Here is a 1,153,433-nt window from a genome sequence, read left to right as displayed (position 1 = left end):
TTTAGTCTTTGCACAACGGACTTATCTTTATATTGGGGATCTTCTGAGTTCTGCTCATCCTGAGATCAGTGGGGGCTGTATAGACTTTCTTTTCCTCCCCCCTTACCCCCCACCCCTAAACTACTTTCTTCTTAATTGATGTTCTCTATCAAATAATAAAATAGTTTACACCCTTTGATGTCTCTGGCTTGATTTTCTGGCCCATTCTCTGTCCTTATTCCTTTGTTTTCTGTCTCTTTCTGGTGTCCTCCTTCATTTATCTTTTCTGTTTCAGTTCTCTCTCTCCTTACCTTCTTTATCTCTTTCCTTGAGCAGTAGAAAATGTATTCTCCTGGTCCTTATATCCCTTTCTTTTTCTCTTCCTCCTCCTCCCCATTCCCCCCTTTCTCCCCATTCCCTCCATTCCCCCCTTTCTCCCTTGTTCCCTTGCTCTCATCTTCCCCAAGTTCAACCCTCTCTCCTCCTAGCTTCTCCTTCCCCTATATTACTCTCCCCTCTCTTTCCCAACTCTTGGGTCACTCCTTTTTCTTCCACCCACACCCACACTCTTGCTCTTACCTCTCTCCCACATACCACACAAACACTTTTTCTCCCTTTTCCATTCCTCCCTCAACTCTTGATCTCTTCTCTAGCTGCCTCTTCTCACTCCACCCCCCCCCACACACACATTTTTATCCCTCCTTTTGTTTGCCCCTCTCTTTTCCCATCCTTACTTCCCATTCTTGCTCCCCCAACTCTACACACACACACACACACACTCTCTCTCTCTCTTGCTCTCTCCTCTCACTGACCCCCACCGCAACATACACACACTCACACACACACACACACTCTCTCTTGCTCTCTTCTCACTGTTCCTTCCCAGTACTAACTTTTGCTCTCTCCTTTTACTAACACCCAGCCCCCCCGCCATACACACACACACACACACACACACACATTCTCAAGTTTTCTTCTGTCCCTGATTCCCCCCCCCCCCCTCTCCACCAACCCACATTCACAGTTTTTCTCCACCTCCTTTGGATCTCTTATGCTATCATACTGCATGTACAGTTTCTCTTGTCATCTCTCCATCTATTTACCTTGATCCATGCAGGACTAGCAGTGCTTCCCCACCTCTCACTGCTAATCGTTTCTTTGTGATAGCTAGAACCAATCAACAGCTAGAGGCAGAGAATTGGCAGCAGAGCGTACTCCTGCCTCGGACTTCGTCCTAGTGCCCGCCATCGCCTCGGCATAGACTGAGGAAAGAGGCTGCAGGAGAGCAGAGTTGGCATTTTCTAGGACCCCTGGGGATCCTGGGTGCTTTCCCAGAGACTTGGAGGCAGGTCTCTAAAGTCTCTGGGGCAAATCTGGAGAGTTCCCAGGGATGCTTATCTTCTCTAAATAAACCTTTAACCCCCTCGATCATCTAATGGTCTGACCAACTCCCTTGCAGGCTTCCTACATGGGATATATTTTAAAAAGTTTTATTATGAATTTTTGCCTCTACAGACAACTTCTTTTTGCATTCTCTCTTAGCCTGTCTTATCAGTTTTACATTTAACTTGCCAATGCTTAAGCTTTTTCCTATTTCTTCACATGGATCCTTCTTTCAGTTTTTGAAGGAAGTGTTTTTGGCCCAAAAAGCTTCTTTCACTTCAACTTTTAACCAAGCTGGCAGTCGTTTGGCTTTCCTTCCACCTTTCTTAATGTGTGGAATACATCTGGACTGCGCTTCTAAAATGGTATTGTCCATGCCTGTTGTTCACTCTTAACCTTTGTAGCTGCACCTTTCAATTTTTTCTGTTTTCCTCATTTTATCAAACTTTTCCTTTTGAAAGCTTAGTGCTAGAGCTGTAGATTTACTTATTGTACTCCTACCAGTCATTAGTTCAAATTTAATCATGTTATGATCACTATTGACAAGTGGCTGCACCACCATTACCTCTCTCACCAAATCCTGTTTTCCACTAAGAATTAGATCTAAAATAGCTCCCTCTCTTGTTGATTCCTGAACCAATTGCTCCATTTATTTATTTATTTTATTTTATTTTAACATGTTTTGTATACCGTATATTCGGATATGCCATCATAATGGTTTACATTAGGAGAGTGACATTAGAATTTTAACAAATACTATTTAAAGATAAAGTTGGGTAGCAATGGGGTAAAAGAGGGTTAGATTATATAGAAATATTAATGAAGTATTAATTTATTCCATCCCGGAAATTTACCTCTCTAACATGTCCGGATGTTACATTTACCCAAGTGAATATTGGGGTAATTGAAATCTCCCATTATTACTGCATTGCCAAATTGTTAGCATTTCACATCTGTCCTATCATTTTGGCCAGGTGGACAGTAGAATACTCCTATTACTATACTCTTTCCCAATACACGTGGGATTTCTACCCATAAAGATTCTACTGTGCATTTAGTCTCTTGCAGGATCTTTATCCTGTCGGACTCTATGCCAAACCGAACATAAGTTCCACCCTGCCCCCAAGTTGATCCACCTTGGCATAGCGCTGTCCCATAGATTATCCTCCTTCCACCAGGTCTCTGAGATGCCAATTATGTCTACCTCTTCATTCAGTGCTACACTCTAACTCTTCCATCTTAGATTTCTGGCATTGGCATACAGACATTTCAAAGTGTGTTTTTTGTTTATATTAACAGCTTGCTTTTCAGTTGTCAGGGATAATTTGGAATCTTTTTGCTCATGTGATTCTTTACGTATAGGCATATAGACTACTTTTTCTTTTATTGGAACCTCTCTTTTGGGATGCCCTAACTCTCCTGCTTCATTAGTATCCTTCAAAGATACCCCCTGTTGAACCATGCACTAGTTTAAAAGCTGTGCTATCTCCTTTATAAAAGTTAGCACCAGCAGCCTGGTTCTACCCTGGTTATGATAGTGTATCCAGTCGCCATCTTTTTCCTGCTTGTTATGCTAACTATATACCAGCACGATCATCTGCTGTATTATTTATTTATTTATTTATTTATTTATTTAATTAAAGTTTTTTGTATACCGACGTTCGTTAAGAAAACATCACATCGGTTTCCATCGAACAAAAAATTAGCCAACAGGGCTTCACAATGAAACTAATAATATAACAGGGAGTAGGGTGGGGGGGAGGGAGGAGTTAAAGAGTCCAGAATGATTACAGTATAATCATTAGATGCAATGCATAGTAAAATAGGGGTGGGAGAAACCAGATATATTTACAGTATAATTATTAAATGCAATATATGGGGTAGGAGAAACCGGGTATATTTACAGTACAATTATTAAATGCAATATACAGTTAAATACAAAATGTTTAGTTAAATACAAAAAGTTTAGGTTATATACATATGAGAGGGCGGGAGGGGCGAAATATAAAAGGGGGAGAGAAGGGGGGAGGAGGAGGGGGAAGAGAGCGGAAGGAGCGAGGTAGGGGGGGTGACAATAGAACAAGGGGGCTCATGTGTAGGCTTGGGTGAACAGCCATGTTTTGAGATTGTGTCTGAATTTCTTGGCGCATGTATCGAGGCGTAGCTGGGGGGCATTGAGTTCCATAAGGAGGGTCCAGCAAGGGAGAGGGCGTGTTGTCTGGTAACTGTTAGATGGAAGAGTTTGGGGGAGGGTGTTTGAATGGTTGCTGTGTAGGGCGTTCTGGTGGGTCTGGAAGAGGAGCGGATGTGTAGAACGTCTGAGAACCAGTGCATGTCTGGGTGGTGGATGGCTTTGTGTATAAGGGTGAGGGTTTTAAATTGAATTCTGGCTGTGATAGGAAGCCAGTGCAGTTGTTTGAGGATAGGTGTGTTGTGCTCTTTTCTGCGAGTGCCTGTTAGTATTCGTGCGGCTGAGTTTTGTAGCAGTCGCAAGGGGGCAAGGCTGTTCTTCGGGAGACCTAGGAGAATCTCGTTTGAGTAGTCAATTTTCGATAAGATAAGGGCTTGTAGGACTGTTCTGAAGTCACTGAGGTGCAGGATAGCTTTAAGTTTTTTGAGGGTGTGTAACTTATGGTAGCAGTCCTTGATAGTGGAGGAGATGAATTTCTGTAGGCTGAAATGAGAGTCGAGTATGACACCTAGGTCTCTTACTGTATGTGAAAATCTTGAGGGGGCAGCAGGAGAACTGGCTGTAGGGTTGGGTAGAGGATTGATGTCTTGAGGTGTAATGATCATAAGTTCAGTTTTGTTGGCATTTAGGGCTAGGTTAAGTTGGGTAAGAAGACTGTTGATGGAAGAGGGCACTTTCCCATCTTTTTAGGGCGTTGGAAATGGAGTCAGTAATGGGTATAAGAACTTGCACATTGTCTGCGTAGACAAAGTGTGGGAGATCAAGATTTGAGAGTAGGTGGCAGAGAGGGAGGAGGTATATATTAAAGAGTGTGGATGATAGGGAGGAGCCTTGGGGGACGCCCCTTGTGATATTGATGGGCTCGGATTCATGATTTTCAATTTTTACCTTGAAGTGTCTGTCACTGATGTAAGATTTGAACCAGTGAAGTGGGGTCCCAGAGATGCCGATATCAGCTAGCCTGTCGAGTAAAATTGAATGGTTGATAGTATCGAAGGCTGCGGAAATGTCTAATAAGGCTAGAATGAAGGTGTGACTTTTGTCGAAGCCTCTGATGACGACGTCAGCGAGGGAGAGCAGTAGAGTTTCGGTACTAAAGTGCTTTCTAAAGCCGTGTTGTGATGGATAGAGTAACTGGTGCTGATGTAGGTAGTTTGACAGTTGTGTGTTAACAGTTTTTTCAAGGACTTTAGAGACAAAGGGAAGGTTGGAGATGGGGTGGTAGTTGGATAAGTCAGCAGGGTCAAGTTTCGGCTTCTTAAGGATAGGTTTTACTATTGCTAATTTGAGCTGGTGAGGGACATCTCCAGTGGATATGGAGGTATTGATTATATCAGCTAGAGGTTGGGAGATGATGTCTGGGATTGTCAAAAGCATTTTGGAGGGGATCATGTCAGAGGGGTGAGTGGCTGGTCGCATTTTCTTGAGTATTGCAGAGATTTCGGAGGAGGAGGTGTTTTCAAAGGAGTTCATTTTGGAGTCAGTGTTTTTAGGGGTAAATTTGGTGGGAGAAGGAGATGGGGGAAAGCGGGAGGTGAGGGCGGCAATTTTGTTGTGGAAGTATTGGGCAAGCTGGTTACATTTTGTGTTAGGGTTTTCGCAGGTTGCGATATTAGGAGAGGTTCTAGTGAAGTTAGAAATTAGAGCGAAGAGGGCTTTCAGATTGAATTGAAAGTTGTGGATTCTGGCGGCATAGTAGTCACGTTTGGCTTTGAGTGTAGTAGTTCTGTAGTCATGCAGTAAGGTTTTGTATTTGGCAAGTTGCTTGGTGGAGGGGTCTTTGCGCCAAATTTTTTCTTGAGTTCTGAGTTTGTGTTTTTGAAGTTTTAGTTCGGGAGTGTACCAGGGCTGTTTTGTTTTATTGGGAGGTTGTATCTCTTTTGTTATCAGGGGGCAAAGTTAATTGACAGTGTCTTTGGTAATGTGGTTCCATGAGGTGATGGCAGTATGGGAATCCGTGAGGTCTAAATTTTTGAGGTTGTCAGTGAGGGTATCAATAAGGTCGTCTCTAGGACATGATTTCCTGAATTGTATTGTGGTTTTTGTGTTAGGTTGCTTAGGGATATTCTTGATCGTGCAGGAGGTTTTAATAAGAAAGTGGTCTGACCAGGGAATGGGGGTGTAGCAGGTGTGTTTTGGGAGTAGGAGGGAGTTCAGGAAGATAAGGTCGAGGGAGTGGCCAGCTTTGTGCGTAGGGCTGTTAACGATTTGGTGGAAGTCCATTGCGTTGAGGGATGTGAGGAGCGTTTCACAGCTGTGAGAGAGGGGGAATGAATTGATATGGAGGTTGAAATCACCAAGGACGATGGCGGGAATGTCCTTGGTAATGTTGGCTGCTATGCATTCGATGATAGGGGATATGTCAGAGTCTAGGGTGCCAGGCGGGGTATATATTAAGCATATTTGAAGTAGGGGGGATTTGAAAAGGCCCACTTCGTACTTAGGAGGGAGCATGATGGGGCATTGTTTAAGATTGAGATATTTTTTTGCTGCTAGAAGGAGTCCCCCACCTCTTTTTTTAGGTCTGGGGATGGAGTATATGTCATATTCGGTGGTGGGCAGCTGGTTGAGGAGGATGGAGTCGGTGTCTTTTAACCATGTCTCTGTGATGGCGCAGAGATCGGGTTTTTCATCAAGGAATAAGTCATTTAGGATGAGGGTTTTTTTGGTTAGAGACTGCGAGTTAATCAGGAGCATGGCAAGGGTTGAAATGCCTAGGAGTTGCGTGAGGGGAGTGAGCAAGATTGGAAGGAGTGAATTGTGTTGGCGGTATGATTGAGGGTGGGAAAGTGCTGTGTGTCTGTGGAAGTTGTATCGCAGTTTGTATATGGGAAAGGAAGACATGATGGGTGGAAAGCAGTGGTGTGGCACTATTGGGCTGGGGAGGGGCAGCCCAAGGCTCTTGGTCTTGGGATTGCTGCACTGCTAGGAGGGGCCTTTATATGCTAGGGCGTATGGTCTTACCCAGAGTGGTTGGCGCACTGAGAAGGTCCTGGGCTCAGATACCAGTATGCTGGAATGCCGAATGTATTAAAGGGTGGGGGGAGGGAGATTAGAGAAGGATAATTCTGTCTAAAAGCGGCTGGTAGGGATTCGGGTAGGCGGGACAGAGGAGATAATATTACAATTTCAAGACCTTCTAAATTGATTCGTAGGTGGTGCCCTCCGGTGCCGCACGAAGGGGCGCACAAAGCTTGTTTGCTGGCTGTATAGTTATACAGCCAGCAAACAAGCTGGTAGAACGATGGAGACTATGCATACTAGTACTGGTTCCATTCTATCTAAAAGCCCTTGCATATCAATCCCTCCCACATAATGTTAGGTGACACGGCAGGAGGGATCTTTGTCCCCTGCTGTCTGTGCTGGAGGATGAATTTCTGTTATCAGTCTTCCAGCTAGGGATCTGCAGGAGAAAAAAATTGTTTTTCATTTTCGGTTCATTTTTGGGAATTTTTTTCCCATGAATTTCGGTTTGTGGATTATGTGATTTGTTTCATTCATGAGAAAAAAAACAAATCAAGCAATAACTCCCCACCACCACCACCAAAATGACCAAAAAATGAAAATGAGGCATCCCTGGGTCTTCCACTAACCCACCTGGAAAATTGCTGGGGCTAGGATCCCCTCTGGCCCCCACTTACCCAGTCCAATGGGGATCTGCTGGTGAGGTCTAGGTCCAGGCCGAAGCGTTGGCCTTACATAGGCCGAGTGAGTTGTATGTACCACGACCTCGGCCTAGACAAGGTTCATGCCTTGGCCAGACTCAGGCCTGAAGCCTGGGCCTTGGCCTAGGCTGGAGCCTGGACCCAGGCCCGATGCTGCAACCCAACCCTGAGACCAGGTTCTGACACCTGGGCCTCAGCCAAGGCTGATGACCGGACCTAGGCCTGATGCTGCAACCTGACCTGGAGGTCGTTTCCTGATGCCTGAGCTTCAGCTGAGGCCAGGTCCCAATGCTTGGGCCTCAGGCTAGCCCAAAGCCTGGACCCTGGCCCAATGCTGCAACCCAAACTTGTTCTGATGCTTGAGCCTCGGTCTTGGCCGGAGCCCAGACACTGACCCAATGCCGCAACTCAGCCTGGAAGCCAGGTTCCAACGCTGGGGCCTTGGTATGGATCCAGGCCCGACACCGGGACCCTGGCCTGGAGGCTGGGTCCTGAAGCCAAGGCCCAGGCCTAGGCCCGGGCCCAGGCCTGGAGCCCAAGCTTCACAGCTGCTCCCTTGTCATTCTCTTCTTCTCTTATGACGCTGTCCACTGGGGTTGCACTGGAGTTAATTAAAGCCATACGCATTGCCATACATCAAAATGGTGCCGACTGCTGGGGTGAATGTGGCAGAGTTAATTAACTCCGGTGCAACCCCAACATATGGCATCATAAGAGAAGAAGAAGATGACAAGGGAGCAGCTGTGAGGCCTGGGTTCCAGGCCTGGGCCTGGGCTTAGGCTGAGGCCCCATCTTCAGGACCCAGATCCAGGCCAAGCCCTGGCATCAGGCCTGGGTCCGGGATGAGGCTCTGGCATCGGGACTCACCCTCCGGGTCGGATCGCAGCATCAGGCCTGGATCCAGGCTCCAGCCTAGATCAAGGCCCAGATGTCAGGACCGGTCTTTGAGCAGGGCCTTGGTGTCAGGCCTGGGTCTGGGCCGAGACCCTGGCAGTGGGACCCAGTGGGTCACGGTGTTGGGCCTGAGTCCAGGTTCTGGACCTGGCCTCCAGGTTGGTTCATGGCATCAGGCCTGGATCTGGGCTGAGGCTCTGACATTGGGACCTGGTCTCCGGTTGGGTTGTGGCAGTGGGTCTAGGTCCGGGCCGAGACCCCGGCATCGGGACCTGACCATAAGAACATAGGAACATAAGAAAATGCCATACTGGGTCAGACTAAGGGTCCATCAAGCCCAGCATCCTGTTTCCAACAGTGGCCAATCCAGGCCATAAGAACCTGGCAAGTACCCAAAAAATAAGCCTATCCCATGTTACCACTGATAATGGTAGTGGCTATTCTCTAAGTGAACTTAATAGCAGGTAATGGACTTCTCCTCCAAGAACTTATCCAATCCTTTTTTAAACACCGCTATACTAACTGCACTAACCACATCCTCTGGCAACAAATTCCAGACTTTAATTGTGCGTTGAGTAAAAATGAACTTTCTCCGATTAGTTTTAAATGTGCCCCATGCTAACTTCATGGAGTGCCCCCTAGTCTTTCTACTATCCGAAAGAGTAAATAACCGATTCACATCTACCCGTTCTAGACTTCTCATAATTTTAAACATCTCTATCATATCCCCCATCAGCCGTCTCTTCTCCACCCATATAGATGCTACTGAGCATTTAGTCTCTTGTATGATCTTTATCCTGTTGGACTCTATGCCATAAAGTGCCACATCCCCACCAAGTTTATCCTCCTTATCATTGCGATATGATTTGTACCCTGATATAGCACTGTCCCATTGGTTATCCTCCTTCCACCAGGTCTCTGAGATGCCAATTATGTCTATCTCATCATTCACTGCTATACACGCTAACTCTCCCATCTTACTTCTTAGACTTCTGGCATTGGCATACAAACATTTCAAGGTGCGTTTTTTTGTTTGTATTAACAACTTACTTTTCAGTTGATAGGGATACTTTGGAATCCTTTAGCTCAGGTGATTCATTACTTATAGGCACATGGACTACTTTTGATTTCATTGGAAATCTCTGTTGGGATGCCCTAACTCTCTTGTTCCATTAGTATCCTTCCAAGATACCTTCCTCCGATCCATGCACTTGTTCTGAGTGATTGTCGGCTTTCCCTCTTGTTCTAGTTTAAAAGCTAATGTTAGATGACGTCAGTGTTCCAGAGTCCCTGCTTCCCCCTGCATTTTCTGTGGCTGCCCCTGCATTTTATTTTCCCCTTCACCTTCTGCTCTTGTCACCGTGCCCCATTTGGCATTTATTGCTCCTCCTTTGAAGTGCTGACACCTCTTCCTTTGTGGCAAGCGCCCCCCCCCCCCCCCCCCCCCCAGTTGAATGACTTGCCATTTGACTTGCGGGGCTCCGTATCTGCTGAGGCCCGCGTGGATCAAACAGCTCATCACTGAACCGTGCCAGTGCAAAGGAAGAGGAGAGGTTTTGGCACTGAGAAAAAAAAGAGCAGCTCAGTTACAAGTGCTGAACAAGCATGGATGAAAGCAGTTGGGTGGGGGGAGGGCTGAAAAAAAAAAAAGACTGGGATAACTGGAGAAAAACCAAAACAGGTTAAAGCTCCGGGGCAGGGGAAGAAGCAGTGACTTGGGATACTAATTAAGTGACTTGGGACATAGGTCCCATGTGCCCATAGCTAATGACATCCTTGCTGAAAAATGCTTACATTCTTCTTATCTGGGGCATAAGACAGAAGGATATTAGCCCTCCTGCACTATAGTAAATAGATTTATTAGCCTACAAGTCCGTGGGTGGTAGGTTTGATGTATTTGTAAAGCCAATAAGAAAGAAGGTTCTTTATCTGTTATGGAGTGTGTGAAGGCAGTAATGATCTTCCTGCTACTGTAAATATCCTGTGGCAATTCCAGACAAAGGTTCCATAGGAAAAAAAAATGCTGCTTGTTGCACAAAGAGAACATTAGCCAGTGACATTCAGAGCAGCTATTTAGTAATCTATTGGTATCTGCCCTTGCCGATAAAATATCATCCGAAGGGGGGGTAGGGGTAGGGGAATGACGTCTCTTTCAGGGCAGGATGGTGCTGTTACTACACTAAAGTTACCCCAGCCTGGGCGCAAATGCAGGTTGAATTGTGCAGCACAATGCAGTCCGTTCAGTCTCTGGGGGCATGAGTTTGCAGCGAGGTGTGAAGAATAGGGAAGGCTCTGCGACGTTAATGACTATGGGTTCCTTCCCTCCCCGAGCCCTGGTAGCTAACTCGGTCGCTCTTTAATTATCTGGAATTACAGTGCCGTTGTCACCCTTTTTAATGTTACGGCGAGGAAAATCAGGCCATACATTAATTATATAATCCTTATGTAAAGTGTCACACATAATTTTTCAGGAGCCAAAGGTTTCAGCTTTAAGACCTGCATCATTTCTTAATCGCTGCGTGCGAAGAAAGAAATGAAACGCCGGCCTCCCAACCCCCCTCCACGCACACACATAAAACTGCAGACGCCTATGATTATATAACATTATGCAAATTTGTGACGGTGAGCCTGATACTATAATATAAAAAAATGCAAACAGATTCTAATATAACCATCGTAGTACTCAGGCAGAACTTGTTGAGGCTTCTATGAAGACGAGGTAAGGCTGTCTCTAAGCATTTTATTCCCACTTGTTTAGGGGAGCAATTGTATTTTATTATCACTCCCCCCCCCCCCCCCCTATTTCTCTGGTATATGGTGTTTAACACAAATACAGGATGGAGGTAGTGTCTCAGTTCCGGTCTAAAAACATTGCACTGGACTGACCACAGGAATATAACTCAAAACGTAGTCACCAACGTATTGTAATCAAATTAGAAATAAAGTTAATAATAATGGTATTATCTACAACTTGTTTAGCCACCTTTATTTCTACTTACCTAAGTGGGTTAGTATTTTAACCATCAATATAATCTAAATCCCCTAGTTTTTCCCAAGACACCACATTCTTAGAGAATTTTCTGTATTATTTCAATCTAATTTTTGCAAAGAGCTTACTGAGTATGTATCACTATGCAAAGCTATTATAGGCAATACAGGCAATTTCTTTCTGATTTTTCTGGGTTCTGATTTGACTTTATTAGATAGTATTTTATGTTAGTTGTTTTTATTTTTGACTGTGAGTACATGAAGCTGTTTAAATTTGGTTATTTATGTTTGTAAATCACATTGAGATTGGGATAGAATGTGATAAATGTATTATTATTATTAATAATAATAATGGGATATATTAAAAGAATACTATAGATACTTCAGGTCAAACAGATAAGGGGATAACCTTCCCCCAATGAAGTTATAGTTTTAAGGAACAATAAGGGAAGCAAACATGTATTAAGATAAGTTGTGGGAGTAATGCAATGGCAGACATGATGGGGATTTTGACTCTGTAAATATTAGAAGAGCCAAGGGGTTGGAAATTGTTCCCCTCCACACACACACACACCGCTGAGTGAATAAACATAACCATCTAGTTTTTAATGTGGACAAGTGCAAGGTGTTTCATATAGGGAAAAATAACCCTTGCTGTAGTTACATGATGTTAGCTTCCATATTAGGAGCTACCACCCAGGAAAAAGATCTAGGCATCATAGTGGATTAGGGATATGAATCGGGTGTCCGATCGTTTGCGCTTTCGGGTTCGTGTGGCTGCGGGAAAATCTCGTTTTCCCACAGATCGGCTTTTTTTTTTTTTTTTTTTAAAGTAAAAAATCGTTTTTTGGCTAACAAAAAACAAAATAAATGGAAAAAATGTTCATTTCTTGTTTTAACTGATATATAATGAATTAAGAAATATCGTATGATATTTCAATTCATGATAAAAATGAGTCACATCCCTATAGTGGATAATACTTTAAAATTGTCAGCTCAGTGTGCTGCAGCAGTCAAAAAAGCAAACAGAATGTTAGGAATTATTAGGAAGGGAACGGTTAATAAAACGGAAAATGTCATAATGCCTCTATATCGCTCCATGGTGAGACCGCACCTTGAATACTGTGTACAATTCTGGTCGCCACATCTCAAAAAAGATATAGTTGATTTGGAGAAGGTACAGAGAAGGGCAACCAAAAAGATAAAGGGGATGGAACAGCTCCCCTATGAGGAAAGGCTGAAGAGGTTAGGACTGTTCAGCTTGGAGAAGAGATGGCTGAGGGGGGATATGATAGAGGTCTTTAAGATCATGAGAGGTCTTGAACGAGTAGATGTGAATCAGTTATTTGCACTTTCGAATAATAGAAGGACTAGGGGGCATTCCATGAAATTAGCAAGTAGCACACTTAAGACTAATCGGAGAAAATTCTTTTTCACTCAATGCACAAGAAATCTCTGGAACTTGTTGCCAGAGGATGTGGTTAGTTCAGTTAGTGCAGATGGTTAGCTGGGTTCAAAAAAGGTTTGGATAAGTTCTTGGAGAAGTCCATTAACTACCATTAATCAAGTTTACTTAGGGAATAGCCACTGCTATTAATTGCATCAGTAGCATGGGATCTTCTTAGTGATTGGGTAATTGCCAGGTTTTTGTGGCCTGGTTTGGCCTCTGTTGGAAACAGGATGCTGGGCTTGATAGACCCTTGGTCTGACCCAGCATGGCAATTTCTTATGTTCTTATGTTCGTATGTTCTTATGTTCATGTTGCGTCCGTCGGTCTCAGATGGCTTCGACCTCTGTGCTTCACCTTTCTTCCTTCTCTCTCCTCAAGCCTTGGGAAGATGGCTACTGCCGCGTCTTCATGCCGCTCTCTCTGGTGTCCCCAGATCAGCGACGGTGATCGCCATGATTTTACTGAGGGCCTCCTAGGGTGCACGCGTGCACGCCACCCACGTCTTTATCCACGTCATGGCGGGAACCTCGGGGGCATCCCCTCCGAGTGACGTCATCACATCCTGGTATTTAGCCTGCCCTTCGTTTGCTAACAAACTGAGTTAGCAAAGATTGGATTGCCTCTGGTCTAAGCTGCTCTGCCGCTTCCCAGCTGCCACAGGAAGCTCTCTCTGCCCTTCGGGGTATTTCTTCACTAACCTGGGTACCCGCTTCTCAGGGGCCCTTCTGCTCTATTTCAGGTACCTATCTTGGGATACCAGGTACTCGTCCTTTGAGGGCCTGCTCTCCCTAATCTGGTGCCTGCCACTGAACAACTTCTGCCTGCCAGGACCTTCAACAATACAGCTTTCTGCTTCAGTGAGTACTAACCCATTCAGTCTGTCTCACCTTCAGCTTCAGTGCTCTGTGTCTACATTCGGGACCTGACCCTGCTACACCTCGCTGTGTATCACCTACTTGAGTGTGAGACTGGTCTCCTCTCCTGAGGACCCCTGAACTACTTCACTGGGTTACCTTCACTGTTGCCCGCTCCCTGGGCAGTACCATTGAGCTGTACAATAAATACAACTCTGTGTCTGTGTGTATAGAGTCTAGCCTAGTACTGCGGTTCCTCACGGGGCTCCTCCCCATGGGAGTGGCCATCACCGCAGTACCCAAGAATCCACTCCAACACCTCAAAACCATAACAGTTCACTAAGCGGCAATAATTACATGTGGAGAAAAAAGGTGTTTTGGGAGGCAGGGTTAGGGCAGGGGGAAAGACAATACAAGCATATATTTAATTAGCCAATTCCACACGAATAGATCTGCAGAAATAGCAGTTGCTAATTTTCAAACAGGTTTAATTCTTGGCATTATTACTTTTCAGATATTTAAATATCTCCCACATTTGCTAGGTTTCTCCTCTCCTCTAGGGGTGCTCTCCAGCGCGGGACAAGAGATGTGTGCCCTTGTGGAGAGACGATCCTTGTCTGGGAACTGGAGAACCGGGGACCTCCAACGGACCTGCATGCTTCTGTGAGTTCTCTGAGTGGTCTCTGAATGGTCCTCCGACCACTCCAAGCACTTTCAGACCTGCCGCTGGGTAACGGCAAGAAGCGGCAGGCCAGACAGAGGTCAAGGGCGGACGGAGACATCTGACACAGGACAAGACTCAAGCAATGAGGAAGACGAAGACTCAGGCTTTGAGGAAGATGAAGACTCTGATGAGACACAGACTAGGAACTAGAACACACATGACGAAGTCTCTAGAGCCTGTGCTGAAGCGCGCCCTCCACAGCCAGCTAAGGCCTGGCGCGGACCACGCCATGGACAGGTAAAGGAGAGTTCATTCAAGGACAGAGGCAAGGGTTGAAAAAGGGACAAGGACTCCGAAGGCCTGGACAGGATCAGAATCCAAAGCAGAACCCCAGGCTCCAAGGCTCGGTGTGCAGAACTCAGAGCAAACTCGGAGACAGACCAGAACCGAGGCTGGAACCTGAAGCTGGAAGAAGGTCCCGGAGGCTTGCACTGCCAATCAGAAGACATCTGGGAACAGGTGTCTTCTGATTGGAACAACAGGAACAAGGCAGGTCTGATGAGAGATGAGATGACTCCTTTGTGCCGTTAGATGGAAGACCCACCAGTGCCCTACATACCCCAGCGGGGGTGGTCGCGGACCACTGGGTCACTACGCGCCCTATTCAACCCAGCCGGGCTGGTCGCGGGCCAAGAGGGACGGGTCAGAGCAGAGCTGAGGACATCTGGTTGAAGACATTAGGGACATCTAAGACAAAGGACGTCGGGAATGCTGGAACATCAAGGAAGGCTGGAACACTGGACACATCAGGAGAGACTGGAACATGGAACATCCAGAGAAGAGACCAAGAATGAAGATGGAACCCAAGAAGAAGACGAATGCCAGCAGGAGCAGAGACGAGGGTCCTCAGGAGACCAGCTCCAGGAGGACAAGTTCCAGGGAGGAACTTGCTCCTTGCAAAGGCCCTGAAGGAATGACGGTGGAGCCCTTTTGTAGGGCAGAAGGAAGGAGAAGCCCGGGGAGGAGTCAGGAGGATCACTCCCTCACTGGCCCCTTAAGAAGGGCAGAGAGGTGTGGCCCCGCGCCTAAAGGAAGCAGGAACAGGAAGTGCAGGACCATGGACAGCGGCCCTGCTGAAGACGCTGAAGCAGAGAGGGAGCCGGAGAAGGGCCACAGGCAGGCCTCGACATGGGAGGCAGCACCCTGCCGCTGAAGAGTAGCTGATGGTAGCTCTATGCTAGAGGAAGGTCCGGGGACTGTGGCCTCCAGGCCGCTGAGTGACTGGTGTCGGCGGGGGCCTCCAGGCCACAAAGAGGAGCTGAAGTCCGTGGCTCCCAGCTGCGGTGAAGAGGAAGTCAGTGGTGGCATCTGCGGCCTCCTGCTGCGAGTGAGAAGCCCGGTGCAGCTCCTGCCGCGCCATCATGATAGCGGCCTGGGCCGTGAAGGTAAGAGCCTGCTCGCAACACATAGGCCCTTAAGTCCTATTCCAAATGGCTTTTTGTACAGACCTTGGACTAATTTGGTTTCCATGCTCTGAACTGCCTCTATTTTCACATTTCTAGACCACCTTTTGTCGGGGGGGGGGGGGGGGGGGGGAAATATGACTCAAACCAGTTTACAAAAAATTTCTAAAAATACAATAAACTACATAACAAATATGCATAAATCCCTAACCCCCAACCTTCAACCCTCACTCGGGGTGGAGGAGAATTACATAGAATAATAAAACAATTTAAATGTGCAATGCAATATAATCAATTAAATATACAAGTAGGGGGATGCTAGCTGCGGAGGAGTGGCAGTGAGATCAGAGTAATGGAGACTGCTGAGGTGTTTAAGCTGCAATGTCATCTGCCTGCGACTCCAGCCAATTGAAAATCAGTGCACTGCTGCTGGCGCACTACCAAAGCCTATCGCCAAAGGGGTATACCCCTTCTGTCTGTTTTTTTTCTCAGCTTGAGAGGAGCCCGATTGCGCAGATAGAGGAAAGGGAAAACTAGTATACAGTCTTCAGTAGTGACCAGAGTCTCGATGGACCATCGTGTAACTCGGCTGTCATTTGACACCACTATGGACAGCGGAAGGGAAGCATCGTTGGAATCCGGTGCTTCATTAACTCCAGGTACGAGTTTTCCCCTGCCTCAACCTTTATCAGAATCATCTCAATTGGTGGCTACTAAGATGTCTGAAAGAATTAGCTCTCCCAGCATATGAAGTGGTCTTGAGAATCAAATGGAAGATGACCTGTCTGCATTATCTCCTGATTTGGTTGGTGGGTTACAGTTAGAGCCTTCGAGGAAGAACTAAGTGGGCCATTGGAGGCAAATGATATGGTGAGGAGGGCACCTTTACCATCAATTCTTGCCCTCCCTTCAGAAACAGGAGATGCTGCCAGTCCATCTAATATAACATTGAGGGACATTTTGTGTGTAGTATCCAAACTTGATAGATCTTTCTCTGCTACAGTGCAACAAATGAGTAAGATTGCTGATACTAGAGTAAACATTTGTGAGCAAGATCAGTACTTGAATGTATAAGACAATTCCTTAGTCAATGTTAATTCTCAGATAGCTACACGTACACTCCAAGTGTGGAGGGTGCCCATATTAAAGACAGTCTGATATCACATGCCCAAACTGAAAATGTGTTGAGAAGTACAAACCTGAGATTTTTAAGTTTTCCAATTCAAAATTGGCTACAACTGAGCTGTTTAAGAAATATTTATCAGAAATTTTTTTTTAATTTCTTCATATAATTGTCCCGCTCTATTAAAAATATATTTACTACCTAAGAGTAAAAGGGTCCTTTCCTCTCATGAATGGGGGATGGACCCACTGTCAGGCCAATACAGTACAGTGCGCTCAGCTGAGCGCACTGTTTACCACATGATTCCAACTTAATATCCTAGTGATATTAAGTTGGAAGAACCAAAAATTAAAAAACAAAATCCGCCCACTGGTCCAGCAGGTTAGAAAAACGGTCGCTCAATTTTACCAGCATTCGTTTTCCTAACTCATGGCTGTCAGCGGGTTCGAAAACCGACTATGGTAAAATAGAGCGTCAGTTGTCAGGACCCGCTGACAGCCTCTACACTAATAAGGAGGCACTAGGGGTGCGCTATTGTCTCTAGCGCCTCCTTATTAGCATGACCCCTCATTTACATACAGAATCGCGCACCCAGGAGAGGTGGCTGGGTGCACATCGGGAGAGCGGTTGTTCAACAGGGAGCGCCGGCTCACCCACGATTTTTACTGTATCGGCCTGTCCCTCTCTTTCAGCATTCCTTAAGTCTTCTACGGATGACATTACCTTAAGAGCTGCCCTTTTAGTTACCTTTTGCATTAGAGTGGGACAAGGATCTGGTTTTTCAAAAATGTTGTTATAATAGAAGATTGTTCTGTGGTCAGCAGATGTATGTTTTTACAGATTCTTCACAAATTACACAAAATTGTAGAAAATTTCTACAGCTGAAACAGAGAGTTATTGGCTTAGGTGCTACATTTTTTCTAAAATATACCTTGCAAATGTTTAGTGACATAATAAGAGCAATTTTAGTTTTACTGACCCACTACATCTTGATACCTTTATTAAAGATAAATCTGGCGGGTAGAGGTGAAGGGTCAATAAGAGTTAATCATCCTGAATTGTAGAAACAGCTCAGCATTGTTTGTCCCCCAAGATGTATTTTTCTTGTTTTTGTTAAGCTAGGAGATGTTTCCTTATTGTGTTTCCTTGATTTACATTATACCTGTTTAATTTAATTTATTGTAATGAATAAAGTAAAATAAAATGTAAATTAAATATACAATAAATAATAAATAAAAATAAAGCTCAACTCCAGCTAAGAGAGACTAGTCAAAAACCTCAATAGAACCTAGGTATTGCTGATGCATACTAAACCAACAGAACCTGAATACACCAGTCGCTTCCAAATGAATGACCCCTTTTGGAGGGGTCATCCATTTGGAAGTCACTCATGCCACTTCGGTAGCAACCCACCACTTGCATTGGGCCACAGTTTAAAATGGATATAACTTGCCTGCAGCATAATGATGAACAGAGATACATTTTAAAAATGTAGTAAAATGTATTACTTTCAGAAGTATGGACTCCAGCATTGAGCCTATATTCTAGATGAGGCCTCAACAACAACTTTTCAGAGGCATCATCATCTCTTTTTAGTGCATTTTATGACATAAAAAGTGCTTATGTTTTTGCTTTTGTGTGTCTCTCCATCCTGTCTGTGACACTGACTTCAGAGATGATGCTACAGATGGCACTAGCAGGCAGGCAAACAAATTGAAAAACATAAGTGCCACCTGTGATGGAGAAAGAGAGAGAAATGGAGCTGGCAGGGTAGAATCAGACCTAGCCCTGGTGGGGAGGAGACCAGTCCCTGCCAACATAAAAAGGAGTCAGCACTGGCTCACAGAAGTGAAGAGAGCCACTGGCCTTGGAGGATCAGCTGTCATTGGCCAAGATGAGAGGATGGGTCAAAGGGAGAAGAGGGGAGGGGATGACTGCAAGAGGTAACCTCTTCCCCACCCCACCCCCTCCACTTCACCACTCCTTCCACTTCCCCCCACACATCTCCACCCCCTCAAACTCACACACACGCACACTATCTCCAGATACCCTTCCCTTAAACACTCCTCCTACGTACAGTCTTCAACTCACTTCCACACCCCATCTACTCGCTATGCCACCGCAACCTCTCCCTACCCATGCCACCCTACCCATCCACACATTTCTTCTCACCCAGTCACACACATATCTCCTTCTTACTCCTAATCTTCCACAGCCACAGAGCAAGTGGAAGACTTCTATATACACCTGGAGGTTCTGTGAGACACACGTGGAGCTATAAAATATGCTTTTGAAGTTGCCATGAAATTCTGTACTTGTTTTCTAATAGTTATGCCTCTGGCTCTGGCCACCGCCTTACCACACTAACATCCTGAAATCTCTCTTTTGACCAGTGCACATCAGCTTCTCACTCACCCCCCACCCCTAATGTGTACACCCCCCTCAGATTTCTGCACCCCAGCTAAAACCTGAGAGTTGTGCAGTATTGCTTTAGGAATAGGCAGACTAGATGGGATTTGCGGTACTGCTCCGCAAATTTTCTCTGTTTCTGTGATACAACTACCTTAATCTATTCATTAGAATTTCATCAATTTGAAAGGATGCCCCAAGGGATCTCAAAAGCACCAGCAACATTCCCTAGATTGATGGAGAAAATGGTAAGAAATATGAAGTTCTAAGCATTTTGGTATGTTAATAAATGAATACATTTAGCAATTTAATTTCATTATATATACTGCTGCAGTACCTGGATTTTCTTTATTATTAGCAGTGATTGAAACTAAAACTTGCCCCACTTGCCATGAGTATTGAAATAATCTCCATTCAAACTGAAACACCTTTTTTAACATTTTCAAATTAGCTATTTGTCGCACTTATAGCTGCTTGCCTTATTAATGAGGCTGATGCCATGAGATTCTATGGAAGCAAGTGATAAAGAGAGCAGAGTGGCTGGCTGCATAGCGCAAGTCGACCGTGATGCAAAGTTGATCTGCTAATATGTTCAGGTATCTCTGTCACACAATCCTTCAGGGTGAAAACATCAGCTCACAGTTCAGGTTAAAAGTTCAGTATGGTGTGCCTTAAGAACTATGTGCACAGCTCTTGTTAAATAGTAATTGTGTTTGTCCACCGAGTCATTTGTGTCATGGCCATCGCTTGTTGCTATGGTTACCTTACCTTCCCATTTTTTCTAACCTTAGTGATCCGGTCTCATTAAAAATGAATTTCTTAAGTTTTGTTGTTATTGCCACCGCTGCAAAAAAGTACATTTTGATTTGATTGTGCATGATGTTCTTGAGTAATGGTGACAGGAATGGAATCAAATTTTTGCTTTCTCCTGAAAGTCCTGTGTCTGCTTCTTCCTGCATGGTTCTCACCCTGGAATCTCTGTTGCATTTTTCCCCTTTCTCTGATTTATGCATAAAGTAACATGGTAACGTCTTGCTGATAAGAAATATAGGATGCAGCTTTTCTCTAGCCAGTGTGAGTAGATGCAGATATGAAAAGGACTCTAGTATGTTCTCTCTCCCAACTGCTTGTTCCTGAATGTTTGAAGAGTAGGACCCTATACTTTCTCCTTGGCATCATACAAAGCAATCTAGCTAGACCTATCAGCTGTACTTAAATTGAGGGGACTCACTGTAGGAAGAGCGTCTTCTCTTTCTTATCTGTGAAACTGGTACTCAGAGGTAAGATGTCTTGATAGTTTAAGGGTTCCTTGATAAGTGGTTAATGAAATGTATAGTGGACTGCAGGTGAAAGCCCTCCATAGCAAAGGGTGACGAGATGCTGAATAAGTAATCAAGACCATGGAATAACTGCACACACTCCCAAAAGTGCAATTCCAACAGGTCTGATGTTTATTTACCAAAAGGTTTTACAGGTTATTCCACAGAAACAATTGAGTGGGCACAGCTCACAAGTGTTATGCTGATGGATGAGAGTGTGGACCCCTTGTCCGAGGTGAGGTTGGCACAACCCGAGAGGGCGAACCCCCGCAGGTCCCCACCGTCAGAAGACGAGGCCAGACTGGCGCAGAGGGTCGGCTGGAGCTTCGCCAATACCATCCCCGTTCCCCGCAGGTTGAGCCCTTGGGTTCGGGGGCCCGCTGGTCTTAGGTGGGCCCCTGCGAAGAAAGTGGTAAGTGTCAGAGGAGTTGTCCAAGATCAGTCCTAAATCAGAAGCCCAAGGGTCGCCAATAGCCAGTCCGAGGTCAGAAGCCAAAGAGTCGCCGATATCCAGTCCAGAGTCAGAAGCCAGAGGGTCACCAAGAGCCAGTCCGAGATCAAAGCCAAGAAATCCATCCGAAGGAGACCAAGGATGGGAACTGGAGCAGGAAGAAGGTGCAAAAGGCAGGAACAGGACTCTGGAGGCAGGAACAGACTCAGGAGAAAGGAACAGGAACAGGACACCACTGAAGCAGAAGGACTTCACAGAAGCAAAGCAGACTTGTTGCCAAGTCGGGGAACCGGAAGAGGAGGCCCCTTGAAATAGCCCCAGGCTCCAGACGTCATCCATGGGCTGGACTGTAATTAGTGAGGCTGGCCCTTTTAAAAATCTGCAGGAGGCATGGCCTCACGCCTAGGGAGGGCCTGGCCCGGAGAGGGTTGGTCCACGACCCTGTGCCGCAAAGAGGAGGTCGGCAGTCATCTCCCCCGCCGCAAGAGGTGGTGCAGGTCTGGTGGCAGAAGCCACGAAAGCAGCTGGGACCTGGCATGCGTGGTGGGGATGTCTCCCTCTGGCCGCAAGGGTCCTGGCGGAGCTCCTGGCGTTGGTGAAAGAGATGAGGGGGACCAGCCGCCGGTAGCCACGGCCGGCACACGTAACAGTACCCCCCTTTTTAGGGTGCCTCCCCAGGGGTTTCGGTTTGGAAGGATGGGCCCTGTTGAACTGAGCGAGAAGGTCCTTGTCCAAAATATTGGCGATAAGCTCCCAACTATTTTCCTCCGGGCCGAAGGCCTCCCATGCTAGCAAGTACTCCCATCTCTTTCCCCGTCTCCTGACATCTAGCACATCCTGAACCTGGTATGTGACATCCGCTTCAGAAGATACGGCCTGAGGTTCCGGTGGCTTTTTGGAGAAGACGGATAGGACCAGAGGTTTCAGGAGCGATACGTGAAAGGGATTGTGGATTCTGAGGGATGAGAGCAAGCGAAGGCTGTATGTGACCAGACCCAGCTGGCGAAGAACTGGAAAAGGTCCAATGTATCTGGGTGCGAAATGGATTGATGGTAGCTTGAGTCGTATGAAGCGGGTACTTAACCAGACCATGTCCCTTGGTTTGAAGCGCGGCGCTTCACGGTGATGGGCATCATGAAACCTTTTGGAGGTTTGAGCAGCCTTTTGAAGCAGTTGTTTGGTGTGATTCCATAACTGGTGTAACTTCTGAGCGGTCACCTGAGCTGCGGGTGATGGAACTGCTAATGGAAGTGGTAGAGGAGGCAGTGGTTGGCATCCATAGACCACCTGGAAGGGCGAGGATCCTGTAGAGGCAGATAGGTGCGAATTCAACGCAAACTCTGCCCAAGGGAGGAGGTCAGCCCGGTCGCTCTGCCGCGAGTTCACATAGGATCGAAGGAACTGCTTGAGCGTCCTATTGGTTCTTTCCATCTGATCATTAGCCTGGGGATGATACGCGGAAGTCAGGTCTAAGGAAATGTCAAACTTCCAGCAGAGGGATTTCCAAAAACGAGCTGTAAATTGGACTCTGCGGTCAGACAATATGTGTTTAGGCAGTTCGTGAAGCCTGAAGATATGCTGGACGAACAAGTTGGCTAACTTGGGGGCAGATGGCAGACCCAGAAGTGCCATGAAGTGTGCCATCTTTGAGAAGCGGTCTACCGTGACCCAAATTGTGTTGTGCTGCCCAAGAGGGGGAGGTCCACAATGAAGTCTGTGGCTATATGGGTCCATGGCTCATGATTTATGATTTATTGTTTTTTTAAATATACCGTCACATCAGTAAAACCATCACAATGGTGTACAATATAATAAAAGTAAGAAAATACAATAAATAATAATATCAGTTAAAAATGATAAAAGGCAATTACAAAATTTATAGATAGTTATTTAAAATAACTATTAATAACTTACAAAATATTAAGACATTATTAATAAAATAACTAATCAGAACATAAGTAAAACATAATAATACAATGATAAAAGATAGGAATAAATAGTATAAAACAATATTATGTCTATGTCTGTCTGTTAATCATTCTCTGTGTGTAAAGTGGCTGCAAAAGACCCCAAGGACAGCCAATGGGGGCTTGTGCCGGGCGCACGCAGGACAGGCTTCCACGTATGTCCATGTGTCTTTTTTGATCATGGGCCACCGATAGTACCTCAGCAGGCTATAAAGCATTCGGGCTTGACCAGGATGCCCTGCCATCAGCGAATCATGCGCCCATCGGAGTAGTTTTTGCTGGAGCTGTCGGGGAACCACAGTTTTCCCTGGGGGTACGGGCACGGTGGTGGAAAGCAGTACTCTAGCTGGGTCGATGATATGCCGCGAAGCCTCTGGTACATCCTCTGGGACGAAAGAGCGAGAGAGGGCATCAGCTCGAGTATTATTGTCGCCCGCACGGTATCGCAACACAAAATTAAATCGCATAAAAAACAGTGACCACTGGGCCTGACAGTGGTTTAGCCGTTGGGCATGATGGAGTTTCTATGATAGGTATACACTGTTATTTGATGCTGAGCCCCTTCCATCCAGGGGCGCCATTTTTCAAAAGCTAGTTTTATAGCCAGTAGTTTCTTGTCTCCGATTGCATAGTTGCGTTCAGCCAGAGTAAAGCCTCGAGAGAAGCAGGAGCAGGGATGTAATGTGTGATTCGTCGAGTACTAAGTACAGCCCCAACTCCGACATCAGACGCGTCCACCTCGACAATGAAGGGACGCCATGGGTCTGGGTGGCGAAGGCAAGGTTCTTGAAGAAAGGCCTCTTTGAGGTCCTGAAAGGCGGTCATAGCTTCAAGAACATTGAGAAGGGTTGGCCCCTTTGCGTGTCATGGCAGTAAGTGGGGCAGTTAAGGTTAAGTAATGTGGCATAAATGACCTATAGTAGTTCGTGAAGCTGAGGAACCTCCATAAGGCCTTGAGACCAGTAGGTTGAGGCCAGTTTTGGATGCTCATAGTCTTCTGGGGGTCCATTTGAAAGCCTTGACTGGAGACTATATATCCGAGGAATGGGACGGTCCCTTTTTCAAAACAGCATTTCTCCAATTTGGCATATAAGTGATTCTCCCGCAGTTGTTGAAGAACTCGGCTGACATCTTGGCGGTGGGTTGGAAGATCATGAGAAAACACCAAGATGTTGTCTAAGTAGACTACGACACATTGGTACAGCATATCCCTAAAGACTTCATTCATCATGTTTTGAAACACTGCTGGGGTGTTACAGAGGCCAAATGGCATGGCCAAGTACTCAGTGTCCATCACGTGCATTAAATGCTGTTTTCCATTCGTCACCTTGACGGATGCAAACTAAATTGTAAGCTCCCCTGAGGTCCAAATTAGTAAATATCCTTGCCCCTTGGAGTCTATCAAAAAGTTCAGAAATCAGAGGCAGCGGGTAGCGATCTTTGATGGTGATGTCATTTAGATCACGTTAGTCAATACATGGGCGGAGGGAACCATCTTTCTTGCCCACAAAAAAAAACCAAAAAAAAAAAACCAGATCCACGGGTGACTTAGAGGGCCGGATGAAGCCTTTTGCCAGGTTTTCTTGAATATATTCAGACTTGGCTAGGGTTTCTGAGTCAGACAACGGATAAACCCGGCCCTGGGGAGGTTCCGAATTAGGTAATAAATTGATCACGCAGTTGATGAGGAGGCAGAACATCTACAGCCCTTTTTGAGAAGACGTCCGCGAATGAGGAGTATTGCGGAGGAAGGTCCGGCAGGGATACCATAATATAAAAACACTGTATGGGTGTGACAGAATCCAGACACTTGTGATGGCAAGAAGGGCCCCAGCTAGAGAGTTGTAGACTGGCCCAATCAAATTGTGGGGTGTGCTGCTGTAGCCATGGCAGACCAAGGACCACCGGGTGTATGGCTTTGTCTAATATGAAAAAAGGTAGGGTTTTGACATGGAGCAACACAGTGTGGAATTGAATAGGAGTCATGGAAAACGCGACTCTCCCAGGCAGAGGTTCTCCCTGTATGGAGGAGAGGGACTGGAGAGTGGACAGTGGGTATTCGGTGGTGGTCTACCAGCTGCCTCAGGATAAAGTTGCCCCCGGCTACGGAGTCCACAAGGGCCAGGGTATGAAATTCCTGGTTGTTTACCTTGATGGTGACGGGCAGAGCCACTGGAGGAATGGGCAAGTTCAGGCCTAGGAGAAGTCTTCCTGCAGAACCTTGACCTGGAAGTCTCCCGGACTGACTGGACACATTGGTATAGCATGGGATTTTGTCAGGTTTAGGAGAAGATGTGTGGTGGGTCCGAATTGTGTCGGGCGTGGTTCTCTGGGCTATTTCAACCTCTGCAGAGTGTTCTTGCAGACGACGGTCAATGCGTCCCGTGAGATCAATTAAAGAGTCCAGGGTTTCGGGTAATTCCCGAGCGGCAAGTTCATCCTTGATTCATGGGCTAAGACCCTCCAGGAAGATGGCCTGGAGGCACTTAAAGTCCCTTTGAAGCTCAGAGGCAAGGGGTTTGAACTTCACAACATAGTCAAACAAGGTGCTTGAACCTTGCTGGAGGTGTAACAGGGATGATCCGGATTTGGCCCTTCGACCCAGATCATCGAAGACTGACCAGAACAGGTTTAAGACCCAGGTAGGTCACATAGAATGGGATCGGCCCTTTCCCATAGGGGCGATGCCCAAGGCAAGGCTTTCCCATCTAACAAAGAGAGGATATAAGTGGTCTTGGTAACCAAGTCTGGAAAGTAGACAGGTTGAAGAAAAAAATGCATACTGCACAAATTCCTAAAACCCCTGCACATACGAGGATCTCCAGAAAACCGAGGAGGTGCAGGCAATGGCACTATAGAGGGACTTAACTTGGCGGACAACGAGGCGGCATCCAAGCAAGTGGTCAGGTGATCAAGGTCTGCTGACAGGATCTCCAAGAATTTCTGATGTTCCAGGATGGTGCTGTGCCAGGCCAGGAGTGGCCTGAAGGACTGAGACCTCCGCCGGGTCAATGGACTTGGCAAACTGTTATGCTGATGGATGAGAGTGTGGACCCCTTGTCTGAGGTGAGGTTGGCACAACCTGAGAGGGTGAACCCCTGCAGGTTCCCACCGTCGGAAGGCGAGGGACTGGCACAAAGGGCTGGCTGGAGCTTTGCCAATACCAACCCCGTTCCCCGCAGGTTAAGCCCTTGGGTTCGGGGGCCGGCTGGTCTTAGGTGGGCCTCTGCAAAGAGAGTGGTAAGCGTCAGCGGAGTCGTCCAAGATCAGTCCTAGATCAGAAGCCCAAGGGTCGCCGAGAGCCATTCCGAGGTCAGAAGCCAGAGAGTCTCCGAGAACCAGTCCGAAGTCGAAGCCAAGAAATCCGTCTGAAGGAGACCAAGGATGGGAACTGGAGCAGGAAGAAAGTGTGCAAAGGTAGGAACAGGACTCTGGAGGCAGGAACAGACTCGGGAGACAGGAACAGGACTGAAGATACAGGAACAGGACTCAGGATTCAGGACACCACCGAAGCAAAAGGACTTCACAGAAGCAAAGCAGACTCGATGCCAAGTCGGGGAACCGGAAGAGGAGGCCCCTTGAAATAGCCCCAGGCTCCAGACGTCATCCATGGGCTGGACTGTAATTAGTGAGGCTGGCCCCTTTAAAAATCTGCAGGAGGCACGGCATTGCGTCTAGGGAGGGCCAGGCCCGGAGAGGGCTGCTGGAGGAGTTGGTCCGCGGCCCTGTGCCGCAAAGAGGAGGCCGGCAGTCATCTCCCCCTCCACAGGAGGTGGTGCAGGTCCAGCAGCATAAGCTGCGAAAGCAGCTGAGACCTGGCATGCGTGATGGCGATGTCTCCCTGGGCCGCGCGGGTCCCGGTGGAGTTCCCGGCGTCGATGAAAGAGGTGAGGGGACCGGCCGCCGGTAGCCGCAGCCGGCACATGTAACAACAAGAAGCTGTGCTGAACTTTGGGGGTTTAGATTCACAGTCCGAACAGGCAAAGTTCTGATTTTACTTCAATCTCATATCCAGATTACAAATTTAGAACTGAATTTATGGAGCTGCTAGCATGTTGCTTCTCTCTGCCCTCTTTTATTAGGGTTTATCCTCACTTGATCCTCGGGTTCCCCAGGTTACACTTTGGAAGGGTTTCCATACAGACTCATAGCTCCAGTCTTAGATCCTGTCATCACTGGGATAGAACATCCTGCTATTGGAATTCGAAGTTCTCCTGAAAGCTGTAGCTTCACCGGGAGCAGGGCATTTTTTCTCTTCTCGAGACTTTTTTTGCAAACACTGCCGCTTTTGTTTCTCTGCACCAACAGCAAGAACTCCTCTCCCTGGAAAACTGAACACTTTCCTCCTATAGCATGCTGACAGTATCCCTCTCTATGGGACAATACCACTTGCGCCATAAAAGATAGTGGTTCCACTTTTTCTGGGAGATATCACTTTGCCCAGAGGCTACATTTGAAACTACCAATTACTAATATCAGCATGCTTTCAAATGTGGGAAAATAATACACACAGCACCACACAGAACATGAAATCAAATAGTCCATTTGCTTTTAGGAAATTTGATGCTAAATAAAGTTTATACATATCAGACCAAGTTTCCCATACACTCTAAACCCCAAGCAACTAAATACTCATAGTCTTCCTTTATTAATATAAATAGAAGATCTACAGTTCCAGAATACGCTTCATGAGTTTACAAGAAAGTAGGATTAAGTAGATTAATCTCTCCTATGGCCTGAACCAAGATGGCTCCCCAATTCCTTCTTTTTTATTTCTCTTTACCGGCAAAGGGACTAAACAAAATTACTTTGAAATGGATCTTTGCGTTTTTTAATAAACCTGGGTGAACTTTCCCCAAGTAATCTGGGGGATAACAGATCATATCCTGGTACTTCAGCAATTTGCAGCCATCGTGGAGCAAGTCAGTCTATCAGACTATGATATTCTGGGACCTGGGCCTCCATTCTGCAGCACTTTTAAAATACTTAAGTGCTCGACAGTTTCCCAGTATTTGACCAACAGGATATTTTCTCAAGGAGAAAAAAAATATTTGGGCCAGCTGAGGTGATACGTGGCTCTGGCCAGGGGTGGCTCAAGGCAATCTGCTGCCTGGCAAGGAAAAAAATGATGCTCCACCCCAAGGGTGTGGTACAGGTCAAATCAGCAAGAGGACAAAAAGGGGTGGGGGTCCCACTTGTAGTGTAGCCCTTTTGGCAATTTGAAATGCTGGGAAAGGGGAGAGGCAGGGCCAGGGTTCCTAGAAGAGTGGCAGATAGATTGTTAGTGATAATATTTGTAGGAAGACGGCAGTCCTGCCACTCTTCCCCAGCATTTACCCCCTGGGTAAGTGGGGATTGTGCATAATGCACCCTCCACAGGTTGGTGCTAGGGTATTTGGCAACCTAGACGAACATTATTTTCTCGCGTGCCCTCCCCTTCTCCCAACCATCCCACACACAATAAAAAATTATTCATGAGACCCGCCCCCCATGACGTCATTGAAGACCGTACCGTTTAATCCCGCCTTACCACCAGGCGTCACGCGCCAGGAAGCCAGCTACCATCGCGGGGCACCCTGCAGCACTTCTCACCCCACAGCCGTGAGAATTAAAATGAAAGAAAAGGTGTAATTCATCAGGAACTGGGAAGAAGCAGCGATGTGAGTGCTACGAACATGAGACCCGCCCCCCCATGACATCATTGAAGACTGGACCGTTTAATCCCGCTTTACCACCAGGCGTCGCGCGCCAGGAAGCCAGCTACCATCGCAGGGCACCCTGCAGCACTTCTCACCCCACAGCCGTGAAAAGAAAAATGAAAGAAAAGGTGTAATTCATCAGGAAATGGGAAGAAGCAGCGATGTGAGTGCTATGATCATGAGACCTGCCCACCCATGACGTCATTGAAGACCAGACCGTTTAATCCCGCCTTACCACCAGGCGTCGCGCGCTGGGTGTCGCACGTCGAAGGGGCACAGAAAAGGGGCACACTCCTTTATGCACCCCTTAGTGCAGTCCGTAGTGCTAAGTTTATTTAAAAACGTAATGATCAAATGTCGCTCATTGTTATCATTCATTTTAAAATGTTTGTAACCTTCCTATGTTTTTAAACCGTTATGATGGCTTTATGTTGAAATAAATATATAAAGAATAAACTTTACATGAAAAAGGACATTCAAAGTAAAGCCTTCTGAGATTCTCTGGCACTTGATCTTGGACCCCTCCTGGACTCCATCTCCAAGGGCCCACCTAAGTCCCAGTGTTTGGGTCCCTACGGGCTGCTCCCGTGGACTTCCAGGGCGAAGCTCCAGTCAGCCCTTGCACCGATTCTGCGACTCCTCTGGGTCCACCTAAGTCCCAGCGGTCTGGGTCCCTACGGGCTCCTCCTGGGGGGACCACAGACTTCCAGGGGTGAAGACACAGTTCCTCTTCTTGACTCTTCATCTGCCTGCAGTCGCCTCCGTCTCCAGTGCCGAAGGTCAACTGCTCTCCTCTTCTGTCCTGCCTCGCCACCCAATGAGAGAACCTACGGATCCTCCCCAAGGTATACCATCCTCTCATCGGCCCAAGGGTCCACAAGCCTGAGCATAACATGAATATACTGAATTACAATTACAATATAGTAAGCTTCCCATACCAAAACAGCACTAACTGCAAGCATTCTATGAAAAAGAAATTCTGTAAATATTTCACCAGGCTCTAAAACACTAGAGATGTGATTCAGCCGAACCTTTTGGTTCAGCCTTCATTATCGGCCCACCACAGGAAATTTCATTTCCCGCTGTTTGGGCCGATTTTTTTCGGCTGTCCCGAACTGAAAAAAAAAAACCCAAAACACCCCAACCCTTCAGATTTAATGAATTACAATCCCCCACACTCCCGACCCCCCTAAAACATGCCTAAAGTCCCTGGTGGTCCAACAGGTGTCCCGGAAGCGCCGTCCGTCCACTGCTCCTACCATGTGACAGAGGCCGGCCAATGGCACCGCTAGCCCCTGTCACATGGTAAGGGCATAGGGCCACCGGCGCCAGTTTGTTTACTGGCAGCCGACAGCCCGAGAGTGGGAGATTGCTCCTGGGAGCCCCGCTAGGGTAGGTTTGGGGGTTTTTTTAATGTCCTTTCTCCCCCCCCAAAAAACGATAAGAAAACCACATGAAATTTCGTGGGTTTTCCTATCATTTTGGGGACCCCCCCGAAATGCAACGAAATAGGAAATATTGTCTATATTTCCTATTTTGTCGCAAACGAATGCACATCCCTATAAAATACCAATATACCATCTATTAGTAAAACAGAGCAAGCAAGCCAGGCTGCTTCCTTCATAGAAACTACACTCTAGAAGAATACCTCACCTTGATCACACATACAGAATACAGACGCCAAGAAGTGCAGAGTCATGCATATAGGGTGTGGAAATCCGGAAGAACTGTTTTCGATGGGGGGTGAAGGGCTGATGTGCATGGAGCAGGAGAGAGACCTTGGGATGATAGTGTCTAACGATCTGAAGTCGGCGAAACAATGTGACAAGGCGATAGCTAAAGCCAGAAGAATGCTGGGCTGCATAGAGAGAGGAATATCGAGTAAGAAAAGGGAAGTGATGATCCCCTTGTACAGGTCCTTGGTGAGGCCTCACCTGGAGTACTGCGCTCAGTTCTGGAGACCTTATCTCCGAAGAGACAGAGACAGGATGGAGGCGGTCCAGAGAAGGGCGACCAAAAAGGTGGATGGTCTTCATCGAATGACTTATGAGGAGAGACCGAAGAATCTAAATATGTACACCCTGGAGGAAAGGAGGAGCAGAGGTGATATGATACAGACTTTCAGATATTTGAAAGGTTTTAATGATCCAAAGATAACGACAAACCTTTTCCGTTGGAAAAAAATCAGCAGAACCAGGGGTCACGATTTAAAACTCCATGGAGGAAGACTCAGAACCAATATCAGGAAGTATTTCTTCACAGAGAGGGTGGTGGATGCCTGGAATAACCTTCCGGAGGAAGTGGTGAAGACCAAAACTGTGAAGGACTTCAAAGGAGCGTGGGATAAACACTGTGCATCCATAAAGCCTAGAGGATGTGAATGAAGAGTGGGTGGCTCACGGGAATGATGGCTACTACCTGGTGATAATACCTTTATTCAATAAACATACACACGGTTAATGCGACTCCAACATTGCTCTAAGCTTCAGCGGCAATGAGGAAATGTGGAAAAAGGGATTTGCATTCACAAAAAAGCGGGGAGTAGCTTGCTCGTTACGGCAGTTACTACCCCAAACCAAATAAGCCTGATACTTCACTTTCAATGCATATACAGCATAGCTCTCTGCTTCAACAGCAGAGGAGAAAGTCTGCCACTTCACGCTTATACAGCATAGCTCTCTGCTTCAACGGCAGGGGAGAAAGTTTGTCACTTCATGCATATCCAGCATGGCTCTCTGCTTCAATGGCAGGGGGGAATGAAGAAACGTGGATCTATATTCAGGCAACAACTAACAAGGACTGAATTACATAATCTGGATAAACAGATAAGCCTGGGTGTAGCTTGCTTATTGCGGTGGTTAATACCCCTAACTAATTAAGCTATTTCACTTAGATGCAATTCCAACACTGCTCTCTACATTAATGGTGAGGGTGGAAGGGAAATAGAATAAAAAAGGTTACTAAGAGCCAAGAGAAACAGATAAGTATGTGAGAGAAAAAAAAAGTGCGAAAGCTTGCTGGGCAGACTGAATGGGCCGTTTGGTCTTCTTCTGCTGTCATTTCTATGTTTCTATGTTTCTATGACCCTCACTAAATACAGACTAAAGAGACTGTAAAGTCCAAATAGAAATGTGCAGACAAAAACTGAACTGGAAACCGCAACAAGCCAGAAATTGTATACCGTACAACAATGGAAAAACAGAAATATCACCATTTCTCATAAAATATCAAATACAATCAGGAAATACAAAGCATTAATCATAATAGTAAAAACTAAGAAAAAGAATATTTCAAAACAGTTAACAAATAACAAATAACAACATTCAATAATTAAACTCATATTTTAAAAAGTTCCCAAAAGTCAATAAAATATTTCAAAAACCAGACACATCAAATAATACCCAATAATTAAAAATAATAAGGATAAAAGAAATTCCCCACTCTTCATACCTGTGAACGTTTGATTTCCAGTCACCCTGAGATTGTCGTGGATTAGTGGGAGTAGATGGACTGCCCACAAACATTGTCCTCTATCTCTCTCTTTTATTTACACTAACACACATATGTTCATTCTCATATACACATGCTCAAATAAACTCTTCTCCCCCTCTAGATCACACAAGCTGAAGCAGCCTCCACCTTCAGCACCTCTTTCTTCTCAGAGTGTGGACCAACGCTGCTTATGCTCCTATCTTCTGGCCACACTGCTCCTGCTCGCAGTGATTATGCCTCCTTCTTTCTACTTGCGCAGGCCCACGGGACAGAACTTCCTCTCCTGGGCTCTTGTGGGTGGAAAGAATAAGGAGTCACAGTCCTGCCACTGCTGTGCCACCCCCAAAACTGTGGCGCTCTAGGCAACTCTGTCTTCTACTGACCTAGCACTCTCTCCTATTCATAAACCCCATGCATTCTTGCTCCCCTCTACTTCCCACCATTTTGCCCTCTTCCTCTCATTCTCCTCTTCTCCTTACTCTTCCCCTCTTCCCTTTCCTTCCCTCCTTTCTCATCCCTTCCGATCACTCACTCACTCACCACCTTCTCTTTCCTTACTTCTCACCTATTTCCCTTCCCTCATCCTCTATCCTCTCACCCTTCCCTTCCCCCTCACTCGCCCCTTCTCTTTCAATTATACCTTCCATTCCTCTCACTCACTCATGCCCCTTACCCTAACCTGTCCTCTCATCCCTTCTCACTGACCCCTCCCCTTCCTTTCCCTTTCACTCAGTTAGCTCAGCTCACCTCCCCTTCCCTGTCTTCCCTTTCTTTTTCAGATCATGAAAACTGTACCACCATGGTTCTTTTCTTCTGCCCGCACAGGGTGGGAGCCCCCAGATGCACATCATCAATACCGCACTGCGCGGTTCTTTTCTTCTGCTCATAAGGGGTGGGAACCTGCGGGCAAGTCATTAAATTCAGGTGTGCTGTTTTGGGTTTGGATGCAGGGTGAGGTGACCATGGCATGAGTGTTTTGGAGATATGATTTGCCACCCCAAAAGTTTCCCACCTGAGACGGCCACTTCACCCTGCCAAATGAGAGAAACAACCCTGGCTCTGGTCCCACATTTCTGACTCCTTTCAGCATGCCAGGGTGGCACCTATTTCCTGCTAGTAGCAGAGCCAGCCTTTGTCATTTTAATTATTTATTTATGTAGAGTATTCATATTACACCTATCTACCAATCTGAGTGCATTACAAAAATTTAAATATTGCTAATTAAAAACTCACAGTGGACATTGCATTATACATTATATAGAAATATAGCTCTGCATTCAAAAACATAGCACTGAACACACCCTGTTTATCCTACTTCTCTACTTAGCATATATCTACAAATGCCTACCATAATATTTTCACTCCCTCAGGCAACTGTTCAGTTTTGCTACTTCGTGCAACACTCAGCATCCTGTAGTATCCCCTCTTCCCTTTCAGTCAATCACAAGCTCTCCATATTGGCAGCAGTGGCACATATTGGATATTCATTCCCCCTTCATCAGAACCGTATTCTCCCACTCTTGGCTTGCATTTTTTATGTTCTGCCATATCTTGCAACCATGGCTGCCCTTGAGAGAGGGAGTCAGTAAGGGCAATTGCCCCCAGGCTCTGCAATCCAATGGTAGACCCAGCCCCAGCGTTATAAGGTCTTGTGAACTAGGAGGTGGAGCCAGACACATCAGTACTAAGGCCCCACTGCAACTGCTTCATCCCGGTTCTTGCACCATCCTAAGCTGCTCGTTTTGCTTGCCCATTGGGATGGCTCTGGCTAGAAATGGGGTCAAATTTTTGAGTAAGTAGAGTGACTTATTTCAGATTTCTGCACTTGTTTTCTGAGCTAAGAACAATGGGATGGTCCATGGGTATTCCGTGAGAACCAAGTCACAAGATTCTATAGTCAGCTCCCGGATAGATAATTACCCTAGAGGGTAAGTTGCTTCTGCTGCTCTGTGTTTTCCAACTTGGCTTTTCTCTGTGATATGCAGCTACTTATAAATCATTCTAAATTGGGAGAAACATTTCTTGGTTTCTGTAAAAAATAAAGTATAATATCATGTCAGCAAAAAAAAAAAAAGACAGGACAAATTCTATACATACGAAAACTTATTTATTCACATATCCTGCCACACAAGAAATCTCCTCTACTACTGCTGCTGATGATCATTTTTACCATTTGTCAGGAAAATCCATTGAATTTATTCTGACAGATCATGGACAAAGGCTAAGCGAACAGGCAAATGAAATCTGTTTTGAATTTTTCAGTGCTCTAAAATTAATTTACAAAGATTCACCACAAAATCGGAACACCCATTTGAAATCATTAGCAAATTAGAAACCTGTTCGCACTTATAAAGCTAATTTGAAATTAATCTGGACATTTTTCACATTTATGAGGAAATCTACAGATTCTCTGTCAAATCTATGACAGCATGTGTGTGTTTGTTTAACCAATGCATAACTTTTCAAAACCAAAATATTTTGGGTCAGCCCTATGGCTCAAGCTGTAGTGCTGCAGCATTTATTTATTTATTTATTTTTAATTTTTATATACCGGAATTCCTGTATGCAATACAAATCAATCCGGTTTACAAGTAACGAAAAGGTTGCCCTGGTCTGGGAGTTTAGAGCTGGGTTTTTTACATAGAACATAGAACAATAACAATCAACCATTGAACATTATTACAAGGAACATTAAAAGTAACAATAATATTTAACAAATTTAACCTTTTTACAAGGAACTTTAGTAGCGAATATGGTCTGCAGTAAACGGTTATATAAAGGTGAATAATGACTGTTAAATAGAAATGCGAATAAGCAATTTATAGGGGATATGGGTTCAGATCTCTTGTATTTCATGGCAGGTCATGCCTGTGTACGCTACAGAGTTGGCACATTTAGGCCCGATGAGAGATGGAAAATGGCTGCCACTAATCTGACAGCTCCTGGTGGCCAACAAGTGGTGCTGCATGTATGCCTCAGACGAAGGGCCTCTCTGTAACCTCAGGCCACCGAGGGTCCCTAAGCTGCCTGGCCATGATGTCTGTCGAAGGTGGGATGGGGGACAATCAAAGCCACAGGAGATAGAGGCGTAGAGCCAAATAGACTTTGCAATGCCTTATCTTTTTCCAGCAATGGGAGGTTCAGGGATGGTAGTATTTAGAGTGAGTGTTAAGAGGGTTCTTCCTCCAAAGGGGATAGGCAATATGGGGTGGTATGAAGTAGGGATGTGAATTGTTTATCTGACGATTGAAAATATTGTCCGATATTTTCAATATCGTCAGATATCGGGGGGTCCCCGATAGCAATAGGAAACCCCACGATTAATTTAGTGGGTTTTCTTATCATTATTGAGGGGGGGGGAGGCGGGAAGAAAGGACACAACCTAAAAACACAACCTGACCCTTTAAAATGAGTTTGTTAGTATCCCCCCACTCTCCGGACCCCCCCCCCAAAAATATTTAAATACCTGGTGGTCTAGCAGGGGTCCCGGGAGCATTCTCCCACGCTCGGGCTGTCGGCTGCCACTAATCAAAATGGCGCCGAAGGCCCTTTGCTCTTACCATGTGACAGGGGCTATCGGTGCCATTGGTCGGCCCCTGTCACATGTTAGGTGCACTGGATGGCCCGCACCATTTTTAAAGATGGCGCCGGCCGTCCATTGCTCCTACCATGTGACAGGGACAGGCCAATGGCACGGATACCCTGTCACATGCTAAGGGCAAAGGGCCATCGGCGCCATTTTGTTTACTGGCAGCCGACGGCCCGAGCGTGGGAGAATGCTCCCGGGACCCCCGATGGACCACCAGGTATTTAAAAATTTTTTGGGGGGGTCCGGAGGGTGGGGGGATACTAACAAACTCATTTTAAAGAGTCGGCTGTATTTTTTGGTTATCGGCTCGGGCACAGCCAATAAAAAAAACCCGATCGGACTGCAAGATAAAAATTTCACAATGTGAATCGGAACCGGAATCCGAACCGATACCAGTTCCGATTCACATCTCTAGTATGAAGGATGGGTCTACGAATCTTAGGGTGGTTGTATGAGCTGGAGCTGGAAGGACTCTGCATTAGCTTGCTGAGACATCTTTCTGGGAGCTCAAGGACAGCATCTAAGAGGGAGGGGCAGTTGCGGTGCCTGGCCTGGGTGTTCATTGTTCTGCTGGAGAGCAGATCTCTTTGATAAGGGCATCAGGCCAGCCAGAAGGAAAAGGACCAATAGCCCATGGGGAACAGATCTTACTGGAGAAGTCTGAAACCAGTGTGTGGGATAAAGGAGAAGAAGCTCCTATTCTTTTTTCACTGGGGCCTGGAAGAAGAAAGGGGCTTCACTAAAAACCTGTGAGGGAAAAATCTTCTATGTGGATTGTGCTCAAGTAACATGTGGAGGAGGTGAGTAACAACTATAGAGCTTTGTGAACTCTCTAACAAGCTGTATTGTATATTTATTTTGTGCTTTTAGCTATTTGATGACTTTTCTGCCCTTTCTCGTGTTTTGAAACACACTTTCATATAAGCAGTTTGTTATTTATTTGCTAGTTACGCTGTTTGAAGTCCTTTACGGACCTTGTTTTGAAGCACCCAATGGTTATAACTTGTTCCTTTTTTTCTAATTTTTTTCTAATTTTTTAATGTCAAATGTTCAAAAGTTCAAATGTTTATTGTATCGCCTTCTCGCAACGGTTCTGTTGTACTGTAAACCGGTGTGATCTGTATTCTATGCAGGAACGTCGGTATATAAGAATTCAAAATTAATAAATAAATAAATATAGACTGTAGAGATGTGAATCGTGTCCTCGATCGTCTTAACGATCGATTTCGGCTGGGAGGGGGAGGGAATCGTATTGTTGTCGTTTGGGGGGGTAAAATATCGTGATATATCGTTAAAATCGTTAAAACCCGCTAAAACCCACCCCCGACCCTTTAAATTAAATCCCCCACCCTCCCGAACCCCCCCCAAATGACTTAAATTACCTGGTGGTCCAGCGGCGGTCCGGAACGGCAGCGGTCCGGAACGGGCTCCTGCTACTGAATCTTGTTGTCTTCGGCCGGCGCCATTTTCCAAAATGGCGCCGAAAAATGGCGACGGCCATAGACCAACAGGATTCGACGGCAGGAGGTCCTTCCGGACCCCCGCTGGACTTTTGGCAAGTCTTGTGGGGGTCAGGAGGCCCCCCCCAAGCTGGCCAAAAGTTCCTGGAGGTCCAGCGGGGGTCAGGGAGCGATTTCCCGCCGCGAATCGTTTTCCGTACGGAAAATGGCGCCGGCAGGAGATCGACTGCAGGAGGTCGTTCAGCGAGGGTTCCGGCGCCTCGCTGAACGACCTCCTGCAGTCGATCTCCTGCCGGCGCCATTTTCCGTACGGAAAATGATTCGCGGCGGGAAATCGCTCCCTGACCCCCGCTGGACCTCCAGGAACTTTTGGCCAGCTTGGGGGGGGCCTCCTGACCCCCACAAGACTTGCCAAAAGTCCAGCGGGGGTCCGGAAGGACCTCCTGCCGTCGAATCCTGTTGGTCTATGGCCGCCGCCATTTTTCGGCGCCATTTTGGAAAATGGCGCCAGCCGAAGACAACAAGATTCAGTAGCAGGAGCCCGTTCCGGACCCCCAGGTAATTTAAGTCATTTGGGGGGGGGGGGTTCGGGAGGGTGGGGGATTGAAGGAGGTAGGATTTGGCAAGGAAATGTTTAAGTTATTTGGGGGGGGGTTCGGGAGGGTGGGGGATTTAATTTAAAGGGTCGGGGATTGGTTTTAGCGGGTTTTAGTGTGCCGGCTCACGATTCTAACGATTTATAACGATAAATCGTTAGAATCTCTATTGTATTGTGTTCCATAACGGTTTAAGACGATATTAAAATTATCGGACGATAATTTTAATCGTCCTAAAACGATTCACATCCCTAATAGACTGGTTTTGTTTGGTGATCCCATTGGCCATGCAGGTAAATCTGTGCATTTCCCAGACGCTGCACTGAATAGGGTGGGGTTACAGAGGGGAAGAAAAATGAGAAAAAGATGAAAAAGCTACCTTGCTAGTCTTCAACCAAACTGTTGCATTGAAGAAAACCTTAGCATTTTGTTTTCCTGACCCTGTTTTTAATCATTGAAAACAAATTAAATAAGGCGTGCTTGATTTATACAGCATTTTTATGTCTCTTTGATGAGGACTAGGACATGTTGAAGCAGCTTTAGCACTGCAGTATTCTCCGTATTGTGATTTTACAACTACCTGGGGTAAGCTCTTGGGAATATATTTAGAGGAAAACCTACTCTAGCTCTACTTTAAGGTTTTTGTTTGGCAGCACGTCTCTGACCTGTTCTGTTAGACTGTTGCTATTTGTCTTTATTAAATAATTGGCAAAAGGCTGCAGAGCATTTATGGGGCAAGAAGTTGCTGAGTGAATTGAGCACTAAAACTGTGATTGAATAAGATTTAATGCTGACAATTAGTCTGTACAAACAGTTAACTGCACTTAAGCCATAACTTATATATTTTCCATATGACAACAAGTAAGTGTCAGCACATTGTGCTGAAAATTACTGCAATAAAAAGAGTTTCATAGACTCTTGGAGCCCAGCTGCCTGACAAAATGAGATAATTAAAGTTATCTAATTGAAAATGTTCATAGTATGTGGGGATACAGGCAGTGGAAATGTTTGCAGGGTGAGGCAAACATCACTTGGCTGGCAGGGTACCAAAGGCAAAAGTAGGGGTAACCTACCCCTACCTCATTCAAATCTTGGGAAGCAGAGTTGCGTTGAATAACTGGAGTCAGACCAGGGCAAGCTAAAAATCAGTGGATATATCCCTTTGTTGCTTGATTCAAATGTACATAGTCACACAATTCTTATCTTTTAAATCCAGTTTTCATATAAATATTTGCAAATTGGTACTTATTTCAAATACTTTGAATCTGCACATATTTGATCTGAACCAATCTTAGTTAATTCAAAATGTAAAAAAAAAAATAAAAATCTGTTAGATTTAAACTAATTAAAATAATTGTAATCATCCAAGTGAATTCAAATAAAGTATTTAAAAATCCGTAATAATAGAGTTGTCATAGGAAAATATCTTTTGGCAGAGCCACTCTGCGCAGTTGCTCTATATAGTGTGTCACCAGAGATCCTAGTCGATCCCTGGTCATCTCCCTCTCTTTTTGCCACTTGTATTCATACAGGGTCAGAAGATCTGTGGCCGTTCCTGGTCAAAGGCATGAGAGCACTGCTCAGAGTAGTCCTGTGGGTTCCGTTCTGGAATCAATTGTGTTTAACATTATTACTGATAACCTGGCTAATCGAACTGAAAATTAATTAATGAAGTTCACTGATTTTACCAATGTATGATGGTCCTTAATAGCCTGCCTAGCTGCAAGGTAGCATGTGCACTTTTGCAACCCCTCACCTTGTAGCTAATTTTCAGAAGGAAACTACCTGGGCAATTTCCCTTTGAAAATCAGCTGCAAGTATGCATGTTCACAGCGGTGAGGCTAATCAGTGATAAGAATGCATATGCACAATTGAAAATATCAGTGTACATGCCCTGCTTAATGCTTACCCTACCCACCCAATCGAAACACCCACCCAGAAATACCTATTTTTAACTCAGTTGAAAGAGCATGTGCTGTAAAAGCCCTCACCTAATTTTGGCTGCTGTTAAGGAGATAGTCTTCAAAGCCAGGAAAATACCAATTTACCCAGGTAAATGTTTCTGAAAATCATCCTCTAAAAGATCTATTGAAAATGCATAAGGATCTAAATATCATATTCTGGGCTGCACCGTGGCAAATAATAAATAGAAGGTTATGCACCATGAGCACATCTGAATTACTTGATGCCATGAATAAGCACAAATGCCAATAATAGGAAGCCATTGTATTTCCTCCTAGGTTGGTTGGTTGGTGGGGTGAGACCTACAGTTCCACCTATCCTCAAACCCTCTCTCACTAATTCCTGCTGAATATTTATCATACTATTACCATTCACAACTGTGTCATATTTATTCATTTGATTACCTATGTACCGTTTCATAGTCTTATTTTTTCACTTGCTATTCTAATGTATCAATAGGCTGAAATGTAAATATTGTGCTGTTCAATTTCTCCCCTTCCATCCCAAGTTTATTTTCCTTGTTTTTTGTTACTTTCCCTCTCCCTTTTTCTGATTCTCTGTATTTAAAGTTCAAGGTTCTTATTGAAAATATTGTTTTTTACGTTACGTTATGCTTTACACTCCTTGTTATTTGTAAACCGGGTTGATGTGATGCCTATCATGAAACTCGGTATAACAAAAACAATAAATAAATAAATAAATAAATAAAATAAAACCGCATCTTCAAGAAGAAATGTTTTTTTTATGTGGACTCATGCCTCAACGTCTGATATGCAGGGGCTCACGTGGGAGGTCAGAAGTCATAGACCAGGGCTGCACCTGGGTTCTTATCACATGGGTAGGGGGAGGGGGATATGATAATTTCATGGCCCTTATCAATTTTTCTTACCTAGAGCTCCTCTGTAAGCAGTTCAGTAGGGAATAACATGCACTCCAACCTGTAGTTGTTGTTAACAAAAATTAAATGCTTTACTGGTCTTCAGAATATCTCAGGAATCCACTTTTGGACTCCAAGACCAGACCTTCCAAATCCTGATAGCCTGAGCATCCTGACTTTGGACTCCAGGTACATATTCAGTAGGGATGTTCATTCTTTGCTCCATTCAATACATTCATTTTGGCGGTACGGGTGTATCTCACGAATGGACAGTAGGCATGCAAAACTGATGGTATGCGCACCGCATATGTGGGTGGCTGACTACATACGTGCACACCGTCCATTTTGCATGCCTACTGTCCATTCGTGAGATACACACAAAGCACTGAAACAAATGAAACGATATCCAATACGACCAAGGAGAAGAATAGCAAGGTTAAGGAACTTTAAGCAAGTCTGCACTTTGAAAAATCAGATAAAAGGGGTGCCCAAAAGAGCCTAGGAATCCATAAAGCCCATTTCCAACGAAATCTGTTGTCAAAGGGGCAAAGATCTACTAGGAATGCAAATTGGAGACTTGCAACTTTACTACTACAGTATAGGAAGTTTTCACCCATAAAATATGTATTTTGCCAAATCATCACTACTGAACAAGTTTTAATCCAGTAAACTTTAACTTTGTTGGAAAACCATCCTGTGTGTTGAGGTATCATTTTAAGAGAGTAATAGGTCATTTGCCCAAGGGTCCTGAAGCTATTGCTTCCCCGCTGGTGAAGTGAGTTTTGTTAAGACTCTGTAACCCTTTCAGAGGTTTTCTGGGTTGCACCAAGTCACAAGCAGCCCACAGCATATCTCCCTGCTTGGGAAGGACATGGGAAGGGGGGCTACATATATAGATTTACTCCTCTAAAAGGACATGTCAAGCCAAGAAGCAAGTAGAAGCCTGGCTTCCCAAAAATTTATGGCACATGACAAGCTAGTCTTTCAAATACAATACATTTGCATAGAAAGCTTATGTTACTGCGGTTTCATCAGATCTGAAAATGCAATATCTCTCTAAAGATAGACAATAGGCTGAGACAAAACATGAAAGTGTTGGCTCTATGTCTTTATCAACATATCAGAATATATTTTCAATATTGCCAAATTTAAACACAGTTCTGTGAAGAATCTCATGTAGAGGGTTTCCCCAACTCCAGCCAATCCATCTTACTATTTTCTAACACCATGCATGTTGTTTTAAAGATATTGAATATAATGCTTTCAGCTGAGGGGACAGCTTCTAAGTAAACTGAGGAAATTTAATGTATCGGTGACCCCCCTCCCCCACTAGGAATCTCTTTGGGTTAACTGGGGGGGGGGGGGGGGAGAAAGGGTGTCTTATATTTGAAGTTTCAAAGCTCCTAAGGGCCGTAATAGCACAAGATGGTGTCATCATTTATTTATTTAAAGATCAGATGAGAATGCCAACAACAATTTATTTAAGAAGCACACTTCACTTACTGTCATGGCTCATTGTAAAGACACACTCCTTATTACAAGCACAGCTGCATACAGGTGTCCTAAGATCACATGGATAATTTTTCAGCTATTTCATTTTTCTCCTGGGTTAAGGTGCCTTCTTTCACAGCTATCTCAGGATTTTTCTCATATTTTACATTCCCTTTCAGTTCACTTATGATAGTCTTTGCCTCAACAAAGGGGTCATGCCACCAGAGGGTTTTTTTTTCTCCAGAATCTGGCCCTCTAAGTGTCATTGTTATATGATTATCAGGGTTTAATTTGTAGTCAAAAAAGAAGTGGAACTGTGGAAGAAGGGTAAGATGGGTGGGAGCAGGGCCAGGTATGACCTGTACAAAGGAGCAGGTGAGAGTGTACTCTCTCTCTCTCACACACACACACACACACACACACATAGGGGTAGATTTTAAAAGGTGCGCGCAGGAGTAGATTTGTTCGCGCAACCCGGCGCGAACAAATCTCCCGATTTTATAACATGCGCGCGCAAGGTTGCGCAAAATTAGCAGCCTGCGCACGCCGAGCCGCACAGCCATCCTCCGTTCCCTCCAAGACCGCTCCGAAATTGGAGCGGCCTCGGAGGGAACTTTCCTTCCGGCCCCCCCCTTCCCCTCCCTTCCCCTATCTAACCCACCCCCCAGCCCTAATTCCCCCCCTACCTTTATTTTACAAGTTACGCCTGCCCGAGGCAGGCGTAACTTGTAAAATAGCCCCCTGTGTCTTCGTCTGGTTCCTGAGCCTTCTGTCCTGTTGGGCCCTGGAGTGGCCAACAGGAGGGATTTCCCCTCCTGTTGGCCACTCCAGGGCCCAACAGGACAGAAGGCTGCTGGTACGCCATGTTCCGGTCTGGGGGCTGGTCCGGAGGCCATGGCCATGCCCCCCGATGGCGCGCCGGCCGCAACAGACCCCCCGACACGTCCCCCCCAGGAAAGCCCCGGGACTTACGCGTGTACCGGGGCTTGTGCGCGCTGCCGAGCCTATGCAAGATAGGCTCGGCGCGCACAGGGGGTGGAAGTGTTACGGCGCGGTCGTCTCGAGCTGGTGGTGAGCCCTTGGGCCATGGCGAAAGCTAGGGAGGAGCCCCAGCCACACCGTGGGAGGTGAGCTGGGCAGGCATAGTGAGCCAGGCGGGTACAGAAGCAGGGAGTCCGACCCTCAGCCGGACCTGCACGCCCATGGTAGCCAACACGGGGAAGTTGACTGATGAACGGTCCTCCGACTGTTCCCGGCCCTTTCGGACCTGCCGCAGGGAACGGCAATGGGCAGCAGGCCGGACAGAGGCGAGGGCAGACAGAGTCCTCTACACTGAAGACGTCAGACGGGGCTAAAGCAGACATCCAAAACAGGCTGAAGCAAGACGTTGAAGACATCAGGACGAGGGCAAAGGCTGAAGCAGACATCGTAGACAGGCTGAAGCAGACATCGTAGACAGGCTGAAGCAAGACATTGTAGAAGAGGGCAGGAAGGAAGACACGGACACTGTCCATTAGGGCGCCCTACTCAGCCAGCACAGCTGGACTGGTCACGGACCACCCCGTCCCATACGCACCCTACACAGCCCAGGAAGGCTGGTCGCGGACCACGCTGGGAACAGGAGAGTGCTGGGAAGATCCAGGCGAACAGGAACTCCGATGCTGGGATACTGACATCCGAAGCCCCTTCGGCTGGCAGGAACAGAAGCTCAAGAGCCCGGGGGACAAATCCCTCCTGTTGGCCACTCCAGGGCCCAACAGGACAGAAGGCTCAGGAACCAGACGAAGACACAGGGCAGAACAACCGGAACTGGAACAGGAACGGAATCAGGCAGCTTCAGGAACAGACATCAAAGCAAGGTCAGGAACAGACATCAAGGCAGAGACACTGGACAGGGATCCATCAAATCAAATGTGATCACGGAAGACCTGGATCAGCAAGGTTACAGACGACTGTAGGACCTGATCCGGAGGCCCGGTGCAAGTGGCAAGAAAGTCCTTATATATTGGAGGTAGAAGGCAACTCCCTGGGAGGAGCTTGCCAGGACCGCCCACCACTGGCCCTATATATAAGGAGGAGAGCTGCGGGCCGGCCCCTAGGGAAGGGCGTCGCCAAACAGGAAGTCCAAACGCTGGCTTGCAAGCCACAGGCAGGCCACAGGAACAGCTAGGCCCCTCAGGCCCTGGAGCAAGTCCCGGATGGAACACAGGCGAGGCCCTGGCTTCAGAGCGGCCTCTGGAGGAAGGTAAGATACCTCCTGTAGCGCAGCAACAGGGGGGATCGCAACAGGAAGGGGCAGCTTTTCGGGGGTTACGCACGTATCTTACGTGCGTAACCCTTTGAATTGCCTGCTGAACGTAAATTATGCTGTGGAGTGTGCATGTGTAATGCTGAATTTAACCATTCTGTTCCATCTCCATATAACGATTTGTGTATAATGGATAGACATTTAAATTGTATTCTATAATAAACTGGAAGCCAATGAAGTTCTTTTAACACTGGCATAATACGGTTCTGTTTCTTACTTCCCATTAACAAATGAGCTGCAGCATTTTGCAAAAGCTGCAAGGGACGAATTGTAGAGGTGGGTAAGCCCAGCAATAGGGTATTGCAATAATCCAATTTTGAAAACAACAGGGCTTGAAGCACCGTCCTAAAATCATTCTTGTGTAGCAAATATTTTAACCTTTTTAAAATCTGTAATTTATAAAATCCATCCTTAACAGTTTTATTAATGAACTTTTTAAAATTAAATTCAGAATCTAAAACAAAACCTAAATCTCTAACTTCAAATGAAATGTTTTGAGAGTGATTCATTAAATTAGTTTCTGCACTAATATTGTCGCTCAAATTGGAAATAAGTAAAATTTCCGTTTTTGCTTGATTCAAAGATAAAAACATGTGATTCAGCAATTGCTGTAGTGCTTTAAAATAACTTCCCATAATTTTAAAGTAGATTCCAATGAGGATTCAACAGGTAATAAAATCTGTATATAATCCACATATACAAAATATATCACACCCAGGCCTGTCAAGAATTTGCAGAGGGGAACCATATAAATCTTAAAAAGTGTCGGTGACAATGAGCCTTGGGGCACTCCAGAACTGAGAGGAACTTGTCCTGATTCTGTCCCATCCAATCGCACTGTATAGGACCTATTTGATAAATAGGATTTAAACCAATTCAAGGTAGTGTTAGTCATGCCTATTTCTTCTAATCTCTTCATCATTGATACATGGTTTATTGTATCGAAGGCTGATGATATGTCTAACAAAATCAAAAAATAGCGTTTCCCGATATCTAAGCCCCTTAGTACTGTATTACAGGATTTGCGGAATCCGAATTGAGTAGAGTACACTATCTGGTTATCTTCTAGATGGTCCATTAACTGTTTATTAACTACTTTTTCAATCATTTTGGCGAGAAGAGGGAGAGTAGATATTGGTCGATAATTGGCTAGAACATTCATCTTTAACTGAGGATTTTTAAAGATAGGTTTAATAACCGACCCTTTTAATTGATCAGGAAATCGTCCTTCTTCTATGGCATAACTCCTTTGAAAATTCATTCCTTACTTTTTAAAATCCAAAAGTATGTAAACATGTGAAACCCCAATTCTGAACATAAAACAGTGTTTTATGTGCAAGAATTTATTTGAAAATTACCCCAGAATGACATCATAGAGTCCACTGATGGCAATCATGTTTGTTTCCCAGTATTACAAATTGCTGGCAGTGGTAACTGCCTTTTTTTATATAGAATGAATATCACCTGCAATTATGAAAATTGAAGGATTAACAAGAGAGATAACTTTAAACAGCAGTGTGATTACTCATATTTAATGAATGCCTATACAGTAAAAATATTTCTCTTAATACCTAGCTTCACTGTACAATAAATTCATTACGTTAACTGGAATAATCTTTTTTAACAAGGTTTTACAAGCATCTCAGACTCATAAACAACTGCAAACTCTTTATGAAACATAGACTATGATGGAAGATAAGAGTGTCAAGGCCTAGCTACTCTGCCCATTCCAGATGAATTGCCATAGAGTCTATTTGATCTCAAGTTGTATTTTCTTTCTTTCTTTAGGAATTTTATATACCATCATTCCAAAAGAAGATCACAATGGTTTACAAAGTCAGCATTCATATTCCTGGTCATCGTTCATATACTTGGTCAACATTCATATTCTAGGTTACCACAACAGCAAATACATATTTTAGGTTAATACACATGTTAACTAGGGGACTAGGATAGTCGTTTATAATCCATAATTTCTATTTCATTGTCCTTCACGTATTTATCAGTGAGTTGTCATGTTGCACTTTACATCTTTACATTACTTATTGCTCATTCTACTAACATTAGTGAAGATATCGGCATATTGATATTTTAAGTTAAATCATATACATTTCTGAAGAGCCATGTTTTCAATTCACATTTGAAACTCTTTCTTTCTGTTATTGTACGTTATTTATTTATTTATTTATTTATTTATTTATTTTTTATATACAGACATTCAATCAAGGTGTCACATCGGTTTACATTCAGGTACTGTAGGTATTTCTCTGAATGATAGTTCCACAGCTTGAGGCCCACTATGGAAAACATTCGGTCTCTTATTTGTGTTAGATGTATACTCCGTGTGGTAGGTACATTTAGAAGTCCTTTGTTTTGCAATATTAGGGCTCTCTGGGGAGTGTATGGTTTCAGCAGAGATAAACACTGTGGATCACTAAAGGCTAGAGGATGGGAAAGATTGAAAAAGAGCATGGGGGTAGTGGGCCTGGGGGTAACCTGCATGGAGCTACCCTTAACAGAATCATGGGAATGACCTGCATGGAGCAGCAGTTACTACCCTTAAACATAAACATGGAGTAACCTGAATGGAGCGGCATTTACTGCCATGGGAAGTTTGCTGGGCAGACTGGATTGATCATTTGGTCTTTTTCTGCTGTCGTTACTATGTTACTATATTAAAAATTAGAATTTTTACTTTTTAATGAATTCTGAATTGAACAGGAAGCCAGTGCAGTACTATCAGCAAAGGGGTAATGTGGTCAAATTTCCTCTGCCATTCATAGCAAAAGCCATAAGAAAGAGGTTGTAAAGGGAAGACTTTTCCCCAAGCTGATCCCATGGCCCCTTCCACCAGTCAGGTGGAAGGCCAGAAGCCCCTTGCCATACAACTGCAGCAGAAATCTATGATACAGGAAATAGGTTGGTTCCGTATCATTGTCCTGGGGCAAGCGGCAGGCAGCATCAAAAGAAGTAATGAGAAACATCAGCAAAATGATCCCCCAGGATGACAATCCCTGTAGGGAGTGGAAAACCATGGTTTTAACCAACTGCTGTACCTTTTATCCCTCAATTATAAAATGCCATCTGGACTACATTTAGTAGGCAGGTTGTCCCCACACTATAAACCTATTGCCATAGTCGCATGCAGGTTCAACTGGCTAAGGCAGAGGAGAATAGCATGCCTTTTACCAGTGACATCCGAGTCAGTGCAAATGCTACACATTCTTATCTCTACTTGATGGCACGCTTGCCAGAGCTGATTGAGACAGGGGAAGGCAGCAGCTCTAGCAGAGATAACCAGGATGCAGGTGGGCTGTTCTGCACATCCAGGTGATGAATAGCCCTCGTACTTCGTGCAATATCCTATCAGTCACATGAAAGAGGTTTGTCAGCTAGACTAAAGAGGTAGGAGTCTTCAGGCAGGCAGGATTTTTTTGTGACAGACAGTGGTGCAAATATGATAAAGGCAATGGAAGATAGGGGCTTTTGGGCACTCCATTGCTTTGCATACCTGCTACACTTGGAAGTGAGGGAAGACCTGAGATTGGAATCTGTTTTTGAAGTACCTGATAGAAGGGTGCAGGAAAATAGAGGGGCATTTCCACTAAATCGTGAAACATAGGATGCTTCTCCAAAACAAGCAGGAAGAATTTGGGGTGCATCATAAGCGTTTGATTCAATATGTTGGCAGCCACTGGAATTCCACTCATATGATGCTGCAGAGGTTAGTGCAGCAGCAGACACCCCTTCATGAACTGTCTCTGGAAACAGATATAGGTATGGATCACCCCCATGGGGCATCATGAATGGGTAGTGATGAGGCAGCTGATAGAAATCCTGAAATCCTTCAATGATGCCATAGAGGATCTGAATTCCTGAAATGCCAACTTGGTTGGAGGAACAATTATAGTTTTCCATGGTTACAAATTACTAGTAACAGTTTAGCAATTCTATGTTTTAGTTCTTTTAGAACTCATGGGTGTTGCGCTTGGAGATGGACCCTTGTCCTGGAGCAGTGGAGAACGGCTCCTTGGTAGGGACCAGGAAGCACCTGCCCCCAGGGGACGGAGCACAGGAGGAGACAGAGGCTAGGATGACCTTCACCACTGGAAGCCCGAGGTCCCCCTGGGTGGAGCCCGTAGGGCCCTGGGCCGCTTGGACTTAGGTGGGCCTCGCAGGGTCCCCCAAAGAGGTAGTAGAGAGGCATGCCCACAATCAGCAAGGGAATGCGGTCGGACTTCACGCTGTTGGCCTGGAGAGGCAAGAAGGCCCAAACAGCGTAGGCGATGATAAGGCAAGGGACAGAGCCAGAATCAGAAGACGTGGTCAATGGCAGCCAAGGTCAGAATCCGAGGATCAGTCTGAGGAGTAGTCAACGAGGCAGAGGTCAGGTTCTGGAGGTCAGACGAGGTCAGAAGGCAGGCAGAGGTCAAGATGCAGGCAGCGGACAAGAAGGTCAAGGAATAGGCCAAGGTCAGTACCAGAGAGACAGTCCGAAGGTACTACCTGGGAGGATGGACAGACAGATGCAGGAATAGAAGGACACTGGAACAGATGGATGCTGGAACAAGACTGGAACAAGACTGTGAACGCGGAGGCAAACTAGTACACATACAGTGCCGACCCGATTGCCAAGGCAAGGAAGTGGAGCCAGGGACTTTCTTATATCATTCCATCAATCAGAGCGCGCCTCGGAGCTAAGACCCGCCCCTGGCCCTACAAGACGCCGGGCGGTCCGTGGTCCGCACGAGCGTAGGGGCATGGCCAACGTCACTGGAGATGCCAAACTCCGGCGTGAGGCCTGGTGCGCAGTGGAAGGCATGGCAACTGCCGCCGTGGGGCAGGGGCCTAGAGGAGCTCGCGGTTGCTGCTGGGGAGGCCGACCCGTGACCTGCAGAGGAGCTAGCAAGGTGAGCAGGCCCGTGAGCAGGCCGGGCGTGGACGGGGCACGCAACAATGGGTAGATGCCATCTAGTCCTAGTTACACTTTAGTTTGTCACAGATATTTGTTATAGTTGCTCAAAATGTGCACCATTAAAGAATATTTCAGATGAGGCTATGTTCCTAACATTCTCCTCTTTAAAGACTAAGGCAAATAATTCATTCAGTTTTTCTGCTATTTCCTTTTCCTCGCTGAGCTCCTCAGTCATTTAGCAGCCCAATTGACTCCCTCACAGGCTTTTTGCTTTCAATGTACTTGAAAATGTTTTTATTATTAGTTTTTGCTTCCCTGGCAAACTTTTTCTCAATGTCTCTCTTAACCTGTCTAACTGTTGTTTTACATCTAACTTATCAGTGCTTATGCTCTTGTCTATTTTAATCATTTTGGTCTGCTTTCCTTTTTTGAACAATACTCTCTTAACATTAACTGCCTCTTTTATCTCATCCTAGACTATCCTGGGAGTCGTTTTGGCGTTCTTCAATGTATGGAATACATTTTATCTAGGCTTCTTCAATGTATGGAATACATTTTATCTAGGCTTCCAAAATGGTATTTTTAAACAATGCCCACATTTTATGCAAACTTTTAACCATTGCAACTGCTCCTTTTAGGTTTTTTTTCTAATTTTCTCATTCTACCAGAGTCTCCCTTTTTAAAGCTATATGCTACTGTAGTGATGATACTTACTGTCCTCCCTCCAGTGCTATGCAAATGTTGATTGTATTATCATCACTATTGCTTAATGGCCCTACCACAGTAATACCTTGCACCAGGTCATGTGTACCACTGAAGACTAGATCTAAAGTAGCCACCCCTCTCTTCAGTTCTAGAAACAACTGCTCCGCAAATCAGTCATATATGGCATCTAGAAAATTAATCTCTCTAACATGGGCTTTGAATCCATGTTCGCTGACCCCAACCCACCGACAGCCTCCCAGTCACCCCCAACGCGACCTCTTCGGAACGGCGGTAGACCCCGCCCACCACTTCCAGTGTCATCGGCATGACCTGAGCCCTTTAAAGGTCTAATACAGGCCGCCATTGAGCCTCTCCTGGCCGTACCACAAGCCCACGTGATCAGCGCCAACCCGCCGGGATCCAGGGCTTCGACTCCACATTCGCTGACCCCAACCAGTATCATCGTTGCGACCCAAGCCCTTTAAAGGACTAACACAGGCCGCCATTGAGCCTCTTCTGGCTGCACCGCAAGCTGCAAGCCACAAGCCGCAGGTCGGCGCCGCAAGATCGGCGCCGACCTGCCGGGGTACAGGGCTTTGACTCCATGTTCGCCAACCCCAACCCACCAACGGCCTCCCAGTCGGCTCAACGTGACCTCTTCAGAACGGAGGTAGGCCCCACCCACCGCATCCAGCATCATCGACGCAACCTGAGCCCTTTAAAGGGCTAACGCAGGCCACCACTGAGCCTCTCCCGGCTGCACCGCAAACCCGCGCGATCAGCGCCGACCCGCAGGGGTACAGGGCTTCAACTCCACCTTCGCCGACCCCAACCTGCCGACGGCATCCCAGTTGGCCCAATGTGACCTATTCGGAATGGCGGTAGGCCCCGCCCACCGCGTCCAGCACCATCGGCACGACCCGAGCCCTTTAAAGGGCTAACGCAGGTGTCGCGCGCTGAAGGAGCACAACAAAGGGGCCTGCCCCTTAGTGCGCCCCTTTGTGCCACACCTTTGTGCCCATCCTCCTGTTCCCCTCACTCTTGTCTCTCCCAGGAATCCAATACAAACTATTTTGCTCATAAGACCTTCTCCCCCGCCCTCTACAATACAGAACCCCTGCCTTACCACCTACTCAGGTGCCCTCCACCTGTCACAGCACCCTCACATGGCAGAGATACACCCCATCCCCAAACTACCCCACACCAACAAACCCAAAAGAAACCACAGGCACCACACATTCCACTCAAGATTGCTCATCTCTATCCCCATTAGCCTTAATGCACACTGGTCCGCCCTCACTGTCCTCACCCTATTGTAATCAATGCCCAATCCATCACCAAGAAAATTCCTATTCTCCTTGACCTTCTATTAGACAACCGTCCAGATATTTTTGTATCACTGAATCTTGGCTCAAAAGCACTGATGCAGTACTCCTCAACCAACTCCCCAAAGCTATCTACAATATCTACTCCATACCCAGACCGAAAAGAAAAGGTGGTGGTCTGCTTTTCCTAACACTAAAAACATTTAAGTTTACAACCCAACTGCTCGACCTCCCCCCCTTCAAAACAAATCCAAAAACCCTCAAATCCTCCTACTCTTCGCCCCCCCAGGACTACTCCAACACAACCTATCTCCACTAATTGAAGCCATATCCACTAACATTAACATGGACAGCCCCGCAATCATCCTAGGAGACTTCAGTCTCCACTTATACACACAACACCCCTCTCTCCAACCTGCGAGCTCCTCATCAACACCAAGTCTGCAATCGGCTTTAAACAAATAATCAACATTCCTACCCAAAAATCTGGTCATACCCTGGACCTAATATTCATCAACAATAAAATCTCCAACAACCGCTCACCCACAGCTACTTCCATACCCTGGTTGGATCACAAACTTATACAAACTAACCTCCAACTTCAATACCCTCAAACGAGGTCAGACACCCCCAACAAGTACATTGATTTCATCAAGCCATGCTCCAGAGACGACCTCACTGAGATGCTACCAGACACTTTAAAATCCCTAAACAAGAACGATGCCAACTCCGCAACAAACTCATGGATCTCCATCAACTCCGAAATAGCCAAGATCAAATGCCCAACCATAAGAAAAGAAATTAAAACATCCTCTAAACACAAGGCCCCCTGGTACACCCCCGAATTAAAAAACATAAAACGATTATTAAGACAAGCCAAAAAAAAAATGGAGAAGAATGCAAACTCCAGAACTAAAAGACAAATACAGGACAATACTCTACATATACAAAACTGACCTCGACAAAGCGAAGCGTGATTTCTACGCAAAGAAAATCCTCCACTATCAATTTAATCCCAGAACCCTATTTGCCTTTGTCACAGACCTAACTATCCCAAATCAGAACGCTACTACAAATGACATCCCAACCAACACCTGCGAAGAGGTTGCACAGTTCTTCAAAGACAAAGTCTCCATCCTTATTGCAAAGATCCCCCCCCTGTGTCAACATGGAACCCCCTAAATCACCAATCATACCCAATACCACATGGACACAATTTGAACCCGTTGCATCCACCGAAATTGAAAACATCATCCATAAGACAAACCCTGCCACCCATCCTCTCGACCCCATCCCCATCAAATTCCTAAAACTTGTCCCCAGTCTCATTGCCAGACCGATTGCAGACATAATCAACCTCTCTCTCGAACATGGCATATTCCCAGACAAACTTAAATGTGCAGTAGTCAAGCCTATCCTTAAAAAACCCCACCTTGACAAATCTGATCCAGCAAACTACAGACCCATCTCCAACCTCCCTTTCATAGCCAAAATTCTAGAAAAAATTGTTAACAACCAACTCTCCGACCACCTAGAAAATCTTATCATCCTACTGCCAGCACAACATGGCTTCAGAAAACTATACAGCGCGGAAACACTTCTGCTCACCCTCACCGACACAATCCTATGAGGACTCAACAGTGGCCAATCCTACCTACTGAGACTCCTAGACATCTCCGCCGCCTTTCACACCATCAACCACGAAACACTATTAAACAGACTGAAAGAAATCGGACAATGCGACACCACACTCAAATGGTTCAAATCATACATTACAGACAGAGCTTTCAAAATAAAAATAAATACAACAGAATCTGCCCAAATACCCCTCCCTCATGGCATCCCACAAGGATCATCCCTTTCATCCACCCTCTTCAACATTTACCTGCTCCCCCTCTGCAAATTCCTGTCAGAATCAGGCCTCTCATACTATGTCTATGCAGATGACTTACAAATCTTACTCCCCCTAAACAAAACCCTGGAAAACACAATAATGATCTGGGACAAACTTCTAGCAAAAATAACTCAACTACTCTCACAACTGTCTCTCTCTCTCAACCAAAACAAGACTGAAATCCTCTACATAACAAACAACCACACCACACCTCTCTCCCTCGACTCCACACCAACCCACATGGAGAAGCAGCTAACCCCCTCAGTAAAAGTCCTTGGCGTCATACCTGACAATGAACTAAACCTCAAACACCACATCAACACAGTGATAAAAGATGGATTCTTCAAACTACAGATCCTAAAATGACTCAAACCGCTTCTCCACTCCCAAGATAATCGAACCGTCCTCCAAACTCTATTATTCTCTAAGCTCGACTACTGCAATACCCTCCTCCGAGGCCTTCCAGCCTCCACCCTCAGACCTATGTAGCTACTCCAAAACGCGGCTGCAAGAACCCTCACAAACACCAAAAGATCTGACCACATCACACCCATCCTCAAGGACCTTCATTGGCTACTTATCAATTTCAGAATTCAATACAAAACCCTAACACTCATCCACAATAAACTGAACGACAAGATGGACTGGCTTAACACATCCCTCCACCTTTACACCCGCCAAAGGAGTCTTCGTTCCACTGAATCCAGGCTCCTCTCAATCCCCCCATCCCCCCCCCCCCCCCCCCCCCCCCCAAAAGCAGTGCGCTTATCCACAGTCAGGAAATGTGCCCTATCAGTTGCCGGACCCTCACTATGGAACAATCTACCACCACAACTTAGAACCGAACCCTTGATTCAAATCTTCAAAAAACACCTGAAAACATGGCTTTTCCTAAAAGCCTTTCCCCCAGAGACCTAACCCCTACCACACCTCCAACCACCAGAACTCCATCAACCCACTTCTGAACCCCCAGGAAATCCTCCATTAATGTTCGCAGACATGAACAAATCACTAAGTTTAAAGCTTTTCCATTAAGGGCCCCCCACGCCCACAATAACAAGATGGTTTCTCACTCTCCATGACATTTCCAAATGTCTCCATAATGTCTTCAGTTTCTTTGGTAACATATATTTGCACCTTTCTGTTAAATTATTTATTAAGTTCTAGTTAATTTAAACCATCATATTTAAGTTTAAGTTAAATCAAGTTATCATGTTTAAGTACTCAAGAAACCAAGTCTCTAAGGTATTCCGTTAGCCCTACCTTACTTAACCTAATAGTTACATGTACAGTTCTAAGTTATTCTGTAAAAATAAGCAGCCCATGTCTTATTTGACCTTCAGTTTCATGTAAACTGATGTGATATCTCGATCGAATGTCGGTATATAAAAATAAATAAATAAATAGATGTCCCAATGAGACATTGATCCAGTCAATGCTGGGGTAATTGAAACCTCCCATTATTATTGTGTTGTAAAATGTATTTGTTTTTCAAATTTCAGATACCATTTCTTCATTTTGGCAATGTGGCTGGTGGTATATACCTACTGCAATACTCTTATCCATCACACATGGAATTTCTATCCATAAGGATTCCAGAGTGCATTTTGCTTCCTGTAGGATTTTTATCATACTTGATTCTATGCCATTTTTTACATATAGTGCCAGCCCTCCTACCAATTTGATCTGCCTTTCATGTCAATATAATTTATACTCTGGTATCACAGTGTTCCATTGTTTTTCTTCCCTCACCACATCTCAGAAATGTCTAATGTCTATATCCTTGTACAATGCCATACATTCTAACACCAGTCTTACTTTTCAGACTTCTGGCATTCTCATACAGACATTTTAAAGTATGTTTTTTTATTTGTACTTTCATTTCTTTTGGTATTAGGAAATGATACAAGCAGTTTAGAACTATTCACATCTGGGTGTTCTTTGTCTATGTTTGTCTGGGTTACTTCAGCATTAATCACAATTTCTCTACTGGGATATTCTAACTTCCTTGTTTTACAAGTATCTTGGAAAATACATCCCTCTGAGCCATGTACTTCTGAGCAACTGTTAACTTTTCCCCATGGTCTAGTTTAAAAGCTGCTCTGTTTCCTTTTTAAATGTTAGCACCAGCAGCCTGGTTCCACTCTAGTTAAGGAAGAGCCCATAGATCAGAATAGGCTCCCTCTTCCCCAGAATGTTCCCTAGTTCCTAACAAATTTAAAACCCTCTTCCCTGCACTGTTGTCTTATCCACCCATTGAGATTCTAGAGTTCAGCCTGCCTCTGAAGTCCTGTGCATGGAATGGGGAGCATTTCTGAGAAAGCGACCTTAAAGGTTCTGGATTTCAGTTTCCTGCCTAAGAGCCTAAAGTTAGCCTCCAGAACCTCCCCCATACCTTCCTATGTCATTGGTACCCACATGTATCATGATAGTTGGCTCCTCCCCCAAACTCTCTAAAATCTTATGTAGGTTGTGTGTGAATTCCACTACCTTCACATCAGGCAGGTAATTATCTAAATTGCTAATGATCGAATCACCAACTACAATGGCTGTCCTAACCCTTCCCTCCTCAGCACTCCCCCCGGAGACAAATCCTCAATGCGAGAGGATAAAGCATCCCCTGGAGCAGTGGTTCTCAACTTTTTCCCCATCGTGACACACCTGACAGACCACACTCACATGTGTGACACACTGCTCATTACAATTTACAGCGGAAATAAAAAATAAAGATCCAGTATTATTTTTATTGTTAAGAATGACACAAGGAAAAGATACATATTCTGTCTGAACAGAATTGCATAAACAATAAACATCCCACACCAAAACAACACCAATTTCCAGCACTTAAACAGCACTTAAACAGTAACCACCTTACCTAAGAAAAGGCAACACTGAAAATATTACACCAGACAATACATCTCCTATTAAAAAAACAGACCAAGTCAGGCTGCTATAGAGCCCTACACAGAAACTACACCCCAGCAGAGAACCTCACCTGAATCACATGTGCTGACCCTCACCTAACAAAGAATAAAGAGACCAAAACGCATAACTAGAAGCATGCAGACAAAAACTGAATTGGAAACCACAACGAAACAGAGTCTCTGTATGCAGTGCAACAAAGGAAAAAAAGAAACATCACCCATCCTTATAAAACAAATCAAGAAATATAAAATCAGTAGCAGTAAAACCATACTAACAAAAAGAACAGATTATTTCAAAACAGCCGATGAATGGAACATCCAATAATTAAAAACTCATATGAAAAATTTCTAGATACCAATAAAATATTTTAAAATAGCAGACACAAAGACCCAGTAATGAAAAAAAATAAGGATACAAAAAATGTTTTGCTCTGCATACCTGGGAATGTTTGATATCCAGGTGCCCTGAGATTGTTTTGAATTAGCAGGAGGACAAATGGTTTGCTTGCAACTTTCTCCTCTCTCTCACACTGGCTCTCAGTCACTCACATATACACATGCTTTTCTCTTTCACTTATATAGGCTCTCAATTACACATTTACACACATGCTGTCTATCTTTCCAAGCTTACACACACAGGCTTTCAATCACATACATACATGCTGTCCTTTTCTCTCACACACAGACTCTCATTCACATGCTTACAAACATGCTCTCTCTTTCTCTCATTTACACACAGGCTCTCAATCACATCCTCACATGCTCCTCACCTAAACCAGCTCTCAGTCACACACAGACACACATGCTTTCTCTTTCTCTCATTTACACACAGGCTCTCAATCACATACTCACATGCTCTCTCACCTAAACAGCTCTCAATCACACACAGACACACATGCTGTCTTTCACTTTCACACATGCTCTCAATCACATCCTCACATGCTCCCTCACCTAAACCAGCTCTCAATCACACACATACTCTCTTTCACATGTACAGGCTCTCAATCATTCACATACATGCTATCTCACTCACACATACACAGGATCTCAAACCCACATGCTTGCTCATTCACTCACTCTCCCCCTTCCCCCGAACTAGCGGCAGCAGCAGCCTCCTCCTAACCCTAAAGGCAGCAGCAATCTACTTCATTTCCAGCCCTCGCGGAGCAAGGAGTCCCATCGGCCGCGGGGGTTGACGACATTCTTCGTTTTTCTCTGAGTTGCGCTGCTCATTCTTCAGACTGCGTCTCTCTTCTTTCCTTTGGGCTGATGCCGAGCACACTAACAAGGTCTCTTCTTCCCGTGCATGCACCCGCTGCTCACCACTTCCTCTTCCGGGCCGTGGGGGGGGGTTGGGAAGAAGACAGCATGCCGGTGCTGCTGACTCCTGCTCTCCTGCCACGTTCCGCCTGAGATTTCAGCGTTTTAAGCCCGGGTGAAGGATCTGTCTTGCTCGGGTAGGGGGAGCAGCTGGGTCAGCAGGGGACCGGGAAGTGTGGCAACACACCTGCGTGTGCTTGGCGACACACCGGTTGAGAACCACTGCCCTGGAGGGCAGGTCTTAGCTACAGGATCACTTTCTGCCACACCAAGGTGATGGTCTCCTGCCAGGTGATCTTGTTCCTTTAAAGCAGCACACAAGCTGCTTGACCTGAGTTGCGACCACTCTACTATGTCTCTGAAGGTCTCCTCTATACACCTCTCTAGCTGCCTCACCTCCTCCACGGAATCACTGTTGACTAGTTGCCCAGGAACCAGGAATCTCAACTTTTCAGATCAAGTAAATGACCTTTGCAAACTCACAATTCTAATACTTACAAATAAATACTAACCTTTACTTACTCACAAAATAAATTCAAAATCTACTGTTGTATTCCTTAAACACACATAATTCTTTACATTTGCAAACATATATTAAGCTTTACTGGCTCACAAAATTAATCCAAAGTATATTATCCCTAAACACACACAATTCTTTACACTTGCAAACCATAATAACCAAGGTCATTAGCTCTGGAATTCATTCTCAGAGGATGTGGTTAAGGCAGTTAGCATATCGGGTTTAAAAAGGTTTGAACAAGTTCCTGGAGAAGTCCGTAAACTGTTTTTAACCAAGTAGACTTGGGGGAATAGCCACTACTTATGACTGTGCAATAGCATGGAAGCTGTTTGGGATCTTACCAGATACCTGTTACCTGGATTGGCTGCTATTAGAATTAGGATACTGGGCTTGATGGCTCCTTGATCTGACCCAGTATGGCAATGCTTATGTTCTTATGTAAGGCCTAGTTTCCCTAAATATACAACATTTTTTACACTTAAAAATACTAGCCTCTACTAGCTCCCAAATTTAATCCAAAGTCTGTTTCCCCTAAACAAGCACGATTCTTACTTGAAAACAAATACTAACCTTAAAAACTAACACACAGTATACACAGCCAGTAATAGTTTAACCCTTTAAGAAAAAAAAAGGTTTTTTTAGGAGTTAAGCATTCTGTCCCAGAAAATCCAACTTATTACCAGCAGATGAAGGATCTGCATTCAGCATTCTCTCTGGACTAAGGTTTACTCCAATTTTTGCTTTCCTATATATCTGTCTTTCTAAGGCAATTACTTCAAGCAAAAATACTTCAAAAACGATTTCCTCTGAGGTATTAACAATTAACATAACAATTCAATAATAAACTCCGATTAGATCAAACAATACTCTCCCCATCCACTTAGCCCTCCAAACCCCAGAATACAATGTCCTCTATGCTCATTTCAAATGCTATCAGCCAATAAAATGATAACGACAATTTCTAAAACTCCAGCCCAGGAAACCACCAGGGAAAAGGTCAGTTATGAAAAAGCATGGAGAAAAAACTTTAGGCCTGATTACATGCATAAATGAATGTTACCTGTGTTAAATGGGCTTTTGAAAATTGCTACAATATATGCCATTGAATTCTCAATAGATTTTAGCCACATTCAGTGCACTTAAAGCAGGTAAATGGCTTTTGAAAATTGCTAAGATAGTACATTAAATTTATATGCGTAATTCCTTTGAATATTTACCTATTTGCTTTTGCTCACTTCCTAAAAGTAATATAAATAGAATGAATATCCAAAAGTATTGTATCCCATAAAGTAAGTCCAACCACACTAAGCACAGATTTGCAAATTGAGACAAGTTTAATGACTCAAGGTGGAGGAACCACCAAAAGATCCTGCAACGAAGAAAGCAAGGCTCTACAAGGCACATGTGGTGTTTTCACGTCAGCTGTATAAGAAGGACCTCTCTTATTGCAATAGTTATTGTCAACATCCCATAAGATCATAAGAACATAAGAAATTGCCATGCTGGGTCAGACCAAGGATCCATCAAGCCCAACATCCTGTTTCCAACAGAGGCCAAAACCAGGCCACAAGAACCTGGCAATTACCCAAACACTAAGAAGAACCCATGCCACTGATGCAATTAATAGTAGTGGCTATTCCCTAAGGGGTAGATTTTTAAAAAATGCGCGTTCGCGTACCCCTGTTGGCGCATCAGTCGCAAACAAAAGTACGCTGGATTTTAGCAGACACGCGCGTAGCCGCGCGTATCTGCTAAAATCCAGGATCGGCGCGCGCAAGGCTGCCGATTTTGGGCAGCCGGCGCACGCCGAGCCGCGCAGCCTGCCTCCATTCCCTCCGAGGCCGCTCCGAAATCGGAGCAGCCTCGGAGGGAACTCTCTTTCGCCCTCCCCTCACCTTCCCCTCCCTTCCTCTACCTAACCCCCCCCCTCCCCGGCCCTATCTAAACCCCCCCTACCTTTGTCCACGGATTTATGCCTCCCGGAGGGAGATGTAAATCCACGCGCGCCGAGACGCGACCCGGGGGCGGTTCCGGAGGGCGCGGCCATGCCCCCGGACCGCCCCGGGCCGAAACCATGCCCCCGGGCCCGCCCCCGAAACACCGCGTCCCGCCCCCGAAACGCCGCGTCGATCTGCCCCGCCCCCCGACACGCCCCCGACACAAAACCCCGGGACTTACGCGAATCCCGGGGCAGATCATCCCACTTCTGATGAGGCCTTCAGGGCTGCAGAACACAGGCCAAACTCCCATAGCTAATTCTCCTCTGCAGGACACACCCTCACAACTCACCGAAAATGAAATTCCTAGGTAAAGTTTAGCTCCAGCTCATGATCAGCCCTAGCTGTACAGACTGGGCCTAGCAATGCTGCCCTTGATAGTAAAGAAAACCCTGTAATTGTCCAGTCATGTAGCTTCTTCCTAAAAATAAACAAAATAGCAGTTCAGCCAGCGGCTAACACTTCTGCTGGCAGCAGCAGGGAAATATACTAAAATTATCCAGTAAAGCAGTTCTCTTTCAGAAATATTCCCCCACAAAACAGCAGTTCGGTTTGTGGCTTAAGCAATGCTGCTCCAGCAGCAGGAAAAAAAATATATAGATTGTCTAATAAACAGTTCCCGTTCCAAAAATTAATCAAAACAGTAACTCACCCCTAGATTCACTAAGCCGTGATGTTTTATCATAGGAGGGGTCCAAATATCGTGTGTGTGTGTGTGGGGGGGGGGGGGCGCAGTGATAGCGGAGCCCCCTCCCTCGAAAAAGCATTGAGGCTGCATGGCATGTTCTTTTGTGTCGCGGCCAATCACCATGACACAAACCAATGCAGCGAGTGGACCTTTAATGCAATGGCTGCCCCAATCTCACGGGACCACCATCACCTTAAAGGGCTGCTGGCCCAAAAAAATCAAAGTCGTGGCAAACGGGGAGGTTGAGCGGGGTTTCAGTGCTGACCCCAGCCTCAATCCGGGGCTGCCAGTCGAGGCGGCCCCAACTCCCCCCAAAATGTAAAGAATCTCAAATATGCACCCATGTGGCGATGGCCCTGTCCCCCACCCCACCCCAAATCCCACCAATTAAATAAAGGCTCTGGCCCTGACCACCCCTTCCCATCCCCTCCCCCACTCCCGAAGTGCCAGTGCCAGTGACGATCCCCCCCCCCCAAGTGACAGTGATGATCCCGCCCCCACCCCCAAGTGCCAGTGATGACCCCTCTGATTAAAAAAAAAAATACAGAAATAATCCCGGGCTCCACACCACCTTCCTCCCTCTGAAAGGAAAAAATTGTCCTGGCCCATCCCCCCCCCCCCCCCCCCATTGGCAGCCTCCACCAAGCCCTGAACCCCTCCCATACCTCCCCATACCTAAAAGTGGATCCCACATCGGGGCCGGGTGCACACTCATACCCGGCCCCATTGGTGCCATTTTCCAAAATGGTGCCGACCTGACCTTGCCCCAGCCGTGTGACTGGGGTAAGGCCCGGGGATCAGACCTCGGCAAAGTGACCTGGGTCCGATCCCCGTGGCATGTATATTTTTGAAGTGTGAAAACTGTAAAACATTTTAGATGGGGAATTTAACTTTCAAACAACTGCGCGCGGTGGCATATATGCACATATAAGGTAACAAGCAGATTTTTTAATAGTGTTTTATAGCCCGCACATATTATAAAATACGCATACCTATACCCTGCAACATACCAGTGTATATATGCTTACGCGAGAATATGTGTAATGCGCAAAAATAAATTAGGACTTGCGTAAATCGGTATATTTTAAAACATACACACATAATCGACAAGTCCAGCATTACAAATGACTTCACCAGTTTGCTTGGTCTTTCTCTAGGTCATCAAGACCCTTCTGGTTCTCCTGCCTGAACTCCCCCCAAGTTCACCCAGATCTCCCATCCAGCCAATACTGCACAATAAATACATTTAATATCACTTTTGCAAGATAATTAGCAGATGCAAAATTACACAAGTACATTGGCAAATCTGTGCATGTGTCTTTTAAAAGAGCAACTTACGTGCATAAATGTTCGCTCCACCCAGGGACGCCCCAGACTGCTCCCTTTTGCTTGAGTATATGTGCACATGAAAGCAAAAATATGTGCATATCTTCGATGTTTATAAAATAGCATCTATGCAAATAGATGCTACTTATGCAAGTATACATTTATTTTCACGCACGTAACTTTTCCAAAATTCACCCTAAGCTTGTTCAGATGAAAGGTTCTAAAATGTAAATCATTTTTATGATTAGAAAGTCAAGGTTACGGCATATAGAGCTTTACAAATCCAAGCAGCTAGCTAAAATGCTAAAAATTGTAATAGCCATGTCACAATCTTCCTGCACCAGTTAATATACACCCAGTGTAACATTTAAGTCTTATTGCTTTCCACCCATGGAATGAGTCCCATGCTTTTTAAATGATTTTGATAAGTTGATTGATGCAGCTGTTTTTATTCTCATATATGTGCGTGTGTTTCTATTTCAGCATGTAGAAGCCCTGCCGCCTGATGCCAGGGGCTTCTATCTAATAAAAGACCCATAATAATGCACTCATTCCTTCCACAGCTCAGAATTTCCTTCACTTTCCTCTGCAATTTACTACTTTATAGAATTTAATCTGCTGCTGAAATTCAGTATATTATTAATGAAGAGCCAGCACACGGCCCCTGTGCAATGGTATTAAAGCCACAATGGATTTTCAGTTTAACAAAGTGCTGACTTTTATTCAGAGAGTTGAGGTTGAAGTTGAATTTGGTCAGCTTATTTCGGGCATTAAAAAAAATATATCAGCTACAGCTAAGCTAAACCCCAAATTCTAAATTCTTTAATATGTCAGGTGCAAAGCATCTCAAATAGAAATGAACACAGTTCTCGAAAGCCATGGGGACAAATTTAAGGATCAGGCCAGGGATGGACTGAGGGAGAGAGAGGTGAATGAGGAAGTCACCCTGGGCCCAAGCTTAGAGAGAGGCCAGTAAGGATTTGATTTAGGGTAAGATTAAAAAGCAGGGGACAAGGCGAGGACCGCAGGGAGTAAAGGCACCCTGAATCCTTCTCTGAATCGAGCAATTACAGAACCAGAAAACTGCAACATGCAAATCTGCTTGCTTAAAGAATTTTGAAATAGCCCATAATTTGCTGGGGGGATTTTATTTCCTGCATTTTCAAGGAGAAAAGTTGATACAAACAAATAACATGTGGCAAAGATTTTGCTTGCTCTGTTTGAATTTGGATCCATTAACTTAATGAGCGGGCACCTTGTTACTTCCTTACCTTATGCAGAAGGGGAATAATTGCCTATACAAGAGGATTCAGGTGACCCTATTTTAGCAATTTAAACATTTATCCAAAGAGTAAAAAACAGAGAGGCCACATCAATCTTGTTTCTTATTTTTAATTCTGGCTTTTCCAAACTTACAGTCAGAACAATTTTCTACATGAAAAATATGACTTAGGAATAAGAAAAATAAATCACAACAAGGAAAGCAAGGCATCAGGGCCAGTGGAAGCACGAGGAAGACTAGGTGGCTGCCGAGAGAGAGCCACTGGTTTGGATGCGGCAAAGGTTTGGCTTTGCCTTCTTCCTGCCCGTGTGGCCCAGAAAAGGAAGTGGTGGGTCCGAGCAGGAAGAAGGAGAGGCCAAACAGTTGTGACCCGAAGAAGAAGGAAGAGCAGCACATGCTCCCCCCCGGTTGCTGGAAGAGGCAGCGTGGTATCCCAGAGCAGGAGGAGCTGCATCAGCGCGGCCCCTGCCCGCCAGCATCCATCCCAGCCCCGCCGCTCATGGGAGCAGGAGGAAAAACATGGTCTCAGGCTCTTAGTTGCAGGAAGCAGAGCGGCATCAGCCACTTTGGCCAGTAGAAAAGTGCCGCGGAGGTTGAAGGAGGAGGCTGCCATTGGCCTTGTACTTCTAAGGGGGGGGGGGGGTAGGTGAAAGTGCGTGAGAGAGATCATGTCTGCATCTGTGGGTGTGGGTGTGTGTAAGCATGTCTATATATGTGACAACATATTTATGTGTATGTGAGAGAGCATATGTGTGTGTTAAGAGCATATGTGTGAAAGAGCATGTCTGTCTGTGTGTTTGTGTGTGTCTGTATGTGTGAGAACATGTCTGTGTTTGAGTATATATGAAAGCATGCTCCTGTGATCATGTGTGTGTGAATATATATATATTTTTTTTTACATATTGAAGCAAAATCTTAATGCAATATCTTAATACAAAATCTTAATGCAAAATCTTTATTCATTTTGTACTCACATATAAATTCTAAAACATTTTCTAGTATCCATCTCATTGGCACCCATCCCCCCATATGTTAATATCCATATTATATAACTCACACTGAGAATACTTTCAAGAAAACAAGTAAATAAACACTCACACTAGCATTCACTCCATGCACACAAAATTAACAGACTATGATGTATAATGTCCCAGGTTAGACAGTAAAAAGTCCCAACCAGGCCCTTTTTTCACCAGTGAAGACTTCCTCAGGGGGAACCCTGGCATAGAAAACACCAAAGAATCTAACACTCTAATGTTTGTAGACTTGCAGGGACCGTTACACAGTACATTTATGTGTTAACCCAGCCTGTGTAGTCAACGCTCTGGTGGTAGCGACTAGAGCGACTGAGTCTCACTTGTCGAGGTGATGCCACACAAGCTTTACAGTGGTGAGAATCCTCTCAAATATCCAAGTTTCGTAAACGCCCCCCCCACAAAACATTCACTTCAGTGCCAGCATCAGCCCCTAAGGTTGCAGAGAAAAGATCGCACAAGACACCTCTCATCTAGACACCTCTGATCTGGAATCACTTTAAAAGTGAGGGGGGACCTGTGTTTTGCGTATTGCTTAAGTCAAGAGAAGGTGCTGGGGCATCTGACAAGTGCCGATATGCAGTATGGACTGCAGAGGCAGCACCTGCTAGCATTGGCATTAGGGGAGGGTGGCAGTGCTAGCCTTGGTACCCTTTCTGCCACTCAAAGCAAAAGCCGTAGGAAAGGGGTTGAAAAGGGGGAAGGACTTTTCCCCATGATGATCCTACGGCCCCTTCCTCCAGTCAGATGGCAGACCAGCAGCTCCCTACCATACGTCTGCAGCAGCAACCCACCATAGAGGAAACTGGGCAGTGTTCTGTATCACTGTCCTGGGGCAAGAGGCGGGCAGCATTAAAAGACGTAACAAGATGCATCAGGCAAATGATTTCCCTGGATCACCAGCTCTTGAAGAAAACCCTGGGCTTTAAGCATTTACTGTGCTTATTAGACCTCAGCTACAAAGTGCCATCCAAAACTACATTTGGTAGGCAGGTTATCCTCACCCTGAGGAACCACGTAGAGATGTGAATCGTGTGATCGATCGTCTTAACGATCGATTTTGGCCTGGGGGGGGGAGAGAATCTGATCGTTGCGGTTTTGTTTTGTTTTTTTAATCGTTTAAATCGGGGGAGGGCGGGAAAACCGGCACACTAAAACAACCCTAAAACCCACCCCGATCCTTTAAAATAAATCCCCCACCCTCCCGAACCCCCCCAAAATGTTTTAAATTACCTGGGGTCCTGTGGGGGTGTCCCGGTGTGATCCTCCACTCTCGGGCCACGGCTGCGTTAATAGAAATGGCGCCGGCGCTACCTTTGCCCTGTCATATGACTCGGGCCGTATTGCCATATTGCAAAATGGCGCCGGCCATACGGCCATACGGCCGGCGCCATTTTGCAATTCGGCAATACGGCCATACGGCCGGCGCCATTTTGCAATACGGCCCGAGTGCAGGAGGTCGCTCCCGGACCCCCGCTGGACTTTTGGCAAGTCTTGTGGGGGTCAGGAGGCCCCCCCAAGCTGGCCAAAAGTCCCTGGGGGTCCAGCGGGGGTCCGGGAGCGATCTCCTGCGCTCATGACGTCGGGGGACAGGAACCAAAATGGCGCCAGCGCTACCTTTGCCCTGTTATATGACAGGGCAACGGTAGCGCCGGCGCCATTTCTATTAACGCAGCCGTGGCCCGAGAGTGGAAGATCACACCGGGACCCCCCCACTGGACCCCAGGTAATTTAAAACATTTTGGGGGGGTTCGGGAGGGTGGGGGATTTATTTTAAAGGGTCGGGGTGGGTTTTAGGGTTGTTTTAGTGTGCCGGTTTTCCCGCCCTCCCCCTTCCCCTCCCCCTCCCCCGATTTACGATTTTTGACGATAAATCGGGGGAATTCCTATTGTATCGCGCCTCTAACGCTTTTTGACGATTTAAAATATATCGGACGATATTTTAAATCGTCAAAAAACGATTCACATCCCTAGGAACCAGCGCTCTAGTTTCATGGAGGCACAGCTGGCTAAGGCAGAGGGGAGTAGTATGCACATCATCAGTGACATCTGGACCAGCGCAAATCCTACACACACTTACCTCTACTTGTTGGCATACTGGTAGGAGCTGATTGAGCTCTAGAAAGGACTGAGCATCAGGGTACAGGTGGGCTCTGTTGCATACCCAGATGATGGATAGCCCTCATACCTCGTGCAATATCTTATCATTCATATGCTGCAGGGTTGGCAGCTAGACAGGAGAAGCAAGAGTCTTCAAGCAGGTTTTTTTTGTGACAGACAGTGATGGAAATATAAGGGCAAAGGAAGATGGGAAGTATCAGGAGATCTGTAGCTTTGCACACATGTTGCACCTGTCAGTGAAGGATACCCTGGGGCTGGGGGGACAGGTGCAGGAAAATAGTTGTGCATTCTCCATTAGAAGGAAGAAGAATTTGGAATGCCTCATTTGCGTCTGATTCAAGATGTTGGCAACCGCTGGAGTTCGGCATATCTGATGCTGCAGAGATTAGTGGAGCAGCATACACCCCCTTCATGATCTGTCTCTGGAAGCAGGGATAGGTTTGGATCATCCCCTAGGGTATCATGATTGAATGAGGATGAGGAAACTGATACAAATCCTGAATCCCTTCAAGGATGCCACAGAGGATCTGGGTTCTATAGCAGCATCACTCTGGGCAGAGTCATCCCCTTAGTAAACATTCTGGAGGAAAAGTGAAAGAGTTGCAGTGAACAAGAGAGAATGGAAGCAGAGGTGTTGCAGTTTATGGGTTCCTTGAAGCAGCAGGTGCAAGTGAGATGGAAACGACTGACAGAAAAGAATACTTACATTTTTGCCACACTTTGTTATCCACAGGTGAAAGGGAGTCTCTCCCTCTAGTCCCAGCATCTCACATACATGTAGTAGATACTGGCAGCCAGGATGCATGAACAGGAGTACCAGAGGCTGAGGCACAGTGGGTATGTAGCACAGGAACCTGTGTTCATCCCAGAGAGTAGTACATGCATGAGCAGCACTCTGTCAGCTAGCACTTTCTTCCTCACCTAAGTTTGACCAAGTCACATTAGCCCCCAAAAAAACATTTCTCCTGACACAGGTTATAGCTAAAGCAGCTGGCCATACAGACCATTATATACCCCTGCATTGGATAAGCCAGGAGAAAGTTCTCTGTCATGCTATCTAACAAATCCCATCGAGGTCATGGACATAGTTGTTCTGGCTTATTGGGCACACAAGTCCATGTTCTAGCCACACCTGGCCAAGGTGTTCAGCATTATCTTTCCTGTCCACCAAAAGCATGCCCAGCGAATATGTCTTCTCAATGGCTGGGGACATCATGAGCCCAAATCACTCAAGGCTGAAGCCAGAGTTAATGGACAAGCTGATTTTTTTTTTTAAATCAATCTGTGTTGTTGGGCTTGCCAAAATTTACATTGAATAGCAAGACAACTGAAAGCACCTTGGGGGTTTTGTTGCCACTCTGCCTAGCTGCCATGCCCCAGATGCACCACCTTGGGGGTCTTTCTGCCACTCGGCCTAGATGCCATGTCCCTAATGTACCACCTTGGGGGTCTTGCTGCCACTCTACGTAGGAGCCATGCCCCAGATGTACCACCTTGGGGTTTTGATGCCACTATGTTGTTTTCTGTTTGGCTCCCAACCTAGTTCTCTCTCTGTGTTATACTGGGGTGCTTTGAAAACAAAATAAAAATTTGAAAAAGGAAATAAATAGAAGTTTCTCCTCCTACCCTACCTCTTTTCTGGTTCTCCACCTTACTGTTTTGTTGTACCCCTCTAGAATCTCTGCCTAGTTATCTCACCCTGCTTCTTTCTTGGTTATACTGGGGTATTTGGCCCCCAAATAAAAATGTGATAAATGAAAAAAAAATCAAGTTTCTTCTCCTACCTCATCTCTTTTCCTTTTATGCCTTACCATCTTAGACTGCCACTATTACTGCCCCATCTGCTCCTGGGTTTCTCATTGTACCTAGCAGAAAGCCTGTCACTTCAGGTACTATTTTGCCACTTTGTGGTTCCTTTGGGGATATTCTTGCCATTGTTGATGCTGCTTTAATGCCTTTGTCTGTTCATTCAACAATTTAAGTTCTCTGGGCCTCTTTCTTGTTTCCTTGGGGGGGGGGGGGGGGTTGATTACTTTGTTCTGTTTGTGATTTGATGCACTTTATGCCTGGGGATTTGATGCCTTTGTGCTGTTTTACATTCCTCACCTTCTATGCCTTGGGGGTTTGATGTCTTTGCGCTGTTTGTGATTCCCCATTTGATACACCTTGGGGCTTTATACTGTTTGACATTCCATGCCCTGTATACCTTGGGGGTTTTGATGCCTTTATGTTGTTTGTGATTCCTCACACTCTACACCATGGGGACTTTCATTATTATTATCATTATTATTTATTTATTTGTACACTGACAATCTATACGGTCAATGTTGGTGGTTTACAACACATTAAATAAACATAAGATAACGGCATACATAATCCTAAAATTACAATGTAATTAACCTTAATTAAAACAATTATAATCAGCATAAAATGTTCAATCAATGTTGTTTTTCGGATATGCGATATTAAATAGCCATGTTTTCAAACTTTTTTGTGAAGAGCCTGCTGTTGGATTCTAATCTTAGCTCACTCGGCAAGGTGTTCCAGAGTTTTGGGCTGGCTATAGAGATTACTCTGACCCTGACCTCGCTTATGTGTGCACCACACATCGCAGGGACCTGTAAAAGACCTTTGCGGATCTAAGATTTCTGTTGGGAATATAAAGATGCAATGAAGCATTTATCCAAGTGACATTATTATTGTATAATGAGTTATGAATAATTGTTAATATTTTATATTGGGCTCTGTTTTTGATGGGCGACAAATGTAATAATTGTAGTATGGGAGAGATATGCTCAAATTTTCTGCAGCCCATTAGTACTCTTGCGGTAACATTCTGTAATATCTGTAAAGAAGAAATTGTTGATTAAGATAGACCAAGTAGTAGCGAATTACAGTAGTCAAATTTACTGAAAATTAATGTTTGTAGTACAGTCCTATAGTCTAAGTGTAGTAGTGGTTTTAACCTTTTCAGGATATTTAATTTGTAGTATCCATTTTTCAGTTTTAGGTTTATGTGTTTTTTTTTTTTTGTTTTTTTTTTAATTCTTTATTTATGATTTTAATTCACAAAATAAAATCAGAAATACTTTTCTATAATGTTCATACAATGAAAATTATTTTTGAGGAAGAAAGGTTACCATAATTACAACTCCAAATTCTAACAATAAACATACCAATTAATCACCTTCTTCCAATTACCAAACAAATCTGGGGAGCTACTATAAACAAAAGAAAATTTTTAAGGAAATAATCTTACAACAAATTAACAGAAGTGTGTCGACATATCATTAAGACCCAACAGTGTCCTGACTAGAATTCCTATCTCCTTCCTCCTGAGCCCTCTGCCCTTCTAAGAATTTTTCTAAATCCTGTGGCTCATAATATATATACTTTTTATCCTTCACCCACATTATGCATTTACATGGAAACCTTATGATGGTACGGATCCCAAAGGTTTTGGCAAGATTTGCCAATACAATGGTTTATGTGTTTTTTCATGGTTAGGCCATGCCTTTGTGCTGTTTGCAATTCTTAACACGCTAAGCCATGGGGATTTGATGCCTTTGTGCTGTTTGCAATTCACACTCTATGCCTTCAGGGTTCTTATGCCTTTGTGCTGTTGCAATTCTTCATACTCTACAGTTTGGAGATTTTGATGCATTTGTGCTGTTTGCAATTCCCTACACTGTATGCCTTGTGGGGTTTGATGATTTATGCTGTTTGCAAATATGCTCACTCTAAGCCATAGAGATTTTGATGTCTTTGTGTTGTTTGGGAGTCCCTGCTCTCTATGTCTTAATGCTGTTTGTGATTCTTTGCACTCTATGCTTTGGGGGATTTCATGCCTTTGTGCAATTTCCATATTCTATGCCTTAGGGGTTTTGATACCTTAGTGTTGTTTATGACTCTCCTCACTACACCACAGGGGGTCTTGCTGCCACTCTACCTTGCTATGTCCCAGATGCTACACCCTGGGGGTGCCTCTCTGCCTTCTTGCCATGCCCTTGATGAGCCACTTTGGTGGTCTTGCTGCCACTCTGCCTTGCTGCCATGTTCCTGCTGCCACAACTTGGTGGTCTTGCTGCCACTCTGCTTACTGCCATACCCCTGATGCTATATCTTTTTGGCTTGCTGCCTCTCTACATATCTGTGATTCCCATGATGTACCACATTGGGAGTCTTGCTGCCATTCTGCCTCTCTTTCTTTCCCTTCATTTTACACCTTGGGCATATTTCTCCCACTAAGCCTTTCTGCTATATCCAGACTTTAAAGGTTGGGGTTTTGCTGCCTCGCTGCCATAACTCAGGCTCTTCACCTTTGGGTGTTCTTGCCACTGAGGATAGCTTTTTTGCACTTCTCATGATGTCTTGGAGTCTTCATGCCTCTTTTGAGTCTGCTGTGTCCCTTTATCAGTACCTGGAATTTTATTCTTCTGCCACCTTTGCTGATTTCTTCCCCCTTCATAGTGCCTTAACATGTCACTATTAATGCTTCTTTGCCTCTCTCATGCTGCCTTTGGGGTTCATGCCAATGTTATTATTGCCTTCTTGAAGCCTTGGGGTGTTCCTGAGAGTCTTGATACTGCGTTGGTCCTCTGATGGTGCATTGGAGAAGTCCTGCCACTGCTGGTATCCTTTTGCCCCTTAAGAGTACTTTAGGCTATTCATGCTACTTTTGATGCCACAATGCCACAGTCTTGGTGTCTTGGAGTTCTTGTCCCACTTCTAATGTTGTTTATCCACAAGTTTCATTAACATTGTTTAGAAAACCCCAGTTTTGAAGCTCAAAATAGGCTGTAATGCTTCCCCTATTGACTTTAATGGGAAATAAAAAATGAACGAAACTAAGAAACAAATATTTTTTTTTCATTTGAAACTAATGAAACAAATGGAGATTACTTGCCTCTGCACATGCCTACCACATATATCATGTCAAAAGTGACTTTATTGCTGCGGGAGAGAGGGTAAAATAGATAAGTGCACAGGTGGTATTTTCCTCAGTTCTCCCAGTCAAGGATAAAGGCCCAGGAAGGAAAAATCAGATTCTGGAAATGAATAAATGAAACTGCATAGATGGTGCTGACAAGAGAGTTTCAAATTTCTGATGTTTTAAGGACTGCTGAGCAAAAATAGGACCATTCATTGAAGAAAGGGCATAGTATCTTCTAGCACAGACTGGGGGATGGGTGAACAATGTCCAAAAGCAAGTGAAAGTCCTCAGATAAGCAAAACATTAAACATTTCTCAATTTTTTGGTTTAGCATGAGTTTTCTCGCTCTACTGAAGCTTTTACCGCATTTCTGAATATCAAAATGGTTTCTTCTCAGCATCTTTTCTCATATGCCTATATTTCTTTCTTCTGAGGACTTTTGTAGACAAACCACCCCAGTATAATGGACAAACAGGGTAGGTGAACTAGGCTCAGTTTGTGGAGGGGTAGAAGAAAAAGAAGAACTATAAAACAGGTGCCAAGGTAGGAGAAATGTGTATCTTTTGACTTTTTTCACAGTTTTGTTCTGAGGACAAAACTCCCTAATATAACAAACAAAGGAGAAAGCTAGTGGGAAGGACACCCCAAGAATTCAAAAGAGGGCACCTACAACAGTAGCATGAACCCTTGAATGCAGCACAAGAGGTAATCTAGCACTAAAAGTGGCATCCAAAGGTGTCATGAAGAGAGAATGAAGCAGAAAAGGTTGCAGGAGAAAATCCTTGTCAAATTTGGCTGGCTGCAGGGTAGGTATGTGACTAATCACTCATTACTATTCACGCCAGTACTTCCTGCACACTCCTGATGCAGCAGGAATGCTGCCTTAATCCAGCAGGCCCCAGCGACCGACACAGCTGCAAAGCTGCCTGCATAGTGCCATCATCTTGCTCCTCCCCGGGGTCTCCATAAGCGCATGCGAATGCTATGCATCCGTACTTAAAAGGCCAGTGACGGGAAAACCTCGCAGTCCCTAGAGATCTCATGTCCTATATAAACCAATTGATACAAACAAATGATAGCATAAACTAGCCCCATAGAGTCACATGTAAATCTACCAGGTAAAATGTATGGATGATGTTTTGAAGATGGATGGATAAAGCTTCTCATCTATTACATGTGAATTGGCCTGTTGAGAAGTGGACCCTTGAGCCGGCTTGGAGATGAATGGAAACCGTTGAAGGGAGGCCTGCAGCGGAACCCGAAGCCGGGAGGCGGATCAGGGGCAGGAGACCAACAGAATCTCCTGGAGAAGAATAGTCAGAACACAGTCCAAGTCGAGGCAGGTGGAGGTGAAGCGAAGTCAAGGAAATCCGGAGGTCAAGGCAGTCGGCAGCGATGCAAGTCGAGGTAGCGGACCAGGAGTCAGGACAGGTAGCAGAGTGGCGGAGACCGAAGACAAACCAAGGATCAGGGCAAGCAGCAGACAGAAATACCAGGAGCAAAGCCGAAGTCAGGAACCAGGAAGACAAGCCGAAGAGGAATCAGGAACTGGAGCAGGAGAACAGGAGTGGAGCAGGAACACGGAGACTGGGCTGGCAGGAACAGGAACACGAAGACTGGAACAGGCAGGAACTGGATCAGGAGAGGATCGCAGGATCAGGAACAGTAACGCAGGATCAGCAACTAGTAACTCAAAGAATGAACCTTGTTGCAAGGCAAAGCATAGGAGCAGCTGCTGGGTTTAAATATCCAGTGGCGTCTGACGTCATCCTAGAGGCCGGGCCAAGGTTTCTCACCACGGCCCCTTTAAATCCTGAGCCCTTGCGCATGCGTGTGCCTAAGGGGCAGGGTTTGTCGGAGGAGCTCGGCAGCTTCTCCCTCCTGGAGAAGCCGCTGCAGAGAGGCCCAACCATGGCCTGGGGAAGGCTGGAGAATGCTGCGACTCGGCAGGAGCCAGCAGCAAGGAAGAGCCCGGCCATGGAGTCCCGTGGCTGGGATTCGTAACATTGGCCACCTTCTCAAACACAAGAAGTCTTTAAATCATGGGGGGATGCTAACCAACAGGTCGATACAGTAACGTTGAGTTAAAGATTCCCGGTCTGTAACGTGCTGGGAGCGCACAATACAGACGAGTAAGGCCATCCAGCCATACAGTCTCCAGTTTCACGCGTCCTTAGCGCTTCCTAAACCCTTTCCTAAACCCTTTCCGCACCCAGCATGTAAATGAACGAAAAAGCTGTATAATGAAGGAATTAGCTATTCCCCTGCGATACTGTAACGGGCGCTGATATTATCTCCTCCGTAACCCGCTGTTCTGCCGCGGCCTTAACCTGCTAGTTTACCGCCTCCCCCTAGTAGGAGTTAGTGTAGTGTAGTGTAGTGTAAAAACATTGCTTACCCGCTCTGGTCCCGTCCGGTCTCCTGCAGCCCCGTCCGGTCCCCTCCTCCCGAAGCAAAAAAAAAACAAACGAAAAAGTAGCAAGGCTCGGGCCTGCTATGGTAAGTGTAAAAAGTGTAAAAAGTGTTAAAAACAAAAAACCTGTGTGTTATATAAAAAAATAAAACAATTTTAAATACCTGTCGGAGGGCCGTGGGTCCAGGCGGCCGGTGGGCGGCGGGCAGCCATCAGCTGCATCCGGTAGTCCCTTCTCCCTTCCTCCCTCCCTCCCCTGCCTGGATGAGCGCCAAAATCGCACGGGCGGGTCGGCAGCGGGGGGGGCGGCAGCAGGATCCGGGAGCAGCGGGTAGGCAGCAGCGGGGTCCGGGGGGCAGCGGCAGCGGGGTCCTGGGGGGCAGCGGCAGCAGGATCCAGGGGTGGCAGCGAGATCCGGGGAGCGAGTACCGGCAGCGTGTTCGATCGGGCAGGCAGGTAGGTGGCAAAATAAAGATGGCCGCCTGCACGGGAAAATCGTGCAATTGGCCGCTGAAGACGTGACGTCACGACGTTTGGCGTCACGGGGTGTGACGTCACGTCTTCAGCGGCCAATTGCACGATTTTCCCGTGCAGGCGGCCATCTTTATTTTGCCACCTACCTGCCTGCCCGATCGAACACGCTGCCGCTACTCGCTCCCCGGATCTCGCTGCCACCCCTGGATCCTGCTGCCACTGCCCCCCCCGGACCCCACTGCTGCTGCCCCCCCCGGACCCCGCTGCTGCCTACCCGCCGCTCCCGGATCCTGCTGCCGCGCCCCCCCCCCCCCCGCTGCCGACCCGCCCGTGCGATTTTGGCGCTCATCCAGGCAGGGGAGGGAGGGAGGAAGGGAGAAGGGACTACCGGATGCCGCTGATGGCTGCCCGCCGCCCACCGGCCGCCTGGACCCACGGCCCTCCGACAGGTATTTAAAATTGTTTTATTTTTTTATATAACACACAGGTTTTTTGTTTTTTACACTTCCTGGTGCCTGTCATTTCAAATGACATTTGAAATGACAGGTACCAGCGCACCCAGGTTACTGTATAGGCGCTGTTACAGCGCCTATACAGTAAAATGGGTTTCGTGGGCATAACCCTTCCCTAACGCTTCACAGCCGCGGCATGCATTTGCATGCGATTAGAGGAGAGTATCGGGGAGTTAGTGAAGAGAACTGTGTGTGCGGGGAGGAAGGGTGCGCCTGACACTGCCGCACTGTTTTTACCGCGGCCTTACTGTATCGAGCCGCAAGTCCTTAAGTTGCTGCCTTTCTTAATAGTAAAAATAGGAGGCTCTTTAAATGGAGCCAATGAAGAAAGCATATGCCAATGATTCAAAATGATCTGCTTAATCATAGAGGTCTTTGAGGAAAATGGAAGCAAACACACTATTCATAACACAGGGATATGAGACACCTTAGAAAATAAATGCTCTCTATTAGCATAAAGAGCCCTTTTGTACGCGCGTTTCACAACTGATCTGGTATAATCTCTATCAATAAAGCATTGCATCAACTCAACTGATTGTTTTTATTATTCTGTTGTGGTAGTGCATAACTGCCGATATCACAAAAATTGAACGGAAGGGATGTTACCTTTTAGTTTGCAAGGATGGAAACTTGTATAATGAAGTAAGGTATTCCAATCTGTTTCCTTCCTGAACACTGAAGTATTCAATATACCCATATCTTTATATAATCCTTATATCCAAGAAAGCAATGGTATGAAAATGAAACTAGACAGTAAATGTTAGATTCAGATCCCCTCAGTTAAACCATTCAATAAATATTTTCAGACTTTTATCATCACTAGTCCATTTCCAAACAAGGCATCGATGTAATGTCTCCAATACATAATATGGGACATAAATTCAGAAGGATATATATATCATTGTTCAAACCTTGCAACATAAAGACAAGTCACAGATAGTGCTAATGAAGAGCCCATAGGGATTCCTTTTATTTGCTGTAAAAAGGCAGAATCAAACATAAAATAGTTACAGGAAATAGCTAATCTCTCTAATTGTAAAATAAAATTCATTTTATGTATAAGCATCTGTAATTCTATTAATGCTTCCTCAACAATACATATGGCTGTGTCTTGAGGGATGTTAGTATAATGTGACTAAATGTCAGCAGTGACTAAAGGCCATGATGGTGCATCATCTGATAATTCTTGTAAAAGCTAAATAAGATAGGAAGAATGCCTCAATGGCCCATAGAAATGAAATGAGTCAAAACAAATCAAATAGAATATGTTCCATTAATGGGATTATCTTTATTTTGTTGCGTTGGAGGCAAACCCTTGGGCCGAGGTGGGGTTGATGCAACCCATTGGTAGGAGACCTACGGGTCCCCACCGGCAGCAGACGGAGTGGGCTGATGGACAGAGGCCAACTGGAGCTTCACCAATATCAGCCCTTGTTCCCCGTGGGTTGAGCCTTTGGATGCCGGGGCCGGCCGGACCTAGGTGGGCCTCTGTAGGTAGTTGATGTAGAAGTTGGGTTCAGCCCAAAGACAGCAGATGAGAGATGGTACAGTCTTACACTGGATAAGGTAGTATCCCAGAGACTCAGGCGCCAAAGGAACGAAGGCAGACAGGGGGCGCTCGAGCAAGAGCAGGCCGAAGCCTGAATAGACCAAGTCCAGGAAGTAAACTGAAGAGGCGTCGAGGTACAGACTTGAGTCAGGGCTGGCGGCAATCCAGAGGCAGTGGCAAGCAAGGCTGAGGTCTGATCATGGAGAAAATCAAACATAGTATGCCTAGTCAGGCGAAGCAGAGGTCTGGGTCTGGAGATAAACAATAGCGTAGTCAGGCAAAGCAGAGGTCCGGGCATGCAGAGAGTCAATGGCGTGGTCAAGCGAAGCAGAGTTCCGGGCTTGGAGAGAGTCAGTGGGGTGGTCAGGTGAAGCAGAGGTCCGGGCTTGGAAAGAGTCAATGGCGTGGTCAGGCGAGGCAAAGTCAAAGTCCGTGTAGTCAATCCGAGGTATGAAGCAGGACAGGAACAGGGAGACAGGAACCAGGAACAAACGAGGAAAAGGAATGCAGGAGTGAGATGAATCTCTAGGAGGTAACGAGTACTCCACCAGCAAGGAGACCTGTTGCAAAGGAATTGCTAGGGAACGGAGCCTGCACTTAAATACTATAGCTCTATTGAAGTCATCATCAGGGGCCGTGGCTAGGTTCCCAGGTTGGTCCCTACTTAAACATCAGTGATGTGAGTGCGCACACCTAGGGAGGGGCGCGGCGCCGAGTAGCAGCATCTCTCCGTAGGCCACGCGGAGAGGCCCGACGAGCAGCAATGGGCGCGGTGGCTGGACTGGGAACACCGGGGGCTGAAGCAGGGCGAGAGAGGCCCAAGGACGGAGCTGACGGCCCACCGCCGCCATCAAGGAGGAACCAGGAGCTGGAGTCACTGTAGAAAGGTGAGGGGGGGCAAGATGGCGGCGTAACCAGACGCGTATTCGTTGAGCTCCGTTTGTCTGCTGAAATTTCTTTACTATGCCTGCAAAAAGAAAAGGCAAACTCCGAATCTTTCCTTCAGATTCGGAAGTTATGGCCACTCAACGTTTAATAACCTCATACGTACCTGGAAGGATTATCGAATTGGGAGATGAAGGCTCCGCTGTGGAGTTTAGTGAGGAAGCACTGGCTCTACCTGGAGAAGTTTCTCTCTCTCCCCCGGATCCGCGTAAGCCCGAAACAACTCCACTCCCCAAGAGCCCTCTGGCAGTCGAGTCGCAGAGCCGTGACGCGGTAGACGCGACCCGTACAGGAGGAGGTCAGAGGGCGGAAGAAGTCAGCACTCCAGAGCGAGTCTCATCGGGCTCTGGGACAGCGAGAGCCGATGAGTCGATGGCGGTGGCCCCGGCGTCTACTCCGATATCGGAGAGGGTAATGGAGGAAACCGGAGGTGTGCTAACTACCCCTGGAGGGGAAGGTCTGCTGGCGGGACTATCACCAGTGCAGGGAATGGGTAAGTCATGTTTAAGACCCCGTTTTCAGATGCCTGGGAGGCCAGACAAAATAACTTTGGAGGCGATATGGGATGTTATGGCGGCTTTGGTAAAATCAATAGGGGACTTTCAAGATAATTCAGATGGAATGGAACAAAAATTGGTGGTCTGTGACTCACAGATTAAAGAGATGAAGCCTAGATTGGAAAAGGTTGAAATTGAGGCGGGAAAAATTCAAGATTGCAATGTGAAGATTATAAAAGACTTAAACATAATTTCCAGGAGAGTAGAATTTATGGAGAATTATTCGAGACATTTGAATTTAAGATTCTTAAAATTTCCGAAAATGGTGGGAGAATTACCCTATGTAACGCTTAAGAATTTCTTTAAAGAAGTTTTAAAATTCAAAGAAGATGAAATGCCATCTGTTAATAAAGTATATTTTCTTCCTATATCCACCAAGAACAAAGAAAAACAGCAAATTGATACAGAAAAGGGTAACTTGACAAAGTTTTTGGAAGATTCAGCTATGGAATATTATGAATGTGCTACATTGTTAGTGTTATTCATAAAAGAGAAGGATATAACGGAAATTATGAAGAGAAATTTTAAAAATATGGATCTCCAATTTAGGGGAACTAAGATACGTGCATTTCCAGATTTTGCTCCCGTCACTCAAGATAAGAGACGGGCATTTCTTGCTATGAGATCTCAAGTAGTTTCCCTAGGCTTCTCATATGTATTAAAATATCCCTGTAAATTTGTTATAAGATCATCAAAGAATTGTCACATTTTTATCTATCCTGAGCAATTAAAATCATTCTTGAATGCAAGAAAGGTGATAGCGATCCCCGGAACAAAGCCCTAATTAGGATCCAAAAAAAGTATGATAGTCTCTTATACGTTAGGCCTGTTTCTTCTAATGCTAAATTGTATTAATATCGTCCTATATTCTGCCCCCTATGACTTCAGATTTCTATAAATGGGGAATGCTTTATACTTATATAGGATGTAGACATATTATGATTATTAGGTATATTTCTTTCTTTTTGAATTGAATGTATAATCCATTTCCTTTTTTTTTCTGTAAGTGAGTTGGTTGACTTGCTCTGTAATTATAAATGATTAAAAATAAAATTAAAAAAAAAAAAAAAAAAAAAAGGTGAGGGGGCCATGCCGCGGGTCTGCCGTGGACAGCACGCGTAACATATTTGTTTCAGGGACCCCACAAATGAAACAAAAAAGACCCATTTGTATGAGATGTTACATTCTTTTTAAATCAATGCATGTCCCTAGTGTCTTCTAGAAGCAGGGTGTTCCTGGATTCTCTGCAGGGAGAACTGTTCCATCAGCTGGTAAAGGAACTCACATGAGAGGAGCAATATTGAACTTGGTGCTTACCAATGGGGACAGTGTTTCCAATGTGTTGTGGACAACCGTCTGGGATCCTTTCAGTATTAGAGAACAGGAGTTGAAGGTTCAATCAAAGACAAAGATTCTAGACTTCAGGAAAACTAACTTTATTAAAATGGGGACTACCTCAAGAAGTCATTAGATGGATGGAAAAATCTAGGGAAAGTAGAAGGGTAGTGGGCAAAACTAAAAGGATCAACTAACATTTTTGTTAGGAAAGTAAATAAAGGAGAAAGGAAAAAGAGGCTGCTCTGGTTTTCTAAAGAAGAATCTGAAAAGGTAAGGGAAACAATGTTAGCATTCATAACCCAAAAGAGATCACAGAAAGAGGAAGGCAGGCGTCAATTTCTGGAAAAGCTGAGAGAGTCTAGGAAAACAGTCAAAAATGCAAAGACAGAAATGGAAGAAAAAATAGCAAATATGGTAAACCAGGGGGACAAGACCTTTTTAAATATGGTAGTGATAGGAGGAAGTGCAAAAGTGGCATTGTGAGACACAGAGGTAAAGGAGAGAAATATATAGAGGCTGATGAGGAAAAAGCATAATTGTTTAACAAATACTTCTGTTTGGTATTAACCGTATTAACCGTAGAAGGATCAGGAGTAGAGCCATATAAAACAAATACAGATAGGATTGGATTGGAAGTAACCTCAACTAATTTTCAGAAAAGTGTGTTTGTGAGGAGCCAGCTAAACTTACAGTGGATAAAGCGATGCGGCCCTATGGGATACATTCAAATGTATTAAGGAAACTTAGAAATGTTCTGGCAGCTCTGCTGGCTGAACCCTTCAATGCTTCTTTGGAGTTTAGAGTCGTTCTGGATGACTGAAGATAGGCAAATGTGATTCCTGTTCACAAAAGTGGAAGTAAGGAAATGAATGGAATCATTACCAAAACAGAAGACAGTGCAATTTCTGGATCCAAGGAAACATGGTTTTATCAGAGGTAGGTCTTGTCAGATGAATCTGATCAATTTGTTTGAGTGACCAGAATATTGGATCAGTGCACATACTAAAAGTAGTACTTGGATTGCAGTAAGTCCTTTGACATGGCTCCTCATATGTGATTTCGAAATAAATTGAGCATCCTTGGTATAGGCCTGAAATTGATTGGCTGAGTTAGAAATTGGTTGAATGGGAGGAAATAAAGAGTAATGGTAAATGGAGTTCACTCTGAAGAGAGGGGCATTACTAGTGATGTGTCACAGGGATTGGTCCTTGGACATTTTTATGAGCAACATTACAGAAGGATTATTGGGAAGTGAGAAGTAAAGTATAGGAGTGAAATTCTTCTAAGCATGAAAGAAGAGTGGGATCTAGGATTGATCGTATCTGATGATCTAAGGTAGCCAAACAGGTGGATATGGTGATGGCAAAAGCCAGAAAGATGCTTGGCTACATAGGAAGAGGAATGGTCAGCAAGAAAAATGAGGTGATAGTGTCCCTGTATTAGTCCCTGGTGAGATCTCATTTGGAATAATGTGTACAGTTCTGGAGACTGCATCTTCAAAAGCATATAAACCAATTGGAGTCAGTCCAGAGGGTGGTTACTAAAATGATCAGTGGTCTTCATTCTAAAGCGTATGGAGACAGACATGTATACCCTAGAGGAATAGCAGTATAGGGGAGATATGAAGACATTTAAATATCTCTTAAGGCTTCTATGCATAGGATGCAGGCCTCTTTCAATGAAAAGGGGGGCTCTAGAACGAGAAATCATGGGATGAAGGTGAAAGGTGATAGACTCAGGAGCAATCTAAAGAAATATTTCTTCCCAGCGAGGGTAGTAGATGCCTAGAACCGCCTCTCTGTGGAGGTGGTGGAGACAAGGACAGTATCTGAATTTAAGAAAGCATGAGATAAACATAGAGGCTCTCTGAGGGAATGGTAGGGATTGTAAAGCTGGTATGAATAGGCAGACTAGATAGGCCATATGATCTTTTTCTGCCATTATGTTTATATGTGTCTTTGGTGCACCCGGCCCAGGACCATCACTGTAATGGAAAGCGCATAGAATATTAGGAATTATATAGAAAGGAATGGAGAATAAACTAGAGAATATCATAATGCCTCTGTATAGTTCCATGGTGCGACTGCACTTTGACAACTGTATGCAGTTCTGGTCACCTAATCCCAAAAAAGATATAATGGAACTAGAAAAGATACAGAGAACAGCAACAAAAAATGAAAATGATTTGGAATGACTCCCTTATGAAGAAAAGCTAAACAAGTTAGAATTATTTAGTTTGGAGACGAGATGGCAGAGGGAATATAACAGAGGTTTATTAAATCATGAGAGGGGTGGAACAGGTAAACAAGGAATGGTCATTTACCCTTTCAAGTAGTCCTAAGACTAGGAGAAACTCATTAAACCTAACAAGGAGCACATGTAAAACAAATCGAAAAAAAGTAGTTTTGTTTTTCACTTAACACACAATCAAGCTGTATGATTTGTTGCTGAAGCATGTGGTCAAGGCATCTAGCATAGCTGGATCTATAAGGGGTTTTGACAACATACTAAAGGAAAAGTTATGTAAATATAGTACATGACGGCAGATAAAGACCAAAAATATTAGCCAGTTCTCCTTCAAACACTATCAACAGGTACCTGGATACAGGGGCAAGGGGAGGGGGCAGCCAAACTCCAACCCCTGCTCCTATTGCTTGCCAATGTCTTACTTCACATTTACAATTAGTCATTCTATCTTACATATATGCTTCATTTAAATCATAGAGTATAATTATTCCCAAATCAACCAATAAAATGCTTGATGCTAGAGAACCAGACATATTGGTAAAGGAGAAATTGCAAGAACAGCATCACTGATAGAAGTTGTCATTGCTAAGTGGCTAGTTTGTATTATGTATGGGAAGAGAGAAGATTATTAAGTACCAAGAGATGTAATCAGTGACCAAGAAAATGTGACCTAAAGATACAGAAAGAATCCTAATTGTTTGGGCACCACTCATCTGATCAAAACATTTCCAAGCTCACCTCGATATGTTGTCTGTATATTTTACACAGTATAAGATTCAGAAAGAAGCCATTTGGCACAATGCAAGTATTAAGAAGAGCAGCAGCAATATATCTGAGAGATTGAGCTCAAATCTAACATACAGTATCCTGGTTTATGCGTGAGGTTCCTTCCTTTCAATGTATGTGCAAGACAAACCTAATATAAATCCTGTACCTCCATTTCTGTAAATATACACACAGACAGTTCCCCCCCCCCCCCACCTCCACTCACACCTCCAGCAAGGGGGCAGTGCAGGACATTTCCCTGTACAACTTACCATACAAAAAAAATAATCAAATTCTGGTGTCGTCTAAGTATCAGTAACACAAACTCCTTCCACTACCAGGCACATTTTGAAATAATACCAAATCTTGCAACTAGAAGAAAAACACTCAGGACATATGTAACAAACCTGCCACACGGTAGCAATGCTAACCTGCTATATCATAGCAATACTACCTATGAAAGGGCAGCAATGCTTAGATTACACTGGGCTCTACAACAAAAATTCACTTCCGGTTGGGAAGACCCAATGTACAAGACTGCTGCAGATCCCTACACACTAGCAGAATATATCAGCTTGCCTTGATCACACTTGCAGAACACAGAGAGACTGTCAGCATATAAAGAATAGTTGACCACAATTACAAATATCACCTCCTCACAGCCATACAGCCAGCCTCCAGCACATTCAGTGCACAATCAATATTTTAAAATTCTGCAGACTTTATTTGTCAAAGCACAACTCAATCATTCCCTTTGAGTAATAATTCTTTATTTGTATTTACATTTAAATTGCTATTCAAAGATGCAGAATTCCCACAAGAGTCCTATAAAATTACAGCAGGCTTGAAACACCTCACAGGCTTCCCCTCCCAACATTTCTTCTCCCCAGGCTCAAACCCACCTCGACTCCTAGCTTACTCTCCAGGGTCAGGCCCTCCCTGCCCTATGCCCCCTCCCTCTGCTCAATGCTTTGCCCAGTTTGCCCTCTGCCCCATGCCCCCTTTCTCAGCTCAATGCCTTTCCAGTTTGCTCCCTGCCCTCTCAGCTCAATGCCCTGCCCAGTATCCTCCCTGCCCCATGCCCCTCCTTCCCCCAGCTCAACAGGTCCAGCGTGACTGGGTGTGCATACTGTGCATTTGCACGGGGCAGCACACCTGGGGGGGGGGGACAATGGCAAAAGGAAAGGCTATGGGGCTTCTGCCAGCCGAAGAAGAAGAGAGGCCACAGGCCCCTTGTATGTGTCTGTAAAGAGTGTTAAAATATAGATTTTGGGAGTGAGCTGGGCTTTTTTTTTTGACAGACCCAGGACACAGACTGAATGAATTGGAGGCGGGGGGGGGGGGGGGGAGCACAGTAATTTTTGCAAAAAGGCAGCAAAAAAGCTAACACTGTTCCTGCAGCTCAATACTCAGTCTGCTTCAGGTTACCTCTTCTGCCCAATGCTGCTGCTCTGCTGCCTTCCTTCTCTTTGCTGCTTGTTCTGACCCCTGGCCCCACTTAGGTTGACACAAGACACACAGTGCAACTTCTTTCCTCTTCTGAACAGCTCCTCCCCACCTCAAAGCTTCTGCTGTTGCTATTCCTCCTGCTTTGCTTCTAGCTGGCCTCTGTGCAGATTAGTTGTGCCTTCCCTGTTGGTGCAGCCCCTGCCATTATCAGCCATTGGCTGCCTGTGAGGTCTTTGGGGTCAGGTGGACCAGCCAGCTGTGCAGAACAGGATGGAGCTTACATTTTTTAAGGAAAGCCAGCTATTAGGTCCCATACCGCTGTTTCTCTCTGCCAGTGCCAGTGCCTTCTCACTTGCAGAACTCCACCGAGTCACCAGTTGACCAAGTCTCCACCTGCTGCCACTGCCCCCACCTAAGTATGCCACTCCCTGCAAATATACAATATGCACACCTGTTATGCTGGGCCTGTGAGTATCACCTTTGACCTTTCATTCAAAGTGTGTATATAGGTTTATACTTGCGGGTGCCCATGGACCTGCAAGTTTTTTTTTAAAAGGTTGGCCCATAATGTTCCTATTCTAGCAATTATTTCCATAGGGAGGTGAATGGAGATTATGCCAAGGTTGTGTATGTAGCAATGTAATTGCTCAAAACTGTAATTCACTGAGGATGTGCATTTGAGGATGTGATAAATGCAATGAATACATCTACTATAGGTTTGGATCAACCAAATGAAATGGGCACAGATCATGGACAAGGTCTCTCCTGTGCATGTTTTCTGTTCTACTTGTATTTCTTCCTTCTGACAGAGGGATTTTGTGAACAAAACTTCCCAGTTTAACTAGCAAACAACAGGGTGGGAGAACCAGGCTGGGATTGTAGAGGGATAAAAAAAACCAAAGAACCAAAAAAGATGAAGTGGGAGGAGAAACTTGGGTTTTTTTCTTTTCTAATACTTTACTTCTGGGGATAAAACACCCCAGTGTAACAAGCAAACAAGCAGGGTGGGAGAATCAGGCTGGGGTTGTAGAGGGGTAAAACAAAACAAAGAAGCAGAAAAGAGCAGTATGGGAGGAGAAACTTGTCTTTTATTTTTCCTTTTTCACTTTTTTTTTCTTGGGACAAAACAAACAGTAGAGCTAAATGGTCAGTTTTCTCAATGGAAAAAGGTGAATAGTGGAATTCCCCAGGGATCTGTACTAGGACCACCGCTTTTTAACATATTTATAAACGACCTAGAGATGGGAACAATGAATGAGGAGATCATAATTTACTGATGATACAAATTATTCAAGGTTGTTAAATCACAAGAAGATTGTGAGAAATTGCAAGAGGACCCTGCAAGACTGGAAGACTGAGCATCTAAATGGCAGAAGACATTTAATGTAGACAAGTGCAAAGTGATGCATATAGAGAAGAGCAACCTAAATGATTGTTACAGTTTGCAAGGTTCCACTTTGGGAGTCACCACCCATGAAAAGGATCTAGGTGTCGTTGTATATAATATGTTCAAAACAACATAGAAAGCAAAGAAAATAGAATGCTGGAAAGATTAAGAAAGGTATGGAGAATAAAACAGAATATCTTAATGCCTCTGTATTGCTCCATGGTGCAACTACACCTTGAGTACTGTGTGCAGTTCTGGTCGCTGCATCTCAAAAAAGATATAGCAGAATTAGACAATGTACAGAAAAGAGTGACCAAAATGATAAAGGGGATGGAATGATTTCCCTATGAGAAAAAGCTAAAGAAGTTAGGGATCTTCAGCTTGGAGAAGAAACGCCCAAGTTGGGATATGTTAGGTCTATAAATTAATGAGTAGAATGGAAAGGATAAACGTGAATCTGTTTATCAAAAATAAAAGACTAAGGGTCATTCAATGAAGTTACTAGATGATACATTTAAGATAAATAGGAGAAAATATTTTTTAACTTAATACATAATTAAACATCTCTAAACCTACCATAGTGCTAGGAGATTTTAATCTTCATATGGACGTCCACCCATTATCATACACATGTCAAACATTAATAGATGCTATGACTGCATTAGGCTTCTCACTAATAACAGACAAATCAACACATAAAGCTGGACACTCCCTGGATCTCACCTTCATCAACCACAACTGTTTAGAACACTGTAAAACTGATTACACGCAAATTCCCTGGTCAGATCACTTCCTTATTCATTCCAACGTACAATTCCTTAAACCTCAAATCAAACAAAATTATAAACCCTTAGGGGAAGATTTTTAAAAAATGCGCGTTCGCGTACTTTTGTTGGCGCACCAGTCGCAAACAAAAGTACGCTGGATTTTAGCAGATACACGCGTAGCCGCGCGTATCTGCTAAAATCCAGGATCGGCGCGCGCAAGGCTGCCGATTTTGGGCAGCCGGCGCGCGCCGAGCTGCGCAGCCTGCCTCTGTTCCCCTTTGCTTTGCTTTGCAAAATGGCACCGGCCATATGGCCATATTGCCGTACAGCAAAATGGCGCCGGCCGTACGGCAACACGATTCGAGTGCAGGAGGTCGTTCCCGGACCCCCGCTGGACTTTTGGCAAGTCTTGTGCGGGTCAGGAGGCCCCCCCCAAGCTGGCCAAAAGTCCCTGGAGGTCCAGTGGGGGTCCGGGAGCGATCTCCTACGCTCGTGACGTCGGGGAACAGGAACCAAAATGGCGCCGGCGCTACCTTTGCCCTGTCATATGACAGGGCAAAGGTAGCGCCGGCGCCATTTTCTATCAATGCGCCCGACGCCCGAGAGTGGAAGATCACAACTGGACCCCCCCCCCCCCACTGGACCCCAGGTAATTTAAGACATTTTGGGGGGGTTCGGGAGGGTGGGGGATTTATTTTAAAGGGTTGGGGTGGGGTTTTATGGATGTTTTAGTGTGCCGGTTTTCCCGCCCTCCCCCGATTTACAATTTACACGATATTTATAAAAACAAAACCGCGACGATCCGATTCCCTCCCCCCCCCCCCCAGTCGAAATCGATCGTTAAGACGATCGATCACACGATACACATCTCTAGTAAACATTATATTCTAATAATGCTAGACTTATCAGCAGCCTTCGACACAGTAAACCATAAAATACTACTAAAAAGACTAGAAGAAATAGGATTACACAGCAAAACAATAAAATGGTTTAGTTCATATCTAAATAATAGGTTCTTTCAAGTTCAGATCAACAACGTATTTTCAGAAAAAGTCAATCTCAAAACAGGAGTACCACAGGGATCAGCCCTGTCTGCAACCCTCTTTAACATATACATGCTGCCCTTATGTCATCTGCTAGCAGGTCTAGGAATCATACATTACATTTATGCAGATGATATTCAACTAATCTTACCAATCGAGGACACACTAGAGAAAACGTTAAACCTAGCTAACATGTACCTAGACATTATAAAACAACCGCTAAACTGAATGGAACTTGTGATTAATATTGAAAAAACAGAATTTCTACACTTACAACGGAAAAATATTGAAATCATCCAAACTCCAATAATCCTCAAAGACAACCAGAAAATTGAACTAGCAGAACTAGCAGAAAAAGTACGAAACCTTGGAATAATAATGGACCCAGAAATCAATCTAAAACAGCACATATCGCTAAAAGTAAAAGAAGGCTATGCAAAACTCATGGTACTCAGAAAACTAAAACTACTACTAACACTAACTGATTTCAGAACAGTACTTCAAGCACTAGTGTTCTCCAGCAAGGACTACTGTAATGCCCTTTTACTAGGACTCCTGAATTCAACATTAAGGCCACTTCAAATACTTCAAAACACAGCAGCTAGAATACTAACTGGATAAAGGAGGAGGGACCATATAACCGAAACCCTGGCAGAACTACATTGGCTACCTATTGAACACAGAATTAAATACAAAGCCCTATCTACCATACATAAACTAATACATGATGAAAAATTGGACTGGCTAAACACAGCATTGTGAGTGCATGTCCCACACAGAAAACGTCGATTGGCAAATAAAGCACTCAACCATTCCCTCAGTAAAAAAAGTGAGACTAACTCAAGTGAGAGAAAGGGCCTTATCTATAGCAGGCCCCACACTTTGGAACACAATGCCTCTAGAGATCAGATTGCAAAGAGATCTCAAAACCTTTAAGAAAAGTTTAAAAACATGGCTTTTTAAACAAGCATTTTATAAAGAGACTGGAGAATGTAAATATACAGGAATAGGCAGAAGAACACCAGCACACAGCACTATTCTAAGAATGTGCATTTTGATAATCTATGAATTCTACCTCACAATAAACGTAATTGTAAACACTATAAATATGATTTTTACCCGTGAACCGTACCTTACTTGGTCATGACCTACTTCACTAAACAATTGATTGTCTAACGATTTATTGTAACTGAACCTTTTGTGGCACCTGTTAGAATGTACTATAGTACGCATCCACCTACATTAATTTATGTGCCTACATGTAAACCGTTGCGATGGTATATAACTTAGCGACGATATAGAAAAGAATTTAAATAAATAAACTCTGGAATTTGTTGCTGGAGAATGTGGTGAAAACTGAGAGTGCAGCTGGGTTTAAAAAAGGTTTGGACAAATTCCTGGAAGAAAAGTCCATAAAGCATTATCCCATTCTGGGATATGCAGCATGGAATCTAACGACCTTTTGGGATCCTGCCAAGTACTTGTGACTTGGATTGGTACTGTTAAAGACAGGATACTGGGCTTGATGGACCTTTGGTCTGACCCAGTATGGCAAAACTTATGTTCTTATATTTTAAGGTGATACATCTAGGGCATGGCAGGCAGGCATGTGACAGCAAGACCCCTAAGGAGATGTAAGGGGCATGGCAGGTAAGCAGAGTGTAGCAGTAAGACCCTAAACTGTTCTGGGTTGTTCTGCTAAAAATTTAAGCCCTGGGTAACAGTAACAAAAAAGGGTTGAAATAGCACAAATTTGAAACCTGTGAGCTGTAGTGCTTATCAAGGCCAGCATTTAAGCCTTGACAATTGGCACTACTGCAGACAAGTTTCATACTTGTGATAATTCAACCCCTTTTTGTGGCTGTTTTTTGCTTTGCAGCATCTGCTTCTGTATCACCCCTTCGCCTCCTATTTCCTGTGGAAAAGGATGGGAGGGGTAATAGGAGGGAAAGAACGGGATTAGGGAGTAGAGTGGCTGTTCTCTGCTCTGTCTGCTCCAGTCTTACCCTCTCTACTCCTCTTAACCGCAGGTTGCCTGAAGGGGAGAGGCCGAGCAGAACACCCCTGCTGCTCTACCTTTTAATTCTGAAAAGTGGTGGAACTGTGTTTCAAGCCACTCCTGCACAAATTAAGCCTGGCTACTATAGTTATTTACACCTGATTATTTGGGCAGAAAACAGTTATAGACTTCAATGGGGGATAGAAATGAATAGGAAACAAAAACAAATAGGACAAATCATATTTGTTTCATTTATGGGACACCTACATTTGTTTTGTGGACCCATAAATGAAGCAAACTGGGTCTCATGATTTATGTTTTACCCATTACTTTCAAATGAATGCACATACATAATGATTACTAGGGGTGTGCATTCGTTTTTGCCATATTGGCGATCCGCAACGTATATTGCACTATTCGTAGTATTCGTGGGGAAGCGAAACGTATCGCGATTCCCCACGAATACACGAATCTTCCCCGAATTATACGGCCACCTAAATAAAAATTTAAACAAGCCCCCCACCCCCAACCCGATCGCCTTTGCCCTCACTATGTCACAGGTACCGACGGTCGGCCCCTGTGACATAGTGAAAGCAAAGGCGATCGGCGCCATTTTGAGTACTGGCATCGGACGGCGGGCGTGCAGGAGGTCGCTCCCGGACCCCCGCTGGACTTTTGGCAAGTCTTGTGGGGGTCAGGAGGCCCCCCCAAGCTGGCCAAAAGTCCTTGTGGGTCCAACGGGGGTCCCGGAGCGACCTCCTGCACGCCGGCCGTCCGATGCCAGTACTCAAAATGGCGCCAATAGACTTTGCCCATACTATGTCACAGGGGCTACCGGTGCCATTGGTCATCCCCTGTCACATGGTAGGAGCACAAGATGGCGCCGATGGTCATGTGACAGGGGCTGACCAATGGCACCGGTAGCCCCTGTGACAAAGGCTATTGGCGCCATGATGAAACCAGCATCGAGGGTGTGAGAGTGCAGGGGATGGTTCCCGGACTCCCCTGCGGACCACCAGGGAGTTTTGGTAAGTCTTGGGGGGGTCAGGAGGGTGGGGGGTTGTAGTTAATTTTAATTTTAGCTGGGACACGAATAGAAATCGCCGTATTAACGCATCGGGCGCCATATGGCCGAATGCAATGTATCTGCTCCCCGACGAATCCGAATCATGAATGCAACATATGGCGTCCCTCTGCACATCCCTAATGATTACTACTACAGTTGACGCTGTACCAGTGTTATGATACCACCTACCAAGCAGCCTCCCCACCAGCAGAGGTCATCAGTGAGCCTCACAGCTGCTGTAGCCACCTCCTCGCTGATCACATGATGCATCAGTTCCAACTCTACTTAACCTAGCATGTTCATTCCCTCCTTATCTCTTCATTGAGTCACTTCGGTACCTTGACCTGGCCATCCTTGCTGTGCTTTCCTGCCTTGCCCTATGGCCTACGTTGGCTTCCTGCCCTGCCCTGTGGCCTTCCTTGACTTCCTGCCTTGCTCTGCAACCTTATTGCCATGCTCTGTGTCCTCTTGGGCCTTCCTGCCTTGCTCAGTGGCTTCCTGCGACTCCCTGTCCTGCCTTGCAGCCTTCAGGCCTTCTAAGGTCACCTAGGCCAGACTTGTGCCTGTTTAGAACTTTTTGTTTGCCCTGTCCTTGTCTAGTCCTGGTCAAATCCTTGTCCTGTCATGCCTAGTCTTGTCCTGTCCAGTCCAGTCCAGCCTGCCTTGCCTCTTTTCCAGTCCAGCCTGTCTTGCCTCTGCTTCCAGTCTGGTGTCCAGTTCCTGCAGTCTCTGGCTTGCTGGAGTGGTGAGCTCCTGAGGCTTAAGGGAGGGCAAAGAGATCTTGGAGTTCATGAGTGAGGAGCTGTTTTTACTCCTTGGTTTAAATTTGGTCCTCCCAGCCTAACCTTGTGTTGAGAGAAGGATTTCTTGTGGAGCATGCCTTGCCTGTAAGGATCTGCCTCTAGTTTAGTAGAGAGACTATTTCTAGAAGTTTTTGGATTTTGGGTTTTACCATCAGGTGAGATCCTGGTCCCATCTGGAGTAGGAACATGCCCCATATCCAGCGTCCAGGGGCAAGAAGATCTGTTGTGTCTCTCTCACCATCAGTGTAAGAGCAGCAATGAATCACCACCTTGGAGGGAGATTTTTGTGAACTTTGATAATTTTTTCCCTTCAAGTTTGTGAGGAAGTATTGACACCACCCTTCCTTACTCTTAAGCTGAGTCAGACAACTTTCTGCTTGTTTCGGCAGAAGATCTTTCCTCCAGAGAGGTTCATGGGAGCAGTTGGAGAGCTGAGCAAGAGAGAGTGAGAGAAGAGCCAAGATCTTTGAACACCCACCTTTGATGTCTTCACCTTTAGAACATAGGGCACTGATTGGGGTTTTGAAGACCTGGACCCTCTTGGACCTCAGGTATGAGGTTTCTGGGGAAAGGGGATCCTGTTCACACTTAGGATACCCTACCCATCTGAGACACTTATCCAGACATTCCCTGGAGGGTAAGTTATATCTCAGGAGCCCATACCAGGGACGTAAAAACAGAGAGGGAAGAGGAATTATGGGAGAAAAGGAACACAGATGTAATTTGGACTATTTTATTTGAAGAAATCGCAGTAAACTTTAATTTGGAACACTTACAACAGTGTTTTGACTGTTTCCTGCAGCACCATCTCTGGGAGAAGTTGCAGTAACACACAAAGTAAGGGATTCCATTTAAACGCACTGGGCCTAGATGGACTGCCTCCCCCCCACCCAGAGATCAGGGAACCACACCTGGGGCAAAAGGACTGGTGACTATACAATTGGAACTTACCCCGGAATTTTTATGGCTCCCATCAGAATTCAGCAACTATCCTGAGTTAGGATTACATTGTAATTTAAATAGTTAGGTTTAATTCCAAGCAATCTAGCTGGAGAATAAAAACATAAGTGCTAATTCATTTTCAGTTCTGAAATCCCTCTTTCACCAGTTTAATTCTCTGAAACATTTGTGGTTTCTGCGTCGATAATTAAAAATAGGATTAAAGTGATTACACATATTAATATTAGCTTTACTTGAGGCCTTCAGCTCTTCCAGGCAAGGTGCTAACTGCTAATCAATGCTTTTTCCGTCAACGATTATCTAAACTTGAAGGGAAAAATGAGTACCCTTCTTGCATTTTGAGGCTTTACTGAAGTGCTTCCTCTCACATCTGTGGCAATGCTGGTGACCCAGCATCTAAATAACAACCATAGCTGATCATTCTTAAAGCACTTTCCAGGTAGGATTTCTGAAACTTTGTTTTTAAGACCCTTCAACCATATCAGGCCACAGTGTGAAGCTCTGAGGATAGACTATACAGCAACATTAGAAAATATTTCTTCTCAGAAAAGACAGTGAAACTAGTAAAGGAATTCAAGAAAGCTTGTGATAAATACAGAGAATTTCTATTTTCAAGGGGAAAACCAGAGATTAGTTGGGTCTGTAATATTGCACCAAAAATGGCACTGGGCAGACTGCATAGGTTTTATGGTCCTTATCTGCCATCCTATTCTACATAAGAACATAAGAAGTGCCATGCTCGGTTAGACCAAGGTCCATCGAGCCTGGCATCCTGTCTTTGACAGTGGCCAGTCTGGGTCACACATACCTGGCAGATCCCCAATAGTTGATTTATTTCTTGTATCTCACGCCCAGAGGTAAGTGCTGCCTTTCCCAAGTTTACCTGGCTAATAACTGTTTATGGGAGGGTCCCACAAAACAAACCAGAAGGTGGTCTGTCAAAGCCAGAAGGCAAAGATAAAGCAAGACAGACCAGTTGCCTTAGGTAGGGATTATTATCAAGATAATTGTGTGAATAAATAATCCCTACCTAAGGCAACTAGTCTGTCTTGCTTTATCTTTGCCTAATAACTGTTTATGGACTTTTCCCATTCATATTTTATTTATTTATTTATTTATTTATTTGCTTTTATATACCGACATTCGATCGAGATATCACATCGGTTTACATATAACTCGGTGAATAGGGCAGGGTCTGCCTTATTTTACATGAAACAATTAACATGGTAACTTGCCTTATTTTACATTGCAGGCTGAATTAGCCATGATGTGTGGGTGAAGTCATCCGGCGGCACCAAATGGACTCATCTCGCCTAGTGAACATATGCCAGACTTCCCGTCCAAGCATTACCTTGTGAGTCTTCTCAGTTATTTTTAGTCTGAGCACAAGCACAGATGTGTACTCAGTCTCTCCAGATCTTTTTCTCTAAATTCTTAAACTTTGATATTTTTCTTCAGTATTTAGTTTCTTTAGTTGCCTTGCTGCCTCTGCAGCACCCAGAACAGCACTTTTCAGTGCTAGAAGACAAATAAAAATAAAGAAAAGAAATACACTTGCTTCCTCAACATGTCCAACAAAAAGAAACCTAACATCAGTGCGTTAAAAAATGGCTTCTGTAGCAAGGTAATGTTCCTCACAGATGGACACAAGCTGAACCACAATCAAGCAAACTGCTACATTTGCAGATGGATGTCCCTGTGATCCAGCATTCCAGTGCTAATTTAATGAAGGAGCTGTGTAAATCTCTTCAAAGTCACAGCAGGCAGCATTGTCTGCCTTGCCAGTTAATGAGTTGAGCGGGAACTCCTCCAAAGCTCTGCCATCGGCGCAGGCCAAAGTGGCAGAGTCAAGTTGTAAGACCTGCCCTGTGTTGAGGACCAAGAGGCATCACTCTCTGGGGCTGCCAGAGCATGCATCAAAGAAAAATAAATCCTCAAAACATGGTGCATTGGCACCATTAACACACAGCGCACTCGGTGCATGATGCATCGGGACGCTTGACACATAGGCCCGCACTCTGTTGATGCACTTCAATAGATTGGTTTGGATTGGATGCCTTATCCTATTTAGTGCAGTCATTTTAGTGATCTGTAGAGTCATTTTGAGTTAGCATCAATGCAGTGAGGATGCAGTTTTTCCATTCCCTGATGAGGCCTCCCCGCCCCCGAAACGCCGCGTCACTCACGGCACGCCCCCAACATGCCCCCGACACGCCCCCATGCAAGCCCCGGGACTTACGCGCGTCCCGGGGCTTGCGCGCGCTGCCGAGCCTATGCAAAATAGGCTCGGCACGCGCAGGGGGCGTTTGGGGTAGGTTTTCGGGGGGTACGCGCGTACCCCTTTGAAAATCTACCCCATAACGTACATAGTATAGATAGGCATGAGCATTGACAATGTAATCAAGTGAGATATAGGTCTACAGGGTGTTCTAGCGTTTTAACTAAAGGTACTGGGATAAGAGGTTAGTGGCTTTTTAAGATAAGTTTTCAATTTTTTATTTTGACGTCATTGGGGTGTGATGGGCTGTTTAGTTCTATAGTTGGTTTATTAATGCCTTTGACCGTATTGGTGCTTGTTCTGAGCACAGGTAGTTTTAAGTTGTCCTTATTGATGTTTGCTCTGATTTCAGGTAAGTTTTAAGGTACGTTATAGACATTTTTAAATAATCATTTTTTCAGTTCACTTTTGAATTTCTTTCTTTCTGGGGGTCAGTCATAGTGTCTCGGGTAACAAGTTCCATAGTATTGGGCCAGCAATGGAGAAGACTAAAATCTGTATAGTAATAAAACCAGAAGATTATCAATTGAAATATTAATTAGATTAAATAGGTAGCTTATTGGCCATTAAATTGCATTCTTGGATCTGTGACCTGTCGTTCCTTTGGGATACTGAAAATGTAAGCCCCCAAATTAAAGAGAAGGTATATCAGGGGAATTTTGGATGTTTCAAAGTTCTTTAATAAGTAGTAGAGATATGCAGAGGCAAAATTTTAATTTTGGCTTATTTATTTTTTTGGTAGGTCCATTCCATTTGATTGATTTCAAATAAAAGAAAAGTTTCATTTATTCGATTCTTTTTTTTTTTTTTGTTTCCCATTAAAGTCAATCAGGGAAGCAATGCAGCCTATTTTGAGCTTCAAAATTGAGGTTTTCTACTCAATTCTAATGAAACTGGTGGTTAGAAATCATCGGAAGGGGGAAGAGGACTCCAAGGCACCAAGGCTGTGGCAAAGTGGTATCAAAAGTGCAGGAATAGCCTAAGGCACCGCAAAGGGGCAAAAGGGTCCCAGCAGTGGCACCATCAGAGGAGCAAATCAGCAGCAAGAGTGGCAAGAACAACCCAAGGCTTCAAAGAGGGCACCAGTAACAGTGCCATGAACCCCCAAAGGCAGCATGAAAGGGATAAACTGGCACCAAGAGTGGCATGAACCTCCTAATAACTATGAAGGGGAAACAAAGCAGCAAGCACTGTTAGAGGGTCAAAACAGCACAAAGAGTGGTATTAAGGTCCAAAGACACCATGATGGCTACAGAGCAGTCACCCACAGTGGCAAGAACTCCCCAAAGTTAGAGTTTGGGATATGTCAGCAAGGCAGAGAAGGCAGCAAGACATCTGAGGTGTAGCATTAGTGTTGAATAAAAGCTATAGCAGTAAGGCTGAGTGGCAGCTAGACCCCCTGAAATGGTGAGTCTCCTGCTCTATAGTCCTTTCTTCTCCTTCAGAGATACTTTCTTAAATTGAGATGTTTTCTTGAATTCTGATATTGTCCTCTGACTATTTGCAAGGCAATAGGCAGATATATTGTTTTCCCACAGAAAACAGTTTCTGTGTTGAGAAGTTGAACTGTGCAAGAATTTGATAGGGGATTTCTTTAGCAATTCTCTTCCTTCCACCTTAGAGCTTAGAACTGCCCATGTCACATTTGGGAATTGGAAAACCAGGGTTTAACAGGTATGGTATTCATGAGCCCTTGGTGCTGTGGCATGGTTGCCAAAGCCTAGTAGGTGAGCCTACTAGACACACGCCGACAACTGGTTAACATACCCTATGATGAGAAAAGATAGAGCTTTACCTATACCAGTTGACTTCCCCACAGGTTGAGCCCTTGGGTTCTGGTGGCCAGCAGGACTTAGGTAGGTTCCAAGGCAATTAGGAACATGAGAGTCCAAGGCCAAGTGAAGGTTAGGGCAGGAAGCTGACAGCAGATACCAGAAGGCAGGCAAGAGGTAGGAGCAGGCAGCAGAAAGTGGATACCAGAAGACAGGCCAGAGGTCAGGGTAGGCAAGCAGACAGGGCAAGGTCAGGTCCAGGTGGCAATCAAGGAAAGGTCAGGGTCCAAGTAGAGGTCAGAATCTGGGAGGTCAAGTCAAGAGATAACCAAGGATAGATGGGGCAAACAAAGACATGGGCACAGCAGAACAAGAGGGACATGGACGAGGCAGGGCAAGGATAGGAAGGAACACAGAGCAAGACTGGAAGACATGAACACTGGAACACAGGAATGAAGGCAACACACATTGAGGCACAAGGCAAATCAGGAGACCTGTTGCTGAGGCATATATTGCTTTTCATAAGGAGCCTTTGTAGAGAGAAGACATTTGTGTCATCAGTGGAGCTGTGTAGATTAGGGAAGACCTGCCCTTCCTTTCTCTCAATGAGGACAGAGGAGATGTAAGATCCAGGAGGAAGGCTTTGTCTGCCCCTTCCTTCCTATCTGGAGCAGGGAGAACCGCCTGCTTCCAAGGGATCCCTCTCATAGGGATCTGGAAGAGACTGAGAGAATCAAGATATTTAGAAGATCTGCTTAACCATGAATAAAAGAAACAATCGCTGAGAACACCCATCCAGTATCTTCACCCACTGGGGAGAGAGAGAATTGACTCTCTGTGCAAGGAACATTGTTAACATTTTTGCCAGAGTTGGAAGGAGGTTTTCCGCCCAGCTAAAAGAGGCCCTGCCCACTTGGGAGATTCACTTTTCTATGCCCTGGAGGGTGGATGCTTCCCTCCCTGGTACAAGATACTCCTGCACAGAGAGAAGGAAGAAAGACTGTAAGGCAAAAGGAATTCTGTGGTGCTGAAGATTCACTTTTAATCCACACCCTGGGGAAAGAGACTGGAGGACCAGCTAATCAGGATTCTAGCGCCAAAGAGATAACAAATACGTTTATGGTACCATTAGATTGCAGCCTGCCTCTCAGGATGGGGCTTAAATAAAATGGCACCCAATGTGTGGCATGGGGTGTGTGGTGTTGAAATGGAAGTTTTAAGTATAAATGTGACTTTCCCGACTTTGTGGTGCTTTTGGAAAATTTGAGGAAAAAGTCCCCTATAGGATTGAACAGAGTAAAGATGGCCACTAGCTTTGCCTAGTGGGGAGGGGTTCAGAAGCAAAACCCTCAGGCAACTTATCCAGAGGAAGTGCTGGAAGAACTAGGTGAAATCTGCCAAGGGGTGGCACCCATGGTGGCATCCTGGCAGGAGGAGTCCGAAGATCTGGCTGATGTCAGCTGAGCCTGGAGGAGGCGCTTGCCCGAGTCCTGGGGAAGTGATGTGGCCACTCTGGAAGAAGAGTCAAGGCTGTGGCCTGGTGAGGCCCCCGTCCTCCCCTGCATCCAACCAGGGAGGAGAGCAGCTGTGGCAAAATCATGTGTCTAAGGAAGCGACCCCCCTCCAAAGAAGAATGTCTGTCCCTGCCGCCACTTGCCTATCTTGTTTTATCCAGGCTGTCACTGTCCCAACAGGACAGTGCCACTGCCTCTGGCTAACTCCATTAACCCGGTGGAGTTGCTGCTACTGTTGCTGGTCTGTTGGGATGCCCTCCCTGCCTCCAGCAGGGAGAGAACAAGGCCTGCGGAGAAAAGTGGCCACCATGGCATGACAGTGCGCTCGATGAGAGAGAGAGAGCTGATGTTGTGCGGTGGGGCGGCAGTGGTCGGGCCCAGCAGCGATGTGGAGGGGGGAGCCGGAAAGGGCAGCCATGGTGGTGCGATCGCTCTCTGAAAATCAGCCAGGCCAGCATGGCACGACACCCGGAAGCGCAGCACAACATTAGAGGAGCGGGGGGCTAAGAAGGAAAAAAAAAGAGCCATCGCGGTGCAATCCCGTGCCGGGGAGGAGAGAAAGAAGAACAGCGTGACAGGCCCAAAGCAGCAGGGTTCAACGTTAGTCTAGCACGGCACATGGCCGCCTGAAAACCAACAAGGGGCAGCGGCGGCACGGCGCTGAAGAACCCACAAGGGAGGCAGCAGCAAAGGAGAGTCCTATCAGCGTGGGACCGTGTTTAAAATACAAAACCTCACCACATTTGAAGAGAGGTCAGCCCCGGCGCTGCGGGGAGAGTGTGCCACCAAAGATGCAGGGTCCCCTTTCTTTCCATGTCCCACGGTACTTGGGGAGATAGCACCAGCGCTCTGGCAGGGAGTGATCTGCTGCTGATGCTGCAGCTCTCACCTGTGGGCTCTGAGGCAGAGAAGACCGAGCCATCTTGGGGCAGGGAATGCTGAAGGAGTCTGCCACACAATGATCCCTCTGCTGGAGAGCAAGGAAGGGGCTTGTCTTAAAGGGGCAGCACCTCCCTGAACAGAAATTTTCCTTAAAGAACTATGTCACTTGTTGAACCCTTCTGTGGGGCCAAGCAATGCAGCAGTGACTTGGGGGTTGGAACCATGGCCCCATTGGCTGTGGTTTATGCCTGCAAGCTGGCCAAATTGGCATTGGCTGGCAGTGCATGTGACAGCATATGAGAAGACAGTGCTGCTGCTGCTGCATATATGTCATTTACTTTAGTCAACCAGTTTAGCTAAATTTAAAAGAACTGCAAAGAGACTGTACTTTTCTTGTTATGTGTTTGGTTTTCTTAGGTCCTGGGATACATCCTGTGACCCTGAAAAGTGCTGACCTACCCTACTGAGTGATGGAAGATCTTAAGAAACCACTGGGGTTTAATCACCCATTCAAAGTAATAAGGACTTTCTTTGATTCAAACTTTGGGAAAAAAAAAAGTAAATCCACAAAAAAATAGTAAAATGTTGAAAAAAATGGATTCTTTTCAACTATTCAATTTAAAGCAAACGTTGTTTTCATAGGTTGGGTGCCAACTGCCCATCTGGTGCTTTAGAACTAATTCTGTATTCCAGAAAGATGCCACAGGAAGATGATCATCTGCAGAAGAGAAACTAACCATTGATTCTCTCCCCAGGTTATAGAGGAGATACCTGCTGTATCTCGCCAGTGAGTTGTGAAATGAGGTTGGAAGAGTAATCTTCTCTCCTTCCAGAGGGATCAAAAGGGGGGGTTCATCTTCCATTTGAAGATGGAACGTACGTGTTCTATGTGTTTGTATATTTCAGGATGGTTAGAGCATCCACCCCATCCACAGGGTTGTGAGGGGGCCCGCTGTCTGCCAGCTGTAGCAGTGCAGGCCATCCATTTCAGCAGGTACCATTAGCCATCCATTACTGGTGGATATGCCTCCATACATGTGATTTAACTTCTCCTTCGTAGGATGGAGCATGCAGGCCAAATAAAGTAGGTGTAGAGCCTGTTTGGGTTTGGGGCCCCACCCAGATAGAAATGGCTGCATATGCTCTCCGGTGCTATGCCTTACACTGTGACTATGATTATTATTTTGAACGTGTGCACTGCAATGCAATATTATTGATAAATCTACTGTAAAATCTGTGCAATATTTTCGCCCCTGCCCAGATTTTGAATAAATGGGAGAGGGGGGAGGAGGGGCCTGTAACAGACACTCGGTTCTGTTACTATTCAGGCCTGGATGAACCCTTAAGAGTGCAGGTTAAGTGAATGGGAGGAGGCTCCATTCAAATTCAGCCCCTTCCTTTGAGGGGTCTGGAATGGCCGTCCCCCTTTGAAAGGCTTTTCAAGCAGCCCTCTCCAGAAACTCTGGAGGCGGTCCTTTATGGTTTGCTAGCAATTAAGAGGCAGAGAGGAGATTTTTTTTCTGAGTTGTCTTTTCAGGCCCAGTCGGAGGAGCCAGGCAAACCCTGCCTGGGGATGTTGAGCAGAGTTGGGAGGATTTTCCTTAATGAGTCCAGTTCCAGGCTGGTCAGGGTTTTCCTCCTGGGCCGTTTTTTTTGGGCTTACAATTTTTACATGGCACAAGTCTTGTGAGACCCTGCACACCACCTGGATTCAGGGAAGGGGGAACCCAGTTTCTGGGGCTATGCAGGTTGGGAAAGACCTGCCATACCTTACTCTAAACATTAGGATGGCGGAGGTGGTAACCAGCTGCGAGGAGGAACTCCGGTATCAATCTTGGTTGAAAGGGAAAAGGCTTGCGTTATGAGATCCACGAGGTAGGCTGCTCATTCCTTCCTGTTTGGAGCAGGGAGACCTGCCTGCTTCATAGGGATCCCGCTCATCAGGGCTCTAAAAGTGACTGAGGGGATCAAGAGATTCAGAAGATCTGCTAACCATGAGTAAAAGAAACAATCACTGAGGACACCCATCCGGCATCTTCACACCCTGGGAAACTCTCTGTGCAAAGAGCATTGTTAACATTTTTACCAGCGTCGGAAGGGTTTGGTTTTTTTCCCAGCTAAAGGCAGCCCTGCCCGCTTGGGAACTTCACTTTTCCATGGCCTTGGGGGGTGGGTGCTTCCCTGCCCTGGTACAAGATACTCCTGCACAGATAGAGGGAAGAAAGACAGTAAAGCCAAAGGAATTCTGTGGTACTGAAGAGTTATTTGTTGTGCCGTATTTCACCAGTGTTTAGACAGTGAAGACTTTATTTTGGGGCACTAAACAAGTGACTCCAGAGTGTTTATTCTGACACCTACAGCACACAGCAAGGATAGATACCCCCTCTCCCAGGGATAATGGAAGGAAAGCCACCCTTAGCACCTGGGGCCCTGAAAATTAACTCCTTCCCCCCCACAAAAAGAATCCACACGCTGGGAAAAGAGACCGAAAGACCGGCTGGCCAGGGTTCCAGCCCCAAAGAGATAACAAATAAGATTATGGCTCCATCTGAATGCAGCCTCCTTCCCGGGATGGAGTTATATATATATATATATATATATATATATATGCAATTTAAGCCCAATGCATCCACTTCCTTATTCCTCCCTAATGTACTCTACTTGTAATTTACCTCATATCTTTACATCATATCTGTATGTATCCTTTACATATGCACTCAGTCAGTGCTTTGTTACTTTATGTAATCCACCTTGTGCCTACCTTTAAGAAAAAGTGGAATATCAAATACCTATAAATAAATAAATAAATAAATAAATAAGGGATTCCTTGAGCAGATGACTGATTCCCTCTCTCCCTGTGAGACTGTTATTTCTTTGACTTTGGCTGAACCTCCAGATTACACTGGTATCCCTAGATCCAGGCAATACTTTACACCAGAATATTACTCTATGTGGAGGGCCTCTACTGTGTTCATATATTTGGCTGTTGACATGGCAAACTCTTCTTAAAAGGAGATGTCACAAGTGCCATCTTCCCTAGGAGCTTCCAGTAACCATGCCAGGTAGTTAGTAAACTTCTTTCTGGCCCTTAGTACTGCAAGCAGATCCCCCCTTCCAGCTGGCTGGTGCTGCTCACAGACTCATCTCCTCTTAACCAGTCACAGAAGATCTCTGAGGCTCCGCTAGCTCCGCACTTTCTCTCTTTCTCCGATGTGTTCTTACCAGATTCTTCTAGCAGTGGCACTTGCCCGGATAACACGCACTGGGTTCTACCACTAGAGGCTTACATGTAGATTTTGCCTACACAGTACTTGGTCTCCAATATATGGAAATCTATCTCATTCATATTCCTGAAAACTAGACCAGTTAGTGTGCCCCCAGGAGAGAATTGGGAAACATTGCTTTAACCAAGCGTTACCTTCAGATACCTGTGTTTATACCAGGCCTTCTTGAATTCTGTTACTGCTGTTTTCCTCCACCACCTTCACTGGCAATCCGTTTCATGTATCCACCAACCTTTTATTAAAGAAATAATTTCTAATGTTACTACTGAGTCTATCCCCTTCGAGGCTGATATCATGATCTCTTGTTCTTGTACTTCCTTTTCACTGAAAGAAATGCTTTCTTTCTGTGAATTATTTATATCTGAAATATTTGAAGTCCAGTTAGAAAATCATGGTCAACTATAGACTATAATAAAAAGGTTTAAACTGAACGCAACTAAATAAATATGGTGCTGAGACTTGATTAAAGAGCATCCATAGAATAGAAACAAATTATTACACAGATTAATGGTTACCATTAAAAATACCAGTAAAAACATGCCCAGGTATGTATCATTTCAGCTAAAGATGGGTTTGCATTGGTCTTCATATTAATTCAGCCACAAATCTGAGGTACCATCATGGGCTTGCAGAGCCCTAAGAGATGTCTAAAAACATCCCATAATTTGATATATTGCATGTTATTCATCTAGCGACACTGAGCAGTAAACCAATTTATGGTCTTGATCAAGGAAGGTTCCCTCGTCTTCTGTTTCTTCTCTCTCTCCATTTTTTTTGTTTTTATTGACATGTCACGTGATACTGCCGAACTACGCGCTTGCAAACCAGACTGCTCTTAGTTAAGGTAGTATAGAAGCCACAATAACAATATGCTGTCAGGCAAGGATGCTGCAAGGGAGACTATATGAGCAGGCAACCATGCAGAAAAAGCGCATATAAAGCACAATGAATACCAGGATGGCTTCCCAAAGCTTCAGTAAGGAAACAACTCCAGGCTCCCCTGAGACAGGCCCTCATAAACCCTTTGCTGGATTATCAAATCCTGAATTGCACACTGAAACCCTGAGATTAGGAAGGTTTTTTTCCCATGTGTATAACATGCTACCATGTAGTACTGTGTATTTATAACTTACATTACTCACATTTGAACTAATCCTGATACTGTCTATATGCAGATGAGATCACTGTCTCAAAAAAACCCAGATTCCTAGGGAAACAACTTGCACGCAGCTGATCAAACCGCTATGAATATAAGTCTGCAGTAAGCTTGTTGGCAGGCAGCAACTCTAGCTCCCCAGGGGCATGATCCTGGAAGCAACTATTGTGTGAGACTATGGTCTTCTTTCTTACTGACTGAATGCCAGGTTATAATTATACCAATGCATCACCAGTCTGTTTATACGCTCTTCTCACAAGCCTATGCTAATTGCTATTATGAACAGGGCATGTCTGTGCTAGAAAGGAGAGTACATATGGAAGAGTAAGGGCAAAGTACATATTCTGTTGGAGCATGAACAACAAAAGTAGCCCTGATTTTTTTTGGCAGACAGGATTCACCTAGTCTGCCCATTTGCCCCTACATACTGGGACTCCATCCTCCTCCCTTCCCCTTATCACCTCCCTTTCATACATACTTAATTAAGATTGTCACTATTTTGGTAAATACAGCCTCTGCTAGTAAGCAATTCAACAGATACTGGCAGTAACAAACCTATCTTACATGGGAGAATATATTGGAGCTAGTCGTTTTTGGCAAGCAGTTCAAGGCATCAACTACCCCTTCTGAAAAGTGATATTTCTTCAAATTTTTCTGGGTGTCCTCCCTTCAGTTTCCTATCATGACCCTGTGTTCTTCATGGGGATGTGCTTTTATTGGAATCAAAATGGGAAATTTCAACTAAATGTCCCGTTTTGCTTCCTTTCGCTTCGAAAGCAAAAGAAAAATGAATGAAATTTTGTTTTGCTTTTTTTTTTTTTTTTTTAAATCTCTGGCCTCTCTATGCCTCTCCACAATCTCTCTGACAACCCCCCCCCCCCCCCCTCCACAGTTATCTGTCAGCTTCAAATGGAGCAGGGGCAATTCCAATCACTCCTACCTTGACACTATTTTTCAAAATGGTGCTGTTGAGCTGAGACTGGAATCATTTTGCCAATAATGTTCATATGGCAAAATGGCACTGCCTCAGGTCGCCACTGCCGTTTGGAAAAATAGTTGCAGAACGGCAAGGGGGAGGGAGGGGTCACTACTGCCCCATTTAGAACTGACAGATGGGGTAAGATGCCGGGCAGGGGGACTGCAGGGGGTCAGAGGGGTGGGGGGAGAGGCAGAGAGCAGCCCTAGATTTTATAAAAATGTTTTTGACGATGAGGGCAAAACCCTGGCCCTCACACCAATTTTCATTTTGTTTTGTTTTTTTGATTCTTTTTTCTTTCATTTTAAATAAATGAAATGAAACAAGTAAAAAATTAATGAAAGAAAAAAAATAAAATTAAAATTAAAACAAAACTGAAAAAAATGTGTGGTGTACTGTGCACAATCAATTCTTGAGCTTTTTTATTTATGGAAAATACTACTTTCTTGCACTTTATTAAAACCTGTTAGATATTTGTGTAAGGCCTACTAGAACCTTAACTATGCTCTAGAAGTGGGCGTAACTGAGGGGGAGGGATTTCCTAAAGAATACAGAGATCAGTGTTCCCTCTAAGCTGCGCATGTATACAACTTATCCCACTTGCATGCACAGCTTTTCCCCTTAGTGCAAGAAGGCCGGCGGGCGTGTGGTAGAACCTATTCCACTGCAACCTGAAGGGAGGAAGAGGTCCAGAGTGTGTGTAATAGCCTTGTGCATGTCTGTGTGTGTGTGTGTTTGTGAGCCTGTCCTGTGTGCATGTGGTGTGGTCATGTGTGCGTTTATACGAAGGAGAGAGAGAGCCTGTGTATGTGAGAGAGAGGGAATGTGTGTGAGAGCATGGGCATGTATATGAGATAGGAAATGTGTGTGAGAGAGAATGAACGTGTAAGTGTGTGTGTGTTTGTGTGTGTGTGTGAGAGAGAGAGTGTGTGTGTGTGTGTGTGTGTGTGTGTGAGTGAGTGTGTGAGAGAGAGAGAAGACAAAAATCTATATGGCCCCCACCTCCCCAATCCATGATAACCTCAGGGTGACTGGAAATCAAAAAATCCCAGGTATGGAGAGCAGGAGATTTTTTAAACCCTTATTTGTTTTAATTATTGGGTGTTATTTGATGTTTCTGCTGTTTTGAAATATTTTATTGGTGTTGAAAGAAATTTATATCTTTTAAATTATTGGATATTCTATTCATCAGGAGGTTGCTATTCAAAAGTTATCCGTCTAAATGGCAAAACTGGCTTATTTAGAGATTTATCTGGCTAAATTCTAGCCATATAAGTATTTATCCAACTAGAATGTAGCCAGGTAAATCGGGGGATTTCCGGGGGCAGGCAGGAGGCATTTTGGAAAGGAGTGGAGTTAGCCACTTAAGTTAACCAGCTGACTCAGATATTCAGAGTTAGCCGGTTAACTTATGCAGCTAAGTCTGGTCATGCTGCGGACCTGTCCTAAAGTTAGCCCGTTAAGCACATCCGGCTAACTTTAAAATGGCTGCGTATATTCAGCAACACAACTGCGCCGCTGAATATACTCTGCTAGTTAGACGGATGTTTACTCAGCTAACTAACTGAGCTGCTCAGTAGCTGAATATTGGCCCCCAGATGTTTTGAAATATTAACTTTATTAGTATGGTTTTACAATTATCATTTATATTTCTTGATTTTATTGTTTGATGTTTTATGAGGAATGGTCATGCACTACAGCGTCAGGTTTGTTGCGATTTCCAGTTCAGTTTTTGTCTGTACATGTTTGTCTCCAACAGTTAACCATCACCTGTGGGTATATTTTGTGTAAGCTATGCGGTGTTAAATATCATCTGAATATGTTCTTGTATCCATTTTCTTATATTGCTGATCAGTGCTATCAAATGACTTAAAAAATAGTTTTGCTGGCTGGCTAAAACTGGCCAGAGTTCTCTTTATTGCATATGGGCCCCTTAAGAGTTTTTCTTGAAATGACTTATAGCAATGTGCAAGATACAGTTAATGGCAGGCCAACGTATGCATAGTCTAGGGGTGTGCTCCACTTCTTGGTTATTTAGACAAAATTTGAGATTTCTGTTGGAGATTCTTTTACTTTATTCTGCTGGCGATGTGTGATCCAAGGATACATGATTGATAGAAAATGGAAGACTATGCCTTTTTATGCTGTACATGCAGCATTTTTATATCTAGAGAATGTGTGTTTTATATTTCTAAGGCTAACACTGAAGAGATGATGGGGAGGGGGTGGAAATGGAGAGAGTGCTGAGGTCAGGGGGAAAGATAAAGTGTGCCTACCCCCCCACTAATCCATGTCAATCTGGGGTGTTAGCTCTTTTCCCTCATCCTCCCTGTCTGACTTCCTTACCCTTTGCCACCAGGAACAGGGATCAGCTGGGGGCTAGGGAAGCACTATCAACGATTTTTGCACAGGGCACCACGGTCCGAAGAGGGAAGAGCCCAGGCGCAGCTGCAGTGGACCCCATCCCACCCCAGCCCAAATAACTCACAGGGTAATGTAACCAAATATTTTTGCTCACAGCAACCCAATCCTTACAGGTAACATTGATAGGGACTCACACAGAATCACTAGGAGTCAGAATGAAGGAGGAGAAACAGCATGTTGCTGGCTCCTTTCCAAGGAACTGGAGAAAAAGGGGAGATTGCCTTTCCTAGCCAGGTGGAAAACAGGACAAGGTTCCCCTTGATTTGGATAAGGAGTTGAGTTTTGGTGAGAAATCTACGTCTGTATCCAGGGGCGTGTATTCATATGAGGTTGAAGGATAAGAGCACCAGTCCAAATGCTGTAGAAGGAGGCAGGTATTCAAAGAAGATTCTGTAAAGGCAACGGAAGATCCCTGAATTTCTCTTAAAGTAGTCTTGGGATGTAAGGGAGGCCACCAAGTACTTAGGAGATATAAGTACTGCAAGTTTTGTAAATGTTTTGAGTGACTGCAAAATCAGAGTTTTGCACTGTTTTTTTTTTTGTTAATTACTAACATTTTTTTCACAATAAACTTATCTTTTCAATTGAAACAACACTTTTGGTGAAAGGACTGGTTTAGACTTGAGTGGCTGAGCTGCACATCCCCTTGGTCCTAGGAGCAGATGCTCCCCCCCCCCCCCCCCACACACACACACCTGGAGGAACGTCCGGGAATGTAGCAAGTGTTGCAAGGACACAGCAGTGCCCATAGATGAACCCATCTTCAAAAAAAGGGGTAGACTCTGAAAAGGAGTTTACGTTTGAGTGTTCCTTTCCTATGCTCCTTTTCTCTTGTTTCTTGCGGAAGGATATATTCTAGGTTCTTTGCAGGGCTGGATTAAGACATCTGGGCTCTAAATAAACTATGTCAAGTTTGAGGCTCCTCCATAGCATTACCAAAAAATGTATTAATATATTTAGTAATTTTTCTTGTATTTACATACAAAATCATCTGAAGCTCTATGATGTAGGCTATGTTGGTTCTTCCTAAATCCAACATTGGTTCTTTAAGTCTTTCTATGTAGGGCTTGTGTTGTAGGTTCTGCACTATTTTGGAAGCTCTCTTCGGAGCTATATACATCTTCTCAATGCATGCTTCTGCTTGTGGCTCAGTAAAATTTAATATTTCAAATGATCAGTTAGGTAAAATGTAAAGCATACTTAGTACCTTACTAGCTCCACCTGAGGAGCTAGTAAGGTACTAAGTAAGTACCTATTGCTAGTAAGGCAATAGCACCATAACGCACATGATAAATACCACATCACATGCAAATTTAAAATTAGTATTCAAGTGGGAGGAGTTTGTGTGGAGTACATGTAAATGAGGGTCAGTTAAAGTGGCATGTGATAAAGTAACGTACGCTATTGCAGAATTTAACACCAGAAATAATTAAACCTTTTTTCTTTGTGTTATGCCTGTGTTAGCTGTGCATTACCAGCCAAAATGGCATTTTTGCAAATGCCGGTTCAGGCGGGGAGAGGGGAGAGGGAGAGAGAAAGAGAGCCTCTGTGGAGGGTCACTTATATTTGAACTTTTTATACCACTGTAAGAGGAGCATTATGAACGCGAGGTGAGGTTTGTGGGGTGAGGTGGGTTTTGGGGGGCAGTTTTACATGCACAGTCATACGTATGAACAACATAGTTACCATCAGTGAAGATTTAATGTGATCTGGAGTGATGAAAGAAGAGTAGATTTGTACCATTTACTATCTACCTAGCTTGATTGCATCCCTTACCTCCTGTTATGGGAGCGCTGGGAAGTGGTCCCAATTCCGGAGAGGTAGTGTGCCCTTGGACCACGGCGCGACCACAGAGGGGCTCTGGGGAAGCGCTGAGGCAGGTGAGACATATCCGAGCATGGGCAGACAGGCTGAAGACCAGGAGCCTTGACCTCTGCCAAACCTGAACGGATCAAAGAGACCCAACAACGCAATGTTGGTCTCTGAGGTAGCCCTCCGGCCACTCGATAGCCCTTTCGGACCTGCCACTTGGGAACAGCAGATGCGACAGGATGGACAGAGGTCGAAGACAGGCGATGGTACTGGAATGTGGAACACAGACGAGACGAGGATGTTAGGAACTCGGATGCAGGATGCTCAGACGTGGTCTCAGGAAAGTCAGGAGTGGACTTTGGATATTCAGACGAGGACAAGGACTCAGGGTCTAGGGTCAAGGACAGAAGCAGGCACAAGGTACTCCAAAGACCGGAACAGGATACAGGATTCAGGATTCAACACTTGGAACTCAGAACATGGAAGATTAAAAGCGAGGGTCTACCGGAGGCTTGCGCTGCCATGGAAAGGGCAACTGGATACAAGGACATCAGGGGGACGTCTGGAACATCAGGACATCAGGACTTCGAACCCCCTGGACACTCAATCAAGAGCATCAAGGAGGCGCTGAGAAACGGAACATCTGGGCATCAGGACATCTGGAGAACAGGACATCTGGAACATCAGGACCTCGGACCCCCAGGGCACTCAATCAAGAGCATCAAGGAGGCACCGAGAGATGGAACAACTGGACATCAGGAGGAAAAGGACATCTGGAACATCAAGGCAACGACATCAGGAACTGACAAGATGGAGACACAGGATCCGACAAGAGACCAGGACATGGAAGCATAGATGAAGACAAGGAATTCCCATGAAGAACAGAGTGCCTAGGAGAAGCTGAGATGATGAGAGGTCCAGGAGCGGACTGGCTCCTTAGAAGGCCACGAAGAACTGATGAAGAACCCTATTTATAGGGCTGACCAGGATGACATCAGGAGGGGCCACATGACTACTCCCATGGCGGGCCCTTTAAGAATCGAAGAGAGGCATGACCTCGCGCTTAGGGGCAGGACCCTGGAGAGCAGAGTCATGCTGCAAAGAGGAGCAGGAATGGCACTAGGCCACAGGACGAGGCCCAGCATTAGCGGCGGCCTCCAGGCCACAGAAGGTAGGCTGGGGGCGGCTCCCTGCCGCCCAGGGGCAACTGACGATGGAGGCTCCCAGCGCAGGGGAGAAGACGACGTTGGCAGCCTCCAGGCCACATAGGAGGAATGGCAGTGTCTCTGACTGCCGCGAAAGGAGCGACGGCGTCGGCAACCCCCAGCTGCGCAGGCCAGACAACGGCGGCTCCAACCGCCGTGGAGCGCAGGAGCAGGCAGTGGAGAGGTGAAAGGCTGCTCGCGGCCCTAGCCATGGGCAGAATCATAACACCTCCCAAGACTTTAAGAGAAATTTAAGGATCTTCTGTTGCCTTTTCAGAATCCATGGTACAAATCTACTCTTCTTTCACCTCATCACTCCTAATCACATTAGATCTTCACTGGTGGTAACTGTGCTGTTAGTATGTATGACTGTGCATGTAAAATTGCCCCCCCCATAACCCATCCCATCTCCCACAAACCACACCCCGAGTTACTAGTGCCCCCTCTTACAGTGCTACAGTTAACTTTTTTGTGAGCCTCTATAGAGGTTCTCTCTCTCTCATGTGTTGCAGTAAATACCTATGTGATGCAGTATCAGGAAAATTAGCCTAACCATGCTCCTTTTTTTTTTTAATCAAGGGTGCTATTTTCACTATATTTATAACAAAATGATGAATCTAGGCCTAAAAGTGGATGTGCCCTATTTGGGAATATTGCTGCATTTCATCTTTGATGGATACTGCTGATATTTTTCTCATAGTTATTGTCTAATAAGATCCCTAGATAATTTTTTTTTTTTACTTTTTGGGGGGATGATGTGGTGGGCTGCATAGCCCTTTCATTCTACTGCAGTAGCAGCAGGACACAGGTTAGGGTGTAAAATACCATTTCTGGAAGAAGATGTAGATAAAATAACGTAGTTGAAAAATGTCTAAGTCAGCTGCGTTACTTAATTACATAGGAGTGCTTTTTCAGTTGCTGGACCAACTCTTTGGAATTCGTTCCTGATTGAACTCAGACACAGCGACTCACTTAAGAGTTTTAGAAAAAAAATTAAAACCTTTCTTTTTAAGTTGGCTTATTTTTAAGTGAACTTATTTTTATTTTAATGTGTTTTTATTCCATCTGTTTATCACTGTTTTATATTATGCATGAGTTTGTTTCTACTTATTTTTCATTTGTTATTGATGTGAAGGTTTTTTAACATGTTTTTCTTCTATGTTTTAGTTTATTTTAATTTATTTTAAGATTCTGAATATTTTGTTTTATTTCAATTTTATGATTATGTATGTAAAGTTGTTCATCGCCTCAGCCTTTTGTGTTAGGTGATTCACAAATTTTAATAAATGTAAATGTAAATACATGAGGTACTTTGCATGGATTTGGAAAATTCATGCATGCAAATACCATGCAAAGCAGCTCATTATAATAGGGGCAGGTTTCAGTCCTGCATATCATATGATATCGCCACGATAAGGTTATATCATGCAATATACGTTGTTTAATGCATGTAATAGCCCTACTGTGGCTTGATAAAGCTCTCCCTTAACCGGATAAGATGTGCTTTTTGGGATTTATCTGGATAAATAGCAACAAAGCCGCTACTTAGCCAAATAAATCAAAACTTAGCCAGATAAGTGGCAGAAATTTTTTATACAAGTATTTTGACGTGTAATTTAAAAACTCTGCACGAGTACACTTTATACCCGTAATTTACACATATTTACCTCCTGTATGTCGGCTTTTAAGTGCATGGCTCCCAAAATTTTGTAACCTATGCGCACGAAGCAAATTACCAGTTTTACCAATTAGTCCACCAGTTTATTCAGTCCATATCCAGGTCATTGGGATTCCTTTAGCTTGAACTCTTCCCCAGTTTATACAGACCCCTCACCCAGCCAGTATTTAGGAACATAAGAACATAAGAAATTGCCATGCTGGGTCAGACCAAGGGTCCATCAAGCCAGGCATCCTGTTTCCAACAGAGGCCAAACCAGGCCACAAGAACCTGGCAATTACCCAAACACTAAGAAGATCCCATGCCACTGATGCAATTAATAGCAGTGGCTATTCCCTAAGTAAATTTGATTAATAGCCGTTAATGGACTTCTCCTCCAAGAACTTATCCAAACCTTTTTTGAACCCAGCTACACTAACTGTACTAACCACATCCTCTGGCAACAAATTCCAGAGCTTTATTGTGCATTGAGTGAAAAATAATTTTCTCCGATTATTTATTTATTTATTTATTTCACATTTTTCTATACCGAGCTTCATGGTTGAATACCATATCAGATCGGTTTACATCGAACGAGGGATAGAAACTTGTAACAAAAAACGGAACAATAAGTTATAATCAGAAAGAGAGCAAGAAAGTTACATTGAACAAGGACTATAAACTTGGAGGCTTTACAGCTTGGAAGTAAATAGAGTAAAAAAGGCCCGAGTAGGGCCATAACTTAAAATCAAAAGTCATAAGATAGTTTAATTGCGGAGGTATTGGATAAGAGGCATCTCACAAAGAAGGCATGGTTCCATGGCTCGTGAGTAGGATGGTAGATTATTGTGTGTCTGAAGGATCCAAGAAGGCTAGTCGGAACAGCCAAGTCTTAAGTTTTTTTTTTAAAGTTAGTAGGCATGATTCCAACCTGAGTTCTGCAGGAAGGCTATTCCAAATGTTTGGACCTGCTAGAGAAAAGGCTCGGACCCTGGTCGAAACTAGGCGAATGGTTTTGGTTGGAGGGGGTTGTAACTCTCCTTTGTGGATTTCTCTAATCGGTCTGTTGGATGTATGGAGTTTGAGGGGAAATTCAAGGTCAAGATGAAAATAGTTATGGATGGACTTGTGTATCAGGGTGAGAGATTTGTGAAGGACTCTGTAGTAGACTGGTAACCAGTGAAGGTTTCGGAGAATTGGTGTAATATGATCTCTTCGGTTGGTACTGGTTAAAATTCTGGCAGCAGCATTCTGTATCATTTGAAGAGGTTTGGTGGTTGAGCTGGGTAGGCCAGTGAGAAGAGCGCTGCAATAATCTATTTTTGAAAATATTAGGGATTGCAGAAAAGTTCTAAAGTCGTGGAGATATAGGAGAGGTTTGAGTCTTCTCAACACCTGTAGTCTGTGGAAACAATCTTTGGTAGTCGAATTGATCATAGTCTTTAGATTAAGGCGGTTGTCTAGAATTACTCCCAGATCTCTTACTTGAGTATGGGTGAGTTGGAGACTGTGATGGGTTTGTGGAGGATGGATGTCTGGGTTGGAAGAGATAAATAGTAATTCAGTCTTAGCGGAGTTGAGGACCAAATTTAGATTATTGAGGAGATTGTTTATAGATTGAAGGCAAGTTTTCCAAAGTGAGAGAGCTTTAGTAATGGATTCTGTAATGGGGAGCAGAATCTGAACATCGTCAGCATAGATGTAATGGATGAGATTGAGACTTGTTAACAGATGACAAAGGGGGAGGAGGTAAATATTGAAAAGGGTGGGAGAAAGGGAGGATCCTTGAGGCACGCCAAGAGAAGAATTTGTCGATGGTGATTCTTTGTTGTTGATCCTGACCCTGAAGCTTCTGTTATCAAGGAAGGACTTGAACCAGCTGAAGACTGAGCCAGTTATGCCAATATCAGATAAACGATCCAGGAGGATGGTGTGGTTGACCGTGTCGAAGGCTGCTGAAATGTCTAGAAGGATTAGAAGAAATGAGTGTCCTTTGTCCATTCCCATAATAATATGGTCTGTTAGTGAGATGAGCAGGGTTTCTGTATTGCGTGATTTGCGGAAACCATATTGGGAAGGGGAAAGAATATTGTGTTCTTCTAAGTAATCTGATAGCTGGGTATTGACTACTTTTTCTGTAATTTTGGCTAGGAATGGAAGATTAGAGATTGGACGGAAATTAGCAAGAATGCTAGGGTCTAAATTGTGTTTTTTCAAGAGGGATTTAAGGGAAGCATTTTTTAGGCTATCTGGGTACAGACCTTGAGTTAGGCAGCAATTTATGATGTTAGTCAGAGGTTTTGAGATTGTGTCTGGGATGAGTAGCAATAATTTGGAGGGTATGTTATCTGTTGGGTGGCTTTAGTCTTAAATGTGCTACTTGCTAACTTCATGGAATGCCCCCTAGTCCTTCTATTATTCGAAAGTGTAAATAACTGAGTCACAACTACTTGTTCAAGACCTCTCATGATCTTAAAGACGTCTATCATATCCCCCCTCAGCCGTCTCTTCTCCAAGCTGAACAGCCCTAACCTCTTCAGCCTTTCCTCATAGGGGAGCTGTTCCATCTCCTTTATCATTTTGGTTGCCCTTCTTTGTACCTTCTCCATCATAACTATATCTTTTTTGAGATGCGGCAACCAGAATTGTACACAATATTCCAGGTGCAGTCTCACCATGGAGTGATATAGACGCATTATGACATTTTCCGTTTTATTAACCTTTCCCTTCCTAATAATTCCTAACATTCTGTTTGCTTTTTTGACTGCTGCAGCACACTGATCCAATGATTTCAAAGTATTATCCACTGTGATGCCTAGATCTTTTTCCTGGGTGGTAGCTAATATGGAACCTAACATCGTGTAACTACAGCAAGGGTTATTTTTCCCTATATGCAACACCTTGCACTTGTCCACATTAAATTTCATCTGCCATTTGGATGCCCAATCTTCCAGTCTTGCAAGGTCTTCCTGTAATGTATCACAATCTGCTTATGATTTAACTACTCTGAATAATTTTGTATCATCTGCAAATTTGATAACCTCACTCATTGTATTCCTTTCCAGATCATTTATATATATATTGAAAAGCACCGGTCCAAGTACAGATCCCTGAGGCACTCCACTCTTTACCCTTTTCCACTGAGAAAATTGACCATTTAATCCTACTCTCTGTTTCCTGTCTTTTAATCAGTTTGTAATCCACAAAAGGACATCGCCTCCTATCCCATGACTTTTTAGTTTTCTTAGAAGCCTCTTATGAGGGACTTTGTCAAACGCCTTCTGAAAATCCAAATACACTAAGGGGCAGATTTTTAAAAAATACGCGAGCGTGTACTTTTGTTCGCGCACCAGGCGCGAACAAAAGTATGCTGGATTTTATAAGATACGCGCATAGCCGCGCGTATCTTATAAAATCCGGGGTCAGCGCGCTCAAGGGGGTGCACATTTGTGCAACCTACGCTCGCCGAGCCCAGCGCGGCCTGCCTGTTCCCTCTGAGGCCGCTCCGATTTCGGAGCGGCCTCGGAGGGAACTTTTTTTTGACCTCCTCCCACCTTCCCCTCCCTTCCCCTACCTAACCCACCCCCCCCGGCCCTATCTAAACCCCCCCCTTAACTTTGCGCGCGTCGCCGGCAGCCCCGCTCCGTCCTCCAGTCCCGAGGGCTGGTCCGGAGGCCTCGACCATGCCCCTGGGTGGCGTCACGCCCCCGGGCCCGCCCCCCGGGCCCGCCCCCGAAACGGCGTGTCGTTTCGGGAACGCCCCGGACACGCCCCCTCCCTCCCCTTTTCGAAAGCCCCGGGACTTACGCGCATCCCGGGGCTTTAGGCGCGCCGGCGCGCAGGGTTTTTAAAATCCTCCCCTATATCTACTGGTTCACCTTTATCCATATGTTTATTAACCCCTTCAAAAAAATGAAGCAGATTTGTTAGGCAAGACTTCCCTTGGGTAAATCCATGTTGACTGCGTTCCATAAAACCCTGTCTTTCTATATGCGCTATGATTTTGATCTTGAGAATAGTTTCCACTATTTTTCCCAGCACTAAAGTCAGGCTCACTGGTCTATAGTTACCCGGATCGCCCCTGAAGCCTTTTTTAAATATTGGGGTTATATTGGCCACCCTCCAGTCTTCAGGTACAATGGATGATTTTAATAATAGGTTACAAATTTTAACTAGTGGATCAGAAATTTCATTTTTGAGTTCCTTCAGTATCCTAGGATGCATACCATCCGGTCCAGGTGATTTGCTACTCTTTAGTTTGTTAATCTGGACTACTACATCTCCAGGTTCACAGTGATTTCATTCAGTTCGTCTGACTCATCGCCTCTGAAAACCATCTTCGGAACTGATATCTCCTCAACATCCTCATTAGTAAACACGGAGGCAAAGAATTCATTTAGTCTTTCTGCAATGGCCTTATCTTCCCTAAGAGCTCCTTTAACCCCTCTGTCATCTAATGGTCCAACCGACTCCCTCACAGGTTTCTTGCTTCGGATATATTTAAAAAAGTTTTTATTATGAGTTTTTGTCTCTATGGCAGAGGTGGGCAAGTCCGGTCCTCGAGGGCTGCAAACCAGTTGGGTTTTCAGGATACCACTAATGAATATGCATGAAATAGATTTGCATACAACTGAGGCAGTGTGTATGCAGGTCTCTCTCATGCATATTCATTAAGGATATCTTGAAAACCCGACTGGTTTGCAGCCGTCGAGGACCAGAATTGCCCACCCCTGCTCTATGGCCAACTTCAATTCAAATTCTCTCTTCGCCTGTCTTATCGATGTTTTACACTTAACTTGACAATGCTTATGTTTTATCCTGTTTTCTTCAGATGGATCCAATTTTTGAAGGATGTTTTTTTGGCTAAAATAGCCTCTTTCACCTCACCTTTTAACCATGACGGTAATCGTTTTGCCTTCCTTCCACCTTTCTTAATGTGTGGAATACATATGGACTGAGCCTCTAGGATTGTATTTTTAAACAATGGCCATGCCTGTTGAACACTTTTAACCTTTGCAGCTGCACCTTTCAGTTTTTTTCTAACTATTTTCCTCATTTTATCAAAGTTTCCCTTTTAAAAGTTTTGTTGCGGTCCCGGTCACAAGCACTGCGACCGGGTCCTTACCTCAGGACCGGGAGCGATGGAGGCTGGGCTTGCAGGGGCTCCGAGGCTGCGCGGGTCTCGCGGCAGCTCCCCGACCGGAAGCGCGGTGTTCTGGGCCTGCTCGGGCCTGGTTGCAGCGGCGTCTCTATGAGGGAGACGCCGCCGAGCTCCCAGAAGTTGCTCTGCCCCTCCTGGGCACGCGCACGGGGAAGCCCGTTTTAAAGGGCTTTTCCCGCCGGACCAGGGCCCGCCCCTAAAGTGACATCAGACGCCGGCTTATATATAAGCCGGCGCCTGCCTCTACAAATCGCCTTGCAACAAGTTCCCACTTGCTGCAATGCCTGCCTCTGTTCCTGCTGGACCTTGTTCCTGTTTGGACCTCGGCTCTGACTCCGGATCGCTGGCTGCTGCCTCGGATCTCTGCTTCTGCCTCGGAACTACGACCCCTGTTCCTGTCTTGGATCTTCGATTTCTGCTCCGGGTCTTCTCGTCAAGTTCCCGCTCCGGACCCTGAGCTCCGGACCTCGCCTGTCTTCTTGGTTCCTGACTTCCGCTTTGTTCCTGGCTTCTGTCTGCTTCCTGCCTCGACCCCGGACCGGTTTCTCTCGTTGCTTCTTCAGTTCTCCTAAGTCCCAGCGGCCGGGACCTCACGAGCTCCTCTCGGGGGGTCCGCAGGCTTCCAGGGTGAAGTCGTCTCCGGTTCTCCCAAAGATCTCCTAAGTCCTAGTGGCCGGGACCTCACAAGCTCTTCTTGGGGGGGTCCGCTGGCTTCCAGGGCGAAGACACCAGTCTCGAGTCGTCTGCCACTGCCTCCCGGCCTTCTGCCTCTCTGCGGAGTTTTCCTCTTTACCAACTTCCTACTCCAACAGGCCGGCCCAAGGGTTCAATATTCTCTCCCCAACAGCAACAAGTTTAGGGTTAGAGCTGCAGATTTATTTATTGTCCCCCTTCCAGTTATTAGTTTAAATATGATCATGTTATGATCACTGTTGTCAAGTGGCCCCACCACCGTTACCTCTCTCACCAAATCCTGTATTCCACTAAATTAAATCTAAAATAGCTCATTCTCTTGTTGGTTCCTGAACCAATTGCTCCATAAAGCAGTCATTTATTACATCCAGGAACTTTATGTCTCTAGCAAATGATGTTACATTTACCCAGTCAATTTTGGGGTAATTGAAATCTCCCATTATTATTGCACTGCCAAATTGGTTCGCTTCCCTGATTTCTCTTAGCATTTCATCATCTGTCTGACCATTTTGTCCAGGTGGATGGTAGTATACTCCTATCATTATACTCTTACCCAACACACATGGGATTTCTACCCATATAGATTCTACTGAGCATTTAGTCTCTTGTATGATCTTTATCCTGTTGGACTCTATACCCTCCCGGACATAAAGTGCCACACCCCCACCAAGTTGATCCTCCCTATCATTGCGATATAACCCTGATATAGCACTGTCCCATTGGTTATCCTCCTTCCACCAAGTCTCTGTGATGCCAATTATGTCAATCTCATAATTTGCTGCTATACTCTCCAACTCTCCCATCTTATTTCTTAGATTTCTGGCATTGGCATACAGACATTTCAAAGTGTGTTTTTTGGTTGTATTAACAACCTGCTTTTCAGTTGTTAGGGATAATTCAGAAATCATTAGCTTCGGTGATTTTTTACATATAGGCACATGGACTATGTTTGCTTTTAATGGAACCTCTCTGTTGGGATGCCCTAACTCTCCTGTTTCATTAGTATCCTTCAAGGAAACATTTCTCCGAACCATGCACTGCTGAGTGACTGTCGGCTTTCCCCCTTATTTGGCAATAAATACTTTTATTTTCACTTACACAAGATAATTAGCAGATAAATACATCTAAGCAACAGACTTACACGTGTTGCTTCGGTATGTTCTAAAAATAGCAATTTATGTGCGTAAATGTTGGTCCCGTCTGGGAATGTCCCTGGAAGGCCCCCCTTTTTACTTGTGCAATTTTGCTCGCACGTTTGCTCGAACGTGTATATTTGGGTTTATAAAATGCCATATACAAGAGTACATGATATTTTACATGCGCAACTTTTTCAAAATTCACCTTCCGTGTGCACTGGGAAGATGGGATTTTTTTTTTAATTGTATAGCGTCAAGGGTCCAGTGTGTCATTAAATGAATGCTGAGCCCTAGAAAGCGATTTTAATTCAGATTGGAATGGGACCACTCCTGTCCAATCAGATTACTTGGTTCCCGCTGGCTAATTCACGCAAAAGTAAAGCTGCTGTCAAGAGCAACATGAAGCCTCTGAATGACTGATGACACTGTTGTGATTTAAAACGTAAATAATGAATGCACAATTTATCAGCAACTGGACCTTCTTGGGGACAGTTGGGCCACAGAGTCACTATCAATTTACCAGATCATTAATGTACCTATCCTTGGAGCTGATAACTTATAATACTGAACTGACAGTATATCTTGGGATGTGATGCTCAGAAATTTCCCATCAGCCTATGCTATGGTATTTCTAATTTATTTTGCTTTATATCATCAAGTTCCTAAATTGTAATACACTAGTTGGAAAAATACATCTATTAATGTGCATCTCTGATATTAAAGTGGAACTATGAGGCAGATTTTATAGATACAGTACAAAGTTCATTTGCTGGTCTAATGTTTGCTACCTTTAGCATGCTGCCTTCATTCCCAGAAGCTTTTTTTTTTATTAGCAAAAGGTAATAAGTAGACAATAGTGGTAGAGAATGAGGTGGGCAATTTTCAAAGTCATCTACGTGGGTAAAAAGCAATGAATTAGCATAAATCTCCTTGCCCCCTCACCTACCCACCCCATTTCCTGCTTTTCTTATATACATTGTGGGACAAAGACCGGATTTCTTACATTTTTACCCAGTTAGTAAAGGGGTCCTGGTCCACAATTAAATCCCACTTAATTGAGACTTTTAAATCTGATCCCTGCTCCTCCCCAAACTCGTATTCATTTTGTCTTTCCATCTTGACTAGTTTGTAAGCTCCATGGAGCAAGGACTGACTCTTCCATGTGTATCTCTACAGTGCGCGCATATCTTATGGTGCAATATAAATGAACTTTAGTAGTTGTGGCAGTAGCAGTAGTAGTAATAGTAAATCAACCATCTGAAAATTGCTCACTTTCAAGGCAGCTTAAAAATCTGTGCATTGTTTTGCAATGTGTACAGATTGAACCTCCTTGAGAGGAAGGGATTCTGGGGTCATGTTTAGGCTAGGGAAGAAAAATACATACAGAGATGACATTTTCAAATCTATGCATGCCCTTTTCAAGTAGAAAAGCAGATGCAATTTTCAAACTCAAAGCCCTCACATACTTTCCCTTAGAAGACTGGTGCAAAGATCATGAGTGAAAACTACACATGGCTTTAGCACCAGTTTTAAAATTTGCTCTCCAAGTGAAATAAGTGGCGCTTAATGAACTCCCTGAGGAGCTTGCAATCCCACAGGTACTTAATTGCTGCAGTACTGCAAGCTCATTTTCAAAGAGAAACTCCTCATGGAGTTTCTTTAGGAAAATCCCCCTGGCGCACACAGTGTGGATACAAAGTACCCTTATGTTGTTTGCCTGCATCAAAGCAGGCTCTAAGGGGTAAATTTCAAAAAGACTGTGCGGGCATCCATGTACGCACAGTTCCTGTTGGTGTGCACACATGGATGCACTGGTTATATAACATGCATGTGTCGCCGCACGCATGTTATAAAGTCTGATACCCGTGCACACATGTACACCCGATTTTATATTGGCGTGCGCATGTGCATGCAGGTTCCCACTTGTGCGCAAGCAAGGGGAGGTTATTTTGTTTAAAAGCATGCGGCGACACATTCGGGCCTTCTCCAGTTTCCTCTCAGTCCACTCCAGTTAAGGAGCTGCCTGGGAGGGAACCTCCCTAACCTCCTACCTATCCTTCCTCCCTTTTCCCCTAAATGACCTACCTACCCTATTTTTTTTTTGTTTTTGAACTTACCTGCTCTTCTGAGCAGAAGTAAGTTCTGTGAGCCAGCCGGCTGCCGGCGCACGCTTCACAGAGACAGCGCCTAACGGTGCTGCTGTCCCGGCCGGCCCGCACCCGCCCAGACCTCTTCCCCAGCCCTCCCCTGGCCCACCCCTTTTAAAAGCCCGGCACTTCTGCACGAACCCGGAGATACGCACATGGCTGGGCCACTCTGAAAATGCTTTTGGTGCGTGTGCGGCCCGCCCACGCGCATATCTCCCGGAACTGGCGCGTGCCGGGAATTTAAAATTCCCCTGAAAGCGTACACTGGAAATTACGCTCCCCTGACCTAATTCCATCCCCTTTTTCAGCAAGTAAAAGTATGCACTTTCGTTGAAGGGGTGGGCCAATAATCAGACTGCATTTTTACAGAATGCTTTCAATGTATTTTTACAGAATACTGCTTTCAGTGAAGCCTCCAGATCTGGCCTCTAATCACTATATAGCTGTGTGCACAAAAGACTGTAGGCTTCGGTACGTATTTTTTTCACATAATGTTTTGCACTTGGTGTGTTTTGAATTGTTTTTAGACACAAATTAATAAAGAAACTGCCCTTTTCAGTGGCTGATTTCCTCTGATAGCTGCAAGGATTGCTGTTCCTAAAATTCAGGGTTAATGATAAGAGGATTCCTGTGCATAATGTATAGGTCTTTACACTACAATAGATTCTTTTCTTCTACCCTTCCAGCTCTCTCCGCAGGTGCTGCCTTGCTGTAGGGATTTCCTCTCCCCACCCCTACCTTAACCTTGATTTCTTGTCACAAAAGTGCGATAAGACACCAATAAATCCCAGCGACTTTCTGGGTGACCTTCTGAGAGGCTGGCAGAGTCGCATTTCACGCCAGAGATGGAGCTGTAAATATTTTATCTGTGCAGTAAACACCGTGTACCCGACAGTGCCTCGCATTCCCAGGGCTGCGCTCAGCGGCGCTGCCTCATTGAGGAGCAGATTTATCTGCTTCAGAATCCTGATACAAAGGCAAATAAGGCCGCCGAGATGCAGCATCTCATTCACAGCCAGTGTCCCTGCTGGCGGGAGACATATCCACTGTATTAGCAAACTGTCCAGCCTTTCCACAGACATGAGCAAAAGCAGTTCCAGTTCTTCCGTACCTGCCTGAAGTGCCATTCCAAATGAATTACCGGAAGTGGTCCTTTAATAGAGTCCTGGAAATGGCTTTCCATCTGCCTGAATTAGCAGGAGGTTATCCTGCGGTGGGCGGCAATATTAGATTTTCATTAGTTAAGTTAACTTGCTCTTAAATAAAGCCGCAATGCTATTAAAACAGATCCCCCCATCATATAAATTTTAGATAGAGTTCTCATAAGACACTTTTAACCTGTCTAAGTCCAGCGAAGTGCTATTCCTTGCAAAACGTATGCTCACACAGTAAGGATGTACGCTGTGATCCATTATCAGTGACAGTTAACACATTAGCATGGCTAATATTTCATGTTACATTACCAGAATTCTCAGAGCATGAACACACAGGACAATGCCGTTATCGGGATCAGTTAACAGGACCCCTAGTGCCCACCTCTTTTGCATATATTTTATTCCAAGTGCATTCTTGTAACTGGAGATGGTGTGGCTTAAAAATAAACATTCTGAACTCCTTTGATCCGAGGGGAATAATGGATCTGTGTGATGCAAAAAGCATCCAGAATATCCGGAAATTCAATTCATGGACCAGGTGGTTTCCGGTACCGTGATGCAATGAAATAGCACGGACACGGGATATTTTGGGCGTGCTCTGTTTGATCTCTCTCCCCCCACATGCCACATCATTTCAGAAGGGGGCGGGGGCCCGAGTGAACAGTTATCTGTGCACTGGGAAGGATAAGAGGCAAAAGGGTATCCGAGAAAGGGAGACAAAAGTCAGAAATGATTTTTAGAAATAAAGAAAGACTGAAAAGAAAAAAGTGAGGAAAAAAAAAGGGTCAGAGCGGAGGGGTGAAGTTTTAGGTATTTCAGTCAGTGAGTGATAAGAGCAGAGATCCAGCTTGCATTGGCCACCACTGCTTGGGCCTTGTTGAAATCTGTGTCTTGGAAATGGTTCCTTCAGCCATTCCCAAGTAAAAGCGCATAAAGAGTGCCTTAGTTAGCAAGAGGAAGGGGTGCTGCCCCTGAAAGAGAGGGGAGGCAAAACAAAAAAACAGACTTAATGCAACTCATACAAAAGGACACCCCAGCAGCAGATAGTCACCCAGAGACTGGTGCTTGAGTTCTCCCTTTGAAGAAATTAATTCCAAAGGGAGTATAACCTGCCCTAAATAGTATTGCCCAAAGCCCTTCGGTCATAAGCATCAACTCTCCTCAAAGGCAGATTCTTTCTGTTGAGATCCCTGAAGAAATTAACATGAGGAGGGCCAAGCTGGATCAAACTACTGGTCCATTGATGCCAGCATCCTGCATCGGACAGTGGACTATTTGCGTCACTTGGAAGTACCCAGCAGGTTCAATTGGGGAGATCCCTTCCCTTTCACTCACTCCCAGAAAAAAAAGAGGACACTATCACTAAATCTACCTGGCTAATCATTGTTAATGCCCCTGTTCTCCAGAAACATCCCTGTATGCTTATGGAAAATATAAGAGTTGCTTCCTGAACTAACTGTAATATACATATATAACTATACAGTGATATAGAAATGTTGGCTTTTACCACTAAACAGATTAGTGGTGCCCAACAAGTATAAATACAATTATCAAAATGAGTAACACCATCAATGTTCTAAATAATAGTACCAATATATGAATATTTTGAAAAGTTTCAATATTTAATATTAGAAACAGTTAATTTTTATTACATCAATTTTACAAAGAACTATTTTAAAAAATGCAACATATTGGACCTTGCATACCTAACCATTCATACCATGCAATCATTCCTCACATGCCATAAAATACACAAGAAAATCTAATTCAAATTCATTTACATTTGAAAAAGCATTTTTTCATAAGTATATCTCTTATATTTGAACCAAAAAAACATAAAGTGCTTACAAACCAGTTGTAGCTTAATGTTTTAATGCATATGCAGCTAAGCGTCACAGTTCAATCCAATGTGTATAGACCAGTTGCAGCTTAATGTTTTAATATTTAAATATGTGTTCAACGGAGTGTCACAGTTCAATCCCTATAAAGGCCTCTTTTTTTTCCAAAGTGTCGGCTTTATCAGGGGAATTTACTTTATCACCAAACAAGTTGATACTCTATGGGCTTATATCCAAAACGTTCAATTTAATAGTTGTATATCAAAGTAATAGATCTTAGCAGTGTTCTTCACAAAGTAACTAGAACCATTCATCACAGGGAATACTGACTTCTAGTCTTTTATTAGATTTACAAAATATTTTGCTGGCATATCCTCAGGTGTTGCACCACGTTAACAACAAATTTCAAAATTGATGTAAGCGGTTGCTCACTTTTTCTCATATCATGTTGTAAACTATTACATGCTTCAAAGTAGAAATACTTACAAACAGACATTGTTGAAAACCAAGCAGAATCACCTATATTTTTTAGAACATTGATGGTGTTACTCATTTTCATAATTGTGTGTGTGTGTGTATATATACACACACACACACACACACACACACACACAGAAAAAGAAGTGGAACCTATATGAAGTGATACAAGAATGATGCACGGGACTCTACACAACATTCCTGTGAAACAATTACAAAGTATCCTTTCTTGTGGACTGTATTTCAACTGTATCCCCTTTTTAATGAAGGTGTTTTTCATGTGGACTCATTCGCCATTCACAAAGGGGCAGATTTTCAAAAGCCTACGCGCATAAATCCATAGAATTTACACGCGCAGGTGGGGTTACGCACGTCGGGCCTATTTTAGAGAGGCCCGGCGACGTGCGTAAAGCCCCGGGACGCACGTATGTCCCGGGGCTTCAAAAAAGCGGGGGGAGGGGGCGGTCTGGGGGTGGGGCAGGGCCAGAGGCCTCTGGCACAGTGGGCATTTGCCGCTGTGTCAGAGGATCGCGTGCCGGCAGGCTGCCGGCACGCGCAACAGGTAAAATAAAAGTCGGGGGGAGGGGGTGGTTTAGGATAGGGCTAGGGGAAGGGAGGGTTAGGGGAAGGGGAAGGGAGGTTAGGTTAGGGGGTTAGGAAGTTCCCTCCCAGGCCACTCCGAAATCGGAGCGGCCTGGGAGGGAACGGGGAAAGGCTGCGGGTGTCGGCGCTCACGAGTCGCACAATTGTGCACTCCCTTGTGTGCGCCGACCCCCGATTTTATAACATGTGCGCACACCTGCACGCACATGTTATAAAATTGGGCGTCCATGTGCACATGCACGCGCGCGCGCGCGCAACCTTTTAAAATCTACCCCAAAGCTTCTTTCTTGAAGTTCAACTCTATTGCAAGGGTTTTATTGCTTCATTACAAGCACTCTGTATATATTGTGGAAAAGTTTTATGCTGATATTTATACATGTTATACATGCATAACACTAAAGAGAGTTTAGAAGTGGTGTGAATGAGGAATGATTGACTAGGACAATTGATCAATATATGTGTGTGTATTTTTGAATAGTTTTGATATTCTTTGTCATTGTGTAATAAAGCTTTCAACATTAATCATCTCTCAAATCATTTAAAACATTAGTGGTATTACTTACCCTATTTTAAGGTTCTCTGACAGATATACTATTTTAGGTACCCACATATCATTTCTATTTAAAGCCTAGATTCAATATCCTATATAAAGATGTATATATAGATATATATAGATACTAAATATATATATATATATATATATATATATATATATAATGGTATTTATATAAATTTATATATATATATATATATATAAATTTATATATATATATATATATATATATAAATTTATATAAATACCATTGTGCTCATAAGTTTTCTTATCCCTGGCAGAATTTGTAAGATGTGTAGCATTTTAAGAAAACATGAGTGATCAGACAAAACATGTCTGTTATTTTTAATGTTTCAAGTTAAACTATTAAGCATCACAGAATAGTAGGGATGTGAATCGTTTTTGAACGATTAAAATTATCGTCAGATAATTTTAAAATCGTCCAAAATCGTTAGAGTGCACGATACAATACAAATGCCCACGATTTATCGTCAGGGGCATTTGTATTGTATCGTTAAATAGGGGGAGGGAAAACCGGCACACCAAAAAAGCCCTAACACCCACCCCGAACCTTTAAAACAAACCCCCACCCTCCCGAACCCCCCCAAAATGTTTTAAATGACCTGGGGTCCCGGCGCGATGATCCCGGCGTGATGTCCCGCTCTCTGCCCACAGCTGCTGTGAAGAGAAATGGCGCCGGTGACCCTTTGCCCTTATCATGTGACAGGGCAAAGGTAGTGCCGGCGCCATTTTGATTCCTAGCTCCCAACGTCACGCGTCCAGGAGATCGCTCCCGGACCCCCGCTGGACCCCCATGGACTTTTGGCCAGCTTGGAGGGGCCTCCTGATCCCCACAAGACTTGCCAAAAGTCCAGCGGGGGTCCGGGAACAACCTCCTAAACTCGAATCATTTTGCCGTACAGCAAAATGGCGCCAACCATGCCGTACGGTCGGCGCCATTTTGCTGTACGGCAAAATGATTCGAGTTTAGGAGGTCGTTCCCGGACCCCCGCTGGACTTTTTGCAAGTCTTGTGGGGGTCAGGAGGCCCCCCCAAGCTGGCCAAAAGTCCCTGGGGGTCCAGCGGGGGTCCGGGAGCGATCTCCTATGCTCCTGACGTCGGGGGACAAAAAACAAAATGGTGCCGGCGCTACCTTTGCCCTGCTGTCATATGACAGGGCAAAGGTAGCGCCGGCGCCATTTCTACAACGCACCGGAGGTCCGAGAGTAAAAGATCACACCGGGACCCTCCCTCTGGACCCCAGGTAATTTAAGGCATTTTGGGGTGGTTCGGGAGGGTGGGGGATTTATTTTAAAGGGTCGGGTGGGTTTTAGGGATGTTTTAGTGTGCCGGTTTTCCCGCCCTCCCCCGATTTACGATTTACACGATATTTTAAAAAACAAAACCGCGACGATAAGATTCCCTCCCCACCCCAGCCGAAATCGATCGTTAAGACGATTGATCACACGATTCACATCTCTACAGAATAGCACAATCATTAAATAACCATAGCAATAAAGGAAATAATAAAATGGTCCTGTTCAAAGGTTTGCATACCCTTGGATCTTAATACTTTGTATTGCCCCCTTTTGCATCAGTGATGGCTTGCAGCCTTTTGTGATAGTTGTGAATGAGGTCCTTTATTTTCTCATGTGGTAAAGCTGCCCATTCCTCTTGGCAAAAAGCCTCCAGATCCTGTAAATTCTTTGGCTGTCTAGCATGAACTGCATGTTTGAGTTCTCCCCAAAGTGGCTCAATGATGTTGAGGTCAGGAGACTGTGATGGCCACTCCAGAACCTTCACTTTCTTCTGCTGCAGCCAATGAAGGGTCGGCTTGGCCTTATGTTTTGGATCATTGTCATGTTGAAAGTACAAGGGCATCGCATGCACAGCTTCCTAGCTTTTTATAACTTATTGTTTATTTGACAGCCATAAAAAGCATACATAAAGCATGTTGTATTACAAAACAATAACAGATTACTGCATACAATTGTATAGCAACAGTAAACAGCGCTAGATAAAATAAAATAAAATATAAAAATACAAACATCTATTGTTCGCTGTTGTGTTGAACTTGTTTGTCGTTTAGTGTTTTCAAAAAGCAAACACATCATGTCAAGTTTGCAAGACCCATCCACCCCTTCTTCCACTTCCCCATCAAAGCAGCCAGAGCTATCCAAGGTTTACTCCTACACCATATAAGTGAGTGAATTAGGGACTCAATTCTCTTTATATTTTTGGTAGAAAGAAAAATTGGCAATGTTTGAAGCAGGTAAAGCCACTTAGGCAAGATCATCATTTGGAACATACTAATCCTGCCCACTAGCAATAACGATAGGTCATTCCAATTCGATAGCAGGCGTTTGGCCTCCTCATACAATCTCTCTATCATTAATTAGATGTAATCTAGCAGAATCCTTACAGATATAAATTCCTAAAAATGTAATAGAGTCTTCCACCCACTTCATGGGGAACATCGTTCCCAACATATTCACCACTGTATCCTGTAATAGCAGAGCCTCAGATTTATTCAGATTTAAAGATAGGCCTGCTAATGCACCATATCCTGTGAATTCTTGTAATAGCTGGGTAAAAGACGTAGCAGGATCTGTAATATGAAGTAGGATATCACCTGCAAGGTGGAGACTTTAAACATACTAGCCGTCTGCAAACCAATGGAGATTCCCATTATGTTAGGGATATCAAGAATCCTCTTTAAAAGAGGTTCCAAAGAAAGAAAGAATAATGCTGGGGACAGTGGGCATCCCTGTCTTGTGTCCCACAGCTATAAAAAAAATACCCCTCTACACCAAATGCTCTCAAGGGCTCTATCATAAAGGGATTTAAGGAAACTGGAAGAGTGGTCGAAGATATGGCAGCTGAGATTCAATGCCAAGAAGTGCAGAGTCATGCATATGAGGTGTGGAAATCCGAATGAACTGTATTCGATGGGGGGAGAAGGGATGATGTGCACGGGGCAGGAGAGAGACCTTGGGGTGATAGTGTCTAATGATCTGAAGTCGGTGAAACAATGTGACAAGGCGATAGCTAAAGCCAGAAGAATGCTGGGCTACATAGAGAGAGGAATATTGAGTAAGAAAAGGGAAGTGATTATCCCCTTGTACAGGTCCTTGGTGAGGCCTCACCTGGAGTAGTGTGTTCAGTTCTGGAGACCGTATCTCTGAAGGGACAGAGACAGGATGGAGGCGGTCCAGAGAAGGGCAACCAAAAAGGTGGAGGGTCTTCATCAAATGACTTATGAGGAGAGATTGAAGAATCTAAATATGTACACTAGGGATGTGAATCGGGCTTAGGACAATTGAAAATATCGGATGATATTTTCAAAATCGTCAGAAATCGGGGGCTCCCCCAAAACGATAGGAAAACCCCAAGATATTGATCATGGGGGTTCTCTTATCGTTTTGGGGGAGGGCGGGAAAAACAGCACACAAAAATAACCCCTAAACCCACCCCGACCCTTTAAACGAATCCCTTAGCTTCCCCCACCTTCCCAACCGCCCCAAAAACATTTTACAGGTACCTGGTGGTCCAGTGGGGGTCCCTGGAGTGATCTCCCACTCCCGAGCCGTCAGCTGCCATTAATCAAAATGGCGCCGATGGCCCTTTGCCATGTGAGAGGGTATCCGTGCCATTGGCCGGTCCCTGTCACATGGTAGGAGCACTGGATGGCTGGCGCCATCCTGTGCTCCTACCATGTGACAGGGGCTGACCAATTCCACCGGTAGCCCCTGTGACATAGTAAGACAAAGGCTATCGGTGCCATTTTGAATACTGGCAGCCGACGGTCCGAGTGCAGCAGGTCGTTCCCGGACCCATTTGTCTTACAAACATTATTGACCGGATTTTAAATGCTCTGCGCGCGTAAATCCGGCCGGATTTACGCACGCAGGGCACTTGCGCGCTGGTACGCCTATTTTGCATAGGCCGCCGGCGCGCGCAGAGCCCTGGGATGCGCGTAAGTCCCGGGGCTTCGTAAAAGGGGCATATCGGGGGCATGTCGGGGGCATTCCGTGAATGACACGGCCTTTCGGGGGCAGGCCCGGGGGCGTGGCGCCGGCCCGGGGGCGTGGTCGAGGCCTCCGGACCAGCCCCATGGTCAGGTGATGGCGCGCCAGCAGGCGTAAATCTGCCAACAAAGGTAAGGGGGGGTTTAGATAGGGCCAGGGGGGTGGGTTAGGTAGGGGAAGGGAGGGGAAGGTGGGGGAGGGCGAAGGAAAGTTCCCTGAAATCGGAGCGGGCTCAGAGGGAACAGGCAGCATGCGCTGGGCTCGGCGCGCGCAGGTTGCACAAATGTGCACCCCCTTGCGCACGCCGACCCCGGATTTTATAAGATACGCGCGGCTACGCGCGTATCTTATAAAATCCAGCGTACTTTTGTTCGCGCCTGGTGTGCGAACAAAAGTACGCGCTCACGCAAAATTATAAAATCTACCCCTAATATTTTCAAACTTACACTACTGCAACTTCTTACTATTAGGCCTACCTTCAAGCTTACTAAGACCACTACAGCTACTCCAAAATGCCTCTACTAGACCATTACTAGGAACAAGTGTTGTGTTCCGCACCCGCGGACAACCGTGGGCGTAGCCCCCTACCTGACGGTGGTGGCCACCCGCCGCGGCAGCATCGGGAGAAGAGCTGTGGTCCGGTGCCCGTTGTTCCCCCGCATCGGCACGGGCCCCCGGGGTGACCACCGGGCTGGGAGCCATCCCTGCTCCTCCAGTGCGGCATCAGGCAGCTTCTACCCCGTGGCCGGAATCCAAGATGGCCGCCGCCATCTTAGGCGCCGGGCCGCGCCTCCTCACCAGATTTAAAGGGACCTGATCCCTTTAACTACTTTCAGCTGTCTCCAATGAGCCAGAGCAGAGGAAGTATAAAAGGAGGCTTCCTCTGCTCATTCCTTGACTTGGCAATGTTCCACGTAGTCAGGTCTGCTTGCTTCGGTGAGTTCTTGTACTTTGGATCCTTGCTCCTTGGTTCCTGTCTCATCTCAGTGATTCCTGGTTCCTGACTTCGGACTGGCAAGCGGTGATTCCTGGTGTGTGATTTCGGACTGGCAAGCGGTGATTCCTGGTGTGTAACTTCGGACTGGCAAGTGGTGATCCTTTAGCATGTGACCTCGGACTGGTAAGCGATGACCCTCTGGCACTTGAGTTTGGATTTCTTCTGGACCCTCGTCTCCAAGGGCACCTAAGTCCCAGTAGCCCGGGTCCCTATGGGCTCCCAGGGGTGAAGCTCCAGTTAGCCCTTGCACCGATCTTTTGACGCCTTGACCTCTCAAAGGTCCACCTAAGTCCCAGCGGCCCGGGTCCCTACGGGTTCCTCCTGGCGGACCGCAGGCTTCCAGTGGCGAAGACACAGTTCCTCTCCTTGACGTCACAACTCTTCGTCTGTCTCCACAGTCGCCTCAGTCTCCAGTGCCGAGGGTCAGCTGATTGCATCTTCTGTTCAGCTTCATCACAAGCCTGAGAATAACAGATTGCCAAGTCCATGAACCCGGCAGAGGCATCCGCCCCCTAGGCCATTCCTGGAATGGCCCAGCATCTGATGGACCAGCAAAAGACCCTGGACGCCCTTGTCTCAGCAGTGGAGGGCTTGAACCAGCGGTTTGAGGTGCTGGGCCCATGAACCCCACTCTGCCGTCCCCACTGGTGAGTTCTGGGGGCCGTCCAGTAATCCGCCTGCTTACACCGTCATGCTTCTCAGGGGAACCCCGGGCTTGCAGGGGTTTCATTAACCAGTGCAACATGCACTTCTGCCTGCAGGCGGCCCTCTTCCCCGACGATGCTACCAACGGGCTCCCTGCCGACCGCGAGGCGCTGCGTCCAGGCCCTTCCTCGTTCGAGGCCCAACTTACCTGCGTCCACAGCGATCCCCCAGCCTGCCAATCACGAGCCAGGCGCCGGGGTGACCTCATCACCAGCCGCCGCCTCAGGGGCATTTAATCGGCGTTCTTCTCCGGCGGCCTTCTCTTCTTTGACGGACTTCGGGGGAAGCGGCTGCTCGGGCCTGCGCGATCGGTGCAAAAAGCCCGTCGGGGTAAGGCCTTCGATTTTACCCTTCCCCCCAACGGGCTCCCTGCCGACCACGAGGCGCTGCGTCCAGGCCCTTCCTCGTTCGAGGCCCAACTTACCTGCATCCACAGCGATCCCCCAGCCTGCCAATCACGAGCCAGGCGCCGGGGTGACCTCATCACCAGCCGCCGCCTCAGGGGCATTTAATCGGCGTTCTTCTCCGGCGGCCTTCTCTTCTTCGACGGACTTCGGGGGAAGCGGCTGCTCAGGCCTGCGCGATCGGCGCAAAAAGCCCGTCGGGGTAAGGCCTTCGATTTTACCCTTCCCCCCAACGGGCTCCCTGCCGACCGCGAGGCGCTGCGTCCAGGCCCTTCCTCGTTCGAGGCCCAACTTACCTGCGTCCACAGCGATCCCCCAGCCTGCCAATCACGAGCCAGGCGCCAGGGTGACCTCATCACCAGCCGCCGCCTCAGGGGCATTTAATCGGCGTTCTTCTACCGGCGTCGCGCGCACGAAGGAGTGCGACAAAGGGGCCTGCCCCTTTGTTTCGCCCCTTCGTGTCGCCCTGTGCAGCGCTCTACTAGTCCTCCTACACTGCATCCAGTAATGTGACTAAGGCTAAGATCACCCCATCAAAATCCGACGCTTGCCCTTTGGAGACAAGAATGCACTAAGAACAGGCCATGGACTATACACAAACTTCTGCCACCCCATGTTACAAATTTCGAATACTGTGTTCTTTTCACGTCAAGCGTATCAAACGTGAGTCCAGTATCTGCATTTCATAACCTACGTTTTCTAAATGCCTGACTACCATTTGTAACTGTAACTGTTATAATACTACTAGTTGTTATATTACAACTACAATTTGCAATTGTTTGCTATATTACATTAAGCTATTCTCCTGCATTACCCTTACCAATTGCTGTCAGCTGTGAAATTGCATGTTTTCTACATCAACTCCACTACTCCCACCAAGTGCAATAGTTTGTTTAAGTTGCCTCAATCTGTTCATTTGTAATACCGTGCATGCATCTTCATTATTCTGCTACAATTGTTTTAAATCTATTCAATTGCCTTAAGGTTCCCTCACATCCCAATTTGTTTTGCTTTCCAATACAACTGTTTACTAGCCCTCCATCCAATAATGCCCCCACACGCTCACCATCGTCCACCCATTTACCCACTCGGACCCACTTCTAAACTATTCCTCCCCTCTTACAGCCACCACAACACTCAAAAAAGTCGTCTGACCTCCATCCCTATATCTCCCACCTCCCAGGCCCTTACCATCTCCCTCATTTCACTTCTACTCATCAACGCCCAATCCCTTAAACAAAAAACACACCTTCTCAATGACATTCTAACTGACTCCAAACCAGAAATCTTTGCAGTAACCGAAACCTGGTTCAAACCCTGCGACACCCCTCTCATTAACCAACTACCTTCCGAAAACTATGACATTTTCTCTATCCCCCGAAAAAAGAAAAGAGGAGGGGGCCTACTCCTCATAGCTAAAAAAGAATTCAAGCTCACCTCACAAACCTGCAATATTCCCAACCAATATGAAGTAGGCCTGTTCAAATCGCAATCCCTACAAATATGCCTTATATATACCCCTCCTGGTCTACTAGAAAAAGACCCCTCCCCCCTCATTGAATTCCTCACCATCTCCCTCTCCCCCGACATCCGCACGATACTCCTTGGCGACTTTAACCTGCATGTCGATACCATCCCACAATCCCCTACATGCGAAGCCTTCATCACAACCTTAGACGCAATGGGCCTTACCCAACTCATCCACTCTCCAACCCACAAAGCTGGTCATACCCTTGACCTCATTTTCACCAACTCACTCATAAACATCATCCACTCCCCTACATGCCTTCCTGTTCCCTGGTCCGATCACTCCATCATCAACACAATTCTCTCTCTACAAACCCCTCCCACCTCCCCCCCTACCCAGCCTAAATCCTTCCAATTCCGTAAAACCTGCCCTATAGATACCCTGGCCACGGCTTGCTCCAACATCACAAACCATATTGACCAAGAGTCAGCAGACAGTGCTATATCCACCTGGACAGAAACTACCCTGAAAATCGCCAACAACCTATGTCCATTCATTCAAAAAACAATCACCCAAACCAAATCATCTAAAAAACCCTGGTACACCCAGACACTCAAAACCTAAAAAATCCAGCTTAGAACAGCAGAAAGACACTAGCGCAAACACCCCACCACTGCCACAAAAACCATTTATTACCAACTCATGCACGCATATAGAAACGCTATTCAAACTACAAAAAAGGAATACTATGCCAAGAAAATTCACCACCTCCAATTCAACCCAAAAGCACTGTTCACCCTAGTCTCAAATCTTACCAAACCTAATATGTCTGCACCCCAAGTCCCCTCCACACAGACCCGATGCAATGATATTGCCCTATTCTTTAAGAACAAAATAGCTAACATCACCGCCAAGTTTACCCCTAACCCCAAAAATTCCCCCAACACTAACAGTATAACCCCCCCCATCCTACACACACCTAACATCCTCACTTCTTTTGAACCCTCCTCAACACTAGAAATAGAAAACATTTTAAAAAAGATGAGACCCTCCTCCCACCCCTCAGACACTATCCCTACTAAACTACTACTCGCTATTCCTAAAACAATAGCCACCTCACTCTCCAAAATCGTGAATTGCTCCCTGGAACACGGCCTGGTACCCAACTCCCTGAAACAAGCTGTGGTCAAACCTATCCTAAAAAAAACCCTCCCTTGATCCTTCCAACCTATCCAACCTCCGTCCCATCTCCAATCTCCCTTTCCTCTCCAAAATCATTGAGAAACTAGTTAATTCCCGCCTCTCTGACCACATAGAACAATCCAACATACTCCCACCTACACAACATGGCTTTCGTAAACACCTCAGTACCGAATCCCTACTCCTTTCCCTCACAGACACCATCATCAAAGGAATGGATGCCAGTAAATCCTATCTCATTGCCATGCTAGATATTTCCGCCGCCTTCGATACTGTAAATCATAACATCCTTATCAACACTCTCACCAGTATAGGAATCTCAGGTACTGCCCTCTCCTGGATAAAGTCCTTCCTCCAAAACCGCACCTACACAGTCCTCATTGATAATTTCACATCCCCCCCTGTTAATCTCGACTGTGGCGTCCCCCAAGGATCCTCCCTCTCTTCCACGCTATTCAACATTTACATGCTCCCCCTCACAAACCTCCTTTCCAACCTTGGTATTACACACTTCATCTATGCAGATGATGTGCAAATACTCATTCCTTTCACAGATACTGTACTCACTGCTCTACATAGATGGGACACCATTCTCACTTCCATTAACCAACTTCTCACCGACATGCACTTAGCCCTCAACCCTCAGAAAACTGAACTCCTCCTCATCTCCTCCAAACATGCACCCATACCCTGTCCCTCCACGCTTCAGACTCCTAACTTTATCTCCGACACAAGAAACTTGGGTGTTATACTTGACAACCAACTAACCTTCAAACCATATATCAAATCTATCCTTAGCAGTTGCTATTTCAAACTCCAAACCCTCAAAAAACTCAAACCCCTCCTCTACTTCCATGACTTCCGCACAGTACTCCAATCACTAATTTTTTCAAAAATCGATTACTGTAACGCACTCTTACTTGGACTCCCTGCCACCCACCTCAGACCTCTCCAACTCCTTCAAAACGCTACTGCACGCATCCTCTCTAATGTCAAGAAGAAAGACCACATTACCCCCACCCTCATCAATCTCCATTGGCTGCCCATCCATTCACGCATCCTATACAAGTATCATCCACAAAAGTATTACTAATGAACACTACAACTGGTTAAGCCCACCCTTCCTCCCTCGTACCTCCACAAGACCTACCCGCTCCTCCCTTCGTGGAACTCTTATCCCCCCATCTATAAAATCCACAAGACTCATCTCCACCACCAATAGAGCCCTTTCCCTCGCAGGCCCTTCCCTGTGGAACTCCATGCCACTTGACCTTCGCACCGAAACCTCCACACCCACCTTTAAAAAGAAACTCAAAATCTGGCTCTTCCTCCAAGCATACCCCCAATCACCTTCACCACCTATAAACACCTTAACCCAACCTCCATCTAGTACTAGTACTAACACCCCCACCACAGGACCTACACCCATCCCCTCAAGACAACCACAAACCCCTCACTTATCATGCACACAATAATTTATCTCTTATTAGCACCGTACATATCTTCTTACCCCTTTCACTGTTGCCCATGCGCATATTCAAATATTGCACACAACCTATGTACATACCACTTGTTCATTGTTTCCCTGTACATATTTTCTCCTCACGTTTCCGTCTTCACCCCCCCCCTGCCCCCTCCTTTGTCTCGACCACCCCCTCCCCTCCCTCCCCTATTTATTTAGTTATTGATCTGTTACTATGTTCTAGGTTACACAATGTTCCTTGTAAAGGCTTTGCCTATATATATCCTTGTTTTAAGTTATCTGTAAACCGGCACGATGTGCAAACGGTTGCCGGTATATAAAATTAAATAAATAAATAAATAAATAAAATAAAAATAAATAAAAGACCACCTTCATTCTCTCTCTCCTCAAAGGGAAGGCCCTAGAGTGGGCTTCCCCCCTGTGGGAACGGGATGATCCCGTTCTGAGCAATCTGAGGGAATTCTGGGAGCTCTTCCAGATGAGCTTCGGTGATCCTACGCAAGAGGTTTCCACCGGGCCCAAACTGCTTCAACTACGCCAAGGTTCAAGGACATTGGCCGAATTCGCCATAGATTTTCGGACCCTTTCTTTGGAGCTTGGCTGGGGCCCCAACTGTCTATGAACCATCTTCCTTCAGGGGCTTAGCCCCAGAATTAAGGATGAGCTCGCGGGCCAGGAATTACCTAGGTCCTTGAACGCCCTTATCGATCTGGCGGGGCGTATAGATCGGCGCCACCAAGAGCGCCGCCAAGAGGCCCAGATGACATCTAAAACCGCAACTCCTTCCAGGCACCCCCGACGCTCGCCTTCTCCCAAGGCTAGATCGGGAACCTCCCGACCTCCCCCTGAAGAGCCCATGGAATTGGGCTGTGGGAGACTTTCCATGCAGGAGCGCCGGTGGCGAATGAAGGAAGGCCTCTGTTTTTATTGTGATGTGGCGGGCCATCAAATAGCTGCATGCCCGGTGAGACCAGGAAACTCCCGGGCCTAGGACCTGAAGGAGGTCTCTTCCTGGGCCTAACCTCACCTGCACCTCCACTAACGCTACCAGTGGCGCTAACGTCTGCGGCCAGAGAATTCCACACGTTAGCCCTGATAGACTCTGGTGCCAGCAGCAACTTCATTATGAAGAGTCTGGTGGAGCATCTGAAGATGCCACAGGTCCATGTTCCAGCCCCATTGGTCATCTCCTCAATCCAGGGTAAACCCCTCCCAGGACATGTGACACACATCACGGAACCCGTCCAGTTGAAGGTTGGACTTTTTCATCGTGAGCGGTTACCTTTCCATATTTTGGAGCATTCCATACATCTGGTCATTTTGGGTCTCCCCTGGCTCCAGGAACACGGTCCCCAGTTCGACTGGAAGACCCTGCAGCTATCTCGCTGGGGGCCGAATTGTCACGGCAATTGTCTCCAATCTGTGATTCCAGTCTCATGTTCCATCGCCTCTACCAGTACGTGGATGTCTTCTCGAAGCAGAAGGCCGAGATACTTCTGCCTCATTGACCATTCGATTGTGCCATCAATCTCCTCCCTGGCACTGAGCCCCCTTGCAGGCGCACCTATGCCCTCTCGCCTGCAGAGACGCAGGCCAAGACACAATATATCAAGGAGAATCTGGAGAGGGGCTTCATTCGGAAGTCCACGTCCCCAGCGGGGGCTAGGTTCTTCTTCGTTGGAAAGAAGGACGGAACCCTTCGCCCTTGCATCGACTACCGGGGTCTGAATGCAATAATGGTCAAGGATCGCTACCCCTTGCCCCTCATCTCCGAGCTCTTCGATCGGCTGCAAGGTGCGAGGATCTTCTCCAAGTTGGATCTCTGAGGGGCCTACAACCTGATCCGCATCAAGGAGGGTGACGAATGGAAGACAGCCTTCAATACACGAGATGGCCACTATGAGTATCTAGTGATACCATTCGGGCTCTGTAATGCTCCAGCAGTGTTCCAGAACACCATGAACGAGATACTCCGCAATCTCTTGTATCGGTGTGTGGTCGTGTACCTGGATGACATTTTCATATTCTCTGATTCTCTGACCACTCACCATCAGCACGTCGTCCAAGCGTTGCAACGCCTAAGAGAACATAGACTGTATGCAAAACTGGAAAAGTGCCTTTTTGAGCAAGAGTCCCTTCCCTTTCTGGGGTATATTGTCTCCAGTGAGGGTTTCCGTTTGGACCCCCAGAAGCTGAAAGCCATTTGGGAATGGCCGCAGCCGTCTGGATTAAAGGCACTCCAACGGTTTTTGGGTTTCGCCAATTATTACCGATCTTTTATCCCTCATTATGCGTCCATCGTAGCCCTGATGACAGCCCTGACCTGGAAAGGCGCGGATCTGGCCTCCGGGAGCGGAGGCCGCCTTCCATCGCCTCAAGGAGGCATTTCTGTAACAGCTGTGTCTACGCCATCCGGATCCGCAACAGCCGTTTGTCATCGAAGTGGACGCATCCTCAGAAGGTGTAGGGACCGTTCTGAGCCAGACTTCCAAAAATCACAAGTTACACCCGTGTGCCTTCCTCTCTCATCAGTTCTCTCTGGCAGAGCGGAACTACGCCATTGGCGACAAAGAGCTCTTAGCCATAAAGGTGGCCCTAGAAGAATGGCATCCTTGGCTAGAGGGGGCACAACACCAGTTTACGGTCTAAAAAGACCATAAAAACCTTGAGTACTTGCATCGGGCACAACGACTCAACCCTCGACAGGCCCGCTGGGTGTTATTCTTCACCCGATTCAACTTTGTTCTACATTATAGACCTGCTGGGAATAATATCAAGGCCGATGCCTTATCACGTGTCTTCAAGGCTACAGAGACTTCTGATGACCCTCAGTTCATCATTGAGCCGTCACGTGTCCTACTATCCACCACCATGACTATTCCCCCCGGGAAAACTCTGGTTCCGCTGCACCTGCGGAAACAAGTCCTGACTCCCATTGTTCCGGTCATCCAGGACAATCTCAGACCTTACAGACTCTGTGCCAATACTACTGGTGGCCTAAGGTCAGCAGAGATGCCCGGTCTTATGTAGAGTCTTGCCAGTCATGCGCCCGTCATAAGAGGATCCCAGGTTCAATACCAGGCTTGCTTCAGCCTTTACCAGCTCCCTCGGAACCATGGACCCATCTTGCGATGGACTTCGTGATTGATCTACCGTCATCCAGTGGGAACACAGTCATATGGGTGGTCATCGACCAATTTAATAAAATAGCACACTTCGTGCCACTCCCAGGGTTGCCGTCCGCACCACAGCTGGCCCAGCTGTTCGTCCAGCACATTTTTAGACTACATGGTCTACCAAGAAGTATCCTCTTGGACAAGGTCCTCAATTTACTGCCCGATTCTGGAGGGCCCTCTGCCAGAAGTTCGACATCAACCAGGACTATACTTCTGCTTACCACCCGCAGACCAACGATCTTGCGGAAAGAACGAACCAAACATTAAAGCAGTTCCTCCATATCTATGTAAATGAGAAACAGGACGACTGGGCAAGTCTTCTGCCATGGGCAGAATTTGCACTCAGTTCTCATCTTTCCACAGCTACCGGATCCTCGCCATTCCAGATAGTCTATGGAAGCAGGCACGCCCGCTGCTGCCAGTTCCCATTTCAGTCACGTCCCTGGTAGCCCAGCTCTCTGCAGATGAGCTACACCACCTGTGGATTTCCACATGGCGCGCATTGATCAAAGTCAGTCAGGTGGCAAAAAGGCATGCCGATCAGCGACGAAGACCCTACCCGCCTCTGAGGCTGCGTCAAAAGGTATGGCTGAGCACCCAGTTCATCCGCCTGAAGCTGCCATCAGTGCGATTGGCCCCTCGATTTATTGGGCCATTTCCCATCATTCGACAGGTTGGTGCGGTATCTTACCAGCTTCATCTACCGCCTTCACTCAAGATACACAACACGTTCCATGTCTCCCTCTTGTAGCCCCTGGTGTTATCTTGGCCTTCCAGTATGACTCCCCAACCTTTTACCTCCGAGGATGACCTCACCTATCAAGTCCGGGAGGTGTTGGACATGCGGAAGCATAGAAAGAAATGGGAGTATCTGCTCGCCTGGGAGGGTTTTGGCCCCGAACAAAACACCTGGGAGCCATTGGCCAACATACTTGACCAGGGCTTGCTTGAGCAATTCCACAGAGACCATCCGTCTAAACCTAGCCCTCCAGGGAGGCGCCCTAAAGAGGGGGGTACTGTTGTGTTCCGCGCCTGTGGATGACCGCGGACGCAGCCCCCTACCTGACCGTGGCGGTGACCTGCCAATGCAGCATCGGGAGAAGAGCCGTGGTCCTGTGCCCATTGTTCCCCCCGTGTCGGCGCGGGCCCCCGGGGTGACCACCGGGCTGGGAGCCGTCCCTGCTCCTCCAGTGCAGCATCAGGCAGCTTCTCCCCCGCGGCCAGAATCCAAGATGGCCGCCACCATCTTAGGCGCGAGGCCGCGCCTCCTCACCAGATTTAAAGGGACCTGATCCCTTTAACTACTTTCAGCTGTCTCCAATGAGCCAGAGCAAAGGAAGTATAAAAGGAGGCTTCCTCTGCTCATTCCTTGACTTGGCAATGTTCCACATAGTCAGGTCTGCTTGCTTCAGTGAGTTCTTGTACTTTGGATCCTTGCTCCTTGGTTCCTGTCTCGTCTCAGTGATTCCTGGTTCCTGACTTCGGATTGGCAAGCGGTGATTCCTGGTGTGTGACTTCGGACTGGCAAGTGGTAATCCTTTAGCGTGTGACCTCAGACTGGTAAGCGACGACCCTCTGGTGACCTCGGACTTCTTCTGGACCCTCGTCACCAAGGGCCCACCTAAGTCCCAGTGGTCCGGGTCCCTATGGGCTCCTCCTGGGGGGACCGCGGGCTTCCAGGTGTGAAGCTCCAGTTAGCCCTTGCACCGATCTCTTGACGCCTTGACCTCTCAAAGGTCCACCTAAGTCCCAGCGGCCCGGGTCCCTACGGGCTCCTCCTGGGGGGACCGCAGGCTTCCAGTGGCGAAGACACAGTTCCTCTCCTTGACATCACGACTCTTCGTCTGTCTCCACAGTCGCCTCAGTATCCAGTGCCGAGGGTCAGCTGGTCACATCTTCTGTTCAGCCTCGCCACCCGACGGGAGAACTTACAGATCCACCTCCTAAGGTATACCATCCTCCCCAGCCTGAGCATAACAACAAGGACATTTGACCACATCACCCCCTCGCTGATGGCACTGCACTGACTTCCTGTACAAAACAGAGTTCATTATAAAGTATTAACCCTAATTTTTAATATCATCAACAATACTGACCCATGCTTATTAGGAGTGACACTTCAACCCTATGCACCATAGAGAATCCTAAGATCACAAAACAAGGGACTTCTAACGGTGCCTTCTACTCGGAACATACATCTAACACAAATGGGGACTAAATGTTTTCCATAACCAGGCCCCAAGTTGTGGAACTCCCTGCCAGAGTCATTATGCCAGATAACAGAAAAAAAGAATTTCAAACGTGAAGTGAAAACATGGCTCTTTAGAGAAGCTTACGATTTAACATAAAACACCAATATACTGAAAACCTCATCGTCAATACAAGAGACAATGGTAGTGAAGTGAGCATGAGCAATAAGTAATGATTGTTGTAAAATGTATAGGTAGTTGAATTAGAATTTGCATTTGCTGTAATACCAACGAATATGAAGTCTATAAATCCACTGTCATGCTGACCAAGATAATGTACGAACATGAATAAGAACATATATCTGCTGTGGTTTTGATCTAGATTATGAATGCTGGCACAGAATGTGAATGTTAAACAAGAATATGAATGATGTTTTTGTAAACTGTTGTGATCTTATTCTGGAATGACAGTAATTAAAAAGCCTAATTAAATAAATATAGATCTTTCCCTTCCCTTCCTTTTGTTAGTCACTTGCCCCACCTAGTCATTGCTTGAATTTTCCACCCAGGCATAAACATGGAATCCAGAGCAGAGACCCCCATAGCCACTGGTGGTATTGGTGAATGAAGCAAAGTTTGTATGTGGTTGGGAGGTGATGGGTGTTATTATGGGGATATGTTTGTCAGAATGGTGTGCAGAGGACTTGAGGCTGGGAGATAATAGGGAATGGCAGATGGCGTGAGAGGGAGGGGATGATAGTTGGGGATTATATGAAGGGCTTGCAGATGAGAGAGGATCAGCTGGGGTGATGCAAAAGGGCTGAAGGGAAACAGATGGGATAGGCTGGAGAAGTGAGGATCTGGGGGATATAATAGGGATAAGCTGGAGGGTCAATAGTTACGAGACTTCTAGAAGGGGTGGATGTTGAGAGGATTGACCAGAGAGAGCAGAGGTTGAGAGAGGATCAGTTGCACTGTGGTAAGGGTAAGAAAGGAGTGATGGTTGGAGCGGGATTGCACCCATGCTAATTTTCTTTTGGTCATCCTCTGAGGTCATGTGAATTTTCAAGAGCTAAAATGGGGTCACAATGGATAAAAGTTTGGGAAGCTCTAGGATAGAGGTTTACAAAATCATGAGTGGGATGGAACAGGTAAACAGAAAATGGTTATTTACCATTTCAAATAGTACTAGAACTAGTGTATATTCCAGAAAACTGTGATACTGCCAACTGGTGGTCAGCCTGCATGTTCACTGTTTCCGCTAGTTTCAGTCAGGCTGGTTGTAAAGGGTTAACCTCTGACTTGGAAGCAGGGGTTCCTGGGTGTTTTTCCTCATGTTTTCCTCATGTCTGGCCAGTTCTATCTGGACTGTTTCATGGAGCAATTGGTTCAGGAACCAACAAGAGAGGGAGCTATTTTAGATTTAATTATTAGTGGAACACAGGATTTGGTGAGAGAGGTAACAGTGGTGGGGGCCACTTGGCAACAGTGATCATAACATGATCATATTTAAACTAATAACTGGAAAGGGGACAATAAGCAAATCTACAGCTCTAACACTAAATTTTCAAAAGGGAAACTTTGATAAAATGAAGATAATAGTTAGAAAAAAACTGAAAGGTGTAGTTGCAAAGGTTAAAAGTGTTCAACAGGCATGGAAATTGTTTAAAAATACAATCCTAGACATGCAGTCCAGATGTATTCCACACATTAAGAAAGGTGGAAGGAAGGCAAAACGATTACCGTATTGGTTAAAAGGTGAGGTGAAAGAGGTTATTCTAGCCAAAAAAATCCTTCAAAAATTGGAAGAAGGATCCATCTGAAGAAAATAGGATAAAGCACAAGCATTGTCAAGTTAAGTGATAAGACAGGCAAAGAGAAAAATTTGAAATTAAGTTGGCCGTTAAGGCAAAAACTCATACTAAAAACTTTTTATTTATTTATATATTTATTTATATATTTATTTATTTTCATGTTTTTATATACCGACCTTCCTCAAAAGACATAAAGTCGGTTAACATAACGTCTATGCAGATCTATAAGATCATAATAATGTATAGTTTCCATAAACATAATAACAATCAAATCAAACAATGCTAAAAATTATAAACAGTTATTGTCTAACTATCCTCTCACATTTCTGTATTAAAATATTAAAAATAAACAAAACAACTGTATCTTAAGACTTAAAATAATCTTAATAATATTAAAACTTAATAAAATTATCCTTCAAAACTATAATAATACAGTACAGCAAATCTGACTTATTTACATGGTTCCACTTGTATCATTATATCGGAAGCAAGAAACCTGTGTGAGAGTCTGTTGGACCATTAGAAGACCTAGGGGTTAAAGGGGCTCTTAGGGAGGATAAGGCCATTGCAGAAAGACTAAATGAATTCTTTGCTTCAGAGTTTACTAATGAGGATGATGGGGAGATACCAGTTCCAGAGATGGTTTTCAAGGGTGATGAGTCAGACGAACTGAACCAAATCACTGTGAACCTGGAAGATGTAATAAGCCAGATTGACAAACTAAAGAGTAGTAATATCACCTGGTCCGGATGGTATGCATCCTAGGGTACTGAAGGAACTAAAAAATGAAATTTCTGATCTATTAGTTAAAATTTGTAACCAATCATTAAAATCATCCATTGTACCTAAAGACTGGAGGGTGACCAATGTAACCCCAATGTTTAAAAAAGGCTCCAGAGGCGATCCGGGTAACTATAGACCAATGAGCCTGACTTCAGTGCCGGGAAATATAGTGGAAACCAAAGATCAAAATCGTAGAGCATATAGAAAGACATGGTTTAACGGAACACAGTCAACATGGATTTACCCAAGGGAAGTCTTGCCTAACAAATCTGCTTCATTTTTTTGAAGGGGTTAATAAACATGTGGATAAAGGTGAACCGGTAGATGTAGTGTATTTGGATTTTCAGAAGGTGTTTGACAAAGTCCCTCATGAGAGGCTTTTAAGAAAACTAAAAAGTCATGGGCTAGGAGGAGATGTCCTTTCATGGATTACAAACTGGTTAAAAGACAGGAAACAGAAAGTAGGATTAAATGGTCAATTTTCTCAGAGGAAAAGGGTAAACAGTGGAGTGCCTCAGGGATCTGTACTTGGACCGGTGCTTTTCAATATATTTATAAATGATCTGGAAAGGAATAAGACGAGTGAGGTTATCAAATTTGCAGATAATACAAAATTATTCAGAGTAGTTAAATCACAAGCAGATTGTGATATATTACAGGAGGACCTTGCGAGACTTGAAGATTGGGCATCCAAATGGCAGATGAAATTTAATGTGGACAAGTGCAAGGTGTTCCATATAGGGAAAAATAACCCTTGCTGTAGTTACACGATGTTAGCTTCCATATTAGGAGCTACCACCCAGGAAAAAGATCTAGGCATCATAGTGGATAATCCTTTGAAATCATTGGCTCAGTGTGCTGCAGCAGTCAAAAAAGCAAACAGAATGTTAGGAATTATGAGGAAGGGAGTGGTTAATAAAACAGAAAATGTCATAATGCCTCTGTATCGCTCCATGGTGAAACCGCACCTTGAAAACTATGTACAATTCTGGTCGCTGCATTTCAAAAAAGATATAGTTGAGATGGAGAAGGTACAGAGAAGGGCAACCAAAATGATAAAGGGGATGGAACAGATCCACTATGAGGAAAGGCTGAAGAGGTTAGGGCTGTTCAGCTTGAGAAGAGATGACTGAGGGGGGAGGTGATAGAGGTCTTTAAGATCATGAGAGGTCTTGAACAAGTAAATGTGAATTGGTTATTTACACTTTCAGATAATAGGAAATAAATAAACCTTGCTGTAGTTACACGATATTAGGTTCCATATTAGGAGCTACCACCCAGGAAAAAGATCTAGCCATCATAGTGGTTAATACTTTAAAATCGTCAGCTCAGTGTGCTACAGCAGTCAAAAAAGCAAATAGAATGTTAGGAATTATTAAGAAAGGAATGGTTAATAAAACAGAAAATGTCATAATGCTTCTATATCGCTCCATGGTGAGACCACACCTTGAATACTGTGTACAATTCTGGTCGCCGCATCTCAAAAAAGATATAGTTGCGATGGAGAAGGTACAGAGAAGGGCAACCAAAATGATAAAGGGGATGGAACAGCTCCCCTATGAGGAAAGGCTGAAGAAGTTAGGGCTGTTCAGCTTGGAGAAGAGACAGCTGAGGGGGGATATGATAGAGGTCTTTAAGATCATGAGAGGTCTTGAAAGAGTAGATGTGACTCGGTTATTTACACTTTCAAATAATAGAAGGACTAGGGGGCATTCCATGAAGTTAGCAAGTAGCATATTTAAGACTAATTGGAGAAAATTATTTTTCATTCAACGCACAATAAAGCTCTGGAATGTGTTGCCAGAGGATGTGGTTAGTGCAATTAGTGTAGCTGGGTTCAAAAAAGGTTTGGATAAGTTCTTGGAGGAGAAGTCCATTAACGGCTATTAATCAAGTTGACTTAGGGAATAGCCACTGCTATTAATTGCATCAGTAGCATGGGATCTTCTTAGTGTTTGGGTAATCGCCATGTTCTTGTGGCCTGGTTCAGCCTCTGTTGGAAACAGGATGCTGGGCTTGATGGACCCTTGTCTGACCCAGCATGGCAATTTCTTATGTTCTTAAGGACTAGGGGGTATTCCATGAAGTTAGCAAGTAGCACATTTAAAACTAATCGGAGAAAATTATTTTTCACTCAATGCACAATTAAGCTCTGGAATTTGTTGCCAGAGGATATGGTTAGTGCAGTTAGTGTAGCTGGGTTCAAAAAAGATTTGGATAAGTTCTTGGAGGAGAAGTCCATTAACTGCTATTAATCAAGTTTACTTAGGGAATAGCTGTTGCACTGGAGGTGGACCCTTGGCCTGGTGCAGGATTGGTATGGACCTGTGGTCGAACCCAGAGAGCGCCTGCCACCAGGAGGTGTAGCACACAAGGAGACAGAGGCTAACCGGAGCCTCACCAATAACAGTCTGGGATTTCCACAGGTTGAGCCCTTGGGTACCCGGACTGCATGGACTTAGGTGGGCCTCTGGTGGTGTCCCGGAGAGATAGCTGAACTGGAAGCCCCGGAGACCTCAGGGAGGTAGCAGTTCAGGGAGGTCCTCCGGGTGAGGCAGGAAGCCCCTGTGGGTCTAGTCAAGTGGAAGCCGCAATTAGTTTCTAAGCAGGTTGGTCTGGTAGTCACAGTAGGCCAGAAGAGAGTGTCCGAGTGAAGCGCAAGGATCAGAGCCAAAATATCAGTCCAAGAATAGTCAGCCAAAGCAAGGGTCAATACCAGGATCAGTTCCAGATGGCAGGGACAAGAATGGTCAGGCAGGCAGTGTCAGTTCCAGGTGGCAGACAGAAGAATGGTCAGACAGGCAGTGGTCAGTTCCAGGTGGCAGACAGAAGAATGGACATGCAGGCAGAGATCTGTACCAGAGGTCAGTCCGATGGGTACTACCTGAGAAAGGTACAGGAATACACGGAGGCACAGGGAATGCTGGAATGAGGAGACTCTGGAACAGGAGACGCTGGAACAAGAGACACTGGAACAGGAGAATGCTGGAACACACAAGGCAAACTAACACACCAACGGTGTCAACCCGATTGCCAAGGCGAGATCCTGGGGACAGGGCCTCACCTTAAATAGCAAGTCTACGTGTCGTCATCGGGAGGCGACCCCATGGGTTTTCGTGCCTTGGACCCTTTAAAGGGCTGCATGTCGGGCGCAAGCACCTAGGGGCTTGGCCGAGGATGCTGACAACGCGGAGCCCCGACGGGAGCTCCGCTGTGAGGCCTACAAGGAGGATGGTGAGCGGAGAGCCCAAGGATTCCTTGAGCTGGCTGCGGCAGCAAGGGAGGGGTGCCCGGAGCTGGTCGAAGGAAGTGCGAGGTAAGCAGGCCCGGCCGCGGTGCCAACGCGGCCGGTACGCGCAACAATAGCCACTGCTATTAATTGCATCAGTAGCATGGGATCTTCTTGGTGTTTGGGTACTTGCCAGGTTCTTGTGCCCTGGTATGCCTCTGTTGGAAACAGGATGCTAGAATTGATAGACCCTTGGTCTGACCCAGCATGGCAATTTCTTATGTTCTCCGATCTCGGGTTCCCTCCAGTGCCTTCGGCCCTGCCATGCTACCCAGTGTTGCCAGCCAAGATGTCCCTGTTTGTTGGGCCTCTCTGCGTGGCCCGCGGAGAGATGCCGCCATTGGCGCTGCGCCCCTTCCTAGGCGTGCCTGTGCACATCATTAGTTCTTTTAAAGGGCCTGAGGTAGGAACCTAGCCGCAGACCTGGATGCTGACTCCAGACTCTTCAGTATATAAAAGCTCAGGCCTCGCTCCATAACATTGCCTTTGCAACAGGTCTCCTCGTATTCTGAGTACTCTTGCTGATCCTAGAATTGTCTCTTTGTTGTGTTCCTGATTCCTGTGGTTCCCGGTTCCTGTCTCCTTTGTTCCTGGTTCGTCTATGTGTTGGACTGACTCTTTGGATTTGACCGCCGCTACGCCTGACTACTCTTCAGCTTCTCTCCAGCCCCGGACCTCCACTACGCCTGACTACTCTTCAGCTTCTCTCCAGCCCCGGACCTCCACTACGCCTGACTACTCTTCAGCTTCTCTCCAGCCCTGGACCTCCGCTACGCCTGACCACTCTTCTACTTCACCGCGTCCCGACCTCTGCTACGTCTGACTACGCCTGCCTTCTCCGTGCCCTTACCATTGCTTTGATTGACTACACCTGCTTTCTCCGTACCCTGACAATTGCCTTGAATGACTACGTTCAAGGCAATGGTCCAGAGTACTTGTCCAGAGTTCTACGTTGCTTGCCACAACTTCCACTTGCCGCCGGCTCTGATCCTAGCCTGTCAGTGATGCCTTCTCTCACCTATCCTCTGGATGTGGACTTACAATGCTTAGGCCTTTCATTGCTTGAGTGCCTCCAGTTACTCGTTGTTCCTTTGGCACCTGAGTTCCAGTACCGAATCCAGTCCAGGGTAGGACTACACCATCTACCGGCTGCTGTCTCTGGGCTGAATCACTTCTTATCTCTAACTAACCTCGAGGCCCACCTAAGTCCTGCTGGCCCCAGCACCCAAAGGCTCAACCCAAGGGGAACGAGGGCTGGTGTAGGTGAAGCTCCAGCGGCATCTAGCTTCATCTCAATGCACTTGCTGATGGTGGGGACCCATGGGTCCTTACCTACAGGATGCATCAACCCCACCTCGGCCCAAGGGTCCACCTCCGACGCAACAAGTTTTTGAATACTGAAGCACTTATCTAGCTAGATTTTATCTGGATAAGTCATTATTCGGCTAAAATCTAACCGAATAAAAAAAGAGGACTTCTAGGGGCATTCCAGATGGATCTATTTTATCTGGCTAACAGCCAATTTTTAGCCATATCTGGCTGAGTTAGCTTGATAGCTTTAGGCCTGCCTCAGAACAGGTCTAAGGTTATCTGACCGAATGTGGCCGGATAAGTTAAGACTTAACCGGCTATATTCAAACGAGTATAGCCAGTTAAGTGGTGCTGTTTTGGAGGGGGGGGTGGGAAGAGTAAAGTGTGGGTCTGGGGCATGATTCTCCCCACTCCCCAATATTTAACAAATTTCTTTACCAAGCCAAGCACCCCCATCCCTGAAACCCCTCCAAAAATAAATGAATAAAATGGGTTGGGATCCACAGCTCTGCCCAAACTTTCCCCATCCCTGCTCGGTTGCGCTGAAAATGGCTAATAAGCTCTTACGCTTCCAGGATTGCTCTCATAGCTGCGTTGAAAGCGACTGGGGTTGTTATTGAGCACTGTGATCCCAGCAGAAGGACTCGGTTCCTCAAGGTACCGGGTGGGTGGGAGGCATAGGGTTGGGGATGCAAGGGAGGGGGAGAGGAAGGGCACTTAAGGCATTTTCAATGCAATTAGGGAAGGGATAGGGAGGGAAAACTGTGTTTTCCAACACGTTTTGTTTATGCATTTTTGGAGGGATTTGGTAGGTTGGGGTGCTCAGCCCAGCAGGGCCATTGGTTAAATATTTGAAAGGGGAGGGGGAGTTGTGGGGTGGGGAAGAATTGTGCTGCAGGCCCTCAGTATTTTTTCCCAAAACAGTGCCAATTAACCAATTATATTCTTTTGAATATCACCCATTAAGCCTTAAGTTTTCTGACTGCACATGGCCCGATAACTTTAAAAGTTAATCGGTTATATTCAAGCATTGCCAGTTAGGTTGCATTGTTACCTGGCTGCATGTAGCCGGACCACTTTAGGCAGGTAAATTCAGCAGGATGTTTATGCTGCTGAAGATCCAGGACAAGCAGTCCAGCTAACTTTAGCCAGATAACGTGTTCACTCGCCGGCTTATCGAAGATTGGCATCCAGATCTCACAAGCTGGGTGAATCTGCTCACATTTTCAATTTGTGGAATCTGCATTGGCTATATTTGGGAGAAACAAATTGCTGAGTTAATTTGATTAGCCATGAACTTTTTTGCAGGTTCCTGGAAACTAGATTACAAACATTCTTAAAAAAAAAAAAAGTTAAAACACCCTTATTTACAGCGCGCATTCTCCTTAGTGACAAAAAACGATTGTCTCCCTTTGCAGTGAAGTCCAAAACCTTTTGCATAAATTAGCCCTCGGGCCTGAGTTGCTGTGCTGAATTAGTGTGGCAGGCTTAGCTCTTTCTGATCCCTTCATCACTCTTGGAATGGAGGTGCTTCTTCTGCCATGTGCCAACATCAATCAGCCCTGGGCAAGGTTCCAAAGCTTTCTGCCAAAGTCAGGATTTCAAAGGGGCTACACTGAGAGCCAGGGCTGCCCAAGTCAATAAAGAACCGTTTAAGCTAAAAGTATGCACTCTCCTGACTCCGGGAAACGAGCTAGCAAGCACCACCTTCCCTGTACCATTACAGCATACTATTAGTGGCTCTCATCAGTAGAATAAAGGGTTAATTGCATCTGAGTAAGGACCTCCACCTCCAATTTATTTCAGTAATTGTAATTAAAGCCCTGACAGAGTGGGCTTAGTTGCCTGAGTCCTTTCTTCAATTTATTGATTAGCTATTTCACAGAAGTTCATTGCCATCCACAGTCTGGTAATTGGGAATATGGCTATGCGGTTTTCCGAGGCTCCATCTCTGCTTCAAATGATTAAATGCAGCCACAACACATCCATCCTGTATTGAACAGCTCTGCTCAAGGTCAAACATTCATGCAAAACAGCCGCACATATCTGCATGTTTAAAAGCATCTGCATGAATTTCCTGAAGATTTCTTTTAACCACGCTTTCTCCCATATATTTGTCTTATTCCTCCCACCCCTCACTCCCCCCTCATTTTCTCTCTCCCCCCTCCCCCACATACACACATAAAGATAACCCAGGTATTCCTCAGCTTTGAATGCCATCAATTCTGGGCAAAAGCCAGATCTAATTATAATCAGTCAAAGCCCTTTTCTGCATTCTGCACCCAAAGCCTTTCCTGCCTTTAGGGTTCCACGGAGCTGTTGTCACGTTAATATTTTATGATCTTATACCAGTACCTTTCATCTTCAATTTCAGGAGAGCAATAAATGCATTTTCTTTTTTTTGTTTAATACAGTATTAAATTCTGGTTGTTGTTGTGCTCAGTGATAAAATCTCACTATATAACAAAAGGTTTAACAGATACAATGTTTGTGTAAACTTGAAGGCACCAACTAAGAATATAACCAGGAATCAGAATATTCAGACCATAAAATGCATTAGAGCGAATATGTCCTGGGGACCTCTAGCCAGTCAGGTTTACAGGATATCCGCAATACATATGCATGAGATAAATTTGAATGCAGTGGAGGCAGCACACACAAATCTTTCTCATGCATATTCAATGCAGATCACCTGAAAACCTGACTGGTGGGAGGTCCCTCAGGATGGGTTTGGGACCCTCTGCATTTATTTATTTCATCATTTTTATAAACTGCCTTCCCAGTCCATTCAGACTAGCCAAAGCAATGTGAAATTAAATTTTACAATATCAACAAACTAAAACAATGCATACACACAATAAAATTATAATAATGCAGCTAAACCATGGAATCAAATATACATTATACAGAAGGAAACATCAGCTCATCATGACCAGATCCCAAAATCCCCAAATTAGCAGCCAGAGTTGCCCCATTGACCTCAACTAGTTGGGGAACAGACAGTTTTTAACCTTCTTAGGAAAGGCCAAATATTCCCTCTCCTGCCTGATCTCTAAAAACAACTGATTTCATAATATTAGCCAGTGCAATTTTGCCATAACTGAGGCCATATAACAGCAGGCAGAAATTCCTAGACCCAATCTTGCTACATTTTTGTAGCCTATATGTGAGTTTCACCGAAAGACTCACATATAGGCAGTTACAGTACATTATGAAATTGCTATTATCTGTATCACGGTCTTAAAAGATATTAGTCTTAACTTAAAGAAAGCAGTCCACACAACCACCCTAGATTGACTTTTGTAATATTACCAAGTGCAGGAATAGAGATGGGAACAATCTCGGGATCTCCAATTCCAATCATCACTACTTCAGTTTTACACATATTTAATACCAAATTACTTTCCAGCATCCTTTTCTTTTTTTTTTTACTTCTGCTAACGCCTCCTTCAAATTGGCCATGGCACTACTTCCACTATTGCCAAAAGGCAATACTATCTGTGCATCGTCAGCATACAGATATCCACACAGCCCTACCGCCTTAAGTAACCTACCCAGAAGTTGCAAAAAAAATATTAAACAGTAGCAGTGATCATGAAGATCCTTGAGGTATATCATATTTGCTTATTTATTATAGTTTTCACAATTTAAGCCAATCAATTGCTTATCTAGGAAAAAAATTAATGCAACACATTTACAGAACCAAAATACAAGGTAATATAAATGCTTATCATATTCTAGACATACATGTTTTGACAACACCCCTCCAACCTTCACAGTCACTGATCTATTCCTTAAAACAGAGTCTATCCACTGAAGAACAATCCCCCACCCCTGCAGACCAACCTATCTGCATCTACCAAGTTAATTATGGTCCACCAAATCAAATGAGGATGAGACATCACATCACTAATGCCACCTTTTCACCCCAGTCTACATGCCACAAAATTTTCTCATTAACCGGAATCAAAACTGTCACTAGGCCCAACTCTAAATCCCATCTGAAACACTTCAAAACCTGAAATATCTTCCAAAAATATTGATAATTGGCTCAACACAGTAATTTAACCATGAACAGAATATTGCAAACTGGACGATAATTTAAACATACTGACACATCCAGTTTTAACTTTTTCAGTCCTCGCAGTTGGATTTGGAAACTATCCCTCCTTCGGGGAAATGTTTACAATTTCCAGTAAAAACAGGACATCATCTGGGAATGACTTAACCAATCTGGGATCAAAAAGGCAATTAGGTGTCTTAGAGAAGATAACATTTGTTAAAATTCCCTCAATGTTATGACTCCTAACTACAATTCCCTCTCCCCATCTTGTCCCTCCTCCTGTAATAATGCCACATCAGGCCTTATACCACTAAAAGTTAAATCAGCCTTCAACTCTGGTCTTAAAGTAGAAATCTTACCCTCAAAAAAGAGGCAAAAGCTTGACAATCCAGGGTAACCTCAACCCCACTCCACTAACTAATCCCTTTCCCGATATTGCTGCAGTAGTAAACAACTCATGCCTGTGGCCTGCCTCAGCATTAGAATTTATATAAAAACAATTCTTAGTCTTCAGCATTGCTGAGAAGTAGCTGATAGCAGTAACCTGCCAAGCCCTTTTGTAAACTACAGTTCAGGTTAATACAAGCAAAAAACACACTTTGAAATGTCTGTATGCAATGCTAGAAGTCTAAGAAGTAAGATGGGAGAGTTAGAGTGTATAGCAGTAAATGATGAGATTAAGAACAGAACATAAGAAATTGCCATGCTGAGTCAGACCAAGGGTCCATCAAGCCCAGCATCCTGTTTCCAACAGAGGTCAAACCAGGCCACAAGAACCCGGCAATTACCCAAACACTAAGAAGATCCCATGCTACTGATGTAATTAATAGCAGTGGCTATTCCCTAAGTAAACTTGATTAATAGCCGTTAATGGACTTCTCCTCCAAGAACTTATCCAAACCTTTTTTGAACCCAGCTACACTAACTAACCACATCCTCTGGCAACAAATTCCGGAGCTTTATTGTGCGTTGAGTGAAAAAGAATTTTCTCCAATTTGTCTTAAATGTGCTACTTGTTAACTTCATGGAATGCCCCCTAATCCTTCTATTATTCGAAAGTGTAAATAACCGAGTCACATCTACTCGTTCAAGACCTCTCATGATCTTAAAGACCTCTATCATATCCCCCCTCAGCCGTCTCTTCTCCAAGCTGAACAGCCCTAACCTCTTCAGCCTTTCCTCATAGGGGAGCTGTTCCATCCCCTTTATCATTTTGGTTGCCCTTCTCTGTATCTTCTCCATCGCAACTATATCATTTTTGAGATGTGGCGACCAGAACTGTACACAGTATTCAAGGTGCGGTCTCAGCATGGAACGATATAGAGGCATTATGACATTTTCTGTTTTATTAACCATTCCCTTCCTAATAATTCCTAACAATATGTTTGCTTTTTTGACTGCTGCAGCACACTGAGCCAACGATTTTAAAGTATTATCCACTATGATGCCTAGATCTTTTTCCTGGGTAGTAGCACCTAATATGGAACCTAACATCGTGTAACTACAGCAAGGGTTATTTTTCCCTATATGCAACACCTTGCACTTGTCCACATTAAATTTCATCTGCCATTTGGATGCCCAATCTTCCAGTCTTGCAAGGTCCTCTTGTATCACAATCCGCTTGTGATTTAACTATTCTGAATAATTTTGTATCATCCGCAAATTTGATAACCTCACTTGTCGTATTCCTTTCCAGATCATTTATATATATATTGAAAAGCACCAGTCCATATACAGATCCCTGAGGCACTCCACTGTTTACCCTTTTCCACTGAGAAAATTGACCATTTAATCCTACTCTCTGTTTTCCTGTCTTTAACCAGTTTGTAACATGGATTTACCCAAGAGAAGTCTTGCCTAACAAATCTGCTTCATTTTTTTGAAGGGGTTAATAAACTTGTGGATAAAGGTGAACCGGTAGATGTAGTGTATTTGGATTTTCAGAAGGCGTTTGACAAAGTCCCTCATGAGAGGCTTCTAAGAAAACTAAAAAGTTATGGGATAGGAGGCGATGTCCTTTCGTGGATTACAAACTGGTTAAAAGACAGGAAACAGAAAGTAGGATTAAATGGGGACGAGGAGGAGGGGAGTAAGAAGGGTTGGTGAGTGAGTTTCAGGATATGAGGGAGAAGGGAGAGGTAGGAAGGAAGAGAGGTTCCAGGATCTGGGGGATAAAATCAAGGATTGCAGTGGGTGGGGAGGACCATGCTCTGGTCCTGTTCCTCTTTTCATCCCCTCTCTGACATGCCATCCAACAATATGACTTGCACTTATACGCTCAGCATCAATCTCCATCTCCCGTCCCTAATCCTCTTTCCTTCTCACACTCCTCCCCCTTTCTCCTCACCCCATGTCTGATCCTCCTCCTTTCCTCTTCCCATCCCTGAAGTTTCCTCTTCCTACTGATTCTTAAGATCACTTTTCTTCACCCAATGCAAATACAATAAATTATACTAATTATACTAATAAATAATCTGTAAAGCTAATGTATTTTTATAATGTAATATAAAAGATGGAAATGCTTGCTAGTTTGCTTCAGAAGTTTTAAATGTTTCCACAGAATCTACCCCGAGCTGCCTCAGGAAACTCGGGGACTGTGCCTTAGACCCTTCTGCTCCCTGTTGTCTAACCTCAGGGAAGGGGGGGGGGGCACGGGGAGAGAGGGTGACTGGGGTCAATAGTGCCTAGGGGCACCAAAACCCTAAATCCGTCTCTGAAGATAACAATAAAATGTCTATATTATGTACCTTATGGAATCCAAATTGCTGAGCATCTAAAATGGCATTAACAGATAAAAATTAATCTAGCTGCATTAAAACACATTTTTCTGAAATTTTGGCTTGGGTGGGTAAGTTAGAAATAGGATGGTAATTGGATAGTTCACTAAAAGAAACCATAGGGTCTTGACTCTTTTCTAATTGGCCAAACTGTAGCCCTTTTAAGCTGTTCTGGTGCTATTCTCTCAAACAAGGACTTGTTGATCATAATTTTCAAAATTGAAACACTCTTGTCCTTAATGTTTTTAACAAAACATAATGGGCAGAGATCCAGTGGGGAAAAAGTAGATTTTAACTGATCAATCACTGTAGATAATTTTTGTGCGGAAATGGATCTGAAGCTGTCAAATCACCATGTCAAGGGATGAAGAAACAACTTTTACAGAACCAGCTGATCTTGAATTTTAGAAAGGTTATCCTGAAAGAACTTTGCCAGGGTTTCACTATTTGGATATTCACAATACCTCCAAATGGTTTGATGATAATTTTCTAACCAATGCAAAGAGCTCCAAAGGCTTATTAATTGATTTTTCTAGTGTAGCAAAGTAATAATTCCTCTTAGGACGATGACAAAATGCTCTGTATTTCTTAAGTAGAATCATATACTGTTCCATGGAAAAGTCATCATGTATCAACCTTCAATGCCCTTCTGCTTTCCTTAATTCCCTTCTCAGTTCCAGTACTGAATGAGAAAACCATGGTGCATATTTACGCTTAAAATAGTGAGTTACTTCCCTTTGTGGAGCCACAGCATTATGTATACCTGCTAGAGAGGATGGCCACGTCTCAACTGCCTCTGCAATGGATAATAACGATAACGATATAGAGAGTTGTATTACCCTTTGTGTTATAATACCCAATTTACTTCTGCCACATTCTTATTCCAACAGGAAGTAAGAAGCTCTATATCTACTTGCTGACGTATTGTTCGCTTAATGCGAACTGTCAGGTGATAATTACATGAACTATGCACCTTAAATAGATTTAAGAGGTGATCAGATAATAAAATATGTACAATATCTAAAATAAAAAGAACAGAAACAGAACAAGCCCAATCATTGTGACAAAGCAATAAATCCAGAATAGAGCCCGCCTAATCAAATGAAGACAATTAATCATATGCAAGGCATATAAGAGATCTCCGGCCTGACTGGATGTAGGATCAGCTATGTGGAGATTAAAATCTCCAACAAGAAGTAACTTGGTATATTTTAGCTGTAAAGCAACAAGAAATTCCATCAAACAAGACATCTCCTGTGCAGATAAGGTTGGCGGACAATAAAGAAGACACACAACCCTATCCAAGATTTTAAAAAACAATATTTTACATAGAGGAACAGATACCCCATTTGTACTAATCATATGCAAATCCTTCCTATGGATTACTAAACTCTTCCTCCTTGCTTTACTGCGCTTGCCTGATGTAAAAATAAATCTGTACCCATCAGGGCAGGCTTGATTTAAAATAACTGTATCAAAGGCGTGGTGCTACAATTCAGATATTAATAAAAACATCCAATGTATGCATGTCTATTAAGTTAATTATATAGTCAGTCTTCTTCCTAATAGATCTAACATTTACATAACCAAATTGTACGATCACCTGATCACTACTTTTAAAGAAATGCTTTTGAAAAGAAGAGAAACATCTCTGTCCAAAGACCCTCCCTGTATGGCAGGAGAAGACCATTGTTACTGGCCTTGATTTATAAGCACTGGAATAGAATTAGACATTAATGTCCATAAAGGCCACAACCCAAAATGCCCAAGCGATTTTCATTGTTAAAAACAATCACGCAACCTACATTAAGGGACAGATTTTCAAAGGGGTACGCGCGTATCCCCCAAAAACCTGCCCCAAGCTCCCCCTGCGCGTGCCGAGCCTATGTTGAATAGGCTCGGCGGCGCGCGCAAGCCCCGGGACGAGCGTAAGTCCCGGGGCTTTCCTGGGGGGGGCGTGTCGGGGGAGTGTCAGGAGGCGTGTCACGGCGGCGCATCATCCGGGGGTGGGGCCTCAGGTGTGGTTCCGGCCCAGGGGCATTTCGGGGGCATGGCCGAGGCCTCCGAAACCGCTCCAAGGGCCGGGGTATCGCGCGTATCTATTAAAATCCGGCGTACTTTTGTTTGCGCCAGTCACGCGAACAAAAGTACGTGCGGGCGTAGTTTTTTAAAATCTGCCCCTAAGTGCAAGACAAGACACTCTTCAGCTTGCCATTCCGGTCTCCAGACAAACAGAACCCCCCGCCGACAATCAGGGCTCCACAAAAAGGAGCCACAAAGGGGCAGGACCTTAGGCAGGGGCCTGCCTCATGGTGACATCAGAGGCCAGTGCCGTGTGCCATGGAGCAGCAGCAGCAGCACAGGAACTAGCAGCAGCTGGAACAAAGAACAAAGCGATATAGCAGCGCAGGGCAGCACAGCAAGAGGTCCAGGGTACTGTCCCAAGCAGCCTAAGAGGCCTCCTTTTTTTGTAGTCCCTCCCCCCCCCCCCCCCCATGCCTAAGGATGACATCAGAAATTAGAAATGAAATGAGAAAAAACAAATGCACATCCTTATATAGCAGCATTGCGGAAGAATATGACAGCTGCCTTGAAGCTGTTTTTCAGTGACTTCAGGAATCTCACACTGAATCCACAGAAATGTGAATATATCATAGGGATGTTGTGCATTCATTTCAAACGAATGCTAAAAACAGGACGGGGAAAGTCTGCCTGAAAAGGGCCGGCACTTACCATTTCCAAAGAGTGCCAGGCAGGGCAGGAGTGGGTGGGCATCATTTCTGTCATTAGGACCGCCAGACCTTCATCTACCGGTCTGGCGGGGTGTGTGGAAGTCTAGACCCTGGTTCTAGTGAGTTTTGGAAGAGAGGCAAGGTCAGAGGGGAAAAGGCAAGCTTTCAAGGCCCTTAGACTTGTACCTCCCCAGTACCACCACGCATTCACATAAAGCTGGAGTACTTGATGCAGAGGATTGAATAACGTGGCAGACCAGTACATTTCAGTGTGGTGCGATCCATACAGAAAATAAATTTCCCAACAGTCAATTAAGGGCTTGCACAGACATTTTTTTTATTTCATTTTTCATTTTGCTGTTTGTTTTTTTTTCATTTGTTGTTTTATTTGAAATGAAAAAACAAAGAAAAAATAAAATGGAAACAAAAATGAAACTATTGTCTTATTCCCTGTAAAAAAAAAAAAAAAAAAAAAATTAAACCTACTGGTTCCTTCCCTGATGCCCCCCCCCCCCTCCCCCCGTCTTTTCTAGACCCTTTTACTTCATGAAATTTTTTTAATCCGTTTAAATCTTCACGGAGCAGGAGCAATCCCCTCTCACTCCTGTCCTGCTGTTGCTGCTATTATTTCAGATGGCAGCAGAAGAGAAAGGCTGGGGCCATTATTCCTTTCTTCCATATATAATGGCACCGGCCAGACTCAAACTTTGCGTCATACATGCTTGCAGTCCTGTACCTGGTAAAAGTAGGCAACATACCTGCTACCAATGTACATTTCTGGAAGCAAAGTCATGCAAAAAGTCAATCACAGTTTTTTCAGCTCCTATGTCAAAGCAGAGTGGGAACCTCTTAATATGAAAATGTAGCATCAGGTAGGTGGAATTCAACCTGCTGTCTACATTCTGAATAAGCCAGGAAACAGAGAGTAGGATTAAATGGACAATTTTCTCAGTGGAAGGGGCAGTGGAGTGCCTCATGGATCTGTATTGGGACCCTTACTTTTCAATTTTTTTATAAATGATCAGGAAAGAAATACGACGAGTGAGATAATCAAATTTGCAGATAAGAACATAAGAACATGCCATACAGGGTCAGACCAAGGGTCCATCAAGCCCAGCATCCTGTTTCCAACAGTGGCCAATCCAGGCCATAAGAACCTGGCAAGTACCCAAAAACTAAGTCTATTCCATGTTATTGTTGCTGGTAATAGAGTGGCTGTCAGCCTGTCAACTTAATTAATAGCAGGTAATGGACTTCTCCAAGAACTTATCCAATCCTTTTTTAAACACAGCTATACTAACTGCACTAACCACAGCCTCCGGCAACAAATTCCAGAGTTTAATTGTGCGTTGAATGAAAAAGAACTTTCTCCGATTAGTTTTAAATGTGCCACATGCTAACTTCATGGAGTGCCCCCTAGTTTTCTATTATCTGAAAGAGTAAATAACAGGTCCAGGGGCGGGGCGGGGGCAGGGCCAGAGCCTCCAGGCATAGTGGCCATTTGCCGCTGTGCCCGGGATCGCAGGCCGGACATCGGCCGCCAGGCACAACGTATAAGATAAAGGTAAATGGGGTTTAGGTAGGGCTGGGGGCAGAAGGAAAGTTCCCTCCGAGGTCGCTCCGAGGCACACATGCCTCCTCTCACATGCACATGCTCAGACACCCACACACTCTGCTTCTGCTCAGACACACACACACATGCTCAGATACACATACACACACTCCACTTATGCTCAGACACCCACACACACATATACATGCTCAAACACCCACACACACACACTCCACGTATGTTTAGACACCTACACACACACACACACACATACATGCTCAGTCACCCACACACACTCCACTTATGCTCAGACACACACACATACATGCTCAGACACCCACATACACTTCACATGCTCAGACACACACAGGTTTCCTCATACATACACTGTAGAAGCAAGGCCTCTCCCAGCAGCCCTGGCCCTCCACTTCTTCAGAGGGGCAGTTTGGGAGCTGTCTGGTGGCTTGTTTTTTCCTTCTGGCCGCCTAGCACGTGTTCCTGCAGCTCATCCTGACCTTGCAGCTCTGCAACTCATCCTGACCTTGCAGCTCTGCAACTCTTCGCAGCACGAGAGGTTGGAAACTGCCACGCAGCCCTATGGCTCCTGCTCTTCTTCGCCAAGTGGCAGGTTGGGAACTGTTGTGCAGCTCTATGGCTCCTGCTCTTCTTCAATATAATTGAATGAGAGTCAAAAAATCACAAAATGTATTACTACAAGCACATACAAACTCATTTATTTCTACAGCTTCACAGAAAAATACAAAATATAAAAACAAACCCACTCACTTCACATTCACTCCATAAAAACAAGTTTTCAAGTAATGATTTACAATATGTGAAAAAGGCTTATATCAAAAAATCATATCATACATAAACAAATTTGTAAAATACAATTACATCATAATGTTTCCAAACAAATAGCTCTAGTGAATATTGGTAAATACTTCTTTTCCTAAACTGATGTTACATAAATGATAATTTGCATTATTATCAAAATCACAATAATGGTTCCCATTATTACCAAAACCACAGTAATAACTACTCCATTAAAAGAAAATACCAATAACTACATGATATAAAGAACTGTATCACTTTCAAATATACATTCAATTCACATTCCTTTTTCTATTCCTCGGATGCTAATCTTTATTGAGATATTCACTCATGTTGCTGTTCCTTTTCTTATTCCTTGAAAACGTCTCTTGATACAATTTCATACTGATGTTTCCATTCCCTTGAGTGTATAATGTTGTTCGTGTTCCCTACAAGGGACCCTCATTTTGCCCATTAGGGCTTCTTCAGGTGAAACATATATGTCTATAATGTCAAAAACAAATGTTATTTTAACCACTGACTACCAAAGCTCCTATTTCTATATAAATGTGATTACCCAACCATTGCTTTAACTGAATGTAGAACTGTTGTCTCACAGATAAACACAAATACCAATTTACTGGACTCCTATGCCTTAAACTTCTATGAAGCTGTTAAAGAACAAAAATACGCTTACTTAACTACTTTATAGACAACACATCAAGGAAAAGATAGTGTTCCAAACACCAAAAACTTACCAGTAGCTGTTCGACCTATTATATCACTGTGAAAAACATTTCACCATCGGCATACCAAAAACACCATCACCATTCAAAGTTTCTGGCACTGCAAAAAATGCCCCTGCCTATCATACATAATTATCTCAACCTTCCAATCAGAATTAGATCATCATCACATGTGCCATTCTAAGCAACGTCGTCATACCCAGCGTACAAAAAACTACTTCGCCTATCATACCTAATTATACTCAATCCTTCCAATCAAAATTGGACCATTATCGCACGTGACATTCTAAACGACGCTGCCATACACAGCATACAACTCACCCTAAAAAAGTATCCAATCACAATGAACTCCAATCATTCAAGCATCATCATTACACATGGACAGCAAAGCTGTGCAAAAAGTACACGCACAACATGATAATGTGCACGGCACGAAACAAAATGCACGCACAACTCCATCACAAATAAACCGCATATTCAGACCCCAACCGATACATACACACAAGACCTATCTCAACTAGACTCATCTCTAAATCCTCTATACACACTCAAACCTAACCAACAACACACATACACGCGACACATCTCCATATTAAATCCATTCAAAATGCCGTTATAAACAGTGTAGATTCCAAAAAGCACTTCTCCATTAAATGCCTAATCCTATTGTTGTGTTCCGCGGCCGTGGCGCCCCACGACTGCGGCCCCCTACCTCGTCCGCGGTGCCCCTTGCCGCGGGAGCCCTGGGGGAGGGCTCCAAACCAGGCCGGTTCCGCTTGCTGCAGGGGGAGCCGTCCTGCTCCCCCTTTGCGGCGTTCAGCGCTGTCTCTCCGGCGTCTCTCCTCCGTGGGGGAAAATCCAAGATGGCCGCCGCCATCCTTAGGCGTGAGACTGCGCCTCCTCCACTGATTTAAAGGGACCTGATCTCTTTAACCAGCCTCACCTGTTCCTCAGCAGCCTAAGCAGGGGAAGTATAAAAGGAGACTTCCTCTGCTTATCCAGGGACTTGGCAACGTCCTCCAACGTGGTCTAGTCTGCTTGCTTCGGTGAGTTCCTTGAGCTTGGATTCTGTGTCCTGTTTCGTCTTGGTGTTCCTGGTTCCTGACTTCGGATTGGCTTATGGTGATTCTCTGGCTCCTGACTTCGAATTGGCAAGCGGTGATTCTCTGGTGCACGACTTCGGACTGGTGAACGACGACCCTCTGGCACTCGATCTAGGACTCCTTCAAGACTACCGTCTCCAAGGGCTCATCTAAGTCCCAGCGGCCCGGGTCCCTACGGGCTCCTCCCGGGGGGACCGCGGGCTTCCAGGGCGAAGCTCCAGTCAGCTCTTGCACCGACGCCTGACCTCCCAAAGGTCCACCTAAGTCCCAGCGGTCTGGGTCCCTACGGGCTCCTCCTGGGGGAGATAACAGACTTCCAGGGGTGAAGACTCAGCTCCTCTTCTCGTCCCTTCGTCTGTCTCCACCACCGCCTAAGTCTCCAGTGCCAAGGGTCAGCTCGTCCTGTCTTCTGCTCTGCCTCGCCTCCCGACAAGAGAACCTACGGATCCTCCGAAAGGTATACCATCCTCCCGTCGGCCAAGGGTTCATAAATCTGAGCGCTACACCTATTGATGGTATTTCAAAAAGTGTATAACTCATGGATGCTACTAATCCATAAATGTATCTTCACATAAATGCACCCCACTCTACTTTATTGTTCAAACCATAAGGGACTAGTGTCTGCCATTTGTAAATAAAGCGCTGTTCCCATTAGCGTAATAAATGCGAAACATTGCCCCCTTACATAGTTGTTTTACTACAAAAAATGTAATATCATCTACAGTATGCCTTGCTGTGCTCCAATGTAATACCAAAGGGGCATTCTCTTTAGCTGTACAAACACTTCTTTTGTGTTCTATAATATGTTGTCTAATTTGTCTTCTCGTCTGTCCTATATAAACATAAGTGCATGGACACACTATAGCATATACTACGCATTGAGAAGAACAAGAGAAATACCCGAGCAAAACATATGGATACTGTAAATTCTTCTGAATGAACTATTGTATCATTAATACATTGTGACAAACAGAACAATCTCTACAACAAACTCTTCTTCGCCACACAGCAGGTTGGGAACTGCCGCGCAGCCCTAGGGCTCCTCTTGTTCACCGCATGGCACTATGGCTCTCTGCTTCATCACGCAGCCCTGCAAATCACTCATGTTTGGCGTGCAGCGGGTTGCGAATTGCCGTGCAGCCCTAGGGTTCTTCTTTACTGCACAACGAAGAAGAGGAGGAGCCGTAGCGCCAGGCAGTCCTCTGCTGTCGCCTCATGTTTGCTGCATGGTGGGTTGGGAATCACCACAGGACCCTGCAAGATCCTCCTCTTTGCCACTGCGGCCAGTGGTTCCTTCTTTGCAGGGCATCGGCACCAGCAGCTGACTCAACTTGGTCACAGCCCTAAGGCTACCCCTCCATCCGGCTCCCGTCCTGTGCGCGGCTTGCACAATGGGTTGTGCTGGCCCTGGGAACATCACCCCATCTACTTCATGGTGGCTTGCCACTGACATGGGCATGGGAGCTGATTGCCTGCCACCTCAGAGGGAGAAGAGGCCGGAGAGGGAGAGTGTTTTTTTGGAGACAAACCTCCCCTTTCTTCTAGATTTCCAACTGCTACTGCAGCTCTGAGTAGTAGACAGGGTTCCAAGACTAGTACTCCTGACCTCCTTTTAAACCAATGCTGACGGTTGTTTTGTTTCGTTTTTTTAATGTTGCTGTATACCATGGTTTGAAAGATGGTCCAGTACCTTTCTTCTACCAATGACCTACAGAAAGGGTGTGCATTCTGCAAAATGCTGATCCCCTCTCTCTTTCTCTCTCTTTGGGTGCTGCTGCTGGGCCTGGGGTAGGGGATGAGGGTGGACCAGGAGGGAAAAGACCAGGGTCATCTCTCACACACTCCACTACCTGTTTTTTCTGGGAGGTGCTCCTTGGGCCCTGGAGATATTACTTGTTGCCTCCTGCAGCTGTTCACTGATGGATAGCATCCATCCTCCTGAGCTACTAGATCTTGAGTATCCTCTGTCTCTGAAAATCCCGATCATGATTCATGTGAGTCAGTAGCTTCTCTGAAGATGTCCTGCAGAACGTGCTCCTAAAGAATCAAGGGTGAGCACTGTACTGTATCTGATTTTTTAAATGACTCTCCGCTGCTGATACCACTCGCCAGTGACGCTTGCTTCTTCTGCCCCTGCACCACACGAACATTAGGAATGGGAGCAGACAGCTGTTCTTGCAGATTCTTACCCAACCCTGCTAGTGCCCCTCTCTTGCTTCTAGTTTTCCCTCCTAAAACTCTATTTATCTTGGGCAGGGGTGTTACAATGCTAATGGACTGGTGTGAACACACACAGTCAGAGAGCAGATCAGACACTGTCACTTTTATTGCAAAGCATGCCACATGCTGTGTGCATGCCGTGTAGACACATTAGTGAGTTACTAAGTAGCATAGTTTGTGGAAGAGTCATACCCCAGCCACTGTACACAGCACTGACTCCTTTTTCCGCGTACAGAAAGCCAAAGACCAAAGAAAAGGCTGCTGTACCTTGCTGCCAGTCACAGAGCTAGTACAGCCGTATATTACTGCTGTGAAACACAGATCTCTTTCTTACCCCTGTTGAATGAAAGAGTAACCCTGTAACAGACAACCAAGAGATTACAGTCTCTTCTGACACAGTGATAAGTTGACAATAAGAGGCAACAATCCACATTTTTCTCTCCTATGCTTTTCTAAGCTTTTTTTTTCACACTGAATGAGAGCATCAAAATCAGAACTTCTCTCTGAAATCCAACAGAAAAAATGACTGAACAAAATGGTGACTGCTTTAATTTTTACATTAAAAAAAAGAGGACATGACACTGGAGTAAGCTGGTTGAAAAAGTGCTTCAACTTAATTGCTCCTCTTCCTAGCTTGTCCCTTCCCACCTTGCCTCCATTCTGGCTAGCTTGCCCCATAGGTAATAATGTGTCCAAAAACAAATAAAATGAAAATTATAGGGCATTTTAAGAGTAACAGATAAGTATGAGAAAAAAAAAAGTGCAAAACTTGCTGGGTGGGCCATTTGGTCTTCTTCTGCCATCTATGTTACAGAAATGACAGAAATCCAAAGGAGGTATAATGTGATGTGGAATAAGAGATTCAGGTGTACACGGACTGGGAGAGAGGAATCAGGGCGATAGTGCTGATGATTTGAAGTTGGTAAAGCAGTATGACAATGCAGTGACTAGGACCAGAAGGATGCTAGACTTCATATAAATGGAACTTCCAATCCACAATCCAAATAGCGTATATTATTTGAATCATGTAACCAAAACTTTATTGGCACCTACTAGCTAATTTATAATCCTAACCAGACTTATTTATGTGCCTATCTGTAAACCGTTGTGATGGTATACTACTAAACGACGGTATAGAAAAGTTTTTAAATAAATAAATAAATAAATAAATAAATAAATAAATAAGACAGAGGCATAATGAGCAAGAAAAAGGAGGTGATGATGTCCCTGTACATGTCACTGGTAAGGCCTCATCTGGAGTATTGTGATTAGTTCTGGGGCCTATAATCACAAAAAAAGATACAGATAGGATAGAAGCAGTCCAGAGAAGAGCAACCAAAAGACACGAGGGTCTAAATATATATACCATACTCGAGAGACAGGTGGATATCATACAAACATTTAAATACCTGATAGCTATTAAAAATGCACAAGAAACAAACTCTTTCCTTTGGAAAGGACGCTGTAGAACTAAGGGTCATGATACGAAGTTCTGGGGGTGGGAGGAAGGGGAGCGCAGACTCAGGAACAATGCTGGGAAATATTTTTCCATGGAAAAAGAGGTGGGTGCCCTCCCAGAGGAGGTGATGAAAACGAAAAATGGTAACATAATTCAAAAGGAGCATGGGGTAAACACAGAGGATCCCTAGAGGCAAGAGGATGGTAATAAAGCACCAGAGTAACCCGTGATAATTTTACTATATGGGGGTAACCAGCATGGAGCAGAAGCAACAACAAAGGTAAACATCTTGCTGCTCAGTGTAGATGGGCTCTTTTGCTCTTTATCTGCCACCATTTACTATGCTACAGTGAACCAAAATGAAAATGAACTCATTCATCACGCTTCACCCCTTCATTTTAAACGAATGCACATCCCTAATAGGATCCTAGCAGATCAGGCCAGTGTCAAACGTGCACCAGAATCTCACTCCTGGCACTGAGAGTACGCACTGTGTCATTATTTTTTTTTTTTTATAATAGTGATTTTAGTGCAAAGAATGATCCAATCGCCAAATGGATCCCAGGCCTCTGAGGAAAAACGTATCTGACTGTTATGCCTGGAAGGATGTTGTTGAGGTGGGTTTTTTTCAGCTGTGACAGTGAAAATACCAGATTTTAAACCCAAACTGCGTTGTCTTCCTTCAACGCCCAGGCGAAGACCTGAAAAGATCTCTCTGAAGATGCTCCAGGCCCCTATCCAAACAAACACACAGCCACATACACATGCTCTCTCTCTCTCTCTCTCTCTTTCTGCTGGTTCCCGAAAACACCTTTAATCACCCTCATCATCCAAAACTGGTTTAAAGGATATGATCATTTGTCATTTAGATACAGTGTACGATATGAACCATGGCAAACACCGTAATGACTAATTTCAAACATTTATTACAGCACTTGAGAGACTTCAAAAGCTGTCCCTGCACTTGATTTTAATAAATGCAGCCTTGAAGCAGCCGCTTATCAAAGTGACACAAATTGTGCGGTAAATAGATTATGGCACCCACTGAAATACTGGAAAATGAGATCAGAAACGCTGCTACTTTTTCCCCCCAATTTAAGATGCTGTGAGATCCTGGAGTCTAAGAGGAGAGAGTGCTTGCTGAGGCAAATCTGCTGGAAGAAAGTGCAGGCCGAAAGTGGGTCGGAATTAATGCTTAATGGGTTTTATGCATTTCCAATTTGTATATGCAACAGAGGAGTGGGTAGCAGATGTTTTGTGTGTGTGTGTGTGTGTAAGTGACTCTGGTTCTCCACCCAGTCCTTGGGAGCACCTAAGTCGGCTCTCCACAATGAAATACTCATGGAGACTGGAATCTGGCATACACAAAAAACATCTTGCGGTCCACATTCCAAAGCTATTTAGACAGATAACGTAATAGTTATCAGTTTAAAAGGCTTACCCGGCTATTATGCAGCCCTTATCTGGCTAAATTATAGCAGGGTAACTAGAATTTAGCTGGATAAGACGGGGGCGTTCCAGGGGCAGGCAGGAGGAGTTCTGGGGAGGAGCAGAGTTAGCCGCATAAGTTAACCGTCTAACTCCGATATTCAGACTTAGTAGGTTACCTTCCACGGCTAACTCTGGTCGGGAGGTAGGGCTGTCATAAAGTTAGCCAGCTAATCATAACGGTTTATACATAACCGGCCAGCTTTAAGATAGCTGGGTACATTCAGCAGTGTGACCATGGTGCTGAATATACCCTCTTAGGCAGCTGGTTGTGTATAAATGGCTAACTAGCAAAGCCGCACAGCAGATGAATACGGACCTCCTCAAATCTATGCATGACGAAGAGACGGAAAATCACAGGCCAGTTTGGGTACATCCATGGACTCAGTGGACAACCACCAAACAGCTCAAGAAGCTCACACAGACCAGGCCTTTTGCAGCGCTTGAAAGTGTGTAAGAATAGACTTCCACAGGACAGAGGACAAAATTACCCACCTCTCTACTCCAAATTGTCTCAAGTACCTAGAGGTCAATTTTCAAAGGGTTTGTCCGGGTAATTTTCGGAGTTAGGCGGACAAAATCCAAGATTTTAATAAGAAAAAAAAATGTGTTTGTTTTTCATTAAAACCTAAGAGGGAAATATTAAGGGGGAAAGAACTGCAAGGTATTTAGAGTGTGGCAAAGTGGCATCAGAAGTGGCATAAATAGTAGCCTAAGGCTCCGCAAAGGGAAAAAGGGGTACCAGGCTCACAGGATTGGCAGGAGTTCTCTAAAGCAATGTGAGTGGAGCAAAGGAGGAGGAACAGCCGAAAGTGCAAAAAGAGGATGCCTGCCCAGCAATAGCGTCATGAACACTTGATGGCATCACGAGAAGCAAAGAGGCACCAAAAGTAGCATAAGCACCATGAAGGGGGGAATGAAGCAGAAAACATGGCAGGGAAAATACCAAGGTACAGATAAAGGGACAAAGAATCAGAAAGAGTGGCATCAAGATTCCAAAAAGCATAGGAGAGGTGCCCACAGCACCCCAGATTGGAAAGAAGTCCTCAAGGTGTACGAACTGGAGTATGCCAGGAAGATACAGTGGCAGAAAGAATTCCAAGGTTTAAAATCTGTGCATGGGAGCAAGTCTGAGCGGTACAAGGATCCAAAGGTGTAGGATGAGGGGTTTAGCATTAAGGCAGAGTGGCATAGGAGATGCCAGTCATTCCACTGGAGCAGCAAAACAGGATTAGCAGCCAGATGTCCAAACTAGATTTCTTTATTGAGCAGTAACACGAATATGCGAACAAGCCCGACTCTGGCCGAGTTTCGCCCTCTTTCAATGGGGCTACATCAGGGGCTCACCTTGTGTCATGTTTTGGTTAATGAATATCCAGGTCTTAAATAAGACTGTACAACAGCTGATTATTAAACAGACTTTGAAAATCATGTGTGAGCAGCGGTGCCCCTGTCTCTCATTCACTCACAAATACACGGGTATTCAATGTGCCGATATTATTAGATGTGCTTATAACATAACAAGCATAAGCGGCAGCATCTCTATCCCGTATTCATTCGTAAAAGCTTTTAAGACCTGGATATTCATTAACCAAAGCACGACACAAGTTGAGCCCCTGATGTAGCCCCATTGAAAGAGGGCGAAACTCGGCCAGAGTCGGGCTTGTTCACATATTCGTGTTACTGCTCAATAAAGAAATCTAGTTTGGACATCTGGCTGCTAATCCTGTTTTGCTGCCCCCACAGCTTTGTTAGACAGCCTTCCTTGCTGTTTCTTCAGTATTCCACTGGAGCATACACACAACCGTAGAGGGGGATGCCACTCCCTGTTCAGCTATGGCTGCACCTGGCCGATCCACCAGTCCAGTAGGATATGTTTGCCTCACAGATTAAGCAACGCACACAGGGGTAGATTTTCAAACCTGTGCGCGGGCGTACACGTGCGCGCGCTACTCGTCGCACACACGTGTACGCCCGATTTTATAACACGCGTGCGCAGGTGCGCGCATGTTATAAAATCGGGGGGTCGGCGCACGCAAGGGGGTGCACAGTTGTGCACCTCGCGTGCGCCAAGCCCGCGCCGCCTTCCCCCATTCCCTACCCCCTACCCCACCTTCCTTTCCCTTCCCCTACCTCCTCCGCCCTTTCCCCCCTACTTTTTTTCTGCATTTTTCTTTTGTTTTCAAACTTACATCAGCCCTGGGGCTGAAGTAAGATGCGCGCGCCGGCCAACTGTCGGCGCACAGTCCCTGGCACAGCAGCAAATGGCTGCTGTATCCGCCCCTCGGCGACATTTCAGTTTCATGTAAAGCGGTGCGATATGTATCCTATACAGGAACATCGGTATATAAAAGTTATAAATAAATAAATAAATAAATAAATACATACATACATACTTGGATATGGGGTTTCTAGTGTTTCTCTGGGAGCCACTAGGTCCACAAAAAAGGGGCTATGAGAGGACAATTTTTCTCTTCTTTTTGTTGGGTCTTCCAAAAACAGGAAACAAGGGACTGAAACCCACCCAACCAGTCTCCCAGGGGTAGGTAGGGAAGGCAGAGTCTTTGAAAGTATAATACTCAGAAAAGTTGAATGTAAATTTAAAGAAAACAGTTTATTTACACAGTTTGTCTACCAAGAAAGTAATGTAAGTCAGTAGTTTCAATTCTTGTGCATTTACAAAAGAAACATTTAAGGCAGAAAGTTTTTTTTTTTTTTACAATAGAAAATAGTATTAAAGAACTCGTTTCCACTTAGGATTCCTATTCCCTGTCTGGTACCGTTACTTGTTAATAGGGAACTCTTATCAGGTAAGTATAGTTTAGATATTGGGGTAGATTTTAAAAGGTTGCGCGTGGGCGTACATGTGGACGCGCTACCCGGCGTGCACACATGTACGCCCGATTTTATAACATGCGCGCGGTTATTAAATCTGGGGTCGGTGCGCGCAAGGGGTGCACATTTGTGCACCTTGTGCGAGCCAAGCTCGCTCCAAGCCGCGCTGCCTTCCCCCATTCCCTCCCAGGCCGCTCCGAAATCGGAGCGCCATGGAGGGAACTTCCCTACCCCCCCCAACCTCACCTTCCCTTCCCTTACCTCACCTGCCCTTTCCCCCCTACCTTTTTTTCTCTTCTTTTTTTTTGTTTCAGAACTTAGTTCAGCACTGGGGCTGAAGTAGGTTGCGTGCACCAGCCAACTGCCGGTGCGCGATCCCAAGCACAGCGGCAAATGGCCACTGTGCCTGGAGCTTCTGGCCCCGCCCCTTTTTGCAAGCCCCAGGACTTACATGTGTCCTGGGGCTTTACACGTGTCACCAGGCCTTTTTGAAATAGGCCTGGCACACGTAACGTTTTTAAAATCCGGCCCTTTATGTGTTAACTCAATACCTTATTCTAAAAGAAAATGATCCTGGGGGGAAAGAAAAGAAGAGAGAGAACCCGGAGAGGAGAACCATTTGCCTTACAAGTTTCTTTGAGCTCCTGGCAGAGGGTGAGGACGGTATCCCGGCCCGACAGCGTGAGGCATTTCCACTGATGTCATCGAGGAGGGATTGGAAAGCCTTAAAGCCGGCCCCTCCTGTGGTGCACAGCTGCCGCCGGCGCACTGCCAACGCCACGCGCGCCTAAGGGGCGCGTGGCTTTGTTTTAACATCGGAGACCAGGAATGATTTATTGCAGTTTAACTTGGAATTTCCTGTAAGTAACAACATTTTTCTTGTTGGACTCTCTCTCTCCAATTACCCCCATTAGGTAATGCCAATTGCTTATTGGACTTTGACTCTTCCAGATTAAAGCACCATTAAGCTTTAACCCGTACGCACTATGTTATCACTTTGTTTTTATTTATTTCCTGCCTTGTCTTCCTTCCAGCTTCCTGCAAGCTTCCAAGTTCCCTTACTCTGTTGATTGTAACTTTGACTCATTCCTACCTATTGTTTACCTTTCGTTCTCTTGAATTGTGACCCCAATTATATTCTTGTTTATTGTAAACCGATCTGATATGGTTATTTACTATGAAGGTCGGTATATAAAACTGTTAAATAAATAAATAAATAAATAAATAAATAAATAAATAAATAAATCTAGAGGTACGGGAAGCAGAGCCCTGATATTGCCTTAAAATTCTTTTGTACCTATGCCACATTCAAAAAGGAAAGCAAAGATCAGGGAGCTTGGGGCTAGTACCCCAGCTCCAGATGCTTTGCAACCTACCATTGAAGGGTTTATGCTCCTGGCTGTGGATACTTCAACTCTGCGGCAGTCCTCGGCGCTGTATCCGGATGAGCGGGCGGATCGGTCACCGGACATACAGGTCACCTTAAGTCCCAGAGCTCTGTCTACCCCCCCCCCCCCCATTTCCCTCAGAAGTTTAACAACGAAAGGACTAATAGGTGACAGAGAGACATCTCCTGTCACAGGTGAGATTGAGTTAATTCTTGGCCCTGCCTTGGAGCCCAGAGTGGTGGTTTTTCCGGAGGGCTCAGCACAGGGAGTAGAAGCATTAACTTCCTCTGCGGTGAGAGCCTCTACTCCTAGAGGGAGCAAAGAAATATGAGGGGAATCAAAAATACATCAGGAAAATCAAGGAACTGTGTTAAATCTATTGCGCCCTGCTATTCCTAAACCTACTGAGATCACTATGGACTCTATATGGACTGCAATAATGGTATTGGAAAAATCAATTTCCTCATTAGTTGATGTCACCTCTAATTTGATGGGAAAAACCCAACCTATGGAATCAAATATTCTTTTGAATACTCAAAACATCACAACCTTAGACCTCAAAGTTACTACTTTACAACAAAATCAAGAACAACTGATTAAGTCAGATTTAATACAACAAAGGAAACTAGAAAATATGGAGAACTCCATTAGATATCAAAATTTGCGTATACTAAATTTTCCTTCACCAAAAATGATACCTCCTTTAGAAATGTTTAAGAAGGATATATTGGAAGTTTTAAAAATTCCTAAAGAATTGATGCCTATCTTAGCTAAAGTGTATATGACCAAGACAGCTGTCACGGTAGCCTCAGAACAAACATCTGAACCTGAGTTGGATTTGACACAATTCCTGGAAACATCCACGGAATTAAAGATAACTCAACGAGGAACCTTGTTTATACAATGTGTCTTCTCTCAAGACAGAGAAATGATACTGAAAGCTTTCTTTCGTAATAGAAAATCACAGTTTTTTGGTCAGTCAGTTTGGGTTTTCCCAGACATCACACATTCCACTCAGGAACGTAGAAAAAAAATTTCTATCCATGCGTGCTGAAGTAGTGGGTATGGGAATTAGGATTAATCTTAGATTCCCATGCCAGTGTGTAGTGAATAAGCAGGCTGTTAAAAATGTATACTTTGAACCTGACCAATGGCGTAATTTTTTAGACGCAGCATCCTTGGGGGATCCAAGTTAAGGTATATTTTGATTACGGTATGTGTAAAGTATAAAGTAACACAATATCCTCTAATTGCTGTAATTTGTATTGCTTTATAGATCCGCTTAAGTATAGTTGCTCTTGGAATTGCCTTCTTTTTCATTAATATTACATAGGAGAAGATATTGCAGTTAGTTAAGTATATTTAAAAAAAAATGTTTCTGTTTCTTGTTATTTGACTTGGAATGTAAACTGCAAATCCTAATTGTATTTTGCTTTAAAATTACCTGTAATTGTGGTAAAAATACTATAAATTTAAAAAAAAAAACATCCTTTCAAAACTTTCTTTCCTCCGGTGTTCAGGCTGATCCTCAGGTGTGATGCAACAAAGAAGATAAAGTTTGTTGGTTTATGTTATTATTTTTAGTATTCTCTTTGCTTCACTAAGAAAAATACCAGTAGTAGCACAGTTTCCTTATTTTCATTCCTCTGCAGTGTGTAAATATGTAGTTTCCTCAAATTATTACTATATTATGTTATCCACAATTTTGTGGAGAATGATGCTTTCACTTAGCTGTCCTGTAATCCTTCCAGAACAGTTCCTATTTTCCTCACTGCAGCTCTCCCTTTATCTTTCTCAGGTGCTGGAAGCAGATGGCTGTAGGCGGTCTGTCTCTTCTCTCTATCTCTTGGTGCAGGTGTTTGAACTCCTACCTATTTATTTATTTTATTTATTTATTTATTTATTTTCTTATTTAGAGGCTTTTCTATACCGATATTAGTGGGTACATCATATCGGCTTACATCCAAACTGAAGTTGCTATCTGGGTTGCTCTAATTTGAACAAAATTTTAAAATCACAATCTCATTCCTTCCTTTCAGTCACACACACTCTACTTTGAGTGTACTGTCAAACAATTCCCTCTGAATTTCAACTTTTCAGACAAGCAAAAGGGCTCTATAAAAGGAGCAAAAACAGAATCAGTCTGCCCTTCTCTCTCTGTGTCCCGTCTCTCCACATGCAAAACCTCTCCTGCTGGTGGGGAATAATCATCCGCATATCTCTAGCATGGAGTTCCCATAAGCCTTAGCTTTGGCAGGACTGACATAGCGAGCTGACAATCAGAATCTTCAGTCTTGCTCTTCCTGCTGAGGTCATTCTACTTCAGTCCCACCCTCCCCTTGTAACTGGACTGGAAGACAGAAAAAAAACTTCACAACTGATTCTTCCTACCTCCCCTGAGGCTTCTAAGTCCACAGGAGATGCTATTTTCCTGCCAGCACTGATAACAAATACTGTTTGTTTATTTTTTCATTCCCTGCAGCCTGTCACTTAGAGAATCTTGTCAAACAGCTTCAGGTTCTTCCACTTTGAGCCACAACAGACCCTTCTCCTCAGGCAGACACACACCCAGAGAGGAAAGAAAGCAAGCTGCATCCCAGCACTGCTTTCTTAAAGCCCCAGCACTCAGGTCAGTAAAAAACAAATGTCTTTACCCTCTTATTGTATTTTTAACCCCTGGTTACAGAATCATGCCCAGTGATGGTGACTGTGGCAAAACAGGCAGAGGAAGTCAGTGAAGACTTGCCCATGGTGATGTTTGGGAAATACCACTGCTAAGGCATGACTACTGACTTCCCCTACCTTTTTCGCCTCAACAACTGTTTGGGGTGAAGCAGGCAGGGGAAGTCAGTTGAACATTGGCAATCTGGTTCTTGTAATCATTAGAAAGACAACAATGGCCATTTGAGAATGATATAAGCTTCATTCAGATAAATTCTGTTTAAGGAACAAAATTATAAGCCTGGTGTATGCTTTTGAGACTTTAATGAATATTGCTGCAATATAGAGATTGTTGTACTAATACAACACTTGAAATCTGGAATCGCAGAAATGCAATGTTTGAAGTTTTGAATCATGGAGGAGTATACGTAAAATAAAAATTAGTAAGCATAAGCATCTAAGAACATAGGGTTCACACAGTAATCTAATTTAATGAGACACTGTTGGAAAGTTGGTTCACATTATAACCCTTTTATAAAAATTCTTTAAAGAAAAAAATATTTTAGAAACATAAAAAATGGCAGATGGAGGTTTTTATGACCAATGATTGACACCTTGGCTTGTTTGAAATGTGTTTAAATAAGCTGTTTCTAGGTCTTTTCCTCCATTTGGGTTACTATTATAGAATATTTCCTGATTATTATATCAGAAGTTCCACAATCATATAACTTTTATAATTTATATATGATTTAGAAGTATTTGAGGAGTTTATATTATTCTGTCTCTGATCCAGCTGCCAGCTCTCCAGCATTCCTCTAATGGCACCTAAAATATTGACCGAGGTATGGGCCCCATCCCCCAGGTGTGTGTGCAGCAAAGCCCACCTGTGCCCTCTTCCTCCATTCCCCCTACCTCAGCCAGGTCCCACCAGTGAGCTGTCGGAGAGAGGAAGGAGTATGAGGTATTTGTGGATGTCCAGATGTCACTAGTGAAATACACACTGTTCCCCTGTGTCTTCGCCAGTAGCGCCTGGTTGGATATACAAACTGGGGATGACCTTTCTGCTGAAAGTGGTTATGGAGGCACTTTATAGTTTGGCACTAACAGGTGCAGCAACTGCCTAAGACCCACGTTTTACACTTACCTGCAAGTTCGTTTAAAGCGATCATCTCACCAATAGTCCTAGTCACCACTTTAGATGCTGCCTGCCTCTTTCCCCATGACAGTGCCACCGAACACCACTCCATTTCCTCCATTGTGGGTTGTTACTTCCTAGATATAGCTGGTGTCTGCTGCTACTTGCTGCTGGCCTGCCATCTGACTATGCTGCAAGTATGAATTCTTGGACCGAGATGGAGTTAATACTACCTGCAAGGTGGAGCCTTGTAGATCTCTACCATCAACAGGCGGATCCAGATGAGACAGAGGGCCAACTGGTACTTCACCTTTACCAGCTGATCTGAAGGAATGGGAAGAAATGGTTTTATTTTTTTTTTAGTTCATCTACATTAAAATCATTAAAATAAAGGCTTATCAGGCATCCTGCACTATAAATAATTTAACATAAAAGCCATTAAAATGTGGACTTATCCTACATCCTGGACTGTAAGCAGTTTGATCTCCAGGCAGGCTCATAGAAACATAGTTAATAGTGGCAGATAAACACCAAAATGGTCCATTTAGTCTGCCCAACAAGGTGTTTAGGGTAGTAATGGCCGCCCCGTACAGTTTAAGGTTGTTCCTGCTGCTATGTACAGGTTACTTCCATGCCTTCTGTTTAGGGCTGTCCATTAATTTTCCCATTCAGGTAAGATTGATCGGCCTGTAGTATCCAGCCTCCTCTCTGCTTCCACTTTTATGAAGAGGGATCACAACAACCCTTCTCCAGTCCTGAGGCACCACTCCTGTTTCCAAGGATCTATAGAACAAGCCCTTCAGTGGATCCACTGGCACCTCACTGAGCTGAGCTCTCTTAGGAATCGATTTTAAAAACTGCGTGCACGCATCCATGCGTGTGCAGTTCCCGGCGCGTGCACATGGATGCGCGAAGAGCGTGTGCATATTATAAAATCCGATGTCCGCACGCACATGCGCGCCGGTTTTTAACATCCGTGCAGGCATGTGCAGGCGGACTGCGACTCGCGCGCTGGGGAGGGGGGTGGAATTTTGAAATTACACGCAGCGACGTGATCGGCTTTTTTTCCAATTTCCTCCCAGTCCGCTCCAATTAAGGAACGGACTGGGAGGAAACTATCCTACCTTCCTGCCTAACCTTCCCTTTCCCCTCTCCACCCTGACCCCCAACCCTTACCTAGCTACCCCAAATTATTTTATTTCACTACTTACTGCTCCTCCGGAGAAGAATATTTTCTGCGTGCTGGCCATCTGCCAGCACATGCTTCCCTGGCACAGCGGCTAATAGCTGCTGTCCTGGCCTGCCTCCGTCCCGCTCCTCCCTGCCCAGACCACACACTCCAGCCTGCCCCTTTTTCAGGGTCCGGCTCTTCTGCACGTAACGGGTGTTACACGTGTGGCTGGGTCCATTCTAAAATGCACGCGGCGTGCACAAGGCCCGGCCACGCACATAACCCCTGTTTTTTACGCGCGCTGTCCTTTGAAAATGCACTTGTTAGTATCTTGGGATGTATCTCTCCTGCCCCATGGCTTTGTCCACTTTCAGTATTGTTAGTTCCACCCAAATGCTCTCTTCTATAAATGAGATGGTATTTACTCCACACCCATCCATGATCCTGTCAAAGAGCAGTGGTTCTCCTCCACGGTCTTCTTTAGCAAACTCTGAACTGAAGTATTTGTTTAATATCTTTGCTTTCTCCTCTTCTTTCTCCATACAATGATAACAGTTTCTTGGTTCTTTTTGACCCTTTCAACACAATGGCGTGTCAGAGAAGCCTCTCTATGAGCTCACACAGGCACTAGTATAAGCGATGCATCAGTTCAGAACTGACTTCCCTTAAACTCTTCTCTGTGAGGTGTTGTAGTCTCTTCTAGCTATTCTGGAATTATTCCATGGTAAGGCCCGATAAGCCCTCAGCTTGCGATTTTGCAGGAGGCTGAGCTAATGCCTTGCTGGATTTTTTTTTCGTTAATGTAAATAACACTGCAGAATTGGTGACTCACTACCATTTGTCATTTGTAGAGTAATTCTATGAGAAATATTTTTATAAATATACAAAATATGAATTATTTGTGAAAATCATAATAAAAAATGAAAACAAATTGTACTTTTCTTCCATCTTTAGATGGGAGGAAACAGAAAAGGAACATTATTATTAGCATCATTATGACTACTCAATTACAGTTGAGTCACATAACTACTGGTTCATTTTGCAATGCAAAAACCATAGGTAATGGGTTGCAAATTATTTTTTTTTGTCAAAGTGATAAAAACCCCATAACATCTCCTTGAAAGATGTTGGTATGCTGAGGTGTAGGGAGCAGGTATCACCTGATAAAACCTGTCTCTCCTGTCTCCTTTTGGGCCCACTTCCTTGACAAATTTGGTCTCCAGGGTCCCCTCTAATTCAATCCTACTCTACTCCTACCTACAATGTTTACACAATGAGTATTTTCAAAATTCATGGATGAGCAGTGCTGATCTCATAAACACTATAATAATACAAATCCTGTGAACTGTATTAGTGGTGGGTACTCAAAGTGAACTCATATAAGGTACCCGAATGTTACAGGCTTGAACAAGCTTTCAGCGGCAAGGGCCTTTTCTAATCATTGGTCACTGTGAGATGTTTTTTGGAACGCTTCCGTGTCTGAAGCTGAACGGATATACACGGGTTCCCGTGCTCTCTATTGTGAAATTTGGACTGAAGAGCTTCATAAGATAAGTGCATATCCGTTCAGCTTCAGACACGGAAGCTTTCCAAAAAACATCTCACAGTGACTAATGATTAGAAAAGGCCCTTGCCGCTGAAAGCTTGTTCAAGCCTGTAGCCTTCGGGCACCTTAAGTGAGGTCACTTTGAGTACCCACCACTAATACAGTTCACAAGATTTGTATTATTATAGTGCTTATCAATTATTTCCTGATTATTGTGGATTCCAGAACTTTTGTATTGATACGATAGATCTCATAAACACAACATCAACACAGTTGGCTCCTGAATTTTGAAAATGGTTCAGGTGTGAGTTGAAGCTGGATATATTCATATGCCACCATATAGCATGAATTCCAGGTGAGAGTTACCAACTCCTATAATACAACCACCTTCTCTGTACAAAGATGATGTCTCTGGTTTTATAGAAATAGGACATTACCCTACAGCAGCCCACATGGGGGGAGCTTAAACTCATAGATATTTACAATAGAATGAAAATCATAAGAACATCAAGCCCAGAATCCTGTTTCCAACAGTGGCCAATCCAAGTCACAAGTACCTGGCAAATAACCAAACACTAAGTAGATCCCATGCTACTAATGCCAGTAATAGCAGTGGCTGTTCCCTAAAGGGTAGATTTTAAAAGGGCCACATGTGCACCCATAAACGTGCGTGTCTCGCTGCGCACAAAAATACATGTGTAGGTTATAAAATACTCTTCATGCATGTGAAAGAGAGCCTCTTTATGAGAGTCAGTCTGATACTCTATATATGGACCATTCTAAGGGGGCACTTTGATTCGGGGTGAGTTTTTGGGAGGTGGCTTGAGGTTAGGGGACCCATTCAGGTATCCATTGCAAAATTAACATCATTAAAGAATTTTTGACCTTATAAGTGATGACAATTCTAACAAGAGGAGTTGATTTGTACACTGCAGTCTCTGCTAGCTGCATTGTTCAAATCAACTCCTTTTCATCACTTATACAGTGAAAAATTATTTAATGTCAACTTTACAATGGATACCTCTGAATGTATCTATAACACCACCCCCTAACCTCAAGCCACCTCCCAAAAACTCACCCTGTTCAAAGTGCCCCCTTACAATGGTCCATATATAGAGAATCAGACTGAGCCTTATAAAGAGGTTCTCTCTCCCTCCCCCTCCCCCACTGGACTCCTGTGCCTAACAAGGAGCTGTAGCAAAGTGGCACACATAACATACACATGCCAGCGGAGAAAGATTTGGAGTTACACGTATCAGTGCTGGGAACACCTATGCCCTGCCCTTTTTCTCGGCACGCTTACCTCAATGTACACGTGCCCTTCCCAGCTATTTAAAATTCGCATAGCTCCCGCATGGCCCACTTACACACGTATGTGGCCATATTTGCATGTGCAAGGCTTGTAAAATCTACCTTTAAGTCAATTTGATTAATAGCAGTTTATGGACTTCTCCTCCTGGAACTTATCCAAACCTTTTTTTTAAACCCAGCTACACTAACTGCACTGACCACATTCTCTGGCAATCAATTTGAGAACTTAATTGTATATTGAGTAACAAAGAATTTCCTCCTATTTGTTTTACATATTTGTTTTAGTTATTTCCTAACTTCATGGAGTGCCCCCCTAGTCCTTGGATTATCTGAAAAAGTAAATAACCAATTAATATTTATCTGTTTTAGTTCTCTCACCATTTTCTAGACCTCTATCATATCCTATCTCAGTTGTCTTTTCTCCAAGATGAACAGCCCTAACCTCTTTAGCCTTTGCTCATAGGGGAGCTGTTCCATTCCCTTTATCATTTTGGTCTCCTTTCTCTGTACCTTCTCTAGTGCAACTATATCTTTTTTGAGATGTGGTGACCAGAATTGAACACAATACTCAAGCAGGCCAATACAGTATGGTGCGCTCAGCCGAGCACACTGTTTAGCATGCAGTTGGCCGTGCATTTTTGAAGCGCGTCTATTATCCCTTATACAGTAAGGGGTTTAGTGCATCAAAAACGCACAGCCAACCCTCCTGAAAACTAATAGCGCTCATCACATGCAAATGCATGTTGATAAGGCTATTAGTTGGTCCCTCGTTGATCCCCAGGATACTGAAAGTTGGAAAAACCAAAAATTTAAAGAAAAAAAAAAAACTGCCCGCTGGTCAGCAGTTAGAAAAATGGACGCTCAGTTTTATCGGCGTCTGCTTTCCTAACCTGAGGCTGTCACGGGTTCGGAAACCGACGCCAGTAAAATAGAGCGTCAGTTGTCAGAACCCGCTGACAGCCAACTCTACTACGCTAATAAGGAGGCACTAGGGGTGCGCTATTGTCCCTAGCACCTCCTTATTAGCACAACCCCTCATTTAAATAAAGAATCACGCACCCAGGAGAGGGGGCTGGGTGCATGTCAGGAGAGCGGTCACTCAACATGGAGCACCTGCTCTTCCGCAATTTTTACTGTATTGGCCTGAAGGTGTGGTCTCACCATGGAGCAATTCAGAGGCATTATGACATTCACCGTTTTATTCACCATTCCTTTCTAATAATTCCTAACATTATGTTTGCTTTTTTGACTGCTGCAGCACACTGAGCAAATGATTTCAATATATTATCCTCTATGACACCTAGATCTTTTTCCTGGGTGGTATCTCCTAATATGGAACCTAACATCATATAACTAAAATGTAGGTTACTAGAGATGTGAATCGGAACCGGAATCGGTTCTGATTCCGGGTTCAGGGATTATCGGGGAATTTTTTTGTGCGGTCTGATCAGTTTTTTTTATCAGCTGCGCCCAAGCCAATAAACAAAAAAACCATCCCGACCCTTTAAAACACATCCGTTAGCTTCCCCCACCCTCCCGACCCCCCCCCCAAAAAACTTTTTTAAAGTACCTGGTGGTCCAGTGGGGGTGGTCCAGGGGGGGTCCCTTTGCCCTTACCATGTGACAGGGTATCCGTGCCATTGACCGGCCCCTGTCACAGGGTAGGAGCACTGGATGGAATGGCACGGATACCCTGTCACATGGTAAGGGCAAAGGGCCATCGGCGCCATTTTGATTAGTGGCAGCCTACGACCCGAGAGCAGGAGATCGCTCCAACTGGACCAACAGGTACTGGTACTGGACCAACAGGTACTTTTAAAATGTTTTGGTGGGGTTGGGAGGGTGGGGGAAACTAAAGGATGTGTTTTAAAGGGTCGGGGTGGGTTTAGGGGTTGTTTTTGTGTGCCATTTTTCCCGCCCTCCCCCAAAATGATAAGTGAACCCCCATGAACAATTTCGTGGGGTTTTCCTATCGGTTTCGGGGAGCCTACGATTTCTGGCGAGTTTGAAAATATCGTACGATATTTTCAATCGTCAGAAAAACGATTCACATCCCTATGGGTTACTTTTCCCTATGTACATCACTTTGCACTTGTCCACATCAAATTTCATCTGCCATTTGGATGTCTTTCTCAAGGTCTTCTTGCAGTTTATCAGAATCTACTTGTGATTTATCAACTCTAAATAATTTTGTGTCACCTGCAAATTTGATCACCTCACTCGTTGTTCTCCTTTCCAGATCATTTATAAATATATTAAAAAGCACTGGTCCCAGTACAGATTCCTGAAGCACTCTATTGTTCACCTTTCTCCATTGAGAAAACTAACCATTTAATCCTTCTTTCTGTTTCCTATCTTTTAACCAGTTTGCAATCCACAAAAAGACGTTCTTTCTTCCTTCTCTGTGTTAGATGTTCAGACCTCCTAATAGGTTTAGTTTGTGTTTTGGGCAACAGGTCACCATACACAGGTGATAACATTTAGTTTAGGTCAGAAAATATTCCATCTGTGCTCTTCCTATATGACTAGGTCCAGCAGTGTATTACTATCTAGCCACCATGCCAAACCACAGGATTTGTTACTCCCTTCCCTTGGAGCATAATCAAAGGCAGAACAGTGATGCCAATGCCGATAATATCTAGTACTCATAGGTTCCAAAGTATTGCTAAGCCTTGTCCACTGATTTACAGGCAGCCTCTCCTGGTGCCACTGACATTAGCAATGGTAACATGGAATAGACTTAGTTTTTGGGTACTTGCCAGGTTCTTATGGCCTGGATTGGCCACTGTTGGAAACAGGATGCTGGGCTTGATGGACCCTTGGTCTGACCCAGTATGGCATTTTCTTATGTTCTTATGTTTTGAGGGTCCTGCACAGCAGATAAGGTTATAGGGTTGTTCTGAATGCCCATAGTGACTCCTGATTTATTCTGCACTCTTACTGTCCACAAGCATACCAGCATGCTCCCTCTGAGCAGAGAACTAGCCACGGCTCGCTCTACAGCACTCCTGGAGAAGTCTCTAGAATCCTCTCAGGGATCCTGGTACACTCCCTACCAATTCTTACCCATCATGGGGGGTGTGTGACAGGATCATACCATTTCTATGAGTTTTTGGGTACTTGCCAGGTTCTTATGGCCTGGATTGGCCACTGTTGGAAACAGGATGCTGGGCTTGATGGACCCTTGGTCTGACCCAGTATGGCATTTTCATATGTTCATATGTTCATAAGGTGTGGGTTTGTTTTGCTGTAAGGCAAAGGGGCCTTACAAAAGAAAAACAAAACAAATAAAGTACCCGCTCCTGATTAATGAACAAAATAAGCTATAAGAATTTTTTTTAAAAAAGACAGTAAAAAGAGACAATTTAAAACATTTTGCCTGGTATCTAACTTTTCTTAATATTTTTCCATTTAATGTATCTCTCACTCTTTCTCTCTCTCTCTACAGATTGAGAAATGCTTTCAATTTGGAGACAGACGGCTGCTGAAGCTCTTTCTATGTGGGGGGGGGAGGGGGGAGAACGATCAGACGGACATATTTTAAAATGAAAGCTTGCTCGATCCTGTTTCTTAAGATTTATTTCATCATTAATCACTGCCCTCCCTTCATTCATGCTAAATATTAAAATGATTAGGAAAGATCCCCATCACGGTGGAAAAAAAATAATTAGCCGTTACATCATGTTGCACACATTCTGACAGAAAAGAGTGATTAAATTAGGAATATTAAAACCCCATTAATCCATGCTCAACTTAAGTTCCTCTTGTTCATTTCACGGTGGCACTTATTATTTCTGACACCGAGAGATATTTGAATTACCGGCAGCTAAAACAGGGTCTCTGGCAGAGACATACCAGGTCAGCAATTAGTCAAAGGTGGGGAAGACACAGTGAGATCCCAACAGCCCAGACCTGACAGACCACAAGTGAAGAGGGGTGGGAGAATTAAACCCTCGTTACCCCTGTGCCATCCTCTTTCCACCCCACCCCCCTCCCAGCCAGAAGAACGCAAGGAGCAGAAGAAAAGGAACTTTGATAATCTGGGGACATTCGTGAAGAACGCTACTGCCCAGGTTCTTGCGTTAAGACTCCGGAGAAGACCTAGGCCCAAGTGCAGTGATGAGTTTCATGTTCGGGGCCTAGAAATCCGTCAGGTGGATCCAGATGAACTAAATATTTTTCTAATAGACAGACACGGGGAAGATGTGTTTCAAAGCCATTTAGCATGTGCAAATTGAATCTCTGAAAACGGCCCTCCCTCAATGGGGGGGGGGGGGGGAGGGGGTTCATGTAGGATCGGAGAGTAATGCACCTGGACTGTATTTTCAAATGCACCTGTGCTGTTATTCTCGATTGAAAATATCCACTGGAAAAGAAGGTGCAAAGGTCCCAAGTAAGCGCAGCAAGTTTGAAAGCAAAAGCAGGCTCGTACGTTTGCTTTGAAAACTGGGGTAAAGTCCGTGGGTAAACATTTCCCACAATCTTGTCCAAAAAACCCACAGTTTTGAAACTTGGCCCCTCCCCTCCAACATGGGAAACCCCTTCAGTAAACTTGGCACAGGTTGTTGGCTTGTTTGCTAATCTCTCACATGGTAACAGGAGGCATTGCAGTATTTTTGCAAATACTTCTATAAAAGGGGGAGCACGTTGCCCTTAATTTAGGACAATTTGGTTTAGATTAGGTGAGAGCCCCTCCTACATTCCTTTGTATTCGGTTTGATGTGAAAGTGCCAGACTAATATGCAGTTCTGATTCTCTGAATTCAAGTTTGTATTTTATATTCTCATCTTCTGCCTTAACAATGCTTTTTCATAGAACTGACTCCAATCCATCCCCCATTGCTTGTACCAAAAAAACAAAAAAAGACTAGGATAAGGAGCAATATCGTACAAGTAATCAAGCTTCTACAGCATCAGCTGGGATATTTTTATTTGTATAAAACAGTTATATTCCGCTGATCTTAAAATCATTATCCTCAGCAGACTACAAACAAAGGAACACATAACAATATTCAACAATCAACAATGCACAAAGAAATCACAAAACATTCACAAAACATTCTTTTGTTCTATGTAAAGCCCCCCTTTTTTGGGCGTTTCACTGTTTTATGTAAACCGGAGTGATTTGTATTTCATACAAGAACCTCGGTATATAAAAATTAAAAATAAATAAAATAAATAAATAAAGTAAATAAATAAATAATACATATCCAGAACAATAAATAAAAAATACATGCCTGCAAACCTCAGAAAAAAACCCAGAAAATCTCCTTGACAAAAGAGAAAAAAATCAAGTAGTACTAAAAGCTTGAATTTCCTAAAAAGCTTTAAGCCTTTTAGGAAATGTCCCATAACTTACTTCCAAACTAAGGCGGTCATTTTCGTAGCGTATCACACGCGAAAAGTCCCTTTTCGCGTGTGATAGCTAGATCGGGGCAGAGTCGGCCCTGGAAGAGGAGGAATTGGGTCGTAAGGACCCTTTTCGCTGCCAGTAGCGCGCCCAAGAGCACCACCTTTTACGATGGCGCTATTGGGTGCGAAAGCCGGCAGCGATCGCACCGCGGAAGTGCGATCGCTGCCGGCTTTCGCAGGCCCGCCCCCAGATTCGCCCCCTGTTACTGCCGGATTCTCTAAGGTCTGCGACCTTAGAAAATCCAGGCCTAAGTTTTAAGGGAAGATAGTTCTAAAGGGTGGGACCAGGAACTGCAAAAGCACCTGCTCCAGTTCCACTTAACCGGATTACCTTAAATGACGGCACAACTATGCTGACCAGAAAATTGCAAAGAATGCTTAGGTACATAATCATGGAGCAGAGATTTTAAATAATCAGACCCATCTCCTTTCTGCAACTTAAAAGTCAGCATTACAATAATCAACTTTAGAATTTTTCTCAGATTTTCTGAGGAAGTTTATCTGCGGAAAATCTGACAGATTCAATGCAAAGTCACTAATCCTCAAGAATCTGTTCTGAAACAGACTACTGCAGGCCCAAACACCCCACACATCAGCACAAATTCAGATGCAGATTTACCATTTTCAGGAATACATTTTTTTTTGGGGGGGGGGGGGCGGTGAAGAGGAGGGTGGGAACAATTTTCTAAACTAATTTGATGAACCTTAAACTTTCTTACATGTTCAGGAATCAAATTTACTTTTTATTTAAATGTGTGTATCCTCATTAAATATAGTATAGAAAAACTAAAGAGAACTTATGGAAGGAGATTATTTTTAAAATTAGTGGTATGGCCATAGTGAAAAGCACACATATTATTCCAAAATAAAAAGGACTGAAAATGCAAGAAATGAAATATATTATGGGGGGGAAAAAAGGAAAAGAGACTTGGGAATAAGACAAAAAAGAAGACTCAAAAGAGCCAAGAAAATTAATATGCTAGTGAAAATGTTGCTGAATCCAGGTAATACCATGGCTTTAAGACATTTGCTGCATTTCCCCTCAAAAATAACCCTTAAAGCTTTATAAGAAATCTGAGAGATAAAAAAAACAATTTTTAACCCCTTCTGAATCTGTTTAACAGATTCTTTACCCTGCATTTCTAAGAACCTGCGAGTGGGTGGTAGCACCAGCTTTATAAAATATTAACTATGGTTGCAGCCACAGTATAATTAAATTCCTGCTCATGAAGTGTATATTATTATCCAGACAGTATTATGGTAATACCCATTAATTAATCCTGTACAGACTGTGAGTTTGTTTATGCAAATCAGATTATCGTTATAATTCATACCCCCTGAAAAATGCCCAAAGTAGTGTAACAGTACATCAAAGATAGGATAGGAAGAAAAGCATTAACGGAAATGCTCTGTGTGCCATAAGGTTCGTTGTCTAACAAGATTTTCCCATTCAGCTACAGCATTAGTGAATCTAGTTCCCTGAAAAAAAATCGCGAAATGAAAGGAAATACCTCTTCTCGTTTTCTGTTTAAACAGTCCACTCTTGCGTGTAATGCTGCCTTTTTTTTTTTTTTAAGTCTGTGTGGGTCTAGGGGCTAGACGGCTGGAATTTCTAAACTGGGAAAGGTAGCAGCCCCCACGCCCCCCCCCCCCTCACGACACTGCAAAGATATGGTAAGCCAGCCTCAGAATTAGTAAATCTTAGTTTAATCAGATAGGAGGGGAGGGGACATGGGAAGTCTGGAGTCATGAATGTGTGAAGGAGACAAAAGATGCTGTAGGAATGCAATATCGGTAAGCAGAATCAGAGAATAAAGAAAAGAGAATGAGGAGAGAAACAGCAGATGAGCGTCAACATTATACAGACACACACAGTACATGTGCCTTTATATAAATATAAATATATATATATATATATATATATATATATATATACATGCACATGTACTTAAAATAAGTACACACACACACACAGAAGCATGATATATAAATCTGTATTTGTTTTTAAATCTTAAATGCCACTCTGAAATCAGAGTACAGTGAATCCATTGTTCATGCATTGCATCACACAAATGCACTCTCACTGTTATCAAAACAGCATGAATCCACAATAGGAGTTAATAGGGAGGACAGATTTAAAAGCCATTTACCCAAATAAAAGGGCTGTGTGAAAACTGTCCACCTTTAACCAGGTTAAAAGTATGCAAGGATACCACAGCATTCACACTTAAGAGTATAAGAGGTGCCATGCTGGGTCAGGCCAAGGTCCACTGAGCTCAGCATCTTGTCTCTAACAGTGGGCAATCTGGTTGACAAGTACCCATTTCTTGTATCTCACTCCCAGGGATACGCGCAGACTTTCCCATGTCTAACTGGCCAATAACTGTTTATGGGCTTTTCCTTCAGGAACTTGTCCAGTAGAGAGATGTGCATTCGTTTATGACGAATTAGGCAATTTCAACGAAATTGCCTAATTCGTCGTGGTTCGGGGACCCGCCCCCCCGAAACAGATTTTCCACGAACTACGAGAAAAATTTGTTTTTCGGGTTTGTACGGGGGGAAGGGCACATTTTATTTTTTTAAATAAAAAACCACCCCAAGCATTAAAATTTAGTATAATACAACACCCCCCCCCCCCATCCCGATCCCTCCCCAAGACTTACTAACATCCCTGGTGGTCCAGCGGGGTCCCGCAAGTAATTTCTTCCTCCGTGCCATCGGGCTGTCTGGCCTGCCTCACATTAAAATGGCGCTGATAGCCTTTGACCTACTATGTCACAGGGGCTACCGGTGCCATTGGTCAGCCCCTGTCACATGGTAGGAGCCGTCGGCTGCCACTAATCAAAATGGCGCCGATGGCCCTTTGCCCTTACCATGTGACAGGGTATCCGTGCCACTGGCCGGGCCCTGTCACATGGTAGGAGCACTGGATGGCCCACGCCATTTTTAAAGATGGCGCAGGCTATCCAGTGCAATAAAATGAATATTTGCATAAACCACACCCCTTTTGCTATCACATGCGATAATTACCACATTTTGATAAATCCAGGCCTAAGGATGCAATGCAACCTAAAAGGATTCAAGAAAGATCTAAAAACCTGGCTGTTCACCAAGGCATACAAAGACAGCCAAGAATAACAGCCCCATCACAACTGACCTCCTAACCGGAAATAAACATGACCACATCACTCTGACAACATAAGTACCTGAACACTCAGTTTTGCTAACTGTAAACTGTAAACCTTTCCACTCCAATTATTATCTACCACTTATTATTAACCGCTAACACTGTGAATGCTACCTTGATATATTCCATTATCTGATTTACTGATACCTGCCTCTAAATGTACCTGCTCCCATACTTATTTCTCAGTCTTCTATAATCTTGATCTTTGTAGTTCCCATTTAAATTGTCTGTCTCCGATCGCAACTTGTAAACCGTTGTGATGGCGAAACCGAACGACGGTATATAAAACTCCATAAATAAAAATAAATAAATAAATAGACCGGTAGATGTAGTGTATTTGGATTTTCAGAAGGCATTTGACAAAGACCCTCTTAGGAGGCTTCTAAGAAAACTAAAAAGTTATGGGATAGGAGGCGATGTCCTTTCGAGGTTTACAAATTGGTCAATTTTCTCAGTGGAAAAAGGTAAACAGTACAGTGCCTCGGGGATCTGTAGTTGGACAAAATTATTCAGAGTAGTTACATCCCAAGCAGATTGTGATAAATTGCAGGAGTACCTTGCGAGACTGGAAGATTGGGCATCCAAATGGCAGATGAAACTTAATGTGGACAAGTGTAAGGTGATGCATATAGGGAAAAATAACCTATGCTATAATTACATGATGTTAGGTTTCATATTAGGAGTTACCTCCCAGGAAAAAGATCTAGGCATCATAGTGGATAATACATTGAAATAATTGGCTCAGTGTAATGTTAGGAATTATCAGGAAGGGAATGGTGAATAAAACGGAAAATGTCATAATGCCTTTGTATTGCTCCATGGTGAGGCTGCATCTTGAGTACTGTGTACAATTCTGGTCACCGCATCTAAAAAAAGATATAGTTGCACTGGAGAAGGTACAGGGAAGGGCGACCAAAATTATAAAGGGGATGGAACAGCTCCCCTTTGAGCAAAGGCTAAAGAGGTTAGGGCTGTTCAGCTTGGAAAAGAGATGGTTGAAGTGGGATATGATAGAGGTATGCTAGAGGTCTATAAAATCATGAGGTCTAGAATGGGTAAATGTGACTCGTTTATTTACTCTTTCGGATAATAGAAGAACTAGGGGGCACTCCATGAAGTTAGCAAGTAGCACATTTAAAACAAATCAGAGAAAATTCTTTTTCACTCAATGCACAATTAAACTCTAGAATTCATTGCCAGAGGATGTAGTTAAACCAATTAATGTAGCTGGGTTTGAAAAAGCTTTGGATAATTTCCTGGAGGAGAAGTCCATTAACTGCTATTAATCAAACTGATTTAGGGAATAGCCACTGTTATTACTGGCATTAGTAGCATAAGATCTACTTAATGTTTGGGTACTTGCAAGGTACTTGTAACCTCGATTGGCCACTGTTGGAAACAAGATGCTGGGTTTGATGGACCCTCGATCTGACCCAGTATGGCAATTTGTTATGTTCTTATGTTCAAGTCAGGAGTTGAAGTTGTTTACGGATTCTGCGGGAGCATTGGGTTTTGGGATTTATTTTTAAGGTGCTTAGTGTGCTGCTACTTGGCCGGAGGAGTGGACACAGTCTGGTATTACTAGCAATATTACCTTCTTGGATCTGTTTCCAATCTTAGTGGTCTTGCATTTGTGGGGTTCCAGGTTGTGCAACAGGAAGGTGGTATTTTGGTGTGAGAACTTGGGGGGGAGGGGTGGAGGTTATTAATAAAAGGTCAGTGAAGTGTATAGTAGTATCTGGTTTGTTGCGTGACTTTGTTTTGCAGTGTATGATGTTAAATGTTACTGCTTGGGCTCGGCATGTGGCTGGTGTAGCTAACGGCATTGCTGATTCCCTTTCTCGTTGCAAGTGGGTGCAGTTTCGGAAGCTTGCTCCAGAAGCAGATCTATACGGAGCGACAGTGCCAGGTTTCCTATGGAAGTTTGGTTCCGAGGGTCATGGAAATTGCTCCGAGCATCCTTAGCTCCGTCTGCTTGGGCGGGATATGTAAATGAAGCCAATAAGGTGGCATCTTTTCTTTTTTCTTTGGGATGGCCTGAAGGGCCAGTGTCGGATTCTCTGTTGCTGCAGTTTATTGAAAAGGTTAAGGTGGCGGTCTCTAGGCAGCTTTCAGGGTTTTTCTTCTTTATGAGGTCGATTGGGTGGGGCTTTCCTGCAGGGCGGTTTGTAGTAGTGCGGCTGTGTGTTTTAGGGTTGGGCTCAAGGGTTGGTGAAAGCGCTTGACAGGTGGTAGCCCATCACTCATGAGATTTTGTTAGATTTGTGGGACGCGCTTTCGGACGTATGTTCTTCGGGGTTTGAGATGTGTTTATTTTGTTTAGTTTTGTACTGGCATTTTTTCAGAGTAATTCAAGTGGGGGGAACTGGTAGCAAGGGTTGGACTGGGAGCTGAAGGGACTGGTTTGCAGGTTAAACATGTCCAGTTTGAGGAGGACTGTGTATCTTTGCACATTCCTTGTTCTAAGACTGATCAAATGAGAAGGGGGGCTACCTTGATGTTATGGGCAGTACGAGGTTTAAGAACTTTCCCTGTAGCAAATTCTAAGGCTTACAGGAGTATTCATCTGGTTGGGGGTTCGCAATTTTTGAGTCATGAAAATCTAAGACCTTTGACTAAATATCAGTTTGAGATGGTTTTGAGGTTGACATTGAAAGCTGTTGGGTTAGACGAGAGTCAGTTTGGCACTCACTCCTTTAGGATTGGGGCGGTGAAGTCTGCAGTGATGTCAGGCCTTTCTAGAGGAATCATTCAGAGGATTAGACAGTGGAAGTCTGATGCTTTTGAATCCTATGTGAGGCCTCGGTTTGGGGATTTTTAATGTAATAACTAATTGTTTTCTCTTTTCAGATGTCGTTTTGCGGGGGCGCTCTGTATGGATAGTGGGGCATTACTATGTGGTGTGGGCGCAGGAGTATGCTTGGCAGCGTCCTTATGGTGTGGATCTGGGACTGTCATTGCATGGAGTGACTTTTCACTGGTTGGGGAGGCGGGGCATGTGGTGGGGTGAATTGTTGCCTTGGTTGAATTCGATGGCTCAGCCAGTAGTGTTACTTATACATTTGGGAGGGAATGATTGGGGTAAAGTTACAGCCCGGCAGTTTGTTTCTATGGTTCATAAGGATTTAGTATTGATTGCTGCTTGGTTGCCTACTGCAATAATTTGTTGGTTAGAAATTATTCCAAGGCCTGCTGAAATGGACTGGATTATATGGATATTTGAATTAGCCAACACACTTCCAACTTGCTCCAAAATTATAGACGCACTCCGTGTAACTGATGTTTAACTGCTATATGTGTATGACCGTCATAATAGGCATCATCGTTTTGGCTTTCGCGGATTTCAACTCTGCCTTATTTTTAATCATATGGTCATTTCAGTTCATGAATGAAAAATTGTTCATTTTTTTCAACAACGTTTTTTTATGCACGTAAAATATTTCTCTTAAAATTTATATGTGTGCCTTAAATATGCACTTAACTTATTTTTTTCATTCCGTCAGTCTTCTTGCTTGTCTTGCTTCAATTTGCAAGTGACTCGATGACCCAACACTGAACAGTGTTTCGGACTGCTGCCAACATTTTCCCAGTCCTTTCTCAAGGGTGAATATTTCTGCGTCAAAAAAAATTGCATTTACTTCATATTACGTGATTATTTTTTAGTACTTGCCATGATTAAAATGGACTACAGCCTATCCGACAGTATAACCGGTATCTTTGTGTACTTACTTCGTTCTTTTAATTCATTTTTTCTCCATCTGAACAATGGCGACCCGGCGTTTTTTTGCTCTTCAACATCCGGCACCTGACCGGAACCGTCATTTAAGACTGCCCTTAATGGGTTCCACCCACTCTATTAATCCAATCCCTACCTTTACTCGAAATGTCATTGAGTCATATTAAAGAATACCACTCAATGGAAGCATTTAAACCACTAGGGCTGACGGTGTTGAGCCTAAATATCCACTGTTGTTCCTTGAAATTTAATATTTTATTAATATCTCCCCCACGCGGATGTGCATCGACTTTTTTCCAAAATTCTCCAACGTAAGTCTCCAAATCCGTGGTTTTGTTCTTTACAATGTACCACCAGGGGAGCTGTAATTTTTTCCGTTGTAATGCAGCTTTTATGTTCCGTCAATCTAGTACGAATCATTCTTTTGGTTCTACCTACGTAATATAATTTGCACGGACATTCAATCAAATATATAACTTGAGTGGACTTACAGTCAGTGTACACACGCAACACATGTTTATACCCATTCACACTTGTCCATATTTCTCCTGTAATTACTTGTTTGCACATCATACATCCTATACATGGCCAACTTCCATGTGGTAAATTTTGTTCATCCAGTTGCGGTTCAAGTAAAAATGACTGAATGATGCTGTCACCTATGTTCCGACCGCGGCTGTAAGCCACTATCGGACGGTCTTCAAATACTGATGCATGTGGTCTTAACACAGTCCAGTGTTGATGAATGGATGCTGCTATTGCTCCAGCTTTATTAGAAAACGGAATAGAACAGACCAACGGGGGGTTATTGTCTTTTTGTTTATCCAATAACAACCAGCATCGCGCTACATTTGTAGCTCTTTTCCAAGCTTTCTTAATATAATAACTTGGATATCCTCTATTTAGTAGCCTTTTTGCTAGAATCTCTGCTTCTGCTTGGAAAAAAATTTTTTCACTACATATGCGTTTTAACCGCAAGAACTGTCCTATTGGCAGATTTTTCTTTAAATGATGTGGATGAAAACTGGAAAAGTGCAGAAGGGTATTGGTTTCACACGATTTGCGAAACAAAGTCGTTATAACTTTGTTAACTGATTTTTCAATGTGTATATCTAAAAAATCTATATGTGAATTATGAAATTCAATAGTAAACTTCAAGTTATTATCAAGTGAATTAATCCATTGATGAAACAATAATAACTGATCTACGCTTCCGTGCCACAGAAAGAAAATGTCATCTATATAACGAGTGTATTGGGAAATATTTGCAAATTGCACTGCTTCATATAGAAATACTTTTTCGAAATTGGCTACATATAGATTAGCTAAACTGGGGGCCATAGTGGCCCCCATAGCAGTTCCATGTATCTGTTTGTACCATTGTTGTTGAAAAAGGAAAAATTTTTTTTTCACATAACGCCAATTTCGCAAGATTCATCAGAAATTCCGTAGAGATTCTGTGTGGGCGTTCACGCTGATTTAAAGTTTTTTCTACTATTTGAAGAGCTTCAAATTGTGGTATAGAAGTGTACAAGGACTGTATGTCCATCGTTACTAACAGTGCCTGTGCTGCATTATCAATTGTATCTAGTTTGGTCAACATGTGTTTTGTATCTTTACAGTAGGACTTAGCATCAGAAACAAAAGGCTGCAAAAGAAGTCCACAAAAGTGGATAATGGCTCGAGTATAGAGCCTAATGTCGTTACAATTGGTCTTCCCGGAGGGTTTTCTCGATCTTTATGTACTTTGGGTACAAAATAAATGGTGGGTGCCTTGGGATATTCTACACAAAGATACCGTGCTTCTCTGGATGTTAAACTTCCAATAGTTGTCTGATCTTTCACTAGTTTTTCAATTTGCAACTTTAACCTGTCTGTGGGGTCCTGATCTAAAGGTTCATACTTGGTGGAATCCTGAATATGTGTTAGAATTTGCATAATATACCTTTCCTTATCTTGTAAGACTATCGCGCCTCCCTTGTCAGCTTTTTTTATGATGATAGAATTTTCTCTCTTTAATGCCAACAATGCTTGAAATTCACCATAAGACAAATTAAATTTAGGCGCTGTCTGTGTTGATTCAATTTCTGCCACATCTAACAATACCAATTCCATATAAGTTTTTATTATGGGATCTACCGGTCCACCAGGTATCCAACTCGATTTTGGATGCAATATAGAAGAATCTGCTTGAGGGACATTCTGCGAAAAATACAACTTAAGTTGGATTTTACGGAAAAACCTGTATAACGCTATTCTACTAGAAAATGAATCATGATAATGGAAGGGAATAAATGATAACCCTTTTTGTAGTAATTTAACTTGTTCCGATGTTAGCTGTATCTGGGATAGATTTATGATGTTACATTCCGGTTCTGTGACCGGGTTTGTGGTCTCTGTTCTAAATCTGGTCCCATTGGTTGTCGGGTTTGACGAAAAAACCGTCTCGATTGGGATCTTGTTGTTCGAAAATTGCCTCTGCCACGATGATACTGTGTAGTAGTGCTGTCTTGGGGAACTTCTTCCTCTGATCCTGATGAATCTTCCGAGGATCCGGCGAACGCTACCTTTCTAGGGAGATTTTTGACTCTTCTTTGCCACGGATAAATAGCTCCTGTCGAATAATCTTTCTCATCCCGCTTGAGTTTTCCTATCTTGCTGTTTTTTAATTCATTTCTAAACTTTTCAATAGTGGTGTTAAACTCATGTAATTTCACATCATATTCCTCCAATGTGTCTTGCTGTTGTAAACTAGTTTTCATTTCTTCGTATTCAGGACGTAGCTTGTCAGCCAGCTGGTTTGTCGTCTCTACCAATAACAGCATCAGATCTAAAGCACATTTGTTTAAGATAGAAATCCATTTATTGATGAATTCTTCATTATCCGGGTATATTGAAGGTTCTAAATTTACCCTTCAACCCCTTGGGATTCTTTCCGTTTTGATATATTGTAACAACGTAGCGGAGTGCAATTCAGATCTAATGATTCTCTTCTGTAATTCTACTAGTTGTTCCCACGTATGTCTCTCTACAACATTATTATCCTCTTCCAAAAGTAAAGTCCCCTGCAGCGCTGCCGCAATCTGCTGTTCGGAATAGCTGTATACATTGGTCCACATGTCTTAAATGTTTTTTTATATCCTCCTCTGCACGCTATCATGAAACTTAACAAAAACCAGAGTAAGAATAATAGCTATTTTTTGCTTGACTGTATCGGCAACTTATATAATATTTGAATTAGCCAACACACTTCCAACTTGCTCCAAAATTATAGACGCACTCCGTGTAACTGATGTTTAACTGCTATATGTGTATGACCGTCATAATAGGCATCATCGTTTTGGCTTTCGCGGATTTCAACTCTGCCTTATTTTTAATCATATGGTCATTTCAGTTCATGAATGAAAAATTGTTCATTTTTTTCAACAACGTTTTTTTATGCACGTAAAATATTTCTCTTAAAATTTATATGTGTGCCTTAAATATGCACTTAACTTATTTTTTTCATTCCGTCAGTCTTCTTGCTTGTCTTGCTTCAATTTGCAAGTGACTCGATGACCCAACACTGAACAGTGTTTCGGACTGCTGCCAACATTTTCCCAGTCCTTTCTCAAGGGTGAATATTTCTGCGTCAAAAAAAATTGCATTTACTTCATATTACGTGATTATTTTTTAGTACTTGCCATGATTAAAATGGACTACAGCCTATCCGACAGTATAACCGGTATCTTTGTGTACTTACTTCGTTCTTTTAATTCATTTTTTCTCCATCTGAACAATGGCGACCCGGAGTTTTTTTACTATTTACTATTGAATTTCATAATTCACATATAGATTTTTTAGATATACACATTGAAAAATCAGTTAACAAAGTTATAACGACTTTGTTTCGCAAATCGTGTGAAACCAATACCCTTCTGCACTTTTCCAGTTTTCATCCACATCATTTAAAGAAAAATCTGCCAATAGGACAGTTCTTGCGGTTAAAATGCATATGTAGTGAAAAAAAATTTTTCCAAGCAGAAGCAGAGATTCTAGCAAAAAGGCTACTAAATAGAGGATATCCAAGTTATTATATTAAGAAAGCTTGGAAAAGAGCTACAAATGTAGCGCGATGCTGGTTGTTATTGGATAAACAAAAAGACAATAACCCCCCGTTGGTCTGTTCTATTCCGTTTTCTAATAAAGCTGGAGCAATAGCAGCATCCATTCATCAACACTGGACTGTGTTAAGACCACATGCATCAGTATTTGAAGACCGTCCAATAGTGGCTTACAGCCGCGGTCGGAACATAGGTGACAGCATCATTCAGTCATTTTTACTTGAACCGCAACTGGATGAACAAAATTTACCACATGGAAGTTGGCCATGTATAGGATGTATGATGTGCAAACAAGTAATTACAGGAGAAATATGGACAAGTGTGAATGGGTATAAACATGTGTTGCATGTGTACACTGACTGTAAGTCCACTCAAGTTATATATTTGATTGAATGTCCGTGCAAATTATATTACGTAGGTAGAACCAAAAGAATGATTCGTACTAGATTGACGGAACATAAAAGCTGCATTACAACGGAAAAAATTACAGCTCCCCTGGTGGTACATTGTAAAGAACAAAACCACGGATTTGGAGACTTACGTTGGAGAATTTTGGAAAAAGTCGATGCACATCCGCGTGGGGGAGATATTAATAAAATATTAAATTTCAAGGAACAACAGTGGATATTTAGGCTCAACACCGTCAGCCCTAGTGGTTTAAATGCTTCCATTGAGTGGTATTCTTTAATATGACTCAATGACATTTCGAGTAAAGGTAGGGATTGGATTAATAGAGTGGGTGGAACCCATTAAGGGCAGCCTTAAATGACGGTTCCAGTCGGGTGCCGGATGTTGAAGAGCAAAAAAACGCCGGGTCGCCATTGTTCAGATGGAGAAAAAATGAATTAAAAGAATGAAGTAAGTACACAAAGATACCGGTTATACTGTCGGATAGGCTGTAGTCCATTTTAATCATGGCAAGTACTAAAAAATAATCACGTAATATGAAGTAAATGCAATTTTTTTTGACGCAGAAATATTCACCCTTGAGAAAGGACTGGGAAAATGTTGGCAGCAGTCCGAAACACTGTTCAGTGTTGGGTCATCGAGTCACTTGCAAATTGAAGCAAGACAAGCAAGAAGACTGACGGAATGAAAAAAATAAGTTAAGTGCATATTTAAGGCACACATATAAATTTTAAGAGAAATATTTTACGTGCATAAAAAAACGTTGTTGAAAAAAATGAACAATTTTTCATTCATGAACTGAAATGACCATATGATTAAAAATAAGGCAGAGTTGAAATCCGCGAAAGCCAAAACGATGATGCCTATTATGACGGTCATACACATATAGCAGTTAAACATCAGTTACACGGAGTGCGTCTATAATTTTGGAGCAAGTTGGAAGTGTGTTGGCTAATTCAAATATTATATAAGTTGCCGATACAGTCAAGCAAAAAATAGCTATTATTCTTACTCTGGTTTTTGTTAAGTTTCTGGATTATATGGAGACATAATAGGGCTAAGTCCATTCAGCAGATTGGGATTTGGTTGGGTTGGTTGGGGGGATGTCATATTAAGCATGATTGGTCCTGGGATAGGAGTAATTATCTTTTTCGGGCAGATGGTATGCACTTGTCCTTCACTGGATAGGACCTGTTGCTTAATGCTTTTCAGGAGGCCTTGAAAAATATTCTGTTTTAGGAATCTTGGCCGCATATTTGGGGGTCACAGAACAGAGGTTTCTGTCTGTGCCTATAGTGGGTTGCCCGAGCCGGATTAAGGTTTCAAGGGGTACGCTTTGGGGTTTGCTGGCTTGATGGTTTAGTCAGGTTGGGAAACTCTTGGGTTGAAGCGATTGGGTACAGTCGTTCCAGGGACAGCTCCTTGCTGGTTGGGGCTGTGCTAACTGGTGGCTGGGAGCTGCCAGAAGATTACTGGCCGGGTGGCCTGGAGAGTGTGTTCATCTTGCTTGGATGTGGCGGATGATCACCAGGGTTTGGTTGCTTGGTGTTGACATATGGCTCGGGCTGGTTGAAGTTTGTAATAAAGCTGCAGCCCTTTTGATTCCAAACAGGTGTCAGTGAGTTTATTGTGTAGAGTAATTATTGTAAAAGGGCAGATGCAGGGAGAGGTCGGTGCCCTGGTTACCCATGTTATTTGAAGGGCAGTCTGGACCCAGTTTCGGGCTGCCCAGTATAACTTGGATACCAGGCCTGACCTTGGGTGGATTGAAGGAAGGGAAAGTAGGAGGGAGGAAAGATTCAGTAGTGCAGGGGGTTAGGATATGAACTGTTAGTGATGGTTCAAGCAGAAAATTCATAAAATATTGTGAGGAGTTAAAGGATGGTGATTGGTTGGGAAGCACTGAGGATGAAGGGAAAGGGGAGGAGTTGAAGGGGGTTCTGGGTACGAGACGCCATCACTTGCCTGCTTGTGCTCCTGCAAGCTGCATCCCTCCCACCCACTCTTATTTCTATTTGTGGGGGTTTGGTTGTATTGTTCGAGATTTCAAAGCTGGGTGTGGGGTGGGTTGCCTGAACCGGATTAAGGTTTTCAGTGGTACGCTTTGGGATTTTCTGGCTTTAGTCAGGTCAGGAAACTCTTGGGTTGGAGCGATTGGGTACAGTCATTCCAGGGACAGCTCCTTGCTGGTTTGTGGCGGGGGCTGTGCTAACTGGTGACTGGGAGCTGCCAGTAGATTACAGGCCGGGGTAGCCTGGGGAGTGTGTTCATCTTGCTTGAATGTGGCGGATGATCACCAAGGTTTGGTTGCTTGTTGTTGACATGCGGTTTGGGCTGGCTGATGTTTGTAATAAAGCTGAGGCCTATTTGATTCCAAACAGGTGTCAGTGTGTTTATTGTGTGGAGTAATTAATGGAAAAGGGTGGATGCAGGGAGAGGTCGGTTCCTGTTACCCATGTTATAAAAAATGAGTAGAATGGAACGAGAAAACCTTAATCAGTTGTTTACTATTTCAAAAAGTACAAAGTCCAGGGGGCACATAAGTTACTAGGTATTGTAATACATTTAAAGCTCTGGATTTTGTTGCCAGAGAATATAGTGAAAGCTATTAGTGTTGTTGCATTTTAAAAAGGTTTGAACAAGTTCCTGGAGGAAAAGTCCATAAACCATTATTAAGTTAGAGTTGCAGAAATCCACTGCTTATTCTTGGGATAAGCAGCTTGGAATCTATCTACCAGATGGGATCCCACCAAGTACTTGTGACCTGGTTTGGCCACTGTTGGAAACAAGATACTGGGCTTGATGGGCCTTTCGTTTGATCCAGTATGGCAAGCCTTATGTTCTTAATGTTCCCCTGTTTCTAACAAACTTACAAAAAACTTACTCGAAGACTCAGCAGCAAGTTGGCCCACCTTAACATAACCCTAGATAGGGCCTTTTCTGCTGCAGGCCTATTATTGTGGTCCTGGCAAGATTAAGACAGAGCCATGCATCAAAACTTTTAAAAATGCTCTGAAAATACACTTCTTTTAAAAAGTCTTTTTGGATCAGTAGATATAGCACTCTAGTTTTTTGATGTTTTGTCCTAGTATGTATGTCTTTGCTGCTGATTATATTTCTTATTATGTTTGTTTGCTCTTTCTTTGTAAACTTCTGAAATTCTATGCTGTAGACAGTATAAAAAACCCTCTTCCCTCACCACTGTCGCATCTACATATTGAGACTCTGGAGCTCTGTCTGCCTCTGGAATCCTGCAGGTGGAACATGGAGCATTTCTAAGAATGCAACGCTGGAGGTTCCACCCCAGCACCCCCTATCCCACCCCAAACCCCATTTGCCCCAACCCATCCCTAGCATCTCTTACTTCTACTCCCAAACCCCAATTACCCCCAAAGCACCCCAAAATCTACTACCCCCTCGCTCTCCCCAGTTCATCTATTGCTCCCCTAATAACTCCTCAACACCCTCTACCTTCATTCCTACTTCACCATTTATTCCTGTTTCCCCCAACTCATCCTTAACACCCCTACCTCACCCACCTTCCTAGTTCCCCCTCAGGGATGGGAAGCCAGCCAATTATATATGGCCCATAGCTCCCCCAGGGCTGCCTCTTGCAACTGTTATTTCTTCTAACCCCTTGGATGGGGGAACAGCTGGCCTCATTACTCACCACCAGGGACATTAGGGTATGCATGTCCCTTGGTGGTGAAGTTCAGCTGCCTTGCTGGAGGGACCATCTTGGAATGAGCCTACACTGGAAAAAACAGAAGTTTGTGGGAGCAGAAAAAAATACACATATATGCTCGTGATTTAGCAAAAATATGCAGGCGTATGAGCTCACATTTGTGCAAGTAGTTTATGTACACGCATATGTTTTCTGTAAAAGATATGCATATTTTTATAATTTGCACATATGTACACGTGCAGATTATAAAATATAAGCATTCTTGTGCACAGTACCATATATGGGGCTGCGCGCGGTTCTTTGAAAGTTATCCTCAATGCTTTTTTTCCAATCAATAGTTGGTCAGATGTTTTTTTTTTAAATAATGTATAGAGGCTCTTACAACCAATTTGCAGAAAAACACCTTGCTTGTTGAGTATTTGCAAGCTTCAGAGCTGCCCTGAAAGCATAACTACAGCGCCTAATTCCCCTATGGCTTGGCACATTCCAAAGGAGAAACGTTCTGCATTTAAATTAGTCAGAGACAAAAGGAAGGGGGAGGGGGGGGAGGGGGTGATTTGTTCTCATGAAATGAAGATGCTGAAGTAAAGTCCAGGATTGAAAACGGCAAAATATTTCAGATGGACAATGTTAGTGGCAGTTTCTTAAAATCACAAGTGGGTAGGCACTGAAATACTTGGGATAGCAAGAATACCTATTTTCTGAAAAATACTTAACTTTACTCTGTAATTATCTAGTTATGTTACTGCCACCACATGCTAATATTTGTCTTGCCACTGAGGATTTACTCATGGCGGTTTTATAGCAGGTATTTATTTGGCCGTCATAGGTTGGTCTGCGTGTTGCTTATTGATTTCCATCAAGATTTTAAATAGTGAGAAACAGGTAAAGTGGGAATTATTTAATGGAATGAAATGATGCAAATATATAAAAGTTCAGAAGATTTTACCATGGCAGAAAGTCATCTGGTTAGAGTTTGGGATTGAAAATTCAAGGTGTTGTCTAAGCTGTATGGGGTAGATTTTCAAAAGGGTACGCGCGTAAGATACGCGCGTACCCCCCGAAAACCTACCCCAAATCCCCCCTGCGCGCGCCGAACCTATTTTGCATGGGCTCAGCGGCGCGCGCAAGCCCCGGGACGTGCGTAAGTTCCGGGGCTTGCATGGAGGGGCGTGCAGGGGGGCGTGTCGGGGGCGTGCCGGGAGTGACGCGGCGTTTCGGGGGCGTGTTGTGAGTGACGCGGCGTTTCGGGGGTGGCGCCGCGAGCGTGGTTTCGGCCCGGGGGCGTTCCGGGGGCATGGCCATGGCCTCCGGACCAGCCCCCGGACCAGAACATGGAGCGCGGCAGCCGGCCCGGCGCGCACAAAGTTACGCCTGCTTCCAGCAGGCGTAACTTTGCCGACAAAGGTGGGGGGGGGTTTAAATAGGGCCGGGGGGGGGGTGGGTTATGTAGGGGAAGGGAAGGGAAGGGAAGGTGGGGTGGAAGGAAAGTTCCCTCCGAGATTATAAAATTTGCCCCTTAGCGTTTAATATAGTTGTATTACAGCATGAGTGTACAGTACCTGAGTGAGAGATATTTGCATGACATAAGCCACTTCCTTAATGAGAGGTGAGCCTAAGAATTAAATTGACATTAGATCCAGATGCTCAGTCTTTTTTTTTTTCATGTATTTTCATTGAATCTATAAGAATTTTCTATATTCAGTTTTCATTTAGGGGCGGATTTTCAAAGGGTTACATGCGTAACCCCGAAAACCCACTCCTGCGTGCGCCGAGCCTATTTTGCATAGGCCCGGTGATGCGCGCAAGCCCCGGGACGCATGTATGTGCCGGGGCTTGAAAAAATGGGCAGGGAGTGGGCGGGCTGAGGGCGGGGAGGGGCAGGGGCGGGACCAAGGCAGGCGCAACTTCGTCAACAAAGGTCAGGGGGGGTTTTAGATAGGGCTGGGGGGCGGGTTAGGGAGGGGAAGGGGGGGGGCGGAAGGAAAGTTCCCTCCGAGGCTGCTCCAATTTCGAAGTGGCCTCGGAGGGAACAGGGAAAGCCATCGGGGCTCCCCTAGGACTCGGCATGCGCAAGGTGCACAAGTGTGCACCCCCTTGCGCACGCCGATCCCGGATTTTATAACATACGCGCGGCTAAGCGCGCATGTTATAAAATCGGGCGCAGATTTGAGCGCGCTGGATTGCGCGCACAAATCTACACCCACGCGCAAGTTTAAAAATCTGGCACTTAGTGAACATAACACTAACTTGTCTGAGAGGATATTACTACCCTATTGTACAAAACAGTTTATCTAATGATACATTTAAAAAAATGCAATTATAGTACATGAGAAAGATAATTTTGGCCACTGACGGAAGGGCAGTTTTACGCTCAGGGAATTTACCCAAATACAAGATTAGTTAATCCAGACAAATTCCTTTGGAAATTATTCTCCCCATTCATAGTGAGGTCCATATTCAAAAACCATTTAGATGGCCATTCAGAGTTATAACTTAGGCCTAGATTCATCATTCCCTGCGGAATGATGAGCTGCCACGGTAAAGGGGTCGGGGGCGAAAAAAGGGGATGGGGAGCGCTAATGTACAGCCGGTCGCATCACGGCGGTGCGGTTTCACCTCCCGCACACTATCATCCCCATAGCGCCACGCTATCAGGTGGTGCTATTTCCCGCGCTACTGCCGGCGATAATGCCCAAAACCTTATCGCCGACAGTGGTGCCGCCACCCTGTTTCCCTAAGCCCATCCCAAACTCCTCCCTAACTCCACCCCTTCCCCTAATTTTAATTTTACCGCCGCGATAACGCCCTAACACACGCGATAATGGGCAATCGCACCTTGGAAAATGACCCTAGTAGCTGGTTAAGTCTGGTCAAGTCAAAGAGCTGTCCTAAAGTTAGCCGGTTATGTTCAGTCGTGTGGCTGCACTATTGAATATGCCTCCAAAGTTAGCCAGAGAAGTTTATGTGGCTAAGGGCCTGATTTACTAAGGTTTTTCTCCTGTTTCTAAGTAAACGAGGCCTTAACTTTGCTATCTGGACTGTATCTGAATATAGACCTCAGTACTTCTCCATCCACCCTTCAGAAATATGCCCTCATATTTTTACAGAAATATAACATATGTGAGGATTTCACTATCACATTGTAGCAAAAGCATCATTTATTATCTTCTTCAGCATTGGAGATGTTGACCAGAATTCAGATTGCCCTATCAATAGGGACCTTCATTTTCAGTTTTTATTTTATTTTCCCTTGGAATTTGTCAGTGTTTATTAGAACCAACCAAAAAAAAAAGCATATCAGTGGAAAATAGTGGCTCCTTTTTACCCTCCCCCCAATGATTTTCTCCTGTTTCTGTTCTTTATAATTAAGGACCTTCATTTTTGGGGGGTTTTTGTTCTTTATTTTTCCTGGGAATTTATCAGGGTTTAATATGATGAGAACAAAAACAGGAGAAAATCAGTTGAAAAAATTGACTCAGTATTTTCCCAGGTAAAGATCAGAGTTTATTTTTGTGGACAGAAGCCAGGACAAAAAAACCATTAATATGCAGATTCTCCCACTCACCCACTCAGCAGCACCCCCATCTCTACCCCATCCTCTGCCTAGCATGTCCCTTTCTCTCTCCTCTCCCTACCTCTCTCCCCCCCCCCCCCCCCCCCACACAGCCAAAAATCTCCCTCTTCCCCCTTCCCCCCCAATTCCTCACACTACAAGAGTATTTATCCTTACTCATAGTAGCTCCAGGCTTCTTTTCTCTCCTTCAGCAGCATGCTTACTGACGCTCTAGTGTTCTGCAGCAGGGACAAAGAGCCTGCTGGGAAGTGCATCTGGAGGACAGGGCCTGCTTCAAATACATTTGCATCGCCAGACTGCAGGCACTTTAGCTCCTTAGGGGGTGAGAAGGTGGGACTTGAAACATGGTATGGGCGACTCTTGAAACACAGAATATGCTTTGGCCTACACTTGGCTGGAGGCCTTGAAACGCTGCATTTGCAGCTCTGGAGCAGCTTTATAATCAGCCCAAAATTAGGGTGAATATGAGTTTAAACTGATTGTCACCTTTGGAAAAATCCAGGAATTTATGGGTGAAAATCGGTTTAAACTTAAAATGAAGGACTCTATTTATAATAAACCCTGATAAATTACCAGGGAAAATCAAATAAAATCTGGAAACTAAGGTCCCTGCCTATCAACAATGAACACATCTGTGTAAGGGATGTGGACAATGAAACCTGCAATGAATTCATCTACAAAAAGGGCCAGTGGTGGGAAATCCCCAAAAGCATCCTCTGATGACATCACAGCCTGGGTCAGATATAAGAAAGCCCCAGCCAACTATCCAGTGCCTTGGCAATGGTCCGATTCCTCTTAGAGCAGAGTATTCCTGTGTTCCTGTCTTGATTCCTGGTTCCTGACTCGCTGTGGTTCCTGTCTCCATGTCTTCTGTCCGTGGAACCCTTCGCCGGGTTGTTCCTGGTCTTCCTCATCTGTAACCAGTTCCTCTCATCTGCCTTCAGTGTCTTCTCGCGACCTTGTGGTCCTCGTCTCCCCCTCATCATCTTCCTTTGGTTTGATCTTCTTGCTTTGACTCTGGACTGGACACCAACCTTGTTCCTCACTGCCTACCTCTGACCATGCCCCCTATACCGATGTTGCTGTGCTTCCTTGCCTTAACCTCAACTTGACCCTGGGCTGCCCTTTCGCTGATCCCTTAGTGTGCTAGCCTGCAGGGTTTCCTGCCTGCCTGGACTTTCACCACTGCAGAGGCCCCACCTAAAATCATCTGGCCCTGGCACTTGAGGGCTCAACCTAAGGGGATCGTGGGCCAGTATTGGCAAAACTCCAGTTGGGCCTTTGCTTCTACCAGCTCTGCCTGCCAATGGTGGGGACCTGTGGGGCTCCTCCCCGCAGGTAGCACCAACTTCCCTTGGCCCAGGGGTCTACCAATGCAACAGGTGGTCAGGATCCTGGAGGTTTGGCTGAAATGGTAGAGCTGTTGTTGAGCTGTTGATTGTGAATACGAGCATTCTTTATAAAATATCTGCCTCTGCCAGTATACTGAGAGTTATCACATGCACTTGTTACAATTATTACACAGGTAAGATATTATGTCATGTGCATACTTTTGTTAAATGGGTGGAGAAAGTATGCATTTTGCTGCATGAGAAATAAACCTGAAAACTGAAACATATGTGCATACTTTGAGGGCAGAAATATGCAGCATTCTACAAACTGTGTGGCTCCCACAACACAGTTTATAAAATACTGCTGTAACTTTAGATGCATTGACTTATGTGCATATGTGCTGACTTACTTGGATTGTTGAAAATTACCTAGACCAGATGGCATACATCCCAGAGAGCAGAAAAAACTAAAAAATGAAATTGTGGACCCGCTATTAGTAATTTGTAAATTGTCATTAAAATCATGTATGGTACCTGAAGACTGGACAGCTGCCAATGTAACGCCAGTTTTTAAAAAGAGATCAAGTGGTGATACAGGAAACTACAGATCTGTGAATCTGATGTCTATTCAATGCAAAATGGTAGAAAGTATCATAAAGAATTGAATTGTTGAACATATAGGGGCGGATTTTCAGAGCCCTGCTCGCCGGTGAGCCTATTTTACATAGGCCTACCGGCGCGCGCAGAGCCCCGGGACTCGCGTAAGTCCCGGGGTTCTCCGAGGGGGGCGTGTCGGGGGCGGGCCCGGTCGTCGCAGCATTTAGGGGGCGGGTCGGCAGCGTTTTGGGGGCGGGTACGGGGGCGTGGCTACGGCCCGGGGCGGTCCGGGGGCGTGGCCGCGCCCTCCGTACCCGCCCCCTCCGTACCCGCCCCCAGGTCGCGTCCCGGCGCGCAAGAGGCCCGCTGGCGCGCGGGGATTTACGCCTAAATCCCCCGACAAAGGTAAGGGGGGGCTTAGACAGGGCCGGGTGGGTGGGTTAGGTAGGGGAAGGGAGGGGAAGGTGAGGGGAGGGCAAAAGGAAGTTCCCTCCGAGGCCGCTCCGATTTCGGAGCGGCCTCGGAGGGAACGGGGGTAGGCTGCGCGGCTCGGCGCGCGCCGGCTATACAAAATCAATAGCCTTGCGCGCGCCGATCCAGGTTTTTAGCAGATACGAGCGGCTCCGCGCGTATCTACTAAAATCCAGCTTACTTTTGCTTGTGCCTGATGCGCCAGCAAAAGTAGGCCAATTCGCGCTATTTGAAAATCTACCCCATAGATAGGCTTAGTTTAATAGGACAAGCCATCATGGATTTAGTCAAGGGACATCTTGTCTTACTAATCTGCTACATTTGTTTGACAGCATAAACAAACATGTGGCCCTTTGCCCTTACCATGTGACAGGGTATCCGTGCCATTGGCCGGATCCTGTCACATGGTAGGAGCACTGGATGGCCGGCACCATCTTGTGCTCCTACCATGTGACAGGGGGCACCGGTAGCCCCTGTGACATAGTAAGGGCAAAGGCTATCAGCGCCATTTTGAATACTGGCAGCCGACGGTCCGAGTGCAGGAGGTCGCTCCCGGACCCCCGCTGGATTTTTGGCAAGTCTTGTGGGGGTCAGGAGGGTCCCCCAAGACTTGCCAAAAGCCCCTGGTGGTCCAGCACGGGTCCGGGAGCGACCTCCTGCACTCGGACCGTCGGCTGCCAGTATTCAAAATGGCGCCGACAGCATTTGCCCTTACTATGTCACAGGGGCTACCAGTGCCATTGGTCAGCCCCTGTCACATGGTAGGAGCACAAGATGGCGCCGGACATCCAGTGCTCCTACCATGTGACAGGATCCGGCCAATGGCACGAATACCCTGTCACATGGTAAGGGCAAAGGGCCATCGGCGCCATTTTGATTAGTGGCAGCCGACGGCCCGAGAGCGGGAGGACGGCCCGGAGCGGGAAATCGCTCCCGGGACCCCCACTGGATCACAGGTACCTGTAAAAAGTTTTTTGGGGGGTCGGGAGGGTGGGGGAAGCTAAGGGGTTAGCTTTAAAGGGTCGGGGTGGGTTTTTTGTTTATCGGCTGGGGCACAGCCGATAAACAAAACAGCAATCGGGCCCGATGGAAAAAAACCCACATGTGAATCGGAACCGGAATCCGAACCGATTCTGGTTCCGATTCACATCTCTACTTAAAACTCATCCTCAACTTCGACAAGACTGAAATGATCTTATTAGACAGAAGGAACAACTCTCGTCAAATACCACCACTCAACCTAATGAACCAAAATACGGCTATATCTTTAACCAATCATGCTCGCAACCTCGGAGTAATAATTGACAGAGAACTTTCCTTCAAAAACCATATCAGAACAAAAATCAAAGACGGATATCATAAACTACTTACACTCCATCACTTAAAACCTTTCCTTTCCAATAATGACTTCAGATCAGTCCTTCAATCACTAATTTTCTCCAACATATATTACTGTAACTCACTCCTTTTCAACTTACCTCTAAACACTATTCACCCAATCCAGATCCTACAGAACGCAGCTGCTAGAATCCTAACTGGATCCAAAAAGCACGACCACATCACTCCAACACTTATTTCACTACATTGGCTACCAATAAGATTCAGGATTGAATACAAAGTACTATCCATCCTTCATAAAATCATATATGAAAAACAAGAAAATTGGCTAAGCTCCTCTCTAAAACTACATACCCCTAACAGAAACCTAAGATCAGCAAATAAGGGACTTCTAAAAACACCACCTACACGTTCCAATCAACTCACCTCAACCCAAAAGAGAGCAATATCTCTAGATAGCCCAAAACTCTGGAACTCCCTACCAACTGAACTCAGAATCCAAGAAAACCTAAAAACATTCAAAAAAGATCTAAAAACTTGGCTGTTCAACAAAGCATACCAGCTCACCCAATGAACAACACATCTTCACCCTCCACTCCAAACTGAAGATTAAATGAATAAATGAACATATCTCAACTAGAGATTATACATAAGAAATGAAACGTAAAACATATCAGTAACTAACTAGCTTATGATTCCCCTATGTTTAACAACTGTTTGATCCTTTTTTGAAACCCTGTTAATCCCCTTAACCTTGTAACCTTCATATTTTTGTAAACCATTATGATGGCTTTATGATGACGAATCCAAATGACGGTATACAAAGCTCAATAAAGAAATAAATAAATAAATAAATAAATATATACTCACTTGCTGGCACACACACGAGTATACATACACTCTCAAATGCTGACACATACGATCAGTCACACATACACTTACACGCTGACACACACAAGATCAGTGACACATACACTCCCACATGCTGACGCACACACGATCACACATACACTCTCAGATGCTGACACAATATAATCAGTCACACATATTCTCTCACACACTGATACACACACGATTACACATACATGCTGGCACACACGATCTGTCACACATACACTCTCACATGCTCACTGACACACACAAATGATCAGTCACATATACACACTTACACAGACTCTGACTGCTCATACACATTCTCTCTCTTCCAGAATTTAAAAGCTGCAGCAGTTCCTGTGAATAACCAAAAAACTTTATACTCACTTATTGGTGGTTAGGGGATCCAGGCAAAGCAATGGGATAATGGTGTTGCGATTGGCGGGGGCCGACCCCCACGGCCGACTGCACATACTAGCAGTGGCAGAGGCGGGTCTCTTCGGTAGTCTCTGCGCGGTCCTCCTCATCGGCTAAGGCAGCAGGGAGCCAGCAGCATGGCTCCCGCAGGGGCAGCCTTAGCCCCAATCTGACACAGGCACTTGGCTCCTCCCCCCCACTTATAGAAGCAGCAACAGGAAGTAGTTCCAGGCTCCCAGGAACCACTTCCTCACCCAGGACTATATAAGGAGGCTTCTGAAGGATTGCCAGTGCTTTGCAATAGGTCCAGCTTGGTGTGTCTCCTGTCTTGCTTGCCTTGCGTTGATTTCTGCTTTGGATACTAGGGGTGTGAATCGTGTGATCGATCGTCTTAACGATCGATTTTGGCTGGGGGGGGGAGGGAAATCTGATCGTCGTGTTTTTTATTTTTAAAAAATCGTTAAAAATCGTAAATCGGGGGAGGGCGGGAAAACCGGCACACCAAAAAAACCCTAAAACCCACCCCGAACCTTTAAAACAAATCCCCCACCCTTCCGAACCCCCCCAAAATGTTTTAAATTACCTGGGGTCCAGTGGGGGGCTCCCGGCATGATCTCCCTCTCTCTCTGGCCACGGCTGCGTTGAGAAATGGCGCCGGTGGCCCTTTGCCCTTATCATGTGACAGGGCAAAGGTAGTGCCGGCGCCATTTTGGTTCCTGGCTCCCGACGTCACGCGTGCAGGAGATCACCCCCGGACCCCCGCTGGACCCCCAGGGACTTTTGGCCAGCTTGGGGGGGGGCCTCCTGACCCCCACAAGACTTGCCAAAAGTCCAGCGGGGGTCCGGGAGCGACCTCCTGCACGCGGGCCGTATTGCCAATCTTTGCCTTTGCCCTCACTATGTCATACGGACTTTGCTTTGTCTGCTGCTTGCCTCTGACTCTGCTTTGGATATTGGACTTTGTCTCTTTGCTGCCTGCCTCGATTCCACTGTCTATATCACTGTCCTGCTGGTAACTCCGGCTGCCGGCCCTGAGGTTCATCTCCCAACGACGAGGAACCACGATAAGCCTTTTTACCTTGTCATTGCGGCCCAAGGGTTCACCGATTCATTGAATCGTAACAGATTGCAAGGCCATGAACCTGATGGACCTCTCCGGTCTGCAGGCTATTCCAGGCCTAGCATTAAAGATACAGTAGCAGCAACAATGCCTGGACTCCCTGGCGGCATCTCTGCAACGTCTGAACTCTCGGCTAGATGCTTCTGGGCCCTCCAGTGGACCACTTACTCTTCCGGCACACAATACCTCTCCTGTGCGGCTACCGGCCCCTCCCCGGTATGCAGGTGATCCAGGACAATGCCGAGGTTTTCTTAACCAATGCTCAATGCACTTTTCACTGCAACCCGCACAGTTTCCTTCAGATACAGTTAAAACCACCTTTATACTGTCCTTGATAGACGGCAAGGCTCTGGCCTGGGCATCTCCATTATGGGAAAGAGGAGATCCCATTCTTCAGGACCTCCAAGTTTTTAAGCGCACCTTTGATGATCCTGGGCATTTGGCGGTCACCGGGTCAGACATTCTTCATTTACGCCAAGGTAGTCATACGCTATCCGATTACGCCATTGAATTTCAAATAATGGCTACTGAATTGAATTGACAAGAGGACAGTTTACGAAGTATTTTTTTGGAAGGACTAGCCACCCGCATCAAAGATGAGTTAGCTGCTCGAGATCTCCCTGACTCTTTGGATGGCTTCATTGATCTAGCAGGCAAAATTGATCGCCTTCAGCAACGTGCCAGAGAATTGTGCAGTCCACATAGACCAATCACTCTTGCACCCTCCTTCTCTTGGCTTCTGATGGGTTCTCAACCAATGGCTACAAACCCTCAGCCGGAAGAACCAATGCAACTAGGGAGGAGTCCTTAAACGACAGAAGAAAGACGGCATCGCTGAACCCAAGGTTTACGTTTATACTGTGCTGGCAAAGGACATTTTTTGGCCAATTGTCCCGAGAAAGGGGGAAACGCCAGAGCCTAGAACCAACAGGGGAGATGGTTCTAGGTTGTACCAGCTCTACTCCCCAGCTCATCCTTCTGGTAACAATAATTCAAAACCAGCAAGAATTCTCGACATTAGCCCTTCTGGATTCCGGGGCAGGGGGAAATTTCATTATGAGTAATCTGGTCGAACACCTTGGTCTACCTACCATGCCGTGAGATACACCATTGATACTCCCTGGACGAATCCTTCAGACTATTCTTCCACTGTGCCTAAGGATTGGTATACTACATATGAAAGAGATTTCTCTTCTCGTCATTGACAAAGCCATTCATCCGGTCATTTTAGGAATGCCTTGGCTCCAAAAACATTTCCCTGCGATCAACTTGGAAACACTTCAGTTAACCAAATGGAGCTCACATTGTCAACAGCAATGCCTTCTTCCAGTGACACGTCCTCTTACTGTATGTCTTGCTACCACCTCAGGAGACCTCCCTTCACAATATCCCAGTTTTGCTGATGTATTTTCAAAAGAAAATACAGAAATTCTTCCTGAACATAGACAATTTGATTGTGCCATCAACCTGCTTCCCGGGACCATACCTACTAGGGATGTGAATCGTTTTTTGATGATTTAAAATATCGTCCGATATATTTTAAATCGTCAAAAATCGTTAGGGCCATGATACAGGAGGTCGTTCAGCGGCGGTCCGGAACCCCCGCTGAACGACCTCCTGCAGTCGATCTCCTGCCGGCGCCATTTTCCGTACGGAAAACGATTCGCGGCAGGAGATCATTTTCCGGACCCTCGCTGGACCCCCAGGGACTTTTGGCCAGCTTGGGGGGGCCTCCTGACCCCCACAAGACTTGCCAAAAGTCCAGCGGGGGTCCGGAACGACCTCCTGCAGTCGAATCGTGTTGGTCTATGGCCGCCGCCATTTTGAAAAACGGTGCCGGCTGAAGACAACACGATTCAATTGCAGGAGGCCGTTCCGGACCGCTGCCGTTCCGGACCGCCGCTGGACCCCCAGGTAATTTAAGGCATTGGGGGGGGGGGGTTCGGGAGGGTGGGGGATTTAATTTAAAGGGTCGGGGGTGGGTTTTAGGGGGTTTTAGTGTGCCGGCTCACGATTTTCACGATACTTTAAACACCCAAATGGCAACAATATGATTCCCTCCCCCTCCCAGCCGAAATCGATCGTTAAGACGATCGAGGACACGATTCACATCTCTAATACCTACTCAGGGAAGGGTATATCCGCTATCTCTCCCTTAAACTCAGGCCATGGCCCAATATATCCAGGAGAATTTAGACCAGGGATTCATTCGCCCATCTACTTCACCAGCTGGAGCTGGTTTTTTCTTCGTGGCCAAGAAAGATGGTACACTACGGCCTTGTATAGATTATCGAGGATTAAATGCCATAACCAGGAAAGATCGCTACCCATTGCCTCTCATTCCTGAATTACTGGACTGGTTATAGGGCGCCCAAGGGTTTACAAAACTTGATCTACGAGGGGCGTATAACTTAGTCCGCATCAGGCTGGGTGACGAATGGAAGACTGTGTTTAATACTAGGAATGTACATTTTGAATATTTAGTAATGCCTTTCGGACTGTGTAACACACCTGCAGTCTTTCAGTCCATGATGAATGAAATTTTCGGGATCTATTATATAATAAAGTAGTAGTTTATCTGGATGATGTGTTGACATTCTCCCGAGATCTGCAGTCTCACCGCGGTGATGTCCAACAAGAACTGCAACGCTTGCGAGCCCACAAGCTCTATGTAAAATTGGAAAAATGCATTTTTTAAGCGGAGTCCTTGCCTTTTTTAGGATACAGTATCTGTAATACCAGGTTCCAAATGGATCCGGATAAAGTGGCCTGCATCCGGGAATGGCCCCAGCCTTCCGGTCTGCGCTCCCTCCAACGATTTTTGGGTTTTGCCAATTTTTATAGACACTTCATTCCTCATTACTCTCAATTAGTTGCTCCATTGACCGCACTAACTTGCAAAGGAGCCAATACCAGAGAGTGGTCTGTGGAGGCATTGGATGCTTTTTCCAGGCTTAAGAAAGCCTTCCTTTCTGAAACCTGCCTTTACCACCCGGATCCTGCATGTCCTTTTGTCTTGGAAGTAGATACCTCTTCCACTGCCATTGGGGCTGTCTTGGGTCAAATTTCCACTAAGGGGGTTTTTCACCTTTGTTCCTATTTTTCTCGAAATTTTCCCCAGCTGAAAAAGGATATGGTATCGGAGATAAGGAGCTCCTGGCCATAAAACTAGCTTTTGAGGACTGGCGACAATGGTTGGAGGGATCTCAACACACTATTAAGGTCTATACTGACCATAAGAATCTAGAACATCTCCGCCAAGCCCAACATCTAAACCCCCTTCAAGCGCGCTAGTCCTTACTTTTTAACCGTTTTGATTTGCTGGTGAAATACAGGCCAGCCACCAAACATATCAGAGCAGATGCTCTCTCTCGCGCTTCTGAGGCCGAAGATCTTCCAGACCTACCGAGATTCATTATCGACCCAGCACGAATCCTGATGGCCACTACCCATGTAGTTCCCCCAGGAAAGACTGTCTTTCCAACCCGGTTATGACAACGCTTGTTGAAATGGGGCCATGATTCTAAAGTAGCAGGACACCCAGGCCAAACTCGAACTTTCTCACTCCTCAGAAGATATTATTGGTGGCCACAGATGTACCAGGATGTGAAAGCCTATGTAGACTCGTGCCCAACCTGTGCCCGGCAGAAAACTCCAGTTGGACATCCTTGGGGCTTATTACAACCTCTGCCAGCACTCAAGGAGCCTTGGACTCATATTGCCACAGATTTTGTGGTGGAATTACCTGCTTCCCCCTTATATTGAGGCCGTTGCACAAATAAAACCACACCCCCTGCATCGGGCATGCCTATCTCTTCCCAAACCTGGACCATCAGCTTATAACCCTGCCCACATCCTGCCTGACCATCAATGTAAGTATAATTTTTTTTTAACATATTCAGAGGCAGCAGGGAAGAAGAGAGAGAGAGAGTGGGAGTGTGCAAGAGAGCCGTGCGTAGATGTCACTGGTGAAAGGGAGCGCATGTGTATGTGTGTTGCAGCAGATGTAAAGTAGCATGTATGTGTATGTATGTGTCAGTGGGAGTGAGGGAAAGTGTATAGGTATTAGTGGGAGTGAAGGAGAAAGTATAGGTATCAGTGGGAGCAAGGGATTGTGTGTAGGTGTCAGTGGGAGCAAGGGAGCATGTGGGTATAGGTGTCAATGGGGAACAAGGCAGTGTTTATAGGTGTCAGTAGGTGCGAGGAAGCATGTGTGTGTAGGTGTCATGTGCAAGGGAGTGTGTAGGGGTCAGTGGGTGCGAGGAAGTGTGTGTGTAGGTATTGGGTGCGAGGGATCATGTGTGTAGGTGTCAGTGGGTGCAAGGGAGTGTGTGTGTGTGTGTGTGTATGAGTAGATGTCAGTGGGCGTGAGGGAGCGTGTGTGTGTAGGTGTCAGTGGGCTCAAGGGAGCATGTGTATGTGTGTAGGTGTCAGTGGGTGCAAGAGAGTGTATGTGTGGGTGTCAGTAGGAGCAAGAGAATGTGTGTGTGTGTGTGTATGTGTCTGGGTGCGAAGGAGCATGTGCACGTTGGTGTCGGTGAGTGCAAGGGAGCATGTGTGTGAGTGTAGATGTCAGTGGGTGCAAGGGAGTGTAAGTATGTAGGTATCACTGGGTGTGAGGGAGCGAGTGTGCATGTGAATGTGTCAGCACATACAAGGGAGAGTGTATGCATGTCAGCATGTGTGTGAAGGAAAAGAAAATGTATGTACTCCCTCACCCCCACTAATCCAGAACAATCTCAGGGTGACTAAAAATTATAGAAAGGAGGAATTTTTTTAATCTTATTATTAATCTGATGTGTCTGCTGGTTTAAAATATTTTATTAGTTTTTGGGAAATTTTTAAAAGTTTTATATGAGTTCAATTATTGGATGATCAGCTGTTTTATAATATTTATCCTTTTTATTTGTATGGCTTTACTATTGCTGATTTTTATTTCTTGATATTTTATGAGGAATGGTAATGTTTCTCTTTTTCCACTGCTGCACTGCATACAGGATCTAGCTTGTTGCAGTTTCCAATTCAGTTTTTGTCTGCACATTTCTATTTATACTTTATACTCTCTTTATTCTGTATTTGGTGAGGGTTGATCTGTGTTCTGCATATGTGACAGAGGTGAGGTATTCTGTTAGCATGTAGTTTCTGTGTAGGGATCTATTGCAGCTTAGCTTGTTGTGGTGTTTTAGGGCCTGGTGTAATATTTGTAGCATTGCCTTTTCATAGGTAGAGTTGTCACTGTTCAAGTACTGGCTGTTGTTGTTTTGGTATTGGAGTTTTACCTCATTTTAATTATAATTTAGTTTATCCAAGGCTTTCTGAGAACCAAACCCATACCCACCTTGTATTACAATAGACTTAATGCAATATGGGATCCAAGTGTCTCTTTATTTTTTTATTTTACAGTTTTCTGGCTGGCACCATAGAGCTGCATGTAAATATAATGTAGATGCTGTTAGTGATACTTTTACCTCATAAGACTGTACTTTGAATGGCTTTGTAATGTAAAACTATTATAAATGCATAATTTGTAATTGTTTGTGAGGAGGGAGGGGATGGAAAGGGGGGGGGGATACAAGGCTGTAAGATTTAACTAAGACACCTAATAGCCTTGCACCAGTCCTGGTTGCACTGGAGCCACATGGGAAAGCATAAAGTGGGGGCTCCAAAAAGGGGCAGGAATGAGAAAGGGAGAGGGCTACTGCAGGCTGGGGAAGGGCTGGCAGCAAGCAGAAACCTTTTAGATAATAATGTGGTAGTTCTGGAGTGGGGGCCCTCACTGTGTGAGCATATGAGCAGCAGCACAATGATGAAAAGTGTGTGTCAGAGAGAGAGAGAGATACCCACACACACCCTCTCTTGGACACAAAGTGGGTATATGAAAGAGTGTGTGTGGGTGTTTGTGTCTAAGAGACTATGGGGCGGATTTTAAGAGCCCTGCTCGCGTAAATCCGGGCGGATTTACGCGAGCAGGGCCTTGCGCGCCGGTGCGCCTATTTTACATAGGCCTGCCGGCGCGCGCAGAGCCCCGGAACTCGCATAAGTCCCGGGGTTTTTCGAGGGGGGGGCGTGTCAGGGGGCGGGGCCGATCGGCACGGCGTTTTCGGGGCGGGACACGGCGTTTCGGGGGCGGCCCCGGGGGCGTGGTTTCAGCCCGGGGCGGTCCGGGGGCGTGGCTGCGACCTCCGGAACCACCCCCGGGTTGCGTCTAGGCGCGCCAGCGGCCCGCTGGTGTGCGGGGATTTACTTCTCCCTCTGGGAGGCGTAAATCCCCCGACAAAGATAGGGGGGGGTTTAGACAGGGCCGGGGGGGTGGGTTAGGTAGAGGAAGGGAGGGAATGGAGGTAGGCTGCACGGCTCGGCGCGCGCCGGCTACACGAAATCGGCAGCCTTGCGCCCGCCGATCCGGGATTTTAGCGGCTACGCGCGTATCTACTAAAATCCAGCGTACTTTTGTTTGCGCCTGATGCGCCTACAAAAGTACGCGAGGGCGCCCTTTTTTAAAATCTACCCCTATGTGTGTGTCTGACACTGGCTGGCAGCATGGTTGTCACATTACTTAAGAACTGCTTCAAGAGCTGATTGGTTGGCAAGAGACTTTAATACCAAACCAGGAATCCAAGATATAATTATGAGAGATGTAACTAGGCTTTGGGGCGGATGGCAACCAATTACATGGATGGAAGAAGGCACACATCTCTGTTTGCTCACTCCTGGTCTAGGGTGTAGTCTACTATTCAACTATTTAGGAAAAATGCAAAATTTATGTTGGTTTTTTGACTCAATTCCACCAGGCTCCAGTCACATGATATACCTATGAAGGGTCAATTTGGTGTGCTTTTGGGAAGTGTTGACGCACATGCTGCAAGGACAATGCACAAGGAAATCAGACAGATATCCTGTGGGCCGGTTTTGAAAAAAAATCTCCCGGGCTGATATTTTCCTGCAATCCGCCCCTGGGGATTTTACCATGCGTGGCCAGAAAGCTTCTTCCTCCAATAGCCCCCTCAATGCCGGTGTCTGGTGGTGATTCTGCAGGGAGTGGCAGCTTTTGTGGCCCATCCCACAGCATCGCGAAAGACCGGGGATGCTGCTCAACACCCACAAAATCAAGGGGGCGGGTCTGAGGCGTGCTACTGCATCCTGGTTACAAGACATCCTTAACAACAGCCCAGCCGTTACCCTCCCGCATGTACAGAAAGGGGAGCGTGAGTGGCAGCTTTAATGAGGGCAACGCCCGCACTAGGGAATGGGCTGAAAGGGAGCAGGGGCGGAGGGTGCATACCACATGGGTTGACAGCAGAGGAAAGCTGCTTGCTGAGGTGGTATCCATCCCCTCCCCCACCCCAGCGCTGGAAGACTGGGGGGAAATTCGGCAGGCTCTTTTTTTTTTTTTTTTTTAAATAATTATTATTAGAAACATGAAGGAAGAAAAAAACAATTTATGGCCCATCCACAAAACTGCTTAGCTTTATTATTGCACCAAGTATACAATCTCATCCTTAGGGCACAAACTTGTCCCGTGCAGCTTTCTTAATGAAAGCTAAGAGGAAACTTCTTGTTAAGCAGCAATGTTTGTGGGATGATTTTGTCGTGAATATTTCCCATAATTACCCTGTGCAAATTAGAAATCCTTTATTTTTATATACATATATAGATAGAAGTATGTAAAGGAAGAAAGAAGTGGTATATGGGGGTGATCGCGGTACTCATTAATGCCTCGGACGACCCACGGAAACGAGCTGGAAGCTAAGTGGCTTGGTATGCAACATTGCTGCCTCGTGAAATAACGTTTTTTGAGTTTTGGGAAGGGGGTACTTGGCCACCTGATTTCTTTCTTGAAGTTGGGCACCCTTGACTTGTCACAGGGCTCCCACTTGTGTGTCCTGAGATTCCCCAAAGAATAGTCCTGAGAAATCCTTGCAAATGCTTGGTCAGAGAACCCTGTTGGTTTGCAAAGTTGGCGTTGTCCTGAGTCCATGCCACCTCTTCAGAAGCCTTGCAAGACTGGATGTAGGAAACCTCTGGACATTTCTTCAAAGGAACTTGTGTCATTAGCGAATCGAGGTGAGAAGAGTGCATGTGTGTATGGAAGAGGGAGAGAAGTGAATAAGGGTATATCTGTGTTTGTTTGTATGGGTGTATGTGGAAAAGGGAGAGAGGGGGCAGAAGAGGGTACCATCTCATCCCTCGGCTCAGGCAGCAGATTGCATTGAGCCGCCCCTGGTGAGAGGGAAGATAACATTTGTACGGCCCCCACCTCCCCCAATTCACGATGATCTCAGGGTGACTGGAAATCAAAAGATCCCAGGTATGGAGAGCAGGAGATTTTTAAATCCTTATGAGTTTTAATTATTGGGCGTAATTTGATGTTTCTGCTCTTTTGAAATATTTAATTTTTTGGGGGGGAAATAGAACATTGTTTAATTATTGGATTTTTTATTCATCAGATGTTTTGAAATATTTTGTTGGTGTATGGGAAATGTTGGATATTCTCTTCATTAACTGATTTGAAATATTTATTCTTTTTACAAATATGATTTTACTATTATGATTGATGTTTTATATTTCTTGATTTTATTATTTAATGTTTAATGACGAATGGTAATGTTCCTGTTTTCCCATAGTTGCTCTGCATGAAGAGGCTGGCTTATTGTGGGTTCCAGGTCAGTTCACGTTTCTGTTTATACTTTCTGATCTCTTTATTCTGTATTTGGTGGGAGGTCTGTCTTTGTTCTGCATATGTGGCGGTGGTGAGGGGGCGGGGGCGTGTCAGTTTTTAAAAATATAGATTGCAGGAGGGAGCTGGGCTTTATTTAATGGTCCTGGGACAGAGACTGTTCGCACAGGGCAGCTAAAAACCTAGCACCGGCCCCGAATATAATTTATCTGCAGTGTTTTCAACATTTTGATAATCTCATTCATCAGTTTTTTGCTTTTTTTTTTTTTATAACACCTGGGTCAGAGGCAAATGGTTTGAGATTCAAACTTGTTTTCAAAGTTTTCTGAGATCTCTCCAAATAGTTCCAGTCTGTGAATGCTAAATCCAAACCTATTTAGTACTGGAAGGGCTGGCGGTAAAGAAGAAGGATAGGGTTCTTTATTATTTTACAGTCCAGTTTATAGCTTGTATCAGTTTGAGTAAACACTTCTATACCCTGTTTGGTTAAGGCTGACACTCAGTCTGAACCGATTAGCCTATCCTTGGATTGCATTATTGCTTTAAGCAACATAGACATATGGCCTTAGTCAATGAGAGAGCAATGTATGAACACAGACCAAAGCCTGGGGCACAACTGTATTCTCCTATTTCTGTTTTCATTGCTCTTTAATTGTTGGGTTAAACAACGAATGAGAAAATTATCAAAATGCCTGAGAGACTTAAAACAGATGATAATGAAAATTACATGTGAAAGCAATTTGAATAACAGCTTTTTTATTTTTATGCTTTTCATTTTGTGAGACCTATTAGACCCATAAAATAGTTTAAAATACACCACTGAAGAGTATCAGGAGTACATTGCATCAGAATAAAGCGTAACGCTTTCTTCCAGAAATCGACTTCTTAAATGGTGTGAAAGATTCAAAAGAGGGAGCACCATGGGGATATTTTATGAATAATAGTGATAATAGTAATAATTAGCAGCAGGACAGCTAGACTACAATTTTTAAATGTAACGCAAATACGAATTATTTGCAAAACTTCATTTGTATGCACATCACTATAAAACATGGTCTACATATCTGCCCCACAAAAAGTATTTGAGCGGGGAGGGGGGGGCTTCCAGCCTGCAAAACTCCTTGGCCACAGATGAATCTTTCCAATCTGCCCCTAGAGAAGGCGATTTTCAAAGCCATTTGTGCAGATAAATAGCAATTTCCGTGCGTAAATTGCCTGTCTGAAATTCCCCTCCTTCATTTAGGGGAGGCGTTCCTGGGGGGCAGGGGTTAGGCGGGATCGAAAAATAACTTGCCTGGATGCTATTTTCAGGTCTCCTACGTTTTCTGTTCCTTGCAAAATCTGCCTGCCCAAAAAGCAGCTGCAAGAGCCCGCGGCTACAAAAAGCGCCGTGAATTTTCTCTTTGAAACTGGGTGTAAAGTCCGCAGGTGTGAAAAAAAAAAAAAGTACCCGTGAACTTTGTCCGAAAGAGGACAGTCTGAATTGCACTCTCCCTCCCTGCCCAGATCATCTCTGTATGCAGGGCCTTCCTAGGGGATCCGTTTTTTCCCATCCTCTTTCTTTTTTTTTCTTTTTTCTTTTTTACCAATGATCAGATTTGCTATTGAGATTTTCCTCTCTTTCCTTTCCTGGTTGTCCCCATTTACTGCACTGAATTTAAAAACCGTGCTTTGCAGAAGGCACTTTTTGCGGCTGTTGATGACAGCAACAAGCACCACTCATCTATCTACAGGGCCTACTCCAATGCTGGAATTCTCTCCAATGGCAAAAACATCCACAATGCTGAAACACATCAGTGTGAACGTGGGAAGGGGACCTGGGCAGACTGGCTGGGCCATATTGGTCTTTATCTGCCCTCAGTTACCAAATTACTATGCAACAGTAACCAATACTAGTTTGGAAATATTTCATTTCATGCTGCTTCCTGTTCTTTTTGTGGCTCTCCTGCAGTGCTAGTCTAGATTAAAAAAAAAAATCCACCACAGAAGTTGGGGTGTGCTTTCATTTTTAAATGACTCAAACCACCCCCCCCCCCCCCCCGCCACTCCCCCAACAAAATACTATTTTCATTTCTCTATTTTAGCGTGCACTAAATGGTCTTAGTGCGTGCTAAATCCTTTTAGTGCATGTTATGCTGATTTAGCAGGTGCTAAAATGCATAAACAACATGGAATAAAAAAGAAAAAATAGTAAACAAAGCAAAACAAAAGTTTTTCCCATGTTTTGTATTTATTTAAGCTTGTTGCTATGTTATTGTATTTATTTTGCTGCCTTGTATGTAATATGATAATTGATGGGGCTTGTAGGGTTGATTTGTACATCACCTCAGGGGGCCACAGAATAGGCGATTAATGAATGTAATTAAATCAATAAATAATATACATCATTTCAAAAATACACAGACTATGCTGGCTTGTACAGTCCCTGTTGTGTTCTGTGAAGGCACAAGTACAATCACTCATTTTGGCCATGGTAGCATAAAAGTTATTTCCTTTGTAAAATATTTCTGTTTGGCAGAGTACTAATGCTCAGTAAGTCAGTCTGATACCTTAATTTTTTTTTCTCTGTTCACTAATCGGAATCTATTCAAATGAAATACTATTTTGCAAGTGTATTCACCCACGCTTTATAAATCCCTCCAGAATATTAAGACTCCATTACTTTGCCTTTGGTTACATTAACTCCTGGACTTCCTTATGAGTATGTATTTGGGTTAAAAATTAATATAGTGAAGTTTAAAAGAATTTCATGATATGGAGAGCAAAAGTAATTTTATCTCTGGTAGCTGAGATATAAGAGTACACTGGGGTTAATGTAATTAACTTACAATTTTAGGATGGGGCTGTGTACATACACTGAATTTCCCTGCTGGAAACAAGATTAGATTTTATTACTCTATATATCCTGGTTATCTTCACTTGTGCCTCCAATATTACTTCGCTCAATGACTTCAAGGCTCTCAGCTGCAATGAGAATATATAACCATCTGGTAGTAAGCCCATGCAGTTTATTTAAGGATTTAATTAAATGATCTAAATGGGAATCTTCTCTGAATTAACATTTTAAATATGACTTATTGCAGGTCTAATATTATCATAATGCCAACCTGGGAAACTCTATCGCCAAGTTGTTGACGTTTAAATTGAATTCATTTGGGTGTCTCCAAAGGGATGCATTAATTAATCTAAACAACTAATGGGGATTGGTTCTGACTTCTGATGAAGATTATTTACAGAGACAATTTGCAAGGAATGAAGAGTCACAGTAGGCAAATGCTTAATTGAATTAAAAAAAACGGACGCCTCACTGTTTTTAATATCAGGAATGCATCTTGTGAGTGTGCTTTGAAATGCTGTGAGAGGGGGCCTTCTCCCTAGCTGTGCACTAATACAAAAAGGAAAATGAATAATTACTTTTCCCTTGCATAATTTGCTGCTTGTCAAAGGATAACACATCTGACCTGCAAGTAGGTCAAAAAGCTTGAAAGAATTAAAAGGGAAGTTTATCTTAGGGGGTTCCCAAGAATCAAAGTAATTTCATTATTTAATATTTTAATCATCATGAAACAGAGAGAAAGAAACCAAGTAATCTCTACGGGCTGCCATGGAGAAGGAAAGCAGCCACTGCACAGAGAGTTAGCCTTGTCACTCCGGTGGGATCGTTCAATGAATGAAGGGGGAATAAGTTCCCATTTCCATTTTCCTAGTAATAGAAATGCAATAATAAACAAAACAAACAAAAAAAAAAAAACCCCCAGTCTCTCCTCCTCACATGTGTCATAGAAGTAAAGGTCAGCAAACAAGTGGGTGGCACTGCCTTTCTTTTACAGAATTAGCTTAACCCGTTTGTGATTAGCCTTTGAGAGCTCGACTTCCTCTTTAGAGCCAGACAGAAATGTAATAAGTCAGCCTAACAAAGAGGCAGCCCCCGCAGCTTGCTTGCAATGCAATCCTCTTTCCTTCAACCTAAGTGGACAACGATGGCAACGGAGTCTTTTTATTCAAAGGTGTTGGGAATTCGCGTTGGAACACCAAGGAGGCACGCGAGGATTGCACTTTGGAATTCCTTGGGCAGCTGAAGGCCCTCAGTTGAACTTTTAATTTTTTATTTATTTTTTTTTTTTAGTCTTCCTTTCCAAACAATACTCAAAGCAGCTTCAAGCATTTATTCGTAGGGATGTGAATGGGGAAAATGTTTCATTTTTGGTTCATTTTTTTCATTTGGGGGTTTATTTATTTGCATTTCAGTTCAGTGAATGTTTGTTTTGATTTGGTTCATTTGTGGAACCAAAATAAACATTAAATTAAAAAGAACCCCAAAACAAAAAAATGAATCAAAACAGAACTTCCCCGGGCTCCCCCCCTCCCGCCCACTGTTTCAAGTGACCAGGGCCACCCCAGTCCCCTACGCTTCCCTCTCCCCCAAAGTCTCCCCACTGCTGGCAAGTGAACCAGGGCCTCTCCAAGCTTGACTGAGCCTCCCTGGGGTGTCCTCAGACCTTTTCACCACCACCACCCCCACCTCTCACAAATAAGCCATGGTAGGGGGTCCCTCTTCCATGGGGGTCTTTAGTGTAGAAAGGGAAAAGAGCAATCCCCAGTCGCTTCAACCCTGCTGGCTCCAGATCTCCAATGGTGCCGGCCAGCCCTGAGACCAGCACCAATGTTTTATGGCCAGAAAGCAATTATGCTGCCCTATATTTTGGGCATCGGAACTGGCAGGGCAGAGAATCGATCTAGCCCCCTTTCCACTGTGATGACCACATGGAAGAAGCAACTGGGAGTTGACGAGGTGCCAGCCCCAGCTTATTTGTGGAGGATGGGAGGCCCATGGATGTCCCCTTTTTTAATGAACCAAAAATATCCTGGGCAACAGAAAAGTTTGCAAAGTGTAAACTGCAGAGGGTGTACTAAGGGTTGTGTGATTTCCCCCTCAGGGAAGCTTCCAGCTACCACAAGGTTATCCGATGGTCAGAGGGAGTGTATGGTAACACTTGACAGCCATATTTGCTCAGCCCCTAGGAGGTTGGGTTTTGTGAGGAGGAAATATAACCCCGCCTAGAGCAAGGCTGGGGGCTCCCCCCAGAGTCACCCGGCAAAGGAAAGGCAGCAGTCTGAACCCTCTCTCTCCTGGGGCTTTCAAGGAGAAAGGAGGAGAAACTGGCAAAGATCCTCCAACAGGGTCTCAGGGGAGCTGGTGTAAAGCAACTGGAACTGGATTTAAAAGTATTAGAAAGGAAAGGAACTGAGAAGGGACCAGTTGGGACCAGAAAGAAACTCCTGTGCCCAGCTGGATCTTGGAAACAAGGTGGAGAGTCTCCCATTTCCTCTTACTACAAGGGAAGTGAGTAGCTTGAACCTGTCCTAGAAATAAAATGAGTACTTTAAGATTTACAAAGTGGGAGAAGAGATCTTTATATTATGGCCTAACTCAGGTTGCATAGAGGTGCACATGGACTGTAATTTAAAGTGTCTGAGGCCTTCTAGGAGGCAAATGGAAGAGTCTATCTGGAGCTTCTATGAAGTTGGAAGTTGTACCTTGTCTACAGTAACTGAAGCAACCTCAAAAAACTGTTTATTCTTTCCTTGGAGCCCCAATTTGGTTGTGGACATTGGGTTTTGTGAAGTGCTTGTGTGTGTACATGTCCTGCGCCCCGTATGGTCTTGCAGCTCAGCTGCCTTCAACCCACAACCCAACAGAGACAGTCCCTCGCTTTGGAAAAGGTGCCCCAGGCTCCCCAAGGTAGAGAAGGTGAATCCCAGTGGACAGGGGGTGACACAAATATGTTTCCATAAGTCAATTTTCAGTTTGCTCCATTCATAACAAACTGAAAATTACTTTTTCATTACAAATTGTGCATTTGTCTCAATTGAATGCACATCCCTAAATACTAATATTGAGGTACAGTATAAGCCCTTGCCCCAAAGAGTTTAGAGTCTAAGTGAGTGATTGAGGTAATTGGAGATAGAGTAACTTGTCCAAGGTCACACGGTGTATTAGGAGGGGAAATGAGATTTAAACATGTTAAGAACCTAAGAAATTGCCATGCGGGGTCAGACCAAGGGTCCATCAAGCCCAGCATCCTGTTTCCAACAGAGGCCAAACCAGGCCACAAGAATCTGGCAATTATCCAAACACTAAGAAGATCCCATGCTACTGATGCAATTAATAGCAGTGGCTATTCCCTAAGTAAACTTGATTAATAGCCATTAATGGACTTCTCCTCCAAGAACTTATCCAAACCTTTTTTGAACCCAGCTACACTAACTGCACTAACCACATCCTCTGGCAACAAATTCCAGAGCTTTATTGTGCGTTGAGTGAAAAATAATTTTCTCCGATTAGTCTTAAATGTGCTACTTGCTAACTTCATGGAATGCCCCCTAGTCCTTCTATTATTCGAAAGTGTAAATAACCGAGTCACATCTACTCGTTCAAGACCTCTCACGATCTTAAAGACCTCTATCATATCCCCCCTCAGCCGTCTCTTCTCCAAGCTGAACAGCCCTAACCTCTTCAGCCTTTTCTCATAGGGGAGCTGTTCCACCCCCTTTATCATTTTGGTTGCCCTTCTCTGTACCTTCTCCATCGCAACAATATCTTTTTTGAGATGTGGCGAACAGAATTGTACACGGTATTCAAGGTGTGGTCTCACCATGGAGCGATATAGAGGCATTATGACATTTTCCGTTTTATTAACCATTCCCTTCCTAATAATTCCTAACATCCTGTTTTCTTTTTGACTGCTACAGCACACACTGAGCCGACGATTTTAAAGTATTATCCACTATGATGCCTAGATCTTTTTCCTGGGTGGTAGCTCCTAATATGGAACCTAACATTGTGTAACTACAGCAATGGTTATTTTTCCCTTTATGCAACACCGTGCACTTGTTTTTGCTGGTTCACAGCCCTCTGCTCTAACCATTAGGCCTTTTACTCAATCGCTTACCAGGGCCGGCGTTAACTTCAGCACCGCCCTGTACATAGGGTCCACACCGCCGCGCCCCCCCCCCCCCCCTCTATGCCACCCCCACGCCGCCGCGCCGCCTCCCCTGTGGTGGCGCAGGCAGCCCTCTGTTTCTTTGACCACCAGAAGAGGATATCAGCTCATACCCTCTTCCAGCGGTGGTGCTCTCTCCGTCCTCTGCTGCCGACGACCCACCGGCCAGCTGCCTCCCCGAGTGTGCCGCTCCGTGCAATTGCATGGTTTGCATAGCTGGTTGCGCCGGGCCTGTCGCATACTATGTACCTCATCCCACCCAGAGAGTGGCAGTATTTATACAACAGTGCTGTCCTGGAGAGCCTAATTGTATGAATATTTATAGATATAAAAAGTCTATGTATAATCTATTTGTACGATTGCATGTAGGGGGGTGTGAAGCTCGGATGAATTAGCCAAAGTGGGGCCCTGGACCATTGACATGCACAGCGCTGTCCACACACTGGCCTGGAGAAGACATGGACTCTAGACCAACTTTGGCCTGGATTTATCAAAATGTGGTAAATATTGCATGTGATGGGAAAAGGGGCATGTTTTATGGTAATAGGGAGTTTATTGCAGTAATACCTATGTGAAGAGCTAAGTTACTGCAAATTGTGATAACTTTTTTGCACTTTGAGATAAGTGCCAGAATGTGGTATTTCCTACATACAACCAGTGGGGGACCATGTTTATGAGAGAGAGAGAGCAATCAAGCTAGGTTGAGAGAACATTGCACAAATCTCATCTTTGGGTGAGTTTTCTCACTCCAAGGGTCATCAAACGTTCACAAGAGAGCACTGTTCTGTTCATACATCTCACATTGAATGTCAAAGTGGCCCCTAACCCCCTACACCAGGGGTCGGGAACCCATGGCTCGCGAGCCAGATATGGCTCTTTTGAGGGCTGCATCTGGCTCGCAGACACGTGTCGCCATACTTCGCGGTTCCCCGCTGACCCAGCTGCTCCCCGGTCCTCCGCCGCCCGGGCTTAAAATGCTGTCAGTCCGGGCGGAACGCGGCAGGACAGCTGGAGTCAGCGGCACCGGGGTGCTCTCTTCTCCTCCCCCCCCCCCCCCGCGGCCCGGAAGAGGAAGTGGAGAGCATCGGGTGCCTGCGCGGGAAGAAGAGACCACACTAGCGTGGTCTCTTCTTCCGCGCAGGCACCCGATGCTCACCACTTCCTCTTCCGGGCCGCGGGGGGGAGGAGAAGAGAGCACGCCGACTGGAGTCATCCGGGTGCCTGCGCGGGAGTCATCGGGTGTCAGCCGGGTGCCAGCGCTGGAGTCATCGGGTGCCTGCGCGGGTCTTCCCGCGCAGGCACCCGATGCTCTCCACTTCCTCTTCCGGGCCGCGGGAAGAAGAGAGCAGGTGCTCTCTTCTTCCCGCGGCCCGGAAGAGGAAGTGGAGAGCATCGGGTGCCTGCGCGGGAAGAAGACTGCAGCGCGGCTCGGAGGAAAATGAAAATCTTCAACCGCGGCCGATGGGACTCCGCCTTCGCCTCCGCGAGGGCTGAAAATGAAGGAGGTTAGCGTTGGGAGGTGGCTGCTGCTGCCGCGAGTTCCCCGGGGGGGGGGGGGGGGGAGAGAGAGAGTGAATGAATGAGCGAGCAAGCATGTGTGTTTGAGATCCTGTGTGTGTGAGTGAGAGATTGCATGTATGTGAATGATTGAGAGCCTGTATATGTGAAAGAGAGTATGTCTGTGATTGAGATCCTGCCTGTGAGAGAGAGAGCATGAATGTAAGTTTACCATTGGGAACCTGTATGTGTAAGTTTGTAATTGAAAACCTGTTTGTTTGAAAGAGTATGTGTGTATGATTGAGATCCTTTGTGTGTGAGAGAGATCATGTGTATGTATGATTAAGAGCCTGTGTGTATAAGTAAGAGAGAGATCATGTGTGTCTGTGTCTGATTGACAGCTGGTTTAGGTGATGGAGCATGTGAGTATGTGATTGAGAGCCTGTGTTTAAATGAGAGAGAGAGACCATGTGTGTCTGTGTGTGATTGAGAGCTGATTTAGGTGAGGGAGCATGTGAGTATGTGATTGAGAGCCTGTGTTTAAATGAGAGAGAGAGACCATGTGTGTCTGTGTGTGATTGAGAGCTGATTTAGGTGAGGGAGCATGTGAGTATGTGATTGAGAGCCTGTGTGTAAATGAGAGAAAGAGAGGACATGTTTGTAAGCATGTGAATGAGAGTCTGTGTGTGAGAGAAAAAGACAGCATGTATTTATGTGATTGAAAGCCTGTGTGTGTGTAAGCGTGAAAAGATAGACAGCATGTGTGTAAATGTGTAATTAAGAGCCTATATAAGTGAGAGAGAAAAAACATTTGTATATGTGAGTGACTGAGAGCATGTGTGTATAGGTGTGTCATTGAGAGCCAGTGTGAGAGAGAGCGCTGGTATGTGACTGAGAGAGGAGAAAGTTCCAAGCAAACCACCCCACCTCCTGCTAATTCAGAACAATCTCAGGACACCTGGATATCAAACGTTCCCAGGTATGCAGAGCAAAAAAAGTTTTGTATCCTTATTATTTTTCATTACTGGATCTTTGTGTCTGCTATTTTGAAATATTTTGTTGGTATCTGGAAATGTTTTATATGAGTTTTTAATTATTGGATATTCCACTCATCAGCTGTTTCGAAATATGTTCTTTTTGTTAGTACAGTTTTACTGCTGATGATTTTATATTTCTTGATTTGTTTTATAAGGATGTGTGATGTTTCTTTTTTCCTTTGTTACACTGCATACAGAGACTCTGGCTTGTTGCAGTTTCCAATTCAGTTTTTGTCTGCATGCTTCTTGTTATGCGTTTTGGTCTCTTTATTCTATGTTAGGTGAGGGACAGCACGTGATTCAGGTGAGGTTTTCTGCTGGCGTGTAGTTTCTGTGTAGGACTCTATAGCAGCCTGACTTGGTCCGTTTTCCTAATAGGAGATGTATTGGTGTCTTAAGGCCTGGTGTAATATTTTCAGAGACTTATTGTACTTTAAAAGTGTGATCTTACATAAAATGCACACATTTACTTGTATTTAGTTTTAAACATATTGTATGGCTCTCATGGAATTACATTTTAAAATATGTGGCGTTTATGGCTCTCTCAGCCAAAAAGGTTCCTGACCCCTGCCCTACACTAATACCTAAACCTCACCTCGAGTTACAAGGTGGGCCTCCCACAGAGATATAAATATTTATCTAGGGTGATGGCATCATGGCTAGGCTTTCTCTCTCTCTCATAAACATGGGTCCCCCACTGGTTGTATGTAGGAAATACCACATTCTGGCACTTATCTCAAAGTGCAAAAAAGTTATCACAATTTGCAGTAACTTAGCTCTTCACATAGGTATTAGTGCAAATTACAATAAACTCCCTATTACCATAAAACACACCCCTTTTCCCATCACATGCGATATTTACCGCATTTTGATAAATCCAAGCCAAAGTTGGTCTAGAATACTTTGTACAACTCTAGGATGGCAGCTAAAATGTTAGGATATAATGCTCAAGAATCAAAATAGGTCTTAGGAAAGTTGCAGTGAGCAGACTGTGGTTTGGGATGGTAAGTAAGGCTCATTCCTATAGCTCAGGGAAGGCCAACTCTGATCCTCAAGAGCCACAAACAGGCCTGGTTTTCAAGATATCCACAATGAATATGCATGATAGATTTGCATACAATGGAGGCAGTGCATGCTAATCTATCTCATGTATATTTATTGTGAATATCCTGAAAATGTGGCCTATTTATGGCTCTTGAGGACCAGAGTTGGCCACCCTTACAGTATAGCTCCTCTATTAACTTGGTTAAGCTACTGAAATTTAAAAGTCTATCTACTATGTTCATCTCTGCTTTAAGGAAGGTGTTAAAACAATGCCTATTGGCTTATCAGGATTCAGCAGGTGGAGAAAATTGTAATGCTTTTATTATTTATTTAGTATTTAAAACTTATAGGCAATTCCATAATAATGCTGAAAGAGGCTATACTTTAAATACGGCGAAGCAAATGGATCCACAAAAATTTGGCCTTTTACTCTAGTCTTGGATTTTAACTCACATCCCAAATCGTTTTTACAATTCTACACTTGGTTTTCCAACTGAAATGCGGTATTATAGTGCGTCAATGCAGTGAAAGAGACTTTAAAAATTATATTGAACAAAAATGCCCTGCTGCATTTGGAGCCATTTTGGGGGACTTTTATAACTGCACGCACTGGTGCCCAAGTCAGAGGGGTACTTTTTACCAGTGCACTTTGCATTCACCTTTAAAGGAAAAATATGTGCGTACTTTCCTTTTGAAAATTATTGCAGGAAAACTACCCATACACATTTATAACTGCTAATTTGTAAGGGTAGCTTTTCTGAGAAAAATTGTTCACATAATCTTTGAAAATTCAAAAGCAGGCGCAGAAGCGCAAAACCATCACCAGCGCCAACCCCGGGAACGCCTCTTCACACTGCAGGTCAAGTTACTCGTTTAGCGGCACCACACATGTAACTTTGTCCGTAAATAGGGAGGGCAATTTTGTAAACAGCACTTTTTGTCCATGGAACCAGCCCTGGATTTGTCAATAGGAACCCATCACACCCCTACCTAGGGCAGCAAACATTTAGGGGCATCAGGCTGGCCAAGATTTGCTGCCTTCCTGCTCTCCTGAATCTCATTGCCTTCTGCAACCCTGAAACAGACCCTCACAGGAGGTTGGGGGTGAAAGCACCAAAAGTAGCCGGGGGCTGGCAAAATCCAAAATCCATCCCCGCATGGAAATGGCTTTGAAAATGACCCTTCCTTACCCTGTGCTGTGTTGTCAATTTTAAACTATTTTAATAGAAATAAAAGTCAGCAGACATGTTGCAGATGATACCTTTTTGTTTTGTTTGTTGACCATTATTTCTAGGTATCCAGGTGGATTAACATGGAGCCCACACTGCTTTAGTCAGACTTTAGATGTTTTTTTTTATTCTGCGCTACCTTGGACTGCTTTGTTAGGGTGGTCACTTGGAAATTAAATAAACTATTTTTATAAAATGAATGGAAGTACTTATTTTCTAGTAATAAAGCCACTAACTAGAGCTATAGCCAATGAAGATTTTCCCTATAATCACAAAATGTGATTTGTGTGCGTGGTTCTGCATATAAATGCACTATTATATATGTATATTCCGAGAGGTTATTTTGACCCCTAGGCCATTAATCAAAAATGCAATTTTTATTTCCTCCTTTGATTTATAGTAAGCAAATATTGACTTCCACTGAGATCAGTACCAAGATTTATTGACCCTTATATTAAATATATGGGCAAAGAGGTCAACAAATACTTGATATTGACTAAAACACTCACAAATCTCAACAGATTTCCTTTTGTGATCACTGCTGTTCAGACTCTTGCAAAACTCTTATCCATAACAGGAACCCCAAAACTTAATGGGAGCCTACTTCTCAAGTGAAATAACTATGAGTATAAACAAGTATATATAATTATACTGTAAATATACATATATTCATTTGTTACGTTATGTTACATTGTTTAACATGTTATTTCTTTATTTTGATTTCTTGTTTGCCAGCTTCCGGCTACCCTTCTATCCTGTTCCTGTAGTCCCAGCCCCTGTCCCTGTTTTATGTACTTTCTGCCTTCAGTTCGGATGTAAACCGGTACGATGTAACCACTAATACCAGTATAGAAAAGAACTAAATAAATAAATAAATAAATTTACCATACTATTATCATTCTTATGGCTATATGTTGGAAATTTTTGTATTGTATTGATTGAAATTAGACCAGAATGCAACAGCTAGTTTATGAACTGGAGCAAAATTTAGAGATCATGTATCCCCCATAGCTGTGTGACCCTTGCGACCATATAAAGCGCCATGACTGAGGGGGTGCCATGGCACAAGGAAAGACCTAGTGGGGCAGTGGAACATTCCATCCCACCACAGCTTAAGGAGAACTGGCCCAGCGGGGCAGCAGCGGACCCCATCCCACCATGGGCAGAACAGAGAGAAGGCCTGGCAGGACCACAGCGGACTCCATCCTGCTGCGATCTGAAGAGAAGACCGTTGTGGACTCCATTCCACCGTGGCCCGAAGATAGAGTAGGCCTGGTGGGGCCATGGCAAACACCATCCTGCTGTGGCCCAAACAGAGAAGAGATCCAGCGGGGTGCAGCAAACTCCATCTAACTGCAGTCCAAAGAGAGAGGAGGCCCGGCAGGGCCACAGAGTCCTCCATCCTACCAGGGCCCAAAGAGAGCACAGCTTCAGCAGACTGAAAAGAGGGGGAGGCCCTGAGAATGTGTGTATGTATATGTGTGTGTGTGTGTGTGTGTGTGTGTGTGAGAGAGAAAGAACCTGCCTGTATGTGTGTGTATTTGTGTGTGAGAGCCTATGTGTCAAATATAGGCTTATAGTGTGCAATGACTGAGGGGACACCATGGCCCAAAGCGAGGCCTGGTGAAGCTATGGCGCACTCCATCCCACTGTGGGCCGAAGAGAGAGGAGGTGCAGTGGACTCCATCCCACCTTGGCTCGAAGAGAGAATTGTTGCGACCGTCGCTGCCCGATGTCTCCACTACGCCCACCTTACCTCTTTGGCGACTCCCTCTTTGCCTGTTGGAAGTTTGGCTGCCATGGCGTCATCGCGCCGTTCTCCTCCGGCGTCCCCGGACCGGCTAGACACCGCACTCCGCCATGTTTCACAGCAGCCTAAGGGCACGCACGCAGCCCCGACTCAAGTACCAGCAGTGGCGCGAACCTCAGGGACGTCCTCCTGAGATGACATCATCTCCACCAGATATTTAAGGTCTCTGAAATCGTTAACTAATCAAGTTAGCAAGAATTACAAGGGAAAGGTTTCCTTACGCTCCTAGCTACTCTGCCTCCTCGGACTTACCAGGGGTACCCGCTCCTCGGGGGCCTCGTTTCTCTTTGCCTTTCAGGTTGCAGTCTGGAACCGGTACTCGCTCCTCGAGGGCCCACATACCCGGACTTGCTACTGAATACCACTTCTCCAGGAAGTCATCGCTGCCTACAACACCAGTGAGTTACCATCTCTCTCTCAGAGCATTCCCTGGAACCAGGTACTCGCTCCTCAAGGGCCTACTTCTTTCCAGCTCCTGGGCTGCTTCTAAGAGACTATTGTGTGAGGGTTACCATCAAGGTTCTGTTCCTGAACTCTGCATACCCTGCCTACTCACTATGTTCAGTTTCTCTACAGCTCAGTTATCCAGGATTGCTGTTCCAGTATCTGAGGGACTACAGCCCAGCTGGGCGTTCCAGCTCACTACTGCCACCTCTGGTGGTTCTATATACTGTCTAATAAAAGAACTAGTGTGTGTCTGTCTCCATACTCTGAGCCTGACCGGTGGTCCCTCTCGGGATCTTCCCCCGGGGGCGTGGTCATCTGCCACCGGCCCAAGGATCCACCCACAACTACCACAAATAACAAGAATAGGCCTGGTGGGACTGTGGTAGACTCCAATCCACCACATCCCAAAGAGAGAAGGCCTGGAGGGGCCACAGTGGACCCATCCCGCCACAGTCTGAAGAGAACAGAAGCCCAGCAGAGCTGCAGAAGACTCCATCTTGCAGAAGCCCAAAAACAGAAGGCTGGCCCAGAGAGAAAGGAGATGTTTAGGCTCATTTCTGCTGGTCATGTGTGATCCAGGGACATATGATTGATAGAAATTGAAAAAAATATATCTTTTTATTCTATAGAATCAGCATTTCTTTTATATTTCTAAGGCCAGCACTGGACTGGTAGGAGGGGGAGTGGGGAGAGCGCCGAGGTCAGGGGGAGAGGGAACGTGTGCCCACTGCTGTCAATCCATGTCAATCTTAGGGGAGTGGGTTTTTGGCCTTCTTCCGTCTCCACCCCCTCCCCTATATTTTGTTTCACTGGAGCAGGGAACAGTTGGGGGCACCATCAACGATTTTCACCCAGGGCACCATTTACCTTAGAGCTGGCCCTGTGTACATTTGTGTTTTTGTTAGTTGGTGGGGTGGGGAGCACTAATTTCAGATTTTGCACAGGGCACCAGTTAACCTAGAGCTGGCCCTGGTATCCCTTATGTTATTACACCTCCATTGGATGCCTAGTATATCATGGGTAAAATGTAAAGCTAACCTTTAACATTTTTCATGCTGTGGACCCTGGTTATCTCAGGGAATGTTCCCAGTTGTCAAGTACGTTTTCAGGGGGGGGAACGACTTGTTGCAAGTTCCAATTTTAAAGGTAATTAAATCTTCTGTTGCTAGAAACTGTGCCCTCTCTTGCGCTCTTCCTAGTGGATGGAATAAATTGCCTTCAGAAATGTGTTTGCATGATCTGATGACTTTCAGGCGTATGCGAAAAACATATTTATTTCTGCCTGCGTAAGTCTTGCTGATTCATTTGAAGGATGTTGGAACTGTTCTGCTAATGATGCAATGTTGTGATTTTAATGTGTCGTATCTCATGTTTTAATGACTGTATTTTTGTAAGCCATCCTGGGTGTGTACAGAAGGATGGGGGGAAGAAAATAAATAAATAAATATTCTGATAGCGCCATCAGTGTTCAAGGTTATAATTCTCCTGCCTAAAGAGCTGGTACACTGTTAATTACAGATGTTAATTTGCATATCTACAGTTACAGAGTCATGGTGGTTTGCAGATTGAAATGGGGGGTGGGGATGGTCCTTTAGTTCACATCACATCTCTAATGTCTAATCATTACACTATACTGGTAGTCAATATCCTATCAAGAGAGGGAGGTGAAAAGAAGCATCTACCCATTGACCCGATGGGGGTTATCTTTAATCAACACACATTGTAGGGACATACATTTTATAAGCTTGTCTTGGTTTCTTTTTCCTTTGGTTTGTATAACTGCATTCTTATTGATGTTGTCCTGTTTTGTATAGAGTTTTCTTTTATGCTTTCTGTGGTACCAGCAAACTGCTTACTTTGTAGTCACACCTAACCATGTGCCCCTTACATAGACCCTTTTAAAAAAAATAGATTCAAGCAATAGGCAAATGGAAAGAGAAAGAAGAAAAAGAAATCTTAGGCTCCATAGCCCTGTGCCCAGGCAGAAGCCTCATTAATATTCATGAAATCAACATTGGTGATTGACTTTAGAGCTGACAAATGGCCACCTGCTCTTGACCTCGCATAGCAGCAGGAAGTAAATAATAGGGAGAAATGTCAGAATTTATTGACTGGTCACCTACCCAATCAGGGTCGCCGCTACAGATTCATGCAGATAATAAAGCAGAACATTTTGACATTCCTTTCTGGTGATCACCCAGTACGCACTTATTGAAACCTCTCGGATGCTGGGTAAATTATCTCCTGTTCCGTGAAGAGCGCTGGCCAGTTTTTAAGCACTGAGCTGCTCAACAAAATCAACCAGCAATAGGCATTTTTTTCAAAAGTCCTAGCCACAAGCAGGCAAGTTCTAAATGTATTTTACTAAATCCCATGAGTATCTTTCTTGCATAGCTTAATCCTATAATGCTAGTAACTACTGAAGATACAATGCTTGCGTGTAACACGGTGCTTCCTGTAGAATAATCAGCATTCTTGACTGATCTCTCTCATGCTAGTCCGATATAGTAGATGCTTGATTAGGATAGATTGGCAATTTTTACCTCTGTTTCTGTGTAGCAATTCAGGAATTCAGTTTGTATTTGCTAGAGCTGAAGATTTTTCTTAAATAATTCCAAGATATGACAGTAACCTGGGGGGTAGAGCCTAAGTTATAGCACCTGATATATTCATATTTTATAAAACTGTACTCTAGGAGAAAGATTAACATCTTAGCAATAAATTTCTATGAATAATGAATAAATCGTCATGTTTTTTGTTTCACTCTGATGCAGTTTTTTACACTCAGTCTGCACAAGTATTCACGTATTCTATAGAAATTTGATAAAAATAAAATATATTAGCAGTTGGTTCTTTAAATAGAAAATCATCTGTATATGAAATTTTACTGTTGAAAACTCACTATGGATTTTTGTCTTTTCCACACCTCTCTCCAAGTATAGCAAGAACAAATCAAAATTTCCTAACACTTCCATGTTCTTGAATAGATCCCTTCGACTGTGGCTGAATCCTTAGATGCCTCCCATATAGAATATCAGCAATGTGTTGCGTCGGAGGTGGACCCTTGGGCCGTGTTGGGGTTGATGCAACCCGTAGGTAAGGACCTAAGGGTCCCCACCGTCGGCAGGTGGAATGGGCTGATAGGCAGAGGCTGCTAGAGCTTCACCTATACCAGCCCTCGTTCCCCGCGGGTTGAGCCTTTGGGTGCCGGGGCTAGCAGGACTTAGGTGGGCCTCTGTATATAGTTGCAGGAGAAGTTGATTCAGCCCAGAGACAGCAGGCGAGAGATGGTACAGTCCTACTCCGGACTGGATAATGTCCTGGAAACTCAGGCACCAATGGAACGAAGGCAGACAGAGGGCGCTCGAGCTAAAGTAGGCCGAAGCCTGATGAATCCATGTCCAGGGAGTAGGCAGAAGAGGCGTCCAATGGTAGGCTTGAGTCAGGGCTGGCGGCGATTCAGAGGCGGTGGCAAGCAAGGTTGAGATCTAATCACAGAGATGGTCAAGAGCATAGTCAAGCAAAGCTGAGGTGTGATCACGGAGATAGTCAATAGTGTAGTCAGGCGACGCAGATGTTTGGGTCTGGAGATAGGCTGCAGCGTAGTTAAGCGAAGCAGAGTCAAAGTCCATGTAGTCAATCCAAAGAATAAGCAGGGCAGGAACCAGGAACAACGAGGAACAGGAACACAGGGAAGAGACAAATCTCTTAATATCAACGAGTACTCGACCAGCGAGGAGACCTGTTGCAAAGGCAATGCTATGGAGTGGAGCCTGAGCTTAAATACTATGAATAGGTTGACATCATCATCCGGGGCCATGGCTAGGTTCCTGCCACAGTCCCTACTTAAGGATCAGTGATACATGCACGTGCCTAGGGAGGGGTGCGGCGCAGGTAGTGGCATCTCTCCGCGGGCCATTCGGAGAGGCCTGACGAGCAGTGGCAGCAGGACTGGGAATGCCTTGGACTGTGGCAGAGCCAGAGGCACCAGGGGAGGCCCGAGGATGGAGCTGGCGGCCCACCGCTGCCAGCAAGGAGGAACCAGAGGCTGGAGTCCCTGTGGAAAGGTGAGGGGGCTGTGCTGTGGGTCTGCTACAGATTGCACACGTAACACAATGTTCACCCTGCATGTCCATCAAGAATCCCCTTGTTACCTAAGTATCTTATTACCTTCATGATGCACCCAAACCCAAATGGTGATAGAGATGATACTTGAACTACATAGCTGCTACCAATCTAAAGGGCCAACAATATTTATAAATATTAAATAACTGTACATCTGCAAAAAATAAATAAATAAATAAATAAATAAAAGAAGAAACTTGTGCAGATCAATGTAGCGATTCAGAAAGGGGGTCAACAGAAACACAATATATAGAGTAACAGATGAGATTACAGAAGGTCAGATGAGGCCATGAGTGTTAGGAGTGTGCACGGGAAATTCTTTGTTTTGTTTACTGTTTTTCATTCTGATTCTGTGTTTAGTGTCTACCATTATGCAGAAAAGAAACAAAATTTTGATGTTGATTTTTTGAGTCATTTCAGATGGGAAAGGACAGAAAATGAAACAATGTTATTGTTAATTCCCTGTCATTTAAAAATGACAGCAGATACCTAATGATTGTCATTGTTCCTCAGTCACATAGAAAATAACTTGTAAAACAGGCAGTTTCACCTTAGCATAAATATCTGTAGTACACATATAGCCCAGCATAAAAAAAATAAATTTCATGGGGACAATTATTGTACATTTAGACTATAGCTTGCAAAAGAAATATATAAGTATATATTCATTTTTATCTATTTTTGCTCCAAAATATATTGATTCTCTTTGATTTTAAAATTACAAGCAGTTGCATCCATCTCCTGAAATATACAATATTTTAAATGTATTTGTTACCATCTATTTTGAAAGAAATGTTCTAAGCCATGAAGCCCTGCTGTTAGATTTTGTGAGTTTTGTGGAAAGTAGAGAACAATAGGGAGAAAAAGCCATCAGTTGAACAGGAGACCTGTGACCACTTCCATGATCAATATTTTAAAAAGTCGGTATCAACAATAAATATTTCATTATTCTGCGCACACCAGTCTTAAGTCTTGTTGTCATAGGCTGATAAAATCACAGTCTATTTCATGTAACTCATCTCACTTATAGACCAGTATCATAATGCTGTGTAGTATAACAGCAATATGTATGTACATATTGGGAACTTTAGTTGTGGTCATCCTAAGATTGCTGTTGATTAGTAGAAGGTGTGGGGGAAAAGAATGGAATAATATGTATCAGCTTTCTCTCTTCCACCCCCGCACCCATCACCATCACCTGTCCCCCCTCCCGAGATGACCAAACATACTTCCCCTTCCTCTCTCCCTGACCCCTGCACTCTCTTTGCTTCCTCCCCCTATAAGTTTCAGCTCCATGACTTATGCATCCTCACTCTACCCTTAGCTGAGTGATTCCCAAGTTCTGGAATCACAGCTGCAGACTGAGTTTGTATGTATTGCAGCCTCTCTCCAGTTTCTCCCCACATGCTGCTTGCAATGTCTGCCCCAGGCTCACCCCACTTCTCATGTGCTCTGCAGGTTTACTGAGGAAGGGGAGGGGCTGAGCTGTATACAGAGAGGCTCTGAGATTTCTAGTGTTTCTCCTGAGATCCTGCAATTGATGCAAATTCCCTAAGTCTCAGGGTGAAATCCTCAGAGTTCCCAGGTACGTGTATGTAGAACCACAAGTGCATATAGTGGAATCATCTATCAGTGAAGCCAAGGTCTCTTCTATATCTAAAAATTATGTAAACCTTTTTTCAAAATGTTAATTTTTAAATTTTTTTTCAAAACATTTTTACAATCACAACAAAAAACTGCTACACTGGGCAATAAACAAACATGCATAAACTCAAATCCTGCGAAAGCCAGCATTTCAGCAGAATGATGTCTGGCTGTAAGAGACTTCTTGAAATGACAACTAGATAGGTGGCAAAAAGTTGGCCTGGCTCTTGTCAGACTAGTTGTCTATTGCCTTGTCTACTAGTGAAACCAATGCAACTAGGTACATATGCATGGCAGCTGGCTATCAGCAACTGTGTTTTTTGATAGGGGTAATTTTAATATTTTGGTGAGCTCTTATGGGTGGGGGGGGGGGGGGGTTGAGATGGGAGGGATTGTTGATTTTCAGAAACTATAGTCAATGAGAAACTCCCAAAATTTCTTGTAGGGGAGGGGAGAGTTTTGATTCAGTTTTAAATTAAATGAAATGCATATATTTCCTTGTGTTTCCCATTTCATTTAAAAATGAATGTACATCCCAAGTCTGAAGCAGGATTTAATTACCTTTCACTGGAACCCTCCACTCAATCATAGATCCACTTTATAAGCCCTGACCACTTTCAAATATTTGTCATTGCGAAGATGAAGAACAAAAAGACCATAAAGCAATTTGGAAGATAGCAAGTACAGAGGTAGACTAGTTTGACTTTGTAATAAGCAGTAGGAGTAGCATAACCCAGAAAAGCTGCCAAAAAAGGGCAGGCTAATGGTGCAGAGGTATTATTGTGTAACACCCCCTCCCCGCGGGATGAGGTCATCACTGAGGAGTCCAAGGGTACTCTTTAATTTCATAGGCTTAAGATGTACTCACCTCCAATACCAGGCATAAGTACCTCTCTCTTCCAGGATTCCCCGTTGGGAGAGGATTACTCTTCAAAGGACTGAGCATTTTCCTAACAGTTTCTCAAGTAACCAGTAATAACAACAATGGACTCTTGAGGTAGTTTCAACATCACTTTAATGATAGTTGATGACCAAGTACAAATCCTTGTTAAATACAGTCTATTACATAATCCATTCCAATAAATCTGTGACTCTGTAAAGTTGATAATATTTGAACTTTCCTTCCATATCCCTTCCCAATTTCAAAGGTAGTTTTAAAGCTTCCTCACAAAATTGTTGATATGATACTTGGACTGGGTTAGATGACTCAGTTTAATGTCTCATTTCTCATACCTTAATCAAGATGTCTTGAGTAAACTTCTTATTACTTCTCCAACCTCCTCAATTCCCTTGATACTATCAGATGGCACCTTCCAGCTCCTCTCCAGAATATCTTGATGATATTTCAAGTGGTTAACACCAGATGGGTGCCACTATTCTTCTTCCCTTCTCCCTTCCTCTTCAGGGACATGGTTGGATATCCCAGACTCCTTGATGAAGTGTAAATTTCTTTGTCAGGGAGAATTTAGGTACAACAAAAATAAAACCAGTCTCCAAACATCCAAAATAAAAGAAGGTAAGGTGGGGAGACTGTGAGCTGAGACTGTTTGGAGAAAGGCCCGGAGGCCTTACTGGGGGTTTGAACCTTCTTTGTGGCCCTGACAGAGGTGTTCCTGGTTCCACCCCCACTGACATCATCGGTGGGCGACGCCTAAAAGGACCTACAAAATCGGCCCCTTTGCTTCTCAAAAGTTGAGACTGTGAGCTGAGACTGTTTGGAGAAAGGCCCAGAGGCCTTACCGGGGGTTTGAACCTCCCTTGCAGCCCCGACAGAAGTGTTCCGGGTTCCACCCCCACTGACGTCATCAGTGGGCGATGCCTAAAGGGACCTACAAAATCGGCCCCTGTGCTTCTCAAAAGTTGAGACTGTGAGCTGAGACTGTTTGGAGAAAGGCCCGGAGGCCTTACCAGGGGTTGGAACCTTCCTTGCAGTCCCGACGGAGGTGTTCCGGGTTCCACCCCCACTGATGTCATCAGTGGGCGATGCCTAAAGGGACTTACAAAATTGGCCCCTTTGTGGCACGTGCCGCCGCCAGCGTGTCGCCAAAGCCACGCGCATGCCTAAGGGGCGCGCGGCTTAGTCTCAACAGCTCCAACTTTTTCCTCTTATGTTATTTCAACTTGATGGACTTGAGTAAATTAGGTACTATCTCCTTCTTCTAAATATTTTTCTCTACTCTGGTCTCCATGTTTAAGAAGGGACCAAGTAATAATTAACCTAGTACAAGTGCATTTCTGTCTTTTTAAATATTAGGATGCCATACTCTGCACGAAAGAGACGGGCTAGGGAATATCAGGTCTCTGACGTAACTGAGCCTGTCTCATTAGTAGGTCCAATGGATGCACATGTATGTAGAGGGTTGGAGAAGGGAATTGATGCGCCATTGAATACTGAGAGGGGGGAAGATGAGCCCTCAGGTTTTCTGGAATTAGTCACCTCACTCTCCCCCAGAGAAAAAACACCACCGGTAAACCCTGCTGAGAGGCAGAGTATTATTTACACTACTGACCCCTTGAGTCCCAAATCCAACCAAAGGGGTTGGTTTTGAAGGGTCTCCCATGAGACAAGGTGGTCAGCAAGTAGAACCCATAGCGCAGGTTGATATCAAGGGAACCGAATATGCTCCCACTAGAGCCGCCGATCCTGGCCCTGGTGGGAGTGAACGGGGTTTATGTATATTACAGTTCAAATCACTCTTGAGACCTCAGGTATTTTCAATGGAAAATATATGGGAGGCAATAAATGAGCTGAATCAGAATATCTATGGGCAAATGTCAACAGTGGTTACTATGGTAAGTGATGTAAAAAAAGAATGTTGAATTGTTGGAGTTTGATAATAGCAATATAAAAAGTGAATTACTTAAAGTTGAAAATGAATATGGAAATGTTAATGATGTACAAGTAGAACTTATAAAAGAAAATCAGATATTGCAATTGAAAATAGAAAAATTAGAAAACATTGCTAGAATGAGAAATATACGATATGTTAACTTTCCAAAAACCCCTGTTTCAACACCAATACAACTGTGGAGGAAATATTTAGTGGAAGCTTTGAATTTAGCTGAACCAAACTTACCAATAGTTTCTAAATTATATTATTTACCACCTCTGACAAAATCCTCAGATGTGAGGAATATTGGGAATTTACAATTAGAAGAGTTACAATAAAGGAGACCAGTAGTAGATATTACTATTAATGTATCCGAGATTTTAGAGCAATCTGAAGAAAGTTTAGTTGTACCCTCAACATTAATAGTGAAACATGTTAGAATCGGATAAAGATTGGATCTTTAAGAAATATTTCTTAAATAAGTCGAAAGAATTTATGAGCTGTAGGGTTCAGCTTTTCCCAGATCTGGCACCTTCAACACAGAAACGAAGAAAGCAATTTCTAGTATTAAAAACACAGGTGACCCAATTGGGAATGTTTTGTTTTTTTTTATCTTAAAACACCCTTTTAAATGTATAATAAAGTCAGAGGGAAATACTTATGTATTTACACAACCCATGCAATTGACTCAATTTCTTGAAAATATGTTAAAACCCACGTTAAGCTCTACACCAGGTCCTATGGGATAGAGCTCTATAGGTGTGAACATAATTCTCGAGAGTATATAATTCCATCCCCGAGGTTAGTAAAGTTAATATCTTGATTAAATTAAAAATGAAAGATTAGGTTTCTTGGGACCCTGAAATAGAGGGCTGGAAAGACAGGTTAATCTGATTTTTTGAATTTGGGCTATTGTTCAAAGTGAAAGGAAGTTTATTTATGCTTATTTGATAACCTGTGTGATAATTCAAGATATGTATGCTTGATATGTAATAATGGAAATGGAATAAATAAATAAATAAATAAATAGAAAGAAGGAAAGGTGGATAAAGCTTCCATTAAAAGAACTTTATAAAAAGATAAGCATATGCTTGAACAATAGACAAGAAGATCACCTTTTTTCTATGCTTTCTGAACCAAAATCTTAAAACATAAGGTCCAAAGGTTCTCCTTTCCCAAAAATAAAAGGAAAGTAAAACAGGAGCAGAAACAATCCTTCCTCCAGAAAAGTTTAACTAAAAATCCACACCCTAAGATGGAGTCCCTGGTTTTTATAGGAAATGGAGCATTACCACTACAGTAGCCCTCTAGGGGGAACTGTAACACCCACAACCATTCCTGGCCTCTACTTACACTGATGTCATATTCCTTTTAGTAGAGAGCCAGTAGGGTTCTGCAATTGCATACTGCTATGTAGGAGACTTGAGTTTGATTCCTGAGCCCAGTTACTGCTCTGGCCAGCTGAGGCTGAAGATGGTATGGAGGGAAGGGAGTCCCTGTCGTTATACAGTGCCACCTACTGGCCAGTTTCAGGTTGCTTGCGTATCAGTTTACAAAGGGAGCTTCGGTATGTGGTCCGCGGCTGAGGACTGATGCTGTTATGGCTGGGTAGAAGGGAGACGATTAACAAAAAGGAAAAGCTGGAGGTGGTTGTGAATAAAATTTTGGGGTGCCATGGCCTCAGTAAAGATCAATTTAAAAAAAAAAAAATTTTGTGGGGAAGGTGGGGAGGGAAAGAGCTGGCAGCATCCTCCTGCTCTTTTGAGTTTCCAGCTCAGCTGGCGCCGAGCCTGGCATCCGTCGCAGTGAGCTCTCATTCACAGTTACCTGAGAATTTCCCCCCCCCCCCCTTATTTATTGCCCCTCCTAACTCGCTTCGCCCCATCGTTGCAGCAGTAGCCCCTATGCCAGGGCTCCAGAGCCAGCCCTACAATCACTGAGCCTCTAATTCAGCCACTAGGTTTCATAGTTGTGCCATGACTGGGATTTCCTCCCCCTCCAGGGCTGTGAACACTGCCTCTGCAGCATCTTCAGCTCCGGTCAGCTCCTAAAAATGGAAGGCTCAACCTGGGAATCAAAGCGAGGTCCCCTCTGCCTGGCAGCGCGCAGGACCTACCACCCAGCCGGCAAGCTGACCCCAGTAGGGGCTGATTTCAATTGAGCTGGAAGCCCAAAGGAGTGAGAAGAAACTGCCAGGCCAAAGAATAGGCAGCAAATAAAAATAACAAAGAGCAAACAATTCTTACAGATGCCCCCCCCGATATGTCCTAAAGGTAAAATCTAAATCCTTAGATCAGAAGAATGGGGGTCTAATTAACATCACAGACTGCTCCATACATAGTGGGCATAAAAATGTATCAGTGTGCCAAAGCTAGACTCTGAAGGGAGCAATTTTAACTGCTTTCCAGTCAAGATGCCAGTCTCCACCGACTGGATGCTACCATACAGTCAGTTCCTTGGGTAACAAATTTCCCCATTACTATAGTCCCTAACCTTTAAGGGAACAGTTTTCACTAACTCATCTGGGCACAAGCTGTGCAAGTATAAGACTACCCGCACGCCTTGCACCTGTTATTTCTGCAGGTCGTCTGCGTGCCGGAAAATACAGGCGTATATCTTAAAATTAAATATACGTGCCTATTTATTTGCTTATGCATGTAAACATTTCTATTCCGCCTTTTTCAGTGATATTGTAATTTGTTACACTGCAGATTACAAAATTTCACATAAAACATTGAGATGAAACAAACAGCTAAATTCTCTCTCCCCGCTGTAAACTCTCTGCTTGGAGAACCCCTTTTTCTCTGTGAAGCCAGACAGCAAACTGTGTTCAGCTCGGGGGACAATTTCCAGCCCTTCAGAGATAGCCGGGTAACTCCTTAGTAGCCCAGCTAGATCCTTCTATAAATCGAGCTCCCAACATATACTCATTTCTTGTCTTTCATAGTGTCTACTTGACTTCTCGGCAAAAAGCAGGAGCTCTGTTGTGACCTGAAAGTCAACAATCCTGGAAGGGGTGAAAGTGGAATTGGAATCTGAACTGAACGGCGCTACAGTTACCTCTGGGAGGACAGAGTACTTTAATGACAGTACAGGCTTCCAGGAGTGACATGAGACAGGTGGCATCTTCTAGACTAACCAGCTGTTAATCTAGAAGGACTCTGTCCTTGAAAGCTCATGCATTCATAAATTAGTAGGTGTGCCACCCGCCTCCTGTCATTTTCGCTTCACCAGACTAACACAATTATCCCTCTGAAGCACAGGTTGTTGAGCCTAGGTACATGTCTCTCACTATTTACTGCTCTATGCAACCATTGGTTTTACAGAAAAATGAAAATGTTTCGGTCGGGGAGGGGAAAGAGAAACTTAGCCAGCTAATTTGCATTTTCATGGCTAGCTGGCTAAGGTTATTTGGCTATATCTAGATGCATGAATGGCAGGCATAACATTAGCCAGTTAAATTTTTAAAAAAACTTTTAGCTGCAATCTAGCTAGCTAGGGAGCAACTGAAACTTTGCTTCTATCTATCCAGCCATAATATAGCTGGCTACTTCACCGCTGGGGGGCATACTGAAAATGCACCCCCAAAACAAGATGGACAAATGCATATGTGTTTAAGAGTTCTTTTTGATTATTGTTTTTTGTGACAATTTTATTTAAATTATGTATGTTTTAAGTATGTAAACCGTTTTGACTAAATCTCTATTTGTAAAGGCGGTATACAAACATTTTTAAATAAATAAATAAAATAAATATGTCTACTCCAACACAAATAAATACATTTCTTAGTCTTTTTGTGTTTTAGGCTCCAGATCCTCTGCTCTTGCCAATTTAAGGATAGCCCCCGCATTCCTGACACATTTATCGGGGGGGGGGGGGGGGACCGTCTCCCTGCATAGATTTGGCAGAAATTAGATAGGAGAGCTGGCACCTCAGGAAGGTGCCAGCTAAATCCAGCCATGGAGAGGGCCCCTGAAACATGTGTATGGATGGACAGACAGACAGACTTAGCGACTGCACTAGTAGGACATGCCTCAAAACCAAAAAGAATGCACAGAGTGGCGTCCTGAAATCCTTGCCTATGTATCACATCGCAACACACAGAGTGGTGATGGACTTAGAAAGAAATACCAAAGCCCAGAACGGATGTGGAATGAAAAGTAAGAAAGAGCGATTAACTCAACCAGATCTTCAGGATCTGTGATAAATGGCCATCGTTGCTGGGGGGAGAGGTGGGTAAGCCCCTTGAAACCCATGCTTTTACAGACCCCCCTCCGGGATCTCACAGTCCTGCTGATAAGCACACGCTAGGTTTCTCAGATCCAACCTGCTAGATGAAACGATGAGCGGAGCCCATAATAAATTACTGGCATGTCGTCCTTTTCTATTATGCAAAAAAAATAAAAAGAAGAAAAATCTCCCCACTAACAAGTATATCAACTTCCTTTGATTTTAATATATTCCGAGCAGCTGAAGCTTAAAAAAAAAAAGTGCCTTCCAGAATATTATCTTCTTAATTTATTGTCTTCTTCCCTTTCTGGAGAGGCAACCATAACATGAAAATGATTTTCATCTGCAAAAATTTGATGCCCAAAATAGCCCCATGGTTGCCCTAGCAACTAGCCTCCCCTTCCCCCTTTTTTGCATATTGCTGCAAATTTCTGCCATCTCCTTCCAGGCGCAGTTCATAAACATGACTGCATAATAAAGAATGTTATCACCGCCAGCTTCCAGCACAGCTGCTGCAAATAAGATAGGAAGTGGCACGGAATACAATTTCATGCAGCTGGGACAACAGATTGATTGGGTGCCCTTCAAATTCCATGCCACTTCCTTAAGCCTGTCCAAATTTAAAGATAAAGTTCCCCCGTCCCTGGGTAGCAAATACACAGAGAGAGCAGAGATAACTCAGGAGGCTTCTTTCAACTGCTACAGCTCATAAAATATAAATATATATATATATATATATATATTTTTTTTTTTTTTTTAAATGGATGCAAACCCAAGGTTGCTCATGAATCCAAAAGTGTTAGTTTCTCGCAAGGTTGCACGGCGGATTTCCATTGGGTGAAGGTTAAGGATGGATTTTCAGCATCTTTGATGCTCTGCTCGGTCTTGTCTTCAGAAGCTGCTTGGTTTTAGTTTAATTTTTTTTTTTTTTTGGTGGGAGGGGGGGGGAGGCAGGTTTGTTACCTTTATAAATTTAACCCAAATTAACCACTTACTTGTTAGTTGCTTCTGTTGATCCTGCACCTGAATTTGATTCATTTTTTTTCTGCCGCAAAATGGCACCCTTGCCTGTATTATGACATTAACATTTTCTTCTGCTGGCATTGTCCTATGTGGACATCATCTCAATGAAAATTGTACCTGTTCTACTTTTTAGCCATACACTTTTACTTTGAAAAGCACATTTCCTCCTTGAGGGAAGTCTTCAGTTGTTTATGATCCATTACCGTTCAAAGCACATGAAGCTGGTTCACACAACAAATTAAACTTCAGATGACGAACAGCATTGTAGCACGGTGGTTTACAAAGATCCATGACAGAGAAGTGAGCTATGTAGGGACCCATTTCAAAACTTTCTACATTTCTTAGCGCTCTGGTAAGAAGAAGTGAGAAGAGGTTGTATCTGGTAGCTGAACTCTTTCTGGTGGGAATGTCACTGGGGCCGATGTAATAAAACCCACACTAAAATCGCAGTTCCATTTTAGTGCGGGTTTTACTTAATTTGTGTGTTAAAAACAGGGGTCCCCACAGGATGCAGTAAGGTAATGAGATGCAAATCAAACAGGAGTAAAAAAAAAAAAATGCTAAAATATGAATTAACCTGAAAAAATCTGCACTAATGAGGAAAAGTGCTTTCTTAAAAAAGTGCTTTAAAACGGAGCAAATAGGTAATTGCTTAAAGTTGGAAGCAGTATGATCAACTGCCCAGTTTTAGTCTGGACAGCCTGGTTTTGCAGCCTGTTGTACAGTGTCCGGTTACAACAGTAACCGGACACTGTAAAACCCGGTCGAGTAAAGGGTGGGCTATCTCTGACTACTTACCAATCTACGGTGGCTACGTAGCACCAATCAGCTGCCTGCTTATTTGTTCTTGGCGGCTGGGGCAGCTGCAAAAGAGAGAGGAGAGAAGCGTGCTCCTGCGGAGGACAGGATTTTAAGCTGCCCAGTGGACCACAAGTGGAGCCCATGCCACTCGAGGCTAAAGATAAGGGAGGCGCTGGTGGGCCGCAAGCAGGATGCCGCGAAGTGGAAGGACGCCCCAGTGGGCCACAAGCAGAGCCCATCCCACTCATGGCTGACGACGAGGGAGGGGACAGTGGGCTGCGGCCAAGGAGCAGTGAGCAGCTGACGATACCGACGTGGCCTGTGAGTGTGTGCGCGCAGAATGGTAGGCAGAGGACTGTGTGTATGTGTGATTTGGAGCCTTTGTGCCTGAATGTCAGGGTGTGTGTGTGTGTGAGAGAGGGATTTTGTGAAAGTGTGCGTTTGTGTGTGAGAGAGAACCCATGTGAAGGGGGTGTGCATGAGTCAGAGAGAGAGCCTATGTGCAGGGGTGTATGAGTGTGCAAAAGAGAGAAGTCTGTGTGAGAGTGTGTGTTTGCCAGAGAGAGATGGAGCCTATCTGAGGGGGGTCTGTGTAATAGAGGGAGTCTATGTGATGGTGCATGTGTGTGTGTGCAAGAGAGAGGGAGCCTGTGTGAGGCAGTGTGTTTGAAAGAAGGACGAGGGAAGGGGTGCGCGAGAGAGGGAGCCTGTACGAAGGGCTGTGTGTATGTGAGGTACAAAGGAAACCTGTTTCAGTGGGTGTTTGTGTGAGAAAGAGAGAGAGGCTATGTGCAGGGGTGCATGAGTGTGCAAGAGAGAGGAAGCCTGTGTGAGGATGGTTGTGTGTGTGAAAGAGGGAGGGCGCCTATATGAGGATGTGTGTGTGTGTGTGTGAGAGAGTGGGACAGACTGAATGAGAAAAGAGGTCAAATTCTAGAAGTGGAGGGCAGTGGGATGGAGATAGTGGAAGGAGTTGAGCCTGGATGGCGAAGGGAGAGATCATGGAGAGCAGAGAAGTTACTGAGAGGGCAGAATGAAAGGGGTCTGGCAAGGGGAGTAGGGAAAGAGGATGGAAGGGACACTCCTACAGTGTTCTTCTAGGGGAATTTTGCGCAAAATATTTAAAACTGCATCTTTTAGTAATAATTTTTCTATATTACATGTTAGGTTAAATTACTCAGACTGTGATGTATATTGTGGTTTTTTGACAAGTATGCAGAATTTTAAAATGTTGTGCAAAGAATTCCCCCAGGAGTAACCATGCTGCTCACTGGGCATCCTGACTTGGCACAATCTCACATGCAAGGACATGGCAAGTGAAATTAAAAAGTAAGCTCTCTTGGGCAGGCACCTATGGCCATTAGGTATGCACAGCACCAAAATGCATACTGTTCAGCTGTAAGTGCCCTGCCTAGAGAGCTTACACTTTGATTTCACTTGGCATGCCTTACCCAAATGGCCTTGCATGCAAGACTGTTCACGTCAAGATTAGGGATGTGAATCGTATTTCTGATGATTGAAAATATCGTATAATATTTTCAAAATTGTCAGAAATCGGGGGCTCCCCGAAACCGATAGGAAAACCCCATGAAATTGTTCGTGGGGGTTCTCTTATCGTTTTGGGGGAGGACGGGAAAAACGGCACATAAAAATAACTTCTAAACCCACCCCGACCTTTTAAAACTAATCCCTTAGCTTCCCCCACCCTCCCGAACCCCCCAAAAACTTTTTACAGGTACCTGGTGGTCCAGTGGGGGTCCCGGGAGCGACCTCCCGCTCCCGGGCCGTCAGCTGCCACTAATCAAAATGGCGCCGATTGCCCTTTGCCCTTACCATGTGACAGTGATCCGTGCCATTAGCCGGCCCCTGTCACAATATAGGAGCACTGGATGGCCTGCGCCATTTTTAAAGATGGTGCCGGCCATCCAGTGCTCGCTCCATGTGACAGGGGCAGGCCAATGGCACGGATACCCTGTCACATGGTAAGGGCAAAGGGCCATCGGCGCCATTTTTATTAGTGGCAGCCGACGGCCCAAGAATGGGGGATCGCTCCTGGGACCCCCACTGGACCACCAGGTACCTATAAAAGGTTTTGGGGGTGTGGGGGAAGCTAAGGGATTAGTTTTAAAAGGACGGGGTGGGTTTTTTGTTTATTGGCTCGGGCGCAGCCAATAAAAAAAATCCCGATCGGGCCAGACAAAAAAAAAAATCACGATGTGAATCGGAACTGGAATCGGAACCCATTCCGGTTCTGATTCACATCTCTAGTCAAGATGCCCAATTCCAATCGCTAGCAAGGCCATTTTGGTCACACTCCTTCCAACATCAAGCACTTACTTCCTTACTCCTGCGTTTTGTTTACTCTTTTGGCTTGAGGTGGAATAAACGTTAACTCACATTTCTGATGGCCATGATATTCTATTGTTGGGCCCATGTGGTAGTGTCTAGCTGTTTCTATCACACTGGGCACAGCAATAGAATAATTTTGACCACCAGAAATATGAATTTACTCTACCTCAGACTAAAGAAGGAGTTACTTTTCCAGTGTAAGCTCTCAAGGGCTTGCACCTACAGCTGAATAAAACATATGCTCTCTGGGGTGGGCACCTTCAGCTGAATAGCATATGCATGTTAGTGTTGTGCATCTCAACTTTGGCGTACTGTTCAGCTGTAGGTGCCCACCCCAGAGCGCTTACACAGTGTTCAGCTGCAAGCTCCAGCTCAAGAGAACTTACACTGGAAATGTAAGTCCTTCCTGGGTCTTAAGTGGAGCACCACACTGGGCACAACAATAGACAATATTTGCCACCAGAAATGTGAGTTTACTCCCCCTCAAACCCAGGAGTTAAATTTCCAATGTAAGCTCTCCGAGGCAGGCACCACTCACAGGTTTTCTTTGTATTCCTGAATAGCTGGATACTATGCACGCAATGGTAAAGTGTGTATTGTTAATCTGTTGGTGTCCACCTAGGCAGCCTATGCTTTGTTCATTTCGCTGCAGGTGTGCACCCCAGCGTGCTTATGCTTTGATCTGACTTGCCATTCCTTGCCAAAATGGCCTTGGATGCAAGAATTTTCTCTCTGGAGTGGGCACTGACAGCTGGCTGAAGAAAGTGTAAGCTCCCTGGGATGGCCATCTACAGTCAAATAAAATGCCAAAATTGGGATGCACAGTGCCAATGTACTATTTAGCTGTAGGTGCCTGACTCGAGAGCTTATGCTGAAAATTAAACTTTTGGGTCTGAGGTAGAGTAAACTCATATTTCTGGTGACCAAAGTTATTCTCTTGCTATGTCCAGTCTGTTAGAAGCTACTAGACACTACCACACTGGGCACAGCAATAGTATAGCATGGCCATCAGAAATGTGGTTAAGTTTTACTTCTGCTCTAACACAGGAGTTAAATTTCCCGCATTAAGAAAATGTACTTTAAGCTGTCTGTTCCCCAGACCTCCCTGCATTGTTGGGGAATAGCTAATATCTTCTTTTATATGGGATTTGCAAGAACCCATGCCAATGTCACGGATTTGAGCCCTTGGGCTACAGTGTAATAGGCACAGCCTAGTAAGCAAACCCACTAGGCCCTTGCTGACAGCAGGCGGATTCGCTCTTACAAGGACTGGAACTAGAGCTTCAGCTATACCAGGCACGTTCACCACAGGTTCCAGGGCTTAGGCGAGAGTCCTATAAGGAGCAGTCGGATAAAGTTGAATATTGCCGAGGTCAGGGTGGGCAGCCAGCAAGCAGTGTCAAGTTTCAGGCTGAGGTTGGGGCAGACAGAGATCAGACTGAGTCAAGATCCAGGCTGAGGTCAGGGCAGGCAGCAGTCCAGAAGCATGCTCAGAGTCAAAAGTCAGGGTCAAAACCAGAAGTCAGCCAGAGATAGACAAACAAGACAATGGACGAAGCACAGGGGACCAGGACATGGCAGGAACAAGCAGAGTATGGCAGGACAAGGCACAAGGACACAAGGCTAGGACACAGCGAGGCATGGCAGGGAAGCAGGCAAAGCAAACACAGAGATGAGAACAGCAACACACACTGCAGAAGAAAAGGACCTGTTGCTGAGGCATGAAGGGAAGGCACACCTGGTCCTAAAATACCCAGCCATGCTGACATCATCAGCCAGCGCCGCCATAGTCTTCCCACCACGGGTGCCTATATCTTTAGGGAAGTGGTGCATGCGCGTACCTAAGGTTGGTGCGTGGAAGCAAGGGGTGGCATCATGATGGCGTCCATGTCGCAGTATCCTGGGGTGAGTTGACCGGTCACAGGGCCATCCCACAACTGTCCCATCATTACAGTACTCCCTTTTAAGCCCCCACCCCAGGCCTCTTGGTTTAGGCTTAGGTGGGAAGAGACAAGGGAAGTCTCGGGTGAGGTGGGAGGCCTGAACATTGGAAGCAGGTTCCCAAGTATTTTCTTCTGGGCCTAAGCCCTTCCAAGAGATGAGGAAGTGGAGCTTATTTATGGATATGTTTGGAGTCAAGGATGTCTTGTATTCAATGTCTTCCACAGCTGATAGCTCAGCCAGCTTGGGAATGGACTGAGAAGCCCTGGTGGTCCAGCGGGGTCCCGCGAGCGATGTCTCCTTCTCGGGCTGTTGGGACTGCCAAGAATCAAAATGGCGCCAGTGCCCTTTGCCCTTATGATGTGACAGGGGCTACCGGTGCCATTGGTCGGCCCCTGTCACATGGTAGGAGCAAAGGACGGCCGGCGCCATCTTAGAAAATGGTGCGGGCCATCAATTGCTCCTTCCATGTGATAGGGGCCGATCAATGACACCGGTAGCCCCTGTCACATGGTAAGGGCAAAGGGCCACCGGTGCCATTATGATTCCTGGCAGGCCCAATGGAGAGACATCGCTTGCGGGACCCCTCTGGACCACCAGGGCTTTTAGTAAGTCTTGGGGATGGATCGGGATGGTGGGGGGGGGGGGGTTGTAATAAAGTAAAATTGAAGGGATGGGGTGTTTTGTTTTTTTGTTTTTTTAAATAAATGTGTCCCCCCCCCCCACCCCAGTAACCCAAAAAACGAATTTTCTCCGGAAAATCCATTTCGGGGTTCGGGTCCCCCGAACCAGGATGAATTAGGTAATTTCGTTGAAATTGCCTAATTTGTGACAAAAGAATGCACGTCTCTAATGGGTATTGCTGCAGAGCCAGCTCAGCCTGTCAGAAGTACAAGCCATACAAATAGTAGAGTGAAAAAAGGAAGTCCTGCTTCTAAAGTTAAAAGAGTATTGTTAGCCACAGAAAGCCAGGCTTGGAAGCCAGCTTAAGCCATAAGAAATTGAAATTGGGATAGCATGTGCCACCACCAGCTGTTCCTCCCCCTCTTGCTATGGAGCAGGGCAAAAAGACAGGAGAGCCATCCGAGGCTGGCATTAGCAAGTGTTATAATTAGGGAGGTTTGGGTGGACCCTTGGACACTGTGGCAGCTGACCATGCCCATGGGGGGCAGTCCCATGAGGGGCCACAGGTCAGGCTCAGCTGAGGACACACAAACACAGAGATTGATATTTTATTAAACAATGTGGTGTAGCCACCAGAGGTGGCAATGGTGAGTAGTTGAAGTAGCCCGGCTGGGTTAGTATCCCTCAGGCACTGGAACAGCAACTCCTCCGGTAGCAGTGCTGTAGTGGAAAGAACTGAGAATAATGAGTACAGTGGAATGAGCACAAAACCCCAGTATGGAGAACCCCAGGATAGGGAGAGCAGGCCCTCGAGGAGCGAGTACCTGATCCCTGAGAGCTGAGAGGCTTGAAGGTGATGTACTCACACAGCGGTTCCACGTAGAAGATGGCACCAGGGCTGGATCGGAGGCAGGCCCTCGAGGAACGAGTACCTGGTTCCAGGAAACAGCTCTGAGGTGAAGATGGTAGTACTCACTGGTGTTGAAGATAGCGAATCCTTCCAGGCAGAAGAGAAGGTAGGAGTAGGCAGTGAGTCAGGGAACATGGGCCCTCGAGGAGCGAGTACCGGTTTCCTGATAGTGACCTGAAAAGCAAGTGAGGCCCCTGAGAAGCGGGTACCCCGTTAGCATTAAGAGTCCAATAGTAGATTGGAGGCAGAGTAGCTGAGTACGGAGAGCAAATCCCATCCGTAAGGATTTCCCTTGCTAACTCAAAGGCTAGCAAACAAAGTAGGCTTTAAATATCCAGGCAGCGTGACGTCATCACAGGGGGATGCCTCTGAGGTTTGCGCCAAGTAGGAAATAAGAGTGAGGGCCATGTGCTGCGCACGCCCTAAGGTACAGACAGAGCATGGCGGGAGGCAGCGCCCAAGTCGGTCCGGGGACGCCGGAAAGGACGGCAGGCAGACGCACCGGCAGCCAAGTGTCCATCAACAGCAAGAGGAGGTGCAAGGAAAGAAAGATAGACGGAGTGAAACCGTCGGGAAGGGATGGTTGCAACAGCAAGCCAGGGGTATAGACAGGGGCAGCAGAAGTGTAAGACCCAAAACCAGCATCATGCTCCTCCAACATTACTGTTTCTGAGGTAATAGAGGCAGTATTTTCAAAACTGATTCTGAAGAAGAGCCATGTCTGGGATTCCCTGAATCAAAAGATATTGAAGAGCTAGAAACCAAAGATAATTTGGAAGCTTTAGTCAGTAGCATCTTAGCCTCCAATGAGAAGGTGGGAGAGGTACATGAGCCTCACAGTGTTGAGAGCAATCCCCAGGAAGAGCAGGCATTGCAGGTAGAAAACATGAGTGATGCCTCTGGCCTTGTACTTCACGGTTAACCCTCAACCTCAACTGCTTTGCTAGCAGCAACAGCAAGCTACAAGAATGCAGAAAAAAGATTGCATAAGAAATCCCTGGTCTGGAGGTATTTTAAAGTGAAGGACCTGAGTTTTGCTCAGTGTATTTACTGCAGTAAGGCTATCAGTTGAGGGAAAATATTGAGGCATCTGACAAGTGCTGGTATACAACATCACCTGCTAGCTTTGATATCTGGAGAGGGTGGTAGTACTATCCTGGGGATCCCTTCTGCCATTCAAAGAGAAGCCATAGCCTCAAGCTGATCCCAAGGCCCCTTCCACCAGTTAGGTTGCAGGCCAGCAGTCCCCTGCCATGCATCTGCAGCTGCAAACCACCATAGAGGAAATGGGGTGGTGTTCTGCATCACTCTTCTAGGACAAGAGGCAGGCAGCATCCAAAGTAGTGATGAGATGCATCAGGGAAATGATTGCCTGCAAATCAGCCTCTGCAAATAGTGGACGTCCTCAGCTTGAAGTGTCTGCTGCACCTCTTAACCTCCAATTACAGTGCCCTACAGGATTGCATTTAGTAAGCAAGTTATCCCCACCCTGTTCAATTAGTGCCGTAGATGCATGAAGGCACAGCTGGCCAAAGCAGAGGGAAGCAGCATGCATTTTATCAGCAACATCTGGACCAGCATGAAATCTACTTCTTCCTTGTTGCTTGAAGCTGTGACAGTTCTATAGTTTCCTTTCAGATATTTAAATGTCTTTGTTATATCCCCCATTACAAGTATATTCCTATCCTCTCATCCAATTATACTCCCTTAAGTTTGATATTGTTAATATAACAATTGTTTTTAATAAAATTGGCCTTTTGAAACCTCTCTCTATTAATTTTGGCATTTATGTAGTGTTCCAGGGCACTTTAGAAGTTGTATACGGGTTCAACAAGTCGCAGTCCCAAAGAGCTTAAAGTCTAATGGGTGCTTGAGGCAAATGGGGATAAAGTGATTTATCCAAGGTCAGAAGGAGAATCAGTGAGGGAGATGGATTTCAACCCTAGGCACCCGGTTCCCAGCCCATTTTATGTCTTGGTCTTCTATATTTAACAATATCTTTTGATATTTTCTAATTCTCTTTTCCCTTTATTTCTTCTGCCATTCTTCCCTTATCTCCCTTACTCCTTACACTTTTCCTTGTATTGCATTTTATTTTATTTATTTCTCTTTTCTGTCACCATTTTCTTATGGTCTTGCATTCTTTCTGTATTTTCCTCTTCCACTTTATATTCTAAGTCCCACCCTTTCCTCATTTTTTTTTTAATCTTTGCATTTTTCCACAGGTTTGCTGGCTTACACCCCATAGTTTTTTTTGCTTTCTTTCTTCCGTGCATGTCAGTTTCCCATCTTCAGCTTCTTCCCTTTTTCCTCCCATTCTGTCTTTTTCCTGGTACCCCCATCTCATCCTTGTTGTGCCTCCCTACCTTTCTAAACCTTCACTCTTTCACGCTCATACTCCCCCTCTTCCTTGCTCTCTCCCTTCATGGCTACTCTTACTATTTCCTCTCATGAGTCTCCTCTCTCTGCATGCACCTTCCTTCCATCCCTCCCCCAATCTAAATTTAGAAAACAAAAGATGGAGCAGTGAAAGGGAGGACCTAATGCCCAGTTGGAGCTGCCCTTAGCAATGCTAACAGCTCCATAGTAGTCACTCATATAGTTGGGGAGCACCAGCCTGCAAGCGAGAAAGATTCCTTTTCCATGGCCACAGCTGAAATGGAGACCCTGCTAAAATGATATCTCCTAGCCATGGCCACTTATGTTGACTGCCACCCCCCCCCCCCCCCCAATTCTCTCATGTGCCTCAGTATAATGGGAAGCTCACCAGGAGACTTAGAGTCTGCGTTAGAGATGTGAATCGTGTCCTCGATCGTCTTAACGATCGATTTCGGCTGGGAGGGGGAGGGAATCGTATTGTTGCCGTTTGGGTGTTTAAAGTATCGTGAAAATCGTTAAAATCGTGAGCCGGCACACTAAAACACCCTAAAACCCACCCCGACCCTTTAAATTAAATCCCCCACCCTCCCGAACCCCCCCCCCCCCAAAATGCCTTAAATTACCTGGGGGTCCAGCGGCGGTCCGTAGCTAAATCGGGGGAAGGGGGAGGGCAGGAAAACCGGCACACTAAAACACCCTAAAACCCACCCGCGACCCTTTAAATTAAATCCCCCACCCTCCCAAACCCCCCCCAAATGCCTTAAATTACCTGGGGGCCCAGCGGCGGTCCAGAACGGCCTCCTGCAATTGAATCGTGTTGTCTTCAGCCAGCGCCATTCTGCGCCGCCATTTTGCAAAATGGCGGCGGCCATAGACCAACACGATTCGACTGCAGGAGGTCGTTCTGGACCCCCGCTGGACTTTTGGCAAGTCTTGTGGGGGTCAGGAGGCCCCCCCAAGCTGGCCAAAAGTCCCTGGGGGTCCAGCGGGGGTCCGGGAGCGATCTCCTGCCGCGAATCGTTTTCCGTACGGAAAATGGCACCGGCAGGAGATCGACTGCAGGAGGTCGTTCAGGGAACCCCTGCTGAACGACCTCCTTTTGGCAAGTCTTGTGGGGGTCAGGAGGCCCCCCAAGCTGGCCAAAAGTCCCTGGGGGTCCAGCGGAGGTCCGGGAGCGATCTCCTGCCGCGAATCGTTTTCCGTATGGAAAATGGCGCCGGCAGGAGATCGACTGCAGGAGGTCGTTCAGGGAACCCCCACTGAATGACCTCCTGCAGTCGATCTCCTGCCGGCGCCATTTTCCGTACGGAAAACGATTCGCGGCAGGAAATCGCTCCCGGACCCCCGCTGGACCCCAAGGGACTTTTGGCCAGCTTGGGGGGGCCTCCTGACCCCCACAAGACTTGCCAAAAGTCCAGCAGGGGTCCGGAACGACCTCCTGCAGTCGAATCGTGTTGGTCTATGGCCGCCGCCATTTTGCGCCGCCATTTTGCAAAATGGCGGCGCAGAATGGCGCCGGCTGAAGACAACACGATTCAATTGCAGGAGGCCGTTTCGGACCGCCGCTGGGCCCCCAGGTACTTTAAGGCATTTGGGGGGGGGGTTCGGGAGGGTGGGGGATTTAATTTAAAGGGTCGGGGGTGGGTTTTAGGGTGTTTTAGTGTGCCGGTTTTCCTGCCCTCCCCCTTCCCCCGATTTACGATTTTTTGACACTAAATCGGGGGAGATGGTATTGTATCGTGGCCCTAACGATTTAAAATATATCGGACGATATTTTAAATCGTCAAAAAACGATTCACATCCCTAGTCTGCGTTATAACATAACTTTCTACCCAAAGGGGATAAATCCCAACTCGGCAGATGGGATGAAACAGTTCGGTCTTTATCTGCCGTCATTTACACACGGGCCAATACAGTAAAATCGCGGGAGAGCGCACAGGTCACTCTCCTGTGTGCGCGATACAGTATCTTAATTTATTTAAATTAGGCCCGGCGGTAAAAAGAGGCGCTAGGGACACTAGCGCGTCCCTAGCGCCTCATTTTTGTCGGAAGCGGCGGCTGTCAGTGGGTTTGACAGCCGACGCTCAATTTTGCCGGCGTCGGTTCTCGAGCCCGCTGACAGCCACGGGCTCGGAAACCGGACGCCGGCAAAATTGAGCATCCGGTTTTTGACCCGACAGCCACAGGCCCATTTTACATTTTTTTTATTTTTTATGTTTTACTTTTTTAAACTTTCGGGACCTCCGACTTAATATCGCCATGATATTAAGTCGGAGGGTGCATAGAAAAGCAGTTTTTACTGTTTTTCTGTGCACTTTCCCGGTGCCCGGAGAAATTACCGCCTACCTTTGGGTAGGCGCTAATTTATTTCTGAAAGCAAAATGTGCGGCTTGGCTGCACATTTTGCTTTCTGAATTGTGCGGGAATACCTAATAGGGCCATCAATATGCATTTGTATGTTGCGGGCACTATTAGGTTCGGGGGGGTTGGACACGCATTTTGGACGCCCTATTACCCCTTACTGAATAAGAGGTAAAGCTAGCGCGTCCAAAATGCGCTTCCAAATGCCGGCTAACAGTGCGCTACGTCGGAGCTATCAGCGGGTTTGACAGCCGTCGGAGCGCACTGTACTGTATCGGCCCGTATGTTATTCTGTGAACCTTCAGGTCAAACCTAGAAATTTACCAGCTACGCCATTATGACTGGAAAATTTGTTGAAATGGAGTATAGCCCTATGTAACTTTGTTAGAAGTGCATAAATCAGATGCCAGTCCACAGTATAGTACATCTGCATTCTTTAATTCTGTGGGATGATCCTTCTCTGAACTGTATTTTTCTAAAGCTCCCCAAATTCTTCAAGACCAACAGAAAAATCATACAAAATGAGAATTAAACACCTTTTTTTTTTATCCTAATTGTATTTCTCTTAGCAGGAGTCCTTGTGCCTGTGGTCCCTAGAAAATGCAGACGTAACACTAACACCATTTTCCCACTCTGTGTGTGTGTTTGTGTGTGGTTTTTTTTTAAGGAAAAGGTTATCAAGGCTTCACAGCTTCCCTAATCTCTGACATCTTTTCCTGATTTATAAAGGAGTTCCTTGCATTCAGTGCCTGTGGGAAAAGCCTTAAATAAATATGGCCTTATGCCCTCTGTGCCTTTGTAGAGATTTGTTTCCCCTCTGCCTCTACTCGTTTTCCTGTCCCACATTGCCATGTTCTGTAGTCCTGATGTTATTGCTCTAATCTCTTTCCTATCCCATCAATGACATTTCTGGAACAGATAAAAGGCCTCCAGCCTCTTTCCCACCTGATTACTGCCTTCTCTGGGGCGCACGTTAGGCCTCCAACCTCTTTTCTATCTCATGCAAGGCTAGTTCTTCCAATGGGCAGACAAAGCAATCACCTAGAACAGTGGTTCTCAATCTTTTTTCTATTGGGACACACCTGGCAGATAATGCTTAAAGGCGTGACGCACTGAACACTTGTCCATCACGGGGCTAAATGTAAACACATACTCAGCCTCCACAGGGGCCAGTCCCTGCCTCTCCCCCTCATCCCCAAACAATGGATGCAGAGTAGAGCTAGTATTTTTCAAATGCAACTCACTATATAAAAAAGATAATCTGATTCTGGTGCTATCTCAGTAACAGAAACACAAACTCCCTTACTACCAGGCTCATTGTAAAATATAAAATTTGAAAAAAAAAAACCAAAACTCAGCACCTGTGTAGCAAATCTTCCATACAATTGCAACACTAATTTCAAGAACTCAAACAGCAATAGCCCTTCCTATGAAAAGGCAGCAGTGCAGCACCAATGCATGTCCTACTGAGAATGAGAAAACGCAACAAAGAAGATTGAGACAAATCCCTACCTACTAGTAAAATACCTCAACTCAGTCACTCATACAGCGCCAACCTTCACCAAATACAGAATAAAAGACCACAAATTACAAATGTGGAGACAAAAACTGGAATAGAAACCTCAAAAAGCCACTCTGCATGCAGAATGAAAAAGTGGAGAACTAGAAACAGAAGTACATATCCTCCCACACTAAGTAAAATACAAAGATTGAAGAAATGCACATTCCCCAAACTGCACCCCGTCACTCCCCTTCCATGCCTCCATCATCCTTCACTTCTCCCAATTACTCCCTTTCAATCATCCGCTCACACTCATATCCCTGCCCAGCATTCCTGAGCCCCCACATCCTCTTCCCTGTGCTCCCTCTCTCCCTCCTGCTTGACTCTCCCTATCCCTTTCATCCCATCTCCCTGCCTGCCCAGCTACCTTGACCCCCTGCTTCCCACCCCTTCCTGCTCAGGAGCCCCCACACTCCCTCTCCATTCCACCTTCATCTTCCCAGCGCCCCCAACCTCCTTTCCCCCATCCTCCACAGGGTGAAGAGATCAGCTACATCACTCCCAGACTCAGCAGGGGAAGATAAAATTTGCATCCCCATCAGGCCCAGAACAGCAGGAGCTGACAATGTCTTGCTCTAATCTGGGTGAAGGAGGAAACAGCCTCCCACTGGGCCAGAAAGAAGAGAAGGAAGTGAGAGTAGCCTCCTATCAGGCCCGATGTAAGAGAAGTCAACCAACTCCCACCAGGGCTGAGAAGGAGACAGCCATCTGCTGGCCCTGAGACACACCTCCCAGGACTTACAACACAGCAGTGTGTCCCAACACACCTGTTGAGAACCACTGACCTAGTGTGTCATGATTCGGGGAGCTGCACTAAGAGCTTTGCTAGCATGAGCACACAGGGCTCTGCTCAGTATCTTGGCCAGCACCCCAAGTCTCAGGCAGCAGGAACCAACTCTCTATTTGCTGCTCCAACCCTTCCCAGGCAGTGTGTGCAGGGAACAGCAGGATAGGGGGTGAGACTGAAGTGGAAGAGCGGCAGTAAGAGTCACTCTACTTCTTAATTCAGTCATTCCCCTTTTGTTTCCTCTCCCTAATCACATATACACACACTGTTGGCAGGGAACAGGAGACGTGGGGAAGGAGTTGAAACTGCAGTGAACGGAAGAGCAAAAAAGAATTCATTTTTGTCTGCAAAATTCTGTTTCTGATTTGTGGTCACATTCTGTATTTCATGAGGGTCAATCTGTGTTCAACTTGTGTGAATGAGGTGAAATATTCAAGCAAGACTTCACAGCACAAACACATTGTTTGAGATCCTCATTTCAACAGCATGAAAATGAAAAAAGAAGAACCCTTTTAAAATAGGATCCATGGATCAAGGATCGAAGAATCTCAGGACTGACTATTTAAGCATTGCCAGGAATCATAGAAGCCAACTTTTCATGATTGCGGGTGCTAAATTAATTCAACACAAATTACTCCTTCCTGCAGGGGCAGTGCTTCCCTTAGGAAACTAGCAGTCACCTAGAGTGCCAAAATTTGGGGGCTGCCAAAATTCCACCAGCACGAGACTCAAAGAAGTGCCGGGCCAGAGCCAATACTGTCATAGAAGGGAGTGCTGTGCAAGAGTTACTGCCGCCAGTAGAAGGAAGTGCTGTGCTAGATGTAAGTTGTCAGGATGTGCATTCATTTTAACCAAATTTGCAAAACACAACAAATAAAGGTCAATTTGTTTCATTCGGGGGGACCCCGAAACATGGTGCGGGTGTGGCAGTCAACATAAGTAGTCATGGCTACTCTTACCATTTCCTCTCATAAGTCTCCTCTCTCTGCATGCACCTTCCTTCCATCTCTCTCCCCATTTAAAGCTAGAAAACAAAATGCTCAGTTGGAGCTGCCCTTAGTAATGCTAACAGCTCCACAATAGTCACTTGTATAGTTGGGGAGCAACAGCATGCGAGCGAGAAAGATTCCTTTTCTATGACCCCGAAACAAATTGAGGGCTCTCCTGAATTAAACAAATCTTATTCATTTAATTTGATTAGAACTTCTAGTCGGGCCTTTAACCAGGCCCAAAGCCAAGGCCTTACCTAGGGCATAGGCCAAGGCCCAAAGTAGGGGCCGCAGTCTAGGCCCGAGCACTATGCCACTGGGCCTCCAAACTGGGCCCTGGCCTAGAGGCCCAGGCATCAGACCTGGGTCCAGGCTCCAACCTAGAATGGGGCCCAGGCATCAGAACCTGGCCTCCAGTTTCAGGTCTTATAGCCTATCTTCCTAACTGCCTGGGGCAAAGAGAACCCTGCTTAGGAAGCCTAACTTCCTGCCACAGGAGTTGGACCTTCTTGTCAAGAAGGTCATGAAGGTCCAGAACATCTAGTATGGGAAGGATTCCAGGAAAGTGGAGTCATACTGAAAGGAGACGATCTGGGAGACATTCTGCCATAAACATAACGCAGTTTTCCACAACAGAAATGTACAAGACCTCAGTCATAAGTGGTAAGGCTGGTACAGAATGGAGCAGCCCTCATGGGGGAAAGCGGTAAGACCACATAGAAACAAAGGGAGAGAAATTGGCAGAGGTTAGTTGTTGTGGAATTGTAGTGAAGCAGCATATCTGCCTAAAAGCCAGCCCCCAGTGATGAGACAGATAATCCTGGAAGCAGGCATGAATTCCTGACTGTGAGATGATGTATGCATCGTGGCAGGACTCCCTTAACCTGAGTACTATACCCATGATAATTCCCCTGGCATTGCAGACCACCTGCATGTTGAAGGAGTAGAAGTCCTTGCAGTTGCAGAAGGAGGGCCTTGTTGTCTACAGGTGGCCCTATCCTCCAGAACCTTCACTGGCTGCCTATTAAATTCAGGATACACTTTAAAGCCCTCATGATGATTCACAAGGCTCTACACAACATCTCCCCCCTCAACCTATCTTTTCAACTGCAGCAGCACATTTTTAAGAGACCGATCAGAAGTGCATACCAGAACATGCTTCACACCCAGCTGGCTAAAACCTCACTGAGGAAACGAGCTCTGTCCACTGCAGGTCCCCCTCTTTGGAACTTGCTCCCACCGGACCTCTGCCAAGAACCTTGCCTTTTGACATTCAAAAAGAAGCTAAAGACTTGGCTATTCACCCAAGCCTTCCCTGAGAGCTAAGACCTGATGAAGCGATAGACGGTATCTATCCCACTGTACATATGTTTTTGAGTTTGTACTTTGTTGCAGTTAATCATGTTTTTGATTGTCTCCCTGTAAGTTCTTTGTCAACCTGTTCCAATGTATTCCGCCCCTGAGGCAACAGTTCAGTTCCATGTAAACCGGTGCGATACGTATTGTATACAGGAACATCGGTATATAAAAATTAAAAATAAATAAATAAATAGATAAATATAGGAATGTGAGTGCAATCGATAGCCCAAAAACTGAGAAGAAACAAACAATTTGGTAGAAATCAGTTATTATTCACTGTAGTTGCTGTTTGCTGAGAGGGATGCTGATGTATTTTCCTGAGAAATGCAGCCAGAAACTAATTTATTCATATGTATGTATGTATTTATTTATTTATTTGATAGCATTTCTGAATCGCTTTACAGATAGAAACTATCGCCCATATGGAGTTGGCTGACTGACATTCTATGCACAACTCCTGGACGAGTTGACTGGGCGAGGTCAACTGCAGGGCCAAAGTGATCTTGAGGTGTACTGGGTAAGGCGTGGCCTCTCTGCATGGAAGGGTGCAGGCCCTTTCCTAACTGCTGGCAGAGATACAATATGGTTTCCCTGTTGAACCTGAGATGCGCAAGCATTGCCTCTCAGACAGATCCAAAAACTGTGACCTGGTCTTGAGTACTCTCTCTAAGGGATACTTCCTCCTCCTTTTCCTCTGTTCTCTCTTCCTCCTCAAACATTGTTCACTGGGTATCCATAAGTTTATAATGCTCATATTGAACATCAATTCACTACCATTATCCTCCTCACAGTCAGCTCCGGTGACAACTTCCCATCCCTCCAGTCAGCCCCAGTGACACTGTCCCAGCCTACCCTCAGTCAGCCCCACTCACTAGACACACACACACACATACACACAAACACTCAGATGCTGTAGGAGGAATTACCATTCACTGTAGGTTTCTGCTAAAGAATGGAAGCAAATCTTGGATCAGACAGAAGGGGGACCCACAAAGAAAGTCACATTACCTGCTAAGCAAAGTTATAGGCAAGGACAACAATTTCCCCGTTATCCCCCCATTCCATCTGCCTACACATCTGGAAAGCCACCCTATCCATTCACTGGAAGAAGCGAGCGTGCCAAACACTCAGGCAAAGAAGACTATAGAATTTGGCACGTGAGATAGAAGATGTAAAATTGTTCATGCATTCTTTACGACGCACACACATACATTTGCTATAAAATAGCAAAGTACACGCAAACACTGACATGTCCCCAAATATGCCCACTTCGGCTGCGTGTGTTTTCCCATGTGAGCACACAGGTTCACACCTGATTTTAGAATCAATTCTATGCACATACTTCAAACATATGCACGTACAAGGCACTTTTCCATGCAAAACCCCTTTAATTATATATTTACTCCAATGATTTGCACAAAACAAAACAGCCTAATTTGTTGCATTTTTCATGTTGTTTCAAAATGAATACATGTCCCAAGTAGAACTCTGTCTACTGTAGCCAAGTTATTCATATCTATCCTCTTACTTCACCACCCTGTTACATGCCCACATCACTAAACCTAGCACTACATTGATGAATACTATACGTGGTACTCATGAGTACGAGGCATTTTAACTCTTAAAGCAGCACATCAATTAGACTGAAATACTCCATTGGTAAACAGCACTAATATATAGCACTGTATAATCTTAGAAAAAGAAATATGTATTTTCTTATGTACCTCCAATTTCAGGGTTTTGACTAAAATGGGCAGGGACCACATTCAGTCCCGGGGCTAAGTCCCAATCGTACAGTCATCAGACCTTTCTCCTCAGGGCATGGATTCTTTCAACTGGGGTAAGGCTGACCTTCAAGGCCCAAAGCATATAGGTGGAATCCCTTCCTTGTGTGGTACTGATGACTCTTAACATGGGCGTGCTGAATGGAACAGCAGGGCACTCTAGTTGGCTGTTCCATATTAAAGTTTTCTATGATTCATTCAAAAATAATCAACTTGCATCAACAAAGCTGTTCCCAGTTACAACCATGTCCAAACTAGTTTATTTCCATAACTGTCTCGTCTCTCTCTGTGCCTATGAAAGTGTCCCTCAGCACTGGGTCCTGAGATTGGCAGATCCTCCAGGATTTGGAAAAATGTGTCCTGGAGCTCAGTCCCTATGGAGGAAGGCACTGCAGTGACATCATTCCTACACTATCCTCAATCATCCCAAATGGCCCTTTTACCTTTTCCTCTGCTGATTTCTATTAGGTTAAACTGTATGAAATTCCACCCATTCAGCTGCTTTGTCCCAAATCTATGGAAGAATATATAGCTACTAGGGATGTGAATTGTTTATCTGACTATTGAAAATATCGTCCGATATTGACGATTGAAAATATCGTCCGATATTTTCAATATCGTCAGATATCGGGGGGTCCCCGATAGTGATAGGAAACCCCACGATTAATTTAGTGGGTTTTCTTATCGTTATGGGGGGGGGGGGGGGCGGGAAGAAAGGACACAACCTAAAAACACAACCTGACCCTTTAAAATGAGTTTGTTAGTATCCCCCCCCAAAAAATTTTTAAATACCTGGTGGTCCAGCGGGGGTCCCGGGAGCATTCTCCCACGCTCGGGCTGTCGGCTGCCATTAATCAAAATGACGCCGATGGCCCTTTGCTCTTACCATGTGACAGGGGCTATCGGTGCCATTGGTCGGCCCCTCTCACATGGTAGGTGCACTGGATGGCCCGCGCCATTTTAAAGATGGCGCCAGCCGTCCATTGCTCCTAACGTGACAGGGACCGGCCAATGGCACAGATACCCTGTCACATGCTAAGGGCAAAGGGCCATCGACGCCATTTTGTTTACTGGCAGCCGACGGCCCGAGCACGGGAGAATGCTCCCGGGACCCCCGCTGGATGACCAGGTATTTAAAAAAACTTTGGGGGGTGGTCTGGAGGGTGGGGGGATACTAACAAACTCATTTTAAAGAATCGGCTGTATTTTTTGGTTATCGGCTCGGGCACAGCCGATAAAAAAAAACCCGATCGGACTGCAAGATATAAAATTTCATGATGTGAATCGGAACCGGAATCCGAACCGATACCTGTTCCGATTCACATCTCTAATAGCTACCCCTACACAATGAGACATGTCACCCTACCTTAAAGAAGAAAGCCAAAGCTTGGCTAGTCAGCCAAGCCTTCTCCTAGATTCTATGGCAAGGACTGAGACAAAGACTGTGACATAGACTTTCCTCTATCACTGGCTACTTAAGGCAGATCACCCTTATTTCTCCTGAACTAGGTTCCTTCCTTTGTATTTGGACACCCTTCAAGGCACCTGCACTCTTATTTCTATTGGCTAACAAAATAACCAGCAGAGTGATAATGGATGATTTCAATTCTCTAGTAAATGTCATATCAGGACATGCTAAGAAGGTGAAATTCTTAGAGGACATAAATTACTGCTTAATCGAATAGCTAATATAAGAACCAACAAGGTGAGGAACTATTTTAGACCTTATCCTTAGTAGAACACAGGATTTGGTGCAAGAGATAGTTATTTTGTGTTATGTTTTTGTAAAGATGTGAACCCTGGGCCGAGATGAGAGATGTCTCCGCCCAGAGGGAGGAGCCCTGTGAGCCTCACCATCGGTAGGCGTAGTCTCAGCGACGTAGGACACAGCTGTATGAAGGAGACTTTATTATGAAGGAAGGAAAAGCAAGCCCGCAGAGCAGGAGGTGTAAATAAGTACAGTTCTGAGCAGTGGGGTATACCCAGGATGATACCACTGATGTGATGATCCGGTAGTGGCCCGCAGAGCGGGGTATGCCAGGAATTCCCTTCAGATGAGTAGATATGACCTCAGAAGTGCAGATCCGGTAGTGGCCTGTGAAGCGGGGTATGCCGAGGAGTCTATACTGAAGATGATGATGATGAGAGGACTGAGGTGCAGGAACTCGGAAGTGGATCTTGTAGCTGGTGCGGCAATACCCTGCAGCTCAGGGATTACTGGAACAACTTCACTGAAGAGGAAACAGTAGTGGCCCGAGGCACGGGGTACACCGCAGGGAAACTTCAGTAAAGCTTAGTATCGTTGAAGTCTGTAGTAAGGTACTCACAAATGGAAGTTCCAGGAAATATCCCAAGAAGAGGGTCAAGTGGATTCTCAAGGCAGGAAGGCCCTCTGAGGAGCGGATAGCCAGGAACGCGGAAGGGCCCCCGAGGAGTGGGTACCCAGAGCATCCAACACCACAAGCAAAGTCTGGAACTAGAAGTACAAGAATAGAGTGGATTCAGCAACAAGGGAACTCCTTGCTAACTCGTAGTAGCAGAGGGCTGGTCAGCTTAAATACACCAGTGAGTTGACGTCAGCCAGAGGGGACTCCCCCGAGGTTCCCACCATGACGTCTACAAAGGAGGCCCTTGCGCGCACGCACCTTAGGTGATTCTGGAGACAAGATGGCAGTTGGCATTGCCCACACCATCCCGGGGATGCCGGGGAGGTCAGCGCTGGTTGGCGGAGGCCGCCATTCTTCCTAGGATTGACGTGCAGGGAAAAAGGAGGTGAGCATGAGAGGTCGCAGCCGTCTGTGACCGACGAGTGTAACAGTACCCCCCTTCTTAGGGCCCCTCCCCGGTGGTTTTGGTTTCCTAGGGTGTGACATGTGAAATTGTCTGATCAAATCCTTGTCAAGGAGGTTGCTTGCAGGTTCCCAATTATTCTCCTCTGGTCCAACTCCTTCCCAGGATATGAGGTACTGCCAGCGTCTTCCATGTTTCCTTACATCAAGAATATCTTCTACCTGATAAGTAATGTCCTCTTCTGCTGTGAGAGGTTGAGGTTGAGGTGTCTTCCTCGAGAATTCTGATAGGATGAGCGGTTTTAGGAGGGAGATGTGGAAGGTGTTGTGGATTCTAAGAGAGGATGGTAACTGTAGGCTGTATGTGACTGGACCCAGGCAGCGTAGTATCACAAAAGGTCCTATGTACCTGGGCGCAAATCGAGCAGAAGGCAATTTTAGGCAGATGAAGCAGATAGTTATGGTTATTGATGTTTGGGTGGATCTTGGGACATTGTGGCAGCTGACCACGCCCATGGGGGGGGCAGTCCCGTGAGGGACCATGGTGTCAGGCTAGACTCTGGACACACAAACACAGATTGAATCTTTATTTAAACAGTTTTGGAAACCACCAGAGGTGGCAGTAGTGAATAGTAGATGTTGAGCCCAGCTGGGCGAGTATCCCACAGGATGCTGGAACAGTGAATCCTCTGCTTGGTTGTGCTGTAGTGGAAAGAGACTGAGAGTTATGAGTACACAGTGAGAAACATACAGAGTCCCAAGTAGAATAGGAGAAGCTCCGAGACAGGGAGAGCAGGCCCTCGAGGAGCGAGTATCTGATCCCTTAGCGTAGAGAGACTCAGTGGTATTGTACTCACACAACGATTCCACTAGACGAGAGGTCTGGCACTGGAACAGACGGCAGGCCCTCGAGGAGCGAGTACCTGGTTCCAGGGAAGCAGTACTGTGGAATAGATGGTAGTTGTACTCACAGATGGAAACTGTTAGTGAAGTCTTCCAAGTAGAAAGGGTTGTAGATGCAGGCAGCGACTCAGGGAACATGGGCCCTCGAGGAGCGAGTACCCGTTTCCTGATAGCACCTGAAAGAAGCAGAAGAGGCCCCCGAGGAGCGGGTACCCCATTAGCATTAAGAGTTCCAGATAACGCTGGAGTGGCAGAGTAGCTTCAGTACGGAGAGCGAATCCCATCTGTAAAATTCCGGGGGTTGCTAACTCGATTAGCTAGCAAAAGTTGTAGGCTTAAACATCCGGGCAGCGTGACGTCATCTCAGAGGGGACGCCCCTGAGGTTCACGCCAACAAGGAAATAAAGATGAGGGCAGCGTGCACGGCGGAGGAGCATGGCGGGAAGCAGCACCAAAGCCGGTCCGGGGATGCCGGAGAGGACGGCAGACAGACGCTGCGGCAGCCAGTAGTCCGAGGTGAGCGGGAGGAGCCGCAAGATGAGTGAGGTAGGCGGGGCGAAACTGTCTCAGACCGACGGTTGCAACAGTACCCCGCCTTCAAAGGGCGGACTCCAACTCTTGTACCAGGTCTTGGTTTCCGAGGATGCATCTGGTGAAACTGATGAAGCATCTCTTTATCTAGGATAATAGCCATCGGCTCCCAAGAATTTTCTTCAGGGTTGTAACCTTCCCAAGACAGAAGGTATTCCCAAGTCTTGCCACGTCTTCTTACGTCTAGAATGGCTTCGACCTTGTATTCTAGGTCATCTTCTGCATTAATAGAAGATGGTTCAGGAGACTTGGATGAGAACTCACTGAGAATGAGTGGTTTCAGAAGTGAAACGTGGAATGCGTTGTGGATTTTCAATCCAGACGGTAGCTTCAGACTGTATGTAATGTTGCCAAGATGTCAGAGGATTGGAAATGGTCCAACGTAGCGAGGAGCAAATCGAATGTAAGATAACTATAGCCTCAGATGCTTAGTGGATAGCCAGACTTTGTCATCAGGTTGAAACACAAGAGCTTTAGAATGGTGAGCGTCGGAGGACTTCTTAGTCGATCACCCACTTTAATTGGCATTTCTTTAGTCTGAGTCCATAGTTGATGGATATCATCAGCAGTGGATTGAGCTGCTGGGGACAACACTGAGAGTTTCAGTGGAAGTGGCATTGAAGGTAAATGTCCATATACCACTTCAAATGGTGTTGATCCAGTGGATGATGCTGGATGTGAATTAATGGCAAATTCAACCCATGGTAACAGCTCGGCCCAGTTATTCTGATGGCAACTCACACAGGCCCGAATGAACTGTTTCAGGGTCCTATTCATCCTTTCAGTTTGGCCATTAGATTGTGGATGATAGGCAGATGTATAATCCAGAGATGTCAAATAGCTTGCACAAAGCCTTCCAGAATCTTGCCATGAATTGAGATCCTCTATCCGAGACTATGTGTTTCGGTAGGCCGTGAAGCTGAAAGATGTTTGCGATGAAGAGCTTTGCAAGCTCCAAGGCTGAGGGTAAGCCAGGCAGTGCCACAAAATTAGCCATCTTGCTAAAATGGTCATCCAGGAAACTACAGATAGTGAGCCTGCCATCAGTGCTGGGCAAAATGATTGAAACTATCATAAAGAACAAAATTACTGAACACATAGTCATAATTTAATGGCACAAAACCAACATGGATTTATCCAAGGAAGTCTTGCCTCACCAGCCTGCTACTTTTGAAAGCATAAATAAACATGTGGATAAAAGTGAGCCAGTTGATATAGTATATCTGGATTTCCAGAAAGCATTTGACAAAGTCCCTTATGAGAGAATTCTGAGGAAATTAAATGGCATGGGATAGGAGGCAATGACCTATTGAGGATTGGGAACAGGTTAAAAGATAGAAGACAGAGAGTAGAGCTAAATAAGTTTTTTTAAGTGGAGAAAGATGAAAAGTGGAGTACCCTAGGGATCTGTTCTGGGATCACTGCTTTTTAACATATTTATAAATGACCTGGAAATGGGAACAATGCGTGAGGTGATCAAATTTGCAGATGTCACAAAATTATTCAAAGCTGTTAAATCACAAGAGGATTGTGAGAAATTTCAAAAGGGTCTTGCAGAACTGAGAGACTGGGCATGCAAATGGCAGATGACAAGTGCAAAGTGATGCACTCAGGAAAGAGCAATCTAAATTATAGCTACACAATGCTATAGGCATTTCTTGAGTCACCACTCAAGAAAAGGCTATAGGCATCATTGAGGATCATATGTTGAAATCCTCTGCTCAGCGTATAGCAGCAGACCAAGAAAGCAAATAGAATGCTAAGAATTATTAGGAAAGAAATGAGAATAAAACAGAGATTATCATGCCTCTGCATCGCTCCATGGTGCAATTATGGTCACTGTGTCTCAAAAAAGATATAGTAAAATTTGAAAAGGTACAGAGAAGGTTGACCAAAATGATAAAATGGATGAAATGATTCCCCTGTGAGAAAAGGCTAAAGACTTTAGGGCTCTTCAGCTTAGAGAAGAGCTGGCTGAGGGGAGATATGATAAAAGTATATAAAATAATGAATGGAATCGAACAGGTGAATGCATATTGGTTGTTTACGCATTCAAAAGTACAAAGACCAGGGGACATGCAATGAAGTTACTAAGTAGTACATTTAAAACAAATAGGAAACAACATTTTTACACTCGTTGCATAATTAAGCTCTAGAATTTATTGCCAGAGGATGTGGTGAAAGATGTTAATATATCTGGGTTTCAAAAATGTTTGGACAAGTTCCTGGAGGAAAAGTCCATAAACCATTATTAAGGTGGACTTGGGGAAATCCAATACTTATCCAGGGGATAAACAGCATGGAACAGGAGCAGTTCTATAATGGGGCAGGGTGAGATGGCCACCTCAGGCGGTAACATTTTTAAGGTGGCATAAAATACCCCACCAAAATACCCCCAAGGAAACTGCCTCACCTTGGCCAGGAAGAAGACCTGTGCCGCACCACCTTCTGATGACACACTGGCGGGGTTCGTTAAACCCCAATAGCAAGATGAGGCCCTATGCAGTGGCACTTTCTGAGGAAATGCTGGAGGGGTTGGAAGAATTAAGAAAATGATGAGACCTGGGAGGAAGAAGTTATATGGCAGATTGTGACTGAGATGAAGGGGGCGGGGGGTGAGTGGGAAGGGAAGGGGTGAGCATGAGAGTGGTGAGTGAATGAGAGAAGGCAAGGGAGTGGGAGGGTGGATGGGAAGGCAAGTGTGGGTGAATGACAAAGAAGGCAAGGAAATGAGGGGTGAGTTAGGGTAAAGGATGAGGAAGTGAGTGACAGAGGGGAGGGGTGAATGGAAGTGACAGGGTGAGTGACGGAAGGCAAGGAAGTAGGTGAATGGAAGTGAGAGGATGAGTGACAGGGAAGGCAAGGAAGTGAGGGAGGGAGTGAGAATAAAGAGAAGGGGTGAGTGGAAGTGAATAACAGGCAGGGAGGGGGTGAGTGGAGTTGAGTGACAGAGGAGGAAAGAGAGTGAGTGCAGGTGAGTGACTCAGGGGAGGGGGAGTGCAGGTGAGTGACTAGGGGAGGGGTAAGTGGAGTTGAGTGACTAGGAGGGGAGAGGGTGAAGGTGAATAACAAGAGAAGGTGTGAGTGGGAGTGAAGATGTGTCTGACAGAGGAAAGGGAAGGGAGTGAGAATGGGGAGAAGGGGAGGAGTGAATGGAGGTGACTGAGTGGGAAGGGGGTGAAAGTGAATGACAGAGGGAAGAGAAGGTGTGAGCGAGTGAAGATGTGTGATAAAGGAAAGGGAAGGAGGTGAAAATGAGGGAAGGGGAGGGGATGAGTGGAAGTAAGTGTGAGTATGTGACAGAGGGAAATGAAGAGGGTGAGGAGGGGAGTGAAGAGGTAAGTGACTGAGAGAAGGGGTGAGTGGGTGTGTGCGACAGGAAAGGGAAAGCGTGAGAATGAGGGAAAGGAAGAGGTGGGGTGAAGTGTGAGTGACTGGGAAGAGAGAAGGTGAGGGTAAGTGAGAGGGAAGAGAAGCAGTGAATAGGAGTGAAGGTGTGTATGACAGAGGAAAGGGAAGGAGTTGAGAATGAGGGAAAGAAAGAGAGTGGGGAGGCAAGGGAAGTGACTTGGTGGGGAGAGGGCGACTGGGGGGAGTGACTTAGAGAGGGAGGTGAGTGGAGTGTCAGAGGGGTGAGTGAGAGGAAAGAGAGGTTAGTAGGAAGGGAAGGGGTATATAACTGAAAAGTGAGGAGGAAAGGGGTAAGAGGGGAGTGAGAAAAGTGGCTAAAAAGGTGTATTAGTGTGTGTGTGTATATGTGTGTGAGGGGTGAGTGAGAGGAAAGGTGTATTAGTGTATTAGTGTGTGTATATGTGTGTATGTGTGTGAGAGGAAAGAGAGAAAAGAGAGGAAAGAGAGGTTAATAGGAAGGGAAGGGGTATATAACTGAAAAATGAGGAGGAAAGGGGTAAGAGGGGAGTGAGAAAAGTGGCTAAAAAGGTGTATTTGTGTGTGTGTATATGTGTGTGTGTGTGTGTGTGTGTGTGTGTGAATGAACTTGTGTGTATATGAAAGCAAGAGGAGAAAGTTTGAGTGTTCCCTCCTCCCCAGCCACTCCACATCCCCTCCTCAGCCACTCCACCTCCCCTCTACTAATCCATGATAATCTCAGAGAGACTGGAAATCAAAAAGTTTCCCAGGTATGGAGAGTGGAACATTTTTTATCCTTATTAGTTTTTATTATTGGGTGTCATTTGATACATCTGCTGTTTTGAAATATTTAACTGATTTTTGGGAAATGTATAAAGGTTTTTTTTATTCATCTGCTTAATTATTAGATGTTCTGTCTTTCATCTGTTTTGAAATATTCCTTTTATTATTATGGTTTACCATTTATGATTGATTTATAATTCCTGATTTTGTTTTATGAGGAATGGTGATGTTTCTGTTTTTGCATTATTGTACTGTATATGAGTCTGGCTTGCAGTGGTTTCCAGTTCAATTTTTGTCTGCCTCTTTCTCTGTTTGGTCAGATTTATTCTGAAGGCGCCCGAAAACTGGGACTCTTCTTACTGTTCTCTGATTTCCAGGGGAAAATTCCCCTATCCTGAGTTCTCTGCCTGTGGGTGCCATAATTTTAAATCCAGCCCTGCTTTTATGGTCTTTTTATTCTTAATTGGTAAGAGTCTATCTGTGTTCTGCATTTCTGACTGAGATGAGGAATTCTGCTAGGGTTTAGTTTCTGTGTAGAGATCTATAGTAGCCTGGCTTGTTCTGTTTACCTAAAAGGAGATGTATTGGTGTTTTATGGCCTGGTGTAATATTTGCAGTGTTGCCTTTTCTTAGATAGTGTTTTGAGTGCTGGCAGTTAGTATTATTTATTTATTTTATTTATTTTTAATTTTTATATACCGGAATTCCTGTATGCAATACAAATCAGTCCGGTTTTATGTTGGTATGGGAAGTTTACTATATTTTAATTCTGTTTACTCATGACTTTCTGTGGGCCTAGACCAGGGATGGGCAATTCCGGTCCTCGAGGGCCACAGACCAGTCGGGTCTTCAGGATATTCCCAATGAATATGCATGAGACAGATTTTCATGCATTCTATGCATATTCATTAGGAATATCCTGAAAACCTGGCTGGTTTGCGGCCCTCGAGGACTGGAATTGCCCACCCCTGGCCTAGCCTACACCCAAAGTGCGTTACAGTAGGCCTAATAACATAGGGGTTCCAAGTGTTTTTCTGCAGGGTTTTGTGGTTGGCCACAACAATGCATGTAAATGCAATATTCAAATTATTGTATGTGACATTTTCATCTCAGAAGACTCTACTTAAATGCCCTTTGTTATGTAAAATCTCCTTTTTTTGATTCGGGCTGGGGAATTGGTTAATAAGGATTTTTTTTAAAATAATTGCATAATTTTTAGTTTGGTGTGTGAAGGGCTGGGGGAAAGGGGGTGGAACAAGTTTGCAAGGTTTGCTAGGGCACATAATACTCTTGCCCTGGCCCTGAGAGAGTGTGCCACACACAGGGGGCAGATGCTGGGGATCTGGGAAACTGTGAGAGGCAGTTTGGTAGGATTCTCAGGAGTGTGGGAGGATTTCTCCCTAGAAATATTATGACTGCTAACTCTATGTGCCACTCCTCTGGGAACCCTCACCCTGCCTGCTCCAGTATTTCAAATCACTGAAAGGGCCAGACTCTAAAGGAAACGCCTCCCCTGGCCCCCTCCAGTAATTGGACCTATGCTGGCCCTTTTCTAGGGAAGGGGGGCGGGCACCCTCTCATCCCTCGCCTCAGGCAGCAGATTGGCTTGAGCCACCCCTGGCATGAGATCTATTTACCTTTTAGGATCCTGCCAGGTATTTGTGACCCGGATTGGCCACTGCTGGAAACAGGATGCTGGGCTTGATGGACCTTTGATCTGACCCAGCAAGGTAAATCTTATGTTCCCTTCCTTCATGTTTATTCCCTATCGGGCCGATGCAGTCAAGTGCGCTCAGGCTGAGCTCACTGTTAGCCACCGTTTGGCCGCGCGTTTTTGAAGCGCTATTTTTATTCCTTATACAGTAAGGGGTAATAGCGCGTGGAAAATGCACGGCCAACCCCCCCGAAACGAATAGCGCCCGCAACATGCAAATGCACGTTGATGGGCCTATTAGTCATTCCCGCGCGATACAGAAAGTAAAATGTGCACGAAGCCGAACATTTTAATTTCGGCCGGCACCAGGAAAGTGTACAGAAAAGCAGAAAAAACTGCTTTTCTGTACACCCTCTGACTTAATATCATAGCGATACTAAGTCAGAGGCCCCAAAAAAAAATAAATTTTATATCTGCCCACGGGTTGGAAGACAGACATTCAATTTTGCCGGCGTCCGTTTTCCGAACCCGAGGATGACAGCGGGTTCGAGAACCGACGCCGGTAAAATTGAGCGTCGGCTGTCAATCCCGCTGACAGCCGCCGCTTCTGTCAAAAAGGAGGCGCTAGGAACGCGCTAGTGTCCCTAGCGCCTCCTTTTACTGCAAGCCCTCATTTGCATACGGGCCGATACTGAATCACGCGCCCAGGAGAGTGGCCTGGGCGCGCGCCGGGAGAGCATATGTGATTTGTAACTGTGACACTATTATAACCAGAATTTAATGTTAAAGTGCTTGTAATCCACCTTCGAGGCTGATTTGGTAAAGAAAGAATATTAAATGTTTATAAATAATTAACTAATGAAAACACAAACATATATAAAGTAATTCTCTTTTGTTGTACTACTAGCTTAGGGAGCTAATAATCTCTTCATCAGGTCCAAATAAAATCATTGGAAGAATTAAAACTTCATTCTGGCTTCATTCAGCTGAGACAGATAGATCTCTGCTGAATGAAGCCAGAATGGGATTTTATTCACCTTGCCAGCCACACCGTAAGGACTTTGTTCATCAGAAAAGGTCAAAGCAGCCAAGGTAAACTGGGGGAGTGCAATGCAAAGCTCAGAAATCATTGTTTCAGGAACCCACACAAATCAGACAGCAGCTCGGCCATTGTTTCATGTCTGATCTACTTCCTCTTTCTAGCGACCAGGTGTGCAGAACAAGTGAGTCTTAACTCAGGAGCTCTTTACAACCAGTGTTTCTGGTGGCCACTTACACATCCCCCAGAAAACAGGACATCCCCTTTGTAAAAGCCGCACCAAAACATGACCGTGCTGAACAACCGGCTTCCACTTCCCCCTCTTCCTTGGCAGTGGCAGCAGGCAGGCAAAGTACATTTTGCAATTTCTGTTCAATTTCTGGGCTGATGTCCCCTGCCCCAGTGAAAAGTGCACACGGCTGTGAAATGGCCCACAGAGTTTTTCTGGCTGAATGGAGGGCAGTTTTCAGCCTGGGAATTTAGGGAGCCCATGTTTTCTGTACCACTGAACTGACAACAGAGGAAGCAAATAATTACTCTAAATGCCACCACCCAGGGAGTTTCAATGTTACATCCAATACAGAATTAAAATTTCACACTTCGGGTTTTTTTTTGGTTTTTTTTTAACTAACCTTAACCCACAATGACATCATAAAACCTTGAAGACTGCACTCTGAATGACTGTTTCCAAAAATTTATGGGAGCATTAAACAGAGAAAAATTGTGCTGGAAAAAAAAAATATATATCTTATCTTCCCCTCCACCTCACCCCCTGTATATTTTTTTCAATTCAGGTCAGACACCTGCTCCCTACTTTCTAATTCCCAGTTTGTGATGAATGCCTGCATGCACTGATTACCAGTGCTAGTATGCACTTGATGGCTATCTGGAATCCAACAAATTAATTCCACCGCCATCCCCTCATTGCACAGAAAGCGTGGAAGATGTGAATTTCTCTCGTCTGTAGTCTATGAAGCGTATTACATGCTGCAGTAAATATAGGCTGACATAAGACCCCCTTGGTCCTTCTAGTTTCACCCTCAGCTGCCCTTGTAGGCGCACTCTGATTTATCTCGCTACTCCAGAGGGTAAAAACCTGAAAGGCCTCAATGGCCGTTTTATGATGGTCGTTATTATGGCTTTGATCACTGTATTTTTAAAGGAGGTGGGCAATTAATTACAGCCAGGGTCAGCTTTGTTTGGTCAAGGTCTAGACTTGGATATTAAAGTCTTGAGGAGTGCTGAACCAATAGGGAGACTGGGAGTTTGTATTTATTGAACGTCACAAGTGCACACAGTACCATGCAACACAAAAGCATATCATTTTTTATCTCAGACACTTTACAATGAAACTGGTTATCATGATTGCCAAATCACAGTTGTACTTAGAGAAGCACAGGGAGACAGACTGGCTTGCCCCAAGGTTACAAAAGCAGGGGACAGAGCTGAACCAAGACCCCATGGAGTTCTGACTTGAGCCTTGATGCCCCAATCCAAAGCTCTAAGCCCACAAACCCTGCCTATATCGCATGCCAAACTGTAATACATTGCAGCTGGTAAATTAAGTTGTATGATTATTTTTAACTAGCTGTATCTGTACTGCATGCTCCACTGGACAGTAGAGATGTGACTCGTGTCCTCGATCGTCTTAACGATCGATTTCGGCTGGGAGGGGGAGGGAATCGTATTGTTGCCATTTGGGTGTTTAAAGTATCGTGAGTATCGTGAAAATCGTGAGCCGGCACACTAAAACCCCCTAAAACCCACCTCCGACCCTTTAAATTAAATCCCCCACCCTCCCGAACCCCCCCCCCCCAAATGCCTTAAATTACCTGGGGGTCCAGCGGCGGTCCGGAACGGCCTCCTGCAATTGAATCGTGTTGTCTTCAGCCGGCGCCATTTTTCAAAATGGCGGCGCAAAATGGCGGCAGCCATAGACCAACACGATTCGACTGCAGGAGGTCGTTCCGGACCCCCGCTGGACTTTTGGCAAGTCTTGTGTCCGGAACGACCTCCTGCAGTCGAATCGTGTTGGTCTATGGCCGCCGCCATTTTGCGCCACCATTTTGAAAAATGGCGCCGGCTGAAGACAACACGATTCAATTGCAGGAGGCCGTTCCGGACCGCTGCCGTTCCGGACCGCCGCTGGACCCCCAGGTAATTTAAGGCATTTGGGGGGGGGTTCGGGAGGGTGGGGGATTTAATTTAAAGGGTCGGGGTGGGTTTTAGGGGGTTTTAGTGTGCTGGTTTTCCTGCCCTCCCCCTTCCCCCGATTTACGATTTTTTGACGATAAATCGGGGGAATTGGTATTGTATCGTGGCCCTAACGATTTTTGACGATTTAAAATATATCGGACGATATTTTAAATCGTCAAAAAACGATTCACATCCCTACTGGACAGCAGCTCGACAGAACAATACGGTTTACAACAGGCATGTGAGAAGGCCGGATGAGGTCTGGAAAGCTATTGAGCGCCACTGCCTTTTTTGTTCATCCTTGGGCGGGACAATTTTCAAATCTTTTTTACACGTGTACTGTAAATGGCTGTGTGAAAAGGGCTGCTGAATACGGACAGCCTTCCCTCCCCTCACTGTGATTTAAAAGTACCTGTGGCAAACCAAAAAAAAAAAGTGCAGGCTTAGGTCAGGGGAGAGAAAGAACATGGGCAGCAGAGAGAGGCGTTCCCTTTGAAAATTAAATGACAGGCCCAAGGGTGCAATGTCTCGTGCACCTACAAACTACCACCCTCACACCCCTGCAGGCCATCTCAAAATTGCTCCATAAAAGATCTCACAGCCTACCAAGGCTCTAGTTCTAAAACAGCTACTAGAATTGCTCTGCAGGTTACAACAAAATGTACAGAAAACATGGGCTCCCTAAATTCCCTTTTGAACATCTACGTTGTTAATTATGGTTTACTTGCTATTCTATGAAATGAGTTAACAGTTCTATTAATGTTTATCGTGTTCATATATAATCCCGGTTAGAATGTTACATAAGGTCTTAGTTAAATGTATGTATTATGTTGTTATCATGTAAACCGGAGTGAAGGCAGCTCGCTATACTTCGGTATATATCCAAATAAATAAATACATACAAATAAATAAATACATACAAGCAAGCAGGTTGCTCACTTACGGTTAGAGGGGAATCCCCTATCCCATAGAGCTTATACGAAACTGGTAAAAGTATATGTAGGGAGACCCACAAAATATAGTGTACTCTTTTTGATCATGGTAGCCATACAAGAGGCTCTGGGTGAGGGAGACCCCCTTGTGTCCGTGGTAACCGTGTTTGAAAAATGTTTTATAGATCTGTTGTTGTAGTACTACTAAAAGACCACTGGATGGCATTTTATATCAGTTGAGTATTGTCTTTTAATGTGATGCTGGGTATGTAAGGGAATATACACACACTATTTAACCAACTATTTTTTGATCTGCTATGATTAGGTGATCAAGGTAACAGGAGATATAAAAGCGGGAATTTATGACAGGCTTCCTGCCCTTTCCAGAGTAGACTAGGAAATAGGGACCTCCAGAGATGTGACCTGCTGGAGGAGGCCCAGGGACCCTCACAGAGGGGGTGGAACCCTGTAGGGGCTTTTTCCCTCAAGGGGAGAGGCCCAAGGCTGTAAAGAAGGAGTGGGTTTTTTTATTCCTCTCGCAGAACTAACCAGAAGGTGGAAATAAGAATGGACTACGAGGCGAAAGGCAGAAGAAGCTATCCGTCCCTCTGAGGGAATGATGCCAGGGAGATGAAAAGTATCCCTTAAGTGCAGAGGTCCGTGGAACCTGCACCAGGGGAAAGGTGGTGTGGAGTCCTGAAAGAAGGTCTATGACTGGCAGATGAGAGCAAATCTTGGAAGCTGAAGTTGCATTGGGTCCCTTTTGGATGTGAATTTTGATAGGGGTGACAGAGGGAACCCCATTCCCAGGGGTGGATTGCAGGAAAATATCAGCATTCTATATTTTGCTCCTCAGAATGTCCTAGCTTGAATGGATACAACACATTCAAGCTGTTAGGTCTGACTTCCTCTAAGTTCCAGAGATGTGAGTGCAGCCAAGCCATAAACACAGGTATAACCTATAGAGCATGAGTGGCCAACTCCAGTCTTCGAAATCCACAAACAAACCAGGTTTTCAGGATATCCACAATGAATGTGAATGAGATCTATTTGCATACAATGGAGGCAGTGCATGCAAATCTAACTCATGCATATTCATTATGGATATCCTAAAAATCTAGCCTGTTTGGGGACCTCAAGGGCTGGAGTTGGCCACCCCTGCTATAGAGGGAAACATCTTGTAAGCTTCCCAACTACTAACATCACTCAATAGGAAGACAAGGCACTGACAGTCACCCTTTCACCTTCCAGCAGAAAAAAAGGTGTCATACTGATGTGCTGGTAGGAGCTCCTTTCTACAGAAGCAGCCTGCACCAACCTCTATTCATGCACCTCTATCTCCCAAAAGATGGTTCTCTTTATTAAATTAATAGGGACCAAAGATTGTCTAAATCCACACTGAAGAAAACCTACCTGGATGTTACAACATGATCCGTTCTCATCTCTCCCTGCTCACACTGGGGCCGATTTTAAAATTTAAGCGCGCGGGGTACATTTGTGCACGCTACCTGGCACGCATAAATGTACACCCAATTTTATAACATGCGCGTGCTGCCGCGCGCATGTTATAAAATTTGGGGTCGGCGCGCACAAGGGGGTGCACACTTGTGCACCTTGCGCACACTAAGCCCAACGGGAGCCCCGATGGCTTTCCCCGTTCCCTCCAAGGCCGCTCCGAAATCGGAGCGGCCTTGGAGGGAACTTTTTTTTTTTACTCCCCCCCACCTTTCCCTCCCTTCCCCTATCTAACCCACTCCCCAGCCCTACCTAAATCCCCCCCCCCCTACCTTATCTCGATGAGTTACGCCTGCCGGCATGCCATGCCCCTGGACCGCCCCTGGACTGCAGCCCCGCCCACGTCCCTGACCCCGGACCGCCCCTTTTTCGAAGCCCCGGGACATACGTGCACCGCCGAGCCTATGCAAAATAGGCTCGGCGCGCGCAGAGGTAGTTTTTTGGGTGTTACGCGCGTATCTTACGCGCATAACCCTTTGAAAATGTACCCCACTGACTCTCCTCCCTGGTAGGGTGCAGTTTTTGTCCATAAGGTTCCCTGCATCCAGCTGCAAATCCCTTTTTAGCCATGCCCTTACTTATATCTATGAAAAGCCCACCTTCCAATGGAGATCTGCTTGCCAGAACACTGGTTTCACTTGGGCCCCTGTCTTCTACAAGACATGAAGCCAAAAGGAGTATTTGAGGGCTCTCACACGAAAGCTTCCAGTTGTGAGCTATCAAGGACTCTTTGATGTTTCTATTGTCCCCTATACCACCTGTAATTGGGAAAGACCCTGATAAAGCAAGCCTTTAGAGTTTGGCAATCACCTGAAGTAAGGTCTTAACTGTAATTTCCCTCAGCTTCTTCCCATCCATACATTAAAATAATTACACTACTTGGAGTTTGTAGGATAGCTCTAGCTAATGAGACCCTGAAGATACTAACAGCTAGATGCCTTCTAATACACAGGACACATATATTTACTTAAAATATTGTTATTTTCTGACTGAGGGCTATCTTCCTTAATGAATAAATACCAGATAGAGAGAATAAAAGCAAAGGCCAATAAATAAAAGTTCAAGGCTTTATCCACATATGCCTTGCTTTCCTTCCACCTAATATGTAGCTTATGGACTAGGGTTATCTTTATCTTTATTGAGGATTTATGAATTGTCTAAGCCACGACACTAGACGATTTACAAAACTACCTACATAATCCAAGATCAGAAATATCATAACAATAAAACATAAAAATAACAAAATAAATAAAACAAATTTTCTGCCAGAAATTCCATCATATCATAGTTTGCTGCAGGCTCTAGGTCATCAGGGACTGGCAGAGCCAGTCCAGGTATTACCTCCATTAAATGCAATAGGGATAAACCCTTTACTGGCTTACTCTGTCCTGACGACATGGAGCTTGCAGGTAACCCTATTATTGACCAACTCTACACACCCTTATGTGAAAATTATACCCATATACCGCAACTTTACAATGAATACATAGCTATGCAGTCAATATACACATATACAGTTGCATGTGAAATTTTGCTGTTTTATAAAAATTTACATGTAAATTTTATGCCTTTATATGCTTATTTACTTGGCTTTTACTTGTGAATGCAGGTATTTAGGGACAAGTCTCATAGCCTGTCCTCCTAACTGTACTATAACTGGAAAAACAAACTTCCAGCCAAAGGAGGTGGATCTTCTAGTGAAGGAGGTTATAAACATCCAGCACTAGGGATGTGAATCGTTTTTTGACGATTTAAAATATCGTCCGATATATTTTAAATCGTCAAAAATCGTTAGAGGCGATATTTAATAGGAATTCCCCCGATTTATCGTCAAAAATCGTAAATCGGGGGAAGGGGGAGGGGAAGGGGGAGGGCGGGAAAACCAGCACACTAAAACAACCCTAAAACCCACCCCGACCCTTTAAAATAAATCCCCCACCCTCCCGAACCCCCCCTCAAATGCCTTAAATTACCTGGGGTCCAGGGGGGGGGGTCCCGGTGTGATCTTTTACTCTCGGGCCTCCGGTGCGTTGTAGAAATGGCGCCGGCGCTACCTTTGCCCTGTCATATGACAGGGCAAAGGTAGCACCGTATGGCCGGCGCCATTTTGTACAGGAGTGCAGGAGGTCGCTCCCAGACCCCCGCTGGACTTTTGGCAAGTCTTGTGGGGCTCAGGAGGCCCCCCCAAGCTGGCCAAAAGTCCCTGGGGGTCCAGCGGGGGTCCGGGAGCGATCTCCTATGCTCCTGACGTCGGGGGACAAAAAACAAAATGGCGCTACCTTTGCCCTGTCATATGACAGGGCAAAGGTAGCGCCGGCGCCATTTCTACAATGCACCGGAGGCCCGAGAGTAAAAGATCACACCGGGACCCCCCCCCACTGGACCCCAGGTAATTTAAGGCATTTGAGGGGGGTTCGGGAGGGTGGGGGATTTATTTTAAAGGGTCGGGGTGGGTTTTAGGGATGTTTTAGTGTGCCGGCGCCGGCGCCATTTCTACAACGCACCGGAGGCCCGAGAGTAAAAGATCACACCGGGACCCCCCCTCTGGACCCCAGGTAATTTAAGGCATTTTGGGGGGGTTCGGGAGGGTGGGGGATTTATTTTAAAGGGTCGGGGTGGGTTTTAGGGATGTTTTAGTGTGCCGTTTTCCCGCCCTCCCCCGATTTACGATTTTCACGAGTCCATGAGTTATGGATTTACGATTTTCATGAGTCCATGAGTTATGGATGGACACAAGTCCATCCATAACTATTTTCATCTTGACCTTGAATTTCCCCTCAAACTCCATACATCCAACAGACCGATTAGAGAAATCCACAAAGGAGAGTTACAACCCCCTCCAACCAAAACCATTCGCCTAGTTTCGACCAGGGTCCGAGCCTTTTCTCTAGCAGGTCCAAACATTTGGAATAGCCTTCCTGCAGAACTCAGGTTGGAATCATGCCTACTAACTTTTAAAAAAAAACTTAAGACTTGGCTGTTCCGACTAGCCTTCTTGGATCCTTCAGACACACAATAATCTACCATCCTACTCACGAGCCATGGAACCATGCCTTCTTTGTGAGATGCCTCTTATCCAATACCTCCGCAATTAAACTATCTTATGACTTTTGATTTTAAGTTATGGCCCTACTCGGGCCTTTTTTACTCTATTTACTTCCAAAGCTGTAAAGCCTCCAAGTTTATAGTCCTTGTTCAATGTAACTTTCTTGCTCTCTTTCTGATTATAACTTATTGTTCTGTTTTTTGTTACAAGTTTCTATCCCTCGTTCGATGTAAACCGATCTGATATGGTATTCAACCATGAAGCTCGGTATAGAAAAATGTGAAATAAATAAATAAATAAATAAAATTTAAAAAAACAATACCGCGACGATCCGATTCCCTTCCCCTCCCAGCCGAAATCTATCGTTAAGACAATCGATCACACGATTCACATCTCTATCCAGCACATATTGTATGGGAAGGGCTCATGGAAAGTGAGATACTACCAGAAAGAGCAGACCTGGGAGAAAATCCACCACTGACTCAATACGGTCTTCCACAACAATAGGAGTCTGCAAACCCTGAGTGAAAAGTGGTGAGAATGCTGATGCCAGATCAAGAAGAAACAGGCCAGAATGAGGGCTAAGGGGCCTGAAAGCCAAATTACATTTACCCAAGCTGAACGGATGGTCCTCAGCACCATTTCAGATGCAGATGTGAGAGGTGTGGGAGAATTGGACATCTCACATCCTCAAGGTTGCCAAGGTGAGTTGTATTTGTAAGAAAGGCATACAAGGTACTTGCATGTCTTGACTATAATAATGTATAATATTATATATATATTTAGACAGTGCATCTGTACCTTTTCAGAGATATTCAATGGTGCTGAAGGCAGATAGAGCCAGTATTCAAGAGCTACTCCACACTATCTGTGCATGCATATAGGTGAGAAAATAATGCATAAATGTTAGTATTGACACCAATGGGTATGATAGATTAGAAGTTAATTGAGTAGCAACAGGCTGTAGACTTTGGACCATTGAGCTGTTCTGAATGCCTATACGGAAGGTACAGTTGTAGAAAAGGCTAGACAGAGTATGTTGTGACAGTTTGTTCACATTAGCATGGGAAGAGACTGAAACATAGAAACATAGAAATGACAGCAGAAGAAGACTAAACGGCCCATCCAGTCTGCCCAGCAAGCTTTCACACTTATTTTTTCTCATACTTATCTGTTACTCTTGGCCCTTATTAGTAACTTTTTGGTTCTAGTTACCTTCTACCCCCACCATTGATGTAGAGAGCAGTGCTGGAGCTGCATCTAAGTGAAGTAACTGTTGCGTCCGTCGGTCTCAGACAGCTTCGACCTCTGTGCCTCACCTTTCTTCCTTCTCTCTCCTCAAACCTTGGGAAGATGGCTGCTGCCGCGTCTTCATGCCGCTCTCTCCAGCGTCCTTGGAACGTCAACGGTGACGGTGTTCGCCATGATTTTCCTAAGGGCCTCCTAGGGTGCACGCACACATGCCACCCACATCTTTATCCACGTCATGGCGGGAACCTCAGGGGCGTCCCCTCCGAGTGACGTCATGGCATCCTGGTATTTAGCCTGCCCTTCGTTTGCTAACAAACTGAGTGAGCAAGGATTGGAATGCCTCCAGTCTAAGCTGCTCTGCCACTTCCTAGCTGCTTACAGGAAGCTCTCTCTCTGCCCTTCGGGGTAATTCATCGCTAATCTGGGTACCCGCTCCTCGGGGGCCCTTATGCTCTCTTTCAGGTACTTATCTGGGATATCGGGTACTCGCTCCTTGAGGGCCTGCTCTCCCTACTCTGGTGCCTACAACTCACTACTTCTGCCTGCCAGGACCTTCAACAATACAGCTTCTACTTCAGTGAGTACTAACCCTTTCAGTCTGTCTCATCATCAGCTTCAGTGCTCAGAGTCTACATCCGGGACCTGCCTCTTCTGCCCTGCACTGTCTACATCTAATTGAGTGTGAGACTGGTCTCCTCTGCTGAGGACCCCTGAACTGCTTCTACTGGGTTACCTTCACTGCTGCCCGCTCCCCGCTCCCCGGGCAGTACCACCGAGCTGTATAATAAATACAATTCTCTGTGTCTGCGTGTATAGAGTCTAGCCTAGTACTGCGGTTTCCCATGGGGCTCCTCCCCATGGGAGTGGTCATCACCGCATTACCCAAGAATCTTCTCCAACACCTCAAAACCATAACAGATTGCTAACTCCATGGATTCAGCTTAGCTCACCACTTTGCATTCCAGGCCTGGCCCAGCGAATTTCCGAACAACAGAATTCGTTGAACAACTTGACTGTTGCCTTTAATCAACTACACGCACAGATGAATACACCGACTGCCGCAGGTAAAGAAGTTACACCGCTAGAAGTGACGGTCAAGTCTACAGTGCCTCTATCTGCTCCGACACACTTCGCGAGAGAAGTTTGGAAATGTAGAGGATTTATTAATCAGTGTTGCATGCACTTATCTCTGCAACCTAACCATTTCCCTACAGCGTATGCCAAGACCACCTATATCCTTTCATATCTGGACGGAAGAGCGCAGACTTGGCCCTCACCGCTGTGGGAGCGCAATGACCCTATCCTGAATGATCTTGCTGGGTTTCTTGAACTGTTTAAATCAGTATTTGATGACCCTGCCCGGTACTTGACAGCAGGATCAACTTTGGTTCATCTAAAACAAGGTAATAAACCTTTACCAGACTTCGCCAATGAATTCAAGATGTTGGCTTCTGAATTGCATTGGGACCCTAGGTGCCTGTTATTATTTATGATAATTGTGGGTGGATCCTTGGGCCGTGGCAGATGACCACGCCCATGGGGGAAGATCCCGAGAGGGGCCACCAGTCAGGCTCAGAGTTGGGAGACAGACACACACTAGATCTTTTATTAAACTGTATAGTGAACCACCAGAGGTGGCAGTAGTGAGCTGGAAGAGCCCGGCTGGGCTGTAGTCCCTCAGGCACTGGAACAGTGATCCCAGGATGGCTGAGCTGTAGAGAAACTGAATATAGTGAGTAGACAGAGTATGCAGAGTATGCAGAGTTCAGGAACAGAATCTTGATGGTAATACTCACACAATAGTCTCTTGAAGCAGCCCAGGGGCTGGAATGAAGTAGGCCCTTGAGGAGCGAGTACCTGATTCCAGGGAAAGCTCAGAGAGAGATGGTATCTCACTGGTGTTGTAGGCAGCGGTGATGTCCTGGCAGAAGTTGTATTCGGTAGCAGGTCTGGGAATGTGGGCCTTCGAGGAGCACGTACCGGTTCCAGACTGCGACCTGAAAAGCAAAAGAGAGAGTGAGGCCTCCGAGGAGCGGGTACTCCAATGGTAAAGTCCGAGGAGGTAGAGCAGCAAGGTGAGTGAGAGCGAATCCCATCCGCAGCGATACCTGATTGAGGAAGCTAGGTAAACTGTTGCTATCTCAAATAGGTAGCAAAAACAAAGACCTTAAATATCCGGGCTTGATGACGTCATCACAGGGGTCGACCCTGAGGTTTGCGCCACAGCTAGTACTTGAGTTGGGGCCAAGCCGCGCGTGCGCCCCTAGGCATCTGAACGACATGGTGAAAGGTAGCATCCAGTCGGTCCGGGGACACCGGAGAGGGACGGCAAACAGACGCCGCGGCAGCCAAACGTCCATCAATGAAAGAGGGAGTCGCAAAAGAGGTAAGGAGGGCGGGGTGGAGACGTCGGGCAGCGACGGTCGCAACAGTGCCTGAAAACCCTCTTCTTTGAAGGCCTGAACTCCCGGTTGAAAGATGAGCTGATGACTCGTGAGATGCCTGAAACCTTAGCAGAACTGATGAAGTTGGCAGCAAAGATTGACCGCTGACTTCATGACAAGGTTCAAGAGGTCAAGAGTCCCAGAAGACCACTTCAGGGAGAGACTCGTGTCAAGTCTGTACCCAGGCCTACACACCCAGGGCCTGTTGCTGGCGAAGAAGAACCGATGCAATTGGGCCGCAGTCATTTGACTTCTAAAGAGAACCAAATTCGAAAGAGGTTGGGACTATGCATGTATTGTGGACAAGCTGGTCATGCTGTGCAAATATGTCCTATATGTCCGGGAAACTGGCAGACAAGTCCTGTGGGAGGACTCTTCTTAGGTCTAACTGCACCCTCTCCTCCACTCTTTCTTCCAGTATCCTTAATCTGAGGGCCTTTGGAATATCAGACCCTTGCTTTAGTGGACTCTGGGGCAGGGGGAAATTTCATTTTGAAACGTCTAGTGGAACATTTGTGGATCCCTTCCACTACCATGACGTCTCCATTACTTCTGTCCTCTATTCATGGAGAGCCCTTACCGGGTGAAGTAACTCTGCTTACAGAATCAGTGAGCTTACGTACCGGTGCTCTTCATACAGAGACTATTTCCTTCTTTGTGCTAGAGAAGGCCGTGCACCCTTTGGTACTTGGGCTACCGTGGTTGCAGATACATATGCCACAATTCAACTGGGCCACTTTGGAGCTTTCATGTTGGGTTCCATAGAGTCATGGCAAATCCTTGATGGAAGTCTCTCCAATACCATGCATGCCAACTACCCCGTTGTTGCCTGGGTTGCCACCTCAATATGCATCTTACCAAGATGTATTCTCAAAAGAAGCTGCTGATGTGTTGCCTCCACACAGATCATACGACTGCGCAATTAATTTGAAGCCAAATACGGAACCACCCAAAGAAAGGGTCTACACCCTCTCCGTGGTGGAGAATAAAGCGATGTCAGAGTACATCCAGGAGAATCTCCAGAAAGGCTTCATTAGACCTTCCAAGTTGCCTGCCGGTGCAGGATTTTTCTTCGTGGGGAAGAAGGATGGAACATTTCATCCATGCATTGACTACAGAGGTCTGAATGAGATCACCATAAAGGACCGCTATCCGTTACCACTCATCTCAAAGCTATTCGATAGGTTACAGGGAGCCAAGATATTCTCCAAGCTTGACCTCAAAGGAGCGTATAATTTAGTTTGCATCCGCTCTGGCGATGAATGGAAGACCACTTTTAATACCCGGGATGGACACTTTGAATACCTGGTGATGCCCTTCGGTTTGTGCAACGCCCCAGCTGTCTTCCAAAAAATGATGAAAGATATTCTGCGTGACTTACTCTACCAGTGTGTCATTGTCTACTTAGACGGCATCTTGATATTTTCTCAGGACCTGCAATCCCATCAGGAAGATGTCAAAAGAGTTCTGCAGAGACTTCACGAGAATCGCTTGTACGCCAAATTGGGGACCTGCCGTGGAACAGGGAGCATTTCAGAGAATGCCACCATGGAGTTTCTGGATTTCAGCTTTATACCTAAAATCCTAAATTTGGCTTCCAGAACCTCCCTCCCACATTTTTCTATGTCATTGGTGCCCACATGTTCCACGACAGCTGGCTACTCCCCAGTACTGTCTATAATCCTATCTATATGATGCGTGAGGTCCACCACCTTCGCACCAGGCAGGCAAGTTACCAGACAGTCCTCATGTTCACCAGTCACCTATCTACATTTCTAATAATCGAATCACCAATTATGATAACCAACCTAACCCTTCTCTCCTGGGCAGTAGCCCTAGGAGACTTGTCCTCAGTGCAAGAGGACAACGCATTAACTGGAGAGGAACTCCTCGCTACAGGATCACTTCCTGCTAAACCAGGGTGATACTCTCCAACCGGGAGACCTTTCTGATCCAAGGCAGCACCGGGTATTAAAAGTATATCCATTCCCATAGATACAGTCCAACTTTCAAAACTGACCATGGTACACCATTTGAGCATGTAAGTGGAATTTAATGCTAGTGGCTCCCGCCACAAAGTTTATAAAATACTGTATATTTCTAGCCTAAAATTACACATATATGTTGTAGTATGCCTGTATATTTGTAATATAGGAAAATATATTTTTTCTCTACCCATTTATAAAAAATATGGACGTATATTTTACATATGAAATAATTGTAAAAATGTGTGCATAATAGCAGAATTAAACACCAAGGCAGGAATATTTTAAAGTGTGAGTTTATTTATTTATTTATTTAAAATCTTTTATATACCGTTGTTTAGTAATGCACCATCACAACGGTTTACATATAGGCACATATATTTGGTTTGGTTACAAATGAATTTACAAAAGTGCCATTACAATGTCGGTACATGCTCATATAAAATAAAGTATAAGAAATGTGGCATGGTTCTAGTCCATGTATATGATTAATATGGTAATCATACAAGAGTTATGCTTAAGCTGGAGTTCTCTAACTTAATTATTGAGTATAAAATAAAAGTTGTGGGACCACTCATCTAGGTAACCTTGTTCTGAGTTTTTTCATTCTCTCATTGTGAAATGCTTTTCTGAATAGCCAGGTTTTTAAACTTTTTTTGAAAATTTTTGGATCACTCTGTAATCTTGTCTCTAGTGGCAATGTGTTCCATAATGTTGGACAGGCCAAGGATAGTGCTCTCTCTCTCTAACTTGTGTTAGTTTCGCTGTTTTTACCGATGGGATTGTTAGTAGCGCTTTATTGGCCAATCTCAGATTTCTTTGGGGTATGTGTAAGCATAGCGCTGTGTTTAACCAGTCAGCTTTATCTTCATTGATTAGTTTGTGAATTATGCAAAGTGTTTTAAATTGCATTCTCTGTTCTATTGGTAGCCAGTGTAGTTCGGCCAGTGTTTGAGTAATGTGGTCTCTTATTTATTTATTTATTTATTTATTTATTTATTTATTTAAGGGTTTCTTATATACCGAGGCACGTTTGCAAAACATCACCTCGGTTCACAATGTAACATAACTTAGCAACAAGCTTTACAATAATAACATTAACAGGTAGGGGTTAACAGGGCAGGAGATGATAATACGAGAAATATATACAAATGTACATGTTAGTTTTATCAAGATAGTTAAATAAAGCAATCAGGATAATTAGCAGGGCAGGGTAAAAGATGGGAGGGGAAGACGAGGAGAAAACCTATAGAGGGTGGGGGGTGGGGAGAGAAAATAGAAAGGGCGAGGGTCAGTTGGGGTAGGGAGAGAAAATAGAGAGGGCGAGGGTCAGTTGGGCGGTCAGACGGCGGTCAGTTGGGCGGTCATGTCGCATCTTAGGGGAAAGTCAGTTCGTTAGTCAGGGTACGCTAGTTTGAACAGGGTACACTAGTTTGCTTTTGCCAGTGAGTATTCTGGTGGCAGAGTTTTGAAGGACTTGTAGAGGTCTTATTGTGGAGTACGGTAATCCCAGAAATAGTGTGTTACAGTAGTCAGTACTTGTGAAGATAAGTGTTTGGAGGACTGTCCTGAAATGTTTCTGGGTTAGTAACTGTTTCAGCCTCCTGAGGATCATGAGTTTGGCATAGCCTTCTCTGACTTTCAGTGATATGTGGTGTTTAAGGCTAAGTTCTGTGTCAATTATTACTCCTAGGTTTCGAGCTTTCTCGGCTATATCCACTTCCTGACCATTTTTGAGTTTGATAGGATTTTCAATTAGTTCCATGTTTTTTCGTTCTAGGTGTATAAACTCCGTTTTTTCAATGTTTATCACTAGCTCCATTTTGCTTAGTAATTGCCTAATTATGTCTATGTACACCGTGTACGCTGTTCTGAAAATACTTAAATATGCATGTATTTAGAATCACAATATCTCCACCAGTTCATCTCAACCCAACAGCACTTCACCCTGAAACCCGCCCACCCCCCTCCCCTCAGTTCACCCAGACCTTCCACTGCAGAAACAGACATACCCAATGTCTTAGCAGGTGGAAAGGTGTTTGGAAAAGTTCAGTAATGTATACTCACATGCCTGCATGCAAATTTATGAACCCTGCCTTGGAAAGCCGTTAGACCTCACCTTTTTTTCCTCTGTTAAATTTTACTCAGGATATTGGAAGTATGCACGTATTCTCCAGGTATGTAAACTATCATGTATATGCATATATGCCAGTTACGCACTTACATGCTATTTTTATGCAGACAACCCCGTCATAACTATTTGAAAATTCACGTAATAATGTATTCAACTATATATACTTTTTCAGGGGAATTTTAAAAGCCTGGAGTGTGCCAAAGCCAGGAGATATGTGCAGGAGTCGGGCCGGCATGGATTTTAAAAGGTGCCCGTGTATATGCGCATATCTCCCAATACAAAAACAAAAGTGTTTTTACGAAAAAGGGGCAGGGCATGGGCATGGTCTGGTGGGGCATGGGTATTCCAGGATTTATGATCCAAACCAGCACGTAAATAATTACGCACCCAAACATGCACCAGGAGTCCCATACCATGCAACTTTACTTCTGCTATGGATGTTGTGTAAGTCCTAAAACAAAAAAAACTAGGCCAGTCAACGGGGTTTTAAGGGTAGGGGCTAACAGGGCAAAAGGGAGGCTAATTAACTGGGGGTGATGGTTAGGAAGCCCTATCCTTTACCTGGGAGAACGGGAAATGAACTGGGGAAACTGATAATTGCGTCGGCACGTGTCTACTAAAATTCCCCACTTACTTGGTAGAGGCAGCATTTGTGCGCACGTGCGTGCTTCCATTTAAAATTGTGTGCACATGTACACACGTATAGCCTATTTTATGCCATGCACGCATATATGTGCGTCTGTTATAACATGGCCGCATCCTTTGGTGCGAGCTGGCATACACACATACATGTGCACCCGCGTGGCTGTTTCAAAGTTATGAACCCTGCTTTTCTATGATCCTAATTCATACCTTTTGTCTGGCAGCACAAGGAATCTTCATGAGCAGGAAAAGTACAGCACTGGTCTCCCCAAGACTGAGCTCCTCATTATTTAACTTCCTGTGCATTTTCTTAGATCTGCAGGGGAATGCAGGAGAAGTTCTGAATTTCAATAGAATGAAAAGATACCCAGTGCAACCAATTTTGTTACTAAAATCTCTCCATCCTGTGTGTTTCACACAGTCCCTCATCATCGGCAATCAGGAAATGGCCAGACATAATTGATGGCTTGGATATACCATCCGTGGGGCAGCTGCTCTCATAACCTTTCATTCCTTCAATGAAATAAAAATATTCTTCTAAGAAATGGGCACAAAAACTAATCAGTTGTCTTAGCTACCTTGCACATCAAACTACCTTCTCCAGAGAAGTGGTTCTCAAATGCAAATGACTGTCACCGGGGTGAAAGCAGTGAAATTCTCTTCACTTCCCACAGCTTTTGACTTTTTTGCCCTGCTTCCATTATCAATTAAATGGCTCTATGAGACACTTATTACAGAAAAGAGGGGCATGCAAATGAGAAATAGAAAATACCTTTTTTAAAATGAATATAATAATATAGTAACATAATAGATGATGAAAGAAAAAGACCAATCGGCCCATCCAGTCAGCCTAAATGATCTCTGCTCACACAAATAAGGAATTCTCCCATCTACTAGTCATAGAGGTAACTGCTTGTAAGATATATTTCTCTATCCAAGATAATTTTTGTTTCTTCCTCCGTGGCACTCCATGGTCTTAGGTAGATGAGCATACAAGACACCCCCCCTTCCCTGTGTAGTTCACACCCTGTATCCCTCCCTTTCCCTGTCAAAACCATAAAGCTGTTGCCTGAAAATCCTGTCTGGTGGGTCCCCTGTGCAGCCACTCAGACAGGTCTGGCCATGTAAGCATCTGCAATTCCTCTAAGATTTCTAGTTTTGGAATGACTTCCTCGTACTCCTTTGGGCTTCCAACCCAATCAGAACCATGCCTAGCTGAGGCTATTGGGCTACGAGTCTTTCATCAGCAACTACCCAGTGCTTTTGCCTATTGCAGGCTCCCCCTCCTCACACTGTTCTAGCTCAGCCACGGCAGCCTCTGGCCCAGAGACACAATCTGTGGTTACCTTTGGAACCGCGCCCTTGTAAAGTCAGTCAATAGTTGCCACTGTCAAGCAACATCTGACCTGCCCCACTTCTGGAAGTTGCAAAAGCTGTATCGCCAGTTCCTGCCAGTTCGAGATGCAAAAGCCAGGCTCAGGAACTGAATTTGGGTTTGCCACTGGGTGACTGGGCTGAGTTAAGAGAACTTTAATTTACTTCTAGGAAAAAAAGTGCCCTCCCAGCTTTTCTACAGTTCTTCTGCATGACTATATTCTTCCTGTGACATCTGCAGCCTTCTGCCTTAGTTTTCACTGTGAATAGATTAATCCAGCTTACATTTAAGGTTATCATACTTTCCCAATGTACTAACATTTTCAACGAATGAGTAGTCAAGTAGAAAATGAATTCATTATTAACTGATTGTATTACTGGGAGCTCTTGCTTATGCTTGGGCCAATATATGCATCAGTATTTAATCTACTGGATTGCCTGAACAGGTAGTAATAGAATTACATACCACAGGTGTCCATTAATGATAACTTGATGTGCCTTTAATGTACTCTTTTAATAGACTTAACACTGGAATTTGTTTAAAAAATAAAAGGTCACCATTTGTTTTCTCCAGCCTTGGTTAGAAATTCAGAATGTTTTCATATGGCTGATTATCCTGACATTGTTTGGTGTCTATGCGCATACATATTAAAATATCCATCTGAAAGAATGAGTCATTCAGTCAAGAAGAGTATGGGGTAGATTTTCAAACCCCGGCACGCATAAATCCCAGGGTTCACGCATGTGGCCAGGCCTTACGCGTGCCGGGCCAATTTTCAAATGGCCCTCCCACGCACATAAACCCCAGGACACATGGAAGTCCAGGGGCTTGAAAAAGGGGTGGTCCGGGGGCGGGGTGGAGCTAGAGACGCCCGGCACAGCGGCTATCTGCCGCTGCGCGCAACGTGCTCCTGCTCTGAGGCAGGAGCAAAAGGTAAAATAAGGAAATTTGGGGCAGTTAGGATAGGGATAGTGGGAGGGCAGGATAGGGGAAGGGGAAGAGAGGTTAGGCTAGAGGATTGGGAAGTTCCCTCCTACTCCACTCCTTAATTTGGGGTCTATGTACAAACAGGCAGTTTTTCAACAAGTACATTTGCCCTAACACTAAGACCCTAACTCAGTGCCCTTAAGTGGTAACTTGCAAACCAGGGTGCGGGCGCACGTTTGCACACATGCGTCAGCGTGCACCCAGGCATGCAGTCATTTTATAACATGCGCATGCATATGTGCGCGCATGTTATAAAATAACCTGGCCAGGCGCACATGGGCGCCAGATTTAAAATGGGCACGTTCATGTGCACACAAATCCCGCTTCTCCCGAGTAAATTGGGGAATTTTAAAAGGGGCATGCACTGGTGCCATTCCCAGTTTTACCAGGTCGTCCCCAGTTTGCCCAGTTAAGAGACAGGTCATCCAACCCCCCCCCCCCCCCCCCCCCCCCGGTTTGATAACCTTCTCTTCCCCCAGTTAGCCCCCGACCCTTAAAACCTCACAGATCTGCCTAGTTTTTGTTAAATTTAACTTACACAGCATCCATAGCAGAAGTAAAGTTACACGGCAGGGGGGCCCTCAACGCACATCTTAGGGTCACGCCCTGCCCAGACCATGCCTAATCTCCACCCCTTTTTTTGAAAACTTTCAAACGGTGCATGCTGCGGGAGATATGCACGTATCTCTGCAGCTTTTAAAATCTGCTGTTCCTTTGTCTTTACATTTTCTTCTGTGTTTATTAATGGTCTCAAACTGGAAACTTTCTTGGCAAGAATTCATTGACTTTATTGTCCCTGACATTGAAAGATGTATCTTGATATAAAAGATAAACAGATTCAAATTATAAATTAGAAGAATTATTTAAAAAATATGGCTAAGGACCTTCATTCTCAGTTTTTATTTTATTTTCCCAGAAATGTATCAGTGTTTATTAGAACGAACAACAATGAGAGAACTTCAGTGGGGAAAAAAAAAAAGTCACTGTTTTCCACTGATTTCTCTTCCATTTTTGTTTGTTCTAATAAACACTGATAAATTCAAGGGGAAAATGAAATAAAAACTGAAAATAAAGGCCCCTAATTGTGAGCAACCTACATATTTGTACAAAGAGATTGCTCAATGCAATTTTTTTCAAATTAAAAAATGAAGAGTAACCAACATATTTACCATTTTCTGTTGTGAGTGTTTAGTGGACCCTTGGGCCGGCCTGGCGGAGACTGGGAAAGGTGGACCACTGTCTCCGTGGAGAGAGGTGCAGGTCGGGAGGCGGACACTGGACCAGGTGAAGGAGTAGGCCTTCACCCTGGAAACCCGTACTCCCCAGGAGGGGCCTGTGGGAGTCGGGCTGCTGGGACTGAGGAGAACGAGGAGGAGGTCTTCACCCTGGAAGCCGAGACTCCCCCCGGGAGGAGCCCGTAGGAGCCCGGCCGCTGGGGCTTAGGCGAGCGGGGACGCAGAGATGATGATCCGGGATCAAGGCTAGCACCAGGCTGGAACAGAGGCAGGGTACTGAGGCAGGAACTGAAGCAAGGCACAGAAGCAGGAACCAGGCTGGAACTGAAGCAGGATACTGAGGCTGGAACTGAAGCAAGGCACCGAAGCAGGAACCAGGCTGGAACTGAAGTGAGATACTGAGGCTGGAACCTGGCTGGAACTGAAGCAAGGTACAGAAGCAGGAACTAGGCTGGAACTGAAGCAGGATACTGAGGCTGGAACCTGGCTGGAACTGAAGCAAGGCACCGAAGCAGGAACCAGGCTGGAACTGAAGCGAGATACTAACAGACGTTAGCGAAAACCGAGGCACACAGCAACTAGGAACCCCAAGGTAACCTCGTTGCAAGGCGTCTAACCGAGGCAGGCGCCGGCCTTACATACCCGCCGGCGTCTGATATCACTGAGGCGGGTGGAGCATCGAGTGGCGGGAAAGGGCCTACAAGTTCGGGCTCTTTGCGCGAGCGCGCACCTAGGAGGAGGGCGGCTGGCTTGGGCGTCCCGGCGGCGTCGCCCTCGCGGGAACGCCGCCAAAGAACAGGCCCGGGACCCGGCGGGCCCCTGCAGCGAGCCCGAGTCCCAAACCCGGAAGATCGAGGTAAGGTCCCGGTCACGAGCGCCGCAACCGGGGCCGCAACAATTTTGAACACAATTTAAAATGAACTACAGACAAGACGAAATAAATCAGGGAAAAAATGTTATTTTATGGGAATCCACAAAACACAAAAAAAGTTTTTCACTTCTTGAACTTGCCCTTTTGTTGGTGAAACTTTGGCGTTACAGAAAGTTTTAGTTTTCTAAGTGTATTACAGACGCAAAGAATTATCATAATGTCCTAGGGAATCAATTCAGGGATTTTGAAGAGAGTTTTTCACAAGATGAATCCACTGCATTAGCAGTTACTGTGTATATCAGCGGGAGAGTAATCGCTACTATGAAAAAAAAAAATGATGATAATTACTTATATCATTGATTATGAGCCTAGCCATAGTGCGGAGGGAAAAAAAAAGTAAACAGCAACATTTTTTTAAAATATTTTTTTTAAATAATATTTTTTTAAAAATCACATTGCTTTTTTTTTTTTGACATTCCAGTTTAAGAACCCCGGAGTATTTTATGTCGCGCCCCCTAAACTTCCAGTTAAAATCTCCTCCTTCTTATTCAGAAAATTCCCAGGCATGTCCAGCCAACATACTCAGACTTTCAAACACAGAGAGGCGCAAAAAATGTATACGGGTTGTGTCCACGTATAATTTTGTTTTTGAAAAAGAGTGCATGTATCTAGTAAAAAAAAAAAAAAAACGTTTAATTTAAGAAGGCAGTGCCCTTGCTGAGTGATTCCATCTCCATGGTAACAGGCAAAGGCGCAGCGGCGCTGCTGTGGCTGTACGCTGCCTGCAGCGTGCCAGAAAGATATCTAATCAGTCACCCAGTGATCCCAGCTGGAGCCATGCCAATCACTGCATCCTGGTACCAACCTCTCTCCACGTTCAGCTGACAGAGCAATAAAAAAGATTTTTTTAATGGGGTTTTTTTGTTTTTTTTTAACATCTAAAAGGGAAAAGCAAACACAAACCCTCCCCGTCCCCCACCTCTCCTTCCCCCATCCAACAGACTGCCCAATTGTTCTAAGGAAAGCATCCAGCCACTACCTTCAAATTTGGATTAATAGAGCGGTAGAGGCTGTGAAGCGGCTGCTGCTTGCATGCTGGTCGGATCACTTCAGAGCGCTGTCAGACTCTCCCAACCTCTTGCCCCCTTCATGTCACTGACAGCTCCTTTCTATTCTTGTTTATTCTTGAAGGGGAATTGGAAGGGGAAAGAGCTGAAGTGAATCACAAGTGAGTCATAAAAAAAAATAAAGATATATATATATATATATATATATATATATCACTGCAGATTTCAATTTTATTCTACTTTTATAAAGAGCTTTATTTAAAAAAAAATGTGTTTTCCTAGTGGAAAATCTCTCTACTGCCTCTTAATTACAGGGGCTTGGCCGGGTGGCCAACAGGGTGGGAGTGAAGGGTTGAAGAGGGATCAATAAGGGGTTCCTGCAGCCTTATTACTTTTTCTGGTTAACAAAATTACCCAGGGTGTATCAGCAGGGCTGGATCCTACAATCTGATGGTGCTGTTCAGCCGTTTGGGGAAATGGGAGTATGCTTGTTAATGCGTACACATTACAAAAGCTAGACTAAACAATAACACTTAATGACATCCACCCACAGCCCTGTTCAGCTGAATGCTAGGAAACTTATTCTTTTGATATCCTGTTACGGGGTGGAATTAATTCATGTAAACTTATTAATGGTAAGATAAATTGTATACCATTGTGCACTTTGCTAATGGGAAGTAGGGTTCTGTATTTTGAGTCACAACAGGAGCAGGCTAAACTAAGAACGTCAGCTATATATGGAGTAGAGATACCAATCATTTTCCTTTTAGATCCAAAATGGGAAAAGCTTTTAGTATATCTGACCCTGTATTTGTTTATTGAAACAAATAACTCAGGTCAGATGCCAGACATCTCCCTATCTAGATCCTACCAAGCACAAGCTGATCACACTTAAAATGCAAATCAGTTAAAAATCTGAATTTAAAAGTAAAGATAATGCAATAGGGGTCTTACAGTGGCTTGGGGAAAAGACATATTTGATTTTTGCCAAGTCTATAAGAACTGTTGCTCTGTTTGCATTTTGCTTTTCATAATTTTCTCTAACCGGAGATTGCCTGACAAATCATGCAATAATTTAAAGCCCAGTTGTGCCTTGGCATTTTTTTTTCCGGCTGCGCTATGTTGAACCTCGAACAATACTGTTGCCAGAACTGCCACTAAGCTCTATTTATTTGCAAAGCTCGTGTCAAAGCTGTTATTCGCACGAGACAGGCTCCCTCTGTCAAATTACAAGATGCGCCTCAAATGTAAATCAGTATTTTTAATCTTAAATCAATTTTATTCTCATTTTGTCAGGTTGTTTGTTTGTCACTTTATTGCTTTGTGCCAATAGTCGCATTCACCAAGAGAAATGGACTTGATGCTGGGGAATGGCTCACTCCATGCACTCATTGCTAGCTGGGTGGCAATGCACGAGGTACGCACATTTTTCAGGAGTGCATCACGATGGGCAAAGGCAAAGAAGAAAGAATTTGTTCTTGTGCCATTTACACAAAGGGTCTGCAGTTTCCATTGTAAACATTCACCGTGGCAGCCTCTTACTTTGCCCCTTCCCCTTTACCATGGAAATGGAACTCTCCTTCTCCCTGCAAGGGATCCCTCTAGACTAGGTTTGACCTGCACTAGCAGGTCAGGGTGAGACAAACTGCAGCCAAGGCAACACCTGTTTTAGGGTCAACATGGGGGAATTTATACAGGTAGCATTGTCAACTTTATGTAATCATTTGCTATAACATTTTGAAGATAAAAAATGTATGTACAGAATTCCCATTACCTATATATAGGCATTTAACATATGGTGCTGGTCCTTTTAAAACTTTTATTTATTTCTTTATTTGATTCATATTCTGCTTTTCAGGCACTTTAACTGAAATATGTCAGAATCACATTCTGCACCATTAATGTTCACAATGGATGGAATGTCTAAGCACGGCAGGCCTAGCTAGAAGTATGAGGTTAACAGTGTCCCTATAATATACAAAGCTATTGTCTACAAAACCTTCCCATGCCTCACTGCTCTGTAAGTGGCATTGTCACGTGAAACCACGCCTGCAGAATAAATTACTTTGTATAGCAGTTACGAGCAGTACTTACAGCCTTGATAACATTTTAACGTGGTCTTGCATCTGTCACGCCTTCAATTGCAGAATAAATGTAATGAGGAACATCTGTTTTCTATTACAGTCTAACATGCCGTTCTCCATCTCGAGAATCTCCATAGTTTTAATACTTTTTTTTTTTTAGCATCACAGAAGGCCATCTTCTTATGGCTGCAAAAGATGCAGGTCCTGCACGCTTCATTTCTGAACACCTGACATTTTTACAGCGATTCTCAGTCCTCATTAGCATAACATATAGAAATCTGAAGACCTTTGATTGCTTATCCAAGCTTATTCCACTATGCATGTAATCATCAGATACAAAAAAGAAGAACTTCAATTTCAAATCTCAAACTACAATGATAAGTTGACTTAAAAAATAAGACAAAGGATCAAGATAATACATCTCAAGCTACATTGTGAGTCATCAGACTGAGAAGAGTTATAGTATCATTCTTGATACTGTAAATAAATAATCCTCACATGTTCTGTTGAACTGAAATGGCCAATCAGTCATTCATAAACTCACACAAAGGCAAGGACATAAGATTTGTCATACTGTCTCAGACCAAAGGTCCATCAAGACCAGTAACCTGTTTCCAACACTAGCCAAACCAGGTCATAAGTACCTGGCAGGATCCCAAGAGGTAGATAGATTCCAAGCTGCTTATCCCAGGGAATAACTTTAATAATGATTTATGGACTTTTCCTCTAGGAACTTGTCCAAACCTTTTTTAAATGCAGATACACTAACAGCTTTCACCACATTCTCTGACAACGAATTTCAGAACTTACCCCTAGATTCATCATTCTGCTATATTAATCGCAGAATGATGAGGAGAGGGAAAAAAAAAAGGGGGCGAGGGCAATAGTGGGCAGCCAGCCGCATCACGGTGGTGAGGTTTCGTCCACCGCCGCAGAGCAGCCGCAACACGCATATCATCTCCATAGCTATTTCCTGCGGTGCTGCTGGTGATTATGTCATAAATATCAAACATGTAACCATAACCTAAGCATTTAGCTAAAATATCAAAAATGTCTTATAATCCTAAGTTTAATGCCACTCAAAACTAAATCATGTACTGTAAGTAGAACCAAAGAAATCACACATATTAATACTGATGGGGAATCCAAAAGATTATATACACATATCTAGGTATCTCTCTTATATCTTCCAGAGTGAAAACCAAAGCAAAGAATTCATTTAGCCTCTCTACTATGGCTTTGTCATCCCTAAGTGCCCCTTCTACCCTTTGATCATCTAATGGACCAATTGACTCCCTCACTTTGAATATACCTGGAAACGTTTTTATTTACGAGTTTTTGCTTCCACGGCAAGCTTCTTTTCAAATTCTCTCTTTGCCTTCCTTACCAATGGTTTGCATCTAACTTGCTAGTGCTTATTCTGTTTCCTGTTTTCTTCATTTGAATCCATTTTCCATTTCTTGAAAGATGCTCTTTTAGATATTATAGCCTCTCTCACCTCACCTTTTAACCATGCCGGTAGTCGTTTAGCCTTCTTTCCACCTTTTGTAATACATGGAATACATCTGATCTAGGCTTCCAAGATGGTATTTTTAAACAAGGTCCATTCCTGTTGTAAACTCATTACTTTTGCAGCTGTTCATTTCATTTTCTTCCTAAATATTTCTCTCATTTTATCATAGTCATCCTTTTGAAAGTCACAGTAGATTTCTTTAGTGTTCTCCCTCCAATTAAGTCAAATTTGATCATGTTGTGATCATTATTGCAAAGTGGCTCCAATACTTTTTCCTCTCGCACCAAATCTTTTGTTCCACTAAGGACTAGGTTTAAAATAGACCCCTCCCCCCTGTGTTGGTTCCATGAAGCTTTTATTTCATCTAGGAACTTCATCTTCTTAGCATGTCCTGGGGTAATTGAAATCATCCATTATCACTGTGCAGGTGCCTTGAAGGAGATCCGAATGCAGAGAAAAGCACCTAGATCAGGGGAAATAAGAGTGTTCTAGCTCAAGTAACTAGTGTTAGAGGGAAATCTATGTCACAGTGTTTGTCTAAGTTTTGCCATAGAATCTATGAGAAGGCTTGGCTGACTATCCAGGCTTTGGCTTTCTTCTTGAAGATAGGGTTACATGTCTCAATGTGTACAAGTAGCTGTACATTGTTCCATAGTTTTGGGACAAAGTAGCTGAATGTATGGATCTCATACAGGTGTACAATTCTGGTCACCACATCTCAAAAAAGATATAGTTGCGATGAAGAAGGTACAGAGAAGGGCAACCAAAATGATAAAGAGAATGGAACAGCTCCCCTATGAGGAAAGGCTGAAGAGGTTAGAGCTGTTCAGCTTGGAGAAGAGATGGCTGAGGGAGGATATGATAGAGGTCTTTAAGATCATGAGAGGTCTTGAATGAATAGATGCTAATCGGTTATTTACGCTTTCGGGTAATAGGAGGACTAGGGGGCATTCCATGAAGTTAGCAAGTAGCACATTTAAGACTAATCGGAGAAAATTCTTTTTTATTCAATGCACAATTAAGCTCTGGAATTTGTTGCCAGAGGATATGGTTAGTGCAGTTAGTTTAGCTGGGTTCAAAAAAGGTTTGGATAATTTCTTGGAGGAGAAGTCCATTAACTGCTATTAATCAAGTTTACTTAGGGAATAGCCACTGCTATTAATTGCATCAGTAGCATGGGGTCTTCTTGGTGTTTGGGTAATTGCCAGGGTCTTGTGGCCTGGTTTGGCCTCTGTTGGAAACAGGATGCTGGGCTTGATGGACCCTTGGTCTGACCCAGCATGGCAATTTCTTATGTTCTTATGTTCTTAACCTAGTAGAAGCCAGCAGAGGAGAAGATTAAAGGGCCATTTGGGATGATTGGAATTCATTTGTTGGAGTGTAGAACAGGAAATAGGAAAGATAATCAGGGCTAGGTTAGTCACGCATTTGAAGATGAAGCAAAGAGTTTTGACTGTATGTTGTTTTTGATTGGAGCTAGTGTAGTTGACCTAGGATTGGTTTTATGTAATCAGTTGCTTTGGCTCCTACCAAAATTCTGGCAACCATACTTTGTAGAAGTTGGAGGCAATTAAAATTGTATTGTAAGATGCTACTGAATAGAGAATTCCAGTAATTGATGTGCCTACTAGTGATTAAAGCGTGATTCATGATGGCAAAGTTGTGTTTATCAAAGTAGTGGTATATTTGGCTAATCTGTTGTAGTTACATAAAGGAGTTATTCACTACCTTTGAGATGTGGGTTCCATTGTAAGGGTTTGGTGGAGTTGAATCTCCAAGCTTCGAATGGAACATACCGAAAATAGTTTCCTATGAAAATACTTGAAAATTGTGGGTATTTTTGTATTAGTCGCATTTAAAACAAAACAGAACAAAAACAGGCATCTGGTGGGACTGAGACGATGCAGGATCTGGTGCCGAGGCATAGGCTGGGGCTGTACCTGGCACCAAGGCTTGGTCCCAGCCCTCAGATCTAGGCATGGTGCAGGGATCCAGTGCTGAGGCCTGGTTCTGGTGCAGAGTTCTAAACCTGTCACTGGGACTTGGTCCTGAGGCCTGGTCCTTACATGGGGCTCAGCTCTGAGGCCTGATCCTGTTGCCTGATTTAACCCTGGCATGGGGGCCTAGCACTGAGGCATGGTCCCATGATTGAGACGTAGGCCTACTGGCAAGGATCGACAAGGAGGCCTGGTCCTAGTGCTGAAGCTCAGTTCTGAGGCCCGGCCCTGAAGCATGGTCTCATTGCTGCGGCCTAGGCCTGTTCATGAGGCTGATCATGTTCCTGAGACCTGGGCCTAAGGTCTGGTCCCCAGGCAAAGGCCTAGGCCTGGTCCCAGCATTGGGGCCCAGCCCTGAGGTCTGGTCTGGGCACCAAGACTCAAATCTGAGGCTTGGTCCTGGCAACGAGGCCCGCCCTCAGGCATGGTCCCAACATTGAGACAACCCTATAGCCTGGTCCAGCTCCAAGGGCTAGGCCTGGTGCAGCGGTCTGATGCTGAGACTGGATTCCATCAATAAGGCCTAGACCCGGGCAGGGGACCATCCCTGTGGCCTGGTCCCATTGTCAAGGCCAAGCCCAGAGGCCTGGAACTCAGTGCCAAGACTTGGTGTTGGGCCTCAGTGCCAAGACTTGGTCTTGGCACTGAGGCCCAACACTTGGCACTGAGGCCCAACACTGAGGTCTGGTCACATCATTGTGTCTAGATCCATGCCTAGACCTGAACCTGAGGTCTAGGTTCACTTTTCTTTCCCGGTGCTTCAATAAATGATTATTTATTTATTTATTTATTTATTTATTTATTTAAAGTTTTTGTATACCGACATTCGTTAAGAAAACATCACATCGGTTTCCATGGAACAAACAAACAGTAGCCAACGGGGCTTTACAATGAAACTGATAAGTGAACTGGGGATGGGGGAGAGGGGGGGGGAACAAAGGTAATGCTGTACAAAAAGATAAATTCAATAAAATGATTGGATAAATGCAATAAAGTAATTAGATACAGGTATATTATTTACAATAATGTGTTAGAGGGAGAGGGTTAAGAGAGGAGGGAATGCGGGTAAAAGTTTGGGGGGGGAGGAGAGGGGCAGGGGAGGTAGAGTGAAGGAGGGAGGAGTGACGAGAAGGAAGGTTCATGTGTAGGCTCGTGTAAAAAGCCAAGTCTTGAGATTAGTTCTGAATTTTTTGGGGCAGGTCTCAAGGCGTAGGTAGGTGGGCATAGAGTTCCATAGAGAGGGTCCAGCTAGGGATAACGCACGTTGTTTGGTGGTTGTTAGATGGAAGCGTTTGGGGGATGGAGTGTGAATGTTTGCAATGTAGGGCGTTCTGGTTGGTCTGGGGGAGAAACGGATGTGTAAACTGATACTATGATACTAAAATGATACTATTTTGATACAAGAAAATGATACTATTTTCTTGGAGGATGGCACAGAAATGTTGTCACTGCAGCACCTTCCTCCAGTGTTGGACTTAGGCCTCGCTGTCAGGACCAGGTTTCAGGGTCAGGCCCTGGCACAGGCCTAGGCCTCAGGAATGGAACCAGTCCTCAGGACCTGGGCCAGACCTCCGTGCTGGGCCTCTGTGCTGGTACCGGGTCTCTGGGTTGGGCCTTACAGGCCTGGTCTAGGCTTCGGCAATGGAACCAGGCCTCATGGCCAGGCCTCAGTGATGGAACCTGGCCTCTGTGCCTAGACCAGGTTTCTAGACCCCCAGGCCTCGGTGTCAAGACCAAGCTTCAGGACCGTGCACTGTCCTTGTCCGCCCCCTCCAGAATATACACTTCAACAGTGGGTTCTGCATGTGTTTACCCACAGAACATCTGAGTTGATTTTGAAAATGCCACTTATGTTCGTAAAGCAGAATTTTAGCAGATTCATTTCTTTGGAAATCAAACCCTGAAAGACTCCAACTGCCAAAGTCATTCCATATTGAACAAAACCAATAATGGGGAGGGAATCTTATATTTGTACACCTGCAGACTTGTGCACACCCATCTTGTAACGTAGATTTTTACCAGCATTTTCAAAACAAACGTATGTGCATAGATTTGCTTTGGAAATGTTCAGGTAATTGGCCTGCTAAATGCAGAGATTAACTCATGTAAATTTACATCTCCTCTTTGTAGGACATAATTTATGCAAGTTAAGCTACATACTTGGGAATAAATTTTCATAGTGGTTTTGAGTGTAAAAATAGCACATACACGTGTAAGTAGCATGTATTCACAGATATGCTAGTTTATAAATGTCGAGAGTATGCAGATATTTGCCATTTCATGCGTACATTTTAGTTAAGCCCTCAAAAAAAATGTAGCAGATTGGTGAGGCAATACTGTGCTGCTGATTTCTTTAGCTTCCCAAGTTTCTTTTAGCATTTCCCTGTTTTTTCATTCTGGGTGGATGGTATTACACCCCTACTGCTATTTTATTTCTCATTTCTATATTCATTACTTGGTAATTGGTATTGCTAAACTGAAAATGGCAAAACTGTCTAATACCAAGAGAAACAGTCCTGCAAACAATGTTGGTTTTAAAAAAACAAAACAAAACACATTTGCACACTTCACACCCCCAGGGTACACTTCACAAATGCTTAGTATTCCTTTCTTCATTGACTCATCCATGTCTAACAGGAGTTGTCAAAACTTAACACGGAGTTTCACAAAGAGCTAAACACTAACAGGCCGATGCAATATCAGGTGCTCATGTCAGTGCGCCTCTTTAACACGCAGTTGGATGTGTGTTTTGGATGTGCTAGACTTGTGCCCGATGCAATATCAGGTGCTCATGTCAGCACGCCTCTTTAACACGCAGTTGGATGTGTGTTTTGGATGTGCTAGACTTGTGCCCCATGCAATAAAAGGATTAGTACAGGCGTTAAAGCATGCCGAGCTCAAGGGCTCACGAAAAAAACCCAAAAAAATCCTGCTTTCTGTTATTCCTCCTATTAGTATCGTTACTATACTAAATAGGAGGAACCACAGAAAGCAGAATCATGCCATGCTCAAGGGCTCAACAAACAAAACAAAAATCCTACTTTCTGCGGATTCTCCTATTAGTATTGTCGCGATACAGTGGGAGAACCCACAGAAAGTTGCATCCCCGAGTTCTGGCCCGATTGAAGGCGTGAATAAATTAATATTATGTGTCAGTCTGGACGCATATTTTTTTACACGATAATATTGCATCGGCCCTATTATTCTCATAGCAGCACAGAAGATGATGACAGATGAAGATCAATTGGCCTTCCCAGTGACACATTATTAATCCAAGCAAAATCTTAACCTGAGGAATGTTCACTTTTTTTCACTGTATGTTCATATTTTGTGTGACATTGAAACTGCTATTGTAGTGGAGTTTGAAATGAAATGTACAGAAAGCATGTATGTGGGTGAATTTTCAAAAGATACGAACACAGAAAGAGGGCATATACATACATAGCTTGACAAACACATACGCATCTAATTTTCCAAACTGCTCCCATACGTGCGTATATCTGCCTGCATGAGTAAATATATACAAGAAAAAAGTGTGCATGATATGGGCATGTCCGGAAGTGGTTTCCACATATGCATGTAAGCAGCTATTTTAAAAGTGACTTGCCCGTGAACACCATCAACACTGCACGAGTAGCTTTACCACAGCTAATATACATGCCAGGATCAAGCTTTCAAGGTCTTTTTTTGACAGTGTTTGCAGGCTGACTTCTCTGAGCAAATGGATGGATGCAGCAGCAGGCTAAGGGGTGGGATTGGGTGTGACTGATTGGGCCACACTGGTGGGAAGAGATTTGGTGTGACTGAGACAGACTGTGCCATACTGGGGGGTGGGAAAGAATGTACCTGAAACAGACTGGGCCATACTGGAGGGTGGGAGTGAGTGTGACTGGGACAGACTGTGCCATACTGGGGGGTAGGAATGAGTGGTGGAGAATCTAACTTAAAATGACGCTAATAGGCTCACTGTTACTCATGCCACAGTGGTTGAGAAGGGAGAGAGAATAGAGGAGGAGGAGGAGGGAACTCTTACAGAAAGGATACAGAACTAGGACACAATTTTGGGATCTGTCAGAGGAGCAAATTGTGCACAAATTCAGATTCGACAGGGAAACCATACTATACCTATGCCAGCAGTTAGAGCAGGACTTGCACCCTTCCACCTGCAGGGGCAACGCCATGCCAGTATATGTCAAGGCAAGTACCCCCTGGCATTTTTAGCCTTCGGGGTCACAGCTGGAATAAGCCCATTTTTCCAGTTAGACCGATTTCAGATAGTCTGTTGATTAGACTGTTGGGTTCGACTGTGTCGAAGGCGGCCGATAGATCAAGAAGGATGAGGATGTATCGTTGTCCGTACATCCTCATCCTTCATCATTTAGGTATCTGAAGGTCTGTATCATCATTACCTCATCATTTAGGTATCTGAAGGTCTGTATCATATCTCCCCTGCAGCTCCTCTCTGCCAAGGTATACATATTCAGGTCCTTCAGCCTCCCCCCCATAGGTCTTCCGAAACAGACCCCCACACCATTTTCGTCGCCCTTCTCTGAACCGTCTCCATCCCGTCTCTGTCCTTTTTGAGATACAGGGCAGCAGTACTGAATGGAATGCAGGACTCCAGATGAGGCCTCACCAAGGACCCGCACAACGGCGTTATCACCTCCTTTATCTTACTGGTTATTCCTCTCTCTCTATGCAGCCCAGCATTGTTCCAGCTTTAGCTATCGCCTTGACACATTGCTTCGCCATTTTCAGATCCCCCCAGAACTATCACCCCCAAGATCCCTCCCTTCTTACTCACCCCCAGTCCTTTTTCCCTTCCCCTCCCACTCACCGCACCGGCAGTGGAAGGCAGTTCATCTTCCAGCACCACAGCAGAATCCTCACGGGCCGTTTCATCTTCCCATCTTTCTGCCCGCGGGGATGTTCATCTTCTAGTGCCATCATGGGATGTCGTCATTTAGCGGCGCTGCCACCACTAAGGTCTTTTTTTTCCTGGCCATGTGGTGTGGGATCCCCGCAAGCAGTTCATCTTTCGATGCTACCACAGGATGTCATCATTTAGCAGCAGCAGCACCAGCACTGAGACCTTCTTTCTGCCCGCAGGGTGAGGGAACACTGTGGCACTTTAATCATCCCGCACTGCCAGCGTGATAGATTTGAAGGCATGGGGAGGCAGCCACCGCAGGGCTGTATTGGGAGGGGGGGGGCAATTGTAGCTGCCCCATAATTTTGATGTTTGGGGCATCCCCCTCACTCTGCCTAATAATAGACCCGATCCTGGCAAATGTGAGGGTAGATGAGAGGAGGACAGACATAAGTATACAGACCCACATGGCTAACTACATGCTTGGTAATGTATGGATGAGAAAGTGATTGCAATAGGCTGTCCTGAAAGGGGTTTTATTATGGGTGGAAATGGACCAAAGCAAGCATCCAATAAAAGAGAAACAGACAGACATGAATATTATATAAAACATTTATAATATTATTAAATACGTGGCCAACCATTTGCTTAGCCACTAGATGGCCCTAGGTCCTTTACCATCAGGACTAGTAATAGCGTAGTGGGATTTTCCATTCCCTTTTTCAGTCTCTCGAATGAGCTGACCGTGATCCGAAGGGTATGAGATGGAGCTAAAGGTAGAGAGGGTGTGGTCATTTTGAATTGGTTTCTTCAAGAGTAAGGAGCTGTTTTTTCATTTCCCCCTGCTGAATCGAGCCCACTCACCCCACTTGGTATTTTTTCTTGTACTCAGAGGAGGTTCCTTATCTGTACCTACTCTGTCTAACAGGGTCTGCTTCCTTTTTGAAGAGAGAGAGATTTATGTAGACTTTGGTCAACTTCTGGGTAAGTTTTTCTTGTTCAGGGGAACACCCTGTGCCCTTTGGAAAGGGGCAACCCCCCCAATCCCGAGAGCAGGGGCTGGAGATCTGTAGGCGACTCCTCTACTCCCTAGAAGAGTGAGACTAGTGACAACACTACCCAGTGTGAGATAAGTTGGATGAGAGATTTGGATTTTTCCTCTTTTTTTTTCCATTGTGGAAGTTTTTTCCCACCCCGCTTCACAACTTGGAGGAAGGAGCTTCTCTCCCAGAGAAGTCACACAGAGAGGAAGGAGAGAACGGGATTGCAAAATCAGGATCTGGAGATTCCCAATGGGATCTCCACCCCAAATGGATTAGGACACAGGCTGTGGGCAAAAGACAGAAGTTTGGAATCAGGTAGGATCCCCTAGGATTCCCTCAAATTACTGGGCTGGTTGCACAGATGATGAGATAGTGACAAGCTCCCTCCCATGAGCTAGATAGATGGACCCAAGCATCCCAGCTGAAAGACAATGTAAATAGTTCAAATGGACAGTGGAAAGTTTGTGGGCAGCCTCAGGACCAGTGTCCCAAGGCGCCGGAGGCTGAAAGGGGAGAGGAATAGGTGTTACATTAGACCTGGGGCCTTTCTTGGGGAGGGGGAGTAGCTGCTGTATAGCTGCAGGGTCCACCGCTGCTGGTAGTGATGATGGTGGTGACGGTGGTAGCTGCTGAACTCCTGACACTGGTGGTAGTGATGATGGTGGTGACGGTGGTGGCTGCTGAACTCCTGAAACTGGTGGTAGTAGTGATGATGGTGGTGCAGTGGTGGCTGCTGCTCCCCTGCAGCAAGCACAGCTGCTGCAGCAGTAGGAGGGGGCCAGAATTTCTTTGTCCTCTTCATCTTCCTCCTCCTCCTCTCATGAAGCGCTGGTGGCATCTGTGAGCAGAGCAAGCAGTGTGTGTCAAGCATTCAGCAGGTACACTGATGACTTGACACACAATGCCCTCTGACAAACAGAGGGCATTGCTTTTCTGGGAGAGTGGAGGCGGTAGGAAGTGTTTCCAGTGGTGGGACATCCTTATTTTATAGGGGGTGGCAAAGCCATAGATATAGATAGGTTCCCTGAGATACGGAAGCTTCTATAAAGTTATCTTTGAATACATGATGCCTAGCTAGTGATTGTGGTTTGAATATTAGGTCAATGCTGGGTGGTTTGTGTTGGGATATGCTCTAGATAATAAGACGTCAAGGGTCAGGATGTTGCCACTAGTCTATGGGTGTTTGTTGAATGGGAGGCATAGAGTTTCCACAGTAAGAGTTTAAGGAGTAGGATCTAACGCTCTCTTGAGTTCAACACTAAGCCTGTAAGTGCATAACAAGTACTGTGATTTTATGTTTCTGTTCCTTTGTTTTGTTTTTTATGATTATGAATGTTTTAACTTGTACACAGCATAGACCTTTGGATATTGCAGTCTATAAATTCATAAATAAATAAATAAATACTGCTTCATAGCAATGCTGCCTGTGGCCCAGAGAATAGGCAATGATGAAGTAACAGTTCATGAGTGTTTCTAGCTGGACATCTCCCTGACAGTCATGTTATAAATGTGCCTCCATGCCCCTTTTGCCAGGCATGCAGCTGGTCCAGCCACTCCCCTTCCTTAAGTCTCAGTTCCAGGGCCTTCTTCTTGAGGTCCACAATCTTTTCAAAGTATTTAGTTCAATGTAGCTGAATCAGTGACCTCAGGAAAGGCATGTTTACATTTGCTCATTTGACATCTTGAGTCTGTTTGATGGCTCTTGGTTCTCCCTGCGGGCAGCTGTATGTGGTGTCCTGCCACATGCCCAGAAATTAAACCAGAGCAGGGACAATCCCAGAACAAGCAAGGTATCCTGTTTCAGGAATGATTTAGCAGGCCAACGCAGTCTTTCGGTGAACCATGTTCAGATGTATTATGCTTTCAAATGGAGGACTCAGACAACATATACTAAACAGCTTTCAGGATGGTAGTTTACAGGAAACTATGGCCCAATTGCCTCCCTTCTGGAACAGATACTGGTCGTGTTATAGGGGCCAGTAACAAAACCAGAACCATGTCCCTGAGGATCATATTTTACTTACATGTACTTTTACAAAACTTAGGCCTTGGTCATTCATGTTCCCATTTTTTCTCAAAACTGTTATTAAAATCATTTAGGCCTATAAATTTGCTACACATGTACATATATCATGATATTAATGTATTATAAAACAGTTTCAACATCTATATATTCCTATTGCCTCTTACCCTTCCACAAGCCCACAATAGCCAACCTTTAGCCCCCCACCCCCACAACCATTCCTACCCCCTATTGTCCACCTACTCACCCCTATTGCCATTTAATGCCCCAAACAACCCCTACCCACTCCAACCCCCTTATTGCCCCCTAATTCACCCCCAACCCAGCCCTAACACTCCCTAACCCAACCCCTTCACCCCTATCCCCACCCATCTTCCTACTTCCCTCAATAGATTTACCCCTCTGGGTTAGGAAGCAAGCCGATTAAACCTGGCCTGTAGGTCCTAGCCCCATTTTTCGATGGTGACAGCAGACCCCCTGGGGTTGAGAACAGGATTGCCTCATCCCTTACTACCAGGGATGCCAGGTTATGGATATACCAGGTGGTGAAACTGCACTGCCTTGTAGGGGGGAGGGGAATTTTGGAATGAGCCCACCCACAAAGAACCGGAAGTTCATTGGAGAAAACCATACACACATGCAATTGTTATTGTCCAAATGTATGCACAAGCCAAGTCACTTATGTGCAAACATTTGTTCAAATATCAATCATATGCACATGTCTTTTCTTTTGCACATGTGTATTTTATATTCTGTGCAGAGGAATACAGATTACATAATACAAGCTTACTTTTGTGTAGCCCCATATACTGCGCAAAAGTAAGCATGCAGTTCTTTGAAAGTTATCCTCAATGTTAATGTTCAAATTCATGGTATATTGAAACCCCCTGTACTTCCTAGGGGGAGCATTTAGCCTTGGTATATGGAGAAATTGCTCTAAAATGGCCCATTAAGTAATTTTGCCTCACAGAAAGGCACTTAGTTCATTCAGGCTAATGAACATCCGCTTACCAATTTCAATAACCTCTCGTTGGCGAAGATGAAGCAGTAAGCAAATGCAAACCAGAAGAGGGTCAACTGATGAGACTTATCTGCCTTGGCTGGGGAGAGCTGTCAGCTGTGAAGCTGTTGATTCTTGAAGGGTGAAATCAAAATAGAGATTGATTAGACAGAGCGCCAGTACAGTCTATGCATGGTTATCTCCAGGTATCCTCTGTCTCCTCATGCTCGACATTCAATTTCTGCAGAAGCCATATATCACAATTTTTTTTCTTCTACAGAATGTTAAGGTTTTTTAATCACAGATGCACTCTTTTTGCCATTATCTTCAGCTGGAAGAAATGAGAAAGGGTGCTTGGAACTGGAGGAGTAGCCTAGTGGCTAGATCAGTGGGTTAAAAAACAACGAGGTGAAACCAGAGTTCAAATCCTGCTTCTTTCATTGATGTTCCTTGTGACCTCAAGCTCTCCATTGCCTCAGGTACAAACTTTCAGGTGAATTTTCAAAAGGCTCTGTATGGAAAAATTAGCACACTGATGCTATTTTATAATCAAACATATGTGCATAAATAAGGATTTGTGTGTAAAAAAAAAGGGGTGTTCCAGGGCAGAGCCCACACATATGCACATAAGTTGCTATTGTAAGAGAGACTTACATGGGCAGATTTGGTAATTTACATGTGTAATTTTACATCTGCTAATTATCTTGCCTGACTAATAGCAAATGTGTCTATACAATATTATTGGCTGGGTGGGAGGTTTGGGTGAACTGGGGGGAGTTCAGGCTGAAGAGCCAGGAGGGTTTCGATGACCTGGAGATGGACTGGGCAAATTGGTGGAGGAATCTGAAAACTGGTTAATTTCCTTTCTGCACACATGTTAGAAAATTTGCCTACTTATTATACACATGTAAACAGGAACTTACGCAGGTTAAGTCCCTGCTTAATTTTCACACACATTTTTTTGCATCATGTACATATTCAGCGGCTCAGCAGCACCTAGCCAGATAAATTCCGACTTATCCAGCTAAGGCACGCCACTTAACCACCACTTAGCCAGATAAGTCTCAAAAGGTGCTAATTATCCAGATAAATAAGATACCTACATAAGTGTCATAAAGCACTTCTTATCTGGATAAGGAGTAGAGATGTGCATCAGGTGCCCGATCGTTTCCGCTTTCGGTTTCATGCAGCCGTGGAAAAAGTTTGTATTCCCGCGGATCGGCATTTTTTTTTGTATAAAATAGTTTCTGGTTTAGCGCTAGCTCCCGTTAGTGCATGCTAACACAAACCCGTTAGCGCGCACCCCATTTAATTATTTACAATTATTTACAAAAAAACACCAAACCCACCCCAACCCTTCAGATCTAATTATTTACAATCCCCCACCCTCCCGACCCCCCCAAAACTTGCCTAAAGTCCCTGGTGGTCCAGCGGGGGTCCTGGGAGCAATCTCCTCCCACTCTCAGGCCATCGGCTGCCAGTAAACAAAATGACGCCGATGGCCCTTTGCCCTTACCATGTGACAGGGGCTATCGATGCCATTGGCCGGTCCTTGACACCTGCTAGGAGCAATGGACGGCTGGCGCCATCTTAAAAAAATGGCACGGGTCATCCATTGCTCCTACCCTGTGACAGGGGCCGGCCAATGGCACTGATAGCCCCTGTCACATTGTTGTGTCCGGCACTGCCTGACGTCTCCGCTCCACCCACCTTACCTTGTTGACTCCCTTCGGGGTTGATGGAAGGCTAGCTGCTGTGGCGTCTCCATGTCGTCCTCCTCCAGTGTTCCCGGACCGGCTCGATGCTGAAAGCCACCATGTTATCCAGATGCCTAAGGACACGCAGCCCGACTGATGTACCAGTGTTGGCGCGAACCTCAGGGGCGTCCCCCTGAGATGACAATACCAGCTCCAGATATTTAAGGTCTCAGTTTTCGCTAACAAGACAAGTTAGCAAGGGGTTCGCTTCCTCCTGGTCGCTGCGGATGGGATTCGCTCTCCGTGACCCTAGCTACTCTGCCTCCTCAGACTTCACTAGAGGTACCCGCTCCTCGGGGGCCTCGCTTTCTCTTTTTCTTTGCAGGTCGCAGTCCGGAACCGGTACTCGCTCCTCGAGGGTCCACGTCTCCGGACTTGCTCCTCCATACCACTTCAGCTAGAAGTCATCGCTGCTTACAACATTGTGAGTTTCCATCTATCTCTCGGAGCTTTCCCTGGGTACAATTACTTGCTCCTCAAGAGCCTAATGTATACTATCTCCTGAGCTGCCTTAAGAGACTATTGTGTGAGTGTTACCATCAAGGACTTGTTCCAGAACACTGCATATACTGCCTACTCAGTTTCTCTACAGCTCAGCCACCCTGGGATCGCTGTTCCAATACCTGAGGGACAACAGCCCAGCCAGGTGTTTCCAGCTCACTACTGCCACCTCTGGTGGTTTATCATATTGTCTAATAAAAGAACTAGTGTGTGTCTCCTACACTAAGCCTGACCAGTGGTCCCTCTCGGGATTTCCCCCGAGGGCGTGGTCACCTGTCACTGGTCCAAGGATCCACCCACAACTATTCTAAATAACTACAGATTGCTAATACCAGCTTTAACAACAGAGCTTTCTGACAGATTGCTAACTCCCAGCTTTCTCTACACACATGATAAGGGCAAGGGCCATCGGCACCATTTTGCTTACTGGCAGCCGACAGCCCGAGAGCGGGAGATCGCTCCCGGGACCCCAGGGACTTTAGGCAAGTTGTTTGGTTTTTTTTTGGGGGGGGGGTCGGGAGGGTGGGGGATTGTAAATAATTAGATCTGAAGGGTTAGGGTGGGTTTGGGTTTGTTTTTTTTCTGTGTGCCCTTCCCCCCCCCCCTCCCCAAATGATAAGAAAACCACACAGCCATCCATTGCTCCTACCATGTGACAGGGGCTGACCAATGGCATCGGTAGCCCCTGTGACATAGTAGGTCAAAGGCTATCGGCGCCATTTTGATGCGAGGCAGGCCCATCAGCCCAACGGCACGGAGGAAGAAATCGCTTGCGGGACCCCGCTGGACCACCAGGGATGTTAGTAAATCTTGGGGAGGGATCGGGATGGTGGGGGGGTGTTGTATTATAGTAAATTTTAATGCTTGGGGTGGTTTTTTATTTAAAAAAATAAAATGTGCCCTTCCCCCCATACAAACCCGAAAAACTAATTTTCCCCAAAGTTTGGGGAAAATATGTTTCGGGGTTTGGGGCCCCCGACCCACGACGAATTAGGCAATTTCATTGAAATTGCCTAATTTGTGATAAACGAATGCACATCTCTAATGTATAGGTGTTGTAATGTAGGGAACAATGATGCCAACATCACCCCCAGACAAAGATACAGACCAAGGCTAACTCAACTCTTCACTCACCCAGATGCACACAGTCACGCATATGTGTTGGCCCTTTTTTGTGGACAGACTACTTCCAGCAGTTTGTGCACCTACACATGGGCAATGAGTATGCTCCTGGCATGTCCGTAATCTGCCATCATTGATGTCTGTGGCTGCCTGGATCCTAACTGATAATGAGGGGGGTCAGAGTCTGAACTACACACAAAAGATTTGGTACACCTGCAAACATGACAGACATCTGTGAGAAGCATAGATGATAAGCACTTTGTCAGAGGTACTGACATGGACCCCCTCAAGCCCTCAGATGGCAGGAAAAGCTTGTCTTGCAAGACACCAACACAGAAAGTGTGCAGGCCATCCTGACAACCACATGACACCTCTGGGAGCAGTTGCCCCATACATTCAGTATAGTGACAGGTTTGATAATGAGGCAGATTGTAGGCCCCTGAGGTCATCAGCTGACAAGAAATTCTCTAGCCTTTATGCTGTACACAGAGCTGATGATAGTCTATCAGCACACCTGCCCTGCTCACCACTAACTGTAAAATTGACAAACACCACATGAGACACAGCCTAAAAGACAGCAATTCTTCCAGCTTGGCCACAAGTCCTGCCAGCCATGTGGATCAGCAAGGGCCTCCAACCACAAAACCCTCTGAAAGGTGGTGACTGACCTTGGAAACGGGCCATTCTGCAAACTGTTCACCCCAGGAGCCCTCAACCTATGTGCTTTAAAGGTGGCCACAGATAGCATAAGAACTGTGACTGATACTAGCTATTGCAACAAGAAAATTACTCTGCATATTTTTTAGGTACATACATACATACATACATACATACATACAACAGCACCAAAGGACTAGCCCTGAGCTAGAATGGCCAAGGGCCTGGCAGCACCGTACATCTCCATATTTGACAAACGCTACCTGTGATGGGTCAGACAAGACAAATAGCTTCTAACATACCGTTGCGTTGGGTTCAATGACGTGAACCTTTTCTTAGGAGACATGTGGGTGCTCTTAGAGTCATTAGAAACTATACTGGGGCATTGACATTTCTGAGGTGACTTGCAAATACAAGTGAAGGCATGACAACATCTGATTCCCAATCCTGCCTTCAGACAGTCTGCCCAGTATCCTTGTGTAGCCTCCTCAAAAAGCTAAGCTAACCAACATGACATCCCAATGGCCAAGGCCCTCGCCATCTGTATATGATAGCTGACATTTTGCATCTGTGTATAGGTGCATGCAACAACAAAAAGATATGCTAGCATGTAAAGACCTGTGAGCATTGTGGGAATGCTACAATGTTGTACAAGCGCTTTACTAAAGGTTGTAAGTGAAGGCCTGCTAGGTAAGCACTCTGATATCAGCAGTGCCTCTGAAACAGCTGAGGCAGTGCAGTCAGCAGTGTCTTTGCAGGCCCATATGACCCAAAGCATCCAAAGTACAGGTGCATAACTTCACATGCACATGGGTGTCAGCTATGGGAAGAGGCTGTAAAATGGTAACTCTGTGGCTGATACCTTAAACTGTCTACCTGTAGCTTTAGGCTGTGCCTTTAAGCTTCAGAGTTGTGATTTATAGGATTTTAGAGCTGTTGCTCTTCATGTTCAAAACCCAGCTGGAGTCCCATTACACCTACAGCATTATCTCATCCACATGTGAGGACTAGGCCAGGGTACTAGGGGTAGGCCAGACAAGCAAAACGCTGCAAGCAAGGCCAAGCTATGTACACTGTGTTGGCAGTCCTATACAAACTCTCTTTGACACATGCCTCTTTTAGACTCACTTTCAGTCAGAAAACATTAGGCCAGCCACATGTATTTGGTGTTATCTTTACTCTGACTACAATTTTTTTAAGTACAGTCAACTGCTCCATTGTCAAGATGAAGCCTAAGAAGACAAGCATGGTTTCTGTTACACACTGACCTAGACAGAGGAGCAGTGAGTGAAAGAAAGATGATAGAGAGGAGAACAGCTGCAAACACTTTACTGGTCTCCCTTCCAAGAATGGGGAAGGGGTAGTTGAGGCCTAACAGGCAAAGCAGCGCTCTGCAAGGCTTTGCCGAAGCTGACTGCCACTCAGTGTGGTGTCCTTGGCTTGTGCGGGTACTAGGGATGTGAATCGTGTCCTCGATCGTCTTAACGATCGATTTCGGCTGGGAGGGGGAGGGAATCGTATTGTTGCCGTTTGGGGGGGTAAAATATCGTGAAAAATCGTGAAAAATCGTGAAAAATCGAAAAATCGGCACATTAAAACCCCCTAAAACCCACCCCCGACCCTTTAAATTAAATCCCCCACCCTCCCGAACCCCCCCCCCCAAATGACTTAAATAACCTGCGGGTCCAGCAGCGGTCTGGAACGGCAGCGGTCCGGAACGGGCTCCTGCTCCTGAATCTTGTTGTCTTCAGCCGGCGCCATTTTCCAAAATGGCGCCGAAAAATGGCGGCGGCCATAGACGAACACGATTGGACGGCAGGAGGTCCTTCCGGACCCCCGCTGGACTTTTGGCAAGTCTCGTGGGGGTCAGGAGGCCCCCCACAAGCTGGCCAAAAGTTCCTGGAGGTCCAGCGGGGGTCAGGGAGCGATTTCCCGCCGCGAATCGTTTTCGTACGGAAAATGGCGCCGGCAGGAGATCGACTGCAGGAGGTCGTTCAGCGAGGATTCCGGCGCCTCGCTGAACAACCTCCTGCAGTCGATCTCCTGCCGGCGCCATTTTCCGTACGAAAACGATTCGCGGTGGGAAATCGCTCCCTGACCCCCGCTGGACCTCCAGGAACTTTGGCCAGCTTGTGGGGGGCCTCCTGACCCCCACGAGACTTGCCAAAAGTCCAGCGGGGGTCCGGAAGGACCTCCTGCCGTCCAATCGTGTTCGTCTATGGCCGCCACCATTTTTCGGCGCCATTTTGGAAAATGGCGCCGGCTGAAGACAACAAGATTCAGGAGCAGGAGCCCGTTCCGGACCGCTGCCGTTCCGGACCGCCGCTGGACCCGCAGGTTATTTAAGTCATTTGGGGGGGGTTCGGGAGGGTGGGGGATTTAATTTAAAGGGTCGGGGGTGGGTTTTAGGGGGTTTTAGTGTGCCGGCTCACGATTCTAACGATTTATAACGATAAATCGTTAGAATCTCTATTGTATTGTGTTCCATAACGGTTTAAGACGATATTAAAATTATCGGACGATAATTTTAATCGTCCTAAAACGATTCACATCCCTAGCGGGTACACATGGGGGTTCCGGGGGTTGATCCGGAAGTATCTCCATTGGTATCCCATGGCGAACAGCGAGATTTTGGAATACAAAGCAGAGCAGCACTATTCCTCTTACTATGGGTGGGGCATACATTAAAGCTCCACCCATTTTGTCCTAACAGTGAAATCTACTTTTGAGAACTCCGAAGGTACGTTCTATGACACAGTAGGTAGAACATAGGGACTCGTTGTACCTCGTCTCTGCTGGCAAGTTGGGAATAGCAATGGGGATAAGAAGTCAGGTCCTACAACCGTATCCCAAATCTCCTGCGGCAAAGACAGAATGGGGGCATCAAACCACAGAATGCTGTAAGATAGTAAAAGCTAACCTTTAGCTTAGCATGAGCCTTAAAAGTCTATTTCCCTACCCCTAAGTGCATGCCACCTTTTTACGTGACACTATATGACTAGTATAGCAGTAGCTGAATTTAAGTTAGATCTTCCAGACTAGTAAACTGCATCTAGGGATTCCACCAAATGTGTGGTGGCCCCTCACAACCAAGCTAAGGCTACTTGTTCGTAGCAGTCATCAAACCCTAAAGCAGTACATCAGAGCTGCCACACCTTTTCTAGCAGAAAAACCTGTACCTCGTGGTCTGAATGTGCAAGTCCCTGGCTGCTCTGTAGTATGTCCTCCACAGATACAAATTTGTCAGCCCTGACACAGGGAATATGCTGGGCCCCAAAATGCACCGGCCGCTGCTTCTGGTCTACCTGTGTGATGGTCAAGACAAACCGTGCCTGACATCCCATCACTAACAGGGCATATCTGATCTCCGAGTACTAGCAGTGTGGACACTTGTGATTAACCAGTGAAATGTCAACTGCTCCAAATGGGAGGAATGGAAAAGGCCAATGTTTAAAGTGAACCCATAGAAAGTGTGTAGTGGCTGCTCACACGCCAAGCTTTATGGCAAGTGCATTGTTTGGCTTCACAAGATTAGCAGGCCTTGAGCATGGAAAGAGAAAGCCAGGCCCTGGTGCAATGGTGTGCAGACCTAACTGTACAAGCCACTTGTCATGTCAGCAATGCTCTTACATTCCCCACAGCACCCCCCCCCCCCCCCCCACCTACAAGTCCGTGCCATTTGCTGCAAACACATAGCTACAGAGGGAATAGAGAAAGAAGTATCTTTCTTACCTATGAGCCAACCGTCACTGTGGAGGCCGTCCTCAAAATTTTCATACAGGCCTGATTGGTTAAGTATAAAGGAATCGTGCATGGCTCCCGGGTACCTGACCATCACATCCTTGATGTGCATTTGAACGTCACGGACCACTTGCACATTGAAGGAGTGGAAGAGCTATCGATGCGGAAGATCTCTTTCCAGTCACAGGGTGGAATGATGGCTACGTGAGTGCAGTCAATAGCTCCCAGACATTGGGAAAGTTACCGATAAGAACATAAGAACATGCCATACTGACTCAGACCAAGGGTCCATCAAGCCCAGCATCCTGTTTCCAACAGTGGCCAATCCAGGCCATAAGAACCTGGCAAGTACCCAAACACTGTCTATTCCATATTACCGTTGCTAGTAATAGCAGTGGCTATTTTCTAAATCAACTTAATTAATAGCAGGTAATGGACTTCTTCTCCAAGAACTTATCCAATCCTTTTTTAAACACAGCTATACTAACTGCACTAACCACATCTTCTGGCAACAAATTCCAGAGTTTAATTGTGTGTTGAGTGAAAAAGAACTTTCTCCGATTAGTTTTAAATGTGCCACATGCTAACTTCATGGAGTGCCCCCTAGTCTTTCTATTATCCGAAAGAGTAAAAAAAACCGATTCACATCTACCCGTTCTAGACCTCTCTTGATTTTAAGCACCTCTATCATATCCCCCCCCTCAGCTGTCTCTTCTCCAAGCTGAAAAGTCCTAACCTCTTTAGTCTTTCCTCATAGGGGAGCTGTTCCATTCCCTTTATCATTTTGGTTGCCCTTCTCTGTACCTTCTCCATCACAATTATATCTTTTTTGAGATGCGGCGACCAGAATTGTACACAGTATTCAAGGTGCGGTCTCACCATGGAGCGATACAGAGGCATTATGACATTTTCCGTTTTATTCACCATTCCCTTTCTAATAATTCCCAACATTCTGTTTGCTTTTTTGACTGCCGCAGCACACTGAACCGACGATTTCAATGTGTTATCCACTATGACACCTAGATCTCTTTCTTGGGTTGTAGCACCTAATACGGAACCCAACATTGTGTAATTATAGCATGGGTTATTTTTCCCTGTATGCATCACCTTGCATTTATCCACATTAAATTTCATCTGCCATTTGGATGCCCAATTTTCCAGTCTCACAAGGTCTTCCTGCAATTTATCACAATCCGCTTGTGATTTAACTACTCTGAACAATTTTGTGTCATCTGCAAATTTGATTATCTCACTCGTCGTATTTCTTTCCAGATCATTTATAAATATATTGAAAAGTAAGGGTCCCAATACAGATCCCTGAGGCACTCCACTGTCCACTCCCTTCCACTGAGAAAATTGTCCATTTAATCCTACTCTCTGTTTCCTGTCTTTTAGCCAGTTTGCAATCCACGAAAGGACATCACCACCTATCCCATGACTTTTTACTTTTCCTAGAAGCCTCTCATGAGGAACCTTGTCAAATGCCTTCTGAAAATCCAAGTATACTATATCTACCGGTTCACCTTTATCCACATGTTTATTAACTCCTTCAAAAAAGTGAAGCAGATTTGTGAGGCAAGACTTGCCCTGGGTAAAGCCATGCTGAGTTTGTTCCATTAAACCATGTCTTTCTATATGTTCTGTGATTTTGATGTTTAGAACACTTTCCACTATTTTTCCTGGCACTGAAGTCAGGCTAAACGGTCTGTAGTTTCCCGGATCACCCCTGGAGCCCTTTTTAAATATTGGGGTTACATTTGCTATCCTCCAGTCTTCAGGTACAATGGATGATTTTAATGATAAGTTACAAATTTTTACTAATAGGTCTGAAATTTAATTTTTTAGTTCCTTCAGAACTCTGGGGTGTATACCATCTGGTCCGGGTGATTTACTACTCTTCAGTTTGTCAATCAGGCCTACCACATCTGCTAGGTTCACCGTGATTTGATTCAGTCCATCTGAATCTTTACCCATGAAAACCTTCTCCATTACGGGTACCTCCCCAACATCCTCTTCAGTAAACACCGAAGCAAAGAAATCATTTAATCTTTCCGCGATGGCCTTATCTTCTCTAAGTGCCCCTTTAACCCCTCGATCATCTAACGGTCCAACTGACTCCCTCACAGGCTTTCTGCTTCGGATATATTTTAAAAAGCTTTTACTGTGAGTTTTTGCCTCTACAGCCAACTTCTTTTCAAATTCTCTCTTAGCCTGTCTTATCAATGTCCTACATTTAACTTGCCAATATTTATGCTTTATCCTATTTTCTTCTGTTGGATCCTTCTTCCAATTTTTGAATGAAGATCTTTTGGCTAAAATAGCTTCTTTCACCTCCCCTTTTAACCATGCCAGTAATAGTTTTGCCTTCTTTCCACCTTTCTTAATGTGTGGAATACATCTGGACTGTGCTTCTAGAATGGTATTTTTTAACAATGACCACGCCTCTTGGACATTTTTTACTTTTGTGGCTGCTCCTTTCATTTTTTTTCTAACAATTTTTCTCATTTTATCAAAGTTTCCCTTTTTAAAGTTTAGCACGAGAGCCTTGGATTTGCACACTGTTCCTCTTCCAGTCATTAAATCAAATTTGATCATATTTTGATCACTATTGCCAAGCGGCCCCACCACCGTTACCTCTCTCACCAAGTCCCGTGCTCCACTGAGAATTAGATCTAATATTGCTCCCTCTCTCGTCGGTTCCTGAACCAATTGCTCCATAAAGCTATCATTTATTCCATCCAGGAAAGTTATCTCTCTAGCGTGACCCGATGATACATTTACCCAGTCAATATTGGGGTAATTGAAGTCTCCCATTATTACTGCACTACCAATTTGGTTAGCTTCCCTAATTTCCCTAATTTCTCTTAGCATTTCACTGTCCGTCTCACCATCTTGACCAGGTGGACGGTAGTATACCCCTATCACTATAGTCTTCCCCGACACACAAGGGATTTCTACCCATAAAGATTCAATTTTGTATTTAGTCTCATGCAGGATGTTTATCCTGTTGGTCTTTTATTCTGTATTTAGTGAAGGTTGGAGCTGCATGAGTGACTGAGGTGAGGTATTTTACTAGTAGGTAGGGATTTGTATCAACCTTCTTTGTTGCCTTTTCTCATTCTCAATAGGACATGCATTGGTGCTGCACTGCTGCCTTTTCCTAGGAAGGGCTATTGCTGTTTGAGTTCTTGGAATTAGTGTTGCAATGGTGTGGAAGGTTTGCTACACAGGTGCTGAGTTTTTGGGGTTTTTTTCTTTCAAATTTTGTAGTAAGGGAGCTTGTTTCTCTGTTACTAATATAGCACCAGAAACAGAATATCTTTTTTATATAGCGAGTTGTATTTGAAATATCCTGGTTCTGCTCCGCATCCATTGTTTGGGTGCGGGTTCCTGTGGATGCAGAGTATATGTTTACATTTAGCCCGATGATGGTCAACTGTTCAGTGCGTCCCGCCTATGAGCATTATCTGCCAAGTGTGTCCCAACAGAAAAAAGGATGAGAACAAATGGATTAACCAATATCATGTAAGAAAGCAGCCTTGGGAAAAAGCTGGAGCTCTGCCTGGTGGGAAGGAAGTCTTCTCTATGAGCAGAGCCAGTGTGACAAGGATTTGTTAATGCTGTTCAGAGCAGTGACAGATTTTGTTAGCACAAACCTCTCTTACTTAATGAGAGGAACAGATAAATACTGGCAAGAAAGATATAAGCAGCCACCTTTCCATGTACCTACATTAAAAAAAAATCAATGAGTTGCAAACAAAAGATCCAATTTATGGAGCTTGGTATCAGAACTAAATCTGTGCTCTGAAGAAATAATCCACTGTCTCCTGCCCGCAATAGGCTCCAGACAGGATCAGATGGCAGCAGTATATCTCAAATCATCTACCAGCTCCTCTTTTTTTTTTTTTATATACACAGGGCTGGTGCTAGCTTTGTTGCTGCCCTGTGCAAACAATGACTGTGCTCCCCGCCTCTCTTCCTCTTCAGCCGTCAGTCGGTTTGGCTCCGCTGGCGGCCCTGCGGATTCTTCTGTTGCACCTGCCGCGGGTGCGCCACAGTTTGCACACCCGGTCGCGCCGGGCCTGTATATGCAATATATATAAATAACATTATAATCCCAAACCAATAGTACAACAATCACTTACCTTCTCCTTGTAAAAAAACACTCCAGGTCAGGGTACTCCCGTTCCCTCACCTGCGGGAGACATACTTATAGACATACTTTCAAAATGACAGCACATGCAAAAGAATGCCACTGAAAATCGCCTTCTTCTAAGCAGTCATAAACAGGTCCCAACCAACCACCATGCAAAAATGTTAGCAATCTAAAAAGCAAACTGACAGCTCAAAACCTTAAGCAACCGCAGACCACTTGATCTCTTTATTGAGGCACCCTGCCTGCATGCTATCTAATTTGTATATCCACATTTGTTTGTGTCTGAGAAGAAGTAGCTCATAATTGCCCCCACAAGATCTCACACAAGGATTCTCTAATACAGACAAAAATGCTCAAAACTATGCTGTGCCGCCTGAACTAAAAGAGTAGTAGGACACCAATGTTCGATCATTTGTTGGGGGGTTTCATATCCTCTTGGTCTTCCCTATGTATAATAAATTACAGGGATACCACCTCAAATATATCGCACCCTTCATTTCACAAGAAGTCCTAATATTCAAATGATGGTTTTGCAAGCACTCAAATGGTAAAGTATTTCCATCACAAGATGTAACATGGGCTGAACAATGGCCACAGGGACCCCCTCAAATTCTCTGGAGGGAAAAAGACCTCCCTAAGTTCAGAATGTAGTACTGTGTCTCCAATGTTATGACCCCTAAAATAATGCCAGAAGGGGTGGGGCTTTTAAATACTGGGTACAAAGCTGTAACCCCTGCCAACGTTTCCTCATACTTTGCTCTACTTAAAAAAAAAATCTGCGGGGAATAAGGCAAAAGACAAATAAGATGCGACAGAAATTGCTGAGATGAGGGTTAGTTTTGCCCACAGAGGTTAACCCTTTGGCAATTGTCAACGTCTGATGGGCTGATCGTGAATTATTATTACAGACCCATGTGCAGTAATATCAGCCAGCCACATCTTATCTGTCTGCTGCCTTATTCTACGCAGATTTTGAGTACAGCAACGTATGAGAAAACACTGGCCAGTGCTACAGTTTTACCCAGCGTTTAAAAGTCCCCCACTTTTCACATTATGTAGAGGTCGTAACATCGGAGATACAGTAGTACATTCTCCAGAGAATTTGAGGGGGTTATATTGATCACTATTCCCTGTGGCCATTGTTCAGCCTGTGTTAAATATTGGGCAGACTGGATGGGCCAAAGAGTCTTTTTCTGCCATCATGTTTCTATGCTTCTATGATTATTTTCTATTCCAGATGCAGGAAAGCCCAGGTTTAAAAGACTAGATTAAATTCACACACATTAATACATTTTAAAATTAAAGTACAGGAGAACTTGCAGTACTAAAACGATTTCATTCTGCCTTTATCAATCTCGGTAATATTTCCACTGATATAATTCATTCTACAAACTCAAGAAAAACCCCAGTGCATCATAATATCTCTGGCAACATGACTTTGTCACTTTGCATCTACATTTATGTATATAAATGTTCGTGTTCTGATTTTTATGTTTTTGGGGGCCCAGCACTTTTTTCTTGCTTGTTTGGTCTTTCAGCTCATTCAAAGATATCACAACAATAAAGCCCTATATTAATATTAGAACCATCAAATGTGGCCAGCAGAATTGAACTTCTGGTATAGTCAAACCTTCATTTGCCTTTTCAATAATCATCGGCCAAAGACTCTCCCACTCACATGCACACATGCTCTCTCTCACTCTCCCACACACATACACATACACACATGCTCTCTCTCACTTTCCCGCATACATGCACACATGCTCTCTCTCACTCTCCCGCACACATCCACACATGCTCTTTCTCACTCTCCCACACACAAGCACACATGCTCTCTCTCACTCTCCCATACACAAGCACACATGCTCTCTTTTTCCCACATACATGCATACATGCTCTCTCTCTCCCACACACATCCACACATGCTCTCTCTCACTCTCCCAAACACATCCACACATGCTCTCTCTCATTTCCTCATTGATGTAGCAGGCAGCAGCAGTCTCCTTCTTCAGCCCCCGTGGCTAAGGGAATGACTTCGGCCACGGGCCGAGTCAGCTCTAGCATTGGACAGCTTCTAGCATTGTACTCCTCCTTCTCTTCCAAAGTAGCACAGCCCTGCCGAAATTGATGGCATGGTAAGTGCAGTCTTATTAAGTGGAACACCAGCGCAAGCCTGCCAGAATCAGCAACATCGCTAGCGGGGTTGCGCCGACCACGCTGTCGATTTTGACGGGGCTGCGCTGCATTTTCTCTTGAGGATCTGCCGGCTGCACTGCTCTTGTTGGAACATTGGATCTTTTGTTTGCACCTTGTTGATTTTTTTTTTTTAAGTTGGAACAAAAAAAACCAACTATATTTTGATCCAAACTTTTTTTTTTATTGGTTAAATTAAACAGTATTAGTAGTATCAAGTACTCTTTGTTTTTTTCTAAACAAACCCTGCTGATCAGTCAAAAACCTAATTGTCTTTTGGGAAAACTGTGGCTGTTTATGGTATCTTAGACAGCCTGTATGTGAATTTTGTGATCATTTCTGTGTTTGTCCCTTTGGAATGAAAGGGCTTCGGTGTCCCACAGAAAATGAACTGACTCCACTGGAGCGAGCGTCCTTTCTTTGAATGAGCAGGCTCCATGCGAGTGATTGATTTTCATTAGAATGAATAGCTTGTATCCTCATGAACAGCATTTCATCAAAATTAGAGAACTCCTTTCAGTGGCAGCACATAGATCAAAACTCTCCGAGCCACAGCTTGCACTTTTAGGTTTAACCGATTGAGAGACAAATTAAAGAATGGCGAAACGGACCAGCCAGACAGCTCACTGCCAGCGCTGTGATGCTGCCATGCAGGAGATCTGGGTTTTGATTCCAGAGCCAGATCTCTGCTCCTCTGGATGGACTGGGCATGCTGCGGTTTACAATACCCCTCACCTCTTCTCTACCCCCACTGCCAAAAGAAAAGGAGGTCTCCGTCATCGCACGGTGGCAATACCTGGTGATCAGACCCTGTGTGCATGCTAAGTCACAGAAGGAGCCGCCAGTGGTTGCCCCTAGCCAAGGAGTGTTGCTGTGCCGGCTGGGCTAGGTATAGAGTGGAGGTAGGGACTAAAATTAAAGATAAAAAAATATATATATATATACTTATGAAGTAGCTCTGAATGAAAGCTCATGGTATTACAGCCCAGAAGAGGTTGGTTCTGATTGAGCTGACAGACCAAGCACGCAAGAAAAGAGTGCTGGGCCCCCAGAAACATAAAAATCAGAGCACGAACATTTATATACATAAATATAGATGCAAAGTGACAAAGTCATGCTGCCAGAGATATTATGATGCACTGGGGTTTTTCTTGAGTTTGTAGAATGAATTATATCAGTGGAAATATTACCGAGATTGATAAAGGCAGAATGAAATCATTTTAGTACTGCAAGCTCTCCTGCATTTTAATTTTAAAATGTATTAATGCGTGTGAATTTAATCTAGTCTTTAAACCTGGGCTTTCCTGCATCTGGAATAGAAAATCATTCTTTGTTAGAAGACTAGGGGCTTATGCAATAAAAACCCCTTCCCTTCTCCCCACCCCCCCGAGGGGGGAGGAGTTAGGCCAGATCTCCCCCACCTTCTGGAATGGCCACTTGCCATTCTGAAGGCCCCTGCATTCTTCACCAGCCGGAGTGACTGCCGATCCCTCCTGCTGGCCCAGCCGGCGAGCTCAGAATGACGTCACTTAGTGGTGCATCACGGTGAGGGCTGTTAGGTGGCATCATGTGGAGGCTGGTGGCAGGGCTAGCAGGAGGAGAATGCAAGTACCTCTGGAATGGCAAGTAACTAGTCCGGAAGGATGAGTAGGGGTTGGGGGCGGGGTTAGCCCCGGAGAGGATTTCTTATTGATTACATCACAGAGGGGGGAACAGAGGGAAAGGCGGTTGAGCTCTGGAGCAGGTATCTTATTCAGCACACTGTAGGCATAAGAGAGACCCCGTACTAACCTGCTTTTTCACTTCAGACCGTCTAGCATGTGTAACCCCTACGTGCTGTTGGCATTGGTGCAGGGGCACATCAGACTCCAATCTCGCTCACAAGATTCTCTGAAGCCAGGGCCGGGTTCTTTTACTGGGGGGGGTTAAGAATTTTTGCTCCAAGGCCCTGAAACTGTCTCTTTTACCTAGGAAAGCTATGAGTTCCCTTTCCACCTTTACATATATTAATGCTAATGATTTATTTATTTATTTAGATTTATATTCCGCTTTTCACACTTTTTTCAGCGCGTCAAAGTGGATTACATTCAGGTACTGTGTAGGTACCTGAATGTAACCCACAGGAAATCACACAGGAGATTCTGGCTGAGTGTCCAGAATTAAAAGTTTACTGAAAGCAGCCTTAGATGAAAAGACTAGCACAGTTCACATCAGTTCTTGGCACCACAGATAGATATTATAGTTTCGATCTCTCTCTACCAGGGCAAAGGAAACATTCACCCTCCAGGGCATGGAGAAAGTAAGGTTCCCAAGTGGGAAGGGGTATCCTCCGTTGGGCAGAAAATCTCCCTCCAAACTGGTAAGAAAATGGTAAAACTTTGTCTTTACATGGAGTCCAAAATTCTCTCTTTGCCCAGGGCAAAGACTCCGAGTGGGGCGTTTTAGAATATCTTCATCTGGTCTTAGTCACCGTTCTCCAGAATGTCTCTCTCACACTTGGGAATTTTTGCTGAGAAAAAGACTGGCTAGAATACCTCAGCTCTCACAATGTTCTTCCCAGGTCTTCCAACTTAAAAATCTTTCCCCAACCGAGTCCAAACACCGGAATCCACTTGCAGCGGGTCACTGCCAAGCCAGCACCCTCAGATCGAGGTCCCCGTATCCCGGACCTCCAGGGAGAGGCTTACCCATAATCTCTCTCCAGGCCAAAACCCACAGGTCTCACAAGGCGTCCTACAAATAAAACTAGAAAAATCCAGAAAACAACCAGAAAGACAAACCAGTGGATTGGAAAGCCAGCTTCTTGACCTTTTCCCTGTCAGAGCTGTAAGCATGCCTATGGCCAATATGGCCAAGGCCATAGGAGGCGCTCCCGAAAGGCACCATAGCACTGCCTTGTGGGGCATCAGTAAGTGTACAAGCAGTTCGGCCCGCTGGCCAAGCTGATGTCATGTTTGTGGTGGGGGCCACCCTGTTTTTCCGTTCATAGACGTCGGAACAGGGGAGGGCCGCCGACAATGGGAGAAGCCTCATTGGTGGCAGTGGGATGACACATGATTCTCTTAACGTTGCTGCTCACCCCCTGCAGTGCTGCCGTGATCCCCCCTCGTTCACCCTCCCTGCTCCTGAACAGCTGAAGGACTGCGGCCTCGCAGCGCGGGCTGCTTCTTCCTCCTCAGCTCTCGGCACCTGATGACGTTTTCCGAGCACCGGCAGCCGGGAAGCAGGAAGTAGCCCGCGCTGCGAGGCCGCAGTCCTTCCATTGTTCAGGAGCAGGGAGGCTGAGTGAGGGGATCATGGCAGCATCGCAGGGGTGAGCAGCATGCACTGAAATCATACACTGGCCACCTGCGGTGAATGAGGGGATTGTGGATGAGAGGATGTGGTAGGGGAAACGAGACTGCTGGGGACTGAGAGGGGAGAGGGGAATGTGGAACAAGATTTCTGGAGAGTAGGGGGGGGGGCTGGGAGGGGAAAGTGGGCTGGGGAGCGAGAATACTGGGAAGAGGAGGTCTGGCAAGGGAGGGGGACTGTTGAGCAAGACTGCTGGGGAGTGGGGGGGTCCGGGTGGGGAGAGGGGGCTGGTGGCGCATGTGCACTGCTGAATATACCCAGTTAGAAAACCTGTCCGCATTGGGTATATGGTACATAAAAATTCCCATATAAAACGAAATCCACTCCCCTTTCCCCCAGGTATCCTTTAGCGTTGTAGGCTTCCAGCCATTGAGTGTATGGACATACACACAAACCCTCCTCTCTGTGCAGGTTACCCCAGTGCTTCATTACCTGACTCGTGTCACTATCTTCTGTGATTTAAGTTATGCTTTTGTGAATTCCATTTACTGCTTTTTGCCTCCACCACCTCCTCCAGGTAAGCATTCCAGGTATCTACCACCCTCTCAGTGAAAGACTGTTTCCTGACGTTGTCCCTGAGTCTAGCCCCCATGGAGCTTTATATCATTATTTTATTTTGCTCACACCTTTTCAGGGTAGCTCAAGGCAAGTTGTATGACCTTAGACCTACAACTTCCTTTCTACTTGTGCATTAATACCCGTTCAGATACTTAAATGTCAGTATCATTAACTCAAGGTTAGCTGGATAGGTTTACCTGGCTAAGAGTGTCTTGCAGCACTCCTAAAGTGAGCTTGATATTGCTGAATATCATCACTATCCAGCTAAGTTATCTAGCTGAAGGAGAGGCTAGGGGCACGTGCTGGGGCAAAGGCTGGTCAGCGCCATTTTGGAAAACATGTCAACCAGCCTGGAGCTAGGAAGCACTCTAGGCCTCTGTAAGGCCAGCAATGAGGCTTCTATCAGGAAAGGGAAGGTCAAGAGATTTTATTTATTTATTTATTTATTTGTTTGGGGGTGGGAGTCCAGGCATTCACTCTAGACCCCCAGAGTCTATTTTGGAGGTAAGGGGGGAGGGGGGAGGAAGGGACACGTTAGACCACCAGGGCCTTATTTTTTTGGAAGGAGGGTCCTAGGGCGAGGGTTTGGGGGACACAGGTGAGGGTCCTGCTACTGTGGGGGGGGGGGCCTTTGCTTGAGGTGGGGGCTTGATTCTGAAAAGGGGAGGTGTGGGGGGAAGGGGCATTGCCACATAAGTTATATTCTTTTTTGTTTTCAAACTTTTGGGGTTGGCGCTGCCTCTAGAGATGGAAAGAGGTGAGTAGGGGCATCTCACTAGATGCCTGAGGGTCCTCTGTTTCTCAAAGATGTTTATTATGGGCCACTTGGTCCTTTAAAGGCTCATCCCAGGCCCATCGGGATGTGCGTTAGCATCCCGATGGCCCCAGGAAAAAATAAATATGCTTCCTTGAAATGCAATAAAATAACAGGGCTGATTTTTCCTAAGTCACCTGAATGATTTTATTCACATTAAATTGACTGGTAATTAGCTGCTTTACATGCATTAGTTAATTTTATGCATGCAAATGCAGACAAAACATAATTTCCATAGGAGTGAAATTTTGTTTCAAAAACACATGATATTGTGCGATATAGCATAAAAAACAGCATTTAACTCACATTAAACGCTGTTTACCATGCGTTATCACCATATCATGGCCTAGTAAATCTAGGCCTGACTTTGCTTTACCTAGGAACGCCCCCACACCACCCCTATGTTATCTGGTTAAGTTGTTAGATACCTAATGACTTAACCAGGTTACTCGTGGATGGTGAACCTGTCAGGAATTTTGAAACTCTGGGATTTGTCCAGCTAAGTGCCAACTCTCAATATGGACCTCCTAGCTTGTTATGTAAGGGGCTCCCAGATTTGTTCCTTATTAATAGGTATGCCCTTACCCAGTATGGCAGCAGTGGCATCCATAGGCCTGGTTGCCAGTAGTGTGGTCTGCGTAGGTAGGTGAACTTTGGCAGTCCCCAGTGGGAAATGCTGTGGTTGGATAAAACTAGTGTGCCTGTTTTGAGAGATTCAGAGGGTTCTGAAGAGAGGCCAAGATACAGGCAGCCTTAAGACAGGCCTAAGGAATGATTTTAGAAGTGGCCGGACTGGTGTGCTGAAGAGCCCCAGAGAGAGGAAAACCCTAAGGGCTTGGAAGAAAGTAATCTTTTCCCCCCTTGTGTGGGAACCCCCATAGGTCTTAAGGCTGTGCCTCTCCATGATGCTCTCAGTGAGCCCACATGCCCAAGAGCCAACCGGGACAGGGGCTACAATTATATGCCATACACATCACTATACAAAATTAGTACCATACGTGGCGGAAAACCTGCCACCAATAGAGGGAGCTGGGCTGCAACAGAAGACCCCACCAGCCCAGATGGGGTTTTTAGTGCTTTTAATATCCCTGTTTCTAAACAGCATGACGCAGGATATACCATGACAAACTGTAACTTTAAATACCACTTTACTCTTTGTTTAATAAAAAAAGAGACATAAATACAATGATAATCAAACAAACAGCAGGATAATACCCCAGAGTAATAAAAAGGAACAACAATTTTATATATATATATATAATATATAATAATAGAAAAACTGGCATAAAAAAACCTTTAACAGGGTGTAGTCGAATATATATATATATATATTCTGCCCCCCCCCAAAACAAAACCAATACCTCCCTCAATAAATAATCAGTATTAAACTTATATTTTCAAAATAAATTTGATTAACTATATTGATTTTTTATAAAAATCTGTCCGTTGCCTTTTCTTACAAGTCAAGAATACTTCAGTTTTTGTTTTATATCAAACATCTCACAAATCACCCACTCACACTCACACCTATACCATGCTAAGAAAACAATATCACTGCTTGTCCCTGTTCCTTTTTTATGTTATGTTATTATTTTGGAGAGACACACAATAGTACTTTTCAACTGGAACACATATTTTAAAATACCATATGTGTAGCACAGCTATTTCTCTGATTTATTTTCTTACTTGCTCATAAATGTTCTCTATTGAGTCACTGCACATCATGCAGATCTGAACAAAGGTCACAATAAATTTCCCCAGGTCCAAAGATGATCGATGAACAAGTACCCTCAGCCCAACAAACAAGTTGCAGCAGCTCCAAAGGTAAATGGTGAATGGTCACCCTCCTCATGAGCAGACAATCTCCTCTACAAAAGCCTTTCTTTCACCCTGTTACGGGCTTCCTCAGGAGGAACCAGCGCTATTCTAGTGATCTTCACAAGGGGATAATCCCAGCAGGGCTGCACCCCAGCCAGCGCTCTAATGGTGTGTTGCTTAACAGAACAAACTTGTCAGAAGTCCACCCCGAACTGGATTTAATTTCCATAACATCTCATCTCGAGGTTTATTCAAACAGCTAGTGATTAGAATGAGCTGTGCCACTTAATCTGATGATCAGTTAGTCAAGACAGAGACTCATTCTTTGACGGGGTGGACTTGTGACAAGATTGTTCTGTTAAGCAACACACCATTAGAGTGTTGGCTGGGTGCAATCCTGCTGGGATTATCCCCTTGTGAAGATCACTAGAATATATATATATTGTATATTGATGTGATTATATACTTTGAATGTCGGCATATAAAAACAAACAAATAAATAAATAACATAAGCTTGCTGGGCAGACTGGATGGAGCGGTTGGTCCTTTTCTGCCATCATTATCTATGTTTCTATGAGAGTGCTGGTGTGAGGAAGCAATAGGATCTCTTCTGTCTGGAAGAGAAAAATACCATGTCTCCCAGTAAAAGCAATAGGAGGCAGGGATGGTGCAAGAGTGTTAGGTACCCAAGGCAAACCTTCAGCCTTCCTTCATCCTCTCCCCTCCTCCCTTCCACACACTAGGGATGTGCATTCATTTGAAATGAAAATGGGACAAATAAGCTTGTTTTTGTTTTCTATCAAAACAAAATGTATTTGGTCCCCCCAAAAAAGGAAAATTTTCATTTTCAGCAAAGAATTGCAAGTGGCATGTCTATTTGCAATACTTTGCCAAAAACAAAGGAAAACAAAAAAAATAAAAAATGTAAAGACTCAAAAACAAAAAATGAAAAACAAAATCAAACTACATTTTAGACATGTACTATCACACACACATTCATTCCTGCATCTCTTATCCTGTCCTCACAGAAAATGTGCATACAATAAAATATACATAAGAATTATAATTATTTAAAGTGCTGGCCGTGAACAAGCAGTTTATAGAGGTAGCCTAGTGGCCTTCCGGAAGTGGTGCTGAAGAAGAAAACAGTCAAAGGATCCAAAGGAGCATGAGATAAAACACTGTGGATCTCTAAAGGCTAGAAGACCGAAATGCGATAAGCGTGCAGGGGGTTAACTTGCTGGTACAGCGGTTATTACCCTTAGCAGAAGGCATGGAGATTACTACCTTTAACCAATATGCTTTGATGCTTTTAATGCAACTGCAACATTGCTCCCCGCTTAGACGGTAGGGGAAAAGAGGAAGTGGATTCAGACAACAACCGAGGGTCTTGACTTCCATAGTCTGGGATACTATTATGCAGACATAAGAGAAATTGCACAGGACTGCTTCTATGACCAAGTCCTAAAGGAAACGATGAAAGCGTGCATGGGGGTAACTTGCTGGTGCAGTGGTTATTATCCTTAACCAAAAGTCTTGATACCTTTGATGCAACTCCAACATTACTCTCTGTTTCTATGGCAGGGGAAAAGGGCAATTGGATTTAGACAGCAGTCAACGAGGGCCCTGTCTTTTATGGTCTGTGGAACTGATAAGCATGGGGGTAACCTGTTCAGAGCAACAGCTACTACCCTTAACAGAAGGCATGGGATTACTACCCTTAACCAATAAGTCTTGATGCATTTGATGCAACTTCCACATCGCTCTTTGCTTCGAAGAAGGGGGGTGGGGGTGGAAGGAAAGAGGAATTTAGATTCGGCGACCACCAACACAGGCCATGACTTTTTTACAGTCTGGGATAGTGATGCATAGACATTAAGGAAAAAACACAGGATTGCTTCTATTGCCAAGTGCATAAGCATAAGCAAAGTATCTCAAGCAAAGCTGGTTGATACATGGGGGTAACCTGTATGGCATGGCAGATACTACCATGGGAAGCTTGCTGGGCAAACTGAATGGACCAGTGATCCTTTTCTGCCATCATTTCTGTTTTTCTATGTTTCTAGAACAATGGGCTGAAAACCAGAGAATCCAAGGTTCAAATCCCCCTGATCCTCCTTTGTGACCTCAGGAAAGTCATTTCACTTTCTAGTGCCTCAGGTACAAATAGAGGGGATAATATTCAGACAGCTCCACATGACCTAATATACACGTGACTATGATGACATAGAGGTCTTTGAAAGTATTTTATAACCCATGAGTATCAGATAGGCGCTTATTATAAAATAAGCATACGTGTACCCAGGTACCCCTAATGTATATGCATATGTGTGCTTACATGTGAATACATGCATTGCATTAAAAACAAGTATTTCAGTGTATTAAATGTGAGTAATTTTCCTTCCAGTTTTAAAAATATACACATAAAGGTGAATTTTAAAAGACTGGTATGCGCATCAATTGAAGGCTGTAAGAGTAAGTTGAGCTCGCGTGTGCCCCACCGTATTTTAAAAAGCAACTAGATATGCGTGTAAATACCATGGCGCACACATCTCAACATGTTCTTAAAAGGGGCAGAGCGTGGGTGGAGCATCATGGCGTCAGAGCCTGGCCAAGAGATGCGCACGTAAATACCTACATGCCCTGGTAAGTGCTGAGATCCCCTGCCACGTAACGTTACTTCTACTATGGATGACTTGTAAGCCATAACATAAAAGGATCAAGCCATTTCTGAGGCTTTTAAAGGGTCTGGGGTAACTGGGAGGCATATAAGCTTTCAAACTGGGGGGGGGGGGGCTTTGGAGAAACTAGCTGTTAACTGGGTGAACTGGTGAACAAACTGGTAAACTGGCAATGGCATGAGTGCATGCCCCTTTTAAATTTCCCTGACATATGCAGAAGCGGGATTTCTGCGCCCATACGCATGCCCACTTAAAATTTGGTGCACATGTGCACGCAGCCAGGCCGTTTTATAACGTGCGCACATATACGCGCGCAAGTTCTAAAATAGCTGCATCCCTGGGCGAGCAGGCCAACACGCGCGCCAGTGTGCGCCTGCGTGCCGGTTTGAAAGTTACCGCCATAAAACTTGATTTACGCATGGAAGCTGGTATATTTTGAACGTGTGTGCATTATTGAAATTACTTTTCTGATTTCTCCCACCAGTTCACCCAGTCCTTCCTCCAGGTCATCAAGACCCTTCTGGTTCTTCAGCCTGCAGTTCCCCCTCTTCACCCAGATCTCTCACCCAGCCAATAAACAAATCTGCTATCAATTACGCAACTTGAGTTGCGTAACTTCCATGAGTAAATTGCCAAATATACGTGCATGTCTTGTAAAATAGCAGCTTAAGCGTTGGCCTCACCCCAGAAGGCTCCTAGATCGCCCTTTTTACTTGCACGTATATGTGTGCAGGAAACATAAAACATGCACATACTTTTTGATGTTTATGAAAAAACAATTCAGCAAGTACAAACCGCTAATGCTAATTTTGTTATGCTAATTTTTAACGCATAAGTGCTTTCAAAATGTACCCCCAGAAAGTGCACTTATGTGGGTAAATCCTGTAGATGATTCAATGCCATATGTTGTAGCAATTTATGAAAGCCCTCTTACACGAGTAAAGTGCATTTACACGTGGGAAACCTGGTTTTAAGTGTGTAAATCCTTTTGAAAATCAGACCTGTAAGCCCTCTAGAGCACGGAAATATCTACTGTACCTCAATGTGACTCGCCCTGAGCGACCAATGAAAAGCTGCGAGCTAAATTTAAATAAAAGGAAAATCAGAGAAAAATGTGTAATCTGCTTTCAAAATACCTACAAGCACATTTTTCTATCAAAAGATACAAGGAGCTAGTACAAACTTTCAGGAATGGAGTGATATGTTCTGCAGAGAAGGGAGTTAATTGTGTGCCAGCTAAAGCCAAATCAAGCAATTCAATTTCAGCAGTTTCCTCCTTGTAATTTCTCTTTCTGTGGGAGATACATCCAGGCTCTGCTGCTTTGAATTGGATCCCAGGATGTTTATATTGATTAGTTCTGTTGAATTCTCTTTCAAGCATTAAAATAGGTTCCAAGCTTTGCTGTCTCTGGCCTGATGGTCTGGTTCTGCAAGTCTCTTTTTCCTCATTCTCCATTCATATCTCTAATTCATGTTTATTTTCTATCTTTCGTGTCCTCTTTCCTTTATCTTTTTTTCTTTTGTGTCTCTTCCTCTCCCTTTCTTTAGTATTAGTCCCTTACATTTGTATAACTTTTCTCCCTTCTTTCGCCTCCATTTTCTCCTGTGGTCTCTTCTCTTAACCCTGCCTCTCTCTACCTCCATCTTCCTCCTGTACACTCTCTCAACCTCTCCCATCTGTGTGCTCTCTCCTCTTCTCCATCTTCCTCTTGTGTTCTCTCTCCCTGTGCTAACACCTCGCCCTTTCCCCTGCACCTGCCTCCTGTTCTCTCCCTCCATGTCTACCTGCTGCTTTCTTGCATCATCTGTGCTCTCTCCCCCTCCTCGTTTCTCCTGAAATCTTTTTTTTCCTACCCTTCCTCCTGGACATTGTTCCATCTTCCCCTTCCTTCAGCACATCCTCTTCCATTTGTGTATGCTCTTTCCCTGCACTCTCCCTCAGCCATTCCTCCTGCATTGTCATCTCTCCCTCTTCCTCCAGCTCTCTCTCTCCATTCTTCCTACAGGTGCTCTCTCTCTCTCCCTTTTCCATATTCCTTGCAAACCCCCCCCTCCCCTTTTAACTGGTTTACTAAGCCAAAGCGCATCATAACCTTTACCACCACCACCACCCTTCCGTGGCATAATCACCTCCTCTCTTCTACCCACCCTGGCATCATCACTTCCCTTCCCTCTGCCCTTACCCCCAGTATCATCACTTTCCCTCCCCCTCACCTGCAAAACATCAGCTCATTCCCTCTGCCTCCACTCTCCTAGCATCATCACTTCCCTTCCCTCCACCCTTCTGGCATTACCTTCACTCCCCTTCCCCTGGCCTTATTACCATCCCTCCCCCCCATCCTCCTGTCATCATCAACATCACCTTCTCTTTCCCCCCTCACCTCCTGGCATCATCACCTTCTCTTCCCTTCAATCTGCCCCCATCCACATAGCATCGTCACCTTCCCCCATCATCACCTTTACTTACCCCATTACCCTGACATCATCACCTTCTCTCTGCCCCCCCCCCCCCCCCGGCATTATCACTTTCTCTTCACCCTACCCATCCCCTTTTGGTATCATCACCTCCCCCCCCCCCCCCCATCATCATCACCTTCTCGTTCCTCTGCCCCAATCTCTATGGTATCATCACTTCCTTCCCTCCCCCATCCTCCTGTCATCGTCAGCACCTTCTCTCTCCACTCACCCCCTATCATCATCTATTCCCTCTGGCAGTATCCCCCTGGCATCATCACTATCCCTCTCCCCTACCCCCTCTGGTATTACCTTCCTCCTTTCCCTCTTCCCACACCCCCTAGCATCATCATTTTCCTGTCCCTAACCACCCTAACCCTCTGGAATCTCCTTCCCTTTCTCTCACCCCTTGGAATTATCACCCCTGTACCCTCCGACCCCTATCATTACCTTCCATTCTCCCTCCCTTCCCTTTCCCTCCACCTACATGATATCAGCAACTTCTGTTCCCTCTGCTTCCAAACCCTGCATTATCAACTTCTCTTCCCCCGCAATCTCTGGCATCATTATTCTCCCTTTCTCTTTCCACTGTCTCTACCCTCTGGCATCATCATCATCATCATCATTCCCTTCTTTCCTGCTCCTACCTCCTGGCATCATGAACTTCCTTCCAACCATCCCATGTTATCATCATCCTCTCTTACCACTTACCCATCCCCCCCCCCCCCGGCCCCCCCAGTATAATCACTCATCCATGCCCCTGCCTCCAGCCCCCCGGCATCACCTTCCCTTCCCTCCGTCAGCCCCACAGTTATCATCTGTTATATCTGTTCTAACCACTCCTCTCTCTCCCCTTGGGATCACTTCCTGCAAGCAGAGTTTATTACCTGCTGTCTCCTCCTCCTCTACAGCATTCCTTGTCAAGTCAGAAATGTTTGGTGGCCCATAAGTCTCCAAGACCTGGCTGTCCCCTACATTTCCAACTTCAGCAGAAAGCCTCAGAGCAGGAGGCAACAGATATAAGATGTGTTGCTCGCTGACTCCTTCCGTTGGCTGGAGGACGCCGTGCAGGGAGAGGAAAGAGGAGACTTCTTTGCCACCACTGATGGCAGCTGTGACCCTTTCCTTTTCTCTGCCTGGCGGTGCAAGTTTTGTGACACACCTGAGGTTTTCTGTGCGGCACCCTAGTGTGCCGGAGCACGCTGGTTGGAAGCTCTTCTCTACACCCTGGAGACAAAGACCCCTCTACTCGCTCTAGTGGTTCCTTTACATATCAAAAGTGCACACGTCACAAAAACGTATGGACTTGGGTTACACCATCTCTGATCTAGGACATGGATTCAGGGTGATTTTAGTGAGTGACCGCAAGGGCCATAAACAAAGCCAAATCTTTTGAGCATCAAATACTAGAATAGAATAATTTCTTACCTAACGGCCTGTCAAAACTGTGAAACAATAACGAATGTTCAACCCTTAAAACTTCCACTTATATGTGCACAGTGTACGATCATCTACAAGATTTCATCTTATCCAGGACAGTCTTTTTTTTCTCTTCCTTCTTTGTATGCCACCATCCTGGGCAAAATAGGATCATAAGAATATAAGAACATGCCATACTGGGTCAGACCAAGAGCCATCAAGCCCAGCATCCTGTTTCCAACAGTGGTCAAACCAAGCCATAAGAACCCGGCAAGTACCCATTTAGTTCCTTCCAGCACCCAACTTTCTTATGCCTAATCCCAATAATTTGGGATTATTAATCCCAATAATTTTATTAATCCCAATAACTTTCTTATGCCTAATCCCAATAATCCTCAACCACAATAATTTCATGGTCCTCCAGTCAATGTACCCCTGCATTGACTTGGCCTCTGTTTCCATATTAGTTAGTTCAGAGCTCTAAGAAATGACACTATTTAGTCATGAATATACGATATTATTACAGGCCTGAGTACATGATCTTATTTAGATATTTGATAGTACTCAGACTCAGACATGAGTTCAGACTACTGTCAATCGTGAGTGTATAACCGGATATTATTTATCTCTGAGTTACCCATATCTTCGGCTCTTCCCCTTCCCAGTTCGAGTGCCCCTGTTTTATTGTAACTTTTATCACTTCTCGCCTATTGTTGAGGTTGATGTTAATGTTATTGCACCATCGTTTATTGTAAACCGATATGATATGATTGGGATCATGAATGTCGGTATAAAAAAGCTCTAAATAATAAATTAATAATAATAATAATAATCTAAAAAGGCAGCATACTAGCATGACCATAGCCCAGGCATCTGGTCTCCTAGGTCCCTGCCAAGTCATCACTAATGAACAAATCTTGCTTCAGTGAACTTTGTTGAAACACTAGCTGATGTGTGCAGAGTGAGTCATTGGAGCGGCTGTAGTCATGTCCCTAAGGGTCCTGAAGATGTTTTATCCTTTCCCCTGTTCAGAATGGACCCAGCACTGGGACCCAATCATCTGGTCTTAGCTTCCCCAGGTAAGCCCCACTCTGTAATGAGTATATAGGAGAGGGATTCCATATTCACAATTTTTAATTATTCTTTTCAGACTTAACAGTAATAATTTTGATTATTTGGGCTTATTACTAATTTGTAGTAATTTATGCACACCTGTTTATTGTAAATTATGGCCAATATCATGATAAACCTGTTAAATTTAGGCAAGCAGAAAGAGGAAGAAAGAGACAGAAAAAAAATACAACTTAATTCATATTCATCTTATGTGCAGTCTTGCTTACATTATTAATGATACTGTTATATCATTATTTAAGCATTATAGGAATTGATTAATTGCAGTTGACCCTTGCTCTATCCCCACTTATTGAGTTAATTATATTATTGCCCCCACTTAACTTGACCCTAACCTTCAGGAGCAATATTTTTCATTTGAAAAGACCACGTTCAAGTTCTCTCACTTAAATCATATAGTACAGGAGGAGTGACAGCTGCAAGGGAGTAGTAATATGAAGGACTCCTCAAGTATACATCCCTATCATATGTTTCATAGATGGGGCGTAAAGATACCCCCCCCCAGCCCTTGCATAGTAAGATGTCTGAAATGATTGAAGATCATTTATTTTGCAGCTTTAAATCAATTTGCATCAGGTTTATCAAATAGATTACATAAAGAACTCTAGAAACGTAGAATATGATGGCAGGTGTTTAAAAGTCTGATTCATATCCCGCCCTGTCTCTCCTCTCCTCCAGGATCTCACACCATTTTGGTTATCCCTTCCCTGGACTGCCTCTGGCATTTCTCTGTCCTTACTCCTTTCTGAGATATGGCCTCTGGCCTCACCAATGATCTGCACTGTGTCATAATCACGTCCTTTTTTTCTGCTGGTTATGTCTCTCCCTGTGCATCCCAGCATTCTTCTGGCTCTAGTCACCACCTTGTCACACTGTTTTACTACCTTGAGATCGGCAGACACTATCATCCCCAAGTCTCTCTCCTGGCTGGTGCACATCAGCTTCTCACTAACTATCTCACACAGCAACTCTTAATTTCTACACCCCAGATGCATGACTTTGCACTGAATATTGAACTGCAAAGTATTTGACTATTCCTCAGGTTTTCCTAGATTGTTTCTCATTTTGGCTACTCCCTCAGGTGTGTCCACTTTGTTGCAGATTTTAGTGTCAGCTGCAAAAAGTTAGACTTTTCTTCTAACCCTTCCACAATATTACTTTTATTTATTATTTTATTTATTTAAATCTTTTCTATACCATCGTTAAGAAGGATCCGTCACAACGGTTTACAATAGGGCACATAAAATAAGGATGCTGAGATATATTACTTTACACAAGTGCCGTAATGATTCGGTACATAGTTTTCTAAATGAAATAATTGGTTTGTGATACAATACTGTCCAGGAATTATCAGTTTAAAAACAATTCTAACTTTATAAGTGTCAACTTCTCTACTGGGGAAGAACGAGAAGGTAGAGTAAAAACAGATAGAAATATAGCTGCACACTTTATTTGTTCATACCTCTCACTTCGCCTGCCTCACTGTTTCCCCTTCTCTGTTTGGTAGGCTTACTTGAATAGCCAAGTTTTTAAGACTTTTCTTACAAACATATTATACAAAACAGGCCCCTGGACCGATCTATTAGGCATTCCATTAATCACTGCTCTCTCTTTTGAATGAATTCTATTTACTATCACCTTCAGTCCACCAGCTTGAGACCCACTCCCAAGCTACTCAGTTTATTCCTGAACTTCTTAGATGGGATTGTATGAAAAGCTTTGTTGAAATCCAAGTAAACAAGATCCAACGCTTGTCCTTGATCAGGTTCGTTTGATATGATCGGCCTCTGGTAAAACCATGCTGCCTTGAATCCTGTAACCCTTTGGATTGTAGATAGCTCACTTTACTTTCCTTCCTCCCCAGTCTTAGTCCCTGCTGCAAACCATTATCTTCCCCATCCCCTACACTCTGTCTCTTTCTGCCATTCTGTCATCTGCACTACCCACTGTTCTTGAATGTCCAAAGTTTTCTTCGTCTCATCCAGCCATTTCCACTCTCCCTAACAGCATTCTCATCTTCGCCCCTGTTGTCATACCTCTACCTTTCTTCTACATATTCTCCTGCTGCGCCTCCTACTTTCATCCTGGAATATCAGTCCCCTTCCTGGCCCTCCAAGGCAACTCTCACCCCATCGGTACATTTCAAACCATTACACCTCCAGTCTTATCACTGTACCCCCTTCTCCCTCCCTCTTCTCTTCCTTTCTCATGCACCCTGTAGAATGCCCACTCTATTTACAACAAGCTTGCTTATATTCATGACATCTTTATTTCTCATATTCTTTATCTCCTTGCCTTGACTGAGACCTGATTTTCCCCTGAAAATCAGGTCTCAGTCAAGGCAAGGAGATTTCTTCAGTTGCTGCTCTCTGGCACGGAGGTTATCTTTTCTCACATACACCAGTAGGCCATTGTGGTGGTGTTGGACTACTCTCCCCCTCCTGTTGGTTACAACCTCTTCTTTCACCTCAATCTCACTCTTTTCTTCCTTTGGGACTCACTCCATCCATGTATTCACCCCAACACCTCTCCGGGTAGCTGTTATTTATCAACCCCCTGATAAATCACCCACATCCTCTCTCACAGACTTTGATTCCTGGTTTTTCTTCTTCATTGACCCACCTTCCTCTTCTCTTATTCTTCATGACTTTAACCTCCATGTTGATGCCTCTCTGACTCTTATGCCTCAAAACTCCTTTTCATAACGTCCTAATTTGATCTCCAACTCTGCCCTATCACCCCTACTCACAAGCATGGGCACTATCTTGACCTTGTCCTTTCCTCTAACTGCTGTCTCTCAGAATTCTCCATCTTAGCTCTTCATATGGCAGACTATCATCTGATAACTTTCACAATAAACCATCCTTCCCCTCAGCATTGTCCAGTTACCACCAATACCTTTAGGAATTTCCAAGCTGTCAACCTTTGTATCCTCTCCACAACTGTTTCATTTTTCCTTTCCTCCACTACATTGTCTGAGTCAGTTTAAGCAGTTTCTTCTTACAATCTATACTCTCCTTTGCTTTAGACACTCTTGTCCCTTGCCTTACCCATCATTTAAGGTGTACCAAACCCCAGCCTTGGATCACCCCTAGAATTTTCTTCCTACTTTCTTGCACTCTCTCTGCAGAACATCTCTGGCTAAAATCCCATGCCCATGCAGACTTCATACATTTCAAATTCATGCTGACCTCCCTCCAGTCTGCTATTGCACTTGTCAAGGGCAAGACAACTATGTCCATCTGACAAAATCTCTTGCATCCAACCCTCTCCATCTCTTTGCCACACTTAATTCCCTCCTCAAACTTCCTTCATTTCCCTCCTCCTGATCACTTTCTGCCCAGACAATGGCTCACTATTTTCATGACAAGATTCACAAATTATTCTTGAGTTCTTAATCAGGTCACCTCTGCCTTTTTCTCTCCCCCACGTCCTTCCTCTACACTGTTCCTGGCCTCCACCATTCTCTCCTCCTTTTCTGAAGTCACAGTGGAGGTGTTGTGCCTCCGGTTCAGGTGGAGCGTAGGGAACATCACCCTCAGAGTGGCACAGGACAACATGACAAAGGCTGGTAAGGCTGGAGCAAGGCTTGGACAGGAATAGCATGCAGGTAAGACTGGAACCAAGGTTTAGATAGGAACAGCGTGCAGGTAAGACTGGAACTGTAGCTTGGGCTAAGACAGGACAGGACAGGGCAAAACAAGAACAACACAGAATATGAAACATAAAATCCCGAAGGCAGTGTTAGGTAGGAAAGCTCTGAGGGGCAAGACAAGGAGGAGTCTAGATAGGCCACAGAGCAAGGTAAGGCCTGGATAGGCCAGAGGTCAGGGGAAGGCCTAGCCACAAGGCAAAGCAAAGAGCAAGAAAGGCCCTTAGGCCATAAGGCAAGAATCAGGAGGCCAGATAGCCACAAGGCAAGGAAAGGCCAGGAGCAGGAGATTGGATGGCCACAAGGCAAGGCTACAAGCAAAAAGGCCCAGAGGCCACAAAGCAAAACAAGGATAGGCCGGGGGTAGGCTTCAAGGGAAGGAGCCAAGGGAGACTTGATGCAGAAGCATCTTGAGTTTGGTAAGCCAGGGTTATGAAGGGCTGGAGTCTGGGTGTGGTGCAGCAGGTGGGAGGAGAAGCTTGATCAGCATGGAGAGTATGCTTGTTGAGGTCCCCTGTTGGAGGGAAGGCTGAGCCATGAGACCAGGGATGAGATGCTGAGAACAGTTCTGAGTAGGGCTCACCAAAGCCCTCTGCTGGTAGGGTGGCATCATAGTCAAGGTACAGTGAGGCTGCATTGCAGCTAAAATCATAACAGGAGGAACTTGTTCATCTTTTCTCATTCTCCAAACTCACTATGTGCTCCTCTGAGCCCCCCTTCCCACCCAGTTCCTCAGCTCTGTCTCCACTGAGGTCACCCCTTCCATTTGTCACATTCTCAATCTATCACTTTCCACTGCCACTGTTCCTGCTGCCTTCAAAAATGCTATGATCACACCATTCATTTGAAAAACCCTCATTTTTTGAAAGGAGCATAGAGCAGCACTTTGCGAGCTTTAAACAAAAATAACAGTGCAAGTGGAGAGGCGTAGAGCTGAACAGTGTTCAAGTGGCACCTCCTGATGAAGAATTTCGAAACGGGGCCTTGTCGGGGACAGTTTCGCCAATGATTACACTGGATGACGGGATCAATATTTAATATTTAAAGCTAAGTGTCATTTACTTTTCGCTCCCTTTGTGAGAGGTGAACTTGGCGTACCGCACTTCTCTGTTTATGTGCTTGTTGCATTTTTACATGAAGATATAATCAACTAAAAAGTTCATGACACGTTTTTTAAGAAAATAGTTTCTTGTTAAAATAATAAAAAAAATAAAAAAAGAACTTTTGGGTGGACGGTAGTGCTCATGATTAAAATAAACATGATATACCTGGATGGTGTTTCTGAAAATTTATGAAGCATCACTTTACACCCTTTAAATATTTTTTCTTTTGGAAAGGTATGTGTTAGAGTCTTATGGGACTCATTTAGTGGGTGTGATGAGCATGATTTAAAAAGATTTTTCATTATTCACGTCTATTTATGAGGGTCAAAAAAATATATACTTTCAAAAAAATATTTAAGTAATGGTTAAAAAATAACTTTTGTGTGTGGGTTTGTTAGGTGGCTACCTTAAACTCAGCAAGGCCAAGACAGAGCTCTTTATCTTCCCACCCCCCCCCCCCCCCAAGCTCATTTCTCCTCTTCCTCCTTTCTCTGTTTCTGTGGATAACACTGTAATCCTCTCAGTCCTTTCAGCCTATAATCTTGATTCCTGCTCTCCTTCTCTACACATTCCAAAACACTGCTAAAATGTGCCAAAATCCAACCTTTCCTTTCTGAACACCACTGCCAAAACCCTTATCTACTCTATCAACAACTCTCACTTAGACTATTGCTATATGCGCCTCACAGATCTCCCAGTAAGCCATCTCTCTCCACTTCAATCTATCCAAAATTCAGATGCACAATTTATCTTTCGCAGACACTACACCCATATAACCCCTATTCTTGACACCCCATTAGCTACCTATCTGTTCGCGCATACAGTTCAATCTCCTGTTACTCACCTACAAGAGCCTTCACTCTGAAGCTCCTCACTACCTCTCCTCTATCTCTACACCCCTATTTGTGCACTCTGCTCATCAAACAAGTCACTCCTATCTATACCATTCTCCTATATTGCCAATTCCTGACTCCGTGCTTTCTACTTGGCTGCACCATATGCTTGGAATAGACTTCTTGAGCTGGTGTATCATGTATCCTCTCTTGACTTATTTACATCCAATCTAAAAACCCAGCTTTTTGAGGATGTTTTTAAATTGCAGCAACCCCTGATTGTCCTGTATACAGTCGCATTCATTTTTAATCATTGTCTTAATAATTGAAATTCCCCAAGTCTTTTTGCCCTATATTAAGGCAATGATTAAAAATGAATGACACTTTAAGTGGAACAATCAGAGGTTAAGATTTAAAAGCTGTGATGAGAGACGTGGGTGTGAGCCCTTTATTCTGTGGCATAGTTGATACAGCCTCATAGGCAAACCTTCGAGGCCTATGCAGACAGCTGGTGAATGCGCCCTGAAGCGAGACAAACTGGAGCTTCACCTATACCAGTCACCTCCCTCACAGGCTGAGCCCTTGGTTCTGGTGGCCAGCAGGAATTAGGCAGGTCCCTAGGGCGGTAGAGAATGCAAGGACAGGCAGCAAGCTGGAGGCACCAGGACAGGCCAAGGGTCGGGACAGGTGGCAAGCAAGCATAGTCAGGTATAAGGCAAGAGGTCATGTCCATGCGGCAGGCAATCAAGGTCAGGTTGAAAGTGAGAGGTCAGAATCAAGAAATCAGGCCAAATGAATGGACAAAGACACACAAGAGACATTGGACGAGACAGCTGGGCAGGGCAAGGCTGTACGAGACAGGCAGGACAGAACCTGGCTGGATGAGACAAACTAGGTATGGCAAGGCAAGGCTGGACAAGGCAAGGCTGGATGAGGCAAGGCTGGAATACAGGAAAGCAGGAACAAACAAGAGCAATCAGGAACACAGGAGCAACACGGACTACTGAAGGCGAGAGACCTGTTGCTGAGGCAGTGAATGGCAGCCCATGAGGCCCTTAAATATCCCAGGCTGAGTGACATCATCTGAGGGTTCCGCAGGGCTTTTCCTACTACGGGCCCTAAGGGGGACCCAGGAGAAGATCAAAGTAGGATGCTGTGTGGATGACATCGGATCTGCGAGCAGAGCAAGGCCTTGCTGGTGCGTGTGGTCCATCGTGGGAGGAGGCAGTTTGGGTCTGGGTCTGAGTGCAGCGGTTCACGGTGATGTCCTGTAGACCAATAAACATATCAGTATCCCCCTTCAAAGCCCCCTCCCCAGTTTTCTGGGCCTAGACTTGTTGGGGGATCTCTTTTGTAAGTCCCGTAATAGTTGTGGGGCTTGGAGGTTAGAAGCTGGCTCCCATGAATTCTCTTCAGAGCCAAAATTCTTCCAGATTAAGTACTGGATTTGGTTTCTGACTCTCCTGGAATCCAGGATCTCTTTGATTTCATACTGGGTGTCTTCTTCAGCTGCAACTTTAGTGGGCTTGAGAGGTGATCTGGCTGGCCAAGATTAGATGGCTGGTTTCAGCAAGGATACATGGAAGATGTTGTGAACCTAAAGACTCAAGAGTAATTTTAGTTTGTAGGCTACTGGCCCTAGTTCTTGCATACCAGGGAATGGACCCACAAGTTTTGGGCAAACGTTTTTCATACTAAGCCATACCAGGTCCCCAGGCTGAAGCTGAAGTGCTGGGCTATGTCTCTAGTCCACCTGCCTCTTGAAATGTTCTGCTGCTTGTTACAGGAGATGGTACATTTTTTTGCCAAAGGTTCTGGAGTTCATGTCCCATTAAGTTGGCTGCAGTCCAGGTGACAGAGACCAAGACAGGTGTTGGTGTACAAGGGTGATGACCAAACGCCACATAAAAAAGTGAGGACCCAGTCAAGCTGCTCACATGATTATTGTGGCAGAACTCCACTCATGGGAAGAGCAATGCTCAGTTGTCCTGACATTGGTTTACTTAGGCTCTAAGGATTTAAACACATGGTTTGCCCATTACTCTGGGGGTGACAGGCCAAAGTGAAATCCAAGGTAATTCCAAACTTCTTGCTCACTGCTTTTCCAGAAGCAGGCCATAAACTGTACTCCTTGATCTGAGAGGATGTGGAAAGGGAGCCCATGAAGACAAAAGATGTGCTAGACAAAGAGATTATCCAATTCAGGCGCTGAAGGAAGACCAGGGAGAGGTGTGAAATGGGGCATCTTTGACAAGCGATCTACCGCTACCCATAAAGTGTTGTTGCCACTTGAGAAAGAGAGGAAGATCAGTGATAAAATCAGTGGCCAAGTAGGTCCAGGGTTCTTTAGTGCTGGCAGTGGCTGCAACATCTCCAAAGGTCGAGTTCGAGAACTCTTGCTCATGACACATGTGGGAGACAGAACTCTACATGTCACTTCACGTCCTCTTCAACTGAGGCCACCAGTAATGACAGAAAATTAACTCCAGGTTTTGGATAATGCCAGGGTGACCCGCCAAAAGGGAGTCATGGGCCCACTGAAGAACTTTCTGATGTACATGTCAAGGAATGACAGTCTTTCCAGGTGGGCCTATTACTGCAGCTGCAACCACAACTCTTGTGGGTCCCATGGACCACCAAACATAATAAAAGCAGCCTCAAAAAGGTGGGGTTTTAGATGGGATTTAAATAAGACAAGAGAGGGATCATGACATTCCAGCACTACTAAACAGGGACTATCTTGTACATATTTTTATACAGCACTGTGTACATCAAGTAGCGCTATAGAAGTATTAAGTAGTAATGTTAAGCAGTAATAGAGTCTCCATTAAACTATGAGGAAGGATCTATCAAAGCTTGAGGAATAGTCTAAGGACCGGCAGCTAAGATTTAATGCTAAAAAATGCACTTGTGTATTTAGAGGTGAATGTTTTATTCACCTCTAAATACATAAGTGCGCACCTCTAAATACATAGGGGCGGATTTTAAAAGGCCCGCGCGCGTAAATCCTTCCGGATTTACGCGCGCAGTGCCCTTGCACGCCGGCGCGCCTATTTTGCATAGGCCGCCAGCGCGCGTAAAGCCCCGGGACGCGCGTAAGTCCCGGGGCTTTCGAAAAGGGGAGGGAGGGGGCGTGTCCGGGGGCATTCCCGAAATGATGCGGCGTTTCGGGGGCGTGCCACGGCGTTTCGGGGGCGGGCCCGGGGGCTTGGCGCCGGCCTGGGGGCGTGGTCGAGGCCTCCGGACCAGCCCCCGGGACCGGAGGACGGAGCGGGGCTACCGGCCGACGCGCGCAAAGTTACGCCTGCTTTCAGCAGGCGTAACTTTGCCGACAAAGGTAGGGGGGGGGGTTTAGATAGGGCCGGGGGGGGGGGGGGGGGTAGGTAGAGGAAGGCAGGGCGAAGAAAAGTTCCCTCTGAGGCCTCTCCGAAATCGGAGCGGCCTCGGAGGGAACAGGCAGGCCGCGCTGGGCTCGGCGCGCGCAGGTTGCACAAATGTGCACCCCCTTGCGCGCGCCGACCCCGGATTTTATAAGATACGCGCGGCTACGCGCGTATCTTATAAAACCCAGCGTACTTTTGTTCGCGCCTGGTGCGCGAACAAAAGTACGCGCTCGCGTATTTTTTAAAAATCTGCCCCATAGTGCGCACACCAAAATTGGAAGATGAGCCCACATCTAACACAGGGGCATGTCCACATGATTTTAAAAAATGGGGTTCAACGCACATGTGCTGATGTGTACACATCTTGCATCGGAGATTAAAGGGGCTTGATGTGGGCATGGTGTGGGTGAAGCATGGGCGTTCCAGGGCATGGTCAAAAGATGTGTGCGCAAGTACCTACACACCTGGGCACGTGCCCAGGTCCAGTGCTGCATAAGTTTACATCTGCTATGGAGAAAGTGTGAGTTAAAAAAAAAAAAAAAAGACATCCCTGAGGGGTTTAAGGGGGCTTGGGGTAACTAGAGGAAGTGCAGGTTAAAGAACCAGGTGGTTTGGAGGGGCCCTAACTCTAGATTGGGCGAATTGGTGTGCGAACCAGGTGAATCTTGTCATGGCGCGGACATGCGCCTGTTATAAAATTCCCCAAATGTGCAGCTCAAACCTGACTTTGCGCCAGCTGTGCACGCACACTTGTAAAATTAGGCGCACACATGCATGCACCTAGGCAACATATGCATGTATGTTATCAAATTGCCACGTCTCTGGGCATGCACTGACGCACACATGTACATGGGCGCCCGGGTACCCATTTGAAAGTTAATGTGCCTGGCTGCGAAAACCCAACGAAGAGGTAGAGTATTAGGGATGAAATTCTTCTAAGTATTTGTAACCCCATCTTCGGGTGGCTGCTAACCACCGATGGGGCTATAAAAGTATTTGTTAGTTTCTGCAGCTGATTCACTCAGGCTCGCTCTTTTATGCTGTCTCTTTCCTTCCCAGGGTATGGATTCTTTGTTGGTGGGGGGAAAGATTTATCTTTCAGAGCCCAGAATGACAGGAGTGACTTTTTATGCTTTCTTTTCCCTGGGAGAGGTGTACTTGTCCTTATTGTGTGTGCTGTATGTGCCAAAGAAATACGCTGGAGCCATTGATTTAGTGTCCAAAAATAACATCTTTACTGCTGGGTAATCAGGTGAAATATGGCACAAAAACTCAGTCCTCAGCACCACAGAATTTATTTTTACTTACAATCCTTCCTCTCTATCTGTGCATGTGTCTTGGTTACCACCAGCGCCAGGGAAACATCCACCCTCCAGGACCTGGTTAAGGGGAGTTCCTGGGTGGGCAGGGTACCCTTACTTGGGCAGGATAACCCCTTCCAAAAACTGATAAAAAGTAAAAACACGGTCTTTGCATAGAGAGTCAAAATCCTCTCTCTCCCCAGGTAGGAAGACTCTAGATGGGTGTCCTCAATGGGCTCAAAGTGGTTCTTACTCTTTCTCTAGAAGACGAATCCCTGATTAAATAGATCCCCTCTGGAATATTTAAATAAGGCTCCAGGGGCGAACCGGGTAACTATAGACCAATGAGCCTGACTTCAGTGCCGGGAAAAATAGTGGAAACTATTCTCAAGATCAAAATCGTAGAGCATATAGAAAGACATGGTTTAATGGGACACAGTCAACATGGATTTACCCAAGGGAAGTCTTGCCTAACAAATCTGCTTTGTTTTTTTGAAGGGGTTAATAAACATGTGGATAAAGGTGAACCGGTAGATGTAGTGTATTTGGATTTTCAGAAGGCGTTTGACAAAGTCCCTCATGGGAGGCTTCTACGAAAACTAAAAACTCATGGGATAGGAGGCGATGTCCTTTCGTGGATTACAAACTGGTTAAAAGACAGGAAACAGAGAGTAGGATTAAATGGTCAATTTTCTCAGTGGTAAAGGGTAAACAGTGGAGTGCCTCAGGGATCTGTACTTGGACCGGTGCTTTTCAATTTATATATAAATGATCTGGAAAGGAATACGATGAGTGAGGTTATCAAATTTGCGGATGATACAAAATTATTCAGAGTAGTTAAATCACAAGCAGACTGTGATACATTACAGGAGGACCTTGCAAGACTGGAAGATTGGGCATCCAAATGGCAGATGAAATTTAATGTGGACAAGTGCAAGGTGTTGCATATAGGGAAAAATAACCCTTGCTGTACTAGTTACACGATGTTAGGTTCCATATTAGGAGCTACCACCCAGGAAAAAGATCTAGGCATCATAGTGGATAATACTTTAAAATCGTCGGCTCAGTGTGCTGCAGCAGTCAAAAAAGCAAATAGAATGTTAGGAATTATTAGGAAGGGAATGGTTAATAGAACGGAAAATGTCATAATGCCTCTGTATCGCTCTATGGTGAGACCGCACCTTGAATACTGTGTACAATTCTGGTCGCCGCATCTCAAAAAAGATATAGTTGCGATGGAGAAGGTACAGAGAAGGGCAACCAAAATGATAAAGGGGATAGAACAGCTCCCCTCTGAGGAAAGGCTGAAGAGGTTAGGGCTGTTCAGCTTGGAGAAGAGACGGCTGAGGGGGGATATGATAGAGGTCTTTAAGATCATGAGAGGTCTTGAACGAGTAGATGTGACTCGGTTATTTACACTTTCGAATAATAGAAGGACTAGGGGACATTCCATTAAGTTAGCAAGTAGCACATTTAAGACTAATTGGAGAAAATTCTTTTTCACTCAACACACAATAAAGCTCTGGAATTTGTTTCCAGAGGAGGTGGTTAGTGCAGTTAGTGTAGCTGGGTTCAAAAAAGGTTTGGATAAGTTCTTGTAGGAGAAGTCCATTAATGGCTATTAATTAATCAATTATACTTAGGGAATAGCCACTGCTATTAATTGCATCAGTATCATGGGTTCTTCTTAGTGTTTGGGTAATTGCCAGGTTCTTGTGGCCTGATTTTGGCCTCTGTTGGAAACAGGATGCTGGGCTTGATGGACCCTTGGTCTGACCCTGTATGGCAATTTCTTATGTTCTTATGTTCTTATGAACAAGCAGCTCCAGTTGTTTCTTGGTAGGGTAGGAACAGGGACAGCCAACAAAATTCTTCTTCCCAAAAATGTAGGTAAACATTAGAAGATCTTGACTTCGGGGCATCGCCAGTCCTCTGGTTCTTACTGAGGGTGCAGAAGGGCAGATCTTCCCTAGCCTGGGACTCCCAGAGAGAGGGTTTCCCTGTGCCCTCCTCCCAGGCAGTGTCCAGGGGTCCCACCAGGCTTCTTACAAATCAAAGTCTCTGAACAATCCCAGGATACAGGCTCTACCTACCAGGGAGTGGATGGACAGAGCAGATGCCTGACCTGTTTCACAGACTCCAGGCAGGGTCTGCCTGAACCCTAAGTGAAGGCCCCAAAATCCAACTCAGGAAAAGCTCCACACCCATCCTATAACTCCAGAAATCAACTACACTACTTCCAGAGCTCTCAGGAGAGAGTTGCTTTTAAATCCTCTCAAAAGGGATGGCCATTCCAGCACCCTCAAAGGGAGGGGCTGTAGAGAATGATTCCTCCCCCAACTTACTAACCACTGCACTAGCTGAACAAGGAGTTAACCAGGGCCTTTTGATAATGAGCCCAGAGGGGCCATTACAGTATGAAAGAAGAGCAGGATCTGGGGGTGAATGTATCTGATGATCTTAAAGTGGCCATACAAGTGGATAAAGTGACAGCAAAAGCCAGAAAGATACTTGGCTGAACAGGGAGAGGAATGGTCAGCAGAAAAAAAGGAGGTGATATTGCCCTTGTACAGGTCTCGGGTACGACCTCACTTGTAATACTGTGTACAATTCTGGAGACCACACCTTCATAAGGATATAAACAGGATGGAGTTGGTCCAGAGGATGGCTACTAAAATGGTCAGTGGCCTTCGTTCTGAAGCATATGGGGACAGAGTTAAAGATCTAAACATGTTTGCCTAGATAAGATAGTAGAGATTTGACAAACATTTAAACACCTCCAAGGTTTCCATGCACAAGAGGTGAGCCTCTTTCAATAGAGAGGAGGATTTAGAATGAGGGGGGTCATGAGAAGAGGGTGAAAAGGGATAGACTTGGGCGTAATCTTAGGAAATTTTTATTCACAGAGAGGGTAGTTGATGATTGGAACAGCCTCCCCATGGAAGTGGTGGAGAGAAAAACAATATCTGAAATAAAAAATGCATGGGATAAACACAGGGGATCTTTGAGAGAATGATGTAAATTGTAAAGCTAAATTAGTTTGGTGGAAGAGCAAACTGGATAGGCCACACGGTCTTTTTCTGCAGTCACATTTCTATTTTCTAATTTTTTCGGCTGAGGTAAGCTAACCATCCTGAAGTTTTCAACCTCATCTCTATTACCACTTTTATGACAAGGGACTACATCTGCCTTTTTCCAGTTGCTTGGAACCACTCCTGTTTCCAAATGGGTTGTGGTTGGGGAGGGGATCTGGGAGAGTCCAGGATGGGGGCACTGGGGTAGATTTTCAAAGGGGTACCCCAAACCCCCCCTGTGTGCGCCGAGCCTATTTTGGATAGGCTCGGCAGCTCGCGCAAGCCCCAGGACGCGCGTAAGTCCCGGGGCTTTCATGGAGGGGCATATCGGGGGCGTGCTGCGAGTGACGCGGCGTTTCGGGGGCGGGCCGCGAGTGACGCAGCGTTTCGGGGCGGGCCGCGAGTGACGCAGCGTTTCGGGGCGGGCCCGGAGGCATGGCGCCGGCCCGGGGGCGTGATCGAGGCCTCCGGACCAGCCTCCGGGTCGGGTGATGGCGCACCAGCAGCCCGCTGGTGCGCGCAGATTTACACCTGCTTTCCGCAGGCGTAAATCTGCCAACAAAGGTAGGTGGGGGTTTTAGATAGGACCGGGGGGGTGGGTTAGGTAGGGGAAGGGAGGGGAAGGGAGGGGAAGGGGAGGGGAGGCGGAAGGAAAGTACCCTCCGAGGCCGCTCCGATTTCGGAGCGGCCTCGGAGAGAACAGGCACCGCGCGCTGGGCTCGGCACGCACAGGTTGCACAAATGTGCACCCCCTTGTGCGCGCCGACCCCGGATTTTATAAGATATGCGCGGCTACTTGCGTATCTTATAAAATCCAGCGTACTTTTGTTCGCGCCTGTTTCGCGAACAAAAGTATGCGCTCGCGCAAAATTATAAAATCTACCCCACTGTGGGGGAGGGTGCAGAAGTCATTAGAAAATTAACATAAGAACATAAGAAATTGCCATACTGGGTCAGACCAATGTTTCTAACAGTGACCAATCCAGGCTACAAGTACCTGGCAAGTACTCAAAAACTAAGTATAGCCCATGCTACTGATGCTAGTAATAGCAGTAGGGATGTGAATCGTTTTAGGACGATTAAAATTATCGTCCGATAATTTTAATATCGTCTTAAACCGTTATGGAACACAATACAATAGAGATTCTAACGATTTATCGTTATAAATCGTTAGAATCGTGAGCCGGCACACTAAAACCCCCTAAAACCCACCCCCGACCCTTTAAATTAAATCCCCCACCCTCCCGAACCCCCCCCCAAATGAGTTAAATAACCTGCGGGTCCAGCGGCGGTCCGGAACGGCAGCGGTCCGGAACGGGCTCCTGCTCCTGAATCTTGTTGTCTTCAGCCGGCGCCATTTTCCAAAATGGCGCCGAAAAATGGCGGCGGCCATAGACGAACACGATTGGACGGCAGGAGGTCCTTCCGGACCCCCGCTGGACTTTTGGCAAGTCTCGTGGGGGTCAGGAGGCCCCCCACAAGCTGGCCAAAAGTTCCTGGAGGTCCAGCGGGGGTCAGGGAGCGATTTCCCGCCGCGAATCGTTTTCGTACGGAAAATGGCGCCGGCAGGAGATCGACTGCAGGAGGTCGTTCAGCGAGGCGCCGGAACCCTCGCTGAACGACCTCCTGCAGTCGATCTCCTGCCGGCGCCATTTTCCATACGGAAAATGGCTCCGGCCATACGCGTATGGCCGGCGCCATTTTCCGTACGAAAACGATTCGCGGCGGGAAATCGCTCCCTGACCCCCGCTGGACCTCCAGGAACTTTTGGCCAGCTTGTGGGGGGCCTCCTGACCCCCACGAGACTTGCCAAAAATCCAGCGGGGGTCCGGAAGGACCTCCTGCCGTCCAATCGTGTTCGTCTATGGCCGCCGCCATTTTTCGGCGCCATTTTGGAAAATGGCGCCGGCTGAAGACAACAAGATTCAGGAGCAGGAGCCCGTTCCGGACCGCTGCCGTTCCGGACCGCCGCTGGACCCGCAGGTTATTTAACTCATTTGGGGGGGGTTCGGGAGGGTGGGGGATTTAATTTAAAGGGTCGGGGGTGGGTTTTAGGGGGTTTTAATGTGCCGGTTTTGCGATTTTTAGATTTTTAGATTTTTCACGATTTTTCACGATATTTTACCCCCCCAAACGGCAACAATACGATTCCCTCCCCCTCCCAGCCGAAATCGATCATTAAGACGATCGAGGACACGATTCACATCCCTAAATAGCAGTGGCTATTTTCTAAGTCTACTTGATAAATAGCAGGTAATGGACTACTCCTCCAATAACTTATCCAAACCTTATTTAAACCCAGCTACACTAACCACATCCCCTGGCAACAAATTCCAGAGTTTAATTGTGCGTTGAGTGAAAAAGAATTTTCTCCGATTAGTTTTAAATGTGCAGCATGCTAAATTCATAGAGTGCCCCCTAGTCCTTCTATTATCCAAAAGAGTAAATAACCAATTCACATTTACCCGTTCTAGACCTCTCATGATTTTAAACACCTCTATCATATCCCCCCTCAGCCGTCTCTTCTCCAAGCTGAACAGCCCTAACCTCTTTAGTCTTTCCTCATAGGAGAGCTGTTCCATCCCCTTTATCATTTTGGTTGCCCTTCTCTGTACCTTCTCCATTGCAATTATATCTTTTTTGAGATGCAGCGACCAGAATTGTACACAGTTCTCAAGGTGCGGTCTCACCATGAAGCGATATAGAGGCATTATGACATTTTCCGTTTTATTCATCATTCCCTTCCTAATAATTCCTAACATTCTATTTGCTTTTTTGACCCCCGCAGCACACTGAACCGACGATTTCAATGTGTTATCCACTATGACGCCTAGATCTCTTTCTTGGGTGGTAACTCCTAATATGGAACCTTACATTCTGTAACTATGCATGGGTTATTTTTCCCTATATGCAACACCTTGCACTTGTCCACAATAAATTTCATCTGCCATTTGGATGCCCAGTTTTCCAGTCTCACAAGGTCCTCCTGCAATTTATCACAATCTGCTTGTGATTTAACTACTCTGAATAATTTTGTAATCATCTGCAAATTTGATTACCTCACTAGTTGTATTCCTTTCCAGATCATTTATAAATATATTGAAAAGCACGGCTTCCAGTACAGATCCCTGAGGCACTCCACTGCCCACCCTCCTCCACTGAGAAGATTGTCCATTTAATCCTACTCTCAGTATTCCTGTCTTTTAACCAGTTTGTAATCTGGTTAAAAGACAGGAATACTGTCTTTTAACCACCTATCCCATGACTTTTTACTTTTCTTAGAAAAATGAAATGAAATCAAATGAAATGTTGTTTGTTTTGAAAACAAAAGTCATTCCTAGTGGCAACCGACATCAGCAGTCAACAATAAGGTGGCTGGATCAGCACTGTGGCACTGTTAGGGCAGGAGGAGTGTGCCAGAAGCTGGGAGGATGTCATTTCCAAATCAGTCACAATACCGTGAATGACTTGCCATCTCCAAGACCATCCTCACTAGGGATGTGCAGCCAGAAAGTATTCGTTGGATTCGGGATACGTATTTGTTGGGGCCCAGATATGTTGCATTCGTTCAATGGCACCCCGATACGTTGATACGTGCATTCGTTTTCCAGTTCCCATTAAAGTCAATGGGGGAAGTAGTTTTTGGCTGCAGAATTGGGGTTTTCTTATCAATTTTGATGAAACTTCTGGGGAGCAATCATCAGAACAAAACAGCTCCAAGCTACTTAGACTGTGGCAAAGTGGCACCAAAGTGGCATGAATAGCCTAAGGTACTTTAAAGGGGCAAAGGGGTACAAGGAGTGGCAAGAAGAGTACTTTAATAGAGGCACAAAGCAGCAGTGAGAGTGTCAAAAACAAACCACAGCTTCAAAAGAGAGCACCGATAAGAGATGCATGAACCCTCAAAGGCAGCATGACAGGCAAAGCGGCAAGACAAGTGGCATTGACATCCTACAGCACAATGAAGGAGGAACATAGCAAGCAGAAAGACTAGCACCAACACACTGAGCAACCATGATAGTGGCCAGAACACCACAAGGAGTTGAATGAGTCATCTGGTGTATGGCAGCAAGGCACAGAGGCAGAGGGTAGATACAGGCTGGCTACACCAGGGGAGAGTTCCCTTTCCTTTGTGCAGGAAAGGGCTCCCTAGAATGTGTTCGCCCCTAGAATGGGTTGTTTCCATTGGCATCTAGTGAGCTCTCGCTGGTCTTTTAAAATCTGGTAGAGTTAGCAGATATACAAAAGAGAATTTTCAAGGCCGAGGCGGAAGAGGTTACCATGTAAAAAGTGGTTCAACATGGGTCAGAGGGTAGATACAGGCTGGCTACACCCGGGGAGAGATCCCTTTCCTTTGAGCCGGGAAGGGCTCCCCAGAATGAGTTGGCCCCTAGAGTGGAGCACAAGCCTTCAAAGCATGGCAACCTGGAGCAGGGACTCACTGTGAGCATGGTCTAACTGTGTTGTGTTTGCCACAGTCTAAGTACCTTGGAGATCTTTTCTTGTTCTGAAAATGGGTCAACAGGTGCTAAGAGATAGGCTGCAACAACGGGGAGAGTTCCCGTTCCTCTGAGCAGGAAAGGGCTCCCTGGAATGGGTTGGCCCATAGAGTGTATAACGGTACAAATTGTTAGGATTTAAGCATTTGCAAACAGATCATGACTTCATAAGCAAGACAGAGGAAGTTCTCCTCTGCCCTGAAACTAAAGAAAACTGTATGTTTTATTTAAGGATCCATGCTGTGAAGGATTACTAGTTTGAATTGACAGAGACTGAGGTCTCCCTTTGCAATGAGGGTTCAGCCCTTAGGACTGGACTTAAGGCCTGGACGGACAGGCACAGCAATCGAGGACAGAGTCAATCTCACCTAGGAACATAAGGCCTGGACGAACAGGCAAAGCAATCAAGGTCAAACACTTTTAGGGACATAAGGCCTGGACGAACAGGCAAAGCAATTGAGGTCAAACCCTTGTAGGGACATAAGGCCTGGACGCCAGGCACAGCAATCGAGGACAGAATCAATCCCATGTGGGGACATAAGGCCTGGATGAACAGGCAAAGCAATCAAGGTCAAACACTTTTAGGGACATAAGGCCTGGATGGACAGGCACAGCAGTGGAGGACAGAGGTCATTCCCACGTAGGGACAGAAGGCCTGGACGAACAGGCAAAGCAATTAAGTTCTAACCATTGTAGGGACATAAGGCCTGGACGAACAGGCACAGCAGTCGAGGACAGAAGTCAATCCCACGTAGGGACATAAGGCCTGGACGGACAGGCAAAGCAATCGATGTCAAACCCTTGTAGGACATAAGGCCTGTACGGACAGGCACAGCAATACAGGACAGTGTCAATCCCACCTACGGACATAAGGCCTAGACGAACAGGCAAAGCAATCGAGGTCAAACCCTTGTAGGGACATAAGACCTGGACAGCCAGGCACAGCAGTCAAGGACTGTGGTCAATCCCATGTAGGGACATAAGGCCTGGACGAACAGGCAAAGCAGTCGAGGTCAATCCCATGTAGGGACATAAGGCTGGACGAACAGGCACAGCAATCGTGGACAGAGGTCAATCCCACGTAGGGACATAAGACCTGGACAAACAGGCAAAGCACTCAAGGTGAAACCCTTGTAGGGACATAAATCCTGGATGAACAGGCACAGCAGTCGAGGACAGAAGTCAAGCCCCCGTAGGGACATAAGGCTTGGATGGCCAGGCACAGCAAAACAGGACAGAGTCAATCCCACCTAGGGACATAAGGCCTGGATGGACAGGCACAGCAGTCGAGGACAGAGGTCAATCCCACGTAGGGAAATAAGGCCTGGATAAACAGGCAATGCAGTCAATGTCAATCCCATGTAGGGACATAAGGCTGGACGAACAGGCACAGCAATCGAGGACAGAGGCCAATCCCACGTAGGGACATAAGGCTTGGACGGACAGGCACAGCAATAGAGGACAGAGTCAATCCCACCTAGGGACATAAGGCCTGGACAAACAGGCACAGCAGTTGAGGACAGAGGTCAATCCCACGTAGGGACATAAGGCTTGGATAAACAGGCAAAGCAGTCGAGGTCAATCCCACATAGGGACATAAGGCTGGACGAACAGAAACAGCAATCAAGGACAGACGTCAATCCCACGTAGGGATATAAGGCCTGGACTAACAGACAAAGCAATTGAGGTGAAACCCTTGTAGGGACATAAGGCCTGGATGAACAGGCACAGCAGTCAAGGACAGAGGTCAAGCCCCCGTAGGGACATAAGGCTTGGACAGACAGGCACAGCAATACAGGACAGAGTCAGTCCCACCTAGGGAAATAAGGCCTGGACGGACAGGTACAGCAGTCGAGGACAGAGGTGAATCCCACCTAGTGACATAAGGCCTGGAAGGACAGGCGCAGCAGTCGAGGACAGAGGTCAAACCCTTGTAGGGACATAAGGCCTGGACGAACAGGCACAGCAGTCGAGGACAGAGGTCAAACCCTTGTGGTGATATAAGGCCTGGACGAACAGGCAAAGCAATTGAGGTCAAATACTTGTAGGGACATAAGGCCTGAACGGACCGGCACAACAATCGAGGACAGAGGTGAATCCCACGTAGGGCTATAAGGCCTGGATGGACAGGCACAGCAGTCGAGGACAGAGGTCAAACCCTTGTAGGGACATAAGGCCTGGACGGACAGGCAAAGCAATTGAGGTCAAACCCTTGTAGGACATAAGGCCTGGATGGACAGGCACAGCAATTTTTTATTTATTTATTTATATTCCTCTTTTCACGCTTTTCCGGCACTTCATAGTGGATTACCCTCAGGTACTGTAGGTATTTCCCTATCCCCAGAGGGCTTACAATCTAAGTCAAAGCCTTGTAGGGACATAAGGCCTGGACAGACAGGCACAGTAATACAGGACAGACTCAATCCCACCTAGGGACAATAGGCCTGGATGGACAGGCACAGTAGTCGAGGACAGAGGTCAAGCCCACGTAGGGACATAAGGCCTGGACGGACAGCCACAGCAATATAGGACAGAGTCAATCCCAAGTAGGTACATAAGGCCTGGACGGACAGGCACAGCAGTCGAGGACAGACTCAATGCCAAGTAGGTCCATAAGGCCTGGACGACAGGCACAACAGTCGAGGACAGAGGTGAATCCCATGTAGGGACATAAGGCCTGGAGAACAGGCAAAGCAATCGAGGACAGAGGTCAAACCCTTGTAGGGACATAAGGCCTGGATGGACAGGCAAAGCAATCGAGGACAGAGGTCAAACCCTTGTAGGGACATAAGGCCTGGACAAACTGGCAAAGCAATAGAGGTCAAACCCTTGTAGGGACATAAGGCCTGGACGAACAGGCACAGCAGTTGAGGACAGAGGTCAAGCCCACGTAAGGACATAAGGCCTGGATGAACAGGCAAAGCAATCGAGGTCAAACCCTTGTAGGGACATAAGGCCTGGATGGACAGGCACAGCAGTCAAAGACAGAGGTGAATCCCATGTAGGGACATAAGGCCTGGACAAACAGGCACAACAGTCGAGGACAGAGGTCAAGCCCCCGAAGGGAAATAAGACCTGGATGGACAGGCATGGCAGTCGAGGACAGAGGTGAATTCCACGTAGGGAAATAAGGACTGGACGGACAGGCACAGCAGTCGAGGACAGAGGTCAAACCCTTGTAGAGACATAAGGCCTGGACGAACTGGCAAAGCAATCGAGGTCAAACCCTTGTAGGGAAATAAGGCCTGGACAGACAGGCAAAGCATTCTAGGACAAAACGCTTGAAACCCACATTCTCCACTAACTGCAAGGGCTGGTCATCAAGGGCAATCATTTCCCCAATATTCTTGGTTACAACTTTTGAGGCTGCCTGCCTCCTACCCTGGGATAGCATTACCGCACTCCACCCCATTTCCTCCATGGTGGGTTGTCGCTTCTGCTACATGTCAGGGGGTTGCTAGCATGCCACCTGACGGCTAGAAGGGGATGAGGGCGTGGGCTGACTTTGCTGCTTTTGAACCACTTTCTGCTGCTTGGAAGGGGTCCCCTGACTGGTACTGCCACCATCCCCAGATGGCAGTACTCGTGTTTGGGTGTTGCCTCTTCATATGATGTGTCATGCCAAAATTAGATGTCCCATTTGCTTGTCTCTGCTAATATCCCTGGCACTGTAATTACACCGAGCAAAACGCGGGTCATCCGTCACTTTAAAGTGGCTCCAGATCGCAGATGTCTTTTGTGATCCTCCCTTCTCTAAAGCCTTGGGGGTGGATGCTGGCACTGGAGCTGAAGTAGTAGGTGCACCCTGAGAAGCAATGCCAGGGGCCTCAGTCATCCTCTGTGCCTGCGCTGACTGCTCTTCCCCCTCCTCCTCATCAGTTTCATCTCTCCCCTGCTGCATTGAAGTGGAGGCTAAGACAGGACTAAATGATCCTCCTAAAGCTTCGTCAGCTATTACTTCTTCCGTTTCTGATGAGAATCCCACACAAGATGATTCTTCATCTGAATCAGAAGCAAACAGTGACTGCGCTACATTGTCAACGCTAAGTGTTAGTCGAGACTTCTGTCCCCCTGCTGCTTTTGGATGTTGACATTTTGTCTGGCATGACTCAGCCTCCCCTTCCCTCACCTCCAAAACTACAGGGTCAGAAACAGGTGGTGGCGATGGCGATGTATCATGGTCAGATTTCATTTTTTTCTGGAAGGAACTGCCTGCCCCTCCAAAGAGTTTAGATTACGACAGGTCCCTTTTGAACTTTAATGGGGGAGTGGCACTAGTGCCTTTTGAAGTGCCTCCTCTGCCAGTCACAATCACTCGACTACATCTAGCTTTCCCTGACATTATGGATTTAATGTCACTGCCTAGTGCCTACTGGCTGCCCACTGTCACGGTGCCTTGCTATGCACTAATGTAACGTGTGTGGTGTGCACACACACGCAGCTTGCTTGTAAGCACAAAAGAGGCAGACTGGGGATTTCACTGCACAGACTGTCCCAATAATAAAGTTCAGTCTGCTAAACTGCCAGCCCACTGAAGCCCAGTGCACAGAGAGACTGAGTTGAATTAAACAAACTCAGTTTTAAAAAGCTGGAATTGTTGGCACAGCAGGAAAATCGATGAAATATATTTTCCAATGGAGATTCTAGAAAAATTGAATATATCTCTCCCAGCCACAACACCCAAATGGTGCTTGCTTGCAGCCTAGCCCAGAGGGTGAATGAAACAAAAAGGCACTGCTAGCAGCTTCTCTCCCTGGCACAGTGAAACCATCTCAGATCACCTAAATAATCTGCTTAAAAAACAAACAGGGCTAGCTGGCACAGGCACTGCAGCCAAATAAAGAATAGCTTTTTTTCTCTATTAACTAGCCTAGCTAGCAATTCAATAGAGACTTCTGAACTCAGACTAGATCTGAGTGCAGCTTGCTTCCACAGAGACCACCAACCCACACCACCCCTGCAAAGAAAGTGCATGGCACGCCGTGTGCTTAAGTATATATAGTGCTGTGTCATCAGGAAAATCGTCACCGAGCATTGAATGACAGCGCGATTGGCTGCATTTAGGGGTAGATTTTCAAACTATGCGAATAGGCCTACTTTTGCTGGCGCATCAGGCGCAAGCAAAAGTACGCTGGATTTTAGTAGATACGCGCGGAGCCGCGCGTATCCACTAAAATCCTGGATCGGCGCGCGCAAGGCTATCAATTCTGTATAGCCGGCGCGCGCCGAGCCGCGCAGCCTACCCCCGTTCCCTCCAAGGCCACTCCGAAATCAGAGCGGCCTCGGAGGGAACTTCCTTTTGCCCTCCCCTCCCCTCACCTTCCCCTCCCTTCCCCTACCTAACCCACCCACCCGGCCCTGTCTAAGACCCCCCTTACCTTTGTCGGGGGATTTACGCCTCCCGGAGGGAGGCGTAAATCCCCGCGCGTCAGCGGGCCTCCTGCGCGCCGGGACGCGACCTGGGGGCGGGTCCGGAGGGCGTGGCCATGCCCCCAGGCCGCCCCGGGCCATAACCACACCTCCGGGCCCGCCCCCGAAACGCTCCCGGCACACCCCCTAAATGCCGTGCGGTTCGGGCCCGCCCCCGACACGCCCCCCTCGGAGAACCCCGGGACTTACGCGAGTCCCGGGGTCTGCGCGCGCCGGTGAGCCTATGTAAAATAGGCTCACCGGCGCGCAGGGCCCTGCTCGCCTAAATCCGCCCAGATTTGGGCGGATTTAGGCGAGCAGGGCTCTGAAAATCCGCCCCTTAGTGCATTTCACAAAATGTTATCGCTGATATGCTGCATTCCGGTATCTATGCCAACCTGTCCGACCCTTTCCTGTGAGTCACTGATGACTCACAGGAAAGGGCTGGTTTTTGGCTCTGGATAGTGGATACACCGAAATGGCGTCCTCTGATTGAAAATGGCAGTGAAGAAAATCGTACACGCACGCCATGCAACGAATGAAACAGATGATAAGTTATATTCGTGGGGAGTCACGATACGTTTCACCTCCTCACGAATATAACGAATAGGGACATATACATTGCGGATTGCCAATACGTCGAAAATGAATGCACATCCCTAATCCTCACTACTGCTGCTGCTGCTGTCCACACTGCCAATAGGAAATAACAAGTTTATTACCATCGGATTTGCAGGAATTCAGAGTGGGAAGAGTGAGAGGAGGAGGTTAGGTGATGAAAAGACAGTGTGCATGCTCATTCTCTCAATACTGTATGAACATCTAGAAATATGGACCATGCTATTGATTTGCAATTCGAATTCTTTCAACTGGTTCATATTCCGATCCACCTCACTCAAGACCAGAAGGGAGGAAAATTAATACAGAGGGTCGCTAAAAGCTACGCAGACTAAACCAGAAAGTGCCTAATATCTCTTGCTGTGGCATAATTCTCTTTTCGACATGTGGTTGTCACTTCACTGTCATCACATCTGATTTACAGCGGGGTTTAATTAAACTTTTCTGTTACAACTCTTGCATTCTCAGAAGACATCACCAAAGCAGTTAAGGGTTTGTAAAGGGTTGCCTGCTGAGATGTATATCACATCCTTCAAAATAAGCATGGCAGTGATCAAACTTTCACTAATTACTGGGAACTAAGTTATTTATTTTTATGTTTCAGCATTTAATTGCTTTCATGGTTATCACATTGGAAAAGCAGCAGCAGCTAACAGAAATTAAAATTTTTATCACCTTGCTCCCAGCTTGGGAAAAAAAGTCCGACACAATAAGGGCTCGCTTTTATTTCACCAATACTGTATATTTGAAATGGGATCATTATATTTACTTAGGATGGAGAAATGTTTCGCTCCATGCTTTCCCCATTGTGTTCTCCCAAACTTCCCTGCAACCTTTTCTATATCAATAGAACTGTTTCTGGATCTGCGAGGAGCAAGACCCCAGTACTGTCGAGCAGTATCCCTGCAGTTTTGTTTTCCAGAAGAGCTCGTTTCAAGTTTTCTCTTTCCCCATTTTCTTTAATGTACCTCTCTCTACATATGGAATGCAACATGATCCAAAAGCCTAGCAACCTCCAGTTCTTGATAAAGGGAAAATAAATAGGCGTGTGCAGGCCAAACAAATGTGGTTTATTTCATTTCGTTTCAATGGTAGGGGTTTCTGACCAAACTTTTTTTTTTTTTTTTTTATCATTTTGGAAATGCTTGTGCGCGTACTGCCGAGCACCAGTTTATCGAGACCTCCCCAATTGATCCAGACCTACACCAGTTCATCTAGACCATTCGGCATTTTATCTTGACACCCCCCCCCCACCATTTAATCCGAACCTTGCAACCAAAAAACACAGACATAAGGCAAGTGCAGTATCACATCCATGACTATAATTAGCAAATGTAAAATCAGGCAGACAAGTTTGATAATGTATGCACATATGCCGCTTTCAAATTAGCAACTTGTGCAGGCGCTTTCAACCTCACCTGGGAACACCCCAAACCTCCCCTTTTCCCCTGAAAATATTTCCGTGCAACACTGCAAGTACTCGCCAGTCGTGGTGTTTCCAAATTAGCATCTGTGCACACTGCTTCTCATGTGCCTATGCTGATTTTACACTCGCAGGCACCACATAATTCTTTCCAAATTACCCCCTAAAAGTTTTTCTCCCATATGCCTTGATGATACTGAAGAGATAAGTAATCTTTGGGGAAATTGTTCAAAGCTTTTATCGGGAGTTATGTGGGAATCCTCATAAGTGGATGGCCGGCCACCATACTGTCACAGTGCGCTTACTTTTCACCACTTTGAAAAGAGGCGTGTGGGGAGGGGTGCGGTTAGAAACTGTGCGTGTACTTTTAATTTTCGAAAATGAACGTGCACAGTAGGTTTGTCGCTCTCACGGGTACGTCAAACCATTGTCCACCACTTCTGGGAAGAGCTGGTCTGCCTTGGGCTCTGGAAAAGAGGTAAACTTCCTCCAGCTGGAAGAAAGCACACGGTTCATTTCCTCCCCCATGGTGGTGTGGGTCCCTCTGTTGAATCTGTTCAGCTGTGCTTAGTTTAAATGAGCCGGCATCCCTGCACAACTATGCCCTTCTACCTGCTCCACCAGTACAAAAGAAATGAGGGGGTATCTCTGGACTCCACATTATCATCATTTCAATCTCCGGGGCAGCATTCAGTTCAAATTTCTTTGTAGACGTGAAAATTGCTACAACCTCTAAGATATTTTCATTGGCCGGGACCAATGACCAGTTGCTCAAGCCCCAGTCCTAAGTAGCCTGGATTACTGGAGCTCATTATTGGTGGGTTTACCAGGAGCATTAGTACGTGCTGCCACCAGGCTGATGGCGGAGGGGGTAAAAAAAAAAAACATCTGAGCATATAACTTCCACTTTCTTACCTTTACACATTGGCTGCCGATAAAGTGGAGGGCTCAATTTAGAAAACTGATTATTATCCATAAACTAGTGCATTCTCAGGATCAGTGCCTTGGTGGGCTGAGAGATTAAACTGGTACCAAGCCATTACGCTCTCTGCGTAATGGCTTGGACGCCAGTTGTTGGCGCTACCTGCAGCACGCTGTTATAAGCTGCAAAGTACACGGGGGTGGGCCTTCTATTAATCGGGACCTGAATTATGGAACGCTATGCCGCAGAGCTGCGGGCTCAGAGGGACATAAAGCCGTTTAGGAAAGGGGTTAAAGGCAAGGTTATTTGTGCGGGCTTATGCCTGAATTTATTCGGTTTTAATACGTTGTTATTGTTTTGTGTGGTTTTAATATTATGGTACCATTTACGCATGTTATCCACTCTGGAGATTATCTTTGGGAGTAGCGGAACATGAGATTTTAAAAATAAATAAATAAATAACATACTAAACGCAGTACACTCGGAAACAAGAGCACTGCTACACTTTCTGGTAAAGTTTCTTTGAGCGGGCTGCTATTGTCCAGCTGCTCCTTCAGCACCGAATCTTTTAAAAACGAGAATGCTGGAAATTAAAAACACAGGTAGACTTCCTCAGTACAGTTCTCTCATGGTATCTCAGACTCGACTCCTGAAGCAAGCAGCCATGCCTCCGCCCTTGTCTGATTCCTCCACCCCTTCACCCTGCCAATCGAGTTCCTCGCCTCCATCTCACTTCCAATAGTCTCTACCCCATGTCCCAGTCTTTTACTTCACCAAAAGGGGCGTGGGAGGAGCCTATCTGGCCGTCCCTCACCATAGGACCCCCACCCTCCCGAGCCCCTTTAGTTTTTCCCCTCTCCTTGCATGGTTTATCTGACCCCCCCCCTCTGGATGCTGCTTGTGCCCTTCTGGGTTCGGTACCCTGACTTCTGTTTCTCTACCCATTGCATGGCTCTGAGTGTGGCATACAACCCATCACAACTTTCTTAAATGTCCCCACCTGCTTTTAGCCACATAAGAAGCCGATCTTCAAAAGACAGCTGCACATGTACCTTCTGATGGAAAAGCTACTGGATTTGTGCAAGTTGAAAAGTATGCACACACGTTGGAAGTTAGGCACCCTATTGACAATGAACCCTTTTATGTATTCAGAAGACAGCAAAGGAGCTTGAGCTGTCCAGAGTTGGAGCGGGCGAGGTCCTTCTTGCAGACTTTAGCAGGACTGTTTATAGCTATCATCAATGTCTTTAACTAACTGGGTGGACTGGATGGATTACTATATAGAATCACTGCTAGCTAACTGTTCCTGCAATTAGGTTTATAAATTTAACATACTCTCGGCAGCTGGAAATAAGGACACTGTAAAAATTATTTCAGTAAGAATTATACACTTGGGGCCAGATTTTAATACCTACGCGTGGGTGTAGATTTGTGCGCGCAACCCTGCAGGCACAAATCTACACCCGATCTTATAAAATGCGCGCGCAGGCACGCGCATTTTATAAAATCCGGGGTCAGCGCGCGCAAGGGGGTGCACATTTGTCCACCGTGCGCGCGCCAAGCCCTAGGGGAGCCCCGATGGCTATCCCTCTTCCCTCCAAGGCCGCTCCGAAATTGGAGCAGCCTCGGAGGGAACTTTCCTTCCACCCCCACCCCCCCACCTTCCCCTCCTTTCCCCTACCTAACCCACCCCCCAGCCCTACCTAAAAACCCCCTGACCTTTATTTTTCAAGTTGCGCCTGCCTACGGAGGCCTCTGGCCATGCCCCCCACCCCGCCTCTGACCGCCCACGCCCCGCCCCTTTTTTCAAGCCCTGGGACATGCGCGCGTCGCCGGGCCTATGCAAAATAGGCCCGGCGACGCATAGAGCTTTTAAAATCTGCCTCTTGCTTTGCATTGTCTTTCTTCCACAACAATTTCTGAATGTCCTAGACTATCTCTCGATAGCACGACTTTTAATAAAATATTTATATATTGTGGCAAAGGTACCTCCTTCTGCTTCTGTCAGGAGCCATATCACAGATACTTGCACACTTTTGCACTGTCTTATAACAAATCAATATGGATAGAAATAGATTAATGGGGAAGAGTCAATATGGATTTAGCAAAGGGAAGTCTTGTCTTACAAATCTGCTGAATTCTTTTTTTAAGGGGGTTAATAAATATGTGGACAAAAGGTGTTTGACAAAAGTCTGTTATGGGAGGATCAGCAGGAAATTAGAGACTCATGGAATAGAAGGCAACATGTATTGCTTTCTGGTTAAAAGATAGGAAACCCATTTTTCTCAATGGAGAAGGATAAGCAGTGGACTGCCCCAGGCATCTGTACTGGGACTGATGCTTTTTAATATACTTATAAATCATCTAGAAAAGGGAGTGTTGAGTGAAGGTATCAAATTTGCAGATGACACAAAATTGTTCAAACTAGTTAAATTACAAGTCATTTGTAAGAAATTGCAAAAGGGTCTTGAAAGACTGTGTGGGTCTGGCAGATACATTTTAATGTGGACAAATGCAAAGTGATGCATAGAGGGAAGAATCATCTGAATTATAATTACAAGATGCTGGGGTTCATATTAGGCGTCATCACCCAGGAAAAAGGATCTTGAAGTCACAATATCTTGAAGTCAGAGGGCGCAATATCTCGCCGGGCCTATGCAAAATAGGCTCGGCGCGCGCAGGGGCAGGTTTTAAAGGGTTACACGCGTATATTACGTGCGTGTGTGTGCAGTGCTACATCTAAAAAAAAGATACAGCAAACTAGAAAAGGTACAGAGAAGGGGATGGAATGGTTCCCCATGAAGGAAAACCTAAGGGTCAGATTTTTAAAGGCCTACGCGTGTAAATCCCAAGGATTTACACGCGCAAGTCCTGGGGCTTCAGGAAAGGGGTGGGGAGGGGGCAGGGCGGTCCGGGGGAGTGGGATGGATGGGGCTAGAGGCCCCCGGCACAGCAGCCATTTGCTGCTGTGCCGGGGGGATCGTGTGCCGACAGGGTGCCGGCGAGCGCAACCTGCGCATGCCCCGAGGCAGCCACAAAAGGTAGGATAACCATTTTGGGGGGTTTAGGATAGGGCTAGGAGCCGGGATGGTTAGGGGAAGGGGTAAGAAGGTTAGATTAGGGGGTAGTAGGGAAGTTCCCTCCCAGCCCGCTCCTAAATTGGAGCGGGCTGGGAGGGAACTGCAGAAGGCCGTGCTGACCCCCGATTGTATAACATGCACACACCTGCGTGTTATAAAATTGAGCGTCCATGTGTATGCGCCGGGTAAAATCTACCCTTAACAGTTTAGAGCTTTTGAGCCTGGAAAAGAGATGGCTGAGAAGAGATATGATAGAGGTCTCTAAAATCATGAGTGGTGTGGAACGGCTAAATAGAGAGTGGTTATTTACCCTTTCCAATAGTACTAGGATTAGGGGACTCTCCATGAAGCATATTGTATGGGTAATTCTTTTAAAACAAATCAAAGAAGGTTTTTTTTTTTACTCAGTGTACAATTAAACTGTGAATTTGTTGACAGAGGATGTGGTGAAAATAGCGTAGGTGGGTTTAAAATTAGTTTGGACGAGTTAATGGAGGAAAAGTTCATAAACTACTATTAGCTATGCAGACGTGGTGAACCACTGCTTACCTTGCTTATGAGCAAGAAAGATTGGACCTATTCGTTGGGATCCTGCCGGGTACTTGTGACCTGGATTGGCCACTGTCAGAGACAGGTTGTTGTGCTTGATGGAATTTTGGTCTGACCCAGTATAGCATTTCTTATGTTCTTAAGTACTTACTCATAAATTAAAACTAATTTATTTGCCCATTTGTAAGGCTGGTATATATAGAGTGGTTTGTGCCAAAAGAAAAACTCAACTCTTATCAGAGCCAATACATCTTATAACTAGTGTCACTTGTCTTGCTGTTTCAGAAACCTCATACCCAAGGTTCTTAGCTATGCTGATGTCCTAAGGAAATAAACCAACAGTTTCATTTAACTTGCTCCTTCATCTGCCATCTGCCACCAGAACAGCACCCCATGGCTTAGTCTGTCTTTCTGGAACTTTCCTTCTGGAACTTCCAGACCCCCTTTGACATTTTCTCTGCCATTCCATTTCATTCCAGGCTTATGCTTCTGCGGCAGGTTTTTTTAAGCTTGTAGTCACACCAGGCAGGCAGTTAATTAGCTTCCAGTTGCTGCAGGCCAGTCTATTAAATAGCCTGCCTGGAACTGGCTGACTCTGCTACAAAAGCAGGATCAGCAATGGCAGGAGACGAAGGAAGGGATCTATTCATACTCCATCACCCTCAACAACTCCTCAACTTGAAGAAATTGACTGGTAGTTTAATTAGTATTTGATTTTTGTTTTCTGCTCTATATATCTAATGTGTATGGTCAGTTTTTGTATGAGATATGCTGTATATGCCAGAAAAATATAAGTGATGATTTGTAAGCAGAGGTGAGAATGTGATGCTCACCTCTGCTTCACCCACAGTAAAATGTGTGCTGATTTTTCCTCTTCTCAAATATGACTGTACGTAGTAGTGCAACCTAGTTCTAGGATTAGTCAATGTGGGTGAGTCATGCTTGTTTAAGTAACTGAGCAGTATCATAGTCCGGAATGCTTTCTGATAGTCATAGAGTACTGAGAATTAATAGTCACATGACTGAATTGTATGTGTTTGAGAGGAAGATGCATATGTACAAAAGACTTTGCGTGTGTACATAAAGTATGTGGCACGCAGGTGCAATTACGCAAAGTATGACAGAATGAGTGTGAGAGGAAGTAAAGATATGGATGCAAGGAAATAAAAGGTTATATTAGTATAATAGAGATCTGAAAATTGTATAGGGTAATGTAGACATTAGTATAGTTCTAAGCAGGTTATCCAAAAGCTACAGTCCCCAGGATTTTTGTGTGATGAATCTTTAGCCAGTAAAAATAAGGGAAGATTGTAAACAAAAACATTTTGAGGCATTACATGAAAAAGGAAAAGAAGAGGGTTTGCTTATAATAGGGGCTTGGACATAGCAGCAACATGCAATCTTCAGCCAGGAGTACATATATTCAGTTTTCAGAGATCCCAGAGGCATATACATGGCACGTATATGTCCATTGGACCAGTCAGTAGGAAGAATGGAGAGTACTAATACTCCAGCATACTTTGAATAATTTTTTTCAGGCCAGGATGAATGCAGTTTAATTTTGCCTACTATATCCTGACTATTATCTTTTATGACCATTGTGATATGGAGTTTTGGCTCTATCTACTCCTCTAGTAGCCAAAAATGATTTTGGAATGAATCGAGCCTGAAGTAGCATAAATGCACATCTTGATTATCACACTGACTTTATCCTGGGTTTGTGAAGCAACAGCATTAAAACAGCCAGACAAAATAAACAATTTCAAAGCTTAAACTTTAGGAGCAAGTCACTGGAGTTTTTCTATGTCTTCTTATTAGAAAACATGCCAGCTCTTCCATCAAATAGCATCATTCTCTTTTTATCTGGCATTTTCATGTGATTGCACAATTGTGCAAAGAAAGATTTCCCGCCAGCAAAAATATAACTCCAGTATACCTACAAACATAGATGAAGAACTAAAACTTTCAGGTAAATGCTAATCATATTGGTTAAGGGTTACTGTGATTTATAAATTTAAATTACAATGACAGTAATTGCAATTTTACTGCTCCCTCACACGCTCTCTCTCTTTAACCAACACATACTTCATTACTGAAACAAATCAATATTAATGACATCCTAATTACTTGAAACTCTAATTCAATTTTTTTTCATGTAACAAGCAGATCAGCTTTCATTGAAAAGCAAATACGTTTTAAAAAGTACCTTATTTAAGCCTGCTGCCCATTGCATTCAGCAGTTCGAGCCGTGTGCATAAAACAAAACAGAATTGTTGTGCCTTTTTCAGCGAAGATGAGACAGGGGTCCTTAACTAGCCTACAATGTACTACTAGATATTTCCCAACATTAAAGTTTCCCTGCCTCAAAGCCTTTACAAGTTTAAGTCAGAGCACAAGGAGGTTGTGAGTTTTCGAAGGTGATACAGTGCGTATTGGATGGCTAGGGTGACCTCAGAGCTCCATGCAGTGAGAACTAGGTTCTATTTCTCTTAGAAAAATCAATTGAGAAATCACAGCTACCTCTCCCTGCATGCAGTAGAGACAAAACTAGAACTGACTCAGCTTGTTCCACTTGACATGGGGATTATATCATGATGCGGATAGGGGGACTGAGCTGATATCCGTAGGATCAGCGTTCTGCGCTCTGACCATCATGCTATACTGTGCCACTTCTTGTGGTTCAGTTTTCAATTAAAAATTAAGAGTTGTTTAGGGACTGGAGAGAAAGGAGAGACTGGTGCCTTCCGGGAGTGCTCAGGCTGAGCAAATCTCCGACAGAGCTGCAGCCGGGGAGTGGCCAGAATCCTGACGTCATCTGGGTGAGAGACAGCTAGGCCCTTAAAATCGGCTCCACTGCGGCGCGCCAAAGGGGAGCGCGGCTTTGCCCCAAAAATTACATCTTGACGAGGTGGTATGGACCTTTCACTACCCAGAAGTAAGTGATCATCTCTCTTCTCTCTCTTCTATCAACAAAACCTGATTTGTCTATCGGGAAGAAGAGGAAGGGAACAGTGAGTTTACCCATCAATTCCCTCAGTACCGCCTCTCTCGATGTCCCAACAGACTATAGTCTGTGTTTTGCAACCTACGGATACCAGTACTCCATTAGGGGAAAAGGAAATAAGTAGAGGGATGCCTCTACCCTCTACCTCAGAGAATTCCACCTCCCTTAGCCCCGAAATCCACTCACCTCCAATCTTGGACTCTGTCTTGCATGCAGGATTGCAAGAGAACCTAGGGCAAACAAGCAATGTGCTTTTAGGTTCATCTTTGATGGGGAATCCAGCAGATATAAGATCCCAGGCATTGTCGGTGGAAAATAATCCTGTGGCAGCGATTTCATCAGAGAGTATTTCAAGACTGCCTGAGATCCCAAGTCAGATTACTCTAGAAACACTTTGGACTGCAATTAAAAGTTTAGAGATTTCCCTAGGTTTAAAAAGTTGAGGGTATTTCAAAGGATGTAAAAACATTGCAACCTATGGTTATTGAGCATGATATTAAGATTAAAAGTATTTATTTATTTATTTAAAAACTTTTATATACCGGTATTAGTATGCATACATCATACCGGTTTACAATGTAACTTAAAAGGCAGAAATTACAGTGAACAGGGAGGGCGAACAAGGAGGAGTATACAAAGAGCAGGAGGTGGAGGAATTAAAGCAATAAATAAAACTGCAACGGACTATTTACAGGAATATACAAGGCGTAGGCAAGATACTTGCGGACGTCAGTGTACTTCAGTAAAGTAATGTAGAATCTATTGTTAAAATGGAAAAACAATGTGAAAAACTCAAAAAAAGGTGATTTGGCATTGATAAAGGGTTTAGAGGTTACTAATCTTAGATTGGAGTCTTTGGAAAATAATTCAAAGAGGTTAAATCTGAGAATTTTAAATTTTCCGAAATCTCTATGTCCCCTATTGAAATGAGCAGGAAATTTTATTTAGAGGGGTTAAAAATATCACAGGATGCAATACCCCCAATAACAAAAGCTTATTACATTCCCTCTAGAGTGGTAGAAAATCAGAGTGATATACCTCTGCAACCACCTCCATTAGAAAACCTGACTGAATTTCTGCAAGAATCACAAAACGAAATTGTGGGTAAAGCTACTTTAATAGTCGTATTTGCCTTAGAACATGATAAGATATGGACCATGAAAATGTTTTTTCGGTCATCCGAGAAAATGTTTTATGGCCAGAAATTGGCTCTATTTCTTGATTTGGCTAAAAGCTCACAAATCAGAAGGAAAAAAATTCTTATTAATGAGACAACGAGTGTTAAATATTGGAGCAATATTTCAATTACAATTTCCATGTAAATGCTTAATAAGAATAGGTATTACAAAATACTTATTTTTTGATCCAGAGCAATTGGAAAGATTCTTGCAGAACAGAGAAATCCCCTCAATTATTTCCTCTTAGCTCAAGTGTTGAAGGAGAATAAGAAATATAATGCAGATATTTACAAAATATCTGGTAATTTTCCTGAGTTTTTGTTAATAAATAATTAACAGTCCCCAACTGAGGTCTTATATGAACGGATTGCTTATTTGATATATCTATTACTTAAATTTTTGTTTTAAAAATTTGTTCAATATTGCAAGAATGTCAATTTGTTTTGGCTAAATATGAAAGTTTGAAAATAAAGTATTAAAAAAAAAATTGAGAGTTGCTGACAGGAAGATTTTACTAAAAATAGATTACAATCAGAACTTTATTGTGGCCACTACATGAAGCCCTCTAACATCAACAGTCAGAGACAGACAATAGGCACCTCACAGCAGCTTTAAAACCCTTTAATGCCTACAGCCTGCCACTTTCTTTGACTGTAACCTACAGATTCCCAAGGCTTCTTACTGGACTATAGTCACCTGGAGTGGTAGCCCTGGATTCTCCCTTTGGCTGGTCCAAGTTTCTTTGACCATTTGCCTCCCTGGAAAACACCTATTGGCAGTTCCTTCTCCCTCTGCTTGTCAGCTACCACTTTCCATCTGTTCCATGAGTTTTCCCTTCTATCATGCCTGAATTTGTTACATGCGTCTGTACGTAAGTTTAGGGGTGCAGGGCTTTTGCCTGGTACAGGGCACTTCCAGTTGCCATCCCATTTCTCTTCATGATCCTAAGTTCAGGAAAAAGACAGTGTTCTCCTCAGAATTAGACTTTTATTTATCAGATTTGGCATAATTTAGCATTTAGAAAATAACAACAATTCCTGTCTCTACCATCCTGGCCACTAAGCACCAAATTACCCTAAAGAAACTTCTGTGCCATGGGTGGTTTCAAACATGCCATAAACCTTAGCCTGCTTAATATATTAATACTTATGGCTAATTTACTTACCCCTGGTCCTAACTTCAGGCGATATCCCTCTGTTTGTCTATGAGGCAGGTTCTGGCTGGAGGTCTGGAGACTGTGGGCAGGGGAGAAGGCTTACTTCGGGATTTGGTACTGGCAGAGCTACCAGGCTGCTCTCCATTCCTCACAGCCTCAGACTCTATGTCATTGCCCCACCCTAAGCAGGATGTCTCCTCTCTCTCCAGTCTCCTGGCCACATCTAGTCTTCTCCCTCCTCAATAACAAAGAGTGCTGGGGCTGCTTCAGGTCTGCTCCACTTTTCTCCTTATTTGCCCCTGTCTTGTACTTTCCAGCAGATAAATATGCATAAGCTCATACATAATCATGTAGTTGGTAGAGGGTCTTTGCTGCATTGTAGGTCTTTTCCCCACTCTCTTTTTTCTTCGGGGGGGGGGCTGCCATGTAAGTATGCCAAGTTGTATGCTAGAGTCAGCATTTTCTGTTTCAGAATGCTCCCCCTTCACCCAAGGGTGGGGGTCATTCTGACTTCTGAATATCCCTTGGCCGGTCCGTGACTTCAGCTTATAGGCTTAAATGGTTGCACTGTCCCTCTGCCTTGGTTTTATTTATACAGGCTCTTGCTAACAGGCAGATCTTGATAAGCATCCTTCAGTGCTGGCTTAAAGTTCTCATCTGGGCAAAGTTTCTTTTCTTTAGCTATGACAGTGTTTTTGGTCTGTCAGTATACTTGTCTACATACTTCTTGGCTATTATGATTCATATTTGGTGCTTTCAGTGGTAAAACATGGGCTATCTCCCTACATGTCTCCATGCTCTTGGAAATACATTAACCATCAAGGTCCTGGGCCATATATATACACACATACATACATATATGTTATATATATATATATATATATATATATATATTTGTATGTAAATGTGTATATATGCACGTATATATGTGTGTGAATATATATATGTGTATGTATGTGTATGTATATGTGCATGTATATGTATGTGTGTGTGTGTGTATGTATGTATATGTATGAATATATATGTATATGTATACATACATATATATACATACACACATACATACATACACATATACATACATATACACATATATACATACATTCATATACATACATATTCACATACATATATACATGCATATATACACACACATATATATACATATATACACACACATATATATACACATATACATATATATACACATATACACACACACTAAAAGTTTATTATAAGTATGGAGGTAATTTTCAAAACTAAATTTTGAAGCAAAGTCCATGGGTAATTTTAATCATGAGCTTTTCACCAGTTCTCAAAGAGAAATTATAAGCATACCTTCTCTTTGGGCCATGTATACTTTTAGGTGCTTTTAAGGAGGGCAATTTTCAAAAAGTGTTTTTACCCAGGTAAATCCATTGTCACAGAATGTGAGCCCTTCAGCTATGGTGGGTTTGGCACTGCCCAGCTAGCAAACCATCTGGGCCCCCACCAACAAGAAGCAGGCTTGCTCAGACTGGGACAGAAGCTAGACTTCGCCATGTGTACCAGCCTCTTTCCCCACAAGCTGAGTCCTTGGGTTATGAGGTCAGCAGGACTTGGGTGAGAGCCCCAAGGACAGCAGATATTTTGAGTCAGTAACCAGGCCAAAGTCTGGGCAGGCAGAGATGAGACTGCATTGGTAGCCAAGCAAGAGGTCAGGGCAGGTGGAGAGCAAGCAATGTTGATATCCAGACAAAGGTCAGATCCAAGAGGCAGTCAGAGAAGGAGAACAGAAAGGAAGAGAACTAGATCCAGGAGACGACAAGGAGAAAGACTGGAGCAAGGTAAGGTGGGACTAGAACAAGGCAAATAGGAGCAGGACTGGATTAGAATGAGGTAGGCCGGAGCAAGTCAACAGGAAAAGGACTGGGGCAGAAGCAAGGCAGGCAGGCAGGCAGGAATAGGATCAGGAACGAAGCAACATGCCCAGCAGGCAGATGCACGGCTGGATGACCTGTGGCTCAGGTGCCAAATGGGAGGACAGCTTGGGTTTAAATACCCAGCCAGCACTGATATCATCATTGTGCGATGCTGCAGGTTTCCTGCCATGGGGTCTTTTAAATGCCAGCAAGACACGTGCGTGCACCTAAGAGAGCCCGCGGCGGTGAGCTGATAGCGGCGTCTGTGAGGGAGTGTCGGCAGCATCCAGCAGGCTTGGTGACATTAGGGGTCGATGAGGCCAGCCATAGGGACATCCCATGGTCAGCCAAATGTTATATTGGTAGTTAGCCACATTAAGGACTTTTGAAAATTGTCCTCTCTCTGTGTCCAGTTCTGTGTTTTTACAAGCTTAGTTCTGGGAGGGGTGGTGGTGAGGTGAATGTGATTGAATTTAATTAGCAAAATCTTAGGGAGAGGAGGGGGTGGTTTATGGGCATGAAAGTTAATGGGGGGAGATGGGTGTAAAACTGGAAATTCAAATAGGGTGCCTGATACTAGGGATGTGCAGAGGTAAAATTTTTGTTTCAGTTTGTTTTTTCATTTTGTAGGTTACCTCCATTTGTTTTGTTCATTTCAACTGTAAAACAAAAATTCATTTATTCATTCCATTCATTTTTTTTGTTTCCCATTAAAATCAATGGGGGAAGCAATGCAACATATTTTGAGCTGCAAAATTGGGATTTTTTTCATCAATTCTAATGAAACTTGTGGTAGACGTCATCAGAAAGGGAAAGAGATCTCCAACCACTAAGACTGTAGCAAAGTGGGCCCAGAAGTGGCAGGAATAGCCTAAGGTACCGTAAAGGGGCAAAGGGTACCAACAGTGGCAGGAGTTCTCCAAGGTACCATGAGAGGAGCAAAGTAGTAGAAAAAGTGGCAAGAACACCCCAAGGCTTCAAAAGAAGGTACCATTAGCAGTGGCATGAATCCCCAAAGGCAGTACAAGAGGAGCAAAGTGGCACAAAGAACGGCATGAACATCCTAAGGCACCATAGAGGACAAAGCAGCAAAGGTAGCTGAAAAAAAAATCTAGCCACTGATACAGAGATAAAGCAGCACAAAGAATTATTATGAATGTGTATTTGTGCTCCACACTGAACAAAACTATTGGAAGGTAGTGGAAGATTCTGGAAAATAAATTAATAATTAAATAAAAACAAAACATGGCATGAGCACCCTAAGACGCCATGAGAGTTGCAAAGCAGCCACCCACAGTGGCAAGAACACCCCGAGATGTAGACTCTGGGATATGACATCAAGACCCCTAAGGTGTAAAGTCTGAGGTATGGTAGCATGGCTGATTGGCAGCAAGAGCCCAAATTGTAGTATAAGGGGTATAGCAACAAGGAAGAGTGGCATCATGACCCCTAGGGTGTAGCGTAAGGGGTATGGTAGCAAGGCAGAGTGGCAGCAAGACCCCCAAGGTTTAACATAAGGGGTATAATGACAGATAGGCAGCCTGCCCCTTAAGGTAGAGAATCAGTCAATAAGCTATTAAGGCTGAGTGGTAGCTACATCAGGAATATGGTGGCAAGGCAGCGTGGCAGAAAGACCCCCAAGGTGTAGTGTCAGGAGCAAGGCAGCTTCACTTTAATTGCTACTATATCCTGTCTACTTACCTACTTCTCCTGTCCTAGCTCCATCCTAGCTACTACCTCATTCAGGGGTTTCTTGATTGTTACAGTTACCAGTCTCGCTGCAACACTTTTCAATGGGCCATAGATCTGAATGAGGAAACAAATGAATAAAATGAAAATTTTTGTTTAAATTCATGGGCCCCCTCCATTTGTTATGTGGATCCACAAATTAAACAAAAATGGTTTCTTTTATTGCATTTTACCCTGATACCCTTGCACCTGCCCAGGCTTCAGGATTCTGTCAAGGGAAATCATTCAGTAAGCTGTGGTTTTTTTTCCCCCAAGGGAAATATAGGAATCACAAAGCTGCAGTAAACGGCCATACAGTTTTGTGAGTCCCCTGTGACTTTGTGACTCCTGCGGTATTTTTCCCCGTGAGAAAGCACCATGGCCCATGGTATATTCCTATGGAGAAAAATACCGCAGCAGTGAAGACCCCCCCCCCCCCCCCAACCATGCATGATGATGGCCCCAGGATTGTGGGGCTGCCATTGTTTAAAGAAGCTGCCTGGCCCCAAGAATATCCTCCTTCAAAAACAAATGGAAATGAAGAGAAACCCCACCCCTCCCCCTCTGTTGCCCTTGCAAATGGCCATTATCATTAAAATGAAAAAACATTTTCAGTATGGCACAAGCCCCACCCATTCACTCCAAAAACCAAGCACCCTAAGGCTGAGAGGCCCGGACGCCTTCCCCCCAGAGCCCCTACTTTAGAAAAAAAATGTCCTTCATGGTCAGTGTACTGTCCCATCCCCCCGGCCTCCCATATACAAAAAGTGAATCTTGGTGGTCAGTGAACCCCGACCCCCATCTTTTGAATCCCCCCTTACTTATAAAAGATGCATCGGTGGAATAGTGGGGCCTGCAGTGCACCCCCCCCCAGGCTCCAGGCAGAAGTCATTTTCCCAAAATGGCACCACAATCACGTGCATGACCCACGGGAGTTTCCACTAGTGTTGGGGGAAGGACATTCTCAGGGCTAAGCAGCCCCTTTAAGGCTAGGCCGCATATGCATCAGGATGTGATTAATGTCCCGGTGCACCCCCGAGAAATTGGCTACAACTCCTGAGTTGTAGATAATTTCAATTCCAATAATGCAGCTTGTGAAATATTCAGCATCCCGCGTTATTTAATTTGCATCAAATTGCATTTGGCATGCTAATAAGCTCTTTAAAATACACTTGTCCAGATCTGGAATAACGTGATAATATTTGAAATGTTTTTTGTGTGTTAAATGGCCTAACATGGTTTAGTGAATGACGGCCAATATTTGCAGAATGCACTTACGGGTAGGTTTTAAAAGGGCCACATGTGAGTGAATAAACATACGCACTGTTTTATAACCTCACAAGTGCCCATTGTAAGGGGGCATTTTTTCGGGAGGTGGGTTGGGTTTGGGGGGGGGGGGGGTGTTACAGACATATTCAGAGGTATCCATTGCAAAATTGACACCAGTAAAGAATTTTGAACCTTATAAGTGATGAAAAGTTGACTTGTACAATGCAGCAAGCAGACACTGCAGTGTACAAATCAACCCCTCTTGTTAGAATTTTTATCACTTACACACATATGTGGCTGTTTTTGCACACGCAAGGCTTTTAAAATCTATCTCGTACTAAGGTTTGCCAAGGGATTGGAAACATTTTAGAGAAGGACCAAGTGACCTTTATGGAACCTGGGGAATGGGTTATATTTTGGAAGAAGTCATTACAGAGTTTGATGTCTGCATCTCATACTCAGACGTATTTTATTGTTGATAGGCCAGTCTGTACAATGGTAAATAAATCTCCAGACTCCGTGCTCAGAAAGATAATAAATTTTGTTTGGCAGACAGAGATGAGAGCATTCTCACATATGCTATATTTCTGTGAAAATATACAAAAATTGTTGGATGGGGATATGGGGCACGATTAAGGATATACTGAATATCCAATGTGAGGTTTCATTTCAAATTATTGTTTGGAAACTAATTGCAGTTATGTAATATAATTCTGCCTGTAATAAGAACTTTATAGGTATTTTACTATCCTCACCCTTAACAACTGAAGGATAGTTCCTTCCTAGGGAGACATACTTGGTGAAATATAGAATGTTTGACATTTATATATGAAACTATTGCAGCCAAAAAAATATAATAGAAAATGTTAGGATTTCTGGAAACCTAACAGGTGCTGTAAATTGAAACATTTTTTGTTTTATCATTAGGCAAACTCTGTTGTACAATATGATGTGATCATCATCATCATCATTTATATATTGCATGCGTTTCCAGCATAAACGATCAAAGCAGGTTACTACGGAGCTTGGGTTTACAATAATTGAATTTCAAACAAATATGCTTACAATAAAGATGACAAATATGAATACAGGTGTAGAGTCCATTTGAAATCTGTGTTGTGCTGGCCCAGGTCGGGAAGGTCTAAGGTTTGGCTGTGGGCCAAACGCTGCCACAAAATAACCACATTTTGAGTTGCAGACAACCGGTATCCTCCCAGATAAATTAATATTATATTCACTACATGGAAATTGCATATAGAAAGTTCTTATGAATTTAATAAAAATGTATGAGAACATCCATTTGCTGTAAAAGGTTTTTGCCTCTTGGAAATGCAGTGGAAAGGGTTCACCGCTGGAAAGTTCAAATACACTATGTAATAGGAGTCAATTAATCAGTCACAGCTTTTATCCTCTTTGGCTGACATGCCTGGAAAGTTCAAACCTAAACTTGTGCTGTGCTTAGTAACAATACCTTTTTTTTTTTTTTTTTTTGCATCAGTTCCGGAATTTGTCAGGGATCTGAGATGAAACAGACAGGTTCTTAAGTTTAAGGAAAAAAATAGCAGTCTTGTAAGTACTAGCCCCAAGCCCTACAAGAGACTAAAGAAGATTCAAGGCCTAATTTAAAAAGGACCATTTCCTCGTCTGTGCTTGTGGAAAAAAGAATCTGTATTAAATAAGGTGCTTAGTCTGAAAACTGGTGATGTTTCTGAGAAAGTTTGCATTGGGACTCTTGGGCCCACCCCCTAGGCGCACGCACATTATAGGCTCAGTGGAAAAAGCCGAGCAGTGCCCCCTGATGACGTCAGCCTGACTGGGCTATAAAAGCAAGGGCCCTGCAGCAATGTCTCACCCTCAGCAACGGTTATCCTACATTAGTAGGGCATTCCCAAGTGTCCTGCGTTCCTGAGCCTTGTCTTGCCTCATTCTGCCTTGCCTTCTCCAGCCTTCTTCCAGCCTTGCCTCGTCCAGCGTTCCTTGTCTAGTCGCGCCTTCTCCTGTCCGTCTAGTCCAATGTCTTCTGTGGGTCTTCATCTGCCTTTGGCCTGTCTCTCCGGATCTTGACCTCTTGCCTGAACCTGACCACATTTATCTGCAGCCTGCCTCAGACCATGGTCTGTCTCTGACTTCCTCGGTCTGCTGCCTTATCCCGACCCCCGGTGTACCCCTGGACTGCTTTCTTCACCACCCTAGGGACACGCCTACGTCCTGCTGGCCATCAGAACCCAAGGGCTCAACCTGCAATGGAGGTGGCTGGTATGGGTGAAGCTCTAGACTGTCCCACTACAGGGCACCTTCACCAGCTGCCGATGTAAGCCTCATAGGTTTGCCCATAAGGCAGCATCAATTATGCCGTAGCACAAAGGGCTCACTTTCACACCAATAATCTATGGTTATACTAAGCCCCCAGATACAGTGATAGAACCCAATCATGAAATTCTATAGCAAATTTACAAGCCATGCTCTTTACCAACCAGATATTTGATGCCATTTTGGAGGACAGCCCCAGGCCCTCCTACCCTGCCGGGGCTGTCCTCCAAAATGGTGCGGGTTGACTGAGATTGGCAGCATTTTTTAAGTAAGGGTGTAATCAAAAATGACACCGGCTTTGGATCAACTAGTACTATTATGGATGATAGCACCAGTAGGTTAGGAGCAACTTGTTTTTGCCCCTGTTGGACCCTGGAGTAAGATAGATAGGAGGCAAAGGGGTAGATAGAAAGGAGGAAAGGCAAACCCAGGGGAGGGCTTTTATTTTTTTAAGTTTGGGGGCCTGGGATTCGTCAGCAATGGGGTGGTGTGAGGCTGGATGCCAGGTTTTGAGTGCATGTTATTTACAAATAGCATACACCAAAAAATTGCAAAACAAAATAAAAAAAGCAGGAAAACAAACATTTTCAGTAAATTGATTAACAGCAACATTTGCGGGGTACTTTCTACCTTTGTAGCTTTAGGTAGACTTTCAAAGAGAATCTACAGAGGCAAGTTCTGTTTGAAAATTCTCCTAGAGTTATGTGGGTATATTCGTGTATTTTCGATCCAATGTGTGTAAAAAAGGGACTACCATACATTGTGGCCAGAACTTTTCTCTCAAGGGCCCCACCCTGTTCAAACACCAACTAGCTACTGGCCTGTCTCTTTTTTTTTTTTTTTCTCTCTGGGAAGAAAAGAAAAAAAATCCTGCTTGTCCAGCTCTGACTCACATTTCTTTTTTCTCTTTCAGGTAGAGCTAACTTCCTTGGGTCTGTAGTGACCTTTTGAAAGCTATTTCTATGATCTTCAGAGCCACACCCTTTTACTCTTCTCAGTGCCCTGTGCACATGCTTAGCAGCACTGCTCGGCACCCAAATTGCTTCTCTGGGCAGCAATCATACAACAAACATTTGGTCTTCTCTCTTCATGCTCTTCCATTCTTCACTAGGCTCTTTTGACCTGTGCCTTGCTTTAGGCCCAACTCCCTTAGCCCAGAAAATAATTTTCTCTTATTACTTCTTTTCCTGGTATAATTTTCTACTTTTACATACATTTTAAATAAAACTCTTTTCTCTGCTATAAGACATGGGTCTGTGCGTAGCTTAGTCCAGAAATCCCCAAGCTGACACCATACATAAGATAGCACAAGCAGTCTATGGTTTTATAAGTGCTTTATTTACGGTGAAGAACAAACAATACATCAGCAATCTTCACTTTCAGCATCACCCAGAAATAGGACAGTTATATTTAAAGGACTGCCTTTCCTTTAAACTCATGGTAGGAGAGCTATGTTACAGGATCTGTCTTCTCCTGGAGTCCCTGAAGCCAGTCTGTACCTCTCTGGGCCTACATTCTTATTCCTGCGGCCAGGGGATCCACCCACAGAGCTACCTGCTTGTCTAATTTTTAAGGTGGCCCAGGCCCAATGCCTTGTCTAGAACTGTTTAAGGAGGGGTTCTAGGGACACTCCTTCACACTGCTGTTTTCAGTAAGGTTTTCCTATTTTGAGGATGTCTGGTAATTCACATCAAGCTTAGCATGGCCTTCCAAGTTATATATATTTTCCCCAAGCTGGTTATTAATGGATACCTGGTTTTGTTTGAGTAAAAGCCAGGAGGTCACGTTCTTGAATCATTGCATATGGAGTAATCCCTTTTTAGTGCCACTTACATATCTATGCACAGGGCCAGATGTGGTGCTCAACTAAAGCAGCAGTGTCCTGATCCCATGGCAGCAGCAACTTAAAAAGAAATTCAGTGTGGGGCCTGAGGCCTGCAGCCACCCACCTCATGCTCAAGGCCTTGCTTGATTTTGCCTCTATATAGATCCTTGGTAAGACCTCATTTGGAATACTGTGTACAATTCTGGAGCCTGCACCTTTAAAAAGATATAAACAGGATGGAGTCAGTCCAGGGGGTGGCTACTAAAATGGTCAGTGGTCTTCATTATAAAACGCACCGGTTGTGTGTAAAATTTAGCTTTGCATGTAGAGTGACCAAGTAGCTCCTTGTCAAGGGAAAATAAAACGGAACTATCTCCTGGTATACCCCAATGCATGCAATGAGACATAGTTCTGCTTTTCTTATGGAAATCAATAGAGACATTTGGAGCAGGGAGTCAATCTGCTTACAGGAAAGCTTCTGTTTGTTCAGTGTCGTTGTGGCTGTATCTTTGTCATTATGTCCCATTTTTATAACTGAATGGGGATACTGTTAATTCCGCCTCGTGATATGATGCCTACATGTGATATATCTGCCCCAAAATCTTTGCAGTGTGTTAGGCGTTTTGCTCTGTGATCCCCTGCCATGGTGCTGCTTGGCCCCAGCCTAGGCAGAAGGCAGTTCTTTTAAAGGGATTGACTGATGCAGATGTACTAATCCTAGCTGGTACAGACTCCCCCCTCCCCAGTGGGTTTGGGGCCCAGAAGCATGTGCTGTCGCTGTATTCACTGTTTCAGCCTCTTGTGACTTAGTATGGGCCGATTCATGGCTATTTGGGTGAGGGCAGGCTAGGGTGTCTAAGGTGCTAAAAGTGGGAGGGAGGGTTATCAAGTGGGAGATAAGTACCAGCTGTGCCTTCTGCCGCCTCAGGGATATCACAAGGCTTTAGGACATGGCATATTGATGTGTGACCCCCTGTGTGCAGCTGAGCTAGGTACTTTTCCTCCATTTCCTCACCAGCAGCTCTGTTCCCATGGTGTAACATTTCTGCATGGGTGTAACCTGCCCGGAGCAGCAGTTACTACCATAAGTAAATTGCTGTGCAGACTGGATAGACCATTTGGTCTTTATCTGCCATCATTACTATGTTATGAGAAAAAGCCCCATTCTCTGTATCCGTCTTCTCCTCCTTACCTCATGATCCTGCATCCTTAACCCCCAGCCATTCTTCATCTACCTCTGCTCATTAAGGATGTTAAGAGTGCGATGAATGTGTTTGAGTGTTCACACCTGGAGAGAGAGAGAGAGAGAGAGAGAGAGAGAGAGAGAGAGAGAAAAGCCATAATGCCCTCTCCATAGATAGGTATTTATATCCCTATGGGAGGCCCACCTAGTAACTCGAGGTGAGGGGGGTTAGGGGCCACTTGGACATTCAAAGTGAGATGTACGAACAGAACAGTGCTCTCTTGTGAAGATCTCATGACCTTCGGAGTGATGAACCTCACCCAAAGATGAGATTTGTGCAATGTTCTCTCCACCTAGCTTGATGTTACCCAGGTAGAGAGTCCATCAAGCTATCAGACTACTGAAATAGTTGTAGGTAAAGCCATGCGATACGGCTTTGCAAAATGGTATTCCTGCCTCTAACGCCTCCTCTTTTTCGGATTTGCATCACACCATACGATATGGTGCTATCGCATGTGTTAAAGGCATTTTCGCATGCGATAAGCCCTTAACGCATGCGAAAACGCCTTAGCGCATTTTGATAAATGACCCCCTAAGTTTGTACCTGAGGCAATGGAGGGTAAAGTGACTTGCCCAAGGTCACAAGGAGCGACAGTGGGACTTGAACCCTGGTCTCTTGGTGCCTAGCCCGCTGCACTAACCACTAGGCTATTCAAACAAATAAGGTAGAGGGCAGCACAGATCCTTGTTAATAGAACATCCTGCCAAGTAGAGTGGGCATCCTCTTCTGTCATTGCCGATTAGTTAGCTAGGACTCAAACCAGTGAACCACACCCCTAACCCCCCTAACTCAACCAATCTTCAGAGTAGGATGGAATAACTGATGGTAGCAAAGGAGGAGGTAATAACAAGCAGCACCACAGTCACTGTCTTCCCCCCCCCCCCCCCCCCCTCCACCGATCAAGTTCCCTTACAAGTGAATCAGTTACTGACCATTATGCACCTTAACAGAGCCAGTAAGATGCATAAGAACTGATTTTTCTAAGACTTTACTAATCGCACAGAAATTGAAATAATTCTATAGCATACAAAACAATCAACAGGAAGGGTGCCTTTTTTTTAATAACTAGCCATGACATTGCTTTTTTCATGAAATCAGGAACCAGCCCTTCTGTTAGTGAAAGATTCATAATTTCGGCAACTTCTGCAAAAGTATCCTTCAAACCATACAAGACCCTCAAATGTGCAACCATCCAGTGAACAAAATGAGGTTACCATTAAATATTTCATTGAACCTCAACTTTAGAAACATAGTGAAATGTTTCCCAAACCACACGAGGATTCTCCTGCATCAAAGAAGAGGCACAATCATGGTTAACAGGGGAATCAAACAACTTTTCTACCTTATTTCCACAGCAGTCAGAAAACCCTGACAGTCAAACACCTGCTCAGACAACGGGATCTTAAGGGAGTCTAGGAACCCTTAATTAAAGAGAATAACTCAAGCGGATGATTAAGGAACCCTGGAGACGTAAAGTATAATAGCTTCTCCTAGCCCCTTCAGATGAAGACCTATAAAATGGCCCAGTCTAAATGGATTGTAGGAAAATATCAGTCCAAGGGATTTTTTTCAAAACCAGCCCATGGGATAATTGTCTTGCGCTCTCATGCACTTTCTGTGAGGCACATGCTTTAACAGCCCCTAAAAGCGCGCCAAGCCAAACTTTCGGGCCGATACAGTACAGTGCGCTCCCACGGAGCGCACTGTTAAACTGTCATTGGACGCGCGTTTTCCCTTACCCCTTATTCAGTAAGGGGAGGAAAACGCACGTCCAACCCGCCGAACCTAATAGCGCCCTCAACATGCAAATGCAAATGCATGTTGAGGGCCCTATTAGGTATTCGCGCGCGATTCAGTAAGTAAAATGTGCAGCCAAGTCACACATTTTACTTTTAGAAATTAGCGCCTACCCAAAGGTAGGCGCTAATTTCTTCGGGCACCAGGAAAGTGCACAGAAAAGCAGTAAAAACTGCTTTTCTGTGCACCCTCCGACTTAATATCATGGCGATATTAAGTCGGAGGTCCTGAAGGGTAAAAAAAGTAAACAAAAAAAAATAAAATTTTGAAGTTGGCTGGCGGCTGTCGGGTCGAAAACCAGATGCTCAATTTTGCCGGCGTCCGGTTTCCAAGCCCGTGGCTGTCAGCGGGCTTGAGAACCGACGCCGGCAAAATTGAGCGTTGGCTGTCAAACCTGCTGACAGCCGCCGCTCCGGGGCAAAAGGAGGCGCTAGGGACGCGCTAGTGTCCCTAGTGCCTCCTTTTGCCCGTTTCTACTGCCAGACCTAATTTAAATACTGAATCGCGCGCCAGGAGAGTGGGCATTCGCCCGCTCTCCCACGGACTTTACTGAATCAGCCTGTTTGGGAGGTACATCATATGACCTGGAGCCTGGCAGAATGAGCAAACTGAGCTGCAGTCCCCTTTCATCTATTCAATTGGTTGACCGCCTCCTCTCCCCCCCCCCCCAAGTTTATATATCCTGGATTCCTGGCCTGGCGTCAAAGTCTTTTTGCCAACCAACCAGCTTTTGAACTAGTTGCCAAGTAATGAGGAAACCACACTGCCAAGCCAGTGGCTCAGACGCAGACACATACTCTCAGACACACACACTCATCCTACTGTTGTGCTGCTGCTTATGCGCTCATTTAGTGAGTGTCCCCGCCCAGCACTGCCACATCATTATGAAAATTCTTGCTTGTTGCCAGCCCTTCCCCAGCCTGCAGCAGCCACTTCCCTTTCCATTCCCACTCTCCAGGAGACTCACAGGTTCCATAGTCAACTTACCCTCAAGCCCAGCCACCTCAGAGAGAAGCCTCACTAATGCTGTGCAGGCAGTTCCTCATAGCTCATACCTCCCCCCCCCCCCAATACCTTTCAGTGACAAAGGCTCCCCCTTGGCCCCCACTCCAGCATATTCCCATTGACTGTGTACTACAAAGATTCTGCTGCTTTTTTGTCTGTCCAGGCTCCACTCTATCTACCGACCGCAGGGGAGGGGGAACTAGAAGTGATCCATGCTTCCAGCTTTCTCTGGGGCTAAGAAAAAAAAAAAGAAGAACATTAAGCCCTGGCTAAGACTACACATATCACTGCTGCAGCCGAAACTGGGGAGAGCCAATGACTCAAAGCAGCACAGCTCCAGATAGAATCCTGCTTTCCCAGCCAGGGCTGGTGCAAGGGTATTAGGTGCCTTAGGCAAACTTCACAGCCTTGCAGCCTGGGGCCCACTCTCCTCACACACAATTAAATTAATGAGTACATTTTCAAAGGAGTTGCACACATGGAATTAGCATATACGTGCCTAAGTAGCTTGTATTTCTGTACATGCTAGTTTATAAGCATTGATAGTACGCATGTATTTTCAGTCTCGCATGCATATTTACCTGCACAAAATGGGGTGATCTAGGGGCGTTCCGGAGCAGGGCTAAGAGATATGTGCCTAAAGTTGCTATTTTGTAAGAGATTAACACAAATCCATTAGGAAACTTATTTGCACATTTTTACACCTGCTAATTAACTAGTGCAATTCATGTCTGCAATTTTTGGGTGGGAGGTCTGGGTGAACTGGGAGGGGAGTTCAGGTGGAAGTACTAGGAACGTCTTACTGAAATGGAGAAGAACTCGGTGAACTGGTGGAGATATTGGCAAACTGGTGATTTCAAATACTGATGCATATTTTTAAATATATCTACTTCCCCATTTATATCAGGGTTATAAAGTGTACAATTTATGTATTTTTTCACATGTAAAATATATGCACATAGGATTATAAAATAGGTAAAGCAAGTATGTGCTTTCAATGCATTGCAAATATTTATACGTACTGAAACATACGTGAGTATGTTGGGGGGCGGATTTCCACTGAATATACTTGAGGTATATTTGCACACAGTGGAGGCATTGCATAGAAATCTATCTCATGCATAGTTATTGTGTGAATAACCAGAAAACCAGTTCTATTTGTGACTCTTGAGAACTGGAGTTGGCCATGCCCTATGGTATTAGGCCTATTGTAACGTGTGTGTGGGCAGACTCTCAGAAAGCCTAGAGTAAACTGAATTACCATTACAATATAGTAAACCTCGCTTATCAAAATAGCACTAACTGCTGTATTCAAACAGTAACAACCCTACCTATTAAAAGACAACAATGCATATATTGCACCAGGCCCTAGAACACCAATACACCTATTGGAAAATGAGAACAAGCCAGACTAGGACAAATCCTACATGCCAACATAATGCTGCACCACAGTCACACATGCAGAACACAGAAAGACTGTCACCTAATACAGAATACCAAACCATATAGTATCAATAGAAATATGCAGAGAAAAAATGTATGGGAAACTGCAACAAGCCAAAATCTGTATGCAATGCAATAATGGAAAAACAGAAACATCACCATGCCTCAGAAAACAAACAATAAAATCAAGAAATATAAAACATCAATCATAATAGTAAAACTATACATATTTCAAAACAGCTTATGGATCCAATAATTAAATATCAATACATAAAAATGTGTAAAAGTTCCCAAACACCAATAAAATATTTCAAAACATCAGACACATGAAATAGTTAAAACTAGAAGGGATTAAAAATCCCCTGCTTTCCATACCTGATAACTTTTGATTCCTGTCACCCTGAGATTGTCATGGATTAGTTGGGGGTAGTGTTGTGCACAGACTTTCTCCTCTCCCTCTCTCATATATGCACACTCACTGACACACACACACACACTCTCATACACATTCTCACTAATACATGCTTGCTCATACTCTTGCTCACTGACTTAAACACGCATGCTCTCGCACATACTCACACACATACACACACACACACAAACACACGCTCATTGACTCATACATAAGTTAAAAAAAAACAGTTTTACTTACATTGGTGGTTAAGGGGGATGCAGGTAGGGCCCCAGGACAACAGGGTCTGCATGGGCTGTCAGTTAATACTCTGGAAGGAGATCTTCCTTGGAATGGAAAGTGGTGGGTTGCAAGTGTTGCGCTGGAGGTGAACCTTTGGCCTGGTGCAGGATTGGTACGGCCCTCTGGTCGGACCCAGAGAGTGCCTGCCACCAGGAGGCGGAGCACACGAGGAGACAGAGGCTAGCTGGACCTTCGCCAATAACAGTCCTGGGTTTCCGCAGGTTGAGCCCTTGGGTACCCAGACTGCCTGGCCTTAGATGGACCTCAGAGAGTCTCCCGGAGAGGTAGCAGAGAGGTGTGCTCACCACAAGTAAGGGTGCGTGGCTGATGCAGAGAGGATGGACCAGACCTGAACTGGAGACTCCAGAGACCTCAAGGAGGTAACAGTTCAGGAAGGCTCTCCAGGAAGGCTGTGGGTCTGGTCAGATGGAGGCCACGGTCAGAGCCCAGGTAGGTCGGTCTGGAGGTCACAGAAGGCAAGAAGTGAGTGGCCGAGTGAAGCGCAAGGGTCAAAGCCAGGGTATCCATCCAGAAGTGGTCAGCCAAAGCAAGAGTCAAATCCAAGGTCAGCCCAAGCGTAGTCAAGGCAAGAGAGGGTCAGTTCCAGGCGGCGGTCAACATCCTCAGGCAGGCAGAGGTCAGGTCCAGGCAGCGGTCAGTCGTAGCCAGGCAAGCAGGGGGTCAGTACCAAGAATCAGTCCGAAGGGTACTACCAGGGAACATGGAGCAGGAATAAGACAGACGCTGAAGACACGAAGGACCACTAGGACGCTGGAACAGGGAGACGCTGGAACAAGGAGGCACTGGAACACAGGATCAGGCACAGGAGCAAGGAACAGGCAAACTAGAAACACCGAGGTGTCGACCCGATTGCCAAGGCGAGATTCTGGGGACAGAGCCTCACCTTATATATTGTGGCCGTGTGATGTCATCAGGATGTGTCCGAGATGGGTTTCCCACGCTTGGCCCTTTAAAGACGTCGGCCGAACGTGTGCCTAGGGCAGGGCTGAGGAGATGGAGGATGCGGAGCCCCTACGGGAGCTCCGCTGAGAGGCCTGTGGCATGGAAGAGGCCGAGGACACCTGGGGAGAGCATCGGGGACGTTGGGAGCTGGCGGCTGCGGCAAGGCCGGAACTGGTGGAGGGCAGTACAAGGTGAGCTGGCCCTACTGCGGCATCAACGCAGCCAGGACGCGCAACAGCAAGTACCTGATATTTTGTTTTCTTTTCTTATGACAGCCAGAGGATGAGGGGACAGTGGCAAAAGAGAGCAGTTACCTTGAGGCAGTGTTGGGCATTCTGTTAGCTGCCTCCCATTGGGAGAGGCAGAGGAGGTATGAGGGGAAGTGACAGGAGAGTTTTCCCATCACCACAGCTTAAGATGTTGGAAGTGGAAGAGGTCTCAGAGAGCAGCGGAGCAGGCCCAGGGCCTTGCTGTCACTGCTGCCGTGGAGAAAACAACAGCAGGTAGGAGTGAGCCAAGCCTCAGGGGAGACTCCTGATCTATAAAAATAGATGCTGCGGAGCCCAGTGTTGGTCACAGCAGCTCTGTAAGCATGGGGCCACTGTGATCAATTCCATTCATGTGACTGGCCTGATCACCCCATCCAGGAATGCATGAATTCCCAACAGGCCAATCCGCTCCTGTTTATGTTTAAATATCTTTATTGAGTTTCATCCAACAGCTTGCAATTAAAAACAATGAAAACCACAAAGAAACGTGGGATACACTGGTTGATTCTTCCCAGCTTCCCCACAAATATGCAAAAAGCTCAAAATTCCCCCAACCCCCAGTAATCCCTCCACTATCTTCATTCCAGTAGCTTAGTGTGTCCCAGTTTATACTGCATACTAGGTGTCTTATACCACTCCTGTTCGGCCTGGTGCATTTTTTGGTTATGATATATCAATTCCTACTTTTCAGAACAGTTTCACAAAGCAAATAGAGCTAGATGACCCTTCCACTCCATTTGTAAAATAGCACTGAATCCCTTAGGAAACCACAGAAACTACAAAGGAGCTCTTTCACCCCAAGCTTCAGCAAATCAGTTTCATGAAATAGACTAATTGACAGATAACTGTATCTCCTCAAATGAATTTAAAAAATGCATTTATTTAGTTATTTTTATATATAGATTTGCTAGCTAAACAAAAACATCATTGCACACTGATTCTTCTTTATTTCCCAGGTTGAATATGTAACACGCTTCCCTCAGCCGGGGATCACCTTCCCAGTCCTAGAGAGCCCTGGTTTCCCTCAACCAGATTAGGTAAAAGAGTTCTCTGGGTCCTGTGGACTAGGAGTAGGAAAACCTACAAACCAAATTGGGCAGAGATTACCTTCAAAATAAACAATATCCACATACCAGGTTCAGGCCTGGCACTACCAGGTGTGCAAAAACGTGCAATTGCACAGGGCAGCACACCCAGGTGGACAGGGGCAGTGTCGGCAGTGGAAGAAAGGAGCAGGGAGAGGCCTGTGCAACTGCCAGTAGACCCAGTCCCACTAGGAGTGGATGAAGCAAAAGGCCCATGCAGCCACTGGTGAACCCCATCCTACCGGCAGTGGAAGGAAGGACAAGCCCAACCTTGCAACTCAGCACATGCACATGACCTAGAAGCAGAAGAATTTGGAGAGATGCACAAGTTAAGCATAGAGGAACTGCTAGCATTGCGAGGGTTGAAGACTGCAGGGCTAGCAAGGAGAAGGAGCCACAAAGCAGGCTCCTATAGGCTACAGTTTTAGAACTCCTGCTCTCCTACAGTGGAGGTGGCTCCGGGTGGCAGCAGCAGCTGCAGAGGAGTAAGAGGCCCTGTGGATCCTGCCTGCCTTGGTTTCATGTGTGTGTGAATGGCAGCCTGACTGGGATTTGGGTAAGTGGGTGGGTGTGAATTATAGCCTGCCTGGTATGTGTGTGCATATATGAATGGAGCCTGCCAGGAATGTGTGAATGAGAGCCTGCGTGGGGTTTGGGTGGGTGTGAATGGGGGCCTGACTGGGATTTGGGTGGGGGGATATGAATAGGAACTTGCCTGAAATTTGAGTGGGTATGAACAGGGGTGGATTGCAGGAAAATATCAGCCCAGGGTTTGTTTGTTTTTTCAAAACCTGCCCACAGAATATCTGTCTGATTCCCTTGTGCATTTTCCTTGCAGCATGTATTTCAACAGTCATCAAAAGCATGCCACACTGACCCTTCATAGTTACTAGGGGTGTGCATTCGTTTGCAACGTATTGGCAATCTGCAACATATAGGGCCATATTCGTTGTATTCGTGGGGAAGCGAAACGAATCGAGATTCCCACGAATATAACAAATCTTCACCGAATTATTCGGCCATCTAAAGGAGCAAATTTAAACAAAACCCCCACCCTCCTGACCCCCCCCCCCCAAGACTTACCAAAACTCCCTAGTGGTACAGCGGGGGTCCGGGAGCCATCTACTGCACTCACGCCGTCGGCTGCCGGTATTCAAAATGGCGCCGATAGCCCCTGTGACATAAGGCTATGAATACCGGCAGCCGATGGCGTGAGTGCAGTAGATGGCTCCCAGACCATCAGGGAGTTTTGGCAAGTCTTGGGAGGGTCAGGAGGGTTGTAGTTAATTAAATTTTAGCTGGGAAAAGAATAAGAATGGAACGCATGAACGGATCGGGGGCCCCCCCTTGCCGAATGCAACGTATCTGCCCCCCCATGAATACGAATACCGAATGTAACATATGCGGTCCCTCTACACATCCCTAATAGTTACATCATGTGACCTGGAACCTGGCGGAAGTGAGCCAAAAAATCTCCAAAATAAATGTCACATTTTTCCTAACAGGCCGATACAGTACAGTGTGCTCCGGTGGAGCACACTGTTAACCCGCGTTTAGACGCGCATTTTCGACACGCTAGCTTTACCCTTTATTCAGTAAGGGGTCGAAAACATGCGTCCATCCCACCTGAAACTAATAGCGCCCACAACATGCAAATGCATGTTGATGGCCCTATTAGTTATTCCCGCGTGATTCACTAAGTAAAATGTGCAGCCAAGCCACACATTTTACTTTCAGAAATTAGCGCCTACCCAAAGGTAGGCATTAATTTCTGCCGGCACCAGGAAAGTGCACAGAAAAGCAGTAAAAACTGCTTTTCTGTACACCCTTCGACTTAATATCATAGCGATATTAAGTCGGAGGTCACAAAGTAAAAAATAATTTAAAAAAATATTTTTTTTAAATTGGCCCGCGGCTCGCGGGTTGAAAACCGGATGCTTAATTTTGCCGGCATCCGGTTTTCGAACCCGTGGCTGTCAGCGGGTTTGAGAACCGACGCTGGCAAAATTGAGCGTTGGCTGTCAAACTCACTGACAGCCGCCGCTCCTGTCAAAAAAGATGCGCTAGGGACGCGCTAGTGTCCCTAGTGCCTCTTTTTACTGCGGGCCCTCATTTAAATACTGAATCGCACGCACAGGAGAGTGGCCTGTGTGTGCGCCGGGAGAGCGGGCTTACCCGCTCTCCCGCGACTTTTACTGAATCGGCCTGTAACTAATTAGTATAACACACCCTAGACCAAGGGTGAGCAAACAGAGCTGCGTGCCCTCTTCCATCCATGCAATCGATCACCATCCACCCCCAAGCCTGGTTACATCTCTCATAATTACATCTTGGATTCCTGGTCTTGTATTAAAGTCTCTTGCCAACCAATCAGCTCTTGAACCAGTTGCCAAGTAATGTGACAACCACACTGCCAGCCAGTGTCAGACACATACATTGTGTCTCAGGTACAAACACCCATACACACTCTTTCAGATACCCACTTTGTCTCCAAGAGAGGGGGTGTGTGTGTGTGTGCGCATGTCTCTCTCTTTCTGACACAGACACGCATACACACATACTCTCACTCTCAGTGTATGGGTGTGTCCTAGAGAAAGTGTGTATATGGGTGCCTTTCTGTGTCACAAAGAGACACACACACACACTCTCTCTCTCTGACACACACTTTTCATCATTGTGCTATTGCTCATATGCTCACACAGTGAGTGCCCTCACTCCAGTACTACCAAATCATCATCTAAAAAGTTTCTGCTTGCTGCCAGCCCTTCCCCAGCCTGCAGCAACCCTCTCCCTCTCCCATTCCCACCCTTTTTTGGCACCCCTAGAAGACTCACTGGTTCCACATCCAGCTGACCCTTTCAGGAGGAATGTCCAACCTACAGAAGCCTCCCAACACTGCACAGGCGGTGACTGAGTTAAGATTTTGCCACCCCTAGGCTCTTGTTGCTGTTATCCCACCTCCCACTCCCCTCTCCCCAAACAAGGGGCAACAGAGCAGAAGGAGTAAGGCACAGTGTTCTTTGTTCTGCTCTATCTGCTCCAGGCTCGAAGCCTCCTCCCCTCCTGTCCCTGAATTGACAAGAGAAGAGAGGCTGGATTAGAGAGCAGGGCTTTTCTTTGCTCCCTGCCATTTGTTCTGGCCTCAAACCTCTCCTCCTGTTCCCAGCACAGGATGGCAGGGGATGGGGGTGGGTGTACTATAATAGGGAACAGAACTTTTTTTTTTTGCTCTGTCCCTTCTAGCCTCACCCTTTCCCTCTTGTTCTCTGCACTAGAAGGGGAAAGGCTGGAGCAGGAAGCAGGGGACTGTTCTGTGCTGAGTAAGATTCAGCACAGCAAATCTTCAGCTGAACTGCTGTCTCCCCACCCCCTGAATTTTGCCACACTAGACACAAGCCTAGTGTGCCTATTGGCAAATCCAGGCCTGTGCACAGGCACTTCCTCTTGGCTCACCCCATCCCTTTTTCTGACTGTGGCTTGCCTCCACTTCTCCATAAATGACACCCTCCCCCCCCCCCCCACACACACACACCCCACCCCCATTCCAGTGTATTCCCATTTGCTGAGTGCTCCAGAGTCTGCTGCTCTTATGGTTCCCCAGGCTTTGCACTGCCTACCCTATTCTAAAGCTGGGGTGGGGAGGGGAGAGCAGACTCATCTATATAATTCCTCCAGGGCTTAAAAAGAAAAACGAAACCCTAGCCAAGACTGGAGAGAGGCACATGACCCAAAGTAGCATAGCTCCAAAATCTTACTTTCCCACATGCATCCACTGCAGCCAGGACTGGTGCAAGGCTATTAGGCATCATAGGTAAAGCTTACAGCCTTGTTCTCCCCCCATTCCCCTCCTTCCTCACACACAATTAAAAATTATGCACTTATAATAGTTTTTACATTTAAAAAGCCATTCAAAATACAGTCTTATGAGGTAAAAATATCACTAACAGCATGTACATTATATTTACATGTACATTATATTTACATGCAGTTCTGGTGCCAGCCAGAAAACTGCAAAATAAAAAAATAGACACTTGGATCCCATATTGCACTAAGCATGTTAGGTGTGGGTTTGGCTATAAGAAAGCCTTGGGTAAACTGAATTACAATTAAAATATATAAAAACTCCAATACCAAAACAGCAATAACAGCCAGCACTCGAACAGTAACAACTCTATCTATGAAAGGGCAATGTTATAAATATTACACCAGACCCTAAAACACCAGTTTAGAAACCAGAACAAGCTAAGCTGTTTTAGGTCCCTACGTAGAAACTGTGCTAGCAGAATCCACCACCTCTGTCACATATGCAGAACAGAGATCAACCCTCATCAAATACAGAATAAAGAGAGCATAAAGTATAAATAGAAATGTGCAGACAAAAACTTAATTGGAAACTGCAACAAGCTAGATCCTGTATGCAGCGCAACAATGGAAAAAGAGAAACATTACCATTCCTCATAAAATATCAAGAAATATAAATCAGCAATAGTAATGCCATACAAATCAAAAGGATAAATATTACAAAACAGCTGAACATTGTTAATGATACCCTCAATGACTTAATCTTTGATGGCCCATCTTGGGGAAAATTTGAGTCTGTCTCTGAACTTGAGACTATACGTATCATCAATAAGATGAATTCTTCCACTAACCCACTTAACCCTTGCTCCATAGTTCTTTTGAAAATGCTTTTTTTATTTCTGATTTCATCAACTCCTCCCTAAAAATACGGTTCCCTTCCCGATTCCTTGAAATGAGCAACAGTCCATCCAATAATTTAAAAAGCCACTTGTTATGATCCTGTCCGCGGACCCCATCCCGCGGACAGGCCCTCCACCTACCACCATGCTGACTGACGCTGCTTGCGGCCTAGCACTGCTCCCAGGACCTCCCTCGCGGCCCTGCCAGTCTCCGCTGCAGCTGCCTTCACTCTTTGCGGCTGGAGCCGCCAGAGCTAACTTTTCCACGGCGGGGAATTCCCCGCTGGGATTTCCTCGGGCAGCTCTCTCTCTCTCCACGCCGGGAGCCGCTGTCGGATCCTGTCTTCACGGCCCTAGAGCCACCGCCGTTCCTTCTACCTACGCGGCCCGAGCGCCGCCATCAGGCCTCCTCTTCACGGCAGGAAGCCACCTTTGGTCTACCTGCTTCCACCTCCATGCGGAAGGTGCTGCCACAGGCCTTGGCTCTAACCTCCACCCTCCGGGGTCACTCCAGGCGCAGGCACACACCTCTTCTCACTATTTAAGGGGCCAGAGACAGGAAGTACTGCTCGGCCCCACCAGATGACATGTTCAGGGCCCTTCCTGGTACTACCCTATTTAAAGTTCCTCAGGGCCTTCGAATGGAGTTACATCTGCTCCATGGACTTCTCCAGCTCCGTGGAGTTCCATCGTGGTCCATCTTGCTGCTCCTGCCCAGATGACTTCTCGTTCCATGTTCTTCGTATTCCTGATGTCTCCGTCCGATGTCCTGGGTCTCGTCCCTCATTGGATCTGTGTGATATGTTCCAGTCCTCAGCTTCCCTTTCTGAAGTCCTGGAGTTCCTCGTCTGTTTCTAGATGTCCAGACGTCACCTCATCCAAATGTCCAGATGTCCTCTCATGCAATGTCCACTTGTCTGGATGTCCTTCGACCAGATGTCTACTCGTTCAGATGTCCAGTTGTTCAGATGCCCTTGTGCTCAGAGTTACCATTTGTTATGCGTGCCGTCCACGGCAGACCCACGGCACAGTCCCCTCACCTCTCTTCAGTAACTCCAGTGCCTGGTCTCTCATCTCTGGCGGCGGTGGGCCGCCAGCTCCGTCCTCGGGCCACCCCTGGTGCCTCTGGTTCAGCTACAGACATGGGTGTCTCCAGTCCAGCTGCCTCTGCTACTGCTCCACGTCGGGCCTCTCTGCATGGCCCGCGGAGAGACGCTGTTACTCGGTTCCATGCCCCTCCCTAGGCGCATGCGCGCTCATCTCTGAACCTTAAGTAGGGCCCATAGTGTTCTAAGGACTCTGTCTGCCCTTGTCCTCTGTCCGGCCTGCCGCCCTATGCCGTTACCCAGCAGCAGGTCCGAAAGGGCTTGGAACAGTCGGAGGACCGTTCATCAATCAACATTGCGTTGTTGGTTGCCATGGGCGTGCAGGTCCGGCTGAGGGTCAGACTCTGTTCCTTATTCCTGCTTCAGTACCTGCCTGGCTCTCCATGCCTGCATCGGCTCACCTCCCACGGTGTGGCTTGGGGCTCCTCCCTAAGTCTTGCCGTGACCCAAGGGTTCACCACCTGCTTTAGAGGCGACCGCACTCCTCGTGCTTGTAACAGAATCCGAAGGCCCTCGAGCCTTCGGCCCGTAACATAGATAGCTTTTTAAGTGGAGTGAGGATACAAGTAAGAAGCCCAATGTTAAGTCTTGTGGGGTGATTAGGGTAACTTGTCCTTAACACCACACAAGCTTTACATGTACATTATGTACTCTGTGACTTTGTAACCTGTAGCTGCACATTTATGCTCCCTAGAGATAAACTACACCTAGGGCTTTATGTCATTTTCAAGTAGCCCTCTGACTAAAGACTTATGTCATGACAGCATTCAGTGCCAGAGCCAGAGAGAAAACCCATTGTTTGGGCAGAGGTGATATATCTTCACAATGGAAGAGACCAATGGTTTGTAACAGCTACACTTTAACCTTCACATAGCTACACAACCTTTGGTCCCCAACAGAGTAAAGATGTAGCTACTGCACCTCTAGCCAAGGATGTCTACACCTATTCCATTGGACTGCATATGGAGGTAAACACTTGCTAGCTAGTGCCCATACCACAAACATGCCCGTGTATCCAAGAATTAGCTAAGAGTATGCTCTCTGGAGAAGGCAACTGTAGTTAATAATGAAGCTCCACAATAAGGAGCTTCCTGTTTAGCTCTTGCTGCCTTCCTTGGGAACATACAATGGGCTTTTGGTTGTATATCATAGGATATATGGTCCTACCTGCCACAAAAGTAACTAGTTAGAATGACCAATGGCACTGTAGCTTGCAAGGTCATGTGCATCCCAAACCTTTGACCTAGAGAACCCTTACAAGAAAAAGCACACAATAAAAATAGACAAGCAGAAGTGTTCTTTCAAACCTGTGACCTCTTTATTGCACAGGCTATAAGTACCTGGCAAATACCCCCCAAAAAAAGGTCTATCCCATGCTACTGATGCTAGTAATAGCAGTGGCTATTTTTAAGTCAACTTGATAGCAGGTAATGGACTTCTCCTCCAAGAACTTATCCAACCCTTTTTTAAACCCAGCTACACTAACTGCACTAACCACATCCCCTGGCAACAAATTCCAGAGTTTAATTGTGCTCAACTGGCTTCCACTACAAGCTTGGTTCCTTCATGAAGGCTGATATATTTAGGCTTACATTGAATCAGCTTGCTGAGCCAAGGGATTCCTGCATCTGGCTGTGCTCAGCAGGCTGGTACTGCTGCTACTCCTCCTCCTCCTCTTCGCTGACCTGTATCTGTGCGTTTATCAGCAAAGGGGCACGGAAAAGTGCTGCTGCGCTGTTGGTCCCTGGGGCTTGATGGCTGGGACTGGCAGATTCTTGGGTGAGAGCTGTGGAAACAAAGACGATGACATAAGTAAAAAGCCAAGAAATACATAGATACCATTTGTCATGAGATGCGCACTTTGCATCTCAATAAATGTGAGCATCTTATGCCAAATGATGTGGATAACTGTTTCAGCCTTGCCATTTACAGTTGAGGTGAACTTACTGGCTCCAGCTCATGTTGTGTCTAACCACTTAGCCAGTCCCTCAAACACATTTGGTTCCAGCTGTTGAATGAGGCACTCCTCCATCAGTGTCAGCACTATCGGACAAGAGGCTCCTCCTCCGCTCTGCCACATATACTTGTTTCTGTTGGACACGTTAGTTTTCAATTGGGCCTTTATGTCACATTATATGGTGCAATCCCACAAATAACAAAAGGTATCGCCACAAATTTTTAGTCAAAAGGCTTTCACCGTCAATATGTACTGATGTACTGTAAAATATTTATAGAACAACAGGATTGCATCAGCAAGCCTCTTGACGACGCGCTCGATGCAACCAAGCTGTCCGGTATTATCTATCACTTGCGACCCGTTTGTTCAACCGGTTTTGTTATGTCCACCTTCCGGTGGTATCAAGCAAAGCTGTAGATTTAATATTCACTCTTATAGCCCTCTATAACGTGTTCTTATTTTGATACTTTAGTGAATCTGTAAATAAGACCTGTGACCCGACAGCGGCCGTGTTTCGCAGCCGTATCGCTGCTTCATCAGGAGTCATCAATATATATTATAAACTATAAGAAAAATCAAAACAAAAAATGTTGTTAAATAGTAATAGCATTGTAAATATAGTACTTAACTTGAGATGGTGCTGCCACCTACTTTATCGGGAACCAAGTCTCCTTCAGTATTGACTTACAGAACGCCGGGCTAGAGACCGCTTCAAACTCGTATGCAGACTTAAATAGCCCGCTCTTTTCTGCGGGCATGATGACGTCAGTGGACGTCTATTATCTCCATGGTAATTCTAGATGCCAAGTCAGCCATCTTAGTATTCAGCTCTGTGTCATTTCAGCAATTTATAAAAAGATGTTCAATTCCAACATATTATTAAGACCTGAAGGTTGTACGGTGTTCAAACTGTGTATCCAACGTTGTTCTGCTCTCAATAAAAGCTTATCAAAGTCACCTGTTGTGATAGACAAAATCCGGAAGTGGATCCTTAGGCCGACTGCCCGGCGGGAACAGTCGGGAGGCAGAACTCCCACTGGGCAACTGGAGCTTCACCTGGAAACCCGCGACTCCTCCAGAGGAGCTGTGAGAGCCCGGGTCGCAAGGTCTTAGGAGTCTTCGCCCTGGAAGTCCGAGGTCCCCCCAGGAGAAGCCCGTAGGGACCCGGACCGCTGGGACTTAGGCGAGGGTGAAGAAGCCCAGGAGTGAAGTACGGACCGGAGTCTAGGCAGATGGCAGGCAAGCAGGAATCGGAGTACGAACCGGGGTCAAGGCAGGCAGAAGACAAGCTGGAATCAGAGTCACGAACCGGGGTCAAGGCAGGCAGAAGACAAGCTGGAATCGGAGTCACGAACCGGGATCAAGGCAGGCAGAAGACAAGCTGGAATCGGAGTCACGAACCGGGATCAAGGCAGGCAGAAGACAAGCTGGAATCGGAGTCACGAACCGGGGTCAAGGCAGGCAGAAGACAAACTGGAATCGGAGTCACGAACCGGGATCAAGGCAGGCAGAAGACAAGCTGGAATCGGAGTCACGAACCGGGATCAAGGCAGGCAGAAGACAAGCTGGAATCCAAGTGCAGGCAACAGGAATCAGGAACCGGGTAGCAGCAAGGCAACTAGTACTTCAAGGAAGGAACCTCGTTGCAAGGCAATTCGAAAAGCCCCGGGTCCCGGTTTAAATCCCTACCCGGCGTCTGACATCACGGGGGGCGTGTCAGCACATCCGGGTGCTGACAGCAGAAAAACCCTCCCGTCGCGCGCGCGCGTTCCCCCGAAGGGGAGGAGTCCCCCGCGACGGCCGGCGGCGTCTCCCACGAGGAGGAACTAGGCCCATGCTGCCCGCACAAGCTCCGAGCCCGCGGACCGCGGCCCAGACCCGGGACCTGGAGGGAAGGTAAGGGCTCGGACGCCCCCGTGGCGGCCGCGACCGCAACAGTCACCTCCTTGCCAAGATCGGGAAAATTGTTCCAACACGCACACTTTCATCTCATCAAATGTATGTTGAAATTGTAAGAAATGTGTCACTAGTGGGGCCGTCTCTCATCTCGTATTAATACAAGATTTATGTTCGATCAATCGTGTCTTTAAAGATCGTTTGGTCTTGCCCACGTACCATAAATTGCAGTGGCACTGGATGATATAAATAACCCCAGTTGATTGACAATCAGTATTGCTTTTTAAGAAAATGTTTTTTTGTAATCTCTCAAAACGTAGAACTGAAGTGGAGATCATAACATGACATACTGTGCAGGACCCACATCTTGTGTGTGAACCAGTATGGCACGTAAGTGGATGAAGTGATGAATCAGAATGTACAAGCTGATCTTTTAAGTTGGTGCCACGGGTAAAGGTAAATCTAGGACCCTTTTGAAACTCAGCATGTAACTGTAGAATATGCCAATTATCATGAATGATCTTTTTTACTTTTTTAACCATCGATGAATGAGGTAAAACACAGGTCAGAATGTCATCTGTTTCTTCACTGCGTGGCAAAAAAAACCACTCTCGATGTGCATATCTAGCTCTCTTGTATGCACGCTTAATACATTGCGTCGGGTATCCTCATTCTTGAAACCGCGACCAGAGCTGTGTTGCTTGATGATAAAATTCAGTCGTTGTTGTACAAAGGCGCCTGATCCTAAAAAACTGACTAACCGGCAAGTTTTCTTTTAGTGTTCTTGGATGGGCACTAGTAAAATGGAGCAGGGTATTGCTCGCTACTGGTTTTCTATACAATGTAGTCATAAAACCTGACGAAGTTTTAGTAATGTGGATGTCTAAAAAATCAATTTCTGTGGTTTGAATGTTCGCTGTGAAATTTAAATGTGTGTTACAATTATTCAACCATCCGATGAATATTTGAAAATCCTCTAGAGTGCCTCCCCAAAACACAAGAATGTCGTCTATATATCGCTTCCAGACTAGAATCTGTTGTATATAAGGATTATTAGAATATATCCACTCATCTTCAAACCAGCCCATGAATAAATTAGCAATATCAGGGGCCATCGCTGCCCCCATTGCAGTACCACAGATCTGCTGAAAGAAATGTCCCTCCCTAATCGTGTGAGGGCACGTAAAAAAGAAGGTGGAATTCTGTGTGGTCTTGGTCTTTTTTCAAAAAATGTGTAAGCTATCCTGATGGCATCTTCTTGTGGAATATTTGTATATAGGGCTTCCACATCCAATGTAACCAAAAAAATTGTTGTTGATGTGTTGATATGGTAATCTTCAAGAAATTGTATCAATTGTTGTGAATCCCTGACGTATGATCTGAGTTCTTGAACATGGGGAGCTAGAAAAAAGTCTACAAATTTAGATAGAGGTTCTAAAAGGGATCCTCTGCTGGACACAATTGGTCTTCCTGGTGGATTCTTGACATCCTTATGTATTTTAGGAAGGATATAGAATACTGGAACAGGTGCTGATTTGCGCAGTAAAAAGGTAGCTCTGTGGTTTTTTCACATTATATGGTCGGCCACCTGCTCCCCACTCCACTTCACACCGCTGCACCTGGAGATAGCCTGGGCACTGGTACACCAGATCTGGCCCTTGGATGCCCTCAATGTCCTGGCTGCATGGTTCCCAAAGAGCATGGTGTAATGTTCCCTTGCAATAATCATTTCTTTGATCTCCACCCTGAACTTCACAGCTCTCACATGAGCCCGCCCTGCTGCCTGACTGCCAGAATGGGATACCATATCCGCTTCCGGAGAAGTGACCTCCCTTTCCTCACTCTCACTCTCATTCCCCTCTCCCCTCCTTTCCTCCCCACTACTGCCCCTGCCCTACAAACTCCCTTCCCCTGTGCCCTCTCTGTATATCCTTAGTGTACCATCCTCCTCCCTTCTCCTCCCTTCTCCTTGCTTATCCCCTTTCCCCTCCCACCTCCTCCTATTCTTTCCCTCCTGCCTATCTCTACTTGTCCCTGTCCCTACTCCTCCACCTAGCACTCCTGCCCTCATCCTTCTTGCTCGTCTCCTCCCTCTTCTTCCTCTTCCTCCTCTCCTGATGCATCCTCTCCTCTCTCTCCATGCCTCTCATGCCCATCTTCTCCATTCCACCTTACCACCACGCCTCACCATCCTTCTCCACCTCACACCACACATCACCACTCCTCTTCACCACTCCTCCTCTGTCTCATCATTATACCCCATCACTCCTCCACTGCCTCACCACCACATTCAAAGACAGACAGACAAACAGGACATCTAACAAAATGTTTCACACACACAGATCAAGACAATAGAAAAAGGAAAGGGAAACAGATGAGAAACAAGTCACAGGACACCTCACTCAGAACTTGCTAAATACCTCCAACTGACTACCAACTACCACCAACTCATCTACTCTACTCTCCTCTCTCCAAATGCCTGACACTAGGGATGTGCATTCGTTTCATCCGTTTCATACGTTTCCTATACAAGCATGTAATATGAAACGTATGAAACATATGAAACAAATGCACATCTAATTGACATGTAATGGGAAACGTATGAAACGAATGAAACGAATGCACATCCCTACCTGACACACCCTCAAAGAGGCAGCTAAAGAAGCCAGTATATATAAACCAAAAAATAAAACACCATGCATAAATCAATGTGGGCCATGTAAAATGACATGTGATGTGCTGACAGTACACACAATGTGCTGATGCAATGCACGACATGATAGCGCAATGCACTTTGCAGAAATTGCCCATGTAACGTGGTATACAGGAAATTAACCTAACCACACCCTTTTTTTTTTTTTAATCATGGGCACTATTTCTGCTATATTTATAGCATTTTGATTAATCTAGGCCTGTTTGATAAAGTCAATGCTAAATTCGATGATGTATTTTCATTACTTGCTGAGTCTAATAAACAAATGCAGGAAGTATAGCTGCTCTTATCAGACTTAAGTGCATACCTTGAAAACAGAGGTTATCTCCCTAAAAGCAGATCTTGAACAGTAAGCCATTAAACTCGATGACTTGAAAAATAGAACGCACAGGACTAACCTTCGTTTTATTGGGCTTCTGGAACGCATACGAGACCATGAGCTAGCTGAGATCTTGGAGGAATGGTTGCCGTGTGTGATACAGCTTGATAAGAAACATGGCAAATTCAGAATTGAAAGAGCTGTTGTTTAGGATTGAAATTTACACACAGAGCTAATCCACGTCCAGTTATAGCTAAATTACTGAATTCTGCACATAAACTGGACATATTGCAAGCATACCGCAAAAATTAGAAGCTCGACTTTGAAGGGGAGTCGGTTTTGCTCTTTCAGGACTACTCTGCACTTGTCACCACTAAATACAAGGCATTCAAGCCAATTTGTGATCTAGTTGAGAGGAAAATACAGTTCATGCTACAGTTCCCGATGAAACTTCAGTTTTTCTGGACTCACTACCTCGGGAGCAAACTGGCTGAGCAAGGTCACACATGAAAAGGAGACTGGTTTCCAGATATCAGGCAGGAATTAAGCCTGACACGATACCATGATAACTATGCTATTTGTTTAATTTCTTGGCACTTTCTTTCTCAGAAGTTGGAATTATATGAAGTTTTGTTGAAAATTATTGGTTCTTTGAATTAGATAGAGGTTATCCTTTAGTTCATTTTCATCTATTTGAATTAGTCAGGTTTGTGGTCTCAGTTATAACTGATTGGAATGAGTTTATTTGAAAACAGAGGGATTTTAATCTAGTCCCCCTTTGAAGATAGGACATATGGAAACCTGGACCAATGATGATTATCTTCTGGACAAATCCAAGAAGCAGTGGGAAGGTTTCAACATATTTTTGTTGTTGTTATCTAATTTGACTTTCAATAATTATTGAGGGAGGTAGGAATCTGCACATCAAAGAAGGGCCTCTAACCCCTTTTCGAAAGGGGATAATGTGTTGGAGGATTGAGTTATAGGGGGGTTAAAGAAATTGGGAAATTGGTTTGTGGTAGGAGGAGGGTGGGGAACTTAAGGGGGATGGGGGATTCATGGTGGGTGGGGTTGGGAACTATAGGATTGGGAGTGGTTGATAGGGAGGTGGAGATGACCAACATGGAGGAGTCTGATAGAGGAGGGAGGAGTCATTGGTCCGAGTCTAGGCTGGGAGCCTTGGATCTTGATTGGGTAAGATTCATTGAAGATGGGGGATCACCAGGAGCTTGGTTGGTTAGTTATAATTCCTCACTCATTACTTAGATATGCTACTTGGAATGTATCTGGAATAGGATCTGTGTATAAATGTTATAAAATATTGCAATCTCTGTGACATCAAAAAGTGCAAATTGCCCTGTTGCAGGAAACATGCCTAGATGAAAAAGAACATAAGAAGCTCTGACAGGGATGGGTTGGGGAAGTATATTCTTCCCAATCTCCAAACAAAAAAGTGGGTGTAGCAATCTTGAAAGTGAAACAAATCTCTTTTCAAACTACCAAGATTATTACTGACCCAGAAGGTAGGTTCTTAATAATCTCGGGAACTGTAATTTATATGGCCCTAATCAACATTCTTTTTTTTTTTTTTTTTACAAAGATGGTGAAATTATTAGCAAATGAAACTCCTGGTGGGAGGGGAAACTCCTGGTGGGAGGGGATTTTTTTTTTGTTTGTTTATGCATTTCAATTTATACATAGTAATTATATTTAGATACAGTAATAACATCATTAAGTATTACAGCATTTATTAAACCATTACTAATGTATCTACCTTAAGTTTTTATAGTAATCTACTAGAGGTTAATAGGCAAATCAAGCGGTCTAGGAAATAAGTGAGATCAACTCAATATACAAATGAAAAGAATAAGGTAGCACTTTCTATCTATTATGCCTCTTTTGGTGGGAGGGGATTTTAATTGCATTCATGACACAACATTGGTTAGACCCTCTGGTAATAGTATAATGGGAGATCATCCACTGAAAGGAGTTTCTTATGTTTATGATAGTTTAGAACTGGTGGATGCCTGGCAAATGTTACACCCTTTGGATAAAGAATATTACACACATTTCTAGAGAGCATGGATCACACTCATGCATAGATTACTTGCTTGTGGAAGGGGAAGTCTTTTAGAAAGTAACCCACATTGAGATAGGGCCCTTGGAAATGTTTGATCAATCCTGGTGTGGTTGGAGGGATTTTGTCCCACAGAGTTGAGACCACAATGGTGGTTTGCAAGATATTTTTATAAAGATTTAAGATTCTGGGAATATATAACCAAGAAATGGGAGGATTATATAACTTTAATGCAGACCATAAGGACACACCAATACTTTTATGGGAAACAGTGAAGACAATACTCATATGTAGCAACCCAAAATAAGATGATGTCCAGGGAAACGTTTTAGCTTGAAAAACAATTAAAAGCTGCAAAAAAAAGCTTATGAATCTAATAAGACAATGAGTAATATGACTAAATTTTTGGAAACCCAGATAAGAGTTATTCCTTATTGCATAAACAGGCTAAAAATTTTACAAAGGATATCTGCAACATTTTTAGTATATTTTATGAAATTTGTATAGTGCCATCTCTAGCTGATACAAATAAAATTCCTGAATATTTGACAAATGCTTATTTTCCACAATTAAAGGATTCTCAAAGGGAGATGTTAAATGCCCCTATTCAGTTGGAAGAAATTCAAAAGGCAATTCGACAAGTGCTACTTCTTAAGACACCAGGACCTAACAGGTACCAATGGAAATGTTTTAAGTTAATGGGAGACAAGATATTGCCACTCCTAGGAGTGATGGATTATTTTCCATGGGCACCTAACATGGCCTACATGTTGGGATCCTCTCTTGTCAGGTCATATAGACGTATATCACTTTTAAACTTTGAAGTAAAATTATTAGCGAAAATGATAGGTTGGCTAGATCTTTACCATCTTTGATTAAAGAGGAACAAGCAGTTTTTATAAAGAGGAGTTCGGTTTTTAATGTCCATACAGTGGTGGCTTCAATGGAGATTAGTTTTGGACAAAAATTACCATCTCTTCTTCTCACTTTCAACATGGAAAAGGTGTTTGGTAGGGTTGCTTGGACATCTGAAATGATAATCTCGTTGTAAGCCTGGGTTGGGGAAGAGCACACCCACTCAAGGATTTCTTTAGTTGTATTGTTCTGCAAATGTTTAATAAAGATTTAAACATAAATAATAATAATAATTTCTTAGTGCTTTTAATAAAAACACTATTTTGAGGTTGCTTAAATCTCTTTATACTTTGGCCGGCTTTTGCATTTGACAGTAATAAGATGCCAGAGGAGTACAGACAGATTGACGCAGGTGCCTGCCTGGTAGGCAGCACAAAGACACAACACTGCTAATAAGTTCCAAAGGCTTTAATCCTATGAAGGACCTCATGTACTGCATGCCTAAGACTTGTTTTTGAGCAATTTGCAATTGTTTGTCCTTTTATTGACTTGCCTCTCTGTCAGCGCGCCTGAACCCATAAGTGTGAGACAGTCCACCGTCCTCCTGCCAATCTGTTGTTCTGGATATCTATGGACTTGCAGTGTGACCGCGCTGTGGCTGATGCACCCGCTGTATTATGAAATGTACCTTTCTGTGCTCTGTTAGGTGAGACGGTGCTGCAGAGACTGTTTCACGCAAAGGGTCTATTCCTGTGTCTATTGGGGAAAAGCTTAATGAATCAGGCCCCAAAATAAGAACATCTTCTGATCCAGGCAAATGGCCAGGATTCGATAATTAAGGCCGTTGGTGTTTGGGAATCTATGTTGCCATGTGTTTCCAGAAGAGAAAGGGCTGGTGCCCAATTGGATTGAATGATTTTGGCTTTTCTGGCTCATACAGGTTTTTGTTTGCGACCAGATAAATTATTTCAATCAGGCTCAGGGTAAAATAATAATAAAAAAAAGTGTATAGAATTCAAATCCTGTGGTGTGTTTTAAACTCATATGATGTAAAATTGATTTGCTTACTAGTCACTTTATATACCTACCTAATCACATTCCAAGCGCCTCTATTCAGCTATTCAGTGCCTCTAATTCAGCTAATCAGATATTTTGCAGCCACCCAGCTAAATTTACTGCAAAATATCCACTTCAATCTAACCCCCCAAAACTTTATGTGGACAGAGTTGTCTGCATAAATGTAGCTGGTCAGCACTAAACATCCATCTAAATTTGAAAACCCTGCCCCTGGGCCTCTCCTTTTTTGCCTTGTGCAACCAGGCCAAGGCAATATCATACGCTCAGGCTAGCACACAGGTTAACCCGCGCGTCTCTAACCCCTGATGCAATAAAGGGAACAGCGTGTAGCTAATAACACTCATCACATGTAAATGCCATGTTGATGAAGCTGTTGGCTAGTACCCCCAGATGTAAAAATTAACCATGCACCCAACGCACACATTTTAACCCTCAAATATTAATGCCAGCCCCGGAGCTGGCATTACGTTTTGAGGTGCCCCAAAACCTGAACAGAAAAGCTGTGATTCCTCTGCCATATTAAGTCGGAGAAACCACGGAAAGCAGCACCAGGAAAAAAAAAAAATGTTGATGGCAGTCAGGTTAGGAAAACGGTCTCACAATTTACGAGCATCCATTCTCCTAACTCGTGGCAGTGCATGGGTTAGGAAAACAGACGCTGGTAAAATTGAGCATCCGTTTTCCTAACCCACACAAGAGCCACTTCTCCTAGGCGCCCGATGCCATGGACGCGCTAGGGACACACAATTTTATCTCTAGCAAATCCTTTGTAGTATGGCGGCTCATTTGCTTATTGCACAGAGCCCCCAAGAGAGGTGAATGCGCCCACGGTAAAAAAAAGCAAAATGGGCGCCGAGTTTACGCTCACTTTATTGCATTGGCCTGTTTGCGTGGACAGATTTTAGCTGGACCCTAGGGTCACGGGAAAGGGAAGGGAGGGAATTTTAAACCAGTTAGATTTATACATTGAAAAGCCAATTTTAATCAAATAAATCTTTTGAATATCGCCCCCATTGAAATAATCATTAACCAACCTATTAGAACAACTTTGAGTTCCAAGTGCCTGTTAATAATTAAGGGTCATTCTACCTCAAGAATATCCCCCCCAAGTAAAAAGGGCCCTTTGGTCAATTTTCTTCCTCTGTGAACCTGAGAGACTGCCTGTAAGTATCATTCTATGTCTTCTCGGTAACACTGCAGAGACTGAGCAGTTGAGAACAGCAACAGTATTTCTTTCAACATCTTTGAGGGTAAATGTGTGGACTCTGAACTTCAAGGAAAAAATGTTTGCTTTCATTATTTCCACCACCCCCCAGTTCTTTAGCACTCAAGCAAACAAAAGAGAAGAAGAAGAAAAAAAAAAAAACATTGATACAAATCAATTCAGGCAAACAAAACCGTATTTGTGCTTTAGCATTCAAAGTGCAGCGCTGAGCAGCTCCTGTGAGAATTTCCTAGGCCAACCCTTTCCGCTATTGTAATATCGCCCTGTCTTTGTAATTGTCTGATGTTACACTGTTCCCTACTGGAAGATTAATTAGCTAGTCTTACCCTCAAACACAGCATCCCTCGGAAACAGCCGAGGATCCTGGAAAGGTGCCAAGTCTCTTATTATTGCTATTCCGATTGGCAGCTGCTAGCTAAATAAATCTTTGGTTCTTCCCTAACAACAGCTGCTGTGCCAACTGACCCTTCTCGCATCCCATCCCCGCTCCTCGCCTATTCCCCACTCCCCCCCCCCACCCCCAATCATCCCTTCTTTCACCTCCACTACTATCCTTTCCAATCCCACCACCAAAGAGCCAACTAACTTTTAACACTGCTGGGCCCAGAGCGAACTTTGATTGGCATCATTACTCACATTCATTAAGCATGGCCGCATTACGTATGCAAATCGGGGCGAGCGAAGAGGGGGGAAGCACATCACACAGCGGAAGCGCCAATGCCTCGCCGATCCTTCAGCGCACTGGCTACGGCTCTAAGGGATGGGAGAGGAGATGGCATCTCTTAGGGCCAGTGTGCTGATCTGACAGAAGACCGAATGCCTTCTGATGCCAGCTTTAAAGAATCGACAGCCTGCTGAAATCCTCTACAGGAGAAGCAGGCAATGTGGGAGGTGGGGGGGGAAGAGGAGGTGAGGAGCTCTACCTTACCAGCCATTTTGGATTGAAGGCAAAACACAGCAGGATAAGCAGGCACAAGCCAGCCTGTGCGTGCCCGCCCGCCGCCCACCCACTCCCTACGCACGTCTTCAATGCAATCAGTGTTCAATGGCCAGGATTCCGTGGCGTGCAGCTGCCATTAATGAAGACAATGGATAATATGCATACGGCTGCCAGTTATTGTGCGAAATACTGGGCAAACAGCCTGGTTTAGACAACCGAAGGGTCCTTACTTAGTTTTAGCCGACTAGATTTTTTTTTTTTTCCTTGTTGTTGAAGTGATGCGCGAGTACTAAGAAGAAGGCATCTGGTTTGAAGTGAATCAGCACGCAACAAAGGGTTCCATATAATTAATTACTATGTTGGGAAGTTGGGTGGTGGTAGGGATAAAACGTTGACATGGCGTCGCCATTTTCAAGTGCTTAGAATCTGGGGCACCATGCGGGCTTCCCAAATTCTGTCTCTATGTACAAGCCATGATGTCATTTTTTTTTTCGCAGGAAACCTTGCACCCCCACTGCTAAGCGTGGCGTTACTGGTACAAAGCAAAGCAAAACAACAAAATGGGGGGGGAGCGGGAAAAGCCCACACACTTAAATTCTGATGCACTGTGCATACCAACACTGTTAATTAATTAGCATGAAATTACCTTCCAGATTGGTCAGGCACAGAGGATCTTTCTGGAGTTTATGGGTGCCGGTCACTATGCAAAGCAGTCGCTTGTTATTTATTTTGTCTGGGGGTTTTGTTTTTTTTTATAGCATGGTCCAAAATGAAATAAAATGATTTGCAGCCGATATATTTTCCCCCCTGCCCCATGGGACAGAGCTGCTGTCGGTACATGAAAGTAAGCACTATATGTAGAAAGCAGGTCACGTTAAAGGGAGACAAAAGAGTCCGAGAGAGCGAGAGACAGACAGAGTATTGTAATATGTCCATGGATTCACTCAGCCCTACGTGTAGTCAAATGCAGCAAATGATCCAAACAGCGGTTAATAAACATATACACATATGCCAGGGGTTAAGGACACCATGCATTCTTCTTTTGTTTGTATCAGCTTCACTAATACCCTAAAGTTTCGCTTTATCTTTGCCCTTGAGTTGAACGATGATCGTGCCTGTACCCGAGTCTTGCCCGTACTGCCCACTAAACTCTGAAGAAAAAAAGAAAACAAATTTAGTTGCCAACATTCACCCTGGGAAAGGAGGCGGATACAAGTAAACATCTTCTGATCATGTGATGTGGCTGACGAAGGAAAGTGTTCAAATATTATCATGGGGGCTAATTATGTGATAGCGATAAAGCAGGCAAAACCCCTGGCTTATTGCTGTGCACGGCAGACTGTGTTTTGTTTTGGGTTTTTTTTTTTCACTCCGGCACACTACAGTAACATGAATTAAGCTCTGATGAATGCTGTATTAATTAATTACATGAACGATGCGAGGGGGAGGGGGAAGCCAGAGAGGAGGGAGGTGGAGTGCCACTTGCGTTATGCGAAATAGGGAGGGTCAATTGTAAATTTGTTTCTTGTTGCTTTTCATCTCCCCCCACCCCGGTAGATGCACAGTGGAAACTGTGTGTGTGTGTGTGTGTGTGTGTGTGTGTGTGTGTCTTGCCAACCTGTGTGCAGTAGACAGTGGCTAGATGCCATCTGTCTTCTACTGTCTAGCGAGCAGTGGGAATAGGGCATTTGAAAAAAAAAAAAAAGCAAGAGGAAAGAAAAAAAAAGACAACGATAGAGAGAGGAAAAATACTGTAACCTCACGCCATGATGCCGCCATTTTCTTTCCCTGAAAAGGGTCCTGGAAATCAAAGCAATTTCACACATTCTGAAATGGCCGATGGAAACTTTCTCCCCTCAGTGAATTACTGGGTGGCCTCGCCCGGCTGCATAATTTATTTCTTTCTTTTTTTTTTTTTTTTTCCTGCAGCCTGAGGTTTTCTTGGCTTCATGTCGTACATCAAGATGTGACAGGAGAAGGTTTAGGGAAGAAACTAAACCCTCAGTCTTAGGCTAGTTCTTTTCTCTTTGGAAATAAAGCACATCTACTATGATGTGTGTGCGCATATGTGTGTGTGTGTGTGTGGCGAGGGGGGGCTCTTAGCTGGCACGTCTGACTTTTTTTTTTTTTTTCTTGTGTACTGATGTGTTCATGGGGGCTGGGGGAAAAAAAGGCAGTCGCAGAATATTCGAACATTCGTAAACCACTTCAGGGTTCTGTGGACATTATGTGGCTCTTTAATAATGTAATTCAAGCAGAATCTTGCTTTGCTCAAGGCTTTCTTCTGAACACCAGGCACATATAAAATCCAGGAAGAAAACAATATGGATCGATGGAACTCTCTTGCATTGGGTCATGATCACAACAAAATCCAAATTTCACTGTTTCCTGATGCAGAAAAAAATAAACCTCTTGGTCAATGGCCATGTAAGACACAACGCAGCCCTCAAGTATCTTGGGATCAAGATGTAAAGGGGGAAAACCCCCCCCCCCAAAAAACATATTTGTTCCCAAAGTGTTTGATCTCTGGAGTCAGCTAGTGAAGGAAAATGGAGTTGTATCAGAAGAAACAATGAAATAGGTAAAACCTCCTCAACTTAGGCTGGTCCAGTATCTTGAAATGAGCTTTCCTCGCATCTCTGGAAATGCAGTTTCTGATTGGCTCAAAAAAAAGTTCCAGTTTGGTAAATGGTTTTTGATTAGCCATGTCTGTAATTCATGTGATGTAAACTATTTGCCTACTGGCTTTTCAAAGCCATTTATGCATATAAAACTCGGTTTTAAACTTGAACTGGACTGAGTGACCACAGAAGTACTCGCAGATTTTCCATGTACTTTTGGCACACTAAGAAGAGACATTGCGGGAGAAGAATATAGGGGGATGGAGCTAGGCTGGAGTTGGCAACTATGCCCAAACGTTTTCATTTTAAAAAGCATGCGTATAAGTGTACAATGTACACACAGACTTTACTGCCAGGCAGGTTGTTTGAAAATTATCTCTGGAATGTTGCATGTTGCTCAGTTGCCTGCCCCCACGTCCTCTGGCTTTTTGTCTTAATTTGACATACTGCAGCCATCAAATTTAAACTAAAATAAAGGATAAATTCTACACATATGAGACATAAAGGTAAATGCAGTGGGCATACTACTGCAGGGCTCAATTTTTAGATGCATTCTGTGAAAGCAGGGACCATCCATTTACTGGCAGATGGTGCAGAATGATGTTGCACATTTGGTCACTGGTTGCTCATTCAGAGATCACATCACTCCATGATTGGCAGAATTAAACTGGCTACCTGTGTCTCGGCGAGTAAATTTTAAGCTGGTTATTCTTCCTTATTAAGCATTAATGGGAGAAGGTCCTGCATATTTAAAAGATTTAGTAAAGCCATATTGTCCTATGTGAAGCTTACACTCTGAGGAACAGGAGTTGTTGGCTGTCCCTCCTTGAGGGAGATTCGTGTGCAGGTTATTCAGGGCGATCATTTTCTGTCATCAGCCCTATTCTTTGGAATGCCATTCCACTCACAATTCAATAGATTCCCTATTATGGTACATTTAGAAAAACAACTCAATACATTTTATTTTTTCAAACATTTGACAGCTGATTGGCTCTTTAATTAAGTTGTATTAGGTATATTAAGTTTTCAGTTGATTGTGTTTGTCTTATGTGTTATTGTTGAATTTAAAATTGTGCGATTTGCCATGAACCACATGTCCAGAATAAAAAAAGCTTTTAAATAAATAAATAGCGTGACTGAGAACAGGCAAAATGCCATCAAGGTTTACGGTTACACATTGACCATGAAAATCACATAAAATGGCAGATGGAAGAAGTAGAGCCAACCCAGCTCAGTCATAAGCTAGCAAGAAGGAGCATTGAGAGGAGAGAATCATCAGGCTGGAGGCTGAAGAGGATCAGTAATTATTGCTTTGGGAAATTTTAGAACTTAAAAAGTTTTGGGGAGAGGTAATTTATTGAAGTATATTCTTTAGTGTGTGTGTGTATGTGTTTGTTAAAAAAAAAAAAGCAAGCAAGCCAAAAGGTAGGTAAAGGCTTACAGTTTGTGTGTTTGTTATAAAAAGCTAGCCAAAAGATAGGAAAAAGCTTAGAGTTGTGTATACCTAAGTAAAAGGATTGAAAAAGTTCAATTACTCACCTTGAAAAGGTGTTAGAGTAGTGTGATTAATTTGAGTAGATGCCAACACTTGTTAAATAAAATAGCAGTGAGTCACGAAGGCTAACTAACTGAAGTGTAAATCACCAAAGGGATTGTTTTGTACTAACTTGCCTTAGAAGCACAAGATATATTGCTGGAGAAGAGCTCAGTAACACACAATCCAATGGGAGCACTGAGAGAAGAAGATCATCAGGCTGGTGTCTGAAGAGGATCGGTAAGTATTGCTTTGGGAAATTTTAGAACTTAAAAAGTTTTGGGGAGAGGTAAATTATTGGGGCATATTCTTTAGTGTGTGTATGTTTGTTTAAAAAGAAAAGGAAGCCAAAAGGTAGGTAAAGGCTGAGAGTTTGTATGTTTCTTATAAAAAGCAAGATAAAAAGTAGGAAAAAGCTTATCGTATGTGTGTTTGTCTTTCCCTCCCTCCCAATACCCCTAGCTCATACTTTGATTTAAAGGCAGGACACACTTTCACATTAAAAATCAATAAGCCTTTTATCTAAAACACAGGATTGCCCCTGGCCTTATCAAGAGTTTAATTATCCAATTGCAGGTCAATATCAGATTAATAGTGAATATACCAATAAATTTAAAGGACTCATATTTACACACTCCTACTCCCTTAGCAACCTAAACTTAACTAGGAACACAACAAAATTAAGATGAAACAGCAACTAGCAGCAAGAAGGGGGCCTTCCAGTCTTCTGCATTTAATGTTATATATATATGATTTTTTTACACACCGGGGAGAGTTTATGTGTGCACCCGGTGCAAAGAGTTCCTGGCTCTCAGAGAATGAGACCGATCTCTGGAGGCTAGAGTGGAAGACCTAGAGGAGTTAAGAACATAAGAACAAGCCATACTGGGTCAGACCAAGGGTCCATCAAGCCCAGCATCCTGTTTCCAACAGTGGTCAAACCAGGCCATAAGAAACCTGGCAAGTACCCAAAAACTGCTAGTAATAGCAGTGGCTATTTTCTAAGTCAACTTAATTAATAGCAGGTAATGCACTGCTCCTCCAAGAACTTATCCAATCCTTTTTTAAACACAGCTATACTAATTGCACTAACCACGTCCTCTGGCAACAAATTCCAGAGTTTAATTGTGCGTTGAGTGAAGAAGAACTTTCTCCTATTAGTTTTAAATGTGCCACATGCTAACTTCATGGAGTGCTCACTAGTCTTTCTATTATCTGAAAGACTAAATAACCGATTCACATCTACCCGTTCTAGACCTCTTATGATTTTAAACACCTCTATCATATCCCCCATCAACAGTCTCTTCTCCAAGCTGAAAAGTCCTAACCTCTTTAGTCTTTCCTCATAGGGGAGCTGTTACATTCCCCTTATCATTTTGGCCGCCCTTCTCTGTACCTTCTCCATCGCAATTATATATTTTTTGAGATGCGGTGACCAGAATTGTACACAGTATTCAAGGTGCGGTCTCACCATGGAGCGATACAGAGGCATTATGACATTTTCCGTTTTATTCACCATTCCCTTCCTAATAATTCCCAACATTCTGTTTGCTTTCTTGACTGCCGCAGCACACTGAACTGACGATTTCAATGTGTTATCCACTATAACGCTTAGATCTCTTTCTTGGGTGGTAGCACCTAATATGGAACCTAACAATGTGTAACTATAGCATGGGTTATTTTTCCCTATATGCATCAACTTGCACTTATCCACATTAAATTTCATCTGCCATTTGGATGCCCAATTTTCCAGTCTCACAAGGTCTTCCTGCAATTTATCACAATCTGCTAGTGATTTAACTACTCTGAACAATTTTGTATCATCTGCAAATTTGATTACCTCACTAGTCGTATTTCTTTCTAGATCATGTATAAATATATTGAAAAGTAAGGGTCCCAAAACAAATCCTTGAGGCACTCCACTGCCCACTCCCTTCCACTGAGAAAATTGTCTATTTAATCCTAGTCTCTGTTTCCTGTCTTTTAGCCAGTTTGTAATCCACAAAAGGACATCGTCAGCTATACCATGACTTTATACTTTTCCTAGAAGCCTCTCATGAGGAACTTTGTCAAACGCCTTCTGAAAATCCAAGTACACTACATCTACCGGTTCACCTTTAGCCACATGTTTATTAAATCCTTCCAAAAAGTGGAGCGGATTTGTGAGGCAAGACTTGCCTTGGGTAAAGCCATGCTAACTTTGTTCCATTAAACCATGTCTTTCTATATGTTCTGTGATTTTGATGCTTAGAACATTTTCCATTATATTTCCTGGCACTGAAGTCAGGCTAACCGGTCTGTAGTTTCCCGGATCGCCCTTGGAGCCCTTTTTAAATATTGGGGTTACATAAGCTATCCTCCAGTCTTCAGGTACAATGGATGACTTTAATGATAGGTTACAAATTTTTACTAATAGGTCTGAAATTTCATTTTTTAGTTCCTTCAGAACCCTGGGGTGTATACCATCTGGTCCAGGTGATTTACTGCTCTTCAGTTTATAAATCAGGCCTACCACATCTTCTAGGTTCACCGTGATTTGGTTTAATCCATCTGAATCATTACCCATGAAAACCTTCTCCAGAACGAGTATCTCCCCAACATACTCTTTAGTAAACATCGAAGCAAAGAAATCATTTAATCATTCCGCGATGGCCTTATCTTCTCTAGGTGCCCCTTTAACCCCTCGATCATCTAACAGTCCAACTAGCTCCCTCACAGGCTTTCTGCTATGGATATATTTTAAAAGGTTTTTACTGTAAGTTTTTGCCTCTATGGCCAACTTCTTTTCAAATTCTCTCTTAGCCTGTCTTATCAATGTCTTACATTTAACTTGCCAATGCTTATGCATTATCCTATTTTCTTCCAATTTTTGAATGATCTTTTGGCTAAAATAGCTTCTTTCACCTCCCCTTTTAACCATGCCGGTAATCGTTTTGCCTTCTTTCCACCTTTTTTAATGGTGGAGGCAGACAGCGAGGTTTATAGATGAGACCTTCAGGGACATAGTAGCCAAGTCCCAACTCCAGTCTGGCAGCCCTGGTGCTGCCCTGGAGGAAGAAGATATCATGGTCAGAGAGCATCAATCTGGTATAGTAGGCAAAGATCCTGTAGCAAGGACCTATTCTCCAATTGATAAATTGTCCTGTCGCACCAAGGATGTGTTTCCCAGGGCTACTACCCAAGAAGAAAGGCTTAGGTTGGCCTTCATAAGAACATAAGAAAATGCCATACTGGGTCAGACCAAGGGTCCATCAAGCCCAGCATCCTGTTTCCAACAGTGGCCAATCCAGGCCATAAGAACCTGGCAATTACCCAAAAACTAAGTCTATTCCATGTTACCATTGCTAATGGCAGTGGCTATTCTCTAAGTGAACTTAATAGCAGGTAATGGACTTCTCCTCCAAGAACTTATCCAATCCTTTTCTAAACACCGCTATACTAACTGCACTAACTACATCCTCTGGCAACAAATTCCAGAGTTTAATTGTACGTTGAGTAAAAAAGAACTTTCTCCGATTAGTTTTAAATGTGCCCCATGCTAACTTCATGGAGTGCCCCCTAGTCTTTCTACTATCTGAAAGAGTAAATAACCGATTCACATCTACCCGTTCTAGACCTCTCATAATTTTAAACATCTCTATCATATCCCCCCTCAGCCGTCTCTTCTCCAAGCTGAAAAGTCCTAACCTCTTTAGTCTTTCCTCATAGGGGAGTTGTTCCATTCCCCTTATCATTTTGGTAGCCCTTCTCTGTACCTTCTCCATCGCAATTATATCTTTTTTGAGATGCGGCGACCAGAATTGTACACAGTATTCAAGGTGCAGTCTCACCATGGAGCGATACAGAGGCATTATGACATTTTCTGTTTTATTCACCATTCCCTTCCTAATAATTCCCAACATTCTGTTTGCTTTTTTGACTGCACTCTGAACTGACGATTTCAATGTGTTATCCACATAGTTGGTGATTCGATTATTAGGAATGTAGATAGTTGGGTGGATAGTGGGCGCAAGGATTGCCTGGTACAAAGGTGGTAGACCTCATATATCACCTAGATAAGATTTTAGACCGTCCTGGGGAGGAGTCAACTGTCATGATACAAATGGGTATCAACATGGAAAAATGTGGGAGGGAGGTTCTGGAAGCCAAATTTAGGTTTTAGGGAAAAAGTTGAAATCCAGAAATTCCAGGATAGCATTCTCTGAAATGCTCCATGCGTAGGTTCCCAGAGGCAGGCAGAGCTCCAGAATCTCAATGTGTGGATGAGACAATGGTGCAAGGAAGAGGGATTCAGTTTTGTAAGGAACTAGGGAAACTTTTGGAGAAGATGGACTCTTTTCCGAAGAGATGGGTTCCATCTTAACCAGAGTGGAACCAGGCTGCTGGCACAAACCTTCAAAAAGAAGATAGAGCCGCTTTTAAACTAGAACAAAAGGGAAAGCCAACAATTGCTTAGCAGTGCATGGTTTGGAGGGAGGTATCTTCAAAAGATACTAATGAAGCAGGAGAGTTAGGGTATCTCAACAGTTAGGTTCCAATAAAAACAAAAGTAGTCCATGTGCCTGTAAGTAAAGAATCATCTGAGGTAAAATATTCCAAATTATACCTGTCAACTGAAAAGCGGGTTGTTAATTCAAACAAAAAATACAGTTTGAAATGTCTGTATACCAATGCCAGAAGTAAGAAGGGATAGAATGTATAGCACTGAATGATGAGATAGACTTAAATAGCATCTCAGATACATAGTGGAAGGAGGATAACCAAAGGGATAGTGCCATACCAGGATACAAATTATATCACAATGATAAGGAGGAACAACATGGTGGGGGGAGGGGGGTGCTTCATGTCCAGGATGACAGAGTCCAACAGGATAAGGATCGTGCAAGACACTAAATGCACAATAGAACTTTATGGGTAGAAATCCCATGTGTGTCAAGGAAGAGTATAGCAATAGTATTATACTACCATTCACCTGGCCAAAATGATGACATGGGTAATGAAATGCTAAGAGAAATTAGAGAAGCGAACCAAATTGGTAGTGCAGTAATAATGGGAGATGTCAATTACAGTTACCTAGTCAATACTGGGGTAACATCAGGATACTAGAGAGAAAGTTCCTGGATGGATTAAATGACAATTTTAAGGAGCAGTTGGTTCATGAATTGATGAGAGATGGAACTATATTAGATCTAATTCTTAGTGGAGCACAGGATTTGATGAGAGCAGTAACTGTGGTGGGGCCACTTCGCAATAGTGAGCATAACATTATCAAATTTGAATTCATGACTGGAAGATGGACTATAAGTAAATCAAAGGCTCTAGCACTAAACTTTCAAAAGGGAAACGTTGACAAAATGAGAAAAATAGAAAAAAACTGAAAGGTGCAGCTACAAAGGTTAAGAGTCTACAACAGCCATGGACATTGTTAAAAAATACCATCTTAGAAACGTAGTCAAGATATATTCCACACATTAAGAAAGGTGGAAGGAAGGCCAAATGATTGTTGGTATGGTTAAAAGGTGAGGTGAAAGAGGCTATTTTAGCCCAAAAATCTTCCTTCAAAAATTTGAAGGATCCATCTGAAGAAAACAGGATAATGCATAAGCATTGGCAAGTTAAATGAAAAACATTGATAAGACAGGCTAAGAGAGTGATATATAAAAAGGGCTCCAGAGGTGATCTGGAAAACTATAGAACTGTGAACCTGAATTCAGTGCCAGGAAAAATTATGAAAACTATTATAAAGAATATAGTCACAAAACATATAGATAGACATGATTTATTGGGATACAGACAGGGTGGATTTACCCAAGGGAAGTCTTGCCTCACAAATCTGCTACATTTGCTTGAAGGGGTGAAAAAGCATCTGGATAAAGGGGAACCTGTAGGTATGGCGTATTTGGATTTTCAAAATGCATTTGACAAAGTCCATTATGAGGTGCTTCTAAGAAAATTAAGTTATGGGATAGGAGATGTCCTTTTGAGGAATGCAAACTGGTTAAAAGACAGGAAACAGAGAGTAGGATTAAATGGTCTTTCTCAGTGGAAAAAGGTAAACAGTGGAGTGCCTCAGGGATCTGTACTTGGATTGGTGCTTTTTAATATATTTATAAATGATCTGGAAAGAGATACAATGAGAAAGATGATCAGATTTGCAGATGACACAAAATTATTCAGAGTAGTTAAATTGCAGGAGGACATTGTGAGACCGGAAGACTAAGTGTCCATATGGCAGATGAAATATAATGTGGAGGAGTGCAAGATGATTCATATAGGGAATAAATAACCCATGCTGTAGCTACACGATATTAGATTCCATTTTAGTAGTTATCACTCAGGAAAAAGATCTGAGTGTCATAGTTGATATTACATTGAAATCATCAGCTCAGTATGGTGTGGCAGTCCAAAAGCAAACAATATTAATTAGAAAGGGAATGGCAAATTAAAGGGAGGATGTCATAATGCTTCTGTATCGCTCAATGGTTAGACTTTACCTTGAATACTGTGTGCAATTCTGGTCTCTGCATCTCAAAAAAGATACAGTTGCACTAGAGAAAGTACAGAGAAGGGCAACCAAAATAATAAAGGGCATGGAACAGTTCCCCTATGAGGAAAGGCTAAAGAGGATTGGGCTGCTCAGCTTAGAGAAGAATTAAATATATTAAACATGCAAAATTTATTTAAATCCACCAGCAACCTATATAGACAATAAAAGCTAAGCTAGCACACTCACACATTCATACCAACACATTAAAAAATATGTTCGTTGAGATATCACATACAAAATGCAGTCTCTTGCTACAAATATGTTACACATATATACTTTCTATACAAACAATCAACAATGTAAATCTCATATATTGCCATGAGTTTCTTCAACTAAGATGTTTAATTCCTGATGTCCGACAAAAGTAGATCAAAAGATCTCTTCGTTTCACTCCTCACACGAGGGGCTTCCTCAGGGACCAATATGATTCACATGTGTTACATATGCTACCGCACTGTAATAAATCAATATAACAGGAATTACCCTCCAAATTAATCTCGAGAACCCTTATTACTCATTGCCAATCAAAATATCTCTTCAATTTTTTAACTTTTTTAATTACAAACATTTTTTTAAACATTAAAACCCTACCCGAATTCACCATCACCGAACTTAATTTAAAAATATCTCCAAATTCCTTTTATAACCCTATACTTTAACCAAACCCTTTACAATCAAATAATAAAAAACAAGATTTTTTTTCTTTCTCCTCTTTAACCTGTACTGAACCCCTGAAAAACTCAGGTCAAATATATATCACGGCCATACCTACCTTGAGTTATAAATCATCCATATGTTTCACTTCAATAACCTCTTATCAACGCCATTCCTCACAGTATTTTCAATACATCCGGGGCATCAATTCAAACACTTCATTTTTCACGGCGTGTCAATCGGTATTCCCGTTAAATGTTACAAACCGGTACTAACTTCAATACCTTCTCAAGGACCTTATAAGACACACCAACCTGTGCTCTCAAAAAACATATCCTGTAACGATATAACCCACAAAATTATCCTTATACCTAGAATGGTAAGTGAGTTTTCTAGGTATAAGGATAATTTTGTGGGTTATATCGTTACAGGATATGTTTTTTGAGAGCACAGGTTGGTGTGTCTTATAAGGTCCTTGAGAAGGTATTGAAGTTAGTACCGGTTTGTAACATTTAACGGGAATACCGATTGACACGCCGTGAAAAATGAAGTGTTTGAATTGATGCCCCGGATGTATTGAAAATACTGTGAGGAATGGCGTTGATAAGAGGTTATTGAAGTGAAACATATGGATGATTTATAACTCAAGGTAGGTATGGCCGTGATATATATTTGACCTGAGTTTTTCAGGGGTTCAGTACAGGTTAAAGAGGAGAAAGAAAAAAAATCTTGTTTTTTATTATTTGATTGTAAAGGGTTTGGTTAAAGTATAGGGTTATAAAAGGAATTTGGAGATATTTTTAAATTAAGTTCGGTGATGGTGAATTCGGGTAGGGTTTTAATGTTTAAAAAAATGTTTGTAATTAAAAAAGTTAAAAAATTGAAGAGATATTTTGATTGGCAATGAGTAATAAGGGTTCTCGAGATTAATTTGGAGGGTAATTCCTGTTATATTGATTTATTACAGTGCGGTAGCATATGTAACACATGTGAATCATATTGGTCCCTAAGGAAGCCCCTCGTGTGAGGAGTGAAACGAAGAGATCTTTTGATCTACTTTTGTCGGACATCAGGAATTAAACATCTTAGTTGAAGAAACTCATGGCAATATATGAGATTTACATTGTTGATTGTTTGTATAGAAAGTATATATGTGTAACATATTTGTAGCAAGAGACTGCATTTTGTATGTGATATCTCAACGAACATATTTTTTAATGTGTTGGTATGAATGTGTGAGTGTGCTAGCTTAGCTTTTATTGTCTATATAGGTTGCTGGTGGATTTAAATAAATTTTGCATGTTTAATATATTTAATTTGGCTCTCTAAATTTGTGTAATTTTATGACAAGATTATAGAGAGTTGTATTTAATATACCCTTTGTGTAATTACATACCAGCTTAGAGAAGAGACAGCAGAGAGGGGATATGATAGATGTCTACAAAATCATGAAAGGACGAACGGGGTAGATGTGAAACAGTTATTTACTCTTTGGGGTAATACAAGGACTAGGGAGCACTCCATGAACTTAGCTCCCTAGTCCTTGTTAGAAAGTAGCACATTTAAAACAAATCTGAGAAAATTATTTTTCACTCACATTGCCAGAAGATGTGGTTAAGGCAGTTTATATAGCTGGGTTTAAAAAGTGTTTGATTAAGTTTTTGGAGGAGAACTCCATAAGCTGCTATTAATCAACAGGGAATAGCCGCTGCTTGTTACCAGCATTAGTACCTTGGGCTCTATTTAATGTTTGGGTACTTGCCAGGTACTTGTGACTTGGACTGACCACTGTTGGAGACAGTGCTTGATGGACCCTTGGCCTTATCCAGTATGGCATATTTTATGTTCCTATGTATGGCTGTTGACAATTTTATACAAAATACAGAGACCATGAATCAATGGCTACTAATTAATCTCAATTGAGTTGGCTAACTAGCAACCAGACTCTTCAGAGGTTCTTGTTTGCCAGTGGCTTAGGGCTCCACACCTGCTGTACTGCCTTGCAGTGCTGCAATCTGTATTCCTATTTAGGAATCTCAGGATTTGAACATACAACCTTGAGGAGCTAAACCAATGACCTAAAGGAAAAGCTCCCATACTTCTCGATCTACTTTAATCTGATTACTCTTTTCTTTCCTTTTATCATGCTACCTTGACACAGGTCATAAACAAAACAGAGAAGGGGGCTACCAAAGGTTTGATTGCGTAAGTGTTCAAATTAAGTTTTTACTGAATATCTTGCTCAGCAATATTACATTGAGTTTGTTAGATGGCTTTATATAGTGTGGTTTATTCATAAATGTCATGCTTTTCAGTTCTGAAATATCTAAAGAAAGAGCCTCAAAAACTCACATCTTTTTTGTTAGTCAAAATAAAAGGTATTGCAAACTACAGAGATTCTAGTTTACCCCAAGACTAATAGTGTTGCGCTTGGAGGTAGACCCTTGTCCTGGAGCAGTGTAGGGCGGCTCCCTGGTCGGACCCAGGAAGCACCTGGGCAGGTGGTAGAGCACAGGAGGAGACAGAGGCTAGCTGGAGCTTCACCACTGGAAGCCCGCGGTCCCCCCGGGTGGAGCCCTTGGGGACCAGGGGCCGCTTGGACGTAGGTGGGCCTCACAGGTTCTCCCAGATAGGAAGTATAGAGGTGTGCCCACCAGGATCAAGGGTGCGTGGTCGATGTCTTGACTAGAGGCCTGAGGGATCAAGGAAGGCCAATAGAGTGTCTGCGATGACAAGGTTAGGAGCAGGGCCAGAATCAAGAAGGCATGGTCAACAATAGCAGAGATCAAGTTCCAAGGATCAGTCTGTGAGTAGTCAGCCAAAGCAGGGGTCAGGTTCCAGAGATCAGACGTGGTCAAGGAGGCAGGCAAAGGTCAGAATCCGGGCAGCAATCAATGTAGTTAAGAAGCAGGCAGAGGTCAGTACCAGAGAGTCAGTCCAAGAGGTACTACCTGGGGGAATGCAGGAACAGGAGGACACTGGAACAGGAAGACACTGGAACAGGACTGGAACAAGACTGGAACAGGTGATGAGACATGGAGGCAAACTAGTACACACACGGTGTCGACCCGATTGCCAAGGCAAGGAAGTGCAGGCAGGCACTTCCTTTAGTAGTACGTTCAATCAGCGTGCGCCGCGGAGCTTGGACCCGCCCCTGGCCCTATAAGGGACTGGGAGGTCCGTGCATGCACGCCTAGGGAAGGGCCAATAATACAGAGGACGCCGAGCCCCGCCGTGAGGCCTGGTGCATTGAGGAAGGCTAGGCGACCGCCTCCGTGGGATGCCAAGGCCTGGAGGAGCTTGTAGCTGCTCCGGAGAGGCTAACCCGGGACCTGAAGTACAGTTAGAAAGGTGAGCAGGCCCATGCACGAGCTGAGCGCGGACAGGGCATGCAACAGTACCCCCCCTTCTAGGCCTCCCTCTACGCGGATGAGGTTTTTCAGGGTGAGCCCTGTGGAAGGTTCTAAGGAAGTCTTTGTCTAGAATATTGTGGGAAGGTTCCCACGAATTCTCCTCTGCCCCGTAACCCTCCCAGGATAAGAGGTATTCCCATCTTCCTCGACGCCGATAGACATCGAGGACTTCTCTTACCTGGAGAGTAGAATCAGGTTCTGTGGAGATCCGAGGTGGCAAAGGATCTCTGCGAGAGGGCCTGGATAGGAAGGACTAGCAGCTTCAACAAGGAAACATGGAAGGTGTTATGAATACCCATGGCACGTGGCAGTTGTAATTGGTAGGACACTGGTTCCACTCTTCGTAGGACTGGAAATGGACCGATGAACTTCGGTGCCAGACGGTGTGAAGGGAGTCGCAGTTATATGTGTCGAGTGCTTAGCCACACCTTCTGGCCAGGTTGGAAGAGTGGAGCGGGATGGCTGTGGGCATCTGATATATATTTGGAACGTTTGGCGGCTTGATTGAGGCATTCCTTGACTTAGTTCCACACTTGACGAATGGTGTGGGCCGTGAACTGAGCGGCTGGCGAGAGAATAGAGAGGGGTACTGGCAGCGGTAAACGTGGTTGTCGACCAAACACCATGGAAAATGGTGATACGTTGGTGGCAGCAGCAATGTGGGAATTTTGCGATAATTCTGCCCAAGGCAGCAGGTCGGACCAATTGTCCTGTTGGTCATTCACATATGAGCGGAGGAAAGTCTTCAGGGTCCGATTGGTTCTTTCTGCTTGGCCGTTGGCCTGGGGGTGATAGGCCGACATAAAATTCAATAAAAGAGTGCCAGTACCTTGCAGCGAACTGTGGTCCTCGGTCTGAGATAATCTTTTGGGAGACCATGGAGGTGAAAGACATGCTTTAGAAACAATTTAGCCAATTCTGGGGCTGAAGGAAGGCTTCACAGGGGAACGAAGTGACCCATTTTAGAGAAACGGTCAATGATAACCCAGATCACAGTATTGTTCTGTGACGGTGGAAGATCTGTGATGAAATCCGTGGATATGCTTGACCAAGGTTCGGTGGGAGCTGGAAGCGGTTGGAGGAGACCCCATGGTCACCCTCTAGGGGGTTTCTGTTGGGCACAGAGGGGCATGACTATGTAGCTAAGGGAGTCTTGCACCATACTGGGCCACCAGTAAAATCTCCACAACATCTCGAGGGTTCTTGTACGGCCCGGGTGTCCTGCCAACTTAGAATCGTGGGCCCACTTAAGAAACCACTCACGTAATCTACATGGAGCGACAGTTTTTCCGGCAGGGACCATGGTGGTCACTGCGAGGGATACACAGGCAGGGTCAATGATATGTCTTGGGACATCAGGAATGTCTTCGGGTTTGAAGGATCTGGAGAGCACATCTGCGTGGAGGTTTTTTTGAGGCCAGTTGGTAACACAGTTCAAAATTAAATCTCTCGAAGAACAGTGCCCATCGAGCTTGCCTTGGATTCAGGAGTTGTGCTTCTTTCAGGTGTTCGAGATTCTTATGATTGGAGAAAATGGTAAATTTGTGTTGCACCCCTTCCAACTGGGGCGCCACTCTTGGAAGGCCAACTTGACCGCTAGGAGTTCCCGATCTCCGATTGTATAGGTCTGTTCTGTAGGCAAGAATTTGTGCGAATAGAACAAGCATGGTATCATTGTACCCTTGGGAGAAAATTGACTTAACACTGCCCCTGCTCCAATAGCAGATGTGTCGACTTCTATGACGAATGGGCGTCTTGGGTCTGGATGTTGTAGGCAAGGCCCGGAGCAGAATGCTTCTTTTAGTGTTTGAAAGGCGGCTAGTGCCTTGGGAGTCCACACATGGGTGTTAGCCCATTTCTTTGTCATGGCGGTGAGTGGAGCAGCTAGGGTAGAATAATTAGCAATAAAGCTTCTATACTAGTTCGTAAAGCCAAGGAAGCATTGCAAAGCATGGAGGCCAACTGGCTGGGACCAGTCTCGGATATCTTGAGGTTTTTCTGGATCCATAGAAAATCCTCAGTCGGAGATGATATACCCTAGGAAGGGCAGGCAGTTTTGCTCGAAGATGCATTTTTCCAGTTTGGCATAGAGTTGGTTTTTTCTTAGGCGTTGAAGTACGGTCTTGACATGATCAAGATGTGATTCCAGATCTTTTGAGAAGATCAGGATGTCGTCCAGGTATACGACTACAAAGGAATATAGGAGATCTCAGGGAATTTCGTTCATGAGACATTAAAAGACAGCGGGGGCATTACATAGGCTGAAGGGCATCACGATGTACTCATAGTGACCATCTCTAGTGTTGAATGCGGTCTTCCAGATATCTTCCGGTTGGATACGTACCAGATTGTACGCACCCCAGACCCAACTTGGTAAAGATCCGAGCCCCTTGGAGGCAATCAAGCAACTCACTGATAAGGGGTAATGGGTATTGGTCTTTTCGGGTGATGGCGTTAAGCCCTCTGTAATCAATACAGGGACATAGTCCTCCGTCCTTTTTCTTGACGAAGAAAAAGCCTGCTCCTGCGGAATGTCGGGAGGGTCTGATGAACCCTTTTTTCTAGGTTTTCTTTAATATACTCGGACATGGCTAGGGTTTCTGGACGAGACAATGGGTAGATTCTGCCCTTGGGAGGTGTCGTGCCCAGCAGAAGTTCTATAGGACAATTCACTTTGCGCAGTGAAAGCAGAAGGCAGACATCTTCAAACTCAGTGTACTGGGTAGGCAACCCAGTAAGGGTGGTGGACTTCAAGACAGTTACCACTGGAGATACTTGTCGTAAACAGGTCTTCTGGCATTTGGAACACCATTGCACCAACTGCAGGGAATGCCATTCGAATTGAGGTCCGTGGACCTGGAGCCAGGGCAGTCCCAGGATGACAGGGTGTGTTGAACGTTTTAACACATAGAAGGACATCTCTTCCTCATGGAGAGTGCCCATGGTAAGGTGGAAGGCCACCGTTCAGTGGGTGATGAGACCTGGAAGGTGTTCCCCTTGGATGGGCGCAATGCAGAGGCTCACCTCTAGTGGCAGTAGAGGGATGTTCGGGAGCTTGATGATGTCATCCATGATGAAGCTACCACTTTCCCCTGTGTCGACAAGGGCGGTGGTGGCGAAGGAGTGAGACTCGATGCCAAGGGAGACTCGAAGTAGAAGTTGGGAGCCGGTGACAGTAGCAGGACTGCCGAAGATGTCCGGAGGCACCACAGTAAAGGCAGAGACCTTCCTTCCTCTGATGAAGACATTCGGTCGAAGACAGTCGCCCACGGTTAACCTGCATGGGGTCTTCAGCAGAAGGTGGTGGTGCCGAGGAAGCCTTGGATAGAGGACTTCCGGCACACATTGGGCGTGGAGTAGGAGATCAAGGGGCCTTTACTTCTAGGCACCGTTGCTGGAGTCTGTGGTCGATCCTCCTTGTGAGGGAGATCAGGTCCTCTAGAGACGTGGGAGTCTCACGGACAGCGAGTTCATCTTTGAGATCATTGGAAAGACCATCTAGGAAGATGATTTGCAGACATTCCTCTTGCCACCCGAGTTCAGTAGCCAGGGTCCTGAATTCCACCGTGTACTTGGAGAGGGTTTTCGACCCTTGACGAAGGTGGAGAAGGTTATGTCTGGCTACCGCTTGGCGGCCTGGGTCTCCGAAGGTCTGCTTGAAGACAGTGACAAACTCAGACAGCTGGGAGAGCATGGGGTTGGAGCGTTCCCACAATGGGGAAGCCCATGCGATAGCCTTTCCTTCTAGGCGGGAAAGGATGACTTTCGTGGTTTCCTTCAGGAACAAGGAGGGTTGCAGTGCAAATTGCATGAAGCACTGATTGAGGAAGCCTCGACAGAGATGTGGATCTCCGTTTAATCAAGGAGGTGCTGGGAGAGCCAATGTTGCTCTGGGTAGCAGGGAAGCCGACAGGCCCACAGGATTGGCCAGAGCTGTATCTCGCAACTGGGAATGAAGCTCTTCAACCGAAGAGGCTAATGATTCCAAGGCTTGTCGATGCTCTTGGACAGTTGCGGCCAACCCTGATAGGACCCGGGAGGCAGGAGACTCGCCGAGTCCATGGCCTTGGCAACCTGTTGCACTTGGAGGTGGACCCTTGTCCTGGAGCAGTGTAGGGCGGCTCCCTGGTCGGACCCAGGAAGCACCTGCCACCAGGTGGTGGAGCACAGGAGGAGACAGAGGCTAGCTGGAGCTTCACCACTGGAAGCCCATGGTCCCACCCGGGAGGAGCCCTTGGGGACCCAGGCCACTTGGAATTAGGTGGGCCTTGCAGGGTCTCCCAGATAGGAAGTATAAAGGTGTGCCCACCAGGATCAAGGGTGCACAATCGATTCTTGACTAGAGGCCTGAGGGATCAAGGAAGGCCAGTACAGTGTCTGCGATGAAAAGGCTAGGAGCAGGGCCAGAATCAAGGAGGCGTGGTCAACAATAGCAGAGGTCAAGTTCCAAGGATCAGTCCATGAGTAGTCAGCCAAAGCAGGGGTCAGGTTCCAGAGGGCAGACTTGGTCAAGGAGGCAGGCAAAGGTCAGAATCCGGGCAGCGATCAATGTGGTCAAGAAGCAGGCAGAGGTCAGTACCAGAGAGTCAGTCCAAGAGGTACTACCTGGGGGAATGCAGGAACAGGAGGATGCTGGAACAGGACTGGAACAGGCGATGAGACACAGAGGCACACTAGTACACACACGGTGTCGACCCGATTGCCAAGGCAAGGAAGTACAGGCAGGTACTTCCTTTAGTAGTACATTCAATCAGGGCGCGCCGTGGAGCTTGGACCTGCCCCTGGCCCTATATGGGTCCGGGCAGGGCCGATGCCACGGATGACGCCGAGCCCCGCCGTGATGCCTGGTGCGCTGAGGAAGGCCCGGTGACCGCCGCCGCGGGACGCCAAGGCCTGGAGGAGCTTGCAGCTGCTGTCGGAGAGGTGGACCCGGGACCTGAAGTGGAGTTGGAAAGGTGAGCAGGCCCATGCGTGGATGGGGCTCGCAACAAATAGCTTGTAATGTGATGAGATGAAACACTGCAAAAGCCACCTTGCCATTGGCCGATTCTGACAATCAAAATGGAATGGAGTGAAAAATTGTATGGGTACTTTTATGTCATCTGACACAGTGGTTTTCAACCATCCTATTGTCAACATGGGTAGGGTGAACCCTCGGTCCTGGGAGTGGGGTGGGTGGGGGGAGGAATCCCCCTACCCAGTATAGTTTTCAGGATATCCACAATGAATATGCAAAAGATAGATTCAGTACCTTTTGAAGTGTCAAAAAGCGAAATATAAATCAAATAAATAAATAAATAAATAAACACAAGGGAGCCAATGCAGATAGAATATATCTCATGAATATTCATTGTAGATATCCTGAAGACTATAGACTGGGTCAGATGAATCCCGAGAATCAGGTTGAGAACCACTGCTCTCATTTTTTTTAATTAGACAAATGAATTCTTTTTCAAGCCATTTTATGTGAAAATAAGCTACATGCAAATGAGATAAATACCAATTACATCATCATCACAAACTACAAATAAACAAAAGGCGCTAAAAACCTGGAGAGTTTCCTTTAGGTCTGGCATTTAATAAGCCACTCCATGCTTTTAAAAGAGACAAAATCTGCTGTTAATGGAGACTTAAATTACACATTAAATAAAAGCAAGAAAAAACCCCTTAAATTATAAGTGTGGATTGCTATAATTGCTAAATTATAGTGCTGGAACTTAATACTATCTTCACTAAAGTATAATGTAGTAACGAGAAAAAAAACCCTACCATCCCCAGAGAAAACCACCTTTAAGTCTGTCTATGCCAGATATTACTACACAAAGAAACTGATTCATAAGGGACATGCAAGTCGGCCCTGAAATAAAGAACCAGGTGTCTCTGTGGATTGTTTACCTCCATGCTATGGATCCCATCTGCTCTGCAGTCGGGGTTATTAGCAGGGCCACAGGACAGGCACACAGCCTGGCACGTTTCCTTGTGATTTGTGAGTTGCTGTACCCTTGGGTTTATGAAGGGTGGTTATTATGGGTGTCTTGCACAGAAACACGTCTGTTTCATTGATTCAGTGAAATAGATAGTGTGACGGCAGATAAGGACCATGCAGCCTATCTAGTCTGCTACGTTTGCTGCCTTTTGCAATATCATAGACCCTCAGGCGATCTCCGGCTTTCCCCTTCACTTCACCCTTTCTGGGAAGAAATATTTACCAGTATTACTCCTGAGTTTCCCCCCTTTAAGCCTCATAGCATGGCTTTTGGTTCTAGGACTTCCCGTGCTTCAACAGGGCAACCTGTCTGCTTGGTCAGCAGATGAGAGGATAGCCATTAAGAATCATCTTCAGTATCAGAAAATGTATTAAACTGGTTTAAAACTATTATTTCAGTTCTCACACCAGAGGGCCTATTTATTAATTTAAATCATGTGTTAAGAAACCATTCATTAGCATGACTATGATCCACTACAAAATGTAAAGCCTTTGGTGAATCATGAGTTAAAATTAGTGCTAACACAGGATTTAACACCAAACTTTTAACTACATCTCTAGAAGTGTAATTACAATTTTAAGTTAAAAGTGGCATTAATGCAAATGCATGCATCAACACAAACAGTACTATATTTGCTGATTGGCATATATTTTGTATTTCAACTGTTCATTTCACTATTTAACATATTAAGCTGTGTTAATATTGACAAAAATGTGATGACTTTAACACAAACGTGTTAGTGCCGCTCTAACGCATTAACACGGACATTAGCACTAAAGCACTTTGATAAATAGAAACCTAAATGTCAATGTAAGCCATTTTTAACATTGTGTAAAATGAAAAGACACAGCATAATTTGCGTCACTAAAGCTCTAACACTTCCCCTTTATCAGGACCCTCTTTCTATGAAGAGCAAAACATCTGCTCTCTTTACTGTAGGCAGCACACAAGCCGCCTAGCATTTACAATCCCTTACTAAATATATGTATGATAGTCATTTCTGTGCTCCTCAAAGCAAATCAATATCCTTTTCACAGGAGCCATGCTGAAGAAGCTGTTCCCAGAAGACAATCACAAATTCTAGTGGTGCACATTTGAGTCACCTCTTGACAATTTTTGCTTTGATGATAGCTCAATGTGAGGATTTCATTAATCCTGCCGTTGGACTGAGCATTCTTTGACTAGCCACGAAGGTCCTTACCAAATGAGCCTGATTTCCACAAAGGTTTGCCCAGTCACACTCCCCTCCCCCCCAGGGCCATTTTGTAATCGGAAGCAGTCTTCAAAGGGGAACGTCCTACTGCCCAGCTTGGTGAAAGTGCCTGCTTGCTGAGACAAGTCAGTTTCAGGCTCAGCTGAGCTGAGGCATTATTGACCTCGATCAGGATTTCCCTACTGTTGCAGGGAGCGTCCCCTTTGTGCCCCAGCAAGAAGCAGTGATGTTGGCAGGTCTTCCAGCTCCCCCACGACCTGCCGACACTGCTGCTCTGTTGCTGCAGCACAAATTAGATGCTCCCGGCAAACCCCAAGGAAACCCAGGCTTGGAATTTTACACCGCCTTGGAAATTTGTTCCTTTCAAGTCCATTTCAAAGATACTAAATAAATTCCATTTTAACCCCCCTAACTTACTGGAAGTGCTAGCTCTTGTTCTTTTTCTTTGTAAGTAACCAAACGAAGGCAATTCATAGAACAATACAAATCCTTAAAAACAAATCTAGAATTGCCTGGACTTTAAAAAGAGTGTGCTTAATGGATGCTGCATGGAGAGAGGGGGCTGCATGCTACTGCCACGCAATCCTCCGCTCCCACGCTCCTTCTCTTCCCACTCATCCTGGCCCTCCCCCTCCTTCTTCCTCCCTTCAATCCCTTTCCTCTATCTCCCTTCCTCTCTCCGCCCCCGTCTCTCTTCTTTTTTTCCATCTCCTGTCCCCCCTCTCTCTCCAATCCCCTCACTCCCGCATCCCTCCATTCTCCCTCTTGTCTTTCTTCCTGCCCTTCACGCCTCCACACGCTGGTATAGTACTTCTCTCAGCATCCTCTGTGCAGGTAGCAACGGTTACTCTGTCCTGTGCACACTGGCAATGGCAGCAGTCTTTGGTGGTGCAGCAAGATGGGCTCTGCTGGGCTGCTTTGGTGGTGATTAGCAGTCTCTGGAACTTCCTCTGCTGACAGCTTCTCTTCTTTGGTTGGTAGACCCTAGGAAACCCTGGCAACTCTTCTTTTTCCGATGTCGGGGCCTGCAAAGCTACGTCAGCTCCTCTGCTTCTCCACTGGGGATTCCTCTTTTTTTTGTTTTTGGACTGGAAGGGATCTGGGGAACCCAACTAGCAGCACTGCTTCGGTTGTCAGATGTTTACACATATTTTTACCTCATTCTCCTCTCCACCCCTACTCCCTATCCGTGATGTCCATGTCAGAGATGGACAAAGCAAAAAACATGGTCATCTTTTATATCAAATATGCTAAAAACACGATGTCCTGGGCCAATCCAGTGGGTCAGTGCTTGCTCTACTATGTGGGAGGCCTGGATTTGATTGCTCAGCCTGCTCCTTGGGGTCAGCTGGGGCTGGGGATGTTGTAGATGCAGTGCTCACATGCCCTAGGAGGCAGTCCCAGACAATTATTCTGCAATAGTAACACCTACTAGTCAATCTCAGAGTGGCTACATACCAAGTTCTGGAGGCAGCCATGGCCTCTCGTTGGTTCTGATTAATCTGGAAGCCCATAAGGAACAGGAAGCTGTTGCTAGGCAAAAACATATAAAATCATAGTCTATGGAAGAGTTTTAGTAATCTAAATGCCGGCACTTTAATTAAGTGGTTTCAGTCAAAAGCTTGGGACACTGGAAACTCCTAGTTTGGCCCCCCTGTGTATATTTGCGCAAGCCAGTGAAGATAAATATGCAATCAGGACATATAGGAACAGTCATCTTACCTTGATTAAACATGAACTGCTAAAGAATTAGCTTTCTAGAAATATACTGTATGTAGGGCCTTACAAAGTCCCTACTGAGGTCTCTTCATTTAACAGATATGGCAGGCAGAGTAAGGGAAAGTGAAGCATAGCACCTATCCCTCAGTTCCCCTATGAGGGCTGCTGTGGTGGTTGCCGCCAACCTTTGCAAAAGGCAGCACCCCCTAGTTTGTGTTATGGTTTTGGGCTGTAGCCTGGTGTGGTGAACACCACCTGCAGGAGTGACACAGGAGGGGGGAATCAGGGCAAGAAAGGCAGACAATGACAGAACTAGACAAACCAGGACAAGGACTACACTGAACATGAAACCACAAAATGCCCGAAGGCAACGAGGCAAGGAAGTCCAAGGAAGCAGGGGGAAGCGGGAGAGTAATAGGGCGGCAACAGAAAGGGATTCAGGGACAGAGGGGACAAGAAGGCAGGCAGGGCTGAATGCCTACAGAGTAAGATCAGCAAAGGCCCTAGGCCACAGAGCAAGGCGGGGAAGCGGGATGCCCATAGGCAATGCAAGGCAAGGAAAAGAAAGCTAAAGCAGAGAGCCCAAAGGAACTCTATGCCGAAGCACCGAGGCATGGGCTAGGCGGGGTTAAATAGGGAGTTCTGGACATGGAGCAGATAGGCAAGGAAGACTGGGCCAGCCAGGGGAGCCTGCTCATGGGGGGGGCCCTCTGGTGGTGAGGAGGCTGCACAGCAACCATAGTCGTAACAAAGGAGAAAAGTGGCACACGCCACAAGTGTAACTCCGCTTAAGATAGCCAAAAGATTTTTGGGAAATAAGTTTGGAACGGTACCTCCAACTGTATGCCAAGGAGTGGAAGGCGTTAATGGAGCTTTGAATACCTGCACCTAAGAGCTGTTCTTTGGCACATCAACATCCATAGTGAAAAAAAAAAGAAGAGAGCGTGACCCTTCTGGACTGGAAAGGCCAGAAGGCAAAGGATTTTTCAAGAACCCAGGGACAAGTTCTGCTCTCTTGGACTCCTAATTTTCCTTTTATATATTTTTTTTTTTTTTTTTAAAGTATCTCTTAGAAAAACTTCTCCTACAGAAAAAAATAAAAGCAACCCTCCTCAGATGACAATAGAAACTTGGGCTTATATGTGGAGTGCCATACTCCCTCTAGGGGGGTCATCTTCTCCCCAGGCACTTGCTTAAAAGAATGAGCCAGACAAGAATCATCCTGGAAGGCTGGACTGCATAACCATTCTCTCATAAGAAATACTGGTAGAGGTTAAGCAGTATGGATTCATTATACTACCAGTACACTATGAAGTCCCCCATTTTGGAACAGGACTACAACACTTTATAAAAGCCAAAACTTCTCTTTTACTCTCTCATTTTTAATTCATGAGGTAAAAGATTTGCAAAGTATCCAAGCATGAGCAATTCCAGGTCCTACCATGTGGGAGCTAGTTAATTGTGCTGTTGGGCAGACGACAACTAGTTGAACAGTTGCTCATGGACAGGTAAAAGCCTCAGCGTTGTATATTCATGTGTCTTATATGGAATGCACTCAAGGGGAGAATAGAAGGAGGTCACATGAACAGGATCTGGGGCTTTAGCACTTACTAAGATTTTCCTACACTCACTTGTTGCTGCATCAAGTGCCAGGTTCATCATTTTGTTTGGTCTGGAAATGTCTTTTTTGTCCTTGGAAATAATGCTGGGATTCTGACAACTTGAGCCTTTCTATGTAACTATCTGGGCATCTTTCCCCCTATTTTAATGGACTCACCCTCACTGTTCCTAGGCTGGTGTGGGGACCATGCACTTTGGCTTCTTCTAGAGTCCTGTTTCATGGGCCATAAGCCCAGCCACTGATAACTATGGCTCTCTCCTTCAGATGCTGTGGACACTGTCACCACAGCATCCCCAACACCAGCTGATCCAGGGTGCAGAAGGCCCAATCAGGGAATCAAACTTGAGATCTTCCGCATGGCAGTGCTCAGCATCGCCAATTAGCTACTGGGTTGACTCAGTCAATCATATTTTAAATAGTAACTGTAGTAGCATACGATTAAATATAATGTTTCTTATGAGAAAAATGACTTCAGTTTAAAGGACAAGTCCCATACTCAAAATTCTGACCATGTGAAAGTGCTGTCCTGGCTGGATTCAGGTCCTGAGTTACAAGTGGAGAGATGGAGTCTATGGTTTTGTAACAATATGGTACCAGCAGGTTGATGGATGCCAGTTACCATTCAGAAGGCCATTTTGTGCAACAGACTCATTAATTATTTAATTTTGGTATCTGATTAGAGGATTGGTGGTAAGACATGGGGGTGGGTGGAGATTGATCTTTGGTTTAAGTATGGGATCTTATGTGCTCATCTATCTAGGATTGTAAAGGATCACTGAGCTATTCATTAGGGATGTGAATCATTTTTTGACGATTTAAAATATCGTCCGATATATTTTAAATCGTCAAAAATCGTTAGAGCCGTGATACAATAACAATTCCCCCGATTTATCGTCAAAAAATTGTAAATCGGGGGAAGGGGGAGGGGAAGGGGAAGGTGAGGGCGGGAAAACCGGCACACTAAAACAACCCTAAAACCCACCCCGACCCTTTAAAATAAATCCCCCACCCTCCCAAACCCCCCCAAAATGCCTTAAATTACCTGGGGTCCAGAGGAAGGGTCCCGGTGTGATCTTTTACTCTCGGACCTCCACTGCGTTGTAGAAATGGCGCCGGCGCTACCTTTGCCTTGTCATATGACAGGTCAAAGGTAGCGCCGGCGCCATTTTGTTTTTTTGTCCCCCGACGTCAGGAGCATAGGAGATCGATCCCGGACCCCCGCTGGACCCCCAGGGACTTGCCAAAAGTCCAGCGGGGGTCCGGGAACAACTTCCTGCACGCAAATCGTTTTTCCGTACTGAAAAACGATTCGCGGTAGATCGCTCCCGGACCCCTGCTGGACCCCCAGGGACTTTTGGCCAGCTTGGGGGGGCCTCCTGACCCCCACAAGACTTGCCAAAAGTCCAGCGGGGGTCCGGAACGACCTCCTGCAGTCGAATCGTGTTGCCGTACGGCCGGCGCCATTGCTGGACTTTTGGCAAGTCTTGTGGGGGTCAGGAGGCCCCCCCAAGCTGGCCAAAAGTCCCTGGGGGTCCAGCGGGGGTCCGGGAGCGATCTCCTACGCTCCTGACGTCGGGGGACAAAAAACAAAATGGCGCCGGCGCTACCTCTGACCTGTCATATGACAAGGCAAAGGTAGCGCCGGCGCCATTTCTACAACGCAGCGGAGGTCCGAGAATAAAAGATCACACCGGGACCCTTCCTCTGGACCCCAGGTAATTTAAGGCATTTTGGGGGGGTTCGGGAGGGTGGGGGATTTATTTTAAAGGGTCGGGGTGGGTTTTAGGGTTGTTTTAGTGTGCCGGTTTTCCCACCCTCCCCTTCCCCTCCCCCCCACTGGACCCCAGGTAATTTAAGGCATTTTGGGGGGGTTCGGGAGGGTGGGGGATTTATTTTAAAGGGTCGGGGTGGGTTTTAGTGTGCCGGTTTTCGATTTATACGATATTTAAAAAACCCAAACTGCAACAATCCGATTCCCTCCCCCTCCCAGCCGAAATCGATCGTTAAGACAATCGATCACATGATTCACATCTCTATTATTCATACAGCATGATAACATCAATGGCAACAGCATTCATCTGGTTTAAGGATCATTGGGGTAGGAGAAGCTGTTACATGAAGGATATGGAGATGGCTCTTCAGAGCTGGTACCTGGAGTATCAAGCTGATCACTGGTTGTCATGTTAGAGAATGTAGATTTTCAGAAGGCATTTGACAGTCCCTTATGAGAGGCTTCTAAGAAAACTAAAAAGTCATGGAATAGGAGGTGATGTCCTTTCGTGGATTACAAACTGGTTAAAAGACAGAAAACAGAGAGTAGGATTAAATGGCCAATTTTCTCAATGGAAAAGGGTAAACAGTGGAGTGCCTCAGGGATCTGTACTTGGACCAGTGCTTTTCAATATATTTATAAATGATCTGGAAAGGAATGTGACAAGTGAGGTAATCAAATTTGCAGAGGATACAAAATTATTCAGAGTAGTTAAATTACATGCGGATTGTGATAAATTGCGAGACTGGAAAACTGGGCATCCAAATGGCAGATAAACTTTAATGTGGACAAGTGAAAGGTGTTGCATATAGGGAAAAATAACCCATGCTGTAATTACATGATGTAGGTTCCATATTAGGAGTTACCACCCAGGGAAAAGATCTAATCATCATAGTGGATAATACGTTGAAATTATTGGCTCAGTGTGCTGCAGCACTCAAAAAAGCAAACAGAATGTTAGGAATTATTAGGAAGGGAATGGTGAATAAAATGGAAAATGTCATAATGCCTCTGCATTGCTCCATGGTGAGACTGCACCTTGAGTACTGTGTACAATTCTGGTCACTGCAATTCAAAAAATATATAGTTGCACTGGAGAAGGTTCAGAGAAGGGCAATCAAAATGATAAAGGGGATGGAACAGCTCCCCTATGAGGAAAGGCTAAAGAGGTTAGGGCTGTTCAGCTTGAAGAGACGGATGAGGGAGCTATGATAGAGGTCTTTAAAATCATGACAGGTCTAGAATGGGTAAATGTGAATCAGTTATTTACTCTTTCGGATAATAGAAGGACTAGGAGGCACTCCATTAAGTTAGCAAGTAGCACATTTAAAACTAATCTGAGAATATTCTTTTTCACTCAATGCACAATTAAGCTCTGGAGTTTGTTGCCAGAAGATGTGGTTAGTGCAGTTAGTGTAGCTGGGTTTAAAAAAGGTTTGGATAAGTTCTTGGAGGAAAAGTCCATTAACTATTAATCAAGTTGACTTTGGGAATAGCCACTGCTATTACTGGCATCAGTAGCATGGGATCTACTTAGTGTTTGGGTACTTGCCAGATACTTGCAGCCTGGATTGGCCACTATTGGAAACAGGATACTGGGCTTGATGGACCCTTGGTCTGACCCAGAATGGCAGTGTTCTTCAAATTATTAAGGTAAGCTTATCAACTGGCAATAGCAGGTGCTCCGATATGAAATATATAAGATAACTTGCTATATATAGTTATCAGAAATAGTAGCAATTACACAGACAGTGTTATAATGCTCAGAATGCGATACTAAAATACATCAGTTCAGTGCAATGCTCAGTTTAATACTCACATCCCTTCCAGCTGTTGGAACCCCACAATGGCATGGAACGCTTGCAATGAGCCTCTTTGAGATCCCAGGCGCCAGTAGCGAACCCCAGTCTTGGGTGAAGTCTGAAGAAGCCACATAGTCTTCACTGTTCTATAGTATATACCGATAGTAAACAAGTGTACACGTAATTCTGCCAAGCACGGCCTGGTCTAATGGCCCTGGCTTTTCAGAAATAATTTCGTGGTTCTCATAATATTTTTGTAACTCTCAGGCACTACCTGGCTCCTACAGTCTACTGATAACATTCTTTGAATCATAAACACCACCAAGCAGGTGCTGGGACCCTCACCAGGGAAGGATCTAGCTATACCAATATATAGGTCTTGCTGTCTTTTAGTTTTCCCTGCACTGGTGACTGATGGGAGTTGGTACTATACTGTACACAGTCACTTGATGCAATCTGGTTAACCTCTGTCATTGTTATCTCCTTCATACAATTAGGACTCTTCCTTTATAAGCTATTTCTGTAGCCTGTACATGTGCATGATTTCCTGCTGGGTAATAAAATATTTCTGCTCCAGGAAGTGTATCAGTTGGCTCATAGTGGATACAATAATCTCATCCATTATCATCTTCTATAGATATGGTTGCTCTTCCTCATTATCTTTACTATCTGCTTCCTTAAGATTCAAAACAATATCTATAATTTCAGAGTCACAAGATTCTGAGAAATTGAAACACTATTGTTGCAATCAATCAAATTCTCATCTTCACCGTTATTGAGGGATGGAATTATTTTACTTATCCTTCGGGCATATCACATTAGTTCAATGATGTCAGCTCTCCCTGGATAGGCTTGAACCCTCTGAAAGCAATCTCATCTTCCTTTTCAAAGAACATAGTAAAATGAAATTGGGGTGGGTTTCTTCATGGGATGAATGTTCTGGAAAAGATATTATGTAAACCTGGAACTCAGAGCAAACATATATCAGCTACATATAAATGCATACAAAAATCCAAAGCAGATAGTGATAGTGCTATTTTTAATTAGCAAATGGAATATCAAATTACAGACAGATCTTACTGAGGAAGATTGGTGCTCTGTCGTGTGATTGGCTCACTCAGTTTCTTGTGCTGAAGTCAGGTTGAGCTCATAGCGTACCCCTTACACAAAACGTACAGGTTTTCCCATGCTTTTTCACAAGATTTTTTTGCATCTACTTCCCTCTTATGTTGGTGAGGACGTGGTCTTCCTAGAACAGATCTTTCATGCTTGGTGGATGTGGATCAGAAATATTTCTAAGTGTAATATTTCACCAGCAAAAATTCCGTACTTATCGGGGTATTGGGAGGATTTCAGGCTTCTACCCAGGTCTGAAAAACTAATCAACTAACTTATTCATACAGATAGTTACACAATGGCTTTCATGCAGAAGGAAGTTCCTAGATTGTCCTTCTGGCACAGTCAAACGTATTTGAAATTGTTCTGATTCAGTTGATAACATATATCCTTAGAGGGGAACTGGATGCCTATAACACTTGAAATAAATACTGGCTTTAGCTTAACAATAATAATTTTGTAAGAAACAGCTAAGTTTATGGGTAAGCTAAACTCTCACAAATGATTCCAAATGTATTGTTCATTGCCGTACCTTTGTACACATGTACATTATTTGCATTGCCAGTAAAGTGAAAAAAAAAAAAGGAACATGGTAGACCACCACAGATTGTGCCTGCATTTTATAGAATTGGAACTGTGACAGCATCCCAATTATTAGCAATGCATGAGGATCCTGATGGTGAAGTATTTTCTGAAGTTTTTGCAGCCATAGAGTCCTTTAAAGCTCACTGGGATTTTTCATGAATTCTTTGCAGGACTGGTATTACATGTTGCAGATGATTCCTAGATCTATTGGCTGAATAAGGGAGATACATGTGGGTGGCAAGCAGATGACAAAAACATTGCCGAATGAATAGTTGACCACAAGCAACACAATCTTGCAATTTTCAGGTAGCTTGACTTTTTTTTGGAGTGCTCTGTGGCCTCGGGCAAATAATGGTTATGATCCATGCCTGCTTATTGGGCCAGCAAAGAGCAGAGAACATTTTCACATTCGTGATTTGATTTATTATTTATAACCTGCTTTTACAGAGGGAATATCTGACCTTGGACAGGCGTATTCTGCAAGGACCAGTAATTTACACTTATGTATGGCAGCTGCATTGCATCAACACCCTCTGCCTCTCCTCTTTTTTTTTTTTCTTCACCCTGCACAAGAGTCTTTCCTCATTCCCACAATAACTGTGTGGTGAATATCTCCACAACAATCCTGGCTGTTTTTTTTTTTTTTAATTATTGTATTGTAGACTTATTCTGCAGTTACTCTCATACATCAGTCAAGTAAAATCTTCAGCCCAGAGGCAGAAGTTCAAATTAAAGGGCACCCAAGCAACAATTTCAGAAAGGGATTTACCTAAGAAGATCCTGGATCAGTTGTAAGTGAGCCCCATCTTCCTATGCAGCCCCCCGCACAACAGGGGCTGCTTGAACAGAATTTACACCCCAGCTTCCACATATTTCTCCGCAGCCTCGTTGTCTGCAGGCAGCTTTTCACCAGCAGTTCTGAGACAACAAATATCATGGTGACTCCTAGACTTAAGAAGTCAATCAGTGTGAATCATTTCTGCATGGAAAAGTTTGGCCTGTTTCCATTTAAAAAAAAAAAAAAAAAAATTTGATTTATATTCTGCCTTTGGCACTGCAAAGTGGATTAAGTTTATGTACTGAAAGTATTTTTCTACTACGTAGGTATGTAGCTGAGGCAATGGAGGGTTAACTGACTTGCCCATAGTCACAAGGAGCAGCAGCAGGATTTGAACACTGGTTTCTAGGGATGTGAATCGTTTTTTAACGATTTGAAAAATCGTCTGATATTTTTTAAATCATCAAAAATCGTTAGAGTGTGCAATACAATAGAAATTCCGCCGATTTATCGTGAAAAATCGTAAATCGGGGATTTGGGGGGAGGGCGGGAAAACTGGCACACCAAAACAACCCCTAAACCCACCCCGACCCTTTAAAACTAAACCCTTACCTTCCCCCACCCTCCCAAACCCCCCGAAAACTTTTTACGAGTACCTGGTGGTCCAGTGGAAGCCCCGGGACCGAACTCCCGCTCTCGGGCCATCGGCGCCATTTTGATGCCACTAATAAAAATGGCGCCGATGGCCCAATAAAAAAAAAACCCACCGACCCTTTAAAAATCGACCCCTTAGCTTCCCCCACCCTCCCGACCCCCACAAAACCGTTTTAAAATTACCTGGTGGTCCAGTGGGGGCGCGGGGAGCGATCTCCCACTCTCAGGCCATCGACTGCCACTAATAAAAATGGCGCCGATGGCCCTTTGCCCTTACCATATGACAGGGTATCCATGCCATTGGCCGGCCCCTGTCACATCGTAGGAGCACTGGATGGCCGGCCATGGCCCGCGCCATTTTTAAAGATGGCGCCGGCCATCCAGTGCTCCTACCATGTGACAGGGGACGGCCAATGGCACGGATACCCTGTCACATGGTAAGGGCAAAGGGCCATTGGCGCCATTTTTATTAGCGCAGTCGATGGCCTGAGAGCGGGAGATCGCTCCCCACACCCCTACTGGACCACCAGGTAATTTTAAAACGTTTTTGGGGGGGGGGAAGCTAAGGGGTCAGTTTTTAAGGGTCGGGGTGGGTTTTTTGTTTATCGGATCGAGCGCAGCCGATAAACAAAAACCCAATCAGGCCGGACGATAAAAATTTTAACTTTTGAATTGGAACCAGAACCTATCAGATTCTGGTTCCGATTCACATCTCTACTGGTTTATAACCCACTGCTTTAACTACTAGGCTACACCTCCACAGACCGTTACTGTGATGCTGGTGGAAATACTCGTACAGCATACTGACCAAATCCAAATTCTGAGGGCCTTGTAATGTTTAGCACTTAGCCATTCCCCTTACAGAGTCACTTATCAGCATGAAACTTCAGACTTTCATCTGTGTCCTTAAATCATAGATTGTTGTTTGTCCAATACCGTATTCTCACTGGAATTTTAAAAATTTGATCTTGGGACAAGCCCTGCTAAACAGTTCCACCGTCTGCTAAATGGATAGCATGTATCTCTTCCTTTTCACTCTGGGACTGATCTTCATAACATAGTATTAACGGCAGAAAAAGAGAAAATGATCCATCCAGGCTGCCCAGCATGTTTTTTTAAGGAAGTAACTGCCACTCCATGCAGGTTATCCCCAAGCCTTACGTTAAGGGTAGTAATATTAACGATCAAAACCAAGCACTGTTAAACCCATATCAAAATTACTATCAACATTTTTACATGGTGAGCAGCCTTCTTGATAATTCAGGCGATGCTGCTTGAATGTGCTATTCTTTTGGACTTGGCCATAGAAGTAGTCCTGCACTTTTTCCCCTAATATCTGTGTATCAGGGACGACCTTTTCCTCCCGCTGAAGTGGAGAGTGATGTTGCAGTTGCGTCAAAATCATGAAAGCTATTTGGTTAAGGGTAGTAATCCTCATGCCTTCTGTTAGAGGTAGTAGCTTCCGTTCCATTCAGGTTACCCGCAAGCATCCTTTTCTTCATTTCCACCTCCAACCTTTAAGGATCCACAGTGTTAATTCCATGCCTTTTTGAATCTGTTTACTGTTTTTGTCTTTGTCTTCACCACCTCTTCCAGAAGGGTATTCCAGGCATCCACCACTCTCTCCATGAATAAATACTTCCTGATGTTCGTTCTGAGCCAAACTTCTTAGAGTTTAATTTTGTGACCCTTAATTCTACTGCTTGCTTTCCAATGGAAAAGATTTGAGGATTGTGCATCATTAAATCCTATCTACCTCATTTCCCATGATATCAGATCCTGGAGGCCAGACACCATATGGTAGGCGCTGAGGTGAAAGAGATGCATCAACTTGACATAATAGAAGAGTCCAATAGTGTCTAGTCCTCAACTATTGTACTGTTTCCTAAGCCAGATGGCAGCATCCAGTTCTGCATAAACTTCAGAAAAGTTAATGAGGCCTCGAAGCTGGAGGACTTTCTAGTGCACCACATAGATGAAGTCATTGAGTAACTGGACACATATCTGCAAAGATCAAAGAAGGCTTTCACAAACTGCTAATACTGAAACATCTGAAACCACTGCTCAACTATAATAACTTCAGAACCACCCTTCAATCACTAATCCTGACAAGCCTGTACTACTGCAACTCCCTGATGTTAGGCCTACCCAAAGCAACCATCCGACCTTTCCAAGTCCTACAAAACACAGCAGCCAGAATCCTAGTCGGTAACAAAAGAACAGACCATATCACCCCTGTCTTAAAAGCTCTACACTGGCTCCCCATGGACAAAAGGATCAAATTCAAAGCATTATCCATGATACACAAAACCATATATGGGAAAGAAATTAAATGGCTAAACAACGTAATTCACACACACATACCACGACGAAACACACGATCAAACAACACACTACTAGAAATCCCTCCAGTTACAGCAACCAAACTCACCACAATTCGTGAAAGAGCATTCTCAGTGGCAGGCCCCACCCTCTGGAATAAATTCCCAGAAACACTACGACTACAGAGCAACACAAAAACCTTCAGAAAACGCCTCAAAACATGGCTTTTTCAACAAGCCTACAGAGAGGGCATTGGATAAGTGAAAAATGAGTACAATCAGTGCCCATCTCCCCACACACCCTCCAACAGCAGAATCACACCTATCCTACAATGTCAATAGATCATCAATGTATACTAATAGAACATCAATGTACATGGTCCGACCCACCTACCAATAACCGTACTTACCACCCACCCCCACCCCCTGTAATCCCCTTACCTCCCAAACGCAACCCACCTCATAGATCTCAACCTGTACTCATAGATACTTCCCACCTTACCTTTGTTAATCGACACATTTGTGTTAAACCTCATTGTTGTGTTAAATTTTAATGTTGTGTTAATCTCCAATGTGATAAACTCCAATGTTAAATATTAATTTCATGCTAAAAGTTAAATTTCCTATGTTAAACACCATATGTATCCACCTACATAATGTTATATGTATTGTTGTTTCAACTGTAAACCATTGTGAAGGCCAGTTCCAAACAATGGTATATAAAAGCACATAAATAAATAAATCTCTACACTCAACCTTACGAAAGGATACTGGCAGGTCCTGCTCACAGCAGAAACTATGCACATAGTGCTACTACAACCTGTCCCCTCAGGATATGGCATGAAATGGCTCAGTGGCAGCAGTTCTGCTATGTCAGGGGGAGACACATGTATGATTTCAGTATTCATTTCCTGTCCCCTCTGGTTGGAGATACCACAGAGGCAGTGCTCACAGCCCCAGGGACTGAAGGTCAGGAGTGTTAGCCATTGCACCTGCCAGATGACTTTCAGGCATGCTTGGCCTGGCTTTCAAAATGAGCCATGGTCTGTGCCTCTCAGCTGAGGACCATCATTGTGATGGCTGCAAGGCCAGTTCCAGGCTGATGCCCTATGCAAAAACTGAAATTGGTCCCCCCCCCCATCTCCCCCCCCCCAAAAAAAAAGCTTCATTTTCAAGCAGTGGGAATCCTCCTCTGAAGTAAGTGTTGGGAGGAGGGGGTCCCTCTGAAGAGCTGGCTCTTATCCTCAATGTTCACAGCCAAACTACAAGCCCCTGTGCCTTTTAATATTATTTATTTAGCTCATGCCTTTGGACTTCATGGAGCTCCAGCTACATTCCAATTCTGAAAAGTGATTATTCCTGAAAAAGTGATTATTCCTGTTCAATCTTGCTTGACTCTGACCGATCCCCTATATATATATATTCCTCACGCCCCTCCCCAACCCCACCCTAGAAAGAGAATCCCAAACCACTCATGTTATTTGTTACATACAGAGCAATACTTAAGTGTATATTGTTTGGTACACTACCCGCACACTGCATAACCTATGTTTATTCCATTTTGTTGCTTGTTCATAGTTTGTAATAAGGATTTCAGTTAATAAGTCAATTGGTTATATTGTCCATTATCTGTATTAAGTTGTTAAAATGTAAACTGGATTGAAGGCAGCTTGCTATACCTCGGTATATAAAAGACTTCAAATAAATAAATAAATAAATAAATAAATAAATGAATGCTTGGTCAACTACCTACTGCACCAACACCAGGGCTACGCTGTGAGTTACCTGGACAATAATTTCATTTATAGTGGCAACTGGGAATCACATCTAAGCCAGAGTACTTACAAGCCTATGCAAGGCTGGGCTGATGGCTAAACCCAAGATGTGCATGTTAGGGCATTAGGAATTACAATACCTGTGATACTCCCTTGTAAAAGGGAAGGTCCACCCCCCAAGTGTGAAAAATAGAAGCGATTACCCAGGTGCCAGTCTCCGATTTTCCAAACAAAGACGCTATTTCCAGCAGCAGGAAATAGTGGCTTAGTGAAGACAGCAGGCACAGCTGCTCCTGCCTGCTTGTTGCACCTGATCCTGCATTGTTCTTTTGCGCCTGCACCAGGAACAAAGCAGGCACATGAATATTCACGGAGGAGCTGTGAGGGTTCCCTTCACTGATTGTTTGACTGCTTTCCCCACCGCTTGGATGAGATTAGAGTGTCCAGTTAATGTTGTAACTGACCACTATAGAAAATGCATTTAATTATTTGGTATGCAGACGCCTACATTTGGTCAGGCCATGGCCCATCCCATTCCTCAGCCTATAGCTGTGTTCACTGCAAACAGCTGAGAATGAGGTTGAGGTGCTGGCTTATGATGTTTGCGTGGCATGCAAATTCCAGATAATCAAGATCTTTCCAACTCATAGATCATATACAGTATTTATTATTTATTGCATTTATAAATAACCTCTTTCCATAGGGGCAAGGTACAGCAGTCGCATAAGTACAATAGAATATAACAACAAAGTAAATAAGCCATAAAGCATGGCACGAGGACCACAATTTTCTTTCCAGTTAATAACACTTTTTGGTTAAGAGATCGTCTGATAAACAGTGGTGCATTGTTTATCTCTATACATAAACAGATATGGTTTTTTCTCATTAATATGAATACCTTGTAGAAATTGAACAGTTTCTCAGAGTATATGAAGCCTCTGAGATCGTCTGTACCAGATCCTTTAGGGCTGTTCAATCCAGTTAAGATAAAATAATGCAAACGCATTGTGATTATGAAAGAAAAAAAACCACCCCACATTATAGCATCTAAAACCACTTTAAATAATTTAGATACAAACTGCTTGTAATGAGCCATCTACTTTGGTTAATCTTTTAGTTGCATATCTAAGAATTCTTAAACCAGCCTGAGGCTACTGTCAAAACCACTCCACTTAATATTGCTTATTGGGGAATAGAGCTATTTCCCATGTAACCTCAAGATCTCGCCTAGCCGTCATTCTTGCTGTGACCAAATATACTTGCCCTCGGGTCACCATTTCTTTATTTTACTATGAACTGTGAGAATGCATCAAACAAGTCAAGAGTTTTGAGACCAGCTGTTTCCAAGTGAGACAGCAAATCTGACCATTTCCTCTTTCCTTTTTTTTTTTTTTTATTGGTTTGAGAGAAATATTTCAGCAACAACAGAGCTGCAGAATCTGTTAAGTTTCAGACAAGGTTCTGTTCATAGCAGGATTAGTTTCTGCTGCCCTACACATTTCTGCCAGTGATTAACTGGCATCATACCAACCTCTCGAAGCATGCATATTCAGACTGTATTTCTCTTTTAAGCAGAATTCTCAGGGGTCTATTTATCAACCTGCAATGTGCATACACGTGTGTTATTTACTGCAACTCATTATTTTTGACAAAGGCTAGAGATGTACATGAGAACATATTTCATTTTGGTATTTTCATTTGGTGGGGGTTCATTTAATGTTTTTTTGGTCTGATTCATTTCCAGAACTGATCCCAACCAAAAAAAATAAAATAAAATAACCAGCCTGAGGCCCTTCAAGACAGCCATGGGGTCTGGGCCTACCTGGCTGTGCTGAACAGAGACAAGCCAGGGCCTCTCCAGGCCTCTCCTGCTCACTCCCCAGGGTCCCACTTAACCTCTTCCATGGGATCTGCTTCCAGAAGTTTAAAAAAGACAGGAGTGATGCACATATCACCCCCGCCCTACCTGCCAGAGATTTAAAAATGGCACCGCACTCCTGACGCCAACTCTGAAATCACATCACTTTCAGCGCCTGTCTTAGATGCGACTAACACCATTATGATGTACGGGCGTACTAAAGAGTTGGTGACTACAGGGGCGCAGTTAGAACAGGAGAAAAAAGTTGGGCATTTTGCATTGATTTTCAGCACTAGGCATATCATTTAGAGGCCAGTATACTAAACGGTAAATATATTTGCAGGAATGGCCCGGTACCACAAACGTTTCTGCTGACATCATCAGGTCATTTGCACAGCATGCAATAGCTTTGCAGGGATTTTTTTTTTTTTGTGATAAAATTAAGGTGAAGTGAAGGCAGGGCTTAAAAAATCCTGGGCACCTAGAAATTTCACCAGGGCACATGAAATTTGTCAAGCCCTAATGTAACAACAGCCATTGCTACCAGCGCTGGAACGGCCGTCTCCTCAGTCAGGCACCACCCAGCTCTTAATGTGTTCGAGCTATGAGGTGCCCAAGTCTTGCAAGACCAGCATGGGAGTTCAGAAACCCCGCAGCTCAAACTCTTCAAGAGCCGCAGGGTGCTGGATTGAAGAAAACAGCTGTTTTGGCAGTAACAGCAGGGATGAAAAAGGGGAACGGGAGAAGGTGAGGGGTAACTAGCTATAATCAGGGGATGCTGCCTATTAAATGGGTCGATCCAGTAAGGGCAGGTAGGAAGAGCTGCGTTAGTGCCGGGCGCACCCGCGGTTGCCGCACGCACAGTCCGGCTCACCTACCGCTCGATCCTGTACTCTAATCTCATGCAAATGTAAGCAGCATCCAAGAAGCGTTAGGCGAAGCGTTAGGCCCGCGCAACCCATTTTACTGTATAGGCGCTTAATACAGCGCCTATACAGTATCCTGCGTGCGCTGGTACCTGTCATTTCAAATGACATTTGAAATGACAGGTACCAGGAAGTGGATCCCAACTTTAACCCTAAACCCTAAAAACCTAAAATCCCCTCCTCCCGAAGCGGCTCGACATGTGCCAACTTACCTTTTGTTGTTTTTCAGCCCTTTCAGCCTTCTCTGCCGTCCTCTCTGCCGTCCTCCGGAGGGGGGGGCAGCTGGTGGCGAAAGCGGCTTGCAGCGGTGTCCCCCCCGGTCCTGGTTCTCCTGTTCTCGATGACAGCGGGCTGCCTCCAGCGCTCACATCACCAGCGGCCAAGAAATTAAAAGAAGAGCGCGGGTGCAGCCAAGGGGAAAAAAAAAAAAAAAAGACGTCACGCCCGCCCGTTCCTGTGCTTTCATTGGCTTGAGCGCCCAAATTGATGGCGCAGTCAATTTGGGCGCTCAAGCCAATGAAAGCACAGGGACGGGCGGGCGTGACGTCACGGCCGTCCCTGCGCTTTCATTGGCATGAGCGCCCAAATTGATGGCGCCGTCAATTTGGGCGCTCAAGCCAATGAAAGCACAGGAACGGGCGGGCGTGACTTCGTGACATCACGCCCGCCCGTCCCTGTGCTTTCATTGGCATGAGCGCCCGTCAATTTGGGTGCTCATGCCAATGAAAGCACAGGGAGACCGGGACCTGCGCGGGGGGGGGGGGGGGGCCCGTGCCGCTGCAAGCCGCTTTCGCCGCTGGCTGCCCCCTCCGGAGCACGGCAGAGAAGGTTGAAGGGGCTGAAAGCAACAAAAAGTAAGTTGATAACATGTCGAGTTGCTTCGGGAGGAGGGGATTTTATGTTTTTAGGTTTCTTTTTGGGGGAAAGTTTGCTGTCTACCCTTACCCCTGCTTCTAACGCAGGGGTAAGGGTAGGCGGTAAATGAGCAGGTTAAACGCACGGCAAAACAGCAGGGTAAAATAGCGATAGTCGGGGCTCGCGTTACTGTATGGGAGGGAATAGCTAATTCGATGGTTTACATCTGATATACATGCCGCGGGCGGAAGGGGTTACCCGTTGATTTAAAGAGGCGGTAAGGATGGATTAAAGGGGATAGTGAATCGCAGGTTGGACTAACGCGGCCGAAAAGTGAGTAGAAAGCCGGTTAGGAGCAGGGTAACCGCGGCCGCACTTTACTGTATTGAGCTGAAAGTTGGCTGGGAGTATGTGACTGGAACTGGGAGATGGGGGAATGGCTGGTGGGCGTGACTGGCTCTGGCTCACTAGGGCTGGCTTGCTGGGAGAAGTAAGTAGCTGGTTGAGGGGAGGAGAGGGGAATAGCTGGTTGAGGAGTGAGTGGCCAGCTAACAGGGATTGAATGGGTGAGAAGAATGGCTGGGGTTGAGTCTGCCAAAGATGAGAGGAGATCCTTACACCCACCAGCCACTCCCTGTGCATCTAAGAGAGCCAGATGAGATGCTCCCACCGCACGGAGTAGAGGAGTAGCCTAGTAGTTAGAGCAGCAGACTGAGAATCAGGGAAGCCAGGGTTCCAATCCCACTGATGCTGTTGGTGACTTTGGGCAAGTTGCTTCACCCTCTATTGCCTCACGTACAATTTTAGATTGGGAGCCCTCTAGGGACAAGGAAATATTTATAGCAGCTGAATGTGACTTACCTTGAGCTTCTAATGAAAAGGCATGAGCTAAACAAATAATATTAAAAGGCATAGGGGCTTGTAGTTTGGCTGTGAACATTGAGGATAAGAGCCAGCTCTTCAGAGGGACCCCCTCCTCCCAACACTTACTTCAGAGGAGGATTCCCACTGCTTGAAAATGAAGCTTTTTTTTTTGGGGGGGGGGGGGGGGGAGGAGACCAATTTCAGTTTTTGCATAGGGCACCAGCCTGGAACTGGCCTTGCAGCCATCACAATGATGGTCCTCAGCTGAGAGGCACAGACCATGGCTCCTTTTGAAAGCCAGGCCAAGCATGCCTGAAAGTCATCTGGCAGGTGCAATGGCTAACACTCCTGTGACCTTCAGTCCCTGGGGCTGTGAGCACTGCCTCTGTGGCATCTCCAACCAGAGGGGACAGGAAATGAATACTGACATCATACATGTGTCTCCCCCTGACATAGCAGAACTGCTGCCACTGAGCCATTTCATGCCATATCCTGAGGGGACAGGTTGTAGTAGCACTATGTGCGTAGTTTTACCCAGCCTAAGACGAGGAGTTCCAGGGGCAGGATCAAGGCGGGGTTTGCAAGATTCCACATGTTTTGGGGATTTTCAAAAGCCTGTGCACAAAAAGGTGTAAATTTGTGCAATTTTCCCAGATGAGATGTTCCCTTAATTGCCCGATCAGAAGATAACCGTAGTTGGTCTCCATGTTCTGCAACTAGAAATCACCTTGTTGAGCAGAGAGGACAGAAGTGAAAACAGTAACAAAATTCAAGAAAGCCCGAGATAAGCACTTGGGACTTGGGCAGACTGAATAGGTCTTGCAATCCATGTCTGCTATGAAATTCTCTGTTTCAATGTAAAATTAAGGTCCAGCTGTAAGAACACGTGAAAATGGATTAAAAACGTAAGGGAAGTGGTGAAAACTGGAAGAACGGGAGAAGATAGATAAGGAAATAAAGGTGCAAAACAAAAAAAAAAAAATGTTTATTTGGGTCAAGTTCTTCTGTTTTATTTTGATTGCGTGCGCACTATAGCAACCCGAAATGAAAAAAAAAAATGAAAGCACAGTCATAGTAGATAAACAAAAATCTCCAAGTAAGATGCTTGGGAAAAGAAAATAGACATCTGAAGTTATGATCTGGATGCCCTGCTGTCAGGGGCAGTTCCGTCATGAGGCAGGGCGAGGCCTTGCCTCAGGTGGCAATATTTTGAGGCGGCAGCAAGTGCTCCACCCCCCCCAAAAAAAAGTACCCCTTCAGCGATCACCTCATTTCCCCATCCAACAAGAAAATCCCCTGGCAGGGAGTGAGTCATATGGCACAATTTATTGACATGCCGGTGGGGTTCCCACTCCCCACTGGCAGAAAGAGTGCACCCCATCCCAGTGTCAGTGTCACTCAGCGGCACCACACAGAGCATAAGAACATAAGAAATTGCCATGCTGGGTCAGACCAAGGGTCCATCAAGCCCAGCATCCTGTTTCCAACAGAGGCCAAAACCAGGCCACAAGAACCTGGCAATTACTGTTGGGGAGGTCAGGCCCAGCCTGGAGCCTGTGATGGCAGACAGCTGCCGGCAGGGCCCCACCAGCAAAAGAAGATCGGGGACCTCCCCGCAGAACAGGAGTTGATGGGGAGGCAAGGCCCCACCAGCAAAGGAAGACCTAGCTGGACCCAGTTACTGAAGGAGGGGAGGGGATGAGAGGGAAAGAAAGGAAGAAAGGATTGAGTGAAGGAAGGGAAGAGAAAGGAGTCAATAAAGGGGGAGTGTGAGGGGTGAGAGAATGGTGCAGAGTGAATGAAGGGAGGGAAAAGAACATAAAGGAGAGAACATGAGGAGTAACTGGAGGGGATAGAATGAGAGGGACAGAAAAGGAGTGGGGTTAGAGGGAAAGGAGTGAATGTGAGGGTAGAAGGGTGAGAGGGAAGGAGGGAGGAAATGAGGGGTGGGTGGAGGGAGAGGACATAAGGAAGACCAATGCGACAGTGAGGGTATTCTCCTCCTCTGGCAGAAGGACAACCTAGAGTGGCAGTGTCCTAATTTAGCAGGAGGAAGAGAAGGAAGACAACACTGAATGTGTGGGAGTGGAAGGAAAAGGAAGGAACATGTAGATGAGTGAGGAAGGAAATGGGAGGTAAAGGCGTTACTGGGTAGCACATCCGGGGGCAGCATCAGTGGAAGAGTGAAAGGGAGGCCCGATGTGGCCACCAGAGCCAAAAAAAAAGGAGGAGAGAGAGAGAGAAGGCCACCAGCCGAAGAAACAAAGTCCAGCCAGCCAGCAGCGGAATAAAGGAAGGTGGGATAGAAGCCTTGGCAAGAGTGAGAATGCGCATGTGAGTGAGAGAGAGAAGGAAGGGATGCATGAGAGAAAGAGCGAGAGAGAGGGAAGGAGCGTGTGAGAGTCCCAGCATGTGTATAAAAGAAGCGCATGAGAAAGCACGCATGTAAGAGTGAGGGAAACAGCATATCTGTGTTAGTGTGTCTATGAGAGGAGAAAGTTTGTGGGGCCCCCTCCCCACAAGTTCACAACACACTCAGGGTGACTAGAAACAAAAGGTCCCAAGTATGGAGAGTGGGTCATTTATTTTTTTTTTATCTTTATTAGCTTTAATTAAGGGGTGTTATGTGACATGTCTGCTGTTTTGAAATATTTTAGTGGTGTTTGGGAAATGTTTTAACATTCTTAATTATTGGATGTTCTAGTCATCATGTGTTTTAAAATATGTATTTGTTTGTTAGTATGGTTTTACTGTTTTATATTTCTTGATTTTATTGTTCAATGTTTTTTGAGGAATAGTAATGTTTCAAGTTTTCTACTGTTGCACTACCATTGAGTGTGTCTTGTTGCAGTTTCCTGTTCAATTTTTGTGTGTAGGTTTCTATTTATGCTTCATGGTCTTGATTTCATTCTATATTTGGTAAAAGTCTATCTGTGTTCTGTGTATATGACTGAGGTGATGTTTTCTGTTAGTGAGAAGTTTGTGTAGGGATCTATATCATCTTGGCCTATTCTGCTTTCCTAACAGCAGATGTATTGGTGTTTTGCAGGGTTGGCTGTTTCATAGGAAAGGTTGTTACTGTTTGAAGGCTGGCAATTAGAAGAGATGTGCTTTGGCTGAAAGTTTTGGTTCGGCCTTTGTTATTGTCCCGCCGCAGGAAATTTCAGTTTCCTGCAGTTCGGGCCTTTTTTTTTTCAGCAGCCCCGAATTTCGGGTTAGTGTGCGCTAACTCCCGTTAGTGCGCACAACGCCAAAAAAATGAATTTTTCTGAAATTTTGGAAACATTTTGTTTGTTTTTCGGGTTCCCTGAAACAGGACGAATTAGGCTATTTCATTGAAATTGCCTAATTCGTCCAAAACAAGCGCACATCCCTAGCAATTAGTTCTGTTTTGGTATGGAAGTTTTATTATATTGTAATTCAGTTTACTCATGGCTTTCTGAGGGCCAAGCTCACACCCAACAAGTGTTGCAATAGGCCTCATACCATATGGATTCCAAGTGTCTTTTCTGAAGCATTTTCTGAATGCTACCTCAGCAGTGCATGTAAATATGCTGTAAATGGAGTTGTAAATGATTTTTACCTTGGAAAATTATGACGATGTCTTTTTTTCATTTAGCTTTTATTAATGCATACTTTTTAATTGTGTGTGGGAAGGGCTGGGGGAGGGAACTAGTCTTAAGGATCATCTAGGACACCACACAAATACCCCCATCTCCCACTTCACCAGGGCGCAGATGCTGGGGAAACATGGGAAACAGGTGGTAGGGTTCCCAGGAGTGCAACTGGGGTTGCCTGATTTCTAGAAATATCACCACCAACACTACCCCCCCCACCTTCTGTGAACCCTGACTACCCCTCTTCCCCAGCATTTCAAATTACCAAAAGGACCAGACTCCCAGGGGTCCACCACCCTGCCTATTCCAGATTTGACCCATGGGGAGGGTGAAGGTGGTGCCATGTCATTTCAGGCAGCAGATTGCCTTGAACTGCCCCTGCATGGACAGGCTGCCAAAACTGCAAGGGAAGATGAGAGCTAGCAAAGTTTTCTCATTTAGCCATGCTACAGATGTTATGGTAAATCCATGAATATCCCCACCCCGTTCTAGGTTCAGGGGCATTCTGACCCATTCTACCATACCACAGACAATCTCAATGACAGGGACGTAAAAGTACAACAGAAACCCCCCCCCCACATATTTAGGGGTTTAAATAAAAAAAAAAAAAAAAGCCCTCTGATCAATAACAAGATGCCTTTGCAAAGTCTCATGCTTTCAGTTTTAATCTTCTGGAAACCTGATGCATATTATTTTTTTTTACATTATTTTTAACAAAACCAATTATGCGCTGGCTTCCTTTCATTACTTTGATAATAGCTTGCTTCAATGAGCTGCAGCTTTGGAAACAACCTGGGAGCCCAATCAATGCTATAGCATCGCCTGGCTCTTCTGAATCTTCCAGGTTCCTCTGCACCACATCACTGCTGCAATCAATATATTTTCCCCTTCTTGTCGGCCGTGCATTTTGCTTCTCTATGCAAATAATCTGAAGTCAGCAACTGAATTATTAGATGCAGCGCCTAGGAATAATGATGATGTGCTAGACCTCTTAAAGCAACAGTCCTAGCAGAATTTAGGGGGAGTTTTTTTGGGGGTTTTTTTTTTTTTTTTTTTAATGTCATTACTTCCTCCACCCTCTGCCCTCCTTCCCCACTAACTTTTGTGATTGGCATTTTCCACACTAAAGTTTTAGGGCAGAAATGGGGTCCATGAGGATCCTGACTGGGGTATTTATTTTTCACATCCACTTATTTGTACATCCTTGAAAGTTGGCTCCATTAGCTCTGCATGGAATGCCATTCCTGATTTTTTTTTTTAAATTTATTTATTTAAATTCTTTTAATATACCGATGCTCAATTCTCAAGGAACTATGTGCTTACAGAATTTTAAAGCATCACCTGGTTAGTCAGTCTCACCATAATGACTGAGCAAATCAAGGCGTTGATATACTGAGCCTCAGTGGAGCTTCAGCCAGATATCACCTATATCTATATATCATATATATATCTATACAGAGTAAAGCAGAGAATTATAATCAACTAGGACTGGAAGGGCATTAATAAATAGGTCACACAGTCCACCTCACAGCTTCTAACCATACCACTCCTGATCAAAGTTTGCCTAACCTCCTTCCCCACAAGCCATTCTAACTAAGGAATTTCCAACCTTTCACTGTCACCTCCATGGCCCCTGGGATGCTTTTTCTGGATTATTGTGCTTTGACCCTTCTCATTGATTTCTCTGTGACCTTGGACCAGAAAACATCTTATTTTTACCCTCCAAACCTATCTCCCATGCTCTCTGCTTTACCTCAGGGTTTGTACTTCCATTTTTGTCTTTGCTTCCCCCCCTCCCAGGGCTAGATGTAGGCAAAGGCAACATACGCCCATGCCTCGGCTACCAAATTCTGAAAGGGCCCTGCTGCTCTCTATTTTCCAAGCGGGGAAGCAGGGAACCCTTTACCGCAAGTCCTCTACCTCTGGCACACTGTGCTAAATCTGGCCCCGTTTCCCCCCCCGACCACCACCACCCCAAGCGCTGGCTATCGTTTCCTTGCTTTTTGCACTCGTCTATGCCCACTTCTCTCATTACCACACACTCGTGCTGTCCCTACTTCAGGTCTCCAAGGCCCAGAGTCTTCCTTTGCCAAACCCAGCATCACATTTCTGGGTGGGCATAGCCATATGCTTACTTCATGCCTTCTGTGAAGCCAAGTCCACAGTCTGTCTTCCATACCACTACCTTCTAGGGTTGTGCAGCCAAAAAAATGTTGCATTTTCTCATTTCATTTTTTTAAACTTTCCTGTTTATGTTTCGTTATTTCTTAGTGCACACTATTTTGATTTAGTGCACATTAATTGAAAGAAAAAAAAAAAAAAAGCACAATCTTCCTACCTTCCCTCTCCCCTCCACACATATCATACTAATTTCTCAGCAGAGAGCCTTGCTCCTGCAAACCAGTGCCTGCATGCAGGGGGCTAAGTAGTGAACCCCCCCCCGTAGGCCATATAGTACAATCTACATTAACTTATTTATTCTAACTTGATATGCTGCATTGTCCTTGGCATCCTAAAGCAAATTACAATATAATACAAAAATACATATTACAAATTAAACAAAACAACATACAGACAATACAGAATATTATCCAATATACATTTAATTAAAAATGTTATATAGATTACACATCTTTCATCTACGGTATGTATATACACAGTACATGCAACCATACCTAAATCACTATGCAAAGATAAAATCCCAGATGCAGCTCGATTACAAACAATAGAACAAGGCTCAGTAAGATGCTATACAATGATTCTTTCCCCAGATATGCCCACATGACCCGAAGGCTATGGATCCTTGGGTTTTGCTGCCTCCTTGTAGTCATCTTCCATTACTGCAGGCTCCGTTTTCCTTCAGCATGGCTGCAGCAGAGGATCTATACAAAATTAACATTAGAGCATCAAGGGGAAAACAAACAATTTCTAAAGTTAATGATAAAAACACAACTCCATTTTTTTCTTGCTATTAAGCTGTTTCAAAAAAGCAACACACTTGACAAACTACTTTAGTTTTCACACTTGCAGTCCAGGGCTAAATGACACTTATGAGGAATGTGATTTAAAAAGAGAAAGCAGCAGAACTACTGTACAGGAAACACACCAAGGTTCAATATGAGCCTATTTGACATTTAACATCAAGGAAGGGGAAAACATTTGGGTTAAAAATAAATCTTGACTCAATGGGGTGGGGTGGTTGGATAATTAGTGTAAAACCAAGACAAATTGTGAATTGGTTTGCCAGCTAGCTCCCCCCCTCCCCCCAGTCCAAGTTTTACTTGGTTAGGTAAATCACAATCATAAATTCCTCCTATATGCAAGATGTGTGTGTGGAGAGAGGGATATTAAAATCAGGATTGGAGGGATAGGCTGGTAACCATACCAGTTTCGATAAAGGAAAGTTGGTTCCTACCTGATAATTTTCGTTCCTGTAATACCTCAGACCAGTCCAGAAAAGTGGGTTTATGTATCCATACCAGCAGATGGAGGCAGAGGACAAAAACTTTGAGGCACTGCTACATAAATGAGAGTGCCACCTCCAGTCCCTCAGTATTGACCTTTACCCAAGCCAAGATAGATACCATTCCCCTATACTAGGGTGAACTAGGGGAAAAAAAACCCAGGATTGGATTCCCCTGAACTGGAGAGTACCTAAACTCCTGCACCAAACAACATCCTGTCTACTGCCAAACAACAAAACTTCAATGTTTCGGAAGAAAAACTCTTCGATATTTATCGGATAAGTACCAGGAAAATCAGTCTTGCAGCAGCAATACTGGGCGAGTCTCTGGACTGATCTGTCGTATTACAGGAATGAAAATTAGCAGGTAAGAACCAATTTTCCTTTCCTGAACATACCCAACTCAGTCCAGCCAAGTGGGATGTATCAAAGCAACCCTACACCAGGCAGGAACCAGAAAGACCCACTCTCAACACACTTTCACTGAAAAAGTCGCATCCTCCGGCACCCGAACATCCAACTGGTAATGCAAAGTATGAAGCGAGGACCACACCACGGCCCTACATATCTCTTGGGGAGAAACCAACTGACCCTCTGCCCAAGAGGCCGAACAAATAGCTTCTTTTAACCAATGGGCCAAAGTAGCTTTCAATGCTTTCTCCCCTTTCTTCGCTCCACCAACCACAAAGAGAAGGTCCAATCATCTAAAAGATTTGGTGACCTTCAAATAACAGAGCAGGGCATGCCAAACATCTAGAAGATGGAGATCTCTACCCTCCGCAGAATCGAGACCACTCCAGAAACCCCAGTAATTCAACTATCTGATTCACATGGAAGGCAGAAACCACTTTCAGCAAAAGAGAAGGCACCATCTGCAAGGACACTGTTGATAGAAATACGCAAGAAAGGATCACGGCAAGATAGAGCGTGAAGCTCAGAGATTTGCCTGGCTGAACAAATTGCCACCAGAAAGACCATCTTTAACATAAGGTCCTTCAAAGAGGCTCATCTCAACGGCTCAAAAGGGGCCTCACAGAGGACCCACAGAACTAAGTTGAGGTTCCAATCTGGACACACCTTTCGAATCAGAGGTCTCACATGTTTTACCCTTTTGAGGAAACTGATGACATCAGGATGAGAGGCCAACGGTTTGCCCTGGAACTTGCCCTTGAGACAACCCAAGGCAGAAACCTGAACCTGAAGCGAACTATAAGCCAAACCCTTGGATAAGCCCTGCTGCAGAAAGGACAAAATATACGGAACCGCCACCACCAGAGGATCCAGCCACTGTTGTACACCAGGACTCAAACTCCTTCTAAACCTGACACAAGCCATGGAAGTAGAAGGGTAGAAATAACTGGCTCTGAATATCCCTTCATATGCAATCACTACCTCTCAAAGGCCAAGCCGCAAGACAAACGTGATCCTCCCAATCTGAAAATATGGGACCTTGCCACAGCAATCCCTGCAAATGAGCCAACCGAAGAGGTCTGTCCACCACCAGATGTACCAGGTCCATGAACCACAGATGACACAGCCACTCCTGAGCCACTGACCCTGGATACACTTCTATTCGCCATAGTACTTGTCCTATGAGCAGTCACAGAGGAAACACATACAGAAGGATCCCCATCGGCCACAGGCACAGGAGAGCATCTAGTCCTACTGCACCGGCTTCCCTTCTGCAACTGAAGAATCTTGTCTTTGCATTGGCTCGCATCAACATGAGATCCAAATAAGGAACACCCCATCTGGCACAAATGTGATTCCAAGCTTCTGGGAACAGCTCCCACTCTCCGGGTTCCAGCTGTTGTCGGCTTAGGAAATCCATCCGCATGTTGTCTACTCCTGCTATGTGGGAGGCCGCAATTCCCTCGAGGTGATGCTCTGCCCACACAAACAGCAGCTGAGCTTCCTGAGCCACTACACAACTCTTTGTTCCTCCTTGGTGGTTGATGTATGCCACTGTTGTCGTATTGTCCAAAAACACTCAAACCATCTGACCTTGGACCAGGGATAGAAACACTTCTAGGACCCTCTGCACCACTCATCTCCAGACGATTGATATACCAGGCCTTCTGAGACACTGACCAGAGACCCTGGGCTGAATGACCCAGGCACTCTGCTCCCCAGCCCTTTAGACTGGCGTCTGTGGTCACCACCACCCAATCCGGAACTTCAAGGTCCATGCCTCTTTCCAAATTGCACCTTGCCAGTCACTATGCCAGACTGGACCTGGATTCCTTCAGAAGAGGCAATGGGATAAAATACTGCTCAGACATCTGATCCCACTGGGACAACAACTCCATCTGCAGTGGACGCATGTAAGCAAAGGCCATAACCAGATCCAAAGTCGAGGCCATAGTTCCTAGGGTCTGGGATTACTTACAAGTTCTGGGTTCCGTGAGGCGCAGAAGCCGGGTTACTTGCTCCTGCAACTTCGACAACCTGTCCGCTGACAGAAACACCCTGTCCCTCAGGGTATCAAAGTGAGTACCCATCCCAAAGAACTCAGGGTATGCATCACTCGTTGCATTAAAAAAGCGCACTCATCTTCCATCTTCGCCCAGATGAGCCAATTGTCCAGGTATGGGTGGACCAAAATCCCTTCGCTCCTCAAGAATTCCGCTACAACCACCATCACTTTTGTGAAGGTTCGAGGAGCTGTGGCAAGCCTGAAGGGAAGAGCCCGAAACTGGAAATGCTCACCCAGCATCTTGACCCGCAGGAACCTCTGATGGTCCTTTTGAATGGGAATCTACAGATAAGCCTCAGTGAGATCCAAAGATGCCAGGAACTCTCCTTTGTGAACCACAGCAATTACCATGTGCAGAATCTCCATCTGAAAGCGCGGCACCCATAAGCTCGTGTTCACCTGTTGCAGATCCGAGATGGGATAGAAGATGCCCTGTTTTTTTGGAACCACAAAATAGATGGAGTACCTGCCCTGCCCTGCTTGCTCAGTGGCAGCGGAATTATTTCCTCCAAGCTTCTCAACCTTTGAAGAGTCCCCTCCACAGCTTCTCATTTGTTTTGAGAAGAATGGTGGGACTCCAAAAAACAGTACTCGTGGCCAAAAAAATTCTAAGGCATAGCCATCTCTTATCACTTCCAGAACCCACCTGTCTGAGGTGATCTTGACCCTCTCCTCGAAAAATGGGACAACCTGCCCCCTACCATTTCCAGCAAGGAGTGGGCAATCTTGGCTTCATTGGGATGGCTTACTCCCTCCAGTCCCCTGACTGGAGCTGCCTCTGGAGGACCTGTCTGCTCCTGAAAGGACTGCTGACGACTGCTTGGGACCCGAGGAGGAAGACTCTCTCCCAGACCGAAACCTCCTCGACTCGTGAAAGCAGGAACGGGATGGAAAGTCATTCTTATTGCTCTTCTTGTCCTTTGGCAGTCTATTGCCCTTGGTTTCCCCCAAGAACTTCATCAGCTGATCAAGATCCTCCCCGAAGAGCAGCTTCCCCTTAAAGTGAAGATTGCATAACTGCATCTTGGACCACATGTCCGAACAAATGCGCAGCCACAGAAGCCGGCGCGCCGCCACCACAGAGACCATGCGCCTAGCCAGAGTGAGCACCAGATCATACAAAGCATTCGCCACATAAGCCACCCCACTTCCAGCCGTAACGCCTGAGTGGAGGATAGCACACTGGATGATGCCTGCTGCTGCGGCTTCTGAATCCAACATAAGCAAGTGTGCTGCTTCATGCTAGCACACACCACAGCCTGGAGACTAAAGGCTGACACTTAAACATGTGCTTTAATTGCATTTCCTATTTGCGATCCTGGACATCCTTCAGAACGGCAGACCCCACCACCGGAGTTGTGGTGTTCTTGGTCACCGCTGAAACCGCCGCATCCACTTTAGGCATTTTAAGGCAGTCCAAATGCTCCTCTAATAAAAGGATAAAGCTTTGCCATCGCCCTCCCTTCCTTCAAGCCCGCTTCCGGGAAATCCCACTGCCGGCTAATGAGCTTCTGAATCTTCTTCGGGATGGCAAATGCACTAGGTGGCCCCCTGCAATCCATCCATGACTGGATTGACGCCATTATCTGACTCTTCCTGAGTCAGCTTCACCCCCCAACTCCTCCATCACCGGGGGAATGAGAGACCGAAGCTCCTACTTTTTTAAACAGGTGAACCACCGGAGGGTCATCTCCATTAGCCCTGGTCCCCTCAATGAGGTTTAAATCATCCTTGCTCACATCCGGATCTGGGTTCTGGATCCCCATCCACCACTGGAAGGGGCGCCGCATCCTCTTGCAGCTCGTCCAAGTCATCCAGAACTCTAGGGCCAAACTCTGCATGAGCAGCATGCAAACCCAGATGCTTGCCAGCACGTCCAGAGGAACCTACTAAAGCCAACTGAGGTCTCTTGGATGGCCCTGAAGTTCTCTCCTTGGGTCTCTGCTCACCTGCCTTCCTAGCTAGAAAAGCCTCGTGATTGAGCAAGACAAACTCAGGGGAAAAACCCTGCGGGCCCTCAAATGCCTGCTCAGGACTACCTGACTCTGAATGTGCTCCCTCCTCATACCCTTCCTCGAGCTCCTGCCCCACAGGAGAGAGAGGAGGAGGAGAGTCACCAGATTCCCAGCCAGCCAGAGTCCCCTGGCTGTGATCCCCATCAGCAGCAGCAGAAGTGGATACCCCCACACCTTGGCCCCTGCCGCGAGTCCCACAGAGTGAGAAGCCTCCTGGCCCTTAGGACCCTTAGTGGAGGATCCCTCCCTCCTGGAGCACAACCAGTGTGCAGAGAAAGGGAGTTCAATCAGGCTGACTAAATCCCACAGGCCCTACAGGCCTCCACATGCAGCTTCTCTGCCATCAGGCCCAATCACTCTCACACGTCACGCACACATGCTCCGCCTCGAGGTAGACCACACCACTGATGGCACGCGGCAACAGCAGCAGCGGCGCAAACGTCGCACACACCAAAAGCAGCCCACAGAAAAATGCTCCAGTGCACAGAAAAACCTCTCCTGCCAGGGAAATTTCAGCAATCCCGCACTGGCACACGCCACTCCCACACCTACCCAAACAGCCCTGGAGGTCAGCCACCCCCGGCACTGCTCCACAGACCGATTCTCCTGGCTGGAATCTCTCCGAGCTCTCTGTCTCTCTTTTTTTTTTTTAAACAAAGCTTAACTTAACAAAAAGAAGAACAAGAACCCCAAAAAGGGATACTTTCCTGAAAGAGCCAGCAGCAGACAGGAGGGGAGCTCAGGGCACAAAGAGGGAGCCAATCCCCTTGTTATCAGGGGTCCTGGAGCTAGCAGGCTGCAACAAGGCAGGTGTAGCCACCCCCCCCCCATTTGCCCGGCTCAACCTAAGGGATAGCCCACGAAGCAACGTGGCACCTTGGGGAGCAGAACCAAATCTCCAAACTCTAGATAAGTCAGGACTGCAGGTTTACACTTCTACCATCTGTTGGAAATACTGAGAGACTGCAGGTGGCACTCTCATTTATGTAGCAGTGCCTCAAAATTTTTGTTCTATGCCTCCATCTGCTGGTAGGAATGCATAAACCCACTTGTTTGGACTGATCTGGGTATGCTCAGGAAATCTGAGCCATTCATGGCTCCAATCAAATCACCATCACAATTTGGATCACTTTGACAACTGCAATAGAACAGGGGGTAATGCCACAGACAAATATGGGTATCAGGATATGCACAATATGCATGACAGATTTGCAAACAATGGAGGCAATGTGTGCAAATCTCTCATGCATATTCATTGTGGGGATCCTGAAAACCTGACTGGCTGGGTATGCTCCCAGGACTGGCTTGAGAAGCACTTCTTTAAGGACACACTCAGGCCTTGGCAGATAGAGGAACAGTATAGCCTTGCTTGGAAAATTACTGCTGTGCAGTGCCATGCCCTGATCACTAAACCAGTCATCTGGCATGGCCCTGCTATTGTTTAGTACTCTGTATAAAGAAGTCAGCAACTCATGGGAAGGCTCTAAAATAATATTGCACTGTAGAATGAATGGCACTGAGGTATAGAAACAACGTCCCAATGATAAGTTAACATTTTTATCCCATATATACACAGTAAAAGTTCAAATTAGTTATTTAAATTGGATTTTCTACCTTTAACTTGAAACTGAATTGCAAAGCAGATTACAATCAGTAACATACATAAATCAGCATAAAGTAACTATACCATGACATAACTCAAATCCCCCTTCAAAAAAAATAGTTCACTAATCATTTCCTCATCATTCAGAATGTTCTCAAACATTCATTATTACTCAAAGATGCTTTCAAACAACCAGGCCTTTATTATTTTCCAGGACTATTGTTCACTGGCCATTAGCTTCAGGAGGGTGTATGACCTCCCGCATTTTTGTCTCACCACTAATTGGGTTTGACTTGTGACTGGGTTCTTTGGACTTTTAGCTATCTAGTTTTTTAGAACATTAGGGGGATAATTTTCAAAAGGATTTATGCACATGTGTGTACATATGTGGGGGAGGGGAAAAAACATTGTAAGCATTAGAATTTATGCAAAAGCAATTATGCACACTACAACAGAGGTGGGCAACTCCGGTTCTCGAGGGCCACAAACCAGTCAAGTTTTCAGAATATCCCTAATGAATATGCATGAATAGATTTGCATACAGCTGAGCCAGAATGCATGCAACTCATATTCATTAGGGATATCCTGAAAACTCAATTGGTTTGTGGGCCTCACAACTGTTGTATTTGAACATCAAACCCTCTGAAAGCACTACAAGATGCAACTGGGCGTGCATATCATGCATTTGCACAGGGTGGCACACCCGCTGGGGCAGTGTCGGGAGCAGGGAGAGGCCAGTGTTGCCGCTGGTTGACCCTATCCCATTGATGGCAGAAGTGGAGGCCTGTGGCGCCATCGGTGAGATCGGATCCACTGGCGGCAGAAGAAAGTCACATCCAGGTGCTCTTCCTCTTTCCTGACTGTGCAGCTCCAGCTAAAAAACATTGCTAGAATCGCACAGGCAGGAAGGAGGAGGAGTATCAGTCTTGTACTGAAGAGGAGCAGCATTTGTGTCAGGGCCGCTGCGAGGTGGGATCCTACCTCACAACAGCCCGAGGAGAGCCTGGCAACAGGGTCACTGCGGATCCCACCTTGCATCAGCCCGAGAAGATGAGGGCCACTGGAGCCCACCCCTTGGCAACCTGCAACGTGGAGGCCCAGAGGTGAAAGAGGCTGAGGCCCTGTAGAGTGTGTGTGTGTGAGAGTTGAGAGGCTGTCTGTGGGAGTGAGATCCTGTATGATCGGAGACAGCATGTGAGAACCTGTGTGTGTGTGTGTGTGCGTGACTGCATGAGAGTAGAGCCTGTGCCAGTATATGAGAGAGAGACGGCATGTGAGAATGAGAAACTGAGTATGTGTTTGAAGGAAGGAGTTAAGACAGGTAGATAGAGAACAGGAAAAAAAAAAAAAAAAAAGAGACCCTGTAAAAGGAATTGGCAAAAGACCAAAGGAAAGGGGGAAAAAAAAAAAAGCATATGACCAATCGTTTTGAAAACTAAGATCAGACAGCAAAGGTAAAAAAACAAAAAAAAACCCCAAACATTTTTGATAGGATCAGCATGGAGGAACTGGAAGCCTCACAAATTTTTTACTACTGCGGGGCCTGCACAGAGGAGGCAGCAGAACGGGCTTCAGTGTCAGTAGTAGCGATTGGCACTTCCCCAATAACTGTGCAGCAGCAGTGACAGCAGCAGCAGAGGAATGAGAGACACTTCAGAGGTTGCTGGCAAAAGAAAGAGGGGGTTTGCCTTCAGTGTGTGCAAGTGTATGAATGTGAGTCTGCCTGGGGCTGTTGTTCGAATGAATGGGTTCCTTCCTGGGTTCTGTCTGTGTGAGGAGTGCCTTCCTGGTGTATGGGGCTGTAAATGGGAGCTTGTCTGGAAAGGAAGTGTGAGAGGGAGAGATGCAGGTGGATTCCAACCTGCCAGCAGCTGAAATGACATTGAGCGCCTGATGCTGCTGGTAGATACCAACTAAAGAGCTGGAGACGCCTGTGGGTTTGTCTGAGAGGAAAAGGTTTGTACATCCCTCTCCCACTAATCCATGACAATCTCAGGGTGACTGGAAATCAAAGCTCCCAGGTATGGAGAGCATGAATTTTTAAAATCCTTTTTAGCTTTATGATGTGTCTGCTCTTTTGAAATAGGTTATTGGTGTTTGGGACATTAAAAAAACAACAACTTGTATATGAGTTTTTAATTATTTGATCTTTTATTCATCAGCTTTTTTTTAATATTTGTATGTTTTTAGTATTATGATTATGCATTTTATTTCTTGATTTTGTTTGATGTCTGAGGAATGCTGATGGTTCTGTTTAATTGTCTGTTTCTTGCGGTTTCCAGTTCAGTTTTTGTCTGCACATTTGTATTTCTACTTTATGGTTGCTCTATTCTATATTTGGTGAGGGTCTGTTTACATTCTGCATGCATGATTAAGGTGAGGCATTCTCCTAATAGGAAGTGTATTAGTGTTTTAGGGCTTTTGGAGGGTCAAGCCCACACCCAACCCAATAAGCTTAATACCACATGGATTCCAAGTGTCTTTTTTGCAGGGACTTCTGTTTGGCAGCACAGCAGTGCATGTAAATATGTGATATTTTTATCTCAAAATATTGTACTGATATTTTTCATGTAAAATAAATACATACCACCTTGAAACTGTGTGGGTGGAATGGGGCAGGGGCATTGCACCAGCCTTGGAGTAGGGGGTAGGGATGGAGGGATGGTGTCAGTTTGTAAAGTTTGTATCACTGAAGGGAGCTGGGTGTTTTTTTTTTTTTTGGGTGGGTCTAGGACAGAGAATGAAGGAAGGATGGGGGGCAACCTAGTAATTGTTTCACAGGGCAACAAAAAAGCTAACACAGCCCCAGAGGAGATGATGACAACTATAACCATGCAGCAAAATGTTCCTTCAGCCTTAGAACCACAACAGCAGATGGCAAGAACTTGAGTAGAGTTTTGTAGCAACAGCACACAGCAAGGAGGCGGTAGAAGGCCAAAGGCAGGCAACAAAAAACAGTTTTGAGCCTTTGTATTTGGAACTAGGGCTAAGATCTAAAAGTAATCAAACTTACTATAGACCAATCACTGCAGCAACAGCCCTTGGTCAGGGCACCACATCACTATGGAAAAAAACACAATTATATTTCTACAGGTTAAAGGCACAGAAAAAGGGGGCAGAAGTCATGATAACATTGTGTAAGCATTTAAGTTAGGTATTATGTCTAGATAAGGCTAAGGTAGATGAAAATGGTATTTAAGGGCACGTAGGATAAATTACTTTAAAATGGAGAAATCACTTACCTAATTTTGTTTTCCTTAGTGTAGACAGTTGGACTCAGGACCAGTGGGTTATGTGCTCTTCTGCTAACAGATGGTAAATGGAGTCAGATTTCAAAGCTGACGTCACCTTGGATATACCCCTGCAGTAACCTCAGCTCTTCAGTATTCTCTTTGAAAAGCCATTGTGGATATATCTTTGCTTAATTAGCTTGATTAAAACTTATTAAACTTGATTCAACTGATTTAAAAAAACTGGAGACCGCCAGTGCACTCAACCAATTAACTTGGTCTTGAACTGGGGGTAGGCAACGGCTTACACGTATTTGCTTAGTCTCAAGGTTCACTTTCCTAGGTCCTCTTTCTCTGGAGCAGCCATGGGCGGGATGCTGAGTCCATCTGTCTACACTAAAGAAAACAAAATTATCAGGTAAGTAATTTCTCCATTTCCTAGCATGTAGCCAGATGGACTCAGGACCAGTGGGATGTACAAAAACTACTCCCGGACAGGGCGGGAGGCTGTCCATGGCCCACTTCGTACTGCCCTTGCGAAGGCTGCATCTTCTCGGGCCTGAACATCCAGGTGGTAGAACCTGGAGAAGGTGTGTAGGGAGGACTACGTTGCCACCAGACAGATGGCAGTGGGCGACAGCAGCTTGGTTTCTGCCCAAGATTCTGCTTGGGCCCTAGTAGAATGAGCCTTAACCTACAGTCATAAAAGCTTTTCTGCCTCTATGTAGGCTGCCTTGATTAGTTCCTTGATCCAGCAGACTATGGTTGGCCTCTTCTCCTTGCTTTTTCCTACTGTGAAGAACAAACAAGCGATCCCTTTTGCGCACCAGTTCATATCTTTCCAGGTATCGCACCAGGAGGCTGCCGACATTTAGATATTTATTTATTTATTATATTTAAAATCTTTTCTATACCGTCGTTAAGCGGTGCCATCACAACGGTTTACAATATGGCACAAAAACTGTGTGTTAGATCCAGTATCTGGAATTCTAAACTCTTAAACAGGTGCCATTAATTTACTGTAACATAGCTTCATAAAAAATATAATGTGGTGAGTGTTATAAGTCATGTCCAGTTTCCTTTTACTTGCAAAGAAGGCAAGAGTATTCAGAGTCCTTATGTTCATCCGGAGATGGTAGGGAGATGACTTGGTTCAAATGAAACTCGGAAACCACTTTCAGTAGGAAGGAGGGGATGGTGTGCAGCTGTATGGTTCCAGGAGCGAACCTCAGGAACGGTTCCAGTAGTTCAGAGATGCGACGAGCTGAACATATTGCCACCAGGAATATCGTCTTCAATGTTAAGAGGTGTAGTGACAGGCTGCACATTGGTCTGAAGGAAGCCCCTGCTAGGAAGTCTAATACCAGATTGAGGTTCCATAGGGGCACCGGCCACCTTAGGGGTGGTGGAAGTTGCTTAACCCCTTTTAGGAAACGAGTCAAATCCAGATGAGCTGATAGCCAGATACCGTTCACTTCAGCGCTGAAGCCGTTGAGTGACAACCCTTTCCTCATACCGTCCTATATGAACTCCAGAATCATAGGGATCATAGCCGTCCACGGGAGTATCCTGCGGTCCTCGCACTAGGCTTCAAATATTCTCCGTATGAATGCCAGAGATTTTGAGAACTTGCACGCACAGAGCAGGGTGTCCATCACGGCCTTCGAGTAACCGTGCTTCTTCAGGCGAGTCCTCTCAAGGGCCAGACCATAAGAGAGAATCCAGATAAGATCTTTGTGAAGAATCTGGCCATGCTGGAGAAGGTCCCCGAGTGGAGGTAGGCACAGAGGGCTCCCCGCAAGGAGTCTTTGCATGTCTATGTACCATGGGCATCTTTGCCAATCTGGGGCCACTAGTAGAACTAGTCCCTGGTGGTGTTCTATTTTGCGGATGACCTTGCCCAGTAGTGGCCCTGTGGTGAAGGCGTACAGTAATTCTTCCTCTGGTCAAATCTGGACGAGAGCGTCGATCCCTTGGCTCTCTTCTGCAACTGAAGAACCTGGGGACTTGGGCACTGACAGAGGTGGCCAGTACGTCCCTGGGTGGAAGGCGCCAGCGATTTACTATCAGTTGGAAGGATATGGCTGACAGCGTCCATTCCCCTGTGTCCAGGTTCTCTCTGCTGAGGAATTCTGCTGAAACGTTGTCTTTTCCTGCAATGTGGGAGGCCGAGATCCCTTGTAGGTTTATCTCTGCACATGCCATGGCTCCTGGTTCTTCCCTGGTGGTTGATGTAGGCAACCGTTGTAGCGTTGTCGGACATTACTCAAATCGCTTTGCCTCTGAGTCTGTGGCTGAATCGTAGGCATGCTAGTCTGACTGTGCGAGCACAGTCAGACTAGCACAAGGAAGAGGCGGTTTATGTTCCATCCCGCTTCTTCCTTGCTCCATTGTCCGTGGGCCGTCAGTTCCTGACAGTGGACTCCACACCCTCGCAGGCTCCATCCATGCATCCACAGTGAGCATGATCCAGTTCGGTGGGGATAGGCTTATTCCTCTGCTTAGGTGATCTTCCTGTAGCCACCACTGAAGCTGAGAACGTACCTCTGCTGGTAGTAGGAGGCGAATTGAGTAGTCCTGGGACAGTGGGTTCCAGCATGACAGTAAGGAGCACTGGAGTGGTCGCATGTGGGCTCTTGATGCCATGAGGCAGAGGACTTGAAGATAGTCCCATACCTTGGGGCGTGCATTGGTCATCAATCGTCGTAATTGTTCCATGAGCCTCCTTCTCCTCAGGGGAGGGAGGTGGGACTTTGTTATGTTTGGTGTTAAAATGGGCCCCCAGGTACTCTTAGAGACTCAGAGGGCTGCAGACTGCTCTTGACCGTGTTCACAACCCAACCGAGCTCCTGCAGTAGGTTCTTGACTCTGCCGGCTCTCTTCCGAAGACTTCGCCCTGATCAGCCAGTTGTCCAGGTAAGGATGTACCAAGATCCCTTCCTTCCTCAGTGCTGCCGCCATGACCACCATAATTTTGGAAAATGTTCTGGGGGCGGTTGCTAGGCTGAAGGGTATCACTCACAACTGGTAATGGTAAACCAGTATCACAAAGCGTGGAAAACGCTGATCTTGGACTGGAATGTGAAGGTAGGCTTCAGAGAGGTCCAGGGAGGTTAGGAACTCTACCAGTTGTACTGTCATTATTATGGAGTGAAGTGTCTAAATGCGGAAGTGTAGATTCCGCAGATGACGGTTCACGTTCTTGAGATCCAAGATGGGTCGGTCTGATCCTTTCTTTCTTGGGAACAATAAAATAGATGGAATATCGCCCCATATTTTGTTGGGGTGTAGGAACTGGAGTTATTGCCTTCAGATTGACAAGATTACTCAGAGTGGCTTCCACTGCCAGTCTCTTGGTGTAGGAGTGGCAGGGTGACATCATAAATTTGTCCTGAGGGATGCTGCGGAACTCCAGAGAGTAAACCTTATCGAATGATGTTTAGTACCCATTTGTCTAACGTGATCTCGACCCATCATTGATAGGGGGTCAACCTTCCCTCTTCTATTTCCTCTTCTCGTGTATGGGTTGTTACATTCTCATTGAGTACGGCCGGAGCCTGGCCTCCGGCCAGTTCCTCTCTTGGTTTGTCAGTTCCGAAAGGGCTGAGACCTTCCTGAGGGACAAGGTGCCTGGAACTGCAAGTTCCTGTAGGGGCGAAAGCATTGAGAGCCTCTGCCCCTGGGGCACTGGGATCTTTTACCCCTGTCCTCCAGTAGCCGAGGCACTGAAGATTCACCCCACTTGCTGGCTAACTTCTCCAATTTGCTTCCGAATAAGAGAGATCCTTTAAAGGGCATCCTTGTGAGATTAGCTTTAGAGGTCGCATCCGCAGACCAATTCCGCAACCATAACTGTCTTCTGGCCGCCACTACAGATGTTACTCCTCTGGCTGAGGTCCGCACCAGATCAGAAAGGCTGCTGCTGGTTCAATCATTTCACCAGTATATGTTCCTGAGTTGTTTGCCTTTCTCGAGAGGAGCAAACAGGAACCTGCCACCAGCGTGCAGAAGGAGGAATTATTGTTCGCTTTGAGAAGGCACAGACCATGGCGTCCATTTTCGAAAAATGCAAGCGTTCCTTGGTTGCTGGTTCCAGAGATTACAAGACTTCCAAGAACCGGCCTCCTTTAAAGTTAGCCTCCAGGGCATCCCATTCCAGGTCAATAAGTTCCTGGATGGCTTCCATCATTGGGAAGTAGCATGAGGCTTTACACAGGGATGGTTCCACCATAGGGTCCATGCCTGGAATACCCAGAGTTTTCAGAGTCTGGGAAACAAGAGCCGGTAATTCACCCCTGTGGAAGAAGCGAAGCATGGTTCAGTATGGTTCCAGGCCTGGAGGGATTTCTCCTTCTTCTGGGGAGCCATCATCATCATCATCAGAGGTGTCCGGGTCCCCGTCCAGGAAATTTTGGTTAGGCGAGGCATGTCTTGAGGCATCTGAGCAGGGCTGGGAGGATCTTGTTCTTCTGGCGGGCTTTGAACCCGGGTAAACAGCCGGGGCTGATTGCGCCTGGACGAAGACTTGCAGCCCTAGAAAAAATTCTAACCAGGAGAAGGTCCCTGGGTCTATGTTAATACCAGGTGGAGTTGGAGTAGGGGCCCCTGAGGTGCCCTCCTGTGGGGAAGCCATTTCGGAGTTGCATAGGTCCGGTGTGTTATCGGATGTAGTTCCAGACCCATCCTCAGACAGCGAGGGGCCAGGCAATGATGACAGACAGGACTCCAGATCAGGCTGTGTGGCTCTGATGTGGCAGGCTGTGCAAAGAGAATGCCTTCTGGGCTTCTTGGACACCGGTGCCATTGCCTCTATTCAATGTGTGCAGTTATGTGCGTGAGCACAATGCGCACCTGTAGTAGTAAACGCGGCTGTGTTTATAGCTGAGCACACGGTGTGCAGCCGATTATGCGCATAGCTGTGCGTGCGTCTATATTGGATGCACACAAGTTAGGCGCATCAGCCGTCTGGCCTGCCCCGCGCGTACTGCCAGTCGAGAAGGGAAGATGGAGCTGACGCCCCCACGTGTAAGATGGCGGCGAGGGTCTTCACATGGACCCCTGCACCGGATCGGGGCCTAGCCCAAGCAAAGCTGCTCAACCCGATCGGTGCTCCCTTTTTACCTCTCCGGAAGAACCAAGCAGAATTGGTATGGCAATCCGAGCCTCGGAGTCCGAAGACCTGAATTTAAAGTTTTCTGCTTACCTGGTCTTGGCGCTTACCGATCATGTGCCGGGATGGTCTCCAGCTGCAGGGGGAGAGGGCTTTTCCTTCACTGCCGCACTCTGTTGTGCACCCACTGCCTTTCAGCCACTCTGGGGGCTAAGTCCACATCGGGAACTGGCTACTGGACCAAGGCACACGTTTGAGGGATATCAAAAATCACCTCAGGAATTCTCAACTGGGGGAGGGACCCTTAGGTATCACCGCAGGAGAGCAGGGCTTGTTCTTGTTTAAGGTAAAAAAAAAAAAAAAAGTTCTTCTTTGCTGTAACTAACACTATTCTAGAAGAGCTGAGGTTACTGCAGGGGTATACCTAGGGCGACATCAGCTTTGAAATCTGACTCAGACTCCCATCTGCTAGCAGAAGAGCACATAACTCACTGGTCCTGAGTCCATTTGGCTACATGCTAGAAAATTGAGATTTAGAACAGCGATTCTAGAACCATCCATTTGCTTAAAAAGCTAATAGGAGGTGGGGAAAGATGTAATCTTTGCACTGGTCACCATTGTCATGTATTTTTATGTTACATCTCTAATATAGTTTAACATGTTTTAGCTGCAATGCCCCTTTCAATTCCCAGCAGCATGAGGCAGGATTGTATCCAAAAGTAATGTTTGTGCTTGTGATCTGGCTATGGACGCACTGGGAAGTTTTCTTCTGCCTAACGGCTCCAAATGGGTTTGTTTCATTCAGCAGTAGAACAGGAATGAGCCTAACTCATAAACCAGGCTATGCTGGGTGTGATCGCCTCCTTCTCCACTTTACTGCTAGTGCTCCTTTGTGACTTCTCAGGCTGGAGGGTTTTTTTTTTTCTTTTAATGAAAATACATAAAGATGCATCATCAGTAGTGAATAGGGAGGACCTCTAGGATTTGATTTGTAAAGGGAACTGGAAGCAGCCGACAGATTTCAGATTTTCTCTTTTTGTGTATCGTGCCTGAGGTACACCCAGGAACTAGAGTAAGAGAACAGCTGGCATATCCCCTCCTCTCACCTCAAAGTTACACATAATTAAACAGGGCAAGGTGGCTGTTGGTGCCAACATAAGGATGATGGGGTGTGAAGACATACCAGTGTGCAGCAAATAAGAGGAGACACCTTCTCTGTCGACAGTGGAGCACAGGGTCCTGACCATAGAGGATTCTGAAGAGAAATGTTAGATTTGACCACATGTTCTGGAAAAAGAAAAAGCACTAGTCAGAGCAAACAAAAGGCTTAGCACCCAAGTGCATCTTGGTGTAATCCATTCATTGCACCAGCTTCGGGATCTCAGAATTCTTTGCTGTGATACAGCCAGCAACTGATGTAGGACAAGGGATAGATATAGATCAACATAGAATGAACACATGAAAAAAAAAAAGTCTTCCAGGGTTTGTTGGGGGCATAAGAGCCAGAACCTAAAATCATATCCTTAGCTTTAAATTCACTTGGCTTTTATTGCGTCTCAGCCTTATACATTATAAATGTAACACATGATGCTAAAAATATTAATCCTTATGCCAAACCATAAAAGGCTCCCTTGAGAGTTCTGTTAATTTATTAGATGACAAATATCCACTGCACTGAACAGAGACTGCTGCTGTGAAAATATATTTTAAAATATCAGTCACTATGATGCATTACATTTTCTTAGAAATGATGGTAAGCAGAGGGGACATTAATTTTTTCTGAGTTTCCTAAGAGCCTGTGGGGTATTTGTTTTTCCTCTTTGTCCTTGCATGCACAGGTGTATATATACAGTAGGAACATATTCAGAAACCATTTATGTAAAACTGATATCTGACGCAAACACAGTGACTTCCCCAGCAGACAAAATGTAACAGACTATATTCCACTCATGGAAACTTTACCTTTTCTACTGTCTAGTGACAGTTACAATGTATGAAAAACAGCCTTTAACATGAAAGCAAGTCGATCGTGCCGAGAGTCAGCGGAACGTTTGCTCACTACCACCTCAGAAAGGAACAGAGTGGCACCCCCTACTGCTGGATATAAACATTCGTGCCCATAGGGGAGGGTGCGGTTATCTTTTTTTTTTCCCCCAGAATTCATGTCCCTTCAAATATCTTTTTCTTCCACTGTATAAAGGGTTTATTACACCTCTTTCCTGTTTGACCTCACTGTATTGCCATCTCTTTGGTGGTTTTAATAAAACCTTGGCTATTTTGAATCCTTACCGTACATACAAATTTGCCATAGCAAAATGTATTTGTATCTGCCATCTTGGCAGTAGACTACAGTGAATTAAAATTCCCGTTTATAGTTTGCTAATAAAAAAAAAAGCAGGTAATAAATCCCAACAACAAGTCTGTTGTTCTCTACACCACCCCGCCCCCCCCCCCCCCCCCCACCAGCAGATCTAGGGAGAATTCAAAAATTCCATCTCTGAGGGTCAAAGCTGAATTCAAATTGTTCACCCATCCCACACTACGGAACGAGCCAAATACTTTTCACTTTCCTGCACATTCTACAAAACTATTGCTTTTAAAAGTATCAGGGAAGGAGGATGTGAAAACATAAAATGAGCAATTGGGCATGCCGAATATCACATTATTCCATAATTAAGACAAAGAGCCTAGTCTAATCCAGAATCAGATGGTTACCTGCTGTCTTGGAATGTTGTAGGATGAGGTCTTGGTAATACGTTTTTAAATATGTAACAGCTGTTAATTTTTCACTAGAATTGGAGTTTTATGTTCTTATAGGCTTAATGAAAATTTGACAAAAAATAGAAAGAAAAAAAAAAAGTTGAGACATTTGGTTTGAATTTCCAAAAACACGAAAACCAAATGCTCCAGATCAAGGACAGCTGAAGCAGAAATGTTTTGGAGGTGGTGCAGATTTATTTTAAAAAGAAGGGTTCATATAACCTTCAGTGTTCCGGTTTGGGCCAATGCATTAATAGACTTATTTACTTAGTCTAGAAGCTCACACACTGCTAGCGCCTTACAAGGGGTGAAATACTAGAGTTTGAAGCCGAAACTGAAGTTCTGTTTGAGATTCTGTAGGATGAATGCTTCAAGCCAAGAAAAGGCAGCAGCTCCACATCATAAAAGCTTCAGCAGAGGCCATGCCCAGGGAGCCAGGGGCAGTGCGAGCAGGAAAAACAGAGGTCCTCAGAGCAGAGGCTAGGCAACAGTCATACAAATCACCTCATAAAACTGTACAAAACCGGCATTTACAACATTTATTTTAGGAAATACATATTAAACATAAATTTTTATTTATTTATACAAAAAAGTCAAATTTGTCATAATGCATAACAAAAAAAAAGGCAATTTGAATAGATCTTGTGGTGAAAAGGTTACTTTTTTTCTTTTTTGCAAACAGAAAAATTAGAATACAAAAAGTTCCATTTCATTCTTTACCCTGCTGAGATAATTGGAAACAACTAAAGAAGGATGACATTTACTGAAGTGCATCAAACAAGTTTTCCCCCTTAATACATTTGAAATATATATTTTTTTTCAGATAATACATTTTTTTTTGCTAGAATATAGCAAGTCAGCAAGTAAATATTTTTAGTATTTTTTTTCTTTTTTTTTTTTTAATTAAATGACAGAGCTTGGTAAACATTTCTGCATTTTTCAGGAAAGGAGGTGCCAACAGCCCAGCATCTGTATTTATTGCCCAATCACGCACACACTAGTAAAAAGATACACAGTTTTGCAATCCCCTAAATAATAAAGCAGTCCCCAGGTGTTAATGGTGATTTGCAAATATATATCTGGAAAATCTGCAATGAAGGTGAGTCTTTTTCTGTTTAAGAAACCTCTGCTCAGTTAATTAGTTAAAATAGAATTAGATCTAAAAAAAATAAACATGGAGAATATTTTTGGTGGCTGCATAGAGAACTGCTGCTAGAATTTTACAAGAGATAGACATCACACCACAGACAGTGGCTACTGGCAAACATCCTGTGTTAGAAAAGGTCCTCAGCCTGTCAGAACAACATGCACCAAGTGCATTTGCTTAAATCAGGCCCAAGGGCAGGGCAGATATGAAAACAAAATGAGAGAAAGCAAGGTGAGGAAAGACTAGAGAGAAACAAGAGAAAGGGAGGTGTCTCCAGCTAGTCCTTCAGAGAAGAATTCTACCTAGACATCTTGGGACCTCAGATTATGGCAAGACCTGAAGACCATGACTCCTCCATGCAATATCCCTCCTAGGAGAAAACAGAACTTGAGAACAGCAGAGTGCATTAAGGTCAACTTGTGATGGAGCACCATTGCAATAATTATACTTCCATCATTCGAAAATCTCTATGCAGGCACACACTATATAAAATCAGATGTCAAATACAGCATGCCGCGTTCCCCAAAACACAGTGCTAAGTAAGAGCCAGCCAGTAGGTTCAAGAGCAGGGAATTCTGCTGCCTAAAGAGGTCAAAATGAAATCCAGGAGCCTTGAGCGCTGTTAAATTTCAGTCCTACCCACAACTACTGCCAGACGAAAACAGAACGCAAATGTGAAGCAATGTTCTTACTAAGCTGATATACTGCCAACTGGCAAGGACGGTTACATTTTAACCAGAAAGCTGAGCAGTTCTAACCTAAAAAAGACAGAAGAGTTTAACCATCTTCTTGAAAGTTCAGTTTTCATAGTAACTGTGATGCAGAGGTGCATTAAGCTACGGAAAATGGATATGTGACTGCAGTGTCTTCTCCAACATAACCAGCCCATTGCACAATGCAACAAACATGCATCCATTAATAGCAAGCCCTTGTGCTTCTCCCAGTCCTCTGGAGGACAAAGTTCCAGGTCTAATTCAGTAATGCAGTTTTATGCACCTCAACTACATTTGGGAATAGTATTCAAAAATATAGCGATTTCCAATGTCAGAGAGGATCATTAGCTCAATGCAAGGAGGGGCATTATTGCCCAAGCTTCTTTTAATCTCATATTATGCATAACAAAAAAGTCTCACAATGTATAGCAGAAGCCATTTATATCCAAGCATTTGGCAGCAACACTGGTTTGAATAAATCTTATATCTATGATATTGTATTTTGATGCAAAACACACTAAATTTAACTGGACCTAAAATAAACTGAATTGCCTGGAACAAATCTTACTAGTGAACTAGAGCCAGGTGGTCACCCCTACAGCAGCCCAACTCTCTGTTTGTCCTACAAACATGCTGAGGGATGTGAAAGAGAACCAAGAGGAGGTCAGCATTATGGTCACTAATTTAGTTAGCTTGCCCTGCAATTTTTATCTGTCATCTGAGATGAATATTACCCTTTCATGCGTCTGATACCATGATACATGTAGCAAGCTAGAATAAAAAGCATGTGTGCTGTACATCAAACCAAGTGGTAATAGCAAGTCACTATACAGTATTTTCCTACTGCATAACAGATTTTAAATGCATGTGTTTTCACTAGCGTTGCTTGTAAATAAATTGGATACAGTGTGAAGGGTCATAGCTAGGGGAGGACATAATGGCTGCACAGTAAAACTCAAGATGACGTGAATACATTTAAAAAATCGACAACACCTTTTTAATGCTTTGGCACTGTGAATCCTCATGTTTCCCCTTCCTAGCGCTAAGTATGGGTACAAAACCAAAACCAAGGGAATCAGAGCATGTTATTTGAGAGACTTTGGCAGCCTTTAAAAAAAAAAAAAAAAATCCCACACAATATCCTTGTGTTCACAATCAGGATGTTAGTTTAGAATGATTTCTGCAACCAAGCCAAATGGTGCTGTCTGATGTCAGAATCGCGTCCTTTTGTCCACACCTTTCAAATCCTAAATGTTGCTTCTGATGGTTGTGACTTTCTATGCAGTCAAACAGAAAAACCTGACAGGAAGTACAAGTCTGAACCCTCAAATGAAATGACCAATCCAACCCTGCCTACTCCTACTCCATGTAATTCAGCCAAGCAGGAAGCAATAAGCCAAAGTCTTATTTGGGCTCGTTTGCTTATCCAGTCCATTTTCACTCTGACACAATTACAACACAGCTGTAACCTTCAATGGAAAAAAAAAATACATACAAAAATTACCAGACCACAAATCTCCCTGGGGTATGGAGATTTAAAAGAAGTATCTCGTATCCTTGACCAGCTCTTCTCCCAACGCAAAGAAAGCCTTTAATAGTACACATTCCCCTTTGATTATTGATTTGGCTACAAGCTACGGGGCAGAAAAACTTAACTATTGTGTTTACTGACAATTAAAAAGGCACTTGTCCTTTAACCCTCACTGTAATTTCCTGTTTTTTATTTTTGTTTTTCTCTTTTGTGATGGGTGAGTTAATACTGCAATGCTTGCTTCTTGATATGTCCATCTCACACCCGTTTTCAAAATTTATGGATCATATGCACTTGGTCTACTATTTAGTAGGAAACCAGTCCTGTTCGCTAAATATACCATGGGACATTCAGAACACCAGCCACAAGTTAAAACACTCTCCTTTGCTGACATCAATGTACTATCTAGTGACATCAGCTAAGTGTTTGATCTCAGCTGGATTAAAAAAAATGCACCTAGAGCTTTGCATTCTGCTTATGCTGTTCAGTAACTATAGGACACATTAGTAATTAGAGAGATATTATCAGGAAGCAGGAGAGTAAGCGCACGATATGTCCCCCAAAAAACAGGTTTGTTTTTTTTTCATGGTGAATCGTTACCTAAGCATCACTCAGTCTTTTGATCCAAGTCTCTCCGAAATGCCCACACATCTTTCCCAAGAAAAAGCTGGCCCTTCCCTCAGCACAGTTTCCCCTCTGCTGTTATCACTAAGCTGAATATTTCTCATCTTGGTTTAAAAAAAAAAAAAAAAGAAAGAAAAGAGAACTTAGCAAGGGAAGAAACAGGGTATATGGAACACATTTGGTTTCAAGACAGACTGTCCAACATTAAGATCCAGCTGTCATATGCTTGCAAGGGGGCGGGAGGGGAAAAAAAAGAAAAAAAAAAAAAAGTAAGAATCATGTAAAACTGGCCCATCTGTCTAACAATTTCTAATAAACTATTTCTGAAGCTTTGGTACTTTCCCCTATTCCAATGCCGGTAACAAAAGCATTAAACCATTTTGCAATACAAGAACTGGAAAACTGAGTAATTAAAGGCAAGCCACAGTTTATTGCAAGAGGAAAGACTCGCTCACTCCCACAAAATATATATTTCTTGCCATTGGGAGTTCAGCAATTTAAAAAAAACCCACATCTAGAGTTTCTGGCAACTGGATGCCAAAAATCCTGCAGTTTTTGCCGTTTTTACCTCAACTTCCAATTCTGGTGTCACTGCCATACGTGAAGAGACCCACTTGTTCGGAAATAGGACCCATCTCCAGCCAGGTGGCCAAGGCTTCTGACTGCTCAATAACCTCCATGATTTTTTTTAAAAAAGATTTTTAAGTTACGGTTTTCCACGTCATTCTCTTTAGTCTTACCTACCTAATTATATGGCACATTCCCATCGAAAAAAAGTTCAACTCACCCACCGCTTAGGACGGAAGTAAATACTAAGAGCACAAAGCCAGTGCCAGGACGACTCTTCCACCCACCATTAATACAATTTCCTGTTATTTGGTCAAGTAACATTGGCAGCGTGTACAAGGAACAACAAAAGAAACATAGGCATAGAGAAGGTCCTGTGTGCAGAAGACGACTTTTACATTTCGTTGGCCACAATCTCTTTTTCCGTCACGCCGTTTGAAAGCATGTTTCCTTCATTGAGGCGCTTTACTCGATAAGCTTCAAAATGGATGTTGCTGGTGATGTCCTTTATGTTCTGCATGTGTGTCCTGGGGGAAAAGGGAACAGAGCGTTTGGTGAGAATGGATTTTGCATGGATGCTCGAAATCAGCACAAGCCATTTTTTGTTGTATTCTACTCGTGTGTCTTCGGAGAGCAGCAGAATGCTCACAAAAAAAAAAAAAACCCAACCCCAAAACAACACACCCCGTGTGTGTGTAGCCAAACCCCCAAACTGGATGACAGGATGCAGGTTCTTCACACAGGCATTTTGAGTAATCCTGCTTTTTTTTTTAGTTTAACACTTGGGGTGGAGAGAGATAAGACGAGCTATAATTTTCTACACGCAAAAATGTCTGGTCTTTCTTTTGCCGTCATTAGGGGGAATCATTAAGAGATGCGCTTGGTAGTCAGGTTTTTAAGTTGCTATAAAGGATGTGGGGGGGGGGGGGAGGGCAGTTATTTCTGTGTCAAAATGACTTCTCATAAGAGCTTCGGCTCTCCTTCAGTGACATAAATGAAAGATATACAATACAACCATTAAGAGGAGAAAACAGTCCGCTGGCTCATGAAGTATATTACAATATTGCCAACATCCACTTCTCAAAAGCAAAATGCATCAATCAATGCTGAAAGCTGGATAAAATAAGAGACTGGCAATCCCCCATTCCCTGTGTTAGGGTAGATGGTGCAAAATGGTAACTGCTGGACACCTTCAGTTGGCAAGATACAATTTACAAATCACAAAAAAAAAAAAAAAAAAGTAATTGGGCTCCTCAGGGTTCTCCCTCTATTTTCACTCCCAAAAAGGCAGACTGATCCATTATTTAGTTATGCAGTTCTATGGTATTTTATATAGTGAAATTGTACATCAAATGAGAAATGTTCTAGGTTACCAGTTTTTATACTGCCTGTTTTTTATTTAAATGTTCGAACTATTGACTTTGTTCTTCACTCCAAAAAATATTTTTTGGAAACACAGGATGCAAGCATTAATCAACCAATTTTTTATATTCACTGCAAAATTAATAAACATTTTCAAAGCAGGTGTACCGTGTTGAATTAGCCAAGAAATAAAATACCTATAAAAAAATTTTTTAAAGCACCTAAAGGTGTCATGATTGAAGCATCAAACTAAAAAAGTATGTTTTTGTTTTTTCTATGTTCTAGTTTACTATAGTCTCTGCCTTTGCTAATTTTCTAAAAAAACAAAACACAAAAAAAAAAACCAAAAAAACCCCAAACAAACCACCAACTGCTTCACCCTATGTTTAGACACCCTGTCCCCTCAGATATCCAGGTCTCTGTACCTCCCTTGGATCAAAGAGAAATTTCTCTGGAAGATCACTACTGTTCGGAAATCTGCCCACAGTGTGGCAGTGTTGATCCAGGAAACAAAGTAGTGATGGAGATGCCAGCTGTGGAAAATCCCTCCCATCAATTATGGAAGGCTAGCTGCACAAGAAGCATCAGATAAATGCACAGGCTCACTCCTTTCAGGATCACCACTACACTGCTACTTATGTAAATTTTAAGCTCACTTGCAAAAACCCGATTGTGGTCCCCCCTCTTCCTTTACTTCCACCTCCAAAACAGCTTTGCAAACTTTTAGCATCTGCCATCGCTTCAGCACCACGTCAGGGGCCATGATGTGGGAGGGGGGAGAGCACAACTGTGAGGCCACCGACAAGGCAAATGCTTAAGAGGGATGTGGGTAGTGTCTGTGAAAATTCAGAATGGTGGAACACTACAATGTTTATGCAACAAAAGTGTGACTTTTTGTACATGCACAGACGTTTACTAGTATTAGGATGCCAATTTTGTAATTTGCCATGATCAGGTCGCCATCAATTCATGAGCCGTTTGCCATTCCCAGGCCGAAGCAATATAGCACGCTCAGCCTAGTGCAGTTTAAAGCTCGGCTGGACATGCTAGAATAACTCCCGATGCCCTAATGGGATTAGTGTTTCGGACACTAATAGTAGCTAATAGTGCTCAGCAAATGTAAATGCGGCTATTAGCTACTGTCCACGATGCAGAAAAACCCCCGGCGCCCAACACACGCTCGTTGATGTGGCAAACTTAATGCCAGCCCCAGAGCTGGCATTGTCATATCGCGAGGCAAGGGCTCAAGAAAACAAAAAATCCCGTCACTGGTTCCTCCTATTTAGTATTATTGCAATATTAAGATCCACTGCTTGCAGGGACTGAAATTTACAAAAAAAGGACTTGCTAGAGTGGGCACACAATACAAACGTACAATATACCATGCTGCAGGCGTGCGTGTATACGGTGCGTGTGAGTTATCTGTGGCGGGATAAAACGTACGCTCATATTGAGCGTCTGTTTTTCTAACCTGTGCACAGCCACGTCTCCATGTCGCTCAGTACTTTTGAGTGCTAGTTTGTCCCTTGCATGTCCTTTTTAGCACAGCCGCTAATTTACATACTACATCGGGTGTGGATGTGTGCGCGTTAGGGAAACAAGTGCCCAACACAAGCGCCCGTTTTATCGTGCACTTTTACTGCATCGGCCGCCCCTCGGCATGAAAAGATTATGTTTTAAATTCCCCTACAATATGTTCACTCGATAGGTGGCAGTTTTCTCCCAAAGATTACTTGGGAGACAAAGGGTCATTTGGATTCTGCACATCCTGGAATGCACTAATCTCGCTCCGCCACATCTCTGCAGAAAAAAAAAAAAAAAGAGGTCAAACCTGGATCTTCTGTTGCTATCCAGGTCAGATGAGAAGGAAAAAAACAATTGGTGGTAGAATGTGCTGATTACTACATATTTTTTTGGATCTTAAAATGAGAGATGTGGTACCAATATCTGAAGCAATGTTGGTGCCCATCTATCATTTCATCCTTTAGCCAACTAAGGTCTGACATTCTGTGGATGGGTCAGCCCATTCTCATTGGGGAGCATGGCTGGACCCTGCCCCTGGGCCTGTTCCTCTCTTGGTTCCAAAAGGGCTGGGACCTTCCGGAGGGATGAGGTGCCTGGAACTAAGTTCCTGTAAGGTCTAAAGCATTGCAAGCCTCTGCCCCTGGTTCTTCTGGGGGGGGGGGGGGGGGGGGGGGGGGGCACTGGGATCTTTTACTCCTGTCTTCCGGTAGCCCAGGCACTGGGGATTCTCCCCATTTGCTGGCTAACTTCTCCAATTTGTTTCTGAACAAGAGAGATCCTTTAAAAGGCATTCTTGTGAGATTTGCTTTAGAGGTCACTTCAGCAGACCAATTCCGCAGCCATAGTTGTCTTCTGGCTGCCAGAAACAAGGCTACTCCTCTGGCTGAGGTACGCACCAGATCTAAGCTTGCGTCAGTCAGGAAGGCTGCTGCAGGGTCCATCATTTCACCAGTATACGTTACGGAGTTATTTGCCTCGAGAGAAAGGAGCAAGCAGGAACGTGCCACCAGTGCGCAGCAGGAAGCAATCTGCAGTGTCATTGCTGTTGCGTGGAAGACCTGCTTAAGAATGGATTCCAGTCGTCTATCCTGAGTATCCTTCAATGCAGCCCTTCCCTCAACAGGAATGGTTGTTTGCTTTGAGATGGCAGAGACCATGGCATCCACTTTCGAAAAAGCTGGCGTTCCTTGGTCACTGGTTCCAGAGGGTATATAGGGCTTCCAAGGCCGACCCCCTTTAAAGCTGGCCTCTGGGGCATCCCACTCCAGATCAATCAGTTCCTGGATGGCTTCCATCATTGGGAAGTAGCATGAGGCTTTCCGAAGGGACACCAGAAGGGGGTTCTTTTTTGGTTCCGCCACAGGGTCCGTGCCTGGAATACCCAGAGTCTTCAGAGTCTGGGAAACAAGGGTTGTTAATTCATCCCTGTGGAAGAAATAAAGCATGGTTCGGTATGATTCCAGGCCTGGAAGGATCTCTCTTCCTTCCAGGGAGCCGCCATCATCTGAGGTATCTGGGTCCCTGTCAGGGAAATTCTTGGTTAGACAAGGCATGTCTCTAGGCATCCGAGCAGGGCTGGGATCATCTTGTGCTTCCGGCAGGGGTTGAGCCCGGGATGCAGCCAGGGCCGACTGTGCCTGAACAAAGGCTTGCAGAACTTGGAAAAATTCTAACCAGGAGAAGGCCCCTGGGTCCATGTTAATCCCAGGGGGAGTTGGAGTAGGGGACCCTGAGGTGTTCTTCTGTGGGGAAGCCATTTTGGAGTTGCATAGATCCATGCAGCTATCATCTGTAGCAGTTCCAGACCATCCCCAGACAGTGAGGGACCAGGCTTTGGTTCCCCCTGGCTTCTTCGCAATGCCGACACAGGCAAGGGTCCAGTTCAGGCTGCGTGGCTCTTATGTGGCAGGCTGTGCAAAAGAGAGTGCCTTCTTGGACGCTGGTGCCATAGCCTCTATGTCTAGGCGCACAGGTAATGAACTTCAATGCGCGCGTGTGGTTGTAAGCACGGCAGTGCGTGTAGTTGTGACCGTGGAGTGCGCTCAACTGCACGCGTTTGTATTTGGCATGCGCAAGTTAGGCACATTGGCTGCCTGGCCTGCCCCAAGCATACCGCCAGTCGAGAAGGGAAGATGGCGCTGACGCCCACTGCGTGTAAGATGGCACCCCCGATGGTCTCCACGTGGACCCCTGCACCAGCTCAGGGCCTAGCCCAACCACGGCTGCTCAACCCGATTGAAGAAAAAACAGAATCAGTACGGTAATCCGAGCCTCGGGAGATGGTTTTCTGCTTACCTGGTCTCGGCGCTTACTGATCGTGTGCTGGGACGGTCTCCAGCTGCGGGGGGGAAGAGGGCTTTACCTTCACTGCCACGCTTGGATGTGCACCCACTGCCTTTCAGCCACGCTGGGGGCTAAGTCCACGTCATGAGCCAGCTACCGGACCAAGGCACATCTCTGAGGGCTATCAGAAATCACCTCAGGAATTCTCAACTGGGGGAGGGACCCTTAGGTTTCACCGCATGAGAGCGGGTCTCGGTCTTCTTTAAAGGTAAAATTTTCTATTTTCTTCTTTGCTGTAATTCTTAACATTATTCTAGTGTGTGGGATAGTGTCCACATCTGCTAGGAGATGGAGAGATACTGAAGAGCTGAGGTTACTGCAGAGGTATATCTAGAGTGACGTCAGCTTTGAAATCTGACTCAGTCTCCCATCTGCTAGCAGATTGAGATTAAGACACTAAAATCAGCAAGGGGTGGGAGGAGTTATGTCTTGCTGCTCGACTCCGTAAGGGACACAAAACTATTTGGATCCTGACAAAACCCACGAAAAGGAAGTTTCTCATTTAAAAGAATTTATTAAAATTGACCCTGTTTCCAAGCCAACAGCCTGCCCCCATGGTAAGCAATCACAGGGTTAGATTTAAAAAGCAGTTATCTTCCTGTGACAGCTGGACCTGGGCTCGTGATGTTTCTTTGGAATTTCATGCCTACAGTAACATTAACAGTTAAGTTATCACCATCACAGCAACATAATGAAATATTAAAGCAGATGCAATTTCCATATGGCTGGTGATCAATAATGATTAATATTCTTAGGAAAAAAAAATACACACCCCTATTTCTCTTTTAAAAGAAAAAACCATACAAACGTGAAACTGGATGTCTCCTTGAAAAGGTAAAGTACAGTGTAATATGCAGATAAAATCATGCCCCATTTTTTGGCAAGGCCTTTGTTGCCAGGACAGTCAATCATCCATCCCATATTTCAGGGAAGGCCGAAAGGCTAGAGGGGCAGGTAGAGAGGTAGCTGTTGAGATTTTTTTTTTTTCCTCGTAACTGAGCAAGCCAGTAGAATAAAGTGCTGTGATTGGAATCAAAAGGTGTCTGCTGCCCATGTGTTCAATCCTGGAACACACATTCAAAACAAACCTAACAAAAAAAAAACAAAAAAACAAAAACACACCAACCTGATCAGGAGATCCCGCAGGTATGCAAACTCACAGTGTCCGGTATTCTCAACTAAAATTAGGAGAAAGTAAAAATATTATTATACATCTAATATCAGTATGTATAGTATGGCACGAGAGGAAGGGGATATCAACGAGACTTAGAAGAATTATGTGAACAAGTCACGAGGGAAAAAACATTTTCATTCAATGTCACATCACGTGAGTTTCAAAGGCATTTATCCAAATATGTTGAAGACAAGTGGAATGCATCTCAATCAGGAAAATGGAATGATGGCTGCACCATAGATATTGCAATGTAAATCCATTTGGTGGAATCAGAAATTTAAACTTAAAACAACCCCTCATTTCTGAGGCCCAGGCCATAAATTCTGACCCTATACCACTAGTAATAAGTCCTTAAGAGTATGGTGGTGCAGAAGAGGATGGCACTGTTTTTGCCTCTCGCTGCAAGTGTGTGGCGACAAAGTGATTCTAGGAATCCTTGTGGGCCTGCTGGTTATTCAAGTCCAGCTGGCCATCTGTTTCCATGGATGGTTATGTACAAGGGCACATCCTGTGGCACCTGGGAGCAGGCATGGACCAACTATATTATGAGATCCTTCGGCCTTCTCTGGAAATTTCCTCCTGTGAAGAATTCAGTGATTCTCTGCGAGTACTGATGAGATTATGCTAGAAGAATGACCAATGCACCTGGACTATAAGAAGAAAGATGGATCATATCTTGATGCACCGCAGCAGGAAGGGAACCGCTAGCAATGTGCTAGCGAGAGAATAGTGTCCTCATCTGCTAGGGAGACTGAGAAATTCTGAGGAGCTGAGGTCATTGCAGGGGTATATCTAGATTGACATCAGCTTTGAAATCTGACTCAGTCTCCCATCTGCTAGCAGAGGAGCACATAACCCACTGGCCCTGAGTCCATCTGGCTACACGCTAGGAAAACTGTGTGTATTTCTTGCTACTGTTACCTTCGCTGTGGAATCCCACATCTCATCCTTGTGATTTTTGTTGTTTGACTGCTGGTATCGCAGAAGAATAAAAGCTTTTGATAGTTTAAAATATAATTTTGTGTGAGACTGATGAATAGATTCCAGGGTTGTGGATTAGAGGTCTTGGGTCTACTAAACTCAATAGATATAGGGGGACTGAAGAATTTATGCATGGGGCAATTTGATAGTCACAGAGAGGAAAATGTTGATTTGGTAAGTCGGCTCAGAGGCTTTGGTATAACTGTCTACATGCTAAGTCTAACCCACCATCTAACAGACCATTGTGTTTTTGAACCCACAGAACTCAGGTCAGGACCACAAAAAACCGTACATCTGACCTTTTGTTGTGTGCACCCCTCATCTGGGCTTATATTTTCTTTACTCGTTGAGTCTTGCAGAGCAGGAATGCCCCAAAATTTCCAAGCCCACTTTTCAGTCACAAGTCTCGTGCCACCTGCCACAGTGCAGTGTTGCCATGCGAAAGATCAGGGTTCAATTTTCAGCTTGGCCAGCCGGAGGAGGAGGGAATTTCAGCCACCACCACAAATTGGTTGACACCTACTCACTAGATCTAGTTAGTGTGCACATCTACTGGGTTTTGGGGACAGCTAGCATCTGTGGTTTCTGGTCAGGTATTGCTAATACAATGATTGGGCTAAGGAGCCTTAAAAAAAAAAAATAGGGGAAATACCCCAGAGGTAGCTGTGAATGAAGACTGGTGGCGCTATTGCCCAAAAGAAACCAAATCGAATCGAGCTGGAAGTCCAAAAGGAGTAGGAGAAGTTACTGTGCCAAAAATACAATTAAAATGAAATAAAATAAAAAAAAAGCCCAAAGCAGAATACAATGCATCTAACATACAATCAGTTTGTGATATCACCCAATAAACTGATACAGACTTACCAACCACTGCACGTTCTACTTCTTGTTAAACTTCTATCATCCTCTTCTTCTACTCCCAGTTAGAACCATCCTTGTTTTATTGTAACTGCTTTTCTGTGCACTTGTTATAATTTGTTATATTTTGTAAATGTATACTCATGTTATAGTTAAGTACGTTTATAATTTATTGATCACCCCTTGTTTTATGTAAACCGACATGATACGAACTCCGTGAATGCCGGTATAGAAAAAACTCAAATAAATAAATAAATAAATAAATATTTCTCAGATGTGAGAGTAGTTTTGATTTTCCTGGTGGTATGAACACAATGGGTCTGTTCTGTGACTCATCCTGTAGTCTTCTGGGAATGACTATGTATTTGGGGCAAAAGAGCAGCTCTGCTCAACAGACCAAAACATCTGGTCAGAATGCAGCTGCTCTACTCCAAAAGAGATATGCAGCAGCAGCTTGTTGGGTGTGTTCTCAACCAGAATAATTAGAATCAACAAACCTGGTTTTACTGCACAAATTCAATGTAGCTAACTTATTGACAGTATACAAAAATGAGCCAGCAGGAGGAATACTTCACTCTGCCCCTCCCCTCCCACCAAGTAAGGATGTGCAATCTTTTTGCAAGAGGTTTGCAAACCTATGGGAAACATCTGTAAGCTCATTGGATCCTGTCATCCAACCGCCGTTGAAGAGGCTTTCCCAAGCCCTCTCCAGCATGGGCAAAATTATGCAGCAGATGTATGGCAATTGGACACGGATCATAGCAACAATGTGTGATATTCTAGTGGATCTGTAGCTGATCCCCCAGAATCCTTTATTAGTGAAATGCCCCAGGGGTCTACACTGGGACCTGTGCTATTTTAGCATATTCATAAATGATCTGGAGAAAGGAACAAGTGAGGTGACCAAGTTTTCAAATGAAACAAAATTGTTTTGAGTTAAAACAGTGGATTTGTAAGGAACTGCAGAAGGACCTTGGGCACCAAAATGGCAGATGCAATTTAATGTGAGCAAGTACAAAGTCCACATTAAAATAATCCCAGCTACAGGTACGCAATGTTGGACTCTTGTGTTGGAAGTCACCACCCTGGAAAGGATCTCTGAATCCTTGTGGACAACTCTTGACATCTTCACAGCTCAGTGGGTGGTGGCAGTCAAAAAGGCAAATAGAATGTCAGAAATTATTCGGAAAAGAAGAGAACACAAAATTGAGAACACCATAATGCCTTTGTATAGCTCTGTGGTGAGGCTGCACCACGAGTACTGTGTGCAGTTCTGGTCACCCCATCTAACAAAAAAATAAGACATAGTGGACATGGAGAAGGTACAGAGAAGGACGACAAAAATGATAGAGGAGATGGAAGTGCTCAGTTATGGAGAAAGGCTAAACAGATTTGAGCTCTTTAGCTTGGAAAAGAAATGACAAAAGGGATATGATTGAGATGTATAAAATAATGAGTGGGGTGGAATGGGTAAATAGGAACAGTTATTTACACTTCCAATGACACTCGAACCAGGAGACACTCCATGAAACTAACAACTAGCAGATTTAAAATAAAATCATAGGAAGTATTTTATTTTTACTCAGCGCATAAGCAAGCCACGAAATCTGTTACCAGAGGACGTGGTCAAGGAGACTAATATTGTGCGTTTCAAAAGAGGGTTGGACAAGTTCCTGAAGGAAAAGTCCATGAAGAGTTATTAGTCAAGTAGACTCAGGAAAGCCATCGCTTATCCCTGAGAGTGAGAAACAAGAAATAGATCAAATATTTGAGATGAGACTGTGAGATAGGATGTTGGGCTCAACAGATGTTGGTTTGACCCAGCATGGCACTTATGTTCTTATAAATCTGTGGGGATAAAGAAAATTCCACTAGATATTTTCACCGGAATAATTTGGCAAGGCAAGACATGGATTGTGGTGAACTCAGACTAGAATTTAAGTTTGATCTTGGAAATTATGCACATCCCCTTTCCCCCCCCTCCCCCCAATAGGCTCTGCAAATGTCCAGTTTCACAAAACATAATTCGGGATGCAGCCAGATATGCTAATCAAGCATTCAGTATTTACATATCTTTAAAATTTAACATGTATACATTTTTGGGCCGGATTTTAAAAGACTTATGCGCGTAGTGGTGGTTATGTACGCCGGGCCTATTTTAAAAAGGCCCGTGACATGCCTAAAGCTGCGGGACGCGTCTAAGTCCCAGGGCTTCAAAAAAGGGGCGGTCCAGGGGCGGGCAGGGCCAGAGGCCTCCGGCACAGCGGCCATTTGCCACCGTGTTGGAGGATCGCGTGTCGGCAGGCTGCCAGTGTGTGCAACTTTCGCGCAAAAGGTTAAGATAGAGGTGGGGGGTAGGATAGAGTAGGGGGAGGGAAAAGGTGAAGGCCGCAGGCATCGATGCGTGCAGGGTGCACAATTGTGCACCCCCCTGCGTACGCCGACCCCCGGTTTTATAACATGTGCGCACTGCATGCACATGTTATAAAATTGGGCGTCGTGTGAGTGCTGGGTAGCGCGTGCACATGTATGTCCATGTGCTTCTTTGAAAATCTACCCCTATATGCATAAGGGACAATTTCCTGAAATGTTTAAAAACATTTTTTTTTATATATTTCCTTACCTAGACTAGAGTTTAAAGCAGCAGTATTAACTAGATTCTATGCAATATCAGGTTACCCTTTCTAGCTCTATGGTTTCTTCCTTTCATCTTATCTCTAGGTCTCTTTTTTGACCTAATACATTTCTCTCTTGCATTCTCCCACTTTTCTAGACTAAAAGAGGTCCATCTTTATATGATGGCAATGCCCCTTTACTTAAAAAAAAATGCTCTTTGCAGAGTTCACATCAGCAGTTCCTGCCATCTCTCGAAAGGGATGCAGGAACTATGCAATAAGTGTCAGCATGGCAGCAACCCTGCTTTCATAATGATGGCAAGTTGGACAAGTAGGAACAGCTTTCAAAAATTGTAAACATAACTTCAGTACTGAAATTAAGCTTGGATCCAAACAGAGGCCCTACGCATCAAGTCTAGTATCTAAAGCAGGGCTTCCCAAACTTGTAGCCAGTGCGACCCCATTTTACCACTTGAAAATTGATATGACCCCAAAGGATGACCAAAACAAATTAGCAGGTGTGCAGTCCCCCTCCAATCATTCCTTCTCATCTTCCCCTGCACTTCAGATCACCTCTCAACCTCTTCCTGCTCCCACAGGTCATTTCTCTCAATCTCTACTCCTCTCCAAACCCATACCCTCCTGCTCGTCACACTCCCCCAGCTGATAACTTTCACCGCAAGCCCTTTTTATAACCCCCAACTGATCTTGTCTTCTCACCTCATCTCCCATCCCCTCATTTCCCAGCCTCACCTCCTTCCCTCTAACCCTTCTCTTACATCCCCCCCCAGCTGAACCCCTTTCTAGCTCCTCTTACATCCCCCCCCCCCCCAAGTTGGTTTTCTATCATTCCTCCTCTCTCACCCTCCACAGCCTGTCCTGCTCTATTTTATCAATTCTCAAAGCCTTCCTGTATCTCATCTCTCCTTTAAGTAGCCCTTCCTCCAAACATCCCCCTTGGCCAAGGTCATCTGAACACTTAATTTCAGGCTTTGGACCGAAGGTGGATGACATCCGACGGAAAGAGAGGGCAGACTGACGACAGGGGCAACATTTTTTCTCTTGGGTAGGTTTAATGGTGGGTGGCAAGTGAGTCGCAGTGGTAATTTCCACTGATCCATGCACACACTGCCCTCTCTTCCCCACCTCATGACTGCCTCCTGACAGTGACCTACAAGCGGCAGTAGTATTACTAATGAGTTAGCATAGGGATTAAGGGCTAGTGCAAGCTCACGGGCTCTGCAGCAGCCTTGATCCTTCCTTGTGCGGTGTTTCCTGTTACCACAGAAACCAATGCAAGGGCAGTTCCACTGCAGGGCCTGTGAGCACATGCTGGCTCCAGCCCAAATGCTGACTTTCACCTAGTGCTCTTGCTGCTGGTGCCTGAAAAGTTCTGCCATTTGAAGCACTTGTGACCCTCAGCTAAAGGTTTTGTGAACCCATGTGGGGTCCCGGACTCAAGGTTTGGCAAGCCTTGATCTAAAGAGTACAATCCAGCATCCATCTCCAGGGTCAACAGTGTTAACTTAGGTATTAAGTACTCTTTGTCCATAGCACACTGCTCCCCAAGCATTCTGCTGTGCATTTTCCCTTGTAAACTGAAGGATGCTTGATTTACATAGGGAGGGTGGCCATAAGAGATATAAAATTACTCAATACTAGGTAAGGCAGCTTTTTGTTGTGCAGGCCTAACACCTGATGAGAAATTAGCTCAGATTTAAAAAACTTGGTTCTTCACTACTGCAGTTCAGTTAAGCAACCTGCAGGAGCAATTGTGAATGTTTTATACTGTTATTTAATTCTGAATTATTATTACTGGGTTTGATTTTTAATTTATTTTGTTAGGAAAATTTATTTAGGATTGGTCATGACCTGATCTCTTCACACACACACACACACACGCGCATGCGAACATACCCAAATATACAATCCTAGAAGGTGGGCACTAGGGGGCAGTGCCAAATGTACTCCAAGTTTTATTTTTATGGAGTCAGTGGGTTCATGTTAAGCTGACAGCCTTTCTTCCATTTCATTATTCAACATTTGATCACAACAAGCAATCTATTAAAGAAAATCAGAATATTATATGAAAAAGAAAACCTCCCATCGCATGTTGGTTTCTTAAATGGAACCGCTAAAACTGCATGCCTTAATAATGGCTTCTGTCTTTTCCAACTAAGGCAGTTGCATAGAATACAGTAAAATCACTGGCCACCTAAAATTCAGGAAAGCAAAAAATAAAGGGAAAAAAAAAAAATCAGCAAAAGAACTCCAAACCCTAAACTAAAAAGATGAAGAAAAAAAATGAGCAAATAAAATCCAACCAAAAGCAAGCAAAATAGCAAAAACATACACAAAAAACAAACAAACAAAAAAGGTAAGGTAAGAAAAAAAATGGCCATTTTTTCCCCTGACTTTTAGAAGTTTTTAACTGGTTCTTAAGTTTTTAAAATATATTTCCACCCCATTGTAATCCTTTCCAAACAATCTGCACACTTACATGGTAACATAGTAAATGACAGAAGCTAAAGACCAAAAAGGCTCATCCAGTCTGCCCAGAAGGGATTTCATGTGCATCTACTCAAAATAGACCAAATTCCCACATGGAACTCAATCCCCAGTCCCACTGTGTCCCCTTTAGGGTTGCAACAGTTGCTCTGTGCAGATTATCCCAGGAAGCACACTGCAGCCATGGGCGGCAACTGTTGCTCATGGAAGGTTGCTATTAGGATCTGCTGGTCTGGACTGTGGGAACACTTTCCTGAGAGTGCCAGGAGACAGGACAGGGCTAGGGCTGGTCTTCCGCCTAGCCAGTCCCCTTTCCTGCAGCACCAGTATATCTTGGTGAGGGCAAGAGCTGGTACAGACAAGGCTGGAATGGAGGCAATAACTGGAACTGAAGATTGACTAGGACAGGACAGGTGAGACAAGGACAAAACCGAACATGGAACATAAAGGCCCAAAGGCAGCAGTAAGCAGGGAAGGCTTTGAGTGGCAAGACAACCGAGAGGCCTAGATAGGCCACAGAGCAAGACAAGGCCTATATAAGCTTGGAGGTTACAAGCAAGGCAAAGCAAAGGTCAGAAGGCCCAGAGGCCATGAGGCAATAGGGGTCAGGGCAAGGAGCAAAAATAGACTTGATGCAAAGGTATTGAAACAGGGAACAGATGGTTATACAGGGCTGAGCCTTGGGTGTGGTGCAGGCAGGGGCGGTGCAAGGGGATTTGGCGCCCTAGGCGAGCCTTCTCCCTTGTGCCATCGCCCCCCCCCCCCCGGTCTCGGCCCCGACTCCTACCTCATTTCTCGATTACGCCCGCCGACTGTGTGGTTTTCTGGGTCATGAGCAGGTTGGGCACTGCTCGAGGCCCGCCAAATCTCCACTCCTCTTTGCGGCCCCATATCGCTCACACCCAGTGGTGCACCAAGGGTCTCCGGCGCCTGGGGGCCAATGCATTTGTGTGCCTCTCCAGCATCCCCCCCTTAATCCTTGTACTAATGCTTAAGGTCACAGAAAATCAGTGGCATCTCTAGACAGAATTGTTGGGGGGGGGGGGGGGGGGGGAAGCCAAAATGTCATTTGTTCATCACACCCACCTCTATAGCATGGATCCTGCTTTAAAATTGGTTATAAAAAAAAAAAGTGTTAATAAAAAAGTCCAAAGGGTCTTCTGGGTAATTTTAAAAAGCTGGCCAGTTTCACACTATAAAATTATTTGATAGCCTCATTCAACTAATTCTATAGGGCTATGAGAGTGAAGTCAGGAATATATATAGGAAGGAACAGAAATGTCAATACAAATCCTGCATCTTCAGTTCTCTAACTCTGTGCATCCACTGAAATTCCCCTAAACAATGGAGCTTGGATGTTTCCCTTACAGCTCATCATACTAAAAGATATTTTCAAATTCTGGTGTCACCTCACAGTAACAGCAGCACAAACACCTTCCACTGCCAGGCACCATTGTGAACTAACACAAACCCCCCCCAAAAAAGCTCTACCAAACACCAATAAAATATTTCAAACAGCAGACACATCACATACTACCCAATAATTAAAATGGTAGTCAATCAAGAAAAATTAACTTAAAAATCCACCTTTACTTACCCTCTCCAGCAGTTCTCCTACTCCTTTCCCTTGCAGGCCACTCCAGAAGCAGCAGTAGCTGCTGAAGCTGCCCTCACAGTCCTCTTCCTTAGGGACCACAACCAGTCTCTTCTCTCTCACACACACACACACCCCCCCTCAGGACCAATTTCTGTCTCTCACACACCAATCATCTCCCCATCCAGTTTCTCTCTTTCACACACACAAGCACACACATACCAGTCGTCTCCCTGATCAGTTTCTCTCACACATACACATGTCACCTCTCAGGCCAGTCTCTCTCAATCACACACATGCTCTATTTCACTTACACACAGGCTTTCAATCACACAAATGCTCTCTCTCTTTCACTTACACACAAACTCTCAATCACACACATGCTCTATTTCACTTACACACAAACTCTCAATCACACACATGCTCTATTTCACTTACACACAAACTCTCAATCACACACATGCTCTATCTCACAGCCACAAGCCAGCCAAAAACATGCTCCATCTCTTGCAAATACACAAGCACCCTCCCTGACTCACATATACACCACACACATACAGAAGCACCCTCCCTGTCTCACACACACATTATACTCTCACAGAAGCACCTTGCTTTCAGACTTGCAGCATTTTTCACTTTTAATAAAAGTGAAAGTAATGCTCCCAACAGTTATATAAGAAAACCACATTCCTATCAGAAGGCAAAATGACACCCTTCCTTCAGGTTCTGTCCTCCCAAGGGACAACCACTCACACCATACAGCTTCTCTTGTTGTACGCTTTCAGGCAATAAAGCAAGTGTCTTTCTTCAAACTATCAGTCGTATGATTATTCATGTGGGAGATATGGAACAGAAAGACATCCTTAGCTTCCCTTTTAAATGGTAAGATTCCAGTCTTATTTAAAAATATACATTTTCTAAAGGCTTAAAAAAAAAAAAAAAAAAGCAAAACCGTTTCAGATTGGAACTATTCTAGTCTTCATGCTTAAATTATGCTTAAAAAAACAAACCCCACCTGGCATCAGTATCTTAAATTTGTGAGTTTGCTGAGATGAACATTTCTTTAATATTTTTTTTTGCTTTAGTATTTGTCTCTACCCACTTTGTTAAATTTTATTTTCCAGAAGAGGGATGCTTAAAATTCAGTAATTTCATCTTTCATCCAACTTTTCAAAAGCGCTACCAGCACAAAAATTGAGGTATATGTATTATCACATTTCATTTTTTTTTTAAACTGGCAGATTCCTCTCTTACATACATACCGCAACACACACGAAAGCTCCATTCCTTTCTCATATATACACACACAGAAAGAAGATCGGCGCAGCCAGGCTAGCTGATCACGAGGCCGAAGAAAGGAAGATCAGCACAGCCGGAGAACCAGGCGCTGAGACTTAGGGAGCGCCGTGGCAGGCAGCCAGCCCCCCACCTCGCCCTGCCTCCCCCCCAGTGCCACCCTCCCGATGCCCCCCTGGTGGTCCAGCGGAGGGCCTGGGAGTGATCTATTGCTCCCGGGGCCTCGGCTGCCACTAAGCAAAATGGCGCCGGTGACCTTTAGCCCCTACCATGTGACAGGGGCCAACCAATGGCACCGGTAGCCCCTGTCACAAAGTAGAGGCTCAAGGCCACTGCGCCATTTTTGCTTCGTGGCAGCCGAGGCCCCGGGAGCGGCAGATCGCTCCTGGGCCCTCTGCTGGACCACCGGGGGGGGGGGGGGGAGGCAGGGTGAGTCGGGGGCTGGCACTTTTTGCCCTTTCAAAATTCTGCTGCCTGCCGCGGCACCCCCTAAGTCTCGGCACCCTAGGCACAGGCCTAGCTCACCTAGTGGTTCCTCCAACCCTGGGTGCAGGCACGGAGGAGGTGTTTGGCAAGGTTGGAGCGCAGGCATACTGAGGACTCCTGTTAGTAAGATGCTGACGTGGATAGCGTGGAACAGAGTTCTGAAGAGAGCTCTGCTGGCAGGGAGGCATCATGGTCAGGGTATGAGGAGGCTGCATTGCAGGTGAAAATGTAACAGCTGCCCAGTGTTTCATTATCATTCTCTTGCTATTAGGGATCCTTCCATGCTTTTTTTGAAGTCTGCCACTGTCTTGTCACCACCTCCTCCAGGAGGACATATCTGGCATCTACCACCCTCTCTGTGAAAAAAATACCTCCTGACATTGTTCCTGAGTCTACAACTTGGAGCTGAAGTTTGTGACTTCTAGACTTCTAGTTTCATAACTTCCTATCCATTGAAAAAGTTTGGCTTCCTGTGCATTAATACATTTCAGATATCCTGTATCATATCCACCCCCCCCCCCCCCCCCCGTCTTCTAGGGCAGTGGTTCTCAACCTTTTTTTGGCCGGGACACACCTGACAAATGGTTCTCATATGCGTGACACACTGAACATGTGACCATCACGGGGCTAAGTGTAAACATGCACTCTGCATCCACAGGAATCTCCTCAACCCTCAGCAATGAGTGCAGAGCAGATCTAGGGCATTACCCGTACAACTCACCATACAAAAAAAAGATATTCTGGTTCTGATGACATCTCAGTAAAAGCAAAACAAACTCCCTTTACTACCAGGCACAATAGCCTTCCTTATGAAAAGACAGTAATTTACCACTAATGCATATCCTATTGAGAAAACACATCAAATAAGATTGATACAAATGCCTACATGCTAGTAAAATACCTCACCTCGGTCACACACCCAGAACTGACCTTCACCAAGTACAGAAAAAACACAAATTATAAATATGGAGACAGAAACTGGAACGGAAAACCAAAAAAGCCACTCTGCATACAGTGCGAACCTGGAGAAATGGAAAGAGAAATATAGCACCTAACAGACTCAGGATTTGCAATAATGCACACAAACTAACCTGCACAAAGTTACACCTGTATTACGGAACACACGCAAACAGTAACAACCCTATCTAAGAAATACAACTATTAAACCAGGCCCTAAACACTAAAACATTTCCTATTGGGAAAACAGAATAAGCCAAGCTGCTACAGAGCCCCACACTGAAATCATTGTAAAGTTATACCAAAAATGTTACAAAGCAGCTGCTGAACAAAATAATATTCAATTAAATACTCATAAAAATTATTAAAACATGTCCAAATATCAATAAAATATTTCAAAACAGCAGACATCGCATAATACCCAATAATTAAAATGGCAGTCAATCAAGAAAAATAAATTTAAAAAGCCACCTTTACTTACCTTCTCCAGCAACTCTCCTACTCCTTTCCCTTCCAGGCCAATAGCACTAACCAGAAGCAGCAAGGGCTGCTGAAGCTCTGTCCTCAATCTTCTTCCTTAGCACCCACAACCAGTCACTCACAACACACACACCCCCAATTAGACCCCCACGACCAGTCTCGGTCTCTTTCACACCAGTCATCTTCCTGACCAGTTTCTCTCTCTCACACAGAAACACATCACCTCCCTGACCAGTCTCGCTCTCTCAATCACACTCATGTTCTCTTATATACAAGCTCTCAATCACACACAAAAGCTCTTACACCCATTCACACCAGCTCTCACCCAGGCTTCCATTCACACCCCTACACACAAGCTCTCACCCAAGCACCCATTCACACCCAATGACACAAGCTCTCACCCAAGTACCCATTCACACCCTCCGACACAAGCTCTCCCCCAGGCACCCATTCACACCCTCCGACACAAGCTCTCCCCCAGGCACCCATTCACACCCTCAGACACAAGCTCTCCCCCAGGCCCCCATTCACACACAAGCTCTCCCCCAGGCCCCCATTCACACACAAGCTCTCACCCAGGCCCCCATTCACACACAAGCTCTCACCCAGGCCCCCATTCACACACAAGCTCTCACCCAGGCCCCCATTCACACACAAGCTCTCACCCAGGCCCCCATTCACACACAAGCTCTCACCCAGGCCCCCATTCACACACAAGCTCTCACCCAGGCCCCCATTCACACACAGACACATCAGCTCTCACCAAAAATAACTTCTTCCTTCATTGCAGGGATGGGCTCCGGTTCCGCCGTGGCTTTAATCCGGCGGGCCTTCTTTTTTCGGCCGCCACAGGGATGGGCGCCTCAGTCAGAGGTCGGGTTTTCCTCTTCACCGCTACGGGGCTGGGCTCCCGTAGCGGCCCTTGCACCGTCGGGGTCGGGTTTTTTTCTTCACCGCTACGGGGTTGGGCTCCCGTAGCGGCCTTGCACCGTCGGGGTCGGGTTTTCTCTTCACCGCTACGGGGTTGGGCTCCCGTAGCGGCCTTGCACCGTCGGGGTCGGGTTTTCCTCTTCACCGCTACGGGGCTGGGCTCCCGTAGCGGCCTTGCACCGTCGGGGTCGGGTTTTTTCTTCACCGCTACGGGGTTGGGCTCCCGTAGCGGCCTTGCACCGTCGGGGTCGGGTTTTCTCTTCACCGCTATGGGGTTGGGCTCCCGTAGCGGCCTTGCACCGTCGGGGTCGGGTTTTCTCTTCACCGCTACGGGGTTGGGCTCCCGTAGCGGCCTTGCTTCGTCGGGGTTCTACACTGCTATTCCTCCCACCCCACTCCCGGGCAGTGCCATGCCTGCCTCACCGGCCAATCAAAGGCTTCCTCCCTTCTTCCTACTCCCACTGGCAGGTGGCAGGGAGGAGGCTTCCGATTGGCCTGCGCGGGGGAAGGCAAAATGAAGGAGGCTTCCCATTGGGCAGTGGGGGTAGGAAGAAAGGAGGCTTTCAATTGGACCGCGGGGGCTGGAAAAAGGGAGAAGGAAAGTACAATGGGGCAGTGGGACACCGGGAGACGCGACACACCGGTTGAGAAGCCCTGTTCTAGGGTACACCCAAGTTCTTTCAGTCTCATCTCAAAGGGCTTTTGGTACAAATCCCACATTTTTACTGTAGGAACCGGTTAGCAGAAAATACATCTCTCTATAAGAAATGTGCAAAGGAGGCACGTCACCAAGTCTTTATGTTTTACGCTCTAGTTCCTACCAACTCCTGTCATTTCTGGGATGACCTCAGCCTCCTGACACATCTACTGGTGGCTGTTCCCCCACAATTGGGCGGAGGTATCTGAAAGCTGGCAGAACCTCAGTTAGAGACACCTCTTACCCACTTTTCAGTAAACACCTCCCCTGGAGAACTGCATTCATTTATACAGAAAGACAAACAGGGCAGCACTTTGGAGAGACTAAACACCTATAAACAAAAATTGAGCTGATCAGCAGAGCAGATTGTTTGAAATGGCTTTTCATTTTTTTCCTAGTGATTTTTTTTAGTGCTTATGAAAGAGGCCAGACTGACATGAATGGACGCTGAAGTCTGAACTTTAATCACAGAACTGGTACAACTCATGGAAAAGAAAATGTTAACAAAAAAAAAAAAAAAACCACAAACACCCCCTGATTTATCGCAAGTCATGCAGTAGAAAAGTATATTCTCCTACCTTTCCCCCACTGTAGTTTATTTTTCTAATTTTTTATTATTTTGGCAGGAGCTTGCACTAATTAATTCACATGGCAGGAAAGGGCTATGAGAGAGTCTTGTTTAACCATCTCTTGTAGTACCCATCAATCACCACGGCTGAAGGCAATTACCGATGTTGCTTCATTCTTCATTCCTTTAAAGATGTGTTCACACTTCTGACAAGGGTTAATACCACACAGTTTGCACCTCTGGTGCTTACAATTATTAAATTCAGCATTTAAATAGGCATTTTATAACCATGCTAACCTGAACGTGGCAAGGTTGAAATACCCAAACAATGGTGAAAAGTGTAAAGAAACCACACTATATACCCTCAAAAAGAAACTTAATGGAAAAATTATTTGCTGTGTGGTTACAGGGCTTTCTTACAGGTACTGCACATCCAGCTATTCCTCAAACCTTGTGGTGCACACAGGGCCCAGAGAGGCTCCGTAATGCCTCTGACTACCACTGGGAAGATAAGAAGGGTTCTTTCAATGCTCGCCAAGATGCAACTAGAAGTGCCATACCGGGTCAGACCAATAGTCCATCGAGAGCAGCATCCTGCCTCCAGCACTGGTCAATCTGGGTCACCAGGAAGTACCTGAAGATCTTAAGGGGGAGATTTTTCCTTTGGCTTGCTCCCAGAAGTAAGAAGTGGGGATCCCCATGTGCACAAACCCCTAACAATTCAGCTATTGCAGCCACAGACCCGGTAGAGAAGCACAGACTGCTGTTCCCTCTGGAACTCTGCCCAACTGAGCTCTCAATCCGTGATCAGGTGTATTTCTCATCCCCCAGCCAGGTCTACAAACTCTGTCTCCACATCAGCTCTCACCCAAAGTACAGAATCCAGATCCGGGAATCAAACCATGGGGCTCCCCACAAGACTGCATACAACTGTTTTTATTATTTTTTTTATTTTTTTTTATTACTACCACCTCCTTTTCTTTTTATTTTTGTTTAACAAAAAACAAGCACAGAGCATTTTTTTTTTATCAACTTTACCATCTGCAAAGAGACCAGTCCACAATACACATTGTAATGCATAAAGCTTGGAGAGGTTAGGGCTGTTCTTTTTCACAACGCACAATTAAGCTCTGGAATTTGTTGCCAGAGGATGTGGTTCATGCAGTTAGTGTAGCTGGGTTCAAAAAAGGTTTGGATAAGTTCTTGGAGGAAAAGTCCATTAACTGCTATTAATCAAGTTTACTTAGGGAATAGCCACTGCTATTAATTGCATCAGTAGCATGGGATCTTTAGTGTTTGGGTAATTGCCAGGTTCTTGTGACCTGGTTTGGCCTCTGTTGGAAACAGGATGCTGGGCTTGATGGACCCTTGGTCTGACCCAGCATGGCAATTTCTTATGTTCTTAAATGTGTAGCAAAATAAAGTTCCGCACCCAGCACTCTTTCCTCCTGACTCCCTTTAACAACTTCAGTATTACTTACGGTATATTATAACCCATCCCTCCCATATCTTGCCCACACCTCAACATTGGAGTCCATGTTTTTCGGCATGTTTATTAACTTTCCTATTAATGCAACTTTGTAGACCTGTTTGCGTCAACGCTCTATTGTGGGTGCCAATTTCCATTTCATGGTGGGCCGAGCAATTTGAAGCAAAGCTGAAATAGCTCCTTTTTGTATTTATCAATAATCCAGCTCCCCTCACCAATCTAGCAAGCATAGTTCTAGCATAGAAACAACCACCCCTGCACCAGAATCATGCAGGCCACCCTTTGTACTCTACCCCAGAATTGACAGACCAGAAGGGCACTGCCACCATACATAAATATAGATTCCCACCTGCTTGCATCCCCTCCAACAAAGAATGGAAGAGGATGTGTCAAATGTCGAATAGAACAATGGATATCTATACATTCGCACCATAAGCTTAACTATGAGTTCTGAGCGTTGAACGCATATTGGCACCCTTTGAGCATTCCTCCATATTCACTTCCATCCCTCTGGCCCAATTTGTAATCCCAAATCCTGCATCCATTGCTCTTCCACCCCAACAGACTATCCTCTTGCCAATCCCGCATCCACAATGGCTTTATAAATCATCTTTTGTGTGTGTGGTGTGGGGGGGGGGGGGGGCGGGGGTCTTCCTGTGTGAGCAGCACTTCCACCTCAGTAGAGTGAGTCCAGGCCCACCCTTCTGCATTATATATCTGCAGTGCCCGGAGAAGCTTCTTGTAATAGTTACGAATATTCTTTGCACACTGAACTCTGATCGTAATGTGTTAAACGATTTCAGAGCTCCTTTCAAAAAAAAGGTTCCATAATCCCATCATTCCTGGACCTCAGCCCCAAAAGTATGAATGGACATATTAGGATTTTTCCAAAAGCAGTGATACAGGGGTGACTGCACATGGATCCCGAAATTTTTGCACATCTCTCGCTATATTTTGACAGTACAGACAATAAAAGGGCAAGCTAGACAGGCCCTCCCTCTCCTGCATAACCTGCCTAGTCTGCATTAGCAGAATGGCAAAACTCAACTCCATCAGGCAAGGCAGTTTCTAATGAAAACCAGGGGACTGTGAGATCTCTATGAAGCCAAACATATACCCCCATCAGTCCTGCAACCCAATAATAGCCTGCAAATTAGGGAACACCATTCCTCCAGCCTCTTTTGGACATCATATTTTCAGTTTGACTCTGGCAGGCTTACCATCCCAGACGAATATAAAAAGCATTCTATTCTGTTTTGTTAAAAAGGGCCAGGAAAATAGCATGGTACATGTTGAAACAAATAGAGGCACAGTAGCACACTCATTTTAAGGGCATTGATTCTTCCTGCCCACAAAGTGTAGAAACATGACAGCAAAAAAAGACTGTATGACCCATCCATCCAATTTAGTATTCTAATTCTCATCACTTCCTTAGAAATTCCCTGTATTTCATGCTTTCTTGAATTCTGATACTGTTTTTGTCTCTTGGTAAATAAAATATTTCCTAAGGTTACTCCTAAATGTACCCACTTTCACCCTCATCTCATGACCCCTCCCTCCTTCTAGAGTCTGCTTTCTATGGAAACCTTTGAGATATTTGAACGTCTCTATCATATTTCCCCTTTCCTCTAGGGCAGTGGTCCCCAACCTTTTTTGCACCAGGGACCGGCTTCAAGCAAGACCATTTTTCCATGGCCCGGCAGGGCGGGGCTTTGGTCATATGGGGGCGGGGTTATGGAGGGGGTTGGATTTTAGTGCACACTTATTTAATTATGACATTTATAATGTGAATGTGACTCAACTCACCATAGGTTCTCACATGCATGACACACTGACCCATGATCGTCACGGGGCTAGATGTAAAAGTACAGTTTGTATCCACGGGAACCCCCTGACCCACAATAATGGATGTAAAGCAGAATTATGACATTCCCCATACAACTCACCCTACAAAAAAGATATTCTGGTGACATCTCAGTAACAGTAACTCAAACTCCTTCTACTTTCAGGCTCAATAGCCCTACTTATGAAAAGACAGCAGTTTACCACCAATGCATGTCCTCTTGAGAAAACACAACAAATAAGACCGATACAAACGCTTACATGCTAGCAAAATATTTCATCTCGGTAACAGACACAGAACCGACCTAACATACTCCCAGGATCTGTAGTAATGCACATAAACTAATCTGCACACAGTTACACCTGTATTATGGAATACACTCAAACAGGAGCAACCCTATCTATGCAAAGGCAACACTACAAATATTAAATCAGGTCCTAAAAACCAATACACCTCTTATTAGGAAAACAGAACTAGCAAGCAGCTATAGATACCCACACAGAAATAATTGTAAAACTATACTAATAAGCAGAATAAATGTTTCAAAACAGCTATGAACAGAATAACATCCAACAATTAAAAACTCATAAAAACTATTAAACATTCTCCAAACACCAATAAAATATTTCAAAAAAGCAGACATCACACAATTAAAATGGCAGTCAAGAAAAATAAACTTAAAAAGCCACTTTTACTTACCCCCTCCAGCAGCTGTCCTACTCCTCTTCCCTGCAGGCTGTGGCACGCAGCAGTAGAAGCTAAGCTCTATACTTATGGTCCTCTTCCTTAGTGCCCATGACTCACACACACACCATACCAGTCATGCCCCCATGACCAGTTTCTGTCTCTTACACACCAATCATCTCCCAAACAGTCTTTGGCACACACACACACCAGTCACCTTCCTGAACAGTTTCTCTCATGCCATACACACACACACAGGCTTCCCACTCCCGTGTTCTACTTACATATATGGGCTTCTCACTCTCATAATCACTTTCTCTGTCTCTCTCACACACACACTCACCAGTCTCTCACTCCCATGTTCTCTTTCAGATATACAGGCTTCTCCCTCCCATGATGTGTCTCACACACACACCCAGGTTTCTCACTCCCATGCTCACTCTTCACATGCACAGGCTTCTCATTCCCATAATCACTTTATTTCTCTCTCTCTCACACACACACACACACACACACCAGTCACCTGATCTCGCTCATGCACACACACACACAGGCTTCCCACTCCCATGCTGTCTCACACACACCCAGGTTCCTCACTCCCATGCTCACTTCTCTTCACATGCACAGGCTTCTCATTCCCTGAATCACATTTTCTCTCACATTCACACACACCAGTCTTTTTCTCTCACACACACCGTCACCTTACCAAGCAGTCTCTCTCTCTCATGCATGCACACTCACCCAGGTTTCTCACTCCCATGCTTTCTTTCACCCCCTCAACACCAGGCTTCTTACGTCCATGCTTTCTCACATACCCAGACTTCTCACTTCCATGCTTTTTCTCTCTCACACACACACATCAGTCACCTCCCTGACTAATGTCTCACACTCTCACATACACAGTCATCTCCCTGACCAATCACTTTCATTGTCTCTCACACACACATCAGCTCTCTGACCAGTCAATCACACACATGCTGGCTGCCTGCTTCTCTCTCTTTCTCTCACTCACTTCCTCTCTCTTCCCCCCCCCCCCCCGAGCACAAACGCTAGCTGCACCACCTCCTCCTCCAGCCCCCGCAGGCCAAGAAAGAAGAATCCCATCGGCCGCGGGAGGCTCACGTTGCTGTCTCTACCTATTATCAGCTGCTTCGATTACTCGGGGGCGATGCTGCTGTCGCCGCTGCTATTTTTTCATGCGGCACGGGCCGGCTCTTTCTCCTTCCCGCGCACCACTTCCTGTACCGGGTCAGAGGGAGGGGGGGGGCGGCGCACGGGAAGAAGAAGAGGCCAGCCGCGGATGCCACAGCTTTTTTTTTTTTTTTTTGCACCGCTGCCGTTCCCACTGGGCTTGAACGTGCTGATAGCCCAGCGGCAACGGCAGCAGGGAAGGAAGAGCAGCGGGAGAGACCGGGATCGCGCGACACACTTGGCGGCGCCGCAGACCGGCAAAAAACTCCCACGGCCCGGTCCCGGTGGTTGGGGACCCCCTGCTCTAGGGTATACGATTAGATCTTTAAGTCTATCCCCATATGCTTTAGAACAAAGACCACTGACCATTTTAGTAGCCACCCTCTGGACCGAATCCTGTTTATATCCTTTTGAAGATGCAATCTTCAGAACTGTACACAATATTCCAAATCAGGCTCACCAGGGTCTAAATAGGGGCAATATCACTTCCTTTTTTCTGCTGACCATTCCTTTCCCTATGCAGCCAAGTATCTTTCTGGCTTTTACTGCTTTATCCACCTGTTTAGTCACCTTAAGATCATCAGATGCAGTTACCCACAGATCCCACTCTTCCTTTGTGCTTAGAAGACTTTCCTCCTCCAAAGACTTTCTCCTCATTTAGGATGCAAAAACCCAACTTCCCTTGGGTTTTTGCATCCTAAATGAATTACTCTGCATTTTTTTTTTTTAGGATTAAATCTTAGCTGCCAAACCTTAGACCATGCCTCAAGCTTCGCTAGATCCCTCTCTCATGGTTTTCCACCTCTTCCTGGCTGTCTGTTACAGATTTTTGTTAGTGCCAGATCTAGTCGCTTAGGACCCCCTGAACCTGGGTAAATAAGGTGCATAGTTAAACTTATAAAGTTCTTTGAAATCCCAGGATACATAGATACCCAGATACTTTATATAAGTCCTCAAAGTGGGGAAAAAACCATTCTACGATAAGAGGAATGGAACAGCTCCCCTATGAAGAAAGACTAAAAGGTTAGGACTTTTCAGCTTGAAGAAGAGAAGGCTGAGGGGGAAATATGATAGAGATGTTTAAAATCATGAGAGGACTAGAATGGGTAGATGTGAATCGGTTATTTTCTCTTTTGGATAGTAGAAAGACTAGGGGGCACTCCATGAAGTTAGCATGGGGCACATTTAAAACTAATCGGAGAAAGTTCTTTTTCACTCAACGCACAATTAAACTCAGGAATTTGTTGCTAGAGGATGTGGTTAGTGCAGTTAGTATAGCTGTGTTTAAAAAAAGGAATGGATAAGTGCTTGGAGGAGAAGTTAGTTACCTGCTATTAAGTTCACTTAGAGAATAGCCACTGCCATTAGCAATGGTAACATGGAATAGTCTTAGTTTTGGGGCACTTGCCAGGTTATGGCCTGGACTGACCACTGTTGGAAACAGGATGCTGGGCTTGATGGACCCTTGGTCTGACCCAGTATGGCATTTTCTTATGTTCTTATCCCTAGGAGCACCTGCCTCATGGGAAAAACTTTATAGATATTGCATAATTCACTTTGTATCCAGTTACATTAAAAATGTATTTCTTACCCAACAATGGGGCCACAGTTGGACGCGGGCTGAAGAGGCGCTAATTAATCCCCTTATGCAATAAGGGGATTAGCCGAGTGAAACTAATAGCATTCATCACATGCAAATGTATGTGAATGAGCCTTTTAGTCACTCCCAATGCAAGAATAAAATGTGCATCCAGGATGCACACGCCTGCAGGCGTTAATTGCTGAGCACTTAAAACTAGTACAGAAAAAAGCAGAACACAATGCTTTTCTGTACCGCCTCCTACTTAATATCGTTGCATTAGCAAGGAGGTTCTAGGGTTGCTTGCATGCCCCTAGCGCCTCCTTGCTAATGAGAGCCCAATTGACGACTGCTGTCTGCCGGTTAGGAAACCCGACACACAACCGGGGTTTCAGGAAACGGATGCTTGTCAATTGAGCAACAGTTTCCTCCACCCGACTGCTGGCTTTTTTTTTTTTAGTTAAATGTAGTTTTTCTCCTACTTAATATCACAACCCTAGCACCTCCTTACTAACACGACTCCTAATTTAAGTATTGCATGGCACCCGCTTTCTGCGCCAAAATATTGCACCGGCCCCAAGATTACAAAAGGTAACCATAGAATATATAACAAAACTAAACAGCCTTCAATACACAAAAGACATCACAAAACAATATTATCCAATATAAAAATACCAAAACACCACAGGGAAGCACCATAAAATCATACCATCATTATAGCTCCTGTCAGTGTTATATACGCTACATTAATCCATCAACTGCTTGATTAAAAAGAAGTGCATTGTCCTTCTAACAGCGTAACAAATCTGTCCCTTGGCGAACATCCAATGGAAAAAATTTCTACAAATCCAGTCACGTAAGAAAAGGACCTGTTATGAGTTACTAACAAATGTATCTCCTTTAGGGGCTGGTACACAAAGAGCGGCAGAGCCAGATGATCTCAACCAGCGAGGAGGTTCATAGGAAAACAAACTGGTATCTCTCCTCTACAAATTTTGAAAACTAAAACACAACAGCCATTGCAGTTTCCAGAGAACTGTTCTCAATATTCTAACCCTTAAATATCAACAGCTGAATTTTGAATGATCTGAAAAACCTGGCCAGATGAATTAGGCAAATCTAGGAAAGACTGAGTTATAATAATCAAGACCAGCCAGAAAGGAAAATTAGTTTCTTACCTGATAATTTTCGTTCCTGTAGTACCAAGGATCAGTCCAGGACACCTGGGTTGTGACTCCGCACCAGTAGATGGAGACAGACTAAAACTTGTGGGCGGAGCCATATATAAGCCCCTGTGCCAGTCACAGCCCCTCAGTCATACGTAATGTCAAAGTAGAAAGCAATAAGGCAACCATAGCCAACTAGCAACACGCTACATAAATGGAAACAATACCAACCCCTACGGGAACCAAACTCCCCAACCGGGAGAGCGAACAAACAAGCGGATAGCTTTAATCTTGAAGAACCCTGAGCGGACTCTCCGTTAGGTTAGCGTAGCACTGCGGGCGGGATCCTGGACTGATCCTTGGTACTACAGGAACGAAAATTATCAGGTAAGAAACTAATTTTCCTTTCCCTGTACGTACCAGGATCAGTCCAGGACACCTGGGAAGTACCAGAGCTAAGTTACCGAGGGTGGGAAGCAGAGAGTCCCGCTCGGAGTACCCTCTCTCTAAACCCTCTGGCCTCAGTAGCCTGAACCTCCAACCGATAATATATGATGAAGGTATGCAACAACTTCCAGGTAGCCACCCTGCAAATCCGTTGAGGCGAGACCTGAGAAGAATCCGCCCAAGACGCAGCGGAAGACCGCGTCGGATGAGCCTTGAGACCCTCGTGCGGAGGATTTCCCCCGCACTACGTACGCTGAGCCACTGGCCTCCGTGATCCAACGGGCGATCGCTGTGCGAGACGCCGCAGAACCATTCTTTGGGCCCGAAGGTCCTCCGCACATCCAGTTTTCGCAACTCTTTCGATCTCGGGTCCGAAGACTCCCCGACCGCGAAAACGGGAGCTCCACTGATCGATTCAAGTGAAAGCCGACACTACCGTAGGCAGAAAGAATGAACAGTCCGTCAGGAAACCCCTACGGCAGAGATCCGCAAAAAAATGGCTCCCTACATGAACATGCCTGTACTTCCGAGACACGGCGTGCTGAAGCCATCGCCGCCAGGAATACGTTCTACAAAGTAAGATCTTGGACTGTAGCGCGCTTCAAGGGCTCAAACAGTGCCGAGCCTAAGGCGGAAAGAACCCAGTTGAGGTTCCAAGCCGGACAAGGTGAACGCAAGGGAGGACGGAGGCGATTAGCCCCCCCCCCCACGCAGGAAACGGGAGATATCCGGGTGAAGAGTCAGGGAGCTCCCCGGATCTTTCCCCGCAACCAACCAAGCGCCACCACCTGGACCCGTAGCGAACTGCACGCGAAGCCTGTGGCCAGCCCGGCCAGGAGAAAAGCCAGAATATCGGAAACGGCAGCGGCAGCGGGGTCCAAACCCCACTCAACACACCATTCCTCAAAGATTATCCATACCCGGACATACACCAGGGACGTAGACTGCACCTCCACAGCGTAGCCATGACCGCGTCCGAGGGACCTTTTCTCCTCAACCGATTCCTGTCAAAAGCCATGCCGCGAGACAGAAGTGATCCGCTTCCTCCAAACAGACAGGGCCCTGCTGAAGCAGCCCCGCGAACCCCTGGAGACGAAGGGGAGCTGCCCCCGACAACTGGAGGAGGTCTGCGAACCACGGGCGGCGCGTCCACTCCGGTGCCACCAGGATTGCAATTCTATGCGCCGCAGAAGCTTGCCGATCATGGGCCATGGGGAAACACGTACAGCCGGACATCCGTCGGCCAGGGAGTACCAATGCGTCGACGCCTTCTGTTCCCCTTTCTCGACGCCGACTGTAAAATCGCGGAGCCTTCGCGTTGTGCCACGTGGCCCTCAGATTCATGTGGGGAACCCCCCCCACTTCCTGCAGATGAGGAGAAACGCTTCGTCCGCCAGCTCCCACTCTCCGGGATCCAGGCGGTGACGGCTGAGATAATCTGCCTGGACGTTGTCGACCCCGGCAATATGAGACGCCGCGATCTTGCTGCGGTTTCGTTCCGACCAGGCCAGCAAGGACTGCGCCTCCTGCGCCACCAGCGGACTTCTTGTCCCGACTTGGCGATTGATGTAGACCACTGTAGTCGCATTGTCCGAAAGAACTCGGACCGCCTTTCCCATAGCACCGGTAGGAAGGCTTGAAGATTCAGACGGACCACTCTGGTCTCCCGACGGTTGATAGGCCACCGGGCTTGCGACTCTGACCAAAGCCCCTGCACCGATGTCCCTAGGCAAACTGCTCCCCAGCCGGAGAGACTGGCATCCGTGGTCACCACCGTCCACCTGGGCACCAGAAGGGACACTCCACAGGACAGAAGACTGGGATCCAGCCACCAGAGTAGGCTGGACCTTGCCTGGCCCGCGAGTGGGAGCGGTAGGTAGAAATCCTCGGAAACCAGCTTCCAGCGGGATAGTAACGAGGACTGCAAGGACCGCAGGTGAGCGAAAGCCCAGGGTAACAACGCGAGCGTTGAAGCCATCAATCCCAGAATTGTCCGGTAATCACACACCCGCGGGCGGCTGAGATATAACCAACGCCGCACTAGAGATTGCAGCTTGCATATCCGATCTTGAGATAGGACCACCTAGCCCCGCTTCATGACGAATACGGCTCCCATATATACCAAGGATTGAGTGGGAGTCAGTTGACTCTTGTTGTAGTTGACCACCCAGCCCAGGGACTGCCAGAGCTGTAGGACCCTGGCCACCGCCCGCCGACACTGATCCTCTGGCTTCGCCCGGACCAACCAATCGTCCAGGTAAGGATGAACCGGGAGACCTTCCTGACGGAGCTGCGCTGCCACTACCACCATCACTGTCGTGAATGTCCGAGGAGCGGTCGCGAGCCCAAAAAAGGGAGCGCTCGAAATTGGTAGTGCCTTCTTAGAATGCAGAACCTTAGGAACCGCTGGCACGATGGCTGGATGCCCACGTGAAGGTACGCTTTTGTGAGATCTGGGAACGCCAGAAATTCGCCCGGACGCACCGACGCAATCACCGAGCGAATAGTCACCATTTGGAAGTGGGGAACACGAAGGCATCTATTTACTCCTGTTAGATCCAGGCTTGGCCATGACGTGCCGTCGTTCTTGGGAACCACGAATGAAATGGAGTACCTGCCCCTGCCCCGCTGATCGACAGGGACGGGGAAATGGCCCCCAGCTTGCCAATCATCGGATGGTGTCCAGCACCACCGCCCTTTTCTTGGGGTCCTTGCAGAGTGAGACCAGAAACTTGTCCGCTGGGATGCGAGCAAAATCTAACTCGTAGCTGTGTCTTATCCTGTTGAGGACCCACTGGTCCGACTTCACTTTGGTCCATTCCTCGAAAAATAAAGGTAACCACGCTCCCACATGTGGAATGACGTGCTGCAGGCGCGGCAAGGGATGGACCATCCGAACTTCATTGCGAAGCCTCGTGTCCCCCAAAAGGACTGCTACCACTGAAGGTTCCGAGAGGAAGACGGCCTATACGAAGAGCCGGTGGATCTTTGAGGGCGCGATTTCCTGGGCCCCCGAAGCCTCATCCAATTCCTTGCCAAACAGCAATTTCCCCATGAAAAGCAGAGCCCTCCAGGTGAGCCTTGGACGAGCATTCACAAGGGTATATTCCTATAATGTAGTAAGGCACCCACTCTAGAACTATTTCAACCCTCAGATATTTAGAATTGGTAAGGCTGAGAGTGCCTCTTTAAAATTCCAAAATATACAGTCTTTAACTGTCATCTATAAAATAGTTTACTTTTATTCAAAACTTTTTTAAAATGCTGAATCAGCCAGTGACAAGAGACTATGACAAAATTCCTGGAAATCTAGTGCCTCAAGATTGTGTATTTTAATTCAGTACTCTTATGAATGGGTTACACTGTCCTGTCATACCCATGGTAATATCTTTTGTTTAAAGGTCTGCAGTGTACTAGAGATGCACAAACGGCAAAAAGACTCAGAACTAGCAAAAAAAAGGAGACTGGGCTGAGCAGCAGGATGGGATAGACACTGCGACTTATTAAACCTGATGGCATTCCCTCAATTGTGCACTGCCTTGCGGAGGGGACCTGGGGTTAATTCTTGGGTCAGGTCTTCCACCCTCCCCTCTGGGCCGGCCGGTGATGCTGTGTTCACGGCTTCTGGGGGAGGATATCCCAGTCCATCACGCAGCAGCAAATCCAGGGCCTACGACTGCAGGGCTCCAGGAGGCGGCCTGGTGCATGGCTCTCACCCAGGACTGTCACTACAAGGACTGGGATAGGAGGTACATAAAATAAGAGGGAGATATCCCTGGATAGCTGGGAACGAAGGCTCGCAACACAGCCCCAGAGGCCGGCTCCAGACTTCTAGCTGTTGGAGCTGGCCATAAAACTACCAGAGAAATCCACAAGCACAGTAAAGGAGCAAGTGCTGCACTCCAATTAAATTATCCAAACATCAAGGGAAATGCAGGAATGTGAAATCAGTCCCAAACTTAGTTTCATGAGAGAGATTTTTTAATTCAGTATCACGGCAAACCAAGGGTTTATGAACAATTGTGTCTTCTGAGCAATGGAGTTTGCCGTGATACTGAATTAAAAAAAATCTCTCATGAAACTAAGTTTGGGACTGATTTCACATTCCTGCATTTCCCTTGATGTTTGGATAAAACTACCAGGCCATAAAACAAAACACACACAACCCCCCCACCAGCCGGTGCCTCTACCATCAAGCCAGTTACGATGCAACCTTTCAACCAGGTCCCTGCAAGACATGTCGCTCACACACTAGAAAAAGTGAAAGCCACAGAGAGGAAAATTACCTTCAATGGTGCCCCACTTTGTTTTTCTCCCGAGAATCCTTTTCCCATTGACTTGGTACTCCTGGTCGCTACCCACCACAGCAAAAGGGATCATCTCCTAAGGAAAAATATGTTTAGAGAAACAGGATCAGCTCTGCGGATCACCCAAGTTAACCCCAGAGTAAAGACATTTCTATCATTGTTTGTTACTTATACAGATCATATAGCCATGGTCTCTGGTAAGCCTCAGGCTTTTTATTTAAGGCCTGCCTCGCCACTCTTCCCCTTCAGTGATCTGTTTTCTCATTTCTGCAGGTGGCATGCCCGGGGGTCCCGGGGACCTTCATCAGTAGTGAGCCTGGGGAACTGCCTCCTCTGAGGTGCACCCTCAGTGCCGCTCATTGGCTGGCATGGGCCACTAGAGCAGTAGTAGCCACCCTCTTCCATCGCTCCCCAGGCCTGAACGCACCCCATCTACATGGTGCACCCAAGCCCGACCGGCTCAGACCTAGATGCCCAGCACCATTTCCACAATTTACAAATGTAAAAATTAATACATTTAAGCACTCTAAAGGCCCAATTAACTACGGTCTTTTCTAATAGACAGAGAACGGGAGAAAAAAAAATCCTGAGTGAATTGGATCCTTCATCTTTATTTACTTATTTGATTCTAGTAAAAAAAACAAGCAAAAAACAAAAAAACAAAAACCCCGTATTCTGATAATTAGGCATCCTTTTATGTTTGCTTTTTTTAAGTTTATAGAACAGAATGAATATTTTTGCAGAAGAGTTTTGTGACTGAAATATGGGCCTTCAAATCCTTGCTCTGCCGCAAACTCCCTCTGAGACCTAGGGCCAAGTACTTTACATCCGTGCTCCTTAACTCTGTCCACGTACAAAGGTCTACTTAAAGCCATTTTCACCGATCCTGCAGTGCCCAATATGCGTAGAAGCCAGCTATCTACCCCACAGCTCCAGAACCAAACACACTGCAGTAATGAAAGGCTCTAGTATCCAGATACAGTGAATGGCACAGTAAAACCAATTAGCACCCCCTCTCCACCCTGTAGGATTGGCTTTTTTTTTTTTTTTTTGGACAGTCTGCCAGAATTATTTCTTCACTAACAAATCTTTATTTTCTTGTTTTATTTGTTTTAGACACACATCTTGCCATTGCCTGCCCAGGAGGAGCTTTTTCACCACGTGCATTCTGCTTACCGAGTCCCATAATTTTCTTGCTGGTCCAGCCAGCAGAGCCGCTGCACTTTTACAATAATATAGATATATATATATATATATATATATATATATACATACATACATACACATCATAAAAACATAAAACGTACCATGTTGTATCAGACCAATGATCCATCGAGCCTGACAGTGGCCAATTCGGGTCACTCACAGCAGAGGTGGAAACACCCAAGTCTATCTGGCTAGTAAGTATTAATGGACCTATCCTCCAGAAACTTGTCCGAACTTTTATTTTAAACTCAGTTATAATACTAGCCTTAGTCACTTTATCTGGCAATAAATTCCATAGTTTAATTGTGCACTGATTAAAAAAGAAATATACCAAAAAAACCAAAAAAACACCATACAAAATTTTATCTGGTAACAGTTTCATGGAGTGTCCCCTAGTCTTGAGTAAACAACCATTCTCTATTAACTTGTTCTACACTACAAGATTTTATATATTTCTATCATCTCTTCTCTCTAAGCTGAACAGCCCTAAACTGTTAATCCTTTCTTCAGAAAGGAGCCATTCCATTCCCTTAACCACTATTTATTTTAAAATATTTATATTTCACCTATAGGTGATACACCATGCTAAGTGGTTTACAATGGAAAATTTAAACTGATAACATAAGATGACAAAATATTACAACACAAAATAAAACAAATTTCCAGACTGCCATTAATCTAGAAAACGTCTGTTACCTTTCTCTGCCTAGGCATTGAGAGAGCTGTTTGATAAACTCTAGATTATTCCCATTATGTTGCTGATTAACTATGCCCATTGCAGCACTTCTTAGGTGATCCAATCATATGTTTTTATCAGGATTTCACTTTTGGGAGTTCCATGCCCAGTTCACATTGCCAGTAAATTTTGTGAATGCACATGCAAATAAACATTTCTCGATTCAATCGATGGGGGCAGTAGGATAGTTTTATGTATGTTTCCTGAAAGCATACTTTTTACGAAGGCACATGTGCACGGGCAAGTCTTCCAGATTCTGTTCTTGTTTCTCTAAAATTGCACTTTGAGAGATTTGTTCAGGCTGCACTCTAGGTACAGCTGGGACCAGTGTTTTTGCCTGGTCATCGTATTTCGAATACAGTCTCTTCTAGCACAGAACGGCGCCATTCACAGACTATCTATGGAAAGAGATGCTTCTAATCTTTAATAATAATTACCAGGCACCAAGCACGAATTTCATAGCATGCTTTCAACCCAACACAGGGAAGGAAAAGGGGTCCGTATCCTGCTTTTGGGGAAGTTTTGTAATTTTGTAATGACCACAGATCAAGTTCTGGTGAATTTCAGTTGGATAAATTCAAGGATCACAGCTGACAGATCAGTTCACATTAATAAAAGCTCTCACTTCCAGACGGCCGGATTGAAATAAAAAATTATTATTAAACCATCTTGCCACTCCTATTGGCAAGGATACTGGAATAATTCTATATAAATTGATAACAGTTCAGAATGGGAATGAGAGGGCTAAACCAGTGGCCAGTCCTCCTCTCAATTTCTCATTCTAGATTTGGAGCCTGCCTTTTTCATTTAAATAATAAATGAATGAAATGAGACTATATGCTCCCTCCCATTTTTAGCTTGGGCAATGCTGTGTCATGAATGTTGATTAATTTGGAACTCCTGAGTGAAATCAGATTGGCAGAAAGCAAAGATGGCTATAAAGGAACATATCTAAAAATTGTTAAAGAAAAAAAAATAGCAGCTACAAGTTGATGGATATCTAAAGAAATAATTAGAAACATGAATGCAACTGATGTGCCACATTTGTTTCTACATTATTGTTGTATTCTTTTCTGTTTACAGTAAATGTCAAAAAAAATACACATAAAATGGTTTTAAAAAAAAAGTGTGTTCATAATGTCACATATAAAAATAAGGTGAAGGGCTGGTAACTACTATGCATCAAGTGGCAAAACTTTCCTAAGTACATATATATAGACAGATAAGCTGCAGACCTCAAAATTAGCTTTTCTGCCAACCTGAAATGCATCTGGAGGCCACCGACTGCAAAACGAAACCAACGTTATCCCGCAGGGAGCACCACCTCAGTTTAATTTAATTCAAATTACAGCAATTTTGCAAATCAACAAATTACAGAAAATAACCCAACCCCGAGTCAATCACAAGGTTGCGAGAGGACATGACTGGGAGAAAAAAATATATATAAAAGTAAATCAAACACAGGTTTTATTCCCCCATCCTCTCCACCTCCAGCAAACCCCCAGAGGGCCAGACAGAGACATCAGGAACACCAGAAGTAAAAAAAAAATAAAATAAAAAAAAAAAAAAGGACAAAGCAGTCACTAGAAGACCAATCTGAAAAGCAGAATGCTGCTGACGGGATTCCCATTATCCTGGATTCCTTCCCCAGCTGCCACATTTCACCACCTTTGAAATGTTCCCTGGTTACCTAAAATGATACAAGGGTGAGGTGATCACTCACTCTAATTTTTTCATTCACTAGCCGGTCGTCCGCATCCTCGTCAAACTCCTTCTGTGGGTACACGTCGATGCCATTGGAAAGTAGGTCTGCTCTAATCTGAGGCGACAAGAGAAGAACAGTCAGCCAGCGGCGCGGCAAACAAAACATCAGCAAACCAGAGAAGGCCAGGGAAAGTACATAAACGTCCCCTGGCTCAGAAACAATTCTATTAAATCTTCCCTTCTTGAGGCAAAAAAGGCCCCCTTTCATATCTAAACCAGGTTTTTAAGGGGGGGGTGGAGGGGGGATGTTTAGGAATAAGGGATGGATGAACACAAGTAGGGCCATCCTAGCAGGGCCAGTGCAAGGGTATTGGGCGCCCTAGGCGACCCTTGCCCTGCCACCCCCCCCCCTCTGTTTCGGCGCCGACTGTGTGTGCTTCTCAGGGCCGCCCAGCTGTAGGGGGCGCCGAACAGCAGCTACGTGGTGCCGCAAGCGGGATAGGCCCCCGCTTGCTGTACCCCGTGGCTGCTCTTCGGCGCCCACCCTAGGCGACCGCCGTTTGCCTAATGGGCGGCGCCAGCCCTGCATCCTAGAGTAGGAAGGATGGGGGTGAGAAGGTTTAACCTTTTAGATCCTGCTCATTGAAGGATTTATTTCCTGATGCCCCTTTTTACATATGTTAATTAACTAGACCCAAATATGGTATAAATATTAGGGATGTGAATCGTTTTTTTGACTGAAAATGTCGGAGGATATTTTCAAACTCTGCAGAATTCGGGGGGCCCCCCGAACCTGATAGGAAAACCCCACAAAATTTTTTTGGGGTTCTCTTATCTTTAGGGGGGGGGCAGGAAGAAAGGGCACTTAAAATAACCCCCAAACCCACCCCAACCCTTTAAATTTAATTCTAATTCCACACCCTACCGACTCCCCCCAAACGTTTTTTTTTTTTTTTTTAAAGTACCTGGTGGTCCAGCGGGGGTCCCGGGAGCTCTCGGGCTCCCGGGACCCCCGCTGTGCTCCTGTCACATGGTAGGAGCACTGGATGGCCTGTGCCATTTTTAAAGATGGCGCCGGCCGCCCATTACTCCTACCATGTGACAGGGGCCGGCCAATGCACAGATACCCTGTCACATGCTAAGGGCAAAGAGCCGTTGGCACCATTTTGAGATCGCTCCCGGGACCCCTGCTGGACCACCAGGTACTTTAGAAAAGTTTGGGGGGGGGGGATTGCTGTAAACCGTTTTGATCGATATTTGTATTGGTAAACGGTATATAAATACATTAAATAAATAAAAAATAAATACATAAATAAATGGTCGGGGTGTTTTTGCTTTTTTTTGGCACAACACAGCAGATTTAAACGGGTAAAAACCACTCGAATGAAGATTTCCCACGGTTTTTACCCGAACCCGATACTGGAAACTAGTCCGGTACCGATTCACATCCCTAATAAATATGGTATAAAAAAAATTGCAAGTAATTAAAAGAATATGAAAAAATGTTCCACTTGTGGAACATTGGTACCTAAAAGGTTAAGACACAAAGCTCTGGGGTCCTTGAAATACAGGGCTTTAACTTAACCAATCTAGAAAAAAAAAATGGCATGGTGAGCCCAGAGTTACATTTTCCTGTTTGGTACACAAAGAGTGACAAGGCTCTGGCTATATTCAAAGTCTGGCCTTCACAAAAGCTCAACTCTGAAAGGCAGAAGCAGGTCCCCTTTTCCCTCCCCAGAGCTTCTATGTGGCACCAACCACAAACGTATCATCTCCTTGGGCAAGTGAAAGGAAATACAAACATTTTCATTGCCAAGTACACTGGAATTCAGGTTTGGATAAAAAGATGCTTCATAAATATTAAGTATGGTATCTCATTTCAGGCAGAACATACTGTTGTAACTTTAAAGCATCTTTGCAAAATGCCACTTTCAGGGAGAGAGATGAGATTTAGGCAGAGGAGGGACTCACGCTGACTTCACAGTGCTCAGTACTTGCTTCATTACTGTATTATTGAATCTGTGCCCGTATGGTTTTTTTTCTTTATAATATAACTAGGGACCTTTGTTTTCTGTTTTTATTTTGCCTGGGAATTTCAATGTTATAAGAAAAAAAAAAGTCAGTGAAGAAAATGACTTAATACACAGGAGAAAAAAAAATCAGTGAAAGAACAAAAAAGAAATCAGCAGAAAAATGATTTTAACACTGAAGTTCTCCGAAAATAAAACAAAACGTGAAAATGAAGGTCCCTAAAAGTGAGAGTAAGAGCCATGCTTGCAGGACTCAATCCAAAAAACCAAACACTAAACACTCTAAGCCTGGCTGCTGCATGGAACAGAGAAATGCCCGATAAAGTGGGCTGTGGCCGAAATCTACACCATCTGCCAACATGGCCTTCTCACAAGGACTGTGGCTGGACATCAGCCCCCAAGAGATGTAAGATCAGCTTGGGGCAGATTCCTCATACGCTAGGAAATGCAACTACAACTCCCATGGGGCCATCAGGACACAGAGATAAGCCCTGTGGTACTGTCGCACTGTTCACCTCTACAAAGAGGAAAATGGCTGCTACCTGATCCAGGGCATTAGAAGCAGCTCAAACCACAAGTACAAGAAAAAATGACAGATTATTTCCCTGCTCGGAAATAAACTGCCTTTTGTTTACCATGCATTTTTACACAACACTTAAGTATACAATTATCTAACTTGGGAAAAGATATCAACATACGGGCCAATACAGTAAACCACGCGGGAGAGCCGGCGAGCGGTATGCAAATTAGGGCCCGCGGTAATAAGGAGGCACTAGGGACATATATATATATATATATATAAAACAAACAAAAGTTTTCCAAATGGAATAAATCTGGCATTCCTCATGTACTCATCATCCAATACAGGAAACAGAACTCGAGAAGATTTCATGGATTCCTTTACGTAAGTCACTCTGTGGGGCTAAGAAGGAAAGCAAGCCAGGGTTTTCACTTTTCCCCTCTCTGCTGCCCCAACCTCAAAAAAGTAGTGCTGAGCTGTAAACATTTTTTCAAAAGTTCTCATCTCAAACACATAAGCTCTTCCCTTAAAAAAAAAAAAAAAAAAAAGAATAAAATAAGACCCTGCAGTGCCAAAAAGAAGCCCAAGTCCCAAGATCAAAATTTTGAATTTATTCTGAGCTGACAAAGCTCCAAGACAAACACAAGGAGCTGCTTGGAGGAGAGGGCCCTTCCTTCAGGCACACGGGATCACTCAGTGCTGCGGCTGGGAAGAATGCTCTGGCCCCAGGCCAGGTGCTGAGCTCTAGAGACTCGAGCACGGAAACCGAAGACAAGTCTTACCCTTTGCTTGAAGTAGTCCCGTTCGTCCAGCGTCAAAGTGTCCGCCTTTGCGATGACTGGCACAATGTTCACCACTTTGCTTAGACGTCTCATGAACTCAATGTCTAGAGGCCGAAGGCTTCAAAAATGAAAGGAGAAATTTTTTTTTTAAAAACACAAAAAAAAAAAACTAGCATATTGTATAGATATAGGAAATATAAAAATTCTTCTCTATAATGGAGAAGAAGAAAAAAAAAAAAGGTTTGCTGCACTGCTAGAACTATTCAAATGTAAGTGCTTATTTTTTTTTTAAAGCACCTGTTCATTTACAGTCAAAAGTGTCAGAGCAGAAGTGGAAGATTCTATTCATAGCTACAGTACAAACAAGCTACAGAACAGCAGCCTCTCATGGGCAACGCCAGCCTTCCACATGGAAATGCTCCCCTGCCCTCTTGTGAGTCTCATTGACAATGCCAGTCCTCCACATGGAGATTTCCCAAACCCTCCTTCTCCCCCCCCCCCCCCCCCGAGTCTCATGGGTATTGCCACTCCTGTACAAGGAGATTCCTCCCCTCCCACTAGAGTCCCACAGGCAACACCACACGCCACTCCTGTACCAGGAGAAGCTTTCCCTCCACCCTCCACCCCCCACCCCAAAACCAATGCCAATCCTCCACACAGAGTGGAGCTTGACGTACTTTTGGTCTGACCAAGTATGGCATATTCCTTGTGTCTTTTCTCCTCTCTCTTTTCTGGAGGCCCACAGAAATCTGAACTTTCTACAGGGTCCGCACTACATGCATTGTGATAGGTATACACTTAAACCCTGGCTTACTAAACTTCTCTCGGACACAGAATGGAAAAAAATATATATATATCAACCACCACCTTAGTAAATCAGGCCCTTAAATCATAAGCTCACTGGGCCCGGGATTCATTGTACCTGTACATAATTTTATTGTGCACTGGTTTAGGGTGCCATATGTATGCTGAAATATTAAAACACACGTGCAGTCAAACACAAGCAGCGTGCCGTCTCAGGAAGGCTTTGTGCTGCGTTAAATTTCATAACCCACACGTTGCTGCCCTTGGAATCTGATACTTGGATACTCTGTCTTTTCTGCTGCTACCACAATCACAACTGTACCAACCACGGCCCGCTTACATAATCCTGAAACCTCAAGATAGCTACGGAGCAGCAGCTCAATTTAGAAAGATATCAAACTGTTGAATTGCAAATATCTTTCTGTAACTGACTAAAGAAAGTAACCGAAGGAAAACTATCTGAAAATCTGAAGATAATAGGAGCATCCTCTCAGCAGTTGGTATAAATGAAAACTGCCTACTTGCGTTTTACCTCTAGTAACCTTGCAATATATTAGTAAGCGTCAGTGCACTGGAGATCCATGGGACAAAAAGCTTCCTAGTTCATGATCGGTTTGTTTCCCTATAGGATTTTTCACACGTGCTAATGTCACATGCGTGCAGTCCTTGAAAATTAAAAAGAAAACCTAGCCCACGTCCTCTGCCCTTTTTTGAGAAGGAAATCTGGGAGAAGAGCAGGTTGTGTTACAAGGGGGGGTGGGGAACAGGAGAGGATGTTGCCTCACGGTCCCGAGCTCAGTGCGTTTCTGGTGGGAATACTCCCCGGAACAGCACCTCACATACCTTTGCCAGCTACTGATGAGCTGTGAAAGATAGATAACTGTGGGGCAGGGGCAGTTTGCAGTCACAATTTAAAAAAAAAAAATTACATTTAGCAACCCGTGAGTATTTGAGGGGTGCGTGTATGCATGCAATATTGAAAATGTGCCCTTGGCTAGTGAGAAGTACTCTTGTCAAATTATTTGAGACCCCTGGCTATGGCCTGGGATATAATTACCACAACTTAAGTGGGTTGCCAGAAAAAAAGGCTTCACGCTGCACACATACAATTAACAGCAAAACTTGTCACAAGTATTTAGCAACGTTTGCTATCAAGCAGGCATGCAGAGTTCCAGCCAAGTTAAACTGCTGACTTTTTGTATAAAGTTGAGGAAAACCCATTTCTCCTTGTAATCATTACCACCAAAGCATGATACTGCTACAATAACCACATCTGTTCATGCTTGGCTGGTGCTTTCTTTTCTGGGTTTCAGGATATGAAAAAAAAAAATGATAATGAGAAATGAGCTAAGACAGATTGCATTAAAGTATCTGAAAGCAAGTCTGGAATAAGTTGGTAGTCAAATTAGTAATACCAGTTTCCTGACCATTTTCTCTTCGCCGTGAGGATGAAATAGTTTAAACGCTGTAGTGATGAATGGAGGGAAAATGAGACTACCAGAGAGGGAGCTCTCCAGTTACTGGCAAAACTCCTCGTATGAGGCCAGTGGGTGGCAGGCTCAAATACCCAAGGCCTCCAGTCAGAAAACTAGGCCGCAGCACCACACAAGGGCAATCCCACATCTGTCCCAGTGACTGTCCAGCCAGTTAGATTTTCAGGATCCCCACAAATGAAGATTCATGATGTTAGAGACCCCAGCATATGCAAACCTAACTTATGCATATTTGTTGTAGGATTTCTACCACACTGAACTGCCTTTGAGGTCACCAGTACAGGCCTGAGAAACCTCAAGTTACCGAGTGCTGCAGGGAGCAACACAATGGTACAACATAATTTAATTTTACGTGACATAAAAGGTTTGCAAGCAATGATTTACCTTTGGCAACTTATTTGCGTAATTTACTGCTCCTATCTTGCGCACATGTACGCGTGTATGTTATAAAATAGCTGCGTTCCTAGGTATGGGCTGACGAACGCACACATCGGTTTAAAAGTTGCTGCCTTGAGTATTTTGATTTGCTTTACACCGTGAACTCATTATTTCTGAAGACACGACTAGTAGCATGGGAAACTAGAATTTTTACTACTTGGGTAAATTTTCAAAACATATAGCGTATGCACGTAAGAAGCTTGTAGTCACGTACACGTTTTATAAACATCAAAAGTCCATGTGTATTTTCAGTCTCGTGCACACCTTTACATGCAATAAAAAGGGGCATTCCAGGATGGGGCCAAGAGGCACTCACACAAGTTGCTGTTTTACAAGTGACTTGGGTGCATGCCTTTGGCAACTTATTTGCGTAATTTTACTGCTCCTATCTTGCGCAACTGATCTCAGTCTGTTCTACTCGCTGGGTGAAAGGTCTGGGAGAAATTGGGGGGGGGGGGGGGGGGGGGTTTCAGAGTGAAGAACTAGGAGGGTTCTCTATGACCTGGAGAAAAAACTGGGTGGACTGGTGGAGGTTCTGGCACACTGGGGGGATTTCAAGTATGCGCGCATGTTTATATTTTTAAACACCTTCTGCACGTAAACAGAATTCTTGTTTGAGCGAGAATCTTTTGTGTATAAAATGCAAGCGTGTAATTTTTTTTTAAATAGTTAGGAAAAGTATGCACTTTCAATGCATTGCGTATGTTAGGATTAGACATATATGTATTTTATAATCTGTGCATACCGGATACTTGCAGGTTATAGAAGACTGTCAGATCTCCAGGCGGCCATGTACGTGTATATATGGGGCTGCAAATAGTTATTTGAAAGTTATCCTCTGTCATTTATAGCCTAGGAAGTCAAGTGAAACAGAACCAAAAACAAGGGTATGCATGGAAAAACTGTGTGTTTTGTTTTGGGGTTTTGTTTCGTTTTTCATCCATTTGAAGTTTTAGTGCATAGTAATCACATTTAGCAGCATAAACATGACAAATACAAGCACACATTTTGTTGGCATTTTTCTTTTCTAAAAACAATGACATAGCCCTTTTCCCACATACTTTTCCTGTAAATCCTAACATTATTTCTCTGATATTTTCTCAGGTTTATGGATTAAAATTACTTTGCAGTTACTGCCCTGTACAATTAGACAGACAAAGCATATGATGCAATGACCTGACACCAGGAAACAGGATCATCCCTGTCCATAGATGGCACATGGAATATATTCCAAGAGTCAGAATGCATTCTCTCTCTGCAATGTGCGTAAAAACTAAAGAGTTCGAGCATAACCGTCCTGCCGACAACCTGAAAGCTTCATCTCTACAGAGCGGCAGATACCACAAAGTGTGGCAGTTATTTAATCACAAAACCTGGGCCACGTCCCAATTACCAGGGGACCTTAAAAGCTTTTCTTGAAACATGGCAAAAATGAAACACGTGCCAGTACCTGAAAACAAAGGCTCCCGTCGGCCTTTTTTCTCTTTTTTAAAACCCTCAACCACTAGCTTCTTTCACCCAAGAGGCGCAAAGGACGCAAGACCACGTGCCAATTAAGGAAAATGCTGTCATGTTTAAATACTATTTATATTTCAAGATTAACATGTATTACTTAGCCAATGGGCAATTTCTCAACCTGTCATCACAAGGTCCAATTAAAAGGGAGAGTAATTAGGGAAGGTGAAATACAAAAACTGTTGATAGATACAGGTACGGCTGCAGCTCATGAAGAATTATACTGGCATAATGATCCAATCCTGTTGCCTTCATTTCCATAATGCTGCTGCACCACCACTGAGGGAAGCGTAAACAAACAGAAGATTCACAGAGAGGCATAAAAAGGTTCCATAATTTTTCCCTTAAAAAAGCGCAAGCATTGCAGCCTAACTCTGACTGAAAAGCTTTCATTCTGTTTGGAGCACTTGGGTAAACTAGTTTTATTTTAATCTGCCTCCATGCTGCGGCAGCATAGATATGCTGATCTTTTATAAACGGGCTTGGCCCATCCTGGTGAGCTACATCAAACAGTGTCAGGCACGATAAACACCTTCAAATCAAGGTCATCAAGAAACGGTAAAAAGCAAATTAAAAACCACAATGGATCACTGACGTGATCGGGAGAGGACAAAACGAGTGGTTCAACAGCAATTTACACATATAAGTTGTACATCTGAAAAAACAACCAAAAACCCACCCTTCTTCAAGAGGGCTGAAGATCAGAATGTGCTGTGCAACAATGCATGCAACTTGTGAGCGCATTTAGGTGGCAGCAGGGCCAGTTTTAGAGGAGGCAAGCAGATCGGTTGCCTGGGCCTCCTTTGGCAAAACTGAGCGATGTCGCAGAGGCAGATATTCAGGGTGCCTGACACTAGCCCAGGTTTACGCCTTGGCTTCTGCCTTTGGGTCCATTGTGTATAGGGGAGGCATCTCCAGGGGTATGTTTTGGCCAGGATCAGAAAACATGTGAAGAGCTGAAAATACAAATCTTACATGTTTTCCCATAAAGAAAAAAAACAAAAACTGCCTGCACAAACACACAAATGTTGGCATGTACTCTGTACAAGTAGCAAGTTTCAGAGTAAAAATATGGGACCACAGGTAAAGTACTGCAAACTTTGTCCCAATGTAAACTGTCGGAAAATCCCCCCCCCCCCTTGCTTTAGAACATAGTAGATAATGGCAGAAAAAGACCAATAGGCCTATTCTGGCTGCCCAGTTATTCTGGCCACTCTAAGGATATATCCCAGCTGCCAGCTATAGAGTGTGGCCATTTGTGAGATGATATCCTCTATCCAGGACAGTTTTTAATAGTCTTCCTCCGCTACTCAAGATGGTGGCATATGAACACAGAATCATAGAACATGATGGCATATAAAAACCTCATGGCCTATCCACACCTACTGCTCAGCTTTATAGTTTCTTCCTGTTCCTCAGAGATCCTGTGCGCTTGTCTTACTCTCTTTTGAATTCTGATGCTGTCCTCACCTCCACAGGGAGACTGTTCTAACTCCCTTTCTGTAAAGACATATTTCCTTAGGATTACTCCAGAGTCTACCCCCTTTCACCCTCATCCCACAACCAGAGTGCCAGTCTCCATGCTATTGAAAGCAATCCACTTCCTGTGCATGTATTCCTTGGAGATATTTAAAAGTGTCTAGCATCTCACTCTTCCCTTCCTTTCCTCCAGGGTGTTAAAATTTCATCTGCTACGCAGCATAATTGTACCATATGACGCCTCCCCACCAGCAGAGGTCTCCTCAGAGCTCCATTCCATGCTATCCCCCCCATCAGCTTCTCACAGCTCATTAAACTCAGCCTCCTACCCACCAGGAGTCTTTAAAGAACCAAGTCTTCAGCCTCACCAAGCTCCTTCCTCCTGGCCAGCACCATACAAGCTTCAGCCCTATATAATCCAGCCTTGCCAAATCCTCCTCGCTTTCACATCTGGTTGTCTTTGGCTCCTTGCTCTAGCCATCGTTGCCTTGCAGCCTACCTATGCCTTTCCTTGCCTTGGGCCTAATGGCCTTCCTGTTCCTTGCCTTGCTTTCGAGCAGATACAGTACAGTGCACTCCGACGGAGCGCACTGTTAACCCGCCATTGGACGTGCGTTTTCCCTTACCCCTTATTCAGTAAGGGGCCAAAAATGCGTGTCCAACCTGCCGAACTTAATAGTGCCCTCAACATGCATGTTGATGGCCCTCTTAGGTATTCCCGCGAGATTCAGAAAACAAAATGTGCAGCCAAGCCGCACATTTTGCTTTCAGAAATTAACGCCTACCCAAATGTAGGCACTAATTTAGTCGGGCAACAGGAAAGTGCACAGAAAAGCAGTAAAAACTGCTTTTCTGTGCACCTTCCGACTTAATATCATGGAGATATTAAGTCGGAGGTCCCGAAGGGTAAAAAAAGTAAAAAAAAAAAAAAAATTAAAAAAACACAAGTTTGAAGTCGGCCCGCGGCTGTCGCGTCGAAAACCGGGCGCTCAATTTTGCCGGCGTCCGGTTTCAGAGTCCATGGCTGTCAGCGGGCTCGAGAACAGACGCCGGCAAAATTGAGCATTGGCTGTCAAACCCACTGACAGCCTCCTTTTGCCTGTTTCTACCGCCGGGCCTCGTTTAAATACTGAATCGCGCGCACAGGCGAGTGGCCTGTTAGCCCGCTCTCCCGCGGACATTACTGAATCGGCCCGTTTGTGGCAATCTGGCCTTCCTGTTCTTTGCCTTGCAGCCTAAAGGCCCTCTTACTCCTTGCTTAGCCTTCTCTTACTCTGTGGCCTATCTAGGCTTCTCCATTGTCTTGCCCTCAGGGCCTTCCCTGCCTAATGCTGCCTTTGGGCCTTTATGTTCCATGTTGTTCTAGCACCAGTTCTAGTACCTACCTGCACTCAAGCTCCAATTCCAGTCCTGGCCTGCACTCTGTTCCTGTCTAAGCCTTGCTCTAGCCTTACCAGCCTGTCCATGCCTTGCTCCAGTCTTACCAAGATGTATTGCCGCCACAGAGACCTGCTGGTCCCCAGAACCCAAGGGCTCAACCTGTGAGGGAAGGGTTAGGCAGACCACTGGCCCTGGTGTTCCCTATATCTAAATTATTCCAAAAAGGGGAAAATCAATAATCATTTCTCTGTACTACCACCCTCAAAATAATTTTGTTAAATTTTCTATTTAATATTTTTATAAAATTTTAAATAGATATATTTTATTTATTTCTGAAGCCGTATCAGTAAGCCAGACGAAGTACCTCGTCCACTGACAAGGTCTTCCGGACTACTCGATCATTTGCGGTTTCACTTCAAGATGTTAGCTACTGTTCCAATTTTGACGCCAACGTCTAACAGCGACAATCTTTTGCATCGTGACTCAATTTCACTTCAAATTAATGTAAGATATCATCAAATGTTTCAATTTTGACATCCACAGCAAACAACTTTTACTTCATGGCTCGACAATGGCCGGTGTTTCGCATAGTCCTGCTTCTTCAGAAGCCATATATTCATTTGTTTAACAAAAGAACTGCAGAGGTGCAAAATCACTTGCTGAATTCCAGATCTGGATTCATCAATTTCTCTCTGATGTCTTGCCTCCACAACCTACATCTAGCCAGGATTCAAACCATAACACAGGGTACACACGTTTAAATCTTTTAAGTCTGTCCCATATGCTTTAGGATAATGATTGATGATTTTAGTAGCTGCCTTCTGGATAGACTTTTTTTTGTTTTGTTTTTTAAGATGCGGTCTCCAGAATTGTTCACAGTATTCCAAATGAGATCTCAGAGAGAGACTTATACAGACATATCACCTCCCCTACATACCCAAGCATTTTTCTGGCTTTTGCCATCACCTTATCTGTCTGTGTGGCCACCATAAGATTATCAAATATTAAGGTGGTATTCACTCTCAGCCCTCAAGGGCCACACACAGGTCAGTTTTGGGGTTTTTTAGGATATCCCTAAGAATATGCAAGGAGTAAATCTGCATGCATGCTGTCTCTACTGTATGCATATCTATCCCTAATGAATATGCATGCAATATTCTGAAACCCTGACCTGTTTGCGGCTCTCGAGGGCTGGGAGTGGACATGATCACCCTCAGACCTCATTCCTGTTTTGTGCAAAGAACGTTACCCCCCCATACTGTATTGATCTCTTGGGAATATTGCAATCCAAATGTAGGACCCTGCATTTAGCACTGAAATCTTGGTTGCCAAACTAGACCATTCCCTCAAGCTTCATTAAATCCCTTCTCATGTTTTCTACAAGAACATCTTCCAGGGAGTCTACCCTGTAAGAAAGATTTTGGCATCGGCAAAAGGCAAAACCTTTCCAGACAGCCTTTCTGCAATCTTGTTTTTTTAAAAATTGTTAACACAGAACTGGACCAATCCCTGCAGCGAGCTTGGTTTACCACTATTCTGTCACCTCTCACTCAAGTTTCTAACCCAATCAGTAACTTTAAAGCCCATAATGAAGACAATAAAAGTCAGAATGCGGAACCGGGTCAAAGGCCTTGCTAAAATCTAAGTACATATCTAGAGCTCTCCCCTGATCTCGCTGGTCCCAAAGAAATTGGTTAGATTTGTTTGACAAAACCTACCAAGACCATGCAAACCCCTTATTTTAGGGGTCCTCAAATCCAGCCCTCTCTGGTTTCCAGGCTTTCCACAAAGAACTATTCATGAGATATATGCCTGACCTGTTTCCATTGTTCGCAATTATACCTCATATGTACACTCATTGTGGATAGCCTGGAAACCAGACTAGTTTGCAATCCTTGAGGAATGATTGGGGGACCTAACCCCCCTCCCCCCTCCCAGCATCACTCCCCCTTTCCATTTATTTATTTATTTGTGTTTTTCTAAACCGGCATTCACGGGAGTACATATCATGTCGGTTTACATAAAACAAGGGGTGATCAATACATTATAACATACATAACTAAAACATAAGAGTATACATTACAGGAGTATAAACAAGTGCACGGAAGAGAAAGTTACAATAAACAGGGGTTATTCTAACTGGGATTAGAGTTAAAGGAAAGATAAACAAGTTTAACAAGAAGTAAAACATTGTAGTGATTGGTTTGTAGTGTCTGATTCAGTTTAGAAGAGAATGTTCAATTAAATAATTGTTCTTTAAAATAAATATTTTATTTGATAGAAAATGTTCAGTATTGCTGTATTTGATTTTGCTGCAATTGATGGAAGTGAATCCTTAAGGGTCTGGAAATGCTAACCACAAACTTTTGTAATCTAGATATAGCTACCAATACCAACGCGGCTGATGTCCAGACAGACATCGGCCTCCCAGGACCCCATAGCCTTTCTGGGTGGTACCCAGACACCAATACTAATGCTGCATCAAGCTGACCAACATTAGTGGTATGCTGCCAACCAAACAGATGTACTTATACAAGTCCTTGTGTTAATGCTAGGACTTCAGTCAAATTACTGAACTTGCAGTCTGCCAGACAGATCCAGCACGATAATTAATTCTATCATTTCAAAACATAAAAAACAAACCCCTCTCCTACTACGATCTCTTTTCTATTAAAGCAGCCTGAGAATATAATCGTTCTTACTGAGTCAGCAAACTCACCCAAGCCCATGAACACAGATTGAGACGTCACGTGCCTCAAAAACGTGTCAAGTGCTCGGCTGGAGCTTTTGTGCCTCTTTCCTTACATACTCTCAAAGAAAGAAATTTTGCTGCAGCTGCCCCCACCACCATGCCCCCAGGCTGCAGACGAGCAAAATGCCCTTGAACAACTGACCACCTTCAATCAAAAGGCAGCGATTGCTATCCTTAGGAAAAGCTCTGGAGGGGCTTTCTTCATGAATGTAACATGCACAAGGATCTCCACTCTAAATGAGGATATTCGATTACTGGGTGTTTTTTTTTTTTTTACTTAAAAATTAAATTAAAAAATGGAAGCCATCTGTGCTGACTAATTGCTAAAACCTCCATCCACTCAGAAAAGCACTCGAATGCGCCGGACAAGGTTGTAGCAAATAACCACAACAGAAGGGGATATTAAACTACATGGCTGTGCACTAAAAATGTATCCAGGGACCAGCGGCAAAACTTCCCAACAAAGAATCTAATTTCTTTGGAATGCAAGTGGAAAAACAAATGTCTAGATGCACCACCACATAGGTTCTTAACTTCCAGAGTGTTAACAGGGCTCAAAACTGCACAGCTCCCGACAGATTTAAAAAGCCGTAGAGTCCTTAGAGGGATACGGCGGTTACCCCACTTAACCCCATGATTTGGGGGGGATTGTGTATAGTGGTAGTAGGGGTGCTGCTGAGTCAGTCCGTAGATGATCTCAAAATCAGTTGCTAGCAGAGACCTCGAGCTTCTCATGACTGCATTTGTCCCCATCTAACCTGCCCTGCTAGGATTTATATCAAATTGCTGTAGAGGCCCATGAGTGAGTGAATGAGACGCTTCCTTTCACTCCAAAGCGGGAGGTTCCTTCACATCTTTAAAAGCGGGAATAATATAGTGTAAAATGTAATACTTTTACGTGCATAGACACCACGAAGCCTAACCAGATAGTAGCAGACAAAGTATAAAGGAGCCACCATAATCTCCTTGCAGCCACAGATTAGTGCCGACCACAGAATTTATACTGAATAGTGGAACCAGGCCGTCTTCTCTGTGTGATGCTGGAATGCTGTTTGTTTCCCTTTATTCAAAATAAATGTACCAAGTGCCATTAAACATTTAGAAAGGGGGATGGCGACTGGACAGACTTCCTAAACCCAATGAGAGCAAATTTCAAAAGCCACTTGCCCGAGCATGTATCAATTTACCGGGGTATATTGTATTATCTGAAAGCAGACGTCCTCTATCCGGTTAAGTGTGCGCAGAGCTCCCATGCTTTTAGGTGGGTTAAAAAAAAATATATATATATAAAGGCATTCTCATGAGGGGAGAGTGAGATATGGTTTAGATTGGGGGAGCAAGACTTCAGATGCAGATGGGATTTCCACAAAATACGTGCGCTATTTTCCCCCTCCCATAGAAATAGCAGGGGCCAACCTCAGGAGCCCTTTTAGCATGCATGCTTCATGCTAGCCAACTGCTGGGGTAGTTTATCTTTTGAAAACTTGCTGCAAAATACTGTAAGAGTCCCCCCATGTCCTTCCTAACTATGTGGGGTATTTGAAAATTACCCCCGCCCCCAAGTATGTCCAAAGATTCGTGTGTTAGTGCAGTTTTAATACAAATAAATGGCCCTCGTGAAGAAGATGGGTTTGATCAGAATTTATTTATTTATTTTTTAGACTAAGCAATCAGTCCCTGTTAAAATAATTTCACCATGCGTGGCCACTCGCACAGGAGTAGAGACGTGATCAGTGCCCTCAAGTTACTGGAAACCACTGCAAAGAATAAAAAAAAAAAAAAAAAGGCCAGCAGTAAGCAGATCCCAAAATACAGCAACATTTTCGCCCTTTTTTTCTTTTATGGATATGAAAGCCCTGCGTTCACTTTCTGTACCGCAAGAACTACTTGGCTTCAGGAAGCCAAAACAAGCTCTTATTTTGTTTTCATTTACAGAACTCCCCCCCCCCCCCCTTTCAAGTTCAACGTGGCTGCATCCAGCAGGCGAACCATTACAAGGTGGGAGGTCCGCAATGAGCTCACCTCCAGTGCCTGTGTCGGCCGTAATTTATTTGGTTTTTTTTCCCGAGGCCTGAAGCCGAGTGAGAGATGGGGACTGGCCAAGTCACCCGACATGAGCGAGCTCTGGATAGGGCTGGTGTCTCTGGGGCTCAGTAGGCTGTGCGCAGTACACAAGGGTTGCTAAACAGGACATGGAGACGTTTTATTCAATTTACTCAAGTCACCTTCGGCAAAAATTCACCGCTCTCTCACTTGCTCCACTAAAGGCAACCTTGAATCTAATTTCATCTTCACTGCCTTGGCACCAACGATGTCCAAAATGGAAAGTTTGCCAGAGATGTGTGCGCGTATGAGCGCGCACGCTGAAAAGCCCCCAAAACCCGTTAAACCTCAGCTTGGTCTGCCATTTTTGCGACTACCCCCTTGTCAGAAGATTTCCCATGTGCCGCTACTGTGACTCCTTGGTGGTACAGGGGGGGGGGGCGCCTTCAGTGGCACGAAAATAAGGAATTTGCTCAAAAGCAGTACATGGTAGAGATGTGCTTCAGGGTCAAATTTCGTGCCTGGCTTCGTTTCGGCCACCCCCCCCCCCCGTGGGAATTTTGATTTTCCCCACAGTTCGGGGGTTTTTGTTTGGTTTGTTTTTTTTTGGAAGACCCCATTTTTCGGAAAAAAAACAAAAAACAATCGTTTTTTGGTTCTCCCGAAGCTTTACGGGAAAAAACGATTGCACATCCCTAATACATGGTGATCCTTGAAAGCAGCTCAAAGATGTCATTATAGTCAGAAGTCGCACTAACCCATTTATCCCCTTAGCTACCTCAGATGCCCATAATTGTAGTAGAAACAGTTTTGACAGTCAGGAAAAAAAAACAAAACAAATAAAACAAAACAGAAAGTGTCTCAATCACCATCAATTCCATCTATAAGCAAGACACAAAGAAACCATCTGCAAATGGCTAAAAAGAATCCATAGTAAGAGAGTAAATGACAGCACTACAGACCTATCCAGTCCAGCCAGCTGCCTGCCTCTCCAAGCTTCTTAGATAGATAAGCACATAAACTCCCATATTTAAACCAACACCTGCTTTACCCCCCCTCTCCCCATGATTTTTTTTTTTTTACCTAACCTCTCAACCTCGTTTCCACCGCTCTCTTCTGTACAAGCGGCAGCTCATTCGTAGAATACAAGGAAGGGGGCATGGAGTCTCTCCCACCGCATCCATCACTGTCTCAGTTTCTCTCCCTCATCCTAACCTTACTGCTGGGTCCTGTGGCTCTCGTTAGCTAAAACATTTTTTTTTTACCCAACAGGCTCCTCACCCCACCCATCTGGATGGCCCGCTGGCCCACCCTTCTATACACATCTCACTGCTTAATCTCTCACAAGATGGCTCAGTTTGCCACAAGCACAACATATTCTTGTCAGCCGTGCACTTCTTCACAGCTGGGTTTTTTTTTTTTTTTTAATTTTTATTTATAAAATTTTCAATTTTACGTTTCAAGAAAACAAAGAGGAATATGAAGAAGAAAATCACCACCCAAGAAGTTACCGGCATGCTAATACATTTTGCCATTGTAAGCCCACAGCAAATAGTAGAATGAAAGAAGTTACACCAAAACGGTGAAAATAAAAGAAGAAACAATTTAGCCTAAGAGGATTCAAGATAGAGAGGAACCCTGTAAATTATGGGATACAACCAAGGTCTGGCCCTTAGAGACAGACAATCTTATACTGTTTAAAAATGGAGAAAACATATAGGAAACATTCACATGTTTTCTAACCCAGTTTCTTTGTTTTTCATGAACAGTATCTGATGACACTGCCAGGGCCGATTACATTTCCTGCATGGAGTAAAAGAGCAAATCTTCCCGTTTTCCTCACTCAACCACCCCCCTCTGGAAACATTTTAGTTGTGGTCCCCCTGAAATTTGCTGTGGATTGGGGGGGTGGGGATGCATGCATGCAACTCTCTCTCGTCCCTCTCCCACCCACATTCTCTCTTCCCCCCCATCCCCAGGGATGACTCCAGCACTCTCCGCCATCCTCAGGGCTAACCCTATCACTCTCCCCCCAGCTCTAGGCATAGGCACACGGAGTTTGTGCATAAGTCTCATTCAGCAGCCCTTTGCTTTGTGCTGCAGGCCCTCCCAGGCAGCCTGCAGGGAACAGGTGGCAAGAAGTGAAGTGGAGGCTGGAGCAGAAAGCCAATTTGCTCCCTAATCCAGCCCCTCCCCCCCCCTTGTCTTTCATGGAACGGGAGGGGAGGGGAGAATTTGGGAGTGGGCAGAGCAGAGACCTGCTCCCTAAATCCAGCCTCACCCCTCCTGTTATTTCTCTCAGGCAGCCAACCCTACATAGGCCAGCCCGAGAGGGGGCAGGGAGATGCCTGCCTTCCAGACAGGGCAATCTGCTCCCAAATCCAGAATAAGAGAGCAAATAAAGATTACCAAGCCCATCTAGTCTACCCATTTTCCCTATTACAAATACTGTAGATCCTGCTTGGTCTCGGCCTTTAGGCTCATTTTCTACCACCAAGGCAACTCTGTTTGTGCACTGCTTTCTTTAATTGCAATGTTGCTTTTACCTCCATTGTCAGCATGGGAAGACCATCCCATGTACTTAACATCCTTTCTTGTACAAAAATGTCCTAGGGTAATCCAGACTCCATCCACCTCCCTCTAACCTCATGTCACAACCCTATCTTCTCGGAGGAATTGCCATATCTTTATACTTCAATGCCACTATCAAAGCGCTGGGAACACTGTTTCCTGTATGCTGTGCATCGTGCTTGTGCACACAGCTTGTGAACCGTGCACACACAGCAAAACATAGTGCACACAAGATAACACGTTAGTATTTGCACCACACTGGAAAATAGCGCACAAAATTTTGAACTCAGTTTTATGAAAAATTGCACAATGAGAGCATTTTTGCAGACACAGCCTTTCAAAAAGTAGAGGTAGCATTGGCTGAGAATTATAACTGAATGAGAATAAAACACACTGGAGGCATCCTTGTAAGGTAACCCTGCTTTACTTGCTGCCACAACTACAGGTTAATTTTTCTTGGCTATGTCGCTCAAGGCACCAGTAGATTCAGCTGTTATCCTGGCCTGTTTGCCTCTTCCGTGTCACAGACAGATGTCCGCTTTGACACCTGAACAGGAAACCACAGGGTTGGCTGGGAGGGGGGGGGGGGGGGAAGTTTCACAAGCCAGCCCAGAAATGGAGTCAATCTCCCAAGTGGGAATATCCGACTACACAAAAACCCCCGAGGCAAATTCAGGAAAAGGGAGCATTTAAGGCTTAGTAATGAAGCCTTTCAACTTGAAGACGCCTTATATTGAAAACACATGTTCCTCTTTCTGACAGGCAAACCGATTTCTATGCAATTTTAATGGGCGAGCAAAAAACTATCACAATTTCTACAATGTTGCAAGAAAGTATAAATGGCTCATTGTCTGCTCGAAAGGCCAACAGCAGCAGCAGCAGCAGCAGCATAGTTTTGCCAGTCTGAAGGTGAGGAAAGCCAGGACAATCCTCCCCATATGCCTTACTTCCAAGCGCCGTGCATCACAAAAAGGAGATGATGAATTAGTTTTTGGTAGCCAAACAAGGGAAAAACACTTTAAAATTTCATGTTACACATAACCTTGGAAAACAAAAAAAAAAAAAAACCCCTACAAACCTACCCAGTATCTAATTTATCCAGAGTGGATGATTAGACACACACACAAAAAAAAAAAAAAAAAAAAAAAAAGATTTTAAAGATTTCTCAGAAAGTTTCCTATGCTTTTTTTCCCCCATTGTTTCTTATAAAGGTAAGAAACAAGTCTCTCCTGCACAGAAAAACAGTTTCTAAATTATTGCTATAGAAATTCTATCAGTCATGCTCCACAGTTTTTCCTGAAGCCCTGCGGATGGGATCTGATTGGTTCATGCATCTGACATCATAGCCTCTATGAACCAATAAGACCCAGTGAAATAATTTGTGGCTCTTGCTAACATAGCTGTTGCTTCCAGAACTGAAGGAGAATTACAGGTCAATTTAAACAAACACAAAACAAAACTGCTCAACCACAATGCTTTTAACTAATAAAAAGTAGATGAATATTGCTACTTCTCATAGATAATTGAAAAGCAACACAAAAATACACAAAAAGGGACAATTTTCCTTTAACATTACTGGGAAGTGCTTCAAACCCCCCCTCAAATCGTATTCCTTGGACTTCCAAGCTCTGTTATGATAGGTCCCTCACAATACTGCTCTCTCTCCTAAACCAACAGTATTAAAGATACTGGCAAAGAACATCTCTTACTGAGCACAATGGCAGAATTCCAAGGATCAGTCACATGGATTCTTGAACTACTACAAAACATCCATTGTGAAAACCTTCCACCCTCCTTCCCCCTGACAAGCGGAAACTGCTGTACTCATGACTGTCTTAGCTTTCTGAAGAAAGAGGTTTTTAGTTTTTGTGTTTTGTTTTGACGACAGTGAACCAGCACAACAGCTTTTAAAAATGCAAACAGCAGTTGGGGGAAAGACATGCACGCAAGATACTTGATCACATCTATCACTGAACGATCAACGCTAATGCAGATTTAAGAGCAAATGTAAAAATATAAGCTTAACTCGACCTAGACAATGAAGTCTGCCCTTCAAAATCTTGTATCAATAGGGCAACAGAAGCCAAAGACCACCTTAGAGTCAATTTTCAAAAACCTGCTGAGTGGGTAAAAAAGTTATATTAAGCCAAATTTTCATATGAACCTAAACAGCTAGATTTAGGCCTGCTCTATTTCTACTCAGTTAACCAGCTAAATTAACCTGCTAACATCGGCACTAACCAGCTACGTTCCATCCCCAACTTAAAGGGATGGGGTCAGATCCCTGGTTAACTAGCTAAGTTTAAGCAACTTGCACACTGACAGTTAAAATTTAGCTAGTTAGAGGGCGGCCAATTTTAGCCAGTGAGGTTTAACAAGCTAACTTTCAGGCATTTGTAAACTTTTAAAAAAGGCCTCCCCCTCCTTTGTGAATGTAAAGTACTCATTTACCAATATACCAACCGGGTACATGTGACATCTGCATACCATCACAACTCTTCACTTAATGGTCATTTTGACACGTTTTACTGAATATATTTACTAGAATGGTAACATTATTTCAGTTTGGTTCAAAGTACAATTTGGTTGCTATGAGAGAGATCCCAAGGATGCCTCATCACCCTTCTCCCTCAACAAATCCTCAACCTTCAAAGTATGATCTTCGGTGAAGAAGCATGTTTCCATGTCATCCAACACATTCTGCTCCAGACAGCCCACCATGGAGCTTACTATTTGAAACTGCACACAGTGGCTTTAGTGATGTTGACTTTCGTTCGGGAAACTTAGAAAATACTTAGACAAGGCATACCAAAGTGAACCTTAACCAGCATGTTAGAAGTCCAGGCTTGCATTATGCTACCCAACCCCATGACCACTTGTCAGCAAAAAAGAGTACATAGCTAGCCAGAGCATATGCTGGACATCCCAAGTTTTCTAGTTCATATGCACTACATAGATACTTACAAGGAAATATAAGGCCCAAGGATGGTTTTACTTGATACGTCCACTCTAGCAATAGTCTACGAACATAATAATAGTATTATTATAATACTATATGTGGACTTTTGCCCTGTTCGCTGACCTTACTGATATATGTTTGTTCCTACTGAATTGATTGTAAAGCCTGTTGCTAAATTTTTTGTTCAATGTGAATCGAGGTGATGTTTTGTAACGTGCCGCGGTATATAAAAATCCTTCAAATAAATAAATAAATAAAATAAAGACATGCACATATGAAGGTACGTACGAGTGGCCGGTTGCTGGGATGAAGTATATACAGCAATGTACTCTGGAATCTGGGATCCGTTTCTTTCTATTGATATTAATCTCCTCCTGTAGGTATTTCTCGTATTGGTCATTGATGAACTTCATAATAGGCTGCCAACTGCAGAAAAGATGGAACCAAAGTTATATCTTTGAAAGCTGGTGGAAACTCAACACACCAGCGTACAGACAAGGAACATTCCAACAGCAAGAGGACCACATGGCTGGGAAACCCAATGACTAAGGTATAAAGTTGGATCACTGCCTTGCCTTTTAAAGCAGCAGTGCCTCCTAAGCATTATAAAAACTAAAATTTTATGGTAAGCAGAAAAGCATGGGGGAATGGGAAATAAAGAAAGCACCCAAAATGAAGAAGAACCTAGTTAGCTTGTCCTCTGAAAGACTGCGGAAATACTACAGCCCACTGCACATGATTTAACCAATGACTTAATTGCTGAAATAGGGGTATGAGTTTAAAACAGAAATACAGATGATGGCAATTAACAACCAAAGGCCCATTTGGACTGCCCATTTCCCTTAAATACTTCAATACCATATGGCCTATAGGATCTCAAGTCTTCACGTTTGCTTTCCCACCTTTAACAATCTTCTTTGTCGATCCCATACGTTCTTGAATACAGTTATATTTTTTACTCCCATCCTTACTGGAAGGCAGCGTCATTGAGGGCTGGTATTAGGGAGGGAGGCAGGGGGAAGCAGGGCAAAGGCCCCAACATCACAAAGGGCATCCTTAGTGAAGCTGAGTAATATTTATTTATTCATTTATTTTTAATTTTTATATACCGATGTTCCTGTAAAGAATACATATCGCACCAATATCAATGAAGCAGAGCGTCAGGGCATCTGGCAATAGCTGGGTTCACCCCTTAGTTTCTACCCTGGATCCTAGTAAGTAACTAGTTCATTGTAACTTTCATTTGATGTAAACCGGTTTGATGTAAACCGGTACGATAAGACATGGTCTTGAGCATCGGTATATTAAAAAGAATTAAATAAATAAATAAGTAGTCTCTGCCCTGGATCCACGTATCCATCTCTAAAGAAATGCCAGAGATTAAATTTTAAAAATATTCCATTGCAACCTTATAGTTTCCTACTTGCTGCAAATATTGTTCCTAAATCAGAGGCACTGATATATTCACCATCACTAGCGTATGGCCTCTGCTATTACTGGCATCAGTAGCATGGGATCTTCTTGGAGTTTGGGTATTTGCCAGGTTCTTGTGGCCTGGTTTGGATCCTGTTGGAAACAGGATGCTGGACCCTTGGTCTGACCCAGCATGGCAATTTCTTATGTTATCATCACTATCCTGTTGAATAATAAGCAACTTTAGCAGGTATACAACTTACAGGGCCACAATTTGGTGTATGCAAAACCAATAGAGTGTTAACCCACACAAACAAACAAAACTTTACGTATAACTAGGAAGTGCATTTCTGTTCTTTACTGTGCTAACATTTCCAAGCTATTTGAAAACTTGGGCTAGAGTAATAAAAAATATAAACCATTTATGCATTATTCAACTGAGGTTAATAAATAAATAAATAAATAAATAAATAAATAAAGAGTGGCATGGAAAAGCAGCCTTAGTGGTTACAGCAGCAGGCTGAGAACCATGGAAACCAGAGTTCAAATCCTTTTCCCACTAACACTCCTTGAGCAAGTCACTTCACCCTCCATTGCCTCAGGTACCACTTAGATTATAAGCCCTCTGGGGCGGGGAAGAAAAAATACCACCTGAATTGTAACTAGTCTAGCTCAGATTTGGAAAGACAAGTAATCAAATCCAAAACCTGATGGAGACTTGGCCCGACAGGTCACTGGACTGGCAGTGCTGCACACTAGGGGTTTTGCAAGCCAAAAAAAAAATAAAAATGTTTTCATTTAGTTAGGAGCAGGGAGGTTACTATCTGAATTATCTGTTATTTAAAGGGCATTTTGTTTTAGATTTTTGGCAAATAACACGGACTTCAGAATAAGTGCAAACCAAAAATGATAGAAAATAGAACCATTTTATCTTTTTTTTTTTTGTTTAAATGACATGAAACGATGTAGTTGTTGACATTGTCCATATTATTTCAAATGGAGGCACATCCCCCTACTGCACATAAGTACATGAAGAACTCCCATTTCTGGGCCAGGACTGTGCTGCAGAGGCAGCATTTCACAGCTTCTGGGGAGAGCAAGACCCAGCAATCACTCAATGCGAACGCTCACAGGGTCCACTTTACCACGTTCTGCAGGGAACCACAGTCTGTGGCCATGGACCATCACTGCAGTGGACTGGGAAAAATTAATTAGATAGGGATATAAAAAAAGAAAGGTAGTGCAAGAAGCAAGCACACACCAAAAATTTAAATATAGATTGCAGAACTCAATTATTTGAAGCTGGCCATGAACCCTGCGCTATGGATTCTCCCTCTTTTGTGAAACAGATAAACCTTGTGCGTTGATCTTTAACCTGGCCACACATACCCTTCCTAGCCCCTGAAGCACACCAAGATCGTCGAAACGCTGACAGGGTCGGGCAAATTTCCCTTGTGCAGGACACTATCGCTTCAAATTATAGAACAGTATGCTGATGCTTCAAAAACAAAATTATACATAAATACACTTGTCCTGGCCAAGTGTTTGGATTACAATGATTGTTTGCAGTTTAAAACAATTTTATTAGCATTTAAAAGGAAAAAAATAGTAACATTTGTTTCAAAAAAAGAAAAAATTATTATCCTATTGGTGCAATGACCTGGCTATAGGTGTTGCCACATTGTGGCTATAACCTTTACATTCATTGCACAGGACAAACTTTCTCTGCCATGGAGGTAATTTTTCTCCCTTTGTTCAGGTATTGTGTGTAATGCCCAGAGTTTGACAGAAGCTGCTATGGCTGCCCACAGAGGAAAGCCATTGCCAGCTCATGTCTAGAGAGAGAGAAATCACTGATCCAGACCTAGCAAGAGACACTGCTACCTGCCTGGAAACATGTGATAAGACTAGTTAAAAATAGGGAAAGCAAGGAGGCTGGAGAAGGGAAACGTGCTAAAGGGAAAAATAAGCAAAAAAGTGACCGAGTTTGTTTACCATATACAGGCTTCTCCATAGACAGCAGGAGGTATTAGCCATGATGTGGGGACTTCGTCATCCAATGGCACTGAATGGAAACCTCTCTAGCTCAGTTAAGTTTTTCTACTGAGCATGTGTGGGAGTTGCTGCGTGTGCTGCCTCGTGGGCCCCCTCAGTCAATTTTAGAGCTTAGCTTTAGCTAGGCAGTCAACTCTCCAAGGGAGGCGGATGAGTATTAAGCATGGCTAATTCATTCTGCTGCCCATAGAGAATCCCATTCATCATGTTAAATTTGCTTTCTCTGTTGACAAGCAGAGCTAAATTAGCCGTAACACTTGGGGAGTGTCAAACTGAGGGTTGCGTAACTGAGCACTTACAATCAGCAGCCTGGACTCCTGTGGAACGTGGACTATTGGATGAACAGAATGCACAGAATACTGCTTGCCCAAAGTTACCGTCCCTTCTTGAAAGATTGTCCAGACAATAGTGGGATGTGAAGGTGTGAGCTGACGACAAAGTTGCAGCTTTGCAGATGTCTTCAGTGGAGACAGCTCTTAGGTAAATCACTGAATTAGCCATGGCTCTTACATAACAGAATCTGTAATATGAAGGTGACCCAGAATACAATGCACAATATAGTCCACTAGCCAGATAGATAAAGGGTATTTGGCAACAGCCATGACCAGTCTGTTAGGATCATAGGAAACAAAGAATTATAAAAATTTGTAAATAAAAAAAATAGTTGACAAGTCTGTTGATGCAGTTGAGTAATAGGCTAAGGCCCTTTCACAGTCAAGTAAATGGAAAGCCTTCTCTCCTTAATGCACAAGGTCTTGCATTAAACAAACAAAAAATAAAAACACAAATAAACATACAAAACAAAAAAAAACCTAAACACAAACCATGGACAAAACAATAGCTTGATTCAAATTAAAACACAGAAACCACTTAGTCCTGGGGGAATCCTACGCTACTGTGGAATGCAGAATTTCCACAGATTTCCCCTTTCGTGCAGATTTTCACATTTACTTTGCAGAATTTGCTGCTTCCGGGCCTCACCCTTGCTCAGACCTCGAATGCAGGCAGGACTGTGACAAAAAGGGCTCCGTGAGCCTGCCGGAAGAGGAGGGGCTGTAACTATCGGATTCCGCAATCCCAGAAGTATGGGCCAGGCTTGCGGGCGGCAGCGCAGCACTGATTATTGCCGAGCTCCGTGAGCCTGTCTGAAGAGTTGGGTTGGGGGCCTTTGCGAACATGGCACAACCATGCAGCTTGAAGATTGCAAACCACCGTTTCCCAATCAGTGCATATTATTCCTGCACTATGAGAAAGAGATAAATAAACGGCTGTAAAGTGGGGGGAAGCAGAAGGGGGAAGAGAAAAGGGAAGGGGAAGTAGACAGAAACAGGAATTGTGGTCAACCGAATGTCATCTCCTGCGGCCGAGGGGCCAGTCTTGCAGCTCTTATCACAAGACCTGTCCTGTGGCAGCAGGAGATGTTTGTTTATTTATTTAGAGGATTTTATATACTGATGAACGTTGGGAACATCTCATTGGTTTACATGAAACAACATATAGCTAACTGTTAAACGTGATGACTCTTGCTGCTGCACATGCCACAATCCGGCAGACCACCACCTTGAAGTAGAGAGAGAGGACCCAGGAACTGCCAGCAGACCTCATCCTACTGGCAGCTGAACAGGCCCAGGCCCTTGGAGAGAGTCCATGTGTGCTATAATCGGTGTGTGGGGGTAGGTAGGTGTCTGCCTGGGAACCTGAGAGTGTGTGTGTGTGTGTGATTGCATATTGTGGGAGTGAGAGAGTATGTGTATATGAGACTGAGAGACTAATTGATTCTCAAATGAAGGTGGTAAACATTTTCTGTACAGGTTGATACTTTCTGCCATAAGGAAATCACTAAGTACCTGATTTACCCATTGGAGAACTTGTGTTCAAGTGAATCATTGAGACCAAATGGACTGCTGCCGCTATGTGCCCAAGGACAAGGATTCCTTGGTCTGGAACTTGATCTCATTGCAACGAGTTCTGGACCAGCACTCGAAGGCAAATCGCCCTGATGGGAAGAATTCTCTCTCCTCCAATAAGTCTATTCATGCCCCAATGGACTTGATTCTCTGGGAAGGGACGAGGTTCAACTTGGCAAAGCTGATTATAATACCTAGCGACTGAAGTTGCAAGATAAATCTTCTGCAAGCAGTTTAGTATCCTCACTTGAGAAGGTTCCATCACCAGCCAGTCACATCCAGGTAAGGGAATACACAAATCCCCTAATGACAGTGTGTTGTCACTACAAACAGGCATTTCAAGCTGACAGGCTGAAGGGGAGAACCTTGTATTCATAGTGAGATTTTCCCCCCTGCAAATATAAGGTATTTCCAGTGAGAAGGGTGGATAAGGACGTGACCATATACAACCTTCAGGATCCAGGGTGCAAATGCAATGTCCCACTTGAAGGGTAGGCTGGTGTAGAGAGTGCTCATCTTGAACTCGCTCGTAACTAAACAGTTCCAGGTATGGGAAAACCTGAATCCCCTCACGGTGTGCTGTACTACTGCAAGGCATCTGGTGAAGACTCCAGATGCTGCCATAGAAAATATTTTATTGATAATGAGAAGAATCCACCTTGAAGCGAAGGTAGTGCCAGTGGAAAGGGACGGATGGGTATATAAGCATATGCATCTTTCAGATCAAGAGCATATTTCATTCCCCTTTCTGGATTTAGGGGAAAATAAATGCTGACAGGCCTCAAGTCCAGAATGGGCCTCAATCCACTAGATTTCTCAGGGATGAGGAAATATTGTGAGTAGAAGCAGTGTCCATATTGGATCATCAGGACTGGCTCTAATTGCCCATTGCTGGAGGAGTGACTGTACTTCCAGAAGAAGTTGTGACAAGTGAGACAGATCTGGGATGAAAATTGAGTAGTGTGGAAAGGATGGTATCATGAGAAACAGAAACAGTATCCAGATTCCATGATCTTGAAGACCCAGCAGTCCTTTGTTAACTGGCACCATGAATCCAAGGTGGTCTGGATTCTAAACCACCCCCCCCCCCCCCACTGAGATAAAATAAAAAATTGAGCCTAGGTTTACGTGGGTCTATTGAGTTGTTTTAAGTTGACAGCACTCGTTTTGGTGAGGCCTGGCCAGAAGTGGTTGCTGTCATCGAGCCAGAAGGGGCAGAAGGCAGTACTGTTGAAAAGGATGGAATGGGTTTCTCTGAAAGAATATAAGATATGCCGTATTGGGTCAGACTAAAGGTCATTCAAGCCCAATATCCTGTTTCCAACAGTGGCCAATCCAAGTCACAATGGGATCTATGTAATATTTGGCTAGTACCCAAAATTATAAAGATCCAAGCCACTAATGCTGGTAATAAGCAGTGGCTATTCCTTATTGATTAATAGCAGTTTACGGACTTTTCCATGAACTTTTTAAAACCCAGCTACACTAACTGTCTTAACCATATCCTCTGGCAATGAATTCCAGAGCTTAACCGTGTGCAGAGTGAAAAAGAATTTTGTCTGATTTTTAATGTGCTACTTGCTACCTTCATGGAATGCCCCCAGTCTATTATCTGGAAGAGTAAATAGATTCACGTTTACCCTTTCGAGTCCTTTCATGATTCTGTATACCTCTATCATACCCCCCCCCCCTTCAACCGTTTCTTCCCCAAGCTGAACAGCCCTAACCTGTTTAGCCTTTCCTCATAGGGGAGCCATTCCATACCCTTTATTATTTTGGTCACCCTCCTCTGTACTTTCTCCAGAGCTACTATATCTATCTTTTTTGAGATGTGGTTCCAGTATGGTGTCTTGTATGAAAAAGGAGCATCTCTATGAAGGCAGCTACTCAGGAGCCAACAAGAGGGATTGGAAGGCCACATTCTGTTCCTTTATTTGAGCAATCGTTCTCTGAGCTTTTCACCAAAAGTCTGTCCCCCGGACAGGAAGGTCTGCTAACTTGTATATGGCTTCCCAGATGTTACTTGTCCTAACCAACTTGACTAGCTCTGACAGAGGCTGCTGAGGTATGCAAGATGGAATCAAACAATTCATAAACAGAATGTAGAAAGTAGCTTATGAATTTTTGCACATCTAAAAGCAGTTTGGGGTAATATGTATCATCATTCACAAGTTTAAGAAAATGCTTTAGTTTTTTTAAACTGGCAAGTAGAGATATGAGCTGTAAGCGTGGACTTCTGAAATATTCTTTCCAAAACTATTTTGCAGCCTATGGTCTCTGCCTGGAGGTCAAATGGAACAAATTCTTATCTTTTTCACCTTTTTTAGGGCAGACTTACCAATGGATTGGGGAGGAAGTTGGAGAACTCTGAAACCCAGTAACCTCTAAACTCTGTATTTGGAGATCTAGTTTTCTGGCCCTAGGAACACCAGGAGTTTCTCACATTCTCATTTGTAACAGGTTCCGAATGTCATGGGTTGGAAAAGCTGTCTGTTCCAATGTCATGTCTAGAATTTGGAGGAGACCAAAGCCTTCCAAATTGGGGAGTCTTTATCCTTACGTACATTGACACCCAGTCTCGTTCCCATTTTTACCCCACAAATTTTGAGTAGGTAAGATTTTCCTGAGGCAAAAGTATGAACAGGAATACTTGTAGAACCCCTTTTCTAAATCTAATAGCGAAGGTTCATTAATTTAGGACCCTAATGATGAAGCTAGCAACTCAGGAGGTGGGGGGGTGTCTCCCAGTTGCCCTAGAGGGAAGCACCCTCATCTGCCACCTCTGAATTTGATTCTATTGCAATTGAGTGGGAAATTGAAGAACCTTTACCAAGGGTTGAGATGTGTTACTATCTACAGGTGAAACTGGGACTTCAATTTGAAGGACTGCCATAGCGAAGGTGGAGAGGAAAGGATAGATAGTTGCTTCCATCTCCCTAGTCAAAGAGCTAAAGAAGTTCTTCACTATATCTGCAATCTGGTGTGTTCTCTGCCCTGCTGTAGGAGGTAGAACATCCTCTTCTGAGACAAGAATGGGTTCCTGTTCAACAGGAGTTCTATTGGAGAACAGTGGCACTATAGAGCTTACCAGATCCAGTGCCTCCAGATGGAAGCTATCCACTACAATTGTGAAAACAAATCACCTTCAAGCTCCTGATCTAGGATAACCAACTTACAGCTGTGCAAGTAATGTGGTAAGATGACTTTTCCCAAGCTCAGTGCATTGATTGTGGCAGTAGAGGAGGCTACTACTACGATGGAATCAAATGTTTGGAACTTCCAGAGGCCTCCCTTGAGCTGCTTTGATGAAGCCAGTCCTGAACTGAGTTATTCCATCGATTTATATATCGACTGCATCAGGATGTTTTATTCTGGAAGAAGCCCTGACGCCATATGTTCTTGTGCTATGTATCTATGATCGTGCGATGCACCGTGATGCATCGAAGCATCAGGGTGCATTGACAGAGCATGAGCCCCATTCACAAGGGCTCTGAATAGCCATGCATAGAGTGCACTGGTATACCATGTGCCAACAGTATCAATGCCTACTGCGTCAGCGACGCCAATGCACTGTGTGTTGACTGTGCCAATACGCCCAGCTTTGAGAATTTATGCTTCTTTGACGCAGGCCGGCCAGTTCATCGCAACTCCATAGCTTTGGCCTGTGCCAATGGAGAAGTCTCTGAGGCGCTCCTGCTCAACTCCCTTCCCGGCAAGGCGAGAAGAGATTTTGCTGCAACTCAGACAAGATTTAGGACTCTTCAATTTGACTAGGATTGGGACATCTGTCCGCATGGGTATCAGTTTTCCTGATTGAGATCCAGCCCCAGGCATTGATAGCACAGCTCGTGGCCATCCATGAGGGATATTACCTTGCCAAAGATGCAACTTTTGGAATTGCTGATGATAGATTTCTTTTTGTCAGACCTTTTGAGGAAGCAAGAGAAAATATATTTTTTTGTAGCATTGAGAAGTGCTAATGTGGGTGTTGCAGAGGCAGTGAGGCAACTGAAGGCAAATACTGAAGAAAAATACTGAAGTCTTAGAAGTTTAGAGAAAATGTATCTGGAGAGCTAAAAGCTCTACTAGCTAGTAGAGAGGAGTCTGGTGCCACTGGATGACAACACCCACATTTCATGACTAGTTCAGCCTGCTTAATTGGCAGAAAAAAAAAAAAGGTAGCGCGAGAGTATATGCCTGTAAAGCTTGAATAAAAAAATGCGGCAGGGTTCATGAAGCAGCGTGCACGTTCAGTAGTAAACCTTTTACTAAGCTAAAGAGATGGTGTCACCTGATGACATCACCCAATATCATAACTAATTCAGCCCTATTTGTTGAAGGAAAAAAAAAAAAAAAAAAAACTTGGATTGAGAAAAAAAAAGTCTCTCTAGAATGTAAAAAATATTTTGGCAGGCTATTCAAGTTTTTCTGAAAATTTCCAGCCTTGTTTAGGTGAGCAAGGGCTGTGCAACAGCATGCCGACATTCACGTCACAAAAAGAAAAGCTCTCTTTTACAGAATCACCTATTCTTAGGTTTTATTTTTGAAGATCTAAGTGTTTGGACTACAGATAGAAGCCCATAGTTGTATAAAAGAAAAAAAAATAGGTATGTCACTGTTGTATTTAATATACCAGCATTACAGGAAAAAAAATATTTTTTTTTGTCAGAGGCTATTGGACATCCTTATGTTTAGCATCTATATTGTGCCAAATCTCCACATCCCAGAACTAAAGAATGACTGTCCAGCAGACTTATGTACTGCTCTTTTAATCTACATATTTTATCTTCTTGAATCAATCGAGCTCAGCTTACTCCCTAATGCCACGTTTTGGCTGCGTCATTATCACTAAACTGAACTACCTACAGTTTTGTTACCAGAGCCAAGCCTTTACCCAGCTGGTTAAATTAATCCTGGCAGGCAGATAAAAACTGAGTTGGGGGGTTGGGAAAAAAATAATTTCTGGGATCCAGCAGGCTCGGCAGGTCTGCTACAGTACATGTAATATTGCGGACCAATGCTGCTACCTTTACTTTTCCCTGCAGTCCTGCTTACTCAACACCAAGAACCATCCCATTTCCATACACTTTGACTATGTGAGCTTATCCTTGGTTTGATAGCAAACTATATAATCTTTTGGTCAGGGGCACAAGAGGGCAGAAAGAGGAGAATGAGAAGCCTAAAATAAAACCAGCAATTATTTAAAACAAAAAAACTAAAGCAGTTCAATTCAAAAGAGCAGATTTCTCTTAGCTCTCCTCCCCTCCCCTCTCACCAGTTCTCATTGTTGATGTGGTCCCCGAACCCTGGCGTGTCAATGACTGTGAGCTTCATTCGCACTCCTTTCTCCTCGATATCTGGAAAGGACAAAAAGAGGCTGGAGTCAGACAGAGGAGAACCACATAGCCTAGAAGTTAGCCCCTACCGTTTTTCTGTTCTCCATCCCACGAGCTCCAGGCACAGAACATATTTATTTTATTTAACATTTTTATATACCAGGATTCATGCAAAATTTACATATCATCTCGGTTTACATTGTAACTGAAAAACAGGCATGTAAGAAAGCCATTACATAGAACAGTGAATAAAACTTGGAACAGAAAAAGAGGGGAAAAAACTCACATTTATATTATAAGGCGCATAATTATATTATAAGAGACATGTGTCCAAGACACGGAAATAGATCCTTTCCCCTGCGCACAGAGTTCAGCGCTGCTGGAAAGGATTGGAGGCTTTGTTGTTTAAAATAAAACAGCACCACGCGCCCAAATATGTCCGATGCCACAAGAATCTGTGGCTGGAAGAAAGTCCAAGATCTTAGGAGCATAACCTCCTTCCCAGCACATCTGGGCCCAAATTTAATTTTTAAACGTATATTTTCTTAGCAGTAACCAGAAGAAAGGGAACCCCTCCCCCAAAAAAACTACCAGTAATTGTACATGAAAAAGTCGAATTGGGGGGAGGGAATGGGGAGACAGCAAAACCCACAAAGCTTGCGCCCGAGTTTCATGACTGTCAGATTAACTCCTGAAGAATCAGAGTGTCTTCCGTGAACTCAAAGGCCACACTTCTCAGTAGCCAACGAGAAGTTTCTTCTTTTCTCCCTTATTCATGCTGCTGTAATTTGCCAAGTGAAAGGCACGTTATGCTGACAGAGGGAATGTCTTACTCGGCACAGCAGTGAACCTCACCGCACAATATAACCTGATCTACACTGGCCCCCACCATTGCAATTACGGGGGTATATAAAAATGGAGAGAAATGGGCATCGCTCCCAGGTTCCTGCAGCAGCCCAAAGGATAGGGGTCTGTGGTGAAAGTTTGAAACTTCCTCTGCAGCAGTCAGGTGGCACCTGCACACATTTGCATATTAAACGTTAGTTTTATAAAGTAAAATACAAATTAATGTTTTCTGACATTTCCCCATGTCTCTGATTAATTTATTTGGTTCTCTTGGGGACGGGGAGGATGAGGAAGAGAAATAGTTTACTCTCACACCATCTCCTGTCGACAATCCCCTCTCATTCACACACACACACACACACACACGCCTCAACCCCTGATCTGATCACTCACACCCCTCACCTCTGATCCACTTACATTCTGCATCCCCCTTCCAATGCTTTTACTTACTAGAACCTCCCTCCCCCCCTAGCTTTTCTAGCCTCAGATCCTGGTTTAATACTAGGACAGCAGCAGCGCCGCACCACAGGCCACATCCTTCTCCCGTGCTGCTCAGGGCCAGAGTGTTGCGTTTTCAACACTCAGCGCAGCACTACAGTGACCCTAACAGTTAATTTTGGTCCTGAGTGGCAGAGGACGGCGACATAGTCAGGGGATGCCGTGTTGCCTGCGTCCTCTTCTCCTAGCACCAAGCCAAGATCTGTGCAGGGGAGGAGGAGGAGGGAAAAAACGTGCCGACTGCTGCTTTGACTTGGCCCCCAGTCTCACCACAGTGATTCCATGGGGACTGGCCAATTCTGCAGCCCTTACTGCAGCACTTCAGAAGTCCCTAAAAATAGATTACTGGCCACAGTAACTAGCATGTAGATGTAGAAGAGAAGAAAATATTACCTGCCAACAAATCATTAAGTTCCTCTTTACTCCCAAAATAAGTTTTCTAAATTTTTTTCCTTTTTTTTGGGGAGGTAGGGGTGGGTAATTTTATTTATTTATTTTTTTACAGTGATTCTAGAGTTTTTGTTTTTCTGTTTGTGTCACTAGTGTCTGAGACAACTCCATTTCTCTTCAAGGCATCTGCAGTATCCCTGCACCTCTCTCTCTAGTCTTAGCTTATCCTATTGCCACTTAACTCCCAGATTCTCCTGCAGATATGTTGAGAAAAAAAAAAAAGTGTTTTTAGACAGGTTTGTGGGGGGTTTTTTTATTTCATTTAGGTACAAAATGCTTCAGCCTGTCTTCAAAGTTGGTCTCTTAACTTTTATCACATCCTACCAACCAACACAATTGTCTTCTGCATAAGAAACCCGGCTCTCCAAGCAGAGGCAGTAACAAAATAAGCACATTCCCTGGGACACAGAGCCTCTTATAGTACTCACTCACCATGTGTGACAGATTTGATTTCAATTGTTTTGGGGATCCGTTCTTCTGAGGTTGGCTGCACCGATTTCCTACTGACTTTGGATTTGAAAAGGGTGTTTATTAATGTGGATTTTCCCAAACCACTCTGACCTGAAAGAAAACAGCAGGCAAGAGACAATATTAGAGCCGTTAAAAATTGTTAACGTCAACACCAATACTATTTGCTTTCTTCCTCTACTGATCATTCTAGTGGTGTCCCAGGAATGTGGTGCATCAATCGGCCACAAATTTCTAATTTATGCCTTTGCTGTTAGGAAAAATCTGAGTAGGAAAGAACTGACAACCCAAGAGTGCAAACAAAACAAAACCATCCAGTCCACTTAGGCCGAATGGACATATTCTAACCCTTCAAGGAGCCCAATATTAAAAATGCACACATCATTTTGCGTGCGTGTGTACATATATATACACATCCCATCCCAGTGAGCTCTTGGGCACAGACAAGAGGCCCATGACCCCCTGTGGTTTCCACACAGGGGGAGATAGTCTGAGGATCTTAGTATTTTCTTCACACCCCATTCCAGTCACACTGAAGATCACACTCCTAACCAACAACTGCTGTTCAAAATGAAAATCTTTACTGCAAACGGGTGGCAGGACACAAATCCAAAGTAAGTACACCGGTGAGTAGTGCACCACAAGTAAAGTCCAAAAAAAGGAACAAAATAAACCCAGTGTCACCTTTTTTTTTTTTTTTTACACATACTTTCCCAAACAGATACATTTTTGGGGAAGGTACCCTTCCTCCCTGGGCCATGCCAATACCATTTCGGGAGGCAGATCTTCTCGTCCTCTGTTCTCAGTTACCACACAGGAAGCTTCCTTCTGAACTCTTTCAGGCCCATGCAATATCATGCACTAAGGTTAACCTGTGGTTGGACGTGCGTTTTGGACACGCGCCCATAACCCCTGACACAATAAGGGGATCAGCACGTCCAAAACACCTGTCCAAACCAGTGCATAGCTAATAGCGCTCATCATGTGTACATGCCATGTACACGTGATATAAAAAGATAACCATGCACCCAATGAGCACATTTTAACCCTCAAAAATTAACAGCCCGGAGCTGGCATTAAGTCTTGAGGCACCCCAAAACCTAAAGATTGTGACTTAATATAGTCGCGATATTAAGTCAGAGGAACCACAGAAACCAACATTAAAAAAAAAACAAAAAAAACCCAAGTCTTCACGGCAGTCAGGTTAGGAAAACAGAAGCTCAATTTACGAATATCCATTTTCCTAACCCATGGCTGCGCACAGCCATGTCTCCTGGTCACCTGATGCCATGGACATGATAGGGTGCGCACAATTTCTCCCTAACACGTCCTTTTTAGCGCGGCGGCTCGTTTGTCTATTGCATCGAGCGCCCAAGAGAGGCGAATGTGCTTGCAGTAAAAAAAAAAATAAATAAATAAATAAAAATGGGTGCCCGGTTTGGACGCATGTGCACTTTATTGCATTGGTGTTTATTAAGTTATGTACTTCTGTAGAATTTTTCTCAAGGAAGCACCTCTCCGATACCCCCAAAGAATCATTCTAGACTCCCCCTGCTGCTGAAATGATCCCTTCTTCACACTCAGGAGCTCCCACAAACAGTTGTGGAGGCCCAGGATTTCGCCAATCCTGGATTTAACTCCAGATTACTCCTCTGTTCCAAGGCTGACTCATGTCATCCAGACCAACTCCCTGCCATCACATGGGTGCAGGGGGTTTTATACACACACACACACAACCCCTCCCAATGGGAAGTGGTACAACTCCCTAACACACCTCACCAAGGGACAAGGTCGCTGCGACCTATGGTCAGTCACTCTCTGCTGCAAAGTAGACCTGATGAAGCCACTGCTGCTAGTAAGAGGGAGATTTTGGCACCCCCTCACACACACACACTTCTTTGGAATAAAATGTACTTATGTTATTATGAGTTGCATCCTTGAGTCTGTATCTTTTTCGTGGCCTAGCCTTCATTCGTTTTTGTCATGTTCATGTTTATAAGCACCAGTGTAAAATCTGCACAGGGCTCTAATAAATAGATTTATTTAGTTTTGAACTCTTTGGAAGTGCTCAGACATAGCTGCTGCCACCATTGTGAAACAGAATATCCTCCGGGTTTTAACTGGCAAAGAGTTATGTGAAAATAGCATTTGCTGATACAGGTAGGTTAAGCACAGTCACTGTCAGCACTAGGGATTACTGTTTTCCGGGGGTTCCTATTCCGGCGCAGACAAGAAGGAAATCTAGTATCACCAAACCAAGGCTTTCAAACATTAAAGAAATGGAGAACCTCTTGCACCTTGAGACTTTTCAGGCAAAAAGTTGTTTTTGAGATGCAGCAGCACCTCTGACTTGCGTCAAAATTAAAAATAAATAAATAAATAAAATAGAAAGGACAATTCTTACTGCAGCCAAGGAAAACCACCACTAGGGCACATTTTATATAAAAAAAAACAACCCACACTTATTTTTTGCATAAGCTGGAAGCTGAGAAGACTATCCATGAGCCCTTGGTCGCACTCTTCTTCCGTCATGATTTCCCCTTGTTCTTGGGCACCACCAATACGATACTGCTTCAAAAGCAGAAGTCAAAAGCCCATGAGTGCAGGAAATAGGGAGACCAGGGCCTTTCGAGGAATTTCTTTGCCTCTCAGTCTTGAATGAAAGCTTCTCTCCCCCCCCCCCCCCCAGGAACAGGACAGTTGATTTGGGGGTAGGGGTGGGAATGAGGAGGGAGATGGGAGAGGCCTGATGCCTCAACTCCATACCTACAGCACAGGCTGCCCTCCCACTCAAGGCAAACATGAGGAGGAACTGCTGCTTTTAGTTTTAGCAAAATGACATAACAGATTAAGTATGTGCTGTTTGTTTGTTTTCCCCTTCATGTTCAGGTGCATGCCACATCACCAAAGTATTTATTTAATTAAAGCCTTTTGCATGAAAAATCCTTTCTATTGCCCTCAGAATCCAAATTCTACTACTTAAAACCTCATTTTCAATCAAAACCAGGTCAGAGAAAACTGCCACAGAACTTCAGGGTAACAAAAAAAAAAAAAAAAGGTGAAAATCTCAGACACATAGAAGTCAATATTCAAAAACCATTTAAATGGGTAACTCACAAATTATTCGTCTAAATGGCAAGATAAGTAGTTAAGTGTCTGAATATTCCTATCTGGCTACTATTTAACCAGATAAAAAAAGGGGCATTCCGGGGGGGGGGGGGGGGGGGGAGGTTATTCGGCTAATTTAGCTTAACATCACATGTATGCAGCTAAGGTAGCTGGGTAACTTTAGACCTGCTTCCAAGCGGGTCTAAAGTTATCTGGCCTTGTGTGGTAGGATAAAGGGCTATAGGGCTATTTAACTAGACTTCTTTAAAAGATAGATATCCACCAGGAAGCACTGTTGTCAAAAAACAAAAACCGGCCTGCTCCTCCATCCCCTCACCCACAGGGATATTATGTGGTGTCACTGCCCCCATGTCCCCCGATCCTCCCCATTCCCCCCCAATACCTTATTTTTCCCTGCCGTGAGCAAGGGACCCATGTTTATCCTGCTGCATCCAGTGCTGGACATGTAGCTGGATAACCTTAGGCTAGTATATTCAGCAGGATGTTTATCCTGCTGAATGTGCAAGACTAGTTATCCGGCTAGGATAATTTGTCCACTGAATGGTCTACTGAATATTGGCCTCTATGTAGACACTAGAAAAGAAAGTGTAACCGACACAATTGATTTCTAAGGGTCAAATCTCCAGTTTCCATGCAGATATTCCTAGTACTAAGTAATGACAAAAAATTAAACACAGTATAGATATGCAAATAAAAACTGAAGCTTAATATTTTGTTAAGAAGATGGGGCATTGGGGACAGGAATCTATGGAGCTGCAGTTTTGATTTCTCCACGTAAAATCAGTAATAAAGAGTCCACAGCAGCAATAGACTGTGTTGAAACCAGGCCTGTTCCTGACGGGGAGTCATCCGTAACCCTAAACCAGGGCACATATGTGAATCCCAACCACCATGTTCTAGTTATCTGGTACTGCAACTGAAGGATCCAATTCCAGCATCTCACGTTCAAAGAGCAGGTTCCTGAAGACGAGCCAGTTCTGAACTCCCCCCCCCCCCCCGAGCACCTACTAATTCACACTATGATGATCAAATGTACTACTGTCACCAGGGGGTGGCCTTAGGGGAGGTGGCAAGCAGGGTAACCACCCTAGACCCACACTCACAGGGGAGCCCCCAGCTTTTGCTGCTTTGGATGAAAAGAAGGGTAGGACTAGGATGCTATGATCTGCACATATATACACAAAAGGTGCGTAGAGAGATGTGAAAGCCTAGGGGGGAAAACCCCCCAAAATTCAGGACACATCTGCACGCCTATCAAGCCCCCCACCGAAGGTCAGAAGTAGAAAAACTGGAAATGTTGCAAAATTTCCAATTTTCCCCACTTCTAGCCTTTGAAGCGGACGGAAGAAACAGCCCCTTCCCTCCCCTTGCTTGCAGGTCTTCACATCTCTAAGAGGCACATGAAATAGCAATCTCTGAGACGCACACTCCTCCTCCACCCTCCTCCAATCCCCTATGTTCTAGAAGCCTCCTGCCCATGCCCTGTCCCCCTGTATTCACACCCTATAGGGCAGGGAGAAGCAAGACTGTTGCGTTTTCAAGATTATACACATTGAATATTCATGAGATGTATTTGCAAGCACATTATTATGGATATGCTGAAAACCTGGATCTGCTTGAGACACGAGTACTGGAGTTGCTTTCTCCTTGCCTTAAGGCCTGCCGGTCCTGCATGTCAAAGCTAGCATCCAGCCTTGACAATTTTAATTTTAAAAGAAAGTGCCAGATCATATTAAAAAAAAAAAAAAAAAAAGAAGAAAAGTTACACAAAATCTATTTAGTAAAGTTTGCATGAGTTAAGAATTCCAGACAGCATGTTACACAGATACAGTGATTTCAACAGAGCTGGCAGATAAGCCAGTCTCCACAAGGACTGTCCTTGGTAGGAACAGACAAAAAGATCACTGTTTGACCTCAGGCTGTATACATTTAATATCTGGAGGCCGTACAGATTAAGCTTGCATATCACTGCACTCACTCCTTGAGCAGCAGGACACGGACAGTCTCTTCCCAGTACATAGCTTCTTTATTCCTAGAAGCACACTTTGCTATTTGGTCAACCAATCTGTCCAAAAAATGATGCTGCAAAGCTTCTGCTATAGTATTTGTCTGTTATGAGGGAGAATTTTGAGAGCAAGAAATGGGTACTTTAATTTCTCTGGACAAAGACCAGGGATGAAGTTAAACACATGAAGTACCTGTTTAAAAAACTGCACATTAGATTTCCTCAGTTATAATTAAACTTATCTGGGGGGGTCCAATGCAGTAAAGCATTTCCCCCCTCTATGGACACAAAGCTATGCCCGTAGTTAGAACACTGTTGTAGAAAGGGGGCTTTTACAAAACTGCTCACCCAGTGTCCAGACAGAAGTGGGCACCTACAGATGTTCTTGTGGGCGGGGTTTAGAATTACACACACACACTTTTGTTTTCAAAAACAGATGCATTTGTCTGGGGGAGGGGGGGGGAGAACACACAAAAAAAAAAAAAAAAAAGCTATGCACACACATTAGCAGGTGAAACACGCATGAGTAATTTTTGCGGGGTAAATCTCCAAAGTATGCAACACACTTTTGTTTTCAAAACTGGAGTAAAGTCATAGCCGCAGACAGTTTTAAATTTACCTGCCCCCCCTCCCTTTGGGGACCAATTTCCAAATCCATTTCCACAGATAAAACAGCATTTTGAAAATTGCCCACCCTCCATGTGTGTAAAATTGTGGGCGGTGTTAGATTATGTGCACAAAATTTTACCCACCTTGTTCAAAGGCGCTCCTGCATACAGGCTTAGGCTGGGGGAAAGGCAATGAAGTGCGCAGGTTTGTTTTGGCTGGAAGACATGCTTGCAGAGAAAGCGGGCAAAGGTACTTTTTCCTGGCACAATAATAGAATAAAACTACACGCACAGCTCTGCTTTGTTTACAGACAGAAACCCTGTGGGGATAAACTACCCGTGGAGCTTACACCAATGCAAACAGTTTGATTATTTTCTTGATGTATCTATTTTGATTTGAAAACAATCTCTTTCTCTATCCATATACGTGGAATTACAGCAACCAATCAAGACTCCTAGTGGATCATCTTCATAAGCAGGGCCGTGAAACTGCATCAAATGACGACCGTCCATCCAAAAAGCAAACTCTTGGTAATAGACTGTAGTCCCTCCCCTAGTTGTAGCTATGAAGGCAGGAGCACATTCAGTACCAGGGTTTAGTCCATACACAGTCCCACTAAACCCTGGCATGAATTTTCTGAAGGGGAGGGAAGTGAGGCAGGCAAGACTTTTCTGTGGGTCTAAGCTCAAACTGTCTCTGTACTGGTGAGAGCCAATAAACACACGAGTCGTTATTCAAACCCCAAAAAAAAAAAAAAAAAAAAAAGTTACTGCTCCAACTTTAAGGGGAAGTTAACTGGCACCAGGTACATGTTCTTCTTGTAACTGCCATTATCATATCGATAATTAAAATCCTAATTAATCTGCATCTGTGGTCCCTTAATCTCTTCCTAGGGGTCCCCAAGAGTTCTGCCAAAAGTTGCTTGAAAGGTATTTGATTGTCCCTCCCGATGCAGCCTTCGCGGTCACCGTGTCGGGGGACATTTACATATTCTAAGCCGACTGATTTATTTGAAAAACTTTGGAGTTCCGCATCAATTAATAAAGTGAATGATTCTTCCATGAAATAACTTCGTAAGAACTTCTAGTGTTCATGGCTCCTACTCTTGTGCCATCATTAAAACCTTTCAGGTATCTGAAGGCCTGTATCATATCTCCCCTCTTCCAGGGTATGCATATGCAGATTCTTCAGCCTCTCCTCATAGATCTCATACAGTCCCCACACCATTTTGGTCGCTCTTCTCTGGACTGCTCCATCCTGACTTTGCTCTTTTTAAGATATAGACTCCAGAATTAAATAAATACAGTACTCCAAGTGAGGCCTCACCAAGGACCTGGGTCAAGGGCATTATCACCTCCTTTTTCTTACTGGTTATTCCTCTTCTCTATGCAGTCCACCATTCTTCTGGCTTTAGCTAATCGCCTTGTCACATTGCTTCACCATCTTCAGACACTATATCCCCAAGATCCCTCTCTTGGTCTGTGCACTTCAATTTTTCATCCTCGGTCCTCATACAGCTCTTTTGAATTACGACACCCCAGATGCATGACTCTGCACTTCTTGGCATTGAATCCCAGCTGCCAAATCTGTAAGCTGAATTCCAGAGCGAATGAAAAATAATTTTCTTTGATTTGTTTTAAATGAGCTACTTGCTAACTTCATGGAGTGTCCCCTGGTCCCATCATCTGAGAGAGTAAAAAACTGATTTACTTTAACTTGTTCTAATCCTTTCATGATTTTGTAAACATCTATCATATCCCCCCCCCCCCCAGTCGTCTCTTCTCCAAACTGAACAGCCCTAACTTCTTTAGCCTTTCCTCATAGGGCAGCCGGTCCATGCCCCTTATTTTGGTCGCCCTTCTCTGCACTCTCTCCAGTGCAGCTATATAAAAAAAAAAAGTCAGATTTGTCTGACAGGGCCTTCCCCCTGGTGAATCCATGCTGCCTTGGGTCCAGCCACCCACCAGATTTTTAGACAGTTCACTATCCTTTCCCTTCAGCAGTCTCCGCATTAATTTTCCCACCGCCAAGGTGAGGCTAACCGGTCTGTAGTTTCCGGTCTTCTCTCCGCTACCACTCTTGTGAGGAGAGACCATCACTGCTCTTCTCCAATCCTGCGGCACCACTCACGTTTTCAGGGATCTATTGAATAGATCCTTCAGTGGACCCTGCCAGCACATCTCTGAGCTCTCAGTATCCTGGGGGTGTATCTCATCCGGCCCCATGGCCTTGTCCACCTCCTTTCATACATTCTCTTCTGTAAATGGAGCTTTGTCTACTCCATCCCCATCTATGGTCTTATTAACCAGCAACGGTCCTTCTCCAGGGTCTTCTTTAGTGAATACTGAACTGAAGTATTTAATATTTAGAATTATACCCTCGCATGGGATCTATTCCCATTTGTAATGGAACCCATGAGAGAGGGCATAATAATCTGGTGCTCACTAATGGTGGTAATTTCTCTAATGTTCGGGCAGGGGCTCACATGAGCACCAGTGATCAGACTGTATGGTTCGATTTTGGGAATAGGACACAGAAGTCCCACAAGAGCTGCTTTGAGGGATATTTTAGGACATGCGTGTCAGGAATGAGGGGCAAGACAAAAAAACTCATTAGGGCACAGTGCAAAAAAAAAAAAAAAAGTTTAGCCATCTATAACAAAAAAAAAAAAAAAGTTAAATTTATTTTGTATTTGATAGGTTTACCAAGTAGCAGAGGTGTGCTAAGGTGGGTTGATCTGCCCTGGATAGCAATAGGGGAGAAGAGTGCCATTGCTGCCGGCAGGAAGGTTCTGCGGCAATGCGGAACAGTGACGTGGCAGAGGAAACCCCATCAACAAAAGCAAGGAGCTGCAGTGGGAGAGGCCAGAGGTGCCGCCAGCATTTCCTGGAACTGGTGCGGTGGCAAAGAACAGGCCTAGCACTGCCTCCGGCATTCCAGGAGAAGCCATGCGGTGTCGCTGGCAGCCAAACAAGGGAGAGACTGGCCCTGTGAGAGTAAGTGCCAGTGTACGAGTTGTGTGCATGGGGGTGAGTGTGTGTGTGTATACGAGGGTTTTTGGGTGGGTGTTTGCATGTGTGTGTCTGTACAAGAGGGTGTATAAGATGATGCCTGTACGCGTATGAGACAGCAAGTGTATAGAACTGTGCGTGTGCGCACCTGTGGGTGCATATGTGTGAGAGGGTGCCTGTATGTGGGGGTGAGAGAGAGGAAGCATGTGTGTGTCTTACACACACACACACTTCCTGTCTCTCACCAAGCACATGTGTGTGTGTTTGAGAGAGAGGGAGTATATTGTGTGTGTGCATATGTGCCCCCAGTCATAAGATGACATATGGAGAGTGGGAGATTTTTTAAATCCTTATTAATTTTAATTGGGTGCTATTTGATGTCTGCTGTTCTGAAATATTTTATAGATGTTTAGGACATTTTAAAATTATATATTGGGGGTGCCAAAGTAGTATCTGCCCCAGGTGCCAAATATTCTAGGTACGCCTCTGCCAAACAGACAAACTTTTGAGCTCCTTTTAGAAAACTAAGCACATAACACGAACAACTTCTGTCAACATTCCCAAGCTGCAGCATCATGTTTCATTTATAGATACCTGGGTCCTCTCTCCCAACCCTTCCCATTTAGCTCAGCCATTGCAGTGACAACTCTTGTCCAGCAGCTCTCCATCAGGTCTCCTACCGAAGCCCAATTAACCTGTACCCTGAGCTTAAACAGTGGGCGTCATACTGCTGAGGGAGGAGGAAGTCCCAGCCATCATCGCACAAGCCTCTGCCTGCCCCAGGAGAAATCACAGTGTGCAGGATTCAAACCCAGATCTCCCAGAAGGACAGATTTCTGTCCAAGAAAGTTCTATAAATATTTTCATTAAACTCTCTCATTGGCTTAACACTGCCTTCACTCCTCTTCCATAACAGGCCAAGCTCAAAAAAAAAAAAAAAGGAAGATGTCACAATGCAGAGCGGCTATGAATCTTCCATTGTTTAGTTCTCTCTTCATTAGAGCTGCTGACCCGGTCTCTCTAGTTATATTTCAAATGCCTTTTTTTTTTTTATGGTTTTGCTCTCTTTCTTCAAAAACATTTTTCAGTTCCAATAGGTGTTTCAGTGAAGGGCTTGGAAGTTAAAATGTCTTGTTCTCTCCACAATATGTTCCTCTCAATAAATTTTAAATCTGACGCCACTCTGTTGTCTTCCTCGGCCAAATAGTTCTTGGCATATCCTTCCGTCCCTGTAGCTAGGTCAACGAACAGACTGTTCATCAGCAGTGATTACACGATTAGCGTTGTCCTCTCAGATTGCAGGGACACAAAAGAAAGTGGCCTAGGATCATTGTCTTATTAAAGTATCATTTTCAAAGAATTATTTGAAGGACTTGAGTTTTATTCTTGTGACAACTCAGTTTATGACTTTTTTTTTTTTAAACATACCTTTTTCTTTACTAACAACAGACGCTGCCTGTTCCACTAATGTCATAATTCTCAATAGTTTAAGCCTGTCCATTGGATCACAATTCAGTCTCATCTTAATCCCCTGTAATTGGCAGATGGTCTGGCTGGAGCAATCTTGACACCGAGTTTATGAATTGACCTTTTTCATTGCATTTCTATTGACGTGCCCCAGGTGATGCCACAAATTTGGGTAATTTGCATGAGAGCAGAACAAGAACAGAGTTGCAGAGAACAGACTGGCAAGCAATGGATAACTCTGTAGGCTTATCCTTGGTCACAGAATATATACGTCCATCGCACTGACATATTAACATGTGTTAATGACTGCTGAGGAAGGCCAAAATGGTCCCATCCAGTATGCCCAGTAATTGCTGCTCTGTGCAGGTACTTCCCATGCAGTAATGTCATTTTTAGGCGTAACAGAGTTTACTTCATCTCTTCAGCCACTAGAGATCCTTCTGTGTTCGCCCTACGCCCTTTTCAATTCCATTACCATTTCTGTCGTCAGCAACTCCTCCAGGAGGCATTCCATGCATCAGGTACAGAAATTAGAAATCGAAGAGCTCATCACTAGTTATGCTCTTTGAAATGGAGAAGGAATCTTAGGGGTAGATTCCCCTGATGTTTTCTGCCTTGAAAAGACTGGAAGATATTTTCTTGATAAATCTGGATGAACATCTTATATATATTATTATGCATCTATTCCTCTCCCCTTTCTCTTCCACCTCCAAGTTCCAGCAACCCGCGTTCAATGTAACTTATCTCTTCTCTCCCTCCCCCTCCAGTAGCCCCCAGCTTCGATTAATGTTAAAGTTCTCTTTACCCTTGTTCAATGTAAACAGATATGACATGATACCCTTCATGAATGTCAGTATAGAAAAGGTTTAAATAAGACAGTTGATGACCCTCTCCCTTAAAAAAAAAATAAAAGCTGTAAACTGAAGAGGTTTACAGCACGGGCCGTACTTTCCACCTCACTCAAAAGAGATATCTTGCCAAGTAGAAATGCTAAAGCTGCAAGTGTACTCTACTAGTAAGTAAAAAGAACCAAACCCACGAATAGCTTGAAAATTACAAAGTATCAATGTATTGAAATCTTGCTATTAGAAAAATAAGGGACTTATCTAATATAAAGTGACCATCATATAGGACTTGTTTGGTCTATATCGTGCGGTCAGCTAACTACTGGGTCTTAACATCTTTAATGTTGCACGAACGCGGTGCTGTAGGCTACCTGCTGTTGCAACGTGTCGTACCCATTAGCTGACCGCATGACACAGACCAAATAAGTCCACAACAGTCCATATATCAGGACCCTGACATTCAATCGATTTGATTCCCTGAAGGAGCGGTTTTCTCCAAAACATTGCAGTGTTGGATAACGGACAATAAGAGGCTTGATAATATAGTGGACTTCATTCAGATAAGTGCATCGATAGCTTTTAGATAAAGCATCTATAAATCCAGAAAAATTGTTCATATTAAGTGACCAAGGATTATAAAGCCCTAGCACTTACACAGGGCTTATTTAAAAAGTCAAAAGCAGCCCAAAGTGCTATATGATGGTCACTTTATATTAGATAAATCCCTTGTTTTTCTTATAGCAAGATTTCAATACATAGCTGCAAGTGTAGCATACTAATCCATCTGCATACTTCTCTTAGCTGCCTCAGAGAGACTCCAGAAGTCACCACAACACACCTGCTCCCACCCCACATTCCTCGAGCAGCTGGCCAGGTACTAGGGAGGTTGCAGTCCTCTCCATTTCCTATGGCTCTACTATATTATCAATCTCTCACCTGCCATCTGTACTGTCAACTGCTCTTGAACTTCAAAGTTTTCTTCCTTTCATCCAGCCATTTCTACTCTCCCTAACAGCATTCTCATCCTTGTCCGTGCCATCACAACTCTACCTCTTTTGCGTATTCTCCTGCTCCTCCTACTCTCACCCGTGATTATCAATCCCATCCAAGGCAACTTTCACCTCATCAGTGCATATCAAATAGTTACCCCTCCAATGTTATCACTACTTCCCTTTTCCTTCACTCTTCTGTTCCTCTCTCATGCACCCTGTGGAATGCCCCCTCTAATTGCAAGAAGCTTGTCTATATTCATCATGACCTCTTTTTCACTCTGTTCATCTCCCTTGCCTGAGAATGCCTTGGCATTCTCCTGAGGACTCTGCTTCAGTTGTGCTCTCTTTTCTCCAACATACCTAAACACTAGATCAGGGTGGTGGTGTTGGACGGCTGCTCTCCCTCTTCTGTAGGTTAACCCCCTCTTCCATCTTAATACCATTCTTTCTTCCTTTGAGATCCACTCCATCCGCCTATTCATCCCACTACTTCTCCAGGTAGCTGTCATTTATCAACCATCTCCTCCTTTTTCAAGGACTGATTCTTGGTTTTCGTTTTTCCTTGACCTGTCTTCCCCTTCCATTATTCTTGGTGACTTATCTCCATGTTGATAACTCCTCTTATCCTTATGCCTCAAAACTCCTTTCCTTAACCTCGATTTGATTTCAAACTCTGCTCTAGTGCCCCTAATCAAGCATGGCCACTGCTTTTACCTAGTCCTTTCCAGTCTCTCAGACTTCTCCATCTCAGCTCTTCATATCCTAGACCATCACTGATAACTTTCACACTAAAAGCCACCCTTCCCCATAGCCTCAACCAATCATCAACACCTTTAGAAATCCCCAAGCAGTCAACCTTTGTATCATCTCCACCACAGTTTCATCTCTCCTTTCCTCCAGTACATGAGTCAGTGGATGAAGCAGTTTCTTCTTAAAACACTATACTTTCCTCTGCTTTACACACTCACCCATCCTGTAAGATGCACCAAACCATAGACATGTCTCACCCTTAGAATTTGTTTCCTATGTCCTGTGCCCACTCTGCAAATGTCTCTGGCTAAAATCCCATGCAGACCTCATACATTTCAAACTCATGCAGACCTCCTTCCAGTCTGCTATTGCATTTGCCAAGCCAGATTACAACGTCCATCTGACAAACTCTCTTGCAGTCTATTTTCAGTCTCTTTGCCACACTCAAATAGTTTGCCTACCTCCCCCCACCCCTTCAATTACTGCCCAGACTATGGCTGATTGCCTCCTTGACAAGATTCACAAATTATTCTTGAATTCTCAACCAGGTCACCACCTCCTCCCCCACTTCTTTCCTCTACCCTTTCCCTAAGTTTTGTCACTCCTTTTTTTGAGGTTACAATGAAAGAAATCGCCCATCTTCTCTCCTCCTCCAAAGTCACTACTTGTTCCTCTGATACCATTCCTACCCAGATCCCTTCCGTCACACCCTTAATCTATCATTTTCTACTGCTACTGATCCTGCTGCCTTCAAACAAGCTGTGCTCACTCCACTCCTCAAAAAAACCCTAATTGGACCTTACCTGCCCTGCCAGCTATTGTCCCATCTCCCTCCTCCCTTTTGCTTCCAAGCTACTTGAACATGCTTTTCACTGCTTCTGTCTTGACTTTCTTTCATCTCAAGCCATTAATCTACTTAATCCACTGGTTTTCTCCCTCTATATTCCACAGAAAAAGCCCTTGCTAAAAAGTCTCCAGTGACCTATTTATTGATAAACCAGAGGCCTATACTCAGTCCTTATCCTCCTTGACCTATATGCTGTTTTTGGCACTGTTGATAAGCTTAATACTCTGTCCTCATTTGGATTTCAGGACTCTTTCCTGTCTGCTCCTCTTCTAACTTCTCCCTTTGCACTTTTAGTGTTTTCTCTGGCAGATCATCTTCTACTGACATCCTTCTATCAATTGGTGTGCCTCAGCTCTCTTCTCTATGTACACAAATTCCTTTGGTGCTCTGATTTCCTCTCTCTTTCAATACCATCTTTATTCTGACAATTCTCAGATCTACCTCTTTTCACTAGAAATTTTATCAGGAATCCAATCCCAGATCTCAGCCTACCTGACTGACATTGTTGCCTGGATGCTCCACCACCATGTTAAAGATCTCTGTCTTGGCCATGTTGAGTTTATCTTTCTGCCCAAGCTACTTCCAATCTTTCTTCATTTCTGTTGATAAAACTAATCTTCCCAGGCCCCTCAGCCCATAACCTTGAAGTCTTCTTTGACTCCTTTCTCTCCTCTTCTACATGTATCCAAAACACTGCTAGAAGATGGAATTTTATCTTATACTGATAAATATACTTTCCTTGAGTCCTGCTAGACCAATCATTACTTATGGGAGTCCCCTCCACCACAGTTGCTGCGACAGAGGACAAACCTTTTTCTCCCTTATGATGCCATAAGGGAGAAATAGAAAGTGTGGCTCTAGGTAGTTGCCAGTAACCTGTCAAAGATAGAAAGGGACAATTGCCTCCAATTCAATTGAGGATGAATCAAATGATTTAAAAAATAAAGAATAAAAAAATTTGCATTGCAGAAAAAAAATCCCCCGATTCACTCTGGCTGCCTGTGTTTTATATGTCTAGTTTTCTTGGGTTTTTTGCAATCCCTTTCTCCCCCCCCCCCCCCCCTTTTTTTCTTTTAGGACAGCATGAAGTCTGGAGCTCTATTCTCCTTAAAGGGAAAGGTATACAAGACAGTATCAGGGAGAAGTCCTGTGATTCCTGTCTTGTGCTATGATCTGGCAGCACCATACTCCTGGCGGGGGGGGGGGGGGGGGGGAACGGGACTGCTTGGTGTAGCAGGACTAAAGGAAAGAAAGTCAGGCAAGATAAAAATGTCACCTTCCTTATCCTTCTATTAGACCAGCCATTACTTATGAGAACACCAAAGCTGCTACTCCCTTGAGTGGGAGGAAGAGGGTACTTCCCAAAGAACACCTGTGCTGAAGGCTGCTTCTGACTTGGCCAGGATGTCCAGTCTATAATGTTTGGTAAATAGTAACCTAGTAAATGACGGCAGATAAAAACCAAAGAGCCATCCAGTCTGTCTGCCCAACAATTTGCTTTGGATAGCAACTGTCGCTCCATGTAGCTTACCCCCATGCCTATTGTTAAGGGTAGTAATTGCTGCACTGTGCAAGTTTCCCCTGCAGAAATGTTACACCTAAATGAATGCAATGAGGAGGTTGCTCTGCAGATCTCTTTACGTCTACCTTTGATACCTCTGCTTAAGTCGTCACCTGGGCTGTGGTGAAATGGGACTCGAGACCATGAGGCACTTGTTTTACTCTAAAGGATGTATACTGAGATAGTAGCTAGGTGGACTAAGGAAGCATTTGTGGCTTAGAAGCTGCTTCTCCTTTCCGTGGGCCCTCTGTGCAATGCAAACACAGCCTGTCCGTTTTCTGGAAAAGATTTGTGACTTTGAGAGTCCTCAATAGCAGATGTCTGACATCCAGAAGGTGCAGCTCTGGATTCTCCTTACATTTCTTGCTGCTCCTAAAGGCCAGTAGGGAAGTCTCCATTCCATCTAAAAATCGGGCGATATTACTAGGGATGTGCATTCGTTATTTTGACTATAGGGAATTTCGTATGAAATTCCCAAAAATGTCATGGATCAGCAACACCAAAAACAGATTCCATTTTCCTCGAATTTTCAGGGGAAAAAAATAAAAATTAAAAAAATTAAAAAAAAAATTGTTTTTCGGGTAAGCGCACACTAACAAAAACCGTTAATTGGTTACTTTTTTGTTAGTTTTTGTTAGTACGTGCTAACAGGAATTAGCACACACTAACAGGAGTTAGTGCGCGTTAACTCCCGTTAGCACACATTAAGCCGAACACCGATTTTTCACGAAATAAAAACACACTGATCCGTGGGAAAACAAGATTTTCCCGCAGCCACACGAACCCAAAAGCGAAAACGACCGGGCACCTAATGCACATCTCTAGATATTACCTTAGGTAGAAAGGAAGGGACTGGTCAGAATGTGACCACATCCACAGTGTTTGTTTAGTTATTTTAAAACATTTTTTTTCCCCACCTATAGTGGACTTGCCATGCTAAACAGATTACAATAATTTTGAACATATCGAACATAGTTAAAAACAAACCTGAGTGGCATACTTCCCTTACTCAAAACTAAAACACCGACTCTACCTCGAGCTCATCCCATCACAAAAGCTTCTTGAAACAGTAGAGTCTGCAAGCAATATAAGGGTGTATGTTGTCTGGACAAGACTGCCTGCTCCCTCTCTCTTCTGAAGGATAATGGCCGTACTACGGAAACTTATCACTTTTTACCTTGTGTGTGATCCGAAAATCAGACTGCTTTGTTTTCAGATATTTCAAGCTTAGCAGTTAGAATAAGAAACACATGCCTCTAACGTCCTTGACACAGCACAGGTTTATTCTGAGTAAAGCTCTGCATCATAAACATATCAGAGATGTTAACTTGCTTTGGGAATATTAATAAATATAAATTAGCTAACCATCCCCACAATCTTAGAGATTACCTTACGTTTCACACTGGAAAGTCTCTGGCTGGATGTCACAGTGACAGTCTTTGCAGAAGAGAGCTTGCGGTCTTGTTCCCTGGACACTTGCCGGGTTAAGGAGGCTTTTCTCAGCCCTGGAGAAGAGCAGCCAGATAACAGGAAGGACTTCTAGGACACAGGACTCTAGGACACAGGAGCTCTAGGACACAGGAGCTCTAGGACACAGGAGCTCTTCTGCCTCGCTGTAGGGAGAGGCAGGAGTGATGCCTCGGGTGTCTTCTGCTGGTGTGTATGGAATTCTTCTGCCGGTCACCCCCTCCCCCCACCCCCACTCCTGAGTCCTCTCCCCAATTGCTTTTATTAGCCCAGACATGCATATGTAAACAACTCATGCATAGTCAGACAGAGGGGTGGATGGTGTTGCCTCTTTATTTCAGAGTGCTGGCCCCCCTCTCTCCCATCAGGGGGAAATCACTGCTTCTGCCGCATGGCGACTCCAGACCAGGTTCTGATCTTGGTCCCTCAACTTCTTGACCTACGAGCTGTCTTGCAGTGTCAGCACTTTTCTGTAAGCTGACCTGTCTGAAACTCGCACTTCAGATGAGCTGTTTTACATTTCTGGACAGATTTGAGCTTTTCTATCCCATACACCTGGGCAGCTTACTTCATTTGTATTATGCTTCTTTAATTACCTTTGCCTTTAACTTTCTTCCAGCTCTTAAGCTTCCCAAGTTTTTTACTCCTTGTTAAATGTAACTTTACCTTATTCACTTCTCTTGTTAATTACTTTTATTTATTGCTTCAGTTATACCCTTGTTTTATGTAAACCGATCCGATATGGTTTTTTACTATGAAGGTCGGTATAAAAAAGTGTTAAATAAATAAATAAATAAATTTGCAGAGAAAAGCTATAGCCCTTAAGTCAACAGGCAGATCTGATGAGGCACTTTTGACCAGAATGACAATATGTGCCCAGGTTATCTTGTTTTTCTTTTGAAACCTACATGTCTGTCCTTTATATGAAATCTGTGTCCCTCTTGTGGAGACAGTATTCATATTTGGTTGCATAAAGTAGTGAAACATCTGATATCTCCTACAGGTCTTACAAAACAGCTCTCTCATCTAAACTTCTTAAGGATTCAGAGACGTCATTCCATAAAGATGGACCTAAGACAGAAAAAGCCCACTTCCTAGTTTCTTAAACAGCCTGATTTGACTGATGGAACTGAAAACCCTTTTTCCTCTGACTGAAGAGCGAGACAAACTGTAGGAAGGGCCATTCATCTTTAGGAGATTTAAAACCATGACAAGGATTTTACATTTAATATGCTGCTGGACCAAGAGCCAATGCAATTATTGCAGCAAAGGAATTATATGCTCCCAAGGTCTACCTCTTAAAGCAAGTTGGGCAGCAGAGTTCTGAAGAACTTGAATGACTTTCTAGCTAGAAAAAGGGAGTCTAGCATAAAAGCAAGTTGCATTAATCTAATGTTAACACAAATGCTTGGACAATAGTATAGAAATCATTCCTGCTAAGATATATCTCAAGAGGTGCAAGAGCTGCAACTTAAAATAACCTGGATCATAAAACCATTTGAATTTGTGATTGAAAAAGGTAAAAAAAAATGAGATTCAAAGTGAAATCCTAAATTCCATTTGCTGTCTTTAACCCCTTTCAGGATGAGAAACACAATACAGTAGGCTCACTGACGAATATTATTTGGGGTGGACCGGAAAGGGGTTAAACTGAATCTATAGGCAAGGAGAGAACCCTCATGGAAGAGACATGGCTTGGCTGTTAAGAAAAAGTAAAGAGCTTCCATTTTTGCTAAACTCAACAGCAGATTATCATCAGTTAATGAAGATTTAACAGTAGTCAGACATATTATAGGAGCTAACTCAAATGGCAAGAAAAGGTCAGATAAGGATCCCGACAGGACTTATGAGGGAGTTTATAGGAAACATCTTTAGACTATCTTAAGGGGCTGGGCGCAGCTGTCTCACCCGCCAGACCCACAGAGAATCCTAGGTGAGGGAGTCGCCCCTCACCAGAATAGAAGAACTCAGGGCCTAGAAGGGTTAAACAGGCTCCAGGGAGAAGGCAAGAAGCCACTGTATGAGAAACCTCCTGTGTGTGATGTCTGTTACCTGAACTTTTAAGGTGAGCTGCAACATTTGTTTGTTTTGCACTTAGTTTTTACTGTAAATAAATTACACAAAAAGGGAAACAGCCAGAGTCTGCCTCCTTATTTCTTCTGGCTATTTTGAAGTAGCTTTCTCAGAATAAACCTGTGCTGTGTCAAGGACGTTCCAGGCATGCGTTTCTTATTCTAACTGCTAAGCTTACAGATTCTGCTGTTTCAAGAAGCTTTTGTGATGGGATGAGCTCGAGGTAGAGTCGGTATTTTAGTTTTGAGTAAGGGAAGTATGCCACTCAGGTTTGTTTTTAACTATGTTCGAAATGTTCAAAATTATTGTAATCTGTTTAGCATGGCAAGTCCACTATAGGTGGGGAAAAAAAATGTTTTTAAATAACTAAACAAACACTTGTGCTTACGGGCCGCCGCGAATCCCAAGTCGCAGCGGCCCGAGAAGAGGAAGAGGCCCGGTAGCAGGGCCGCCGCGGTCCGAGAAGATCAGGGCCGCTGCAGAGCCCATCCTGCGATGACCCACGAAGAGGAGGCCCAGAGGTGAGAGAGAGGCTGAGGGTCTGTAGAGTGTGTGTGTGTGTGCGTGTATGAGATGAGTTGAGAGATTGTGTTTGAGAGTGAGGACCTGAATGTTTGCCGAGAGAGCATGTGCTTGAGCAAGACAGCATGTGGGGGGGGGGGGGGGGGGAGAGAGAGAGAGAGAGCCTGTGTGTGAGAATCAAGACAGCATATGCCAGTGAGAGATTGTGTGTATGAATGAGAGAGAGCATGTGAGAGTGAGAGCCTGTGCGAGTGAGAGAGCGCCTGGGTGTGTAAGTCAGACAGCATGTGTCAGTGAGAGATTGTGTTTATGAATGATTGTATGAGAGAGCATGTGAGAGTGAGAGCCTGTGCGAGTGAGAGAGCGCCTGGGTGTGTAAGTCAGACAGCATGTGTCAGTGAGAGATTGTGTTTATGAATGATTGTATGAGAGAGCATGTGACAGTGAGAGCCTGTGTGTTTGTGAGAGAAAGAAATGCATGTGAGAATGAGAACCTGTGTGTTTGAGGGAAGAAGATGGAGAGAAAAGAAATAGAAAAAAAGACAATATAAAAGGAATTGGCAAAAAAATAAGAAAGGGAAGGTGGAAAAAAAAAACCTGTGACCAACCAATTAGAAAACTAAGATCAGACAGCAAAGGTAAAAAATAAATTACTTTTTAGTGATTGGCACATGTAATCTTTGGGAATGTGCGAGAATAGCACTTTCTCTATGGATCTCACAATGTACGAGATCAGCATGGAGAAAGTGGAAGCCCACAGGGCCTGCACAGAGGAGGCAGCAGAATGGGCTTCAGTGTCAGTAGCAGCAATCGGCACCTCCCCAATAGCCATGTGGCAGCAGTGACAGTAGAGGAATGAGAGAGGTCCCAAGGTTGTTGGCAAAAGAATGAGAGGGGGTCTGCCTTTAGTGTGTGCATGTTTATGAATGGGACTCTGCCTGGGGGTGTATGTGTGTGAATGCATGGGTGCCTGCCTGAGGGTGTGTCTGTGTATGAGAATGAATGTGTGCATGCCTGGGGGATGGGGAGGGAGTGGTGTGAAAATGAATGAATGGGAGCCAATAAAAGAAACAGACTGACAGATGAAGTTTGTAACTCTTGCTTGGGCTTGAATTGTACGAAATACCAACCTTCAATTGAAGATTTAGCCAATGAAATTCAGCAAAAAAAAGTCCTTAAGCAGGTAAGGTAAAGAATTATTTGTTTTTGCTTTATTAATAAATACAGTATATATATTAAAATTATAATTGTTATTAGAGCTACAAATATCACAAAATTATGGATTTTTCTAGAAGTGACACACCACCCGAGTTATGCTCGGGTTTTTTTTATGAATTTTGACACACTGAGCTCAAAAGGTTGGCCATCACTGGACTAAGCATTTCGTTCTCTAACGCACACCCAGAGTTATAATAAAGCACAGCAGCATGCTTCAGGCTGTATTCAATACACAAAGTCAGGACACTTGCCTGGATGAAGTAACTTTAGCCTATGAAGAACAATCTCCCTAGAGCTATTAAGCTTGAAGCTCCTTGAAACACGTATCCATCCACTTGTCTTGTTCTCATCACAGAAGCCATCTGCTCTCGCAGTGCTTCGAGTTTGTATTACAGCTAGGCACCTGGAGAGAGAGCTCCCATGCGCTAGACATGGCCCTTTTTTTGTCAATATCAACTACAGGAGAAAAACTAAACAAACCAAACAAATGCTAGAATTTACCATCATGTTCTGAATTTTGCAAAACAAGTGTGTGATTTATGTACATATGCGCATATATATATATATATACATACATATATATACATACATACATACACTCACACACATACTTAATCACACATTTAAACTATTAACAGCATGTAACACCGTAAAAAAAAAAAAAAAAGATATGCAATTCAAAATCTTTGTCCTGTACCCCCCTCTAATTTTTCATAGATGGTAATTTCCTTTGGTTTTCCTGCATCATGAGACTGCATTTTCCCCTCACTGGATATATTATACCCTTTGGATCTAATATTTGGCTTTCATCAAGTCTTTTCTTTTGCTGAAATCCAGAACAGCTGTATTAATGTAACTATTTGATACACTGGTTGGAAACAAAACCTTCACAGTGCAAGCTTGATACAGGCTGCCCATTCTTTTCCAGGAGTTAGTGTGCAGAAACCCTTTTTTAAAAAAATAAAGGGAGTTTTTCTCCCATCCTACAAGACCCACTACACAGCAATGACTCCTTAAAATTAAGGCTTTACAGGTGATAGTGGATAGGACGGGGCAGTACTCACCGACTACCATGATGTTCAGCTCAAATCCCTGTTTCATGGCTTTTCGCCTCATCTGCTCCAGGATGGCATCAATCCCTACATAGCCAAAATCAGAGGCTGGCTTCTCGCTTCGCGTTGGCAGGGTCTGCTTGAGGCTGGAGTCTCTGGCTGTGTCAGTCATGCTGCCCGTAGAACCGTAAACAGTCTCTATGCCTGCAGAGCAAAGGAAAGAGAAATCAGAAGCCCAAACAGACAAGTGGTTTGAAGAGCAGAACAAATTATTAGAATGCCAGTTTTTGCTTAAATCATGCAGAAGAATTTGATCTATTGACAACGAAACAAAATACCGTATTTTTCGCTCCATAAGACGCACCTGACCATAAGACACACCTAGGATTCAGAGGGGTAAAATTAAAAAAAAAAATAAAAATTGTGCTAAACCGGCTCTGCGTCTGGGCGTCTTATGGAGCAAATTAGGGGAGTGCATAGCTTTTTTTTTCCTCCCCATTTTGTTTTCGGGTCTGGGGAGGGCCATTTCGGTCCACTCCCCAGATCAGAAAACTTTTCTTTCTCTGGGATCCCCTCCCCCCCAAAAAAAAAACCCCATCCCAACCCTTTAAATTAACAACCCCCACCCTCCTGACTTCCCCAAGACCTGCCGACTTAATTTACCGCAACCTCCCACCCTCCTGACCCCCCCCAAAACCTGCCAAACGTCCCTGGTGGTCCAGCGGGGGTCCAGGAGCGGTCCGGGAACGATCTCCAGGGCGTGGGCCGTCGGCTGCCAGTAATCAAAATGGCGCCGAAGGCCCTTTGCCCTCACTATGTCACTGGGACCGACCGCTGGATTGGTCGGTTCCAGTGACATAGTGAGGGCAAAGGGCCGTCGGCGCCATTTTGATTACTGGCAGCCGACGGCCCACGCCCTGGAGATCGTTCCCGGACCGCTCCTGGACCCCCGCTGGACCACCAGGGACGTTTGGCAGGTTTTGGGGGGGGTCAGGAGGGTGGGGGGTTGCGGTAAATTAAGTCGGCAGGTCTTGGGGGAGTCAGGGGGGGGGGGTTGTTAGATTTTTGTTTGTTTTTTTTTATATTCGCTCCATAAGATGCACATACATTTTCCCCCCACTTTTGGGGGGAAAATAGTGCGTCTTATGGAGCGAAAAATATGGTAGATTGAGTTTTGGCTGCCATGAATGGGGACGACTGACAAATTTGTTTAACATCGGCTTGCTCTACTAGGATTAAGAATATACCAAAGTCCTAATTTGCAACAATGGGGCTAGGCAAACTGTGGTCCTTGAGTGCCACAAACAGGTCTGGCTTTCAGAACATGCCATACTGAGTCAAACAAAGGGTCCATCAAGCCCAGCATCCTGTTTCCAACAGTGGCCAATCCAGGCCATAAGAACCTGGCAAGTACCCAAAAACTTAGTCTGTTCCATGTTACTGTTGCAATTAATAGCAGTGGCTATTTTCTAAATCAATTTAATAGCAGGTAATGGACTTCTCCAAGAACTTATCCAATCCTTTTTTAAACAAAGCTACACTAACTGCACTAACCACATCCTCTGGCAACAAATTCCAGAGTTTCATTGTGCATTGAGTGAAAACGTACGCTCTCAGATTAGTTTTAAATGTGCCACACGCTAACTTCATGGAGTGCCCCCTAGTCTATTATCTGAAAGAATAAATAACTGACTCATATTAACCCGTTCTAGACCTCTCATGGTTTTAAACACCTCTATCATATCTCCCCCCCCCTCAGTTGTCTCTTCTCCAAGCTGAAAAGTCCTAACCTCTTTAGTCTGTCCTCATAGGGGAGCTGTTCTATCCCCTTTATCATTTTGGTTGCCCTTCTCTGTACCTTCTCCATCGCAACTATATCTTTTTTGAGATGCGGTGACCAGAATTGTACACAGTATTCAAGGTGCGGTCTCACCATGGAGCGATACAGAGGCATTATGACATTTTCCATTTTATTCACCATTCCCTTTCTAATAATTCCCAACATTGTTTGCTTTTTTGACTGCCGCAGCACACTGAACCAAACGATTTCAAATGTGTTATCCACTATGATGCCTAGATCTCTTTCTTGGGTGCTAGCTCCTAATATGGAACCTAACATTGTGTAACTATAGCATGGGTTATTTTTCCCTATATGCATCACCTTGCACTTATCCACATTAAATTTCATCTGCCATGTCGATGCCCAATTTTCCAGTCTCACAAGGTCTTCCTGCAATTTATCACAATCTGCATGTGATTTAACTACTCTGAACAATTTTGTATCATCTGCAAATTTGATTATCTCACTCGTCGTATTTCTTTCCAGATCATTTATAAATATATTGAAAATTAAGGGTCCCAATACAGATCCCTGAGGCACTCCACTATCCACTCCTTTCCACTGAGAAAATTGTCCATTTAATCCTACTCTCTGTTTCCTGTCTTTTAGCCAGTTTGTAATCCACGAAAGGACTTGGCCACCTATCCCATGACTTTTTACTTTTCCTAGAAGCCTCTCATGAGGAACTTTGTCAAACGCCTTCTGAAAATCCAAATACACTACATCTCCCGGTTCACCTTTATCCACATGTTTATTAACTCCTTCAAAAAAGTGAAGCAGATTTGTGAGGCAAGACTTGCCTTGGGTAAAGCCATGCTACTTTGTTCCATTAAACCATGTCTTTCTATATATTTTGTGAGTCTGATATTTAGAACATTTTCCACTATTTTTCCTGGCACTGAAGTCAGGCTAACCGGTCTGTAGTTTCCCGAATCGCCGCTGGAGCCCTTTTTAAATATTGGGGCTATATTAGCCACCCTCCAGTCTTCAGGTACAATGGATGATTTTAATGATAGGTTACACATTTTTACTAATAGGTCTGAAATTTCATTTTTTAGTTCCTTCAGAACCCTGGGGTGTATACCAACCCATCCAGGTGATTTACTACTCTTCTAGGTTCACCGTGATTTGTTTCAGTCCATCTGAATCATTACCCATGAAAACCTTCTCCTGTATGGGCACCTCCCCAACATCCTTTTCAGTAATCACTGAAGCAAAGAAATCATTTAATCTTTCCGCGATGGCCTTATCTTCTCTAAGTGCCCCTTTAACCTACGAAGCCTACTCCAGTAGCAGGCGAATGCACTCTAACAGGACACACTGGAGCTTCACCTTTACCAGCTGTCTCCCCCGCAGGTTGAGCCCTTGGGTTCCGGTGGCCGGCAGGTCTAACACGGGTCCCTAGCGCGGAGACAAGAGCAAGAGTCCAATAGCACACCGGGGTCAGGATAGGCAGATGGAGTCAGAGATAGACCAAGGTCAGGGCAGGCTGTAAACAGAAGTGGTCAGATCCAGAAGGTCAAGCCAAGGGAGGACGAAAAAACACTGAAGAGACTGGACAAGATGAATGAGACAAAGCTGGATGAAGAATCAGAAGACAAGGACAAGGCAGGAGAAGGCAAGCTGAAGATGCAGGAACTCTAAAATAAGGGCAAAATGCACTGTAAAGCTGGAGACCCACTGCTAAGGCATGGGATTGCTGCGGGGCCTTGGCTTAAATAGTCCAAGAGGTTGACAGCTTAAAGTGTTGCTCAGGGGTTCCCACCACTGCACGCCTAAGGGAAGTTCAGGTCACAGTAGCATGGCAGCATGGGATGCTGGGTCCAATGGCATTCCTGCCAGGCTGTGTCTGGGCTGACAGGGGAGAAGGCGGCATAGGAAGCAGACTCCGGTGGCTTTCAGTTGCACTGACTGACCAGCATTGGGGGCAAGTGTGGCAGTTTGCGGTGCCTACCTGCGGGCCACTAATCTTAAACGTTTTGTTAAAGCAGAAGACACCTTCCACTAAGTGTCAGACACACCACTACAGTCCTAATTCCTTTTTACCTTATCTGCCAGTTTCTATGGAGACAGTGAAGTCAATAGTAAAAGGACACTTTGGTGACCCTCCCCTTATACCAGTGACTATTTTATACTACTTATTAGGGATGTGCATTTGTTTGAAACTAATGGGTAAAACATAATGAAAGTCCACATTTCATTTGTGGTCCCCAAAACAGAGGGATCCCACAAATGAGAAGAAAAAAAAAAAAAAAAAAAAAAAAAAGAGTCTCATTCGTTTAAGTTTTCCATTCAAGTCTATGGCTAAGTACTGCTGAGCAAAAAATAACTATAGCAACAAACTCTTGGCTGCGACACCTCACAGCCTCAGAACTGAGGCAGGACAATTTGGCAATGAAACCACATAGAAGAGAAATCATAGTAAAGCATCTTACTAAAATTAGCCTACAGCTGCTATCTGGATCAAATGACTGATGTACTTCCACTGTAAATTCTGAGCATGTGCAAGAAGCAGCCTGTATTGTGTCTCTTATTTCTTGGCAGAGAAGGATGTGCTAGTAGAAGCTCTCAGTTTTAAAATAGCTTTGAAATGTTTGGATTTGGCACTAGTAACGGGCTACTTCTGATCTTTGCGCTGCAATGGTCTTGCTTAGGGATGTGAATCGGGCTTCGGACGATTGAAAATATCGTCGATATTTTCAAAATCATCAGAAATCGGGGGCTCCCGTTTCCTATCGTTTTGGGGGAGGGCGGGAAAAACAGCACGCAAAAATAACCCCTAAACACCCACCCCGACCCTTTAAAACTAATCCCTTTGCTTCCCCCACCCTCCCGACCCCCCCAAAAACATTTTACAGGTACCTGGTGGTCCAGTGGGGGTCCTAGGAGCGATCACCCGCTCCGTCGGCTGCCACTAATCAAAATGGCACCTATGGCCTTTGCCCTTACCATGTGACAGGGTATCCGTGCCATTGGCCGGCCCCTGTCACATGGAGGGGGTACTGGATGGCTGGCACCATCTTTAAAAATGGCATGGGCCATCCAGCGCTCCTACCATGTGACAGGGGCCGGCCAATGGCACGGATACCCTGTCACATGGTAAGGGCAAAGGGCCATCAGCGCCATTTTGATTAGTGGCAGCAGACGGCCCGAGAGCGGGAAATCGCTCCCGGGACCCCCACTGGACCACCAGGTACCTGTAAAATGTTTTTTTGGGGGGGTTGGGAGGGTGGGGGAAGCAAAGGGATTAGTTTTAAAGGGTCTGGGTGGGTTTTTTTTGTTTATCGGCTCGGGCGCAGCCGATAAACAAAACTGCGATCGGGCCAGATGAAGAAACCCACATGTGAATCGGAACCTGAACCGATTCACATCTCTAGTCTTGCTCACTATGACAGAAAGACAGTGCACTACTGCTGATTTTAATTTTTCTCCTCACTGGAGGAGGATAAGTGTGGGTGACAGTGTGGAGATTGCAGTTGTAGCAGGCCTAGTGATTTTTTTTTTTTTTGTCTCTGCTTGACACCAGTGAGGTGAGCAGTACAGAGACCGAAGAGAAGAGTCTTACCAGGTTGCCAGTATTTAACAATATTTGTGTGTGTAGAGTCAGTCAGCAGCACTAGGGCACACAGCACAGTACACATACTGTATATATGCATGTACGAGAGTTCTCCATACAGGTATTACTGTGAGTGAGGGTACAGTCACAGGTGCCAGCTCTATAGGCGCTTGAGCAACCCCCTTCACTGTTTCCAGAGAGGGGTAATGTGTCGTGATCAGCAACCTTAATCATTTTGACAAGTTGTCTCCTCTGTGTACAGTTACAGTATCAAATTCATTTCTAATACCCAAACCCCTGGTGGGCCATACATTTCAACAAATTCATCATGTCAGGAATAGGGAGAGGAGGGATTTCTGGCAGGGTTGGTGAGGGCAGAGGAATTCATGCAAAGGCAATCCAACATTGTAGTGATCAAAAAATGCAGTCCTGCACCAAAATGAAATACTTTAGCCACAGAGTGGCAAGAATGGAAGATAGGTCAAGGCAGGAGAAACTGAAATTTGGAGATTATGTGCCACCACCACTTGTTCCTCTCCCTCATTTTGGAGCAGAGGAAACAAGTGGGAGAGTCAAAGACTGGCAGTAGCAAAGCAGTGACACGGACAGAGGAAGGAAACGTGCAACAGCCAAAACCAGCAGCACGCTCCTCTATGGTTTCTGCATCTGAGGCAGTGAAGGCACTAATTTTACCAATTGATTCTGAGGAAGAATCTTGTTTGGGATTCTCTGAATCAGAAGATATTGAGGAGTTAGTAGCAGAAGAGAATCTGGTAAGATCATTCAATAGCATCTTAGCCTCCAGTGAGGTGATTGGGGGGGGGGAGGGGGGTAAAAAGATGATACAGATTATGTTGAGATCAATCCCCAGGAAGATCAGACAGCACAAGTAAAGAGCATGAGCAATGCCCCTGGCATTCTTCCTCAGGATCCACCTTGGACCTCAACTCCAGTGCCAACATTAGCCCCCCCCAAGGATGTAGAGAAGAGATTGAGAAAGGCATCCCTGATCTGGAGACATTTTAAAATGAGGGAGGAACATATTTTGCTCAGTGTATTCCCTTTAGCAAGGATATCCGTCGAGAGAAGCAAATGGGAATCTCTCACAAATTCTGGTACGTAGCATCACCTTCAGAAGCACTGGCGTCAGGGGTTGGTAGCAGTAGTAGCCTAGGGTCCCCTTCTGCAACTCAAAGTTTGGTTTATTAAAACAAACTTTATATTCTGTACCTAATTATCTCAAAAATTGGTCATGGCAGATAGAGGAAAAAAAAAAAAAAAAAAAGAGTTGAGTAGGGGAAAAAATGATCCCATGGCCCCTTCCACCAGTCAGATGGCAAGCCAGCAGTTCCCAGCCATGCATCAGAAGTAGTGCCTCACCACTGTGGAAAGGACGTGGTGTTCCATGACGCTGTGCCGGGGAAAGAGGCATGCAGCATCTAATGTAATGAGGAGCACTAGGAAAAGGAGTGCACTTGATGACCAGCCCTGCAGGTAGTGGAGAACGTAGTGTTTAAGCATTTGTTAGCCCCAAATTACAGTCCCCTCCTGGCTTACAGTTATTAGGAAGGTCATCCCTACCCTGTACAGCCAGTGCCACAGTCACATCCAGGCACAGCTGGCTAAGGCAGAGGAGAGCAGTATGCATTTCTTCAGTGATATCTGGACCAGCACGAATGCTGTGCACAATGGTGGGACTTGGCTGAGGCAGGGGCAGGCAGCAGCTCTAGTGCTGATGGAGCGTTACAGAGTAGGTGGAGTTTGCTGCACACCCAACTGATGCATAGCCTCCTTACCTCATTTACTATTCTATCAGATGGAGAGTTGGCAGTTAGACAGGAGACAGAGGAGTCTTCAGGCAGACGGTGGTGCAAATACAGTAAAGGCAAATAGATTTTGACACAGATAATTTTTGATTCTCAGAAGATTTTGTACCATCTGTAAAACTGCTTCTTAACCCCCCCCCCACTGCGGATTCCTGTAAAACAGCCAACAATTGACCAATTTCATCAATTTTTGTGGCCTAGGTAATTGAGTCTGTTGTCTATAAACTGTTTTTTTTTAATTTTTGTTTTTATTTTAAAAAGAGAATGAGACCCAAGATTTATTTCAGTATGGCTTTTGCCCTAAACACCGTACTGAAACTCAGATTTCAATCCTTGATGCAATTCAGAGAGGTTTTCACCATGGAACAGGCTTCATGTTAGTACCATTAGATATGTCTACAACATACTATCAGGCCGATACAGTACAGTGGAGCGCACTGTTAACCCACGTTTGGACGCGCGTTTGACGCGCTAGCTTTACACCTTATTCAGTAAGGGGTAATAGTGTGTCGAAAACAGGCGTCCAACCCCCCCCCCCCCCCCGAAACTAATAGCGCCCGCAACATGCAAATGCATGTTGATGGCTCTATTAGTTATTCCCGTGCGATTCAGTAAGTAAAATGTGCAGCCAAGCCGCACATTTTACTTTCAGAAATTAGCGCCTACCCAACGGTAGGCGTTAATTTCTGCCAGCACCGGGAAAGTGCACAGAAAAGCAGTAAACTGCTTTCATGTACACCCTCCGACTTAATATCATGGCAATATTAAGTCTGAGGTCCCAAAAGTTAAAAATAATTAAAAATTTAAAAGCTTAAAAGATTTAAAATTGGCCCGCGGCTTGAAAACCGAATGCTCAATTTTTGCCGGTGTCCGAACCCGTGGCTGTCAGCAGGCTCTCGAACAGACACCGGCAAAATTGAACGTCGGCTGTCAAAGGCGCCGCTCGGGATGCGCTAGTGTCCCTAGCGCCTCTTTGCCGCGGACCCTAATTTAAATTTACTGTATTGCGCACACAGGAGAGTGGCCTGTGCGCACACTCGTCTTCTCTCCCGTGATTTTTACTGTATCGGCCCGAATATAGGTAAAGCAGATATTATTAGACTTACAGGAGCTCTGTGATTACTTTCTCTTTCAATGGTCAAGAGATTCCGGTTTCATTTGAGGTAAAAAACCTTGGCATTTTTTTTTTAATCAAAAGTTACCTTTTATACCCCATATTAAGACAGTAGTTCGAAATTCTTTTCAACATTTTCTGAGAAATATTAACTACATTTGGAGCCACAGGATTTTTGTATAGTTTTGCAAGAACCAATTATTTCAGGGGTTGATTATTGCAGTAGTATATACACTGGCCTTCCTGCTTCGTCCAAAACTCTATAAATACAAAATTCCACAGCTATTTTTTTATCAGGCTCAATTTGATTCGATCATTTTACTCCAATTTTATATTCTTTTCACTGGCTTCCAGTTGAATGGAAAGACAAAGTCTTTTTTAAAAGTGTATAGAGTACTGTATTCCTTCCATTTGGCAGGACAAGGCCTTTCAGATATGCCATCGATCGGCCACACTAGACTTGCTGAATAGAGAGAGTGGCTTTAGCTTGTTTTTTGAAAGGCTCTCTGAGCAAAGAGTGCAAGTACAGCTTAAGCTTTTTGTACAAGGCATTGAGGTTTTGTTTCTGGACATGTGTGCTTTTATTTGTGGCTTTGTTAAAATTATTCTTGTCACTTACAATACCTAAAGTATTTGATTCTTCATGTTAATCTATTGACTTTTTTTTTGCTATTCTATTGTGAACTGTCATGTTAAACCATTTATGTTATGTTATTCAAAGTGATTGCAATTGTTAGGTTATTTTATTATGAACCACTTGGATAAACATTTTACAAGCGGTATATTAAGTTGAATAAATTGAGTTTATTTCCAGAATTTCCATGTGAATAGCAAGATGACAATGCTTTGAAGGTCTTGTTGCCACATGCCTACATACCATGCTACCTTGGGGGGTCTTGCTGCTACGCTACCTACATGCCATGCTCCAGAGAGTTTTCACCTCGGGGGTACTTTTGCCAGTGTGGGTGGCTGCTTTGCACCTCACAGTGTCTTGCAGTCTTCATGCCATCCCTTAGTGCTGCTTTGTCCCTCTATCAGTGCCCGGGTTTTATTTCTGCCACTTTGCTGCTTTGCTTCCCGTCCATGGTGCCTTTAGGATGTTCATGCCACCCTTGGTGCGACTTTGCCCCTCTCTCATGATATCTTGAGCTTCATGCCACTGTTATTGGTGTCTTCTTTTAAGCCTAGGGGCATTCTTGCCACTCCTTTGCTCCTCTGATGGTGCCTTGGAGCAGTGGTTCTCAACCTTTTTTCTGTCGGGACACACCTGACAGATGGTTCTCACATACATGACACCCTGACCCATGATAGTCATGGGGCTAGATGTAAAAGTACAGTTTGCATCCACGGGAACCCCCCTGACCCACAATAATGGATGTGAAGCAGAATTATGATATTCCCCACACAACTCACCCTACAAAAAAAGATGTTCTGGTATCTCAGTAACTCAAACTCCTTCTACTTCCAGGCTCAATAGCCCTACTTATGAAAAGACAGCAGTTTACCACCAATGCATGTCCTCTTGAGAAAACACAACAAATAAGATTGATACAAACGCGTACAGGCTAGTAAAATATCTCATCTCGGTAACAGACACAGAACCGACCTAACATACTCCCAGGATCTTTAGTAATGCACATAAACTAATCCGCACACAGTTACACCTGTATTATGGAATACACTCAAACAGGAGCAACCCTATCTATGAAAAGGCAACACTACAAATATTAAATCAGGTCCTAAAAACCAATACACCTCTTATTAGGAAAACAGAACTAGCAAGCAGCTATAGATTCCCACACAGAAATAACTGTAAAACTATACTAATAAGCAGAATAAATGTTTCAAAACAGCTATGAACAGAATAACATCCAACAATTAAAAATTCATAAAAACTATTAAACATTCTCCAAACACCAATAAAATATTTAAAAAAAGCAGACATCACATAATATTAAATAATTAAAATGGCAGTCAATTAAGAAAAATAAACTTAAAAAGCCACCTTTACTTACCCCCTCCAGCAGCTCTCCCACCCCTCTTCCATGCAGGCCATAGCACACAGCAGAAGCAGCAGTAGAGACTAAGCTCTATACTCATGGTCCTCTTCCTTAGTGCCCATGTCTCTCTCACACACACACCAGTCTCTCATTTCCATGCTCGCTCTCCACGTGCACAGGCTTCTCATTCCCTGAATCACATTCTCTCTCACATTCACACACAGTCTCTCTCTCATGCATGCACACACAGACTTCTCACTCCCATGCTTTCTTTCATTCATACACACCCCCACAACACCAGGCTTCTTACTACCATGCTTTCTCACATACCCAGATTTCTCACTTCCATGCTTTTTCTCTCTCTCACACACATGCCAGTCACCTCCCTAATGTCTCTCACATACACACACACACACCAGTCATCTCCCTGAACAGTCACTTTCATTGTCTCTCTCACACACACACACACACACACCAGCTCTCTGATCAGTTTCTCTCAAATACATTCTCTCACTTACACACAGGCTGGCTGCTTCTCTCTCACTCACTTCCTCTCCCCCTCAACCAAGCACAAATGGTAGCTGCAGCAGCCTCCTCCTCCAGCCCCCGCAGGCCAAGAAAGAAGAATCCCATCGGCCGCGGGAGGCTCATGCTGCTGTCTCCTTTCCCGATTACTGGCTGCTTCGATGCTCGGGGGGCCGATGCTGCTGCTACTGCCGCTACTATTCTACACGGCACGGCTTTCTCCTTACCACGCACCGCGTATCACTTCCTGTTCCGGGTCATTGGTGGTGGTAGTGGTGGGGGGGGGGGGCAGGCATGGGAAGAAGAAAAGGCCAGCCAAAAGATGCCACAGCTTCTTCTAGCACCACTGCCGTTCCCCCACTGGGCTCAAATGTGCTGATAGCCCAGCGGCAACAGCAGCAGGGAAGGAAGAGCAGCGGGAGAGACCGGGAGCACGTTACACACCTGCCAGTGCTTGGCGACACACTGGTGTGTGTCGCGATACACCGGTTGAGAAGCGCTGCCTTGGAGAACTGCCACTGTTGGATTCTTTTGGCCCCTTTAACGATGCTTTAAACTATTCATGCCACTTTTGGTTTCACAGTGCCTTGGAGTTCTTTTCTCCCTTCTGATATTATCTACTCACAAGTTTAATTGAATCAATCAGTAAACCCCAATTTTGAAGCTCAAAATAAGTTGTGTTGCTTTCCCCATTGACTTTAATAGGCCACGTAAAAACAAATGAAACAATTTTTGTTTGAAACTAATGAAATGAATGGAGATGACCTACAAAACAAAACAATCCAAAATAAAAATGTTGCCTCTATTTCCCTGCTATATATGGCGAGACAGCAGATAATCATGTATTAATAGAAGCAATCAGAGGCCAAGAAAGTGTGGCAGAAAGATATGGAAGTGGTCCCAACTGTATTGGCACCACTGGCCTGATTAAAAAGAACTGCCAAATATCTTTTGGGCAGCGGGATCTTGCTCGGTCACCGGCCTGCCTGGAGGCTCTGTTTTTTTTCCCCCAGTGATGCCATTGCTTGGCCTTGAGTGAAACATCAAGAGTAGAGCTAATTTCTCTGTTTCTATTGGCTCTGTTTTTGCATTTTTTGTTTTCTTAAGTTCTTTCTTGGGGATTTGGCATTTTTGTGCCTCACTAGCAGTGGTCTCAGACAAGTACATTTCATGCCACCATTTGTGCCTTCTTTTCAACTCTAATTATCCATCATGGTGTCTACAGGATCTACAGTCCAAGTGATTTCATTCAATGTCAATGGGCTTTCGCATCCAATTAAGAGCAAGAAAGTTCTCACATACCTACCACTTTGCATGCTGATGTCGCCCTGATTCAGGAGACCCATGTATCTCTTTCTGAATTGCTTAAAATTGAAACAAGCTTGGATGGGTGACATCTTCTATAGTCCAGCTCTGCACAAGAAGAGAGGAGAAGCTATCCTATTTAACAAGCAATTGGGGGTGCAGATTTCACATCACGTCTCAGATACAGATGGCTGTTGGGTTTTTGTACATGCCTCTATCCATAACGAATCCTTTATTTTCTCTAACCTCTATGCCCCCAACTCAGATGACCCTGACTTTTTTCACAGCATTTTCACACATCTTAGAATAGGCTCCATGAATTTAATCATCGGAGACGACTTTAATCAACCTCTGGATCCTCTTCTGGATAAACAGTCTACTGCCAAGAATTCTCTCTCCAAATCCTGCAAAGTCCTACGCAATCTCATTAACTCTTTTGGAGTGATTGATCCCTACCCCACTGATAAGGACAACACTTATTTTGCCCCTCCACACTCATCTTACTCACAAATTGACTTTTTTTTTTTATCTCGCTCCATGATGCCTCGGGTGCAATCTGCCCATATTCATCCCATTCTGATGTCCAGTCATGCTGCAGTTTCAATTGGCTACACATTGTCTTCTCACAGGAGATGGATTATCAGTGGAGATTTAATTTGGCACTATTGGCGGATACCTCTTTTCCGGTTTTCCTCATGGACAAGATATCCGATTACTTCACACATAATCTTACTCCAGAAGAGTCCTTTTTCTTCTATATGTGCTGCCTTCAAAGCCACCATATGGGGTGAAATTATTAGTTTCAGTATTCAACAGAAGAGCCAAAAGGCAGCTCTCAACTCTTTACAATCGGAAGTAGCTGCTCTGGAGAAATCTCTCTCGTCAGCATCTTCTATCACCTTGAACCAACTACTAAAAGCTCGCTACGCTTACAACAAGCTTTTAAGCTCTCAAGTGGGCTTAACTCTTTTTAACCAACGTGCTCACTATTATGCGGAGAACAACAAATATGGTCACCTATTAGCTTCATACATAAAAATGCTGAAAGGATAAAAGATGCATTTCAAAGATCAAATCCCCCTCCAGAGCTCCACTCATATCGGACAGTGACATTCTGCAAGCCTTTCATGACTTATTCTGATTTATACCAATCGGATTCTTCAGCTCCCACTTCAGCCATAGACCAGAAAAGAACTGATTATTCACCCATCCCTTACTGAGGATCAAAGATCTTCGCTGGATAGTCCTATCACTCCTGAAGAAGTTGCTACAGCCATATCTAGTCTCGGGGGAAAGCACCTGGACTCTAATCAAGCGTTTCCAGAGGAACTTACCCCTCATTTACATTCATTTTTCTCTAACATAACCTCTCACTCCTTGGCTGTCTCATTCTTTTCAGAAGCTTGCAAAGCCAGGAAGAGATGAACAGCTCATCTCCAATTATAGACCAATATCTCTATTAAACACAGATTACAAGATTTTCACCAAAATCTTAGCTACAAGATTAGCTGATATAATGTGTTCCCTTATTCACTCGAATCAATCCGGCTTCATTAAAAATCAAGATGATCAACAATACTTGCCTTTTCCTCCATATCGAGGAACAGGCCTTTTCCTCCACCAACTGTTGCCCTGTCACTGGATGCTTAAAAGGCATTCGATCGAGTAGAATGGATGTTTCAGTTTGAAACACTTCGCTGGTTTGGCTTTGGACCCACCTTTTTATCATGGTTATAGTCTCTTTATGACTCCCCATCTGCCTTTCTTTACATTAATAACCATGCCACTCCTTAAGGCTGCCCTCTCTCCCCATTCAACCTGGCTTTGGAACCTCTATTACTAGCTATTAGGCAAGACTAATATCGAGGGGGTCACTATAGGGGATGAATTGTATAAAATTGTCTGCCTAAGCAGATGATGTATTATTCTTAGTGAATCCCAGTAATTCTCTCCCCCACTTATTTGATCTTCTCACCTTACTCTACTCTACCTGGCTATCAAGACAACTGGCATAAAACTGAGATGCTTCCCTTAAAACACCCTTGGTCCCTTGACAGACTTAACTACCTACCCAATTCAGAAAGTGTCCAAAGGCTTCAAACACTTGGGCATCTATTTCTATGATAACATCCTTGCTACACTATCTCATTGCAAATCCTCCCTCCTACAAATGTTGAGGGCCGCTGTCCTAAAATGGTCTCCCCTATACCTGACTTGGTGGGGGCAGCTTGACACCATAAAAGTGGTTCTTGCCCCCCTAATAAATTTCATACTTTCTATGATAAAAATCTTGAGAGAGAAAAAATGGGTATCAGCAGGTGGAGGGTTTGCTTTCCCGGTTTTTATGGCGCAACAAAGCCCCTTGTATTGCTTTATCTAAATTAAAAGCAGACAAAAGTGTGTGTGTGTGTGGGGGGGGGGTGTGTAAAAACTTTCCGGACTTCTATTCATACCACCAAGCTTACCATTGGTTTTCCTATTCCCTCATTTGCGGACAGTCCTCGTTGGCTGTCCATAGAAAGGATGCGTTTATTCCTCTTTTCTATAGAAGGTTTTCCAGGGGTCTCCCCTCCCTCTCTCATTTCCCATCCAATATTATGTTCCCTCCACCAAGTTCTCAGAATTTGAGCGGGTGTTTGTTTCCTCGGCCCCTCCGTGGAAATTCTCGTTTTGCCCCTTTATGGCCCAACTCCTCAATTTCCTTGGGCAGCCATCCACTTAATTGGCATTCCTGGCAACAAAGCTATTTGGCTCCTTTCCTCACATTTCCTGAGTGACAAGAGGAGTTCTCTCTACCTCACTCTGTTTTATGCTTGGCTACAACTTCACAGTGTGCTACAAGCCTCACCCCTCTCCCGCTTTCATGTAGATGGCTCCCCCATCCTGTACTCCATCTATCGTGAATTCGGCCTTCTAGGACACTTGGCCTCCAGGATTTACAAAATCTTGAAGTCCTCTCTCTTACAGCCATTGATGGGAATGCATGCTCTATGGCTTTCCAAAGTAGATTGCCCTTCTGAGAAGGTTCCTTGGGAGTACTTTTGGTAAGTCTCTTTACGCACCTATCTTTCAGCTTAACCCAAACCTCTTTTTTTTTTTTTTATATCACACCAGGCAGTATGGACCCTGTGGAAGATATTTCATGCTGGTTTAAGCCCCTCTCACACTTGTTGGTCTTGTGCTTCAGCCAAGGCCACATTATCACACATGTTTTACTAATGTTCCATGGCAACATTTTGGCAACAAATTTGATCCTCTATTTCAAAAAAGTTTTACATTTATCCTGTTCTCTTTCCTACTGTATCATCATCCTTTGTGGTGCCCAGTCTTTGCACCTCTCTTTCCCACAGCGCAAATTACTTGACTTTTTGCTAGCTGTGGCTGTGCATTTAATTTTAACTAACTGGAAGCATAGTGATTTGCTATCTGCTCAGTTCTAGTGGAACACTGTTTGTACAGCAAATATGAAAAAGCCATGGCAATTAAGTATAATAGAGTAACTCAATGGGCACAAGTGTAGAAGCCCCTGGATGAATACATTGAGTCCCTGTAAATTTATCTCATGTTTGCACACTGGTGGCTTTTCTATTTTCTCTTTTCATCTCCAGTGATGTTCATGGCATCGCTAAGTTAATGTCATATACCACAGATATATTACTTTCTTTCTCCTTTGTTTACCTGCCTTGATTTGAGCACAATTTATGTTATTGCTTACTTGTGTGTATTGTCCTGCTCTTTATTTCTTCACTTAACTAGGCAAATGTACAGACCTGAACTTCTGGTATGTTTTTGTTCTGATGTTCACTTTTAATAAAAAAAGATTTGAACAAAACAAAAAAAGAAAGAAGAACTGCCAAGCGCACCTTGATATCTTGTTCGCACATGTTACACACTATGAACTCCAGAACGTGACTTTTTGGCACAATGCAAATGTTTCGACAAGCACTGGCAAATTTGAGAGTGAGATCATACCCAGCATACCCTGGCCTATTAGTGAGGTTCATTACTGGCATGGTATGTGCAAAACAAACCCAACTGGAGACCTGAGAGAATCTACAGGGGGCAGAGCTGAATATCCCCCCAATCCAACTCTGCAGTTATGACCCAAGGATTAAATACATCCCTCGTCCACAAACCTGAAATTTGTATCTTATTTTGGAAAAATATGGCCACAACTTTTTTTTTTAATCTTACAAAGTAATACATAGCAATAAATCAATAATTAGCATCTAATTACCTTGCCCCCCCCCCCCAAACAATCTTTTTCACCCCAGCTTAAAAAGATCACCAGCTGTGGACCATAGAACCAACCTCCTCAGGCATCCCTTGGGAGATTGCTTCCCGGCCATCCTAAAGCCCCATACACAGCTGACCATGCATTCTCCCCTACCACCAGCCCAGCTCTGACCCTGGCAGGAGGCTCTCCAAAGGGAGTGAGACCACTCATGCTACAATCAACTCTGACCTTAAATACCACCACAAGGGTGGTGGTATTTAAGACTCCCCTGCCCTTCTTATAATCTGCAAGCGTACTTTCTCCCTGGCTTCTTATATATGCCCCCTGACCCCCTACCAGACTATTTTTGTAAAGATTCAGCCCTCAAAACACTACACTAAATAAATTTGTCTCTCACTTATATTAAGAATAAATGCCAAGAAAACCAAGATAATAATAATAATTAAAGGAACCACCTCCCAATAGTGGGCAGGACTAACAGAGCACTGGATTGGCTAATCCATCTTTTCTATTATGTGTAAGGATCTCTGGTACTTACTAGAAGCTAAAAATGTCATGCTGACCTGGTACGAGACGGTATAGTTATTACAGTGCATCCCTTTGCAGAGACCCCAAAATGGTGTAGTCCAGTAAGAGAAGCAGGAGAGACCCTTAAGAGGAAAAGGGGTTGCTGTAGTTTTTACCTGAGAAGAGTAAAGGAGAAACCCGTTTCTCCTCTAAAGAGAGAATCCAAGAAGACTAAGAATCAATTCCTGGGGAAAAAAAAAAAAAAAAGCAGCTCCATTCTAGTTACAGAAATGAAAGAACTATCTCTGGGCATTATCTTGGAGTGTTTAGCTGAGAAGCGTTCTTCCTGGAGTTCCCCAGAGTGCTAAGCTGAGATAAAGCCTGAAACTGAGAAATCTCAGAGAAGTTTGGTACCAAGACATGCTCTGGAGTTCATATTTATCAACAGCAGCGACATGCCTACAAGAGAGGCACACTGATTTGTCAAAAGGAGATATAAGGCAGCGAGCAGACTATGGTGAAAGGATATCCCCGTAACCTACTGGGTGTTACAGCTTTTTGTGGAACGAGATGGGCAGCACCAACAGGGATCAATATCACAAATTGAGCATAGAGGAAAGCCGATAAATTGCTGAAATCCTGTAAAAGAGAAGTACTTTCCTTTTCAGAAATGGTTGTGTTTCCTTACTGATTATGCATGGTTCTGCTCGTTTGTATCTACTAGATCATGGTTATTGAGTTAATTCAACAGTAAAGAAAGTCCTGGGAATAGAGTGTGCCGATTCACACGTGGAACTCTGGAGGCACTGTGTCCTCACCAGTAGGGCCTTGGACTTCTATCCATCCCCCCCATTAGAAGAACCTTTACAGAGTTCATCTCAGTGATGCTGGGAGCTGCAAATGTAATACACAACACACACTTTCACTTCTGGGGGAGTTCTGTGCTGTGCAGAATTCAGCATTGGCCCGTGCAGCTGAAAGGAAGCAACAGTGTCCAAAATCTGCCTGCGCTGTGGCTGGTCTGTGAGACCTGAGGTTAAGAAGCTGCAGCAGTAGGGGGGTCCACCTACACAGCTGACAGAAAAGGAAGCAGTAGGATTGAAGCCTGAGAGAGTAAGGCTGGAGATCAGTTTGGGGTGCAGGAGAGAGAGAAAGCTAGGTGGGAGTAGGGGGGGCTTGCTGGGAGAGAAGGTTTGAGCCTGGTGGAGCAGAGAGGAAGCTGGAGAGAATGAGAGATGGGGGTGGAGGTGGCAGTCAAGCCTGGGGGGTCAGAGAAAGAGTGAGGTTTAGTGGGGGACAGGAAAGCAACAAATGCTTGAAGGTCAAGCAGAGTGAGAAAGCAGACAACTGCTGGGGGTGATAGAGGGAGGGTAGAAGATATCAAGCTTGTGAAAGGGTTAAAGACAAAAAAGGGGCATGAGAGCTGGGAAGGGAGAGAGTGATCTGAAGGAGGAGGACCAGGCCTTATGGTGGGAAAATTCAGCTAAAAATATGTTTTAAATTATGCACGAGTAATAAATTTATAATTAAATATACAAGTTATTACTTAAAGACGGTGATTTTCTCTTGTTAAACAGTATGCAGAATTTTGCAAAAAAAGTTTTAAAACATTGTGGGCAGAGTTTAATTGTTTTGCGCAGAATTACCCCAGGAGTAACAAAATCAAAAGTAATTAAGCTACAAACATTAAGGTAATGAGGAATCAAATCAAGTTTGTAAACCCAAAACAAAATTTAGTTTAAAAAGAACTGGAAGTTGGGTGGGAGATTGGTGATCATGTGGATATTTAAAAATGTAGACAAATCTTGCATTTTTAAATATTTGATGATGCATTGAGATTGAATTGTTGAAATGTGTGGTATTAAATTAAAATTTTCAATTATGCTTTGTAAGTTGCTTCATTATAGAAGCGATCAATAAACAAATCCTAATTTTAAAAAAATATGCTTTTAAATTGCAATGAAAGTTGTTATCAGCTAGAGGTTTAACAAAAAATAAATAAAAAACCAAAACACACTCACACACCACTTGGAACTAGTCATTCTCATGGTTACCAAATGTTTAGAATGAAGGAAGCTTCCTATAATTACATGAAGCATAATGCACTGACAAGGAAAGAATTATGGATGGCACCTGCAACTTGACTGAGGAAAGGTGGCAACTTAACAGAACATTTCTGGCAGGCAGCAGTAAGCACTGTACTCTACAAACTTGAGAACTTTGCACTGGGGTGGGGGGAGGATGACCACAAAATTAGTTTTTTCTCTTGCTTGTGAAAGCAACAGTTTGTGGTGGTTTTTGTTTGCAATCTAGTATCTAGAAAAGATACAAAACAAACCCAAAACCCTTTAACCTCTGATTTTGATGAAGAAAAGCTTCCTCCACCTCTTTGCTCAGGAAATCCTGAAAGCACAGAGAAGCAGGCCCAGATAACATAGGCCGGGGGAGGGTTTCAAACTCCGGATCTGGACTGCAGCCCTATTTCTCCATCTTCTGCCAGGGTTTCTAGGATGAGCCATGGACTTTGAGGCTTCACATGACACCTGTACTCCCCCCTGCTGTCATCACAAAACATCGCAAAGAAGCCTGGGAGTGTGCACGCAGCTCAAAGTGATATGTGAGGTGAGCTAGGAGTCGGCAAGAGAGTCTGATGATTTTAGGATTTTTTTACATTGAAAGTTACTCACTTTTCCAAAACAAAGCTTAAGGTAAATTACATTTCAAGTATGGATGGTAGGTCCCTGCTTAAGAGCACTTACAATCTAAGGGCTGTAATTACTAAGGTAAGTGTATACAACCCCCCAAAAACAGGGTTTATTGCATGCAAACTGCTGTTTATAGTAGGATATATCTTTATCACAGCGATCTCATATTTTGACCAAAAGTCTCCCCCCCCCCCCCCGATTGAATGAGCTGCTTTGCATATATACAATTTTCAAAATTATGCAAAGTAGTTCATAACTAGCTAATTCTATGCAAATTAAATAACATGGCTTGTCAGATCCACATTTGTTTTTCCAGAAAGTTAGCTACAAACCAAAAGTTGTAGCTAACTTTCCACGGGAGCATAGGGACAGTAAAACACATCCTGATCCTCCTGGCCTGAAGATTAAATGGCCAGCTGTGGTCCCAAACACCTCCTCCCCCCTAATATGTAATATCCCTCCAGGGGTCTGAGTAGACCCTCCCCACCACCTCTAGAGGTGGGCTAGCAGGGGAAAAATAGAACTCGAAAATCATGTGGCAACACCACGCCTCTTCCCAAAACACCTTCCCAGGTTCCAACCCCCACAATAGGTCCCTGGTGTCTAGTGGGGCCTGGAACACTGCCTAGCCTCTAAGCCATTTGCCATCAGTTTCCAAACTAGAGGCATAGGCCGGTTGGCACCATCACCTCATAGGGGGCAAAGTCTTCAAAGCCTGGAGGCTAGGGGGTGCATTTTCCAGACAAAATTGAGGTTTGGGAAGGAATTCTGGGAGTCACTATACACCTTTTTAAATTTATTTTTAATGTTTTCCCTTGCTGGGCCACCTTGACAGGCAGTAGGCCACAATCGTGTGTTCTTCCCTTCGTTTCCTGCAAGATTTTTTTCATGGGCGGGAAAAAAAAAAAAAAAACCCCATCACACATGGGAATGGCCTTCCTCCCATGATAAAATATTGTGGCATGGTAGGTGACCTCTAATTTTGTACTTGAGGCAATGGAGTGTGACGTGACATGACAAGCTCAAAGTCACAAGGAATGTCAATGGAAGCAGGATTTGGACCACAGCTTCCCTGGTTCCCAAATCTATGGCTCTTAGGCTACTCCTCCACAAAATGAAAATAAATACATAAAATATTTCTATGCAATATCAATATAGTATTTGCTATATATTTCTTTTCATGTGTAATTTAATTATTTTGTTTCCTGAATAGCAATACTGATTATGTTCTCCAGTATGCTTGAATGTAATTTAAAATGCAATAAAGTTACCTGTAGATGTCTCTCTAAATCTATATTTCTAAACCACCCTTCCTGCCTCAAAGGGCTATCCAAAGTGGTGTAAAATCAAAAACAAACACATAAAACACACAAGCATTTAAAAAACCAAGAAAGTCCAAACTAATAAAACTATGTAAATCACAACACAAACATAAAAGTTACTTAGATGAGCAAAGAAAAAAACCAGACAGATCATCCTCCTTATTTCAGTATCATGAGAAAAAGCTATACCTTGATAGTTTCTTATAAAAAGGTCTGGCAGTTAGATTCAAGCCTGACCTCCAACAGTAGGTTTGTTTTTGAGGGTAGGGAACAGAATTAAAAAAAAAAAAAAAAATCCTAGACATCAACCTTATTTTTCTCAAAAACCTTAACAGTGGGGCCAACTGAAATAACTTGCATCGTTTCCCGTTAACAACTAGAAAATTAAAGTCAAAATTCTGAGCTGAACCCATGCTTTTGTGGGAAGCCAGTGCAGTAAATGAACTTCCTCTCTTCCGCTGTTACTTCTGGGTTGTTTCAACACTTTTTGCAGAAGCTTTTATAGACCATCTGAAACCTGCGCCCTAGTCTCTCTAGGAGACCAAAGAGTAGACTATTACAGAGACACCAAAGCATGAAGACCACACTTAAAACAGTTTTATATCTATTAAATCAAATAATTAAAATCAATGAACAGTTAAATGTTTACCTAATCAGTCAGTATCTGGAAATTACAATTATTTATTAGCTGCCTCAATATAAAATTGAATCTAAAAATATTTTATATTAAATACAATATAGAAGAGTGAAGAACAGAGGCTGAGGGTAAAGTGAGCAACCAGTGGAGGATGAGTTTCTCTTCCACTGGGACCAAGGGGAAAAAAAACCCAAACAAGCCTATACCAATGGTTTTGAAATGTGATCAGGGACCAAAAGTTATGATTCCTTATTAGTGGAGAGTGCAAGTGTCTGTGAAAAAAGTCTCTCTCTAAATCTGGAATGGATGCAATGTCTTACAAATGAGAGATGCAGATATGTGTACCACTGGCATTTAAACTAAAAGAAAGGAGGTGTGAAAAATTCAGCCTTGTGGTTTTCATACCCAGCACTGGCTGGCTATAGGTAGTGCCATTAGGGAGGGCACACTACCACCATGTCTACAATGTTATAAAACAGGTCTTTAAGCACAAATGAAGTGTATACGGGCAAGACAGCAGGAGGCTGGACTGAACATTACTTACTTTTGTGGTTCAAATCGGAGACGGAAACCGTGCCTTAACCATTATCAGTTCTGGAAACGGCAGCACAGTTGAGCTGCACGTTCACCAGGAAATCTAAACCCTCTTTACTTGGTTTCCTTTCTTCACCATGAAGATTGGGCTTTGCTGTGGCTCTCTAGTTCTGCAAAAAAGTTGCACTTTTATTGAAAACCTGCTTCCCTGTTTTCCAACCAGATCCTGTGGTCTCGGTGAGGTTTTCAGGACATCCACAATGAATGTGCACAAGATATGTGTGTGTGTTTTGTCTACGAACCAGGTAATTGATATATTGCGGTCAACCGGAAAACCAGACCTGTTTGAGGGCCACCAAGATCAGCGCTGAGAGTCAGTGGGCTAGGGGAATCTCTTTTTCGCTCTAGATTATCTCAGGGAGTACACAGCTTGAATCCTCAAGGGCAACAGCCAGCTCTGAGTTTTGTATACATATAGTTTAATAAATAAGTTCATTTGCAACCCTCCAGGACTGGAGCTGTGGACTCTAATGGAAAATATGGAATGTTTCTATAATCAATAGATCAGTATTTTGCAGGCATGGGGAAAAGCACAATATGCCTGTAGCTTACATACCTTCTGGGGGTAGGGTGGTGCATAGTCCTGTACCTTACAAGTCAAATAATAGGGACAAAAGCAAGCTCCACATCATAAGGGACAAGCTGAGTCTTTCCTTGTTTGACCCCTACTGCCATTGGTGGGCTCTGACTTCCAATTTCTTCAGGAAAGGCAGGACTAAGAAGGCCAAAGCTCAGTGGTTTGTCCTTCATACACACTTGTAAAATGGCCCAAGTTTCATGTATATTTATTATGGATTATCTGCATACAATGGAGACCCAGTGTTTGTAAACCTAAGTATTGCCCAGTAGGACAAGGTGCTCCAGAACATTCCTTACCAATTACACTAGGGCTAGGTGCATATGCCTTTAAAGTTATGAGCATGGGTTGAGAGGCCCCTAGTGTAGAAACTGCAGGGCTCTGAGCAGTTCCTGGGAGCCCAGCTCGGCATAATCATCCTCTCCGTTAGGTTCCTGACCCAGCATGAAAGATTTCATCCAGTCTAGGCCTGCTTCCAGCCCCCAAGGAGGATTATACAGTGTACCTTAACAGAATCTGTATCTTTCCAGGAACTGTGTCCAAGAATTACACAAGTAATTATTTTCTCTGCTCTTCCTAAAGGGAGGGTCAGGATCCCCCAAGCTTAAAAGATGCTAGCCCTAAAGGATATCCCCTGTAAACAGGAATAAATCAGCCTGCAGAGATATGGAACCTCAGCTAGTACAGCTAAAGTTCCTTCCTGACCAACTACGGAGAACTGGCATATCTGTCGAATGAGACATTAATTTGTCTAACACTGCTACAGTCGAATACTGAAAGGCCTGAAAATGCCTGTGGATGGTATTTGTAAATATCATCTACTTCTGTATATCAGTGCATTGTTTGGAACCACAACTGTGTCTGTGTTCGAGAACTTTTTACAGAGTGCCAGGCTGGGGAGTGCGAGCATCTGCAGGGTTGAACAGCACATGAGAGCGAACCCCATCTGGGGGGGGTGGGGGGAATCAGATTCAACCCCCACCCCCCAGGGCCACACCACCATCTGATCACTCAAACAAAGAACCCCCACCCTAAGTCGGGATGACCTTCTGATACAAGGGTTACACAAATGTCATGCATGCATAAATTGTGGCTATCCTGAAAGCCAGGATCAGGATAAGAGCCTCTGCCACAGCCTGTCAGGTGGCAAAACCCAGGACTTGTTCAGTGTGTTGACAGCATTAATTGAAATGGTGGTCTGAACCTCCGATAGAAATATTATAGTCTGGCTGACAGGAAGGGGAAGATGGTTACAAAACTGCAAGTCTGTGATAATCTCTTGTCAACTGGAAAGACACCCATAAGGTAGAGAACATTAAAAAGTCTAAATTACTTCAAGCAACGTACAGAAAGTGATGTAAAATAGTAAAAAATACTTGTGTCTACACTTTTTCATTACAAAAGAACACCCAACAGCCTAAGGGTGCCACAACTCCAGTCTTGGAAGGCTGCAAAGAAGTCTGGTTTCAAAGTAAACGTTATGCAGATTAACCTTTTTCTTAAACCATGCATTTGATAACACTTTAAGAAAAAAAGAAAAAAAAAATAAAGACAGGTTAATTTGCATAACTCCGTTACTCTGAAACCAAGCCTCTTGGCAGCCCTCCAGGAGATGGGGCTGGGCAGGCTGAGATTTTGATTAAATATGGGATTTTGTTGGTTTACCTACCTCGAGGCAGATGCACAGCACAGAGCACGGTTTAACCCCCAGATGTGCACACATCTGTGTGCGCAAACTTCACTGCAGATGCAGCAAGGAGTTATGCACAAACAAACATGTGTACACAATTGCAATTCCATGGTAATGATGGCACTGGCTATTAGGGATGTGCATTCGTCCTGGTTCGGGGAGGCCGAAACCCGAAGGAATTTTTCCTGAAATTTCGGGAAAATTTTGTTGGGGAGTTAGTGCGCACTAAACCGAAATTCGGGCCCCCCCCCCCGAATTTTAAAGGGCGGAACCGCAGGAAATACGAGATTTCCCGCGGCGGGTCGAAAATGGAGCCCGAACCAATAGGCTCGGGCTTTGCACATCCCTAGTGGCTATTAAACGCCCCCCCCCCCCCCCCCAATGCAGAGAAGTGTGCTGGCTTACCTGGTGAGGAAAGTTTCAGGGCTAATGTAGGGACCTGTACTTAGCCTGTTTTCTGCACATTAAAATGCCTTCTACACAAATAGTGCATTTTCCATGCATAAAATATGATTTGTGTGCCGTGGAAAAAGCTTTTTGTGTGCATAAATACTTCATACGCAGAAAACATGATTTGTGCACAGAAGCCATGTTTCCTGTGCGTGCGCTACACGCCTTTTCTGCGTGCACATTTTCTGGTTTGTGTGCATTTCTTAAACTCCCGATGCATTAGCACACCATAGCTTACTGCATCAGAAAAAAAAAAAAAAAGATTGGCTTATGCATTAAACTATGTGCTGAATTTCAGTGCAGCTCAGCTTTTTGCATCAGCCCCCACCAATAGAAGAGAACTAAAGAAGAGGAATTAAAAAAAATAAAATAGGCTTGGATAGAGAGATTCTGCAAGGGGTCTATGTCTTATGTCCTGGTCTACGTCCTTAACAGCACTGATAACTGGGCAGACATGGATAATCCAATTGGCCATCTATGTTACACTATTAAATATTCAACGCGGGATATCCTAAAATCAGATCGTGCTGCATTCTTGAAAGACCAGTGTTATGCATCCCTGTCTTACAGTCACACTTCAGACATACAAATCTGCTTAGTTTGAGGTGATTGTAGGTTTGTATATTCTGCTTTTTCGGCACTTCAAAGCAGATTACATTCAGGTACTGTATTTCCCTATCCCCAGAGGGCTTACAATCTAGGGCCGATACAGTAAAAATCGTGGGAGAGCGCCCACTCTCCTGTGCGCGCAATACAGTAAATAAATTTAAGAGGTGCTAAGGACACTAGTGGGTCCCTAGCACCTCTTTTCGGACAGGAGAGGCGGCTGTCAGTGGGTTTGACAGCAGACGCTCAATTTTGCCGGCGTCGGTTCTCGAGCCCGCCTACAACCATGGGTTCGGAAACCGGACGCCGGCAAAATTGAGTGTCCGGTTTTCAACCCGCGAGCTTATTTCAATTTTTTTTTTTTTTTTTTTTTTACTTTTTTTAAACTTCCGGGACCTCAGACTTCGCCATGATATTAAGTTTTTACTGCTTTTCTGTGCACTTTCCCGGTGCCCGGAGAAATTTACTTCTGAAAGTAAAATGTGTGGCTCGGCTGAGGCAGTGGAGGGGAAGTGACTTGCCCAAGGTCACAAGCAGCAGCAGTGGATTTGAACCCTGGCTTCCCTGGTTCGTAGCCCGTTGCTCTAACCACTAGGCTACACTCTGCCCACCTCCCAACCCACAGCAGGCCTTTACACTCCCTTTCCAGTTGTTGTCCAGTGGTGGCATAAATCAGCGAGCATGAAGCCTGAGAGCCAGTGTGCCCTCACGTGCAAACTTCCTTTTCCCACTTTAAATTAGTCCTGGGGGAATTCTGTGCTACTGCGGAGCGCAGATTTTTCCCCCTGCACAGAATTGCCAAATTCTGTACAGAAAATACCCCGGCATGCCGCGAATGGAGCGCATGAAGACGAAGGCCCACACGTGCCGCGGCGAAGATAAGGGCCCCAGTGAGAGAGAATGTGCGTGTGTGAGAGAGTGGAGAGGGAGTCTATATGAGGAGATTGTGAAGGAGTGTGTGAGAGAGATTGGGAGCTCGTGTGTATGAAAAAGGGATTGTGTGTATGTGAGGGTGCTAGCCTGTGTGAAGGGATTGTGTATGTGTGAGAGAGACATAGGTAGCCTGTGTGAGGATGCATGGGTGTGTATGTAAGAAAGAGGGCCCTGTATGAGAGGGGATGTGTGCACGCGCATGTATGAAAAAAAAAAAAATCCGAAATAAGATGTGTGTATGTGTACTAGAGAGAGAGAGGGAGGGAATGGCGATAGAGTGGAAGGGGTTGAGCCTAGAGGTGGAGGGGAGAGATACTGGCAGGTGGAGGAGTTGGGGGACTGAGAGGGCAAAGTGGCCAGAGCGAGTGGAAGGGACACTCTTACAGTGAATTTCTAGGGAAATTCTGCTCAAAATATTTAAAAAATCTGCATCTTTAATACAGAAAAAAGTTATTACTTAATTTAAAATGTAATTACTTAAAGACTCATGTAACTTGTGTTATTTTGACCAATATGAAGTTTGCAGGAGTATTTAAATCCACTGCAGTGTGAGGGGGAACTGGAGCTCTCTACCCCCTACAGGTTTCTGCTGGGCCATCTGCCCTACTCCCTGCCCTGCCATCCCTTGTTACGCCACTGCACCTGGTTTACAAAGATGTCAAACAGCTTCCAAACAGGCCGATTCAGTAAAGGTTTGACCCCGCTCTCCTGTGCGCGCGATTCAGTATTTAAAGGAGGGCCCATGGTAAAATGAGGCGCTAGGGAACACTAGTGCCTCTTTTTTGACAGGAGCGGCGGCTGTCAGCGAGATTGACAGCCGACGCTCAATTTTGCCGGCGTTGGTTCTCAAACCTGCTGACAGCCACAGGTTCAGAAACCGGACGCCGGCAAAATTGAGCGTCCAGTTTTCAACCTGCGAGCCGTGGGGTGATTTAAAAAATTTTTTTTTTTAATGTTTTTTTTTTACTTTGGGACCTCCGACTTAATATCGCCATGATATTAAGTTGGAGGTGTACAGAAAAGCAGTTTTTACTACTTTTCTGTGCAGTTTCCCGGTGCCGGCAGAAATTAAATGCCTACCTTTGGGTAGGTGCTAATTTCTGAAAGTAAAATGTGCGGCTTGGCTGCACATTTTACTTAGTGAATCACGCGGGAATACCTAATAGCACCCGCAACATGCATTCGCATGTTGCGGGTGCTATTAGTTTCGGGGGGGGGGGGGGGGGGGGGTTGGACGCGCATTTTCGACACGCTATTACCCCTTACTGAATAAGGGGTAAAGCTAGCATATCGAAGACGCGTGTCCAAACGCGGGTTAACAGTGCGCTCCGCCTGAGCGCACTGTACTGTATCGGCCTGAAAGTGATTACGATAATGTAAAAACTGCTCTTGTTCATTAGAACATTCGTTTAAGCTTTCTTGAACAATAATTCCTCCCCAGTGCTAATCTATATAGCGCAGATCATTATACTTCTGTTTGGAAGTGGGCATCAGAGAAGGTAAATTAATTTCTTTCCTGTTATTACTACAGCACCTGATTGAACAGAATTATTTCACTCAATCTGCATTTCTATATTATCACTGCTTCCTGAATGCAACTGGATAAACAGGAGGCACAGAGAGGTAATATGAAAATGCTCATGATAAATGGATTAGAACCCAGAGGTCTTGTTATCATAAACCCTAAACAAGGCTTCAATCAGTAACATGGGAAGAGGTAAACCAAGGATTTCATTAGTAGGAATCTACCCCGGGATGCTTCAGTCATACAAATTCAGGGTCCTATGTACTAAACATTCCCCCCTCGACACAATCCCGATTTTCTGGTTGTTCAGATTGTATAACCCAAGTTGCTCCTCATCCCGAGAGTAACACATCGCGTCTCATCCACATTCACCATGGGAGAGCCTGAAAAGCAGAGCTGTCAGGGGGGAGCGCGAGGGTCAGACCCGAGAGCTGCTGCACTGTGCACCCTGGATTTCAGGGAACGCAGCCTTGCACAAACAAACATTCTGCAATCACCCTTGCCAGCAAAGCACAAGGATTATTTCCAGGCCTCGGCAGCCTGCTGTGAACCGGGCCAGAGGGCTCCAGGAAACACCGCTGGTCACCAGTACATGAAAGCAGACCAGACACAAGGCTGGAGCCATTTCCAGTCTCACTAACATCAAGTCTGTTTCTCCCAGAAGTAAGCTGCTGTTTTTTTCTCTCTCTTTTATTTTTCTATTAATAAATTATCTTCCTCATCTCCCTCTTCACATGATCTGAATCTTGACAAGATACCCTAAGGCACCATCTCCTTTCATCCCACCAATTAAGAGCACAATAACTTGGCAAGAAGTTGCACAGCAGTTTTGGATAAGCATGTACTGGCAGTAACAGGACGGCCCAAGGCTGCTGCCACATCTTTAAAGCAGCAGCAGCCGCCAACTGATCAAAATACAAAGAGTGATATATATAATTAAGCATGTCTCCCGCAAGAGACAAAATGGGAGAAAACCTCACACTCAGGCCCCTCAATTTGTTCGTGTCTTGGCTTAATTTACTTTCACTCAATCTTATTCCTAGTTCTCCTTTTTTTTCCCCCCACCACCAGGGAGGGATGTTTTGCCTACACCCTTGGAGCTTTACATTTATTAAGATATAATGCTGAGGGAAAAAGGAGAGAAGCATAACCAGAGTTCAGGGTGGCAGCTATGGTCAAAATGTAAAAAAGGAGCTTTCATAAGCTTTAAACACTATTGCCTTCTCAGAAAACAGAATAGCTGGGGAAAATCTCAATGACTCACTTGAAAAAAAAAAAATCATCGCATACAATGCACTTAGGCAGACCAGTGTCTTGTCAGGGACTGATGGGGGTGTGCACTCCATCATCCTTGGCTACCACTGGCGGGGTGCGCATACACACACCCCAGCACACATGTGCACACCACAAGCCAACCACCACCCTGCCCAGCTACCTTGAGAGTGCAGATGCTGCTCAGTGTACATGAGCAGTCAGTGAGCAGAGCTCCAGCATATCAATATATATAAAAATACATACTGTGTTCCACGTAAAGGTCTTATTAATAAATCATGTCTCTTTCCTATTACTAAGAGTTAGGATGCCCAGTGGTGGTGAGCAAAATATTAAATGTTCTACAATATTCCGGTCTTCGTGCCTCTCTTAAGCGGTGGCCCTTTTACATTTTAAGTGCCAGGCATGATTATACATCCCCAAAAACTTGACCTAACAGAATAAAACAATGAGCCAGATGTCGTCCCATTTGGCGTCTATGGGAAAATGCTCAGTACATGGGTCTCCATGAGGCATTTAATTACATCTAAGGAGGCTTCTAAAGAGTTAAAAAATAAAATAAAACATTCTTATTGGCTCCTGCACCTGCCCTGTGATCAAGGACCCTGGAATCTGGCCACCAGGTGTTGCTTTAGAGCAACGACTGGTATGCCCTCCCTTTTGGGGACCGACAATGCTGCCTATGATCCCCCAGCCAACCTAAGGGAGTAATCAAATCCAAGTCATCCACATGGCTGTGAAACATGTGCTGGAGCACAACTGGTATCACATGTGATGAGGCTGCATTACAACTATGGTAATTACAGGGGGGGGGGGGGGGGGGACGTAACCATTATGCTGCAAAGTTGATAGGAAGAGGGGGTTTTTTTTTGGGGGGGGGGGGGGAACGCCATGAAGGGAAAGGTCAAAAGAATAAATAAGGAATAGCCAGTACCACCTACCACAGAAAACGAGCTTCCCAAGATGGTTAGTGGATGCTCCTGCGATATGAACAGCTTGCCGAGAGAATGTCAGTGCATCACATCCTGCCACTGCTCGACTGACTCGGGATTCAGTCAGGAGCCGAAAACATCCAGCCCTGGGCTGCACCTACACAGATCTCTCCACCCTGAAATCCACCTAGCTGCTTCTTCTCCTCCTCCTCCTCCTCCTCCTCCTTCTCCCCCTGTACACACAGCCCTCCCCCCCTATCAAACATCAGAAAGCCAAGGCAGGGAGGAACACTACTGACGTCTTAGCAGCTGTTTCCCTTTGCAAACAGTTCACTCCATGCACGCATCAGCTGCTGCTCTTCTCCCCTACTTAACTACTTCCACCTGCCTTGCTCCACAGCGGCGTCCGCTTGATAAGTGGCAGGCAGACGTTCAACAGCCCACACCCCACCCCTCAAGAAGGTATCTGGATTATACTCATCCCACTGGTTAACAGAAGTCAGAGGGGAGGGCTTTTGAAAAGAGCCCCAGGCCTGATTTACCAAGGGTTTTCCCACAGGTTCGGCCACGCAGGGAAAACGCTTTCAATAGAATACAGAGATCCCATGTCCCACTATATTCCAGCAATGGATTGGGTTAAATCGTGTTTCTGGAGGTTACAACAAAACGAAAAAGCCCTCGACTATTTTAAAAAAAATTTTAAATGCAAAATTATTTCCACGTTCTAAACAAAATGTCGTTTTTCCTCTTGACGACTCCCATTATGCTAGAGGTCGGATAGGTTACATGATTGGTCTGCTTTTGCTTCAGGAAATCGGGGATCTGGCTCCGGATTGCTTCAGAAGAGCAGGAATGAAAGGCCTGGCTCCACAGATAAGAGTGACCCTGAGCTATCTGGTTACATTTTACAGCCGGCAAGGTCTCCAGATGGATGGGAACCAGAAGAAAAAGAGTGACAGTTCTGTTTATATAAAATTTCTCATCTATTACAATTTGAAGCCAACAATTCCCATCTCTTCTTGCAACCTTCCCCCCCCCCCCCAAAAAAAAAAAAAATATAGAGAGAAAAGCAGAACTACAATTCCCAGAATGCAAGGTCTGTCTTCCTTCTCCCTCATGACATGTGTAGCATTCAGTGCTCCTCAAATCTGATCCAGGATTTCTCCACTGAATACGCATGAGATGATATGCTTGTATCACCTCCATTGCAGGCAAAATTTATCTGGTGTATTTACTACTGAAATCCAGACCCAGATTTTTGACACAGGTTGACACAGAGGGCCCCCCCTTGAAGCAGCAAACTCTGCATTACTAAGTGGCTCTGTAGCATCTGAATGAGTAAAAAGGTTTCCACACCTTAATTACAGTGGGCCCTTGGGTTACGAACACAATTTTCAGTTTCGAGTTACAACCAGATTTTGGGTTACGACCCGTGTGCCACGTGCGTGCAGTTTTGTTTTGTTTTTTCTGGATTGGTTGTAATTGGCCCGTTGTTGCTGCCAATTGCATTTTTTTTTTGTCTTGGAAGGCGGGATTTAAACAGAGATTGGATGGCTAGTGTTGCACGTGGGCAGACCCGGCACGGAAATGCAAACATCATTGGGGAGAGCATTAGGGGCAGCATCGGGGGGGACAGCACTCAACTGGCAAGGTACAGAACAGTTTCGGAGGCCATAGATGTTCTTATAATTGGTAGGGCGGGGGAAAAAGAGTGTCTGGGGTTGGTGTTGTTTTTGGTTATACTGTACACCTTTCTAGATTTTTTTTTTCTTCTCCCTGCAGAACACCAAAGAAGTGTTAAAATGGCCCCAAAGATAAAGAAAATAACTATTGAAAAGAAGAAGGAAATTGTGCAGAAATTTGAGAGTGGCGTTCGAGTGACCAATCTCGCTCTCATATACAGCATGTCAAAATCCACTGAGGAACACTCAGAGGAATTGTCTACAGCAGAACTTCAGCAAGTTCTGACTGAGCAACAGAGAACGGCAGCTGAGGAGCTTTCTGAAGAGGAGGAGGAGCAACAATCAGTGCAGCAAATTTCCTCTTCTAGAATCAAGGAAATCCTAAAAAAAATGAACAGCGCTACAACCATTTGTAGAGAAGACCCACCCAGACAGAGGAAAAGCCAATCATTGCATTCACTTGCTTAATGATAATGTCATACTACAGGACAGTGTTAAAAAAGACAGAAACAGACAACCTTAGACCAGTTTTTAATTGAGAAAAGGTTGAGACCAAGTGAGCCAGAAGCAGGTCTTAGTGAGCTACAGACTCCCCCAAGGAAAGAAAGGACACCAGAGAGCCAGATTCCAGACGTTCTTATGGAATGGGACTCTCCTTCTGAACAATAACCACCTTCCATTTCGTCCCCCGATGCTGTTTGCTTCCCCTGCCTCCCTTCCTGCAAACCAAAGATGTCAACTTTTAAATAAATAAATAAATAGATAGACAGACAGACTTGAATTGTTGTTTCTGGTATGCTAAGCACATTTTATAACCTTTTGGTGAGTGCACTAGGGAAGTATTGGTGTTTCTGGTAATTAACGACCTTATACAACCATTTTTTATGATAGAAATGTTTAGGCAAAGGGTGCTTTTTGAAGGTTCAGAACACATTATTGGTTTTTCCCATTGTTTCCTATGGAAAAAAGTCTTGACTTACAACCAACTTGGGTTACAACCAGCCCTCTGGAACCAATTAAGTTCGTAACCCAAGGGCCCACTGTACTGACAGAATGAAGCACTATATTTCCGCAGTTGGGAGCCCATAAGAACAAGATGAGCTCCCAGGTGGGCAGCATGAAGGAAATTCACATAGTTGTGACCTGCACTGTAGCCAAAAAACTCATCACTAACAAATGGATGAAATATCCACGCAGGGGAAAAACAAAAAACCGGCACCTGCGTTCCTAAAGCGCATTCATACACCTCTCCTGGTCATGTGATGCAGTAGGCTAATGAGCCACCCTGTTAAAAAGGAGGCGCTACGGGAAACCGTGCGTCCCTAGCGCCTCCTTGGCATCGGCCGCCCAGGAAAAATGACTGTGTGCCAGTTAGGAAAATGAATGCTCAATTTTACAAGCAATATAAAATCAGAGGAACCACAAAAAGCAGCATTTTCTGCAATCTTTATGGGCTCCTCAAGAATTAACACCTGATCCGGGGCAGGTGTTAGTTTTTGAGTGCGCCGGGCACTTATTTTTTTGCATGGGGGGGGGGGGATTAGTTAATAGCCTCATAAATATGGATTTACATTTGATAAGTGCTCTTAGCTATGCTCTTGGTTGGATGTACGTTTTAGACCAGCTAACCCCCCCATTTTGCATCGGGGTAATGGACGTGCGTCCAATCACTTGTTGAGCAGTGCGCTGCGGCCAGCAGACAGGGTATTGCATCGGCTTGTATGTTACTATTTACTTTCAGCATCAACCATGGGTGCATCTTGACAAAAACTTTCCATGCTTCCCCTCTCTATACACAGGTGGTTTGTTTTTTTAATGAAACCAATTAACAGACATGCAGCAAAGTGGAACAAATCAAGTGTTTTTGTGGAAACCAACACCACAACTGTGTTCTCTGTTCCCAGAGCCAGTGCAAGGGGATTAGGCGCCCTAGGCCCCTTCTGCCTTGTGCCACCCCCCCTCGTTCACAGCCTCGACTCCTACCTCTCGCAGAGCTGTGGTGGTCCCTAATGATCTGCACCCTAGGCCCAGGCCGAGTGCTTCCGCCGGCCCTAGCTATTCCAGAAAGCCGCACATCCAGTCTGCACCTGTATTTAACTGAATCACAACTTGTTGCAAGGTCTCCATTCCCTGGATTTTTCCTCATTTTGTAACTATGGAAAAAATGCTTAGCATATAGACCCCTAAGTTTATTTATATAGCAATTGCAGTGCACAGAATGTTCTTTAATTTCTAGTTCTAGGTGGATGTACGCGCACCCGACCCAGAAACCATTCCTGCACCATAGCTCGAGTCCATGGGGGCCTTAGCGCCCCTTTTATCTTTACAGCTGGTGGGCGTAACTGCTCCTGCAAAAGAACTGGTCAAGGGTTGATGAAAATGTTTTATGAGAAAAGCAACAAAAGGGAGGCTATGATCTGTCAGCCTGGAACGTGTCTTTTGCTACTCGTGAGGATCTTTAACCTGGTGCGGGACTGGTGGCTCTGTGACTGCATGATCTGTGCACAGTCATGCAGAGGGGGAGACTGAAGTCTTCCACTCATTCCCTTGGTCTGTCAGGACTGGGGAATGCTGTGATCCACAGTCAGTCACTTAATGGCGACCCCTTGTGGCTGGATTTAGGAAGCACGATTGCAGGGTTCCCGAAGGAGTCCTGGCCTCCAGCCCAGCAAAGTCACAGCCATGGACTGGGCTAAGTGAGCTGGGAGGGAATATAGAAGAGGAAAAAGAAAGCCACCCCCCCCAGGTAGTTGTGAATAAAGGGCTCAGGGTACCAGATCCCAGCCCTGTTTCCGACTGAACCAGAAGCCCAGAAGGAAACTGCGGGGTCAAAAATTAAAAAAAAAAAAAAAAAAAAAAAAAAAAGTCTGTACCTGATCTCTAAGCAGTCTAAAGTCTGTAGCCACATTTTTACAACTGGAAATCTCAAAATAGATTTAGACATAGGAGTTTAAAAAAAAATTAACTAGGAACACAGGCAGCACAATATCTTTTGCTTGAAATGTTATCTGAAACTGGTTTTAAACTAGTTGTAAATGCATCCCACACTAAACACAATTCAATTTGTGTAACTTTAAACCAGTTTCAAAACTGTTTTCAAATATAATGGCTATGAACGAGGCCGGCTTTGTACCAGCCTTGCTTCCAGTGAACGCAAGGCCCAACGTACCTTGGCCTGTGAGGCCATTACAGCTGTCTCCAGTTTCACTTCACATCTCTTTTTACAGCGTGGATGTGCTGGGGCTCTCATTTTACACGTCTAAAATGAGAGTACAGAAAGACCAAAAAAAAAAAAAAAAAAAAAAAATTGGCTGCATATTTCACCCCCCCCCCCCCCACACACACACACCCCTCCCCCCCCTTCTACCATCCTCTCAAATATCACATCTTTTCTCAAGTATTTCAATTAGAAAGGTCCACTGCATGCCTTTATACCCCAAAGCAATCCAACTAAAGAGCTGAATCTCTAAGAGATTAGCCTGATGCTGCAAGGCTATCGAGCAGAAACTGCTGGCGCCACCACCAACATGGGGCTTCTGAAATGAGCAGGAATACTGAATGGCTAACTCTGTTCAGGGGTGAATGAGATTGAGTGTTGGTACCAAGGGAGAGAGAGACTGCAGCACTTTAAAGGATCTCACACTGGCTGTACTCTGTAACATAAGCACAAGAAAAGAAACTAAGCGAGGCCAACAAGCTTCACTGTGATACTGCCAGAAGTTGAAGCCCACTCTAAGTACTTTAGGAGTTAACCTCTTTGAGATAGGCCATGGAACATTCTGGAGTTCCTAAATGCGATCACCCCCACCCAGTGATTGCCCCCTGGCCTAGCATCCCTTTCTCTCTTCCTCCCCCACACCTTAAAGCAGCATCGTGACCCCCCCCCCCCCCTCATACTCTTTTGGCACTCTTATTCTCCCCCCCACCCACCCACTTCTCTATTTATTAGCACTACAGAATCTGTCAAACACAGACACAGCTATGCAGGTTAGTTCAACTCCTCCTCTGGCTTTGGACACTGCAGGCAATCAGCAGGACGCAGTTGTGCCAGCTTGGTCCCTGTTCCCTGCCGCACTCTCACCACCAGAGGTTGCCTGAAGAGCATTCTCACTGCATGCACTGTGCTGCCAAGCAGACCGTTCTGCATGCGTGTCACATGCTGAAGAGGAAATTGTGTTCTACATGGCCGTTCAGTCAACTGGTTGGTGACGGTGCAGCACCTTCAAAATGTAGTGCTGGAGGCAACTGCCTATGTGCAAATCCAGGTCGGAGCACAGACTAGACTAAAGTTTACAAGATTGTAATCCAAATACAGTTCATGTCAACAATTTTGTAGAAATCTAGTTGGAAGCTATTAAAATGTGGTTTTTGCCTCCAATTTTAGAAGTAGAAGCAACTAGCCTCAGAGATGATTTTAACCTCTGTGCATGCCCACCTATTCACATAGGGGTCAATCTTTAAAAAAAAAAAAAAAAAAAGTTCAGTATCTACATTTAGACTAATTTTCAGCCGGTTATTGAGAACTTTCCAGCAATGGGAGGTCCAAGGGGGTGAGGAGGAGACAGGGAGTGAAAGGAGTGTCGTCCTTCCCCAAGGGGACAGTTTACTGACGGTGCTTCCATGTGGTACTGGGAGGTGTCTGAATTCACCTTTGAAGAGTTGTATTAAGACATTTGGATCTGCAGAGGAGAGTAATTCTGGAAGGGCAACAGGCCATCTGGGAAGATTAGGGCCCCCTTAGTCTATGGGGAAACCATCTGCCTGGGAAAACTGAGCCAGAGCTGTGGATCAAGATGAAGAGGTTTCCCATGTTCCACTGGGGCCAGAAGAAAGAAAAAAGTGTTTAGTGAGACCCTTAGAGGGAGAATTTCTTGGTGACTGCTTAAGACACAAAGAGGAGAATGGAACATCGCTTTTGAGATTTTTTTTGTGGTCTAAGAAGCTTTTTTGTATTTTTCGACTGGTTTTTGTTTTTTTCTAAAACAAAAAAAACCCTTTCAAATAAATGTCTGTTTTGGAACACCTCATTCCTATAGACTACAATTTTTCGGTGATCCCTTGGGCCTTATAGGTGAATCCTCCTCCCTAATGCCTGAATCCATTCCTTGATCCCAGAGGCTGCACAGAGTGCAATAGTGCTGAGCAGTTTCTAATGGTGACCACAGGGGGAGGGGGAGTGTAACACTCCCCCTCCCCCTGTGAAATGGGGAGGGGGAGTGTTACACCTAAGATTTATTTGAAAATTCTCCTAAGTGTAGATGCCCAACACATAACAGAAAAAGATGGAATTGATCCACTCAGACTGTCCAGTTGCAATTCTTCCTCTTAAGGTAGATCAGCACAGAAATTCCCATGCTCAACCCCACAACAGAGCCCCACCCCAGGTAGTTTAGCTAAACTGTCAACTCTTTATACTAGGCCACTCCCCCTACTCCACTGGTAGGCCATTTTCCTCTAGGATTCTTACAAGATCAACACTAAGGACCTTATTTATTGTGGGGTTTTTTCCTATTCTTTGTCGGGGGGGGAGGGGAGGGGAAGCTTAATAAATCAGGCTCTTTAATCTAAATTCCAGGTCCCCTACCATGTTTTATTGGCAAGTTTTCTAACAATCCAACCTAAAACTTTGGCCTGCGATTAGTTTTCCTAGATTTAGATTCTCAAGTTAGGTGCCTAGTGCTTAACGCCCACCCCTCCACCACCATAATACAGGTCCCTAAATTTACATGTTCAGTCCATAGTCAGTTTTTAAAAGGGGCCAATTTAGGTGCTTAAATCCCCCCCCCCCCCCCCCCCAAAAAAAAAAAAAAAAAGTTAGGCACCTAAAACCTGTGAAAATTGACTCTTTTAGGGAAATATGTGGATAGTTCTATGCATGCAGGGCTGACTCAGAATTCATCCAGAATCTACAACATTAACCACTCTCCCATTTGGTACCTTCCCTGGCTTATTGTACATTAGAATCTTGTGTCAAGTAAACCACAGCCAGTGAGTGCACAAACTATTTGAAAAGTCACAAAAAAAGAAGTTCTTGACTATATGCAGTTTCCCTGGCTGGAGTATTTTACCTTCATTCTTTCACCCAACTATAAAGTTTTTTCACACGGTCCTCTCTCCAGAACGCCGATTTCCCCCAAATAATTTATTTTCCAATAGTTAACAAAAAAGAGGAATCATGAAGAATGCCAACTGGACTGCAGTCAAGAGCAGGACAGTAACTCTCTTGTCTGTGTGCAATTCTACTCCTCCTTTCCATCCTTTTGGCTTCCTCCTTAGCATCATTACGCGTGGGAGGTGCAGGCATAGAGAAGGGCTTGAGAAGAGGTCAAGCAAATGGTATTCCTGGAAACAGTGGGCAGTTTTCCCCCCTCTGAATCACACTTTTATCAATACTGGACACAGGATACATCCATTTATTAACATGTTAAATGCTTGGTTGGTTCCATTCCATAAAGTCCTGAAACCCTTACTGTGGCGAAAGACGTACAATGAAAGAAGGACGGTTCTCACTTCCTGATTGCTTTCCCCTTAACAGCTGTATCCTGGAAACTTTCCTACCCTTTCTAGCAGAGAATAAAGTTGGAACTAATCTTATGAATAGCATGGAGCAGTGCTGATGTATTTTCTATTTTGGTTTTCATAATCTTTCTTCTTCAGTGTTGAGCGTCTCTGTACATGAGTCTGTAAACAAACTTGTTAAAGGCAGGCATAACGGGTCCTTACAGTATTACTAGTGCACGTAAATCCTCACCTTCAACCACCTTTGTACTTTATCCCTGAGCACACAAATGGTGAATGCATGGAATAGACTCTAGGTGGTGGTGGAGACGAAAATGGTCCATGGATGTGAAATAAACAGAGGATCCCTAGTGGCAAAAACCATGGTAAAGAAGAAACTGGTGCATGTATGGAGGGGTGGTTACAACGCTAAATAGCAATGTTGTGACTGCATTGGATCTCCTGCACAGAGGGGCGGTTAGAAGCCCAAACAGCAGTGGCAGGACTGTGTTGGGTTTCAAAACCAGCTGTGGTAACCAGCATGGAAGGAGAAAGACCATGGCTAAATCCTAAACTTCAGGAAGTGTAAGAAGGCTGTAACAGTCCCACTAATTTTGTTAGCGATGGGGGGGGGGGGGGGTTGTGATACTGTGTAAGCAGTCTTAAGCTTCAGGAGAAGAGAAGAGGCTGGACTCCCCCCCCCCGGGAGAAGTGCTTTACTTACAGTGCAGACAATTCAGAAGTTACAACACTCACAGTTAGGACAGTAGGAACTGCTTTCTCCTCTCCCCAGGACCTCTTATTCCTCCCTGGGCCCAAGCCTTTATTCCCTTGCCCTCAATATTTCCTTGTGGGCTGTCTTTAAGGAGGGCCAAGCTAAAAGCCTGATTCTAGTCTTTTAAGGGACCCTTAACATATACTCCCCCTTTACCAGGGGATTATTCCAAAACTTGGTATTAAGACATGGAAGGGGCCCCGGGTGTTCGATTATGTATTGGTCTTGTAAGAATCGAAATTGAAGAGGACAAGGCCTGATATGACCTACCAGCACTTTTAAAAGATTTTGGGCATACTTGGGACAGACATGGGAGGAGCAGTGGTGATGAACAGTTGAGAGAAGAGGTAAAAACCAAAATGGTTATGGTTGTGTGTGTGTGTGGTGGTGGGGGGGGGGGGGGAGTTGGTTGTCATATGGGAAACTTATATGTTCATCCACAAAGTGAAAGAATATCAAATGGGCAGACTACACAGAGCAATTTGGTCTTTATCCACTCACCACACACAACCAACATTCACAATCAAAAATATTCAAACCACCGAGTTAGCAACAAAAGTTAGGAATCTAGGAGTAATAATTGACCCTGAGCTAAACATGAAACACATCTCACAGAAAATAAAAGAAGGTTATGCAAAACTAATGATCCTAAGACGACTAAAACCTCTATTAACGATTAACAATTTTCGCACCGTTCTACAAACAATGATATTCGCTAGCACAGATTATTGTAACTCCCTGCTTTTAAGACTACCTCAATCTACAATTCGGCCTCTGCAAATATTGCAAAATTCCGCTGCCAGAGTTTTGACAGGCAAAAAAAAAGAGTGACCATATTACAGGAACACTTGCTGAACTCCACTGGCTTCCAATTGAACAAAGAATACAATATAAAGCACTTTGTATAATCCATAAACTAATCCACGATGATAAAGCCGACTGGCTTAACACGGCACTGCGCGTGCACGTACCACAAAGAAACCTGAGATCTGCAAATAAAGCTCTACTAACTATCCCCTCTGTCAAATCAGCACATCTCACGCAAGTAAGGGAAAGAGCACTGTCACTGGCTGGTCCTGTACTCTGGAATACCATGCCACTTGAAATAAGACTACATACAAATCTGAAATTATTCAAAACTAATCTGAAAACCTGGCTTTTTAAACAAGCATTTTATAAAGATAAAGAAAAGGAGAAAAATAGTTGAGCGATAAGGATGCACCAAGCTAGAAGTTTTTAGTAACCTACATAAGCACATTAATGTTAAAATCAAACTGCCTAATTTGTTCCTAACATATCAGGTTCAATTTACACACCTAGTTTATTATTTTACATTGTTACCATACTATGATGGCAAACGAGTAATTTGTAATCTATACCACCCATATTTCTCTTTATTGTGCCCTTCTATAAACCATTGTGATGGTATTTAACTTAACGACAGTATAGAAAAAATTTTAAATAAATAAAATAAATGACTATGCATGGAAAGGCAGAAGATTAACAGTTACCAAGAGATGCAAACTGGAAGCCAGAAAAATGTGGCAGAAAGATACAGAAATAGTTCCAGCTGCCTTAGGTGTTATAGCACCTCAAAAGCATTCCATATGTGCTGAGCAGAAAACCCTAGTGAGATGTGTGTGTCAAATTCTTGGGCGAGAAGTAGAATTATCCAGATTAAATTTAGTTTCTGCTGAATACAGTGCATGGTAGCAATAAAATAAAATGTTAATAGTTTACATCCTCCAGTGCTTGGACAATAATTTGGTTAGCAAGGTTCCTTCTTTTTCATAATAAAAAAAAAAAAAAAAAAAGGCATATGCTGGCAGTTTTTCAGATTCAATTTCTAACAGGATAAAAAAAGAAAAGAAAAATAGAAAAAGCTAGGAAGCAAAAGGACAAAAAAATCATCATTTAAAATGTATGTGCTATCCAGGTCAGCAGGCTGACCAGATTGTCTTCTACATACATTATATATTGTCTTCTCATATGTGCAACCTCCAAAAGTCAAGGAGGTTGCACATACGAGAAGACTTTTGGAAGTTGCAGAATTGTTGCACTAAGGAAACGAGGTTGGTTGTTGAATAGAGAATTCTCATATGTGCAGGCAAAGTCCAACAGGGATCTGACCTGGGCCAAAAACCAAATTCTGGTCCTCAAAGCCTATAAACAGGCCATAATGTCTTGATAAATATTAATGCTTAATTTGCATAGTTTAGTTAACTAGTCAACTGTAGGCAAATGTGTTTAGCACTCTCTCGATTTGGCTTAGCGGTTTTCCTTTGCTAAAGTCTTTTGGGCTTCCAACTCAAATCAGAACTGGTCTGTACTGAGGCTATGGTTCCATGAGCTTCGAGCTGCATCTACCAGGGATTTTTCCTTCTTGTTTAACCTTGTCTTCCTTTCTATCCCAGCCATCGCAGAGATGGGCCGAACATGGCTACTAGGTGTTACTGTAGAGCAATGGCAGAGACTCCTTTTCTCTGGGAGGTAGAAATGCCACCTCCACAGCATCCCCAGTCTTGGCTATCCAGAGATGTAGTAAGTGAGCTCAGGAAGCAAATCCAGGCATCATTGTAGCACAGCTAGTACACAGTAACACTGGCCCATTTCATGACTACTTGGTGCATATATTTTAAATCTCAGACCTGTATGAGGTCTTCAAGAACCTAAATTGGCCATTCTCTTCCTAGACTAATCAACTGAATAGAAACATTTGTAGTAGAATGACGACTTCATATAGTTTGACCAGAAGTTGTGAGGCACACAGCAGTAGTTTTTTGTTTTTTTTACCGAGATTAAGAACAGCCAATGCAAACGGATGGGGTTAAAGCTCTTAGAGAGTCAAAGCATAATCCTCAGGAAACTATACAGCTACACTTACACAGCTGCATTGTAAGCAGATGGAGACAGGATCTCAGACTCAAATTTTCTTTTTGGCACAACAGCTCTCTGCGCTCCGTTTGGCTTCCATTCCAGATTTAAATTCAGTGCTGTGACTCAGTGTGCTGAACCCATTGTTAATGCCACCACACGAAAGGAGACGCCATCCTCCACATGCAGTCCCGTTTAACAGAGGGCTGCAGAAGGCTCTTTGCCAACCTAAGCCACGCTGGCTTAGCCATGGAGGAGGGGGGGGGGGGGGGAAAGACGGCCCACTGCTGTGTGTGTTTCTACAAAAAGAAAGCGGTCAAGCCATGCGACCAGTCTGCCCAGAAACAAGGAAAAAGGGAGCCTGATGCAAAAGAGAAACAAATAAGCAACAAACTATACAGCCACGTTACATACTCCAGAGTTGTTAACAGAATGATGTAGAATATGCAAAAAAAGGGCTAACGCAGGCTGCCACTGATCCTCTCCTTGCCGCACAGCAAGCCCACGCAATCGGCGCTGATCTGCTGGGGTCCAGGGCTTTGCGTCCATGCTTGCCCACCGATGGCCTCCCAGTCGGCCCAATGTGACATCCTCGGAATGACGGTAGGCCCCACCCACCTCAACCAGCATCATCGGCCTGTCTCGAGCCCTTTAAAGGGCTAACGCAGGCTGCAGGCATCGTGCACCAAAGGAGCGCAACAAAGGGGCCTGCCCCTTAGTGCGCCTATCCACCTGTCTCTTCCAGGAACCCAATACAAACCAAACCATTCTGCCCATAAGACCCTCTCCAATACAGAACCCCCGCCTTATCACCTACTCAGGGTGCCCTCCACCTGTCACGGCACCCTCACATACAAACCACCCCAACATGGCAGAGATACACCCCATCCCCAAACTACCCCACACCAACAAGCCCAAATGAAACCACAGGTACCACACATTCCACTCAAGATTGCTCACCTCTATCCCCATTAACCCTAATGTGCACTGGTCTGCCCTCACTGTCCTTACCCTGTTCTTAACGCCCACTCCATCACCAAGAAAATTCCTATTCTCTACAACCTACTATTAAACAACCATCCGGGTATTCTATCACTGAATCTTAGCTCAAAAGCACTGATGCAGTACTCCTCAAACTCCCCAAAGCTATCTACAATATCTACTCCATACCCAGACCGAAAAGAAAAGGTGGTGGTCTATTTTTCCTAGCACTAAAAAAATTCAAATTTATAACCCAACTGCTTGACCTCCCCCCCCTTCGAAACAAGCCTATTCAAATCCAAAAACCTTCAAATCCTTCTACTCTATGCCCCCCCCCCCCCAAGGACTACTCCAACACAACCTCTCTCCACTAATTGAAGCCATATCCACTAACATGGACAGAACCCGCAATCATCCTAGGAGACTTCAATCTCCACTTAGACAACACCCCTCTTTCCAACCTGCAAGCTCCTCAACACCACCATGTCTGTAATCGGCTTTAAACAAATCAACACCCCTACCAAAAGTCCAGTCATACCCTGGACCTAATATTCATCAACAATAAAATCTCCAACAACCGCTCACCCACAGCTACTTCCATACCCTGATCGGATCACAAACTTTTTCAAACCAACCTCCAACTTCAATACCCTCACACGAGGTCAGACAACCCCAACAAGTACATTGATTTCATCAAGCCTTACTCCAGCGACCACCTTACTGAGATGCTACCAGACACTCTAAAATCCCTAAACAAGAACGACGCCAATTCCGCAACAAACTCATGGATCTCCATCAACTCCAAAATAGCCAAGATCAAATGCCCAACCATAAGAAAAGAAATTAAAACATCCTCTAAACACAAGGCCCCCTGGTACACCCCCGAATTAAACAACATAAAACGATTACTAAGACAAGCCGAAATAAAATGGAGAAGAATGCAAACACCAGAACTGAAAGACAAATACAGGACAATACTCTACATATACAAAAAACTGACCTCGACAAAGCAAAGCGTGATTTCTACGCAAAGAAAATCCACCACTATCAATTTAATCCCAGAACCCTATTTGCTTATGTCACAGACCTAACCCAAATCAGAATGCTACCACAAACGACATCCCAACCAATGTCTGAGAAGAGCTAGCACATTTCTTCAAAGACAAAGTCTCCAACCTTATTGCAAAGATCCCCCCTTCCTCCCATCAACATGGAACCCCCTAAATCACCAATCATACCAAATACCACATGGACACATTTTGAACCCGCTGCATCCACAGAAATCGAAATCATCCAAAAGACAAACCCTGCCACCTATTCTCTCAACCCCATCCCCAAATTCCTAAAAATTGTCCCCAATCTCATTGCCAGACCCATAGCAGACATAATCAACCTCTCTCTCGAACATGGCATATTCCCTGACAAACTTAAATGTGCAGTAGTCAAACCTATCCTTAAAAAAACCCACCTTGACAAATCTGATCCAGCAAACTACAGACCCATCTCCAACCTCCCTTTCATAGCCAAAATTCTAGAAACAATTGTTAACAACCAACTCTCCGACCACCTAGAAAATCATAACATCCTACTGGCCAGCACAACACGGCTTCAGAAAACTATACAGCACTGAAACACTTCTGCTCACCCTCATCGACACAATCCTATGAGGACTCGACTGTGGCCAATCCTACCTACTGATACTCCTAGACATCTCTGCTGCCTTTGACACCATCAACCACGAAACACTATTAAACAGACTGAAAGAAATCGGACTATGCAACACCACACTCAAATGGTTCAAATCATATCTTACAGACAGAGCTTTCAAAATAAAAATAAATACAACAGAATCCTCACAAATACCCCTCCCCCACGGATCATCCCTTTCATCCACCCTCTTCAACATATACCTGCTCCCCCTCTGCAAATTCCTGTCAGAATCAGGCCTCTCATACTATGTCTATGTGGATGACTTACAAATCCTACTCCCCCTAAACAAAACCCTGGAAACACACACTAAAGATCTGTGACAAACTTCTAGCAAAAACAACAACTACTCTCATAACTGTCTCTCTCTCAACCAAAACAAGACCGAAATCCTCTACATAAACAACCACACCACACCTCTCTCCCTTGACTCCGCACCAACCCACACGGAGAAGCAGCTAACCACCTCAGTAAAAGACCTTGGCATCATACTTGACAATGAACTAAACCTCAAACACATCAACACAGTGATAAGACTGATTCTTCAAACTACAGATCCTAAAACAACTCAAACCGCTTCTCCACTCCCAAGATTATTGAACCATCCTCCAATCTCTACTATTCTCTAAGCTAGACTACTGCAACACCCTTCTCCTCGGCCTTCCAGCCTCCACCCTCAGACCAATGCAGCTACTTCAAAATGCGGCTGCAAGATCCCTCATAAACAGCAAAAGATCAGACCTCATCACACCCATCCTCAAGGACAGTCACTGGCTACCTATCAATTTCAGAATTCAATACAAAACCCTAACACTCATCCACAAAAAACTGAACAATGACAAGATGGACTGGCTTAACACATCCCTCCACCTTTACACCCGCCAAAGGAGTCTTCGTTCCACCAAATCCGGGCTCCTCTCAATCCCCCACCCCCCCAAAACAAAAAAGCAGTGCGCTTATCCACAGTCAGGAAACGAGCCCTATCAGTCGCTGGACCCTCACTATGGAACAATCTACCACCACAACTTAGAACCGAACCCTCAACTCAAATCTTCAAAAAAAAACATGGCTCTTCCAAAAAGCCTTCCCCCCAAAGATCTAACACCTACCACACCTCCAACCACCAGAACACCATCAACCCACCTCTTGAACCCCCAGGAAATCCTCCACTAATGTTCGCAGACATGAACAAATCATTAAGTTCGAAGCTTTTCCATTAAGGGCCCCCCCACGCCCACTATAACAAGATTGTTTCTCACTTTCCATGACATTTCCAAATGTCTCCGTAATCTCTTCAGTTTCTCTGTTAAATAATTTAACAGAAAGGTGCAAATATGTTGTTATAAAGTTCTAGTTAACTTAGTTTAAACTTAAATATGATGGCTTAAATTAAGTTAACATGTTTAAGTACTCAAGATACCAAGTTTCTAAGGTATTCCATTAGCCTTACCTTACTAAACCTAATAGTTACATGTAAAGTTCTAAGTTATTCTGTAAAAATAAAGCAGCCCATGTCTTATTTGACCTTTCAGTTTCAGTTTCATGTAAACCAATGTGATATCTCGATCGAATGTCAGTATATAAAAACAAATTCATAAATAAAATTAAACAGAAAAATAATCTTACCTGACATCACTAAATTTTAAGATGGCTATGAAGAAAAGAGAATTTGGACATGGTATTAGAGATGTGAATCTGAACAGATTCCGATTCACATCGTTAATTTTTTTTCGTGTGGCCCTATTGCGTTTTTGTTTATCGGCTGCGCCCGAGCCGATAAACAAAAAACCCACTCCGACCCTTTAAAATTGATCCCTTAGCTTCCCCCACCCCCAAAACTTTTTACAAGTACTTGGTGGTCCAGTGGGAGTCCCAGGAGCGATCTCCCGCTCTCGGGCCATCGGCTGCCACTAATCAAAATGGCGCAGATGGCCCTTTGCCCTTACCATGTGACAGGGTATCCGTGACATTGGCCGGCCCCTGTCACATGGTAGGAGTAATGGACGGCCGGCGCCATTTTGATTAGTGGCAGCCGATGGCCCGAGAGCGGGAGATCGCTCCTGGGACTCCCACTGGACCACCAGGTACTTGTAAAAAGTTTTGGGATCAGTTTTAAAGGGTCGGGGTTGTTTTGGTGTGCCGTTTTTCCCGCCCTCCCCCAAAATGATAAGAGAACCCCAAGAACAATTTTGTGGGGTTTTATCATCAGTTTCGGGGAGCCCCCGATTTCTGACGACTTTGAAAATATCGTACGATATTTTCAATCGTCAGAAGCACGATTCACATCCCTACATGGTATCCGTAATATAAAATGGGAAGATGGGATTAAGCAGTGCTGCCAATGCAAAATTTGAACTTATTTTTAACCCGTTGATGTGCTAGGCCCTCCAAAATGTTTTTTTTTTCCTGCCAAATCTCACTTAAGACAATAAAAATGCTACATTTGAAACATTTTAACCCTACTTGACATCTTGAGCCATCCATGCTGAAATGCCACTCTGAACGGATTGTCCTCTTTATCACCCCAATTCTTTAGCAGATGCTGGTGAACAAAGGTTCTGAGGAGTTCCTCCTACTTAGGTGCTTCCCAGCATTATGTAGCTGGGCAAACTGGGGGTGCTGCTGTGCGATCCTTTCTGGAGTCCTTCCGATGCAGGCAAATCAGGGCTTTCCAAACCCCCGATGATCCCACAGTCAATATACAGGAGATGCATAGATTTGGCGCTCTCATGTATAAATAGAGCAGTATGGGTCTTATCAAAGGCTGCACAAGTTTTACTCTAACATGGATAAAACATAAAAGCTAAATCATTTATAACAAAGAGAGTGTGAAGATGCACAAATATATGACCAGTAGAGGAATCCAAGAAGAGGCAAGTAGACATTTTGAGGAACCGTCTTATTATGTAATACTGCTAACTCAGGGTCCTGGAATCGCCTACAGCAGATATGGAGAACCTCTAGTCAAAGACTGCACACACTGGTCAGATTTTTAGGATATCCCCATTGATCTCTCTCATGTGTATTCCCAGTGAGGATATCCTGAAAATCTGACCAGTGTATGCAGCCCTTGATGACTAGAGGTTCCCCTTACTTGGGCTACCATACACAGTAAGGCCCTAGGGGAAGCATTTCTTAATTCTCCTTAAGTTGCATTCCATCAAGAAGAATGGAAGTAGAGAGCCTCTTAAGGAAACAAATCAACCCTTTCCAAAAGGAAGCATGCAGATGCCCACAAAACCCCTATTTCATGCCCAAAGAGCAACATACTCCAGAGCTTTGCTTCCTAACTGCTTCAAGCCCAAGGCACCCCCTACATGAACAAAAATATTGTGCGGCATACAAACCTCTGGGAAGCAGGCAGTGTGGACATGGGAGAGGACTCGTATGGCTCCAAGAAGAGCAAGGAAGCACCGAAAGCCAAACCAGTCTGTCTTCCACATTTTGAGAGGGGGCAGAGAGACACATGAACCCGTCACAATGGACGAGCTCCCTCTACAGACAAGGGCAGTAGAAGGGAGATGATGTTGTGGTGCAGGCAACCGGCTCAGTTAGTTACGCTTGCTGTTGCATGTGGCTCCTTCAAAAACTTGGGAGGGATTCACATCCAGAGCTCAATGCAAGTTCTCCCTGTCTCACTCAGCCTGGGCATAAGATAGAAGGTGGAAGGAAAGGAGGAGGATCAGGATAGGACAGGAACTATTTGTAAGGTGTGGGCTGAACAAAGTGTGGCTTGGCTATTTATGCCCTGATTGCTACAAATTACCACTCTGAGAGGCTCATGCTTTAGCTAGAAGAGGCACACATGATGACACAGGCTCTCAGAAAGGAGCTCCTACATGTTTCAGAGCTACCATTGTTGTGTGCTGCTATGAGGTGCTGAGAGCAGGGTCCAGATGCTGGCCAAGATCTGAGAATCAAGAGGTAGTGGTTACTTTTCTGTGTGGCACACCTGAACAGGTCTGGTATTGGAAAATACTGCTCCAGAGGTTCTTGGAAAGGTAGAGGTTAGAGAGAGTCGGAAGGCTTAATACCTTTATGAAATCCCTTTCCTCCAAATCAGTGGCTCCCAACGTAGGTACCTGAGAACCCCAAACAAGTAAGATTTCAGGCTACCAACCAATGAATATTCGTCCCATGATGTTACAAAGTGGTACATTTAAAACAAATAGAACATATTTTTACTCAACAATTAAGCTCTGGAATTCATTGCCAGAGGATCCAGTGAAAGTTGTAGCTGGGTTTAAAACAGGTCTGGCCAAGTTCCCAGAAGAAAAACCCATAAACCATTATTAAGGTGGACTTGGAGAAATCCACTGCTTATCACAGGGATAAGCAGCATGGGATCTATTTACCTTTTGGTATCCTGCCAGGTACTTGTGACCTGGATCGGCCACTGTTGGAAACAAGATACTGGGGGCTTGATGATGGACCTTTGGTCTGACCCAGTACGGCATATCTTATATTCCTATGAGACATGTTTACATGTATTTCATTTAAATATTTTTTTGAACCTGAAAAGCAGACCCGTTTGGATCACTGGAAGGAACATTAGCAGTCTGCCAGTACTTTAAACCAAGTACCGTAAATCCCTGGCACAAGCCACTACATCCAGCAAACAGTTTCAGACTCAGAGGCTGCAATGAAGTTGCAGACCAGCTGGATCTTCTGCTGGGCTGGTGAGATCCAGCTGTTTCTCTAAGGTCTCAAGTCTCCTCCTCTTAAAAAAAAAAAAAAAAAAAAGCTGAACTTTACAGCCATGTGTTTGGAAGTCACTAGGTCAAAGCTTAAACAAAGCAGATTGGGTTTATTTATTGCTTTAAAATTCCTCGCAAGACACTTTTACAAAGCTGGGGATTTTACATAAGGAGTAACTGATACAAATGGCAGAGCCGAACAGGAGAAATGAGAATATGACAGTGACAGAGGGGATTTAAGATAAATGGTGAGAAGAAAGGGTAAAGTGAGGGATTGCAAAGTACAGGAAATGAAGCATTTTAGGAGGGGATGGATGAAGAAATGGGAAGTGACCCGACAACCAGCATATACTCCATGCAAACTCCCCCCACAATAAAAGGACAACAATGAACAGATTGCTTTAAAGAGGCTTTTCCTGCTCACTAGCTGCACTTTAATTTTAAACAGATGGGAGCCTCTGAAACTTGATTAAAATGTAGGCTGTGCCCAAAGAGCTCGTGGGAAAGCAGCTCAAACCAAGATCCTCTCAAAAACAGGCCAACGCGATATGTGCGCGTAAAAAAACAGGAGCTCAATGGTTAAGCACCCGCTTTCCTAACGTGTGCCCAGCCGCGCTAAAAAAAAAAAAAAAAAAAAAAGAGGCGCTAGGGAAAATTGTGCATCCCTAGCGCCTCCTCGGCATTGGGTGAACAGGAGAGGTGGAAAAAACGGACGCTCAATATGAGCATCCGTTTTCTCCCACTCCCAGCACAACATGCATGGCCTGGACCGGTTAACCTTTGCATGTGTATTGGGCCCCCCAGAATTCCCCCCCCCTCCCCAAAGACTTAAAACATTTTTTTTTTTAATTTTACCTGAATCTGCTTTCTGTGGTCCCTCCTTAGTATTGAGACGATACTAATAGGAGGAATCATAGAAAGCTGGCATAAGATTTGCTGTGTTGCAATGGGCACATTGGCCACTCGGGGAAATTTTTTTTTTGAATAGCGGCTATTAGCGATAGCCTCATCTCCATGGATCTTACATGTGATGAGCGCTATTAGCTAGGCAGTGGTTTGGATGTGCTGATCCCTGTATTGCATCGGGGGTTATGGTCGCCTGTCCAAAACGCATGTCTGATTGCGTGTTAAGCCGTGCGCTAGCTGCAGCACACCGAATTGCATCAGCCTGAAATCGCTGACTGTTCAGCGCCCGCTTTCTGTGCCAAAATATTGCATTGGCCCCTTAGTGAAAAAAAAAAAAAAAACAAAACCCACCACCAGCTATCTTATGCCCCTGTTCAGTAAAGAATGGGGTAAGTTTGTCTCTGTGAGCCACTAACAGCAAAAGACAAATGTAATCATTTTCAGGTGTGTGTGGCGTCTTGGTTTCTCTTCTGTGATGCAGGCGAACTGTAAACTTCTGCAGCTGAGGAAGAAAGCGCCACACGCCGAGCCCACACAAAACTTCTGGTAAATCGCTAAGCAGTCTGGAGTCAGCCAACCGCTACCTGTTTGCTAACCACTAACTGCCTAATTCTCACTTTCAGTTAGCTTGTAAAGCAAATACAATAAAATAAGCATTGGCAAATTGTTAATTGGCAGCACTAGATACAGGCACAGCATTATACCCTGGTTCCTCCTCAACTGAATAAAAGCCCCTATCAAATACAACTGGATTGCCATTTTTATGCAAGCATATAAAAAAAATAAAACACCAAGGTACTCAGACCCCTAAGGCAACTGTGAGGGAACTAGAGGGAGTTCAACTGGTTTTTTTTTTGTGGCTACCCAGGAGCCAGCCTCTATTGGAGAGAGGGGAACATCCCCAAAGGACTTGTTGCCCAGGAGTCAAGAGGGCTCAACCAAGCCGAGGGCAAACCAAGACTCTGGGAATTAGAACCTCTCTGTCACAACTGCTGGAGATAGACAGCACCGGGATTGGACCAGGACCACACTTCCCTTACAAGCCCTGAGTGAGGTCATAAGAGATGCGCCTTCTGTCTCAGTCAGATGTGGAGGGGAAATCCCCTATGTAAAGACTGGTCTAGCAGGAAGATAAGGAAGTAGTAATATACAAGTGTAGGGGACATGTGAAATCTGTTAAGTACTGTATATCAACTGAAAAGGCCACTTTTAAATTTCCAAATACAAGTTTGGCAATAGCAGTAATAGTAGTAATGGGTTCCAGTATGTAATAAAAATCACTGAGCAAATCTTATCCACCTGTAGTCAAACAGATCACATAACTTGTGGCTCCAGAGTATGTAGAGCCACAAATTGTGTGATCTATGTTTCAGTCCCTGAACCTCACGTCACTCCTCAAACACCCATTATACAAAGGCCTCCTAAGGCTTAAGTATTGATTTTGTAAGAAGCAAAGCACTGAAATGCCCTACCAGTGGAGGTCATCACTGTTAACAGATTTGGGGTATGCGTGGGAAGGAAGTAGTAGGAAAAAGGTTGACATGGGGGAGAAGGGAGCTGGTGTTGAGTTGCATATTGAAGTTTATACGTACATCTCTACCCGTGATGGTAGAATCTCAGCTGGGCAGACTGGATAGGCCATTTTATTCTTTATCTGCCATTATTTACTATTTTACTACATAAAAATACACTACCTACGCAAACACAACTCACAAATGCTGAATACATGGGGGAAATGCCAAGTGATCCAAACCTATTAGCAAAAAATAAAGATATGGATACAAGTCTGGAAAAATCCCAGGAGCCATGTCAACTGGGATCTAAGATTCAGGAAAGCAAAAGATTGTTTTTTCTATTTTATCTAACAAGAAAAACACAAGAAAATAAAAGGAAAATATGTCCCTGCATTCTAAAAGGGTTTAACTAGCGCATACATTTTCTAAATATATTTCTACCAATGCCTGGATAATTAGAATCACAGGCCTAAGCTTAGACGCTACATTTTTCCTATTAGGATATGATAGCATGAACCAGACCGTCTAGTACACATCCTAAATGGATATACTAGTTAATGGTTACTACTCGCAGCCAAAATGGCACTAGTCAAACAACTAAAAGCTAAACAAAAAGGTCCTTTACTCATGACTAGATGGCTAAAAGCTGGACAATCCATGATGTAAAGAATCACAGCATCAATTAACAATCAACATTAACAGAATAAGTATATATGGTCCCCCTTTATGCAAACAATTACTATTTTGACTTCTGCAACTTCACAACAAACCTAACTACCAAGGAGAGTCTCTAATACTCAAACAGTACATATCATGGTTCTGCCTGCTATGGCACCTCCCCATCAGCAGAGGCCTCCAGTGAGCTCCACCCCTAGTTACCAGAGCCATCATCTCACTGGTCACCTGATCCAGCCTCTTGTACAGCCTCTGCTCTACAAGGGTTCCTCAGTGAGCTTAATCTCCAGCCTTGCCAAGTTCCTTGGCACCACACCCAAGCTCCAGACTCATTTAACCCTTCCTTGACAGATCCGCTTCATGAAATTACTCTTTGTTCTCTGACCAGGCCACTCTAGTCTTATACCTTGCTTTGTGGCCTCTGGGCCTTTGCTCTCTTGTTCTGTGTCCTGTGGCCTATTTAGGCCTTACAGCCTCTGGGCCTACTCTACTCTAGTATCCGGCTTTGTAGCCTTATCCGGGCCTCTCTATACTAGGGGCCTTCAGGTCTATAGCCTAGTGGCCTATGAACCTTCAGCCTTGCTGCCTTCTATGTTCTTTGTCTAGCCTGGTCCTGTCTGTCTGGTTTTGCTGTGCCCAGCCCTGTTCCTGGTTTTCACTCCCGTCTGTCAGTACTTTCTCTTGCCTCAGCCAATATCTAATTCCAGTTCCTGTTCCATATCCTGCCTTGCCTGTGTCTCTGCCAGTCCATGCTCAGTACTTTGCCTTGTCTCCGCCTGTACTCAGCCACAGTCCTTGTTCCGGGTCCAACTCCAGTATCCAGTCCAAGCCTTGCCTCACTCACCATGATGTACTGTCGCCATAGCCAAGACCTACTGGCCCCCAGAATCCAAGGGCTCAACCTTCGGGGGGGGGGGGGGGGGGGGGGGGGCTGGCTAGATGGAAGACCAGCCTATGGCTTGCCTTGCAGTTCTATACTAATCTTGAGGTGATGTACCCCAAGTCCAGCCCAGCCCCCCGTGACACAAAAGAAAGGGAGGATGAAATGACAATGAAAAAAAAGTGGCTTGTGATCTTCCTCCCTTCCCTGCCATCCCCTGCTTTTTTTCTCATCAGGAGATACATGACATTACTTTTATGTTGCACTGCCCCATGCCGGAACAGATACCAACCAACCCTGCTCCAGGAATGTATAAAACAAAGTAAAAGAGGTTTTCCCGCTCCCAGCTTAATAAAGGAGTACCACTGTAGCACGATGGACATAAGTGGATCAAACTTGTATAGATGTCATCTCCTGTAACTGTCTCTCAAATCTTTTGTAATGTTATTACAACCCAATAAGAATAATTTCTAAAAGTCAGCAAGCAATGCCATGAATACCTTTTATTAGAATCACTTAATGCATTCAGTTACTACTATTCAGAGTTATTCTCTCTTTTATGCAGTATCAGCGAGAACCCCAATAGCCGACAGGAAGATTGGGCAAAACCTTAAAAACTAATGGAAAATGTGACAAGCATCCATTACTTGAAGACAATCACAAGAAAACATCCTTCAAATTGTCAGTTTTTGTTAGTGAAAAACTCCTAATCATTCCATTCAGGAATATCCCAGCTGTCATCCAAAAAATTACCTGTCAGTGCCACATACAATAGATGGGAGAGTCAACATTACCCCACCACAGTTAAAGTAGCAGAAAGCCATGTTATTACTTACTGGAAAATGGATCATTAATGGATTAAATAGTGAACTTCATATTAACCAATTTCTCACTGTACTTGCCATTTAAATATAAACTAAATGTTGTAAATACAAAATACAAATAAACCAAGAGATTTACAGAAATGTTCATGCAATTGTACTCTCCTCATACAAAATATAAACCATTCCCCAAAAGATATCCTGTTTTCTTTCCTTTTATTATCCCCTGTGTTAACTTTCTGTGCTCCTGGGAGTGAGGCACTCTGTGGTTACACAAGATGCCATATACATACTACATTCCTAACCCGAAATCCATCTCTCTATACAATCTCAAATCAAACTATGTTGGTTTTCTGGCCTGTAGGTAAACATCAGCTGCACACAAGTTAGAAAAACCAGACTCCTTCCTTTTACTAGGAACTTATGACAGAATTGAACACTAGGGATGTGCATTTGTTTTGGACGAATTAGGCTATTTCAACGAAACTGCCTAATTTGTCCTGTTTCAGAAAAGCCGGACGAACAATTTTTCCGAAATTTCGGAAAAATTTGTTTTTCAGGTTAGCGCATGCTAACCTGAAATTTCAGGTTCCCAGAAAAAAAAAAAAAAGAGCCCAAACCATGGAAAATATGAAATTTCCCACGGTGGGCTGAAACCATCTTTGCACATCTCTCCAGAGATGAAACAACATCCCCTAAAAGAAGAGGTGACTCCTCATCTTCTTGTATCAGCCTAAGCAGAATGGAAAGTTTTATTTTACAACCTGATATACTGTACCTAAGGCAGCAGTGCCCAAATCTCCACAGGCAGGTGAACTTTCAGGATATATCTACAATAAATATGAAATGCTGAATCTGCATTCAGTGGAGACCCAGTACATGAAAACTGATCTCCTGCATACTCAGCGTAGATATCCTGAAACCCCAACTGGCTGTGGGGTCAATAGGGCAGGGTTTGAAAAACCTGCATCTAAGGAGCACTGTCTTGCTTCACTGGAGTTTAAAAAAATCCAATGCCCAGGTCCTCTCTCCAAAGTGATGCTGTTTTTAGTCTTGTGTTTCTGATCAAACTCCTTTTTCTATGAATCCAGCACTACTCGCCTCTTCCAAGAGGAAACCAGTGCCATTTCCATGTAAATTCCTCCCTGAAGTGAGAACAAGCAAAAGCTGCTGTCCTGCAGCTACTGAATTATTCTTTCCACGTCTCTAGGTGAACCACTTTTAGCAAAGCTAATTAGGGGTAGGCTTGGGTTTTTTTGTTTTTTTTCTGGAAGTTGGCAGCCATTCCACCCCATCATCCTTCCCCTGACCTCTGCATCCAGAATGCTCCTAGCAATCAGAATGAACCCGGAGCAGGAAATCCTTTGGTGTGGTCTCTCTCTACACACAGACTGTTCCAAAGGAGCATCCAGTCTGAGCCCAGATAGCTCTGCCGGTCAGTTTCCAGTAGAAATTACTTACAAAGCAGAGCAACACTTAGATCTTCCTTCACTCTCGGATGGGACTGCTCCATAGCAATGCACATGTGTCGAGAGCTGTGGGTTAAACCTAGCGCTGCACTGGAAAAGCCACGTTCACCCTGAAACAATTCCCAGTGCAATCAGGAGAAGGTAATGAATGGACTAAAATGAGCCTCTCCTCCATCTATAGAAAAATAGATCAAGAAAGAGAGGCTCGCAGATAACAGGGTGAGTCTACCAGAGCAGTGGCTGGATACACAGAGGCCTAGTTTTGGTGGCCTCTCCCATGAACCATGATAGGGAATTTCAAGTATGGCCACCAAGATTCATGTAAACCAGAAGATGGCCTCTCAAGCAAAGTGAATACTGCATTAAAATTATCAGGCACCTCCTGGACAGTGATTAATAATACATTGATCACCAAGTCAGAGAACCAAGTGAATTTCTGTCTGTACCACTCTGCTACATAATCCCAAAAGCTAGCGATAAAGGCAGCTCCACTACATAGATATGAGTGTACATTGCTAAGGAGGGAATCTGCCAATTTTGATACAGCACGATAGAAAAAAAAATAAATTGCCATTTTCAATTTATCCCACGACAATATAAATGCACACAAGAGTTGTAGGCTATCCCATTTCCAGTGCTGGATGAAATGTTAACACAGATGCAAATTTCCAAGGATGTAAATACTGTTTAAAAAGTTAATAGTTTAAACTATTTAAATGGCTAAATGATAAATATAAGAAATACCTGCAGCTGCAGGAATAAGGGTCCCTGCCCCCCATCACCATGCGCGCTCTCCGCCACCGCCAGTCCTGATGCAGCAAAGACAGCCCAGTCTGTCCCAACATGAGGAGCCACGCAGCATGTTAGGAAAGGGGAACCTGGAAGTCAGCCACAGGCAAACATGAGCCTGTCCCCAGATCCCCATAAACAGCACCAGAAATTTTTCAACAGTTAAGTGACTAAAAGGTAAGGTTTTACTTACCAGATTAATGTTTTATCTCCCTAGTTTCCATGCACAAGCCACGTCAGAAAGAGAAAAATGTAAAGAGTTCAGTAAAATCCAGGCTGATAATATTCTTATGAAAAAAAAAAAAAAAGCCCAAACACACTTCAGATCTTATACTTCATGAAGCCAAGATTTCAAATTCAGCTGTAAGTGTGTTCACAAGCCCTTTCTAAAGCCAACATATTCTGAAAGGCACTCAACAAAAGCCTTCAGGCTTAGGAATGGATATATAGTTTCCTGAAGTAAAATTTTTAGAAATGAATAAAAAAAAAAAGCCAAGTTATGACATCTGTGTAACAGTAATGACAGCTTTGATGTCAACTTCATAATTTATTACCTTATAAACACAGTAAAAAGGAAGGAATGCATTTTCCTCAGGAAGGAGATAAGGACATTTTAGAGGTCCATATTCAGACACAGCCCAGATAGCAAAGAGCCAGGCCGATTCTGTAAAGTGCGCTCGGCCGTGCCCCCACTGTTTTAACACCGGTTCAGCCGCGTGTTTGAGGGGTGTCTATTACTCCTTATACTGTAAGGGGTTTTAGCACCTCAAACGTGCGGCCAAACCCCCTGAAAGCTAACAGTGCTCATCACATGCATGTTAATGAGACTATTAGTCAGTCACCGGGGATTCAGAAAGTAAAATGTGAGATGTTAATTTATGAGCAGCCCGAAAAAGTGAGCAGAAAATACTGCTTTTCTGTATACCCTCCGACTTAATATGCTGGCGATATTAAGTCGGAGGAACCAAAAATGTAAAAAGTGCTGGCTGATCCAGTTAGGGGAACGGATGATCAATTTTACAGATTGCTGTCAGCAGGTTCGGAAAACCGACACATGTAAAAACTGAGCATCAGCTTCCTGAACCCGCTGACAGAGCCATCTCTCCTGGGCCAAGGAGGCGCTTAGGGGCACGTAATCGTCCCTAGTGCCTCCTTTTAGTGCAACCCCTCATTTAAATAAAGGAGCACGCGGCCCAGGAGAGGTGGCTGGACACGCGTTGGGAGTGTGGGCGCTGAACACGGAGCGCCCGTTCTCCCACAATCTTTACTGATTGGCCCGTTAGTCAGAAACTTATCTGGCTAACTTTGGAGGCATATTCAAATTGTGCAGCCACACGACTGAATATAGTTGGCTATCTTTAAAGTTAGCCGGCTAACTTTAGGACAATTCTTTGGGCCAACCAGACTTAGCCAGCTAACTCAACGCCTCCCAGTTACCCCCTCAGAACGCCCCTAACTTATAGGGTTATTTCTTTATTGTGCAATATCGGCCGTGTCACAGCAGTATTATTAAGATTAGGGGAAGGAGATGAATGTGGTCAGGGTTCTCTCGCGGTAGCGCTGTGGGACATAATGTTTTTCACATTATCGCCGGCAGCACTGCGGGAAATAAACTACTCCTTTTCCCGTGGCGCTATGGGAGCGACACTGTGCGGCGCAGCCAGCTGCCCGCTAGCACCCCCTCGCCCCATTTTTGTGACTCATCATTCTGCATAGCAAAATGATGAATCTAGTGGTTAGCCAGGTAAATTCTAGCCATTTACTTAACCTTAGCAAGCTTGAATTTAGCTAGATAAGTGCCCAAATTTTCATTTAGGCAGCTAACTACTGAGTTAGCTGGCTAAATACTTTTGAATATGGACCTCTTAACATACAAATTTGTAAAAATTTGTCTCACAAACACTGGGGAAAAAATCAAAATGGTCATGCTTACACACTCCTGTATGACTTTTATTCAGTAAAATCCCTAAGCCACAGATGCCAGAGGGCAGTGGATTACCACAAGCAGTTTCTGCATTAAACCATTTCCTGTCCAGTCAAGAGCGCATGCATTGTGCGAGCTTTACGAGTGTGAAATGGCATAGCTACCACACTTCACTCCTCTGTATTCTCTAGGTGCCAGCAAAGTTATAGGTTCTGCCTCAAAAGTCGTCTTTTTGCAAAGTGTTATGCCAACTGGAGACCGTGATAGTGCAAGCTACGTCTGCAGCTTCCAAACGTGAATGACTACTGTCCGCGAACTGGACTAAGACCACCAAACCCATTTCACAAAGGCCAGGAAACAGCCGTCACGTTATCCTTGGGCCTCGTTTTGAAATGCAGAGTCTGCTTTATTTCTAGACTGAAAAATGTTACGCAAAGTGGCCATATTCAGTGAATCCTCCTCCCAGTGATAAAAAGTGTGGTCACTTTGTAGGAGTTCTCAACTAAGTTGTACCCATTATATGGAATGCATGCAACTATAAAAACGACTTCTGTCCATTTGCATTTTTACCCAGCTTTATTGATTAAAAATCTGATCACTGCTCATCAGCCATAATAAGACTGTGCCACCCAAAACACATCCCATCTAGTTACAACTAGACTGTAAAATATACAAAGACAATTTGTCCTGTAGGATGGCCTGTACTGCCTTGCGACTAGTCAAGAGACGCAGAGTAACAAGCCTTCCGCATTAGAGGTAGGAGGCTGGACTTCAGGGTTAGTTTATGTCAGGAAACTGCCCATACCAGCGTTTCCCCAGAGATTTATCTGATTTTCAGCACAGCTGTGGCAACGGGTGCCCAACATATACAAATCTTTTGAGTAGAAAGTAGAAAGAGAATGGAGAAAGAACAAAAATGCAACCACACTAAATATATATCGGTGCCACTTAGCACAATATAAAAACATCAACAATACTAAAAAAAGAATTTCTTCTCCAAAAAAATCTCCAAATTTCATCACAACCCCAGAATGCTATTCTCAATAGTTCAAAAATTTACAAAAAGCACCCAAGATTCTGCATGCACCAAACATGGAAGTGATGACTTTGCTGAATTCTTCAACAAAAAATGCTCAACTAATTCAAACCAACGACAACCAAAACAAACTAAACACCAAGACAACCTCATCATGGTAAACTTTGATACCACCCCCACCATTGAAATTCAATCATAAAAAAAAAGAACCCCGCCAACCACCCAATAGACAACATCCCTATAAACAATTGAACCCACCATTTCTAAAACCATCACCAAGATCATCAATTGATCCCTGACTGAAGGTAATTACCTCAAATCCTCAATAATCAAACCAATTCTAAAAAAAGAACAACCTGGATCCTGAAATCCTTACAAACTACTGCCCTATTTCAAACCTATCATTCATAGCCAAGACCATCAAAAAAGTCGTACACTTCCAACTTGACAACTATCTTGAAACAAGCAACATCCTATCACCGACCCAATATGGATTCAGAAAAAAATCTAAATACAGAATCTCTCCTTCTCTTTAAATGACACAATACTAAGAGGCTTCGACAATGGAAAAAAATACCTACTCATTCTCCTTGACCTTTCAGCTGCTTTCGACACAGTAAACCACAAACTACTGTCTGAAATCGGATTAACTGACACCACCCTTCAATGGTTCTCTTCCTATCTGACAGAACCTACCAAGTATTAAATTAACAATAACCCATCCAAAAAAATTAACCTCAACACTGGAGTTCCCCCCACTCTATTTAACATATACCTTCTTCCCATCTGCCAACTACTGAAAGATAATGGAATCACCCACTTCATCTACGCTGACAACATTAAACTGTTAATTCCCATCCAAAACTCAATTGAAGACACCTACAAGGAAACCTCTACTCTACTTATCTCAATTAAAAATCTCCTAACCACTGAAACTCATAATCAACATTGACAAAACTGAAATTATCCTCATGGACAAAAAACCCAATCCAATTCCACCGCCCCTTCCTTTACTTAACAATCAAATGAAATCTATTCTCCCTGCCACCCACACCAGGAACCTAGGAATTATTGATAAAGAGTTTTCATTCAAAAACCACATATCAAACAAAACAAAAGAAGGATTTCACAGACTACTAACCCTAAGACATCTAAAACCGTTCCTCAAACCTTATGACTTCAGAACTGTCATACAGCTACTCATATTCTCTACCATTGACTACTGCAACTCCCTACTGATTGGAATACCATATTCAAACCTCTCCTGATTCTACAGAATTCAGCCATAATTCTGACTGGAACAAAGAGAAATGATCACATAACGCCCACATTAATTTTACTACACTAGCTTCCAATTAAAGCACGAATTGAACACAAATCCATGACCATCATACATAAAATTCTAAACGGCTTAAACATAACCCCCCAGATTCCCCAAAGAAACCTACACTCAAACACCCCCCCCCCCCCATCAGAGATGCTCATCTGACGACAACAACCAGGGAAAGAGCTTTCTCCATCGCCTCCCCTAAAATTTGGAACTCCCTCCCAAAAGAACTGAGAACCCAACATAGCCTCAAAACCTTCAAAAGAGACCTGAAAACATGGCTGTTTCGCAAAGTCTACACTGACTTTCATACTTCTTATCATCCTAACACCCAATCAAACCTTCAACCATAACCACAAAAATAAACTCATCTCCAACCAACCACAAACAAGCCCTTCATCTTTTCTTCACTGGTAATGTTTATCCTCTTTTTATATGCATCCTGTTATACCTGCAGCAGTCAAAAAAGCAAACAGAATGTTAGGAATTATTAGGAAGGGAATGGTTAATAAAACGGAAAATGTCATAATGCCTCTATATCGCTCCATGGTAAGACCACACCTTGAATACTGTGTACAATTCTGGTTGCCACATCTCAAAAAAAAAGATATAGTTGATATGGAGAAGGTGCAGAGAAGGGCAACCAAAATGATATAGGGGAGCAGTTCCATCCCCTTTGAGGAAAGGCTGAAGAGGTTAGGGCTGTTCAGCTTGGAGAGGAGACGGCTGAGGGGGGATACGATAGAGGTCTTTAAGATCATGAGAGGTCTTGAACGAGTAGATGTGACGCGGTTATTTACACTTTTGAATAATAGAAGGACTAGGGGGCATTCCATGAAGTTAGCAAGTAGCACATTTAAGACTAATCGGAGAAAATTATTTTTCACGCAACGCACAATAAAGCTCTGGAATTTGTTGCCAGAGGATGTGGTTAGTGCAGTTAGTGTAGCTGGGTTCAAAAAAGGTTTGGATAAGTTCTTGGAGGAGAAGTCCATTTAACGGCTATTAATCAAGTTTACTTGGGAAATAGCCACTGCTATTAATTGCATCAGTAGCATGGGATCTTCTTAGTGTTTGGGTAATTGCCAGGTTCTTGTGGCCTGGTTTGGCCTCTGTTGGAAACAGGATGCTGGGCTTGATGTACCCTTGGTCTGACCCAGCATGGCAATTTCTTATGTTCAGAAAATTACAACTTGAATCTTGTAAACCGTTATGATGGCTTCACCAAATGACGGTATATAAAACTCAACAAATAAATACATTCATATACATTGGGAAAAACCTGAACCCCAGACTGGGTTTGGCTGAGGTTCCGGAAGAGGACTGGCCCGTGAAGTGTCACAAAAAGGCGGAATACAAAATAAATATATCCAAAGCGTCCTACAGGCACGCTGAAAATAACCTGGAAGGCTCGACGGAGATGTGGCCTTAGCAGGGCAGCCAGCTGTCAAGACACACATGCTTGAGTCTTGCTTAACATAAACAGGAAGAGCCCTGCTCCAGCCTTTTTATCCATGCCTTCCACATGACTGGGCTTATCCAGCACAGAAGGCCTCCCCCCCTTTGCGGCTGGAACAAAAGGGCAGAATTAAGATTCCAATGAAATCACTCTGAAAGCTGAAAAGCATAAATTATATTGTCATAGGTTCAAACTACCATAAAATAAAAATATGTAATGCGCTCTGGCTAAATAAAGAGACGTTAGTTTATCATTCTATTCCGAGGCTTATTTATTTCACAGGGATTACACCAATTCCCCTCTATGAGCTACTGAAATACCTCTCAGACCGCAGACAGCAACACAGTAACGTAGTGAGCATCAGCAAATGAAGAGCAAAATGGTCCAGTCTGCCCAGGTGGGTAAGGAAGCCCCATCCAAGGCATAAAAGCTGGCGATGACCGGACTCCCCTGCCAAGCTTACTTTATTCATTCCTCCCTGTAGTACACAGAGGGCCCACTGAGGCCGTAGAGGCACAAAAACAGACCTCCCCTGCCTACCGGCATTATGAATCTTTTCCATTTTCTCCCACCTGGGTGTTTAAAGAGGAATGACAAATATGCGCATAATTTTTTTAAGCACAAAAAAAAAAAGTGTTGTCCGTGAAACGGAAGGCACATAATGTATAATATATTAAGCTCTAGCGAGAGAAAGATGGACTGTACGTGTCTCAGTGTGTTAGAGAAAGGGAGACTCTGCTTGTGTGTGTGTGGATGTGCATGAACAGGAGTGCAGGTGTGGCCACACTCCTGGGGCCTGGGGGAAGTGAAGGGGCATTGAAGCAGACCAAGCCAGACTGCTCCCCAATCGTGTGTGTGTGTGTGTGTGTGTGTGTGTGTGTGAGAGAGAGAGGCTGGCTGTGTGCGTGTGCAAGAGGGAGGCTGGAGGGAGTGTGAGAACAGGAGTGGTGGTGTTGCCACACTCTCCTTGAAACTGCCAGGGCTGGGAGAAGTGAAGGGGCACTGAAGCATACTCAGCCTGGCTTCTCCCAAATCCTGGTCTCTTTCAGATCCTGGGCTGGGCCCTGCCTCCCACCTACTCCCCCAACTGCCCCTCTCAACTTGGGACACCCTTTTTTTTTCTGTACCAATCAGCTCTAGACAGGGTGCAAAGCTCGCATGACATCCAGGTAGTTCAGCAAGGCACCCCCTCTTTTTTTTTATTTTTTTATATATCATAAAGATCTAATGTCCTTTTGCATCTCTAAGCACAAATTTAATAGCTGCAGATACAGAAACTAAACATTAATGTGCAGCATAAATTTAAAAAATGCATAAATAAAAAAAAATAGTTTCAATTATAAAAACTGTATCTATGTTACTGACTTACAATCCAAAATATTTTCTACAAAGACTGATTAAATATTATGCCAGGCACCACGGCCTGGCACGGAACCTCTGTATTAAAGGAAAATGTATTCATAAAAGCAGGGTCAGTGAGTATGGGCCTGCATGGAAGCAGTTTTACAAACAAATAAAAGTGAACCCAAGTAGATAAGGAAAAGGAGTCTGGTTAAGAAGGAATAATTCCAAAGAAGATAAAACACACAACAAATCCAGAGGACCACCAGCAGCTAAAACGGAACCCAGCGGAAAGTGATTCAGATATCATTGCGCTCTCATCATTGCTTAGAAATAAAGAAGCAGGACAGAAAGTGCCTGGTGCCTTGGCCTCAACTGGAAGCCCACAAGGCGAAGGATGAAACTGCTGGGTCCAGCAATAAGAAACAAATAAGTTAAGAACTTCACGTGCAGCAAACCATCTCATCATCCTGACTTCCTAGAACTCTATCACACTGCTGTATTCCTCTGTTGAAGCTTGCGAGAGAGAGGACAAGGACGTTTGAATACTTTGCATCCAAAGGAATGTCCCAAATGAAAGAGAAAGTTACTTCTTAATAGAGATAAGCAAAACTCTGACTTATGACCCAGAGGTTTTCCTTCTGTCACTATTACAGCTGCATGTTAGACTTGTAACCTAATACAGCAATCCATTAAATCCCATGTACACAGGGTAAATGGGGGGGTGGATGAGATCATGACCCCCACAATCCTGAAGCTGTTCAGGGGTAAATTCTGTGGCAAGTTAGAAAACTGTTTGGCAATTATGTAGCATATTTGCACTAAAGGATGTGCATTTAATTTGTTTAAAAAAAAAAAAAAAAAGAGTGGAAAACCCAACAAAAACACCTACATTTCAAAAAGGAAAAAAAAATCCTTCCAAAACTCAGGTTTGTCTACTTCCCAAAGCAAAAAAACAAACAAAAACAGACCACAATGAAACAAAATTCAGCCAGAAACCTTACCTCACCCCAAAATGAAAGTTTTTGACCTGAATTTCCCTAATGTGCATCATTTGCATTTTACATAATATTAAGCTTTTAGTTTATAAAAAGTCATTTTCCAATTTTGTTTGTGTGCCTGTAGAATGTTTTACTTTTTTGACCAAGGCACAGGAAGGGGAATCTCAGGGATGGGGTGAGAAAGAGCAAGAGGATATACTATGGACTATGAAAGGACCAGGAGGGAGAGGGAGTAGAGGAAGAGAGGACCAGACATGGGGGGGAAGGAGGAGAAAGAGGGATGTTCTGGGATCAGGTTTGGGAAAAGAATCTATAATCTAAAGAAGGGAAGATCCTGATTGGAGAGGGGAGATATCATAAGAACATAAGAAATTGCCATGCTGGGTCAGACCAAGGGTCCATCAAGCCCAGCATCCTGTTTTCAACAGAGGCCAAACCAGGCCACAAGAACCTGGCAAATACCCAAAAACTAAGAAGATCCCGTGCTACTGATGCAATTAATAGCAGTGGCTATTCCCTAAGTAAAATTGATTAATAGCCATTAATGGACTTCTCCTCCAAGAACTTATCCAAACCTTTTTTGAACCCAGCTACACTAACTGCACTAACCACATCCTCTGGCAACAAATTCCAGAGCTTTATTGTGCGTTGAGTGAAAAAGAATTTTCTCCGATTAGTCCTAAATGTGCTACTTGCTAACTTCATGGAGTGCCCCCTAGTCCTTCTATTATTTGAAAGTGAAAATAACTGAGTCACATCTGCTCGTTCAAGACCTCTCATGATCTTAAAGACCTCTATTATATCCCCCCTCAGCCGTCTCCTCTCCCAAGCTGAACAGCCCTAACCTTTTCAGCCTTTCCTCATAGGGAAGCTGTTCCATCCCCTCTATCATTCTGGTTGACCTTCTCTGTACCTTCTCCATCGCAACTATATCTTTTCTGAGATGTGGCGACCAGAATTGTACACAGTATTCAAGGTGCGGTCTCACCATAGAGCGATACAGAGGCATTATGACATTTTCCGTTCTATTAACCATTCCCTTCCTAATAATTCCTAACATTCTGTTTGCTTTTTTGACTGCTGCAGCACACTGAGCTGATGATTTTAAAGTATTATCCACTATGATGCCTAGATCTTTTTCCTGGGTGGTAGCTCCTAATATGGAACCTAACATCGTGTAACTACAGCAATGGTTATTTTTCCCTATATGCAACACCTTCCACTTGTCCACATTAAATTTCATCTGCCATTTGGATGCCCAATCTTCAGGTCTTGCAAGGTCCTCCTGCAATGTATCACAGTCTGCTTGTGATTTAACTACTCTGAATAATTTTGTATCATCTGCAAATTTGATAACATCACTCATCTTATTCCTTTCCAGATCATTTATATATATATATTGAAAAGCACCGGTCCAAGTACAGATCCCTGAGGCACTCCACTGTTTACCCTTTTCCACTGAGAAAATTGACCATTTAATCCTACTCTCTGTTTCCTGTCTTTTAACCAGTTTGTAGTCCCTCCCCTTGCTCCATTCCTGCTCTCCTCAAATTCCTCCCCCCCCCCCGGCCCCTTCTTCTCCCCTTCCCTGGTCATCTTGCCAATTTCCTCTCTCTCACACACAGATACACACACTGATCCCCTTTAGCTCGTAACATCCCTGGCTCTGATGTCCTTTTGCTCCTATCCTCACCCACACTTGATCAGGCTGTCCTCTGCTACTGGGAAGGAAAGTCACGCTTTGAACTGCACAGAATACCAGAATTGCTGCATTAAGTTCAGGCACTGGTGGCAGAAGAGGATGTGACCCCGGGCACCAGCGTTTTCTTCTTCCTCCTCCTGCCAGTCAGGATAAGCAAGAAAGATTGGAAGGGTGGGAGAGAAAGGAAGGAGATGCCAAGTGTTTGGCCAGCAGCCTGCCCACTCCAGTTCCCCATGATTCAGCAGTGAACTTCCAATTCCATGGCAAGGACTGGATTTTGTGGTCCATGCTGTGGCCTTGCAAGACAACAGAGGCCCTGGATAGGATTAACCAAACTGAAGCAGATAAGAGATCCCCCCCCCCCCCCCAAAGACCAAGCCAGCTCAGGCCACTTCCTTTAGTCAGCGGTAGGGCCTCTAGGGCAGAGTCACAGGGTTGAGGGTTCAATTGCCAAGGTCTCTTTTTGGAAAATGGGCTGTAGCACTTCAGAATGCTCCAGCGAGTTCTCTCACTCCACCTTCAGGGAAAACCTGCAGTTCTAGGTAAACTTTAGTATTTGGAGTTTTTCAGCCCTTCTCTAGTTTTATATTTAAAACAAAAAAATAAAAACAATTTTCTCCTTTTGGGGGGTGATCAAATGCTGTACTTTAAGGCATGTGTAGTTAACACCAGTCCTTATATACAATGGAAGCAATGCATGCAAATATATGTCAATTATACTCATGAGGGACCCGTTTGTAGCACTCAAGGATTGGAGTTGCCTACCACTTACGCCAATTGAAGGCAATTCGAACTTGACTGGCACTTGAGTTGGTCATCTTGAATGGTCTTTACAAATAACCGTTCCTGAGCTACACCTGTTCCTTAGCAGTCAGTGGCGTAAATTTCACGCAGGGCCCATAAAGAAGGGGGTCCACTTGCGGCATCTGAGGAGGCCCTTTCCAGAAGTGTCACTTGGTGGCCCTTAAATCTGAACTTATACCACTGCTAACTCACACTGCAGAACTTGTCAAGGTAATGGGATGGTATTTGATCGAAAAATAAGTGTGCTAATTTTGCTGGGGGGAAAAAAAGTCACAATACAGATTATGACTTTTAGACCAGTTGCTGAAAAGTTATCAATGCCAACCAGAGGCCTTATGTCCTGAAAACTAGAAGAACAATGAATTGGCCCATATGGAAGCCAAAAGGCTCTGTCAGTTTGGCCCTAGCTCATAATGTCAAGGCCTCTAATCTCTTTCCTCACCTGATTAGGGTTTATTCTGCCAACAAGGGTTCTTTTACCTTTCTTCTCTCCTCCCATTATTCAAGAGCTCTTCCTCCCAAGACTAATTTTTTTTTGAGAGAGAGACTGCATGCTTCTTACATGGCTACCTCACCAAGGCAGTGTAGACCAGCAGTGGCTGGCATCCCAGCCAAAAGCTTACATTTCTAACCCTGACTATAGAACTTAAAGTATTATACAAGAAAAGGTCAAAAGACAATTTATGTAAAACTAAGAAGCAAATGCTCAGAATAAAAAAAGGTGGTTTCCTGTTTAGAGAGGGGTGAAAAGCTGTTATTTAAATGAATCCTGCTCTAGCTTAACCAGAAAATGGCTCCCTGCTGCTTCTGGGAGCCTCCATTTCCTAAGTAATGTCAGCAGGTCTTCCACAGTGCCCAGGCCCTCCTGACATCACCACTGTATCTCTGCAGCTCAAAATGGAGGCTCCCAGGATTAGGATGCCCTCTTGCAAGGCATCCTGGTTAGCCTCCTGGGCAGAGTTTTCTAGCTAGCTAATGAGCTGCATTGAAATCTGCAAACAGTTATAAGCTATTTTTTTTTTTTTTGTATTTGTTAAAATGACAAGAAAGCATTTACCCCCCTCCCCCCATTTCCTGTTCTCAATTAGGATGCCCATATCAATTTCCATAAGAGACTGTGAGATGTATCAAAGTTCCTTTTCATACAAAGCATGATAAAAATATTTGTATAACTTTTCAAAGCAAAAGGAAAAAAAAAAGTATGAAATTGTGGTGACTTGCCAGTGAAACAGTTTAAAAAAAAAAAAGATGCAAGTCATGCTAAATATGAACCAGCACATGCTCTTCAGTTTTACTCTGCCAGACCTTTTCAAAAGAACGTGCTAAGCGCAGGCGTTCACACAAGGGTCATGCCTGCCTTTTCTGTGAAAAGAATTAAATAAAAAGCAGAAGAGGTAAAACAAAAACAAAAGGAAACCATACAAACCAATGCAAGTTCTAGCAAACCATACTGGACCTGCAGAAACTGGAATCCTTATTGGCTATGACACTTTAAGAAACAACAAATACAAGATTTACTTTTCAGAGCACACAGATCGTCCTCTGTGCTCTGCAAAGCTCATGCACTTAAAAAAAAACCCAAAAAAACCAAAGCGTGCATCACAACCTGCTAGCACTCCGCATTCCAAAGCAATAAATCCCAACATTTCCCGGTGCTGCACTCATGCCTCAGCTATCCGAGCGGCACATTAGAAGCGCTCTCTCTCTCTCTCTCTCTTTCCGGTGCTGGGCGGTGAGTCAGACTTGGGCACACGGGGCTTTCACGCACGCTGCCTGGGAGAAAGAGATGCGCTAAGTGCTATTATTTGCTGAGCCCGTGAGAAAGCTTCCTGCTTGACTTTACCTCCCGGTGCCACACGATCGCAAGCAGTTTCTCCAGCAGCTGAAAGGTTGAAGCTGAACAGCCACCCAAAGAAATATCTCGCCCACACCGCAGAGATTAACAACTGAAATTGCATGAAAGAAGACCAGACTCACCCAAACAGCTGAACAACTAGGTCCTCTCGAGCGTGTGTGTGTGTGTAAGGAGAGAGAGAGAGCTAGGCCCGGCCCACCAGCAGGTCACATGGTGGAGAGTGTTTAGTCAATGATCAAAGAGGCTTTGTGACTCTGTGAATAATGAGGATCCCACAGTACCCGAGAGGTAGGCAGCTGCTCCCATGGGGGCGAATCTTAAAAGATAAATGACGGCCCGCATGGTACCAGCACTGTGGAAAAGGAAGAGCCAAGGGGGCGCTATTTTTTTTTTTTTAATCTTTTTCTTCCTTTCCTCCTGCCTGCCAAAAACAAAAAAAAAAACCTACCTCTAGAATGAGAAAGCTTGACCAAAGTGCCTTGCCTGCCCCGTGTTAGGTCTACTCAGAGGCATACAAAAAAAATATAATCACCTTCCAGAAGGGTAAGTCTGTACTAGCCAAAAAGAGGATGGTGGCATCCTGTTATATAAAAGGCACAGATTCGTGGAAACAAAGCCGAGCCTTTGTATTTAAAACGAGAGCTCTTAGAGTTTAAAAGACACACATCAGCAGAACAAATAATTTAATTTAATTAGGCCTCTCCTAGGAGGGAGCCCCCAGACAGGAAGCTGGTTTTAAAGCCTTAATCCCCCTGCAAGGGAAAAAAAAAAAACCCTCTAAGAAATGTGTATTAGGCAACAAGAGAAAAAAAAATCTATGAAAAGAAAACCTGGAAAATAGCTTGGGCTGCGCTGATACCTTCAGGAAGCAACGATAAGGAAAGCGAAAAGATGGACATTTTTAAGACTACTTCGTTCCTAAAAGCTTGGCTCTTTAAGTATTCCTTCGTGAGCCTTATTAGGGGATTATTCCTACCCAAAACACTTTGTTGGTTTTCTTTCAACTAGTTTTATTTGTTAAGGGGCTAATGTAGTATTTCTTGTTTCCGTTAGGAGGAAAAATCTGCAATAAAATACTAAGCGATAGACTAGGATGTTACGTTATAGTGACACTTTATTGTTTTACTAGCCTTACTGAGTTCTGTTTTTGGGGTTTTTTTTTTTTTTGCTTTTTGCTTTTTGCAGATCCCAAGTCTGGCAACAATAAATTTGAAGTAACATTTGAATTCACAGATCTTGTACATGCAGCCCTCCTCTCCCTCTTCTGCACGGTTCCTTCCCAATGACCTCACCCCTGTAACCCGAAGAATGAGTGAGGGGCTTCCCAAGCAACAGAGCAGGTCAAATATGGAGTTTCTTGATCAAGAATTATATCTTGATCCATATTGAAAGACAGTAACATCTTATAAGACACTACACAATATTATGTAAATTATTAATGTAAATAATTCATCTTTACTACTCAACTATCTTATTCTAATTCTCTCCCCAGTTTTATGACCCTGTTGTAATGTAACTTTTATTTTATTTTATTTCTTTGCACTTGGTTATGTTCTGTTTTTGTGCACACCCTCTTGTTATTTGTAAACCGGCATGATGGGGTTCCTAATCTCGAATGCCGGTATAGAAAAATCTATAAATAAAAATAAAAATAAATAAATCTTTTTGTGAAATTTGCCTCACTCCTCGGATACGCTTCCTGGATACTTTTTTTTTCTTTTCTTTTAACGAGGTTCTGACAGCATCTACAGTATTGAGAAAAGAGAATGCCTGGGTAAGGGGACCGGTAGAGGCAATCACGTTTCTCCTACAAAGCTCCTGTTCCTATTGATATTTAAATGTACTAATGGAGCTCAGAGCCAACATACCTGGTGCTTCTTATAGATGTGCTGTGTAGGATACCCTGCCTGTTCTCAAGATTCAGTCCCATCACTTCCTTCCTCCACCCCTCCTGTGAACCTCTAATTCCACTCTCTCCAGGACTCCAGCAGCAGCAGCTCCAGAGAATTTTGAATTGGGGGGGGGGGGGGAGGGGGGATAGTGAATTTCAGGATGAGCAAATGCCAAGTAGTTTTCCCATCCAGTCAATCAAACTGGTCCAGCCAGACTAGGGGGGGGGGGGGAACTCACTGGAGCCACCTCTGAGTCTCCCTCCCTCCCTCACCACACCTGGAATTGGCAGTCCACGGGGTGGGCAGGCAGGCACTCCGCCACCCTATGCATAGGTCTAGGAGGCCTGTGCATAAATTCATTGTCTACTGTCATGAGTGAATGAAAAGATTCTTTCATGTTTGACACATTTGTACTTGTTAAAAGACAGTTGAATTATGAACTTTTATTTTGAGATGCACAAATGCAGAGTAGCCAGGGCTGAAGCCTTGATGACTGGCATTTCTCACAAGGTTCAGATTGTGCCAATTCAGCCTCCCTCTCTCCCTGTATCTGTGTGCATATGTAACTCCATCCCAGTGTGCCTACCCTGCACGTGCGGGGCCATAAAAGAATGTGTATCTCTTCCAGGTTGGAGCCATTCGCCGGCAAGGTCTTGTACATTCTCCCTTATTCCCTGAGCCGGATCCTTTGGGGGTGGAGGGAAGATGTTCTACCAAGGCCCAATGTGACAGGGGTGACCTCTTTACACATTCTTGTTTGTGCTCTCTGTCCCCCTGGGGAGGCATTCTCTTTTCTCAATATTGTAGATGCTGTGAGCACCAGAAATAAGAGACAGGAGACTCTGGTTGAGTGTCCAAATCAATATCTTTATTGATGGGTAAAGTTTAAATGAATTCCTTTATCTCCATAGGTGACGGTAACAGTTCCATCTGTGCAAGGAAACACTCACCATCCAGGGCTTGAATTAATGAGATTCCCAGGTGGTTAGTGATTTCCTTGCTGGGTCGGAAAAACCCCTCCCAACTGGCCAAAATAATGTTTACTCAGTCTCTGCAAAGGATTCCCAATTATCTCTTTTTCCCTGGGCAAAGACTCCAAAGAGAGGTCCTCAGATGTACTCAGTTTTAGCATTACTCATAGATTTCCTTGGTCCTCCTTGACCTCACTCACCTTCACAGATCCCAAGTTGGAAATATATCCTGGAACACAGGAAGCTTTCGATGGTGACCAAAATGATAAAGGGCATGGAATGGCTCCTCTATGAGGAAAGGCTAAAGAAGTTAGGGCTGTTCAGCTTGGAGAAGAGACGGCTGAGGGGGGGATATGATAGAGGTCTACAAAATCATGAAAGGACTTAAACTGGTAAATGTGAAACAGTTATTTACTTTTGCAGATAATACAAGCACTAGGGGGGTACTCCATGAAGTTAGCAAGTAGCACATATAAAACAAATCAGAGCAAATACTTTTTCACTCAATGCACAATTAAACACTGGAATTTGTTGCCAGAGGATGTGGCTAAGGCAGCCTGTGTAGCTGGATTTAAAAAGGTTTGGATAAGTTCCTGGAGGAGAAGTCCATAAACTGCTGTTAATCAATAGGGAATGGCCAATGTTTGAGACAGGATGCTGGGCTTGATGGACCCTTGCTCTGACCCTGTATGGCAATCTTATGTTTTTAATGTGCTTTATATTCTTTGCCAGGGTAGGAAGAAGAGGCAGCAAAACTCTCCCTTCCAGATCTTCTAATAAGCAGGCCCATACAGTAAACTGCTCGGGAGAGCATGCAAAAAAAAAGTGTGCGTCTCAGATACTAACGCCTGTCCGGAGCAGGCATTAATAGCTGAGCGCAAGTAAAAGTAGTACAGAAAAGCAGAAAAAACAGCTTTTCTGTACTTCTTTTCTTAAGTAAAAAAAAAATAAAAAATACCTCGGCAGACCGCCGAGGTATTCATAACCGGCCATCTACCGGTAATGAAAACAGACCCCGGCAGCCGCGGCGCGACCCCCTAAATTTGGGTATTACATGGCGCCCCCCCTTGACTTTTCAGCGCCCGCTTTCCATGCTCTGTATTGCATTGACCCCTCAGGCAGCTGCTCATTCTGCCAGTTGGAAAGATTGCCCCCTGTGCATAGTTTTCTTGATCAAAGACTGAAAACCTAAGTTCACACGAGGCACTGCTAAGTTAATTTCACCTGCAACTCGGAAAGGTGCCCATAGCAGAACTCCTTTTCTTCAAGGTCTGGGCAGTTAGGCCACAAGGTATAGCTCAGGGGAGGAAGAGGAGGGGAGTGGTGGTGGAGATGACCTTCATTCAGTCAAATCGCTTTACCTGCCCCGATGCAGAGAAGCAGCAAAGGAAATGTTCCCTGGCACCAGAGTGGGAAGGCTAAAGCTGCCCTGCTTCCTAGTCCCTACAAAAATGAAATCTGTAGCCAACAGGATGTTCCAGGGCAGGGCTTTTCAAACCTAGCCGGGTGACCATCAGGTTTTCAGAATACCCCCCAATGTATATGCAGGAGATAAATTTACATTTTCTGGGTCTCCAGGGAAACAAAGACCAAAACAATAGAAGGGAATCCAAAAATCTAACAATATTGTCATAATTTTATTATTTCACAAAGATCTCTTAATCCAAGCAATTTTTGAACAATATTTTCTATATCGATACATTTTAAGAAAACATAATTTCATCAAATTTAATAGTTGCAGTTTATTTTAAGATTTAAAGCAACAAATCTTATTTTAAGATTTGTTGCTTTTCTTGGGCTCCCATCATATATAGTTTTCCTTATTTACAGAAACCATATGAAAGCGTATCCTGTATGTAAGTTCAGAGGAGCTAAAGACAAACAATTAGGCAGAGATTTTTTTTACTTCTCTCTATTATAAGAGACAAGAGCCATGCTCTTTAACATTTAGGAAAAGACTAAAAACTTGGCTTTTCAGAAAAGCATTTCCAAGCCTTGAATAAAACCTCCTCTCACTAGCACTAACTCGTATGCAATAATGGAATGTAAACACGAATCAACCAACCTCAAACCCTCTCTCACTAATTCCTGCTGAATATTTATCATACTATTACCATTCACAACTGTGTCATATTTATTCATTTGATTACCTATGTACCGTTTTATAGTCTTATTTTTTCACTTGCTATTCTAATGTATCAATAGGCTGAAATGTAAATATTGTGCTGTTCAATTTCTCCCCTTCCATCCCAAGTTTATTTTCCTTGTTTTTTGTAACTTTCCCTCTCCCTTTTTCTGATTCACTGTATTTAAAGTTCAAGGTTCTTATTGAAAATATTGTTTTTTACGTTACGTTATGCTTTACACTCCTTGTTATCTGTAAACCGGGTTGATGTGATGCCTATCATGAAACTCGGTATAACAAAAACAATAAATAAATAAATAAATAAGTAAGCAATTTAAGAGTCTTCACACTTGGTTGCATTTTTTTGGACTCTTATTGTAACCTTTATATTTTTATGCTCTATTGTAGTTACATTGTGGGCACTGCGTTTGAAATTTTTATTTACCCTACGAGTAGATCTGCAAGTGGATTTACAAAAGCACTCGGTAATCCCAGCCTGTCATGAATTCATTCTCAGAATATGTTTCAAAGATAATATCTGGACACATGGATGTTGCAGACAGACAAATCCCCCTGATGAGGCTGCCACGGTGAAACAGTGGCCTCTGTCGGGGTATTCTTTGTAGACCTGTATGTGATGTATCTGTAATTCTGGAAAAGCGATACACTTTGTATCTATGTGTGTGGTTCGGAAAACCGAACACATTGTATTTGTAAATGGTTACAATATATTTTACTGGCTGTGTGTGCTGTAATCCAGGATATGACTGGTATGATTGATGTATGTGGGGTTTTTTTTTAAGTATTTGGAAATGCAGAGCTGGGCAGGTTTGTGTATTATGTTTTGTTAAAATGTATTGATATAGAAACATTGTTAAATTGTTTGGGTAAAGAGATCTTTGTGAAATAATAAAAGTAACACGATATTGTTAGATTGTTTTGATTCCCTTCGATTGCTTGGGTCTTTGTATACAATCTTTGGGAATTCTGCTTGATTATACCTTCTTCGCTTTTGGTCGCCGGGCAAACAGCCGTGTGACTGACCTGGGCCCTGGAAGGGAGGCGTTAGGTCAGTCCTTGGGTGCATTTTAGTTACAGCAGTGCTGGTGTCGCATGGAAGGAGGAGGCCTAAAAATACCATAATGCACCGGGGCACAAGTTCAGAAGTAGGAACTGCCCAAAGTCTGCGTTGTCTTCAGTTGTTAAAAGATTTTCTTGTAAGCTTTGTTCAGTGTATTTTAGAAAACAGACCCGGTGAACCTTCTCCCCACCCCCACCCCACCCCCCCTTTTAACCCCTTCTTCTCTCAGCCTCCTATTTGTTGCCCCTATGAATGGGAGACACTCCCTGCTTTAAATCAAGAGACATAATATTATAGAAACAGAGAGCATGGGGCCCTGTCCAGTCTGCCCATTCACACACATCGCAGTGTGTATCAGGTGATCGGATAGCTCTGTGCCGGGAGGCAGCGTTGTTGTTTTAGTTGCACAAGGGCGCTCAGGGTATACCTGAGCAGTCGAGATAGCCACATCCAAGGAGAGCATCCCTTCTCCTCCCACCTGCCCCCCCCCCCCCAAGTCAGCTGTGTCATTGGAGGGGGACACGCCCCGCCCCTTGCTCAGGACATTCGTCATTTTGGCCAGCAATGGTTCTGACTCTCACATTGAAGATTTTTTTTTTTTTTTTTTAAATTTGCCAAAGCGGCCCCCACCTGAAAAGAAGTGAAGACCGCCGCCCTAGCCAGTCTGGATTTTAGGATATCCACAATGAATATGCATGAGCCAGATCTGTGAGCAGAACAGGCTTGAGAAACACAATCATCGGGGACAGCCTGTTACGTCCCTGGTTTTACCCAGGCCTGCCATTATGGATTTGCATAGCTGGGAGCTCTCAGGATTTCACCCCGAGACTCAGGGAATTTGCAACAGTTGCAGGGTCTCAGGGGAAACACTAGAAAACTCAGGGGGCCTCTCTCTATTCAGCTCAGCCCCTCCCCTTCCTCAGTAAATCTGCAGAGAACAGGAGAAGTGGGGTGAGCCTGGGGCAGATACTGCAAGCAGCATGTGGGGAGAAACTGGAGAGAGGCTGCCTGCAATACACACAAAACTCAGTCTGCAGCTGTGATTCCAGGACTTGGGACTCACTCAGCTAAGGGTAGAGTGAGGATGCATAAGTCATGGAGCTGAGACTTATAGGGGGAGGGAGCAAAGAGAGTTGCTGGGGTGCCTGGAGTAGACACTGCAAGCAGCATGTGGGGAGAAACTGGAGAGAGGCTGCAATACACACAAAACTCAGTTTACAGCTGTGATTCCAGGAGTTGGGAATCACTCAGCTAAGGGTAGAGTGAGGATGCATAAGTCATGGATCTGTGACTTATAAGGGGATGAGAGCAAAGAGAGTGCTGGGGTCAGTGAGAGAGGAAGGGGAAGTATGCTGGGTCATCTCGGGAGGGGGGACAGGTGATGGTGATGGGTGGGGGAGTGGAAGAGCGAACGCTGATATATATTATTCAATTCTTCCCCCTCCCCCCACCCTTTGCTAATCAACAGCAATCTCAGGGTGACCACAACTAAAGTTCCCAGGTGTGTGAATGGGTATTGTTCCCAGGCTCAATCTACTGCCCATAGGACCTATAAGGTGCTTGAGCACCCCTTATATTAAGTGAACAGAACAGCTCTGCCATCCTTTTGCACAACATGGGATAGACAGGCTTTGCAAGCTGCCGGGAGATAGGGTGGGTGAGCAGTAGAAAACAGTCCAAAACCTCTCTGCTGCTTTGGAAGAGCCTTTCAGAGGGTCAGATGCATTAAGATGCATGGTAAAAATGATGCACTGAAATTCTGCGCCAATTTTTAACCTGCATGGAAAATATTTAATCCCCAGTGCAGTAGGCAAATAGTACGCTGATGAACTAGGAGTTAAAAAAAAAAAAAAAAGTACCCAAACCCAAGTTAAAACGTGCACTCAGCCTTTTGCATAGGTTAGGTGCAGATTGTAACTCAAAATGGGTGGGGAGAAGAGTTTATAAGGAGGGAGCAAGATCCAGCACTGCAGGAGAAGACAAAGCCGAGCAGAGGAAAAACCATCTTCTGTCTTCTCCTTCCTTTTATGCCCAGAGCACATGCTTTGTGCGTTTTCCGCAAATAAAATCTGATGTATGTGCTCTAAAATGTTTTCAGCACTGAAAACATCTTTCTGTGCACATAAATCATTTTCTAAGCAGCAAGCATGCACAAAGCATGTTTTCTGCACATAAATTCGGACTACTGGGCTTGGCACCAGACTTCCAGCTTCTGTTCACATTAGCCCTGGAAACGTCTGACTAGCCACTGTACCTCTGTGTATTGGGGGGGGGGGGAAGGTAAAGCTGTCATTTATATGAGAGGATGTTAAACCTGTACACACATTTTTTCTGTGCAAATCTTGCTGCATCAACAGTAAAGCTTGCACACAAATATTGTGCACAGCACTGAGGGTTAAATTGTGTGCTCTGCCGAATGAGGAGCTGATGTAATAAGATTCAAGCAAAAGGGACATAAAGAGGGAGAAAGGCTTGGCGAGGAAGAAGGCAGCAGGGGGGGGGGTTATTTGGGGGTGCCAAAATTTAAGAACTTAGGATGTGCCATGTTGAGTCAAGCCAAGGGTCTACCGGGCCAGGCATCCTGTCTCTGACAGTGGCCAATCTGTTTCTCTAGGAAGTGCCTGTCAGATTTTAAAGAGGATTAATTTCTCGTTGCCCACTCTCAGGGATAAGCAATGGTTTTCCCAGGTCTACCTGGCTAATAATGGTTTAGGGACCTGTTTTCCAGGAACGTACTCGAGTGTCCCTTCCACTCGCTCTCCCTACTCCCCTGGCCACTTTGCCCTCTCAGGCCCCAACTCCTGCACCTGCCAGTATCTCTCCCCTCCACCTCTAGGCTCAACCCCTTCCACTCTATCGCCAGTCCCAGAGTTTGACCCCCGTTCTCAGTACTGCCCCTCACACAGGCTCCCTCTGTTTCTCTCTCTCTCTCTCACACACACACACACCCAAGCTCCCTCTCCTCTCTAGTACACATACACATCCCCTCAAATCCCTCTCTCTCTCACACACACATCCCCTCAAACAGAGTCCCTCTCTCTCTCGCACACACCCAAACAAGCTCCCTTTCTCTCTCACGCATACACCCTCACATATACATGATCCCTTTTTCAGACACACCAGCTCCCAGTCTCTCTCTCACACACACACACACACTCCTTCTCAAACTCCTCATATAGGCTCCCTCTCTCTCTGGCACCCACACTCAATCACCCCCCTGCTCTCTCACTTCCCCTCCTCTCTCTCACACCCTCCTGCTCACACCCCCCCCCCTGCTCTCTCTCTCACACACACACACCTCTCTACACACACTCACTCTCACCGGGGCCCTCATCTTCACCGTGAGCGAAGCACATCCCGTGGCATGCTGGAGCCTTCATCCTCGCCGCAAACAGTGTGTGCTCTGTTCGCTGCAGGCCAGGGCCTTCATCTTCGCCGTAAATGGCACAACGTGGCTTTCATCTTTGCAGTGAACGGTGTGCGCTCCATTCGTGGCATGCTGAGGTCTCCTCTGCCATTTTCTGTGCAGAACTTGGCAATTCTGCACGGGGGGGGGGGGGGGGGGGGGAATTCTGTGTGAATTCTGCACCCCGCAGTAGCGCAGAATTCCCCCAGGACTAGAACTTTATCCAGACCCCTTTTAAAGCCAGCCTCGGCCACATCCGTCTGACAAGAAATTCCATAATGCATTGAGTGAAAAAATTACTGTCTCATTTCTTTTAAGTCTGCTGCCTGCCACTTACATGAAGTGTCCCCTAGCACTTATACTATTTAAAAAACTTTCCCTATTTATCTGTTACAGATTTTACAAAGCTCCATCATATACCCCCCCCCCCCCAGACATCACCAAGCTGAAGAGCCCTAATCCTTTCAGCCTTTCTCCATAAGGCAGCAGTTCCATCCCTTTAATAATTTTTGTTGCCTTTCTCTGCATCTTCAACTGACTCTATATATTTTGAGATGGGGGTGACCAGTATTGCAGAGGGAGCACAAGGTGCAATCACAGCACAGACCTGTACACAGGCATTAAGATATTCACAGTTTATTCTCCATTACTTTCTGAAAAATCCCGAACATTCTATCTGCTTTGTTAATGTTAACCATTGTCATACACTGTCAGGCTGATGAAATATAGGGGCAGATTTTCAAAGGGATACGCGCGTACCCCACCGAAAACCTGCCCTAAGTTCCCCCTGTGCGCGCCGAGCCTATGCTGAATAGGTTCGGCGGTGAGCACAAAGCCCGGGATGCGCGTAAGTCCCGGGGCTTTCCTGGGGGGGCATGTCAGGGGCGTGTCGGGGGGGGGGGGAGCGTGTCGTGACGGCACACCACTCGGGGGCGGGGCCGCGGGCGTGGTTCCGGCCTTGGGGGCATTATGGGGGCGTGGCCGAGGCCTCCGAAACAGCTCCCGGGCCGGGGAATCGTATGCCAGCCAGCCGGCCGGTGCAGGCGTAACTTTTAAAACAAAGGTAGGGGGGTTTAGATAGGGCTGAGGGGGTGGGTTAGGTAGGGAAAGGGAGGGGAAGGTGCGGGGGGGGGTGGAAGGGAATGGAGGCAGGATGCGCAGCTCGGCGCACGCAGGCTGCCGATTTTGGGCAGCCTTGCGCACGCCGACCCCGGATTTTAAAGGATACGCGCGGCTACTCGTGTATCTGTTAAAATCCGGCGTGCTTTTGTTTGCGCCTGGTGCGCGAACAAAAGTACACGTGGGTGTACTTTTATAAAATCTACCCCATAGTGTGCTCGGCATGTGCAAACCAGCACGTAGCTAATAACACTCAATACACGTAAATTCATATTGATGAGGCTTTAGCTATTACCCCCCAATGCAAAAAAAAAAAAAATGTGCACCCGACACGCACATTTTTACTCTAAAAAATTTACGCCTGCCCCAGAGCAGGTGTTAATTCCTCTGACTTAATATCGTGGCAATATTAAGTTGGAAGAACCGAAAAAAGGAGAACCAGAAAAAAAAAGTGTTACTGGCGATCAGGTTAGGAAAACAGATGCTCATAAAATTGAGCGTCCGTTCTCCTAACTCGCTGACAGCCACTTCTCCTGGGCGCTTGATGCCGAAGGAGGCTCTAGGGACGCACAATTTTCTCTAGCGCCTCCATTTAAATGAGTGCCCGGAAGAGGTGAATCGGTGCACGTTAAAGAGAGCGAGCGCTCGATCACGAGCGCCCGTTTAACACGCACCAATACTGCATCGGCCTGCGTGAGCTAAGGATTTCAGCATATTGTCCGCAGTGACTTCAAGCTCTTTTCTAGGGTGATGACACAGCCTTGGGTACCCATTGTTAGGATTATTTTTATTTATTTATTTATTTATTTATTTAGGATTTTTATATACCGACCTTCTCAATACAAGTATCAAATCAGGTCGGTTTCCATAGAACAAAACTGTCACGGTTAAGGCGTTACAAAACTTAAAGTGCATCACTTTGCACTTGTCCACACACTAAATTTCATTTGCCAGTCTGGCAAGGTGCTTCTGCAGCTCCTCACAGTCTGCTTGGGTTTTAACTACTTTGAATATTTTTGAAGTTTTCTAAGGCAGTAAAACTCCTTGCACCAGCCGCCAGGGGTGTGTCTCTTTATACTTACGAATGTATTGAAAATCTATCCTTATATACAAGAAATCGAATTTAGCAAATAAATTACATCAGTTCCAATTCATCTTTCCTATCCTCCATAGAACATTAAAGGGAAAAACCAGAAGAAAAATGTAATTTTTTTTTTTAAGTGAGGGCAGCACCCACACTTTTCTTTAGATCTGACGTGTTATGTATAATAAAGACAGGATTAGGAATAAGGCCATAAGAAAAGAACTAAACACCTGTTCTGTGATTGAGAAACTCAAGAAAAAGCGATGGAGACAATCTGTAGAAAGAACGGAACAGGGAAGATTCTAGGGATGTGCAGAGAGATGCCATACGTTGCATTCGGGATTTGTATTCGTCGGGGGGCAGCTACGTTGCTTTCGGCAAGGTGGGCCCCCGATACGTTCATGCGTTCATTCTTATTCGTTTCCCGGCTAAAATTGAATTAACTACAACCCCCCACCCTCCTGACCCCCCCCCCCAGACTAACCAAAACTCCCTGGTGGTCCAGCGGGGGGTCTGGGAGCCATCTCCTGCACTCACGCCCTCGGCTGCCGGTATTCAAAATGGCGCCGATAGCCTTTGACCTTACTATGTCACAGGGGCTACCGGTGCCATTGATCAGCCCCTGTCACATGGTAGGAGCAATGGATGGCCAGCACCATCTTGTCCTCCTACCATATGACAGGGGCCAATCAATGGCACCGGTAGCCCCTGTGACATAGTAAGGTCAAAGGCTATCGGAGCCATTTTGAATACCGGCAGCCGAGGGCGTGAGTGCAGGAGATGGCTTCCGGACACCCCACTGGACCACCAGGGAGTTTTGGTAAGTCTTGAGGGGTCAGGAGGGTGGGGGGTTTGTTTAAATTCGCTCCTTTAGACAGCCGAATAATTCGGCGAAGATTCGTTGTATTCATGGGGAATCGTGATACATTTCGCTTCCCCACGAATACAACGAATGTGGCCCTATACGTTGCGGATTACCAAATACATTGGAAATGAATGCATACCCCTAGAAGATTCCCGAAAGCAGCCTTCTGGAATCGAGCTACAGAAAAAAAAAATAAAGATCCAGGCAGACCTGAGCAAAGCTGGACCGATGGTGCTGCACCTAACCCAGGCCGGACAACGATCCAGTTCTCTGGATTTGCACGCATTCCTAATAACATTTTTCTCCTGCCCTCTTCTTTGTCTGACGTCTCCTGTGTGCACACCAAATTTTCGGAACATGGGGAGGGGGGAGTGTCATGAGGACTCTGGGAGGGATGTGCGTGTTTCCCCATTTTTGAATTTCGTATCCACGCGTAAGTACAGAATGTGCAGGCGTCACGGGGGGGGGGGGGGGGGGGGAGTAGGCTCCTTTTATTCTGGGCGTGGGGGGGAAGCTATCTTTTGCTACAGAACGGAAGGTCTCTTTTCACGCTGCTGCTGCTGCAGAAGGAGGCCCACAGATGTAAACAAGGGATATGACAACAGATGGCACTAGAATGAAAGGCAATCTCTAAATTAAAAAGCTGCTGAGCTCCGTCTTATCGTGCTTACTTGCTCACAAACTGCAGTCCTACTCTCCCAAGGACTGAAAAACAGAAGCCCTTCCTCCCTCCCTTTCTTCCTCAGCACTTCTGAAAAAAAAAAAACCAAAACCTAAAAGGGCAGGAGGGGCTTAAGAAACCTAAAGGCTATGTCAGCTGAAGTACCAGGTACAAGGACCTCACTACAGCTCGGCTTCCTGTGGTTAAAAGACCTTGAAGAATTTGATTTTATAGCACAGGGTTCTTTGGTGCACACAGTAATTGTTGTTCGTTTGAGTCTGGCAGGTTTAGGTTAAGAGGGGCTTTTTCTTTATAGGAAAGCAAAGCCCGATAAAAAGAACTTTACCCAAGAAGGCAAGAATTTGCTTTCCGGCGTTCTTCAGCCTCTCTTTCGGCTACAACAGAGCATTGTGCGTCGCTTAACTTCAGAGCACAGTAATCCAAGGCTTTCACTGGGAGGTAAACACAGCTTGCCCAGCACGAAATCGGCCCTCTCGCCACGTGGCTAAAAGCACGTGCACCATCCCACTGCACAGGACGCTGCTTCTGGCCACGTTTAGAGAAGGCGGTCCCCAGGGCGGGTACTTAGGAAAATAATGGACACCCTTGGCATTTTGCAAAACAGAGGTGCAAGAGTCTATATAGTTCTGATGTGAAAGCATTAGCCTACATCGGCTCTGAAACTTGGTGCAAAGTCCTTAAGTAAACAAAGAAAAAGTGCCCGCGGACTTTGTGCCAGCATGGGTGCTTTGAAAATCCCTTCCTTGGTGGAGCACTGTTGGCGTGTGGCAGGATCTGAGGTTCAATTCCAGATACAGTGGCTTGCAAAAATATTTGACCCCCCCCCCCCCCCCTAAAAAGTCAGCAGATTTGAGTGGATTACAAATGACACTTACACAGATTGTTCCAGACACTATGGGGCGGATTTTCAAACACTACGCGCGCGGGTACTTTTGTTCGCGCCACCGGCGCGAACAAAAGTACACCAGATTTTATAAGATACGCGCGTAGCCTCGCGTATCTTATAAAATCCGGGGTCGGCGCGCGCAAGGGGGTGCACATTTGTGCAACCTGCGCACGCCGAGCCCAGCGCGGCCTGCCTGTTCCCTCTGAGGCCGCTCCGATTTCGGAGCGGCCTCGGAGGGAACTTTTCTTCGCCCTTCCCCCACCTTCCCCCACCTTCCCCTCCCTTCCCCTACCTAACCCACCCCCCCCCCGGCCCTATCTAAACCCCCCCTTACCTTTGCGCGCGTCGCTGGCAGCCCCGCTCCGTCCTCCGGTCCCGGGGGCGTGGTCCGGAGGCCTCGACCACGCTCCCGGGCCCGCCCCCGAAACGTCACGTCATTTCGGGAACGCCCCCGGACACGTCCCCTCCCTCCCCGTTTCGAAAGCCCCGGGACTTACGCGCGTCCCGGGGCTATAGGCGCGCGGGCGCGCGCAGGGGTTTTAAAATCCGCCCCCATGTTCATAGCAAACCAGTATGCTCTTAAAGTACATTTTCAAAGTCACAATTCATTATTTCTCTGCATTTCTTTGTGAAATAAAATTAAAAACTGAAAAATGCTGCTCGTATATGTATTCAACCCCTTCAGACTAGTAGTTGGTAGAATCACCTTTTGCTGCAATAACAGCTTTAAGTCTGTTGGGATACCTTTCTGCCTGCTTTGCACAGTTTGGGAGTGATTTTTGCGCCCTCTTGTCCTGGAAGATTTGCTCCATAGTGTTTAGGTTGGTTGGATGATGCTTATGGACTGCAGTTTTCAAACAGTGCCACAGAGTCTGGATTGGCGTGAGATCTGGACTTTGACTTGGCCATTGCAGAACATTCATCTTTTTGTTGTTCAACCACCCTATTGTAGCTTGGCCTTGTCCTTGGGATCACTGTCCTGCTGAAAGGTGAACTTCCTCTCAAGTTTTAGTTTTTTTAGCAGACTAAAGAACGTTGTTTTCCAGTATCTCCCTGTATGTTGCACCATCCATCAGTCCTTTAGTTTGAACAAGATGCCCAGCCCCTCCGAGGAGGAAAAGCATCCCCACAACATGATGCTGCCACTCCCATACTTTATGAATTTTGGCCAAAATGCTCCATTTTTTCGACTCACCTGACCTCAAGATCTTATCCCACATTTTAGCTGGGTCATTCTGATGCTTTCTGGCAAACTCCAGCCGTGCTTTGATATGGTTTTCTTTCAGTACTGGCTTTCTTTCTAGCCGCCCTCCCATGCAGGCCAGTTGTATGCAGAGCTCTTAATATGGTTGACTGGTGCACCTCCACTCCATTCTCAACCACTGAACTTGTGTAGCTCCTTCAAAGTGATTGCTGGCCTCTTTGTGTGGCTTCCCTCACAAGTCTCCTCCTTGCACTGATGCTGAGTTTTGAATGACAGCCTTGTCATTACATTGTCTGGGTGGTATGATGCAGCTTCCAATTCCTCACAATCCATCCAAGCACTTGGATATTATCTTGTAGCATTTCCCTATCTTGTGTTATCTTTAATTTCCTTAGAATGCTCTTTGGTGTTCGAAATGGTACTGGAATTAGGGGGTCTTTTATTCAGAAAAGCTGCCCCTTTTTAATGATTCACAGATAGAGGCCAATTGTTAGGGCAATATCTTTCATCTGTGTAACCTTGGAGTTTCCACAGCACAAGGCTTGAATACTTATGCAAGCAGCATTTTTCAGTGTTTAATTTTATTTTACAAAAAACTGCAGATAAATAATGAATTGTGACTTTGAAAATTTACTTTAACAGCAAACTGGTTTGCAATAAACATGCTCCAGCAGATGCAATAAGATATGTGCAAAAACATGCATCCAATTGCCTCCCCTGGGTGCTTGATGCAATAGGCAAATAAGAAGGAGGAACCACAGAAAAGCAGTATTTTTTGCTTTTTTTGTGGCTTTACGGGGCTTTTTTTCAGATGGTTCATAGCGCATAAATATGTAATGCCAACACTGGGTCTGGTGTTAAATTTTCCATGTTAAAACATGCATGTCGGGAGCACAATGATTTTTTGCATTGGGGGTAATACTTAATAGCCTCATCTACATGCATTTACATGTGATGAGCGCTATTAGCTATGTGCTGGTTTGGACACGCTAATCCCCCTATTGCATCGGGTGTTAGCCCAGCATGTCCAAAACGCATGCCTAAGAGCTGGTTAATTTGTGTGCTAGGCTCAGTGCACGATATTGCATCGGCCTGACTGTCTGGCCCAATCTGTGTAAGGTCATTTTTAATTCACACAAATCTGACTTTTCAGGGGGTTTAATACTTTTGCAAGGCACTGTATACTCCATAGAATGAGATTTTTTTTTCTCTTTCTCTGTTCACAGTGGAAACTTTGAGCCAAGCTTGGCTGATTCTACCGCTCTGTGGAGGAAGCGGGGGGTAAGCGCAGAGCGGGTGTGGGGAGTTGACCCGACTGGTCAAGAAATGACCTGGAGGGACTACGGAGTTTTGATTTTAGAAAGTGGCTCCTCGCTTGCGGCCTTGCCCCTTTCCCTTTGCTTTACTCGTGACCTCTTATTTCCCAGCCGGCAGTCCTGCCCTGTCCGCCGTGCTGTTCAGGGGGCCTCCACCGCTGCAATAATTCTTCTGCAGCCTGGTAACTAACATCGCACACTGGTTGCTCGCTCTCTCTTCCGGTGAGGAAGAACAAGCGATCCAGATGTTGAAAGGGTGTGCTATGAAAGCAAGCCCGAAACCTCCCTTTCGAGCTGCAGGGCATGACTTTTGCAAGTTGAGGAATCGCAGCCAAGGTGCCTCGGCCCTGACTTGTGGAGGACTTCTCTCTCTGGGATGAAGAAATGTAAAGTTAAAATAAAAAAATTAACATTGCCTCAGAATCTGCTTGGATTCTTTTAACTAAAAAAATACCCAACTGCCTTGTCAATTAGAAATATTGTTCTAGAGTGTGGCAGAATAAGGCGCGGACTGTGCCAAGATCAACACATTCATTTCACACGGGGTTCAAATCAAGTGTTAATACATAATCAGAGAGAGTCAACAGAAAAAGAAAGGCCATAAAGGTCTCATCACTATGAATGTTCTTGATTTTTCTAGCAAGCATGGCCACAGCACAATGTGGTTGCGCCCATGTTAGTGTACAAAATATTCTTTTTGTGAGATATACTTTTAAGAACATATCCACCCCATTGATTTAATGAAATTGTTTTTTCAGATTTTTTTTTTTGCCAGTCAGAACATGGATTGTTGGGACAAATAACTGAATATGGAGAGCAAAGTTCCCTCTAAGGACTGGGTTGCTGTGTGCAAATATTTTTCCTCCTGATGAAACATTTTTTATTTTATTACCCTGTGAGTACTACTTTCTTAGATGTAAAAAGCCTACCAATTTTATGCTCACTGCCGCCCAGTCCTTGGAGGGAACATTGTAGCAGCATGCACACAAACTAACACATGTGCACATTCACTCTCACACTCTCTCACGCATACATGCTCATTCGTGCAAACACACGCACACTCACTCTCATTTCACTTCCCAGACTGTCATGCACATGCATACTCACTCAGTTCTCTTCCTCTTCCCCCCACACACACTAATCTCAGTAACTGCAAACCCTTCGAGAAGTAACACAAATCCCTGCAAAAAAAAACAAAAAAACAAAACAAAACACCTAGAATCTTGCCATACCATACCCATCCCAGCACTATCTCAGGACTCAAACAGCAGCTGCCTTATCTATGACATGTCAGCAATGTAAATATTATGATATGCCCTAGAACACTAGTATGCCATCTACTGGGGTTAACAGAACAAGCCCTACTGCTACAAAGCCCTACAGAAAAATTACATGCCAGCAGAAATACTGAACCTCAGTTACACATGCAGTATAATGAAGAAAGAATAAAATACAAATATGTAATACACATTCCCAAAGACAGAATATGCCAATTACTAAAAAATCAAAATAAGTCTGATCTTATTTTTCTAATCGGTGGGTCCCAGGCTTTTTTTTTTTCATGATCTCTTTCTCAGTCTTTTCCCAATTCCTTTTACAGGGTTTCTTATTTTCTTCTGTTTCTTCTTTCTCCACCTGTCTTCTTCCTTTCCTCCCTCTAACACACACTCAAGCTGTGATTCTCATGCGCTGTCTCTCTATCTCACACACACACAAACTCTTACTCTCATATGCTCTCTCACATGAATACTGTCTCTCTTGCACACACAGAGGCTCTCACTCTCACAAGCTGACTCTCACACAGGCTCCCACATGCCATCTCACACACACACTGAGAGGCTCTTACATGTTGTCTCTCACACACACACACACACACACACACAGTCTCTCACTCTCACATGCCGTCACACAGACACTCTATAGGGCCTCAGTCTCCCTCTTGCCTTCCTTTACATGGGTTGCCACGGGATGGGCTCCCCGGAGGTCCTGCTACTGGGACTCCTCGGGCCACTGCAAGATGGGATCCGTGGCGGCCCTGCCACAGATGCTGCTTCTCCTTCCTGGCTGCGCGGCTCCAGCAACTTTTTTTTTCCAGGCTGCACGGGCAGGAAGGAGGAGGAGCACCCAGATTTTTGGAGGTCTCTGCTTTGGGCCTTGGTGGGATGAGTTCCACCGTGGCCCTGCCAATCTTCCTCAGGGGGGGGGGGGGGTAAAGCTGTGTGCGGCTGTGCACACATGCAGCTTAGAGAGAACATTGAGAGAGGTCATGAGACTGGAGATATTAGTGTTAAGGTTTTCGATATGTGCAAGATTTAACATTTTTTTTGTCTGGGGGAGCATAATCCGGGCATGTCTTCCTTATTGCATAGAATGTATCATTTAAGCCTTTAAATCCAATTTCCAAGGGATATTGACTTAGGATCACTGTAGACTCCAAGCTATATCAGTACCACAGCATCATCAATAAAGAAAGACAATATTCAAGGAGTGTAGCTAGCAGTCCACTAGAGAATGAGGTAACCTGGGAGCAATGACAATAACATAGCAAATGTTAATAGAAAAAAAAGACCTACTGGCCCATCCATTCTCACCAGTTATTCCTGTCTACACTGCCAAGGCTGATCCCTGCTGCCAGTCATAGAGCATGATGGCTTGTAGGCTATATCGTTCCTTATCCAAAACGATTTTTTGGTTTGCACCTAGCACCTCTCCCCTCCCTGCCCATGTCCAATCAGAAGCCCCCCCCCCCCAATAAACCAAGCATGGGCTGTTATCTGAACCTCTGGGCTCCTCGGTCCCAGTGACCCTTCCAGATGGTGCCCCACAAACAACATGTGCATAGCCTGCCAGACAGAGCTGTCCACATGAGTCCCTGTGTTTCCACTGGGACTTCTAGTTCTTACAGTACAGTGGCCTGCCAGACATGCCGAGCTGTACAGTACAGGAGCTACAGGAGCTGTACAGTACAGGAGCTGTACAGTACAGGAGCTACAGGAGCTGTACAGTACAGGAGCTGTACAGTACAGGAGCTACAGGAGCGCCCACATTTGCGCATGGACTTCTAGATTTTACTGATGAGCCAGAGGAGGCTTTTGTCAAATTATTTTTGGAAAAATAAAGCGTCTTTCCAAACAGAGCAGAGCGAGCAGAATATCACTGAGCAAATGACTAAATTTACACTGATTCAGAGTGTACATACCATGTCCACTTTTGCATCTCCAACAATACTCCGTTGGCTTGCATTCCTGACAAGCTTTTAAATGGGCTCATTGGCACCATGAAACAAAAAAAATCTTTCAGTCACTTAGCATGGAATAACATCTGTGGACAGAAAGCTGGGCTTTGAATGCACATTTGAGACAGGTCATTCACTGATTTTGTTATAAAAGGTAAAACAGCAAGCATTTTGACGGGATAGCCCCCAACAACTGATGGTTTTCCAGATTCTTGTCACTATGGGTGATTACCGGGTAAAAAGTGCAGCCAGCTCACCAGAGGCCAACAGCAAAGGCCGACATTGCTAGATTACGCGGAATCTCCCCTTTCACCTTCCGGCCTCCTTAAATCCTCTCAGCACAGCGCAGAGTTAATCAGTGCTTCCTGCTGCACTCACGCTATTCGTATTAAGTCTTACAGACAGAGGATTCTCCCCTCCCCCACCCCCCTTGTTGAAAAACAGCCCATCAGCTGCTAAGGCAGAGCTGCGCTATCAGCATTTCCAGAGCATGGACTGCAAATCTTGACACACACACACCGCCTTCTCTAGTTTCCAATGCATACATTGCATGAGCAGTAGCTAAGCGAATTATTACATAATTCATTAGTATCCCCCTTTTTCCATCTAAGTTTTGTACTGGCGCTGACATTTTCGCAGAGCCTGGCCTTGCTTCTTCATCTCTCTGCTACCTAACGCAACATGGGTGGACTTGATGGGGGCCCCCTTACCTGCTGTCATGTTCTAGGTTTCTGCATAAACTGGGGCGCTGCCAGGGCTGAGCCTCATCAGAAGCTCAAGAGGGCATCCCATTCACAATACAGGGTCAGAATACCTACTGTACCCGCATGCAACTCGCCTTGAGCTGCCAAAGAAAAGGTGAGAGAGCTACATGGAAACAAAGCAAAATAAAAACAGGTAAAGGACGAGGGGGCGAGAGTTTTTATTTTGTTTTGTTTCCATGTAGCTCGGCTCCTGCCTTTTGCATTGGCATCTCAAGGCGAGTTACATTCAGGTACGGTAGGAAGGAAAATGTTAAAAAGTTATAGGTGTGCCATTAAAGAAAGCAGGTCCTTTTAATCTCTGTAAGTATAAAAATATAAATAAGAAAATCTGTTAGGACAAAAAACGAAAGGAGTTAATCTGATATAAAGAGGACCCAGAGATGCCAGGAAATAGGCAAGTTGACATTTTGAGTTACTGCTGCATTGAAATTCAGGGGGAAGGGGAAGACAGCCTGTACGATTCTCAAGAAATACGCTTATTCAGAGTAACATTACCCCCAAATAATAAAATACGCACACAATGAAAAAACAGATTGCAAAGAAAAAAAATATCAGTTTCACTCTGGGCTATCTGCTTGGCTTGAAGAGGTGGCCTTAATTCTGTCCATGTTATGATATGGATTTTTTTTTTTTTTTGTGGTGGGGGCACAAACAGGGTAGGCAATGTCCCATCTGCTTTAAAGGTCAAAGAGGAACCCCTCCAGGCTACTGCTTAAATGATGCCGAGAAGCCCTGAGGACTGGCTGCTCCAAACGTGCGCTAATTCAGCCGCTTTGCGTGTTTCAATAATAATAAATGAAAGGGTGGAAACTGTAGCTCAGACTGTGGCAGTGGGTGGGGTGGGGTGGGGTGGGGAGTGTGGCATTGAGGGCAACGGTTATTAGCTCAGCTTGAACCGATATATTTCGGCTGCCATTAGCTGAACAGGAAATGGGGGACGGGGAGGAACCTCGGAGGATTGAGCTCTACAAGCTATTCTCTACCAGGGTGGGAAGATGGTGACAGATTTGGTATAAATCAAGCTTGCAAACAACTGGGGGTGTCTGTATAACTGAGAGGGGAGGCTGAGGATGCACCACATAGCCTGCGGTTTCCTTACTGGGTGGCTCTCCCCCCCCCCCCCTGAAATGTGTGCGATAGTCACAATTTGCACATAAGGGTTAAACTGGGGGTGGTGGGGGAGGGGTGGGCGGATCTTAAACAGATAGGGCTGCAGCTGATCAGCACAGTCTGCTCACCAGAGCCAGCACCGCTTCACGTTCCCAACAGCTGGTTCTTATTTCGGGACAATGAAAAGCATCCTTGCCTTCTTCCCTCATTCTCTTCCCTGTGTATTTCATATGCAGAGAGAGAGAGAGAGAGAGAGTCAAAAGGTAACCCTTGCCACATTCAGCTCTGGCCAGAAGTGCCTGTTCTTGAGTTCTGCGAGCATCTCGGATGGTGGAAGAATCTGGGAAACACTGTGGCTGCCAAGTAACTGCACAGCAAACCATTCACGCAGAAGCCTGGATTGAATGAGAAAGAGCAAAAAAAAAGGCTGCATTTCCTTACATTATTTTTTTTTTTGTTTTATGTTCCATAAACAGAACCCGCTGTCGGGGGGATGGGGACGGGCCCTTCTGATGACTCACTCAAACCAGCATGGAGGTTGCTAATGGATACAGCACACAAAACTCACGCATCCTTTGGGGCCCATGCAGTAAATCTGTGCGGAAAACGCTTTCCTAACACTTCCCAGCCACCTACCTCTCCCTGGGCCCGTGACTGAATATTTACATGAGGGGGTCGCGCTGCCAAGGAGGCGCTAGGGACAAACGTGCGCCCCTAGCACCTCCTCGGCAGGGGGCGCCCAGCAGAGGTGGCTGCCAGCGGGTTAGGAAAACGGACGCTCAATTTCACGAGCGTCCCTTTACCTATCCTGACCGAGGGTGCACTTTTTTTAAAATTATTATTACATTTTTATTTTTTTTAAATCTTTTGGTCCTTTCGGTTCCTCCGACTTAATAACACCACGCTATTAAGTCAGAGGAAGTATTTTCTGCTTTTCTGCGCACTTTTTTTTGGGCTGGGCAGGCATTAATTTCTGAGTGTAAAAATGTGCAGGTCGGGCACCCATTTTTTTTTTTCCGATCTGGGGAGGATAGCTAATAGTCTCATCAACATGCATTTGCATGTGATGAGCGCTATTACGTAGTTTCGCAGGGGGTTGGATGTGTATTTTGGACCTGCTAACCCTCTTATAGAATAAGGGGTTGTGGACACACATCCAACCATGGGTTAAACAGTGTACTCAACTGAACGCACTGTATAGCATCGGCCCCTTTGTGCGTTGTGTGTAAACTACTACTCCTATTCATCATTTCTAAAGCGCTGCTAGACATGCAGCACTGTACAAATACACACAGGAGACTTGGTTGGAGGCGCTTAAAGTCTAGTCAGGGCAAACAAAAAGTCTATGGGAAGTGTATTTATTGTAGAGAAATGATTAGGAATTGAAAGCAGCCACACAAAAGTGAGCTTTTAGCCTGGATTTGAATACCACCAGACAGGGAGCATGATGCATCAGTTCAGGAAGTGTATTCCAGGCCTATGGCGCAGCAAGATGGAAAGCTGGCATATGGTGCGGAGTTGGCAGTGGAGAAGGGCACCAAAAAAGAGCAACTCTGCTCGATGAATGGAGTAGGGAAATGGAAGATAACTATTATATACTGACATTCAATCTGAAATATCACGTCAGTTTACATTCGGGTACTGTAGGTATTTCCCTATCCCCAGAGGGCTTACAATCTAACAGGTCAATACAGTAAAGTGCGGCCGCGGTTACCCTGCTCCTAACCCGCGTTCTACTCACTTTTCGGCCGTGTTAGTCCAACCCGCGATACACTATCCCCTTTAACCTACTCTTACCGCCTCTTTAAATCACCGGGTAACCCCTTCCGCCCGCGGCATGTATATTACATGTAAACGATCGAATTAGCTATTCCCTCCCATACAGTAACGCACGCCCCGACTATCGCTTTTTTACCCTGCCGTTTTGCCGCGCGTTTAACCTGCTAATTTACCGCCTACCCCTACTCCTGCGTTAGAGGCAGGGGTAAGGGTAGACGGCAAACTTTCCCCCAAAAGGAAACCTAAAAACCTAAAATCCCCTCCTCCCGAAGCGACTTGACATGTTACCAACTTACTTTTTGTTGCTTTCAGCCCCTTCCCTTCTCTGCCGTCCTCCGGAGGGAGCAGCCGGCGGCGAAAGCAGCTTGCAGCGGTCCCCCCCGCGCAGGTCCCGGTTCGCCTGGCTCAGCCCTCATCTGAAGATTGTGAAGTCAGGTAAGAGCCCACTGTTCTGTGCCCTCTTCAGTCACGGCGCGAGTGGAGTGAAGCGTACTTTCATTGGCTTGAGCGCCTGTCAATTTGGGCGCTCAAGCCAATGAAGCACATGGACGGGTGGGTGATGTCACGCCCGCCCGTCCATGTGCTTTCATTGGCTGGAGCGCCCAAATTGACGGGCGCTCAAGCCAATGAAAGTACGCTTCGCTCCACTCGCGCCGTGAATGGAGAGGGCACAGAACAGTGGGCTCTTACCTGACTTCACAATCTTTAGATGAGGGCTGAGCCAGGAGAACCGGGGCCTGCGCAGGGGGGACTGCTGCAAGCTGCTTTCGCCGCCGGCTGCCCCCTCCGGAGGACGGCAGAGAAGGGAAGGGGCTGAAAGCAACAAAAAGTAAGTTTTCATGGGTTAAAGTTGGGATCCACTTCCTGGTGCCTGTCATTTCAAATGTCATTTGAAATGACATTTGAAATGACAGGTACCAGCGCACCCAGGATACTGTATAGGCGCTGTATTAAGCGCCTTTACAGTAAAATGGGTTGCGCGGGCCTAGCGCGTCACAGACGCTTCTTGGACGCGGCTTGCATTTGCAAGCTATTTAAATACAGTTTCGAGCGGTAGGTGAGCAGGACTGTGCGTGCGGCAAACGCGGGTGCGCCCGGCACTAACGCAGCTCTTCCTACCGCTCCTTACTGTATCGGCCTGTAAGTTTTGTACCTGAGGCAATGGAAGGTAAAGTGACTTTCCCAAGGTCACAAGGCGCAACAGCAGCACTTGAACCCTGGTCTCCTGGTTCGTAGCCCACTGCTCTAACCACTAGGCTATTCCTTGTCCCTTCTGAGACGAGAAGATAGGTAATGAGGAGCTGCAGTGCACAGTGAATGCATTTGCAGCAAAGAAAAGCTTGAATTGTACGCAGAAGTGGATGGGGAGTCAATGTAATGACTTGAGAAGAGGAGTTACATTGTCATAGAGATGATGCAAAAAGCGAAGTGCACCTGAACTGTGAATAGATTACAGTGAAGAAAGATGGTTCAGTGGAAGGCCCACAAAGAGCAAGTTGTAGTAGTCTAAGCGGGAGGCGATAATAGAGTGGATGAACATTTTGGTAGCATGCTCAGAAAGGAAGGGATGGATTTTAGCAATGTTGTAGAGGAAGAAATGACATGCTTTAGATGTGTGTAAAAAAGAAGAGACAGGCATCAAAGGTGACCCCACCCAAGGTTGTGGTCCAAGAGAACCTGGAGAATGAGTGTGCCATCCCCAGACACAGAAAAAAAAAGGGAACAGGTTTGGTGGGAGTGGAGGGGAAACATGAATTCTGTCTTGGCCACGTTAAGTTTAAGATGGCGGCTGGACATCCAGGCAGTGATGTCAGGAAAGCAGGTTGAAATTTGTGACTGAATTCTTGGTGAAATTTCCGGTGTAGAGAGGTAGATCTGGGAGTCATTAGCATAAAAGTGGTACTGAAAGCCGTGGGTGGAGATCAAAGCACCAAGGAAAGTGTACACAGGAGAAGAGGGCCCAGGAGGGTTGTCCACTGATGCCAGATTTTCAGGATGGGTTGATCTAGCCCTAGTTTTATCCCATTGCACGCAGAGACTTGTAGTTCTGACATCCCTACTGCAGTCCATTAGAAAAGCAAGACTACAAGTTCCTGGACGCACTGGGGATAAAACCAGGACATCAGCCCATCCTGAAAATCTGGAGCCAGTTGGCAACCCTATACAGGACAGAGCCTTGAGGCACTCTGACTGACAGCAGAATAGCGGTTGAGGAGGAAGCATCAGAGGATACAGTAAAAGTACAATGGGAAGGGAAAGAAGAAAACCAAGAAAGAAGAGAGTCCCAAAATCCAATCAAGCACAATGGGGCCGATGCAATACAGTGCGCTCAGCCGAGCACACTGTTTAACCCATAGTTGGACACGGGTTGTGTTGGCACGTGCACAACCACTTATGCTATAAGGGGATTAGCGCCTCCACAACACGAGGGGCAATCGACCCTAGTGCGCCCGCTTTCAGTGCATTTATTTATTTATTTATTTTTGCATCGGCCCCCATGTGTCTAAGAGTAGACAGTGATTAATATATCCACATTTGCCACTTGCAGGCAGAGAGAGAATACAATGCAGAACATTTTAGCCTAATATGCAGTTGCCCACTCTTTGCCATTTATATAGGCATATACAGCACTGTGAACATAAACATTGCACCAGCACCTATTTGCCCCTTCATATACAGATAGGATACAGAGCAGCAAAATGCTTAGAAAGTATTACATGCACTCACCAACTTGACCTACTGCTGCAATATAGTACGTCGCTTGAAATGAACTTGGCAGCCTGCAATATGAAAGCCGTGTTGAACCGATAAATCCATAGACACACACACTGTGCTTACTTCCTTATTAGGTCATTCTTCTTCTGTCCCTTCAGGCCGCTGTCAGTTCGTGAGGTCAGTGTAGCCCAGCGATCAGCCCAGTGAATGGAAGTCATTTCCAGTTCATGGCCATTTTGATGATATTTGCCAAAGGAGATTGTTCTGGAAATTTGTTGACGGGGAATATCCAATTAAAACAACAACAACAACAAAAAAAGGTCTGCAACTATAGCCACAGCTAGGAAAAGCACTTGCAAAGATATTTCAGGTTTGGGCTGGAAAATGTTACCCATGAAACGTATACTAGTCAGGTTTCAGTTATACGGTGCTTTTGACATGCAGGATCACCACAGACACTACAGCTCCCAAACATGGGAATCTGAAGACAGTTGGCCTGGATGGACTGATGACAGTGCACAGTGCACAACTGATGGTTTCATTCCAGCTCTGGGTGGACAGGTGGCCAATGGTGTCCACAGCACATAAATTATCCTCACAGCTTGCTGTAATTCAGGCATACTTAACCAGGGATCCAGAGCCCCCTAGGGATCTGCAGGAGAGTTTCAGAGGGCTTGCCAAAATGAATGAAAAATAAAAATAAAACCAGAACTAGAAGGGATTGATATTCAAAAGCTTTGTCTTTGACTACTGGAGTTTACCAGAAAGCATCCAAGATTTGAATATTTCCTCCTACCAAGTGGGTACATTTTGTTCACATAACTCACTGTGCACGCAAAATTTATCTGGATAAAAAAAGAGACGATGCTGGAAGCGTTCCAGGGATGGGCCTAAGCTTTAGCCAGCTCGAGCACGCATTGTCTGGCTAATTTTATGCACATAAGTCTGATTGGAAAACTACCTGTCCTGAAGTTATCCAGGACATTTTCGCTGACTATCTGGATAAAGTAAAGTGAATATCTTTACCTTACCTGCACACCAGTTTGCTTAACTGCACGTTTAACTGTTTAGCTAATTTATACACAGAAACTATCCCCATCTTGTGGCGCTGGAGGGTGGAGGGAAACAGGTAGGCCTGAAATTCCGGCATGTGGAAGTTCTAGAGTCTAAAGGGTTTACTGAAGCCCAGAGAGGTAATGAAGTCAAGGATGGGAACAGGGCCAGTGGAAGCACTAGGCAAACTAGGCTTGGGCCTAGGGCGCTGACCATTAGAGGGCATGAGCCATGTGGGGGCCGCGAGCGGCGGCGCCAAAGAGGGGTGGAGATTCGGCAATCTCCACTCCTCTTTGCCACCATGGCTCGTGGCCCCACATGACTCATGCCCTCTATTGGGGGGGGGGGGTGGCGTGACCAGGGGGGGTGGCATGATGAGGGGGGGGGGGCGGGCACAAGGTTCCTAGGGCGCCTAATCCCCTTGGCACCAGCCCTGGCTGGAAACAGCCGGATGTGATTTGTAGTCTTCAGGGATTCTGAGCTAAGAAATCAGTGGGAGGTGATTTGGGATAATTTCAGCAGGATTAAACAAAACCAAACTGTTAGAAAAAGTTGGAAGGGAGTAGGGCTGGATCAACAACATGCAGGTGGGATGCCAAGTATGGCCGTTGCTCTCTGAGGGTTTTCTTCATTGGTAGAGTTTTGCCTACTCAAGAAAGTTGGAGGCAGCCAGCTGAGAAGGAAGTTGGGTAACTGGGCAGATTAGGGAAGAAAAATTGGCTTTCACTGCCTGGCCTCCTATGTTTGTAGCTATCTGTTTGGAATGCCACTGGATTGAATAGTGAACTACAAAATTTGGATTTTTAAGTGAGAATAAAGAGATTAACTGTGCCAATGTATCATGTCGGAAGAAGGGAAACAGACATTTTTACAACAGCGGAGGGAGACCTAGAAGCAAAACGGTTGGGAAAACCTGCTCTAATTGACACGGTAATGGAGAGTCTCGGAGGTCTGCACCTAAGGTTCCCTCTAAGGCAGGGGTCGGGAACCCATGGCTCGCGAGCCAGATATGGCTCTTTTGAGGGCTGCATCTGGCTCGCAGACAAGTGTCGCCATACTTCGCAGTTCCCCGCTGACCCAGCTGCTCCCCGGTCCTCCGCCGCCCGGGCTTAAAATGCTGTCAGCCCGGGCGGAACGCGGCAGGACAGCTGGAGTCAGCGGCACCGGCGTGCTCTCTTCTCCTCCCCCCCCCCCCCCCCCCGCGGCCCGGAAGAGGAAGTGGAGAGCATCGGGTGCCTGCGCGGGAAGAAGAGACCACACTAGCGTCCTAGCGTGGTCTCTTCTTCCGCACAGGCACCCGATGCTCTCCACTTCCTCTTCCGGGCCGCGGGGGGGGGGGGGGGAGGAGAAGAGAGCACGCCGACTGGAGTCATCCGGGTGCCTGCGCGGGAGTCATCGGGTGTCAGCCGGGTGCCAGCGCTGGAGTCATCGGGTGCCTGCGCGCGTGCTCTCTTCTTCCCGCGGCCCGGAAGAGGAAGTGGAGAGCATCGGGTGCCTGCGCGGGAAGACCCGCGCAGGCACGCTAGTGTCCGACGGGAAGAAGACTGCAGCGCGGCTCGGAGGAAAATGAAAATCTTCAACCGCGGCCGATGGGACTCCGCCTTCGCCTCCGCGAGGGCTGAAAATGAAGGAGGTTAGCGTTGGGAGGTGGCTGCTGCTGCCGCGAGTTCCCGGGGGGTGAAGGGGGAGAGAGAGAGTGAATGAGCGAGCAAGCATGTGTGTTTGAGATCCTGTGTGTGTGAGTGAGAGATTGCATGTATGTGAATGATTGAGAGCCTGTATATGTGAAAGAGAGTATGTCTGTGATTGAGATCCTGCCTGTGAGAGAGAGAGCATGAATGTAAGTTTACCATTGGGAACCTGTATGTGTAAGTTTGTAATTGAAAACCTGTTTGTTTGAAAGAGTATGTGTGTATGATTGAGATCCTTTGTGTGTGAGAGAGATCATGTGTATGTATGATTAAGAGCCTGTGTGTATAAGTAAGAGAGAGATCATGTGTGTCTGTGTCTGATTGACAGCTGGTTTAGGTGATGGAGCATGTGAGTATGTGATTGAGAGCCTGTGTTTAAATGAGAGAGAGAGACCATGTGTGTCTGTGTGATTGAGAGCTGATTTAGGTGAGGGAGCATGTGAGTATGTGATTGAGAGCCTGTGTTTAAATGAGAGAGAGAGACCATGTGTGTCTGTGTGTGATTGAGAGCTGATTTAGGTGAGGGAGCATGTGAGTATGTGATTGAGAGCCTGTGTGTAAATGAGAGAAAGAGAGGACATGTTTGTAAGCATGTGAATGAGAGTCTGTGTGTGAGAGAAAAAGACAGCATGTATTTATGTGATTGAAAGCCTGTGTGTGTGTAAGCGTAAAAAGATAGACAGCATGTGTGTAAATGTGTAATTAAGAGCCTATATAAGTGGGAGAGAAAAAACATTTGTATATGTGAGTGACTGAGAGCATGTGTGTATAGGTGTGTCATTGAGAGCCAGTGTGAGAGAGAGCGCTGGTATGTGACTGAGAGAGGAGAAAGTTCCAAGCAAACCACCCCACCTCCTGCTAATTCAGAACAATCTCAGGACACCTGGATATCAAACGTTCCCAGGTATGCAGAGCAAAAAAATTTTTGTATCCTTATTATTTTTCATTACTGGATCTTTGTGTCTGCTATTTTGAAATATTTTGTTGGTATCTGGAAATGTTTTATATGAGTTTTTAATTATTGGATATTCCACTCATCAGCTGTTTCGAAATATGTTCTTTTTGTTAGTACAGTTTTACTGCTGATGATTTTATATTTCTTGATTTGTTTTATAAGGATGTGTGATGTTTCTTTTTTCCTTTGTTACACTGCATACAGAGACTCTGGCTTGTTGCAGTTTCCAATTCAGTTTTTGTCTGCATGCTTCTTGTTATGCGTTTTGGTCTCTTTATTCTATGTTAGGTGAGGGACAGCACGTGATTCAGGTGAGGTTTTCTGCTGGCGTGTAGTTTCTGTGTAGGACTCTATAGCAGCCTGACTTGGTCCGTTTTCCTAATAGGAGATGTATTGGTGTCTTAAGGCCTGGTGTAATATTTTCAGAGACTTATTGTACTTTAAAAGTGTGATCTTACATAAAATGCACACATTTACTTGTATTTAGTTTTAAACATATTGTATGGCTCTCATGGAATTACATTTTAAAATATGTGGCGTTTATGGCTCTCTCAGCCAAAAAGGTTCCTGACCCCTGCTCTAAGGTGTGCAGGAGACCGCCAAAACCTTTTCCCCCCCAAGCCAGGTGTGCAGGGCCAGCAACTCCCGAAGGCTATAGGGCCACAGACAGTTTAAATCATGGGATGGCCTGATGGAGGGAAAAAGGTGCCAGTGGAATTCCGCGCACCTTACAAGGCGCAATGGCTGAGACTAAAGAGTGAATACCCATGACGACTGAACGACCTCCCCAGCGATATCTTTTAGAACAGATCGGCACCTGCTGGTGGCATTGTGGTTTTGCCCAAGGTCGGAGAAATTTTAAGACTTCATTTTCCATGCTAATAATGCGACACCTTTCACAAGTACAAAAACTGCCTTTACAAAATCATAATGGGGAAAATGCTGGCGCTTCCAGTGAAGACAATGCTGCTTGACCATCTCCACGGGAGATCAGCAATAGAAAGTGCAATCGTACAGCCTAGCAGTTACCCTGGGATGCTGTGTGTGCCGGATAATGACAGCAGTGTACATAATGGTGGCTCCAGGAAAGAATCTGTCATCCGTCTGTAACAAGATGTCCTGCAGCTGACACGCTTCCAGAGAAAATGAAAAGATTCAATAGACATGCTTTGGTGATCACATGGGACTCATGCCAAGTTTCCTGAGCCCTGGAGTAAATGCATTTCTACAGCTTGAAGGGACAGTGCCTCAAAGATGCCAGGCGCTAGCTCATGACTTTGCATATCTTTTTTTTTTTTTTTTTTTTTTTAATAGCAGTGCTTGAATTTCTGGACTACACAGTGCTCCTCAAACAGGGATAATGTGGCTGGGAAGACACACACACACATACTGGCTCCATGTCTCTCTAGCGCACACACACACACGCTAGCTCCCTATCTCTCAGACAGACAGACAGACACACACACATACTGGCTCCCTGTCTCTCAAGCGCACACAAACACACATGCTGACTCCCTATCTCTCAAACACACACACGTACTGGCTCACTCGCTCTTAGACAGACAGACAGACACACACACACACACACACATTGGCTCAAACACACATACTGCTTCCCTTGCTCTCATGCACACACATGCTCGCTCGCTCCCTCTCCTCCAGTTGGGACGAAATCCCCGGGTCTTTCTTGCTGCTGGCCTGCTGTCTGCATCTTAATTAATTAAGAAGTGAACAATATTAAGGTGCAATAGTTAATCTATTGATAAGGACTAGATCTTTTGTTTAAATCTGTGATTAATTGAAAGTGTCTCTTGTCTTCTTAATTAGGATAAGAGTCTATAAATTAAAGAATGTGAGTGGAGAAAATAAAGTTACTAAATGTTACCCTGCTTTCTGTGTTTTTGTTTTTTTAATTAAGTACACACACTAAAAGAATACCTAGCTTTCTGGTATTTTTTTTAAATCAAGCACACACTAAGAAATTACCTAGCTCTCTGGTTTTCAAATCAAGCACATACACTAAAGATCAATTTACCCTACAATCTCTCCTCTCTCCCAAAATTTAAGACACAAAATTACCCAGCAAAGCAGTATCTACCGATCCTCTTCAGCCACCAGCAAAATCACCTTCTACTCTCAGGACTCCATAAGTGCTGTTGAATGTGAGTAAGTGAGTTGAATTGGAACGATGGACATCAATAAACAGAGTAGAGTTTGTATTGCTAAATCTAGTACTCAGCCACTCTCTTGACAGAAACCTTGCCACCTGAATTAATTACTCCCCCTCCAACCAGGACCCAAATGATGATGTTCAAGTACCTCATCTGCTCACTGATCTACAATATAATAGTAAAGATGATCCCAAATGAGAGGGAGTGTTTAAATGAGAGCATCTGGAAGGTGAAACGTGCTATGCATAGCACACAAACTGACATCCTTTAAAGTCCATGGGCCTGATTTATTAAGGGTTTTGCTCACAGGCATAGAAAGCGTTTTGCTAAATCAAAACACCTGCCTTCCCATTTGACTGTACAAACTTGCACACCAGCTGATCCACTGCCCTTTTTTTTTTCAATATGTGCTAACCCACGTGTGAGCCGGGAATAGCATTCCGCAGCTGGCAGCCTCCTGGTTCAGAGAGGGCGCGCATCCCATTGACCAGACGTCCAGGAACCAGGCCGATGGACGCAGACAAACACACTGCAGCTAGGTGGGCAGGAGGGCAACTGCTGAAAGGGACATCAGGGACAGAATGGCACAGAGGAGCAGTGAGGCTGTCCAATCAGTTTAGTCCTGCTGCTGCTGCACTCTGTCAGAGACACCTCAGAGAAGAACTCGGACAGGAAGGTCTGCAGATCGTGTCAGCCGGCACCATTCGGATTACGTCCACAGCGGGGCAGTAGCGACTGGGGGGATCACTCCTCTTCCATTAGGATGGACCCGACAGCACATGAGTGTAAGGGGGGGGGGGGGGGTTTCACAGGGATAAGCAGAGAGTTAATATATTGTTAGTGTGGCAGAGTTATCAGCTGGAGAAGATGGGGGTTTCCTCTGGCGATCATGAGGCAGGACGGGAATGAAATGGCATGGAAAACGTTATGAAATTTACTTGGGTTTTTTTGTTGTTTCAGATTAGCAATGATGGAAAATGAAACCAGGAATTTTGTTGCGTTTTCCTTGCTTTAAAAACGACAGTGCACCTTTAATCTTTACCTTCCATTTTAGGACTTTTACATATACAAGGGGATCACCAAGTGTCCCTTACCATTGGCTTCAGTGTCTCCACAGACACTGGTATGATGAGGTAAGAAAGAGTAAGGATGTAGTGGTGTCTCTTGACACTCCTCAATGGAAGACGCCTTTCTGAACAAAACTTGGCTCCGGACGCCTTTGAGTTCAGTTCAGTCCTTCCTTTCCTGTCTCCTGTCCTTGGAGGCGGGCTGCTGGACCCACGTGAGGGGCTCCCAAGGTCCTGAGCGGCAGGGAGACTTTTGTCTTGGTTCCCAGAGCTGGATTTCTGAGATATCCCAAGAAACTATGGAAGGAGGGGCGTTAGTCCCATACTCCTCATTTGGAGAGAGATTTCTTCAGTGGAGAAAGAGAATTTTCTTTCTGGGGAGTCAGAGGGAAAAACCTGCCTTGCAGAGCTGCTTGCGGGCATTAGCCTAGGAGATTCTGACGTGTGTCAGCAGGGGTTCCAGTTTCCCACCAGGAGAGAGTCTGCGTTTCAGTTTGCGGCAGCATTGGCGAGGTGCTCAGTGCCTCGTGAAGAGTACCTATAGCTAGGAAGGATAGATTTATCGGGACTGTGTCTGCGATTTTTCTTCTCCAACATTTTCTGCATTGATGTGCAACTATTCAACAGTGTAGCCTTTGCCACTTTTTTTTTTTATCTGCAATTAAGTATTTATAAAAGGATTTATTTTTGTACAGTAGCTGACTTGTGCAGTGTGTGTGTTTCTTTTTTTACTGGAAGAATAGAAAAAAAAATCCCTACAGGAATTCTAAGAGTCTTGAAAGGCTATCTTTTTTCTCCCTGTTGGGAAACGCACATGGGTCAGCATGGGTCAGAGTGTACCCCCTTGAGCTCTGTTAGCTGGGCAGGACAGGGGCTACACGTGGACTGGTGCAACATGAGCGGTCCTTAAAAGCCTCACCCTTCCATCTGGGTATTTTGTGTGGGCGGAGTTTAGTGGATCTGATCCAAGATGGCACGAAAACCCATCTGCTATAATCGGTCGATATATTAAGTGCCTGCCATTCTTCTGAGCCCGTGGGCTGGTGGATGGACTACTTCACCCACCGTGTCCTGGTATTGACATTCCTTCAGTCCATTCATCCAGTCCTGAACTGCCGGAGAGATACGGCACCGCCTGCACTGCCTGGGAGAGGAGGGATTGGAGAAAAGAAGGGGGGAGACATAACTCGATTGTAATCCCCGGCCTGCTAATTTATACCCAGATGTTAGCAATAGTTCCAATAGGCCTTTTTCATTTGTACAACCGGGGTGACAGTAAATACAGCTGTGCTTCACTGTGTTGAAAAGGGACATTGAAGACCTCGGGAATAGAAACATAAAGACATCATGAGAGCGTGTTTTTTTTAAGGTAGTCATCAATTCTTCTTCTTCATCCTGAAACATTTCTTCTGTGTGAGTGTGTGAAACAGCTGCTCAACAGACACTGAAAGATACAGATACTGCTGAGATTCCTTTGTAGGGAGTTGTGTTGTCTTGTTCTTCCAAAGGCCTGGTATTGACCACTGCTGTCTGTTTTTACCAGAGGAAGGCAGACTAGTGGCAACAGAACCGGGAGACTTGTAATTAACTCTTTCCTGGGGCTGCTGTCTGCGTTAAAGCTTCTGTATTCATTCAGTGCCTATCCACAGGTCAGAAACGCAGCTGTTTAAGCCACTGACTTAGCAAGCGAGACAGCCAAGGACTTGTTCTCTGTGAGTACCAAGGTTCAGCTTAGAGAAGAAGTGCCACCAACTCGAAGCAGCTATCATATGGATTGTGATAGGCAATAGTAGCGCAACTATGCAATGAAACTTAAAATTTTCCAAGTTCAAAATTTTATGTTAACACTAGTATACAATGCATTTAACACTGACTGAGCAGAAGGTGTGATCTAGTGGAGATAGTAATGAGCTGAGAAGCAGGGAAACCAGGGTTCAAATCTTACCTCCCCCCCCACTAATTCTCCTTGTGAACTTGGGCAAGTCACTTTATCGCCTGCTGCCTCAGATACCCACTCAGGTTGTAAGCTCTTTGGGACAGGGACTTTTTGTACCTGAATTTAAATAATACTGTAAGCCACCTTGAGCATCATTTTGGAAAGATGGGCCAAACATTTTTAAAAGGTATTCTTAAATAGTGATGTATGCCTCCATTTTCTTTTTCTCTCAAGTTGCTTCATCGTAAGTATAAATATGCAGGTGTGCAGTGCTATGAAAGAGTAAAAGGCAGTTATTTCAGTGAACATCTAGTGAAGGGAGACAGGATGAATGCATCAGGAGCATCACTCTTGAAATGGCTTTCTCCACATTAGTTGGATTATATAATCACAGTATCACACACTTTACATAAAAATGAAAACATTTGCAGGTTGATTGTGCAGCCAGTGCTCCTGCTGCCTCCACCGGTCTGCACAATTACAGCCCAAGTCGATGGCAGTTCTCCTTTAAGAATAATCTAAAGACATTTTACTACACAAGACATCGAGACCACACGGGTGCTTTCTTCAGATGTCATTAAAAGAAGTGGCCTATGCAGTCTCAAATGCTCTTACAGTGCAACATCTTTGGTATATTCTTACCTTGCTACTATAAAAGGTATCACAACTGATAGAGAAATCAGTTTTATCAATAGGACATGAACTTTGGTATTGAGGACTGTCCACATAAACCAGGGATCCCTTGTGTTTACTGCTGGCAACGCCTGCCTAGAAACGACGAGAAGCTGATCAAGGTAGTTTAATCTCACTATACCTGAACTGCCGGAAGCCAAGGCAAGATCTAGAACTCAAACTCCAAAAAAATCCGGGAGAATGGGAACTCATCACGGGCAAGGGCTAGAACAAGGATCCTGGAACAAAAAAAAAATCTCAAGAGTAGGCAGGGACTACAGCAAAGACACAGGGACACAGAGGGCTAGAATCAGGGAGCCCAGTAAATCAAACCAGCAAAGAACTGGTAGGGAAGCCAGCCCGAGGGAGAGCAGGAATACCCAATCCAGTAAGGGCTGGTCCCTGCCGCACCAACGAGGACAGGAAAGCACGGCCAGTAAAGAACGAGCTGAACCCAATCCCCCAGAAACCTCAGGGCATTGGTTCAAGACTAATCCCTGTCTCACATTTTGTACTCCTTAGGAACACAATGTAGTCAAGTCCACCCATTTTCTACAATGCTTCAGGAACAGAATTTGATCACTGCTGTAAAACTACTCCTGGTCATTCTTAAAAGTATGCATTGCCTTTCGGAAGGTCTCTGGTTCGATCCCTGAATCAGGTCTTCCGCCTCCCTGGGTCGACTGGGGCTAGGGATGTTGCGGAGGATGCATTTACAGAGCCTGGGGTTGGGGGGCAGTGAAATCATAGGCATTGCTTAAGGGTGACACCCTAGTGGTCAGATTCAGGGCCCATGACTTCAGGATTCTGAAAGGATCCCTGGTGCATGTTAGGGCGGGGAATATAAAACAGATTACATATCCCTGGGTAGTTGCAAATGAAGGCTCATGGTACCAAGACTCCCTTCCCCGTTCTGCAAGAGCTGGAAGTACAAAAAAGGAGCAGAAGGAAACTGCAGGATTATATATCTATATATATCTATATCTATATCTATATCTATATCTATATCTATATCTATATATATATATATATATATATATATAAATTTATTTATACCAAATACATAAACCCAATGAGCAGACAGACAAACAAGGCATGGTTATGCTAATGAGATGCAGAGTTCTAGTACCTGTATTCATCCTGTAGAAAACTGGAGTCTTTATAGAGGACTAACAAAGAAGATGTTGCAATAGCTGAATGTTTGAGGCCAGACAGACGAGCCCTGAAGAACAGACCCATGTGGTCTCCAAAGCTCACGTACTACAACTCCTTAATGAGATGCCAAATATGAGAAAGGTTAAGTCTGAGAACATCATTGCGCTTACAGGTCTATTTTCAAAAACATTTGCTCAAGTAAACACAGGTTTACCCACGTACAACGGGTTTTTGGAAACTGCCCAGCCTTACTGGGCGTAAAAGGGCATTCCCAGGGGATCAGGGCAGGAGAAGTCAGGGGAGTTAAAAGTTCATGCTGAGATTAGAATTTCAAATCTCAACGCAAATGCTGCACAGAGAGCAGGTGCAAAGTTTTGCAGGTCCTATAAACTTGCAGGCCTGCTGGCACTGAAAGTTCCATGGGACTACTGAAAATTGCTCAGTTAATGTGCCTGAAAGGAAGCTGTTCTTCAGCAAATCAGCTTTAAGCTTTCAATGCTGATTTTTAAAGCATACCATGCTGAAGGACCACCTTATCTGGTCGAGCAAATTGTTAAATATATTCCTCCCCACTCCCTTCGATCTGCTGATAAGTATTTGCTTATAATACCCTCATGTAAAGAATTATACCTTCAATCCACTCATCTTCGAAATGTATCTGTGGCAGGGCCAAAGCTAAGGAATACCTTCCTACAAGAGCTGTGAAATATTAATGACATATGACTTTTTGTTAAGAGGGTTAAACCCTTTCTCTAAGGAAGCCTTTTAGTTGATTTTAGTTTTGTTTTATATGTATTGTGATAAACATGCCAATGATTTTATGTTATTTTAAAATGTTGAGTTTTGATATGTTATCTTTTTAATAATATGCTATAAAATTTGTAAAGCGCTTAGAAGTGATTGGTGCGGTACACAAACATTTTTTTAAATAAATAAATAGGATTTGAAATTATGCACCATCTAGTTTGGCAGCAACAGGGACTCCCTGAACTCGTTCACTTAAGCTGCATCCTCTATCCCTTGGACCTCCCTTTCTTTAACCCCCATGCCCCCCTTCGCCAAGGCCCTGCCTTTACCAGTGCAGGCCATCCTAATCCACCCTTCTCACCCCTTTCACCCTAAGGCAGGTCCTTTCTGCTATGGCATCTGGCTACTCCTTTATTTAACCCCTTCAACGCCCTCCAAATCTCCTTCTCTCGGTATACCCTCCTTGGAATGCTCCTTTATGCTTAGTATTTGCCAATATACAGGAATCAGTTACTATAACTGATCCAGACCAACTTGGTTCAGGTGGAATAGCAAATGTTTGCAGATATATGCGTGTGTATTCTACACGAGCACTAACAACACTCACTCAACAGTGAGGGAGTGAGAACCGGTCAAGACAGTCTGCTGCTATTGAGGACTTGCATTTAAATAACGTTAAGCAACCTTCCTCCACTCCCACCATATCGGGGATGATGTAAAAAAAAAAAAAAAGAACATCCAATAAGGTCTGGCAGTTTTACATATGTAACTGTAATAATATGATCTTCTATGTTTACTTAGTAAAATTAACATTTTATAAATAATTCTTTTTTTCCCTATACAGGGAGCAATTTTCATGAGTAAACTGGTGTTTGCCCACAGGAGGAAAAAAAAAAGTTTGAAAAATGCCCCCCACCCCCCATGTAGAGAAGAGTTATGCACGCTGTACAGAGTGCGAGAAAGTGGTGGTCCCAAGGGACAGGATGGTGCAAGAGCAGAGATTTTATTGTGAACTCCCACACCCTGTTTTCCACCACATGCTCTGCGCCTGCAAGGTGCTTGGAGTAAAAATCGGTATTGGCACCGGCTTGCCACGGGATTTTCAAAAGGGGAAAAATCGGCGTGCAGGCCTGCAGGATCGTAGCTCTGCAGGCACGGAAGGGAGGTTGGAAACTGGGACACCCCCCCCCCCCCCCCCGCACACACACACACAGCTCCTATCTATGCTTGTTTACAGCATAAACAACATGCTGCAGAGTTTTAACGTTTTGCCCATGACATTTTGCCCCCTGAGCTGAGATTACCAATGGCAAGCAGACCAGTTGCCAGGATGGGAGGAAATGCTTACTGAGGACTCAACTCATTTTGCCAAACTTAATTTTCCTGATAGAGGATTCATTTTCCTCAACAGAAGCTAATATAGGGCTTCCACTGGGATCGCTGCTAAGGAGTGTGGCCTAGTAGCTAGGTCATGCCGCATAAAATAAAGGATTGTACTGTCTTTGCCACATCACCCCCATTAGAGGTTGCTGCAATGGTTTATTCCTGCTTGTATATTAGCAAGCGCTCCCTAGTGTGTGTGTGGATTTTTTTTATTTGGAGTTGAAAGGGTAGGAGCTTTTTCTTTCAGTCCTTTTACATTTGCATAGAGCAGGCCCAAAGCCTTGATTGAGGAGTCAAGGGATATACGGTATTTGATGCTCAGACAGTGCTTGATGATTTCTCTCTCTTTCTGAATATTTACTCTTTGTGTGATTTTTTTTTTCCCGACGGAAGTTTTGCCCGCCCTTCCTCCCCAAGAGAAAGCAGTGAAAATATGAGGTTTTTTCAAAGCATCTAGCTGTCCCTCTCTATCTGAGGGATTTGTCTGCCAATCTGCCAACTGGTTACAGGAGTGGATACCCAGCTGGCACCATAACTGGGAGGAGAAACGAGGACACAAGCCACCATACCGGGGCTCCATAAAAGCAAACAGTTAAGGAGGTGTCCACAAGGTACAACAACGAGGAGAGGAGGAATCTGAAGATTTCAAGAATACGAAGTGGATCCCAGGTATTTCAAGGGCAATCTCTAAGGGGATAGAAGGACCCTTTCTCAGTGCGCCCAAAGCAGCTTCACACATCCGAGGAGACAGAATGAGCCCTGAGGAAGAGATTTAAGGAACCACAGATTCACTGCTTTCAGTTGCATTATGGAGATAACCCAAGAGATTTCTACCAAGTGCCACATAATTCATGTTGAACTATTTCAGTAAAGTTTTACATTAGAACATCATCACAGTATCCAACTTCTTTATTAAAAGTTCAGAATATACCAACCGCCCAGAGCCTTGGAGGATTGTTCTTCCTCCCAACAGGAGACCTGAATTAGGGAGAGATAGGGAGAAAACTAGGACTTAGCCCCAGTACTGAATATATGCTTCTCCCCTTTGGAAAAGGCTCAAGATGGGGGTTACACGATACAGAAGCATCTGCAGAACTGAACCAGACTGCTTCATTTGATGGATTCTGCACATGCACAAGAAAACTAGCCTTAAGAGCATTCCAACATATAGAATAAGCTTCAAGCTACCTGGTTCTGGCATTCTGCAAATCTCTAGATCTCTGCTTTTGATTGCTTTTAAGTAAAAAAAAAAAAAAAAAAAGGTAAAGCAGTCATGTCATGATTTCCCAAACTGTCCCATAAATGTCTCACCTTTCCCCAGAATGAATTGGTGGCCTATGTCATGACACTGAGCAAAAGAACATGCCATGCTGGGTCAGACCAAAGGTCCATCAAGCCCAGCATCCTGTTTCCAACAGAGGCCAAACCAGGCCAAAGGAACCTGGCAATTACCCAAACATTAAGTAGATCCTATGGAACTAATGCCACTAATAGCTATTCCCTAAGTAAACTTGATTATTAGCAGTTAATGGACTTCTCCTCCAAGAACTTATGCAAACCTTTTATAAACCCAGCTACACTAACTGCACTAACCACATCCTCTGGCAACAAATTCCAGAGCTTAATTGTGCATTGAGTGAGAGAGAATTTTCTCCGATTGGTCTTAACTGTGCTACTTGCTAACTTCATGGCATGCCCTCTTGTCCTTCTATTATCCGAAAGTGTAAATAACCGAGTCACATCTACCCGTTCTAGACCTCTCATGATTTTAAAGACCCCTATCATATCCCCCCTCAGCCATCTCTTCTCCAAGCTGGAGCCCTAATCTCTGATATATCCAAAGAAGTGCTAAGAAAAAAGAAAACCCTAGCTGTATTTTTAATATAAAATGCTGAATACCGCTTGGCTTCCAAGAACAGCGACTTTAAGGATTACAATGCATAAAACTTTAAGCTTCACTTAAAACATCAAATAGCACTTGCTCCCTGAGGACAGTGACCTTGTTTTTACTTTTGGGAATAATAGAAAGCAAACAGCTTCAACGTTGTCTAGCACGAACCCTCAATGATGTGTCTGGGGGCTAACCATAATATCCAGGAAAGTTCCTTCTGACTGTGACCTCTAGTCTAGAGGGTATCATTTCTGGCTTTGCCTCATGGAACAAGGACTTCAGGATTCATAAGTCTGGCCTATTGGCATCGGAGGCATTGACATTGAGGCATCCAGGAGCTACTTTGACCTTGGGGCATCTATTCCCTTCACTGAGATCTAGATAGGACCAGAGAGACAGACCATTGACTTGTTCCATCCACTCTGAGTGAAGAGTTCAGTTTCAGCATCGCAGAGCACTGATGTATGAATGTACACAGGATAAAAGGAGGACAGGGAGGCGGTGTAATCAAGCAAATGGATAGCCCAGGAGAGGCTCTTTCAATTCAGAGAACAGCAACATTTTACAAAATGAAAGGAGGGGATGGAGAGGAAGTTTTGATAAGCGCTTTAGCCTCTGGAGTATAGGACTGCTCCAGCCTTCAGTCTTTGCAGCATTGCTATCACTGTAGCAACAAGATATACCCATCCTTTATTTAGCTGCAAGAGACCAACAGAACTGAGAGGGCAATACAGTAATATAGCAAATGACAGTAGATGAAGACCAAAAAGGTCCATCCGGTGTGCTCAGCAAGGTATTTAGGGTTTTAACTGCCACTCTGTGCAAGTTACCCTTCTGTTTAGGGCTGTAACTGCTGCTCCATACAGATTATCCCTGTGTTCCTTGTCCTGAATATACATGGAGTTTTACATTTGTTTCATGGCAAGAAGATATCTTAATTGTACAGTGGGAGCAAGAATGCAAAGCTTAAGTGCAGATGCAACCTCTAAAATTCTTTCTGAAATCCTTGGTAACAAAAGTAATTCATACATATGTGATACCACATGCCTCAACTTGAAGGTCCCTGGCTCCCAGTCAATGTCATGTCAAGGCATCCACCTTCGGGAAGGCTATATCTGCTTCTGTGGGGAAGCTTTGATAAAAAAAGGTCTTAAAAGAGAGAGACATTTAAAGAGCTTTCACCCATCTTATTAGTTACTATTGCCAGTTTGTTCTGAATGCAAATCTGGGGAGACAGACCAGATGTCTTGGGCTAGAATTTGAGATGGATACAGCGGTCTATGATGGTAAAGGTAAATATGGCTTGTCATTCTACAACAGGAAATTTGATCTGGCCAGAAGCTGCCAAGGCTAAAAAGTTACCCTCATGGATGTGTCAAATAATTGACAGCCTTCAAATGAATAATTCAAAAAGAAAAAAGAAAAGAAACCATTTTGTAATTTTCAGGCCCTTTGCAAATGGAAACTTTTATCAGGCCTCCAATCTCCTAGTAGGCCCTGCTAGGAAGCAGGAGTCGAATATCGGATCCTGAGTAGTGGTAAGGGCACTGCTGGCTGTGAGGGCAGTGAAGATGGAGAGGGAACAGTTCTGACACTGCGCCTGCCCAAAAATGATTTCCTTCTTTGAAGGACATAAAACTCTATAGACCAGTTAACTTGAAATTCTACTTTAATTGGGTGCAGGCTCAATAATTTCATTTCTGTTTGTGTTTCGTTTTGGAATGAGAGGGGTTTGTGTTTGACCTCCCACCTACTCCCCTCCCCACCTCTCAACAAAGATTTGGGACCTGGGCTGAGCCCAGAAGGGGCTTTCCAGGCTCCTCCGACCCCCCTCGCCTGATGACAATAGCAACTTTAGGGCCCAGGCTTACCAGGCTGAGTTGAGCCATGCCCAACCAGGGTCTCCATGGCCATTATGATCCATCCCCCAAAACCAAGTGCCAGGGCTGGGGACCTCCCCAACCCCCTTTTACCTCTTCCATTGAGGGGGGTTGGTCACCCAGAAAAGGGCAGAAACAATGCCCATAGGTCCTACCCCTATGGAATCCTTTAAATAATGGCCACTTAGAAGATGAAAGTGAAGAGATATCATTTTAGCATCTGTCTGAGGTATGGCTGGCACCACTATATTGTACATAATGGTGTCGGCCACACCCGAGATAGCCACCAAAGTGATGTTACTTAGGCACCATTTTCCAGAAGGCTGTATAGGTCTCCATAGGGGTGGGAGCTTTAGGTGTAGCTCCTGCATCTTTCGGGGTGATCCCCCCCCCCCCTCCCTCAATGAAAAAGGGTAAGTGAGGGCAAGGAAGGTGCCAGGCCCTGGCACTGGTCAGTTTTTCAGAGAAGTGGTCAGAGGGGCCTGAGGAAGCCCTGGCTGGGTTTCTAGTTCCAGGTCTGAAGTTGCTTTTGTCAGCAGTATGGGGATCAGAGGGGCCCAGACAGGCTCTGGCTTGGCTCAGCCTGGGTCTAGAGTCTTTTTTGCGTGATGGGAGGCCTTTTTTTTTTTTTTTTTTTTTTTTTAACAAATGTACCCAAAAATGTTTGGGTATTTTTGTGAGAGGCCATTGGAATGAATCAAAAATGGCCTCATTTAACATCTCTGGATTATTGTAACTTTGTTTTGTGGGTCTGCCAAATTCTTATTTGAAAACACTTCAACTGATTTTGAACTCTGCAGCTCGGTTACTATCAGGTGTGAAGATGAAAGAACATGTATTCTCGGTTCTAGCTTCTTTGCATTCGTTCCCCATTAAGTGGCGAAACATATTTAAAGTGTTAGTTCTGATGTTCAAAGCCCAGCAGAGTCTGGTACCTCCATGTATTTCAGCAGCTGTTCAGGTGTGTCAACCTAGTCGTGTGCTTCGGTCAGCGAGTAAAAATCTTAGGGAAGTTCCTACTACAAGAGTTCGACTGACAGAATCTGGAAATCGGCTATTTAAAGTATCAGGGCCTATCTTTTGGAATAATCTTCCGGCTGGCATTGGGGAAGAGCAGGACTTAGTCCGCTTTAGAAAAAAAATCTCAAAACCCATTTTTATACATTAGCTTTTGGTATGTAGTTTTTTAGGAAGATAACATATGGTAATTTCTAAGGGGGGATAAAGAAGAGGTATTTGTTTATTTTAATAAGATGCTATGTCTATTTTACTTGTTATGTCCGAGTTATTGTTATTAGACTTGAACAGATGTATTTGATATGTCAAAGACTGATTGTAATCATGTGATCCACCAAGAGTTACAGATTGGTGGAATATAAATGCTTTTCAATAAATAAATAAATAAATAAATACATAAATAAAATTTGTTTCAAACAAATGTGCATCCCTAATCGGGCATTTGCTATACAAGTAGGATTCAATGAGTCTAGCCTACCCAAGGTAATGGCAGCTTTTTTTTTTTGGTAGCACAAAATAGTGGTGGAGTTTCCGGCAGAGTAGAGGTACATAACCCTCATTACAATGTGTGAGTCATCCTCACACACTTGCAAATTGGAGCTCCCACAAGGCACATCTCTGGGAGGGGCTCGGGCGGGGATGCCAGAGTTCATAGGCAATAGCAGAATTGTCCTTGATGCCCACTTGTCAAAAAGGGGAGGGGGAGGGAGAAGGACACTCCCTGCTGTGTCAGCGCAGGGTTTACGGCACTTTAGGGTCCGTGTAGTAAGCCCTCTGCTTGGACTGTACGCTGAAATCCAGCACACAGTTTCCTAATGCAGAAACCAAAAAACAGATTTAACCTCCGATGCAGTAAGCAAATAGTAATCTAATGCATCGGGAGTTAAAAATGTGCACTCAGACCTGAGTTATAATGTGCACTCAGGTGGGGAGGGGGGAGTCGCAGACAGGATTTATGTGCACAAAACATGATTTAGGCTAGCTTTGTGCCCATCAAATTTGACTAGGAACACAATCATGCTTTCAGCACAGAAAAACCTTTTATGCATACAAATCATTTATGTACAGAAAACACGCTTTTGTGTTAATTTTCAAAGGCATTACATGCTTAAAATGAGCATAGACACATGTAAGTTGCCTGTACTCACATACCTGCTATTTTATAAACATCAAAAGTACATGCGTGTTCTTGGTTTTCGGTGCACATTAAAGAGGCGGTGTAAGGGCGTTCTGGGATGAGGTCAAGAGGAACACGCATATAAATTGCTATTTTGGAAGAGACTTGCGCATATATATTAGGCAACTAATTTGCACATTTTTACATCTGCTGATTATCTAACGCAATTGAAATCAGACTCGTCTATTGTCTGCTACTGGTGGTTAGGTGGGAGGTCTGGGTAAACTGGGGGGAGATCAGGGTGAAGAACTAGAAGCGTCTCAATGACCTGGAGGTTGACTGGATGAACTGGTGGAGGCATCGGCAAACTGGTGATTTCACTTTCGCGTGCACGCTTTAAAATATGGGCGCATGTGTTTATAAAATAGGTAGGAAAGGAATACGCTTGTCAATGCATTGCAGGTATTTGCAGATATGCTGGGAGGGTAGACGTGTATTTTATAATCCTTGTATACCTGATGCACACAGGTCACAAAATACTGTAGTATAGGGATGTGAATCGTTTTAGGACGATTAAAATTATCGTCCGATAATTTTAATATCGTCTTAAACCGTTATGGAACACAATACAATAGAGATTCTAACGATTTATCGTTATAAATCGTTAGAATCGTGAGCCGGCACACTAAAACCCCCTAAAACCCACCCCCGACCCTTTAAATTAAATCCCCCACCCTCCCGAACCCCCCCCAAATGAGTTAAATAACCTGCGGGTCCAGCGGCGGTCCGGAACGGCAGCGGTCCGGAACGGGCTCCTGCTCCTGAATCTTGTTGTCTTCAGCCGGCGCCATTTTCCAAAATGGCGCCGAAAAATGGCGGCGGCCATAGACGAACACGATTGGACGGCAGGAGGTCCTTCCGGACCCCCGCTGGACTTTTGGCAAGTCTCGTGGGGGTCAGGAGGCCCCCCACAAGCTGGCCAAAAGTTCCTCCAGGTCCAGCGGGGGTCAGGGAGCGATTTCCCGCCGCGAATCGTTTTCGTACGGAAAATGGCGCCGGCAGGAGATCGACTGCAGGAGGTTGTTCAGCGAGGCGCCAGAACCCTCGCTGAACGACCTCCTGCAGTCGATCTCCTGCCGGCGCCATTTTCCGTACGAAAACGATTCGCGGCGGGAAATCGCTCCCTGACCCCCGCTGGACCTCCAGGAACTTTTGGCCAGCTTGTGGGGGGCCTCCTGACCCCCACGAGACTTGCCAAAAGTCCAGCGGGGGTCCGGAAGGACCTCCTGCCGTCCAATCGTGTTCGTCTATGGCCGCCGCCATTTTTCGGCGCCATTTTGGAAAATGGCGCCGGCTGAAGACAACAAGATTCAGGAGCAGGAGCCCGTTCCGGACCGCTGCCGTTCCGGACCGCCGCTGGACCTGCAGGTTATTTAACTCATTTGGGGGGGGTTCGGGAGGGTGGGGGATTTAATTTAAAGGGTCGGGGGTGGGTTTTAGGGGGTTTTAATGTGCCGGTTTTGCGATTTTTAGATTTTTAGATTTTTCACGATTTTTCACGATTTTTCACGATATTTTACCCCCCCCAAACGGCAACAATACGATTCCCTCCCCCTCCCAGCCGAAATCGATCGTTAAGACGATCGAGGACACGATTCACATCCCTACTGTAGTATATTTCTGTGTGGCCATATAGACACATATATGGAGCCACGCTGTTTGTTTGTTTTTTAAATTATCCTCCAACTGCGCATGAAGCATGTTTTCCTGACCCAGTTCCTGGCACCAGAATGGCAGCTTCTGCCCAAAGGCTAACACTAGCAATGGAAACTTTACTCCACCTCTGACCAGGAGTAAAATTTCCAGAACGAAGTAAACATAAAAGTTAAGCCAGTGCATCTCTCCGCCTTTGGGGGAGAGGACACTAGGTAATGCCTTCATTAGCATGGGATTTCCATGCAAGGGCGCTAAGTACTATGCACAGTTTTGCACACACATTTTTTGCTGCATCAGTCGAACAGTTTGCACACAAACAATGCACACAGAACTGCCGATAAAACTTTACTTTATGCTCTACTGAGTGCATTTTATTACATCGGGCCCTTTATAAAGCACAGAAAGTACGGAGAAATAGTATCATTTACATCAATAAAGATCTCTTTTCTGGAGAAGGCTGGAATCCCCTCACTAACTATTTTCATGGTCAAGCTAGGGGTAACTGAAGCTCGCACCTGCTGCTTATCAGACAGAAAGACGGAAATAACTTTTAACTCATGGTCACAGTGCTTTGTCACACCTAAAAGGTTAAATTTAGGTCAACGTAAAATCAAGGAGCATATAATTAAATTGCATTGTTTCATGTAGTTGCTGCAAAAATCTTAAAGAGACAAAAGCACTATTGCTACTGCTTGATATAAAATTGTTTTCTATTATCAAAAAAGGTGATGTTTTCTTTTGCTTTATGATGCATGATGGGTGGTTTTATTGATTCCTGGACATTTTTAGCTTCACAAGCAGCATCTGTACTTTTGTTATCTGATTCACAATGGATGACCTTCTGCAATCTTACAGCACCACAATGACCTCTAAAGCTTTGCCAGACAAAACAGAAGACGCCCGAAACATGATCACTGGCCAAAATATATGGTTCAGGGTGAAGAAAGATGGCTGAGGTTGCAGAGGGATGACCAAGTAAGAGTGTGAAATGATGAAAGGGGAAGGTGGTAGAGAAGGCTATAACCTTTTGAGGCTACAATCTTTCTGCTCTCTTTACCCGACCTAGCTTCTCACCCTTCCTTAGAGGAAGAGCTGAATTAGTTCCATATGCTTCAGGACTGAAGCCCACATACAATCTGTTACAAGTATCCAGTTCCTCAGGCTCCAGGATATTTCCCAGAAGAATCAGAGGCTCCTGTTGGCTAGTTTATTTCAGCATTCTGGTTTTCTCCTTTCCCTGGCTTTCAACATGTAGAAATAAAGGTTAACAAACAGCAGGTGATACTTTTTTTTTTTTTTTTTTTAAATGAACTGGAATAACCGAATGAGCTTTTGAGAGTAATATTCCCCTGCAGGAGACCAGAGCAAAATGTTGAAGTGGGGAAGGGAGTCTTAACTCTCAAAAGCGATTCACAAAAATATACAGGCCGATGCAATAAGGTGCCCCACAGCAGATGCGCGGCTTTACCTGCAGCTGTGCGCGTAAACCTCACTGCCAACGCGGCAAGGGGTTTTACGTGCAGAAAATGTGCGTGTCGAACTTTGTGTCCTGCTTAGCACCCTCGCATGGAAATCCCATGCAAATGAGGGCATTAAGCATTCCCCCACCCCCCACCCCTGTGCAGCGAGGTGTGACGTGGGCAGCTGATATACAAGTCTAGGCTACTATTTGTACTCATCAATAAATTTTGCCTTAAATACAACTGACAATGGATTTCTAAGTAGTTTCAGTCAGAGTCATGCTTTACAATATTTTAATTCTATTATTTCAAGCACTTACCAGCATTTAAAAAATACCTTATTAATTCATATTAATTTATTTTATGTTTATTGCAGTTTATAAATACACATCATGTAAAAAGTAACAGAAGTTTAACAGAAACATCAGATCCAATTATGTCATAAAAACAAATATAAATGTATTCTTTTATGAATCCTTTTTCCATAAATGCAGAGAATATCATAACTACAATAAAACAATAATCATAATAATCATCATAAGAACTTAAGATTTGCAACAGGTTCAGAACAGAACTAGGGCATACAAAAAAAAAAAAATATATATATATATATTCAAATGCTGGTGCCACCTCATATTAGCAAAACAGACTCCCTTCAATGCCAAACACTTTGTGAAGTAAGACAAATCCCTACAAAAAAAAGAGAACACCTAGAACCTTCCCATGCCATATCATAACAGCAGTAACCCTCAGGACTCAAACAGCAGCAACCTCATCTTCAAAAAGACAGCAAAGGCAAACATTACACCATGCCCTAGAACACTAATACACTATGTAGTGGGCATACAGAAGAAACCGAACTGCCACAAATCCCTACAGAGAAACTACATGCTAGCCCAAATACTGCACTTCTGTCACACATGTGCAACACAGACAGAGCCTTACCTAAAACAGAGTAAGGGATTACAAATTAGAAACAAACATGCAGACAAAACTGAAATGGAAAGCCGGAGAAACCAGCCTCTGTGAACATTGGCATACTGAAGAAACAGAAAATACAAATATATAAGAAATGTATATTCCCAAAGATAACTTATTCCAATTGCTGAAATATATATATATTTTTTTACTTTTGTTGTCCGATCTTATTTTTCTAATCGGTTGGTCCCAGTCTCTTTATTCCCCATGTCTATCTTTTCCTTTTTCAGGATCTCTTTTATTCTTTCTGTTTCTTCTCTCTACTTTTGTCTTCTTTCCTTCCTCCTTCATATAAACACACAGATTCTCTTCTGCATGCACTGTCTCAAACACATGCTTTCTTTCACACAGGCTCCTACTCTTGCATGCTCTCTCTCACATACACACAGGCTCCCACTCTCATATGCTCTCTCTCACATGCAGGTTCCACACACACACACACGGTCTCAATCCCATACGCAGGCTCTCATTTCTCCTCTCTCACACACATTCACCTTCCCACGTAAACACACAGGCTCACATGTGGGCTCATGCTCTCATAAGCAGGCTGCCACGCCTACACTCACACAGAGGCTCCCACTCTTATACTCTCTTACAAGCAGGCTCCCATTTCCACACACACACGGTCTCAATCCCATGCGCTCTCTCTTTCACACACACACACACACACACACACACAGTTTCTCCATTCCCATATGTTCTCTCACATAAACCCCTGGCAGGCTCCCATTCACACCTCCACTCCCCCAGGCAGCTTCCCATTCACACCCCCACCCCACAGCAGGCTCCCATTCACACACACACACACAGGCAGGCTCCCATTCACACCAACAACCCCCTCCTCCAGGCAAGCTCCCATTCACACCAACAGCCCTCCCCCAGGTAGGCTCCCATTCACACCAACAGCCCTCCCCCAGGCAGGCTCCCATTCACACATAAAATAAACTAATTTTTAATATACATTAAAGTTTCAAAAGAACACCATTTTTTTATTTTATGTGCGAACTGATGTATTAATGGTGTGATATTGATTACCCTTTGGTCTATTACCGTGAAGGCTCCGATTCACACCAATGCCCCCTCCTCCAGGCAGGCTCCCATTCACACCAACAACCCCCTCCCCCAGGCAGGCTCCCATTCACACCAACAACCCCCTCCCCCAGGCAAGCTCCCATTCACACCAACAATCCCCTCCCCCAGGCAGGCTCCCATTCACACCAATAACCCCGTCCCCCAGGCAAGCTCCCATTCACACCAACAATCCCCTCCTCCAGGCAGGCTCCCATTCACACCAATACCCTCCCAGGCAGGCTCCCATTCATACCAACATCCCCCTCCCCAGTCAGGCTCCCATTCACACCAATACCCCCTCCCACAGGCAGGCTCCCATTCACACCAATAACCCTCTCCCCCAGACAGGCTCCCATTCACACCAATACCCTCCTCCAGACAGGCTCCCATTCACACCAATAATCCCCTCCTCCAGGCAGGCTCCCATTCACACCAATACCCTCCCAGGCCGGCTCCCATTCACACCAATAACCCCCTCCCCAGGCAGGCTCCCATTCACACCAATACCCTCCCAGGCCGGCTCCCATTCACACATAAACACAGAACCCCAGGCAGTCTCCCCATCAGGAGCAGAAGGGGGAGCCCATTCTGTTGCTGCTGCTCCTTCTTGTGGCTAGCACTTCCACTATGCTGATCTCATGCATCGCAAGATCAGCATAAAGCACATGATAGCCCCAAGCATTCTGAATTCAGTAGGGCCGGCACATGAGGAAGAGCAGGCAAACGGGCTCTCTCTAGTCAAGTCCACTCCCAGGCCTCATTCTGTTTTTGGCCACCGGTGGGATGGGAGGCACCGGTGGCCTCGTGGGCCACCTTCTCTTCGGTCGCCAGTGGGACAGGATTCACTGGATGCTTCCCGGGCCACCTTCCCTCTTTGGCCACTGCTTCACTGGATGTGCACAGCTGGTAGCGCTGGGCCTGTTCTCAGGGGCCTTGCGACAGGGCCTCTCTTCTCAGGCTGCGGGGCTGGGGCAACGCTAGGTGGGTGGGCCTGAGCTCAACGTGGGTGGGCCAAGTCCTACCATTCCCACCCGAGACTACAGCACTGGGTGTGCTGGCCTATGCCAGGTTCTCCATAGCACTGAAAACTTTACTCCTGGCCTGAGAAGTACTAGTTTCTAGTGCACAACAAAACTGCCAATTTTTCTTTCTTTCATCATTTTTCTGAAAAGTGATGTCAGCAGAGCCCGATTCGTTTTGTGTGGTTTTTGGTTGGTTTTTTTTTGCAGACTCTTTCCTGGTGCAGTGTGGTGGCACGGATCTTTGGTTTCATTTTTATTTTATGAAATGAGAGGAATCTCCTGGAGGAGAGGGGTAAGGCTGCTGCAACCCTTCATGATCTCGGGTGGGGGAGGGAAAGGCTCCGGGCACAATTTACAGGGGAGGGAAACCAAAAAATTGTAACAATAATAATTTTTTAAAAATCCACCAAAGCAAGGCAAGATCGGGGCTGATTGGATGCTGGATGGTAGTGGGGAATAGGGGGCTTGATAAAGAATGCTCCAATGAATTCAGCCGGTTTCTCTTTGCAAAAAAAGAGGCTGCAATTGCCCTCCTCTGCTGCTAAAGCTGATCCCTTGGTGCCCTTTATAGTTAAAATATATGTTCGGCCTCAGCTGAATACACATTTTCCAGTCTGTACTCTTTTTTTTTTTCTTTAAACTCCTGGTGCATTAGCCTAGCATTAACTTGCTCCATCGGGAGTTACATAAAAATTTTAATCTGTGCATTAGGAAACTATGCGCTGAATTTCAGTGCACAGTTTTAACGCACAGGTTATTGCATCGGCCTGTCAGTTCACTAAGGGGTAGATTTTCAAAGGGGTACGCACGTAAGATATGCGCATACGCCCCGAAAACCTACCCCAAACCCCCCCCCCCTGCGTGCACCGAGCCTATTTTGCATAGGCTCGGTGGCGCACACAAGCCCTGGGACGCGCGTAAGTCCCGGGGCTTGCAAAAAGGGGCGGTCGTGGGCGTGGCCAGGGGGTGCGGTTAGGGATTGGGGGCGTGTCCGGGGGCGTGTGGGCAGTCCGGGGGCATGGCCAAGTGCCCCGACACAGCGGCCTGTGTTGGGGCTTGCCGCGCCGGCGCGCATAAGTTACTACTGCCCGGAGGCAGTAGTAACTTTTCCGATAAAGGTAGGGGGGGGGGGTCTAGATAGGGCCGGGGGGGGTTTAGAAAGAAAGTTCCCTCCAAGGCCGCGCGCAAGTTGCACAAATGTGCATCCCCTTGCGCGCGCCGACCCCGGATTTTATAAGATACGCGCGGCTATCTTTTAAAATGTACCCCCAAAAACTGATCGCCTACAGCTTGTTTGGTGATCTTTATTTCCACGTGTATAACTGGCAAACTAGCAACCACACTGCTTTATTTATCTTGTAGTAAAATCTAATTCAATGCCTATCATATATTCAGTATATCTCTGTGTGTGTGATAGAGGTGTATGTATGTGGTATGCACTGCTACATGTACCAATTGTATTGGAGTTAAGGGCTAGAGAAAGAAAAAACATGTTTATTTTCATGTGTATTGACGTCTGCTAGATTATGTCCTCATACCAGATAAGGCGGTTTCAATTACCATAAATCCTCTTTCAAACCTTTTGCATAAATTAGTTTGAATATAAAAAATGAATCGTCTACAGCTAATTTAGAATGAATTTAATACTGATTTCAAATGGATTTGTGGGGAAAGTTAGCCGAAAGCTGTAGCTTTAAGTGACATCATCATGACCTATTCTAGAGATGGAAATATATCACAGGAAGATATCCTACAAATGTTTCTAAGTCAAGAGTTATAAATGAAGAGGCAGAGCCAGCATTTAATGATTATACCATTCATTAAGCAGTAAAGGGGAATAATCAATGGTTGGTAAAATGGGAAATGAAAATAATTACCAAGAATAACAATTTAGCATCCCACATTACAAGTAAACTGTTGTATATTATATTGTACAAGAATGGAATGATCACACAATGATATCTTTCAGAAAACTGTGACATTTTTCTTTTAGAGATTTTCAAATTTAAGTAAACTCCTACAATTTATTTGTTGACCTTTTATTAATTCGTTGATTTAATAACGGGTTATTTAGTTATATGAAGGTCCAAGCATTACATGTAAGGCTGCAAGGCTTGGAGCTTTCAAGTATTTGTACCGGTGGCTCTCAGATTTGGTCTTCAATGCTGCCAAATAGGTCTGATTTTCCTGGTAACCAAAATATGGATCTGATTCTCAAGCCAAATTTATGCTAATATATCTCATGGCTATCTGTTGTGGCCATTCTGAAATCCAAGTCCATTCAGGGGCCTTAAAGACCCGACATGATCCACTGATATGTAAGGATGTGCCGTCACTTAAAATGACATTTGAAAACCATCAATGACATTTGTTGTTTCGTTCCATTTCCAATAGAACACAAAATAAAATAAACTTGTTTTGTTTCTGCACTTCAGTGTATGCTAAATGGTTTCAAGGGCAGGTTAAATCATTTTAGTGAGTGCTAAAAATGATTGTGTGCAGTCAAAAATTCAGAAATGAAAGGAAGAAAAAAAAAACAAAACAACAACAACAAACAAAACAAAAATAGCAAAAGAAAAGAAAAACAAATGCACCCCTACTGATAAAGACGATAACTTTCAAACCGGTACGCTGGCGCACGTCCAGGGATGCCGCCATTTTATAACGTGCATTTTTATGCGAGTGTTATAAAACTGCACACAGGGGCGCCTAATTTTAAGTGGGGGATTTTAAAAGGAGCGCATGCCGAAGCTATTACCAGTTTACCAGTTCTCCACCGGTTCGCCCAGTTAATAGTTAGGTCCTCCAAACCCTCCCTGGTTCGATAGCCTACACTGCCCCCAGTTACCCCAGACCCTTTAAACCACTCAGAAACGGCTCGATCCTTTTGTTTTATAACTTTCACGTCATCCATAGCAGAAGTAAAGTTACACGGCAGGGGACCTTGGTGCACGCCAGGGTGCGTAAGTATCTACACATGCATCTCTTGGCCAGGTCCCAACGTGCCCATGCCCCGTGCAGACCACACCCAGCCCCTTTTTGAAAACTTGTGGCATTTACCCGTGTATCTGGACGCCTTTTAAAATACGGTCAGCGCGCCCAAGGCTGACTTATTCATGCATCCCCCTAATTAATGCGTGCACAGGACTTTTAAAACTCACCTTATAGTTGTATGTCTGAGGAATGATGCAATGAATGCTACAGGGCTGTGTTCCCATCGGCTGAGCTGCCGTTTCTTCTGTTTTGCTCAGTCTTGGCTTTTAGAGTGTTGCCAAGCTACTCTAATGCCAGGCTATGCCCATCGTAAACTGATAGTTCAGTCCCCGTTTTCTTACAAGCTGGTGTTTTATACAAAAACAAATTTAAAACACATATGCTCCTATTCACAAAGAAGCTGTTTTCTTAGAATGACATAAATTCTGCTTTTCTAATTCCTATGCCAATGCAGTCCTTTGTTTGGGCTAGGACTTAGAAAGTCAGCCTTGAATGCTGGCTATGAAGATTGTGCTGTGTTAGATTGTGGGCAGAATCCTATCCAGCCATCATACCTACACGCCTTCCTGATACTATGCACTAACTGCCTCTACATTAGGTTTTCAACCTCTCTTTTATCTTACAATCATCTAACGTGCATGGCTAGATCGCTACACTTCTTTATCCAGGACAACTCTTTTCCTACGCACATTCATCACCTGTTTTCCCCACCGTGCTTGCCCTTGCTGTATTATGATTCTGTGCTAATCATCTGCGCTCTATCACATCTCTGTGCTGTGATGATGTTTGTGTAAGCGCCCCATGTTCCATTTCAAATGTACATGTAGGCACTGATTTTGCTGATGTCTCCGTAGTAAATCTTAATGAAAAGACAACCTGAAAGAAAAATCAGGATAGGATCCTTCCCCCCCCCCCCCATTTTAAAGAACTGAAGAAAAAGATACACATATCCAATATATAACATGCAGTGCAGAAACTCAGTGCTAATGAACTTTTTAATACACTATTCAACAATCCAATCAAACATGCCAGAAAGAAAAACACACAAACCGATCGAACATTTGTTTTTCTTGCTTTCATCTTAGATTATTCCCCCTTTTCCTCCCCCTATCTCAATAAACACTAACGGAGGACCACTCTTTAGGTCTGAAGTTCCATGTTCCTCTATAAAATCAAAAAATAATAAAACATTCCCTTTTCTAGACTATAAACCGCAGGAACTGAGCACCCCAAGACAGGGTCACTCCGGTAATTATATGTACCTAGGAAATTACTTCCTTCCACAATATTTTAATCAAAATCTCTTGATGACATGGCAACACTTCTTGAAGAACTGAAGTTGGGCCTGTAAGGCTTGGCTCTCTCCCTGTGAAATTTTTTTTTTTTTTTTGCCTTGCATGCTAGTAGACTAGCAGAAAAAAAACCCACTTCAGCAGTCAATTAGAGGCTTGCTGATGTAATCACAAGAGTGAGTCCCACATGGTCTTTTTTTAATTTCTGAAAAAGAAACTCGGATATAGATAGCAGAGCTATAAACATCTGAAACCCATTATAAGAAATTTCCAAGGGAAAGAAAGTGACAGGCATAAAATCTCTCAGTGAACTGACCTGGATTAACAATTTGGAAGGACAGAGAGGAAAAGTTATACATTTGTCACGGTTGGAGTGTTGGCAGCCCTGAACAAGGAGCAACTAGGTTTCTAAACTTTAATTAAAGGAAAAGGGGGCATGTGGCAGACAAGCAACCTGGTCCAGATTTGCGAACCGGATCACAGGCTCATAGTGCTCTTTTAGCATGCACGTTGCTTTTCCTACAGGTTTTTTTTCCCCTTCTGCCAAATGTGATCCATAATAAAAAAAGAAAAAGATCTGTGCTATTTCCCCATCCTGCCCCCTCTATAACCCAACCATTATGCCAACAGTCCTCAGTAGAGGGTCCACAGACCCTAAATCCCATCCTTAGGTGCTGCTTTTCTGAGATAGCGGGGATTCTCTCCCTCCAAGTACTGTAAGTGCTGCTTCTGATGACCGGAAAATCTCCTGCAAGCAGAGCACAGTACGTGCCACTGGACCAGGCACAATTGATCAAACTAAACAATCTTTGGCATTTTTGTAGATTTGTTTAGTACAATTTTTTAAAAATTATAAAATGTATAATCCGCACTGTTAGCAACTCGGCAGATTGCAACATTACATTCATAGCATAAATAATAGTGGTAAGCTCTTCTCGATTTTTTTAATGCAAAATTTATCATGCTGTTGTTTTTGCCCAGTACTTGTAAATGTAGCCTCTGCTTATGGTACCTATAATATAAAATATTTTACATCAGTGCTGATAGAAGTTTGGCAAATTAAAGCTAAATCATCAATCTGGGTGAATCAAGCCATAAGAGATTACTCAATATTGCTACAAATCCATTTCCTTAACATTATTAGGGCCCATAAAAGCTTCAAAGCATTTATTAAAGACAAAACTCCTGACAGATTTAACCAGAGAAAAATGCATCACCTTTGAAATATTTGGTTTGGGAAATCAAGATTGTACTGATCATAATCATATCTTAAGCGCAATAAACAGATATGTCTGCTTTGCCAAATATATGCTATCTTCAGAAGAAATTATTTGGTATGATACAGTTTACAAAATCATTTTTCCTTACCTTTTCTGTTATTTCCATAATTAATGTTTTATACGTAGAATAGAAGTTAAAAAGGATAACATTTCTTACAATATAGTTTCAAGCATTAAGGATATTATATATTAAGGACTCGCCATTTGACCCTTTTGTTATTTATAACATACCAGTTGAACTATATAGTGGGCTGATACAGAAAACTTTGCGGGAGAGCGGGCGAGCGTACGCTCTCCCAGGCAGGCGATCCAGTAAATTTATGTAAATGAAGGCGCTAGGGACACTAGCGCTAGGGACACTAGCGCCTTCTTTTTGACAGAAGCGGTGGCTGTCAGCGGGTTTGACAGCCGACGCTCAATTTTACTGGCGTCTGTTCTCGAACCCGCTGACAGCCACGGGTTCGGAAAACGGACACCGTTATAATTGAGCGTCCGTCTTCCAACCCACAGGCTGCGGACAGATTTTTACATTTTTTTTTTAAATTTTAAATTTTTTTTTATTTTTGGGACCTCCGACAATATCGCTATGATATTAAGTCAGAGGGTGTACAGAAAAGTTTTTTCTGCTTTTCTGTATACTTCCCCAGTGCCTGCTTTTGGCAGGAGTTAATTTTATAGAATAAAATGTGCAGCTTGGCTGCACATTTTACTTTCTGAATCGCGCGAGAATAACTAATAGGCCCATCAACAAGCATTTGCATGTTGCGGGCGCTATTAGTTTCCGGGGGGTTGGCCGCGCGTTTTCGATGCGCTTTTACCCCTTACTGTATAAGGGGTAAAAATAGTGCGTCGAAAACGCGCAGCCAAACGCAGGCTAACAGTGCGCTCCACCGGACCGCACTTTACTGTATCGGCCCATATGGTAGAAGCTAAATTTCCATTATAGTGCAAGATGGCAAAAACCATAACAGAAATTCTGCTCAGGTTATCTTAATTTGTCTGCAGTATGAATCAAGAAAATCATAATTGATGAAATATTCCCAGAAAATATATTTGTATAAGAAAAGAACATTATTTTTTCCCATTCTGCCATTTTAAGCTAATTTGCTTCCAATGTAGAAACCCGCACTGTGTACGTTAAACAGATGTTCTGCCAGCTGCCACTCCAGCATTCTTAGTTAACGTCTTGTACTTACTTTTCAGATAATGGAAGAGCTTTTCCAAGCTTGGTCACATCCCGGAATCTTGAAGGACAAGCCTTGTGGTTTGCTATCTACTGCAAACAACTATACATATGTATGTATCAAGAAGCAACAGGCTCTAGAGCAATAATGAACACCTGTGGTGATGCTTTTCTTTCTTTCTTTTTTTTTTTAAGTAGAAACAAAGTCACAGGAAATATCCTTAATAATCAGAAAAATGCATAAAAGTACTTAGTGCCTATATACTACCAAGCATTTTTCCCAGAGATACAAAATGGGAGAAACTTTAGTATATATAGGCTCCTTATACATTGGCCCATTCTGGGAAGATGCTCCTCAGGCTGTGAATCCCAGCTGCAAATATTCTTTCACACTCTCCATGCACTGTCACCCACAAACTTATCCTGACTCTGATCTGGGATATATTTATTAAATCTGGCCAACTTAAGATAAGAGCCCATGAGAAAATAACAAAAAACTAAACCATTTCGAAAAACAAAATCCGCATTCACAGCCCCTGGAGGGAAGAGGGAAGAGGGAAGAGGGAAGAGGGCAGAGGAGGGAGTCCTCCGCCTTGCAAAGCACTACACTAGTGGCTGGATTTCAAGCTCATGCTGGCAGGGTTCTGGTGGGAGCCTTGGAGTGTGGCCCCTGGCCCACAGCGGTCACTGCACTGATTGGATTAGGTAAGTTTTTGGGGGTGGGGGGAGATATATAACAGGAGGAAAGATCCTGGGTAGTTGTTAACAAAGGCTCATGACACCAGATCCCAGGCCTGGTTCTGAATGTGCTGCCAGGACCCTCCCACCCCCCAAACAAACAAGCAAACAAACTGTGGACTAGCACGTCAATGACAATACTCTAAGCAGGATTTTCTCCCCTCTCATTCTCTTTTTTTGTACCCGTTTCCCCAGAAAAAGTGATTTTAAGAACAGGTCCAAAGTACAGTTTTTAATTCTCTCTATCGCTAGCGCCTCGGCCACTTTCCATTTGGAGTGGGGTACGCAATTTGGTGTTCCATCCAAAAACTCACATTTGGTCCCACAGCTGGTCAGAAATGGAATGAGCCTGATCCAAATCCCAGGGTCGGCAGGTACTTCCAGAACAGAAACATGCCAGAGAAAAGGGACTGGCCAGTCCTACTGGTTGACTTTTGCCTTTTTAATGCATGTAAATCCACACTACAGGAAATATGCGTTGGCTTTGAGACCTGAATCAGGTGCAGTATCAGGAATAGGGGGACAGCTTAGCCACACAGGAGCCAATATAAACTGTTTGCACAGCTGATAATGTGTCCAGACTCCTCCACTTTATTTACCAGATAAAAAGGCCCAGGCATCCTGGCTGCAAAAATATTTTGTACTGATGCTCTACTTCTACTGTTTTGATTGCTATGCTAGTAGGCGGAATCATCAACTCTCCAATGCTTATTTAGTTAAAAATAGACACCTCATGCATGCTATTGTATGCAGGTATTTGTTTAATGCTTCACTAATTAGGGAACAACCCCTTCTTTGAGGAGAATGACTAATTCACCACAGCTACCTGTGATCACACTGATTTTCATTTACATCTAACCACATTAGCATTACTGGTATAAGAAATATCTATTGTAACGTTAACACTTTATAACTACAAATCAAAATAATAATCATCATCTTTGGGCAAGGGCCTATACTAATAACCAACCAGCTAAGAACTTCCTGCAGACTTCCATCCTCTGCAGGGTCTTTGCTAGAAGCTGGGGGTGGCTGAAATCTCCAGTGATCTGACCCATGGGATGCAGGAAGGATCCGTGACACGCGTGCAATAATTTCCCAAGTCCCATTTTTATGAACATGCTGTGTGAGAGGAAGCGAGTTCAGCCAAAGTTTGTCTAAATACACGATGCTTTCGGAGATTGCCTTTTTTTTTTCCCAGGCTGTGCTCAAAGGATATTTACTTGGTTCTACAGTTTGTAACCAACTGAACCGCCAAGTTGATTGTTTCGTACTTACCTCCGCTGATTAGGTTGAATCTCAGCAATAATGGAGAAATTCTGTGATTTATTAGCATGGTGACTTGTTCATATTGCTGAATGATGTGGGAAAGAAGATGACTACTGCTGTAGAATTATTCACTGGTTCTCTATAGGCACACAAAACCCTGCTCTTTGAAAAACATTGCCATCTTTCCATCCATCAACTCTCTCTATGAAGAGCTTTTATTAAATATCAAGGCTTGGGTCTGCCACTTGGTCGAGTTGGTCACATTGTTGAGTTTGTCTGTGGCCACCAGGTGGCACCTGGAACAATGAAAGGTGCAATGTGCAAAGAAATGTGCTCTGACTGCAAAGCACTATCCCAAACAAGCACAGGCATGCATACACACAGGCATGCATACATGGACACAGGCACACAAGGACACACACATGCAGAGACAGAGACGCACAGACACATAGAGGCAGTCACACACACACACACACACAGGCAGATATCCCACACAGAGGGAGTGGTCTAGCTTAGCAATCAACTGTTTTCCCCAATCAGAAGATCGTTCCCCCTCAAGCCTTCCCGCAAGTCAGGACTGGACTTGTTTGGAATCTGAGCTAGGCATTCCCCCTTCCTTGCAAGATATGCTTTGTTATTTTCTACATGTTACCATATATGCTATCGTCCCTTCATTGTTTAACTGCCTTGGTTCAATTGTTCTGGGTATATTGCCCACCCTTTCCCTCACCCTTTGAAGTATCCTTTTGGTTCTGTTATCCAGTTGATAGTTTTTCACATTCACCTACTAGCACCTTGTATTTATATATCCTTTATTTATTTTAATGTTTCCCAGTTCTATGTAACCCTTGTTCTCTGTAAAGCTTTATTGCTATATACGTTTCATTGTAAACCGATGCGATATGTAATTTTGCACATGAACCTCGGTATATAAAAGTTCAAAATAAATAAATAAACAGAGGCAGAGGCACCCACTGTCACAGGCACAGGCAGTTACTGACCAGACAACCCGAGCAATGCCTGGTAATGTATGCTAATATGCTTTGTCTGTAAAGCCCTGTCTCACACGCTCCCATATACAGGGACAGACAGGCAGAGGCTCACACATATCCATGCACACAACCTCATGCACAGAAGGGCACGCAAGCTTGCGCAGACTCACAGAAGCGCACAGAAGTGTTTACAAGCTTGCAAAAGCACATGCAGGCTCCCACATGTTCACATCCTGGCTTGTATATATACACAGGCTCACACATGCAAATGCACAAACACACACACACAGGCCCAGGCCCCAAAACACACACACACAGGCTGTTATAGACCTGACTACCCGAGCAACGCCGGGCACCTTTCACTAGTTATTTGGGACGCTGTCACCATTTAGAAGAGAACTAGTGGAGGGATATGGTACTGTCTTTCCTTAGAGAGAAAGAGAAATATACTAACAAAGAAATAAGTTTTGTAATAAGAGTTTCTGTAAAACTAGGTTGCAGGCTGATCTGAATCACCTGCGTTCCCATTACAATGCATTTGTTTTTACATTTTTTATGCAGTTTTGACTTTTGTAGAAAGAGGATTAAAAGTAATTGATTGAGGGGGGATATGGTAGAAGTCTACACAATTATGAAAGGACTTGAACAAGTTAATGTAAATCAGTTATTTACTCTCTCAGATAAAAGAAGGACCAGAGGGCACTCCATGAAGTTAGCATTTAAAACAAATCGAAGAAAATTCTTTTTCACTCAGCACATAGTTAAGCTCTGGAATTTATTGCCAGAGGATGTCGATTAAGCAGTTAGTGTAACTGAGTTTAAAAAAGGTTTGGATAAGTTCCTAGAGAAAAAAAATCCATAAACTGCTATTACAGTAATTAATAAGCAATAGCAGCTTGTTATTTATCTAATGTTTGGGTACTTGCCAGGTACTTGTGACTTGGATTGGCCACTGTTGGAAACAAGATACTGTGCTTGATGGACCCTTGGTCTGACCCAGTATGGCATATCTTCGGTTCTTATGTTCATCTAGAATTGACAGAGATGATTCTTAGATCCTCTGTGCTTGAGCTGGTGACCTCATAAGCGTCAAATTTTGCATTCAATTTCATCACCATGCAGCAGCACCGAACAGAAATGTAAAACACAACATTCAACAATGATTTTAGTATGCAAGTCAGCCAACAGACTGAAACAGTTGCTTACGTTCTCGGTATTCCTTTTCATGACCAGCGACAGTGATTTGGCGAGCGACTGCAAAACTTCTCAGCAAGCAGGGCGACCACCCTGCGCGCCAAGTCGGGAGGGGAGAGGGAGCCACACTGCTCTTTTGAGTCAATCTGTGAGTCTACCAATTTCGCCAGCTGAAAATGTTGTGGGGAGGACAGGAGTGCTGAAAGCAACCCTCGCCCTGTGGGCATTGTTTTTGTCCAGCAAGCAACTGCTCTGAAGAGGGGAAGCAACAAAGGACAACAGAAGGAGAGCAGCAGAAGAGAGGAGCATGTGCGTAAAGGGGAGAAAGGAGCAATAACTTAAGAGAGAGAAACAGATCCAGATTTAAGTGTAGGTGACATAGGCAACTGGTTAGGTCGCCAAATATTGAAGGCACCCAATACCCAGGCTGAATAGGAATCTTCTGTTTACTCTAGGGCTGTGCACCAGTGTAGCTTCAAAGGGGCACTGCTGTGGCATTCTGTCCCACCCCCCATACATGGGGAGGACCCACCCTGCTCTTTGATCTCTGGGGAGAAACTCGCCCTCCCCCCCCCCAGACGCACTCATGCTCTCCAGTCCGACCCATGGGCATGAAAATCTTAAAAATCAGTCCTGCAGCTCAGCAGCCCTTTTGGACCCCAAGAATGGGAGCGGAGCAGCCCATTTGCCTCTGGACTTGAGAGAAGGAGAGGAGCTGCTGAACAACCCTGGAGGTGCAAAGGAGGTGGTGAGTGGAAAAAAATGAGCAGAGCAGCAGGGCTGAACTGGAAGGGTTAAAAAGGGATACATGGGTTGAGTGAGGGGTCCTGAATGCCATGAATAAGTATCCCAGATATGCAGTCCACGTAAGATGCAGAAAAAGAAAAAAAAAATCTCTCTTTCTCACCATATATTTGTATGTATGACATGAGAAAGAGAAGGAGGGAAATGTTGGGAAACACTTGTGGTTGTTTTTGGTTTGGTTTTGTTTTTTTTTTTGGGGGGGGGGTGGTACTAGGGGCCCAAATTCCATAATCCGGGCCTGATGACATAGGACTGGCAAAATAAGTGGAGGAGAAGGAGATGTGACACATGGGGTAGTAGAACATGTAGAGCAACGGGCTGAGAGCCAAGGAAGCCAGGGTTCCAATCCTGCCGATGCTCCTTGTGACCTCAGGCAAGTCACGTCCCCCTCCACTGCCTCAGGTACAAATTTAGGGCCTGGTTTACTAAGGCTTTTCTCCTTCTGTGACTAGGGGAAAAATGCTTAGTAAATGAGGCCCTGAGATTTAAGCCCTCCAGGGATAGGGAAATACCTACAGTATTTGAATATAATCCCCTCTGAAATGTCACAAAAGGCAGAAGGTAAATAAGTGAAAGGAAAAAAAAAATGCATGAAGTAATGACCTCTGCTCTGTGGGACAGGAACACTAAGGAGGAGGTAAACAAGATATAAGAGCTAAGTAAAGGAGAGGAAGGAAGGGGTGCGGCAATCCAGTTGTAGGGGCCACAGAGGTGAAAGAAAATAAAACAAAAAATGAAGGAACTCTGAACTAAAAAAAAAATAAAATTATTATTATAATAGTTTAGATGAAAGATCTTTGTTTCCCCAACTTTGCTAAACTTTTGACATAACGATTTAGCATGTAGCATTTTTCTTCAGTTTAGAGTTTGCCTGGCTGAATGACTGCCCCCACCTTAAAGAAAAGGCACCTAATAAGGCTTTTGAAGGGGCACGGGTTACCAGAAAATGACCCGCAGCCCAGCCCGCTTCCTTTGAAGGCGCAGTATTATCAGCGCTGGCTCTTTTCTCTTGGCTTCCTGTAATATGAGAATCCACCCACGTCAATTGTGGCGGGGGCCTAGAGTGCCCGGTGAAAGGGCAAGAACCAGGGCGTTTAGTGGCTAATATCCTTGAACAAAAGGCCCCTTCAAGCTCATCGGAAGACCGCAGTCTGCTTTTCTACCCAGCTAAGACCGAACTGTTCTCTCTTCCAGCCTCGAGCGCACGCGCTGCCCCGCCGCCAGCTTGTCCCCCTCTGCAGATCAGAAGGCCTTTTCTGACTCAAACCCGCCGAGACTCCTTAGCCATGGACCGCAGCTGCACCAGGTGTCATGGGGGTCTCCCTTTACCTAATGACTTGCAGGCCATGCTCAGAGAGTACAACAACCATATGTTACCTCTAAAACGTGCTAAACCAAGTTTGCAATGAGGCAGAGTCGAAGAACGTTTGAAAATACACTTGTAGGGCATTGAACGCTGCTCCCTGGAGATCATTTTACACTTTGCTTACTGTGTATATTGTGATTACAAAAATAGTGTTGATGCTAGCACTCTTACAATAAATGCACTGCTTAATAAATAATACTGTCAACGAAATGTCCGGGGCTGGATATCGTTGTAAAAAGTGCCTACAAATCCCTTACCAGGTTAACATATGTGTCCACCAGGGGGCACATATCTCAAAGGTTAAAGAAGGAATCAGTGTGTTGCACACACAATCCAATGGGTAGTATCAAGATATAAATCTATATGTATCTATCTATATTATTTTTAGGAGTATTAAAAACAGAAGTTCAGAAAGTTTTGAGGCTCTCCTTGCAGTTCCAGGAGGGAGTCACTGGTTTGTGGCAAGGAACTGCCTCATAGAAATGTGCAGGGGGTTTCAGGAGAAATCTAGAGACGATTCAAAGGGGGGGGGGGGGGGGGGCATGGGAGGTTCCTTGCTCTGCTGGGATTTGTCCTTCCAGCAATTTTGTGGAGTTAGAACATAAAAAAACATAAGAGACTAGGGTGTGTCCAGTGTGTCTAAAGCTGTGGCAGGACAGCTACCAAGGGAAAAATGAAGCAGCAGCTTCTCCAGTCGTGTTTTATGATCAGAAGGTAGAGGACAGCCTAACCAGTGATCATTTTGCCCAGACTGTCCTGCCCTGTTCAACGCAGGAGGAGGAAAGTCACATAGAGAAGTCAAAGAGGAATCAGGAAGACAGGGCAGTCCAAGAGAAAGAAGGATTAGATGCATGGAGTCGCCTAGAAGGGGTACCCAATGTCAAGGGAGGCATCTGAATGTCTTTTAAATCATTTAAGTGACTAACTTTATTTTATGACTATCTCCAGAAGAAAATGTTCTCTTAGCCAACTGATGACTATACAACAAGTTATACATTGGTAAACTTTTCTTTTTGGAACAAAACTCAGATTGTGAGCCCTCTGGGGACAGGAGAATTTCTACAGTACCTGAATATAATCCACTTTGAAGTGGAAAGGCAAAATATAAATTAAACAAACAAGTAAGCAAGCATGCAAGCTGATGTGGAGTTGTCCTTATTTCAAGATCAGAGAGGGGGGTGTCCGTAGTACTAAGTGCCTGAAACAACCCTTTCCCCCTGCTAGAGGAACCCTACAGAGAGCCCCACAGGTTGCACCCTGGCCCAGCAGCTCCCAGATGTACCCCCTGGACCTGTAAGATATTGGAAGGGGAAGTTACACACCCTGTTTCCAAAAGAATGGAGATGCTGATGGCAGAACCAAGGATGCATAAACTCTAAACAGCCAATATTCTGGATCCTAGGAGATTTTGACAGTAACATTATTTTTAGCAGGCTGATGTTGCAGTTCTTTAGTTCTACAAAGCTAAGAAAAACCACATTTATACAAGGTCAGGCACAACCCTACTGACGGATTCTATTTTCCATCATCTGGACTTTGGAGACCTATAATTTATGGCACATTGGAAACAAGTTGTGAAAATTAACCATTGAAGACTACAGTCCCTGCATGATACTGCCATGGTGCAGTAGGTACCATGGAAGGTAGAACAGAAGAATGCACATTTTTCTCCTATACACCATGAAAGATGTGAGCCTGGGCAATTTACTTACTCCTAGTATAAATCTAACCAGTTTTTGGCTGGATGCCAAAGCACAGTTGCTTACCTGTAACAGGTGCTCTCCTAGGACAGCAGGATATTAGTCCTCACACATAGAGGTGACATCATTGGATGAAGCCCGGCACGGCTGGAACTTTGACTAGGCACACTGAGCATGCCCAACAAGCCCTATACCACGTGTCCACACGGGGCCCTTCTTCAGTCATATAACATAGAATTATATAAAATTGAAAATGTAAGGAGAAACCCAACTCCGCAGGGTGGCGGATGGGTTTTGTGAGAACTAACATCCTGCTGTCCTAACAGAACACCTGTTACAGGCTTTTTCCTATGACAAGCAGGATGGTAGTCCTCATATATGGGTGAATTCCTAGCTACAGGCTGCTCCCCAACACAAAAGTGGACCAACAGACACCAACCAGGTGCCAACGGGCACAACAACCACAGTGCAGTTAGAAACAGTATAAGCAGGGAGATTTGGGTTCTACAACTCGAAAAGATTCTTGAGGACAGACTGGGATTTCACTGGGCCAGTTGGAGCTTGGGAGCTCTCTACTGCCTGGGATGGCTGCGGGAGCTCACCCACTGTGGACAGGAGCAAGGGGCCAGAGGTTAGTACTCCCCAACAGAAAAGTACTCCCCAACACAAAAGTGGACCAACAGACACCAACCAGGTGCCAATGGGCACAACAACCACAGTGCAGTTGGAAACAGAGGGCCCTAAGCAGGGAGAGTTGGGTTCTACAACTCATTCTTGAGGACAGACTGGGATTTCACTGGGCCAGTTGGAACTTGGGAGCTCTCTGCTGCCTGGGATAGCCGCGGGAGCTCACCTGCTGTGGACATGAGCAAGTGGCCAGAGGATAGTACTTCCTCTGGCTGTAGAAAGACTTCCTCTGACCCTGTCTTGCTGACCTCCTAGCTGAGGAGGGCTGGTTAGAAGTGCTGGTGGCGAGTTGTTGGAAGGTTTCATGGAGGTCCCGCAACTGGACTACCACATCTCTCACCTTATCACCGAAGAGATTCTCTCCTGTATATGGCAAGTCAGTAAGTCTTTCCTGTACTCTGGTCATAGATCCAAAGTTTGCAGCCATGCCATTCTGTGGGCACAGATTCCTGCTGCAGAGACTCTCCATGCCATTTGGTAAACATCTTAGGTTGTACAAACCTTGTGTTTTCTGCACTCCAGGACCTTATGCACCAGTGACAGGGTGTCCTGCTGCTGTTGAGGCAGCTGCTCGGCCACCTCCTGCACCTGCTTCCAGAGGTTCCGCGAGTACTGGCTCATGTAGAGCTGGTAGGAGGTGATGTGGTCAATGAGCATGGTTCCCTGGAATACTTTCCTCCCAAGAGCATCCATCGCTCTGTGATACTTTCCCGGGGGTGCCGAGGTGTGAGTCCGAGAGTGCTTGGCCCTCTTGAGGGCGGATTCGACCACCACTGATTGGTGTGGCAGCTGATGCTTATTGAATCTGGTAGCCTACTAGACACAGGAGCCTTCCTGTTCACAGGAGGTGATGTAAGGGGGTGTTCCCAGATCCACAGCAGCAACTCCTTAAGGATCTTGTGCACCGGGACTGCCACGATCTCCTTAGGAGCTTCAACAAACTGGAGGATTTCCAGAATTTTGTGCCTGGCATCCTCCTCCATCAGCAACTGAAAGTGGATGGCCTCAGTCATTGCCCATTCAAAACCTGCAAAGATTAAGTCCTCTGATGGAGATTTCCTTCATTCCTCCGGAGGAGATGATTCTGAGGGGCGACCAAGTCCTCGGAGGAAGAATTCTCAATGACATCCCCTCAGAGATCATACGGAGCCTCATTCTCACTGTAGTCCATAGGGGATGGGGCCCTAGGTGTTTGGCCTTTGTCCAGAGGCACAGGTACCGGTAGCACGGTGCTGACCCTGGCAAAGCTGGATGGGGGGCTACAGGCCTTGGCATTCCTACCGGCCTCAGTGGAGCTTTCTCCTTGAAGGAACCAGCAATCACTACTGTATTGATTGGGGGAAGCATCGGTACCCCGCCGGACATCAATGGCATCCCGGGAATCGATGGCAGCTGGGTTGGTAATGCAGTACATTGAGCCATTCCAGCAGCAGTTCCACAATGGATAATGCTGGCATCAGTACCATTGATGCCACAGGCCCGATGCCCTGCAGTGCTCATTCCACCACTAGCTGGACTCGCCACTCCTGCTCCTCCTCGAATGTTGCCGATACTAACACCAGCTGGGAGGCAGGAAGGATGGTCATATCTTCCTCGGATCCCCGAGGTGGACCAGCGACTGGCACTAGGACCAGTGGAGACCTTTCCAGACCCCCGACATCAATAGAAGATTTGCACTCCTCTCCATGGGGTCACTTTGGGGGCATCACAGTATAAGCCGGCACCTCTCCGAGCCCAGAACATGCATCGAAGGTGACTGGTGCCGATGCTTCCTAGGCTTCCCTTAGTGCTAGGCCCAGTCTTTTCCTGTTGCAGAGGTCGATGACGATAAATCCAACTTCCTCGACCTGGAAGAAACCAACAGGGGCTGGTCTCCGGTGCCCCTATCCACCGGCAGTATCAACAGAACTGAAGGCCCCGCCAATGTCAATGGCTTGGTGTCCAACAGTGCAGATGCCACCAATGTTGACGTCGAGGACTCGGACTTTCTCGACCTGAAGAGTTTCTCCATCTTATCGAGTCAAGCGCAACGTTCCTTAGGGGTCATCTGGGCAGAGGACATGTATCTTGTGGGGATCCATGATGGACATGGTGATGGGTAGTCGAAGCCGGCAGGCACCAAGGCACTGCAGTCTTGGGGGAACGACAGCGAAAAGAAATTTACCGAGAACGCCAAAAAAACCTGGCTAAGGAGCCTACAGGGAAGAACCGAGAGGGACCCGGCATCGATAGAAATGCGATAAAATAAAAAATAACCAGTGAAAAGTTTTCCAAAGGCAATTTTCAAGGAAAAAGCCAAGAACTCATTTAACCATGAGGCAAAAGCTCCTTGGAAAAAAAGAGACTGAAGAGGGATCCTTTGTGGGCACGTGGTATAGGACATGCTGGGCATGCTCAGTGTGCCTAGTCAAAGTTCCAGAAACTTTGACATAAGTTTTCCGTGCTGGGTTCCATCCAATGTCGTTATCCCCATGTGTGAAGACTACCATTCTGCTTGTCCTGCTTCAGAAGCTGTTTCTGATTGTGCAAATACTGAAAAAACCTTCATACCTGCTCTACCAAAAAAGGAAATGCAGCTTATGCTTCCGAAGTTATATGGCTGAGAAGCAAGTTTAGATATAAGATCCTATTAAAAAACAAAATATGATTAAACATTTAAATTTAATAAAGAGTGCATCATCTGTTGGCTTGGCTAAGGATGAGTGACTGACCTACTCAAGAAATATGGTAATAACCATGTACTGTTAAAAGCACAAACTAGAATAGTTTAATGCTAGAATAATGGAGACATTTGTTATTGAATTAATTCAGTATGTAAGTGCCACGTTATGGATCAGCTCTACCTTCAAATTGTGTAGCATCCCCTGGTGTGCGTCCCCATTTTCAGAGTTGTTATGGGAAGCAACAGCCAGTAGTACCTACCCATTAGTGCATCCAGAATGACAGACTGCACAGAGAAACCAAGAAGTAAATGCATCTGGAGCTAAAACAAAAGAAAAATGCCGGCCACGCAACTCCATTTTTTTTTTTAAACATCTCCACACACAATGTAAAGTCTGGACTATTGCAGTCTTTGGCACGGGCTCCAGCCCCACAAAGAGCTGCTTCCATTTATAGCCATGTTCACGCCAGCTTTCTTCAAACAGTTGTGAACTCCAAGAAACAAGCTGGATATGGGGAGAATGGGGAGATGGGCCAGGAAAGAGAAAAATGAAGTCACCTTCAGATTATCTAGTGTGATCACAATGCAGCTCTGGGCAAGTCAAACGGCATAAATCTTTTGCCTCCTCTGGCTGTGCTTTTCATGCTTTGCCATGTTCAGTCCTGCACTGTGCTAGCCACCAAATCAGATGTAGGCAAGAAGAGAAATCTAACAAACCTGTAGTTGTGTAATTAACGAACAAACAGGCACTGTTAACCCGCGATTGGACGCGCGTTTTGGATGCGCTAGTTTTACCCCTTATTCAGTAAGGGGTAATAGCGCGTCCAAAACGCGCGTCCAACCCCTCTGAACCTAATAGCACCTGCAACATGCAAATGCAGGTTGATGGCCCTATTAGGTATTCCTGCGTGATACAGTAAGTAAAATGTGCAGCCAATCCGCACGTTTTACTTTAAGAAATTAGCGCCTACCCAAAGGTAGGCGCTAATTTCTGCCGGCACCGGGAAAGCGCACAGAAAAGCAGTAAAGACTGCTTTTCTGTGCACCCTCCGACTTAATATCATGGCAATATTAAGTCAGAGGTCCTGAAAGTTAAAAAAAAAAGTAAAAAAAAAAACATTTGAAATAGGCCCGTGGCTTGAAAACCGGACGCTCAATTTTGCTGTCGTCCGGTTTCCAAACCCGTGGCTGTCAGCGGGCTCGAGAACCGACGCCGGCAAAATTGAGCGTCGGCTGTCAAACCCGCTGACAGTCGCCGCTCCTGTCCGAAAAGAGACGCTAGGGACGCACTAGTGTCCCTAGCGTCTCTTTTTACCGCCGGCCCTAATTTTAATAAATTAAAATACTGTATCGCGCGCACAGGAGAGTGGCCTGTGTGCACGTCGGGAGAGCGGGCACTCACCCGCTCTCCCGCGATTTTACTGTATCGACCCGAAAGTAAGCTCCTTAACTGTTTATTAATTAAGGTCAACCCAGAAATTATTTTCACTTCATTGCATGCATGGGGCTGTAGTTCTGACTTTCAATGAAAAATAGGAACTATTTTAGATCAATTTCTGTCTGATGTCACCTAATAAGGGCATCAGCACAGTACATCAGAACTTAGTTCCCCTCAGGAGGAACTAAGAGAAAAAGGACTAATCTAAACTAAAATTCAACATAAACTGGTAATATAGTGCCTGCAAATCAGAAATGAAATCACAGGGGAAAAAAAATCACATGTTCAAATGCAAAATGAAATCCAGAAGGGCTGAGGTTGAGCACAGCATACCATTCAGAGCCCACTGGCTAGCAAAGGGGTCCAAAAAGCCAACAGACCCCCATAATGTAGTGCTCTGCTTGGAGGTGCACCGTCACCTGGAACAGTACCTCACAGTCCAAGGGTGTCTCCCTATTCAGTTGTTGCCTTCAAAGGGAAGCAGGACTACATTTCCATGCATGCAATGAGGCAAAACCAGGACTAAATAGACTCTGATTGACCTACATGAGCTGGCAACTCTAATGCTTACTTGTTACAGTGCCTTTCTCTAGGCTTTTATCTAGTCTTATTTTATTTATTTATTTGGAGTTTCTTATATACCGATAGCCGTTTGCACATCGTATCGGTTTACATACAACTAATAACTTGTGGGCATAGCCCTTACATCGAACAGTAAAAGTAAAGTGGAAAACAAATATACAAGAGGTATATGTGAAATTAAAAGCTCTAGGAAACAATATACAAAGGTCTATGTAACAAGGTCTACGTAACAAGCTCTATGAAACAATATACAAGGGATATATAAGTATATAATATCGGAGAATGAAAGAGGTCTTGTATCTGGATGTAAGCCAAACCCAATGCTACATTTTCTGGATTTGGGGGTGTCAATTCAGCACCATCATGTTGGGTTTCTGCAGTCTTATGCGGTGGAGAAAAGTGGACCACTCCGTGGAATGACACTGAAATTCAATAACATTCTTTTCTTCAAAGACACTACTTAGGACAATATAGAGTAGTAGTAGTGGCTGAAAGTCATGATCATTTAATGAGTGTACAATAATATAATTTTGGTGGTCAATCGAGGTCCTAGTGAACAGCTGTCCATATCTGCTGGAATTACTTATCATAAACTGCATTAGCCTGCAACCCAAAGGGGCGGATTCATTTGGAATGAGGAACAGGGCACGGGGAAATAACGCCCCTCCACCTCATCAGAATTGAAATGTATTGGTGGTGGAGCGCAGTAGTTAAAACCAATGCACCCTCGGTCCATAATATATTCCTTTCTTGATAAAAGAAGAGCTTTACTTCCATTTGCTACAAATCTGCTGCATTTCACCAGTGCTGAGTTTCCAAGTAAAAAAAAAAACAAACCCCAAAATAAAATAAATGATCTCTAGCCAGCAGCATACAGAGAGGAGTCAAAAGAAAGCAGGACTGCATTAAATATATATGGAACACAGACTAGAACCTTCTAATTATTCCAGCTCTCCCACATCCCCTGCAGGATGGCTTTCTTGTCAAACTAGCACTTATGTGGACATCTGGAGAACTGAAGGATTAATAGATGGACAACTTGTATGACAGAATCTTGTTATATATAGCAACAGGATGATCACCAAGGAAAACACCAGCACAGGCCAAAGGATCTGTAATTGAGGCATAACTGACAGCAGTTAAGGAACAAAAGGTTCTTACACTCTTATGAATGTAAATATTAAAACAAAAAACAAAAAAAACCCAAGAAGGAGATTTAGGGAAGGTCTTCTACTTGCTCACTAAAACCAGCTGGAAAGGGGCAACTTTTGCAGAAAGAAAAAAGTACAAATTTTGGCCAGCTATTAAAGAGGGAAAGGTGGCAATTCTGCCCCTGGAAGTATTTTATTTTATAGTGCTTAACTCTCTAAATGGGATTGGACGTTGGTGAGTACTTGTGTAACTCTTGGGCAATGGTGCCCCTTTCTTCTCATGAATGAGGTAACCATGAGTTGGGGGAGATTACAACGTGATGTGAGCAGTGCTCTACACTCACAGCAAACTAAGGTGCACAGACTTTAAGAGGACAAACCTTAGCAAACAAACAGGCAGATATAGTACAGTGTGCTCCGGTTAACAGTGCGCTCCGGTGGAGCGCACTGTTAACCGGCATTTAGACGCGCATTTTCGATGCGCTAGCTTTACCCCTTATTCAGTAAGCGGTAATAGTGCGTTGAAAACGCGCGTCCAACCCCCCCCGAGACTAATAGCGCCCGCAACATGCAAATGCATGTTGATGGCCCTATTAGTTATTCCCGCGCGATTCAGTAAGTAAAATGTGCAGCCAAGCCGCACATTTTACTTTCAGAAATTAGCGCCTACCCAAAGGCAGGCATTAATTTCTGCCAGCGCTGGGGAAGTGCACAGAAAAGCAGTAAAAACGGCTTTTCTGTGCACCCTCCGACTTAATATCATGGCGATATTAAGTCGGAGGTCCCAAAAGTTAAAAAAAGTAAAAAATAATAAAAAAAAAGTTTTAAATCGGCCCGCAGCTCGCGAGTTGAAAACCGGACGCTCAATTTTGCCGGCGTCCAGTTTCCGAACCCGTGGCTGTCAGCGGGCTCGAGAACCGACACCGGCAAAATTGAGCGTCGGCTTTCAAACCCGCTGACAGCCACCGCGCTCCTGTCCAAAAAGAGGTGCTAGAGACGCATTAGTGTCCCTAGTGCCTCTTTTTACCGCCTGCCCTAATTTAAATATTTTGGTTTACTGAATCGCGCGCACAGGCCAGTGTCCTGTGTGCGCGCTGGGAGAGCGGGCACTTTACTGTATCGGCTTGTAAGGAAGTTGGACCGTGGCATAATTGATGGAAATACTCTTGGGGGGGGGGGGGGGGGGAAGGTGCTTAACAATTGGCAACTGGTATTTGCCGCTGCAGCCCAGGGCAACCAATTGTCACTGGGTCATACAGAAAGGAAAGGATTGGTTAGGGAACAGGAGGCAACGAAGGAAAGAGTCTGCAGGGAGGGAATGGACAGAAGCTAGAAGAAGGAAGGGGGAGAAGAGGCTAGAGCAGAGATTAACAACCAACACTTTTGCCACATGGAAAAATCACATTCGTGCAAGCACAGCTCTCCTCCTGCCCATACAATGCCAGCACCAAGTGCATTTCTAAATTTGCAGACCAGTCGTGCTGATCTCATGATTGTGCTAGCAAGAGGACTGGTAAGTGAGTGGGTGAGAGACAGGACCTGGAGGCAGCAGGATTTTGCCAGAGGGACCTCCCCAGCGCCCCACATTTCCCAAAGAGATATTGCATGTTTCTGGGCACTATGCCCAAAAACATTATTGACCCTCTGGAAGGAGGGAAGGGAAGAAAGAGAGACTAGAGAGAAGGAAGATGGATGGAGGTGACAGCAAAGAAAAGCAGAAAACCTTAAAAAGCAAAAGTAAACCACTTGCTCATTAAAAGCAATCAATGTAAAGCAAGAAGCTTTTGCTTAAAAAATACAATTCCATTTTAGATTTCCCCCCCCTTAAACAGCTAGTGACTTACTGATCCATAGTTCTATGTTAAACATGTCCTTGGAGATGATCCATAGTGTAGTCAGGTGGAACAAAGGTCTGGACTAGGAGAGCATCAACAGCGTGGTCAGGCAAAGCAATGGTCAGGTTCAGAAGAAGATCTGAGACGTAGTCAGGCAAAGTAGTGGTCGTGTTCAGGAGAAGATCAATGGCGTAGTCAGGCAAAGCGGTGGTTGGGTCAAGGAGAAGGTCAGTCCATAGGAATAGCTGAGTAGCACGAAGCACAGGAACCAGGAGAAGACAAAACCAGGATCAGGAACACGGAAGGAACAGGAACATGAGGGAATCACCAAGGGGTCAACGAAGTACACATCCAGCGTGGAGACCTTTTGCAAAGGCGACTAACAGGAGCTGAGCCCGGCCTTATATATTGGAGCTTAGTGACGTCTTCATCCGGGGCCGCGGGTTGGATTCCCACCACAGCCCCTTTAAAAAGAACAGAAATGCGTGCGCCTAGGGAGGGGCGCAGCGCGGGATGGCGGCGTCTCTCCATGGACCACGTGGAGAGGCCCCGTCGCGGAGCACAGGAGTCAGTTGTGGAGACAGGAGTGCCAGGGACGGCCCGAGGACGGAGACGGCGGCCCACAGCCACGAGGGAAGTGGAGCCAGACGCTGGAGCAGGCAGAAGAGGGTAAGAGAGCCTGGCTGCTGGCCTGCCGCGTCCGGCACATGCAACACTTTCGCCTGCACGACTTGCCTCAGCACATACTGTCTAACAAAGGGGTCCAATTCACTGCGCGATATTGGTGCTCTCGCTGCACAAAGTTCGGCATTACACTTGATTACACCACAGTCTATCACCCACAAGGTAACAGGCACGTTGAATGTACCAATTGCACCCTCAAGACCTTTCTCCGCTCAAATGTCAACAAGCACCAGGACAACTGGGCCACTCTGCTACCGTGGGCCAAGTTCACCCATAACACTCATATCAATGGGGCCACCGGATTTTCCCCTTTTCAGCTGGTCTATGGGAAACAATCATTGCCTCCCCGCCACTGCCTGAGACAGTGCCTTCCCCAGTGGCTCAACTCTGTGCCCAGGAATTGCATGAACTATGGGAACGGATCAATCATCTGTCTGAGAAAGCAGCTAACAGAGCCAAGAATTCTATGGACACCCATAGGAGACCAGCTCCCCAGGTCAAAACTGGAGACAAAGTGTGGCGACAAAGTGTGGCATTTGCAGCTATGGCTCCCTTCCATGTACCTGGCTCCAAGTTACGTTGGTCCTTTCCCCATGCTTCAGAAGCTGGGACCCGTCACATACCAATTAAAATTACCACCAACACTGAATAGTCACAGTGTCCTTCATGGATTGCTACTCAAGCTAGTGGTACTATCATGGCCCTTTAGGGCACCACCTGAACCACAGGATGTGGCTGTCAATGGAAATAACAGTATAGGAAGTTGATGAGGTGTTAGATTCCTGCTGTAGAGGCAAAAGAATTGAATCTCTCTTTTCTTGGAAGAACTACAGTCCAGAAGAAAAGTCCTGGAAGCCAGCCTCCAACATTTTGGACTGCACCCTCTTAAGAGACTTTCATTATCGGTACCCCAAGAAACCCAAGGCCTAAGGAAGGGGGCTTAAGAGGGGGTACTGGTCCACGGGGCTCTCTGCTGACTGAGGGAACCTGCAGGGCTCCTTCCTACAGGTTGCGCCAATCCTGCCTCAGCCCAAGGGTCCACAAATGTAACATTATATATCAGTCCAGCGCTGCATATGCCTAGTAGTGCTATAGACATGTTAAGCAATAGTAATTGGATGGTAGACACTGTTTATCTGAAAAAGACCTTCATCTTTGCAAATGGTGGTTACCTCTTGCCAAGGAACAAACACCTTGGAAGAATACCTACAAATCTAATCTTATATCCACAAACCTAATCCTTTAATTTGCTATTACCTCATAGATTATGCACTATTTTTCCTTCACTTGGCTTTTTCTTTTGTCTTATAAAGAACTCTAGGAAGGAAAACATACAAATAATGGAAAAAAAAAATCTACAACAGAACATGGACCATGTGTTTCTACTATGGCTTTTACCTATAGTGAAATAAACAAAATAATGTAAAAAAAAAAAATGGAGCTACAATGCATATGTAAGGTTATGAAACAAGCATTTGAACAAGACTCTTAAACTCAGTTTGTTGCTAAAGTGGCCAAGCAATAAAGGCAGATTGCTGTTGATGTAATAATACAGCGATAAGACTTGTAGAGGACTTTGTGAGATTTTGTAAGCAAATGATTAACTCTACAAGGACTCTCAGATCATTACAGGCTGGGAAAGAGGAGGTTAGACAGCAATAGTAAAGAAGCCTTTGCTGCAAGTTCCTCCTTGTGTAACTGCATTTCGCTAAAAAGGCTAAGGGGTAGATTTTCAAACAAATTTAGCCAGCTAACTAAGGAGTTAATAACCTAGAAAATCTCATCAGACCATAGCTAAATATTCCCGCCTAGTTTTCACTAGGCTGCTGAAAGAGTGTACAGTGGTGGGGAAGGGAAGATATTGCAGTAAAGATTAGAGAAGGATATTATAAATTATTAACCTTAAGGAGGCTAAAACCTTTTCCGAATCCATCCAATTTCAGATCTGTGTTGCAACTTTATTTTATTTATTTAGCAGTTTTTATATACCGAGGTATAGCATAAATCGCCTTCACTCCGGTTTACAATTACAACAACCTGTTACATCTAAAGTATTTAGCTAGTAACTGAAACTGGTTCTGAACAACAACTTAATCCAATCAATATCTACAATATAACGTGCTCAAATCATGTAAGGGGAAATTGATAATGGGTGAAAATCGATAAGGTTTCGGTGAGTCAGTGAGATAGTCATTGGAATGATATTGCATGCCCGAAGTGGAAATGCAATAGGTGTGGTCTGTTGTGTTATCCTATGCCATCTTTGAATGTTTGGCTGAATAGCCATGTTTTGAGATCTTTTTTTAAAAAAATTAATGTTTTCTTGTGAGCTCAGGTGTTGAGGTAGAGAGTTCCATAATTTCGGGCCAATGATGGAGATGGCTCTGTTTCTTGTGGAGGACAGTTTGGCTAGCGGTAGTGATGGCACATCAAGATGTGGTTTACTTGTTGACCTAGTCGTACGTAGTGACCTGTGTATATGTATGACATTGTCCAGGGCTGTGCTGTCTGTTTTATGAATTGCATTGTGTAGAATTGTAAGAACTTTGAATTCTATTCTTTTTTCTACCGGTAGCCAGTGTAGATTGCTGAGCAAGGGGGTGATGTGGTCTGATTTCTTTTTACTGGTTAGGACTCTGGCAGCGGCATTCTGTAGTAACTGAAGTGGTTTTAAGGCCATTTTAGGTAGTCCTATCAAGAGTGAGTTGTAGTAGTCAAGGCTGGTGAAAATGAGGGCTTGTAAGACGGTTCTGAATTCATGGAGGTGAAGCATCGGTTTTAGGTGTTTGAGCATTTGGAGTTTATGGAAGCCTTCTTTTGTTCTTGTTGCAATGTGTTTTTTCTAGTTTAGTTCACTGTCAAACTTCTCATCTTCGCCAACATTGATTACTGCAACTCACTTTTCTTGGACTACCTATGTCCACAATCCATCTTTTACAAATTCTCCAAAATTCAGCAGCTAGAATCTTAACAGATTCAAAAAAACATGATCCCATCACTCCGATCCTGATATCACTTCATTGGCTTCCCATAAAATTTAGAATAGAATATAAGATCCTAACAATTCTTCATAAAATCATTTATGGAGAACAGACAGACTGGCTTAATACTGCTATCAAAAATACACGCTCAACGAAACTTACGATCGGCCAATAAAGGTTTGTTGTCTATCCCTTCAATAAGATCTGCGCAGCTCACCCAAGTGAGAGATTAGGCAATCTCTCTTGCAAGCCCAAAAATCTGGAACTCTCCTTGTTGAAATTCGCATGCAACCAAACCTAAAATCTTTCCAGAAGGAGGTCAAAACATGGCTATTTAGGAAGGCTTATAATGATACCAAATGAAATTACCTACAAGTTGTATCCCAAACATTCATTTCCTCTGTTTATAATGTTTCCCTTTACAGAAATTTATCCTAGGCTAATTGTGAGTACCTATTTATCATTTGACATTGTCTTTTAGTTATTTATTTTGAATCATTTTATCCTGAATTGCATTTAAGTTTTTATTAGATGTAATTTTATGTTTCTGTTGTAAACTGTTGTGATGGCTTTCACTGAATGACGGTATATAACATCAGTAAAAAAAATAAATCAGTAAATAAATAAATAAAAATTTTATTTTTATTTAAGGGTAGGAAGAACTTTTCTGATCAGCTCATGTTTCAGCAGTGGCCGGCTACATTGAGCTGTTATCCCGATATGCAAAGCTTGCAAGGTTAAATCTACCTGGCTATGTTATAGCCGGCTAACTTGCAGCTGAAAATTTCCTAAAATCTAGTTCGGTTCTAACATAACCAGCTATCTTGCAGTTGAACACCATTATCGAAAACTACCACCTACATTTTCAAAAACTTTAGTTGCCACTCAAAGATGCCCAAAAGAAGCCAAGCAAGCCAGCAGCGGCATAGTTTCAGCAAGCAAAAAATATTTCATTCCACATAACGCTGCACACACAAAGAAGGGGCACGCCTGTGACTTGTACAAAGCACGACATCTCAAACGTCGTAGCATGGAAGACGGTATCCTGTTTCTGTGTATACACTCTGCAGCATTTTGAAACAGGTACAGTTATGCATGCATATCTGACACGCACAACAACCAAGAAGGATAACTTTCAAACAACTGTGCTTGGTGGCATATATGGCCGCTTTCATATTTGCTATAGTAATTTTGTAATGCGCGCATACGATATGTGTGCATTTTATATAATACACGTAATCCCACCATGCAATATATGCGCGTACATAGGCTTACCCGCGTATACATGCATTGCATTGAAACCACATATATCAATGAACACGTGCAATTTACCCACCTATTTTAAATATATATATATATTTTGAATGCATGAAAGTAAATTAGAACTTACTCATGCAAGTCCCAATTTACACATGTAAGTCAGCCAAATTTCAAATATGTGCGCATCGAGGAAATTAACCAGTTAGACCACCAGTTCTCCCAGTCCTTCTCCAGGTCATCAAGACTCTCCTGGTTCTTCAGCCTGAACTCCCTCCAGCCCACCCAGATCTCCCACCCTGTCAGTACTATGCAATAAGCACATTTAATATCACTTATGCCAAATAATTAGCAGGTGTAAAAATACACAAGTAAGCTGGAAGATGTACGCACGTCTTTTAAAATAGTAACTTACACACCTGTTAGTCCTGCCCCAGAATGCCCCTAGATCACACCTTTTTTTAACACGCATATATGTGTGCACAAAAGTGAACATATGCCTATAAAATACGAAATAAGGACGTAGAGGCTACTTATGTGCGTATATGCTATGTGTTACATGCACAACATTTAACAAATTCACCTTTAAGTTTTTAGGTAAACCTGAGTGTGTTTAATGAAAGTACTCTGCAGGTATGCATGCTACTGGAAATTTAGGCTCATATGAGAAAATTGGTACCTACTGATGGGAGTTCCACGTGAGATCAGCTAATACCAGCAGTACATACGTGAACTAGTTTTAGTATTTTCTGACCATACATGGAGACAATGTACTCTTTCACAGAACAGAACCTCTCATCAGCATCACTGTAGGTGGTCAATAACACACATTAAATCATTGCCTAACTCTTCACAGCTTACTCTTACCCTTCAACCACTGAATGAGAACTTAAGGTCTATCTTCTGCCATTCAATAGAGGGAAAATAAGATCTAGCTATAACTCACGCCTGAGACAAAAGGAGCAAATGTTTTCTGTGGAAAATTAAGAATGATGTCAAGTAATTAAGAGACCTGAACGGCCTGTCATTACACTCCTCTCCAATGTTCTGTAGCCTGGCTTTAATCAAACGAGGCCATATATAGCAGCACAGTTTCTTTCACCACATTTCACTGAAGCCCGATCACCACACAAGAACAGTTCAACACAAGCGCTGCTGGCCCCATTTTTAAATAACTTGCACTGAAGTTTAATTTTTCCATATTATCTCATGTTTGGCATTTGCTTCACTCTGGGCTTTGCATGCACACGTTTGGACTCGCTTTCTCTTTTGCATTCTCTCTCTCTCTCTCTCTCTCTTCCCGTTCTGCATCCCTGGCCAATGTCTTGTTTTCTGTTCAAAACTAATAATCAAAACCAAATGTGTTTGCTGGTTGCAGAGAATTGTTTCCTCACAGCCTTCAGTATCTTTCCCTGTAGCTTAATCACAGCAGAGCACCAGGAGTTGGGAATGATTACTCATTGTTTATCCACCATAATAACCTGGATTCAGGAATTTTTTTTTTGTAAGTTTCCACATTTGTCTTTAAATCTTCCTAACTTCTTTTTCAATTACTATCAGTAAAACACCATTTCGCTGACCCATGATTTTTATTTTGTTTAAGAAGATTTAATCTTCTTGCTTTGGCAATGGCTGTAATGTAATCCTGTCCCCAGTGGGGTCAGGTGGGCAGTGCATTAACTTCCACATTTTTTTTTTTTAAATAAATATTGCACAGGTTCGGAATCTCAGTGAAAAGGTCGCCTGCAGCTCATAGCTCAGACCTTATACCTGCATCTTATCTAGCAGGCCTAGAAGTAATTGTTGCTCTGAAAGCATGGCCAAAACTTCCATCATCTATGCTTCATCTTCACGAAAAAGCAGTTGAATGAGATACGGTATTAATTTTTTTTCCCCGAAGAGATTAGTAGATTGATAAACTAAGGCCTAGATTTTCTAACCTACCGCGGCATCGTGAATCGCACGGTTCAGGAGGGCGGGCCTGCGAAAGCCGGGAGCAATCGTCGCTGCCGGCTTTCACACCCAATAGCGCCATCATAAAAGGTGGTGCTATTGGGCGCGAAATAGGCAGCGAAAAGGCTCCTTACTTTTTCGCCATCCACACTGTCTTCGTGGATTCGCCCCGGTGCCGCCCCAACTCCTTCTGTTCTGTCTTGACGCCAACCCTTTTTCATGATCACACGCGAAAAGGGACTTTTCTCATGCGCTTTGAAAAATGACCCCCTAAGACATACAGAGTTATGGCACGGGAAATTTTGTGGGGGCAATAATCAAAAGATTTTACATGGGTAAATGCGGTTTGAACATTGCACACACCCCCTTTCCCAGTGCAGGTAAACTATATCTGTAATTTCCCTTTGAAAATTATCTTAGGAAAAATGTACCCGCACACATTTACACCTGCCAGATTCTATGGGTAGCTTTCTGGAAGAATGTAAGCGAATGTATGAATGTGCGTAAATGCAAACACAGCCTCAACCCTACCCCTAGGGACACCTCCCCCAAATTGCAACAGAAGCCCTCTGGCAGTAACTTTAACACGGCGTCTGGGTGCACATGTACGCGCGTTATGCTGCCTCGCGTCCAGAGACGCGGCCATTTTATAACATACGCTCGTATACGTTATAAAACAGGCTGCACACGTGCGCTCAATTTTAAAGCGACGCGTGCGTAGGTGGGGGGAATTTTATAAGGGACGCACGCCGATGCCATACCTAGTTTTCCCAGTTCGTTCCCAGTTTAAGGATAGGCCTTCCAAACCCTCCTTATTTATTAGCCTCCCTTTCCCTCCGTTAGCCCCATCCCTTGAAACCCCCGCTGACTAGCCTAGACTTCTTTGTGTTTACTACTGCGATGGATGGCGAGTAAGTCCAAAAGTCATGCGGCAGAGCTCCCCGGCGGGCGTATAAATAAGTACTCACGCGCACATCCCTTGGCCTCGCTCCCCCCGACAGCCCACACCCTGCCCAGTCCACACCCAAGTCCCATCCCTTTTTCTGAACTTCTGACTTGTGCGGGTAGCGGGAGATGTTCTTGTAAGAGAACTTTTGGGAAGAATATTGAAAGCCAGGCTCTTCACACAGGCGTTCAACAACCGAGGATTAGTTACTGTGCTAATTTTAGGGGATAAGGTAACCAAGGATGCGGATTTAAGCATGATCTTTAACATGGGACGGCAAGTCTTTATTTTATAGCTAGAGTCGTGTGGGTCAGTTATCTGAAAACTTATTTAATGGGTTTTGTACCCCGCCTAGAGTATAATGTTGTGATAAATATTTTAATTAAATAAATAAATCTCAGAAACTGATGACAAGATATTAAAGTTCATAATCTTTCTCTCTCCATACAATAGTACCAGAGAATGCAGAAATTAGATTTTGGATTCCCTTTTTCTCATTTACAATAAACAGACTGAGGGAAGTGGGGGCGGGGAGACCTCTGCCTGATTTAAGCTCTGCAGAGCCAGCTACCAGCCAGCGTAACATATTTCACCTGAGTGGCTCAGACGGAAAATCCTGGAGGTGGAGTTACTTACACCTGAAGTAGATTCTGGGCATGGCCTTGTGCAGAGCAACAAATGTGCAGACGGAGGAAGAGGGAAGTTATGTCAGAGATGTAGAAAGTGCTTGCCACAATAAAGAAAAATGGTTAAAAAAAAACCAACCCATACACTCCTTTTGGTTTGGGAACTACTAGTTTAGGTGTATGGGAAGATCGAGGTGTGTAACTTAAAAGGTTGTGCACCAACAGCTGGCAAACTGAAAATCTCCCCTTGCTGAGCACCTACATTTAGGAGCCTGAGTGGTGGGGCGGGGTCAGATCTGGGGAATGAAGTTAGGTGCTTACCGCTGATTTTCAGTGCTAGGTGCCTAAATGTAGGCAAGTAAATAGCAGGCTTAAATGAAGATGCTTTAGTTTTTAGGAGTTTAAAATTAGGAACATTTTCAGTCCAAAATTTAGGCGCCTAATTTCAGCTGAAAATTCGCCAAACTGCTTTAGATATTTAAAACCGAGGTGCCTAGGGCAGATGCTCAGCTTTCTTTGAATATTGGCCCCTTAGTACATAAGAAAGGACAAGAAGAAAAGACCAAAATAGATACCAAGATAGCTGTGCCTCCACCCTGGGAAATCCTGATCAAATCTTATTGTTGCAGTGCGGGTCTTGAATAAAAGGCTTCAAGGCATGCTTAACTGTGACAAACCTAAAAGTGGTGGTTGGTTGGCGACAGACAAAATCTGATCAGAGTTCAGATTGAGATCACATATGGCAATAACTATTTTCTTATCTGTCTGGCTTGAATCAGGCTTTTCGCAGGATAGAACCTATGAGATGAATTTTCAAAACACGTATAAAAATTAGCATATATACACGTACATAACTTCTAGTCACATATTCCATTTTTTATAAAAGTAAAAAATATACGCGTACATTCACTTTCACACGCACGTATATGCAAGTGAAAAAGGAGCAGCCTAGGGGGATTCCAAGGTGGGGTCAACACTTATGCAACTTACTATTTTAAAAAGATACTTACGTGCGAACATTTGCCAGCTTACCCACATATTTTTACACTTGCTAATTATCTGGCGGTAAGTGACACTAAACGTGTTTATTGTGTACTACTGGCCAGGTGGGAGGTCCGGGTGAACTGAAAATATTTCAGGCTGAAGAACCAGGAGGCTCTCGATAACCTGGAGAAGAACTGGGCGGACTAATTGGTAAAACTGGTAATTTCCTTTACACGCGCACATTTTAAAATTGGCCTGCGCACATAAATCCCGACAGACATGAGTAGGTCCTACGTTTTGCATGTAAAATGTAAGCGCGTCTATTTTTAAAACAGGTAGGAAAGGTACTCAAGTTCAATGCATTGACATACTCGCTTTCAATGCATTGCATGTCTTCGGTGGAAGCCTATATGCATGCGTAAATTGCAGGGTAGAAATGCGCATATTTTATAAAACGCACATATATTATACGCGCGTGTTATAAAATGGCCTGCCTCCACACCCATGCGTTGAAGTTTAAGTGGGCACGCGCATGTGTGTACAAATCCCGCTTCTACCGTGTAAACTGGGGGATTTTTAAAAGCACGTGCCAATGGCATTGCCAGTTAAACCAGTTCGTCCCCAATAACGGTGTAGGTCTTCCAAACCCCCCTTAGTTTAATAGCCTTCATTCTCCCCAGTAAGCCTCAACCCTTCAAACCCTGCAGATCTGCCTATTTTTCTTTATTTTATAACTTACACCGCCTCCATAGCAGAAGTAAACTTACACAGCAGGGGACCTTGGAGCATGCCCAGGCAAAAAAGTATTTACGCGTACAACTCCCTGAAACACCCATGCCCCGCCCCTTTTTGAAAAATGAAGATGTACATGCTACAGGAGATACACGGGTATCCAGGTGGCTTTTAAAATCTGCTTGGTGCACACAAACCCGACTTATTCGCACATCCCCTAATTAATGTGCACACTGGGCTTTTAAAATTCACCTTTATGTACGTAACTGGCTTGTTATAAAATCACCCGGGGTTTGTGTACATAAAAGCATGTGCCTAACCTGATTTATTTTGCATACTTTTGTGCACACAAAAAACAGGCATTCTGAGGGGCAGCACTGGGGCAAAGTTTGGATTTACAAGCATACTTATTTTAAAAAGTGTGTGTGTAAAATACCTGAAAGGTATTAATAATGCACAGGAATCAAACTGTTTCTAAGAACCAGGGGTCATGATATGAAGCTCCAAGGGGGCAGACTCCGGAGCAATGCCAGGAAGGAAAAGATGATGGATGCCTGGAAGTGGTAGCAAAGAACATTAACAGAATTCAAAAGGGAGTGGTTAGAGGATGGAAACGAAGAAGCAGGTTAACCTATGGCAACTTTTGATGAAACAGTGTTGCATGAGGATAACCTGCACAGAGCAGCAGTTACAACCCTAAAAACTTTTCTGGGGAGACTGGATGGACCATTTTGATCTTTCTTTGCCATCATTTAGTATGCTACATGTAAAAGAGCATGCATAAGTTACAACCTGCAAAGAACAGAGTTTGTGCATGTTAATTCGGAGAATTTTCAACGTGAACGTACGTACATATTTTATGTATGTTATTAAAACTTATTACTTGCTGATATGCTACAAAGTACTCTAAGCAAGGCACATCATAAATAAAATATACTACATAAAATACAAATGCAATGTAAAAAAAATACAAAGCAAGACAAAAAAAACCATACAAACATTCAAATACAAATCCATTTCAATAAAATGCACAAAAAAAATCAATTACAAATACATTTAAACATAAAATAAAGTCCACCAGGAGAAACTTAAATGCAAAAATCAGACAACTGCCTGAGTAAAAAAGAAACATATTACCTAAGTTTGCTTAGAAAACTGTTGTAATCTATTTGCTTTGCTGCTGCATAAATTACCTGTGCCATTACAAAATTATCCTCACTATGCTGAGATTCACCCCTTAATACACTGACGTATAGTCCCCATCTCTCAAGTACTGCAGCATCACAGAATTTGAGCCCAAGGCAATAGAGACAGGCCCTGTTTCTCAGGACAATTTTACTGACATGAAATTATTTTTATGGACGTCATGGTTTGGGGTATGTTTTTTTTTTACCACTAATTGTCAGTAAATTTACTGACAGTTGACAATCCCGATTTTCCTCCTTAGCAATGGCAGCATGCTATAGGTATGCTCTTTGCCCACTTCTGTATTACTGTAACACAAAACTAACCTGGGACACACATTATTCTAGAAGTTCTTTCCAGAAATCTATGCTTACTACATTATCTTGGTCAGGTCAACCCTGTCATTAGGCATTCCACCTCTTGAAGTCCTCACTCCATTCACAGACAGCATCAGGAATAGCAATCAAGCAAAATGATACAGACATAGTGTTAATTACTCTTGCACATGCCAACTGAGTTCTGGAAATGTGAGCTGCAAAGGAAAAAAAATGGATGATTTTCCCAGACATTTTCATAGGATACATGTCATATAAATCAAAAAAAATCAACTGGAAAAAACAGCTTCTGATCTCATTCTCAGATTTGTCCTAGGATCATTTCCGCATACAAAAGCTAAGTTTTATTTGTCTGCATGAAGTTAATTGGCATAAACGGAACTCCATTGAAACATGATTTCTGCAAAGCGATGTTGTAGATTAGATTAATGCTCATGCAAAAGGTACACAGCACAAACAAAACTTCAGGTCACTAGAGATTTGGTTTTGGCCGAAGCTTAGCTTAAACCAGAGGCAGAATGTCTACCAGTGGCATCAAAATACAACAGTTCCTTGCATCCACAGTAAAATGCAGGCACCTTTGGGAATAGATGGATTTCCCCGGAGACATTTTAAAGGTGAATTTTCTCTGAGGTTTGCAAATTACCCTGATATTGGCAGATCGGTGAGCTACAAAATGTTTCCTAGAAAATGCCACAGAACTTCTATTAGCTACCGGTTCTGAGGCTTTTTACAGGAACACTTCCTTGCTGCTCAGCCACCAGCCTGTGAAGAATGCATTCCTAAGAGAGCAGGCCCATTGACTGTGGGCTTCCTCTGACTCCTTCGGGATGAATAAGAAAATATTTATTGATCTGATACAGCTGGAGGGGGGCAACAGGGTACAGTTACGCTGGTCAGGTAGAGTCATTTATACAGATGCCACCACTTGGGAAGGGGGTCTGAAATATTTATTCTAGTTTTCTCATGCTCCCTTCATCTAAAATAACCAGTAACAGACCAAAAAAAATAATAATAATGACAAATACTGATACCTCCCACATGACAAAAAAATTGTGTGATCACACAAAAATTACATTTTTTACAGCAAGTATTTTATTTTTAGAAATTTTGTGGAGAAATGCAAGGGAAGCTTGAGTGGCAGTTGGGTGGCTTGCAGCTATTCTTTTGATTGAAAGAAAGATCATTGTTTCCGGTAATATCAAACTGCTGCATTTCACAAATATCCAATTCACGTGAAAATTAAAAAAAAAACAAACCAAAAACAAACAACCTTAAATATTCTCATATAACAAAAACAAGATAGCCAACCAAATTAAGTAGCAGAGATAACCCTGTCAGGCCAGTAGGGGCAGCAGAGAGCTTTCTTTTGGAATGTACTTAGGACTTGCAATGGGGCTATGCAATATTTTGAACTGAGATGGCTGTAGGCCAGCCAGGCATGGCTATAATTTATCAAATTAGTAACAGCAGAGAATACGTTTTACAACTCTTCTCCAAGCACTATACCCAGCCAGTGGTATTCCAACATGCATATTTCCAATCTGTAAGCACTGGGAATAAACTAGGCACCAATTACCCAATACGAAGGAATGAAGTATATAGCAGGATATGTCATCCAGATGTGCAGGTCTTGTCATGGCATCAGGGAGAGGAAGACGGCAGATATAATTGAAATGAGTGAAAACAGATCTAAATGAATTTCTGTAAGGACAACTACAATGCCATCCCTTGGAAAATAACAATATATTTGGCTAGTACTAGATCTACACAGTTTAGAGTAGGGTTTCCTGTCTGGATGAATCCCATTTATACCCTTCCAAGGGAGAATGATAGAGATAGTCAGGGTCTATAAATGCAGGCTATTAATATCCAGTCCACCAAGAATGATGAGTCAAGGGCAAAAGTTTTACAAAAGCCTTTTCTTCACAACAGATGCAACTACACAATGACAGATCCAGATTGGTCTTTCCACACTGTACATCACGGATGGATGCCTCTGCATGACCACAGCTCCCAGTGGTCTCTTTCTTGTGTCCTTGCTGGGAGGACTGGGCCCATGTGGAGGAGTAGCCTAGTGGTTAGAGCAGTGGGGCTATGAACCAGGGAAACCAGCGTTCAAGTCCCACTGTCACTCCTTGTGACCTTGGCCAAGTAACTTTACCTTCCATCACCTCAGGTGCAAACAGATTGTGAGCCTTCTTGGGGTAAGAGAAATACCTACAGTACCTGAATGTAATCTGCTTTGAAGTGCCAGAAAAACAAAATATAAATAAAAAAATAAATAACGCATGAGAGTCTGCCTTCAAATCTCTCTGCAGCTCAAAATCTGCGTACAACAAATCTCTACAATTCTAGCCTATTCCATTAACTGATTAACATTGAAAAGATGTCAGAATATTTAGGTTTTGGGGAAGGCTGAAGGCACTCCAGTGAACATTACTGGCAACAGGGGACCCCGTACATTCTGGCACAGAGCATGTTGTGTAAGGATTTTCATGCACCGATATTGGTGATAATCACTCAAGGACATAAACAGCTGATACCAATGTGTAAAAGCACATTGATGCTGCAGTGACCAACTTCTGCTATGATTGTAGCAAGGGAAACAAAAAGACATCTGCCCCATCCATTCTGCTCAGTTATTCGGCCCCAGATCCATGCCAGCCACAGAGTGTGACCACCTGCAAGATTTCTCCTTATGCAGGACAGTCTTCTCTTCCTCCTTTGTACTCCACCATCTGAGGTAGAAGAGCATACAAGATCCCCGCTTAGTTCCCTCCAGCACCTACCTTTTCCATGCCTAACCCCAAAGCTCTTTAATAATCTAAAATAGCCAGCAATACTAGTGTGGCCATTGCCCAAACATCCAGCTTCCTACGTCCCCTGTATAGACTCCAGGCACCCCCAGCTACGCGAGCACCTGCATTTCCACTAGGACTTAGCGTTAATGACAGAGCTTGTATCCAGTCTGCTAGAATGACCCAACTGCTGCTCATTCTACCACTGCAACCTATCAGACAACCCAACCAACTGGTTGCCCGTGTTACTGCTATGACTTTCACCACCACAAATTCACTTCTTTGCCATACGTTCTGGCAGCCCCAACACCCACTGATGAATCAGGCGAGATGGTACGGTGCACCCTTCAACCCGTGCTGCTGGGGGTGGGGCTTTCTGCTCTCTCTATCAACCAAGGATCCTCTGTGCTTAGTTAGCCCGTGCCCTCTTAAAACTTCGTTACTGTTTTAGCTGCAGCCACCTCTCCCCAGGAGGGCATTCCATGCTTCCACCGCTTTTTTTTCCCCCACGAAAAAAAAGTATATTTTTCTTTCGTTTCTACTCCGTCTAATCCCTCAGAGCCTCACATCATGATCCCTTGCTCTAGAACATCCTTTCCCTTCATTCAGGTTTGCTTCCTGTGCCAGTGTGTGTGTGGGGGGGGGGGGGGGGAGAGGGGTTATTAGCTCAGGTTCCAACAACTTAAGACTGTGTTCAAATTTGATTTTTGACTTCCAAAATTAAATATTGAACCCGAAACACGTGCGTGTTGGTGCTACAAGTGAAAAATGCACTCCGACCCCCACAGAAACAACACTCGACTTGCCTCACTTTCTTTTAGGTTATGCTGAGTCTCCCTTAGCTATTATGTAATAGCAACGGAGATCCAAGTTGCCAGCGATTGTTCCTTTCTCCTTCTACCAAGTCACAGCACACTTTATTATATGCCATTAAGCAAAGGGGGCCACGTCTGCTCTTGGGTTTTGCTTTGATTTTTTTTTTTTGCGCTAATAAAACAGCACGAGACCCGCACATTGTTATAAACAGCTGAGGCTCTCTGGAAAAAAAAAAAAAGCCAGCAACCGAACACAAAGCAAATGTGGGCAGCTGGTCACAAGCTACTAACCCACTGTGTTCCTCTTCTTCCCTTGCCGCTGAAGACGCACACAGTTCCCTGCATGGGAAAGCCCATAGCTAAATCATGGGGTGGAATAAGCATGGTAAATCAAGAGCCAAACTCTCTGACCCTTTTGGCCTACAAAGCTTTGAAATAAGATGCAACAGTTTGTAATTATCTATGACTGAAACTGTACTGTTTCTCAGTCTAACTGGCCTGACAGAGCTTATTGGTTTGTATGTGGAAAAAAACCCCCATCTTAATTCACTGAGATGGTTTTACGGTAAAGCTGATGAAATACAGAAACAGAGAATATGATAGCAGAAGAGGGCCATGAGGTCCATCTGGTCTTCCCAATTTACATCCCATTGTAATGCCGCCCACCACTCTTGATCCCTGGCTTTTCTTTCACATCTTTATAACTAAGGATCATTTTGTGCTCATCTCAGGCTTTCGTGAATTCTATTACTGTTTTGGCCTCCACCACCTCATCTGAGAGGCTAAAGACTTCTGGTTGATTAATGTTGTCACATGGTACTATGCACGGTGTGGAAACCTCTGCCAAATAAAGGGATTCAATTATAAACAATTTTATCCACAGGCACAATAAAAGAGAACAGTCTAGAAATCAAACACAAAGGGGCGGATTTTCATACTCCGCGAATAGGCCTACTTTTGTTTGGGCTCCAGGCCCAAACAAAAGTACGCTGGATTTTAGTAGATACGCGCGGAGCCGCGCGTATCTGCTAAAAACCTGGATCGGCGTGCGCAAGGCTATCGATTTTGTATAGCCGGCGTGCGCCGAGCCGCGCAGCCTACCCCCGTTCCCTCCAAGGCCGCTCCGAAATCGGAGCGGCCTTGGAGGGAATCCTCTAACGCCCTCCCCTCACCTTCCCCTCCCTTCCTCTACCTAACCCACCCGCCCGGCCCTGTCTACACCCCCCCCTTACCTTTCTCCGGGGATTTACGCCTCCCGGAGGGAGAAGTAAATCCCCGCGCGCGAGCGGGCCTCCTGCGCGCCGGGCCGCGACCTGGGGGCGGGTACGGAGGGCGCGGCCACGCCCCCGGACCGCCCCGGGCCGTAGCCATGCCCCGTACCCGCCCCCAAAACGCTGCCGACACGCCCCCGAAACGCCGCGATGACCGGGCCCGCCCCCCGACACGCCCCCCTCGGAGAACCCCGGGACTTACGCGAGTCCTGGGGCTCTGCGCGCGCCGGTAGGCCTATGTAAAATAGGCTCACCGGCGCGCAGGGCCCTGCTTGCCTAAATCCGCCCGGTTTTGGGCGGATTTAGGCGAGCAGGGCTCTGAAAATCCGCCCCAAAGTGTATGAGAGATAGTAATATCCTTTCTTTGAAACAAGGCATTGGGACCACTGTTTCATAGAAAGCCCCAGCACATATTTTGGTGGGCTAATATTATCATCCCAATCCAGTATTAGTACCATTACCTCACAATGCAAATTTTATAATCAGCTGAGGAGCCAGATGGTTCTACTTATAGCATGGCACAAATTCAGTTGTTTACATACATATTAGTAAAAGAAGGGACCAGCAGGGAAGTTAAGAGTGAAGAAAAGGAGTGGAGGAGTAGCCTAGTGGTTAGTGAAGTGAAGACGTGGTTAGAGCAGCGGGCTCTGAACCAGGAGACCAGGGTTCAAGTCCTACTGCCACTCCTTGTGACCTTGCACAAGTTACTTTACCCGCCATTGCCTCAGGTACTTAGATTGTACTTAGATTGTAAGCCTTCTGGGGATAGGGAAGTACCGGAATGTAATCTGCTTTGAAGTACTGCAAAAAGCGGAATATCAAAATAAATAAAAAAAAATCTTTGTTACAGAAATCTCACCACTGGTCAAGATGCTCCTCAGCTCTGAAAGACCATATTGAGTCTTAATGACTGGACTTGGCAGGCTTCCATATCAATGCTAACAGTCAAACAAAGAAGCCTGCTCCACGAGGTCCTCAGAGATCAGGGCAGAGACAAGAGAATACACATTATGGGAGCCAAAAGAACCCCCTCCCCTAAACTACAGTCACTCTCAGAGGCAAAGCAGCCAGACCTCAGCATACCAGAGCTGCCTACACAGAAGCAACAATTCCTTCTGACATGTGTCCGAATTGCTTGAAACATCTATGGATACTGGCAGGGAAGTTAGAATATCCCAATAGAAAGATTGTGGTAAAGGCTGAAATAGGGTTACCAAGTGGCTCCAAATTTTCAGGACAAGTCGATCTGGTTTTAGCCCACTGCCTGCATGAACTTACAGTTCTGGTGTCCCTATTGATCTATCTAAGAAAAGTAGAAGCACAAGTTCTTGCAGGTGGTGGGGAAAAATTCCAGGACTGGATAAGCCTGACCTGAAAATCTGGAGCCAGATAGCAATCCTAGAAATAGGCCAGGCGGAATTCAATAGAGAAAAAACGAAAGATTACCTGTATCAGCAGCTAATAATCTGGTTATGATTAAAAATAAAAATACATATTCTAAATTTATAAGTCAGTCTAAAAACTAAGACTGAAGAGTTATAATGTATGGCACATAACGAAGCTATAGACATAACAGGCATCTCAAAGACCTGAATAACCAGTCAGGCACTTTGATACCTAGGTATAAATTAAATTGACATGAAAGGGCAGATCAAATTGGTGGCAGGGTGGCATTATATGATAAGGATTGCATAAAGTCAAGCAGAACAGAAGTTTTGCAGAGAATAAAGTGCACAATGGAATCTTTATGGATAAAAATTCCATGTGTGATGGGGGAAGAGTATAGTAACGGGTGTACACTACCATCCACCAGGCCAGGATGAAGAATCAGACAATGAAATGCTAACAGAAATTAGAAAGGCAAATAAAATTAGTATCACAATAATGGGAGATTTCAATTATCCCAATATTATTTGGGTAGATGTCTCATTAGGAGATGCCAGAGAAGTAAAGCTTCTGGATGCCATAAATGTTTTCATGGCTCAGCTGGTCCTGGAGCCGACAAAGGGGGAACTATTTTAGATCTAGTCTTGAGCATAGGTGCCAGTTCTGTGTGTTTTGTGGGGGCTTTAGTACCCCAATATTGAACAAACTCCTTCACTGTGTCCACAGAGGGGTAATTTGCATTGAGTTAGGTGCCCTCAATAGTTTTGAAAATTATTCTCCTATGCTCCTGAGTGGAATGCAGGACCTGGCACAAGGGGTAACAGTGGTGGGGCTGCTTTGCAATAGTGATCATAGTGCAATCAAATCTGATATAATCACTGGAAGGAGAACATTAAATAAAACTACTGTAGAAGCATGAATCTTTTAAAAAGGAGACTACCATAAGATGAGCAAATTAGTTAGAACAAAACTAAGAGGAGTGGTTACAACGGTTAAAAGATTGTATGACTGTTAAAATGTATTTCATGCCTTAAGAAAGATTAAAGGAAGATAAAATGACTGCCAGCATGGCTGAATGGTGACGTGAAAGAGGCAGTTAAAGCCAAAAGGGCATCATTCAGAAAATGGAATTACCGATCCAAACAAGGAAAAAAGAAGAGCATAAGCACTTGCAAATTAGATGTAAAACATCAATAAGGCAAGTCAGGAAGGAGTCTGAAAGGAAACTTGTCATTGAGGCATAAACTAATAAAAACTTTTCTAAGTACATTTGTGCTAGTGTTTTGGCTGCCCTGGGTGAACAATTACTGTGTCACCGCCGTCCTCGTTCTGTTTTTGTTTTTTTTAACGCAGAATTGCTGTTTTTCCAATAACCAACAAACAATAGAAAATTATAATTGTAATTCATTTTACTCAAGGCTTTCCAAGAGCTAACCCTGCCCCCAACACACAGCACAGTAGGCCTAATACCACATGGGGTCCAAATGTCGTTTTTGTTTTTTTTTGCAGGGTTTTCTGAGTGAACCACCGCAGTCCACGTATTTCTGAATAACAAAATGGTGTCAGCTACGGGGCCAACCAGCGCTATTTTTATACATACTGGTAGGTGGGGCAGGAGCATCTGGAGATCATTCCTTCCTAATTTAGATGTTTTGGACTTGCGGATGGGATTAGATAGGTTCAGGCAGTGTATCAATTTTGAAAGTTTGGATCACCGGAGGGCGCAGGGCTTTTTACATCGGAGAAGGGGATGGGGGGCCTGGAACAGAATGTGAAACTGACAGATAGTAAATGTGCCATACCAAAACTGCCAGCACTCAAAACAGGCACAACTCGACCTATGAAAAGGCCAGCACCACAAATTTAACACCAGGGCCTAAAAACACCAATACACCTCCTATTAGGAAAACTGAACAAGCCAGAAACTACACACTAGCAGAATACCCCACCTTAGACACATATGCAGACCATAGACAGACCCTCACCAAAAACAGAATAGAGAGATCATAAAGTATAATAGAAACATGCAGACAGAAACTAGATTGGAAACTGAAACAAACCAAATTCTGTATGCAGTGTAACAATGGAAACACAGAATCATCACCAGACTCCATAAATCATCAAACAATAAAATAAAGAAATATAAATCTAATGAATAGAATGACATCCAATAATTAAGAACTCATAAAAATTTTATAATGTTTCCAAACAGCAATAAAATATTTCAAAACAGAAGACATATCAACCCAATAATTAAAATGACTAAGGATTGAAAAATTCCCCTTTCTCCATAACTGAAAACTTTTGATTTCCAGGCACCCTGAGCTTGCTGTGGATTAGTGAGGTAGCACAAACCTTCTTCACACATAACTGAAGCAGGCTTCCATTCTCATATACATCTCCCAGGTAATCTCTCTCTTACACAAACACACATAGCCCAAGTAGGTGCCCATTCTCTCTCTCTCACACACACACAAACACACACACACACACACACACACAGACTTTCATTCTTTCACTCACACACAATCCAGGCAGGTTCCCATTTTCACACATACAACCCAAATAGGCTCCCATTCTCTCTCACACACATACACACACACACAGTCCAAGCAAGCTCCCATTCTCACACACACACACACACACACAAACCCAGGCAGCATCTCTGTTTGTCTTACTCTTCCATTGCTGCTGCCATTGCTGCTTCTACTGCTGCTACTGCTGCTAATGCATCACTGGAGAGCATGCAGGAGCCCATTCTGATGCTCCTCCTTGTGTGCCAGCCCCGCGGTACTCAAAACTAGCGGAGCAGGCATTTCCTCTATGTTGATCTCGTGCATCACTTCTCATGTTAAATTTTACTTGCCATTTACATGTCCAGTTCTCCAATCCCACAAGGTCTGCCTATGTTTAATTATTTTGACTATTTTTGAGCTTGCAAATCTGATCATTAATGAATACATTAAAAACAGATTCCTGGGATACACCAGTATTCACCTTTTTTCCACTAGTCCAATTCTTTGTTTCTTATCTTTTAATCAGTTCACAATCCACAATAAGATAATGCCTCTTATCCCATGACTTTTTAAAATGCCTTCTGAGAATCCAGCTACACTATGGGGTATATATTAGAGATGTGAATCGGAACCGGAATCGGTTCGGATTCCGGTTCCGATTCACATGTGGGTTTTTTGCATCGGGCCCGATCGCGGTTTTGTTTATCGACTGCGCCCAAGCTGATAAACAAAAAACCCACCCCGACCCTTTAAAACTAACCCCTTAGCTTCCCCCATCCTCCCGAACCCCCCCCAAAAAAAAACTTTTTACAGGCACCTGGTTGTCCAGTGGGGGTCCTGGGAGCGATCTCCCATTCTGGGCCGTCCTCCCGCTCCCAGGCCATCGGCTGCCACTAATCAAAATGGCGCCAATGGCCCTTTGCCCTTACCATGTGACAGGGTATCCGTGCCATTGGCCGGACCCTGTCACATAGTAGGAGCACTGGATGGCCGGTGCCATCTTGTGCTCCTACCATGTGACAGGGGCTGACCAATGGCACCGGTAGCCCCTGTGACATTGTAAGGGAAAAGGCTATCGGCGCCATTTTGAATACTGGCAGCCGACGGTCCGAGTGTAGGAGGTCGCTCCAGACCCCCGCTGGACTTTTGGCAAATCTTGTGAGGGTCAGGAGGGTCCCCCAAGACTTGCCAAAAGCCCCTGGTGGTCCAGCGGGGGTCCGGGAGCGATCTCCTGCACTCGGGCCATCGGCTGCCAGTAATCAAAATGGCGCCGATAGCCTTTGCCCTTACTATGTCACAGGGGCTACCGGTGCCATTGGTCAGCCCCTGTCACATGGTAGGAGCACAAGATGGCGCCGGCCATCCAGTGCTCCTACCATGTGACAGGGTCCGGCCAATGGCACGGATACCCTGTCTCATGGTAAGGGCAAAGAGCCATCGGCGCCACTTTGATTAGTGGCAGCCGACGGAGTGGGAGGACGGCCTGGAGTGGGAGATCGCTCCCAGGACCCCCACTGGACCACCAGGTACCTGTAAAAAGTTTTTGGGGGCGTCGGGAGGGTGGGGGAAGCTAAGGGGTTAGTTTTAAAGGGTCGGGGTGGGTTTAGGGGTTATTTTTGTGTGCCATTTTTCCTGCCCTCCCCCAAAATGATAAGGGAACCCCCACGATCAATATCGTGGGGTTTTCCTATCGTGACGATTTTGAAAATATCGACGATATTTTCAATCGTCCAAAGCCCGATTCACATCCCTAGTATATATTCAGCCACAGTCCAGATGGCAAAGTTAGCCAGATTATTATTGAATATAGCTGATTATCTTAAACTTAGCTCCAGCTAAACCATAGGACAGCTCTTATGTACAACCAGACTTAGCCAGCTAAATTATCTGGCAAATTCTGAATACTGGGAGTTAGCCAGACAACTTATCCAGCTAACATAACTCCTCCTTGAAATGCCACTGGAATGCCCTTAAGTTATTTGGCTAAATTTTAGACAGATAATAAGCTATCTGGATAAAATGTAGACAGATAAGTGCCCTGCTACTCATTTAGCCAGATAACTAGCAAGTTATCCAGCTCAATGCCTCTGAATATGGACCTCTAGAGTGACTGGCTCATCTTTATCCACATGCTCACTGACACCTTCAAAGAATTCTTATAGGTTAGGAAGGCACGACTTCCTTTTGCTAAATTCATTCTAGCTCTACCCCACTAAGCCATGAACTGATCTCTGGAGGCAGCGGAATATAAATAAATAAATAACCAGCAATTTTGTTTTTAACAATTGCTTCCACCATTTTACCTGGCCCAGACATCAGGCTCACTAGCCTGTAGTTACTCGGGTCACCCCAGAGCCCTTTTGGCATTACATTTGCTATCCTCCAGTCCCCAAGTATGGAGGAAGCTTTGAACGGCAGGTTACAGAAAAGAAGTATTAGGTCACATCTGAGTTCCTTTTTAGAACTCTAGGCTGAATAATATCAGATTCCCGTGATTTGCTACTATTTAGTTTGTCAATGTACACTAGTGCCTCTTCCAAAATCACACCCCATCACACACATACATACTCACACTTATTCCACACCCCTCCCCACACCCTCATACAGACACATGGACTTGCCCCATATCCAACATACACACTCACAGCACAACCACAGCTACACCCTCCTACTACACACCCTCAGTATACCCCCCAGATTCTCAATTCCCTCCAAACACAAACACCCAAAAGGGCATTCTGCCAACCACATACACCCTACACACTCACCTCAACCACACCCCCATATTCCTCTAACCACATCCTCCACCTACGATTACACAACCATATCTTAAAACAAACCCCATAACTCCCTTTACACATATTACTCCTTTACAGAACACCCCCCACACCCATCCCTCCCTAACCCACATCCCCAAATGCCTCACATATATACATACACATCCATACCCACACATACCCAACAAACACTGTCACACATGCCCAACACGCATACAAACATCCCTCCACACACATAAACACATACCCGCCACATGCTCACGTATTCCCACCCCCTCCAATTCCTAAACCTCTCCACACACAGCTACCCCCTGCCAAGGCAGCTCCAGAGGGGGTAGGAGGGGCAAGGGTCCCCCCAGACATGAACCTTGGTCCTCCCAACTGTCCCCCACGGTCTGACTGGACCACTTTGATTGATTGGAAGGAAGGGCACTTGGCCAACTTAAAACTCACTGAGCTCCCTTTATGCCCCCCCCCATGCAAGCATTTCTGGATCTGCTGCTGCCCTCAACACATCCACAGCTATATTCACCCCCGCAGAGAGACAGGGAAAATACCTAATGCAGCTTTCCATTTTCTTCACATACACACACAATTGTCCCAACCACACCCCCTACCTACATACCCAAAGCCATACTCCTAACACAACACATAACCCAACACATATTCCCACATCTACACCCGCCCATATACACAAATACTTGAATTCCCAGACATCCCACACACTCACACACACACCCCACCCACAAATACCAACATACACACTCCCTCACAACACATCCACTGCCTACAAACACACAGCCATACCCCCCCCCCCCATAAAACATACCCCACAACTTCCAGTCAAAAACACGCCCCCCACACATCCATCCGCCAGATCTAGCTCCCACGCTATACACAGTCCCATACACATCCCCCCAAATCCCAAACACACCCCTCCATCACATATGCTCACCTCCACTCATCCACAGGCATGCATATCCCTTACACACAAGCCCATCCAACTTTTTATTTATTTATTTATTTAACTTTTTTATATACCAACATTCAAGACGGTGGTCCCATCATGCTGGTTCACAAGAAACAGGGGTGTAATTATAATAAACTTTACCATTTAAACATTTAAACAATTACCATTTAAACAATAGTGCAGAAAAGCAGTTACATATAACAAGGAAAACAATAACTTGGAATGAGAAGGGAAATGAAGATCAGATAGTTATATATAAGTATAAATAACATTGTAAGAGGTGGCTATTAACGCTAATGCTAGCGGAGCGTGTTGAAAGAAGGAAGTTAGATGGAATTGGAGTTAGGAAAGGCCTGCGTGAACAGCCACGTCTTGAGTCTTTTCTTGAATGTTGAGATGTTGGGTTCCATTCTAAGATCCGGGGGAATGGAGTTCCATAATGTTGGACCGGCTGTGGAGAATGCCCGATCTCTGAGCGTGATGTGTCTGGTAGTCTTGGCTGGAGGTACTTGAAGTGATCCTTTGTAAGCATCTCTTTTCGGTCTTGTGGAATGGTGTAATTGGAGGGGGATATGTAGATCGATTGGGGCTAATTGATGGATGTTTTTGAAAATGGTGAGAATGGCCTTGTAGATTATTCTGAAGTGGATGGGCAGCCAATGGAGGTCCATCAAGATAGGTATGTGTTCTCTTCTCCTGGTGTTGGTGAGTATACGGGCGGAGGCGTTTTGGACCATTTGTAATGGTTTGGTGTGTGATGAAGGGAGACCAAGCATGATGGTGTTACAATAGTCCAGCTTTGCGAAAATGATTGATTGTAGGATTGTTCTGAAGTCATGTGTGTGGAAGAGGGGTCGTATTCTTTTCAGCACTTGGAGCTTATAAAAGCAGTCTCTGGTGGTTTTGTTGATGTTAGCTTTCAGGTTTAGGTGATTGTCAATTTGAACTCCTAGATCTCTCACTTGTGTGGTGTTTGGTACGGTGGGATGGGTGTATGAGATGGAGCTGTTTTCTGGTGTGATGAGTAGAAGTTCTGTTTTTGATGAATTTAGTATCAGGTTGAGACTTGTAAGAAGTTGTTTGATATTTTGGAGACAGGATTCCCAGTGCAACAGTGTTTTAGCGAGCGACTCTTCGATGGGGATCAGGACCTGAATATCGTCAGCGTAGAGAAAATGTTTGAGATTGAGGTCAGTGAGAAGTTTACATAAGGGTAATAGATAAATGTTAAACAAGGTAGGAGACAGGGATGAGCCCTGAGGGACTCCTACTGATGCGGGGTGTATAGAGGATTCTTTATTATGAATCTTAACCTTATAACCTCTGTTGCTGAGGAAGGTTCTGAACCATGATAGGGCAGTGCCTGAGATACCTATGGCTGATAATTGGTTGACGAGAAGGGAGTGATTGACCGTGTCAAATGCAGACGATAGGTCGAGTAGTATCAGAAGGAAGGCTTGTCCTTTGTCTAATCCTAGGATGATGTGGTCAGTCATAGAGATGAGGAGGGCTTCCGTGCTTAAGGTTTTACGAAATCCGTATTGTGATGGAAATAGAAGGTTGTTGTCTTCAATGTGGTTTGAGAGTCGTGAGTTTACCAATTTTTCCATTATCTTGGCTATGAATGGGAGGTTAGCTATCGGTCTAAAATTATTAGGATCGTTTGGGTCGAGATTTGGTTTTTTGAGAAGGGGTTTGAGTGAGGCAAGTTTGAGGTTGTCCGGGTAGAATCCTTGTGTGAGGGAGCAATTTATGATGTCTGCCAGGGCATGCATCCCACTTGGCATGCATCCCACCCCCACATACCCGTCTCACACACCCACACCTTCCATTCCCCAAATAACCCTCCTCCACACCCACACTCCCTTTCTATAAATCTGGTTTGGAACGTATTCCCAAAGCCATGCCTCTGCATGCTTTCCGTACTTGTTCCTTTAACATTAGGGGAGTTCTCTCCCCTCCCTGATCAATGTCAGAATTATTGACAATGATAAGCATTTATAACTCATGGCAACATTTTTATTTTGCAACCGGAATGCTCAATGATGCAGAAAATTAGACGTGGTCAAGCACCATATTAGTTTAGTTACTGTATAGGCAATAGTAGAAAATGAACATTATACAAACTCTGCATCACAGAATTAAACTTTTGATGAATAAAAACACTCTCAGCCTCCTTTTCAGTGGAAATGATCCACATAGGTACACCATTGGGTCAGAGTCCCAGGTCCTAATTATTATTCCTAGGTTATAAAATACCCTACTGCAGTATACTCTTTACAGCCTACAGGACCCCTCTTCTTCTGAAAGTCCCATTGTGCAATGCTCCGTGCGGCTGCTGCGCTGTGTAAATCTTCCCCCAGACAGTCAATCCCATTGTGCAAAGTTCGCTCTGAACAGCTGCAGGGCCTTTCTACAGCAGCCTCTGATTCAAAGGCATCTCCCTTCCAGCAGCTGTCCTGTGACTCTGCAGTTTAATATTTGACTCATGCAGATCCTAAACTCCCCACAGATCTGCCTCTAAGTCAGATTGATTCAATTGTCTCCAAAAGAACTAATGATTAGGGGTGCGCAGAGCAAAATTTTTCGTATCATTTTTTTTTTCTGTCATTTCATTTGGAAACTTTTTTTTTTTTTTTTTTTTTAGTTTTGATTCCTTTGGGGTTTTTTTAGCTTTGGAAAATTGTGTGTCTTATTTGCAAATAGTGCATGATATTTCCCAATACCTAAAAGAAAAAAAAATACTCAAACAAAATGACAGAAAAACCTAAATAAGACCTCAGGGGTCTCTGGAGGTCCCCTGTCTCACCTCCCTGTCACCCCTGGAGGTGGCTGTTTCCCCAGAAAAAGTAATATCATTAAAAATAAAACCCCAGTCACAGGCCCTGATCCCAACCCCCAGCCATCTCCTCTGTAAAAAAAAATACCCCCTCCCACCCTGGAGCCAGTCCTTACAGACTCACCAAATCCTGCCTGTTGGTTTAGTGAGGGGCCTGGGAGTGACCTCTCCAGTCCTGGATCCTGTCAGCGCCATTTTCCAAAATGGTTCTGGTTGGCACTTTGCTCTATCACATAATATGGGCTACCCAATAGCCAGCACCATTTTTTCAAATTGGCACCTGCTGGCTCTTTGCCCCTATCACTTGATGGGGCTACCCAATGGCACTAGTAGCCCACCAAGCAAGATTTGATGAGTCGGGGGATGGGGTCAGGAAGCTGGGCAGGTTCAGGGGTATTATTTACAAAGAAGAGGGGATGGGGTGAGGCATGGCATGTGACCAGGGTTTAATTTTAAAAAATATTACTTTTTCTGGGGAAAGAGCTGCCTCCAGGATGGTGAGGGGTGGGACAGGGGATCTCTGGGTTGCGCTGTTGGTTGGGGATTCCCATGTGCACTATTTGCAAACCATTCTTTAATGGTTGAAGTTCTGAGCAACTAAGTAGAATTTCTGTGATGGAGGATTTAATAGATCAGATTGACAAACTAAAGAGTAGCAAATCACTGAGACCAGATGGCATCCTCCCCAGAGTTCTAAAAGAACTAAAATATGAAATCACTAATCTGTTACTAGTAATCTGTAACTTATCATTTAAAACAGCCACGATTCCTGAAGACTGGAAGTAGGCAATGTAATGCCAATTTTTAAAAAGGGCTCTAGGGTGATCGAGGAAATTATAGACCAGTCAGCCGGATGTCGGTTCTGGACAAAATGGTAGAAGACATTCTTAAAATCAAAATCACTGGCCATATAGATAGACATGGCTTAATGGAGAAGGTTTAACATGGTTTTAGCAAGGAGAAGTCTTGTTTTATCAAACTTTTATAATTTTTTGAAGGTGTAAATAAATGTGTAGATAAAGCTGAGCTGGTTGATGTTGCATATTTGGATTTTCATAATGCATTTGACACATTCCTTCATGAGAGATTCCTCAGGAAATTACAAAGTCATGGGGGTAGGAGGTAGCTTTCTATTTTGGGTTGGTAAGTGGTTAAATGTCTGGAAACAGAGGATAGGACTAAATGATCAGTTTTCTAAATGGAGAAAGGTCATTAATGGTGTACCGCAGGGATCCCAGTACTTGTGCTGTTTAACATATTCCTAAATGATCTGGAAAAGAGAATGATGAGTGAAGTGATCAAATTTGCAGATGACACAAAATTAATCAAAGTTATTAGAGCAGCAGCAGATTGCAAGGAATTGAAGAAGGATCATGTGAGACTAGGAGACTAGGCAACTGAATGGCAGATGAAAGTTAATGTGGAAAAGTGCAAAGTGATGCACATAAGGAAACATAATCCCAACTACAGATGCATGATGCTGGGTTCTCTATAAGGAGTCACTACCCAGGAAAGGACAATTGAGTTCTTGTGGGCAATACCTTGAAATCCTCATCTCCTTGCATGGCAGTGGTCAAAAACACAAATAGAATGTTAGGAATGATCTGAAAAGAAATGGAGAATAAAACAGAAAATGTCATATAGCCTGTGTATTGAACCATGGTGCACTCACACCTTGAGCATTAGGTGCAGTTCTGGTTGCCACATCTCAAGAAAGACATAGCAGAACTAGAAAAGGTGCAGAGGAGGGTGATAAAAATGATAAAGGGGGACAGCACGTCTCTCCTATAATGAGAGGCTACGCAGGCTAGGGCTCTTCAGCTTGGAAAAAAGACTGCTGAGAAGGGCTATGATAGAAGTTTATAAAATCATGACTAGGATGGAACTGCTAAATAAAGAATGGTTATATACCCTTTCAAATAATACTAAAACAAGGGGACTCTCATTAAACTACCAACCAGCAGATTAAAAACAGATCACACAAAGCACTTTTTCACTCAGCAAGCTATCAAGCCGTGGAATCTGTTCCAGAGGACATGACTGAGGCAACTAGCATAGTGGGGTTTAAAAGGGGTTTGGACAAGTTCCTGAAGCAAAAGTCCATAGCACAATATTAGCTCTAGGCAGACTAAAGAAAGGTTTATGGGATCTGCCAAGTACATGTGACCTAGATTGGCCACTGTGAGATATGAGATTGGGCTTGATGGACCTTGATCTGACCCAGCTTGGCAATTCTTATGTTCTTATGTCTGTCTCTCCCCACTTCCATCCTGCAACGTTTGAATTATTCATTAAGTTTCAGTCAAATTTCTGACACAGGGAGGATAACTTTCAAAACTGCTCGCATGCACCCATATACATGTGTGTATAGTAGGCACCAACAAATTTAACACTATATTTTATAATCTGTACACACTTAAAAATCGTGGTTTTAAAATACACATATGTAGTCATGTATATAAAAACTGTGATGTGTGCAAGTTCGGGCTTATTTGGAAACGTAGCGGCACTTATCTGGATAAATTCCGATTTATGCAGCTAAGTAGCAGCACTTGCCTGGATAAATCTGAAAAGTGCTACCTGTCGGTGTAAGTAGCATTTTTCGGACTTATTCGGGTTTGTAAGATTTTATTTATTTATGTATTCAGGACTTATTTTCCGCATCTCGAAAAGTTTGTTCAGAGCAGATAAGTCTTAAAAGAAGCGCTATTTATCCTGATAAGTTCTCATTTGTCCATCTAAGCTACAGTAAAGATGCTACATAGACAAGTCGGAATTTAACCAGATAAGTGAGCACAAATGATATACACACGTCGTCGTATGCAGAATTTTGAAGGGATTTGCGAATACATTTTACGTGCATTATTTACACGCATTTACAACCCGTAAGTCGGCTTTTACACGCACAAGTCAGGGACTTTTATCAAATGTGCACAGCAATGTATTTACCAGTTTTACCAATTAGTTTACCAGTTTTCCCAGGCCATCTGCAGGTCAAGACCCTCCTGGCTCTTCAGTCTGAAGTCCCCCGATTACACCCAGACTTTTCACTTTTGAGATATATACAATCACTTACACCTGATTTTGAGCAGAAGTAATTGTATATTTGTTTAATTGTTCAATCTGTTTGATGTAATTTTCTGTTCCTTGTTCTGTGTAAACCGAAGTGGTATGCACAAGTGCATGAACTCCGGTATATAAAAGCCTTTAAATAAATAAATAAATAAATAAATAAGTAAATAATAGGGTAGATTTTAAAAGCCCTGTGCGCATAAATCCTGCTGGATTTACGCACGCAGGGCACTTGCGCGCTGGTGCGCCTATTTTGCATAGGCCACCGGCGCATGCAAAGCCCCGGGACGCGCTTAGGTCCCGGAGCTTTGCTTGGGGGGCATGTTGGGGGCGGTGTGGCGTTCGGGGGGTCGTGTCCGGGGGCGTGGTGGCTGTCCATGGGAGGGGCCGGAGGCATGACGGCGGTCCGGGGGCAGGGCCAAGTGCTCCAGCGCAGCGGCCTGTGCCGGGGCAGGGAGTCAGTGATGCGTGCAAGTTACGCCTGCCAGAGGCAGGCGTAACTCAACGAAATAAGGTAGGGGAGGGGGATTTAGTTAGGGCTGGGGGGTGGGTTAGATAGGGGAAGGGAGGGAAAGGTGGGGAAAGGTGGGGGGGGAACAAAAAAAAGTTCCCTCCGAGGCCGCTTCTATTTCGGAGCGGCCTCAGAGGGAACGGAGGCAGGCTGCACGGCTCGGTGCTCGCAGGCTGCCGATTTTGCGCAGCCTTGCGCATGCCGACCCCGGATTTTAAAAGATACGCGCGTATCTTTTAAAATGCGGCGTACTTTTGTTTGCACTGGATGTGCGAACAAAAATACACGCGCGTACTTTTTAAAAATCTGCCCCAATATATACAAAAAAAAAAAAGATGCATCATTTTGGCAGGTTTTTAAAAAGCAATGTATGTGTGTAAGTACTTGCCCCTCCCTGGAATGCCCCGCCCACCTTTTTTTACACACGTTTTTACTCGCGGTCCCTGATTTACGGACATAAGTTGCCATTTTTAAAATAGCATATACTCATGTGTGTGCCATTTTATGTGCGCATATACTCTTTTTTTTTTTTTTGTACGCACATCTTTTGAAAATCTACCTCAGAGAGCACATGCCCCAATGCCAATACTTCTCATGTATCTCCTACCCTCCTTATATTCAAAACCACTGTTTGCTTGATTTTTTTATTTTTTTTACCTTAGTTTCTATAAGGAAAAGGCCAGCACAGTTCATTGAAAAGGAGGTCAGAGCCCATTGTGATGTCTGCATATTCTTAAAGCTGCCATGGTATTGACTTTCAAGCATTTTGAAAGCTGCTCTGCCATTAGTTAATAGTCATAACCTTATTCTAATTTCTGTACCAAACAAGTAAACTAGGTATCATGAAATGCACACACATCTCCTTATTTTATTTTATGTTCTTTACTTTTTCCTACTACATACTGGACTTCATAAGTACTGAATATTTCCAAATACCTTCGGATAGACTGGCAGGATACCATGCTAGTTACAAATGAATACTGAAGTAGTACCAGCAGCAGACTGACAGGGTGCCCTACTGTCTACAGTTTAGTAATATGACATGCCATGCTAATACTGGATTATGGTGCAGTGCTGGTACAGATGAAAAATGTAGCATGTATTAACAGTGGCCACAGCTCATCTAGGTGCAGTAGATGCTATAGCTGTGTGCAAAAGTTTGGGTATCCAAGGTCAAATTGTATATTTCAATGAATCTCTAAATGGCCGATGTTATAAAACTGACGCTAAAATCAGAGTTAAATTTTAGTGCGGGTTTTACGCTTGTTTTTAACATCCATTAGCTTGCAACATCCTCGTGGGGACCCTTGTTTTAAAAACAAGGGTCCCCACGGGATGTTGCAAGCTAATGGAATGCAAATGAAACAGCAGTTATAAAAAAAAAAAAAAAAGCGCACTAAAATGTGAGTTAACTTGAAAAATCCGCCTATGTAGGAAAGTGCTTTAAAAATGTTTTAAAACTGGAATATTTATTCATTTATTGGCATTTTTATCGTTTTACAGATAAAAACTATCGCCCAAAGCTATGTACAAAAATAAAACATAACAAATTTACAATATCATAAAATAATAACCATTAAAACTCAAAGACAATACATAAATATACAGACAAATACAATGCAGCTCATCAATCAAATTTCTGTCTCCATCCTCCTTACTTAAGACAGTTATGCCAGAGAAATCACAATAGCCAAAGGAGCAATGTCACTAGCTTTTGGCATACATAAGCCAAGTTTTGAATTTCTTCCGAAATTTCATTAAATTCACCTCTTCTCACACTTCCAGAGGTAAACTATTCCACAAACTTGGAATAACAGTAGAAAACGATCTGCTACCCAAACGGGAATGTCTACATTTTTTTCACTGGCGGGAGACACAAATACCATCTTCCTACAGGACGTAGATTTCTTTTGGCCACATGCCATTCCAAAGAATCCTTCTGTGACGGAGAGTCAGAACTGTTCAAAGGTTTACATGCCAAAACCAGGTTCTTGAACCTACATCACTTTACAATAGGTATCTACAACAACAAGGGTTTGGCTGAAGTTCTCAGAGATTTTCCCCAAACCTTTTGAGCAGCAGTGTTTTCAATAAATTGTAATTTTTGATCAGTTTTCCCTGTAATCCCAAATATATCGCATTACAATAATCCAGCTGTGACAGGATCAAGGCATAAGCAACTGCCTTAAACGCTGTCAACCCCAAATATGGTCTCAATTGCCTTAACAATTTCAATTTAAAACAGGTATTACGTGCCACCTGTGAGATGTGGTTTTCCAGGGAAAATTGAGAATCCAAGATCGCCCCAGAGACCTTATCTGATCTTTCAGAGTTAACTCTAATCCCTTCAAATTTGGGACTACTAAGGATACTACCTGTCCCAATTTTCAACAACTCAGTCATTTCTGAATTGAGAACCAACTTGTTTTCAGAAAACCATTGAGTAATTGCTAGTAAACAAGAATTCCTCAACTCAATCTAAAAACAACCTCTTTGGGAGTATTTGCTAAATAAGCCAACATCAGTATACCAGCAGCAGAAATGAATGGAATAAAACTAAAAGATCGAATCAAATTACCCAATGGGATTAAAAAACAAATTGAAAAGAAGGGGGAAGATAAAACAGAGCCTTGTGGGACCTCGAATTTTAATTCACAAGCAGAAGAAAGAGAACCCTGAAAAATCACAGATTGTTCCCGACCCTGAAGAAAACCAGAAAACCACGTTAAAACCTGACCCCCCCCCCCCCAAACCCTAAATGTTCACAACGATGTAATAAAATAGAATGATCCACAAGGTCAAAAGCACTAGAGAGGTCAATGAAAACCAATACACTTCTCCCTTCTCTAAATACGGGAAAAATTTCTCAACTAAAGAGATCATCAAAGGCTCCATACTACAGCATTTCCTAAAGCCTTCTTGGGCTTCATCCAACACATCATTATCAAACAGATAGGCTGCTAATTGAGGGAAAACCAATTTTTTAAAATATTTTAGCTACAAAAGGTAAATTTGATACTGGCCTACAGTTCTTACATTCTCTGGGGTCCATATTCTCCTTTTTTAAGGAGAGAAACAACAACTGTTCTTTTTCAAAAGCAAAAGGAGTAAGGAGGCAAAAGTGCTTGACGTTGACCAAAATGACCTTCCATGTTAGATTGGCACTGGGTCTCCCAACTTGGGCACAATCTTGCATGCAAAGCCATTTGGGTAAGGCATGTCAAGTGAAATCAAAGAGTAAGCTCTCTAGGGTGGGCACCTACAGCTAAACAGTTAAGTGCTGGGCATTCTAATAGCTGAAGCTATCCTAATAGCATCTGGTTGTTTCTACCACTTTGGGCACAGCAACAGAATATCATGGCCACCAGAAATGTGAGTTTACTCCACCTCCCACCAAAGAAGGAGTTACAGTACATTTCTGGCATAAGCTAACTTTGGCTTGCACCTACAGCTGCACAAAAGGCATAAGCTCTCTGGGGAAGGCACCTTCAGCTGAACAGTATGCATTTTGGTGTTGTGCATCCAAACTTTTGCATACTGTTCGGCTGTAGGTGCCTGCCCCAGAGAGCTTACACATTGTTAAACTGTAGGTTCCAGCCCCAGTGTGATGAGGGCTTTGCCTGTCAATGATACAATCCCCAGTGTTTTTCCATTGTTAGACACTGGAAGTAGGTTTTGCATTTTTTAATCCTTTCCCTTGCCAAAACCCCACCTTTTTTTGGGGGGGGGGGGGGGACGGGCTTCTGGGGTTATAAAATCCCCGAGAGTGTGCTCAGTTCTTTAGAGGGTTAGGCACGGCTGTAGAAGCCAGAAGGAAGGCGAGCTGGAGATCATCCCTTGATCTCAAAGCAAAGGAGAGCAGAGACATAGGAGTGCCAGTTTGGTCATAACCTCACTCCCTGAGGTCTTTGATCGAAATCCTCCTCCTCTTGGATCGGAGGAGGAATTTTTGCTGTGGATTGCTGTGACCAGTCTGGAAGGACAGGCTCCCCCCTGGTATCCAGAAGGGCTGGGTCATGTCTGTTCCTTTTGCTCAAGTGACCCGGAAAGTGAGGGTGAAGAGAATTGCATTGTGGACTCTTGTACTGCAGACATGTGAACACATTTGGATTTGGATTACAAGAGAAGTTTTTGTAATTTTCTCTCTTTTGCTAGCTTTTTCCTACCATTTCCCAGTGCTCTGGTTGGATGGAGGAAGCCTGGAGTGAGTTATGGCCTGCACCCTATGATTCCCTTGCTCTCTTAGGGGACCATCCTTGCCCCGAGTGGAGGTGTTAAATTGCAAAGTGACTGACAGCGCCAGGGACTCGGACCCGTGGCACCCCTGAATGGTGTCTGCAGCACACGACGGGGGCCGTCTACATTATGTTGGAAATTTAAGTCCTTTCTGGGTCAGAGGTCCAGTACACCACTGAGCCCGACAACAGACAACATTGGGCACCAGAAATGTTGAGTTTACCCCACCCCAGGAGTTACATTTTCCATTAGCAAGGAATGGCAAGAAAAGACAAAGCATAAACTCTCCGGGGAAGTCACCTTCAGCTGAACAGTATGCACCTTGGCACTGTGCATCTGATTTCTGCGACCTTTTTAGCTGTAAGGGCTCCCCCAGAGAGAGTTTACACTTTGTTCAGCTAGCTGTAGGTGTCCACCCCAGAGAGCTTATGCTTAGATTTGACTTGTCAAAATGGCCTTGGTGCAAGAATTGCTCGCTGGAGTGGGCACTTACAGCTAGAACAAAGTGTAACGTCCCTGGGGTGGGCATCTACAGTTAGACAGAATGCCAAGGTCAGAATGTACGGTGCTGATGTACCGTTCGACTATAGGTGCCTGCCCCAAGAGCTTACCCTGGAAATTAAACTCCTGAGTTTCCAGATGGACTTGAGACCCTTTTTGCAGTACTACACCCATTTCAGCTTTCCTTTACAATGCTCTTGCCTTCATTGGCTACTCACGGTCTCGTGCTGTGACCTTTCAACTTCCTACCTCTGCACCAACAGATGTGCCACGTCGCTCAAGGAATGAGTCCTTTACCTGAGCTAGTAAGTTATCCATCACTACAACAGGGCCATCCTTGGGGTGGGGGGGTGGGGGGTGGATGGGGAATGGGGATAATTGCCTTGGGGCTCGTGCTTTGGGAGGCTTCGCAATTACGCAATAGCCTCACCTCCGGCACGTCGCTTCCCATTCCTGCTCTGTCTCCGCTACAGAGGCTAGTGGGAGGAGTGCGCTAGAGTGCCTGCCGGTCAGTAGTTCTAGAAACCCATGTGGTGGAGAAGTACACGGTGGCAGACATCTTCCCTGCTTCCTTCTTGCTCCTTTCCTGTTCTGTACTTCAGTCTGAGGAGAGCCCTGCTCCAGCCACCTTGGCCTTATAACTGAGGGCCCTGCACACTTCTAGAGTCGGTCCTGACTAGTAAAGCCTGCTGATTTCTCATTTTGCTTCCTGTATTGCTTTACTTCAGAGTCTGTTAAAATTAGCAAATAACTAATAATTTTGCATTAAACATTGCAGAAAGCTGTCATGTTTAACCCTGTAACCACAATTGGGAGATGAAAGAAATACTTACGACAGTTTTTCAAAAAAGACAAATACTTTATCAAGACAAAAAAGCTTTATAGTAAAGGCACCAAAATAAGAGCCTCTGCAGTAATGTGAACTGAAAACACATCTTATTTTTTTATTTTGCTTTTTGGCACTTCAAAGTGGATGACTGTAGATATTTCCCTTTCCCCAGAGGATTCTCAATCTAAGGCCTACATTCATCATTTTGCTATAAAATTGCGAAAAAGGAGAGAGAGAGAGAGAGACTTTATAAGGCCCTCTTATAAGTAAACTATTTATACCAGTGTAAGAGGGGCCACTAGCAGCTTGAAATGAGGTTTGTAGGGTGGGATGGGTTCTGGGGGGTAGTTTTATATGCAGAGTCATACATACAAACAGAACAGTTACCATCAGTGAAGATTTTAGATGATTTAGAGAGATGAAAGGTACACAAAGATGAGATTTGTACATTGTACTCTCAACCTAGCTTGATAGCACCTAGATAGAGAGTGATAACACCCTAATGCAATTTGAGGAATGACCCCCTGAGGCAGCGGAGGATAAAGTGACTCACCACAGGTCCCAAGGAGCAGCAGTGGGATTTGAACTCTGGTCTCCCTGATTCATAGTCTGCAAGGCTACTTCTCCACTCCTGTTTAACTTTGTACCATTCAGAAGTTGTCACTTTCTGTTCTCATAGGGTCCAATATAACTTACATTAGCACAGGTTTCTACTCCTGTTTTAGCATGCATTTCTACGCAGTAAGTTAACTGTTATGTAACAGGGGTTTTTAACGCCTAAATAAATGTGTGCTAAACTAGGATTAAAACTAGTGGTACAATTAGCGCGGGTGCATACAAATCCCATGTAAACGAAGGCATTAGCTAGTCCCCCAGCGATGCAGGGATGTGCGATAAAGGGCAAATAGCTTAAGGTACATTTTCTTTATGCTGGAAATGTAACTCCTGGGTCAGAGCAGGATTAAAACTTTACTCACATTTCTGGTGGCCATGTTATACTACTATTGCTGTGCCCAGTGTGGCGGTGTCTAGATGCTTCTATCAGACTGGACACAGCAAGAGAATAGCTTTGGTCACCAGAAACGCCATTTAAAAATGGATCCAAGTCATACAGAATAGCAGGTCGGTCACCTTCCAAAAAAATCCCAATAACAAGAAAAGGAAAAAGATGACACTGAAGCAGAGACCCAAATAATAGAACTGCATGATTTGTCTATAGTTGTGCATGCTCTCTAAAAGCCCAGGCACTGAATTAATAGACCAGTAGTCGTCTCAAACAGAGCACATGGCAGCAAAACCCCCCAAAAAAACCCAGTGCCAATGCACAAGGTGGTAGGAGGGAACAAAGATATTATTTCAGTGTTTAGAGTCCAATTCACTAAGCTTTTCTTCTGTATACATAGAACAGGCGAAAAGCCTTCGCAAAGCTGCCCCATAATTAACAGAAGTGCTAGCAAGGTACGACAAGCTTTAGAATTTCCAAACTTCCAAAACTTGGCCTGGATTGTAGTTACAAGAAAATGTAGCAGTGAGACAGACAGAGCAGGAGAGAAAAGAATTGGATTGGGTTTGTTTGGTTTTTTTTATATCAGTGCTCTGGGATCTCTTGGGACCCAGATGTAATAAAGTGACTACACAAAACAGCTAAAAGACAACATTACCTTGTAAGGTCAAGAGGATTCAGATACTGGGGAAGGATGGGCTGTTTTGCTTTTAAATTCATGTGTAAGGTGGGGGCGAGGGGCAGGCAGAGGGTTCACAGGAGGATAAGACAAAGACTTGCCCCCCTCCCCTCCCAATTTTGTCTCAGCAACACAAGTCCTTATAATTAATCCCCTCACTTCGGTGACTGTGCCTATGTTTGAAATGGAAAAGGGGAGAGGAGATGCTGAGAGGGATAAATGAAGAGCGCCCAGAACCCTGCATGGGCTTCTGCCCCATATCTGGCTGCAATAATATAACTTTGAGAGATTACAGAGGTTTAGTCAATGGTTGAACTCAATTATAAAGTTACACATCCCCCAGCGAGACCTTAGGTCAGCTAAGAAAGCCCTCCTATCCATACCTACAGTAAGATCCGCACATCTGAGCGAAGTCAGAGATCGTGCCATATCAATCGCAGGCCCAACTCTCTGGAATAAATTACCACAAGAGTTACGGCTACAACATAACCTAAAGAGATTCAGGAAAGATCTAAAAACCTGGCTTTTTAAACAGGCATTTGAGAGGGTCACTTAAGTTAACAGCCAGGTTTTTATATTTTCTATCTTTTATTCTGCTTTTATCTCATTTTAACGTTATGTTTAGTCTTTATTTATTGGTTTCCTATTAAATGCATGTAATTTATTTTTTGATTATTGTATGATGTACTTTTATTCTTTCTGACTACCTCGATTTCGAGATGTATTTTGTAAACCGTAGAGATAGAACTTGCTTCTGTGCAACGGTATATAAAAATTGAACAAATAAATAAATAAACGCAAGGAGACAATTCAGTAAGCACAGCGTGGAAATGGGATGACGATGCGGGCGTGAAGAAGAAAGACCGCCTTCAACGAGAGTCTATATTATTGCTCTCTTCAGAACAACCAATGGCACGTCAATGAAACAGCAAATGTGCAGGTCATAAGGAAACACATTAAAAGCCGTAACATGTTCCTTCAGTGACACGTGCATTGGTCATAAGAGAGGAGGCGACTTCATATTTATGATACTGCCCATCACAGGCAATGTATTCAGTGCTTGCCCTGAAAGCCGTGTGTAACTTTGCAGGCACTGCATATGTTTGTGATGCCTTCTCTGCACGTAACCTGTCCTATACTACACCTTTAACCATAGGCTGCATTGTTTTCGGTGGTAGATGGCGGTAAAATGGTGCATGTGCCTTTAAGCCTGGATGACGTCAGAGTGAGATCTATTACTATAAATGGCGAGACTTGGGGGGGGGGGGGTCTTCTGTCTTCTCTTGTTGGCTCTGCACATTTTTACCATCCTGTTTGCTGTGTTTTGTGCTCCTGGGGTGGAAGGAAGATTTAACCCATGGAAAGAATTACTTCTATACTCTGCTCCCAAGCTAAGGCCCAGCTTCTTTTGGGAAGAGTCCCTAGGAGAGTTAGGACTGGAGGAGTTATGGGGTCACCACTAAAAAAGAAGAATTTATCTCAGCCTTCCAATTACGCAAATGATTTTCTCGGATCAGCTGTCATGGATTATGCCGGGAATGAATTCCCATGCTGAGGAGTTTGTTATGCTTAAGGCATTTTTATTGGTTGCTACTTGCTGTTTGGATTCTCGACTCTGGAACTATTTAGACACCCCCGCTTTGTGTTTAATAAATTTGGCATTACTGGAACCGCCAATCCAGAGTGTGGACTGAATCCTTTCCCCAGGATTTGGGTTCATCAGAGGTGGAAGATGATAGCAGTAATGATGGCAGAAAAAGACCAAATGGTCCATCCAGTCTGCCCAGCAAGCTTCTTATGGCAGTATCTGCATCTCCATGCAAGTTACCCTCAAGCCTTATGTTAAGGGAAGTGTCAAGGGAGGGAAAGTCTGTTCAAGCCTTATAGGGGGAAGAAGGATCCAGTAAGAAGGATCACCGTCAGAAAAAAAAAATCTGGAGCCTGGTCCACTAATACACTATCTGCACGATCATTGTTTATGAAATCATCAACCAGTGCAAGCAAAGGACACCCTTCAGCACATGCAGCCCTAGCAGGGGCTATGTGTAGTGTCCCCTTTAAGGAGCATATAGAGAAACTGTGACAAGGGATCAGATGATTGGGATAGGATTACAAACAGGAACTACAGGGGAGGATTGCTAGCTCTTTGGCTGTAACTGCTGTGTGTTTAAAAGAAACTTACTTCTGTTTTAAGCATGGCTTTTCTGTCCTCTTCTTAAAGTTTAGGGCCAGCCCACACATTCTCTCCAAAACATAATGGTGTCAACATTAAAAGTCATTAGGCAGATAACTCACAAGTTATCTATCTAAATAGCACGTTTCTGAATATTGAGCCACTTTTCTGGCTATATTTTAGCCAGATAAGTCATTATCTGACTAAAATAAAGCCAGATAAAAAAAAAAAGAGAGACACATTTTAGGGAAGAGTTGTTTTCTGGCTAACTTAGCCAAATTTCAGTTCTATGTTAGCCGGATGACTTTAGACCTGCTTCAGAACAGGTCTGAAGTTATCTGGGCCTTGTGTGGCTGGCTACCTTGCTACTTAACCAGATATCTTCCCAAATTTCATATAAGGCCATGCACCCCCCCCCCCCCCCACTAATCCCCTCCTAAATTTCAAAAAGTTTTGCAGGCCTGTAGATCGGGGCCCCTCCATCCCTCTTCCCCAGCTGTATTAATATAATATTGTGCTGCTGCCAGACTCCTCCCGCTCCACTCCCTGCAGTCCTAATGTCTCACAGCACATTCTACCCCCACCCCCCTCAAATCATGAAAATCTCTGCCGGGAGGTGGGTATAAACTTACCCGCTCCAACGCTGCTTCTGTCCCATGCAGCACTGGAGCACCTGAGGTTTCCTCAGCTTGAAACTCCTAAAAACATGGCTTTTCAGACAAGCCTTCTCGGATCCCCTAGACCACTCTGACACCAGTTAAAAGGACTTAACAGGTCACCATTGGGAGACAAGATCCCACTCTTTCTCACTTTTCTTTTTTTTTTTAATTCTTTATTTTCAAATTTTTTGAAATTACACCCAAGAACAACCTTGTACAGAAAAATTGATGTTTGTCATTATCCATACACCATAACAAGAAAAAAAAAATAATAATTGAGTAACCCTCATCTCATATATTTTACAAACATCATAAATTATAAGAAAATGTGGAGGCGGAACTATGAGCGCATATTTAAGGCAAAATTAAAAATTATAAGTGAATTAACAACCAAGTGGTGCCTTTTACAATTTTTCTAATGAGCCGATACTTGAGGGGATACCTCTTGGGTTCTGGCTTCTATGAAAGCCCTAAGTTGTGCAGGCTCTAGGAAATTTTTCTTAGCCTATTCCTTTTCTTTCGCCCTTCCCTACAGCACCTTCCTATTCTCACCCCCCTCTCTCCTCTCCAACCTCCCTTGTCCCTCTTTCCGCACCCGGTGTCTTCTTCATGCCTAGGCATCCCTTACCTCTCTACTTAAGCAAGAAAGTTAAAATACACGGATCATGTGATTGTTGATTATTATTCGTCAAAGCTCTAAAGTGCCACTGTTCGTTAGGACCCCCCTTATGCTATATTAGCATTTGTACATATGTTTGCATATTTATATTCTTTTAGACACTAAGGTTCATGTTACGCCTTAGCAGCAATTGTTCGATTGTATTATATATTATATGTTGTCAGACGCTATGTCTTTTATGTTTCAATGTAACGCCTCTGCCACGATTGTTCTGTTGTATTGTAAACCGATATGATTTGTACATCATACAAGAATGTCGGTATATAAGAATCCAAAATAAATAAATAAATACATTAAATACCCATGGTTAGCCTCTCTGCTGCCACTTGTTGATGCAGAAATCCTGTAGGAATTTCCCCACCCTTGCAGACAGTAAATCCACTTCTTAAGGCAGACAGATAAGGTAATCTGCCCTGGAAACAAGAAGTACAGGATGCACCCCCCTTTCACTAAGGATCACCTCTTGATTCTTTCACTCTCACCATCCTCCTGGACTCCAAAGCTCACCTCCTGGCTCCTGAAGCCCTGGGCGTTCCAGCCTGGAGCCCCAGCCACCCTTGCTGGAGGAGAGCTGCAAACAAAGAGCAGAGAATCGTCTGGGTTCCTTTGCTATAGAGAAACCTAGCCCCTCTTTTTAAGAACACTCCCAATGGGAAGTGCCTGCACTTTAATGCACTCCTGTTCTCTAACCTCACAGACAGACCTGGGCGAATCTTCAGAGGCTGGGATTCTAAAAGGACTGTAAGGCCTCCGAGCCAACGTCCAAAAGCTGCAGAAGCAGGCTCCAGAAGAAAAAGGTCACCGGAGCCGCATGGGCAGAAAGGAGGAGGAGTAGAGTCTGGCTCATGTGCGGAAAAAGAAAGAGGGGCAGCGTCCGGCCCGCACCGCCAGGGAAAGAGGACAGGAGCGTTGTTGGCCTGCGAAGAGAGAAGAAAAAGGGGGCAGGGGCAGGCCCAGGCTGCAAAAGGAAGAAGAGGAGAGCCTTCAGCTCCATGGACCCTGGTGGGCAGGCAGAGAATGACTGAGCATGGGTATGAGAGGCAGAGAAGTGTGTGTGTGTGTGTGTGTGTGTGTGTGTGTGTAGGAGGGAGAAGTGAGCATGTGTGTGAGAGTGGGTGTGAGTGTGTATGTGGAAGAGGGAGAAGTGAGTGAGTGAGCATGTGTGTGAGTGTGTGTGAGTGTATATGTGGAAGAGGGAGAAGTGAGCGAATGAGCATGTGTGTGAGAGTGTGTGTGTGTATGTGGAAGAGGGAGAAGTGAGCGAATGAGCATGTGTGTGAGAGTGTGTGTGAGTGTGTATGTAGAAGAGGGAGAAGTGAGCGAGTGAGCATGTGTGTGAGAGTATGCGTGAAAGAGTGCATACAGATTAATCTGAGGAGCGAGAGTGAGCACACGTGAAAATGAGAATGTATGCGTGTGAAAGAAGAGAATCAGAGAGAGCTTGTGAGTGTGTGTTAGTGTGCGAATGTGTGTGTGAGAAGCGTGCATGCTGCCACTGACCCTCTCCCCCTCCCTCTACACATACACTAATCCGCAACAATCTCAAGGAGACTGGAAAGCAAAAGCTCCCACTGAGGTATGCTCGTAGAAACGAGTCTGCAATGACACCTTTCCTATTAGTAAGAGAAACCTTTTGGAACACCCTTTCATACAACTCCAAAAAGCTCTAGAGGCCTGATTCATTTCACAACCGACAGTCATAACTGACTGGTTAATTATAAGTCAATTTAAGGGGCCAGACCGCTGGGGTCCTTTGTTATTTCCACAGCAGTTGGGCTCGGAGGGGGGAGGCTTCTGTGGAGGCGATGTTCACAGCCCCCAGTGGGGGAGATGGGACCCTTGATAAGAGCAGTATCTAGTGACCATGCTTAGGGTCCATGATACAGGATTCCAGAAGGAGCCCCCAGTGTCAGTACTGTTGCTGCAGACTGGGAACAGTGGGAAGAATAAGGGAAAAATTCCCAGGTATTGGAGAATGAAGGCTCATGGTGACAAGATCCCAGCACTGCTTTATTTATTTCTTGCATTTATAAGGCTGCCCATCCAACTGGGGGCTCTAGGCAAGCTACAGAACATACAGCAAATAGCACAGGGGTGGTCAGCTCCGGTCCTCGAGAGCCACAGGCAGGCCTGTCCACAGCGAATATGCACGAGTTAAGCTCACATCACACAGAAGCATTGCATGCAAATCTCGCTCATGCATATTCATTGTGGATATCCTGACAGCCTGGCCCGTTTGTGGCTCTTTGGGACCGGAGCTGGCCACCCCTGACACAGCATAATCACCATTTGATTACGCTGGAAGAAAAAAGGAGGAAGGAAGAGCTCCCGGGCCAAAGAAAAGAAGCACATTTCCTGAATCTAGTCATTTTTATCTGGAAGGATGCGTTCTCTTGGAAATGTAGTTGTTTCAGTGACGCTCTGGAAAAGGACTGAGCACATTTTTTGAAAAAAAAAACCAACCCAAAACATTAATAATGGACCGAAGGATTATGGGGGTCTCTGATCCTCCCTTTCCTGTTCCTTCTCTCGTCTTCCCCCCCGTTCTGTTATATATTATCATCTGCTCCACATCTCCTGCTGTACTACCTGCCTATCGTCACGCTACTGTTATTACTCATGCTCAGGAATATGCACGCCAAGAGGGCTTTCTGCAAAGAGCGATACAAAACACGGCCTCATTTCCTCACATCCTTTGATTTATGAGAAGATAGCATAGGCTGTAAGCAGCGTATGCCTAAGGCCCCGACCCTTCCTGTTCTTACAGGCAAAACTTGTGAATGGTTTAATGCAAGCAACATGGCTCGCTACCAAAACCAGGAACTGTCACAGGTGGCCTAGAAAAGACAGAATGACAGCAAATCGTCTTTCCCCTCCCCGCCTGTCCAGGATGGAGGCCCTGCCGTAAATGCGTTCCCTGACAAAGGAGATCATGTGGCGAGAGGGGCTAGGGGAGAGGTATTTCCCGCCGCAGTTCCTGTAAAGAGGAAGTCGTGCTGCAAGCAGGACAGATTTTTCACGCCTATGTTGGGGGGTGGGGAGGGGAAGGGAGGATCCTGTTCCCATCAAGGATCTCAGCCTCTCCAGCGCTGAATTAGAGTTCATGAACTTTCCTGCAGAGCAGCCAGCGGTAAAATACAAGGTGAACGCAGAGCAAATGAGCCCCCAGAAGGCGTCAGTGACTACGTAACACAACCTCTGCTGGTCGAACTGGTTTGCTGCTGCGTTTGCATTCATCTACTTGCTGATTCTAATTTCCTCGCACCACGCCGACTGGCTTTGCCTCAGCGTTTCGTTAATGTTTAGCATTTTTTGGAAGATAGAAGAGAAGACCAAAACTGTGTAGCAGGACAAGGTTCCTCGGGTTCACGTCCCACCGTTCTACAACAGGCCCTCTCTCAAGGTCTCCTAACTTAACGGTGAAAGGCAAATAAGGTTGGCAGAAAAGAACCACCCCATCCATCAAGTCTGTCCGTTTGTGGCTGCCAATTGGGCGGTCACAGGGCTTCCATGATCTGCGATCGTCTCTCTCCTTCAGCCACTAAGGTCCCTTTCTGTCGGTCTCCTGCATTCTGGCACGGTTTTGGTTCCCATAATCTCTGTTGGAAGTTTATTCCAGATGTCCTCCACCCTCTCAGTGAAACAGTTTCTCTCCCTTCAGCTTCCCTCCTAAAATTCCAGATGAGGTGTCTTTGCAAAAGTGCATTAAGGTGCATTTATTCACATGTGTTACTGCAGTCCATTTAACACTGCATTTACCAAATGCAGTGATAAATGTGCTGTAATAATGCAGCTTTAGCGTAGTTGCCAATGCATGGATGTTACTGTTGGCAGGAACACTAGCCAGTGCGACTCTCAATCTCCTTAAAGACTCATCTGTGGCCCAAAATAACTTCAGGAAGGGGGGGGAAGGGTGGGGGGCAAAAGAACTGTTATGGGCTGACCTAGTCTCCCTCCAAGCAAGATTCCCCTCAACAGGAGGGCACTAGCACTCCACCCCCCGCCAAGCAGGAAGAACCCCTGATGGAGCAGCTCCCTTCCTAGGTCCCCTACCCCTGAAATGGTTGAAGGGGCAGGGGGTGTTCTCCACTCGCTCTTACCCCCACTTGCTCCGAGGCATCACATGACGCCGGCTAATCTGATGCTCTCCTTTGCCCCACACGTGCAATTATTACCCCTTGTCCTTCTTGACCCTGTCACATGCCCTGGTGCTTTTTAAATCTCTGGCAACCTGCAGGTGGCAGTAAGATCAGATAAACATGGCTACTGCACTTGGGCATAAATTAAAGGGGAGGGGAAAGGCTTTGATTGTTTTAATAAGCAATGCATGTGCGCTTAGGTAATTATCTTTATTTTATGACTATGACTGTAATCAAATGACAATATAAAAAAATAAAAAATTCTGGAAACTCTCTCACAAATCCAAGATACTGCCAAGCGATGGCAGACGTATTCAAGAGGTATGCAGTGACTACGAATCAATAAGCACACTGACATCTCTCAGAAATAGTTAATACTTTCCTGTTTTCCGAGCAGGGGCAGATTAAGGGTCCTTTGGGTTCCAGGTAGTATCCTGGCCGTGCATCCACCTACTCCCATGGGCTCTTGCTGCCTCATTTATGTAAATACTGTTGACCCTTACCCTTAATCTGACCCTGTATGGGAAACTGCCCCATTCCCCCCCCCCCCTTTTAATCCATCGCTGTTTCCGTAACCTACAGAATGATCTGTAGCCATAGGAATGAAAACAGGTAGCATCTCAATTCGCAGGAACAAAGAAATACAAGCCCTTGGACGACCTTTGTGGATGTGGAAAGTGATTCATAAAAGGATGGGAAATAAATAAAACAAACCAAATGAAAACCTTTGAGTTTTCAAAAAACATCCTTCTCAGCATTGCCAGTTCCTTGCGCGCTCAAATCTTCTAATCTTCTGTCTCCTTTACAATCCTGTTGAACTCTATTGATTCGCCCTGTATTCCCACTCCCTCTCCAGATCCCTGCATACCCCCCATCTTTCAGTGCTTGCATCTCCTGCTCTGTTTTCTCATCCTCAATCTTTTTTTTCGCTGTGTATCTTCTTACATTTCTCCAAATACAGTACAGTATTTTTTTCTCTCTCTCTTGCTATAAATCCTATGACACCATCCTACTACGGGCAGCTCTGTCAACCCACCAAACGGGGCAAGCACATGCAAAGTGCACACAAAGGGTTTACTTACCATCTTGACTTTTCACTGGGGTTTCTGCAAATATGTGTTGTGGTTTTGGTTCTGGTGAAAGATGTTGATTAGTTGGAGAAGGAATGGAATTCTCCAGCTGCCTGGCTGGTGAGACTGGGGCCTCTGCAGCCTTAGCTACTTGGCCATCTGCTCGTTTGGGAAGGACTTCGGGCAGAGGAGCACTTGCAGGGTCTGCTCTTCGCTGAGGCAGCTCTGGAATCTTGGAAGTGGCAGTCTCCCCTCTCCGAAGAGGTGGATCCTGGGATTTCCCTATCGTAATCTCAGTCCTCCTTGGAATCTGTTCCGGGGGTTTATGGCCCGTCAGCTCTGCCCTTTTTAGGCCGAACCTGGTAAGCCCTGAACTTGAGTTCTCCACCTGCTTGGATGAGATATCAATGGAGATTTCTGTCCTCCTGGACACTGGCTCAGGAACCTTGGGGCCAGCAAGCTCAAACCGCCTTACAGATGACTTTGGCGACTTCTGACCTGGAGTGTCTGCATGTTTTGACAGTGCCTCCGAGTTCCTTGCCCCCAGATCATGGAATTTCTGAGAGGAGCTTGACACTGTTGTTCTGAGAAGTGGATTGGGTGTTCTCCTGGGTGGAGCAGAAGAATTTGGTGACTGGTCTACTTCCTCAACCTCGAAAGATCTCTTTAATGCTAAAACAATAAACAGAAAAGCAAATGTTAGTAATGGAGAGTTCACTTTTTTCCACCATCTTTAAAAGGATATTTTTTTCCAAACCAGCATCCTTGAGTTTTAGAATATTGCACTGCTTATTGTGCAATTTATCTAATGGAAGTTTCACCGATTGTTACAAAAAGTGGGTTACAGGGACTTGTCTTGCAGCATGCAACTTAGAAAGCATTACAGGGATGTGCATTCTTTTTTTGCTTCATTTTGATTAGTGTGCACTAATTTTATTTTATTGTGCACTAAATTGAAATAATGCACACTAAAAAGAAAGAAAACAAAAAAAAAAACCCTAATGAAAACGGAAAAAAAAAACAAACTAAAATGAAAACCTTTTGATTGTACATTCCTGAAATGCAATAAATATGGTTGGATAGATAGTGATGGAAAGCTGTTCACTGGCCTATATAAAATGTATTTATTTATTTGGTTTTTTATAATGTGCCTCCCCATACAATAATGCATGAAGTGGCATAAAAGAGAAATAATAAAATACAGGCTTTGGCCACTGTTGGAAACAGGATGCTGGGCTTGATGGACTCTTGGTCTGACCCAGTATGGCATGTTCTTATGTTCTTAAGTAGCCTGCCTCCAATGCACTGGTATTGAAGGCGGGCTACTTTTCCATGAGCCACCCTGTACAATCTTAATATAAATTGGTGATCTCAATACAGTTGCCACTGGACACATGGCAGTCTCCGCAGAAAGGCCAAGGACTGAATGGCATAAAGACAGACTAAATCTACCCCTTTAATGTGTACTGCTGATCTCTATGGACCAGCTGAAGGCATATTGGCAAACCAGTGTTGGGATGCTTGCATTTCTATTGCTCATATCCTATTTATTCTGTGGAGAAATGGAGGATTTTAGTACCCACTGCTGTCACACTGCAATCAAACATGAGCACCCTACTTCTTTTCTTATTTTAGATTTATCGCATGCCTATTCAGTGGAAGCTCAAGGCGAGTTTCATGCAGATACTATAGGAATCTCCCTATCACCAGAGTGCATACTTAATCTAAGGGCCTCATTTACCTTCTCCGATTCCATGTAAGAACATGCCATACTGGGTCAGACCAAGGGTCCATCGAGCCCAGCATCCTGTTTCCAACAGTGGCCAATCCAGGCCACAAGAACCTGGCAAGTACCCAAAAAACTACCGGTAAGTCTATTCCATGCTACTGTTGCTAGTAATAGCATGGCTATTCTCTAAGTCAACTTAATCAATAGCAGGTAATGGACTTCTCCTCCAAGAACTTATCCAATCCTTGTTTAAACACAGCTACACTAACTGCACTAACTACATCCTCTGGCAACAAATTCCAGAGTCTATGGGGAAAATGCTTAGTAAACCAGGCCCTAAATTTGTTTCTGAGGCAATAATATAAATTCAATGGAAAAAAATATTTAAAACATGAATAAGTAACTAAAACATAATAGCAGTAACAACTGTCTACTTTCATAACCTTTCTGTGATACAGTGGAATCCAGCAAATGTTCCTTGAGCAAGAAGAACTTGCCCTATTGTGGATTATAGCAATTCACAGGCAAAGAATAAAAGGGATTTGTGAGTGCAAAAGTCACTTTAGTATATAAGTTTAATCACTGAAAGCCATCAATAATAATAATAATGTCATGCCTTCACTTTAAAAGCAACCCAAGGCAACAGCATGCTTCTAAAATACTGTACTATGAGTATAAAGAACCATGGGTTTATATTTGGATGAAAAGCACTAAATGAAAACAAATGAATACAGTATATCAAGATACTAATCTGAGAAAGCTGACAGATTCCTTCAGTCGATTTTAATTATCTCCTTTCTTTGAACATTATTATTATTCTTTGAACAACCTTAAAGCAGAAGATTTACAAACCATTATGGCACAAAGTCTTCAACATGACCTTAGCCCAAGAAAGGACACCAAAAGGGAACAGCCTGGATAGCTCGTCTTTATAACACTCCCAAAGCCTAGGATGATTAACGCCAAAGCAATGTATCTAATCCCACACGTATTAATGCATGAACAGTGACATGACATCATGCCGTGAATAGGGAGCCAGAGTGGTTTTGAGGGGAGGTTGGTTTTCATTGCATGCAATCACATCAAGACTGAGCTTAAAGAAAGCTAAGCACTGTTCCAAGCTGTCTTGGATTAGCAGTGCTGATAATAGATTAGCTCTCATTCTTCTGACAGCATAATGTCCTTGGTCTGCCTACTAGGGATGTGCACGGAAAACATTTTCAGTTTGGTTTGTTCATTCAGTTGGTTTGGCTTAGCGATTCATTTCATTTGTTGAGGGAACAAAAAAATATATATTTTTTCATATCATTCATTTTCTATTAAGGTCAATAGGCGAAGCAATGCATGTTATTTTGAATCCAAAATTAGGATTTTCTATCCAAGTTTTATTGAAATTTGCAGGCAGATAGCAGCAGCAGAGAAAAGAGCACTTCAAGATACCAGGAATGGGGCAAAGTAGCACAAATAATGACATGGATACACTAAGATCCCGAAAAAGGGCAAAACAGCTCATACAGAGGCATCAATACCTCAAGGCACTATCCCCTAGATTTATCAAAATGCTATAAATATAGCAGAAATAGAGCACACAATAACAAAGAACATAAGAACATAAGAAATTGCCATGCTGGGTCAGAACAAGAGTCCATCAAGCCCAACATCCTGTTTCCAACAGAGGCCAAAACCAGGCCACAAGAACCTGGCAATTACCCAAACACTAAGAAGAACCCATGCTACTGATGCAGTTAATAGCAGTGGCTATTGCCTAAGTATAATTGATTAATAGCCATGAATGGACTTCTCCTCCAAGAACTTATCCAAACCTTTTTTGAACCCAGCTACACTAACTGCACTAACCACATCCTCTGGCAACAAATTCCAGAATGGTTAGGCTAATTTCCCTGCTCCCGCATCACATAAGTAATTTCCACAAGGCACAATACATTTAGGGGTAGATTTAAAAAATTTGCGCGATCGCGTACTTTTGTTCGCACACCAGGCGCGAACAAGAGTATGCGGGATTTCAATAGATATGTGCGTAGCTGCGCGTATCCATTAAAATCCGGGATCGGCGCGCGCAAGGCTGCCGATTTTGGGCAGCCCGCGTGCGCTGAGCCGCGCGGCCTGCCTCCGTTCCGTCCGAGGCCGCTCCGAAATTGGAGCGGCCTCGGAGGGATCTTTCTTTCGCCCTCCCCTCACCTTCCCCTGCCTTCCCCTTCCTAACCCACCCCCCCCCCCCCGGCCCTATCTAAACCCCCCCTTACCTTTATTGCACGATTTACGCCTGCTAAAAGCAGATGTAAATCTGCGTGCGCCATCACCCGACCCGGGGGCTGGTCTGGAGGCCTCGACCACGCCCCTGGGCCCGCCCCCGAAACGCCACGTCATTTAGGACACGCCCCCGACATGCCCCTGTTACAAAGCCCTGGGACTTACGCGCGTCCCGGGGCTCTGTGAGCGCCGGCGGCCTATGCAAAATAGGCACGCCGACGCATGAGGGTCCTGCGCGCGTAAATCCGGCCGGATTTACGCGCGCAGGGCATTTAAAATCCGGCCCTTATTGTACCTGCACTATTTTTCACTTCATGCGCTGATCAATACACTGCGGGTGCGTTACCGGGAAAAGGTTTTTAATTGCACATGCTGTTCGGGCAGGAGAGAGAGAGAGAGAGAGGGAGAGAGAGAGAGTAGTTTTGGGGTTGGTTTTACAAACACAGTAAGAGGTAGGAACAGCAAAGTACATATCGCTGAAGATTTTCTGTCATTTTAATTGATGTAAGATACAAGAGAAGTTGATTTGTACAATGCAATCTCTACCTAGCTTCAAACAAGCTAGGTAGAGAGTGCAACAAGCTAGGTAGAGAGCCCAAACAGAGGCATGAATAGTATCCCAGTGCACATGCGAGGTGCAAAGCAACATGAACACCACCAAAGCTTAGAGTGAGGTGTACAGAAAAGCTAAAGGTTTTTAGAGTTTCAATACACCCATTAGTGAGGACTTATACAGGACCCTCTTTTCTCTGGCTTTCCTGCTGCATCCAGGCCAGTACTGGCAGCCTCCCCTGAAACCAACACTAATGGGTGTTCTTTTTGCAAATGATCCTGTAGGCCACTAGTATCATTCTTCTACTAGTAGTCTTGTAATAGTGAATGTATTCTGCTAAATTCTGGTTTACCCTAACTCTAAAGTGCCTGCACACCTCAAATGAGATCTCCATTCTCTCTCTAGATGTTTTGCTGCTGCTGCTACTGGAGCTGGCATTAAGGACAGACTATGAAGGAAAAGACCAGGGGCATCACTCTTGCTGTGTGGTAATTACTCTCCCTGTGGGGGTGCTCTTTGCCGAGGCAGTATCACTTTTTGTCCCCTGAGGCTGCTCAACTGGAGGATAGCACACTAGTCACTAGAATCCCTAAACCCTCCTGAGCTATTAGAAGTTCAGTATCCTCAGAGTCTGAGACTATCTGACACGATGAATCTGAATCAGTACTTTCTTCAAGTATCTGCTCAGAAGGAATCTGGGAAGAGCACTGTACACTGCTTTTGGGCACTCCATTCCTAGTGCTCCTGCCCCTCCACTGATAATACCACACTTCTTCCGCCCCTGCACCATAGGAAAAAAGAGATGAGAGTGGGAACAAGTGGCAGATGCTCTTCTAATTTGAGCTTCTTTTGGCCCGAGCCTGCTTGTGGTTTCCCCCTGCTAATGAAATCTCTCTGTTTTTATGGGTGGGGTACTCCTAGTCTTCTCACTACTATCGTCAGTAGTACTATTTGTGCTTGTCCTAGGTCCCTTTGGAGAGAAAGCCTTCCTTCTTCTTCTGCCACATCTATCTTTTGCTCCCAGAGGCCTGATGGAATTTGAAACATTCAGTCACTAGTAGTGACTAGGGGTTTTTAGTTTTACAATGTAGTAAGTGAAGTACTGTATACACCGCTACTTGTCTGGAGACTCACAGACAGTGCGCGCACACACACACACACACATATACACATACTTCTTTTTTCACACTGTTACATAGAAACATAAAAACATGACAGTAGAAAGAGACCTCATGGCCCATCTAGTCTGTCTACCTGTCCAATCTATGTAGCCCTTTCAATTCCCATCACGCCCTCCGAGATCCCCTGCATTCATCCCATGCTTTCTTGAATTTAGATACCACTGGGAGGCTGTTCCATGCATCCACTAACCTCTCTGTAAAGAAATATTTCCTAAGATTACTCCTGAGTCTACCCCCTTCCACCCTCATCGTATCACCCCCTTGGTTTTAGAGCCTCCTTTCAGTCGAAAGAAGCTAATCTCCTGTGCATGGAAACCTTTGAGATATTTAAATGTCTCTATCATATCTCCCATATCTCACCTTTCCTCTAGGGTAGTGGTTCTCAAACCGGTGTGTCGCGATACATCAATATGTCCCCCGAGCACACGCAGGTGTGTCGCCAAATTTCCCGGTCCCCCACTGGTCCAGCTGCTCCTCTTTACACCAGTGAGATGCAAACTCTTCTTCTGCCTGGGCTTGAAATGCTGATACCCTGGGTGGAACGTGGCAGGATAGCTGGAGTCAGCGGTACTAGCAGCCTGGTCTCTTCTTCCCGCCCCCGCAACCCGGAAAAGGCAGTGGTGTGTAGATGCTGCACGCGCGGGAAAGAGAGGCCATGGTAATTTACAAGTACAGGCAGCATCGGGGCCAAAGCAAAGAGAGGAACAACGTCAGCCCCCACGGCCAATGGGACACCTTTCTCGAGGCCGCAAGGGTTGGAAGAAGAGGAGGCTGCTGCTATTACCAGTTATTCTTCGGTGGGGGGGGGGGGAGGTAGAGAGAGAGAGAGAGAGAATGTGTGAGTGAGCAAGCAAGCATGTGGGTTTCAGACAGCACATATGTGTGTGTGACTGACAGCCTCTATGTGTAAGTGTGTGATTGAGAGCCTATGTGGTGTGTGTGTGAGAGAGAGAGCCTGTGTGTGTGTGTGTATGTGTGAGTATGTGACTGAGAGCCTGTGTGTAAGTTTGAGAAAGACAGACAGCATGTGTGTAAATATGTGATTAAGTGCCCATGTAAAAGAGAGAGAGAGCATGTGTATATGTGTGTGATTGAGAGCCAGTGTGAGAGAGCTTGTGTGTGACAGAGAGAGGAGAAAGTTACAAGCAACCCTCCCCCCCCCCCCCCCCCAACCTCCTGCTAATTCTAAACAACCTCAGGGCACCTGATATCAAACATTCCTAGGTATGGAGAGCAAAGCATTTTTATCTCACTTTAAATTATTTGGTCTTTGTGTCTCCTGTTTTGAAATATTTTATTGATGTCTGGAAATTTTTTATTTGAGTTTTTAATTATTGAATATTTCTTTCATCAGTGGTTTTGAAATAATATGTTCTTTTTGTTAGTATGGTTTTACTGCTATTAATTTTATATTTCTTGATTTGTTTTGAGGACTGGTGAAGTTTCTGTTACCCTGCATACAGTCTCATTGGCTTGTTGCAGTTTCCAGTTCAGTTTTTGTCTACATATTTGTATTTATGCTTTATGGTTTCTTTATTCTTTGTTAGGTGAGGGTCTGCACATGTAACTGAGGTGAGGTATTCTGCTGGCGTGTAGTTTTTGTGCAGAGCTCTATAGCAGCCTGGCTTGTCTGTTTTCCTAATAAGAGGTGTATTAGAGTTTTAAAGCCTGGTGTAATATTTTCAGTGTTGCCTTTTCTTAGGTAAGGTACTGTTTGAATGCTGGAAGTTGGTGCTGTTTTGGTATGGGAGGTTTACCATTTATGTAATTTCTGTTCACACAGATTACTTATCTTTCCCTTGTCTCATTCTTAACAATAAAAATAATACTGGACCTTTATTTTTTTATTTCCGCTGTGAATTGTAATGAGCAGTGTGTCATAGATATAAGCATTGTCCGTCAGGTGTGTCATGATGGGAAAAAGGTTGAGAACCCTCTAGAGTATACATGTTTAGATCTTTAATCCTATCCCCATATGCTTTAGAATGAAGATTACTGATTATTTTAGCAACCACCCTCTAGACCAACTCCAACCTTTTTACAAGCTTTGGAAGCTGCGGCCTCCAGAACTGCACACAGTATTTCAAGTGAGGTCTCACTAGGGACCTATAAAGGGGCAATATCACCTCCCTTTTTCTGCTGACCATTCCTCTCCCATGCAGCCAAGTATCTTTCTGGCTTTTGCTGTCACTTTATCCACCTGTTTGGCCACCTTAAGAATATCAGATACCAGATCCGGCTCTTCTTTTGTACTTAGAACGATTTTGCCTCCAATACTGTACCTTTCCCTTGAGTTTTTCATCCTAAATGCATTACTCTATATTTTTTTAGCATTAAATCTTAGCTTTCAGACCCTAGACCATTCTTTGAGCTTCACTAGATCTCTCCTCATGTTTTCTACACCTTTCTGGTTGTTAAAATAAAAACTGATCTCTCTCTCTGCTTTGCAAATGCACATAGAGAGAGACGCTCTTTTACTCCTGCCTATTCAGTGATACAGTAACTCTGTAACAGTGAACAAATTATATTGCAGTGTCTCCTTTCACACAGTGACACAGTGAAAACAGGCAAGAGCCCAGCCCATTTTACTTTAAGCATGTCACGATCCCAGCTGCTATGAAGCCTCCCCACCAGCAGAGGACCTCATGCTGCCATGCTTGCTCCTGCACTGGCCACCTAATCGTTGATCCCAAAACTCAGCAAGGCCATCCCTATTTAGCCTAACTCGGTGCCTCTTCATCGAGTCACTCTGGCTCCTTGCTTTGGCCCATCTTGCTTTCCTTGTTACTGCGAGGCCACTCTGGACTTCTTGCTCCAACCTTGCCTTGTGGCCTTCTTGGCATTCCAGCCCTGTCCTGAGGCTTCCTCGGCCTTCCAGCCCTGCCTAGCGGGCTCACCTAGCCTACTCAGGCCTTCTTGTCTGTTTTCATTTGTCTTACGTAGAATATTGCTGTACTTTAGTTCCTTGTTTTATGTCTTTGTGTTCCTTATTCAGCTTCTGTGGTCTAGTCCTAGTCTTGTTCTGTCCTTGTTATCCCAGGCCTTGTTTCCAGTTATTGTCCTGTCTTCAGTCATAGGCCTCATTTCCACTCACAGCCCTGTCCTCAGTTCTAGGCCTTGCATCTACTTCCAGCCCTTGCCTCCAACCCTGCCTGCCTCCCAGATCCACGGTGTCTCCTAATCCAGGCCTTGTCTCTGGTTCTAGCCCTTGTCTCAAGCCCTGCCTGCCTCCAAGACCCACCATGTCTCCTACTCCATGTCTGGTCTCCAGTTCTGCCCATCTTCAGTGTCAGCCGTGTCTCCAGCTCCCAGCCATGCCTCTGGTACCATGCTCCCACTTCCAGGCCCACTCTTCTGTTCTAGCTGTCCTGCTGACTACAAGAACCCAAGGGCTCAACCTAAGGGGGAGTGGCTGGTCCAGGTAGAAGATCCAGTCTGGCCTTGCCCTAAAGTCTGGCCCTACTCCTTGGGAGAAATAAAGACCCAGCCTGCCCAACTGTGACAAAGCTTCTCCCTTTCCTTTCCAAATCTTTTTTTTCCCCTTTGGCTCACATTAAAAGCTTCAGAATCACAACCTCTCTGTCTGAAATCTAATAGAGAAATGAGGTAACAAAATGATGACTACTCAGTTATATTTATTATACTTATTGCTTTAGGTTAAACAATTGAGGAACTCATTGTCAGTCCATGCAGGTGCTAGCTGGGATAAGTTGGTGGAAAAAATGCTTGACCTTGATTGATCCTGTTTCTTTCTTTTCCCTTCCCATTCCAAATTTCTTTTGTCTGGCTTCAGTGGATTGCCTTCAGTAAAAAAAAAAATAAATAAAATAAACCCTGTAGTTTTGCATTCCCTGTGGGCTTGAATATTATTCAACAGAGAATGCAAATTAAAATTTTCATTATATCCAGGGGTGCTGTCCATTCATTTTGTTTAAAACAAAACAAAAATGGTGTGTTTTGTCTCAGATTAATCATTAGTTTTAAATTGAATGAAAATCCCAACTGCCTCCAAAAATATGAGTTTCAACAGTTATTGGACCTGGATACATACTGGCAACACTCAGTGCTTGAATTCTATGCATTTGACTGTTGAATCCCCTTTCTATTTCATCAGGCCCCCATAGACAAAACCACAACTCAGCAGTCTTCCTGGCAACTTTCCTCTCACTCTCATAGTTGCATGAAAGCTATGGGAAATGTTGTGTGATTGTACTTTAACTCAGAGCAAGGAGATATAATAATAGAATTTTTGCTCTTGCTTTGCTCATTCTTGGCTCTTCAAGGCTTGCCAACAGAGCACTGAGTCAGAGACTGGACTTGAGTCAAACTCCAGCTTGGCTTTCCTTGGGATAAAGGGAGGAAGGAGTGGTGGGAAAGGCAGAAGAAAATAGGGCAGCAGGGAGGAGCGGAAGGAGGAGAAGGCAGCATGAAAAGTCAAACACAACTAGCTTTCCTCAGAATACCAATCATGACATTCTAACATTCCAAATATGCACTTGGAAGAATTGTTCCTGTTCCTTGAAGTTTCAAAAAACACAGTCAATGTTAGCTCCGGAGCTTACAACCAACAAAACTGTGCTGTCAGGGACAATGCAATAGGAACATCTCTGGAACTAATCCCACCTCTAATTAAAGAGTCACCACAGATAAGGAAATGTTATCATTGCCCTGTAGCATCTTGCCCATTATTAAACATAGTGGATCCCACATTTGGGTAGATTAGCCACATCCAGGGATGCTAAGAGTCCAGGTTCAGGTCCGGACGGGGAGAAAGATTTCTCTTCTGGGGCCCCTGGTGCTGCCATTCACAATCTCCATGACCACTTCACACTCTAGATCACACATTTCCAGGAGGTACCAGATAGTGAAAAATAAAAGTGGGGAAGCCAAAATTAACACCACAGGGAAAAATCAGGAGTCACATAGGGTCCATCCATTCCCCTAGTAGGTCAATGAAACTATGAGAGGAAAATTGCCAGGAAGACCACTAAGTTGTGGTTTTGTCTATGAGGGTCTGATGAACTAGAAAGGGGATTCAACAAATAATTTATAGAATTCACTCATAAAAACAAATGGTTTCTTTGTCCATCCTAATGTTCACTTCCCTTCCTACTCTTGTACCTTCATCTTGACTGAAAATACCCTCACCTGTGAAAGTGGGATAACTAGAGTGTAGTTCCAGTTCTGGCATGAACTGGGCTGGAAAAAAGTATCCCCAAGCAAAATTACTAATCTGGCTTCCAAAAAGTCAAACACTTCAACTCTAATCCAAACTCTCAAAAATACAAGTATATCCTTCTTTCTACTCCAACTGTTAACTGGTCGAATAGGCAGAAAGATCTTTGTCCCAGTCCTTTGGGACACCGGGGGTATGCCCTTCCCTCTGGCACTGGTCAATCAAAGTCCAAACAGTCTTCTCAAAACTATTTCCTCAAAAATCCTGCTGGAAAGCTTGAATTTCCTTTTTGGAGACCCTTGGTGAATCTCCAGCTCTGCAATCCACTCTCTATTGAAACCCAGGGAAGGTTTCAGCTCCTCACTCTTCCTCTTATCTCCTTTCCACTCTCCAACCAACTGAAGCACTGGGCATGCTTCATAGGTCTTTATACTCAAAAAAAAGCCGATGCCCGAAAAAATACTCGGGAGCAATGTTAGTGTCTGGCAAAGCCCTATCGCATAAGTGTCAAAGTTGATGCTGGGAACCAAGCAGTACATAAGAACATAAGAAAATGCCATACTGGGTCAGACCAAGGGACCATCAAGCCCAGCATCCTGTTTCCAACAGTGGCCAATCCAGGTCATAAGAACATGGCAAGTACCCAAAAACTAAGTCTATTCCATGTAACCATTGCTAATGGTAGTGGCTATTCTCTAAGTGAACTTAATAGCAGGTAATGGACTTCTCCTCCAAGAACTTATCCAATCCTTTTTTAAACACAGCTATACTAACTGCACTGACCACATCCCCTGGTAACAAATTCCAGAGTTTAATTGTGCGTTGAGTAAAAAAGAACTTTCTCCGATTAGTTCTAAATGTGCCCCATGCTAACTTCATGGAGTGCCCCTAGTCTTTCTACTATCCGAAAGAGTAAATAACCAATTTGGACAGCTTTGGACTTGAGAGACGTAAGACCTGCTCTTTCAGGGGGGGTTCTCCATGGCTCTTTGGTTCTCAACTCCAACTTTCAAGGCCCCCAAACAGGTATAGTTTTCAGATTACAAACAACAACACTCATGAGCTGTATTTACAGATATCTGTATATGCTAGCTATCCTAAAAAACAAAATGACCTTTTGAGGGCCTCAAGGTCCAAACCTAAAAACACTACTGTACTTAAAAAGGCTGCTTTGATGGTGAGAGTACCATGAGTCTGATGTAGCTGAATGACCCTATTCTGCCACATTTTCCCCAGTTCATCCATAATACTAATACGCTTCATTATGAAATTATAGCAGAATAATATTCATTAGAATTTATATTGTACCTTTTATATATATAGGACTTAAATATTCTAATACAAACAGTACCATAGAAATCACAGGCACCAAAAGAGAAAAAAAAATCAGCATGTTCAGTGTGAATGGAAGGAATGTGCAATCGTTTTTCCCGAATTAGGCAATGTCAACGAAATTGCCTAATTCAGAATGGTTCGGGAGAACCGAAAAACGATTGAATTTTTTCCGAAATTTCGGAAAAAATTCATTTGGGAATTAGTGCGCACTAATTCCTGATAGTGCGCACTAACCCAAAAACCGGGGCCCCTGAATTAAAAAAAACCCCGAACCACGGGAAAAACGAAATCCCCGCGGGGGAGCCCCAAAACGAAGCTCGACATGAAATTTTTACCCAAAGCACATCTCTAGCGTTTTATAGTAATAACTAGGCCATTCAAGTAACTATTAGCATTATCTTGTTCTCTTATTCTCATTGTATTTCTGAGTGACAGTTTACCACAATGGATTACTTATTGGGGACATAATCTCTAAAAAGTAATCATATTGAGGTCAGTATTCAAAGCTCATTCAGCTACTGAGCCAGATAAGCAGGAATGTGGCTGAATATGCGCCTATGTTCAGTGACTGCTGCTTAGCTGTACAAGTCCCTCACATGGCTAAAAAGTTAGCCACATAAATTGTGGGCAGATCAGGGCAGAGCGAGCTAGCCATACAACTTATGTGGCTAACTGCTGATATTCAGACTTAGCCGCATAAGTTGTACGGCTAAGCTAGACGTGCCTCAGAGCAGGTCTAACTTTAGCCGGTGAGACTTATCTGGCTAAGTGCCTTTTTTTAATTCAACTAAATGCATGCACGTTGTGAAAGTGTGTGTGTGTGTGCACTTTTAGCTACTGTGTATTAGGGATGTGCATTCGTTTCAAACAACATAAAAAACATCAACAGCATTTCTTATGTCATTTCTAAAGCAAAATGACTCAAATAAAAAATTTAATTTTGTTTCATTTTAGTGCAACAAAGCAATATCCCGCCCCTCACCTTCCAAGTTTTGCAAAATCCCCTCTAGGGTTGCCTCTCATCCCCCATGCTTCCTTGCCTACCTGATTGAAATGGGGGCAGATAAGATCCCCAGTCGCTCCTGGCCTGCCAATGCTGTACTTCAAAAGAGTGCCGGCTGGGATGCTGGCACCATTTTGAAGTACGGCACCAGCAGGGCAGGAGTGACTATGGGTTGCTCCTGTCCCCACTTTCATTGGGTAAGGACACGATAAGAGGAGGGCCAGCTTTCAGTAGGGCAAACTGGGCGGTCACCTGGGTTTCCAGGAGAAAAGGGGCACCCTGGGTACTCTTGGCATTGCCCATTGAGCTGGTCAGCCAGTGAGATGGACAGCAGCAGTACTAGCTAGACTTGGATCTGATGCAGGAGAGACAACTCAGGCAAGTGCCTGCTACAGAAAATCCACACTCTTAATAGTGCAAATGGTGGTGTTAAAATGGCTGCCAGCATATGCACTCCTGCATCTTTAAGAAGGTGGACTCAGAGCTGCTCCTCTTTACTACACACAAAATGTCAAGTAAAAAACAAGAATTTGGGGGGTAGAAGAAGAGTTTTTCAATTTGCTGAGTCTGTAACGTTGCTGTGTCTGAAAGTTTTGATGCTCATATTTTGATCATTTTTACTTGCGCAGTTCGGTACATGAGGTCCTTCTACCCTTATAAAAATGAGTTTATAATGCGTTGGGAGAAGTTCATTTTAGCAGTCTGAGTGCTCCTCTTTACTGACCCCCCCCCCTCCTCTTTATCCTCAGCTGCATGGTTTGCTGATAAAGCTGTTTGAACCATGCAGGTGCAGTACACAGAGAAGAGGTGCCCGGAATCACAGAGGACGGAGCAGCCACACTAGAAGCGATGACTAGGGCACAAAGGCGGGGTGGTGTTTTTCAAATTATTGCATAGAAATAAAGGTTAACAGAGAAGAACAAAACCAAAAATACAATGTGTGTGTGTCTGTATCGCTATCTCTATCAGGTTCTGACCTGAGGAAGGAAGATTTTGCTCCAGAGCCATTCAAGAAATGCATTAAAGGGCAAATTTTAAATGGGCCACGAGCGTATAAAAAAACGGGGCTTATGCGCATGGCTGGGCCTTGAGCGCAGCGCTCGCAACTCCAAAGGGTCCCGGCCATGCGCGTAACCCCCGTTACGCACCAAAGTGCCAGGCCCAGATAAAGGGGAGGTCTGGGGGCGGGGAGGGGCAGGGCTAGGGGCAGCAGTACAGCGGCCATTTGCCGCTGTTCCGGGGAAGCGCGCGCAGAGGTGCAGCAACTTGTAAAATTAAAAAATTTTTTTTAAAAAGTTAGGTAGGGTAGGTTTAGGGGGTGGGAAAGAGAGGGGAAGGGGAAGGAAGGTTAGATGGGGTGGTAGGGAAGTTCCCTCCCAGTCCGCTCCTTAATTGGAGCGGACTGGGAGGGAACTGGGGAAGGCCAGGATGCGTCGCCACGCGGGAATTGGCTAAATCTCCCCCACCTTGCACGCGCCGCGAACACATGCACACGCAGATTACAAAATCCAGCACGCATGTGCGCACGGCCCAATGATTTTAAAACATGCGTGCGCAAAATCAGCGCGTCCATGTGTGTGTGCCGGGAAGCGTGCACACATAGACGCACGCCCGCACCTTTAGAAAATCTACCCCTAAATTTCTCCAAATCGATGCAAGTCTGACGAGCTGCAGGTAGTAGCGAGCACATTATTATTGCTTGTTGTCAGCTTGTTGAGGAGCAGGAAAGGGGATAACTCCAGAGTATATTGCTGGGCCCATGTTAGCTGCAAAAGATTTTTGGGTTGCTCTGTGGTGCATGTGTCTATGTACAATTTCAGAGAGGTCAATATTCAGCCGGCCATGCCCTGGTGAAATTACTCGGACAACCTTGGGTAACTTTATCTCGATATTCAGCCCGAATCCATGCTCAGTTGCTCACTGAATATCTGGTCTAAAATTACCCTGATAAAGTTGTCTGCATATCTTTAGGGCTGCTATTTACCCAAACCAACAGGCCGACACAGTAAAATACACTCAGCCTGTATTGGATGCACGTCCACCACCCCTTATACAATAAGAGGTTTAGAGCGTCCAAAATGAGTGTCCAACCCCCTCTCCCCCCCCCCCCCCCCCCCCCGAAGCTATTAGCGCTCATCACATGCAAATGCATGATGATCAGGCTTATTAGTTATTCGTCTGGGGCACAGAAAAAAAAATGTGCGCCTGGTCCTAACATTTTTGCTCATTTCTGAGCAGCCAGAAAAATTGTACAGAAAAGCAGAAAATACTGCTTTTCTGTACATCCTTCAACTTAATATCATGGCAATATTAAGTTGGAGGACCCAAAAGGTTAAAAAAAAAACATAACATTTTTTTAAATGTGCCAGCGGGTCAGGTTAGGAAAACAGACGCTTGTAAAACTGAGCATCTGTTTTCCAAATATGCTGACAGCCACCTCTCCTGGGCTTCCGCTGCTAAGGAGGCACTAGGGGGCGCGGTCTGGGTTCCTATGGGCTCCTCCTGGGGGAACCGCGGACTTCCAGGGGTAAAGACACAGTTTGCCTTCTCGATTCTTCCTCTGCTTCCACCATTGCCACAGTCTCCAGTGCCATTGGTCTGCTTGGTCATATCTTCTGCTCAGCCTCGCCACCCGACTGGAGAACCTTCGAACTGCCCTCCCAAGGAATTCCATCCTCCCGTCGGCCCAAGGGTCCACAACTCGAGCATAACATAAACTTTGGAGCATCCTACCTAAAGGCCTGAGAACCCAACACGACCTAAAAACTTTCAAAAAAGATCTAAAAACATTAATGTTCCGCAATTTCTACACTGACCCTAAGACATATGTTCATCCCAACTCTCAACTGAACTCGCATCTATAAACCTTTTGCCACCTGCTCTCCACCCTGAATCTCCTTACCCTCCCCATCCAACCTATTAATGCTTTCTGGACTTGATTTGTTTCATGTCTGAAAATGTTCACATTGTTTTACTGTTGCACAACTGCTATGAAAATATATAATGTTCACATAGTTTTACTGTTGCTCAACTGCTAAGATAAATACATAATCTGTAAACCGTTATGATGGCTCTACCGAATGACGGTATATAAAACTCAATAAATAAATAAATAAGTAAATAAATGTAAATACAGTTTTGTGCCCCCAGGAGAGGCAGCTGGGTGCGGGTTAGGAAAGTGGGTGCTCAACACTAGGCGCCCGTTTTCTCGCGCACTTTATTGTATCGACCTGTTCATTATTTAGGTAACTTTTGTCTGAGCAGCACTGCCCGTGGAAAGTGAAACCGCGCCTGGGGAATGCACCTAGTGCCACTTTTCCTATGAGTGCATTTTGTCTGGGCCACAATTTGCCCTGACAAAATCTTAACCAGGTAGAAGGAAGAAAAATTACTGGGGTTTGTCCGGCTAACTCCAAAAGTTCTGGGCTAACCTAGTGATGGATTTAAGTTTTTGCCACTCCTAGGCTCTATTGATATTGTTGCCCCTACCCCCCCCAAGAAAGTCAGACAGAGAACAAAAGATCTAAGGCACAGCCCCACAGTTTCCTGCAGCAGGAAAAAGAAAATTCTGTTGTACGTTGGCAAACATTTCCAGCTAATTATAAGAAAGAGGAAAGTTGCCCTGCATCTGCACTGCCGGTATGCAAATTGAGCTCCGCCACTTCCTCTCTGGACTTGAGCTCCGCCTCTCTTTCTCTCGCTTTACTCTCCAGCTCCGCCCCCCCTCTCTCTCTCTCTCTCTCAGAATTGTCCAATACACTCTTTACCAGGGCAACCAGTTTCCTGTGATTGTGTGGCTGTGACAGGGGCCACAAAATTCAGCCCTTGCCAAGGAATTGGCCAGTTCTGGGCAAACAGGCATGGGACCCTCTGAGACCAAAAGCATTGGGTGCAGCAGAATATGGCATTAACCCTTGCCTGCCCCGGAAGAGAAACATTGGTGGCAGTAGAAGACTCTGTCTTTCCCCTCTCCTCCAGACCCTCTCATTCACCAGGTTCTTATCAGCCAAACAGGAGGAAGATGCCAGCCTGGTAATGCCTCTGGCGTGTCCTCCCTCCATTCCTGCCTGGGACTGAATGGAGAACTTTGAACCCCGTGGTTCAAAGCACAATTCTCGGACCCAGAAGTGAGTAAGAGGGGTCAGGAGAGGGTGAACCAGGATCACGGGGTGAGGAGAAGAGAATAAACTGACCATGAATCGGGAAGGGGGGGGGAGTGAATCAGGGGAAATGGGGGAATGAGTGAGTGAACTGGGGATGGGGGAGGGTAAACCAGGGTAAGTGAGGGGTTCATGGGCTGGGGGAGGTAGAGACCATGGTTCATTAAGGGTTTGTGAGGGGGTAATGAACCAGGATGAGTGAGGGGTTTGGGAGGGGAGAGTAAACCAGGGTGAGTGAAGGGTTCGTGGGTGGATGGTGGAGGTGAAGGAGGGAGAGTGGGGGGGGGGGGGAGATGTGAGTGAACCAAGGGAAATGGGGGAGTGAGTTAACTGGGGATGGAGGGGAATGAACTGGGTTTTGTGAGGTAGGGGGAGGGAGTGAACCAGGAGGAGTGAGAGGTTTGGGGTGGTGGAGGGAGCCAGGGTGAGTGAGCGGATTGGGTGGGAAGAGGAAATGAAAGAGAGAGAGTGAGGGGATCAAAAGGACTTTGGAATGGAGCACAAGGGAAAGAGGGGATGGGGGTGGTGATTCTACTACAGCCCATCTCAATTTCGCACTTCCTACATGTCACAGTGCTTTGCTGTCCTTGGACGGGCTTTTACTACCACTCTCTTCTACTCCATTACAAAAACATTTTCCCAACCTTGCTTGTGTCTGTAGGATTTATTTTGTTTTTACTGCATGGGGAAAAGGGGATCTCAAGTATTAGCACAGGGAGGAGATCCTGGGGATAGGAAGCAGAGAAGGAAAAGGTGAGAGAAGCAAGGATGAGGAAAGGCGAGAACAAGAACCGGGGACTGGGAAGAGAAGAGTGAGAGGAAGAGAGAACTGGGGATGGGGAGAACTGGAAATCTGGGGTGAGGGTGGGGGGAAGAGGAAGGAGAATGGGGCAGAGGGGGGATCAGAGGAGGGAGGACCTGGGATTAGGAGTTGGAAGAAGGGATTGCAGCACCTGGGGGAAAGGCAAGGTAGGCAGGCAGGGAGGCTCCGGGATTTGCATGACAGAATCTGAGATCATGGGAGGGATGGGGGGTAAAGGGAGGCAGGAGGTGTACCTAAAAGGCCCCAGCTCTAACCTCCCATCCAACTTTTTTTTTACTCAATGCACAATTAAACTCTGGAATTTGTTGCCAGAGGATGTGGTTAGTGCAGTTAGTATAGCTGTGTTTAAAAAAGGATTGGATAAGTTCTTGGAGGAGAAGTCCATTACCTGCTATTAAGTTCACTTAGGGGCGGATTTTAAAAGCCCTGCTCGCGTAAATCCGCCCAGATTTATGCGAGCAGGGCCTTGCGCGCCGGCGCGCCTATTTTCCATAGGCCTGCCGGCGCGCGCAGAGCCCCGGAACTCGCGTAAGTCCCGGGGTTTTTTGTCGGGGGCGTGTCGGGGGCGGGGACGATCGACGCGGCGTTTTGGGGACGGGACGCGGCGTTTCGGGGGCGGGCCCGGGGGCGTGGTTTCGGCCCGGGGCGGTCCGGGGGCGGGGCCACGCCCTCCGGAACCGCCCCAGGGTTGCGTCTTGGCGCGCTAGCGGCCCGCTGGCACGCGGGGATTTACTTCTCCCTCCGGGAGGCGTAAATCCCCGGACATAGGTAGGGGGGGGTTTAGATAGGGCCGGGGGGGTGGGTTAGATAGAGGAAGGGAGGGGAAGGTGAGGGGAGGGCGAAAGCGAGTTCCCTCCGAGGCCGCTCCGATTTCGGAGCGGCCTTGGAGGGAACGGAGGCAGGCTGCGCGGCTCGGCGTGCGCCGGCTGCCCAAAATCGGCAGCCTTGCGCGCGCCGATCCTGGATTTTAGCGGCTACGTGCGTATCTACTAAAATCCAGCGTACTTTTGTTTGCGACTGGTGCGCCAACAAAAGTACGCGAACGCGCATTTTTTGAAAATCTACCCCTCAGAGAATAGCCACTGCCATTAGCAATGGTTACATGGAATAGACTTAGTTTTTGGGTATTTGCCAGGTGCTTATGGCCTGGATTGGCCACTGTTGGAAGCAGGATGCTGGGCTTGATGGACCCTTGGTCTGACCCAGTATGGCATTTTCTTATGTTCTTATGTTCTTAACTGGCATATAATACTCACACATACACCCAGCACAATCCCTTGTCCGTCTCACATCCAGACACAGCCATCCTTCCTTCCCCCATACAGTTGCCCTCTCTCTCTCTTTCTCACATGCAGGAACATGCCCCCGGCTGATGCTCTCTCGTCTCCCAGCCCCTTTCCTCACCCCCTATGATCCCCCTCTCAGCTCCTCCTAACCTCCCCTAAATGATCTGCCTTCGCTGTCTGCTCCAGGCTCCCCCCCTTTCTCCCATTCCCTGCAGCGGGATCAGGAAGCAGAGGGCTGTTCTCTGCTGAGTGAGATGCAGCACAGCTGGAAGGCAACAATTGTTCAGCCAGCCTGCTGCCCACAGAGTTTCACAGCCCTAGGCACAGCCTAGTGTGCCCTCTGAGAAATCCAGGCCTGGGCAAACCGTTTCAATATTGACCTCAGAGCCACTCAAATTTTCCAAGTTAATTAAATTCTTTAAAGGAAATCTGCAGCTGAAAAATAAAAGACCTGTTAAAATACACGTGCATTTCTTTAGGGGTGAATATTGTGGTTGGTTTTTCTTTTTACTTATAAGAAGCACAGGATGAGACTTGCTTGAAGCTCTTGGTTAGAGGGAGGGAAGGAGAGAGACTGTCTTGCAAACTGGAAATTCAGAGCCTATCAAAAGAGGGGTTTTTTTTCTCTATTCTGCTTTGATACTAATGTAAAAAAAATAAATAAATAACAGTAATCAGTAATAAACCCAGAAATGTAATCAGTAATCTATAGCCAAATATTTTTGAAATGTAATATTTAAACAAAAAAACCCACACCTCTACCCACTGTGCACTGGCAACACTTCAAAGGCACGCACAGCAAGTAGTAACGCTTAACTCTGTAGCAATTACAATTTTTGCTGCTAAGTTGTTATTTTCAAATTCCTTCCAGTTGCACCCCCGCAACTCTGGGAGCAGTCAGGTTAGCAAGAGAGTGAAAAATTACCCCACAGAGCTCTCTCTCTCTCTCGGATCTCAGTGGTAGAGCCTCCTGCTTTGGAGTCAGAAGGTTCCCAGCTCATATCTCGAGATTCCCCAGTTGGTAAAACGGGCTGTCGTACCTTCACACTCACTTAGGGCCTGCTTTTACACCTCCATGGGGCAGGCTTTGGTGGTATATAAAAATAAGTGAAATAAAATGTGATTTACTGAGTTCTCCCCCCCCCCAAATAGACAGAGAATATCAAGAAAGGCCTTTAGTAATCAAGGCCCTTAATCCATATGGTCTAAGAGAGATCACGAGCGACTTCATGCTCTGCATTAACCAGTCAAATGCTAGTAAGGTGTCTGCGCATGAGCTAATTTGTATCTGAATGGCAGTCATCTGAAAACCACTGCTCGAGTACCATGTAAAAACGGTCTGATCTTCAAGATAACCAAAAATATATATATATGCGCAGAAAAAGGCATCTCCCGAATCTTCATTTTGTGTGTGTGCCCTAAAACCCAGACCATGCCATCAGGGTCTGTCACAGCCATTCACTTTCCCGCTCTTCTGCTAAGGTCTGCTATCGGTATGTTTAGAAATTGATATTTGGTATCCAGGCCTGGCTCAAGCTTTCGCTGATGGCTCCGAGTTATAGTAGTCGGTAACTCTGTTCCTACAGTGACGTCATAACACTATGTCTATGACATCACAGTCAGTTACTAAGGATGCCTAGCCAAGATATCTATTCAGCACTGTGGCTGCTATGGAAGATCAAGGTAACAGAAGGCAAGCTATAAAGGGGGCAATCTGGGGGAAAAAGAGAAGTCTGCAATAGTTAGGAAACATAAATGTACATAAAAGACTTAACTGTATTAATGCCTCATTACTCAATGCAATAATCCTTCCCGAGTGTGAGAACCTCTTATGATGTGGAGGAAACTGTAAGGGAAACCCTTCAGTTCCCAGGCCCTTCCGTGTTGACAATAAGAAGTCGGTGAACAATCTGTGTGTTTTCCGCATACGCTTGTCTGAACACACTTGACCTAAACTCAGCAATGAGAACCATCTGCCACCGCACCGAGTTACAAGGAAAGCTTTCCACGTGGCATTAATTCCACTGCTCTGCAGCCAGCACGGAGCAAACCAGTGAGCGGACAGCAGCCTCTTAAAGGACCCCCCCATGCAAAGTTACAATGCCTTTACCTACATGATTCATTTCTGCATAGAATTTTTACATAAAATCTACAGAAAGAAGAGTCAAACACACCACAGGTGATACCTTTTGATTGGACTAAAACAGCACATCTGTGACAAGCTTTACAGAGTTCTGTTCCCTTCATCGGGTCAGTGAAAAAACAGCACATATACTGGAATAAACAGTACCAGTGGCGTAGCCACAGGTGGGCCTGGGTGGGCAGGTGCCCACCCAACTTAGACCCAGGCCCACCCAACTGGCACCGGAACTGCAAGGCTGTCGCGGGATCTCATCCCCGCGACAGCGAACAAGAGAACCCACGCCTCGCGCGCCATCACGGCACACATGGGGAAGCGCTGCTGCGGCCGCATGGCCAACCGGTCTTCCTGTTCGGGGGGGAGCGGAAGCGCCGCACGCAGCTTCCGCTTCCTCCCCCCAATGCAGGAAGATCAGCTGCCTCTCCTGCTGCCAACCGTTCTCCTGCTATCTTCGGGCCAAACGGCCGCCGAACTTCCTGTTTGGGGGAGCGGAAGCGCCGCGCACAGCTTCCGCTTTCTCCCCCAAAACAGGAAGATCAGCTGCCTCTCCTGCTGCCACCGGCCTCCTGCTATCTTCGGGCGTCGGGCCGTACTGCCCGCCGATCTTCCTGCTTGGGGGGGGGGAGGGAGGAAGCGGACGTTGTGCACTGCGCTTCCGCTCCCCCCCCCCCCCGACAGGAAGTTCGGCGGGCAGTACGGCCCGACGCCCGAAGATAGCAGGGGGCCGGGGGCCGCAGGAGAGGCAGCTGATCTTCCTGCTCTGGGGGAGAAAGCGGAAGCTGTGCACGTGCTTGAATGTGTATGTGTGGATGAGAATGGGAGTGTGTGTGGGTGAAAACTGGAGCCTGGGTGTGTATGTGGGTGAGAATGGAAGCTTGAATATGTGGGTGAATGGGAGCTCGAATGTGTGTATGTGTGGTTGAGAATGGGAGCCTGGGTTTGTGGGTGGGTGAGAATGGGAGCTTGAATGTGTGTATATATGGGTGAGAATGAGAGCCTGGGTTTGTGTGGGTGGGTGAGAATGGAAGCTTGAATATGTGGATAAGAATGGGTGCTTGAATGTGTGTATGTGTGGGTGAGAATAGTACCTTAAATGTGTATATGTATGGATGAGAATGGGAGCTTGAATATGTGTGGGTGAGACTGGGAGCATGGGTTTGTGGGTGAGAATGGGAGTCTGGGTTTATGTGTGTGGGTGAGAATGGGTGCCTGGATGTGCGTCTGTGTGTGTATAAGAATATAAGCCTGGGGAGGGGTGAGAAAGTGAGAACTTGAATGTGAGCTTGTGGGGGGTGGGGGGGGGGGAGCATATGAGAGTGACAGCTTGAGTGTGTGAGAGGGAGTCTGTGAGAGAAAGCGTGTATGTGTGTGTGTGTGTGTGTGTGTGGAAGGGAAGAAGACAGTAATAGAAGAAAGACACTGAAAAGGAATTAGGAAATGAGCTATAAGGGAAAAAATGGGAAAAAGAGACCAGGACCAACTGATTAGAAAAATACAAAGATCAGACAACAAAGGTAAAAATATATATCTATATTTTGAGATGTTAGCAATTTAAATATAAGCAACACAATCGCTCTCTCAAAATTTATGGACAGGTAGGAGCCGTGTATAAAATCGTAATAATAAGAAGGCTAAAGTACCACAAATCACCGTGAATTATGTTTGTATCATTAAGTAATCCTCATACTTAGGCGTAGATGTGAATGCTATGCTGCATAATTTGGCATTATTTATCAGTAAAAAAACAACTAGTAGACCTGCATGCCTACAGCCCACCCATGTTAACCTTGTGCCCACCCAAAAAATCAATTCTGGCTACGCCACTGAACAGTACAGAGTCAAATCGGCACCAGGTTGGCTGCATATGCCATTACCCGCCTCTGTCACCTCTGTAAAACCAACCCCTCCACCCCGTTACTGAGCTGTAATGGCATATATTACAGACAGCCTCATGCCTAGCTGACGCTGAGCTACTAAACCCCCAAGGGAACTGCGCTGTTTCTTCAAGGACTTGGCGAATGCAGCAGAGCTTCTCTAGCCACAGTTGTAGTGCTCTTTAGCCACAGCTGCATTGAGTTAGTGCAATAAACAGGTCTCAGTTTTACACACTCAAGGGGACTAACGGCGGCTGCAATACCATGCAAAATTTGAAAGGTTCTGCTTTTGCCGCACATAATGGCACACCGATGAGACTATCACACTACAATTCTGAGCATCAGCATGGGATGCAATGAGACACACTACACGCAAGAAAGAAAAACAGGGACATTATTTAAATCTCTGCTTGCAGAGGCAGCAAATAGCCACAGTGTACATACCGCAAGGATTTCAGGCGCCCACTCCCCCCTCCCCAACCTCAGCCATCTAAACAGTAAAACCTAAGTGAAGTTCCTAGTTTCCTTGGCTATGGTCCTGACAATGGCCAGGCAAAAGGGAAAAAAAATCTGTCTCGGTGCCCATGTGCTTATGGGTGTGCCCTGTGCACACAAAATAGCGCGGGCACAGTCTGGCTCTAAAATATTATCTCAGCAAAGCAGGCGGCAATCTGGTGCTATTCCAGCGAGATCTAAATCAGGCAGTTCAGTCCTCGACAAATCATGGCAACAATATCTTCTAGGCCATCTGCATCCTCCCTTCTCTCCCCAACACTTCTCCTCCCGACTGGAGTCTCCAGTGGAAGCATTTCTCCCATCTGCAGAGGCCTCGGGAACAGGGACCTGCCACGATCGCTGCCAGCCTCACCAGAATGCACATCTTCTGGGGGGAGGTTTCTCCCCTGCCATGGGCCACGTGACTGTAAAGGTCATCACCATCGGCACAAACATTACACGACTGACGTAGTTTCTAACCATTACTTCCCCCAAAAAAAACGCTCTCCACCATACGATCTTTTTACCCCAGCCTTTCTTCGCTGTCTTGGCCTTCACTCAGCTCCGTGCATTCTAACGCTGCAGGGTACACGCTACGTTTTGCCACTATACATACTAAGAAACTCTAACCAAGAAGCAGATGTCTTATAGCAATAAGACCATAAACAGTTTAAGTACTGATAGGAGCCCATCTGTTACCACATAATTGTGTTAAGAGGGAAGCATATGCATTAACAGCATGCAGCGTTTTCCATAACTACCATTGAGAGTATCCGTCCTAAGACTGGTTAATTTCTAAAGTCAAATCCCAAAGTCAAAACCGTTAGAGAGAGGACTTTTTCCATCATTTAATTTTTCTGGTGGATTATTAAACCACAAAGCTATAAAACTGCAAAGGTGCATATTTTAATCACAGCTTCACCACCTACTCACTGCAAGTCACCTACTTCATCTGTCCTTTGTCTTTCATTCAAATCTTCAGACCAACTCCAATCGCACTGCTCATGAGAACACCAGCTTCATAAAATTCACAAAAACTCCTTCCTGTGCCCTATGAGAGGCATTTTTATTCTCCCTCAATCTGTCCCAGCCTATCTCAGGGAAGAACCACCCTGTCACTCCAAGCTACACACACACACACACACACACACTCCTGTGCTAGAATGTTCCTAACAGGGACACATGACCAACACTTCAGAGCACCTCTAAGCTTTTACCGGCCAATTTTGAAAGGAACACGTGTGCCCATAATCGCGCGTATCGGCGCCTGAGCAGAGATGCGCCGCAATTTTATATCGTGCACGCAACTATGCATGTATCATTTAAAATCCCCCCTGTTGCCATTATGCGTGCGCATAATATTAAGAGGCGGCTCAAGTGAATGTCCCGCGCATATTTCCGCTAGGACTTTAGCAGTTTTTGTATGCATGTGTAGGCAGATTTTAAAACATGCTTGCGTGAGGGAATGAGAAATTACTACTTACCTGATAATTTCCTTTTCCTTAAGGTGGATAGAAGGATTCAGGACCAGGGGGTTATGCACCTCTATTAGAAGATGGAGATGGAGCAAACTGACATCACGGTGTATATATAGTCCTGCAGTGACATCAGCCTGCCAGTATTCTCCGTCTCCAGCAGATGGTGGACGTGCATCTCCCTTCTGGGTATTGCTTCAGATTTTAGAAGGAGAATTTTAAAAAAAAGGAGAATTGATGACCCACTCTCCTATGATGATACCAAATGGTTCCTCCCGCCAATAAAGGTTTGCCGACCTATTCCAGGAACAGGAGATAGGGGGACACTCTTTTACTAGAGGTGGGTCGAGATCACATCAGTTCAGTGGATCACTGGTCCTGAATCCATCTATCCACATGCTAGGAAAAAATAAGTTTTTCAAAGAAGTCCACCATCCAGTTGATATTGAGGTCTTCAACACCCTTCTGGTTCTTCATCCTGTAAGCCCCCCACTTGATCCTGAACCTTCATGCTGTGCTGAAAGCCCTAAAACTGGAGATCTCCAGACTTGATCCTCATCAGGACCAGCAGTAAAGTTTTGCGGGTAACACGCGGATACGCGCCACAGTCAGCTTTTTTAAAATTTGGAGTTATGCGTGAAAGACTTGGCCCTGCCCTAGAACACCCATGCCCCACCCCCCTTTTCTGCTCCCTTGTTCTTGACGCGCACCTGGGTATGGCTGCGCATATTCAAGGCTTCTTAAAATTCGCATTGCTCGCGCGCTTTCCGCATATGTGCATAGGTGGCCATTTTTGTGCGAATAACGCTTTTAAAATCTACCTTAGGGAACCCTCCACTGCTGGAAGAATCTCCCTGTTAAGAAATAGGCTCACTCCATTACACTACTCATTCTTCTTTAGTGGCTAAGCAGGAGCTATAAATAGTTGGACTATGTTAGAAAGCTTAGGTAGGCCTGAGCTGTAATTCATTTTTTAATGAATATTGTATTTATTGTTTTAACTCCTGGATTTCTGAAGTAAGAATTGGTTTCAGTTTGGTTCGCAAATTGATTCATTACGTACCTTATATTGTTTGTGTATTACGGGATGCATATTGAGGCCGATATTCAGAAATCCTTCTACTCGACAACGTATCTCACTAAAATTAGTAGATAAGTGGTCTGGGATATTGAGCCAGTTAAACATTCTGCTGAATAAAGTTATCAATTTCAAACATACCCCTAGAGTCATCAAAAAGTGGTCCTGTAGCCAAACTAGAACATTGTCCTGAACAGATACAACTGAGCTCCTGAAGATTCTCTCTACGTAGCAACTTGGAAGTAGAGCTCCCAGTCTGGCAATCCTTATTCTGACTTCAACCAGATACCCACATGAACGCTCAAGGCAAGTGAGCATGGGACTAACTCTCCTTTCACCACTGTTCACCTCGTTGGTTCTTCCGCTCTCAGGATTCTCTTGGAACTCAAAAGCTCCCAAATATTGGTTGCCTGAGCACGCCTCCCTTCAGCCTCAACACACTCCCAGGGCAGGAGGTGGACAAGGAGAACCCGAGCCCAAGTGGGCTCCGGAGTTTTCTGGAAACGCACTTCTCGCAAGCCACCAACCACTGGGGAGGGTCAGGGAACACTACACACTCCTAACTCTGACCTCATCATTCGGCATCTGTAAAGGCTCTGATGTCTCAGCTAAGGGACACTTTGGTCACATTCCTGCATTCTGCTTTAGGATTTGCTAAAATGATTTATACAGAAATGAAACGAAATAAAAAGACATAGTAAATGCAACAAAGAAAAACAAAGCAAAATGAAAGTTGTTCCATGCACACTCCTTCAAGGAGACATCCCTAATTGCTTTGTTGCAATGGCCTTTGTAAAATTGGCTAATTGCTTTTTTTTTAACACTTGCATTATCTGCTTCCCAAATATCTTGAGGCAACAGGTTCCACAAGTTAGCTATGCTTGTGTAAAGAAATATTACCTAATTTGATACCTGCTACCTGATGGTTTTAATCGGGTACACCCTAGTCCTTTATGCTATGTTGACGCTCCGCTGCATGAAAAAAAAAAAAAATAAGATTCCCGTGCCTCTTCACCACCTTTAGCTATGCACTAGACTGTGATGCACAGCACAATAAAAAAAAAGGTGGTGTTATGTTAAAGCCAACAGACTTCTAAAATGAGCCATATTTGTACTCTGAATGCACCTCTTGAGTATGGACCCAGACAATTTTAGTATAAGCAGTGTTGGTATGGGGAAGGCAATTTTCAAAGCCCTTCGCCTGGGTAAATTGGCCTGTCTGAAAGTTGGCCTCCTCAAGTGGGGCTAACAGTACGTACAAGGCCTAACTTTCAAAAGCATTTGCTCGCCTAAAATTGGGTTTTACACATGTAAATGCACTTTACCCATGGGCTCTTGAAAATTGCTCCACGATGTGCTATTGAAATGTCCATAGGATATTCACGTGCAAGGGCACTTTACGCACGTAAATGCCTTTTTTTTTTTTTTTTTAATTGCTACGATAGTATGTTACATTTCCACGTGGAACTACTTTTAAGATTACCTCCAGAGGGCTCACAGTGCGCGTCCTGTCTACCTGTATTAGAAAGGAATGGGGGAGAGGGGAAGGGGAGAAACAGTACACGTGCATAGCATTTTGAGAAGTATGGTACATGCACTATTTTCCCTATTCTTCGCTGCTCCCATTTAAAAGCAGATGCAAAGTACTTGAGTGTGCACGTTACACTTTGCACAGGGTTTCCCTTTGAAAATTTGCATAAAGTGCAGGTGTTAAAACCACCCGCAAACTTTCCGTCTATACGCAAGTCATTTTAAAATCGCATGCCCCCCTCCCGTATTGCATAATGCATGTGGACTAGGCCAGGAAAATAGTTCACAGATAGTAAAACAAGATGTTTGAATGCTGTTAAGGGTTAACTATTCTGAAAAATCTGAAGCAGTGGTACATTTATCACACAATTGTAATTCTGGGCAGGGGAGGAAATGACTCTCCCACTGACATTTCTCCTTAAAGACTCTGGAGTTTCCCTTGAACTTTGCTTGCTTATCTGACAGGGACTCCACCAGAGCAGGTTCACAACTTCTGCATGGAAGAAGATACAAGTGAGTTTTTGGCTTCCTGAGAATCAGGAACTGAGGAGGTTCTCACCTCGTATATTACACAGTTCACGCCCCACTCCCTGACGGTCAAGACTTGGGAACGCTTTTGCTCAGAATTTATCCCAGGCTTCCTTGCTTCATCTCCCTCACTAAACAATTTTGGATTCTGGGGGACCCCTAAGCTTCTCAAACAAAGACTCCAGATATTGAGGCACCTTAATGTCTCTGATGCAGGAAGCTCGACTATTATTGTTGCACAATCCTAAAATTAAGTAGCCTTAATGATAATGATAATAATAACAATGTTCCTTCCTCTTTTTTCCCTTGGGAAGCTGTCATATAGATCAAGCGAGCACCAGAATTGGTAGCAAGACTTTTCCCAGAATTTGCTGTTGGTATCTTGTTTGTATGAAAATTGCTATATAAATTCAGATTAAAGAAAAACTTTCCTTTTTTTTTTTTTTTTAACAGGGGATGATTTCTCCATCCAGACTGAAAACACAGCACAAAGTAAACGCTATTTTCTACTACAAGCATTTTCTTGGTACTGTAACCCAGAAAAAACAAACAACTAAAGTCCGTCACCATTCAATACTTCCTCTAAGGGTGTGCAAATCTATCTATAGTGCTATATACTCCAGGAAGGAAAGATGACAACTTTTGGTCAGGAGAAATGAAGCCTGCTTTCACTTAAAAAATCCAAAAGCAACAAAACACTCACTTTTGGCCACAAGTTCCCATGTCCTTGGTAGCTAAGTTGCATAAGCACTGCATCCACATTCAATGAAAATAAAATCATTTAGGGGAGGAAGTGAAAGCCTTCCTTTATTCATGGCCTTTCTAGCACTTTTCAACTTTGACTGTCCTGAAGATGACCTTACCCTTATGGGACGGTCGCTATTTTCAATAGGGTAGGAAAGGGGACAGTGCACCACCTTCTCCCTCAAGTTTGGACTCGATCAGTATATTTCTATATAAATTATTGTGCCTGTTGATGCAAAGACAGAAGGACCGAACCAGCTTATAAGCACTTTTTTTTTTTTTACATGTGTTGAAAACTGCTAAAAAAAAAAAAAAAAAAAAAGGAAAACAATCAATAAAAGAAATGTATCAATACTTTTGTTTTTTGCAGACAGACACTCCCACCTAATCCTGTTACATCTCTTGTATACTATGATTTCCGACGATGGAATTAAGTAACGTGATTACAGTATTATTCCACTTACAATGAAGTAACCTTACATATATAACAAAGGTAGCCAGCACCGTGTGATAAGTGACTACCAAGAACAGCCTTGTAAAGTCATGTTTCAAAATTGTTGGCAAGTACAGAACTCAATTATATGCAGTTTCTTTCCTTATTCAGATGCGGGGGCAGGTGGGATTCTTTTTTTCTATCAGGGGCAAATATACGTCAAGACCCTGCTAGTGCTAACATGGGAGAGAAATGCAGTCAGCGTCCAGTCACAAGTCACACAAGCCTGGTGTTCCATAGTGTCTACTCTCTAGAGACTTCTTCAATTGAAATAATCTCCCAGACTTTACATTTGACTCGGAGGCATCCATATTCCATGTCTCAAAACATGCAAAATGTATTTCTTGACCCAACTTTTCCCCATCCAAGGAGCGTCCTGGAAATTTGCAAGGAGGCAGGCACTGCTGCTGCCCAGGACCATACATTAGGTGATGAGAAATAGAATTATGAACCTCTATGCCTCCTGCTGCCCCTAGTCTGCTGGGTCTTAAGCTGCCAGCTGTCTCAAGAACTTCCTTTGCCACAGACCAAAATACCCCCCGATACCTGGAGATCCTTGCTCCGAATTTCTCTCACACTGCAGGTAAAACTCGTCTTCTTCACGCTTCTTGCGACAGTTACTCTATGAATCAGATTCGGTTAGTCAAATCCCTCCTTCGTCATCTGGATTTACAGCAGACCACTGTATGGCTCTTCCAGAATGCCTGCGGAGACCTCTTCTCCACATAAGAGGGGTTCCCTCCACTTACTTGTCTCTGGGACAAGGTACTTTCCCCTCTCCAGGACAAGAATGATCCCATTCTATCCTTCTGCCAGACTCCTACAGGGTCTCTGTTCCCCCTTCTTTAAATTGCTCCATTTCATGCACAATCAAAGGGGTACCTGTAAGCACGGGATGCTCCACTGTAGTCCCTGTACCAGAGACAGTAATATTAGTGGGGAAACCAGAGGCTCCCAACAGCAACCAACTGACACTCCTTTTTTCTCTTATTCCTAGATGGCTAACAGTTGTGCTTTTCAGTTTGCTATCAGAACGCTCCCTAACTGGTAATCTGATCAACAATGCCACATGCACGCTCTGTAGAAAACAGTTTCAGAAGCCAGACTACGGGCCTGCAGTGGAAATCAGTCATAGCCGCCTGTTCAAACAATATTTGTATTAAATACAGTAGGCTGGGCTTTTTTTGTTTTCCGGAGAATAAACTATGGTACCACCAAAATGTGTAATATAGTAACACTAACTTGGGTCCTATTAAGAATGGCCAGGAGGTAACAAAATGAATGAGTCGTCATTGGGTTGTAAGTAGTTATAGCAGAAGTTCTTGCAATTTAATTACCTCTCAGGGTAATTTTACCCTGAATCAGGGGTCATTTCTAGAAAGCATAACCCAAACAAGCAGATGACTTGATTATGCTCAGTGATCTTCTCCATTTTCCCATCAGGATTTCTCCTATAAAAGTACTCCATTGCTCTAGACACAATGGGCAGCATATTTAGTAAGCCAGTGGGCAGGCAAGTTATCTGGCTAAAGTTAGCTGGATAATTAGTCCCAGATATTTACCAGAACAAATGTCCCACTGTATATACTCATGTTAAATTATCTGGTTACATATAGCCAGATAATTTAAAAACTTAACCGGCTTTGTTTGAATATAACCAGTTACGTTTTAAAGTTATCCAGCCTTGTGTAGCCAGATAGCTGGCTACTTAATCAGTTATCTTCAAAGATATCCAGTTAAGTAATATTTTTAACAAAAATAAAAGATGAAGAGTGGCCCCGCGGCACAATTCCGCCCCCTCAAATTTCATAAATGGCCTTGCTGGACTATGCAGTCTTCACTCCTCCCCATCAAAAAAAAAAACCCTCCTCCTATATGTGAAAAAGAAATAATAATGTTGCGGGGGTCTGCAGGTCTGGCCCACCCATCCCGTTTTCTGGTTCTTTTGTTTAAATCAAAGATCAGATTAGCTCCTCCCCTACCCTTCACCCACCCACAACCCCCTTGCCCTGGGCACTGCTCGCGTCGAAAGCATAAACTGTGGCTTTCCTACACGTCCCATGTTGCTTCTGACAGAAGCAGCACTGGAAGGGCCAGAAGTGGGTAAGTGAATACCTTACTCTCAGCTGGGTTTTTTTTTTTTTTTGGGGGGGGGGGTAGCCTGAAACATATAGGTTGCAGGTGGGTGAAGAGAATGGGGGGATGGTTGGCTACTTAACCTTATCCGTCCAGACAAGACTGGATAGAAATAAAAATTGCCCGATAACTTAGGGCCATCCCTGAATGTCCCAGGAACGTCTCTTTACTTATCTCACTAAAATGACTTAGCCAGCTAAAATCTAGCAGGATACATGGCTCAATATTCAAAAACTTGCCATTTAGCCGACTAATTTGTGAGTTATCTGGTTAAATGCCTTTCAATATTGGCCTCACTGAAACCAAAAGGAGTTTTTCATGTATATTATTTGTGCTTTTAGCATAAATATCGAGACATTGTAAAGATAGTTTCATTATGATGGCTGGTGACCTTATCTCAGTAAAAAGGCCTTTCCAGCAAATAGTGAAAGTTTGGATTATTTCTAGTTACAATATGGTGCCATGTATTTGAAGATCGTGGCTTCCCGAGGTAGATCCTCCGCTACACCATAGCTTCTTTCCTACGGATGTGGCCCATTACTTCAATTAGCCCAACTGGGTCTCCTGTAGCTGGGGTATATCAGACTATCAGCCAGCAATCCATATCAATAGACCACACAATAGGCTTGAGACTACAGAGTCATAATGCACTCCTGATCCATTAAAATTGTGTTTGAGCAAAATATTTTCATTTCACAGTAAGAAATAATGGCTAGTAATAGATACTGGAACTACAGGTGTGCGCCAAATACAGTTTTTCACGTTCCCACCATAAACGTTGCTCTAATTCCTGTACACCCAGTACACATCTCTGCAAATTTTGTGTAAGGACCTGTAGGTTCCTTATCTGGAATCGGGTGGAAAAGTATTTTTGTTCTTCGAACAGCATTATAGGTTTCTAAAATAGACTCTCTAGGGGGAGTGGTGTGCCAGCTGAAGAAGAGGCGAAAGAAAAAGGCAGCTTAAGACTAGACTGCTCTCTGAGAGGTGAGGAAGGAAGGTAAGCCTTCTAGATCCAGCAGGAGAAGGAAGGAGGGTCCACTAGTCTAGTGGCTAATAACAGAACCAATGGTGCCTGAATCTACCAAGAAGCCAAGTGATTGCAACCCATGAAGTCCTGCCATCCCAAGTCAAGGGGGAAGACAGTCATCCTGAAGGGCTACAAACATGGCATGTACAGAGGAAAACTAGTAAGAGCAACAGAAAATTCCATCCATTCCTGAGAAAGTCTTGGAGGTAACGAAGGCCAAAGAGGTTTCAGGAATTGTTATATATGTCTGTTTGTGTTATGTAATGGGCATTCTGGAAAAAAATAATTTTCTGAACTCCCATCAAATTTACTTTTCCTATCAGTAAATTTTCATTTGCAGAATCCATCTAGCATGTGGAAAGCTTTATTTAATGGTCTAGGACCTTGATCCACAAGGCCCTTGAAGCTTCCTCCCTGTCCTGAAGAATCACCGAGACTGTGCTGAGTTTTGTCGGGGTTCAGAAGTATTAATTCCCATTTCCTGCCCAGTCTAGAAACACAGGATTACATTTGCACAACACACATTTCTGCCCACTGATTTTTTTTTGCTTTTTAAAGCTAAGACATTTCAGTTTTGCTCCACTGATTCTGCTGCAGTAGCCTTGTGCTGACCTCAGTTGATGATATCCAAAAGGTGAAATTAATGCAAATCAGCAAACACTGAATAACAAAAACTGAAGAGATTTGCAAATTTAGGGGCTGACGCATGAAAAGGCACATAGGAGATGCAGCAATCTTCGCATCATGTTACCATGCAAACCAACAAGATAGATAATTGTCTTCTGCTAGCTGCGGTGATGCATGGCCATAACTACAATCAGCCTTAGGACAGTACTCATTTGGCTCACTGTTCTTTGAAAGATGAAACAAGGTCTTCCAGTTGGCAGTACAAAGGGCAGTTGGAATGACTCCAAGACCAGATTAAGGTTCAATCATCCTCTTATAACATAGTAGTAGACGGCAGAAAAAGATCAATTGGCCCATCTGGTCTGCGCAGTTAGTCCTGTCCACACAGCTAAAGATATATCCCAGCTGTCAGCTGCAGAAGCTCAAGCACTTGTAGTATATCACTCTTCATCCAAGTCAGTTTTTATCACCTTCTTCTTTGGTTCTCGACCATTCTGGCTAAATGAGTATATAAATTCCCATATTGAATCTAAAACCTATCCCCTATGTTCTACCACCAAGCTTTGTAATAATCCAAACAGCTACCAAATCTAGTGAGGCTGTTGCCTGAACATGGCCTTGCTGGATGGTACCCTGGCCACCACCAATCTACAGGCACTAAGTTGATTTCTGGGAAGTTGTAGGCTTCTGCTGGCTTCTCCATGGCCTGCTGTGTCACCAAGCTGTGTTTTCTTTATCACCTTGCTGGGCAGCACCCGACTACCACCAAGCTGTTGCATTCACTTGGTTGATTTCTGAGTTGTAGCCTGCTGCAATCTGGCTATCTCATGGCCTGCAGTATCAATAGGTTGCACTTTATCTGTCCTCTGATTTCTCCTGATCATTTCTCTCCTTGCCTCTGCTCTCAAGGGAGTGAAGGGTGGATTGTTTGCAATACCACAACCTTCAGTAACAGTACTGGTTTCTAACACTTCTGTTGGGTAGGTTCCCACTAGAACAGGCATGTTTTTGTGCTGGTGAAGATTTTAAAGGCTTGCACAATCCATGTGCATGATCGCAACGGGTTGAAAGTCTGACTATTCATCATGTATGATGACCTTTGATTCCTGAAAATATTACCCCCATCCCCCACCTCCGTCAGGTTTTGATCCACAAGTCAAATACTCTAGAACAGCTGGAGAAACGTTTTCGTGTGGGTAAATTTTCTCAATTTCCACTCATCCTGATTCATCTTTTGAGGTGCTTTTACTTCTATCTGCGCTCTGACACTTGGGTCTAACAGAGCATCAATTCGTTCACCATAAACATTTGTTTTCTTTCACTGATAGAGCCTAAAATATAGTGGCATAAAAAAATGCTGGCAGCTGTTCTAGGGTGTAAAATAGTTGCCTCTTCTAGTGTGATTCTGGGCATCTCCCTCCTTCTCCATACAGTTGAATTTTCTCAACCTTACTCCTTCCAACTTCATATCATGACTCCTTGCCTTTAAAATTTCTTTTCTATGGAAAACTTCCTCCTGCTCTTTACTGAAGCCTGTCGAATACTTGAATGTTTCTATCATATCCCCTCTTTCTTCTAGAGTGCATGTTGAATGTCTCAAGCTTCTCTTTTGCAGGATCTGTACAGGCCCTGTTTCATTTTTTGTAAAACTATTCTCTGAACCGCTTCTATCCTGTTGATGTCCTTATGTAGGCACAGAACGGAACACTCAAGATAAGATCTTACTAGTGATTTGTATGAGGGCAAAAGTGCCTGTTTTCTTTATTTCTCTGTGAATGATTCCTTTCCTATTGCTTTATTACACTTCAGGGCTTTTGAAATGATTATTCCTTGATCTCTTTCTCGTTTAAACAGTTTCTAATTCTTGTCCTCCTAAATTATAGGTAACCAGCGGACTTTTGTGCATCAGGTGCAGGATTTTACACATTTTAGCACTGAAGTTCATTTTCCAAACCCCTGTTCTAGTTTTTTCGAGTCCCCTTTCATTTTTTTTTTTTTTTGACATGGCAGATTCTTCCTGATCCTTTTGTACTTCCAGCAAAAATCAAAATCAGGGCTGGGATTTGGCGTCATAAGCCTTCCCTTTGCAACAATCTGGGGAGTTTTCCCCTAACTTAGATCCCCTCCAGATTTCCTTTGTTTAGTTATTGCAACAGCGGTCGTCGGCCAGGGCCCGCACATCAAGGCTCCTTCAGGAACCCTACAGCCATGAGCTCTGAATCTAGCCACTGCACGTCACGCTTAAGCAATGGCCATGAACCCCTTCCCCAGGGGGGATCTGTGAACCCTGCCTCCACAGTATGCCCCAGCCTCAACCAACCCTGGAAAGAGAAGACCCAACTTGGGGGTCGAATCGGGAACCTTCCACATGGCAATGCACAGCACCACCAGTCCACCAGTGGTGTGCGGTGACATTTATAGCAGGGGATTCAGTTTCCCCTCCCCCCCCCCCCCCACCACCCCGAGTCACCAGCAGGCTTGCTCGTTCAGTTCCCTCTCCCCAGGTCTCCTGCAGTCTCATGCCCTCAACCCCTTCTCCCCAAGACTCAGAAGATATTTGGAACTCATTTGGCATTAGGCCCATTTTAACATGTATTGGCTGCAGGCTTAACCCTCAGAAAGGCAAGAATAAGGAATTACAATATACTACACCTCCCATATCAAAACAGTGCTCATGCAATAACAACCCTATCTATGAATAGGCAACTCTGCAAATATTACACCAGGCCCTAAACACCCATTCACCTCCTATTAGGAAAACAGAACATGTCAGGCTGCTTAAAAATATCTGTAAAATAAAATTACATTTATTTAAAAATATTATACAAAACCTTTTATAACTACATAGATCCCTTCTTCAGATGTCAGATCAGAGACATTCACAAGGCAGGTCCTACATTGTCTAAATAGCTCACATACAGTATTTTTGAATAATACTTAAACACAGTCCAATAAAAATGATCACAGCTTGCCAAGATTACAGTTTATCCCAAGAAACAAATCTGCCATATCAAAACAACACTAACTCCCAGGACTCAGTTGCCAACATACCCAGGAAAGAGCAGCACTGCAAATACTACTACAGGCCTTAGAAAATCAATATACCACCTACTGAAAGCAGAAAGCCAGACTGCTGTAGACCCCTACTCTGAAACTACTCACTAGCAGAATCCCTTCCCTTAGTCCCACTGGAAGATCAACCAACAATAAAATCAAGAAATATAAAACATCAATTATAATAGTAAAACTAAACTAAAAAAAAAAAAAAAGAATAAATATTTCAACACAGCTGATGAATAGAACATTCAATAATTTAAACCTTATAAAAATGTTTATAAGTTTCCCAAAAAAATCAATATAATATTTCAAAAGAGCAAACGCATCAAACAATATCCAATAATGAAATTTATAAGAATTAAAAAATCTCCTACTCTCCATGGGGCCGATGTAATAAGGTGCCCTGAAGCTGCTGTGCAAAGCCTCATATGGGGTTGTAATAAGGGTTTTGTGCGTAGGAAAAAAGCACATATAAATGCAATTACAGACCCATGTTTTTTCTGCGCGACATGGTCAGGGCACGAGTTCTGCACGACATGGTCAGGGCACGAGTTAAATGACAGCCATTTTATTTCATTGCTTGAACTGGTTTTGGTGTGGCTGTGTGTCCGTGCAGCTCTGGTGTGATTTCTAGGATGGAGATTTCTGATTGGGGCCAAACTGTTCCTGATGCTGTGGTATATCCTGCGGCTTTGCCAAAGGAAGTCAACAGCAGAAGATTTGGCAGGTGACAGAGGTCGTGGCATGAGGTGTGAAATATCACCCATGAATATAATCGCCATGTTTTCTGCAGCAGTTAATCGAAACATAAAAAATATATTCCAAGGTCATACTTTCGCTGAAAACTGAGACCCGTTTGCTCGCTCGCTCGCTTTTACACGTGGATAATCGGTGTGGCTTTTTGGCACCAATGTGGTCGCTTATTACACAGGGCCTTATTGCACTTATGTACACGCGTTTCTTCATGTGTCTGCGGATTTGTGTGCATAAATTATTTGCATACATTTTATTTCACCTCCCGCGGAGGCGTCAGCTTTAGCCGCGCGTGGTGATCAAAATCCCCCAGCACCTGTTTTGCCCCAGGTCTTATTACACTGGCCCCCCATGTATGGGATTTTTTGATTCCCAGTCACCCTGAGATTGTCATGGATTGGGGGGGAAAGAGAGCACACACAAACTTTATCCTCTCTCACGTACACATGCTAACATGATTTCACTCACACTGTCTCATACACACACAAATGCTCACACAGCACACCTCCCTCCCCACATTCTGGCTCACATACCCATGCTCCCAAGCTTTGTTCCCCAGCCCCTTCTCCTCACCCAGCCCCCCCCCCCCCCCCCCCCAGTCCTCAGCAGTCCTGTTCCACAGCCCTGCCCTCTCCCACCGAGATCCCCCAGACATGCTCTCCAGTCCCCTCCCCCTCCCCAGACCCTTTCAACCCCCAGCAGTCATGCTCCCCAGACCTCCTCTCCCCCAATCATGCTCCCCAGACCCCTCTCCCCTCCCCCATCAATCATGCTCCCCAGCCTCCTCTCCCTTCTTAAAACCTTTCAGTCCTCAACAGTCATGCTCCCTAGTCCCCTCTTCCCACTCAGACCCCTTCAGTCCCCAGTAGTCATTCTCCCCAGTTCTCAGCATCTCTCCCCATCCAGACCTCCCAGCAGTCATGATCCCCGCCACTCTCCCCCCCCAGCCACTAGCAGTCATGCTCCTTAGTCCCCCCTCCCCACCCAGACCCCCCGTCCCCAGCAATCTTGTTCTACAGCCCCCTCTCTCAGAGGGGGCTGTAGAACCCAGAGCCTCCTGTTTCCAGCAGTCATGCTCCCCAGCCTCCTCTCTCCCAGCCACCAATCATGCACCTCAGTCCCCTCTCCCCATCCCCAGCAGTCATGCTCCCCAGACCCCTCTCCCCAGCCCCCAGCAATCATACCCCCAGTTTGCACCCAGTCCCCCCAGTTCCCAGCAATCTTCCTCCCCGGCCTTCTCTCCCTTCTTAGAACCTTTCAGCCCTCAACAGTCATGCTCCCCAAGCCCCTCTCCTCACCCAGCCCCCAGAAGTCTTGCTCCAAGCCTCTCTCCTCCAAGAACCCCAGTCATGATCCCTAGACCCATCCCCCCATCCAGACCCCAAAGTAGTCATGTTTCCTAGCCCGTTCTCCCCAGTCCCCAGCAGTCTTGTTCTCCAGCCTCCTCTCCCCCAGTCCCCGAGCCTTGTTTCCTAGCCTCTTCCCCCTCTCATTCTCCAGCCTTGCTCTCCAGCCTCCCCTCCTCTCCTCTCTCACTGCTCCTCATAGCTCACCGAACTTTTTCTCAGCTCAGCTAAAACACCAGCACTGAGATCCTAGAAGAAACAGCCAGACAGCATTTAATTATCCTCCTACCGCCTGCCCTTGGATCCGCATGGACGCAGGAGCTAGCTTCAAGTTTGAAGACGTCCCGTCCCACACTCCCTGATGGCCTGTTTTTCACGTGGGGTAGAAGGCGGGACCATCTTCCAGCCGAAACAAAGTCCCGCCTTCTCCCTCGTGCTGTGCTGCTGCTGCTTCAATCAGTGCCTGAGCTCAGCTGCCCACGTGCCTGCATCCAGTCCCCGCGATTGGTCCCACCCATGAGGCCCCCTACCTGCTCTGCCCAAACCTTCTTTTTATTGGCTCCCTCTAAAGTGCAGGCTGCTGTTTCTATTGGCCACACTCACTGAAACCCAAAATCCCCCCCCCCCCCCCAAAAAAAAAAAGTTCCAGGGCTGGGGATTCACTGAATCCCTGGAAGGCCCTGACCGCACGCCAGTCCACTGTTTTGCAGATTTTTGTATTATCATGCTTTGCCCTCAGATCCCTCCTGCGTTACTATTAAAGGGATGGCTATGTTAGGCAACACCTAATATGTAAAACTTGAAATTATCATTATCAGACCCGGATGCCAAAACGTTACAAGGGTCAAATGCTTACCTTTTAACGCCCTCATTACAAAAATGCCACCTTGATATAAAGACAGTTACCCATCTAACTACACTGCTCACCTCAAGAGCCCTAAGTGGCATTTTACCATCATAAATACCAGACTACCCCATAGTTATTCAGAATAATCTCACTCAGTAGTGACTCAGCAGGTTGAGATATGTGTCAATGGGCATTTACAGTAATTGTCTGTATGGTATGCACCATCTGTTGTTTGTGGCAGTATTTCTTTTTTCAATATAATTTTTTATTCTGCAACAATGCACACAAAATTACAGAAACAAGACAGACACAGCATAATGTAAAATTTTACATAATAAAACTTTATACCAGTAACATCAGTTCAACCCTGAACTCCATCCACTGTAAAACTGTCATGCACAGATTACAGAATCATTTGCTCATAGAAATTAACTACTCCAACTAACTAACGCATGCTACCTTCTTTTCTGTCACACTAACACAACCCATGTAAAACATACACGTTCTCATATACTCAGACACCCACTCTCATCCCAGAGTCCAAGGAAATAGTATGTCAACTATATCTTCTACATTAAGTAACTCACCCAGTCTGACAGTATTTTTTTCTGTGTTTTAATTCATCATCTGCCTTGTGAGATGTTTATTAAATAAGGGGAAATGTAATGAATTTTTAAATCTATATATAACTGAAGAACCAAAAAAAAAATCAATTTAATCTGATCTCTACTCCAGGAATTTTGCTAAGAATTAATCTGGGAATTGGAAATAAATGCTACACGATCCCAAAGTCTGAATCAGCAGGTTTCATAAGGGTCATCAATGCATACATTTCTCAACTTGTCTATTAAAATGACGAAAACAAAAAAAAACTGAAGGAGTATAAAAATAGAGAGAAAGAGAGCAGAGTTTGCAAAGTTAATCAAAGGAAGTCAACACCTCATTCAGCAATCAGCCCTGCCACATGGCTTCCTGAGGGGAAGCAGGAGACAGCAAAAATAAAAATATATTCATATATATATAAGAAAATGCACAGATATTGAGTTACTGGCCAAGTGAAATAGAGGTCAGATTTGAATAAGAAGAGTTTCATTGAGTCTATCGTATAAATATTAACAAGAGGTACAAACTTTCTGCAAAGTCGCTATGTTAAAATGAGAGGCCTCACAAAAGATACCCATTTCTTTTGAAACAGAATTTGACAGACTATAAACTCATTATAAACTTTCTTTTTTCTACTCTCATTTTTATTTTCTTCCCTGGTAGATGATAATATCACGTCAAAGCTATAATAGAAATTCTAATACAATACATAAAACATGGGCATAGCGTGACAAACTGAAGGACAAACTCAAGGAAATGGATTTTTGTTTAAACATAGGGCATGGCTAAACTCAAAAAGATAGGCTAAGAAAAGTATATAAAATTAAGAAATAAAATGTATTATATTAAGGCATAAAAGAAGACAGCAAAATAAGATCAAAACTAGTTCAAATCGGTCCTATCTAACAAAACACAATCTTTATTATGGCTCAACAAAACATCCTCATCCAGAAACTTCACTTATGGAGCACCTCAATGCTTTCCTTTCAGGAACCCCACCCACGCACACACACACACACACACAACCCAAGGATTCAATGTGCAGTCTTGGGTACAACTAGACCATAATCTTACAATGGAAACCCAAATCTTCTTCTTTATAAGCATAAAGTGTCAGATTCGCCAACTGTGCAATTACTATTCCAAAATACAATCTTGCTACCATAATACGTGCTTTCATCACTACTGTAAAGCTCCATTTAGCAGCATCTCACAGTACAACCTCAAATGCCTTCAGCTGCTACAGGGCACAGCTGCGAGGCTTTTGGTATGGACCAAAGCAATGGACCTATGCATAAGCTATCTTGTGTCAGTTCCACTGGCTGGTCGAAAACAGGATAAAATTCAAAACTCTTTGCTTTGTCTTTAAGTGCGTGAATAAACAGGCACTTGAATCTCTCTCCCAGCTTTTATTCTTCACTCCTATGAGGAAGCTCCAATCCACCCAAATGGCCTTCCCCTGGATTCCAAGGCACAGATTCTATCTTCTACTTTCTGATCATTAGTCCATAACCTTGTCCACCACAAGGACTACTCCTACTCAATTTATTCTTACTACCTCAGCGCACAGTGCTTGCCTGATTGCAGTATATATGGATCTGAATTCTTGTATACATCTTTATATTTTTGCTATCCAGTTCATCTACTGGACCCTTTATTTATTTTATTTATTTAGGCATTTTATATACCATCGTCCAAATGAAGATCACAATTGTTTACAATATTGTTTTAAGACTTGGCTCTTCAAACAAGCTTTCCCGGACTCCAACTAATGTCCTTCAACTTCGTTCTATAATACAACCAGCTCATTTAACTGTTCGGTGTAAATATTTAAAATGCTATTAACCTTTTCATTTTCCTTCCTCTCCCAGTTTAAGCATCCCTGTTTTTTGTAACTGCTTTCTTCCGCACTACAGTTCCAGTTTGTTTTTTCTTTCTATGCACCACTGTTTTAATGTAAACCAGCATGATGTGATTTTATCATGAATGCCGGTATATAAAAACCTTAAATAAATAAAAATAAATAAATAATATCAGCATTCCTATTCTTGGTCAACAGCCGCGTGCATGTTATAAAATCCGAGGTCAGCGCGCACAAGTGGGTGCACACTTGTGCACCTTGCGCGCACCGAGCCACACAGCCTTCCTCCATTCCCTCCACCCCCCACCTTCCCCTTCCTTCCCCTACCTAATCCGCCCCCTAGCCCTACCTAAACCCGCCCTTACCGTTATCTGCTAAGTTGTGCCTGCCTCTGGGCAGGCGTAGGTTACGCGTGCCAGCCGATGGCCGGCCCGCGATCCCGGGCACAGCGGCAAATGGCCGCTGTGCCTGGAGGCTCCTGCCCTGCCCACTCCCTGCCCCCTTTTTCAAGCCCCGGGACATGCGCGTGTCATCGAGCCTATACAAAATAGGCTCGGTGCGCGGAGGAGGGATTTAAAAGGGTTACGCATGTATATTACGCGCGTATCCCTTTTAAAATCCGCCCCTTAGTATCATAGCCGAAAATGATCTATTGAACAGTCGCGAGAGATGAAAGGTTTTCTCTGCAGTTAAATGCAAAAAAAAGTTTCTCTGCTATTCTTATACTTCTCTTAGCCTCATACTCATGCAAGCTACCCTTCAACTGAGAGGGACAAATACCCAGAAGCGCTTTAAATGCCAAGACGAGATTCTGAAAGTTAGCGTTCTATCGGTAGCCAATGTAATTGCCTCAGTAATGATGAGGCCAAGATTCTTCCAGACCTTCCCTAACACAGTCTGAGCTGTTTCATTCTCACTCAGTCATAACTTTCACATTGTTTTCTTTGGAACCCAACAAGATCCAATTACGATAGTCCAATAGTGACAATTAGCCCTATCTATATACCTGCTCTAATCTCATGTTTAGTGTCTTTGATTTGTCTGCAATTTGGATTGGAGTTTTAATTGTAACTTCTGATTGTGATCCACCTTTAGACTATCTTAGGAAAAGGCAGAAAATCACATTTTTATAAATAAGAGGCAGCAACAGAGCCAAGGAACAGCCAAAGTTATATTTCAATAAGTCAGGGAAGGGGAAGAGGGAAGGGCAGCAACTGTCAAACAGCTGGTATAGCTGCAAACACCACAAGTGGTTTTAAAGCATGCACTCTACCTACATTTTCAAAAGGAAACCACGAGTACCTTCACTTTGAAAATTCAGGAAAAAGTGCACAAGTTTAAAAGCGCCCATGTAGTTTGCGCCTGCTCTTTCATGCAAGCGGCTGAGGAGAGAATAAGGCTCGTACTTTTGAAGGTGCCATGTGAGCACACTTTTTTCTTCCCCTGATCTAAACGCACTCAAAGAACACCCCTCTTTAGTGCAGGTATAACTACGAGTGCTGACAAAGCCCTTGCATACATTTTCAAGCGTTCTGCAGAGGGCAGTTTTCAGACAGCACAATTAACTGGGGAAACTGGTATCCATTGCAAACAGTTTTTGAAAACTTGCCTTCTATATGGAGCTGGTACTGCTAGCAGAGATTAATTTATGACAAAGTCCTACCCAAAACGTTATAGCAGAAATATTATTTTTCCAGGTTTAGGCAAATATTAATTTCAAATCCAAACATCTGTCTCATTTTCTAGTACTATAACTTCTACTTAACATTTCTATAGTGCCACTAAGTGTATGCAGTGCTGTATAAATACATAAAACAGATACTCCTTGCTCCATGGAGCTTGCAATCTAGTTGAGACATGCAGAGAAGACAAAAAATTGCTTGTAATGACTTAAGTATTATAGCACAATATGTTTAATGTGAGAATACGGAGATCAAGAAGAGTCAGGGTCTTTAAGCTGGATTTAAACAGAGCCAGAAATGCTCAACCTAGGAAGGCTGTTCCAGGCACAGGACAGGAAGCATGGCGTCCAGAGTTGGCAATGAAGGGGCAAAAGAACTCTTTACATGATCAAAAAATTCTGATGGGGCTAATTGGACAGGCTGGTTCAGGGTTTTCTGCTGCGGAGAGCTTCCCCTTTTCCTAACACATGACCAAAGGAGCTACACTTTGTGTAGGTCCCACAGTGTTATGCAAACTTTCCTTTAACAATAACAAGATAAAAGCCTCCTTGGGAGGCCCTGAAGCTCAAGGGACAATAGATCCATAGCAGTCCCAAAAGGTAACAGCACTCTCACCTAGAGCTCTGTAAACACAATGGGGAGGAGGGGGGGGGGAGGTGTTAACTAGATCATTCCAGTACCTCAAGAAGAGACAGAGTCCTTGAATTTATCCTGTTGTATGCACAGAGATGAAGCCCCTGCTTTTCTTATGGAAACCACAGAACTCCATCTCCTTTCATGTAATGGGGCAAGACCGGAACTGGATCACCCTATCCTAGGTAACATGGGAATCATTCTGCGGGGGTAGAAGCTAGTTAACAGCTAGCTAATGATCATTTCCTTTAGTAAATGTACAAGCAGAGACTTTGCGATAACAGATAAAATAAAGGGATTGGTGTCTACAGATCAAAACAACTTGGGCCTCCCAAGGCCGTTGTAGAAATGTTTTAACAGACAGCAGCTGCTGGCAAGAAACAATCCAGGACATTTTCAGCCCTCTATTTCTTGATCTGTCTCCAACATATCCAGATTTGCTAAAGAAAATGACCCACTACATTTATAGATGCTCTTTCCCGCTGCCTCTTTCAGTGTTTACAGCTCCTCTAACATAAATCAGGGCCAAAAGGACATTTAACCAAAACACAGAACTCTATAAGTGAGTTTTTCCAGGCATGTTTAATGTCTGTCTTATTTATTGATCTAGTGCCTTCAAGGAGATTCCCTTCAATGCTTTTACAGAGTTTCTTCCATTCCAAAGCATTCTGGGGCATGTAGTCTTGAGCTTTTCTAGGCCTGTGAGAAAACCAAACATGGTGGAACAGAAGCTCTCTGTTGATGAAATTCCGTTAAGAACAAAAGAAAAGCAGGTTCTGAGGGTGACTGCAACCAATGATCTTAAGGTAGCCAAAGAGGTGGATAAATTGATGCTCTGCTGCATAGGGAGAGGAATCGTCAGCAGGAAAAGGGGAGATGATACTGCCCTTGTATAGGTCCCTGGTGGGACTGCACCTTCAAATGGATATAAACAGGATGGAGTCAGTCCAGAGGGTGGCTATTAAAATAGTCATTGGTCTTCATTCTAAAGCTTATGGGGACAGACTTAATGATTGTGACTTGTATACCCTAGAGGAAAGGCGAGATAGGGGAGATATGATAGACACATTTAAATATCTCCAAGGTTTCCATGCAAAGGAGGCAGATTTAATTAAAAGGAAAGGGGTCATAGGATGAGCATGAAAGGGGATAGATTCATATCTCAGGAAATATTTCTTTATGGGGAGAGTAGTGAATGAATGGCATGGCCTCCCAATGGAGGTGGTGAGACAAAAACAGTATCTGAATTCAAGAAAGCATGGGATGAATACAGGGGATCTCTGAGGGAGTGATGGGAATTGTAAAACTAACCTGGTTGGGTGGATGGGCAGACTAAATGAGCCATACAGTTTTTTGCTGCCATCACATTTGTAAGTTTCTATGTCCTGGCCCCCTGCACGTACACCCCCAACCTCCAGTTCTATCCTACCACATTATCAGTACAAGGACGAAAGATCTAGGCCAGAATTTCCCACACTTGTCCTGGGGACCCCACAGCCAATTGGGTTTTCAGAATATCCACAATGAATATGCATGTGATAAGTCTGCATGCACTGGACGCTCTGAGTATGCAAATTTATGGCATTGCATTGCATATTCATTGTGGATTTTCTCAAAAGCTGACTGGCTGTGGGGTTTCCAAGACAGGTTTGGGAAAGTAAGATCTAAGGAATGAGTTGCGAGGTTGCACATCTTGATGACTCTCTGTCATTGTTTGTTAAGTAGAAAACACATTTTGCGCTGTCCAGCCATCTTTCATAGTTCAAAAGGAAAACTAGGCAGATGCTACCTGAAAACCGGGTGACACAAAATCATGGTTGAAAATAGTAAATGTGACTGTTGAAGGCTTTTCATCCTTTCTGCAACTAAGGGGGAAAAACTTAGTAAATCAGGCCCTACGTTTATTTGATTGTCTGAATCCCACATATGCCCCAACTGCAATTCATTCTCATCAACAAAACCTTGCTGCGAAGCCAAGATCTGAAGTGAGTTTGTGAATTCCAGTGAGCTGCAACCTAAGTTCCATGTGCCAAGCTGAACAAGGGAAGTCAATTAGATTGCAAGATTTTTCTCTAACTCCATTGAAGGTTTAAGCCTCACTCTCACTATGAAAAATAAACACAGAAAATACTCTCAAGTCTTCTCTTCAACCACCCCGGTCACCCAGTCTTTTACCCCATCTGCTGGTTGTTCACATGGCAGACCTGAGAATGGCGTCATTTTGCGGTAGGTTCATACAGCAAAACGGCACCAGGCTTGAGTCACTGGCACCATTGTGAAATAGAGCATTGGTGGAGCAGTAATAACTGAGCATCTCTCTTGCTTCGTAAAATGGGATAACAGACCGGAAGGGCTAGGAGTGGGTGGAGACAGAGTCCAGGAGGGATATTTATATTTTCTGTTTATGGTAAGGGATGGGGCTTAGGTACCAGACCAGGCATAAAATCATTTGTGGCATGGAATTTAGTTGTTAGTAGTGCAAGATGATGCATATAGGGAAAAATAACCCATGCTATAATTACACAATGTTGGGTTCCATATTAGGTGCTACAACCCAAGAAAGAGATCTAGGCGTCATAGTGGATAACACATTGAAATTGTCGGTTCAGTGTGCTGCAGGTGTCAAAAAAGCAAACAGAATGTTGGGACTTATTAGAAAGGGAATGGTGAATAAAACGGAAAATGTCATAATGCCTCTGTATCGCTCCATGGTGAGACCGCACCTTGAATACTGTGTACAATTCTGGTCGCCGCATCTCAAAAAAGATATAATTGCAATGGAGAAGGTACAGAGAAGGGCTACCAAAATGATAAGGGGAATGGAACAGCTCCTCTATGAGGAAAGACTAAAGAGGTTAGGACTTTTCAGCTTGGAGAAGAGACGGCTGAGGCGGGATATGATAGAGGTGTTTAAAATTATGAGAGGTCTAGAACGGGTAGATGTGAATCGGTTATTTACTCTTTCGGATAGTAGAAAGACTAGGGGGCACTCCATGAAGTTAGCATGGGGCACATTTAAAACTAATCGGAGAAAGTTCTTTTTTACTCAACGCACAATTAAACTCTGGAATTTGTTGCCAGAGGATGTAGTTAGTGCAGTTAGTATAGCAGTGTTTAAAAAAGGATTGGATAAGTTCTTGGAGGAGAAGTCCATTATCTGCTATTAAATTCACTTAGGGGCAGATTTTAAAAAGTTGCACGAGTGCGTACTTTTGTTCGCGCAGCAGGCGCAGCAGGCGCGAACAAAAGTACGCCTGATTTTATAAGATACGCGCGTAGCTGCGCGTATCTTATAAAATCTGGGGTCGGCATGCACAAGGCTGCGCAAAATCGGCAGCCTGCGCGCGCCAAGCCGCGCAGCCTGCCTCCGTTCCCTCCAAGGCTGCTCCGATTTCGGAGCGGCCTCGGAGGGAACTTTCCTTTGCCCTCCCCGCACCTTCCCCTCCCTTCCCCTACCTAACCCACCCCCCCCCGGCCCTATCTAACCCCCCTCCCCCCTTACCTTTGTCGGCCGGCAGCCCCGCTCCGTCCTCCGGTCCCGGGGGCTGGTCCGGAGGCCTCGACCATGCCCCCGGGTCGGCGCCACGCCCCCGGGCCCGCCCCCGAAACACCGTGTCAGTAGGCCCCGCCCCCGACACGCCCCCTTACAAAAGCCCCGGGACTTACGCGCGTCCCGGGGCTTTACACGTGCTGGCGGCCTATGCAAAATTGGCGCGCCGGCGTGCACGGGCCTTTGAAAATCCACCCCTTAGAGAATAGCCACTGCCATTAGCAATGGTAACATGGAATAGACTTAGTTTTTGGGTACTTGCCAGGTTCTTATGGCCTGGATTGGCCACTGTTGGAAACAGGATGCTGGGCTTGATGGACCCTTGGTCTGACCCAGTATGGCATTTTCTTATGTTCTTATGTTCTTTATTTACATCTAATTTAGATGCTGCATGAAGTCTGAACCCCACCTAAATATTGAAGGGGTAATTCTGAGTAAATCACCTTGCAGAATAGTACTTGCAAAGAACTTTGGAACTGCACAGCTTTATGCAATTTTCAAAGAAAATTACCTACAGGTATGCGAATACAAAGGTACTGAGATACTTTGTTATTTGAACTGCTGGAAATTCTGCAGGACAAATGGTATGCACAGTAAAAATTATACACAATTCTCCCCCAATCTAAACAGCCATGGGACGCCTCTTTTTTTATGTGAATAAAACTAGACGTATTATGAAATATGAACATACTTTTTCAAATAGCTAGATCTACCCACCTAACCCATGAAGCTATATAAGGTAGTCCCTTCAAAAATTGCTGTCACGAAACAGCAAGCTGGAATCAGGGACTCGCAGAAGCAGGAGCTGTCTGCAGGGCAGGACTGGAGCTGGTCTTCTGCCTAACCAGCTCCCTCCCCCACAGGTTGGGCCCTTGGGTTCTAGAGGCCGATAGGACTTGTCTTCTGCAGAACATCATGGAACGGAACTGTGTACAGACTGGAAGCTGGAGTCAGGCATAGGCTGGACGCTGGGGTCAGGCACAGCCTGGAAGCAGATGCAGGTACTGGCTGGGGCTAGAACTAGGTGCAGACTAGGAGCTGGGACTAGGTACACACCGGGAGCTGGGGCTAAGTGCAGACTGGGGGCTGGGTCCATGTACAGACTGGGCTGGAGACAAGGCTGGAGTTGAAGGCAAGGCCAGGATGAGAGACAAGGGCAAGGCCTAGGAAAACATACAAGGGACTGGACTGGATAAGGCAAGACAAGGACAGGACTGAACGAGAAACTGAACAAGGACAGGACTAGACAAGGAGTAAACAACGAACACGATTAGACAGGCAACAAGAAAGAAGAAAGCCCAAACAGGGCACAAGGCTGGCTAGGCGAATCTAGAAGGCCTGAAGGCCTCATGGTAAGTTAGAAAAGCCCAGGAGGGCACAAAGCTAGGCACGGAGGCTTGAGAGGCTGCAGAAGGCCTGAAAGGGCCCAGAGCAAGGCAAGAGGTGAAGAGAGGCCACAGAGCAAGGTAAGAGGCTTGGATAGGCCACAAGGCAAGGCAGAAGGATTGGGTAGGTCTCAAGGCAAGGTAGAATAGCAGTGAAAGAGGTGACCAGGTCAAGTTTGTCTGGTTAGATATATTTAATATTTTTGCTGTTTGATAATGCATATCGACCCTGATATTTTAATAATGGAGCTCACTGTGTATGTATATTTTGTTATTTTGTCAAATGGCTTCAATCTACATTGCTTCACGCTCATCCACGAAGTTAAAAGAAAATTTACAGATGAGTCAATTCCTCAGAATTCGACGTTTATGCTCATCAATTGAAGAATATCGACAACAAGCGAAAAATTTAAGTCATCATTTCTTAGAACGGGGATATCCTAAACATTGTGGGGCGGATTTTAAAAGCCCTGCTCGCGTAAATCCGCCCGGATTTACGCGAGCAGGGCCTTGCGCGCCGGTGCGCCTATGTTCCATAGGCCTACCGGCGCGCGGAGAGCCCCGGGACTCGCGTAAGTCCCGGAGTTTTTCGAGGGGGGCGTGTCGGGGGTGTGTCGGGAGTGGGGTCGATCGGCGCGGCGTTTTGGGGGCGGGACGTGCCGTTTCGTGGGCGGGCCCGGGGGCGTGGTTACGGCCCGGGGCGGTCTGGGGGCGTGACCGCACCCTCCGGAACCGCCCCCAGGTCACGTCTCGGCGCGCTAGCGGCCTGCTGGCGCGCGGGGATTTACTTCTCCCTCTGGGAGGCGTAAATCCCCGACAAAGGTAGGGGGGGTTTAGATAGGGCCAGGGGGGTGGGTTAGATAGAGGAAGGGAGGGGAAGGTGAGGGGAGGGCGAAAGTGAGTTCCCTCCGAGGCCGCTCCGATTTCGGAGCGGCCTTGGAGGGAATGGAGGCAGGCTGCGCGGCTTGGCGCGCGCCGGCTACACGAAATCGGCAGTCTTGCGCGTGCCAATCCAGGATTTTAGCGGCTACGCGCGTATCTACTAAAATCCAGCGTACTTTTGTTTGCGCCTGGTGCGCCAACAAAAGTACGCGAAGGCGCACTTTTTTAAAATCTACCCCTGTGTGAGACGTGCTTTTCTGAGAGCTAAACATACTGATCGTGATTGGCTGTTCCTGCCACACAACACTGAAGAAGATGATATACTGACATACTTGGTACCTTTTTCTCCGATGGCATCTATTATGAAGGATGTTATATACCAAAATTGGCACATCCTACAGATGTATGCTGAATTTGAGTCTAAACATAGGTTTACTTACACAAAAGGAGCTAGAGTGGAGAGCTCAAGTACGCTTGAGCCTGAATTGTGTGCAAGATAGAAATAATATCACCGTCTATACATTTTTTGGACATTTATGATTTTCTTAGACCGCAAATGATTGAAAAGTCCAGTCGGCCTCAGTTTGAAAATTAATGATGTACATTGTCAGGCTTGCTGATGCGACAAAAGAAAGAAGAAAAAATAAAAAAAATAATTCCCATTTTTAAGTTGTGAGTGGCTTGTCGTTGAATACTAAGTATTTATGATTTCCTTTTTTCATATTGTACTGTAGGGTGGAAATCAAATTGGGCTCTTTTCTTTTGATCTGTATATTTTGTGAGCCATTGCAGACTTCGGTAGCAGTGGCATATAAATGCAAATAAATAAATAAGGAGCTGAGGTGACTCAATGAAGGGGCACGAGGGATTGAACAGGCTGCGTTAAGTAGGCCTGAGGCTGAGGCATCAGGTGATCAGGGAAGTGGTGATTTGCGTAGCTGGGAGTGGGGCTCACTGAGGCTCCCTGGTGAAGGACAGGCTGTGCAGCAGGCAAAACCATGACACAGGGAGGCTGCATAGCAGGTGAAATTGTGACAATTGCCTTCTGATTGCATTTTCATATGGTTGCTTAGGTTATGCAAATCTTCTTTTACCTACCTTTTGAAGCAGTACAAGAAAAGCCTTCCAGACTTCAGTTTAAGACTCAGTTCCCTTATTAATATGCATGACTTGCTGCAGATATTCATGATTTGTCCCTTGGTAGGATCAGCCAGGCTACAAGGCACAACCGTTCTGGTATGACCATTAGCAATTACTGAAGTATTTTTATGCTCTGTGGGCACAATTATTAAATTGACTTTTTACGGACATATGTAGGGTTTTGGATGAATGTAAGTGAGTCATCCATGCCTGCTTGAGGGGGTCTGAGCCTCTCAAACAGAAGACTATTGCTACAATGTCTGGGCTAGATGAGGCCTAAAAATAGGGATATCCCCTCTTCCCCATCCCAAGGTATCTGCACATGAAATTTCATGGTACTGCAACATCAGTAGGGGCTGATTTGATTAACTGGAAACACAAAGGAGCTGGAGAAAGCTACAACACTCAAAAGAAAAAAAAATAAAAGATCTCACATCCTATATGTTTACTTTTCAAGAAGATTACAGAAGCTTTAAAATCTAAGCACATAGAATCTTGCAGTACTCGATGGATTAATCTTCTTCTGTAGTGACCTTGTAGGCTTTGAGCTTATCCTCTTCCCTGCCTGTTCTGATTTATCCTGTAACACATTAGGCTAGTTTTAAGATGTCATATTTCTCAAACAGGTGAAATTGAATTACTTTAATGCCTTGCCAACAGTTGCATCCTGCCATTGTATTGTCAGGATGATTCTAGTCTTAGATTAGAGACTCTAAATTTTATACAGTTTATTTGGGCCTCCTGAATAATCAGATAGAGATGTTCTTGCATATCAGCAGCGTGCTTCTGGGGCCTCTTGACATGGAAAAACTAGTGCCCAACTTCTACAGAACAATTGTCTTTGATTTGAGCCAATAAAAAAAAGATATCTCAGCCTCAAAAAACATATCTGAGCTTTCCTGGAACCAATATGTATAACTAGTAGTAAGCCACAAACAAGTTTAATCTAACATTAGAAATCAATCTGAACGTTGATTGGGTCCAAAAGTTGAAAACAGTTCAAATCTTCTGCTCACCGCACTAAGCCCTTCAAACGCTGCCTATTGTACTCAACACATTCCGATGGGGAGAGGAGCCCCAGCAAAGAGTGTTTAAACTGAAAAGCAATCCCAGCAGCAGCCCTGAGTCCAACTTATAAACATCTGTCATGGATAAGAGTTTTGTATTCTAGGGGTGGTTTGCTGGGGCTTAATCAGCATCTGTGACAACTGCTTCTTCCCTCCCCCTCTCCTCTCTTCTTGGCGCTTCGCCTCTACATTACCAGATCGAAAGACAAAATGATCCCAAGGCTGCCAAGTTTCTCAACTCCACTGCAAAGGGATGGCAATGGTTTAAATTATGGCCCATTGTAAAATAAATTGTCCAATTGGCTGCAGAGGACTCACAACTATTTTGACAATAGACTGAAACCACAAAAGTAGAGCAACCAACTCATCAGATGTAACCAATGGCAACTCATCGTATCACAATGGTTAAAGAAATTAAATATAATTAAGCTGCACTAAAACCAGAAAATGTGAAATACAGTCCCTTCCAATAACTAAAATGGATATCGCCCTCTTACTCATGTCTTTATGAATTTAACAGAAGCAGCATCCTACCTTAATGGTCCAGATGACACAAACAGCATGTACTGCCCCTTACCAAGTGCTTTTTGACATGATCATGTCTATTCCATCAGATTTACAGTGACTCTTGCTGGGTCCATTCCTGTTACCGAACCTATGCAGCTATGTGGGCAGTCTTCAAAAACAGCCTGCACTGCCAGACTTTGTGCAAGTGTTCAAAAAAAGGCCAAGTCTGCCCATGCTTTCCCTTTGAAAACCACCCATGAATGCAACTGGGCCTGCAGGCTTTGTGCCTGCTTTTTCTGCGGGCTACATATGGCCAGGAAAATAGCACTTGCACTCTTTACAATGCAACGTATGCATGCTACGGCCTAACCCTTCCCGAAACGCGTCCCCCTGGGAAACAACTCCTCACCTAATCTAGCTAAAAGTAATGCACGTAGTGGAAATCCACACATAATTTTCGCAGGGTTAAGGGCTGGTAATTTTCAGACAGCCCCTTTACCCCATTTAATTGATATTTTCCTGGATAAATGGCTTTTGAAATTTGTTCACTAAAGGACTCTGAACAGTAGGGAGTCACTTTAGGGGCAAGCTTTAAAAACAGGCAGATGAAATGACTGTAGGTATTTACACGATGTTAGGTTACATATTACGGAACTAGAAAAGGTACAGAGAAGGCAATGAAAAGGATAAAAGGGATGGAACTGCTCCCCTATGTGTAAAGGCTAATAATGGCTAAGGCTCTTCAGCATGAAGAAGAAATGGCTGAAGGGAGATATGATAGAGGTCTATAAAATAATGAGTGGAGCAGAACAGGTAAATGCAAATAAAAAATAAAAGACTAGAGGACCCTTCATGAAGTTACTAAGTAGCACATTTAAAACAAATCAGAGAAAATCTTTTTTCACTCAAAGTACAATTAAGACCTGGAATTCATTGCTGAAGGATGTGGCAAAAGGCAGTTAGCATAGCCTGGATTAAAACGATTTGGACAAGTTCCTGGAGAAAAGGTTCATATACTGTTATTAACCAGGCAGACTTGGGGGAAAAGTCACTGCTTATCCCTGGACGTAAGCAGCATGGAATCTATCTATTTGGGATCCTGCCATGTACTTGTGATGTTTCCAACAATGGCCAATCCAGGACACAAGTACCTGGCAGGATCTCAAACATTTGATATATTCCATGCTGCTTATCCCAAGGATAAGCAGTGGATTTCCTCAAGTCCACTTGAGGTTTATGGAGGTTTCTTCCAGGAAATTGTCCTAATCTTTTTCAAATCCAGCTACAGTTTTTACCACATCCTCCAGCAATGACTTCCAGAGTTTAATTATGCGTTGAGGAAAAAAATATTTTCTCCTATTTGTCTTAAATATATTACCTAATAACTTCATTGCATGTCTCCTAGTATTTATATTTTTTGAAAGAATAAACAACCAATTCATGTTAATGTTATTTTATAGGCCTCTATCATATCCCTCCAAGATGAAGATCCCTAACATCTTTAGCCTTTCCTCATAGGAGAATCGTTCCATCTCTTTTATCATTTTGATCATCTTCTCTGTACCTTTTCTAATTCTGCTATATCTTTTTTGAGATCTGGTGACCAGAATTGCACACAGTACTCAAAGTGTAGTCTCACCATGGAGTGATACAGAAGCATGATGATACGCTCTGCTTTATTCTCCATTCCTTTCCTAATAATTCCTAGCATTCTATTTCCTTTCTTGGCTTCCACCGCACACCGAGCAGAGGATTTCGACACATTATCCATGACGATGCCTAGATCCTTTTCCTGGGTGGTGAATCAATTTGGATTCTTACATTATGTAGCTATAATATGTAATATGTTGTTTAAAATGTAAACCGGAGTGAAGGCAGACTGCTATACCCCGGTATATAAACTCTTCTAAATAAATAAATAAATAAATAAATAAATAAATAAATAATTTGGGCAGCTCTTCCTTACATGCATCACTTTGCATTTCTCCGCATTCAATGTCATCTGCTATTTGCGTGCCCAGTCTCCTAAGGTCTCTTGCAATGTCTCACAATCCTCTTCTGATTTAACAATGTCGAATAATTTTGTATCATCAGCAAATTTGATCACCTCACTCGTTGTTCCCATCTCTATGTAATTTATAAATATGTTAAAAAAGAGTAGTCCCAGTACAGATTCCTGGGATGTGCCAGTATTCTCCTTACTCCATTGAGAAAACTGACCATTTGACCCTACTCTCTGTTTTGTCTTTTAACCAGTTCTCAATCCACAACAGAACATTGATTCATATCCCATGGCTTTTTAATGTCCTCAAGAGTCTCTCATGAGGTACTTTGTCAAACATTTTCTGAAAATCCAGATACACTACATCAACTGGTTCACCTTTATTCACAGGTTTATTCATGCCCTCAAAAAAAATTTAACAGGGTGCTGAGGCAAGACTTCACTTGGCTAAATCCATGTTAGCTTTGTTCTTTTAAATTATGATTATCCATATGTTCAGTAATTTTGTTATTTAGAATAGTTTGAACCATTTTTCCTGGCACCAACATCAGGCTCACCAGTCTGTAGTTTCCTGGATGACCTCTGGAAACATTTTTAAAAGCTGGGATTACATTGGCCACCCTCCAATCTTCAGGTACTGTAGCTAATTTTAATGATAGTTTAACAGATAATTAACAGTAGGTCTGAAATTTCATTTTTTCAATTCTTTCAGCAGTCTGGGGTATATACCATCTGTTCCAGATGATTTGCTACTCTTTAGTTTGTCAATTTGCCATAGTACTTCTTCCAGGTTCACTAAGATTTGATACAGTTCCTCTGAATCATCACCTTTAAATTTTACTTCTGGCATGGGTATATGCCTTACAACTTCCTCCGAAAAGACTAGAGATGTGCATTTGTTTTTGCCGAATTAGAAAATTTCAACGAAATTGTCCAATTCGGCATGTTTTGGGGAGCCTGAAAAACGATCGGGATTTTTCCGTTTTTTCACAAAAATTTGTTTTTCAGATTATTGCGCACTAACTCCAGTTAGTGCGCACTAACAAAAACTAACAAAGTAACAAAATCTAACGGTTTTTGTTAGTGCGCACTAACAGGGAGTTAGTGCGCACTAACACAAAAAATGATTTTTCGCAAAAAAAAAGGCCCGAACCGCAAAAAAACGACATTTTCCGTGGCGGCCGAAAAACGAAGAACGACACAAACACAAAAAATGATTCACATCTCTAGTAAAGACTGAAGCAAAGAACTAATTTAACCTCTCTGCTATGGCTTTGTCCTCCCTTAGTGTCCCTTTTACCCCTTGATTAGTTAATGGTCCAATTGACTCCCTCTTGGGCTTTTTGCTTCAAATGCTTCAAATGAAAGTTTTTATTATCAGTTTTTGTTTCCATGGCAAACTTCTTTTCAAATTCTGCCTTTATTTATCAATGCTTTCCATCTAACTTGCCAGTGCTCATGCTGATTCATGTTTTTTTTCATTTGGATCTCTTTTCCAGGTACTTGTGACTTGGATTGGCCACTGGGCTTCATGGAACCTTGGTCTGACCCAGTATGGCATATCTTATGTTCTTTTGGCTAGAATAGCCTTTCTCAACTCTTCTTTTAACCTTGCCAGCAATCATATGACCTTCTTTCCACATTTTTTCCAAGATGGCATTTTTAATTAATGTCCATGCCTGATGTAAACGAAGAACTGCAAAGGTTAAGCCTTTCATTTTTCTCCTAAACATTTTTCTCAGTTTATCATAGTCTCCCTTTTGAAAGTTAAAAGCTATCACAGTAGATTTCCTTTTGTGTCCTTCCTCCAGTTATGTCAAATTTGATCATGTTATGATCACTATTGCCAATTGGCTCCAACACTTCACAACAAATCATGTATTCCACTAAGTATTAAATCTAAAAGAGCTCATCCCCACTTTTTAGTTTTTATACCAGCTACTCCATGAAGCAGTTATTTATTTCATTTAAAAACTTTACTTCCTTAGCATGTTCTGGTGAGACATTTAGTGGATTAATTGAAATCACTCATTATTACTGTGCTGCTAATTTTGGTAGTATTTCATCATCTGTCTTCATTCTGGTCAAGCAGATGGTAGTACATACCCACTGCAATTCTATTCTCCTTCTCACATGGAATTTCTATCCATAAAGATTCTACAGTGTATTTTGTTTCCTGCAGAAACTTTTATCCATCTTGACTCTATGCCTTGATAGTTCTTTGGTCTGACCCAGTATAGCAATTCTTAGGTATTTTTATCCATGGATTTGCATCAGTTTTTTAAGAGTTGCAATTAGTGGTCTGTAGGGCAGGGCCATGGACCGACACTCTTACCTCTACTCCGAGCTAATCACAAGATCCCTTGCCCTCTTTAAGAATGTGCGGCCGACCATTGCATCTACCCAGGGCCAACGCTGGAGGAATGATGCTGCCGACTCTAGCAGGGGCTTCCTCTAGGCATTTGTGTATCCAATCTGCCTTAATTTAAAGGGCTCATGGTGGGAAATCCCTTGCAGTGTCCTTTTAAGTTGTCAGGACTCCCTGCCTATAAAAAGGCTACCTCGGCAGCATTTTCTTGCTTCGGCAATAAGTCGACTACCTCAGTAGTAGTGCTTTGCCTCTGCATTGTTCCTGTGTTCCAGTTCTTCGTTCCTGTGTTCCTGATCCATGTCCCAGTGTTCTTGGTCTTGTTCTTCAGTTCCTTGTTTTCATCCATGGTCAATCTTAAGACTCTTGTCTTCATCATCCCTGTGGTCAGTCTTCAGTTCCTTGTTTTCAGTTTCCAGCCTCTTCGTTGCCCACCTGTGTTGCTCCTTGCTTCCCTGCCTGCTTGTCCATCCCTCCTTCCCTCGGACGGACCTCCGGTTTCACTTCAACTTGGAACTTTGACTTTGATTGAACTCTGCCTGCCACCAACCACTACCTGAATTCTGACTCTGACCTCCACCTTGCCACTGCTGATCGCTGCCTGCCCTGACCGTTGCCTGCCTCTAACACTGCCTGTGTTCTACCTGCCCAAGACCCTGGCCTGTGATTCAAATTCTTCAACAGATCTTCACTCCAGCAGCAGAGGCCCACACCTAAGTTTTGCCGGGCCCGGCATCCAAGGGCTCAACCTAAGGGGAAAGTGGGCTAGTATAAGTGAAGCTCCAGTTGGGCTTCTGCCACAGCCAGATCAGTCAGCCGATGGTGGGGACTTGCAGGGCTCCTCTCTGCAGGTTGCGCCAACTCCACCTCGGTCCAGGGGCCCACGCCCGCAACATGCACTTTCCTTTTAACAAGCATCCAAGGAAAAAATACCTACAGAGATTTGCTCCTACCTTTTGTGGGGGTACTACATGTATTGTTGCCTACCCTGAGAATGCCACTACAAAAACTCAGGGGAAAGTTATGCATTGTGGCACAACGTGCATACTTTTACTCGCATATAGGGCTGGCAGTTTTCAAAGAGCCCTTTTGCCTCGGTATACAGCCATTTACAAGTGTAAATTGCTTTTCAAAATTGCCCTTTTAAATTACTTCTGCATTCATTAGATAGCTGCTCATCTGAGCTTCTTTCCTGGAAATGACTAAATACGCCAATCATGTCAAAGATTTTCCTCCAGACTTGTGTATTTACTTATATCCCAAAGCACAGGAAAGAGACAGGGTCTGGTGGTTAGAGGCCAGATTCTGTCAAAGTCCTGGAATGTGTGTTCAAGATTCTCCTCTGCCACTGACTATCTATGTGACCCTTGACAAATCACATTATCTCCTGGTGCTTCTGGAATCTCATAGAACACACACTGTTTACCTTAATCTTGCTTTCTCAATCAACAATTTAAGAAAAGTATGGTTATACCTCTTACAAACACAACAATCCACATCTTATTACTTAGGAGTATGACCTGGTTCATGTCCAATTGCCTAGCTCAGACCTGAAGAATCTATTGCTGGAATGCATTGGGTCAAATGTATCCTTGAATTAACCCCAGTGGTGTTTTTCAAATTATAATCTCATTTATCAAACAAATAAAAAAAAAATCCCTTCAGCCTTCTTTAATGATAAAGCTCAGTCCTCCAGCCAAACTTGTGCAAGTACTTTCTCAAATTCTGCCACTTGAAGGAGCAATTGTTGCAGAGGGACAAGAGCTAGCAACATTCTAATGTGGATGGAATTCATTCATGTGCTTAGATATCCCCATAGAGCTTTGCACAATAGTGTTACAGTTTCTAAGATAACATGAGACTTGCTCGGTCTCTGTGTGATAGTGTCAGATACTATATAAGACCTCCTCAGTCTGTGCTGATGTCTGAGAGGGAGGTTATTCAACATGGCTTCCCAAATCTGTCCGGGTGACCCCTCAGTCAGTCGGATTTTTAGGGTATCCACCATGAATAGGAATGAATCCCAAGTGTCTGTAAATGTATCTAATGCCCATTCATGGTGGATATCCTGAAAATCCAACTAGCTGTGTGGTCACCAGGACAGCTAAAGCCTTCGAAAGGTCAGGCAAAAGAGGCGACTTCCTGGACAGTGCGCTTTGCCCAGGGTGGAGCATGTGTATCATGGTACTGATGCTGCAACAGAAGTGGTTTGATGATTAAGCTGTCATCATTGCAGGATGGAGGGTGAACCAGGGCTGCACGGGGTGTCCATCAGCCCTACAATGTACCTGATGACAGCTCTGCAATAGAAGCACGTGTTTGAAAAAGGGCAGGGAAAAGGGAGACTCGCCCAGAAACCTTTAGGAATCTGAAATATTCACTCCCAAATTACATCCCTGTGACCTGGCTTCCCAATATGTAGATTATCCAATTTAAAGCAAATTTTCTCTCAGACACTTTAAGTATGAGAACCTTAGGACTTATCTTTATACATTGCTATCTACTGTGCCTATCAAGAGGCACTCTTGAACCCTAAATACTGGTTTCCCTTCTTCCTCTTTTCCCATGCTATAACTTATGGTGCCTTATATGTCCTAAATTATTTGTACCAAATGTTTGTATTTTAAATGCAGCTGTTAACTAATGTGTCTTATTTTATATACTAGAACATAGTCTCAAATTATTTATTCTATTTTATTTTGAACTTAGTTTCCATCTACTGTGCTGTACCTGATGTACTTGAATACAGATCTAATCTGTTGTAAAATTTGTTGAGCTCTGCTAGCTGAAAAAGCAAGAAATAAAAAAATAAATAAATAAGTGCTGCTGCTGATGATTCATTATTGAATATTATGGATTCTGTTCTTAGAGGGAACACATTACTCTGGTCATTTACTAAGATGTAGGATAATCTGCTATTTATATTAGGGAATTGGTATCAAATGTTAAACCACAGCCTCTAAAATTTCTACATAGTAAGCAAGACTGACAGACAGTGAAAAGAAGTATTGATACCAATTGAAGATACTTATTGTTACTGATATACATCTCACATCGCTTGATTCTGTACTGGAAATGAAAATGAATACATACAACATTTCAAAAAATGGGAAGCTGGTAGGACTATGATACAAACAAGGAACGTGTACACAGAAAAAATTTTCAGTTCAATTTTTTTAGTTCATAGTAGTGTGTGCGTGCTACCGAATGCGCACACATGGACGGGTGATTTACTAACATGAGCGCGCATGTTATAAAATCCGGGCCGGCGTACACGGGGGGGGGGGGGGGGGGGGAGATGCCCAGTTTACGCATGGCGACGAGATCGGGCCCCCCCCCAGTCCCCACCCAGTCTGTTCCAATTAAGGAGCGGACTGGGAGGGAACTTTCCTACCCCCCTACCTACCCTCTCTCCCTCTTCCTCTCCCCCTTTGAAGGCCCTCCCTTTTGTTATTTTCTTTATTTTGGAACTTACGCTGGTGTAAGTTGTGTGGGCCGGCAGCCTGCCAGCACGCAATCCCCCGGCATAGCAGCAAATGGCCACTGTGCTGGCGGCCTCCAGCTCCGCCCCGCCCTGCCCCCGGGACTGCCCCTCCCCACCCCTGGGACCATCTCTTGATAGAGGCCTGGCTCTTGTACACATAACGTGGGTTACGCGCACGGCTGGCCCTCTTTTAAAATGTGCGCAGCGCGTGCAAGGCCCGGCCACACGCACAACCCCCATTTTTCCCCACGCGCAGGGGATTTAAAATTTAGCTGATAGTAAATAACAGCAGATAAAGATCAAATGTGTCTCTTTATTTATTTTATAAAAGCAATCTTATATTCTGCATATATTCAACAATGTTGTCCAACGTGGATAACAGCAGATTACATCCATAAAAAAATGAGACAATATTAAAACAGGTATACAATAACATGATATCAAACAAACATAAAAGTAATTATACACATAAAACTAACAACTATTGCATAAAAGTCTCTCTAAACAACATTGCTTTTAAATTCTTTCTAAAAAGCTTTAAATCATTCTCGACTTGTAAATTTGCCAGTAAATAGGGATGTGCATTCATTAGGTCATTCAGTACAGCTGTATGCATTACCTCACGGACTTACAGTACACACATAAAACTGGATAGAACACGTGTACTATCCATTTTACGCATGTACTGTATGTTTGTGAGGTACATGCATACTGCTGAAATGAATGAAACAAATGACCTAACAAATGCACATCCCTACCAGTGAGGCATTCCATTGTGTGGGTGTGACAAATGAAACTCGCAATCATGTTTGTTTCAATTTATAATCGTGAGCAGCTGGATTATGCCACATTTTTAATGGAGATGACCTCAACTGCTGAGAGGGAGCATGAAGCTTGATCACATTCTTCAATGAACAGGGATTATTAGAGTGTAACAATTTATATACTAAAAACAAGAATCTTAAATTTAATTTGCTAGTAAATGGCAACCAATGTAATTGCCTTAATACTGGGGTAACATGCTCATACAATTTTGTACCTGTAACTACCCAGAAGCTGCATTTTGGACTAAATTTAATACCCAAAGATTTCTCGGGTAAACCAACAAAAATACTATTATTGTAGTCTAACGGTACAATAACAGCAGCTATTACAACTGATCTAAAAATGGTCAGAGGAAGTATAAAATGAAAGGGACATAACAATATTTTGAACAGGTCTTTTAGGAAAACAGCCATCATCATTATAGGGTATAAAAAACTGGACATTGTCAGCATAAATAAAATAACACCTAACATACGTAAAAACTTGGCCTAGCAGTTCTAAATAAATATTTAAAAGCACTGATGGCAGAACCTTGAGGCACGCCTGCATTTAATGATCTCCAGGTCGAATGTCTGTCCCCTAATTGGATACGCTGCTTCCTATTTTGTAAAATTGATATAAACCATGATAAGACATGTCCACCCATCCCCAGACTATGCTCATGGCATACAGTGCTGTGTCAAATGCTGCCATAAGATCTAATTGCACAAGAATCCCTGATTTGCCACATTCAACTTGGCAGTATAAAAAATCCAGCAAACAGAATATTAAAGTCTCTGTACTATGGGCTTTCCTAAAGCCAAACTGCTGAATGGCAAGTATGCTCTTTTCTTCCAAAAACTCATCCAGATGTAACTGGACACATTTTTTCTAATATTTGTTTGCTAATGAAGGCAGGGTGGAAATGGGTCATAAATTAGACATTTCATCAATAGGACACAAAATCTTTCTGAAAAGTCCTAACTAATGCCAATTTTAGCTGATCAGGGACAACACTTTCTTGCAGGGATTTATTAATTTGCTGCATAAATTCCTGGGAACACTCTCTCCCTTTTATAAGATGAAAAGAATATAGTTTCAGCTTAGAACATGTCCTCACCTGCACAAGGACATCAGCAAAATCTAGTACATAACAAACTGAATGAAGACCACAATACTTCACTAGTAGTGGCAGGCAATTTATCAATAGGAATATTACAAATGGGAATCTGAGCCTGTAGATTACTGATTTTGTATTCAAAGAAATCAGCAATTAGATCACACTGGAAATTTCTGGGCATAAGTCAGCCTATCAGTCAATGCATGGACAATGGCAAAAGGTTCAAGCAGTCTATTTAAAGACTGTTCTATCTTCCTGGAGGAATAGTTATTTTTAGACCCCAGACATTTCAATCTATGTGCTCTTAATGACTGGGCATACATAGATTTATTGACATCACATGTATTCCTTCTCCACTTCCTTCCTAACTTCTGAAGGGATTGTCACTGCATGGCTAACTCATGTGTATAGTACAAAGTAGACGTCAATATAATTACTTTTCGCTTAACAAAATAATTCTTTAGACAGCAACCAATTCAAACAAGACTTTTGTTGAGGACTGTCATACCACCCCCGTGGATACTGAAGCCAATTTTTAAACTTACAGTTTTTTCACCGCTATGGGTACACTTTAATCATAGGTCCATAGAAACACTTTCAATATATTTTTTGTAGATTTTAAATTTTTATATAAAAAAGAGTTACTTCCCCCATTTGGCATAACCATCCGCGGGGTGGTATGACGGTCCTCAACAAAAGTCTTGTTTGAATTGGTTGCTGTCTAAAGAATTATTTTTTTAAGCGAAAAGTAATTATATTGACGTCTACTTTGTACTATTTCCAATATCTCCTCAGTATTTTTTTGACTTTCTATTGTGTGATATAACTCATGCGTATACCATAGAGAACATTTACAAATACAGCTTTTACGAACCTCTATTTTAGGGGCCATTGTATCAAACTGTAAATAGTGTCAGATACTATTCATCAGTCAGAACAACAACAAAGGTGTCATCAACTACCCATTCATCAATATTTTTCTTCCAATAAGAAAATGTCTTCTGATGAAAAGTAGGTCTAATGACTTCACTGATGTAATAGACATTGATGATGTTGCAAGTTCTTGCCAGCCAAATGAAGCAAAATCAGAAAATGATCTATCCACATATATTCACAGAAAGATAATTGAGAAATCATCGATTCCCATTCTTTGTAGCAAAAAAGAGCAGGTCTAGAGTTTGACCCTCCTCATGTGTTAGAACTTTGATTAGTTGTGAAAAATTAGCAGCTTCCATCATGCACAATAATTCATTGGTATAAACCAAATCTCTGTTGTCAGCATGAACATTAAAATCCTCAATAATTACATTTTTAAACTGCAACTGCAAGGAAATTAAATCATCAATTAATGAAGCAATACCTACTAGTATTTCCCCAGAGGGATAATATAATACACAGAAAGCCCATCCCCTAGTCCATACAACTAAGGCCTCTATCTGCTCATTAACCTTGAACACATAATTTTGAAGACCAAAACTCTCTTTACCAACAATCAAAACACCATTCCCCCCTCTCTGTCAGGAAGAGCTTACTCCACATAACTATACCCAGGTCGTCATATCTGAGTTAAAGAAAAGGTATCACAGGCATGATACCATGACTCTGTTATAAGCAGTAAATCCAGTGAGGTCATTCAAAAGACACTCTTTTTTTCTCAATAAATCTGGACTAGATATATCCAAGCTGCAGATCTTTAGCGAAACTTATAGTGGGAGAATTGACTCCCGAATGGTCTAAAATAATGGGGAATAGTATATGACTAGAACCACAACTATGATAAAAAGAGCTCTTCTTCTCAATACCATCATATCTGCTCCTACCCCAGAGAATGGGTATATAGTTTCACACATTGTGTATAAAAGTAAAAGAAAAGTTAAGAAAAAACATAGTAAACTAGATCAGATAGCACAATATAGGAGATCACAAACACAGAGCATACAGCTCACCACAGATGCTGCTAGGAAAAAAAAAAGTGTCAAACAGACAACAAATCCAGGAGTCCAGGGGCCGACTAAAGGTCCAACTAAGGAACGAGTCTCCCCTTGGCATACTCTTTGGTAACAGCCCACCAGGTGGTTGCCCACCTAAATGGCTGCCTTCTTATGATACTGTCCTGGCAACGCATGACTACATCACATGACCGAAGTAAAGTTTCTCCCCTCGGCAGCAGATTGGGACAGCAGAGTAAAGTGCAGGGTGCAAAGCAGCAGACATATATCACCAGAGAACCGCACAGGCAGCTTCACAGCCAGAATCAACTGGCCACCTTCTTATGGTAGTGTCCCGGCAACGAATGATGAGGTCACGTGACCAGAGTAAGCCTCTTCCTCTCAGCAGCAGATCGGGACAGCAGAGTAAAGTGCAGAGTGCAAAGCAGCAGCATATATCAGCAATCATGGACTCACTCAGGCAGCCCAGCAGCAATTTTATTAACATCTACCTGAAGTAGATCAAACTCCCACATGGAATCCAATCCCTAATCTCACTATGTCCTCTTTAAGGTTGTAACTACAGCTCTGTCCTGGTTACCCCTTACCTTCCTGGAATGCACGATGCAGCCATATCACTGCTACCTTGGCATGCAACATTCAGTCAGAGTACAGACGCATTTAGTTCATTCAGTTAGGATCAGAAGCTCATGTGTTTCCATTAGTCAATCAGAGAAGCAATACATCCTATTTTTCACTCTAACTTTGGGATTCTCCAGCCAAGTTTTATGAAGCATGCTGGAAGACATCAGGAAAGTAACAGCACCCCTAGGCACCAAGACTGACATGAACACCTCATGGAACTAAAAAAAAGGAGCAAAGTGGCACAAATAGTGGAATGAACACCTCGAGGTACAAAACGAAAGGCAAAGGGCACCAAAAGTGGCATCAGTCCCCCAAGGCATACAATGAGTGGTGTGGCAGCAGACACAATAGGTTTGAAGATCCCAAGGCACAGACTGAGGGGAATGGCAGCAAACCCAGAAACATGAATACCTCAAGATATAGAATGAAGGTAGTGGCTTTTAGTGTTGCATATTAATGCACATCTAGTGTGGACATACACACAGATAGCATTCCAGTCACTCACTTTTGTTTCAAACAGAGCTCTATGAATTGCCGGTGCTTCCTGACTATGCACATTAACAAATTAGTGCAAGAATCACACACAGAAAATTTAATACAGTATCACTGGCTGTTTTACACTGAGAATGCAAGCTACTTCCTGCCAAAGTCACTCATTGGGTTTCTCTTACAGCATGTGAAAAGTGGACAATCTTTCTTATAGACACTGACACATGCTACCTGCCTGCTGTAGAAGAGAAATGCAGTCTTATACAGTTATACTGAAACCCTATGAGAGAGAGATTATAGTTTCTCCTGCTGCTAGCAGCATAGCTAAAACACAATGACAATAACTGAAAAAGCACACTTTGCTTTCTCCTCTGAATCCAGAGCATTTTTCCTGATCTTTTCTTTAACTCTGAAGTTTTGAAGCAAGGTGCTTCCAAATCTTTATATTCTCTCTCTAAGATCCAACAGAGTAAAGACAGAACAAATCGGTGAAAATCCATGCAGCTGCTAGTTAGGAATGAAAAAGTGCTAAAACACGATTTCTTGTCCCATCTCCAACTAGCTCTGTTTTGTCTGGCTTTAATGCTCCCATACATTTTTAATGGGATCAAACTGAAGAAGCTGAAAAGGATTGGATATTTCAGTGGACTGCACTCATTCAATTTGGATGATCCGAATCAAACCTAAAATCATCTGACAAATCAGATTTCACATTTGGTTCATCTGAATGCACATCCCCAGAAATAAGTTCCATTTCAGCATAATGGCGCCACCTCATACCAAGAAACCATGGTAAAGAATGCAAAACAGGCATGCACATTGTTAAAAAAATATCATCTTAGAAGTGCAGTCCAGATGTATTACATGTATTAAGAAAAGTGGAAGACCAAATGATTGCTAGTATGATTAAAAGGTGAAGTGAAAGAGGCTATTTTAGCCAAAAAAAATCTTTCTTCAAAAATTGGAAGGATCCATCTGAAGAAAATAGGAAAATGCAGAAGCACTGGCAAGTTAAATGTAAAACATTGATAAGATAGGCTAAAAGAGAATTTAAAAAGAATTTGGCCGTAAAGGCAAAAAATAAAAAACTTTTAAAAATATATCAGACACAGGAAGCCTGCAAGGGAGTCAGATAGACCATTAGATGATCGAGGGATTAAAGGGGCACTTCGGGAAGATAAAGCCAACACGAAAAGGCTAAATACATTCTTTGCTTCGGTGTTTACTGAGGAGGATGAGGAGATACCCGTTCCAGAGACAGTTTTCAAGGGTGACGATTCAGATGAACTGACCCAAATCACAGTGAAGCTGGAAGATGTAGTAGGCCAAAATATGACAAACTGAAGAGAAGCAAATCACCTAGAATAGAAAGTATACATTCCAGTGTTCTGAAAGAACTAAAAAATGAAATTTCAGACCTATTACAAGTAATTTGTAACCTATCATTAAAATCATTTATTATTATTTATTTATTTAGGGCTTTTTTATACCGACACTCATGATACCAATCATATCGTATCGGTTTACAATAAACAGTGGTGCAATAACATTAACAACAACGTGAACAATAGGCTAGGAGAGAAGAAGAGAGTGAAAGTTACAATAAACAGGGGCACTTGAACTGGGAGGAGGAAAAGCCAGAGTAATGGCTAGCATAGAACTAGGTAATATTTAGTCTCAGAAATAAATAATATAAAGATATATACATAAGGCTATAATAGACACTAGTATTCAGGACTGAATGTAATCAACTATACATGGTATCCTATACCTAGTTGTAGCAGTAGGGGATGTCATAGATCAGGGAAGGCTTGTAGAAATAGCCATGTCTTGAGATTCTTTCTGAATGTCTGCTTGCAAGATTCTTGTCTAAGGTCTGTGGGCATGTTGTTCCAGATGGTTGGTGCTGCTGCTGAGAAGGCTCGATCTTTAGTGGATGAGAGGTGTGTGAATTTGGCTGGGGGGGGGTGTAGCGTACCTTTGTATGCTTCTCTGATGGGTCTGGTAGAGAAGTGTAGCGTGAGAGGGTTGTGTAAGTCGATGGGTGTACTGTTGTATATAGCTTTATGGATGATGGTGAGACACTTGTGTAGAATTCTGAAGTTTACTGGGAGCCAATGTAGGTTTTTCAGGATAGGTGTGATGTGGTCTCTTCTATTGGAGTTTGTTAAAATTCTGGCCGCCGAGTTTTGTAGCATCTGCAGTGGTTTGGTGGAAGAGGCGGGGAGGCCTAGCAGAATGGAATTGCAGTAATCCAATTTGGAGAATATAATGGCCTGGAGTACCGATCTGAAGTCTTGAAAATACTGTAGCGGTTTGAGTCTTTTTAATACCTGCAGCTTGAAGAAGCAGTCTTTGGTTGTGTTGGTGATGAACTTTTTTAGATTTAGTTGGTTATCAATTATAACTCCTAGGTCTCTTGCTTGGTTGACCAGGGTGTTGTTGTGACTTGTGTGTAGGCTATCTTTGTGGTTGAGGGATATAAGGAGCATTTCTGTCTTGGACGTGTTGAGTACAAGGTTTAAGGTAGTAAGGAGGTCGTTGATTTCTTTGAGGCAGTTGTTCCAGAATTTCAGTGTTTTTGTAAGGAATTCGGTTATAGGGATCAGGATTTGGACATCGTCGGAGTAGAGATAGTGTTTGAGTTTAAGATTCGTAAGCAGCTGGCAAAGGGGGAGAAGGTATAGGTTGAATAGTGTAGGAGACAGAGAAGAGCCCTGAGGAACACCTCTTGTAGTGTTGATGAGCGGAGATTCCTTGTTGTTGATCTTTACTTTGTAACCTCTGTTCTTGAGAAAAGAGTCGAACCATTTGAAAGCCGTACCTGTTATCCCGATGTCCGAAAGTCGTTTTAGAAGAGTGGTATGGTTCACCGTGTCGAATGCTGCTGAGATGTCGAGGAGTATTAGCAGGAAGGAGTGCCCGGAGTCCATACCCATGATGAGATGGTCTGTGAGGGAGATGAGGAGGGATTCGGTGTTTAGAGCTTTGCGAAATCCATATTGAGATGAATGGAGAATGTTGTGATCTTCCAGGTATTCTGCTAATTGGGTGTTAACTATTTTTTCCATGATCTTTGCTAGAAAAGGTAGATTGAAAATAGGCCGGAAGTTGTTGGGTTCTCTAGGATCTAGATTTGCTTTCTTAAGAAGGGGTTTGAGGGTGGCAATTTTTAGGATGTCCGGGAAGATTCCTTGTGATAGTGAGCAGTTTATGATGTCAGCTAGGTATTTGGAGATGCAGTCTGGCACCGATAGAAGGAGCTTGGTTGGGATTTGGTCCAGTGGGTGGTATGAAGGTTTCATTTTCTTTAAAATGGATCCGATTTCCAGGGAGGAGGTGGGTTCAAATGACTCCAGTGAGGGTCCGGGGTTTGAGGTGGGGGGGGCTGGGGATGTGAGTGGAGGAAGAATTGATGGGCAGGCCTTTTAGTAAGTTAGAAATTTTGTTGTGGAAAAAAATTGCCAATTCATTTGCCTTTGCTTGTGCCTGTTCGTCTGGGATGCATGGGGTAGTGGTTTTAGTGAGCTCTGTTACATAGGAGAAAAGAGCCTTGGGATCAAAGATGAGGTCATGGATTCTGTGGCCGTAGAAATCTTTTTTTGCTCGGTGAGTGGCGTTTCTGTAAATGTGTAAGGTCGATTTGTAAGCATTTAGTGTGCTCGGGCATGGGGTCTTGCGCCATTTGTTTTCTCTTTGTCTGAGGTTTCGCTTAAGCTCTCTGAGTTCATCGGAGAACCATGGTTGTTTCCTGTTAGGCGTCTGTTTACTTCTTCTGGTTGCCTGCGGGCATACTTTGTTCGCTATTGATTCTGTGATACTAATCCATGTGATACTAATCATCCATTGTACCTGAAGACTGGAAGGTGTCCAATATAACCCAGATATATAAAAAGGGCTCCAGAGGTGATCCAGGAAACTATAAACTGGTGAGCCTGACTTCAAGTGCTGGGCAAAATCGTGGACGCTATTATAAAGAATAAAACCACAGAACATATAGACATGATTTAATGGGACACAAATAGCATGGATGTACACAAGGGAAGTCTTGCCTCACAAATCTGCTACATTTTTTTTTGAAGGGGGTGAATAAGCATGTGCATAAAGATGAACCAGTAGATGTAGTGTATTTGGATTTTCAGATAGCATTTGACAAATTCCCTCATGAGAAGCTTCTAAGAAAACTTAAAAGTCATGGGATAGGAAATGTCATTTTGTGGATTACAAACTGGTTAAAAGACAGGAAACAGAGAGTAGGATTAAATGGTCATTTTCACAGTGGAAAAAGGTAAACAGTGGAGTGCATCAGGGATCTGTTCTTGGACTGGTGCTTTTTAAGATATTTATAAATGATCTAGAAGAAGGTATGATGAGTGAGGTAATCAAATTTGCAGATGACACAACATTTTTCAGAGTAGTTAAATCACAAGTGGATTGTGATAAATTGCAGGAGGACCTTGAGAGACTGGAAGATTGGGCATCCATATAGCAGATGAAATATAATGTGGACAAGTGCAAGGGGATGCATATAGGGAAAAATAACACATGCTGTAGCTACACAATAAGTTCTATTTTAGGAATTACCACCCAGGAAAAAGACCTGGGCATTATAGTTGATATTTCATTGAAATTGTCAGCTCAGTGTGCTGTGGCAGTCAAAAAAGCAAACAGAATGTTAGGAATTATTAGGAAGAGAATGGCAAATAAAATAGAAGATGTCATAATGCCTCTGTATTCCTCAATGGTGAGACCGCATCTTGAATACTGTGTGCAGTTCTGCTCACTGCATCACAAAAAGGATATAGTTGCACTGGAGAAGGTACAGATAAGGGCAACCAAAATGATAAAGGGGATGGAACAGCTCTCCTATGAGGAAAGGCTAAAGAGGTTAGGGCTGTTCAGTTTGGAGAAGAGACTGCTGAGGGAAGATATAACAGAGGTATATAAAATTATGAAAGGACTTGAACAGGTAAATGTGAAAAAGTTATTTACTCTTTTGGATAATACAAGGACTAGGGGGCACTCCATGAAGTTAGCAAGAAGCACATTTAAATAAATCAGAGAAAATTATTTTTTTCTCTCAATGCACAATTAAACTCTGGAATTCATTGGTTCAGAAAAGATTTGGATAAGTTCCTGGAGGAGAAGTCCAAAAACTGCTATTAATCAAAAGGGAATAGTCACTGCTTGTTACCCGCATTAGTAGTATGGGATCTATTTAATCTATCTGGTACTTGCCAGGTACCTGTGACTTGGATTGGCCACTGTTGGAGACTAGGATTAATGGGCCCTTGGTCTGACCCAATATGGCATATCTCTTGTTCTTATACTATGTTCTTATGACACACTTTTTAAATTGCTTTTAAACTGCTTGTTTAAAGGGTCGGGTGGAGGACAGCAGATACAGCAACAGCAGAAACAAACTCCACTATATAAACATGTAGTAAATTTAAAGATAGTAGCATGCCAGAGACTTAAAATTCCCAGGATGTGAAAAATAGATGTTTCACTATAATATTTAATTGATTAAACAAAGTGCTTAGGACAGACATGCCATCCAACTTGTAAACTAGAGACAGCCACCCTTCTGCTTTTCTGCTTATGAAGAAAGTCCAGCCCTTTGTACAGGCAAATGTTTGGGCGACTATTAGACACAAACACATGCTTTGCATGTTGGAAGTTTGCAAGTGTGCTCTTTGATAAGATAACAGCAATGCAAGGATGAGCAGGTCTAAGATTCACAAGACACAAATAGACCCCTGTTAAGTACAGGGCATTTGTGTACTGCCTAGACAACATTAAGGGAAAGAAGGGAAAAAATTTTCAAAATAAAAGTGATATGAAAATTGGACCTAGTCAAAGATTCTGTCAAATGCCAGGCTGGCCTGATGACTCTCTGGCAGAGCTGCACACTGCCAGATGAGAAAGCCAAGCTCCATTCCCAAGCCAGCTCCTACGTCTCAGGCTAGTTGGGGGCCGGAGGCACTGCAGAGACAGGATCCAGAAAAACCAGAGAGCTACAGGGAGCAGGGATGAGAGGGGTGAGGCGGGAGACCCAGGTCCCCTCAGCAATGAGAGCTCTCACAACCAGGAGGTTATAAAATGGATGGTGGTGGCGGCAGCAGCTGGGGAGGGCAAAGGGAACCTGGGTAGTTGCAAACAAAGGCTGATGATGGCTCATACCCAGGAAAAGCTTGTGATGGAGCCAGAAGCCCAAAGGAGCACAAGGAAACTGCCAAGCTAAAAAAAAATAATAATACGACAAATGCCACCCTTTTATTCCATTTTGGTCAAATTTGAAAGGAGCATACAGTATGGTGATCCTGCACCTCTTGGGCTACATAATTCTGACAATTCCCTTACTCACAGGTTTTTCTTAATTAGTTAATGAGCATCAGCTTTAAATAACGGCTGCCAGAAAACTTTCTACATTTTTTTTTTTCAGTTTTGGAGCCACCACACTCCTAGTGGCTAAACGGCAAAGATAAGAAGAGGGTGGAAGGGTCGTAGGTGCTACAAAAGCAATGGGGGTGTGAACAGAGAAAGAAACATGGCAGCCCTAAGCCCCGTACATGTCCGACCAGGAAGAGAAAGCCTTGGAAAGACAGAAAGCAATAAAAAGAATACCACAGGAAAGGAATATGGAAAACCATTTCTGGCGGCGAAAGTAAATATGTTGGCAACTGTTTTAGAGATGGCTTTAGCAGGCATCACTGCTCTAAAAGTCTTGAATACTTGGAACAAAGTGAAGAAGCTGTCATTCACATTATTACGGTGTACTCAGGCTTGCCCATACTAATTTATATATTCAATACATCCTGAAAAAACTTTACAGAAACAATGCATCAACACTGAATTAATCTGGGGGTACAGAGCATAGCCAAGACTGCATATTTTTAATACTTCAGTCATTCAATGTATCTTCTTTGTAGTCCTTCATATCAAGGCACCTCTAATGTAATATTTTCAGAACAGTAATATTTTTCTCTAATATATGAAAAAAAAAAATAGCAAAAGCTTCTAACAAAGGGTAATATATCCTATTTTTGAATAAGGTCTCAGTTGTGGTCAGATCTCCTTATACTGTATAAGCCAAACAAAATTAGCAAAGATGAATAAAACTAGTTCATTTCTAGTCTATGATCCCGCTTTTCTTTTTCCTCTCTGCTACTGTACTTAATCACAAAGAAAACCCAATGGCACTAAACACCAGCCAGAAAGATTTGCAGGAGGCTGGCAAATTCACCTTTCCCTCTTTACCACGATGAACCACCACAACCTGAACTGTCACCACGTCTGTGCTTATGGTTTTCCAATATCCTCAACCCTGCAAACGAAGAGCACAGGTTTCCTGCCCTCTGGGGATAACATTTCCTATTCTGTCTGCAAGCCCTTCAGCTCGATGCATCAGAAGGTTCATTTTTTTTATTTTTTAAATTAAAGCTGTTTTTTCCTTCTGGGATTCAGAACAATGATTTCATTCCTAGGGAATTTCAGGAGGATGGCTGCAAGGATGCCCTACTTAGTGGAGTTTACACTACTGCCCATTTTCGCATCAAGAGATTTAGGAATTCGAATTTGATAGGGTCATATCTAGAACTAGAGGCTCTACCACGTCAGTACAGCAGCTGTTTCCATGTAGTCGCTACGCTAATAGCTAAGCCTTTTCTACAACAACCAAGCTGTTTTTTGCCTTCCCCTTCTCACTTCACCCTGCCATCATATGAGAAGCCTTAATAATATCAACTAAGGTAAATTAAAATCTAATTTACAGTTTTTTCATGTGCTGCAAGATCAAAAACAGGCCCTCCATGAGATGCCTTATCCTCTCGCACCAAGGATATGTCTCCAGGGCCGGGTGCCCAGGAGGGAAGAGTTAGGACGATTAGGGTGATTCGATCATTAGACGTGTAGATAGTTGGATGATGGCTGGTGGGCATGAGGCTTGGTAATTTTCCTGTCTGGTGCAAAGATAGCAGACCTCATGCACCACCTAGATAAGATTTTAGAGAATGCTGGGGAGGACCCAATTGTCATGGTACATATGAATACCAATGACATAGGAAAGTGCAGGAGGGAGGGGTTCTGGAGGCTAAACTTAGGCAGGAAACACATCCAGAACCTCCAGAATTGCATTATCAGAAATGTTCCCCATTCCACGCACAGGACCCCAGAGGCAGGCTGAGCTCCAGAGTCTCACTATGTGAATGAAATGGTGCAGGGAAGAAGGCTTTAGATTTGTCAGGAACTGGAGAACATGCTGGGGAATTATATTCTGGTGGGATGGGCTTCACCTTACCTAGAAAGGAACTAGGCTGCTGGCACTAACTTTTAAAAAGGAAACAGAGCAGCTTTTAAACCAGACGACGGGGGAAAGGCACAGTCGCTCAGAAGCACATGGTTCAGAATGATGTATCTTTGAAGGATACTAACAAAACAGAGATGTTACAGCATCCTGATAGAGAGGTTGCAATAAATGCTAAATAATCCATGTGCCGTTAAGTAAAGAGCAGACAGATCAGAAAGATTTCAAATTACCCCTATCAACTGATAAGCAGGTTGTTAATTCAAACAAAATGTCTGTATACAAATGCAAGCAGTCTAAAAAATAAGATGGGAAAATTAGAAGAGGTAGATATAATTGGTAGAAAGAGGTTAACCAATGGGACATTGTGATACCAGGGTACAAATTATATCACAATAACAGGATGGATCAAATTGGTGAAGGGATGGAGGGAATTGAGTCAAACAGAATAAAAGTTCTACAGGAATAAAATGTACTGTAGAATGTTTATGGTAGAAATTACATGTGAGAAGAGAAATAGAATAACAGTGGGGGGTGTACTGCCATCCACTTGGCCAGAATGAAGAGTTGATGAAATGCTAGCAGAAATAGCAATACATTAATAATGAGTGATCTCAATTATTGACTGGGTAAACATAAGGGCATACTAAGGAACTAACATTTTTAGATGAAATAAATGCTGCTTCAAGGAGCAGCTGTTACAAGAACAAATAAGGAGGGGAGGGAGCTATTTTAGACCTAATCCTTAGTGGAACACATGATTTGGTAAAAGAGGTAATGGTGTTAGGGCCACTTGGCAATAGTGATCATAACATGATCAAATTTGACTTGATAACTGAAGGGAGGATGCTAAGGAAATCTATTGCAATAGCAGTTAACTTTCAAAAGGGAGATTATGAGAAAATGAGAAAAATGGCTAAGAAAAACCTGAAAGGAGCAGCTATAAAAGGCATGGACACTGGTTAAAAATACCATCTTGGAAGCCCAGATCAGATCTATTCCATGCATTAGAAATGGTGGAAGAAAGGCCAAATGACTGCTGGCATGGATAAAAGGTGGGGTAAGAGAGGCTATTCTAGCTAAAAGTACATCCTTCAAAAAAATGGAAAAGGGAACCAAATGAAGAAAACAGGAAACAGCATAAGCACTGGCAAGTTAGATACAAAGTATTGATAAGGAAGGCAAAGACAGAATTTGAAAACAAGCTCAACAACTTTTTCAGTACATTCGAAGCAAAAAGCTACAAGGGAGTCAGCTGGACCATTAGATGATTGAAAGGTAAAAGGGGTATTAAGGGAGGACAAGCCTATAGCGAAAACACTGAATGAATTCTTTGCTTCTGTCTTTACCGAGGAAGATATAAGGCAGACACCCATGCCAGAAGTGGTATTAAAGGTGATGATTCAGAAGAAATTTAAACAATGTCAGCGAACCTAGAAGATGTACTAGGGCAAACTGACAAACTAAAGAGTAGTAAATCACCTGAACCAGAAGGTATATATCCAGAGTGCTGAAAGAACTGAAAAATAAAATTATAGACCTAATGTTAGTGATCTGTAAACTATCATTAAAATCAGTTACGGTACCCGAAGATTGGAGAGTGGCCAATGTAACATCAGTTTTTAAAAAAGGCTCCAGGGGTGATCCATGAAACTATAGACCAGTGAGTCTGACATCAGTGCTGGGAAAAATGGTTGAAACTATCCTAAAAAGCAAAATTACTGAACATATGGATAAACATAGTTTAATGGGACAAAATCAATATGGATTTAGCCAAGGGAATTCTTGCTTCATCAATTTGCTTTATTTATTGAAAGTATCTGGATTTTTAGAAAGCATTTGACAAATTACCTCATGAGAGACTCTTGAGGAAATTAAAAAGTCATGGGATAATAGACAATGTTCTGTTGTGGATTGAGAACTGGTTAAAAGATAGAATACGGAGAGTAGGGTTCAATGGTCATTTTTTTTTTCAATGTACTTGGACCTCTTCTTTTTAACATATTCACAAATGACCTACACATGGGAATGATGAGTGAGGTGATCACATTTGCTGATGTTACAAAATTATTCAAAGTTGTTAAATCACAAGAGGATTGTGAGAAATTGCATGAGGACCTTGCAAGACTGGGAGACTGGGAATCCAAATGGCAGATGACATTTAATGAGAACAATGCAATAGAGAAGAGCAACCCCAATTAGAATTACATAATGCAAGGTTCCACTTTGGGAGTCACCACCCAGGAAAAGGATCTATTTGACATAATGGATTAGAGATGTGAATCGGAACCGGATCCTTTAAAACATATCCTTTAGCTTCCCCCACCCTCCCGACCCCCCCCAAAACATTTTAAAATTACCTAGTGGTCCAGTGGAGGTCCTGGGAGCCATCTCCCGCTCTCAGGCCGTCGGCTGCCACTAATCAAAATGGTGCAAGCCATCCAGTGCTCCTAGCATGTGACAGGGGCCGGCCAATGGCACGGATACCCTGTCACATGGTAAGGGAAAGGGCCATCAGTGCCATTTTGATTAGTGGCAGCCTACAGCCTACAGCCCGGGAGCGGGAGATGGCCAACGGCCCGGGAGTGGGACATGGCTCCCGGGACCCCCACTGGCCCACCAGGTAATTTTAAAAAGTTTGGGGGGGGGGTCGGGAGGGTGGGGGAAGCTAAAGGATATGTTTTAAAGGATCGGGGTGGGTTTAGGGGTTGTTTTTGTGTGCCATTTTTCCCACCCTCCCCCAAAACGATAAGAGAACCCCATGAACAATTTCGTGGGGTTTTCCTATCAGTTTCATGGAGCCCCCGATTTCTGACAAGTTTGAAAATATCGTATGATATTTTCAATCGTCAGAAAAACAATTCACATCCCTATTATGGATAATATGTTGAAATCCTCTGCTCAATGTTCAGTGGTGGCCAAGAAAGCAAATAGAATGCTAGGAATTATTAGGAACAGAATGGAGAATAAAATGGAGAATATCATAATACTTCTGAATCATTCCATGGTGAGACTGCACCTTAAGTATTACGTTCAGTTCTAGTCACCACATCTCAAAAAAGATATAGTAAAGTTAGAAAAGGCACAGAGAAGAGGGACCAAAATGATAAAGGGGTTAGAACGATTCCCATATGAGCAACGGCTAAAGAGATTAAAGCTCTTCAGATTGGAGTAGAGACAGTTGAGGGGAGATATGATAATGAGTGGTGGAACAGGTAAACACAAATCGGTTGTTTACTCTTTCAAAAAGTATAAAGACTAGAGGATATTCAATGAATTTACTAAGTGATACATTTAAGACAAATAGGAGAAAATACTTTTTACTCAACACATAATTAAACTCTGGAATTCATTGTTGGAAGATGTGGTGAAAGCTGTTAGTGTAGCTGGGTTTTAAAAAGATTTAGACAACTTCCTGGATGAAAAGTACATAAACCATTATTAAGGTGGACTTGAGGAAATATACAGTTTATTCCTGGTATAAGCAGCATGGAATCTATCGACCTCTTGAGATCCTACCAGGTACTTGTGACCTGATCAGCCACTGTTGGAAACAGGATGCTGGGCTTGATGGACCTTTGGACTGACCCAGTATGGCAAGTTCTTATGTTCTTATGAATTACTCATACCAAAGAAGCACAGAGATAGAGTCATAGTTCTAGGAAGACCCCAATGTGATCTTGCCGCATCTCAAAAAAGATATAGTTGCGATGGAGAAGGTACAGAAAAGGGAGACCAAAATGATAAAGGAGATGGAACAGCTCCCCTATGAGGAAAGACTGAAGAGATTAGGACGTTTCACCTTGGAGAAGAGAAGGCTGAGGGGGGATATGATAGAGGTGTTTAAAATCATGAGAGGTCTAGAAAGGGTAAATGTGAATCGGTTATTTACTCTTTCAGATAATAAAAGGACTAGGGGGCACTCCATAAAGTTAGCATGTGGCACATTTAAAACTAATCTGAGAAAGTTCTTTTTCACTCAAAGCACAATTATCTCTGGAATTTGTTGGCAGAGGATGTGGTTAGTGCAGTTAGTGTAGCTTGGTTTAAGAAAGGATTGGATAAATTCTTGGAGGAGAAGTCCATTAACTGCTATTAATCAAGTTGCCTTAGAAAATAGCTACTGCTATTACTAGCAACAGTAGCATGGGATAGACTTAGTTTTTGAGTTCTTGCCAGGTTCTTATGGCCTGGATTGGCCACTGTTGGAAACAGGATGCTGGGCTTGATGGACCCTTGGTCTGACCCAGTATGGCATGTTCTTATGTTCTTAGGACTAAAGACTGAACAAAAAGCATTTGCATTATGAATATTCATACTGCTTACTTGCAGAAAAAAAAACACTTGTGTCAAAGCTTTAAGAAGCAGCTGCTGGCTTTCTTAAAGAATGAGAATGTAACAAGTTATGTCACAAAGTATTAGAAACAATTTGTCTGTAACCAGTACACTCTACATCAGGGGTGGGCAATTCCAGTCCTCGAGGGCCACAAACCTGTCGAGGTTTTAGGATATCCTAATGAATATGCATGACATAGATTTGCATACAACTGAGGCAGAGTGCATGCAAATCTCTCTCATGCATATTCATTAGGGATATCCTTAAAACCAGACTGGTTTGTGGCCCTCGAGGACCGGAACTGCCCACCCCTGCTCTACATACTATAGATATTGACTATGGTTTACTGAAGGGACAAATCAGTTCACATACCTCTGCTCTCACCCAACCTTTCCCATATTATCCACCAAGCATCCCAACCCATCCCAGATCATCTTTTATTATGACAATCAAATAGAATGAAATAGTTCTGCTCTCTCTGGTCTCAATACCATTTAGTTTAGTTTGATGTCAAACTTGATATTGCACTTTATAAAGCTTCTCAAAGTGGATTACAATATAAATGTACAAAAAGAAATAATATATAATAAAAGATGTACAACAAATTAGTTTTATGTTGCCTAACTGAGCATTCTAAACCTAACTTTTAAATTGCACAGGCTGGGTAAACAAATAAGTGTGGGAGTAGCCTGCTTATTGCTGCGGTTACCACCCCTAACCAATTAAGCTAGTTACTTCACTTAGATGCAGCTCCAGCACTGCTCTCTACATTAATGGCGGGGGGGGGGGGGGGGGGGGAGGGGAAATAAACCAAAAGGCTACATTAATGGTGGGGGTGGAAGGGAAATAGAACCAAAAGGTTACTAAAGACCAAGAGTAACAGATAAGTATGAGAGAGAGAGAAAAAAAAGTGTGAAAGCTTGCAGGGCAGACTGGATGGGCCATTTGGTCTTCTTCTGCCATCATTTCTATGTTTCTAACTGAAATTGCAATCTCACCCTGAGAATGCCTGCTCTGATAGCCTTATCTTAAATTTATTTCTAAAAATCAAATAATGGTCCTTCTGAACAAATGCGATTAGCACGTCTCTCCTTAGAGAAAACAAGCCTCCTGTATGCACACACACGTGGCACGTTTCAGATAAATGCACAACATATACGTTAGCTCAGATTATGAATGTGGAGCAGACGGTACCCGTCATGTGCATTTCTTTAATCTCACAGACCAAAGACCTTAATTGTTCATTTCCCTCTAAGGGAACTACTTGAATGTGGCATCACATGGTAGTCACGTGTGCAGATCAATAACATTTAGCAAACAGGTAGTCACTTACCTGTTCCCCCCACCCAATATTTATTTTCTACTAGATATTTCATAATTGCAATAAGACAACCCAGGGAACAGATCAGCAAAGGTAAATATTGCCTTTACTGATCTAAAGTTTAGAGACATGTTACCCGCAGTATGCTATAATGCCACTAAACAAAAACTGCCAAACCGAGTCCAATCTAAGGTCCATCAGGCCCAGTTTCTTGTCTCTGACAATGACAAGAGGTGTGCGCTTCGAAGAAGGTGGTGTACAAGAACTGGGACATAAGAACATAAGAAATTGCCATGCTGAGTCAGACCAAGGGTCCATCAAGCCCAGCATCCTGTTTCCAACAGAGGCCAAAACCAGGCCACAAGAACCTGGCAATTACCCAAACACTAAGAAGATCCCATGCTACTGATGCAATTAATAGCAGTGGCTATTCCCTAAGTGGCTTAAGTTCTAACTGGAAATTTAAGGAGATCTAGAGGGCGGCTGAGACTCCAGCCCCTGATTGTCTGAAGCAACCGGCTGTCGTATAAATGCATTCTAAGCACCAGCGCATGGTTCAAAGATTAATTTTGAAAATCATTTTTCAAATCATTTTTCAAATCAGGCTCCCATTAGGAAATGCATATGGTTGACTATTTAACACAATACTCTGTATTTTGACACATTACTTTAGTTGACAAAAAAAAAAAAATAGTACCAATATGATAAAAGATGTTAACAGTTTTACCCAATTTGAAAACCAGGGAGCTTGGTGCTCTCTTGTATTCAAAGCTCTTCTCTGATTCCACTAGGATCTTTTTCTTTTTTTTTTTGTGGTTTCTTATGAAGTCAGCCAGCAGAGGTGAAGCAGGGGAGGCTCAGCACAGAGGCTGCTGCTCTAACGATCAGCGGAGACCTTCAGAGGGCCTGCTAAACCCCTTGGAGTACTCTTACACCAATCTTGGCAAGTTACGAGGAAAAAGAAAGTTGACACTAACCAATTATGAGATTGAGTTTCTGCTCTTCACACTGGGAGAAATATTTCTCAGCCTGTACCTTTTCTAGGTCAGCGAATTTTTACATTTCCTTCTGCTTCCAAGTTCAGTTGGAACCAGAGCAGAGATGTGGCCTCATGCGTCTTCATTCACAACTACCTGGAGATTTTTTTACCCCCTATTGTATATCCTCTCCCAATTTACTTTTAGTCCTGTTATTGCAGCAATTATCCTCAGCCAACGACCATGTACCAGGCCTCCTTCCTGGTTCTTGCTCTCCCTCTTGCAACGGCACTGCCTTGTGACTGGATTTAGGGGGTCCTTCGATGGGCTTGGTAATACATTTCAATCTGTAACCGTATCCGCTTTCATCTCTTCTCATTTTTCCCCATGTGTAGGGGTTCCCTTTAGTGCCAAAGCAAGACCAAAGCCATCCCTTTCCAAGTGGGCGATAAGGATGCACCAAGCTAGAAGTTTTTAGTTACCTACATAAGCATATTAATGTTAAAATCAAACTGCCTAATTTGTTCCTAACAATCAGGTTTAACTTACCCCCCTAGTTTCTTATTTTACATTGTTACCGTACTATGATGGCACACGAGTAATTTGTGATCTATACCACCCATATTTCTCTTTATCGTGCCCGTCTGTAAACCGTTGTGATGGTATTTAACTTAACGATGGTATAGAAAATTTTTTAAATAAATAAATATGTAGCCACTGTATTCTCTCTGGGCAACATTACTCATCAGTCATTGTGATATGAAATAGGATTGTTTTCTTAAGTCAGGAAACCATCACAGACCCTAAATCTGGCCATCAGGTGTTGCTGCTGAGCAATGATTACGCCTTCCTGTGTACCGCCCCTTGAGCAGGAGGGGGAAGCATGCACAATGACTCTGCGGCATCCCCCACCCCAGCCAACCTGGGGAGCAGATGACCTGACCAAGAATCAAACCCAGGGCCCTCTACATGGCAGCGCTCGACACTGCCACTTGGCCACCAGGCTCACCAAACCCAAGCCTTAATTGCATTATCTCAAGGCCATTTTTTTTTTTTTTTTTTTAGCTCTCATAGTCCCTTCCTTGCCTGATTTTCATGCATACAATTTATTCACCAGCAAGACTGAAAGGTTAGACTACCCAAGATTAAGTTGAGAATCAATCAGATTATGCACAAGTCTATTTATCTCTTACAAAAATATGAACTTGTCTGGTGGAAGAGAGGAGGAGTATATTCATAGTTGCAAACGGGTGAAACATGATACTAGGAAACAAAATATCATTAAGTGTTCTCAAATGTAACCGAAAGCAGTTTGAACAGAGGCACTTAGGTCTCAGAACTCTTAAGACACTGCTGCTAAATCAGGGAAAACTCACTTAGGATAAAACCAATTGTGCCATTCAGGTGACCATCTCCCAGGTAGGAAAAGTCCCTCAGGCAAGTCCACACAGCCTTGCAGTCAGGACTGTACAGAGGACTGAGAGAAGGGAGAACATAAGACAATACTGGCACTGTGAATGCTGTGCTGGAGCATTTTACTGGCATGTATGCAGTGGAGTGAAGCTGCGTCTGGGACATATTAGGGACGCACATTATCTGTCACTGGAATGGTATTTTTTCTTACCACGACAAGTATTCTACATTAAATTTAGTAACTTAAGAGGGAATTTTCAAAGGGCTTAACTAAATAACTTGTTACATGAGCCAGTTAAACCTCTGCTTTTAAAAATTTTCCCTGCTGAGCGGCTAAATTTACTTGGCAGCTAAATATAGCTGATCAAAAAAAAAACAAACAAAAAAACAGAATGTTTCAGAAGTGTCCTAGAATGGGCTTACAACTTAGCTGATTATGGTTAACACCAATTTTCAGCACAAGCCAGCTAAGGGGGTCATTCACTAAGACACATTAGACCATTTACTATGTGGAAAACACTTATTTTATGTGGTAACTAGCCTAACATGGGGATAATGCAAGACATTTGAAATAGCTCATGTTATTTCAGCCCCTGCATTGTGTGAATTTAGATGAGCTCATCAGTATGCAAATGTATGCTAATTAGCTCAAATGATAAAACCAATGGTGCAGCAAATCAAAGAGCACAAATATATCTTGTAACAAACAAAGTGTCTTCCTGTCAATGTAATCAATAACCATCAATTGTGGCCATCATAATAGGCACTCCCAATAGTAGACTACTTTCATTTGCTTTTTATTTAATCATAGGCCAAGTGTTCATTTTTTAATTTTTATGCAATTTAAATGCATTCCTTCAGGAACCTCACTTAGGTGACAAAGAACACAGAAAACTCAAAAACGATTGGGTAGTCCATTGCTATTTTGCGTCATTTTCTAAGAGGCAAAGGGGAGTATCCATTTTATTTCATAAAACGTGTCCCTTTGTTGTTGGAACATAACAATTCAGGGAGATATCTTAATCTAGTAGGCAAAATTGTGAATGAAACTATGGTCTTTTGTAATGTCTGTGCGCCTAACGTGTTTGACCAATCCTTTTTCTCTAAATTAATGATTCTTTCAAATCAATATCCTTCTACAAAATAGTTATGGGGGTGATTTTAATCTCCCTACAGCTCGATACCCAACCAATACGAGCTAAAAAACCCCATAAGTCCTTGGAAGGGGCTCACTTTTTGATGAAGGAGTTGCAACTGATGGATGTTTGGTGGTCTTTACACCCTTTAGAGAAAGATTATACATTTTATTCATCAGTTCACAAATCCTATTCCAGGATAGATTATTTTTTAATATCATCGGTGTTGTTCCCCAAGGTTGGCTTTACAAGCATTGGTGCATTCACGATATTGGATCATGCACTCATTCATTTGGGACTGAATATTACCAATAATGGCCTTCCCCCTTTGCTTGGAGACTGCAACCATTCTTGCATTATGACCCTGACTTCAAAAGCTTATTTGAAAAAGCACTGGGATGAATATGTAGCGTTGAATACTTCTTCAAATGTAAGTGCTGAGACCTTCTGGAATGCTGGGAAGCCGGTAATTAAAGGGCAAATTATAGCATATGTGGTGCATAAAAATAAACAGAGGGGCAAAGAGATATTATATATGGGTGACCAATTGTAAACTCTCAAAAAGCAGCATATAGCCACTATGCAGCCAGAAGTGTTGCAACACATGAATAACATTCAAAGATCACTGAACGCCTTGCTTTCTCAGCATGAAGTGCAACATATTTTGCAATATAAGTCTGCCTTGTTCCACCAAGGAAATAAAGCCAGTAAGTTCATGGCGTGCTTGGTTCGCAATAATAAACCGAAGCAATATATTACCGGTCTATATGATGACCAGGAGAAGCTATCTACTACCACGGCGAGTATAACAAATATTATGCTACAATATTACAAGGGTCCGTGTGCCGGGGAAACTGGCGACTAGCTCCCAATGTGTGGAGTTCTTTGAGGTGCTCCCCTTACCTCGAATATCGGTGTTGCAAAAACCTATTACTGTCCCTGAAATACGAGCTATCGTACAGCGTTTACGCTTAGCAAAAGCTCCAGGAATGGATGGATTTGGTGCAGAGTTTTATAAATTATTATGACATCCTGCAATAAGATTGTTTGCAGTGCGGATCTTTCGCACAAGTCATGAATACAGCCCAGATCCTGGCCTTTCCTAACCTGGGAAAAGATTTAACATTGCCGGTCTCATACAGACTGATTGATAAATGTAAACCTTAAGATTTTAGCGGCCCTTCTAGCGGCTCGTTTAAGTGGGGTCGTCCCTAATATAATGATCAGACTGGATTTGTACAGGGGGGACATGGAGTCACAAATGTTTGCAAACTTTTAGAAGTGATTGGATCAGAAGAACAGCAGAATCCTTGGAGTCTTAATATCAGTATAGATGCAGAGAAAGCCTTTGATAATGTGCAATGGGAATATATGTTTTGGTTTTTGCCGAAGTATGGGATACCGGATTCTTTTATTCAGTGGATTACGTTACTTTATACCTCTCCTGCAGCACAACTATTTTGAATATATGTAAACTGATAGAATCTATGGATGAACGAATGCGTCTTTGGAAAGACTTTCCCATTTCTTTTTTGGGGAGATGTGCCCTGTTTAAAATGTCTTTGCTACCTAAGTTGTTATATACATTGCAGATGCTCCCTATTTGGTTGAAATCTAAAGATATTGCTCATTTGCAGTCCTCGGTCACACACTTTATTTGGAGGGGGAAAGTAGCAAAGATAAGCTAAGAGACTCTTATGCACTCTAAATCTTACATGGGCTTCAGCTCCCTCACTTTTGCTTCTACACTGTTTCATGCCAATTACAGTTTAGTTGGGAATATTGTAAGCATACCAAGCAATGTTTCAAGTCTGAGGTGCCTAAATTAGTCAATAAATTTCTTTTTCCACTGAAACCGATAAATGTTCTCCATCAAGCCGATGGAGATATGGATGTTCAGATTTCTCGGCACGTGCTTCTAAGACCAGTGATACTTGCTTGGAGATTTATTTGTAAATAGGGGGGGGGGGGGTGTCTTACAATCCGTATGCAACAGATTTAATAGAGGTTGTGGGGAACCCTGCGTTTATACCTGGCATACAGAATCACTTCTTTCATGCATGGCATAGGAATGGAGTAACAAACTTGGGGAACCTTTACGCAGCTCTATATGTACTTACAAGCAAGGCATTACTTCCAAAAGGTTCAGAACCAGATAACCTGGCATCCCACGGAATTTTCCTTTATTTTAAAAGGTGACCAGATCCTCCAACACACTTGCATTTCGGCATAATTAATTATTGCTTTAAAGGAGAGTCTGGGGAGGTGCTCTCTTCACTTGCACACAAACTGTCGCTGGAATTAGGGGAAAATGTGTCAGTAGAGGCACTAGGTAAATATTTTGCATCAGCTCATATAAGAACAATTGAGGCGAACCTGCAAGAACTGCAGTTTAAGGTCTTTCATATGGCACAGACAGGTAAGGTTTGGGCATATAAAATGCAAGTGGTGGATTGTGACATGTGATAAATGTAAAATATGCAGAAGTATGTTTATCCATCACTTAGTACTGTGTCCTGCTTTGTTTTCTTTTTGGGGGCGGTACTGTCTTTTCTTGAGATTGTTCTATGCCAAAACCCACCATTTCTTGGCTCCTTTCTACTGCTAGGTTAGGTGTCGTGGTTACATGACACCTCTAAATATAAGAGCTTATCATGTTTAAATTATGGTTCTGATGGCTAAAGCCATTATTCTTGCTCATTGGATTCAAAATAAGAGTCCTAGTGTTGCTGAGTGGTATTATACAGTAGCAGATTAGATGCAGGTAGAACGTTTGGATGCACTCCTGACCAACAGACGAACATCCGCTGAGTATGCTCATTTATGGCAACAGACTTTTAGAGCAATGCAAGACAATATACGTAAAGCACTTATTTCAGGGGGCGATTCTAATACTTATAATGTGCTTATCTTTCTGTATTACCTTGCTCTCGCTATCTTGCTATCGGGGAACAGTGTTATATATATATTATAGATCTTTCAACTGGGGTCGATTGTGATGAGGAAGGGATCTTGTATGTTTGTTTGGGTATGAATGTTAGGTATGATTGTGGATGATGTGCTGTGAGTGCGTGGTGGATGGGTGCACTGGTGGGTATGTTGTATCTTGGGGAGGGGGACACATGGGGTGGTGTAAGGCTATCGTTATTGGAACTTGTTCCCCTGGTATAATGTCTGAGTATTGTACTCCTGGGGGAATTCTGCGCACAAAAACTGAAAATTCTGTACACAAAAACTGAACATTCTGCAAAATTCTGCAAACTTTATATTGGTCAAAATAACACAATTTACATGACAGTCTTTAAGTAATTACATTTTAAATTATTACAGAAAAAAGTTATTACTTAAAGTTGCAGAATTGTAAATATTTTGAGCAGAATTTCCCTAGAAATTCACTGTAAGAGTGTCCCTTCCACATACACACCCTCATACAGGCTCCCTCACTCTCTCGCACACACACATCCCCTCATACAAGGCCCTCTCTATTGCATACACACCCACACAAGCTCCCTTTCTCTTTCACACACATCCTCACACAGGCTACCTACCTATGTCTCTCTCTCATGCAGCCCTTCACACAGGCTCTGTCTCACACATACACAATCCCTTCACACAGGCTAGCACCTCACATACACATGATCCCTTTTTCATACACATGAGCTCCCAATCTCTCACACACATAAACACACTCCTTAACAATCTCCTCATATAGGCTCCCTCTGAAACCCACACTCAAGCATCCCCCCCCACCCACCCTCTCTTATCTCCCATGCTCTCTCTCACACCCTCCTGCTCTCTGTCACCCTCCCTTAATATAGGCTCCCTCTCTGAAACCCACACTCAAGCATCCCCCCTCTCCCCCTCTTACCAACCAAGCTGTCTCTCACCCTCCCCTACACCCCCTCTCCTCTCTCACACACATATTCTCTCTCACCGGCATCCCCCTCCCCTCATATAGGCTCCCTCTCTCTGAAACCCACACTCAAGCTTCCCCCCCCCACCCACCCTCTACCTCCCATGCTCTCTCTCACACCCTCCTGCTCTCATTCACCCTCCCCCCCTACCAACCATGCTCTCTGTCTCCCTCCCCTCTCTCACACACACATTCTCTCTCACTGGCATCCCCCCCCCATGCTCTCTCTCACCCTCTCCTCCCCTCTCTGACACACATTCTCTCACCGGCATGCCGCGGGATGCGCTCCACTCCCGGTGAAGATGAAGGCCTGGCGCGCCGTTTGTGGCGAAAATCGGCATGCCGGGCCTTCATCTTCACCGCGAACGGAGCGCGTCCCGCAGCACTGGCAATTCTGCGCAAAGTCTGCGTTCCGCAGTAGCGCAGAATTCCCCCAGGAGTAGTATTATGAACAGTGTAATTATTCTCTCTCATTGTACTGAATTGTAGATTATTTGTTTTGTGTATGTCCTTGTGAACATAATTATTGTATAGTGATTAGATTTTACTTTTCCCTTTTCTGTATACACCGCTTCATGTACGTGCTCCATATATATATATAAATAAACATTTTTTTAAAAATGCTGGGGAAGGGAGGAAACAGGGCTCAAGAGTGGCAAATAGAGAGTTAATGAAATATTTTTCGGAAGCTGGTCACCTCGCCACATTCCTGGGCACCCTAACACCTGCTTTCCCACCCTTCTCCAGTATCTGTCCCCCTGGGGATGTGGGAAATGGGTGAATGGTGAGAGTCTGTGTGGGGTGCACTTTTTCAGTGCTGGTACAAAACATGCCCTAGGCAAATCTTGCGGCCTTGCTCCACCCCCAGCCTCCCGCCGGCCAGCCCTCATGCACATGTGAAGGGGGTCCAAGCCGTCACTAATATTCCCCGTGTAATTGGAATAGTCAGAGGGAAGAAGGGGGTTTTGTATTTTTCATTCCTCCCTGTTGATAACCCCACCTTTTGGGGGATATGGCAACTGGGGTATATATTTGCTTAGGAGCATGCCCAGAACGTGAGTGGGACGGAGTTAAAGGAACAGAAGGCAGATAGAGATCCCCCTGGGATTTCAGAGCACAGGAGTTAGGATTTTGATATTCCCCCCAGGAATTCAAATACTTTTGGCGAGCTTTGGATCCTCCCAGGATCAAGGAGAAGGAGAGAGAGGATTCGGGACTTCCACAGGGTCTCAGAAGGAAGAGTGCTGAATTCTTTTTGGATGGGCTTCTGCTCATCAAGTTTTAAAATGAACATTGAAAGAGTTTGAATTAAAAGTATTTTTGGACTTTAACGTGACCTGTTTGAAGAAAAGGGTATAACCCCGGTACCCTTGAGGATTTGGGACAAGAGTAAGGATTTGAAGCAAGAGTCTGAGTGCTGAGAAACCTGAAGAAGCAAGGGTAAGAAGATTTGATATTTTTTGAGACAAGGGCTCACAGGGCTAAACCCATTGAGATAGTAATGCAGTTTCTCCAGTTTTGAAGCGAAGTTAAAACTTGGACCAATTGAAGTTGGATGTTTTTGTATGTGGGGGGCAGTTGTCCTGCAGTTTTTGTGCTTGGGGATTTTCTTCTATTTGCTGATTTGACTTCATGCTGGATCCCCATTCCAGTTTCCCCAAATTGCAAGGGGAGCATTTTTTCTACACGGATAATGGTGCAAGAGAAGTGAGAAGAGAGGTAACACCGAAGATGGACAAATTAACAATCATCTTCATTGCTATTATATTTTTGATGCTGCATTGTATTTTTGGCATTGTGGTTTGGATTAATTTATGGAAGTTGTAGTAAAGACTATTTTATTTGAGCACCATTCTTGGACTCCAGACACTGTTACTCTTTTGATTTCCCTATCCTTGTTGCTGTTATTGCCTTCATTGTTCCTCCTCTGAACTTTCCGGTACCTGTAGGGGGTCCTCTACCTTCAGTGTGGACACTGAGAGTAAAGAGTGGATAGACACGCCAGACAGATTATTCTTCTTCCCTGTCTAGACTGAACCAGGACCTGTACCACTCCAAAGTGAAGGATAAAGCACCCAACTTGGGAACTGGTTACACCCAATTAAAAATTATGCGTTTATTTTAAAATTTTTTATTAACCATTTCCCTGACACAAAAAGGGAGATTTTACATGAGAAAGGACATTTCAAGTACAGTCTTCAGGGGTAAAAATATCACTAACAACAGCATGTATATTATATGTACATGTACTGCTGTAGTGCCAACCAGAAAAACCTGCATAAATGACACTCGGAAACCATATGGTATCAGGCCTATTGTAAAGCACACTGGATGCAGGTTTGGCCCTCAGAAAATCATGAGTAAACAGAATTACCATTATAATATAGTAAACCTCCCATAGTGAAAGAGAACTTTAGTCACACATGCACAACACAGACAGGCCCTTGCCAAATACAGAATAAAGAGACCATAAAGTATAAATAGAAATGTGCAAACAAAACTGAACTGGAAATCGCAACAAGTAAGACTCTGTATGCAGTGCAACAATACAAAAACATTACCAACCCTCATAAAATAGGAATATGCATTTGTTTTCAATGACATTGCTTATTTCATTTCATATCATTTCTAAACTGAAAAAAAAAAATTCATGAAATTTAGTTTTTTATTTTATTTTTCATTTAGGGATAGATTTTAAAAGAAGCGCGTATAGCCTACATGTGCGCCCGATTTCATAACATGCTCATGCAGGCGCGCCAGGTTCGACACACGCAAGGGGGTGCACAATTGTGCACCTTACGCGCGCTGAGCTGCGCTGCCATCCTCCGTTCCTCCCCCTAACCTAACCTTTCCACCACTTCCCCTAACCTTTCCCCCCCTAGCCCTACTCTAAAATCCCCCCCCCCCCCGACTCATCTTACCTTTTGCGTCTGCTGGCAGCCTGCAAGCACAAATCCTCCGACACAGCGGCAATGGCCGCTATTTCGGAGGCCTCTGGCCCTGCCCACAGACCGCCCCTTTTGTAAAGCCCCGGGACTTACATGCGTCCCGGGGCTTTAGGCCCGGCGTGTGTAACCCATTTGAAATCTGGCGCTTAGTGCACACTCTTTCAATTTGGTGTGCAATTTGGTGGCATAGCTAAAAGTGGGCCTGGGTGGGTAGTGCCAACATCACAGGGACGGGCTCCAACACTGGGAGAGGCACTGGTGGAACCAGTGGTTCGATGCCCTGAAGGGGTCAGAGCACTCTCAGTCCAGCTCCTCTAGAAAATTCACTGAAGATAGGACAGACGGATGGACGGAGGAGGAAGAGGCATCACCAGAACTTCTTCAGAGCCCCGGGGAAGCTCAGTGCCCAGCATTGATATCTGCGGGGAATGCCTGGGACTCCTGGGCTCAATAGAGGTCGATGTCTCCTCTCCACAGGGCACTTTGGGGGCATCACGTTAGTTACCAGTGCTGACCCAAGTCCAGTATCGTGCAACGTCGGTGATCGGTGATGTTGTTTCTGAGGTCTGGTCTTTCCCCGGCGCCGAGGATGGAAATGATCCCGATATCCTGGAGTGCGATGATGCCAATGACGGTCTATCTCCAGTCCCTCTTTCTTGAGAGGGTCCTGGCAGAGGAGTAGACAACGATGGATCCACATCCATTGGTTGCCCCAGCCCTTGGGTCTTGATGCACTCAATGCTGGAGTCAAAGGATCAGATTTTCTAGATCCAAAGAGCTTCTCCATATTGTCTAAATGAGCCCAATGACCCTTTGGGGGGGTCATTTGATCGCAAAAACAACACCCCCGGATGTCATGTGACACCCCCAGGCAGAGGATATAGACCTCGTGTGGATCTGTAATGGACACGGCCCACGGGCACCGGGTGCATCGGTGAAACACCGACAATGCCATGATAAAGTGCCGGCATGTGGTTGATGACCAAAGAGCCACCGAAGAGCAACAACATTAGGAATCGCCCGCAAAGAACGAAAAACTTACCACTCCGCCCTATAGAAGCATTGACGGGGACGAAGGGGGACCTGGCGCAGATAAGTTGCAAAAACGACCGGAAAAAACTCTGAAGAGAGCAGAGCTCCACAACCATAAGGCAAAAGCTGCACGGAAACAAAGAGACTGAAGGGGGACCCCGTGTGGACACCTGAATAGTGGCAGGCTGGGCATGCTCAGTGTGTCATTTGTAGAAACTCTGATAAAGGTTTTCCGTGCCGGGCTCCATCTGATGATATCACCCATGTGTGAGGACTAACATCCTGCTTGTCCTAGGAGAATACATAAAATGTTTAAAAAAGAATGGAATGTTTGTGAAAAATGTACATAATAGTGATAACAATACAGTTAAGTTACAGGTTAAAGAAAGAACAGTACCAAGAATAGCTCTCAAGTTTTAGTGCTGGTTCATATGGTTTCTAGTAAGACTGTTTTTGGCCGAGTGGCAGGATACAACATATTTTGATCTAGAACTGCTGTTTTTCCTGGTTTTTTTTTTTTTGGTTTTTTTTGTAGTAGATGGTGGATGCACTTTTGGAATAAAGAAGTTATTTTATTTATATACTTAAAAATGTTTATATACCGCTTTTACAATATAAAAATTAATCAAAACGGTTTATCAGCTGATGTATTTTTGGATATCTCATGCTTATTATTGCACTATATTCGAGTTGTAAACTGCCTTGGGTCTCTTTTGGTGTGAGGAAATGTGCATCGCTGATATCATGGTATTTTGCACAACACAAGAGGAAATGCATTTTTGTTCTCTGGTGGTACTGAGGCAGTCTTGCCTTTTTGTGGTTTTCAGTTCAGCTTTTGTTTGTATATTAATATTTGTGGTCACTTAGTCTGTTTGAGACTCTGTCTCTGTTATGTGCACCCGAGGTGTTTCTGTGTAGCAGTCCAGTCTGTTCTGTTTTCCAAGTTGCACCTGCCAATAGGATGGTGTGTTTTCTAGGGAAATGGTCCTCAACGTTTCATAACTATTGCACCTTTTCAAGAGAGTTTTAGATATTTTATATAGTTCTAGGAGCACAAATAGGTAAAATTCACAGCAAATACTATAGCCCCTATTCAGAAAGTGTGTTAAGTGTTAACACACTCTATTTAGTGCAGGCCTCATTATTTTCAGTGAGATCTATTCACTAATAACGTGTTTTGACATGTTAACACTTAACACACTTTCTGGACAGAGGGCCTATATATTTACATAACAGTGTGATGTTTGGGATTATTTTTCAAATGACAGTGCCAATTAAACACACACACACACACACACATACACCTAAATGCTGATGCTGCTGAATTCAAACCAACCCTAGGAGAAAGTGATATGAGTCATTGAATTTAAAATATTAAAAGTACCACAGCTGTAGCAAGCTATTTAAAATCTGTTGTCAGGTGAACTCTAAACTCTAAAGTAAAGTAATAACTACATGGCTGAGACCTGTATGCCTAGTGCCCACCCATGTTAATCTTGGGCCCAGCCAAAAATATCAGTTCTGGCTATGCCACTGTTGTGCACTATTTGAGTAATGGAAGTCAAAAAAGGCATTTAATAAACACAGAGGAGCCCTAGTGCAAGTAATGAAGCACTAGATAACCTGCACAGAGCAGTTTAGCGCAAAACAGAGTTCAATAACTGCATTGTGTTTCCAAGAAGGCATGCGGTAACCTGGCCAGTTACAATCCTAAACAGAGGGCACTGGTGTAACCTGCAAAGGGCGGTTACACCAGTGGGAAGTCTGGATGGACTATTTTGGTCTTTTACTATGTAATACATAAATATGCATCATCACCCTGAGATCCTGCCAATTACTATGTTGCTCATGGGAAACAGGAAATATGCTGGTATCATTTCCATCTTCCTCTCTCCAGCCTTTATATGTTCTCTTAATGCCATTTCTATAATAGGAACCACTGCTCTGCTACGATACCATCCCCTGAACAGTGAAAAAAGCCTTCCCATACCAGGCTCTTCTCCGCTCCACAACACATGTGCCTGGTTTTGTTTTTTTTTAAATAACATGAATATTCTTGTTGCTGTTTTGATTATTGGTTACCCCCCCAAAAACAAAGTGCTAGGAGCTCGCTGCTGATGCACAGAAAACATCCGCCAACACAAGTATGCAGCCTAATGTCTGAGAGCCGGTGGCATCATGGTGAGAAAATATGCAGCTCCTCCCATCTGAAACAGAGCGCAGATTCATAGCAGGGCTGAGATGACTCTTGTTTTGATCACTGAACACTGAATTTGTATTAGTAGGTCCCAAGATTTAACGCAAAGGAGGCTGATGGTTGCTGCACAACATCCCACGCGTGCTTCTGCTAAGATACTTTTACAGACCCCCTGATCACCGGTGGCGCAGAGCAGACAGTACTGGACTGGAAAACCAATTTAGCCTTGGGGCAGCTTCATTCTCTTGGCTCAAGTTTTGCTTCTTTTCTTCCTCTGTTTCAACTTAAAAGGGGGTGTCACAGAGGCCCCCAAACAATTAACCCAGTAGTCCTCTGTGGTCCCTGTGTGAAACATACTGGGAAACCAGCAGAGTGGCTCTGTGTGCTTTGGAACCAAGGGACAGCAAAGAATGGGAGAAGCAATGGGACAAATTCTGAATCTTACTTCCAAGTTTTCAGGTCTGATAGAGAAACCAGAGCTCCCTACAGAACTGCTGGGCGGTCAGGTTAACTTACTGTGTCACGTGCAAGCTTTCTGAATAAGTGCCAGCTCTCAGATGCCGCTCATCTTGCAGTGCACTGTGAAGGCCACAAAGCCTGCAGCACTTTAATACCATACTTAAAACTCATTTCCAGGCTCATCCTAGCTTGATCTCATTTTGTAAGCTGTAGAAGGCCTATGTAAGGAAGGACTGCAGTGGAAAGGATTAGGATTAACCCTGCCCGCACTGCTCAGTTTACTGAGCAGAGCTGCCGGCAGCTCTCACCCTGTTCTTGCTGTGCCAGGGCACCAACAGCAGCATGGCCTAATGGCACCATACGACTCAAACTTAGTAAACCAAATCTTATGGAGTGAAAGCATCAATGTAGGGGATAGTGGGGGGTGGGGAGAGATGCTAGAGCTGAAGTGGTGGGGGGCAAAATGTGCCAGTATGGCATACTGACTTATACTGCCCCACTTGCAGTCCAAGATTTGGAAACTCTAAAGCTTTCAGTGCGCTTTATCTAAAGAGGAATGAAAACTGCAAGATTCAGTGGCCCATATGTAGGCAATACAGATGGCAAACAGTTTGGTTTAGAAACTAAGGCATATACATTTGAGTGTATTTGGTTTTGAGATTACATTTTAGGATATTAGAGAGAGCAGATTGAAAACTTCTCTCTTAACTTTCAGAGAGTTCAGGCTTCAAATATTTACAGATAACCACAAATTGTATACAGTTTCCTGGCTCTCCCAAGTGTTTTGGGGAAAATGATTAATTTATTCAACCAAAGCAATATATGTACTGTGTGTGGGATATTCTTAGGCATTTCCATTTCTTATTCCTACAGACCGTTTTCTGCAAACCAAGGAAGAATTTATTTATTTATTTAAAAACTCTTCTATACCGTCGTTGAGTTGGATAACCATCACAACGGTTTACAAAAAGGCACGTTAATGAAACAATATGAGTGGTATAGATTACAAATTAACCATGTGCCATCATAGAACGGTAACAATTTAGTATAAAAAAAAAAACTATGAGTGTAAGTTAAGCTTATTTGTTAGGAACATATTAGGTGGTTTTAATTTAACATTAAAATGCATTTTGTAGGTTAAAAGTAATAACTTCTAGTTTGGTGCGTCCTTATCATTCAACTGTTTTTCTCCTTATCTTTATCTTTGTAAAAAGCTTGTTTAAATAGAATCTACAAAAATCTCAAATTAGGCTTTGCAAACTCAATTTATTTGAAAGTTCATGTCACACTAGTAGGCAGACATGGTAGATTAGAGCTCAGTGACCCATATATAGATTGATACAGTATGATAAATCCTATGGTTTTAGGGTACAGTATGGGGCTCTCTAATCTCACTCTCTCCCAATTTTGCTAACATCAAATCACTTCAGAAATCCCAACCTCTAAAAAAGTGTTGGTAGAGCTCTGAATGCCATATCACCTGCTATTGTTGACACATAAGTGTAGTTCTGTGCTACAGCAGATGATATTTAATCTAATCTGTTCATGTTGTAACTGTATTTTGGATAGATTTCTTCATTTTCTAGTGCACCCTCTGACACACACTCCCCTCAATATGATGAATTATCCAGGGCATTGATATTTGCTATAGTCCAAGATCTTAATCCTCTCTAAAACTCTAAATGACTCATTTATCTTTCTCTCTCTTGTCTGTTCCCTCTTTTTCTCTCTCTCTCTTTGCCGACCTGCCTTCATAAAACCACACCTAAACAAAGGATGCCTGATGTCATATTCCTAGCTGTTTACACCTCAGTTTTTCCAGTGGTTCTGGCCATACCTATAATAAAATGTGTGTGATGCAAAAATTGTATCAATAGCACATCTAACTCCACTGACAACAAGGTCAAATCAAAACACATCTGTCCCCTGACCTTTGGAGCACTGGGTGGAAATGATCTGCCTTTCCCCACTGAGAGAAATGACTCAATTCCCTTTGCGTTTTGCTATGGCCACTCCTTTGCTGCCTGCAGCACTCTGGCCATGATGGGACTCTTCAAAGCATTCAACCAAACTGCAAGCGCAGCCTAACCTAATGCCCTTCAGAGAGCGGTTGGTGTTTCAGAAACATTAAGGAAAGCTGTCAGAGCTGGTTTCTGCCATAAGGAAGCTTTTAGCAAAAGTCTTAAATTCTAAAAATAAAAAAATACAGGTGCATTCAAAGATAATACACAAGTTTTGCATGGCTCTTCCATTGTTCAGAATCTCCGACAGAACAACTTTAACCCCTATCTCAGCCCAACTGAGTTAGTAATAAGGGAGAAGTTTTGTAGTTTTCTTATGTGCAAGAAGATGTTGCCCCTGAAGTTGGTAACAGTGACTGAGGTAGTGATGCCACTGAATTCTATGGAGGTGAATGATATGGTTAGAAAGGTAACTGTCGTCATAAGAGGGTGTTACTCGCACAGTAAAGACAAGTTGAGAGCTGTGATTTCAGCTATACATCATCATCCTGATACCCTGAACTGCTCGAGAGTATGGGAGGGAAGAAGTAAAAATTGTATTTTGTTTTTCATTTTTGCTGGTTTCCCTATGAATTTCACTCTGTTTAATATGTATTTGATTTATTTTGTTTTAAAAAATGAAATAAACAAACAGAAAAAAAAAAAAAGAAACAGGTACTCCCAAGGCCTCACATCCTCACCACTCGAAAAAATGCCAGGGCCAGGATCCTTCCTAGCCCCCACTTATCCAATGCCAAGGCCTAGGCCCAAACCGAAGCCTCAACCTTGCATAAGCCTAGGCTGCAGTAAGTTGCCACAACCTTAGCTTAGGCCCTACACAAGCCTGGTCTTGATGCTGAGGCAAAGACATGTCCCCAGTAGACAGTGTCATTTTGAGAAGAAAGAAGAGAGAACCTCTGAGTCTTGGGCTCTGGACCTGGGTTGGCCCCCGGTGCTGGGACCTGGCCTATGGGTTTGGTCCCAGGATCAGTTCCAGGCCAAGGTTCAGGCATCTGGACCTGACCTGCGGACTGGGCAAGATGTCTGATCAGGTAAGTGAAAAGATTTTGGGGCCTAGGCCAACACCTTGGCAACGTACTCGGGTGTAAGCCACTTCCCCTTCGACGGGCCACAGCCTTTGCCTATGTGAGGCCCAGGCCTCAGGCTTAGATCTAGGCCAAGGCACCGGAGTCGTGTTTGGGCATAGGCTGGGATCCATGCTTTGGATCTCATCCTAGGCCTAGGCCTGACTGGTAACTTCTTTTTTAATCCATTTTCAAAATGAAATGAGATTCCAATGAAATTTTGTTTGAATTTAAATCATTGTTTTGAAAATGACCCAAAAAGATTAGGAAATTTCATCTCATTTCCTTTTTTGCTTCTCCTGAATGCCCAAGCCGATTCAAGAGTCATTTTCTAATTCACTAACAATAAATCTCAACCCCATGTTCAGGGCTGATCCTAAGGGTGCGTGAGGCAGTTGGCAAATCACTCTTTGTGTGGCCCCTCCCCCTACTCAATCATGCATTTTTTTCTCATCTCCCATCTTCCCCCACCTCAGTAGGTTCCTCTGCCACTCCGAGTATGATCTTGTCTCTAACAATCCTCCTGTTGGTTCAATCTTCTTCCCCCTTCCTCCTGTAGGCCAGAGAACAGTGCTTCTTATGTGTATCTACTTCCACTCTTCTGTCATCTTTAATCTAAAAGCAGAACATCTGGTCCTGCCAGACAAAGGGGGTCTTGCACGGTTCAGACTGAAGCTGGCAGAGGAGAAGGAGAAGCCTCATATTGGTAAGAATCGCTGCTCTTCCACCGATGGGAGGGATGGAAGGAGAGAAGATCACGCCAGGAAAGGGAGAAGGTTAGGTGGAGAATCATGCCAGACAGGCAGACACTGCGTGCCGATGTGAAGTTGAAGCACAGGAACTAAAAGCCCAGTTCAATTGCCCCAATTTGTCATACTCTGGGGATAGCTCTGCTCGTTTTACGACTGGTGATCAAAGAGACCTTATTCTACCAGTACATGAAGTACTTAGTAATAAACAAAAAACTGGACCCTTGGTTTGAAAAAGAGCAATTTATCTTTTAACATTATTGTTAATTAAATTGGAGGGTTGAGGAATAGGTTTCTATAGGAAGTGGTTATTGGTCAAAAGTAACCAGGAAATGTTTAAAGATGTGTGAGTAGGCAGTAAAGAGTCCAATAGAGATGTGTACAAAAAATCTGTGTTTCTTTTTGTTTCTTCATTTTGGGTTGGGGGTTATTCATCTTTCAAATTTTATTTTGATTTGGTGACCCTCAAACATTAAAATAAATCCCCAAAACAAAAAGCTGAAAAGAAATGAGACCTCCCCAGGTGCACCCGATCCCTGTCTCAGGTCCCAGGGTATCCCCTCCCCCTGCCAATATACTGAAGCCTCCTTTGGTTCTCCATCTCCCCATAACAATAAGCTGGAGCAAGGGCCTACTTGGCTGGCTGAGCCAAGCCAAGCTGAGACCTCCCAGGCCCCTCAGACCATCTCCTTCCCTCAGCTCTTGCCAGAAAGCCAGAGCTGAGAATCTCTTGGCCCCCACTTACCCCTTCTGTGGGAGTCTTCAGCAAAAACAAAAGTCAGGAGTGATCCCCAGTATTCCTTCAAAAATGGTACCATTTATCCCCAAGACTGGCACCAATGTTTACATGTAAATAATGGTGTAGTCTCAGAGCCAGCTGGTGCCATTTTTAAAGGGATGCCAACAGGGCAGGAGCTCCTGCCTCTTTCTTTGCTGAATACCACTCTGGATTGGGAAATGGGAGCCAGAGAAGTTCCCAGCTAATTCGTGGGGGCCGGTGGGATGGCAGAAGGGACTGGGGAGGCCCCAGCTTGGCTTGGTTCAGCCTAGTCAGGTAGGCCCCAGCCCTGGTTTATAGGCATGGGGGGATCGGGGGAGGCCTCTGCTTACTGGCATTTGGGAACCCCAGAATCTGCAACAGAGGCAGGTGGGCTGGGAAGGCCTTTTTTTGTATTTTCATTTTATTTTCTTTTGGAGGGGGAACAAACCAAAAATATCTGAAAAAGTTTTGATACTTACAGGCAAGTCTATTTTTGGTTGGTTCTATTGAGGAGCCAACCAAAAAAAAAAAAAAGTAATTCTCTACAGTCTGCAGCTCACAACCATGACTGTGAGCAAGCTATGTCTGTAGATACCTTATCTCTGGGAGATTACCAAGGTAGCAATCTTAGGATCCCAAAGCTAACCCTTGCAGACTGAATGAGGAAGGGCTTACTACTTGGTTCTATTCCAGGTCGGATTACACTCCTGGCAGACACAACAAAAACACTAGAAAAACTCAGGAAGAAACGATAACATTAGAAACCATGAATGTGGACATAGGTGAGAGGGGGAATAATAAAACCATAAATGTATGGATAACATTTAAAAACTTTTATAGGATATGGGGCTAGCCCAATGGTTCACCAGCAGCAAGTATGGAAGACCTGAGTTTAATTCCCCGGTTCAGCCAGTGCAGGGGGTCATTGGAGGCCATATTCAAAGCCCCTGGGGAGGGAGATTGGGGGGAGGGCAGAGGAAAGGAGTCCTAGCCATTGCTCACTAGTGACACCTACTGGCTAGAACTAGACTGCATGTGTTGCGAGTTCCGGAAGGAATCACAATCCGGACAAGGACCGGCCCGGGAGCTTAGGGAAACAGCATGGGAAGCTGTGAATGAAAGCTCCCTGGCACTGTTGCTCATTCGAGTCCAGTTCTGATTGAGCTGGAAACACAAAGGATCAGAAGGAAACTACTGTGTCAAAAATGCAATTTATATTTAATTTTTTTTTTTTTTAACAGGGGTTGTAATGACAATCGAGGGAATTTAAATAATCCAATTGAGTGCTCTCGAAAATGCAGTTCTTAAGATAAATTGCTATGTTTCAGATAGGAATACATTTTTTTTTCCAAATTGTCTCATCTTAAGAGACTATTAGAGACAGGGCTACGTTGCTTACAAGGCAACCACCCACACACCTGGAAACATCCATCCTATACATTCATTATCACCACCACTGAAAAAAAAACAGTGCCCTGGTACTGCAAATTACATAATGGAATGCTGTAAGAGCATACTGTACTCAGTCCTAGCAGAAGAGGAAAGGCTTTGCCTTACCCATGTTTTATCACTTAGTTCATCATAGGATGACTACAAGTTCAAGCAAGCAAACACTTAAAACAGGGTCAGGCCAAAACCCTGCAGATGATCAGAATATTTCACTCATCAGAGCTGCTTCCCTGATAGGAGGCAAGGTCGTACCTATGGTGGTCCAGCCTGGGCCCCAGGAAACAGTGGGCCGGATTTTAAAAGCCCTGCGCGCATCAATCCGGCCGGATTCACTCGCGCAGGGCACTTGCGCGCCTATTTTGCATAGGCCGCCGTCGCGCGCATAGCCCCGGGATGCGCTAAGTCCCGGGGCTTCGTAAAAGGGGCGGGAGGGGGCGTGTCTGGGGGGCGTGTCCAGGGTCAGGGGCGGTTTGGGGCGGGTCCGGGGGCATGGCGCCGGCCCGGGGGCGTGGTCGAAGCCTCCGGACCAGCCCCCGGGTCGGGTGATGGCGCGCCAGCACCCTGCTGGCGCGCGCAGATTTACCCCTGCTTTTGGCAGGCGTAAATCTGCCAACAAAGGTACGGGGAGGGAGGGGAAGGTGAGGGGAGGCGGAAGGAAAGTTCCTTCCAAGGCCGCTCCGATTTCAGATGCTAATCATCTTATTATTACCCTAAACAATGCAAATCAAATAACGCAGCTTGTTTAAAATATCTCAAGTAGCAATTTTTGTCCTGAAGTGAGCAACAACTCAAAAGTTGTAGCTAACTTCCCCTGATGCTCCCAGGGCCGTTGCTTAAAGGGATTGTTAGCCCCGAATAAGTTCCTCCCAAAAAAAACAAAACAAAACAATAATCTCCGCAGATCCCCCTGTCTCACCCACCCCAGCTGCCCCTGGAGGTGGTCATATAAAAAAAAAAAAGTTAAAATTTAAAAACATTTATAAGGCTGATCCCAATGCCCTCCATCTTCCCCCGCACTACAAAGTATGGTCCCCGGAGGCTGGGACCCCTACTCACAATGTAAGCCCTGATGGTCCAACAGGGGCCTAGAGCAACCCCTAGGCGCCATTAACTAGCTGCAGCCATTTTTCAAAATGGCGCCACCCTGCCCTTGTCTCTAAAAATATTTTAGGTTTTACCTTTTTTTTTTATTTAGCCGCCTCCAGAGGTAGTGGGAATGGGACAGTGGTCCATAGAGATTCCCCCCGAGGCTTTTGCCAACTTTACAGAAGGGGAGAGGTTGGGGCTGACTCAGGGCCATTAGATCCTTTAAACAATTATAGCCCCCATTTTGGGGGGCATTTAACACCACAGTATTTCACCTTGCAGTATTTTACCATGGGGAAAAATACCATGGGACTCACAGGGGAATTAACTGCGGCTCTGTGATTCCTGTGTATTTTTCCACCAGCGAAAAATACTGTGGCTTAATGAATGAGCCCTTCAATTAGTCAGCTGGATTATACTGAAAATCGGGGTTAAGGTAGCTAGATAACTTTAAGACAGCCGAAAAGCAAACTTATCCAGCTGACTTTAAGATAGCCACGTATATTCAGTGGCATGCCCGCATCACTGAATATCCCGGATAAGTTGGCCGGATAAGTTTAACTTTTCTAGCTGCCTAGTAGCTAACCATGGACCTGTAGGTGGTGGGTGGAGCATAGTGTTGCTCAGACATTTCGGGAAGTCCTTCCCGAAATGTCTGAGCAACACTATGCTCCAACATCCTAAACTGATGCCCAGATCTATCAGCTTTTCAAACTAGCTTAATACAGTTCTCTGCAATTTTTTTATGAATCCACTAGAAACAGAATGATTAGGTGGGGTTTACTTGTGAACAGGGCCATTGAAGGAACTGGGGCGGAGGGAGTGGTATGGTAGCTCTCGGCTAAGACAAACCATTTCCTGGGACCCATGCATTTCAATGTTATGCAGTTATACACAATCAAAAAGATATAGCATGTCATCCAAAACTTAGACCAGCATGACCTTTACACTCAGAAAGCTCCTCTTAATATACTTTCACCCAATGATTCTCAACCCAGTCCTCGGGACACACCTAGCCTGTCAGATTTTCAGGATATCCACAATCAATATGCAGGAGACAGATCTGCATGCACTGAATGCAAACACGTTTCCTGCATATTGATTATCGATATCCTGAAAACCTGACTGGCTGTGTCCTGAGGGCTGGGTTGGGAACCCCTGCTTTTAACCTAAATCCCCTCTGTTTTAGTTAAAGCCATTTACTTCTTGCCTTAAACCCGTCAGAGATTTAAAAAAAAAAAAATTGGCAACCATCTTCTTTATATTCGCTTCTATAGGTACTTGAATATTGCTATGAAGTCACCCAGAAAGCTCCTCCCATAAGCTGAAAGAACTTCCCCCACTGACGGCCACACAGTGGCTGTTTTAGCTGTTTTATTATCAACTCCCTTCCCAGAATATTTCAAATGTTCTAGCCAGGTATTCTCGCTGGCTTTCAAGGCTTAAAGGGATTTGGTGTGTGGTATTACCAACCCAGGTCAGTCCATCCTGCCCCTTGTTCTCTGGAAATGTGCACAAGGTCACTGCATGGCAAGATCCAAAGAAAATTGCTTTTAGGTTAGAACACTACACACAATAAAGGGCCACGTTGCAACAGTCCAGACCACCAAAAAAAAAAAAATAACAAGGTTCAGAACAACCAGCTAATTATCTCCATTATACAGCCTACTCTCCTACTCTGCTACAACCAGAAACTGCTTCAAGTGCAAAAGTTCCTCTACAATTTACGGTCAGAATGCGTTTCCTGTATTCAGATGGTGAGGGGACCACATGTTTTTACTATGAGAATACCCTTCCTATGCAACATAGGGGATTGATGCTAATGACTTAATTATATAGGCCTTTTTTATATGAATCCATCTCATTTTCTAAATATGCAATTTATTCAGAGGAACAGGCTTTAAAAATAGCAACTGACTTTGTTGCTATTTAGATCGTTCCACTATTAGTTCATTTTTTTTTTAATTGTAGCATGGGCCTCTCTCTTCACATGCTGCCCCATCACACAATTATACAAACTGTATCCCAGAGGGAAGGAACAGAGACAGATAAGTTGTTAGAAAACAATACTCATCTTGACAGAGCCACTTAAATCCTTAATTAAACATTAATCAACATCCTCCCTTACAGCACTGCCAGATTGAGGAAAATCCTGCCGTTTAGGCAGAGCAAAATCTTAAACCAGTTCAGACTGGTTGGAAATGGGGAGCCTTGCACCAAGGAATATACATTCTGAGCGAATAATGGTTGGTAACATCCTCCATGCACTACTGGGCTTCCAAGCCGAACACACCTCCTGTTCTTCCCTATATTCCCTCTTCAATAATTCTGGTCCAGCCTGATGAAGGGAGTGTAACACCCCCAACGCTGGACAAGAACTGTATTAAATTAGTCCAAACAAAGCAAGGGAAAGTTGATAAGCGCAGGGTCCCGGGTGCACTTTTAATCTGTCTCTTACTGGCTTTCACATTTCGGTCGGTTTTGGAACTTTTTTTTTTTTGTCCTTTCTGCGCACAGCAGGCGAGTGTCTGCTGTTGCACTCTTCCCTCTACTCCTGCAGGTCAAAATCCATTCGGAGGGAGGTCTGTAACTTTACCAGGCAGGCGGGGAGTATGGGCAGAGCTGCCGCTGACTAAATAAACAGGAGGAAAGTTGAAAACGGAGAGCCCATGCGGGCAACAAAAAAAAAAAAAAATCCTCTCCAGTTTTACAGCCTGCAAAATCTCCTGCAGGAACATATTTGGCGATGTACCGATCTGTTTATCGTCTCTTTCTTTTTAAAGCGTGTACTGTAGGTGGGGATGGTTGGAGAAAAGAAATACTGGAGGGTGGGGGGTGGAGGAACAGGAAAGAAAGAGGAAATCCGTAATTTCAATTCCTACAGATCACAAATAACACTCTACTCTTCTTCATCACTTCTGTCGCTCTCTCTTTCCCCCTCCCCCCCTTTTGGCATCAGCACATGGTTCAGACAAATGTGGAAATATCCTGCCCAGCTATTAGAAAAAAAAAAAAAAACCAAACCCTCAAGTCAATAATCTGCATTTCTGCTTTCTGGAAGCAAACAATAAAAGCTGTACAAACCTTCAAAGTCGGAGATAATTCCCTCCAAGTGCGCATTGACCGTGGGATCTGACATGTTTTCTCCTGAGGAAATAAGGATTCCGTCACCAGGACACTTCAGCAGAGGGTCCCCAAAAGTTGCTGTTTTCTGGCCACCTCCCACCCCCCCCCCCTTCCTCCCTAAACAAATCCCAAATCAGGAAGAGGGTTCCGTCAGATCCTGGACCAGAGGGGCAGTCGCTTTTTTCGTTGTTGCTGGTCTTCTTGGCTCCGCTGTCCGAGCTGAGCGTAGGGCGCTCTGGAGCAGCCGCCTGAAGGCTGGATCTGGTCCGCCTGAATGAATGGAGAGAGAGAGAGGGAGAAAGAACGACAGGATCCGACCTCCTCCCCCCCTTCTCTCTCTCTCATATACACACACACTCACACATGCATGCAAACATATCACATTCTCCGGCAGGGCTAGCTGACGTCCCTGCCTTTTCACTGGCTGCTGAGCAGTCTGTCAGACCCAACTCTTTCTTCGATACTGCGGTGAACCACAAGGAGAAAAAAAAAAAGAAAGAAAAAGCAGACTTCTCATGCTGGCTTCAGCACTTTATTATGATGATGATTAGTTTAGAATAAGTTACATGCTTCAGTTGAAAGAAGAGAAGAGGGCCTTTGAGTCTAACCTTCTGGTTGTCTAGTTGCTCCTTGAAGGTGGTAATGCCCTTCGCCCCTAGAAATAAACACGGTGCCATCTGTGACCATTTCTGCAGCAGCAGAAAAAAAAAAAGGTCCTTCCTAACCCCAAACATGGGGATCAAACTAGCTGGAACAGAGCCTTTCCCTAGCCTGTAGCTAGCTGTACTATCAGACCCGCCAACATCAGTTTCCTCAGAAATCTGCCCAATTTGCTTTCTATCTAATTTACTGCAGTCATAACTACTACTTCTGGCAAAATGTTCCCTGGTTATTGCAGAGGCAAGATTTTCGTTTCAGTTCTTTTTTTTCATGAAGGGAGGGAGTGAGAATTGGGAATCGGTTTCTTTAATGTTTATTTCGGTTTGGGTACATTTATCAAACCGAAATAAACATTAAACAAAAATGCCCCTCACTACCTCCTGACGTCTTCTGTAGTGGTGCTGCATGGCTGAAAGGGATTGTAGCGACTGACCTCCAGGTGCTCCTGCCCTGAGGGATCTTCTTTAATAATGTCCCAGTGCCACATTGCTTTATGGCCGTAAATTATTGTTTTACGACTGTACTGCTTTATGACCATAATACTTCAAGGCCGTAAAACAATATGGTGCGGACTAGCACCATTTTTAAAGAGGACCCAGCTGGGTAGGAGTGAATCGGGATTGCTCCTGCTCCTCTCAGCACCTCTATGGGGGGGGGGAGCAAGTGCTGAATTTTTCAGACACATTTCTCTGCAAATAGCATGCATTATTTGCCAAAACAAAATACCTAAATATTTTCAGGGTTTTTTTATTTATCAAGGAAGGGATTCTGTTCCTTTGAAACAAACCGAATCAAAACTGGCCAAATGAATGTGCACCCTTCTTAAAAAAATGTCTTCCTTGAAAAGTGGCGAAATCTATTCCCCCTTTATCTTAGAAGATGTCTCCTTGTTTGGGTTTGTTGTTTTTGGAAAAAAAACAAAAACCCTGCAAAATCACCTGTAAAATAAGAACATAAGAACATAAGAAAATGCCATACTGGGTCAGGCCAAGGGTCCGTCAAGCCCAGCATCCTGTTTCCAACAGTGGCCAATCCAGGCCAATAGAACCTGGCAAGTACCCAAAAACTAAGTCTATTTCATGTTACCATTGCTAATGGCAGTGGCTATTCTCTAAGTGAACTTAATAGCAGGTAATGGACTTCTCCTCCAAGAACTTATCCAATCCTTTTTTAAACACAGCTATACTAACTGCACTAACCACATCCTCTGGCAACAAATTCAAGAGTTTAATTGTGCATTGAGTAAAAAAGAACTTTCTCCGATTAGTTTTAAATGAGCCCCATGCTAACTTCATGGAGTGCCCCCTAGTCTTTCTACTATCCAAAAGAGTAAATAACCGATTCACATCTACCCGTTCTAGACCTCTCATGATTTTAAACACCTCTATCATATCCCCCCTCAGTCGTCTCTTCTCCAAGCTGAAAAGTCCTAACCTCTTTAGTCTTTCCTCGTAGGGAAGCTGTTCCATTCCCCTTATCATTTTGGTAGCCCTTCTCTGTACCTTCTCCATCGCAATTATATCTTTTTTGAGATGCGGCAACCAGAACTGTACACGGTATTCAAGGTGCGGTCTCACCATGGAGCGATACAGAGGCATTATGACATTTTCCGTTTTATTCACCATTCCCTTTCTAATAATTCCCAACATTAAGAAGATCCCATGCTACTGATGCCAGTAATAGCAGAGGCCATTCCCTAAGTCAACTTGATTAATAGCAGTTAATGAACTTCTCCTCCAAGAACTTCTCCAAACCATTTTTAAACCCAGCTACACTAAATGCACTAACCACATCCTCTGGCAACAAATTCCAGATCTTAATTGTGCGTTGAGTGAAAAAGAATTTTCTCCGATTAGTCTTAAATGTGCTACTTGCTAACTTCATGGGGTGCCCCCTCGTCCTTCTATTATTTGAAAATGTAAATAACCAATTCACATCTGCTCGTTCAAGACCTCTCATAGATTTTAAACTCCTCTATCATATCCCCCCTCACCATCTCTTCTCTAAGCTGAACAGTACTAACCTCTTCTGCCTTTCCTCATAGGGGAGCAGTTCCATCCCCTTTATCATTTTGGTCACCCTTCTCTGTACCTTCTCCATCGCAACTATATCTTTTTTGAGATGTGGTGACCAAATTGTACACAGTATTCAAGGTGTGGTCTCACCATGGATTGATACAGAGGCATTATGACAATTTCTGTTTTGTTAACCATTCCCTTCTTAATAATTCCTAACATTTTGTTTGCTTTTTTGATTGCTGCAGCACACTGAGCCAGCGATTTCAAAGTATCTACTATGATGCCTAGATCTTTTTCCTGGATGGAAGCTCCTAATATGGAGCTAACATCGTGTAACTACAGCAAGGGTTATTTTTCCCTATATGCAACATCTTGCACTTGTCCACATTAAATTTCATCTGCCATTTGGATGCCCAATCTTCTAGTCTCGCAATGTCCTCATGAAATGTATCACAATACGCTTGTGATTTAACTACTCTGAATAATTTTGTATCATCTGCAAACTTGATAACCTCACTCATTGTATTCCTTTCCAGATCATTTATAAATGTATTGAAAATCACCGCTCCAAGTACAGATCCTTGAGGCACTCCACTGTTTACCCTGTTCCACTGAGAAAATTCCACAATGAATAAGCATGAGATAGATTTGCATACAGTGGAAGCCGTGCATGTGAATCTTCTCGTGTATTCATTGTGGGTATTCTGAAAACCTAACTAGCTGGGTATGTCCTTTCAACCAAGAGACCCACTCCTCTAGATCAGGGGTGTTCAAAGCGGTCTTATGGGTTCCCTCAGCCAATCAGGTTTTCAGGATATCCCTAATAAATATGCATGAGAAATATCTGCATATGCAGGAGGTAGTGCATGCAAGTAAATCTCATGCATATTCATTAGGGATGTCCTGAAAACCTGACTGGCTGGGGGGCCCCTATGACCAGTTTGAGCACCCCTGCTCTAGATTATTCTTAAAAATAGTAAGTAGCAGGTCTCAGCACAGGGCCTACAGAGCCCCATTTGTCACCATATTCCAGTTAGAATATGTGCCATTAATTGACTTTCTGTAACTTCCACCTCTGCTAATATCTAACCCACTGCAAATATTATCCTTAAATTCCATCTCCCTTAATTTGGAAATCATTCTTTCATGTGGGAGTATAGCCAAAGCTTTTGCAAAATCCAGATAAACTATATCAATCATGTTTTCCCACAGCAAGTCTGCAAGCTAACATTGTCCAAAAATGCAGTAAGTTTGGTCTGGCAGGACCCATTCCTCCCAAACCCCATGCTGATTCTCATTAACCATTCCCCCTCCCCTCCAACTGCATAACTATCTCCATTTTTATGACGGCTACTAGCACTGCCCCCGGAACTGACCTTATGCTGGCCACTCTAGAGCTGCCTGACTCTGTTTTGGATCTCATATGAATACGGGCTCTACACGCGTCCTCTGCCAGTCTTGAAGAACCTGCCCACCCTTAACTGATTCCCGGAAAATGAAATATAATGGTTGACAGGGGTGACTCAAGACAATTTGCTGGCTGACGCGAAGGATGAGATGGCGCTTTCCTCCACCTCACCTCAAAGGTTCTGGGGAAGGCAGAGGTCAGGTTTCAGGCTTTCCAGAGGAGTAGCAGATAGAAATATTATCACTGACACACTACAGAGCTTAGCAACTCTGCCACCTGCCTCCCACCCTTCCCCAGCATCTTCCCCCTGGGGATGTGGGAGATGGATAAATGGTGTGTGGCACACTCTCTTAGGGCTGGTGCCAAGGGTATTAGGCAGCACCCTATGTGAACCTTAAAGCCTTGTGCCATTCCCCCAGCTCTCCTCACAAACAATTACAAATTATTCATTTAATTTAAATTTTCTTGTTAACCATAAAGGGACATTTTATATGAAAAAGAGCATTCAAAATACAGTCTTCTGAGATAAAAATATTACTTACGATATGCATATTATATTTAAATGCACTGCTATGGTGCCAACCAGAAAACCCTGCAAAAAAAAGACACTTGGAACCAATACAGTATTAGGCCTATTGGAAACCGTGTTGGGCGAAGGCCTGCGCCACAGAAAGCCATAAGTAAACAGCAATGCAATATAGTAAACCTCCCAAACCAAAACAGCACTAACTGCCAGCATTCATACAGTAACAACACTACCTATGAAAAGGTAACAGTGCAAAATATTACACCAGGCTCAAACACACCAATACACCTGCTATTAGGAAAACAGAACAAGCTAGGCTGCAATAGATCCCTACATGCTAGCACAGAGGTTCCCAAACCTGTCCTGGGGGACACCCAGCCAGTTGGGTTTTCAGGATATCCACAATGAATATGCATGATATAAAATCTGCATACTATAGAGGTTGTACATGCAAATTTATCTCATGCATATTCATTGTGGATATCCCGAAAACCCGACAGGCTAGGGGGCCTCCAGGACAGACTTGGGAGCCACTGTGCTAGCAGAATACCTCACTTCTGTCACAAATGCAATAAACAGACCCTCTCCAAATACAAAATAAAAAGACCATCAAGTATAAATAAAAAATGCTGACAAAATCTGAACTGGAAACCACAAGCCAGACCCTTTATGCACTGCAACAGTGGAAAAACAGAAACATCACCACTCCTCATAAACCATTGTGATCTATACATGAAACAACGGTATATAAAATGTCTAAATAAAATAAACAAATAAATAAACAAAATCAAGAAATATACGCATCAATCATAATCGTAAACCAACAATTTATTGGTTTACTTTATATTCCACCATTCAGCTACCATAGGTAGTTCCCTAACCCCAATGGGCTCACAATCTACTTGTATCTGAGGCAATGCAGAGTGAAGTGACTTACCTAAGGTCACAAGAAGTGGCACTGGGATTTGAACCCTGGCTTCCCTGGTTTATAAGCCCACTGATCTCACCACAAGGCTACTCTTCCACTCAATAAAGAAAAATAGTATTTAAAAACAGCTGACAATTTGAATAACATTTAGTAATTAAAACTAACAATGAAAAGAAAATTAGTTAAATATTAAAATTTTCCCCAAAACAATAAAATATTTCAAAACAGCAGACATCAAACACCACCCAATAATTAGAACTAATAAGGATTTAAAAAATCCCCCACTATCTATACCTGGAAACTTTTGATTTCCAGGCACCCCATCGCTTCCCTCCTCTCTCAATCTCTTTCCCACTAACTCCCTTCCCTCCCACTCACACGCTTCCCATTCCCTCCTTTCCCACTCATCTCCCTTCACTCACAACCCTTCCCTCTCATCTTCTCTCCCCCTTCCCTTTCAGGTACGCTCCGCCCCTTCCCACTCACCTCTCTTTCCTCTCACTCACTCCCCCTCGTTCTTTCCCTTCATTTTCACTCACACCTCCCTTCCCTTACTCATCACTGTTTACTTTTATTTATTTGATTTATATTCCACTTTTCAGTACTTCAAAGAGGATTACATTCAGGTACTGTAGGTTTCTCCCTGTCTCCACAGGGCTTACAATCCAAGTACCCGATTCACTAAAGGTTCCTCCCATAGACACAAAATGGGAGAAAAGCCTTCATGCACCAGGTCCTAAGTTTGTACCTGAGGCAATGGAGGGTAAATTGACTTGTCCAAGATTACAGGGAGCAGGAGTGGGATGTGGCACTGTCTAAAGCACTCACCCCCTTCTCTCTTACCTCCACGCCCTTCCCTCTCATACCCTGCTTCTTACTCATCTCCTTCCTCTCACTCATCCTGCTCACTCCCTTCACTCACACCCCCTTTCCTTCCTTTCCCATACACTCACTTATCCCTCCTTCCCATGTGACTCACCCCCACCTCTTCCCTTCCCTCTCAGTCACTCCTTCCCTTACCGCCCATTTGACACCCCCCCCCCCCCCAGTCATCTTATTTCTCACCATCAGGCCCACCCTGCGGTCTTCTTTGGAAACTTTTTATTCAGTGCTGCTGGCAAGTCCTTTTCTTGCTGGTGGGAAATGGTTACTCTATCAGCACGTCATCACCTGACACCATCACACAGGGCCTCTTCTTGCTGCCAGGATGTGGGAACCCCGCCAGCACCTCATGAAATGGTGCTGCCAAGTGGGGCCCTTCTTGTTGGTGGGACGTGGGACCCCCGCCAGCTTTTTATATCACTGCCACACTGGCATTTGGCTATAGGACCAAAAAGCAGTGAGGGCAACAAAGTGGATTAGACGCCAAAATAGTCCAAGTGTAACTTTATTTGGATGGAGACATCAATTCATACAAGTGCCCGACTCAGGCCGATGTCCCTGGTGTACTTGATCGGAGACCATATGTATCTTCATTCATATAGTAAACTTCAGACTAACAGACATTTGGTGCATTTATCACAAGAAAAAATTCTTTTGAGATATATATAGAGAGCACCACTTTATACAGCCCCTTAGGCAGCCCTAAGCAGGGCGAAACTCAGCCTGAGTCGGGCACTTGTATGAATTGATGTCTCCATCCAAATAAAGTTACACTTGGACTATTTTGGCATCCAATCCACTTTGTTGCCCACACGGCTTTTTTAGATAGTCTACCCTCCTGTTTTATTGGTCCAAAAAGCAGTGAGGCAGCCGCTGCAGGGGTGTAAAACTTTGTCACCAGAGATGGCCGCCTAATTATAGGACCAAACCTCATAGTCGAATAACTTTCCTTATTTCCCACAGCATCCTTGAATGAACTGTGTCTGATCCTAGTGCCTCACTGATATTCACATTATCCAGGTCTTTTATTCGCCCATTCCTGGGTTATAGGATATTGCTTTCCCAGCTGCTGGGTTTTGGAAAAATACTTGCAGCAATTCTAAGCCAGTGCAGTTGGAAAGATGTAATAATGTTAAGTGATGTATAATGGAAAATTTAACTACCCTTCTTGGTCAAAGATCAGTTATGATCAATCCAAAATCATTTGATTTCCTTGTCTAGCAGGGTAGAAATACAGGGTAATTCAGGTCTGATGATAAGCAGAAAGGTTTAACAGTGAACTGCTATAATGAAGTTAGTGATGTAGAACATGGACTACACAGGAAGAAATCCAAAAGAAGGGATACAAAATAATGTACATTAGAAAATCAGCGGTATCCATACTTTAGTTAAATCTAACAAACTTTATTTTATATGTGTAAGGCCCCTTTGCCTTACAGCTATACAAATTCTTTACCCTATCTCAGGGAAATGGTATGAATTCATCACCCCCATGCTAGGACAGTAAATTCCATTTCAGTAGGGGATGTTTTAGGATCCTTGAGATAATTCTGGAGAGAGCTGCTGATAGCTCTCTGCTGAGAGGGAGAGTGCTGGCTTGCTTTTTGAATGTAAGAATGCCAGAAAAATCAGGAGGCAGTGGGGAAAAGCAGAATAGAAAGCAGAGTAACCCTATCTTCCTTGCAATAACTTCTAAACCGATGCAACACTAGTCAAAAGGACTTGCACCCCAAAGAGGCTGCTTATAAACAAGCACCATGACACTAATATCCTTGCAATTTGTGAGTAGATATCATCTGGGCACTGGCATTCTAGATCTGCCTTTGATCATGCTATATTTTGGCATGGTGACCTGACCAGATAGTAGTATAAATGTAGCATCTAACCACATGGGCCAGGCACTGATGGAATCTTTCTCTCCTAAACAAAAGGATATTCCCATGTCCTGGGAATATCCACTAAACCCATTTGGAGGCCTGTACCTCTAACAAACAGGAGCAGTGGTAGAGTTCAGAATATAGCTGTGCAGTACTCACAGGGCCATTATGGTGGGCAGGAAAGGTTGAGCCAAAGAGGCGCCAAAGCCGTCGGAAAAGCAAGATGAGCCACACACTGCCAAACCCCTTCCATTTCCTTCCTACCCCAACTACAAAGGGGCACATGAGCTCCTTGGGGCTCCGCCTGCACCAACGTAAGGGCCAGAGCAATGCAACCAGCTGACAGAAGGAGCCTTCTGTCTTCTCCCCGGCCCACTCCTAGACATGTATGCATGCTCCCCGAGCAGGCCAAGAGCAACCCAGCTGGCCCCAAAGTGGGGACAGAGCCATGCAGCCAGTGGGGGTGCAGGGGTCAGGGATAAGTGGAGGGAAGCAGATGCCAGAGATAACTATTGCCTGGGGTGCACTGCAGTCTAGAGGCAGTCCTGCTAACAGAAACAGTGACTGTAAATAAACTATTTTTATTCTACCATCTACAAGGTCTACCTTCAATAAGTGCAAGCTATTGTGTGAGCACCAACCTGGTGTGTGGACTGTCTGCAGAGACCCTGGGCTTCCTGCTGTTGTGGGTCCAACTCAACACCTTCGTGACCCCTTAAATGAGACTCATGCCTCCTCTATCCCTGTAACAGGGACAGAGGATGGCTCCATTTTAGAGGAGATAGAGGAAAGGTATAACAGAGTCATATAAGTAACTCAAAGGAGTAAATAATGAACAAGAAGTAAACATTTTCAAGTGGAAAGAAAGTTCTGGAATAGCAGCGGAAGGAAAAGGGCAACATATAACATATGCCAGGCCATGTTCCATGGCCATCTTAAAAAAGAAAATGAGCTAAAAATAGGATGTCCTCCCCTTAAATTATGTCACCCTTTTCTCTCCGCTATTATTCTGGGGCTGTGCTGCATTCATGCTGTGGATCTTTCATCAAGGTATTAGCAGTATCACAACTCAATTACTTAGATCTGTAATAACTGGGGAAGTGGTTATATTGTAAATATTTGTCTCCAGGTAAGCATGTCTACACTCAGCTTTCACAGCCTTTTTTGGGTCATCACTTATCTAAAAAAAATTATTAAAAAAAAACAAACAAAAACCAGATATTCAGGGCTGTCTTTAGGCAGATGTAGAAAGTACAACTGCACCAGGCCCCACAGTGGGAGGCGCCCTGTGGGTAAGGTTGCCAGCTCACCCAACATTGACTGACAGGCTACTCCGACCCTGGTTTTGCCCCATTGCATGCATGAAGTTGTAGTTCTGATTATCTAAGGGAGCCAAATGAAGGCAAAAATAACTTGTGTATGGCAGGCCGCCAAAGGTGGCCTCCTCATGCTCAAAACCAAACAAGAACATTTGAGGTCTCCACATTCCACTGAGACCACACAAGAAACCTTAATTGTCTAAGGGAAATCAAATCAGAACTAGAACTCCATGCATGCAATGGGGCAAAGCCAGGACTGACCAGTCTGTTTAGATGACCCGGATTGAATTGGCAACCCTACCTGCAAGGTCAGGAACATACAGGCCTAAAGATGAGTCTGGAGCAAGGGTTGACGGCAGGCTGGGTGTGGCATATGAGCTCCCACGTTTTCCCTTCACTAGCTCTCTCTTAAAATGGAGGAGGAAGCTGCTGAGTCCATTCTTGGTAGCAAGGAAATCATGGTGGCATTCTGTGAGGGAGTGTGGGGCTTATGAAAAGGCCAGTCTCTCATTACCACTCCAGCTCCGCTCCAGCCTAAGGATGGTGCTGTAGAGACTTACATAAGGGACAGTGAATAACTAAAGCAATCATAGCATTATTAAGTGGCATTCTGAGGAGCAGTTTCTTAGAATCTGGATGTGGTCAACCTTTGCGACCTGAATTGTGTACAAACACATATTAGCAATTTTTCAGAGAAGTTTAGTTTGCAAATAATTGTTACAGCTGTCGCCATAACCAGCATGCTTTAGGTGAGCTGCTCCACCACGGTGTATACCCAGGTACTGCCAGACTAAGAGTTTGATTTACTTAGGCTTTTTTCCCCCATTCTCTGTCTATGGGATAAAAAGCCTGGTAAATCAGGCCCTCAGTGACTGAGAATGAGCTACATTGGCAGCCTGTTGAGATCTGCCCCAGGCAAATATGTCTGCACGGGCTGTCTGTTATTCTTACCATCATTATTAATATTCAGAAAAAACGTCAGATGCATGTTCCTACTTCCATAGACTTGCTATCGGAACATGGATGACTATTATCAATTAACTGGTAGACTGGTACACAGAAATTGTACCAGTGGCAAACTCTGGAGCTCAGGAAAGAGGAAGTATAAAAACACACTGTGTCCTGAAGGAAGTAGATAGCATGCTGCTCTGACACACAAACGGCAGAAATACCGTTTGTGTGGCTTTAGTATGGGTCGTCGCCTTTCTCTTTACTGTGCTTGTAAAGACAGGATACCACGTGCGACATCTTCAACTGATAGAGCCGGCAGCATTTCAGCATGGCAAATACCTTCCCTCGTTTGCAGTTGGTTTCATTATGAATTTTTTATTTCATTTATTTAATAAAACTTTATATATATAGTTTGTAAATCATGTTACTCAAGCGGGTGAACATGAAAAACATACATCAAATTTTAAAATTAGCAAATTATACACAAAAGAAAAGTTACTAAAATAATAAAACTCAATAAGTAAAACGAAATAAAATCAAAAGTCATACATTAAGTCAGAAAATCATGTATAAGAATGTGCTTAAACATAGCCTATCTGTTTTCAATGTGCCTATATAATGAGGCCCAGCGGTGGGGAGGAAGGAGGGGAAGAAATCCTGTTAACTGGTTTCGTTTTTGAGACAGTTGAATTGAATGTGCTCTTCAATGCACGCACACACATACCAGGATGGCCAACCAGCTCCAGATTTTCAAGACAGGTTGATCCAGTCCTGGTTTTACTCCCCTGCACGTAGGTACTTATAGTCTTGATTTTCTGAGGGCATGCAATAAGTAAATCAGAATAAATCCCAGCATCCAATGGGATAACACTAGGACTAGATCAACCTGTCCTGAAAGTCTGGAGCCAGTTGGCAACCCTAACATACACACATGCACCCCTACTATACGCACATACAAATCTACACACACACACACGGTTAGATAGAATGTTCCCCCGAAAGCATGCACATAACACATATACTCCCACATCTACCTTTGTGGATATATAGGACATACACATATATGTCCAGCATTTCCAAAACAACTTTTCCCTTGCCTAGAGCCAAGTGAGCCTCTGTATCATGGATAGCTGCATGAAGAAATGTCATAACAAGGAAAGAAAACCAAACAGTACAGCGAGGTGAGACATCAATGAGCTGCGTGGCTCATTTTAATTTGTCATTGCTTATGCAATGTCGATTTTTCTGCACCGGGGTTTCTGCGACAGCTTCTGTGTATGAAGCATGGAAGCAGTTTCCGCTAGTGCGACATTCACAGGAATTCCAGAAATAAAGAAAGGAAGAGCTCAAGCATCAACAGGAAATAAAATCATTTGGGTGCGTGCCTGTGTGTGTGTGTGAAGGAGAAAGTGTGTGAGTATATGTGTGTGTGTGTGAGAGAGTGAGGAGGTTGGAGAGAGAACGAGTTGCATTTATGTGAGAGGGAATCTCCCTGTATGAACAAGGCACATATACAATTGGCATGTGTATGCTGTAGGTATGTACTTTGTATACACAATTAGAGCAATTTTCAAAGGAATTAACCTGGGTAACTAAACAGCTACCTGGGTAAGTTCCCCAGGCTGAAAGAGTCCCTCTCTTCAGTGACCAAACATATGTATGCTGTTTCACAGTGCTTGTACCTTTTAACTCCTGCTAAAATGGCCAGGGGCATACAGGTCAGGGAAGGGGAAGAATACGTGGGCAATTCGCACTTGCCCTACTTTGCACCTGAGGTCCCTACTGGCTCCAAATTTTCAAAAGGAAACTCCACAGGGAGTTTCCCCCCTCATGAAAATCAACCTGTAAGTCTTGCAGCCTAATGCATGCAAATAGAGCTGATGAATACGAAAACCAGACTTGGGTCACTCAGTATTCCAACAGTGGAACTAGAAAGGCAGAGAGAGAGAGAGAGAGAGAGATAGAAGGTAAAAATTCAGCTAGCAAGAACTGTGAAACTCAGTGTGAACAATTTGACAAGTACTACCTTGGAGGATTAGGAATACTTACATTCAAGGCATATTTGGCACACAGCTTTCTTTACGTGATTGGCCAGAGGACTGTGGGCAATGCGCATGAGTGCGACTTGTATTCTTGTCTGCATGGTACAATGCAACCCCTTCCAAAACCGCAGAAAACAAACACATTTGCCCTTATTTTCAGGTGACTTTTTTTTTTTTTTATTTCGCATGATGTTAAGGAGGGGACTTTCAAGGGGGTTCACGCCCGCTGCCTGCTTTGTGCATTTAAGGGGGCAATTTCCACTTGCCCACCTAGGTGCAAGGTCCATGGGTACGTTTTGCCCCCATGTACCTTGCAGGTAAAGGAAAATGACTTGGGTAGCTGCAAGGTGTACAATTACAAAAAGATCCAAGGACCTTGCACCTAAGCCTTAACTGTGAGATAAGCACACATGGGAAAACACAGGCATGGATTTTAAAATCAAATCTGCTAGCCATGTATATTTTCCCTCTTCCAAACTATCTTCAGTGCCAGGATGTTTTTTTTTCCTCCAAGGGTAAATACACCCACCTGGTAAAACTAGGTGACTTGGCTGTATGTTTCTGAGGGATGCAATTTTTATCTCTGCGGATCTAGTTGGGTCCTCAAAATTATTCTGTTTAGGTTTGTTAACATCATTTCCTTTTCAAGGTTTCTCATGTAAACTCTGTACAGACTGTGTTATAATGCAGTGGATTATCTGAGCTCAGTGAGCTGGTGTGAGACATTTGTTCCTATAAGCAGAAAGTGCTTTGTGGTAGGTAAAAAAAAAAAAGGAAGGGCTAAAAGAATCCCTCCCTTCCTAGCCCTCAACCACCCCACGCCATATCCTGTTTTTCTTATGTATCAGGGGTAGGCAACTCTGGCCCTCGAATGCTACAAGGTGGTTAAGTTTTCAAAGAATCCACACTGAATATTCATGATATGACTTTGCATGCACTGTCTCCATTGCATTACAACACATCTCATGCATATTCACTGTGGATATCCTATTATGTATGTAACGATGTACACCGCTATGAACAATTTTATGGTGAAAGCAGTATATAAAACTTTTTATCCGAGTAGCTTGCAGCACTCAAGAACCAGAATTGCTTAGCCCTCTTATAAAGGTTTAATTAAGGCATTTGCTTATACTATATTTTTATGTTTTAGTGATTTTTATTTGTATCTTTGGAATTGATTATGTTTAATATATTTTTAGATTGTAGTTATGTTTATTAATTTGTATTTTGTTTTGGATGCTAAGTATGTATTTTTTTTTTTTTTATTAATTGTATATGCTGTTAACCGCTTCTATCCTTTTCTTTAAGGGAGAAGTGGGATTTAAGAAACTATGTGGTTGAATGTAATTGGGGCAGTGGGGGTGTTGTTGTTTAATGATGGAATGCAACCTATCACTTGCCCAAGTGAGAACAGGTGTGATAGATTTACATTAGGGAGGTTATGTTGCTATATTTGTTATGCTTATGTTGTATTTTATTGTACACCTAAACAAGCAAGAGCTAAAACAGGTTGTTGTTGATTTTACTCTTAAAAGTTGAATACTTTATTTTCAATCTTTAGGCTCATGATACCAACAGAACTTCTTAATGTTAATGGCGATAACATTACAGCCTTATTTATGATGGATCTTTGCTGGCTTTTAATTCTGCTCTTTTTGTATGATTACATTCTTCTCTTGAAAAGATGGAATCACAGGTATTAGCAGCATGATACTGAACAAAGTATACATACACATACAAGCAACCTAGGAGTGATCATAGACAACGAACTATCTTTAAAACACCACATCACAACCAAAATCAAAGATGGATATCACAAACTATTAACCCTACGACGCCTAAAACCTTTTCTTACCACAGTTGACTTCAGATCTGTACTTCAACTTCTCATTTTCTCTAACATTGACTATTGCAACTCCCTATTTACTTGGATTACCAGCTTCTAGCATCAGACCGCTCCAAATACTACAAAACGCAGCGGCGAGAATCCTAACAGGTGTTAAAAAACATGAACACATTACTCCCATCCTTATTTCCCTACGCTGGTTACCTATGAAATACCGTATAGAATATAAAACCCTGAACATCACACACAAATTAATACATATAGATCAACCAAACTGGTCACTTATTAATCTCATTCCTCACATTTCTCAATGAAACCTACGTTCAAACAACAAAGGCTTTCTGAGAATTCCTCCTGTCCGATCAGCTCAACTATCAACTGTTGCGTCATTCGCTGCTCGACGCTCTCACTCCACCCTCCTTACCTCTGTGGTGACTCCCTCCGGGTCTGATGGATGGCTGGCTGCCGTGGTGCCTCCATGCCGTCTCCCTCCGGCGTCCCCGGACCGGCTCGACGTTGCAGATCCGCCATGTTTGCCTGATGACCTAGGGCACGCGCGCACGCTCTGACTGAAGTACCAGCAAGGGCGCGAACCTCAGGGGCGTCCCCCTGAGATTATGTCATCCGTTTCCAATATTTAAAGGTCTCTAATTCACTATCGAACTGAGTTAGCAAGGAGAGGATTCGGATACGGATTCGGCTACGTTTCCTCCAAGCTACTCTGCCTCCTCGGACTTACCAGAGGTACCCGTTCCTTGGGGGCCTCGCTCTTTTCTTTACTTTCAGATTACAGATAGGAATCGGTACTCGCTCTTTGAGGGCCCATGTTCCTGGACACTCTGAAGATTCTCTACTGCCTGGAAGCTATCGCTGCTACAAACAATTGTGAGTTACCATCGCTCTCTCAGAGCTTTCCCTGGAGCCAGGTACTCGCTCCTCGAGGGCCTAAACCTTTCCAGCTCCTGAGCTTCCTTGAGACCTTATGTGAATTTTGTCATCTAGTTCTGTTCATGAACCTTGTCTACTCTACCTACTCACTTTCTACAGTTTCTCAACAGCTCAGCCATCCTGGATCGCGGTTCCAGTGCCTGAGGGACTACAGCCCTGCCGGGCATATCAGCTCACTACTGCCACGTCTGGTGGTTTCCAAAACCTGTTTAATAAAAGAACTAATGTGTGTCTGTCTCCATACTCTGAGCCTGACCGGTGGTCCCTCTTGAGATATCCTCCCGGGGGCGTGGTCATCTGCCACTGGCCCAGGGATCCACCCACAACTATCTCAGATTCATTACAGATTGCTAACTCCTCCCTCTTCAGGAGCTCGCAGTCTAACTAACATCAGATTTCTAACATCAACAACCCGTGAAAGGGCATTCTCCATCACCTGCCCTAAATTATGGAACTCAATCCCATTGGAACTTAGAATGCAATCCAACTTAAAAACATTTAAAAAGGATCTGAAAACATGACTTTTCTTCAAAGCTTACAATGACACCCAGGAGGTGGAGGAGGAAGGACACCAGAGAGGCCCGAGTTGACACACACTAGTGCGGCTAGACCGGGGGCAGTGAAGACAGGCTGCCCCGACGGATTCGCAGCTACTTCTGGGGTTTGACGTCATCAGGGAGGAGCCGGACGGAAGACCTACAAAAGCCGACCCCTGGAGACTGGCCCGGTGAGGTGGAGGAGGAAGGACACTGGAGAGGCCAGAGTTGACACATACTAGCGTGGCTAGACCGGGGGCAGTGAAGACAGGCTGCCCCGACGGATTCACAGCTACTTCCAGGGTTTGACGTCATCAGGGAGGAGCCGGACGGAAGACCTACAAAAGCCAACCCTCCTGCGGCGTGCAGCTGACGCCGGCGCGCGCTGCTTAGCCCGAAAAAGCTGAGAAGTGAAGAACTACTAGCCCTCCTCCATCTGCAGTAAGTAAATTAAAGTTAAAAATTTCTTGTAAACGTTTCTAGGGTGTCTCTCCTTTGCCTTCTAGCAAGAATCAGTCTTGTTTAATAAGTGGAGGTTGAATACTTTCAAACTTTTCTTCAATTTTGTTTGATTGGCAGTAAAATGCCTCATACTAAACGGAAGGGGAAACTGAGAGAGGTAATTACCACATCCTCTCCAGTAAATCCTTCCCAGCAAAAAATTGAAAGTTTTTTCAACGTGAACCCCAGTAATGCTCCCGTTGTTGAAGGCGCTGTGATACCAATCATTGAGCCAGAGGTGGTATCACCAGCCACGGTCATCACATTGAGTCCGGGAGCTCCGAATACCCCCTCTCCTCCTATGGAGATGGGTCATTCCCATCTAGAGTAGGAGAATTTATCCTTGAAACATCTGGGGATAAGGTCTTGCCAGGAGAGTCTGGAATAAGACCAAGCAAACAAGGAGAGGGAGTAGTATCCGACATAAGTGAAGATCTTATTAGTGTCGGAGTCCCAACTTTAGCTGCCATTATACCCAAAAGGATTGAAAAGCCTGCAGTAATAACTCTTGAAAATGTTTGGACAGCGATAATGTCACTAGAAAAATCTATATCTACTCTGACAACTGTAGTAACAGATGTGAATAATAGAATGCTAAACATGGAACAACAGACTGATAAACTAAAGGAGCGGATAAAAGAATTAGACCAGAAGGTATAGCAAATAGGGAAAATACAAGGTGGATTAATACGAGGAGAAATAGCACAACAGAGAAAGATGGAAAAAATTGAAAATGAGTTAAGATACTTGAACCTAAGGGTGATCAATTTTCCTTTAATCAAATGTGTTTCGACTCAAGAACAATTTAAACAATATATGAATAAAGTGTTGAAAATACCAGTAGAATCTACACCACCTACAATGACACCCAAACTTTCACAACAATACCTCAGCGACTGAACTCCCAAATAAACTTTAATTTGCTCAGTTTCCATGGACACCTCCAACTGATAACTCATACGTTCCCTTAGCTTGTTAACTTCCACATTATTACATCACTCGTCTTTACCCTACCTTCTGTACTTTAACCTGACTGTATCTATTCCCACCCCCTCTCTATACATCTTCCCTACCTTTACCCTGATGATGTTGCCTATATATAGATCCCCCTTTTTGAAAATATGTAACCTTTTATCCCCCTGTTGAAATATGTAAACCATTGTGATGGCATTACCAAATGACGGTATATAAAACTCAATAAATAAATAAATAAATAAATAAAGCTGCTCCATTTTTAACTGGAGGAGAGGATGTTTTGAATTAGCTTACCCTTTTATACAAAACTATTAACTGCTTCTTTTCGGGGGACAGAACACAAAACCAGAACCTGTTCTCATTTTAAAAACACAATTCTCCACTGCCTTAGTTTCTGTAAAATCAGAGGGGTTACAAGGGTGATCCCATAAAAGAGTCAATCTGAGGCAGTTCAGGTTTTGCTCCCTGGCCTGCATGAGGATGACTTTCTGGTTGCCTTAAGAAAGGTAGGTCTATTTTAAATAGGTACCAACTGATCCCACCTAGTGGTGGGACCAGTCATGAATAAAAGCTTTGTCCCCTCTTCAAACGTAAACATCTCCATGAAGGCCATCAGGTGAATCAGGACTGGCTCAGTTTATTCGTCTTGACATGGAGCTATCTGGACAGAAAAAAAATTATGCACTACAGCAAATTTCCCTGGGTCAGTGCTGATTATACCCCAGGCTAGACCAAATATCATTTTGAAGCCTGAGAGCCATAAAAAGGCCATAGTAGGAATATGTCCAGATGTTCTGAACATTTAAGCAGCTGGAGGTGGAGGGCTTGAAGATAGCTATTTCAGTTTCAGAAGACAATCAAAAACCTGTTTTTTCAAACACTGAAAGTAAGATTTATTGCAGGTTTTTAATTAATTCATTTTGATGTGTGCATTGCTAGTTGTTTATTAGTTGGTTGCATATTACAACACGGAATAATTTGCAGGAGGTGTTATAATTGCTTAATGGTCTAGAATATGGTTTGATAAATCAATCAATACAAGCCCAAATCCACAATGTATTCTGGGGATTATCCAAACATCAACACACCACAAAAACCCCCCAGTAGAGATTTAATTCATTAATAGTACCTCAAAATTATTCCATCATTTTATATCATATTTCTTGGCTTTTCTATTTTTATTTATTTCATTTTTTTAAATTTATTCTTTTGTAGGACCTTCAAGTATTCAGAATGTATCATTCACATCCTGCCTTTACTCATAAGTCCAATTTTATTTCATATCTACTCATCAATGCATATCCAGCATAGCTCTCTGCTTCAAGGGCAGGGGAGATAGACTGATACTTCACTTTCAATGCATATCCAGCATAACTCTCTGCTTCAACGGCAGGGGGAATGAAGAAAAGTGGATCTATAAACAGACAACAACCAACAAGGACTGAAGTACATAGTCTGGGTAAACAAATAAGCATGGGTGTAGCTTGCTTATTGAGGCGGTTACTACCCCTAACTAATTAAGCTAGATATTTCACTTAGATGCAGTTCCAACACTGCTCTCTACATTAATGGTGGGGGTGGAAGGGAAATAGAACCAAAAGGTTACTAAGAGCCAAGAGTAACAGATAAGTATGAGAAAAAAAAAAGTGTGAAACTTGCTGGGCACACTGGATGGGCCATTTGGTCTTCTTCTGCCGTCATTTCTATATTAACCCAATGCTAGGGAGCTCACAATCTCTTTTAGTTGCCACCAGTGCACTTCAATAAATTTGACAGGATGTTTATCGAAGGACCTTACTATTAGAGCAGTCTTTACCCACACCACAAATTTTGCATAGAGAGTCGCCGTTAAAAAACTTATCTGCACATCATCCTCAATGCCCCGACATGGATCCAGTTTCGATATCTGCATCAGGGGGTCTCTCTTTCTTCTTTCAAAATTCTTCTCTAATTCAGTCCAAAAGACCGCTCTCTAGCCAAGTCATTTAACTGCTGTGAGAGAAATACCGCGTTTGCTGGGAAAAGTTCCAGATGAAAGGGTTTATTGACTTGGCTAGAGAGCGGTCTTTTGGACTGTAGGCCTTCTCTCTCTCAGGAATTCAGACACTTTGGGTCCCTCCGGTTGAAACAAGAGAAACAGCAGCTATAGCAGCAAAGTATGTATCCTGCCACCAGGTCAGAAACGTAACCTGACCAGGGACCAGCCCCAAAACCCAGCGACTGCCCTTCTTATTGTCCTCTCTGTACCAGGTCATCTTGTTACAACTATAATAGATTTATCCCCCTCCTCTTTCTCCTTTATTTTAACCACTTTAAGGGCAATTTAAAAATTCATTTCTACAGACACAAAAGGCATTTGAAGCATAGAAATAGGGACTTTGAAAATATTCCCCTCCCCCGTTCCCTCATGGGTAAAAGTACCCGTGCTGATATTTTTTGACCACGGCAAAAAAGGTAGGGGGTTAGGTGGAGGGAGGGAAGCCCCACGTGTACCTGCCGTCTGTATATTTGCACTGGCTTCAATGCAGATGCAAATGTACGCAGGTGCTGGGTGGCATTTGCCTGATTTTCAAAGGGAATCCCACCACCACTATGGTGTGTTTTTATCCGGTGGAGTTCTAGAAATGATGGCTGATAGGCTATTATGACTTTCGATGTGCCTGAATTATGCCCATTTAGTCAGCTGCTGCCATTGGTGCTTACTGTAATAAAAGGTACAATTGTAGAATTATATGGCTAAGGGTATTCCCCCATCAATGATACTGAAATGTTGGCCTCTTCTGTTTCTTCCGGTCTCTCTTTCCTTTCCTTACATCCACAAAGCTAACTCACTGGAGCTATGGGGGCATAAAATTTTGGAAAATTGTTGAACTGTATTTTGATCTACTGTGGCAATGGTTTTGGTATTGTACTGCACAATAGTCCAATATTGGGCTGGTCGTACAATGTTATCGGTTCAATAAAATAATATACAATTTAAAAAAAAACAAAAAAACCCCCAAGAAAATTAGCTTGCACGCCTGAAGGTAAAACATACTCTTGCCCCACTGACCCCCAGCTGCCATTCTAAAAATGTCCCTCTTTATGCATTACTCTGACAACACATGTACAAGCTGAGACACCAAACAAAGTTCTCTGAGTCTCAGTCGGCCATGACATACCTAGGACCTAGGATCTGGCCCTACACATTCACCTTCCTGCTGAGGTTCTTAATTGCTCCCTACCTGGATGCCGCCCCAGTTGCCAGAGCTCTTTTAACTTTTTCAGCACAGGCTTTGCTGAAGCTGTTATTATTCAGAAACTGCAGCTCATTAATGAGAAAAAATAAACTCCTTAGTGCAATTATTTTCAACTATATTATTGTCTGACTAATAGAAATCTTTGGGGGCTTTTTTGCCCCCTACACATTAGCCAGTGCAACGTTTTTAAATTGTAGTTTCAATCTGGAAAAGGCCTCTCTCTCTACAGCTACTCAGTGTGTGCTACAATACACAATAAATCACCTGATGATGACTATGGGTGTAGAGGATGTGGTCAAAGGGGCAGGATTATCATGAATTGGGGGAAGGACAATGGCTAGTTTCAGAATAGCCCCCAAACCTTAAATATGTGTCACTCCTTCATAAAAGTGGAAAAAGACTGATGCTTTTGTTCGTGATTGCTTGGCTGTCTCTGCCTGCTTTGTCCCTTGCTAAAGAATGAGAACGGAGTGCATCCAGAGACAGAAGCAGAAGACCTCGTGCAGCCTCATCAACAGCCACCCAGGACAGAAAGAGGATTCCGCTCAAACCATAAGCCCCATAGCTGGATGCATTTAAACAGGCAACTGGTCTCTTTATCCAAGGGGGAGCTGTGCGTGGATGCATTCTTAATGAATTTGCAGTGACCAAACCGACCTCCTCTTGTAAGCCTGTGAGTCAGGGCCCTGTGACCGTGCCGCAGCCTACTGCCTTTTCAGTGTCGGCCTACTGCGTCAGCCTGAACTGCTGGGAAGGGAATCCTGCCAGGCTTCACGAGCTCCAGATACCATATGCATGTCTGTATTCTGTTCTGAGGTGCTAACAGGTACTCTACAGCAGATCCTGTTTATACAAACAGAATATTTATACAGCCGGTGCTCTCCATTTGCCAGGGAGAGTGCATTCAGAGGCTTATGCATCATGGAGCTCGGGAAGGCTCATCACCTTTTCTGCTGGGTGTTGGTCCTCTTGGGAGCTCAAGGTCAGTTCATGAGCTTCCACCTTGTCCTGTAGGGCTGTTATGTGTTTTGCTTTATCCAAAAGAAAAAACTTAGTTTGATAAATTATCCCAAGGTAAGTCAAAACAGAACTCACAAAATCTTGGGTTAAAGATCTGTAAAAGGGGCGAAACACACCTGAGAATAACCGATGACTGAAATTCATTACCAGAGAAAAGGGTCTTCATACAAACCATATACCAAAAAGCACATGCAAGACATTGTTTAGATATTTAAATTCGTATATTACTCACCAGCTCTATTTAAAATGTGCCGGACTTTATATTTTATTATTACAAACTCACACTTCATTAAAATCCAACAGGATAAGCTATCTGGTGACCCAGTGAAGAGGACCTGGGGTTGGATTGCCGGCCCTGGCTTTCCATTCCCCCAGGCTAGCCAAGACAGGGGAGGCTGCAAAAGTAGCACTCACAGTCCCTGGGGATGGGGGTTAGGTTACAGACATTGCACAATGGCGACATCTAGTGGCAGGATTTAGGGCCCTTGATTGCAAGTTCTGGTGCAAGGCCCCCAGCTGAGAACAAACACTGTTGGAAGAGGATTCGAAAATAAGGGAAAATGTCCCTGGGCGGGGGGTGGAAGAGAGTATGAATGAAGACTCATGGTGCCAGATCCCAGCCCTGGTTCTGATTGAGCTGTCAGCCCAAAAGAGCAGGAGCAAACTACTGGCCCCCCCCCCCCAAAAAAAAAGAAAAACCCATCCATCAGGCACTAAAATAGTAATCAAATGGTACAGAGAATCCCACAGATAGGTGTCATCAGTCTTCTATGTATGCACACAAAGCAACTGATACCCTAAAGTGAGCCGGACTTTGTGCAAACTTCACTAAATAGCACACCTGATTTTTCTACCGACACCGCCATGAAGTGAGTTCAGTAGAAAAATAGTGCACCCAATTTTTCTCCAAAGCTTTTCGCAGGTGTAAACGATTTTGTAAAATCGCTTTTGAGAAGCTATGTTTGCACGTAGTTTTACTAAGCGGTCATAGTTAAAGTGGTTCTGTGCATAATTTTGCATCAGGGCCGCCGGCCGCTGCCCCCTGCACCCAGTTGCTCTCACTCACCGGCGCGGCGTCCTCCACCTCCGGGTCGCAGGCTGCAGCAGCCAGCCACGCTCAGGGCGTCATCCCTCACTCCTCTCTCCCTCACGGTCGGCAGGCCCGTCTGCCTCGGCCCTCCCGACGCGCTGCCATTCCTGACATTGGCCCCGCCCCCTCTGGGCTGTCCTAGGCCCGCGCGCGCGTTCCTGCCTATAATTTAAAGGGACCACGGCAGGAAATTGCTGTGGCCTCTCCCCTGTGCCCTGCCCAGTCTATTACTACTTAAGGCAAGGTCTGACTCCCAGACTTTGCCTTGGCTTCTTCTCTGGCTCCTGGTTCTGGTTCTGGTTCCTCTTCGGTATCCTGTGTTCCTGTTCTTGTTCCTGCTCCTTGAGTCTGTTCCTGCCTCCAGATTCCTGTTCCTGCCCTCCGTGTCTTCTTCCTGCTCCAGTCCCATCCTTGGTCTCCTTTGGACGGACTTCCTGGCTTCTGACCCAGGACTGGATATCTGCGTACCTCCGGCTTCTGACCCTGGACTGGATATCGACGACTCCCTGGCTTCTGATCCTGGTCTGATCTTGGACGATTCCACTGACGCTTCCATTCTTCTTCACAGGGGCCCACCTAAGACCAGCCGGCCCCCGAACCCAAGGGCTCAACCTGCGGGGAACGGGGTTGGTATTGGCGAAGCTCCAGCCGGCCCACTGCACCAGTTTGGCCTCGCCTTCCGACGGTGGGGACCTGGGGGTTCACCCCCGCAGGTGCTGTCAACTCCACCTCGGGCAAGTGGTCCACCAGTCTCGTCGTAACAACAGCGACTCATCAACTAGGAATTAACATATAATTATGCAAGAGTGAAAGAGATACCGTTTTACAGATAGCTAAACTTTGTACGCTAAAAGTGCATAGTGCGTGCCCTTTCAATGCATAAATCAGCCTTTGCAATGTTTTGCTCCCTTTAGTACATCAGCCTGAAAGTAAAAAGAAAAAAATGTGATAAGAAATATCTACAAATCCCAAGTAAGAAATTCAGCAAAAATGGTTCAAACTTAAACATGTGACAAAAGACCCACATACACAAACAACCATTCAGTTGTGTACCCGGTCAGTCCTGCAATCTCCAGCATGAACACTACATACTAGCCCATGCCGCTGGTGCTTACAGTAAATACATACACAGCAGGGATATGTTTTCGTTTCATCCGTTTCGGCGTGTTCCTCGCCAACTTTATAGTAGATGGGTAAAAATGGATAGTGTGCGTGTATTTTCAATACCGAGATACATGCATGCTATCCGTTTTTCCGACAAGGTGTGCATGCACTGCCGATTTGGGGGGGGAACGAATGCACATCCCTAATACACAGTACAGAGCTGATACGTGCTAAGACTACAGCTTCCACTGAAAACACAGTATCTATAAACGTTATCTGACCTGAAGTGTTTTAAAATGCTGAACATGTGTTCAGTTTATCGGGATTTTGGCAACTGCACTTGGAAAGTTTTGGCAACAGAAATCGAAAGCATCCATCTTAAATGAATGAAGGCTTGCTGTGCTTTTCATCTGGGCTGGTATTATTGGATTTTATTTATTGTTTTGCATGTTAAACGTGAAATGGTGTGGGGAGGGGGGGGAGGGGGAAACAGGGGAGAGGGAAGAGATGATGTGGGTTGAGCTGTATGCATGAAATGCCGGGGCAAATGGATGACTTCAGCTTCCCACCCCCTCCTCGCTGCAGCGATCCTTAATTACTGCAGTTTGGAAAAGGAAGTAAAGCTAAACTGTTGCCCCTCTCTCTCTCTCTCTCCTCCGCCCCCACCAGCACAGCCAGATGTTCCCTACTTTTGTTTACATCTGTTTTCTGGGAGAGAGCTGAGATCAGTACTTTTAGGACAAAGAGGGGTGGAGTTTGTGTGTGTGAATTAATAATAATATATAATAATGTAATGCTTTTCCCCTCAACGCTATTGCAATGTACTTGTAAGAACTAATTCAGTAACAGCCTTGTAACCCCCCTCTAGGACAGAGAGCTTAGTGACAAGTTTTTGACCCCTCAGGTTGCAGGGAGATAAACACAAATGTACCGATTACACCGGTGTCATCTATTTTACTGTGGTTTTTGACTCCCCCCCCCCCCCCCGAGCAATAGAGTAGACCGCTACATAATAATCAAATACGTGACGCCATACCTGATGTTCTCAGGGCGTTAAAGCTGCAAACTTACCATGTATCCAATGCTTATGTGCACATAGCACTGGGATACCAATGTAACTTGTATGGGCACTTCCTCCCCCCACACCCCAACCAACATGCAAAACCTCCACCACATAAACCTCACCCCCACCCCAACTACACAGCAATGAAGAGCTGGCTCCCCCCTTCCCCACTGGCAGGCAGTACTAAGTGCTGCCCGGAAGAGCTGAGCTGAGGACATACCCAGCAACCAGACGTCACCGTATTTTTCATCAGCAAAATTGTGGGCACGCTTTGGGAAAGGATATAAGAATCATGGCAGCTCCCAAGAAATCTTGAAACAACACTCAGAATTCATGGCCTGAATACTCATAGAATAAAAGTGTTTTCTGTTGTGGACCACGATCTCATGCTCTGATAAGAGGGTTGAGAGCAACATGGGTGCAATCTATTGCACTGATTATATTCGGCATACAAGCGGTATCATAAGAACATAAGAAAATGCCATACTGGGTCATACCATGGGTCCATCAAGCCCAGCATCCTGTTTCCAACAGTGGCCAATCCAGGTCATAAGAACCTGGCAAGTACCCAAAAACTAAGTCTATTCCATGTAACCATTGCTAATGGCAGTGGCTATTCTCTGTGGGGCAGATTTTAAATACTTGCGCGAGCGCGTACTTTTGTTCGCGCAGCAGGCGCGTAGCCGCGCGTATCTTATAAAATCCGGGGTCGACGCGCGCAAGGGGGTGCACATTTGTGCAACCTGCGCACGCCGAGCCCAGCGCGTGCTGCCTGTTCCCTCCGAGGCCGCTCCGATTTTGGAGCGGCCTCGGAGGGAACTTTCCTTCGCCCTCCCCCCACCTTCCCCTCCCTTCCCCTACCTAACCCACCCCCCCGGCCCTATCTAACCCCCCCCTTTACCTTTGTCGGCAAAGTTACGCCTGCTTCAGCAGGCGTAACTTTACACGCGTCGCCGGCAGCCCCGCTCCGTCCTCCGGTCCTGGGGGCTGGTCCGGAGGCCTCGACCACGCCCCCGGGCCGGCGCCACGCCCCCGGGCCAGCCCCCAAAACGCCGTGGCACGCCCCCGAAATGCCACGTCGTTTCGGGAACGCCCCCAGACACGCCCCACCCTCCCCTTTTCGAAAGCCCCGGGACTTACGCGCGTCCCAGGGCTTTACACTCGCCAGTGGCCTATGCAAAATAGGCGCGCCAGCGCGCGCGGGCCTTTTAAAATCTGCCCCTAAGTGAACTTAATAGCAGGTAATGGACTTCTCCTCCAAGAACTTATCCAATCCTTTTTTAAACACAGCTATACTAACTGCACTAATCACATCCTCTGGCAACAAATTCCAGAGTTTAATTGCGCGTTGTGTAAAAAAGAACTTTCTCCGATTAGTTTTAAATGTGCCCCATGCTAACTTCATGGAGTGCCCCCTAGTCTTTCTACTATCCAAAACAGTAAATAACCGATTCACATCTATCCGTTCTAGACCTCTCATGATTTTAAACACCTCTATCATATCCCCCCTCAGCCGTCTCTTCTCCAAGCTGAAAAGTCCTAACCTCTTTAGTCTTTCCTCATAGGGGAGCTGTTCCATTCCCCTTATTTTGGTAGCCCTTCTCTGTACGTTCTCCATCGCAATTATATCTTTTTTGAGATGCGGCGACCAGAATTGTACACAGTATTCAAGGTGCGGTCTCACCATGGAGTGATACAGAGGCATTATGACATTTTCTGTTTTATTCACCATTCCCTTTCTAATAATTCCCAACATTCTGTTTGCTTTTTTGACTGCCGCAGAACACTAAACCGACGATTTCAATGTGTTATCCACTATGATGCCTAGATCTCTTTCTTGGGTTGTAGCACCTAATATGGAACCCAACATTGTGTAATTATAGCATGGGTTATTTTTCCCTATATGCATCACCTTGCACTTATCCACATTAAATTTCATCTGCCATTTGGATGCCCAATTTTCCAGTCTCACAAGGTCTTCCTGTAATTTATCACAATCTGCTTGTGATTTAACTACTCTGAACAATTTTGTGTCATCTGCAAATTTGATTATCTCACTCGTCGTATTTCTTTCCAGATCATTTATAAATATATTGAAAAGTAAGGGTCCCAATACAGATCCCTGAGGCACTCCACTGTCCACTCCCTTCCACTGAGAAAATTGTCCATTTAATCCTACTCTCTGTTTCCTGTCTTTTAGCCAGTTTGCAATCCGTGAAAGGACATCGGCACCTATCCCATGACTTTTTACTTTTCCTAGAAGCCTCTCATGAGGAACTTTGTCAAATGCCTTTTGAAAATCCAAGTATACTACATCTACCGGTTCACCTTTATCCACATGTTTAAAACCCACGACTTATATTATACATTGCACTCGTTGCTCCAGATACTTGATTTAGTCCTTCGTGCGTTTTGTAGTACTTGGTGGAAGTGTCTCAAAAAAGAAGACTGGTCCATTCTGCCCACTGTGTCAACCGTATTTTGGAAACTTCCACTGGCCAGAAAATGTAAAGCACTGAGCAGTTTCACCACTCCAGGTATCGTAATGCTGCACGCTATGAAGGGGTGCGGGGGGAGGGGGGGGGTCTGTATCGCTACATAGGTCCTCTTATAGAAACAAAATTACCCTTGACCTCAAATGATACCTTCAAAGTATATTCATCTCTTGCAATCTATTTTATTTATTTATTTTAAAAACTCTTACATACCACTAGAGCAATGGTAGTAGACCTAAGCAGTTTACAAATTGAACATACATGATAATAAAAGTGCTACGTAACTTAAAATAAAAGTAAAAAACACATTAAAATGAATAAAATGTGCAAAAAAAGTGTGAAAAGTAACATATGGGTGGAGGAGGTTAACCAAAACCAAATCTAAGGAGTGTTGTCCACGGTAATTTCTAAAAGTGAATTCACCCAATGCACCCAGAAGCCCTGCAATAGAATCAAACGTCATAAAAGAAAGCTGCTTCTGCTGGGAGACTCGATCATCAGAGGATCCAATCTGGGAGCACATTTTAAATGCCTTCCAGGATCCTCAGCTAGTAGGAATGCAAGCCAAATAGTCTTTGAAGAAGAAAGTAGGAACTTTGATATCAATGTTATCATCCATCTGGAGATCAATGACCTTGACAGAAATGGTATCTATGAAGTACAAAAAGATTTCCAAAATCTAAGCAAGATGATAAGACACACTGCAAAGACTATTGCCTTTTAAGAAGTTTTACCTGTTCATGGAAAGGAAAACGAGAAGCTATGCTATATACATAATTTCAATTCCTGGCTCAAAATCTGGTGAAAAGAAGGTGGTTTTGGATACATTAGAGGCTGGGGTCATGAATGGAGCAGTAAAAGGCTATATGGTAAGGATGGCCTACATTTGTCTGTAGCAGGAAGGAGGATGTTAAGTGAAAAATTCAGATGATATATTATCAGACATTTAAACTAAAGAATGGGATAGCAGGAGATGGCCAATGAAACTGACATGTCACCCCCAAGCAATACAGGAAGTGGGAGGAGAAAATAAAATCAATCAACTCAAAAAAGCAGAAACGGTGTCTAGGAAGTGCAACAAATCAAGGGAGAAAAATTGGGAAGCTATGACTACAAATGCTCATAGTTTAGGCAATAAAATCCCGGACCTGCAGGCCCTAATGGTGGAGACGGACTTGGACATTGTTGCTGTTATGGAGACATGGTTCACAGATTCTCATCATTGGGATACAGTCGTACCGGGCTATACGTTGTTAAGGAAGGACAAAGGACAGAAAAGGGGGAGGAGTAGTTCTTTATGTCAAAAACAACATCCAAGCAACTGAACTGCAAGGAATGTGGAGTAGAGAAGAAGCACTATGGGCCATCATAAAAAAAGATGATGGTGCATCCATTTTTACTGTGTGGTTTACAGGTCTCCGACTGAAACAGAAAAACTAGACAGAGATCTGATCAAAGACATCCAAAAGATGGGAAAGAACGGAGAAGTGTTGATTGTTGGAGACTTTAATCTGCTGACGCAGACTGGAAAATCCCTTCTGCGGAATCTACCAGAAGTAAAGAGATAGTGGATGCCCTGCAAGGAGCTCTCTTCAAATAAATGGCAATGGAACCCACGAGAGAGGGAGTTATTCTCAACCTAGTGCTCACTAACGGGGATAATGTCTCTAATGTCCGGGTGGGTGCCCACCTCAGCATTAGTGATCATCAAACGGTATGGTCTGACATCACAAATAGGATACAGAGAAGACCCAAGTTGACATCACAAATAGGATACATGAAAACCCAAGTTTTGCATTTCAACATTGCTCCCTGCTTCAACGGCAAGAGGTAACAGGGAATTGGACTCAAATAGCAACCAACAAGGGCCCTGACTTTGATGGTCTTGGAAACTGATAAGTATGGAGGTGACTTGCATGGTGGATAAATATTACTACATAAGTTTACTGGGCAGACTGAATGGACCATTTGGTCCTTTTCTGCCATCATTTCTATGTTTCTATGGTCGAAATATACGCCGCTTGTAGGGTCTTCAGAGTATGGCTCTTGCCTGGCCCACATGATCCTCGCTCCTTCTTCTCTATTGTTCTCTTCACCCATGATTCTTCTATCCTTTCTTTCTCTTTCTTCTCTAGCTCTCCTTTTTCTTGATCGTACATACAAGAGATGGGCGAGCAGAATAACAAAATGCAGAAACACCATCTTACAGGAAAAATGCCAAAGAATGCTTCATCAACTCTAGCTGCTGTATTGTGAGTAAACTCTTAGTCAGCCTGTGAGATGGAGTTAAATTCCCAGCATTAAAATACTGTTTGTTATGCTGTCAGGCTTTTGACGCACTTCCTTGCTTAGAAGAATAATGGCTAATAGAAATATGCATTCCTACATTTCATTTCATTCCCAAAATGAAATGATTGAAAATCCAAAGTAATTTTGTTGATTTTCACGTTTCATTTTGAAAACTGCAAAAATGGGAGCAGACAGAGGCCTAAAGCAGAGGCCTCGGCCTACACTCAAGCATGACACCAGGGTCTCAGCCTATGTCCAAGCCCAATGCCAGGGCCTGAGCAGAGTCCCGAGCAAAGGCCCAGGCCCCAAAAATGTTGCCCACTTACCTTCCCAATCAGGGATCCCATGTCGCGGACCAGCTGCAGGTTCTGACGCCTGGGCCTCGGCATAGGCCCAGGCCCAATGCCAGGACCTAGGCTGAGGCCCAATCCAGAGGCTGGGTCCTGATGCCAATGCTGAGGCCTGATCCTAACACCTGGGCCTGGAAGCTGGGTCCCAACACCTGGGTCTCAGCCTAGGCGAAGGCCCAGGCCCAACACCAGAGCCTCGGCCCAAGCCTCGCTGTGTTTGGATCCCTCAGCCAGCTGAGTTCACCTTAATAAGAGATCAGTGAAGGGTGAGGATGTTTGATGCAAGCATAATATTTTTGTAATATCTGGAAAAAAGAGCAGTGAACCCATACTACACATGTGCATACATAATTAATGGAATGCATGCATCTATGCAGATTGTGCTCCGACATTCTTAAGGTGTTTCAAATAGATTTATGAGTGCATCACTCGTCACTGATGGCCCTGTTGATCCATTGGCAGATTATCCATTGCCACTGTCCTGGAGATGCTAGAATAGAAAAAACAGGTATGAGAGAGAGAAGGCAGATTCAGGGGCAGTGGTGGCATATTTATACAAATGAAGGGAGAGTCTGGTGTCCTCAAATGTCCAGCCCTGGTCTGGAAGAGTAGGCAATCCTGGAGGGAAGGGGAGAAGAAAAGGACCTATGGGCCCGTGCCCCAGATCTCTGAATTAGCTAGCAACACCCCTACATCAGTCTCAATAGTAGGGGGTCCGAATTTCCATTGCATGAATTCTTCTGACTGCTATTAGTCTTATAATTAACCCAGTTTATTGATTGTCCTCAAATTGTACTATCCTTCCTTTTTTTGGTGCTGAACCCTGGAGTCCTCCTTGTTCACCTTTTACAGTTTTACGCCATCATCCAAAAGTCACCAATGACTAAGGGGCATGTTTTATGATAATAGGCAGTTTATTGCAATTTGCGCTAATAACTATCTGAAGCGCTAAGAGAGAGAGAGAGAGACTAGCCATAATGCCCTAACACTAGATAGGTATTTATATCTCTATGGGAGGCCCACCTAGTCACTCGAGGTGACGTTTAGGTATTAGTGTATGGGTTAGAGGCCACTTTGACATTCAAAGTGAGACATACGAACAGAACAGAGCTCTTTTGATGACCTTCGGAGTGAGAAAACTCAGTCAAAGATGAGATTTGTGCAATGTTCTCTCAACCTAGCTTGATGTTACCCAGGTAGAGAGTCCATCAAGCTAGTTTGAGAGAACACTGTACGAATCTCATCTCATCCGAAGGTCATCAAATCTTCACAAGAGAGCACTGTTCTGTTCGTACGTCTCACTTTGAATGTCAAAGTGGCCCCTAACCCCTACACTAATACCTAAACCTGAGGTAACATTTCAACAAAGTCAATCCCTAAGCAATTTCTGCATAATGCCATACAGTAGTGCTGTGTATCCCACCAATAGAAAAGTTTAGCACATGTTCAGTCACAGGCCCTGGTTCCCCCATGCTAACCGGCCCAAAATCAAAGGGCCAGTTAATCGGAGGGGAATACTCCCTTCTCTCTTCTGCTATTCCTGCCCCTCCCTGGTACAGAAGGAAAGGGCGGGAATAGCAAGCTGTTACCTCCTATGAACTCTGAACTCTTTCAAGCAGTGCTACATTCTTTCAACCCCCATCACTCAGTTTGCAGGGGTGTTTGGAGGAGTCATCCAGGGAGGCCTGTCTGAGGGTCAGGATGTATAAGGGAGATGGCCTCTGAGGCCATCAGCTCGCTATCTAAGGGCCACATTTTATAACATAGCCCTTACAACCGAAGTCCGTGTGTACTTTGTGCTCGAGGACTTCAGCCATAACTTTCAATGTGGGCTTATGCGCCTAACTCTGCTTTGGAAATTAGCGGGTATGCACGAACTAATGGCAGGTTTGTAAGTTATCAAGTTTCCAAGCAGCTCAGCACTACAGCCATTTATTTTTTTTTTTTACTATTATAGTGTATCCTGAATCTACAATTGCTACCTTTTTCATCTTGAGAGTTCTCCTCTTTTTCTTGAACAGCAATTGTCTTCCTCAGGCCAATCATTGAAGCAGAGCAAGCCTTTTGATTTTGTTTGTACTTCTCAGTTGTTTGGTTGTTATGATATTATGTATGTTATTACCTGTAATCCACCTGGAACGCTATATGCTTGTGAAAGGGCAAAATACAGATTTTAATAAGTTCTATAATTCTAAATTCCCTCGGGCGGCATCCGCATGGCAGCAAGGTGCAAATGTTCGCGCGTGCATTTACATCCAGACTTTCCATTCTAGAAAGCACACATGTAAATGCTTTTCCCTGCCCTAACCCCGCCCTCGGGATCACCTCTCAAGTACACATAAAAGTACTCATAAAATTGTTTCTGTACAAGCCCCAGGGTAAGTTTCAAAAGGCCTCTATAGCCAGGCAAAACAGTGGTTTACATGCGCATATGCTTTTTAAAATGAAGACCTAAATGTTTAGCTTATACTTTAAAATGTAAAGTGCTTGCATATAGGCTAAATAATGCACCTCTTGCACTGTGTTCGTGGCACAGTAGGTATCATGCTAATTAACAGGTATGCTAACAGCACAGCACATTAAGGGGGGTTTGGCATGCGCCAAGAACTCTCCGCTCAATGTCGTGGCTACTACAGAAAACTGCATGACTTGTTGGACTCTCTGGCCAGAGGTGCATGTCCCAGTCTTGACCATCAGGAAGAAATTAACTAGCACTGGACTAGAATACGACAGAGCATTTGACTGACTGCAGCGAAAAAAAAGCTGCTTTATGTACACTATATGAAAATCCAGACTCTCTCTACAAACCGTCCTCTCAAGCTGTGCTCGTCTTCCCCTAGTGTCAAGTGACGAGGCATTGGTACAGAAAGTACTTACTGAATCTCTGCCCAAGAGTTTCTCCAGCTGTGTTGCTGGCCTTCTGAACTCGGAGCTTTGCAGCAGATAACTGATCCTGTTGAGGGCTGGGTGAATGTGGGTTTTTTTGTAAAATTTCTTTCTAATTATGCCCAGAGTGCTGCATTCTCAAAGTCTTACACTGTGATAGACCATTGGCAGTACAAAAGACAATCCAATACCCTATACTGGAGTTTCTCAACCCAATCTCTAGAGACCACTCAGGAAATCTGCAATGAACATGCATGAGACATATTTGCATGCACCACCTCTACTGTATGCAAACATATCTCATGCATATTCACTGCAGATATCATGAACACCAGACCAGTTGGTGGCTGGTCCCTGACCGCCAACTTAACAACCATTGCGCTGTACTATGAAAATTCATTCCCTGAAGAGTGGATCCTTAGATATTCGCCAATTGTTTTCAGCTGGCTCCAGGTCTGACTGACAGGCTGTTCCACACTATGGCAAAGAAACAAACCGGAAACCGATCCAATACTGCAGTAGCAACCAATAGACGAGAAGGACCGGTGAACACCAGGAAATCTTTATTCTGCACAAACCATCATAAAAAGCCAGACTCCGGCCGAGTTTTGCTCGATTGAGCAGCTTCAGGGTCAGCACAAGTTAGATGCGTCAGCGCGATCGCTTCTTACCAACCGGAAATGTGCTGACAATATCACCTGTCCTTCCACCGTATGGCATGCAATGCTGTACTTCAAGTCCATACATGCAATGAGGTAAAACCAGGATCGGATCAGCTTATCAGAAAAAAAAAATTAAAGCCACTTAGCAACCCTTTCCATTCCAATGAAACCTCCATAGGCCTGCAGCTATAACCTAGCCCCAAGACATGGTGAGCCATTTTGAAATATATTAATCTCCTCTAAGATTTATTTTGTTTTGTCAACCCAAATACTCAGAGAAGGAGCAAGATAAAAAAAATATGCACTGACTCAATGTATTTCTCCTGACTTGTAGTGCAGAGGCAGCTTTTGCAGCCGCTGAGCATCCTGGCTTCTCTAAGGCCTTTCAGAGCTCTGCTGGAGATTTTTCCTTTTTTTTTTTTTTTAAATCTGTGATGCCGTGAGAACGTGCATTAGACGAGTAGTTCCCAAACCTCTCCTCAGCTAGTAAGTCTGGTTTTCAGGAGATCCACTATGAATATGCATGAGATATACTTGCATACAAATGAGTCATATTCGTGGTGGATTTCCTGAAAACCCAACTGGTTGGCGGTCCTTGAAGGAACACTGAATTAAAACAGAGGTAGGCAACTCCAGTCCTGGAGGGCCACAAACAGGTCTGGTTTTGAGGACATCCACAATGAATCTGCATGAAATATATTTGCGTACAATGGTGGTAGTGCATGCAAATATATTTCATGCATATTCATTGTGGATATCCTGAAAAGCAGGCCTGTTTGTGGCAGTCCAGGACCAGAGTTGCCTTCCCAATTATTAAACACATTCTCAGGTTCTGAAAATATCTGAAACTCCAGTTAAAGAACATGGGAACAATATTTCTAGAAACTTGGACATAGTGATTGGAGAGTTAGAGGAAACGTCATGGCACTGTTGAATGCCACTGGTCCTTGAATTCTGCAAGCCTGTCGGTTTTGAGGATATCTGCAATGGATATGCAAGGGATGGATTTCCATGCAATGGAGGCAGTGCATGCAAATGCATCTCATGAATATTCAGTGTGGATATCTTGAAAATCTGACTGGCTTGAGATACTCAATCTAATGTCACAAGTCACGGACTCAAACCAAGGACTTCAAAATATTCAGCCATTAATCATGCCATCTATACATAGCATTTAATTTATTTATATACCGTTTAACCGTTTATTCTTTCCTATCTCTTCCTTCTTATCCAAGTTCTGCTACCCCTGTTATTTGTAACTGCTCCTTCGATCACCACAGTTCTAGTTGATGTATCTAATGCACTCCCGTTTCATGTAAACCAGCAAGATATGTGCTCATGATTGCCGGTATATAAAAACCCTAAATAAATAAATAAATAAAATAAATACTCGAGGACCAGAGTTGCCTACCCCAACGGTATCATATTGGGAGAGGATATAAATATTTATACAATACAAACCTCTAGTTTCCTGTGCTGCATTCCTGGCTAGAGGTGCCATAGCAAGACATCCAAGATGGAGCCATGGTGTGAGGGGGCAAATACAAGACCATGTTTCAGTTAAGAAGCAAAACTGAAAGTCAATGGGGCCATTTCTTAAGACTAATTTCCCCCTTAAAAAGTAGGGATATGCATGGAAAATGCTTTCATTTTGCTTTGTTTTTCATTTTGTTTTCAGTTTATTTCATTTTCTTCCCGCTTTGTTTTCTTTTGGTCATTTAAGGGCATGCTTACTTAATACAACCATTTAGAACAAGCTACAAACAACAGAAACCAAATTAAACGTTTTAATGCAATTTTGCATCATTTCAGATTGGAAACGACCCAAGACCAGACAACAAATGTTGTCATTGTTTTCCTGTCCTTTGCAAAACAACAGCACCTCTCCTTCCAAAGCACTGAAGTAAAGGAAAAGTACAAGGGCCTAGGCCGAATCAGCAGTGTCAACCACAAGGATCCTATCTTTACAGCTGTCACCGAAAACCACGTGAGGAGGAAAAAAAAAGTGCGACACTGGCATTCCTGAAACCCACTAGCCAGACTCGCAATTGCAAAAACCACAGATGGAAGAGGGAGGAGGAGACTGTAAGGCAGCGAAAAAGTAAAAGAGTATAGGATGAGAGACCAAGGGGCCTCTTTCATAAAGAAATTTTTTTCCCGTTCAGTGCCGGTGGAAAAATCTTTATTGAATAAGATCCAGAGCAAGCATAGGGCAGACTCAGATGGTCAAAAATAGAAAAAACAGACGAGAGACTAAGCCACAGCAGAAAAATATGTTGGTTCCTGCCACCAAGGCCAGAAGCGTAGGGGGGTCTATATTCAGTATGCCGGTTAGTGGACAAGTTATAAGGCTGAAGTTAGCTGGAGAACTTGTCTCATACATTCAGCGAGATAAACTTCCCGCTAAATAGAACCAACCTAAAGTTATCCGGTTATGTACAAGCAGGATAACAAAAAACATATAGCTGGTTAAATTATTATTAGCCAGCTTTGTGTGGCCGCATAACACGCTACTAAGTCATGCAACTGGTTAAGGACTTTACCCTCGTTCTCCTATGTGCCTACCTATCCCTATTAGATATCACCCTTACTCGATGTGCCTATGTACCTACCTTATTCGATGTCTCCTTTGGTTGATGTATCCTCTGTTCGATGTAATATATATATCATTTGATCAATGTAATATATATATCATTTGTTCAATGTATCTACTGTTTGATGTAATATATAACCTGGTTTGATGTAAACCGATGTGATATGTCTATGCATGATTGTCGGTATAGAAAAATGTTCAAATAAAAAAAAAATAAAAATAAATAAATAAATAAGTAGCACTGTCACCCTATAAAATAACAGATTCGGATTACAGAGCGGCCAATCCAGCCCCCCACCCCACCCACACACAGACACACAGCATGATGCTAAAGCCTTGCCAGGCCATAGCCTCTTACCCCAACCACCCCCCTCTCCCCAAAACTGAAGTGCCCGGCATACAGTCCCCGGTCCCGACTGGTAAACATGCCGTTCGGCTGCCTCCCCGCCTTACCCACCCACAACAAAGAATCACGGCGCCTGCCCTCCCCACCTCAGAAGCAGGTCTAAGGTTTTCCGGCTAACCTAGCCAGATATACCCGATATTTGCTGGGTTAGCCGGACAACTCAACCCCTCCCCGAAACGCCCAGGAAACGCCCCCAACTTTATCCAGCTGACTATAGCCTGGTAAGCCATTTAGACGGATAACTATTATGTCATCCGTCTGAATGGCTTTTAAATAAAGACCCCGTAATCTCTCCCGAGCTCGGGAATTGGCTCTGTTATTTCTCTTCTGTACTTTGTAATTTTTTTCCCATTTGCCACTGCGGGGTAAATTTTCAGTAGGGCAGCGTTACACACGTAACTTCAAACATGCACAAAACAAGCTGATTTTCAAACATAAGATACGCACGTAAACCGAGTTTGAATATCAGCTTGGTATCTGGTTAAATAATATGCGTGCAACTTTACCTATTGGAAAACGGGGCAAATCATTACGATTTACTATCATGATTTGTTTGGCGCGCACGAGGTGTACACAGCACTGTACAGAGCCACATAATGGAGAGTCCCTGCTCCTTGCAGATTACAGTCTGGGGAAGACAGAGGAGACACACGGGCAAGAAAACAAAGAAGAGGCTTTATAATTAAAGCAGGGAAGCCATGAGTGGGAAGAACCAATCATGGAGGTTATAGGTGAAATTAACTGAAGAAGGGGCAACTTGAATTGAGTATGACTGCGCATGTTATTGGCCTGCTCTAAATCCATAACATGCTCCCCCCAGCCTCCAAACACCTCTTATTTTATGCAGCCAAATTTATGCAGGTAAGGAACTTGCATGTGTATTTTTTTGTTGGTGAAAATCCACTTAACAGAGCAAACAGGAGACCCAGGACATGGAAAAAAAAGTAGGGGAAGACGAGGGACAGAGGAAAACTAGACTAAGCAGAAAATGGAGGAAAGAGCAAGAGAAAACAAGGGGAAGACAGAGAAAGAAAGCAAATAAGAGAGAGAGAGACAAAGCAGGGGAGGGCAGAGAGAGAAAGAAAGAGAACTAGATAAAAGCAAACATGATACAGAGCAGGCAGAGAGCGCATAAGGAGCTGAGAAAGATGCCAGGGCAGAACTTGGCAAGCTGTGCAAACACAACAGGACAAATACACTTGGATGTATCATGGCCATATTTTTAAGCTCGGGTATCTGTGTGCATATTTGAGCAGCACCTAAGCACCTTAACGAGTATTTTGGGAACTTCTAATTGAATTTTGCAGAAGTCATAACTGCAGGGACCCTTTTCAGTCCCCAAGTTTGTATGTATTTGTATAGTGAAAAGTGTTTAAAAAGGCTTTACTTTGAATCCAAAATCCCCTTGTAACAACAAATCTCATGCTTTGGCTTTAATTTACAGTCTATGGGCTACTATCTATAGGCCCAAAGATGGTAACTTTAAACTGAGTGTGCAGATGCCTGTGCAGGCTAACAGTGCGTCCAAGAGCGCACTGTTAGCCTGCTCTTGGACGCGTGTTTTCCCTTACCCCTTATTCAGTTGATATATGGAGCCTAAAAGGGGAGGAAAACGCGTGTCCAACCCGCGGCAACTAATAGTGCCCTCAACATGCAAATGCATGTTGATGACCCTATTAGGTATACGCGCGGGATACAGAAAGTAAAATGTGCAGCCAAGCCGCACATTTTACTCTAAGAAATTAGCGCCTACCCAAACGTAGGCGCTAGTTTCTGCCAGCACCGGGAAAGTGCACAGAAAAGCAGTAAAAACTGCTTTTCTGTGCACCCTCCGACTTAATATCATGGCGATATTACGTCGGAGGTCCCGAAGGGTAAAAAAAGTAAAAAAAAAAAAAAAAAAAGAAGAAAATATTTCAAATGGGCCGGCGACTGTCGGACCGAAAACCGGACGCTCAGTTTTGCTGGCGTCCGGTTTCCGAGCCCATGGCTGTCAGCGGGCTCGAGAACCGACACCGGGAAAATTGAGCGTCGGCTGTCAAACCCGCTGACAGCCGCCGCTCCTGTCCAAAAAGAGGCGCTAAGGATGCACTAGTGTCCCTAGCGCCTCTTTTTACCACCGGGCCTAATTTAAATAAATTTTTTTACTGTATCGTGCGCACAGGAGAGAGTGTCCTGTGCGCGCGCCGAGAGAGAGGGGGCTCGCCCGCTCTCCCGCATTTTTTACTGTATCAGCCCAATAGTTTGCATATCTTCCTTAGGACTTTGTCAGCTTTAACGTGAGCGCATGTAAATGGATTTTAAAATATGCACACGTGAAGGACAATCCCGGTTTTACCAATTGGTCCACCAGTTTGTCCATCTTGAGGTCATCTAGACCCCCTCTGGTTGTTCAGCCTGCCCTCCCCCCAGTTTACCCAGACCCCTCCCCCTGTCATTTTAGGCCTAAAAAAGAAATTTCTGCAGATTTATACATCATCAAGAGCACAAGTAAATACGCAGCTAACAGCCCGCCGCGCACTATGCCCACTGGATTTAAAATACAGATTCATGTGCGTAAATGCTGGCCCAACCCTGGAAGGTCCCTGACACGCCCTGACTCCGCCCCTTTCCCCCACGCATTTGGTTGCTCACGCATGCGCCCATACGCACATAATTGGGCCATTTTAAAATACGAGTCGCCCGCGTTCAGCCCACATACTCGCGTATATGGGGCCTTTTAACGCAAGCAGCTCTTTTAAAATTCATCAGGAAGTTCGCGTAACATGGCTGGGTGAAGTACAATTGCAGTGTCTATACCATACTCAGAGCCACTCACTGTCCGTTAAACTGGAGAGAAATGCGTTGGGAGGGCGATATTGAAAGGGCAATATACGCTTTCCCTGCGTAGCTGGCACCTTCGAAAACTGCCCCACCTCCATCGAGAAAATGTACGTGGACACTGAGAAAGGCCTTCCGGGGATGGGATTGGGATTTACGGCAACGGCCACACAAACAGCAGGCGCCTTCTCCATGTTAAATTTTCAAAGGGGAAAAAAAATTATCTCGGAAAATCGCCGTTAAACTGCGGGTAAAAAGCACCCGCAGGCTTTACATCTCCCCACTCAGTTTGAAAGCTGCTCCCCTTAAGCCACAATCAGTTGTTGGCATGCCTATCATTTCTTTTTTGAAGGTCAACAACCAATAATGATATTTAGGTGTAAGCTTAGCACAGTATTAACTGGCCTGGCTTAATCTCTCTGTTAACTCTGTGAAAATAAAAATCAATAAACAAAAATTATACACAGCGATAACCATTTAATTCTACTATAACACAGTTCTTGACTGGCTTTCTTGGGAGTTTCACTCCCTTCATCAGGTCAGCATACAATGAGCAAAAGGCGGTGCTGCCTGGACGCATTCAAACTAACAAATACGTCAAATCACGCTATTTTAGCCATTCCCCGACTCTGAAAATGTGCCATGTCTTTCAGTAAGCATGGATGGCTCTGCCGTGCACAAAACGAAAAAATTTTACAAGCTAAAGAGATTCAGAGGGATATGTTCAATCCCTGCGGGGTAGCCTATGGGCCCAGTTGTCAAAGGCCAATGCCCCCCCCCCCCCCCCACGAAGTTTCCCGTTTGAAAATCCATCAGTGGGACTGAGGCTGAGGTATTCTTTACAGGTGCAAAGTGCTGAGGGGAGGGAGCAAGGAGAGAAGGCAGTACATAGGAAGATTCAAACGAAATCCCCAGGGGTACTTTATGGGGGCTCGTTCTAACCCTGCCTCTGATGGGGCCCCTTCCCCCCCCTGTGGTGAAAAGTTCACAGGCTGTGGACGGTGCATACAAGGCGTTTTTTCCGCAGGCGAGCGGTGTTTACTCACAGAAAACCTTCTGAAAACTGCCCCATTAATTTCTATGTCCACCCTGATGGTAATCCTGCTAAAGTGGCACATTTTAAACCATCTGGCAGGCAGAGTATTAAAAGGTGTATTGATGGGGTGGGGGCGACAGGAGAGGATTTTAATAATACTTTTTGGATGTTTAGTCTGCCTTTCCAATTAATGCTCAAGCTGGCTTACAACATTATTAGTACTCAAGCACAAGAAGTCCCTTCCCCAAAGAGCTTACAATCTAAGAGGGTAGCTGAGGCAATGAGAGATAAAGGGACTTGCTGAAGGTCCCTGGCCTAAGTGAGGGGTGCGGGGTCTGAACGCTGGTTTCCCTGGTTCCTAGGCCATTGCTCTAACCACACCAGGCCTCAGCTCCTAAGGCTGAAGATGACCCCTATCCTTTGGCAGCCAGGACCCCCTTCTAAAGCAGCTGATAATTTTGTACTGCATGGGCACAGGAAATTATTTCAGAGCTACTCAGTGCCCCATTCCCCATGCTCATTAATGTTCAGTCATTGTTTTGCCCTTCCCAGGGAGTGCTTCACATTTTAAACCTTTTCTGGTACATAATGATCAGAAGAGTCGTTACCAGTATTTTCCTTTAGCATGGATGAGTTTTTGTTTTTCAAACATGACCTCTGTGTATAACATCTGGCTGCAGCTGTATTCTTTCCAGTGAGGTTGAAGTTCCCCCCTGCTTGATCAAGATACCAATTTTTTATGTTGATATTTTTCCATGGAGTCAGAAAAACTTTTCAGAGTGAAAACTAGCAATTGAAAAAAAAAATTGTATCCAAGCCTGGAATAATTCCCCAGGCTCAGAGAATTGCATAACTCTGACAGCCAATCATTAGCTCTCCCTCTGCAGGAGTCAAAGAGAAATATTAATAATTTTGGCATCTATGTAACAGGCTTCATATAAACAGAAGCTTTAAGTGCTTTTCAATCAAAGCATTTAAAGCAATAATATGACTTTAACATTTATTTTTTTTTTAGATAATTCAGGTATTGGGTGAAATAATTGCTTTTTTTTCATTCTGACTGCTATATTGGACCTGGTTTACCAATTTGTTTCCCCACTTTCTGTAGATACAGAATGGGAGAAAAGATTTACAGGTCCATTTCTACTGGGCGTAAAATATAACTGGATAGTTTTACCTGATTATTATTAGCTGGATTTTCAGCTTAATCTGACTAAGTTTCTGGCTGAAATTTCTTCCTAAATCTAGTCAGACAAAATTTGTCCAGCTAGCTCTAGGTCCTGTTTAGGGATGTGAATTGGGTGCCCAATCGTTCCCACTTTCGGGTTCGTCTGGCCGTGGGAAAATCTCGTTTTCCCGTGGAGCCCCTTTTTTTTTTAGTGAAAAATCGTTTTTCGGGTTAGTGCACGCTAACTCATGTTATATATTAACAAATTTAGAAATTTCGTACGATATTTCAGTTTGTTAGAAAAACGATTCACATCCCTAGTCCTGTTATTTTCCTGCAAACAAGCAGCTAGAGCTGAAAATCGGGGCTAGTCAGCTTCATTCCTTTCCTGACCTAGCCACACCTCTGGATCCGTCTCCTTCTTGAAACCAGCTAAATGTGTGCACCCTGTGCACTTAGCCGGTTAATGTTAGCCAGGCGGGGAGAAGATTTTTAACTGGTTCCGTTTAGTTGTTCAACTCCCGAAGTTTGCCAGTTAAGCCTTTTGAAAATGCATCTCTTAATGCATCAGGCTCTGAATTCTTGTACTGAATTGTGCTTCTGTTAACCACCTCCCCCAACGTGGATCTAAGCAAACTGGGGTGCTGCTGTGCTGATCCTTGCTAGGACCTCCTGGATGGTAATATTTTTCCTAAAATGGAAGCAGGACTATAACAAAAGAACATCTAAGACACTGCGAAAATGTAAACTATACACAATATGTAGCCCCCATTCCAGTCAGCTATTGGGTACAGCCAGCACAGAGAGAGGACCACGAAACACGCAAGGTCCCATGACCTATGAGATTCCAGCACTGGGGTGAGAGGAAGGGGGAATTCAGACTTTTTAAGACCCTTAGGAGGTAATTGTCAAAGGTCATTGTGCACGTAAAAGTAGCTTATAGCATACCAATTTTCAAAAGCTCATTTAAGCAAGGGAAACTTTTAGAAAATTCAGTGCAATTTCAAAGGAGTTGCACATGTAAAAGTAGCAATTTTTGAAGGCCTTTTGAAAATGACCTCCATTGAGTTTTGTTCACACAGTGTTCTTCCTCCTCACCAGTACAGTAACATCAAAAACAAAAAGCACTCCCAAGCTGTTGTTCAAAACAAAAACTACTGTATTATTTATTAAAAAATGTTTAGATTCTGCCTATAGTTTAACTAATGCTAGGCGGAACTAGCTGTAACTAATGGTAGGGTAAACAAAGTCCAAAAGCTTTCTGGCACACCCTAGCATGATGCACCAGTTCCGCAATTCAAACCCCAAAATGTCCAACTAATTATACACAGTCCCTTCAACACTCCTTTCCCACACAAGTCAGCATTTTGAGACAGGCACCCCTTTCCACTCTGAACCCTCCTAGCACCTGTTGGGGAGCTAAAATCGTTTTCCTCATGGTTCCCTTTCCTCTTCCACTCTCTCACTCTCTCATCTCTGGCTGATGTTTTGGTTGAATTTGTGAGACTGGCAGACACTCCCAGGCAGGATGCCTCTCCTCTGGCACCTCCCAGTACCCTCCTCCTAGGCTTCCAGGGAATCCCAGGACTCCTCGGGAGCTGACTGCACTTCAGGATCCCTTTCCTCTCCCTCTCTGGACTCCCAGGAGCTCCTTCTTCCTGTGGCCCTCTTCCCAACCTTTCCCTGTGGAGGGATAGGCTCACTGGTGTCCCTCTGGGGATCCTCTGGGGATCCCTCCAAAACACCGCCAGGACACCAGACCTTAGAATCCTCTACTTAATCCCAGCTTCCCCTTCGTTTCTTGCATCAAGGCATGGGAGAGGTTTTTAATACCCTCCCAATGGGGCCTGGTGTTCCTCCCATGGCTGACTTTTGGGGTGTGTAACTTGTGCAGCCTCACTGGACACCATGCACAAAGGGGGGTGCCTTTGCCTCATCACTCCTGCACCCTCCCATATGATGTCTGCAAGCAGCAGACTCAGGAACACTGTGCAGCAGAAAGGCAGCTTCTGCCTGTGGTGGTAGATGAAAGCTTTACTCCCATTATACACATGGAAATACAGTTTCTTAACAGTCCACAATGAAAGTAAACCCAGGACTGGCTCCTTTTGACGTGGAGCTATAAGGGTACCCCATCCACTGAAACTTACAGGAAATTCACTGGGAACAGCAATCGGATCAGCCCGTCACATTTGATCTAGGGCAGGTCAAACTGTAAATGCCAAAAGGAACCTGCCACAGACTCTCTCAGGCGCTTATGGAAACCCACAGCTGCTTGTAAGTGCACGTGGGAGGTAGTAAGCTCCTATCGAAGTAACTGGGAGTCATGAAAAAAAAAAATGTGGCGGAGGTCCTTAGTCTCTCTTACCTCTCCATTTCATTTTGTAAAGGTCCTTGCAAGGCACTTCAAAAGCACCCAGCTGACAGAGGTGTGGCAAGTTAAAGAGTTCAACTGTTCAGCCAGAACTGCCAAGCAGCTCCATTTCTATAGGAGAACTGAAGTCAGTCCTGATTTTCCTGATTTGCTACTCCTGATTCACTTAGAGACCTGTCCTGCTGATTTCAAATGAAAAAGTCAGTTCTACCCTAATGCACTGGGGATGTGAATCCAAAAGCCAGGAATGTTGAAATGCCTCCTGCCAGATTCTGGGCCACTTGGCAGCTCTGGATCAGTAGCTATTTCTCGATATTCCAAATTCATTCAAGTACAACCCTGCCTGAACTTTTCAAATGTAAAAGCTTTTAGGGCCTAAAGCAAAATAAGGTAGTTCAACTTCTTCAGTATCATAAGGGTTTTCCTATTATTCATTAGGGATGTGCAAGGAAAAAAATATTTTTCCCCCTCCATTTTTAGTGGGTTTTCTCCCCGGGGTATTATTTCGTTTAATGTTTATTTCATTTCTGTAGTTTGTAGAAATGATGAAAAAGAAGCATGCACAAGCTTTATTTTCACTAGTAATAATAAAGCCCACATGCAATTTTATATAAGAACTTTCATAACATTTGAGCCAGGTTTCATAGTTAAATATTGAAAATCTTTGGTCTAAGCAGATCATACTCAATCATTGATCCAATAATAATCCTTCTCAGTTAATTGAATATTTGAGGTATTATATTTTTCAAGTATTTATTTTTGATCAAAGATAGTGATACTTCCCTGGCTTTTTCTAGCAAGTCACTGCCAGGGAAGTATCACTCTTTAAATGCAAAAAACATACTTGAAAAGTATAATACCTCTTGGAAATATTCAATAGATTGAGCAGGATCGTTATTGGACCAATGATTAAGCATGATCCACTAAAACCAAAGGTTCTCAATCTTTATTTATGAAACCTGGCACAGATGTTATGAGGGTCCTTATATAGAATTACAAGTGGGATTTATTACACCAGTGAAAATAATTTCCTTAAAATTGTGGATACTTCTTTTTCATGATATGTATATAATTAGTATTCCTGTTATAGACTCCCCTGTGTTTATGATTTGTAGAAATAAAATTAAAAAAAACAAACAAAAACAGAACAGAAAACAAAATGGGGCCTCCCCAGGCCTCCTTGAGCCACCATCCCACCCATCTCCAAGGTGCTGGAGCCAGGAACCTGATCCAAGGGGTTCACCACAGCCTGATCCCGACCTTAAGGCCTAGGCCCAATGCTGAAGCACAGCTGAGGCCAGGTCCCAGCACTGAGCCCTAGGCCACGACCTGACGCTGAGGCCTGGTCCCAGTGCTGAGGCCTAGACCTAGGCCTGACTCCGGGGCCTGGCAAAAGGCCTGGTCTCGGCATTGAAACTCAGGCCTAGGCTGATGTCGAGGCCCAGCCCGAGGCCCTAGGTCATATGCTAGTGCCCAGCCCAAGGACTGGTCCTGATGCTGGGGCCTGGCCCAAGCCCAGGTACTGCTGCGAAGGCCTAATCCCAGTGCAGAGGCCTAGGTCCACATGCATCATTTTTTTGAAGAAACAAAGATGAAACAAGATGTCAGAGGCCTGGTCTAGGCCTCAGCGCTGGAACCTGGCAGTGGGCCTAGGCCTTGGCACTGGGACCGGGCCTCGTTGCGATCAGGCCTTGGGCTGGATCCTGGTATTGGCATCAGGACCAGAAATTGGTCTAAGCCCAGGTGTTAGGCCTAGACCTCGGAGTTTTCTTTTTATTTTTCACAATGAAACAAAAGTTTGTTCCATTTTGAAAATGACATGAAATAGAAAATGCCACTGACATTTCCTATTTCATTTCAAATGAATGCACATCCCTAGTATTCATACCAATCTTGAAATTTTCTATAAACAGGCCTGGATTTGTCAACAGGCACACTAGGCTTGTGCCTACAACAGCTGAAATTGGGGTGGGTGGGGAGAGGTGGCCAGCAGATTGGTTTAAGATTTGCTGCCTTTCAGCTGTGCTGAATCTCACTCAGCAGAGAACAGGCCTCTGTTTCCTGATCCTGCCCCTCCCCTCCAAGCAGCATGCAGGGAATAGGAAAGCCTGCTGCAAACAGAGCACAGGGGGATTGTTTTGGGGGAGATTAACGGGGCTGAGTAGAAATCATTGGAGAGTAAGAAAGAGGCTGAGAGATGAGAGGTGGATCGGCTGGGGGAGAGCATATATCTGTGTGTGTGTGAGAGAGAGGAGAACAAGGTTAGGGGGCAATGTTCGTATGTGTGAGAGAGAAGGGATTGGTGCCAAGTGTATGTGTAGGTCATATCTGGATAGCACAGAGGCAGTGCAGGGATGTTCCAAGGAGGAGTTACGTTAGCCAGCAAAGTCTTTTCATGCCAGAGAGCAGTCCTAAAGTTAGCCAGACAAGTTCATTCAGTTAATTAGGACTTTATCCAACTCTATTCAGCGGAGCATCTAATCAGTAGTGCTCCACTGAATATCCCAGTCAAGTTATCCAGGATATTCAGTGGATATTTAGCTGCATAATCTGCCTACTCCCCAAGCAGCTAATTATCGGACTCTGTTAAGAGTCTCCTTTTTTTCTGATCTATGGCTCCTTGTTCTTAGTAAGGAAAGATCTTCAGCTAATTCTTCATAAGATTTACTTTAAAAAAAAAAATTTTGTTTGTTTTTACAAAAAAAACAAAACAAACTTCACAAAAGGAAATGTAACATTGCATTTATACCTCCCTTTCCATTACAGCAATTCCACAAGAGATTCTGCACATGTTAACACCCAATCGCTTAGAACATAAGAACATGCCATACTGGGTCAGAGCAAGGGTCCATCAAGCCCAGCATCCTGATTCCAACAGTGGCCAATCCAGGCCATAAGCACCTGGCAAGTACCCAAAAACTAAGTCTATTCCATGTTACCGTTGCTAGTAATAGCGGTGGTTATTATCTAAGTCAACTTAATTAATAGCAGGTAATGGACTTCTCCTCCAAGAACTTACCAATCCTTTTTTAAACACAGCTATACTAACTGCACTAACCACATCTTCTGGCAACAAATTCCAGAGTTTAATTGTGCGTTGAGTGAAGAAGAACTTTCTCCGATTAGTTTTAAATGTGCCACATGCTAACTTCATGGAGTGCCCCCTAGTCTTTCTACTATCCGAAAGAGTAAATAACCGATTCACATCTACCCGTTCTAGACCTCTCATGATTTTAAACACCTCTAACATATCCCCCCTCAGCCGTCTCTTCTCCAAGCTGAAAAGTCCTAACCTCTTTAGTCTTTCCTCATAGGGGAGCTATTCCATTCCCCTTATCATTTTGGTAGCCCTTCTCTGTACCTTCTCCATCACAACTATATCTTTTTTGAGATGCGGCGACCAGAATTGTACACAGTATTCAAGGTGCGGTCTCACCATGGAGCGATACAGAGGCATTATGACATTTTCCGTTTTATTCACCATTCCCTTTCTATTAATTCCCAACATTCTGTTTGCTTTTTTGACTGCCGCAGCACACTGAACCGACGATTTCAATGTGTTATCCACTATGTCGCCTAGATCTTTCTTGGGTAGTAGCACCTAATATGGAACCTAACATTGTGTAACTATAGCATAATCGATAAACAGTACCATCCTGTTACTCATGTTGACCTGCCCAATTTTGTCATCTATCAGCATATTCCTTTTCAACAGATGGGTAAGCTTCTCCACCAATGCAATTTCATGCCCCTGCTGCTTCCAGCAACCCAGCAGAGGGGGCAGATTTCCACAACAAAGCTATCGTGAACCCACCCACATGTAATAATTGGTTTGCTAAGCAGCGTTGAGATGCACTAAGGATATGTTCTCCCCGTTTCCCCAAGAGGCACAATTCTGGCGTAAATTATTCTTGTAAAGAGTTACTAGTTCCTCCTTTCTCTCCCACGAACATCCTTCCTTGCAGGTCGAGCTGTTCACCCCTTTCATTCATGTGAGACTTAACTTTTTCCAGGTCCTAGCATGTGATTGACACATGTTTTAGCCTACAACCCTCTCAGCAGCACCACACAAGGATATTATCATTCACGCATGCTGACAGCCAGCAGTATCTTTAACTGACAACTAATTACCTTTTTTTCTAACAAGCTAATTCATTTCTTGAAAAAACACTGTTGAAAAGGTTTTCTTTTCCTTGTCCTTGTGTACTTCTGATAAAAGGCATCAAGGATATTCTGGCATTGACTCATACTAGGTATACACAAATAGTGCAGTGCCTCTGTCTATATCACATGTAGGTCATAAAACCAGAGGTCCCATCTGAATACTGTGCTTTACCAAAAAAGATTTTTTATTAAATGACTTTAATTATCCTCCTCTAATACATATGAAATCCTGACTAGACAATGTGTGTTTTTGTTAAAAATATATAACCAATCATTCACTACCCCCAATCATACTAACCACACATTCACAATTCCCATAACCCATAAAACAATACCCCAACATGATTATTACATCAGCAAATCTTTTGTATATTATTTCATACAATATAAACCGCACTCCCTCACAGTATTTGATATTTTAAATACATCAATTCAAAATATATTGCTCCTTCTTATATATCAGTTACTATAACCCGACGAAGATCTCGTTTCACCCGCCGTAGCGGGTTTCCTCAGGGATATGTTCACAAGCTCATGAATTGATCACGTTGAAGTTCACTATTGCACCTCCCGATCACATTGCTCTTAATAATCACCCAATTTCTTCTTATCACCCTGCTATTTAAAGTGCAATCCCGCGTCTAGCAGAAAATCCTACAAAATACACAAATCACAATATTTCATAAATTCTACAACATAATTCCTTATTATAATCTCAATTTTTTCAAGTCAAACAAATCCCCATCCATACCTTGATGCCTTAATATCGACTTTCCATAACTGGTAACAATGTAACTATTTTATGTCAACTCCTTCCCTTTTGATACCATATATTGTCCTTGTAACTATGTAACTTTGACGGCGCTGCTGATCTTCTATGCATGGAATATTTCTTCTCAATCTAAAATCACATAATGCCACAAGTGATTCAGCTATGGTAATTTATGGGATATTATGCCCATGTGGACTTTTATATATTGGTTATACAACATGTAAAATCAGGCTGAGAATTACAGAACATAAAAGTAGATTAAGGACCATTAAAGAAGGGGCTCCACTTGTGGCACACTGGACTGAGGCAGGACATACTGTGGAACAGGTACGATTTTTTGTTATACAGCAATGTAAGATCAAATCCCAGGGAGAAGTGACACACATTATGCATAAAATAGAACAAAAATATATTTATCAGTGGAACACTGTACAACCATGGGGGTTAAACGATTCGTTGGAATGGGAAGCATTCTATTAATGAAATCCACTATGTTTGGCATTTATAGGAAGGTCACACATGCTTGGATAGGTGGCGCATGAGATGCAAATTCATATAGTTTTTGGTCATATACTATTATGCATAGGGTTAGATTTTGGACATATTCCTCATCTATCAAGATGTGTGTAGGATCATTCAATATAATGTTAGTCTGCGCTGTATTATAGTGAAGTAAAGTCGGACGTTTCATGCTGGTAGGTGAGAGTCCCCGGATGTACGGGGAGAAAGTGCTCTCACTCTAAATAAAGTTTTATGAAGGGAGCACGTAGCGTCGGGATGTGACTCTGATTGGTAAAGGTGTAATTTAAAAGGACGCTTTTTCTGACGGGCAGTAAGGCGTTTGTGTACGGCGTTTCAATGTGGAAGAGGATAGTATGGCGTGTGAAAGGACGTGGATATCTGCGGTTTAAATCTTAAATTCTGAAAAAGGAGGTAATATACTTAGTAGTTTGAAACGATTAGGGGATTTGTAAAGTTAATCGTTTGATGCGGTAGACGGCAATACATAATATAACTTGTGGCATTATGTGATTTTAGATTGAGAAGAAATATTCCATGCATAGAAGATCAGCAGCGCCGTCAAAGTTACATAGTTACAAGGACAATATATGGTATCAAAAGGGAAGGAGTTGACATAAAATAGTTACATTGTTACCAGTTATGGAAAGTCGATATTAAGGCATCAAGGTATGGATGGGGATTTGTTTGACTTGAAAAAATTGAGATTATAATAAGGAATTATGTTGTAGAATTTATGAAATATTGTGATTTGTGTATTTTGTAGGATTTTCTGCTAGACGCGGGATTGCACTTTAAATAGCAGGGTGATAAGAAGAAATTGGGTGATTATTAAGAGCAATGTGATCGGGAGGTGCAATAGTGAACTTCAACGTGATCAATTCATGAGCTTGTGAACATATCCCTGAGGAAACCCGCTACGGCGGGTGAAACGAGATCTTCGTCAGGTTATAGTAACTGATATATAAGAAGGAGCAATATATTTTGAATTGATGTATTTAAAATATCAAATACTGTGAGGGAGTGCGGTTTATATTGTATGAAATAATATACAAAAGATTTGCTGATGGAATAATCATGTTGGGGTATTGTTTTATGGGTTATGGGAATTGTGTATGTGTGGTTAGTATGATTGGGGGTAGTGAATGATTGGTTATATATTTTTAACAAAAACACACATTGTCTAGTCAGGATTTCATATGTATTAGAGGAGGATAATTAAAGTCATTTAATAAAAAATCTTTTTTGGTAAAGCACAGTATTCAGATGGGACCTCTGGTTTTATGACCTACAATTGACTCATACTAAGCTTCCCATTTCAAGGGAGAGTGTACCATTGTCCAGAAAGGTGTGTTCAGCCCAACGCACAGCTTTGCCTGCATTTGAATGCTCATTTTGTGAGCCTAAATTTTACTGTCGATTTTCAGATGTGCGTGCACGCATCCATGTGTGCGAGCTACCCAGCGCGGGCACATGGATGCCCGATTTTACAACATGCGCGCGCAGGTGCGCGCATGTTATAAAATCGTGGGTCGGCGCGCGTAGGGGGGGTGCACACGTGCATCCTGCGCACGCCGATGCTCGCGGCCTTGATCAGTTCCCTCCCAGTCCGCTCCAATTTCGGAGCGGACTGGGAGGGAACTTCCCAACCCCCTACACTTACCTCCCTTCCCCTATAACCTACTTGCCCCCTAGCCCTAACTTAGCCCCCCCAAACTTTTTATTGTACCTCTTGTGCCTGCCTTGGGGCAGGCGCAGGTTGCGAGCGCCGGCACCCTGCTGGCACGCGATCCTCTGACACAGCAGCAAATAGCCACTGTGCCAGGGGCCTCTAGCCCGCTCTGCCCCCCCCCCCCCCCCGGACCGCCCCGCCCCTGCCCTGAAGCCCCGGGCGCATCCCAGGGCTTTATGAGCGTAGCCGGGCCTTTGAAATTCTGGCCCATAAAATGTGTGGTCTAAAGTGTGAGTACCTGCTTAGTGCCTTCAAATGGAAATCCCATGCAAATGAGGGCATTAAACACTAAGCAATGCTTGCTGATGCAGAGAGGGTGCGCTGGCCTTAATCAGGGGTTTTCTTGATGCTGGAAACTCTACTCCTGGATAAGAGATGGGGGGTGAAGTTTCCAGCGCTGCTGTGCGGACACAAAATATCTGAAAATTGAAGTCTCTCCTGCTCTGCCACCACTTAAGCCGCATAAGTACAGATTTACGTGGCTATCTGGCTGTAGTTAGTTGCTGCCACATAGCTGGATAAGTCTGTACTTATTTAATTTGAATTGGGCCCAAAGAGATCCTCACGTGCACAAATAAAACCATTCTTTCTTTGCAGAGCAAACAGGATTTATAACTGTAATGCAGAGTAATGCATCACATGAAAAATCTAAGAGCAACCAACAAGGGCCCTGACTTTGACGGCCTGGGAAACTGATAAGAATGGGGGACTTGTATGGCTCAACAGAAACTACCATAAACTTGCTTTTTCTTTCATTTTTTTTTTAAACTCCCTATTCATTTACATAGCATTAGCTTTCTGCATCGGGAGTTTAAAAAATGTTCATCTGAGTGTTAACCAGCGCCCAGTTTCTTAATGCTCAGATTATTGTATCGGCCTGTCAAGTAGGCAGAAGGAAGGTGGTCATTTAAATAAATGTTTTTGTTATCTCTCTTTTCCATGTTCCCCATGAAAGAATTGGGGAGAAGCGGAAGGTTAAAAAATGGCAGTGTTGCATTGTGTGAGACTGGAAAATGTGGAGACGGGATCTTGAGGAGGTGGGGGAAAGCTTTAATGACTTTAAGGTATGCGTATCAGAAACTGAGACTGGCAGGTCAGCATACTCCCTAGCTTTAACCAATATGAGGCAGTAACCAAATGTCAATTCCACCTGAAATCTGCCCAGGAGCCTACGCACAAGGAGCAGGCCCAGATTTACTCATAGGTTGTGGTCTAGACAACTGTCCAGGGCAGGAGTGGCCAACTCCAGTCCTCAAGAGCCAGCAATAGATCAGCTTTTAAGATATCCATGATGATTATGCATGAGATACGTTTGCGTGCAGTACAGTCGGTGCCTGCACATGACCTCATGCATAATCATTAGGGATAGCCTGAAAACCAGGTCTCTCTGTGGCTCTTGAAGGCCAGAATTGGCAACCCCTGGCCCAAGGTATCAAAGCTTGAAGGTGCCAAGTGTCCGGGTTGAAGAGAAGCCTGCTCCTGCCTCTTTAGGGGCCGTGCACCAGCACCGCTTCAAAAGGGGATGCCCCCTGCCATGGCCACTCCCCCTCCTACCCCTCTCTGCTCTCCAGTCTTGTCTATGGGCACCAAAATCTTAAATCCAGCCCTGGCAATGAACTGATGGTCTGGATTCAACAGCACAATAACACTAGGAATACTGGGGGGTTAGAGAAGGGGGCAGGCTCTCCTTTTTGAAGAGCGGAGACTGAAAGTGAATTTCTTCCAGCAGTTTTGGCACAAAGCACAAAAATCTCTACAGAGAGTTAGGAGTAAATAAATCACAGACTGGTATTTCCTCACTGGGCCTCTGTTCCAGATCCAGCAAAGAGGCAGAAGTTAAAGCTGCATTCCCATTAATTCATATGAAACTATCTGATCTGCCCAGACACTGAACTGTTCTTAGTGTGGTTGTCGCTGAGCTGCAAGAGTGAAGCAAATACTACAGGGAAGGGGATTGGGCTCTGTTTAAATAGTACGAAAAGAAGGAACCTTCTGAAGATTTACAAATCCCGTATGTCTCAAGGCCTGGAGGGCAGAATGCTGCTCACTCTTGCAGCTCTCAACCAATCCAGTCTAATGAGTGAGACTTTACGCCACTCCTGGCTTTGGAAGAAGGAGCAATACTTGCTCCTTCTTCCCATTTGCAAACGGCGCTGCTGGTTCCCTACTATGCCAGGATGAAAAAAGGGGGGGGGGGGGGGGTGAGAGCTGAAAAGCCGGCACCCACCTGGGCTCTTACTTTTTGACCCGGTCCAGTTGCAAGTTCTGCATTAGCATAAAGGTGCCCCACCCTAACTGCAGGGTGATCTCAGGGATTCAGGGGCGAGCTGGCAGTTCTCAGTTCAAGCTCTAGGAGAGGAGAGCATAGCATGGCTTGTACTGTCCACTTGACATATGGCAGCAAGGACCTCCAAAACGTACAGATTCGTATCCGTCACCCTTTTAAAGAGGGAACCTGCTAACCCTGCATGGACTGAGTTGTTGAGGGGGAGGGGAGATATACGCCAGCCAGTAAAGCACCCTATTCAGCTGTAATTAAATTTACTAAAAGGTCACCGCAGTCGAATTGGCTCTTGTACCATAAGTGTGACTGGCTTTCAGTGGTGCCCGCGGCATTTTAAGGGGATTTTAAATGTCTTGCTTTCTACTGTAAATACAAGCCGAAGGAGAAGTCCCTTCCCCTCTCCTCTGCTAGTCCCAGATCTGTCTCTCGCTGTGCGGTGAACACACAGCGGGGTGGTGGTGGTTGTTTCTTTTTTTAAACTCTGGCTTCCAACCTTGCTGTTCCCTGCTTTTTTCAACGAACGACAGCGTCAAAAGAAAACCTCTCCGTTCTTTGCCAGAGGTGGGGGACCCAAAAACTCCCAGAGCGCCTGGCTTCCTGCAAGGGGGGGGGGGGGGGGGCGCCCAGGACCCGAGACCCGACTCTGAACGCCAAGCAGTGCTTGGGAAGCTGGGCCAGGGAGGCAGCGAGGGGCAACGCACCCCGTCTCCGGCGAAAAGGTGCAGGAGAATCCCGCAGAGCTGCTCTTTGTTTTTTTACTACATTCAGTCACAGGAAATGTCTTCACTTTTCCCTTCTCTTAAGCGCCTTGCAGTTCACCCCCCAAAGACCTGTAAAGCTGCTATTTGCTTGGCACTCAGTCAGATAAAATGTCGTAAGCACTTCGGCAGCAGCGCCCCTTCGGCCTGGGAAGCTGTGCTGCTTTCTTTCTGGGGTTATGCATAGCATGCGCTCGGGATAAGGACACCGCAGCCCCAGCGTACGATCCCTGCGGGGGTGGAGGTGGGGGTCCTTACTGCAAATGGTGGAGATCACAAGGTAAGGATCCGTTCCTTCCTCTCTAGTCGCAAGCGTCTATGTTACTTCTTCAGGGTCAAGGAAAGGGCAGAGGCAGTGGGGTCGGCTCACAAGCCGTTCAGGGAGCACACTCGAGTTCCCGTTACAATCACAACAAAGGCCAAATTGGCAATTAAAAGCTGGAGGTTGCGCGGTATTTAGTGGCAGATAATGGAAAACAAAGCTAAACGAGGGGGGGGGGTCATCGTTCTCATCGGGAGCAATGATTTCTAGTTACATGAAATCATGTTGCACTACAGCGGCGCTAGCCGTAGGAGAAAGCACTGGAGTAACTGATTAGTTTGCGGCGTTATCTGACACGGAGAAGGTTGACTTCTTGGGAAATGGAGAACTGTGCCTGCCTACTGAGGAACGTATAATAATCTTAGCTGTGAAATGCTGTGATACTCTAGGAGGTGTCCCTGTGATAACTTCTTCTTGACCTGATGCAGGGCAGTCTCTCTCTGCTCTGAAACAATCCAGACTCCTCATGCTCAGTAATATTAAAGACCATCATCATTATTCACTGCCCTGCGAAATGATGTCAACACACTTTTAACTCAGGGGTCCCCAAACGATGGCCTGCAGACTGCATTTGAGCCAGGGCTGAATTTTATCCTGCCTTCGGTGACAGGATGAGGAGTGGATTACATGTGGCCCACAGGCAGCAGGAGGAGCCATGGGAGCGCATCCAGCTGCTGCTGCTGCTGCCAGCTCTGATACCAACTAACTGTGGCCCTTGCTTGGCCCCTAGAGATTTTCTATACTCTCACATGGGGAACCTTCCAGCAATGGAGGATTTAGGGTGGTGGTTCTCCCCAAGGGGATTGGTCAGTGTGAGGTGTATAAAAATGCCTCCCAGGAGGCACAGGAGGGAGTTGGAGCTAGAGATGTGAGTTGGAATTCCTGAGGAGCATTACCAAGAACCCTAGCTGAGGGCTCTTGGGGAATTTAGAGGGATTTTTGAAGTTGAGAGATCCGAGTTTGAGAGGAAAAACTGGGAGACCAGAAGGGACAGCAAGGAACTGTTTGTCCTGACCTGTGCTGCCAGGAATGTTTCTGAGGAGGAAGACAGGAGTGAACCAGGGCTTTCGATCCACCAGAGAAAAATGGGAAATTAGACTTGGGCCAGAACGTGAAGTGTGAGTAATTGGAGAAATTTCAAGAGAGACTATCTTTTTGTGCTTTCCTTTCTGGGCTGAACAACAGAGTTCCAGTGGGAGGCGTAGAGTTACTGGAGACCAACTGAGTAAGAACTGTACATTGTGAAAGTGGTATTGAAGATTTTTGGAGAATCGAGGTGTTTTCCTTTGAATGTAGACTTGTCTGAACTTTATTTTGTACCTGACGTAACTACTGACCTTTACTATTTTTTTTCTCCAAGTAAACAATATTTTGTTTGGAGCACAACTTTGAATGGACTATGTTTTATTTTGAGGTAGCCATGTCTCAGTGAAATTTCAGGCATGTCCTGCCCTCATTCCATGGGACCCAGAACATAAGAACATAAGATTTGCCATACAGGGTCAGACCAAGGGTCCATCAAGCCCAGCATCCTGTGTCCAACAATGGTCAACCAAGACACAAGTACCTGGCAAGTACCCAAACATCAAATGAATATATCCCAAGCTACTAATCCTTATTGATTAATAGCATCTTATAGAGTTCTCCCCCAGGAACTTATCCAAACCTTTCTTAAACCCAGCCACATTAAATGCCGTAACCACATCCTCTGGCAATGAATTCCAGAGATTAATTATGCATTGAGTGAGAGAGAATTTTCTCCGATTTATTTTAAATGGCTTACTTGCTAACATCATGGAGTGCCCCCTGGTCCTATTAAAAGAGTAAATAAACCGATTCACATTTACCCGTTAAGTCCTTGCATGATTTTGCAGACACGTTTTCCTCCATCCTGACTGAGCGATCCAGGGCTGGGAAGGTGACCCCTGGTGAAAGGTGGGTTGTACATTACAATACATTACATTACTGGCACCTTGAGTATGTGCAAAATTGACAGATTGCACTTCCTCTTTCCTCTGATTTTATAAAGCACGAGATCAGCAGCAAGAAGTAGTACGATGTGTGAATTTTGCAGGTGCTCAAGGTGCCAATATTGGTAGTTGGTATCAGAAAAGAACAGGAAGAAGTGACAGAAGAGAACTGGCAGAAGAGAACAGATGCACTGGTAGTGGCACTGCAAATACAGAAGTATTGGCAGGATTCCCAACCCCCACCAGCAGAAGGAAGATGCCTGGGTAAGACAGAAGGGGGATAAGGAGGTGAAAAGAGTGAAAGGGAATGTGAGAAAGGGGCATGAAGGGAGTGAGTGACAGGAGGGCTGAGGAAAGTGAGAGGAAAAGAGAGGGAAAAGGAGGAGTGGAGAAGAGGGAAAGGAAGTAGAGAGAGAGAGAGCACGCAGGAGTACATGGGGGTGTGTGTGTGGGAAAGACTGGGCCACAAGTGCATCACCCTACCATTCATGCATCCCCCACTCCCCCCAGAGGCGGATGCAGAAGAGGAGCGGTAGATGGCAAGATGGCTCCTAGAAATAATCTTACTGACACCCTGTCTTCCATACCTCCGTTGAACCCTACCACCTACCCTCCCTCTCCCCTTACCCCAGCATTTCCAATCACCAAAAGGATCATGGGAGACCACCTCCCCCCCCCCCCCCACTCATCAAAAGTCCAAGGAGGTCAAACCCCCCCTTTCCTCCTCAGCCCTCTGTCAGGCCAATGCAATACTGGCACGTGTAAAACCCGTGCTCGTGATTGAGTGCCCACTCTCCTAACACGCACCGATCCTCCTCTCCCAGGCACCCGATTTAATATTTAAATAAGCTGGACAGTAAAAAAGGAGGCGCTAGGGGAAACTGTGCATCCCTAGCACCTGCTCAGCATTGAGCGACCAGGAGAGGTGACTGTCAGTGTGGTTTAGGAAAACGGAGTCTCAAGTTTACGAGCGTCCGTTTTCCTAACCTATGCACAGCGTCAGGCGCACATTTTGTTTTTTGCACAGGTGGGTAACAGCTCGCCTCATCAACATGAATTTACATGTGATGAGCACTATTAGCTAGGCGCTGGTTTGGACGCGCTAATCCCCTTATTGCATAAGGAATTTTGGACGCGCGTCCAAAATGCGCATCCAAGCGCATGTATGTAAAGCCGTGCGCTCAGCTGAGCACACTATTTTTTTTATCAGCCTGTGTGTGATTTGAAATGTTACGTGCGGCTTTTCACTTAAAGTTTGTGGACCCCCGGTTTAACAGGATGGGGGAGGGATTCGGTGAACTCTGTAGTAGTTTTGACTCGGTTACACAGTCAGCAAGCTTCCGATGGAGATTTCCAGTTCCTACAACCATCATCAAGTGTAATGAGATACTGCTTCAGACAGTTCCTAGATTTTAAACTTCGGCCTTAAGACCCCTACGGAAAAGGCACAGGAAGAGAAAGCAGAACTCAGACAGAGAAGTGGGAAGTGAATGGTTAATGTTTCTGTGTCTAGTACAGCAAACGAGGAACCGATGAAAACGCAGTTAGCCTTAAGGGAAGAACCTGTCTGAAATCTGTACAAAGAGACACATAGGATAGTGTCTCACTGGCAGACAACGTCATAAGGCATACAGAAACGTTTTTTACTCCTTGGTTAAATAATCTGGACAATGCTTTCATACCCATGTTTCTCAGAGTTTAATGGAAAAATACTTCTGCAACAAGTTTTGAGGTACCGATTTAAATATAAACCTCCCTGTATGCTACCTAAATATGTTCAACTTGTAACTAAACTTTTGCATTATGGCGAAAAAGCAAAGATGAAGAGAACAGCCAGAGGATATTGTAAATGTACAGAATAGAAACGGAGAAGGAAGCATCACAATCCATAACTTAGCAGGCAGGCCTGATCGGGAAAAAAAACCACTCTCAAATTAAAAATTTTTATTTATTTATTTAATTTCTTTTACTATACCGATGCTCAAGACCAGGTCTTATCGTACCGGTTTACAATGTAACTGAGGGGAAAACCAATTAACATCTAGGTAGAAAGTAAAGTTACATTAAACAGGGAGCGTAAAACATGGGAGATGGAAGACAGGACAGGTTTTAAACTAAAACAACTGGAGGGTGATAAATATATAATCAACAAAAACTATATGTTAAAGATACATAAATATATAAAGATATAGATGGGTCAAAAATGACAAGCAAAGAAACCTATTTTGTGTTAACAACAGCAGAGCAGTCAAGGATGTCAGTTCAGATCCCCGCTACCCACAATGAAAAGGAACATGATGAGGTCACGTGTCTGCTACTGCACTGCAAAATGGACGCTCACATCAACGGTGGCAGTGACTTATGGTAAGACACAACCTGCCTGACTTTAAAGGCTATTGCTATTCAGTCAGGACGGCTACTTTTACCTGAGTGGACAATAAACCACTTCCAATTGCCTGCTTCCTCATGCATTTGCAGGACCTACAATGTTCCTGATAGAAAAGCTTGCAGCAAGGTAGGAATGATTCCGTCTCCCACGCCTCTTTAAGAACTTAGCCAAAACGGGATCCACCGTATAGTTCTCCTATTAAAAGAAATGTTTTTTTTCTAAGAAAGCACAAGGCTGCCTAGGTTTTATCCAAGAGACCATTGTGAATGTTACACTGCCACCTGCTGGACTTAAATCATCTTTGGGTCACAACTAGGAGCTCTGGTTTTTTCATTCCCCCTTTTCCTCTGCTGCATTAATGCTTTAGAAAAACATTTTCCACGTCTGCACATCAAAGATGAATTGTGTACAGTATAAGAAATCTAAAATCTGTGTCAACCGAAGACTTTCTTTTCTCCCCCCCTCCCCCCTTTGGACGACAATAAAAGAAATACAATTTGGTGGGGAATTCCGACAGCAGTAGAAAAAGCAGTAACATTCCCCACTTTGCATTTCTTTTTAAGGCTCGGGTTGCCAAATGACCAGCCTTGGTTTTTTTTGGCATTGCATTCATGTAATAATCTGTGCTTATATAATCGCTTGCTGCTTCAGAGCATACGCTCCTCGTGGGGTACAGTACAAAAAGAAATAATACAAAAGCAGCCCAATTGGTCAGACAAGATCAAAAACAATAGAAACCTGCATACAATAGAACCACATCATTATAAACCCAAACACATCACATATCAACCAAAGACAACATCTCATAACAACTCACTCCATCACTGGCCCTCCATGCCAATTTCTATTTGCTCCTCTATGATAATCGATAAATAAAAACAGGGCGCCAGAGTATATCCCTCTAGACTTCTTTCCTTACAGGACAGAATACGTCCTAGATTAAAAGCATTAGGTGGATACAGACAATAAATTAGATTTAAATTGCTTCCTAAAGTCATCAAACGAATATTCGATGTAGGTATATTCCATATAACTGGGCCTGCAAGCGAGAAGGCCCTCTGAAGTGCCCTCTATAATTTCAGGACGCTTAAAAGAGGGGAGATTTAAAAATCTGCAGATCGCAGAGTACTAAGCCTATGCACTTCCAACAAGTCTGAGGGGCTAAACCAATGATGGTGAACCTTTTAGGATCAGTGTGTCAAAAATGCCTAACTTGACTCTGCTGGTGTGTCACACCTCCCCTCCCCCCCCCCCCCAGAACAAAACAGACATAACTCTTTACATATTTATTTACAAAAAACGCCAAATAACTGGTCTAAATAACAAATTATTTGGGGGAATTATAGGGGGGTCCTATAGTTTTGTCGGATGTTGGTGTTACCCAGCACATCATGGCGTGTCACCTTTGACACACACATCATAGGTTCATCATCACTGTGCTAAACCATGCATGGAAACACAGTCTTACTTTTCAGGACTACAACTCCATGTACGCAATGGGGCAGAAATCAGGACCGGCACAGCCAAGGTGGGTTAACCTGGGTCGAGTTGACTTGAGGCTTGTTAAATGGCTGCCAGGGATAAGCTTCAGTAGCAAGACAGGATTTAGTGTTTTTGCAATATTACTGCCGCAATATATACTCCCGGTGCAAGATTAGTACACGGTTATTCATGTCTAATGTAGCCTTATTTCACAGCTAAAATAATGTCATTTTAATGTGCCCTAAATAAGTAAAGCTGGCAGAGGCAAATGACTGATGATAGCATTGAAAGCATGAACAGGGCCTGGAAAATATATCACATCCTGAAAGGCTAGAATTGTTTATTATCATTAAAATAAAGAGTTTACAATGGAGCCCTAGACTTGAAATTCAAAGCAGCTCATTGTCCTTCATTACCTGAACGTAACTTGCCTTGATTTACCAATGATAAAGCATGAGCTAAAAAGCCAAAAAAATTAAAAACATTTTTTAAAAATGCATTTTAGTCACAGGGGAACCAGGAGCTAGCTCACATCAAAGAAGGCTATCTCCCGCTGTCAAGTGCATCTATCTCAGGGCTTCCCACACCAGGCATGGGGGCTCCACAGGCAATTGGGTCTTCAGGATATGCGCAATGAACAGGCATGAGATAAATGAACATGCGCTGAGGACTCTGGACGTGCAAAGCTATCTCATGCTTATTCATGGTGGAGGTCCTAAAAAGCCAACTGGTTGGGAGGGGGGGGGGGGGGTCCGCCGGGCATGCTGGGGGAGGTCTGCGCCAGTGAAACAGTGACGTCAGAGAGAACCTTTGAGGGAGACAGAGTGCTTTATGACATCAATTGGCTCTGAAACCATCCGCTTTAAGTAAGGACGCGGTAAACGGTGACTTAGTTGCTAATAAGATTAGTGGGTTCTGGTATGGAGAACACAGCAGAAAGAACAATAGTTGAGTGGGACCGGCAGAATAAGACAGAAAAAGTGTATGCCAATACAGATGCGCGTGCATGTCACTGGCTCATTCCTTTTTACATACAGTATATTTTGCTTTCACTTGTAACACATACTGGAATTAAGGCCTTGAATAAAAATCAGTTTCAGGTTCTCCCCATTTTGTGGTTTTGTTTTGGCATCTTCCACTCTCCTGTTTCGCTAATGATAGGGGATGAGTTTTGATTTTGTGATAACATTTCAGCAGGGCTGAAATTTTCTCAGGCTGCTGTGGGTTATGCTATTGATGTTCACTGAGGCAAATGATACCAGGAAACGAGAGTAGCTCCTTGTAAAATCTCCAATGATACACAGGACTGGGGAAGGCGATTTGAGCTGCTAGGCACGCTGCAATCAGATTGAGGAAACTTTATTGGCGTGACAATATGTGCATCTGCTGCCAAAGTAATACACAAAGGACCTGATTCACTAAACTTTTTTTTTTTTTTTTTTGCAGTGACACAGAATGAGAAGAAAAGCCTTAATGAATCAGGGCCAAAGTCGTAAAAAGAAAGATTCATAAAATAAAAAGGAAACAATAACAGAGGCAATTCCAGGATCTAGTGATCAGTGTTGTCTCTGGTCATTTTATGTTCCTGGCCTGATTACAGGATAGGATATATTTTGATGCTATAGCTGCTATTTCTTCTGGTTCATGGAGCATTATGTAGAGATTTTTCTGTTCATTCTCTTGTGGGAAGTCTCCTCTCTATGATACAGGCCGATACAGTACAGTGCTCTCCGGTGGAGTTCACTGTTAACCCGCATTTGGACGCCCTTTTTCGACGTGCTAGCTTTACCCCTTATTCAGTAAGGGGTAATAGCGCGTCCCACCCCCCCCGAAACTAATAGCGCCCGCAACATGCAAATGCATGTTGATGGCCCTATTAGTCATTCCCGCGCGATACAGAAAGTAAAATGTGCAGTCAAGCCGCACATTTTACTTTCAGAAATTAGCGCCTACCCAAAGGTAGGCATTAATTTCTGCCAGCGTCGGGGAAGTGCACAGAAAAGCAGTAAAAACTGCTTTTCTGTGCAGCCTCCAACTTAATATCATGGCGATTTTAAGTCTGAGGCCCCAAAAGTGAAAAAAAAAAATTAAAAAATCGGCCTGCGTCCCGCGGGTCGGAAGACAGACACTCAATTTTGCCAGCATCTGTTTTCCGAACCCATGGCTGTCAGTGGGTTTGAGAAACCCGCTGACAGCCACCGCTCCTGTCAAAAAGGAGGTGCTAGGGACGCGCTAGTGTCCCTAGCGCCTCCTTTTAACGCGGGCCCTAATTTGCATAGACCACCCTCCTGAATCGCGAGCCCAGGAGAGTGGCCTGTGCATGCGCCAGGAGAGCGAGCGCTCGCCAGCTCTCCTGCGCGTTTTTCTGAATCGGCCTGATAGTTTGGAGAAATGTGCATCTCTTGCATCTTTGTATTTTGCACCGTGCAAATGGAAATGCATTTCTATTTCTACTTTTGCACTGCAAGCAGAATTTATCCTCTCAAGGTTTCCATTTCAATGTTTGTCTGCATGTTTCTATTTCTAATTTGTGATCACTTAAGGCCCTAATTCAGTATGCTTTTCCACCACAGTCACAGTGGAAGAAAAGCCAAAGTAATTCAGGCTCTTAGTCTACATTTGATAAGGATCTGCCCTGAGTTTTGTTTGTGTGATTCAGGTGAGGTATTCTGCTAAAGCGTGGTTTCTGAATAGTTATCTACAGTAGTCCAGCTTGCTATATTTTCCAATTGCCCTTTCCAATAGGAGATATATTTGTCTCATAGGGTCTACTGTAATATTTGTATTGCTGCCTATTAATAGGAAGGGTTGGTAATATTTGCATCCTGGGACTTAGTGCTATTATAGTATACTAGATTTGTCACATTGGTGTAGAGGTATTTTGGCAGGGTTCTGAGGTACTTATAATGCAGAGGGAGTTTGTGTTGCTGTTACTGAGGTGACATCAGAATCTGAATATTCTTTTTTTGTATGGAGAGTAGTAAGGAGAAGGGTTCTAATTCTGCTCTCTCCACTCATTGTTGATGCAGTTTCTGTGGATGTGGCGTGTGTCTGCTTACACAGCTAGCAGTGCAGGGTTTCTGCTTTTCTGTCCAATTCTGTATTGGTTTAGGTGGACAACAGATTCCAAATTTTGCTGCTATGTAGGAGAATTGGTTAAACAATGATATCAAATCATTTTAATAGCAGTTTTACTAGGAGAGCATGATTAGCACAAGTTACCATGAAGCACTGGGAGTGTGGCGGTATCCCTACTTCTCCTAAGCACAACTGCAGTTATAATAATAATAATAATAATACTAGCAGGTAAGATAAATTCAGGATAAATCACACAGTCATTGGGTCTCTTGTGAAGAGATTTCAGACCAGATGCCTTTGTGACTGTCTGTGAATGAGTGATGAAGAGGAGAGTCACCCTTGTAAGTTGCAGTGGTGCCTGCTTACAGTGCGATAGTCTCGCCAAGTAAGGATTCCCAAGAGATGGTGAAGGTGGCAGACGTGAATTGTAAGTGAACAGACTGTAGACATCTGTCTGCTGGTTTTTGCTTTTTGCAGTGTACACTGGTTTATTGTACCCACCCACTGAGTAAACAGTTAAGGCTGGTGCTGAAATGACCACATCCTTCCTGCCGAAGGGATGTGAGAGTAACAGTTTCCACAAAAGAATGTAACGATCTTCTTTTAAGGCTTTTTTTAGACTTGCACTTTGGATGTTTCTTGTAACACCCCCCCCAAAAAAAAATCCCAAAACAAAACATACTATCTTCTTTTGTTTAACAGCAGGGCTACTAGAGAGCTCGAGTACTTTTTTTTACAGTAACGTAGGCTGCTGGGATCTATGCTAGCGGAGGTTAAAGGTCAGGATATGACGTGTGTTAGCTACTCACTCCCATGCCGGCAAATCTAATTTTCTGTTTCACAGCCACTGGTAAAGCTGAAAGTGCTGTCACGCGGCACAACACAGACACACACCACCACTTAACCTCCTTGGTGCCTTATAGTGAGGGTTTTTGGACTGGCACATGCATTTCTTAAGTTCTTATTTAAATTCATAGTTCCTGCTAAGAATCATCAGGTTCTAAACAGTGATGTGCATGAACTCCAGTACGTTGGGGTTGACACAGTAGGGCTGCTGCACACACCTTTCACCACTGGGGTCGGAGAATGTAAATCCGTCTGGGGTCATTTAGCTGAATACCCAGCTAAATGTATTTGCTCAAAAATTGAGCAAGTACGTTTAGGACTGCCATTTGCATAGCTAGGGTTGCCCACCTACATTTAGCCGGTTAGAGCTTTACATCACACTAACCAGCTAAATCTGAAAGCTCACCCCAGGAATACCTCCAACTCAGTCCCTTTTTAATTTGGCTAAATTTGTGCAGCTTGCAAATTTAACTGCACAAATGTAGCTGGTTAAAGGCGTCACATGGGTAGATTTACCCAGCTAAGAACCCAATTTTAGCCAGATAAATCTTTTGAATATCGACCCCAAAGTGACTTGCCCAAGGTTAAGTGGAGGGTCAGAAGCAAAGAGAAACCCTGAATTCATGTGCCGTCTACTCTTTAATTTCAAATTCGCTCTCTCTTTTTTCTCTCTACATATCCAATATACCCATGTAAATAATCACTAAACAGAGAGATGGTTACTTTAAAACAAGTGCACAGGTGTAGCCATACATGTGCGCATGGGTGCACACATGCAGGAATTTGTAATCGTCTGCACAATTTTGGAATTTGTTGCCAGAGGATGTGGTTAGTTCAGTTAGTATAGCTGTGTATAAAAAAGGATTGGATAAGTTCTTGGAGGAGAAGTCCATTAACGGCTATTAATTAAGTTGACTTAGAAAATAGCCACTGTTATTACTAGCAGCAGTAACATGGATTGGACTTAGTTTTTTGGGTAATGCCAGGTTCTTGTGGCCTGGTTTGGCCTCTGTTGGAAACAGGATGCTGGGCTTGATGGACCCTTGGTCTGACCCAGCATGACATGTTCTTATCTTCTTATGTTCTTAATTACACACATACTTTTTAAAATACCTCAGGTGTGTATGTGGGTGCTCCTAATTTTAAGCGGCAACACGAGCAAATGTAAATGGCGTATCTTCCTTAGGAATTTGTCGGCTTTAATGCATGCAGGTAAGCAAATTTTAATATATGCGCATGTAAAGGACATAGCTGGTTTGACCAATTTGTCTACCAGTTTGCCCAGTTTAAGGTGAATTTTAAAAAAGCGATACACATGCCAAAACTGAAACTTTCCCACCTCTTTAATTCAATCTCTACTCCTGCACCAGCCCCTCCCCTCATAAACATTTTGCAGGAAACAGGGAGTGTGAGGCTGAAGCTGTAGCAGATGAAAGAAGAGGCACTCTGTTCTCTAATTCACAGGCTGATGCAATAAGGTGCACATGCCAAAACTGGGAGATGCACACGCTTGTATCACTTACTTGTGCCTAGCCAATTTTATAAACCTGCCACATGCGTGTTCAAATACTGATGCATGAATATCTCACATCAGGGAAAAATAGGCTGGTATGGGGCAGGGCACGGGTGTTCTGGGACAGGGCCAAGAGATATGCACATATGTAGCGAAGACCAGAACTGTGAAGGACTTCAAAGGAGCGTGGGATAAACACTGTGGATCCATAAAGTCTAGAGGATGTGAATGAAGAGTGGGTGGCTCGCGGGAATGACGGCTACTACCTGGAGATAATACCCTTATTCAAAAAACATACACACTGTTAATGCGACTCCAACATTGCTCTAAGCTTCAACGGCAAGAGGAAATGTGAAAAAAAGGATTTGCATTCACAAAAAAGCGGGGAGTAGCTTGCTTTACGGTGGTTACTACCCCAAACCAAATAAGCCTGATACTTCACTTTCAATGCATATCCAGCATAGCTCTCTGCTTCAATGGCAGGGGAGAAAGACTGATACTTCACTTTCAATGCATATCCAGCATAGCTCTCTGCTTCAACGGCAGGGGAGAAAGTCTGATACTTCACACATATCAGCATAGCTCTCTGCTTCAACGGCAGGGGAAATGAAGAAAAGGGGATCTATACAGGCAACAACCAAGGACTGAATTACATAGTCTGGGTAAACAAATAAGCATAGGTGTAGCTTGCTTATTGCGGCAGTTAATACCCCCTAACTAATTAAGCTATTTCACTTAGATGCAGTTCCAACACTGCTCTCTACATTAATGGCGGGGGTGGAAGGGAAATAGAAACAAAAGGTTACTAAGTGCCAAGAGTAACAGATAAGTATGAGAAAAAAAAAGAAAGTGCGAAAGCTTGCTGGGCAGACTGGATGGGCCGTTTGGTCTTCGTCTGCCGTCATTTCTATGTTTCTATGTTTCAGTGCCTATCTCTTCATTTCTGCACAACTTTATTTCTGCTATTCATCAGCTGTTAAGTCTGAATACTATTTATAACCACATATTAACTGCTTAATGACCCAGGGATTCACTGGGCAAACTGGTGGATGAACTGGTTAAACTGGTCATTTCCTTCACATGCACCTTATAAAATTCCCTCACTTGGGCTTGCAAGCGCTGACTAATCCCAGCTGTGCGTGCACGGGCTTAAAATTAGGGGCACACATATACGCGCTAGGCCTATTTTATAATAGGTGTGTTTGCGCGCAGGATATAAAATTTCAAAGTATGGGGGCTGCGGGCCATATACAGGTATATATGGGTGCCCGCGCACTAGTTTTAAAGTTTCCATCCCTATTTCTACGTCATCCAGATCCCTCTGGTTCTTCACCCTGCCCTCACCCCTTTTTACCCAAACCCCTTTCCCAGAGGTTTTTGGCCTCAAATGAGTGTTCTTGAGACTTACACCTCAAGTGCAGAAATAAATATGCCCGGCTAACAGCCCAACGCTTGCTGCGGCTGGCAGATTTAAAATCCGAATTTACACGCCTAAATGTCGGCCCCGCCCCAGAATGCTCCTAATGCACTGTAACTCTGCCCCTTTTTCCTGTGCATTTGGTTGCTCACGCACACACATATACATGTATAATTGGGCCATTTTAAAATACGTGCCACTTATGCTTGGCCAGATACTTGTATATATAGGCCTTTGAACACTAGCAACTCTTTTAAAATTCACCCCAAATGTTTTATATACATAACCACATACTTAGCGTGTTGCCATATCATTGACAATGTGCAACAGAATCAATATACCTGAAGCTTTCCCGCCCCCCTTAATTCAATCTCTACTCCTGCACCAACCCTCCCCTCATAAACAGTTTGCAGGAAACAGGGAGTGTGAGGCTGAAGCTATAGCAGATGAAAGAAGAGGCACTCTGTTCTCTAATTCACAGGCTGATCCATGATTAAACCTAGCCTAGCGCACGGGTTTAATCATGGCTGGGAATAACAGCATCCGATGCAGCAAGGAGATTAGCATCCCAAGCTTTTAGCTCGATGCTTGGAGCTAGGGATAAAAGGCAAGGTATTACAATAGCTGACTTCTTTTCTAAGGGATAGAGAGCAAAGCGTGAAGTTTCAATGGGAGTAATTCTCCTTTGCAAGGTGAGGGTCTATCTGTGTTCTGCATTTGTGACCACGGTGAGGTATTCTGCTAGTGTGTACTTTTCTGTGTGTATCTATAGCAGCTTGCTTGTTCCGTTTTCCTAATAGGTGGTGTACTGGTGTTGTAGGACCTGTTGTAATATTTGCAGTGTTGCCTTTTCATAGGTAGGGTTGTTACTATTTGAGTTCCAGCATTTAGTGCTGTTTTGGTATGGGAAGGTTTATAATATTGGAATCGTAATTAAGTTTTCTCATGGCTATCTAAGGGCCTAGCCTACATTCAACATGCTTTCCAGCAGGCCTAATACCATATTTTGCAAGTTTTTCTACAGTACACATAAATATAATATACATAGTATAAGTGATATTTTTATCTCAGAAGAGTGTACTTTGAATGTCCTTTTTCATTTAAAATTTCCCTTTTCGGGTTGGGGAAGTGGTTAATATAACATTTTAAAAAGTTCTAAATGTATCAGAACTACTTGAGCAAACAGATGTAGAATCAGTTGTACATCAACATATCAACATTAATAATATCTTTTATGTTAGAGTCCGACAAAGATTGGATTTTTAAAAAATTCTTTTTAAATAGATTTAAAGAACTTATGGGGTGTAAGGTACAATTATTTCCTGACTTAGCACCAACAACACAGAGACGCAGAAAGCAGTTTCTTATGTTGAAGTCTCAAATATTACAAATGGGAATGCTTTTTATCCTGAAATATCCTTGTAAATGCCTGATAAAGTGTGAAGGCAATACTTATGTATTCTTACAACCGGAGCACTTAACACAATTTATTCAAAGTAAAATGAAGTCTACCACTAGCTCTACCCCGAAACCCATCTAACACAGTTTTATAAGATATGAAGTGATCTCTCCTAGTTTAAACATGTGTAATCCCAGATAGTTGAGAAATCAGTTTGATAAAAACAGATAATGTATTGGAATTGTGTACCTTGGATTCAATTGTGGGCTAAGCACAGGCTAAAATTAATTAAATCCTAACATAAGTTAAGGAATATGTAATCTTGAGCTATTAATTGTTTGGTTCAAAAGTCGTTCAAAGTGTTTATTGAAAGTAATATATGGAATAAGGGGAAATTGTTGTATCTGATTTAAGATTTAAGGCCTCATTTTCCAATATCGCATGGTATCGCATGCGATACCAAAAAGGGGTGTTACCTTATGTTAATAAGCATGTGTATCGCAAATTGCGATAACAGCTATGCAACACGCTCTTAGCGCAAATCGTGCTATTAACCCAATTTGAGCTACATTGCCAGTATATATTGTGATTCATGATGTTTCTGGACAGCCTGTTTCAGTATGCTGCAGGCTAGGGGGGAGGGGGGGGAGGAGAGAGAGCCAGAGAGAGAGCCAGAGAGAGCCTTGCTATAGTGCCTCCTCCCTAGACAGGTATTTGTATCCCTATGGTAGGCCCACCTAGTAACTCGAGGTGGGGATTAGGTATTAGTGTAGGGGGTTGGGGGCCACTTTCACATTCAACATGAGACGTACGAACAGAACAGTGGTCTCTTGTGAAGATTTGATGGCCTTCGGAGTGAGGAAACTCACTCCAAGATGAGATTTGGACAATGTTCTCTCCACCTAGCAAGCTACACTAATACCTAATCCCCACCTCGAGTTACTAGGTGGGCCTACCATAGGGATACAAATACCTGACTAGGGAGGAGGCACTATAGCAAGTCTCTCTCTCTCTCTCTCTCTAGCCTGCAGCATATACCACAAATGAAAGAGGTGTAGCTATTGGCCACGTTAGGAGCTGCACTAACACTGCAGCTGTTTCACGGCACATGATAACTCTTTCCTACTTTACATATGCTCCACCCCCTGAATACAAACTTAAACTTTTGCATTCACATATCGCGTTAACAGCTGTTAGTGCAATTTGCAGAATTATCTCCTGCGGTAACTCCTTGGAAAATGACCCCCTTATTGTAATATTTTATTATGAATCTTGCAACTTGTGATAAATGTAAGATAAATTATGCTTGAATTGTATTGTAAAATGAAGAAATATAAAATAAAAAAAATAAAATAAATGCATATTTTTAAATTGGGGGGGGGGGAGGGGTATGGTGGCGCATGTTTATAAGGTTCGCCTAGGGATCCTAATACCCTTGCATCTGCCCTGAGAGAGAAGCAGTTGGTAGAGTTCCTGGGAGTGTGGTAGGTTTACCAGTTCCCTAGAAATATTATCCCTGGCACTTTATCTGGCATGCTTGACCCCTGCTTTCTCCCCTTCCCTTGGCCCACTCTGTAATTTGTCTTGAGCCGCCCCTGCTTCTCGGCCCGTTTCAGCAGCAGCCGCTCCTCCATACCATCAGCGACTCCTCTCACAGCGGCAGCCCCCTCGTACGGCCTCCCTTTCAGTAGTAATTCTGACGTGGTCACGCTCATGCCCCGTCCCCCCCTCCCCCACCTTCAGCGGCAGCGGAAAACACCTTTCCCGCCTCCATTCACCGGCTCTGCTGCGTTTCCCTCTGCTGCTGCACCGGGGCTTTTCTGTTCTCTGCAACAAAAACCTAGTTATTTAAAAAAACAACATCGGGGCCTTGCAGCCCACCCCCTTCCCCCAGGTCAAGGAACCACTTCCTCTAGCCCTCCTAGAGCATCAACAGGCCTCCCACCCAGACCTGTCCTTCTGGGGCCTTGGCCACTGCCTGGATCCCTCCCTAACCACCAAAGTAAGTTTTATGTGAGTGTGCATGCATGTGTGTCACCATGCGTGAGAGTGTGGGTGTGTGACTCAGGGAGTATAAGTATGATTATGTGTATGTCAGTGAGCATGTGTGAGAGTCAAAACGAGTGTGCGTGTGTGTGCAAGTCAGTAAGTATGAGCTTGTGTGTGACATAAGACCATAGTAAATACTGGTAGAAAGAGACCCAAGTGGTCTATCCAGTCTGCTTAGCAATTTTTTTTAAGGGTAGTAGTGAAGGAGTGTGAATCTCAGCATGAGCATGTGTATGTGTATGTAAGTGAGCCTGTGAGAATCTCAGCGTGAGCATGCATGCGTGCATGATTGAATCAGCATTTGTTTATGTGAGACTGAGCATGTGTGCAAGTCAGTGAACAATCCTTGCATTCAGCCCGTGCACTTATCAGTTGCAGGTGAGGGGGGGAGGAGGGGTGAAGACAGGTGACCCATTCAGACTGCAGGAAATGATGAGGTTTGAGGGTCCCCATAGGTAGGCAGGCACCCTGAGTGATTGCTTGGCATGCCCTGTGTATATGAGTGAGTCAGTGAGCATATGAGCGAGAAAGAAAATGTGTGTGAGTATATGACAGAGAGAAAGGATGACGTCTCTGCACACGCTCCACCCCTGACTAATCCACAGTTATCTCAGCGTGACTGGAATCTAAAGTTCCAGGTACGGAGAGTGGGGGATTTTTTTAATCCTTATTAATTTTAATTATTGGGTGGTTACTTGATATGTTTGCTGTTTTGAAATATGTTATTGGTATTTGTGAAATTTTTAAACATTTTTATGAGCTTTTAATTATTGGTTCAATTTATCAGCTGTTTTGAAATATTTTTATAAGTATAGTTTTACTATTATGTTTGCATTTTATATTTTTTTTATTTTATTTTTGTTGTATGAGGAATGGCAATGTTCCTGTTTTTTCACTGTATGTGCATTGCATACAGAGGTCAGGCTTCTTGCATGTTTCCAGTTCAGTTTTTGTCTGCACGCTTCTATTTATACTTTATGGTGTCTTTATTCTGTATTTGATGAGAGTCTGTCTGTGTTCTGCATGGATGGCCACAGTGAGGTATTCTGTTATTGAGTAGTTTTTGTACAGGGGTCTATAGCAGCTTGACTTATTTTGTTTTCCTAATAAGTCTTTTAGGGCCAAAAATCAAGCCAGAGACAACAAAGGTTGGAAACTTTACTGCTATATAGAGAATATTAATAATGCATCAGTATGAAATATCCCGGGACACAGTTCAAAATCCCTGACTTGGACATGTCTCCCACGTGAGAATAATTGGATTTTGTTGGCTAATTTTGACTTTTCTGGTATGTAATTAATTCTCTTGTATATAGGACATATCCACCAACATGGAGGCTTTTCTATTGTGCTCAGAAATATTTTGTGGTAACAGAACTTGAAGAATGTGCTTGAAAGTAGATTGATATAACTTTCCATGGGGATGGTCCACTGGACTTCCCCTCCTCCCACCAAAATAAACTGCTAATTCACTACAAGCACTACATTAAACAAGTGTGCCAGATTCATCTACCAGAGCTCTGGTATCCTTACCCTCCCTTTCTCCTTCCCACTGGAAGGTGAACACCACTTCTTACCTGTGTGCGCAGCCTCTGCCAGATTCATTCTGATGTTTGAATGTGTAGAGCAGGGGTCGGGAACCCATGGCTCGCGAGCCAGATATGGCTCTTTTGAGGGCTGCATCTGGCTCGCAGACAAGTGTCGCCACACTTCGCGGTTCCCCGCTGACCCAGCTGCTCCCCGGTCCTCCGCCGCCCGGGCTTAAAATGCTGTCAGCCCGGGCGGAACGCGGCTGGACAGCTGGAGTCAGCGGCACCGGCGTGCTCTCTTCTCCTCCTCCCCCCCCCCCCCCCCGCGGCCCGGAAGAGGAAGTGGTGAGCATCGGGTGCCTGCGCGGAAGAAGAGACCACGCTAGTGTGGTCTCTTCTTCCCGCGCAGGCACCCGATGCTCTCCACTTCCTCTTCCGGGCCGCGGGGGGGGGGGAGGAGGAGGAGAGAGCACGCCGGCAGCGGCACGACTGGAGTCAGCCGGGTGCCAGCGCTGGAGTCATCGGGTGCCTGCGCGGGAGTCTTCCCGCGCAGGCACCCGATGCTCACCACTTCCTCTTCCGGGCCGCGGGAAGAAGAGAACACGCCGGTGCTGAGCGGCACCGGCGTGCTCTCTTCTTCCCGCGGCCCGGAAGAGGAAGTGGTGAGCATCGGGTGCCTGAGCGAGAAGAAGAGGCCACGCTTGTGGGAAGAAGACTGCAGCGCGGCTCGGAGGAAAATGAAGAGTTTCAACCGCGGCCGATGGGACTCCGCCTCCGCGAGGGCTGAAAATGAAGGAGGTTAGTGTTGGGAGGAGGCTGCTGCTGCCGCGAGTTCCTGGGGTGGGGGTGGGGGAGAGAGAGAGTGAATGAGCGAGCAAGCGTGTGTGTTTGAGATCCTGTGTGTGTGAGTGAGATTGCATGTATGTGAATGATTGAGAGCCTGTGTATGTGAAAGAGAGTATGTCTGTGATTGAGAGCCTGCCTGTGAGAGAGAGAGCATGAATGTAAGTTTACCATTGGGAACCTGTATGTGTAAGTTTGTGATTGAAAACCTGTTTGTGTGAAAGAGTATGTGTGTATGATTGAGATCCTTTGTGTGTGAGAGAAATCATGTGTATGTATGATTAAGAGCCTGTGTGTATAAGTAAGAGAGAGATCATGTGTGTCTGTGTCTGATTGACAGCTGGTTTAGGTGATGGAGCATGTGAGTATGTGATTGAGAGCCTGTGTTTAAATGAGAGAGAGAGACCATGTGTGTCTGTGTGTGATTGAGAGCTGATTTAGGTGAGGGAGCATGTGAGTATGTGATTGAGAGCCTGTGTGTAAATGAGAGAAAGAGAGGACATGTTTGTAAGCATGTGAATGAGAGTCTGTGTGTGAGAGAAAAAGACAGCATGTATTTATGTGATTGAAAGCCTGTGTGTGTGTGTAAGCGTGAAAGATAGACAGCATGTGTGTAAATGTGTAATTAAGAGCCTATATAAGTGAGTGAGAAAAAACATGTGTATATGTGAGTACTGAGAGCATGTGTGTATAGGTGTGTCATTGAGAGCCAGTGTGAGAGAGAGCGCTGGTATGTGACTGAGAGAGGAGAAAGTTCCAAGCAAACCACCCCACCTCCTGCTAATTCAGAACAATCTCAGGACACCTGGATATCAAACGTTCCCAGGTATGCAGAGCAAAAAAATTTTTGTATCCTTATTATTTTTCATTACTGGATCTTTGTGTCTGCTATTTTGAAATATTTTGTTGGTATCTGGAAATGTTTTATATGAGTTTTAATTATTGGATATTCCTCTCATCAGCTGTTTCGAAATATGTTCTTTTTGTTAGTACAGTTTTACTGCTGATGATTTTATATTTCTTGATTTGTTTTATAAGGATGGGTGATGTTTCTTTTTTCCTTTGTTACACTGCATACAGAGACTCTGGCTTGTTGCAGTTTCCAATTCAGTTTTTTCTGCATGCTTCTTGTTATGCGTTTTGGTCTCTTTATTCTATGTTAGGTGAGGGACAGCACGTGATTCAGGTGAGGTTTTCTGCTGGCGTGTTGTTTCTGTGTAGGACTCTATAGCAGCCTGACTTGGTCCGTTTTCCTAATAGGAGATGTATTGGTGTCTTAAGGCCTGGTGTAATATTTTCAGAGACTTATTGTACATTAAAAGTGGGATCTTACATAAAATGCACACATTTACTTGTATTTAGTTTTAAACATATTGTATGGCTCTCATGGAATTACATTTTAAAATATGTGGCGTTTATGGCTCTCTCAGCCAAAAAGGTTCCTGACCCCTGTAGAGCCATGTAATCAGCTGTGTCCGCATGTTCAGATGTCAGACTGAAGCTGGCAGAATGAGGCACAAACAGGTGAAAAGTGCTGCTCTCCTCCTGCTGATGGAAGAGGAAGGAGGGTGAGAATCGTGCACACCTCCAACGGTGCCTAGGGGTGAGTAAAACCTAAATCCATCCCTGATCATGGGTGATTGTTTTCCTTTTGGTAAACAACATGCATTGCAGATTTCCATAATTTCATGTTAATAATGCCCCTTTGTTAGGAATGCACAACGTAGATGTCCATGCACCCGATGCAATAAACTTTTAAGTGCCAGAAAGGCACATTTCTCCTTAGCATGTCCATTTTCTATGCTGCTCCACTTTCTTTCTCGTTTAAATACTACATCGGTCACACAGGGGATGTGGATGCGTGCGCATTAAGAAAAGTGTTTTTGGGCGCATCTGTATGCATCGGCTTGTCAGCTGTTCTCCCCCCCTTCTCCTGTCTAGAAGGGAACGGGAGGGGGTGAAGTTGGAGTGCACAGAGAAAGCAATACCAAAACCTGAGAACTGTCCCAGATGCTGTACTTTCTGGAACCTATACCTTTACTTATTTTTTTTTTTTACATTCCTGCTATTACTATGGCAATACGTAAAATTGTCATGCCAATAAAGTTATTTGAATCTGATGATTGATCCCAAACAGGCCGATACAGTACAGTGCACACCGACGGAGCGCACTGTTAGCCGGCATTTGGACGCGCGTTTTGGACGCGCTAGCTTTACCCCTTATTCCGTAAGGGGTAATAGCGCGTCCAACCCCCCGAACCTAATGGCGCCCGCAACATGCAAATGCATGTTGATGGTCCTATTAGGTATTCCCGCGCAATTCAGAAAGCAAAATGTGCAGCCAAGCCGCACATTTTGCTTTCAGAAATTAGCGCCTACCCAAAGGTAGGCGCTAGTTTCTGCCGGCACCAGGAAAGTGCAATATTAAGTGGCGATATTAAGTTGGAGGTCCCGAAAGTTTAAAAAAGTAAAAAAAAAAAATTTTAAATGGGCCCGTGGCTGATGGGTCGAAAACCTGACGTTCAATTTTGCCGCCGTCCAGTTTCCGAACCCATGGCTGTCAGCGGGCTCGAGAACCGACGCTGGTAATATTGAGCGTCAGCTGTCAAACCCGCTGACAGCCGCCGCTTCCGTCAAAAAAGAGGCGCCTCTTTTTACCGCCAGCCCTAATTAAAATAAATTAAAATACTGAATCACGCGCACAGGAGATTTTACTGTATCGGCCCGTTAGAGATCTCCTAAATCAAACCAAGATGATTATGATATAGCTCCTGGATGGACTGATGTTCCTTTATTACAGCTTCATCTTTATTCAAAAACTATTGCACATGCATATATGGCCAATCATACACCATTTACAAAGACCTGGATATGTTTCTTAGAAGTTTTCAACTGCTGGTGTCTCCTGGCTGGCAGAGAGGACATTCATTTCAATTCATGGAAGCCTTGATGACTGGCACCACTGCTGACAAGTTTCAGACTTGTGTTAATTCAAGCACTTTTTGTGTTTGCTACCATGTACTTAATATACGGACACGCATCTTTCTGTGTAACTGAAAGCATGACAAACTGCTGATGCTAACAGTTTCAGCATTCATAAGTTTATAAACTCAAAGTCAAAGACTTTCTCAAGAAAATAACAGGATGGTTTGTTTGAATTAAAAACAAAAGTGACACTTTACAGTTAAAATTCTACAACTTGCATGTCCACTTGAAAAACTGTTCATTTTTGTGCTTGGCATATTTTCTTTTTGTATATAGTTTAAATATTGTTTAAAAACTATGGGGTGGATTTTTAAAGGGTTACACATGAAATATACGCGCGTAACCCCTTTAAAAGCCCCCTGCGCGCGCCGAGCCTATTTTGCATAGGCTCGGCGACGCGTGCAAGCCCCAGGACACGCGTATGTCCTGGGGCTTGAAAAAGGGGGCAGGGCGGGGCCAGAGCCTCCAGGCACAGCGGCCACTTGCCACTGTGCCCGGGATCGCGGGCCGGCCATCGCCGGCGCGCATAACCTACGCCTGCCCGGAGGCAGGCACAACTTCGTGAACACAGGTAAGGGGGGGGGGTTTAGATAGGGCTGGGGGGCAGGTTAGGTAGGGGAAGGGAGGGGAAGGTGAGGGGTGGTGGAAAGAAAGTTCCCTCCGAGGCCGCTCCGATTTTGGAGTGGCCTTGGAGGGAACAGAGAAAGCCATCGGGGCTCCCCTAGGGCTCGGCATGCTAGGTGCACAAGTGTGCACCCCCTTGTGCATGCCGACCCTGGATTTTATAACATGCGGGCGGTTGCGCGCGCATGTTATTAATCGGGCATAGATTTGTGCACGCCGGGTTGCTCGCACAAATCTACGCCCGTGCCTAGGTTTTAAAATCTGGCCCAATTTGAATGGTTTTCAATAAAACACTGATTTTTTTTTGCACATTCAGAGGGGTGACTCTTTATGCCAAATTATTCAAATCTGCCACATAATTGTTGCCAAATTTTTTAAAAATCTGCTACACAATTTGACTCTTGCTACAGAATCTTGAAAAATCTGCTGCAGGAAATCAAAGGTTGTCTATATTTGTACAGATAGGTGCCTGCAGAGAAGAACAGGCCTAGTGATTAAGAGCAAGAGGCTAGAGCCAGGGTTCAAATCCCCACTTTATCCATTCACACCTCCTTGTGAGGCTGGACAAATCACTTTATCTCCTGTTGCCTTGGGATCAGTTTCTTAACACATAATCTAATTTCTTTTTTAACTCCCGATGCAGTAAGTTAATGGTATGCTAAGGCATCGGGAGTTAAAAAAATGCACACAAACCAGAAAATGTGCACAAAGAAAGGATCAGTGCACTGAAAAACATGACTGATGCACATGAGTTATATTTTATGTGCAGAAAACATGGTTTATGTGCACAAATCAGGTTTTCTGCACATAGTATATACTTTATGAACACAAAAAACGATGTGCACAAAGCTTTTTCTGAATGCATAAATCATATTTTATGCACAGAAAAAATGTTATTGTGAACATAGCATGTTTTCTGCGCATTAAAACACTGACTGCAGAACCTGGCACCAAAACTCTTACATCTGCCCATAGACTAACACTAACACTGGAAACGTTATGCCACCTCAGACTAGGAGTAAAAATTCCAGCGCTAAATTAAGCCAGCACACCTCTCTGCACTGGGGGATAATAGCTAATGTCTTCATTTGCGTGGGATTTCCGTGCAATGGCGGCAAGCAGAATGCACAATTTTACAGGCATAAAACTCCTCGTTGCATTGGGAGTGTAAGTTTGTGCACACAAAATCTGCATATAATTGCAGGTAAAAAAAAAATGTGTTCTGCTGAGTGCATCTATTACATATGGCCTTAAGTTTGTAAGCTTTATCAGACAAGATCTATTGTGCCTGAATTCAAATAGTGCAGTAAGCTGCCTTAAGCATCATTTGGAACTGCTGGCTGAAAGAAAAAAATATTATATATAAAGCACAAGTTATGTCTGTACTGGATCGGAAAGGACTTCTCATTATCTCCACAGAATGCTGGCCTTCCTTTTTTCCGTTCATTCATCTTACTCAGTGTTAGAAGTGGTGCACCTCAGATACTGTAGACTGCACGTGGGGAAATGGGATGCCAGCAAATGTTACTCTGATGAAAAGGAATCATTTTCTTCCTGTCTCTTGCATATTTTAAGGTCTTCATCTTGGAGCAAACTTTAATGCAGTTCCCATGCAGCTGCGATGGCTGTGCACTATATTGGGTGGCAATGTACAATCATGCCTATCCAGGGCTGGTGGAAGCACTAAGCAGAATGGCAACCGCTAGGAGGGCGTGACGAGTTCGGGGACAGCAGCCTAATACTTCTACTGGCCCTATGCTGATGTCACATTTAAGCAGCAAAATAAACTTCAGGACTCGAGGCTGCTGGAAGGACTTTAATTGCACCTCCTTCTTCCTATGGCCGGAGGAGAAGCTATGTTGCTTGGGCCACAGGGGTGGGAGGAGAAAGTCCAATTGCAACAGCACTAAGCAGAAGGAAATGCATTGGCCTCATGGGCTGGAAGAAAGGATTCCAGAGGTGGAGCAACCTCAGCCAGCCTTTGCGGCCAAAGACGGCAGCGATGAAAGAGGAGCAGGAGCAAAGTTAGCGGGTCCAAGAGAGGAGCAGCATTGACTGTGCGGTGGTGGGAGAGAGGACCAGCGATGGCTGCGCCCGCACAACAGGGGACAGGAGAGAGGAGTGGTTGGCTGGGCCTACATGGCTGGGGAAGGAAAAGAGGAGCACTGAGCAGTAGTAGTCTTGGCTGAGCCTGCATGGGCTTCAAACAGAAGAGAGAAAGAGAGAGAGAGAAAGTGACGAGCATATGTGCGTGTGGATGTGGATGTGAGAAAGCATGAGTGTGTACATGTATGTGTGAAAGCATGTGAATGTGTGAAAGCATTTGTGCATGTGTGTGTGTATATGTGTGTGTATGTGAGAGCAAGAGGAGACAATTTGGTGGTAATTTTCAAAAGGAGTTACATGCGTAAATATAGCTACTATTGTAGCAATTTTCAAAAGCCATTTACTCAAGTAAAGTGCACTTATGTGAGTAAATCCTATAGACAAGTCAATGGCATATATTGTAGCAATTTTCAAAAACCTGTTATGCTCAGGCTTGTGGACCCTTGGGGCGACGTGAGGATGGAATACCTTGCGGAAGTCCCGTAGGCTCTCACGCCGGGTGGCGAGGCAGAACAAGAGGCGGGACGAGCTGGCCCTTGGCACTGGAGGCTGAGGCGAATATGGAGGCGATGAAGAGACGAGAAGAGGCGCTGTGTCTTCACCACTGGTGGTCTGCGGTCCCCCCGGGAGGAGCCCGTAGGGACCCGACCGCTGGGACTTAGGTGGACCTAGGGAGGTCAGAGCAATGGTGCAAAGGCCAACTGGAGCTTCGCCCTGGAAGCCCGCGGTCCCCCCAGGAGGAGCCCGTAGGGACCCAGGCCGCTGGGACTTAGGTGGGCCTTTGGTGACGGAGTCTTGGAGGAGTCCTAGGTCGAGTGCCAGAGGGTCGTCGCTCACCAGTCCGAAGTCGTGCACCAGAGAATCGCCGCTTGCCAATCCAAAGTCAGGAACCAGAGAATCACCGTAAGCCAATCCAAAGTCAGGAACCAGAGAATCACCAGGACGTAACAGGAGCAAGAGGCAGGAACTCACCGAAGCAAGCAGACTCAAACAACACTCGCAAGAGACGTTGCCAAGTCACTGGATGAGCAGAGGAAGCTGCCTTTTATACTTCCTCTGCCCTGGCTGATAGAGAACAGGTGAGGTCATTAAAGGGATGGGTCCCTTTAATTCTGTGGAGGGGCGTGGCCTAGTGCTGAAGCATGGCGGTGGCCATCTTGGATTTCCTCCGTGGAGGGGAGATGCCGCTGAGAGGAAGCAGGACGGAAGCAGGACGGCTTGCCCTGCAATGGGCAGCGGGGGTCCGAGTCAGAGCCCTCCCCCGGGGCTCCCATGGTGCTGCGAGTCAGGTAAGGGGACGTGGTCGTGGGGCGCCACGGCCACGGAGCACAACAAAACCCACTTACTCAAGTAAAGTGAATTTACTCCAGTAAACCTGGTTTTTACTCGAGTAAATGCTTTTTAAAATCAGGCCCTACGTGCCCTACCCCTTTCCCCTCACCAATGAATGACAACCTCAGGATGTCTGGAAATCAAAAATGTTTCCAGATATCAAGAGCAGGGGATTTGTTTTTTCTTATTAATTATTGGTGGCTATTTTGAAATATTTTTTATTAATATGGTTTTATAGTTATGATTGTTTTGTGTTTCTTGATCTTGTTTGAATTCTATGAGGTATGGTGATGTTTCTGCCTTTCCAGTGTTGCAATGCATATGGAGTCTGGCTTGTTGCAGTTTCCAGTTCATTTTTTGTCTGCACATATCTATTTATACTTTATGGGCTCTTTATTCTGTATTTGGTCAGAGTCTGACTTTGTTTTGCAAGTGTGACCAAGGTGAGGTATTCTGTTAAAGGTGAATTTTAAAAGCCCAGCACGCGCATCAATTGAGGGATGCGCGCACAAGTGAGGCTGGGGTGTGCCGACCAAATTTTAAAAGCTGCCCAGATACGTGTGTATCTCCCGCTGCGCGCACATCTCAAAAGTTTTCAAAAAGGGGTGGGGCATGGGCAAGGTCTGGGCGGGGCATGGGTGTTTCAGGGCGTGGCCAAGAGATGGGCGTGTAAATACTTATATGCCTGGGTGTAAGGTTTGCCTAGGGCACCTAATATCCTTGCACCGGCCCTGTGCCTATCCCTCCTTAACTAAGTAGATATAATTTGGCACACAAATATTTTCACCATCCGACACTGTAATGTGCAGAAGAATCCCATCCCAGGGCAGAATTTGTAAAAGTTGAAGAATGCATATGCCCCGGATGAGTTAAGAATATTTTACTTCTGCCCAACAGAACCATTGCTCTGGGGGATCCATTAAATAGTGCAACACAAAAATTCAACTGTACTGTAGTTTGACTCTACTTATCTTCATGTTGGGGATCACTCATGGTGAAATCCCTCATCTAGAAAATACTTAAATAAAAGCTGCCATTATTCAAAATGGAAAAGTTCTACTCACCACAGGCGGACACGAGAAACTCCAGTTCCAAAAAGATCATCAAACATTAGAAGCAGCATCTCAGCAGACTCAAAAATACAAATATGTTTAATTTACCTTCTTGAAAATGCCAGCATTTCCGTACCAGCAAGATGATGTTCTTGCTAGAAGCATGTCATCGACCACTAAATTTACTTGTGAGGTAGGGATCAATATACTAACCACCATTTATCCAACAAATCCCATTATCTCAATAATCCAAATTCAATAGCGCATACATTATATGACCTTCATACTAGGCGTCATAGTGTGGCAATCCATACCATTTTGTCACTCTGCCTTATGCTTAATCATTGGTCAGTCCTTTTTATAATATTTTTTCTTTGTGCAAGTGCTCCGTGTATTAAAACTATCAATATTTATATTTTATATTTTCTTCTCAATACTTATCTTGAAATGCCATGATTTCTTTGCATGTATTAATTGCAGTTAGTTGCAGTCGGAAGAGATGCAGTCGGAAGAGATGCAGTTAGTTGCAGTCGGAAGAGATGCACGGAAAACGCTGAGAGCCATTATGAACCCGAAATGAATTTTTGCCCTTGAGAAAGGACGACAAGTCCGAAACCCTGTACAGTGTCGGGCACAGACACGGTGAGGCAATGTGAGATTGGTCATATTGCCGTGGACCATCGGTTTGGAGAGACTCGGGCTGCAATTAATACATGCAAAGAAATCATGGCATTTCAAGATAAGTATTGAGAAGAAAATATAAAATATAAATATTGATAGTTTTAATACACGGAGCACTTGCACAAAGAAAAAATATTATAAAAAGGACTGACCAATGATTAAGCATAAGGCAGAGTGACAAAATGGTATGGATTGCCACACTATGACGCCTAGTATGAAGGTCATATAATGTATGCGCTATTGAATTTGGATTATTGAGATAATGGGATTTGTTGGATAAATGGTGCTTGCTAGAAGCATAACATTGGCATTTTCGAGAATGTATAAACATATATTTGTATTTTTGAATCTGCTGAGGTGGCGCTGCTTTTGTTTGATGCAAAACCCATGTCTGCGACTTTTTACTATGCAGCCTTTTGCAACTGGAAGCTTTTTTTTTAAGTTTACAGGCATTAAAATCTGTAGTTTACGCCCTTGTGCTCTCGGTCATCGACTTCTGTAATCTGATTTACTGGGGGTCTTTCAGATAATTTGATTTGGAAGCTCCAGGAGGCTAAAAATGTGGCTGCATAGTTAGTGTTGGGTTGTTCAAGATGAGAGTCCGCTGCACCTCTTCTGATGAAATTGCATTGGATGCCAGTTAGGCTACGATGCCAATTCAGAGCTTTGGTGCTTTCTTTCAAGATTTTGCATGGTTTAGGCCCTCCCCACATGTGTAACAGGATCTCCTGGAAATGTTCATTATGAAATACATGTTCACAGTATGATACCAACTCCAACTTCCCCCAGTCAAGAGATTCTGACATGTCAAATTACAAAAGTCAATCCTTCTCGATGTATGTACCCAAATTATGGAATGATCTCCCCCCTGCTTATCAAGGAGAAAACCGATCTGATGAATTTCTGGCGTAAAGTAAAAACTTGGCTGATATCTAATGAGCTCCTGAACCAAACTTGAATAAGAGCAGTTTCCCCGAGCCCTGGGGACAACTTGATGTAGGTAGCTCAATTAAATATCTGCAGCTTGGCCTCACAATTGATGAATTGATATGTATTTTAAGGACATATTCGATGTTTTAACTATTTGGTTGTTTTTAGTTTTAGTTTTTAATGGTTATGTACATTGCTTTGAAAGATGTTATTGTAAAACCTGGAAAGCGATTAATAAGTTTTTATAAGTAAGCAAATAAATAAATAAATAAACAAGCCCTGATTAAATAATTTCCTTATATTTATTTTATTTATTTTAATTTTTTCTATACCGGCATTCGTGATAATATCACATCAAGCCGGTTTACAATAAACAATGGTTGATAACCTGAACAGAGAACGAAATAATATGAACTATAAATAATATAGATGCAGTTACAATAAACAAGGAGACGTACAACTAGGAGCAAGAAGAAGACAAGATAGAAACTTTAACAAAGTGTATAAACCTGTAGAATGGAGGAATTTCCAAAAATGGATGTTTGAGATTTACAATGAATTGTTCAGTACAAGTATGTAGTTTAACAATAAAGGCGAAATCATAAGTAATGAAGATTCTGGATGATAATAATGCTTAGGGGTAGGATACCAGGATGGTTATAATAATAAAAGATGTTGATTGGAGGTTGAATATCGGATAGAATAGTTTTTAATCTGCGTCTGGGAAGGCTTGTTTGAAAAGCCATGTTTTAAGTCTTTTTCTGAATGTCAGTAAGCAGGGTTCCTGTCTAAGTTCCGTTGGTATGGAGTTCCAAAGCGTGGGTCCTGCTGTGGAGAAAGCCCTATCTCTGTAAGTTATGTGGAGGGAAGTTTTGGAAGGCGGTACTTGCAGAGACTCTTTGTAGTACTCTCTTATGGGTCTGGAGGAAGTATGCTTTATGAAAGGGATTTGTAGGTTGAGAGGAGCAATTTGTTGGATGGATTTGTAGATTATGGTGATTGACTTATAAAGAATTCTGAAATGAATTGGTAGCCAGTGTAATTCTTTAAGGATTGGGGAAATGTGCTCTCTTCTCTTTGTATTAGTTAGGATTCTGGCTGCAGTATTTTGAACCATTTGTAGCGGTTTGGTGTGTGCTGATGGGGTACCTAATAATAAAGAATTGCAATAGTCTAACTTGGAGAAGATTATTGCTTGTAGGATAGTCCTGTAGTCATGGTTGTGGAACAGTGGTCTTATTCTTTTTAGAACATGCAGTTTATGAAAGCAGTCTTTAGTAGTTTGGTTTATGAAAGCTTTTAAATTAAGTCTATTATCGATGATTGCGCCCAAATCTCTTATATTTAATCCTCCTCTCTATTATATGTGTGTTGTTCTTAAGTTTTCTTCTCTTCCTACGTTTTTCTGAGTATCTGCTAACCATAATTTATTATGTAAATGTACAGAGCTCTTTATCCTTAGAGCACTTTATAAATAATGAATAATAGAACAAGACTGGATACTGAAAATCCCACTCAACATAATGGTATTCCTTAATGGCACGGACCTTTCTCTGTTTAACACAAATCTGCAGTTGTTGCAATACAGGGTCTTTGGAGAACTTTGCAAATAGAAATGGGACCCAAAGAGGAAGCAAGGCTTGCTTTGTCACAGTCACACATACTGAGCAAAGCTGAGATTCAAATACAGGCATTCCAAGGTTCATGGTCTCCTCCATCTCTAGCAGACCTCCTTTTTATGGAGAATGTATGGTAGAGCAGTGATACGGTACGTACTAAAATCACTGATTTTACTAGATGAACATTGGTACAGCAGCTTGAATCATAGCAATGGAGTGTCTTATAACATGGTCTAAGAGTCCATGTTATAAGACACTCCATTGCTGTGGAACAAAATGCTGAACCAATGTTCATTCACGCATATCCAGCATAGCCCTCTGCTTCAACGGCAGGGGGAGCAAGTCTGATATTTCACTTTCAATGCAAAGCCAGCATAGCTCTCTGCTTCAACAGCAGGGGAGGAAGTTTGACACTTCACGCATATCCAGCATAGCCCTCTGCTTCAACAGCAGGGGAGCAAGACTGATACTTCACTTTCAATGCATAGTCAGCATGGCTCTCTGCTTCAACGGCAGGGGGGAATGAAGAAAGGTGGATCTATATTCAGGCAACAATCAACAAGGACTGAATTACATAGTCTGAATAAACAAATAAGCATGGGTGTAGCTTGCTTATTGCGGTGGTTAATACCCCTAACTAAATTAAGCTATTTCACTTAGATGCAGGTCCAACACTGCTCTCTACATTAATGGTGGGGGTGGAAGGGAAATAGAATTAAAAAAAAGGTTACTAAGAGCCAAGAGAAACAGATAGGTATGTGAGAGAAAAGTGCGAAAGCTTGCTGGGCAGACTGGATGGGCCGTTTGGTCTTCTTCTGCCGTCATTTCTATGTTTCTATAACAGAAACAGCTCGCCCTTGTTTCCCTTTAAAGCAGCATTTGCACCTAACAGAAAATCAGCTGGGGTAGGAGTAAGAGAAGGGGACATAAGAAAAAGGATGTACAAAAAACAAAATCACAGCAATCCTAGTTACAGTATCTAGGAATTTACAAATCTGTGAAACTGGATGAGTTGTACCAATTCTCCACTATTGTGGGCTTTCAGAGAAGGTATGAATAAAATAAATAAGGTAGCCAGAAATGGGTGAAATTATATGTTGGTTGGAGTGGGACAGCTAATGCAATAAAGAGGAATTAGCTATAGTGAGTACTTTATCTTTTTTCAATAGTTCCTGTATCTCTTCCTGTGGCAGTTTTTTTTGTCACTCACTTAAAGTCATGATGTCGAGCTTTGTCTGACTGCACAAAAAGTCAAGAATTAGCTTTAAAATCCTGCAAAGATAGTCGGGATATGCCTACCAGATTTTTACTGCTATTACTTAGCAGCACAGTTTGGAATAGAATTGCAGTGGAATGATCCAGACGTGTCAACACTAGACATAGAGGTGAATTTTAAGACCTATGCGCATGCGCAGATGTGCGTGCCTTTGTCAGCTCGTGCATATGGACGAGGTAATTTCCTAACATACGCGCATCTATGCACTTATACTTGCACTGTTATAAAATCGGCCATACACGCATACATGTGCACACGACTTTATATCGACGCGCGCATGTGCACACAAATGACGCCTTGTTCACGTAACTGGGGGAGAGTTTTAGTAGATATGTGCACCGACACAATTACCTGTTTCCCCAATTTGTTCCCAGTTTGCCCCAGTCAAGAAGAGGACTTCTGTAACCCCCTAGCTAACTTACCATCCTTTTACCCTATTAGCCCCGACCATTAAAACCCGCTGACTAGCCTAATTTTTATTACTTACAAACCGTCCATAACAGAAGTAAAATTACGTGGTAGGGTACCCCGGCGTGCACTCGTGGGCAGACTTCATGGTACAGGCTTGGCCCCGCCCAGACCCCACCCTCGCCCTTTTTTGAACGCCTGGCTTTGGCGCACATAGCGCTTTTAAAATCCGCTAGTGAGTGCGAAAGGCAGGATTTGAGGAGAGATAGGCACAAAATAAACCAGCACTTTGGGTTGGAGGTTGCCATTGTACTATTGGCATATTGTAAAAACCAGAAGGCTCCTTTCCTTTGCATTCATGGCTCTCGAGAGTAGGTGGGATGATGAAGACGGAGATATTAACAGCAGGGAATGTAGCTTTGAAACGGGCGCGCGAGCGCACATGTACACGTGTGCGCACACCCAGATTCATGGGAATTTTATAACATATACCTGCATGCTATTAAATACTAGGCGTGTGTATGTGCGCTCCTAATTAGGCAAGTGGGCACACACAGCTGCGTAAAGTCAGGTTTGAGTTGTTCAAGTGGGGAATTTTATAATGGGTGCGCATCCACGCCATGACCTGTTTCACTAGTTCAATCTAGAACTAGGTGCTCCAAACCCCTTCCCCCCCCCCCCCCCCCAGCTGTTTAGCATGCACTGCCTCCAGTTACCCCAGATCTCTTAAGTCCCTCAGGGATGCCTGTATTTTTTTTTTTAACTTACACCTCCTCCATAGCAAAAGTACACTTGCGTGGCTCTGGTCCTGCGCCATGCACCAGGCACGTAGGGACTTGTGTGCATACCTCGTGGCCATGCCCCGCCCACACCATGCCCCTTTTTTCTCTGATGCGAGATGTGCGCACATCCCTCCACTATATAAAAATCAGGTAGACAAGTGCATGTGCTGGATGCACACCCATCCCCCGATTTTGGTGTGTGCATCTCTTTTAAAACTCACCTATAAGGGTCAAGGAAAATTAAAAGAAATACAAAAGATTTTGAGGCCCACAGTAAAATTTGTAGTAGATAGCAAGGGATAATTGTCAAAATATGTTATTAAAAAATCAAGGGGGGGTCATATTCAGTAGGCAGATTAGTGGGCAAGTTTAGCCGGATTACTTGTCCTGTGTATTCAGCAAGAGAAGCACAGCTGGATAACTTAAAAACCTAACAGACTATATTTGAATATAGCTGTTTAGATTTTTAAGGTATCCAGCCTTGAGTGGCCAGATAACTTGCTACTAATCCAGATATCTTCAAAAGATATCTGGGTAAGTAGTGGATTGATATTTTTTTTTTAAAGTAGTAAAGGGGGCCTGTGGCTTGATCTCAACACTCCCCCTCACCAAATTTCATCAATGGCCTTTTTGGGCCATGCACGTTACATGCCCTCAATGTACAATATACTACGAGATCCACAGATCAATCCCTGCTCCATTTTCCCGTTCTCTTTTTAGAAACCCACCCGTTGAGCATTATACTAACCAGGAGACCCTGTCCCCCATCGCCCAAACACTCTCCTGACCCCACTGTCACTTACAAAATCCTGCCAGAAGCGAGGTACGGTTGTTATTCTCTCCCAGTGCTTCCATCACAGTTTATGACAGAAGCTGCATTGGAAGCGTAAGCTAGCCATTGTCTACCAGAGAGGTGGCTAATTACCCCCAAACTTGACATTTAGACTGATAACTTGTGACATTTTAATGAAATTTTCCCATTTGCTTCAATTAGTTTTTGAAACGAAACAAAAGAAAAACCAAACAAAATTGTGCTCAATTTCATTGGTTTCGGTTTGAAAAAAAAGTAGCACCATCACTGCTGCCAAAAAAAAAAAAAATACTATCCCGGCCTCCAACCCCAACCCTGGACACTCTTACCCCAAACCTCAATCACTCTTGCCCTGCCACTGCCATTATTGAAAATAGCGCCGGCAGAATGAGGTCGACGGCATTGTAAATTTTAACTGTATAAAATGGCGCCGAGATATCAGCACAATTTTGTAAGATTGGCGCCATTTCCAGCAGCAGCAGCAGCACGGCAGGAATGGTCAGCAAATCACTCCTGTCCCATGAAGACATTTTCAATAGGCAGGTAAGAAGGTTTGGGGGTGGGGGAAGAACGGGGAAAAGCCCAGGAATGGTGTTGTTTGGCTGCTGATTCAACATTGTAAAAAAAACCCAACCCAAATTAAAACAATTTTTTTAGTCTCTTTATTTTAAAGAGACAAAAACAAATGAAAAACTATAACTAAAGAAAAACAAAATGAATCATAAAAAATGCCTGTACACACTCCTTCTCCATGATCGCCTAGTCTCTGAGCTTTCTTTCTCTGGTGAATGCAGCTTTCTTGTAGTCTCTTGAAGCCTGTGGGAAGGTCCCTGTCCTACTGGCCATTTCCATAGTTCCTGGTTAACATAACAGGGACCAAAACTTCACTCACTTGTGATTTTGCACCTTTACTATAAAATGGGGGGGGGGGGGGGGAGCTGTCCTCCAACTAGCTTCAAATTAGAATTTTGCCAGGGATAAGAGGCTCCGTTACCCCTTGAAATCGAATTCACAATAAAGTAATGTGCTGGCAGAAGCCACTCCTTCTCCCTCCCTCCCCCCCCACTCATCAACCCATTCAGAAGCCCTAAACCAGTGGTCCCCAACCCTGTCCTGGGGGCCCACCAGCCAGTTGGGTTTTCAGGATATCCACAATGATTATGCATGAGAGAAAATTTGCATGCATAACATGCATATTCATTGTGGATATCCTGAAAACCCAACTGGCTGGTGGGCCCCCAGGACAAGGTTGGGGACCACCGCCCTAAACCATGTACCCACTGCCGTTGCATCGCTGTTACTGGAGGTGATAAACAGATTTGAAACTTTTTGTAATTTTGTTTACACAGTCAGTCCCAAAAGATGATACATTCATCAGACACTGTGGCCTTATTTCTAAAACATATTTGTATTATGTGTATAAATATAATGTGCAATATTTAAAAGTATGAGTGTAATTTTCATAACTACATTCTTATGCAAAGTCATGGGTACCAATTCTCGTAACAAAAGTATAAGCATACTTTTCCTTTGACCCATGAGTATTTTTAGACACATTTAAGATGGTCAATTTTCAAACAGCCCTTTTACCTAGGTAATCACCATTTACCTATGTAAAATGCTTTTAAAAATTGCCCTTCCTGTGTCCAGTTCTGTTTTTACAAGATTGTTCTGGAAGGCGCAGTGGAGGGGGTCATCATGGTTGTCGAGTTTAATATGAAAATCTTGGAGGAGGGGGATTTGGCCTATGGACTTGAAAAGTTAATGGTGGGGACCACGAGGATAAAGGTTCACCTAGGGTGCCAAATACTCTTGCAATAACCCTGCTCGTATCCCTCCTCCTCCTCCTCCTCCTCTTCCTCCTTCTCCTTCTTCTGGCCCAGATCACTGGCAGTGTCAGAAGTATGGGCAAGGGGAACGGGAGATGAGGGAGGGTGGCCAGCCTGCCTTCGGCTCCAGTGGGAAGGGAGAGTGAGCTGGCTGCTGAACCCTTGAGCCCCTGTGTAGGCTATGGCCCATCCAGAATAGTGGGAGGTGGCAAATCTTTGTCCTGTGTGCCACTCCGTAGGCCAAAAATGCCTTTGTGTAAATCCAGGTCTGCTTGGATCTAATTAATATGCCCTTTTTAAAGTCCCTATTTAGAGTATATTATTGAACCATGTAACCGTATAATAATGGCACCCTATGGATAATTGAGAAACCATATATTTGTGCCTAACTGTAAACAGCTGTGATGGTGTACTACTAAACAATGGTATAGAAAAGTTTTAAATAAATAAATAAATAAATAAATGCAGCGTGCATGATTGCTACATTATTTTTTAATTAAAAGAATGTTCGCATGCCCATTTTATCAGGTCAGAAGCTGATTTTTGAAAGCTGGTGGTATCTCTATCAGCAGTTTTTAATTCGTTTTCCCTGCTGTCTTTCCCTAATAAAATCTTTAAAGATAGTGGGGTAGATTTTTTAAAAAAGCGTGATCGTGTACTTTTGTTTGCGCAGCAGGCGCAAACAAAAATACGCTGGATTTGATAAGATACGCACATAGCCGTGCGTATCCTCTAAAATCCTGGATCGGCGCGCGCAAGGCTGCCGATTTTGGGCAGCCTGCGCGCGCCAAGCCGCACAGCCTGCCTCCGTTCCCTCCGAGGCCGCTCCGAAATCGGAGCGGCCTCGGAGGGAACTTTCTTTCACCCTCCCCTCACCTTCCCCTCCCTTCCCCTACCTAACCCACCCCCCCCCCCGGCCCTATCTAAAACCCCCCCTTACCTTTGTCCCTAGATTTACGCCTGCGAGAAGCAGACGTAAATCTATGCGCGCCAGCGGACTGCTGACGCGCCGTCCTCCGACCCGGGGGCTGGTCCGGAGGCCTCGACCACGCCCCCAGGCCGGCGCCATGCCCCCGGTCCCGCCCCCGAAACGCCGCATCATCCGGTCCCGCCCCCGACACGCCCCCTTCAAAAAACCCCGGGACCTAGGCGCGCCGGCGCGCAAGGCCCTGCTCGCGTAAATCCAGGCGGATTTACGCGAGCAGGGCTTTTAAAATCCGCCCGAGTGTTTTGCCTCCTTTGTAATGTTTTGACAAGTTTATTTTAGCACTGGCGTTAATGTTCGTGCATACTGAACTTCTTACTTCTATTCAAGTTTCCGGAACCTTCCAAAGACATTCAATAAGAGACAATTAGGCTAGGCCAGTAACTCAGTGGCAGTGATGTTGGAAACTCCTAGAGGTTTTAAATCTAGTTTTTGAGGGGCTGTCAGCCACCTCCTTACTTCCTGTAATGTCGTGGAAGAATCCAGCATCTCACGCCTAGGCTGCTCCCCCCGAGAAGGAAAATGCAGAACAAATGCATTCACTCTGCAGCTCCTCATTACCTGTTTTTTCTCTTCCCTCTCCCGATACCCCTTCCTTGTGAATGTCATTCAATGGGCAAGACGCCCTTATCTGTGCCATTTCTCCTCCACTGCCAACAGTCGACTCCACGCTTTCCACCTTGATGCCTGCAATAAGCTTCTTGAGTTGGTGCCTCATGGTCCTTCTCTGAGCATATTTAAATGTCTAAAAACTCATCTTTTCTAGGCTGCTTTCACATCTTAACCACATCTCTACAATAAGTATACCTGCCATGTTTGTCATACATGTTTGTCTTGAGCTCCATGGTGCAGGGATGGTCTCATGAGTATCTGTCCAGAGCTGTGTGTAAGAACTGCGAGTAATAGTTTTGCTGTGGGAACTGAGGCAGAGATCTAACGCTGGAATGTCTACAATTTATGGGATTTCAAAGATGCGTGAGAGAAAATCCCTCAGCTCACAGAGGCAGAGACATCAGCCCACATCGTTGTAGTTATCCCTGAACTGACAAGAGTCTGAAAATTTCACTGGCCTAGCGTCACCAAAAAATATGCCCGACTGGAATGTAAAATTTAATGTTGCTGCTACTGTCTCAGAGTTTAGATGGAACAAGCGTTTGCTGTGAAGTTACCGGTGAATTGGACTGTGTAAACATCGTCTCCTGTAAATAAACAGGCCTTTGCTGGAACCACACCTATCGCATGCAACCTCTGCAACGACTTGGTTAAGGGAATGGGGAGGAGTCAGAGGGAAGCTCAACAGAGGCAAGTTCTTATTGAACTGGGAGCCTATAGGAGTAGGAAGAAACTGTTGGGCAATGCCCCACCCCAAATATACATGCCTCCAGTAAAACAAGTTTTTGGTAGTCCGCAAAAAGCAATTAGAGTATAGTAAGTAAAATAGTGAAACGTTAGCACTGATGATTTTCCTCGTTATGCAAACCTATGCCCACACTGCATGTCCGGAGCAACACAGGGAACTCTCACTGGCCCTGAATACTAAACAGGAATCTCCTCCGAGAAAGTCCTTTAGTGCTGCACTCTCAGGTTGGCAAGGCACACCCTGGGCTCAAGAGCACTGCCTTTCCGGCTCTCCCCAAACCCACACTCGACCCCAGGCCTGCCGTACCGCAGCTTGAGATGCTAAGGCCAGGGTCACGGGACCTGCCCAGCTTTTATGACTGTATGGCAAACACATTTCTAAGGACTGAAGAAACAGCAAGGAAGGCTGTCTAACAAAGCCGTGAGGGCGACAAAACAGGATTAGCAGCCAGATGTCCAAATAGTATCCTTTATTGGGTAGTAACACGAGTAAATGAACAATGCCCAACTCTGGCCGAGTTTCGCCCTCTTACAATGGGGCTACGTCAGGGGCTCAACTTGAATCGTGTTATGATGAAAATCCAAGTCTTAAAAAAGACTATGCAACAAAGGTTATTGGAAAGGCTGATTAAACTCTTAATGACAGCGGTACCTCAGTTTCTCATTTCATAATCGATACAAGGATTGCAAATATGCCGATATTCTTTGGTGTAGTTATAACAGCAAACACGGGCGGCAGTATGGCTTTCCCTTGTTGACTCAGAACCAAAGTCAACAAGGGAAAGCCATACTGCCGCCCGTGTTTGCTGTTATAACTACACCAAAGAATATCGGCATATTTGCAATCCTTGTATCGATTATGAAATGAGAAACTGAGGTACCGCTGTCATTAAGAGTTTAATCAGCCTTTCCAATAACCTTTGTTGCATAGTCTTTTTTAAGACTTGGATTTTCATCATAACACGATTCAAGTTGAGCCCCTGACGTAGCCCCATTGTAAGAGGGCGAAACTCAGCCAGAGTTGGGCATTGTTCATTTACTCGTGTTACTACCCAATAAAGGATACTATTTGGACATCTGGCTGCTAATCCTGTTTTGTCGCAAACACATTTCTAAGTACAGCCGGGGTGTACATTAAGAGACAGAGGCACCAAACTGTCAACCATGATATCAACTCACAATGTTCAGTAAACTTGCAGTCCACAGGGCTAAATCATTCCATTATCTCCTCCTCCTCCGGCTGCCACAGCTTATCCTTCTTTCTTTTCCCTATCTAGGTTGCAAAGAATCTTCTCATATGGAGCTCATATGGCCTATCTCAGTTCCTTTACAGTCATGATTTCCTCTCTGCAAAATAGTTTTGCTGAAATGTGGCCTAATCATTCAGCTCTACACATTTGGGCCTGCCATAGCTATGGGCACACACCACCTAACTGTCCTTTCCTTTCCTTGTGTTCTTCGGTTTCCATTTTCTCTGCAAGTCAGACAGGTAGCAGAGAAGCAGCGGCAATGTGCTGGCTGAACTTTATCAAAAAGTGCTGGGCCACTGCTACATTAAGTTAACTCAAAAAATGGTTTTGGTCAGGGCTTCCCAAAACTGTCCTGGTGACCCCATTGTCAGTCCGGTTTTATGATATCCACAATGAATATGCATGAGATAAATCTGCATATAGCGTGAGCTCCAATGTATATGTAAAGCCGACTAGGCTTCGCCATTAGATATTATTATGGAAAATTCCAGCAGTGGGAGTAGAGGAAGTGGTGGAGTGATTGACATAGCCCCTTACTAAAAGGAAAGTCCTTTTCTACTAATCTAAATAGGTTTTCCAAGAGGCACTAGAAGTCAACATTGTGGAAAAATAGAAAGAGGCATCACGGGTGCTGACTTGCTGCTATCTGGAGAGGTTCTCCAACTTCTCACCTTTTCCAGCTGAGGAGGCCATTTTCTTTCCATACAGAAGTAATGGCCTGTCCGTGTTTTCCACCGTTTGTGGAAATGAGGGAGAGTTTGCCCATTGCTTTTTCATAAAGAGAGGAAAGCTCAGTCCTTTGCAAACCTTTTGTGATCAAGGATCTCCAGTGGTGTGCTAGAAATCCACACCTGTTTGCGGTATTCTATTTTTGTGCAAGAGAAGTTGATGAAGACCCTGTGATACAACATTTGGAGGATGTCCATCTCAAGGAGAAGAGAGGGAAGAATCTGCAATAACAGCAGATTGAACACTGATTCTGAGGTCTTGGAGGCAGCACCTGAGATCTATACTGATGTTCTGTTTTGTTGGACAGTGTATTTTTTTTTTTGAGAGACTGGAAATGGATTTATTTGTTTTCTCCACAACTTTAGTAGTGGTCAGTAAATTTTTGGTTTTGGAACAACACTACTGGTTTGGAGATTTTTATTTGTGTGACTGTAAAGTGAGCACCTTGGGCCTAGGAGTTGTTCTGCTCTCCCTCATCCTCCTCTCTCCTCACTGGAGCATCGTAATTCCAAAACTGCATCCAGTTTTTCCATACTTTATAGTTCCTGAAGATTGTCCCTATCCTGTACAAAGGGGGTTACATTAGTAAATGTGTCTCATGTGTATTCATCATGGGTATCCTGAAATCCTGTCTGGCTCTGGGGTCACCAGGACAAGGTTTGGGAAGCTCTGGTTTAGGTGACTAGTCGGTTCTGTATATACTGAGCTACTCTGATTCAAAAACAGTTACATGTCATAAACTATAGACAGTACACCTGTTGTTCGGTGATTTTAAGACAGCATGTCCCACTTCACTGATGCCATTGGGTACCTTGTTTTGTTCAGGAAATATGAGGTAGATGATGGGGGGAAAAAAAGGAGCAATCAATCCACCTAGTTGACTTCCTCTCTTGTTCTCTAAACACTTTGACTAGATGAGCTTTTTAAATTCTTGTACCAATTTTCTGCCTTCTGCCACTGTTAACTGAACCTGGTGGCACTAAGGCAGGGACTCACCCACTGTGCTACTGAGCTTGGCCTTGGAGTTAAAGCATGCATTGTGACTGGAGCTAATTCACAGGAAACATGCACGCAAAGCAACTGGGCCTTCATTATCCCAGCTATCCCCTCTTACCCTACTACCAACAAAGCTGCAAACTGATCTGGCTGCAAGAGAGGACTCTGCTAAGCAACTGACATTTCCCAAAACAACATTTGCCAGGAGTCATTCCTAGATTTATGGAGTTTCCGGCAGCTTCCCAAAAAGGAATCTCTGAAGCCCATTTGAACTCAGGCTAACCTAAGGTCCATTCCCACAAATTTGCACTGACGTTCTCAGGCCCACAGCTACTTTCCAGTGTGTCATGCATGTGATTATATGTCACAGAAACTACTGAAACGTGGAAGCTGTTGCAGTACCTTGTGCAGTGATATACATCTAGCCAGGGATGTGATGGAACCTAGACTGTTAAGAGAGACGGTTGGTCAGTCATGGCTTTTTGAATTTCCCCTCCAAGTGCACTGTGGGATGTGAAGTCCTGTTTCTTCAATTTGAAAGCAGCACTACAGAGACCTGAGGGGTTGTAAACAGGCCAGAGCTGGGCCAAAAAAAAAGTAAAAAAGTCTCCTTCCAGAAACTGTGTCACATCACATCCCTGTTTAACTAATGTCCATAAAAACTAGGGTGGGTTGAGATTATTTTAAAAAAACAAAGATGATCAGTTTGAGGCTTTGAGCAGCGGAGAGGGAATCCTTCCCACCCCTGCCACACACTCAGGCACACAAACATTTTATTCAAATCAATGGAGTGCTTGCTTTGCACACTCTGCCATCATTCCACAGGGGCACACATGAAGCAAAGTGTACAAAGACTGCCTGTATGAAGTCATGGAATTAATTCCCATGAACACCGAGACGAAATGATTTCTCTCCTGAAGTCTGGGGAAGATCCTCTTCTGTCAGCAAGAAACGTCATCTTATCTTATTTTGTTTCAGGGGAAAAAGAAAAGAATAATATCGCTTATGCCCCTCCCCCAATGTTCTCTGCACTCCTGTGCACCAAAAACGCCAACCTGACAATTCAAACTCTGGGGGGTAGGTTATACTCGTCTACCCTCTCCAGAAAACACGACAGGCGCGTAACAAGAGTACAAACAGCGGGCACTCCCGTTCCGTGCCGCCTCGATGGACGGCAGGGATTTGGGGGGGGGGGGGGGGTGGGGGTGGAATACAATGAAAGAAGCAAATGAGACCCAGACACTCCAATGGCTCTGTGTTCTTGGAACGTGGATACGTCTGGAGAACTTACGGGGGGGCAAAGAAGGGAGAGGAAAGGGATTAGAAAAAGGATCCTTCCACATACAAAGCTGTCTCTCTCAGCTGGCTCGCTTTTTCACTGTAAATGTCAAAGGCACCGAAACACGAGACGTGATTTGTAGAAAACAAATTCTCAATAGCCCATCAAAAGAGACCCGTTTCCTACCTGTGATCCGGTCTCTCTCCATCACTCCTGCGGGATATATTTAGCATCCGTGTGTCCTATCCGTCCCTCTCGGAGGCGTACCCAGTTTTTGTCGCCCCCCCCCCGCGCCACTTAGCCACCCTCCTCTTTCTCTCCCCTCCCTCTTCCAAAAGCTCTTTGTCTGATCTAATTTCTTCAATGTGTGGTAGCTAGGAAAGCCTCCAAATTACCACATCACCATGTGCTGCTCATATGGGGGCTTTTTTTTTTTTTTTTGCGCTCCAAACTGAAGTGGCATTGTCTTTATGAAAACGAAAGAAAAATATCTAAAAAAGATTTTTTTTAAAAGGAAAGGAGGCAAAAACCACACCCACGTGAGCTGGGAATTTCAGTCACGGCCCCTCCCTCCCCCCCCCCCCCAAAAAAAAAACCCTGCCCCAGTACGTGTGCTGCTGGGACTACCGAAAGCCCCCAGAACCCAATTCCTCCCAGAGATCAGCCCTAAAACCGCGGGGGGAGATCTTCAGAGCTCGACTTCCTTGTGCTACTGTGCTCTCGCTCCTCTTTCCATTTGTACAGTACAACCGCTGACAGCTTCCAAATAAGTTGGAAGCAAAACAGCAATTTAAGCATTTACACACACACACACTCAGAAAGATGATTTTTTTTAAGACGGTTGCACATGATTTCCTTCTCTTTTTCTCAGGCTCAAATATTAAAAAAAAAAAAAAATAAAAAGCAAAAACTGTCTGGTCCCTTCCGCCCCCTTCGACTGTTTTTTTTTTCTCACCACCGGGCCTGGCTCTCTCGTTTCTGGCTGTGCATAAATTATTGCTTCTGGAGGTTGCCGGTTGCCTTCCTAGGAAAGCACTGCAAGCTGCAGTTAATCGCCAGGGTGCTCTTGGTGTCAACGTTTAACCTCCTTATTAGCATTCCATGGGGGGGGGGGGGGGGGGGGGAGTGTGTCGCTATTTGAATTTGGCAAGGAGCCCCAGAGCTGGACTAGGTAGAGCTGATATGTTTCCCCACTCTTGATCTGCAACTCAGCTAGGAGTAAAGTGAGCAAAAGAAAAAGAACTGTGCCGAGGTCACTGGGACACCTGTGTACTTACAAAAAGAATCATCTAAAGATCGCCTTACAAAATCACATAGGTCTCATCTCCAGATATCATCTCAAGAATACGCCAAAATGTTTCCAAAAGCTCCCCTCCAGCGGTGTCTTTGCATAATTCTTATCCTGGTCAAACAAAAGGTGCCACAAGCTGCAAAGAATCCAGGTGTCTCCACGTGCAGTACGGCTACTAGAACCGTGCACATCCGACAGCTATTAATAGACACTGCAGAGAGGGTAACTGCGTGCATTCAGGTCATTTAAGGTCATAATGGATTCTGGTTTCTCTCGTCGCAAAGCATTCTGGGGTTTGGTGTCATTCCGTTTTCTCAACTGGAAGAGAAGGACTTTGAATTCCAGAATGTTTTGGAGATAAGAATTCAGAGACTAGGCCTGAATTATCCCGATCCTGGTAAGGAGGCCGGTAGTTACCTCAAACCAAGAGCAAAAAGAAGGTGCTAAGCCAGGAAAGAGTTTGAATAAATGTGACTGGTTGTCTTAAAAATAAACAAACAGAATGCCTTTGCAAATTTAAGAGGGCAATTTTTATAAGGTGTATAAGTCTGCTTTGAAAATTTGCGGGTTGTCCCTGTACATTTAAAGTGACCCTTGCTTCTGAGCTGCTATAACTTGCTACATGTATATTCCAACTCATATTTTTCAAAACCAAAGGTATGTTGTGCAAATGCATTCCCCATCTCCTGAAACGCCTCTTGTTCGTGCAGGAAAAAGTATGCATGAAATGGGGTTTTGCCCATACTTTTACACGCACAGCCCTTAATTAATTTTCAATCCGCCACTTATGTGCACATAACAGGGTCATAACGAGGGTAAGCTGCTTTGAACATAAAGCCCTACATTTCTGCCTTCAAATTGTGTGTATCCCAAAAGCAGGAGCCACAACCGTTGACTACAACCCTGGTATTAATCTCTTCCCTTGACTGAAGTGCAATGGACTGAAAAAGGTGAGGGGTAATGCAGTGAATCTCCTTATGTAACTAAAGGTTTCTAAAATATAGATCACTGTAGCACTACTGTAGTGAAAAGAGATTCTTCTGTGAAACAGCTCAGGTGAAGTCAGCACTTGAAAGATCTTAAGAGAAAAATCTGGTAGCAGGAAAGGGAAGATGTCTATTAAATGAATTGAACCACTTACAAGGGAGAGAATGGAAAAATGTGAATGCTTTTGACCAATAAGATTCCTTTCTAAAGTTGGAAACACAGGGAGCAGCACAGCGCCTTACTGTGTGTGCCAGACACTCCTGTGTAGCCTTTTCCATTTCCGTGGTGCCCTTTACAAAAGCAGAGATGCCATGCCTTATCTTATCCATCATTATCCCCTTACATGCACGCTCAAAACAGGCCAATTCAATATCAGCACACGTTAAATGGGTGCTCATGATTGAGCACCGGCTCTCTTAACGCACACCGATCCACCTCTCCCGGGCGCCCGATTTAATATTTAACTGGGCTGCCGCAGTAAAAAGGAGGTGCTAGGGGAAATGTTGTGTCCCTAGCGTCTCCTTGGCATTGGGTGCCCAGGAGAGGTGGCTGTCAGCGAGTTAGGGAAATGGGCGCTCTTTACTTGAGTGTCCGTTTTCCTAACCTGTCCGCCGGCACACTTTTTAAATTTCTTTTTTTATGGTTCTTCTTTTTCAGTTCCTACAACTTGTCTTACACATCCAGCCACAGGAGCAAGTGGTCAAGTGCAAGGAGCCAGGCTATATAGAAATGTATAAAGCCAGAGATCAACTGAGGTCAAGGGTAGTACGCCAGGAAACAAGTTGGGCAGACTAGAGGGGTCTTACAGTCCTCATCTGCTGTCGTATTCTATGTTTCCATAACCAACACAGCTAGTACAGACAGAGTACATAAAAGTGCATTTAGACCCATTTGATGCTGGCATTTTTTTCCCCTTGTACTGCTTCTCTGTCATAAAAGTTTTCTCCTCTACTTAGAACTTGGTCCCACCCCTGGCTGAGCTACTGGCTGCATCTCCTGAAAGTACAGGAAGTCCCTAGAATATCCTATTTGGCTCTGCACTTACACTTCAGAAGTTAAGCACTGAAATATAATCAGAACTGTCAGGCTAGGCCTGGTGGAAATGATTAACTGAGGCAGCAGACCTCAAATTCTAGGGTTCAGAACAGCATTTTAGAAGTAGCACTAGCTAAGGTCTTTAAAATTTCAGCCCACCTGTTTCTCAACTATAATAATTCCTATTTCGGTCATGTTTCTATATGATACTTATCTTTTTTTTTTTTTGCCCCAATATATTTATATATATTTTGTTCTTTTACACTCAAGAATTAAAATGACAATTGGTAATGAAAGATTGTTTTGTTCTGCCCGGTTAACTACCAAAACCATGTGTTTCACACAGCTATATTTGGAGTTATTTTCTAATTGCATATATTAGCATTTGAAGTTTGGCAGCTGCAGGGGGAATAATCCCAATGGCACAGAATGGACTTGACTACATGCAAAATCCGAGGCTTGGAACATCCTGCTAATACATAAAGCAATGTTAGGTGAGCCACTTTCGGTGTATTCTTTTTCTTTTCTTTTCTTGACCTGGTAGGTCCAATTTTCTCCTTTTTCTTCCAGCTCAATCAGACGTAGTGCTGGGACACTGCTGCCAGTGAGTGCTCATTCGCAATCATCTGGGCATTTCCCCCCTCCCCCCCCCTGTTCCTTGACTGGCCATTGTAGCAACGTTCCTGATTCTAGGAAGCCAGGCACCAGGCTCCTTCCAGGACCCTGTATTATGGCCTCTAAATCTGACCACCAGCTGTTGCCCTTAATGATGACCATTACTCTATCCTTGCCTCCCCCCCCCCCCCAGCTGACCTAAGGGGTAGGAACTGAATTGGTGACCTTCCACATAGCAGTGCATAGTGCTTGCCATTGAGCCACTAGGTCAACCCCCAAATTAAATGTATTCTAGCAGAACAGAAAGGTTGCTGCAAAGGTCTGGCAGAAGCTTGCATTACTTACCTACGCATTCTACTACTATTTAATTTAGTCAAGGCAAACATACGTGACAAATGAGTCTGTGGGAAGTATTTTCTTCTGGTTTGTAATTAGCACAGAACATAGGGAGGATTACTTTAAAACATGTGCATGTGCCCATATACATAAACATGCGCGAGCATGTAAAAACAATCCAGACAAGTTCCAAGTTACCCAGACAAGTAGCAGCACTTATCTGGATACGTTCAGATTTATCCTGCTAAGTAGCACTTTTCCGACTTATCCGGTTAAGTGAGATAACCGGATAAGTCTGGAAAAACACCACTTAGTTGGATAAGTCTTAAAACGCTACTTATCCGGCACTTTTTAGACTTATCCAGATAAGTAGGAGCAATGCCAGATCTCCCCCACTTAGTCAGTATTTTAAGATGTTTACGATCACTTACTCCTGATATTGAGCAGGTAAGATGCCAAATTGACATTCATAAATTGCTCATAGAAAAGCAACTTACCCACATAAATGTTGGCCCTGACCCAGAATGCTCCTGGCCTGCTCCCTTTTTGACACACACAAATTTACTCGTGGACCCTTTCTTACGTGTGTATATTGAGGCTTCTAAAATAGTATATACTCGGCTATATGTTATTTTACATGTGCAACTGCTAATTTTTATGCGTGCAACTCTTGAAAATTCACTTTTAAGCTGATTCTAGAGTTTATACAATTAGGGTGAATTTTGAAAGCCATTTATGTGCATAAATGGCTTGTTATGAAATTATCCTGGATGTGTGCATGTAAAAGTATGTGTGAAACCTGAATTTGCATGTAATTTATGCACACAAAAAAGGAGCATTCAGGGGGGGCAGAGTTGGATTTATGTCCATACTTTTGATTTTAAAAAGTACAGAAAAGGAGGGAATTTTCAAAGGAGTTATGCAGGTAAAAGTCATATAAGCATGCAAAGTGAACTTATGCGGGTAAATCCTATGGACAATTCAATGTCATATATTGTAGCAATTTTCAAAAGCTCAATTACTCAAGTAAAGTGCATGTACATGTGTAAAACCCAATTTTACGTGCATAAGTGCTTTTGAAAATCAGGCCCTATATGGTAAATTCGCATGCATAAGTTATGTGTTGCAAAAAGCAGGTGTAATTTTGTGCAGGTTTTTTTTTCTGTGCAGACTTTATGCACACAAGTTCACTTTGAAAATGGCTATATTTTACACGTTACTTGCAATATTACAAAATCACCCTCCCCTAGTGTAATTTTCACAGGGACTTCTGCAGGTCAAGTAGTGCTTTACCCGTAGAAATGGCCCTTTAGAAAACTGCATGGCCGGCACTAGTGTACGTTTACACACGGTTAGGGGGAGGGGAGGGTTTCTAGGGGCTGGGATTTATGCCCACATGTTGGGGGTTTTTTACGCAATGATTGGGACAAGGAGGAGAGACACAGGATGAAATTAAACTGAGCAGAGGACATCCCTCCCCACCCCAGTAATCGAAAGCAGAAGAAGCCTACCAATTTGTTTCGCTGCATTATGGGACTTGTTGGGTGATCTCCCTGAGCAAAGCAGGTTTACAAATTATAGCATGCGTGTATAACGCCAAGTGTAAAAACTTAAGAGATGCTCAAGCCTGTTCTTTAATACCTGGACCTATTTGACAGCGCCATAGAAGGAAGAAATCCTTGCAAAAGTTTCAGTGGTCCAGGAAGGTGGAGCTGCATGCATTGGTCATGAGGAAGGGATTGGAAATGTCAAGAAGGAATAAGTGCAGAGGAATTTCAGAAGTCTGCAGGCTGGGTGAGGATAATATTCATTTTTAGTGCTACCCTCTCTGCCTTGGCTGTCATCACAGTCATTTTTTATTTCACAGTTCCTGGAGGAAAGTTATCCTGGGGAAAACAAAACTGGGTCTTTAAGGAATCTGCTGGGTAGCTTAGATGTTAAGGCTGTGCGAGCAATTCAAGGTCAAACATAAGCCAGGCAAATTTCAGTCTGGCTCTTGTTCAACAGCAATGTTTTGGATCGTCCCCCAGATTTGCTCGGAAAGCTCTGCCATATTTCTACAAGAAGATCTGGGAAACATTCAAAAGAAATTCCCTACATTTGCAAGAACATCGATCTACCGAGTTGATAAAGTCTTGTTTTCTTTTTTTTCCAAAATGTGAAGTAGATCTGAAAGTTTTGCTCAAAAAAAGGTTCGCCAAATCAGTTTTGAAGAGGTTCCCTCCTCTATACAGTGTGGGCAGTGATTAATTACGACCCTCAGGGGCTCCTAGGCATCAAGACTTTGTGTGTCCCCCTACCCTGTAGGTTGACTGTATGACAGTCAATCTACAGGGCACAGGGGCCCCTAGGCATACACTGACTGTGCCTATTAAGTAATCAGGCTCTGACTGTGGTGTTTCTGTTGGTAAATAAGGTACTTTAAGGAATATAGAGGTATTTGTTTTATCTTTATTTGGACAGCAGCTTCTGGCAGTAACATTAACATAATTGACTCTCCTTCCAGGGTACAGAATGTGAATCTCATTTCTTTGCTAACTTCACTGCAAATTTAGAACATCCTCAGTCTCTTTGCTGTGACTAAGGTACAATTAGGGGTTTTGAAAACTGCAGACAGTAGTTTGGTGTTGCTGCCCTGGATGTTTACAACTTGTCTGTGGTATGCAAGTTTGCAAGCGCTCCCGCCATAATTTCTCCTGAAAACCTGCTTTCAGAAACCCGGAGCCTCTCTGAACTGAGCTATTGGTAAAATAAGCAAATAAGTTCTCTGATTTAGTGAAAGAAAAAAAAAAACAACTCCCTTCTCCTTAGCAGCGGGTTTGATGCAGCTTTGGAACACATCAGCTTGTTCCAAGAGTTAAAAGTATCCAGTCAAAAACGCAATTTGGTAACCCCCAAAAATAAATAATAAAGTGTAGATCTCAAAAGTGAAGCTAAATCATCCTTCATTCCCAGTGAAAATAGCAATGTGGGCTTCTAGTCTGAAAAATTCCCTTATCACTTAAATAGCAGAGTGCCTGGCAATTTTCTATCCACTGCAGTTTTTTTTTCTCTGTCTGAATAAAAAAAAAAAATGTTTATTCCAATTCCAGTTCCAGTTTGAGGAATATTCGGCTGTGTCCTTTTGTGAAAAGGAAAGCTTTTGTAACTTATTTGTTGAGAACGTGTTTGGGACAGGCCTGCACTATATGTATTTATTTTATGGAATTATTCTAGTGACATTTACACGTTCAGCATTGCAAGCAGTTGTGCATCCTGTTCACTGCAAAACCACATTTGCTCGAAGCAGGAGGAGAAAGCTTGCTCAGGTGTGGAAAGGGAATCACCTGGCCCAGTTTTGCTGTAAGGTGTCCTTGTTTTTTTGGCAGGAATGGGAAACCGTGCACGGCTGTGGTCTTAACCCTGGTTTCTTGGAGATCCCTCACTAATCTGGTTTCCTAGACCCACACCATGAATTAGGGGTTTGCATTCATTTTGATATGATGTGAAAAACACAGTGAAACAGCCTCTTTCGTGATGTGTCATTTCAATCCAAAACGAAACACAACAAAATGTGTTTTGAGGGGTTTTTTTTTTTTTCGTTTCAAAAATAGCAGGCGCCCACCCTGGCCCGGTTTCTTGCCATTGCCGCTGTCGCAACCCCCCCCCCCCCAAAAAAAAAACCCCCCTAACTCAGCGCCATCAATATTAAAAAAACTGAATTCCCCACTCAAGTCTTTCCCTATGCTCCCCCATCTCTCCAGACATATCTTAACCCTTCCATGTGGTCTCCAAATTCCAAATGGGATAGGGGCGACCCCGCTCAGGTCACTCTGCCCTAAAGTCCTGATTTGAAAATGATGTTGGCTTCAGGTGCCACTGGGGCTCACTCTTGCACCATTTGAACTTTGGACAACTCCACAGAAGAATTAAGAGGTATCTGGGGCTCCGGGGGAGGGGAATATAGGGAAGGTGAAGCGGGGGTTTCAGTTTTTAAATTACAGCAGTACTGAGTTTTGTTTTGGCAGGGAGAGGGGGTTAAACCGGCCCCTTAGTTTCATTTTCCTGTATGTTTTCCCTGTTCTTTTTTTTTTTTTTTAAGTTTATTTTGTTTCAAATAAATGAAACGAACAAAAATAAATATCAAACAAAACGAAAAACCCTGTAGAAAAAAAAAAGAAAAAATGAAGCAATTAATATATATGAGATGTATTTGCATGTAAAGGAGCCAGTGCATACAAATGTATCTCATACATATTCATTTCTTATATCCTGAAAATCAGACTGATCGGGAGATCTCCAAAGACCAGGCTGAGGATCACAGGTCTTTGGGGGATCGCCAACAAGAAAATGGCCTGTTAGGCTCTCCATCTTCTTTGTTCTCTCTTAAAAGGTGAATTTTAAAAGTCCAGCACGTGCGTTAATTAGGGTAATGCACAAATAAGTTGGGCTCGCACGTGCCGAGCAAATTTTAAAAGCCGCCCCGAAATGTGGGTATCTGCCATTCATCTCCAAAGTTTTCAAAAAGGGGGCGAGGCATGGCCTGCACGGGGCATGAACCAGAGATGTGCGCATAAAATACGTGCCTGAGCGTGCGCCCAGATCTCCCGTTGTGTAAGCTTACTTCAGCTATGGAGGAGGTGTAAGCTTTAAAATAAAGAAAACTAGGCAGATCTGCAGGGTTTTGAAGGTCAGGGTTAACTAGGGGGATGAAGACTATTAAACTAGGGGGGGGTCTGAATGACCTACCCCTTAACTGGGCGAACTGGCGATGAATTGGTTTAACTGGCATCGGTGAGCACCCCTTTTAAAATCCCCCGACTTGCGTGGTAGATGCAGGACTTGCGTGCGCGCGCACTTAAAAATTGGCACACATAAAAAATGGCCGCGTCCCTGGGTGCGGGCCTGAAAAATTGCGCCCGCGTGGCAGTTTTAAAGTTACCGTCTTATTCTCCATGGCCCTGACTGTCAAATCACTTGCTACTTCATCTGTGGTTTTTGTCAGCAGCATGGTTTATGGGAGTGGTTCTCAACTCCAATCCTCAGGGAACCATTAGCAAATGGGGATTTCAGGCTAGCCACAATGAATAGGCCGAGATCTACAGTAACTGCATGCAAACATCTCTCTCGTCTATGCATTATGACTATCCTGACTGAGAACCACTCTGTCTCGAGGACTGGGCTTGAGAACCATGGGTTTATGGGTTTTACCTTCTATCAGCTCTTGCTGAAAGTCTTCGCAGCTATGGTCCCTTGAAAAGTTGTCGTGGCCTCACTCACCCACCTCCCTTCTCCATACCAACCACTTCCTCTCAGGTGTGCTATAGAGCCCTTCCATTTCTTTTTTTTTTTTTATATTAAACAAAAAGGTGCTCTTTGCCAAAGGTTGAGCCTGCCTTAAACAAACACTTTCTCTTCAGTCTGTGCATTCCTCAACCATTTGTAAGTGACTGCGGTCCTCCAAACAGAACCACAGAAAGAGCAGGAAACTCTTAAGTAGCGTCCTTCACCTCCTCTTCCCCGTTCCCCCTTGTGATCATCACTTTTCAAACCTGTCACCAGTACTGGCCCGTGCAACCTGGCCTCCGATGTTGTTTGTGCAGTTATTCATCACGGATTTCTCATTTTTCTTTGTCTTCTAGTTAAATTATAATGCAGATCCTCGGGGCAAAGACTTTTTTTTTTTTTAACCTTTTGTACCAGCATATTTCTAATCTACATCACTGCCATGTTGAATGTATTCTGTAATGATCTTGTGCCCCTGCCAAAGGGCTGCTCGGAGGTTGAGTACATAAGCAGTAAAGGTACCAGATGGCTCTGGGCCACTAGGGAAAGCTGAATCATTCTATTTAATGATGAGAAATAGAAACCCAGGACTAGGTCCCTAGCCCCCCAAGGAATTAAACCATCCTGTCGTTTCTAAAAATGAACTTCTATGCTCAGATATGAAGGTAGCTTGCTTGTCCTCCAGGTGAACATCCCTGCCAGGGCATACAACATGTTTTAGACCCATGCAGGTAATGAGCTAGCATCTTGGGAAAAAAAATTCAAAAACCTCCCTATGCATCACCATTTTGAGTTGAATTAATTTGAGTTATTTGTTTGTATTCTGCATTTTCCAAAAAATGAGTAACTGTGAGCCACTTTGTTGCTCAGAGTGGCTCACAGTTATTCAATAGAAAACATAAAACTCAGTTATAAAAAATACAATCATGAATATAAATTGTTATAAAAAAAAGTATTACACATATATTGAAGCATTTTCCTCTTTGCTAAAATTACAGTCCATACCCTGAAGCACAATAAAACACATAATTACAAAATCAAACGTTATCTTTTATTAAAACCCCCAAACATTTCCCTCACCCCAAATATCAAACTCACTCCTATCCTAAAAGAAGGGAAAGTATTAAAATCACCTTTCATAATATGCAAATATAAGTTGAGAATTACTGTACGAAGATTACTCAAAAAGAAATGTCTACAACCTTCTAAATCTACTATAGTCACTTGGAACCGAGGAACTGTCATTGAGGGAAACCAAGTGGAAGGATATTGGCTTCTAGATAGTTATTAATGTGATGAGGGCCATGGTCTTTAGAAAAGTAACTTGAGGTAAATGTTAAGGGAAGTCACTTAACCTCTACTTTTGAGTTATGATGATGAGTCATGGTGACAAAGGTTTAATAAGGGAGTTTTGGTATATTATTCCTTTATGGGATTGTTATGAGGGAGAACTACTGGGGGGGAGTCTCTATTTGGGTCAATATAAGGTGGAGCTCAGGGTGGGAATTTTTTATTTTTTTATTTTTGCCTTCCTGCTCCAGAGTTCCAAGTGCTGAATGGGGAGATTCACAGCTCCTAGAAGGGCATCTGGTCTACTTAGTCCAACAAAGTCAGGCATGAGGAGGGGGGGGGGGGGGGAAATCAGTGACCTATTACTGGGCTCCTGGGTGGTATCTGGTGACAAACTAGGAGGATTATGAACCAGAACAGCCTTGTAGACACCTTTTGGAAAGCGGGTGAGCTGTACTGATGTGACTATGACTAAGAATTCTGAACGGAGTTGAGTACCAAGACCTCGGCTGGTTTTTGAAGGAAGAATGGTTTGTTGTCATTGCTGGTGATGTTTACTGATGGCTAATGCTGCAAGTGAACCTGAACTTTGATATTGTTTAGCTCTGAATGCTGGGCTCCCTAGAAATAAAAGCTTTGTTTTGTTGAGGGCAACTAATGTGCGAGACTTTACATTATCTCGAGGCATGAGCTGAGGTAGAGGCATCTGCCAGTCTGCAGAAGAAGTTGGGGATGCAGTCCGAGAAGTCACAGAAGGGAAAGCAATATTTTGGTGGAGTTTCCCTATCCAGCTTGATAAATTACTACCCTTGGTTCTGTGCCATGCCCACTACTCCATCTGCTTGACCATATATATATATATATATGTTTTTGTTTTTTTTTGTGACCCCCACAAAAGACTGGTGCTTAGCTCACAAACAGGCATCAGCCACTCTTTCATTTTATGTACTCCCAAAAGGGGTTACACTAAAGTCCGTCTCCCCTCCAGAACGAAAGACGCACAATTATTATCTGACCCCCTGAAGCAGGCTGTTCATCAATACACCAGAGGTCTCCGGTCTGACGCTTCTACCTGGTGCTCTGAAACCGCTCTCATCTGCTGGCTCTTGTGTCCTTTGTGCACTCTGACAAGCTCAGCTGGATACCAGTTTTGCCTGGTATCTTCAGCTCATCTTTAAAGCTAAGTATCCGATGTCACATCTTTCATCGGCAAAGACTTTATTAGAGTGACAGCTCTTTGAGAGATATTTTATTTGCATTTGTCAAACCCCACCCCCCCAAAACAAAATACAATACAATGAATATATAGCTTGGTAGACAATTAGAATCATGTGCTTTTTGTCAGATTGGTTTATTAATATTTGATATCTGGCACCTTGTCTGACACCAATATTGGAATTTTTTCATTCTCCTACACTTTTAAAAGGAGCCCTCTTCCTTTTAGTATGCTGTACTTTGCTGGCATGCACCATTTACCTCTCTTTTGCACTGGATTATAATATTTACATACAGTATATGTCAACACGATTCTGTCAGCGCACCATACGGCTAAGTTTTTCTCCTCTTTTCAGACACAAATGAAATCTGCTCTTGTCTGTTGAAATGCATTCTCTGACATCCTGAATCTATTTCCTGTGGCTTTAGCAGACATGCATGGCATGAAGCATTTGCTGGGCAAGTGACTTGGTGGGAAGTAATAAGTAGAAACTGAAGATGCTGCCTCCGCCTGCCTGTCAAATGGACTTATTATTTTAATAACAGAGGGAACAGCAGCAGCTGATGACGGGTTGCATGCCATCATCTGCAAGCGGTCTTTATGGAAAGACCATAATAGTCGGTCTCCAGCTTTTCAGATCTCAGAATTACGTGTTAAACTTCCAAGAAGCCTAAGGACAGGCTCGGCCTCCCTAAGGAGAGCTGACACTGATGAACCGAAGCCATTGTCGCTAGTTGATACAGCTGGTCTTAGCTATAGATGCCTGCCACTGCCAGTCAGCACAGGAGCAGCTTCTCCTGGCAGGATCTGCCTGCCTAATTCCACATCTGGCTACACATTGAGGAAACGCCCAAACCGAGAAATTCGCACCCTAGTCTTTGATCTGACACAGCAATGGCAGCTGAAAACTGTCGACACTCTGTGCTGTCTCTGGGTTCATGGAACTGCATGCGATCAGCTTCACTGACGTCAGCAGAGCCAGAGTGGGTGGCTTGCCACATCAGATTCACAGAAGGCCCACGGATTCATGGCAGAGCTATAGTGCCAACATTATAGGACAGCTTCAAACATTAGGGCCAACAGAAGGAGTAGGTGAGGCGCTAACATGTCCGATATGGGGCAGGGTACCAGCACCCCCATGGCACAGCTATAGTGGCAGGAGCTTTCTGGAGTCACATCATCAGAGGGGGATCCAGGTCAGCTGGCTGCATCATCCAAAGGGGCTTTGCTCTTACTGTGGCCAGCCCTAGTCCAATACTGCACAGGGTGCCACTTGGCTTGGTGAGAGGCCTGGGTACCAAATGCACATGTGATTAATCAAACCATTTCATGTTTTTATACAAGATTTAAAAAAAAAAAAAAAAACAAAAAAAAAACCATGCTTATAAATTATATAATGCTGTTAACAATACCTAGGCATTTATATAATAGATTAATATGTTTCTGATGACATTAGCTCTACAAGACCTGGAATTTCAACCTAACTAGCATTTACTCCTTATAACCTGATCACCCTATGAACATTTCAGTAACTTAAACCAGATACTAGAGATATGCTGTCTTATTAAAATGATATGAAAACATCAACAATATTTGTTATATTATTTTCTAGTGCTTCCTATCTGAAATGACACAAAAAAAAATCAAAATATTTGTCATTTCAATGTGCACTAGTCCCAAATTTTAATAAAGTACAGAGATTGTAAAAAAATATAGTATAAACCTGTCTCACACCATACTAGAGCGGACTTCCCCATTCAGATTAATATCTAAGAGGTCCATATTCAAAAGCCATTTAGAAGGATAACGTAATAGATATCCATCTAAATTCATTTATTTATTTATTTAATGGCTTTTATATACCGTCATTCGGAAATGTCAAAATAACGCCATCATATATGACTTACCCAGTTATATTCAGCCTTTATCTGGCTAAATTCTAGCCGGATAATAAATTAGGGGGCTAGAATTTACCCAGATAAGTTGGGGCAGTCCAGGGGAGTAACTGGGATGAGGTGAGTTAGCTGGCTAAGTTAATCAGCTAACTCCGGTATTCAGTTAGCCAGATGACTTAGCCAGCTAAGTCTGGTCGAGTCAAAGAGCTGACTATATTTAATAGTGTGAGCCCACTGTTGAATATGCCTCCAAAGTTAGCCGGGTAGGTTTATCCGGCTAACTTTGCTATCTAGACTGTGTCTGAATATAGACCTCCAAGTATTCATGAAGCACATTTTCAATCTGCTTTGCTATCGCCTCATCCTGCAACAGTGCATCATTAAGTCTCCAAAGGGTTTGTTTTTGTATTATAGACATCCGTTCCAAATGCAATCATATCAGGGCATGATCGGACCATGCTCGACATTCTATCCCAGTTTCTCTCACGACCCCCACCAAGGAATTCTCCACCAAAATTTAGTCAATACGAGAAAATGTCCTATGTAGATGTGAATAAAAGGTGTAATCTCGAGAAGTATTGTTCTGAACCCACCAAACATCTACAAGATTTAGTGTCTTTATCATATGCATTAATTTGACCCGTTGCTTCTTCAGGCCTGCTCCCGTGAAGGTTGAGGAATCCTCTGGTTTTATTACCAAGTTAAAGTCCCCCTCCAACTATAAGAGGGCCTTTAAGCATATAATAAAATCTGTTCCAGAATTTTTTCATGAAATTGCCCCTGTTCAGAGTTCAGAGCATATATGTTTACAACCGTGATGACAGTCCCCCCGAACTGCACATTAAGAATCAAGCATCTGCCTTCCTCATCCTTACAACATTCCCCGGTAACATCCTTCAACGTTTTCTGTACCAAGATCCCCACCCCCGCAACAATTTTTCACCCCCTTATCTGAGGCCAGAATCACATGTTCAAAACGTGGCGGCCTGGGATGAAATAAATCAGTTGACATCTCAAATACTGAATGCAGCTAGATATGCTACTGCTGCCAATTGGAAGAAGGTGGAGGCTCCACCACTGACTCAGATATATTGAAGGTTGGAAATGATACCTAAGATGGAACAGCTCATGGCAATTAGAAAACACAGGCTTTGAGCATTCAAGGTCTAGAATGGGTAGATGTGAATCGGTTATTTACTCTTTCAGATAATAGAAAGACTAGGGGGGCACTCCATGAAGTTAGCATGGGGCACATTTAAAACTAATCGGAGAAAGTTCTTTTTCACTCAACGCACAATTAAACTCTGGAATTTGTTGCCAGAGGATGTGGTTAGTGCAGTTAGTGTAGCTTGGTTTAAAAAAGGATTGGATAGGTTCTTGGAGGAGAAGTCCACTACCTGCTATTAATTAACTTGACTTAGAAAATAGCCACTGCTATTATTAGCAATGGTAACATGGAATAGACTTCGTTTTTGGGTACTTGCCAGGATCTTATGGCCTGGATTGGCCACTGTTGGAGACAGGATGCTGGGCTTGATGGACCCTTGGGCTGACCCAGTATGGCATTTTCTTATGTTCTTAAGGCTATTTGCAATCTAAATGAGAAGTGGCAATCTTAGGGGGGTGGGGGGCTAGGGGCAGTTTGGGGGGGGCATTAAAGGAAAAGGAGAAGGTATTTTATTGCTGCCATGACTATTTTATGAAATCTGTATAAGGGACAAGAGTCAAATTATGTTTTGCTGATGGTGTTGTATTTGACTATGTAAAGGATTATATTGTTCTGAGTTCTCAATAAAATATGAATGATAAAAAAAATGTAGTACAAAATATATAGCATGCTATTCCTGAAGTTTGCTAAACACATATGGGAAAATGAAATGATATAAACATTACAGAACAAAAACAAAATGACATGACAACATCAAATAACATTTTTTTTTCTATGAACCTCCCCATCAGGCACTCTAGTGCAAAGTAGGTAGGTCACTAGCAGAATATCTTGAGAATCTTTAGTACTTTGCACAATGGAGATCAGATTTCAGCGTCTCGTAGAACTTTGATAGTAAAAAAGCACAGATCTGATGGACTCAATTCTTAGGCATGAAGGTATGGGATTACACCTCACCCGGAAGACGTTTAGAAGAATAAAAGGTAGGGTGATCATATAGCTCCATGTCAAGGGGACAAGCTGAGTCAGACCTGGATTTAATCCTGGGTTCTTGCAGATATTTCAGTTTAGTTTAAGTGATTCTGTCCTTAAATGAACCCTACCTAATCACTCTCTCTCCACCCAACTGGCTATTTTCTTATATAGACTCCTTAAAGGCCTCAGTCCTCGCAACTTCACTGAACTAAATGTAACGCCAGGTAGGGGGTACATCCCAATTACAGGGGTATTAGGTTTCTTAGGGTCTTGGTTGAACAGATGATGTAATGGACCTGGGGGTGAATTAATTACAGAAGTAGAAGATATTTATAGATCCCATCCATAGGCGTTGTCACAGTGAAGACTGGTAACTTCCATTATTGTACAGTAGCAGCAGCTATCAATACATCCCAACAGGCATATATTCAGATATACCAGGCTCAAGAGAGAATGCATGGTCTTAGTCAGTCAGGGAGGAATTCAACAATACTGGCTGAGGTCCTTCCCTCCATGGGCTCATATGTCTTTACCCTTCTCACCCAGGGTTTTCTTTAAGAGCTTACACTTTTAAGCTTAGGGAACCGGACCCCGATTCACGAATAGCTGAAAAAATAGCTACTCACAGTTCTTAGATGATAAACTAAAGCTTGGTTTCTGGAAAGGCAGAGATTCTGCAGAGTGTACTGTATAATGTGCCTAAGGGACTGGAAGCAGGTCCAGACTAGGAGACTGAATAAAATTTCTCATGCTGGGTCAGGAATATAATACAGACAATGTTTACTCTGAGCTAGGCTCCGTGGAACTCCTCAGAAATCTATGCAGTTTTTAACTAAGGGCCTTGCAACCCATCACATAATTTAAAGACATATATACTCCTTTGTTACAGGGCTATCTGGAATGCTCCAGAGCACCTAGTTTAGTGACAGGATCACATAAAGTTTCTCCTTCCCCACCTGCTTCATATCCTCCCAGTCATGGTTTCACTCATAAGTCAAAGCTTTTTTTTGCTTCTTGTGAAACCCTGACTCGGATGATTCTTAAGTTTCCAATTGTACTGCATCTTTCTGGGGGGTTTTTCCCCCTGGTTGGGGGGAGGCGGAAGGATAAACCTAGGCTCTGGGAGTTAACTGTTTAGTCTTGTTCAGAGTGCCAATAAAGAAGCTGGAGACTGCGAAGGTGTTCCAACATAACCTTTACTGATAAAATAGTTCAATTGCGAAAATGTAGCATGTAATACAAGAGTATCTCAGATAATTATGTCACAGGTCACTGCCTAGGCCCTGCATGACTCACTGACAGTTCCTTGGAACACACTGCTCAGAGCCAACCACTTGCAGTAAAAACAACTTTATTCTATGCATTAGTATTCACTTCACACTCATAGCTTTCAATCCCTGTCCTGAGAAACCAGAACTACCCCACTCAGATAGGTTGGAAATTCCCTGTAGGTCAGCCTCAATTTCCCAGGGCTATGTAGAACATACTGGCCAATCGTACTTTTTGCAGATTATAAAATCCCTAACCAATGGCTGTGGGCATCTCTGTATCAGGATTCACTGGTAGTTCCCCACAGGTCAGCCCTATTTCTAGGACTGTGTGGAACCCACCTCCCAACTGTATCTTTGCAGATTCAAAATCCCTAACCGCTGACCCCAGGCATCTCTGCTTCTGGGTCTGGGTGAGCTCTTTATTTCCTGGCTTCCCATCTAATTCTGTCTCTTCTTCCCTCTCTCTCTATCTCACTTAATAGACAAGCTAATTGTCTACAGTATCTCTGTAATTAGCCTCAGGTGTGTTTTTCCAATTACTACCATACCTTTCTGTGGCTGCTACCTTCATCCTGGTTGGTTCTCTGCCAAGGATCTCCCAGCAGTTCTGTGCTTCCTGTACCTTCTGGCTTTATAGTCCTCTAGCCAACTCTTGTCCACTTTTTCTTTCTGCCTTAAGACAATGTTCCCCTGGGGCTCCCTTTAGAGCTCCTTTTGTTTTCTGGACAACCTAACCATCCTGTCTCTTCAGTCTGCTTCTGCCTATGTGAAAACCTCTGTTTCATCACAATATCTATAAAAATAAATGAAAGTAGTACATTTGTCAATCTGTGGTTCCATAATCTCTCCCTCAGGGCCCCTCCTTTATGCTTGGATAGAATATGAAGCCTCCCTTGGTAGAACTGTACACACAGGGTCCTCCACTCCTACTGCTGGTTTCCTCTACACAATACCTGGGGATCCACTGCTTCAGAAGTGGCCTAGTTTTCATGCAGCAAGAGCCAAGGAACCAGAAGCCACTGTACTAAAGAGGGTGGGGAAAGAGGTCATTTTGGGGAACAGGGGAAGGGGGCAGGGGCAGTTTACTGTTGGGGACCTCCATTTCCCTATATCCCCACCAGTATCTCTCTTATCTCCACCAGTCTGTCTCAATCCTTCCATCAATCCCTCTCTCTGTTCTCTCATGACCAGTCTGTCATTCCTTCCATCCTGTGTCCACTAGTATTTCTTAATACAATCCCATCCTTTTCCTACTAGTCTCAATCTGTCTCAGTCCCCCACCCTATACCCATCAGTCTCTCTCTGTCCCCTCAATCATCTTTCTCTCACTCGCTCTATTCTTCCACCCTGTCCTCACCAGTTTTTTCAGCCCTCCCACCAGTCTGTTTCTTAGTACCCCCACCCTTCCCCATCTGATCCTATTCCTACCTGTCTCTCAATCTTTTTACCTTGCTCTCTTTTTCTCAATCTTACCTTTTCCCCACCAGTCTCTCAGTAGCTCCAGCATAATATGCCTCCCACAAAAATAATGATGGAGGCTCCGCACCCTCAACACATTTCCCACCCAGCCTTTTGTTCTACTCCCCTTTCCCTACCCTCTACACATGTATTCCCATCTCCTCTCCCACTGGTTCTTTCTCATATGTTTATTTAGCCATTTTATATAACGTCATTCCAAATGAAGATCACAACGGTTTACATCATGACATACATAATATGAATTGACAAATACAATCACTTAATGTGTTCATATAACATACAGTTTAAAGATAGACACATACAATATGTCATTGCTGGGCCTCAGCAAAAAGCCAGGGACTAGGCCTTGAGGCTTGGCCTAGGGCTAGGCCTTGGTGATGGATCACTAGAGGCCATTTTTTAAAATTAAAACTGCAATGAATACAAAAATATCTGAAAATCTTTTTGGTGTTTTCATCAGAGGCTATTTTCAGTTTGTTGCATTTGGAACAAACTGAAAATGACCTAATTTGTTGCATTTTTGGAATTCACTAAAAACAAATGCATATCCCTACTAACCACTAGGATATTGTGATGATTTAGATGTGTTGGTATTGGTCTCTGTGTGAAAAGGCAGCCTTTAAGTAAAAAGGCAGGGACAGTTTGAACCTGGGGTTAAGATGATTACACCACCAGGTGTTGTGAATGCGGGAGATGCGATCGCTTGCTCAGGAAAGTGAGCCCTTGGACCACGGCGTGACCCCAGAGTGAGACTCCAAGACTTGGAACTGAAGGCGAAGACTCAGAAGACTTGGAACTGGAGACGAGGACTCGGAAGACTTGGAACTGGAGAGAGCCAGGAACAGGAGGTGTCCAGCCTCCCAGGACACTGCACCTCAGCACGCCCTACACAGCCCCCCATGGGCTGGTCGTAGACCGCGCTGTGCCACTGTGCGCCCTACACAACACGCCACAAGTTGGTTGCGGACCATGCGGGGAGCGGGACAGGCTCAGGAATGAGACTCGGAAGAGGTCTTGGAGTGAAGAATAAGGCTTGGAACAAGAAAAGACAATCCACTGGCTGGTCAAGCTCCATGAGCCTGGAACTAGGATCATGGACAGGAACTCAAGACTTGACTTGGAACTTGAAACTCTAGAAACAGGGATGGACTCTGAGGTCTTGATCCAGCGAAGATGGAACTGGAAACAGGCTCTGTGCCAGGAAGTACCCTACACAGCCACCCATGACTGGTCATGGACCACGACACTGGCATGCCAGTAGGAATGACTAGGGAGAATACCAAAGACCAGAACATCAGGAGCTTGACTGAAGAGTCGGATGAGATGAAGAGTCAGAAGACTGGACAAGGGACAAATGAGAGGCCAGGAACACAGAACAAGCAACATGATGGAGCTCCAAAGGGACAAGGAAGCCAGGAACCGGGACTAGAACTGGAACAGAAGGATCAGGAACATCCAATGAAGAATCAGAACCATCAACGCAGGAGCAGGCCATGGAGGACCTTTCAGGATGAAGAAACCATGGACAACCATGAAGATCCGATGTGAAGGCCCTGAGGAAGTGGAGGAGAGCCCTTTTATAGGGCTGAAGGCAGAATGAGGCAATAACATCATCAGTTGGGGCCGTGGGGATTTTCCCGCCACTGGCCCTTTAAATATCCAAAAGAGGTGCATGCACCTATGCGGGAGCCAGGTGGAGCAGAAGCAACCAAGGCGTCGGCGGCACCCAGGCCATGATGAGGAGAGCTACAGCGGCACTCCTGCCACAGGAAGGACAGCGGCATTGGCGGCATCCTAGCCGCGAAGAGGAGACATCAGCAGCGGCTCCCTGCCGCAAGAAGATGGAGTCGGTGGCAGCACCCCTGCCACAAGGAAAAGCAGAAGCGGCGCTGAGCCGGAAGGCAGGCCAGGCTACAGCAGTGGCGGCTTCACACCGCGAAGAGCAACAAATTCCAGAGCTTTATTCCCATTTATAAGCTAAATATCTTGCCTAGAAAACAGCAGGGAAATTGTGGCTATTCCTTTATTTAGGGTTTGGGGAACATGTTTAGGAAGCAGTAGATGGTTACACTTTGTAACAATGTAATAAACGTGCCATATCTACAGCAGGCCCCATTCAATGGAATGCGCTCCCACCAGACATTCGGCTTGAGTTCTGCCACTCTTCATTCAAAAAAAAACTTAAAACCTGGCTCTTTAGCCAAGCTTTTCCAGGACCATGATCATCATTTTTTCCCCTCCAACCAGCAAGAACATATCTTCTTCACAAACCCCCATTTTCCATACCACTACCTACTTCGGTATCTAATCTCTTGCTGCAGGACACTTGAGACTTTCTCACTTATACGTTATAATTTTTATGCTCAATAAGACCTGTCAACTTAATTGTTTAAGTCTTTTTTTTTTTTTTTCTCCTTTATCTTTTGGTCATCAATGTTACAACGTTATTGTTAAATTTTGAACTTATGTACACTGTTCCAAGTTTCATAACCTTGTTCTATGTAATGCCTTTTGGCAATTTTCATGTTCTGTTTCAATGTAAACCGATGTGATCTTTATTTCATATAGGAACACCGGTATATAAAAATCTAAAAATAAATAAAATAAAATAAATAATAGAAGCTACTGCAGAAGGCTAGCCCTGATAGAGCACAACTCATGAGAAATCCAGAGAGGGTCAGCTCTAAAAGAAATAAAAAGGACAAACAGGGAGTGAGAAAAGGCTTATTTACAAGATATTGGTGGAAGGCAACAGAACAGTTACACAGAGTGCAGTGTCTGACTGCTCTCCAAACTCCTCCTATTACATCTCTTTCTTATGTACAATATTCTTGCTATAGACTCCATACCCCTCCGTTTCCCCCTCCTCTGTCATGTATTACCCAGACATCTTGAAATTTGTCATTTACCATGCACCAAAAAAGGGCACTGCTTCCTACCCCCTAAGCCAGTATAGCCCCCCCTTCTGACCACAAATGTCCCAGCTCTGGTTCTGCATTTCACTTCGGCGCCCAGGCAAAATGTGGCATGCTCTCTGCTAACTGTTATCAGTCTGGCACACACTGGTTCCTCTTTTGTACATGTTCCTTCTGTGCTGCCTGTCAGTGCCTCTGTAAAGATGCAACTCTCCCTTTAGAAGGGGCTTTGGACACATGAGCATCTTGCCCGACCTTTGGTGCTTGTTACCAGGCAGATTTATACAACCCAGACACATTAGACTGATGTTACCTTAACCTGTGCTGGAGCAGGTTGCATGTGTGTTAATTGGTTAAGTGGTGCTTTGAAACCCTAACAATGGAAATGCTGAAGCCATGTAGTGAAAGTTCAGTATTTTTGAGCCACGTTTGAGCAGCTTTTGGGGAAATTGTGGTGTTTAGAAAACCCTGAACATTTAAGTTTGAAAGGTACCCTGCCATTAATTGTATGCAACTTATGCTCTAAACTATATAAATTAAAACGCCAGGCTGTGCTACTATAGTCAATCATTTGGAAACTCTGGCATGGAGTCCTTTTAGTCTGGGCCAACCAACCCAAGAGTAATAGGACTGCAGTAGTAGTAGGACTGTGAGCAGCACTTTTCTCCTTATGCTTCAATCTATTTGGAAACTTAAAGGTTGAGCTGTCTTAAACCTTGATAAATACCTGTTTCAAACTGTTACTGCTATGCTGGAGTGTTAGCTGTTACTGAATAAACAGAATTTGGGGAATTGAATGCTAGGGATAAGAACTCTTTTCCTTACTGTGAGAGGTTTTAAGCTTCTGGCAATAGAAAACCCACCGATGTATAGAGAGCACTCAACCTCCTTAAATTCCTAAAGACCCATAATTTGAAATTGCTCACCCTAACTGTAGAAATCAGCCCCACAGACCCCCCTGAAACTACTTCCCACATCACAGCCATGCTTCTTAGTAGGAATCCCACTGGGGCCCTGCACTTGTTTGTATTAGTCTGTCTTGACTAGACTGTAAGCTCTAAGGAGTAGGGACTGTTGTTTACATGTCTCTGTACAGCGCTGCATGCATCTAGTGTGCAGCTATACAAATCATAATAATTTACCCTTCCGCATGCAGGGAGATGTTGTTCTGCTTTTCTTATGGGGCTCAACCAGGAAATCAAACAAAATTATCACTGCTCAGAGTTTCACTTTCACCTAAAAAAAAAAATGATAGCCATGAGGTTATAGAAACATAGAAACATAGAAATGACGGCAGAAGAAGACCAAATGGCCCATCCAGTCTGCCCAGCAAGCTTCCCTCATTTCTTCTCCCATACTTATCTGTTTCTCTTAGCTCTTGGTTCTAATTCCCTTCCACCCCCGCCATTAATGTAGAGAGCGGTGATGGAGCTGCATCCAAGTGAAATATCTAGCTTGATTAGTTAGAGGTAGTAGGGGTAGTAACCGCCGCAATAAGCAAGCTACACCCATGCTTATTTGTTTTACCCAGATTATGTTATACAGCCCTTATTGGTTGTTTATCTTCTCCCCTGCCGTTGAAGCAGGGAGCTATGCTGGATATGCGTGAGGTATCAGTTTTTTTCTTCTCCCCTGCCGTTGAAGCAGAGAGCTATGCTGGATATGCATCGAAAGTGAAGTATCAGGCACATTTGGTTTGGGGTAGTAACCGCCGTAACAAGCCAGCTACTCCCCGCTTTGTGAGTGTGAATCCTTTTTTCTTCTCCCCTGCCGTTGAAGTTATGCTGGATATGCGTGAAGTATCAGTTTTTCTTTTCCCCTGCCGTCGAAGCAGAGAGCTATGCTGGAAATTCGTGATGTATCAGTCTTTCTCCCATGCCGTTGAAGCAGAGAGCCATGTTGGATATGCGTCGAGAGTGAAGTATCAGGTACATTTGGTTTGGGGTAGTAACCGCCGTAACAAGCCAGCTACTCCCCGCTTTGTGAGTGCGATCCCTTTTTTCTTCTCCCCTGCCATTTAAGCAGAGAGCTCTGCTGGATGTGTGAAGTAACAGTTTTTCTTTTCCCCTGCTGTTGAAGCAGAGAACTATGCTGGATATGCATTGAAAGTGAAGTATAAGAATGTAGTGATCAAGCTAGTTGAAAGGCATCAGGAATAGAGGAAGGTGGAGGTAGTAATTTGGATATTTGGTTTGGGGTAGTAACCGCCGTAACAAGCCAGCTACTCCCGTCTTTGTGAGTGCAAATCCTTTTTTCCACATTTCCTCTTGCTGTTGAAGCTTAGAGTGATGTTGGAGTCACAGTAACCATGTGTATGTTTATTGAATAAGGGTATTGTCTCCAGGCAGAAGCCATCATTCTGGCGAGTCACCCACTCTTCATTGGCGGCCTCTTGACTTTATGGATCCAACTTTATGGTTAACTTTATGGTTAACTTTATGGTTAAGCTGCAGGCTGGGATAGGCTGGTTGAAAAAGTGCTGAAACATGACTGCTTCTGCTCCTTCCTTGTCTCATCCTCTACCAGCTCTGCTCTGCTTGCCTTGAAGTATAAAAAATGTACTGCTTTGTTTCCCTCATATTTAAGGAGACCGAACTGAAAGGATTTTTTTTTTTTTTTTTTTTTTTCAGGCGTCCTGTGCCCATTCAGTTTGGTTGCCCTGCACCGAAAAAAAAAATAATTAACTCCTTTGTTGCATTTTTTCCATTTGGATCAAAATGAATGCTCATCAGTAAAAGATGGACCTAGTGGTCCTTTTCTATTTTTTTCTATGTTAAAACTTGTATCTCTCTCTCATTTTCTTCCTCTTCATCTCCTTCCACTCCACCTTTGTTTTTTTTTTTTTTCCTCTCTTCCTGTTTCTCCTCCCTCTCTCCTTTATAGGATTCTGACTGGGCCATGGGAGAAACCTTCTGTCCCACAGACTCACACTGTTTGCATGCTTTGCGAGGGCTCCTCAGTTCATGCTTGCATAGTACACATTTCACCACAATTGTCTGTGGCTAACCAGAGATTTTATTGTAGGGTGCTGTAAAAAGAGGTACAGCCGGTTGCACTATACCTTTTCCAGTTATAATTTAGGTAGATTAATTTTGTTTCAAACTGTAAAATTTGAATCAGTTCCTTGTTTGTTACTTCTGCTGCTGGATCTGATAGCTGTAAGGCAGAAGACAGGCCCACACGGGCTTGGAAGAGTGGACCCTGGGACCGCTAACAGGGGGCCAAGGCACAGTACAGAATTGTGAGGCAGAGCTGTGCCAAGGCAGACAAGGTCGAGGCAGGAGACAAGCAAGGATCAGGGCAGGGCAGGCATGGTGAGGAACCAGGCCGGGGTCACAATCGGCAGTCAGAATCAGGAACATCCAGACACAGAGGAACGAAGAAACAGAACTGGTTGCTCACTCAGGCACCTGCCCAGAGGAGTGAGCTTCCTTTTATGTCAGAGCGCTGGCCCTATAAAGCTGGCGAGTTGCTACGGGCCAGGATGCAGCAGAGGAGCAGGACGCCGGGAGCCATGCTGGGGAGGCCCCAGCAGATCACAGGGCACAGCACCTGGGCCAGAGACGGTGCAAGCACCCCGTGGCCAGCAGCATCTTACACAGACTGAGTGCCATTCAGAAGCAGCGGCACAAAATGTCTATGAGATCTGTGGATCTGTTGTTTCCCCCCCCCCCCCCCCCCCCCCCCCATCACTTACAAAAAGATCGTTCCTTTGTTCTTGTTCAACGCTTAAGGAAACAGGGAGGCACTTTCATTTCAAACAAAATGGGGCGTGTTCGTGAAATTTTGTTTCCCATTTTTTCATTTACAACCTCCCCACAAACAAAATGTACCACAAAATGTAAAAAAAAAAAAAAAAAGCCCCAGCGGGCTTGCCCACATGCCTCTGAAACTCACCCCCAAAACCTTACCCCATCTCTGATGACGGGAGCAATCCCCAGTCACTCGTGCCCTGCTGCTGCTGTATTCCAAAATGGTGCCGGACTCAGGCCATCCCTAGAGAACTGTTGGGTCAGAAGTGACTCGGGGATTACTCCTGCCCCCCTTTGGGGATGGAGGTCAGGGCTGGCTTTCGCAGGTGGCTTTGACTGGGTGGCGAGGGGGGGATCAGGACTGGCGGATGGTTTTAGTGTGTGCTATTGGAAAATAGTGTGCACTAAACAAAAACAAAAGAAAAAACAACAGAAAAAAAATGTAATTAAATGAACCCCTCCCCCTAGCAGTGAAGCCAAAATAAATAATGTGCACCTTTACTAAGAAACATATCACTATCAAATAAATAACTGAAATGGATCTGATAGTCCAGTCTGTGTAATGTCAGTCTTCCAGTCAAAAGCCACAGACTACGACTCTCGACAGAACCTGCTTCATGCATACCCCGAGCTCGGCCCATCGGGCAAATATTTTGTATGACTGGGCCTTCCTCCAGAGAGCTGACACACCTGAAAAACTGGAGCTGGATCCGAGAACTGAACCTAGGGCTTCCACACATTGGGCCTTTGGATTTTTAGTGGAGGAAGGGATGGCTTATGGTTTCTTTATTTATAATCCGCTTAAAACCCCTGAGCGGCTCAATAAAGGACTTTCACAATAAAAGTTCAGCATACAAAAGCATTGCTAAAATAGACCAATGAAAACACGACAAAATTCCTTAACAATTCATACAAGCATTCCTAATGAACACTTAAAAGCTGTTCAGGACCTTGAAATTCAACAAGAACACCCCTCTAATACAGAAGAAGAAATATTTAGACAGCAGACAGCAAAGCTGTTTTATTAAAGGTACGGCTTCCTGAAAAAGGGAAGGTTTTTAGCTGATGGTGAGGGTGGTCCAGAACTGTCTTCTTTCCAGCTCATACGGGGCTAGCCTCTGCGGAGGCTGTGGCACCATGAACCCTTCATTCACAACTACCTGACACCACCCCCCCCCTCCAACCACCACCATTTTTCTTAACCCTCCTCCCCTCCCGTCTAGCCCAGACATCACAGTGACATTCCTCAGCCAGTACCCTGTCTGAGCACAGCACCTGCGCACCCCGATTCTGGCTCCTAGGGGGCTGCTACTGTGCGATGATTGGGGGCTCGAGGATTGTGAATGCTGCCTCCATAGCTTTACCAGCCCTGGCCAGCCTGAAGAGGAGAAGCCAAACTCAGGTTTCCTATGTGCAAAGGATGCAGTCCTGCCACTGAGCCACTGGGCTGGCTCAACGCAGAACTCCCAGGGCTCAGGTCAGAGGGAAAAAAAAAATCTTTACTGCCTCGGCCCTAAAGAACAAACTGTTCCTTGTTCTTGCTCTTTAGGCTTCCCAGCCTTGTTTTGGATCATTTTTCTTCCAATTATGTACAATTTATACTGATGCATTTTGTACTTTTTTTTTTTTTTTTTTTTTTAATAAGGAGCCCTTAGGTAAGACGCCATGCAAATACTGACCTAATAACAATCCTATTGTTGCAAAGTAAGAATAATTTGTTTGAGCCACTTTACTTCAGCACGACTTTAATCCATGCTGGTATTTTCCTGCAGCTGCGTCTCGTGCCTGGGGTCAGTTTAGCCTGTGCACGCTGGATACGAAATGCTTCCATGGAATGCATAGAACTGCTTCTAATTAAGCCGTCGTCTGGTAATTACATTTGCAGTTTGTGCATGTCTGTGTTATTATGAAGCTTTCCTCTTAGTTAATCGGGAGCAATAATCAAACTGCCCGCAGTGGCTGAAGCACTGTGGATGCTTTTTAGCCACAGGGTTTGCACCAATAATCAAAGCAAAACTAAGCACATAGTTTAGCTTAGAGTATTGCCCCAGGAAAAAAGGACCCACACAGATTGGCACCTTTTTCTGTGAGTACTTTTTCCCTTGAAATAATGCACGTAGATTGGAAAATGTCATCTATGCACATTACTTAAACCCACCATCCTAAATATGCCCTTGGGGATGCCTCCAGATAAATGCAGGCAAAATTAAAAATTTAAGAGAAAAAAAAAAAAGTCCATTGGAGGCAAAAGCCTCCATAGATCCAGTGGAAAAATCTGCTGCAGATCTGCAGGAATTCCACAACAAGGCTTTGCAAGAATTGCCAAATCTGCATTGGAATTTGCCAGATCTATGTCAGGTTTTCTCCCCGGATCTTGGAGGAAAAGCCTGCCTGGGTCAAGGTCAAAATTTAAATACCATGTGCACCATCTAGTCCGTTGACAAAATTGCATTTGTAATTAAGTGAGAGGCAGGGTGGAGTCTCTCATATAGGACCCACTCATCCCATTGTCTTTAGAGGTAAGCTACTTCCTATTCCTCCACTGATATATATTTATTCATGAGAGTTCAAAGGCACGCTGATCATTATTGCACAGTACAGCAGTTCCCTTGATTTTTTCATGGAAAATTGAAAAAAAATAAAAGTACAAAGTACAAACTGTGACCTAGATTCATTGCTATGAACAAAGCAGAAATACGGCACGTTAGCGTCCTACGTGGTTAGGGAAATTACTGATATACCGCATCACGTATATAAGTTTCCCAACTCGTGATACTTTAATCGCTTTGTATGGCAGTTTAAGTCTGGCACGTTATTTTCTTTGTTTATATGTACCGCTTCCTGCAGCTACCTCTTTGAGGGTGTGTCAGGCACTGGAGAGGGAGGAGAGGAGGTTTGTTGGTTGGAGTTTAGGAGGAGTTTCTTGGCGATTTCTGAGTGAGTTGTTCTGTTTTATGTTCTCATCTGTTTTCCTGTGCCTTTGTCTCTTGTCTTTATCTGGGTGTGGAAGTTTTTGTTAGTTTGTCTTGTTTGTCAGTTTGTCCCTTTGTGTGGTGGCGGAGGAGTGGAGGAAGAGTGGATGAGGAACTGGAGAGGATGGAAGGCATGGGGGGAGGGGAGGAGGAGTAGGAATAGGGCACAGGTCACCAGAGGCAGGCAGAGCTCCGGAGTCTCAATGCGTGGATGAGACGATGGTGCAAGGAAGAGGGATTCAGTTTTGTAAGGAACTGGGGAACCTTTTGGGGAAGGGGGAGTCTCTTCCGAAGGGATGGGCTCCACCTTAACCAGGGTGGAACCAGACTGCTGGCGCTAACCTTTAAAAAGGAGATAGAGCAGCTTTTAAACTAGAACAAAGGGGAAAGCCGACAGTCACTCAGCAGTGCATGGTTCGGAGAGAGGTATCTTCAAAGGATACTAATGATGCATTAGAATTAGGGCATCCCGACAATGAGGTTTCAATAATTAGAAAAATAGTCCAAGTGCCTGTAACTAAAAACTCACCTGAGCTAAAAAAATTCTAACTTACCCCTATCAATTAAAAAGCAGAATGAAAATACAAACAAAAAACAAACTTTGAAATGTTTGTATGCTAATGCCAGAAGTCTAAGAAGTAAGATGGGAGAATTAGAATGTATAGCAGTGAATGATGACATAGACTTAATTGGCATCTCAGAGACATGGTGGAAAGAGGATAACCAATGGGACAGTGCTATACTGGGGTACAAATTATATCGCAATGACAGAGAGGAGCACCCGGGAGGAGGTGTGGCGCTTTATGTCCAGGATGGCATAGAGTCCAACAGGATAAACATCCTGCATGAGACTAAATGCAAAATTGAATCTTTATGGGTAGAAATCCCTTGTGTGTCGGGGAAGACTATAGTGATAGGGGTATACTACCGTCCACCTGGTCAAGATGGTGAGATGGACAGTGAAATGATAAGAGAAATTAGGGAAGCTAACCAAATTGGTAGTGCAGTAATAATGGGAGACTTCAATTACCCCAATATTTACTGGGTAAATGTATCATCGGGACACGCTAGAGAGATTACATTCCTGGATGGAATAAATGATAGCTTTAAGGAGCAATTGGTTCAGGAACCAACGAGAGAGGGAGCAATTTTAGATCTAATTCTCAGTGGAGCACAGGACTTGGTGAGAGAGGTAATGGTGGTGGGGCCGCTTGGCAATAGTGTTCATAATATGATCAAATTTGATTTAATGACTGGAAGAGGAACAGTGTGCAAATTCAAGGCTCTCATGCTAAACTTTCAAAAGGGAAACTTTGATAAAATGAGAAAAATTGTTAGAAAAAAACTGAAAGGAGCAGCTACAAAAGTAAAAAATGTCCAAGAGGCATGGTCATTGTTAAAAAATACCATTCTAGAAGCACAGTCTGGATGTATTCCACACATTAAGAAAGGTGGAAAGAAGGCAAAATGATTACCGGCATGGTTAAAAGGGGAGGTGAAAGAAGCTATTTTAGCCAAAAGATCTTCATTCAAAAATTGGAAGAAGGATCCAACAGAAGAAAATAGGATAAAGCATAAATGTTGGCAAGTTAAATGTAAGACATTGATAAGAAAGGCTAAGAGAGAATTTGAAAAGAAGTTGGCTGTAGAGGCAAAAACTCACAGTAAAAACTTTTTAAAATATATCCGAAGCAGAAAGCCTGTGAGGGAGTCAGTTGGACCGTTAGATGATCGAGGGGTTAAAGGGGCACTTAGAGAAGATAAGGCCATCGCGGAAAGATTAAATGATTTCTTTGCTTCGGTGTTTACTGAAGAGGATGTTGGGGAGGTACCCGTAATGGAGAAGGTTTTCATGGGTAATGATTCAGATGGACTGAATCAAATCACGGTGAACCTAGAAGATGTAGTAGGCCTGATTCACAAACTGAAGAGTAGTAAATCACCTGGACCAGATGGTATACACCCCAGAGTTCTGAAGGAACTAAAAAATGAAATTTCAGACCTATTAGTAAAAATTTGTAACTTATCATTAAAATCATCCATTGTACCTGAAGACTGGAGGATAGCAAATGTAACCCCAATATTTAAAAAGGGCTCCGGGGCGATCCGGGAAACTACAGACCGGTTAGCCTGACTTCAGTGCCAGGAAAAATAGTGGAAAGTGTTCTAAACATCAAAATCACAGAACATATAGAAAGACATGGTTTAATGGAACAAAGTCAGCATGGCTTTACCCAGGGCAAGTCTTGCCTCACAAATCTGCTTCACTTTTTTGAAGGAGTTAATAAACATGTGGATAAAGGTGAACCGGTAGATGTAGTGTACTTGGATTTTCAGAAGGCGTTTGACAAAGTTCCTCATGAGAGGCTTCTAGGAAAAGTAAAAAGTCATGGGATAGGTGCCGATGTCCTTTCGTGGATTGCAAACTGGCTAAAAGACAGGAAACAGAGAGTAGGATTAAATGGACAATTTTTTCAGTGGAAGGGAGTGGACAGTGGAGTGCCTCAGGGATCTGTATTGCGACCCTTACTTTTCAATATATTTATAAATGATCTGGAAAGAAATACGACGAGTGAGATAATCAAATTTGCAGATGACACAAAATTGTTCAGAGTAGTTAAATCACAATCAGATTGTGATAAATTGCAGGAAGACCTTGTGAGACTGGAAAATTGGGCATCCAAATGGCAGATGAAATTTAATGTGGATAAGTGCAAGGTGATGCATATAGGGAAAAATAACCCATGCTATAATTACACAATGTTGGGTTCCATATTAGGTGCTACAACCCAAGAAAGAGATCTAGGAGTCATAGTGGATAACACGTTGAAATCGTTGGTTCAGTGTGCTGCGGCAGTCAAAAAAGCAAACAGAATGTTGGGAATTATTAGAAAGGGAATGGTGAATAAAACCGAAAATGTCATAATGCCTCTGTATCGCTCCATGGTGAGACTGCACCTTGAATACTGTGTACAATTCTGGTCGCTGCATCTCAAAAAAGATATAATTGCCATGGAGAAGGTACAGAGAAGGGCTACCAAAATGATAAGGGGAATGGAACAGCTCTCCTATGAGGAAAGACTAAAGAGGTTAAGACTTTTCAGCTTGGAGAAGAAACAGCTGAGGGGGGATATGATAGAGGTGTTTAAAATCATGAGAGGTCTAGAATGGGTAGATATGAATCGGTTATTTAGTCTTTCAGATAATAGAAAGACTAGGGGGCACTCCATGAAGTTAGCATGTGGCACATTTAAAACTAATTGGAGAAAGTTCTTCTTCACTCAACGCACAAACTCTGAAATTTGTTGCCAGAGGATGTGGTTAGTGCAGTTAGTATAGCGGTGTTTAAAAAAGGATTGGAGAAGTTCTTGGAGGAGAAGTCCATTACCTGCTATTAAGTTCACTTAGGGGCGGATTTTCAGAGCCCTGCTCGCGTAAATCCGCCCAAAACCGGGCGGATTTATGCGAGCAGGGCCCTGCGCGCCGGGAAGCCTATTTTACATAGGCCTCCCGGCGCGCGCAGAACCCCGGGACTCGCGTAAGTCCCGGGGTTTTCGGAGTGGGCGTGTCGGGAGGCGTGTCGGGGGGCGGGGCCGGAGCGCGCGGCGTTGCGGGGGCGTGTCGGCAGCGTTTTGGGGGCGGGTACGGGGGCGTGGCTACGGCCCGGGGGCGTGGCCGCGCCCTCCGTACCCGCCCCCAGGTTGCGGCCCGGCGCGCAGGAGGCCCGCTGGCGTGCGGGGATTTACGCCTCCCTCCGGGAGGCGTAAATCCCCCGACAAAGGTAGGATGGGGGTTTAGACAGGGCCGGGCGGGTGGGTTAGGTAGGGGAAGGGAGGGGAAGGTGAGGGGAGGGCAAAGGAAAGTTCCCTCCGAGGCCGCTCCGATTTCGGAGCGGCCTTGGAGGGAACGGGGGGAGGCAGCTCGGCTCGGCGCGCGCAGGCTATACAAAAATCGATAGCCTTGCGCGCGCCGATCCAGGATTTTAGTGGATACGCGCGGCTCCGCGCGTATCTACTAAAATCCAGCGTACTTTTGCTTGAGTCTGATGCGCAAGCAAAAGTAGGCTGTTCGCGCGCCTCTTAAAATCTACCCCTTAGAGAATAGCCACTGCCATTAGCAATGGTAACATGGAATAGACTTAGTTTTTGGGTACTTGCCAGGTTCTTATGGCCTGGATTGGCCTCTGTTGGAAACAGGATGCTGGGCGTGATGGACCCTTGGTCTGACCCAGTATGGCATTTTCTTATGTTCTTAATAGGGAGGAGGGGGAAGGGGGCTAGGCAGGCAAGTTTGGTGGGAGGAGGACAGCAGGTTAGGGCTAGAAAGAGAGGGGCGGGGGTGGGAATTGGCAGGGCAGGTGCAGGGGGGGGAGGAAGGGAGGGGAGCAGGGAGTGGGAGTGAGGAAAGTGAGACTTCTCCGAAAGTGGAAGTGGCAACCCAAACCTCTGGCAGCCAGGCAGCAGGTTGGCCTTGTCTTCATGCCTACGAGTTCAGAATCAAGGACAATGAGCTGCTCATCACTGGGGTCCTGGAAAATTACAACTAGCTGTTTGGAAACCGGGCAGTGAAGACATCCAGAGCAGCCAAGTGTCAGATGTGGCGCACCATCGTCCAGGCCCATATCCCGGCACAGCGGAATAAAGAGGACTGGAGAGCAGCTGGCCCACTGCTGCAGAGATGTACAGGTGCAGTTGAAACACAAGGTGGCAAGCCAGGACGGATATTAGTTCCAGACGGGCGGAGGAGCCCCTTGCCCAATAGTCTTCACACTGATGGAGACCGGACATGTTTGAGGAGATGGACGAGGCCCTGGACACACAGTGAGCTGGGGCCAGTAAGTTCACATCACCTGTAAACGTCAAGTCTGCTACAGATGTCCATAGTGTTTGGCATAAGATGCTCATATTGATTATGCCAAACAGTACATGTGCTCTTCTTAGCATTCATACTTATGCCTTCTTTGTTTCCACAACTCTCACCCAGGAAACCCCCGGTCTCAGCACAGCCTTGCAACTGGATGCTCAGACTCGGTGGCGTGAGGAAGAGAAGCAGCAGCAGCAGCCACCAGGACAACACCAGCTACTGTAACCCCTTGGCTCACCCTTACCCCTCAATTCCAGCCTAAACCTCTCCAGCTTTATGGAGGGGGACATCCCTGCCATGGGAGGAAGCTGGCCAGCCCACACCTGCCTCCAGCACACCAAATGACCAGCAGGATGCACCAGATACCCAGCCAGCTCAGCCCACCAGCCCGGCCATGCTAGCATTGGAGACAAAGACAGCGCCTCAGCCCACACCAGCCCCAGTACCTGCAGCACTGGATCATACAGTCCAGGCCACACTTGAACGCACTGAGAGGAGACATGGGCTCCACTTGCACCATATATGGGCAGAGATGGTGCAGCTGAGGAGGGCTCAGATCAGCCACACCCAGGCCATGCAGGTGCAGACAGCAGCCCATACACAGGGCCTAACCATCATCTCCACCTCAATTAACAATTTGACCACAGTAATAACCCAACTCATTCAACATTAGCCAGAGCCAGCATACATGCCATCCTTATCCTACCAGTCATCCAATCCACACAGCAGTCCCCAGCTCTTAAGATGGCCCAGGGGTAGGCCCCTAAAGAAATGTCACCCCCGGTCACCCAAAAACCCCACTGAGGAAAAGACCCATGTAAAGGCTCCAAAACTTCCCTCAAAAATGACTTGCCTAAAAAAGCCAGGCCTGTCTTCTGTACTGAGTTCCTGTGCCAGCTGTCTGGAAGATACCTGCTGGGCCTGTCCTGACAACAGAGTTCCTGTGCCGACAATTTGGAAGACGCCTGCTGGGCCTGTCCTGGCTACAGAGTTCCTGTGCTGGCTTGCTGATGTGGATGGTCTACTGTCTGCCTGTTTTGTCCTGTTGCTTACTTATGCCCTCCTCTGTGCTCTGTCCATAGAGCTGCCTCCTTGATGCAGTCTCTAGTCACGGTCCTGCAGGTGGCTCTTTTCATCATATTTCATCTCCTGGTCCTGCTGCTAGTGTCTTCTCATCTCATCCTGCTGTTGGCTTCATGCTGGTGTCTCATCTCCTGGGGCTCCTACCTCCATGCTGTACTCTCCAGTCCTGGTCCTGCTGCCTGATACTTGAATTTTGCTGCCAAGGCCCTTAGGCTTACCCTTTGAGTGCATTCAACATGGATTGTCAGGGCCTTCGCATGCCATCACATAGTTGTGCTGGCATCAGCTCTAATATTAGAGCTGTACTGTAGCTATTGAATTACCACTTCCACTTTCTAGGTTCTTTGCAGTAATCATGATTTTGCAAAAGAATAAGATCATAATATTGTATATGTCATGTTGCCATTTGCAACAATGTATGTACATGTCTCTACTAAATGTGCTGGTCATTTCAGTTACCATGTCATGTGCTATTTGATATCTTGATCTTGCAGAATGTGATTACCAAGGATGTTGAATTTCTTTGATTCTGGTGACTACAAATGTTGTTTAATAAAGTGGTCAGATACTTTGAAACTTCACTTTATGGTTGTGTCTTTTCATTGTGTGGTTTTTGTCTTAAGGGTTCACTACGTAAAACGTTTGGGACCCGCATGACCTTGCATGCTAGAGTGCCGCTGGCCATTCCAACTAGTTGCATTTCTCACATGCAAGACCACAAGAACTAGGCCTTAAATTTGAAAGCTCATTGTATGCTCCCAAGGAAGACAGTAAGAGCAAATTAGGAAATTTCTTACTGTGGAGCTTCCCAAGTGGCTCATGTTGCCTTCTCCAAGCTTTTGTTTGGGACATACCTATTAGCTAAGGTATCATCCTTAGCTAATAAGTATGTACAGATCAACAACCCTAGGCAGTGCAGGGGTGGGAGCCAGTCTGTTGAAGTCTGCATGGTCCCAAGCAACAGCAGGCCTCATCACTGTCTGCTCTTGGGCATTGGGGAATCTCTATCCTTCACACCTCCATGACTCCTCCTCAGTTGTCATACAGCAGCATCTATGAGCTTTACATAGAGGCTACTTTTTGGGATGATATATTGTTCTATCAGGCTGCAAGTACACTGAGGTGCATAATCATTAGGCTGGGTAATGGACAAGTGATGTGCTACAATTAGCAGCAGAACCTGTCCCCTATAATCGGAAGGATAAGAGTGCCACCTAATCTATGCACCCAAAACTAATTGAGTTGCATAAGGTGGATTATCAGTAGACCTAACCTGCCACAGTGTACATATGGCAGAGTAAGCTTCAAGTGATGCAGCCTTGTGTGGCAGGCTCACTGTCTAGTTACCAGGATGTCTTCTACAGATAAGTGGATAAATACTCCTCTGTCTAGAAAAACATAACATCAAATAGGGGTCCTGGCAGGCCTCCTGCCACCCCACCTGTCCTAAGTATCATCAACCCGCTGGCCCAGATCCCTTCCCCAACCCATTTATCTAGTGAACATGAAAGTACCTGGCATGATGGCACCATTTGCCCTCCATCCTGCATCCCTAAAATAAGCTGACATCTAAATCTCCCTCGTAAAAAAAAACAAAAACACCACTGCCTCCCCAGCAGCTGAAACTCTTCTAAACCAGGCACCTCCCCCAAAACCAATACAAATAGGCCCACTTCAAGTACTGGGTGGGAGAACCTCAGATGCCGGGGGGAGGAAAGGTGTACATGACAGGCAGATGATGACTTATGGGTTTAGAATGTAGCCGGATAAGTGGCTGCATACGTTACATTAGTCATTTACAGCACTCCTTTTACAGTCGGCCATTTAAATGACAGTTGATGGTGGATCTCAGAATATATCATGCTGTTATATAAAGGGGTATATAGTCTATCCCCATAGCATGTACACTGCTATCTATGATGCAGATGAGTCACGGGCTTTCAATGTGTTTCCACAGCAGCAGCACACCACACACAATAGTAGCAGGGACATCTGTTCAGTTCTGCTACATTGCAACACATCGAAAGCTATATCTACAGGTGTGCCACTCCCACACTATATGCTTGCATTATACAGGAGAAGTTAGGGCTATTTGGTCTTGAAAGACAGATACTGGGAGCAAGTTGTGGTTTACCTTGTCAGCACAGCATTGATAAGCTCCCTGACCACTACATTTCCCAATCTGCTGGCACTTTGCCTCATAAGTATGTAGGTCTCTGCCCTTGTGCCACAGTGGGCAAGCTACATTGTGGGAGTTATTAAGATGTGCTAATTTACTGCCAACTATAGGCAGATATCTACTCATCTGGCAAAGTGGCACTGCATATCTGAGCTCTCATGCTGCCAATTTTCACCCCCCCCCCCTTCGATTGAATGAATAAACAGTGTCAGGCCAGGTGGAATGTTTGGTTATTAATGCATGAGGTCATTTTCTCCCTGCCAACACATTAGCATATCTACAGCATTCATCATAAAGAGTGGAAGCACAGGACTGCTTGTGTCAAAAGTCAGTGTGTGCTAACTGGGTGTACACACAGTGCATGCTCTGGTGTATGCAATGGTGTGGTAAGGAAGATAACTACAAGCCCTACATCACCCCCAGAGACAGATATAGACAGAGGCTAACACAGCACATCACCACCCAGGTACACACACAGGACACACATATCTGTTAGAACACTGGTGTTTTCAGACTTCCTCCAGCACAAATTTGCTCTTCCTGGCCTGTTCATCATCAACAATTAATGATGTCTGTGCCAAGCTTGTTCCCACCTGCTAATGAGGTAGTCAGAGTCATTACTCCTCACAGAAGATTGTCTATACCAGGCTGCCTGACAGACACCTGATGGAAGCATTTATGCTCACTGATTTTTCATTGTTACAGACATGGGCCCCTCCAGACCTCAGGTGCCCCAAAATGCTTGTCCTTCTACATAACAACTGAAAGTGCAGAAGACATCATGCCTACCACATGATACCTGTGGAGCAGTTGGCCTATACATTTTGCACAGTGGCAGGTTTCAAAAAGGATTGGTGTTGGCTCATGAGGTCATCAGCTGACACCACCTTCTCTTGCCTTAATGCTATGCACAGTGCTGATGATTGAGAGGCTATCAGGACACCAGACTTCGTCTTGGTATCCACAAAGTAAAAAATGCACAAACACCACAGGACACCCATCCTATAAAACAACAACTCTGCTATGTTGGCCACAAGTCATGGCAGCCATGTAGACAAGCAAGGGCCTCAAACCTGAAAAGACCTGAAAGGTCATGACTCTGTTTGCAAAATCTATTTATTTATTTATTTTAAAATTTTGATATAATGCTTATACAATAGGAGTGGGTCTAAGCAGTTCACAATGTAAAACATTCATAATAAAGACATAGAACAAAAGCGAGGTTAAGAACAAAATAAATCAAATCGATAACAAACGTTCATAATAAAAACATAAGTCAAAATAAAAAATAAAAAGGGTGGATTCATAACAAGCATAGAAGTACTGCTAAACTATAGAGCCTCAAAAGAACTAGATGGAATCAGTTCACTGCTAGGCTGTTAAATGCTATGGAACATAGGTAGGCTTAAAGTTTTTCTTGAACTCTTTAGACAGAAGCCTGAGGGAATCAGGAATTGAGTTCCAAAGAGTGGGGTCAGCAAATGACCATTCTGCTAGATTGTCTCCCCTGGAGTCCTCAGCTTGAGAGCCGAGGTGATACCTTATAACCAAGTGGTCCTCTGGCATCCCAAGCAATGTGGTGCGTGGATGAAAGCTGAGCTCCCTGTACCGCCTGCATGCCCTCCTGCGTGGAAAGACCTGACGTGGGCCAGCGCACTCTACCGGCAGGGCTTTCAGCTCTGGCTCCGGGGACAAAACTAAGGGACTTCCCTAGGAGGCTTTGGAACCTCCTTTGCCTGTCATAGTAATTGTTGAGCAGCCTGAAGCAGCCAATATCCCACTACTAGTACGCTTCCCCCTAACACTGTAGCTTTTGGAAGGAGGACCCAGGTAACAAAAGCTATTTTTATTGGGCCACCAGGGCTATGTAGATGTGTCTGAGAGAAAGCCTCATTTTATCATGTGCGATAATAGCCATGATCCGCGTTAACGGCTGCTATGGCAGTGGATAAAAACTTTTTTTTCCACTCTACTGCAAATGAAAAAGGTGTTATGTCCCACATTAAATCCAGCATTAGTGTGCGATATTTTATCGCCCAATGCAGTAGGAATCCCTCATTTCCATAATCTTTCTGGTTTTGTATACTCATTATCTTATTTTAATACTAAGGCACAATGCGATAAACATTGCACATCTGTTGCGCATTAGAAGCAATAAGTCCTACCTTGTACACACTATTGAAAATGACCAGAACCTAGTCGAGTTTGGGTCATTTCCAATTGAGTGTAGTTGAAAAGCACTAGAATATCCAGGCAATTGCATGGTTTTCCTTTCTTTCCTCATTAATTTTAAAATCAGTACTTCCCTTATTGCACTCTCACTTTTCCAAGCCAAGCCTAAGGTCAATTACAAATTCAGGTAGAGGATGTTGTTCTCTGCCCCAGAGGGCTTACATTCTAAGGTGGTACCTGATGCAACGGAGGGTGAAGTGACTTGTCTAAGGTCAGTGGGGGAAGTGGTATTTGAACCCTGGTTTCCTTGGTTCAAAGCCCACTGCTTTAATCAGGGGTGCTCAGACCGGTCCTATGGGACCCCCCTAGACAATTGGGTTTTCAGGATATCCCTAATGAATATGTATGAGAAATATTGGCATACACAGTAGGTAGTGCATGCAAATAAATCTCATGCATATTCATTAGGGATATCCTGAAAACCCAATTGGCGGGGGGGGGGTTCTGTAGGACCGGATTGAGCAAGCCTACACTAGACTCTACTCCACAGAGATATAATTGCTCCTGCCTTGATCTAAAATGGTCTTACCATAAACTTGCGATACTTCACTTTTGATGTGGGTGACATTACAGGGACTGTCCCTTTAGTAGCCGTGTGCCTTAATATTGCTCTAACTCCTGATAAGAGGGCAAATTGAGCACCTTGATCCACACCATATTATTTGCTTAATCTATACTGTCTTACAACAAATAAAATGGTCTGAAATCCAAAATAATCATTTTTTTGTTGTTTTTAGAACAACCCTTTTTTTTCTGGATTTGTGATCTCTTTCCAACAGTGGACATGGGTTTACTGCAATTTTAGTGCTGCTTTGTGATGTTATAAAGCAGCATTCCTCAAGTCGGTCCTGAAGGACCCCTCTAGCCAGTTTGGTTGTCAGGATATCCACAATGAATAGGAATAAGACAGATTTGCATGCACTGCCTCACTACATACAGATCTATCTCAAGCATATTCACTGTGGATATCCTGAAAACCAGACTGGAAAGGGGGTTACTCTAGGATTGGCTTAAGAAACACTTTGCTAGCTCACTTTGGAGTTATCATAATCACAAGCTTTAATTTGTAGCAACAGGAGGGGGATGGGGGGCTCCCCTCTATTTTGAACTGCCTCTTGTCCAGTCTGACCTGTGGCTGAAAAGCACAAACCACAATTTCCCTACCTCTGTAACCTGGCACAAGCATGGTCTTACCCAACCACTAGGTGCCCCTGCTGAGTAAGGGCTGGGACTCTCTGCGTCTTGGGGCTGTGATGAACACTGCCTCTGCCGTTTCTCGAGTCCCAGCTGGGCTGAGGGAAGAAATGAGGTTTTAAAATTTAGACTAGGCCTCCAGCATGGCGTTGCACATCACTGCTGCTGAGCCCTCCCAGATGGACTTCAGGGCTCCATCATCCTGACTGTGATGTTTCTACAAGTGCGCACAGCTTGTGAGATGAGGTCAGCACGACCACTGTGAGTTATGATGTTTAGAATAAAAATTAAATGAGCTACAGGTTTAAGGACCTTACGCTATAAGGAAAAGATTTAGGACTCTCTGCCACACTGGCTAGGAGAGGCTTACTCTGTTCAGAGTGGAAGTATCCCCCTGAGGTGTCATTTAAAAATAATTTCTCCACTTGCCCATACTTTAAATATAATCACAAAGGAAACTCTATAAAGCTCATTAAAGCTGTGATTAGTATAATTTTATTCAAGACAGCTAGAACCTGTAAATCTTACCAGTGCAATAAAAATAATGGATAATCACTCAGAGAAGAAAGAGAGAGACTGAGAGCAGCATAGAAAGCAAACAAAACAGAGGGTGGAAGAACGAGAGCTGGCAAGCAAGAGAGGGAAAAAAATAGAAAGGCTCCGAGAGGAAGTGAAAGAACCAGAGGAAGGTGAAAGGAATAGAGAAGAAATAGTCCCCAAAAGTTCATGTCTCAATAAATTGCTTAAGTCTATAGGGTGTCATTTTTGCTGGCTACCCCTCTGGAAGTTTTCGTCCTCATCATCAGAAAAAAAAACAAAAAAACCCAGGCTTTCCAGGTACTGGGATATTAGAAGAGTTTATAATAGAAGACCCACTAAACAGTGTCTGTAGGAAAAACTGCCAGAGGAAGGAATACAGGGTGATTACTCTGACGTGAAATGGAGAGATCAGATTCCTCCCCTTACAAATGTACTGTTTCTGAAATTAGCATCCAAGATCTTTATTTGCAGTACACTGGAACATAATCTTTCCATGTGGTGAATGTTTTGTGGGTGCCAGCGTTTTCACCCAAAGGGCCTTGAATGAACCATCCTGAATGCCCCCTTCCTCAGAGGTGCTAGAGAAAGGGGGAGGGAAGTTGCATACTGCTCAGGAGTTAATACATCGTGACAGCTGCACTTATAAGCAACAAGTCAGTTCTGTGCCTAGGGAGTGCTGGGGTTTCCATTCCTTTCCATCCCTTGGAAACCAAACCCTCCAAGTGGTTATTCTCCTGGCCCCTGCACAGCCTGCATCAGAAATCTGGGAGACAGGTGAATGTCACTTACTTGGACTTGTCACATCACTGAGTTTTCGTAGCCTTCCACTGGAAGTTCTTGTTATTCCTAAGGAGACACAAGAAGGTGGCAGACTTAGGACATGTCAAACTCTAGAAATATTTATATCTAGTGGGCTAAAGGATCCAAAGTGTCTTTTCTTGCAAACTCTGAGCCTGACAGGGAGCAGGCATCTAGACAGGATTTCCCATGAATACTGGCATCTGTCTCATGTGATTTGTAAATATACAAATCACATGAGACAGCAGATCCCTCATGTGTGCACGCTATCAGGAAAACATGCACTTCTAAATTGGACATCTTTCAGTAAGATCCACAGTAGGTTTAATTGGTTTGCTTCTATTTAGCAATTTTCATGACAAAGTTTTGAGAATAATTTGTTTCAGTTTTGTATTGCAGTGCCTTTGGAGCAGCAGAAAAGACTTGGAGGTGGGTTTGCATTTAAGAGCAGCCAACCTAGAAATTAAATGGTGCAGGACTCGGAAGGGTAACAGCAGATCATTTTGTTATATTAATCACCTAAATATTCTTATTTAAATGCTGAAATGCACTACGGAGTAGAATTTGAGCAAAAATTTGACATATAAAACAAAATGCACTGATAGTATGGCAATTAGTGGAGACCAAGGAAATTTATGTATCATGCATTACATTAACCCAAACCAATGGATGGAAATTCAGATTCAAGAAAAGGTATTGGGATGAGAATTGGTATGCATTGTCAAAAGTAATACGTAATGGGACTAATTCTTTCAAGGTATTTTTCCATAAACACAGAATAAGGCCCATGGTGGTTAAAGGAAAGAATTACAAAATACAGAAGCGAAACAAAGACTATTCTAGGGTTCTGAGGATATTCAGTATTGTCTCTGGCCATATTACATTTCTGGAAGGGTACAACAAATTCTGCTGCCATTCCTCCTCCTTCTCTGAGGATTATCTGCTATGCGCAAAAGACAAAATGGTTTGTTCTTCAGTTTCAGCAAATGAGCCATTTTAAAATAACTCAAAGCAATTTACAAATGAAACAAATAGGCTAAGCATGGAGAGGCAAGGCTTTGCAAATGCTTTCCAACATTGATTTTTAGAAGAAATGTGTGTGTGTGTGTGGGGGGGGGGGGGGGGGGGGGGTGTTATGGGGCAGTTATGTTTGGAGGAATGAGGGATAGGGTGTTTATGGGGGCTACAGGTGGTGTGTGAGTGAGAGATTGGTGTGTTTGAGGAGGTATAAGGGTGCACATGGAAGGGGTATGCATTTGTGCGGACGCTGCCTGGGGGAATCCATGCAGGTGAGTGTGGGTTGTGGGTTTGTGTGGGTGAGGTGTGTGTAGGAATGTGTGTGGTCTGTGCAGGTGCTGTATATGGAGGAGGAGGAGGAGCAGCAAGTGGGGGGAGGTATGTAAGGGTGTGTGTGTAGATGGCACACACACCCTTACATACCTATAGTGGTCTATAGGGAGTTAAGGTATGTGTATGAAAGGGCATGGTTATGTGTGGGTGTGTGGGCATTAGAGATGTAGGTTTGTGGTGGTTGTGAGGGTATAGGAATATGTGTGTGTGGGCTTATGTGTGTGCGGAGGGAGACTTTGTAGGGGTGTGGGGTCTGTGTGTGACTTTATTAGTCTGGGGGGAGATGGTTATGACGGGGCCTTTTAGTGCCATCCTTCACCACCTGCTTCTTTAATTCTTCCCTGCCTGCCTGTATTGCTCTGGGCCAAAGAGCTGGCAGAGTGAGTGGGGGAGGGGAGCAGTGATCAACATTCTACAGCTCTAAGAGTTTTCCATAGAAAACAATGGGATTATTTTTGTTTCTGGTTTTCAAACATTTTCTTCTTGTATGCCAAATTAGGTGAATTTCTGTCCCTTTTTTTGGAGAGTTATGATGCCTATGGATGGATGGATGGACGGACATCAATCCCAGTTCTATAATTTCCAACATTCCATATTGCACTTTGTTTCCAGTTTTGGAATTACAACCCTCCTCACCCCACCTCCCCAGAACAATTTGGAATGGAAGTTAAAATGCTACCTAGTCCAGTGGTCCCCAACGAATCAGGAAGTACTGGTGTCTGCACTTGAATCTTAAAGCCTACTCACAGATTTTCCATGTACTTTGCTTTAGAAAGACAGCCTGGCAGCCCCGTCAGAAATTGCCCCAGTCCTGCCCACCACTATTTATGATGGAGGGAAGGGATGTTGGGGATGATGCTGGGGCACCATCAGTTTTCATTCATGACCACTAGAGATTTTTTGATCAATTAATTTCTGCCCCATCTCTCTGTAATAAAAGCCAAATGCAGTGACAGTCCTTGCTAGGGGCCAGAGATCACCCATTGCTTTTGGAATCCAGTATGTGAGCATTCTGAATACCACCTGCAGGTGGCACTGTTGTGCAATGACCCTTCCAGCCGTAAAAACAGCGGCCGGGCCTGAGAACTGATCCCAGATCTTCAGCATGGCAGCATATAGTGGCACTGCCTTCAGGCCACCCCCACAAGTGTAGATTTGATGAAAATTAGTCCTTGGATGTCAGTTAGAAATTCTTGATCTAGAAAATGATGGCAGAAAGACTGCAGAGCCCCCTCTAGAATGCCCATCCACCTAATTTAGCTTTATAACTCCGATCACTTCCTTAGAAATCACCTGTATTTATTCTATGGTTTCTTAAATTCAGATACTGTTTTTGTCTCTACCAATTCCATTGGAAGGCTGTTTCATGCATCCACCAAGATTACTCCTGAATCTACCCCATTTCACCCTCATCCCATGACCCTTCGTTCTAGAGCCTCCTTTCCATTCAAAGAGGCTTGCCCTGTGCATGGAAACCTTTGAGATATTTAAATGTCTCTATCATATCTCCCATATCTCACCTTTCCTGTAGGGCAGGGCTTCCCAAACCTGTCCTGGGGACCCCATACCCAGTCGGGTTTTCAGGATATCCACAATGAATATGCATGAGATAAATTTGCTTAAAACAAGTTTCTACGATATGCAAATTTATCTCATGCATATTCATTATGGATATCCTGAAAACCCGACTGGGTATGGGGTCCCCAGGACAGGTTTGGGAAGCCCTGCTTTAGGGTGTACATGTTTAGATCTTTGTTTATTCCCATATGCTTTAGAACAAAGACCACATTTTAGTAGCCACCCTCTGGACCCATTCCATCCTGTTTATATCCTTTTGAAGTTGCGGTCTCCAGAATTGTATACAGTATTCCAAATGAGATCTCACCAGGGACCTATACAGGGACAATATCACCTCCCTTTTTCTGCTAATCATTCCTCTCCCTATGCAGCAAAGCATGTTTCTGGCTTTTGCTGTCACTTTATTCACGTTTGTTCTACTATATAAAAAAAAAAAAAAAAGCTCTCTTCATTAAACGTAGCAAATCTCCTGCTAACCAGCCTGGAATTGACTGGCAACACTGCCTGGAAAATACACTTCATACTCAGTTCCTCTGCTCTTTTTTTTTTTTTGCTTTAATATAAAAATGTCTCTGTGGTTTGAACAACTATGTAGCTGAACCTCTGGGCCTGTTCCAGGGAGACACATATTCATTTCTGAAAACTGGTCCACAGCAGAGGAGGGAGCACACATGACCCCACAGCTGAATCAGCCTTCGACACAGTGTCCTTTAGTCATGCTCAAAAGATTCATTAGCATTTTTGAAATACCATCAACAGCTTTATGCTTGTCCATTTGGAAGCTTATTAGGGGAGGGAATGAGAAGACCCATTTACGAAGAATCACAAAGTGTAACGGAAAACCCCAAAATGTAAGGGATTAAAGGGGTAGGACGAAGAGATCTAGGAGGTGTTGGCATGGTGCTTTAGTGCCTTCTGCTTCTGACAATTTGGATTCAAAACTACATGTCAAGGGAAGATTGAATGTCTCTCAGCCTAACCCTCAGGAACCATCGATCTGGTTTTCTGGAAAATCAATATTCATAAAATAGATTTCCACATATTTTACCTATGAATGGAGTTAATTTGCATATTTTGGTTCTCCTGGGAAGGTGCTGGCAGGCCATGGACCAGAGCTGAGAATCACTCAGTGTCCCAAATGCAGCAAATAAGCCAAGTCAGTCAGATAACCAATACATGTAAAATGTCACCATTTTATGAATTCAGTCAGATACCTACTGTACATTCGTAATATAAATGGGTACTACATCCGTTACAAGCGAGGTCTAGATGTTAAAGCAAAGAACTACGGGGTAGATAAAAATCACATGACTCTCTATGATCTTGGAAAAATTACTTTTATCTTCCCTATCCTAGAGGTGGTAGCAGGTCTGTTTCCAAAGTACTAAAATGTAATTTGCACTGTGATCTTCTTTAGGACAAAAGGTGCTACGTAAATGCAAATTAATTACTTTTTGTCATCAGAAGACAGCTGAAATATTGCGAAAGGTTTCCAATTAGCAAGCGGGGAGGAGCTGCAGCTCAGATGCCTTAGTGATGCTCCATGGGGGATCTAGCTCTGAAACAACAGGGGGCGCTGTACATTAGGACTGGCACAGCACTGGAGAGGTGTGGGTGCTCAGTACTGGAATAGCAAGTGCAAGCCAGGAGTGGAGTGAAGTGCTATAACTGAACTGTGTGGGTGGCAGTACTAGAACATCAGGCGGGGCCATGTAGGACAGGATCGAGTTGCATGGACAGAGCTGCTAGGGCACCCTTTGGTGAGTGGTACCATGGCTGAGGGCTGAGGCGTACTGGCAGTGTTTCATCAGGATCAAATCCTGGAATAGCAGTGTTTCTGTAGAACAAAATTAAGGTGCATTATAATGGTAGTGCTTCAATTAGGTATCGTGCTCAGCTCCTGTCAGTTCTAATAGCCAATCACCTTTACGAGACATATCCACCAGTCAACCAATAATTCTTAAAATAAAAAGTAAACCATTGAAGGGATTTTCATTTTACAATTTGCACAACAGGAATAATTAATCAGCATGAAACAAAGGTAAGATTAAGGAAACAGATATACTTTGCTAAGAATGGCAATTGAAGTTAGGATTTCAAAAAGGCTTATTTCTTCTAACTCAGGACAGAAACAGGCCTACAAATGCTTCTGAAGATAGGGCCTTATGGAGATTATTTCCTTTTTCATAGGCAAAGAATGGGGAAGAGTTCATTTTGAATAAGGCTCATAGTACATGGCAAACCGCACATCAGGTGAGACAAAGATATACAATTCTGTCCCAAATCTGATGAAAATCCCTGGTATGGGATGGGAACATTGGCAATAAATGTATTTCTTTATCTTGGCTAAGGTGATTAGATAGCTCCAGGTCATGAGTTGATCCTGATTTTTTTTTACTAGGACTCCCGAATACAACATTAAGACCACTTCAAATACTACAAAACACAGCAGCCAGAATACTAACTGGAAAAAGAAGGAGGGATCATATAACTGAAACTCTAGCGGAATTACACTGGCTAACCATAGAACAAAGAGTAAAATACAAAGCCCTATGTACCATACATAAACTAATACATGAAGAAAAAGTCGACTGGCTAAACACAGCACTACAGGTACACGTCCCACACAGAAACCTTCGATCAGCAAACAAAGCACTCTTAACCATTCCATCAGTCAAAACAGCAAGAAAATTGTCAAATAGTTAAAACTTTAAAATGTTCTTTTAAAAAGCGTGTTGCAAGAAAAAAGTCTCAAGACTAGTCTTAAAAGTTTTACTGCAGGGTTTCAGTCTCAGTTCAACCAGCAAGGAGTGCCATATAGATGGTGCCACAACAGAAAAGGCCGATCCTCTTGTAGAGGCCAGATGAGCAAGTCTGACAGAAGGAATGTCAAGTAAGCCCTGCTGAGAAGAACTTAGCAATCAAGATGGCTGGTAGACTTTTAGTAACATGTTAGCCTGCTGACGGTGGAAACCTGCAGGGCTTCTGTCAACAGGTTGCACCAATCCTGCCTTGGCCCAAGGGTCCACAAACACAATAGAATGGGGGGGGGGGGGGGGGCGGGTGGATACCAGGGCACCAGCATGCCATTAGTGATGGTATAAAAAATTTCAGCAACGCTGCTACTGTGCAGCTGCATCCTCAGAGAAAGACGCTTGCCCACCAACCTCCCAGGATGCTGTTTAATCCTGCGACAGCCTTGCTCATCTACCCAAAGTAGTGGAGAACAATGGCCTGGATTAGGAGAGCTATTTTGCAGGTGGTCACAATTTGTGGCTGGCAGCTGGGATGGATTTATAGCAGGGTAGTTAGGATAACTGGGCAGACTGAATGGGTCAATTGGTCTTTTTCTGCTGTCATTAAGTATATTATGTATGTGAATACTTTGCTTCTGCCTGTCGGTGAACCTAACACCCACGTAAATACAAAAACTGAATGACAGCGTAAGTACCAGAAGGAAGCTTAAGGAGTTGCCATCTGGAAATTCCTCCAACAACCAGAGAAACTGTGAATCACAGTAAAAAAAAAAAAAAAATCTATCAATTGTTCACAGTTCATCTCAAAAGTATGATTAAAAAAATATATATATAAAAAAAAAATAAAGCTCACTTATTCATAGTTTTTAAGGACTAATCAGGAATACAGCTTTACAGATACCACAGGATAATTTCCCGAATTGCACCACTAGCAGCTGAAATAAACAAAACAAAAAAATATGTACAGCTTTCTTTCTTCTTTTATTCCAGATTGCATGCTGATATCAGCAGAATGGAATCCAACAGGTAGCTTCTGACAATGGCTGTCCCAGGGACAGGAAGGCTGGTCTGGCATTTACAACTAACTGGATATAGCCGTGACAAGATCTATGGATAAATTAGTTACAGGTATGATCAACTCCAGTCCTCGATCACAGAAAAAATGATCTGATGTTCAAAGTAACTGAAATGTATATAAATATATGTATACAAATGTTTGTTACCTGTGAGGTAGAGAATATGTTACGTACATAATAAAATACATAATTTAATATAAAATTCATGAACATAGCATAAATACATAAAAACAAACATTTACAAACATAATAAAAATAACATAATGCACAACACACCAAGACAGATGGTAGAGAAACAGAGTGCTTAGGGATAAAAGAAGAGAAGGCGTGCTTACAGCTCTGGGTCAGCCTGGAGTCTTTAGAGGCAGGGAGTTGTAGTAGTTTCTCTCTGTTGAATCTTAGCCTGCGGGAGGGTTTGTAGGGAGACAAGCCATCCAGTCTCCCTACAAACCCTCTCATTAGTGAGTTGAAGGCAATGAAGAGGGCTTTGAAATGAGCGCAGGAGGGGACTGGCAGCCAGTGTAGTAGGTTCCAGAAGAGTGGGCTAATGTGATTTCTGTAGCTGCAGTCAGATAACATCTGTACTGCACCATTCTGCACTAACTGTTGACAATTTAGGGGTTTTTATGGGGACATACATAGGTAGCCCAACTTCCAAACCTATCCGCTGTACAGTATTTGCACACATAAGTGGGTGCATGGAGATTAATGCTAGCATTTTCTTTTATAAACTGTGTGGCAGTAGCTGCACAGTTTATAAAATACCCCATATTTCTCATCCAGAACTATGCACCTATGCTTCAATATGCGTGCATATTTCCAAAGCAAGAAAATACATAAGTTCTTGGCCCATTTTATAAGCAGATATATGTACTATACAGTACACATGAATTAATTATAACACTGCACAAACACCCAGAATTAAATGTGAGGACAGGTATATTTTAAAGTTTGCACGAGCATTTGGAATCGCCACTAGTTCATCTTGATCCTCTAGCACTTCACCCTGAATTCCCACTAGTTTACATACATACACCTCCCAACCAAAAACTGCAGACAAGTCTGATTTCACTTGTGCAAGTCAATTAGCATGTGTAAAAGTGTGTGAACAAGTTTTCTAATGCAGTGGTTCTCAACTTTGGCTGGGACACACCTGACAGATGGTTCTCACATGCGTGACACACTGAACATGTGACCATCACGGGGCTAAATGTAAACATGCACTCTGCATCCACAGGAATCCCCCCAACCCCCAGCAATGAGTGCAGAGCAGATCTAGGGCATTACCCTGTACAACTCAAAAAAGATATTCTGGTTCTGATGACATCTCAGTAAAAGCAAAACACATTCCCTTTACTGCCAGACACAATAGCCTTCCTTATGAAAAGACAGTAATTTACCACTAATGCATATCCTATTGAGAAAACACAACAAATAAGATTGATACAAATGCCTACATGCTAGTTAAATACCTCACCTTGGTCACACACCCTTCACCAAGTACAGAAAAACCACAAATTATAAATATGGAGACAGAAACTGGAATGGAAAACCAAAAATGCCACTCTGCCTGCATCGCGAACCTGGAGAAATGGAAAGAGAAATATAGCACCTAACAGACTCTCAGGATTTGTAATAATGCATACAAACTAACCCGCACAAAGTTACACCTGTATTATGGAACACACTCAAACAGTAACAATCCTATCTAAGAAATACAACTATTAAACCAGGCCCTAAACACTAATACATTTCCTATTGGGAAAATAGAATAAGCCAAGCTGCTATAGAGCCACACACAGAAATAATTGTAAAGCTATACTAAAAATGTTACAAAACAGCTGCTGAACAGAATAATATCCAATAATTAAAAACTCATAAAAATTATTAAAACATTTCCAAATATCAATAAAATATTTCAGAACAGCAGACATCGCATAATATCCAATAATTAAAATGGCAGTCAATCAAGAAAAAGACATTTAAAAAGCCACCTTTACTTACCCTCTCCAGCAACTCTCCTACTCCTTTCCCTTCCAGGCCAATAGCACTCACCAGAAGGAGCAATGGCTGCTGAAGCTCTGTCTTCACAGTCCTCTTCCTTAGTGCCCACAACCAGTCACTCACACATACACACACACCCACCCAATTAGACCCCACGACCAGTCTCAGTCTCTCTCACACCAGTCATCTTCCTGACCAGTCTCCCTCTCACATACGCACACTAGTCATCTTCCTGACCAGTCTTTCTCTCTCACACAGAAACACTTCACCTCCCTGACCAGTCTCTCTCTCTCTCAATCACACTCATGGTCTCTTATATACAAGCTCTCAATCACACACAAATGTTCTCGCACCCATTCACACCAGCAGGGGCGGATTGGCCTATCGGAGGATCGGGCATCCCCCGGTCAGCCGGTCGCGCTAGTCACGTGGTCTGCCAAGCATGGCTTGTGACAGAGCCGCGCTCAGCAGACCACGTGGTATCTCCTGGGCCGGCCTGGGTGGCGAATCCCCGGGCCGGTCTTCATCGGGAATCCGCTGCTGCACACCAGCTCTCACCCAGGCACCGATTCACACCCACAAGCTCTCACCCAGGCTTCCATTCACACCCACACACACAAGCTCTCACCCAGGCACCCACACACACAAGCTCTCACCCAGCACCCACACACACAACATCTCTCACCCAGGCACCCATTCACACCCACATACACAAGCTCTCACCCAGGCACCCATTCACACCCTCTGACACAAGCTCTCACCCAGGCACCCATTCACACCCACAGACACAAGCTCTCACCCAGGCACCCATTCACACCCACAGACACAAGCTCTCACCCAGGCACCCATTCACACCCTCAGACATAAGCTCTCACCCAGGCACTCATTCACACACAGACACACCAGCTCTCACCCAGGCACTCATTCACACCCATACACACAAGCTCTCACCAAAAACTTCTTCCTTCACTACAGGGATGGGCTCCAGTTCCGCCGCGGCTTAACTCCGGCGGGCCTTCTTTTTTCACCGCCATAGAGATGGGCTCCCGTGGTGGCCTCGGTCGGGGTCGGGTTTCCTCTTCGCCGCCATGGGGATGGACTCCCATGGCCTTGCTTCATTGGGGTTCGACATTGCCATTCCTCCCACCCCACACCCCGGGCTATGCGATGCCCCTTTTTCCTGCCTCACCAGCCAATCAAAGGCTTCCTCCCTTCTTCCTACTCCCACTGGCAGGTAGAAGGGAGGAGGCTTCTGACTGGCCTGCATGGGTGCAAGCAGAATAAAGGAGGCTTCCCATTGGGCAGTGGGGGTAGGAAGAAAGGAGGCTTCCAATTGGCCCACAGGGGCTGGTAAAAGGGAGAAGGAAAGTACAACAGGGCAGTGGGATACTAGGAGATGTGACACACCTGCCGGTGTTTGTCGACACACCGGTTGAGAAGCGCTGTTCTAATGTATTCATCTATACCTCATCCAAAATACCAACTTCTGCGCATACTTTTGAACTCTAACCCAGAATGCCCCTAATTCGCTCCTTTTCTCCCTGTTAAAGTACACACGCAAAACTGAAAATATGTGCAAATTCATTTACAAAAAACCCCACATACATACATAATCCAAATGCACATATATGCTACTTCTACATGTGGAAACCCTTTAAAAAGTAACTCAATAATACTGCACTGCAGTAGACTAGCATATATCAGAGTGATCAGTTTGTCTTCCTCTATATGTGATTTTATCGGCTTTGTTGCTGGCGGTGGTAGAAAGGGTTCCTTGTAACTCTAATGATTTTGAGTTTCCATGTTTAGGGGTCACTTTACTAAGCAGCAGTGTTTTTAGTGTTTAGTCTGTTAAGAACTGTTTTAGCATGCACATTTAATTTTTTGCCCATGCAAAAATGTTCAGCGTGAGTTTTAATGCATAGGCCCTTTGGTCTAAAAAATGACAGGCTAATTCGCTTACATCTGAATAAGAACAAATATAGTTTAAAAACTTTAGGAAGCTATTCATTACAATAATAAAGTGTTGGAAAAGTCTACTACTGAATTTAATCAAGGTAACATTGATAAGAGGTATTCAACAACAAACTAGTCATAATCCTAACTGCTCCAAGCACAGCCTATAGAATCTGAAGAATTTAAATGAGTAAGACGAACACAATGGATAACTCGTTTTTCTCAGCCTAGAATCGATGCAACCTGCTAATCTACTTTTCCCTTGCTTGTTTTCCAGTTCTGCTGTCAGCTCAACAGATGCTGATATTTTGCCAGCTGTGAACTTTCTACCCCATCACCCCTCTGTTTTTCTTGCATTTATTAAAATCCAAACATGCAACATCACATCTATGCCTACCTACACCTCCCAGTCTATGACTGGAATATCCATGTCACTGCTTGCCTTTCTCAAAAGATAAATATTGATTTTTCCCACCGGCTGACATTTTAAAAAGAATCCAGAGTCAGAATAAGCAATTAGAATATCCAATACAGATCGATTAGAAGATACATTCTGGGCCAAGATATGTCAACAGCTCGTAACTCTTTGCATGTTGGTAGTTGTAATCTTGATTATCAGTAAAAATGTAATACCAGACTTTATAAGGATTTTAAAAACTAGAAAAATGGCTGGTCTTATGGTTCAGGCTATATAGCACTGCCTGTTATGGCTCGGCAGACTCAGTTTGATCTGCTGTCTGCCAAGAGACAGACTTAGGATTTTGGAGTCCGTGCTGTTGCCCTCCTGCCCCCTGCAGAGGTTGAACAACAGGGAGCAGAAGGTCTTAGGCAAGTCCCCTAGTTTCCTGTGGCAGCTCAGGGGTAGAGTCTGTGGCAAAAATTTAAAAAAATTCCGAAGCAAATTGGAAAACATTTCCATCTTTTATATTACATTATAAAAATAGGTTTCACTATATATTTATTAGTATAATTTAGTTTATTTTTGTTTTCTATTTTCTATTTTTTCTATTTTTTGTTGTCTATTTTATATTTTCATATTTTATTTTTAATATTTATTGATTTACGTTCTTTTGTTCAATACTCTGTTTATTGTTTAATGTAACGCCTTACCGGCGACAGTTTTGTTCTATGGAAACCGACTTGATTTGATATGTATATCGAGAATGTCGGTATATAAAAACCCTAAATAAATAAATAAATAAATAAATAAATAAATAAATTTATTTTATTGGTGAAGAAAAGTGATTTCCAATATCATTACAGGGAAGAAACCTCAGGGATGGGAAGAGGAAATGGGGAGGAGAAGGAAAGAGGGCTAGAGATGGAGAAGATTAGGAATCTGGGATGAAGGAGAGAGAGAGGGGAGTAGGAAGGGCTGGTGAGTGGGCTCCAGTATCTGAGAAAAGGCAGGACAGAAAGAAGGCAGGACGGACATGAGTGGCAGAATCCAAGATCAAGGGAAGGAGGATTTGAATTGCAGTGGGTGAGGAGAAGAGGAGGGCAGTATCCCTACCATGCTCCAGGCCTGTTCCTCCTTGCATTCCCTCTCTTAACATCCCACCCAATCCCTTCTCTCTCACATACACAAATATTGCCCCCTACCCTTGTTTCCCCCTCTCTCACACTCAGACCTATACTCCCCAGCCAATCCCCCTCACTCTCCAATGATCTCTGATCAGCCCCTCCTAATCGCCCCAATATGATCCCCCTTTGCTCTATCTACTGCAGGTTCACTCCCTCCCCCCCCCCCCCCTCTTCTCCTGTTCCCTGCAGCTGCCTGGAGGGTCGGGGCTGGATCAGGAAACAGAGTGTTGTTCTTTGCTGAGTGAGATTCAGCACAGCTGAAAAGTAGAAAATCTTCAGCCACTCAGCTGTCCCCCAGATTTTTGTCACCCTAGGCACAGACCTAGTGTGCCTATGGACAAATCCAGGCCTGATCACAGAGGTGATGCACTCAAGCCTAGGTAGGGAGGGAAGATGGTTGTCACTATTGTGTAGACTCTTGATGGTTATAGAGAAGCATTGAGGGACAGTCTCTGATGAGCATTCTCTACAAACTCTGGGGCCAGCAAGAGTTCCTGTGAGCCATATGGGTTGGATTAAAATTAAGGAAAAAAAAATGAAACAAAAAAGAACCTGCAAAAAATGTCAGAGCATGTAGAAGTCCCAAATTATCACCTGGAGTGACTCTATATCCCGAAGTCTTAAGAGATGGCTGAGATAGTTCTGTTTGTTTGTTAATTCAGATGTCACAGTAGAGTGAAAATGTGGCTCATATTCTGTGATATGTATTTCTGATGTAGCAACACATTGATTAGGTATGGGGGAAACAATTATTATGACACAGCATTACAGTGATCAGCTGTAGTAAAAATGTCCCCTATGATGCATCAATAGGAAGACCATGATAGATCCAAATTGGAAGGTTAATTATGTTTATCACCATTCTTTTCTCAATTAGAAAACAAGAAATTAAGTATCAGCAGCATTCACTTTGTATATACGATTTATTAGAAGCCACGACACTTGTTCCCCTTGGTCATTTCCTCTGACTTTCCACGGTCTATTGTCATTTTATGAAATTTTGGGCTTTCCCTAAAGGGTCTTCTTAAGAAGCATAAGCAATCTTCAGATTCTGCAAGGACTAAACACAAAATAAAATCAATTCAATGTATCCATGATTCTCACCAAATCAACACTGTCTATCACATAGCACCTCAGAATCACCCTATTCAACGCTATGTGACTGATCCAGTGTGTGGAAAACTCTGCTTAGTCATTGGTTAAGCTATCAAGGATAAACTGACATAAGACTAGTGCTGGAGTATTCATATAACAAACTAAATGCAGTCACCCACCAGTAAGAATAAGTACAACCATGCATATATCTCATGATAAGGTGGATTGTGACCACACAAGTGGAGGGACAAATTAATCCTCAGTGATTAAAGGTGGAAAGAGAACTAGTCTATTGTTCTCCTGTGTCATATTTTTGGGATGGTTTGTACTAGTGATGTGCATTCGTTTGAAATAAATGGGTAAAACATAACAAAAGAGCCCATATATGTTTCATTCTTGGCCCTCTGAAACAAATGGAGGGGGTCCCACAATTGAAATGAATATTCTTTGTCCCATTCTTTTATGTTTCACATTCATTTCTATGGCCCACTGAAGTCTATGGCTGCGCACTGCTGAGAAAAAAAGCTGGTAACTATAGCAAACAGCTCTTGCCTGTGTGACCTCACTGCCTTGTCGGAGCCGAGGAAGGCCCAGTCGGCAAAGAGACTAGACAGAGGACAAATCACAGCTCCTCTCTGAATCTAGTGAGGTTTACCAACACACTCATGCTGTAATGTCTGAGCACGAGCAAAAAGCGGTTTGCATTTCCTCGCTAGTTCTTGGCAGAGAAAGGCATGCTAGGAGAAGCTCTCAGAGTTTGAAAAAAGCTTAACTCTTGGATTTGGCACTGGTAAAGGTCTGCTTCTAATCTTCTCTGTGCTGAAGTGGTTGAACTCATTATGTCTGAAAGAGAGGCAGTGAACTGCAGCAGATGTACTACCTTAAGGGTCTTGCTGCTGCCATCAGGCGGCCTACCTGCCATTCCCTAGCAGTACCACCTTAGGTGTTTTGCTGCTACCTGTGCTCAGCTGCTGCCATCATGCTGCCTATCTGCCATTCCCTAGCAGTACCACCTTATAGGGATGTGAATCGTTTTTTGACGATTTAAAAAAATCGTCAGATATTTTTTAAATCGTCAAAAATCGTTAGAGTCGCGATACAATAGAAATTCCCCCGCTTTATCGTGAAAAATCGTAAATCGGGGGAGGGCAGGAAAACCGGCGCACACCAAAACAACCCCTAAACCCACCCCGACCCTTTAAAACGAATCCCTTACCCTCCCGAACCCTGCCCCCAAAATGTTTTAAATTACCTGGTGGTCCAGTGGGGGGGTCCCGGCGCGATCTCCTGCTCTCGGGCCATCGGCGCCATTTTGGCTGCCACTAATAAAAATGGCGCCGATGGCCCGATAAAAAAAAAACCCACCCGACCCTTTAAACTGACCCCCTTAGCCTCCCCCACCCTCCCGACCCCCCCAAAACCTTTTAAAATTACCTGGTGGTCCAGTGGGGGTGCGGGGAGCGATCTCCCACTCTCGGGCTATCGGCTGCCACTAATAAAAATGGCGCCGATGGCCCTTTGCCCTTACCATGTGACAGGGTATCCGTGCCATTGGCCGGCCCCTGTCACATGGTAGGAGCACTGGATGGCCGGCGCCATGTTTAAAGATGGTGCGGGCCACTTTGTGGGTCATGCTCTTAATACGTCCACCTGACATGCCTATTATATACTAGCATGGGAGATTTGGTGCCTCCATGTTTGCTGTTTGGCTATTAGTCTAGTTCCCCCACCCTGTTTGATTGGTTGTTGGTTATATTGGGGTGTTTTATCCCCACAAAAAAAATGTGAAAAAAGGAAAAAATACTCTCCTCCCACTCCCATCTCTTTTCTGGTTCTGTACATTAATTTTGTACATCTCTACAATTCCAGCCTAGTATTCCCACCTTTCTTCTTTCTTAGTTATACTGGGGTGTTTTGTCCTCAAAATCCCTTAGTCAGAAGGAAGCATTGCAGACACAACAGAAAGGATACACAGGACAGACTTTTACATGTTATGAATGTGGTAAATGTTTCAGTAGGAAGAGAGAACTAATGTAACACCAGAAAACCAACAAAGGGAAGAGACTGTGTTCAGCTATAAAATATGGGGAAAACTTTCTTAATAAAGCAAATCTCACAAATTACCAGGAAAGCCATTTTTTGTTTGGTTTATATCAAACAAATTAAATTCTTACCTTATCTGAAAAATTTGAACATTTTCAGGTTTTTCATGTTGGGAAATATTGCATGCTATTTGCAAATAGCATGCACTATTTGCCAAAAAAATCTTTTTTAAAATGCAGCCCCTGCCACTTTGTCCCACCCCCTTATCCCTTCAGTAGTGATGCTATAATGCTGAAAGGGGCAGGAGCCATCCCGTCACTCCTGTCCTGCTGGGTCCTCTTTAAAAATGATGCCAGTCAGTACCATGTTGTTTTATGGCCATAAAATATCACCACTGTAAATCTGGCTTTATGGCAATAATACTTTATACCTGCAAAACTATATAGTGCCGACCTGCATCATTTTTAAAGATGACATAGCAGGGCAGGAGTGAGTGACTTGCCCCTGCACATCCCTAGTTCCTACAAAAGTTAAGAAAAATTTAGTATCGGTATCAAGCTGTAGAGCATTTTGGAAGCTGGATGATTTGTTGAGGATTAAATGGAAAGACGCTACCAAAATGCTCCAATGGTACTCCCCGTCTTTAAAAATGAACAACTCTTGCATTAATTTGGCCTGGGTCGCACAGACAAGGCACGTGGATGCTGGATCAGGTATTCTTAAGGAAAATAACTTATGACCTTCTATGAGATAAAGATAATAAAATAATACATGACGGCAGAAAAAAAATCAAAAGGGCCCATCCAGTCTGCCCAGCAGCGATCCATTCAGGCATCCACCCTGAGCAGATGTGCATGCAAATTTTCACACCAGGCCCAGATTTAGGCATAGGCAACTGCCTAGGTTGCCAAATAGCCAAGCTAAAGAGAAGCCAGCTTCTGCTTGCTTCAGGACAATGTGCCGGCACAGCTTCAATGGGGTGCTCTGCATATGGGCACCAAATCTTAAATCTGGCCTTGCATGGAACCCGACATCCACAACCTTTTCTTCATTCAACCTTTCAAGTTGTACCACTGCCTTTTTTGGATTGTAAATGTCACTCGGTGCAGATCGCCACCACGCTCTCAGTTTAGGGTTGTAACTGCCGCTCCATGCAGGTTAACCCCAGTGCTTTCTTACCATCCTCTGGATCTTCTGTTACTGTTTTTACTTCCACCACCACTATTACTACTTAACACTTCCATAGAGTTACTCGAAGTCCACAACACTGTACAAAAACATTTAAGAGACAGTCGATTGTCAGTACGGCTTACAAACTAATCAAGACATACAGGGCAAAAGAGAATTTGAGAATTTCATTTATTAAGAAAATGATTACAAATGAATGAGGCAGTAAGTGGGACAATCAGGAGTTAAGATTTAAAAGCAGCCTCAAGTGTGATGTATTGGAAGCATTCATGTGATACGCCCGGAATGGATGCACATTTGATTTGCTTCTGCTCCTGATAAGCTTACTTTAAAACTGTACCCTATAATGCTAGGATATTTACCTCGGGAATGGCTGATAAAGGCCCCGAGAAGTTATTCCCTAAGTGTTGAAGTGAGCAGGTAGCTCACCCGAAGAGATCTACCAGAAAATTTGCAGTGGAGAAAACTGGCTCTGTAGGAAGAAATGGTATCAGATGATGAGGCCCATGCAGAGTGAAATGATTGAGGCGATGAAGTCTGTGGGGGGAAAAAAATACATCTGAGCCTGGAGGCTAAGCTGGAATCCGTGATAGCTCAACTTGGTCAGCTGTTTTCAAGTGTGAGCGAGACTAATGCTTGGCTGGTCAGTGTGAGCACGTGGGTGGAGGACTTAGCGCTTTCTCTGACTGAGACCCGGCAGTGCCTAGATATCCTGGAGTGCAACCGAAAAAGAACAGCAGAGAAAGTGGAGGATATTGAGAAACAGTCACCGAAATAATTTATGTATAATGGGCCTGGAAGAGAAAGTAGAGGGAACTGATCCAGTGGGCTTTTTGGCACAATAGATGCCAGAGGTTCTGGGTGTCGAGTGCAAAAATGGGCGCTTAAAGATTGATAGCGTGCACAGGGCACGGGCGCTGATTCCAGCGGTGGGTGGCTGCCCTTAAGCTTTCATTCTCCATCTCCACCATTATGGAGATAAGATCCGCATCCTTGAAGACAGTCGTAAGAAGGGGGAAATTATGTATCAGGGCAGGAGAGTGTTCTTCTTCTATCTAGGACTTCTCCATAGATGTGGCTAAAAGGCACCAGAGTTTCAGTGAAGTCAAGAAGGAGCTGCAAAAGAAAAGAATTACCTATGTCTTCCTCTATCCGGCAAGGCTGCAGGTGTACACAACGGACCCATCAATCTATAATGATGCCAAGGTTGTGTTGGCGGTTGCTGCAACAGTTGGGAAGAGCGGCTGATGAGTGGGGGTAGTTCCAGAACCCACTACAGATATCCTTTTTTCACATAATTTTAAATGTGCAAAACTTGTTAGTGTGAGGGGGAGGCAGGATTGCGGTTTTAGGTACTTGGGGGTACACAGTTTGACATACATGGTTCATTTAAATAGGGGAATTTCTGAGGAGGGTTAGGTTGTGGCTTGTGGGCTGTGGGAGTGAGTGGGGTAGTTTGGGAAGGGGTGCAGGACAAGATGTTCCTTTTTTTTCCTTGCCCTGGTGCTGATACAGACAACCGTAAGACTCTGGGAACCTGAGGGGCTGCGTGTGCGGAGACTCGGCGTGGCTGAGGCGTGCAATGATAGGAAAATGTCTGACGATGCTGGATTGGTGGACAGGGCACATGCATTAGAGTGGACCTGCGCAGATGGATACGGAAACTCTATGGCTGTCGGCTCACCAGTACCCAACCAACGTAGTACATCGATGAAAGAAGTCATGCACCTCAGCACTCTTCGACAGACATTGGCTACACGAGGAAGCCAAAGAGACAAATGACTTGGGGGGACCCAGGGGATGGAGGAGGGGAGGGGGTTTGTTGTTCTTTGTGTCTCGTTTCTAATGGGCCACAGAGCTTCCATCGCCTAGAGGACATGAGGGAAGGGGGGGGGGGGTCATGGCATGGAGGAAGGAGGAATTTAGGGGTACAACAAATGAGGGTTTCTCCTTTTTTTGTAGCCTTCGCTTTGTTTTTGCAGAGGTGTTGATTGGGAAAGGGTGGGGTTGTTTGTTCATTAAAAGAAAACATCGGGGTTTGTGCAGCTCAAGCGTGGGATTGTCAGAATAAGTGTTTTCTACTTGAATGGCCAATAAACCAGTTAATTTTATCTCTCTTAATGTGCAGGGCATTGGCACCCTGATCAAAAGGAAAAGAATCCTTAATTTTTTGAAGATCAGTGATGCTACGGTAGTGCTGCTGCAGGAGACTCATCTCTCTCCTGAAGAGCATGCTAAGCTCAGACGGGACTGGGCACGGCAAGTGTACTCTTCCACCTACAACACTATAAGCAGGAAGGTCTATATTCTTAGTCATAAAGCTTGCCCTCTGATTGCCTCCAAGTCCCTCATGGATTCTGGAGGCCCATTTGTTGCCATTGAATGTTCTCTATATGAAGAACAATTTGTCTTGGTAGTAGTGTATGGTCCTAATAAGGGACAACAGGAGTATTTCAGACAGCTCGTTAGTAAGTTGGAGGGCTTTTCTTCTGCCTCCTATATCATGGATGGGGATTGGAATACTTGCCTGGATCCTGTGCTAGATAGATCATGTCTCATGGAGGGGACTAGGGGGGACAACTGAGGGCTTTCAATTTCTGATGCAGAAACTGGGGCTGGTGGATGCCTGGAAAAGCCAATACCCCACAAGTAGAGATTATACTTCCCCCCCCCCCCCCCCCACCTCCTACACAATGCCTACAGCTGCATTGATTTTTTTTTATTTGTGAGGTTCGATTTCTGAGGATGGCTGGGCACTTGGATATCCTTACCTGTCACATTTCTGATCAGCATCTGGTTTTGTTTCTCTTACATATTACTCAGGATCTCAGGATGGGTGGGACATGGCGGTTCAATAATTCTTTCTTGGGGCGCACTGATTTTTGTGATTATAATACTTAGGAGGAATAGCCTAGTGGTTAGAGCAGTGGGCTACAAACCAGGAGACCAGGGTTTGAGTCCTGCTGTCACTCCTTGTGACCTTGGGCAAGTCACTTTACTCTCCATTGTCTCAGGCACAAAAGTTAGATTGTAAGCCCTCTGGGGATAGGGAAATACCTATAGTACCTGAATGTAAACTGATGTGATATTTGGATTGAATGTTGGTATATAATAAATAAAGATTTCTAGGAAATTCATGTTGGTGTGTTCCAACCCCCAGTAATGCAGAGATAAGCATTTAAAGCTGTTGTAAGGGGAATAATTATCAGTTTTGCCAGCTACATGAATAGAGAGTGGTGAAAGTGGGAGAAATCCTTGGCGGGGAGGATACATCAACTGGAGTCCAGACATAAGGCCATCCGTTTCCCCAAGGTGTATAGGGAGCTCCAGCAGCATAGACAGGCATCACAGAGTATCCACATTTCTGGGATTGAGAAATCCATGCAATGGACAAGGCAAAGTTACTATGAACATGGGGTCAAAACGGGACTCCCTTGCCTATAATATTGAGACAAAAAGCCCTCCAGACTCATATCTGTAAGCATAAAAGATAAGAGAGATGTGATTACCATTCAACTGGCTGAGATCAATAGGACATTTTAGGAGTTTTATGCGGATTTGTATTTGAGCTGTGGCGAGTGTAGTTTGGAGGAAATTACATGTATTTAGCTGAAATGGAGTTGCCCGGGCTAATTGTTGTTCAGAAGGCAAGATTAGCTGCTCCCATAAAAGTCTATGAAATCACAAAGGCAATGATGGATCTCCCAGGTGGCAAATGTCCGGGACCAGATGGGTTTACATCAGATTTTTTCAAATGCTTTTCTTGTGAGTTGGCCCCGATGTTATGGGGGATGTCAGTTATCTTCAGATCGCTCCCGACACTGATAGTCTGCTGTTAGAAGCCACTATTGTACATATAAGAATGGACAAAAGAGGCTTGATCTGGGGTCCTATTGTCCAATCTCACTTTTGAATGCAGATGTAAAGATTCTGGCTAAGGTGTTACTGCTTAGGCTCAAGACTGTAATGGAATATTTAGTAAAGCCTGATCAGATGGGGTTTGTTAAGGGGTGACTGGGAGTGGTTAATACTTGTTGGTTATTTGATATCATGTCACTAGTTAAACAGGATAAGATAGCAGGGGGCAGCCCCTGCGGCTCTTCATCTTTCTTGAGGCCACAGGGGCTGATGCTGGTCTGCTTCCTACAGCTGCAGGGGAGGTAGAGTGCACTGTTGTTGCTGCTGCTTCTCCTCCATGTGAGCTCAAACACTGCATGGTTCTGAAGCTGATGCTGCCTCTTCCTGCAATGGGGGGGGGGGAGGGGAGATGTGCTGTTTTTCTCCTCTTCTGGCTGCAACTGCATGGCCACTCCTTCTTCCCACCTGCTCAGACCCACCACTTCCTCTTCTGGGCCACATGCTGTCATCATCCCCAGTGTTGCGGAGGAGGACTCCTGGCCCGAGGTGGTGTTGGTGCCACCCGTGGGGGAAGCCCCAATGGGACCCCACCGTTGGGAGGTAAGGCCAAGCGGGAAGCAGAGGTCGACTGGAGCTTCCCCAGTACCAACCCTCGTTCCCCACAGGTTGAGCCCTTGGGTACCGGGGCCAGCTGCACTTAGGCAGGCTTCCATGTGGTTGATCCCAAAAAAAAAGATGTCCAGAGGCAGAGTGCTGGGTGACAGTGGAGACGAAGGGTCGGGTTCAAGCAGAGGGTTGAGGCAGGCGGCTAGAAGCAAGGTCAAGTCCGAGCAAAGGGTCAAAGCCAACGAGGTCTGTCAGAAGGTAAGCAGGAACAAAGACAGGAGCTGGAGCAGAAACTGGAGCTGGAACAGGAACTGGAGCAGGTACTGGAACAGGAGTAGCAACAAAGTGTACAACAGGAAGTGTGGAGATCTGTTGCCAAGGCAGGCTCTGAACGTCTGATCCTGCCTTATATAGTGGAACTGATTAACTTCATCATCTGGGGCCACGGGAGGTTTTCCCACCGTGGCCCCTTTAAAGTCCAGAGAGGCGGGCGCGCCTAAGGCCAATGGACCAGAGAAGAGGAAGTGACAGCGTCTTCCGCAGCACATGTGGGGAAGCCCGGCCAGTCCCAGAGGAGGTTGCAGCAGCACAGCAGGACCACAGGAACACGGAGGAAATGCAGGCAAGCAGGCGGCTGCCCACCGCCACCAAGGAGGTTGGGTCAGCTCCAGGGACCTGGCATCGGGGGTGAGTGAGCCCGGCTGTGGGCCTGCCACGGCTGGGGAATGCAATGATACCCCACCTTACGTCCCCTTCCTGAAGGTCCTGACCTCCCAGATGGGTCAAATGGAATTGCTGGAGGAGACCTTTATAAAGGATGTTGGTAGCAGGTTCCCAGGAGTTTTCTTCGTGGCCATACCCCTCCCAAGAGAGGAGATACTTCCAACGGCGGCCTCTCTTGAGAACGTCTAAGACTTCTTGCACCCTGTAAAGGGTGTCAGTTTCAGAAACGAGTTGCAAGGGTTCAGGAGTTCTATGAGACAGCCATGAAAGCACCAAGGTTTAAGCAGGGATACATGGAACGAGTTGTGTATTCCCAGCGTGAGCAGAAGATGGAGTTGGTAGGTCACTGAGCCGATACATCAAAAGACTGGAAACGGGTCAGTATATCTGGGAGCAAAACACTGAGAAGGAAGCTTCAAACGAATATGGCATGCACTCAGCCATACCTTGTCACCAGGCTGGAACTCTGGGGCTGGCCTTCGGAGAGCATCTAAGGATCTTTTGGTATGCGCAGTCGCTTGTTATAGCATTTGATTTGTGCGGGTCCACAAGGCCTGAAGAAGCTCTGCAGTTGCTTGGGCTGCTGGAAAGGGAACTGGGAGGGGTATCGGCAGAGGAGGCCATGGTTGTCTCATATACCAAGGAAAAAGGGGAGACTCCCATGGCTGCAGCAATGTGAGAGTTATGGGAAAACTCAGCCCACGGGAGCAGTTGGGCCCAATTATCTTGCTGGTCGTTGGAGTATGAGCGCAAAAACAATTTAAGAGAGCGGTTCATATGCTCAGCTTGGCCGTTGGTCTGAGGGTGGTAGGCTGTAGTCAATCCAACAGATATTCCAAATTTCTTGCACAGGGAACATCAATAATGGGCAACAGATTGAGGTCCTCTGTCTGAGGTGATGTGTTCAGGTAATCCGTGGAGACGGAATATGTGCAAGAAGAACAGGCTTGCTAGTTCAGGTGCAGAGGGCAAGCTAGGAAGCGGGATAAAGTGAGCCATCTTGGAGAACCTGTCCATAACCACCCAGATAATGGTGTTCCCATTAGATACAGGAAGGTCCACCATGCAATCGGTGGATAGGTGAGTCCAGGGCTTTCTGGGGGCTGACAATGGCTGCAATAGCCCCCAGGGTCGGCCCACGGGTGTCTTTTGTTGTGCACGCGTAGGGCAGGAATCCACGTAGGCTCAAGTATCCAAGGACATGGTTGGCCACCAATAGTAACATTGAAGGAGGGACAACGTCCGTGCATGACCGGGGTGTCCAGTGACTCGGGAGTCATGTGCTCACTGTAGTACTTTTTCATGAAGCCTGTCTGTTACCATGACTGTCTTCCCCGCAGGCACGGTCATGGTAGCAGACAGATAGATACAAGCTGGGTCAATAATATGCTGAGGCTCTTCCTGGGAATCTTTGGACTCAAAGGAACGAGATAAGGCGTCAGCACATAAATTCTTTTCTGCAGGACGGTAATGTAGATAAAAATTAAACCAGGTGAAGAATAATGCCCAGTGGGCCCGGTGGGAATTCAGATGCTGGACATGTCAGAGGTGCTCCAGATTTTTATGATCCATAAATATCGTAAAGTGGTGTTGGGCGGTCTCCAGCCAGGGGCGCCATTCTTCTAGGGCAAACTTAATCATGAGGAGCTTGCGATCCCTGATACTGTAATTCTGCTCCATGGAGGAGAACTTGTGCGAATAAAAGGAGCATGGATGCAAGGTGCCCTTACTGGAGCGCTGACACAAGACTGCCCCTGCTCCAATGGCAGAAGCATCCACTTTGGCGATGAAGGGAGAATTTGGGTCCAGATGAAGTAAACAGGGTCCACATACAAAAGCCTCTTTTAGGGCCTGGAAGGCTGCAATAGCCTCAGGAGTCCAGTTCTTGGTGTCACTTCCCTTACGAGTGAAAGCCAAAAGGGGGGCTGCGACTAGAGAGTAGTTGGCTATAAAGTGTTAATAATAATTTGCAAAACCGAGAAGTCGCTGTAATGCCCATAGGCCCTTGGGCCAAGGCCAATCTTGGATGCTCTGCTGTTTACTAGGGTCCATGGAGAAACAATGTCTAGATACAATATACCCTAGAAAGGGTAGGCTCTGCCTTTCGAACAGACACTTGTCTAACCTGGTGTAAAGACGATTGTTGCGCAGGCACTGAAGCACAGTGCGGACATCCTGACGATGAGGGGCCAGGTCCTTTGAGAAGACAAGTATGTCATCCAGATAGGCAACATCTTTCATATACAGCAGGTCACAAAATATCTCATTTATCATGCATTGAAATATCGCAGGGACATTACAAAGACCAAACGGCATTACGAGACATTCGTAATGCCCATATCTGGTATTGAAAGCGGTTTTCCAAACATCTTCTGGGCATATACGGATCAGATTAAGAACATAAGAAATTGCAATGCTGGGTCAGACCAAGGGTCCATCAAGTCCAGCATCCTGTTTCCAACAGACGCCAAACCAGGCCACAAGAACCTGGCAATTACCCAAACACTAAGAAGATCCTATGCTACTGATGCAATTAATAGCAGTGGCTATTCCCTAAGTAAACTTGATTAATAGCCATTAATGGACTTCTCCTCCAAGAATTTAGGCTCCTTGCAGGTCTAATTTAGTAAAAATGGTGGCCCCTTGGAGGTGATCAAATAGTTCATTGATCAAGGACAGAGGGTACTTTTCCTTGCGAGTGATGGCATTTAAGCCACAGTAGTCAATACACGGTTGTAAAGACCCATCCTTTTTGGTAACGAAAAAGAAGCCTGTACTAGCAGGCGATGTGGAGGGATGGATAAACCCCTTAGTCAGGTTTTTACGAATGCAATTCGACATAGCTTTAGTTTCTGGTACAGACAGAGGGTAGGTTCTGCCCCTGGGAGGCAAGGTTCCACGCAAGAGGTTGATAGGACAGTCAGATTCTCTGTGTGGCAGAAGGATGTCAGCTTTCTGTTTGGAGAAAACATCATCAAAGTCAGGGTATGGCGCGGGAAGGCCTGAGACAGCGGCCACCAGCGGGAGCACGGAGGGTGGTTCCACTTTTCTTAGACAAGAGCGGTGGCAGGCATAAGAACATAAGAAAATGCCATACTGGGTCAGACCAAGGGTCCATCAAGCCCAGCATCCTGTTTCCAACAGTGGCCAATCCAGGCCAAAAGAACCTGGCAAGTACCCAAAAACTAAGTCTATTCCATGTTACCATTGCTAATGGCAGTGGCTATTCTCTACGTGAACTTAATAGCAGGTAATAAACTTCTCCTCCAAGAACTTATCCAATCCTTTTTTAAACACAGCTATACTAACTGCACTCTGAGAGTTGCAGAGTCTTCCAATTGAACCGTGGGGAGTGACGTTGAAGCCAAGGTAAACCTAGCACTACTGGGTGGATGGATTTATCCAGCACAAAGAACTCTGCTTCCTCTCATCCAAGGTTCCAGTGTGAAGGTAGACAGGGATGGTGACTTAGGTGATCCTCCCAGGTAACGGGTCACCATGGATAGAGGCGATAAGCAATGATTTGTCAATGGTATGAGTAGGCATGCCCAGGTGTTGGGCCAGATCCCTCACAAGGAAGTTTCCACCGGCTCCTGAATTGACCAAAGCCAGGGTAGGAAAGAAACAGGAGTTTCAAGTCAGAGTAACCGGGAGTGTCAGCTGAGGGGCCAGAGAGGTGGCACCCAAATTCAGAACCCCTACTGAACTCAGGTCAGCAAGTTTCCCGGACGAATGGGACAAGAAGACAGATGATGTCCTGCAGCCCTGCAATATAGGCACAGGCCTGAATGCCTCCTCCTGATGTGCTCTTCTGGGGTAAGATGTCACGCCCTAGCTGCATGGACTCCTCAAGCTTGTTAGAAGGTGGAGCTCCGCTGGCAGCGAGCCCTTCAGTGGGAGGAGAACAAGAACGTTCCACAGCTGGGCAACAAGGCACTCAAACCTCTCGGTAGTGTTCCTGGAAGAGATGGTCTATGCGACCCGTGAGGTCGATGAGGCCCTTGAGAGAGGTCAGTAGTTTGCAGGCTGCAAGCTCGTCCTTGAGGTGAGGTGGCAGACCATCTAGGTAAATGGATTGGAGGCAATCTTTTTGCCAGCCCAGCTCAGTCGCAAAGGTGCGAAATTCAACAGTATACTCGTTGAGTGCTCGACGGCCTTGCCGTAGGTGCAGAAGATCCAAACTTGCCATTACCTGCCTTCCTGGATCATCAAAAATCCGAAGGAAGGTGGTGACAAAACGTAGTAACTCTTGGCCCTGTCACATGATAGGGACAAAAAGTCAGCACCATTTTGGAAAATGGCAGCTGCAATTCTGGGAAATCCTGGGTCCCCACTAGACCACCAGGGTAAATTTGGCAAGTCTGGGGCAAGAGGGTGGGCTAAGGTAGGTAATGGTGGAGGGCTGGCAGCTGGGAGAGGGGGCTTATTATTTAAACAAAAGGGAGGGTTTGGAGGTTGGGAGCGGGACATTTTTAAAGGGGAATTTTTCCCAAATGTTATGTTTTTGGGGGAACCTTGGCTGCCTCCAGAGGTGGTAGGGGAATGGATGGGGGGGGGGGGGGGAGGGGGGGGAGGGGGGGGGAGGGGAGTCACCAATGACCATGGGGTCTTATTTAAAAAAACCAAAACAAAACAAAAACCTCCTGTATATTGTGGAATAGCATTCACTAATTTTCTGAAACAAAAAATAACAACAAAAAAGGAAATGACACTAAAAAAAAACAAAAAAAAATTGTCCAAACAAAATGACAGACAAAACTAAATGAAAATGTTTGCTCTGCATGACTCTAGTTGGCAGGGCAGATGGGATCTAGTGAGAGTTTTTGAGGTCAGGATTGTGGCCATGCTTGTAAGTAGAGGCGGTACAGCAGAGTTGGAGATCAAATGAGGAAGTTAAAAAAAGGTTTTGAGGCATAAGAGTCAGAGGAGTCATCAACATAGAGGTTAAAATCATGAAGAATAAGTGTTGTGATTCTGCCTGTTGTGCAGCCTCCCAACCACCAGAGGACCTCGGGGAGTTGCCAATACCCTCTCTCCAACTATAGTTTCTGTGACCTCATGAGTCAGCAGGGCCCAGCCTATTTAACCCTGCTTCTGTGTAAGCTCAAGGCCTTGTCATCAAGTCTGCTCGGCTCCTTGCTTGGCTCTAAGTTTGTGTATGCTCTATGGTCTCCCTAGACCTTTTGCTTTTGCCTTGGTCTGTGGCTTTCCTAAGCCTTCTTGTTCCAGTACTGCTCTGTGGCTTTTCTAAGCCTTCTGTTCCAGTATTACTCTGTGGCTTCCATAAGCCTTCTGTTCCAGTATTGTTCTGTGGCTTCCCTAAGCCTTCTGTTCCACTATTGCTCAGCGGTTTCCCTGAGCCTTCTGTTCCAGTACTGCTCTGTGGCTTTCCTAAGCCTTCTGTTCCAGTATTGCTCTGTGGCTTCCCCTAAGCCTTCTGTTCCAGTATTGCTCAGCAGCTTCCCTGAGCCTTCTGCTCCAGTATTGCTCAGTGGCTTCCCTGACTCTTCTGTTCTAGTACTGTTCTGTGGCATTCCTAAACTTACTGCTCTTGTCTGGCCACTTGGCTTCAGCCTAGCTCTGTGACCTTCTCAGGCCTTTGCCCAAGTGACCTTTGGGTCTCCCATGTATGTCTTCCGGGCCTTCCCTGTTTTCTGTCTCCTGTAGTCTCTGTCTTGTCCTGTCTCCGTTTCCAGCCATTGTTCCTGACCCAGTCTTGTCTCAGTTACAGTCCTGCTCCTGTGTCCCAGCTTACTCCAGTGTCCCAGCCTGTTTCAGTGTGTCAAGTCTCACTGCTGCCGGTTCCAGATTCCAGCTCCACACCTGCCTTTGGTTCCATCCTTGCCTCAGCTCCAGTCTCCAGACCAGTACGAGCCTCAGTCCAAGCCCCTATCTAAGCCCTGTCACCCGCCAGAACCCAAGGGGGAGGTGGCTGGTATAGGCCGAAGTTTCTCTAGCTTAGTTCTGTCTTGCCCTGTAGCCCTGGACTGTTTCTGTGAGGGCTCCCCAGCCTAGCTGGGTCCTCAACCTCTACAGAAGTCAACCTCAACAATAAGGGAAGGGGAAGTTGGGTCAAGTTAAAAGGAAAGCTAGGAATCATGGTGAACCTAGAAGATGTGGTAGGTCTGATTGATAAACTGAAGAGTAGTAAATCACCTGGACCGGATGGTATACACCCCAGGATTCCAAAGGAACTAAAAAATGAAATGTCAGACCTATTAGTAAAAATTTGTAACCCATCATTAAAATCATCCATTGTACCTGAAGACTGGAGGATAGCTAATGTAACCCCAATATTTAAAAAGGGCTCCAGGGGCGATCCGGGAAACTACAGACCGGTTAGCCTGACTTCAGTGCCAGGAAAAATAGTGGAAAGTGTTCTAAGCATCAAAATCACAGAGTATATAGAAAGACATGGTTTAATGGAACAAAGTTAGCATGGCTTTACCCAAGGCAAGTCTTGCCTCACAAACCTGCTTCACTTTTTTGAAGGAGTTAATAAACATGTGGATAAAGGTGAACCAGTAGATGCAGTGTACTTGGATTTTCAGAAGGCATTTGATAAAGTTCCTCATGAGAGGCTTCTAGGAAAAGTAAAAAGTCATGGTATAGGTGGCGATGTCCTTTGGTGGATTACAAACTGGCTAAAAGACAGGAAACAGAAAGTAAGATTAAATGGACAATTTTCTCAGTGGAAGGGAGTGGGCAGTGGAGTGCCTCAGGGATCTGTATTGGGACCCTTACTTTTCAATATATTTATAAATGATCTGGAAAGAAATATGACGAGTGAGGTAATCAAATTTGCAGATGATACAAAATTGTTCAGAGTAGTTAAATCACAAGCAGATTGTGATAAATTGCAGGAAGACCTTGTGAGACTAGAAAATTGGGCATCGAAATGGTAGATGAAATTTAACGTGGATAAGTGCAAGGTGATGCATATAGGGAAAAATAACCCATGCTATATTTACACAATGTTAGGTTCCATATTAGGTGCTACCACCCAAGAAAGAGATCTAGGCGTCATAGTGGATAACACATTGAAATCGTTGGTTCAGTGTGCTGCGGCAGTCAAAAAAGCAAACAGAATGTTGGGAATTATGAGGAAGGGAATGGTGAATAAAACGGAAAATGTCATAATGCCTCTGTATCGCTCCATGGTGAGACTGCACCTTGAATACTGTGTACAATTCTTGTCGCCGCATCTCAAAAAATATATAATTGCGATGGAGAAGGTACAGAGAAGGGCTACCAAAATGATAAGGGGAATGGAACAACTCCCCTATGAGGAAAGACTAAAGAGGTTAGGACTTTTCAGCTTGGAGACGAGACGATTGAGGGGAGATATGATAGAGATGTTTAAAATCATGAGAGGTCTAGAACGGGTAGATGTGAATCGGTTATTTACTCTTTCGGATAGTAGAAAGACTAGGGGGCACTCCATGAAGGTAGCATGGGGCACATTTAAAACTAATCGGAGAAAGTTCTTTTTTACTCAACACACAATTAAACTCTGGAATTTGTTGCCAGAGGATGTGGTTAGTGCAATTAGTATAGCTGTGTTTAAAAAAGGATTGGATAATTTCTTGGAGGAGAAGTCCATTACCTGCTATTAAGTTCACTTAGAGAATAGCCACTGCCATTAGCAATGGTAACATGGAATAGACTTAGTTTTTGGGTACTTGCCAGGTTCTTATGGCCTGGATTGGCCACTGTTGGAAACAGGATGCTGGGCTTGATGGACCCTTGGTCTGACCCAGTATGGCATTTTCTTATGTTCTTATGTTCTATGAGAAATGAGAAGGGGGGTTTTATCCAGAAGTCGATAAATGACAGCTACCCAGAGAGATACTGGGTGACTAGGTGATTGGAGTGGGCCTCAAAAGGAAGAAAAAGAGTGAGAATGAGGTGGAAGAAGGGGCTGAAACCTATAGGAAAGGGAGAGCAGCCGCCCATCGGCACTACCACCACCACAGCCTACTGCGAGAGTTGTATGGGAGAAAAGGTAACCTCCATGTCAGAAAGCAGCAACTGAAGCAGAGTCTTGAGGGAGCATAAGGTGGGAGCAGTTCAGGCCCGAGGTGGCTTGAGGTGACTTCCGGAGTTGACTAACAAGGCAGCTGGGAGAAATATGTGGATGTGCTGCAATCACCCCAGTACCTGAGAGGGCATTCTTATTAAGGTCTCAAAGATTTAAGAAGGTAATTTTGTAACATGATACATAAGCAGACTGACAAACATGCATGCAAGTTATATCAATTGTCAAAGTGGACTTTCGTGTATAAAAGTCTTGCTTTGAAAATCATCCCCGCAAAACTATGCAGACACTATTACACCTGCTAGTTGGTGCACACAGTTTTGCTGACAGAAGTAATGTGCATACTTTTTAAAATCTCCCGATCTCCTCCGAGACCGCCCCTTTGTCCAGTGGCCAAATCTAGCTACCTTGTGAAACTCAGCAACTAGATTTAATCACTGGGGATTGGGGAAGGGGGCAATTTTCAGCTCCAGGGATTTAACCAGGTAAATTCTGTAGAAAAATGACCTCCACATGACTTGTAGGTTTCTAAACTTCTGCAGTTTTCTAAATCTGTTATACTGTTTGGCTGCATCAGTTGCTTATTTCTATGTCAAACATGTTGTATTCTATCAAGTATGTCTGTCTAGGAAGGAACTATCTTTCCAGTTGTTAAAGCTAAATATTAAGCCAAGGACAGTAAAGCATGTGACTATTTTATTACAGGTGAAATATATTATGTAATTGTAGTCAATTTCCAAATAATTATTTGAAAGGAAAGCTCACATTTGAAATTCAGTATTGGGGCAATCAAAATCTAAAACTATGCACATTAGTCCCAACTCCATCCAAACGTCTCCCGCCTGAAAGCCTCTCCCCTATGTGAGTAAAGGGACCTGCACACAGTGTGTGTATGTGCATAATTTTTCGTGTCTCAGTTGTGCAATTTTCTAAAGTGCCATTTTTGCAGAAGTTCCTTTGAAAATTAAATATCTTCAGCTGAGGCACTGTATATGAGCAGAGAACACTGATATCTATTTATTCCAAGATGTATCAGAGGTTTTTAAAACGTGATAGTCCACTGGCATCCTCTAAAGTAGCTCCAGGGTTCTACCAATGGGCCTAATTTGCCAAGGTTTTTCTCCCATTCTATGTCTATGGGAAAAAGGCTTAGTAAATGAGGCCTTTATGTTTGCAGAAAGCACTTATTAGGAGTTGCAGATCTGAAGAAAAAAGTCTGGAGAAAGGACTTGGAGGTCTATATGAAACCTGGAGAATGGGCTGTTTTTTGTTTTTTTTTGGAAAAGGCATTGCAGGTTTCCGTCTGCACATACATTCTGGACACCATTTCCAAATTCAGTGCTCAGGAAGATAATCAATTCTGGTTCTGCCACACACAGATAAGGACATTCTCTCTTTTGTTATATTTCATTTTAGATAAGAATTTGGGGAAGAATTAAGGATATAGAGGTCCATTTTCTGAATATTTTCCCTGGGTAACTAAACAAACAGTTACCCGAGTAAAGCTGAAGACTGAAAACTGCCTTCTTCCTCTGCAGGTAAAAACAGCCTTGTTTCATAGCCTAGGTACTTTTACCTATGCTGAAAAGGGTGTGGCAGAGGAGAGCAGAGCCACTTCAAGATCCCAGCTTGGTTTACGTTGTGGACTTTGTATCTGCTGCATGGCAGCTGCAAATCCACGGATTCCAAAGTACAAGCCAGACGGCCCCTATTTTTGAAAGGAACTCTGCATTTTCAAAGGGAAAATGTGTCCTGCAGGCTCTCGGTACAATGTACCCATAGGCCTACAGGAACTGCCACCTGTGAGAGTTGCCCCAATACTGAATTTCTAAATGTGAGCTTTCCTTTCAAATAATTATTTGGAAATTGACTACAATTACATAATATATTTCACCTGTAATAAAATAGTCACATGCTTTACCATCCTTGGCTTAATATTTAGCTTTAACAACTGGAAAGATAGTTCCTTCCTAGAGAGACATACTTGGTAGAATAAAATATGTTTGACATAGAAATAAGCAACTGATGCAGCCAAACAGTATAACAGATTTAGAAAACTGCACAAGTTTAGAAACCTACAGGTCACTTGGAGGTCATTTTTCTATAGATGTTACCTGGGTGAATCCCTGGAGCAGAAAAATTGCTCCCCTCCCCCAATCCCCAGTGATTAAATCTAGTTGCTGAGTTTCACAAGGTAGATTTGGCCACTGGACAAAGGGGAGGTCTCGGAGGAGGTCTGGAGAAGTTGGTGAAGGCAAAGTATTTGCAGTGATTTGATTTTCAAAACCCCAGGAGTATTTTACTGCACAGACCCACCCCTCCACAAATACAGGTGCAAAGTCTGTGGAAACGTTCGTACCCATGGACCTTGCAGCTCCAGGTCCGAAAGGGAAACTTCACTGGTAGTTTTTCTTTGAACAGTAGCTAGAAGGCCCCTGGCTACTTACTGCCCAGGGTTTACAAACGGCTCCCTGTGTATCTTCAGAGCTTTAATAGCAACCTTTCTTGCTGCATCATTAAACTATGCAGTACAATGTGGCATCAATCTCCTTCCAGACAAGTCAATGTTATGTTCACTAACTGGAAATTGTGTATAAACATTTCTTCTGAATTCGATTAAAAAAAATAGAAAAACGTCTAGTGGCTCTAAGGTTTTGACACCTTATAGGAATGGAAGGCAGAAAAATACAACCTTGCACCCATTCCACTCCGATAACAATTAGTGTCTTTTACTCCTCCATCCCTTTAATCTGACTTTGCACAGCAAAACTGGCTTTCGATCACTGTTGTTTACCTCACTATCGAAAGCAGCTTATAAAACACCAGAGGTTTTGAAATTGATCCTTTAGTGTTTGGGCAGCCAGTGAATCAACAAGATTGGGTTCAGGAGATCCAATCCTACTAAGTACTGCAAGAAGCATTTTACTCTGTCACTGTTGCTTACAATAGCATGGGTATGATATAAGTGATATAACATTAGGATTCTGTGAAGGGGAGGGACGCTGTCTTACATATACACGTCTCAAGGTGGCTCGCAAAGTTTGAGCACTGTTTGTTTAAAAGGGAGAGGCAGTACACAGTAGATCTGTACGCCAATGGGATTACAGCTTTGGTGCTATTAAGCCAGAGATAATCACAATGTCTTTGCTTCAATTAAAATACACTAGCCATGTACAACATTGGAAAACTATCACGTTATAACCAAACATAAAATAGATAGGGTTCAGTGGGAAAGCATGTTGGCCAGACAAAAACGACAGCATCCTAATGGAAGGTGAGAATGAAGGCTCATAGTGCCATAGCCCAGTAGAGTTTGCTTCTGATTGACCCGGAAGCCCAAAGAAACAAGAAGTAACTGCCAGGACAAGAAAAAGAAAAAAAAAAAGAACACAGATTTCTGCAAGCAGCCAGCAAGTGCATGTAAGTGTTAACCAGTGGACCCTTGACCCGGCACGGAAGAACACCCACCTGAGGAACCGGGATGTCCTTCGTCTCCGGAGGGTGGATACCAGGAGCAAGACCCCTCAGTACCTAGCAAGAGAAAGCAGACAGGTACAGGCCAGGGAGCCCAAGCCGGGTTTCAAGCGAGGCAGGGGTCAGTGAAGATCAAATCCAATCCGGGTCCGGACAGGTAGCAGGTAGAGCAAAGTAAAGTCCAATCCGGGTCGAGGCAGGCAGCAGGCAAACAGAGTAAAGTCCAATCCGGGTCGAGGCAGGCAGCGAGCAACCAGAGTAAAGTCCAATCCGGGTCGAGGCAGGCAGCGGGCAAACAGAGCAAAGTCCAATCCGGGTCTCGGCAGGCAGGTAGCAAGGCAAGGCAGAGTCAGGCACGGTCCGGGTCACGGCAGGCAGGCAACAAGGCAAGGCGAAGTCAAGTACGGTCCGGGGTCTCGGCAGGCAGGTAGCAAGGCAAGGCAGAGTCAGGCACAGCAAAGTCACACCAGGGCACAGCAAAGCACGGGACCTATTGAGAAGGCGTCTGATGCCTGCACTGCACCGCTTAAATCTCCCTCCCTGCTGACGTCAGTTTCCGGGGGCGGCCTCGTCCTCGCGATCCTGCCCCTTTAAGAGGCGGAGTTAGCCGCGTCACACCCGATGCCGTCCCGCGACGGCCAGACGTCTGCACGCAGCGAGTCGTGCTCTGGGGGCCCTGAGGAATGGCGTGCCGATCCGCCGGCTGAAAAGAGGTAGGGAGGCCCGATCGCATGCGATCGCGATCGGGCCTCACAACAGTAAGTGCCTGTAGGAAGCTGATCAATTTGACACGAAACTGTTCACAGACTGAACGTTTGTGTTTCCAGAGAACATTTGTGAGTAATATGGCAAATGGGGCAAATTAAGGCCAAATTCACTAAGCCTTTTTCTCTCATTCTGGACCTAAGCTTTTTTCATCCCCCATCAGAATTGGGAGAAAAGCCTCAGTAAATCAAGTCCTTCGTATCAGGCTTTCAGTGCGGTGGTCTGCAGGTTTTATGGAGTGGACTTGCCTATGGTTGCCCAATGGCTCTTTATCTAAGGAAGAGGGTAAGTCAACCCTGGCTTTACCCCAGTGCATGTATGGACTTTTAGTTTGGCTTTCACTAATAAAATCAGAATTACAAGTCTATGCATACAGGCGGGCAAAGTCACAACTGGTAGTGTCTGTCCTTTAGGGCATGAGTCATCACAAAACTGATTTCACTAAGAACTTCGAGTGAAGTAATGTACCCTTTACTCTACAGTTATCTTATAAACTCCACATGAACTTCTGTACTGTGAACGTCTGTACTTCTCGCCCCTTTATCATTTTAATGAATTCCAGACCTTTCATTTTTAAGGCCACCGTACCATGTCCTTCAAGCCAGTGACATTAGTGCTCCTGCAGCGAACCAAAATCCTGAAGCTGGCCCGGGCGCCCTTCCCCTATCGCATACCTAGCGTGAGGACATGGGGGTTCTAAATTAAACCATCACGTTGTGGAAGGGCTGAGGAGGGAGTGAGCTTTGGAAATTTAAATTCCAATCTTATCTTTGACCACCGAGTTCAAGGAAGAAGGATTGTTCTGCAAGTTCTCAAGCTAGCTCAATAATGAAGCATCCACCTTTGCATTCCCGGCACTTACTGATAATATCTACGATGCATGTAAGCTGCATGCCCTGAATTTCTGTGCACCGTTCCAAGGTCTGTGTGTGTGCTTGGGCCAGATCTATTTGGCATTGCTTCAGGAACTGGGTCCTGTTTAGTCTCTCTCTGTGAGCACAACTTGAACTTTCTGTATTTATAGTCAACTGTGAGCACACCTTAGCATCTAGGAAGAGAATTTGGTACAATTTGCGTTAATCCCTTTTTTTTTTGTTCTTTTGATCTGGCAGTTTCCTATTGCTCCTTTGTATTTTCAGTTCAACTGGAACCAGGGCTGGGATGTAGCACCATAAGCTTTCATTTTCAACTACCCAAGAGTTCCTCCTCCATTTCATACTCATGTCCCCAACATGCTTAGACCGGTCACTGCAGTGACTGCCCTCAGCCAGGGACTATGCCCCAGGGCTCCTTCCAGGACCCTGCAATCATTGGTACTGAATCCAACAGCTAGGTGTCACTCTTAGCCAATAACCATGGCCCTCTGCCCCCAACGGAGCCCTCCACAGCATCCCCAGCCCCAAGCTTACCTGTTAGCAGAAGATCTAACCCGGGGATTGAACCAGAAACTTTACGCATGGCAATGCATGGCACTTACTGCCAAAGCCACTGGGCAGCCCACCTGTCATGATTTTCTTTAACTGTATCATATCGCCACCTCGGGGGGGGGAGGGGGGTTTACGATACAGTCCCAGGTTTTCAGCTTTTACTCATATGGAGGTTATTCCGTAGCCCTCTCGGTTGCCCTTCTCCATACCTTTTCCAGGTGTCCTATTGTTCTTGTAGAGGTGGAATGACCAGCCCTGCACAATAGCGTTCAAGATGTGGTTGCACCATGGACTTGCACAATGACATAATAATGCCGTCTGTTTTGCTTGCAAATTCCTTCCTAATAATTCCTAATATTTTTATTAGACTTTTTGATTGCCGCAGCACAATGGGACAATGTTTTCAAAGAACAAACCACAATGACTCATTGCATATTAAAGGATGATATGCATTTCCTGAGACTGGAGTTTACGCTATATGTAAAAACTGCCCAGTTGGCTCGATACTAAAATATATATGTCTGCCAGCTGATTCAGCAAAACAAAATCATTTGGATATTCCTTTAATGTTTTATATGTATTGCAGTCCCAAGGACAAATCAATGCTTTCAGTCCACAAAAAATGCATTCCACTTGTCAGTTCTCCCCATTACAGAGATGAAGAAATGAAGACTCTGATGTCCTGCTCAGCATTTGGACGTTTTGCAAGCAACACTCCAATCTTTTTAAAATACGAGTACAGTCCAAAAAAAACAAAAAGCTTCTGCTGGGAAGTCAGGTTTTAAAACCAAGCTTCCAAGGTTTTCATTAGAAAACAATTTGCAGGTATAAAAAATTGCACATTAAGGGCATGCTGTCACTTGAAAATGATATGCACACATCTCAACAAGGTTTTTGTTAGAACATTTTGTGTCACTTCCCATCTGAACCAACACATAAGAGGCAAAAAAAATGTTTATGTTATTTTAAGGCATGCAAAAATATTTCAGTGCACGCTATGCAAAAAAAAAAAATTAAGTAAAGCACACACGTTGTAGAAAACGTACATGCTTTGTAAAAATATAATGCATGCTACAACAAAACCAAGAACACAAATAGTATAAACGGGGAAACAATATAAATGACATGACACAAAATTACATTTTTTTTCATACACAGTGCTATTGTCTATGGGGCAGATTTTTAAAGAATACGCGAGCGCGTACTTTTGTTTGCGCTCCAGGCGCAAACAAAAGTACGCTGGATTTTAGTAGATACGCGCGGAGCCGCGCGTATCTGCTAAAAACCTGGATCGGCGCGCGCAAGGCTATCGATTTTGTATAGCCGGTGCGCGCCGAGCCGCGCAGCCTACCCCCGTTCCCTCCAAGGCCGCTCCGAAATCAGAGCGGCCTTGGAGGGAATCCTCTAACGCCCTCCCCTCACCTTCCCCTCCCTTCCTCTACCGAACCCACCCGCCCGGCCCTGTCTACACCCCTCCCTTACCTTTCTCCGGGGATTTACGCCTCCCAGAGGGAGGCGTAAATCCCCGCGCGCCAGCGGGCCTCCTGTGCGCCGGGCCGCGACCTGGGGGCGAGTACGGAGGGTGCAGCCACGCCCCCGGACCGCCCCGGGCCGTAGCCACGCCCCCGTACCCGCCCCCAAAACGCTCCCAGCACGCCCCCTAAACGCCACGTGGTTCGGGCCCGCCCCCCTCGGAGAACCCCGGGACTTACGCGAGTCCCGGGGCTCTGCGCGCGCCGGTAGGCCTATTAAAATAGGCGCACCGGCATGCAGGGCCCTGCTCGCGTAAATCCGGGCGGATTTACGCGAGCAGGGCTCTTAAAATCCGCCCCTATCTGTATTGCTGAGACAGGAAGAAAATGACACCAGGTAAAAGAAAGTAATAGAACGGCTATAAGTCATGCTGCAGTTTTGATGGAGCAATGTGAAACCCTCTTATTCTGATAAGTGGCTCCATTGCTTTTCTATGTCTGTCAGAATGCCTCCCCCTTTGCTTCACAGTTTTCACATCAAAAAAATGTGTTGATGGAAAAAGGATGTCACAAGAAACCCAAAGGTAGCAAGTCCAAATTTTTAGGCAAAATTGGCCCAGGAAATTGGTGACTTTAGCAAAGGTCTGAAACCTGTACACAGGTCAAAACCATTTTGGCCTGCCTGTAATACTGACGGTACAAAAAGGTAAAGTTATAGAGCTGGGCACCCCTAGTTCAGAATTTCATACTTTCTATGTTTCTCTTAAAACATAAGAACATAAGGCTTGCCATACTGGGTCAGACTAAAGATTCATCAAGCCCAGTATCCTGTATCCAACAGTGGCCAATCCAGGTCCCAAGTACCTGGCAGGATCCCAAAAGGTCGATAGATTCCATGCTGGTTACCCCAGGGATAAGCAATGGATTCCCCCAAGTCCACCTTAATAATGGTTTATGAACCTCTAGAAAATTGTCCAAATTTTTTTTAAACCCACGCTACTACTATAACCATCTGCTACCAATGGATAGATAAAGAACATTTCTGTAAGTAGCTTAATTATCCCCGGTTACCCATCCTTCCTCTTTCCATATACTTCAGCTTCTCCATGTCTTCTCCAGAGTAACCTCCCAGTTTTCTTGATTTTCCCTTGCCACACCTTTTATTTCATACTTTGGGCAGGCACAGGTTGCGTGCACCAGCAGCCTGCCGGCACGCAATCCCCCAGCACAGCGACAAATGGCAGCTGTGCCAGGAGTTTCTTACCCCAGCCCCGGACCACCCCTCTCCCTCCCCACCCCACCCCTTTTCCGAAGCCCCAGGACATACATGTGTCCCAGTGCTTTACGTATGTGGCCAAGCCTTTTTAAAATAGGCCCAGCGGCATAGGGCTTTTAAAATCCGGGCCAGAGAGTTTACAATCTAAGAAGGTTATGCACATAAATGTAATAAACTATCGTAGCAATTATCAAAAGCCATTTACTCGAGTAAAGTGCACTTATGCAGGTAAATCCTATGGACAATTCAATGGTGTATATTGTGGCAATTTTCAAAAGTCCACTTATACAGGGAAAGTGCATTTACTCAAGTAAAATCAGGCCCTAAGTTTGTATCTGAGGTAATGGACCTGCAACTTGTTTGTTGACCCTTAATTTTAGAGTATTCTGTTGATGCTCAAAAGAGAGAGCTGTATCTCCCTTTTGGGATACCTAAAATGATAGACTGATGCTGGCTTTGGAACCTCACACACCAGCCTCTTTGCATTCAAAATACAAAAATGGTTGAGCAGATGGTGTAGTGATGTTGGCACAGAACAAGAGCTGTAGTTCTCATGCTAGGCAGAGAAAGCCACACCAAACTCCTTTTCCCTTTGTAAATCCTCTGACTGCACACCCATGTCTTCCGTTGACTGAAAGATGCCTATCAAAAACTCACTCTTTCAGGCCGATACAATATCATTACGTAGAAAACGTGCATCCAAACTGGGCACACGTTTTTGAATGTGTGCATATCCACCTCTCCTGGGCGCTCGATGCAATGGGCAAATGAGTTGCCGCAGTAAAAGGGACACGCAATGGGTAATTTGTACGTCCCTAGTGCTCTGCATTGGGCGCCCAGGAGATCCGGCTGTGTGCCGACAGCAGCCTGGGCAGAGTTCCCTCCCCACCCCCAGCAGGGCCGTTCCCAATTGGTCCTTTTCACTGACACTTGCCAGAGAAAGGACCAATCCCCTTTCAAGACAGCCTTCTGAAAGGAGATTGGTCCTTTCACTGACCCATGACAGTGAATGGACCAATCAGCAGTAAGTGAAGGAGTAAATAAATTAAAATTAAGTGCCCAACACTTAATATTAATTTATTCACCCCTTCACTTACTGCCGGCAGGGGTTCCAATTGGACCAGACCTGGAGGAAGCTGCTTTCTGTGGTTCCCCCTATGAGGAACCATAGAAAGTAGGATTTTTTTTTGGCAGCCCTTGAGCACGGTATGATTCTGCTTTCTGTGGTTCTTCCTATTTAGTATTGCGACGATACTAATAGGAGGAATCACAGAAAGCAGTTGTTTTTTCGGTAAGTCCTTGAGTGCGGCATGCTTTAACGCCAGCTCCTGGGAAGGCGTTAAGTTTGCAGCATTAAAATGCTGCAAACTTGGCTGCACAGCAATTTTTGGCATCGCAGGGTAATAGCTAATAGCCTCATCTACATGGAACTTATATGTATTAGCTATGCGCTGGTTTGGACGCGCGTTTTGGATGTGCTGATCCCAGTATTGCATTGGGCGTAAGTCTAGAGCATCCAAAACGCGTGTCCAACCGTGCGTTTAGCCGCACGCTCACGTGAGCTCCCTAATATTGCGTTGGCTTCCTTGGGATTAAGGAGGGGATTTCTCAAAGGTCTTTTCAAAACATGAAAACTTGTATTTTCTGTTCTGTGGTTTCTAGCAGTCAATAAAACAAAAAATCTTAAAAGTCACTGATTTCTCAGGGTTCACAGGTTCTATACAGCAGTGAGTTAGCAGCAACATCAGCAATGTCAATAAAGCACGTATCTTCTACTAATCCTCTTCTCAGAGCAACACAACCTCTTCTCTTCTTTCACTTGCACAGGGAATACAAATAAGCCCTTCCTTTTCAAAAGAGACAGTATTCAGTACTCAGAATCCTCATACGGCTTTTCCCCTGGTTAGGCAGTCAGTCCCAAGTAACAGGGTAGGACATGATTCCTCCTCTGTGGCTTGTGGCTCTGCCCAGGGTGCAGTATGGAAATCCTGGAGCTATGGCCTTTTGCTGGACACTGGCTGGTTGGCTACAGGGAAGGAGAGATTCTCCCATCCCAGTTTCTAGTCCCAACTCAGCAGCCAAAAAAGAAAGACTCATTCCTGCTGTGAGCACTACCTTAAATTGATCCACAGAGACTGCTCCCTAGTGGCTCTGCCTCAAAACATTTTCTTACAGGGAAAAAACCCCCAATCCCTTCTATACACCTTACCTCTAATAACCCCAAAGGTGGAGGTTAAGTAACATTCTTTAGAGCTCCTTCAAGGGCAAATTTTTACAGAGAAAGATCTGAATTAGCACCCCTACCACTCACAGATACAATGACTCTATTCACACCATTGTTAAAAGAGCTCTGGTCTGCCTGTGCCGAGAGCCTCATGCATGAATAAAATGCTCACACTTTGTCTCAAACTTTGCAAGCCCTTTTCTTAACAAATTGACAAGCTTAAGCAACATATAGCTGGATAATGCTCTCAATGAAAAAGTAAAAAAAGTCAGCCTACGCAAACCAGACTTCTGTCTCCGGAATGCCAGCATAGACATGTTCCCGCTCCTTCTAGCCTGAGCGCACAAAAGAGTTATTGCTATACCTGAAAGTCTTCATGTTAATATATTTTTTTTTCTGAGAAATAACACAGAGTGGAATTATACACAGTCACCTCAGCCACAGAGCAGCATGAATTTGATGCATATCCGCTTTAATTAATTGATACTAAACTGTAAGGCAGTAGGCGCAGCACCTATTGACTATTTATTTATTTATTTATTTAATTTCTTTTCCTATACCGATGCTCAAGACTAGGTCTTATCGTACCGGTTTACAATGTAACTGAGGGGAAACCAATTAACATCAAGGTAGAAAGTAAAGTTACATTAAACAGGGAGCATAAAACCTGGGCAATGGAAGACAGTACAGAGTTTAAACTAAGAAACAATTAGAGAGAGATAAATATATAAATCAACAAAAACTGTAAGATACAAAAACATAGGTTTATCCTAGGCAGTTATTAGCCTGGTATGTCCAGAGGGAGAAGGAAAGGGTGAGGTTGGGTGGGGGGAAGGGATTGGGGAGGGGTGGGGGAGTGAGAGTCAGTGATGGTTGAGGAGATCCTTCAGCGGTAGGCTTCTGCGAAAAGCCAGGTTTTCAATTTCTTTCTGAAAGTTGAATGGCATTGTTCTTGGCGTAAGTCTTGTGGAAGTGAATTCCAATGTAGTGGACCTGCTGTTGAAAGAGCTCGCTTGTGAATAGTGTTGTGGACCGATGATTTGTTGGGGGGGGCCTTGAGCGAACCTTTGTAGGCAGTTCTGATCGGTCTTGCGGAAGTATGTAATTCAAGTGGGAAGGTGAGTTGGAGAGTGGATTGCTGGTAGACTGATTTGTGGATGATGGTGAGAGCCTTGAAAAGTATTCTATATTGGATGGGCAGCCAGTGTAGAATTTTTAGTATTGGTGTGATATGGTCCTTGCGACGAGTGTTTGTAAGGATCCTAGCCGCTGCGTTTTGCAGCATCTGAAGAGGTTTGGTGGACGAAGCGGGCAGACCAAGTAATAGAGCATTACAATAGTCGATCTTTGAAAACAGTATGGCTTGAAGCACCGAACGGAAATCCTTGAAGTGCAAGAGCGGTCTAAGTTGCTTCAGGACCTGTAGCTTGAAGAAGCATTCTTTGGTTGTGGCGTTAATGAATTTTTTGAAATTCATTCTGGAGTCAAGGGTGGCCCCAAGATCTCTGACCTGGTTTGCTAATGGGATGCTAGCATTATTTGCGAGGGGGTTGTTGTCACAAGGGGAGATAACCAGTAGTTCCGTTTTGGAAGTATTTAGGACCAAATTGAGACTCGAGAGCAGAAGGTTGATGGCGTGTAAGCAGTTGTTCCAGAAATTTAGAGTAGAGATGGGGTCTGAGATGGGGATTATGATTTGTACATCGTCCGCGTATATAAAGTGGGTGAGATTGAGACTATTGAGTAGCTGGCATAAAGGGAGTAGATATATATTGAACAGGGTAGGGGAAAGAGACGAACCCTGAGGTACACCTTGGTTTGATGGAATGGAGTGAGATTCTTTGTCATTTATTTTGACTTTGTAGTGTCTGTTGTTCAGAAAGGATGTGAACCAGAGCAGTGCAGAGCCGGATATGCCTATTTCCATTAAGCGGTTAATGAGGATATTGTGGTTTACCGTGTCGAATGCGGCAGAGATGTCGAGAAGGGCTAGCAGGTAAGATTGTCCCTTGTCAAGGCCCATCAGGATGTTGTCCGTTAGAGAAAGAAGGAGGGATTCTGTGTTTAGGCGTTTCCTGAATCCGAATTGAGAGGGGTAGAGAATATTGTGGGAGTCAAGGTAGTCTGTGAGTCGGATGTTGACAAGCTTTTCCATTAGCTTGGCTATAAAAGGTAGGTTTGCAATGGGGCGGAAGTTTGCAGGGTCGGCTGGATAGAACAGTTCACTTTCTGTATTGGTTCATTTTTTTTTTTTTAATAAATAAATTAAATTTCAAACATTTTTTTTCAATAATTTAAATTTTTAATTAGAATTTGTTGGATGTTTTGCTGCCATTCTTCTGCTCTTGTGCGATCAACATTAGATTATACTCCTCTTTGGCCTGCTTGGTCTGTGATGACACTATCATAAATTACCTCACACAGGTCAAGATGGTTCACAGCCAGCATAGAAAAAGATGGTAAAAACAGATAACTGCAGATTCCATAAAATGGAACTTGAAATGATTGCACATTTCTTTGCTAGCTATGACGTGCTGATGTCAGAAGGCCTGTACACAGAAAGGCACAACAAGGTGGCATGGCTCATCCATTGGAAACTGTGCAAACATTATTACATCACTGTACCAGAAGAGCACTGGGATCATGACCCTAACAGAAATGGGGAAGAATGAAGAAGTTGTGATCAACTAGGATATTCTTATTACAACCAATAAAAAACTTGATGCAAGAAAGCCAGGCAGGGTGGTAAAGTGATTATTCCGTACAGTGTATGGTAAGGCAGAAGATTCTCATGTACCAAAACATGCAATCAGAGATCAGGAAAATGTGGCAGAGAGATACAGAAATAGTTCTAATTGTACTGGGTGTAGTCCTGGGGGAATTCTGGGCTACTGCGGAGCACAGAATTTGTGCAGAATTCCCTCTCTGCGCAGAATTGCCAAATTCTGCACAGAAAATAGCAGACGAGACCCCGGCATGCCGCGAACAGAGCGTGCGAAGAAGCCTGCGTGTGCCGCAAGACATGCTCCGCTCGCGGCGAAGATGAAGGCCCCGGTGAGAGAGAATATGTATGTGAGAAAGGGGAAGGGTGTGAGAGAGGAGGGGAGGGGGTGTGTGGGGGAGGGTGAGAGAGCAGGGGTGTGTGAAAGAGAGCATGGGAGGTAAGAGAGCAGGGTGATGCTTGAGTGTGGGTTTCAGAGAGAGGGAGCCTATAAAAGGAAATTGAGAAGGAGTGTGTGTGTGTATGGGTGTGAGAGATTGGGAGCTCGTGTGTATGAAAAAGGGATCGTGTGTATGTGAGGGTGCTAGCTTGTTTGAAGGGATTGTGTATGTGTGAGACAGAGCCTGAGTGAAGGGGGGGTGTGAGACATAGGTAGCCTGTACGAGGATGTATGTGTGAGAGAGAAAGGGAGCTTGTGTGGGTGTGTATGCAAGACAGAGGGACCCTGTATGAGGGGATGTGTGTGTGCGAGAGAGTGAGGGAGCCTTTATGAAAGTGTGTGTATGTGTACTAGAGAGAGGGAGCATGTCTATGAGAGAGGGAGGGACAGAGGGAGTCTGTGTGAGAGACAGTACTGAGAACAGGATCAAACTCTGGGAGTGGCAATAGAGTGGAAGGGGTTGAGCCTAGAGGTGGAGGGGAAAGATACTGGCAGGTGGAGGAGTTGGGGCCTAAGAGGGCAAAGTGGCCAGGGGAGTTGGGAGAGTGAGTGGAAGGGATACAGTGAATTTCTAGGGAAATTCTGCTCAATATATTTAAAATTCTGCATCTTTAAGTAATAACTTTTTTCTGTATTAATTTAAAATGTAATTACTTAAAGACTGTCATGTAAATTGTGTTATTAAGTTTGCAGAATTTTGCAGCATTTCAAGTTTTTGTGCGCAGAATTTTAAATTTTTTTGCTCAGAATTCCCCCAGGAGCAACTGGGTGCCACCGACCTGATTAAAAAAAACTTCCAAGCTCTCCTTGATATACCTGGGAATGTTTTGAGTTATGGTCACCCTGAGATTACTATTGATTAGCAGATGGTGGGAGGGGGGCGCAGGAATGGAATAATATGTATCAGCTTTTGCTCTTCCCCTCCCCTTCAGTTTTCTCTCTTCCACCACCCCCTACCCCCACAGTTTCTCTCTTTCTTCCACCCACCACCATCACCTGTCCCTCCTTCAGAGATGATCCCAGCATACTTCCCCTTCCTCTCTCCCTGACCCGAGTACTCTCTTTTCTCCCATCCCCTGTAAGTCACAGCTCCATGACTTATGCATCCTCCCGCTACCCTTAGCTGAGTGATTCCCAACTCCTGGAATCACAGCTGTAGACTGAGTCTTGTGTGTGTTGCAGCCTCTCTCCAGTTTCTCCCCACATGCTGCTTGCGGTTCTACTCCAGGCTCGCCCCACTTCTCCTGTTCTCTGAAGGATTACTGAGGAAGGGGAGGAGCTGAGCTGTATACAGAGAGGGCCTGAGATTTCTAGTGTTTCTCCTGAGACCCTGCAACTGATGCAAATTCCCTGAGATTCAGGGTGAAATCCTGAGAGTTCCCAGTTATGCCTACACATATGCCTACACAAGGGTAGTTAACTTGGAGCCTAGCCTCCAAGTTAACTACCCTTGTTATATGTAACTTCCGCTTCTAGTGAATTGTTCTTGTTTAAGTTATACCCTTTGTTACATGTAAACCGATCTGATATGAAATTTTTTCATGAAGGTCGGTATAGAAAAGTGTTAAATAAATAAATAAATAAATATTTCATCTTATGAACTCCGGGTGGAGGCACTCTTTGGCACAAGACAAGAATTAAGAAGAACCAAAAAGGTTCACTCACTGTGAAAAACGTTTGTGTGTGTACTATTACAGAGCTTTTGTATTTTTAATTATTTTTTTATTATAATAATAATTAAAAATACAAAAGCTCTGTAATAGTACACACACAAACGTTTTTCACAGTGAGTGAACCTTTTTGGTTCCTTTTTGATTTTTTGGATTAATCAACACTGTGTATGTAGCATTGATATATTTAGATCTGTCAAAGAATTAAGAAGAGCCTTAGCAGTAAATTTGAAAGATTAAGATCATTCCCAACATATTCTGGCTTAGGAATGAGGTTCATTCTAGTCCTGGTATGCGTACAACAAACTCATGTGGAGACATTGCTCCCAAAAGAAAAACCTATTAGATCCCAGTGTACAGCTTGGCCACTGCCTTGACCTAGACTTTGCTTCCAACTGCTAATCTCAGATTTTGCCACCTCAGTGCTTCTGATCTCAGACCATCACCATCTTTAAAAATGGCGCGGGCCATCCAGTGCTCCTACCATGTGACAGGGGCCGGTCAATGGCACGGATACCCTGTCACATGGTAAGGGCAAAGGGCCATCGGCGCCAATTTGATTAGTGGCAGCCGATGGCCCGAGAGCGGGAGATCGCTCCTGGGATTCCCACTGGACCACCAGGTACTTGTAAAAAGTTTTGGGGGGGTTTGGGAGGGTGGGCGAAGCTAAGGGATCAGTTTTAAAGGGTCAGGGTGGGTTTAGGGATTGTTTTGGTGTGCCGTTTTTCCCGCCCTCCCCCAAAACAATAAGAGAACCCCACGGACAATTTTGTGGGGTTTTCCTATCAGTTTCGGGGAGCCCCCGATTTCTGACGATTTTGAAAATATCGTACGATATTTTCAAACATCAGCACGATTCACATCCCTACTCTCCACTGCTACTGTTCCTGCTGCCTTCAAACGTGCTGTGATCATACCACTCCTAAAAAACCCTCACTAGATTCTACCTGTTCTGCCAATTATCATCCCATCTCCCTTCTGCCTCCAAACCACTTGAACGTGCTGGTCACCGCTGCTGTCTTGACTTTCTTACATCTCAAGCCATTCTTGCTCCATTCCAGTCTGGTTTCTGCCCTGTACATTCAACTGAAACAGCCATTGCCAAAGTTGCCAATGACCTGTTTATGGCTAAAGTCAAAGGTCTTTATTCTGTACTTATCTTCCTTGATCTGTCTGCTGCTTTTGACACTGTTGATCACCACCTACTCCTTGATACTTTGTACTCGCTTGGATTTCAGGACTCTGCCCTGTCTTGGTTCTCTTCTTACCTCTCCAATTGCACTTTTAGCATTTCCTCTGGTGGTTCCTCAACTGCCATTTCATTATCAATTGGTGTGCCTCAGGGATCCGTCCTGGGCCCTCTTCTCTTCTCACTATATAGTAATTCCTTGGTGCTTTGATTTCCTCTCATGGCTTTCAATACCATTTTTATGCTGATGACTCCCAGATCTATCTTTGTACACCAGAGATTTCACCCAAACTCCAGTCCTCAATCTCGGACTGCTTGTCTGACATTGCTGCCTGGATGTCTCACCGCCACCTTAAACTCAACAAGGCCAAGACAGAGCTCTTTATCTCCCCCCCCCCCCCCCCCCAAGCTGACCTCCCCTCTTCCTCCTTTCTCTGTTTCTGTGGATAATACGGTCGTCATCCCAATCCCATCAGCCCATAAAATTGGAGTCCTCTTCTACTCCTGTCTGTCCTTCTCTACGCATATCCTAAACACTGCTAAAATGTCTTTACTTTCTTTATAACATTGCTAAAAATCTGTCCTTTCCTTTCTGAACACACTACAAGAACCCTTATCCACTCTCTTTTATCTCCTCCCGCTTAGACTATTGCAGCCTGCTCCTCACAGGTCTCCCTGCAAGCCATCTCTCTCCACTGCAATCTGGCCTAAGTTCAGCTGCACGACTTATCTTTCGCTAAAGTCACTATGCTCACATAACCCCTCTTCTGAAGTCACCGCATTGGCTCCCTATCCACTTCCACAAACAGTTCAAGCTCCCTTTTCTCACCTACAAATGCCTTCACACAGCAACACCTTACTACCTCTCCTCTCTTATCTTTCTCTATAGCCCTCCTCGTGCACTCTGCTCATCGGATAAGTCACTCCTATCTGTGCCCTTCTCCTCTACTGCCAATTCCAGTCTCTGTACTTTCCACCTGGCTGCAACATGTGCTTGGAATGGTCTTCCTGAACTGGTGCATCAGGCTCCCTCTCTTGCCTTGTTTAAATCCCATCTAAAGACCCACCTTTTTGAAACAGCTGTTAAATCTTATGCCTGATTGTCTGCTTTTAGTCTTGTTAACTAACTTTCTTTTCTTTTTAACCATTGTCTTCCTTTATACCACAGTCTCTTGTTCTGTATGTTTGTCTTATTAGTTTGTAAGCTCTGTTGATCAGGGACTGTTTTGTTGTATGTTTGTACAATGCTACGTAAGTCATGTAGCGCTATAGCAATGTTCAGTTCTAGTAGCAGTAATTTGTGATTTTAGTGCCAATATGGATCAGTTGGATCCATGCTTGATGGATCCAAATGACTGACTGCTCCTGAAATAAACAGGGCATGTGAAGATACTATTTTTGAAATTCTGTAAGAAGTATATTTTAAATAAAAGTGATAACTCTCACGTACTATGTGTATTTGTAAAATATTGACCACAAGGCACCTATGCAATATAGTTTAATGTGGACATGCATGACCTTTTATGCATGCTAAAATCAAGTAAGGCCTTAACATGCATGTTAAGACAGTGACAATTACCCCTTCACCTTAATGCGTAAGTGCCCCAAATTAGCACTTAATCATATGCAAATGAGGAAGTGCCAGATGCAAATGTGGCTTTACCAGGTGACTGGGAAATAGCAAGTTATGGAGTCCACATCTGCTATTTTCTGTGGGCTCAATAAAGTCAGAAAAGTCAACATGTGCCTTGGAGCAGGGCTCAGCTTTTCATTGGACCCAATGCCTCAGAAAATCCTCTGTGCTAACCTGGCTGAAGTAAAACGGCAGGTTAGCAGATGGGATTTCCTCCCTTCCTTCCCCAAGTGACAGCTTCCAAGTCTCCTCACCGGTCTCCTCTGAGCCTCCCAGTGAACCCCCCCCCCCCTCCCTTCAAGTCCCTTCTAACTCCACTCCTCAGTAAGAGCATCCACCCAACAAATGACAGCATCCCCCTGCCAAGTGACAGCACGAGGACAATACCCCCCCCCCCCAAAAAAAAAAAATGGAGGCAGCTGTCCCCCAATTCCCCTTTGAAACCTCCCAGGAGGAAACCCCAAACAACCTTCCACCTCTGCCTGTTCCTCTGGCCCAGTGCCCATACTGCTGCAGGCTGCTGAATGAGGCACCGCATGACAGTGGCGTCATTTACTCAGTGACCATCAGCACTCTGGGCAGCAGGGCTCTCACATCCCTCCGTGCCTGTGAACAGCGGGTCCCTCTGGCATGGTAAAGCCTTCATTCAAGAGCGGTGGGGGGACTGGGGGGGGGGGCTTCCTGCTGTGAGGCTTCCTGCTGTGAGGGGGCTTGCATTTGCGGGGAGGGTGTTCTGTCACTTGAGGGTAGCTGTCACTGGGTGGGGAAGGAGAGTTGGAGGAGGTTGGGCATGGGAGGAAGGGGGGGGGGAGGCATGCGCTGTCAAGTTGGAGATGGAAGGAAATCCCGCTGCTAATCAATCCTTCCACTTTGGGTCGCTTAGCACAGAGGATTCCCTAAGGCAGCAGGAATATGCACAATATACTTTTTTTGAGGGTAACATGCACGCTCCTACCAGGAAGGCACTGAATCTGCAATTTTTTATTTTTTTTTTTTTAGCAAGGATTTGCTAGAATTTATATCATAGCATATTAGCTACCACTTTATTATGCACATTACATTTTTAGCAAGTCATACGCTACAAATATTTGTGTGTGAATTTTATTGCCTATGCCCTTAAAAAGGCATTTTGGGGGTAATATTCTGAAAGCTTTCGGCATGTATAATTGGAAGTCACATGTGCACGTAGCATGCCTGCATTCAAGTAGTATTTTTTTTATAAGCCTAAAGTATGTCCATATGAGCAGTGTCACGCGTAAACAAACAAACAAATAAATAAATAAAATAGAAGTGGTTTAGTGGTGTTCCAGGGCAGGGTTCAGTCCTTCCTGCACAAGTTTTTGGAAGTGGTATAGGCTCATACATTACCAAAACCTTAGCTGCACACTTTCACACCTGCAAATCGAGTCACGCAAATGAAACCGCTCTCATCTTTTGTCTGCACTTTTTGGATGTGAGGTCAGGGTTGGGTGGCAGAGGGGAGGGGGAAGCAGGGAAAATTGGTAGAAGTCTAGGCGAAGTGGCGAAATATGGGTAAACTGGAGGAGTCCATGAATTGGTGATTAAAAGCACATTTATTTATTTATGTATTTGGGCATTTTATACACCATTGTTCCAAAATAAGATCACAATCAGCATTCAAATTCTGGGTCAGCATTCCCATTCTGGGTCAACATTCATATTCTAAGTCAAATACCTACAGTACCTGAATGTAATCTGCTTTCAAATGCTGAAAAAAGTGTGAAAAGCAGAATATAAAAAAATCTAAATAAAAAAAAGAAATTCTAGGACATGTTCATGCATAATTTAGTTCAACATAACAGCAATTACTAGGTCAACACATCAATATCTAGTACGTTAACTAGGGTGCACTGATGGTGGTTTGTAAAGCATAATTTCCATTTCATTATTCTTCACGTAATACTCAGTATGTTGTCTTGTCACACTTTACATCGCTCAGTACTTATTGCTCAATCTACTCACATAATCTATGGTTCTGATGGTGACGTTATTGGCATATTGGTATTTTAAGTTAGCTCATAGGCATTTCTAAAAGGCCATGTTTTCAGTTCACGTTTGAATCTCTTTCTGTTATCTGACGTAGTGACTCTGGAAGAGAGTTCCACAGCTTGGAGCCCACTATGGAGAACATTCGGTCTCTTATTTCTGTTAGATGTGCACTCCGTGTTGTGGGCACTTTTAGAAGTCTTTTGTTTTGTGATCTTAGGGCTCTCTACGGTGTGTATGGTTGAAGTGTCACGCCTGTTAAGCATGGATTAATGCTGTTAAAGATATTAAAAATTAGAGTTAATAATTTGTAGTGAATTCTGGATTGTACAGGAAGCCAGTGCAGTGCTATCAGTGAGGGGCTGATAGGGACAAGGACATTTGACCACAATAAGGGTCTATCTGAGGCATTTTGTAGTAGCTATAGTGGTTTTATTAGTCCTGAGGGTAGTCCTAGTAATAGGGAGTTGCAGTAATCTATGTTTGAAAATATTAGTGTTTGTAAAACTGTGTGGATGGGATGTCCTGTATTGTTTTAAGCTAATGTTATATTCTCAGCTTGGTGTATCCTGTTTTAATTAAATTTGCTTATAAGCTTTTTCATTGAAAAGTTCTCATCGATCTGTATTCCTAGATCCTGTACTTGATCTGAGGATGTAATGTTAGAATTTCCTAGGTCTAGGGTTGATCATCGTGGAATTTCTCCTTAACCACACAATTTCAGGGGGTTTTTTGTGTTTAGTGTTAGTTTCAGCTGTGATGGGTTTTGTTGTATTGCCTTCATGTATGTTGACAGAGTTGATGCAGTTTTTTTCAAATGAATTGTTGAATGGGATGTAGCATTGTATGCCATCTGCATACAAGAAGAAGTTGATTCCTAGTTACGCTAGTAATGTATAAAATGGCAGCATATAAATGTTGAATAGTGTAGCCGAGTGCTAAACCCTGGGGGACACCTGTATCAGTTGGGAAGGTATTAGATATGTAGTGCAATCTTTTCTGAATCTGAATTGGTTTGGGTATAGAATATTATTGTTTTCTAGGAAGCTTTCTAATTTTGATAACACTGCTTTTTCTAGGACTTTAGCGATGAAAGACAGGTTGGATATCGGTTGATAATTTTCCCAATCATCAATTCTGCCAGTTTGATTTTTTTTTAGGATTGGTTTAATTATAGCTTACTTTGCTCTATCGGGGACCAATCCTGATAGTGAGTGGTTGATCATAGGTGTGATTGTTGGAGTGATTACGCTGTGTACTGTTTTCAGGGAACTTGCGGGGAATGGGTCCAGTAGGTGGATAGCAGGCTTAATGTTAGTAATGATTTGGTTAATTTCAAGTTTAGATACTGTATCACATGTGTTCCATTTTGCTTGCCCAAGTTTTTCTTCGGGTTCTTTTGTTGGTAAGCAGGTGGAGAATTGAGTTTTTAACCTATTGATTTTGTCTAACAAGGAAGTGGCATATTCATTGCAGGAGTTCTTAGAGAAGTCGTGGTTATTAGAAATGGAGGAAGATGGGTCCTTGATTTGTTTTTAACTGTTTTGAAGAGTAACTTGGAATTCAATATTACACCATGAATCTGTTTAGCATAATAGTCTTTCTTTGCTTTATTGATTTGTTCAAGGTATTTTGTTAATAGGGATTTGTATTTTTCTAGAGATTCCGTAGATTGGCATTTCTGCCAATCTTTTTCAGATTTTCTCAGGATTTTTTTTTAAGTGCGTCTTAGCTGTTTGCTATACCAAGGTTTCTTTTGTTTAGAGGTATTGCGTTCTTTTTGGAACATTTTTTTCTGGACTGGGCTTAGGTTATCGGCTATTTCATTGATTTTATCCCAGGAGTCAAAAGCTGAGGAGGCATTATCGTGTTTAAAATCAGTTATCTTATTTTTAATAGTTTCTTCTAGTATTTTCGGTTCTATCTTTTTTTCTGTATGTGAATGATTAATATATGATATTGTTTGCTATGTGTTGAGGAGGGTTATTTCTGCTTTTATTAGTTGGTGATCAGACCAGGGTAGGATGTTGTAAGATGAGTTTATTATGCAATTATTGTGAATGGTGAATATTAGGTCCAGGATGTGTCCTGCTTTATGAGAGGGGTTGCTTACAAATTGTGACCAACCCATAGCTTCCATAGTATCTAGAAAGACTTCACATGCTGTAGTTTTACGTATACTGACTTGTAGTATGTAGTATGGTCCAATCTTGGTTTTACTCCTTTGCATGCAGGGAGTTGTAGTTCCGATTTCTCTGTACATTCTCTAAGAAAAGCAAGACTACAAGTCCCTGCATGCAATGGAATAAGCCATGGCAACCCTAATGCCCAAGTAAGCATTTTCATAAGCAGACTACACGCATCCTTTATAAACTACTTGCCGCTGTGCATAAACTGTGGTAAATTTGCCCACGTTACAGTTATTTTGTGTGTAAAATATGTGTGTGTACTTTCATAAAACAGGTATAGAAAGTATGTAACTCCCTGATTAAAAAAAAATGTGCGTGTACTGGAACAAGCGCATACTTTCAGGGCAGAGCTACACTGTATTTTATAAACTGTGCGTCTCCTGCCGCACAGTTTATGAAATGTAAGCATAACTTTGTGTGCACGTACTTATACATATTTGTGCCGACCTACGCACACTGTTGAAAATTACCCTCTTTCTTGCAAGATTTGCTGAGACTCTCATAGGATACCATAAGTGTGTCACTTTCTTTCCATTCTCCCTTTTACCTGGCACCGTCACAGATTCCACTGTAACCAAAGGTGAGCTTTTTGAAAGAGCAAGATATCAAATTTAAAATAAACAAACATAAATACAGAAAGTAAAAAGTGCAAACAATTTGAGATCAAACTGGAACCAAGCGAAAGTCAACTTGGCTCAAATTCGACAGAAGTTTCAGATGGGTCCTCCAGATTTACTGCCAATTCACATCAAACTCTGTTTTTATTAAAGTTCGGCCAGCTAGTTCGGCAAAAACCTGCAATCCTCTTACAAGTTCACAGATTTGATAGGCAAATTTCTATTGAAAAATGCACATAGTCATTGGACTGTTTAAAATATTTGCAGTGGCTAGAATGTTATATGTTGCCCATATTCCCATATTATGTCTGCGCTGAATCAACAATTCTGGAAGCAGATTGAAAGGATTTCAATTGAGCGTTATACAATTGTGTAGCACATGCCCTGCAGCTAGGGTAGCTCTGCTTTGTGAATGGCAAAGGATCTCGTCAGTTTTGGACGTCACACTTTTCCCCACTTGAATCAGTTCTAGAAAAATTGTGCGTGCGTGTGTGTTTGTGAGTGGGTGTGGGTGGGTGTTGGTGCTGAATGAAAGGATCTTGGTGTCTTTTTTTTCCATTAAACAGCCATTCTGTGACAATGTTGTGGGAAAGCATTGACTCACTAATCCATGACGCCACCTTTCCAGCTGCAATGAATAGCAGCGTTACATTGCATGTGTCCTCTCCTCTCAAAATTCTAGCTTTATATAAACACAGAAAGCTTGGGTGCTTCCTCCAAGATGTCAGAAACCGGCACAACCAGTACAGAAAGTGTCATAGTGGAGAAGATGTCTTGAATTAGCTCAGAAACCGTTACTGAGAAGGATACACAGTACAGGCTGTGCTCATGAATCACAAAGGACTATGAGAAATCACCCCCCCCCACACACACACACACACAAAAAAACCAAACAAAACAAAACACAACCCTTCAACAGATGAATGTAAACATGCCAATAAAAGCTACAGTTTTACTAATTTGCATGTTGCACTACTTTAATCACAGTTTTCAATAGCAATCCATAATGACCATTGAGGAAATCACAAAATTGGTTTCAATTACTCTCTGGTATGCCATTCTCCTTCTGTATAGATTAGAGAACAGTACAAACCTTTCCAAACTCTTGGGCAGGCTGATTTTTTATTTACCTGAGTAAAATAGCCTGGTTATAAAATTAGTATAGTTATGCTAAAGAATTAGGGATTATAAATACATATTGTATTTTTTTTCCATCTATTACTTTACTTTGTTTATTTATATTTTATTGGTTTTGTTTTATTGTGTAGTTGTTTCGTTTAATTATTTTCTTTATTCTTTTATTCTTTTATATTTGAAGTTGTGAACCGTCTTGGTCAGACTTTGTCTGTGAAAGTCGGTATAGAAAATGTTTTAAATAAAAATAAAAATAAATATAAAAATGTGCATGTACCTATAACCGTATTTAAAAGAGGCGACCATTCCTGTGGGTGCGTTTAGAAGAAAGAAGGGAAACGGCGTGCATACATTTGATTTTTGAATGTACGCACACTGTTTTACTGTCCCCTCAGCCATTTGCACAGCCAATGAGTGTGAAGTACATAGATGCTTTTAAAGTTTATACTTTTGCAATTGCTCATTTTCAAAGAGGAACTATGAGGTTGATATTCAAAAGCCATTTAGATGGATAACTGAAAAGTTAGCCGTCTAAATGGCAAAACAGCAATATTCATCACCGTTTACAGATTCATTCTAGCCGCATAACGAGTTATGCGGCTACAATATAGCTGCATAAATCAGGGGGCATTTTTGGGTGGAATGGAGTTAGCCACGTAAGTTATGGAGTTAGCCGCTTAACTTATGCGGCCAACTCTGATTGTTCCATAGGGTTGACCTAAAGTTAGCCAGATATACTTATCTGGCTAACTTTAAGATAGCTGGGCGGTAGCGCTGCTGAATATCATCCGGCTAACTTAACTAGTCATAGCTGAATATTGGTCCCTACGTGGCTAGTTTCTCTGAACATTTCTGGAAAAGTATGCATGTTGAAAGCATTCTCATTGGGAGGAAATGGGATCCTCAGGTCAGCCGGTGCCTTTCTGTGTTTTGGCATAGGCAGAACAGGAATGATTGGACATCGCTTCTGCCCCATGGACGTGAGGCTGCACATGGGTAAGAGGTGAGTTCTTGGAGGGGGGACGGGGCACCCACTTATTTTTTGCACGTTGTATAGGAGGTGTGGTTTGTGCAAGAGGATATGGCATTGGGATGGGACTAGAACTCGGGACTAGCTGTCTCTAAGGATTTCATGGAGGGAGGGGCGGAGAACATCAGCAGGTACATTTACTTTCCCCAGGAGAACTGTCAAGCTAATTATATCTCTTGAGGTGTTGTTAATATCCCTATTTTAACATGTAGGTTTATCGTGATCCACATAAAGCCATTTTAATATTAACAAGCTGCTCATTTACTCATACTGCACCAGATTTTTGTTGAAATATCAGTAATGCTCGTGCGAGTGTTACCAATAAATGCATCAACATGTTTTTTTCAAAGCAGCATTCAGCAGCAGTCAATCCTGAACTCATTAAAACTACATATACCATTTCGACTACTAATATCCCCCTCTGACTCTCACAAGATATAAAACAAATCACTCCACTAAGCTACCTACTACTTGCGCTGTTCAGGCTTGCCCACTCCTCCCCTTCCTCCTCTGCCGACCTTACCAGTGCAATAATGCTAAAATACCCTTCTGGAGCACTGCTCTGTGAAAGCTTAAAGACACTGTTGATAATATACTGTATGTGAACTTTGACCATGAACTAGTCATTAAATTCTATTACTGATTTATTTGTTTTAACTCGCTTTGAACTCTTTTTGTTGAGAAAAGCGGTCCTAAATAAATGATGACAATGATGGTGATGATGATGAAAAATTCAGTATTTAACATGCATTCAGGCCGATTCAGTAAAGTCCGCGGGAGAACAAGCAATACAGTATTTAAATTAGGCCCAGCGGTAGAAAAACGGGCAAAAGGAGGCGCTAGGGACACTAGTGCATCCCTAGCGCCTCCTTTTTGACAGGAGCGGTGGCTGTCAGCGGGTTTGACAGCCGACGCTCAATTTTGCCGGTGTCGGTTCTCGAGCCCGCTGACAGCCACGGGCTCAGAAACCGGACGCCAGCAAAATTGAGCGGTTTTCGACCTGACAGCCGCGGGCTGACTTCCAATGTTTCTTTTTTTTTTTTAACTTTTTTTACTCTTCGGGACCTCCGACTTAATATCGCCATGATATTAAGTCGGAGGGTGCACAGAAAAGCAGTTTTTACTGCTTTTCTGTGCACTTTCCCGGTGCCGGAAGAAATTAGCGCCTACCTTTGGGTAGGCGCTAATTTCTGAAAGTAAAATGTGCAGTAAAACAACACCTTGCGCGCGCCGATCCTGGATTTTACTGGCTACGCGCGTATCTACTAAAATCCAGCGTACTTTTGTTTGCGACTGATGCGCCAACAAAAGTACGCGAACGCGCATTTTTTTAAACTCTACCCCTATGCCGATTAGCTCTCCTTTATCCACATGCTTCAAAATATTCTAATAGGCATGACTTCCCTTCTCTAAATCCGTGCTGATTATTTCCCATTAAACCATATTTATCCATAGACCAGTAATTTTGTTAGATAAGATTTTATTTAGTATACTGTTTTTCAGAAAAAAAATCAAAACAAGTATACAATATAAAACAGTCAACAACACAAAAAAATTCAGGCCATAATACCTCAACAAAAAAACACATTGAACATATAAAGACACATAGAAGAATTTCAGGGTACACAAATATTGCTAAAAACATACATCTTTTAATTACCCCTCAACTATAACATCTAATGGATATAATGACCTAAAAATCAAGGTAAAAAGCCATGTCTTCACTAGCTTCCTGAAGTTCTAATAATTTTTCTCTATTCTCGCTTCTAATGGTAACATATTCCATAATAAGTTTCTACAATTTTACTAGGCACCGAAGTCAGGCTCACTAGTCTGTAGTTATTCGGGTCATCTCGGAGCCCTTTTTGAAAATTGGTGTTACATTTCATACCCTACAGTCCTGAGATATAGAAGCAGATTTGAATTATAGGGTAGAGATTACCAGTAGTAAGTTTACAATTTCATATTTGAGTTCCTTTAGAACTCTGGGGTATTTACGATTAGGTCCTGCTGATTTGCTACTATTTAATTTATCGATTTGCTCTAGCATTTCTTCCAGATTCATACCGATTTCATTCAGTTCATCTGAGTCATCGCCACATCATCCATCCATTTTTCTGCTATGGTCTTCTCCTCCCTAAGCACTGCTTTTTCCCCCTCAATCATCTAATGGTCCAACTGACTCTCTTACAGAATTTTTGTTTCTAATGTACTTGAAAAGATTTTTATAATGGGGCGGATTTTAAAAGCCCCGCTCGCGTAAATCCGCCTGGATTTACGTGAGCAGGGCCTTGCGCGCCGGCGCGCCTATTTTCCATAGGCCTGCCGGTGCACGCAGAGCCCCGGGACTCGCGTAAGTCCCGGGGTTTTTTGTCGGGGGCGGGGCCGAATGACGCGGCGTTTTGGGGGCGGAACGCGGCGTTTCGGGGGTGGGTCCGGGGGCGTGGTTTTGGCCCAGGGCGGTCCGTGGGCGTGGCCGCGCCCTCCGGAACCGCCCCCGGGTTGCGTCTCGGCGCGCCAGCAGCCTGCTGGCGCGCGTGGATTTACATCTCCCTCCGGGAGGCGTAAATCCGTGAACAAAGGTAGGGGGGGTTTAGATAGGGCCGGGGGGGTGGGTTAGGTAGAGGAAGGGAGGGGAAGGTGAGGGGAGGGCGAAAGAGAGTTCCCTTTGAGGCCGCTCTGATTTCGGAGCGGCCTCGGAGGGAACGGAGGCAGGCTGCGCGGCTCAGCGTGCGCCGGCTGCCCAAAATCGGCAGCCTTGCGCGCGCCGATCCTGGATTTTAGCGGCTACGCGCGTATCTACTAAAATCCAGTGTACTTTTGTTTGCGACTGGTGCGCCAACAAAAGTACGCGAATGCGCAGTTTTTTAAAATCTACCCCAATTAGTTTTTGTCTCTTTGGCAAGTCTCTCCTCAAATTCCTTCTTGGCTTGCTACTTCAAAGTTTTTGGGATAAATCATCCATTGTACCTGAAGACTGGAGGGTGGCCAATGTAACCACAATATTTAAAAAGGGCTCCAGGGTTGATCCGGGAAACTATTGACCAGTAAGCCTGACTTCAGTGCCGGGAAAAATAATAGAAACTATTCTAAAGATCAAAATCACAGAGCATATAGAAAGACATGGTTTAATGGAACATAGTCAACATGGATTTACCCAAGGGAAGTCTTGCCTCACAAATCTGTTTCTTTTTTTTTTTTTTTTGAAGGGGTTAATAAACATGTGGATAAAGGTGAACTGGTAGATTAGTGTATTTGGATTTTCAGAAGGCGTTTGACAAAGTCCCTCATGAGAGGCTTCTAAGAAAACTAAAAGGCAGCAGTCCAGCAGCAAGAGGGGGGCTTTCCAGTCTTTTGCATTGAGTGTCACATGTATCATTTTTTATCCGCCAGTGAGAGATTGTATGTGTGCACTCAGTGCAAGGAGCTCTTGTCTCTTAGGGAATGAGTCTGATCTCTGGAGGCTAGAATGGCAGACTTGGAGGAGCTGAGGCAGACAGAGAAGTACATTGATGAGACCTTCAGGGACATAGTAGCCAAGTCCCAAATCCAGTCTGGCAGCCCCAGTGCTGCCTTGGATCAGAAAGGTCTCCCAGTTTGAGAACATCACCCTGGTGTAGCAGAAAGTGATCCTGTAGCAAGGACCTGCTCTCCAAGTGATGTATAGTCCTCTTGCACTGAGGACAAGTTTCCCAGGGCTACTGCCCAAGAGGGAAGGGTTAGGCCGGCCAACATAGTTTGTGATTCAATTATTAGAAATGTAGATAGAAGGTTGGCTGGTGGTCGTGAGGACCGCCTGGTAACTTGCCTGCCTGGTGTGAAGATGACAGACCTCACGCATCACCTAGATAGGATTATAGAAAGTACTGGGGAGGAGCCAGCTGTCATGGTACATGTGGGCACTAATGACATAGAAAAACGTGGGCGAGAGGTTCTGCAACCGAAATGTAGGATTTTAGGTAGAAAGCTGAAACCAAGAACCTCTAGGGCAGCATTCTCTGAAATGCTTCCTGTTCCACGTGCAGGTACCCAGAGGCAGGCAGAGCTCCGGTATTTCAATGCATGGATGAGATGATGAAGGAAGAGGGATTCTGTTTTGTAAGGAACTGGGAAACTTTTGGGGAAGGGGGAAACTTTTCCGAAAGGATGGGCTTCACCTTAACCAGAGTGGAACCAAGCTGCTGGCACTAACTTTTAAAATGGAGATAAAACAGCTATTAAACTAGAACAAGGGGGGAAGCCGACAGAAGAATGTATCCTTGAAGGATACTAATGAAACAGTAGGGATGTGAATCATTTATCTGACAATTGAAAATATTGGATGATATTTTCAATCTCGTCAGATATTGGGGGGTCCCTGATAGCGATAGGAAACCCCATGATTAATTTCATGGGTTCTCTTATTGTTATGGGAGGGGCGGGAAGAAAGGGCACTTAAAAGTAACCCAAAAACACAGCCTGACCCTTTAAAATTAGTTCTTTAGTATCCCCCCACCCTCCGGATACCTCCAACCCCCCCAAAAAATTTTTAAGTACCTGATAGTCCAGTGGGGTCCCGGGAGCCTTCTCCCGCTCTCGGGCTGTCGGCTGCCAGTAAAGAAAATGGCACCGATGGCCCTTTGCCCTTAGCATGTAACAGGGTTTCCGTGCCATTGGCCGGCCCCTGTCACATGATAGGAGCACTGGATGGCCCGCACCATTTTTAAAGATGCCTATCAACTGAAAAGCAGGTTGTTACTACAAACAAAAACCACACTTTGAAATGTCTGTATGCCAATGCCAGAAGTCTAAGAAGTAAGATGGGAGAGTTAGAGTGTATAGCAGTAAATTATGAGTGACATAACTGGCATCACAGAGACCTGGTGGAAGGAGGATAACCAATGGGACAGTGCTATATCAGGGTACAAATTATATTGCAATGATAGGGAAGATCAACTTGGAGGTGTGGCACTTTATGTCTGGGAGGGTATAGAGTCCAACAGGATAAGGATCATACAAGAGACTAAATGCTCAGTAGAATCTATATGGGTAGAAATCCCATGTGTGTTTGGTAAGAGTATAGTGATAGGAGTATACTACCGATCTGGACAAAATGGTCAGACAAATTATGAAATGCTAAGAGAAATCAGGAAAGCTAACCAATTTGGCAGTGCAGTAATAATGGGAGATTTCAATTACCCCAATATTGACTGGGTAAATGTAACATCAGGACATGCTAGAGACAAAGTTCCTGGATGTAATAAACGACTGCTTCATGGAGCAATTGGTTCAGGAACCAACGAGAGAGGGAGCTATTTTAGATTTAATTCTTAGTGGAATGCAGGATTTGGTGAGAGAAGTAACAGTGGTGGGGCCACTTGGCAATAGTGATCATAACATGATCAAATTTAAACTAATAACTGGAAGGGGGGACAATAAGTAAATCTACAGCTCTAACACTACATTTTCAAAAGGGAAACTTTAATAAAATGAGGAAAATAGAAAAAAAACTGAAAGGTGCAGCTGCAAAGGATAAAAGTGTTCAACAGGCATGTACATTGTTTAAAAATACAATCCTAGACGTGCAGTTCAGATGTATTCCACTTATTAAGAAAGGTGGAAGGAAGGAAAAATGATTACCAGCATGGTTAAAAGGTGAGGTGAAAGAGGCTATTTTAGCCAAAAAAAATCCTTCAAAAATTGGAAGAAGGATCCATCTGAAGAAAATAGGAAAAAGCATAAGCATTGTCGTTATGTGTAAAGCATTGATAAGACAGGCGAAGAGAGAATTTGAAATGAAATTGGCCGTAGAAGCAAAAACTCATAATAAAAACTTTAAAAAATATATCAGAAGCAAGAAACCTGTGAGGGAGCTGGTTGGACCGTTATTTGACTGAGGGGTTAAAGGGGCTCTTAGGGAAGATAAGGCCATTGCAAAAAGACTAAATGAATTCTTTGCTTCAGTGTTTACTAATGAGTATGTTGGGGAGATACCAGTTTCGGAAATGGTTTTCAAGGGTGATGAGTCAGACGAACTGAACCAAATCACTGTGAACCTGGAAGATGTAGTAGGCCAGATTGACAAACAAAAGAGTAGCAAATCTCCTGGACAGGATGTAACCTATCATTAAAATCATCCATTGTACCTGAAGACTGGAGGGTGGCAATGTAACACCAATATTTAAAAATGGCTCCAGGGGGAGACCAAGATGACCACTGAGTGAGTAGAAGGGAGGAAGCTGTCTCTCTCAGATCTGCTTTTTTTTTCTTTGAAAATAACTTGTAGGATTCCAACTAATATGCCTCATAGAAAACGTAAGACAAAATTTAAATTGCTTCAGCCAACTGCTTCCCCGGACCTGATACAGCAGAGGATAGAGTGCTTTCTCTCATCTACGCTGGAGATACCGGGTGTTCAGGCCGCCGTGGGAGTAGGCGCGGAGCGAACGCCAACCCTACAGGCCGACGAGAACTCATTGAGTCCTGGAGTGTCAAGAATGCTGACTCCCCCCCCCCCACCCATGGAGTACCTGTGGTGTGTTTGGAATCCTTAATGTCCACTCCCTTGCAAAATAGGGAAAGGGCTAATGCTTTGGTAACAGGACCGATGCCACTTTATGATTCCGAGCCTGTGGTAGCTTCGGTGGGGCAAGATACTTCAAATATTTCTACTATAGAGACCCAAGTGGCTACATTGAAGGCGATTCAATTGGGGATATTTGGCACAAATATCCTGCAGAGTGAAGGAGGAGAAGTAGCAGTAGCCCAGGAATCAAATTTAAATTTAAAAAGCCTGAAATAATAACACTGGATAGTGTTTGGGAAGTTCTGGCTTCATTAGAGACTGCTATTTCTTTTATTACTCGAATTACATCAGACACAAACCAAAGCATATTGGCTATGGAAGGATTGATTACCTCATAAGATTTAATGATTAAAGCTTTGGAGACTAAATTTTTCTCATATGAAAAGATTCAGCAAGGTTTGGTGCATTCTGAGATTATCTATTTGAAGAAAATTGAGAATATAGAGAATTCTTTAAGAAGTTTGAATTTAAGGGTTCTTAATTTCCCAGTACTTAAATCTATATTACCAATGGACTTCTTTAAAAGTTATATTCTGAATACTCTCAAGATCCCATCTGATGCAATGCCCCACATAATGAGGGCTTATTATCTACCTTGAGAAGAGCCAGAACCATCAGGAACAATGTCTCAAGATCAACAGCTTATGATTATTACAGATCTATTGGAACTCTCTCAAGAGACAGAGATTAGATTACTCAAAGGGGAACTATGTTAATTTCCTTTGCTTTAATGAGTGAAAGGAATACTGTTCTAAGGTCTTTCCTATGAAATAGAAACCTTACTTTTCATGGGAAGCAGGTTTGGATTTATCCAGACGTGACAAGAACAGCACAAGAACAATGAAAGAAGTTTTTGTCCATGAGAACTGAGGTTCTTGCTCATGGGGGGCAATACTTGTTACATTACCCATGTAAATGCTTAGTGAAATATTCAGGTGTTAACTATGTATTCTTTGGACCATCGCAGCTTAGGGCTTTTCTCAGGGGCGGATTGCCCAATCGGGGGATCGGGCATCCCCTGGTGGGCCAGTCGCTCTAGTCACGTGGTCTGCCGAGCGCGGCTGTAACAGAGCCGCGCTCGGCAGACCACGTGGTATCTCCTGGGCTGGCATGGGAGGTGAATCCCGGGGCCAGTCGTCATCGGGAATCCGTCCCTGGCTTTTCTAGACTCTCACTCCTAAAGATCACTTATGCAGTCTTGGCGGTAAAGATGTAATGTAGGCTTGCTCTCATTTTTCTTTTTATGATAATTCATTGGAAGTTTTGCTCCATTATCTTTCTTGGTTTCCCCAAATTTCTTTAACTTTTAAGGAAATGTCAAAAATAGTTTATTTTTAGATTATTAAGTGGAAATTATTTAAAACAGTATTTCTGTGATGTTCCTATTACTGGTACAAGGTCTCTTGTGTTTATTGTAAATTCAATTAAAAATAAAATTTAAAAAAAAAGGGCTTCAGGGGCAATCCGGGAAACTATAGACCAGTGAACCTGACTTCAGTGCCAGGAAAAATAGTGGAAACTATTCTAAAGATCAAAATCACAGAGCATAGAGAAAGAAATGGTTTAATGGAACACAGTCAATATGGATTTACCCAAGGGAAGTCTTGCCACACAAATCTGGTTCTTTTTTTTTTTTGAAGGGGTTAATAAACATGTGGAGAAAAGGTGAACCAGTAGATGTAGTGTATTTGGATTTTCAAAAGTTGTTTGACAAAGTCCCTCATGAGAGACTTCTAAGAAAACTAAAAAGTCATGGGATAGAAGGAGATGTCCTTTCATGGATTACAAACTGGTTAAAGACAGGAAACAGCGAGTAGGATTAAATGGTCAATTTTCTCAGTGGAAAAGGACAAACAGTGGAGTGCCTCAGGGATCTGTACTTGGACCGGTGCTTTTCAATATATTTATAAATGATCTGGAAAGGAATATGACGAGTGAGGCTATCAAATTTGCAGATGATACCAAATTATTCAGAGTAGTTAAATTACAAGTGGATTGTGATACATTGCAGGAGGACCTTCTGAGACTGGAAGATTGGGCATCCAATTGGCAGATGAAATTTAATGTGGACAAGTGCAAGGTGTTGCATACAGGGAAAAATAACCCTTGCTGTAATTACACAATGTTAGGTTCCATATTAGGAGCTTCCGCTCAGGAAAGAGATCTAGGCATCATAGTAGATAATACTTTAAAATCGTCGGCTCAGTGTGCTGCAGCAGTCAAAAAAGCAAACAGAATGTTAGGAATTATTAGGAAGGGAATGGTTAATAGAACAGAAAATGTCATAATGCCTCTGTATTGCTCCATGGTGCGACCGCACCTTGAATACTGTGTACAATTCTGGTCGCCGCATCTCAAAAAAGATATAGTTGCGATGGAGAAGGTACAGAGAAGGGCTACCAAAAATGATAAAGGGGATGAAACAGCTCCCCTAAAGAGGTTAGGGCTGTTCAGCAGGGGGGGGGGGGGGGGGGGGGGGGGGGGGGGATATGATAGAGGTCTACAAAATCATGGAAGGACTTAAACGGGTAAATGTGAAACAGTTATTTACTTTTTCAGATAATACAAGCACTGGGGTGGGGGGGGGCACTCCCTGAAGTTAGCAAGTTTAACACAAATCAGAGCACATACTTTTTCACTCAATGCACATGGAATTCGTTGCCAGAGGATGTGGTTTGTGCAGTTAGTGTAACTGGGTTTAAAAAAGTTTGGATAAGTTCCTGGAGGAGAAGTCCATTAACTGCTATTAATCAAGTTGATTTAGGGAATGGCCTCTGCTATTACTGGCATCAGTAGCATGGGATCTTCTAATTGTTTGGGTACTTGCCAGGTGGCCTGGTTTGGCCTCTGTTGGAAACAGGATGCTGGGCTTGATGGACCCTTGGTCTGACCCAGCATGGCAATTTCTTATGTTCTTATTAGTTGCTGATCCTTATCTCTCAGTTGTCTATGTCAGTTTTGTGTTATGCTTTGTAATAAAAACATGGATTTTACAACAGAAAAAGGACGCAACATTATAATGCTCAACTCTGACATGTTGTTCCAGGCCTGATTTTGTCTCAATTCATCTATGGTTTGTAATCCTGCATTTCCTAAAGAAATTATAACTATGAGGAGGAAAAAAACAGAAATGGATCAACCTGTCAGGACTGATGAGTAAGGTAGAACCCCCTAACCAGCTGTATATTTAAGAATGTGTAATAGGCAAATCCACCAGTTTGATTACTGGTCGACTTTCAGACTTGTGTATGATTCCTAACTCAGGATCTACAATACGACAATCAACCCCCCTCCCAGAGGCAAGAGAACAGTGAAACAGAATGATTTTTTGATTTACCGTATTTATATAGACTTATGTTCCATTGAATTCCGATAAAACTGACCAAAGTGGATTACTACACGAACATTGAAAATTCAATAAAACAACAAAATACACATGTAAAACATAAAAGTGACATGAAAAATGTAATCACTACCACAATACTACCTAAAGAATCTAAGCTTACAGCTTTTCCCTAAACTTCTAACTTTCCTCCCTTCTCAGTTCGTTTGGTAAAATCCATTCCGCATAGGTGGTTCAGTAAACTAATATAATCTGACCAAAGTGCAACTTATAGTTTTTAAAAATTGGGATAAGAAGCAAACTCTGCAGCTCTCAAGATGGAACATGCACTTCTAGCGAATCTGAGAGAAAATGTGCCCCTCTGCTATATACAATCCTATACATTAAAGTAAAAATCTGTTGAGCAATAGGCAACCCGTGTATTTCTTGTAACTGTGGGGTAATCCTTTCACCATAGCCTGCTCTTGTTACTGTTCTAGCAGCTGCATTTTGGATGAGTTGTAAAAAAACTCACAGAGGCCAATATTCAGCGCTACTTAAGCAGTATAAGCAGCGACTTATCCAGATTAAGTGGCAGCTGCTGAACATCCAGGAGCAATCAGTGGTTGCCACTTAGTCAGACAAGTGTTTATCCAGCTAAGCAATTAGCTGGAAAACTTGTTGGCAGATCAGGGAGGAGCTATTTATCTGATTAACTTAGCTGGATAAGTGCCAATATTCAGACCTGTCTGGTTAAGTTAACCAAATAAATTAGACCTGTTCGATAGCAGGTCTAAAGTTAGCTGGATATAACTTAGCTGGCTAGCTAGAATATATCCGGGTATATTCAGTGACATAGCCGTGCCATTGAATATCATCTATTCTAAGTTAGCCAGATAAGTTGTATCCGGCTATCTTAGATAGCCAAATATTTTAGAAAATTGGGCCCATAATAATTTTTTAGGTAATCCTAAATATCAGTAGTTACAGTAATCTATTATCTCAGGACAAATGTCTAACACCATTCTGAAATCTTCCCTATGGATTTAAAAAAAAATAAATTGCAGGGGATGAATCATCCTGAGTTTAAAATATTTATTTATTTTTTATTTTATTTATTTTAGATTTATATTCTGCTTTTCGCACTTTTTTCAGCACTTCAAAGTGGATTACATTCAGGTACTGTAGGTATATCTTTGTTACTTTTTTTTTTTTTTATCTGTGTGTTAAGGTTCAATTGAGAGTCCAATTGGATTCCTAGATCTTTTGGCTAGCACTGCCATCTTTACGTCATTAAAAAACACAAATAAACCATTTTCAGGCATTGCAGTTTTACTTAACCACAATATCTCCATTGAAACTTATGCTATTATCAGTCATCCAACTATTTACAGCTCCGAAACAGTGGTTAAGTAAATCCATGGGGAGACTAGCATCTGAGTTTATATGGCACACAAAACTGTATTATCATTGGCATATACAGTATATAATAAATGTACGCCAAAAGAAGATAACACTCTCCCAAGGGGTTGTAAATTCAAATTAATTAATACAGCAGATAGTGCTGAACCTCGTGGAACACCTGAATCTAAAACCCTCCAGGATGAACATTTATCCCCTACCTTCACCTGCTGCCTCAGACTTGATGGAAAAAAAAGAAAACCAATCAAGAGTAGCACCATACCATAGGACCATAAATATGACAACAAAATTCTATGATTGACAGTATCAAATGCTGCTGATACATCTAGTTGAATTAACTATGCAGTGTTACTTTTATCTAAAACAGCATGAAAAAAAAAAAAGTCTATCAATACTATAAACAACATTTTGGTCCCACGTCCTTTCCTAAATCCATATTGATTCGAACCTAAGATATTCTATTGTTCAATAAAATCAACTGAAAGAGTACCCATTTTTCAATTATTTTACTTAAAGTTGACAAATTAGATATTGGGCTTATAATTTGACATCTCACTTGCTCTCCTTTCCAGACTTGATCTCAAGGCAAGTTACAAATCAGATACAATAGATATTTCTCTGCCCCAGAGGGCTTATAATCAAAAACGGTAACTTTCAAACCAGCGTGTGGGCACACATTGGGCTGGATTTTAAAAAGGGTTACAAGTGCCGGGCCTATTTTAAAAAGGCTCGGCGACGTGCGTAAATCTGAGGGACGCGCGTCCTGGGGCTTGCAAAAACGGGTGGGGAGGGGGGGTGGGGCGGTCTGGGGGCAGAAGAAATCAATTTAATGACAGGAAAATGTAGAATCCTCAAATTAAGGGATTACGTGGAATTTTCAATGCTCTCAAGCCTCCTGGAATATATTTGGTCTGATTTGAAAAAATTCAGCAAAATCTGGTTCAAACAAATTAATCCAAGTGTCCAATGCTGCAAGCTTAGTTCCCTGGGATGAAACCAAATTTGAATTAAGAAGAAGTCGAATGTTTTTATCTAAAATAACCTTAGTTAGAGATGAAATGGAAGCTTCCAAATTCACCAAGGCATTCCACACAGTTTCTAGGGTGATCACAGGGGGTTTACTCAATCCAGGCTTACCAACCAAATGTTCACTGTATCACCTTCACCATCGCCTGAACCATCTGGAGGGGCTGCTAGCAGGGCCAAAGGCAAAGGAGTAGCTGCTCTAAAGGCCCCTAAGACAGGGGCATTCTCCTCAGTAATTTGTTGAAGATTCCAGGAGGCAGAAGGAGCTCTGAACGGAGGTCCACAGAGAACAATATTTTAAAAGGAAAAGAAAAACCTGAATTCAAGTTGGCTAGGGGGATTGTAAAGCCAGATGGAACACAAAGCACAAGACTGCTGGGAAATGTAGTATGGAGACCGTTTGCAGAATTCCAATTAAGGTGAGAGCAGGAGCCATGGAAAGCTGTGTTAATTGGGAGACACAGCTGAGGAAAATTACAAAGGTGCCGATGCAATAAAGTCAGCTCCCGCTTTCTTAATGCACGCATGGCGCCCGCAAGGGGGGGGGCGCCATGCAATATGTAAATTAGGGGGTTGCGCTAGGGTCACTTGCGCGACCTTAGCTCCTCCTTGCTAACGCGACCCGCCACGGCTGCCGGTTATGAAGACTGATGCTGGTAAACTCGGCCAAGTGGCGGCCATTTTCATTACTGGCAGACGGCCGGTTATGAAAACCGACGCAGAGTTTACCGGTGTCGGTCTTCATAACTCGGCGGTCTGCAGAGTTATTTTATTTTTTTTTTTTTTTACTGTAAAAAAGAAGTACAGAAAAGCAGTTTTTTCTGCTTTTCTGTACTTCTTTTACCTGTGCTCAGCTATTAACCCCTGCTCCAGGCAGGCTTTAATAGCTGAGCGATAAATGTGCATCTGAGATGCACATTTATCTTTCTGCATGTGGAGTGAATGAGTAATAGGCTCATTCACATGCATTTGCATATGATGAGTGTTATTACATTCACTCCGCGTCCGACGCGGGTAAAATAGGTGCTAATCCCCCTATTGAATTACGGGGTGGATTAGCGCCTATTTAACCCGTGTCGGAGTGTGGGTTATAGAGTGCGCTCGGCTGAGCACACTGTTTTGCATCGGCCCCAAAGTTATTAGTTTTGGTCAGAGTGGTTAAAAGAGAAAAAATGAGCTCTGGCTACAGATAGAAAGGAGGGAGAGGAGAAGGAGAGCCAGAAAAGAGAGTCCCCTGGAAGCAGAGATGCCTGCAGCTAATTGGTTAGGGATTTGAATCTGCAAAACATACACTTGGGAAGTAGGTTATATGTGCTCCTAGGGAACTGGGCTAGCCTTCACCTAATTACCATGTACCTTACTGGGTGATACTGGAGTGTTGGAAAAGGAACTGAAAACCTTTTAAAATGTGATGTGAACACTAAAATATGGAATAAAGTTTTTACTGCAAGTGGATGGCTCTGAGCAAGTAGGGATGTGCAGGAGAAAAAAATTCATTTTCATTTTCGGTTCGTTATTGGGAGGTTTTTTTCCCCACAAATTTTGTTTCATGGATTGTTTGATTCATTTTCATTCATGAGAAAAGAAACAAATCCAACAATTTTAAACACCCCCCCCCCCCCACAAAAACGGCCAAAAACAAAAAATGAGCCCTCCCGGGGACTCTCCCCATCCAAACAAATGCTGGGGATGGGAGATCCGCCAACCCCCATTTACCCGGTCCAATGTGGATCTGTCAGCTTTGGCCGAGGCTCAAGCCAAAGCCTCAGCCTTGTGTAGGCCGAGGGCGCAGTAGGTCGCCATGACCTAGCCTACTCAAGGCCAAGGCTTTGGCCTGACCCAGAGGATAGGTCCCGACACTGGGGCAGAGGCCCAAGCTTGGGCCCTGACCCAAGTCCCGATGCCAGGGCCAAATGCCGCAACCCAGCCTGGAGGCTGGGTCCCGATGCCGGGGGCCTCGGCCCGGACCCAGGTCCGGAAGCTGGATCCCAGACCTGGGGCCTCAGCCCGGACACAGGCCCAACTCCATGACCCAGCCTCCTGGTTGGGTCCCAACGCTGGGACCTCGGACCAAACCGGAGGCCGGACCAAGGCCCGATGCCGTGACCCAGCCTGGAGTTTGGGTCTCAATGCCAGGATCTAGGCCCAACGCTGCAACCCGGCTTGGAGGCCGGGTCCCGACACTGGGGCCTAGGCCTGGACCCAGGGTCAGGCCCAGGCCTTGGAGCCTCTTCTTCGTCCTCTTCTTTCTTCGGTACTTGCAAGTCAAATGACACCGTCTGCTGGGATCGCGCCGGAATTAATTAACTCTACATTTTGTAGACTTAAAGGTAAATTTTAAAAGCTGTGTGTGTGCCAAAATGAGGAAATACACGTGCAAATAGAACATGTGTGGGTCCACCCGATTTTGAACGCTGCTCACATGTGCACACAAAGTCCCGATTTGCAAATGTCTCACTTTGGACAAAAAAAGCGTGGAATGTGAACGAGTTGTGGACGGAACCTGGGCATTCTGGGGTGGGGCCAAGAGATGTGCACGCCCAGGTCCGCTGCTATGTAAATTTATTTCTGCCATGGAGGAGGTGCAAGTCTTAATAAAACTATTTCCATATAGGCAGGGAGTTAATAGATTGGAGCATATGTGGGAGGGGGAGAATGTTCGCTCTTTTCACACGAACTGCCAAATGTTTGAACTCCCAGTTACAGAATTTCTAGCGTTCCAACAAATTCGACATTTTTGTTCTAATACATTAGTAAAAGTTAATCTATGTAAAGGGAAAACTTTGTTTGAGGGATACTGCTCTTCATCAACTTCCCCTAGAGGGCTTATATCAAAAAGTGTATAAGCTCCTTAATTCAGCCTTGGATTCCACTCCGTCCCACATCACAGCTTGGAACAAAGCTTTACCGGTGGAGCACTCCAAAGAGGACTGGCTCACTGTCTTTGCAAATATCCGTAAGGTATTGATATCAGCTACACTTCTAGAAAACGGATATAAACAACTATACCGATGGTACTTAACGCCAGAGAGGATGGCGAGAATCTCCAATAGAGGTTCGGGACTATGCTGGAGGGGCTGTGCCTCTAAGGGGACTTATGAACATATGTGGTGGTCAGGTGATTGTATCAACCCACTTTGGACAGTGATTGCAAGCCTATGCTCATGGATATTTACAGAAGCCAGTAACTCTGACTTTGTCAATAGCTTTGCTACATAGTGATTGTGGAAGAGCACCGGCGAACTATCCTCCCTTGCTAGCGCAGGTATGTCTAGCAGCCAGACTGGAAATCGCTAGAGCTTGGAAGCTTCCCCAATGCCCTGCTCTGAGTGCTGTTATCATGCGACTGGACAATGCATGTAACCCTGTATAAAATGACGGCAATCAAACATAATACCGTGAAGAAGTTTCACAGTACCTAGGACTCTTTCCTGACCTGGCGGGACACACATGCAGGGGTTGAAGTCTTAAACCCCACAGCTTAAGATATTCTTTTAACTATTAGGAACTCAAACTATGTACTGGTTATAGAACGTGTGATGGGGTGGGAGGGGGGAGGGGGATAGAGGTGTTCAATGTAGTTCATTTATACAACAAAACCATCCAATTCCCGCCCACCACCAAAAGAGCAAGCACGCACCTTCTGGCAACAATGGAAGGAGAAAGCGACTGGCCTTACCTCCACCCTAGCCCCCGAAAGCAGGGAGATGCGGCTCACCTCAACCCGAGTACCGACTTTGGAGAGGCGACAGCGGGATAAGAACATAAGAACATAAGAAAATGCCATACTGGGTCAGACCAAGGGTCCATCAAGCCCAGCATCCTGTTTCCAACAGTGGCCAATCCAGGCCATAAGAACCTGGCAAGTACCCAAAAACTAAGTTTATTCCATGTAACCATTGCTAATAGCAGTGGCTATTCTCTAAGTGAACTTAATAGCAGGTAATGGACTTCTCCTCCAAAAACTTATCCAATCCTTTTTTAAACACAGCTATATTAACTGCACTAACCACATCCTCCGGCAACAAATTCCAGAGTCTAATTGTGCGTTGAGTAAAAAAGAACTTTCTCCGATTAGTTTTAAATGTGCCCCATGCTAACTTCATGGAGTGCCCCCTAGTCTTTCTACTATCCGAAAGAGTAAATAACCGATTCACATCTACCCGTTCTAGACCTCTCATGATTTTATACACCTCTATCATATCCCCCCTCAGTCGTCTCTTCTCCAAGCTGAAAAGTCCTAACCTCTTTAGTCTTTCCTCATAGGGGAGCTGTTCCATTCCCTTTATCATTTTGGTTGCCCTTCTCTGTACCTTCTCCATCGCAATTATATCTTTTTTGAGATTCGGCGATCAGAATTGTACACAGTATTCAAGGTGTGGTCTCACCATGGAGCGATACAGAGGCATTATGACATTTTCCGTTTTATTCACCATTCCCTTTCTAATAATTCCCAACATTCTGTTTGCTTTCTTGACTGCCACAGCACACTGTACCGACGATTTCAATGTGTTATCCACTATGACACCTAGATCTCTTTCTTGGGTTGTGGCACCTAATATGGAACCCAACATTGTGTATTTATAGCATGGGTTATTTTTCCCTATATGCATCACCTTGCACTTATCCACATTCAATTTCATCTGCCATTTGGATGCCCAATTTTCCAGTCTCACAAGGTCTTCCTGCAATTTATCACAATCTGCTTGTGATTTAACTGCTCTGAACAATTTTGTGTCATCTGCAAATTTGATTATCTCATTCGTCATATTTCTTTCCAGATCATTTATAAATATATTGAAAAGTAAGGGTCCCAATACAGATCCCTGTATTGGGACCCTTACTTTTGTATTGGGATGCCGCGGAACGAGGCGCTCCGTCCCACCACAGGTGAGGGAAGGAAGACACGGGCGTCAGCCGGCCTGCACCCGCCCATCGACCGCCCACCGCTGCACATTTATCACATTAGCCGTTACTATTAGCTGATACCATTCTAACAATGGAGCACATCTTCATAGAACCCATACTTGGACAGGGCATCTACGGTGAACTAAGAAAGCAAAACACAATCCCCCCCCCCCCCCCAAAAAAAAGGCATACAAAACAAATCTTCCACACGATGTGTAACAACTCTCCTACAATCCCATCCTGCCTAATGTTTACACTCCTACTACTGAATGTTCAGTCACTTGCAAAAAAAAAATCCCACTAATAAATGATCTGTTAGAAGATAAAACTCCAATCATATTCTGCATCTCTGAAACCTGGCCGAATAACAAAGATAATGTTCTTTTAAATCAAATTGATCATCCCAAATATGATATCTTCCACTTCCCCAGACCTATATGTAAAGGTGAAGGCCTACTAATAATCAATAAAAAAAAAAGATCTCAAACTCACACCTTACAAAGTACAGATAAATCCACCCTATGAGATGGCAATACTAAAATCACCACTACTAAACATAGGAATGGTCTATTGCCCCCCCCCCTCCCCACCCCATCCAGAACTCTTCAAAAAGATTGCTCACCCCTAATCGAATTATTCACTAAAGCATTTCCATCACCAGACTCTACAATAATAGTAGGAGACTTTAACCTACATGGAGATAGAACACCAAGAACTACAGCATGTGGAATCTTCTTAGACACAATGAAGGCAACGAGATGGTCGCAATTTGTAACCAACCCCACTCAAAGCTGGACATATCTAATATTTGACCACTACAATAATTGTTTAATCAATACCTCCCACAATACATTGCCCTGGTCTGATCACCAACTAATGAAAGCAGAAATAACACTCCTCAACACTAAGCAAACAAAGACCTGGATTTTCTAAGGTCGCAGAAAACCTAAGCGCAGTACAGACAAAAACATTCCAAAATGAATGGAATACCTCAAAACAAAAGAAGCCTTGGTACAACAAAGAGCTGAGACAAACTAAACAGACACTGAGAAAATCGGAGAAACAATGGCGGAAATGCACCTCAGCAGAATCCTTAGAAAAATATAGATCCCTTCTTTCAAAATGACATGAACAAATCAATAAAGCAAAAAACCCCCCCAAAAAACAAAAAAAAAACCTATGCAAAACAGATTCATGGAGTAATATATAATTCAAAATTACTCTTCAAAATATTACTTACCACATGCATATTATATTTACATTCATTAATGTGGTGCCAACCAGATACTCTGCAAAAACAAAACAAAACAAAAAAAAAAAGACAGACACTTGGAACCCATAATGGTATTAGGCCTATTGTTACACATTGGGTGTGGGCTTGGCCCTTAGAAAGCCATGAGTAAACTGAATTACAATTACAATATAGTAAACCTCTCATATCAAAAGAGCACTAAGTGCCAGCATTTAAACAGTAACAACTCCACCTATGAAAAGGCAACATTGCAAATATTATACCAGGCCGTAAAACATTAATATACCTCCTATTAAGAAAACAGACATGTCAATTTGCTATAGATCCCTATACTAAAACTATATGCTAGCAGAATATCTCACCTCAGTCATAAATGCATAATGCAGATAGACCCTCATCAAATACAGAATAAAGAGAACAAAAAGTATAAATAGATGCATGCAGACAACTGAACTTGAAACCGTAGCAAGACGGACTTTATATGCAATGCAACAATGGACAAACAGAATCACCACCATGCCTAAAAAAAACAAACCATAAAACAATAAAATCAAGAAATGTTAATCATTAATAACAAAACCATACTAATAAAACAAGCATATTTCAAAACAGCTGACAAATAGAATAGCATCCAATAATTAATAACTTATTTACATATTTTAAATAATTTCCCAAAAACCAAGAAAATATTTCAGTACACCAAACACAACAAACACTCAATAAGTAAAATTGATAAAGATGTAAAAAAATGTACAACTCTCCATATCTGGGAACTTGTGATTTCCAGTAATCTTGATCCCGAGATTGATGTGGATTAGTGTGTGTATATGTGTTGAGGGGGGGTGTGTGTGCACAAACTTTATCCTCCACACAGACACAGACACACACATGCACTCTCCCCTCTCCCACACACACATGAATACGTGCTCCCTCTTCCTCCCCTCCTCCACACTTGCACACATACACACACTCTCTTCTGACCACACACACACACTCCCCCAAACATGTGACTCTCGTGTGCATGCGTGCGCACACACACAGGCTTTCACACTGGCAGTTGCCCAGGCCAGCACCATCTACCACTTTGACTCTCTTTCTTCTTCTCCAGGCCCCCACTATCATCCCCTTTCTCCCCCCTCAACTCACCAATGTTCCCCTCTCTCCTCCTGCCTCCCCCCTCCCCCATCTAGCACCAGTAGCACAGATGTTCCCCATCTCTGTCTACCCATTCTCTTCCAAACCAGCACCAGTATCCCCCTTCCTCTTCCTTCTCCCCACCCTGTCTGTTCCCGTCTCCCCTCCAGCCAGTCCAGTGCTAATATTTCCCTCTCCTTCACACTGCCATGATCATCCTCTCTCTCCCAAGAACATTGCTCTCCCTGTCCCCCAGACACCTCCTCTCTTGCATCTCCCCAACACAATCAACATCCCCCCTCAAGCCAAATACTGAAATAACTCTCCCCAAGTATATTCCTACCTGCTGTCTGCACTGCTCTCAGCCTCTTGGATGTATGTAAAGCCTGAAGGGTCAGCGGTAGTATCTCCCTTGCCACGTGCTCCCTTTTAGCTGCAGGACTGGACACACGGATCTCCTGGGGTCCTTTTCGGCAGATGGCTTCTTTGCTTGCTGCTTCACTGCCTGCCTGCATTGCCTCTGTTTGGCACGTGCTTAGCACGGAGGCTGCATGGCTGTCAGTGTTTTAACGTGGTGGAAACGCCGTCAGTTCTGGGAGGGAGAGCGACTGTAGCAGCCGTGCTGCTTTGATTTGTAGAGGTCCCTGTGTGGCCGGCAGCTGTGGTGCCGGGCACCGCAGCGCCTTTCGGATCTGGCACTTAGGGCCATGGCCATAGGATTTTTTTAAGCAATTCTCTTGGGAGAGTCTGGAGGCAGTTCCCTTATGGTTTGCTAGCAGTTAGGAGGTAGTGAGGACTTTTTCCTGTGTTGATTTTTCAGGCCCAGTCAGAGGGACCAGGCCCAACTTGCCTTGAGCAGGGTCGGGAGGGTTTCCCTTTCCCAGTCCACTCACTAGCTGGTTGGAATTTTCCCTCTGGCTTGTTTTTCGGGTTTTTATAATTTTCATGGCAGGAGTCTTGCAAGACCCTGGGTACCACATGGGCTCAGGAGCATGCTGCCCAGGTTAGGGAAGACCTGCCCTTGCATACCCTCAACGAGGAAAGAGGAGGTGGTGGCCTGGTGCAAGGAGGAGCTCCGGTGTTGTGGTTTGTTGAAAGGGAAAGGATTTGAGTTCAAGGTTCCAGGAGGAGGTTTTGATGGCTGCCCCTTCCTTCCTATATTGGAGCAGGATTCCCTGATATCCGGGACCCAAGAGAAAAAGAAAAAAAAAAAAAAAAAGAGAGAGAACTGAAGATCTCCTAACCATGAGTAAGAGCTCAGCAAAGATCACCGAGGACACCCATCCAGCGTTTTCACTCCCTCGGGAGAGAGAGGGAGAGGATTTGACGCTCTGTGCAGAGGACAGTGTTAACATTTTTACCAGAGCTGGAAGGAGGTTTTTCCGCCCAGCTAAAAGGAGGCCCTGCCCACCTGGGAGCTCCACTTTCCCACCCTCCAGGGGATGGGATGTTTCCCTGGCCCTGGTTCAGAGATTCCTGCACAGACAGAGGGGAAAAAGAGAGAGAGCTCGTGGTGCAGAGGATTCTGGTACTGCTGCCATTCTACAAGTTTGTTGCCCACCAGCGAAGACTTCTATTTGGACACTAGCACAGTGACGCCAGGGTGGCTTTTGTTTGAGCAAATTAATGCATCTCCGTTGAGAAGGAGAGATACCACGCCCCAGGGGTAAAGAGGAAGGTGCATCCAAACCACCCTTAGCACTCAGGGCCCTGAAAGAGATCGACAAACCCCCCCCCCCCCCACACACACACACAGAAAAAGGAGAGAAACATTGAGAGAGCTAGGCATTGGCGTGCAGCCTCCCTCCCTCCCGTTAGGGTTCTTCTCCGTTTTTATAGCCCTCAAGCCCATAGGTCAATCATGGCAATGACAATCCTTCTTGGCCAAGGGCCACAGACTGTGGCTTACTCCTGAACCTGGGATAGGCGCTTTCCTCCCCTGCGTTCACCGAGAGGTGTTACTGTGGTGCAATGGCGGGAACTGCCTCGGCAGTGCTCCCAGGCCCCTGCCAACAGCCAATCCAGGTGCTTGTGACCTGGACTGGCCTCTGTTGCGTGCCAGGATGCCGTGCTTGATGGACCTTGGTCTGACCCGGCATGGAGATTCTCATGTTTTTATGATCCAACTCAACCCAGGTATCCCACATGGCCACAGGGACTGCCCCCCCTCTGACCTCGTCTTGTTTTCTCATTAACAGTATAAGACACATTCAATTCAGACCTCATTTTTCATCTTCAGAATGGATTTCTTCACGCTCGGGACACTGTCTGCTAATTCACACCCCCAACAAAACGGGCACCCTCCCTTCTGGATGGATGCCCTGCAACTGCTTGGGGAAGCAGCAACACTACCAGGAAACTCTTTGCAAGCTGCGTCACCGCTGCTAAACTGAGAAACGGAGAAGAGAGAGAGAGACACACGGGCAGGCATGACAGGACAAGAAAGCTAAAAGAAAAAAAAGAAAGAATGTGGTTTGCGAGCACTTCCTTCTGCTTACCCATCCCACCTTCCACAAACTCCTTGGCTCGTGGTTCTACCAAAGCACGTTGCTGTTTTGACATGTTGTCTTTTGTCCAGTTCTGAACAGGGGGTGGGTGGAGAAGGAGGAAGGCCTTTCACTGCATTTGTCGCTTGCCTTCAAAAATCACAAAGAACGGTTGATTTTAGATTTCCCGTCTGACTGCGTGGATTCTCCTGTTGTTTCTCTGGGTTAAAAGTTTTGGAACCAGTACATTCCCTTTCTCCTGACACCATGCTAGGAATTTACTTACAATAGTGAAGTGGGGGATGGGAGCGGGACATTTGGAAATGCTGTCGTGGCGTGGAGCAGGAGGTGGGGGGGCGTGCATGTGTGTGTACACTGCAAATCCTGCGATTCAATATTATGCACTTGCAAAGCTCTTTTTTTTTTTTTTTTTTTAAGTGGCTTTTTAATACTTGGCATGAGTGGTCCATTATGAGCATCGAAAACCAAACGCTGCCATTTATCCACAATGTGTTACAGCAGTCATATTCTTAAATTGTCTCTTTTCTTTAGTGAACTACGCGCTACAACTGAATTCTTTTAAGAAGCATCACCCTATGGTTATGTTACATTATGGTAATTTGATCATGAAAAGTTTGTAATTCATTAATGGGCTGGTCAGTGCATGCCATGTCAATAGCAATGCAAGCAAGCCAACATCTCCCACTCTGCCTAAGCAACATGTTCACCAACTGGGGGATGAGAGGCTAGTCCAGTTTCCATTCTCACAAAATCTTTACGCAGTTTGCCGAGACAGAGGTGGCAGTCTACTGCGATAGTAGATTTTTTGCAAGGGCCAGTGGCCCAAACCACCAACTCAGTTCATCTAGGTTGCCACTGTCCTGGCCTGGATTCACATTAACAATCTAAAGTTGAAAAAACCCTCTGCCCCTGTGGCCTTGTAACAATCACCGGATTCACTCTTCAAGCAGATTAAAGCAGCAGTAAAAGAGGTGCAATATCAGACCCCCCTGTCTCCCCCAGTAATACAAGAACAGTTTAAATTCCCACCTGTACGCATTTTGGGAGCAATTTTCCAACTGTCTGACTAGGTGAAAAGTCCCAGGCCCGTTGTACCCACATATCTTGAACCTAATTTTCAAAGGGGAAATCCACGTGGAATTTCCCTTTTGAAACCTGGCACAGGTACAAAGTACGCATGGGCTTTTGCACCGTCATTTTCTCTGGGTAAAATTTCAAGGGAAAAAAAGCAGGCACAGATTTGCGGATACTGTCTATGTGTATTATTTTTCAATCCTACTCCAGCCTCCCCCCCCCCCCCCCCCCCCGAGGGGTCCCTCAGAACAGGTTTGGAGACCACTGCCCTACAACACTGGTTCTCAACCCTGTCCTTGGGTCACTCCAAGCCAGGTCAGGTTTTCAGGATATCCACCAATGAATATGCATGAGATAGATCTGCATGCAATGGAGGCAGTGCTTGGGCAGGTTCCTGTACAGCAGGATTATGGGCAAGTCACATATTCAGCTCCTTTACCTGGGTGGCCTGCACTAGCCATGCAAGAAATAACATACAGAAAGAGAATGCACACAACCCCTGTATATAAAGATCCTGTGTGACCTGCAGATTTCTTCCCTGTGGCTTATAAATCATATCTTCCTGACTAATATCCCTTGGGTTTTGTGTTGGGTTTTTTTTTTTTTACATGATCAGTTACTGTTCAGAAAAAAATGCATTAAGACCTGGCTTGGCTGTTTAAGGGCAGACATCAGTCGGTAAGGAGGATATATGGTCTGATGGTGTCAGAGCTCCAGAAATAATCTTCCTAATCTTTGTATTCCATTGAAGTGATATTTTTTTCTCAAAAAAAAAAAAAACCAAACCAAAAACGAAACACACTTTTAATGATAGCAATCAGGACCGGATTTGACACCCAGAGGCAAAGTGCCATGGCAGCTCCCCTGTGAAGCCGTGCCGGCACATTGTCCTAAAGCAGGCAGAAGCAGGATCTTCTTTGGCACCTTCAAAATTAGGCACCCTAGGCAGTGGGTACCAGTTGTAAACATTAGCACAGCACAACAATCCAGCAAGCATTCTTATATAGAGCATTTTCTACTTTTAAAAAGAAAGTAATAAATATTTATTATTATTAACCTTCATAATAATAATTTGGCTTTATATCCATACAGGATTATAAAGCACTGTAAACCAATAGCACATCAGAAACACACATGCAGCGACCTCTGAGCTGCAAAAAGTGAAAACATTGCAAGTTTCAAAAGACGATACCACCAGACCTGCTGAGAAATGCTCTTTGATTGATGTGGAGTGCATATATCTCAGATTAAGGCCAGCCGGGCACTGCTGCTTTAGGTACACGAGTGGTGGCAGTTCTGAAGGCGGGGGGAGGGGGAGGCCATGACACCATTCTCCCTCCCCAGCTATAAAGGGCCGGGATTCTCTGAAACGGACCACCATCTGCAGTGCTCAGTGTGTGTGTGTGTGTGTGTGTGTGTGTGTGTGCCAAGCAAGTTAGATTGCATCCAAATGTGTACATTGCCTTACCAAATATGAATATATCAAAAAATGCAATGAACTTGTTAAAGGGCTTGACTGAGTGCAATACTGGAGATGGCACCTGGGGAAGCCTGCACAGAAGGCACCAGCATTTCACTCAGTGCTAATGGAATATTCGTCACACCCAGGAATAGGAAAGCCGGCTGTTTTCACGCAGTGTAAAAGCACAGCGGCTGAACATGGAGAGCCTCCACGCTGACTTCCTGTCATTTGAATCACCGAGAGCTACCAACGCGCTCCCCCCCCCCATTCTCACCAAGCTAACAACTCTCCAGACTCCCTTGCTCATGACAAACAAGACAAAGTGGAGCAGCACCTTATCTGATGGAAAAAATGACTTTGTAGCACTGTAAATAGAAATGCCATTAAACAAGGGATACCAGTTTTCCATTTGGAAGTTACAGCTTTCTGGCTCACTCTTCAATGCTTTCATCCCAAGCATTTCCATGAAATAGAAATAGTTTCACTTTTTTTTTTCTTCATAAAACTGTGGTGAAGAGAATGTTTTTAAATTGTATTTTTGGCCTATCCGTTTCTTCTTCCTCCTCCTTTGAGCATCTAGTTCAAACAGAATCTGCCTTTATTCGGCAACTGCACCATAAAACTTCAATGGGCCCTGCCAGTCTTCTAGCTTCTCCTAGCCCTTCCTTTGCAGTGATGGTCCTTGGCCGGGAGCCCCTAGTTTCCTCTGGAGCCCTGTACTCACTCACCCTAGTTCGGTGTCACCATCTCCCTTCCAGGAGCTGTGAACACTGCCTCCGCAGCATCTCCAGCCCTGGCCAACCTGGGGCCCCGAGTGCTACCGGTAGGTCTGGGTCTTCCACACGGCAATTCACAACACTGCCAACAAGTCACTGAATCGGCCAGAAGAGAAATTTCTAATAGAAAAGCTCCAAGCTGCTATTTTTTTCTCATTCATTCATATTTTTTTATCATACAATGACTGGCTGTAAGCGTATTAAGCAATTATTCCACTCCTATCCTCTCAGTGCAAAGTCAGTTACATTTTAGGTTCGATCCACTCAAATTCAGGATGCTAAAAAATATATATATATTAACTAAATAAAATGTACATCCAAAAGATATATTGTGTTTGCAGACAATATAACAAGTTTCAACAGAAAATATAGCAGAAGGGGTAGATAACATGAAAAACTACTTTTAAAAATTAGAAAAAAAAAATGGTCAAAAGTATGGCAATGCTTTAATCTAAAAATAAGAAAAATCATGCATTTTGAATACAGAAATCCAATATGCAGAAATACTTTAACGGAAGTGAAGGACTAGAAGTCACCAAACAGAAACAGATTCCAGGAATCATCATCTCTACTAACCCAAAAGTAGCCAGTCAGTGGGACGAAGGAGTTGGGAAAGCCAATAATATACCTGAGTGTGTAAAGAGAGGTACTACTAGTAGAAAGAGCAGAGGGAAGTACTGTTACCTCTCTGTAGGTCTCTGGTGAGACCCCCATCTTGAGTACCATGTCCACGTCTGGAGACCACATCCACAAATGGACACCGACAAGGCAGATGCTATTCAAAGGAGGACCAGCAGAATGGTGCATGACCTGGGCTAATAAGCCGAATACAGAGAGACTGAGGGAGCTGAGGATGCACTCTCGAAAAGAAACCAGGGAAACGGGACCTAAGATACAAATATCTAGCAGGCTTCAGTCAAGTACTATCGGGAAGCATTTTCCATAGAATGCAAGATCAAGGAAAAGGGGGTCATCATATGGAGCTAAAGGGAGAGAAACGCAAAAAAGCACGTGAGAAAAGATTTTTTCACTGAGAGGCTGGCGTACACCTAGAACTGACCTGCAGCGGAGGATTTAGGAGCCACAATGATGACAGAATCCAAGCATGCAGAGGGACCATTGTTGCAAGGGGAGGGAGAAAGCCACAGATTGAGTAAGACCTATGACAGCTCAGTAGGAGGGTACAAATGAGCAGACCTAGTGAACAATTATGGTGCTTTCTGCTGACATATTTTCTTTAAATACAAAAATAAGAAATCCAAGATAGCTGAAAATAGTTAAATATTAAAAGTACAAGGGATTCAGCTGGAAAAAAAGCAAGGGAATGTTTGTGAAATCTCTGGGGAAACCTCATGTAGTGCCACTAGGGGCTACAAACTGATATATGTACAGCTCTAGAAGCGCTAGGGGCTTTTTAATCATTGGAATCCCAGAGTGGATGCTTCTTTGAAAGGCTATCATATGCATAGGTACAGAAAGCCCGCTTAGGACCTTATATTTATTTTCTATGTTACCAGTCCTGTAGAGTTACAGTCAGACCATGCCGGGTTTTTTCATAGTACCCTCCCCTACTGAGCTGTCATAGGTCTTACTCAATCTATGGCTTTCTCCTTCCCCCTGCAACAATGGTCCCTCTGCATGGCTGAATTCTGTCATCGCTGTGGCTCCTAAAACATCTTTTCTTTGCCATTTGATTACCTTTTTAAATGTAATAGCGTAAGACGTGATACGCTATCTATCCATGTCTTGTTCACAAATGTTTCCTGATTAAGCTAAGCTAGCAGTCTGCTGCAATTAAACCAAAATCTTTTTTTCAAGGGAGGGAGGGCCTGAAACTCTGCTGCTTTGGACTTCCAGCTCAGTTGGCATCACGACTGCCATCTGGCACCAGGAGCCTCTATGTGCAACTACCCAGGGATTTCCCCCCCCTTTATGTTCCCGGTCATCGCGGCCACATTTCTTGCCTGGGGACCATGCACCGGAGCTCCGTCTGGATCCTGGCATTCATGGTTCCTAAAGCCCAGCACTTGGCATTATTGTGTATTGACTGGGGCTGCCTTGGCAGCATCCCCGGCCCTGGAGAGCAGAGGAGCTCACCTGGGGACTGAACGCAGGCCTTCCTCATTGCACTACGCAGCAGCACGCGCTGCCACTGACCCGGTGAGCCACTGGACCAGCCCTACCAACTTCATACCAATTCCTTTAGAGTTCTTACAATATTATATTTAAATAATGAGTAAAGCTAAGGTAACATCTGGTGTATTTTAAACAAACGTCCTCAATGAGTGGTGATTGTTCTCTATCTCAAGAATAAAACATTGTTTATATTTGATTATACATGAAAGGGAATTCAAATGTCCTTTTATTTTAAATTACTACAAGCACAGAAAGGTGTGCACTGCCTTGAAAAGTATCGAGAAATTGGTTCTTATTCAAAAATGACTTTTCCCCATTCTATGCCTATGACTAAGGCCCACAGCTACGATAAGTCCATGCTAGGGGTTGAGGCAGTGGGATGGGGACGGCCACATTAATAATACCAAGGACTGTACAGTTAAATTGCCGCTCTGGACTGGTTATACCGTATAATGTAATTACTACTCAGACTGGGAGAACCAGAATGTGGTTGCAGAAGAGGAAGTCAGAGAGATGTCACAATTTTCTGAATCTGATGTTCACAGATTCAAGTCTCAGCATGGCTGCCTGGCCCAATGTTTCCTTCCTCCAAGGTAGATAAAATGTGTACCAAGCATAACCAGGTAATACTAAATTATATAACCTAGCTGGAAAAGTGCTTGGAGAGCAAGAGCTTGGTTAAACTGCATGCACCAGAAGCAAAGAAAAAAAAATTCCCTGTACTCAAATTTTGAAGTATTCTCATGTTTACGGAATACTGGAAATCAAAGTAACAAAATCTCACATTTTAATTGTACAAAATGTATTTTGGAAAGATAATCTTCAGCTTCCCTCTTATTATTTTGGAGGCAAATTGTCTCCCCGTTGAGGTTAAGAGAAACTTTTGCCAAGATCTGTAAGCACAGGTGTTATTACTATTATTACACTGTCTGTCCAAGGCTCATACACACATATGCTGCTAGTTCTGTGTCTAACTCTTTGTGCATATCATTACAAATATTTCTGCTGGGTTGTAGTCAGGATTTTAAGAGCTTATAAACCCCACCAAGAAAAATACAGAATATCTACTTCACCTGCTGTTTATCATCTTCTGAAAAAAAGAATCCTATGTTTATGACATCACAGTCTGTGGAAATTGGCATGACATCATAGGCAGGTGATTTTTAACTTCCGATGAGAATAATAGGAAGGAGACTAATAGATCTGAAGATCAGAAATCCTTTATTTATGGAAATCTTCTTAGTACCACAAACAGCACAAAGGTAATACAGAATGCTCTGAAGCAGAAGTTGATTTGAGGTCACTGTAAAAGTGTTCCCTAAAGCACTGAGGGCTCAAATGATTTAGTGAATAAAAACGGAAGATACTATCAGACCCTAGATTCTATTTTATCATAAAGTCCTCCATTAGTAGTGCAAAGGATGTCACTGGCAGACCTCCAGCAGGTGTGATGTTGTCCCTGCTGCTGACCTCCAGCTGATGTCCTTCAGCATGCTAATGTTAAAAAAAATAATAGCAATAGATGATGGTTAGCATCCACGGTGGTCTGGTGTAGTCCTATGTTTGAAGACACTGTATGCCACATCCACACTTTTGTCAGCAAGCAAAGCAGGTGCCCATCTGCTTGGTGACTCTGCCTCTGACCACGCAGCCTCTGCATTCTACACTGTGCTAATAACACACCTAATGCCAGAGCCTAGGCCAGAGAAGACCGGAAACTCTGAGAAGAATCATTTCAGTGCGTCATCATCATCACCCCAAAATTTAAGAAATCTCTGTGCAATACTGATATGTATGCCCCTTTCACTCAGATCTCATTTCCTTAGTCCTGATTAAAAATATTCCTGTATAAGGCTTTAAACCAGTTGAACTGAATCCTACTGCACCAGTGCTCTGTGATCTAGACCCATAAATCTCTATTTATAATCTAAAAATTAAACACTGAAGCTACAGAAGCACTTTCTTTATTGATGAAGGTTTATTCTCTTTATTTTAAACACACATATTTATGGATAGCTGAAATAGTCCTACAAGTGTTCACCTGACAGGTCCTAGAAACACTTCACAACCTCCTTCCTCCCATTTCACAATCTCCTTTTCTTCAAATGTATTGCAGACTGTTCAAATCTTTCTTTCCTTTAAGCCTGTTTTTCTTCAAAATCTCTACTTGGAAATAAACCCTATCATTTCAAAACTTAGCTTTCTCGTGCAGGCGCAAATGCACCAAAAAGGTAAACAGCCTGCCTGCGCAGGAGGGTTATTCTGAATTCGCCCCAAATCCTTCCGGGAGAAGAATCCTCTGCATGCTCACCTGAATGTGTTGACTTCCTCATGGCTGTCTCAGAGGAGTTGCATGTGAACCAGATCAAGCGTCAGCTCTGCACTTGTTGCTTTCCAGTAATCCCAGGGCTGATGTTTGAATGGGAGATATTAAAATCCAGTGTTTTAAACCCCTTGTTTCTCCAGGGGGGGCAGCTGCCAGTGTACTGGACGTAAATCAGGACAGGAAGAGCTGTGCTCTAGCAGGAGAACTGTCCCCACACAAACTCCAACTAGGGAGGCTGCAGCACTCCCATTAATTAGAACACACCTTTCCTAATCTAATGTACTGTTATAGACTATTCCAACTGAGCTGGGACTGGTAGGGGGAGGGTGATACCTTCAGGACTGTTTCTTTCCCGGATCACTCCAAAAGCAAGCCCATTCCAGTTGTCTCGGGCAAACCCTGCAGGCCAAGTCAGTCACTATTAAGTTAGCAACCGGACAGTGTTAGAATAATCGTATGTGCTTTAAAGCCCTCCTTCCCTGTCCTCTGGCTCGGGAATGGTTCAGCTCTCCAGTGCCAGTGATTGTTTGAGCAAGCCTCTGGTTCAAAGTACAGGATCCTGGCTCTCAGGCTTTTATTTGGAGCGGCGAGGCAGTGTAAAACGATATCTCCTCTTTGCTTCCCATTTCACCTCCCTCCCTGCATTTGGAGAAGTCGGAAGGAGGACGTGCCGGTTCAAGACCTGAGGCTGGCACAGATCAGAAAAGACAACTTTTTGTTCTATTAGGCTGGATTTTTCTCTCTCTCTTCTTTTTAAAGACAGCATTTTTTGTTTCAGGAAAATGAAGGAGCGTGCAGTGAGAGATCACGTGGCAGAAGCTGAGCGCCTTTCTTCCTCCTGTCGGCGTGAAGGGACTGAGGCACTGCCTGTGGTGGTTCTCAGCGGGTTGGTCAGGCTGTGAGGCACTACTGTAAGCAATGCACAAATGCTTCTGATTACTGTCCCGACAAAGCATAATTACTAGCAGAAGGACATCATAAATTGCGTTCTTTAAAGCTTTTTTTTATGAGTGAGCCTTCAGATTCTTTCCATTTCACCCACCTCCCTCTCCAGCACCACCGACTTCGGTAGCCAAATACTGAATGGGTGGGGATGCCAATCCCCTAGAGGGGGTGTTTTAGAATTTTTTTTTTAACACAGACTTTGCTGCTCTCCCTTTCGGCACTGTTAGACAGATTGTGCTTAGCCTGCCATTTTCACTCTGCAGTAATTCAAGTTGTAAAGTAATGTTTAATCAGTAAAGTGAGTAGATAAGCCATGGTAGTTTTAGGGTAGTCATATGTAGGCAGCACAAGTAATTTTCAGCAGAGTAGAAACACTTACAAAAAATCCCCCACCCATCTACGTAATTTTTCCCAAGTAAAGCACATGAGCAGCTCTGAGAATGATCACTTCTAGTCTGACCCCCTTAAGACGCCGATAGTAGAGGATTTTCAAAGGATTCTTCTCTCTTTTCTTCCCAGTGGTCACAAGCTCTGAGATCAGAAACTTGTTGCTTTGCATCCTATTCCACCTCCCTGAGAGTGTCTGACCGATTGGACAAGACCATTGCACCAGCTCATTGGTAATAATTAAATGCTTTGTGAGAACAAGAAAAACAAAATGACAATGAAATAGAATGGTATGTAAGAAAGAGAAAAAAAAATCCTTGCACCATCAGAGCTGGCAGGACTGTCCCTGGTGTAAGGCCTCTGCTAGTCATATGCAGGATTGTGTAAGCAGCGGAGCACTTAAGAATAACACAGGGTGGCTCCTGCTAGTATTTAATATGGTGTTTGACAGTCAAGTGGGCCTCCCCTGAGCTTAGAAATTAATAGTATAAACTGGCTGCGGTACTGCAGGATTCCCTGAGAACTTGTCATAAGAAAAGTCCTTTGTAAATGCAATGCCTTTCCTTATGTTATATTTCAGTATTCTACTTTAGGGGTAGTATGACAGAGGCTCAGAAAAGTTTCAGGGCTCAATTAGCCCAAATTTGGGACTTAAAACATTTCTAACAGAAGGTTATTCATGGACTTTGGCAAATTAAACTAACCAGTCCTATGCTAAAAAAAAAAAATAAAAATGTGATGCAAGTTTTTAGAACAGTGTGAGGAAACGGGTTTTAAATGCCTACTGTGATTTCTTCTTTTGCCTTGGGGCTTCTGTTTTCCCCAGAGAGAATTACTTTCCCTTGTTTGCTTGCAGGTGGTCTCCTGACATTTACAACACTGTAGTTCTGGAGGCTTGGATAGCATATTTCTCAGTATCCTCAGAGAGCTGTAAGATTGTTATATCCTGCAGTGCCATTGGTGAGAAAGTTATTACTCTGTGCCTTTATTGCAGGGTTTCCCAACTGCTGTGCGCCTTCAGACCTGATTACGTGTGCCACGGAAAAGTCACCACTATCTGATGCTCAGATGCTGGCCGGTGCCTGGGTTCTGCTCTCAGAACCTCGCATCAACAAGAGACACACTAGTGGTGGCTCAGATTTGTAGGAGCTTCTTTATGAGAACATGTGTAATCATGCATGCCTCTTCTTCCTAGCTGCAGAGTGTGGTAATTAATGGGCAGCACTTTGTGCAGTACACAAAATGCCCAAATCTACACGTCTTCTGAGTTCTTCCAGCCTCTGTCCTATCCCCAGGCTGAGTGAGATGGGGGGAGAGAGAGTGCAAAGAATACTGAATGTGATTCACACCGAGTGATGGGAGGAGCAGCAGTGAAGGAGTTCAGGTGGCCATATGTGACACCCAAGGTCGCTAACTTAGCCAACTGCCCATATCCAGGGCTGCTGCTAAAATTTTTGCTGCCCCCCTCCTCGATTTGTTTTTTTACACAGAATACCCCACCTCAATTAAATATGCAGAACACAGACTCACTCTCACCAAATTCAGAATAAAGAGATTATAAACTCTAAACAGAAGCTGAACCAGAAACTGCAAACTGCAACAAGCCAGGCTCTGTATGCAATGCAGCAATGGAGAAACAGAAAAATCACCAGTCCTCATAAATCATTCATCAAACAATAAAATCAAGGAATATAAATCAATCATATTAGTAAAACCATATTTGTAAATATTCTTTTTATAATGATCTAAGAAATAGAATAACATCCAATAATTAAGAGTTCATACAAAATTTTAAAAATTTCACAAACAACAATAAATTATTTCAAAATGGCAGACACAGAAATCCAATAAGTAAAACTTGAGTTAAGTAACTATATTAGGTTTGTTTTTTTTCTAGTTTATAAAGAACGAGTAAGTTTAGCATAGAGATTTGAAATGAATTGTATTTCTCTCCTACTTCATTATTTTTTGTTTCTTTTATTTTATTTTTGCCTGATTTTTTTAGTTATTTTTTTTGTTCTAACAAAGATTGGAATTAATCAGTGCATTTTATTTTTGTAATTAATTTTTATCTTTTTATTTGCTAATTTTATTGTTGGCTATGTTAACCACTTTGATCAATTATATAATTGTAAAAATGGTACAGAAATAATTTAAATAAATAAATAAGGAGGGAAAATACACCGCTCTCCATACCTGAAAACGTTTTATTTCCAGTCATCCTGAGTAAGGCATGGATTAGTGAGGCAGCACAAATTTTCTTCTCACACACACACAGGCTCCCATTCACACCCCCCCCCCCCCCAGACAGGTTACCATACACACACACATACATACCAGATAGGTTCCTATTCACACATACACACACCACAGACAGATTCCTACCCCTACCCCCCCCACCCCCCCCCACACACACACATATCCCTGTCAGGTTCTCATGCACATAGAAATACACACACCAGACAGGTTCCTATTCACATACACACAACCATCCAGTGAGGCTCCCATTCATACACACACTACATCTCTAGGTCAGCCTCTCATTCACACACACCACATTCCCACACCCCAATAAGACCTAATTCATTCATTCATTCATTCATTCATTCACACACACATACCACCGGGAGCCATTCTGCTGCTCCTTCTCGTGTGCTAATCAAACCATGCGAGCCTAGCACTTCTTCTATGCGGATCTTGTTCATCACAAGATCAGCATAGAAAACGTACTAGCTGCACGTTTTGGAAAGCGAATGCTGGCACTGAGAAGGAGTAGGAGAATGGGCTCCTTTCTTCAGCCACCGGTGAGAGGGGGTCCACTTGCAGCCTCATGGGCCGATTCCTCTTCTGGGCTACCGGTGTGATGGGAATGGGCCCCATACACATCTGCTTACACCTCTTATAGAGATATATTCTGGATTCCTGGTCTGGTTCTTGAACCAGTTGCAAGTAATGACACTGCCAGCCAGTATCAAACACCACGCTCAGTCACAAACAGATTTTTTAGATTGCAAAACTTTATCGGCACATACACACTAACAACCACAAAGACACATACTCTTTCTCAGACACCCACACAGTGAGAACGTGTGTGTGTCTGTATCAAAGACAAATATACATACACACACACTCTGTCTCACAGACAGTGTGTATGGGTGTGTGTGTCTCTCACTCTCTCTGACACAGACACACAAACACTCTCTTCGACATGCTACTATTGTGCTGCTGCTTATGTATTCACATGCAGGCCAATTCAGTAAAGTCCGTGGGAGAGCGAGCGAACACCCGCTCTCCCGGCGCGCGCGATACAGTATTCAAATTAGGCCCAGCGGTAGAAACAGGCAAAAGGAGGCACTAGGAGCACTAGCGGGTCCCTAGCGCCTCGTTTTTGACAGGAGTGGCGGCTGTCAGTGGGTTTGACAGCCGACGCTCAATTTTGCCGGTGTCGGTTCTCGAGCCTGCTGACAGCCACGGGCTCGGTAACCGGACGCCGGCAAAATTGAGCGTCCGGTTTTCGACCCGACAGCCGCCGGCCGACTTCAAATTTTTTTTTCTTTTTTTAAAACTTTTTTTAACTCTTCGGGTCCTCCGACTTAATATCGCCTTGATATTAAGTCGGAGGGTGCACAGAAAAGCAGTTTTTACTGCTTTTCTGTGCACTTTCCCGGTGCGCGCAGAAACTAGCGCCTACCTTTGACACATCTTACTTTCTGAATCGCGCGGGCATACCTAATAGGGCCATCAACATGCATTTGCATGTTGAGGGTGCTATTAGGTTCGGCGGGTTGGACGCACGTTTTCCGCCCCTTACTGAATAAGGGGTAAGGGAAAACGCACGTCCAATGACAGGTTAACAGTGCGTTGGAGCGCACTGTACTGTATCGGCCCGACAGTGATTGCCCCTAGTCCAGGACTGCTGCATCATGGTGTAAAGTTCCTGCTTGCTGCCCGTCCTTCCCCATTCTGCAGCAGCCTCCTCCCTTTCCCAATCTCAATCTCTAGGAGACTCGCTGGTTCCACAGCCAGCTGCTTCTGTCAGAGCTCTGTCCAGTCACCTCAGACAGAAGCCTCCCCCACACTGCATAGGCACTTCCTCCTGGCTTGCCCCCTTCCGTCCTGTGTCTGTAGCTTGCCTCCACTTTGCCACAAATCTCCCACCACTCAACTGTAGTCCTCTTACTTTCCCTTGTGCAGCCAGAGCTGGTGCGAGGGTCTTAGGTGTCATAGGCAAACCTTACAGCCTTTCACACACTCCTGGTCCCACCCTTCCCACAAATAATTTAAAAAATATATATTTATAGTAACAGATTTTACATGAAAAAGAATATTCAGTGTTCTAAGGTAAAAAACGTATATTATTTACATGCAGTACTGGTGGTACCAACCGGAAACTCTGCAAAAAAGACACCTACAGTCATATGGTATTGGAACTATTGTAAAGCATGTCGGCCTTCAGAAAGCTTTAAGTAAACTTAATTACAATATAGTAAACCTTCCACACGAAAAGAGCACTAACTGCCAGCACTCAAACAGTAACAACCTTATCTATGAAAAGGCAACACTTCAATTATTACACCAGTCACTAAAACACCAATACACCTGTTATCAGGAAAACAAAACAAGTCAAGCTGAAACTACATGCTAGAAAAATACCTCTTTTCAGTCACACATGCAGAACACAGATGGACCCTTACTAAATACAGAATAAAGAGACAAAGTATAACTAGAAACATGCAGACAAAAACTGAATTGGAAACCATAACAAGACAGACTCTGTATGCCGTGCAACAATGTAAATACAGAAACATCACTAGTCCTCATTAAACATCAAACAATAAAATCATGATATATAAATCATCAATCATAATAGTAAAACCATAATCATAAAAAGAATAAATATTCAAAACAGCTGATGAAAAGAATACCCAATAATTATTTTTTTTAATTATTCCCAAATACACATAAACACAGAATATAAACCAAATAAATAAAATATTTTAAAACAGAAGACATCAAATAACACCCAATTATTAAAACTAATGATAAAAAAAATCCCCTGTTCTCCACACCTGGGAACTTTTGATTTCAGGTCACCCTGAGATTGTCATGGATTAGTTCGGAGAGGGAGTGGTACAACATTCTCTTCTCTCTCTCACATACCCATATTCTTGAACACACACACACACACATCCTTACATGTTCTCTCTCACATGCTCTCTTACATACACATACATATGCTGTCTCACATTCTCTCTCATACACAAACATGCACGCACATTCTCTCTCTTGCACACTCTCTCTCTCCCCACAACATACAAACAGAGGCTTCCTCGGGCCTGCATGGCTTCTTTCTCACATAGACATGCAGAATTACATGCTATTTGCTCACATGCACACATGCTCCTACACATGTTCACTCACATGCCATCTTACATGCCATTTGCTCACACATATGCTCTCTCACACACACACTCTTGCTCTCTCTCTCTGGAACATACCAGCTGACAGGGTCTTTTCTCCTTGGCAGTGCAGCCCCACAGACCGCAGCCTTCCATTTTTAGCCTTGCAGCCCAGCTGACAGGGGCCTCTTCACTTCAGCCGCGCGGCTGAAGAAAAAAGGCCACTAACAGCTGGGCCACAAGGCAAAAAAGAGAAGGCCGCACGGCCCAACTGAAGGTAACCTCTTGTTTTCAGCTATGTGGCCCAGCCAATGGCAGCCTATTCTTTTCCTCCGTGCAGCCCGGCCGATGGTGGTCTCTTCTTTTCCTCCGTGTGGCTCGGCACAAGTTAACCCCGCGCCCACGTGACTGGCCTGATCAGCCCACTGGGGCATGCCTGAAGCCCCAATAGGCCAATCCGCCCCTGGACTTCAGGGCCCCTCTGATCCCTTCCCAACCCCTAGTCAAATGCCAGGGCCATGGAGGAACCTGGCCTCTGTTTACCTCATCCTAGGTGCTCCCGTCTTGGCTGCCAGTGGCTTTGAAAATAGTGCAGTTGCACTGAGACTGACACCATGGGATATCAATCTGGCACCTGCCTCAGGTATAGCCAGCAGTACGTTGACCTCTATATCACCTACAATGCTGATAAAACAGGAGAAACGTACACATATATCAAACAGAAATCCATTTTACATAGCTCAAGTGAGTGGCATGTCAGATTGCACTTTCCAGGCTTTATATATCAACACCCTTTTATAGAAATGCTTTTCCCATTACCTGTATCAGCTTTGTGAATTGAATAGGATCCTTTAAATTCCTCTGCTGCCCCTGGTATGTTGCTTTCTTCATTATGCTCCTTTGAGTTCTGACTTGAAGAAGAGAGTATTATCTCTCAAAAAGTGGTTAGTCCTGAAATTATCACCTTATATATTTTTTTATGTTTTTATTTGTTACCCTTTTACTTCTGATTATGCCTTCCTACCTACCTCCCTAAGTACTTTTCAGTCACTGATCTTTGACTGCAAGATGTGCAGGTATGTGTGAATTATTTATGGCTGCCGTATTCTACCTGGGTCTCCTTACCCTGCTAGTCTGCGCTTACAGGTTAAGATGCTATATTTAACTTATATACATTACTATAAAATATCTTGGCATGGCTTTCCTTCAGTTTTTCAGGCTGATGCTGAAGATTCCTGAAATTTCTTTCTGATCCAAGAGAGCAGATAGGACACTCTGTTTCCCTACCAAGCCTCGGATCACTGCAGGATGCCCTGGTAACTGCCTCTCACCAAGCCTGCAGCACTGTCCTATCAGGTTTACCTGGGCTGATCAGTACATTTTTGCCTCGTGTTAAATGTTTCTGTCTGACTTCAAGTATGCAATCAAGTGCAGTTTGTTTGTAGTGCATGCTCATATGACCATGTAATTGTGTATTCATTTTGTTCTTGTGATACTGGTTGAGTTGTTTCACAATAAACACAGATTGTACGTCATTTTGCTGTCCATAGTGGCAAACTTTGGTCATTTACCGTGTGTGTGTGTGTGTAATAGTGATCGGGTGTGTGTGTGTGTGAGTTTCATCTTGTGGCTCGTGGTTGTGCAAGTTGACGAGTTCTGTAAAGATTTACTAGCTTTCCTTTTCTTCTTTGCTACAAGGTAAAATTGATTTGGTTACAGTATTGATACTGTTGAAATGTTATAATTTTTGTAAAGCCTTCTGTTTTTATCGTTTTACTGTTTCCTGCACCCGTCATGCCCATCATCTGTTAGGTTTCTCCTCTCTGATTGTTTTAGTTGGTGGGGATTTTGTTTGGGGTCGGGTCCTCGAGGAGGGAGGCTGATTAAGGAAGGATTTAAGTACAGTGTTTGTTATATTGTGCCTATTTCAAATGCATAATGGCATGACTGTATTCAACCAAAGAATGTAGCAGATCAGAGTCTAGATCTCTGGTTAGGGTCGCCAACTGTCCCAATTTTTTTTCTGGCCAATACAGATTTTTGGGCTCCTGTACTGAAAAAAGAGGGAGGCCTGAAACGTTTAGAAATGTCCCGATTTTAGCCCTCTAGTCACAGGTTAGCGTGTGAGCCTCCCTTGCATTTATCCAGTACAGTGTGCGCTTCGATAGTTGCGCTATATTCAGAAAATGTTGGATACTTTTCTTTTGTGTCCCCTGCCAAAGGCTTCAGTCCATGATTTAATCAGAGGCCTAACATTTTACAAAATGGACCCTGGACTGGTAAAAAGCAAACTTTTTTTTTTCATAGTAAAGAAGTTCAAGAACTAATGGTCAAGATATGAGGCTCCGAAGGGGTAGACTCAGGTGTAACACCAGAAAACATTTCTTCCCAGAAAGCGTAGTGAATGCATGGAATGACCTCAATGGAGGTGATAGGGGCAAAAGCAATTTCAGTTCAAGAAAGCATGGGAAATTAAATAGAAAGAAGTGAGGGGAAAGTCAGAGATCAATTGGGGGGGGGGTCTATGGAAATTCTGATCCTCGAGGGCCACAAACCAGTCGGATGTTTAGGATATCCCTAATGAATATGCATGAGACAGATTTGCATGCACTCTCCCTCTAGACTGCCCACTGTAGCAGGCAGTAGAATGGGCATACTAGATGGGTCCTTATCTGCTATTACATGCTGTGTTCTTCTAATGGTAGAGAGTTGCAATAAGTAGCATGGGCAAAAACTCCATCAGCAAAGATATTAAATGGCATTTCCAAATGTTTGGAAATTTGAGAGGTGAAAGTAGGCGACCCTATCTGTTGTGTGGTTCACTGCACAAATGCAAGAAAGGCTAGGATAGGTCTGAAGGCAACTTTGCTGAGTGTGGTAGGGTGTGCATAGGAAAATCTTTTTTTTTTCCTTTTACTAGTTTTTATCATTTTGTTTCAGCATTTTAGTACATGCTAACTCATTTCAGCATGCTAAAAACAGCATGTGCTAAAATCATTTAACCTGTAACCAAAAACATGTAGAGAACTAATCTGAGTATGCACTAAAACACAGACAAATGTATCTATTTTTGTGCATTTTGGATTGGAAACAACATAAAAGAAAACAACAAATGTCAATGTTTACAATGCCATTTTAAGCAACTACATATCCCTACAGTGTGGTAATAGGAGGTTTCCTTGTGGACCAGGTTTGAGGAGATATGGTAAATCCCATAATCTGCGAGTTTTATCACTTTTCACTAGAAATCAATGAAACCAAGTGGGCTTGAAAGACAAGCTGGTGATGGAGTGATGAAGGTACAAGGCTAGGGATTTACAGGAAAATGAAAAACCTTCTTCCTTTCTCATGTGGCTCCTTCACCATCTTCAGTATCCCCCTTGTTAATATCTTGGATGAGAGGAAAGCAACTTCAGTCTCTGGGATCTTAATTCTCACACTACGAAAAACAAAACAGTCTTAAGGACAGACGTTCAGGGCTCTGTTTCTGCTGTTAGGCAGCTGGCAAAGTTTGATGGATAAACTTATTTGGCTAATTTAGCTGGGATAACCAGCGGCGAGGCATTGGATCTGAATATACCCTGCTGTCCTAAAGCTAACAGGATAAATGTTTCCTGCTAACTTTAGGACTGCTCTATGGCATGACCAGAATTATCTGGATAAGTTATTTGGCTAACTGAATATTGGAGTTAGCCAGATAACTTATCTGGCTAACATAACTCTGCAAAGAAACGACCATGGAATGCCTCCAAATTATCTGACTAAGTTTTAACTAGCTAATTACTTAGCTGGATAACTCTGAGGTGGTCAACTAGCGGGAACTATCAAATCTTGCCATCTGGACCTGCTAAGTCCGAACTTAGATGGAGAAATGGCACTGAATATCAACCTCTTAAAGTGCTATTCCAATGGTGCGAACTTCAATCTGCTCAGAATTTCTGTGTCCACAGACACGATAAAACTGCTCTGGAGCTATCACTGTTGTCCACACAACAGAAAATTAATGATGTAAAAGGAAACAACTTCAGGAAGGCTAGGTTTGGGCCTGCTTAAACCCAGCAATAACTCAAATCATTCCTCTCTCCCCTCCAGTGCACATTGTCCCCAAGAAACCCTACTGCAACAGATCAACTGATCAATTTACAAGTGTAAATGATGCAGACCAGTCTCCTTTGAAAATGATCTGCCTGGATGCTCAGAGAAAACAGGTTGCAAACGTTCACCTTTTCCCACTTTCTTGAATTTTCACAGGTCGCACATCTTCATGCCAGGAAATTATTAAATACAAGATAGCACAACCAAACTGTTTTGTGGAGCTTCCAATACTAGTTGGATAGTTATGGCTGAATGATGTTCTATTGAAAGCTATATGTAACCTGCATGTAACTGCTGCCATTAGTAGAAAATTGTGTTTGGCTGCAAAGGGCAGGCTAATGTTTAACAGAGGGCTGATAAGCTTTGTGTAATTGAGGAGATTTATGGTGGCAGTCAGCAAATTAACCTGTAACTTGCTAAGTTGTTGGAAAGAGAAGTTTGATTAACCACCAAAACCCAGCTGCCTACAAAAAAAGCAAGTAATCTTATTGCAGTTATGGTTAGTAGCCCCGATGGACGGCTAAACTTTGCAAAATAGGTCAGGTCGCTTTACAACCACTGAATACCCAGTTAGCTCCAGGATGGAACTGAAAAGGAATTTTTCAGTATGGTGAGAAAAAGATATACTCCTGAATGATGTACAGTACCATGATATGGGAAAGAAAGAAATGTTTTTTAGGTTTAAAACTGTTTATTAGAACAAGAACATATAACAAATGTTTAACATACAGTAGGTACTGATGCATATCAAGCCAGGCAGTAACACAGTTTAGAATCACATAGAACTTGTATTTTATAGATTTTTAATCCTCTTCCCGATATATTCGGAATACACTTAGCAAGGCACTCCATTACATAAAGACAAACTAAATAAGGTACTCCTTCATAAAATAACATCATAGAATGTAACATTTTTCTCGGGAGGATAACCTCACCCAAACCAACCCACCTTCCCATTTTCTCTCCCTCCAGATATCGTTCAACACATTAAAGGGGAGAATAAGCAACAAACCAATTGCCAAAACTGCCCCAAGAGACCAGGAGTAGTACTCATACCTATGGATGGTTGATCACTTCACTCCTAGCCCTAGGGGAAAGCTGCTGCAAGTACGGGTCCCATAAACCAAGAAATTTTAACTTGCTTTTAAAGGATTGCGCTGTTTTCCACCTACATTAACCCATGCAGTCTATTCCTCCATTGCCAAAAGGAAGGTGATGTCTGTTCACAGCACATCAGGAAGATGGGCTTCTTACCCATCAGACAAGCTTTTCTAAGAAAGAGATTCATATTTTTTCCTTTAATTTTAAACGAGGCATCTATATCAAAGAGGGCACCCTCGGGAGTGAGACTTATAGACTGACCTAGCAAAGTCATCAGATATCAATGAATTTTATCACAGAAAGTTTTAACAGCCGGACAGAGCCAAAAATTGTGTCCCAATGTTCCCTTAGCCTGCTGGCACTTAAAGCAGAGAAACCCCGCTTTGTGTAGCTGTTCAGGGGTCATGTAAGCTCTATGCAGCATTTTGTATTGGTGTTCCTTAGGCTGGCATCCTCCATCAGCTCTGGTAGTTGTGCAAAAGATTTAGCCAATGGTACGTCCACTAACTCAGCTTGCAGTTCACTTCTCCATATATTCAATAGGTAGGTACATGATCCACATTGGTCACCAAATCCATAAGGGATTTGCAGAGCCATGCTATTCCAAGCTTTTCCCTCACATCAATATGAAAGAACTCCACAATCTTCCAAAATTGGTATCCATGAGAGAAGCCACATAATGCTTCAATTGCAGGTACATATAAAAGGAATTAGGACCAAGGGTAAAAGTGATGGAAAGATCTGCAAAAGAAAACAAATGTCCTTGGACATCTATAACCTGTGACAGCTGACAAAGCCCCTTCTCTGTCCATTGCAGAAAGGCCTTCGATTGAAACCCTGGAGTAAACTCTAGATTACCCTATATCAGGAGATAGTAGGGATGTGCAATCGTTTTTCCCAAATTAGGCAATTTCAACTAAACTGCCTAATTCGGAATGGTTCAGGAGAACCAAAAAATGATTGAATTTTTTCTGAAATTTCGGGAAAAATTCATTTTCGGGTTAGTGCACACTAATGGAAGTTAGAGCGTGCTAACTCCCATTAGTGCGCGCCAACTCCCCATTAGTGCACGCTAACGTGGCAGAGTTAGTGCGCACTAACCCGAAAATCAGGGCCCCCGGAAAAAAAACCCCCGAACTGCGGGGAAAATGAAATTCCCATGGGGGCCCCCGAAATGAAGCCCGACACGATATACCAACCCGAAGCACATCTCTAGGAGATATATAGTTTCACTAGAGTCATGTCCCAATTTCTTACAAAAAAAATGCCCATGCCCTCCCCAAGGGGTCAACCAAGGGGTTAAGGCATAATGCCCGCGGCAAGTATGTAGCCTCTGCATGAAGCAAATAGCGAGGTATGGAAGGTGCTATAAGGTTCTTCTTGAAGACTAGTGGTGTAAAATGGGAGGTATCAAAAAGCCAATTCTTAATATGTCTTAATAAGCAGGCAATATTTTATTCTTCAAGATTTGGGATACACAGTTCTCCTTCATGCTAGCCTCCTATCATTTTGTTAATCTGAATTTGAGCATGCTGCTTACCCTGGCACAAAAAGCGGGAAAACATGGCATAGTCCTGTTTGACATCATGCTGTTGAAGGCATACAAGAATCATTTACAAAAAGGTAAAGCCACTTTGGCCAAAGTATCATCTTAAATAGATTTGCCCTGCCAGTAACCAACAGTGGCAAATCCTTCCAAGCAAGGAATTTTTTTTTTTTTTTAATGATTTTAAGTAAAGGCAGGATATTTAAATCATATAGCTGTGTAAGATCTATGTGGAGCACTGTACCAAGATATTGAAATGAGCTGCCTACCCAATGAAGAGGAAATCCGGGTTCCCATAAGGCTTGAACCGATCAATGAAAGGCTTCAGGTTTATGCAAGTTAAGTTTAAAACTCAAGAAAGAACCAAAACAGGAAAATTCCTCCATTAATGCAGCCACAGAACCATAAGGGTCTTGAATTTGCATGAACAGATCATCCGCAAAGGCTGCCACTTTAAACATGCACCTGCCCACCAAATCAAATACTGGCATTCTGATAGATGGCACGTGGAAGAGGTTCAAAGATAGTTTAAATAACAGAGGTAAAAGTGCCTTGCTACGTACCCATCTGAAGGGAAAATTATCTTGTGGGAATTCCATTTACCAGAATTTGTGCAGTAAGACTTGACGGCTTTCAACCACATACCAGGGATACCAAATCTCTCTAGGACACAAAAGAGGTAATCACATGCCACATGGTCAAAAGCCTTTTATGCATTGAAACTGATTAGCAGTGAAGGGATATCATGAGTTTGGCACCAAAGCATAGAGGACAGGACCTTTCTCACATTCAGGACTGAGTGCCTACCACAACAAAGCCCATTTGATGATCTGCCACAAGGCCTGGTATAAAAAGCACCAAGCAGTCCACAAGAAGTTTCACCAAGAGCTTTAGGATCAAAGTTAAGCAAAGAGATTGGCCTGTAAGATTCTGGAAGTAAAGGATCCTTTCCCTTCTTCAGCAAAAGTGTAATCAATGCTTTGTTGTTCTTTTATGGGAAACACTGGGTTCCAATTAGATGTGTAAACAAAGCCTGAAGAGGCAAAAATACCCATTTCATCAGTATCTTATAAAATTTCCCCCCTCCCCAATCTCATATCCATCTGGCCCTGGGGCTTTGTAATATGGAGCTCTCTGAATCCTCAACTGAATCTCCAATACACTAATCAGGGCATTCAGAACTTCAAGCTGTGAAGACGTGAGCTGCAGGAGTGCAAGCTTATTGAGATACTGCTCCCTACATTGACCAATTGCTCAGAATATAATTGTTTAAAATACTCAACAAACACTTTCTGGAGACCATTGCAGGATTTAACAATTGTATTACCGTCCCCCAGAGCCATGGCAATATATTTGGCACCCAGTTTGCATTTCATCACAGAAGTCAGCAGTTTTCCTCACTTACTGCCATGCTGAAATAATTGAAATTTATAGAAAAACATGTATTTCTGTGTTCGCCAATGAATAAGCGAATTAAGTGCCAGCAGGGATGTAATATACGAGGTTTCAGACTGCTCTGTCCGATGTCTGGCACAATGTTGTCTATCTATATGCACTTGCCGTTTGAGACAAGATTTTTGTATCAATATCTTTATGCCCCTTTATTAAAAATGCAATGATCTAACCCCATAGGACAACTTTGGCTGTTTCCCAAAAGGCTGGTTCTGCCACATAGGGGCTATTGTGCTCTAGATAATCACCCCATTTTTTGTCCAAAAAAGCACAAACCCCAGGATCTTAAGCTAAAAATGCTGAAAATCTCCACTGCTGATGCCCTGGCCATTCATCTGCCTACTGAAGATCAATCCATATGGGTGCACGGTCAGAGATCTCCAGTGAGCCTATCACGGTGTTCAGCACTTTAGAAAAAAGGTCAGTGGAAAGCAAGATAAAGTTGGTACTGGACTGTGTGGCATGCGCATGTAACACATGCATGAAATCTTACTCCAGAGGGTGCAGTATACACATTAACAATGCATCAAGAATATTTAGTTGTTTATATAACAAAGGGATACCTTTATGGCCTAGCAAGCACTCATGAGGTTATGTACGATGTTGAAGTCACCCCCTATTATAAGGCTGCAAACCCCTAAGCTTTGCCAGCAAGGTCATAAAAAAGACATGATCATAATTATTGTGTGCATAGATATTGCATAATATCAGGCACTTCCCACAAACAGATCTGGTAAGGATGCAAAAACAACCCTCTGGATCCTTAACCACTGTCTTAATCTGAAATGTCATAGCCTTCTTAATAAGTACGACCACACCTGCTTTCCTTGTTCCCGAGGAGGCCCAGTATAAATCTCCAACCCACCACCGACACAATTTATTATGCTTCAAGTTACTCCAATTGTTTTCCTGTAGCATAGCTATATCAGCCTGGTGTCATTTCATTATTTTCAGGATATTTTGCCTTTTAATGAGAGACCCTAAGCCAGAAACATTCCAGGAGATGAAGCACGTACCATTTTTACTTAGCAAGAATTAGTCTGGGACACTGTAGCAGGTAAAAGCCAGTATCAGGAAAATGCAAAGCCCCCCCTCCAGCCCAGGGCCACCCCCTCGTCTAGAGACTCTGGACTCCAATTCCCAGTAAACCACCAGAATAAATAGAAACATGAAAAAAATTGTAGACTCCCCATCCCCACATGGCGAGCACCTTGGAATCTGTACCCTCCCCTCAAAGACCCATCATTCAACCCACCCCCACCCCTCCTCCCCACCCCTTTTGACCCTGCATCCCTCTCGGAGGCAGCCCTTCCCTTAACTATAGGACCCCACCCCACATGGGAAGATCACATGGAGATGCTAATAGACCTCCCAACCACTCATCTCCCTCCATTATCTGTCATAGGCTACAAAACCCATACTATTGCAATAAACGGGAACATGGTGATGGCAAAGAAAACAACAATATGAGAGAGAGAGAAAAAAGAAATAAGCTACTGAACAATAATTTTATGAAATGCAAGAAAAATGATTGCAGTCAAAAATAGCTCACTGTCCAGAAAAGAAAAGACTGGTATCATTGTGCCTTTGCACAGAATTCATGGATGAGTTGAGTGCCCAACACTACTGGTCCAGTACAGACATCTTGCCCGAATGGACCCAGCAAGAATCTAGTCCCCTGGCAGTGCCAGCATGCAGTACAAAAACAATTTTGCCAAACTCCAGGGACCCACAAACTCCCTGAAAATTTCAACTGCAGAGAATGATAAAAAAAAAAAAAAGATGTCACTCATCCTACTGCTGAAGATTCATAAGAGAAAGCCAACATGCCAAGAGAACTTCAGCCGAAGCCAAAACGTCACTAGCCTCCTCAGGCATGTTATATACCGTGGTTTTGCCTGCATGTGTGACCCGGAGCCAGGCTGGATATTGGAGAAAGAAGCAGGTATTCTCAAAGAGCCTGTTGCAGATCGGGGAAAAAGCCCGCCTCAGTCCGGCTAGCCTAACCGAATAGTCTTGAAAAATAAGAATTTTTTTTTTTTTTTGCCCATGGAGGCCTGCATGCCCTGTCTAATGGCCTGTAGTATCACTATTTTATGGGTAAAGTTCAGGAAGTGGGCAATGACCAACCTGGATCTCTCATGGTTTTCCTGGCGCTGACCGAGCCTATATGCATGCTCAATAATCAGGTCCCAAGCCCTCTGGCAATTGAAGCATGATTGGGAGCCATGTTTCCAGGAATCCCCGCAATTTTGATTCAAGCAAGGCTTCTAGGATGCTGACAAAGTGTAGTTATTTTGGCGCGAATGGTTCTCTAGCACCTCCAGCTGACCAGCAGCCCCGGTCAGTGCCTCCGATGCAGTACGCGTGCCATCTTCCACATTGGAAATACGTTGCTCAGCGGCCCCAACCTGCTGACTGAAACGTTCCAAAGACTGGTTGAGCGCATCGAACCTGGTCAGAAAAGTTTCAAAATTGGCATCAAGCTTTATGTCCAGAGTTTTCTCAAGAGCTGTGGTGACTGCTTCAATTGGAGCCCCTGCATCCAGTACCTTGCTTGACGCAGCCATCACACCACCATCTGCCATCTTAAGAGTGGACAGCTTGCTTTTTCCTTGTCCTTTTTTACAGATCTATTTATTTATTTAAAAAATGTTGGTATACCGCACTCTCCAAATGGTTTGATTATAGTGGTTTATTTCATTACATACACAATGTGCAAACAAAATTAAATGAATATTACATTAAAATAATAAAAAATAAAACAAAAAATATGAAACCTACATGTTAAAACAACCTTTTAAAAGATCAAAAAGTTATTACTGACTTCAGAAACGTTGAGTATATAAGGAATGCTGTTCCCATATGGAAAAAATGTTATGATTTGTTGGACATCGCCATGCTCAACAATGATACAGTCATATTCTCCCTTCCCTTGCAAGCACAGATGCGGCTAAGCCAGCTGTAGCTAGTAGCGGGGTGCGCAGGATTCAGGGCGGATGGTGGAGACTCCCAGAGAGCACAAGAGTCCCGTCTGTCCATGCTCAAAGCATTACATGATCTCCAAGAAATGTTTCTAAAGAAAATGATAGAGAGGCTAACTAACCTAGAAGACTAGGAGATTTTGGATTTAAATTTTGAAAACTGAGTTCTTTTGTTTCACAACTCTGTGATCCACAAACTGTTCAACACTGCCAATGATACTGTTGACGGGTTGTTCTTTAAAGTCCAGGGGTTCTCAACCCATTCCTTGGGACGCACCTAGCCATTCTGGTTTTCAGGATATCTACAATGAATATGCTTGAGATAGATTTGCATACATTGGAGGCATTGCATACAAATCTATCTCATGCATATTCATAGAGGTCCATATTCAGCCACTGTGCAGTTGTGCTAGTTAGCCAGTTATACATAATTAGCTAATTAGCAGAGTATATTAAGTCGCTCGATCGTGCTACTGAATATACCTGGCTACCTTAAAGTTATTCGGTTATGTATAACCGGCTAACTTTAAGAGAACACTATGACCCAACCAGAGTTAGCCACCAAATATCAGAGTTAGCTGGTTAACTTATCGGCTAATTCCACTCCTCTCCAGAATGCCTCCTGCGCACTCCCAGAATGCCCCCGTCTTATTTGGCTAAATTCTAGCCGGATAACAGCCGAATATAACCAGATAAGCCATTTAGACAGATAACTATTACATTATCTATCTAAATGGCTTTTGAATATGGATCTCTTTGTGTATATTCTGAAAATCAGACTGGCTAGGTGTGTCCAGAAAACTGAGTTGAGGTTCCAGATGTCTCCATGTTCAGATTGGTTTCAAAGCTTTATGGTTTGAAACCAGAGTTAGCCACCAAATATCAGTTAGCCGGTTAACTTATCGGCAATTCCACTCCTCTCCAGAATGCCTCCTGCCCACTCCCAGAATGCCCCCGTCTTATTTGGCTAAATTCTAGCCGGATAACAGCCGAATATAACCAGATAAGCCATTTAGACAGATAACTATTACATTATCTATCTAAATGGCTTTTGAATATGGATCTCTGTGTGTATATTCTGAAAATCAGACTGGCTAGGTGTGTCCAGAAAACTGAGTTGAGGTTCCAGATGTCTCCATGTTCAGATTGGTTTCAAAGCTTTATGGTTCTACTCACCAATAAGAAAATTAGGACTACAGTTTAAAAATATTAAAAACAAACAGCATTTTAAAAATCTTCCACAGCTATCCTGTGAATCTTAAAACACATTACTTAATAAGCTGTAAAGATAGAGGTCAATAATCAGAGGCATTTTACTGGATCTTCTGAATATTTTGGGCAATTATCTGGCTAAATTATAGGTGAATATAACTCATTATCCATGTAAAATGTTGCTGGAAAACATAAGGGCATTTAGGGGCAGAGTTAAGTTAGCCGCATAAGTTATCTGGCTAACTCTTATATTCATGTCAAAGAGTAATCCTAAAATTAGCTGGATAACATTATCCAGCTATCTTTAAGATAGCAGGCTATATTCAATAGTGCAGGTGCTCCACTGAATATCCTTCCAAAGTTAGCTGGATATGATTTTGTTTTCATGTCACATGGATTCTTATTTCATATGCCTAGTATTCTTTTATTAGTCATTCCTTGTGGTCCCTTTTTTCCCAATTTTTTTTTATTTGTGATGGTAATGATGAGAAATTGGCAGCGTGGACACTGGGGAAAGAAATCCAGCACGTCAAAGTCATCAGAGGCAGCAGTGGAAGCTCCCTCCACACACACCGTCTGTATGCTTTGGCACTGGTAATGGGGAAGGCAACCTCTGAGAGCTGAAGAGAAGTACGGTAAAAGCAGGTGTGGTGTTCCACAGCGCGTGCGTTCTTAGCCACATTTAGAGAAGGGTTTCCTGGGGCCACGTTGTGGATGGGATCGGAAAACAGCAGGCGTGCATTGTGTTTCAAGTCTGGGTGTTGTCGTTTTCCTTGTGAAAATCTACCTGCACAAAAAAAAAAAGCAGGTGCAAAAGCTCCTGAGCACTTTGTACATGTGGCAAGCTTCAAACTGAAAACTCGCTGCAAAGATCGGGGGTAAAAAGTACCCAGAGAGGACCATCTAATAATTGCACCCCTTCCCCCTCCCACCATGAGTACTCTGTTCTCTCCTACCAGCCTTTCCAATGCAGAGACCTCTCGGCTATGTGCCGAGATTCACACTGAAGCTGAGGAGCACTAGGAATCACTGCTGTAATGTTCCAAATGAGTTATTTAACACAGGAAGAGAAGGCAAAGGGGATGGGAGAAGTCTGACTCAACCTAAGTCCTTATTAAAGAAAATGCAGCAAGCCCAGAGAGGCAGTCTCTTGCCTTTTGGTAATAAATGCTGTACTTTGTCCCACGTTACGTGGCGCAGAGTCCTTTGCTCTTCTCAAGTGAAATGCCAGTGGGGGTGCTGGCACCTTTGCAAATAACTGTTGCATAGGGGGTGGATAGAGACTTGGCATGCAATTACTGACTCAATTAAACTGCGCCATTCCTTTCACTCAGCTTTATAACCATGGGGCTCACGTAGCACTTCCTGTACGCTGGGCCGGTTCTTCCCTGCTCTGGCAGCCAACCCGTTGGAAGGAAGCTGCCAGTTTAAACATAGGTGAACACTGCCACCCAGTCTCTGCTTGGAAAGAATACAAACAGGGTCCTCTAAGTGCTGTTTCAACACTTCCGCTGCTCTTGCAAAGATTTTATCTGCAAAAGTGAAACCAAAAATGGGACCACCCGACGCAGAATGGCCTTTGCGATAGATTTAGCTTTGTTGAACAACAAAAATGTCCTAAAGAAGCTCTGCCCTAGGGACAGTAGTTTTTTCTTAATTGAGGAATTTTCTTGGGATTTTTTTGTGAAGAGTACAGGATTGAGACTCCTGGAAACTGGAGTCTTCTATTCATGCAAACAACAAATACATACTGGTAGATTTACATTGTTTAACGAGTAAACATTTTGGAAACGAGAACTGCAAACTGATAATAATTACAGAATTAGACCCATTAAAAAAGAACAGTGAGTATATCTTCTGTGGCACATGCATTTTGCTGCTTCCTTTGCACCATTCTATTTGTAATTGATCTTATTTAATGTGTGCCCTAGTCACAGAACTCATGGGGTATGAATTGGAAGACGTTCATTTTGCTTTCTAAATTTTTTTCATGTTTTTCATTTCTTCTCATTTCTTTTGTTTTTAGAGAACATTGTAGAAGGGATAGAAGGTAAAGTTTGCCTACTTGCGGATGATACTAAGATCTCCAATGGAGTGGATGTGCCGGAAAGAGTAGAGAGAATGAGATGTGATTTAAGGAAGCTTGAACAGTGGTCAAAGAATTGGTGGCTGGGATTCAATGCCAAGAAGTGCAGAGTGATGCAACTGGGGTGCAGTAATCCAAAAGAGCTCTATGTGATGGGGGGTGAAGGGCTGTTATGCATGGAGCATGAGAGGGACCTTGGGGTGATAGTGTCTAGTGAACTGAAAATGGCGAAGCAATGTGGCAAGGCGATAGCTAAAGCCAGAAGAATGCTTGGCTGCATAGAAAGAGGAATTGCCAGTAAGAAGAAGGAGGTGATAATGCCCTGTATAGGTCCTTGGTGAGGCCTCACCTGGAGTACTGTGTTCAGTTCTGGAGACCGTATCTCAAAAAGGATAAGACAGGATGAAGGCGGTCCAGAGAAGGGCAACCAAAATGGTGGGTGGTCTCCATCATATGACTTATGAGGAGAGGCTGAAGGACCTAAATATGTATACCCTGGAAGACAGGAGGTGCAGCAGAGATATGAAACAGACCTTTAGATCCCTGAAAGGTTTTAATGATGCACGATCAACAACAAACCTTTTCTGTTGGAAATAAATCAGTGGAACTAGGGGTTACAAAATGAAACTCCAAGGATGACAACTCAGAACCAACATCAGGAAATATTTCTTCACGGAGAGGGTGGTGGATACCTGGATACCCTTCTGGAAGAGGAGGTGAAGACAAAACAGTGGAAAAATTAAAAGGGGCATGAGATAAACACTTGGATCCCCAAAGGCTAGTGAACAGAAGTGAAGAAAAGAGTGCATGCGGTTATTTTGCTGGTATGGCGGTTACTACCCTTAATCAATAAGCCTTCATACTGTTGATGCAACTCCAGTATTGCTCTCTGCTTCAATGGCAGGGAGAAAAGAGGAAAAGGGGAATTAGATTCAGACAACAACCAACAAGGACACTGAATTTTACAGTCTGGGAAAACAAATGAGCATAGGGGTAACTTGCTGATGTGGCTGTTACTACCCTGAAACTTTTGATGCAACTCCAACATTGCTCTTTGCTTCAATGGCAAGAGGTGATGGAGAACTGGACTCAAACACCAACCAACAAGGGCCCTGGCTTTGATGGTCTGAGAAACTGATAAGTATGGGGGAGACTCGTGTGATACGGCAGATGCTACCATAAGCTTGCTGGGCAGATTGGATGGGCCATTTGGTCCTTTTCTGCTCTTATTTCTATGTATCTATATTTCTATGTGATGGCAGCAAAAGGCTGTATGACCATCTAGTATGCCCATCCACCCAAATGCGTTTTACTTTAATGGATGAATTTTAAAAGAGATCTGCATACACAAAATATCAGATGTGCACACATAAGAACATTAGAACCTGCCATACTGGGTCAGACCAAGGGTCCATCAAGCCCATCATCCTATTTCCAACAGTGGCCAATCCAGGCCATAAGAACCTGGCAAGTACCCTAACACTAAGAAGATCCCATGCTACTGATGCAATTATTAGCAGTGGCTATTCCCTAAGTAAACTTGATTAATAGCCGTTAATGGACTTCTCCTCCAAGAACTTATCCAATCCTTTTTTAAACACAACTATACTAACTGCACTAACCACATCCTCTGGCAAAAAATTCCAGAGTTTAATTGTGCGTTGAGTGAAAAAGAACTTTCTACGATTAGTTTTAAATGTGCCACATGCTAAAATCATGGAGTGCCCCCTAGTCCTTTTATTATCCGAAAGAGTAAAAAACCTATTCACATTTACCCGTTCTAGACCTCTTATGATTTTAAGCACCTCTATCATATCCCCCCTCAGCTGTCTCTTCTCCAAGCTGAAAAGTCCTAACCTCTTTAGTCTTTCCTCATAGGGGAGCTGTTCCATTCCCTTTATCATTTTGGTCGTCCTTCTCTGTAACTTCTCCATCGCAACTATATCTTTTTTTGAGATGCGGCGACCAGAATTCTACACAGTATTCAAGGTGCAGGCTCACCATGGAGCGATACAGAGGCATTATGACTTTTTCCGTTTTATTCACCATTCCCTTTCTAATAATTCCCAACATTCTGTTTGCTTTTTTGACTGCCGCAGCACACTGAACGATGATTTCAAAGTGTTATCCACTATGATGCCTAGATCTCTTTCTTGGGTGGTAGCTCCTAATATGGAACCTAACATTGTGTATCTATAGCATGGGTTATTTTCCCTATATGCATCACCTTATGAACATTAAATTTCATCTGCCATTTCAATGCCCAATTTTCCAGTCTCACAAGGTCTTGCTGCAATTTATCACAATCTATCTGCTTGTGATTTAACTACTCTGAACAATTTTGTATCATCTACAAATTTGATTACCTCACTCGTCATATTTCTTTCCAGATCATTTATAAATATATTGAAAAGTAAGGGTCCCAATACAGATCCCTGAGGCACTCCACTGCCCACTCCCTTCCACTGAAAAAATTGTCCATTTAATCCTACTCTCTGTTTCCTGTCTTTTAGCCAGTTTGTAATCCATGAAAGGACATCGCCACCTATCCCTTGACTTTTTACTTTTCCTAGAAGCCTCTAATGAGGAACTTTGTCAAACGCCTTCTGAAAATCCAAATACACCACATCTAGTGGTTCACCTTTATCTACATGTTTATTAACTCCTTCAAAAAAGTGAAGCAGATTTGTGAGGCAAGACTTGCCTTGGGTAAAGCCATGCTGACTTTGTTCCATTAAACCATGTCTTTCTATATGTTCTGTGATTTTGATATTTAGAACACTTTCCACTATTTTTCCTGGCACTGAAGTCAGGCTAACTGGTCTGTAGTTTCCTGGATTTCCCCTGGAGCCCTTTTTAAATATTGGGGTTACATTAGCCACCCTCCAGTCTTCAGGTACAATGGATGATTTTAATGATAGGTTACAAATTTTTACTAATAGGTCTGAAATTTCATTTTTGTGTTCCTTCAGAACCCTAGTGTGTATACCATCCAGTCCAGGTGATTTATTACTCTTTAGTGTGTGAATCAGGTCTACCACATCTTCTAGGTTCACCGTGATTTGGTTTAGTCCATCTGAATCATTACCCATGAAAACCTTCTCCGGTATGAGTACCTCCCCAACTTCCTCTTCAGTAAACACCGAAGCAAAGAAATCATTTAAACTTTCCGCGATGGCCTTATCTTCTCTAAGTGCGCCTTTAACCCCTCGATCATCTAACAGTCCAGCTGACTCCCTCACAGGCTTTCTGCTTCGGATATATTTAAAAAAGCTTTTACTGTGAGTTTTTCCTCTACGGCCAACTTCTTTTCAAATTCTCTCTTAGCCTGTCTTATCAATGTCTTACATTTAACTTGCCAACGCTTATGTATTATCCTATTTTCTTCTGTTGGATCCTTCTTCCAATTTTTGAATGAAGATCTTTTGGCTAAAATAGCTTCTTTCACCTCCTCTTTTAACCATGCCAGTAATTGTTTTGCCTTCTTTCCACTTTTCTTAATGTGTGGAATACATCTGGACCGTGCTTCTAGGATGGTATTTTTTAACATGACCAAGCCTTTTGCACGCTTTTTACCTTTGTAACTGCTCCTTTCAGTTTTTTTCTAACTATTTTTCTCATTTTATCAAAGTTTCCCTTTTGAAAGTTTAGACGAGAGCCATGGATTTGTTTACTGCCCCCCTTCCAGTCATTAATTCAAGTTTGATCATATTATGATCACTATTGCCAAGCGGGCCCACTAACGTTACCTCTCTCACCAAATCCTGTGCTGCACTGAGAATTTGATCTAAAATTGCTCCCTCTCTTGTCGGTTCCCGAACCAATTGCTCCATAAAACTGTCATTTATTCCATCCAGGAACTTTATCTCTCTAGCATGTCCCGCTGATACATTTACCCAGCTAATATTGGGATAATTGAAATCTCCCATTATTACCGCACTACCAATTTGGTTAGCTTCCCTAATTTCTCTTAGCATTTCACTGTCCGTCTCACCATCTTGACCAGGTGGACAGTAGTATACTCCTATCATTATAGTCTTCCCCAACACACAAGGGATTTCTACCCATAAAGATTCGATTGTGCATTTAGTCTCATGCAAGATGTTTATCCTGTTGGACGCTATGCCACCCCGGACATAAAGCGCTACACTGCCTCCTGGGTGCTCCTCTCTGTCATTGCGATATAATTTGTACCCCGGTATAGCACTGTCCCATTGGTTGTCCTCCTTCCACCATGTCTCTGAGATAGCAATTAAGTCTATGTCATCATTCACTGCTATACATTCTAATTCTCCCATCTTATTTCTTAGACTTCTGGCATTAGCATACAAACATTTCAAAGTTTGTTTTTTGTTTGTATTTTCATTCTGCTTTTTAATTGATAGGGATAAGTTAGAATTTTTTAGCTCATGTGAGTTTTTAGTTACAGGCACTTGGACTACTTTTCTTATTACTGGAACCTCACTGTCGGGATGCCCTATTTCTAATGCATCATTAGTATCCTTTGAAGATACCTCCCTCCGAACCATGCGCTGCTGAGCGACTATTAGCTTTCCTCTTTGTTCTAGTCTAAAATCTGTTCTATCTTCTTTTTAAAAGTTAGCGCAGCAGTCTGGTTCCACCCTGGTTAAGATGGAGCCCATCTCTTCGGAAGAGACTCCCCCTTCCACATATATCTTTTATTCACGCTAGAGTTATTTTAGAAACATCACATATCGCTTTGGTTTAAATCCTACCTAACCAACAGACCCTACAAAATAAAAATTGATGATTGTGAATCGAAACCGATCCACCCCTCCAGAAGCGCCCTACAAGGTTCCTCTCTCTCCTCTACTCTTTTCAATATTTATCTACTTCCCCTCTGCAAACTCCTCTCTGACCTTCACCTCACCCACTTCATTTACGTGGATGATGTACAAATACTCATCCCAATCACCGACTCCCTAGAAGCCACCATGAAAAGATGGGAAAATGCCCTCTCATCTATAAACAGCCTCCTCACCTCTCTCCACCTCACCCTTAATACTTCTAAAACGGAGCTCCTCATTATCTCTCCCCCCACCCTCGCCCAGTGCACCCCCTTAGCAGGCACCTCCTTCTCTCTTCAAGCCCGAGATCTAGGTGTTACAATTGATAATCACCTCAACCTACAAAAATTCATTGGTGTCACCATGAAGAGTGCTTCTTTAAACTCAACACGCTAAAAAAACTCAGACCCCCTCCTCCACCTCAGTGACCTCCATACTGTCCTGCAAGTCATGGTCATGTCCAAAATAGATTACTGTAATTCCCTCCTTTTTGGTCTACCTAAAGCCACAATTAAACCCCTACAACTCCTACAAAACACAGCTGAGAGAATTCTCACAAATTCTCGCAAATGTGACCACATCACCCCTATACTCAAAGACCCGCATTGGCTCCCCATTCAACAACGCATAACTCACAAGACTCTCACTATAATGTACAAATCGCTCCACAATGAAAACATGCACTGGATGAATGATACTATCCGCCTCCTCACCCCAACCAGACATACTCACACAAAGGTACCCTCCACACCCTCCCACCGAAACATATCCGCCTCAAATCTACAAAAGAGCGGGCCTTCTCAATCTCCGGCCCCTATGCCTGGAACACCATGCCACCCAAACTCAGACTAGAGCAGTGTGCACATAAATTTAAATCAAAACTCAAAACATGGTGCTTTAAACAAGTCTACCCTTAAATCCTCTACTCGATATCCGTTCAATTGAAATCCTTCTCTAGACCTTTCCTTACTCCTCTAGAGTAACCATGATAGGTTTGCCTCTATATACAACCTTGTCTACACCTCCGGTGATGCTTTCTGAGAAATTTTATAACTCTGTTAACCTGCCACACTTTGTATGAGATATTAGACATTTGCTCTCCCGTTTCACTTCTTAATGTTGGGACTCTTTATTATGTACATAAGTTTGTTTTACCAATTTCAAGCCTTAAGCTATCGCTCCCATGTGCAACTGTCTCTGCACTTCCCAGTTCTCTGTTAACCTGTTTTTTTGTAACTGCTCTCTTCCTGCTTTGTTTTTTACCCCCGTTACATGTAAACCAGCATGATATCTCTGATGAGGGTCGGTCTAGAAAAAACACAAATAAATAAATAAATATACACACACAAGTACCGGAGAGCAAATAAAGTTGCTCATGTACAAAAGGGGTGGATTAGAGGGTGGATCAGAGGCATTCCAGGGTGGGGCTATAATTTACACACATATATTGCGATTTTATAAACTGCGAACACAGCATGTGTATGGCTGTTCCCTGTGCATATTTACTTCTGCTATTTATCAGGTGTAAGTCTGAGTTAAACTCTTTATAGCCAAATACTGATTGGGTAAAGGATCAGGGTAAAATGGGGGCAGAGCAGGCTGAATAACCAGAGAGGTCTTGATGACCTAGAGATAGATTGGGCAAACTGGTGGACTCAGTGGTCCAACTGGTAATTTCCTTTGCGCACACATGTTATAAAATGTGCTGACTTGCGCATGTAAAAGTCCTAAGGAAACTATGCGAATAACATTTCCTTGTGTAAATGCTTAAAATTAGGAGCACGCATATGCATGAATAGATGTATGCGCACTTGCACGAGTGATATAAAATTCATGCTTATGAGGGTTAGTGCCCACATATGCGTGTATGTGGACATTGGCTTGTTTAAATGTTACCATCCCTGTGCATAAATAATTCACCTCTTATATTTGTTCCTTCGAGGTTTACAGCCAGTACATTTCAGACATCTATGCCACATCACTTTTTCCAGTATGGAAGTTGTTGGGACCTTCCCACTGCAGCTTGGTTGAAATTTTAATGATGGTAGAGTGGTTGTGATGCCATCAGGAATTATTATCTTTGCTTGGTGACTCATGATGTGTTGACTGTAAAGAAGGCCAAGCCTCTTCCATCCTGGTACAGATTTCACATTAGTTAATATTTAGTATATTGATATCTACACAAGATTACACATCACAAAGAAGAGCAAGATAAAACCTTCATGGAGGAGTGGGGAGGGAAGGACAATTTTTGGAACCAGATCACTGGGTCAATAATATTATGATCAAGATACTAAAAGGGAAATTCAGAACTATCCAGGAATGTAAAATATTTGCAGTTAAAATGATCAAACATCTCAAAACTACCATACAAGATCTTAATAAGAGACATTACTTTTTTTTTTAACTACCAGATATAAGTCTGCTCCTGAAAGATAATGTAATCTTGCAAAGTTAAGTATAGGCCTTGGAAAATGTGGTAAGCCAATACAATTTTTCCTAAGCTTTTTCCTCATTTCAGCAATAGATATATTCAGAACACATTTAACAGATTTGTTAAAAATACTGTCTTATTTGAATCCACCTGTATCCAGGGCATACAATCTTCCATTGTTTAAAAGAAAAGAATGAACAATAAATGGAGTCTTCTCAAAATATGGATCTGCTGGATTTGACCGGCTTTCTTGAAACATTAGATTCTGAAGAGGCCGTACCTGCCACTTTGGCAGTATATTTGGCATTTGACTCTGATTGTGAATGCCTGCTGCGTTTTTTCTTTAAGTATCGTGAAGTAGTTTATTGATTGTTATTATTTGATGTACTTAATTGCCATTTCACTCAAATCATCATGAACTGTAAGGTAAGAATACTTCCTGACATTGCCGAAAGTACTGAAAGGAAGAGAAGTTATTAAGACCAGGGTACTTCAGATAGGGGCTCTCTTCTTTTTTGAAGTTCCCCTGCAAACAAATGTGTAATTAAATTTTATGTGTTTAGATATATCTTCTATGAGCTATCACAACTGACTGTCATTCTGAGTGATAAGATGATATTGAGCTTCTCTTTAGCTGTGTCTTTTACTTCAACACCAGCAGATATTGATGCCTGCTGTTTATGTCAAAAACAATATCCAAGTAACTGAATTGCAAGGAATGTGGGGTAGAGAAGAAGCATTATGGGTCATTCTAAAAAAAGGTGATGGTGCATCCATTTTCACTGGAGTGGTTTACAGATCTCTGACTCAAATGGAAGAACTAGACAGATCTAGTTGAAGACATTCAAAAGGTGGGAAAGAAGGGAGACGTGTTGATTGTTGGAGATTTTAATCTGCCGGACGTAGACTGGAGAATCCCTTCTGCAGAAGCTACCAGAAGTAGAGAGATAATGGATGTCCTTCAAGGGGCTCTGTTCAAACAAATGGTAATGGAACCCATGAGGGAGGGAGTTATGCTTGACCTAGTGCTCACTAATGGGGATAATGTTTCTAATGTCCGTGTGGGTGCCCACCTGAGCACCAGTGATCATCAAACAGTATGGTTTGATATCACAAATAGGATACAGAGAGGTCACACAAAGACCCGAGTTTTGAATTTCAAAAATATGGACTTTGTCGAAATGGGGAAATATCTGGAGATAGAACTAGGAGACAATGAGAGAGGTGGAACAACAGTGGGCCAAATTAAAAGGAGCAATTACAAAGGCAACAAATCTGTATGTGAGAAAAGTAAACAACAGTAAAAGAAATAAGAAACTGACCGGGTTCTCAAAGGACGTTGCTGATAAAATAAAGGCAAAAAAAGCAGCGTTCAATAAATATAAAGGATCCCAAAAGAAGAACACAGAGAAGAAATCTGGTGATACTGAGAGAGATGAAGTAAGAAATTAAGAAAGCAAAAAGTCAGGTGGAAGAAAGGAATGCCAAAGAGGTAAAGAGAAAGGTCCGAAATGGTATAGTGAAAATGAAAGGTGACAAAGATCAATGCGTGGAGAGAAGCGATGAAAAGGCCGAAATTTTAAACAAATATTTGAGTTCGGTATTCACTAAGGAAGAGCCTGAAGAAGGACTGTTGCTAGTTGACAAGACTGTGGATGGGGGTGGAGTAGACAATATTCCATTCACAGTAGAGAATGTATGGGAAGAGCTAGGAAAACTGAAAGTGGACAAGGCCATGGGGCCAGAGGAGATACACCCCACTTTAGAAGAAATATACACCATAGGCCAGTAGTTCCAAAACCTGGTCCCATAGACCATTAGATAGTCATGTTTTCAGGATATGCAAGAAATATATTTCCATACAAATTTCATGCATATTCATTATGGATATCCTGAAAATCATACTGACTGGGTGTCTTTGAGCACAGGTTTTGGAACCACTGCCATAGGAGTTGAGACGAGAGGAAAGCTTTCTCATCACAAAAAGATATTCTTTATTAGTACAATGGAACCAAAACTGGTTTGCCATGTTTATTTTTTTCCAATTTGCTTCATGTCTCATTTGTATTTTTGTGAAATTTCTCAAGAACTTGCAATCATTATTTCAACACTAAAATGTCTGGAGGAAATCCTTTATACATATGAAAAAAATGTGTTAACAAAGAGGTGCATGTAATGTCAACTGAGCTCCCTCTACAGACTTAAGCATAACTGATTATAAGAGCTTGACAATTTCATTTCTAGGTGACCCAGTCCAACCCTCCGTGTATGTGGCCTGGATAATAATAATTCTCTTGTCATGCAGCCACCCAACCTTGAAATTACTCAGCCCTCTGGTCTGCATTCATACTACAGCATATGATTATGAGGCAGGAAACTTAATAAAGCAATTACCCATATACTTGCAAGTGCTGTTTACCTTTTTTTCTGCTGTTAATTATGACAACAAATGGGCACAGAGAGCCTGGGAGCTGAAAGGAAATTCTAATAATTACACCATTTTGTTTCCATAGTTTACAAAGCAGTGTCATTACTGTGCTAGCCCACTTGAATGTACTGAAATAAAGGTCAACAACAAAAAATATAATAGGTGATACCTTTTGGTTGGATTAACTCCCGAAAACTACTCAAGAACTGCACTAAGTCAAGTGTGGCTTGGAGATCTTGCTGCTGGGATTAGCCTGGGTATCAGAACAACTGAGCAGCTTCCTGCAGGGGCAGAGGAGGAATGAACCGCTTGGAAGGCCCTCAATTACTTCCGTACCCAAGAAGAAGAAAAGGAAAATTAAGTCAATTCAGTAAAATGGTATCACCTACTGCTGACCTTTCCCCTCCCCCCCCCCCCAAAGTCTATTAAAATACACATTTTCTTCTGTGAAGCTTCTTCTGCCATAGCAGGCTAGTACAATTACACAGGGCCTCACATAGAAAAAATGAACCTATGCTTGGTAACAAAGATATTCATGTACCCGCTTTTCTACTCATTTCTAGACTCCCGAAGGAATAAATCCTCAAGCCTCATTTCACTATAGATGGGGATACAAAACAGATATCTGATGACACACCCAAGAACCGATACATTCATGATATTAGAAGCCACAAATGTCATTTATATAATGCTCTTGGGGCTCAGAGAAAACATTTATTAATCATTTGCTTCATTTCCCTATATTTTAGGTCTTCCATTCTGTACATCATGGAATTAGAAAGGTAGCACATTTTCACTGCTAGGCACCAAACTTAGGAGCCTAAATTTAGGGGGGGATGGGACAATTAGGTCTAAAGTTAGGGACCTCAGTTTTAGGTACTTAAAATTAGGTGAATTTTCAGCCAAAAACACTGGCCCCACATCACCTAACTTTAGGGGCCTAAAAGTGAGGTACTTAGGTCAGTAGTCAGCTTTCTTTCAGCATCGCCTACATGCATCTCGGCTTATATACATGTTAAAGTGCCCATTCCTCTATTCTTCCATCATGCATATCTTTATCTCAAAGAAACATCCCGTAGTTCATCTTCTCTTAGCTGGCTATCCAATTAGATGCTACCTCGATAATTTATAACTTTTCTGGGAAACTGATTTATTTATTTTCATTTATTTATTTATTTATAGAAATTTATATTAGGCCTATTGCTAGTGCAGATTAAAATATTCACACGAGCAAGAATAAATTAGTTACAGGGGATGTGGAATTATAATGTAAAATTTACAACATACTTTGATTTGAGAATCGGCTTAGTGTATGCAAAATGTGCTAACTTGATAGCACTAGAAGCGTATGTGTGCCCCTAATTTTACAAGTGTGGGCGCACAGCCGTGTAAGTTCACTTTGAGCCATGTAAGTGAGGGAATTTTATAACAGGTGCGCGTGTCCAGGCCACCACCAGCTTCACCAGTTTGCCCAGTCTACAGCGAGGTCCTCCAAACTACCCTGGTTCTTTAGCCTGCACTCTTCTCAATTAACCCAGACCTCTCAACACGTCATAGATGCCTGGAAATGTTTTTATTTAGACTTACACCTCCTCCATAGCAGAAGTAACCTTACACTCAAATATAACTGGGCAAACACCCTGGCGCGTAGGTATTTGCGCACACATCGCTTGGCCCTGCCCTGGCACACTCATGTCCCGCCCACTCTCCACCCCTTTTCCCCCTGATGCGAGGCATTTGCGCATCGGGACCTGTGCGAGCATATGGGCAGCTTATAAAGTCAGGTGGACACGCGTGTGCTACATACATGCCCTACTCCCAATTTTGGTGTGCACTCTGCTTTTAAAATTTGCCTAACAATGAAGAAGATTTTACTGCCTGTTAAAATGCTGAGCTGGAGAGATCTTTAGAAACCACTGCAGAAATACAGAGAGAAATGGGGATGTATTGTAACTGTTGAAATGTTCCAAAATCTACTCCTGGGGGAATTCTGCGCAAACAAATTTAAAATTCTGCGCACAAAAACTTAAAACTCTGCAAACTTTATATTGGTCAAATAAAATAACACAATTTACATGACAGTCTTTAAGTAATTGCATTCTAAATTAATACAGAAAAAAGTTTTTACTTAGAGATTCAAAATTTTAAATATTTTGAGCAGAATTTCTCTAGAAATTCAATGTAAGAGTGTCCCTTCCACTCGCTCTCCCTACTCCCCTGGCCACTTTGCCCTCTCAGGCCCCAACTCCTTCAACTGCCAGTATCTCTCCCCTCCACCTATAGGCTCAACCCCTTCCACTCTATCGCCAGTCCCATAGTTTGACACCTTTCTCAGTACTGCCCTTCACACCGGCTCCCTCTGTCCTTCCCTCTCTCTCACACACACGCTCTCTCTCTCTCTAGTACACATACCCACACCCTCATACAGGCTCCCTCACTCTCTCGCACACACACATCCCCTCATACAGGGTCCCTCTCTCTTGCAAACACACCCTCACAAGCTCCCTTTCTCTCTCACGCATACATCCTCATACAGGCTACCTATGTCTCTCTCTCAGGCACCCCTTCACACAGGCTCTGACTCACACATACACAATCCCTTCACACAGGCTAGCACCCTCACATACACATGATCCCTTTTTCATACACAAGAGCTCCCAATCTCTCTCACACATACACACCTTCACAATCTCCTCATATTGGCTCCCTCTCTCTGGCACCCACACTCAAGCATTCCCATCGCTCTCTCACCTCCCATGCTCTCTCTCATACCCTCCTGCTCACCCCCCTGCTCTCTCTCTCTCTCACACCCCCTCCCCCCTGCTCTCTTACCCTCCCCTCACTCCCACCCCCTCCCCCTCCTCTTCCCCTCCCCTCTCCTCTCTCACACCCCTCCCCACACCCCCTCCCCCTCCACTCCCTCACATCTCCTCCCACACCCCCCTCCCCTCCTCCCTTTCTCACACCCCTCTCCCTCTCCTCTCACACACATATTCACTCTTACTGGGGCCTTCATCTTCACTGCGAGCAGAGTGCAACCTGTGGCACGAGGTGGCCTTCATCTTTGCCGCAAACAGCGCACACTCCATTCGCAGCACACAGGGGACTTCTCTTCACCGCAAACAGCACGCCAGGGCCTTCATCTTCGCCGCAAGCGGAGCACATCCCAAGGCACAATTTGGCAGTTCTGAGCAGGGGGGTAATTCTGCACAAAGTCTGTGCTCCGCAATAGCGCAGAATTTGCCCAGGACTATAAATTTGGGAAACTTTGGTGGAAGGTGCTTTATTAAAGTGGATTGATCATAGAAAAAGAAATTTTTTGGCCCTCCAGATTTTTTTTAGCAACTATATCCAAATTGTGTTTACCATTCACATTAGAATATCTCAAATTATTATAGAGTAGTCAATTCTGGTACAGTAATTATGCAAATTCAGCCACTATGCCTTGATGGTTAATTTATAATGGCTATGATTGACCATTGTCTGATTTTGGTCAATAACTACTGCCAAAAAAATGTATCATAATAAAACTTCATTCAATATACTTTTTATCATATCATATGTATAGGGCATCACAATGATGCCAATCACTATGTATATAGAACGAATATGCCTTTTTCCACTACACTATAATCCTACTTGGTTAACTATCCTTTTTCACAGATTTTGAAATTATAATTTATTGGCTTGATTAGTATTAATCTAAAAGGACTTTTTCCCCATCTGAACTTATGGAAAAATATCTTCAGTGATTAAGCCCCTTATTATGGATAAGTCACATTTCCAATACATGTTTCGGAATTATTCACTTGGTCAAGTCAAGGTTTAAAAAAAAAAAAAGACACCTTCCATGATGCTTTTCCAATTCTAAGCCAAGAGGTTCTCCTTCAGAACAATGGGCGTAATTTTCAAAAGGATTTACCCATGTAAATATAACTACTATTGTACCAATTTTCAAAAGCCATTTATCCCGCATAAAGTGCACTTATGTGGGTAAATCCTATGGACAATTCAGTGGTATATATTGTAGCAATTTTCAAAAGCCCACTTACACGAGTAAAGTACATTTACATGTGTAAAACCTATTTTTCAGTGTGTAAATGCTTTTGAAAATCAGGTCCTAAGTGATGACCCTGTCATTAATTATTATGGAATGAAGGTAGACTTCTGGGAATCCCCAGTATGTCAGTGTCAGAACATTCCCAGTGTCATGCTGCTTGGGGTCAGGGAGCACCCCCTCAGGAGCAGGGCTTGCCTGGGGTTTATCTTTTGCTTAGCCAGGCACGCCTCCCTGTAGATTGAGCTCTGGGTTCTGGGGGCCAGTATGGCTTGGTTCCTTTGGAAGAACATCATGGTTGAAGGTAAGTCAGATTGGATGATGCTGAACAAGCTGGACAAGGCTGGAGAGGCTGGACAAAGCAGGGCAGACACAGGCAAGAATTGAGGTCAGGCACAGGCTAGATATTGTGGCAGTCAGGCTGGAAGCTGAGGACTGGATACTGAAGCAGGCTGGAAGCTGAGGAATGAATACTGGAACAAGCTGGACAAGACTGGACAGACCCAGGTTGGAACTGAGGACTGGATACAGACACAGGCTACGCAGGTTACTGAACAGGAACTGGGGCTGGATGCAGACACAGGCTGAGCAGAATACTGAGTTGGGACTGGGACTGGGACTGGAAATAGACAGGCTGCGGACTGGATACAAAGGGTGGACAGGAGAATGAGCAGGGACTCGGACTAGGAATAGTGTGGGGCAAGACAAGGTAATGGCGAGGCAAGGAATGGATACTAGGAACTGAGCTGAGCAGAGCAGGATCAGACAAGGACTAGACAAAGACAACACAGAACAGAGAATACTGAGACCCGAAGGCAGCAATGCAAAAGACCTCTAGGCAAGGAGAGGCCTGGATACACCACAAGGCAAGGCACAAGGTGAGAGGAGACCCAGAGGCCACAAGGCAAAGAAAAGCCTGAGTAAGCCACAGAGCAAGGTACATGGTAAGAGCAGGCCTGGAGGGCACAAGGCAAGGAAAGGCCTGAGTAAGGCATAGAACAAGGTGCAAGGTGCAAGGGAAGAGCAGACCTGGAGGTCACAAGTCAAGGAAAAGCCTGAATAGGCCACAGAACAAGGTAAGAGCAGGCCCAGAGGGGATACGGCAAGGAAAGTCAAGAACAGGCCTGGAGGTCACAAGGCAAGGAACAAGGTAAACGTGGCCAGGTTAGGCAGCCAAGGGTGACTCCATGAAGAGGTATAAATGGACTGGACAGGCTGGCTTACGTCATGCAGGAATTGCTGAGTCAAATGGTCAGTGATGAGGTGGCTTAGGTAGCTGGGAGCAGAGCTCGCTGAAGGCCTCTGCTGTTGGGGAGGTATCATTGCAGGTGGAAGCAAGGCATGGTGAGGCTCTATGGAAGGCTAAACCATGACATCCAGGTTTGCAAAGATTTTGATCGGGAAAGAAGACTCCATCTATTCTAAAAGTGGGCCGGACTTTTATCTGCTCTAGGAAAAAAACAAGTAATTTCCTTCTGCTGCTCTTGTCTTTTAGTGATAAGGTGGAAAGTAACATCATCCCAAGAAAGTTTTCTGTAGTTCTAGATCATGTTCTTAGGGCTAGTCTTCCCAATAGGCAGAGCAGGTAAAGTGGATGCCCTGCCACTGAAAGTACACTCCAGTGGCCACTCATTGTGCAGTCACATCAAAACTAAGGGTGTACAGACTCCAAAATTGCATTCTATTTTCATTTTTGGGTTTTATGTTCTTTCTCCTCCTCCCTGATAACCACCCAGGACTCAATTTACTCTATCTGTAGGGGTCTAGAGGGGAAGGAGGGATGCCCACTCACCTCCTGTCCTTGGGTCATCTGCTTTCAAATAGTGCCAGTCAGCTCTGAGACAAGCAGTATAGTGACATCAAAATGGCATGCTCTCAGAGCTTGAAGAATATGTCTGATTAAGATAACCAAGAATTCCCAGATGCCTTTGCTGTATCGTGGCCTGTCAGAGGTGAATGAACTTTGAGAGACTTTCTGACTATCACAGATTCAAAGGATGCAGAAGAGTTGGGAAACTGGTAAATCCTGCAAAGCTTATAATTACAGGCCAGGAAGGCATCAATGACTTGCAGAGAATCTCTGAGACAGATTTGCTGGCAACAAAAGGAGAGAGGCCTATTTTAATGGCCACATTTACTTCACAATGCAGGGATACTCGTTCTGCAGGAAAATAGGATGCAAGCCTTTATCTTGTAGATATTGGTTTCAATGACCTGAAACCAATTTGAATGAATCCTGGTGCCAAGCTCTATTCAAGACCCAGACTGGGAGGTGTTTACAATAAACAAAGAAGAACAACAGAAGACAAGAAGAGAATACTTGCATCAAAGCCAGTATGATACAGGAACTTGTTTACATTGGGAGGAGTAACAGGGTTAGAAGAATTCTTAGTTGAGGGAGGTCCTCACAAGCATTTCCTATACAGGATAGATTGTCATGACAAACAGTATCATGTGTTTGTGGGCGGTTACACTTTTCTGGAAGCTTCGAGAATGTTGGATTTTAATTATATAAGTCAGAGCAGGGCAGAAATTCATTGAGATGCTACTTATTACAGAAAGAGGGCAGATTGCATCTCACAAGAACACTTGTCTCTGCATGTCTTTTGAAAAAGCCAAAATAAACTAAATTTTAAAACCTCTTGCTGAATTGCAGTGTTCTTGTGCCCTAAGCTATGAGTCTCAAAATTAGACATTTTGGCACCCCAGATGGGACTCTAATAACTGTTGTTATTGTTAATTATTAATTATTAATAAGCTGTAGTGTTATGGTTGGTGGACAACCTAATACTAGGTTCTTGAAGGGTAAAAAAATTTTGGCTTGCCGTTCAAAGATTGAGTTACCCAGGTAGCCTGGAGGTTTATCCCGGAGTATTATGAGTTCAGAGCAGATGTGGAATGAAGTTGGATCTATTTTGTGAGTATGTAACAAGAAAAAAAAAAAAAAAAAAGGAAAAATCTGTAAGTAGCAATGTTTTTATTTTATTTGTTGTACAGTGTATATAGCTTGTGTGTTATATCAGGTTTAGAATACTTTTTGCACAATGTTCTTTAATATATGTTAGGGAGACAGGACATGAGTTGATGATTTGATTAAAATCTAACTTAAGTTCTGGTATTTTCAGATTGAACAATTGAACAAACAGAGGGATAGCCAGCACTAGTCAGTCTGGGGTCTTTTGTTCTTAGACCGAATGGCATGCGCTCAAGCAGTTTTACTTTCACTTTACATCTGGTGAACGGCTGAGTAGAGCGGCTGTTGTAAGTGTATAGATTCAGAAGGAGAAAGAGGGAATAAGATACAATTGGTAAGTTGAAAGTTTTATAATTAGTATGATAAGGTGTTTTTCGTTTAGTGGATTTTTACCAAAGTTTAGTTGTTAAACAAAAACAAATGCGGTGCTTTTAAAACTAGAAACTGCATGGCTGGATATTATAGTTTACAGCTGTCTGTGATCAGAGGTACATAAATGCCTCCAGTTTATTTTAGTCTATGAGATTTATTGTTATCAGTTCATATTTAAGTTTGCTTTGGAGTTAATGCGTGATTGCTGTTAGGGTATCATTAACCAGAGAAATGAAGTTTTTCAGTTTTTTGGTGTTTTGCTTCTCCCCTCTCCCCCTCAAGGTACAGAGCTGACTAATGTAGCCATGGCTGGCCACAAGGACTCTTATGTTCACTGTAAACGTAGAAAAAGAATAACCAGCCCAGTAAGCTTTTTAGTTTTTGGTTTTATTTCCTACCATTAATGCAGAGATGCTCATATTTGCATCTAAGTTTTTAGAATTGTGTGATTACCGAGAGTTTATTGTGCATTGTGTTTCATTTCATTTGGTAAGAACGAAAAGCATGAACTTGTGTTTATTTAAAGTCATTCATAATTAGATTTGATTTATCATTGGAGAGGGATGTATGGTTTTGTTCTTTGGTCAGGGGTATAGGCAGAGAGATAGAAAGGAAAACAATCTATAGATATACTACAAGAGAGCAACTTTATTTTAATGAAATGATTTGTTTAAGGGTTTTATCACTTAACAAACCTATGCATTGAGGGTAACAGTTGTTTAGCGGGAGAGGAGGTGACCCCCCCTTAGGAATGTGGTTGAGAAGAAAGGAAAAAAAAAAACACCTGGGAGTGAGTCACTTTTAAAATGGATTTTACAGTTCTGCTGAGAGGTTTGAGGTTTAAGTATGTTATAGGACAAAGTGCAAAGGTGATAGAAGAGGGACTAATGAATTGATCTGTTTAATGTGAAAACAGAAATTTGTGTTGAAAGTATGGGGAAAGTGAATATTAGGGATGAGAGATGAAGTAATGTTGAAGAGGGAAGAGATTTAGGAATATGTAGAAGGCTGTGTGCTGAGCAATATATGTGCAGATAGGATTTATTTTAACTTAAACACAGGTTAGAAATAAACGGACGGCATGCAGCAGTAAGGATGATAAATATTTCTCAGTTTTGATTATACTTCAGTAGCTGCTACCTTTTAGAAGAAAGGAAATGAATTAGGTTGTTTATTTTGATGGGAGTTCAGGTAGTACATGTTTGTATTGTGGACTGGTTAGATGATATGTAAAGGAGTAAGATTGTGAGACGGTGAACAGCAGAGAAATAAGCAGCAATGCATATTATCTATTTATGTGCCAGTAAGAAAAACTTTTGGTTAATGTATATTAGTATGTGCCATCCTTTTATTTTGCATACTTCCAGACTTTTAGCTGATATGTCTGTGCTTTTGGAAATGATTCGTATTTCTATTTAGGGTATTTGCAGGATTTGGTAGTAAGAACTTTGTGGAACATATGCATATTGGATGGAAATAGAATGACTTCTAATTAAGTGAAAACAAAAAGAGATTTTAGATTTGTAAAAGGAAGTAGCTCTTATCACAGGGGACAGCGCCTCCTAGGGGTGGATTATCAGAGAAAGGAAAGTAGTTTTATGACTGTTTTTTGCTGAATTAAGGTATAACAGTAGTTTGACTTTTAAAGAACCTGTAATGTCATTTTTAATTTTCATTTTAAACATTATATTAACTGTTATATATTAGATTTCTTTCCAGGGTACCAAAGCACAAAGCGCATCTGTCTCTGTTCTATGGGAGATGAAGATCAGTTTTTTCCAGTTTGATTCCTTTTCAATTTTTTGAATAGATCTATTTTAATTTTCATTCTGAGTTTTTGTTTTCTTTTGTGGATCGATCCAATTCTTTTATATTTTTTAAAATACTTTTTTCTTTTTTGAGCTCAAACGTTTGTCATGTGGTCTGTTCTATGTTACATGTGTACAAGGAGGAATGAAGGAATGAATGTATTATGTGGTCAGTGCTGTGACATATATGTTTTAATGTACAGTTTGCGTATTTATGTTTGTGGTTTGGACCATTGCATGATGTTTTGAAATAATGTGGGGATTATTTGGCAACTTAAATATAGGGAGTACGTGACATAAAAGTATTTTCTTACTACTTAATCGGATTTGTTGCACTTTTATTCAGATTTGACTTCATACACATGCATCTAACCTAAGGAGCTAAGAGATTCTGCCTTGACATCATCACTGAATCCTACTAAACGAACTATATACGCCCTGAATGCAGAAATTATGGTCACAGATTTTCTTACATATTATATGGACTGCAAGGCTTACAATTTATACCTGATATTTGCTTTTTCTATGTTTTGTGGGAATGACTTTATGCAGAATTTGGGTTCTTTCATTCTCTGTCAGCACTTAGGTGTTCAAGTTAATAATATTATTTGAAGTGATGCTGTTTTTATTAGTTTGTATGTTCCTAGTTAAGTAGTATTTTCCAGTCTTAGACTTTATAATACTTATATGTTGAATCAGTTAAATGCATATGTACTAGGTTTTCCTATCTTTATCTATGGAAGCTGCTTTGATCACATAGAGGGTGATGTGTTTCATTGTGATTCAAATATGATAATTCAGGGTTCAAGAGGGAGATCTCTTTATATTTCTCTTTCACACCAGCCTAAGTTATAAGCTATTTCTATTCTTTGGTTTTGCAGCTTGCACTTAGGATAATCACTTTGTTGATCTTTAATATCTCAATATTCTATCTCTTATTCTAATGTTTTTGCTGAACCCTTCTTTGAATATCTTTTCTTATGACACTATTTACTAGATTTTACCTAATGACTGTTTCACTCTCTTTCACAAAGATTACTGTTCTCCTTGAAACAAATACATACCTTACACTTGAGGAGCTCTGCTATAGGGATTTGTAATATTCTATTACTATATTTTTGGGTTTATTAATTGCTCATGGTTCTTTTCTTTTTATTTTGGTCCTTTCATTATAAACTCTATCTGTGACTTATAAGCTAGTGGGTTTCTATTTAGGATTCCAAAGGGGAAGATATAATTTTCCTTATTTCTGTCTTTTATTTATATGACATTCTTTCCTTTCCTGTGTATAATCTTACACTGATGGTTTATCAATTCTGTAAAGTAGTTCACATAATATGTTAAAGACTTTCTCACAGAGTTAGCTTTCATTTATTGTTATGATCATCCCCAATATATTTAGACTTACCATCATTTGAGAAGGGTATGAGCCCCATTTCCCCTAGAAGTATCTGAAGACGAAGCAGTATTACTAGCCATCATCTACCTTAAAAAAAATTAATACTTGCCCTACACAGCTGTATTATCTCTTGGATATATGACTGCTACAAGTGAATTAGGACAGTCCATACAGTGAGTGCTTTCACTGCTACAGTTTATTGTCATAATACTGGATAGCACTATAAATACCCTACAGAATTAGTATGATGTTTCAGACTTTTGCTATGCCTTTGCCTATCATGCATACGCCTTTGTATTTGATCTTCCATCACTACAGCATATGACTAGAATATGTCTTATGCTTTGCAACACTTTTACATCATGTATGCACAACACAGTATGAGTTTTTCTATAGATTCTTGGTTTTCTTCTATGTTATTGGTTTCTTTACTTTTCTGGTAAGGTGCATTGATTATATCCCTAGTTGCCATTTTAATGAATATTATCCTGGGTAGTTGTTCACAACAACAGTATTCATTGAAAAGATTTGCCCAGTATACCTAGTATTATATGAGAAACACAGTACTTTCATACTAGTCTCTCTGTGTACTTATCTTTACATGTTATACCACTATTATGTACTTACTTGATTCTGAAAGATAACATATGTGATCATGTTATTATGAAGTAGGTCCTTTTTATAATGCAGGTATCTGTATAGCTCCATTATAGAGCTAATAGCTACCTAGTGAAAATTAGTTTTGATGTTATTTTTTGATTAACTAGTGAATGCTTGTGGGAGCATCCTTCATATTAATTAAGAATCTAGAGGGACATACACCTATGCACTACACCTGATAAATACCAAGGTTAGGGGTTAGGCTACACTTTTAAGTTCCTCTGTCATGGCTTAGCATCGAAGACTGATTGATGTGACACCTATCCATTTTAAGGTGTCCCATAGAGGGAAATGAAGAATATGTCTGATTAAGATAACCAAGAATTCCCAGATGCCTTTGCTGTATCGTGGCCTGTCAGAGGTGAATGAACTTTGAGAGACTTTCTGACTATCACAGATTCAAAGGATGCAGAAGAGTTGGGAAACTGGTAAATCCTGCAAAGCTTATAATTACAGGCCAGGAAGGCATCAATGACTTGCAGAGAATCTCTGAGACAGATTTGCTGGCAACAAAAGGAGAGAGGCCTATTTTAATGGCCACATTTACTTCACAATGCAGGGATACTCGTTCTGCAGGAAAATAGGATGCAAGCCTTTATCTTGTAGATATTGGTTTCAATGACCTGAAACCAATTTGAATGAATCCTGGTGCCAAGCTCTATTCAAGACCCAGACTGGGAGGTGTTTACAATAAACAAAGAAGAACAACAGAAGACAAGAAGAGAATACTTGCATCAAAGCCAGTATGATACAGGAACTTGTTTACATTGGGAGGAGTAACAGGGTTAGAAGAATTCTTAGTTGAGGGAGGTCCTCACAAGCATTTCCTATACAGGATAGATTGTCATGACAAACAGTATCATGTGTTTGTGGGCGGTTACACTTTTCTGGAAGCTTCGAGAATGTTGGATTTTAATTATATAAGTCAGAGCAGGGCAGAAATTCATTGAGATGCTACTTATTACAGAAAGAGGGCAGATTGCATCTCACAAGAACACTTGTCTCTGCATGTCTTTTGAAAAAGCCAAAATAAACTAAATTTTAAAACCTCTTGCTGAATTGCAGTGTTCTTGTGCCCTAAGCTATGAGTCTCAAAATTAGACAAGCTGGCTGGCACCATTTTCTTATTCCGCTGTAAAAACATACAGCCATACAAGAAATAGGCACTGTCTGGCTCTAAGGCTCGCACCTTTTTGAAATTATTTATTTATTTTAAAAACTTCTAGCCTGCCAACTTCAGGATCCAGATAAGTGCATAGTCACCGTTTTTTTGTGCACTATCTTATGTCTACTACAGCAGAAAGCAACTTTAATGCCCACTCACAAATGAGAGGTGTGGAATGACCAATGATTAATCTGGATTTAGTGCTTGAAGGCTTTATTACAATTTGCCCATCGCACTATATATACCAGGTCTTTGTATCAATATAGGCTTAACCCACATAGCCATTGATAAGACAAATATGATGGTCATCCATACTACCTACTCAATTTAGTATATGAGTCATTTGTAGCAGAATATTCTATTGTGTGATTAATTCAAAATTTGTGGCATCTAACAGAAGAATATTCAAATGAACAATAAAAACAGTTAATAACATATACAAAAAAACATATACAAAAAAACATAGCTGAAGCACCATTAAACCTAAACAAAAAGAGCTGAATGGAGAAGGGATCTTAAAGCTTCACAGTCGTGTACCTAATGAAGGCTAAGCACAAAAACAGACTAAAACAAATCTGTCAGAAAAACTTAACAGTCAAAAAAGAATCATGTGCTATGGTGAAGATATGTTTTTGGGTAAAGGTAAGCGTTCAGCTGTTTCCTGAAGGACTGCAAAGAACTTTGAGAGACTCTGGCAAAGCATTCCACATCAGCGCTCCAGCCACTGAAAACAAACACCTCCGAGATTCAACAAGGTGAACCTGTTTTACAGAGGGAGCATCAAGCAGACAGTGAAAGGGGGACCGCAAAAGACAACTGGGGGAATGCCTTTTTCAGACAGAGTGAAGACATCTGAGTGCAAGTCCACCAACAGCTTTAAATAAAAGCACAAGCACTTTAAATTTAACATGAAAAGCGAAAGGTACCCAATGCGAAGCAAACTGCCCAGGAGTTACAGTGTATAGTCTCGTGCATGTGTACCAGAGAGACCTTCTGAGTTGTTGCTTTCTGGACCAACTGCAAAGCTCTGAGGCTCGACACAGGCAAACCCAAATACAAAGCATTGCAATAGTCCAAAGACAAATTGACCAGAGATTGAGCGATAGGCTTGATTTTCCAAAACATTTCCACGCTTAAAAATGGGTTTTACACATGTAAATGCACTTTACCCATGTAAGTGGACTTTTGAAAATTGGTGCTGTTGTGTCCCGTGGCTGTGGGAGGCCACGACCACGGGCCCCTACCTTGTCCGTGGCGGCGACCTGCTGTGGCAGCTTTGGGGGAAACCCCTGACTGGGTGCTTGGTGCCCCGGCGCGGGTCCCCAGCTTGACCGTCGGGGGGAGAGTCGTCCCTGCTCTGCCCCCGCGCCGTTCCTGCAGCCTTTCCTCTGCGGAGGAAATCAAAGATGGCTGCCGCCATCTTTAGGCACGAGGCCGCACCCCCTTCACAAATTTAAAGGGACCTGATCCCTTTAACAAGCCTCACCTGTCCTGGATCAGCCTGAGCAGGGGAAGTATAAAAGGAAGCTTCCTCTGCTCATTCCCTGACTTGGCAACATCCTCCAGCGCTGTCTAGTCTGCTTGCTTCAGTGAGTTCCTTGAACTTCGGATCCTTGTTCCTGTTATGTCTTGGTCTTCTCGGTTCCTGACTTCGGATTGGCTTACGGTGACTCTCTGGTGTGCGACTCGGATTGGCAAGTGGTGATTCTCTGGTGTGACTTTGGACTGGCAAGTGGTGATCCCTCGGTGTGTGACCTCTGACTGGTAGTGACAACTCTCTGGCACTCGATCTTGGACCCCTCCTGGACTCCGTCTCCAAGGGCCCACCTAAGTCCCAGCAGTCCAGGTCCCTACAGGCTCCTCCTGGGGGGACCGCGGACTTCCAGGGTGAAGCTCCAGTCAGCCCTTGCACCGATACCATGACTCCTCTGGGTCCACCTAAGTCCCAGCGGTCTGGGTCCCTCCTGGGGGGACCACAGACTTCCAGGGGTGAAGACACAGCTCCTCTTCCAGCCTCTTCATCTGCCTGCAGTCTCCTCCATCTCCAGTGCCGAGGGTCAACTGCTCTCCTCTTCTGTTCTGCCTCGCCACCCGACGAGAGAACCTACGGATCCTCTGCAAGGTATACCATCCTCTCGTCGGCCCAAGGGTCCACAAGCCTGAGCATAACAGCTGCAACATATGCCATTGAATAGTCCATAGGATTTACCCCTCATAAGTGCACTTTATATATACATGTAAATGGCTTTTGAAAAGTGCTACAATGGTATGTTACATTTATGCATGAAACTCCTTTGAAAATCCACCTGTTGGTGAGCAGAAGACTTTGAGTTCCTTCAGCAGTGTTCAGCACATCTGAGGAGGTGTTTTGCCAACTTCAGAGTACTAAAATACCATGGAACGTGGAATCTACTGCTAATGGTGTAATTTTGAATGGAGCAGAAGCATTCCGAGCTACTTGAAGAGTGCAAACCCAGACTTCCAAAGCTACATCAGACATAGCAAACTGAGAAGCATTCAAAGCTTGATGTTATAAAGTCAGAATTGACATCACCACAGACATAATTAAAAACACTGTTGCTGAGCCAGTCTTCACAAAGAAAAACAAGGTCAAGTGAGTGGCCTGCTCTGTGAGTAGGGGCATGAATCATTTGAACCCATCCCAAAGAAGACTTAATGGCTAAAAAATCCTCACAATAACTAGGTAAAGGTACTGAATCAACATGCAAATTAAAATCACATTTCATCCCTCTGCTTGCCACGCAAGTAAAGATTTCCCAAATGTAGTACAAAAGTTATTTATAAAGTTGAACAGACAATAGATCAAACAAAGATCCCAATCCTTAGCCAAAGCTAACAATAATTCGATATATGGGATAGATTCATCAGTGACCATGTGCATCCTAATTAGATCTTAGCAAAGAACAACAGGCCACCTCCCCTACGATCAGGTCTAGATTTTGAAAAGCATGAGTATAGAGGAGTCTGAAGCTGATTCAATAAAACTGAGTCAGATTCAGGAAGCCATATTTCAGTAATGAAAAAAATATTAGGTTGTTTATCTTGTAGTAAATCTGATATAACTGGAATTTGCTTCCATTAATCAAACAGATCAAAAGCAATGGGGAATTACTTGGAGTCAACCTGAGCAGGTATAGGAGCTAACAGTCTATTCAAATGACTGTTCAGATGATAAGAACGAAGAGGAATTCCCCCATAATGGCCATGCCCAATGAATGATAACAGGAATAGCACAGCCATCTTTGATCTCGACAGAACCAGAAAAGGTCTTAAGAAGAATAACTCGAGAAATAAATTTTACTAATACACAACATCAAATAACATAGAAGGATTTGTCAATGAATATTACAAACATATTGTCTAAAATATTTCTATTTCATTTACATAAATACTTTAATTTTCCTTTCCTTTAATCTTTCTTTCTGAGGAGGAAAAGACCTCCGAAAACGGCATGAGCCACACGGTTATAAAAACCTCCTCCTCCCTTTTTTATATGTGCATAATTCATCTAGTGGATGAATGTGAAAAAAGTTATTTGTGAAATAAAGATAATTTGAATGTCTCACTGATAACTTTTGAATACTGATCTAGATTCACAACTGGAAATTCTACTTATTGATATAGCACTTCAAAATTGCAATAAATAGATAATTCTAGGTGGTGGAGAAATGCCCAGGGCACAGTTCTCTCTCTGTCTCTCTTTCGCGTTGCTGTATTCGCAAAGATATACTTATAGCTGTTCTTTTTTAAGCTTAAACTCCAGATACAAGCTAGTCTTATCTTTGAAAAATGGTACAGTATTTATATAAATGATGTTAGCGCCAGAGTTGTGGACCCTTGAGCCAGCCGGGCGGAGGATGAGATGGAAGAGCTGAGAGCCTCAGCCGTGAAGAAAGGCCGGGAGGCGGCACGGAGTCAGATGACCGGACAGGCGCTTCACCCTTGGAAGCCCACGGTCCCCCTGAGAGGAGTTTGTGAGGACCCAGGCCGCTGGGACTTAGGAGCAGAGAACAACCAGAGGGAACGGTCCGAGGTCAAGGCTGGCAGCAGATAAGGAAACCGAAGACGTACCGGGTCAGATACCAGGAAGACAAGCCAAGGATCTGGAGAGTAGAAGATGGAGAGGGAACTGAAGCTGGAGCAAAGCAAGAACAGGTGCTCAGGAGCAGGAGCACGGCAGCTGGAGCAGGAACACGGAGGCTGGATCAGGAACACGGAGGCAGGATCAGGAACACGGAAGCAGGATCAGGAACACGGAAGCAGGATCAGGAACGCAAGGCAACTAGCAACTCCGAGGAGTGAACCCTGTTGCAAGGCAAAGTCTTCAGTCAGATGCCGGGTTTAAATCTCCTGCCGGCGTCTGACGTCATCTTGGGGGCCAGCCGCGGTTTCGCGCCTTAGTGCCTTTAATTGGTCCCCCTTCGCGTGCGCGCGTGCATGCCTACAGGGGCGGAGCTTGACATCTGAGCTCGGCGGCATCTCCCTCGTGGGGACGCCGCTGCGGAGAGGCTTGAGCAGGCCCGAAGAATGCCGCACCCCGTCACAGACTCCCCAGCGAAGAGGAGGTAAGGACCTGGTCGCGAGCCCAGCGACCGGGACCGCAACAAATGAAGCAGAAATATTCTAGATAATTTGATGTAATATATATTGACAAATCCCTCTATCTTATTTGATGTTGTAAATTAGTGAAGTTTTATGTCTACTGTGTGGAGTTGCTTCACTAGCCATTGTATTACATAAGAAAAAAACAGAAAAAAATACAAATATTATTAAGGTGCACTCAAATGTGAAAGTAAAACCAATAACATTTTGTGGGCTTTTGTTTCGTTCTATTTTGTAAATGTCATGAAACAAAATAGGGAATGTCATTGACATTTCCTACTTTGTTTCAAATGAACGCACATCCCTAGCTCTCATATGAATGGCCCAAACTAGAACACTGAACTAGATGCTTTAGAATACAACATAGCAAAAGAAAGGATTTTAAGATGAAAGAGGAAGTTTTCATTGTTTCTTGTTCAGGTTCAGACTGGAACAAAGCTTTATTTATATTATGAAACGGAACTGTTTGCTAATTTGTACACTTCAGAAAATCCCTTCTTGATTGCAGTCCCAAAGAACATAAATCAGATCATTGTCTTTTTTTCCATTCACACTGTAATTTTTCATCATCGTTTCCATTCCTTTGTTTTCTTTCATTATTGTGTACATTTTCTATCATGCATGTTCTGATTTGTAACTTTTTTCAGATAAATTTGAAAAACATTTTGAGTTTCAAATACATGTCAGCATTTCTGAGCAAGTAAAGCATGGACAATGGAAGTATTAACTAATTCTCGACTACATTCTACTGAGGTTCCCTTCACTAGAAGAAGGGATACAGTAGTCCTCCTGTTGGCACCATGGCTTGCATCTCAGTGGTGCCTTCTACCAGCACTTACATGAAGAATGGACCCTGCAGAACTGTAAGTTGTTATTCTGGAAGTGTGATGGATGAGAACGGGGTCTGGGTGGCATTAAGATAGACTGGAGGATCCAGGGGTTTGTGGGGGTGAGGCCTTCAGAGTTTCATGGGGTGCTGGCACAGATGGAGGCGGGGGGCTTGAAACACAATTTTTTTGTATGTATTGAGGCTTGGGGTAGGTCTGATGAGCACTGGCTGACCAGATTTAAGTTTTCTATCGCAGTGCCTAGATATGTCTAACCATGATAGACGGTTAATGTTGAAAATCAGTGCTTATGTTTCTCTGCTCAATCTAACCCCATCCCTTGGGCCACCCATTTTTTAACCGGTTAAATTTGTGCACAGTTAGCCAGTTAAAGTTGGCCAATTTTTAACAGAAGGCTTAACTAGCTAACTCTTGAAGTTACCAGCATTTGAAAATCCACCAATTACCTAATTTGTAAAAGGTTTTATTCCATTTTGTCTATATGGAGTAAACCTTTAATAATTCAGGCCCAACTTTTCATATTGACCACCAGAGGAAAGTCCTGTCAAACGAATCTGATTGATGTTTTTATTATTAGATGCCTAGAGAATTAAATCAAGGAAGAGCGTTTGATGTGTCTACTTGGAATTCAGAAAAGCTTTTGATACAATCCCACCTTTGGAGGTTTATGAATAAAAGTCTGGGAGTGGGCAACACATTGGTGGAATGGATTACAAATTGGTTGACTGACTGGAGGCAATGTATAATGGTAAATGGAACTTACTCTGAGTGGAGTACCTCAAGGATCATTTATGGGGCCAATACTGTTTTATATCTTCGTGAGTGACATTGCAGAAGGGATAGAAGCAGGGCCGGCATGGGACTAGGCAGTTACCTAGGTTGGCATCAGTGGGCGGGGTGCCCATTTCAAAATGTGAAAGAAGGGGCAAAGGAGTCACAGAGCACTGGCTAGGTTTGTGTGATGAGAAAGAGAAAGAGAGAGAACTGTAAGATGGTGACTAATGTGCACTGACTGGGAGAGGGACCATGGGGTGGTAGTGTCTGATGATCTGAAGACAAAAAACAATGTGACAAGGCAGTGGCAAAAGCCAAGGGATGCTGGGCTGAATAGAAAGAGGACAAATCAAATCAGCAAGAAAAAAAAAGAGGTGATGAGGCCTCACCTGGAGTATTGTGTTCAATTCTGAGGACCTTATCTCAAAAAGGATAAGGACAGGATGGAAGCAGTTCAGAGAAAGGCGACCAAAATGGTGTGAGGTCTGCATCAAAAGCCATATGAGATGAGACTGAAGGATCTCAATGATGCATACACTGGAGGAAAAGAGGTGCAGGGGAGATAAGATGCAGACCTTCAAATATCTGAAAGGTATTAATAATGCAAAAACAAGCCTTTTCTGCTGGAAAGGAAACTGCAGAACCAGGGGAAATGATAGGGGAAATGATATGACACTCTGGGCAGGGGGGGGGGAGGGGAGGGGGTGACTCAAAACCAATATAAATAAATATTTCGTCACAGAGAGGGTGGTGGATGCATGGAGTGCTCTTCCGAAAAAGGTGGTGGTGACGAAATTCAAAAGGGCTACTAGAGGATGGAAATGAAAATAATGGGGGTAACCTATGTTAACTTTAGTGTAAAACTTCTGCATGGGGATAACTTGTATAGAGCGGCAGTTATTACTATCCTTAACAGAAGGCATGGGGATAACCTGCATGGAGCAGCACTTACTACCAAAAGTAACTTGCTGGGCAGTGGGCAGACTAGATGGACCTTTGCTCTTTATTTACTGACATTTACTATATACCTAGGTAAATAGTCATTAGATAATAATGACTTTTAGTCAATATGGACCTGAAGTTCAATTAGTGAGATCTATAACTGGTTAATAACGATGTCCTTACTCTTATCCAGTGGCTCAAACATCCTCCTCACTTGCTCATCTCCCTTTTCAACTTGCTTCTGAGAGGCAGACATCTCCTGGTTTTACATAAAACAGTAAAATATGAATGGATTCCTTATGAAAATATGACCTCAGAGTTTGGACTGGTTTCAGAAGCCAGTTGGTGCTCTGCTCCTTCTTGCCAAAGGCTGCTGGTCTGCATCAATCTGTAATTCCCTCTCCTCTACCTCCTTCTTCACACTCCAACAAATATTCCTTTGATCTTAGATGAAGCACTGCTGGAAGGATCTGGTTTAAAGGTGACAAGAACTTGCATTACAGCATAAATAATCTTGGAGTTTATGATATGCTACACTAAAAACAGTGTTTATATAACAGGCTCACAGAGTATATTATACATATATATATATATATATATATATATATATATAGTTATAGATACACACATACACATGCCAAATATTTGTCTGTACTTTAAGGAAGATTTCTAGAAAAGTGTAATTCTTGGGAGAAAACATGCTGAAGTAGTTTAGATATCCCAGTTGAATATAGCTTCTGAATGGCTAGGCAAAACTGATCAGAACTTGATTTGGTAGGTGAACTTGGGTTCCTAATTTAGAAGTCATACTGCATACAAAAGATGTATATTCATTTAATAAGCGAATGATAATCTAAACAGAAAATGTCCATTTTTTGTTTTTCTTTGAATCCAAAATGAATTAAAAATGACCCTGAAAATGCCCCAAATGTTTCTTTTTATTCATTTTGGGAAATAGTGCATACTATTTGCTTCAGTATTCACTGAGGAAGGTGAATGAGATATACCCATACAGCCAATAGGAAGTAGAGATGATGAGCGGTATACGCTAATGGTGGATATCCATATATGGGGGGAGGTATAGCGCTAGAGAGTTCTTGGATCCTTGTGATGAATTAATCAAGAAAAACGAAGCCTTGGATCAAGCATTTTCACCTTTAATTCATAGACACCTCTAAGCATCTATAAATTAAAGGTGCAAACGCTTGATCCAGGGCTTCATTTTTCTTGATTAATTCATCACAAGGATCCGAGAACTCTCTAGCGCTATACCTCCCCCATATATAGAGATATACCTATGCCAGAAATGATATTCAAAGGTGATTATTTAGAAGAACTGAAACAAATCTCAGTGAACCTTGAAGATGTAGCAGGGAAAATTGACAAACTAAAGGGTAGCAAATTACCTGGACCATATGGTATACGTTCTAGAGTGCTGAAAGAACTGAGAAATGAAATTGTGAATCTGCTATTGGAAATTTGTAAACTATCAGTAACATCATCTATGGTACCTGAAGACTGGAGGGTTGTCAATGTAATGCCAATTTTAAAAATAGAATTAAGGGGTGATCCAGGAAACTACAGACCAGTGAGTCTGACATCTGTGACAGGAAAAATGGTAGAAACTATCATAAAGAACAAAATTGCTGAACAAATAAATAAGCATAGTTTAATGGGACAAATCTAACATGGATTTAGCCAAGGGAAGTCTTGCCTCACAAATTTGCTACATTTTTTTGAGGGTGTAAATAAATATGTGGATAAAGATAAGCCAGTTGATACAGTGTATCTGAATTTCTAGAAAGTAATTGTCAAAGTCCCTCATGAGCGATTTTTTTAGGAAATTAAAGTCATAGGATAGGAAGCAGTCTCCTATTATGAATTGCCAACTGAGTGCCCCAGGGATCTGTTCTGGGACTACTGCTTTTTAATATATTTATAAATGACCTGGAAATAGGAACAAGTGAGGTGATCAAATTTGCCAATGACACAAAATTATTCAAAGTTGTTAAATTGCAAGAGGATTGAGAGAAATTTAAAGAGGACATTGCAAAACTAGGAAACTGGGCATGCAAATGGCAAATTAAATTTAATGTTTAACTAATACCATTATGCTACATCCTTGCTGGACTTTGAGCTCATTATAAGATCTATGTTCATGATATCCAATTCTTTTTTTCCTCTGAAGAAAAATGGGCCCTTACAGAACCTTTCCTTACCCGCTGTCTTGTAACCATCTAAAAATGGCTTCACAGCAATAAATTAGCTCTCAACATCTCTAAAACAAAAATCATCACATTTACCTGTTGAAAACACACCCAACAAGTTCTCATTTGATACTCATTCCAACACGATCTCCCAAACTGTATGCAATTTAGGAGTCAAAATTGACCCCTCTCTCTCTATGCACGACCATATAAGAACCATTACCAATGCATCCTTCTTGAACATTCTGATTTCCAGTTGGTCATCCAATCTTTATTATTTTCTGGGATAGACTACTGTAAACTCTCCTAGCAGGTGTAAAATTATACATGACCCGAACTCTTCAGGTCATATAAAACTCGGCAGCAAGACTTCTAATTAGCATTCTCATTCATGAACATATCACTCCTAACCTCGGATCACTAGATTGGCTCTCAATCTCATACCATTTACAGTACAAGCTCACCATGATCATACACTCCACCATTTACAATTTACACTCCCCATGGGTCTGCTCAATACTAAAAATTCCACTCTCCGACCTGATCCCTCAAGTTGGCAAATCTAATGCTATTAGATGTCCCATCTCCAAAGCTTTCCCACCTTGATGAAACCAGAGAACACACTTTCTTCCCTGCAGGTCCTCTCCTATGGAACAGACTACCAAAGGAAATAAGATGCCTTTGAGAAAGAACATTTTTTTTAAAAGCCCTAAAAATTTTCCTCTTCAAAAACATTCCCAAACCTAACTGATAATGTATCACCCCCTACGTAACCCTCCTCAGAGAGCTCTACTTAGCCGACTAGTGGCCACTCTATTTTCTCCTTGTTTCAATAGAGCAAACCCCATGCTTCTATATGTTGCTCCTCCATAATGAAGAATGATATATGCTGTTATTTCTTATCCACTTGATTTATGTATGTTCAGATTGTACCCCGCTCTGATCCTATCTGCTTGATCTATGTATGTCCATATTGTACCACACTTTGACCCTATCTGCTTGATTTATGTATGTTCATATTGTAACCTGCTCTCAACATAGAAAGGGTGGGTAATAATTGCTTTTCAAATAAATAAATAAATAAATACATAAGTGCAAAGTGATGATGCACTTTAGGAAGAGTAACCAAAATTATAGCTACATAATGCATGGTTCCACATTAGAAGTCAACATTTAGGAAAAGGATCTAGGTGCCATCATTGAAAATACATTGAATTTATTCTGCTGAGCATGCAGCAGCAGCAGCCAAGCAAGTTAATAGAATGCTAGGGATTATTAGGAAAGGAATGGAAAATAAAATAGAGAATATCATAATGTCTCTGTATCGTTCCATGGTGTGACATCATCTTGAGTATTGTGTGCAGTTCTGGCCACTACATCTCAAAAAATATCTAACAGAATTAGAAAAGGTACAGAGAAGGGCAACCAAATGATATAGGGGATGGAACAATTTCCCTATGAAGAAAGACTAAAGAAGTTAAGACTCCAGCTTGGAGAAGAGACATCTGAGGGGAGATATGAAAAAGGTCTATTAAATAACGAGTGGAATGTTGAGTGGAGTTGAAAAGTACAAAGTCCAGGGGACACACAATGAAGTTACTAGGTAATACATTTAAAACTAATAAGAGAAAATATTTTTTTACTCAATACATAATTAAGCTCTGGAAGTCATTGCCAGAGGATGTGGTGAAAGCTATTAGTGTAGCTGCATTTACAAAAGTTTGGACAAGTTCCTGGAAGATAGATAAAGGACATGCTACTGAAAATTTGAGATTTGTAGTATTGGAAAAATTTGAGTGATGAGATGGGATGGGGATTTTGAGAAATATTTGGTATAGAGGGAACAATTTTATATTTTTAAATGGGTGATGGTGGCCCCTAGATGATTGAATAGGGAGACTGATTGGAACCAGTTTTTCTAAAAATGTTTTTGAAATGTTTTACTATTTCTAACACATGTGGGATTGATGTGAGGTAATTGATGGTGATCGCTTCTGAAAAATGTGCTCTGTCATTAGACAGTTTGCATTTAAATAACATGTAGATGCTTGCAATGAGTGTTTGATACCGCCATCTTGGAATTAAGAATGTGTGCTGGTAACAGCAGTAAGTGTTTGGATCATTTTTTCTTATGTTTATATGATTGGACACATTTCTATTGTGAAACCCCTCCACACACAAGAGACAGAGGTTTGAGCATGCTATCATTTAAGTGAACTGTAGGAGAAAAAAAGGGGAGGACAATGCAGCTGTGTAACATGATCTGCCAGCCCAGGAAACACAGAATAAAGTTGAAAAGGTTATCAGACCCCTTAGTGTGAAGGTACTTAACAATAGATTATTGAATAGATTAGTCAGATATTCAGGTAGGGGATTTGCATATCACAGCCCCCTGATCTTCTACTGGTAAATTTGTAGGACATATCACTAAACAAAATCAGAGGATTCAAACTCCTAAATTACAGAACTATGACTGGGAAAGGGATTTATGAGAGAAATGTATTAGAGAACAGTCCTAGGAAGCAAACTGATTTTCACCCTGACTAACAAGGTTGTTCAGACATATGGCTACCGAGTTCCTAGACAATAGAACGGATAGACTAGGCAGGATAGAGAGGTGTGCACATGGCCTTGCTGTGTGGTTCTGCCTGGGGCTTGGCCTTTTGGCTGAGAGATAACCGATACAGGGTCAGACAATAGATAAAGTAAAAACCAGGCTGAGTGAAGATGACTTATCCAAGCTGGGTAACAGCACCTGACTAGCTATGAGCTTAGTGGAGCTAAAATCACTGAAAGCTGAAACTGCAGAGGGCCAGAATCACTTAATGCTAAAACAGCCATGAGCCTAGTAGAGCTGTAAACCCAAGCCATGGAAAATCTTCTTACCAAGGGACAGAACTGAAGGACAGTAGCAGGCCTACAATAGTCTCTTTCTCTCGATTGAGGGGACCCTAGTGACAGATCTGGAAATCAAGTGGTCTCCTGTGAGCAAGGGGACACCAGTGACAGTCCGGGAGGTGAAGTCGGGTTGCCCAGGAGGGCATGGACCCCAGTGGCAGACTGGGAGGCAGAGTCAGGTCCCCAGGAGGATGTGGACCCCAGCAGCAGTCCAGGAGGTGGAGTTGGGTCCCGCAGGAGGGTGTGGACCCCAGTGACAAACCAGCATGTGGAATCGGATCTCTCAGCAGAACAGAAGGAGACAGTTTAGTTACAACAGGCCCCCTCCAGGCCAACACTGCCCACCAGCCCAGTTGCATCTTTTCACATGGGTGAAACTTAGGATAAAGGGGAGAGGATAATAATAATATTTGAGTAAGTGGGAATGCAAGAGGTCCCTTCTATTCTATAGGGAGGAATACTGTGGGATCCAACAACCCCAAAATGCCAAATATTAAATATTCTTGCTACCTTGTAGAAATGTATATAGTTGTGTAGACTGAGACTATTACTCATGAGTAGATAAATGTGCTATTTGACATCTATTAGCAATGTACAAAGTCATGTAGAAATGCATATACCTGTATAGTCTAAAAAACCTGTATATATTTGTACATACTGCCAGCCTTGTTCACAGTCCCATTTGTTTTCCTGGGGCGAAGGGAAGAAAATCCCACTCAATAACAACTTCTTCTCCAATTGGAGGCAACAGACGCTAAGAACATGAGGACTGACAGAGTCTGCCCTAGGGGAGCTCTCGCCAGGTCTGTCCCAGACCCAGGAACGCCTCGCGAGGTAAGCGGTCAAGGGGGCATTACAATTGTAATTATGATTAGTATTTTTAGATTGAGATTTTGATTTCCCTGATGTAGACACAGAGATGTGTAAAGACGCTGTAGCATCGGGATATCATTACTCATGCAATGCAAAATTGAGAAATCATTCACAGTGAAATGCAAAGATGCGGTAAAATATGGGATATTATGATTCAGGCAATGCCGGATATCATTATTCATACAATGTAGGATTGAGAAGTCACTGACAGTGAAATGCAAAGATGTGAAAAATGTAGGATATAATTATTTATGAAAGAAGAAGCTATACAAACAGGTCTGAAGGTTGACACAACAGAGATTTAATTCAAAGAGAATATCTGTTGAGTGAGAGGAACAACATTATAGCTGACTATACATGATCTGGATCTCTTTTGATAACCAACATTACTGAACATTACATTAGTTTTGGGAACTTTGCCATGATTTTTTGGCGAACTTTCCAATCTCAACTAACAAGAGGATTCCTTTTCCTTCTGTGGTGGTTTCATCGATACTAAGATATTTTTGGAATTTGTTCTTTGTTGAGCACATTTTGCCTGTAATTGAATGTTATATATAATGTACAGTTGATATCCACCAGGAGAATTGTTTGGGTTTTATAATGTGATGTGTATGTGTGGTGTGCTTGTTGCATGCGAGTGGAAATAGGATTTTAGTTTTTAATTAGTAGGGCGGTTTGATTCATTACTGTAATTACATTTATATAAAAAGTAAAAATTTCTTCTTGAATTTATAATAAAATGAATGATTATGGGCCTCTAGATTATATGGATCTTTATTAATACTGCTCTGGTATTGGGTTGGGATTGTTTTATAAAGCACAGTAGGGCAGTATAGAGTATTGTATTATTGGAAAACTCCATTAACCAATATTAAGGTAGAGTTGCAGAAATCCACTGTTAGTTTTGGGATAAGCAGCTTGGAATCTACCCCTTGGGATCCTGCCAGGTCTTGTGATCTGGCTTGGCGACTGTTGGAAACAGGATACTGGGGCTTGATGGACCTTGGTTCTGATCCAGTATGGCAAGTCTTATGTTTTTATATGGTCTTATGCAAATAGTGTACTATTTTCCATAATAAATGAAAATTAATTTAAACAACTCCCCCCCGCCTGCCCAAAAAGAAATTTGGGCCAAAAATAGCCCAAAAAAGAAAGGAATGAATATTTCAACTGTTCACATCTCTACCAGATATAAGGAAGAGAATGGGAATATGTTATTTGATTCTTAGTAATCCTGTTGAGATCTGAGGTGATTTTATTTTATATTTCATGCTTGAATGTTGTATTTTCTGTGATTCATTTTTATTGCTTGGTGTTTGTGAATGTTTCTGTTTAATGGACTATGGTTTTTATTTGTAACATTATGTGTTGAAACTGTAATCTGCTCTACACAACTATTGTTGAGGAGGACAAAATCTAAGAGGTAGATTTTAAACGCCTACGCGTACCGGGCCTATTTTAAAAAGGCCTGGCGATGTGCGTAAAGCCCTGGGACACGCGTATGTCCCGGAGCTTCGAAAGAAGGTGGGGCGGGGTGGAGCGGAGCTAGAGGTTCCCGGCACAGCGGCCATTTGCCGCTGTGCCGGGGGATCGCGTGCCGGCATTCTGCCGGCACGTGCAAACTGCGCCTGTCCCAAGGCAGGTGCAAACGGTAAGTTATAAGAATGGGGGGTGTTAAAATAGGGCTAGGGGCGGGAAGATTAGGGGAAGGGATAGGAAGGATAGAGTAGGGGGAAGGGAAGGTCCCTCGCAGGCCACTCCTAAATTGGAGTGGCATGGGAGGGAACGGCTGAAGGCCGCAGGCATCGGCGCGCGCAAGATGCTCTAGTGTGCACCCCCTTGCGCGCGCCGACCCCTGATTTTATAATATGTGCACACCTGCGCGTGCATGTTATAAAATCGGGCATCCATATGTGCGCACCAGGTAGAGAGCGCACATGGATGCCTGTGCGCAAGTTGTTAAAATCTACCCCTTTATGTTTTAAATGAATAAAAATAAAATACACCTAACTGGTTCCATTTTGTTTCAACGGGGTGAGCCCATGCTGGTTTTTGCCTCTTTTGTCTGTAGACATTTAGTTTTAATGGGGTTCATATTCAAAACACTTGTTCAGCAAAGGTTGGGACTTCACCAGACAAAGGGTGGGTTTTGAAAATCTCGTCAGTTTCTTCACCCCTGATAGTAGTTATCCATTTAAAAATTCAACAGGGGCCGGCCGGTGGTGTTCCTGGGCAGAGCAATGTTATCTGTCATCTTGTTCTCCCTCCTCATCTCCCTCCCCATCTCCCTTCTTTCCCCCACTCTCTCTTCCTTGCCCCCCACTACCTCCTCTCCCTTCAGCCTCCCTCCTCCGTTATTCCCCTCCCACAAGCCCTGCTCCCTCTACCAGCGTGTTCCTACTCCTTCCAGCTCTCCCAGGCACCATCAACTTACCTCTTGGGCAGCAGCAGCAGTGGCCTATGAGCAGAGGCAATCACAGCACAGCAGGAAGTTCTTGGGGAGTGGCGGGAGAACTGGCAACAAGGGGAGGCAGTTACAGAGGCAACAACAGAAGGTCTACGGAGGCTGGGAGAGAAGAGCAGGCAGGACCACCGTAGCAGGCAGCAGTGGCAACACAAGAAGCAAAGGCTGGGAAGAGAGAGCTGGAGGCGGCAGCAGCAACGCAAGTCCCAGCGTGTGCCTCAGAAGTTGGCAAAGTGGGCCTTACGTGTTCTCCTGGGCTTTTTTAAGCTTTCTTGCGGCAGAAGTTATATCTTTAAGTTGTAACTTCTGCCATGAGAAAGCTGCACAGAAGGGGGAGGAGAGTGAGCACTTCTATTCAGGTAGGAGGAGGGAGAGGAGTTACTGCAGTTGCCTGAAGTCTCTTTACCTTGCTGGTAAAGGTTTTGGCAGGGCCAAGACCCATATTGCCCACCCTGTTACCAATGCTTGTGATAACTGATATGGTGTCATGTGCCAGTCACAGTCTGGCATCAGTACTACCCGCCAGATCAAACAGTAGTTACAGAAATGACGAGGAAAAACGAGCAGAATTCAAGGAGGACTTGTTACAGCATAAACAGGTCTGTGCCGCCATTTTGTTTTTAAAATGTAATGAAAGAAAAACAAATGAAATATTCATTTTTTTGTTTACTTTTGATATTTTAAAAAGATACCCCCCCCCCCCCACTCGGGCTTTCTCCTAACCTCTGCAGATCCCCACAGGCCAACCCTAGTCGCCTTCCTCGGTGCAGGAACGATTCCCAGCTATTTCTGTCCTGCTGGTACTGCTTCTTATAATGGTACCAAGTGACCCCAAAATGTTTCTATCTTGTATGGCAAAATTTCAAGTCGTCCAGTGGAATTATGAGAAACAACGCAGAGGGGCAGGAGCAACTGAGGATCGCATCTGTCACTATTGCCCTTGAGGAAGGGACTCCTGGTATCCCAGTAAGTGAAGGGGAGTTGAGAGGGTGGGAGAAAGCCCAAGGGGCTGTTTTTATACAAGGCAGACAGGTTTTAGTTTTAGTGTATGCTGTAGTAGAGTAGCGCACACTAAACCCAAGCAAATTAAAATGAACCTCCACCAGCAAAACAAGATGAATAAAAATATAATCATGTGCACACCTAATAAACAACCTGTTCAACCCTATAGTAGTCCAATAATCCTAGGCAAACTATTACAGATCCCAATTGTTATTGCTTTTACCACCCAACAATTAAAAGAAAACCCTTCCTTTCTGCTCTTTCTTGATTTTATATCCATGCTTCAAGATAAAAATTAACAATTTTTCTTACAATCAGGTTTGAATTAGCAAACCTTAAAGGCCAATAATCCACAAAGCAACAGATCAACCCATCCAATCTGTTTAGGCTCATTCCTCATCAATCTAAATTTAGAAAATGCACTGAATAGCTTGTGGAGTGCTACAATTTGTCTCCGTCTCTGCCTTCTAACCCATAGCAGGACAGAAGTTGAGAATAGTTCATGGAAAGGTTGGTTCTCCCACTGAACCCTGCAAAGGGATGACAACATCCCAAGAAGAAAGAGTTATCCTGAAATAATGTTTGAAGTGCAAAGTGACAGTGGTTTGTTTAAGAAAGGCATTTCATAGTGCAGGAAACTCTATGTCAACAACAGTAAACTATTGCACTACTGAAAAAAAGGGGTACATTATCACCGTTAAAACAGAATGGATAAGAGAATATTTTTGAAGGCAAAAAAGCAGGAAAATTAAACTGCATAAAAAAGTGACTTTTCAGAAGCCCAATTGTCAGCTTTTGGACTGATTCTGCAGTGTCATTGACTACGCTGATACTAATTCTGGCTAAGGCTCAACAAGTGTTCCGGTCCAGGCAAGAACAGATCCCTCTGTTAGGGAATACATTTGTCAGCATTACACTACTGTTTCTGACAAAAGTGACTGTCTGTGTGTGTTCACTCTGTCTGTGTTCACTCTTGTGTGTACAATGTAACTCTATAACTCCCTGTTTCCTAAGAAAGGCCTCTTGTCAATGCTATTAAGAGGCAGATGCAGAAATCGGAGAAGACAGAAGCCTGCTCTAAGGAAGGATGTGCCAACGAGAGCTGTTGCCAGTGATGATGATAGCCATAGTCCCCCAGCCAAGATCAAGCAAGCATTGCATTTTTAGAGATATAGGGTTGGGTAAGAAGCAGGAACAGCAGCCTTCTGCTTCCATCTCCACTGTTGGTGTGGTGCAGGGGCAGAAGGAGGCAGATTCAGTGGAGGGTGGCAATAGCAGGGGTATATGTGTATAAGTGTATGTGTGTGGAGGGGTGGGTGGGATATGGGGACGGGGTGTTCAGCACTAGGAGCCAAGGGGCATCAGCTGAAACCAGCATAGCCCTCCCTGTTTTGTTGTGGCCAGCATCTTTGACCAATATCTAACCTGCCTTTCGTTGCTAAAGTCCTATTAAAAGCCATGCTATCACAATTAGAAAACTACTTAGAAAACAATAATATTCTATACTCAAATCAATTCAGATTCAGAAAAGATCGCTCATACGAAATCCTACTCATTTCCTTAACTGACCCAATTCTACAGGGGTTTGACAATGATGAATCCTAATTCATTGATCTAACAGCAGCCTTTGACACCATAGACCATACCCAGCTATGCCATCAGTTGAGAAAAATTGGAATAGATGGAAATGTTATCAAATGGTTCTCTTCCTTCCTAGCAGATAAGTCATTCCAAGTAAAACTGGACAATCACATATCTGACATCTTTCCAATCGATACAGGTATCCCCCAGGGGTCAGCACTCTCAGCTACTTTATTCAGCATTTATATGTTACCTCTATACATATTACTAGTGGAACTAGGAATCAACTCCTTCCTATATGCAGATGACATACAATTCTACATCCCATTCAACAATTCATTTGAAAAAGCTGCTTCGACCCTGTCTACATACATTAAGGCAATACAACAAAAACTATCTCAGCTGAAACTAACACTAAAACAAAAAAACTGAAATCATATGGCTAAGGAGAAACTCCACGATAATCAAATTACCAACCCTAGACCTAGGAAATTGTAAAATTACACTATCAGATCAAGTACGGGACCTAGGAATACAGATCAATGAGAACTTTTCAATAAAAAAGCATATAAGCAAATGAATTAAAACAGGATACACCAAGCTGAGAATACTACACCAGCTGAAACCATTACTAACAATACAGGACTTCTGTAGTGTTTTACAAACACTAATATTTTCCTTAATTTCCACTAATATTTCCACCAATATTTTCCCCCAGCCAAATTCACACACCTCTCATCCACTAATCGAGCCTTCTCGACAGCAGCGCCAACCATCTGGAACAACATGCCCACAGACCTTAGACAAGAACCTTGCACGCAGACATTCAGAAAGAAACTCAAGACTTGGCTATTTCTACAAGCCTTCCCTGATCTATGACCTCCCCAAATGCTACAACTCACCTTGGTCCGCCAGTCGACGTTCCCCATCTCTGACATGGCTTCTGATGTTATATTAATCAGTCCTGAGTTTTATGAACGAATACTATTTAGTCAGGAACATTTGATATTCCACAGCCCTAGGTGTATAGGATATCATGTATATATTTGATAATATTCAGTCCTGAGTACAAGTGATTATTATAGTCCTAAGTATATGTCTAGATATTATTTATTTCTGAGACTAAATATTATTTATTCTATGTTAGCCATGACTCTGGCTTTTCCTCTTCCCAGTTCAAGTGCCCCTGTTTTATTGTAACTTTCATTCACTTTTTCTCTCTTCGCCTATTGTTCACGTTGATGTTAATGTTATTGCACCGCTGTTTATTGTAAACCGATACGATATGATTGGTATCATGAGTGTCGGTATAAAAAAGCCCTAAATAAAATAAATACATGAATAAATTTTCAAGCATAAATTACTGCAGCTCCCTATTACTAGGACTACCCTCCGGACTATTAAAACCACAACAGCTACTACAAAATGCCTCAGCCAGACTCCTACTAGGGACAAGGACATTTGACCACATCACCCCCTCACTATAGCACTGCACTGGCTTTCTATACAATCCAGAATTCATTGTAAAGTATTAACTCCAATTTTTAATATCATCAACAACATTAACCCATGCTTAATAAGAGTGACACTTCAACCATACACTCCGCAGAGAGTCCTAAGATCACAAAACAAAAGACTTCTAAAGGTGCCTACACACTTAACACAAATAAGAGATCAAATGTTCTCCATAGCGGGCTCCAAGCTATGGAACTCTCTTCCAGAGTCACTACATCAGATAACAGAAAGAGTTTTAAATAAGAACTGAACACTCAAAACATGGATCTTTCAAAATGCATACGACCTAATGTAAAATACCAATATGCCAATAATGTCACTGTCAGAACCTAAGATTTTGATAGTAGATTGAGCAATTAGTATTTACTGATGTAAAGTGTAACAAGACAACTTATTGAGTATAACATGAAGGATAATGTATTGAAAAGTATAGGTTTCAATCCATCATAGCACCCTAGTTAACTTGTACTCGATATGAATGTGTCAACCTAGAATATGTATTTGATATTGTGATGAACGAGATTATGTAAAAATATGACCTCGAATATGTAACTGCCGTTGTACTGACCCAGAATATGAACGTTGAATGGGAATGCTGACCCAGAATCCAAACACTGATTTTGTAAAGCATTGTGATCTCATTTTGGAACAACGCTTAAATAAATAAATAAAATCTTCAGCTGATCTTTCAAGAACATATGGATTCAAATGAATCATATTCTAGACTTGAAGAATTAGAGGAGGGAGGATACTGAAAGTCTAATAACTGGTTACCAGCATGATATCTGGTGAGCAGCTGCAGGCAAATAACATAGCCACAGAGGTAATAACTGATACTACTGGAGCCAAGAGCACCTCCCAGCAACAGTAGGTAACTGAAAGCATGGAAAATACCCCCTGGCTTTACATTTCTTTGTTTGTCCTCAATCCCAGCTCCAGCAACAGTACACAAGGATCTAGGGATAGGATCCTGCAAAACATCCCAGGTACAGAGCGGAGGCATTTTAGTGCTATGGAGGATCACTGTTTTGCTGAATGTCTTCACTGGCAGAAGGCCATCAGTAGAGGAAAGATACTGGGATGTCTCTCAAACAGTGCTATGCAGTATCATGTGCAAAAGCAACATCTGTTAGTGTTGGTTTCATGGGGGAGGGGGTGGGATTGGCACTAGTCTGGGCACTACATTCTCCATGCAAAGCAGCAGCTGCAGCAGCAGCAGGAAAGCCTACTGTGACCCTGACAATCCAGAAGAAAACTCCTGCTGGACAATGCCCCCCAAAAGGCCTCTGACGCATGGTCACACTCACTATATACTGGAAAAGCCATGCCGAGGGGCAGTAAGAAAAGCTTGAAGAAACAGCAGAAGAGGATTTTTGAAACCGAGCTATGAAAATCACTCTCTTTAACATCAGTTACATTTCCTGTCACCTTTGTTTCATAGTAGTATCGGTCCAGGTATCCCCTGGTTGGGGAAAAACCCTGCTATTGAACCCAAAAGCTCACTTCTCAAGCTTTTGGAACCCTACTTATACAGTCCTCACAACTTTATGCAGAAGACCCAGAGTCTTAACCCAGGGAAAAAAAAAAACGGGAACAGCCTAAGGTATGCTGCCCATTCAGAAGGTTAACTCAGGAGATCCAACTGAGAATCCAACCTAAAATCCATGCTCTGAGATGGTGGCAGGGGTTTATAAAGCTTCTGAGCACACCATCTGCTTCTCCCACATGGGGGAACAAAACCCAAACCCCTGGCTAGCTAATCTCGCTGTACCTTCCCAGGAATTGGGTTCACTCCACTTGGTAAGGTGCTTGGGAGAGAAACGAAAGCCTGGAAAAAGGTGCCTGGTGTCCTAATTCATAAGAATTGTCAAGTTGTTTGGCAGCAAATTTAGAAAACTAAGGGGACTGTGTGCTAAAGGGAGAGCCTGGGAAGATCACTTTTCAAAGCCTAGAATCATATAAAAGCGATTTCTCCGTATAAATCGACTGTCTGAAAAATTCCCTACCCTAGCACCTCTAAAAGCATGCATGTTCTCCCACAATGCCTGTGCTTTCAGCCACATTTAGAGAGAGTGTTCCCGGGGGCACATTTGGATCAAGGGGAGGAAAAGTACGAAGCAGATGGCATTTCAACTGCATGAATTGCCAGTGCAAATGTCTGTATACTTTGTACCCATTGGAAATATCAAAATGAAAGTTGGCAGGCAAGATGGCCTCTTCAGATCTACGTGCATTATTTTTCACAGGAAAAAAAAAATATCTGCACAGACAGCAGGGGCAAATATTCACAAGTAATTTGTACCTGCAGAAAAGTTTCAAAAGTGAAAGCACCTGCGGACTTTGACCCAAAACGGTTTGAAAAT

General features: G+C 44.2%; 1 protein-coding gene and 1 long non-coding RNA gene across 9 annotated transcripts; one reads left to right on the top strand and one right to left on the bottom strand.

Annotated features, from left to right (window-relative positions):
- Window positions 1-475,487: 475,487 nt before the first annotated feature.
- SEPTIN9 (septin 9) lies at window positions 475,488-1,088,370 on the bottom strand. 7 transcript variants are annotated; one of them, XM_029600381.1, is made up of 12 exons: window positions 1,088,014-1,088,370; window positions 1,002,987-1,003,043; window positions 761,431-762,090; window positions 571,569-571,760; window positions 549,973-550,101; window positions 547,686-547,767; window positions 537,324-537,461; window positions 519,602-519,719; window positions 516,289-516,384; window positions 512,603-512,699; window positions 485,900-485,951; window positions 475,488-480,071 (listed from the first exon to the last, which is right to left on the bottom strand). In XM_029600381.1, the coding sequence occupies exons 1-12, from the start codon at window positions 1,088,033-1,088,035 to the stop codon at window positions 479,939-479,941; spliced, it is 1,776 nt and encodes a 591-aa protein (XP_029456241.1). In that variant the 5' UTR covers window positions 1,088,036-1,088,370; the 3' UTR covers window positions 475,488-479,938. The 7 variants fall into 7 exon arrangements, with proteins under 7 accessions (XP_029456241.1, XP_029456243.1, XP_029456242.1 ...); XM_029600383.1 differs by lacking the exons at window positions 1,002,987-1,003,043; window positions 1,088,014-1,088,370 and adding an exon at window positions 961,831-961,924; XM_029600382.1 differs by lacking the exons at window positions 1,002,987-1,003,043; window positions 1,088,014-1,088,370 and adding an exon at window positions 865,489-865,625.
- Window positions 919,951-1,096,294, top strand: LOC115090831. Of its 2 annotated transcripts, XR_003856519.1 has the most exons (6): window positions 919,951-920,054; window positions 1,009,670-1,009,807; window positions 1,088,807-1,088,939; window positions 1,089,493-1,089,593; window positions 1,090,217-1,090,320; window positions 1,095,970-1,096,294. It is a non-coding gene; the product is annotated as an uncharacterized LOC115090831 (long non-coding RNA). The 2 variants fall into 2 exon arrangements; XR_003856517.1 differs by lacking the exons at window positions 919,951-920,054; window positions 1,009,670-1,009,807 and having other exon boundaries at window positions 1,088,430-1,088,939.
- Window positions 1,096,295-1,153,433: the final 57,139 nt, after the last annotated feature.

Source organism: Rhinatrema bivittatum, chromosome 4 (assembly GCF_901001135.1).
Source record: "Rhinatrema bivittatum chromosome 4, aRhiBiv1.1, whole genome shotgun sequence".
NCBI classification, from domain to species: Eukaryota; Metazoa; Chordata; class Amphibia; order Gymnophiona; family Rhinatrematidae; genus Rhinatrema; species Rhinatrema bivittatum.
This window is presented reverse-complemented; position numbering and strand designations above follow the sequence as displayed.

Bases quoted from the DNA above. Each gene is read 5' to 3' on its own strand.
- SEPTIN9 (XM_029600381.1), bottom strand. From the start codon at position 1,088,035: ATGAGGAAGTCAACACATTCAG. The intron at 571,761-761,430 runs GTAAGTAAACCC...TTTGCTCTGCAG, and splicing joins CCCAGTGAAAAGTCAAGATG to GCATAGAGACTGTTTACGGT. The intron at 512,700-516,288 runs GTGAGTGATCAC...ATTTTTCCTTAG, and splicing joins TAGTGAATGAAAAAATTAGA to GAGATGATCCCTTTTGCTGT.